Below are 1096217 nucleotides of genomic sequence, written 5' to 3' on the forward strand. Positions count from 1 at the left end.
ATAGATGACCTCAACAATCCAATCACAAGTAAAGAAATTGAATCAGTCATTAAGAAGCTTCCCAAAAAGAAAAGTCAAGGACCAGATGGCTTCACATGTGAATTCTGCCAAATATTCAAGAAAGAATTAACACCAATCCTGCTCAAACTCTTCACAAATTGAAGAGGAGGGAAAGCTACCTAACTCATTCTATGAAGCCAACATCACCCTCATACCAAAGCCAGACAAAGACATTACAAAAAAAGAAAACTACAGACCAAGCTCTCTAAGGAATATAGGTGCAAAAATCCTCAACAAAATTCTAACAAATCGAATCCAGCAGCACATTAAAAGCATTATACACCATGACCAAGTAGGATTTATCCCAGGTATGAAAGGATGATTCAACATAAGAAAATCAATTAATGTAATACACCATATCAACAAATCAAACCAGAAAAACCACATGATCATCTCGATTGATGCAGAAAAGGCATTTGACAAAATTCAACATCCTTTCTTGTTGAAAACACTTCAAAGGATAGGAATAGAAGGGAATTTCCTCAACATGATAAAGGGAATATATGAAAAATCCACAGTTAAATTCATCCTCAATGCAGAAAAACTGAAAACTTACCCCTAGGATCAGGAACTAGATAAGGATGTCCACTATCACCACTATTATTCAACATTGTGTTGGAAGTTCTAGCCAGAGCAATTAGACAAGAAAAAGAAATACAAGGCATCAGAATTGGAAAGGAAGGATCAAAACTATCACTGTTTGCAGATGATATGATACTATGTGTCGAAAACCCTGAAAAATCCACAGCAGAACTATGAGAGCTAATAAATGAGTACAGCAAGGTGGCAAGGTACAAGATCAACACTCAAAAATCTATAGTGTTTATATACACTAGTAATGAGCAATCTGAGAGGGAAAGCAAGGAAAAAATTCCATTTACAATTGCAACCAAAAGAATAAAATATTTAGGAATAAATTTAACTAAAGAGACAAAAGACCTATACAAAGAAAATGACAAGAAATTGTTAAAAGAAATCACAGAAGATCTAAATAAATGGAAAGGCATACCGTGTTCATGGATTGGAAGACTAAATCTAGTTAAGATGTCAATTCTACCCAAACTGATTTACAGATTCAATACTATGTCGATTAAAATGGCAAAAGCTTACTTTTCAGAAATAGAAAAACCAATAACCAAATTTATCTGGAAGGGCAGAGTGCCCTGAATAGCTAGAAGTATCCTGAGAAAGAAAAATGAAGTCTGAGGTCTCACTCAGAGATAGTATGCCCGACTTTAAGGCATATTATGAACCTACAGTGGTTAAAACAGCATGGTACTGGCATAAAGATAGACATACTGACTAATGGAATCAAATAGAGTTTTCAGATATAGACCCTCTCATCTATGGACAGTTGATCTTTGATAAGGCAGTCAAGCCAACTTATCTGGGACAGAACAGTCTCTTCAATAAATGGTGCCTAGAGAACTGGATATCCATATGCAAGAGAATGAAAGAGGATCCATATTTCACACCCTATACAAAAATTAACTCAAAATGGATCAAAGACCTAAACATTAGATCTAAGACCATAAAACTGCTAGAAGAAAATGTAGGGAAATATCTTATAAATCTTATACTAGGAGGCGGTTTCCTAGACCTTACACCCAAAGCATGAGCATTGAAGAAAGAAAGGAAGAAATGGGAACTCCTCAAAATTAAACACTTTTGTGCATCAAAACACTTTGTCAAGAAAGTAAAAAGGCAGCCTACACAATGGGAGACAATATTTGGAAACAATATATCAGATAAAGGTCTAGTATCCAGAATATATAAAGAGATTGTTCAACTCAACAACAAAAAGACAGACAACCCAATTACAAAATGGGCAAAAGACTTGAACAGACATTTCTCAGAAAAGGAAATACAAATGGCCAAAAGGCACGTGAAAAGATGCTCAACTTCCCTGGCTATTAGGGAAATGAAATCAAAACCACAATGAGATATCATCTCACACCCACCAGAATGGCCAGTATCAATAAAACAGAAAATGATAAGTGCTGGAGAAAATATGGAGAAAGAGGCACACTTATCCACTGTTGCTGGGAATGTCAAATGGTACAACTGCTGTGGAATGCAGTTTGGCAGGTCCTCAGGAAGCCAAGTATAGAATTTCCATATGACCCAGAAATACCATTACTAGGTGTGTACTCAGAGGACATGAGGGCAAGGACACAAACGGACATTTGCACACCAATGTTTATAGCAGCATTATTTTCAGTTGCAAAGAGAAGGAAACAGCCAAACTGTCCATCAACAGACGAGTGGCTTAACAAGCTGTGGTATATACATACGATGAAATATTATGCAGCTGTAAGACAGAATAAAGTTATGAAGTATGTAACAACATGGATGGACCTTAAGGATATTATGCTGAGTGAGATTAGCCAGAAACAAAAAGACAAATACTGTATGATCTCACTGATATGAACTGACATTAGTGAATAAACTTGGAGAATTTCATTGGTAACAGAGACCATCAGAAGATAGAAATAGGGTAAGATATTGGGTAATTGGAGCTGAAGGGATACAGATTGTGCAAAGGTACTGATCGTAAAAACTCAGAAATGGATAGCACAATACTACCTAACTGTAATACGATAATGTTAGAACACTGAATGAAACTGAATGTGAGAATGATAGAGGGAGGAGGCCTGGGGGCACAAATGAAATCAGAAAGAAAAACAATAACGACTGAGATGGTATAATCTAGAATGCCTAGAGTGTATAAAGATGGTGACTAAATGTACAAATTTGAAAATGTTCTTGCATGAGGAAGAACAAAAGAATGTCATTACTGCAGGGTGTTGAAAATAGATGGTAATTGATGTTTTAAAATTTTAACTTGTGTGTGAGACTAAAGCAAAAAATGTTTATTTGGTACAAAATTTATATTTTGACTGGTGCAGTTCCTAATATAACTTATGTGGACAGCTTAATTGAACACCATAAGTACATGGAACCTTGAGTAGGGCATAAGATTCTGTAAGTTTGTCCAGAGTGATGCCCCAATAAACCCCAAAGTGATTTGAACAGTTCGTAAAACAATATTTGCAAAGTCCCCTTGGGGGAATGGTGAGAAAGGGGGAAAATGCAACTCCCCCAAGTGGAGAATTCTTGATATTCTCACAAGCAGTGGGGACAACCAAAGCAATAGGCTGAGTTCCCAATGTTGGGGTTTGTTCATATGAAACTTATCCCCACAAAGCATAGGCTAAGCCTACTTAAAATTAGGCCTAAGAGTCACCCCCAAGAGAACCTCTTTTGTTGCTCAGATGTGGCCTCTCTCTCCAGCCAACACAACAAGCAAACTCACCGCCCTCCCTCATCTACGTGGGACGTGACTCCCAGGGGTGTGTCCCTTCCTGGCAACATGGGACAGAAATCCTAGAATGAGCTGGGACTCAGCATTAAGGGATTGAGAAAACCTTCTCAACCAAAAGGGGGACGAGTGAAATGAGACAAAATAAAGTGTTAATGGCTGAGAGATTCCAAACAGAGTCGAGAGGTTATCCTGGAGTTTATTCTTGCGCATTAAGTAGATATCACCTTATTAGTCAAGATGTAATGGAGAGACTGGAGGGAACTACCTGAAAATGTAGAGCTGTGTTCCAGTACCCATGTTTCTTGAAGATGACTGTATAATCATATAGCTTTCACAATGCGACTATGTGATTGTGAAAACCTTGTGTCTTATGCTCCTTTTATCTACCTTATCAGTAGACAAGTAAAGCATATGGCACAAAAATAAATAATAGGAGGAACAGATGTTAAAATAAATTTAGTAGATTGAAATGCTAGTGATCAATGAAAGGGAGGGGTACGGGGTATGGTATGTATGAATTTTTTTCTTTTTTCTTTTTATTTCTTTTCCTGAATTGATGCAAATGTTCTAAAAAATAATCATGATGATGAATATGCAACTGTGTGATGCTATTGTGAATTACTGATTACATATGTAGAACAAAATGATCATATGTTAAGAATGTTTGTGTTCGTTTGTTGTTATATATTTTTTTAATTAATAAAGAAAAAAAAAGATGCAAGTAGAAACTGGTTAGGTGGAAAGTCTCCTGAGGTGGGAAACAGAGACAACACAGTGAAAGCCAGAAATGTTGGGCTCCCAGGAGGCAATTTGGGAGAGAGGATTTTAAAGAGAAGGAAGGACCAGAAGAGCTATGAAGATTGGATACAGGGAGATCAGTGCTGGGACACGGTTACCCACCCCCCAAAAAAAATTTGTTAGAAATGATTTTTTTTTTAATGAAAATTTTTAAGATGCTGAGTTTCTTCCAAACACATGATGGGGATGGGAAGGCCTGCTCCAAAATAAAGATAATGAGGATGCTTCCCAAGAAAGAGAAAGAAGCTTTAGGAAGAAGAAGGCATGGAACCTTCCAGAATACTGGAGATACCCATAGGAATCTGATTCACCCCTGTTTCCTAAGACAAACATCAAAAGACACGGTATAGCAGACCAATTAAAAAGTTGAATTGTTTAAAAAAAATAAAATGAGAAAAAGAAAGAATGAAAGAAAAGAATATCGAACTGTTTGAACCATACTGCTTAAGTTTGAATCCTAGCACATTCAAATGTGACTTTGGGCAAGCTATTTAAAATCTCTGAACCTTGATTTACTTTTCTGTAGAAAAAAAGCTAGCTTTAGTATAGGGTTTTATGAGAATTGAGCTTGGCACAAGAAAATGGTTAATAAATGGAGACACAACTGTTACAAAAAGCACCCCTGGCCGCTTTCTTCAATTCATTAATTCAACAAATATCAAACACATACTACGTTTAATGCATCATTGTACACTGTGGGAAATCCACAGAAAACAAGTGTCACCTACATGGAATTTATATGCTAGGCAGATTCAGATAATACACGAGTAGATTATAAGTACTAGAAAGAAAATAAACCAGGATGATAGCATGAGGCAGGCTGGTTTGATCTAGGAAGTGCTGCAACCTGACACTTTAGCAGAGATCCAAATGACATGAGGGAGCCTGTGTGGTAGTTCATTACGCAATAAGTGCCTTTAGTATCTTAACAACTTTGCATCAGAATGCTAAAGAGTAAATACTGTCTGATTCTTAACTCTACAAATATTAAACCCACTTAAAAATTATTTGAAAATATCCACTGTCTGAAAGAAATTCAACCAAGAAGAACCTTATCTATCCTTGTTTGATGAGAAAATGACAAAAAAAATAATAATGGCTCATCCATACATTGAAACACAGCATCAAAAGTGTCATAGTAGAATAATGTAGACAATGCAAAGATAACCCTGATATGTTGATAGATACGATTAATTTTTATTTTTAAATATATACAATATATGCATTGAAAAAAGTCTGGGAAGGTTCATATCAAAAGATGGACTCAATGTGGAATAACTGGAACATTGGTGGTGGAAATCCAAAGCGGTATAGCAACTTGGAAAAAGAACATAGCAGTACAGTTTCTTAAGAAGTTAAACATATGCTTACCCATTTGACCTAGTAATCCAACTTCCAAGAGTTTTCCAAGAAAAATAAAAGCATAATGTCCATTCAAAGAAATATTTATAATTATTCATAATACCCAAAATCTGGAAGCAACTGAAGTTGGAGAAAAGATAAACAAATTGTGGTATACTCATACACAGCAATAAAAATGTCAGAACTTTTTCTAGTTTGCTAGCTGCCAGAAATGCAACATACCAGAAACAAAATGGCTTTTTAAAAACGGAATTTAATAAGTGCGCGTTTACAGTTCTAAGGCCATAAAAATGTCCCAATTAAAGCAAGTCCATAATAATGTCCAAATTAAGGCACCAACAAGAGGTTACCTTCACTCAAGAAAGGCAATGAACTTCAGGATTTCTCTCTCCATTGGAAAAGTACATGTCAAACATGGCGAAGTCTGCTACCTTCCTCTCCAGACTTCTTGTTTCATGAAGTTCCCCCGGAGGTGTTTTCCAAAGGTCTCTGGCTGCATGGGCTCTTGTGGTTCTTGTGGTTCTAAAAAAGGACTCTCTCCAAAATGTTTTCTCTTTTTAAGGATTCCAGTAAAGTAATCAATTTCCTTTATGTAAAAATAATTGTAATCCAAATAATAATAAATAAATATCTTGTATAATGGGTACAATTTTCTATTTGGCAAGATGAAAAAGTTTTAGTAATGAAAAGGTTTGGTAATAGTTTGGTAGCACAGCTCGTTAATGTAATTAATGCCACTGCATTGTACACTTAAAAATGGTTAAAATAGCAAATTTTATGTGTTATATATGCTATCACAAAAAGGCAATAAAAATTTTAAGCTTAAAAGATAAATTCTCAGTCCTAAATAATTCAATGTCAAGGCATTATCTTATATAACCTCAGTACAATTATTATCAAATTCAGGAAATGTAATGTAATATAATTTTCTAATATAGAGAGTTGATATTCAAATTTTATCAATTATCCCAATACTGTCCTTTACACCAAATTTTTTCCAATGCAGGATCCAACCCACGATCTCATTCGTTTATTTTCTATTAATTCTTTTTATTTTGAGATAATTATAGATTTACATGCAGTTATAAGAAATGGTACAAAGAGATTCTGTTTACTCTTCACCCAGTTTTCCAATAACAACACTTTGCAAAGTGATAGTACAATTTGGGGTGATGAAAAAATTGGAGGAACAGTGGTATAATTAATGGCACTGAATTGTACACGTCACAGCAGTTAAAATTGTAGAGTTTATGTTCCACATATATTACCACAATAAAAATTTGAAATAGTTAAAATGACAAATTTTGTTATATATTTTTTACCACAATAAAATTTTTAGAGATTAAAAAAAGCTAGAGTGCAATATCACACCCAGAATATCAGCACTGATACTGCCGAGATACAGAATGTCTCGGTCCTCACAAGGAATCCTTCTCCTGCCCTTTTCTGGCCATACCCACTTCCTGCCCACCCCTATCCCCTCCTTAACCCCTGGCAACCACTAACGTTTTCTTCATTTCTAAAATTCTGACATTTCAAAATGCTATAGAAATGTAACCTTTCGGAATTAATTTTTTTTCTTACCTTAATTATCTGGAGATCTGTCCAAAAGTTCATTGCTTTTTATTGCTAAATAGTATTCCATAGTACAGATGTGCCACCATTTGTTTGATCATTCATCCATCAAAGAATAGCTAAATCATCTCCAGTTGGGGCTATTACAAACACAACTGCTATGAACAATCATATATAGGGGTTTTTGTTTGTTTGTTTTGGCGTGGGCAGGCTCTGGGACTCGAATCCGGGTCTCCAGCATGGCAGGTGAGAATTCTGCCACTGAACCACTGTCGCACTGCCCCATATGTAGGTTTTTGTGCCGACGTAAGTTTTCATTTCTCTCGCAGAAACACCCAGGAGTACAATTGGTGGGGGTATAAAAGGTGCATGTTTAATTTTTTAAGAAACTGCCAAAGTATTTTCCAGAGTGGCTGTGTGTTTTTTTTGTTTGTTTTTTTGTTTTTTGTTTTTTTATTAATTAAAAAAATTAACTAACACAACATTTAGAAATCATTCCATTCTACATATGCAATCAGTAATTCTTAATATCATCACATAGATGTATGATCATCATTTCTTAGTACATATGCATCGATTTAGAAAAAGAAATAGCAAGACAACAGAAAAAGAAATAAAATGATAATATAGAGAAAAAATAAAAATAAAAATAAAAAATACAAAAATATATAAGAAAAAAAAACTATAGCTCAGATGCAGCTTCATTCAGTGTTTTAACATAATTACATTACAATTAGGTAGTATTGTGCTGTCCATTTTTTTTTTTTTTTTAGAAATCATACCATTCTACATATGCAATCAGCAATTCTTAACATCATCACATAGATGCATGATCATCGTTTCTTAGTACATTTGCATCGGTTTAGAAGAACTAGCAATACAACCGAAAAAGATATAGAATGTTAATATAGAGAAAAAAAATAAAAGTAATAATAGTAAGAACAAAACAAAACAAAACAAAAACCTATAGCTTGGATGCAGCTTCATTCAGTGTTTTAACATGATTACTTTACAATTAGGTGTTATTGTGCTGTCCGTTTTTGAGTTTTTGTATCTAGTCCTATTGCACAGTCTGTATCCCATCAGCTCCAATTACCCATTATCTTACCCTGTTTCTAACTCCTGCTGGACTCTGTTACCAATGACATATTCCAAGTTTATTCTCAAGTGTCGATTCACATCATTGGGACCATACAGTATTTGTCCTTTAGTTTTTGGCTAGACTCACTCAGCATAATGTTCTCTAGGTCCATCCATGTTATTACATGCTTCATAAGTTTATCCTGCCTTAAAGCTGCATAATATTCCATCATATGTATATACCACAGTTTGTTTAGCCACTCGTCTGTTGATGGACATTTTGGCTGTTTCCATCTCTTTGCAATTGTAAATAACGCTGCTATAAACATTGGTGTGCAAATGTCCGTTTGTGTCTTTGCCCTTAATTCCTTTGAGTAGATTCCCAGCAATGGTATTGCTGGGTCATATGGCAATTCTATATTCAGCTTTTTGAGGAACCGCCAAACTGCCTTCCACAGTGGTTGCACCATTTGACATTCCCACCAACAGTGGATAAGTGTGCCTCTTTCACCGCATCCTCTCCAGCACTTGTCATTTTCTGTTTTGTTGATAATGGCCATTCTGGTGGGTGTGAGATAATATCTCATTGTGGTTTTGATTTGCATTTCTCTAATGGCCAGGGACATTGAGCATCTCTTCATGTGCTTTTTGGCCATTTGTATTTCCTCCTCTGAGAGGTGTCTGTTCAAGTCTTTTTCCCATTTTGTAATTGGGTTGGCTTTTTGTTGTTGAGTTGAACAATCTCATTATAAATTCTGGATACTAGACCTTTATCTGATATGTCATTTCCAAATATTGATTCCCATTGTGTAGGCTGTCTTTCTACTTTCTTGATGAAGTTCTTTGATGCACAAAAGTGTTTAATTTTGAGGAGTTCCCATTTATTTACTTCCTTCTTCAGTGCTCTTGCTTTAGGTTTAAGGTCCATAAAACTGCCTCCAGGGCGGGCCGCGGTGGCTCAGCGGGCAAGAGTGCTTGCCTGCCATGCCGGAGGACCCCGGTTCGATTCCCGGCCCCAGCCCATGTAAAAAAAACAAGCGAACAAACAAAAATATAATAAAAATAAAGATGTTTCCCTTTCTTCCTTCCTTCCTTCTCTGTCTTTCTTTCCTTCCTTTCCTTCCTCTCTCTTTAAAAAAAAAAAAAAAAAAAAAAAACTGCCTCCAATTGTAAGATTCATAAGATATCTCCCTACATTTTCCTCTAACTGTTTTATGGTCTTAGACCTAATGTTTAGATCTTTGATCCATTTTGAGTTAACTTTTGTGGCTGTGTGGTTTTATGTTCCCATCAGCAGTGTATGAGTGATCCAGTTTCCCACATTCTCACCAGCATTTAGGTTGTGGGTTTTTTAACTTTTTATTTCAAAATAACTTCAAACTTAAAGGACAGTTGCAAAAATAACACAAAACCAACACTGAGAATTCCAACATACCCAGTTACCTAAATTTACCAACTTTTCACATTTTGCCACATTTGTTATATCCTTCTACCTATCTAGCTATGTTTCTATCTATCTCTCTATCCATCTATATGTTTTCTAAATGATTGAAACTAAGTTTCTGAGCCCTGGAAGGGGCTTCATTCTGCATGTTCATGAAACTTTTACTCTGGGGATTCTGTTGTGGAAGGGGAGAAGAAGGATATCCTAAGTTATCCAAAAGTTGATTAGTATCAGCACTGATATCCCCTCTTTTTGCCCTACTCTGTTTTCATCTGTAACATGGCTAAAAAAACTAATTGTGGTACTGATTTTTTTTTTTAATATAGACAGTTTTGAGCTCACGACACAAAAAGGGAAGTTTTCACACTCTTTGATAGGTTTTGCATCTACCACCCAGTGACCGTAAAAACTCAGTACAGCGGGATTAGTGGCAATTTTCTGTTAAGGAGAAGTTAAATGTCCATCAGACTGCCGATAGAGTCAGCAATTTGGAATGCATACACATGCCATTTTCTCCCTCTGTCAGCTCATTTTGGAACCTGAGCTGACTGCTGTCAAGCGTTGACGGTTTGTCCCTCTTGTTGAGCTGGCAGGACCCAGTACCCCAAATGCAGCCAGGAGAAATACCTATGAATCCCCTGCCCCCAAACCAAAAAGAGCCAAGACATACAGGTCAGTGGGCATTGTATTCTGAGAGACTGTGGTGGAAATAGCGTATTTCATCAGATATTATGTTCATTATGGACTCTTCTAATTTCTGAGATAAAACATGAAAAAGTAAAAATGACTTGTCAGGAATCCCTACGAGAGCTGGAATTAGAATTCGGGAGACTACATTATCCAGCAACTACCAAAGGCAGTTATTTAATTGTTCATTCTGATATCCATCCTTTCTCTTAGGTTTTCCAAACTTGCTTTCCAATCTTAAGAAGCTTCCAGTCAATCCCATGCTGGAGGAAGGCTTGCAAAGCTTCTGGCTCAGGAGAATGGTAGAAAACCAGCTACTTTCCTATTTACCCTCTTTCTAGAGACCCTTCTTTCTAGTTCTCAAATTTCATACTCCTTCTACTGCTTCATGAGCAGAGCCTTGAAAAATTGAGCAGCACTAAAGATACCTAACCCCATGGCTGGACTTGAAGTCAAGCAGCAAAACAAGGAAATATGCAAGAGAAGAACATGGCGGAGAAGAAGCAAAATACCCAAAGCCCTTCCATATCACCCTCCAAACTTTCCTACAGGCCTATCTGCCTTTACTCAGAACTCTTACACATCACTTTTGTGACTTCCCTCAAGTAAGGGCTGGCACCTGCATCTATTTTAATCTAACTTCACATAAACTTAGAAGAAAAGACACCATATATAATTTACCCCAACCCTAATCCCTGGCCAAGAGGGTGTGTTGTATTCCCCAGTTAGGTCATGGTCATACCCTTAGGCACTTCTTGGGTCCTTGGAAGCTGTCTTAGTTTGCCAGGGCTGCTATAACAAATACCACACAATGGGTTGGCTTAAGCATCAGGAATTTAGTCTCTCACTATTTTGGAGGCTGGAAGTTCGGCATCAAGGTATTGGCAGAGTTGCCTCCTCCCAGGATCGGTGGCCTTCTGGTGATAGCAGTTCTCTATCACATGGCAATGTCCTTGGCTTTCTCTGTTTGCACTTCCAGTTTCTACTGACTCCTGGCTTCTGGCCCCTCCCTATGGCTCTCTGACTTCTCTTTAAAGGATACCTCGTAATCAGGTTGAAGGCACATCCTGATTGAGTGGGCCACATCTTAATAATGTTTTCAAATTAATTCACACTCACAGGAGCACAAATTCAGAACATATCTTTTGAGGGAATTCATAATTCAATCTATCACAGAGGCTTATCTGAAATTTGTGAGTAGGTCTCTCACCTCTGTTGAGAGGATTCAGGAGCTGACAGCTCCTTGTCTTAATTCTCTTCCAATGCCAAGTTTGTCCTTGCAGACATCTCTGGAATCCGAATCCAAGAAGGATCTCAGGCAAGAGAGGCCACAATGGACAGCAGATCTGGGCCTTTTTTTTTTTCCTACCTGGACCTTTTTTCCACATCACGATCTCCATTACAGATGAGCAAAAGAGCATGGTCTCTCCAAAAACACTATAGAAGTGTTTAGTGTTACTTCTGGCCTAATTGTCCTTTGCTTGGATCATTCTATTCCATTTTTGGGGGGCTTCCAAGAAATATAGAATAGAAACATTTAGGGTAGTCATAAATTAAAGGAGTGTGTATTTAATTCATGGAGACCTACTATGGGTCTGACCCTGTGTATCTTATTAGCAGCTTAATAAAAGCAGCCTTTTGATTACTCTTAAAGTTCTCCCAGAGCACCCAACTTCTGGAAAGAGATGCATTAACTCATCCCCTTCTTTGTAAATGATGTAAAATTTTTGCTTCTCCCCATCTTTCATTTTAAAAGGAGGCAGTTGGGACCAAGTGCAAATACCAATGGCTATGGGCACACAAAAGGATAGAAATGGTGGGCCGTGTGCTAACTGAGCTTCACCCCTTACTGCCTCCACCACAGAAAACCTTCTATGTCTCAGTTTCCTTCTGTATAAAATGAGCAGAATATCCATTTTCAGATTGTTTGGGGGATTAAATATAACGTATATAAAGCCTCTAGCATGGTGACTGGCTCATAGTAAATATCCTTAAACCCCTGTCAAGACTTCCATTTCACTTAAACACATCTGAACTCCTTATCATAGTCTATAACCTGGATATGCTTTGGCCCCTGTCCCTCGGGCCTCATCTCCCCATCTTTCTCCAGCCATACCTACCATACCAACATCCTTTTTGTTCTTCTGACATCCAGGCTTGTTCCCAATCTATCTTTTTGCATTGACCCTTCCTGTACATCCTCTTATTTGTTGTTGTTAACATAAGTGGTGCATTTTTTTCTTTAGAAATCTTTACACACATACATTCTATGCATGGTGTAAAATAAATGGCTCACAATACCATCAAATAGTTGTGTATTCATCACCATGATCATTTTTAGAACATATGCATCACTGCAGGAAAAAAATAAAAAGGAAAAGGAAAAAACTCATACATCCCATATCCCTTACCCCTCCCTCTCATTGACCACTATTATTTCCATCTACCCAATTTATTTTACCCTTTGTCTCCCCTTTATTTTCTAATCCATATTTTTTTACTCATCTGTCCATACCCTGGATATAAGGAGCATCATACACAAGGTTTTCACAATCACACAGTCACATCGTAAACCTTATGTCTTTATAAAATCATCTTCAAGAATCTAGGCTAATAGTTCATAGGAAATGTTCATGGCAGTATATGCATTCAAGGAATATAATGTGTGCAACCTGTTCTCAAATGTTCAGAAAATACATATATATAAATACACAGACAGACATCTAGCTAAATAGACAGATGAAAGAATGATATGGCAAAGGTAGCAAAATGTTAAAATTTATGGATCTGGTATCTGGAGGTATGGGGGTATGTTGGAGTTCTCTGTATCAGGTTTGTATTATTTTTGCAACTGTCCTGCAAGTTTGAAATTATTTCAAAATAAAAAGTTTTTTTAAAAAAGAAGAAGAGTCTAGGCTACTGGAACACAGCTCAACAGTTTCAGGTACATCTCTCTAGCCACTCCAATGCACCATAAACTAAAAAGGGATATCTATATAATGCATAAGAATAAACTTCAAGATAACTTCTCGACTCTGTTTGAAATTTATCAGCCACTGACACTTTATTTTGTCTCATTTCTCTCTTCCCTCTTTTGGTCAAGAAGGCTTTCTCAATCCCTTGATGCTAGGTCCTGGATTATCCTGGGATTTCTGTACCACGTTGCCAAGCAGATTTACACCCCTGGGAATCATGTGCTATGTAGGGGACAGGGCAGTGGATTCACCTGCCGAGTTGGCTTAGTGAGAGAGACCACATCTGAGCATCAAAAGAAGCTCTCTGGGGGTGACTCTTAGGCATAATTATAAGTAGGCTTAGCTTCTTCTTTGCAGGAATGTTTCATAGGAGCAAACCCCAAGATTGATGGCTCAGCCTATTGAATCGGTTGTCCCCACTGCTTACGAGAATATCAGGAATTCCTCAGATCGGGAAATTGAAAATTTCCTCATTTCTCCCATTCCCACAAGGGGACTTTGCAAATATTTTTATTCTCTGCCCTAGTTACTCTGGGATGAATCAGGGTATCATACTTACCTAGACAAACCAACAAAATCTCACACCCTATTCAAGATTCCATGTACTTATGGTATTCAACTAAACTGACCATACAAGTTAAATTAGGAAATGCGCTACCCAAAATATAAATTTTCTTATGCATCTTCATTATGCAGCTTCATTTCTTTATGCAGCTTCACACAGTGGCTCTTTCCTGTCATTTGGACCACCACAAGGAGGCCTTCTCTGGCTTACCCATTCTAAATTAGCACTCCCTGTGCCCGTTTGAAAGTATTACTATGAACACCAGAAAAGCCATGTTTTAATCCTGATTCAATTTTGTGGGAGCAGCCCTTTCTTTTAATATTGATTCAATAATGTAGGTTGGAATATTTTGATTAGATTATCTCCATGAAGATGCCCAATTGCGGGTATTAACTTTTGATTAGATGGAGATGTGACTCCATCCATTCCAGGTAGGTCTTGATTAGATTACTGGAATCCTTTAAAAGAGTAAATATTTTGGAGAAAGGACAGAAGCCTCAGAGTCAACAGAAACTTCACAGCAGAGCTGACACAGATGCAGACACAGAGAATAGAGACACGGATGATTGAAGATGCGTGGAGTCTGGCAGACATCGCCATGAGCTGCTAAGCAAGCCAGAGCCTGGAGAGAGCAAGGGAAGCCAAGAGATGAAAGCCAGCCCCAGAGAAGCAAAATGCGGAACCCCTACACAGAGACTGAATGCAACAGAGCCCAGGAACAGAGAACCAGCAGATGCCAGCTACGTGACTTCCCAATTGACGGGGGTTCCTAACCCACGGATTTGCTTGAATGAAGGTAACCTCTTATTGGTGCCTTAATTTGAACACTTTCACTTCCTTAGAACTGTAAACTCGTAACTTATTAAACTCCCCTTTACAAAAGCCATTACAGTTCCAGCAGTTAGAAAACTAACACACTCCCCCAAACACTTTCTCTTATCGTTGTTTTGTTCTTTCTCTTCATATCAATTAATACTAATTAACCAAAATACGCTTGTTCGCTTACTTATTTATGAGGGCAAGAAATTTGTCTGTTTTATCACTAAATCTCTAGGTCTTAGAACAGAGCCTAGCATATAGTATGCACTCAAATATCTGATGAATAAATGGAGGATAAATCTGGAAAGTGCTTGGGCCATGCTAGTGACCCATTCATGTGAGCCTCTGCTAACTCTCACCCCATCATCTTCCCAATCCCCAAATCTTTGCTTTCCTCAAATGCCCACCATTCCCCAGCCAACAGGCTGTGCTTGGGGTGGACTCAGCCCATTCTGGAATTTAAACTTCTCGTCAGACCTCCTCACATGTGTAACGTAGCTTCACCCTAACCCAGAGACAGTGACCCTTCTTTGATGACACCAGCTGCTCTTACCCAAAGGAGAGTCTGGCAGAGCCCAGCATCCATTTTTGGCCCATTTACCCATGGGTACTGAAATCGACCCCCTCCTCTTATCTAAGACAGAAATCAGGCTGGGTTTTGGAGTATGGTGTTACTCTTGAATGCGTGAATGTGATTTTTGAGTCAAGCAGCATAAATAAAAAGACACAGTCAAAGGGAACGTGTATATTTAAAATTCCTCCCCTTCATTTTCTTCTTCAAATGAATCGGTCCCCACTTCTTCATAATCCTTTTCCAGGGCAGCCAGGTCCTCCCGGGCCTCAGAAAATTCTCCTTCTTCCATTCCTTCTCCAACATACCAATGCACAAAGGCCCGCTTGGCATACATGAGGTCAAACTTGTGGTCCAGGCGGGCCCAGGCCTCCGCGATGGCCGTGGTATTGCTCAGCATGCAGACGGCCCGCTGGACTTTGGCCAGGTCCCCTCCTGGCACCACGGTGGGCGGCTGGTAGTTGATGCCCACCTGAAGAACAGAGAAAGGGAGGAACAACAGAAGAGGCCACAAGTCAGTCAAAGGATAACAGGGTGACAGCTTCTCCAGATGGGGGCACTTTGGTAACCACCATGTAGCAGCCAGGCACAAGAGTGGGAATGGGACTACAGAACGGAAGGTGAGAGGAGGGAATCAGGAGGTTAGGGAAACAGACAGGTAGAGAGAGGTGAGTGTTGGAGGGAAAGTACAAGCAAGTGGGATCAGATACAGGCAAGTCCAAGGGGAAGGGCTAGAGAATAGAAATACTAGAGAGAAAAGGAGAACAGCGATGATAATAGGTAGAAATGTTTAATAGGAAGATTCAAGTAGGACAATGAATGAGATTATAATGAAAGGGGGGGCGTACAGTATATATTTATCTCTAAAAAAGAAGTAGATGTATTGTAAGCAAATTAATTTCTAGACTTATAAAGCTTGTTCTTTCCCAGATGGTCATCTGAAGTTCCTATTAGTCAGGCTGCCAATAAATTTAGGGAAATTTCTCTGCCAAGGGTGAAGAGCTATTTTAAAGGTCACGGGAATATTCTAGAGCAATAAATAAAAAGATCCAGAAGATCCTGGGGATAGTATCAGTGTCTGTGAGCAAGGACTCCGTCAAAGTTGGTCAGAGGTTTTGCCTGTCCTAGCTAACTTCCCAAGCAGCGTGGTCAGGTCCCCCAATCTAACCCCAGCCCAGTCTGATGACGGAGGTACTATCCTAGAACAAGCCCTTCTGCACACAACATATCCCAAACCTAAGCCAATCCTAAGAGCCGAAAGATATTGGAAGAAATCTAGGGTGACAAGCTATAGTTTTATCTATGGGACACTGAAAATCACAGTGCTATAAAAAAATATCTCTCCTACCCAAGCCACCATGCCTTAATTGACAATCTCTGATATTCCTTGTTTTAAAACACATCTGCTTTTGAGGGTGGGGTGGGAGCAGCAGCAGAACCTGGAGGAAAGGCCGCCAACCCATTAAATGAATCTGCATTGCCTATCACTCCTCTCAGACACAAGAAGCATCTTGGTGGGTGGAGGGCAACGCTGAGAAAGGGGCAAAGGGCAGAGAATAAAAAAGGAAAGGCAATAAATATAAACAGTGCCAAAGCACATATTTTGCTGGAGTTGACCCTGGCCAGCAGAAACCCTGTGCCCGGAGCCACCCCGCCTTTCTTCTGAGCAGTAACCCCATGACCCAAGTCAAGTGGGGACAACATCTTGGGGAGGATTCAGGAAGACAAAGTTCAGCAACTCCCACCCCATGGCATGTGCTTTTCTGAAGAGCAACTAAAGATGCTAGCTCTACCTAATTTATCTTTCTGGAAGCCCTTAGAGCTTAGCTTAAAATAAAGGAAACACTTCCTGTTAAGTTTCACCCTACATCTCTCTCATTTTTCTTTTTTATCCCATTTTCTCCTACTAGCTTGTTCTGTTTGTTTCAATTTTAAAAAGAAAAAAAAACTCCATTTTTTTAAATTGCCTTGATAAGTTTTGCAAGAATGACTATGACTGTCACACACAAATAGTAGTCTAAGGGGGAAATGTCATGTACATCGCTAGGAGTAGGACAGGAAGGAAGACTATCTCCATGACCCAGCAGGAGATCAGCTAAGTCAGAGCTTCACACCCAAACGGGTCAGCTCAGAGGCGGGCATGGTACCGTGTTTTGTATGCCCCAACAGGGAATAAATGAGGCATGCACATCTCTATCTCCAGCAATTGGTACCACCTGTGGTACACAGTAAATCTTTGAATGATTAATAGCATGACTGGAGACAATGGGGGAGTGGGATCTAGAGAAAGTGAATGATGGTAATTATGATATTGGAATCTGATAAAGGACCGTGGGAACCCAGGATAAAGTGGTCATGTTAGGCACAGAAGTTTACATGCAAGAGATAGCCTGCATGTCCTGCCAATTCAGCACAAAGGGGAGGCTGCTGACATTCACCAGTGCTGGGATTCGAGGCTCTTCCCTGGCTACTCTATATCTCTCCACTGACCCTCAGAGTTTACTGCTTACAGAATGGATATTTAATGTTTTAAAATAAATTGGGAGACAATATCAAAGGATGGAAGCAACCCAAATGTCCATCAACTCATTTGAGATATATATATATATATATATATATATATATATATATATATATATATATACACACACACACAAACACAACGGAATAGCTCTCAGCCACAAAAAGGAATGAAGTTCTGATACATGCTAAAACATGGATGAATCTTGAAGAGCATGACGCTGAGTGAAATAAGTCAAACCCAAAGGGATAGATACTGTATGATTCCACAAATATGAAAAACCTAAAATGAGCAAATTCATAGAGACAGAATGTAGGTTACAGGGTACTAGGGCTGGAGGGTTGGGAGATGAGGAGTTATTGTTTAATGAGTACAGAGTTTCTATTCGGGGTGATGAAAATTTTTGAAAATAGATGGTGTCAAAGACAGCAAAATATTGTGAATGTAATTAATGTCACTATATTGTACACATGAAAGTGGTTAAAATGGGAAACTCTGTGCTGTGTTGTATACTTTGTGGAATGCATATCAGTGTGTAGGTTGCATATTGGTTCATGAGCCTAGAGTTTGCACATTATTCTCCCCCATCCTTGGTAATCCTCCTCTACTAAGGTTGTCTAAGCAAGTGTCTATCTCCTCTCTGATTCATCAGCTCTCACCTTGAAGCCTGTGGGACACCAGTCTACAAATTGGATGGTTCTCTTGGTCTTGATGGCGGCAATAGCGACATTCACATCCTTGGGCACTACGTCCCCTCGGTAGAGCATGCAGCAGGCCATGTACTTGCCATGCCTCGGGTCACACTTCACCATCTGGCTGTTGGGCTCAAAGCAGGAGCTGGTGATCTCAGCCACAGAGAGCTGTTCATGGTAGGCTTTCTCAGCAGAGATGATGGGAGCATAAGTGACCAGAGGGAAGTGGATGCGAGGGTAGGGCACCAGGTTGGTCTGGAACTCGGTGAGATCCACATTGAGCGCCCCATCAAAGCGGAGTGAGGCAGTGATGGAGGAGACAATCTGGCTGATGAGGCGGTTGAGGTTGGTGTAGGTGGGGCGCTCTATGTCAAGGTTCCTGCGGCAGATGTCGTAGATGGCTTCGTTATCCACCATGAAAGCGCAATCTGAATGTTCCAAGGTGGTGTGGGTGGTCAGGATGGAGTTGTATGGCTCGACCACTGCAGTGGAGACCTGTGGGGCTGGGTAGATAGCAAACTCTAGCTTGGACTTCTTGCCATAATCCAGGGAGAGGCGTTCCATCAGCAAAGAAGTGAAGCCAGAGCCAGTGCCCCCACCAAAACTATGAAAGATCAGGAAGCCCTGCAAGCCCGAGCAGGCATCTGTCTGGGAAAGATAGGACAGGAGAAGAAACTATGAAGATAAACACGTTTCTGAGAATTCTCCCACAGAGCAAAGCCAGGCAACACACCCATCCCTCCACATACTTCTGTGGGTAAAATTAAAATACAGAAGGAGTTGCACTGATCTTGGGACGACTGGTTAACATATAGGGTGATAAGCCTGTCCTTCCCTTGGGCACACTCATGTTAACCTCTCTAACATGTACTCTCTCTTTATAATAAACTTCTCTTTTTAATAAATTTTACTACTTATTCCTACTGGCCCTCTTATCTCTAAATTCTTTTAGTTTCAAGACCATCGAACCTGGATCAGGGCTCAGCTGGCACCATTGCTATCAGGGCACCGGATACATATTCTGGCAAGCCTGCCAGGAGTGATTTCAAAAGATCACAGGAGAGCAACATCGTCCACGTGAAATGCCAGCCCCAGAGACCTGTATTTCATGCAGTCTCTCCTCCCTTTGCTCCTGCTAAGTCCAATGTTTGCCATAAATTACAAATCAGAAAGTCATCTTCAGAAGAAAGAGACTTTTAAAAGAAACAAGAATACATCTAAACAGGACCTGCCCATCTGTGACATGTGTTTGAAACAGCTCAATCTGGATAATTACTAAAAGTGGCATCCTGGACACAGAACTCCTCTGATTCAACAGCACACCAGCACACAGGATAGCTGTCCACATTCAAGTGTGACCGGGACATCATTATATGACAAAATAAATGGACACGGTGTGGGGAGGGAGTCAGTAAGCAGCTCTAAATGAGCCAGAGCATACTTGGGTTCCCCCAAATGCTGTTGTTCCCTCATTTCCACATTGCAAGATGTAAACTTGTAATCTCCTTCCCACCTCAGGGACTTACACAGAAGAGGTGGCAGAAAGATTGTGAGAGTAGTGAGATGGGGCAGATTGTAACATCATAATGTTTTTGTATTTTCCAATATCCCCCAGTCTTTCCAACATTGTCAGCAATTATGCACATTCCTACATGTATTCTTTCAACTCTGAAAATAGCAAAAACGTATCCCTCAACCTCCCCTTAAAATTAAAAGGATAGAATTCGTTCAGGAGGGATTGAGGCAGTATAAAATAGGACAACTGTCAGCCCCTGGTTTCCTGTTCAACTCTGAAAGAGTAAACAGATAACTGCAAGTCCCTAGTTTCTTATCTAGCTTCAAAGGAACTAATACAGGGCTGCAAACTGCAGCTGCAAACTTCCTGAGATGAAGATTTCCCTAAAGCCCCCAAATTGCCCCAAAACCATTGAAACTCCCCAAACCATAAAAGCTGGCAAAATTCTGGTCCCAAAGCAAACTCTTAGTTAATAATAGGAAGAATAGGTTCATAAAGATGGTTAACCATTTGCTCAAAGACAAATTTTAGGTATGTGACAACAAACCATGAATTCTGCTAACTACCTCCTCCTAGAACAAAGAAGATTCAAAGGTTACTATGGAAACCTGCTACCAACAAAACTTTTCTATAAAACAAGGTAGCCCACTCCACTCAGTGCCTGTCTCTCCCTTGGGTGCGCCCGCCATTAACCTCTTAATGTATACTCTTGCTTCTTAATAAACTTTACTACTTATTCCTAAAAAAAAAAGAAAGAAAGAAAGAAAGAAAGGAGTGGCAAATTGCACATGCATTTACAATTTACACATGCCTCTGGGTACATGAAGTTTCCAGCCCAGGTTTGGTTAAACCAAAAGTGACAGAACCACAGTGGTTCTGTGGCTTTTCCCTTGAGAGCCCTAATGCCCTGCTCAATTCCTCACCCTTGTCATTTGATTTCACAAGAATTGCTGAACTCCACCTCTCAGCCCAAGCTTGGAAGGCAGCCCAGGATCTCAATCTCAAGAAATGTAAACAGAGTTAGGGGACCTGAGTTTAAATCCCAACTTTGCTGTTTCCCACTTGTGAAAAGTCAAGCAAGTTATTGAGCTTCTCCAAACCTCCATTTCACTTTGGTTAAAGTGGGGGCAATAAAAATATTCATGGACTTTCAGGAAGATGGCCAATAGAGTAGCTTGGGATTAAACCTGCTCCATGGAAAAGTTAGAGAAGGGACAGGATGGTGACTGAGGTGGTGATTCGGGAGTACAGTTGACTTGAGAGAGCCTTCTGCACCACATAGGGCAACCCTGGTTGCAGAGGCCAAGGAACTAAGAAGCAGAAGCTGGAGCCTGGCATAGAAGCACGGAGCCCACGGGAGTGCACGGACAGGAGCCAGGAACTAGGAAGTAAGCCAGGCCACATTCCTTGGGCGCACTACCCTCACCAGTGCAGCCCCATGAATGGTGACTCACCCCACACCCCATCCACCTGAACCCCGTCACCCACTCCCATTCCCTGTGCTCCAGGTGCCCCTACTCCACCAGCCCCTAGTGCAAGTACCTGCCCCACACCCCCACCCCAAGAGCGGCCCAATCCACCTCTCCTGCACCCCTCGGAAGCACTATCTCCCCCTCCCTGTTCCCTGCAGGCTGTTGCCAGCACATAAGGCTGTGGGCACTAACCTCCATACCTAGCTACCCACACCCCCTGCCCATAATGTCACACAGCCTCAGCGCGCCCCTGCCCCAAGCTCTGTGCATCTGTTTATGGCACTCCTAGGCCCACACATGTACACAGGCCCCCAATCACATCATTCAGCTCTAGAAACCACACTTTACAGCAGTCCTAGAACTGTGCATGTGCATGGCCCTCAGCCACACTTCCCAGCTCTGAGAAAGTGCTGACCTGCACACCCGGGTCACATCTGCCCCCAATCCACAAAGGCGTAACACTGACCTGCTGCTACAGCTCTATGAATGTGCACAAAGGGCCCCATGCCTTAGACCAGTGCACACCAGGGTTACGCCCCCCAGACCAGTGTACCCACACAGCTATATCCTCTCTGGCCGCTGGGTGCCCACTTTCACAAGCATCAGCATAGTATCCCCAACCTGTGCCTATACCTGCCCTAAACAAATCACTACACTGACTGCCCCACCCTGAACCCTGCTCCCTGTTGTACAACCATGCAGCAAACACAAGGCCTTAGACTACTGAAAGAAATCAACTCCCAAAGTAAATCAATCATGATATTTATGTGCCACAAAGAAAGCAGAAGATCACTAAGCATATCACAATGCAGACAGACAAAGCCCTGCCTAATGACCAAATTAAAACACCAAAGGAGACACAGACATTGGAACAACTAATCAAAGATGTTCATACAACTCTACTTAATAAAATAAGTGAGATAGCAAATGACATAAAGGAGATCAGCAAACAGTAGAAGAGCATAAAGAGGAATTTGAAGGAATAAATAGAAAAATAGTGGATATCACAGAGATATAAAGACACTGTTGACCAAATAAAAAACATGCTAGAGCACACAACACCAGATTTGAAGAGACAGAAGAAACAATAAGTGATATAGAGGACAGAATAACTGACTTTGAAGACTCAAAACAGCAAATGGCAAAAAGATGGGAAATTTGAATTGTATCTCAGGGAAATGATAGACAAAACAAAGAACACAAATATAAGAATCATTGGTGTTCCAGATGGAGAAGAGAGGAGTAAAGGGCTAGGAAGAGTAGTTGAGGATATATTGGGAGAAAACTTCCCAATCCTCATAAAGGACATAAATATACAAGTCAAATAACGCCAATGAACTCCAAACAGAATAAATCCAAATAGGCCTTTCCCAAGACACATACTAATCAGTCTGTCAAATGTTGACGAGAAGCAGAAAATCCTGAAAGCAGCAAGAGAAAAGCAATCTACTACATACAAGGGAAACCAAATAAGCTGAGTTCAGACTACTCAGCTAGCACCCTGGAGGCGAGAAGGAAGTGGTATGATATATTTAAGATCCTGAAAGAGAAAGACTTCCAGCCAAGAATTCTGTACCCATCCAAATTGTCCTTTAAAACTGAAGAAGAGATTAAAGTTTTCAAAGACAAAAAAGTCCTGAAAGACTTTGTCAACAGGAGACTGGCCCTAGAAGAAATACTAAAAGGAGTTCTGCTGGCTGAAAAAAAAATAAAAGGAGAAAGAGGTCTAGAGGAGGACACAGAACTGAAGAGTACCACTAAGGGTAATTTAAAGTACACAAAGAGAAAGAGGGAAAAGAATATCTAGATCTGACAAATAAAATTTCAAAGAATATATAGATCTGACCAATAAAATAAAAAGATAATATGGTGGATTCAAGAAACACCTTTTCAGTAATAACTTTGAATGTTAACGGACTAAACTTATCAATTAAAAGATACAGAATAGCAGAATGGATTAAGAAACATAATCCAGCTATATGCTTCTTACAAGAGACTCATCTTAGACACAAGGCTACAAATAGATTGAAAGTGAAAGGATGGAAAAAGATTTTCCACACAGGTTGTAACCAAAAGAAAGCAGGAGTAGCTATACTAATATCGGACAAAATAGACTTTAAATGTAAAGACATCATAAGAGACAAAGAAGGACACTATATACTAATTAAAGGGTCAATTCACCAAGAAGTTACAACAATCATAAATGTTTATACTTCCAATCAAGGAGCTCCAAAGTACATGAGACAGACATTGGCAAAACTGAAGGGAGTGATAGATGTTTCAACAAAAATAGTAGAAGACTTCAATACACCACTCTCCTCTATAGATAAAAAAAAAAAAAAAAAAAAAAAAAACAGAAGATCAACAAGGAAATACAGAAGTTAAATAAGTTGATAAATGAATTAGACCTAACAGACACATATAGGTCATTGCACCACAAAGCACAAAGATAGACATTCTTCTCTACTGCTCATGGAAAATTCTCCAGGATAGATCATATGCTGGGGCACAAAACAGGTCTTTATAAATTTTAAAACATTGAAATTATTCAAAGCACTTTCTCTGCCCACAATGGGATGAAGTTGGATCTCAATAACCACCATAGAATGAGAACATTCATAAATATATGGAGATTAAATAACACACTCTTGAACAACCAGTGGGTCAAAAAGAAATTGCTAGAGAAATCAGTAGCTATCTGGAGATGAACAAAAATGAGAATACAATTTCTCGGAACTTATGCGATGTGAAAAAGGCTGTGTTGAGAGGGATGCCTAAATGCCTATATTAAAAAAGAAGAGGGCACAAAACAGGTCTTTATAAATTTTAAAATACTAAAATTATTCAAAGCACTTTCTCTGATCACAATGGGATGAAGCTGGATCTCAATAACTACCAAAAAATGAGAACATTCACAAATATGTGGAGGTTAAATAAAACACTCTTAAACAACCAGTGGGTCAAAGAAGAAATTGCTAGAGAAATCAGTAGCTATCTGGAAATGAATGAAAATACAACTTATCAGAAATTATGGGACTTCAAAGGCTGTGCTGAGAGGGAAATTTATTGCCCTAAATGCCTATATTAAAAAATAAGAAAGAGCAAAAATCAAGGACTTAACAGCAAACCTGGAGGACCTGGGAAAGAACAACAAACTAACCCCAAAGCAAACAGGAGAAGAGAAATAACAAAGATTAAAGCAGAGATAAATGAATGGGACAACCACTAGAAAGAATCAATAGAAAGAATCAATAAAACCAAAAGTTGGTTCTTTGAGAAAATCAATAAAATTGATGGGCCACTAGCAAGAATGACAAAGTAAAAAAGAGAGAGGATCCAAATAAACAAAATCAGAAACCAGAAGGGGTGCGTTACCACAGACTATGAAGAAATAAAAGAAATCATAAGAGGATACTATGAACAACTATACGCCAATAAACTAGACAACTTAGATGAAATGGACAAATTCCTGGAGACATACAAACAAGCTACACTGACTCAGGAAGGAATAGAAGATCTCAGCAAACCAATCACAAGTAAAGAGATTCAATCAGTCATCAAAAATCGTCCTACAAAGAAAAGCCCAGGGTCAGATGACTTCACAGGGGAATTTTATCAAACATTCCAAAAAGAACTAACACCAATCCTGCTCAAACTTTTCCAAAAAAATTGAGGAAAAAGAAACTCTACCTAACTCATTTTATGAAGCAAATATCATTTTAATACTACAACCAGGTAAAGATGCTATAAGAAAGAAAAACTACAGGCCAATCTCCTTAATGAACATAGATGCAAGAATTCTCAATAAAATATTAGCAAATCGAATCAAATAGCACATTAAAAGAATTATACACCATGACCAAGTGGGGTTTAGACTAGGAATGCAAGGATGATTCAACACAAGAAAATCAATTAATGTAATACAGCACATTAACAAATCAAAAGGGAAAAATCACATGATCATCTCGATTGATGCTGAAAAAGCATTTGACAAAATTTAGCATCGTTTTCTGATAAAAACACTCCAAATGATAGGAATCAGAGGTAACTACCTCAACATGATAAAGGGAGTATATGGAAAAACCAATAGCCAGCATTGTACTCAATGGAGAGAGGCTGAAAGCTTTTCCCCTAAGATGAAGAACAAGAGAAGGAAGTTCTCTGTCACCGCTATTATTCAACATTACGCTAGAAGTTCTAACTAGAGCAATCAGGCGGGACAAAGAAATAAAAGGCATCCAAATTGGAAAGGAAGAAGTAAAACTCTCATTTGCAGATAATATGATATTTTACTTGGAAGATCCTGAGAAATCTACAGCTAGGTTACTTGAGCTAATAAACAAATTCAGTAAGGTGGCAGGATATAAAATTAATGGGCAAAAATAAGTAACATTTCTATAAACAAGCAATCACCTAACTGAGAAGTCAGTCAAGGAAAAAATTCCATTCAAAATAGCAACTAAAAGAATCAAATACTTAGGAATGAACTTAACTAGGAACGTAAAGGACTTGTACACAGAAAACTACAAAACATGCTAAAAGAAATCAGAGGAGAACTAAATAGGTGGAAAGACATTTCCTGCTCATAGATAGGAAGGCTAAATATAGTTAAGATGTCAATTCTCCCCAAACTGATCTACAGAGTCAACACAGTACTAATCAAAATTCCAACAATCTACTTTGAAGATTTGGAAAAGCTAACTATCAAATTCATCTGGAAGGGAAAGAGACCCTGAATAGCTAAAAGCATCCTAAAAAAGAACAAAGTGGGAGGATTAACACTTCCTGACTTATAAAACCACAGTGTTCAAAACAGCATGGTACTGGCACAAAGACAGAAGCATTGACCAATGGACTCGAATTGAGAGTACAGAAATAGACCACCAAATCCATGGTCAACTAATTTTTGACAAGGCCCCCAAATCCTCTGAACTGGGACAAAATAGTCTTTTCAATTATTGGGCATGGAAGAACTGGATATCAATAGCCAAGAGAATGAAAGAGGACCCCAATCTTACATCATACACAAAAATTAACTCAAAATGGATTAAACACCTAAATATAAGAACTAGCACCATAAAGCTTCTGGAAGAAAATGTAGGGAAGCATCTTCAAGACCCTGTAATAGGAGGTAGAGTCCTAAACTTTACATCCAAAGCACAAGCAACAAAAGAAAAAAAAAATAGATAAATGGGAACTCCTCAAAATCAAATGCTTCTGTACCTCAAAAGACTTTGTCAAAAACGTGAAGAGGCAGCCAACTCAATGGGAGAAAACATTTGGAAATCACGTAGTAGGCAAAGGTTTGATTTCCTGTATATACAAAAAATTATGCAACTCAACAATAAAAGAACAAACAACCCAATTATAAAATGGGGTAAAGATATGAATAGGCATTTTTTTGAGTAGCAAATACAGATGGCTCAAAAGCACATGAAGAGATGCTCAATTTCATTGGCTATAAGGGGAATGCAGACCAAGACTACAATGAGATACCACCTCACACCTATAAGAATGGCTGCTATTAAACAAACAGAAAACTATAAATGTTGGAGTGGATGTGGAGAAACTGGGACACTTTTGCACCACTGGTGGGAATGTATAATGGTGCAGCCACTATGGAAGACTGTTTGGCTCTTCCTTAGGAAACTAAATAACAAGTTGCCCTATGACCCAGCAATAGCACTACTTGGTATATACCCAGAAGAGCTGAAAGCAACAACACAAATAGACATTTGCACACCAATGTTCACAGCAGCATTATTCATAATCGCCAAAAGATGGAAACAAACCAAATGCCCATCAACAGACAAGCGGATCAACAAAATGTGGAATAAACATATGATGGAATATTATGCAGCAGTAAGACAAAATGACGTCCTGAAGCACATGACAAGATAGATGAGCCTTGAGGACATAATGCTGAGCAAAATTAGCCAGACACAAAGGAATAAATACTGTATGATTCCACTTTTATGACCAGCATAAAGGAATAATTAGAGGCTTATATTATAGAATATAGGGGACTTAGAGGCACATAGAAGCTAGAGATAGGTGAACCGTTAGCTAATGAGGTTGAACTCCAGTGTAAAGGAATAGATAGGAGCGAAGGTGATTCTCTAGTGGGTATATAAGTAATATTACCAATTGAAGAAGAACAAGATTGAAAGGGGTTATATAGACCTATGTGTCCTACTGGTTCACACTAGAAATACGAATTAATTCTCACAAGAATTACTTCAAAGATATTATTCTTGTATAAAGAGTGTTTAAGTCCAGGGAATAGGGAGAAAACTGCTATTGCATGCTATGAGCTATGTTCAAAAGGAAACCATCAGCACTACCACAGCAATAGCAGAGGTAAATAATGAGGGGAGGGACAAGAGTTAAGAGGAAGTTTAGAGTTCCTATTTGGCCAGGGTGTGTTTATTGGTTTTCTTTCTCTTGGGAACAATAAAATTATCTGAAATGGAGAATGTTGATGGACTGTGGACTTTGGGCACTCTACATGATGCCCAATGAATGCAGGTGGCTAAAGGATGCACTGATGGAGAAGTAGATTGGAGAATGAGGGTGTCTACTTGTGAATGAAGGTTGTGCTGCTACAAAAAGGAAGAATGTCATGAGGCATACGATGATGTGAATGAACATGTGGGACATTTAGTGAGACAAAATAAGCCAGAAACAAAAGAACAAGAATGGGTATAGTCACCTTTAGAAAATGCTTAGAAGAAAACAGGGGCCTAGATTGTAAGCTTTCAGAGCAGACACATTAAGTCCGGAGTGGTGATTATTATTTCTGGATTTTGAGAGGCTTTTTTCTATATATAACCTGATATTTTGAGATAAGAACAAAGCCGAACAGGTTGGGGTTAAAGTAATTCAGAACATAGGGGTAAGGAAGACAGTGTCTATATTTTAGAACCACACATACTCTTTGAGACCAATGGAAGAAAGGTTTATTTGATCTGGAACTGAAATTTTCTATAGTGTATAATCTAATTCAACCTATCTGTATAGCTCATTTGAACAATTGAAACACAGGGAGCCCAGAATAAGAAAGAGGTCCTTTAATTCTGTATACATTATTGTAACACCTGGATACATTTTAGAGTATATTAAGCAGATAATCAAAAAGTATTGACAAAGTCCCCTGAGGGATGGGAGAAAGAACTTGGAACTATTAAACCTTACTATCAGGGAATCCCCTGATACTGTGTCAAACTTTAGGGACACCCAAATCAATAGGCCATGCCCTCGATCATGAGGCTTACTCTTGTGAAGCTTATGTAGATAGCAGAGAAGTTTAAACTTTACCTATAGGCATGCCTAAGAGTTACTTCTGGAGGACCTCTTTTGTTGTTCAGATGTGGCCTCACTCTCTCTAAGTCCAACTTTGCAAGTTAAATCATTGCCCTCCCCCCTATGCGGGATATGATATCCAGGGATGAAATTCTCCCTGGCAATGTGGGAGATGACTCCCAGTGATGAATCCAGACCTGGTACCGTGGGATCAACAATTCCATCCAGACCAAAAAAAGGAAAAGTGTAACTAATAAAGTATCAGTGGCAGAGAGAGTTCAAATGGAGTCAAGAGGCTACTCTAGAGGTTGCTCTTATGCAAGATTCAGTTAGACCTTGCTACCTATCATAACCTGCCAACCGCAACCAAGACCATTCCAGCCAATCCTAAAGAACACCTAGGACAATATATAAGATTCCATGAGGGTCCCATGCACTAGAGTATTTTCCAGAAACCTACAACTTCCAGATGGGTCCCTGGTCCAGATAAGTCCTGAAACCTAGCCCAGCCTCTCCGAAACATCAGATAGTTCCATCTCCCTATCCCATAGTAGTGATAGACCCTTCCAATATGAAAAATTTAGAATGGCCACAGCCCAAACACCCCTAAAGAGAGGGATGGAAAGATCAAAGATGATGGTGAAGTTACACAGAGAAGATAGGATTTAACAAATGAATATGAATGCTGAATCATTAAATTGTTATCTATTTTAGTCTCCAGTATTTTAGAACAGCTAGAAGTACAAACCTAAAATTGTGAAATTGTAACCGATGTCAAATTCTGAAATATGTTCTACAACTAATTGTGATGCTGTGTTTTGAAATTTATAGCTTTGTGTGTGTGTATATATACTTTTTTTCACAAAAAAAAAACACACGTGTATATATATATATACGGGTTTTTTTTTTTCACAAAAAAAAAAGGAAAAAAATTTGATTGTGATGAAAAAAAAATTTAAGCCCTCCAGCCTCCTACTTTCTGGAGCAGCTTGGAGAAAAAATCTGAGAGGATCATATGGTAGCCCATGACAGACTCTGGGAGCTGTCCTGTAACCACTTGTTGAAGAGTGCTTTAAAAAACTATTGCTTTTTTATTTCTTTGCTTTGTATATATGTTATACTATACAATAAAAAAAGTTAAAAATAAAAAAAATAAACTTCATGCAAGAAAAAATATTCATGAGGTTTTGAGATGTGTATAAAAGATTATAAGGCTGGGATCATTACGCATCATGATGTGTTGAGCCAAGAGCTGACATGGAGTCAGCACTCAATATAGCTGTTATCAAAATGAACAGAACTCAGAGTGCCATAAAATGTTCAGACTGACTGGATCATTCACTGAGTCGTTCTGCATTTTGGGGGATCGCAGGCCCCTTTGAGACTGATGGCCCTATGACCCCTCCCTACACAGAAGAGTGAACATGTACAAAACAATGTGGCATCCTTGGCTCCTAGGTAAAATCTGATGGGTCGAACCGCTTTTGTTTTATACCTAAGAGAATGGGGGCTCAAATAGATAGAGCAACCCACCCTGCAACTTGGAGTTTTGTAGCCTGACCAACCTGGTTCAATCTTAACTCTGTCACTTTCCAGCTGCGACCCAAGCTAACTTATTGAACTATCCTAGCCTTCAATTTCTTCATCTGTAAAACATAGGGAAGAGACTTCCTTCGTATCATTACTAAGGGCATTCAATGAAGGAAAAATATAATGTCTGGCATTTGTAAGTGCTCAAACATATCAATTCTCTTCCAAGTTAAATGCTTTGTAAACTAGACTGCCAACAAGCAAAGACCAGAGCCTTCTTGATACCTGGAGTCTTCCCCAGATGCTAACCTGAAGTATTAAAAATATTAATAGGGCATCAGCCTATAAGGTAGCCCATGATGCCCAGGTGCGGGAAGGGGCACCTTTCTCATGAATGCTTCTTACAGAGCACTAGCAGAAAATCCCCAGCCCCTGGGCCCTCCATCCTGTAGCCAGGAGTCTGTGCAGCCTGGGCAGGGAGGCACAAGCCCCAGCCTGTGCAGTCTAGCCTGGAGCAGCCAGTGCTGTCGGGCGCTTACCAGCTTCCGGATGCGGTCCAGCACCAGGTCGATGCTTTCCTTGCCCACCGTGTAGTGGCCCCGTGCATAGTTGTTCGCGGCATCCTCCTTTCCTGTGATCAGCTGCTCTGGGTGGAACAGCTGGCGGTAGGTTCCTGCCCGAACCTCATCTGCCAAGAAATGGGACCAACAGGTCTTCCTTGGTTCCCAGGGGAGAGGCCTCCCTCCCTGCTGGAATAACACAACACACCCTCTGGGTTTCCGTTCCCCCCAGCTGTAAAACTCCACTGAGCTGAAGCCAGAAAACCACTATAATAAATCCACAAACAGCTAAGAGGACTGCAGGGTAATAGAGGCACTAACAGAGCCGAAGTCTGTGCTCTGCCGGCTGGAACCTTACAAGGACTCAGGTTTACAAAGTTCACTGCACACCAAGGCTGCTTGCCATTTCTTCCCCTTCCACCTCCACCCCTCAAGTCTTCAGGTGTTCAGGCTTCAAGGTTACCTGATACCAATAAGTTTACCCAATTTCACCCTTCTAAAAATGTTCTAGGCATGCATAGAGAGATTCATGGTGATAAGCCCAGATCCTACATGCTCTCGTGGACTGTCCCACCCTCATCTGCACCCCAAAGTGGCAATGATACGTGTCGGGCATGGCATGTTTCAGAACGACTCTGAAGCCAAGCTGTGCTTCAGGATCTTGAGGAGCAGGAGCCCTTGAGCTCGCTCATCTCCAAGGAACCTCACCAAGTAGACATATGAATCGACCAAGATGCCTCAGTCTCCCACTTCATCTCCTTTCTTCTGTTTAGGTTCCCTCTACCCACCCCAACCCTAGAGAACCAGCCATTTGCACAGTAGCCTGGGAGGATCACCTTTCTGCATCTCTGCAAAGTACCAAGGCGAGGGGGGGATACCTGGGGTCCACTGTCCCTAGAAATTGGTGTTCAGGCATCAGAGGCATGTGCCAGGCATCTCCGAGGATCTAGTCCATTCCTTCCTTGATGGCCCAGTCTCACAGCTGAGGCAATCTCAGTGTTGAGCTGAGGATTGATCCAGGGGTCAAACCCAAGAGGAAGTGGTAACGTGGGGCAGGAGGAATGAGGGGAAAGGGCAGGACAGCAAGAATCCTGCCCCACACAAGTCAGATGTACTCTGTGTTTTCCAAGATTCAAATGGGGTACACTCTAGAACTACAGGCCCCTGGCTGTTATTCCATTTCATGCATAAGATCCTGTAAAGTTATATCAGACCTGTGGGGCTGACTACAACTAGAATAGAATCAGAAACCTATACTTTGGGTGGTTGACAACCTGGGGAGCTTCTCATCATTTCTAAAATTGTTTTGTTGACTCTTAGTGTTTGGTAACAATCCTGACAATTTTGGTCTCTCGGCGAGAGTAAGGGAATTCCATAGGGGCATTTTATTTCACATAGAGTAGAGCTATCATGGGGGAGCAGAGGTCCTTGATCCCTGTTGTGAGATTCCCCAGAACCATGGAGACTCTAAAAAGCTAATAAAAGTCATGTTTGTTCAGCATCCATGGAGATTCTACTTCCTTAGCCCTCATGGGCCACAGGCTGCAGTTTTGCGTTGCATTTTCTGGGGACAGGGCTCTGTGCCATACTCACCCACCACCGTGGGCTCCAGATCCACCATGACCGCCCGGGGCACATGCTTCCCATTGCCAGTCTCGCTGAAAAAAGTGGTGAAGGAGTCGTCGTCATTGATCTTGCTGGCCTGGGTGCCAAAGGTGCCATCTGCCTGGATGCCATGCTCCAGGCAGAAGAGTTCCCAACAGGCGTTGCCAATTTGAACTCCCGCCTGGCCCACGTGGACAGATATGCATTCTCTCTGGGGAAGGAGAACACAGTGTCAAGGTTAGAGAGTCCTTGCCACCATCAACCCACCCCAGGCCAGGTTTTGGCCCCAGATCCTCCACCACTGAGGATTCCAATATTCCAGGAAATCACCCAGCCACATTCCCCTAGAGTCAGGAAGCGGGGCAGAGTTGGGTCAGGAAGACACGGTTGTTTTGTGTTTTACTCTAAAGGTTGCTTTCCAGAGTTAATCTCTGAAAGAAGGAAAATAGAGCAGATGATGCACAGGGGAAACAAGGGGCAAATTCCAAATCTGAGACTCCTGGCCTAATAAAGATGGCCAAAGGGAGAAGGAATGACAACAGCAGAAAGTATCCTTAAATTCACACAACACACAGTGGCAACCTCCATCTTCATTCCCAGACCCTGACTTTCTTAGTGACATCACATACACACACACACACCACAGTCCTGGAATATCATATAGCCATCGAACACTCCCGGGAGGAATATGCTTTGGAAGTGTGTCTCGTGGGTGTCATTCGCATTATGAATAAAAAACATAGGAATAAGGGTTGTGTTAGTTAGATTCAGTTGTCAACTTGGCCAGGTGAGCATACCTAGTCTTGTTGCTGAGGACATAAGCCAATGGTACGTGACCTCATCTGTTGCTAATTACATCTGCAGTCGGCTAGGAGGCGTGTCTGCTGCAATGAGTGACATTTGACTTAATTGGCTGGTGCTTAAATGAGAGAACCCAACGTAGCACAGCCTAAGCAGCTCGGCATTCCTCATCTCAGCACTAGCAGCTCAGCCCAGTCCTTTGGAGATGCAGAAAGAAGTCACCCCGGGGAAAGTTGTTGGAACCCAGGGGCCTGGTGGAAAGACCAGCAGAGACCATCCTGTGCCTTCCACATAAGAAAGAACCTCAGTGGAAAGTTAGCTGCCCTTCCTCTGAAGAACCAACAAAATAAATCCCCTTTTATTAAAAACCAATCCATCTCTGGTGTGTTGCATTCCGGCAGCTAGCAAACCAGAACAAGGGTGGGTGCGTCAGTGGGTAATTTGAGAGTTATAAATTAGGCTCTTCCAGAACCCCGAGAAACTGGAACATCCTTGTCGCCACTACCATCTGTCCCCTTGCCTATGTCAAGCCAAGTGTTAAATAAAGCTGACCTTTAGAATGCCCAAAATTTTCTCTTGGTTACTCAGTGTGAGGTCGCAATCCTAGAGCTAACAACTTAGGATGGGGAGTTGTGTGTGAGTGTCTGTGAACAGGATGTGTGCGTGTGTGTGTGTGTGTGTGTGTGTGTGTGTGTAAAAATGTACTAGGAAGTTCTGCTGGGAAGAGGGAATCAGCACCCCACCTATAGGAAAGCAGTGGCCTGCTAAGTTGGGCTCTATGCCCATGTTGCCCGGCAGAGCTGAGCAGGGAAGTATGTGCCTGCTCTGTGGGTTTCTATTCTTATCTATGACCTAGCCTGGAACTTTCCAGCCCCGGGTAACCCAGACCAGGAGCAGAGTCTCCAGAGGGCATGGCTGGGCCTGGAAGCAAGGGGCGTATGGGGCTCCTAGAACCTGGAGAATTCTCTGGGCACAGGGGAACAGGACGACTGTCTTGAGTAACATCTCCACGGTTCAGCAAGAACTGAGTGGTTCCCGGCTCCTGCCAGGAAAAGGACAGAGTGTAGGGATTCCCAATGGCCAGTGTATAAATAAAGGAGCCTGAAGGCCAGCAAGGGGCTTCACGAACAAAGTTGCCCACACCCCAGCACTGAAATCCTGCCTTCTCAATTTCCTTGCTGTGTGATGTTGGTTGAGTTACTTAACCTCCCATCTTAGGTTGGTGGTTAAGGATTAAATGGGGCACAGAGGGCCTGGCACATTTTTATCACCTTGTAGCTCTATTCTCCACTCGGAAGAAGTGCACAGGGTCCCCAGTCCCTTCTCCTTCACTGTGGGGTTTATTTTCTACTCCATCTTAGGCCCCAGTTCAGGCCTAGGAAAAGCAGTGTTCTACACCCAGCACTCACTCCAGGGCCAATATGTAGCCACAGCTTCCTAGGGTGGTGTCTAAAGCTAAGGGGACACTGACCAGCTTCCTGCTGGGTGATGACACCTTCAGAGCCCCACCCTACCCCACCCACAGCTCACCACTCCCCAACCACCTCCCAACCCTATCTGTGGTGCTGCTGGGCCTCCAGGCTGCCCTCCCTTCTAGAACATTCTGCCTTTTCAGGAGAGATGCAGGGTTACTTCAGGAAGGCCAGAGGTCATGGAAGAAGAAGAAACCATCCTGAGTACCTGAGAACCCCTGTTACAGTAATAGCAATGGTTTTAGCCTCTTTTGATGCATTCCTATAAACTCACACTAGGAATCAATACGCCAGTCTTCACAGAGAGGGTGTCTCCCTCTTTCTCTCCATCTCTCTCTCTCTCTCCCTCCTTCCATATCTCTCTCCCTCCCTCCCTCCCTCTCTCCGCACATACGCAAGCACACACCTCTCAGGAAAAGCTATTCTTCCTGTCAAACTAATTCACAAGAGTAATTGAGGGCATAAAATAAGCCCAGAAACAACCAGCAGGTGTATGGGTGCTCCCCAAAGCCAAATCTAAAGAGAAGAAAGGTCTCCCACTGCCATTCTCCTAACAGGAACCAGAGACATTCAGGTGAAGGGAGAGGATGCACAGGATGAGCCTGGAATATGAGAGTCAACAAAGATCTCCGAGCCAACCTGAAGAGGCGCCCACTGCCTAAGATGAGACCATCTGAGCATCTAAAAGAATAACAACAAAACTTGGCTGAAACAAGCTGTGGATACAAAAATCCACAAGTCCATACTGTTTTTTAAAAAGTGAACCTCCAGGGAGGGAAAAAAAAAACCTCATCTGTCCCCATCTAAACAACCCAGTTAGTGAGGGAAATCTCTTTTTAAGCAGAAGAATGAGCGCTAATAAATGTCGAAGGAATGATAAATTAAGAAACACTGAGACATTACAGCTTCGAGTGATTGATTTGTACAAGGATGCCAAAACCATTAGGTGGAAGGTCCATGGGCATTTCCATGGCACCAAAGAATCATTTGTTGGTCACAAGTAACTACAATAGAAGGATCCAGCTGTCACCTGCCTAAAGCTGTGGTCAAACTCAACATGACTGGTAGTGAGACCGCCAGCCTAAAGGGCCTTTTGATGTAATGCAATACGACATACACACCGCCACCTATGGGAAAATTGTGTCAAAATTTCCAGCCTTAATCCAGTAAATCTTTAGATTTAATTTGCATTTTACAGAAAGCACAGGGATCAGAGGGACAAGGTAAGTGACATCGTGAGGGAACAATAAAGTAAATCCAGAAGGTGGGTGTGGTAGATAGACATATTCAAGTCCCAAGCCTGGTCCAGTAGCTATGGCCCTATTTGTAAATAGGACCCTTTGAAGATTTTAACAGCTAAAGTGTGGACTCATTTGTGAATGGGATCTTCTAAAATCCTATTTCAGTGTAGTCAAACAGAATCAGGGTGGGCCTTTATCCATAGTACTGGGAGGCCTTATAAAGAGAAGCAGGAAGTCAGCAGAAACCAGAACAGCAGACGTAGGAGACCAAGGTCATCACCAACTGATAGGAGGTAGGGATGCCGGCCAAGGATTGTGGCAAGCCAAGCCAGAACACTAAACACATCAGGGAGAAAGCATGACCTTGCTGACACCTTGATTTTGCACTTCTAGCCTTCAAAACCATGAGACCATAGATATGTGTGGTTTAAGCCAATTCACTGTGGTATTTGTCATAGCAGCAAAAGCCAACAAAGGCATTCTAGCGGGCTGCAGCTCTAGTCTTTTCAATTTATGAAAAATAAAGGTAGTGGGAAGGATCGGTCCACATTTTTTAAAAACATAATTATAACAAGGCTTTTAAAGTTACATGGAGTTATCAAAAGGAAAATTAAAAGTTATATGACCCCTCATGGAGCTCCAAGGATCTATGCACATCCATGTGGAACCCATCTTCTGTGCCTGCTCCCAGTGAAGGAGCAAGAAGCTGTATGAGCTTCCATCAAGCTTGTCTAGTTCGGGTACGGGATAGCTTCTGCAGCCACACTCAGTCTGATCCCCATCCCCCATCTACCTGGCAGGGACTGCTGAGCCACTCAGGAAGTTCTACATAGATGAACAAAGAGCAGACCCAGGGCTAAAGCCCTTGGGAGGCCAGCTCCTATGCCCAAAAAAAGGTCACCCGTCTATCATAACTAGGGACACTCCTAGAATGTTTAGGATATGAGATCACCTGATAGGATGCTCTCCCCCATTATTTTACAGATGGAAAACCTGAGGTTCAGAGAGGTAAGGGACAGAGGCAAGGTCACATAGCTCTTGATTGTATAATGATAGAGCTTTTAGAATGTGACTACGTGATTGTGAAAACCTGTGTCTGATGCTCCTTTTATCTAGGGTATGGACAGATGAGTAAAAAATATGGATAAAAAATAAATTATAAGGGGAACAAAGATTAAAATTAATTGAGTAGATTGAAACACTAGTGATCAATGAGAGGGAGGTATAAGAGGTATCGTATGTATGAGATTTTTTTTCTTTTTTCTTTCTTTTGCTGGAAAGATGCAAGTGTTCAAAAAAATGATCATGGTGAATGATCATGGTGATGAATACACAACTAGGGATGCTATTGTGAGCCACCGATTGTACACCATGTCAAGGATGTTTGTATGTTGTATACCAAGTACAGAATGTTTGCATGTTAAGAATGTTCATGTTATATTTTGTTTTGGTTTGATAATAAAAAACAAATTTTAAAAAAAGTACTCTCTTTTCATTAATTGCTTACCTCAATAAATTGTTATCAGCATTTTCTGAATTTTTTCTATATAACATCCTTTATAAAAAACCAACAACAACCAAAACAAAAAAAAAACCTGCAAGAAACAATCAAAAACAAGACAGGTATCTACAATTTTAATGTTTAGTCACTGGCCCGACTAAGATAGCACTATTATAAAATTCACAAATATCTTTGTTGCTCTGTGCAAATCTGACCTCAGATATTTTATCTATTTGCATTTCTTCCATCTCATTAACTTCATGTGTTTCAATCATCAATTTTCTCCGAAGTATGACGTGTCCCTCCAGTGAATCTCCCACTTACCAACCATCCTCATGAGTAATAAATCAAGTGAAATTAAGGGGGTTGGATCTCTAAGAATAATTCCTAAACACACACTACAATTATTCAAAACACACTGAAAGCACTTTGGCATTTAGGTAAATCATGCATAGCATCGTAGATATATTTCTTAAAAGTGGGGTAACCATGGTTTAGGGACCTGTAAAATGGATGAATGATAAAGCAATGAATAAATCCATTGCAATGAAATGGCCTTCTGGAAACTAAATGATTCGGTGACTTGGCTTAAGAACTGGTACCTAGAGGGAAAAAGTACTCAGTTTGGTGTAGAAAGAGCTATCATCTTATCCCAAGCTGTAACACTAACTAGCTTTAGCAAGTCTATCTATCTGCACCTTCATTTCCTCACCTAAAAGAACATTAATTCTGAAAATATCAGAAAGTTGTCTGGAGTGTAAATGCAAAATTATCACATGGAAAAAGATGAGTTTAAAAAAAGAGAGAAGGTTTGATGATGAAGGGAAGTACCTGAAACTGTAGAGCTGTGTTCCAGAGGCCATGTTTCTTTTTTATTTTTTTTAATATTTTTATTGTAAACAACTAACAAACACACAAACATTCTTGACATACAAACATTCTATACATGGTTACAATCAATGGCTCACAATATCATGACATAGTTGTGTTTTCATCAGCATGATCATTTTTTTGAACATTTGCATCTCTCCAGCAAAAGAAAGAAAAAAGAAAAAACTTACACATGCCATACCCCTTATCCCTTCCTCTCATTGACCAATAGTATTTCAATCTACTCAATTTATTTTAACCTTTGTTCCCCTTACTATTTGTTTATTTCTTACCCATCTTTTTTACTCATCTATCCACACCATAGAAAAAAGGAGCATCAGACACAATCATGATCATCCAACTAACCATGTTTCTGGAAGATGATTGTATAATGATATACATTTGCAATGTGACTGTGTGATTGTGAAAACCTTGTGTCTAATGCTCCTTTTATCTAGGGTATGGACAGATGAATAAAACATATGGATTAAAAATAAACAAATAATAGGGGGAACAAAGGTTAAAATAAATTGAGTAGATTGAAATACTAGTGGTCAACGAGGAGAGATAATGTATGACATGTATGAGGTTTTTTTTTTTCTTTTTTATTTCTTTTGCTGGAGAAATGCAAATGTTCAAAAAAAATGATCATGGTGATGAAAACACAACTATGCAATGATATTGTGAGCCGTTGATTGTAACCAAGTATAGAATGTAAGTCAAGAATGTTTGTATTTTTGTTTGTTGTTTACAATAAAAATATTTTTTAAAAAAGAATGTCTGTATGATTGTAAGTTGTCATTTTACAATAAAAAATATTTAAATAAAAAATTTAAAAGATCACATAGCAGGCGGGCCATGGTGGCTCAGTAGGCAGAGTTCTTGCCTGCCATGCCAGAGACCTGGGTTCGATTCCCGGTGCCTGCCCATGTAATTAAAAAAAAGATCACATACCTCTGCCGTCAAAGAGCCTGTACCAAAATCCATGCCCATACCTACACCAATGCAAGCCTGATACCACATAACAAGGGCAAGCTTATGGTAAAAGCTTCAGAGCAGAAACCAAGAATGGTTCGTGGCGGTAATTCTCTTTGAAAGTGTGTCATCTGTCTCTGGTAGCTACAGCCAGAAATCTGTTCCTTGGGGCTGGTATGTGCAACTGGGCAGTGGGGGCAGAGGACCAGGTGGCACAGCAGAAGATTAAGTCCGACGTTTACTGCAAACTCATATTTCAGATTCCCTACTCTAGCCAATCAGAGCTCATGCCTTCTCTCTCATCTCTCAGTTCTATTTTGAATCTGGGCTTGTAGAGCTCAGAACAGTTCTGTGTCCCTGGGGCCCATGAGGGGAGGGGCTGCCTGTGAGCTGCTGGAGCCTCTGTCCAATAATCCAGGGGAGGAAGATGAGGGAATTCCTTTCCTCAAGAAAAGTATAACTGCTCATACAGACCCAGTGCTAGGATGGCTACAAAAGTTACCTACTCCATTCATTCCTGTGACAAATATTTATTGTATTATTACATGTAAGAAAGTCACAGGAAGCTCCTATTCCTCCTTTAAGACGAGTTAAATGTACCTTTCTCCGGGAAGTCTGGAAAACCACAGGATAGCACCTCTGCTATGTGCTCCCACGGCCACTTCTTCCCCATTTTCACCTTTACGATACCCTATCACAGTTGTCTGTTTGCGTGTCTGACTTTCCTAGTAGCGAGTGGACTCTGTGAGGGCAGGGAACACTTCTTTTACTCACCAGGTCTCCAAGACAGTGCTTGAAGGTGGCAGGTGCCTGATAAACCTGAGGATGATTAGAACAGACACCCTGCCCTGACGGGACTGACACAAGGAGAGCAGCCAGTTTCTAAGAGATACCCAGACCAAGTACAGTGGGAATTCAAAGCTGGGAAAGACAGCTTCTGGCCTGGTTTCCAAGCAGGAGGAATATTCACAGGAATCTTAGAGAAGTAAGACAGACAGTGATGACCCAGGGGCGTTTTAGGTAGCAGGAGCTGTGCAAGCCAAGGCCTAGAGGCAGGAAAATTTAGGGCAGGCTCCACAAACTGCTCAGTTTGACTAGAGCGTGGGCACGTGAAGGACAGAAGAGATGAGTCATCTGTGCTGCCTACGGCCATCTTCCATAGAGAGGAGAGCTTGCTTTGCAGCACATCAAAAAAAGGAAATTCTAGAACTTTCCACCTCTTCTAATTCCATAAGAAACCCTTCCTTATGTCAGTCTTATATTCCTTCTGTTTCAATATCTGTTAGGTAGTATAGTTTTGTTCTCAGAAGACCAAGTTAATCACTATCCTCTGTAGAAGAAGGATTCACAGTTTTAAAAATCATTTCAAAGGATTGCAAAACTGGCATATTATCTAGGAAAGGAGCTGATAGGGGCCGGCAGTGTATGCCCTGTAAAAACCTGAGACCCTTCCCCCATTTACTCAGCCACCTGTGCATCAAATACCATACAGGTGCTTCCAGGGAGCATATGATTACACTAAATTATTTCTGTTGTCAGGCTGCGATCACAAAGCACATATATTTTAGGACCTAGATTAAGGATGGCAAGTGAAAAGTAGATCCCAGATCCTCAGTGTTACAGAAAGATAATTAAAGTAAGGGTAAATGTGATTCATAAGAACGTGTTTGAATTATCTCTGCTTGGAACCCGCCAACTAGGGCATATTTGGACTCACTCAGAACAAAGAAGACGTGGTAAGCCAGAAACAGTAAGAACAAAGAGTCGACCTAAATTAATGTTGGAGGGTGGATATGGTCCAGGAGAGGGGCTCTAACCATAGGCCCAGCAGATAGGGCAGCAACAGGGCTAACAAGAGATGGACTTTAGGAAGGACAGGGACACGGTAGTAGACTCCCAGCACGAGAAGCCCTATGAAGTCCAAAGGTCCTTGGGCGTTAGCTGACCATGGGACTTGTCATCAGATATACACAGCGTCTGCTCTGTTTTCCCACTCTCTGGAAGAAATGCTAACGGGGACACCAGCAGAGGAAATGCCAACCACGAAGGATGCTCTAGGAGGTGCTAAAGATTGCATTATTGGTCCCTGGGTGGCCCAGGCGGAAGGCGGCAGTTGGTCCACTTCCTCCCCTCAAGAGTTCCATAACCTCCCCCCAGCCCCTATCACTAGCTCTGCATTTGCAAGCTATTTCCTCCTCAAAAGTTATTTTTGACTTTTTTCTTCCCTTCATGCTCACTCAGGACCCACATCAGAAAGGTGCACACAATAGCATGAATCCCACCCCACCCCCAGCTCTCCCCTGGGCCTGACATGGGTCTGCAGCTCCCTATCAGAACTTGCCAGTGGGATTCTTGGCAGGCTCATACACATGTCATTCTAGCCTTCCAGGTATGAATCAAGGAAATTTTTTTAAAAGACATTCTGTGAGAAGGAAATGTTTAACCAAAAGAATGTCTGCATATCAAGACAATGCTGCACAGACAAGTAAATATCCTAATAGAACTTATAACACAAAATTCCATGTTTCAAAATAAAGATATTATTGCCTTTTCAAAATATTCAAACATAGGTTTTCTTTTAAACACCAAATTCTCTTGCATGCTTAATGTGAGGTTTTACTGTCTAAAATTTTGATTTACCAGATATTTTCAGAAACTTGCCTAATGGATACACCTTGAAGTTTTCTCAGAGCACTGGCTTATAATCCTGGGCTCCTCTGCAAACTTCCTTTCACCTTCACTCTGTAAGTCACTACAGTGTCCAGGCCAAAATTAAAACATGCAAGGAAAGCCCTCTGAAAATTACAAAGCACTAGCTACATGCCAGATAGTATATTACCAATGTCAATTCTATAGTATATTGTCAAGGATTAGCTTCAAATGCAATGGAGGGTTGGATGGGTGAAGGGAATAAAAAAGCAAGACAATCAATTTAGGTCATAAATTGATCATTGTTGAAATTAGATATTACATAAATACAGGGGCTCATTTTATCATTCTCTCCACATTTATATATGTTTGAAATTCTGTAATAGAAAGAATTTTATATAAATACATAATTAAATATATATTTTATACAAATACATAATTAAATATATATTTTATATAAAATATAAAATTGTATGTATGAATTTTTTTCTGTTTTCTTTTTATTTCTTTTTCTGAATTGATGCAAATATTCTAAGAAATGATCATGATGATGAACATACAACTATGTGATAATATTGTGAGTTACTGATTATATATGTAGAATGGAATGATCATATGGTAAGAATGTTTGAATTTGTATGTTGGTATGTTTAATAAATAAAATTTTTTTAAATGTAAAAGAAAATAGAATTTTCAATATCTTCAAAATATGTATATTTAATATGCATATTAAATTTAATAATTAAATGTGAAATATTATAAATACATATATAATTGCATAATTAAATATGTATATATTTACTCTAAGTGGAGACTTAGAAATTTGTGCTATAACCCCTCTTCATTTGCATGTGAAAAAAAAAACCGAATGGTTAAGAGACTTCCTTGAGGACACACAGCTAACTGCAAAGCTGGGAGACAAAATCCTGTACTCCCACCTGTGAGTTCCTTCTATGGGTCAAAACCAGGGGTCTCAGACAAAAGTGGATTCCTCTGACCACTGACTTCCAATATCCTCAAGTTCTTCAAATTCTCAAGTGTCTCTAGAAGCCTACTAGGGAAAGGAAGGGTGCTGGACAGACCTGGTGCTAGAAGCAACAGGCCTGGGCCAGAGCCAGAAAGCGCTGGGCACTGTCCAAAATGAGCAGAGGGCAGGGAGAGGAGGAGATTCTCCCAGCCTGCTTCTGAAGCAAGGGTGGCCTGTGAACCTGACCTTCGCCTGTGAGTAAGCCAATCCTGCACCCTACCTCCCACCTTTCCAACCTATCTCCCTGCTGCTTAAATACTAGGTCTCTGGGTCATGAAATTTCTGGGTTTCCAGGCCTTCAGGGAAGAAGACTGGAGATGAATTTTACCCATCCGGAGGTACATAATTATGAGTTTGGAGGAGCACTCCCCAGAAGGTAGGGTCCACATCTGTAAATGGAGACAGATGCAGGGAGGTGGGAAGGGGAGCGAAGAAAAGGAGGAGCGGCTGAGCCCCCTAAGCCAGGGTAGAAAACAAAGCCAAAAGCCTGATGTCTCCTGGTCTTCTGGAAGGAGACCTGTGTGCTCCAAAGCCCTTCTGGTTTTGACCACTACAAAAACCAAGAAGGCAGCACGGGTGCCAGGTGCCTGGGAAGCTGAGCGCTGGCTGAGGGTCCTGCCGTGCTCGAATTGGGTGCCCCAAACCCAAGCCGATGCCCCAAACGGTGGGGGGGGGTCATGACACCCATGTCCCCTGTGACCTTTGGGACCCTAACACATCTGGTTGGATTTGAAGACCTGATTGCACCCACTCCCCCTGCTGCCCCAGCCCAGTTCATCCATCCAGAATTCCCAGACTCTCCCTCTCTCTGCACTCGTCCCGAACTGCCCACCTGAGGATCCCTCTGAATCCCACAGGCTTCTCCACCCAGGGCCCTATGTCCTGGCTCCCCTCACCTGTGAGCACAAGTCTTCACTTTTCCTCTAAGAGAAAGGGTACTGGCCTCAGGTGTCTCTCACCCGAGAGTAGGATCCCCTCCGACCCTGAACTGACACCCCCACCACCACCCCCAGAAGACATGGAGCTCTGCGTGGGGCTCTCTGCTGGGCACCTGTCCCTCGCCCCAACCCCGTCCCCACGCCCGGGTCCCGGCCCCGAGAAGGCTCACCATCGCGGCTTCTCTCCTCTTCAGCTCGTCTCCCGGCTGGGCCTACCCACCCCAACTGCTCCAGATACGGCCGCCTCCGCTGTTGTGACACACTGGGCGGGAGGGGGCCGGGGACAGACATGCCGGGCCGGCAGCTGCCCTGCAGCATCACAGAGCCCACGGAGGGGAGGGCCCGGGCAGGTCACAATTGCTCCTCCCCGCCCACCCGGGCTCAAATCGCCGGCGCCCGCCGTGCCATCCCCCTCCCCACCCCCAGCCTTCTCCACCTTCGCTCCCGACTCCGGGTTCACTGCTCCCGACTCCGGATCTCGGGCTCGGCGCGCGTGGGAGTCGCGCAGTTGGTTTCTCAGCCCTGCCACAGCCCTGTTAGCAAAGCGCACGACTACGTGTTCTCAACTTCAGCCATTAAACTCCAGGTGCTTGGGAACCAAGTGATGATTTCTCCCCCAACTTTCTTTCCCTTTCTGTTGCAGTCAGGACTGGCCCTGGCAAGGAGGGATACTTGTTTGGGCTCTAGGTCACTGCAAAAACCCTCAGAGAGGACGTGCACGGTTCACGGGTAGGAGGAACAAGTTCCAATTTCAGCTCCCCTGTGTGTTATTGCTGTGCGCCTGGACAAGCTGTAGAACCTCTGCTCTGGAAACCTGTTTCTACCACCATCGAAATCTACCTGGCTATTAGAGGATTAAATGACCTAATATAAAGTTCCTTGTACCCAGCAGGTGCTCAACATATGTTGAGTCCTGTGCCTATATACCATCAGCATACATCCTCCCACCATCATTTTCACATCTCTCCCTTTAAAGGAGCCCCTTTATCATCACTCCGCTTCCTATTTTTAAGCTCTGACTGTACCAAAGCCCCTTGTCCTATGAGAATCCTGCTGCCTCTTTGTCGAGTAATAGGACCTCCTCTTGGTGGCCACAAATGACGTTGAATGACAGGGAGTTCCCTCCCAACCACCCCCCACCCCCCCCCACCCACACACACACACTCCCTCTGGGGCCTTGGTAAGAGCCCTCTCTTAACACTAGATGCTAGTCATGTTATCTAACCCACCCTCTGCTTTCCCTTCCTCTCCCTGCAGTTTGGTGATGGGCTGTATGGCTGTTCCTTGTTCTCACTGCTAAAACTCCCCACCAGGGGCTGGTCCATGCTGAAGGGTATAACCCAGCTTCTTTCTCTCCCACTGTCATGGTCAGGTTCATGTGTCATCTTGCCCAAGTGGTGGTTTCTGTTTGTCTGATTGGGCAAGTGCTGGCCTGTTGCAATGAGGACATTTCATAGAATTAAATCATGATCACGTCAGCTGCATCCACAGCTGATTCCATCTGTAATCAGCCAAGAGGAGTGTCTTCTGCAATGAGTGATGCTTAATCTAATCACTGGAAGCCTTTTAAGGAGGATTCAGAAGAGACAGGCTCTCTTCCTGATTCGGCAGGCAAGCCTCTCCTGTGGAGTTCGTCCAGACCCTCCATCGGAATTGTCGGCTTCACAGCCTGCCCTGCGAATTTTGGACTCTGCGTTCCCACAGTTACGTGAGACACTTTTATAAGTTTTATATTTGCAGGTGTTTCCTGTTGATTCTGTTTCTCTAAAGAACCGTAACTAATACGTCCGCCTACCTCAAGCAACTGAGAGCTAGCATCCAGCCCCTCCAGGTGAATGCACAGCTTTTCCTTGAAAAAGTTCTTCTACATAGAATTGCTTAGACCAGATGTGATTACTCTCCAGGGTTCCAAGTACAGATAGAGGTTTACCTTCCCTTCCACTCCTAAGAGGTGCCTGTGATTAGCCAGCAGAGAATGCCAACAGCTTTTCCTTATCCATGTAACAATTTGTTCTGCTGATCATCCATTCACGCATTTTCCTATTTGTATCGTGAGCTTCTAGAGAACAGACACGTCTCAATTATCTGGGTATCTGTGAGGGTTCCTGGCACATGCTCCACCCATTGGTATAGGCATAATCAATTATGACCTGCATTATTGTTTCTCTTATAACGTAGGATCTCAAAAACTGAGCATCCCGATTAAGCTAACTGTGCCAAGCACATGATAAATGCTGGGTAAAGGATTATTCTATATTTAACTATATATTTATCTTCCAGTCACACACACACAGCATATGCTATTATTTTCCCATGCATTTATCCCTTTCTACTTTGGATTATAAATATGGTGTGTGTGTAGGCACACATGCACACATGCATTTAAACATTTCTCTAAATTGCAAATCTCTTGATTGCAGGGGTTGTGCTCTTCATCATAGCGCTTTCCCATCAAAAAGTAGCTAGTCCGTTTCATCAGAGGGGCTCAATAAATACAGCTGAACAAGTTGATTTTTTTAGTTATCTTTGTACAGTACCAAATATGTCATGAACAGCCTCTTAATATCTCATGATGTAGATGATGACATGATGATGATGATCTGACGATGATGACTTTCAGTTGCCTTTCATTGTGATGATGTCCTCAAACCTCCTCATCCTTCCTCTTTATGAGGTTTGGGACGGGAGGGAGCCACAACCACACCATAAATGCTGAATACAGTATCTTTGGGTTCCAGGGAGATTAAAAAAAAGAAGAAGTAGAAGGGTTGTTTCTTTTCTGTTTGGAGTTGTTAAAATATTTATTTCTGTTTGTTTTTTTCAGTCCTATCTATTAAAATTATTTGGCTTGGGGCATCCCAGATCTAGTATTAATACTTCCCCCCACCCCATCCATATCCTAATGCCTTTCTCCCTGAGTAGAAGTTTGGAAAGGAAGGACACATTTTTTTAGTCCCCTCATACAAGTCCAGACAATGTATGAGTAAGCAACAACCCGGATCACAAGCCTTTTAAAGAAATTACCCCATACATACAACATTCCAATTACTACATACAAGTGTATTCCTTTTCTATGAGTTTCTGCACTGTGGGGTCATATTCTCAGATAAAATCATTCCAGTGAGAGCATTAAAAAGTTGAGCAACACACCAGGTGTGAGGCTTCCCAAAAAGTGAGATAATTTCTATCAATCATCTAGGAGAGAAGTCTTTGTGATACTTAGATACCTTTTATTTATAGAAAATTTTCTGACACCACTTTCTATGTGTCAAACACTGTGCTCATGGCTTTCTGTATATTCTTTCTTTTACTCCTCACAATGAATTTCTGGAATGAAAATTTTTATTATCCCTATTTTACAGATTAAGAAACTAAGGCTCAGAAATGTTAATTGGCTTATTCCTGATCCCACGACTGGTAAGAGGTAGAGCTAGAATTTGTACTCAGGGAGTCAGACTAATGTCAGATTAAATATTAGCTCAAATGTTTAATCATTGCCCATAAACTGGAACTGCAAGGGCGAACCTTAGCCAGAGAAGGATTATCATCATTCTCTTAGCTTAGACTTTGAGAGTCCAAATATGTAGGATGGTGGATGTTAAAACGGCAACAGAGAGTGGATGCCCAGAAGGAAAAGAGCGAAGAAAGGTCTATTAATTTCTAAGCACCACACAGATTTCAGCTGCCTCTTACAGAAACACATTAAGTTGCTCTCCAGTTCTTAATAGAATTTTATATCCCGTAAAACATAAAAACATCCCTGAAATCTGTAGAAATCAAATAAATCTTCACCTTTGAATTTTGCCTATATGTTGTGTGGTTTGTATTGTGTATAGGTGATGTTCTTTTCACTTAGACTGCTTTGATGATTTATATTTTGTCTTTGGTGTTCTGCACTAAGTACAACGTATAAATATTAATTCATTTTCACTTTCAAAGAAAATAATAAAGTCTATTTTGTCTGATATTGGAAACAAAATTTCTAAGCACCAACACTGTTGGGGTTGAACCTGTGAATCCCAGAGAGCAAACTATATTTTATAATCAGATTATAAAAATTCAGGTCCTCACCATACTTTTTTTTTTTTTTTTACCATACTCTTTAAATTTGATTTTCCCTGTCTTAGTTTTCTAGGACTGCTATGACAAATGCCACACAATGGATTGGCTTAAAAAACAATAGAAATTTATCATCTCACGGTTTTTTCTAGGTGTTAAAATATTTGACAGGGCTTTTTTCTCCTTTCATAGGGCTCTGGCAATTCTCCATTTCACATAGCGAACTCTCACTCCTTGCCCCTGCTCCTGGGTTTTTGCTGACTTCTGAGCCCTTCTGACTGCGTCCGAATTTCCTTTGTTGAAAGGACTCCGGTCATATGGATTAAGACCCACCCTAATTCAATTTGGCCTCATCTAAATAGGATCTTCAAAATTCCTATTCACAAAATGAGTCCACATCTTACTAATAATATCTCCAAAGGTCCTGTTTACAAATGGCTTCACACCCACATGGCCAGAGGTTAAGACGTGAACATGTCTTTTTGTGGGGGACATGATTCAATCCCCAACAATCCCGTAGCCTTGTGTACATGAAAATTTAAAGATTGATAATCCAACCTTGGTCTCATATGCTGAAGGGCATTAGGAGAAGGGAAGGGTGAGCATTTGGGGCCACAGTTTCATAAAGGACCTGATTGCCTCTGAGATGTGCATGGTTCTGTGATGGAGAGACCACCAAAGAAAAGAGGAATCTTGGGAGAAATTGGGGCCCACACAATCTGGCTGCCTCCTCTCCCACACAATTCTCCTTTCAAAGCCAATTTTGGAGGGTCTACGTGTTTTGTCCAAAATAAGGGAAAGCCATGCTTTCCTACCCGTCCTGAATCTGCCCCTGCTCCCACTCCTCCCAACTGGTTAGTATCAGTAACAACTTGTATCAGAGAACATCGCCTCGGCTTTAGCTTTTAATGCCCATTAAACTTACCTCCCCTGGGACGGGGCAGGCTGGGCACCTGGAGCTGGGAATCAAGCACAACCAGCAAAGTGCAGAGAATGGTGAAGTCGGGGAACTAAGAGAAAACTCACCTTCTTAGCAAATTGGCCCAGGGCCGGATTAGAGGCCTGCGCCTTCTCCCTTACCCTCGCTGCCCTAAGGCTCTATTACAGATCGGATGTCCGCCTTCTTCCATTGCCAGGCCCTGAAAAAGCACCAAAAGGTCCTGCGTAGGATAAAGTGGCACCATAGGAAAGATAAGGCAGTCGGGTCATTATCTCCTTCTCTCTGAGCCCTTGGTATGCCGTGCTTGGTTAATTCTTCATCTCACCAGATATTTCTCTCCTGCTTATTGAAACAATTGACCAAGTTGTCTTACTTTTTCAGTTATTTCACGCACTGCTCCTGGTATTGCAAAGTGACCCGATCTTTCTGAACCACAACTCGGCAGCACATTACAAGAACTGGAAAGCTGTTCTGTCCTTAATATTGCAAATCCACTTTGGAAAACTATCCCAAGAAAATAACCCCACAGGAAAATTAGAGTGCAATTATCTTAACTGGTTTACCCAGCACTTGATAGTTTCAGAGCATTTTCATTTGCAACCCATTTAGAGCTGTGTTATTCATATTGGCAAAAAGTTGAAAAGAAGTGGAAGGGCCAACATCTTACTAGGAAGAAACGCTGCGTGGCTATAACAGGTTAAAAAAAAAAAAAGTGGGTAATATTGGAAGCTGAATAGACAATAATGTTAAATGAAAAAAAATGCAGGGCTCAGATGTGTGCTGATAATAAACAAATACGTATTGACGTTCACACATGTAGATTATTTTATTTTTATGAGATTTTTTTTAGAAAGGTTTTTGGAGTGAAAAATAAGCACTGCATGTTTTACGAGTTTAGTAAGTAATGTGGAATGGGCAATGAACCTGAAAATAAGGTCCAGTCACCCCAGGTAGCAGCAGAGCTGGGCTAGGACTCTTTTCACTCTGGTGAGTTTGATTTTTTCTTTTTCTTTTTTGGTGTTTGACCCCAGCACTATTACCTCACAAATGCATTTTTAAAATCCAAGTGTTCATCAAAAACATACCCACCTGTATCTGTCTCCCTGTCCTGTGTCTTCCCCTGTCCGTGGATTTTCAGCCTTTGTCTTTAGCCAAACCAAACATTCACTCACAACCACTATTACTTCCCACCTCATAAGCCCCCACGCTCTCCTTCCCACAAGCCCTAATTAAAAGGTAAGGCAAAAACACGACAAATAAACTCACTGCCCACCCCCTCTCTATGTGGGACATGAATCCCAGGAGTGTGGACCTTCCTGACAACGAGGGACAGAAATCCTAGAATGAGCTGAGACTCACCATCAAGAGATTGAGAAAATCTTCTCGACCAAAAGGGGGAAGACAGAAATGAGACAAAATAAAGTGTCAATGGCTGAGAGATTCCAAACAGAGTTGAGAGGTTATCCTGGAGGTTATTCTTACACGTTATTAGTTAAGGTGTGATGGAGAGGCTGGAGGGAAGTGCCTGAGGTTGGAGCTGTGCTCCAGTAACCACATTTCTTGAGGATGATTGTAGAATGATGGAGCTTTCACAATGTGACTGTGTGATTGTGAAAACCTTGTGTCAGATGCTCCTTTTATCTACCTTATCGACAGACGAGTAAAACATATGGATTAAAAATAAATAAATAATAGGGGGAACAAATGTTAAAATAAATTTAGTAGATTGAAATGCTAGTGATCAATGAAAGGGAGGGGTAAGGGGTATGGTGTGTATGAATTTTCTTCTGTTTTCTTTGTATTTCTTTTTCTGAATTGATGCAAATGTCCTAAGAAATGATCATGATGATGAATATAGAACTATATGATGATATTGTGAGTTATTGATTATGTAACAAGAATGGAATGATCATATGGTAAGAATGTTTGTGATTGTATGTGGTTATGTATCATAAATAAACAAAAAATAATAACAATAATTTTTTAAAAAAAGGAAAGGTAGAGGACTTAGTTTTGGGCCTAGTGCCTGATTGTTTTAAACAGCCTAGAGAAAGTGTTCATTTGCAGTCACCTATAGAGGTCCCTAGTGGACAATTTAAGTCTAATTTAATAATCTAGCTTCAAATGCTATGTGCAAACATAAAATATCTAACTTTTCTAGGTCATGCATCTATTTCAAATATTAATCTACTTTAACAAAAAGGCTTGGACATTTTATTTTATAGTATATAATAATGTTATGAAGTGTTTTCATTACTTCATTGCATCTATATATATATACATACATATGTGTGTGTGTATATATATATGTGTTTATACTGTATACACACACACACATCTATATATAACTTAATACTTTTCCAGGTTCTTTTATAGACCTTTGCTCATTTGACACAACACTATTATAAAGTAAATAATAATAAATAAACATAATATAAATAATAATGAATAAATTAAATAATAAATAAAATTATTATGAAGTAAATTATTATAAACTATATAAAAAATAAGGTAGATAATTCTTATTCCTATCTAGAGGTGAAAAAAATTAAGACCTATGAAGAGTAAATGATTTTTGTGAGATTACAGGGCAAGTTAGTTAGCATAGACAGAACCAAAACTAGTCCGGTCCTGGTTTTGTCTCCAAAAGCCAATATTACAATCACATACTTTCCTTTTATCTTCATTAAAACCTTGCGGCTTCTTTGAAAACAAGAAGCAAAGTATAAAACAGTGTTCATAATATGCTACAAATTGATATCCATATTTACGTACAAATAAACTCTGGAAGAAGAAATAAAAACCTGATAGTAGCTTCTGCCTCTTGGGTTTGAAGGAACTTGCTAGATGGTGGACAGGGATAGGAGTTTTTCACACTGGCTGGACCTTTTCATACTTTTTTAACAATTTGAATGTACTGCCTATTTAGAAAATTAAATATGTTCTTAAATGACTATATAAACAAATAGGCTTAGTGGTTCTTTAAGTAATTAAGTTGCATTAGCAAAGCCTGGTTTCTATGCTGAGAACCAGAACTCAGCGGATGTCCCCTTTTTTAAGTATGATGTATGCGTGCTACTGGGTCCAACCAGTCCTGACCCCCTCCCCCATATCACAATTAATAGCTCCAATAATAACAACTAGAACTTATTGGGTATCTGCTCATATATACACTTTTTTAAGTGCTTTATCTGTGTTAACATCATCTAACCCCCTTTAGTAAATACTATTATATTCTCATTTACGGATAAAGAACCTGAGGCACAAGAGAGGTCATTTGGCCCAGGTCAAAAGAGAGGAGCCAAGGTGTGAACCCAGGCATTACGTTTCTAAGATCCACATTCCTAAACACCACCCTGCACTGCCTGTCACTCACATGGCAACAAAACTACTCGTTGGGTTTAGACCCTGTTTCCCTGAAAAAAAAAACCTTGTGCAAGTTCCTGCATGTTTCCTGAGAGGATCAACAGGGCATGTCTTTTAGCCATTGTCTTTAGCACCTCTGAGAACAGCTCATCGTCAGCAGCAGAGCATGAGACCCACAAGAATGAGTGTGCTTAATCATGGGCAGCATTCTTAGCACTAGGCAGAACCTCCAGAAGGTTCCAGAGCAGTAGGTGCCTGCTCAGAGCAGGCTGTCACCCGTTGTCAGAGGCCCAAAGCCTGGGGAGACTGGGAATGGTCGGTGGCTTTTGTAGGGTGACAAGGCAATTTGATCAGCTTCTTAGTTTGGCCCTGGACAACGGAAGGTGGGCAAAACTCTCTGACAACACTTTCAAAGAAATCAAAGACTCAGTGATTTCCTTTTGGAGGAAGCCCATTCCTTGGGATCCAATGCTACTGCTCAGAGCCAAGAGCTTGGCTTCCCCTGTGAATCATCTGATGGCAGCCTGTATTTATATCTACACCAAAGGGTGCCCACCAAGCTGTCTTTGTCATCACTGGTACATTTGAGGAGGAACACCTCCTGTTCTTTCCCTCTACAGTGAGCTAAGCAACAATATCGCTAAAAGAGATGTCAGAGCTGCTGTCCTTCTGCCTCCTAGACCTCCACCTCCACCCTTCAGCACTGATCCTTGCTTTTACTGGTCACCAACTTTGACTGCTTCTCTTTCTTTCATCCTCTAATTCCCAAGATCAAAATCCAAGTTCATTCAAGAAATCTTTCTTGCACGGCCTCGTTCTAGATGTTACGGGGATATAAGAATATAAACTCCAGTGCCAGTCTACCTAGATTCAAATCCCAGCTCTACCGCTTAATAGCTGTGGGATACTGGGCAAATTCCTTAACCTCTCTGTATATGACTGTCCTCTCCAAAATAGAGAGGATAATACTACTTCATTGGCTCATTACAAGGTCCAATTATTTAATATGTGTATGGGCTCAGAGTATAGAAATTACCTTACAAATGTGAACTGTTACCACTGTTATTAGAAGACATGGTGCCTGCCCCACACAAGAGGTTTCCATTGAGTTAGAGACAAGATATGACACCGCTCTCCCCCCAAAAATGAAAGAATAACCCAACTAACTACTGACTTAGTGAAATGAAAAACATGGCTATTAAGTCCCAGAGAAATGGCTGAAAGGAGAAGTATCATATAATGGGAGTGGTCAGTTAAGGCTTCATAGAAGGAAAAATTTGAGTAATTTGAGATCTGAAGGATAAACAGATAATGGAAAGATGAAGTAGGGACAAAGAACTGGGCCTGAGTGGGTTTGGGCTGACCGGTGATAAGAACAAAGTCCAAGGGTCTAGACGGGGGCATGGGGACTTTAGGGGTGGGAGGAAGGAATGTAGGGTCATATTAATCTGCAGTTGGAAATATACTTAGACAAACCCTGAGAGGTCAGGGATGGAGTTGGAGACTGGGGTCATTCAGAGAGAGGGAATGACTGAATCCACGAGAGCGGAAAAGCTCACCAAGGGCAGGTATGAAGGAGAAGCTCTGTGGGCAGAGCCTTGAGGGTTCACTCAAGTTCCAAGGCCAGGAGAGAAAGAAAGAGAAACTAGAGGGACAGAGAAGGATCCGAGGCAGAACAAGCCACCAAGCACAAGATGCACTTGGCTAATTTGTATTGCATTTGGAAAATAAACCTTTTATATTAAATAGGGATGTTTTTTCTTCTTCTAGGACTTAACATAGAGATAATTGCAAGAATTTCTCTAAGGGTGAGAACCTGTTGTTCCCAGTGTTAGGAATTCAGTTTTCTGCCCACGAAACCTTGCCACATGAATCACATGAATGTTGTTGTTAAAGTAGGTGGGGGGGGAGGGGGGCGGGATTTGTACTGATACGCTTCTGCAAAAATCCTGTCTTTCAACCAAGTCTCTGAATATTTTGTCATTGCTGGTCCCCACCTAACCTAATGCATCATCCTCCACCTCAGGGGTATGTACAAAAGTGATAGGGACGTTAAGTGTCTCAAAGAGTCTGTTGGAAAATGTGAACTAAAAGGCAGTGTTAAATATGCCTTAGGTCAGTTTTAAAATTAGAAGTGGGTCATAAAATCCCAAACCCACCACTGCTGTCCTCGGAGCTGGCCCTCTGTTGGTGAGAGCAGCACTCTGCGATTTCATTTACACCCTCGAGCTGCTCAGCCATTAAGAGAAAAGAACAGTTTGTCTGCCACCCCCACCACCCCCAGCCTACCCGTTTCTAGATCACTTCCACTCACTTCCGTGGAGGACACCCAACTGGGCTTGTTAGTTCCTCTTGTGCACAAACCGTGCTGTATGTAAACTGCATTTTCTCAGGTTCTCAAGCCTCTTGCCTGTCATGATGGTTAAAGGAAAATGTAAGAAAATCACAATATTAAAAGTAGTTATTTCTGAGGAGTGGAATTAGAAGTCCCACATTTTCTTCTATATAATGTTCAATATTTTCTAAATCATATACATATGCGTTGACTTAACACAAGGAAAATGTTTTTTATCCAGAGGCCTTACAGGCTGGCAAACAAAACCTGAATCCCTACTTCTTTTGTGGAGAAATGGCACAAGGAAGGGTTTCATGCCCAATTCCTTTACTTTAGCTTCCTTACTGTCCAAAACACTAAGGATTCCAGAGGGAGAGAGGCAAAAGAGACTCTCAGTTTTCTCATAAACACTCCATTTATTAAGGTCCAAAGAGGTAAGAGGGCAGGTTGGCGAGCGAGACCTTGGCAACTTGCCCAAGCCAGGTAGTAAAAATCCACTGAGTTCACAACAGGCCCTCCTGTGCATGGCCAAGGTAGAAGCCTGTCAGCCCTGAGCTTTTCCACAGAAGGTAAAAGAGTGGGTGAGGTAGAAGGTAGTATCCCCTGTGCGGTTCAAATCAGGCCTTCCTCTCTCTGCCATTTTCTCTGTTTACTTGGCTGGCGGAGGCTGGCTGAGTGCCCTTCTGGATTTAGAAAAGGCGGAACATCCAGAGTATGAAAGGGCCTACCTTTCTCTCCCCACTGCAGCTGGGGTCATCCCCAAGCAGGCTGAACCACAAACTGTTTGCCAGGATGTAAGGGGTCTGACCAGCAGCTTTATCTTAAACTCAGAACAGCTTTGCTTTGCTGTGCTTGTAGGCTTCAGAGAGGGTGGGGAGATTTCAGCACATTAAAAATAAAAAGGACACGGGGTATATACACTGCGATGGCAGGCTGGGTAAATTTTAAGACTGAGGCACAGACCCACAGCTTCTTTAATAAAAAATTTAATTTTTTTTTTAATGAGGCAACTCTACATGTGTTGACAGGTAACAAAGCCCCAAGACTGCTGAAGTTAAAAAAAAAAAGTGTAGCACAGTGTGTGTAGAGTGTAGTATACAATCATTTGTGTAACAGAAGGAAAAGCTTATATATCAGATAACATCTCGGAAAAGGTATACAAACTGGCATCGGCAGTTTCCTCAGGGGCAGGAAACCAGAGGACCGAGGAACGGAAAACAGGGGTGAGAAAAAAGACTTCCTTTTCCATGAACACCTTTTTTTTGTTGTTGTTCCCACTTAAAATAACAATGACCTTTTACTATCTCTCGGGATTCCTTGGGCTGACTGGGTCAGAGGTGGGCTCCTCTGCCCAGCTGTGCTGTTGGCTGGTGTTGTGTCATTAGGAAGCCTGATGGTGGGATGTCGTAAACAGCAGGGATGTCGTAAACAGCGCTCTCCCATGGGGGGAGTTTGTGCTGGGTACTGACTGAAGCTCAGCTGACTTCTTCCCAGGGGCTACTCCACGTGGCTTTGATGCTGGATCCCAGAGTGAGTGTCTGAAGCATGGGACTGCCTTGGGACTCCATATCAGTTCCTCTGCATTCCTTTAGGCATAGCAAGTCACGGGGCCAGCTCGGATTCAAAGGGTGTGGCCACCTCTCCATGGCAGCAGGGGTATGGAATTTACAGCCATCTTTAATCCACCATAACAGAGAAATAGGTATTTATATTTATTATATATAAATATATATGAATGCTTGCATCATGTGTAAAAGAATGTATCATGCGTAAGCCTTAGGTTGCTGAAGAGTTGACTGTTCAGAAAACTTGATTATTCCCTGAGGGTTCAACGTGGCAATGCTTTATAAGTAAGATTTTACTGTAAATACAAGGTTAGTACACTTTTAGAGAGTTTTATAAAATTAAAAGAAATATTTCATGGGCTTACATTTGGTAAAAATACAGCTGTGCTTATAAACACCTTTTGGAACTTGAATTCTGTACCATATGAGCAAAAATTTTTTCACTTGTATTGTCTTCACACACATGTGTAAACATATACATGCAAAAAAATACGGGGGATCCCTGCACAAAACTATTACATACTTCCTCAGTCCCTCTAACCTTTTCTAGAAGCAAACCCTGCACCCCCTCCCAGCATTGTTCTGCTGTGCATTCACCTCCATCCCTGTAATCACCCACAGTAGCCTAATTTCTCCTCTCCATCTCACCCTACCCTCCCACCCTCCCATCCCATCCAGGAAATCATAGCCACTCTTGCTGTCCTCAGCATCCCGGGAAAAAAAAAGTCTCTTCTATGACACAGTCTCTCAGAACCTATAGAACTAATCAACAAGCTCCAACTAAAGTTACTGTGGTGGTTTGAAGCTATATGTACTACAGAAAACATGTTTTAAATCTAATCCATTCCTATGAGTGTGAACCCATCTTTAGGATCTTTTGATGAGGTCACTTCAGTTAAGGGGTGACCAACCTCAATCAGAATGAATCTTAGTCTTATTACTGGAGTCCTTTATAAGAGAATGAAATTCAGACAGAAAGAGATAGAAAGCCATGAACACATGAAGCTGAAATCAACTAAACCTGGAAGAAAAGGGAAAGACCTACAGCCACCACCACATATCTTACCATGTGGCAAAGGAGCCATGGATCACCTGCAGTCTCAAGAAAAAATCCCCTTGATGATGCCTTGATTTGAATATATATATTTGTATAAAATAAAAATAAGGAGCCTGTAATATGTGCTCTTTCCAGATCTAACATCCCAAAAAACCCCACCATGCAGGTGCTGCTTCTCTACCTTCCATTCTCTTCTGTGCTTACTGATGTGTGCAGGGCAAGTGGAACAGCACCACCCAATAGAAATGAAACAAGAACCCCAGATGAGAACCACATATACATTTATTCTAGTAGCCCCAGTTAAAAAGTAAAAAGAAACCAGTGACATTAATTTTAATAATATATTTTATTTAATACAATACATCCAAAATATTATCATTTCAACATGGAATCAATATAAAAAATTATTGAGAATTTTTTTCTGTTTTTTAAGTACTAAGTCTTTGCAGCCCAGTGTGTATCTTAAATTTACAGAACATCTCATTTTGGACCAGCCACACTTTAAGTGCAAAAAAGCCACAAATGGCTAGTGGCTCCCGAATTGTACAGCACAGGCCTAACAAGGAAGTCCTCCCTTAACTCTGACCTCAGCAGACCCAGAGTCAAAGACTGATGTGGACACCAGCATTCATCCTCAGAAACGTCAAGGTCATCAGGGTAGTTTTAGTTCTGAATTCCTCACCTCACTAGACAGGTGGCTGGGGCTGGTTACCAGACAAAGTTGCAGTCAAATGTAAAACAGAGAATCTGGAGGTGTGCAGGCAGAACAAAACTGGAGAACTTAGAAGAGACACAGAAAAAGGAATCTTCTTTATGTTCAGGGTTTTCACAACACAAAACCCTACAGACTCACCAAAAGTGCACAGACCTCCTGTCATGTCAGCTCTACCTCTTCATTCATTCAAACACCTCGGAACACCTTCTTGCTCCCAGGTAGTTGGCTGCGCCCTGGAGACACAGCTGATATGATGACAGCACTAGTCAAAGAGCTCTTGCCAGGGTAGGATAATGTATTAAACACTCCATAAACATAATCTCACTTGCTCATCAAAAAGAACTGATTATGTTGATAGCAGCATTATTCACAATAGCCAAAAGATGAAAGCAGCCAAAGTGTATGCCTCAGCAGATAATGAAAGATGCCAAAATGTGGTCTATCCATATAATGGAATATTCAGCCACAAGAAGGAATGAAGTTCTGATACATGTGACAAAAGGGATGAATCTTGAAAACATATGATGAGTAAAATAAGCCAGATACAAAAGAGCAAAAATTTAAGAATCCATTTCAGTGAAACAACAACAATACGCAAATTCATAGAAAAAGTACATTAGCGGATACCAGGGGCTGAGAGGAAGAAGAATGAAGAATTATTGCTTAATGGGAACAGAGTTTCTGTTTAGGGTTATGGGAAAGTTTCAGTAGTGGATGGTGGTGATGGTAGCAGGACACCGTGAAGGTGATTAATATCACTGAATTGCATACTTGAAAGTAGTTAAAGTGGGAAATTTTATGTTGCAAATTTGTCACTACAATAAAAATTAAAAATAAAACAAACATTTTTGGACAACAGTGTCAAGCTGGGTATTGAGAGGGCATGTGCATGAGAAAATAAGACTCAAGTGAAAGTGGAGGCATTAGCTAAAACCAGTGCATAAAGGGCCTTAAATTCCATGGAGGAGATAATGGACTTTATCCTGGGGGCCACAGGAAGCCATCCAAGAGTTCTGATGTCACCATGGTGGTGAATGGGACAAGTTTTAGAGAAATCATTCTAATGGAAGGATTTAGGAACTTAACTGCCTCCCTCTCTCTCCCCAGGGTTTCAAGTTCTATTTAAAATTCCTTACATAAAAGCATAGATTTGTTTCATACAAATTTCCCCCACCACACTAGGGTTTTAATTCTCCCAAGGGCCTGCGAAGTCTACTTATTTTCTACCCAGCTTTCTAAAGAGAAGCTATTGTCCTGCAATCCCTGAAAAGCTAATGAGCACCCCCTATATTTTTGGCATCAACAGTGACTAAAGTCCTAGAATGGTGAGGGTTGTGGACCTGTTGCTGCAGAAAGCGCAGCCCCTACTGGAAACTTCCCGCAATCTGTACGTTATCAAAACTACATAGTGTTTTTTTATATGGTATTTTACCACATTTACATGCATAGAAACATACAATTTTGTTGTATGACAGAAAACACAGAAGAAACATTTCAGCTATTCAAATACCAGGCCCCAAAACCTCCTCTCCCCAAGGTTTCTTGCTCATTGCTTTCAAAATTCATGTCTCCCCTCTGCCCAGAGTAAGCCACTCCCCCAACCCCACCCTCCCAGCATTCCTTCCAACTCACCTGATTACCCAGTTCCATTTTCAGCTCATGAGCCCCTGAGACTGGCCTACTTCCCAAGGCCACATGAGCAGAAAAACTTGGACATTATACAAACAATAGAACATAACTAGGACAAAGGGATACAGAAAGGGGAATGTACGAGGGTATGTGCCAAGAAGGCAAGGATACAGGTACAGCTGAAGCTGCCATTGGACCAAGTACAAAAACCCTCCTGGGGGCGGGGGGAGAAGGGAGTGGCAGGAAGAAAAGGGTGGGCAACAGTACTATGTGTAACAGAGCAGGGTTTGGCCACCAACAACCTGGAAAATTGAGCTGAAGACCAAGAGGCACCAAGCAAGATCACTTTACCCGGTGATAAGAGCTGAGCAGTCTCGCATTGGTTTCAATAGTCACTGGGGGTGTGAGAGCTATTCCCCAGTCTGAACAGTGAGAGGACTCAAGCAGCTGCCAGTCCACTGTGGGACCTCAGGAATGGTATATGATGTATTATCAGACCAGGTCTGTGGAGAGGTGCCCGCGGGAGAAGAAAGAGGCCCTCTCACATCTCACTCTGGCTAACAGTCTGCCCTGTTGGGTGATTTTGAAAGGTAAGTTTTGCAAGGAAGTAAAAGGCCAAGAGTGACTACATAGGGTTTTTCTGAATCTCCAGAGTCATTAACATTCGGACCTGAAAATCAACCTCTTGCCTTGTCTATTGCACAGACCTTCTCCTAGTTTCCCAGCTCCACCTTTATGAAGGGCCTCTGGGCATAAGGGGAGGCTGTTCTGAAGGAGTTGTGCCCTCTGGCTCCATTTTGTTTCCATGTTACCTACCAATGTCAAAGTGGGGTGCAAAGGGGAGGACATTCAGTTCACACAGTTCACCCCACTGGGTCAGCTCTTTCTTGAATTAGGCTGGCACCACTCCCACAGGGGCCCAAGCTAGCAAGGAGAAACAGGCCGCCATGGGCCATGTCATGGCAGACGTGGGGTGTGGAAAGGTTGCGGTGAAACAGGAAGACCACTCAGTCACGAACGGGGAGCCGATAGAGGGGAGGAAACATGGCCTCCCGGATCCGATGGAAGATCTGAGCCAGCTTGTAGATGAAGGGCAGGGAAGAAGGAGACACTGCAAGGAAGAGGAAGACTCCTGAATGTTCCTTCCCTCGCTTCTCAACTCTTTACTCAGCTCCATCTCACATCCCTTGAAAACTTTACCAATATGAGATTATGCAGAATTTTTAAAAAATATTTTGATGCTTACTGTTATTTGTTACACACACACACACACAAATACACAACAATAAAGAAATTCACTTTCTACTTTCTCTAGCATATATTCTTGGGGATATATTTCCTTCAAGTGAATTATGGGGACCTTAAGTTTTCTGAGAAAAGATCCAAATTTATTATGTTTTAATCCAAGTTTTTGATATTCAAACATTGATGAGTGACTTGAGTTTGGGGAAAACCTTTCACTACATTCTGTTCTGTGCCTTTTAAATTTTGAGCCATGTTACAGTATTTTCTATTTTTTAACATGTATTAATTATATTAAAAGTAAAATCTACCTCTCTGGAATTAGAGATTTTTTTTTCCTTATCTGAATTACTGATTTTTTCTTCCTTACAAGGAAGAAAAAGAGAAATTAAAAAAAAATTTACAGAAAAAGAATTGACAATCTACCCTCTGGCTATCATTTCTGCCAAATTCTACTGCTGAGTCAGAGCTGCTCAGGGCAGGTTTTCCTCTACCACAGCTCCATCACTGAAAGGAGATTCAGTTTTTCAATTCTGAAAAAACTCTGAGCAGCCTTGGAAACTGTAAGCTCAAATGGCCCCATACCTTCCCCACTTAGGGGACCAGGTTTGATGAAACTAAAGGGTTTAAGAAAGCACAAGAGGTTTCAAACTTCTATCACATCTCTGCCACAAAGTAGAAAGTCAAGAGATAGACCAGAACTTAAACTATCCTTAGATATGAGCCAGCTGGTGACTCTTCTTAAAGGAAACAGAGAAGTTCAGAAGAAATTCCTGCTCAGTGGTCAGTGAAGGGACTAAAAGCAGAACTGAGAGATAGCAAAAAAGATAGCTGAATGAGAGAAAGGGAAACTGGGGCAATAGGAAAGGTTTAAAGAAGTAGCAGTTCTAAATTCAGAAGTAGCAGTTTTACACATAGACAAACTGTATGACCTTGAGCTAGCCACTTTCTCTTTCTGGGTCTTAGATTTTTAAACCAAAAAGAGGAAAAGAAAATGAAGAAGTCTACATGTAAATTCATAAAAAGAAGAACATTTAGATCATAGCTCACACAGAGAAACAAAAAATTAATCTAAAATTATGCACTCCCAACCTACGTGGCCCTTGCTTACACTTCTAGGGATTAACCTTTAGGAAATAATCAGTGTTGTTCCTAAATATCACTTCAGGAGCTCACTTCATTGTTATATGTAGTGAGGTAGAGAACCGAATCCAAAACAATCAGAATGTTCAACAATAGTGGATTATTAAATCAATGAAGGAACTTTCTGCAAATTGGAATATTATTTAGCCATTTAGAGCCATGCTTTAAAGAATACTCATCACAAGCGAAGCTGCCCACAATACAAATATCCACAGAAAAACCCTGAAAGTGTAACCATTGCAGTAGCAGACTTACAAGTGATTTCCAGTTTCTTCTTTATACATTTCTCTATTTTCCACATTTTCCAAAGCGTGTGCTAATTTGATATACTGTAAGTTAACACAATATTTCAAAACATTATGGTGAGGAAGATTTCATTTCATTTTGGGGTTCTAGTCAGAGTTCACCCCAGATGAAGCAGACAACTACCTGCCTCAGTGTTAGTGTCAGGGATCAACAGCGTAGAGTGGATTCTCTCCAGACTCAGGGAGGTTCTCAAGGACTCTGGGGCTGACTCCTGCTTGGGGCCAGCAAATCCTCCTTGTAGAAGAGACTCAGAGAGAAGTGACTCAGGTAGTATCTCCATCACCTGCAAGGCTCTCCCATAGGAGTTCGAAAAAGCACCTGCTCCAGGCCCTGCCCTATCGTATGGCCCTTCCTTGGTAAGGGTGGGAAGGGAGGCTGGCTCCATCACTCACCTGGATCGAACCTCACCACCAAGAGGCAAAGGATCAAGGCAGCCAGGAGACTCTTTTTGAAGGGCAGAGAAAAGAAGTGGCTCACTGCAGATTCCCAAAGCCGGCGAAGCAAGATTAGCAATGGCAGAAGCTTCTGGGAGAAGGGGCCTGGTCAGGGAGAGAAAGTGTAATCTCAGTGCAGGTCACAACAAGCAGCTTCCCTGCCTCTTAGCTTTGAGTTCTGCTGGGGATCAATCATGTCTCCCACAAAAGATATATTCAAGCCCTAACCTCTAGTCCTGTGAGTGTGAACCTATCTGTAAATAAGCCGTTTGACTTTGCTATAATTAGTGAAGGTGAGGGCAAAGTGAACCAGAGTGGCCTTAATCTAATATGGCTGAAGTTCTTATAAGCAGAGGTAATTGGACACAGAAATAGAAGCCAGAAGTAGGAGATGCCAGAGAGAGAGCACCACGTGACAGACAACTGCCACCACCAGAAGCTACAGACTTTTCTGACACCTTGATTTCAGACTTTGTGCCTTCAAAACTGTAAACCAATAAATTCCTACTGTTACGCCAAACAGTGTGTGGTATTTGTTATAACAGCCCTGGCAAACTAAGACAAGTTTGATTATAAGGTTTGAGCAAAAAAATAAAAATAAGACTGGGCCTCGATCAAGATGGTGGAGTGGGATACTTCAGGGCTCCATTCCCACCCCTCCCCTGAAGCTCTGAACAACTAGTAAGAACTGGCAGAAGTATCTCTTTCAAACCTCCAGAAAACAGTTAAAGGACTGCAATAACAGGGCAAGTGCCAAATCAAGAAAATGGCTACTTAAGGAGAATTCTTGATATTCTCACAAGCAGTGGGGGCAAACCAAAGCAAAAGGCTGAGCCCCCAATCTTGGGGTTTGTTTATATGAAACTTAACCCCACAAAGGATAGGCTAAGCCTACTTAAAATTGGGCCTAAGAGTCACCCCCAAGAGAACCTCTTTTGTTGCTCAGATGTGGCCTCTCTCTCCAGCCAACACAACAAGCAAACTCACTGCCCTCCCCCGTCCACATGGGACATGACTCCCAAGGGTGTGGACCTTCCTGGCAATATGGGACAGAAATCCTAGAATGAGCTGAGACTCAGCATCAAGGGAAGAGTCTGGACCAAAAGGGGGAAGAGAGAAATGAGACAAAATAAAGTGTCAATGGCTGAGAGATTCCAAACAGAGTCAGGAGGTTATCCTTCAGGTTTTTCTTACGCATTAAATAGATATCACCTGTTTAGTTAACGTGTAAGGGAGAGGCTGGAGGGAAGTGCCTGAACATGTAGAGCTGTGCCCAATAGCCAAGTTTCTTGAAGATGATTTTATGAGATACCTTTCGCAATGTGACTGTGTGATTGTGAAAACCTTTTATCTACTCCTTTTATCTACCTTAGTGACAAACAAGTAAAACATATGGATGAAAAATAAATATAATAGGGGGAACAAATATTAAAATAAATTTAGTACATTGAAATGCTAGTGATTAATGAAAGGGAGGAGTAAGGGGTATGGTATGTATGATTTTTTTCTGTTTTCTTTTTCTTTTTCTGAGTTGATGCAAATGTTCTAAGAAATGATCATGATGATGAATATACAACTATGTGATGATATTGTGAGTTATTGATTATATAACAAGAACAGAATGATCACATGGTAAGAATGTTTGTGTTTGTATGTGGTTAGGTATCATAAATAAATTAATTAAAAGAAAAAGGCTTATTAAAAGCTATAGTACCTTGTAGTGCCCTGGCTGACTGCTCCTTTACCCCTCACTGACTCAGGGCTCCCAGTGCAGACCCCTGGTCCCAGTTCCAGACAGAGCAAAAAAAAAAACCCTCATGCACAGACCGGGAGTGGTCTGTCTGGTGGTGGCCTGAAGGACTTACTGTACCAGAACTTTTCCTGCTATAGAAGGCAGTTCACAAAGTTCTCCTACAGAACACTGTGAGAAAGCAGTCAATGCATGCTGCCTGGGACAGGGGATTGCTGGCTGTAATACAAACAGTACAGGGCCAAGGACTCTAAGGAAATGGTTTCCTAGGGAAGAGGGGACATTCCTGTCTGTGTAAATGGGAGAATTCCTAGGGCTAACATATATGACAAAGATACATGGGTAGAAAGGACAGGGAGGCCCCTCCACTCTGGCCTGGAGCTATTCTCTAAATACTTTGTAGGGCAACATTCAAGCATAAAGGAGATGATCACTTGAGGAAAAGGAATTGAGAAGGATTAAAAGATCAGAGGAAGAGTCTGGAATAGAAGACCTTAAAAATTTCTCTGTAACCAGACAATTCCCACCGGTACCCCTGTGCGTGACTTCTTATATGCTGCCAACTAAGTATATAGTATCAGGCCTTGAAATGGTCTTCCTGGAAAAACCACAGGCTGTCCCCTTGGAGCCCTCTCACTAGGTCTCTTGTCTCCTCCGACATTAGCCTGGCTGATACGTTATTCCTTCTTCAAATACTGGCTCAGCTGAGATATACTTGAGGGTAACCGAAGGAAAATAAGAAATTAACATCAATCCCCTGAAGGGAGAGGATGTCAGTCTCTGAGGAAGACACTTATGAACTCTAGTAAGTGAAGGTAGACAAGATGCTATGCAGGGGAACCCTGAGCTGAAGAAGTAATCTTAAAGTTATGATGTTAGTTAGGTTTCTTATTCTGTGATTTAGAAATTACTCATACTTCTGAATTGCTGCAAAGCCCTCGGGGATGTCATGATGGACTCCAAAGCCCAGGGGAACGCCAAATCCACTTGACAGAGGCCATGGTGGGGACGGCGGTAATGTCCTACCTGCCTGGGTGAGCTTCTGGACCTCCTCAGAGCCCGGGAGCTCCTGCGCCTGCTGTTGCTTCGCTATGCAAATGGCTTGGAGGGCAACCAGCCGCTGTTCCTCACCAAAGGCTGCACACGCCGCCACAAGCTCCTCAGCTTCTGATAAGCGGCCCAAAGGCAGCAGCACCCGCTGCAGGTGAAGATCCACCAAGGCTCCGTATTCTGGAAGGCCCTGATTGTCCAGGTCTTTGAGCCAGGCGCTGACCACATCCAGCATGGCTCCAGGCTCTTGCATCTTACTGTATAAAAGAATGCTGTAGCCCCCAGATAACCCAATCCCAAGAAAAGAACAGTCAGTCCTCCACAGCTGGTTCATCTCTCATAATCTCTCTATTTCTCCTATCCAGCATCTCCCTAAATCCTCCAGCTATTCCTTAAGGGATGCTGACACCAGTAAGAATTAGGAATTCCTAGGAAATAGCAGGATGCTCTGAGACATTCTACTTCTGCTATGCCACTTCACCTCCCCTAAGCCCTCTACCCCATCTTTCTCAAGTTCACTCCTAAATTCCTCCTTCCTCATCCTCCTGCTGTGTTATGAGACCTGAAGGAGAAAAAAATAATAAGCCACAGGAAAATAATTAGGTTTAGAGTTGACTGATAGAGAAGGGAGAAAGAGAAGCTGTGAGGAACCAATTCAGTAGAGGACCTGAAAACCTGCTTGTGCCTGGACAGACCCGGAAGCCAGCAGCAGGGACCTACCATAGCTCCAAGACTTTAGGGGGTAGCTTTTCAGGAACCTGGTAATACTGAAGGACCCAAGAGAGGACTTCCCGCCACCGGTTCATCTCTGCCAAGGCCTGGAGCCCCACAACACACAGGGAGCATTTCACCTCCAAGGAGCTGCAATAGAAAAACCAGTTTGGGCTTAGAAGTGGTTTCCCTCCATTTCTACTTCCATTCCCACTTCCACCCTGGAACCGTTGTTTCCCGGCTCCCAGCTCAGCAGCCATCACCTCTCTCCTCCTCTTTAGTACTCAGGCAGGCCTCACAACTGGTCTCGTGGACCCCTACTCAGAGAAAAACTGCCCCTCCCTCCGGGGATTAAAACTGCCTGTAAACCTCCTTGAAGTAAATTGACTGCTGCCTAACCCGTATCTTTGGATCCAGGTGAAATCAGGTTTAAATGAACAGGAAGGATAATCCTGAGGTGGGGAATTACAATGTGAGCAGAGAGCTAGAGCTGACTTTCTTTAGTAAGGAACTGGCATGACGCCAGGTTCATGCAGCGTGTGGGTAAAGGAACTCCTGGACTGGCTCTTGAGCACCATCTAGTGAGGTACCTCTAAACTCCCAAAAGCACAGCTTTCAGCTTTCTCTGCAACAAGCCAAGCCCCTACCCAACCCCCCAGAAACGCAGGCCCAGGGCTCTCCAGTTCATTCTTCTCTGAGTTCAGCTTTGAGTATTGAAAGAGCAAGGTTTTCTCAGGATAAATTCTTTCATCCAATCCTTCAACAGGACCTGAACACCGATCTTGCTCAGTGATCCCCAACATCAGGAAAAGACTTTGCTACCTGCTTACTAAACCCCCACTTACTGATAGAATTAAATACTTAATATACATTCTACTTTCCCATCGTGCTTTTCTGTAGAGGAACAGGGAGCTCCCAAAGAAGCAAAGAATTGGCTGTGGGCTCCCACGACTTGACCACTTGTTCATTGTGTAGTGCCTCAGCTTCCTCATCTCAGAATGGGCAAATGATGAGCAACCAAACTCTTGGACAGGAACCACTAATGAAACCAAGGTGCAACAGGGCATGACAGAAGATCCTGAGATCTCGGCCCACTCCCCCAAACCCCAGGGAAGGATGCGAGCCCAGCACGTACGTGCCCGCCAGCTCCTCGGCCTGGGCCCCGGAGGCCAGGCCCCGCCAGGCCCGCTCGCACGTCTCCAGCGCCGCCGGGAAATCCAGATGCACTACCAGGAGGTCGGCCGCCTCCTCCAGTAGAGCCACGGCGGGCGGCGGCGTCAGGACCGTGCGTGCCGGCTCGCTGCTCCGGAGGACTCCCCCGAGACCCCTGAGCGGAGCCGCGGAAATGGAGGGGTCGTTCTTCATGGCTGGCCTGCGCTCAGGGCCGGTCTCCGGGGACGTCAGCGTGGCCGCCGCCTCGGTTGCCCCCTCCGGGGCTCCAGGTTACCCGGCCTGGGAAAAGAGGGAGAAGGCTCACATTCCTGCCAACAGCCCTCCCCGAGGTTGATCCCTGGGCAAAGGCCAAGCGACCGCTCCAGCCTCAAAACAGCCAGCCCGGAACCTGTGAACCCAGTTCACACCTAGGATCTGCAGACTCGCTGCATTCCTGGAATACCTGGTGCTAGTTTCTCAGGCCCCACAGCAGGTGCCGGAACCCCCTGAAACCCGGAGGGTGGCGGCTCCAGGATCCTTTTAATAAGCAACAGCGACAGCCCCTCACTGCACCGGCCGGGCAGTCTACACCGACATCTCCCAAAGCTCGGCGGACCCACGGCGTCCCCGGCGGCGCGGGGCACTCTGGGAGTTGCAGTTCTCCGGCTCGCGACTCTGCCGCCCTCTTGACGTGAAAGGGAGACTCCGGACTACAACCCCCTGCATGCCGCGCCCGCAGGAATCGTCCCAGTCCCGGGAGAAAACAAGCTGGCACAACCGCTTCTGCATCAGGATATAGGGGCGGGTGGACTATTAACAAAATCGAGGCTCTCCTGTGTAATATGGAGGTCCCCTCACTAATCGGTCCCAGCTCAGGCCGATTCCTGTAATGGAGAAATTCCAGTAATGGAGGTGGAACTCCATGCACGCCTCTAATTCTGAGGTTCAGTAGAGGTGGCAATTGGGACAGCAGGAGGGCAGACCCGGAAAGACACTGAAAGGTAAAATTGAATGTGGCCCCTTTTCCTGAGTAGGTGCTCCTTCCCAGCCCTAGCCGACATTTATCCAGTGCTTACGGGGCCTGGCGGTGTGCTGAATCAGTCTGCTGGCACTCTCATTTCACTCACCCCTCACCCACTTTACAGATGAAGAAATTGGAGCTTATTGAAATGATTTGCTGAAGGCCGCACAAGTAATAGGTGACACAAACGAAGTCAAACCAAGTCCTTGCCTCAGAAACTCCTGTATTTAACCACTATACTATTGCACAGGAACAAAACTAAGTGTTTTCTATTAGGCATTGGGGTAAGCACAATCACCACAATTAAATTACAGACGCTCAATGAGGCTTTATGATCTTATAAAATAAGGATATTGTTGAAGACAAAGCCATGCAATGTGTTAATACAGTGTGCAATTAATAAAATGCTGGAACAGATTGGGTATTGAATAAATTGTGGCTATAATAATAATTATATAATTTTACATACATACATTGATTCAGTGTCCCACTTAGGCTTTGTTGAGCCTCCCCAGTTTATGCTGGGCCCTCTCAGCTTTAATTTCTCTCAGTTTCCTATGTTTTGAAAGATTAGACAGGCCAGGCACAGGGTAAGAGCTTGCTCACATCATATATCCTCTTTCCATGTCATCAGGCAGTGACATGCCCATCTGCTGGGTTTCCAGCTCTCTCTAGAAAGTCCTCATGCAAAGCTGAGTCAGAAACATCAAATCCATCAGACTCTGTGAAAAGAGAAGTATGAGGCCTGTAACCATACAAGGTGATGAAGCCAGGTCTTCAAAAACATTTTTTAACACCTACTAGGTGCCAAGCACAGTTCTAGGCACTGAGAATCCCATGGTGAGGAAACGAGTCAACAGTTTCTGCCCTTGTGGAGGCTACACTGTAGTGGAGGAAAACTTGATAAAAAGCAAGGAAGGGAAATGTATACAATAGTATGGAAGATGGTGATAATGCTCAGGTGAGATAAATAGAAAATAAGGAAGAGAGCTTGGGAGTGACAACAGTGCAGGATGGCCATCTGCATTTGACTTGATTTTCTCACAGCAAATCCTGGCCTTTTAGCTCAGGGCTACCCCATGTCAGGGGTTTGGGGCAGGGGGGCGGGGGTCACTATTTATTTTGGGACACTGCCCTGGAGACCAACATATTCTCAGTGAGCTCCAGCCCCAGACCCTCTCCCTTACCAGGCAATAGTGATTCCCCACAGCAAACTCTGGAGGCAACAGAGGTCCCTGGAAAGTGTGAATCAACCTAAGACTGAGGTTACCAGAATGTTTACCAACTTTGCCTCAGATTTGACATTAGATGGCGAGGATCACTACTAATATTAACATTAAAAAAAAAAAAGCTGTTTCTCAGAACAGGGTCTCGAAGTCTGTCTTGAAAAATCAGAGTAATAGTAGAAGCAACAGAAAATAGACAAGTTGAGACTGGCACAACCACATTGCTCCACCCCTTAATTGATTGCTGCTTAGGAAAATTCCTTCCTGAATCCCAAGCAAGAAGCTTCTTAATATTCCCAATCTATCCAGGAGATGGCAGCACAGCCTTAAAGGACACAGACTTGCCAGAAATAAATTTGTCTAGTGGTGTAACAGCCAAAATAAGGTCAAGATATTTAAGAGGGAAAGGGGATAGTAAAAATTATATAGAAATATGATTGTGTTCCATTTCTGTGTATCACTCAGTTTTTGACCCCGTTGTGATCTATATGTCACCCTTTCCTTTTAGTAGTGCTATGGACAAATGGATTCCGCAACATGCATTCTGAACGTAATCAGAATTTCTCAAGCCAAGACAGAGCAATCCTAAACACAAGTGAATTCATTCCACCTGAGGGGAAGTGAAAAGGTATTTTACATACATAACCAGGCAATCTTCTCTCTGACTCAGGGCTCATGATGTCAGGTGTTGAAACTTTCTGTCCTCCCCTCATTTTCCCATGGTTGGGACACAAGAAAGAGTGGAAATAATGGCAGTTCTCTTAGGTGTCTGAGGTCTGCCCCATGTTAATATTTGTATTGCTGAAATCGATTCCTTTTGGGAGAACTAGTAGAGTAAAAGGGTATCTCCATTACGACCCATCTTGGAACCCCTTCCCGAGCTCTGGGCATGGGGTTCTGCTCAGTATACTTCCTGAATCTGAGGGTGCAGATTATGTTCAGCTTGCTTCAAGGAGCTGATGGATCAGTTGTTTTGTAGTAGAATGAGCACTAGGCTGGGAGGTCAGAGCCCAGTTAGGATGTCGATTCCTTCATTGACTTTACCATGTGTCCTCTGGAAAGTCACCTAACTTCTCTGAGCCTCAATTTTCTCATCCAAAGACATGAGGCCATCCCTTCCACAAGGTGTTGCCCAGATCAGCTGAGATCATGTGACAGCCCATGGAACACTGGAAATCCCTGGAATCAGTCCAGCTGATAGAAGGCAAGATGACATAACACATTGGGAAATGTGCAAGGAGAGGAGAAAATCACTTTCCACTTAAAAGTTCTGTAATCTTACTTTCTGACCTTGGAATCTGACTCTTGACTCTTCTGTACAAAAAAGGTCAGAGGTATCTGCTGTCCAGGGGCAAATTTGTTCCACTGTTTCTGCCAATAAAAAGCATCCAGCTGCAGGGTGCTGAAAATAGATGATAACTAATACTTTAAAATGTCACCTTATGTGTGAGACTAAAGCAAAAAATGTTTATTTGTTACAAAATTTAGATTTTGACTAGAGCATTTTCTAATATAACTCATGTAGATAGTTTGATTGAATGTCATAAGTACTTGGAATCTCAGGTAGCACATGATATTTTGTTGGTTTGTCCAGAGTGATTCCCCGATGAATCCTAGAATGATTTGATCAGTGACTGGAAAAGTATTTGCAAGCCCCCTTCGGGGAATGGTGAGAGTGGGGAGAAATTCAACTTCCCCAAGTTGAATTCTTGATATTCTCACAAACAGTGTGGACAACCAAAGCTATAGGCTGAGCCCCCCAGTCTTGGGGTTTGTTCACATGAAACTTAACCCCACAAAAGATAGGTCAAGTCTACTTAAAATTTAGGCCTAAGAGTCACCCCCAAGAGAGCCTCTTTTGTTGCTTAGATCTGGCCTCTCTCTCCAGCCAATATGATGAGCAGTCTCACCACCCTCCCCCTCTCTGCGTGGGACATGACTCCCAGGGGTGTGGACCTTCCTGGGACAAAGATCCTGGAATGAGCTGAGACTCAGCATCAAGGGACTGAGAAAAACCCTAGAATGAGCTGAGAATTAACATCAAGAGACTGAGAGAACCTTCTCGACCAAAAGGAGGAAGAGTAAAATAAGACAAAGTGTCAATGGCTGAGAGATTCCAGAGTCGAGAGGTTATCCTGGAGGTTATTCTTACTCATTAAGTAGATATCACCTTGTTGTTCAAGATGTAGTGGAGAGGCTGGAGGGAATTGCCTGAAAATGTAGGGCTGTGTTCCAGTAGCCATGTTTCTTGATGATGATTGAACAATGATATAGCTTTCACAATGAGACTCTGTGAATGTGAAAACCTTATGTCTGATGCTCCTTTTAGCTACTATATCAACAGAAGAGTAGAACATATGGAATAAAAATAAATAATAGGGGGAACAAATGTTAAAATAAATTCAGTTTGAAATAGTGGTAAATGAAAGCGAGGGGTAAGGGGTATGGTACGTATAGTTTTTTTTCTCTATTATCATTTTATTTCTTTTTCTGTTGTCTTTTTATTTCTTTTTCTAAATCGATGCAAATGTACTAAGAAATGATGAATATGCAACTATGTGATGATATTAAGAATTACTGATTATATATGTAGAATGGAATGATTTCTAAATGTTTTGTTTGTTAATTTTTTTTAATTAATAAAAAAAGTTAAAAATAAAAAAAGCATCCAGCTGCCCCTGTGAACTCATCCTGTCCAGCCAGAATCTCTCAGTACAGAGATATCTCCGTGGCAAAGCCCTGGATGCAGTAGGATCATGCCCACTGAGGACCTTTGACCAGAAGCAAACCAAAGCAATAAGTACTGGCAGGGTGGAGATGATGTTTTTCCAGGACGGGCAAAGGGTGTGCCTTCCTTGTGCAGACTTTCATCAGTTAGATGGCATTTTTATGACTCTTTTAAAAAACGTGGACTCAGAGTTCAGGGCACAGTTCAGTGCTGCCTGTTTGCTCCTCTACATATAGACACAGCCTAAATCTTGCCTTGCTTCTCTGTCGAGGAAATCATAACCATGATTATATTCATCCTGTCTGGTACTTTACAACAATAATAATGATGGCTCAATTTCTATAGTACAGTATGAACGGTGCATTTAACTTACTTTAATCCTCAACAGTCCTATGACGGAGGTCCTTTGTGTCATCCCTATTTTGTAGAGAAAGAAACCGAAGCCCAGAGAGGTTAAGTAACTTCTCCAAGGTCACATAGTGCCTAGCAGAGCTGGGGTTGAAATACAGGCAATTTGGCTCTGGAGTCTTTCTTCTTAACTAGTACACACTACTGGCTCTTCAAGACACTTAACTAATCTTGACAGCAAACCCGTGAGCAACGTAACACATTGTAGATGGGAAAATGAAGGTCAGAAACTTGGCCCACCCCCCAAACAGATGGTTCCAGTGGCAAAGCTAGGACAATATCTGGAAATTCCAAAACTAGATTTCATGCCCAGAAGCCATTCTTTAAAGGACCATCAAGAACTCCTCTTCATCACTCTTGAAGGTGACTGAGGAGTCTGCTCTATAGAGACCTGCTGCTCAATTTCCACCTTTTCTTATGCAGCCCAAGAATCAGAGGATCCACTCAGGGAAAGCTGGGCACATCTCTATGAGGCCAGACCAGCAGATTGCTGTTTCCTCTCCAAGCCTGAAAACTGAAACCAAGAAAAGTCAGTCCTAGCTCTGTTAGGGAAGAGTGGAAAGGTTGGAAAGATGCTCTGTCCTCCCTGGAGTCTTTCCTGATCCCACATAATTCAAACTGAGCACCCCTTCCTTCAAAGCCCCAGTGTGCTTTTCTTTGTTATGCCTCTCTCATCGACCCTTCCCAATTTCAATGTCTCCTTATAATTCTTTGCGTCCTTCTCTATTCAACTGTGCCCTTCCTTAGAACAAGGAAAGGGTCTCACTCGGTGTAAAACAAGAGGTATGCAGTGCTCCAAGAGGTCCACCTCTCCTGGGCCCTTCTGCATCATTTGGTCTTAATATTCAGGCATCCTTACTGGTAAGGACCATGTGACAAATCTGGAAGTCAAGGCAATATGTGCCCTGACCCAGGCCCCCACAAAAAAAGAGAGACACTTAAAGGTGTTTCCAGACACGTATTCCCCCAATCTGTCATCTTGCCTATGGGTAATTTGCAAGGTTCCTTCTTGTGTTCTCTTCCACAGCAGAATGGCTACACTTAGGGAAATCATCAAATAAACTCAGACACCATCTGTTATAGAATTTTAAACTTGGAAACAACCTTATAGTCCAGCCAAGGGAACTGAAGCAGGAGAAGCTGAGCAATAGCCCCAGATCAGAAGAATCCAGCATTCCTTGCTCTGTCCCATACTGTCCCAGAGAGGGCCTCACTTTTGCTTTGTTCTCATCAGCCCAGCCACCCCCACCACTGATCACACTTTCCGGAAACTGAAAGCATCAGAGGTCACTGTTGATGCACCAATACTGGCTGGGAAGAAGAGCACTCAGTTATTAGCAGCAATTAACATCCACCACACCAGGGTCTTGCTCTCCCCCATCACACCCCCTACCCCACGCCCCCATAGAGAACAGCAGTGGTTCCCTGCCTGCAGTTTGCAGACCCCTAGCAGGTTCTCCAGGGAAAACAGAGTACAGGGGTTCTCAATGTATTTTTAATATTCCAAGCAAAAATTGTACATTTACCTGAGTTCACAGCACAAATGTTATTAATAGATGCACTTTACTTAGTAGACAAAACATTTCAAAACACAGGATTGATAGAACGGGGCAATTAAAAGTAGTCATTAGCAAATTTATCTGGAAGGGCAGGGTGCCCCGAATTGCTAAAAACATCTTGAGGAAAAAAAACGAAGCTGGAGGTCTCGCACTGCCTGACTTTAAGGCATATTATGAAGCCACAGTGGTCAAAACAGCATGGTATTGGCATAAAGATAGAGATATCGACCAATGAAATCAAATAGAGTGCACAGATATAGATCCTCTCATCTATGGACATTTGATCTTTGATAAGGCAGTCAAGCCAACTCACCTGGGACAGAACAGTCTCTTCAATAAATGGTGCCTAGAGAACTGGATATCCATATGCAAAAGAATGAAAGAAGACCCATATCTCACACCCTATACAAAAGTTAACTCAAAATGGATCAAAGATCTAAACATTAGGTCTAAGACCATAAAACAGTTAGAGGAAAATGTAGGGAGATATCTTATGACTCTTACAATTGGAGGCGGTTTTATGGACCTTAAACCTAAAGCAAGAGCACTGAAGAAGGAAATAAATAAATGGGAACTCCTCAAAATTAAACACTTTTGTGCATCAAAGAACTTCATCAAGAAAGTAGAAAGACAGCTTACACAATGGGAGACAATATTTGGAAATGACATATCAGATAATGGTCTAGTATCCAGAATTTATAAAGAGATTGTTCAACTCAACAACAAAAAGACAGCCAACCCAATTACAAAATGGGAAAAAGACTTGAACAGACACCTCTCAGAAGAGGAAATACAAATGGCCAAAAGGTACATGAAGAGATGCTCATTAGAGAAATGCAAATCAAAACCACAATGAGATATCATCTCACACCCACCAGAATGGCCATTATCAACAAAACAGAAAATGACAAGTGCTGGAGAGGATGCGGAGAAAGAGGCACACTTATCCACTGTTGGTGGGAATGTCAAATGGTGCAACCACTGTGGAAGGCAGTTTGGCGGTTCCTCAAAAAGCTGAATATAGAATTGCCATACGACCCAGCAATACCATTGCTGGGAATCTACTCAAAGGAATTAAGGGCAAAAACTCAAACGGACATTTGCACACCAATGTTTATAGCAGCGTTATTTACAATTGCAAAGAGATGGAAACAGCCAAAATGTCCATCAACAGACGAGTGGCTAAACAAACTGTGGTATATACATACCATGGAATATTATGCAGTTTTAAGACAGGATAAACTTATGAAGCATGTAATAACATGGATGGACCTAGAGAACATTATGCTGAGTGAGTCTAGCCAAAAACTAAAAGACAAATACTGTATGGTCCCAATGATGTGAATCGACATTCGAGAATAAACTTGGAATATGTCATTGGTAACAGAGTCCAGCAGGAGTTAGAAACAGGGTAAGATAATGGGTAATTGGAGCTGAAGGGATACAGACGGTGCAACAGGACTAGATACAAAAACTCAAAAATGGACAGCACAATAATACCTAATTGTAAAGTAATCATGTTAAAACACTGAATGAAGCTGCATCTGAGCTATAGGTTTTTGTTTTGTTTTGTTTTGTTTTGTTTTTAATATTATTACTTTTATTTTTTTCTCTATATTAACATTCTATATCTTTTTCGGTTGTGTTGCTAGTTCTTCTAAACCGATGCAAATGTACTAAGAAACGATGATCATGCATCTATGTGATGATGTTAAGAATTACTGATTGCATGTGTAGAATGGTATGATTTCTAAATGTTGGGTTAATTTCTTTTTTTCCGTTAATTAATTTTAAAAAATTAACAATAAAAAGTAGTCATTGTTATTTTAAAAGATTGGGAACCACTGACAGAATATTTTACCTCCCAAGTCGCTTCCTAAAGCTATAGGAACAGTGGGATGTGGGGTCAGCAATTTGGGAAGTGGGGAAAGGTTCCTAGATCCCCAGAAATCGTGATTCTCCAGGTGATTTCAGTAGGAAAGTATTGTGGTAGTTTTAGTCAACCCTGCAATTGGACTTCTACTCAGTTGACTAGAGCATGTAAAATAAACTCTGAACACCATCCCATTGTAAGAATTCGAGAATTCGAGAGTTTTGCCATGCAAAGGAGGACTCCAAGAGACGTTCTCTCATGCAACATGCAAGGGGTTTATTTTCCACACATGTATGGGGCTCACTGAACACACAGGAACAGAGAGGCCCCAGTCTGAGTTTGCAAAAGCCTTTTAAGGGGTAAGATGAGGGGGGTGGGGTTTGAGCATGGGTCACAGGTGCTGTTTTGCAAAAAAGCAGATAAGAACAGTTTTACAATAAGCATTTCTTAACAGTTTTACAACAAGTAACCTTGGCGCCAGGATTGTTTATCTTCAGCCTGATGGGGCCCATAACTTTTTTCTTTTCAACTCACACCAAATGTATAGCAGTGCATATAAGATGATACAAATGTTTTTGCTGGATATTTCTGTTATTTAGAAGCTAAAATATATGTAAATAGCTAAATTAGGCAAGAAAAGTTAGCTACTGCTAAGTTTTATAAAATCCTTCTTTACATAAGAAAAGTTAGCTACTGTTAAGTTTTATAAAATCCTTCTTTACATAAGAAAAGTTAGCTACTGTTAAGCTTTATAAAATTCCCTTTTACACCATGAGCCCACGGCCTAAGAGAAATAAAGTAATAAGTATAAAGTAAATGAGGCATCATATTCTGACTTTGAGTTTGTTTTAATTATTATTATTAGACTGTGACCTCAAGGCGTCTTGATACGCAGAGACCTAGCCTAGCGTCTGTGTTCTGGAAATAGTCTGACCCCACTGAGAACCTGTTTCTGAGCAGGGAAGGAATGATGTCAGATGGAACACTAAAGAGTTGACGGATTGAGGAAAACAGGCACCTGAGCAGGGTTTGTTAAAAGTCCTTAAATGTTCCTCAGCCCAGCTCGTCTATTTGGGTTTGCAAAGGCCTCTCCTGTGCAAGGTGGTATGGCTCGGAAAAGGTCGCCCTTCCTTGGGCTGGCACTGTGGGACGCTAGGCGGTGCTATTCACACCGAGGCTGTGTGAGTGGCGCCCCCTGGGCGGTTTTGCAACACTCCTCTGTAGCCTCCCTTTTTGTTTCCGGGTCTACACCAACAATGGCCTTGATGCTGAAGTTCAGGGGCATCCGCTTCTTTCTAGGGACTGTCTCAATTGCCTGTGGCCACCAGAGAGAAGCTGCCCTCCCCTCCAGCCCCTGTCTCCAAGCCTGCGAAGACTCGCCTGTGGGAATGTCTCTGGGAAGAAGACCGCGGGGAATGGCGAGCATGCCGTCACCATCGCTTCCGTCTTGCGCGCCCCTGGGAGGCTCGTGCATCCTTTGTGTGCCTGGTTCCAAAACGTAGCGGGATAGTGAAAGAGGATTACGGGAAGTCTCACCACACCCTTTGCCTAATCCCTCTCGATAAAAGGTGATTTACCCGGGCAGCCTGGATGGGTGGGCGAGGTCACAGTTCTCCGCAACAGTCAGCCAGACACCAAGGGACCAGAAAGAATAGAGGTGGAAAAACAGGAATCTCATGTTGCCATAGCAGACTAGCGTATTCATGTGTGCACAGGCTGTGATGGAAACTACCATGATGTTACAATCTGTGAAATAAACAGATGAAAGGGTGTCCCTGCCTCCTTTTCCAGGGCTGTCTGGGGTGGGGAACCCGGTTCCCCTTTGACTTCTCTTCACAGATGTTTTGCGTTAAGACTTTTGCAAGCCAGCTCCTTGTTCCCAGAATCTCTGTTTTCCACACCTAAGTAAACATTCTTTGGGATTAAGGTTGCATTTTACTGATCCTCCTGGAGGTTTACAACCTGAGATCTGTTGTTCAGTATCCTCTCTTTTTTTGTTTTTGTTTTTGTTTTTGTTTTTTTGTCTTTTAATTGTCTTTGTTCAAATGATGCATCCCCAGGGGAAAGACAATCCCATTAAGATAGAAAGGTACAAAGAGGATAAGAATAGTCTGAAATCCCACTATCAACAAATGACAACTTTTTAAGACTTTGATGAACACCCTTCCATAAACACACGTAGTTCATGTGTAGGGTTATGCATAATGCTACTGTTCTGTAACCTGACTTAATTCACTCACAAAATGCAATAGGAGTCCTTTCTATTCTCCAACTGGATATTGGTAATACTCACTACCTACAAGCAGAAATCAAATAATCATGCGGTAGCTAATGACAAATTATATGCTTCAAGTTCTCTGTAGCCAAAAACTGACTACACATCCTTTATGTAACGCTAAAGCCAGAAGGAGACCTCTGGGGAGTTCTTTGTGTGTTTGAGTCTAAGAAACCCTCCTATTTATATAGTACTTTACAATTTCAAAAGCACTTTCTCATTATTTTATTTGATTATCATAAAGAGAGATGATCATAAATGAGATGCGTGATAATAATGTCATAATAAGAACAGGCACAACAACATTGATGGTGAAATTAGTGTGCCAGGCTCTGTGCCAGACCTGCCCACCACAAGTGTTGTCTCCCTTGAGTCTCATTATCCTCATTTTAGAAATAATATAACTAAGGATTAGAGAGATTAAGTGATGTGATCAAACGTCCACAGCTAATCCAGGGGGCCTCTCTAATCCAAGTGTTTCTGATTTTTAAATTCGATGTTTCAACCACTGCACTATACCACCCCTCATAACAATTAACTCTGTGAGGTACTTTACCAAGCACTCACATAGATAATCTCTGTTGAATAAAAAGACCAAAGCCACAGAGGAGAAATGGTTTGGCTAAAGTCTTAGGGTCAGGATTGTGACCCTTTTCATTCTAAACCTGCCACCGTTTCTACTACTGATTAAAGTCTTCTTTCTACTAATTAAAGGTGTCAGCTAACAAAAGTCTTTAAAAATACCAGGAAGAAGAGGTTTCAAAAATCCCTCCAATTGCAGTGAAATCTCTGGTCCTTCCAAGAGAATGAAAGTCGGCCTCTTCCATGGAGACCGAACTCTTTGCCACATCAATGGAAGTTGGAAAGAAGCATGTCAAGTTTGGGGAGCCCAAATCAGGCCTAAATCCTCCCTTCTTCATGACTTTCTTCAGCTTTCGGTATAGGGCAAAGTTGTTCTGTTGCCTCCTTTTCTTGTGGCAAGTAAGGAAAGCAAGTGTTTAATCTTGAGGAAACAAAAACTAGAGATGATGAAACTAAATGGAATGAGATGCATGAAAACCACTTAAATTCAGGGTAGGCGGGAGGCAGCTACAAGGAATTAAGCAGCATTTTTTGACGTACATGTACAGAGTCAGTTTGTCGAGGCAATGAAGCAATCACAATTAATATTTTCCTCTTTAAAGGTAACAATTTTGATTTATGAAGTGTTCCTTTCTGGAACAAGCTCAAAGCACTTAATGGGTGATGGCTAATTACCCCACCCAACAAACAATCTGGCAGCGAGGAAAAGAGAGAGGTAATTATCCCCATTTTACAGCTGGGGAGACAGAAGAGTGGAGCCTTACTAGAAATCAGCTCACAGAGAGCTGAAGAGGCAAGCCTTCTAATAGCACCTTTCCATATCCATGCCCCCACCCCCCAATGTAGGGTTACTGCTTCCAGAAAGTTTCCTGAGAAAGGACAGTCCATTTGCCAGCTAGGGAAAAGCAGCCATCGTTCACCGGGAACTACAGCTCCCAGTAGACACTGAGAGGAGACAAGGCCGTGCCCCTCGTGCCCATTCCAGATTCCCAAATATGGAGACGGACTGGATTTTGGAAGAGGAACAGAATACTCACCCTTGAGACAGCGAGAGAGAGGGAGGGAGGATGAGGTAAGTTCAGAATATTTAACTCTATCACCTAAATGTCTACACAGTCTTTGAAATGTACCAGCCAAAGTCATGATCTTCTCTTGATAAATCTTTATAGAAGATAAAAGGCAATGAGTTCAGCAGAACCCTTTTCTTCTCCTCCAATTAGGTGTGGGCCAACAGGAGCAGAGGCAGTTCTAAGAGGTCAGTTACCCTTTCTCAAGTCCTATCAGGTCGGAAAGTGTTTGATGGTGGTGGTGGTAAAGATGATGATGATGATGATGATGATGATGATGATGATGATGATGATGATGATGATGATGATGATGATGGTCCTTGTGGGAAAGGAAATCCAACTACAGAGCAGCTGTCCTTCTCTGAGAGCAGACTGGTCAGAGCCTAGGTGGAAGGAGGACAAACAGCCCTGGGAGAACAAGGGTTACTCTTTGTCTGCCTTGGAAGCTGCTGAGATTGCCTGGTGGGAAAGGCATGAGAGAGCTATTTCCCCATTCTGTCTGCATTCTCTCAACAAATATTTGTTGTAGCACCTACATCCAAGGTCCTGGGCTGGACGCCTAGGGTAATACAAAACATAGAACAGGACCTCTGCCCTCAGGATGCTTACAATTGTGGTGGGGGGCCTCAAGGGAAAGGTGGCACACACAAGGGAAAAAGAGACAGTAAGGCAGTAGGTTATTTATATTCTTCATCCAATATTAATTTATTGATCACCCACCATGTACCAGGCACTGTACTTAGCCACTTTTGGAATACAGTAGTGAATAAGTCAAAAGAAAAAGTTTCTGCCCTTATGGATTTTATATTCTGGTACCCCTGGAGTCAGGGGGGAGAGTTTCCTGGCAGAAAGAGGGGCAAACACAGAGACCTTGAGATGGAAACGAGCTTGGCTAAATTTGAGAGTAGAAGGCCACTGCAAGGGAAGGGGAGTGGTGAAGGTAAGAGCAGGAGGAGTTGAAGTCAGAGAACTAGGTTGGGGTCCTATAAGGATACAAAATTTGCCTTTCATTCTAATGCTAATGGGAAGCCATTGTTTCTAAGCAATGAATTCATGTGACCGGATTTGAAGGGCCAGATGAGGAGAATTGACTTCTAAAGGAGTTCTGAGTACAGAGGAGAGTTGTCCCTGAGCCGGGATGGACAAGGAAGTCTTCCTAGTAAGATGGGACCCGAACTGAGCTAAATGCCCAAATAGGATTCAGGTCCAAGGACAAAGCATTCCACTTGGGAAGAATTTCAGGAGCAAGGTGTGGAGTCAACACAGCTTGCTCAGATCATCAGTTTGCCCAGATATGTGGTCAGGTGCTGGAGTCTTGGATGGTGGGGTTGGGGAGACTGGATTGAGAGGATTGGGGAGGCTCTACATCAGAGGTTTCCAAATCTCTGGTCAGCAGTAACAGGGAGACTTGAATGCACATAGGCTATAATCACAGGCCTAAATGTCCATCCTGAGAACTTGGTCTCCTTCGGATTACCACTGTCTTCCCCAGTAGCTATCAGTGGCCAACACATCCCCCTAAGATTTGAAATCAAAGCGATGGAGTTGCACCACGCCACCATTTCCATTGCATTGTGTGTGAAGGGCGCCACCTAGTGCATAACACAAACCTCAAGGCGAACAGCTGGAGCTGAGCAATCACAGAGGGTATATCTTGGGAGGATAAAGTTCTTAACCTGCCAACAGGTGATGCAGTGCTTTAGAAGCTTCCTTAACCCCCGAGATCAGAGCCCAGCTGAACTGGCCATAGAGAAGGATGATGAATGGGAGGAGGAGGAGAATGGAGTGGGAGAGAGCTGGAAGGGAGGATGGAAAAGAGGAATGTTAAAAGAGGGGTAAGGGAAGAAGCACTTGCCTTTGGTCGTCCTTCTGACTTGCAGAACATGAGAGGAAAGTAAAAGGTTTGGGAGACAAGAGGTGGCTAAAGAAGAGAAAAAGCTTGGTGAGATAGCTAAGCTGCCAGTGGTTTGGGTGAATTTGCCATATGGCTGGGATGACTCTGGTGCAGTATGTTATATTCTCCATTCTATGGAACTTAGTGGTGGCAAGCTGCTGAGGCTACATTTGGGGGAGGGGGGCGGGTTGCCTGGCAGGCAGCTAATGAGACAAAGCAGGTACTGGGTATGCAGGATAAATTGTAATTCTAAGCTCCTCACCAAGTAGCCTCATCCTATCTATTCACTTTCTACCTAAATTTGGAGGCACCACATTGCCTTCCCAATAGGTCAACACAGAATAAATTTGAACAAATGGCATTCCCTTCTGTGCCTTCTTCTCCCTGCTGTCGATACTACATGAACAGCAAGCAGTAGCCTGTTGTGTGTGGCAGGCTTCCCTAGGAGAGGGGCAGGGGCTGGTATGTGTGGGATTGGTCTGTTCTCAGTCAGATGCATTTTAAATACTCAAGAATAGGAGGTAGCAATAAACCAGTTCCCTGCAAGGCCATACAGACAGAAAAGACACAGCAGATTGCAAAGTGAGTCATGATATGTAACAACCAGTACCACAATTTTCACAGCGTTAACCTTCCCTGCCCTCACATTTCCCTTCCCATATAGTCATTGCTTTTCTGGAACGGTACTGCCCTTTACCTCCTCCCCTCAATACAACTGGCATATGGCTGTCCTGCCCCACCCCGCAGGTCCCCATTTTCAAGAACTGGTGACAAAATTGATTGATTTCACCATGGTAGACTCAAGGCTACAGTTTTGGAAGTAGGTGGGAAGCACCCTTGATCCTTTGTACTGTCTCAAATACTATAGCCATGCCCCATCCTCACGGCTGAGAACCTCTTCCCCCCTGCCTTCTCCTCACACTCATCTCCACTGGCAGAACTGGGCCGCTCACTCCTGAGTCTGGCTCCACACGATGGTGTGGGTTAGACTGAGGGGTGCAACTGTTTATTCTCTGTGTGGGGGAGGGTAGTCAGTAAGAGTCTCCCAAGGAGCGTGGACCCAAGGCTCCCCCAAGGAGTGTGGACTCACCCCCTCTACAGAAGCAGCTCGCACATCACACTCAAATTCCAATCCTTGCCTACCATCCCAGCCTTAATTTGCACCATTCCCCCCTTCACACCTGTAGCTCTAATCTCCCATCATAAAGCCCTCTCTGCCATGTCCCCAAACCACTCTGCACCCTCTGGCCCCAAGATGTGGAGCAAATTGTCCCCTCTTCTTAGAAGTCCTCCTGGACTATCTCCTTTTTACTGCTGAAGTGGAGCCCAATGGCCCTTTCCTCTAGGAAGACCTTCCTGAATCCCTCTTCACCACCCTCAGGTGGATCGATTGTCCCTGTCTGCACTTGCGTAGTGCCCTGCACCCACCTGCAATGGGGCACACTCACCATCTGTTTATTTACATGAACCCCCACCATCATTACCACTAAACTCTGAATTCCTTCAGGGAAGAGAACTGCGTATTTTATTTTTCTATTTCCAATTCTGGGCCCAGACAGATTCTCTGTGAATATTTGTGGGATGACTGAGTGCTCAAAATCCTGTGGCCTGAGGCACTCCCAGGCCTCCACCACCAGGTGAACTGGAAAAGGAAGCCGTGATCTAAATAACCCAGGCCCACACCTGCCTTACTGATGAACACATCCACCTCCTGGAGAACTGACTTCTCCACTATGCTCTCAAGCCCTCCCTCCGCCTCTGCATCCCTCCATCCGGTCACTGACCCTACATCTTGCCTGCTGCTGCCCTCCCCCACCCCAACCACAGCTCCTTTCTGGGGCTGGTTTGGCTAAGAAAACTCTGGCTTACCAAAAAGAGAACACATTATATCCTTGGATGGTAAACCTTCTTTTGCCTCCTTCTCTTCCTAAATCAGGGGAAATTTGTCTGCTAGCATCCTTTCCACCTCCTCTGAATGGCCCTCCCCAACCCGTGTTGGGTTGACCACCTCCTCCCCCCATCCTGCACGCCCTCCCCAAATTAAGGAGGGATTACAAAACCTCAGAGACAGGCTGGAGGTGAGCAGTGAATTCAACTTGAAAAAATAGGATTTGTGAAGGAAAAATGCAAGGGTTGAGATGATCAGTATTTAGCTGGGAAAGCTGAGAGATTTCTTTGGACTCTGCTCTTTTAGGCAGGTTGGGACAGTAAGGCTGGAGGGAAAATGAATTTAGATATCAGCAAGAGCCTCCTTGATTTACTCAGTGTTGTCACAGAATTACATGGCAAGTGTCTCCCCTCTCCTGAAGAGACCCACATCTGTCTGCTTGGAGTCAGGATGGCGGTGAGGGCGAGACCCCTGGAAGTTCTTCCCTCCCTGGAATTCCATGCTCCGGGCCAGGCTGTGGCCTTCCTGGGACCTAAGCTCCATTGGAGCTATTTTTGATCTGCAGTAATTTAGAGTAATTTGGCTGGTCTATGGGGGATGGGAGAGCACCATTCTTAAAGGGGGCAATTCATAGGTCAGGAAGCCCTGGGGCAACACTGTGAACCCAGAACAAAGGTCTCCAGTGTTTAGGGTGCAGTGGGTTAACTGGTAATCTTCACCGACTGCTGGAGGGAGGTGGGGATGGAACAGGGCAAGAGCACATGAACCTGCAGAGGTTTCTAAACTCCCTAGTAACAAACAACAGCTTCCCCCCACCAACTCTAACCCCTTGGCAGCCTATGGGCCAGGCTTAACTTCAACAACTATCCTGCAAGGTGGTATCTCTATTTGACTGAGGCTCAGAAGGGCGAAGACACTTACCTAAAGTTCCCAGCTAGCAAATGGCAGAACCAAAATCCAAACCCAGAAATGTGCCTCCAGTGCTGCCGCACCACATGTCCACCTCCTGGTGTTTGGAGCAACAGAAGAAAGGATTCAGAGTCGGGGGTGGGGTGGGGTGGGGTGGGGTGGGGGGTGGGCGGGGCAGAAATAAGTCTAGTCTCAACTTCATTCTGCCCCTGCAGAAGTGGGATGAGAGGACTCAATTCTCAGTCCCTGGCAGGACCAACATTTGTGAAACACGATGTGTCCTTTATCCTGGCTGGGGCAGTTCACTGTAGCAAAGTAAGAACTCCAAAGGCTGTGCTGGCAAGAGCAGGCTTGGAAAGTAGAGTCTGGGCTTGTGAAGGAGGCCCAGAATAGAGGGCTCTGGAAAAGGAAATGTCCACTCTACTGACCTCACTGGGTTATAAAGATAAAATGTAGCCATTTATGTAACAGGACATTCAATTATATAAAGTGCCATATATAGTCATGTTTTACAAAAACATACCCTTAAGTCCTTGTGCATCTGAAACAACAGCTCGAGATGTTTCTTAGGTATTCTCAAGGTGCATTTTTTGGCTGCTGGATGGCACCACAGGGTTCTCCATGATTCTCATAGATCAAATCACCCAACTGCAGCAAGATTCCAAGTCCTTGACAAGATCCATCCCTTCCTAGCTGTTCACTCTTGAATTCTAGATCCCTGACATGGGCAACCCCAGTTCCACTTTTCTGAACAAGTCAAACTCTTTCTCACCTCTGGACCTCTGCAAACTCCAGGTCCTCAGCTTAGAATAGTTGGTCATGATAGCCCTAGCCCACATGCTAGGTCAGCATTACTGTGTCTTCCTTGGGGTCCCATCTTCAACAGATGATGCGATGCTTCGTGTAAAACAAGATGAATATGTGAATTTCCCTCTGGTCTTCCTCCCCCACTTATGTTTTCATGGCTAGGGTGATGATGATTATTCTGACCTCATCCTGTGGGGATGCCACAGGATTAGCTAATTAGCAGTGGTGCAGTTCTTCTAACACTTTGTGTTAATGTTTAACAGAAACCACCCGGGGTGTGATGACTCAGGGGGACAATAGAGAAGCTCTTGGTCTTCTTAGACACCCCCTTAGCACAGGCTCCTTATTCTTCTCCCACTCCACACACACTCTGTGGGAGGCCTAACCCTTGACCTTCACTGACCCTAGACACCCCCCACCCCACTCTGCTTTCTTCTCTGAGCACCACCCTACCGTCTTCTGGAACATTGCCTCTTCCCTTGGGGGATTCCTCTTGCAGCTGTGAGATACAGGAGGCTTTGGAAGCACTAGGGGGTCTGGAGGCCACAGTCACCTGCAGCCAAATCAGCACACCCCCCCTTCCACTTCCTCTTTCCCTGATGGTGGGCATCCTGGAATATGAAAACGGGCGTGGGGAAGTTTCTTCGCTAAAACAAGGAAACGAGTGGGATAGTCACTAAGTGAATAAGTCAAATCTAAAGGCCCCTGCCACCTGGAAACCATTAGGAAAACCCAAGGAAGCCATGAGTGATCCTCTATTTATTCCAAAAACAAACTGATTGTTTGACCCTTTACTTAAGACAAATGTATGAAGCTGAGTTTCAGCTCCTCCTTGTTCACTGAAGAGTTTGGCACCAGACTCTCAGCCTTCCAGTACATGCCAAGTCTTGCTATTATCTGGGTAACTTCAATGTCCAAACAGACCAATTGTTTGCAAACTATGGATTACAACCCATTAGTGTGTCATGAAGTTGATTTAGAGGATTAAGGCCAGCATGGGTTTTTTAGAAACACAACAGAAATAAATATCAGAGTATCTAGCATGTAAGAAGGGTGATGGGCGGGGGGTGGGGAGATGCGGGGAGTTGTTAAAACACTAATTTCAATAATTTATTATTATTTTATACAATCACATAATAATATATTCAATAACATTTATACATACCTTTTCTAGGTCATGATGCAAAATGTCCTTCTAATTGTGGGTCATAATCAAAAGTTTAAAAGGCACAGGAGAAGGTTCTCAGGTCCCTAATCTCACTTCCAGTGACCTGCCTCAGCCCTTGCCTCCAGCTTCCCTTCTCAAGACCACACCCTGCCCACCAAGAACTGTTCTACCTCCCGTTCTCTGATCTCAGCCTCCTGTCTCTCCAGCGTCCTCATTCTTCTTATGACCATGGCACCAATGTCTCTCCTTTAGGTTCTTGCCATCCTACTTTCTCCTGGCCAGCCCCCTTCTCTTTCCCAGACCTTCCTTAATTAATCTAGATACAAGAGCTCATCACTCCATCATTTCAATTGTGTCCTTGGCTCTTCCTTTTTTACAGCCAGCAGTGTCCCCACCGAGGTCTAATTTAGTAGTGCCCTATCTCTTTCTCTATGCTTGGGCTACTTAGAGTTGCTAGAGAAAAAAATCATTCCTATATGTTGACTCAGGGTACTAAGATCTCCAACATCAGATGGGCCTTTGACCCTCCTAGAAGTCCTTCTGTATTTCTCTAGTCAACCCTCTCTCGTTTGCTCTACAGAAGCTCTTTCAAATGTCCATTCTTTTCAAGCCCTCCACTACATCTAACACCTCTCTCCTCACTCTCAGCCTGTGGTTCTGCCTACTTTACCCCTTTTCCCCCTAAAAAGAAAGATGACAACCAGCAGGAAATCCTTCAAATTTCTGTTCTGACCTTTTCTATTTTCCTACCTAACCATATGCTTTTCTCCATCAACCCATAACCTACTCCCTCCTCTTATCTAGAGCCAGTCCCATCAAATCTGCCCTGGGTCTTAGACTCTCTGCCTGCCTTTTTCAGGGACCTTACTCATTGTCCCACCACCAGCACCAGCCTGATATGTTCACTATTTGTCTCTCTGTTGGCTCTTTATATGGTCTTTCATCAGCAATTAAATCTTTCATCTTAAAAGCAAAGTACCTAGCAAAACTTACCTTGACTCTCTGTTCTTCTCTAACTGGTACCTTGTCTTTCCTTCACAGCCAAGATTCTTGACAGAGTTTTCTACTCTTGATTATTCCACTTCTCCTACCGCTCACCTCTCAACCACTGGAATCTGGCTTCTGATCCCCACCTTTACCATGTGTTTACCAAAGTCACCACCATTATGCTGGTTTGGAAAGCCATATGCTGTTGTCCATTCCATTGATTCAGCTTTACTGTAGCATTTGACAAAAGGGGAGCTGGCCACGCACTTCTCTTTGTTTTCATGAGCCCCCACTCACACTTTCTCAGTGTTCCTCTTCTCTGACAGATCCTCTCAGTCTTCTTATGGGCTTCTCTTCCCACATCCTTTCCTTGAAGGCCCATGTTCCCCAGAATTGTGTCATAGGTTTTCTGTTCTCACTAATCCTCGGTGACCTCATCACTTATCATGTGTATGCTGATGACACCAAAATTCATATTTTTCTCCACGGTTTCAAATTTACATTGATAACGTTTTTAGGGGATCTCCACTCAAATATAGTATAAACACCTAAAATTTATACATAAAGCTGATCTTATCATCTTCCTTTCTCCCAAACACTTCTCTTCTCCTGTGATCCACCCAGCTCCCAAGTCAGAAACCTGGGATTCCTCACACTCCCTCATTTGACCCTTTCTACCTGATGGATTCTTTTCAAATCTATCTTCTCACTCTCTCTATGATTCATTTTCATTGCCATGAATATGAACCAGACCACCTCATCCTACCTGAATTGCTGCAATAGCCTCCCTGCCATCTGCATGATTAAAGTCCCGCCCTCTCCAATATATCCTATAAGTTGTATTAGGAGTGATATTAAAAATTTCAATCTGATCTTAACCTCCAGGGGTTCTCTATTGTCCTCAAGGTAAAGTCAAAACTTATTATCAAGACAAAAAAAATTTATTATCAAGGCAGATAAGCCTATTGTGGAGTGACCCCTGGTTAGCATGTATTCCTTTTCCATGTCCTTCTGCATGGATGATGTGTAGCCTTAACTTTACTTGCAGTTCTTCAAGTACACCAAGCTTTCCCTTGCTTCTGAATCTTTGCACACAGTGCTTCCTTGTCCTGGAGTCTTCTTCACCTAACTGACTCCTATTACTCAAGAGTCAGCTTGGAGTTCCCTTTCCCAGGAGGACTCTACCCCTACAAGGCTATTTTGGGGGGTCCTATAGCATCTGATGCCTGACCAGATGAAGGCACTGCATTGTAATTGCCTGTTTACTTCTCCATCTGCCCTCCTAAAGCCAGGCACTGTGTCTGATTTGTCATTGCATCCCCTGTGCCTATTACAATGCCTTCAACATGGTAGACACTGTCTCAGTAACCAGTGGGTGGGTGGGCTAGGGGACATTTGAATGGATAGATTTCATGGGTTTTAAAATTCAACCTTGGACTCAGACTCAGGCAACACTTTCAGCTGAAAACACCTTTGATCAAAGCCTAAAGAATGATTTAACCAGGCAGGCCACGGTGGCTTAGCAGGCAGAGTTCTCACCTGCCATGCCAGAGACCTGGGTTCGATTCCCAGTGCCTGCCCATGCCAAAAAAGAAAAAAAAAAAAAAAATTTGTTTAACCAAGTTAATAATAGTCCCGATATTCCCTTAACAGTTATAGAATGCTGCCATATTTATTATCTTATTAGGCAGACTTAACCTTAAGTGAAGGAAGAAGGAAAGCCATTATCATCACCATATTGCAAGTGAAGAAATGATGGCCTATCCAAGGCCAAAATTTAGCAAATGGCAGAGGCCGGTCAGGTATTCACATCTTTCTCCTACTTGCTGGGCCATGCTGCATGTAACTTTTAGGAATGAAAATAAACAGAAGAATGAATCCTAGCATGGCTAACTTTAACTGTAACCAACACATTTAATGCAACATTTACTTGTCATTCCTGTCTTTTTATATTAGAACCTTTCAGAAAACAGAGTACGTATATTTCCTGGCTTCCATGGGGTTGGGCCCAGCATCTAGTTCACAGATACTGAGTATAATATTAGCTGGCTCTGTTGCAGCAAAACTATCCTTGTGGGTCTTGCTGTTTTTACATTTTCCAGGAAAAAAAAAAAAAGTACCAGGGAGGGCAAATGTCCAACAACACCCTGGGATTCTTCCTGATTTTCAGCCTGCATCTCTGTAGTGCAAATCAGGTCCAATTTCTTTTATTTGGTTCTCAGCAGAGAGAAATAAATAAAGCATGGATATTATTTATATCCCACCTACATCCAAAAAAGCAGGGAAAAAAGAGACTAGATCATCACTATTCTCCATATAAATAACCTCTTCCTTCTGCTCTCTCCAGCCTAAGTTAAGCAGTCCTAGTTTCATTTCACAAAGGGCCCATTTTCCAAGCATTCAGTCATTTTATTTGTTCTTATATGGATCCTGTCCAATTGTTCCCAGTCTCTTTTTTAGCTATAAAGCCAAAACGGGACATGGGTCACCAGTAAGAGGTTAGCCAAAGCCAAGAATAGCATGAGGATGACTTCACAGACCTTGGGCCCTGCACACAATACTCATTTTAGTACATCACAGACTTACACAGATCCAGAGGAGTGTCTACACATGGGGAAGGTGCACACTGTGAGGCTTGTGGCCGTTACCTTAGGACAAGGGAAAGAGAAGAAAGAACATCCAGAGTGCAAAAAGCCCTTCCCCTTCTGTCACACACATACACTCACTCACACTCACATATACACCCCACAGTTACTTCATCGCTATCTGGTTCAGTTCAGTACTGATAACTGCCTTTTGCAAAACTGAAGCTGACCGAAGCCTTTGGCTCTGATTTCAGGGGCACTGACAAGACCCTGTGTCTAAGTAATCACAAATCCTGGTGTTTTTTAAATCATCCTGACTTCAAAAACACTGTTCTGGTTTGCCATAAATCAGCAAATGATCCCAGGAGTTCCAACGTTTCTATTTCTAAACCACACCTAAGAGAGCCTCTTACATCTAAAATCGATAAAAAGATCTTTTGGCTGACAATGTATCCAAATTTTTTATTTGAAAGATGTGGTCACTGAACCCCACTTTTTCAAAAAGCAACTTCTTCCTCTGCTTGCTATAGACAAAGAGCCCACAGCTAGAGCTTCATTCCGTTTCATCTTGGGTGCTGTCAGGCCTATTAGGGGGCAAATATCCTGGGGAGAAGTGCTAATTTTAAACCATTATCAGTCATTCATAACTTAGTAGGAATGTGTTTTAGATCCTTTGCTGAAAGCCAGTTTTGATAAGAAAAGAAGAGGATTGGAGCATGAGAAAACCACTTAAGGCAGGTCTAGGACTGTATCTTACCTTTTTGTCATTATCAGGCCTCCCCTAAGGAGCTTTTTAAACATTTTCTCATGATCACTAGCACTCCCACCATGAAATGTTAATGCCTGTTTGTGTACCATATGACTGTCTATGCTTTATGTGCACATGAAAAAGGAAGATTTTTTTTCAGTGTCCCAAGAACCAATCTCCCCCTTGGTGACACTATTAGCCCCATTGAGAATGTATGGTTGAGAAGACATGATGGGGGGGGGTTGGAATATATATATATTTAAGGAACCAAGGGGGCAAGAGAGAAAACTCTTTACATGGTACCCCTTGCTTGGTTTGGCCTGGCTCCCTCTCTCTGGCCCCTGCACAGCCCCTCCCAGCTGCAGAAGCAGGACTGAGCCTGTAGCCTGGCTGCTCACAGGGTCCCATTGTGCCAGTTCCCAAATTAAAGGGCCCAGAAGAAAAGATGATGTTGCTGGGCAAGCAGATTCCCCATGGAGCTATACAAGTTAATTGCACTTGTGATTCATTGTGGGACCATGTGCAGGGTCAGATGCCCCCAAAGGCCTTAGGGATGGTCTGTACTTTTTACCCTGTAATGGGTGGAGAGAGGTCCTGGCATCAGGAAACATGACTGAAAGGGAAAAGGCATACCAAGTTACACCTTCCTCACAGGAGGCAATGAGATGCTACTAAGAAAAGTCATCACGAAGTCATTAACCAAAGCCAACGTTGTCTATTACTTAGCAATACTAATCACTGGTTTGGTAACTGGAAATTATAAACAGTTTGATTTTAAAAGGGCACAACAGATGAAAGCTAAGAGAAGAAAAACAGACAAATTGGAAGTCCAAGGAAACTAGGAACAACAGATAAAAAGCTGCCCCCCACAAATGCACATCAAGATGAAGAGAAGGTAAACAAGATAATGCCAGCTAGCGTTGTCCAAGAAAACAAGAGAGGCTTCTATAAATACAACCAGAAAAAAAATATTTGTCTTAGCTGATGAGGTCACCACACATGGTCTCATGATAGGGATCTTTTGTTGCTCCCTTAATTGAAGCTTGGAAAAGAACAGAAAAGAGAGCAGAAGTCAGACTACTGGCTCATAGGTCTGAGTTCCAATAAGCCATTCCATTTTTAATTAAATGCAGCTGAGGTCATTAAAATTGATACCATCAATCTGGACCCTGGCCCATTTTCATGGACATGCTGGCCCCTGCCTTTCTACCCACCCACCACCCCCAGCACCAAACAGTCTAGTGGCTTCCCCTCTCTGAGCAGAATGGTAGATAGAAACAGAAAGAGCCGGATGGCCATGAGCTACTGGACGCAGGCCTCGGGTCGAAGAAAGGTTGAACAAACCCAAGAGGAGAGCATCCCTGAAGGATGCGCATGCATGGGGCAGGAGCAGGAAGGGATCTGGAGTCCATCTACAAATATTCAGCACCTGCTGTGTGCCAAGTAGTGTTCTAGGCAAGGAACACCTAAACCCTGACTTCAAGGAGCTTTCACTGGAGCTGGGGTAGGGGTGGGGGGTGATTGGAGACAGGCCATATAATAAATATACAGGATAATTTCACACATGGATAAGTGCTAGGCAGAACATAAAATGGAAATAGAGAGAGATTGAGGGAAAGGTATTGTCATTAGAGTTACAACCTGAAAATTGAGAACAAGACCATCACATAACAGGGAGAGTGTTCAGTAAGAGGGGACAGCAAAAATGCAGAGTCAGAAGAGAGCTTGGTATGTTCAGGGGACAAGAAGAGTGCCAATAGGGCAGTCCAGTTAGTGGAGTAAGGGGATAAAGGGGGGGTGAGCTGCAGAGCAGGTAAGGCCAGCGATGTAGTGCCTTGTAGGTCATAAAAAGAGATTTGGGTTCCAGGAGATTTTAAGCAGAAGACTGCTGAGTTGCAGTATCTATTTTAGAAAGAACACTTGAGCTGCTCTTTAGAGGATATGCTGCAAGGAACCAAGAATGGAGAAAGTCAACCTAAGTAAGAAGCAGTGGTCCTGGGAAAAGAGAATTGTGGCTTAGACTTGGGCAGAAGCAGAGGAGTTGAGCAGCAGTCTATTTTGTAGTGCATTCTGAAGGTAAAATGGAGAGGACTTACTGATGGATTTATTGTGAGATGTAAGAGAAAGCAAAGTGTTAAGGATGGCTCCTAGGTTTTGTCCTGAGGAACTGGGTAAATAGTGTATTCACTAAATGAGGTAGAGAAGACTAGAAAAGAAATGGGTTTGGAATGGGAGGGGACCAAATGGGAGGGGACATATATAAATTTAATAATTTGTTTATTAAATTAAATAATTATCTAATTTATTATTTTACGTAGTAAAACAGATATGTCTATTTTAGACATATCAAGTTTCAGATGCTTATTGGACACCAAGAGAGACTATGGAATAAGAATTGGCTATATGAGTCTGTAGTTCAGGTGAAAGGCACAGAATAAATACATGTGAGCATCATTAGCATACATGTGATAATTAAGGCCATGGGACTGGATGAGATCACATAGAAAAAGTGTAGAGAAGGAGTCATCGTCTATGTCAAGTCAGGCTGAAAGTTCAATTAAGATGACGGCAGCTACTTAACTATCAGCTTTGGCTAGACATAGGTCAATGGTGACCTCACTAAAAGCATTTCAATATCTCGATGGCAGCATGGAGCAAGGGTTAAGAGAATAGACTTTGGAGCCAGGCTGCTTGAGCCACCACTCCTCCCCTTGCCCAAGTCTACTCATTAACCGTATGACCTTGGACAAGTTACTTAAACTCTGTGCCTCAGTTTCTTCAACGTTCAAATATAATGATACCACCTACCTTTCACGGTTGATGAAGACTAGATGAGTTAATATAGATAAAGCGGTTAGAACAGTTCTGGGTATATGGCAAGCAGCACAATATGTGTTGGGTATTAATATGAAGACAAAAAAAGACTTTTTAGTTGCAAATGTTTCAAGAGAAAGGGAGAAACTAAAAATGTGAGAGAGAAAGTGAAGAAGCAGGGTGAAGATCTTGAGGAGAGCAGGGATGATTCCCAGAGTTTAAGTAGAGGACTGACCTCCAAGAGCAGTGGGGACAGTTCTGCTGCTGGTACAGGGAGGAGCTGCCTGCCCGAGGGGTAGCATTGCAGTCAGACTGGAGGGACCTAGGGTGGGAAGATGAGATAATTCTCCTCTAACCATGCCAGTTTTCTATATGATCTTTAAGACATGATCACTGTTTAGTGCAAGGGGCAGGGAAAAGGCGCTGGAGATTTAAGATAAAAGTTGAAGCTATGAAATGGTCTTCTCCAAAGAGGGAGAGTCAATCTACTAGGGAGGTAGGGTCTGGCAGGAAGGAGAAACATTGGTATCTCCCAATGCAAGGTTGTGCTAGTTTTTCCAGTTCTTTCAGCTCAGCTGAGCAAATGTTTAATGAGTGGCCACTATGTGTCTAAATTGGGCTTGGGGCAGTAAATGAGGGGAAGGTGTGTGCAGTTTGGTTGAAAAGAAAGTCTTGACAGTAAATGAAATAATTTGAGAACTAATACATTTCACTTTAGAGCCTCCCACCCTCACCCCACAAGCCATGTTATAGAAAAACATGCTACCAAATTCAGAGGAAATGGAATTCTTTTTGTGCTGGAGTTATAAAGGATGGCCTCTCAGTAGAGGAGTCTGGGCCAGAGCTGGAACTGAACTTCAAAGGGTAGGTTAAAGGAACTCAACCATCCATCCCATAACCTGGGGCCACTGCTGTCTATAATCCCAGGAGCAAGAGACCTTTATGACGAATACTGCCCCGAGACTGCCCTCAGAATAAGGCTGAGCTGCTTTGTCTAGTGAGGACCCATTCTACATCATCAGTAGAAGCAGCAGCAGAAGCTTTGAATGGGCTTCTGTTTCTTGGGGGTACTGCCTTCTGAACCCAGAGAAGGTTTCCTTCCCTCTTGATTAGTTCACCTCTTCCTAATATCATCCTTCGCAGAGCACATGGGGAAGAGCTAATTGGGGAAAGACTCTGGCAGAAAGATAACCAGAAGGCTCACTCTGAAATCCAACCCCATCCTTTTTCCCTGATAACAAAACCCTCATTCTTCTTGCTCCTTGCACAACAAAGCAGTCTATTTGTTATTAATAATTATTGGCTTTCTCCAACTTTGAGGCCAGACTTCCTGGGAGGCTCTTGGGACCTACCCCCCAAAAAGGTTCATAAGCGTTCTCATTGCCTCCCATAATAGGCAGTCTGAGAAGTGAAATGGAGAGACTCATGGTTGAACCAAAAAGATGGGCTACTCATAGTCTTCCAGATGGAAGGAGCAAGATTTGATCTGTGCTAGCAAAGTTATTTTTTAAACTGGAATTGCTGGAAAGACTGCTTCCCTAAAAGGCAACTCAAATCCTGTCTTCTGCCTGCCCTTCCCTGGAGCTGTGGCTCCCTGCCATCATGCCGCTACCGAGATTTGTCCAGTTTCTCCAGGGCACACGGTTCTTCTTGTCCTTTTACCTCTATCGCAATCCCTTAACTCTCCCCACAGAACTACCCAAAATATCCAAGTTAAAATTGGACACTGGAAAAGCTTTTCCAAGAAATTTCTACACAGTAAAATATCCCCAGTTGCATAAGGTACAGTCCCTAGCCCATACTTGCAGACTCTGGGATGGTCCAAGGATCTCCTAGAATTACTTCCTCAAAGGCTTAAGCCCAGTGAAGATATTTGAGAACCTACCACTGTATGGCAAGGGTCTGGTTTCTGGCTGCCCCACGTCTATTAGACCTCTTGGAAATAAAACAAATTTGCTTATTATCTTCTCTGCCTTCTCCAGATGGTTGTAATCTACTACACATAGGGAGTATCTTACGCATCATGGCCTATGAGAAAGCCACTGTGGGTATTGTGGCTCTCATTTGCCCTGCCCTCTGGAAAGTAGATTTATGAAATACCAGGATAGGTAAAGGGAGGTGCATCCTGAGGCCTCCTTGGGTTCAGCACAATGGGAATAAAGACTGTGACCAGGGCCCCTCCAGTGTGGAAACCACACCTTGCTGTGGATATTTCCTTCCTTGACCTTTTGACCTGAGCCCTCAAGGTGAATTCTTTCTATGGGCTTCACAGACCCAAAACAATGAAGCAAGAGGCACTCAGAAAATGGTGAAGCACAGGAAGGAAAATCCATTCAAGGCAATATGATAAGGCAGATAAAAATTGGAGGGTTGAGAAAGGAGATGAGTAAAAGGAGTCAAGTTGAGATAATAGGATTAGAGGAATAGGCTAATCTAATAATACTATAGAGTCACACTTGGTATTTGCTGAGCAAAAGAAGGGCTGCAGGCATCTGTTTGCCATTGGACCAAAGTAACTGATCTTGGAAAAGGAGGATCAGAAGAACTGCTCCAGGTACCACATGATTCCACAAAAGTGAGGGAATGTAATCCCTCTTGTTGGGTTTTGGGTTTCCTGGGTGTTTCTTAACTCCACTTTATCCTTGAAAGGAGGGGTAGGAACAAATAAGTATTAAAAGAAATCAATTATGAACTAGAGTTCATAGTACAATTACAATAATATCCTTTTATCAATTGTTACAAAGGTACCACACTAATGCAAGATGTTAATAAAAGGGGGGTAATATGAGAACTCTACATTTTCTACATGATTTTTCTGTAAACTGACACCTTCTCCAATAAAAATAAATATATATTAAGAAAGGAAAGAAAGAAGAGAGAGAGAAGCAAGAAAGAGAGAGAGAAAAAGAAAGAATGAAAGAGAGAGAGAAAAAGAAAGAAAGAGACATGCAACTAAGTGAATGAACCTTAGGACGTATGTTGAATGAAATGTCAGAAACAGAAAGACAAATATATTATGCCTCACTTATATGGACTAATTATAATATACAAACTTGGAGAACTGAAATCAAGAACATAGGCTATTAAGTTAAAGCCTATTGTAAAGGTTCCTAGATTGTAAACTCTTACAGCAGTCACTTCTATTCTGAATTGTAACTGTTATTTCTAAATTCTAAGATGCTGAGCTATTTGTGTATAACTTGGTTGTTCCCTGGAACTTGGGGTATTTGTGTGACACATGAGATTCAGACTTAGAGCACTGAAACTGTGAAAGTCAGTATTATCCCAACAGCAACTGTTTAAAAAGTTGAAAAATTGATCAGACTTCAAATAGAGATGTGAGTGAAGCTGATCTGGATAGGACTAAGGTAAATCAGAATACAGGGTAAAGGGCCTATATCTTGAAACTTCAACTTCTAAAAGATGGATGATAAAAACTGAGATGGTATAATTTAGGAATGCCTAGAGTGTACAAGGATAGTGACTAAATGTACAAATTTAAAAAAATGTTTTGCATGAGGAAGAACAAAGGAATGTCAGTATTTCAGGGTGTTGAAAATAGATGGTCATTCATATTTTAAAACTTCAACTTCTGTTTGAGACTAAAGGGAGAAATGTTTATTTGGTGCACAATTTATATTTTGACTAGTGCATTTTCTAATTTAACTTGTATGGTCAGTTTAATTGAACACCATAAGTACATGGAACCTTGAATAAGACATGACATTTTTTTGCTTTGTCCAGGTTAGAGTGATGCCCTGATATATCCCAGAATGATTTGAACAGTGAATAAAGAAGTATCTGCAAAATCCCCTTAGGGGAATGGGGAAAAGGGGGGGAAATTCAGTTTCCCCATGTGGAGAATTCCTGATTTTCTTGCAAGCAGTGGGGACAACCAAATCAATAGACCAACCCCTTGATCTTGGGGTTTACCCCTATGAAACTTATCCCTACAAAGGATAGGCTAAGCCTACTTAAAATTAGGCCTAAGAGTCACCCCAAGAGAACCTCTTTTGTTGCTCAGATGTGGCCTCTCTCTCTCTCTCTCTAAGCCAACACAGCAAACAAATTCCTGCCCTCCCCACCTCTACATGGGGCATGACTCCTAGGAGTGTAAACCTCCCTGGCAACATGGGACAGAAATCCTAGAATGAGCTGGGACCTGGCCTCAAGGAATTGAGAAAACCTTCTTGACCAAAAAGAGGAAGAAGAAAAAAATGAGACAAAATAAAGTGTCAGTGGTTGAGAGATTTCAAACAGAGTCGAGAGGTTATCCTGGAGGTTATTCTTATGCATTATATAGATATCCCCTCTTTAGTTTATTGTATATTAGAGTGGCTAGAGGGAAGTACCTGAAGCTGTAGAGCTGTGTTCCAGTAGCTGTGTTTCTTGAAGATGACTGTATAATGATATAGCTTTTGCAGTGTGACTGTGTGATTGTGAAAACCTTGTGTCTGATGCTCCTTTTTTCTATGGTATGGACAGATGAGCAAAAAATATGGATAAAAAATAAACAATAGAGGGAACAAAGGTTAAAATAAACTAAATAGATTGAAATACTAATGGTCAATGAGTGGGAGGAGTAAGGGATATGGCATGTATGAGTTTTTTCTTTTTTATTTGCAAATGTTCAAAAAAGTGATCACAGTGATGAATACACAACTATGATGATATTGTGAGCCATTAATTACATACCATGAATAGAATGTTTGTATGTTTGTTTGTTGTATACAATTAAATATTTTTTAAAAAACAACAACAACAAAAAGAAAACACAACTTCTGTGGGAGACCACAGGAAGAGATGTTTATTTAGTGCAAAATTTATATTTTGGATAGCACAATATCTAATTTAACTTGTATGGTCAGTTTATTTGAACACCATAATTACATGGAATCTTGAATAGGGAGTGAGATCTTGTTGGTTTGTACAGGTTAGTGTGATGCCCCAATACATCCCAGAGTAATTTGGGCAGAGAATAAAAAAGTATTTTTCCCCTTGGGGGATTAGGGAAAAAGAGAAACTATTCAACTTCCCCATCTGAGGAATTCCTGATATTCTCACAAGCAGTGGAGACAACCAATTCAATTGGCTGAGCCCTCAATCTTGGGGCTCACTCCTATGAAACTTATTCCTGCAAAGGAAAAACCAAGCCTAGTTATACCTAAGAGTCACTCCCAGAGAACCTCTTTTGTTGCTCAGATGTGGCCCCTATTTCTAAGTCAACTTAATAGGTGAACTCACTGCCCTGCCCCCTATGTGGGACATGACTCCCAAGGGTGTAAATCTCCCTGGCAATGTGGGACAGGAACCTCAGGATGAGTCGGGACTGGGCATCATGGAATTGAGAAAGCCTTGAAGGGGGAAGAGAGATATGAGACAAAATAAAGTTTCAGTGGCTGTGAGATTTCGAACAGAGTCTGGTGGTTATCCTAGAGAATATTATTATGCTTTATATAGATATTCCTTTTTAGTTTATGGTGTATTGGAGTGGATAAAGGGAAACTGTTGAACTGTATACCAGTAGCCTTGATTCTTGAAGATGATTGTGTAACTATATAGCTTTTACAATGTGACCATGTGATTGTAAAAACGTTATGGCTGACGCTCCCTTTAATCAGGTTATGGACAGATGAGTTAAAAAAAATAAGGACAAGAATAAATAAATAAATAATGGGGAGAGGGATAAGGGGTAAAAACATTGGGTAGATTGCAATACTAGTAGTCAATGAGATGGGGGGCTAAGAGGTTTGGATGTATGTTTTGTACTTTTTTTTTCTTTTTTCTCTTTATTTCTTTTTCTGGAGTGATGCAACTGTTCTAAAAATTATCATGGTAATGAATGCATGAACTATGTGATGATATTGTGAGCCATTGATTGTATATTTTGAATGGACTATATGGTGTGTGAAGATATGTAGGAAAGGAGAAAGGAAGGGAAGGAGGGAGGGAAGAAAGAACACACCAAGCAGCAGGGAGGTAGAAATGGCAGTGTCTAGGGTTCAGAAAGTAGGAATGGACCAGAGGAATGGAGGGAGTAGGTCTGGAGAAGAAAAGAAAGAAAAAGATAATAAGGGGAAGAGCTTGTCTGCTTTCTCCTCATGCCACCTCCTGGAGGTCATCAGCCCAGGAGAGACAGAAGCATGGCATGAAGACCTAGGAACACTGCAGGCAGAGATGTGTTAGCCCTGCACACATCCTGAGTCTGTGAGTTGTGCTGAGCTGGTCCCAGTGTTCAAGTCAAAATGTCCTTTTGAACTTCAGGCTTCGCTCTCAAGAGGTTCTCCTTCCTGTACCCCTAAACTCTGAGTTCTCCAGGAATCCCAGTCAGCCTGTAGGAGAAGACGGCAATCCCCCCCTGGGAGAGAAAGGAAGGCAGCTTGTTTTCTGTGCTCTAGAGCTGCACTGGAGATGGGGGAGAGGAGAGGAGTGTGGGGGTGGGTTTCCTCTCCAAGTCGTACAGCTGAGCCTGGTGAGGGGAGGGGTAGTAAATGGAGTCTCATATTATTTTTCTGTATCGCTGCTGGGGATGGGGTTCCTGGCAGCTGGCCTTGGCCCTGGCTTTGGCCTTTGTTTTGCTATGCTCTTCTCTGGCACAGGAAGAGGCTTTCAGTGTTGTGCTTTCAGAATCACATGGTAAAATCTTTGCACAGCTGCCTAGGGAAAAAGAGTGAGTGAGAGACTGCGATAGAGAGCACCCGCTCTGTTCTTGCCATATGGGAGGCTAAACAATTATTATTGGCATAACTAAAAGCCCATCAAAGCATTCTCTTCCTGACCCTTACCCGGAGTTATATAACAAACCATCTCTCACCCTGCTTCTGGAATGTTCACACCCAAACCACCCTCTGACCTCCCCTCCATCCACCCATGCACACACACACACTCACACATCCACACACTCAGGAAGTGCATATAGCCTGTCACACCCACAGAAAGAAGAATTGTGCACCTGATGTTGAATCAAAAGTTTAATTTTTTCCCCCGGAAACTGCCAGTAGCTTTGGCAATTTATACACACTCACGTGCACATGCACACAGAGGCCTTTTCTGTACTGCTTTAAAGTTTTACCCTGGTTCTTTAACCTCCTCTCTTCAACATTAACTCTTGCTCTCTAGCCCCCTGTTTTCCATTTTCTGATAATGCTGCACTTTCCATCAGGAAAGTTACATGCTGTGATCTGACATCATATGACCATGGTCCTCGCAAAACCAACTATCACAGCTCTCCAGTCCCCCTACTGGCAGGTTTTTCCCCTCCCCCTCCCCAGCACCCCGACCACTGCTGTATTGTTTCCCCCCATTAATAAACTTTATCAACCACTGCAAACAACATCAGATAAGGCAGATGGGAAGGTCCTCAGCCCCCCTCATGCCCTCTTGGGTTACCTCAAATTATTCTTTACTAGCTTGACATCTTGAGTAGTAAACTGTAAAGGTCTTATAAGAGTGGTTATGAAGCAAGATGTTTGATTTTAAAAAAACAAACAGATCAAGTCTGAAAGATTCAATGACACTTCCTATAACGTTGTAAGCAGCCTCACCAGGCTTGCTCTCTTACTTTCCAAATTCATCACAGGAAGGTAAATTCTTTCAATCTATTGTTTAAAAAACAGTCTGTGCTGATTTGAAAGGATGAATGAACCCTAGAAAAGCCATGTTTTAATCAAAATCCCATTTCGTAAAGGCAGAATAATCCCTATTCAAAACTGTATGTTTGAATCTGTAATTAGATCATCTTCCTGAAGATGTAATCCAATCAAGAGTGATTGTTAAACTGGATTAGGGGAGATGTATCTCCACCCACTTGGGTAGGTCTTGATTGGTTTACTGGAGTCCTATAAAAAAGGAAACATTTTGGAGAATGAGAGATTCAGAGACAGCAGAGAAGAACAACATAGCCACGAGAAGCAGAGTCTACCAGCTGTTGACCTTTGGAGATGAAGAAGGAAAACACCTTCTGGAGAGCTTCATGAAATAGGAAGCCAGGAGAGAAAGCTAGCAGATGATGCCTTGCTTGCCATGTGCCCTTCCAGCTGAGAGAGAAACAGTGACTGTGTTACCATGTGCCTTCTCACTTGAGAGAAACCCTGAACTTCATCGGACTTCTTGAACCAAAGTATCTTTCCCTGGATGCCTTAGATTGGACATTTCTATAGACTTGTTTTAATTGGGACATTTTTTCGGCCCTAGAACTGTAAACTTGTAACTTATTAAATTCCCCTTTTTAAAAGCCATTCTGTTTCTGGTATATTGCATTCTGGCAGCTAGCAAACCAAAACATAGTCTCATTATTTTATAGATCCAGTTGTGCAACACCCAAGAAGGTCTTGAAACATACAAAAGCATAAAGGAAATAAATATGTACTAAAACTTACATTGCTTTTGCCTTAGTTTATTTGTATAAATTGTGTCCTCTACAGCAAGGGTTGGCAAATGATAACCTGGGGAGAAATCCTGCTTTTCTGTGAACTGTGAACTCAGAATCTTTTTTTTTAAGATGGTTTAAAAATTTCAAAAGAAGAAAAATATTTCTTGATACTTGAAAATTATATGAAATTCATATTTCAATGCCCATAAATAAAGTTTTATTGGTACACTGTCATGTGTGTTTGTTTACATATTGTCTATGGCTACTCTGGCTATAACAGCATATTTGAATAGTTGTGACAGAGACTGTAGGGATGGCAGAGCCTAAAATATTTACTATCTGGCCATTTATAGTTTGTCAACCCCTGTCTTAGACTCTTGCTTTTTCAATCTTTAAATATATTTGGGAAAGAATCTGTATCCATTAGGAATAGTTTAGGTTACTAGAAACAGAAGCCTGAAGTATCAGTGGCTTAAGCAAGGTAGGGGTTTATATTTCTTTCATGTGCAAATAACCTTAGAGGTGGGCAGGCTGAGCTGATATAGTATCCCTGTAGTCATCAGGGACCAAGGCTGCTTACGTAAGTCTTTCTGCTCTGGCTTCCTTCTCATATGGTTCCACCATTGAGGTTGCCTCATGGCCTCAGAGTGCCTGCTAAAGCTTCAGCCACTTCATCATATTCCCAAAAGTAGGAAGTAGAAGGAGGGTCAAGAAAAAAGACCATGCCTCCCAAGTGAGTTAGCCCAAGTTAGAGTGCTTCCCCAGAAGTTTCACCCTAATATTTCTCCTTACATCTAATTGGCCATTTCCAGTTTTAAAGGAGGCCAAGAAGTATAGTTTCATGGTGGAAAGAATTTCTACCCAGATAAAATCAGTAAAAGGCAGAAAGAGAGTCTAGATATTGGTTAGGCAATCAGCAATCTCTGCCCCAGGGACAAGTGGCCTCTCAATGTCCTTTTCAATATATGCTGCAAAATAGCTTCTCACGAATACAAGACTTATTTTTCAAGTGCCTTTTGTCTTCTTTAAGCATACATCCTCACTCAGCTTCCTCAGGTCTAGCTCTTTACAAAATAAATTTCACATCTATTGAGTCATTTGGCTCTGTCAATAGCCCTGGGAAATTGCTATCATCACTGCTGGAGAAATGAGGAGCTTGAGACCCTGCAAATTAAAGTGGCATGCCCACTTTATCATTCATGCCCACTTTATCATACAGATAAGAAGTGGCAGTGGAGGGACTCCAGCCCAGTCCCCTAACTCCAAACCCAGTTGTTTTTTACCCCACCAGACCAAAAACTCACCCATTATGACATCATACCTCCAGACTTTTCCCATCACCAACACCCACTATCTCTTGTCCCCTTCATCCTTTGCCACTTTCCTTAACTCTTGGCTAGATTTACACTTGCTTAAAAGAACAGAGATTCTTTTTGGGGATTCATCAAGCTTCTTGTCTGACTATAATGGTGTAATTATAAACTAATTCTCAATAGGTAATAAAATGTACAGAAATATATCCACTGGAAAATTAGTCTCCTTTTCTAGCTCTGTCCCCCAGCCAACTAGCTCCCCTATCCAAGACAGCCACTGCTTCTTGAATATCCTTAAAGAGACAGACTATGCATTTCCAAGTACACACACATATGAATGCACCTATCTGTCTTATGTTTTTTTTTATTTTGTTTTTCGTTAAGGTAAAATAATTTCTTTTTATTGAGGTAAAATTTGTATAATATAAAATTCACCATTTTAACTATTTTAAAGTGTATAATTCAGTGACTTCCAGCATATTCTCAAAGTTGTACAATCATCAGCACTATTTAGTTACAGAACATTTTCATCACCCCAAAAGGAACTCCATACCTGCGTAGCAGTCATGCTCTATTACTCCTTTCCCCAGAGTTCCCCTGGCAACTATTAATCTGCTTTCAATGTCTATGGATTTACCTACTCTGGATAGTTCATATAAATGGAATCCTACAACATATGACTTTGGGTTTGCTTTTATTGTTCTTATTCATTAAGGTGGAAGCTGAGGTTATTGATTTGAGATTGTTCTTTAATGTAGGCATAGCTATAAATTTCTCTCTCAGTGCTTTTTTTTGCTTCATTCCATTGGTTTTTAGTATGTTTCTTTGACACATTAATTAACAGCATGTTTTTTAACTTCCACATTTGTCAATTTTCCTTCTACCAATTTCTAATTTCATTCCATTGTGGTCAGAAAAATTCTTTGTATGATTTCAAACCTTAAAAATTTGTTGACACATTTGTAGCCTAAGGGGGTCTATAAAGAAGAGGGTTCCTGTATAATGTTTTACTAGCAGAAAAAGTAGTATAGTGTGTATATAGTGTTCTGCATCTTACTTTTCTCATATAACAGTATGTCGTAAGGGTTATCTCACCTCCAGTCAGAGCAATCTAATTAATCTCACTATGCTGCTTGAAATGTTTTGGTGGCTCCTTGTTTCCCAAATAATGAGGTTCTGGCTCCTTAGCTGGCTTCAAGATCTTCTATATCCTGCCTTCCTTCTTCAGCCTTCTGTCTACCATTCACTGACTCCTTATGTTCCATTGGTGGAAAATTGCATGCATGTTGTGTGGTTCGCCCTCCCATCCACTGTGCTGCTTCATGCCTCTGAGCTTTGCAAGGCTCTTCCCACCTTGCTTCTCCTTGATCATATTTGCTCATTCTTCAAGATAGTTCAGATGTTTCCTCCTCCAGGGAGCCCTTTTTGCTTGAGCTCCCAGCCTGGCCCAAGGATCCCTCTTTGCTTCCTTAGCATGCACAAAAGAATGAAGCAGGAAGGTGTGAGACCAATTGGAAGGACTGAATGAAGCCTGGTGTGGGAAGAGTTGGCAGAAGATGAAGCTGATGAGGTAGGGAGCATGATGTGACCAGTGTTTATTAAATGTCACCCTTCCTACAGGGTGGATTCGAGAAGGAGCCTTGTAATCAGGTGCCTTGGTGGGCCCAAGCAAAGAGATGTGGATCACTGGTTCAGAGGGGTTATTGTGGAGATGGAGCAAAGTGGACAAGTTATGGATAGATTTGGGAAATAAAAAGAGACAGGACTTGGTGACCCAGTGGAGAGAGGTCAGTCGAGATTGAGATGTCACAGATGCTGGCCACATTTCCAGCTTTTATAATTGGGTGGGTGCAGGCCACTCCCTGGGGGGAAGGGACTAAGCTCCTAGGACCTGGGAGTCAGACTGGGGTTTTAGTCCCAGCTCTGTCTGTTTCTGTGACATCAGGCAGGTCATGTCCCTCTCTGTGGTTGTAATCTCCTAATGTGTATGATAAGGAAGTTGAACTCAATGATTTCTGAAGTGCCTTCCAATGACCAGTCCTACATTAAAACTATTAGACATTTATATCTCTGTAAATTCATTTCTGAGATTAGTTTCCTCCCTGGCACAAGCTGATATGGGATGATGGCTTTGAATGGGGAAAAGGAATGCAGAGGAGAAGGAAAGAATAATTTGAGAGGATGAGCTGGGTAGGGGGCTAGGGACCCCAAGGAGGCCCAAAGGGAGCATGGAGATAGGGGAGTGGGATCACAGAGAGAAGTATCTAGATATGGACAGTAAAGAATGCACAACGTAAATTATTTCTTCATTCCAGGTTGGCCAAGATTCAGCCCTCTCCCAGAGGGAAAGTGTATCCCTTTCCAAGCTGCTAAAACAAATACCATGCAATGGGTAGACTTAACAACAGGAATTTATTGGCTCACAGTTTCAGAGGCCAGAAAACTGGCTCCTTCCCCAGGGTCAGTGTCTTCTAGCTGCCTGCAACCTTCGGGGTTCCTTGGCTTTTCCATCACACACATGGCAATACACATGGCTGCATCTTCTTTCTCTTCCACGTTTCTTGACTTCCAGTTTCTAGCTGCACCTGTGGCTTCTCCTTCTGTGTCCAATTTCCTTTGCTTATGAAAACTTCACCCATATTGGATTAAGGCCCATCTTCATTCAATTTGGGCTCACCTTAAATAATAACATCTTGAAAGTTCCTATTTATAAAGGTTCACACCTACAGGACCTGGGGTTGCCATCTGAACGTGCCTTTTTAGGGGACTTGATTCAATCCCTAACAAAAGTTTATAGGAAGGAATTGTGACAATTATTAATCAGTTTCAATGGGGAAGTAAACCTGAAATACAGCCAGAAAGAAAACAAAAATCAGTAATGAGATCCAAATCCAATGGGATCTCATCAGATCTCCCTCTAATCCTCTCTTTTTACTTTATAAGGGATTGATGTTTTAGCCAAAGCAAATCTCCCTGCATTAAGCCATAATTAACTATCCAGTCTCATTTATCATGTTTGCTTCTTGTGTCTTGTCTCCCCAGTGAAAATGTGGCTCCCAGACGGAGTGGGCCTCCTATTCTTTTTATTTTTTTTACTTCCTTATATCTACCATAAATATTTATCAATACATCACATCTAGAAAAATTACTACTGAAAAACATGCCCTGACTTGAAATTGAGGGGACACAGATTCAGTGCCTTTTTTTTTTTTTTTTTTCACAAGTAAAGTGACTGCTTTGCCAGTAGGTCACTCTATAGGGGAGCTTTTGGGGGAAATTGAGGTCTTCTCTGTAGAACAGGGATGGTCTCCGGGTTTTCCCAGGCCAAAGGATGCATCAAGGAGGAATAAAGAAGAAAGAGCATCTTGCTTCCAAGAGCAATGGTGGCTGATAGAATCCAGCAGCTAAAGGATGTTCCGAGGACACAGAGAGGAGATAGGCGGTCTGCTTAGTTCTTGTGAGCTAGACTCACCCCCGCCCTCCCTGGCCCACTGCCACTGAGATAGCTCAGTTCTTCCTCCTTCCAAATCACAATCAGATGAGGGCTGCAGAACAAGGAGCAGGGAGAGAATGGGAGATGGTAGGCCTGGAAAACCCGGGGGTGGGAGCAGGGGACCCAGCAAGTGTTCGTTTTTTTTTTTTCCCTAGGCCAAATAGAATACTAGAGGAGGACAACAGATCTCTTTGAAGGCTGCATCTTCTTATATGACAGAATGCTATGATTCCCTTATTCTGAAAAAAATAAAATCCTGGCAAATACATATGTATAGGGATTTTCTATTTATACATATATAGATATGCAGCGGGCAGCATAAATCTGCTTATGAAGGTCATATATCCACTTATGTATAAAAGAGCATTGATACACATGGAGAGGGGTCAGAAATGTATGTCTGCAGACCATGGAAAATATCCACATACAGGCCTATGTGTATGTGTCAGGGCAGGGGTGGGGAGTAGAGGGAAGGTTTTGGAGCTGAGCTTTGTCCTGGGTGCTCAGTGAGGGGAATACACTGTCTAGCCAGCAGGCCTTCAAATACCTCAGGACATCAGCTCTCACCACACCATGCCTTCTTCACAGCCCCCTCCCCCTGCTGAACCCTGGGAGCCTGTGTCTCCCAAGGCTGGGCTGGGGTTTGTCCTGCAGTGGTGCAGCAATAGAAAGGTGAGAGGCTGCCAGGGGAGCTAAGCCTCAGGCAGCACTTGCTTCTGATGCGGCACCTGTAACTCTCATCCCAAAGTTCCTTCTTTCAATCAGCAAACTTTTGATTCAATAAGTCTTAGACTCAGAGACAGGATGCCCACTCTTCATGCAAGCCACACTTTTTTTCCTATAACCATTTCTCTCCTACTTGAATTCTCGGCTTCAGCCAAATTAAACCATTCATTATCTCCTGAGTCCCTGGAGCTTTCCTGCCCTGAGGAAGCTGTCCCCTTCCCTGGCACCTCTTCACCACCACCCCCATTTCCAATCACCATGCAATCCCCTTCCTCCAAGAAGCCCTCCCTGACCACCCCATTGAGAGTCATCTCCCGCTCCTGAGAACTTTCCTGACTTCTGTCCACATCACTCATACCATGCTGACTGCTGTGCTGCTTGCGTTTATATCAACTCTCTCATGTGCGTGCAGCTCACCTCTTCAAACCAGATTATGACCCAGCTTTCTCAACAAAGAGCCTGGTTGCCCCACCAGAGACTTACTCTCACTGTCTTCCCCATCCTCTTAGGTGTCTCTAGTCTATTTCCACCAGTCACCCAGTTTCTGTTATACTGCTTTTAAAAAAATTGTGATAGCATACATATAACATAAAAGTTGCCATTTTAACCACTCTTATGCCTATGATTTAGTGGTATTAAATTACATTCACAATGTTGTGTTGCCATCACTACCATCCATTACAGAAACTTCTCCATCACCCCAAGCAGAAACTCTGTACCCAGTAAGCAATAACTCCCTATTCCTATACATGCACCCCAGCCCCTTGCGATCTCTAATCTGCTTTCTGTTGCGATGAATTTGCTTATTTGAGAGATCTTATAGAAGTGAAATCATACAATATTTGTCCTTTTGTGTCTGGTTTATTCTACCCAGCATGTTTTCAATTTGCCCATCTTGCTGCATATATCAGAACTTCATTCCATTTTATGGCTGGATAATGTTCCATTTTTTTGTTATACCACATTTTGTTTATCCATTCACCCACTGATGAACACTTGAATTATGTCTACCTTTTGACTATTGTGATTAATGCTTCTATGAACGTTGGTGTACAGGTATCTGTGTGGATATCTGTTTTCAGTTCCTTTGTGTATGTACACAGGAGTGGAATAGCTGGGTCATATGGTCATTCTGTGTTTAGCTTTTTTGAGGAACCACCAAACCATTTTCCTCAGGGGCTGCACCATTTTACATTCCCACCAACAAACAATATTAGAAGGTTCCAATTTCTCCACATCCTTACTAGCATTTATTTTCCATTTGAAAAATAATAGATATTCTAGTGTGTGTGACGTGGTATGTCATTGTGAGTTTTTTTAATTATTAAACATAACCACATACGGACACAAACATTCTTACCATATGATCATTCCATTCTTGATATATAATCAGTAGCTCACAATATCATCACATAGTTGTATAAATTCATCATCGTGATTATTTCTTAGAAAATTTGCATAAATTCAGAAAAAGAAATAAAAAGAAAACAGAAAAAAATTCATACATACCATACTCCTGACCCCTCCCTTTCATTGATCACTAGCATTTCAATCTACTAAATTTATTTTAACATTTGCTTCTCCATTATTTATTTATTTTTAATCCACATGTTTTACTCATCTGTTAATAAGGTAGATAAAAGGAGCATCAGACATGAGGTTTTCACAATCACACAGTAACATTGTAAAGCTATATCATTATACACTCATCTTCAAGAAACATGGCTACTGGAACACAGCTCAACATTTTCAGGCAGTTCCCCTCTGGCCTTCCCATTACTCCTTAACTAAAAAGGTGATATCTATTTATGCGTAAGCATAACCTCCAGGATGAACTCTCACTCTGAGCCATTGACACTTTATTTTGTCTCATTTCACTCTTCCCACTTTTGGTCAAGAAGTTTTTCTCAATCCCTTGATGCTGAGTCCCAGCTCATTCTAGGATTTCTGTCCCATGTTGCCAGGAAGGGACACACCCCTGGGAGTCATTCCCACATAGAGAGAGGGAGGGCAGTGAGTTTGGTTGTCATGTTGGCTGAGAGAGAGAGGTCACATCTGAGCAACAAAAGAGGTTCTCTTGGGGTGACTCTTAGGCCTAATTTTAAGTAGGCTTAGCCTATCCTTTGCGGGATTACATTTCATATGTACAAACTCCAAGATTGGGATCTCAGCCTATTGCTTTGGTTGTCCCCATGCTTGTGAGAATATCAAGAATTCTCCACTTGAAGAAGTTGAAGTTTCCCCCTTACTCACCATCCCCAAAGGGGACTTTGCAAATACCTTTTTATTTACTGTTCAAATCACTCTGAGATTTATCGGAGCATCACTCTGGACAAACCTACAAAATCTCATGCCCTACTCAAGATTTCATGTACTATGGTGTTCAATTAAGCTGTCCACATAAGTTATATTAGGAAATGCACTAGTCAAAATATAAATTTTATACCAAATAAACATTTTTTTGCTTTAGTCTCACACATAAGTTAAAGTTTTAAAATATGAACAACCATCTATTTTCAACATCCTGCATTATTGACATTCCTTTGTTCTTCCTCGTGCAAAAACATTTTTTAATTTCTGCATTTAGTCACTATCATTATACACTCTAGGCATTCCTAGATTATATCATCTCAGTCCTTATCATCTATCTTTCCTTCTGATTTCATTTGTGCCCCTAGGCCTCCTCCCTCTATCATTCTCATATTCAGCTTCATTCAGTGTTCTAACATTATTGTATTACAGTTAGGTAGTATTGTGCTATCCATTCCTGAATTTTTGCAATCAGTACTGTTGCAAAATCTGTATCCCTTCAGCTCCAATTACGCAATATCTATCCTATTTCTATCTCCTGATAGTCTCTGTTACCAACTGAAATTCTCCAAGTTCATTCACTAATGTCAGTTCATATCAGTGAAACCATACACTATTTGTCCTTTTGTTTCTGGCTAATCTCACTCAGCATAATGTCCTTAAGGTCCATCCATGTTGTTATATACTTCATAACTTTATTCTGTTTTACAGCTGCATAATATTCCATTGTATGTATATATGTACATACAGGCTGTTGTATATACAGCTTGTTTAGCCATTCCTCTGTTGATGGCTGTTTCTGTCTCTTGGCAATTGTAAATAATGCTGCTATAAACATTGATGTGCAAATGTCCATGTGTGTCCTTGCCCTCATGTCCTCTGAGTAGATATCTAGCAGTGGTATTGCCGGGTCATATGGCAATTCTATACCTAGCTTCCTGAGGAACTGCCAAACTGCCTTCCACAGTGGTTGTACCATTTGACATTCCCACGACATTGGATAAGTGTGCCTCTTTCTCCACATCCTCTCCGGCACGTTTTGTTTTCTGTTTTATTGATACCGGCCATTCTGGTGGGTGTGAGATGATATCTCATTGTGGTTTTGATTTGCATTTCCTTAATAGCCAAGGAAGTTGAGCATCGTTTCATGTACATTTTGGCCATTTGTGTTTCCTCTTCTGAGAAGTGTCTTTTCATGTCTTTTGCCCATTTTGTAATTGGGTTGTCTTTTTGTTGTTGAGTTGAATAATATCTTTGTATATTCTGAATACTAGACCTTTATCTGATATATCATTTCCAAATATTGTCTCCCATTGTGTAGGCTGCCTTTTCACTTTCTTGGAGAAGCTTTTTGATGCACGAAAGTTTAATTTTGAGGAGTTCCCATTTCTTTCTTTCTCTCTTCAGTGCTCGTGCTTTGGGTATAAAGTCTAGGAAACTGCCTCCTATTATAAGATTTATAAGATATTTCCCTACATTTTCTTCTGAAAGGTTTATGGTCTTAGATATAATATTTAGGTCTTTGATCCATTTTGAGTTAATTTTTGTATAGGGTGTGAGATATGGATCCTCTTTCATTCTTTTGCCTGTGGATAGCCAGTTCTCTAGGCATCATTTATTGAAGAGACTGTTCTGTCCCAGGTGAGTTGGTTTGACTGCCTTATCAAAGATCAATTGTCCACAGATAAGAGGGTCTATATCTGAACACTCTATTCAATTCCATTGGTCAGTATATTTATCCTTATGCCAGTACCATGCTGTTTTGACTACTGTAGCTTCATAATACTCCTTAAAGTCAGGTAGCAGGAGACCTCGGACTTCATTTTTCTTTCTCAGGATACTTCTAACTATTCGGGACACCCTGCCTTTACAGATAAATTTGCTTTTTCTATTTCTGAAAAGTAAATGTTTGGGATTTTAATTGGTATTGCATTGACTCTGTAAATCAATTTAGGTAGAATTGACATCTTAACTATATTTAAACTTCCAATCCATAAACATGGTATGCCCTTCCATTTATTTAGGTCTCCTGTGATTTCTTTTTACAATTTCTTATACTTTTATTTGTATAGGTCTTTCATCTCTTTAGTTAAATTTATTCCTAAATATTTTATTCTTTTGGTTGCAATTGTAAATGGAATTTTTTTCTTGATTTCCCCCTCAGATTGTTCATTACTAGTGTATAGGAACACTACAGATTTTTGAATGTTGATCTTGTAACCTATGACTTTGCTGTACTCATTTATTAGCTCTACTAGTTTTGCTGTGGATTTTTCAGGGTTTTCAACATATAGTATCATATCATCTGCAAACAGAAAAACTTTCAATTCTTCCTTTCCAATTTTGATGCCTTGTATTTCTTCTTCTTGTTTAAATGCTCTGGCTAGAACTTCCAACATAATGTTGAATAACAATGGTGATAGTGGACATCCTTGTCTTGTTCCTGATCTTAGGGGAAAAGTTTTCCCCATTGAGGATGATGTTAGCTGTGGGTTTTTCATATATTCCCTTTATCATGTTGAGGAAGTTCCCTTCTATTCCTATCCTTTGAAGTGTTTTCAACAAGAAAGGATGTTGGATTTTGTCAAATGCCTTTTCTGCATCAATCGAGATGATCATTTTCTACTTTTTCTACTTTGATTTGTTGATATGGTATATTACATTAATTGATTTTTTTTTTATGTTGAACCATCCTTGCATACCTGGGATGAATCCTACTTGGTCATGGTGTATAATTCTTTTAATGTGCTGCCGGATTTGATTTGCAAGAATTTTTGTTGTTGTTGTTGATGATGATTTTGCACCTATATTTATAAGAAATATTGGTTTGTTTTTTCTTTTCTTATAATATATTTATCTGGCTGTGGTATGAGGGTTATGTTGGCTTCAGAATGAGTTAGGTAGCTTACCATCCTCTTCAATTTTTTTGAAGAGTTTGAGTAGGATTGGTACTAATTCTTTCTTGAATGTTTGGTAGAATTCACATGTGAAGCCATCTGGTCCTGGACTTTTCTTTTGGGGGAGCTTCTTAATGACCGATTCAATTTCTTTACTTGTGACTGGTTTATTGAGGTTGTCTATTTCTTCTCAAGTCAATGTCAGTTGTTCATGCCTTTCTAGGAAGTTGTCCATTTCATCTACATTGTTGAGTTTATTAGCATAAAGTTGTTCATAGTATCCTCTCATTATTTCTTTATTTCTGTGGGCTCAGTGGTTATGTCTCCTCTTCTATTTCTGATTTTATTTATTTGCATCCTCTCCCTTCTACTTTTTGTCAACCTTGCTAGGGTCCATCAATACTATTGATTTTCTAGAACCAACTTCTGGTTTTGTTGATTTTCTTGATTGTTTTCATGTTCTCAATTTCATTTATTTCTGCTCTAATCTTCATTGTTTCTTTCCTTCTGTTTGCTTTGGGGTTAGTTTGCTGTTTTTTCTCTAGTTCTTCCAAGTGGACAGTTAATTCTTGATTTTTGCTCTTCTTTTTTGATATAGGCATTTAGGGCAATAAATTTTCCTCTAAGCACTGCCTTTACTGCATCCCATCGATTTTGATATGTTGTGCTTTCATTTTCATTTGCCTCGAGATATTTACTGATTTCTCTTGTAATTTCTTCCTTGACCCACTGCTTATTTAAGAGTGTGTTGTTGAGCCTCCACATAGGTGTGAATTTTCTGGCACTCTGCCTATTATTGATTTCCAACTTCATTCCTTTATAACCTGAGAAAGTGTTTTGCATGATTTCAATCTTTTTTAATTTATTGAGACTTGTTTTGTGACCCAGCATATGGTCTATCCTTGAGAGTGATCCATGAGCACTTGAGAAAACGTGTATCCTGCTGTTGTGAGGTATAATATTCTATAAGTGTCTGTTAAGTCTAACTCATTTATTGTATTATTCAAATTCTCTGTTTCTTTATTGATCCTCTGTCTAGATGTTCTGTCCATTGATGCAAGTGGGGAATTGAAGTCTCCAACTATTATGGTAGATGAGTCTATTTCTCTTTTCAGTGTCTTCAGTGTTTGCCTCATGTCTTTTGGAGCATTCTAGCTCGGTGCATAAATATTTATGATTATTATGTCTTCTTGTTGAATTGTTCCTTTTATTAATACATAGTGTCCTTCTTTGTCTCTTTTAACTGTTTTACATTTGAAGGCTAATATTTGTTGGATATTAGTATAACTACTCCTGCTCTGTTCTGATTACTATTTGCATGAAATATCTTTTTCCAACCTTTCACTTTCAATCTACATTTATCCTTGGTCTAAGATGTATTTCCTGTAGACAGAATTCTTGGTTGGCAGTTTTTCTCTTTTAGTAACTTAAATATATCATCCCACTGTCTTCTTGCCTCCATGGTTTCTGCCGAGAAGTCTATGCATAATCTTATTGTACTTCCCTTGCGTGTGAAAGATTGCTTTTCTCTCGCTGCTTTCAAGATTCTTTCTTTCTCCTTGACATCTGACATTCCGATTAGTAAGTGTCTTGAATCTATTCTGTTTGGGGTACACTGCACTTCTTGGATCTGTAATTTTAAATCTTTCATAGGAATTGGAAAATTTTCAGTGATAACTTCTTCCATTAGTTTTTCCCCTCCTTTTTCCTTCTCTTCTCCTTCTGGGACACCCACAACACATATATTCATGTGTTTCATGTTGTCATTCAAATCCGAGTCCCTGCTCATATTTTTCCATTCTTTTCCCTATATATTTTTTTGCTTGTCAGTTTTCAGATGTTCCATCCTCCAGTTCACTAATCCTATCTTCTGCCTTTTGAAATCTGACATTGTAGGTTTCCATTGCTTTTTTTTTTCATCTCTTCCCTGGTGCCTTTCATTCCCATAAGTTCTGTGATTTGTTTTTTCAGCCTTTTGATTTCTTCTTTTTGTTCATACTTTGTCTTCTTTATATCCTCCTTCAATTCTTTGATTTGATTTTTGATGAGGTTTTCCATGTCTGTTTGAACATTCTGAGTTAATTTTTCAACTCCTGTATCTCATTTGAATTATTGGTTTGTTCCTTTGGGCCATATCTTCAATTTTCCTAGTATGAGTCATTTTTTTTTGCTGGTGTCGAGGCATTTAATTAACTTAATTAGTTTATTCTGGAGATTATTTTCACTTTTTTTACCTAGGATTTTCTTGCTGGATGACTTTATTATCTATTTGTTCTTTGACATTCAGTTCAGCTTATTCTGGACCTCTAGCTTAGGTTTTGTTTAACAGATCAGAATTTTTCAGTTCTTGTTTTCTTGTTTCTAGCCCTGGCTGTATGGTGCCTTTTTCCCCACTTAGGAGGGTCTACTTAGGTATTATAAACCCCAGCCCAATTTTCCCAGACCAAACTGTTCTCCTCTCACAAGGAAAGAGTTACCTGCATCAGTTTTCCCTGAGGGTGAGACCCAGCAGATTGAAAGGCTTTCCTATGAAGCCTTTGGACTCTGCATTTTTCCTATCCTACCCAGTATGTGGCACTTTTCTGCCTTTGGGTCCCACCAGCATAAGGTGATATGGTACCTTTAACTTCAGCAGACTCTCCCTGCTGGAGGCATGGTTGAGACAGAGGAGAGGTTTTGGCTGGCTTTAATCACTTCACTTTTCCAGACCCTGGGGTCTGAATTCCTTGGAGGAGGAAATCCCCTTGAGCCGGGCCCCACCCCTCTCCCAGGGAATGTACAGCCTCCAGACAAACACTCAAACAAGCTCAATTCTCCCTATGCCTGGGGCAGTTGGAGCCTGAGAAGCCCTGCAGCTGTATCTAAAGAGTAGTCAAATCATAGAAACACAGCCACAAAAAACAAAAAGAAAAATCCTTTTCAGAGCAGGACCCCATTCCTCAGGTTTGCCAATCAAGAGCTTAAGTTGGTTTGTTGCTTCGTGTATCTTCAGGTCCTATGTGCCCCCTCCTTTCCTTCAGGGCACAGACCCTTTCAAGTATGATGTGCTATCCAATTCAAAAAAACCTTCTGTACTTTTTTCTTTTTCTTTTTCCGTCAGCCTTGCCCCCTCTGCGCTGGGGCAAAACCCAGCAACCTTCGCTTTTACTTGAGGTTCAGCTGAGCTAAGGGCCTATTTTTAGTAGTCAGATTTTGCTAATTAATTCCACAATTGGAGCTTGGTTGCGCTCAGCCCCTGCTGCTGGTTAAGTCTCTTTCTTGTCTCCTCTGGAAGCAGCCTGTGGGGGAGGGGTGCCGGCAGCTGCGGTTTGGGGAATTCATGGTTCTGGGTGGGCTTGCAACCAGTACAGCTTGTCCAGACTGGGGTATGCTGTGTGTCCAGTCACTGATGTGGCCCCAGCAGTTGTTCTGTACTGTTCATGGCTATTTACTAGCTGCTCTGGAGGACAAACTAAATCCCACACCTCGCTAAGCCGCCATCTTGACCCCCCAATCTCTCATTGCGGTTTTGATTTGCATTTCCCTAATGGCTAATGATGGTGAGCATCATTTCATGTAGTTATTGGTCACTTGAATATCTTCTTTGGAGAAATGTCTATTCAAGTCCTTTGCTACTTTTTAATTGGGTTGCTTTGTTACATTGCTTTTTAAAACATTGTGCAAGCACAACAGAATGATCAAATGAAACACCTGCTGACCACTCACAGCCCATGGTTAATTTGCAATCTCTAACCTAGATCAACAAATAATCAGTTTAGAAATTCTTTTTGTTATTCCAAATAATTCAGAAAGACATGGGATGATCTGCCTTTCTTGGGTTCATTACTCAAAGCACTAAAGCTTCTTGACAATCGTCTCTGGAAAATCATTTATAGGGATCTGTTTTTTTGTTTCTTTTGTTAAATTTAATTCTACAAAAATCATCTCTAGGAACTGGTGAAGTTTAATTTGGGACCCAGACCTTGGATAACCAGACCTTGGTTATCCATTACATTTGGCTCTCTAAGGACTGACTGGCCAGTTTAGGAAATGATTTGGAACCCTCTGCTCTGTTCTCCTTTGAACTCTCTAACTTTGCTTGCCTTAACCATCTCTCTGAGGTTTTCCTGGGTGACAAACAGCATCTCCACTGCAAGAAATCTTGCCCCAGACACAAGAAAGCAGCTAGGATTCACTAAGGATGAAGTTTCTGATACCAAAAATGTAGGCTTCCTCTTCAGTGATAGGGTTGTCTGATTAAGAATCTGAACCAGAAATCCTTGGGGGACATGAATACACAAGTGGGTTCCAAGTCTTCCCAGGAGACATAGATTTCCATCTGGACAGTGAAACTGGAGGCTGCTGGGCAGCCAGGCAAGAATCCTCCCTCATGGGAAACCTGGTTGACTCTAGCTAGTACAGGGCGTTGGTGGAGAAAACTGGGGATTTCTAAGCAGCCCAGCATAGAAAGCCCCATTTCTTGAGAACACCTTACCAAAGGGCCAGTAGCCTCTGTGTTACATCTGTCATGGCTTCAAACTGTGTTTGAGATCACCTTTTATAACCTCAATTTTGCATCACACTTGACCCGACTGCCTGAGGCTTGAGCTTTGCCAAAGGCTGTCTACTATTGTGACCCAGACTGACTTCCTCCAGCCAACCTTGAAATCTGTCTTGTGCTACACCCTTATTGTGTGAGTATGCAGGTACTTGCTTCTTCCATACTTCATTGTTACCTGCAAGTGTGTGCCGTACTTCCCAATCACAGCCCTTAGTCTGCCTCCCTGGGCCAGGGCGTGGAAAATAAGCACAGGAGAAGTTCAAAGCACTCCCTTTTACTACAGTTATCCCTTCCACCTTGCAGGGGTTAGGGGTGCAGCACCCCTGGGATTGGGAATAGCCACATAAAATTTTTTGGTCCTCTCTTCTTACCAGAGAAAAATCTGAACTTTTTTTCTTTTTCTTTTCTGGAATATTTACAGTATCTTATTGGTATTAAAAGATAAAATACGTTGATATTATACAATATTAAACATAGATTTTATGCATTTCTAAATTTTTTCTGTGTCTTCTGTGGCCTTCACATGTCATCTGTGGCTTCTGCAAAACTCCCAAAGAATTCCAATTTAATTTCTTATCCCAATTCACAATATATCAAATCCGTGATGGAGAAAGGTGCAATGTGGAAGGGATAACTGTATTTACAAGCATCCTGATCAAAACCTGAGCAGAGACAAATTGATATAACTGTTATTATTTATTGTAACTAAAATAAATGAAATTTTTAATAATCTTTACATTCACACAGCACTATTACAGTTACAAAGTGATTTCACATGCATCATGTCAAGTGATCCTCCCACTCTCCTGTAAAATGAGAGAAACTGACATTTCTATTCCTATCGGACAGGTGAGGAAATTTGTGGATTAGAAAAATTACTTGATTTGCACATGGTTATGCAGTTAATAAATGGTGCTGCTATACTCAAACTCGAGTCTTATCATTCTAGGTTAAGGGCAGTGTGCTGGTTTGAAATGATGTATGTACCCTAGAAAAGCCCTGTTTTAATCCTAATCCCATTTTGTAAAGGTAGCCACTTCTTCTAATCCCTGTTCAGCATTGTATGTTGAACATTGTATGTAATAGATCATCTACCTGGAGATGTGATTTAATCAAGAGTGGTTGTTAAACTGGATTAGGTGGAGGCATGTCTCCCCCCAGTTGGGTGGGTCTTGATTAGTTTCTGAAGTCCTATAAAAGAGGAAACATTTTAGAAAATGAGAGAGATTCAGAGACAGCAGAGCAGAATGACATAGCCAAGAGAAGCAGAGTCCACTGGCCAGCGACCTTTGGAGATGAAGAAGGAATATGCCACCCGGGGAGCTTCATGAAATAGGAAGCCAGGAGAAGAAGCTAGCAGATGACACCGTGTTCGCCATGTGCCCTTCCAGATGAGAGAGAAATTCTGACTGTGTTCACCATGTGCCCTTCAACTTGAGAAAGAAACCCTGAACTTCATCAGCCTTCTTGAACCAAGGTATCTTTCCCTGGATGCCTTAGATTGGACATTTCTATAGACTTGCTTTAATTGGGACATTTTCTCCGCCTTAGAACTGTAAACTAACAACTTATTAAATTATCCTTTTTAAAAGCCATTCCGTTTCTGGTATATTGCATTCCAGCAGCTAGCAAACTAGAACAGGCAGTATTGAAGCATCCTTGGTGTTCATTTACCCCTCTTCTTCCTGCCACCCTGGCACAGGGCCTGATCAGGAATGAATGAGCAGGATGCTTTCTGCATGACCCTGTAAATCCGGGCTCCATCTGGCTTTCCTCTCAGCAGATTTCTTCCTTTTTTTTTTTTTCCCATCACATAGTTATGTATTCATCATCATGACCATTTTTTAGAATATTTGCATCACTCTAGAAAAAGGAATATAAAGACAAAAGAAAAAACCTATACATCCCATACCCCTTACCACTCCCTCTCATTGACCACTATATAACAATCCACCCTCTCTGCAAATTTGACTGAGTCTGTGGAAGCGCACTCACTGTTTCCAGGCATGCAGGCTCATTGTGTTCAGGTGGGGAAGAGTATAGACTTGTCATGTATTGCTTCGATTCAAAGAGCCTCTCCCAACCCATCAGCCCTGAGGGGACTCCTACAATAGAGAACATTCACTGGTGTGGATATTTATACAACTTCAGACAGGGTATTTTGTGCCAATGACTCGGCTGCTTAGAGTGAAGGAAAAGGGCTGACTCGGGGCTGTGTGGGAAACAGCATAAAGGAGTGTGAGGTTCCCATGGGCACACCCTGTGCTTCTTCCTAACCTTTGGCTTAGCTGCATGTAGCAGGAGCAAAAGCAGGAGATGCCAGGCACAGACCTGCCTCCTTCCATCATGGCTTGGACAAAGCCATAGGCAGGGCTGGGTCCTAGCTCCATTCCACCTACCCTGAGATGTCATCATCAGAAAGCACCTATTAAGCATTTGCCGGCAGGTCATAGACGAGGATTGATTTCTGCACTCCGTGCCCTCTAGCAGCAACCCAAGCCTGGTTTTGTAATACCAAGGGGTAGATCTAATTATTCTAGAGATATGGGGGTTGTTGAGAAATTCACAAAACTAAATTTATTAAAGATTCACATGGACTTAAAAATAGACATATACCATCTGGTATTTTTAGGAAAATAGAGAGGGGGTAGATTTGGGGAGGAAGAATTATGAAGCGGCACAAAAACTGATAGGCCATAATCACTCCAAACAGATGTGAATCACTCTGAGGAGCTCAGTCTTTTGTCTTTCATTCCAGGAAACTGGGCTGGGGAAGGAAAATACAGCTCATGCAGAGGTGTGGTTCTTCTGCTGGTATCTGGGGAACAGGATGATGGAAAGAGGAAGGACCGAGGAAACCAGTTACCACCTGGTGTTTGGCAACAGAGAAGTCAGAACTCATCTCGGACTTTGGTCCTTTGGTGACTTGATTATATACACATTGCATGCAGAACACAGAAGGGTGTGATGGTTAAGAACACAAAACCTGGAGCCAGAAGGCTGGATTCACATTCCATCCCCTCCATTTACAATGTGACCTTGGGCAAGTCACTTAACCTCTCTGCTTCCATTTCATCAGCTGAAAAAGAGGACAAGGGTAGTAGTTACTTAATAGTGCCATTGGTAGGATTAAATGAGCAAATATGTACAAATCATTTAGAACAGTGCTCGTTATTATTATTACTGGGTGTAATGGAAAGCTACAGAGAAAAGAAGGCCACTGTCCTAAGCAGCTAAAGTAGATGACATAAAAAAGTGGAAATATTAGACTTTCCCACCTGGAGGAGACCTGATATTCTCACAAGCATTGGGAACTACCAATTTAATAGGCCACGACCTTGATTTGGGGGCTTGCCCTTATGAAACTTACTCCTACAAAGGAGAAGCTAAGCCTACTTATGACTATGCCTAAACTTATATAATTATAAGGGTCATCCCAAGAGAACCTCTTTTGCAGCTCAGATGAGGCCTTTCTCTCTAAGCCATCTCCACAGGTGAACCCATTGCCTTCCCCTCACGTGAGACATGACTCCCAGGGGTGTAAATTTCCCTGGCAGTGTGGGACAAGACTCCTGGGGATAAGCCTGGACCTGGCATTGTGGGACTGAGAAAGCCTTCTTGATCAAAAGGGGGAAGAGAAATGAAACAAAATAAAGTTTCTCTGGCTGAGAGATTTCAAATAGAATTGAGAGGTCATTCTGGAAGTTATTCTTATGTAGGATATAGATATCCCTTTTCAGTTTTTGGTGTATTGGAGTAGCTAGGAGGGAAATACTTGAAATTGTTGAACTGTAATCCAGTAGCCTTGATACTTTTCTTTTTTTTAATTAATTTTTAATTTTTTTTTAAAAAATTACAAGAAACACAAATATTCTTAACATATGATCATTCCATTCTACATATTTAATCAGTAATTCACAATATCATCACATAGTTGCATATCATCATCATGATCATTTCTTAGAACATTTGCATCAATTCAGAAAAAGAAATAAAGAGACAACAGAAAAATAAAACGAAAACAGAAAAAAGAAAAAAAAATTATATATACCATACCCCTTACCCCTCCCTTTCATTGATCATTAGCATTTCAAACTAAATTTATTTTAACATTTGTTCCCCCCTATTATTTATTTTTATTCCATATGTTCTACTTGTCTGTTGACAAGGTAGATAAAAGGAGCATCACACACAAGGTTTTCACAATCACACAGTCACATTATAAAAGCTATATCATTATAAAATCATCTTCAAGAAACACGGCTGCTGGAACACAGCCCTACATTTTCAGGCAGTTCCCTCCAGCCTCTCCATTACATCTTGGATAACAAGGTGATATCTAATTAATGCATAAGAATAACCTCCAGGAAAACCTCTTGACTCTGTTTGGAATCTCTCAGCCATTGACACTTTGTCTCATTTCACTTTTCCCCCCTTTTGGTCAAGAAGGTTTTCTCAATACCTTGATGCTGGGTCTCAGCTCATTCTAGAGTTTTTCTCAATCCTTGATGCTGAGTCTCAGCTCATTCTAGGATTTCTGTCCCATGTTGCCAGGAAGGTCCACACCCCTGGGAGTCATGTCCCACATAGACAGATGGAGGATGGTGAGTTTGCTTGCTGTGTTAGCTGGAGAGAGAGGACACATCTGAGCAACAAAAGAGGTTCTCTTGGGGGTGACTCTTAGAGTAGCCTTGATTCTTGAAGATGATTGTATAACTATTAGCTTTATGACCATGTGATTGTAAAAACGTTGTGACTGACAGTCCATTTATCAAGTGTATGAACAGATGAGTAAGAAAATAAAGATAAAAATAAATAAATAATGGGGGATAAGGGTATGGGATATTCTGAGTATACTTTAAAATTTTTATTTTATTCTATTTTTTTATTTTTGAAAATGTTCAAAATTTGATTGTGGTAATGAATACACAACTATATGATGATACTGTGAACCAGTGCTTGTACACTTTGGACGATTATATGGTGTGTGAAAAATCTCAATAAAATTGCATTAACACACATACACATCTAAAACAATGCATTAGAGACAGAATCCTGTTCTGAAAACATGAAGAGCTACCAGTAGATGCAATGATAGCATTCTGGCACTTACTAAAGGCCAAGTTCAGGCTATCTCACTGGAGCTATATGACATAATTTGTAAACTATGATTTATGGCCTGGCCAGGACCCTCCTACTAGACCCAGAGATAAAATAAAGCGGAAAAAAATGTCCTATTCCATCTTTAAGAAAGTCAATTCATTCAAAATATACTAAGCACCTTCTCTGTATAAAATATTCTGAAAGATGCCGTTGGAGTTAAAATGGTTTAGAGAACTTGTTCCACATCATTAAGGAGTTTATAATCCTGTCAAGGTCAGTATTAATACATATGCAAGCATGAGCTTCCTCTTCTTGAGCAATAAGAATCTATAACAAGACAAATTTCTCCAGACTTTGAACAAGCTAAGATTTAAATATAGTGCCCAAATCCTGTAGCAACTCATTTTTTTCCCCAGGGGTCCTCTGAATTCAATATTTCATTAAAATATTTTTAAAATATGTATTTTAATGTTATAGATCATTTTGGGAATTAAAAGGTCAAAAGACTAAAACATACGTACTGGAGTGAAATAGCAGTACCAGACAAAAATAACCGATGGAGACTCACTGAATCTTCAAATTAAAGGGAGCTTAGAAGTTATAAAGTCAACTTTTCTCCCAAAGTAGGTATCCTCCTACAAGATTCCTGCTATATGGGCCCCAGCATTTCCCTGAGCACACTTCCAGACCTTGTTGGCAATGAGTCAGCAATGGTGGCAAATTCAGAGACTGAGCAGAAGCATATCTTCCATTAACTTGCATTCTCAATGATCCTCATTCTGCCCTAGAGGGTGGCACAGAAGCAGCCAGACAACCCTTCCTCATTTTACAGCCCTTCAGATATTTGAAGGCAGCAATCATATCCCTTAGAAGTCTCAGGGCTGAGCATCAACCTGAGATATTATTCAGTCATTAAAAAGGAATGAAGTTCTGATACATGCTCTAACACGGATGAACCTCAAAAATATGCTCAATGAAATAAGCAAGGCACATAAGGAACTGTATAATTTTACTTATGAAATAACTAGAATATGTAAATTCATAGCAGCAGAAAGTAGAATACAGATTACCAGGATCTTGGGGAGTGGAAAATAGGAAGTTATTACTTCAAGTATACAGGGTTTACTTTACTTTCAGAATAATGGAAAAGTTTTGGTAATAGATGGTAGTAATGGTAGCACAACATTGTAAATGTAACTGATGCCACTGAACTGTATACTTGCAAGTGGTTAAAATATCCAATTTTTTGTTTTATGTATGTTGCCACAATTTAAAAAAAATCCTATATAAACCTGGTTGTTCCCTGAAATTTTGGATATTTATGTGATATCTGAGACTCAGATTTAGAGCACTGAAACTATGAAAGTCAGCATTACCCCATTCAGCAACTGTTTAAAAAGCTGAAAAAAATGATCAGACGATGTCTAGAGTTATGAATGAAGCTATCTGGATAGGACTGAGGTGAATCAGAATACTGGGTAAAGAATGATATGGCCCATATTTTCAAACTTCAACCTCTATGTAAGACCAAAAGGAGAGATGTTTATTTGGTGCAAAATTTATAATTTGGAGTAGCACATTATCTAATTTAACTGGTATAGTCAGTTTACTTGAACATCATAATTACATGGAATCTTAAAAAGGGTGTGAGATCTTGTTGGTCTCCACAAGTTACTGTAATGCCCAATATATCCCAGAGTAATTTGGGCAGAGAATAAAAAAGTATTTGCAAAGTCCCCTTGGGGGGACTGGGGAGAAAGGAGGAAACATTCAACTTCCCCATCTGGGGAATTCCTGATATTCTCACAAGCAGTGGGGACAACAAATTCAACAGGCTGAGCCCTCAATCTTGGGGCACATCCCAATGAAGCTTATTCCTGCAAAGGAGAAGCTAAACCTAGTAGTAATTATACCTAAGAGTCACCCTCCAGAGAACCTCTTTTGTTGCTCAGATGTGGCCTCTCTCTTTAAGAGAGCTTGGCAGGTGAACTCACTGCCTTCCTCCCTAGGTGGGACATGACTCCCAGGGCTGTAAATCTCCCTGGTAACATGGGACAGGACTCCTGGGGATGAGCTGGAACCTGGCATCATGGGAATGAGAAAGGCTTCTCCATCAAAAGGGGGGAATTGAAACAAAAGAAATGAAACAAAATAAAGTCTCAGTGTCTGAGAAACATCAAACAGAGTTCAGAGGTTATCCTGGGGGTTATTCTTATGCATATATAAATACCCCTTTTTAGTTTATGGTGTATTGGAGTGGCTAGAGGGAAGTACCTGAAACTGTCGAACTGTGTTCCAATAGACTTGGTTCTTGAAGAAAACTGTATAACTAAATAGCTTTTATAATGTGACTATGTGATTGTGAAAACCTTGTGTCTGATGCTCCTTTTATCCAGGGTATGGATGAGTGAAAAAAAAATAAGGATAAAAAATAAATAAATAAGGGGGGGGATAAAAGGTAAAAATTGGATAGATTGAAATACTGTGGGTCAATGAGAGGAAGGTTAAGGGGTATGGGATCTATGAGTCCATTTTTTTTTCTTCTTCTTTTTTCTTTTCCTGGAGTGATGCAAATGTTCTAAAAATAATCATTGGGGAAGAATACACAACTATGTGATGAAATTGTGAGCCATTGAATATATAATATTGTCGGGCTGTATGTGTGTGGCTATTTCTCAATAAAAAAATATATATATATATTTTTATTAATTAAAGAAAAAAAAAGAAATTAACCCAACATTCAGAAATCATTCCATTCTACATATGCAATCAGTAATTCTTAACATCATCACATAGATGCATGATCATCATTTCTTAGTACATTTGCATAATAAAAATATTTTTAAAAAAGGGGTGCAAGGGTAGTTCAGTGGTAGAATTCTTTCCTGCCACACAGGAGACCTGAGTTCGATTCCCAACCCATGCACTTCCCCAAAATAAACCAACAAGCAAAACAAAGAAAGAAAAAACAAAACTTCAACAAATGGTGCTGCAATAACAGGATACTCACGTGGAAAAAGAATGAAATGTGATCCTGGGCATTTAGCATACAAAAAAAAAATCCTATATAAGTGTCCTTACAAATTCTCTAAAAATATTGTTGGACACTTTAATGTTTATTACTCTTCATCCCTGACAGAGGCTCAAGTGTTCCGCTATCCTTCCCAGTCTTCTATGTGCTCCTCTTCCAGGTGAAAAGGAAGTTTTATTTAGTTTCTTTCTTCTTCCATCTAAAGAGGGAAGACTAAAGAAGCATCATCTTATGCTTAAGCTACACTATAGACCATATATTTATACTGTCCCAAGGAATTCTGATGTTTCTTTTACAAATTCAAATCCATACGTTTGACTTTAAACCTCAGACATTCCCTTAAGGAAAGGAAACTCTTAAAAACAACATGATAGAAACTATCATTTATAATTAAATATTCAATTTTCGCATAGCTCTGGTCTGTGGAAGAAAAAAGCTGCAAACATTTACAGGTATTTTGTCCGTTAATTGCAATAAATATTTGCTCCCAAATTCAGTATGTTATCTAAAACTCCCTAGTGAAATATTAGTCTTATATTCCTTTTAGTGAAATCTGTATAATATTACATTCTTATAGTCAGAAAAATTCACTCTGACATAACTTGATCAGACAATTTATAAAAGATCTGTTACCACCTTATCTCCACACCTAATCAGTTTTGCCACAGCATTTAACCCTTTACATAGAGTAAAAACCTTTCCACCTTCATGGATTGGAAGACTAAATATAATTAAGATGACAATCCTACCTAAACTGATCTACAGATTCAATGCAATACCAATCAAAATCCCAACAACTTATTTTTCAGAATTAGAAAAACCAATAAGCAAATTTATCTGGAAGGGCAGGGTGCCCTGAATTGCTAAAAACATCTTGAGGAAAAAAAACGAAGCTGGAGGTCTCGCACTGCCTGACTTTAAGGCATATTATGAAGCCGCAGTGGTCAAAACAGCATGGTATTGGCATAAAGATAGAGATATCGACCAATGAAATCGAATAGAGTGCTCAGATATAGACCCTCTCATCTATGGACATTTGATCTTTGATAAGGCAGTCAAGCCAACTCACCTGGGACAGAACAGTCTCTTCAATAAATGGTGCCTAGAGAACTGGATATCCATATGCAAAACAATGAAAGAAGACCCATATCTCACACCCTATACAAAAGTTAACTCAAAATGGATCAAAGATCTAAACATTAGGTCTAAGACCATAAAACAGTTAGAGGAAAATGTAGGGAGATATCTTATGAATCTTACAACTGGAGGCAGTTTTATGGACCTTAAACCCAAAGCAAGAGCACTGAAGAAAGAAAGAAATAAATGGGAGCTCTTCAAAATTAAACACTTTTGTGCATCAAAGAACTTCATCAAGAAAGTAGAAAGACAGCCTACACAATGGGAGACAATATTTGGAAATGACATATCAGATAATGGTCTAGTATCCAGAATTTATAAAGAGATTGTTCAACTCAACAACAAAAAGACAGCCAACCCAATTACAAAATGGGAAAAAGACTTGAACAGACACCTACCAGAAGAGGAAATACGGATGGCCAAGAGGCACATGAAGAGATGCTCAATGTCCCTGGCCATTAGAGAAATGCAAATCAAAACCACAATGAGATATCATCTCACACTCACCAGAATGGCCATTATCAACAAAACAGAAAATGACAAGTGCTGGAGAGGATGCGGAGAAAGAGGCACACTTATCCACTGTTGGTGGGAATGTCAAATGGTGCAACCACTGTGGAAGGCAGTTTGGCGGTTCCTCAAAAAGCTGAATATAGAATTGCCATACGACCCAGCAATACCATTGCTAGGTATCTACTCAAAGGACTTAAGGGCAAAGACACAAACGGACATTTGCACACCAATGTTTATAGCAGCGTTATTTACAATTGCAAAGAGATGGAAACAGCCAAAATGTCCATCAACAGAAGAATGGCTAAACAAACTGTGGTATATACATACGATGGAATATTATGCAGCTTTAAGACAAGATAAACTTATGAAGCATGTAATAACATGGATGGACCTAGAGAATATTATGCTGAGTGAATCCAGCCAAAAACTAAAGGACAAATACTGTATGGTCCCACTGATGTGAACGGACATTCGAGAATAAACCTGAAATATGTCATTGGTAACAGAGTCCAGCAGGAGTTAGAAACAGGGTAAGATAATGGGTAATTGAAGCTGAAGGGATACAGACTGTGCAACAGGACTAGATACAAAAACTCAAAAATGGACAGTGCAATAATACCTAATTGTAAAGTAATCATGTTAAAACACTGAATGAAGCTGCATCTGAGCTATAGGGTTTTTTTTGTTTGTTTGTTTGTTTTTTTACTATTATTACTACTTTTATTTCTTTTCTCTATATTAACATTTTATATCTTTTTCTGTTGTGTTGCTAGTTCCTCTAAACCGATGCAAATGTACTAAGAAACGATGATCATGCATCTATGTGATGATGTTAAGAATTACTGAGTGCATACGTAGAATGGTATGATTTCTAAATGTTGTGTTAATTTCTTTTTTTTTTCCGTTAATAAAAAAATAAATAAATAAAATTAAATAAAATTTAAAAAATTAAAAAAAAAAAACCTTTCCACCTAATGTGGTCTTAGGAGTTGCATTTAAAAACAGTCCAAGAGAATAGATCTTCTTTTCACTTTTGCCTCAATTAACTTTCTCAGTGGCATGACAACAAATGCTTAAAGAGCTTGAAGATACCCAAGGGTCAGCATCACCCTGCCTCCACCCTCTCTATCTTTTGCCTCCCTCTTTTGCCATCTTCTCCTAAGGAAGAAGGAAGTCAGTGTCAGGCTAGCTTTCTTTACATTTCACCCTTGGCAGACCACTGATGATGTCAAATAGCCTTATCTCCAATGTTTGAAAGTTCTCTTACTCTAGTTGCTTTTCCCCAGAAGTCTTTCCCCTCTAAGCCCAACCTCTATGACATTTGCCTAATTATCTGACCAGTAGTAAATACTGAAATAAAGATGCAGGGATCAGAGGGAAATCAATGGAGCTTCCCATTACAGGGATGGGGCTAAGGCCATCGCTAGAATCAATAGCAAACAAGTTCCAGGACTTACCATGGGACCTTGGAAACCTTGCCACTTCTGTCTCAAATTTTTCTTCCCTAAAGCCTAGTGGTCTATGTTTCTTGCTAACAGAGGATTTTTGAAAGAATAAAGGAGACATTGAGTTTTTCTCAATAAAACAAACAAAACTGCAAAGAACTCAATTTCCCAAAGGGTTTGTGAGAAAAAACACTTAAAGAACAAATGAGAGGCAAGGGCTCAGAGGTAAGGAGAAACATATGCAGGAAATGGGGCCTACTCACCATGCTTCCCTGTGGAGTGGCCAGTGAGTCAGAAAGCCCCACCTGTGAAGAGGATTAGGAAAGCAAACAATGTTCATACAGGCTGATCTAACATTCCACACCTAGGATTCAGCTGCCAGGAAATATTCATAAATATGAGCAAGATATATGCAGAAAAATCTGTATTACAGTTATTCACAACCATTAAAAATTGGAAACCGTCAAGTATTCAATAAAAGAGGAATTCGTACATTCCTATGATGAAATATTATGTAGCATTTAAAATAAAGTTTTTAGAGTCCTTAATGTAGAGGGAAATTTTCACAAGGTTATTTTAAATGAAAAGCAGGATGCAATTAAATACCTATGGTTTTATTCTCAATTTAAAGACAGAAAGATGAAAATACAGAAACATAAAGGAGTAAAAATCACCCATAATCCTGCTGCCCAACAAAAGCAATGATCAATACTCACAGTCCCTTCTAGCCCCTTTTCTAAGTTTCCTAAAATAAATATTTTATTCCTTTTAAAAAGGAGGTAGGGGTAGTGGAGGTCGAGTTTTTGCTTGGAGGATACAGAATGAAAGTACATAAAAATTCTAAAAGCCAGCCGAAATAAATTAAATCAAACATGAGAGATGTGAGAAATTTTCAGTGATTCTGGACAGTTCAGGAAGTTTTCCCCTAATATCTGTTGGGACCATACCTAGTGGCCTTGTGCCTTTAGTTGTGGCATCCTAAAGAGTTAGGTGGAATTCCAGCTTAACTGTGTACCTAGCTGTATAACCTTACATAAGCAAGTCACTTATTCTCTGTGCTCTGATGTTCTTAATTTGCAAAACAGTGATGTAAAACCTCACAGGCTGACTGGAAGGGTAAATGAAATAGCCTATGAAAAGCCCAGGCACGTTGTCAGATCTGAGTTAAAAGTTCTGTTCCCTTATTCTAGAGCAAAATGCCTGCAGATTGTAGACAAGAAGAGTGTGATGAGGGGTGGACTCCAGAGCGGGAGCATGGCTCCCTCTGAGCCACAGGCCTGAACTGTTGGTTTCACTGCTCACATGAATGACTTTGGAAATCAAATAAATACTCACCAGTGAGATCAATGATGATATGGTTAAGGCACTACCTATAGAGATAAGCAAGAGCCCCTTCTCATTGAGTCATCAGTCAAGGTTCAGGCCTCTTCTGAACGTGCTGGCTGGAGTTGATTTGCTTTTGACCACACAGTTCCAGATGGATAGAATACTGAGGTCAATGATCCTTGAAGACAAAATAATTTCCAAGGCTTCTTTCTGCTCTCAATGCTGGCATAATAATAAGCCAATGCTGACAGGAATTTATTCAAATCCATCTTGTCTTCCATCTGACTTCCTTTCATGTTTGGCTGGCTTCTTCAAATCCCATTGTGGGCCTTAACAATCCAAGAGGTTTGTCTGGAATATGAAAAGGCTACTCAGGCTTCAGCAGCAGGAGCCTTTCTCAAACTGGGGAGAAGGATGTGGGTTCTGAGCCCTCAAGAGACTTAAGTGACTCCTCCAGGAAATCACACACTAATCACCAGAGTCAGCACCAGCAGATAACAACTTAATTGTATAACATTTTTCATTTTATAAGGCAACGTCATGCCCTTTATACTGCTAGAAATTTTGTCACAACTCAGGAAGGTTAAGTGACATCCAACACTTGGTTCATTTCCCAGCTGTCCAGAGGGCTGCCCCTCAGTTGCCACTGTCTGGGAGGTTATACTTTCAAGGATGAGTCTAGCACAAATTTAGCTCTGTACTTAGCAGGAGGAGCCTCAAGACAATGCTGGAATTTCAAGCCCGTAAGGTGGGAGTATCTGTGTTGAGGTTGGGGCTGGGGAGGAAGGAAAAGGGAAAACCCCGGGAAGAGGCAGAGGATGGTTTGGTCTTGGTTTAAGCCTAAAGAACAGACATTCTAGTTGGTATCACCCAATAAACCTATTCTTTTAGGTCCCTGTGGCTCCACGGACGCCCGGGGGAGAGTCCAGCACGTCAGCACTTATCTGTTACCTTTTCTCCCCTGTCTTCCCCAGCCACCGCGGGAGTCGCCTGCTCCTGGTTACCATGGCAACGGTGACGAGCCTGCAGCCTGCTCTGCTGTCCGCCGCCCCGACTTCCCTAGGCCGGGGTTAGACGCAGCAGTGATTGCAGGCAGGGAGAGGCAGGCCCTTGGGATCCCATTCCTTCCTCTCTGGGTCGGACGGGAACTCAGACTGAACTGGGGATAAGGCACAAGGGGCTAAAGGGATGTACCTTAGGGCCTCCGGACGCTGACCTCCGGTGGGATTGCAACTGCAGGATGGAGCGTACAGCATTTAGGCGGAGCGCCGCGTAGCAGCAGCACCTGTGTACCGAGGATCGACTAGCCCTGGAAGGCAAGCGTTCTCCACACAAGGAGGAGATGCTGCTTGAAGCCCTGATTGGTGAGTAAAGGGTGAGCACATCTAAACGACTGGGTTGTAGGTCTTGATTGATGCCTTTAAAAGAAGCATTTTCCTTTCTGACATCATTGGATGTTTTGGAAATGTTATTCTGTCTCCCTTTAAACGCACTATTCTCCTAATCGGAGGGGGCTACACCACCTCCAGGCTCTGGGTCTCGATTACCGCACAGCACCGCACGGTTGCAGAGAACTGCATCATCACAAAAACACACCCCAAAGCCTCTGGGAGAAGCAGCCGGGCTCAGCGTCAGGCCGTTTTCATCCAGTTTGCTTTATGTTCCTAAGCTGCAATCAAAGAAATAACGTTCTTGGGCAAACCCGTGGCAGAGAATGCCAGGAGGTCCCGAGCGAAGCCGTGTCCTTTCTGGTGAGCTCAAGGAAATGAATCCATGAGCTCAGTCAGAAGAAACAATTGTTACTGTAGACGGGAAATCTATTTCCCTCCAATAGAGGGCGCGGGGCTTACACGCATAGCTTGGTAAACAAGTGGGCCCCCGCTTACGCATGGACCTGCACGGCCGCGAGGTGCGGTGCACGCAGCGCTAGTGCCTCTCTCGGAGATCTTTAACAAAAGGGTGGCTAAGTCCTTCCTTCCGGGAAGCAAAGGAAGGGCCAGATGACTTGTGGAGGGCTACATCTTGTTTTAGGGTGGAAAGATTATGATTCTATGAGAAAATACTTCTTTATGTGTATTAAGTATGCTTCCTTGATTGCCAATCCCTCCCTTCTCACCCTATCCCACCCCCCACCCCACCCCCCAAAAAACACCCTTTTGATTGGTCTAGCCCTGTGATCAACTGTTTAGAATTTTCCCTCTTATGAAGATTGCTTTCAAGGGAAGGGCTAACTCTTGTCAAAATGAAAGATAAACTGAAGGCCAAACTGCTGGCACCTGCCATACTATTTATCCGTTCTGCACCCGGGCTGTGCCTGGAAACCTTTATACAGATACTAATGCCTGAGTCCCATTCACAGGTATTCTGGCTGAATTGTTCTGGGAGCCCACCAAAGCATACAGGGATTTAAAGCTAAGGTTGCCACTCTCTGTTCTATTTGATCAGGGTGACCACTCCTGAAGGGATTTTATTTTTTGCTAAGTTAACTTGGCAATAACATAGCCCCTCAAATAGACTCCTGCTGTAGAGCAGGCTGTAACTAACAGGAGCATCACTGATGCCTCAAAGCTGTGGGCAGAGGGAGCTCGGCAGGACTTGGTCTGGCCAAAGAGGCTAAGGATGAAGATGGCTTCACAGGAGGAAGGATTCACTCAGAATAAGTGTCCTCACTAAATGGAATGTTCTCTCCGATGTTCCAGGGTGAGAGCAGCCCCCCCCCCACGCCCCATAGATTTATGGACTTGGACTTTGTTCCTACTAGAGTCCCATGTGTAAGTCCCTGTCACACGGCAAGGAGAATGGATGCTTAGAAAGAAGAGGTGACCTTGGAATGTGCACTGGTGGCTTCCAAAGAAGGAAGAAACAATAATAAGATGAACCTAGAAGCTATAAAGCATTATCCTTCCTGGGCCTAAAACTCAAGATGGTGTGAACACCTGTAAGTCTAAGAAAGATCCTGGAATCTTCATTTTACTGAAAATTTGAGAAACAGGGCAAGTTCCTCTCCACAAGTACAATCGCAAACTGGAGAGCAGAACTGCTGTTAGAGGTTCTTCTAATCTTTGGATTCCAGAGCTATCTCATGAATATTCATAAATGCTGTGAAGCAGGTGGAGGCAAAAACTAGGTAGCTAGTTAGCAAGGGAACTAGGTAAGGCCTTAAAACTCTGAATATGAAGAGTCAGAATTTTTAATTCACTAGAGAGTATGATCTGACAGACTGGAGCCAGAACTTCCTTAGTCTTAGGCCCCTAATGCTCTTGCTTTACTTTTGGTTGAACATGGGAAGTGATAGCTATTTGGGAGGGGCAGGTATAAATGATAGTCGTATATCTTAAGGAAAGCTTGGCAAGGCTCAGTCACTTGCCTCATAAATAGGAAAGAGAATTAAGGCACTGTTTGAAGACCTTACAACCAACCCAATGTGGGTCACAAAGTCTCATATGCCAGGGCCATGGAGGGCAGTGGCTAGGAGGCATCTCCTGACCACAAAATCCCATGTGCTTTACCTGCTAACCCACCTCTGCGTTCCCAGCTAGGACCTAGACAGGCCCTCCTGTTGGATTATTGACTGTCTCCAGGCAACCTGACCAACTGTTGACAACCTCCGTCCTTCCCTTTGGTCATTGTTTTTCTAGTCTGTGGACCATTGCACATGCAACATTTTATTGTCTCCTCCTCCAGTCAGCCTGACCTCCTAACACAATGCTTACGCTTGCCCATCCTGGGCCTCCTACATGTTTTCTCTGGTCTGCACTTGGCAGAACCTGGCTACCAGCATGCTACCCCTCACCTGCTCTTAGCCGCTCACAGCTCAACTGGAGCTTGGGACTAGTTCCACATCAAGTAGGGCCTGCAAGCTGCCTTTCCCAACAGGACATTTCAGAGCCAGTCTAACTCCCAAAGCAGGCCAGACCCACCCTGTGAAGGCTGCCCAGCCACTGGCTGTCTAATCCAGGAATAGCAAAACCATGTCTGATTCCTCATTAACCTCTCCCCACCAGGACCACCAATATACTTTCTGAAAAGGGGAATTGGGGGGAAATGTTTAACTGATTTGGCTTAATTCACATATATCAGTTCATGTCTGTGTACCACCCAAGCTCAGAGTGGGACCCTTAGAGAGATTGTGGTGCTTTAATAAAACTCTTATTTTCTTCTAGTTTTCAAACTGTACATTTCAATTCATCTGTGGGTCATAAAATCAATTTGGCGGGTCATGACTAGCTTTTGTTAAAGGAAAAACAACTAGAATAGAATTAGAAAGTATCAGAGTGCATTTCACGTAGTGAGGAAAAGCTTTGTGTCCCAAAACATTTTTCATTTTTATGCATGTGTATGTTTGTATGCACTGGGTCAGGATGCACTGGTCAAAATGTTTTAAAGCCATTCACAACAAACACTGTGAATCAAAATTAAATGTAAAAAAAAGTCACATTCCATAAATGCTAGTTAAAATCTAGCATTCAACATGTTTTAGATCTTGGAAAATATGTCACTTTGGAAGCAACAGAAGAATCTTTGGAGGAAAGAAAAACTTGTTAATACAAATTCCAACTTAAAATTTCTGTAAAAATGAAAAATGAACAAAGGGAAGAAAATATTTGCCTTACATAACAAGGATTAAAAAATTAATATCTGTTAAACAAAAAAAAATGTATTTTAGAAGAGGAGCAGTGAGTGGGAATATTGAGAGAAAACAGAGAGAAATTTGTATTGACTTGGACCTCTTGGAAGCCCAGTTCTATAAAGCTTTTTGCCAGAGCGTGGTGGCACAAGAAAACTGAGTAAGTTAGAGTTACAACTTCTGCTCCTCCTACGCAGCATTGCTCTTTTGAGTTGAGCAAGTCCTTTAATATTTTGCAGTATTTTGAATACTGCAAATAGAAAAGAAAAGTGTTTCAAATTTGTAAAAACAAAACAAAAAACATGCTAAAACTCCACGGATAGCTACATTCTGTTTGATTCCATTTATATGACATTCTGGAAAAGTCAAAGCCATGTGAAAAGATCACAGATTAATCATTGCAGGTGCTGGAGGTATAGAGGGAGTTTGACTACAATGGAATACAAGAAAACTTTTGGGAATGGTAGACCTGTCCTATATGTATTTGTTAAAAGTCATAGAACTGCACATTAAGAAAGTGTAAGCTTTGCTATATGTAAACTATACTTCAATGAACTCTACTGAAAAAAGAAAAAGAAAACAAAATTCTCTGTGTTAAATTCACAGTTCCTAAGAAGAAATTCACCCATATGAGGAAATGGCATAATGAACAAATGCTAGATATGTATTCATGGATAGCAAAGTGCAAATTATAGCAACACTGTGATACTATCTTACCTTTTATGAGTAACTATTTTTAAAAACAATTAGACATGCCTGAGACCTTGTTGATTCTGGGTGCCTGTCCATGTGAAAAAAAAAACAGTTAGACAATGCTTTTGAGGTTGTGGTAGAATTTCATTGTTTACTGCTGGTTGCATTGTGGATTGGTAAAATTTGGGAGAGGGGGCAATACTCCCATAAAATCCATAGGAAAATCCATAAAAGTACAACACCTATGATTTTTTCCCAATAAAATTATTTAACAAAGAGTTTTAAAATTTCAAATGTGTTGGTTATAATAGGAAAAAAATTAGAAATAGTTGGAGTGTCAACATAAATGAAATGATTTTTTAAATAGGGCTGTCCCAGTAAAATGGAATATTTTCAATTCACAATAAAAACTTAAGTCCAGAGACCATGTAGCAAGAAACATGGAAAGTAGTTGTGCTAAAGTGACATTGTAGGTGACCTTTAAGTTTAAAAAACTCATTTGATGTTGTCATGCTGCCTTTTCAACAAGAAAGAACAGTCAAACAAAACCTTCAAGATTAGAAGAAATTAATGTGGAGGAGGAGAAGAGAATTCCCCAAATTATCACATTAGAATGTAGAAGGCTGTTTCCTTGGCCCTTGAAACCAGATAGATCACTAGAGTCACAATTTTGTTGAATAAATCTAAGCTGTGTGAATTTTCTTTCATTCTTGCTAGAGATGAATATTAACTTTGGTAAACCCCTTGCTTTGTGGCAGGTAGTTTGTGAATATCTGATGATGATTGACTAAATATAGGGCCACATTTTAGTTGTACTTTACACAATCACAATCCTGGGGAAACCTGGATTTATTTCTGAAACAGTATCAGAATTCTTCAAACAACACTTTCCCTTGAGCAGTATTTTGTAAGGGGACTGCAATTTTTCCAGCAGAGGCAATATATCTTTGGGGTTTTGTTTTTTTTCTCTTACTAAATGAATGAAGTGAACATTTTAAGTAGATCCCTCTTAGGGACACAAGATGTGTCAAGAACTACAGAGCTCTAGGGAAACTTTCTTAAAATATTCCTAAGGTAGATGTTTCCATGATGGAGCTTTTTAAATTTTTGCATGACAGACACTGGGAATCAAACCTGGGTCCAGCATGGCAGGTGAGAACTCTGCCTGCTGAGCCACCGTTGCCTGCCTGGAGCTATTTCTTTTGAAGTGGGAAAAAGGGAGAAGGTAGGGGCAGGAACAAAACCAACAACTTGGAAAACCTGTTTTCTTTCTTCTCGGCTGTGGTATTTTCAAATCAAATGGCCTAGTATATGATTCCCTGGTTCTCCTTAACCTTTAGTTTGCTATGTAACCTGGAGATAAACATTTAGAGTCTCCATGCCTTCCTTTCATCATCCTTAAGGGGAATGAAAAGTTTTACTTTCTTCCTTCTCCAAAGGCATCTTGGTTGGAAGACTCAGATTGTATGTATTTTTATGTATGCCCTGTACTCTGTTTCCTAAGGGTGTCTGAGTGCTCTGATGGGGCTTCCATAGACAGGGCTCCAGGAAATATCCAATTTTACAGGAGTAAAAAGTAATAGGGAAGGGGAGGGGGCAGAGGTACCAGGGAGATGCCTGTAAACAAGGCTGTGTGTGTGAGACTGTCCTTAAGTCAATTCAGAACCAGTAATCTTTGCATCAATAGAACCTGAATTACTTTGATTTACTATGCAGAGAATTTTCATTTTCATTTTCAGGGAAGGGGCACTGCACTAGCAGCTAGGAAGCACATTCTCTAAGCTAGGTGCTTTCATATACAGCATCCTCATCAACCCTCAACAACTCTGCAATGTGTGTTATGATCCCCAGGTTTCTTATTCAGAGAGAGTTATTGCAATTTAGAGACATTAGCATGACCTAGGTTATGCAAGAAAGCAGAAAGCAGGGATCAGTCAGGCTCGGATTCAGGTTCTGACAGTACATTCATCAGCTCTGTGAATTTGGGCGAGATTTTTAACTTCTCTCTGAAGCTCTGTTACTTTTTCTTAACGTGGGGTTAATAATGATACAATAGAAGAATTCTTAGGGGGTTAGAACTTTTATCTGTTGGGATTGTTTGGGGGCATACAACTGAAAGGGCTAGCTCTGGGGAAGAATGGAGGGAATTTACTAGAAGGAGATGATATAGCTAATATAACTGAATGATGAAAAGTTAAGAGCTGGGTCTTGGGAGGGATGAGAAGCAGGGCAGCTCAGGGGATTTAGAGAATTTAGAGAGAACTGGTTCCCTTTTTCAAGGTATTCTTGACTGGGTGAGTCAGTTCTGAAAAAATTTTCAGTTTGAGGTTGACCTCCTCATGGATGAGGAGCTGGACACCTGGATTGACACAGCTACCTGCATCCAAGGGGGAAAGAGCTCCTGCAAAAGAAGACATAGGTGCTGTTACTGAGCAAGAGGTTATGAATGCTAGGCAGGCAAAAACCACTGATGGAGTTAATGCTAGTTAAGCTTCCCAGCCCATGACCTGTCACAAAGGAGCAGCTCCATAAATGCTTGCTGTCTTTGTTGATGTTTTCACATCACCTCCTGCAAGACCAGTAAATTCTGGAAATTTTCAGACCAGCAAATTACCAAGAAATGGCACATCTTTAAATCATAATCCTATCGCAGTGTTCTCTGGATTGGGTGTTGTGTTATGATACGCATAGGAAATGATATTTGTATGGTGCCCTGGGCAAACTAATAGAGTTCTGCAGGAGGAGCCTGCTTGGGTGGTTTTGGCTACCTCTGGCCCTGCCAGGCCATCCTGGGAGCCGAGGGCATCAATACATGGCACCTGTTAGTAACCCACTGCTGGGGAGGCTCAACCGTATAGGCTAGAGTTTCAGGCTGACTGCTGTTGTCTAGTCTCAGCACCGCCTGCACCCCCTTGCCTTCCCCTCTGAAATTATTAATGAGGTGGATGGAGCAATAGTGGTACCTCTGCCTCTGCCAGATTGCTGATTGGCACCTTATTAGGACCTCTCCTTAGGACCTTCCCCACCAGGCATTCAAGAGTTTCAGGAAATAAAAGTAACTTCTCTTTTCAATAAGGTTAGGACATCTGGCCGAATGGGCTTAGACTCTCTTAAACGTTTTGTCTCTCTACCTACTTATCTATCAATTTGAGTATTGATTATCGACATTGCCTTTGCTGCCTTATACTTCCTGAGGAACAGCTCCTAAGGCTCAGTGCTGCTCTTGCTGGTGCTTGGGTGGGTTTTCCGGGCAGGACCAAACTTGGGCAATGTGAAGATCTGGCATCTGAAGACCAAAAGACCTAAAGATATGAAGATCCAAAGACCTGCCACCAGGGAAGGAGGCAGAAGGTCCAACACCATTAAATTGAGTAAAGATATGGATGTTCTTTGCATTCTCTTTTTTTCTGGAGGAGGTTGGAGTTGTCTAAATTGTATTTTTTTCTCATTGTAATAGCAATGCATATTCTGTACTCCATTCCTCCCTAAATGAAAAAGCACAAATAAGCAAAAATGCCGGTGATTTCAAAACACCTGTAAACCCACCCATTGCTCTATCCACCCAGATCTTAGCACATTAGTATTTAGCCTAGTTGAATCCTCTTTCTGTCTGTTCCTCCAATCTACCTCCCTTCTGTCCCGGGGCAGTGACTTGCTTCTCAAGAAAGCTCCTTGTTAAAGGGGAGTAGGACCTCTGCTCATTCTGTGCACTTGGGGACTAGGACAAGACAAAAGGAGTCTCACTTCCTGGAATACTCTTTGCATTTCCCCATGATGAAATTCTACTTCTCTTTTGAGAGACCACTTAATGTCCCCCCTCAATAAAACTTTCCCCTGATCTCTTAGATAGGAGCTTCTTAGAGCGAACAGAAGTTCACAGAACCTCAAAGGGGAGCAAAGAGCAGGATTTGGAAATCCTGTGTTTGCCCTTACTAGGCATGCAACAAAGGAAGATTGGACATTTTCTCTTTCCCTACAAAAGGCTGATACATTTGGATTTGTTCTCTCAAATCTAAAAAGACCAATTTGTGGGCCAGAGAGGTTTTTAGTTCGTTATTCCATTTTGAGGCTTTATCTGCTATCACTATTCCACCTCCTAGATGGGTATTGTCATATGCTCTGAGTGCCCTCTCCTCTCTCCTCTCCCCTCAATTCCTTTCTCTCTATTCTCCTACTGTCACCAATTTAAAAGAGAGCTGTGTAAAATAAATTATATTCAAATACGATCCATTGGGCTGAACTTGACCTTTACCACATGCAAGACTGAAACTGAAGGTCTTTACTTTTTTTTTTTTTAACATGGGTAGGCACTGGGAATTGAACCCGGGTCTTCTGGCATGGCAGGTAAGTATTCTTGCCTGCTGAGCCACCATGGCACACCCTGAAGGTCTTTCCTTTTAAGAACAAGGTGTATGAGCAGCAGAGGAAGGGGGTAAAATGACTGATAGCTTTTCCCCCTGTTAATGAAAAAGGACCAGTCATCAGGGTAAGTTTATTTTTTTCAGTTCTGCATCTGTGTAGTGTTGGGTCTGCCTGGTGGTGGGTACAGAGACCCTATGTCTGCATTCAAAGAATCTAAAAGCTTCTTTGTAATTTAACAGAACAATATGTATGTGGGTGTTTGTTAATTTTTTCTTTGGTGTAGCTGCATATGAAAATGTAACTCTAGAAAAACCTCATTGGCAAAATTTGCTGTGTTTCCTGGAAACTTTTGAGCAGTCAGTCTGAGTTAGCTTTGGGAAGAGTCTTCCTGCAAGTTGCTTCAGGACTCTAGGAATCTCTGTTTTGATGATGATTATAATGTAGTGATTCTAGATTTTATTTTGCAGTGACCTTGGTGATGAGATTTCTTCCACAGTCCCATCTTAGTTTTACTACATAGAATCTCTAGTTACTACAGAACTTACATACCAGTGAGTTAGGGGAAACACTTCTCAATTTTTTGCCATTGTTTTATGAAAAATTGAGGCAGAAGTAGATTTGCAATTTTGTCAAGTTGCATTTTAATTTCCTCTTTCCTTGAAGGGTAAAAACTTGCAAATCAGTCAGGAATTGTTAGATCTTACTATGAGATGTTAACCTGGGGACAAAATCCAGAAGAACCTAGGGTGATGTCCTGTAATTGGATCCCAAACCAAGCAACCTCTCAGCTTTCCTCCAGGAGACTGGGTTGTTCAATCCAGGCTTTCAGTACAGGAGAGAGACAAGGACATAAGGCCTTTTCTAGCCCCATGTCTTGAGTAGCTAAGTCCATGTAACAATGGATATAACCCAGGAATCAAGTTTGTATCAATTCACCCTGTCCCTTCTGGCTCACTTATCCTATGGATTGAATGGGCTGGTTTGGACCAACCCAGTCTCCTGGAGGAAACTGATTGTCTTTAGGTTAGACAGTTTGGGATGTTCCTGGAAGCACCTTAAAGCTGAATGTTCCCAGGGGCTATGATGAACTGGGTGGCAGTAGTAGCAACAGATGTGAAGTTTGAAACGCTTCGAAGGGATGACTAAGCGCCTACAGGCCCACAAAGTCCATCCACAACCAGTGTCTCAGTCAGCATTCTTTGTTTTGCTTGTGACAGAAAAGTTGATCCAAACTAGTTGAAGTTTAAAACAGGAATTTATTTTCTCACTTAACTGGTTTCCCATGAGGCTTGATCCAGAGCTTTCAAATGTGACCAGACCCAGAATTCCCTCTCTCTGTTTCCCAACTTCACTTCTGCAGGTTGAGACCACTCTTAGACTGGCTTTGCCCTCAGGGTCCTAGATGGCTGCCACAGCTCCCAGAGCTACCTACATCCCACTTTAAGGAGAGAGAGAGAGAAGAAAGCTAGAGATTCCTTCTCAAAAGCCCTAGCTTTGACCAGGGGGATGGGATATGCTGATTGCCTCAACAGTTCAGAGCTGAAGCTGTGGTGGATCTCACCCAAATCTCAGGGCTAGGAATGGGGGAGAGGTGAAGTATTCAATGGGGAATCAGGCCACTGATGGTGGGCAGGGAGGAGATGCTGTGGAGGCAACCACAAAAACCAAAATAAAAATGAAAAACCCACTACAGCCAAGAAAAGAATACTAGGCAGGAGTTGAGAATAATATTGCATTGATTAGCCATCGGGGGATGGGCTGCCCAGCTTGGTCCACTTTGGTTCTCCCTCCATCACAGAATTGCATACTGTTGAAGAAATGCAACCTGGTTTTAATATTAACCAATGCTAAATATAAGTTAGCAGTCTGATATCCCTTTATAGCCTAAAAGTTTTCCATGTATGGATTGTCACCCATTTGAAAGTCATAATTTATAGATATGAGTTGTTTTGAGCCATCTGTTCCCTCTCTACTGGTTCAGGTAAAATGGCATTGAGTTTGTAAGGTCATTGATCATTTGAGCAAATTCTACTCTGATTTCTGTAATCAGGGATTTGGGAGAAAGATGGTTAAATAGAAGAAAAGGGAAATGTTCATTATGACATTTAAGCGCAGGGCATTTGGAAGGAAAGATGCAACTTTATCCCCTTGATAGGTAAAATGACAATTAAAACAGTGAGATAATATTTTTCTCTGTCAAATAGGCAAGGACTAAAAAAGAAAAATGCCTAATATTGGTGAAAATTCAGAGAAATGTCTCCATCATGCATGGCTGGTGGAAATGTAAACTGGTACAAACTTCCTAAAAAATAGTTTGGCAATATAATATGAAACACCTTGAAACAGGTGTACCCTTTGACCCAGCAATTCTATATCCAGAAATATTAGGAAATAATCATATAATTTACAGATATCTACATTCAAGGATCTTTATGAAGTTACATATAATAATGGAAATAATCTTAATAACTAAAAAGCAGGATTTTGGTTAAATAATGTAAGGTAAAGCCGCATAATATAGCCATTTAAAAACATGTTTTTGAATAATATACAGTGGCATAGAAAAATTCTTAATTTATGGTTAAGGAGAAAAGTAAACTGCAAGCAGTTTGATCAAATTTTGTTAAAAAGATAGGTACACATAAAAAGATGGATCAATGGTAAATATTAAAAGATACATATGAAAAGGGCAGGCCACAGTGGCTCAGCAGGCAAGGACGCTTGTCTGCCATGCCAGAGGACCTGGGTTCGATTCCCGGTGCCTGCCCACGTAAAAAAAAGAAAGAAAAAAAAAAGATACATATAAAAAAAGAAGATATAACGCACACATACATAGGAAAAAATGCAGGAAAAATATACACCAAAATGGTAGCATTAATGTGCTGATAAGGTAATGAATAATTTTTATTTTTTGTACTTTTCTCTAATTTTCAAAATTAAAGAAAATGAACACAAATTACTTTTGAAATCAGAAAATATTTGTTGTACTTGAAAATGTGACAGAAAACACCACAACTCTTCCAAAGGCCAGATTATGAACTGACCTTAGTTTATTCTCCCTACCGTGTGTTAAGTGTCTAGTTATTTCTGGGTAGCCCTTGACAATCATTAGCTCTATCTCTCCACCTTCCTCCCCAATACACATGCCCATCCCTCTCCTCTATTCTGGCTCTCTCTCAGAACTCAGCCCAGTACTCCTCCTACCCTAGGGGATGGGACATTCCAATATGAGCCTGTACATTTAACTGGGATGGATTCCTGTCTCACACATCTGAGGAGCTCAGACTGATTCATTCCTTACCAAGGTGGGTCTGATGTTTATCACCCTCATCCATTCATTAAGTACAGGCTGCATGTGTGATCCCTCCAGATAAATCCACAGAACCTGACAGTTCATTTGTTCATAGTAGGTGCCCAATAAATGTTTGAATGCATAAATAAAGCACTCAGATAGGCAGAGATGTTTTATAGCTCTCTGGGGATAAGAAAAGACAGGAGGGCCGTGGGGAGTAAAAATAAATTGGATTTACAAGGGCTGGGCCAGGCAAAGAGCAACTCAGAAATATTGGCTTCAGAATTACCTTGCTCAGCCTTCTTAATTGATGTTAAAAGTTTACTGGCTCCCACCCTGTTTTGCTAGCGTGTCCACACCCCCGGTGAAGATTCCAACAGTTTACAGAGAATAAAACCTTCGTTTTCAGGGCTGTGTTACAGCTGTCAATAGAGCAGGATATCTTGCTAAAGAGCGACTTGGCAACTGGTAGAATGCCAGTTCTTGATGGAATGAAGCTGATTCTATCTCCAACCACTCCAAATCAATTTGTGGTGGGGTAGGGGTGCAATTTTTGTTGCCCTTTGTTATTTGAATTTGCCAGATGTGTCAAAGAACTAAACTCAATGATTCAACAACAAACCAGTAAAAAACAAATATCCAGAGCTTCTTACTCTTTATGGATGTGTTCCCTGATTTGCCTTCTCACTCTGAGCTAGTCTTGTACTATACTCACTGTACTATACTCCCTGAATCCGAAGGCATGGGCTATGCTACTTTGTATTTGTCCCTTTGTTGCTTATAATTGTTCTCTAGTTGTTACATGTAAAAAGGCTGTGTTCACTCAGAGCACCGGGAATTGCACCGGGAATTGCAGGAAAGAATGCATAATTTGGAATCCCTGGCTTCATTATTTACCAGCTTTATTACCTTAGCCAAGTTGATCAGCCTCTCTGAGCCATAGTTTCCTTCCTCATCTGTAAACAAACTGCTCTTAACCCTTCTCATATGATTGCTTTGAGGCTGAAATATTATAGGTATAAAAGTAAACCTAAACAGGTGTATGACATCATCTTATGTATGAATGCAGCAGGTTCTTTTTCATATTGAGACTTCCCCATTTATTTAGATTTTCTTTTTTATTATAGTGACAAAATATACGCATAATAAACCATTTTAACCATTTGCAGTAGGTTCTTAAGAAATAGGAGGTCGTATTGCATTGTGGACTTATGAGAATGCACGCTGTGTCAGACCTCCTCTGCAAGCACCTGGGCAAATCAGTTTCTCTAAACCTCAGTTTTCTCCTTGTAAAACGGGAATAATACTGTTACTTTTGTAGAGATGATCTGAGGATAAAATGAAATAATGCAAAGCATTTCCAAACAGTACCTGGCACCTAGTAAGCACTTAACTGATGTAAACTGCTGTGGCTGCTGTTGTGGCTGAATGAGATAGGGAATTATGTCAATAACAAATGCATATTGGAGCAGAAAGCATGGAAATCAGGATTATGGGGGTGCTCCATAAGCAAGCAGATTGTCATGATCAATCTGGGAAGGCTTCATGGAGGAACTGGACTTTCTGGAGTTCTGTGAATAGAAGGTGGAAGATGAAATGTCTGGCTGGGGAGTGGAGCTATTAGAAAGAGTATTCCAAACACCTGGTGTAATTTGGAAGCAGGTTGAGTGGGGGTGGGGTGACCAGATGACGTTTAAGAGTTTTGAAATAAAAAGGTGGGGTTGGTCTGAAGCTCAGTGGTCAAGAGAATGGATAAAGCTCTAAAGTAGAGAATTCTAGGCTGCCAAGGGATGTTTGGAAGGTCTTGCATTTGATACTTAGTGTGCTGTGTAGTCGAATGGCATGTTGCCTACTTCAAGTACAGAAGAGCACTTTAGCAACTCCACTGAGGAATGACCAGGATTTTTGCTGAAAGCACGGATTCTGGGCAGTTCAACAGGTGGATGGATTATTAACCAAAATCTTATATTGTGGAGGGAGGGAGAAGAAAGAGGAAGAAGGGACTCTTGGAAGAGCAGAAATTATGAAATACTCAGGGGCTCTCCACACATGAGAAGATGCTCCATATTAAGAAATGAGGGACCCAAAAAGATCACAGGATTTGCTTTAGAAAAGATGGTTTGATAGTGTTTGTACAAAGCGATTTGGTGTCAGGAAGTCTACCTGTATCCAACCAAAGCTTTGTGTGTGTGTGTGTGTGTGTGTGTGTGTGGTTTTATTTTTATGTATTTCTTTATTTGAATTTTTTTAACTTTGTTTATTATATAGTATAACATATATACAAAGCAAGGAAATAAAAAAGCAGTAGTTTTCAAAGCATTCTTCAACAAGTGGTTGTAGGACAGATCCCAGAGTTTGTCATGGGCTACCATATGATCCTCCCATATTCTTTCTTCTAGCTACTTCAGAATTTAGGAGGCTAGAGGGCTTAAATACTTTTTTATCATCACAATAAACTTTTTTCCTTCTTTTTTTTTGTGAACAATAACATGTATACAAAAAAGCTACAAATTTCAAAGCATAGCACCACAATTAGTTGTAGAACATATCCCAGACCCTGACATGGGTTACAATTTCACAATCCCAGGCCCCTACCTCCAGCAGCTCCAAAATATTGGAGACCAAAAGAGTTATCAGTTTAATGAATCAGCATTCATATTCATTTGTTAAGTCCTATCTTTTATGCATAATTCCACCATCACCTTTGATCTTTCATACCTCTCTTTGGGGTTGTTTAGGCTATGGCAATACTAAATTTTTTATATTGGAAGGGTCTGTCACTAATATTGGGTAAGGAGATGGAACTGATATTCTGGAGAGGCTGGGCTAGGTTTCAGGACTTAACAGGACCAGGGACCCATCTGGAGGTTGTAGGTTTCTGGAAAGTTACTCTAGTGCCTGGAACCCTTGTGGAGTCTTATATGTTGCCCTAGGTGTTCTTTAGGATTGGCTGGAATGGTCCTGGTTAAGGGTTGGCAGGTTATGATAGGTAGCAAGGTCTACCTGAAGCATGCGTAAGAGCAACCTCCAGAGTAGCCTCTCGACTCTATTTGAATTCCCTCTGCCACTGATACTTTATTAATTACAATTCTTTCCCCCCACATTGCCAGGTCTGGATTCATCCCTGGGCGTCATCTCCCAGTTGCCAGGGAGACTTTAACCCCTGGTGAAAAAGCCCACCATTTTAGGATCCTAGGATTCTAGGATCACAAAATACGAGGCCTGGGAGGGCCATCAGAGATTAATTATAGTCCAATATCCTCATTTTATAGATGAGGAAACTGCGGGCAAACGGGCCATTTACCTATCCAAGGTCACACAGCTATATCTTGTTCAATTCTCTCTATGTTTTCTTTTAGCTCTCTCCTCTAAAACCTTGAGGATCCCCTAACCTCTTTGTTTGCCATCTGGATAGGATCAGGGAGAAAGTTCTAGTTTTGTTTTTGTAGCAGCTGCTGATCGCAGCACACAACTTCCCTTTAAACGCATCCTCTCTTTTCTCTGTCTGGCCCGCTCTTTGATACGCCCACTGTTCCTCCATTGGCCATTTCGTGCGGCTTCTCGCCCCTTTCCAAGAGTGCTAACCAATCATCTCCACAATCTCTAACGCAGGGCTGGCTATGTGGAATGTGCCATATCGACCGTGTGGGGGTGGTTGAGAGAAGATAGGGCGTGGCGACAGCTCATTTCTTTACCTTTGTATATAGCCCACGAGATTCTGGCAAAGTCAGGGCCCCTTGTTAGCCTTGCGGTCCTTGAGGGCCTGAACCCCGTGCAATTCCAGGGGTGCACCTCTATGGCTCTCCCCCGAGGCTGCAGTTCAATGTTCGGGCCCGGAGGGCCTCAGCCCCCGCCCTCCCATGTGCCCGCCCAGCTCCCGGCGGCGGCGCGGCTGCCTCAGCCGCTACCTTTGCTGCTGCTGCTGCCGGCGCGGGACGCGGCGTACTAGGGTGCTGCAGCCGCGGGCTTAGGAGCCCGGAGGGGGCTCAGCTCCCGGCTGGCCGCGGAGACACACCAGCATGAGGCGGAGGTGAGGACTGGGCTTCGGGGCTACACCAGCCCCAACCGCCGGGCGAGCCGCGTCCCGCCACGCCCGGAGCCGGGGGGTACCGGGCCTCTGGGTGGACCGCTGAGGGCTGGGGCCGGCGGCCGGGCGCGTGGCTGCTGCCCTCCGCGGGGCGGCTCGGGTGTTGCGGACTTGGCGCGGGCTCCTCCCGGCGGCCCCTCCAGACCTTTAGACCCAGGGGCAGCCCCGAGCCGAGAGGAAGCCCCCTTCCGACCCTCCCCGGCCTACTGGTCCCTGACCTTGACCTCCGGAGGTTCGGTTCGGTCCGGTCCGGTCCGGGCTGGGCCGGCAGGGCGGGTCCGAGGGCTCCTGGACAGGCTGGCACCGGGGGAAGCCAAGGGAGGCTCCCTACGTCTGGCGGGAGCGGGAGGGCGAGGGATGTTCTGCGCCGAGGTTGTTAGTCAGGCGGGGTCCGGCGACTTGGGGGTGGCTGCGCACTTCCCCGGGCCACTGGCCTTCCAGCCTCGAGAAGAGTAGGGTGGCATCCTGCCCCTGTATCCGTGGTCTGGAATCTGGGCTGTGAATGAGAGTTGCTGAGGCCGTTGTGGGTTGGTGGTGGTGAGAACAACTCTGAGATACTTTTTTCCTGTTTCTTTTGGTGGCGGCGGTCGTGGTCATGTTGGGGGAACTGATGAGGTGATGGAAGCTGCCTCCGTGTCTTATTTACGCCCCCAGCCCCCTCTTTGCCGCACTGTCTTACAGGTGGTAGAGGATTAGTTTAGAGGTGGCACACTGGGAATTCCTACTTTAAAAATCACCCCGAGGCTCCCCGGCTACAGGTCTGATCCTCTCCTGGTGTTAGCAGATGGTTTTTACGACGTGGGTTAGCTCAGCGGCTTGGAGGTGGACTGTGGACAGTGTTTTTCAAGGTTTATTGTAATTTTTCTCTTTTGATGGGATATGGATGGACAGAATGGCATTTAAGTCAGAACGCAGATGTGTGTGTTGGGTCCCATCGCACAGTTGTATACAGTCATTTAGGAAGAGGGCTTGTGCCCCAGGGATGAGAATAACTTGGATTTTATGGTGAGAAAGGCATCTTAATTTCATAAATTGCTGCCAGCAGGAATGTCTTGCCCTTTCTGTGCCCTGGCTGCCCAGAGGTTGATTTTTCTGATATAGTTGCCTTCTCTGAGCACATTTGTGACGGACCTTTAAGAGGATAGTATATATTCCATGTTGAGTGGTCCAGTGTACTTGGGTCAGAAATTTGGCCCAGATTATTTTAACTGTACAGAGAGTTTTTCTTGTATTCCGTGTTGTAAAAACTTTCTTTAAGCTTTTTTGATAGTGTTTTAAATAGCATGAATAATAGATTTTGACTGCTAATTCCAGAGTTATAGGAAAGGCATAGTTTGGGTAGCCTCTTGAAAAGAGCCTTTTGGGACTTGGACATGGTTCCTCAGCCAAGGCTTCTCTCATGTTCACAACACTAGCAGTTGAAATGTCCAAAACTTGACAGCTGGATTGTGACTTCCCCTCCCCCCCCCAATCTAGGATGGACCCCACTTAAATGATGACCGTTTCCTGGTAGTTCTAGGTGTAGGTAAGAAAAATGGGCTTTGGAGATGATGTGTAAAATGTTTGGCACAGTATGTGTTCCATAAATGTAAGTACATTTTTCTTTGCGTCCTTGAATTTGGGAGACCTAGGAATAAGATTGAATGCAGTTTTGATTGCCTACTTCCTTCTTTAATACTGAAGATTCTTCCTCCTACCCCCAACCTCCGATGAAACTGAAGTGGAATGGACGTGTTAGCCTTTTCTTAATTCCTCCTGGTACTGACAGCTGAGGCACGGCCCAAGGTAGTCAAGACCTGGCCAGCAGGCAGGGCAGAGACTTAGCTTTGATGGCTGCACCTTTGAACTGGCCTTTACAAGCAGCAGCCCTTCCTTGCCTCCTGCTTGTAGCAGGCTGTATGTGGACCGATGAAAAGCTATCAGACCTAATGTTCTTGGAAGAATAAGAAATAGCACTAGGTAGCAGTAGTTTATGGCCCATCACCTTGGGTTTGGCATTTTGTTTATAATCATACTTTGAGTTTATTTATTGCTTTTTCTTTGAAGAAGCAAAAGCTTTTTTGTTCCTTATTATTTCATTGATCCTTACATGTCTCTGAAGTTATCAGAATTCGGTGCATTAAATATTATCCCCGTTTTATGGCTGAATAAATGGAGATGGTACTTAAGTTTCAAGTGGGTTTGTGCCTGAATTGGGACTTGAATTGGGTTTCCCTTATGTTACCTTTCACTGACTCCTTTAAAGGGAAAAAGTGGAAAAATATATATATATTTTGGAACCTGAAGGGCCTAAAGTTACCACACCATTTGTGCTTTTATGATTCCTAGATAGCTGCTATGGCTAACATGTACTGAGTACCGTATGACGCTATACCAGATAAGTCCCTGTTTTACTGATAATGAACTAGGGGTAAGCGTGGCCCCAAATTAGGGAGTGACAGTAAGTGACAAAGTCTTGGCTGAAAGTAGGGCTGGGACTTCAGCCTGGCCTGTCCAAGTCTAAGAGTGGGCACTTTCACCCCCAAGCTTTACTGGGGAGTAGCCAGCCACACTCAGAGTCCCCAGCACCACTTGCTGCCACCCTCCCACTCTCCCTCAATTTGATGGGCTGTAGTTATTATCCTGGGGCTTTATTTCTTAATGAAGTACATTTTTCACTCCCTGGTCTTTAATCCTAGCCAGGTGGAGGTTCATTACTTTAGAAAAAATAATAGAGCTGAATAAATATCTATATTTGGAGAGTGTGAAATATTTAAAGAGACCAGATGGGGAGAATAGGAACAGAGAATCAAGGTGGTTTGTGAACACACAAAATTCGTGATACTCTAACCTAAGGGAAATCTCTTGTGCCCAGCCTTTTTTTTTTTTTTTTTAAGCTTACGCTGCAGTTTGAAATTGTAAACCTGGAGGCACTTGGGCTGAAATCTGTGCAGTAGATAACTCTCTTGATTTCCATTTGAGATGGCAAAGTTGAGAATCTGATTCCTTTTAGGTCTCTGGCTTATGCACAAAATACAGTTGTGGGGAGCGCAGGGAGATTATTCAGAATCCTCCCTAAAGTCTTGTGGGCTTCCCCTGTCCCTCACCCACCCCATGTTTATCTCTGGTTCCACTTTTCAGATATCAGCTCTAATCATGTGGAATTGGGTGGTGGGGACAGGAGAGCGTCCATGCCCTTGTGTGCCCAGTCACACATGGCTTGCTGTTTTCTTGGGTGGCCTTTAGCTATCTTTATGGGCAGAGGTTTAAAGTCATCATTTTCAAGAAGTTGGGGAGGGAGGACAGGAGAATGTCGTCCCAAACCCTGCAGTTCATTGACTTTTGTTACTGGGGAGTTTCACAGAGGAGAGGAAATTGCCACTGCTTCAAGAAATGGAAAGTGGTGATATCAGATTAAAGAAAGGGGCAGAAGAAGTACCTGGGGAAGGTGGGAAGAGGAACAGATAGGCGCCTCTGTGTTGGTAAGTGTAACTGAGTCTTCTTTATTTTTCTGTCCAGTGCAGTATCCCTCTGGTGTGCCGACCTCACGGTCAGTCCCAGGGTCAGCAGAAAGGTGCAGGCATGCACCAGTTTGTGAATGAAACTCAGGGAAGAAGACTTTTTAGTGTTTAGTTTTATACCCAGCATAGGGCTGGGGTCTGATGAGCCCTGCAGGGAGAGGGAGGTACAGGCAAGGGTTACCTAGCGTTGACTTTCCCTTACTGCTTCAAAGTAAATAATACAGATATAAATGGCCAAGTGACATTTTGGTTGGTCTTGTGCACTGTCCTGTCCCTGCCTCTTTTCTGTGGTGACTTTTTTTTTTTCTTTTTCTTGTTTTTTTCCTGCGGTGACTTTAAGTAGAGTATAGAGGAGCCGTGAGTGCCAGGAGGTGTCTCCATTTCAGTGTCAGGAGCTGGGGGTGGGAGGAGGAGAGAGGCATCCAGGAGAAGACCCAGAGGAGAGGCCGCCTCCTAGCACCCACAGTCCTCCTGGGTTTAACAGTAAACCTCCTTTGCACAGACTGCCCCAGCCTAAAAGAATCACTCTGCAAAGGCCTGGCCAACACTTGTCCCTGTCTGCTTTTACTTCCCCTCTTTGCCACCAAAGAAGCATTGCTGTGATTGAGGAGAATTGTTGGGTTTGTGAGTGGGAAAGGGAGAAGAGCGGGGAGAGCAGCATAATGACGGTGACGACAATGGCAAAAATGGCAGCAGATGCTGAGAGTTGACCGTGTGCCAGGCTCTGCTCCAGGCATCCACCTGGCCCTCACGGCAGCCCCACAAGGTAGGTGCTTTAGGCTCCTGTGGTCACCTATGAGGAAACTGAGGCACTTAGTGTCCTGCCGAGGGTCTCAACTGGAAAATGTCGGAGTCAGGGTTCAAACTCAGACATTTGGTTCCAGAGTTTATACCCTCAAGGACCGATTAAAGACCACTGCCTCGGGGGCTGACTGCTCTTCAGATTATACACCATTTTGGGCACTCCACCTCATATCCACCTGCAGTGTTACATTTACCCCTATTTACTTTTGGGTGCACGTGCTCTCTCTCTCTTTCTCTTTCTCTAGCTCTCTCTCTCATGTCTCTCCCACTTGTCCTTCAGCCCCTTACTGTTGGGCTCACTCTTACTGTAGGGTTGGGTCTGATGAACCCTGCAGGGAGAGGGAGTTACAGCCAAGGGTTACCTAGCATTGACTTTCCCTTACTGCTTCACAGTAAATAATACAAATGTCAATGGCAAAGTGACATTTTGGTTGGTCTATCCGTCTGAAATGGCACTAGAGAGATGCATTTAGGTAACTGGCTTGTTCCTTTAAAATGCTGGCCTCCCTGAGAGGACCAAGTAGGAGGAGGTAATTCTGAAGTGCCTGGGGCTGAACATGGGCCCCAGGGGGCTTCCTAGAAGGGGCACCAAGGATAATATAAGGGTCTTCAGGAACCTGGGTGGGGGAGGGGGATGCGGGCCATGGGATTCAGAAAGAGTGTTGAAGATAGTTCTGCTTCTAGAAAAGTGAGGAAACCTTTCCGCCTTCCCTCCTACTCCTTTTTTCTGTGCCTTGGGTTTCTGGTTCCTAAGACCTAGGACATGAGCAAATCCAATCCTTGTCCTAGCTTAACAACTTTTTAGAGTATCATATTATTTTTAAACAAACTAGCCTGGGATACTAACCACTATTTATAATTGGGACTTTTGAAATAGAACCTGTTAACCCAGTTTGGTAATGACTGGCCAGAGTCACTTAGTTCCCTGTGAAAAAGGAAAAGGGAAGTGCTTTAACTAATGACATGGACACATGTTAGTTTGTTTCCAAAACACATAGACTTTTCTTAAAACAAGCCTTGGGGAGGTAGGAAAAAATCAGCCTCTGTCTTTGGCACTGTGAGCACCTTTGGACAGGTAGGGCCTGTGGACAATTATATGGTAATGACCATAATAGCTCTCACTACTGAATGTTAGTGGGGACAGGACGCCATGCACACAGCATTTCTACTCTTTGGGTATGTAGTGTCTCCATTTTACAATAAGGAAACTGTTCCAGAGAGGTTCAAGTCTATAAACCCAGGAAATTGCAGGAGCTGGATTACTCCAAATCCAGCGCATTTAAATGCTTTGCTGTAAGGTGAAATATTGAGCAACAGGAAGAGGATTGGGGAAGGGGAAAATTTGCAAGATGGCACCTTGAAACAGTGTCCTCACTGGGCTGACACCTATTCCTGTTGGGGAGGTAGACACAAAGAGGCCTGGAGCCAGGGAATGAACCATGGGATTGGGAGCCTCAGAGCTTTAGAAGGTTTGCCTGCTCTATACAAGGCACATGCCAGATAATTGAGATGGAGTCTGCCTGCCAGAGGTTCCTGTGTTTTAGGAGAGACAGACATAGAAAACCATAGTGTCCTGGAATAAGTGACTTATCTGTATAGGGAAACCCTGAGGCTGGAGTGAAAAACAAATTTATACTCACTAGTAAACTATTGCTTCTTAATTTGGTTTTGTTGATCCTGTGTACTTATAATTCAGAATTCCTAGATCTTACTTAGTGCCTGTGCAGTTGTTACTGGAATGTTTGTGTTTTGCATGCAGAGACCTTTGCAGCTCCTCTCTGAGGACCAGCACTGAACCCAGGTACTAGAAAGTTTGGGGCCATGGCCCCTTTTTCTCTTGTGGGCTGCCCTTAGACCCCTCACCTCTGTAGAGAGTTGGGCTTAACAGGCTTGTTCTTGCCCAGTCACTGCTTGCCAAGAGATAAAGGTGCTCCAGTGGATGGAATGGCCTTCCCTAGGGTACATGCAGTCTGACTGTGCCCATTCCCAGCAGTACTAGACTGGAGGTGCAGAATTGGTGCTTTGGGAATTAGATTGCATCCTCTTACCTCCAAGACTCCGTTCTAACTGTGGGACCATGATGCTGTGCCCTACTGTGACCTTGGTACCCAGTTTCGGCCTCACAAAGAATGTCAACTCGCATGTTATCATTTCGCCACATCCCCTCTCTCACTTCTCCATCGCGCTCTAAGCTTTTCTCTTTGCTATGTGCTGTATTTGGAAGCCTATGTTTTGTGGAAAAAGGCTTAATAGGACTTGTTATTGCTGGATATGCATAGTGAGCACCAGCATTTGCTTGTGTTTTTGTTTTTTATTTTCCAAGACTTTCAGATCCTTTGATTAGGTCCATTCAAATAGAAATAACTTGCATCTACTGGAAATAAGTTACATATCTATTCTCTGCCTCTTGCTCTGTGAAATGAGTTGATTGCTCTATTTAGTAATAACACTTAGGACCATTTTACATGCTGCTAATGAGAAATGTTCTCTGTACATGAGTAGTGATCCCAGAGAAAAAGGGTATTCATTGCTTTATGCAAACTTGATGTCTGGAAATTTGGTTTTACCCCTGAAATACAATTTTGTTTACCTGTACTTCTTGGCTTTAAATTGAACTCTTCATATTAAAGGTATTTTGCCACAGAATTCTTCCTTAAGTTTTGGTTTTTACTTTTACTTTTGCATTCCACCATCTGTGGGAATGCCTGCGTGTCACTTACCTGTCTTGCTCCCTCTATCCCCCACACCCTGCATGTAGGTTCAGAGCCACAGCTGTTACCAGCCCTGCCTTTGCAACCTCTGGTTTGCTGGTATGACAGCCAGCCAGGGTGTATCCTGGGTGCATCTGGCCTTGCTGGCTGGTCCAGCCTTTGCTCCTGCAGTCTTCATTTGCTTGCCAGGAGTCTTTCGGGGCTGCCTCAGTCTGCTTCACGTGTAGTCACTTTCCACTTAGGCATGTCTCCAGACACTTTGTGAAGGCTTCTGTGAGATCCAAACAGTTGGGCCTAGGCCATAGGCAGGAAAATCCAGGGTGGAATATATAGATTGTTCCTTGATAGTAGAGAAATGGAGGCCAAGGGATTTGGCTGAAAACTTCTCACATTGGGCTGTGGGAGAGGTGGGAAAGACTCATTTATTGGGAGTCTACTTTATAAATACCCTTTAAGACATTATCTAATTTACTCCTTCCGGCAATTTTAGGAAGACCAGTATGCAATGCCTACTTAACAGCTCTAATAACGTGGGGCTCCGTGAGGTTAGATGACTTGCCTGAGAGCTCCCAGCTGGTGGAGGTGAATTAGATTACAACAGGCAAAATGTGCAGTGGGTAAGAGCATGGACTTTGGAACCTGACCAGGTTGCCCTGCTTCCTAGAGTGTGTGCCCTTGGGTGTGTCCTCCACATCTCCAGACCTCATCTTCCTCTTTTGCATGATGGCACAGTGGTCCTACTTAGCCTGGAAAGGCAGAAGCTCCAAGAATGCCTCTAGATGCATGGTAAGTACGTAGGGCATTGCTGATCTGTGTTTATGGCATTTGGAGTAGAATACCAAGGCTTTGGATTTCTTTTCACCCAGGGGAGCACATGTGTATGAGGAGCCAGAAACAGGTTTCTTTGATGCACTTGTGTAAGAATGATCGGAACCAGCTCCAAGGCACAATTCTCTCCCATCCTTCCAACCCTCTCCTCAGCAGGCCAGATGGAGAGCTCCTCCTCTACCCCTCCTAACTTGTAACTACCTTTTGAAAGTCCTCCAAAGTCTACCTCTCCCCATCTCCTGCTGTCAGTCTCCGTACTCCCTACCTCATTCCCTGGTGCTCTGAAGACTTCATTCATTTATTATCTGTTGGGCCCCTCAGGTATGAGAACTGTAAGACCTTGTCTCTCCCTTCTCACGAGGAACTTACCTGTGTCAGAAGATACAGTAGGAATATACAAATGGTTGGGTGAAAGGGCAAAAAAGCTATGAAATACCAAGATGGCACAGACAATGTGACTTCGGTGTTGGGGGAAAACCAGGATAACCTCTAGTGCTTTGTGCAAGTCTCTTAAGTGCATTGTCAGCCCTGCAAGTTGGGTGGTTCTGGATTCTCCCTCCTCTCCAGATGAGAGCAGCATCTTATCCAGGGCATGCAGCACATGAGAGAGAGGCCTGGGATTTAAGGCCCTGTCCTCATGGACTCTTGTGGGCCAACATAGGCGATGCGTTTGAACCGCCTCCTGGTCATTGGAGGGGTTATCTAGGTTAGATGAGGGCACTGGTTATGGACAAAGGTTTAGGGCTGAGAGTGAGATGCTGCATTCGCGGCCAGCAAGGGCCAGCCCACCGGCTTGGAGCAGAGTTCATTATTTATGGAACACTGTGCCAGGCACTGTCTGGGTGTTGAGAGATGAGTAAGACATGCTCCTTACCCTCTGGAGCCTTATTGTAGCTGGGGAGACAGAGACACAAATAGATGATTTCAGAGCAGTGTGGCCAGAGCTTTGATGAGGGTAAGTATAGGGTGCTGTGGGAGAGGGAGAGGGACCCACAAAATGTTCCTGAAGGAGAGCTGAACCTTGAAAGATATGTTAGCAGGGCTGGCAGTTGTTGGCAAGAAGGGTTTTCCAAAAGGTGGAGGGTAGTGTAAACAAAGACCAGGCCTGGAGAGCTTTTCTTGTTAAAAGTAAGTTTATTCACCTGGCATGATGGATGCCAGCATGAAACTTCTAGACAACCCGGAGTCTGAACTGGTGTCTGAACATAGGAGCTGGAGGGCAACCAGTGGTTTAGAGAGGTTCAGCCGATGAAGGCTGAAGAGAAGAGAATCAAGCAAGACTAGCTGTGGGAGGGTCAGGCAAATTTTTCTGTAAAGGTTCAGATAGTAAATGTTTTGGGCTTTGTGGGCCCTCTGGTCTCTGATGTAACTACTCAACTCTGCTATCTTAGTGTGAAAGCAGCTGTGGAGGATGTGTATGCAAGTGGGTTTGTGTGTGTTTCAATATTAGCTTTTATTATAGCTATTGAAGTTTGAATTTCTATACTTTTCATGTGTCAGGGAATAGTTGTCTTTTGCTCTATTTTCCAACCATTTTAAAAATGTAAAAACCGTTCTTAGCTTGCGGGCTGGATTTAGTCCATGGGTTGTGGTTCCCAGACCCCTGAGCTATGGTGCTAATACAGATGGGATGTGAGAGAGGAGCTGGAGCTGGAGGTCCTGCAGCCAGAGTAAATGTGGAAGGAGGATGTTGATTAGGTAGAGGAGACAAAGAGAGGAAAGAACCCCAGAAAACTGGGAAGTCTCAAGGCATCTCCCCAGCCCCCTTTTAGCCATGCTGTCCTTGTTTTCCATGTGCCGAGAATATGACTCAGTTCTGGAGAAAAACCCAGAGAGCTCCTGCCTCAGGTATTCTCAGACTTTGTCAGAGTCATTACTTGTTCAGTTGTCTTTCTGTGGGGGTCACTGCACACGTCACCTTTGCTGCCTTCGTGGGAGGTGGTTTCTGACCTAACTGGGACAGCATACCCACCTGTTAATTGGGACATAGGCCAAGGTCATTTTTTGGATAACTCCTTATTTTCATATAATTTCACATTTACAGAGAAGTTGCACGAGTAGTAATGGGAGCACCCCACACCCCACCCATTACCTAGATTTATCAGGGTTTTTTTTTTTTTTGCCCCATTTGCTTTATCATTTTCCACCCTCCCACCAAAATTACACTTTTTTTTCTTACTCATTTGAAAGTTAGAGGTATCATGTCCCCAGTACCCTTCAATAATTAGTGTGGATTTATTGAGAAAAGGCAGTTGCCCAAAAAGGAGAGTAGGTCCAAAGGATCACCTGTTATCCTGCCATAGTTCCTGCCATCCTCTGCCTCCTTTGTGAGGCAGTTAATCTCCTAAATGAGCAGCAGCTGCAGGACCCAAGAACTCAGTTACAGAGACAAACCTGTTTTTTCTTCTAGCTTTCCTCTCCTCCACTGCATCTCACTCTAGGCTGGATTCCATCACCACTGCCAACTGCCCCCCCCCCCCGCCCCCCCAGGCTTGATCTGGAAAATAAAATGGAAATAATTTGATGTCATTTATTTTAAAAATAAAGTGGGAGTAAAAGATATTCTACCATTTCTGAGTTACACCAAAAAGGAATTTTCTTTCTGTTGCTTTAAAAGGCTGAAACCCAAAATAGGGAAGTATGTCTAATGTATATTCCTTCAGAGTCGCCCCAGCTTGCATGGTTCCATGGGAACTTTGGGAAAAGGAATCTCGAAATGCTGCATGTGGTGAGAAAGTAGTAAAGGGAAGTCTCTTTTCTTTGGATAAAGTGGATGACCCTCCACTGTTAGCCAAGATTTCTGTGGCCACACTAAATGCATGCTCTTTGCCTTACGCCTGCATGGATGTGATTATAGCCTTGATCTTTTAGGGGGCCATTCTTGTGATCCAGGATGTCTGAAAATGAGTCAAAAGCCCTCCGGTGTCTGCCATCTGTGAGGCCCTGTGGTGGGCATTGTGGGGTGGGGTGGGGGAGGGTAGGTTGATCACTAAGGGAGGATAAAGGTGTGAGCTGCCTCTGCATTCCCCAGAACTCTCCATCTGGGTGGGGAACTTGGTTTTGTTTCTACTCCAGTGAGCTTAGGTGATCGCATCACTGTTCTGGGTCACAGTTTTGTCATTTGGCAAGTACGGAAACGTTGGCTCTCAGTCACTTTAATGGGGTATACCGGGGGTGCAGTTTGAGTATAAAATTGGGCAGCTGTGCTTGGAAACAAACTGCAAACACCGTTTACATCCTGATGTTTTCATATCAGGGCCTTTATTACACTTAGAGATCACTGCTCACCTCTTCTAGTGTAGAAGGACTTACAGGCAAAGATATGTCAGAAGCTGCCCTAGTGGTCTGGCTCATCTTGGAACTTTTATTCATGGAATTCTCATGCAAGGCACGTAGATCAGCAAGCATCAGCTTTAAAGTAAAAGGGAGTAGAGGTCACAGGCTCTGTTCTCAGGGTTTACTGTTCACTTTGGGAGTCAGGATAAATAGTAAAAGAACCACAAGTGAACATCAGACAGATACAGAGAATCAGGTACACACCAGCTGTGAGTACTCTGCTGCACAAAAGGCAGTGACTGTGCCCTCTTCCCCTCAAGCCTGCCTGGCCACTTTATTGCTCCTGGGATAGGACAGGCATGCTCCTGCTCCAGGGCCTTTGCGCAAACTTGTCCTTTCCCAGAGCACTCTTCTTTGAGATATTACAGCTTAAAATCCCTTAGTCCCTGTATGTCTTTGCTTTTACTTTCTCCATGTAACATAACTGGCCACCCAATTAAAAATGTCATCATGCCCCACCTCCCCAGCACTGAATTCCCTCTACCCTTTTTCTTTTTCCCACAGTGCTTACCACTCTTCAGCATACTATATAATTTTTGTTTATTGATTGGCATCGTAGCCTGGCCTGGAGTCAGGCCGCTGAGTTTTAAATCTCAGCTTTACCACTTACTACTTGTATGCCTTGGGTAAATTACTTAATCCCTTTGGCCTTGGTTTCCTCATTTGTAAAAATAATCCTAATTTATAAGGCTTTTATGAGTATTAAATGAGTTAATATTTATGAAATGCTTAACTATGTAGTGTTTGATGAATATAGCTGTTGTGTCTTCCCACTGAAATGCAAGCTTTCTGGGGTCGGAAAGCTTTATCTGTTTTCTTCTGTACTGTATTCCTAGCAGTTGGCACAGAGCAGGCAGTCAGCATGTGGTGAGTGAAGGCATGGGCTGGGGTGAGCTGGTCTGGAGGCTGTCAGGGGAGCAGGGTGGGCTGGGTCAGTGCTGGGGATCTCATAGTGGCCGTCTTCCACTCTATCTCCGCACTGAGTGGAGCCCTGTTTTTTGCTTTTTAAATTATTATTTTTATTTTTTTCCAACTTTTTAAATTGTATAGTGTAACGTATATACAAAGCAAAGAAATAAAAAAGCAATAGTTTTCAAAGCACTTTTCAACAAGTAGTTATAGGACAGATCCTAGAGTTTGTCATGGGTTACCATACGACCCTCTCATATTTTTCCTTCTAGCTGTGGAGCCCTGTTTTAATCTCATCTGAACTCTTGGATCCATGCATGTCTCATAAAGTACATAGAATTAGCAAGTACCAAACATGGTAGCGGCCTGCCAGTTAGCAGATGATCAGTAAATGTTCTTCCTCAGCTCCACTGGACCAGGTGAGTCAGGAACTGAAAGGAAGTGGTTGGCAGGGAGGGGCAAGGGAAATTCTGTGGCCAGGTGTGGAGAGAGGGACAAAGCTAGACATCAGCTAGACATGGAAGCATCACCTCCTGTTGGAGCTGCTAAGAAGGAGCTATTTGTTGGGGAACACTGCTGTGGTGAAATTTTAAGTTATTATTAATGATTTTTGATAACTTTAATTTGTTGTCATTTTAGAAAAGTGCAAAAAGAGTACAAAGCACTCCTTTTTTTTTTTTGGCCTGAGCAGACTCCGGGAATCGAACCTGGGTCTCTGGCATGCAGGCTGAGAATTCTACCACTGAGCCACCGTTGCAACCCCCCATTTACTTTTTTTTTTTTTTTTTTTTTTTTTTATTAATTAAAAAAAGAATTAACAAAACAATTAGAAATCATTCCAATCTACATGTACAATCAGTAATTCTTAATAACATCACATAGTTGCATATTCATCATTTCTTAGTACATTTGCATCGATTTAGAAAAAGAAATAAAAAGACAACAGAATAAGAATTAAAACAATAATAGAAAGAAAAAAAAAACAAAAAAAACAAAAACAAAAAACCTATACCTCACATGCAGCTTCATTCAGTGTTTTAACATAATTGCATTACAATTGGGTAGTATTGTGCTGTCCATTTCTGAGTTTTTATATCCAGTCCCGTTGTACAGTCTGTATCCCTTCATCTCCAATTATCCCCCCATTTACTTTTTCATATATATTTTCTCTTTCTTGTCTTTTTTCCCCTGAACCATTTATGGGTAAGATAGAGACATTATACCCTTTGATTCCTAAATACTTAAGTGTTTATTTCCTCTGAACCAAAATATTCTGTTAGATTTTGATAGGGCACTTTAGTATGAGGTCCTGACATGGGTAAAGGCACCTTCTTGAGAAAAAGTATTTGGGGATGATGTGGACAGGTTGTTTGGGATTGTTCCCATTGGAGGGTGATGAAGACAAGGTAGGACCAGAGGTAGCCTAAGTGATGTAGATCCCAGGAAGCATTAATTGGAATCCTGGGTCTGTATTGTTTGGGGTGGAGTAAAGGAGAGGAAGTATTAAATGTACTGTTAGAAGCAGAGCTACTTTCTGGGGGAGGAGAGCAGGATATCTAATCTAAAAAAGCAAACTCAGTTTTAGTTTTCTTGTTGAAACAGTGAACCCTTGCCCCCTTTTATTCATGTTTCAATCTACAGAAGATAAAGGGGCACCAAATCCTGGCTGATAGGATAGTATATCTCCCCTACATTCTTAGAGTAGCAGATGTAACATTTTCATATTTGTCATATTGTCAGAAGGCTGAAGGGTTGAAAGAGATGCTGTGTGAATCTGGAAAATGGTGCAGTTGTTGAATATTGGGGAGGTAGTTCAGGTTTTGCCATAAAGTTAACAGGAAGAGATAGAGATTTTGGAGTCATTAGTGAGAGAGGAGTGTGGTACTGTGGTTGTTAAGTGGGGAGAGGGAATCTGAGGAGAAGCTAAGAGAGGTGTGAAGCCAAAGGATCAAGATTGCAGGGAGAGTAGTGGTAGTAGTATAGAAAGAAATAAAATTGATGAAAAAGAACAAGAGCTGAGCCAAAAGCGATGGAGGGCACAGGTGAGTAAGTTTCCCTGCAGTTCCCCATCCTAGCCTCATGCCCTCTGGGGCCTGGAGGCACCTGTGGACTCTGTTCTTTCCAGAGTCAGAGCCAAATTAAGGGAGCATTCTATAAATTATGCTGCCTGGGGTGCTAGACCAAATCAGATGTGGAAGGTTTTAAAATCCACTTCCTGGCTGCCTAAGTGTTCTTGTGGGAATTATACCTCATGGAGAATTTCCCAAGGTATGATGTCTTTATATCTGAACTTATGTTAAGGCCCAAAAGACTTGATGAATTTTCCTTTTTTTTAAGGTCATGTGCTATATGAAAGACTGTGCCATTCTCTCTAGCTTTCAGATTCCTCGAGTCTCAGGAGGTCTTTCAGGGTGAAGTAACTACAAGATTGTGCTTTGTTTCCACAAACGTGTGCCAAGCACCTTTTGTGTGGGAAACATGAGAATTTAGTAGTGAATCAGTGGCCAGCAGGAGCCGGCTTATAACCCATCATGACATTTTTAGGAACTTTGCCAGTTAAATACAGCCACTATTAAAAAGGGCAGTAAGAAAGAAAATGAGGGGCAAAAAAGGTATGTAAGAAACTATATACTTAAATTATATTAAAAACAAAGGGTAATACTCAACTCATTCCTTTTTCCTTACTTTTTATTGACTGTGTTCTTTCATCTCTTGTATCTGTATGGTGGAAATGTCATATAATTTAGGGGTACTGTGGTGCATCTCTTCCCAACTCTGTTTAGTGATGTCATGTTGGCCATGGTGGGAGTGTTTATACCAGAGTAATAAGCAAATGCTGCAAATCAGGGCTTGGTTCATTGTTTGGCTCCATTTCTAAGAGAATGGTGGAGGCATTGCAGTTTTAAACTTAAAAGGGTTTTGTGTCTGTAGCCATTACATTGGAAATAGCACAAAAAAAAGTTGAGGAAATCTTCTTCCAGTATTGGAAAACTAGTCTCCAACTTGGAAAAGAAGGTACTTATATCATGTTTGATATATATCTATCTTGTTTTACTTTTGCTTTACTCCTTAAAGTAAATGAAAATATTAACCAGTGTTTATATGGAAACCATACTTGTTTGTCAGCTGTAACTATAGGTTGGCAACAGATAAAAGAGCGACATGGGACTCAGTAGCTATATGGAATTTACAATAAATCATATTGTATATTTTACTACTTGTGTGTTGCACATCCATAAAACTTATAATAAATATATGTACATATATATACACATACATTTGGGGGGAGAGTAAGTTGTAAAACCCTTATCTGCACACTGTAGTGAGCTCAGTGACACTGTCTCTGCCCTCTTGGATCTCTCAGTTTAGTGGGTGTTTTGTTTTCTGGGCTGCTAAAAGAAATACCTTACAATGGGTTGGCATAACAATAGGAATTTATTGCTCATGGTTTCAGAGGATGGGAGGCTTGCTTCCTCCCGAAGTTGGTATTTGCTGGCTGGCTGGCAGGCAGTCTTTGGGGTTCCTAGGCTTTTCCATTACACAGCAATGCACATGCTGGCGTCTTCTCTCCCTTCCTGGTTCTGTTGATTTCCAGTTTCTGGTTGTTCCCCGTGGCTTCTCTCGCTCTCTGTCCCGTTTCCTTTGCTAGTAAGGACTTTGGGCATATTGGATGAAGGCCCATTCTCATTCAGTTTGGGCACACCTTAACCAATAACATCTTCAAAAGTCCTGTTTACAAATAACTTCATACCCACAGGCCCAGGGGTTGGGACCTGAACATGCCTTTTATGGGAGACACGCTTCAGTCCCCAGCAGTGGGGGAGACAGATAACCAGATAATGAGAGAGATATCAGTGTGGGGTGTGGGAAGTGCAGGGATGAAGGCCCAGTGCAGGGTACAGTGAGATCCTATGCCAGAGTGTGTAATCTGGGTTGGAGGGCAGGTCAGGGAAGACCTCCCGGGGAAAATGGTCTTTCATGGTATTTAATATAATATTTAAATGATATTGAAGCTAAGCACTAATTGATAGTTGTCAGGTGGATGGTGAGTGGGGGAGCCCTACAGATCACCTGCAAGTTGGAGGGGTGGCGCGCAGGTCTGAGAGCAGAGAGGCAGTTGTGTCTGGAGCATGATGATAAGAGGCAAAGAGCATTGCTCTCGCCAACTAGGAATTGACCTCATGGTCGAGTAGCCAGACATATTCAGCAGCTAGAATACAAGGTGGATTTGAACAAAATGGTGTGGAGAGAGTAATTAATTTTCAAGGGGGTTCTGCAGACAAGGTAAAATGGTAGTTTGCAGTTTCCTTAGGGGACTCCAGAAGAGAATCACATCTTTGACCAAAGGCCCTTAATGTCTTTGTGTCCTGACTTACCCATTCTCCACTGCCTTGAGGGAGAGGGCAAATTCTGTCTTCCCCAGACTACTAGGGAAGTACCACCTGCAATCCTGACCATGAGTGCATGCTATGTACTTTGAGAAATGTTTATTGGTTTTTTATATCCACTAGCAAAGCATTATGGATTTCAGGTTTAGGAGAGACTTTAGAGCCAATGAATCTAGTGGTTATGGGGTGTGTTCAGCTGGGAGAAGTTGCTAAAGAGGGGCATCTATCTCCTCTGGGCTGGGGCTGTCTTGCAAAAGTCACTAAGTGCATTGTGGGAATTCCTCTAGTGGGACTTCTTGGTGAAAAAACTCAACACCTCTAGTCTCTTCATTTTACCAACATTCATTGAGTATCTACTATGTGCTAGGCCCTGTGTTACTGATGAGAGTTCAGAGATGTGTGTGACAAGTATGTTTTTTTTTAAACAGCTTTACTATTTAATACATCTACCATACCAGTTCATGTATTTAAAAGATACAATTTGATGGTTTTCAGAATATTCACAGAGTTGTGCAGCCATCATCACAATTTTAGAACATTTTCCTCACCCCCAAAATAAACCCTGTATCCATTAGCAGTCACTCCCATCTTTCTGTGACTTTATCCCCTGGCACCCACTAACATAAATTTTACCTATTCTGGGCATTTCATGTAAACAGAATCATCATTCTGTGACTGGTTTCTTTCACTTAATATCATTTCAAGGTTCATCCATGTTGTATCATATATCAGAACTTCATTCCTTTGTTATGGTTGAAAATAACCTGTTGTATGGATAAATTATATTTTGTTTACTGATTTATAGTTGATGAACATTGGGTTGTTTCTACTTTTTGGCTATTATGAGTAATTCTGCTATGAATGTCTGTGTACTGGTGTTTATGTGGTATTTACTGGGAGTGGAATTGCTGGGTCATATGGTGGTAACCCTATATTTAACATTTTAAAGAACTGCTGAACTGTTTTCCAAAGTGGCTATACCATTTTCCAATCCCACCAGAAATATATGAGGGTTCTAATTTTTCCACATCTTCTTCAGCACTTGCCTATCTTATTGATTATAGCCTTCCTGGTGGTTGTGAAATGGTATCTCACTGTGGTTTTGATTTGTATTTCCCTACTGACTAATGATGTTGAATATCTTTTCATGTGCTTGTTGGTCATTGGTGTTTCTTCTTCTGAGAGATGTGTATTCAAATCCCTTGCTTATTTAAAAAATTGGGCTATCTTTTTGATTATTTGGTTAGTTGTAAGAGTTCAGTATATATTCTGGATACTAGTTGCTTATCAGACATGATTTGCAAATATTTTCTCCCATTCTGTGGGTTGTCTTCACTTTTCTACATGGTATCCTTTGAAGCATAAATGCTTAAAATTTTGGTAAAATCAGTTTGCTCTCATTTTTTGTATGAACACAGATTTATAGGTCAGATATCTGTACTTTCAGGTATTTTATGTTTTAACAAGTTTCTAGAACGGAACATCTTGTAACCAGTCTCATAACCTTTAAATTGAAAACATTCTCATGTTTGTTTTAGCTTTTGAAAACTTAAAATCCTATGAAAGCCACATAAGCTCTGTGTAGCCTTTGTAGCCTTTCTCTCACCCTGCCAAAGCTCTGTGTAGCCTTTGTAGCCTTTCTCTCACCCTGCCATTGATAAAAATCCATAAACAGGTGGCTGCAGAAGTGCCTACCAAACACATGCCTGGCCTCCAGGCTACTGGGGACAACTTGAGTCTGACGCCAATGTATTGAGGTTGTATTTAAGCATAAGCTAGGGAAACGAGGCAGGGTTGTTCCTCACTGTAATCTTAACTCCCCTGTGTCATCTAATGAGAGATTTGATTATTTACTCTATTTACCCTATTTTCTCTAGTAGAAGAAATGGAATTTAATAACAAGCAGTGCAGCTGGGTTATGTGGACAAGTTACCGGAATGAAAAACTTTAAACTCTCTCCTGCCCTGATCTTTTACACATATTTTAACAATCCACCTTCTCCCTGTATTGTTCAGGAAAGATTAAAAAGAAAGAAGGCATTTTACTTACCTAGAAGTGTTTTGTTTGCTCTTTGAGCCTCATACCACCTCTGAGTTGGGAAGCAGTTTCCTGTGTCTGAGGAAAGAAACTCAGGGGAGGTTCTGTTTCTTGTTGGAGGTCATGTGACTAGTTCACTCGTGCGTGGGTATGCTGAATTCAGTTTTGGGGGTACATACTTGCAATTAAGTACAAATATGTGTTTTCAGAGCCTTCTTTGTACCATAACCCTTTAGCTCTGTTCATGGGTTATTTCCATATCAGCTTGGGGTCAGTGAACATGTTGATTTTTTTCTTTGCATGTAATCTGAACAGTGTGGGTGTAAATACGCTGCTGGGGGTTGGGTGTGGGGGTGGGTGAGTGAGGAGTGGGAACAAAAATATGAGAGGGAGAGGAAACCTGGGTAAGGAAAGGTGGGGAAGATTAGATTCTGTTTTTCCAAAGCAAGAATGTGTTGGGCATCTGTGAAACAGGAAATGTTAGCTCTTGAACCCAGTAGGTTCTAAGATAACTTAAAACTTCCCAGACTTGTTCATTCTATTTTATCCATAAGGCAGTAAAGTGCTTAGATCACTTCTTAGCAAGTATAATTTTGGATGGAGCTGCTTCTGATCCAGCTGATGATGATGGCATTTTGGGTTGCTCTACCCTTTCTTTTTAGCTCATCTCAGGACCATTTCCATGGCTTCTAGTACCTTTGAAAGACAATTCTTTCACAGAAGTCACCCTTGGAATTTATTTTGGCCCAAGTGATGGTATAACTTCTGTAACTTTGTTCCCAGTGGGGACAGATTTTCATACTTTGAAGAAGAATGTAACATCAGTTAAATGTGGGGTCTCTACAGCCAGACTTCCTGGGCCCTGTTCTTCTACCACTTAGTAACCACGTGACCTTGGGTAAATGACTCAGTCCTCTGTCTGTTTCTTCATCTATAAAATGTGGGTGATAATGCCTATCTCATGATGGGGTTATTGGGAGGATTCATTGACAGTGAAATTAATTGAAGTGTTATGTTCAAATGAACAACCTACAAAATAGTGCCTGTTGCATAGAAATCCTATCAGATGTTACCTTCTATTATTGTTGCTATTACAAAACAACCAAAACCTTGATTTGGACCCTGCTTTTATGAATGAAGGGGGTTCATCAGGCTAGGTGGCAGTATTTTTGGCAAAACATGAAGTATGAAAATAAATAAATAACGATATCACCGGCTCCCATTCCTGAGCCCTCCTGTGTTTTAGGCCCTGTGGTACTAACTTGTACATATATTATCTCATTTAATTCTCACAACAGCTCTGCAAGCTCTGTTTTATTGCATGCTGAGGCTCAGATCTCAGTAGTGGAGCCCATCTCAGTCTCCCCTGACAGCCTCTTAGCTTTCCTCATCTGTGTTCTATCTTGGGAGCCAAAGGGACAGGAAAGCCTGTCTTTGCCCTGGGCTTTGATTTCAGCTATTTGCATAACCCATGGCCTTGAGGGAGGTTGGATTTCTAGGATATAAACCTTTTTTCAGATGACTCTTTTGTCTTTTCTGTTGTGATGATTGAATACTGAGGAAGAGATGCTCTGCGGGCTTGTCTTTTCAAAAGGGTCCATTTTCCGTTCCTAGGCTAGGCCCCTGTTGGTCCCCACCCTTAACCGACACCCAGGTGGGGGGCGAGGGTGGAAGGGGGATGGCTCTCCAGCAGTTAGCTTCACTCTGCCCCTCACTCCATTGTCACAGTGCACCACTTCTCACACCCACCCTCAAGATGGGCGCAAGTCTGGACAACCTTGCCTGTTTCCTGGGCTCTCTTGGAAAGCAACATCCTCAATTACCTATTTCAGAAACAGTTCCTTTGCCAAATACATGATTTGTAAAAATCTCTTGATGGTGTCCTTTGAAGCAGGACATTCCCCCCACCACCCCCTGTACCATTTTCCCATGTGATGAGTCTTGACAAGTGATGTGATGCCACCAGACGGGAGAGAGAAGAGGGGCAGTCACCCCCATCTGCATGCTCCCACATTCCCTTTCCCCCCATGCCCACCCCGTCCATTAGGTGCCAAGTGGCAGATAGGATAACTCACCCCCCCCAAAGAAGTCCGGAAGACCTGCAGTGAGCAGGTGGGGATTCAGGGTGAAACTCTGCTGAGGAAATGAGGAAACAGCTGGCTCCGGCCTAGAGCAGCCTAGGGTGGGGGCCCAGGTGAGTCCTGCACAGAGCTAAGTGCAGAATGCCTGGTGGTTCCAGGGCTGCACCGGTGTCTGGGCAGCAGGTATGTGGTGGGTGCATGTGGGCTGCCCAAGGCAGGGCTGTGCTGGTGCAGGGCACATTAGGCCTGGCAGTGCCAAAGACTGCATAGCTGACGGGTCAGGTTACAGTTGCTGTGGGAACTGTGACCTTTGAATTTCCTGGCTTATGTGTGGAATTTCAGTTGCATAATACTACAACAACTTGGAATTTACCCCCCTTCTATCCTTTATTTTTGGCCTTTAATTTTGTATCCTAGTGAATGAGATCCATAGCTTTGTGCCTCTCCTTCTCATCCTGTTTTCCTTCTCCTCCTCCACTGAAGTGTACCAGCTGGGGTGGGGGTTGGGGGCTGTGGGAAACTTCCTCTGTCAGGGCCCTCAAAGCCTGGTGAATGGGGGAAAAAAAAATGAGCCCCTGGAGCTGGGTCTGGGATGGACTCCTGTGCTTTTTAGGCTGGGCCCAGCTGTTCCGGTGTCCTTTTATTTCTTCCAAACATTCCATACTCTTTCCTACATTGTTCTGCATGCCTGGAGCATGCTCCCTAGGTGGCTTAGCTAAATTCTCAGACTTCAGTTCCCACTCTCTCTGACAAACCTGCTGTCACCACCTTAGCCTGAAATGATTTCCCCTTCCAGTGAACTGTTGGCATTTAATCAGGTGTTGCCTTGGGATATGACTTCTTATTGTCTTCAGCTGTTTTTGTTTGTTTTTCTGCAGGAGGTCTAAATCTAATAGAAGTGATATGGTTTCTTTTTTCCACAAACCTGATTACAAGATCCTTGAGGGTCAAGATTTTAAGTCATTGCCTTGCTTATTAAATATTCATTGATTTGTATTTGATTTGCTGAATTAAGCATGTATTTTCTAAATGGTGTCTGCTGTGGAGAAGTCACTGGGCTGGGGTCTACAAAGGACATAGGAACAAACCAGGTCCTTAAATCCAGATTCCCTAAGATACCTAGCCTGGCCTGCCATCCTTTTCTGCCTTGCCCAGGGAAGTCTGAGGCACTGGCCTTTGGGTCCTGGAAGGCCCAAGTCCCTTCTCACCTGATATCCTGGACACATGGCCGTCACCAAGCACTGTCCTTCCTGGAGCAGGCAAGATAGTTCTTTCTTACTGAGGCCTTTCCTGACCACCCAAACCAAGCCGGGGGGTTTCTTTGTCATTTTCTCTTATATTTTGTGGTTCTTTTTCCCATTGAGCTTTTCATGATTCCTAAGTGTAAACCTACTTGTCTATCTCAGCATTGACGTTTTTGTCCAGATGACTGTCCACCACTGTCCTCCACCCCCTCCCGGGATATAGGATCACAAGCTTTTGTTCACACTCAGTGCTCAGACCCAGCACAGTGTCCAGTCAGGAAACCTGCAGCAGATTTTAAATGAAGAGGCGTTGCTCTTAGAAACGTATGTACTTTTCTGTAAAAGACAAGACAGGAGCTGGAAAAGCCTGTAATCTCTTCTGCAGATTGAGCCGACTTTGGTCGGTTTGCAACAGGCAGGCTTTATGGAAGCACCGAATGTCCCTCTCTTTAGATAAAAGAGAAAATATCTTTGATGTGGGCAAGCTACATGTACTTTTTCTTTCTTCCTTTCTTTTTCCCTGCCTCGTATATTCCTCTTTTGGTTTGTCTTACAAACAGTTTAAGGCCACTCATGTTCTCGAACAGAGTTGTACCGTGAAGAGGCTGAGGCAGGACTGTTATCTAAACTGTGGCATTCTAGACACTTACTTTGGGACTTTTGTGGTGCTCATTTTTTTCTAAGCTTTCGAGATCATATTTGAGAAGCAGCCTATTGTCCTGGCCAGAACAGCCAGAATTGGAACTTATAGTCTCATCTCTGTCCCTGACTTCCCTATGGGGCAATTAGAATAGGTATTGAAGTGGACTTCATGTCTCAATTTTCCTCATGTATTGGGGATGCTGTCTGTGACTTACTGGTGAAAATGTTTAAAGAAAGAACTTGAAAGGCTAGTGAAATGAAATTAGATAAGAAAGAAGTGCTCTATAAGCTCAGAGTATAATTATTAATCAGACTTTCCTTGGGTCTGTCTGTGTGCCCTGGGTTTGCCTTCCACTGTTGCTCGAGCTGCCAGAATTAACATATGGAAAGGAGCTGGAGCATCTCTCCCGGCCCCTCCTGGCACTGTGGCACACTGTAGATAAACTGAGCCCTGTAGCCACTGTCCCATGAAGAAGTGGTAGGTATCGGGGCAACAGGCAGTAGGCTCCCTGGGTGAGCACCCTGCTCCCGAATCTTCTGGTCATCCAGTTTCCGTGCTCCGCCTGCCTTCAGTCCCACATGACCCTCAATACCTACTTTTCTCGGCCCAACAAGAGGAAGGGGGACTGTTTTCTGCTCCCCCACTTGTTTTGCTGAATGCGAGGTGGGAGTGAATGCCAAGTTCTAAATCTGTCTTTCTGTCCATCCTTGAGTGGTCATTACTCAGCGCACAGCTTTGGGATTCTTCCTTCTCCACGGAGCCCCCACTGGTAGTAGCTCCCTTTGGGAGTTCAGTCTGTATGGTTGGAACTATAGCTGTTTTATTGCAGTGGCAGGTAATCATATTTATTTTTATGTTGTAGTTTCCACTTTTAAGAAAGTATCAGCTTTGATATATATTTGCATTTTTGAATATTAAACTTCTGAAGCAGAGTAGTGTTGATGTTTTCTTTCTGCTCCTTCCTGCTCATGTCCCCTTCCCCCTCCCCAAAAGTCCTATGCCCTTATGCATGGAACATTACCTGGTGCACAGTGAATACTCAAAAGAGTTGTTAAATTGGGGAGAGGAGACGTGGGGTGACAAGAAGGGTGCCAGGTCCAACTCTCTTTCTAACCCATATGATTTAAGATGAACAAAAATGTAGAAAAATGCTTTATTTGTTGTCTTCTCTGCTTCTGTCTTTACTTTCAATGCCCCACCCTGCTTTGAGGCAGTGCTTCCCAAACTATGTTCTGTAGACTGTTGGAAAGTATTCTGGAGGGAATAAGTCAAAGTGTGTTCTTAATAAAATCGGTGATTGAATTATACTGATTTTGTTTGTGGGGGGGAGGGTTTTATTGATAAAGCTATTAAAATGTTAAAATGAAACATTTTCTTTAACCTGTGAGATCTTTTTATTTGTGATTAATAAAATACAAATTCATTTAGAAATGTTGAGTTAATAACTTTTGATCATTAGGCATTTTTTTATAAGTCATGCTGTACTGATCCAAGTGCACCTTCTCTCCCTTGCATTTCTAGGTATCTTTTCATACATTTTCATCAAAGCCTGTTTGTGAGCAGATCTAATTGAGAAGGGCTGGACTAAAGTCTGGAGCCAGGTCTACCTTTAAGGCTGCTTTGTGGCTCATTTGTGGTTGTGACTGTCACCTGTTGTGCTAGTTGGCTGTCTGTTCTGGGCTGAACCCTGTCCTGGGTGTTTGGGAGTGGTGAGCCAGTTTGAGTCTTCCCTCCAGGTAGTTATATCTCTGAGTTGTTTATTTCTACTGTGGCTTTTTATCACGGGGGAGCTGGAGGCTTAGGAAGGCTTCCCAAGTCAAAGGTTTTGCAGTGGATCCCAGAACCTAGTCTGGGACTGCTTTTAGAACTTTGAGACTTCAGGCCTCTCTACTCCTCGTCCTTGGAATAGCTGTGTCCCTTCAGCATTGCAGTTCTGTATCGAATGCCCGGCTCCTACCCTATTCTCCGTCCCCCACTACACTCCCATGCAGGCAGGACTGAGTACTTGGGCCCCTGTTTTTCTCTCAATCAAGCTCCTTATTTTCCCTCTTCTTTCTGCTCATTTCGGGTTTACCTATCCTTCACATTCCCTCAGATCCACTTTTTCTTCTGGGAAGCTTTCCTGGGTCTGTCTGTTTTTGCAAGCATCATTTTTCATTTTCATATGTGCTTATTAAATGTTTATTGACTTTCCTCTGTTGGGAGTTTGTTGTCTAACTTCAGCCTCTCTTTGGAACTCTTGTAGTCAATTCGAGTTTAATGCTAGTGACCTCCAGGCTGTCTGGTCAGCCTTCTTGCTGTGTGTGAGTGCTCATGTGCCTGTGAGTACATGGTCTTACCAGTGGGCAGGCTGGTGATCAGTGAGCAGATTATCAGACGCTGTAGCTTGAGCAAACACATATATTCTACCCTTTTTTTTTTTGCAGTGTATGTACATGCTGTTTTGACTAACACAAATTCAGTGGAAAATGTTGAATTCATAGTCGCGTTTGAATCTTTAGGCCTTTTTTCAATTTCAGTCAACAGATAATAGTGAATAGTCTCTATCATACAAGGATCAAAAAATCATTGATGCCCAAAAAACTGGGAACCACTGGCTACACCATTCTCTTGGCATTTATGAACTGTTTTGTACTTTTAATTATTTTATGTGCCTCTTGACTGCTCGGCTGGATTGTAGTCTCGTGAGCGTAGGGCCTTTGTGTCACCTGTCCTGCATGAACCTCAGACTGCCCACACATAAGACTCAGGAAGTATTTATAGATTGGATTCCATTCTTTGGTCTTATTTACCCTGTTCTACTCTCTGTTCCACTCTAATATATTATTACTTTCCTGAACTCCCTCCTTGCTTTTCTTCCTTTCTCTAGTTTTTACAAATAATTTCTAACCTCCACTAATTTCCCTACAATTAATTCCAACTACTAACTGAACTCCACCTGCACATTCAGTAAGCTTTGAGCTAGGCTCTCAGTAGCTGTATGAGAGTTTAAAGAATTATTTGTTGAGCATTTTTGCCAAGGATTGTGGAAAGCCCTTTAGAAATTCATTCTCTTATTTGATCCTTGCACTTAACCCACCAAGTGGGTACTGTTTTTATCCCGACTTTAAAGAGGATCAGACTAGGAGTTAGACAGCCAATGTACGGCAGAGTTGAGATTCCAGCTAAGTATGACTTGATAGCCTGTACTATTTTTTTTTTTTAGTATTTCTTTTTTTCAATTTATTTTTAAATTAAAAAAGTATATAACAACATACAAACACAAACATTCTTAACATATCATTCCATCCTACATATAATCAGTAATTCACAATATCATCACATAGTTGCATATTCATCATCATGATCATTTCTTATATTTACATCAATTCAGAAAAAGAAAAACAACAGAAAAAAATTCATACATACCATACTCCTTACTCCTTCCTTGCATTGATCACTAGCATTTCAATCTACTAAATTTATTTTAACATTTGTTTCCCCTATTATTTATTTTTATTTCATATGTTTTACTCATCTGTTGATGAGGTAAATAAAAGGAGCATCAGACACAAGGTTTTCACAATCACACAGTTACATTGTGAAAGCTATATCATTATACAGTCATCTTCAAGAAACATGGCTACTGGAACACAGTTTTCCATTTTCAGACAGTTCCCTCCAGCCTCTCCATTACATCTTGACTAACAAGGTGATAGCTATTTAATGTATAAGAATAACCTCCAGGATAACCTCTCAATTCTGTTTGGAATATCTCAGCCATTGACACTTTATTTTGTCTCATTTCATTCTTCCCCCTTTTGGTCAAGAAGGTTTTCTCAATCCCTTGATGCTGAGTCCCAGCTCATTCTAGGATTTCTGTCCCACATTGCCAGGAAGGTCCACACCCCTGGGAGTCATGTCCCACGTAGACAAGGTGAGGGCTGTGAGTTTGCTTGTTCTGTTGCCTGGAGAGAGAGATAACCTGTATTTTGAAGCATCCTGGCATCTCTGCTTTCTGAGGCTCAGTCAGTGCTCCCCACTGAGGAATTTTCTGTTGGAGAAATGGAAACAGTGGCAAGAGGTACTGCTCAGAGATGAGTGAGCATGACATGGTCTGTCGCTGTGGAGGAGCCGGGAGGTATGTCTTCCTCCAGGGCCTGGAGCATATTCCATAGGGGAAGGAAGAGCATGGGGTTGGGGGGCGGGGGTGAGACTGGGAGGTGAGATCAGCCATCTAGAGTCAGAGAGTCTTGAAATCCAGACAGAAGATGTGGTGCCGGGGATGACAGATAAATCCACTGGGGCCGCTCGTGTTCCCAGGACCAGAGAGAGGCAACTCTGGTCCTGGGAACAGTCAAACTGTAAGAGGTCGGCTGATTAGGTCACACAGAATTCAGGGATCACATAGTAGACTCCTGGGCAAAATAGCTAACCTTTCTTAATTATTTTTCATTTTATTTTTTACCCATCTGTAATATGCCGATGAACGTAACCACTCACAGGTTTGTTTTGGGATTAAGATGGTAGCAAATATGAGTACTGAGGTTCTTTAGCATAGTGGTTCCTTAGCATAGTGGTTCCAGACTTCTTGGAATCAGGTGCCAGCTGCGTCACTTACTAACTTTGGACAAGTAACTTAACTCTTCTGTGCCGCATTCTTCCTATCTATGAAATGGGGGTAATAACTATACCTTTCTCATAATGAGAATTAAGTGAGGAAATACATATATAGTTCTTAAATGATGCCTGGCACATGGTAGAAATTGATAAATAAACTGTAGCTGCTCTTAGTAGTGGTATCATCATAATCACCACATTACCTGGTATGTATTAGGTGATTTCTTTTTTGTTTTTTTGTTGTGAAAAATAACTTATATACAAAACAAAAAATTTCAAAGCACACTGCAACAATTAATTATAGAACAGATATCAGAGTTTGTATGTAATACAGTTCCGCAATTTTAGGTTTTTCCTTCTAGCTGCTCCAAGACACTGGAGACTAAAAGAAATGTCAGTGTAATGATACAGCAGTCATAATCACTTATTAAATCCTAACTTTTGTTATAGCTCCATCTTCTCCTTTGATCTTTCTCCCAATCTTTAGGGGTATTTGGGCTATAATATGGACTATGAAACCAGTTGTTGTTCTGGTGAGGCTGGCCCATCTGGGTTTCAGGATCCCATCTGGAGATTGTAGGTTTATGAAAGTAATCATAGTGAGGTGATTTTTTTTGGGTGGTGATTACTTGAAGGCAGGTAACCAAAGAAAAAAGCCTCCCAAATGTATGGTAAGGTATGACCTCTGATCACTGCATGGAAATGATGTACTTTCAGCCCTTCTCTTGAGCCCTGAAATTATAACCATCTTATGCCAATTCTAGAGTCTTTTAGAGTTTCCAGGTATTACGGAAATCCTTAAAAATAGTCATTATTTTCTGATGTAGAAGGACTCTTGGAGTCACATCTCTTCTCAGGCACAGAAATGTTTCCCTCCATTTTAAAATAAGATGTGGGGCCTGGGAGAGGAGAACCTGCCCTGCAGATGTTCCTTCAGCCTCAGCTGCTTCCCCTCTGTTGGAAGACTTGGCAGGCCTGAGTGGGAGACCGCAGCCCATGTGAGCAGAGACCACCCTGCTGGCTTTGCCAGGCCCCATGATGCCCAGGCCTCAGTGGGAGCTCTGTGCCTGCCTTGGTGCCCATCAGCTCCTTTGTTTCTGTTTTTTATGGGTTGGCTTTCCCCTCATCCCACACCAAGACTGGCCACGTTTAGCTTTAGCCATGCAGTTCCATTCAGCTGCCAAGGCCCCTGCCTTCTGACTGCCTCTCCTAAAAGCACCCAGCCCCTGATCTTGAAGTTTTGTCTGAGTCTTGACTATATCTATGTGGCGCCATTGTTTTTTCCTTCAATATTTTTTAACAAAATTCAAATCCCTGGACCTTGTTCTTTGAGGATGAAGTGAGAACTGCTTTCTGAGGACTGGTTCATACCAAAATCCAGCTGCTTTTAGACGGCTGCAGGTCTTTAAAGGGACAGTTTATTTGTAGAGCACAATCCCTGTCCCTGGGATTCCAGTGTGGTCTTTGCAGGGTCGGGGTGTGACAGTCTGACAGAGGTGCATGAACTGAGCTTGATTTTAAGTCTTCAGTCTCCCAGAGAGTCAGGGGCCTGTGGTACAAATCCCTTTACCCCTCTCTCCCCAAGACAATTGGTAATGCATGTGGACGTGCACTATGTATTAAGATCTTGAACCAAACCCAAATGTGCACATTCTTATGGGCAGTTGATCAAACAAAAGGCGAGACTCATCGTTGGAGGCCTCTGATATGGGCAGTGGTAGTGTTCTCGGCTAGCAGTTACTTTGTAAATGGCTCAAAGACTTCAAAGTCTTTGCATGGACTTTGCATACTTGGCCGCAGTGTGCAAGATAAAAATACAGTTGAGGACGTGAAGTAGGACAGACTCCTGGTTGAGGCGCTGAGAAACTCAACGACAGTGGTAGAACAAGTTGGCTTTCCTCCAGTTCGCCGCCTTGGATTTCCTACTTGGGTGGAGGAGGAGCTGCTTTTTGGGGGATATTGATTGGCTTCTTTCTTCATTCTTACTAGAACACAAAATTCCAACTCTGGTAGTGATACCATTTTGAATACTCCATTTATATTGCCCTGTAGATGTAGTATGGGTCAGGAAGCAAACAGAGCTCCATTTGCCTTTAGGGAAGACTGAGAAGGAAGTCTCTCCCCTTTTAAATTATCTTTTCTACTTCCACAGTTCCAACCTGGTCTCCTTTCACTTTGTGCCCAGGCAGCTGCCCATACCTCCTGGACCTTGCCTGGCTGTAGTCCCATTTTCCTGGTACGATCCTCCTGATTGCGGCCAGGCTGTTCTGCCTTGGAGGCTGTTCTCCCTCTCACCAAACCCAGATCCCTTTCTCTGCCTGGCTGTGAAAACCTCCAGGAAACCAGTGGCAGTGCCTACCTGGCCCTGCTTCTAGGTCCGTGCAGGTGCCACACCAATTTCTTCCTCTGGCTTAGCCTGTGCCTTCTGCATACCGAAGGGCCCCTCTTCTCTGCTACCTAAATCCCAATCTTGCCTTCCCTGACAGCTCTGCCACCTGGCCCAGAAACTCTTCTTAATTTGCTGGGTAGCACCTATGCTGCTTTGCTTCGTGTTGGCTCAGCTTCTTAATAATGGGAACCATGTCTTATCTCTTTGCCTGCCTCTTTTAGCATCCTCCTGTATAATTCTTCCGTCAGCTAGGTTTGAAAGCAGTCAGTAAGTACTTGATTGGCAGACCTACCACTCTCTTATAGTCACTGGCCCTAGAAAATTATCAGTAAGAAGCATTTTCCCATCTTTGTTCCATTTTGAATTCTTTTTTTCTTTTTTTTTTTTTTTTTTTTGATAGATCTTACAGTCAGTTTGAGTTTGAATTTTCAGGAAGTAGATAGTGTGGACTAACTAGTAAAAGGACAAATCTCCCCTAACTGGACTGTGAGGTAGTATTGGGGGTGTGTGTGTAGCTATGGATGGGCAGTCTGTGGTGGATCTGATTGTGGTCGGGGTGGAACTGGCCTCCCTGTGAACAGGGGATGCTCTAGAATTGCCAGGGCAGTTTCAGCCTGAGTGGGTTTGGGGAGCTGGATGCTCCTGCCACTCTTGCTTTGCTTTTCTCATCTCCTGTTCTCCCATTTCCACCCCAAAGTCTGGGCCACCGCCTGTCATGTTAGAGATGCTGTTGGCTCCTCAGGCCTCCATGTGGGGAGGAAGCTCTGGCAGTTGGTGTGTATGCTGAGAATGTGGGCTTTTGACTTCAGCAGGAGTGTGGCTGAACTGTCCATACATGTTCAGGGCTGAGAAGGCTCTCAGGGAGCTCTGTGGGTGCGAGACCAGGTGCCATCCATGTAAGGGAGGATCATGGGTCGGGTGAGAGCCTAGGTCTGGAGATTGGTGTCCCCAGGGCCACAAGGTTGAGGGCCTGGAAGAGAACTGTCTTTCCAGGGTTGACACTCTGCTGTGGGAATGGCCCTGGGACTCTTTTTTTTTTTTTTTTTTAACTTTTTTTAAAATTGCGTACTATAACGTATATACAAAGCAAAGAAAGAAAAAAAGCAATTGTGTTCAAAGCACTCTTCAACAGGTAGTTACAGGATAGATCCCAGGGTTTGTCATGGGCTACCATACCATCATCTCAGATTTTTCCTTCTAGCTGCTCCAGAATATAGGAAGCTAGAAGGAATAAATATTTTTTTATCATCACAATCGAAATTTTTCATCTTTTTTGTGAAACATGACATATATACAAAAAAGCAATACATTTCAAAGCATAGCATAATAGTTATGGAACAGATTTCAGAGTTTGGTATGGGCTGCAATTCTACAGTTTTAGGTTTTTACTTCTAGCTGCTCTAAGATACTGGAGGCTAAAAGAAATATCAGTTTAATGATTCAGCAATTATATTCGTTTGTTAAACCCTGCCTTCTCTGTATTACTCTACCATCACCTTTGATCTTTCTAGCTCTCTCTTTAGGGGTATTTGGGCTATGCCCATTCTAACTTTTTCATGTTGGAAAGGGCTGTCGACAATGTGGAATAGGGGAATGGAACTAGTTGATGTTCTGGAGAGGCTGAGCCCTCTAGGTTTCAGGACTTATCTGGTCCAGGGACCCATCTGGAGGTTGTAGGTTCTGGAAAGTTACGCTAGTGTATTGAACCTTTGTAAACTCTTATATATTGCCCTAGGTGTACTTTAGGATTGACTGGAATGGTCCTAGTTGGGGTTTGGCAAGTTATGATAGGTAGAAATGTCTAACTGAAGCTTGCATAAGAGTGACCTTCAGAGTAGCCTCTCGACTCTATTTGAACTCTCTCAGCCACTGATACTATATTAGTTAGACTTCTTTTCCCCCTTTTGTTCAGGATGAAATTGTTGGTCCCACGCTGCCAGGGAGACTTTCACCCCTGGACATCATGTCCCACGTAGCAGGGAGGACAATGATTTCACTTATAGAGTTGGGCTTAGAGGGAGTGATGGCCCTGGGACTCTTTCATCATTCCTCTGCCTTTAGTGGAAACCAAGGAAGATATATATGTTCATTCTTTTATTAGTTGCCTTGGTTCATTTATTCATCTTTTCAGTTTCTCAGGTCAAAAGTCTTTAGAGTTATCTTCTTATTCTCATGGCCGTTTTTTAGCTGGTCAATCAACCCTGTTAACCCCACCTTCATATTTTGACCCAGAATCTGACTGTAGCCTCTATGGCTGAGCCACTGTCATCTACGCCTTGAACTTTGCAGTAGCCCCCAGACTGGTCCCCCACCTCCATACCTTGTACCCCTAGATGTACTATTGACCTAGCAGCCAGAGTGGTCCTATTAAAATGTGGAATGTAATCATGTTATCCTTACTTATTCAACCCTTTGTAGTGGCTCCACATGGCACCTCAATAAAAATTGAGGGCCCGACAGTGCCTTACAAGGTTCCACACAATCTGCCTGTCCTCTCACTTCCTGGACCCGGTCTCCTGTTTTGCATGCTCTGTTTCCCTTTGCCTCGGAAGCTCTTCCCACAGTCACTGTTCTGCTTTCACTTTCCTCACCCTCTGCCCAGACCACTAGAGTGACCCTTGCCAGCCTATCCACAGTCTACCACAGCGCTTCCTGCCTTCCCACCCCGCTTCAATTTTTTCTTCATCGCATATATTGCCTTCTAACTTAGGGCTTTCTGGTTTGTCATCTGTCTGCTCCCACTAGAATGGAAGCTCTGTGAGGACAAGGGCAGTTTTGTTCACTGTTCTGTTCCCAGTACCTGGCATGTGGGGAGTGGGTAATAAGTATTTACTGACTTCATTCATTTATTCTGCATCTGTAATATGCTGGAAACCAGTCTGTGTGGGCTCATGTGTGTGTGTGTGCATACACACATGTACCCAAATACATTGTTGTGCACACTCACACACAGAGGAATAAGATGTGGTGCTGCCCCCACTGAGCTCAGTGCTGGTGAGGAATCCAGTGAGCAGATGTTGACAGTGTGGTGTGAGCACCACTGATGGAGAGAAGAATAAGATCCTGTGGGAAGGAGGGGCTGAGGAGCTGGCTCAGAAGCTCAGCCCTCAAGGCCAAGAATGCTACCCAAAACCTTTGTTTTTTGCTACCAAAAACGTTTGCATGCCTTCTCTTCTCTTTTCCCATGAGACCAAGAAGACAATTAGCAGCTTTATTCAGCTCATCAGTCAATTCAGATATTAAATGTTTATGGCCTACAAAGTACACACTTTCCAGTGGCACTGGAATGCCACTGGTTCCTGAAGAACGAAAGGTGTCATGAGTTTTTTTCTTCAAGTCAAACAATTCTAATTCCTTTAACCTTTTCCTTATAAGGTGTGTCTTCCATCCGGTTAATCTTTTTTTTCCCTGTATCCTTTCCAGTTTTATTTTCCTTTATTTATTTTTGTTTTTCTGTTCGAGAAAAATTCCGTCTCTACCAGAGAGGAAATTTGTTCCCTTAACCTACCTAATTATTTACTAGCAAATATAGTCCTAGCTCCACCCGCACACCCTTTCCAAAGTTAGGCAGTCATCATTGCAAGTCACCTCTGGTGCCTGCTGCGTTTAGAACCATGCCTTTGGGTAAAATGGGCCTCAAGCCCCTGCCTGTGGTTGATTTTGGCTCTGCTGGCGGCAGCTTGGTGATTGTGTGGTCAGGTGGACAGTTCAACTTGACCTTGTGATGTTTGAGGTAGGGAAGTGCATTTACTCCAGTTGGAACAGGGATGAGGGGGAAGCTATGTTTAATAGGACCGCTCTAGTAGCTGTGTCGACAGTACATCTAGGGGCACAAAGCGGGGGTCAGGGAAATCGGTTTGGAGGCTCCTGCCAAGTCTGGAGCACAGATGATGGTGACTTGGCCCAGAGAAGACCATAAAGGCTGCAGAGGAGATACTTTTGGGAGGGGGTTGAGCTAAGCTGTATAGCTCTGCTTTCTTCTTTTTCTTCCACAACTGCTTCCTCCATTTGTTGTCATCATCCACACTACATAGAGTGTGTACTCTGTGAACTTAGTCTCTGACCTTTGGGGATTTGCATTTTAGGAAACAACACAATTAGCAACCTGGCCTGAGGACCTAAGGGTAAATCTTAGTAGGTGGGCTGATGAACAGAGATTTTCTGAGCTTTGTACTGGTGGGGCTTTTCTACATGTGGTCCATCCAGCGTGTCCCCACAAAGACATGTTCAAGTCCTAACCCCAAGTCCGGTCTTTTGAAGATCCTTTTAAGAAAAGGCCAAATTGAATCAGGGTGGGCCTCAATCCAATGTGGCTGAAGTCCTTAAAAACAGAGGAAATTCAGGTGGAGTAAGTAGTAGAAGCCAGAGACTGAGACCCCGGGATAGGTCACCATGTGAGGATGACTGCTGGAAAACTGGCACCAGGACACTACACTATAGACCTTGGAGAAGGCATGGTTCTGCCAACATCTTTTTTTTTAACTGTTTTTTATTGTGTAATATAACATGTATACAAAGCAGAGAAAGAAAAAAAGCAATAGTTTTCAAAGCACTCTTCAACAAATAAATATAGGATGGATCCCAGAGTTTGTCACTGTCTACCATACCATCATCTCAGATTTTTCCTTCTAGCTGCCCCCAGAATATAGGAGGCTAGAAGGAATAAATATTTTTTTATCATCACTTTTTTCTTTTTTGTGAAGAATAACTTATATGCAAAAAAGCAATAAATTTCAAAGCATAGCACAACAATTAATTGTAGACAGATTTCAGAGTTTAATATGGGTTACAACTCCACAATTTTAGGTTTCTACTCTAGCTGCTGAAAGATACTGGAGACTAAAATAAATATCAGTATAATGGTTCAGCAATCATACTTGTCTATTAAACCCTACCGTCTCTGTATAACTCCACCGTCACCTTTGATCTTTCTCCCACCCTTTAGGGTTATATCCATTCTGCCTTTTTCATGTTGGAAGGGCTGTCAATAATAAGGGATCAGGAGATGGAACTAGCTGATGTTCTGGAAAGGCTGGCCCCTTTAGGTTTCAGGACTTATCTGGTCCAGGGACCCATCTGGAGGTCGTAGGTTTCTGGAAAGTTACCCTAGTGCATGGAACCTTTGTAGAATCTTATATATTGCCCTAGGTGTTTTTTAGGATTGACTGGCCGACATCTTGATGTTTCTTCTAGTTTGCTAGCTGCCAGAATGCAATATACCAGAAACAAAATGGCTTTTAAAAGGGGGAATTTAATGAGTTACGGCTTTGCAGTTCTAAGGCTGAGAAAATGCCCCAATTAAAACAAGTTTATAGAAGTGTCCAATTTAAGGCATCCAGGGAAAGATACCTTGGTTCAAGAAGGCCATTGATGTTCAGTGTTTCTCTCTCAGCTGGTAGGGCATGTGGTGAACATGGCGGCATCTGCTGGCTTTCTTGTGGCTCTGCAAAAAGGGACTCTCTCCAAAATGTTTCCTCTTTTAAAGCATCCCAGTAAGCAACTCCACCTTCAATGGTTAGAAACACACCTCCATGGAAATCATCTAATCAAAAGTTGCCACTCACAGTTGGGTGGGTCACATCTCCGTGAGAACAACCAAAATGCTCCCACCCAGCAATATTGAATGAGGATTAAAGGACATGGATTTTCTTGGGTCCATCATAGATTCAAACCAGCACAGTGTTGAACTTTTAATTTCCAAAACTGAGAGACATTAAATTCCTCTTGTTTAAGCTAGCCAATATGTGATATTTGTTGTAGCAGCCCTGGCAAACTAAGACACTGCAGGTGATAATAGTAAAAGATAAGCTGTCCTAAAAGTATCCATAGCTTGATTTTAATGGGATTTGCATTATCTTAATTTAGGAGAGCAAATTGGGCCACCTCATTGGTTACGGGTTATCACCTCAGTTACAGGTTATGTGAAAATTGCATTTCTTGGGGATGGCTTGTCCTTCCCCTTAATTCCCTACGAAAAATTTGCTTTTTTCTAAGTAGCAGGATTTGCCCCTTAAGAAACTTCAGCAAAGCTGTATTCTGTAAGCAGGCACCATTTGATAAGCTGCCATTGCAGGCTCTGACCTTTCTTGATTAAGATTGTGTACTGCTTTATCTCCTACAGTGTATCCTTTAGTAAAGCCTTCTATTAGGGTTAGTTTGTTAGGATTAGTTTCATTTGGAAATTGCAAAATGTGGCTTAAACAAGACAGATTTTCTTTTTTATGTAAAAGCCCAGAAATGGGAAGCCCAGAGCCAGTATAGCAGTTCCACGGTAACCAGGACTCTCGCTCCTGGGTCCTTCCATCTAGAAAGAGAAGTTCTGGCCCTGTTAGCTGCAGTGTGTTAATTGTGAGCTCTGCTCCACAGATGGAGGGTGAGACTTCAACTTGACCTAATTCCACTACCCTGGCACATAGTTTCTTTAAGGTTACCTAATGGTAAAAAATTTCTGTTGGAGCTCCAGTCCTCACAGAGGGAGAGAAAAGACAAAAGGTTGCCCTCCCACATAATAGACTTCCTTTAAAGGCACCTTCCTGGAAGGCCCACACACTTTACTCTCATTAGCCAGATAGAAAACATGGCCACAGCTAGCCACGGAGGCTGGGAAATAAGGTTTTGTAACTGAATACATTGTTGTGTCTAATAAAATTCGGATTCTGTTACTTAGAAGTCTTTGTTGTAGATTGTAAGTCTATCTCACATAAACGCTTTCTGCTTCTTGTGGCACACTTCCTGCCTGGTCTCCCATGGGTGTCAAGAGGAGCTGAATGTGTGCGCACGGTGGCCCATTCTCCAGACACTAGCTGTCTTCATGTCTCTCCTTTATTCTTCTTTTCTCTGAGCTAAATAGTAATCCAATTGCAGGGGTCAGCCGGATGGTCAGTGATTGAGAAGGAGAGTACATCTCTGTGATGACCTGCTGGGATGCCTGTGAATGGCTATTCCTGTATCTCTGAGCTCTGTCCTACTTAGCCTTGCTGCACTTCCTCGCCCCGCTGAGCCCTGGTCTGCGCAGGAGCCATGTCTTGATGTGTGGCCCTTTTAGCCCCGTTGTGTATCTTTTACCAGTCCAGGGCCTGGTTCTGCAGGAGCACATTGCAAATTTCAACCCTTGTAGCTTCTCTCCTGTGGCTGCATGTCCTGAGGAAAGTACAGGAGAACGCACCTGGGAGTCCGTCTTCCTGCTCCTTTTCTTTCCTTCTGTGTATTCATAAACACCAATTAATGGTCCAAGCTTTTGGTTTATGACTATAAGTCTGAACTTCCTAAGTCCTGCCTGTACTCAAGACCTCAGGAAGATGGAGTCCTGTCTTCAGTTCAGTGAGGTGGTCAGGGATTGTAAAGACCTCTTTTACTCCTAATACCCAGTGACTCTGTTGGACTTCTGGACATGAGATCTCTTTCCACATCCCATCCCTGGCTGGACGTTGTCCAGGAAGTTGTCACTGACACACTGAGATGCACAGCAAAAGGAGCTGTCAGGAGAAATACAGGGCTCATCTTAGAAAGTGCAGCGGCTTGACGAAGCGTTAATTTGTAAGAATTCAGTGAGTCTATTATGGGATGGTGGTTGGCGGGGCTCATTGTGTGAGTGAGTGGGGAGGACTGAGTGGCTCTGGCTGCAGATTTTAATTGTTTCTCAGCTGGGGAGCTTCTTTAGTAGGCTCGATTGTTTGTCCTATTGCATAAAGCCTCTCCTCCCCCCAGGGCTGTCTTGGTTCCAGTGACTTGGTTCCAATGAGTTGCTTCCAGTTCCCCAGTGCCCTGGTGATCACATCCTTTCCTGAGCAGAAAGATGGGAGGCTCCTGTGGAGAGGGGGCTGGTGGCAGTGATAGCCTCAGAAATGAACGGATAAGGGATGGTGGGCAGATATCAGGCCAGGGCTGACCTGCCCCTCCCAGAGCCATCGTTTGAGTTTTTCCTGTGCCTGCTTCTCCTTTCTAGCCCAGATAGGGATTTTGGAGTGGGGCAAGGTGGGAAGATGATCTCAGCTAATAAGCCCCACTTGTCCAGCGCCGACTGTGTGCAAGGCATCCAGTGGCTACATTCATTGCCATTTCAGCCTTGCCAGGACTCCTGTGATTGTGGGTCTTGAGCATTAAAGGAATCAGGTGACCTAATTAAAGTCACCCAGCTTGTAAGTAGTGAAACCAAGATTTGAATCCAGTTCTGTTTAACTTAAAGCCTGTGCCCTTAACCTTTTTGGATTTCTGCTTCTCCCTCTCTGTTTCACTCATTCAACAAATCTTTACATGCCCACTGTGTGCCAGCACAGTTCTAGGTTCTGGAGATAACAGGTAAAGATCCTTACTCTCAGGCTGATTGGTCTCCTTTTACAGGCAGCTTCCTGCTTGATATCTCTTCTCTCACTCTGCAGTTTAGATGAATGTCACACTGTGGCCCCAGAATACACCTGTCATGAGACTCCTTGAACACAGAGTGAGAGGTTTCTTTTTGATGGATGTCATTCCCCCTGCCCCCACTGGAGCCTTACAGCTGGACGTCAGGGACACTTGGGTTGTAGCACTTGTTGGAGATCTGGGGGTTGTGAATTTGCCCATATCTGAGAGCTGGCCTTTTTCTTTGTGTCCTACAGAGGGAAGGGTCCTCCTGTCTCACGTGGAGTGGCTTTACCTTCCCTGAAAAGTTGTTTCTGAGATTGGAAGGTCAAGGAATCAGGGGTGTGCCAACTGTGGCTGAGAGTTTTTGTGAGAGTGAGTGGTCATGCTCAGTTTATTTCAGCTGGGTCAGTTTCTTTACTCTTTTCCTCGGGAGTCTGGTCCAGGCCTCAGGAATTTGAGAAAACTTTAGCTGAATACCTTTGTTCACTTGAGATTCAGGGCTGGAGAAGAGGCCTTCTCTTTTGGAGATAGATACCTTCCTTTGAATTCAGTGGAAAGAGGAGGGCGGATGTGGAGGGCGGATGTCAGAAGAGTGATTCCCACTGAGGACAGCACACCAGGGCTTTGAATGAAGTGTTCATCTTATGCTTGTGACTGAATGAAGGGTTTGAATTTGGGGTCACCATTTCCTCACATGAGGATGTGAGGCAGGGTCCCCCTCTTCGGCATCTTCACCACCTCTGGCCTTTACTGAGTCCCTGCAGTGTGTCAGACATGGTCAGGGGCATTGTACACCTATTTCAGACCCCCTCTGACTTAGGTGTTACCTTCTTTTGCCAGGAAGGAAAACTGAGGCTCAGAGAGGTAAGAAACTCCCCAAAGTCACCCAGCTCTGGGAGGGGCAGAGTTGGAGTTGAACTGAGGTCTGCATGGCCCCAAAGCCCTGTGCACTTTCCAGAGCTTCAAAAGCCAGCTGTCTATTTTTTCATCTACAAATAACATTTTTAATAAAATATACCATTCTATTAATGTGTGCTAAGCAATTGAAACCTATTATATATTAAGTAGTGTAATTAGAGGGTAGTGTTTGATTTAATAAAATGTCAGTGTTAATGAAAAACAAATTTTAATCTAAACTCTCATAGTAAACAATCCTGAGTCTAGATTCACCATACCTCGTAAGACTATCATTTAACAAGATCAACCTAGAGGAAACAAAAACCTTCCGAACTCAGGAAAAAACTTAATTTTAAAATTTGCAGATTTTTTTACTGTTTAGGAAAAACACTAGATTTCATGTAAGTTAGTTCATTTAAACTTTTAAATTTGTTTCTTGATTCTCTTACATATAAAATTATTACATAAGGAGACAAAATGTGAAAAGAGGTGCAGAAAGAGTGTTTATAGTAAAAAATATTTTATGTAATTTCTTAGATTCCTTTCTTTTTACCTTGTACCATATTGTAATATTACACACATCAATTTTTCTCTCTTCTATTTCTCTGTTATATGCCTTGCACTTTCTCTTTTATATATTAATTATATAAGTAATATATGCTCATGGTAAAAAATTTTGTAATCTGTAAGTAAAATGTCAAGTATAGTCTGCTTCTACCCCTAATTACGCTCTCCTCTAGAAGGTTGTCACTTTACACATTTTAATATGTGTTTTTCTCTGAAAAGTTATATGCAGTTTTGAGCAAAGATCTTTAATGTGGTTGGTAAATGATTTTTTTAGTCATTCATTGTATTTTTCATGCCTGAGCATGATTTTCAGTTGCTCAAAAACATGTTACTGTGCTAGATTTTGTCTGCAAGTAGATATAACTTTTCAAGTATGTAGTCAGTTCCCCAACTTTTGTGACATTCTTCAAGAGCATCAGCCTTCTCAAGACAGTGAATATTGTATTTTGTGCCAAACAGCCTTTTTTTGTGTGCTTTTATTTATTTAGTTTTTTAGTTTTTTTAAAACATAACAACATATAAACACGAACATTCTTACCATATGATCATTCCATTCTTGTTATATAATCAAAAACTCACAATATCATCATCACGATCATTTCTTAGAACATTTGCATCAATCCAGAAAAAGAAATAAAAAGAAAATAGAAAAAAATTCATACATGCCATACCCCTTACCCCTCCCTCTCATTGATCACCAGCATTTCAATCTACTAAATTTGTTTGAATATTTGTTCCCCCTATTATTTATTTTTATTCCATATGTTTTACTCATCTGTCGATAAGGTAGATGAAAGGAGCATCAGACACAAGGTTTTCACAATCACATGGTCACATTGTGAAAGCTATATCATTATACAATCATCTTCAAGAAACATAGCTACTGGAGCACAGCTCTACATTTTCAGGCAGTTCCCTCTAGCCTCTCCATTACACCTTAACTAAACAGGTGATCTCTATATAATGCGTAAGAATAACCTCCAGGATAACCTCTCGACTCTGTTTGGAATCTCTCAGTCATTGACACTTTATTTTGTCTCATTTCGCTCTTCCCCCTTTTGCCAAACAGCCTTTTAATTTTAGTGTCTAGAATGTAAAATGATGGGCCTCCATGTTTAGTTGGATCATAAGAAACAACAAATGTGAGGTACTGGTACCCTCTCTTTTTAGGGACAACATTATATCAACATAGTGTTCTCAATCACCTGTATTAACGGTGACCCAGGCTCCTCTATCCAAAACCTGTCGAATTTGCCAGTATTTACTCTGGAAACATAAAAAATACTGCAGCAGTACAGTGAAATGTTCCATAAAGAACTCTGTGACTTAGGGAATTTCGGCAGTTGGTTCTACTGAGTAAGAAAGATTTTGCTCTGTAAAAAGTTCTCGAAATCCCAAGTTCGCTGGTCTCTGCACCAACTACTCTGTGTCTCTGGTCTGCAAACCATCTCAACTGCTTTTCCACAAAGAGGAAAAAAATATCCTGAGTTCACTCTTGCCCTTAAGGAAAGTATCCAAATGCTTCTTTAATAGCTGATTGTGCTGGTTTGAAAGGATGTATGTCCCCTAGAAAGGCCATGTTTTAATTTAAATCCCATTTCATAAAGGCAGAATAATCCCTGTTCAATACTCTATGTTTGAATCTGCAGTTCGCTCATCTCCTGGAGATGTGATTTAATCAAGAGTGGTTGTTAAACTGGATTAGGTGACAACATGTCTCCACCCATTTGGGTGGGTCTTGATAAGTTTCTGGAGTCCTATAAAAGAGGAAACATTTTGGAGAATGAGAGAGATTCAGAGAGAGAGCAGAGAATGCTGCAGCACCACTAAGCAGAGAGTCTACGAGTCAGCAACGTTTGGAGATGAAGAAGGAAAACGCCTCCTGGGGAACTTCATGAAACAGGAAGTCAGGAGAGAAAGCTGGCAGATAACACTGTGTTCACCATGTGCCCTTCCAGCTGAGAGAGAAGCCCTGACTATGTTTGCCACGTGCCTTCTCACTTGAGAGAGAAACCCCAAACTTCATCGGCCTTCTTGAACCAAGGTATCTTTCCCTGGATGCCTTTGATTGGACATTTCTATAGACTTGTTGTAATTGGGATATTTTCTCGGACTTAGAACTGTAAACTGGCAACTTATTAAATTCCCCTTTTTAAAAGCCATCCCATTTCTGGTATATTGCATTCCAACAGCTAGCAAACTAGAACGTTGATAGCCTTGTTCTTGATGAAATGAAATGTTGTGGCTCACCTTCTTTTCTTGCCATTGTTCCAGAGTTAATACAAAGAAGTTTCCTTTGTACCTCATTGTGGGGTACTTGTTAATTTTGAGTAACATTCTTGTAATCATTCATAGTTTTGTAGGTGACTTTGCCTCACGAGCAGGTATCTTCAAGCCTCTCCAGCCTCTTGCTGCCTGCCTCTCAGCCAGCTGTCTTTTGCTGTTCCGGTGAGTATGTGGCACCAGGTGTTCTGCCTGGATCAGGCTTCTCAGCCTTCTACGTGGAGTACCAGCTGGGGTGTAGGTCTTTCTCCCCACAGCTCCCTAACCTTTACAACAAATCAGAAATGCTCACATTTCTTGTTTTTGAGCCTCTTTATATTTGGTTCTTCCCTCTTTCTGTTTGCCATGCTTTTCCCCCTTCCCCCTACTAAACATATCCAGGTGGGCTTTTTTCTGCCACTTCAACTCCAGAATTATAACAAATTGTAAAAAGCTAGGAGAGCAGATTGCAGTGGGACATTTGTGGAAGAGGGTGCCAGCTTTCCTTGCTCACCTGCCCTGCCATCTTTGCAGCCCATAGATGAAGTCAGTGATGGTCACTTATTCTAGAGGTCTATAATCTGGGTACTGGGGCATCCCACGTTCCTCAGGGTGCCTCATGGAAATAAAAACACAGGATGATTGAAAGGGTTTGGAGAGATAGAAGGGGGTTATTGGGGAGGTTGAGGCCACCTACCCCTCCTTCAAGCAGAGCAACTTTGGGCCCAAGCGAGTGTCTCTTCCAAAGTGATGTGTTCTAATGAATCATTAAGTCAGCGCTGGGATCTTATTTCCATCCTTCTAAGCAACTCTGCCTGTGGTTTTCATATGTTGAGTGATAGCTGTTGGGTTGTAAGTGATCTGGTTCTTGCAGGTTTAGGAGGTGTTTGAGTATTGGTTCTCTAGAGGTGGAATAGTAGATCACTCTTGTTATGCCCTAACTTAGAAAAATGCTTGACATCATTGTAACCTATAGTGGTCATTTTATTCCTTAACAGTCGTGGATCTGCTGTTTGACCTTGAATGAGTTCATGGTTCCTCCTCTGTGCTTGAGTTTTTCCTTTTGTGAGTGCAAATAATAAATACTAAGTATATACAAATGGGGTCTTAGCCTGGAAGGAGGGGTGTCATAAAGAGTCTCTATCTCTTAGGCCCTGTAGGAATCACTAAGTTTTTATAGCACAGTTTAGAAAGCACTTTCACACGCGTTGCCTGATTTTCATCCACAATGGTAAAACAAAGAGCTCGGATTATAATTTCTGTTGTATAGATGTGAAGGTGGTTTTAGAGAGCCTCCTTAGTTTACTGAACAACGCTGGAACAGTTCAGCCCCTGGTCTCCTGGTTCTGAATCCAGTGGTCCCTGTGCCCCTGACCCCAACCTGCCTCTTCATGCACATGGCATGAGGGCTGTGGGTTATCGTGGTGACCTTTCCTTGCCTTCCCGTCATTCATTTCTGGTTGCTGAGAAACATGCTGGGTAAGTTCAGTACATTTTGTCTGAGATTGCGGAAGAAGTGGCCCCGCCGGGAAGCTGGGCCACTTCATTCACCAGATGGCACAATTGGAGAGACCACTCACTTGCCCCTTCTCCCTGGGGCCCATGTTGAAAGGCAGACACAGGGTGTAGCTGACAGTGAATTTCTTTTCCTGTTCGTTGTGGGGATGGTAAGTATCTAAAAATGTCTTGTGAAACATTCCTGGGCTAGCGGCTGGGTGTGTGCCAGAGTTCATGGCTTGGAGCCTCTGAGTGTCTCTACGTAGAGGAGAAGCTGGGGCAACTGTTTGTAGATGTCTGTTCTGGGGTTACCCTTTTGCAGACTAACTCAAACTAATTCTCAGGCCAGGCAATAAGAAACTCTGGGTACATCAAAGAGAGTTAAGACATAATTTCTGACAGTAAAAATCTATGATGTGGTTTGGGAGTTAAAGAAAAATTTTCTTTTTTTTTTTTAATAGACAACCCTACCCTGAAAATGACCTTTGAGTTTCTTTTTCTCCTTTGAGTCCCCCTCACTCCCTTCCCAACACTCCACTCCAGGCTTCTCCAAATTTCTCCACATTCTGCTCATTCTTTCGATTTGCTTCCTTACCTATTCTGGGGCAGTCCAGCCCAGGTGGCCCATTGGAATACTTTAGCTCCTCACTGACCAGCAGCTTTAGCATCACTCAGGAGGTTGTCAGAAAGGCAGCAAAGTAGACCCCACCCAGACCGATTGTGTCAGAATCAGCATTGTAGCAAGACGCCCAAGTGATTTGTGTGCGCATGGAAGTTTCAAAAGCATTTGTCTCTACACCTTATGTTGGACTTACCACCTTTGATTATTAGTTAACTGTTTCTATTTCTTCTTCCCCTTTACTAAATCATGTTTCATTTGGATCTCTCTGCAGTATCTAGCTCAACCTTAGGCACATACCAAGCACTAATCAGTCAGTATCTGTGGATTGATTAATAGTCACTATTTATTGGAAAATTTGTCAGAGCATATGGAGAATTGCACTAGAGATATTGATATGCATGCTTATAAGAATATATTACTGAAATTTTTTTCTGTTTTCCTTTTATTTCTTTTTCTGAATAGATGCAAATGTTCCAAGAAATGATCACGATGATGAATATGCAACTATGTGATGATATTGCAAATTACTGATTATATATGTAGAATGGAATGATCAAAATTTATGAATGTTTGCGTTTGGTGTTTTTGGGTATTTAAAAAAATTTTAAAAATTAATTAAAAAAAGAATATATTACTGAAAGCATAAGAAATGTAGGAGAGGACACACACTCTTTTTTTTTTTTTTTTTTTTTTTTTTTTTTTAACATGGGCAGGCACCAGGAAATGAACCTGGGTCCTTTGGCATGGCAGGCGAGAACTCTGCCTGCTGAGCCATCATGGCCCGCCTGACACACACTCCTAATAAAACTTGAATGCACCAAATGATGCAGTGTTTGAGGAAGGGGCTCAGGTATTGGAACCAGCCAACCCTGGGTAGGTAAGTCTTTCTGCTCTATTGTCTTTGTGTGACCTCTCTTGACCTTAATTGCTTGATCTCTAAAGTGGGGATAATTTGACATTATTCTGAAGATACAATAAGATAATGTAGATGAAGCATGTGACAGAATTTGACATAGAAGTGCTCAGGGGGCAGTAGCCAGATAAGATGAAGTGAATGTACTCAGGGACTCAGTGACAAGCAGAATTTTAAAAGTTATTTTAATAGGATTCCTATTATTCTTCGAGTTCTCTTCTGTTTTATAAAAGGAATAAAATAGAGACAGTTTACTGAGAGCTATGTTCCATCTACCCCCTTGTGTTATTTCATGATTTCTAGGCTGGACCATAAGCTCCCAGGGAATAGGATCACTATTGCCTGTGCATTCAGTTTCCCCAAGAACATCAGTCTTGGAGAGGAGCACTGGTATTAAATGCTTGTTGATCGGCTGCTTGACTGATGTGTGAGGGCTTGGCAGGAGCTCAGCAAGGTGGAGCATTTACTGTCTTTCTAGGCACCTGCCTTTGGACACTGAGCTCAGCCTTCTCTTACTCGGTATTTATGCTGCTGCAAGCGCAGCACAAATCAAAAGACCTGAAGGTGAAATTTGACCTAAATAACTGTTCTGGCAGCTCTCAGAAATACAGCCAGAAAGTCAACAAGATTGTGGCAACACAGTGGAACCCCCTGCCCCCTTCCTCCTGTGACTGGCAGAGAAGGAAAGGGCAAGTAAGGAGGGAGCATGAGCTGCTTTTTTGCTTTATTCCCACAGCAGAGCTTGGCATGGAGGGATGGGGACTTGCCAAGTTGCAGAATGGTTTCTTTTGTGGCAGGCGGTGGAAGGGAGATAGAATGGTACAGGTATCATGGGCCATTGTTGGAGCTCTGTATCATGCATTTGCTCTGTTGGAGCAGAAGCTTGAGGACCTGGGGAGCTTACATTTGATACTGTCCTAGATCTACATGGACAAAACCAGGCAGATGCTTACCTGGTAGAAGGTGTGGGATGAGTGGGTTAATTTATGAGTGTATTCTAGAGTCTTGGAAAACAAAAATCATTACATTAATCATCTAGACCATCCTTCTCTTTACATTAGATTAGAAAAAAGAGTGTTCCCTTGTTTTATACATTGGTTCTGTTTTCCCTGCTCTGTCTGAACCTTGTTGCAAGTCACGTTAAATTTTTAACCGTTGAAGGATTGAGGATTCTTCCCAGGCGTCTGATTTTATAGTGAGAGGTAGATGTAAAAATAGAACAAACAGTATTCACTTCTCAGTGTTCATTAGTGACTCTTGTTCTCGTTGGTGATTCATGTATATAATACTGTGGGTTTCATGAAAGGAGGGCCATATCTTCGAGTCTAGAATAAGGTGGATAGCTGCTTCTTTATCCCTTTCCTTAAAGGATCTCTTAATTCTGGCTTACCTGCTTTGTAAAGGGAAAGGCTGCTAGTTTCCTTGGGGTGACAGTCATGGAGTTGGGTGGCTGTGGTCTGCCTGTGTTAAGAAGTAGCTGCCTCGGCTGGCCTGGCCTTGCTGACAGTGATGCAGGTGGCTAGAGTAATGTGTGCTGTCTCTGCAGGCTGACTAGAGGAAACAGAGAGGCCGAGTTGGGCTGATCCAGCCAGGGGACCCAGCAGCTTTACTCTGATCTTTGATGGACAACAGGCATTTCATGACAGTATTTCTCTTCTGAGGTCATACTCCTACTTGCTGTGTGATTTTTAACATTTCTTCCTTCCACTTGTACTCCCATTCCTCAGTCCATACCTTTTGAATGTGGAGAACCTATATCAAGGGTTTCCCAGTAACCCCTTCCTGCTTGATGTTGGGTGTCCTATGCTTTAGCCAGAGTGGTTTACTAAGAGCCAAGGAAGGGGCATTCCTAAGGAAGAGGATGAGAGGGACCAGAATTTGCAGATGGCATTGTATCTCAGAGCCCTGCTCACTGCTACCAGAGGTCAGAGATGGTTCTATGATAGCCGAGCCACAAACACTACCCCAAAACATAGGCTTCCACTCCATGCTATGGATGAAAGGAATTTTCCCAAATAGCCTGGTGGTCTTGGGATGTGTGTTCCTGGTTATCTGGGGGATGTGTGTGTTTGTCTATGTGCAGGGTGCTGTGTCCACATGTGGGTGGCAAAAAAAGATGGTTAATATTGCAGGGGTCAGACATTCTGGGGCCATGGGCAGGCATTTTCACAGAGGCTTTTCCTGAGAGATCTTTCATGTGTATAACGAAAGATGTATACCGTTTTCAAGACAACTATCCTTACAGTATGTGAAAGAGACTCCCCTCATTGTGTTTGTGCAGTAAAGGCTCAGGCTGGGCCAGCTATTTTAATAAGGCCTCCAAGCTGCCTCTTTGCCCCCTTTTTTCTCTTCTTTTAAAAAGTAGGGTTTCCCATTCCTCCCCACTCCTGCCTCTCCCCCTCTTCCCTGGCTTTTCAGGCTATAAGCAGATGCAAGGGGAGCTATTATGCGTAAAAGTAGGAAGAGTCCCTTCTAATTCACCTGGGACAGCCAGAGGAGTTCAAAGGAAAACAAAGTAGTAGGGATAGTACCAGCTTGGGTAACTTATACCTGCATGTCCCATTGCCCTCTTGATATTTAGTACCCTGTTTATACCAAGGAGGGTTTTTTTTTTTGTACTGACTCTGAGCCTAGATTTTGTATATGTTAATGATGTTACTGCTTTAATATCTCTGCCTGTTTCTGCCTTTTCCTGTAAACTAAGAAAGGACTTGTGTTCTCTGGCAAACTACCCCCACCTCTAATCCTGCCCTTAGCGGCTTGTGGATGGGCCCATCCACCAGAGCTGTGGTTAAGTGCTTGAATGGTGCTTGGCCTGGGTGACTCATTTCATTCCTTTTATCTTGGTCTACTCGCTAAATATAGCCTCTTCTTTCTCTCACTCCTCCTTTCTTAGTCCCTGGGCAGAAGAGAGGCCTTGTGTGTGGCCTCTGATGTGATGGACTGACCAGAAGTCATTCTTGGGTGGGCAGGGGAGCACGTGGTGGAGCTGGGGCATCGTGACACTGCTGGCATGTTTGCTGGAGAGGAGGGGCTGCAAGGTCTTCATTACTCCTTATTAAGTTGGTGTCTCAAGGAGTAGCTTCTCAGACAAAAGAAAGCAGTTTCTCCTGTGATTCTTGCTGTTCCATCTAGGGAAACCTGGGGGTATACACGATGGAGGAGCTTCTTAGTGGGGCCTTTGTTTCACCTTACCTTTCTCCTTTCATGTAAGAGGTGCCTGACCTGGTCACATGGATCCAATGTGGAGGTACACAGGCCTTGCTGTAGACGTCAGACCTGAATTGTAGGGGGAGCTCACCAAGAACACCATTCTCAGACTAGGCTGGTCACCCTTGATGGGGCTCAAAGAGCCCAAGTTATTCTCTTAGTGTAGATTTTCAAGTATATTGGGGTCAGGGGCAAAAGGGACATAGTCCCTTGGTGGTTTTAAGACTTAAGACTTAAGCTACCAGCTGGTGGCCTTCTTACTCCACTGTGGGGGAAGGACATATGGAGAGGGGTGGCTCTAAAAGCCCTGAACCTGGGAAACAGCTTCTGGGAAAAGGTAAAAACACAAATAGCAGTGTGAGAGAGGATTTTAGAGTCAGGGAGAATTGTGATTGTCAGCACGCAGCCCTAATGGGTATAGATGAAGTCATCTGAAGACTTGATATTAGATGATGTACTTACTTGTTTAATCTTACTGGTTGACATCCAGTTGTACTGTTAAAAACAACAAGGGTCCACAGTTTAAGAGCGAGGCACTCACATTTAATTGCATTTGATGGTATAGTTATCATTTATAGTAACTTCTAAGAGCTCTCCACTCTCCCCATGCATGGACAGCTGGTTGCACTCCATTTTCAGATAAAGATGCATTTTTCTCCCCTCTGATTTCTCCCTTAGTGGTCACAGATAGGTGAATATCTTGAAACCTGGTTGCTTTAGACTTTAATCAGAGCCAAGTGCTTGTCCTCAGTGCTGCCAGCTGTCCCTTGGCATGGAGACTGGTGGGTTCCCAAGAGAGCTGGCACACACTGTTGCTGGGGCAAATTTTGCATGGAATGTCAACCTCATGCCACTGGCAAAGCCGAGGCTGAGTCTGCCCTGCTCTCTCTGCCTCTAGCCTCATTGTTCGGGACTTAATGTAATAATATGCTTGAACAGGAGATCACATTAGCTGGGCTGTGCAGTTGTAAACAATATTTGCTCTGTTAGTTTCCTCTGTTTCCCCCTACTCTCCTGCAGTCCGGTGCCCTCTACTGCTGCCACCCACTCTCTCCCTGCATATTCTAACAGTTGTTAAACAGCTTCATTCATACGATGGCCGATTTTTTTTCTGGTATGAGAATGGATTGAAAGTAACCAAGTCCTGAGACCTCCAGCTGTGGTGCACAAGTAAAACTGTTTTGTTTCTGGGTAGAAATTTTAATTAACGTCTAGATCAACCAAACCATTTTCCTGTTATTCCTTACTTCCTTCACTGCTTTGGAGCCCTATTTGAAAAAACACACACATGTGCTCATGTAACAAAAAACCACTTTCCTAAAATTCTATTTCCTTAGCCGGAAGCACTGGGAAGATTCCACTCATGACCTCCGGGAACAAAGGCAAAGCCCTTTCAGCCTCTGCTGCTCTGGGAGGTGGAGGGGCGGGGTCGTAGATGCATTACTGGAGTCTGGTGCGTATACCTAGGGGATTTTAGGCTTCTGTAGTTTTCCCATAGAAAGATTTTATTTCCCTGTTTCCCACTTTCTTCTATAGTATAGCACAAAAATAGGGTAAACAAAAACTTCACTACATACCTGTACCGCCCTTTGCATTTTGACAATTGCAGTGGTTGGCTTCAAAGACAAAACCTACTCTACCTTTTCCGTCTTGATTGGTGGCTGATGATATGCGTAAAACTCAAACTGATTTTTTTCTGTATGGGACAGACACCCAAAAAGCAGATACCAGAACTCTTGCTCTTTTGTCTCTACCACCTCACGCCGTCAAACGAGATGGAAAAGGGTAGGAGCAGAGCCATGGCTGCACATTGATTTGTTCATAAAGCTCAGTCTCAGGAGTCTAGAATAGGAGGGCTTCTCAGATGTGAAAAGAGCTTTTTTCTTTTTTCATGAGAGCACATAGTTCTTTTTGTATTGAAGAACTTTTGTGAGTATGTTCTGTTTGCCTTAATTTTCCCGGTTAGAAAAAGCAGAGAGGCATTTTCAAAGAAACTGTATTCTACTGGCCCAAGTAAGGGGAGATAGAGGAGTTGATTTTAGGAAAATACATAAAACCTAGGCAACCTTGACTTGTTTCCTTGCTGAAAGGGGGGCTCTTCTTGCTGTCAGGTGATCAAGCAGAGCAGAGCAGCCTGGCCTGAATTTGTAGGGCAGTACCTGTCAGACCTGGACTCTTAAGGACCCCTGGCTGGCATTATGTGTTGGTTCACCTTGTGATGCCTAGTGGAATTACTAGAATTACTAGATATTTGACCTCACGTGTGACTGGATCAGTCATCTAGGAACCTAATGTAGGGGGCAGGCTCCTTCAGAGGGTTTTTGTAGTGGCTGTTACCAATAGTGTACCCTAAATGAAGCTCTCTTTTTTGGCAGGGATCCCCTGGTGACTATCTTCAGTCTTGGTGATGTCTCTGAGCATCTGAAAGCCTTTTTCCTTAGATTTTACATATGCTAATGGCCAAAAGTTCAAAAACTTTTCGGAAGAAAGTTGACCTGAGAACACATGTTTTCAATCCACCTTTCTTCTGAGATTCGTGGTCACACCTGAGTTAGCACTGACCTTATTGGCCATTTCCATGAAGGCCATGAAAAAAAAAATCTTGGCTGTAGAAGCCACAGCCCTCTGGAAGTGGAGGAGGTGAGGGATGCATGACAGGAGGTATCTTGGTGGAACAGAGGACTGGACTAGTGTCTGTTCCAACCCATAGAACCGTTCTTGATGGGGCCCGGCTATATTTACCCTTCTTGAGCACCCCGGACTTTGATTTGTTGGACTAGAGGAAACGCTAAAGCCAGTCTGCAGCCACAGTCACTCAACACATGGTCTGCCTTCACCCACTTTGGTTATGCTTAATTTTGTGCTTCCCTGCAAACATGCAATCACTGGGCTATCTTTAGATCTGTTGTGGTAAAACTTCACCCCAGGAGAGAAAGAACGTTACAGCTGGTTTACATTTTCCTGAACAAAACATACATACTCAGAGACGAGGCACATCATTTCCTTGAGCTTTGTGGAATATTACTCAGTTCTTTTGTTGGGCAATTCTCCTTTTGTTGTGGTTCGTTTTAAGGTTGGGGCTAGCTGAGATTTGCGGAGTAGAAGGTTGATGTGTGTATAGGGAGAAGGGCCATTTGAAGGTAGAGGAAACTGATTATTCAGCCAAATTCGTGTTGCATTCTTAGATTTGCCTTCTGTTTCCCTTCATCTCAGCCCTGGTTGCACATTAGAATCACCTGAGCTGGGGTGCACGGGTACTTAACATTTTGTATGGAGCCCTGAATCCCTGGTTTGATTGGTCTTGGGTAGGGCTTGAATGTTGGTATATTGCTTCAAACTTCTTGATGAGTCTAAAAAGCCTTATATATACCCTGTGAGTGCCCACAGAATAGCTAGTTTCAGAGTATATTAAAATGTAGTAAATGTTTTACTTAAATGAAGCATGATAGTTCTTTCCCACCATAAAAGAATATGTTCTATAAATTGAAAATCACCTGAATTATTTGGAAATGGAGAACTGTAGCCCTGGTGTGGCATTCAAAGTTCAGCTTGTCTCTCCATTCCCTCCTTTAACTTCTAGCTTAACAGGAGCAGTCCTTTTCCCTGGGGACCACTGAGTTGCAGGGTCTTCTGAGGGCTGTTAGAGTCACTGGACCTCTCACCAAGGCCTGAGCGCTTTCTCCAGAAGAGCCAAGAATGGAGACATGCTCAAGACCACCTCCAGCTCTCCCTACTGTCCACTGGCATCATCCTGTCTACCTGTGAGTATGACAGTGCTTTCAACTTGGCTAACAGTGGAGAGGACGCTGGTGCCTTTGTTCATATCTCATGATGGAATCTTGCTGGGCAAAATTGTCTGATTCTCTTAGGGCAGAAATAGCAGGCCAGAGACAAATGGAGTCCCTGAGCTCTGAGCCTCATTTTTTCCCCATTATAGCCAAAATGAAGATGTGTTACAGGCCAGCTGAGCCCTGGCTGTGCCCGCGGTATAGTGGGTGTTCTGAAGATGGGCTTTTCCCTGATATTTTTGTCCTGCTGTTTTGGGTATAACTACAGGTCTCATAGTTGGGGAAGGAGTGAATGGACCTGTCATTCTACTTGGGGCTGTGGCATTACGGGAGTTTACTTTCTTTTGACTTGTTTTGCCTAATTCATCCCACCCTGATTAATTATCTGTCTGTGAACATTTGACACTGGGCTATCCCATGAGGCAGATCTACTACTCTTCCTTGAGGAATCCTGAACTTTCCCTGCCTAATATCTGTCCACCGTGATTAGTTTCCCTTTCCAATCCCCTCTGTAGCTGTCATGACTTTTCTGTTTACACATCTTTGGTTTATGCTACTTTTGCATCTAGTCTTCTGATGAATTTTTAAAAATTCTTTTGCTCTCAGGTATGTTCTGTCTTCTCACAGGGCCACTAGAGTTGAATACATCATGGAACTAGGCCTACTCTGCTTCATCTTTGGGTTTAATATTTCTATCTTTGGGTTTAAGATTTCTAAATTTGTGTTGTATGGGTTTAACAGTCTTTATCGGCATCTGTTTCTTCTTTATAGGCTGATACACAAATACTTTTCACCTATAAGAAGTCTTGTTTCAGGGCGGACCACCGTGGCTCAGCAGGCAGAGTTTTCACCTGTCATGCTGGAGACCTGGGTTTGATTCCCGGTACCTGCTCATGCAAAAAAAAAGGAAGTCTTGTTTCTGAAATTGTGTTCAGTGGACCCAGAAAATGTAGATATTAAAATGGCAGTTAAATGAAATGTTGAAAAAAAGACAAATGGTACTTCTTTGGTCGGGCTTTTGGCCTTAACCCCCGGTGAACTGAAGGCATTTTCTGACTTACGCACAGGACTGGACTGCTTGTGGTAGCAGTATCAGTAGCTTTGGTAAATCTGGCTTGTTCTGTGCTGGTCTCAAGAGGCTCAGATTTTCTGTGTGGAATGGCTTAATGAATCCTCACATCTTTCATACAGATGTCTGATGTGTCTACTCAGTCTTAAGTGGAACACCTTGGTTCTGGCAGCCTGACAGGCAGACTTGAGAGTATTAGCTTTAGAGGAGGGAGGGCAGTTGCTCTGATTTAATGTAAAGATGGGAGCCTTGTTTCTTGATGCCCAGGAGAGCTTTTCTGTTTTTTTTTTTTGTTTTTTTTTTCCCTAAGTGTGGAAAAGTCTTTGTCTGACTCTTTGGACTTGGTTGCCCAATGACGCTTTCACACGTTCAGAGCCAGACAGTTAGATATGTTCTTCAAAGAGTAGGGTTAGAGCTCTTCACATGACTAGATTCATGGTCTACAGTCCAGGCCCCTCTCCTGGGATTTCCAGCCTCCCTCCTGGTATTTGGCCTCCTCAAGGGGTGGCAGGAACACCAGGCCACTCCTGTTCTCCTGGTACCTTTGTGTGGGATGGGGGGTTCCTCCTGGGTGGATGCTATACCTTGCCAGGTGTGTGGCCGCTGACTGGGGTCTGGCTGGGTCTTGGCCCCTGCTTCCACCTTGACCAGGGATCTTGCACCTGGTGGCCAGGGACAGGGAGCAGGACCCTGGTGTTCCTTCCAGCTGGTGAGCTCACATGTCTGTGTGGTTGTGCACCCTTCCTTACTGTTACAGGTGATGCTTACTGCCCTTAAGATTGTACCTGGAGATTGGTGTAAACAGCAGGGGTCTTACCCTCATAGGTAAGAAGTGGCCTCACCCTTTGCCAGACTGCCATTCAGTTCTTTTAGTTTCTGGTTATCAAAGCCTCATCTTAGTCCGAGACACCTAAATCTTTTGTCCAAAATTGTATTTGGCACCAGAGTATAGCCCAGTTGTCTGCCAAGTTGAAGCTCTGAGAATACACTGAACCCCAGAGACCCAACACAGCCTTCTCTGTTGGTAAGGGCAGCAGTGTAAGGAAAGGAGTCTCTTCCCTCCAAAATGTGTACAGTTGCTAGGTGAGCCCTGCTGATCTTGTAGTATCAAAAATCAAGATGCTGAGTGATCTAAGGTTTGAAATTATCTCCTTTCCGTTGGATGTTCTGATCTCCTGATGTGGTATGAATTTGTATTCTATTTCTATCCCCTAAGAGTTCTGTGGAGGAGGTGGGAATAATATGGGCTTTTGAACAAGTCATTCCAGGGTTTGGTTTGAATGTTGTCATCCTCACCTCATTAGCTGGGCAAGTTAACTACCCTCTGACCCTCAGTTTTCTCATCTATACAGTGAGAATCACAAGAGCTCTTATGGGGTCATTGTGAGGACCAAATGGAAAGATTTCTGTAGAGTGCCCAGCACGATGCTGAGCATAAGGGAAAGTTCGGTAAATGGTAGTATGGTTGTCATCAGTGAGAAATGATCAACAAACCTTTTATGCCTTCTCCCTCCAAACCAGGAGCTTGAAGCATTTGATACTATAAGCATTTGCCCAAGGAGAAGAGGATATGTGGGTGGTTTCATGAAAGTGGTTTATGTGTTTCCTTTGTGTCTTGACTGCTTTAATGCTGGAAATAAGATAACACATTGTCTCTACCCCTAGGAACTCACAAATCTGGGGAGACAGGCATGTAAAATTAGTTACTAGTGTACAAAATGAAATCTAGCAGGTGCCATTATAGGAGGCACTGTGGGGCTTGGTGAAGTCAGACTCTATCTTTGATAACAATCCATTCTTTTTTTCCGTTGCTGTCTTTTTATAGTGAATAGGGACTGAAGGAGAGGGCATAAAAGTAGATGTGCTGGTTTGAAATTATGTCTGTACCCTAGAAAAGCCATGTTTTAATCCTAATCCCATTTTGTAAAGGCAGCCATTTCTTCTAATCCCTATTCAGTATTGTATGTTTGAAACTATAATTAGATCATCTCCCTGGAGATGAATCAAGAGTGGCTGTTAAACTGGATTAGGTAGAGGCGTGTCTCCACCCATTGGGGTGGGTCTTGATTAGTTTCTGAAGTCCTATAAAAGAGGAAACATTTTGGAGAATGAGAGATTCGGAGAGAGCAGAGAATGCTGTAGCACCACGAAGCAGAGTCCACCAGCCAGTGACCTTTGGAGATGAAGAAGGAAAATGCCTCCCGGGGAGCTTCATGAAACAGGAAGCCAGGAGAAGAAGCTAGCACATGATGCCGTGTTTACCATGTGCCCTTCCAGATGAGAGAAGAACCCTGACTGTGTTCACCATGTGCCTTTCCAGATGAGAGAGAAACTCAGACTGCGTTCACCATGTGCCCTTTCACTTGAGAGAGAAACCCTGAACTTCATCAGCCTTCTTGAATCAAGGTATCTTTCCCTGGGATGCCTTAGATTGGACATTTCTATAGACTTGCTTCAACTGGGATATTTTCTCAGCCTTAGAACTGTAAACTAGCAACCTATTAAATTCCCCTTTTTAAAAGCCATTCCGTTTCTAGTATATTGCATTCCTGCAACTAGCAAACTAGAACAGTAGACTTTGGATTTTCTACTGTAAAATAATGTTTTCAGAGGATTGATGAGTCTTTGGGGGGACCTAAAGTAGAAGAGTCAGGGAGTATCTCTTTGGACATACTTATAAATAATGTTGTAAGGAAGCCAAGGGGGCAATGGAGAGAATTTAATATTTAACCATAGAGCCATTGGTAGCTTGCCGTGTGATTTAGAACAAGCAGTTTTAACAAACTGTCTCCTGTTTTCTTATCAGTTAATGTCAAAAGTGGACATTACAATCTGCCTTCTTACTCAGAGAATTGTGTGAGCACTAAGTGGGCTAATTTATGTAGGAGCAGTTTGAGAAGCATGAAGTGCTGCCTACATACGTGGTGGGGCGTAGGGATACATGGACAGGCTTTACTGCCCACTTTATAGAAGAAGATGTCACCAAGAACTCGTCTAGTTGAGTTCCCCTAGCTAGAGGGGAAACCAATGAAAGGGTTCAAGGCTGAACACATGCTGTTCCTTCTACTTGTCAGTGAGATCTCTGCTTTTAGTTACCTACCCTGAGAAGTGTCTGTGACCAAGTTCTCTTATGACCCTCCTGTTTTAGGTCCCTGTAGCTTGGGCATCTCCTTCCTGGATCTTATAGTTTGTAGTCATGTGCTTGTTTGCAAGTTTATTGATATATTCCACTAGGTAGTAAGCTCTGCTCCCCACGGGCAGGTACTAGATTTTCATTCACCAGTGTAATTTAGTGCCAAGCATAGGGCCTGATATGTAGTATGCCCTCAATAAATAAAGTGAAAGGTGACAAGACATGTTGGTATTCTTCCTGGAGAGCAGCCACTCTGGGTGGCCAGATATACATCTCACTGTGTTCTTAGGGCAGGGTGGGGGGTGCACAGAGGCAGAGGAATGTTTGCCTCAGAACTATATAGTACCCCTGAATGGGCTTCTGCCCTTCCCTGTATGTCCCTTTTACTCTAAACTCACTTGCATTCAGGGGCATGTTGAGTTTGGTAAAGCCGTCCTTCAGGAGGGACACTTGCTGTGGACTAGGGAGCTTCGTTTCCAGACTTGGTTGCTCACCAGGTCCGGAGCATGTGTGCTCTTGACTATTTATAAAGTGCACAGTGCAACCCTGTGCACTTTATAAATAGCCAACAGCCTCCCAGTTGTGTGCCAGTGCCTGTGCCAGGTGCTGCTGCACAGGCTTCCCTGCAGGGCTGTGAGGCCAGGGCTGTGGGTCTCAAAGTTCATATATGCTTCTGGGCACCTGCCCTCACTTTCCACTTCTCTCAGAACTCTCCAAAAATACCCTTGTTTGGATTATTTCTCTCTCTCTCTCTCTCTCTCTCTCTCTCTCTCTCTCTCTCTCTCTCTCTGTAGTGATAATTCAGTCCTTTTCATTATACATTTTTTTTCTGTGGTATGACTGTAACTACAACATATTTATCATTCTGCTGTTGGTCATTCAGGTCATTTCCAGTTTTGAAGTATTATGAGCAAAGCTTTTCTGGACAGTCTTTTAATTATCATTTAGTGGGCATAGGTATTTGTTTCTGTTGGATGTATCTCCAAGAAGGGAATTGTTAGTAGATGGTAGGAGTGTGTTTAGCTCTAAGAACTTTTGCTGAACAGTTTTCCAAAGTGGTTGTACTGGCTTATGCTCTCAGCGTCTGAGATTTCCATTTCTTCCAGATCTGCAACTGCTCCTGGTATTGTCTTGCTATTGTCAGTTTTCAAATTTAACTATTCTGGTGGATGTGTAGTAGGATCTCATTGTGGTTTTCTTTTTCTTTTTTGCATTGTGATTTTGATTAGCATTTCCCTGTGCTGTTGAGCATCTCTTCATGAGCTTTTTGGCCATTTTGATGTTCTCTTTTGTGAAGTGCCTGATAAAATCTTTTATCCATTTTTCAGTGGGTGTGTGTTTTTTTCTTATTGATTTACACATTCTTTATGTATAGTCTGGATATGACATGTTTTAGTTTCCTAGGCTGCTCAAGCAAATACCAGGAAATGGTTTGATTTAAACAATGAGAATTGAGTCCCTCTTGGTTTTGAGGCCAGGGAAATGTCCAAATCAAGATGGTACTTTCTCTCTGAGACTGTGGTATCCTTCCTGGGCTCCTCTGTCTCATGGTAGGGCACATGGCAGCCTCTCCTGGCTACTCCTTTCTCTTCTGATTCCATCGATGTCCAGCTTCTGGATGCTCCCTCTGTGGCTTTCTCTTTCTGTGTCTGAATTTCATTCTCTTATAAAGGACTCCAGTAGTAGGATTAAGACTCATTTTGATTGTGTTGGGCCACAGACTTAAAGTAGCCTCATCAAAAGATTCTGTTTATAATGGGTTCACATCCACAGGAATGGATTAAATTTAAGAACATGTTTTTTTGGGATACATACAGCTTCAAAATACTACACACACTTCTTTTGGATATATGTTGCCCTCTTTTAAAAAAGTTGTGTTCCTTTCTGAAGCAGAGAACAAATGGGGCTTCACACATGTTTGAAGAGGGAAGCCTTTGGAAAAAATATGGTTGTTTATTGTTTCTTTCTCAGGGAGTTAATGCAGTGACAGATTAGAAGTTAATACACTCTGCTCTGTGTCTTTGTCTGTACCCACTATAAAACCCTACCTCCTTCTCTGATCAGTGACCATCATGGCAAGGAAGTGCCGTCTGTCTTCCTGCTGCCGAGGTAAGCCCCAATACCCTATCTGAATCACCAAAAATAAAAAAAAAAAACACATCTTATACATGGTTTTAAAAACAAAAGTTTGAACCCACAAATGTTCCTACTGCTTTTTAGAAACATAATTTATCTTGAGCACCCATAGTAAATCTTATAAATGAACTTTGATTTCATTACATGAAGGTTAAAGAGTTTGTTTTGGATCTGGCACTAGACTAAACTACTGGGGATAGAAACCGAGAGAGGTTTGCTGTCTTCAGGGAGCCCAGAGTCTAGTGGGAGGTGCTTGGGGAGCAGAGGATAGATCTGTACTTGGGAAGAAGAGAAGCCACGTTGTTCCCCAAAAGGCTCAAGGAAAATGCGAGACTAAAGCATCAATGGGCAAGTAGGTTCCTGTTTATAATTGGCCTGTAGTGAAAGCTCAGCTGAGGTTCACAGATGGTGTGTGCATCGGTGAGGAAGTGCACCCAAGGCTATGAAAACAAGGTGGGCAGAGAAGAGTGTGATGTGTTTCTGGAGCAGCGCCATGCATGGCTGGAGCATAAGATGTGTGTTGGGGAAGGTGGGGTGATGGGGGCAGAGGCCAGACAGGTTCTGGTCATGGTTCCAGCAGAAAGAAGTTTAGTCTGTCAGTGAAAGGATGTCTAAGTATATAATTGGAAATGGCATAATTAGATGTGTTTAGAAAGATCTCTTTGGGAGGAATATAGTATGCAGATTGGAATATAGTATACAGTTTCAGACGCGAGGCAGTCGACATTTAGGAGACTGTTGCCAGAGTCCAGGCTGGGGATGAGGGCAAGGCATTAGGATGGAAAGGAGGGATGTATGAAAGAGCATTTAGGAAGTACAATTGGGAACATATCTTATACTGCATTCATTGTGCTTACCCATGGTAATCAGCATGCTATATCACCTCCCCACCCCCTACCCCCATTTTATCCTGTTTTAACTGTGTAGGAAGTGAAGCAGTTGTGGAGCAGACACCTGGAGTGCTGGCTTGAGTGGGTGTGATTCGTAGGGAGTGACAAGTTTGGAAGGGAAGAGGAAGAGTTTTGTTTTGAGTAAGCTGACTTCGGGTTGCTCTGATATATATGCTGGATTCCAAGAGAGAGTTACGAAGATGGCGCTAAAGGAAAAGGGGCCAAAGACAGAATCCTGGGAACCCTCACCATTTGTGTGTGGCAGAGAATGTCAGAGATACAACAGGAGGGAAATCGGGGGTGTACTCAGTTGTATAATCATCAGTCCTTTGTGAGATTGGCTTTTTGATTGGTCTTAATGGATTCTTGCTTCTCCTTTGTAATATCCCTTCTCCAAGCCAGGGTGCCCACAGGAGGACAGAGACATCCACCCTGGGGTGCTACAGGTGGGCCAGGCAAAATGGAGGCAGAGAAGGGCATTCATTTTCAAGCAGTTCACTTGTGTGCTGGGTAATTATAGTCCTTTAGTCTTTTCTTCTAATCTTTACTAATTTTCTGATTACATTATCCCTTTATTACTTCCTCTGCTTACCTACTACGTAAGAAGAAAAATTGAGAGCTTTTGACCACCATCTATCTGAGGATGAGAGATATCTCTCTGTAAAGCCCTACAGTCCCAATGGGTACCATCAGTTAGGATGCCCATGCATATATGTTGTAAAGATCAGGGCTTTTTTCTTTTTTTTCCCTAAATTTCATTTCTTTGATCAGTAATTTGGAAAAAAACATTGGGTTTGGGATTCACAATCCTTTGCTTTACCTTTGTGATTTTGAAAGCATGCACCTGTCAGGAGGAAGGGACAATGCCTGTTTGAGGATTGAACTGAAATGTATTTGATTCCTTAGCTCTAGTCTTCAAAATGTGCAGAGGTTTGTGCAATAGTGCTTCTCAGACATGGAAGAGGTGCCAGGAAAACATAAACACATTAAGGGATTCTTCGTTTCAGTTTGAGAAGCAACTATTTGCTACAGAAGCTGCCTTTTAAAACTGTGTAAGTTTCCAGGTTCCCAAGCCAAGCCTGGCTGGGTGCTTTGCATACAGAGCCAGGATGGTTATGAGTTGCTCACATCCATGGCCTGTGTTGAGTCCTTTAGTGGTGCTGAAGTGGCAGCAACAGCAAATGGATACGAACTTCATTCTTCATTTCCATCAGCCTCTTAAACCTAACCAGACTGTAATGGTCTTCAGGTTTGGGCTTTATTAAAAATCCCCTCCAGGGCAGTACAATGGTGGTGGCTCAGAGGCAGAATTCTTGCCTGCCATGCTGGAGACACGGGTTCGATTTCCAGAGCTTGCCCATGCCAAAAAAAATTAAAAATAAAAATCCCCTCTAGGGTGATAAAAATATTCTAAAACTGGATTGTGGTTGTGGTTACAAAACTCAGTAACTTTACTGACAAATATGTAAGTTATACCTCAGTAAAGTTGTTTGAAACCTATCCCCTCCAATGCTCCACTCTGTACTGCCTCTTTTTTTTCTTCTTAAATGATTTTTTTATTAATATAGTCATCTAAAGTGTATAATCAGTGGTTCACGGTATCATCCTAAAGTTGTACATTCATAATTACAATAGATTTTTGACATTTTCATTACTCCCCCCCCCAGAAAAGTAAAAAAGAATACCCAAAACATCTTATAATCCCCATATCCCCCTATTGTTTATGGATTTTTTTGTCTTTTTTTCCTCTTACTTATCTGTCCATACACTGGATAAAGGGAGCGCCAGTCACAAGGTTTTATACACTCACAATTCATATTTTAAAAGCTCTACAGTTATTCAGTCATCTTCAAGAATCAAGGCTATAGGGCTAAAGTTCAACAGTTTCAGGTATTTCCTACTAACTAATCCAATACGACAAAAACTGAAAAGGGATATTTATATACTGCATAAGAATAACCTCCAGAAAGACATCTCATCTCTATTTAAAATCTCTCAGCCACTGAAACTTTATTTTGTTTCATTTATCTTCCCCTTTTTGGTCAAGAAGACTTTCTCATTCCCATGATTCCAGGCTCATCCCTGGGAGTCATGTCCCACATTGTTGGGGAGATTTATACCCCTGGTAATCATGTCCCATGTAGGAGGGGGAGGGCAATGAATTCACCTGCAGAGCTGGGTTAGAGAGAGAGGCTAAATCTGAGCATCAAAAGAGGTTTTCTGGGGGTGACTCCTAGGCATAGTCATAAGTAGGCTTAGCTTCTCCTTTGCAGTAGTAAGTTTCATAAGGGCAGCCCCCAAGATCAAGGGCCTGTCCCATCAAATTGCCAGCCTCCAATGCTTGCGAGAATATCATGTCTTCCCCAGGTGGGCAAGTTTAATATTTTCACCAGTCCCTCCAGGGGGCTTTGCAAATATTTTTAAATCTTCTTCCCAGCTTACTCTGAGATGTATTGGGCCATCACACCAACCTGTATAAACCAACAAGATCTCACTCCCCATTCAAGGTTCCATGTAATTAAGGTGTTCAAATAAGCTGACTATACGAGTAAAATTAGATAGAGTGCTACTGAAAATAAAAATCTTGCATCAAATAAACATCACTTCCTTTGGTCTCACACAGAAGTTGAAGTATACTTAAAATGGTATCATCCTTTAGTCTGATTTACATTAGTCCTACCTAGATTAACTTCGTTCATGTCTTTGGTTGACGTCTGATCACTCTTTCAACTTTTTTAACAGTTGCTATATGAAGTAATGCTGTCTTTCATAGCTGCAGAACTCTAGCTGTATGTCTCAGGTGTCACATAAATATCCAGAGTTCCATGGAATGACCAGGTTATACACAAAGAGCTTAGCATCTCAGAATTTAGAAATAACACAACTCCAGAATAGATGTGAATGCTGTAAGAGCTTAAGGTCTAGGAACCTTTACAGTAGGCCTTCACCTGATAACCTATGCTCTCAGATTAAATTCTCAGAGTTTGCACATTATAGTTAGTTCATATTATTGAGGCATTATAATATTTGTCTTTTCTGGCTTATTTCACTCAATTTGCTGTCCTGAAGTTCATCCACCTAGTTGTATACCATGTCTCAGTAGTTCGTTTTGTAGTTTCACTGGGAAGGAGGCTGAACCCTATGGTTAAATAATGATTTCGTTCATCTGTGTATTCTCTAGCCCCTTCCTCTTCCTTTCTACTGCTTTCTTCCTCAGATTATCTAGGTGATTGGAAAGGAGGTGACATATTTTCCCTGACTCTCCTCCAAATGCTGCTCTCTCTTGTTGGATTGCAGTGATATGGCACATGTTCTGTACACTCCCTGTTATTACTGACTTTCTCTTTAGGAGTCATAAGCTTCCCTGATGGCAGAGATCTTGTTTACTGGTGCCTGCCATATGCTAGGTGGTTAATCAATAAATTTACTGTTGCTAAAGGGAATAGAGGCTTAATATGAGTCAGTTGGTTAAATTACCTAGCAGGAAGTAGGCAGGAGCATACACAAGGGACTGCCCTTTTGCTGTCCTCCTGTTCTAGTACACAGTGGATGCCTGCTACTCTTACCCTGTGCCTTGGAGGTGGTGGGGGCTTCTGGTCAGATGTCTTCTAAAAGCACAGGGTTGTGTTGTTAATGTCCTTTAACAAGACAAATGTCTGTCATACCTAGTATCTGGATCCAGTATTGATTTAAAATTTAATGGAATACATTTACTTTCCCTAGCCCCAAGTGAGTGGGATACTTCTAAAAGGGTTTACCCAATCTGTACCCAAAAGAGGGGCCTGAAGCACCCTTCATTGTGCCCCCAATTGGTTTGGCAGTGCTTGGTGCAGATGGCCCTGGGTCATGATTATGAGCTGCAGGCATGTAGTCTTCCAGAAGAACTGAGAGGACATGAGGTGCCCTTTGGGTGCTTCTGCATAAGGATGGCCTTTCTTGGAGTGAGCCAGACTTGCCTAAAGCCATAGCGGTAACTAAAACTTTAAAATTTCTCCAAAGGAGAACTTGTCTTCGCTCAGATTACATTTTAGTTCATGGAGTAAGCCACAGTGTTTACCTCTGTGCATCAAGCCAGGGGTCGATCAGCAGTAGTCCTAGCCTGTAAGAAAAAAGGGAAGGGGGTTAGGAAATTGGGTGGTGGACAAGGAATAATTTATAACCTGAAACTGTTGCTGCTGGATCAGAGGGTGCCTGAAGGCCTCCCTGGACCTTTTGACCATCAGGTGTTAGGGATGTAGCTGCTGGAGTGATTATTAATACCATCATAACTCAGTAGAGATTAGAGTAGAGTAAAGGGTCAGCCTTGAAGATTTCCTCCAGAGAAAATTTCTGTTTCATTGGGAAGATTATGCCTCAGTCCCATTCCCGCCCCCCCCCTTTTTTTCCCCATTCCCTTTTAAGCAAATTTGGAAGGGAAAATATATTCCACAGTGATGGTTGAGAGCCCACTGTAGGTTTATTTCTGCCTTGTAGAGAACAACTGGGGTTTTCTACATGAAAATGATGATACTATGAACCACTGTTCATATACTTTGTATGATATATGGTATATGAATATATAATATGTCTCAATAAAATTGCATTTTAAAAAATGAACTGACAAAAACAAAAGAATTAAGAGCCTATCTGAACAGAATAAACTGGAAATCTCCCTGTTGTTATCCAAATATAACAAAAGGGAGATGGACTATAAAAGTCCTAGAGTTAGAATCAATAGGATTTGGCTTTTGGTTGATTGGGTTGAGGGAATGAAGAAGAGAAAATGGTCTGAGATGACTCCTGGTTTCCATTTGGTGTGGGGTTGTGATGCTATTTGACTATATGAAGGGTGAGGGTTGGGGGAGGGGGGAATAGAAATGTTCAATTTTGGACTCCCTTAGTTTGAAGTCCCTGTGGGATGTCTAGATAGAGCTGTTTAGAAGGCATTTGGGTCTCAGGGGTGAGGTCAAGAAAAGATAAAAATGTAGGGGTCATCCGATTTTATGAAAGAGAGGAGCCAATAAAGGAATTGGAGCCATTTGAGAGAACTGAGGCTATAGTGAGACTGGGAGGGGAAGAAACAGGAGATCCCAGCACAGAGCCCAGGAGGGCGAGTTTCTCTGAAGAGCTCCAGTGGGAGCAAGTCAGCTAAGGACTGAAGTGGTTCAGTTGGAAAGCCGGTGTGATGGGCCTTAGCTGAATAAGCGAGACAGAAGCCAGATTGCAGTGGTTTGGAGAGGGAGTGAAAAGACCATAGCTGAAGGTGATTGAGAGGCCCTGAGGCAAGGAGAGCACTTCCAGGAAACTCAGCCCTGAAAACACCCAGGGAGAGGCCAGTAGCTTTTAAAGGGGTGCAGGGACAGGGCTTGTTATCTGCTTTCCTTAAAGATGAGATGAGGGGAAGGAAACTGATTGGTGAGAGTAACATTTCAAATCGTTAATAGTAAATAGAGACAGATTCAGGAGAACAAGGGGTGAAGCACGAGGAGAAGGAATAGGGGCTGGAAGAGAAGTAGTTCCACATTGGCATTGGAGAGCAGGAAACTGAGGGTGAGACTAGAAGGGTGGGGGTGGGGTGGGGTTCTGAGGGTAAAGAGCCAGGTCTGGAGAGGGTGGTTCCTGTATGGTTGCATCCACCAGCACTGATAAGACTTTTCCTTTCTTCAGCAGTTCAGAAAAGTTGATGTTTCAGGAGTCTAGCTGGCTCTCTGTCTACCTCCACCTCATCCTGGGGCACCCTTATCAGAAGCTGATGAAGGGTGAAATATATACACGTTACCCTGGGGGTCCTCTTTGTCATCGTGCCTCAGAATGAAGAAGCACTGCCTTTTCAGACACCCTGTTTATGACAACTTCGTGGTTCTCTGGAGGCTGATTAAAAGAACCCCCACACAACTTGGAATTAGAACTATTGCAGCCCTTCACTTGTCTCTCTGGGATGGTGGGCTAGAGGTTGTCTTATAGCATTTCCAGATACTGATGCTGCAGTTCTTTTCTAGAAACCAGTGTCTCTTTATAGGGGACAGTTTCTCTGAGACTATTTGGCCATGGAAAAGAAAGCTGCCTCCAGATCTTGGCTCCTGTCCTATGTGACAGGAATGGGTCCTAAGCTGGGTGGGGAGGAGGGCCTGTATGTAGAACACAGGGAAGTCAGGTTCAGGGGGGGCAGTGAACCTGTACAAAGGACAAGTCTGCAGGTGACCAGAGGAGCTTTTCCCCCTTGGAAGATCCATGGATTCCCTTGCACCCCTTTGAAGTGAACCTGGTGGCACTTGCCTGAAAGTACTCAGAACATTTTTATTTAACTTGGCTTCCTTCTCATATTCGTAACAGAATTCTGCCTGGATCTGTAGCCATCTGGCAGACTGGAGCAGTCATTTACTGAACCATTGATCCATTCAACAGGTAGCTCTTGTGCACTTGCTGTGGGCCGGGAACTGCCCTTGGTGCTGGGGACACAGCATTGAGCAAAATGCCAAGACTCTTAACCCTCAGAGGGTGATTGGGAGATGAAGACAGACAATAAATCAATGAGTAACATTATGGAACACTTAATTGTCATAAATGCTATGGGGGAAAAAAACAGGGAAAGAGGTAAAGCAGGATGGGGATAAGTTTTAAATGATTTGGGAAGGCCACATTGAAATAAAGACTCAAGGATGACAAGAATGGGTAAGCCAGGCATGGGTCGTCTTCCTTAACATATACGCTTCTCAGAGGCTGGGATGTCTGTTCATGTCTGTGTTTTCTTAGAGCCTAGAAAAATGCTTGGCACATTAGAGGTGCTTAACAGTATTTTTTGAATGAACAGATGATTGACTCTGGGAAAGAGTATTTCAGATGGGAAATAGCAAATGCAGGGACTGAGGTGGGAGTGTGTCTGGTTTGTGAGCAGCATGGAGGCCTGTGTGGCATGAGAGGGGAAAGCAAGGGGGCAGAGATGAGAGGCAAGAGGTGAGTGGGGTGCAGATCTTGTAGGGGGCTCTTGACACTTTTTCAGGGTGTCATCCGGGTCAAAACTGTTTTCATATAACACTGGCATTTACATTTTCTACTCTTGTTCTCTCATGAGTGTATGATGTTTTCAGAGGCTACGTGATATGTAATATTACACACGTGTAATTATAACATATTGAACACAGAAGCAGAGATGAGAGTCCAGCTGTCTTAAGTCAGCCTTAAGGAGATTTGCAAAAATGTAGAACATTGTCACTCTTCTCGTTAAATTTACATTTTTGGAAATATTGTTATTTTTTCATAAAAACATTTATTAATATATAATGGTTTTTTAAAAATTATGATATCGTGTTTTTGGTTTGTTTTTGCATGGACAGGCTCTGGGAATCAAACCTGGGTCTCCGGCATGGCCGGCAGGGACTCTACCACTGAGCCACCATTGCCTGCCCAGTATAGTTTTTTTTTTCTCCATTTTTTTTAGGTGCATGGTCTGGGAACTGATATAGTTTTATTCTGGCAAAAAAAAGTATACAAATCAGAAACCAAAAGAAGAGATGCATAGTGTGAGGATCCAAAACACAAGCATTTGTGTTCTTTCCACGTGGAGTCAGAATACCCTTCCAGCACATTAATGTACATCATTAATCATGGAAAATCCCTTAGGCTTCAGTGTCTAGAGCTTTTACTGCCGTTTCATAACATCACTATGACAAATGAAATCAGTTCCTACCTGGTTGAACTCCATTTCTCACACCCTCTTGTCTTCCTTGGAAGGTTGAGCTGATGTGACATGGCTCAAAGCCCACTTTACGTGGTTGGTCATTGGCTTAGACCAAGGTCCATCTCCTTAGCATAAACTATCAGGTGTTCTAATGGGTTGTTATTTTAAAATGACTTAATAAGTATATTGGAATATTTTTCTCAGTTTTAAATTCAAATACAGTAAAAATCGACAGCTCTTTGGGTCCTCAGTAATTTTTAAGAATGTGAAGGAATCCTGGGACCAAAAAGTATGTGAAACACTGTTAGAGGGCCATTGTAGAATAGCTACATTTCCACCTGAGATGGAAAGTCACAGGCTGAGTCAAACAAGGCCAAATTTAGTGAAGAGAGTTGTGAGATCCTGAAAGGACGTGAAAATAAAGCACGTAGACACAGGGTGAGGGAGGCATGTTTTAGAAGCAACAGGTTGGTAATAAAGAAGACTTCGGAGCTTTACATTGTGGTATATGTCAGTGGCATGGTAGACATTCCAGCCAGGCCTTGCAGTCTTGTAGTTGGGACTTTCATTCTTCTGGGGGGAGACAGACAATAAGCAGATAATCCATATACACCGTGTCAGGTGGTGAGGTGTTGGAGGGAAAATAGAGCAGGGTTAGGGGGCTAGAGAGTGATGAGGATGGTGCATTTTTTTCCTGGTGGTCAGGAAAGGCTTCTTTATAAGGTGGTATTTGAGTGAAGACCTGAAGAAAGCAAGAAAGCCAGCCCTGGGCCATCGGGGAAAGAGCATTCAGGCCGGTGAAGAAGAAGGGCAGAGATCTGGGTAGGCAGCTAGCTTGGGGTATTTGAGCAGGAAGGAGACCAGTCTGGCTGAAGCCACATGGACCTAGGGGAGAGCGTTGGGGTAGGAGCAGGGTAGTAGGGGTGGGGCGGGCCACAGGGGGCCTCCTTTTAGGCTTCTGTGGGGACTGTGGTTTCATCCTAGTCTGAGATGGATCGCCAGCAGAGGGTTTGAGCAAAGGTGAATCTTCTGGGTGCTTTGTGGGAAATATTCTGGGAATGGGGCCTGCAGTTTGGAGCTGGGAGTTTATTGGAGTCATGCAGGTGAGGAGAGCTAACTGCAGTTGACCAGGTGAGACATGGCAGTGGCTTTGATGAGGGTAGCAGAGGATAAGATGGTGAGAAATGGTGGATTTGGGTGGTATTTTGAAGATGAAACAGACAGAATTTACTGAAGAATTGACAATTGGATATGACAGAAAGGAGATAATTACAAGGTATTTGTATTGAGTGGGTGGATGATGGTGCAGTTAGCTGAAATACAGAATTCTAAGGAAGACATAGGTTGGGGATAGGAATAAGAGTTCAGTTTTGTGTATGTTAAGTTGGAGGTGCGAATCAAATAGCAAAGTGGAAATGTAGACTAGACAATTAGATAAAGAAGTTCAGGAGACTGAAGGAGATCATCTAGGGCATAGGTTTTCAAAGTGGATTGTGTTCCATTAATGGGTCATAAAATCAGTATTGTGGGGGCCTGCATTTTTTTTTTAATGAAATAGAAAAGAAAACAATATTTTAGTAGCAAGGGTAAGTTTTGTTTGGTAAAAACTTTAAAACAAATTACATTTATATAAATAGATAACTGTGCATATGAGGTCATGGTATAAAATATTTTTTTACTGTGGGTCACGGTTTAAAACGTCTGAAAGCCACTGATGTAGGAAGTGATTGTAGATTGAAAAGAAGCTCAAAGGCTGAGTGATCCCAGGGGCCTTTCACTATACAGAAGCTGGAGTGTACTAGGACCCCCAGTGGACTCAACATCCCTAAGGAGGCAAGAGGAGGAGAAAGTGATGTTCTGCACCCTGGAGTGCAGGATGAGGGAGTCATGTCCCGGGACTCTTGTTGCTGATATCGAAGACAAGGAGTGGGACCTGTCTGCTGGATGTGACAGTGTGGAAATCATTTCTTACCTTGTTGGGGTGTTTCCACAGAGAGGTGGGGCAAAGCCTAATTAAACACTTTTAAGTGTACAACTAAGATGAGTGGGGCTGTTGGTCTTTGGTTTCTTTGTAACTTGCCTCTGCACTCTTGGTAGTGAGTTGCTGCGGGAGGCAATGAGGAAAGAGCACACTGTGATCATATACAGCTCTTTCTGTGAGCTTTGCTGAAAAGGAGCAGAGAGTAAGTTAGAGGGGATTGTGAGGTCAGGGCAGGGTCTTTTAAAGATGTGTAGTCTTGTGTTATGGGAGCCCCTGTGCTGCAGCAGCCCTAGAGGCCCCCCACACAGTCTGCCCATCTGACTGCTTCCTGAGTTGGCACAAGCACTGGAGGTCAGAGTGTGTCCTGTGAAAAGGACAGATTTTTAAAAAACTTTATTGTGATGACATAACTATTTTAAACACTTTTAAGTGTGCAATTCAGTGGCATTAATTACATTTACCGTGTTGTCCTGCCATCTACTACAAAACTTTTCCATCACCCCAAACAGAAACTCTGAACCAATTAAACATTAATTCCCTGCCCCCCCCCCCATAATCTCTATCTACTTTCTGTCTTCTATGAATTGCTTATTCATATAAGTGGGCTGGTATGATCTGTGCCCTTTTGTGGGGATTCTCCTTTGGTTGTATTTTCCCACCTCCTGGGTGAGGGGATGTTTTAAGCCATTCTCCCTAAAAGCTTTCTTCCCCCCCTCCGCCTCAGGTGGAGGCCCTTTCATTGCTGCTGGGTGCTAGGATCATAGCAGTGCTGTCAGATGTGTTAGTCTTTGGTTCCTTTGTAACTTGGCTCTGCACTCTTAGTAGTGAGTTGGTGCCTGAGTTCCTACAATAAATGGGTTCTCATTAGGGGATAAGAAGATGCTTTGCAATTGACTCCTCCAAGGTGTTGCTGATGGCTAGGATGCCAGAGGCACTGATAAGTGAGGTGCTAGTACTATTTTTGTTGCTTAGCATTTCAGCAGCCAGTAGAAAGAATGACTGTGAAACCAGACTCCCCTTACTTCGATTTATGAAAGGACTCCCTTTCATAGTAGCAGATGTGGTGATAAATTGTGAGAGGAAAAAGAATCCTCTGTAGTGTCCTTGCTAAATATACTTGAAGCTGCCTCTCCTTGATAGTTGGGCAGCTATCTTCAGAGTAGACAGGGCCTGTCTGTCATCTTGCCTGCACACCTGCATGTTCTTGTCTGCACACCTACAGGTTCCTGCTGGCAGGCCATAAGGGTGGGGAGCCTGCCTTCTGATGTGCTTTGAGTTTCTCAAGCTGTATTCCTGGGAGGGTTTGTAGTGGTTAAGGACTTGGGCTCTGAAGTAGACATGTATTGCCTTCTTGCTGTGTGACCTTGAAACTTCTTTAAAGCCACAGGACCCCCATCTGCAAGATTGAGATAATCACTTCCCCTCTCTGATGCCTGTATGTGGCACCTGGGGACTGTCTGTTGCTATTTTTATCCTTATGGCTGGAAGTCCTTGAGTCTTACTTGTTGTAACCTCTAAGGCTATTACAATATTTTGGCAGGGATTATTGACACAGATCTTATTTCTTTAGCCGTTCCCACCCATTGCCAATAGCCCCGCCCTCTGGAACAGGTGGAATGGAGAGGAGAGTGATGAGCCAGCAAAGAAAGCTTCCAAACAGTTTACTCTTTGTTAGAAACTCTCTGAGCTAATTCGGTTATAGAGAGTAGCCATTTATTTGGCCTGAGGTTAACTTTTTTTTGCTGGGACTTACTTATCAATTCCTAGATAGCAATAAACTACCATTTACTGAGCCTTGCTATGAACTCAGCACTGCTGAACAGTATACATTCCTTACCCCAGTTCTTCTGAAACCCTGTAACTTGGTTGATAGTTTTATTTTTACGGACCAGGAACACATGGGGCCCCAGGCATTCTTGTTTTTGAGTTCTTGTTTTTATGAGTTATTTGGGGCAGGCCCTGGCATCAGCACTAGTGATTGTATTTATTAAGTGCTTGGCTCTTACTCCGGCACTACAATATTTATTTGTGGGGGTGGTGCTGAACTGAAAAGCAAGGATCGATTCATTTTTGAATTGTGTAGGTGTTCTTAATTTGGTTTTCATGAAGAAATAGGTGGCAGCAAAGAGAGCAGAAATAACAAGACATAACACGGGGGTTAGGGCCATACCTATGTCTTTCAGACAATTTCATGGATTCTTTATAAAAGCATACAGACTTGGAGGTTCTAGAACCGAGTGGTGTCTTGTCCAGTCTCTTAGACCCCGATAGAGGCAATCAAGAGTAAGATTCAGTGACTGTGTGATTGTGAAAACCTTGTGTCTGATGCTCCTTTTATCTACCTTGTCAACAAAGGAATAAAACATATGGAATAAAAATAAATAATAAGGTGGAACAAATGCTAAAATAAATTTAGTCTGAAATGCTAGTGGTCAGTGAAAGGGAGGGGTAAGGGGTATGGCAGGTATAATCTTTTTTTTTTTCTTTCCTGTATTCATTTTATTTCTTTTTCTATTGTCTTTTTAATCTTTTTTTGAATTAATGCAAATATTCTAAGAAATGATGAATATGCAACTAAGTGATGATATTGTGAATTACTGATTATGTATGTTGTTTTATTTTGTTTCTTTATTTTTTAATTAATAAATAAATTGAAAAAAAAAAAAAGAGTAAGATTCATTCTCCTGGGCTGCAGTGAGGGTTCCTGAGAGAAGAGCTCTTTCTTGTTAGTTGCAGACCATTGTTTTCCTAGATTCTTTTTGGTAGTGCATCAGAAATCTGCTTCTTGGGGACATCAGTCAGTTTTCCTCCATCATCCCCAGCCACACTGGCCACGGTTACTGTATTTCCACAGAACCTCCTGAGCTCCATCTTCCCCTAGGTGTTCTAAACTCCCCAGTCATCACTAACTCTTCAGCAGCCTAGTACATTTCTGCTGGCTGTAGCTGCAGAGACCTGACGCTGCCTTTAGTAAGCTGGCAGCAGTTAATGGAGGGGACCGGCACTTAGATGGTGTCCTTGCGGAAGGGCGCAAGTGGAATGTGAATAAAGAGCAGTCCTCTAAGTGGGGATTGGGGAGAGTCTGGTTTTGTGTTTCCTCACCTTCCTACTGAGAGCATCAGTTTGAAGCTACAGAGGATGGGAAGTCTGAAGAGAGATTTGAGGATGGAACACTTGCAGAAACCAGACCACATGAGGAAGGCTGTTTTCCTCATAGTATTTTTTTTAAGAGAACTTGAATGAACCTTTTTGAAAGGTTACATTGTATTAAAAAAATACTTTTATTGAGAAATATCCACACACATAAAGTCCAACCATATTATACTGTAAATGGCCCGCAATATCATCACATAACTGTGTATTCTTCATCCTCACGGTATTTTGAGCTTGCTTCCTGGGTACTCGGAGAAGCTGCCTGATCTAATGACTGAGAGTGATAATAAGCTCATTGTACAGGAACCGGGAAGCAGAGTTAAAGGGATGAGGAGTCTGGTTCCCAGACTGTCTTGGATTTAGTTAGCTCACTGCCCTCTCTGCCAGGGGTGTCACTGACGGTGATAATGACCTGAGTGGTTTTTTGTTTGTTTGTTTTTTTAATATTTTTATTGTAAACAACAAACACACAAACATTCTTTTTTGTTTGCATATTCATCATCATGATCATTTCTTAGAGCATTTACATCAATTCAGAAAAAGAAATAAAAAGACAACAAAAATAAAACGAAAACAGAAAAAAAAGAAATTATACATACCATACCCCTTACCCCTCCCTTTCATTGATCTCTAGCATTTCAAATTAAATTTATTTTAACATTTGTTCCCCCTATTATTTATTTTTATTCCATATGCTCTACTCGTTTGTTGACAAGGTAGATAAAAGGAGCATCAGACACAAGTTTTTCGCATTCACACAGTCACGTTGTGAAATCTGTATCATTATACAATCATCATCAAGAAACATGGCTCCTGAAATACAGCTCTACATTTTCAGGCAGTTCTCTCCAGCCTCTCCATTACATCTTGAATAACAAGGTAATATCTACTTAATGCATAAGAATAACCTCCAGGATAACCTCTCCTCTGTTTGGAATCTCTCAGCCATTAACACTTTGTCTCATTTCACTCTTCCCTCTTTTGGTCGAGAAGGTTTTCTCAATCCCTTGATGCTGGGTCACAGTTCATTCTAGGATTTCTGTCCCACGTTGTCAGGAAGGTCCACACCCCTGGGAATGACCTGAGTTTTAAGCCCATTTTGCAGAAAGACTGATCAAGAACTCAAGGCACTTTGGTGATTGTTGTTCTTGTTTCTAAGGCACAGCACAAGGGACTCTCAATAATCTGAAATGTCTTTTGCATCTGAGTTTCTTCCTAGTGGCATTCTGAAACACACCTTCCTGTGTACCTACTTACAAGTTCTCTTTAGACAAAACCCCTTCCCCACTCCTGACTGAATGGGGCAGGAAAGGAGCATTTCATAGACTTTTCTCTATAATTCAGAGATTTGCATGTCTGCTGCTGGTATTTTTTTTTTTTTTGCATGGGCAGGCACTGGGAATTGAACTCAGGTCTCTGGCACGGCAAGCGAGAACTCTCCCTGCTGAGCCACTGTGGCCTGCAAAATAGGGTCTTATTTTGTTTTGTTTTTTTTCTGCTGGTATATTAATGACATAGTGGCCAGGAAGAAAATGAACTCAGCTTCACTCTGCTTCTATACTATTGAAATCTGATTCTATTTTATTGTTTTGTTTTTCTTTCCTTTTTCTATTTTTAAAAATAATTGCTCCCCTGCCCCCCAAACAACCTATTCTAAAAGCTAGAGATTGAATGTTCTCAAAACTGGCCCTGGGTTAGACAACCTTTTACTATTGTACATAGAAATCTAAGCTCTGTCCCTGTATGTACTTCACAGCCATCTCTCCTGCAGCCAAGGAATGTGCAGGGCTTCTGAGTCAGCAGTCAGCTGTCACAGGACAAAACATGTAGGGGATTGCCAGTTGCAGAATCCATGCAGGTTCTGGAAACTTGGTATCGCCTCCTCTTCCCCTTACTTCCTTAGGCTCCTTCCTTGCTTCCCTTATGCCCTTCTTCCACACCTTGGCTTTTCCGTTTCCAGGAATTCTGGTATCTTCTGGCCAGATTTCCAAGTTTCTGGGTTCCTGGTATTATGAAGGTCGACTTCCCTGGATACTGTGATAAGCAATGCATAAGGTGGTCCAGGAGAGGCAGGGGAGCACGATCTGGCTTTGCCCTTTGGAAACCAGGAGAAACATGTTGCTGTTCACAAAATGGGGCCATTGCCAGGAATTTCCCTTCTCCTGTGAGTCTTCCTGACTGCTCTCAGTGACTCAGAAGTCCCATGAAGTACCCTGGCTAGAATGACAGTTCTTGCTCAGCAGAGCGGCCGAGTAATGCTGGTCTGGCATACTAGAGTTGTCTTCCTGCTGCGGTCATTTGGCTTGCAAAGTAGGAAAAGTGAGGCAGCCCAAGGGAATTAGTTTTGTGTAGTTTTACACTGAGTGCCTGTTACATTGTTCCAGGAATGGACCTACCTCTGTTTATCTGTTGTTATTTGTGACCTGCAGGTTGAAATCCCTTTGACTCGCCTGCCACTTGGAAGCGGGTGCTCTCCAGTTATCCAAGAGCTGTGACTGGAACCCACTCATTTGAAGGTGTTTTACATTAATAGGAGGATTGGGAGGCTGTTGTGCATATAGGTGTGTGTCTATGGTGGGGGTCGTGGTGCTTGATTTGGAGATTCTGTGTGGTAGTCGGCAACTCTTTGGAAGCTAGTAATTGTTTCAAAAAGAGTAGACAACAACCAGCCAAGGGGACGTAAGCCCATGTGGGCAGAGCTCTTCTCCAGAAATAAGCAGGGGAAACTGTCTTTTCAGGAGGTGTGAATACCAGGCATGGGCTCTGACAGGGGGAGAGACTTAGAAATACCTGTGCCGGGATCTTTCTGCACGAATTTCAGCCTGAACATCCTGATACTGAGAGTTCTGAATCCTGACAGGCAGCCCAAGGGTACTGGTGATTAGTAACAAAGAAGAAGACTTTTCCTCCTCGGCAGAGACAGAGACAGACAGATCCAGAACACAATCACAAGCGTAGATTGTGTTCTACGCTTTCCAAACATTGCAACTCTGGTTGAGTTAAGGTTAATTAGGAGTACAGTTGGGTATGTGGGGGTCAGGATTGCACAAGACTGTCCGCTTGTCCAGAAGCAGATGAAGCTGCAGAAATCCTCCACAAAAAAAGGCACAAGGCAAGGTAGCAAACATTCTTTATTTCTAGTCATTCCTTGCTTTGTTTCGGCCTTTCTTTTTGTCTTTGGATCAACCCATCTATTTTTTTCCCTACCCCGACAAACCATATTTTGGCTACCTGCCAATTCTAAGGTGAGCCTTGGCCTGCAAGATAAAATGGGCTATTTTTAGGAACTTTAAAGTAATTTTCCTGCTGCCTCACTACTACCTAGAATGAACCTTTATTTAGGGGAGACTAAAGATTAGTTCCAGTTCATTCTTTTTCTCACGTGACTTTGGCCACACAGACATTGGGAAAGGCTATGTTGATTAGCAGAGTGGGTCTTATATTTGGGATGAGAAGCTGAGGCATCATGATTCATGTGAAGAATTATCACTTAGAGTTGTTCTTCACAGCACACCCAAGAGCCTTGGATCTGAGGACATAGAAAACATGAGGGTGAAATGGCAAGTCCTTGTATATACTGTAACCTTCTCTCAGTGAACTTAAGACACATCTCTCTTTGATTTGGTTTAATCTTATAATGTCAAGGTGTGGTGTGGAAAGAGGTAGAATGTTGTTTCTTTCTCACAAAGAGGGATTCCATTGCCCAGTGACTTGTCCAAGGTAGGAGCTTCAGGACAGACTCCTGGGTCTCTTCCATGTCATTCTGGAACTCAGTGCCTGCCTTCAGAGAAGTGATTTCATCAGCATCTTTAGCTTGGTGGTTCCCACCACCTGTGCGTTGGTTCACTAAACAGTAGGTCATGTCTTGCTTCTGCACCCCTCCCTCCTCAACACAGTGGAAGGACATTGTTGATCCACTGTGTTCAGAAGGGAGGCCTCTACCTCTCAACAACAGTTCTAACTAATGATGATGACTAAAACATGAGACAAGAATGATGACGCAGGCCTGAGGGAATGGGTGGTAAAGGAGTTTTATAGGTGCTGTCTTCCATCTTACAGCCTCTGCCAAGCAATGTAGGTTGTTGGGCGTTCAGAGGGTTTTGGCAGATAGAAGGGTCAGACAACCATGTGTTATTGTCAGATATGGTGGGCATAGTGGAACAGCTGGAAACTCCTCACCCTACCGTATACCACTTGCAGCCCTTTAAACCCTGTTGGCTTTGATAGGCTGCACATTCTGCTTAGACTTTTATGACATTGCCCTCTGGTCCCCTTCAGACTTCTCTCTCTCATTTCTTCATGATCTTTTTAGAGGGCACATCCTCCACTGCCAGCCTCTTGCACATTGGTGCTTCCCATGTCTCATCCAGAGCCCACAGCTCTTCTCTCCCTGTGGACTCTGCCTTGTGTGGTCTCACTGCTGTCATGGGCTCTGCCCCAACCTGGACACTAAAGACTCCCAAATAAAGTAGCTGCACCCCTACCACTCCTGGAGCTTCCGATTCATACCAATCTGTTGTATGAACCCTCCACCAGGGCACCTCAAATTAACAGGTCCAAAAGGGAACGTTACACCCCACCCTCACAAAGTTCTATTTTCAGTCCATTAGCCTCATGTTACCTTTTACTCAGTGGTTCAAGCTGGAAGCTTACGAGTCATTCTGACTCTTTCTCTCATGTTCTATAAGAGTCATGCTCAGACCTTCTATTCTGCTTCCTTGCCCACATTCCACACCTCTTTCCTGCATGGGTAATAGTTATTTATCCTGCAAGACTCAGCTGTTACTTCTTTTAAGTTCATCTTCAATGAGACAACCCACCTTTCCCCACCCCTGATTTAGGCACTCTTGCTCTATGTTCCCAGCTTGCTTGAGGGCACTTATATTGTAACCTTCTTCTCATATATCTGTGTCACCCACTGGACTGAAAGCTCCTTGAAGGCAAAAACTGTCTTACCCATTTTTCCATCCCAGTGTCTAGAATAGCATCTGGAGTATAAAAGGTATGCAATATATATTTGTTAAATACGTATTTCAAACGCCACTTTGAAAATGAGCTATGTCTCCTGGAAAATATTTGTAGAAACAGACTTGGATTTGCTGACCATTTTTTTTCTTTCTTTCTGTTAGGTTAACGTGACAGTGCCTGGTGGACCACCAGATGTCCAATTTCCCCCTTGGAGGAGAACAGAGAGTGTGGGAGCATGGAGGAAAGTAAGAATGAGACGACGAATCGGGCTCATGTCCTCTTTGACCGGTTTGTCCAGGCCACCACCTGCAAAGGCACCCTCAAGGCTTTCCAGGAGCTCTGTGAACACCTGGAACTGAAGCCCAAGGATTATCGCTCCTTCTATCACAAGCTCAAGTCCAAGCTTAACTACTGGAAAGCCAAAGCCCTCTGGGCAAAGCTGGACAAACGGGGCAGCCACAAAGACTACAAAAAGGGGAAAGCATGCACGAACACCAAGGTAAGGACTTGGCTACCATTTGGTCCTGGGTCCCTGACCTGAGGATTTAACCAGGTACGAAAGAGGAGGCTTGCATATAGATAGGTTGGGCGAGGACTAGGTAGATTCTAGCCACAGCTTAGCATGGGAGGTCAAATTCATACCTTGTTGAAACTTTGTGTACCTTTTACCTATGTTATTTCACTCTTCTGTGTGTCAGACTCTATTCTAGCCATGTTTCATAATTAACATATTGAACATTCAACTTTCGACTATTAAAGAACAGCCTTAAAGTTGAGTGGTGTAAGGACTTTTTGTTTTGCTGTGGCTCTCTTATGTATCTCACACTGTTGGGAGGATGTGGATCACTTAGCTAGGAAGCAGCCACACTCCGTTAGCATCCTTCCTGAACGTGGCTTCATCATTCTTGGCATGTCTTCTGTATACAGCGCGTATTCCACATTGAGTAACCAGTAAAATAAATACTCGCCGCTTTTGGGGTTTGCCACAGGCATCAGACCTTGTCCCATCAATGTTCCAAAGGTCTGTTTTTATTCATAAGCAAAGGCCTTGTGAATGGAAACATTTCTGTTGCTTTCTTCACAATCTAGAGAAATGGGATTTCTATGGAACAGGTGCTTAGGGGCATTGATCTGAGATGCGCGACCCACTGTGCAGGGATAGGTTTGAGGAAGTGGAGAAGGAAAGGTACACTTATGCTTTCCTTCTTCTATAAGAACGGCTTCTGTGAGGAGTTTGGAAAAGTTTGTGGGACCGAAGTTGCACCTGTCTGCATGACTAAGTTGTTGTGTCCTTTCATGAGCTTTAATTTGCCCTATGTAGATACCTATAGACCCTCCATCCCCAGGAGATTTTGCATTTTGGTAGATAATTCCTCAGTGAAATTCAAGAAATTTGAAGGCCTGCCTTTCACATGTGAATACTAGATTTTTGTTAAAAATAAAGGGAGTTCAAAGCCACAAGATTTGCATAAATTCCTTTTGTTTTGCACATGCAAACTAGTGATGTGTTCACTCTCATTTTGGTTGCTTATTTTTTTTCCTTAACTTTTTTTTATTGCATGATATAACATATATAGAAAGCAAAGAAAGAAAAAAAGCAGTAGTTTTCAAAGCACTCTTCAACAAGTAGTTACAGGACAGATCCCAGCTGGGTATTTAAAGTAGATCTTCAGGATCATTTCCCTGGACTCTCAGTCTAGAGATGACAGTTTCGGAACTGTCTTCAGCAAATAGAATTTTGGCTCTTGAAAATCGTTTGGGTGGTAGACCCATTCCAGAACTTTTAAGATTGCCTGGAATATGTATTTAATAATTGGAGTCTCCTTGGACAGAAGTCATCCTGATTTAGACATCTTCCAAAGCTCCTTCTCCTAACAGTGACAGATTAGGTATGATTTTCGTATTGTTTGTTGAAATGTCAACCTGTTCAAACATGTTGCAGATCTGTGGGCCTTGCCTTGGCTGTGCTGGGTGGAAGTAGGCTGGGTTTATGTCCATCATTTCACTGTGGAGAGGCTTGTCTATCCACAGCAGTTACTACCTCCTTTCTCAGGCATTGCAGTGCTCAGGTGGGTTTGGAGGTTTCTTTGTAACAGGGAGACTAGTCCTATTTGGAGGCTTTAGGAAAGGAAGGTTATGAGATAGTGAAACTTCTTTAGAAGTGCAAGCTTCCTCATGAAATGCCCCCTTTGTCCTGAAAGCAGCTGTGTTTTCCAGTGTCTCATCATTGGAGCTGGCCCCTGTGGCCTCCGCACTGCCATTGACTTATCCTTGTTGGGTGCCAAGGTGGTTGTTATTGAGAAACGAGATGCCTTCTCTCGCAACAATGTCTTGCATCTCTGGCCATTCACCATCCATGATCTGCGAGGTCTGGGTGCCAAGAAGTTCTATGGCAAGTTCTGTGCTGGAGCCATCGACCATATCAGTAAGTGTTTTAGTTTGTTAATTCTGAGAGCAATGCAATGTACCAGAAATGGGTTGGCTTTTATAAGGGGAATTTATTAAGTTACAAGTTTACAGTTCTAAAGCTGTAAAATGTTAAAACTAAGGCATTCAGAGAAAGTTCCTTGACTTAGAAAAGAGCCGATGATATTTGGAGTTTTCTGTCAGCTGGGAAGGCATGTGGCAACGTGTGGTAACTTTCTCTCCTGGCTTCTCCTGGCTTCTCATTTCAAACAGCCACCCCTGGGGCATTTTCTTTCTGCATCTCCAAATATCTCTCTCTGTGTTGGCTCTGAAGCTTTTTCCAAAATACTTCCCTCTTAAAGACTCCAGTAAGTGACTCATCTTGCATGGGTAGAGACACATCTCCATGGAAACCACCTAATCAAAAGGTCCCACTCACAATTAGGTGGGTCGCATCTCCATGGAAACAACTTAATGAAAAAGATCCCACTCAATACTGAATCAGGATTAAAGAACATGGCTTTTCTGGGGTACACACAGTTTCACACTGACACAGTAGGCAAACCAGTTCTTATGTAGCTTCTTCCCCTCCCCACTGCCCACTCTTTCAATAGACAGAGACATGCCAGTTATCTCAGGACTTCATACATGAGAGCCCAGTTTATTCTGATACCATTAGTATCTATCTTGTGGAAAGCACACTATGTGGATTCAGAATACCTACCATACAGTGGTTATATAACCCAGGACTCTGTAACTGCAAGTGTATTTCCTGGGAAGTGAGGCATTTGGCACTTAAGGATTTCTAACTTAGGTTTTGGACTTTACTGAGCACTGTGGGCCAGGGAAACAGATGACCATTCGGGCCTTCTTCCTCTACTGGTTCTTAGTCCGGCAGGAGAGGCATATACATTTGGCCCTCTGAAATGTGATAGGGAATACGTTCTGTGAATGTAAGAATGTACTGTGGGGACACTGCCATGGAGAAACTACATGGAGAGAAGAAGTCGAGTCCTAGCTTGGTTTTGAACAGCAAGTGGGTAATGGGACTTGTTTGGTAGGGGGATTCTTGTGAGGTCTACAACCAGGGCAGCTCTTGCCGTGTTCTTGTCTTCTCCATGCTTAGCTCAGGCCTGTGCTTTTCTGAGATCCTGTAAGGTAAATACACATCAGTGCCAACGGTGATTTTGTTTTGCAACCAAAAGTCACCTATCCAAAATGTGATGCAGAACAAGGAGAGAGAACCCAGATGATGAAGTCAAAGTCTTGTTTCTTAATGACCATTAATGGTTTCAGGCAGACTTATCGAGGCCCCAATAGCCTCAGTTCCTCCTGATGTATCCTGTGAATACATTCAGCCTTTGTTGAATGTTTGAAGCAGTTGTGCCATTTTATGAATTGCTGGCCAGGAGCTACCATGTTCCCCTGGCAGAGATGCACCCTGCCCATCTGTCAGACTGTAATTTCTAATGCATCTTGGAAGCCACAGTTGTCTGCAAAAATAAAATGTATGTAAGCCTGGGGTTTAAATGAGTCTTTGGGAGAGTGACTCAGGAGGGTGTTGGTTGTACAAACTGGAGAAAATGACTAAGATGACTTAGAGGAGGGTTTACATGTATTCCGGAGGACTAGCCCAGGCTGCAGGTAAGATTGGTCCTAAGAGAGGACCAGGGGTCAGTAAGTCAGTGGATTTGTTTGCCTTCTGTCTGGCAGTATTTATGTTGGGACTGAGAGGGTTCTATGGAGATCAGGGACTAGATTTCTCTGTCTGCTGAGCTGGTTTCTCTCTCTGCAGTGTCTGGCACATGTTAAGTACTCACTGGACATTGAATAAATGAGTGAATCTCCCTGTGATAATGAGCAAGATTTCCAGTAGTTTGAGGCCTTTGTTTCCCCAACCATAGACTAGAGATGGGAGAGGGGATGGTAAGAGAAAGATGTGTGGTTTCCCTTTCTCACCTTTTAAGAATATGTGGTGATCAATGCGGTAAGAGAATGAAAGAAAGCTGCTGTGGAAATTTCCGAATGTAGCACAGCAGCTTTGTGTCAAAATGTGGGACACATGCTCACGGGTATACTTCTGTCTTTTCATGGTAAGCCCTTTTAATCTATTGGGATTGTAGCTTCTGCTCAGTAATGGTGGCTTTAGTGGTGTCAGGGGAAGGTGGGGATGAGACTCTTCTGTTGGCTATGATCCCATGTTGTCTTAGAGCTGTTGGGTGCTTTGAACACCTAACCCAAGAGATGGATGTGGCCTTGGGTGTCTCTGGAACATCTTTTGCACCAGATTATAATTTTCCATTATCACACAAAACGTAAAAAAGAAAAAAAGAAACTCTTGAGTGTGGCTTGGGAACTGTCTCTTGCTGCTGGAGCATTGGGACTCTGAATGAGCTGTAGGTTGGTGGGTCATAAGCAGCAACAACTGACTGGTGCTTTCTTCTCCGGGTGGCATTCACTAGTGTATTCTCCATTTCCCAGGTATCCGGCAGCTCCAGCTAATACTTTTGAAAGTAGCCCTGATCCTAGGCATTGAAATCCACGTCAACGTGGAATTCCAAGGACTCGTACAGCCTCCTGAGGACCAAGAGAATGAACGTGAGTTGGGTTGGAACCAATGAAGAGTGATTAAAGGGTATTGAATATGTGAGGGAAGTTGAGCTCGAGGACAAAGACTAGAGGAATCTGTGGATTATTTCCAGGAATAGTGAAAGGGGCTTCTCCATTTGTGCAGGTCTGGAGACCTTTGACCTAACATTTGACCTTACAGGCTCTCTGTCCATTATAGAAAATATAATCTATTGGGGAAAGTTCTCTGTAAGCCCTCTTCAAGGATTTTTTCTGTGGTTTGGGCCCCATGATTTCACACCTAGTGATGTTGGCTTGGGATTTTGGGGAGTCTGCATACCTAGGTATCTACAGTTAGTCTTGGGTGGGTGAATATGGTTTGGGTGATGGCCTTTATTGTGACTTTGGTCCACAGGGATAGGATGGCGCGCACTGGTGCACCCCAAAACCCATCCTGTATCCGAGTATGAATTTGAAGTGATCATCGGAGGGGATGGCCGTAGGAACACCTTGGAAGGTATTGGTCTGTTCTTTGCCAGCTTCAGAGCAGAAAGATGGGCAACTCTGCCCACCCCTGAGTGAGATTTTGTGCGCTCCAAGTCCACCCTGTTCCAATGAAGTGAACAGCCTCAGCTTTCCCTAGCCAGCTGCACCTGGGGCACTTTTGGGTGCTCAGCAGATAGGTAGCACTTTGAGAGGTTAGTGTTATAGTTTGCTAGCTTCCGGAATGCAACACACCAGAGACGGATTGGCTTTTAATAAAAGGGGATTTATTTTGTTGGTTCTTCAGAGGAAAGGCAGCTAACTTTCCACTGAGGTTCTTTCTTACGTGGAAGGCACAAGATGGTCTCTGCTGGTCTTCTCTCCAGGCCCCTGGGTTTGAACAACTTTCCCTGGGGTGACTTTCTGCATCTCCAAAGGCCTGGGCTGAGCTGCTAGTGCTGAGATGAGGAATGCCAAGCTGCTTGGCTGTGCAACATTGCACTCTCTCACTTAAGCACCAGCCAATTAAGTCAAATGTCACTCATTGCAGCAGACACGCCTCCTAGCTGACTGCAGATGTAATTAGCAACAGATGAGGTTCACGTACCATTGGCTTATGTCCACAGCAACAAGACTAGGTATGCTTACCTGGCCAAGTTGACAACTGAATCTAACTAACATAGTTAGTATGGCCAAGGTCACACTGAAGCATTTATAAGCAGGTTGCCTTTTTTTTTTTTAATGGAATCCCTTATACTGAGTAATGTTCTGCCCAGTCCAATTTCAAATTGTCCGTTAGAGTGTTGGAGGCTTTGACTTCTTTCCTGGACTGTTATATACTTCAGTAGGTAAACATCTTTTCAACTAGGGAGGGGCTGCCCTGAAATTTTCCCATCAATTTCCACCCTCCTTTCTCTAACATCTTATTCAGTCCCTCCCATTTGAAGTTATCCTCCTTCTTTTTTAGCCAGCTGTCGCCACCTCTGTGAAAATTTCTTTCCCTCCAGGATTTCGTCGGAAGGAATTTCGTGGCAAACTGGCCATTGCCATCACAGCAAATTTTATTAACCGGAACACGACTGCAGAAGCCAAAGTAGAAGAGATCAGTGGTGTCGCATTTATATTCAACCAAAAATTTTTCCAGGAACTAAGGGAAGCCACAGGTTAGTGTGGATGCCTACAAAAAAAAAATAATCATATAATTTTAAGCAATGTGTTATTCTTCTCAGGGATTGGGGAGTGGGATTGATACAGGGCATGTCCTTGGTGTCACTGCTGTGTTGTTTGCCTCTCAGTTCTTTCTTTACAGGCACCCCCCCACCCCCCATTCCCCCACCGCCACACACACACACACACACACACACACACACACACACACACAATTTCTTTCTTAGCATAATGCCTCCCACCATCACTTATCCTTTATCCTCATAAGGGTGACTGCACCACTCTGGGTGTTCTTTTTATCTTTGTGTTTTAATTTTAGATGTAGATTCTGCTTCTACCAATTGTTTCCCATCCCCTCACCACTATTCAGTGGTGCTAAATTATGGTGCTTTGATATGGTGAACTGTTGGTCGGAAGTTCTCTATTTGTTTTCTAAACATTTGAGTGTGGGTTGTATATGTGATGCTTCTGAAACACTTAATACTTCCATGTATGTTTCCTAAGAATAAGGATATTCACTAATGTAACCACCTTAATTAAAGTTTCAAGTTCAAGAAATTTAACATTGCTATATAATTTACAGACTATATTCTAATTTTCTTATTTGTCTTAATAAGGTCCTTTTGAGCCTTTTCTCCTCCATCATTAGATCCTGTCCAGGATCCCAAATTGTATTTAATTGTCATTGTCTCTTTACTTGCACTTTTTTTTTTTTAAGTTGTGGAAACATATTTACAACATAAACTTTCCCATCTCAACCAATTTCAAGCACACCATTCAGTGGGATTAATCAGATTCACAGTGTTGTGCTACACTCACCACCATCTGTTACCAGAACTTTCCCATTGCCCCAAAAAGAAACCCACTCCCATTGTGATTAACCCCCCATTCCCCCCGCCTCTTGCCCCTGGTAACCTTTGTTTTACTTTCTGTCTTTATGAGCTTGCATATTCTAGTCATTTCATAGAAGCAGAATCATACGCTGTCTGTGCCTTTGTGTCTGACTTACTTCACTCGACAAGATGTCTTCAAGGAGAGTCTGGCTTTAGATAACAGTATGTAGTTATCTTCCTGAGTTCCATTTTGGGCTTATGCTAGCTAGGAATAAGATTATCATTTGGTAGCTTTTGAATAGATTAATTTAGATATTTTGCTATAACAAAAATGTCACTCCATTCTCTGCTTTCTAAAACATTTCTTTCCATTGCATCTGATTTTTTTTTTAGATTAATTGAATTAAAATGTTGTAGTTCACCCTCTGCTTTCAGGTGTAAAGTTGTCTCTCCTCCAGCTTCCTTGATGCTTATGCGAGCAGTTTAACCAGATAACTAACCTAAACCGTTTTGCTAGAGGTTAGCCTGTTTTTTGCTGTTGTTCTTCCCATTCTTACACTTCTGCTTATGGTGGGTCATTGTTTTCAAGATTACATAGGATGTCAAGTAAACCCAGAGCAGTGCCCAGAGAAGCAGAACTACCCTTCTTGCTACGAACTATTTATGTATAGCAGTGAGAGGCTGGGAGCAGAAATCTTTTTTATTTCTCTTTTCCTACTAGGAGTTTTGTCTTCTGGTCTCTTTGGATCCATGTACAATCTTTCCAGCCACCCTAATGTACCGCCATCTCTGCCGACTCTTATATGCACATGTTTGTTTTCTGGTTGCAGGTATCGATTTGGAGAACATTGTCTATTACAAAGATGACACGCACTATTTCGTAATGACAGCCAAAAAGCAGAGTTTACTGGACAAAGGGGTGATACTGCATGTGAGCAATGGATTTCTTTCCAACTTTTTTCTAATGTTGTAAGGTTAATTTGATCATCAAGAGAAATCCTTTTATTGTCTGATGGGTTCTCTTGCAGGGAAGTGAAAGTGAGCACCTAATTTGTATCCTAGATACATGTTCTCATCTTTGGTATTTTTTAGTTGAATTTTTAAAAAACCTTTTATTATTGAAATATTCTAATGTAAACAGAGGTAGAATAGATAGTGTTATGAATCCCTACATGCCCATCGGTAGTATCAGCATATATTATTTCAATAGTATTTCAGTCTACTTCTCTCTCCTACCATTGGATTGTTTCAAAACAAGTCACAGATATCATTTCATGCATAAGTACTCAGTTTAATTTCAGGTGATTCATTTGGTGGTCATATATTGGTGAATTTTATATATGACAGATTATTGGTTGCTTGATACTGGTCTTTTGGGAGGGGGATAACAGAGGGAAGGGATTGACAGAAAAGTAGCGATTGGTATTTATAGGCGCCTGATCATGGTTCTGTTTTCACTATAGATACAGTTATCTGAGGTCCAGGGAGTACATTCTGGATCAGGACCTCTTCATGACATAGTTTAATGTCCATCCTTAACCAGGTCCAACTTGGCCTTTTTTCCAGGTGACTAATATATGCCGTTCCCTGAGATGATTATCTAAAATATAAAATCAGAATCACAGGGCAGATGGTTCCTTAAGGAGGGTTTTTTTTTTCAGTCTTTTTTCTGGTCTCCTTGGTCTGAGTGTGTCCTATAGTTAAGACGCTTAGTGTTAATTCTACTTCTCTGCAGTCCAGAGAATTACCATCCCCATGTGACGTGTGACAAGAAGGGTAAACTGGAGAAGGTGTCAGATGTATTGACCAGGCTCTGACAGTTTGCTCCAGAGACTGTTAGCTCATTTCAGGGAGTCCTTTGTCTTTGCAGGGTGATAGTGGATCAAGTCACTTCAGTGTGAATGACACTACTGTCTTATCTGAGGACAGAGTGGGGAGGGGCTGAGGGGCACAGGGCCACAGCGTAGTCTCCCTTCTGCCCTTGAGCCAGTGCCTACCCTGGTGTCTGCTTCTGAGCCCAGTGGTGGAAGAAGAAACAATACAGACCAGTTTATACAGACCCTTCTGCCAGAAGCATAAGCAAGATGTATTTGGTTGGGTGCTTTATAGAATTGGTTGGCTGATTGTTTGAGGCTGTTGTATTGCTGTTAGTGAGAAATAGCCACTGAATCAATTGGCATGCCTTGAGACCAAGTTAAGGCATCTGCCAGTATCTTAGGCAGATTGTGGTTGTCTGTTGAAATTACGTAGTAACATTCTAGAAATTCAAGACATGATTTTATTTCTTTCGATGGCAGGGACCATGCCTTCTCTTTATGCTACAGTACTGAACTCACCATGGATACTCAACTCAATGCTGAGCAAACGGTGTTTCTGTGACCCACTCAAGTGTTTGCATTTTGGCTTTTTACATCTTGTAGTGTTGCTGAAAGTACCATCAGGAGTCCTTGGAAACTTGAGGCCCTACTTTAGGAGAATAAAGACTTGGCTTCGGGTGCCATGAACCTCCAAAGCAGAGAAAGGGGGTTTTTGGTCCTTTATGTGAAAAGTCATTTCTCTCTCATCATTGCTTTTCTTTGTTGGTATTTCTGTAGAACCTTTCATAATCTTCTGTATTATTTTGAAAACCTCCTTCTATTTTCAGTATATTCCTTTGCAGCTCCTAGACTGCTGTTGCTACTCCCTCCATGTTTTTGTGGCACTAAAGCTTTCAGGTTCTCCCTTTGGGCCTGATGAGTTCTGTGACACTGAGTATTTGTGTGGTCCTCGTGGTCACAAGCCATTTGCTGCCTTGAAGAAAATAATTGCTGATAATAACACCAAATAAGAAACGCCTTTTCCGTTCACAAAGCACTTAAACAGGGTCTAAAGAAGAGGGAAATTGCTCCAAGTAAATGGAGAAGCCAGCAGTTGATCTTCAGGGGGCAAAGTCTGTGCTTTCTTAGAAATAGTCCCTCCTTGCCCCTTTTCTTTTTATTCATTTAAAGGACTTGATTTTGGAATGTCGGATCATTTGAGGTAAACAGGAAAGGCCATGAAACTGAATTATATTTTACACATGTAGTATGGTTCTGGATGAGCTCAGACATCCCTGCATGGGTTTTTCCAGCTTGAGCCTCTTCTCTCTCTGGAGACAGGACTATACCGACACAGAACTCTTGCTTTCCCGGGAGAATGTGGATCAAGAGGCTCTGCTCAGCTATGCCAGAGAGGCGGCAGACTTCTCCACCCAGCAGCAGCTGCCGTCTCTGGATTTTGCCATCAATCACTATGGGCAGCCTGACGTGGCCATGTTCGACTTCACTTGCATGTACGCCTCTGAGAACGCAGCCTTGGTGCGGGAACAGAATGGACACCAGTTACTGGTGGCCCTGGTAGGCGACAGCCTCCTTGAGGTGAGTACCAGGGATGACACCTCTTCCTGATGGAGCCTTGGTCTCTCTCAGGAATGTACCCAGACAGCTCAGGCTGTGAAGTGAGAGTGTGTATTACAGGCATTGTGGGCCACAGATAAACCCACAGGGTTTTACACCAAGGAACAGGAGCGAATCATAGCCTCAGTGTGGGCCCCAATGGCGGACAGGAGTCCTGCATTTTTGTGATGTGCACCTCTACTGATTTGTAAAGTAGGAAAGTCCCATATCTGAAGAGATGCTAAATACTATCCTCAGTAACAACCTCTTTATTTTGTTCTTAGTTTAGTTTCTCTCTTTAAAAGATAATCTATTTCAATTTCAATTCTTGCTTTTCTGTCTCCTTCTTAGCCTTTCTGGCCCATGGGAACAGGTATAGCCCGGGGCTTCCTAGCTGCTATGGACTCTGCCTGGATGGTACGGAGCTGGTCCCTAGGAACAAGTCCCTTGGAAGTGCTGGCGGAGAGGTAATGGGAAGCCACCCCGGGCCCCAGTGCAAGGACCTGGGGGTGAGGAGTGCTGTGCTCTTGAGGTAGAAAACAGGCTCTTCCTTCTTCTCTCTTTCTTTCTTAAATAAAGATGTTTCCATATATAAGAGAGGAAAAGTGAGATGTTAATTCATGAAATCATGGTGTATTAAAGATAATCTAATCTACCTGCTCTACTCCAAATTATTTTTGTAACTGACAAATGATATCTGAGTCTGTATTATGTGGAAGGGTGGTCTCTGCTTCCTTCAACAGTCAGTTGAACAGAGGTGAAATTGTTGAGCCCTCTTGCTCTGAAACCAGGAAGATGTGTGTGAATGAAGGCAGGGTGGTGGTGGGAAGCCCGTTGACAGAGAGGAGAAATTAAAAGAGATTTTGAATTCAGAGGAAAACGCCCAACTGCTTGTAAACGTTACTTCAACCCTGAAGCGTCAGATGTTTGGAAAATTTTTACAGATGATACTGATTCCTGATAATAAACTTATGCCAAGCAAGAACTAACTTACTGATAAAGAACTTATGCCTCGACCGGAAGAACTAGAGAAGTCAGGTCTCCGGCTGAAACCGAGAATTGTAATCTCATTTTATCCTTTTAAATCTGTTGCAGAAGACATTCTGGATAAATTTGTTAGCAAAATCTGTGATATTCTGAACAATTAAAGTTATTATTGACATACTTTAAAAACAAAGCAAAACAATATGTTAGAGTGAGGCATTTATTGTTTCCTGAAACACTGCCCTTGCTGTCCCCTCAGTCCCTTAAGCAGTCTAGGTCCTGTGGATTCACAGAGGGGTGGGTGTTGGAAGCAGCACCATTGTGGGATTTTAGGAAACTGGTCAAAGAGGAGAGTTTGTCATGGCCTTCAGAGAGTTTAGTGGGCTGTCACAAAACAGAAATACCATAAAAGAAGAGGGAGGTGTTTGTCATTGCTCTGAGTACATTTTCGACTGTCATTACAGGGAAAGCATTTACAGGTTGCTGCCTCAGACCACACCCGAGAATGTGAGTAAAAACTTCAGCCAATACAGCATCGACCCTGTCACCAGGTATCCCAATATTAACGTCAACTTCCTCCGACCAAGCCAGGTAAGCGCCATCTTGTCAGTCACCCACATTCAGACCTGTTTTCTGGACAGTTCAGACCTCCAATAAATTGAAGTATGTCTAAATAGTAATACCAAACATACACATGACACTTCTTTAGTAATCCACATGAATCTCTTTCAGAAGTGGTTGAGGTAGATAGAATTTTCCATCAACAGACTGAGCTGCTAAGGCAGAGAGCTGTTGTATGATTGGCAGATCAAACAGGACAAAAAATAGTGGAACCAGAACTGGGTTCCATGCCTCCTAACACAAATTGTAGGGGAATGGGGAAAAATGTACTTCTTCACTAGTCAAGAGACAGCGTTTCCATCTTGCCACCAATCACTTGTGACATGTTATTTAACTTTCTCTGAACCTCAGTTTCTTCACCTGGAAAATGAAGATAATGATCCCTGCCTACTCACAAGATCATTGTGGGGCCAAATGAAGCCATTCACTAGAAAGAACTTTGAAAGATAAAAACATCTCTCCAACTAAAAGATGCTATTATTGATGTTGGTCAACTTTTTGGTCCTACTGAGTTGTTTCTGAGACTTTCCAAAGCCTCATTTCCTGCACTGAAGAATGACATTTACAAGGCATAGTAATCCTTGAGAGCAGAATGGTATTTAGGAAACAGCCCATTAGATAAATTTTGGCTATGTCCCAGTGTAGTTATTGTTCACCTTCTACTTGAAGTTCACACCCTAGGCCTTCTGTATTTATGTGGGGTGAGTTCCTGAGGTATCCTTAAATCTGCAGTTCATGAGCAGCACTGATGTCCAACAGAGATTCTCAGAGGGACCCCACTGGCTGAGAAGCTAACTTTTGGCACAGCCTCATACAGTTCTTGGAGGGTTCAAGATCCATGGGACTCTTGCTATATCTTCCTAAACTGGAGCTACAAACATTGGAATGTGTTCAGGATAGTAGCTGAGCAATGCTAGAGTAGTCCTGCTGTCTCTTACTTAGAGCACAATGTTATCAGTGAGCTTCCACCTTCATTCATTGGGGCCTAATCAAGTTTCTTCCTCCTCAATAAAGAAATTTTGGTTTTTGTCTTCATCTTAGACCAAATCAAGATTTTTATGGTTTGTTGAGACAGGAGCTTTTTGTGGGAGTTAACCTTAGTGTGTATTTGTTTATATGTTGCCCCACCTTATTCCATAAAGGATTTAAAAAGTATCATCATAACTGCTGTCTCAACTTTGCCCAATCCACTCTCCTAGTCTTTTTGCCTCGATCATTCTATTCTTGGGTGGGAATTTGTTACCTGGTGTTTAATATTCCTTCTTTTCCACTTTTCTGACTTGCTACTAGGTGCGCCATTTATATGATACTGGAGAAATGAAAGACATTCATCTGGAAATGGAAAACCTGGTGAATTCCCGAACTACCCCAAAGTTGACTCGCAATGGTGAGTCCTGGCAGTGGCCTTTTGAAATGCAGACATCTTGTTCAGAGAAGCCTTTGTTCCTTCGCAGAACAGTTAACGTGGGCTGCACTCACTGAGGTGGGGATTCTCAGCCAGGGTGATTTTGCCCTTAGGTGTCCAGTGAGTAGGAGCCCAGGTTGCTCCTGAGCCTCCCACAATGTACAGGATAGCCACCTGCCCACACAAAGAGTTTTATCTGGCCAAAAATATCAGTTATGTCAAGGTTGAGAAATTTGCCTTAAGGTCCTGTGGGGGTGTCAAGATAAATCAGATATAGGTGCTGCCCTTGAAAGAGAGAGTCAGTGAGTCAGCTGAGGTTATGGAAAAGGCCTTATAGAGGAAATGTAGCATTTTAGCTGGTTCCTGAGACTTTGGTAGGATATGATGAGAGAGGTAAAGGTCATCCTGTATTTTGTGTGCCTTGAAAGATCCCTGAAGAATTTTTTTAAAGGAGCATGACCTGCGTCTTTCTGGTCAGCCAAGTGTAAGATGGATTGGAGAAGGGAAATGCCAGAAGCAGGGAGACTGGTTAGAAATGTGTCATAATACTTGGAGTTAAGTCTGGTGTTGATAGTGGGGATAGAGAAGGGAGAAGACAATAGAGTGTAGTGAAAGTCTGAGCTGGGGCCAGATGCAACTGGTGCCCACTCCAAGGTCTACCGTTTGTGAAGTGTGCAGCCTTGAACAACTTACTTAATATTTAAATTTCAGTTTCCTTGTTTATGAAATGGGGTAACAATACTTACTTACCACACAGTATGGTCATGAGGGTGTTAGAAGTGGGTGGAGCTTATTGTGATTCCTGGGGTAGACCAGGTGCTCAGAAATGTTGCTGTTGTTGTCATTGCCATGACTGATCATGTGAGAGGCAGTATTAAGGAACCAGACGTTGGCTGTTGATCACACTATGAGGTGAGATGGAGCTGGTTATGGGTGGTTCCGCCATCAGTCTGAACAAGGAAGTGGGAGCATGAGAGAGTTTGAGGAAAGAAGATTTGTTCCATTTGGACATTTTGAATTTGAAGTGCTATGAGAAATCCACCCCCCACCCCCTCGCCTGCCACCAAGTAGGTATGCTGACAATAGGCAGTTGGATACATGACCATCTCTCTCTCCACTAGAGTGTTACCTGGAAAGCAGAGAGTTGTACCTTTGATCACTGTTAATATTTCTAGAGCCTGGAACATTGAAGTTGCCCAATACATATCAGATGGATGAATTATACAGATTTGGGAAGCAGCTGAATAAAGTTAATTTCCAAAGTCAAGAGATTTCTGATCCTGGGACCAAGAGTGGTTTTCTGTGTAGTTGCAGAACACAATTTCACTGGGAGAGGCTGAAGGGAAGCAGGCCTTTCGTGATACGTGGTGTTTATCCTGTCATGTTCACAAATCACTAAATAACTTGGTACCCAGCTAAATGTTTTCAGCTGCCTTAAGTAAGGGAATTTGTTTAGATACAAACAGGAGTTTTTAGCAGTCTCTGAATAATCCATATCTTCTGAGGTGATTAAGAAAATCTGATTTTTATAAAGGCTGTTCAAGTTTCAGAAGATATCTCAATACTGAAAAACCTCCAAATATATTTGTTGCCTATTCAGTTTTTCAGAAGGTGGTAATTTATCGTTCAGGGAACCAAGCCAGGCCTAAGAGATGGTTCTAGTGTAGGATCTTCAGCCTTGCCAGTGTAACCCTCCAGTGTTTCTTCACTTGGCAAAGCGCTTCAGACCTTGGAACATGGGAGATCAGAGCTCTATTTGCTCCTGGGTTAATGTGCTGCCAGACAGAGGAGAGCCCCTCCTAACTAATCTTCCCAGGTTGCCAAGCAACTCTCCAGGGAAATCCTGGAACTCTTCCAGCATGGGGACATCTCAGTAAGTGGCGCTTTTCCATCTAGGTCAGACTCCAAGTGTGATGGGTCATTCTATTAGGGGGATGGACTTTGACCCCCAAGTCTGGGGAAATTGGTAGTTTCTCTTCTACCTAAAATTCCACTCCTTGATAGCAGTTGCATAACTTCTTCCTCCTTACTGTTTTCTTTTAAAAACCAGTGACAACCTTTTTGTCCCTACCTTTAGTCATTTCTCACACAGGATATGTGTACTACAAAGAAGATCCTACATCAAAGTTACTGGGTGGACCACACTTCCAATGATGTTTTTTTTTTTATTGTTTTAGAGTCTGTAGCTCGTTCAAGCAAACTGCTGGGTTGGTGCCAAAGACAGACAGATGGCTATGCAGGGGTTAGTGTGACAGATCTCACCATGTCTTGGAAAAGTGGCCTGGCTCTTTGTGCAATTATCCACAGATACCGCCCTGATCTGATGTAAGTTGCGACCAAAGTTTGTGTTTTATTTTATATTCCTCAGGGATCTCAGAGCACCCTGGCATCAAGTAGCCACATTTTGTGCTTGTTGCTAGAATGAGGTACATAGTAAGATGCTTTAAATGCCCAGAACTCATAAGGTCAAAAATGAGTTTTAACACCCACCTGGGCCTGTTAATTTTACACAAAGGAAAACTCTGTGCATTGGCCCTCACTTGAACTCTTCGTTTGGGCCAACTATCTCTCAAATGTTATTGGTCACGAGGGAGTCCTGGCTAGAATACGTGGCTGGCTCTGAGCAACTCTGTCACTACCAGCAAAACAAAAAACAATGAATACTTACCCGATTTATGATGGTTCACTGGTATTGTCTCTTTGTGTAGGACTTTCCTTTTCGCAAACATACTCTGGCAAGCCCATGAAACTGTAGACCCTCTGCTTATGTATACCAAAGCCATCTCTTCTTTTGGCTCTTCTCCCCTCACCTCTCCACAGACTTGGCACTCTAGGATGGCCCAGGCCAATGGCAGTTGACAAAACATGCTGCGATATCCCCCATAGGCACTCACTACCATGGAAGAAGCTAAACAAAAAGATTCAGAAACCACCCAAACATGTTGACATATTTTAGCTACCTGTCTGTTTTATCATTGAGTACACTTAGGGGCCCAAATTTCGTTTTTGTGTTTTGTTTTAATGACTGTGAAGGCAACCTAAAAGACATAATCCCTATTTATGTGATGGTCATAAGCTGGTGAGAGGCAAAGAGCTAGTGAAAACATTCTCCCTTCATGTGGGGATTAAGGTCTACCTGGGTAAAGATAGGTGACCTCCAGTGGAACTGCTCCTTAGCTCCACCAGAGGTTGGTAAAGGTAAGTGAAAGTGGGCTTATCCCTCCTCACCGCTACCACCAAAATAGGGGGGCAGGGGGAACACCTGGAGAAAGATTATGCTAAAGGGCACAGAGTGTTTTAAAAGATGGGGCAGCTGATTTGGTTCCATTCCAAACAGAAGGCACCGGACAAATGCATGAAGCAGCAGTAGCAGAAGAGAAGCTAGCTGCTGGAGTGGAGGGCTGAGTGTGGGCACAGAGAGGTATGCTGCTGTTAGAAGTAGTGGAAGGCTGCATGGAGAAGGTTTAGGGGAGTTAGTTACCTTGGAGCAGAACACAGAGCAGTGAGTACGTAATTAAGCATTGTTTAGACTACAGTGACTTCATTCAGGATAAGGTTGCCATCCTTTAATGGGCTTCCTTTACAGAGAAAAGGAATAAAAAAATCAACAGATGCTTTGAGGTCAGTTGGTTAATGCTAAAGAAGACCTGTCCAGTTCATCTGAAATCACTGAAGGAAGAATGCTCCCATCAGTTTTTACTCTGATTGAAGAGCGAGGAGCTTAAAACCCAGTAGGAAATACTAGTTAATCTAAATACTTGGGGAAAGTCAGGAAATTTAGCAATGGAAAATCTTTTGCTGAAGGTTTTGGAATTTCCCTAGGAGAAGAACACTGAGTAAGATTTACCAGAGCTGATTTAGTACAATAACAGCTTGTCACTTCCAAGGGATAAAGTGGCAGTAATCCCATGCCTTTATAAGCAGTCTGGTCCAGATAGGATTTTTATCATTTAACATTTGTTTAATGCCCACATACCACATCCATGGTGCAAGAGAATATATATCAAAGATAGCTCCTATTCTTGAGCTTATATTTTAGTCAGGAATTCATATTATTAGATAAATGAAGGTATTTTAAAATTTTGACTCTCTTATTTTCTTTACTTCTTGGGTAGATCTTTTAATAATTTCTTCTTATCGAAAAGAAATGCATTTCCTTAGTAAATGGAAGGAGAAAAAGAAGTGAGATAAAAACTAGGGTTGCTTTCAGCTTTCAGCGATGCACTGTACCCTGGATTTTAGCCACAGGGCCAAAAAAAGATGATGACTTCCTGATCATTTGTCTTTTCTGATTTGGAACAATCAACCCATCTTGGTACGTTTTTCTTATCCTATTTCTCAGAGACTTTGATTCTCTGGATGAGCAGAACGTGGAGAAGAATAACCAGCTGGCCTTTGATATTGCTGAGAAGGAGCTGGGCATTTCTCCCATCATGACAGGCAAAGAAATGGCCTCCGTGGGGGAGCCTGACAAGCTGTCCATGGTGATGTACCTGACACAGTTCTACGAGATGTTTAAGGACTCACTCCCCTCCAGCGGTAAGGGCCCTCCATCACCTGTTGCACTGTTGCCTGGCTTTTCTCTCTTCCCTTCCAGCTGTGTCCTTTTATCCATACCACCCGAAGCTAACCTCAGCCTTCTCTTTTAGGGGACATCTCTGGAACTTTGCTCCCTCATTTTTTCATTCTCTTATGTGTCCTCAACCACTTATTTTTTCCCACATCCTTCTCACTAAATCTTTTCCTTGACCCTACCACCTTCTTATACCCTTTCACTCAGTACCAGCCTTTTTGAAGAAGTGGTGCATGCCTGTGGCCTCCACCATCTCAACACCTGAACTTGGTAAGCTTTGAAACATGGCTTTTGCTTTAATTGCTCTACTCAAACTGTTTTCTTCGATCGGGAAGAATCCCCATATCTTACTCTCTTTTTATTCCTCATCTCTTGTGCACTTTACTGCATCATTTTGCACTGATGAACGATGTCCTTTTCCTTAAAACTCTGTCTTCCCCTTGGCTTCCAGGATCCTGTGCCATACTTGCCTCATTTTCCTTCTTTCTTACGTAACTGCTCCTTCTTTGGCTTCTCTGGCTTCTCCTACCTTTTAGTACTTTCTGAGTCCTTGGCCCTCAGCCTGATATTTTTGCCTGTGGAACGTGTGTAGCACAATACTTAAGACTGTGGACTCTGGTGCCCGACCTGGGTTTGCACCCCACCCCAGTACTTCTGCTTGCTTGACCTTAGGCAAGTTGCTAAATTCCTCCATGCCTTGGTTTCCCCATTTGTAAAAGAGGGATGATATATATCATTAAATTGAGATATGCTAAGAAGAATGTTTGGCAAATGGAAGCATTTAATAAATGTTTACTATTATCAGTTTCAGTTGTTAGTTTTAAAATAATTTTTTTTACCAACTCTCCTTTAGTATCCATACGGTTTGTGGGATTACTCTCCAGTGTCTTCTAGCCTCGGAACTGTCATAGACACTCATGGCTTTTTGCTAATTAGGTGTACAATTCTTCCACAACTGTAGCATTAATATGCCCAACCGTGGAGAGCCTTCCTTTGAGGGCATGTCTTCTTAGTGTGCAGCTCAGTGCCTGGTGTTTGCATCCATCAAAACCAATGACCCAACTTACACATCTGCTCTGCTTTTCTCCCTCTCTCTCCCAGCCCTGAGGTTTTTATCAGTAAGGTCAGGCTCCAGTACTGTGTTATAATTAACAATCACAGGCATTGTGATTGTTCCAATTTTTAAAAAGCAGAAGTGGGGTTTTGTAGTTAAAGTGTATTGGGAAGAAGAGAGTTTGCTTTGTGTTGATAGAAAAGAGAAGGCTCCACAACCAGACGAAAGTATTCATTTCCTTGGTAGAATTTCCTGCTCAATCCACATGCTTTTGTCAGAGGTGGTGTACCTTTAGAGCTTCCATGGTTCCGAACAGGAGAGTAGTATTGACCAGGACATTGCATCCCCCTAAAGGATGTCCTTGAACTCTCTTGGGCTTTGTTCACAGATGCCTTGGACCTGAATGCTGAGGAGAAGGGCATCCTGATAGCCAGCACCAAATCCCCCATCTCCTTCCTAAGCAAACTGGGCCAGACCATCTCTCGGAAGCGATCTCCTAAGGTAAACAGGAATCTTTCTACAGACCAGAGAGCTGAATGCAAAGTCTAGAGAGCAGAGTAATGCACTTTCCCTCTTCCCTCGGTACAGGATAAAAAGGAAAAGGACTTGGACAGTGCTGGAAAGAGGAGAAAGACCAGTCAGTCAGAAGAGGTGAGAATCATCTTAGATTTCCTAGAATGTTGATCCGCAATCAGTTTAGATCCTAATTCCTCCAGATTAGTATTGCTAGGTCTTTTCACATTCATCCTCAGCTTTACCAGAATACCCATGGGCAGATGTTTTTTCTGTGGGCTTTTGCCTTTGTTTGATTTTGCGGGGAGGATCCAAGAGAAAACACACACAGTCACAACCCTAGGACTTTTTTTCTCTTTCTAATCACACATTTGGCAAAGGACAATTTCTCTCTGGGACACAACACCACCAGCTAAACTCTGAGTGCCTTTTTATACTGCCCCATTCACCCACGTCTTGCTCACTCCATTGTGAAATTGGAACCTGGAAGATAGCTGTTAAACTCAAAGCAAAAATATCAGCCATGCTGGCAGGCACTGACTGCAGTTCCTCATGGGAAGAGCTCCTGTGGGGTGTAGGGGGTTTCCTATAATGGCGTCTGGTTCTTGGGTGGTTGGTGTTCACCAGGAGGAAGCTTCCCGGAGCTCCCGTGGAGAGAGACCCACGCTGGTGAGCACACTGACTGACAGGAGGATGGATGCTGCCATTGGAAACCAGAACAAAGTCAAGCACATGGCGACCCAGCTGCTGGCCAAGTTTGAAGAGAACGCACCCCCGCAGTCCACCAGCATACGCAGACAGGTAAAGCCCATGTCATAGCTAGCCTGTCGGGATTCACTCTGGTCATACAGGGTAGAGGGATCCTGTTTAGAGGATTCACAGACTCAGGACTGGCACTTGCTTTTCCCCTCATCTGAGCATCTTTATCTGTGTATATGTGTATAAATTCACATGCATATGTACATATTTAAATGATAAAAGAAGTATGTCCTTATTGAGGAAAATGCTAAAAAGTATGATAAAGAGAATCAGACCACCCATAATTCCATTAATATTTTGCTATATTCTGGTCTTTTTTCACTGTATTCTTGTTTTCATAATTGAGATCATTCTTAAAATATACTTTTCTCTTCGGCTCTTTTCATTTAGCTTTAGGCATATACTCACATTGTTCCAAACTATTACAGTCATATGAAATGTGTATGTACCATGGTTTTTTTTTACTATTCTTCCAAGTTGGATGTTGGCATTGTTTCTAGCCTTTTCTTATAAAGGGCAGTGGTAAATGTTCCCGTATAGAGCTTTCTCATGTGCATGTTTTACTTTAGTTTCCTGGGACATTCCTTGGTCATAGCATGTGAGCATATTAAAGATCGTTCTGGGACCCTAAGTCGCACTCCCCTAAAGCATGTGGTGAGTGCTAGACAGGAGCCTGTGAACTGAGGTGTGTGTTAGGTCTTGTTTCTGGCCTGTTCATCTGATAGTAAGATTCTTACATGAGCTAGAGCTGGGCCTTTGTGATTCACACTGCAAGTTTCTTATAAAACTCCCTGAGGGAGCACCTGGAGTCCAAGAAGCCCCTTCCCTTAATTCTTTTTCTCTTCTCCAACTTGTCCTTCCTCATCAGCTTGTGCCTGTGGACCAGGAGGGTGGGAATGACTTTGCTTGGAGTCTGGCCTTAATCAGCTTCTCTTCACATCTAGTCTTCGCTGATTGGTCCTTGTGCTCCAGTTTTTTCATGTTGTGGCTCACACAGAAAATGATAATATTTGCTAACCAAAGTTTGAGGTTACCCAGAGGCTCTGGTAGCCCAAGGACCTGGTTCACCTTGGGAAGGCAGAGGGGACCAGGTCTCCAGCCCTGGAATGCTGTCCATAAGAGGAAGGATGCCCCTAAGAGAAGCTTGTTTTTCTCATCTGGCTGGAAAGATTAGTCATCTAGGCTCAGAGAACATTGAGCTTGGAAAAAGGATCACAGCTTCCACTTTCCTGTTATGTGAGCTTTGTTTCTTTTGTGGTTTTTTTTTTTTTTTAATTTGCTTTTGTTTTTTTGAGGGGAGTGTTATTTTTTTCCTTTGTAAGTAGACTTCCTAAGAATTAATTCTGCCTTGTCTTCAGTTCAAAAATATGCTTGTCTTCCCTGAGCACCCTTTTTGTGTCTTCTCCCACTTAATGTCTTTTATTTTGTTTTGTCTCCATGTCCCGCCCCCACCCATACCTGACCTGTGTGTCACAGCCGACCCAAGAGCGTGGGGTCAGCCAGCCATCCTGCCGCCTGCCTGAGCAGGGTCGTCCTGCCCCCATCCCCCAGTGGAAACAGGTAAAGGAACTGCCCAGGGGTCAGGATGGGTGCTGCCTCCCAGGCCTTCCCACTCCGTTCTCTCTGCACTTCAAAACCCTAGCTCTTTAGGACATCTCTGTGCTCTTCAGAGGAATGATTCTGAGAAAACAGTTTGCATGGCTTAAGTCTTTGGGATTTGAGAAATTCCAAGTTAAAGGAGCAGACTGTTAATTTTTGTGGTAGTGAAACTACCTAGAGTTGTGTGGCAAGTTGTTAAGGCCCCTTAGCCTTTGGGGTTTTGCTGTTGTAACTTTTGTCCCAAGTTGATTTTTTTGCATAGCTTGTCTCCTTGTGACCTTTGGAGGGAGAGTCCTAGATTCCTTGGGCCTGAGAAGGGGGGCCTTAGAGCCTTCCACATTAAATAGGGAAATAAGGTAATAGTCTTGAGTTAGGAATTTTGTTTGTTTCAAACTCTGAACAAAGGTTGTTCATAAGCATTTTCCTGGTGCTTTGTTCACATTTAAAATATCATTTTGAAAACTTTTCTCCAAAATTTGAGGAAAGTCTTCTAACAAAGTGATTATCCAAAGTGCAGTATAAATGAGGACAGAAAGAAAAGAGAGATAATGTCACCTGATTTATAATAGGAATCTTTCAGAGGGCTTGGAGGCCATTCCTGGGCCTTCTCCCATACTGCTATTGACCAGGCCCCTGCCCCACTGAGGAACCCGGAATAACCATCTCGTTTCTGGTTTCATTGAGGGCGGTAAAGATTCTGAGAGGTCTGAGGAGCTGGCCTTGACTTCATCCGCTCCTCCCGCAGTTGGCCTCACCAGCTTCTCGGTGCTGGAGGGAGAGCCATTGCTAGGTGCGGGGTGATTGGGTTTTATTTAAATTACATCCAGAGCAAATTGAGTCTTCTAAAAAAGCAATCCATTGGAGATTTACTTGTTTTATTTTCTTACCTTTTTTTGCTGTGAAGTCTAAGGTGGAAGGTATGATTTAAAAGGCAATCTTTAGTTGAGCATCTGTTGCAGGGCAAATAAACTCAAAACTATATTCTCCAAATTCTAGATTCTTTTAAGCTGCATGAAGATCCTCCAAGCCAGGAGAAGAAAAGGGGGAGAGAGGTGAAGTGGGTGGTGTTTGCCTGTGCAGCTGTGGACAGGCTTTCTGAGACGTCCCCAAGGCAGGAAATATGGCCTGAGAGGCCTGGTTAAGCTACATCCTGGTGAAAACTGGCCCATCGGCTTGTAGCCTGACTGAGCAATACTCACTGGCATTGAGAGGTTGATTCTATGGAGTTACTTGTGCTTCTCCTGTTTATGAGGTCTCTGGTGGCCTCCAGCCTTGTGCTGCTGAATGTTGTCAGTCTGGACCACTGGTCGTCAAGGAATTTCTGGTCACAGACCATAAAGAGAAGACTGGTAGGCTGTTGGGGCAGCAGAGTAGAGCCATTAATATCAAACATAGGTTCTATGGAATGGATATCAAGGGTTGGAAAGAGCTGCTGGATTGATTCTGTGCTCAGACTTGATAAATGAGAAACCATGAGTAGTGAAAAGCCTCTTTAATCCTTAAGTGCTTCAGGTTATATAGAGTTAGGAATTGACTTCCCTGTGAAGGAAGTGTTCTTATGTCCTTGTGAAATGTGTAATATTCACACATGATTGTTTTTCCAACATCACATCAGGAATGGTGTCATGAATCTTGCTTGGTCCTTATCTCCTGAACGATATAATCTGGGAGCACAATGCCAGATGTTTTAAAAAAACAGGACAGAGGAACCCCAGGAGTACCCTGGATACCCTCTGCTTCTGACTGCATGTGAGTGGTAGCCTCTCCTTGTCTCCCTTGAGGAATGGGACTAGTGCTGACTGACAGTGTCTCCTCCAGACTCACTTTGGGTTTCTCTTGAAGTGCTTCAGGCCGAGCAGGAGGGTGTAGCAGGCCCAGCAGGGATGGCTGAGCTGGCACAAGGACCCGTTTCAGCTGACGTCACAGCAGGAAAGAGGGGAAATGAATAACAACTTAGCCTCAGCCAGGCAGTAACTTCTGTTTCTTTCAAGTGTAGACACCCTGGCTCTTCCCTCCCGTTTCCTTTGGCCTTTTGATCTCAGAAATGCAGCCTTCAGGCAAACTATATACGTGAACCTGCTTGGGTTTGGCAGCAGATTGTCCTGTGAGGTTTGTGACGGTGGAACTCCTGCCTCGGGCCACACAATTTCCAGAAACCCCCACCCCTACCCCCAACCCCCAGGCTGTGTGCAACACCCCACACAGTCCGACTGAGCAGAGGGGAATGAAGAATTCCCCTGGAAGTGATCAGGGAGGCCTAGAAGTATATGATTGCTTCTTAAGTGCCAGGGATTCTCTGAATCATAGACAGCTGGGTGCCCAAGGGAACACAATAGAGGAGCAAAGTGAGGGGAAGCCACAGGCCTGCTACCCTGGTATTCAGTCAGTGAGCTCTACCTAATTATATATCCTGTTTCCTGCACTTTCTTGTGTTCCTTGATGGTTTTCCAAACCCTATGGGCAAGTGACAGGCTGCAAACAGGAAAGCAGTGGCAGGAGCTTGTCGTAGATGGGCTCTGAAGGCAAGTTCCCTGTGCTCTGATGGGGATCCCTACAGTGAAGTCTCCAAGAGCTTCCATGACCTCCATTGACTGTGGTCATGTGTGCCCTTTCTCTTTTCTCATAAGCAAGCCAGTTTCTTCTGTCCCCCAACCAACTTCCTGAGCAAACCAGCAAAAAAGGATGTACCCTCAATCCCTGACCCTTAAAAAGTACTGCTCTGTGAGTTCCGATCGCACCTCAGCAGCACAAATTGCCCCTGGGATCTGTACCTAAGAGAGAATGCAGGTGTGGCACAGGATTGCCGGAGGCTGGGAGGAGCACCTCTCAAACCGCACAGGGAAATGCTGAGGGGAGGGGGCAAGCACCGGGCCTCCAGTCCTTCTGGAACTAGGCTCCGGTTCCCATTTTCACCAATGTTCTCTTCTGTTTGTGTCTGTTGGTGCAAAAGCGACGGGGAAAGGAGCGTTCTCGGACCTGCCCAAAAAAAGTGATCACACTCTCTCCTTCCCCCGCCCCACTCCCCTGGCGGGTGCGCAGCCAACAGGTGATGTCTTCTGCATGCTCCATCATCCTGTCTCTGTCTCCCTGCCTGCCTGCGTAGGTGGCTAGAGTAGAGACCAAGATTCCCTTTTCAATGCCTTGAAAAAATAGAAAGGCAATTTGTGGAAACCATTCATGGCAGAAGCAACCTTTACTGCCTCAGACGAGTAACTCCTGACTGGACCTCAGGCCAGCACATGATACCACTAAGCCTGAGGTGTTTAACTCGTGCCCTGTGGTGGGGGTATCACTTATGCAGATACCCACTCTGTCACAGATCTGAGGCCAAAATCTCTGGAGATCAATTCATTTTGACATAACCCCATTTAGGGCAGTCTTTTTTTTGGAGATAGGGTTAAAATGGGCATTTGGGAGCTTTTTGTAAGTCTTTCCTGCAGGAGTGTGGTTCCTTCTGATTCTGGGGCCCAGCCTCTTGCTTATTCAACTTTTCTCAACACACATTCATTCCACTCACACTCCAGAGGGCCATTCCAGCCTGCTTCATGCATAGTAAACCATCGTCAGGGTTGAGGAGTACAGAAAGCATACATCTGGGGCAGGCACACCTTGTATAAAGTGTATTTCTGGGGTGGTTTTATTGATCTCTGTGGTGTATCTCTTTAAAATAAAATCGCAAAAATACGGAAAGATATTTTCTCAACTAAAGTGGCTAATTTAAAAGGTGATCCCTAATAAGGGGTCTGATTTTTAAAGGCCCAACCTGTGTTCCCAGGTCTAGGCACTGAGCCCTGAGTGGCTCGGCAAGTGCCTAAGGCCTTGTCTCTGTGAAAACATTCATGCTTAGGAGCATATTCTATGTTCCAGGTAGTGCTCCCAGGCGCTTTCTGGGTGTTAGCTCCGTTAATTCTCATGAGAATTCCATGAGGCAGGTAAAATATGAGCCCCGTTTTGCAGAGGAGGAGACTGAGGCACAGATCAGAGAAGCCAGGACATCTGTCCAAGGTTGCCTAGTAAGTCACAGGGGCAGGAACCAAATCTGGGTGGTATGCCAGGGCCTGAGCTCTGCACACTGGATGAGTTCACCACATCAGGAGCCGTGGATCAGCTTTTCTGTGGCTGTGAGGGGAAACCTCAGGTATCCAAAGAATGACCGGTGTGGCCCTCCTCCTGCCCTGACCATGGGGCAGGTGGTATGCTCATGGAGTTCCATACCTCTAGTGGATAGATTCTGACCCACCTCCTGAATAGGCCTCCAGTTTAGTCCACTCTTCCCTTAAATAAATTATGCTCTGATTCCGTGTTCCCATTCAGGGACCACTCCCCATCTGGAAGTTTCCTCTGGATTATTGGAATGGTTGTTTATTCTAGCCAATTTCTTGCCCCTTTCCATCTTAATAACTTGTGGAAAGCTTCACTGTTCTAACCTGCCTCTCCTTTTCACCCTTCCATGTAACACCTCTGCTCTTAGGCCATGTGTGAAAAAATAGGTTTATTCCACCTTCATACTAACTGTACTTCTTATTAATATATACAGCTGACCTCATTCACGGTGGGCAGAATGGCTACACAAAAAGCTGTCCCTGGTCATGGGATTCTCTAGTTGGGCTTGTGTTTATTTGGGATGGGGTAGGGAGCGGTCTGGGAAGATGTGTGGAAATGAACTGAATTCTCAGCACTGAATTTCCCACTGCCACTTAGGTAGTCCACATAGAGCCTTTGGATGGTGCTGAAGTTTCTACTTTGTTGTCTACAGACATACAGGGATCTTGATGCTGTCAGCCGAGGCAAGCAGAATTCCCACCATGAGAGGGTAAAAGATAACAGAGCATGAACCCATCACCTGTGATGCTGAGGGCAAGACAGATGGGGCAGGCTGGAGGGAGTGGGGTAGAGGAGGGGCCTCCTGCACGCTCCTATCGCCTGGCCAAGAGCCTAAATTCTCTTTGCTAACAGTGTTGGTCCCTGCCAAGAGTTCTCACAGCAGAGTGCTCAGCCCCCACATCTGGAGCACACGCTCATCCTGAGTGCTTATGGTGCTGTAAAGGGCCCAAACAACTTTCCCACCCCAACATCACACAACTTTTACCCCAAAAATATGTTCCAGTGGAGGACTAGCAATTGACTACCAGGGGTGGGTTCTTTGGGAAACAAGGAACATTTGTTTGGCTTTTTTGGGGGGGTGGGGGTAGGGGGGACATTCATGGATCTTGAAGTAGAAATACCCAGAGAGCAAAATCTTTCACCATTGTGAGGATTTTCCAAGTGGAAAGAGGATGGAAAGGAAGGAATGTGACAGTGAGATGAGAGTATGTGATTAAAAGCTTTAGGTAGTCTTTTCTGAAACACTGAGGGGGTTGCTGATGGCACCTGGCTATCAATAATTTTATGAATGGCACAGTTGCCTGATTGAAGACTGCTGGTTTGGGGGGACTTTGTTGCTACTCTGGAAGAAGCTGCCTGGGTGGGTACACTGCAGCTGGAGTGAAGAACATTCTGTTAAATGCCTTGCATAGCCCCTTTCCCTTTATTCTCACCTCCCCTTTTGCCTTTGATCTCTGAAAAATGTACCTATGGCCAACCAAGCAGGAACCAAGGTTACTTCTCGGTTACATGAAGAAGCTAGTCACAGCACTGTCCTCCTCGCCTGCTTTTCTTCTCTACCACACACAAGAGGCAGGTGGTTGGTGCATTCCAGGTGCCAGGTTAAGGCAAAGAGAGCCGCAGTCTAAGCAGAGGAGGGAGCATCCTTCTCCCACCTCTGCTCCACTTCACTTGCTTGTTGTGCTACCTTCTCCCAGCTTCTTACTTCCCTCTTCCCGGACTACTTTCCCCTAAAGGTGGAGCATCAGGCATTCTCATTGGGCAGGGCAGGGTCTACATTGGGGAAATGCATGGTTAGTGAGATGGTGATGGTTTTTAACAAAGCAATGCTGAAAAGAACAGAGGAGCCCTGTGGAATGAAAGGAGAGATGTGGTGGGGAGACATGATTAAAAGCCTGGGGCTGCAGTGCCGAGGGGAACAGGTGGAGTCCAGCTCAGAAGACAGAGAATGCAGTAAGAGCTTTCACCTACCTTCTCCCATTGAGGGAACCGGAGGGCTCTAAGATGCACAGCTCACCTCTTGAGGACGACTCTGGCCTGCTTTTTTTTTTTTCAGAACAAAACTTTTATTTATTTTATAAAAATAAAATCCAGATATTTGGCATCATAAAGACTGAACAGTAACATTTCCTTTTCTTTTCTTACTAAATTTTAAAAAATATTTTTATTGAGAAATCTTCACACATGTACATTCTATACATGGTGTACAATCAGTGGCTCACAATGTCATCAGATAGTTGTGTATTCATCACCATGATTATTTTTTTTAGAACAGTTGCATCACTCAAGAAAAAGAAATAAAAAGAAAAAACTCATACATACCATACTCCTTACCCCTCCCTCTCATTGACCACTAGTATTTCCATTTACCCAATTTATTTTACCCTTTGCCCCCCCCATTATTTATTAATTTTTTACCCATATTTTTTTACTCATCTGTCCATACCCTGGATAAAAGGAGCATCAGACACAAGGTTTTCACAATCCCACAGTCACATTGTAAACATTATTATCTATATACAATCATCTTTAAGAATCTAGGTTACTAGAACACAGCTCAACAGTTTCAGGTACTTCCCTCTAGCCATTCCAATACACTGTAAACTGAAAAGGGATATCTATATAATACATAAGAATGACCTCTAGGAAAACCTCTCAACTCTGTTTAAAATCTCTCAGCCACTGAAATGTTATTTTGCCTCATTTTCTCTTACCAATTTTGGTCAAGAAGGCTTTCTCAATCCCATGATGCCAGGTCCTGGCTCATCCTAGGAGTTCTACCCCACGTTGCCAGGCAGATTTACACCTCTGGGAGTCATGTCTCACATAGGAGGGAGGGCAGTAAGTTCACCTCCCTCACATAGGAGGGAGGGCAGTGAGTTGGCTTAGAGAGAGAGGCCATATCCGAGGAACAAAAGAGGTTCTCTAAGGAAGACTCTTAGGCCTAATTTTAAGTAGGTTTAGCCTGTCCTTTGCAGGAATAAGTTTCATAGGAGTGAACTCCAAGATCAAGAGCTCAACCTATTGAATTAATTGTCCCCACTGCTTGTGAGAATATCCGAAATTCTCCAAATGGGGAAGTCCTCCTTTCTCCCTGTTTTCCCCAAGGGGACTTTGCAAATACGTCTTTATTCACTATCACAGTTTCTCTGGGACTTATCTGGGCATTACAGTAACCTGGACAAATCAACAAAATCTTGTACCCTATTCAAGATTCCATGTACTAATGATGTTCAGCTAAACTGATCTGGCCTGCTTTTGCCTACCTGCTGCGTGTAGTGTTTGCAGAGGGTTTGGGGTTTCGAGTCTTTTCTCCTAATCATTGCTTGCAACTTGGCTGGCTCCTTGGCAGACAGTGCTTCTGTGAGCATGAGCAAGTAAAGGAAGAGACACCACATACCTGCCCTTTGTGTAGAAGGAGCAAGCTTCACTCTAGAGTTACTGTCTTTGCCACCTGCTGTGTGTAAGGCTAATGGGGTTACCTAGGCGGTGATCGAGTGTCTCTGCCCAAGAGGCATCCCAGTTCAGGCCATTCATGTTTCTGGGAACTAAATGTATTTCTTTTCTATATGTTATTTAGGTAAAGGGCTAGAGTCAGAGGTACTAAAACTATCACATTCTTTATGTTCAGGTTAGTATCTGACATTTTATTTGATGTTTCTTTTGATTTTTTTTTCTCCATCTTGTATTTTATAGCCAGAGCCTGAACCTTCTCGTCGATTTTTTGTCGATCAGTGGGAGCTTTCCCTTAGCCTCCGCTCCTCCAACCGCCCTGCCTCTCCCTCCTCCGACTCCCTCCGACAGGTAGCATGGCCTGGGCTGGGCCAAGCTTCTGCTCCCTCCACACTCACAGAGCCTTCAGCCCTGAGGGAGGTTGTGAGTTCTTAACTCTGGCCAGTCCTCTGTGGGGAGACAGTGTGTGTGTGTGTGTGTGTGTGTGTGTGTGTGTGTGTGTGTGTGTGTGTGTGTTGGGGTGGGGAGGGGTGTCTGTTTGGTGTGTATTCCATAAGCATACACCTGCATTGAGGAGGCTGCTGGATTCCATTGAACCTTGTTTAATGCATGTCAGATTCTGTGAAAGTAAACCCACTTTCATTATATTTTAACCATGTCAACTAATGATTTAAGTTTTTTACTAAATTGAAAAACTGGCTTTTTTATCCCAAATGTTTTCCTATTAATATGTTACAAAATATGAGCCATGACATCATTAAATCTTTTAAGTGGGTTGGCAAACTTGCCGTAGCTTATGTGCCTTGTAATCTTTTAAGGAATTAACCCTGCTCTTTCCGACACTGAAACTGTTCCAGCCACCAAGTAGTTCATAGAGAGGTTGGAGGGTCTCTTTGCCGTTCTGTCTGTTTCTTATTCCTAACACCAGACTGTACAGGGAGCTTTGCGAGTTTGCTAGCATATACATGTGTATGGTGTGGGGTAATGAGTCCAGCAATTGCTACATCTTGACTACTTTTTAAGAGAGGGGAGAAGGAAACCATCTGCTTTTCCTGCCAGAAACAAATAGACCTAGAGTCATCACCTCTCAGGGTAGGGGTGGGGGGATGCTTATCAGTGTTGCCATGTGGCTGAGAACTGAATGTGACAGATGCCTTTGCAGTCTGGCCCCCCCCAGGGCTGAAGTTGCTGCGGGTGACGGTCTCTGGATGGGAGAGCCAGGTCCTGGCTGAGCAGCGAGGGTCAAGGCTCTCTCATTGTCCTTGTTGGATATTTGATATGTGGTCCATACTCTCACTCACTTGCTCCTGTGAGTAAGTGAACCAAATGTGATTTTCTGCTCCTTCTGTGTCATCTGTTAAACTGTCTCTGCAGCTTAGCCTGGTGTCTGACTGCTCCAGGCGTAAGCTTCTCTAATGTCCCTGATCTAAAGAAGGTTTAGATTTAAGGGCCACTTGTTTTTCTTGACCACCCTGGGGTATAAGTTAGGAAGCTAATGGACAAACGCACCCATCCTTGGAAATGTCCTTATTTTAAGCCTAAAAATAGAATTCATTCCCCAGTTCCAATTGAACCATGAAGAATTATTTTCCTATTTGTGCTTCTTCTGGCTCCTGTCTTTACCTAGAGTCGTTCCCCTGGGGCTGTTTTCCTAACATGCCTGCCCAGCCTACATGCTGCTCTCCCTCAGGCCACCTCCACATGGAAGGGCATCTTGGGTGCTCAGAGAACTGAGCATCTTTGTCCTCTGAGATCTTTGTTCTCAGAGAACTGCCTGTAAGGCTTTGAGTCCACTGTCTGGGGCCTGGCTCCTAAGCTGCCCAGGTGGGAGCAGGAAGACTCATTTAAAATGCAGTAGTCTGGGCGGGCCATGGTGGCTCAGCAGGCAGGGATGCTTGCCTGCGATGCCAGAGGACCCGGGTTTGATTCCTGGTGCCTGCCCATGTAAAAAAAAAAAAAGAAAAATGCAGTAGTCTTTTTCTATTATTTCTTCAGCATTGCCAGAAAGAAGATCAACTTGGTTGGGTTTTTTTTCCTTTTTTCTTTTTTCAACCTATAAAAATGGTCCCTGTGTTCTCTTTTCCTGAACTAGAAATGCATTCTGGTTCCCCAAGAATGTGTTCCCGTGGTACAGGTATTAGTGTCCTGCCGCTGGCATGTAAGATGCCGATCCAGTCAAGAAGACTGTGGCCCCCAGGCTTAAGTGGAAGACACGTTGCCCTGGACTCAAACACCCATTAAATACCAATAAGGAGAGCAGGCTGCGAATGGGTCTTGTGGATAAAGCTTGGGGATGTTTTGTGCATACGACAGAGGATTAAGGATCAAATGTGAATAAAGAGGGGGCAGATTATTGCTTATAATATTAGAGATTTTGACTTCTGTAACCCAAGAGGAGAGCCTACCTTTGAGAGAGTGGATTTGCTTTTGTTCTCAATGAGGCCTCTCTCATACTCTTGAACCTGATGTCACTATGGGCATTGCTGTCAGGATGGAAGCTGACCTACCTGCCTTCTCTGTATGTAACCTGACTCCCCAAGCTCTAGGCTCTACTTGCCTCTTCCATGTTAGCATTATCCTGTCTTCCCACATCCCTGCCCCTGGGAACCACATATTCCCCAAAGATGCAGAAGGCTGTGCTCTCCCCTCCTGAAGGTCCGTCTCCCCCAAGCGGATGCCCCCACCTGTGCTGGCACCTCCATCTGGACCTGTCACCATGTTTTCTGCCACCAGCTCCCCTGCTTGTGGGCACTGTGTTGGCATGGTTTGCTACTGCACCTTGTGTTCACGTTATACCTTTCAAATATTTTATTTTCCTGTCTTCTTAACTTATTTATTTTTTCCTTCTCATTTCCATTCATTCTGGTCATTTTATACTCCCCATCTTATAGAAGTATATAAAGATGTACACAGGCGGAGTGAGCTCATTGGCTGAGCAAATAGCCAATCAGCTTCAAAGGAAAGAGCAGCCCAAAACCCTTCTAGACAAGAAGGAACTGGTAAGAGATATATAAGGTTGCTGTCTCTCTAGACACAACACAGCTCTGGTAAACTGGTTTAGCTTTAAGTGCTCAGTAGTATATATAGCCAATATGTGCCTTGTGATAATTTTTTTTGAGGTTGTCTGAATTTTAATAACCACATTTCTAGGACTGGAATAGTTGCTTAGGTTATCGAACGAAAAAGCATATGTGGTATCTCTAAAAGTGAGCACGCTAGAGCCTAGGGGGATCCATAGCCTTGTGAATACTGAATATGTATTTCTACACTACCTTCAAAAAAGAATTCTGCTGGAAGAATTTGATTTGATAGCTCTGAAATTCTGTAAAATTGGATCCTTCATCAGAAACGAACTGACTTAGCTTTCCCCTTGATTGGCACCTATTGTGCATCCAGCATGCCTGGTTTACACACATCCGGTTGCTCTCTATAGCGGCAGTAGCAAGGTACCCGTAGCCCTGAGAGGCTCCTAGGCTGTCGCTAGTCAAGATCACTTAGCGAGGGTTGGATTCACTTACAGAGAGGTTTATGCACCTCCTAGAGTAAGCCTGAGAGCCTGGCCCTGACGTACCTCTTCCCTTCTTCCCTTCCTCCCTTCCACCCCACCCCCCACCCCCAGGGCTCAATCAAGAAGGAGTTCCCACAAAATTTGGGGGGCAGCGACACGTGCTATTTCTGCCAGAAGCGGGTCTACGTGATGGAGAGGCTAAGTGCCGAGGGCAAGTTCTTCCACCGGAGCTGCTTCAAGTGCGAGTACTGTGCCACCACCCTGCGCCTTTCAGCCTACGCCTATGACATCGAGGGTGGTGAGAATGGGCAGAAAAACTGAGGCCAGGAGGGGGAACTGAGGCCGGGAAGGGGAAGCCAGGCCTGGTTTCTGCACTTTTTCATTCTGCCTCTCTCACCCCTTCCCTTCCATCTCCCTCCATTTATTGTTCTCTTTCTCCAACACTCTCTCTCCTAAGTATCTCCCAGAGTTGCCAAGCTGTGCCTGGGAGAATTACCCAGGAACAGTAATGAAAATGACATGCATTTGCCTAGATCCTATCCCCAGATTCACAGATACTCACTTGTAGTCTTACTTAATGGTGGGATCTTGAATTCAAAGGATGCCATGAGGAAAGTCTTTTTTTCTTTCCTTTATAGAAGGGGAATCACAGGTCCATAGAAGCCGCATTTCTTGTCTAGGGTTAGTGCCAGCAAATTAAAACTAAATCCGAGGCCCCTGATACTCAGTCTTTTGCCTCTGGAAGATGCCTGAATTGTGCCAAACAGTATCATCTCTCTCTGGCATCAGGATCTTTCTACCCTGTGTCTGATGAATTAAGAGATCATTACACATAAAAAAAAAAAGAGAGAGATCATTACACAGGGCCGCCTTCTACTTTATTGTGGTGTTCAGGGCCAATTTTACAGTGGAGAGACTTGGTTAGGGCAGAAAGTGGAAGAATCACACAAACAGACCACAAGATCTGAAAGAGCCAGAGGCAGTGGCAGGCTGGCATGCTAAGCATCCGAAGACCCTTTAAGGTTAATTGTAAAGCATGGCCAAAGACGTTGCTGACCTGTATACCCACTTCTAAAAAGATACTGATAGACATAATGGGGAGGTGGACAAGAGAGGGAAGTGAGTCCTCACAGGCATCCCAGCCCAGGGAGGATGTTGGGTACATTTCTTGACTGTGAGGTGATTGAAAGGTGATGTTATGCAAGAAAGAACACCAGGTGATTAGAGCTTTGTCATTTCCATCTTTCTGGCTCTCCTGATATTGAGGACTTGGGCCCACTGTGTCAGAAGTAGCAAGAAAGGAGCCCAAAGGGGGAAACAGAAAAAGGCTAATTCTTACCATCAGGGCCCCAGGTCTTCCTGTTTATGTTAGTGAAACACACAACCCAGTCAGGAAGAATCAGGACAGTGACAGGTAAATGGTTCAGTATCACATTTTCGACTCCACTATTTCCACTCACCTGCTTTTTGTATGACTCTTTGGCCTCCAAGGGAGGGGCTTGGAGTTGAAGCCCATACCATCTTTTAACTGTCCTTAATGCTTAGATTATTTTATTGAGCCTTTTACTCTGGGATTGTCCTGGAAAGAAAATCCCCGAGTGTTTGGCCCATTGATCAACAAGTGTTTTTGCTTTTCAATGGTAGGTTCATTTCTCCCACATGCTTTTGAGGATACTGATGAAGCTTAAGATGTGCCTTGAGAGCTCACTTCCTGATTGGAATAAGCACATGGAACAATAGCAGACAGTGTAAGAGAGGGTGTGATTAAGGACTGAGTTACTTGGTACAGATTACCAGTTCATAGAAGTTCAGAGGAAGAAGAAATCCATGAAGTTCAACAATATTTGGAAATGACTTAAAGGACCTTGAGCTAGACTTTGAGAGGCAAGAAATGGCTGAGAGGAAGGAAGAGAAGGCCTTCCAGGCAAGAAGATGCCAGGTGCCAGCTGGAAATGCTCCAGATGTTGGGGGGTGGGCCAAGGGCAGCCCAATTGTATTATGCCTAACACTTACTAGGGCAGAGATGACGACAAGGGTCTAAACTGGCCCTCCACATTTTCGTTACTTTAGTCCCTCACAGAGCTCCTCTGCATCTGTTAGAGAACAGGAGGACTCAAGAAAAGAAGGGAATTTTCGGGGCACTGAAGTTTTAGCCGCGTTCTTCAAAATTATTGGATAATGAGGAAATCTGCTGACGAGACTCAGATGAGAATCGAAAAGAAGCTCAGCAGAGAGAAAGTAGCTTGTGCACTGTGCAAGGCCCTTTAACTGGCTTGGTATCCTAAATTAATAAAGCAAAAAGACTTAGGTTTCAATAGCAAGTCCTGCAAACCTAACCAAAAGTTCCAAGAAAATTCTAGAAATTTGTTTTCTCTATGTAGGGAATACAATATGACACAAAGGACACCAGCATTTAACTCTGGTAGTTAACTCTCTAATTAACTCTCAGTTAATTAGACTGAGATACTATGGGTCACTGAGTAGCTGTGTGAACTGTTTAGTCATTTGGAACATATTTCTTCACATTCAGAATGAAAATAATACCCTATATGTCAGTTGAGATAATTAGATGAGGGATCACTGTGACACTGGTAGGTGATCAGTTAATGTATCTCCCCACAGTCCTTCCCAATACAACTTGATGTCACTTTTTGCTTCTTAAGTCAATAATAAAAAGAGGGCCACTGTGGCTCAGCAGGCAGAAGTCTCACCTGCCATGCCGGAGACCCGGGTTTGATTCCCAGTGCCTCCCATGTAAAAAAAAAATAATAATAATAATAATAATAAAAAGAGGTAACAATAACTACCATTTACCACGTGCCAGGCACTATTATAACTGCCTTACATCTACAATTCATTTAGTCCTCAAAAGAATCCAATAAGGCAGATGCCATTTGTTAGTTGAGGCATAGAAAGCCTAAGCAACTTGCCCTGAGTGTCCCATAGTTAGTGATCTCAGAGACAGGATTTGAACCTAGGAAGCCTGGCTTAGTATCTGTGCTTCTAGCCACTACCCTACAATACCCATTTCAGCATATCCAGCCAAGCTGGCATTATAGACTGACTACAAAATATGGGTGATTCAGTCAAGTCACTGATTTTAGATGGTCTAAATAATTGAGAAAGCATGGTAGTAAAATACAGGAGTGACTGGAAAAGGGAAATGAAGAACACAGGCAGCTACAAGATGAGCCTAAGGAAAAATCGGCCATCCATTCATTTGATAATTTACTGAGAGCCAGGTACAGTTGCAAACATTGACAATACTCCAGGAAAGGAAATAGAGAAAGAGAGCTCTCTGATGTGTAGGATTCTGAGAGTTGCCCATGGGACTAAAGACACTAATCCCAGAGTCTCTGACCTGCAAGGATCTCGGAGGGCACTGAGTCTTAAACTGTCCACTTAGCAGCTCTGTGAACTTGAACAAGCAACTTATACTATCTTTGAACTCACGGTCCTGATTTTTAAAGTGACAGTAATAAAAATAGCTACCCTACAATAGCCGGTTAAAGGGCACCGCACAGTGCCCAAGCTACTTCCTCTCTTCTGAGCTATAACGTAGCTTCTGCACGGCCTTTTCAATTCTTATCTGTCTCTTCAACAGATTTCCTTGTTACCCAGTAACTTTGAAGAATGTGGCTAAAACGTCAGTGCCCCTAAAATTCCCTTCTTTTCTTGAATCCTCCTGTTCTCTGACAGATGAGGAGGAGCTCTGTGAGGGACTGAAGTGATGAAAATTTTATCTTTGTTAAAATGTGGGGGGCCAGTTTAGAGTGCACGGGTGGTTCAGTGGTAGAATACTCGCCTTACATGAGGGATACCTGGGTACGATCCTGGACCATGCACCCCCTCCACCCAAAAAAATGTGGGGGGCCAGTTTAGATCCTTGTCGTCCTCTCTGCCCTAGTAAGTGTCATAGATAACACAGTTGGGCTGCCCTTGGCCTGTTTGCCAACATCAGAAGCATTTCCAGCTAAGTGCCTGGCATCCTCTTACCTGGAAGGCCTTCTCTTCCTTCCTCTCAGCCATTTCTTGCCTCTCAAAAATCTAGCTCAAAGTCCATTAAGTCATTTCCAGATACTGTAGAACTTCATGGATTTCTTTTTCCTCTGAACTGATAATGTGTACCAAGTAACTCAGCCCATAATCACAATCCTCTTTTACACTGTCTGCTATTGCTCCATCTGATCTATTGAGTGGTTTTTCAAAATCTGGAATTATACGTACTTTGGTAGAAAGAAGCCAATTAATACAGGAAAAAAATAGATGCCTAAGTAAAGTAAATGTTTTTGCAATACCATAATAAACAATATTCTTTATTAAAAATAACAGAAACCCAATTCAGATGAAAGCGCAAGCGTTTCTTAAGATATACATCTTTCAGTTAGCAATCCCAGAGGAGAAAGGCCACCCCTTCTCCTTCAGCATCCCTAACTCTCACCCCACATGGCTCTGGTTCTCCTGGCTTCAGTCCCAGGTCCATTTCTAGGGCACTTTATCCTGGGGTGGGGGCCAGGGGGAAATATTCCAACTGAGCTTGGGCCACATGTCCACCTCTGTGATGTGTCATGTAGGCCACTTGGTCGATAGCCCATCAGAATCACATTGGGGGGAGTGTATTTCTTTAAAAATGATACATAGAAGAGACAAGTAGAATGTGATCCCAGTACTAATACATTTTATCTCATCCTATTTATTGATGGATGAAATTCACAAAAGTGAAACAGTTGATTACAAGGAGATTACAGCCACGCTGAAAAAAAATCAGCCATGACTCAACTCCCCTTGTAGAAGAACATTAAATTATAGCAAACATTGCAAGTAACATGACTGATGGGCCTTTGGTGTCAAGTGTTCCTGACAACAGATGTATTGTCTTCGAGTCCTAGTTAAGTGCCCATAGCTAATGGAAAATTTGATTTTAGAAAACAGGTTGTGTATATGAATATAATTTGAAATAGGAAAATTCCATAAATGGATTTATTTGGGAGGGGCCAGGTTAAGGAAAAAAGTTATCTAGAGGGAAAAGAAAGATATAATCAGATCACCAGGTGAAAGGAAAAAAAGAAGGAATGCCACTCTATATTTTCTTTCACTCTTGGATCTTATTTAACTTTGAGAATAGAAAAGGTAATTTATCTGTGGAGCTCTACAAACGAGAAGGATGCAATGAAATTACTCCTGTTCAACAGCTTCTGTAATAGGGCCTATATCATTTAATTTGCAAAAGCCTTGCTTTTTTTAAGTGAGAGTAAAGAGAAAATTGACCTTTATGAATGAATCCGTCTGTGAGTGGCTTGGAAAAAGCCAAGTCCCATGTTTCTCAGATTTTATTTGACCCCCCTAGTTGGAAATACATGTTACATTGGGATCCAATAGGCACAACTGAAAGTTTTAGGAAACAATACTTAACTCTTAATTATACTACAGTGTTCTCTCTTCCTTCTGTGCTTTTCTGGTCTAGTCCACTCACAGTCCATTGCAGGTTTTGGGGTTTTTGTTTAGACTGCTAATCCCGACCCATTACAGGCCAAAAATTAGGGAATCACATGGTTGTGGGAGAGGGGAGCAGGCAAGGGGATCCCATCAGAGTTAATGTTCAGCTGCCCACCCCCTGTGGCCTTCACGCCTCCACCCGCACCCCTATTCATTCTTGCTTTCACCAGAAATGCTACTCCCAGCTTTTCATGTGACACATCTTTGTTCCTCACACACTGCCACTCTGTTTGCTGGCCGAGCCACGCAAGCCTCATGTCTTTGCTCTGGGCACTGGTTGGGTCCACGCTGGACTAAAAAGCCAGGCTGGGCAGTGGTGACCTCCTGTGGCCTCGCTCAGCTGCCTTCTCTGCCTTTGCTGCCTGCAGGTAAATTCTACTGCAAACCTCACTACTGTTACCGACTGTCTGGCTACGCCCAGAGGAAGAGACCAGCCCTGGCCCCTCTGTCTGGAAAGGTAATTGTGATGGTTCTCTAAGTGGGAGGGAAGCAGCAGGCTCTGGGCCAGCAGGGCCCAGCCCAGCAGGTCTGCTTAGTGGCCGGCAGAGCAGAGCTCGTCCTGTGAGCAGGAAGGCCCAAGATGCAGTCACCCAGGGAGTCCACTTAGAGGAGGGAACCAGCATTTCAGGCTATAATCTAGCATTGGCTTCACTGCAGCGTGTTCCTCCCGCTACCTGAGTCTGATGTGGAAAACTACACGGACACTGTCTTCTGCTCACTGTCTAGAGGAAGATTTTTGTCCTTATAATAAACATCTTTCTGAGAGAAGGACGCTGCTGCTGAGAGCAGTTTTCTATTCATTTTTCATGTAGAGTTCTCGCAAGAAATGCAGTAGAGGGAGGAAAAGGTGGTTGGACGGGGAACTCTGCTGTTTTCCTGTTAGCCCTACTCCAAGAGGGCCCTAGGGAAATGAGAGCAAGGGCTAATCCATGCTCTCTGTGCTGAAAAGGAACTTGGCTGTAAATCCTGTTCTGTTCTGGCTGCCAATTCCTTTAACTCTCTTTATTCTGTGACTTACTTATCTCAGGGGGGAGGCAGTTTAAACCATGAGACCTTTTTTCCTTTCTCCCTCCTTCCCTCTCCTTTTTTGAGAGCAACTGGCTCTTGCCCCTGCCCTTGTCAGAGTGAACCACATGTTCCCTTCATAACACAGAATCACCTGTCAGCATGCAGGCTGATGAATGCTGCAGAGGGACATGGGGGAAAGGGGGATGGGGGTACTTGGATGGATTTGAACATTGATTCATGGTGATCTCCACTGTAAGTATGTCCAGCTTTTTGTTGTTGTTGTTGGTTTTTACCTTTATTATTGTATAATATAACATATATAAAAAGCAAAGAAAGAAAAAAGCAATAGTTTTCAAAGCACTTTTTTTTTGAAGTATTTCCAGCTTTTCAAAGACAGACTTCCTAGGTGAGGAAGACAGCTCTGGATTGATTGGCGAGATCAGTAGAGATACTAGCCAGGCAGATCTCCTTGCTTCCTGTGATGTGAGTGTTCCAGTGTCACCCTCCTCTTACCCTTGGCCTTTCCTAGGAGGCTAGAGGACCCCTACAAGATGGCCCCGCTGTGGACGCAAGTGGACGGGTCAACACGGCCACCAGCTCAGCTGAGAGAACTCCAGGTAGCCTCACTTCCTTGTTTGGCTGGGTGGTGCGTCACTCGGTTGGCCTCTGCGACAAGGCCAAGGGAATGAGCCAGCACCTCCAAAGCAACATTTCTTCGATCGGGCAACAAGTGGCCCAAAACCCCTTGGACTCCTTTTTCATGTGTCAGCTGCTTGTATTCGGAGTCCCCTTTCTCTATGGCCTGTCAGAGGTGCTGGTACAGATCAGAGGGGAGTTCCACTGGCAGACTGTGAGCCAGTGAGGGCACCAGCTGGTAAGCGGCATCTCGCACACTACCCAGTGGTGCTAACTCAAAACCTCATAGTGCTGCCACAGTAGCTCTGGGACCTGCCCATCTCCCTCTAGCACCTGTCTAGTAAATGGATTCAGAGCAGGCTGTTTTTGTCACTGGCCCAGGAAAAATGTAGAATTGCAGGACTTTCAGGGAGCTCCCTGTTTGGGACTCCTTTGACAGAGTGTGGAATTGATATGTAGGGCCCCATGATCTAGATTCATGTCCACCTGAACTTGAAATTTATGTATTCCATTCCTTAGTTAGGTGTCTAGATAAGCTGTCACTGCTTTTTTTTTTTTTTTTTTTTTTTTTTCCTTTATTTTTATTTTCTCTGTAAACACTGAGAGATCTGCCCTGTTCTCACCACAGTGGGACATGTAAACTGCTAATGGGGCTCAAACCCTGATTTGTGACACTTTCATAAACCACTTCCTTGTGTCAGGAGATGAACAACAGTGTCCCTACCTCTGAAACGACCTGTCGTCTGGTCACTGTGGAGTAGGGCTAGGAAGGGCTTGTCGGCACAAGGCTGGTGGTGAAGAATTGTGTTGGACTTTTTTCTACCTTAAAATTGCTTCTCTGCTGCATGTAAAATCAGCCTGTGAAGTGTATCCTTGACTCCACAAAACTACTGTGGGATCTCGATGCTGCCAATACAGCCCAGACAGTTCACTGCCAGGCACTCTGTGTGGGTGAGAGCAGGAGTCAGAAATGCTGGGTTTCTGTTTTGTCATAGACTTCCTTCCTTTTCAAAGCAAAGAGATCTCAAGCAGCTGGTGACAATGCATGAGTCAGTTGAATAGACTTTAAAGGGTATCAGCCCAGGTCAAAGACTATGGAGGAGTTGTCACTGGTGGAATTTCCAGGCTGAGAAAAGGGACAGACTGTCCATTGTCATTCAATTGATAAATTCCCAGGGTTGCTTCTGCCCCATCCCTCAGGACAAGCCTGGTGGTGCTCATCCTGGAAGAAGGAGAACGTGCTGCTACACTGGGTAGGACTTCTGGGTGGAGGATGGACAGGGCAGTGATTTGAAGGTTGGGACCCAGCAAACTTCATCTAGGGTGGGTGAGCTCAGCTTCTGCCACTGCATGTGCCCTTGTTATTATCTGAGGAAGGCAGGACCCACACTGTAGTACCATGTGAAAGCTGCAAGTCACTCGTAAGTCTTCTACATCTTGGTGCCCTTTATAACCTGTCTTTCTCATGAATTGCTGACAGTTCTTTGTAAATGACACTGTCAGAGCATTTGGGAGAAGCATTAATAAACGAAAACACCTGGTGGGGTATAGACAGAGACTGGGCTTGGCGCATCTGACCATGCATGTGCTGAGGTGAGGACACTATGCGTTAGTCTAGGCCCCATTCCGAGGGAGCTGGCTATTCAGGGCCCTTATTGATGAAACAACTCAAAGAAATGAAACTTCCTTTCTGGGTATGGAGGACAGAACATTCCTTAAATAAAGGACCAGACACAATGAAGTTCAGGTCATCCCTGGGCAAGACAAGTTTGCCCGCTTTCCTCCTGGCTCAGGCAGCCATACATACTGTCTGGTTGAGGGTGTAATGCATGTCAGGTTCTCAGGTGTCCTAAAGGATAACGGGTTCCACAGTGAGGAATAAGAATGTTCTACAAAGCAGGAAGACGAGGCAAGAGTTGGCAATGTGGTTAAAGAATCAGAGCCGTGAGGCCATCTCAGTCCCTGTGGTTCATGGTTCTGAGCTAGAAAGGGCCTGGACTGTTATAGTACACAGACTACAAGACTGGCCCCCAGATGCCCCATAGGGACTACAGCTTGACCTCCAGGGTGAGTGGAGGAAGGTATGGTCCCCCTGGGCTAAGGGACCCTTCAGGTGCTGAGAAGGTCAGAGAACATAGGGATGGTGGGGCTCATTTGGTGTTGGCCTCTGGGGACTTAAGCCTTTGGAAACTGCAGCTGCAGCTTCTGAACGTGCTCTGAAGACTGGTGCTTTCCCTGTGAGGCGACTAACTTGCTAATCTTTGTAGAAAAGCCACAGAAGTTTGGGCAGCATTTTGTAGTTGACATGAAATGGGTTTCTTTGGCAGGGATTTCCTCCTTTAAATCCCAAACTAAAGCTAGAGCTTCATTTGGTTAACTTGAGTTTCCTTGTGGAAAGGTTCCAAAATGCCCAGGTGGGACAGTGCTCTAGAACGTGTGTCCCTAAGAGCAGCCCTAACCCCAGGCCCACAGCACATCTCTTCTCCTGCTCTCCAAACAGAAAAGGCTGTGGGCGAAGCCACTTTGTCCTCCCATGTGTAGACAGACCCTCCTCCAATATCCAGTCCCAGGAGGCAGAAATGGAAAGGCTGGGCCTGGGGTCGGTGGCCTGCCCTGTCGTGCTTTCTGTGGGCCCTGCATCTGCTCTTTCTTTTGTGGTGTCTCCCTCCTCTCCCTCAGGTTCTTCCTCCCTTGTGCCAAAATGACCGACTTCCCCACTGTTACAAAAAAAAAAAAAAAGGTACAACCCACAAGTGTAAAGAATGGCTTCAGGCCTGCTTTAAAGTGTTGTCTTTCTGATCTGTAACTGCTGCCACCTGTAGTGTCTGGGACATGTTGTTATAGTATTTTTGTTTGTAATGTGTTTTTAATATAGAAAACCCTCTTTTCTGTCCCCAAATTCTGTAAATGCTGTCTCCACACTGCTTCTACTGCCTGCTACAGATTGGTGGGCCTGCTCAGTTTTCCTCACCCTGCCTCATGATATGTGCCCTGAGTTTAGGAAAACTCCAAATGGAAACTTTCCCCCTTGGAGATATCAGACCCTTGGTTACATGATTTTGAGAATCTTTTTTGCCAAGACGATCCCCCATTTCATCTCACATAGTGGATAACAAAAAAATAAACCATGAATGCCAGAGGGCGTCAGAGCAGGAAAAGATAGGAGCTTTGCTCTGAGTATCTCTGAACGTTTATTATAATGCAGGTGACAGAGATGGGATGTCAGGAACACATTAGGCGTAGCCTTATGGGAGAAATGATCTACATTTAAAAAGTTCTCTCGTAGAGTACCCTGCGGCAGTGGCCTGCTACCTATCCCCCAGACTCCTTGCTTGGTCACTACTGGGTTCCATAATTTGGATGTGTGAATGGGCCATTACAGAATCCAGGCATTTCCCACACCAGCCTGAAGGCTTAGCACAAGGAATTCCATTTAACCTTTGGCTTCCTGCCAGACAGACATTAGCAAACCTTACCGCTGCACGAGCCCTTTTTCCTTGTAGAAATTTCCGGAAAATCTGTTAGCAGAACAAAAAGAACTCTGCAGTCTTGCCTAAGTCCCTAGCTCCCCAGTCCTGCTTAACTCTCCAACCCAAGAGTTGTAGTTGATGATGATGCGTGAATATTTAGATAGATAAATTTCACATATATAGGTAGCTAGTTATTTATATATTGGGGCCTAGATAATAATAGCCATAATAAAGAAGCCATTTCTAAATGGCTTCTTATTCCTTGGGTCTAGAAATGAGAGCTTTTCCGCTGGGGAGCTATGCATCTGCTTCACAATCATCCCTGCTCAGTTATTTCCAAGGAATGCACTTGTCCCTGACCTGGCTTAAGATCTGGTCAGTGTTTTGGGTGTGGGAGTGGGGTGGGGAACACAGCAGCCTAGGATAGCACACATGTGTGGGGGAAGACTTTGGGGAGCAGGCATCTCAGAAAACAAGCAGTTCACACTCCAGTCTCTGAAAGCAAACTCTAGAACAAGGTAGAAAAGCAGGGGCTTTGTTACTAGTGAGGTCCCACCCCCACCCCCCCACATTCCCTCTGTTTTGTGTTCAGGCTGTTGAGTGGCCCGACTCCTTCTCTCTGCTGCCTGTCGGGCTTTAGTTTGTGTGTGACTGTTTTCTTTTGGACAGTGGAACATTTCTAGGCCCTCCAAAAGGAGTCCCATCATGGTCTTGAAGTTCTGACTCGTGAATTAAGGGGTTCACATATTTCCCCAAGCCACTCAGCTTGGGGAAGAGGCAGGGGTAGGGCTGGAGGGGAAGGTAACAAGGTACATTCCCACGGCCATGGTACAAAAAAGCCAGGGCTAGGGAGGTTTGCTATGCCAAAGATGTTTACTTGTCCAGGCTGCTTTCTTTTGCCCTTGTTTTTATCTTGTGCTGTTGTGAGTTTTTGGTGTGTTTTCTTTGTGCGTGGTTTTGGGTTTTTTTTTAAATTTAATTGTGTAACTTTGTTTTTCCTGTTACTGTGAAATCAAGGTATTGTGCTTTTAATTTTTTTTTTTTTTTTGGCAAATGTTACCATTCTTATTTAAGAGAATAAATTCCAAACAATCTTCAGGTTTCTGAGTTTTTCTTTTCCCTCCCTTTCTCCTGACTGGTGGGTGGGACAGAAGGAAACTGAGGCAAGTCACACAAGTGGGTGTAAAAGCTTTTGTGCCTCAGGATTTGCTCACTTCTGGGGGTGAGGTCAGGGAGAAAGCACGGGTGTCTAAAACGTGGGAAGTGGGTTGTTTATATCCAAACTACAAATTTCCATTAACAGGAAGGCCCATGTTCAGGGGCTTGGCCTACTGGAAGAAGTTTGGCTTTGTAGCAGCCAGAGGTAGAGGAAAAAAGTAAGGACTTCTCCTGGGCTCACGCGTCCCATGTTAGCCAGCCAGCACTGAGAATCTACAGGCCAGAGAGATGGAGGGACAGGCACTCCACCCTGAGCCTGGGACTGCCATGGGGCATGTAGCAGGGCTTCTTCACGTTTCTGACTCAAGCATACCCTGTGGAGAGCTGGGAGAGCCAGTGGATCCTCCCCTCTGCCTTGAGTCTTTAAAGGGGCACCCTCAGGCTCAGTGGCCTTGGCTCCTAGAGCCCCAATATTGAAGGTCTTTACTCTCCCTCCCCAGCTGGTATCTCTCCCATGTTGTTTTTGCTGTGACCTGGATGCTGAGCTAGGATATCCAATTCCATTTGGCTTCCCTCAAGTCTCATTCTCACATGTACTGCTGCTGACTTCAGCAGGGGTGGCCTCTTCTACTGTGTTGGCATACTGGCTACAGTGGGCATGAATCTGGCTTCAGGGCTGAACTGGGCCCAAGTGGTCACCTGGTGGGGGATGCACTTTGCCCCCAGTGCCAGGCTTGCTACTCCCCTGCTGGAGCTTTCCCTACTGGGCTCTAGGGATCCAGATGTGCTGTTGTTAATGAACCGTCCTGGTCTCCATTCACGCCAAGCAGCTGAGGACTAGAGGAGTTCCTTGGCTTCTCCATAGAATACAGCAGCAGCCTTCTGGATTCTCTAGATCCCCTCATTAGATACCTCTCCTGTCAGGGAGGGTCTTTACCCCTCCATGGAATACAACTCTTCCTAATGCTGTCCTTTGTTGCATTTTAATCATCTGAGCATTGCTGGTGAGTGTGTGGGTGGCTTCCCTTAGCCTGCTCATTGCTGTCCTGCTAAATCAGGGTTCTGATGCCTGCAAAAGGTTAGAAGAGAAAGAATTGGGATTGGGGAATGGGGGGGTCATGCAATGACTGGCAATTAATAAATAGATTTAGAATCATTGGTAAAAATGGAAATATGCTTGCATATAAAATAAAGGGAAGCAAAGCCGCCATTGTGTAAAAAGATACACCAGAACCTCTGACATGAGGGTAGCAACAGTGGGTGTGGCTAGTACCACCTATCTTGGAGACCTTGGAGAATTCCCTTTGGGTCTCATTTTCCTTCTGAAACTTCTTGAAACCCATTCTCTCTCTCTCTCTCTTTTTTTTTTTTTTCATAAATTCCCTGGTAATTTCTCTAAGTAATACTCTCCCTAGGAGAAACACAGACATGGAAGGAGAAGATAGGCAGTGAAAAATGGGTCACTGTCTGTCTTCACACTGACTGATAGGGCAGGACAATGCTATGCAGAGCCCAGGTGCCACAGGTATACCCTGAAGGTGCAGATGTAATAAAAACACCCACAATGGGGGGGGGGCTTTTCATCAGATCAACCAGACAGATTTAGCAAGACCACCCTGAATTCTAGCCCCTTCTGCAAGCTCTAAAACTTCATTAAGACTCCAAAACCAGTCTTTACCTTGCCCTGCAGATGCAGCCAAGGATTTGGCAAGTGCCAGCAAGTAGCTTAGTCATAAGAAAGGAGCAGGGGTGGAACTCATGTTTTCATTTCTGTGCCTACGTTAGTTCACAGAACTGCTGGCTTCCTCTGTCTTACCCCCCAGAATTTTCGATCATGTGTTGTGTGTCAGCTGCTGATGCCTCTTTCTTTACAATTGCTCCTTGCCTCTTCACCGCTTTTGCTCTGGAGGGTGGGCTTTTGCACCTAAACATGTTCCATACACCTGGGAAGAGAGGTGGAGCTCCAGGTATATGTGACTGACTCTCCTTCAATTACTTCCAGGTTTCACCTGCCACGTGAGCACCTCCTCCCTTTTGCTTCCTGTTGGTCAACTGCCGTATAGGTTTGCACAAGCAGTTTATGAACATTTTCTGAACATTTCTGAGGCATTTTAATGCATCTCCTAGAAAGACAGTGTGCAAGAGGTTGTTTGTCACTACCATCACCCAGTCTAACTCAAGCCTGCCGTTGAAATTGGCTTCTCTCCCACATCAGCGATATGTGTGCACAAGTGTGGTCACATGCTTCCAAAATGTGAGGAAGGCTCACACCCCTCAGACAGGTCCCCTGATTTTTTTACAAAAACAGATTTTGGAACACTTCAGCAGAAAGGGAGGCCAGCACCCCAGCTCTGCCTTGCCACAGGCTCTCTTGGGGGTCATGATGGGTTATCTTCTGCTTCTCTCAAGGTTAATAAAGCCAGAGACTCCAGAGAGGAAAAGCAACTTGACATTTGGTTGCTAATTAGAGTTGAAACACGCAAATTAAAAAGTTGATTAGGTAGATTTTAACTGGGACCTTTGGAAAAAGAGTTTGTCTCTAAGATGTGAAAATGTGGTAAGGTTCTTGGACTGAGCTCATCCCGCTATCCAAGGAATAGCTGCTGTCAATTATAATAGGACTATAACTGCTTAATTCTTGTTTCCCTCTTTCCTGGGACTAGGGGTCCAGGAGGACCAGGTGGAGAAGAGCCAGCTATAAAATTTCTCTCCCCCATTTTACCAGCTGGAGACTTATTTGGGTCAGTTGATTCTTTTTAAAGTATCTATTTCCCCCCTTGAGTTTCATCTGATTTAAATTACTCTAAACTGGCCACCTGCCCTTTCTTTCAGCTGGGGTTACCTTTTCTGGAATTGGTGTTGGTAGAGGAACAGTGACTTGGAGCACAGGTAGAGTTAGGTGGCGCTAGGGCTGTGCAGACACCTGCAGGAGCTTTGGAATATCAGAGAAGTTTGCAACTCTGGGCCCCTGGGGAAGGGGAATTAAAGAGCTGCAGGAGGTAAGAAGCCAGGTCTAACTGGCTTGGCAGTTTTGCTGAGGGCCAACAACCATCTTCCCTGCTGTGGAAAATACCTGTGCCCAGGGGCTGACCTTCACTGCATTCCTCTTATGTTTGTAACTAAGACAGCAATTTCGTCTCTGCCCAAGACTTGTCCTCAAAAATAGGGAGTAAGACTTAAGATGTGCAAACTCAAAGTTTTCGCCCATATGATGATTAATACTAGTTCATATTAGTTGTATGAGTTTTAGTACTAATTCATAGAAAATAACACAGGAATACATAACTGCAGCAGCAGCAGTAACAAGAAAAGTTTAATAATAAACATAAAACCCTCACTCTGCCCTAGGCTCTACCTCAGTGCTTTGCATGCGTGACTTATTGAATCCTCACAGCAGCCCGGTGAGGATTCAATTACTATCTCCATTTTACAAGTGGGGGGAGTGGACACACCGAGGTTCAGTAAATTTGATCAAGGCAATGTAAATAAGAAGTGCAAGATGGAAACAGCCAAAATGTCCATCCACAGAAGAGTGGCTAAGCAAACTGTGGTATATACATACGATGGAATATTATGCAGCTTTAAGACAGGATAAACTTATGAAGCATGTAATAACATAGATGGACCTAGAGAACATTATGCTGAGTGAGTCTAGCCAAAAACTAAAGGACAAATACTGTATGGTCCCACTGATGTGAACCGACATTCGAGAATAAACTTGGGATATGTCATTGGTAACAGAGTCCAGCAGGAGTTAGAAACAGGGTAAGATAATGGGTAATTGGAGCTGAAGGGATACAGACTGTGCAACAGGACTAGATACAAAAACTCAAAAATGGACAGCACAATAATAACCTAATTGTAAAGTAATCATGTTAAAACACTGAATGAAGCTGCATCTGAGCTATAGGTTTTTTATTTTCTATTATTATTACTTTTATTTTTTTTCTCTATATTAACATTCTATATTTTTTTCTGTTGTGTTGCTAGTTCTTCTAAACCGATGCAAATGTACTAAGAAACGATGATCATGCATCTATGTGATGATGTTAAGAATTACTGATTGCATATGTAGAATGGTATGATTTCTAAATGTTGGGTTAATTTCTTTTTTTCTGTTAATTAATAAAAAAAAAAAAAAAAAAAAAAGTGCAGGGTTAGGGTTGGAACCTTTGTCTGTTAAACCCTGACTTGCCGGCACTTGGTAAGATGAAGCCAACAATAAGTTGAGCCCCATAAATAAGCTGGTGTGTAAAACATGAGTGAATGCCCTGTTTAAGTCAGTGAGCGTACGTTTGATTATTCCTGGGATGTAAAGATCCCCCAGTTTCTTTGACAGTGATACCATGGCTAGGAATGTCAGAGAGATGGTAGGTTAAAGAGCAAAGGATTTCATCGCTAAGATGTGAAAGGGAGAGCCATCAAAAGAAGCTGCGGATAATAACCATTTGAAGTGACTCACAGTAATCTGAAATTGGACGCCCTCCTCATTTTCTCTGTAACAACCCTCTTTTTGGTTACCCAAAGTACAATATCAAACCTAAAGTTGTTTTATGAAGAGTAAGCCTTAAACAGCCCTTCCAAATGGAAACTGACCCTGCCAGCAAATGGGAGGAGCAGGGAAATATATTCAGGGGGATGTTCTGAGCCTCAGTGTAACTGCTTCTGATGTGAAGATCTGTAGGCTTACCTCTTTTCTAGTATCTCATCTTACCATACTTAAAAAAAAAAAAAAATAGAAAGACCTCTGTGATGGTAAAGCTGATATATTCCTTCTCTTACTACTTTTACAACTGCCCTTCATAGTCCTCATAAGAAATTACCTGTCCTTGTCCTGTGTTGGATTTGGTGGTAGAGAGAGATGATTTTATCTATCTCTCTCTCTTTTTTTTTTTGCATGGGCAGGCACCGGGAATTGAACTCTAGTCTCTGGCATGGCAGATGAGAACTACCTGCTGAGCCACTGTGGCCCATTCTTACACCTCTTTTTGAACCGATAGTATAGGCAAATCACATGAGACAGGAGAGAAATACAGAAATTCTTCTCTTGCAAGTTTGGGTCATTTGGGACTCAATATGTACTTAAAGTGATGGGCTCTTTTTTCTTTGGGCTTAACATATGGATCATTCCAGATGAGTGATTTCAGTTCTGCCTTGTTAGGTGAAATTGGGTTTGGGCCCAGAGATGATGTCGTGAAGTCTCCTGAGTATGTACAGGCATAGCCTTGCCCTCACCTTTGCAAAGGCTTGCCATGACAGGGAGCCCTTGGAGCCCACAGATAGGATGTTTCTAGAAGAAGGAGAAAAAAAAAAACACAGAAGCTATGTTTCTCCACATCTGCCCTCAAGCTTAATTTTCACGCTGGGTTTAATGAGAGGACCTTCTATAATGTCAGCAGGCTTCTAGCATCTGGCTAGGAGGAAGTAAGTGAGAGGAGAGTAGTTAAATTCATCTTTTGGTCTCCCTTTGGCCTGAAAGTAGGGCTTACACACAAGAGACACACGGGGGGATATAGAGATTGACTTTGAGCAGTACTGCAGAGGATGTACAGAATTACCTTTTATGAATGGGATTGTGCCATCAGATGGCAGGGAATCTAAAGGTCTCACAGGATACTAGGATATGTCAGCTCAGTTCATGGTATGTAGAGTTAGTAGAGTCTGTCCCTCAGCATCTGGACATCTTCCCTGGCATCCCTGTGTGGGGGCAAACCAAGCATGCTCTTGTCATGTGTCCTGCATGTGTTTGCACTTCCTTTGGTCCAGGTGTGTATCACCTTGGCACAAAGATGAAGATTCCTGAGCTCACTGCTCTGTGCTCATTCAAACCACAATCAAATTATTTGGTGGAGCGGTTGGCCTGGTTGGGAAAGAATTAGAAATAGTTTGATATGACCTTGAGGCCAGGTTTTTTTCAAGCTTGGCACCATTGACATTTAGGGCCATTTAATTCTTTTTGGTGGGGGCTGTCATGCATTATAGGTTGTTTAGTGCTATTCACTAGGGGCCAGAATGCCCTACTCCCCAAATTGTCACAGCCAATAATGTCTCCAAACATTGCCAGATGTCCTGGGGTGGAAGGGGAAGAAGGGTGGGCACTAGTTGAGAGCAACTGACCTAGACTATTAAAGTAAAAAGAAAAGGTACTGGCATGTAATTAATCTTAATAGTATTGTTCCCAGTCAGAGATCAAGAAAGAGAATGAATGAGAATAAGTCATATAAGCCATGTTAAAATCTTAAAGCAATGGTCTCCAAACTTGGCTGCCCACCCCTATTTAAATGGAAGTACATACTTCCCAATGTAGTTGTGCTTATTCACAGGTAGGTACCACTATGCTAATATCGTGTGCTCTAGAGTAAAACATCCTAGAAGCCAGAGCTAAAATATTAAAAAGAGAAGTGGTAGTGTTTTTTCCTGGTACTCCAATAAACTGTCTTCGCACCCCCAGACTGTGCTCCTCCTATGGTGACCACAGCCTTAGGGATTTGAGCACTGTCTAAATGAAACAAACAGATTTTAACAGCAGAAGATGTTCATTTGAGTTCTAGTTCAATGGCCTTTGTTATCCTTGCCATCTTTGTTTGTAACCTCCCTGAGCCTTGGTTTCCTCATCTATAAAATGGGGGAAAAAATACTACCTATTCCTCTCTATGTATGTCTTAAGGTGAAAAAAGGTGAAACTTACTTATTTAAAAGCATTAGAGAGCCTTTTCATGAAGATTGCACCTAAAGCGAAGAAGGAAGCCCCCGCCCCTCCCAAAATTGAAGCCTAAGCAAAGGCTTTGAAAGCTAAGGAGGCAGTACTGTGAAAGGAGTCCACAGCTACAAAAAAAAAAGATCCACACATTCACTTCACCCACATTCCACCAGCCCATGACACTTAGTCTCAGAAGACAACCCAAATATCCTCAGAAGAGCGCCCCCAGGAGAAACAAGCTTGACCACTATGCCATTATCAAGGTCCCCCTGACCACTGAATCAGCTATGTAGAAGATTGAAGACAACAGCACACTTGTGTTCATTGTGGATGTCAAGCCAACAAGCATGTGATCAAACAGGCTGCGAAGAAGCTTTCGGACATTGATGTGGCCAAGGTCAACACTCTGATCAGGCCTAATGGAGAGAAGAAAACATATATTCCACTGGCTCCTGACTATGATGCTTTGGATGTTGCCAACACAATTGGGATCATCTACACTGAGTCTGGCTGGCAAATTCTAAATATAAGTTTTTTGACCTTAAAAAAAAAAGAAGCATTAGAGGAATATCAAACATGATTACCATAGGTAGGGATTCCAGAAAACACTGAAATAATTGGAATGAGAAGGTAAAATTAGGATTGTTTCTGCTGATTGGTTGGTGACCTCTTCAGTCTGTACTTCCTGTATGGTTAGGACAGCTTGGCCCATTGGAATATAAAAGAAATTTAGGGAAACAGGAGGAACAATGAAGAAGGCTTGGCTCTTCTTGGATGACAGTAGAGTAGACTGGGGGCATTTGACCTGCATTGCATGCCAGCTCTTTTGAAGCATTGTTAAATCCTTGCAAATGCTTGGCTAAATTTGGCATTGCTTTTTCCTCAGCCTGCATGGATGGGATGTGAAGTCACCTGCTAATCCCATGACACCCTCAGGGCTTTTCACTATGGTAACAAAAGCACAAACAAGCACAGAGAGGGTTTACACTAAGCTGAATTTTCAACACCTAACATGAGAGTCAGGTTCATCTTAGGCAGAGCTTATTTGCAGTCTCAGGGGCTGCCTGGATTAGTGCTGGTTTGGTCCCCAACCCACAAGAGGCTCAGAGATACTTCCTGGTCCGCTTGCAGGAGAGGGGTCTTGCTTTCCTCTTGTAGAATTGATACCGGACTGGGATGGGGGTTTTATGGGTGACCAAAGAACTTAGCTGCCCAGCTACTGCTGCATCCTCATCCATCAGAAGGCTCTTGGCCTTTAAGCCTTTGTCCTTGGTATCTGTCCTCTCCTCTAGCACCTCTCTGTCCTTAGACACTCATGGTTCCATTTGGGGTCAGTCAACTGACCTTCTAACAGATGGAGGCAGAAGTGTGATAGACATGGGTGTCAGGTGGAGCTGTGTGTATTGTTGGAGGCAATTTTAGTGCTTTTCCAAAACCACATCTTCTCTTTGGCTAGCTAAAGACAGGCCATACATGAGAATCTGTGTTTTTGAAAGGGCTCAGCATCTGCACCTCTTTTAGTTGGGGTGTGGGCTTGTCCTTTTTGGCTGACAGAGCTCCACAGTGTTTAACATTACTCTCGTGGCTCTCAAAGGGCATTTCATGGTGTTCTCACACTAAACTGTGAGGGGATATGAACCTTGGGCTGGGGCTGGAAGGAAGACTTTGCAGTCCAAGCCTCCTCAGGGCTCAAGGCTGTTCCACCAGCAACATGGACCTCTCTGAGATGCTTTTGGGCCCACTCTGACCTGGGAGAGCCACGGGGCACACTCCTTTAGAGCATTGGAGAGATTGAAGTCTACTGGGCATCTGACATTCTAAAAGGCACCAAGAAAACAGAGGACTAGAGCAATTCCCTCCCTAGAAGAGCCCCTACTTTGGTGCACTCAGACCCCTGAACAGAAGGAGATGGTACTGTAGTAAAGATGCATGTAGAGCTGACTGAGAGTGCAGACATGGAGCCAGTAGGCAGAGGGGGCAACAATGGGCAGACAGAGTAAGAGAGAGGGCAGGAATGGTCTTGGGGTACCCTGTTAAACCATACTTCTTTCTGCCTGCCCCTTAGGATTTCCAGGACCAGCCTATGATCCACAGCAGTAGATTACTGGTCTTTAGCTGTATAGAACCTCCTGGTTTGCGGACATATACATGAAGTAATGAGTTAAATTAGTTAGCTCAGTTACACAGCAGGTGTCCTTTGCTGAGTGCTTACCCTCAGCTGCATGGAGGCAGGTATATGCAGTACTACTGGGGTTTAAGGGAATATGGCCAAACTCCAGTGCCTTCGACATTCCTACAGCTTCCCCACACCAGAGAGGTAGCCATGGGGTAGGACTATGGCCCAAATGACCATAAAATAAGAAGTAAAATTTTATCTGTGACGTGTTAGAAAGCGCCTAAAAAAAACCCAAAAAACAAAAACAGAAAAACATACTTTCAAGAGAGGTACATGATGTGCTAGGAGAGAAAAAAAAAAAAAAAAAAGGAAAGTGGGTTATCTACCTTAAAAGAAACCTTTTTGTCTTGGCCAGATAGAGTGATGTGGGCCAGGATTTCCATTTGCTAAAAAGCACCTTTGGAAGATACTATAATGGTAACAGTAAAAATAATCTAATGTTAGAAAACTAACTTAAAAGTAGAAGTTCCAAACTTCCAGGACAGGATGCAGTGAACTGCGTTTGCGGTTGCCTTTGCTCCCTCCAGCCTGTGTCTTGATGTTTCCTGCTGCAATGAACTTCCTCAGAAGTATTCCACCATCCGGCACCGCTGAGGGGCTTCAGCACGAGCTGCCAGATACCAAAGCTGTGCTAGATGGGAAAGGCTTGGGTACTGGCACCCTTTACATCACTGAGAGCCACTTGTCTTGGTTAGATGACTCTGGAATAGGATTCTCTCTGGAATATCCCACCATTAGTTTGCATAACTAGTGTCCAGGGACCCAAGTTTCTATCCATGAGAACATTTATATGTTAGGGTGAATGCCAAATTTGGAGAAGAATAATCAGAAGAATTTGTTGCTGATGAAGAAGAAGAGGACAATGATGATGATGAACATATTGCTGAGTTTAGATTTGTGCCTAGTGATAGATCAGCATTGGAAGCCATTGTCACCACAATGTGTGAATGCCAGGCTTTGCATCCAGATCCTGAGGATGAAGATTCAGATGATTATGATGAAGAAGAGTATGATGCAGAAGCACATGAACAAAGGCAGGGGGACATTCCTACATTTTATACCTATGAAGAATGACTATCCCATTTAACAGCAGAAGGCCAAGCCACATAGAGAGATTAGAAGGAATGCTTTCTCAGTTTGTGAGCAGCCACTATAACAAGGCTGGGGTCCAGGCAGAAGACTCAATAAGAGATGATGAAGATGGGATGGAGGCAGATACTGCACCAACAGTTGCTGGACAATTTGAGGATGAAGATATATCCTGGAAATGACTTATGCTTCTTTAAGATTCAAACCATTACTGTAGGAGAGAACTTGGTTCTGTTTATACAGTGGAGTGGGGATAGATGGAAATCTTTTTCCTTCTCCAAAATGCACCTGAACCAGTACTTTCTTGGGACAGACTATACTCAGACAGCAGGTTGTCACCAGCAGAAGAAACGTGTGACCTTTGTTAACAAAGGTGAATTAACTTAATCAAGAGGGTGTGTGTAGTTTATCATTGAGTCTAAAACTTTCTGTGTCTAGGTACTCTCTGAGCATGCCTTTAATTCCTGCTGCCTTCACTATATGCATCTTTTGTAAGCTAGCAGGCCTGTGTGGTGACAATGCTCAGCAGCTTAGAGATAGAGGTAGACTAGGTGGGGAAGAGACAGGCTCCTTTGAAATCTAAGGATACCCTTATTCCTTAAGGAGAGACAAAATATCTCAGAGGAGTTTTAGCCTATCTGTTTATTCTCTTTTACTAATTTGGGGGTCTTTTACTGATTTGGGGCCCTGGATAATTAATTCAGACATCTCTAGGTAGCCTCTTCAGAAACATCCCAGCCACACATACTACCACTAACACAAGTCTTGTCCTTCTGACCAATTTTTGCTCCTTTCACTTATCTCTGTTTACCCTGAAAAATTCTAGTCTTTTCTGTTATAACCTTAGGTTATATCCTTCAAATTCCAACCTCCTAGGTGATATTCTGTAACAACCAGTGAAACAAGTGAAAGTTCTCAAAGTACTTCAGAGGAGAATTGTTTTGTCTTTGTAATAGCCTAACAAATCTGAGTTTTCTATTAAAAAAAAAAAAGTAAAGTAAAAGTTTCATAGGATTGTGCAGATTGAGAGCAAAGGATTGTGGTGAAGAAAGTCCTTCTCACAGCCTCCCCATGGCAGGCAGGCAGGCAGGCAGGTGCCCTTGGCATTCTTAAGAAACAGCATCCCATCTGCATGGTATTCCCATCCCATTGAGGTGGTTTTTCCTGGTATGATGCTGATTTGTTCCCTGTTGGGTTTTTTTCCTTCTTTGCCTCTGTTGGGTAATGTTTAACTCAGAATTTCCCAACTCTTCTGGTAATTAAAAAAGCAGCTGGGCTTGCCCCTTGAGCCCCCATGACCTACTTTTCTCAATTATCCCAGATGCAGAATACATAATTTGTGTGTGAGGAACAATAAAAAAAGAAATCCATCCTGCACAGTGGGGTGAAGGAGCACTAACTTCGGAGCAATACAGATTTGGGTTTAATCTTAGCTTGGCCTCATTTGATCTGTTGGACAAGTTGTTTAACATCATGGAGACTTACGACCCCCAGCCCCCCCATGGAATCATGATTTTTAAAAAAAGAGTCAATTATGAGAATGTTGTGACAATTCAGGGGCCAGAATATGTAACTATGTAGCATACTTATCACCATGCCTGTCACAAGTAGTTGTATAGTAAATGCTCAGTTCATGTCTTTGTTGCCTTCTTTACAAATAGAAACATATCTTATATCCTCATGCTGTGTGTTCTTGGTAGGATTCTTTGAACTTACCCTTCCAGAAGGAGTCTATAGGAGGATGAATGTGCATAGGTGAGAATTGCCTTGCCATGGAAATTTCTTTCTTTTGCCTCCCAAGCAAGAGACTCCTTTTCCAGTCATAGGTTTCAGCAGTTGAGAAGTGTCCTCTTGGACACATGGACACTGCCCTCTTGGAATGAGAAAATAGCTATAAAAGGCATAAAAATGTGAGCCCGGTTGAGCAAGTCTGCTGAAGCAAATAAACCAAAGGGCTTTAAAAGTGGGGCAAAGCCCAAGTTTGGGGCTCTGGGCATCTTATGTTAATAATCAAAGGAAGGCCTTTTGTAAATAGCAGAGCCTTTGAACCAGCCCTCAGAGCTTTACTGCCTGGGTTGGGGTCTAAGCTGGAGTGACCTGCTCCTCCAAATACCAGGCCAAAGCCCATCTCCCACTGATGCTAGATAATGTTATCTGACTTACCAAAAAGGAATGATGTCCCCAAGGTCATGACCCATTTTGTTATTTTACGCTGATGAGCCAAAATGACACCCAATTTGAATGGTGTTTGCCCTGAGGGAAATTTAGTTTAAAAAAAAAAAGTGTCTAATTCCCAAGCTGATTCTTCATGAAGCAATAAGCTGCCCAGTCAGACCCCTGGGGTCCAGCTGCATCTTTATACACATTCCACAGGGAAGCAGTACCCAGGACTGCAGGCTGTGTCCTAAATGGGGAAAAGTCCTTTGACTGGACAGTGGTTTCTGATTTAGAATAGCCACCTCTATAGCTTGTGTCATCCCTGCTTCCAGGATCTGAGGAAGCACTGGAAAGTGTAGTGGCCATATCATTCCCACAGATCCCCGCCTTACAGCCTTGTACTGGTGGGGCCCTTTGGGAGGAGGGGTAGTGAACCTGGCAGGGCACAGAGGTCTCTTTTGCAAAAATGTCGTGGATCTTGGAATCTCGATTTCTGCTGCTGGCCTGGCCATTTTATCATCTTGAGTGTCTGTGTGGTCCAGACCCAGCTCATGGCTTGGTACTTCTCTTTGTGCAAAATCATAGGCAGGTGAGGCTTTGGGGATATGTGTGGAAAGAGAGCTTCTGAAATGACTTGTTTCTTCCTTAAAAGGGAAGTTATGGCCCAAATATCCAGTGACTTTTTTCTTTTTTAATTGGGAAGTCTTCACACACATGCATTCTATACATGGTGTACAATCAGTGGTTCACAATACGATTGTGTATTCATCACCCTGATCATCTTTTAGAACATTTGCATCACTCCAGAAAAAGAAATAAAAAGAAAAATCATATACCTTACCTTTCCCTCTCATTGACCACTAATGTTTCCATCTACCCAATTTATTTTACCCTTTGTTATTTATGTATTTATTTATCCATATTTTTTTACTCATCTATCCATACCCTGGATATAAGAAACATCAGACACAAGGTTTTTGCAATCACACAGTCACATTGTGAATGTTATATCTTTATACAATTGTCTTCAAGAATCTAGGCTGCTGGAACACAGCTCATTAGTTTTAAGTACTTCCCTCTAGCCACTCCAATTCACCATAAATGAAAAGGGGATATATGTATAATGCATAAGAATACCTCCAGGATGACCTCTTGACTCTGTTTGAAATCTCAACCACTGAAACTTTGTTTTGTCTCATTTCTCTTTTCCCCCTTTGGGTCGAGAAGGCTTTCTCAGTCTCTTGATGCCAGGTCCAGGCTTATCCCAGGATTTCTGTCCCACATTGCCAGGCAGGTTTATATCCCTGGGAGTCATGTCCCATGTAGTAGGGAGGGCAGTGAATTCACCTGTTGAGTTAGCTTAGCGAGAGAGGCCACATCTGAGCAACAAAAGGGTCTCTAAGAGTGACTTTTAGGCCTAATTTTAGCCTGTCCTTTGCAGGAATAAATTTCATAAGGGAGAAACCCAAGATCGAGGGCTCAGCCTATTGATTTGGTTGTCCCCACTGCTTGTGAGAGTATCAGAAATTCTCCAAATGAAGAAGTTGAATATTTCCTCCTTTCTCCCCATTCCCCCAAGAGGAGTTTGTAAACACTTCTTTATTCACTGCCCCAGTCGTTCTGGGATTTATCAGGGCATCACACTAACCTGGACAAACCAACAAAATCTCCTGCCCTATTCAAGATTCCATGTACTTATGGTGTTCAACTAAACTGACCATACAAATTAAATTAGGGAATATACTATCCCAAATATAAATTTTGCACCAAATGAACATCTCTACATTTAGTCTCACACAGAAGTTGATGTTTTTAAATAGGGACGATATCATCCTCTATCCAGTCTTCTAATATACCTTAGTTCTATCCAGATCAGCTTTATTCATATCTCTACTCAAACTCTGACCACTTTTTCAACAGTTCCTATATGGAGTACTGCTGATGTTCATAGCTTCTGAGCTCTAGCTCTGAGTCTCAGGTGTCACATAAATACCTGAAGTTTCTGGGAAAGACCATGTTATAGACAAACAGCTCAGTTTCCCAGAATTTAGAATTAACAGTTACTCTTCCTATGTATACGTGACTGCTGTAAGAGCTTACAATATAGGACCCTTTATAATAAACCCCAACCTGATAACCCATGAACTAAAAATTTAGTTCACCGAATTTTTCTATTATAGTTAGTCCATATGTTTGACCATATATTCAGTGACTTTTGATAAAGGAAACAGAATTTAAGAGGGAGCAACCATAAGGAGAATCAACTCTCTGTACCCCCAAATGGCAGGGGGTGCTTTTCTCAACTCAGAGGAGACCATCATTACTTAAAATCCCAAGGGCCATTTCTTATGGGCAGATGGCTGTTGTTGACTGCTTGTATCCACCTGGTCTTTAATCTCCAGCAGTCTCCCGTCTTGTCCTGTTCTGTGTCTGAGTTCCTAGCACAGTGCCTGGCTAGAAGTAGGAACTCAGTAAGAATTGGTTGAATGAGCAGTTAAAGGAATGAATCTGTGTATTCTCCTACTTATTGATATGGAGAACATGATTAGAAACAAGGTTAACTCACTGCCCCTTTTCCTAAGTCTTCATCAGACTTTCAGATTTCATTCCCGCTTCTCCAAGCTTATAAAGAAGGAAATGACAAATGAATGGGAAACCAGGCCAGAGATGAATATGGGGCACACAGAGAAGAAGCCCTTGGGTGTGCAGATCCCTTTGCAGGTGCCCAAAGCTCTGCAGTGTTCTCTGCAGCTGACTACCTGGCACTAGGGCTTCACATTCATTTCGTAACTGCTGCAGAGAACAATGAGGGAAGAAGAGCTGCCTTAAGAGGGTGGCAGGACCTCTTCAGTAGTTCAAATGTCCCTCACTTCTCTCCAGGAATTAGATATACAGAAATAAAGGCTGCTGGCAGCTCTTGCACATCAGCTGAGAGCAGGTTGTCTGGTTAGGAAAAATATTTCTTTCGGGATGATATATGGAGCTCACATAGCCAGTGGCTGTTCCAAAACAGAGCCCTTAGGTCAGGCCCAGAGCCTTTTTCCTATTTAGGATACGGCCCAGATCCTGGGAGCTGTTTCCTTTTGGTAACGTGTGATGCCTTAATCAGCCTCCCAGTGACCTGTCTTAGTGAAGAATCAGCCTTGGAAATGATTCCAACTCTTTGGTCTGCTTCTGACTGGAAAGTCCCTGAAGGGTGGTGATTGTTCTGAAGCATGACGTTGAAGGTCTGGTGGGTCTTGGCCAGTTAGCCTGCCAGGCCGGTTATACTTTGATTCTCCAAACCAGTGACTGCCAGGTAACATTTCTATACCTGCTTGCCCATAATCTCTTTTCCCAGGCCCTTCCATGAGTTGATGAGAGAAGAGCCAGCCCAGGGGACCAGGCTCGGAAGGTTCTATGTCTGTCACGGTGTTGCATTCTTTTATCATCACCATGTCCTGTAGTCCCTGGCTCAGGTCAGAGAATCAAGATGCTGATGTTGTCAGGTTTTGTTTTTTATTTTAAATCTCCTCTGGTATTTTGAGGTTAAAGGGCTAACAGTGGTAGCATATTTGGGCAGTTGATGGGTTTCGGGTATGTGCTGGTTTGAAACTGTGTACCACAGAAAAGCCCTTTTGTTCTAATCCAGTCTTGTGGGTGGGACATGATTAGATTGTTTCCATGGAGATGTGACCATGCCCATTCAAGAAAGGTCTTAATCCTTTTATGAGAGTCCTCTATGAAGAGAATAAAAGGCAGAAAACCGAGAGCTCAGAGCTGACACTGAAAGCAGAGAGATGAAACTGAGACACAGACATTTGGAGATGCTAAGCTAAGAGATGAAACCCAGAGTTTGCCCCAAAGAAGCTAAGTGAGGACCCACAGATGCTTAGAGAGAAAGCCACTCAAATCAGAAGCTGAAGATAGCAGAAATGGGAATAAGGATAAGCAGATGCTGCCCACATGCCTTCCCAGCTGACAGAAGTGTCTAAAAATGCCGACAGCCTTTCTTTAGAGGCAAGGTATCCTTCTCTGGATGCACCTTAGTTTGGACATTTTTATGGCCTTAGAACTGTGAACTTGTAACTTAATAGATCCCTTTTCTAAAAGCCAATCCATTTCTGGTATGTTGCATTCCAGCAGCATTAGCAAACTGTAACAGGGTACTTGCCAAGTATCCACTGAGTATCACCTTCCCTTTGGTAAGACTAGGCACATGTGGGGACCTAGCCCTTGGGAACATCCTGCAGTGTACTCCCTTGTTATGGAAAATTCCAGAGTGAGTCCTAGCACTATGTGGATGTAAAGCTAATGAGCCTTGGTAAAACAGCAGAGGCCAGTCTCCTTCCTACCTCGATTTTTGCAAAATCTCTAGTGAGATACTTCTCAGTTTTCTGGCTGAAAGCATCCTTTCTCTGGGGGGCATATGTGTGAATGATCTGAATAGTTCTGAGTGCTTCTGGTTTCTTGTTTGTTGGTTGTGGCCAAGCCCAGAATTAAGTCAGCACTTCCCCTCCCCTTCCCAGCTCTGAGCTTTGACTGCCAAGTTCTGTTGCTTGATGATCCATTTGTCTGTGGAGCTTAAAGAAACTCCAGAGAAATAGCATTGAGAGGAGGAGAAAATGTTGTTCCAACTGCTAGACTCTCAGCTGGAAATGATGCATTTGTGAAGTTCTGCATTCTTTGTCCAAAAAGTTAAAGTGGGGAGAAGAATAAATGGTGAAAACTCCCAAAGAGAACAAAACAGGACTCTTTATGGAGACATGGGTCTCTCTCTCTCTTTTTTTTTTCCTTCTCTTTGTCTGTAGGTCTAGGAACAGCACAGTAGTCTACTGAATTATTGCTGTCCTCCAGATTCAAATCTTGGCTCTGCTGCTCACTAGTTGTGTGACCTTGGGTAGATTACTTCATGTCTCTGAACTTCAGTCATCCTGTTTGGAAAAAATTCTCATGGAATTTTTTTTTTTTAACCTAACTTATTCCTTGAGGGTGCCAGCCTTGTATCCTGAGTGGACTAAATTGCCCCTTTTTTTTGTATTCTTACAGTATCCTCTGCTCATATTGGACAAAATATGATACATTATATTGAAATGATTCCTTTCCTGGACTCTCTCTCTGAGTAGCCTGTAGTTCTTTAAGACTAAGGAGCATGTTGATCTGCTTTGTTTCCCAGGTTTCTAATAGAATTCCTGGCAAACTGCATTCAACATACACCAAAACCTGACATCACTTCTCCAGTGTGTTTGTACACGTGTGTGTTTGTTCTTTCCACCTTGAATCTGCTTATGTCTGGATCATTGTTTGTTTTCCCTGAAGTGATAGTTCATATTCTTAACTACTTTTCTTCTCTCATTCAAAAGAAATGCTGGTTTTTATTCCATATTTATGGAGTTCCCCAAAGGCTTATAATTGTGTGATTGCTTCACAATATTTCCCTTTTTCATCTGCTCTCTGTTTAAGGGCAGTTGTCAAAAACACCCAAAAAAACAATCAAATGATGTTTTAGACAGGGGCTCTGGAGCCTTCTCATCTGTCTGATGTCAAGACTGTGGGCTTTGACAGGGAGGAAGAGAGGACAGGAAGTCCAATGTCTAGGAATGATGGGCTAGCACAGTGGGGTGCTAGCCTATAGTCTTCTAGGGCTCTGGTGGGTGGGTGTGGGCAGTGTTGAGGCTGGGTTCACCTGCGTTGCTCCCCGCCATCATCTGCAGTCCACTTAGGTCCTCATCTTCCAAGTGTCCTACACAAGTATTGTAGCTAATACTTCTGGGACCCTGAGCTCAGTGGTAAAGAATGGAACAGAGTCGTTTGAAGTGATTTTGCCAAGGGCATTAAGAGTGGGACTGGGGGCCATTTGCTCAGGGTACTCATGAACCCAGGGGGTTGTATTTAGACCGATTGTGATATATTTACCTGAATCTGTAAATGAATATACAAGGGCCTTGCTTTTCATCAAAGATTCTTTAGATTTGAAAGATGCTCTCTTCTGAAAAATATTGATATCTTGGTAACTTGCAAATGCACTAAGAGAAGATCTTATCCTGTGATGCTTGGATCTGTATAAAGTTCTTTCTAATGCTACTTGAAAGAGGTTCTAGACATTGTACACAATAAGAGTGCCAGGCTTCCAGAACATTTTCTGCACAATCTATCATGCCAGGGGAATTGCTAACTCAATATTCCCATCCTTTTTCTTTAGTCCTTCATTTTGGAGGTTCTCGGCTTTGTCTGATAGGAGACCACCCATCACCTAACACTGGGTTGGTATGATATCTCGTGCTAAAACCCAGTGTTCGCTAGGGCTAATCCGTTACCTGGTGACCAGGATGCAGGGCTGATCCTGGCCTGCTGCCGTCTCCAATCCTCTGCCACTGTCCACTTAAAGTTCTAGTCCTGCCAAACTGCCACCCATGGGGGAAACCTGAGTTCTCCTGCTGCCCTCCTATGTTTCTTTGTAAAGCAGCTATTATTTGTTTTTAATGCAGAGCAAACGGATACAACCTAACCAACACAAGAATGCACCCAAATTATCACATTGTATTCTCAAGAAGGAATGGTGGTGAAAATGTTGCTGGACAATGGCAGTAGGCTATATTGTTTAGCCTCCTGTTTACTGAAGGCTGCCTGTGTACCAGGCTTTTGTAGAAGAGGAAGGTAACTAATGGGTATGGGGCAGAGAGTTTCTCACATACACGCACGTGTACATGGGTGTATAATCTCATGTACTAATAATAATAGCCCTGCGAGTGAACATTGTCCTCACCAGCGGGCAGGATAGGCGCTCTGAGGAGTCATCAATCTCCCTAAGATCCTTCAGCCAGTCACTGGCAGAACCTGGCATCTAATCTGGGTTTGTCTGGCTCTAAATCCATGTGCTATTATGGGGACACATTAAAGAGTAAACGGTGTGCCTCTCTAGAGCTAATGTGGAGCTGTAAGGAGCATCAGAAAGAATTGCAACAGAATGAGGAAAAGAGAGGAGCTATTCTAGGTTAGGGGAGACTAAAGAGAAAAGGCAGTCAAATAAAACATTCAAGCACTTCCAAATCCACAAGTGGTGCTGAAAAGAGTAAAGCGAAAAGCCCTTCTTTACATGAGAATTACTGCGATAGGTGGAGGAGGAACATAGTGAAAGATCACGTTTTGTGGCCCTCATTGTAATCACTGACTGAGACAAAATCATCAGTGGATGCTGAAACTCCTGGTACAAGGACGCTGGGGGCAGAATATTCCCAGGGTTTCTAAGGATTGCTCAACACATCAAATGTGCCTTTTAGTGAAGGGCTCAGGGGGGCATTGCCTTAACCAGGTAGTCAGGTTCAATCACCGGGAACTAATGTGACACTCGGGGCGGGAAACGCAGCAGCACCTGCTGTGTTGCTCCTTGGTTCAAAAATATTTAACATGAATCTCATATGAGGAGACAGACAGATTTAAGCTGTGAGGCATTCTGCACTGCATCTGGCCCAGAAACCCTTGACAGGGTCAGCCAAATATGAGGCACAAGCCTGAACTGGTAGCGTTGGGAATAGCTGCAAACCACTCCGCCTGCCAGTGGTAGTGGCCTGAGAAGCCTGGGAAATTGGAGAGCTACCTCAAGCCCCTGCCAAGCCCCCTTCATACTCAGTCCGTCACCATTGCCTGACTTAAGGGGTGATATAGGAGAGTGGGCACATCTCAGCATCAGGAGCAGACACTCAATCTTTATTTCCCCTGTATTGAGAAGCTCCACCCCTCTCAAGGCTGGGTTCTTTCCTGGCCTGTACCAAATCGGTGACCATTTTGGCTTTCAATCTGCCCTTTGTTCTGGCTTCCTGACCTTCAGGCAGGGCTATGTCCCCTTTCATTGACATGAGCGGTGGCTTAAATGTATTGCCTTCATTCAGTTCCATAATTTGTCATCAGAACTCGCTTCTTTGCTTGTCTTGCAGGCTCGAGTGTGAATGGCCTTGAGGAGCCCAGCATTGCCAAGAGGTTGAGGGGCACCCCTGAAAGGATTGAGCTAGAGAACTACCGCCTGTCTGTTAAGCAGGCAGAAGGGCTAGAGGAGGTGCCCGAGGAGACGCAGGCGGAGCACAACCTCAGCAGCGTGCTGGACAAGGGCACCGAAGAGGACGTGGCAAGCAGGTACTCCGAGGCCTTGCCCTGGCACCCTCCTCCCTAAGGCAGCAACTTCATTTGCACCTCTCTAAGCCAAAGTATCTGGGTTTGAATCCTGACCCTGCCACTTACTAGCTGTGTGACCTGAGGCAAATTATGGAACCTCTCCATGCCTCTGTTTCCTCACTGGTAAAATGGAGGCAATAGCAATCCCTTCTCCACTATATTGATGTGAGGGTGAAATAAGCTGATGGGTGTAAAATGCCTAAGACAGTACCTTTTGCATAAGAGCTTATAGGAGGTGCCTGTCATCTGACTGATGCTGGGCTGTTTTACATCGGCTTCCGTGTCCATTGCATTTGGTCATCCTCTGGGAATCCTGTCATGTAGACACGAGCATATAATTTCTCTTCTTACATAGTGACTAAGAGCTAGTATTCAACCCCAGGCCTCTCGGGATTCTCTTTCTTCCTTGCCGTCTCATGATCCATTCTCATGGTCCCAGTTAGAACCTTCCCTCTTTCTCCTGGCAGTGAGTAAAGATACAATCCATTTGACAAAATTCTGCCTAATTCAGAGATACACCAAGTGTTTCTTGAGTACCTGCCATGGCCCTCATACTCTGTTCATCATTGAAAAGGCAACAGGCTCCACCCTCCCACTGCTGACAAGTCATTGGCAGGAGGAGGTGGCCACACAAGCGCAGAAGAAAACTTGCAACATAATCTTGGCAGCTCCATGGTAGAAGTGTCCGGCTCCTAAGGGACACTACCTACCTATCTGGGCTCCTTTTCTTCTATGTGTAAAGAAATGGGTGGTAAACTTGTGTCCTAGGGGCCACACACAGCAGATAGTGGTATTGCACTTGACTGGTCCCATTGTTTTAATTGAAGCCAGTTCTCATTATTCGCAGTGGTTATGAAAAAAGACACTGTGGACATTGGATTAGCGAATACTGAATCATAACTGTAAGGGAAAATACAGGGTGAGGTTCTCAAAAGCCTCTGGTCACAACATTTTCGTAATCTGATCAGTAAGTTAGATAAACCTGGTTTTATGTGTGTTTCTTTTCTTTTATTTCTTTTTAAATTTTAAATATGGAACGCTTCACAAATTTGCATGTCATCCTTGCACACGTGCCATGCTAATCTTCTCTGTGTCATTCCAATTTCAGTATATGTGCTGCCAAAGTGAGCACTGCGTGTTTCTTTTAAAGACACCTTTTTTAATATGTATTGTTGGTTCACTAATGTTGGACTCATGGCCAATGGCACTGTAATTCATACCTGAACTAAATTCATCTAACACATGTCATTTCTCCATGATGTGTGTCACAGCCTCCTGTGCTTAGGAACACTAGACAGCACTTCAGCACTACGATTGGAGGCCATCTGAAACAGCAAAGCCACCATAAAAAGCACAAAAAGGCAAAAACATGGCATTAAATATACTCATTGTTTACAGTATGAGAGCTGAAATAAGAAAGCAGACTGGCCTTGTTCAACTTCAGCTGGGAATGTGTGCATCAGGCAACTCAGATTTTTCACTGCTCTGAGCATGTCTGTGAAAGTGCTTCAAGTATTGATTTTGAGGTTACGTTGTAGCAAGCAGATTTTGCAAAAGCAGAATCCTCTAATAATGAAGATGAACCATATGTTTGAGTTGCCTTTGGGGCTCGTGCAGAAGTTTGTGCATGTTCCCTCCAACTCTCCCTTCTGTCTGGTACCCCAGGGCTTCATTTTCATTACCTACTCAGGCCTTCCATATCAGTAGAGAAGGATTCCACGAGGTGTTCAGTAGAATATTATCAAGGGCCCCCAAAAGGAAAGACAGGATAAATAGGAAGGTATAAAATAAAATTGGACAAACTTTCCCAGAAAGCTCCAAGGAGTGGGCATCCAAGCAGAGAGCATCTGAGTCACATACTGGGCACTTTTATCCATCCATGATTAAGGGGAGGTTTGGAGGTACAGAAAGCAGAGCATTTTTTTTTTAAGTCCCCAGGAGTATTTTCCAAAGGGTATTTGCTGGGTAGAGCTCAGAATAGATCTGAGCCCTGGGATCAGATCTATTCTAGGGGTACCGTCTCCGGGTTGGTCTTATGGACTGCTCTTCCATGGTTCCAGGGGTGGCCTCCCCCTTGGAACCATGGTTCCAGAGCCATCTCTAAGTGTGGATTCACGTCACAGTGGGGCAGGACAGCAGAACACGAAATCACTCAGTATCGGCATGGTACAATAAATGCCCCCCATCTTACTTAAATTCAAGTTTTTTTTAAAAAAATTGCCTTAGATACGATACTAGCAGAAAATGAAAAGCAGGCTCTTGAAAGTAAAGAGCCCAAAGCAAGGAGCTGCAGATTCCAGCTTATTTTCCCAGGGAAGCTGTGAGATGCAGGAAACACATGGGTCTTTTTTCCATCTTCCCTATAGCACCAAGCACAGCATGGGGTGCATTTTCAGCCCTAGTCCTTCCTTGATGAGATGTTGGATTCCAAGGCAGAAATGCCTTGTTTTAAGAAATTGGCCGGTCCCTCCCAGGAGCTTACCTTCAGCTGGATTAGGAGAACGTTTTACCCAGGCCTCTCTAGGCCAGGCAGGCAGGGTAGTTTCGACCTCAACTTGCAGCCTGTGAAACCTTGCTGTGCCTCAGTTTTCACAGCTGCAGTGAAAACTGTGCCCTTCAGAGGGTTGTGAGAATTAATCAAATCAATTAATCAAACACCAAGTGAATGCCAGCAATTGTTATTATCGCTGTAACAACCTGTAGCTCGCAGCAAAATGTAGGTGTCTTGTATTAGGTTCCTTAACCAGGTGGTCAAGTGGGAGAAATTGGGTTTGGCTGGAACTCAGCATGCCCCAGGGCAGTGGTTCTCAAGTTTTAGGGACATCAGAATCACCTGAAGTTTTGCTTAAAGCAGAATGCTGTGGTAAGGTTCTGATTCAGGGGTGTTGGGTGGGGCCTGGGGATTTGCATTTCTAAAGAGTTCCCAGGTGATGGAGACCACATGTTGAGTGTCACCACCCTAAGGCTCTATTTCCCCAATATCTCTGATGAGAAAGGACCTTTTTCCCCCAAGCCCTTCCCTGCCACCAGGAGCAGGGGTTCATGATCTGGAAGAGACCCTGTAAATAATGCTTGTTTTAAATAATACAGTTCTTGTTATCCCTGACATGCTTTGCAGTGTGCTTCTGCCCAGGATCTTTACTTGTTCACACATTCACTCCCCTACAGAACAAGTCTGTGAGGTGTGGAGCCAGCAGGTGCATGGTTCAGCAGGGAAAGTTAAGGTTACAGAGGTCAGCAGCAGGATGGCCCATGGGCCTGCACTCCATCTGAGCAACACCACAGGAAAAGCCATGACTTCCTGGCTAGCAGTCAGTGAAGGATGGTCTTCCTGCCTGGTCTACCCTGCCTCTGCACCCTTCCTGACCAAAGCAGGATCATGAGCCATCGCTAGGCACCATGCCTATCCAGAATGGGCTAAATTTCCACCAAAAAACATTGCTGGACGATATGCATCTCCTCCCGGGTCTGGTTAGCAGGGACATGTGTACAGAGTTGGCATGGGTGAGGTCATGGGAGGGGCCCAAGGAGGAACTCAGAGTGTGCAGAGATTTTGAGTGTTAGTGGATTCATTTTAAAGTGAAAAACATCCCTCCCCATTTGCCCTCAAAAACCACCCCGAGACTTCAAGTGGCATTCCAACCAGAGGCCCACATGATTCTGAGTAGAGCCTGCCCAGTTTCCTGGTCTCTGCTCCTGACTGACCCCCAAGCAGCCCTGAGCTTGATCACGGTCTTCCTCCTGGCCTGCCACCTGGTCAGCTCCAGGGGCCAAAGAACTCTGTCCTTGTTCTCAGAGAAGCACTCAGGAGGGTGCAGCCTGGCACGGTGCATTCTGTATGGGGATGCTGGCTTCTCCCCACCTCAGTCATCCCACTTGTAAGCTGTCTCCTTACTTGCCAAATGGGAATAAAGATAGTGGCTCCAGCACAGGGTTGTTTTGCAACCGTACGAGCTCATCCACAGAAGCACATTGTGCCACCGGGAAGGTGGTCAGTGTGGTCTGGGGGGGGTCACTGTGATGACTGATTATTGTCCCACTTGCATCTGCCTCTCCTGGTACAGCAGAGCCACTGCTTGGCACTCTCAGTCATGGCAATCCTGTCTTTTCAGGGTCACATTCACACACCCCTTGGTTTTGCTTCCTCCTACCAGACCCCGACATCACCTCAATACAACATGCAAATGAAAGCTCAGGGAAGCTCTCGCAGGTGAAGGGCTGTGTATAAATTGCAGCAGGGAGGGTTTTGCTACAAATTATTCTCACTGGACAGGACATTTCCTCCTGATAGACACCTAGTAAGGGACCACTAGTGGTTTCTCTGCCTCTCTGAAAGTAAGCAGAAGCCTGTGCTGGCTTTTGCCTTTTGTGGTCACTAGCCCATTTTTTTGCCCTCTTCGCCATTAGGCACCATGAGAAGGACCATGGTGAGCAAAGCAGATCTGATCCCTGCCTGGAGAGAGTGCAAGTCAAGGAGAGGCAGACTCAGACCAGATAATCCTGCAGGGTATAGTTCTGCAAATGCCAAAACGGATGGGGGCATGCGGGAAGATGATCTCAAGTACTGGATTTTTTTTGCCTCCTTTCTCCTGGGGGCTTGTGTCCTCAACTATTTTGAGCATTTTCTTAATCCTCAGAGGTCACTTCTCCAAAAGTAAGGGAGAAATTGGTTCCCTGTCTCATATTTTTTTCTGATATTATGATTCATCCTACTTAGGAAGTTTATAGGCCATAGTTCCAGGGGTGTTGGCTGCACCACACATTCCTTCTTCCTCGCACCCACCTCCTGCCTTGCCAAAGGCCAGACCACTGTGAGGTCCTGTGGAAGCAAAGTCCTGGAAAGAAGTCCCAGGCGGGGCCTCTTGGATTTCTCTCTGCCCCTCAGCAGAGGAGCCAGGTTTGCTAGGCCAGCTCTTTGGATGTGAGTAGTTAGGCCCTTCAGGCGGGTACTTGGCTCTAGTTGAAAAGTGAGACTGATCTTTCTGCATTCTTTCTCATGTTCTACTCCTCACTTGCTATGCTCCCATGGTTCTGGAGCTGTTATAAAACTAACTGGGGTGGCATAAGAGCTGTGAGTGAGCCTCATCGGTCTCCTCTAAGTGCAGCACAGCTGTCCCCAGGCTGCCATGCAGTGCAAGGAACAGAACAGGCCTTTTAACAGTCTGCACACAGTCCCTGCGGCCTGCTGACTGCTGGGGCAAGGTTGGACATGATGTCCTTCCCTCTACCCCCGAAGGGTCACCAACTCATTGAAGTTGATTGAAGGCGAGCATGGGAGGTACCCTCATCCTTAGTTCCTATAGCAAAAATGTGAAATGACCCACACTAAGTCACACATTATTGTCAGTAAGAAAGTAAGTGAAGATGAGGCCAAAAAAAAGTAAAGGAAATGCTGAAAAATGATCAAAATTCAGATGCCAAGCTTTCCATGGTCTTAAATTCAATCGTCACCTTTCAGCCCTCCATCCCCACCAGTTATATTCTACCTTACCTTATCAGTATGTGGTTGCATTTTCTCTCCCCTTTTCTCCCCTTGATGACCTTTTATTCCCTACGACATCAAGCAAATGCATTGTAAGTAGAAGGTCATGTTAAGTGGGTGAACATGGATAAGTGAAGCAGGATTCACTAAACTGAGCTTTTTATAGTTGGGAGCTGGGTCTTTTTATTTCTGTATCTACTGGTTGAGTTTTGGTAGCTGCTCCAAAATGTTTGTTGAGTGAACAAATGAATGTGTCGCTGAGTAAACATGATTGAATGGCTTGGCTCCATTGTGCACCATAAGCCTGATGAAAAGCAGTCATCCCTAATATCTGCCGCATGCCCACGGGCACATATCACCATTACCTCCCTGCCAAAGAGGAAACCGGCTCAGAGAATGTAAGTGATCTACTCAAGGCCACACAGCTAGCAAGTAGCGAGCCAGCCAGTGTGCATGAAGGACTTCAGGTGGGCCTCACTGTAGGGTCTTCCTGGGCTCACCCTTCCACACCTGGGCACTGAGTAGAGAAAGAACCCTATCATCCCTGATTGTCTTCTATACCCAAAGCTCCATTGGGCTGGACTCCCACATACCAGAGGTCACCAGTGCCTTCCTATGAGGGCACAGTTCCCCTGGCCTGCTTAAGCCCACGTCCCTCCCCAAGCACTGCACACCTTGTATTTTCTCAGGCCTTGAAACCCCACAGCATTGTAAGGACTGAATTGTGTTGAGGGGCCACCCCTTATAGTGCTTCTCTGTACGGGGCAGGAGAAGTGGGTGAAATGTTCCACGTGGGTCCTGAAAGGGCAGACCAATGTGTGTTGGTTTGCTTAAGTCTTGGGAGTCCTTGCATGGAGGACTGCTTCCCACTAGAAGCTGAACTGGTCTCTGTGCTACCATGGGGACTGTGGTAGAAGAACCAGCTGGTTGTCAAAAGTGATGCCCCTAAGGGTGTTGGCATGTTTGTCTCCACCCCCCCCACACACACACCTTTTCTTATAGTCCTAGTGCAGTAGCTTTGCAGTAAATGGTGACTTTGCTGCAACTTTACCTATCCATCCCCCACAGCCTCTAGCTCAGGCCTTGGCACACAGCAGGGTCTCAGGGTATACAATTGAATCTGCTGTCATCCTCAGCCTCACTTGCTAGCTCATTCCATGGTTAAGCTTCAGGCGAGGCCTCTCAGCAGCTCTGCTCCTTCCCCTTTGCACCCACAGGTCTCATGAGAGGCTTCCACCTGGCCCCAGTCCGGTAAATGTGAGCTCCTCAAACCAAATCGTAGATCAAGCTGGAAGATTTTTTCTCCTTTCTTCAGTCCCAAGATCATGAGTTTATATCACAATTAGACCACTGCCCCCTGCTTGTGCCCTCTGAAGGCTCAGGGGACTTGAGGTTCACTGAATAAAGCTCACACCAGGTAGAACTGTTCATTGGTGTGGGCTTGTGAAGGTACTTACATGTTTATGTCTAGTTCTCTGCCCCCTTACATCCACTCTTTATTTTAAAGAAATGTTTTATATTTCAATCATATCCCTTTGAGCCTTTTCTCCTCCCTTGTTAGATCCATCCAAGATTGTGCATTGCATTTAATTGTCACTGTCTTTTTAGTTGTTCTTTATTTCCCCTTCTTTGTTTCTCTATCTACCTACCTACTGTGGGAACATATATACAATATAAACTTTCCCATCTCAACTCTCCAAGCACACTATTCAGTGGGATTAATCACATTCACAATGCTGTGATACCCTCGCCACCTTCCATTACTAAAACCTACCCATCGTCTAGACAGAAACCCTTCTCCCGTTATGCATTAACTCCCCATTCCCCTGTCCCTGCCCCTGGCAACCTAGACTCTTAATTTCTGTCTCTAGAGCTTGCATATTCTCTGATATTTTTTTTTGTCTGTGGTTACCATAGGGCTTAAATTTAACAACCTAAATTCATTAATCTTATGTTTAGATACCAACTTAACCTCAGTAGTATATACAAACTGTGTTTCTGTATCCCTCTGTTCCCCCCCACCTTCCAGTAGTTCTTGTCACAAATTACATGTCTACATCATGAGTCCCAAACCACTGCTTTCTCATTACATTTTATGCCTTTGCCTTTTAAATCCTATAGGAAGTAAAAGGGGAGTTACCAACCCAAATACAACAATCCTGGTGTCCTGCCTTGTCAGCAGCACTTTGCTGAGACCACCACCCTGTGCGTGGCCTCCTGGTGCTTTACCCTTCCCTCACTGACTGTGTGGTTGTGCTTTTGCAGCAGTTCTGAGTCTGACATGGACGAGGAGGAGGAAGAGGAAGAGGAGGAGCCCCAGCTGCCCACCTCTGACCTGGGCGGTGTTCCTTGGAAGGAGGCTGTGAGGATCCATGCTCTCCTGAAAGGGAAGAGCGAGGAGGAGCTCGAGGCCTTGAAGGATTACGAGCCTGGGAATGAAGAGGAGGACGGGGAGGAGGGGGAGTATGATGACGAGGAGGAAGAAGACTATGATGAGGAGGAGGAGTCTAGTGAAGGTCAGAAGAAAATCTCTTCCCCTACCCCTACCCCTGCCCCGGCCCCTCCCTAAGGGTCTGCTCCGCCTGGGTGACTGGAGCCATTTTTGCACACCCCCACAGAGCCCAGATACCACGGGCCCAGGGAGCAGAGGAGGGCGCATTGCATTTTCCGACAGACTGTCGGCAGTGGTGACAGTGTCTCTGGTATACAGTCTTATCAGAAATTGCAAGGGCCAGCACAAGGACTTCATCCAAATTACTCATTCTTGTCATCTCCTCATTTTCTTTTTTTCCCTTCAGCTTCAGTTAAAGAAATGTACTTTCTTTAGAGAAGGGGAATTCAGCTTTCTAGAAGATTCCCTGGTAGAAAATATTAGAATATTGGCGACCACAGAGCACTGAATCTCCTCTCAGTTCAGCGTCACCATCACTGAGGATTGGGACTGTAAGCTTAGGGGCCTGGTAGGTGGGTTCAGTTGACAGTATGTGGTGCAAGGGGCTTTTCTGACCCAGTTTCCTCAGTGTAGAGTCAGTGTTGGGTAGACTGGCTGGTTCTGAAATTCTCTTTTGCTTTGGGCTGGAGATTTTCCCCTTCTGTTCCTGATCTGGCTCTGTGTAACCCTGAGTGATGAACTCAGATTTGTTGGGCTTCCTTCTCCCTTCTGTGAAGAGAGAAAGAGTCATTCTTTCCCCTCATGACTGCAGAGATGGTGGTGGGTGGGAGAGAAGGACGAGGGCTTTTAAGGCCCAGCTCCTCCCAGCTGCCAGTTGGAGAAGCAGATTAAATTCTAGATGACTCTGCCACTTCTCACTGCTATTCCTGAAATCACATGCTTTCAGCTGTGCAGCCCCATTACATGGTCTGTATTCTCTGGCACAGCTAGGATGGGGCACAGACTAACCATAGAGCCTTCCCAGGCACAGCTCCCATTCCTGGGCTGGTCCTTGGGGAGCCATGTCACTCCCACTGGAAGGTAGCTGAGACCTGGAGCCTTTTGAGTCAGGGTGAGCAGGAGGGCACCCCTTTTTGCTATCTGAGTTCATGGCCGGGGCTTGTCCACAGGCTCATCATGCTTCCATGTTTTCAGAGGGCTGAGTTCACTCCCTGCTCATCTGGGGAAGCGCATTGGGTTTGTGCCATTTTAGACATCATCATCCCATCTGAAGATTAACATGCTTCGTGGCTTTTACTGCAGACACAGCTTAGGATTGAAGCCTGGTCTCTGTCAGCTGAGTTCTCTGCTTGTCCTCATGCAGACTCTCCTTCCTGGCCCTGGAACTCATGTCAGGCCCAAATTTACAGGGGACAGGTTTTAACTAGAGAGGTACACACCGACAAATTCAGCCCAATGCTAGGAGTTCTGGCCATGAGCCTTTGTCCTTAGCACAGAGTGCATGTTTCTTTTGGATGTCTGTGGAGACTGTGAAAGGACATTACTGCCTTGCTGCTGAAGACTTCTCTGTTTTCCATTCTTTCTTCCCCTGCATTCCCTTTTCTTTCCATCTGTCCCCTGGCGGGATTCTTGATGCTACTGGTGGGTGTCTGGCTCCCCCTTCTGTAGAAGGGGAGTACTGCCCCTGGGACAAAGAACTCCTGCAAGGCCAGAGGCTCCAGTGTTTCTCAGAGGAAGAAGATACGGGTACAAGTAAAGGTACCCTTTCCCCCTTGCCCACCTTCCACCCTGGCTCCCCAACAGCCATCCCAAATCTGCCTCCAAGAGCAGGTCCCACATGAAAAAAGCTGTGTTTTGTGGAGCCTTACTGCTGGGCTTTGGCACAAAGCTGGACAGGCTCCTGCCCTGGCTGGCATGTGAGTCCAAAGAAAAGTCAGAGAAGACTGGAACATGGTTGCTCTGTCCCCTTTGTGTGTTCTGCTGCAAGGTACCCTCAGGTCAACACTCAGATTCCCCTTTAATGCAGGAAAGCTCTCATCTCAGTCATAGCTCTTGAGGGTGGCAAAGCTGTGCTCAGTGCCTCTCTTCTTTGAGAATGGGAGAAGCCAGCTTTGTAGCCCTGTAAGTCTCCACGGCCACACTTACTAGCATACAGCAGTATAGTACCCAGGAGAAAAATAGCTCTCTTTCCTTTATTGTTTAGAGGATAGTGAAAGGTTCTGCATTACTCTTTTTTTTTTTTTTTAACATGGACAGGCACTCGGAAGCAAACCCAGGGCCATGCAATAACTCTTCCTGCTGAGCCACCATGGCCCACCCTCTACGTCACTCTTTCACTTGCCATCCTCAAGTCTTTTCTAAGACGTTCAGGCTTTCTGGTGACATAGTGGTGATTCGGCCTGATTCAGCCCCATAAAGGCAAATCAACCTTAGAAAAAGTCTACGATTCTATAGGAACCAGTAAAGCAGTAAATGAGGTGCTGAAATCCCACAGATGGCAGAAAACAACATCAGCGTCCAAATTTAGTGATGTTATCGGTACTTTTTGCCCATCGTACACACTCGGCCCCTGGAAGTTAAGCAGATGCCATTATAGAGACCTAAGCTAAAGCCAGATGGTCCCACTAGATGGTGGGGAGGTGGGGAGTGGAATGGACATTTGGGGGGCTGGCTCTTGTCAGGAACCCTGGAGCTTTCAGATCAAGTGGCACCTGCTCTTGCTGCCTGAGAAGCCCTCCTCTTTCCCTGAGTTCCCTCCCACCCCAATGGCTGGCTGTTCCTTAATTTTAACCCAATTGTACAGCATGGTCTAAGCACTAACTTAGTTGCCCACAGGGCAGGGGCTGCATGTACATTTCTTGGGCTCTGATGGCGAGAATAATCTAAAGGAGTCACTGGCAGGTTTTCATTTAACTGAGAAACCAGGTCTTGTGTCCAGAAGAGATCAGTGGGGCGGTAAATGTAGTTTTAAGGAAAGGGCTTTGGCTTCTAAAACAACAGAGAAATGCTGGTCTTGGTCCTGCCACAAGCTTCCAAAGCTTTGGGGGTTCACTGAGCTCAGCCTCCTCTCCCAGCATCATCCCCACCTGCATCCCCCCACCCCCACACCAGACCCAGCATGCAGCATGAGGCCCATGGTGGAAGGCGACCTTCTTCTCTCTGATAATGGAAGAAAAGACTGAATCTTACCAGCAGGGTCATTTTCTCATATGTGAGTTGCCTAGTTGATGGCAGAATGTCACTTCCTGTCCTACCTTTCTCTCTTGTTGCTTGGCTTAAATTTCCAAGGAGACATCATCTGCAAGGCAGTTGGTAAGCACCTGGTCATGGCTAACAGGGACATGGACAGGCTTCATCCCCAGGCATACTTCCTTGTGCAGGGGGACAGCAGAGCATGTGCACCTTTAGGGAGATAGCTTTTCAGAGGCCCAGATGCTCTGCTCATTTTTTCCAACTAGACATTCAGGGTGCTTAAATGCAGTTTGGGATGAAAAAAGCATCAGAAAGTTCTGTGTCTGAGTTGGAATGTGTGATTCTCTTAATTGAAATGGCTGGCTCCAGCTGAATGAGTATAAGTTCTTTATGTGAGTGTGCGTGCACATTCTCAGTTTTTGCCTTCTGGTTCGTACTGTTCCTGGCCAACACTGTAATTTTTCTTTCTCTTTTCTTTCCTATGGTGTTTTGTCCCCTCCTTCCCTTCACTGTCTGTGTTCTCCTTCCTGCCTCCCTGTCTCCCCTCCCTTGCCATCTCCCCTCCTTCCTTTCCTCCACCCCGCTAACCTTTTACCCCAGCCGGGAAGCAGAGGCTACAGCCGATCCTAAACCCAGCTGACCCCTTGGAGATCCAGGCTGATGTGCACTGGACACACGTTCACGAGAAAGAGGAGGAGGAGAGAGCAGTGCCCACCTCTGAGTCCTCTCCTTCTGGAGGTAACTGCTTCATGCCCAGTGCTCCAGTCCCCAGTGAGGACCTCCATGCCTGCTGCCCCTGTCTTTGCTGCAGTAGATTTTTCTAGGAGGGCCAGAGCCCTTCAGTTTGATCAAAAGTAAAAGCCAATAGTACATTTAATTTTCCTGATGTTAGTTGTGACACCTGCCCTTGACTCTTGTTTGAGGATCGATAAAGGTCTCTGTAGGTTAAGAGGTTCTCACTCTTAAATGAACCTGACCGTTCGAAAACTAAGACTTTGATTTCTTTCTCCTATCTTACTAGGCAAGGTTACTCTTTCCCCACTTTGTAAAATTTTCTGGTGCTCTCCTTATGGAATGTGTCTGGATGTGAATGTGTGTTGCCAGGATAGGGGTGGGAGAGCATATTTTGAACTGAAATGAAGGGTTTTTTGTTTTTAATCAGGTGAAATTCACATAACATACAATTAGCCATTTTAAAGTGTACAATTCAGTAGTATTTAGTGTCAGGTGAAATTTTAGGAAGAGATTTCTACCAAGGAGGCCACAAAAGTCACAATACAATTTCCAGCTCAAGGTTTTAGGTTGAATGCCCTGTTTTTCCTCCCTAGGATGAAGAAAATCTTATTCTGACTTCTTTCAAGGATGAATAATAAAGGGAAAAAATGGAGACTGGGGGGGTATGTGGGCTGCCATCTCCTCCATCCCTCCCATCCTCTACACACACTGCTCCCCAACACGGTCCTTTGTCTTCAGTTTCTGCCTCCTGCTCACTTCCCTTAGGGTATCTGTGGGCCACACATGCTGCACGATGGTCCCCACCTTGGTGCAGCACAGAATTTCATGGGAACAATTGATCTGCCCAGATCACCACCCAATAGGCAAAATCAACATCTGCTAACTGTTTTTTGCAGCAGCATAAACACCCAGCAGCAATGCAGAGTACTGAAGAGAGAGATGGCCAGCTAGGTAGGGCAGCTCACAGCCCTGAGCCTTGGTGGACCCTCACCCATGTCCTCCTCCGTGCCCTTGTCTCCAGTGCCAACACAGAGGCCAGCGGCAGAACTGTTACCCTGTCGGTGCCTGCCTGCACCATGGTCTCATGATGCCATCTCAGTTTCTTTTCTGTTTGGACTTCAGGAATGATCTCCACTCTCCTCCACTGGAAACGCTTCTTCCTGTGTTAACTTGGTCTTTATCGTCTGTTTTAATTCAGTGCCCGACCTGCCCTCCCTCCGCCGCGCAGCAGTGCAGGCCTGGCTGGAGACGGTCTCCGGAGGTAGTCTGGTGATGTTTGCCCATCCTTGTTCACCATAACCTCTCTCTCTCGCAGCTCTGCTGGTACCTAACACTCAGGCTGGGCCCTGTGTTTAGTGCATGTGGAGGGCAGAGCCAGTACGGGTGGGGGGCACGTGCATGCCTCCGAGGCACCCTTCTTCACAAACCAGCACTCACCTCAAGGCCCACACGCCAGATGTAGTGTGCAGCCACATCGTCACTGGGACAGAGGTGAACATTTTCTCTACTAGACTTGGGTAAAGGCCAAAGCTAAAGGGGCATTTTTAGCACTCCAGTTCAAGGTCTGTAGAAACTGGGTTGGGTAGTGATTAGCTGTGAAAGTGAAGGAAACAGACAATCTTCCAGAAACCTACCAAAGTATCAGAGAAGGAAACAGCCAGAATTCAAAGGGAATTAATGAGAAAATTACAGTGAACAGGAGGGAAAGAAGGGTTTGTGGATACTGCTCAGGTCTAGGTAGAAGGACAAGTCTGGCATAACCAAGTGTAATATCTGAAATCTTCTTTACTGAGGTACAGGTACAGGTATCTCTAGGTACTCAGGCTGAGAGATAAGTGAAAACCATGAGTTGTCCTTCCTGGATTTTTCTGAAGACATGTTTCTCAACAAGGTGGCTATTGGCCTTTGGGACAGAACAGTTCTTCCTAATGCAAGACTTTTTAACATCCTTGGCCTCCACCTTTTAAGTGTTGGGGGTACACCTTCCACCCCTACCCTTTAATGGTTGCCATTAAGACCACCAAAAAATAGTCCCCCTTCTTGAAGGGCAGTGCTGCCCCTTGGTTGTCCCAGCAGTTACTTCTGAGGTGGGTGGGTTTGGAGTCCATAGACCTTTGCCACCAGCCTTCTCAGCCCATTCCACAATCCACACCAGCAGTATGAGAAACACGCTCACACAGGCATCCTTACACACTCGTCAGGAGGGACCTTCCCTCAGTCCTGAAGAGCAAGAGAAGATTTCACATGGCATATAGGTCAGTGAACAGAGACAACTGATCACTCTCCCTAGTTAGTCTGTATCTTTAGGATGGCTGGACGAGGCTGAGATGTGACTCCATTCCACTTGGCTGTGGAAAGGAACCAGGAGCTGAGTGTTTCAGTGATTCCTGGCTTTCATAGTTGCGGCTCATCCATTTGCGTGGCAGCTTATGGCACCTTGCGCTCCATCTTAACCAGAATTTAATACACCCCTTGAGCTGCATCTCTTTCAACATCTGCTGCTGTTGCTTGATTTTTCTCACTTGTTTGTTTTTTGATCTATGTGATGATTGTTTCTCTCAGGGTACGCCAAGGAGTGTCAACTCCTTACCCTTCTGAGTCTACAGCAGGCATTTCTTAGAATAAACTCTTAAGCAAGAGACCCACTGCAAGGCTGGGACTCCTAGAGCTTTGCCAGGCCTGAGAGTCCTAAGTAGTAGTCTTTGTTGTGCTTACTTCGTTGTGCTGGCCAACACAAGTATAGAATTTCCATCTCTCTGCCCAGCACTCACAGATTCATCCAGTAGACACAGCGGGCATCACCCGCCCAGGTTGTATTTTCATGGAGCCTTTAGCCCACCAGTCTCTGAAGAGTCCATGGCGGGCCAGATGACCAACCCCTCCCACCCTGCAGACAACCTGTTGACTGGCGAAGGTCTGTGGGAAAAGAGGCCACCAAGCCTTCTCATAAATGGCGTAGTTCAATGAGGAACTCAATATCAAAATACGAAGCTTAGGCATGAGTAGGGAGCCCTGAAGAAATAGGTACTCGTGGGTGGGGGAAAAATCCATCCTGTGGGTGGGGATTCTGTTTGTGCCTCATGATGGTGAGCCTTTTAAGTCACAGTCCCTAATTTTTTGATGAACAGTCTTCCTCAGTGACCAAAAGCTCTGTCAGTCCACAAAGCTTATAGATCCATGGCAGTGACTGAGTAGCTTTTCCCCTGAGTAGCATTTTCCCAGCTAATGCCATTATTGCAGACCCATCAGCAACTCTGCATCTCAAAAGGAGGAATGTAATGTTATTTGCCAACCCAGAACTTACCCCAAAAAACTGCCATCTGTCCTATAACCTGTACTCCATGTCTGTTTCATATAGTTCTCCAAAAACTCATTCCAGGCTGTCATTTTATTATTCATAAGCTATGAATAGAAGATAAGTCTCCAGCTTAAGATATTATTAGAGGAACAAAAACTTGTGGAACTACTGCCTAAGTCAAGAAGTAAAATATTGCCACCATCTTCCCAGTGGCATCCCCTTCCCAACCCCCCCACCCCCTCCCCCCCCCCACACACACACCTTGAGGTAGCCAGCTGTAGGATTTCTGCCAGCTCTGGCCTTAAGGCTCTGGGTGCATTGGCATTCATCTGTGCTAGGAAGAGGAGACTTCAGGTGTTCTGGTGGCTATGTGGCCTACCCTCTCCCATTTTAGGAAATGCATCCAACTGTGCAGTTCATTCCTCTGGCTGTCCCTTGGGCTTTGAGCCGCAGACTCTTGTATATGCACATCACAACATAAGCCTGGTTCCTGAAGTAAGAAACTTCAGGAGTGAAAGGAAGATGGCCATGTTTAGAACTCCAGAAGAGACAGACCCATGGTGCTCTGACGGAGGGGCCCAGTTGATAGCACTTGTTCTTCATGGCACCCTCTAAAGCAGCATTCAGTGTCTCTCTCAAGTGCTTCCTCTTACTCTAAACTGCAAGTGTGGGTTCTAAGTGAGCAAGGATGTGTGTGTGAGAGAGAACTGGCTTTTCAGAGAAATGAAGTTGAAATGTGTGTTGCCCTCACTTTGTGGTGCTGAGGGGCCTCTTTCAGTTCTACACAGTGAATGTTACGTATACCCCTCATCTCTTTCCCTGTGCTCTAACCAAGTGTCCCAAGCAAGGCTGCCGCCTCTGCCGGGTGAGAGGGGAAGTGCCCTCCAGGGCCTTGCTGGTCACTCATTGTGTGTCATACACACACACACCCATGGTGGCAGGGATGCCAGATTGAGCAAATGGATCATCTTGACGTCAGACTCCAGCTTTGTCAGTAAAAGATGGGAGTTAGAAATGGCCCCCTTGAGGTGGGTAGTTGGGAAGTGGTCTGCACACTGTCAGGCTTGGAGAAGTAGCTTTTCTCCTCTCATCCTCCCCAGACTAAAGACTCTTGCAGTAGCCTCTGGAGGAAGAGAGGAAAGATGACCAGGCCCTGAGCTGTACAGGGGCCCTGTGCCCTCTTCAGCTCCCCACTATGCCTTGGTCTGACTGATTTCTGCTGTGGAGCCCAAATCCAGACACTTCAGAGTCACTTCCTCCCTTCTCCTCAAGGTCTTCCCAGCCCTAAGAGCACTGGGATCCTTTTCAAACACCCGTAGAGGCAGGCTGTCTGTCCATCTGTCTGTCTGTCTTTTCCGTTCTTTGAACATTTCTGCTTTACAGTCCCATTTGATGAGAATGACCTGGAGGACGATGTGGACTCGGAACCTGCAGAGATAGAAGGGGAGGCAGCGGAGAATGGGGACACGGGGGACACTGGTGCTGAGCTGGATGATGGTACGGGGACCCCAGAGCCTCCTCTCTCTGCCCTGGTGAAGCCCTTGTTCCTCTGTGCGGAGCAGGGCCAGGGCACACTGAGCTCAGGGAAGATCTAAAATATATGTCAATGCAAACACAAGATGCTATCAGTTCCTTCCTTGTTCTGCCTCTCACTTGGGACATGTCCTGTCTCACCTGTCCCTCGGCCGTCATTCAGCGTAGCTGTTCATTAATGCAGGTGGAGAACTCCAGCAGATTGGAGGCCTCATACAGAGCCTTTGGCCTAGTAAATGCCTCCTGAAAACTTGATATAAGGAGATGGTACTTCACAAGTTACAGTGTAGTTAGCAGGGAAGGAGGAGCAGGATCTCCTTCAGTCAATGAGGAGATTGGCAGCAGGGAAGGCTGGGTTTGGGGTGGGGGTAGGGATTCAGGTGGTACACAAGGCCCTGAGGCTGGACTAGTCTTCCCCGGGTACCCCAGTGTTTTCCTTTCCACCATGGTCAGTGTGTCACTGTTGTGGTTTGTAAAAAGAGGTTGGAGTGCCACAGGCGCTGGTGAGACCACCATGTTGGAGAGGATACTGGGCTCCGGCAGCGGGGCTGGCATGCCCTCAGAAGCTCTTAAGGGGCAGGAGGCAGGGTCTGTCACCAGGGCTGGGTGGGACTTGAATTACACATCCTGGTCTGGATGTCCAGCAGACGTGAGGCCACTGGCCATCTGAGGTGACTGTGGTCTGAGCAAGGTGGGAGCTTAGGGAAGGAGCCTGGTCTCACTCAAGATGTGCCCTGGGTTCTCTGCTCTCCCCACCCTCCGCCAGATCAGCACTGGTCTGACGACGTCCCCTCGGACACTGAAACTGAGCTTCGCTTGCGGCACCAGGAAGAGGTAGAAGCAGAGCTGGAGCTGCAGGTGTCAGAGAATGAGAGGGAGACGCCACCTCCCACACCAAAGGGACAGGAGAGAGGTGAGTCCGGGTTCTTGGCAGGTAAGGTGGCTTCCAGCATTTGTGCTGAGAAACACAGAAGCATGAGTATGTGATACAAAGGGTGAGGCCCTCAAGACAGCGGGCTAGGTGCCACACCCCTGCCGTCCATGCCACAAGCTCCTGTGGCTGGCTTTGGCCAGCAGTCCCTTCCCGTGTATTATTTGGGGATAGGAAAGGGTAGTTGGTGCATCTGAAGATGTAGAGAAAGACTATAAACCTGAAAGAGTTAACATGACACTGATAGTTGTACTAACAAAAAGTAGGAAAGGAGGGAGTGCTCTGGGAAAACACACTCCAGGACTCCCCTCATTTCTGTGGGAACCTGCTCCCTCCAGAAGAAGGGCCTGAGGAATGACCCAGGAACATGGCCGGAGCCCCTTCCTAGGGGACAGTTACCTCATCTTGATCCTCTGACTGCTTTCCCCCCTCTGTAAAGGGCCCCCAAGGGGGGTGTGCCCTGCGAGCTGGCTGGATGGGATGGTTTACTGTCATAACTTCCAGTGTCCGTTCCTTTCAGGGCCCTCCCAGGCCTCCAGCCCCATCCGGTCCCCCCAGGAGCAGGCTGTTCTTTTCTCCCTGGTCCGCAGCCCTTTGGCAGAGGTAAGGGTTGGGTTGGGGCTCATGGTGGGGAACAGAGAGCCGATGGGGCCCAAGTGCACATATCTACCTCTCCCTCATCTTAGGGCCCTTGGTGCACACTGTAAGGATACGATGTGAGGGAGCCTCCTAGCCTCATTTGAAGGAAACCTAGAAAATATTCTCTGCTCCTCAGTGCTTTCTGGAGCTTTTGAGAACAGGGGGTGCCTTAGGGCTCTGGCTTAGTATTGTAGCAAGGAAGCTAGAGGTTCCCTACCCACCCCAAACCTTAGCACCCACTGCCCCCTTCACTCTTTTTGTTGTGTCCATAGATCTTGCCTTTCTTAAAATCAATTTGTTTTTTTTAATTAAAGCAATAATATCTGTGAAATCATTGGTTTGATATGACAGGTGCACTTTTTTCTTCATGTTATGCTACAATGAACGCATGACTATTAAAAATAGAACTGCTTATCCCAATTCCCAAGACATGGGAAGAACCCATTGGACAGTGCTACATATAAGAGCATCATGCTGTGCTCTGTGGATCACAAGTGGGGAAATGCTCTCTGGAGGAAGGATCTGGGCAAGAGGCCAGAACTCAGGACCCAGATCTGCTTATGATTTGGTCTTATTTTAGGAAGTGTGTAACTGTCGATGATTTCATCTGTGAAATGGGTGGGGGTGGGGGGCATTCTGAGACCCTTTGGTGGGGTGACAGAAAGATTTGTGTAAGAGTTTCTGAGGGAATTTTTGAGCTTCTAGAGGACAATTTGATTATAATACAGACCGTAATAAGTCACTGTCTAAAATCTTACAGTGTCCATCCATATTTGCACATCAAGGACCTTGAGCTCTGGGAGTCTGTGGTAGGAGACAGAGAAAGCTGAATTCATTAGTTCCTTGGGGCCAGTGTTCATTTCATTGGACTGAGATTATTGGGTATGTTTGGGATGAACCAAACCCTGAAGGCTCAATCTGTTCAAACTAAGTACAGTGGCCAAAAATGGAGCAAACAGTATTTTTGCTGGAGCCATTTGAATAATAGTTAGAAGGGGAGGAGAGAGGAATGTATTTCAACAAGCACAGTTCCTTTGGAAAGCAAGGTCCCCAATGGGGTCTTTGCTGATTGTTAAGACTCTGCCTTCTAAGCAGCTTCTGTTCACCTTCCTTCTCTGTAGGGGGCCCAAGCCCCATTTGCCTCTGTTGCCAGCAAGTTGAAGTCACCAGAGGAGTGCCTTTTCCCTGAACCTTTGCTCCCTGAAGAGAAGCCCAGTGCCAACATCCCAACCAGCCAGAAGCTCATGCATTCTCCCATCCGATGCCAGCCGCTGGCCCTGCTGGACACCAGGGCATCCCCTGCTGCAATCAGCCCTCCGCCAGTGTCCCCGCCAGCCGCCCCCACCAGCCCCTGTGCCCAGCTCCCCATCTGCTCCCAGCCTCAGCCTGCCTCCGAGACCACTGTCCCCTCGCCCACTACATCCCCCATACGCTTCCAGCCAGTCCCAGTCAAGACATCTACCCCCCTGGCCTCCGTCTCTGAGAAGAACCAGTGTGAGCCCAGGGACAGGCTGGACGAGGCTCTGAAACGGACTGACCTGGTAGAGGAGTTTTGGGTAAAAAGCGCGGAGATCCGCCGCAGCCTAGGGCTCACCCCTCTGGACCGGAGCAAGGGGCCTGAGCCCGGCTTCCCTTCACCTACCCTCCAGCTGGCACCCCTCAAATCCTACCTGGTGGAGAAATCCCTTCAGGACGAGGGCCTCCGTCTTCTAAAACCTCCACCAATCCCTAAAAGGCTGGGCATGCCCAAGTCAGATGGTGACCAGCCTTCTCTGCCAACCCCCAAATCCCCGTCTGACAGGGAAATGAGAAGCTCCCATGATGAGCGGAAGGACCTGTCCAGCAGCTCGGGCCTGGGCCTGCATGGAAGCTCCTCCAACATGAAGACTTTGGGCAGCCAGAGCTTCAACACCTCAGACTCCGCTATGCTCACACCCCCATCCAGCCCTCCTCCTCCCCCTCCTCAGGATGAGGAGCCCGCGACTCTGCACAGGAAGCCCTCCTCACCTCACGAACATCAGGAGGCTGAGCTCAAGGCCTCAGCTGTCCCACCCCCACTTCCTGCTTCCTTCATGCGGCCCCCCCGAGAGCCATTGCAACTCCCCCGGGAAGAGGTACGCAAGTCCTTTGTGGAGAGTGTGGATGAGATCCCCTTCGCCGATGACGTGGAGGACACCTATGACGACCAGACGGAAGACTCGAGTCTGCAAGAGAAGTTCTTCACGCCCCCCTCCTGCTGGCCCCGCTCCGAGAAGCCCCTCCACGCAGCCCTGGCCAAGGAAAACGGTAGGTTACCCACCCTGGAGGGCAGGATTCTGCCTCAGAAGAGGGTGCTGCCCTTAGTCTCTCCTGAGGCCAAGGAGCTGGCTGAGGAGCGCATGCGAGCCAGGGAGAAGTCTGTGAAGAGCCAGGCGCTACGGGACGCCATGGCCCAGCAGCTGAGCAGGATGAAGGGTATGGAGATGGTGGCCGGGGCCTCCAGGCCCCACGGGAGTGGCTCCTGCAGGGCATCCCTGGCCCCCTCAAAGGGCAAAGAACTCAGCGTGGAGCCTTCTAAACGGCCTGCTGTCAGAGGCTATGAGGAGCCTGCGCTGATCCCAGAGGGCACCAGTGAGGAGGTCCTCTCTCCTCCCTCTGACTCAGGGGGCCCAGACGGGTCAGTCACCTCATCTGAGGGCTCCAGCAGCAAGAGCAAGAAGCGGTCGTCGCTCTTCTCCCCGCGTAGAAACAAGAAAGAGAAGAAGTCCAAAAGTGAGGGCCGGCCCTCCGAGAAGCCCAGCCCAAGCCTCCTGGAGGAGGCCGCCACCAAGCCCAAGTCTCTGTGGAAGTCGGTCTTCTCTGGGTACAGGAAGGACAAGAAGAAGAAGGGTGATGACAGGTCGTGCTCCAGCACCCCCTCCAGTGGGGCCACGGTAGATTCTGGGCATAAGCAGATGTCTCCCATCGTGAGAGCAGGTACGTCCATGCCAGGGCATCCCAGGCAGACTGTATGTTGGGCCGTTTTTCGTGGTCAGGGCTGCCCAGCTCAGGCGCGTGGTGACTAGGCCAGGGCTCACCGAACACATTCCTCCTTAAGAAAAAAAAATGCTGGAAACCAATTGAGAGAGATTCTGGAGGTTTATACCCTTCCTCAAGTCCCAGCATCCCAAGGGTGGGCCTGGTTTTGAGCTTAGCGGGGTCAGGGCTGCCAGGAAGCACCAAGCATGCCACCTTGGGGGCACCATCTGTTTAGTGTGAGCGCCCCAACCCTGCCTGGGATCTAAGCGTGCCGACTGCCATAATCAGAATCGGAAGAATTCAGGGTGCTGCTTGGCTGCTCCCTGCCCTGACGCCTTCCCTCCCACTCCCCCAGAGCTGCAGTTTCGGCGCCAGTTGAGCTTCTCTGAGGACTCCGACCTCTCCAGTGACGACATCCTCGAGAAGTCCTCCCAGAAGTCCAGACGAGAGGTATGCGTGTCCCACCGAGGGCCAGAGGCCTTGACTGTCAGTCTTCATTCAGTGTCTGTGTTTGATGAGAAGGGGAGGGAAAGCCAGCCAAGGGCAAAAGTAAGTGCCCTCCTGAACCCCTGGCAGGCAAGTGGGCAGCCCCAATTCAGGCTAGGCCTGCATGAAGATAGGAGAGCCACATGGAGGGCCTTAAGGGAACAGCAGGGGCGTGGCTGCCATGGCAAGAGGCCCCAGGTCTAGCTCTTATGAAGAAGACCAGAAATAACCCATGCACAGAGCCTCAGTGGAGTTTTAGGAAGCAGCCTGGCATCATCCAGGAAGTCCCATGTAGTGTCCACTGCTGTCCTTCATACCCACACAGAAGGCCTAAAGGGCTCCTGGCCCAGTGCCAGGATGGGAGAGGATGATGGATGGGAGGGTCATGCTGTGAGGCCAGGTCACTGAGGAATGTGCCAGTTTGTCCTGCCTGCTTTGTGGATTTATGGCTTAGAGAAGATCATCTGATATTAAAGAAAGCAGCCAGGACACTGGCCTGGGCTCTGTGCAGTGAGTGGGTTTCAGAGCTCCAACTCAGCCCCACACTACCGCAGGCTTAGGAGAACACACAGCCACTCTGCTCTCTGTGAAGCCCTCCTCCGTGTGCTGGGGGCCGCTTTAGGTATTTGTTCAGCCTTGACTTCCAAAGGCTTCCAGAACCTTGTCCAAGGTGGTCAAGTTGGAGGAAGAGAAAGAGCATGTTTGTCATAGTGATGGGGTGGCAGCAAGGCAGGGGTGGCCCTGGAAGTACACACCCCTCTCCACTTGACTCCAGGGCCACTTCCAGGCTTCCTTGTCCTCCCTTCTTTGAAAACCTCCCCCAGAACATTATGAATCTTCTCTGTAAAGCTTCCCAGGGTTGGGGCTTGAATCTGCCTGTTGGTCAACTTCCAGGGAGCCTTGGACCATTCATGGGCTATAGGACCAGCCAGGCAGGGCTTGCAGGCCTGAGCCCTACATGCCTATTCAGTAAAGACTACCCCTGCTGCCTATTTCCAGGGCCCTTCTTCACCCAGTCCCATAACCTAGGGGCAAGCTGGTCATTTTTCCTGTCATATCATTCTAGATTCATGTGTCTCCTTCGGCCATTATAATGCTAGCTCTTTATCCACCCTCTCAGGAGGGTCCTGGAAAGCCTGCCCTCTCTCTCTCTGTCCCACCCTGGCCATCTACACAGCCAGGCTAACCCCGAGTAAAGGTATGGGTTTCTGTATGCTGTCTCCCAGAGGCCTGGTTTCATGATCCTTGTCAAGCTTCCCCAGGCCATAACATTGTTAATCTGAGTATCTATATGCTTGAGTCCTCACACATATCCTCATACAGAGCTGGTGGCAGGCCTATCAGGAAGTCCCTGGAGCTCTGCAAAGCTCACTGTACCTCGGGGCAGCCATGCCCAGGGTCAGCCAGCCTGTGTCATTGGGGCACCAGTTTCCCAGCCATGGTTGCTGTTGTGCTTGGGTCTTATTTTAGTTTGCAATATACCAGAAACGGAACAGCTTTTAAAAAGAGAAATTATTAAGTTGGAAATTTACAATTCTAAGGCCATGAAAATGTCCAAACTAAGGCATCCAAAGAAAGATACTTTAACTCCAAAGAAAGGGCCAGTGAAGTTTGGGGTTTCCCTCTCAGCTGGAAAGACACATGGGGACGTCTGTTAGCTTTCTCTCCTGGCTTCTTGTTTAATGAAGCTCCCTTGGGGATGCTTTCCCTCCTCATCGCCAAAGGTCTCTGGCTGTGTGGGCTCTGTCTGCTCTTTGCAAAATAGTTCCCTTTTAAAGGACTCCAGTAAGCAACCCACCACGAATGGGTGGAGACACATCTCCATGGAAATATTAAAAAAGATCCCACCCAGTAAAATTGAATGAGGATTAAAGAATGTGGCTTTTCTGGTGTACACAACAGCTTCAAACCAGCACAGGTCTCCACTAATGAATGAAACGTTCTGCCTAATGCCGAGTGGCAGACTGTCCTGGCAGGCCTGGGAGCAAAGGGAGCCCTCTTTCCCACTATCCACTTGGCCAGCAAATGAGATGTGCACTATCGTCTAGATCCCTTCTACCAGAGTGGTGTCAGAGCACTCGTGCTCCAAGTAGAGCCACAGCAGAACACCAAGGACTGTACTAGTCCTGGCACAGCTGCCCAACATCGACACCGACCTCATTTGGGCTCGGTGGGGATCGGGCACCCATGTTTTCAAGGCAGAAAACCTAAAGCAGAGAAAGAGAACAAAAACAACCATAAGGGACATTTTAGGGGCAATGGAGGATATTTGATTAAACCACATAAACAAATTCCACATTATCAAATTAATTCCTTGCAAATGATAATAGTCCTGTAGTTACATTAGGATAATTTCCCTGTTCTAAGGAAACCAAACGTGTGGTAAAATGTGAGCATTTGGCAGGTCTGGGTGAAGGGCATACAGGTCTTCACTGTCCTGGTTTTGTAACTTTTCTGTTTGAAGTTTTTCAGAATAAAACGTGTAGGGAGTGGGGGACCAGAAATGAGAATGAAATTTTAATTGATTCAGGAGGGTAGGCTCTTGCCAACAGTGCTGCAGTTCTCTGTACCAGACTTCACTAGGACAGCACAGATAGGTAAAGAGACCCCATTCCTGAGGCAGAGCTTTTGTCTTTAAAAAACAAAAAAATAACTTATTTTTTTTAATTTACTAAAGAAAGTTAAAATAAAACATTTTTAAAAAAATTCACCTGTAGCTCTGTCAACAAGAGATACTTCATGTAACCTCTTTTCTTTGCTTCAGTCTGATTTTTAAATATGACATATATGGCTGCTTAAAAACAACAAATAGGCAGGATGTCAGATCTACCTGGGCGATCGCCTATTCTCTCTGGCAGCTCCTGTCTCAGCTCTGTGGCCGAGGCCCAAGCTCAGTGGCTGTCAGCAGAGCAAGGGCCTATGGTGCTGTCACTCTGGGTGCTGCCTACCACCCCCAGATACCAGGAAACCGTGAAGATGAGGCAGCTGTGTCACCCACCCTACCACCCCCATTTTCATATCAGCCACAGGTGAAGGGTGTTAAGTGCTGTTCCTTAGTTGTAGTTACTTTGTTCCTATGGAGTTTTCCACATGCTGCTTGGGAGATCGTTTCTTTGTTTTGTTTTTTTAAGTGGCTCGTTCTAATAATGGAATTCTCCCTCTCCTGGTTTATGGGAGCAGTGGGCCAGGCTTAATGTTAAATGTCTGCCAGGAAGCCAACTTATTCTTCTCTAGGCCAGTGTGCTCTTGAAATGGATGTCTACACAAAGTAGTCCACACTAGTTAGTCCCCATGGGGTTGGCCCTCCAGGTGGTGCCCTGATGGGCAGACAAGCCATGGAGGCAGCAGGAGCCCGCAGTCCACCCTGAAGCTCTCATCCCCCATCCCATAGGTCCTCCAGGCTCCTGACACATGCACTCCCCACCCCCACTTACTGCCTTTTGGCCATTAATAGCTTATTGTCGCCACCCACATGTGGAGGGCTGGCAAATACAATTAATGCCAGCCCTCCAAGAAGCTCTGCTCGTGGGTTATTAGAAGAAGAAATCAAAGCACTATCTGAACTGTTTTTGGTGGACATCAGTTATTTCTATTATTTGAGCTCCCTTTCATTGTGTATGATCAAGAAGTGTCCACCTGTGCCCTGACCCAGGGAGGCTTGCTATGAACCCCCACCCATTGGGCCCTGGGCAGGACACTCCTGGCCCTGCCAGTACAGACAACCTGCTGGAAGAAAGCGTTAGCTTATATGCGCTGCATGGCTGTGGTCTGTGTCCTTGTCTCTGGTGGCTTTCGGGTAGAAGAGGCAGTTGGAATTTTCACAAGGAAAAACAGCATCTGTAGTACTATATTTAAACCCCTTTAATTTAAGAATATATGTAAGATAAAGAGGAAAAAACAGAAAATTTGGAGGATAGGGAGGAAGAAGTTGTCACAGAGGTGAGCAGAAAAGTAAACCTCTGCCTTATTCAGGTCGCGGGTAGGGGGCCCTGATGTGCCTTTGCCAGGGTTCTCATACCCAGGCTCCTCACTCTGCAGAGCTGCGTAACTTTGTATGACATCATCATGTGTTCTAGTCTTGTGCATTTGTTTTAAACTTCTGATTTCGCTCCATTTCTATTTGTTCTGGTTTTAATTTTTTTTAATTTTTATTATTATTCCTGTTTTGTTTTGTTTTCTGTTGCTATCCCCTTAAAAGTCGATTTATGTACCACCCGCCTTGGCATTCAGGAGCTCCCATGCGTCAAAGGTAGTGTGTTGTTCCTGTCTGCTGGCCCATTGCATGTGCATCTGTGATTAACCCCAGAGGGCCTGCCGGCCCCTCTAGCCCCTCCTCACTAACTGAGCTCACCTGTGCATGGGGCCTAGCGCACACTGGCAGCAGAACTTTCTGCAAGTGTATAACTAGAGAGATTGAGCCCTGCTCTTCTGGCCAGCTGAAAATGCCTCTGAATCGAATTTCCAAGGCTCCTTAACATCTTGTGAAAGTTTCCCCTTACTGTTTTCTTAGAGGCTGTGAAGAAAGTATGAAGAAAACAGATCCCCCACGTTTGCCTCTCTCTGGCGGCCCAGAGTCATTTCAGAGCGTCCGGCAGACCCTGAAGCATTTAGAGCCCTATGTTGGCCACAGCCTTCAGTGTCCCATCAGCTCATTTGCCATGGGTCGGTCTCTATCCCTATGATGGCCCTGGCTTGGCCAAAATGGCCCTAGCCTGCCACATCCTCCTTTGTGTGCAGGCCCAGAATCCACCTGAGCCCATTTCCATAGTAGATGGTTTGGGGTTTACCCAGACTTGAAAAGGAAGCACCCCTGTTTTCCCTACTTCTTAAAAAAGCCTCACCAATTCAATATCATTTAACTGAAGAAATGGCTTTTAATACCAAACAAGAAGACAATAAAGGATCCCAATTTTTCATTTTTCCTTTCTTGCAAGCTTTCTAGGAATAGGAGGCTTGGGAAAACATCTTACCTTATTGGTAAGAGTTGTGCTCTAATTACCCCTACCCATCTTTTAAAAGAGCAGATGTCCTTATATGAGAAGCAGGTGATCTCCAAGAGAAAGGGGAGTGTCTTTGTCACCTTAACTTACTAACGGCCACTCTCTACCCTGCCTGCCATCCTTGTCGTGGAGGGGCACTGGTCTTCTTATGGCCTTTAGACGCATCTTCTGGCATCAAGGGCCCCAGCAGGGACCAGGGGAAGGGGTCCAGCTGAGCTGCAGGTGGGGAGCCTGTCCCAACTCCTGCCCGTCAGCTGCCTTTGCCTCCCCCTGTCCTGCCCCAGCTCCACGAGGGCAGCTTGTTTGTGTGTCATGTTAGGAGTCCTCAATTCCCCTGCCAGCCACACTCCCAGCCACTCGGGGCTATGTGCACAGGCTGAGGAAATATCTGTGTTCTCCCCAGCCAAGAACTTACACAGAGGAGGAGCTGAATGCTAAGTTGACCCGGCGTGTGCAGAAGGCAGCAAGGAGACAGGCTAAGCAGGAGGAGCTCAAGCGGCTGCACCGAGCCCAGGTAAAACACCCAAAGGGTGGGAGCGCACTAGGGAGTCCTGAAAAACTCACAGCAGCATCTTTCCCTCTGCCCAGCTTGTCCTCACCACCATGAAGAAGGGTAAGGGAGTGGAGCAGAGTTGAATGGGCCCCCTGTTGGAAATCACTTGCACCTGAGAGGACAGCCCCAAATTCTCAGGCCATAAGCCTTTGTTTGGCTCAATGCAACTACACAGGCCCCATTTCTGTGCAGCTGTTACAAAATGGAAAAGGCCAATTTTTGAATGTCCTCAATTCCGTAGTCTAGAATAATCATTGTGAAGTCACCTTGTTCACTTGTAAGAACTAATATCTAAAGTTGTGTGTCCTCCCATGACAGCCTGTAATGGGCCTGGAATTTCATGGGAAGAGATCAGAGCCTCTGTCTTCAGACCTCCTAGAGTATAGGCCATTCCAGATTTTTAAAAAAATTTGTAGAGATGGGATTCCTGCAGCCCAAGAATCCAACCTCTTCTGGTCCTTTAGCAGTCTTACTGTCAGAGAGGCCTTGGGCTACATTGCACAAATTCTCCTGCAGGAGTTACCACCACTTCCTTTCTCGTGGCTGCAGTGGAGAGGGGCCAGCCACTCCTCAGTGTATAACCAACCACCTGCCCTGTCATTCAGTGGGGTCCATGATGTCTGTGCAGCTAACCAGGCTAGGGTACAAGCAGTTGATCTTCACCCCAGACTCTGAGCATCATGCCATAACTGGAGCCTTTTCCAATTTAGTTACCTAACACATTTTTCTCCATCTTGGTATTTGTGCACAAACTGTAGGACTCCCTGAAAACTAGGAGGTAAGAGAGGAATTGGGTGCTGATCCCATTGTGTTTCATGGCAGATTATCCAACGGCAGCTGGAGCAGGTGGAGGAGAAGCAGAGACAGCTGGAGGAGCGAGGAGTGGCTGTGGAAAAGGCGCTCCGGGGTGAAGCAGGTACTGTCTTGGTTTGTCTATGAGGAGATTTGTTCCTGAAGGCAATGTCCCCTAGCAGGCTGGTTGTAGAATTGCCTCCTCCGGCCCTAAGTTCATTTTTCAGCAGGATTTTCTGTATCCCTTCCTCACTGAGATCTGGGGCTTCCTGTTAAGTCAAGGGAAAGGAAAGTGCCTCTTTAGGATTGCCCTGAGCTCAGACATGCTTGTGAGCCCTCGCTTAGGGTTCACCTTTACCTGTGGAGCAAAACCGCCATCTGTTTCATCTATGGGTGGCAAGTTCTGGCTCCCTCCTCTCTTTCTCCTCTGACCCCCACCCCACCACCATCTTCTCTAGGAGAACATACTGAGAACAAGGGAGATTGTACCACAAGGAGCCATCACAGAACTGTACCAAGCAGGGCCCCATCCCACCCCTATTTCTTGTGTCCTTCCTGTTCTACCTCACCTGCCTGGTATGTGAGGATGCTCCCACAGCTTGCCCAGTAATCTGGGGATGGAGCATATGGCCCATCTCAGTGCCAACCCATTGTACTTTGTGACCCCTGGCCCTGTGTTTCCTAAAGGACAGTCACCCCAGGGCAGAGCGGAAAGGCTCAGCATTCCCTGAGGAGCTGTGAGGGCTCCTCACTGTCCAAAAACCATGCTTATGGGAGGAGCTCTAGATCGTGGTACAGTCACACCCTCCAGAGGAACCTCATGGGCTTGGGCACCACACGAGGGGTGTGTGCAGAGAAAGCAAAGATATACCTGAGTCATTCTTGAGGACCCAGGAAACCCTCCTGGCTCAGGACCTTGAAAACCCCGGATGCCCCTGCTGTAGCCCTGGCCTCTGGCATGTAGTGACTGCTGTTTTCTCAACCTTTCATGAGTCTCAAGCCAGTCTCTGGATGGGAAACTTCCACCTCCTTATTGAGAGCACAAGGCCTACAGTTGCAATATTCCAAGAGGCTAAGAATCAAGAAAGGTGGTGACCCCTTTTTCCTGCTTCTGGTGTGGTGGGGGTGGTACATCTCCTGGCAGACAGACTGTGAAATTAAGAACCAGAAAGAGCAGCCAGTAGTAGGCCCAGCTGCTGCTGCCACCTGAGCTTACTAGGAAGTTGACTAATAGCCTGGCTCCATGACTCATGCCTGCTACCAAGTTAAATTCATCTGGTTCTGCAGACCTGAAGTTCATGAGACTAGGAGTAGGGAGTCAGACCTTCAAGGCATAGAAATTGCAGCTTAGCAGTCAACTAGTGATGACCTTCAGGTGACAAAATGACCTGGGGGAGAAAGCTGAGGATGTGACTGTTCTCAGATTTGTGCCTCATCTAACACTGGACTCACTGCTTGAAGCCCAGACCACCAAGAGAAATGCAAAGACTTGAACCACTGAGCCTCCAAGAAGCCTGGGACGCATAGCTACAAAGGAGGACTGACCCCATGTGTTGAATAGTGGAGATTCAGGTGTACTTAGAAGGATCCCAGGTTTCCATGGACCCATGGTGTCCACCTCCCTCCTGGAGACCTCCTCACCTCATATCACCCCCTGCCCTGCAAGCTCTGGCTTGATCTCCTCAGTTAGGCCTGTCCATTTGAAGGCCATTGGTCCTGACTCAGCAGAGATGCCCTGTGCTGACTGTGACAAATCCCAGGGCTCTGCTTTTGTTGTTTTTCTTTTCTGGCTTAAGACATTAGGAGAGAGCCTGGGCCCGCCATTCCTTCTTACATTCCCCACAATTTTCTTCTGCCAAGATGGAACTGACAGATCTTTTAGCACACAGAGAAACTTCACAGTTGCTTCTACATTTCACAGATTATACCCTCAAGGAAGTACAGCATTCTCCCTGCCTTGCTCATGAGGTGCTGGTTTCCAGGTGGCTTACCACCTTTTAATGGTTTCCTAAATTTAAAGCATCCTCCCAACCATTGACTGCCATGTAGTTTGAGCCTGAGATGGATTTCAAGGAGCCCTTCTATAACGAGCTGTGTAATTCAAGCTGCTGGCTGCCAAGGGATCAAGAAAACAGAACACTGGCACTGAATCTTGCCAAAATCCTTCTTACTAGTGGTGGGTTTAGTTAAATACATTTTTTTGGAACTTTTGATAACATTTTTATTTTTGAACCATTCAAACCTAGTATTTATTCAAAAATGAATTAAACACTTTTAAATGTCTAGGGTTTTTTTTCCCCCTCTTGGTTTTCTAGTACTTATTACTAATTTATCCCCAAACTCTCTGATCGATTCTCCCTCTCAGGATAGTCAAACTCATCAAGTGGTCTGGCAGTTGCCTTTTTCTTGGTGACACCTTTCCTGGAGCCGTTCAGCCCTTTGCTCTGATCTGCCTTAGTTGTTCTTCTTTTTTTTTTTTTTAATTTTATTTTTTTGAATACCAAAAAACACCAAACAAATGCAAACATTCCTATTTTGATCATTCTGTTCTACATATATAATCAATAATTCAAAGTATCATCATATAGTTGCATATTCATCATCATGATCATTTCTTGGAACATTTGCATCTATTCAGAAAAAGAAATAAAATGAAAACAGAAAAAAAATTATACGTACATACCCCTTACCCCTCCCTTTCATTGATCACTAGCATTTCAATCTAGATTTATTTTAACATTTGTTCCCCTATTACTTATTTTTGTTCCATATGTTCTACTCATCTGTTGACAAGGTAGATAAAAGGAGCAACAGACACATGGTTTTCACAATCACACAGTCACATTGTGACAGCTGTATCATTATTCAATCATCCTCAAGAAACATGGCTACTAGAACACAGCTCTACATTTTCAGGCAGTTCCCTCCAGCCTCTCCATTACATCTTGAATAACAAGGTGATATCTACTTAATGCGTAAGAATTACCTCCAGGATAACCTCTCGACTCTGTTTGGAATCTCTCAGCCATTGACACTTTATTTTGTCTCATTTCACTCTCCCCCTTTTGGTCGAGAAGGTTTTCTCAATTCCTCGATGCTGAGTCTCAGCTCATTCTAGGGTTTTTCTCAATCTCTTGATGCTGAGTCTCAGCTCATTCTAGGATTTCTGTCCCACATTGCCAGAAAGGTCCACACCCCTGGGAGTCATGTTCCATGTAGACAGGGGGAGGGTGGTGAGTTTGCTTGTTGTGTTGGCTGGAGGGAGAGACCACATCTGAACAACAAAAGAGGTTCTCTTGGGGGTGACTCTTAGGCCTAATTTTAAGTAGGCTTGACCTATCCTTTGTGGGATTAAGTTTCATATGAACAAACCCCAAGACTGGGGGCTCAGCCTGTAGCTTTGGTTGTCCACACTGCTTGTGAGAATACCAGGAATTCAATTTGGGGAAGTTGAATTTTCCCCCATTCTCACCATTCCCAGAAGGGGACTTTGCAAATACTTTTTTATAGTTAAATGCATTTTTGTAAATATGTGTACAACCAGGAGTTCATCTGAGTCCATGGTTTTTAAGCTTGTTTTTTAGCTGCAGAACCCTTTCTACAAACCAAATTATAAATTCAAGTTTAAAATCAGTAAGAATTATTCTAAAATGTTAAGATACACAAATTTGAAAATACAGGTTATGCTTGAAAGCTGCAGATGTTAATAAGCCTCAGCACCCAGTATATTCTTGGGGTACAAAATTGAGAATATCCTGACTCACACAGGTGGTTGCTATAATTTTTTTTTTAACAGCTCATTTAGAAATGTCAGGATGTCTGTGGTTCAAATGATCTAGATGCTAGAAGCATAAAGGCAGGGACTTAGGAAAATTTTTCACAGTTGAATCACGAACAAATCAAATAGCAGTTCATATTCCTTACAAGAGACAAATCCCAGACGAGAAGCTCACAGACATGAAATAAACACAGGAGTCAGTTAAGTTCAGATATTTGACATAATGTGTTCCCCACACATTACAGTCAAGTCTTTGTATGTGCCAGGAGCCTACTCTGAGCCTACATCTCACCTAGCAGTGGCTAGCCAAGGGTATTCTCTGCAGGCTTACACGAGCACTATACCTGCTGACCAGAATTTAAAGAAATAACATTTCTTTCTTGCCATGTTGCAGGGAGCTCCTTTTTCAGAGAGGGCAGAAGAAACTTAGACCTGAGTGCCTCAAAAAAGCAAGTTTACCTGGCAGCACAGATTAATGTGCTGTGGGTCTTCAGTGGGTGAAAAGCCAGCACATAACACATTCGCACTTAAACGTTTCCCAAATGAGTTAAATATCCTTATGAATTGTGTATTTGGGAAGCCCCTGGAATGCCTGTTGAAGAACCCTAGGGTTCCACAGAACACAGTTTGAAAATCATGATCTAGCCTAAACTCCTTCCTTTAGGCAAGGCTGCACCAAAAGGTCTCTACTCAGAGACAAGCTTGACAGCTCTCTTGGCAGATTTCCCCATGACACCTTTAGGAATGTTCAGGACACAGTGGTTTCCACCATAAGAATGTATTTCTAAACCTGTTATTCTCCTTTTCCTGCTGTGAGCATTTTGTTTCCAAGGCTGGCCTCCATCTCAATTCCCACTGGCCCTGTTCCTGCTTGACCATCGCTGAGGCTGCCTGGGCCTCTTTCCTGCTTCTACATTCCATCCTTCTTGTCAGCCTTGCTGAGTTTGGCCAAGCCCTGGCCGATGTGACCCCTTTATTTCTGCAGATAACCCTGGGTCTTCCAGCCCCTTCCCTGGAACCGCACTTGGCCTCCCTCATTGGTCTCAAGCTTACGTTGCTCTCTGAAGGAGTCGGACTTTGTTAGCCAAGCTGCCTTTCCAAAGATGAAATCTGGCATGCACCTGCCTTCTCACTGCTCTCAGCTTGTTTACAGTGGGTGTACATCCATACCGCCAGGATGGGGTACAGAGCCTTTGGGCCAAGGGTGAGATGGAGATGGAGAATCTAGCATTATCTCCAGTCATAGGATACCCGGAAGCCATTCCAGGATTGCATTCTATTTTCTATCATGACTATCTTGAAGGGAAAACCCTCAATGTGGAGCAAAAAAGACTGCCAGGATCAGCATTCATATTGTGAGGCTTGGCAGAAAAAAGGCAGCTTAATTTTGTTGTGCTCTATGATTGTGTGTGATTCTGGGGAGTGAGGACGCCTGCTCAAGAGCTGAGTTTCCAAAGACCTGAGCAGTGCCCACCCTTTGTGAAGAGCTCACCATCCTGGGCAGTGGGCAGCCTGGGGGCAAATGGTGGGGAAAGAACTGTATGTGTTTAGTTACAGCTAATTCCCTGCTTAAAGAGAAGGCTGGCTGACATTGAAGGCTCAGACCTTGAATGAAACAGGATCTCCTCATCTCAAGCCCACCCAGCAAACACAATTCTGCAAGGAGTTTGACATATTCACTGTTGCAGTGGTTTGTGTGAATTCTCAGGAGGACTCTCTCCACGTTTGATTCTGAGGATTAGTGTCTGAGCAGAGTTTTTGCAGGAGGCTTATATCTTGCCTCCAGCCCCTCAGCCTAACTAAGGAATTCAGAAACTGAGGAATTGGGGAGCCCCTGATCTGCCCTGAATTCCAGTGGGTTGGGGTCCCATTCAAGGCCAACGCCTCCATCCTGATAAGAGGTATAAGCAGGAATTCCATCATTATTGTCTGTTGACTCCATCTCCAGCAGTTTTTAGTTAATTCCCCTGCCATTTTGAGGCACATATGTAGTGTGTATGATGCACGGGTTACAGGAAGTTGCATGCGCTCTAGCTGTTCTCTTCACCCTCTTGCTGTGTGTAATGCATCACATCATTGATTGCTTTGGGTGTGGGGGCACAGGAGGGTAATTTGCTCTAGTAACTCTCTCTTCACCAATTCCTTGTTGTAGACTATTGGGGAGAGTCTTATTACAGTGACATCATCGACTTGCATCTGGGTGGTATGTATAGCAGCATCTGTTGCTAACACTAACCCCGCTGACACCCTGTCCTCACCCGCTGTCCCCAATCCCTGCTCACAGACAACAAGAAGAAATCAACCTGATAACCAACTGGCAAAAGCACTGGCCCTTTTCCAGCTCAAAATGGAGCAGCGTGCAGGATCCTCCCCACTGTCCAGAGAATCTAGGGGGAGATTTGTGGTAGCTTTTGCTGCCCAGGGTTATTTTAATTTTTCATAACAAAACTTCACCAACCCCAACTCATCAACCACGCAGCCTAATCCCATAATATTGTTTGGTTGTTTGATGGTAGCAGTTCTCTCTCTCTCTCCAACATGACTTCTTCCCTGATTCTCTTCCCTCCTAGCTTGTGGTGTCAGGTCTTAGGAAGCTGCCTGCACAACACACGCAGGAACCAGGCATGTGAAGAATTTGGCCTTAGCCGTTTTCAGTAGGGTATCCTCAGACTTCTATGGTATCCAAGGGCATGGGCAAGGCTTCATCGCTATGAACTCTGTCCTGGTTCACTGAACTTGGGTCTATGCTGACAGATGCCTCCAAGGATGTCCCTCAGTCCTCGCTCTGTCCTGGGACTGACTTTGCAGTTCTCTTCAATGAAGAGAGGCAGAGACCAAGGCACTGGTTCGCAGATGTGGCTGCTGGACCAGGAGCAACAACAGCAGCACCTGGGTTACTTGTTAGGAATGCATGTTTTAGGGCCCCACTCAAAACCTGCTGAATCAGAAACTCTGGAGGTGAAGCCCAGTTATCTGTGTTTTAACAAACCTTCTAGGTGATTCTGATGTCCTCTAAAGCTAGAGTACTACTAGCTGAAAGGGATTGAATATTTTTGACGAACAAAACTCAGCATTTTTGTTAACTTAAAGAAATGAGCAATCTCTGAGTTCTGTGTCTTGACTGTGGGCAGCTTTTCTCCTGGAAAGCAGCCGTTTTGTAAAGAGAAGGACCAAAACAGCCAGTGCCAAGGTTAACCTGGGACTATGGCATCTCCTTGGTACTCCTTCGTCCTTGGTCTGGCCGTTTGACATTTTCATCTTCTCTTGGAGGCTCCATGCCTAGAAGTGGTCTTAAAAAGAAGTGCTGGCAAAGATACCTCCCTCTCGTTTTTGACTCTAACCTCATCCTTTTAAAAGAGTCATTTCTTGACCCATTCATTAAAAAGTAAAACAAAGCCATAATTCTGTGATTCCTACTCTGATCAGTACCATATCCTTAGACTACCTGCACCAATAAAGAGCTGGGGCTTTTGGCCTTGTTGGTTAGGTTTGACTATTGCTGGTTTCAGCTCACTGTGTTCCCAGGCCCTGTGCTCCCAGGGATTCCCACCCCTGAAGAGACTCCTTCCATGCCCCAAACCTTGTTGTGCTCACGGGCATACATGTTCAGGCCATTGGTGCTGTAAAAGGGCTGATGCTTGCATCCCAATTAACAAATCCTACCCATCTCTGATATCCTTGACTCGTTCCCTCCTCCTCTAACACTCCCTGGGGATGTTTATATCAATTTTATATGAATATTGACACGTGAAAGAGTTTTCTAAAGTCATACTCTGTCAAAACCCAGTTACTTAAAAAAGCATGTTCACCCTTCCCTCCTAACTCAAGATACTATTACAACATGGATTGCTTCATATGTGTCTAGTGGGGTTTTTTCCTTACTGTTGTTATGCCCATTGCCCATCTCAGCATTCATTTATGAGTGATAAAACATAGTTGGCTGTTTTCATTTCTAGATTCTTTGATTCCAGGTGTGAGTTTTTAGATTTAGAATTCTGAAAAATTCTAGGGAAAACTGAAATAAGTAGAAAAAAGAAACTCATTGTGTCTTCCAAAGTATAAAAATGCCCCACTATCAAGCACCCATAGCCCCTGCCACTTAGTTCTCATTAGCTCATCTTATCACTTACCCTTTTGTCAGCCCATTAAGATTTTTATGTAAAATGTGGACTTCTTTTGTGGGTTCTGCTCTCCACATATAGGCTTCCAGTGTCCTACTAATGAAGCATGAAAGAAACATTCCATTCCAAAGGGAAGTACATAAAATACCCCAGGTAAAGAGCTAGGGACTCGGGTCCTGTTTCACTGAGCCCCAAGAGGCAGTCTTGGATGCCAGAATTATGTCCTTTTTCAGTTTCTACACATATTTCATTGTTGGGGTACTTCATAATATATAATATTTGAAAAAAAAGTACTTTTTTGAAATTTGGAACCTGAAATGTGGAGCCTGTTTGCCTCTCTACTCTCGACACCCCAAAAGACTGAAGCCCCATTGCTGGACAGCAGGACTAGTCTTATTTCTCATCTGGCAGAGATGAAGCTCCTGGCGGTACTTGGAGTATCAGGAAGTCCGTATCCTGCCCTGAGGAGGCCAAACTCCCGAAATCTGTCTGGTACTCTGCATGGTGAACCATATTGCCTCAACTAACTATTTAAAGCCTCCAGATCTGTGTTAAAAGTCTCTTTGAGTCACAGACTATAGATTTCCCTTGCTGTGTAGCTGTACCTTGTGATATCAGATATAACCATTAAGGAGAATCCAGAATGACTTTTGGGCAAGTAATCACACTCCCTTTTGCTGCTCTTCCTTCCTCTGGGACATTAAACAGGCTTATCTCATCCCAGTCCCCCAAGAGCAAATAGAAACCTTTAGAGAAAAGTTACATCTCTTTTTTTTTTTAATTCATGTTTTTTTATTTTTTTAAAAATATAACAACAAACGTAAACATTCTTATCATTCCATTCTACATATATAATCAGTAATTCACAATATCATCACATAGTTGCGTATTCATCATAATGATCATTTCTTAGAACATTTGCATCAATTCAGAAAAAGAAATAAAAAGACAACAGAAAAATAAAACGATAACAGAAAAAAAAATTATACATACCGTACCCCTTACCCCTCCCTTTCATTGATCACTAGCATTTCAATCTAAATTTATTTGAATGTTTGTTCCCCCTATTATTTATTTTTATTCCATATGTTCTACTCGTCTATTGACAAGGTAGATAAAAGGAGCATCAGACACAAGGTTTTCACAATCACACACATTGTGAAAGCTATATCATTATACAATCATCTTCAAGAAACATGGCTACTGGAACACAGCTCTACATTTTCAGGCAGTTCCCTCCAGCCTCTCCATTACATCTTGACTAACAAGGTGATATCTATTTAATGCGTAAGAATAACCTCCAGGATAACCTCTCGACTCTGTTTGGAATCTCTCAGCCATTGACACTTTATTTTGTCTCATTTTGCTCTTGCCTGTTATGGTCGAGAAGGTTTTCTCAGTCCCTTGATGCTGAGTCTCAGTCATTCCAGGATTTCTGTCCCACATTGCCAGGAAGGTCCACACCCCTGGGAGTCATGTCCCATGTAGACAGGGGGAGGGCAGTTAGTTGTTGTGTTGGCTGGAGAGACCACATCTGAGCAACAAAAGAGGTTCTCTTGGGTGTGACTCTTAGGCCTAATTTTAAGTAGGCTTGACCAATCCTTTGTGGGGTTAAGTTTCATATAAACAAACCCCAAGATTGGGGGCTCAGCCTATTGCTTTGGTTGTCTCCACTGCTTGTGAGAATATCAAGAATTCAACTTGGGGAAGTTGAATTTTCCCCCGTTCTCACCATTCCCCAAAGGGGACTTTGCAAATATGAAAATTTACATCTCTTAAGAATAATTTTAGATTTTTTTTTAAAACATGCACCTAATTTCTAGTTTCGAATGTCCTTACCTTTTGATTTCTGTTTCTCAAAAGTGAAATTAAGGGTGGGCCACAGTGGCTCAGCAGGTTGAATTCTCGCTTGCCATGCCAGAGACCCGGGTTCGATTCCCAGTATCTGCCCATGTAATAAAAAAAAAAGAAAGAAAGTGAAACTGAAAGCACATGAATGGATGGCAGAGTGCACAGGTGGTTCAGTGGGTTGAATGCACCGCAAAAAAGCATATCATTGGCTTAGGAATGTCTCATAAAAGATTGGAAAGGGATCTTTCATTTCATTGTTGCTGATGAGTCAGGGTGGGAGGCACAGAGAGGCCCACACCCCAGGCCTCCTACTCTCCCTATCTGGAATGATGGTGTCTGCAGCTCCCTCTTCTGTGTGCTTCCCTTCAGATGATATAATCAGATTCGGACTTGTCTGCACAGTCTAAGCAATAGCCTTGTGCTGTTTTTGCTTAGGAACTTGGAAATCCTTGAGATTCCACTAACCTTCCTCGGTGTTTGTATATGTTTTGGGTCTCAATTCTTGCATACATCTCCCCCCAGTCTAGAGATGCATTCTGCATTGAGCTTTTATTGCATAGGGATCTCCTCAGCCCCGTCTCATGCATGTAGACTGAGCCTTCCAAACTACAAACCTTCTTCCCTGTCATGCCTGCTCACTACTCTGCAGTGTTGCAAACAGGCTGCCTTGAGTCTGCATTAGGGCCACCACAGTACTTGCCACCCTGTCCGGGTTTGGGGGGGTGGGCCGTTCAGCCTGGCAGTGCCAGGGGTTACAGCACTGGTATAAAAATAGACTTCTCGGATTAGGGAATTAGAATAGTCAGGTACAATCTTAGTCCATAGAACATTTGATCATTCTGTGCTGGCTTCAGACTACATAGCCTAGACAGCACAGAAAATAAAATAAAATGAAGCCCCATTCCTGATACCTTTACCACTAAGAACTTCTCCCAACCCTGGGCATACTGTTCTCTGCAAGTCTGAACTGGTAGACTGAGCATGGTTGTGATGTGAAATGCCCCTGGAGTGCTTCTTTCTTAGGGAAAGGTGAGCAAACAAGCTGGTAAGGAACTTTAGCATTGACTGGTAAAAAAAAAATATATATATATATACTGGGCCAATGATCGATGAATGTAGTGGTGTCACTGCCAGGTTCAGGAATGAGAAGTGAGAACCCACCCTGGGCAGGATGTGAGGGCTGGTTTTGCCAGAGAAATGTGGAGCCTTGAAATGGGGCACAGGATGCGAGCCTGTCTCTGTACCCTTTGACACCTTGATGTGATGAAAATCAAACCAAAAAAAAACCTTTCTGCATACTGGGATTTCCTAATGTACAGCTGAAAAGGAAGTGGTCTAACCCTAGGCTATTTTACGGAAGATTTTTGTGCATAACATAAACAAGCTGCTGTGTATATAAAAGGGAAGGGATGAGGGGCAATTTCCAGCTTAGAAAAGGATAGTGTTCTGTGATGTCTGAGAAACATGGGGAAATGTGGCATTCCAGGCTGGAACTTCGGGATCTGATGTCTGCCAGCAGGCCCCTCCCCCTGGGCCCCAGGCACTGGCTGTGGAGCTTCCTCCCACATTCAGCCTCTGGGGATGGCTCCTTGGTGCATCCAAGGGGAGCTGGGAGCCAGTATAATGTAAATGTGGGTTCTGAGGGAAGGCCGATCCCCAGGGTTGCTCGTCACCTCCAGACCAACTCCTTGGTTGTCTTCTTTCTTTTTGTTCAGGAATCCTTGAGACTGGCCTGCCCACTTGTTTTTCCATAGCAGCTGCCCTCATCTTTTGCTTCTAACCAGAAATTCTCTCCCACATAGGCCCTTACGGAATGTGGGGCTCCTGAGTGGTAGCACAGCCCCTGATATGCAGGAGGTGCTCAGGAAGTGCTTCTTGTATAAGTGATTAGCCTCTCAAGTAGTCCTTTTTAAAATAAGCTCATGATCCTCATGAGATACATAGAATGGTTTTTATGTCAGCACCTGTAGACATATGTAGAAGCCTGTGGGTTAGATGCAACCAGCAGAATTCAGTGATTGATTTGGAAGTACAGAATCTCAAACCAACTTCACCACAGCCCCTGTTGTCCCTGATGTTCGCCAGACTCTGAGTGGAGACCAGCCCTGGTCTGAACCGTCCATGCTTTGTCATCACATCTTCACCTCTCCTCAAGAGAAAGACACTGCCCTTCTGTACCTTTCAGGCTCAGGGCTTCTAGGATTTGAATTCTAAAAGGACTAAAGTAGGGCTTATCTACATTCTAGATGAATACCCATGCTCATTATCTTGTGGGTGTTTTTTTTTCCCTCAGCTCTCCTGACATTTCATGCAGTGAGCTGATTTGAATGGGAGGGGAGGATACCATGTCTTGGGATGCAGTATCCCTTGAAAGGGAATGGAGGGAAGATGGAAATACAGAAGGAACAAATATAGAGAAGGGGGGTGTTGCAGTAGGATTGCTGGCACTCCTCTCACCCTAACAACCATCCTGCCGCATGTGGGGATCTGGGCCAGCTCTGGCCCTAAGAGGGCAGGCCCTGAAGGGAGGTGTCCAAGCAGTTCAAGGGCAATATGGTAGCACTAAGAGCACCACCACCAGAGGAGGTGAGGCCTGGGTGCAGGTCCTGGCTTCACATTATCCCTGGACAAGCTCCTCTTGTCTTGTCTGGGCCTCTGCGAGAGATTAGTAAGGAGGGAGTGGGAGGTGTGCCTCCCTCACTCTGAACCATCTTAAGGTTTTCCTCCAGCTCCCGTGAGTAATTACCACTTGGTAGGTTCACCATGTATCTTGCTGGCCTTGGAGAGGCCAACTCACAGCTCAGAGAAGAAAGACAAGGCCACCGCAACATCTGACTTCTTTGAGCCTCAAACCTCTCAAACTGTTAATGGGGGTAAGAATACCCACTCAGCTGGCCACTCAGGGCCTTTGCAAGGATCAAATGAAATAATATGTGAGGGCATTTTGAGACTCTAAAGCTCTGTCCTTGTTTATTTCGTGCAACACACTGGAGAATGATGGACAGTGGCTTATTATATGATGATGTTCTGCTCCTTTTTAAAACTCAGTGATTCGCATCACTGCCATAGAGGTCACGATGAGGGGGGCTAAGGGAGCACTGAAAGTGGTCCCATTTCCAGAGGAAAAGATTTAGTTTATTGCCAGGGTAAAGGTGAGCCAAGTAAGCTTGCAGAATGTTGAGAGAAGGAAGGGTAGTCTGCAAGGAGAGTTCAGACTTGCTAGTAAAAAACCTCCCACCAGGACCAAATTCTGGGGAAGCTCAGCAGTGAAGACAACAGAGATGAAAGTGGCGACTGTTAGAAGGAGACGGAAACCTGTTACCTTGCCATAGGCTTGGTGACATCTTAGTCCTGAGAACCAGACCAGTGGACCGAATCGTCTACTTCTCACATCTCCATAAAAGGCAAGGAAGTTATCAGCAGTATCTCTGTGCTTCCCTTGCTCATTTCAGATTCTAGCTGGGGCTGGAACTCCCCTTGTTTGACTGGTTTTTCTGCTTAATCTCCTCTTTTTAAAATTGTGTTTATATGTGTTTTCCTGACTATAAAAGCAGTAGGCATCCCTTAGGGAGATATTGGAGCCTAGTGGGAAGCCTGGAAAAAAAAAGTCATCTGCTCAGCCACCTTAGACCCTTTCAGTCTCCCTACTGCCTGTGGTGACAATGCCTTTTATTTTTAAAAAACATTTTCTTTACCTGATGTCCCCTTTTTCTAATTTCATTCCTAGTTTCTGTTTGAATGCACTATGCCTCATATTGTCCTTTGCATCAGAAATGGTATATAGGGATGTGGTCTACAAAAAAGGAGCTAAAAACTATATTTTGTACTGTGCAGAAAAAGAAACAGGTTTTTGTGTGTTTTTTTTTTTCAATCTATGCGGGTGCATATGTCTTTATTTAGGGTGTGCATTGGTTGTGTGTTGTGCCCGCTGTCCCTCGCTAACAGATGTGACACTATTCTAGCCTGGGTCATGGCCTGTTTACATGCATTCTCAGACCCTAGAAGTGGCACCTGGATGAAGGAGATTGGTCCAGGAGCTCTTAGAATCAGCACAGACACTGTACTTTGAAACAGAACAGACTGAATGTGGAAGACCAGCTGTCAGGCACAGCATGACTTTTAGGAAAAGAACCCTTTGCCCTTCTCCCAGCACATTGGCAGGTGACAGTCATGTCTATTTAAGGCATTGATATAGTCAATAATCAGCATCTCTTTCTTCTCTCTCTCTCTCTCTCTCTCTCTCTCACACACACACACACACACACACACACGCGCGCGCACATATACACACACTCTATCTCTAGCATTTCATCCAATATCAGATCTGCCCTGCACAAAGCACTGTGCCCGACACTGAAGAGTTTAAGGGGAGGCCTGAAGCCTGCAAAGCAGGGCAGCTCCACCAGTGGCCTGGTTTTTAGGCCCTTCCATTGACTAGATCAAGGTTATATCTTAGTCCTGGTCCAACCTTGTAGCTGCCTGCAGCCCCTGAGGCCCTGCTGCTCCCCTGGGCTCTGTTGTCTCCTGTGTGTGCTCCTGTGGTTCTGTGATGGTCCCTTGCTAAACTCTTCTCCCTCTTCTTTGAATTGCCATTGGGTCTCCCCAAGATCTTAGAAATGTCTCTCTCCATGCTGTCTTCTCTTGGTTGCCCCCAGCATCATTACTGTGAGTTTTTGGCATGTCCTGTCAGCTCTCTCCCTTTTGGTCTCTCAGTCCAAAGTGTGATACCTCCCCCAGCTATAGCACTGGGTCCCTCCACAGAGATGGAAAGGCCAGAGGAGGAGGGGGCGATTCGCCCTCCCTGGGCCCTACAGGAATAGCCACACGCACTGGTAGAAGTCTCTGGGTGGATATGTTTCCCCCATGGGTCCTGGCAAAGGATTTCCAGCATTGCAGTTGTCAGGCTCCTTGAGGCTAACCGCAAGATCAGGGGTTGCCTCCACGGACTCCAAATTCTTGAGGGCCTGGCAGCCAGGTGGGAGCAGCCCCCTCCTTGCCCCTTCAGCTTCCCCAGTGTTGGTTTTACCTCGAGCCCATGTCCTGGGGCTTTGGGCATATTTGAGGAGGGAGCCCTACACCCAAGCCCCCATGGGGGGAATTCAGATACCACAGCCTCTCCTACCCACCCCCCAGCCCAGGAACTGCCTCAATGGTGAAGAGAATATGTTTATATTCTCTGGGGGAATCTTCCAACCCTCTTTTAAAGCCCCACTCCCACTGAAAAAAAAGGACTTAATTCATTTGTAGACTTTGTTTCCCCTGTTTCTGCTTCTCCATTTCTTGTATTTTTTTTTCTTTTCCTCCTGTTGTTCCTTTCTCACTTTTTATGCTTTTTGTCCTCTGCTTGTTTTTTATTTCACCTTCTCCCTGTCCCTCTCTACTTCCAAATTCCTTTTCCTTCTCTCCCTCTTCCTGTTTTGTCTTTCTCCGTCTCCTCCTCCTCTTCCTTGTTTGGTCCTTTTTGAAGTTGAGCCCAGTGGCGGGACTCCACGGCGTAGACCTCTCTCCTTCTGCCCCTGCTGTGTCCATGAAGGTAACGTAACCCTCCCACCCCCATCCCCACTGCTCTGCAGGGGTTGTAGCAACATGAATCAACCAGGGACCCAGACCCCAACTCTTGTTCTCTTTCCCTGAGAGCCCTGTTACAAACTCCCATGAGTATGCGGCAGTTTCTTACAAGGTACAGTATCCCTTTGACTGAGTGGGAGGATGGGCACAGAGTGAAGCCAGAGGGCATCCGGGTACAGGCCTCCTGAGGCTGCAACAGAACTTCGTATGTTACTGCCCCACTGTTCATGGTTGGGGCCCTGCTGTATCCAGTCCACCAGACAGAGGGGTCAGGGGCATGGGTGAGGACCCTCCCACCCATGTGGCAGCGATTTGTGGCAGCAGAGTCGAGGAATACTGTCCCTGCAAAGACCCGTCCACCTGATCCCCCGTGTTCTTTCACAGGGTAGCCACTGAGAGCAGACTCCCTGGTGTGTCTTGCTGAGTGTGGTTTTTTTTTTCAGTTTGTCTGACTTGAAGTCTGTTGTGGTGATGAAACTGTCATTGAAAGGCATGAGGGAAGGGGTGTGTGGTTGTTACTAACCCTTGCTAACGTCTTGCCCTGCTCTCCATGCCTCTCACATGTGACCTCCCCCGCCCCATCCCCTGCTCATCGGCTGTGAATTGTCTCCACCATAGCTCATGAGTGGTGTTCGAGTGTCTCCAATAGGGTTTTGTGTCTTCATTCGTGGGGAGGAGAGGGAGACTTTCGGGTACATTGGCAGCTCACTGTGGGGGGCAGCTTGCATGCCAGAGGGCTCCATCTTCCATGGCCATGTGGGCACACTGTGCAGAGACGAGGAAGGAATGCGTGGAACTGGGCTGCAGGCTGGCTTAAAAGCCCGAGAGCCACAGCTATTGGGACGGGTAAAGAGGGCTCTGTTCTTGTCACACAGGTGCACACTCCACAGTTGCAGGCCCTACAGGCCAGAAGGGGGCTGTCATCCTTCAGCGCAGGGCATGACAGCAGGGGCGTACCCAGAGGCAAGGCTGCATGTGGCCAGGGCGAGGCGTACACCGACCTCTGCTGTGTGAAGTCAGTCCATCCCGGCAGGCCTCTCCAGAGGGCTGCCCCGGCACGGAGGCTAACTGGTTAAAGCGTCATGTGTTTAGAGCAAGCCCTGCCGAGGATTTGTCCTTGAATAGTGTGTAAGGAAGTTGTGTGGGAAGAAAAAGCAGACAGCAAGTGCCGCAGAACTTGCTCCTCAAGTCTTCCTGTCCATGCACACATCCCATGCACTTCTGGGTTTGGCCCTCATTGGGATAGAATGTCCAAATAGGTGCTTTTAAAATGGAAGGAATTTTAGAAGATTTTCTAGTCCTAAGCCCCCATGGACACCCTGAAATTCTATATAAAATTGCATGGTATGTACACATAGGCATTTTTCTAGGGAGAGTGTCCTGAACTTTTATCAGACTCAGAAGGGTTTGAGATCCCAAATATATTAGAGAACCACTGAAGTGGGCCATCTTTTGCCTTTAAGTAGGACCATGCTGTAGGTGTGAGCTGCTTGGGGCTCCAAGGAAGAGTTTGTCTCCTCTATGGGTGGTCTACTTCACTGGAAGGTTCTTCCTTCCATCCTCCAGCTGCAGTTGAGCGCAGTGGAGCCTGGCAGCTGCTGCAGGATATGTAAATGAGAGTCGTGGATTGGTGCTAGAGTTTTGGAGATGGTGGCCAGCACCAGCTCTAGAAACCATTGTTGGGATTGGATCAGAGCAGGGAACCTTATTTTAGTCTCTAGCCTGGTGAGAAATCTGAAAGACACCCCAGGGGGTATTGCCTATCTCATGTAGGATTCATTGGGAAAAAATCTGTCATGAAACCTGATAGCCCACAAGTTAAGAAAAGGTATCTTCCTTCTTGGCCAGTATATAAGAAATGAGGAGGCAATGATATTAGAGGCCCCAGAGAGGAGCTCGAAGCCCAGGAAAGAATCAAGTTAAACCAATGTAACTTCAAAAGGAGGGCAAGGTGTAATTTATAAACTCACTTTTGTCTCATTCATTTGGCTGACTTCCTCCAAGGAGACCTAGTCCATAGCAAGTACTCAAGAAATATTAAATCAATGGGAGAAAAAAAAAAAGGAAGGGGGAGCAGAGGCATCTTAAGACCAACCAATAGAAGACCACTGGGCAGGAGGTCAAGGGGTCTGGGTGTGGGGTGAACAATCCCCACTGGCCAGGGCTCCTGAGGGGTGAGGGCAGGGCCTGGGAATGACAAATGGGTCAAGTGGCTTCAATTAGACCCTGGGGCAAGTGTGATGCCAGAGGCCTGTCCTTCTCAGCCCTTCCCCCGCTGCTGTAGGCAAACTTTGGACCTGGCTTGGAAGTGTTCCGGTGGCATCCTGCTCAGTTCTCTTTGCACATTTGCCCCTGTGTGATGGCTCCTACTGGCCGGGGTGGACAGCAGATCCTTACCATAGGCTGATGTAGCCCCTCTTTCAGCAGGGATGGGCAAGAAGGATGACCCCAAGCTGATGCAGGAGTGGTTCAAGCTGGTTCAGGAGAAGAACGCTATGGTGCGCTACGAGTCGGAGCTGATGATCTTGTGAGTGGCCTTGGCTTGGGGCACCTGGCTGAGGGGGCCTGTCTTCCTCTATAACTTGGGGGCCTAAGGAGGCTTGGCCCCCAAATCACTGTGACTCTCTTTCTCCCCTCCCTGCAATGTCAGTGCCCGAGAGTTAGAACTCGAAGACCGGCAGAGCCGACTGCAGCAAGAGCTCCGGGAGCGAATGGCCGTGGAAGGTAGGGGTAGTGTGGGGAAAGGATGGCTGTGGAAGGTAGGGAGAGGGTGGGAGAGGATGGCCGTGAAAGTGAAGGTGGGGGGTTTGGTGGTAAGCAGATGGCTGTAGAAGATGAGGGGAGGGCTGGGGGCAACTGCCTCTCTGGCCCTTCTGACCTAATGTCTTTGGCCACTCCACAGACCACCTGAAGACTGAAGAGGAGCTGTCTGAGGAGAAGAAGATCCTGAATGAGATGCTGGAGGTGGTGGAACAGAGGGACTCTCTGGTGGCCCTACTAGAGGAGCAGCGGCTCCGAGAGAAAGAGGAGGACAAGGACCTGGAGGCTGCCATGCTCTCCAAGGGCTTCAGCCTAAACTGGTCCTGAGCCACCACCCACGCTCCGGCTGGTTGGTCCATTGGCACTGCCTGACCCGGGCTGGGTTCTGTTCGGCCAAGTCACGCAGACTCCAAGATCTGAGAAGGCCTGGCACTTCTGGGAGCGTGCACCCAAATGTCCACGTGCCTCTAAAAAAGTGGGTCAAGTCTCATGTGCTGTGGGGAACCCTGGTTGATGACAGTTAACAGGGTAACTCAGTCTCCTGGGAAGAGGCCCGTGTGGACTTCCCATCCCAAAGAGAGAGCAGCACGGTGCATTAACATAAGACGAAGCCCCACAAACCCATTGGGATGTGTGTGGCTGGGCCTTTCTTCCACGGTGTGTTTGAAGAGAGAATCTGCTTCCTCCTTATCAGAACCACAGCCACCAAGAGTGAGTCTCCAAGGAGCTGAAGGGTGGCCGACTTTTTCTTTCTTCCTCAAGCACCACCAAAGAAACGACAGAATCACCCCCATGAAAGCTAGGTGTGATTGGAGACCAAGAGGGTGTGACAGCCCAACAAGAGTGACACCAGCCTTGCAGTAGAAGCTCCTGGGTCCTTCACACTCCTGGAAGAAATGGGGGAGGGGGCTCCCAGCCTGCACCACACACTGGACTCCCCGTGGCCAACCGCCCCAGGCCTCTTGCCGGCAGTAGCCTGATGCCTATGGATTGCTGCATTTTACTTTTAATTCACAACCATTTTGACACTGGAAAATACTGACTCCGGGGGCTGGGGCGAAGCCTAAGTTTCAAGCCCCAGCTGGCAGACGGGCTGTCACTGCTAAGTGCTTCATGCCAGGGCAGGAGGCTGTTCTGTCTGTGGCATTTTTTCCTGTGTTTGCACATTGAAATGAAGCTGATGGCCTGGCAAGACTCTCAGTCACTTCGGACCCTTTTTGTCCATTAACTTATTTTTTTAATACTTGAAAAGAAGCTATTTCATTTTTATATCTTTACTAGAGACCCTGATCGCCAGGGCTCTGGATATAGGAGCAACTTGTATATCTCTGCCACTTCCCACGGTCTGATCTGATGGTGATGAGATGCCCAGGATGTATCTGTTTATTAGTGTCCTTCAGGGTATTACTGTGTAGTGGACATCAGGAAGCAGCTCGAGGTCCCTGGCTCACAGCTTTTCTGACTCCTGTCTACAGGGTTCCACCCTGCCCACTCTCCCAGCTTCCTATGCCCACCATGCCAGGCTTTTAGAATCAGAATCATCATTGAGGCTAAGCCAGAAGGCAAAGGTGCAACTCTTGTGTTTCCTTCTCGGGATCCCATCTTTTTCTGTTTTGGTGCCCATGACACATTTATTAAGAAAGTTTTGGGGACAGCCCTCTGCTGGATTGAGAGAGCTTATGGTGGGGGCTCCTTGGACTATGGAGAATCTCCTGGGGCTGGTCTCATAAATAGATGAGCTAATCTGGTCATCTTCTCCAGAGGGTGAAGGGAGGCTCACGTCCACCAGGACCTCCCTTGGGCAGGCAAGCCTCTGAATCCTAAAGGTGACAAGCACCAGGCAATCAACTCTCTATGCCAAACTCCATTCATTTTGCAAGGTTTAGCCAGAGCCTGGCTATGGACAGTTTATGGAGCCACTGATAGTCAAAGCAGGTGGCCACCGTTAAGCCATCAACAGAATTAGCACAGAGCAAGCCTGGGGAGGAGTCCCATCCAGGCCACACCAGTCCATGAGAGGTTCTGCAGCCAACTTGTGGGGTGGGGAAGCCCCAGGATGGAGAGAACAGAGGCTCTCCAGCAAGTCCAGGCATCCCAAAGGCAGGATCAATGAAGGGCTCCCCATGAGACCCCACTGCGCCCCAGTTTGTACATTCATTCTAAATGCAGAGGAATGAAGAACCCCATCTTACTCCTCACTTTGTCCAAAAGCTGCCATCTCTCTCCTGGGAAATCCAGGGGATGTGCTGCTAGCAGCCATCACAGGCTTTAACTTCTTCACAGCTTGTTTTCTGATGAGGCAAAGTCTCCGCATTTATTCTGTTTTCTTAAAAGGGAGGAGCAAAGGTGTTCTAGATTTCATCTTCAAATACCATCTTCCAATAAGATTGGACTGAGGATTGGACTAGGGACAGGATCTCTGCTGCCTGTGTGGACTTCTCCGTCTCCACCTTCAAATGCCACCGTGACTTGTCACTCTGGGAGTGCTGCCTCCATCCCATGTAGCTCCTCCCAGCCCCAGAGCAACAGAGCCATTCAAGGAGCTGCCCTTAAGGGATGTGGTAATAGTGATGTACTATAAGGGGCTAAGGTTGTAGGGACGCTGGACGTTACCCTCAGCCTGTGCTGCTGCCACCCAGTACTTGTCAACCTTGACACTGCTGCCTCCTTCCAAAGCACACACTACTTCCTGCAGTTTCTAAAAAGGGGGATGGAGACTTGGCAGAGGCTTCAGAAATCCATAAGCCTGAAGAAAGTTACCCAGCTCACCGTTCTCCACAGTGTTAGGACTTCAGGTCCTGGGGAGCACCTGTTTTTTTTAACACTCCCATTTTGTAACCACTAGTTTGTGGTTGGTTTTAGTACTGTGGCAATGTGCTGCATGAACCATTTTCCAGCTCTGGAAATGCATGCAGCTTCCTAACCAGGTTTTCTCCCCAAGAGCTTAAAAAAAAAGTTCCCTTGCAGGTGGGGAGCAGGTGCATATGTAGAGAGTGCCAGAGTTATTTTGAGTGAGCCCAAACACAAGGTATAAGACATGGGGGAGCCAGGCTGCGCATCTTTGGAGGGGAGGCAGCCCTCCACTCCTGAGATTGAGGGATGGATTGCCACCAGTCAGCTGGCCAGCAGCTCTGCATGGGATCCCAACCCTGCTGAGGTGATGTCTGTGGTACTTTTACCCCTAAGAGCCATCCTCAAGCCAATATGGACCAACAATGGTAATCTCTTCTTTATTCTGTCAATAGAGGAGAAACTTTTCACTGGGGCAGGAAGAGGACACAGTGAAGAAGAGAGCAATATCTGATCCACAGACGGGAATGGTCCACTTTATATGCAATAAAAGTTTTTAAAAGAAATACATTGTGAATTTCTTTGTCATTTTACTAGACTTGGCAGTGAGCCTGGGTGCATCTCCATAGCCCACTACCTGCCTTTTGCAGGTAAGTGGTGTTCACGAAAGCCACTGTACATCGAGCGCATGGGGGGCTGTGTACAAGGTTATTTAAAGGATACAACTGTTTTTTAAATTGTGTGTGCCCTTTTGTAGTCACTCATATTATCCTGGCTCAGCCATCAACTGCTGTCACCTGAGGAAATGCCTGCAGGTTCCCTGTGAGAAGCTTCTCTTCAAAACTGCACCCCCATCCTCTTGAAGAAGCAGCCTGTTCTCTGAACTGGGGACTCTCCAAGTCGGAATGAGTCGCTGGGTGTGGCAACCTCCCTTAACCAGGCCTGCCCAGGCTCTGTCTTTTCACAGAGGAGCAGGACGCCGGCAGCACAGGGTTTGCTGCCTCAGGCCTACATTCTTCACATGGTTCACAGCCCACAGGTTCCTTCAGTGCACAGGGCCCAGAACCATCCAAAGAGATCTAAAGGAACAGCACTGCCCACCCACCAGAAGCCTCCTGGGCTGCTTTTCCAAATAGAGACAACTTATAGCTCTTTCCCCTCCCTGGAAGTTTTGGCTTATCAGGAATAGAACTGGCTTCCTGACCACCTCAAAGTGAATCCCCAAGGAAGCTTCCCTCTGGAGCAGTGAAGGTGGCACCAGGGAGGGCAAATGGCAGCCATGCCCATCCTGGAGATCACTACGATGGAAACCTTCCCAGCTGTCCCAGGAGGAGGAAAGGAGTCCTGGTTGGGATGAATGTGGACATCTTAGAAAAGGAGAGGAAAGAAAGATAGCAGCAGTTAAAGTGTGAACATACCAGGGCCCTAGATTCCCAAAAGGAAGGGTGGACAGTGGCCCTCTCATTGGGAAGGAACATGGAGCTTGATTGGTAGTCAGCTGCTCTGGGTCTCTCACCTTTCACTTCTCAGAGGGGTTCACTTGGACAGCTCCCAATAGACAGAAGTTACCAGCAGTTCACAGCAACCTCAGATGGCAGGAAATGGTGATAGGCAGGCAAAGGCTGGTCCCAAGAAACTGCCCCATCTGGTCACTGAAATCCCTCGACCCTTTCATAGTCGCTTCCTAGAAATCAGTCAAAAATAGTAAATGAGAATGAGCTATTTTATATTATTTTATAAGCCAGCCAGACTGGCCACTGACTCCTTCCCCTTTCTGTTCTCTGCTTAGGTGACCTTCTTTGCAGTCACTCAGAATGTAGAAGCACATGACCCACCTCCTTACTGGCACACTGGGCCGGGGTGTAGGCCATATGCACACTTCACACAGGCCCCTCCAGAGTTACCCCAGACACACTCAGCCCTTTCCTAAAGTCTTCTTATAGCTGGGGCTTACACAGAGAAGTCGGAGTCCTGGTTTCTGAGGGCAGGCCAATGGCACCAGCCACCCAAGTTTGAAAAGCTACCTGTTACCAGAACAGACTGAGAAGGGGAGAAAGTCCCATGATGCACACACATGCCGCCTTTTCACTCCTGAGCCAGCCAGAGCCCTGGGTAGCCCTTAGAACCCCATCTGGAGCCAGCTGTGGAGGCAGCCCAGGCTTAGGCATGGTCCACTAGAGGTGTCCTCCCACAAAGCTCAACTAGCTGAACCTTTGGCAAGACTACATGTCGAACTGAATAGTCGCCACAAGGACAGATATAGCTTCCTGCAACCCCAGGGAAGGTCCCTTTGCTGCCTCTGGCTACTGCTGTAAAAAGGGGATATGAGGATGTTCATAGTATCTGTCCATCCAGGAGAGAGATCAGGTGGGCTTGAAGGTAGGGGAAAGCAGGGTTAGAGTTCAGGCACAAAAATTCATTCCTGACTCCCAACTTCACAACTTGTCCCAGCCCCGTTTTCCCCTTATGTGGGGATGGTACCCAATGTACAGGACTGGCTGAGGGTCAGTGCATTGAAGGGTTTTAGATTCTTGAATCAGGGTGTGTGTGAATGCACAGAAAGATGTCAGGCTACTGTTTACCTTGAAGAAGGAATGATAAACCCTGAGGGGGACAGGGGAAAGGGTTCCTCTATACCTCTGGGACAGGGTCCCCACTGCTCAGCGTCATTTGGGATCTCTGCAGAGACAACAGAGTTGTGCATTTATTTTTATTTAGATATATGCTGGCTCAAATCTTCTGTTTCCTCCCATGGGCTTCCTAGATGCAGGCCTTGGTAGATGGGCAGCGTTCCCAGAACACTGAAACTGGCCCTACTCACACTAGCCACCAGCCACCTGCAGCTTGAGCCCAGCTCCCTAAAGTCTGCCTGCCTGGCAGGAGCTCCAGGGACCTGCCACAGGTCCCAGGTCCTCGATGGGTCAGGGACCAAAGATAAGGGACTCATCCAAACCTGTGATGTTGGCCATTAGAGCACTGGGCCAGAGTCAAAAGAACCAGGGATTGACTCCCACCAGCTGGGGGCCAGCACTGCAGGCACTAAGGAAAATGAGGGCCACTTAGGAGACTAGAAATAACTACCTGCTCTAGGCTCTGGCTTTATAGCCAGCAGGTTCTCCCCCAACAGTTTGGTTGCTAGATCCTTTTCCTTTAGAGGGAAGGAAAAAAAAAAAACACCTTATAGCCGACAGCTCCCTTTTCCACCTGCATTTTGTTTAACTTCTTAAAACATGTTTTTTTTAGGAATTAAATACCTTTTTAAAAATGTATCCAGGGATAGACTGTCAGGACCAGCTTCGTCTTGGGACTGGATAGCATCCCTGGCCCCAAGTCTTCATCAAATCGTCCTTAGCATCATCTGTAAAGTCTGAGGCAGGAAGGAGTAAGGGTGGGCTGTTGGGGGCATTTGCTTGAGGCACAGGGCCCAACCAGGGTCCAGAGCAGACGGAGTCTAGGAAATGGACCTGACCGGGCCTTGCCAGCCTCCCTGGGGTCCTACGAGCCCTCACTGGCTCAAGGGGACTCAGGTCTTGTCCCTCCCACCTGGTCTCTGTAGCCTGTGAGGTGGCAGCCCTTGGGGGCTGGGTTGGGGCACCAGTAGAGCCTTAACTCCTGAGGTGGGACCACCGAGGGCTTCTCTCCTGACCCGCCTTGAGAGGGACGCCATTCCTGGAAGGTGCAGAGAGCTCCGGGTCCTGGCAGCCGACTTGCAGAAGGCTCTGCTGGGAAGAAGCACTGTGCCCTAGCAGAGCGGGGAGAGGGGGAAGTGCCAGGGCATCCTGATTGCGTAGTTTAAAAATAAGTACATGCCTCAGTTCAAGGGGAGAGCTTGGCTTCCCTAACGACATCAGCCTGTTCATGACTTTGCAATTGTTCGGAGGGGAGGAAAGTAAATGTCTGCAGTGTACGGGTAGGCGAGGAGGATTACCCTCCCACTGTTAGGGCTCCTTAATAGGCCAACAACCAAAATAAAGCCAGTCTTTATTGTTTTTCTTCTCTGTGCACGAGGATCATTTATCCCCCAAATTGTAAATTCACTCCCTCAATGGGGCTAGGACGGGCCATAAGACCAAGAACCCAGGGACAACTTCTTGGTGAAGAGAGCAGATTTGCTCAAGGCCCTTGGCTCCTTCCCAGGGCCCATTTCTGTCCCTTCCACTGCCCTCTAGGGGGAAAGGTACGTTTAGTTGGGTTTTGGTTTTTTATGGTAGTTGTTGTTGGAGGAATGCCACCACCAGCTAGTCAGAATATTCTCTCCACCTATCCTTTGATATTTCCAGATCTTGAAGGAAAAGGGCAGACAAAAAATGTCTTCCCCAAACGTTTTGCCAGGACTGGAGGACAGTCTCCACCAGCATTTCCCAGTGCTGCTTCCACTTAGCACAGCTCTAGGAAGCAATGAGGGGTGGGGGTGGGGGGGTCATTTAGGGCCATAAAAAGACCCCTGGCTACAGAACTTAGGAACATGATCAGGAATGAAACATCCGGATACTGCCTGTTTTGAGGCTGTATTGGAATAAGGAGGATACTGATGGGGTGAGCTAGGAAGAAGCAGTTGGCGCTGAAGTGTGAGCAGCCCACCAGGGCCCTTCAGAACCCTGAATGTGTGATGGAAGAGAGAGCCTTCTCTGGGGTAGGAGTGTCCTAGCGACTGGCCTTCCACGCCCACCCACCCCAGAGAGGGGGTGCTTTCTACTCCCATCAGGTCAAGAGTAGGAAGGAGGTGGAGACTCTACGCTTAAAAGAAGTGGAAGCAACAGAACTCACACCTTCCCCCAGTTCCCCTACTTTCCTCCTCTCTGGAAAGTTCTACAAGGACACAGGGAGGAGCAGGTAGAAAGCAGGAGTTGAGAGGAGCCAAGGAGGGAATGTGCCCTGACTTGGGCCCAAGAGCAGAAAAGACATTTGGCTGGACCTTCAGGGGCCAAAGCTCTGCGCTTGGCTTGGAGAGCTGAGCAGTGAGTCCCACCAGGCCATAGCCAGTTGACAGTGTGTGGTATTTAAGCTGGTGTTCACACACCGTGAGGATCTCACAGCCAGCCCTGGGCTCTGGGGGCAGTCCCTGGGTGTCCTTGGTCTTACAGAATTTGGGTGGGTCCACTTACACCCTTTCCTCCAGGCCAATAAAGGTGTCTCCCTGGCCTCTTCTTTTCCCTTCTGCTCCTCTAAAGATACTCCTGAGGGTTCCCACCACCACCACCACCATCATAGCCTTAAGAACATTCTTTCATGGCCTCAGCTCTGTGACATGAGCACTGGTTCCAAATCCCATCTGGCCTCTTGCTCTGGTGTGTTCCTCCAGACCTTTTTGCTTGCCCATCAAACAGGAAAATAACCGTCATTCTGCTCCACCCTGTGGCCATAAGGCTGAAAAGAAATTACGGATGTCCCAGAGCTTTGGGGTGCTACCCTATCTGTCCCAATGTGGGTGCAGAGTCACACAGCCACACCCAGGCCACCAGAGCCCACACAGGCTCCCCCTCCCTGAGGTTGAGTCTGCTCATGAGCAGATGTGCCCATGTCCAGGTGGCTGGGCTGCTCCCTGCCTCCACACCCCCAAAACGAGAAACAGCAACAACCGTCAAGTCTGGATTCCAGGAAATTTGTGAGGACACCTGAAGCTCAGGCCAGGAAAGGAAAGGAAGGAAGCCACCAGGTGAGGTTATGTCCAGGTCAGGAACAAAGAAGGGGAAAGCGTCATACAGGTGAGGGGTATGGGGTATGTCTCCCGGCCCTTGGGATCAAACCAAATGTTTATCCCTCCTCTGTCACAGGGCCACCTCTGAGCTGGTCACTCCCTGCAAGGAACACAAAATCCCCCAAGGGCCACATGCAGCCACCTGGCACTGGCCTATTCCACCGTGTGGCATTCTTGATCTTGCATGGCTGAGCAGAGCTCTACACTTCATGCCTGGCCCTCTGTTTCTCGGTCCCTCCCTCCAACAAATCGCCCCCTCTCCCCTGTGGATCCCCCCATGGGCTTTGGGGGTCAGCCCTCTTAAATTAGCTCTGCCTCAGTTCTTCATGTGGGACAGTTTATCTTGGGACCCAGATACACAGACCCAGGGGGGAAGGGCTGCTTGAAGTAAGGGGGAAATTCCAGGCTGGCCTTGTGCTGAGTGCAGGTGCTGAGTCATGGGGCTCTGGCCCCTCCCTCTTCTTCCCCCAGGGATCCCCTGGCACACCCTCAGGCTGGGGCAGGCCATCAGGCAGAGTTTCTAGCACCTGTAGCTTGGCTCTCATCGTCACCATTTTGGCCCTGGTCCCAGATCTCGCCATCTTTCCCCCATCGTACTTCGTCAGGCTGGGGAGAGCTGCTCGCCAACTTCCCCAGGGGCCGCCCCTGGCCTCCTTCTGGGTTGTAAAGGCCTCTCTTCTTTGGCCTTTGTTAGCTGGCATCCCCAGGCTCCTGAGAACATGCCTTGCTCATTCTGACTTCTAGGTTGTGCCCCCTCCTTGCCAGTTAAAAGGTAATAATCAGAGGATGAACTTGCCACCAGACACCATGCTCGAGGCTTTACCACTATCCCCATTGTGTTGATGAGGAAACTGAGCCTCAGATTGATTGGGTAATGTGCCCAGGGCCTACCTTCTTCCTGACCTCCCTGCCGGCCCCCGCAGGCCTGCAATGTTTCCTCTTCCCTCTGGAGGCCCTAAGCTGGAAACTTTTAGGAACTGATGCTGCATCCACAGGTAGTATTTCTTCTTCCACAGGGAAACCTCAGCTCTGTTCTCCAGGCCTCTCAATGGACTGGGTCAGGTCCACCCAGGTTTATTCAGGACAATCCTCTTTCCATAAAATCAGCAGATGTAGATGTAAATCTCAGCCACAAATACCTTGACATCTAGATTAGTGTTTGATTGAATAACTGGGTATGCTAGCTGAGCCAAGCTGGCAGGAAACTCACCATCACCCTGGTGTTGGCTTGATGGCCCACTGCTGTCTCTCATAAACTACGTTTGTGGTCCCTTCACCTCCCCATTTGTGCCTCTCTCTGCACTTCTCCCTTCCAGCACACTCCTTCCTAACTCTCCAGCAAAAATCATTTAGGGTGTGGCCCAGGTTGGGTCTTAATCCTCTTACTGGAGTCTTTTATAAGAGACGGAAATTCAGACATAGGGAAAGCCACTGAAGCAAGGAGCTAGAAGCAATGAAACCCAGAAGACAAGGGAGGGACCAGCAGACACCAACATTTGCCTTACCATATGACAGAAGAGTCCATGATCACTGGCAGGCTGTCTTCAAGAAGAAGGTATCATCTTATGATGCTTTGATTTGGACATTTTCACGGCCTCAAAACTGTAAGCTTGTAAGTTAATACATTCTCACTGTTAAAAGCAAACTCATTTCTGGTATATTGCCTTCAGCAGCTTAGCAGACTAGAACATTCCCTCTTCCCTTTGAAAGGTATCACATGATCATGGTCTGAAGGTTCTCCCTTTCCAATTCTGCCTTGTCCTCTTTCCTCTCTTACAGACATTATCTCCTCCAAATACTTCTTGCTCTCTTCACATTATCTCAGCATCTGCTTACCAGCAGATCCAAACTGACACTTCTATCCTATCCCAACTTATTCTAAGAGGAAACCCAATGGGCTCTTAAACAAAAATGCTCAAGCTCATTTCTAAGCATGGAAATGCAAAACTAAAAGGGCATTGAGATATCATTTTATACCTGTCTGCCTCTCAAAGATTAGTTGGAAGCTAGACCATGCCAACTGTTGATGAGAATTGAGTTAAAGAGGATCCTGCAGCTCTGCTGGTGGGAATGTAGAGCAGGGTGATCATTTGGGAGAGCACCTCTAGTACTCGGCCAGATTACCCAGAGGCCCAGAGGCCCACTCTGTGAACCAAGAATTCTGTTCCTAGATACATCTCTAAGGAAATTCTCATTCACAGGGGCCATGCTCAAGGAGGTCTACCTAGTGATATTATTTGTCATGCAGCAATTTGGAGGCAGTCTGGGGTTTCATTAAGAAAAACATCATTCTTTCTTATTTGTTTCATATATTTATTAAAGTATAGCTTTTATATGGTAAAATTAATCCTATTCAGTGTGCAGTTCTGTAAGTTTCAACAAATGTATGCAATAGTGAAACAACTGCCATAATCATAGTATAGAAGAATTCTGTCGCCTCCCACCCCCCCCCAAAGAATTCCTCTATGCCTCTTTATAGTCAATCCCTCCCTGTCCCCAGAACTTAGCAACCACTGAACTGTTTTCTGACCCTAGAGTTGTGCCTTTGCAAGAAGCATCAATCTCTCCTACATTACAAACAGTGCTGCCAAGATTTTGAAGTCTAAAAAACATACATTAAATTATAGCATATTAGATGTGTGTGTTGGAGTGTTGGCATGGGGAGAAGCTACCCTAAAAGCACAAAGTGCTTGAGAGACCTGCAAAATAACTAGCAGGGGATGCAAAAAATTTGGTGGTCAATGCAGAACGGGGTCAGTGGCCCCCAGGATTCTTAGGATAAAACACAGCTGCTCACCCAAGCTCCCCAAATCTCCCTGCCCTCACCCTGAATCATCTTTCCCTCACCCACGGTGGCCCAGCCATCCCAAGCTCCTGCCCATGTCGGTGACCCGGGTTTAGTATGCTCCTCCCCCTCTTTTCTCGTCTGGTTCTGTTTTGATTTTCAGCCATCCATCCCATATCACTCTCCAGGTGGTCCAGCCTCCATAGCTGCCCATCCTTCTCTGTCTTGGCATCATACGATTTATTGGGCACCCACAAGGGCCAGGCCCATTTAGGCAGGAGGCAATAGCTGTCCTCATGGAGATTACTTTCTGGGAAAGCAAGGGAGTAAAAGAACATATAAAAAATAATTATACAGTATTTCAGGTTGTGATACGTGCAGTAGAGGAAAATGAAGTAAGGCCCACAGATAGCATGGAGGCCTTTGAGACCAATGGGGCAAGTGGTAGGATTTGGGCTTAGAAAGGGATACAGATCAGGTAGGGCTTTGTCAGTCGTTGAAAGCCCTTGGCTTTTATTCTGCATGAGATGGGAAGCCGTAGAGGATTTTGAAGAGTTGAATGATATGATCTGATCTTTTATGAAAGGAGAAAGAATACAGGGAGCCAAGGGAGAAGTAGGGAGACCTATTAGGAGACTGTTGTCCCAATCCAGGGGAGGAAGGATGGGATCTGGGACCGGGACAGCTGATATAGGAGGCGAGCCAATAGAAGGGGGTGCAGCAACTGGGACCCTCATATGTTGATGGCCGGAATGCAAAATGGTACAGCCACTATGGAAAACTGGCAGTTTCTAATAAACACTCCCCAGCCCTATACCCAGCCACTGCACTCGTAGATGTTAAATGCAAGAGAAGTGAAAACCTATGTTCACAAAAAGATGATATGAGAATGCTCGTAGGCATGTTATCTGTTAAGGGCCATATTTGAGGGTCCGTGGATTGCCAATCAGTGCACTTACGGAAACTTTGCAGCACGATTGTGTGGCCTAGAGCCATTGTTGCACTTCACAACACAGGAGGCCATATTTATAAGGATGGCCCTGATCATAGTAAAAATGAAAATTTACTAAGAATTCCATTTAGGAATGCAGGGAACTATATCAAGTATTATGCAAAGTTTAACAATCAGAAGTGGTGAGTAAGTAAAAGCAGAATTGAGTGGTTTTGAGTTTGGAAAGATTACTAGTTATATGCAATTGTAAGAAATTAAACTCCTAACAAGAATATACCTGGGGACAGCTTCCTCCGACATGATCTGGCCTGGCTGGTTCCACAAATGGTACTAGAAATGCTTTGCAATAATATAATTGCACTTACAGTACTAGAATGTGGGTACCAGAGTGATTTTTTAAATTTGAGGGCTGGCTGGCTTCTGCTGGCCAGTGGAGGCCTGTCTGCTGCTGTAGGGGGTGGAGCCCAAAGCCTTCCCGCCCCTCACATGCCCTCCAGCTTTCATTAGTGGGGAGTGAAAGTAGCCATGGACTTGATTGCTTTGTGATCTCAGACATACAAATGAATTTAGCCCCTTCACCTCAGTCACCGTGGGAAGAAGTGTATTTATTTTCATGAACCTGCTCTTGTTCAAAATTTCTAGATGGACTCTCTTGGCAATTTAAGCCACACATAAAACTCAGAAATTTCATTTAAAGTTAGGTACTAAATAGTGTGACTCTTTGGAGTGGACATTAGCATGCTCCATTCTTCCTTTCTACAGTTGTGAAATTAATCATGTGGGTTCTATTTTTTTTCTTTTTGCTTTGGCTGCCAGGAACCTCAGAGACAGCCCAGTTAGAAATACTACTTGTTATTTATTCTTTGACCACTTGCATATGAAGCTCTGATTGAAAAAATCAACTTGAAATATAGATGATGATCTACATTTGACTATCTATTTCATTCTGAAATTTTTATTAAAATTAGTCCCAGTCAATCAACAATTGGCAAGTTAAAAAAAAGCAGAAGAAAATTACCATGATTTTATTATTTTAATGTAACCACACGTGTTTTTATTTTCCCTTCCAGTCTTTTTTATTTTCTTAATTAAGTTTCTATTCCTATGTTCAGTTGTACCCACTTTTTGGTCCGCTTCTGTTTTTTTCCAGGAAACTACCTTCCCCTTTCTGTTTCCCTTTTGTTTGCGTCACGTATGTTTCTCTTTGGAGTTGGTCATGCCACAGTCTCCGGGGCTGGGGATATCCTGACACGGTGACTAGAGAGGAGCTTGATCAGTTAATCTTTGACCCAGAGTGTTTTACCCATATTTTCCGTCTTTCGTGGTTACGCCAAGATTGAGAATTGACGTGCCCAAGCCTATTTCAAAAACAGCCGGGAAATTTTGCAAGCAGACCACCAAGAGGCCTCAGGAATTATCCCTGGTCGCGGCAAGGAGGTCCCCGGCCCGGATGCCTTCTCAGACAGGCATAGCAATCGGATGAAGGTGCAAATTCTAGCACGTTGTTAAAGTCAGTGTCATTTTCACTCGATTGTCGTCTGATCTTCCGGGTCAGAATCACTGTCCCTCCCCCAACCTTTGGCGCGGGCGCCTTACCCCCGCTCGCGCCTTGTAATCGTCCCCCACTACCGCCCCCCACCCCCCACCCCAGGCCTATTATCACAGCGTCTCTTCAACCCGCAGGTCCGGGGCGGGTCGGGGGCGGGTCGGGGGCGGGGCCCGGCGGTGGCGGGCTGAACCGAGGCGGGCTGGGGGTGTGCGGGCTGAGAGAGAGGAAGTTGGCTGAGCAGAGGCCGCGTACTCTGCCCGCTCCGCGCACCTCGGGGACTTTGCCTGCACCCGGGCTCACCCGGCGTCCCGCGCTCCCCACCGCGGCGGGTGAGTGCGTGTGCCTTACTCTCCCGCGGGCGGTGCGTCTGGGTCCCTGCGCTCTAGCGCCTCTTCCTGGGTTGCGCTAAGCTCAAGTTCAGGACCTACCCTGAACTCGGGTACGGGACTCCGTGCCTGCCGCGGCCCGCGCAGTCCTCCCAGGCCCGGCCTAGACCGCCTGCGCCCTGGGGTGGGAGCCTCGAGGAGTGTAGAAGAGGCGCGGGCCTCCTGCTGCCAGTCAGCGCGCACCGCGGGCCTCGCGGCTGGGGGTGGGGCCTCGGGATCCTGACGTTGGCTGCTCTAGGCCGCCCTTTCCCCGCCCCTCGTCCGCCTGCGTCCCCCATCCTTGGGGAGGGGAGGAGAGCTAGGTCCCCGCAGACTAGACTGCAGTGGGGATCGTCCCCTACCCGGGAGCCGGCGAGCACGCGGAGCCCGGGTCCGAAAGAGGAGGGAGTCCGCGCGCGGCTCTTCTCTGGCGCGCGTGGTGCTCCCTCTGAAGAGTGGGGAGAAGTCTTTGTTGCCCTCTGCACGTGAGCCTGGGGTGTGCCAGAGACTGGCTGGGCGGTGATAGAGGGTGGGACTGCCCTTCGGGCTCCTCGCCGGCGGGTGTGCCGGAAGCACAGGAGGGACGCGCCAGCCGGTGAGTAGAGGACGGTTCTTAGTTAGCTTGGGGGTCCTTGACCCAGACGTCGGCCTTGGACCGGTCGAAGGAGGACACTTTCCTCGACACTGCAGACACCTGCGAACTTCTTTGTTGAGAGCTGAGGTTTGACCGGTGTGGTCCAGGGGCCGCCTGCTAGATCGCTTCGATGCCTGTCTTAGAACGGACTGGAATTGTGGGTAGATGCTCAGCAGTTGGCTGAATGGTTTAATGACCCCGGAAACCCTGGGAGATCCCTGAAGCCTGTGACCCCACAGAGGTTGGGCTAGCAGGGTTTCATTTATTCATTCATTTGGCCAATATAAATGTTCCCCTGGGTTGGCTGGGGTCCTGGTGGGACCGCGGTGGTGGCAACAGTGTGGGTAGGCTTGAGGAACATGGTTAAGACATCTGTAGGGTTGCGTTTCGGTTCGGGCCTGGGGACAGCTTGCCTGGGGAGAGGAGTGAAGAGGTGGAGCCTATTGGGGACCCAGCACAAGCACCCCTTTCCCCAATTCCTCCCAGAACCACCCCACCCTACCCTCCATCAGACTTTGACTGCTTTTCCTGGGAATCTTATCTGCTGGCTCAAGCCTCACACCCAGTGGCACTTCATCTGGCATCTCTATGGAAAGGAGCTGGGGGAAGCTGGGGAAGAAGGATGTGGTTTTTCCACATTCCATCTCCACCCAGATGGGGTGCCTGGCAGGCTCTGAGTTGAAGTGGGCTTTCCCTGGCCTGAAGGAGTGCCATCTTGGAGCAGACCCTGGGCCAGGGCTTCAGGAGTCCACAAGGAGTCAGTGAGGATGACTGTGCCTGGTAAGGAGCAGATCTCAGAGCGAGGACAAAAGTGGAAGGGGGAAACCTTCTGTTTCAGAAGTTTTGGTTGGCAGAGTTCCAGGGAGTGTGTATTCTTGCCTCTTATGTCCCTTTAGGGAAGAGGTCAGTACCATATGAGGGCTTGTGAGCACTTCAAAGCTGTTTTTTGTTTGTTTGTTTTTGTTTTGTTTATTGTATGGGCAGGCACTGGGAATCGAACCCCACAGCTGGGGTTTAAAGCAGGCATCTATCTCATGACTTCTTTGGGTATCTGATGCCTGTGCTGTGCTGAGCTCCAGGGGCCCCCCCAAGGACAGGTTGCTCTCTTATGAGGAATGGAAACGTGAGATGAGCTGCTGATAACATTAGCACACAAACTTTGGTGGAGTTTGGTGCGAAGAGGTTCCAGGTGGGAACCTGGAGCAGAATCGCTGTGAATTCTATCTGAAGAGGTGGGTTCAGGGTTGGTAGAGACACTGGGGTTATCTGGGCTATCCAGAGTGGACCCGGAAGGATGAATAGGAACTTGCTAGATGGAGAAGATGTAAAAGGGCATTCAGGATAGAGGTATAAAGGACTCAGTGGGTACAGGGAATGCTGGGGGTAGGGAGTACCTTTGTGGGAAGGAGGCATTTCTACGTGAAAAGGGCCATCATGTACCCTGCTTGGGGAAACTCACAGCCTTGGCTGGTAATGAGAGTTGGCTTGCCAAGGAGCCCCAGCAGGGCCGAGCCTCTAGATTCAAAAGGGAGGGCAGATGGAGCAGTTTGGACATTTGCCGATAGAGCCTCCCAGGGCAGGAGTCTTGCCCTTGCAGAAGGGCCAAAAGGGACAACCCCAGCGGTTCTGCTAGGTGGAGAAAGGACCATTCTCGAGATCTGGCCACTTGAAGTGCTTGCTATGGTTGTTCCCTGGTCACCATTTGCCAAGCTGGACTGTGGAGGCCAGTGCAGGCCTGCAGTGCCGTAAGGCCCAGTGGTGTGTCTGCCCTCCCTGGGTGCCTTGACTGCTATGTGTCCTTGCCCAAAGCCATTGATGGGTCTGGAAAAGATAGCTAATCAAGACCAGGGAGGGTATCACGCTCAGCGGTACCTTATATTGCACCTGAGCTGGGCACACACACGCAGAACTTTACCTTTGTTAGCTAAGTGGTTTAGACATCACAGCTGTCAGAGACTAGGTTGTTATCAGTCCATTTGTCAAATGGGGAAACTGAGGCATGGAGGAGTTAAATAACTTGCCTAGGGTCATAGCTGAGGGAGTCAGACTCCATGGTACCACCTGTCCTAGAGTTCCAGGTCTCTGCGCCTGTTCCCAAATTCGGTCCAACCTCCCCCGCCCCCGAACCCTGTTAAACCACAAGGGGTGAGAAGCAGAGAGGTGCCTGTGAACCTCCTTCCCTTGTTGATCCCTGGGAGAGGTTGGGCATTCAGTTACGAGGCAGCCCAGCTGGGCCAGCAGTGCCCAAGGGAGAGGGTGCAGCTTCGGGCAGTGTCAAGGGCCGTCAGTGCTAAGGGGTATGGGCTGTATGAGTTCTTTTTTTTTCTATTTTTTTCTTTTTCTCGAGTGATGAAAATGTTCTAAAAATGATCATAGTGCAGAATATGCAACTATGTGGTGATATTGTAAGCCACTGATTGTATAATATGGTTGGATGTATGGGTGTGGCTATTTCTCAATAAAAATACAAAAAAATGAAGGGGGGGGGCCAGAGCTGAATTCAGGTCACTGCTCTTATCCTTTACACGCTAATGCCATTCTGTATAAGCAAATTCAGTCTAATATTTTAAAATAATACAAAAGGTACTTAACTCATGCAATTCCTTTAGCTGTAGGATGTTCCAAAATAAGTGAAGTTGTATGTTAAACTCTCCAAAGCACATGTCTTCATGTATGCTTAGAAGCCTCAGATCTGTTAATGCTAGGAAGTGATTTGTTTTAATGTTTTATTACCTTCAGGCCTGTGGAGTAATCAGGATGAAATTGACCCTGCCCTGGAGTAGCCCTGCCCTGGGGGTGGAACCACCCAGGGGCTGCTTCCTGGCTTCTGGGTCCAGGATTGCTACAGAGCTGTTGGCACATCTTCCTGCTTGCGAGGATCTCCAGCCTGCAGTTAACAAGCTCCCACCTAAGACTTGTGCTCCCACTTCTTTGGTCTAACAAACCCCTTTTCTTCAGGGGAAGGGAAAGGAATGTTGTGGCCTGGGAATCAGGCTGGTCACAGAGATCCAAATGTCTGTGTGTGTGTGTGTGTGTGTGTGTGTGTGATGTCCAGCTTACAAATCTCTCTGGGCTCCTTGGCATGAGCCTTTACCTGAGGCTGGAGGTACTCCTGCTGTATTTCTTTTAGGGGGCATCTCTGCAGCCTATTCAGTCTGGTTTTAATTCCCATGCAAATTCCCTGAATTTTCCCACATCCCCCTTTAGGAGGCGCCTTGGAAACTTTGAAGGTGGAGGTGCTTCCCGTGTATATGATCCTGTATGGCCAGTCCTCAGGTGGCCGTTTCATTCCATGTTAGCCGTTCCCTGTTCACTTATTTGATCTCCACCTTGTAGGGAGTATCCTTCTTTCCAGATGGGGAAAGTGAGATCACACAAGTTCAAAGCCAGGAGTGAGCATTCACCTTTAGGGGTTCACCCGCCCCCCATTCCCTCCAGGAAGACTTCGGGGCCGAGCTGCCCTGGGGATTAGGTCTGTCTCTGCAGTGAGCACTGGCCGAGGTCAGAGTTGGGGGCCTGAGTTCAGTTAATGGGTTGGAACCGCGATCACATGACGGGACTCTGCGATTTGGATGGGGGGAATTATGGAAAGGTAAAGGGTAGCAGCCGGGGTGGGGATGGGGTGCTGAAGGCACCTGAACTCTTGAGGGTAGCCGGAAGCCAGAGAGACCCACGGCTGAGGCACTTTTGGCCTGTGATGCTGGACCCGACCCTCCAAAATGTGGAAAGTGGTCAATCTGGGTATTTGGGTAGTGGGTGGGGAGTGGGGCGGCGAGGGGGTAAATGTTGGAGTTCTTGGTATGGGTTTTGTTTCATTTTTGCAACTGTTCGGCAAGGTTGAAGTTATTTTAAAATAAAAGTTAAAAGTAAAAAAACCGAGGCTGTGAGGTTTTTGAGTCTTAGGCCAGGCCTCGCGCTGCAGCCGCGCTTCTGCGTCGGCACATGCGCACTTTGTGAGTCGCCGCGCTGAGGCTCTCAGCCCAGGCAGGTACCATCTTGGAAGCAGAAAGAATGAGGCTTCCTTTGCGGTTGGAGTGGGGGCCCCGAGGTTCGGGTGCCGACTTCTGGTAAGGGAGGTCACCGCCGTGGGGCTGCCCCCCCCGCCGCTGCCTCTGGCATGGTGAGGGGCCACAGCAAGGCCCCGCACCAGGCAGGGACCCTGGAATCCTTGAGGGTTCTGTTCTGGCTGCGGTCCGGGAACCTTCCTGGGAAGGGCGGTTGTGGGGCTGTGAGTCTGAACTGGGTGGGACTCGAGGAGGATGGCCCTCCCCAGCCCACCATGCCCTTTCCAGCCCGGCAAATGTCTCTATTTTTCTGTTGTACCCCATCCTGACTTCACTTAACAGCGAGGAGAGGCCAGCTCCTGGCCGTGAGACCATCCCGGCCCCAGGTGTCCACAAGCTCCCTGAAAACCTTTTTACCTAGCTCTCCGAGGAGCCCCGGGGACATCCGCTTCCCAGGTACCTGAACTTGCTGACAGGGAGCTGAATTCCGGGCTGCTTGGTAGTCACAGCACCTCATGGGGCGGGGGAGAGGGGAGTGCCTTGGAGTGTGAGAAATCATTGCCCAGACCTTTACTTCTCACCCTCTAGGTCTGCTCTGCTTTCCCCAGATACCTTAGACGAGGAGAGACCATCTCTGTGAAGCCTGGGAGGGGAGGACTGCCCTTACCCAGCACAGCCCATGCCCGCAGCCCGCCCCATCCACCGCTTCGGGCCCCAGGGCAGTGCAGGATGGGCCCAGTTCCACCTCCTTCTGGGCTGGCCTTGGCCCTGGTTACATCCCTTTTCTTTGTGACTAAGCTCTAAAAGGAAGGCGTCTGTGGAGTGTGCATAGGAGGGGTGGTGGGACAGTTAAAGACCAAACTAGAAATTTTGGGGTGGCCTCAGGGGTCTCCCTCCCTCTAATCCATCTGGCCCCACCCAGTGCCCATATTACAGTTAGGAGCCAGGGTACAGATAGGAGGGGAAGCAGGACACCAGGTCTCGCAGGCCTTTCACATCCCTGTGCCGACGCAGCCTCCTTAAGGGATGACCTGGGTAACCAGGTAAAGGGGCCTAGACCTCTTTATCCAACTTTCCCTCAGGCTGCCTTGTCTTTTTTTTACAGCTTTAATGAGATATATTTTATATATAAAATCCGTCTATTTAAAGTATACTGTTCAGTGGTTTTTAGCATATTCTCAGAGTTGTGCAGTCATCACCACAGTCTAATTTTAGAACCTTTCAACACCCCAGAAGAAACCCTGTACACATTGCTAGTCACTTCTGCCTCCCTGGCATCTGTTTTCCATCTCTGTGGATTTGCCTATTATGGATATTTCCTATAAATGGCATCAAATAATAAGTGCTCTTTTACGATGGCTTCTTTCATTTGGCATAATTTTTCAAGGTCCATCAATGTTTAGCATGTATCAGCACTTCATTCCATTTTATGGCCAAAAAATGCTCCATTGAATGGATACCTCACATTTTGTTTCAACCTTTGGGCAGTTATAAATAATGCTGCTAAGAACATTCATGTAGGGTTTTTGTGTGGAGATATATTATTTCCCGTTCTCTTGGGTAAATACCTGGGAGTGTAATTGCCAGGTCCTATGAAAGTTCTATGTTTAACTTTTAGAGAAACCGCCAAATTCTTTTTCCACAGTGGCTGTCCATTTTACATTCCCGCCAGAAATGCACCAGAATCCCAATTTCACCACATCTTTGCCAGTACTTGTTACTATCTTTTAAAAACTTCCCATTGATTCCACTGTGCACCCAGAGTTGAGAACCACTGGCATAGATCAGTTCCTGTGGCCTGAGGAACGGAGCAATCAACAGTACACTTGAATTTTCTGGGCGATTTCCCCTAATATCTGTGGAGACCGCTACAGAGGCTGGAAGCTCAGACTCAGTCCAGGAGCCTAAACTCCAGCATCAGCTTTCTTTGATGAGTTCCAGGTGGGCTGAGGGAATGGAAGGGAGTGGAATGGCCCCACGTGTGTTCTTTGGGTGAGCGTGGAAGCTCCCCAAACCCCTACCCTGCTTCATTGTCTGAAAAGCACTTTGAGAAAACCCAGAGGAAGGAGTCAGCAGATTAGGAAGCCCTCATGGTCTTCTTGGGGTGTCTGTGGGATTTCTTTGGCTTGGAGCGACCAGGGCTGTCAGGTTCTTTCTGGCTTTGCCTTGAACCTGCCCACCTCAGGTAGCTGGACCTCACCCCCTCCAGACTCAAGGGGAGGGCTGTCTTTCAGCAGCTCTGGGCTGTTTTTTTTTTTTTTTTTTTTTTTGCGGATTCAGAAATATTTTAATTTAAGAATTCAAGTTCCCATAAGCAAGATGAATTGTTAAAGAAGTGCATAATTTAATAATTTTAGTGTAAAAACAACTACATGTCTTTTCTCTAACTTAGTAAGTTTGAAATATAATACAAGCATACATTTTATTTTAAGGTTTGAATTTGTTTTCTCATAAAAGACTATAATGTAACCATTCTAAACTTTTTATACTGGTTTATTGATTAGATAAACTAACATTACTTGCATATTATGTTCGAAATTAGGAAAACCATAAAATTTTGTGCTCAACTAATTTGAATTATAACTCTGACAACTTTTATATCAATGGTAATAATATTCTGTATTATTCCCCAAATCCTTAACTTAAAAATCTTGGGTTAACATTAAATCAAGATAATTAAAGATCAATTTCTGTAAACCCGATTAATTTCTAAATAAGATAGATCATTGAAGCATTGGTCTCCAAGTCTTTCTCTCTCGCTCGCTCACTCATGTAGCCAGTTACCCAGACTGTTTTTTCACACAGGGACCCATGCTGAAATTATTAATTATTTTGTGTTTACCAAAGTGGTTATTAGAACTGGTAGAAGCCTAAGAGATCCACATCATCTAGAAACTGGTTGTATTATCTTAGTGGTTCTGTCATTAGTTTATTAGCCCTGCTTGGTTCCTTTTCGTAATAATTTCCATTTCTTTATTGATATTTTCTTTGTGTTCATCTGTCATTTTCCTGATTTCCTTTAGTTCATTGTCCATGTTTTCCTTTAGCTCTTTGAGTGTATTTACGACCATTTTGAAAAAGTTTTTACTGTTATGTCGCAGATCTGGTCCTACTCCTTGATGGTTTCTAATTCTTTAATCTCCTTTGGCTGGGCCATCTTTTTTTTTCTTTTTCTTTTTTTTTTTTTTTTTTTTGCAGGGCTAACAACAAAAATGAAGAAAATACCTTTCCCTGTCTTTGCAAATTGTCCTGTGCAAGTGCTGTCTTCTGGGGCTTGTCTATACAATGAGTTTCGAGAATAGCTCCAGGGCAAAGCTTGGGTGCCTCCCAGGCCCTTTCTGCTCATCTTATCTTGCAGTATAAGTTTGTGGCCCTAGGAGGAATTCCCCATTTTCACTCTTGCAAATGTCCCTTCTTTTCAGGAAGAAGTTTCCTTCTGATCCCAGGCACTGCATGATGTGTCCTATAGGCAGGAATCCCTTGTCCCCAGGCAGCACAGATTGACTGCTACCTAAGCATAGTAGAGCTAAGTAAGCTGTCTTCTACCTGCAGGGCAAGTTCTGGGACAGCGAGTCCCTCATGCCACCACCAGACAAGTGGACCAGACAGACATGCTCCCAGTATATGCATGACTATTTCTTTGCTTCCTCTGGAACCAGGACAAAGAACTGGCACTGAGAGCCCCAAGCTGGTGAGGGGTAGGAAAGGGGCCAGCCAGGGTGCTCCGAGATCCTGCAGCTTTTTAAATAGCCTTTTTCAAGGAAAAAGAGTATTTTTCTCCCCTAAAACAGCTCTTCTCACATCCTTTTATACATAAAAATTGAGGATCCCAAAAGTTTTGGATTTTAGTACTTTTTAGTACAATAGATTTAAGTACTTATATCTATTGATGTTTACCATATTAGAAATTAAAACAGAAATTTTAAGGATATTTGTCAATTCATTTAAAAATAACGATGCCAATTGCTTCTGAACTTAATTTTTGAAAATTATATTTTACAAAACAATATGTTAATGAGAAAATGGCATTGTTTCACATTTAAAAAAAAGTCTCTTAAATGTCTAATTCAATAGAAGATTTCTGAATTCTCAGACAGATTTCTATATTGTGTACCCTTTTGAGAGAATGAGAATGAAAAAGAAAAATAATGTTAGTGTTATTTGATATTGTTGACCTCACAGACCCTAGGATTTCCTGAACCACACTTTATCCTAAAGTAACTTTATTAGCATATTCTAGAATATAAAAACATAATGAAATGCAAAACTTAGAATGTGAATTTTATTGCCATGGTTTATAAATGCCTGAGTCTGAAAAGGAGCCATGGGATATGCCAAAATTTTAGCAAAGTGTTTTTGATTTAGCAGGCTTGCTTTTTTGTAGTTTACTAGTTTAATGCTTTTGCCTTCAAAATGAAAGATTATTCTTTTCTTTCTGTGTAACCTATGTGGATAGCAGATAGTTTTTGGTGCTTTATGTTGACTTTATTGTGCCCTTGACTATTTAAAATGAAAAAAAAAAGCAAAGAGCAAAAAGCTACAGATTTGTCAGTCTCACTAATAGGTAACCATGTCTGGTTTCTCACACACACATGATCCTATGTTAACCAAGTGCCCAAATTGCATCTGACAACATTTTTACGTACTTTCCCAAGATAGGACCGTAAATTAAGAGAAAAGATATTTTTTCCAGAATATCTTTTACACCTAAAACTATCATTGAGACTTCCCAGACGGTCCCTGGAAAAGCACAAACATTAGGTTTTTCACCTTATAATAAAGAGGAATGCTATAGATAAACAAAAATGTTATGTATTCATGAAATGGAATACTACTCAGTCTTAAAAAGAAATGAAATTCTGGTACATGGCTCTCCATGGATAAACCTAAAAAACATGCTGAGTGGAATAAAAAAAGCACATTTGGACACATAATTGTACTTATATGAAATTCCACCTATATGAAATATCTAGAATAAGTAAATTTGAAGAGACAGTGTAGATCAGACGTAACCAGAGGCTGGGGGATAGAGAGAATGAGGAATTGCTTAATGTGTGTAGTTTCTGTTTTTGGGTGATGAAAAATTTTTGGTAATGTATGTATGTATTTATTTATTTTTGCTGTTTGGATTGATTTATTGTTCTTACATAAAATTTCATACTACAATTTTTAGCGGAAATGAAGCTATTTATAGTAATTACCAATTTCAAAGACATCATTGCAGTTATGTGAGGGAACTACAATAGTATTCAGTATTCTGAACTTTTAAAAGATAACTTATGCTGTAGGATCAAAAGGAAACAAGGATCAAAGCTATACTATTTAATCCAGCTTGTTGGAACAGTTATAAGTCTGTTGGATCCAAAGAGCATTATATATTCTTGATTTTATATTCTTTGACTCAAAACATTCTTTTAAAAATGTTAACGTTCTTTTTTTTTTTATCCAGACACCAGATTTTATTTATTTTTTATTTATTCACATTTTATTTTTTAAAGAAGTATTTGGAACAGAGCTTGACTCATGATGTTCGATACAGTTTAACTACAATTCTACAATTTTTATATTTTGGGTAACGAACAGGCCTAGGTTAATGTTTTCCCTTGGTAATGGATGTTGATAATGATAGCACACTATTGTAAATACAGTTAGTACCACTGAATTATACACTTAAAAGTGGTTAAAATGGCAACATTTATATTACATACATGTTACCATAATGAAAAAATCTTTTTAAAACGGAGAAATGTTAAAAATAATTAATTTGCTGAATTGTTACTGTTCATTACAAGAACTATATGAGAAGAGTTTTCAGATGAGAGAAGTTGCTGGCTCAGCCTTCCCCAGTTTGTTTTATGTTATTAATACAGTATTAGTTATCAACGTAATTATTTACACAACATGATGATGCTATTAACATAAATGTTTTAGAAATCATATGTTTCAGGGAAGTCCCTTGCTTATGAAGGCTCTTGTGTCTATGATATCTTTTTATTCTCAGGGGAAACACTGATCAAAATTGTTAGGAAACTGTTATATTCTGTCCCCCAAAAGAGAATTTCTCTCTTAGTTAGAGTAATAAATTCACCACAGCCGGTAAGTCTGTTGTCTGTAGATGGTCTTTTAATTTTTTGTGTCTTCAACAAAGGACAGAACCAGATACTTATGGAAAAGGCTTTAATCAGGTATTTTAATTTAGTGATATGCCAAAGAATGGACTCTTGGATTCAGGATTTTGGGCTAATATACTTTGGGCGGCTTTCAGACTGCACCAGAACCAGGGCTGTTTTTAGCAGATGGCTTTGTGAAAGTGGGCTGTTGACCCAAAATCTCCAGACTGGATGAACCGAGGAGGGAAATTATATTGCGATGATTTGCTTGGGATATAGCTGACGTTTTCATTTCTCTTTTCTGCATATATGAGAAAATTCTCTTCTTAAGCCGTCTTGAACCTGTCCTTTGGTAGACTGGCCTGCTGATAAACTGAAGTGAAATATTTGTGCATGTGTATGTGTTAATTAAATCATATTTATTGAACACATGTTGTTTTACTGTTCCCCTAGAGGTTATATAGGCATGTAAAATACATGTAAGATAGAATTTCTCCCTTTTAAGTTCCTTATATTCTTTGAGAAATACCTATTTCCTGGATACAGAAAGAGCTCACTACCTTTGTTTTTTAAATATAAGTTGTACATCTACAGAAAAATCATCCTGTTATTAATACCTTGCAGCATGTTGTGTATTTGCTACAATTGATGAAAGAACATTTTTATAATTATACTACTAACTATAGTCCCTGGTTTAATTTATTTATTTATTTTTTTTTTATTTTTTATTTTTTTATTTTTTTTTATTAATTAAAAAAAGAATTAACAAAACAATTAGAAATCATTCCAATCTACATGTACAATCAGTAATTCTTAATAACATCACATAGTTGCATATTCATCATTTCTTAGTACATTTGCATCGATTTAGAAAAAGAAATAAAAAGACAACAGAATAAGAATTAAAACAATAATAGAAAGAAAAAAAACAAAAAAAAACAAAAACAAAAAACCTATACCTCACATGCAGCTTCATTCAGTGTTTTAACATAATTGCATTACAATTGGGTAGTATTGTGCTGTCCATTTCTGAGTTTTTATATCCAGTCCCGTTGTACAGTCTGTATCCCTTCATCTCCAATTATCCCTTCTCTTTTTTCCTTTTTTTTTTTTTTTTTAATTAACGGAAAAAAAGAAATTAACCCAACATTTAGAGATCATACCATTCTACACATGCAATCATTAATTCTTAACATCATCACATAGATGCATGATCATCATTTCTTAGTACATTTGCATTGGTTTAGAAGAACTAGCAACATAACCGAAAAAGATATAGAATGTTAATATAGAGAAAAAAATAAAAGTAATAATAGTAAAATCAAAACAAAACAACACAAAACAAAACAAAAACCTATAGCTCAGATGCAGCTTCATTCAGTGTTTTAACATGATTACTTTACAATTAGGTATTATTGTGCTGTCCATTTTTGAGTTTTTGTATATAGTCCTGTTGCACAGTCTGTATCCCTTCAGCTTCAATTACCCATTGTCTTACCCTGTTTCTAACTCCTGCTGAACTCTGTTACCAATGACATATTTCAAGTTTATTCTCGAATGTCCGTTCACATCAGTGGGACCATACAGTATTTGTCCTTTAGTTTTTGGCTGGATTCACTCAGCATAATATTCTCTAGGTCCATCCATGTTATTACATGGTTCATAAGTTTATCTTGTCTTAAAGCTGCATAATATTCCATCGTATGTATATACCACAGTTTGTTTAGCCACTCTTCTGTTGATGGAGATTTTGGCTGTTTCCATCTCTTTGCAATTGTAAATAATGCTGCTATAAACATTGGTGTGCAAATGTCCGTTTGTGTCTTTGCCCTTAAGTCCTTTGAGTAGATACCTAGCAATGGTATTGCTGGGTCGTATGGCAATTCTATATTCAGCTTTTTGAGGAACCGCCAAACTGCCTTCCACAGTGGTTGCACCATTTGACATTCCCACCAACAGTGGATAAGTGTGCCTCTTTCTCCGCATCCTCTCCAGCACTTGTCATTTTCTGTTTTGTTGATAATGGCCATTCTGGTGGGTGTGAGATGATATCTCATTGTGGTTTTGATTTGCATTTCTCTAATGGCCAGGGACATTGAGCATCTCTTCATGTGCCTCTTGGCCATCCGTATTTCCTCTTCTGAGAGGTGTCTGTTCAAGTCTTTTTCCCATTTTGTAATTGGGTTGGCTGTCTTTTTGTTGTTGAGATGAACAATCTCTTTATAAATTCTGGATACTAGACCTTTATCTGATATATCATTTCCAAATATTGTCTCCCATTGTGAAGGCTGTCTTTCTACTTTCTTGATGAAGTTCTTTGATGCACAAAAGTGTTTAATTTTGAGGAGTTCCCATTTATTTATTTCCTTCTTCAGTGCTCTTGCTTTAGGTTTAAGGTCCATAAAACCACCTCCAGTTGTAAGATCCATAAGATATCTCCCAACATTTTCCTCTAACTGTTTTATGGTCTTAGACCTAATGTTTAGATCTTTGATCCATTTTGAGTTAACTTTTGTATAGGGTGTGAGAGATGGGTCTTCTTTCATTCTTTTGCATATGGATATCCAGTTCTCTAGGCACCATTTATTGAAGAGACTGCTCTGTCCCAGGTGAGTTGGCTTGACTGCCTTATCAAAGATCAAATGTCCATAGATGAGAGGGTCTATATCTGAGCACTCTATTCGATTCCATTGGTCGATATATCTATCTTTATGCCAATACCATGCTGTTTTGACCACTGTGGCTTCATAATATGCCTTAAAGTCAGGCAGCGTGAGACCTCCAGCTTCGTTTTTTTTCCTCAAGATGTTTTTAGCAATTCGGGGCACCCTGCCCTTCCAGATAAATTTGCTTATTGGTTTTTCTATTTCTGAAAAATAAGTTGTTGGGATTTTGATTGGTATTGCATTGAATCTGTAAATCAATTTAGGTAGGATTGACATCTTAACTATATTTAGTCTTCCAATCCATGAACACGGTATGCCCTTCCATCTGTTTAGGTTTTCTGTGATTTCTTTTAGCAGTTTTTTGTAGTTTTCTTTATATAGGTTTTTTGTCTCTTTAGTTAAATTTATTCCTAGGTATTTTATTCTTTTAGTTGCAATTGTAAATGGGATTCGTTTCTTGATTTCCCCCTCAGCTTGTTCATTACTAGTGTATAGAAATGCTACAGATTTTTGAATGTTGATCTTGTAACCTGCTACTTTGCTGTACTCATTTATTAGCTCTAGTAGTTTTGTTGTGGATTTTTCCGGGTTTTCGACGTATAGTATCATATCGTCTGCAAACAGTGATAGTTTTACTTCTTCCTTTCCAATTTTGATGCCTTGTATTTCTTTTTCTTGTCTAATTGCTCTGGCTAGAACCTCCAACACAATGTTGAATAATAGTGGTGATAGTGGACATCCTTGTCTTGTTCCTGATCTTAGGGGGAAAGTTTTCAATTTTTCCCCATTGAGGATGATATTAGCTGTGGGTTTTTCATATATTCCCTCTATCATTTTAAGGAAGTTCCCTTGTATTCCTATCTTTTGAAGTGTTTTCAACAGGAAAGGATGTTGAATCTTGTCGAATGCCTTCTCTGCATCAATTGAGATGATCATGTGATTTTTCTGCTTTGATTTGTTGATATGGTGTATTACATTAATTGATTTTCTTATGTTGAACCATCCTTGCATACCTGGGATGAATCCTACTTGGTCATGATGTATAATTCTTTTAATGTGTTGTTGGATACGATTTGCTAGAATTTTATTGAGGATTTTTGCATCTGTATTCATTAGAGAGATTGGTCTGTAGTTTTCTTTTTTTGTAATATCTTTCCCTGGTTTTGGTATGAGGGTGATGTTGGCTTCATAGAATGAATTAGGTAGTTTTCCCTCCACTTCGATTTTTTTGAAGAGTTTGAAGAGAATTGGTACTAATTCTTTCTGGAACGTTTGGTAGAATTCACATGTGAAGCCATCTGGTCCTGGACTTTTCTTTTTAGGAAGCTTTTGAATGACTAATTCAATTTCTTTACTTGTGATTGGTTTGTTGAGGTCATCTATGTCTTCTTGAGTCAAAGTTGGTTGTTCATGTCTTTCCAGGAACCCGTCCATTTCCTCTAAATTGTTGTATTTATTAGCGTAAAGTTGTTCATAGTATCCTGTTATTACCTCCTTTATTTCTGTGAGGTCAGTAGTTATGTCTCCTCTTCCATTTCTGATCTTATTTATTTGCATCCTCTCTCTTCTTCTTTTTGTCAATCTTGCTAAGGGCCCATCAATCTTATTGATTTTCTCATAGAACCAACTTCTGGCCTTATTGATTTTCTCTATTGTTTTCATGTTTTCAATTTCATTTATTTGTGCTCTAATCTTTGTTATTTCTTTCCTTTTGCTTGCTTTGGGGTTAGCTTGCTGTTCTTTCTCCAGTTCTTCCAAATGGATAGTTAATTCCTGAATTTTTGCCTTTTCTTCTTTTCTGATATAGGCATTTAGAGCAATAAATTTCCCTCTTAGCACTGCCTTTGCTGCGTCCCATAAGTTTTGATATGTTGTGTTTTCATTTTCATTCACCTCGAGGTATTTGCTAATTTCTCTAGCAATTTCTTCTTTGACCCAGTCGTTGTTTAGGAGTGTGTTGTTGAGCCTCCACGTATTTGTGAATTTTCTGGCACTTTGCCTATTATTGATTTCCAACATCATTCCTTTATGGTCTGAGAAAGTGTTGTGTAAGATTTCAATCTTTTTAAATTTGTTAAGACTTGCTTTGTGACCCAGCATATGGTCTATCTTTGAGAATGATCCATGAGCACTTGAGAAAAAGGTGTATCCTGCTGTTGTGGGATGTAATGTCCTATAAATGTCTGTTAAGTCTAGTTCATTTATAGTAATATTCAGATTCTCTATTTCTTTGTTGATCCTCTGTCTAGATGTTCTGTCCCTTGATGAGAGTGGTGAGTTGAAGTCTCCAACTATTATGGTATATGAGTCTATTTCCCTTTTCAGTGTTTGCAGTATATTCCTCACGTATTTTGGGGCATTCTGATTCGGTGCGTAAATATTTATGATTGTTATGTCTTCTTGTTTAATTGTTCCTTTTATTAGTATATAGTGTCCTTCTTTGTCTCTTTTAACTGTGTTACATTTGAAGTCTAATTTGTTGGATATTAGTATAGCCACTCCTGCTCTTTTCTGGTTGTTATTTGCATGAAATATCTTTTCCCAACCTTTCACTTTCAACCTATGTTTATCTTTGGGTCTAAGATGTGTTTCCTGTAGACAGCATATCGAAGGATCCTGTTTTTTAATCCATTCTGCCAATCTATGTCTTTTGATTGGGGAATTCAGTCCATTGACATTTAGTGTTATTACTGTTTGGATAATATTTTCCTCTAACATTTTTCCTTTTTTTTTTTTTTTTTTTTTTAAAGGAAAGACAGAGAGAAGGAATGAAGGATAGAAGGAAGGAAGGAAGGAAGAAAGGGAAACATTTTTAAACATTTTCTTGTTTTATTGTATTCTGTTTCTCCGTTTTTTGTTACATGGGCTGGGGCCGGGAATCGAACCGAGGTCCTCCGGCATAGCAGGCAAGCACTTTGCCCGCTGAGCCACCGCGGCCCACCCCACATTTTTCCTTTTGTATTATATATATCATATCTGATTTTCCTTCTTTCTACACTCTTTTCCATATCTCTCTCTTCTGTCTTTTTGTATCTGACTCTAGTGCTCCCTTTAGTATTTCTTGCAGAGCTGGTCTCTTGGTCACAAATTCTTTCAGTGACTTTTTGTCTGAGAATGTTTTAATTTCTCCCTCATTTTTGAAGGATAATTTTGCTGGATATAGGAGTCTTGGTTGGCAGTTTTTCTCTTTTAGTATTTTAAATATATCATCCCACTGTCTTCTAGCTTCCATGGTTTCTGTTGAGAAATCTACACAAAGTCTTATTGGGTTTCCCTTGTATGTAATGGATTGTTTTTCTCTTGCTGCTTTCAAGATCTTCTCTTTCTCTTTGACCTCTGACATTCTAACTAGTAAGTGTCTTGGAGAACGCCTATTTGGGTCTAATCTCTTTGGGGTGCGCTGCACTTCTTGGATCTGTAATTTTAGGTCTTTCATAAGAGTTGGGAAATTTTCAGTGATAATTTCTTCCATTAGTTTTTCTCCTCCTTTTCCCTTCTCTTCCCCTTCTGGGACACCCACAACACGTATATTTGTGCGGTTCATATTGTCCTTGAGTTCCCTGATACCCTGTTCAAACTTTTCCATTCTTTTCCCTATAGTGTCTGTTTCTTTTTGGAATTCAGATGTTCCATCCTCCAAATCACTAATTCTATCTTCTGTCTCTTTAAATCTATCATTGTAGCTATCCATTATTTTTTCTATGTTTGCTACTTTATCCTTCACTTCCATAAGTTCTGCGATTTGTTTTTTCAGTTTTTCTATTTCTTCTTTATGTTCAGCCCATGTCCTCTTCATGTCCTCCCTCAATTTATCGATTTCATTTTTGAAGAGGTTTTCCATTTCTGTTCGTATATTCAGCATTAGTTGTCTCAGCTCTTGTGTCTCATTTGAGCTATTGGTTTGTTCCTTTGACTGAGCCATATTCTCAATCTTTTGAGCGTGGACAGTTATCTTCTGCTGCTGGCGTCTGGGCATTTATTCAGATTTCTCTTGGTGTTGGACCCAGCAAGGTTGTAATATTTTTCTGTGAAATCTCTGGGTTCTGTTTTTCTTATCCTGCCCAGTAGGTGGCGCTCGTGGCACACGTTTGTCTGCGGGTCCCACCAGTAAAAGGTGCTGTGGGACCTTAAACTTTGGAAAACTCTCGCCGTCCTGGGGGTTCGCTAGCCGGCCCGGGGTCCGAACGCAGGGAGGGTGTCCGAACGCAGGGAGGGTTGCTGGTCGCCGCAGCCAGGGAAAGAGCCCGTCCGAATTTCCTAGTCGGCCCTGGGCAACAAGCGTGGCGGGAGGGCGCCAGCGGCAGCGGCCCGCCCGAGAGAGTGCACGTTCCCCGGGAGTCCCGGGGTCACCGTTCTCCGCGGCCTGGGGGTTTCCGATCCAATTCTCTCAGTTGGTCCGGGGGCTGCGCGTGGTGTGGGCGCCAGTCGCCTTGGTTTCAGGGGACCACCTCTCCAATTCTCCCAGCCGGCCCGGGAAGGGGGAAGGGAGTAACTCCGGCCGCGTGCCACCCCGCCCGGTAAGGCCCGCGCGCCTCGGCGATCTCACCCGAGCTGCTTCTCTCAGCCAGCCAGCTGTTCCAGGATGGGGTACACTGTCTTTTTTATCTCTGTTGTGGCTTTGGGCGCTTTCTGTATCGTTTCTACTCCCCTAGTAGGTGTCCTGGAGAAGAAACTAAGATCCGCGCGTCTTACTAAGCCGCCATCTTCCAGGAAGTCCGCGCGCTCCGCGGGGGCTCCGGGCCGGGCACGTTGCGAGGGCTCCCAGGGAGGAGGCAAAACAAGGAAAGACAGGAACAGAAAGGAAGACCAAGTTCCAGGCTTGTAGTTTTGAGATAAGCTATTGAGATGGGAGGTTACTGACGAGAGGGGGAAGGGAGAACAGTGAGTTAGGCAGAACTATGACCACCGTCTCCATCTTCAGTCCATCGTGGCCGTCTTGTGAACTCCCTGGTTTAATTTAGGGTTCACTGTTTGTGTTGTAGTCTGGTGAATTTTTTTAAACTTTTATTCTAGTAGCATGTATACCATCCAAAATTTCCCCTTTTAACCACGTGTATTCAGTGTATTTAATTATGTTCACAATATCCTTTTTTTTTTAACATTTGTTTCCCCTCTTATTTATTTTTAATCCATATGTTTTACTTGTCAGTCAATAAGGTAGATAAAAGGAGCATCAGACACAAGGTTTTCACAATCACACAGTCACATTGCGAAAGCTGTATCATTATACAGTAATCTTCAAGAAACATGGCTACTGGAACACAGCTCCACATCTTCAGGCAGTTCCCTCCAGCCTCTCCATTACATCTTGACTAACAAGGTAATATCTATTTAATGCATAAGAATAACCTCCAGGATAACCTCTCGACTCTGTTTGGTATCTCTCAGTCATTGACACTTTATTTTGTCTCATTTTGCTCTTCCCCCTTTTGGTGGAGAAGGTTTTCTCAATCTCTTGGTGCTGAGTACCAGCTCATTCTAGGATTTCTGTCCCCCGTTGCCAGGAAGGTCCATACCCCTGGGAATCACGTCCCACATAGAGAGGGGGAGGGCAGTGAGTTTGCTTGTTGTGTTGGCTGAGAGAGAGAGGCCACATCTAAGCAACAAAAGAGGTTCTCTGGGGGTGACTCTTAGGCCTAATTTTAAGTAGGCTTAGCCTATCCTTTGTGGGGTTAAGTTTCATATGAACAGACCCCAAGATTCAGAGTTGCCTATTGCTTTGGTTGTCCCCACTGCTTGTGAGAATATCAGGAATTCGCCACTTGAGGAAGTTGAATTTTCTCCCTTTCTCACCATTCCCCCAAGGGGACTTTGCAAATACATTTTTATTCACTGTTTAAATCACTCTGGGATTTATCAGGGCATCACTCTGGACAAACCTACAAAATCTCATGCTCTATTCAAAGTTCCATGCACTTATGTGTTCAATTAAGCTGTCCACATAAGTTATATCAGGAAATGCACCAGTTAAAACAAATTTTGTACCAAATAAACATTTTTTGCTTTAGTCTCACACATAAGTTAAAGGTTTAAAATATGTATTACCGTCTATTTTCAACACCCTGCATTATTGACTTTCCTTTGTTCTTCCTCATGAAAAAAACATTTTTTAATTTGTACATTTAGTCACTATCATTATATACTCTAGACATTCCTAGATTATACCATCTCAGTCTTTATCATCTGTCTTTCCTTCTGATTTCATTTGTGCCCTAGCCCTCCTCCCTCTATCATTCTCACATTCAGCTTCATTCAGTGTTCTAACATTATCGTATTACAGTTAGGCGGTATTGTGCTATCCATTTCTGAATTTTTACAATCAGTCCTGTTGCACAATCTGTATCCCTTCAGCTCCAATTATCCAATATCTACCCTATTTCTATCTCCTGATGGTCTCTGTTACCGACTGAAATTCTCCAAATTCATTCACTAATGTCAATGAGGCCATACAGTATTTGTCCTTTTGTTTCTGGCTAATCTGACTCAGCATAATGTCCTCTTGGGACATCCATGTTGTTACATACTTCGTAACTTTATTCTGTCTTAAAGCTGCATAATATTCCATCGTATATATATATCACAGTTTGTTTATCCACTTTTCTGTTGTTAGGCATTTGGGCTCTTTCCATCTGTTTGCAATTATAAATAATGCTGCTATAAACATTGGTGTGCAAATGTCCATTTGTGTCCTTGCCCTCTGTTCTAGTTTGCTAGCTGCTGGAATGCAATATACCAGAAACAGAATGGCTTTTTAAAAGGGGAATTTAATGAGTTGCTAGTTTATAGTTCTAAGGCCGAGAAAATGTCCCAATTAAAACAAGTCTATAGAAATGTCCAATCAAAGGCATCCAGGGAAAGATACCTTGGTTCAAGAAGGCTGATGAAGTTCAGGGTCTCTCTCTCAAGTGAGAAGACACATGGCAGACACAGTCAGGGCTTCTCTCTCGGCTGGAGGGCACATGGTGAATACAGCGTCATCTGCTAGCTTTCTCTCCTGGCTTCCTGTTTCATGAAGCTCCCCGGGAGGCATTTCCCTTCTTCGTCTCCAAAGGTCGCTGGCTCAGTGGACTCTCAGCATTTCATGGCTACATCGTTCTGCTGTCTCTGAATCTCTCTGAATCTCTCATTCTCCAAAATGTTTCCTCTTTTATAGGACTTCAGAAACTAATCAAGACCCACTCAAATGGGTGGAGACATGTCATCCCCTAATCCAGTTTAACAACCATTCTTAACTAAATCACATCAACTAGGGAGATGATCTCATTACAGTTTCAAACATACAGTATTGAATAGAGATTATTCTACCTTTATGAACTGGGATTTATATTAAAACATGGCTTTTCTTAGGGGGCATGCTTCCTTTCAAACCAGCACACCCTCATATCCTCTGAGTAGATACTTAGCAATGGTATTGCCGAGTCATATGGCAATTCTATACTTACCTTCTTGAGGAACCACCACACTGCCTTTCATAGCATTTGTACCATTTGACATTCCCACCAACAGTAGTATGCCTCTTTTTCCACATCCTCTCCAGCATTTGTTGTTTTCTGTTTTATTGATAGTGACCATTCTGGTGAGTGTGAGATGATATCTCATTTTGGTTTTGTTGTGCATTTCCCTAATAGCCAGGGAAGTTGAGCATCTTTTCATGTGCCTTTTGGCCATTTGTATTTCCTCTTCTTTTTTTTTTTTTTTTTCAAAAGACATAGTCTGGCAGAATGGGTTATGTATTTCCTCTTCTGAGAAGTGTCTTTTCATGTCTTTTGCCCATTTTGTATTCAGGTTGTTTGTTTTTTGTTGTTGAGTTGAACAATCTCTATATATTCTGGATACTAGTCCTTTATCTGATACATTGTTTCCAAATACTGTCTCTCATTGTGTAGGCTGTCTTTTTACTTTCTTTTTTTTTTTGTTTGAAAATCATTTCATTTATTTATAATTTAACACTCTTTTAAAATTGATCATAATAGGTGACATGTACAGAGGGCTTATGATGTGCTGAACACTCTTCCAAGTGCTTTATATCCATTACCTTTTTAAAAATTTATTTATTAATTTAAAAAATTAACAACAAGCAAAAACATTAACATATCATTCTTTTGTACATATATAATCAGTAATTCTCAATATCATCACATAGTTGCATATTCATCATTTCTTAGAACATTTGCATCAATTCGAAAAAGAAATAAAAAGACAACAGAAAAAGAAATAAAACGAAAAACAGAAAAAAAAAGATTATACATACCATACCCCTTACCTCTCACTTTCATTGATCACTAGCATTTCAAACTAAATTTATTTTAACATTTGTTTCCCCTATTATTTGTTTTTATTCCATATGTTCTACTCGTCTGTTGACAAGGTAGATAAAAGGAGCATCAGACACAAGGTTTTCACAATCACACAGTTACATTGTGAAAGCTATATCATTATAAAATCATCTTCAAGAAACATGGCTACTGGAACACAGCTCTCCATAATAACACAGTTCCCTCCAGCCTCTCCATTACATCTTGAATAACAAGGTTATATCTACTTTATGCGTAAGAATAACCTCCAGGATAACCTCTGGATTCTGGAATCTCTCAGCCATTGACACTTTGTCTCATTTCACTCTTCCCCCTTTTGGTCGAGAAGGTTTTCTCAATCCCTTGATGCTGAGTCTCAGCTCATTCTAGGGTTTTTCTCAGTTCCTTGATGCTGAATCTCAGCTCATTCCAGGATTTCTGTCCCACATTGCCAGGAAGGTCCACACCCCTGGGAGTTATTGTCCCACGTAGACAGGGGGAGGGTGGTGAGATTGCTTGTTGTGTTGGCTGGAGAGAGAGGCCATATCTGAGCAACAAAAGAGGCCCTCTTGGGGGTGACTCTTAGGCCTAAATTTTAAGTAGACTTGACCTATCCCCTGTGGGGTTAAGTTTCATAGGAACAAATCCCAAGACTGGGGGCTCAGCCTGTAGCTTGGTTGTCCACACTGCTTGTGAGAATATCAAGAATTCAACTTGGGGAAGTTGAATTTCTCCCCGTTTTCACCATTCCCCGAAGAGGACTTTGCAAATCCTTTTCCACTGACTGATCGAATCACTCTGGGATTCATCTGGGCATTGCTCTGGACAAACCAACAAAATCTCATGTCCTACCCAAGATTTCAAGTACTTATGGTGTTCAGTCAAGCTATCTACATAAGTTATATTAGGAAATGCACTAGCCAAAATATAAATTTTGTACCAAATAAACATTTTTTGTTTTAGTCTCACACATAAGGTGAAATTTTAAAATATTAATTACCATCTATTTTCAGCACCCTGCAGTAATGACATTCCTTTGTTCTTCCTCATGCACATTTTTAAAATTTGTACATTTAGTCACTATTATTATACACTGCAGGCATTCCTAGATTATACCATCTCAAACACCAGATTTTTGAATGTTGATCTTGTAACCTGCCACTTTGCTGTACTGTAGTATTTATTAGCTCTAGTAGTTTTGCTGTGGATTTTTCAGGGTTTTCAACATATAGTATCATAGCATCTGCAAACAGTGAGAGTTTTACTTCTTCCTTTCTAATTTTGATGCCTTGTATTTCTTTTTCTTGTCTAATTGCTCTGGCTAGAACTTTCAACACAATGTTGAATAATAACGGTGATAGTGGACATCCTTGTCTTGTTCCTGATCTTAGGGGGAAAGTTTTCAGTTTTTCCCCATTGAGGGCGATGTTAGTTAGGGTTTTTCATATAGTCCCTTTATCAAGTTGAGGAAATTCCCTTCTAGTCCTATCCTTTGAAGTGTTTTTAAGAAGAAAGGATTTTGAGTTTTGTCAGATGCCTTTTCTGCATCAATCGAGATGATCCTGTGGTTTTTCTGCTTTGAGTTGTTGATATGGTGTATTATATTAATTGATTTTATGTTGAACCATCCTTGCATACCTGGGATGAATCCTATTTGGTCATGGTGTATACTTCTTTTAGTGTGCTGCTGGATTCGATTTGTAAGAATTTTGTTGAGGATATTTGCATCTATATTCATTAGAGAAATTGGTCTGTAGTTTTCTTTTCTTGTAATATCTTTGTCTGGCTTTGGTATGAGGGTGATGTTTTCATCATAGGCTGAGTTAGGTAGCCTTCCCTCCTTTTCAATTTTTTTTGAAGAGTTGAGCAGGATTGGTACTAATTCTTTCTTGAATGTTTGGTAGAATTTACATGTGAAACCATCTGGTTGTGGACTTTTCTTTTTGGGGAGCTTCTTAATGACTAGTTCTATTTCTTTACTTGTGATTGGTTTGTTGAGGTTGTCAATTTCTTCTCAAGTCAGTGTTGGTTGTTCATGCCTTTCTAGGAAGTTGTCCATTTCATTTACATTATCTAGTTTATTAGTATAAAGTTGTATAGTATCATCACATTACCTCCTTTATTTCTGCAGGGTCAGTGGTTATGTCTCCTCTTCCATTTCTGATTTTATTTATTTCCATCCTCTCTCTTCTTCTTTTTGTCAGTCTTGCTAAGGGTCCATCAATCTTACTGATTTTCTTATAGAACCAACTTCTGGTTTTGTTGATTTTCTTGATTGTTTTCATGTTCTCAGTTTCCTTTGTTTCTGCTCTAATTTTGTTATTTCTTTCCTTTTGCTTGCTTTGGGGTTAGTTTGCTGTTTTTTCTCTAGTTCTTCCAAGTGGACAGTTATTTCCTTGATTTTTGCTCTTCTTTTTTGATATAGGCATTTAGGGCAATAAATTTTCCTTTTAGCCCTGCCTTTGCTGTATCCCATAAAATTTGATATGTTGTGTTTTCATTTTCATTTGCCTTGAGATATTTACGGATTTCTCTTGTAATTTCTTCCTTGACCCATTGGTTGTTTAAGAGTATGCTGTTGAGCCTCCATATATTTGTGAATTTTCTGGCACTCTGCCTATAATTGATTTCAAACTTCATTCTTTTTTGATCTGAGAAAGTGTTTTGTATGATTTCAATCTTTTTAAATTTATTGATACTTGCTTTGTGATCCAGTATATGGTCTATCCTTGAGAATGATCCTTGAGCACTTGAGAAAAAGGTGTATTCTGCTGTTGTAGGGTGTAATGTTCTATTATGGTCTATTAATGTTCTGTCTATTAAGTCTAGCTCATTTATTGCGTTATTCAAATTCTCTGTTTCTTTATTGATCCTCTATCTAGATGTTCTGTCCATTGATGAGAATGGGAAATTGAGTTCTTCAACTATTACGGTAGATGTGTCTATTTCTCTTTTCAGTGTTTGCATTTATGTTCACAATATTGTTTTACCATCACCACCATCCATCACCAAAATTTTTATATCACCTAAACCAATTAAGCATTAATTCCACATTCCTACCTCTACCCAACCCCTGGTAACCTATGTTCTAGATTCTGATTCTATGAATTCACTTATTCTAATTATTTCGCATCAGTGAGATCATACAATATCTGTCTTTTTTGTGTGTGGTTTATTTCATTCAACGTGATTTCTTCTGGGTTCATCTCTGTTGTTACATGCATCTGATTTTCACTCCTTTTTACAACTGAGTAGTATTCTATTGTATGTATATACCACATTTTATTTTTTTGTTTATTGGTTGATGGTTACTTGGGTTGCTTCCATCTTTTGGCAATTGTGAATAATGCTGTGATGAATATCTGTGTGCAAATATCTGCTCAAGTCCCTGCTTTCAATTATTTTGGGTATACACCTAGTGGAATTCCAGTTCATATAGTAATTCTATACTTAACTTTCTGAGGAATCACCTAAGTGTCTTCCACAGTCGCTGTACTATTTTACGTTCCCACTGCATTAGTCTGGGTTCTCTAGAGAAACATATCCAACAGGAGATACCTGTAAATATGAGATTTATAAAAGTGTCTCACACAACTGTGGGTGTGTAAGAGTCCAAAATCCTAGGGCAGGCCATGAGCCGGCAGCTCAAATGAAGGTCCTCAGTGAACTTCCCCGGAGAGGCTGGCTGGCTGAAGTGGAAAGAGAAATTCTATCTTCTGAATTCTCCTTAAAACCCTTCAAGTGATTAGATTGTCACTCATTGCAGAAAACACTTCCCTTAATGAACTGCAGATATAATCATCTGTGAATGCAACCAACATGCTTATGATTTAACTCCCTGAAATGTCCTTACAGCAACAGATAAGTCAGTGTTTGACCAGATAACTAGGCAACCATCACCTGGCCAAATTGACAACATGAACCTGACGATCACACCCATCAACAATGAACAAGTGTTTCTATTTCCCCATATCCTCTTCAACACTTGTAATTTTTTTTTTATAGTAGCCATTCTCCTGGGTATGAGATAGTATCTCATTGTGGTTGTTGAACATCTTTTCATGTGCTTTTTGGCCATTTGTCTTTCCTCTTTGGAGTACATGTACAAAGTACATTCCTGTTCAAGTCATTTACCCATTTTTTTTTTCTTTTTAAAAAATATTTTTATTGAGATATCTTCATGCACCATGTAGTCCAAAGTATATAGTCAGTGGCTCACAATATCTCATAGTTGTGTATTCATCACCGTGGTCCTTTCTAGAACATTTACATCACTCCAGAAAAAGAAAAAAGCCATACCCCAAACCCCTTACCACTCCTTCTCATTGACCACTAGTATTTTAGTTGACCCAGTTTTTTTAAGAGCTAAATAATTTGTTTTTTAAATTTTCAAAGTACATTTAAAGTAGTGGTTACAGAACAAATTACAGAGTTTGTTATGGGTTACCATTCTACTATTTGAGATTTTTCTTTCTAACTGCTCCAAACACTGGAGTCTAAATGAAATATCAATGAAGTGATTCAGTAGACATAGTCATTTGTTAAATCCTATTTTCTCTGTTATAACTGCTCCTTCTCCTTTAATCCTTCTCTTAGTCTATAAGGATCTTTGGGGAATGCCCACTCTAACATTTTTATGTAGAGAAGGGGTATTGTTAATAAAGGAGAGGAGGATGTAATTAGTTGATAATGCTGGAGAGCCTGGCCCCTCAGGGTTTCAGGATTTATCTGGCCTAAGAAATCTCTGGAGGTTATAGATTTTAGGAAGGTAAACTTTGTGCATGAAACATTTATAGAGCTTCAGTTTGAGCCCTAAGTGTTTTTAAGACTTGAGAGGAATGATGTTGGTTAGGGTTTGGCAAACCATGGCAGTTAGCACCAGCTAACTAAAGCTTGCATCAAACAGCCTCTAGAATAGCCTCTTGATTGTATTTTAACTCTCTTAGCCACTGATGTCTTATTTTGCTCTGCTTCTTTCCCCCGTTTTGGTCAAGAAGGCAGTGTCGATCCCACTGTGCCAGGGCCAAACACTTCCCCAGGAGTCATGTCCTGCATTGACAGGGGAGCCTTTCACCCCTGAATTGTACCCAATTTTTTTTTTAATTGTATAGTATAACATATATACAAAGCAAAGAAGAAAGTAGTAGTTTCAAAGCACTCTTCAGAAAGGGGTTACAGGATAGATCCCAGAGTTTGTCGTGGGCTACCATATGATCCTCTCATATTTTTCCTTCTAGCTGCTCCAGAATATAGGAGGCTAGTGGGCTTAAATACTTTTGTATTATCACAGTCGACTTTTTTTTCCTTCTTTTTTTGTATATATATATTTTTGAACAATAATATATATACGAAAAAGCTATAAATTACCAAGCACAGCACCACTTAGTTGTAGAACATATTTCAAACTTTGACATGGGTTACAATTTCACAATTTTAGGTTTTTACTTCTAGCTACCCTAAATACTGGAGACTAAAAGAGGTACCAGTTTAATGATTCAGCATTCATATTCATTTGTTAAGTTCTGTCTTCTGTGTATAATTCCACCATCACCTTTGATCTTTCCATACCTCTCACTGACGTTGTTTGGGTTATGGCAATTCTAAATTTTTGATATTGGAAGAGTCTGTCACTAATTTGGGGCAGGAAGATGGAACCATCTGATGTTCTGGAGAGGCTGGGCTAGGTTTCAGGACTTATCTGGACCAGGGACCCATCTGGAGGTTGTAAGTTTCTGGAAAGTTACTCTAGTGCCTGGAACCCTTGTGGGACTTTATAAATTGTCCAAGGTGTTCTTTAGGATTGACTGGAATGGTCCTGGTTGGGGGTTGGCAGGTTATGATAGGTCGCAAGGTTTACTTGAAGCTTGCGTAAAAGCAACCTCCAAAGTAGCCTCTCCGCCCTATTTGAACTCTCTTTGCCTCTGATATTTTATTAATTACACTTCTTTTCCCCTATTTGGTCAGGATGAAATTGTTGATCCCACCATGCCAGGTCTGGATTCATCCCTGGGAGTTCTCTCCCATGTTGCCAGGGAGACTTTCACCCCTGGATGTCATGTCCCATGTAGGGGGGAGGACAATGTTTCACTTGCAGAGTTGGGCTTAGAGAGAATGAGGCCACATCTGAGCAACAACAGATGTCCTCCAGAAGTAACTCCTAGGCATACTGATAGGTAGCCTAAGCTTCTATGCTACCAACATAAGCTTCACAAAAATAAGCCTCATGATCGAGGGCGTGGCCTATTGATTTGGGTGTCCCTAAAGTTTGACATAGAATCAGGGGATTCCTTGATGGCAAGGTTTAATAGGTCCATAGTCTTTCTCTTCTCCCTCGGGGGACTTTGCCAATACTTTTTGATTATCTGTTTAATATGCTCTAGGATGTTTCCAGGCATTACAATAATTATTAAGATTAAAGGACCTCTTTCTCATTCTGTGCTCTCTGTGTTTCCGTTGTTCAAATGAGCTATCCAGATAGGTTGAATTAGATTACGCACTACAGAAAATTTCAGTTCCAGATCAAATAAACCTTTCTTCCATTGGTCTCAAAGAGTATGTGTGGTTCTAAAATAAAGACACTGTCTTCCTGACCCCTATATTCTGAATTACTTTCACCCCAACCTATTGGGCTTCATTCTTATCACTAAATATCAGGTTATATATATAAAACAACCTCTCAAAATCCAGAAATAATAATCACCACTCTGGACTTAATGTGTCTGCTTTAAAAGCTTACAATCTAGGCCCCTGTTTTCTTATAAGCATTTTTTGAAGGTGTCCATACCATTGTTGGTTTTTTGTTTCTGGCTTATTTTGTCTCACCAAATATCCCACAAGTTCATTCACATCATTCATTGCATGCCTCACGACAATGTTCCTTTTTGTAGCAGCACAGCCTTCGTCATTTACTTAAATTGCGTTATTTGTCTTTTTGTTGTTGAGTTGTAGTATTTCTTTATATATTCTGGATATTAAATCCTTATCAGATATTTGGCTTCCAAATATTTTCTCATTGTGTAGGTTGTCATTTTTTTTGCATTAGAGTTTGAAATTTGATGAGTCCCATTTATCTCTTTTTTTTATATGTTGCTTGAGCTTTGGGCATAAAGTCTAAAAAACCATTGCCTACCACAGGGTCCTGAAGATGCTTCCTTCAGTTTTCTTCTAGAAGTTTGATAGTTCTGTTTCTTATCTTTAGATCTTTGATCCATTTGGAATTGATTTTTATATATGGTTTTGAGGTAGCGGTCCACTTTCATTCTTTTACATATGGACATCCAGTTTTCCCAGCACCGTTTTTTGAAGAGTCTTTTCTTTCTCAATTGCGTGAACTCAGTATTCTTGTTAAAAATCAGCTAGCCATAATGTGAGGGTTGTTGTCTGAACTCCCAGTTGGATTCCATTGAGCTATATATTCATCCTTGTGCCAGTATCATGCTGTTTTGATTCCTGTGGCTTTGTAAATAAGTTTTAAAATCAGAAAGTATGTGTTTTCCAATGTCATTTTTTTTTCAAGATGGCTTGGGCAATTAGAGACCCCTTATTCTTCCATATAAATGTTATGATTGACTTTACCACTTCTACAAAGGTTGTGGTACATTGATTGGGATTGTGTTGAATTTGTAAATTGCTTTGGCAAAATTGACATCTTAACAATTTTAGCCTTTGAATTCATGAACATGAAATGTCTTTCCATTTATTTAGGTCCTCTTTGATCTCTTTTAGCAAAGTTTTTTGGTTTTCTGTGTACAAGTCTTTTATATCCTTAGTTAGATTTATTCCTAGATATTTTATTCTTTTAGTTGCTATTGTAAATGGCTTTTTTCCCTTGATTTTTTTCTTCCAGTTGTTCAGTACTAGTGTTAGAAATACTACTGATTTTGTTGTGTTGAACTTGTACCCCACCACTTTATTGAATTCATTTCTTAGCTCTAGGAGTTTGATGTGGATTTTTCAGGATTTTCTGTATATAGGTGCTCTAGTTTACTAGCTGCTGGAATGTAATTTCCCAGAAACAGAATGACTTTTAGTGAGGGGTAATAAGTTGCTACTTTACAATTCTAAGGCCAAGAAAATGTCCCATTTAAAACAAGTCTATAGAAATGTCCAATCTAAAGCATCCAGGGAAAGATACCTAGGTTGAAGAAGGCCAGTGATGTTCAGGGTTTCTCTCTTGGCTGGAATGGCACATAGCAAAGTCCGCTAGCTTTCTCTTCTGGCTTCTTGTTTCTTGAAGCTCTCTGGGAGGCATTTTCCTTCTTCATCTCCAAAAGTCACTGGCTGGTGGACTCTCTGCTTCTTGGTTCTGCGGCATTCTCCGGCCTCAGAATCTCGTGGTTTTCTCTCTTGTTGTTCTCTAGCTTTTTCCAAAGTGCTTCTTCTTTTAAAGGATTCCAGTAAAACCAATTACGACCCACCTGGGATGGGTGGAGACATGTCTCCACCTAATCAAGTTTAATACTCACACTTCATTGAGTCACATCTCCCTGAAGAAAATCTAATTAAAGATTCCAACAAACAGTACTGAATAGGAATTAGAAGAAACCATTGCTCCCACGAGGTTGATTAGGATAAAAACATAGCTTTTCTAGAGTATATAAACCTTTTCAAACCAGCACAATAGGATTGTGTCATCGGCAAATAGGGAAAGTTTTACTTCTTCCTTTCCAATTTGGATGTGTGCCGGTTTGAAAGTATTATGTACCCCAGAAAAGCCATGTTTTAATCCAGATCTAATCTTCTGGGATCAACCATTTCTTTTAATCCTGATTAAAAGAAATGTTTTAATTAAACACTGTTTTGTATTTCTAGAAAATTGTCCATTTCACCTAAGTTGCCTAATTTATTGGCATATGATTGTTCTAGTATCCTCTTGTAGTCCTTTTTATTTTTATGGAGTAGGTTGGAAACTTGATTAAGTTATTGCCACAGAGATATGACATGCCCAATTGTGGGTGTGGCCCTTTGATTAATCAGAGGTGTGACTCCACCCGTTACAGATAGGTCTTAATTAGTTTACTGGAATCCTTTAGAAGAGGAAACATTTTACAGAGAGAAATGACAGAAGCCTCAGAGTCAACATAGAGAGCAGATGTAGATGCTTGGAGAGCGGTTGCTTTAGAAAACAGAGACATGGATGTTTGGAAATGCCTGGAGCCCAGCAGCCATCACCATGAGATGTTAAGCAAGCCAGAACCAGGTTCTTTTCTTTTTTTGCCTAATTACTCTGGCTAGAACTCCAGTATATATTGAATAACAGTGGTGACAGTGGACATCCTTATCTTGTTCCTGATCTTAGAGGGAAAACTTGAAGTCTTTTACCTTTATGTATATTAGCTGGGCTTTGTGTGTGTGTGTGTGAAATATACTGTATATCCAGAAAGTAGTTATAGAACACACTTCAAAGAATGATATGGTTTACAGTTCCACAATTTCAGGTCTTTCCTTCTAGCTGTTCTAATACACTGGAACTAAAAGAAATATCAGTGTGATGATTTGTAGTCATATTAATTTGTTAAATCCTGTCTTCTCTGTTACAACTCCTTTCTCTCATTTGATTCTTCTCTCAGTCTTTGTGGATATTTGGGCAATGACCATTCATGTTGAAAAGGGGTATTGACATTATGGGGTAGGGGGATGTACCTGATTGATGTCCTTGGAGATACTGGTACTTCTAGGTTTCAGAGCTTCTCTGGCATAGGGACAATCTGGAGGTTTTAGGTTTCTGAGAAATAAGCTAAGTGAAACTAATATAGAGCCTCAGATAGAGCCCTGGGTATTTTTCAGAGGATACTGTTGGTTAGGGCTTGGCATACATTGGCCAATGTGCAATATCTAGCTGAAGCTTGCATAAGAGTAACCTCCACAATAGCCTCTCAATTCTATTTGAAATCTCTTAGCTACTGCAACCTTATTTTGTTATATTTTTTCCCCCTTTTTGGTCAAGTAGGCCTTTCCAATCCCCGATGCCAGGGCCAGGCTTATCCCTGGGAGTCATGTCCCACGTTCCCAGGAAGACTTGCACCCCTGGAAGTCATATTCCATGTGTGTGTGGGGGGAGTGTAATACATTTATTAGCAGATATGGGCTTTAGCTGAGCTTTTCATATATGCCCTTTATCACGTTGAGGAAGTTTCTTTCTATTCCTAATTTTTTAAAAAGTGTTTTAATCAAGACGGGATGCTGGATTTTGTCAAATGCCTTTTCTGTATCAATTGAAATGATTATGTGGGTACTCTCCTTTGTTCTGTTAATTTGGTATATTATATTTATTGATTTTTTTAAATTTTTTTATTTTGAACCACTTTTTCATACTTGGTATGAATCCCATTTGATCATTTTGAATATGCCGATTTGAATCTATTGTGAACCCCAGAAAAGCCAAGTTCTTTAATCCTCATTCAGTATTGCTGGGTGGGATCTTTTTGATGGTTTCCATGGAGATATGTCTCCATCCATTCAAGGCGGGGTTGCTTACTGAAGCCCTTTAAGAGGGTTCTTTCTTTGGAAAGAACCAACAGAGCCCACAGAGCCAGAGACCTTTGAAAATGCTTGAAGAAAATGTCCTCAGGGAAGCCATTGAAGAAGCCTGGAGAGAATGCCAGCAGACATCACCATATGCCTTTCCAGCTGAGAGAGAAACCCCAAACATCACTGGCCTTCTTGAGCCAAGGTATCTTTCCTGGGATGCCTTAGTTTGGACGTTTTTATAATCTTGCCTTAATTTGGATATTTTGACAGCCTTAGAGCTATAAACTTGCAACTTAATAAATTCCCTTTTTAGAATCCATTCCGTTTCTAAAAATATATTGCATTCTGGCAGCTTTAACTGAGACAGTGTAAATTCTTTTAATGTGCTCTTGAAATTGGTTTGCTAGTATTTTTGTTGTGTAATTCTGCATCTATTTTTGTAAGAGATTTTGTTCTCCAATTTTCTTTTGCTATCTTTTTCTGGCTTTGATATGAGGGTGAGATTGACCTCATATAGTTTGAAAATGTTATCTCCTCTTTAATTTTTTGGAGCAGGGTTGTTATTAATTCTTCTTGGAATGCCTAGTAGAATTTATATGTGAAGCCTGGGCTTTTTTTTGCTGGTAGGTCTTTTTTTTTTTTTTTTTTTTTTTTTTGTGGGGCGGGGATGCATAGTCTGGGAATCGAATCTGGGTTTCCTGTATGAAAGGCAAGCATTCTACCACTGAGCCACCCGTACACCCTGTTGGTAGACTTTTGATGACTGATTCAATCTCTTTGTTGTAGGTGGTTTTTTGAGGTCTTCTGTGTCTTCTAGAGTCAATGTAGGTTGTTTTTGTGTTTTTAGAAAATTATCCATTTCACCTAAGTTGTCTAATTTATTGGCATATGTTGTTCATAGTATCCTCTTATAGTCCTTTTTATTTTTATGGAATCAGTGGTGATGTCCCTCTTTTCATTTCTGATTTTAGTTATTTGTCCTCTCTTTTTTTCTTTGTCAGCTAGCTAAAGTTTTGTCAATTGTATAGATCTTTCAAAGAACCAACTTTTGGTTTTGTTGAGTCTTTCTATTGTTTTTTTTATTCTCTAATCCATTTATCTCAATTCTAATCTTTGTTAATTCCTTCTGCTCATTTTGGGCTTAGTTTGTTCTTCTTTTTTAGATTCCCCAATTATGAGGTTAGGTCTCTGATTTGAGATCTTTCTTCTCTTTTAATGGAAGCAGTTTAGAGCTACAGATTTCCCTCTCTCTGCTGCCTTTTGCTGCATCCCATAAGTTTTGGCATGTTATGTTTTTGTTTTCATTTGTATCAAGATATGTCCTAAATTCCCTTGTGATTTCTTCCTTGAGTCTTTGGTTGTTTAGGAGTATGTTTTTTATCACTGCTTTCCCAGGAGTATAAATCTCCCTGACAATGTGGGACCTAACTCCTGGGGATGAACCAGGACCTGGCATTGTGGGGATGAGAAAGCCTTCTTGACCAAAAGGGGGAAGACAAAGATGAGATTATAAAGTCTCAGTGGCTGAAAGATTTCAAAGTTGAAAGGTTTTCCTGGAGTTATTCTTATGCATCATATAGATTTCCCTTTTTAGTTTATGGTGTATTGGAGTGGCTAGAGGGAAGTACATGCAACTGTTGAACTGTGTTCCAGTAGCCTTGATTCTTAAAGAGGACTGTATAATGATATAGCTTTTACATTATGACTGTGAGATTGTGAAAACGTTGTGTCTGATGCTCCTTTTATCCAGGGTATGGACAGATGAGTAAAACAATAAGGATAAAAAATAAAATAACGGGGGATTAAGGGTAAAATTGGGGTAGATTAAAATACTGGTTGGTGGTCAATGAGAGGGTAGGGTAAGGGGTATGGGATGTATGAATTTTTTAATTTTATTTCTTTTTCTGGAATGATACAGATGTTCTAAAAATGATCATGGTGATGAACAGACAATTATGTGATGATATTATGAGCCATTGATTTTATAATATGGTTGAACTGTATGTGTGTAGATATTTCTCAATAAAAATATTTTAAAAAACAAACTAGCCTATTTTTTTAAAAAGAATATGTTTAATTCATATGTGTGAATTTTCCATTTTTCACTGTTACTGATTTCTAGCTTCATTCCATTGTGATTAGAGAAGATACATTTAGTGATTTCAATTTTTTTGTCCTTTTTTATTTTTATTTTTTTATTAATTAAAAAAATCACAAGAAACACAAACATTCCCAACACATACACTCAGCAGTTCACAATATCATCACATAGTTGCATATTCATCATCATTATCATTTCCCAGAACATTAGCACCAATTCAGAAAAAGAAATAAAAAGACAACAGAAAAATATAACAAAGAAAAAAATTTTTACATGCTATACCCCTTACTGATCCCTTTCATTGATCACTAGCATTTCAAACTAAATCTATTTTAACATTTGTTCCCCCTATTCTTTATTTTTATTCCATATGTTCCTCTCATCTGTTGACAAGGTAGATAAAAGGAGCATCAGACACAAGGTTTTCACAATCACACAGTCACATTGTGCAAGCTATATCATTGTTCAGTCATCATCAAGAAACATGGCTACTGGAACACAGCTCTACATTTTCAGGCAGTTCCCTCCAGCCTCTCCACGACATCTTGAAGGACAAGGTGATATCTACTTAATGCATAAGAATAACCTCCAGGATAACCTCTCGACTCTGTTTGGAATCTCTCAGCCATTGACACTGTGTCTCATTTCACTCCCCCCCCACCCCCCGCCCCCCAGTCGAGAGGTTTTCTCAGTCCCTTGATGCTGGGTCTTAGCTCATTCTAGAGTTTTTCTCAATCCCTTGATGCTGAATCTCAGCTCATTCTGGGATTTCTGTCCCACGCTGCCAGGAAGATCCACAACCCTGGTAGTCATGTCCCACTTAGACAGGGGGAGGGTGGTGAGTCTGCTTGCTGTGTTGGCTGGAGAGAGAGGCCACATCTGAGCAACAAAAGAGGTTCTCTTGGGGGTGACTCTTAGGCTTAATTTTAAGTAGGCTTGACCTATCCCCTGTGGGGTTAAGTTTCATATGAACAAACCCCAAGACTGGGGGCTCAGCCCACAGCTTTGGTTGTCCACAGTGCTTATGAGAATATCAAGAATTCAACTTGGGGAAGTTGAGTTTTCCCCCGTTCTCATCATTCCCCGAAGGGGACTTTGCAAATACTTTTCCGCTCACTGATCAAATCGCTCTGGGATTCATCATGGCATCACCTGGACAAATCAACAAAATCTCATGTCCTATACAAAGTTCCATGTACTTAAGGTGTTCAATCAACTATCTACATAAGTTATATTAGGAGATGCACTAGTCAAAGTATAGATTTGTACCAAATAAACATTTTTTGCTTTAGTCTCACACATTAGTTGAAAATTTAAATTATTAAGTACTATCTATTTTCAGCACACTGCAGTAATGACATTCTTTTGTTCTTCCTCATGCAAAAACATTTTTTAAATTTGTACATTTAGTCACTATCATTATACACTCTAGGCATTCCTAGATTACACCATCTCAATCTTTATCGTCTTTCTTTGTGATTTCATTTATGTCCCAGCCCTCCTCCCTCTATCATTCTCATATACAGTTTCATTCAGTGTTTTAACATAATTGTATTACAGTTAGGTAATATTGTGCTGTCCATTTCTGAGTTTTTATATTCAGTCCTGTTGCACAATCTGTATCCCTTCAGCTCCAATTACCCAATATCTTACCCTATTTCTATCTCCTGATGGTCTCTGTTACCAAGGAAATATTCCAAGTTTATTCACTAATGTCAGTTCATATCAGTGAGACTGTACAGTATTTGTCCTTTTGTTTCTGGCTAATCACACTCAGCATAATGTCTTTAAGGTCCATTCATGTTGTTACATACTTCATAACTTGATTCTGTCTTACAGCTGCATAATATTCCATCTTATGTAAATGTCACAGTTTGTTTAGTCAACTGTCTGTTGATGGACATTTTGGCTGTTTCCATCTCTTGGTAATTGTTAATAATTCTGCTATAAACATTGGTGTGTAAATGTCCATTTGTGTCCTTGGCCTCGTGCCCTTTGAGTAGAGACAGCATATAGATGGGTCCTGTTTTTTAATCCATTCTGCCAGACTATGTCTTTTTGATTGGAGAGTTTAATCCATTAACATTCAGTGTTATTACTGCATGGGTAGTACTTTCTTCTACTCTTTTGCCTTCTGGATTTTATATGTCATATCTAATTTTCCTTCTTTTTACCTTTACTCATAGTCTTCCTTTTTGCACTCTTCTCCACACTTCTCTCTTCTGTCTTCGTATCTGTTTTTTAATCCATTCTATTTTTTAATCCATTCTGCCAGACTATGTCTTTTTGATTGGAAAGTTTAATCCATTAACATTCAGTGTTATTACTGCATGGGTAGTACTTTCTTCTACTCTTTTGCCTTCTGGATTTTATATGTCATATCTAATTTTCCTTCTTTTTACTTTTACTCATAGTCTTCCTTTTTACACTCTTCTCCACACCTCTCTCTTCTGTCTTCGTATCTGTCTCTAGTGTTCCCTTTAGTATTTCTTGCAGAGCTTGTCTCTTGGTCACAAATTCCCTCAGTGATTTTTTGTCTGAAAATGTTTTAATTTCTCCCTCATTTTTGAAGGACAATTTTGCTGGATATAGAATTCTTGGTTGGCAGTTTTTCTCTTTTAATAATTTAAATATATTATCCCACTGTCTTCTCGCCTCCATGGTTTCTGCTGAGAGATCTGCACACAGTCTTATTGGGCTTCCCTTGTATGTGATGGATTGCTTTTCTCTTGCTGCTTTCAAGATCCTCGCTTTCTCTTTGACCTCTGACATTCTGATTATTAAATGTCTTGGAGTATGTCTATTTGGATCTATTCTCTTTGGGGTACGCTGCACTTCTTGGATCTGTAATTTTAAGTCTCTCATAAGAGTTGGGAAATTTTCAGTGATAATTTCCTCCATTAGTTTTTCTCCTCCTTTTACCTTTCCTCTCCTTCTGGGACACCCACAACATGTATATTCATGCGCATCATATTGTTTTTCAATTTCCTGAGTCCCTGCTCATGTTTTTCCATTTTTTCCCCTATAGTTTCTGTTTCTTGTCAGATTTCAGATGTTCCATCCTCCAGTTTAGAAATCCTGTGTTCTGTCTCTTGAAATCTACCATTGTAGGTTTCCATTGTTTTTTTCATCTCTTCTACTGTGTCTTTCATTCCCATAAGTTCTGTGATTTGTTTTTTCAGACTTTCAGTTTCTTCTTTTTGTTCTTTCCTTGCCTTCTTTATATCCTCCCTCAATTCATCGATTTGGTTTTTGATGAGGTTTTCCATGTCTGTTCGTACATTCTGAATTAATTGTTTCAGCTCCTGTCTGTCATTTGAATTGCTGATTTGTTCCTTTGACTGGGCCATATCTTCAATTTTCCTAGTGTGATTTCTTATTTTTTGCTGGCGTCTAGGCATTTAATTACCTTAATTAGTTTATTCTGGAGATTGCTTTCACTTCTTTTATGTAGGGTTTTCTTGCTGGATGAATTTGTTGTCTATCTGTTCTTTGACATTCTGTTCAGCTTTTTCTGAACCTTTAGCTTAAGTTTTGTTTAACAGAGGAGAATTTTTCAGTTCTTGTTTTCTTGTTTCTTGCCCTGCTTGTGTGGTGCCTTTCCCTCCACACACACTTAGGAGGGTCTACTTAGATATTATAGACCCCAGCCAGATTTTCCCAGACCAAACTGGCCTCCTATCAGGAGGAAAGAGTCACCTGTATCGGTTTTCCCTGAGGGTGAGACCCAGCAGGTTGAAAGATTTTCCTGTGAAGTCTCTGGACTCTGTTTTTCTTATCTTGCCCAGTATGTAGCACTTGTCTGACTGCAGGTCCCACCAGCATAAGATGATGCGGTACCTTTAACTTTGGCAGACTCTCCCTGCTGGGGGCATGGTGGAGACAGAGGAGAGGTTGTAGGCTGGTTTTAATGGCTTCAAACTACCGAGCCCTGGTGTCTGAATTCCTTGATGGAGGGATTCCACCTGGGTGGGGCTTCACCCCTCCCCTGGGGAAGGCACAGTCTCCAGATAAGCCCCCCAAAGAGCTCACTTCTGCCTATGCCTGGGGCAGTTGCAGCCTGAAAAATCCTGCTGCTGTATCCAGAGGCAGTCAAGCCTTTGTAGATACACAGCCACAAAAACCTCTGTTTCCTTCTTTTTTTCCCCCCTTTTTCTGTCAGTCCTGCCCCCTTGGTGCCGGGGCAAAAATGAGCAACCTCTGCTTTGATCAGGTTCACCTAAGCTGGGGACCTATTTTTAGTGGTCAGAATTTGTTAATTAGTTCCACAATTGGCGTTTGATTGTGCCCAGTCCCTGCTGCTGGTAAAGTCCTTTCCTTTCCCCTCTGGGAAGTGGCCTGTGGGGGACGGGCGCTGGCCGCTGCCGCTTTGGGAACTCATGGTTCTGGGGGGTGCTCGCAGCCGGTCCAGCTGGTCCAGACTGTGGTACGCTGTGTGTCTGGTCACTGACGTGGCCACAGGAGCTGTTCTGTACTGTTTCTGGTTATTTAGTAGTTGTTCTGGAGGACGAACTAAAATGCGCACTTTGTTAAGCCGCCATCTTTACCCGGAAGTGTCGATTTCAATTTTTTGAATTTATTGAGACTTGTTTTTTTTACTTAACATATGGTTTATCCTAGAGAATAATCCATGTGCACTGGAATAGAATGTATATTCTGCTGCTGTTGGGTGGAGTGTTCTGTATATGTCTCTTAGGTCTGTCGATTTATAGTATTGTTCATGGCTTCTGCTTCCTTTTCGATCTTTTGCCTAGATGTTCTGTCCAATATTGGAAGTGGTATATTAAAAACTCCTAGTATTAATATAGAACTATAATATTTCTCCCTTCAAATCTGTCAGTATTTGCTTCATATATTTTAGGGCTCTGATGTTAGGTGCATATATATTTATAATTGCTATGTCTTGTTGAATTGACCTTTTATTAATACGTAATGACCATGTTTGTCTCTTGTAACTGTGTTTGACTTGAAGTCTGCTTTATCTGTCTTCAAGATATTTGTAGCCACCGTGGTCTCTTTTGGTTACACCGTGTGTGGTACATATTTTTTTCATCCTTTTGCTTTCAGTCTACTTATGTCTTTGAATTTAAAGTGAATCTGTTGTAAACAGCATATCGTTGAGTTGTGCTTTTTTTTTAAAATCTCTTCTGTCAATCTCTGCCTTTAGACCAGAGTCTAGTCCATTTACATTACGGTCCCTACTGATAACGCACAACTTTCTTCTGCCAGTTTGCTGCTTGTAAATCTTATACATTGTTTTGTCCCTCAATTTTTCTGTTTATAGCTACTTTTTTTTTTAGAAAGTGAAACTACATTTTATTGAGCCAAGAATGGGGGTGGTAAAAGTTTCATTAAAATGGAAATTAGATATAATAGAAAGTGACAGCCTATATAGAATTTAAGGCTGGTAATACAAGATCAATAAAATAAAGCCAGCCCCTGATCTTAAGCAGGTTCCAGTCTAAGGAGACCCTAGTTCTTGGAAAGAATTGGAAGAGAGAATGTGGTCAACTACTGAACTCTGTTGACAATATTTTAATCTCATCAATCTTTCCTCCCATAGGAAACATGGCAGTGACTTGTACATAAAGATAAAGATTGATTTTTCTCCTAATCTAGCAAATAACTCTTGCTTTATCTTTTTTTAAGTTAAACTTTTAAGTTTAAAGAACTTAAAAGGCATGGTTGCCTCAGCTCTAGTTCTCCAGTTTATGACAACATCCATCTCAAACCTCTACTTTCTGTGATTAATGGTGGGTATTATATCCATCCTATCCAGAAGTCCCCACCCCACTGGCTTTGGTTTGTAACTGTCCTGCAGTTTTTGTCCTTGCTGAGTATTTTCATATCATCTCTCACTTTGGTACATGTTTTTTTTTTCCTCCAGTCCCTTGGGGGACTTTGCCAATACTTTTTTATTCTTTTTATGTTTTTAAATACCAAAACACACAAAGCAAATGCAAACATTCCTATTTTGATCATTCTGTTCTACATATATAGTTAGTAATTCACAATATCATCACATAGTTGCATATTCATTATCATGATAATTTCTTGGAACATTTACATCTATTCAGAAAAAGAAATAAAATGAAAACAGAAAAAAAATTTATACATTCCATACCCCTTACCCCTCCCTTTCATTGATCACTTATAGCTACTTTTTAAAAATTAACTACTTTTATTTAATATATCTGAAGAAATTAACAAATTTAACAAAATGCTGTAATTGATGACTTTAAGATCTATATTTTAAAGGATTTCAACAATTTTAGTATGTATAGCTACTTTTTTATTGTCCCATTTTGAGTCCTTCTCATTTCTTTCTGAATATAAGCTTCATGTATTTTCTTTGAGTTTATAAAATTAAAATTTAACATTCTAAATATAGATTTGATACAAACTTAATTTCATTAGTATACACTGTTCCTATGCTCCTTCCAACCCCCCACCTTTTTTGTACTTGTTACAAATTATATCTTTGTAGATTGTCTGTCCAAAACCATAGATTTATCATTACTTTTTATACAGTTGCATTTTAGCACTTGAAAGAAATAGAGTTATGAATAAAAAAATACAACATAATAGTACTGACATTTGTAATTATTTGTATGGCTTCCTTTACTGGAGGTCTATTTATTAATTCTGCTTTGATCCACTGTTTCATGTCCTTTCCTTTCAGTATGAAGAATTCCCTTTAGCATGGTTTATAAGGCAGGTGTAGTGGTAATTAACTTACTCAGCTTTTGTTTATCTAGGAATGTCTTCATCTTTTCCCTCATTTCTTTTTCCTCCACAATTTTAGGTTTTTATTTCTAGTTGCTCTAAGGTACAAGAGGCAAAAAGAAATATCAGTATAATGATTCAGCACTCATGCTCATTTGCTAAACATGATCTTCTCAGTATAACTCCACTATCACCTTTGATCTTTCTCCCACTCTTGAGGGGTATTTGGGCTATGCCCATTCTAACTTTTTCACGTTAGAAGGGGCTGTCAGTAATATGGGATAGAGGTATGGAACTAGTTGATGTTCTGGAAAGGCTAGCCCCTCTGCATTTCAGTACTTATCTTCCAGGGACTCATCTGGAGGTTGCAGGTTTTGGAGAATTTCCCTATTGCATGGAACCTTTGTCGAATCTTATATAATGCCCTAGGTATTCTTCAGTATTGGCAGGAATGGTTTTGGTTGGGGTTTGGCAGATTATGATAGGTAGCAAAGTCTAACTGAAGCATGTGTAAGACTGACCTCCAGTTAGCCTCTCGACTCTATTTGAACTCTCTCAGCCACTGATCCCTTATTTGTTACCCTTCTTTTCCCCCTTTTGGTCAGGATGGCATTGTTGATCCCACAGTGCCAGGGCCAGGCTCATCCCTGGGAGTCATCTCCTATGCCACCAGGGAGACTTTCATCCCTGGATGTCATGTTCCATGTTGAGGGGAGGGCAATGGTTTCACTTGCAGAGTTGGGCTTAGAGAGAGAAAGACCACATCTGAGCCACAGAAGAGGTCCTTGAGGTGACTCTTAGGCATAGCTATAGGTAGGCTAAGCTTCTCCGCTACATAAGAGCAAGCCTCAAGATCAAGCGCTTGGCCTATTGCTTTGGGTATCCCTAATGTTTGGCACAGTATCTGGGGATTCCCTGGTGGTAAAGTTTAATAGTTCCATAATTTTTCTCCCATCCCTCATGGGACTTTGCCAATACTTTTTTGATTATCTGCTTAATATACTCTGGGATGTATCCAGCTATTACATTAAGCTGTGTAGTATTAAAGGCTCTCATTCTTATTCTGGGCTCCCTGTGTTTGGATTATTTAAATGATCTATTGAGACAAGTTGAGTTAGATTATATGCTACAGAAAACCTAGGTTCTGAACATAATAAAACCTTTTTCCTTTGCTCTCAAAGAGTAGATGAAGTTCTAAAATAAAGGCAATGTCTTCTTTACCCCTGTATTCTGAATTACCTTAATCCCGACTCAATGGGCTTCATTCTTATTTCTAAATAGCAAGTTATACATTTATAAAGTAGCCCCTCAAATGCCAGAAATAAGAATTACCACTCCGGGTTAAATATGACATTCTAGGCCCCAGTTTTCTTATAAATGTTTTCTAAATGAAATCATACAATATTTGTTCTTTTGTTTCTGGCTTATTTTGCCTCACCAAATGTGAGGTCTTTTCCCTCATTTTTAAAAGAAAATCCCACTGGGTGTAAAATTTTGGGGCTGGCAGTTGTTTTCTCTCAGCACTTTTAAGTAATTCATCCTGCAGCCTTCTTGTGTCATGGTTTCTGATGAGAAATTGGCATTTAATCTCATTAGAACATCCTTGAACATAATATCTTGCTTTTCTCTTACAGCTTTCAGAATTCTCTTTTTGTCCTTTGCATTTGACAATTTGACTACTGTGTGTTAGGGTATATTCTCTTCAAGTTTATCTTTGGGCTTCTTGGATATGTATATTCATGTTTTTGCTAAGTTTGGGAAATTTTCTGTTATAATGTCTCTGAATATTCCTTCTGCCCCTTTCTGTCTTTTTTCTCTTCCTGGGACTCTATAATACGTATATTGGTATGCTTGATGGTGTTCCAGAGGTCTCTTAGGTAATTTTCCCTTTTTCTAATGCTGTTTTCTTTCCGCTCCTCAGTCTGTTTTATTTCAAATTATTCTTGTGTTCACTCATTCTTTGTTCTTCCAGCTTCAAATGCTGTTGAAACCCTCTTGGGAATTTGTTATTTCAATTATTGTAGTCTTCAACTCCAGTAGTTCTGTTTGGTTCCTTTTTGTTTATTGGGCTTCTCCTACTTTTCATTTATTATTTTCCTAACATCCTTTAGTTATTTCTTTGTATTTTCCTTTGTCTCCTTGAGCAAATTGAAGATCGGTTTTTTTCAAGCAAAAGGTTTCACATATTTATTGCCGAACCAACTTATTTATGCAGAAGCATATAAACACGGAAAATCCAGGTTTCCTCCCAATAAAATTAAGTCCAGCTGCTCAGAAATGGTTGCTTTTTTAACTTGAAGGTGCTAGTGAACTTGGTACAGCATCAGCCTGTGTGCCATCATGTATGATTCCTTACAGGCCCAGCTTGGTTCTTCTCCAATGTCTCCTCATGGAGTTGTACCTGATTTTATTGCCAGTTTTCATTCCAAATCCATTGAGGAATGGGACAATTCTGTTTTTGTTTCTTGGCCAGGAATAGCTTGATTCTGAAAGTCTTACAAGAAGACATGGCGAAGCCAACAGTCAAACATGCACATAATGATGGTGGACAAGGAGAAAGAATGTGAAAATCAATTTGTAAAAGTCTTTGTCCAGTATGTCCACGGTCCGGTCTTTTTTGTTTTCTAGATTTTATCCTCTTCCTTTGGATGGGCCATCATTTCCTGTTTCTTTGCTTGTCTTAAATCTTTTGTTATACAATGTATGTTTTAATATTTTAAAATGTTAACTCTGGAATTTAGTTTTTGAACTGTTTCTTGAGCTAGTGATATGACAGATATTCTCTTGAGTGCCAGGAGATTCTCCTGTGGCTCTTTGAAGCTGTGTTTTTCTGAGATGGCACTTGCCTAGTAAATGCAGCCCTTTAACTGTTTTTTCCACAGTTTTGCAGAGGGCTGTTGTCTTTAAGATTCCTCTGTTGTCTTTGTCTGAGGCGGGTTGGAACAGTGGCCATCTTCAGAGCCTGGTGCCCAGAGATATGAAGTTGATCATCAAATGTAGTGATCAGCGATCAGGCTACACACTTCCAGATCTTGAGGAACTAGGTCTTTATGTCCCACCCTGGCACCAGCAGGCTGAACCAGGAGTGGGGCTTGAAGATGTCTCTGCTGCCTTCCATGAGGCTTTGGGATTGGTGGTGGTAGCATCTGCGTGGAGAGGAGATTCATAGGTAGTTACCATAGTTTACTTTTTCCTCCTGCTCTTTCTTGGATGCTGCATCGTGGTTCTCCCACACTCCAGAGTTGCAAAAGAGTTGATTTAGACAGTTTCTGCCTGTTTAATTGCTGTTCTAGTGGAGGGAAGTCCTGAAATGCAGCATTTTAAAACCCTCTTTAGTTGATTCAGACAGTTCCTGCCTGTTTAATGGCAACTGTTAAAAGGGTGGGGAGAGAGGGACTCTGTCCCAGCCTTGCCTAGTGGAGCTGCTGAAATCCTGGCTGTGAACTTGTCTTGTAACTGGAAGCCTTGCAGAGTTGTAAGGTGAGTCATTGTGTCCTGTTTCCTCCTGTCTGGCCATTTGCCCACTTTGTTCTCAGAAGGGAGGGGAAATTAACTCCAAGCTGCTACCTTGGGAGCCTTTCACATGTTGGGGGACATCCTCACCTCTGTCCTCTTGGTTCCCATTCACAGTTGGCAGCTGACCGATTAAACTTTTTTTGATAGCCAGTGAATAAAGCCAGAGGAAAATCTGAGACAGTTTTTAACAAAAGTTTGTGTTCCTCCCTGAAAGCATAAATCTTAGTATGTTCTCTAAAGCCCTAACTGACCTTTCTAGATTGCTGCAGTCCAACTGGAGGGTCTCCAGGCTGCTACAGCTGTGCGACCTTGTTGGTACAGCCCCACCGAGCTCTGGTCACTCTGGTCTTCTCCTCTGACTCCCTGGAGGCCTGTACACACAGGGTGGCATGCTGGATTTTCATATCTGTTATCTCACTTGATTCTGGATTTAATAAGAGAATGCCACACCAGGGAATCAGCATGGTGCTATTTTTTTTTCTTCAAACAGCCCTGCTTTCCCTCCCCTGTAACCTTTAATCTGTTTTCTATCTCTTTAAACCTGCTGTTTCTATTCACTTCTTATAAGTGGTATCAAACAAATTTTGTTCTTATGTGCTTGCTTATTTCACTGAGCATAATTTAAAGTTTCTTCTATTTGCAGCTGGTCTCATAACTTCATTTTTAATATGGCTAAATAATATTCCATTACATGTATGTACCACATTTTGTTTTCCATTCATTGGTTGTTGGACACCTGGGTGCTTGCCATCTTTTGGCAATTGTGAATAATTCAGCTATGAACATCAGTGTACAGGTATCTGTGACCCTGTTTGCACTATCTTTGGTATATGCCTAGACATGGGATTGTGGGATCATATGGTAATTGTATATTTAACATTTGAGGAACAGCCATATAGCTTTCCATGGTGGCTGCACCACTTTACATTACCACCTACAAAGCACTACAATTATAATTTCTCTTCATTCTTTCCAACACTTGTTATTTTCCATTCTCCTGAAGTACATAACTCTAGGCCACCACAGAATGTACTTTGAACCCCCAAAAGACATGTTCTTCCCACATGCAAATACATTAATTCCATCACCATGCCCCAAAAGCCTTAAGCCATTTTAGAAAAATGGTAAATACAAAGCCTCATCAAAATCACTTATAGTGGATGTATGGGTGGTTCAGTGATGGAATGCTCACCTGCCATGCAGGAGACCTGGGTTCAATTCCTGGCCTATGTATCCCCCCCCCCCCCCCCCCCAAATATTACTTTCGGGTGAAGTCTGTCTTAGGACAGAATTCCTCCATATGGTGGACCTGTGAAACCTAGAAAACAAATTATCTGCTTTCATTATACACGGTAGGATAGGCACAGGATAAAGATTCACATCCCAGAAAGGAGAAATTGGAAGGCAAACAGGGTCCCAAACAAACCCAAAACCCAGCAGGACATACTTTGTTAGATTTCAAGGTCTGAGAGAAATCTGTGGATTGATGTTGTGTCCTCCAGGCCTGGTGGAGCAGCAGCCCTCAGCTTCAAAGCACTTGTGCAGTAGTCTTATGCTCCCCAAACTCTGGATTGTAGACCTCACCCACTAAACATTGGAATGGTGGCTAATTCTCTGCAAACCCCAGGGTACAGACCCCACCATTTCTGAGCACTGAGGTGGCGGCACTCTCCCTGAACAACAGGGCACAGCGCCTGTCCCCTTCAAGCGCAGGGTCATGCCTGCCCTTTCCACACATGTTGGTGAACCCACCTCTCTTGGCTGGAGGAGATCTTTTCGGTCTAGATCTTCTTCCCAGGATTCTGCCCTTGAAGTCATGCTTTCTTCAATTCATTCCCTCTCTGTCTCTTTCAGGCATTGTTTCTATTCATACAAATTTGGCAAAATCTTGTTGGCTCTGCATGCACTTCAAGTGAGTCCAAGCAATCAGACAATAGAACTTTCCACAGATCCTTCCTGGATAACTGCATTTCCAGTCCTGACTTCCATTGACATGGCTGATTAGATACATGTTCACCCATACCCTCTTAGCAAAGGGTTGTTCCATTAATCCCTCACATGGAGGCTCATCTTCTGGGGATTTGGTTCCTCAGAGCTCAGAGAGGCCCCTCATGGAGCTGCTTCTGGCCCTAATCTCAGAGCAGGCTACCTGGGTAGGCTGAGAATTTTCAAAATCATCAATTTCTGGTTCCTTTGTATGTAAGAATTTAATTCTTAGCTTATCCCTTTCCTCTTAAATTTTCACCAGGCTGCACCTTCCACACTTAGCTTGGAAATCTCTTCAACTAAATATCAATTGCTTTAAAAAATTCTGCCTTGCAACATTAGCACACAATTTACCAAGTTCTCTGCCACTTTATAACAAGGATTGTCTCTCCTCTAGTTTCCAGTGACATAGTCATCATTTCCTTCCAAGGACTCATCAGGAGTACCTTTTTTTTTTTTTTTTTAATTTTTTTATTAATCAAAAAAAAAGAAAAGAAATTAACACAACATTTAGAAATCATTCCATTCTACACATGCACTCAGTAATTCTTGGTATCATCACATAGATGTATGATCATCATTTCTTAGTACATTTGCATCGATTTAGGAAAAGAACTAGCAAAACAGCAGAAAAAGATATAGAATGTTAATATAGAGAAGAGAATTAAAATAATAATACTAATAAATATATATATATATATAAAAAGGAAAAAGAAAAAAACAAAAACAAAAGATACAAACAAACAAACAAAAAAACTATATTTCAGGTGCAGCTTCATTCAGTGTTCCAACATAGTTACATTACACTTAGTTATTATTGTGCTGTCCATTTTTGAGTTTTTGTATCTAGTCCTGTTGCACAGTCTGTATCCCTTCAGCTCCAATTACCCATTATCTTACCCTGTTTCTAACTCCTGCTGGTCTCTGTTACCAATGATATATTCCAAGCTGATTCTCGAATGTCGGTTCACATCAGTGGGACCATACAGTATTTGTCCTTTAGTTTTTGGCTAGACTCACTCAGCATAATGTTCTCTAGGTCCATCCATGTTATTACATGCTTCATAAGTTTAGTCTGTCTTAAAGCTGCATAATATTCCATCGTAGGTATACGCCACAGTTTGTTTAGCCACTCGTCTGTTGATGGACATTTTGGCTGTTTCCATCTCTTTGCAATTGTAGATAATGCTGCTATAAACACTGGTGTGCAAATGTCCGTCTGTGTCTTTGCCTTTAAGTCCTTTGAGTAGATACCTAGCAGTGGTATTGCTGGGTCGTAATCCATTCTGCCAGTCTATGTCTTTTGATTGGGAAATTCAGTCCATTAACTTTTAGTGTTATTACTGTTTGGATAATATTTTCCTCTACCATTTTGGCTTTTGTATTATATATATCATATCTGACTTTCCTTCTTTCTACACTTTACTCCATACCTCTCTCTTCTGTCTTTTCGTATCTGACTCTAGTGCTCCCTTTAGTATTTCTTGCAGAGCTGGTCTCTTGGTCACAAATTCTCTCAGTGACTTTTTGTCTATAAATGTTTTAATTTCTCCTTCATTTTTGAAGGACAATTTTGCTGGATATAGAAATCTTGGTTGGCAGTTTTTCTCTTTTAGTAATTTAAATATATCATCCCACTGTCTTCTAGTTTCTGTGGTTTCTGCTGAGAAATCTACACATAGTCTTATTGGGTTTCCCTTGTATGTGACAGATTGTTTTTCTCTTGCTGCTTTCAAGATCCTCTCTTTCTCTTTGACCTCTGACATTCTAACTAGTAAGTGTCTTGGAGAATGCCTATTTGGGTCTATTCTCTTTGGGGTGCGCTGCACTTCTTGGATCTGTAAATTTAGGTCTTTCATAAGAGTTGGGAAATTTTCAGTGATAATTTCTTCCATTAGTTTTTCTCCTCCTTTTCCCTTCTCTTCTCCTTCTGGGACACCCACAACACGTATATTTGTGTGCTTCATATTGTCATTCAGTTCCCTGATCCCCTGCTCAAGTTTTTCCATTCTTTTCCCTATAGTTTCTGTTTCTTTTTGGAATTCAGATGTTCCATCCTCCAGTTCACTAATTGTAGCTTCTGTCTCTTTAGATCTACCATTGTAGGTATCCATTGTTTTTTCCATTTTTTCTTCGTTGTCCTTCACTCCCATAAGTTCTGTGATTTTTTTTTTCAGATTTTCTATTTCTTCTTTTTGTTCAGCCCATGTCTTCTTCATGTCCTCCCTCAATTTATTGATTTGGTTTTTGAAGAGTTTTTCCATTTCTGTTCGTATATTCAGCATTAGTTGTCTCAGCTCCTGTATCTCATTTGAACTATTGGTTTGTTCCTTTGACTGGGCCATATCTTCAATTTTCCGAGCGTCATCCATTATTTTCTGCTGGTGTCTGGGCATTTGATCAGATTTCCCTGGGTGTGGGACCCGGCTGGTTGAAAGGTTTTTCTGTGAAATCTCTGGGCTCTGTTTTTCTTTTCCTGCCCAGTAGGTGGCGCTCGTCTGTCTGCGGGTCCCACCAGTAAAAGATGCTGTGGCTCCTTTAATTTGCCAATCCTAATCTCGCAGTCGGCCCGGGAAACCGGGCGTGGATGGGGGGCCGCCGGCCGCCGCGGCTTGGGGGAGTGCTGGTCCAAATTGCCCAGCTGGCCTGAGACGCCAAGCGTGGCGGGAGGGCCCCGCTATCCAACGTTCCCAGTCAGACAGGGGAGCCACATGCGTGGAGGGGACCCCAGTCGCCAGCCGCCCCGGCCGGGAAAACGCGTGCCCCTCGGGTATCTCACCGCAGCGGAATCTCCCTGCTCGTTCAGCCGTTCCAGAATGGGGTACGCTGTCTTTTTGGTCTCTGTCGTGGCTCCGGGAGCTGTTTCGTATTGTTTCTGTTTCTTTAGTTGCTGTTCTGGAGGAGGAACTAAGACCCGCGCGTCTTACTAAGCTGCCATCTTCTCCGGAAGTCAGAAGTACCTTTAATGCCCATGTTTTTACTGACAATCTCTTCAAAGCAATCTAGTTTTTTTCTATCAAGCACCTCACAATTCTTCCCACCCCTACACATTACCCCGTTCCAAAGGTGTTTCCACATTTTTAGGTATTTGTTATATCAGAATCCCATTTTATGGTACCCAGAACTGTTTTAGTTTCCTGGCTGCTAAAACAAAAACCATACAATTAGAATGACTTAGCAGCAAGAGTTTACTGGCTCATGGAAGGCTGGAAGCTTGCTTCCTCCTAGGGTCAGTATCTTCTGGTTGCCCACAATCTTTGGGGAACCTTGGCTTTCCTGTCACATATTGATGCACATGGAAGTATGTTCTCCTTTCACTTCCAGGTTCTGTTGACTTCCAGATTCAGCATTCTCTGTAAGACCTCCTAATTTATTTGGACCACACCTTAACTGAAGTAACCTTATCAAAAGGTCCTATTTACATTTAATCCATACATCCATTAAGGGATGGATTAAGATTAAAAACATGTTTTTTCGGGAGTACACAGCTCCAAGCCACCACACAGGTATGATATTCTTGGGTAACACTTTTTATCTTTCAGCACTTTTATATGTCCCCTACTGCATTCTGAACCCCATAGTTTCTATTGAGAACTTGGATATTAGTCTCATGAAGGGTCACTTGTATGTGTGTTTCTTGCTGATTTTAAGATTGTTTTGGCATTCAGTAATTTGATCATGATGTGTCGGTGTCATTAGGTTTATCATTGGGTTATCACTGTTACTGTTTTTGCTTTTTTGGTTCTATCACTACTATGTTTTGATAGTGAAAAATTTGAAACTATTTCACTGTCATACAATAGGGAATTAATTGTATTTTGGTGTAGTCCAGTGATAGAACAAGGTTTTCAATCTTGGGCACATTTTGGCCTGTTATAGAATGTTTAGCAGAATGCCTGGTCTCTATCAAGTAACAGCTCACTTCCAGTTGTTACATCCAAAAATGTCTCCGGACATTGTTAAATGTCCTCTAAGGGGAAAAGTTGTCCCTGGTTGAGAATCACTATAATAGAATATTATATAGGACCCCCAGGGTTGAGCCTGGCCCTGACACCATGGGATCAACAATACCATCCTAACTAAAAAGGGGAAAAGAAGTGTAACAGATAAGGTATCAGCGACTGAGAGAGTTCAAATAGAGTTGAGAAGCTACTCTGGAGGTCACTCTTAGGCATACTTCAGTTAGATATTGCTACCTGTCATAACCTGCCAAACCCCAACCAAAATCATTCCTGGTAATCAATCCTAAAGAATACCTAGGGCATTATAAAAGATTCTACAAGGGTTCCATGCACTAGGGTAACTCTCCAAAACCTACAACCTCCTGATGAGTCCCTGGACCAGATAATCCTGGGGTGCAGAGGGGCCAGCCTTTCCATAACATCAACTAGTTCTATACCCCTATCTCATATTATCGACAGCCCCTTCCAACATGAAAAAGTTAGAATGGGCATAGCTCAAATACCCCTAAAGAGTGGGAGAAAGATCCAAGGGATGGTGGAGTTATACAGAAAAGGTCAGATTTAACAAATGAGTATGATTGCTGAATCATTATACTGATATTTCTTTTAGCCTCCAGTACCTTAGAGCAGCTAGAAGTAAAAACCTAAAATTATGAAATTGTAACCCACACCAAACTCTGAAATCTGTTCTATAACTAATTGTTGCAATGTAGTTTGAAACGTATTGCTTTTATGTATATAAGTTATTTAAAGAGAAGGAGGAGTATAACAGAGAAGGTAGGTTTTAACAAATGAGTATGACTGCTGAATCATTATATTGATATTCCTTTTGGTCTCCAGTGTCTTGGAGCAGCTAGAAGTAAAAAAAATGAAAAATCTTGGACCTTTAACCCAAACCAAACTTTAAGATCTGTCCTATAATTACTTGTTAAAATGTACTTGGAAACTTACGCTTTTTTGTGTATATGTTATATTTTACAATTAAAAAAAAGTGTTTGAAATACAGGCATTAAAACATTCAAAGATTATTTATTGAAGTGGAAAAATTGTCCAATGTAAGTGAAAGTAGAATATGAAACTCTGCATGTAGATGCGGTTGTCTGTGTATAAATCTGGAAGGACGTCAACTAAAATGTTTCTCAAAATCTCTCTTGTACGCTGGTGTGATAGTTGATTGTGTCCTCCCACTTAGTTTTCTGAACTTAGTTCTTGGAGGAACATGGTGGTAGAGCGGAGAGGTCCTCTGGCCTAAAAGGCAGAGGACCAGGGTTCTAGTCCGACTGTGCCCTTACTTGGTAGTGGCTCTGGGGAAATGGGTTGGCATCTGCTTCCTGTAAGGTGTGTTCTGCTTTGTTCTTTATCCCGATGCTGGTAGTGGCTCTAGTTCTTGCCTCTTGTTCTGTGGAAATCCAAGGAGGGCCTGCCAGCCATTGTCCTTCTGTCTGCCCACATACAGCCTGAATCACTTGTTCTTGGCCACTTTCTCTCCCAAACACAGCCATCCCCGGCCAGTCTTCCCAGTGGGACATTTAGGGATGCAGCCTTTAGCTAGGCATGATCCCTGAAGCTGGCATGAGCATCTAAGATGGCACAATTGTTTCATTTTTCTATTTCTTATATAGAACTGTGTGAAATAGCCAATATCTGAGGGGTTTTGCCCTGCAAAATGACTTGTTCATTTGATGCTAATATTATGTGTCAACACGCCTACACAGGCAAATACAGTTAAAAATAGGATCACTCTATTAAGACTGATTGTGTTAGTTTGAAAGCTGCCAGAATGTGATATACCAGAACTGGAATGGCTTTTCAAAAGGGGAATTTAATAAATTACAAGTTTATAATTCTAAGCCTAAGAAAATGTCATCAACAAGAGGTTACCTTCACTCAAGAAAGGGTGATTAATCTGGAACACTTCTGTCAACTGGGAAGTCACATGGCTGGTATCTGCTGGTCCCTTGCTCCTGGGCTGCATTGTTTTCAGCTTCTGTTCCTGTGGGGGTTCCTTACTTTGTTACTCTGGGTCTGACTTTCATCTCTTGGCCAGAACCTGGAGAGAGTCAAGGGAAGCCAAGAGATGAATGCCAGCCCCAGAGTAACAAAGTAAGGAACCCCCACAGGAACAGAAGCTGAAAGCAGTGGTGCCTAGGAGCAAGGGACCAGCAGATGCCAGTCATCCTTGACTCTGTCCAGGTTCTGGCTTGCTTAACATCTCATGGCAACATCTGCTGGGCCAAGCATCTCCAAACATCTCCAAGCATCTGTGTCTCTGTTCTCTGAAGCAAGTGTTTCATAAGCATCTACATCTCTCTGTCGAGCAAGTGTTCTGTAAGCTTCTACATTTCTCTCCATAGTCTCTGAGGCTTCTGTCAGCTCTGTCATTTCTGACTCCAAAATGTTTCCTCTTTTAAAGGATTCCAGTAAACTAATCAAGACCCACTGGAATGGGTGGAGTCACTTCTACCTCTAATCAAAAGGTGATACCCAGGATTGGACATGCCACATCTCTGTGGAGATAATCTAATTGAACCTTTCCAGTATACGTTATTGAATCGGAATTGAAAGAAACAGCTGCTCCCACAAGATTGGATTTGGATTAAAACATGGCGTTTCTGAGGTTGCATAATACTTTCAAACACTGTTCTATACACATTTATATCCCATGTACTCCGATGTCTCTATACTGTTGCACACACTGGTCTCTCTTCCATGATATGATTTATGTTCCATTATATGGGCATTGTTTTTTAATTGACTCAATCTCCAGTTTGCTTGTTTCTGGTTGTTTATGACGGATTTTTTAGTTTGGGTGCATTTGTCATATAGAAGCGTTAACAGTCAGTTCCAGTGGTTGTTATCTACCCATTGAAGCCTGGGGCCTAGTGAAGAGAACTGACCTGCTTCCTCTTGGCTTTCACACATCAGCTCTGTGACTGGAGAAAATTACTCTTCATGCCTTATTTTCTTACTCATTAAATTAATGTAAGCATGACCACATTGCCTCCTTCTTAGGACAGTTGTGCAGAACATGAGTGCCCTGGGAATTGATGCATGTTAAAGAAATGAGGTGGGGCAGGGGGGAATGTTATTGGTGGAAGATGCCACCAGTTCTCATTATTCGTGTTATGTTCTATATGGTCACCACACATACTGAGTTAGGAAATGCTGAACCAGTGTCCCTGGGGGAAGTACAGGCTCAGATTCTCATTAGTCATTGGTCACAACGTTTTTATCATTCCTTCAGTACCTCACCATGTTTTATGTGACACCTAATTTAACATATATTGTTTATTCATTAATATTGAACTCACAGCCAACAGCACTGTAACTTATGCCTGAATGAACCTGATATATCACATTGATTTTCTTGATAAGGCACATCACAGTCCTCTTGTGCTTAGATTACACTTAGAAGTGCTAGACTATACTTCAGCACTATGTTTGGGCGTCTTTTTTTTTTTTTGAAATTTTAAAATGTCAATTACCATCTATTTTCAGCACCCTGCAGTAATGACATTCCTTTGTTCTTCCTCACGCAAAAACATTTTTAAAATTTGTACACTTAGTCACTATCATTATGCACTCTAGGCATTCCTAGATTGTATCTCAGTCTTTATTGTCTGTCTTTCTTTGTGATTTCATTTATGCCCCAGCCGTCCTCCCTCTATCATTCTCACATTCAGCTTCATTCATTTTTTTAACATAATTGTATTACAGTTAGGTAGTATTGTACTGTCCATTTCTGAGTTTTTATATTCAGTCCTGTTGCACAATCTGTATCCCTTCAGCTCCAATTACCCAATATCTTACCCTTTTTCTGTCTCCTGATGATCTCTGTTACCAACGAAATATTCCAAGTTTATTCACTAATGTCAGTTCATATCAGTGAGACCATACCGTATTTGTCCTTTTGTTTTTGGCTAATCTCACTCAGCATAATGTCCTCAAGTTCCATCCATGTTGTTACATACTTCTTAACTTTATTCTGTCTTACAGTTGCATAATATTCCATCATATGTATATGCCATAGTGTGTTTAGCCATTGGGCATCATTTTAAACAGTGAAGCCACCAACAAAAAGCACAAAAAATGTGAAAAATATGACACTACTGCAAAAAGGACATTTGTTTAGAGTTTGTTTCTATCTCTATCTGGCTGGCTGAAGTAGAGATAGAAATTCTTTCTGACTTTTGAAGTCTTCAGTTCAATCACAATGCTTTTAGGTGATTGGATGAGACTTCTTTCATTGCTGAAGACAATCTCCTTTGTTGATTGTAGATGCAGTCAGCCAAAGATGCAGTCACCTGACTAATGGTTTAAATTCACAAAATTCCCTCACAGTAACTCTCAGATCAGTGCTTGTTTGACCTAACAACTGGACACTATAACCTAGCCAAGGTAACACATTAAATTAACCTTCACAGTCTCCTTCAACCTCAGTTGGAAATGTGGCATCAGGCAACTCAAATTTTTTGCCACTCTGCATATCAGTGAAAACACCATGAGTACTAGTTTTAGGATTACAAATAAAATTTAGCTGGGCGGGCCGCGGTGGCTCAGCGGGCAAAGTGCTTGCCTGCCATGCCGGAGGACCTCGGTTCGATTCCCGGCCCCAGCCCATGTAAAAAAAAAACAAACAAACAAACAAAATACAATAAAAAAAAAACAAGAAAATGTTTAAAGATGTTTCCCTTTCTTCCTCCCTTCCTTCCTTCCTTCTCTCTGTCTTTCCTTCCCTTCCTTCCTCTAAAAAAAAATAAAATAAAAAAAAAAAAAAAAAAATTTAGCTAATAGGCTAATTCACAAACATGAAATCCATGAAAATTGAGAATTGACTTTAATGGTAATGTTAGTGGCTAAAGTAATAAACAGATTCCTTGAAAACTTCTAGGTATACTTTGTTAGTTAAGCCTATTATTATAATTATTTATTATTTTAGGAAATGTACTAATAAGTATTCAGAAATTATCCATAAACCATATTGTCCCTATTTCCCTATCCATGAGGTCTTATTGAGCTTGGGGTAGGAGAGTTGAAATCTGCAGTGCCTTGAGAAGTTTTTGCTCCCTGGGTTGGTGTACACAGTTCTGTGTCCAGAAGAAAGAAACCTATGGGTGGGCACTGATTGGGATGGGATAGAGAGCTCACCCTTGGAGCCTTGGGTTCCTTTGAGCCAAAGCCCAGAACAACAGGCTTCTTAATTCTTACCTGAGGGCATTCTGAGGGGGCCTGGCCCTACAGGGGAAAAACTGCCTATCCTATGTGTGTGTGTGCTCTCTTCCAGGTGCTGACCACAGGCGCTCACCTGTGAGCCAGAAGTGACTTGAACCTTCCCAACACTGACTGAACCATGGATCCTAAGGTCAGGCTCCAAGATTCTCCTGGAGGAATGCTTGGGAGAAAGGAGTGAAGGTGGCCAGGGCCAGCTTGTTCTTCACATATGTGCTCATTTAGTGCGTAAGCCAGGCCAGTCTACTAGTTGACAATGCTGCAAAGAGGAACCTTGATTTTACAACTTAATGGAGCTCAATAAAAGAGAAATCCTCTATTCTTCGCTTGTCTTCCCTTTCTTTGATGCTCTCTCCCTCCTCACAATGCTTGGTCAGTCTCTAAGTGGAAAGGTCTTAGAAGAGGAAATCACAGCTTTTTTATTCATTTCCTTACTAATAACCTTTTTTTTTTTTTTTAGTTTGCTAAAGCTGCCAGGATGCATCATACCAGAACTGGATCAGCTTTTAATAAGAGGATTTATTTAGTTACAAATTTATAGTTCTTCAGAGGAAAAGCTGCTGGCTTTCCTCTGGCTTTTGTGTCACATGGGAAGGCACATGGTGGATGTCTCCTGAGCTTCCCTCCTGGCTTCTGGATTCAAATGCTTTTCCCTGGGGTGATTCTTTTTTGCATCTCCAAACTGGGTCTAAGCTCCTGGTGCAGAGATAAGGTATGCTGAGCTGTTGAGCTCTCTTCTGACCTCTCTCTTTTAAGCCTCAGCTAATTAAATTAAACCTCATTCATTCTAGAAGGCACTCCCCTTAGCCAACTGCAGATGTAATCAGCCATAGATGAATTTCACATGCTGATGATTTAAGTCCACAGCAACAGAATAATGGCGCATCATCACCAGGCCAAGTTGACACCTGAACCTATGACATGTCCACTCCTTGTTAACTTGGCAATTATATCCATCACGTTAAACCATACTTAATCTCTAAGTAGAACAAAAAAACAGACATTTTTTCACCTAACAATGATCATCTGTCCTGCATACAATGCACTAAATCTTTCCATATACAAAATACATTCATTTCATAATATCACAAAGTCTTAAATCATTTCAATAATAATGCAAATACAGTACCAATGCAAAAATAGTACAAAGTCTTATCACAGTCAATTATAGGCATGGTCTGTCTTAAGACAAAATTCTTCTCTAGCCATGGACCAGTGAACTTAGAGCAAGTTATCTGCTTCCAATATACAAAGAAGGAACAGTCACAGGATAAGTGCTCCCATAGCCATAGGGAGAAATTGGAAGGAACACAGGGGTCACTGGACCCAAACAGTTTCGAAAACCTGCTGGGCAAACTCCATTAGATTTCAGTCTGAGAGTCATTTATCCTTGGGGCTTTAGAAAGTGGCAATCCCACCCTTTACAAGGGTCTACACAGTGACATTGCTCTCTCCAAACTCGGATGATTTTATTCTCGGGGGACAATGAGAAAACTACCTTTTTCTCAGCTCCACTCTCTCCCAGGTTTGGGGCCGCACCCGGGATCTCTGCCATCTGTGGGGCACATACTCAACCCCTCCAGAACAATGGAGTGGCAGCCAAGTTCACCCCAATTCCCGGTTTATGTGACTGGGTGGCACAACTCTTCCTGAGCAATGAAGTGAAGGCCCATGCTCTACTTCTGGGGCAAACTCACCATCTCCACTTATGTGGGTGGTCCCCTCTCCTGGCCCGAGGTAACTTGGCTACAGACCTTAGCTTCCATGGTTCTGCCTCCATAGTTTTTCTCCTTCAATTTGTCCCTTTTGTCCAGACTGGTAGTGGTTCCATTTATATGGATCCATAATACTCTTGTTCATTTTCTATGCACTATGCTGGGACCATGCCCATCAGACAAAAGGACTTCCACAAATCCTTTCTGGATAACTCCATCTCAAATACTCTCTTGTCCTGTAGTGGCTGACTGCTTCCATGTTTGGTCAAATTCTCACATTGGACACTATTCTCTGGGATCTCCCTTTCTGGAAGCCCTGAATTTTCCAGACCATCAACGCCTCTTTGTACCCAGAATTCAGTCCTCAATTTATCTCTTTCCTGTCGCATTTCATTAGGAGCTGCAAGGAGAAGCCAGGCTGCCTTTTCCACACCGAGTCTGGAAATTTCCTCTGCTAAATAGCCAAGTTTATTACTCTCAAATTCTGCCTCCCTTCTACAAAGAATGCCTTCCTTGTTTTCAACTGAATTATGTTTACAGTCCATCTTTTCACCAAAAGTCTCTTCAAAGCACTATAGGCTTTCTCTTTCAAGCTTCTCACAATTCTTCCAAAATCTTCCCCATATCCATTTGAAAAACCATCCCAGCGTATTTTGTATTGGCACACTGCAGCAGCACCCTACTTCTCCAGTAGCAAAATCTGTTTTAGTTTGCTAAAGTTGCCAAAATGCAACACACAGAGATGGATCAGCTTTTAATGAGGTGTTCTAGTTTGCTAGCTGCCAGAATGAAATATACCAGAAAGAGAATGGCTTTTAAAAAGGGGAAATTGCTAGTTTACAGTTCTAAGGCTGAGAAAATATCCCAATTAAAACAAGTCTATAGAAATGTCCAAAGGCATCCAGAGAAAGATAACTTGATTCAAGAAGGCCAATGAAGTTCAGAGTTTCTCTCTCGAATGAGAAGGCACATGGCAAACAGGGTCAGGGTTTCTCTCTCATCTGGAAAGGCATGTGGTGAACACGGCATCATCTAGCTTTCTCTCCTGGCTTCCCTACACGAAGCTCCCTGGGAGGCGTTTTCCTTCTGCATTTCCAGAGGTTGCTGGCTGGTGGACTCTGCTTCTCGTTGCTATGTCATTCTGCTCTTCTCTCTCTGAATCGCTCATTCTCCAAAATGTTTCCTCTTTTATAGGACTTCAGAATCTAATCAAGACCCACCCAAATGGTTGGAGACATCTCCCCTAATCCAGTTGAACAACCACTCTTGATTGGGATACATCTCCAGGGAGATGATCTAATTACAGATTCAAATTGAATAGGGATTATTCCGCCATTACGAAAATGGGATTTTGATTAAAACATGGCTTTTCTAGGGTTTATACATCCTTTCAAACCAGCACATAAGGGGATTCTTTTTGTTACAAATTTAGAGTTTTTCAGAGGAAAGGTAGCTGACTTTCCTCTGGCTTTCTCTGTCACATGGGAAGGCACATGGTGGATGGGCTTCCCTCCTGGCTTCTGGGTTCAAATGGCTTTCCTTGGGATGATTCCTTTCTGCATCTCCAAATGTCTGTGTCTCAGCTTCTGGTGCTGAGGTTAGGTATGCATAGCTGTTGAGCTCTTTACTGACCTCTCTCTTTCTTTTGTCTTTGGCTTGGGTAGGCTCTGAGAATTGAACCCAGGTCTCCAGCATGGGAGGTGAGACTTCTGCCACTGAGCCATCATTGCACCGCCCTGATTTCTCTCTTTTAAACCTCTAGCTAATTAAAACTCACTCATTGTGGAAGACACTCCCCTTAACGGACTGCAGATATAATCAGCCATAGATGAATTTCACATGCTGATGATTTAAGTCCACAGCAACAGAACAACGGGGCATCATCACCTGGCCAAGTTGACACCTGAACCTATGACATGTCCACACCTTTCTCCTTGCTTTGACAATATCCACCATCTCTTGAAGGTGTCCAGCCCAGGGGCTTTTCCACCTCTACACCTATGCATCAGCTTTCTGCTGTCCTCACCAGCCACTGGGAGACAGCTACAGAAGGCTGTAGCTTGTTGGTGGCCTTACAGTTCAGAATCCGTGACCATACAGTATAGGACATGGGGCCTGGAAGTTCTCAATATGTATTTATTGAATAACTTTCTAAAAGAATGGGCACCTCATGGTTTTCATCTTTGTAGCTGGAGAGCCTGAGACAGTGGGCTCGGGATAGATGGTAATTGCTTGACTAGAAGGGATTTGGGGGCTCTCCCTTGTTCTTCAGCCTACCCATTGTTCTCCTGTTCAGTGCTATTTGAAAATGCCCATTGTTGTCTTGCCCATCCTGCCACCATTGTTTCCTCTTCCAAATTCTCAAGAGTTCTGTGATTTAAAGAACAAGACACCCACTTCACACTGGAGTAGCACATAAACTTTTAGGCTGCACTTTCTACATATTGCCCCACTTTTCCTCCTGACAACCTTCAGTGTCAGAAGGCTGATACCATTATTCCCAATGGTTTTCATTTTTTTCCCCTTGAAATTAAGAAAACTGAAACTCAGAAATTATGTAGCTTGCCTCCGTCGCACAGAGGTGGAGGTCACAGTAATGTATTGATCAGTTTTCTCTTATATTTAGGGATTTGACATTTTCCCCCATTAGAACTTTATCCTGTTGTATACTTTACTGACTTTCTTTTTTATATTTGGCAAAAACAAAGAAAATAGGTGAGAATGGTTTTGTGTTTTGTTGGCTGCTGTCTTTACCAGGTTTGGGCACCCAGATTATTCCAGTTTACCAACACATTAGTTAGTTTTCTGTTTTATCCTTGCACTAGAACTGATTTGATAGCATGAGGATTATTTTTACCTCCTTAGATTGTTTTTTAATATATGTAGCAAGATTTCCCAAGTTTTGATCATTCCTCTTAACTTTTTTTTCCCTGTGATTTAAAGAACAAAGAACTGTAAACTTTTCTTGGAATTAAAGTCTGTCTTCTGAGCCCACTTCTCATTTCATGGTGTGGCCCAGCCTGTTCTTGGCACTCCCCTGCAAACAGATGTCTGTTTTTCCTTCTCTCTGATGAACAGGTACTAAACATGTGACTTCACGTTACCCACTCATGGCTTCTGGACCCGTCTTCCTCTAACATATGGAAATGTTTTCTTTTCTCTCTGTCAACTTACTCTGTATTTTATGTGGAAAAGACAAAGATCATTGAACTTGTAGTTGATAACTTAATGTGCATCATTGCTCACAGCTGCTGCTCTGTATCCAGTCTTTGGACTCTTGTTTCCCAAACCCTGTCATAGTTTGCCAGGGATGCTATGGCAAATACCACACACTGGTAGGCTTAAGCAACAGTAAATTTTTGTCTCGTTGTTTTGGAGGCTAGCCAGGCCAAAACAAGGTCTCTGCAGGCCAAGCTTTCAACTGGCGTGTATAGCTTGCAGGTGTTGGCTTGCGGCAATCCTTGGGGTTTCTTGGCTTGCATCTTTGCTTCCGAACCATGGCAATCTGCGTCATTCTCTGCCTGCTACTGACTTCTGGCTTCTTCTGATTGATGTGTCCAAATTTCCTCTCTTTATAAGGCTCCTATCATGCAGATTAAGGGCCACTCAAATTCAATTTGGCTGCCTCCAAATAGGACCTTCGAAGATCCTATTCTCAAATGAGTCCATCTTTAACTGATAACACCTTCGAAGGTTTATTTACATGTCTTTTGTGAGGCATATCCAATCCTTAACAGATCCTTGGATCAAAAGGAAATCCTTGGGCAAAGACTGCCCCAGTTTCTTCTCTCATAACCAGGACATCTCCTTAAGGCCGAAATGATGAATGTTCTTGAGTTTCTAAGCTTTCTTGTACCATATGATCTCAGTATCTAAGAATAGTAAGTATTTGATTCAGTAGTTCATTTACAAAGAATTTTTGTCTTTTTAGAAATAATTTTGGAGGAGTGAAGGTGAATGGCAATATACAAGGACCTTATTTTAAGCATTTTTTTTTATTTATCAAAGAAATGACTTCTAAACTTTTTCTGGTTTTTCTAATGAAAAACTATTAGGGACTCAGAGGATAGAAACAAAATGTTCCTTGGACTACCTTCTCTTTTTTTTTTCTTTTTAACTTTTTATTTGAAAATACTTTCAAATTTATAGGACAGTTACAAAAATAATACAAACCTCATACGAAACACAGAACCACAACATAATCCTACTCGCCCCTGAAACCCAGGACCACTTTAACATTTTGCCACATTTGCCATATCATTATGTCTATGTCTCTGCCTGTCCATCTGTGTCCATTTGTCTGTCTATTTATCAGTCCATTTTCTGAACACTTGAGTATAGGTTTATACATCATGCCCCTTGAATACTTAATACTGTCATAAACATGTCCTAAGAATAAGGATATTCACTTATGTAACCACCCAGAGTGTAGTTATCAAGTTCAAGAAATTTAGTGTTGATATGAAGCCTTATGGTTTATATTCCAATTTTTTCTTAGGTCCTTTTGGGCCTTTCCCCCTTAATTACTAGATCTCATCCAGGATCATGTATCACAGTTATTTGTCACTGTCTCTTTAGTTGTTGTTGTTGTTTTTTTTTAATTGTGGGAGCATATACAACATAAGCTTTCCCATCTCATCCACTCCCAAGCATTCCATTCAACAGGATTAATCTCATTCACAATACTGTGGTACCCTCACCACCTTCTGGTTACTACAGCTTTTCCATTGTCCCAAACAGAAACCCTTCACTCATTATGTATTAACTCCCCATTCCCCTGTTGTTCTGCCCTCTACCCCCACCTCTGGTAAACTGTACTCCACTCTCCATCTCCATGAATCTGCACATTCCTTGATATTTTCTTTGTAGTTAATGAGTTTAAATTTAATATTCTGAAGCTAAGTGTCTTCTTCAGTGATTGATGTCCTCTGCCTTTAGGGGCAGCCACCCCTGCCCATCAGCATAGGGTTTTTCCAGGAAGACCACTTCCAGACCTGACACCATACACTTAGCTAGCAGCGTACAAAGGGAACATGTACAGCGGTAGGGGTGGGGGTTGTTAGGTTACAATGGAATTTTTGAAGTCCCCTATTCCAGACTCTTCCTCTGATCCTTGAATCCTTTTCAGCATCTTTTCCTTAAGTGATCATCTCCTCCATGCTTGAATTCTTCCACTGAAGTAGCTCATTCCATTTATGACTACTCTGTAGGGAAGTTCTTCCTTTTTCTAAATTTAAGTTTTTCCCCTGGTAGTTTTTACCTATTGACAGTTGTGTTTTTTCTCTTGGTAACCTACTGGATTGAGTTACCCCTTTCCCCTCCTTTTTTTACATGAAAGCCCTTCAGCTATCAGGAACCAGTAATTCTGCTTTGCAAAGTGCTTTTCTTCCTGTGCTTTAGAGGTAACCCTGCTGAGACAGGTCATTCCTTTGCCAGCAGGTGTCAGCTTCAGGACCTGTGGCTGCCCAAGCCCTTCCACCTCCTGAGAGGGAGGGATGGGGGAATGGTTTGTGGCAAGTTCAGGTTGTTCTAGCAGGACCGGGTATCACTTACTCTTGGCTTTGCAGCGTTCATACTTATATTCACACTCACAAACTTTTGAATTCTTCACTATATGTATTAAGTTCCCTTCTCTTCCCTGAATTAACATGATAATCAAGAGCTGTTACTCTGTGTAACTTTATGCATATATCAGATCTTAGGCCAAAATATAAAGTCTATAAAATAATAAGGCTATTAAAAAGAGCCCACCAAATATACCAATCTTACTCAGTTTAGTAGATGTCTGTCAAAATCCTCTCCTTAAGGAGGTGTTAGTCTAGTGATATAGTCTGTTGATATAGTCTGTTCTTAAAACATTTTGGAGCTTCTGGAATTTCCTTTAGGATCACTTTATGAACTATATGAAAAAATTAGTTTTATCTTTTTAAAAAAATTAAACTTTTTGTTTTGAAATAATTTCAAACATATAAGACAGTTGCAAAAATAATATAAACCCAAAACAGAGAATTCCTACATATCCCTACTCCCACCAGATACCCAGAGCCACAAATTTAACATTTTTCCATCTTTGCTATATTATTCTATCTAGCTAACGAAAAATACTTCTGAAATTTTGAGGTCAGGTTGTACACGTATTCCTTGAATACAGAATACTTCCATGTACATTTCGTACAAACAAAGATATTCTTTTATGTAATCACCTTAATTTAAGTACAGTTATCAAGTTCAAGAAATTTAACATTGATATAAAACTTGCATTCTATAGACTAGTTTTTTCTTTTGTCCCAATATGCCATTTTTAAAACAGTTTTATTGGGATTAATTCACATACCCTACAGTCCATCTAAAGTGTTCTAGTATATGCACCGTCTTCTAGTATATGAACAGTGTTGTGCATACATCATCACAATCGGCTCTATAATATTTTCACCCACAAGAAGATTCACTATATTATACAGTCCATTTTTCATCCTCTGGCTTTCCCTCTAGCAACATTAATGACCCTGAACTTTCCCTTTCAACCACAGTTATACCCACATATCACTGTTACATTTACTATAATGTGCTCCCATCATCTCCATCCATTTCCAAACATTTGCAATCAACCTTATTATTTATTCTTCACAAAAAAAAGCATCAGCTTCCCACTCTTGGTCCTCATTCTATCTTCTAGTGACCTATATTCTAGATCTTAACATCAAGAGTTTGCTAGTTATATTTGGTTCATATTAGTGAGCCATACAATATTTATTCTTTTGTGTTATCTTATTCAATGTAATGTCCTCAAGGTTCATCCATGTAGTCACATGCGTCATGACTTCATTTCTTCTTACAGCTGCATGATATTCCATCATATGTGTATACCACATTGTTTATCTGTTCGTCTGTTGATGGATACCTGGATTGTTTCCATCTTTTGGCAGTTGTAAATGATGCTACTATGAATGTCAGTGGCAAATGTCTATGTATATCCCTACTTTCAGTTCTTGACTCGGTATATCCCTAGTAAGTGGGATTGCTGGATCATATGGCAGTTCTATACTTAGCATCCTGAGGAACCACCAAACTCTTCCACAGTGGCTGCACCATTTTACATTCCTACCAGCAATGAGTACTTGTTCCTGTTTCTTCACATCCTCTTTAATACTTGTAGATTCCTACTTGTTTAATACTGGCCATACTAGTAGGTGTGAAATGATATCATGTTGTAGTTTTGATTTGGATTTCCCTTACAGATAATGAAGATGAACAGCTTTTCATGTGCTTTTTAACCATTTGTATTTCCTCTTCAGAAAAATGCCTATTCATATCTTTTGCCCATGTTATAATTGGGTTATTTGTTTTGTTCAGTTGTAGGATTTCTTTATGTATACAGGATATCAAGCCTTTATCCAATATGTAGTTTCCAAATTTTTTCTCCCATTTAGTTGCCTGCCTCTTCACCTTTTTGACAAAGTCTTTTGTGGCATAGAAGCATTTGATTTTGAGGAGTTCTGTTTATCTATTTTTTCTTTTGTTTCTTGTGCTTTGAGTGTAAAGTCTAAGAAGCTACTTACTATTACTAGGTCTTGAAGATGTTTGCCTATATTTTCTTCTAGAAGTTTTATGGTCCTGTCTCTCTTATTTTATGTCTTTTATCCACTTTGAGTTAATTTTTGTATAAGATCTGAGGTAGGGGTTCTCTTTCATTCCTTTGACTATGGATATCCAGTTCTCCCAGCTCATTTATTGAAAAGACTATTTGGACCCAGTTCAGTGGATTTGGGAGCCTTGTTGAAGATCAGTTGACCATAGATCTGGGGTTCTATTTCCAAACTCTCAATTTGATTCCATTGATTAATTTGTTTTGACCACTGTGGCTTTATAATAAGCTTTAAAATCAGGAAGAACAAGTCCTCCTGATTCATTCTTTTTTTTAGTATGTTTTTGGCTCCTCTACAATGTTGTTTTTATCATTGTAGCTTTGTGATATGCTCTAAAGTCAGTAAGTGAGAGTCCTCCAATTTCATTTTACTTTTTCAAGATGTTTTTGGTTATTCATGGTCCCTTAGCCTTCCAAATAAATTTGGTAGGTGGCTTTTCCAATACTATAGAGTAGGCTATTAGAATTTTGATTGGGATTGTGTTGAATCTGTAAATTCATTTGAGTAGAATTGACATCTTAACAATATTTAGTCCTCTAATCCATGATCTTAGAATGTCCTTCCATTTCTTTGATCTTAGAATGTCCTTCCATTTCTTTAGGAATTCTTTGATTTCTTTTAGCAATGTTTTATAGTTTTCTGAATACAAGTCCATTATACATCCTTGGTTAAGTTTATTCCTAGATATTTGAGTCTTTAGTTGCCATTATAAATGGGTCTTTTTCCCCCTGATTTCCTTCTCCAATTGCTCATTATCCCTGTATAGAAACAGTTTTTTTTTTTTTTTCTGATTTTGCCTATTAATTTGGTATCCCAGTACTTTGTTAAGCTCCTTTATTAGGGCTAATAGCTTTGTTGTAGGTTTTTTGGGACTTTCTAAGTTTAGGATTGTACCATTTACAAATAGTGAAAGCTTTATTTCTTCCTTTCTGATCTGGATGACTTTTATTTCATTTTCTTGCCTAATTGTTCTAGCTAGAACCTCTAGCACAATGTTAATAGCAGTAGTGACTAAGTATCCTTGTCTTGTTCCCAATATCAACAGGGAAACTTTCAGTCTTTGACCATTGAGTACAATGTTAGCTCTGGATTTTTTGTATATGCCCTTTGTCATGTTGAGAAAGTTGCCTTCTATGCCTGTCTTTCAAAGTGTTTTTATCAAGAAGGGCATATTAGATTTTTTTTAAAAAAATTTATTAGTAAAACTAATCAACATACAATATGAACATTCTTCTTTTCATCACATAGTTGTTATATTCATCATCATGATCATTTCTTAGAACATTTGCATCAATTCAGAAAAAGAAATGAAAGAAGAAGACTAGAAAGAAAGCCAGCAGATGTTGCCATGTTTGCCATGTGCCTTTCCAGTTGAGAGAGAAATGCTGAACTTCATCAGCTTTTTTTGAAAAATTTTTATTGATAAAACCAATCAACATACACTATGAACATTCTTTTTGTCATCACATAGTTGTATATTCATCAACATGATCATTTCTCAGAACATAGGCATCAATTCAGAAAAAGAAATAAAAAGAAAATAGAAAAAAATTCATACATACCATATCACTTACCCCTCCCTTTCATTGATCACTAGCATTTCAATCTAGTAAATTTATTTTAACATTTGTTCCCCCTATTATTTATTTATTTTTAATCCATAGTCTTACTCATCTGTTGATAAGGTAGATAAAAGGAGCGTCTTTTTGACACAAGGTTCTCACAATCACAGTCACATTGTGAAAGCTATATCATTATACAATCATCTTCAAGAAACATGGCTACTGGAACACAGCTCCACATTTTCAGGCAATTCCCTCCAATCTCTACACTACATCTTGACTAACAAGGTGATATCTATTTAATGTCTAAGAATAACCTCCAGGATAACCTCTCGACTCTGGAATCTCTCAGCCATTGACACTTTATTTTGTCTCATTTCACTCTTTCCCCTTTTGGTTGAGAAGATTTTCTCAATCCCCTAATGCTGAGTCTCAGCTCATTCTAGCGGTTTTCTCAATCCTTTGATGCTGAGTCTCAGCTCATTCCAGGATTTACAGGGAGTCCTGTCCCACATAAATGGGAGGGTGGTGAGTTTGCTTGTTGTGTTGGTGTTGGCTGGAGAAACAGGCCACATCTGAGCAACAAAAGAGGTTCTCTTGGGGGTGACTCTTAGGCCTAATTTTAAGTAAGGATGATGTTAGCTGTGGGTTTTCATATATTCTTTTTATCATGTTGAAGACATTTCTTCTATTGCTATCTATTCTTTTTATCAAGAAAGAATGTTGAATTTTGTAAAATGTTTTTTCTGCATCAATTGAGATGATCATGTAGTTTTTCTGCTTTGATTTGTTGATATGGTGTATTACATTAATTGATTTCCTTATGTTGAACTATCTTTGCATACCTGGAATATATTCCCACTTGGTTATGGTGTATAATTCTTTTAATGTGCTCCTGGATTCAGTTTACAAGTATTTTGTTGAGGATTTTTGCATCTATATTCATTAGAGAGATTGGTCTGTAATTTTCTTGTAGTGTCTTTGTCAGGCTTTGGTATTAGGATGATGTGGTTTCATAGAATGTTAGGTAGTTTTCCCTCCTCTTCAATTTTTTTGAAGAGTTTGAGAAAGATTGGTACTAATTCTTTCTTGAATGCTTGATAGATTTCACATGTGAAGCCACCATCCTGGACTTTTCTTTTTTGGGGAACTTCTTGATGACTGATTCAATCTTTTTACTTGTGATTGGTTTGTTGAGGATATCTGTTTCTTCTTGAGGCAGTTTTGGTTGTTCATGCCTTTCTAGTTCTTGAATGCTTGATAGATTTCACATGTGAAGCCACCATCCTGGACTTTTCTTTTTTGGGGAACTTCTTGATGACTGATTCAGTCTCTTTACTTGTGATTGGTTTGTTGAGGATATCTGTTTCTTCTTGAGGCAGTTTTGGTTGTTCATACCTTTCTAGTAAGTTGTCTATTTCATCTACGTTGTCTAATTTATGAGCATATAGTTGCTCTTAGTATCCTCTCATTACTTCCTTTATTTCTGCAGAGTCAGTGCTTATGTCTCTTCTTCCATTTCTGGTTTTATTTATTTGCATTCTCTCTCTCTCTCTCTCTCTCTCTCTCTCTCTCTCTCATCCTCTCAGTCAGTTTAGTTAAGGATCCATTGATTTTATTGATTTTCTCAAAGAACCAACTTCTGGTTTTATTAATTTTCTTGATTGTTTTCCAGTTCTCAATTTCATTTATTTTTGCTCTACCTTTTGTTATTTCTTTCCTTTGGTTTACTTTGGGATTAGTTTGCTGTTTTTTCTCCAGTTCTTCCAAATGAAAGTTAATTCCTCAATTTTTGCTTTTTCTTCTTTTTTAATATAGGCATTTAAGGCAATAAATTTCCCTTTTAACACTGCCTTTGCTGCATATCCCATAAATTTTGATATGTTGTGGTTTCATTTTCATTTGCCACGAGTGATTTACTGATTTCTCTTTTAATTTCTTCCTTGACCCACTGGTTGTTTAAGAGTGTATTGTTGAGCTTCCATATATTTATGGATTTTCTGGCCTTCTGCGTGTTATTAATTTCCAGCTTCATTGCATTATGATCCGAGAAAGTGTTTTATTTAATATCAGTCTTTTAAAATTTATTGAGACTTGCTTTATTACTCAGCATATGGTCTATCCCTGAGAATGATCCATGAGCCCTTTAGAAAAATGTGTATCCTGCTGTTGTGGGGTGTAATGTTCGGTAAAAGTCTGTTAAGTCTAGGTCATTTATCTTATTATTCAAATTCTCTACTTCTTTATTGATCCTCTGGTAGATGTTCTATCCATTGATGAGAGTAGGGAATTGAAGTCTCCAACTATTATAGTAGAGGTGTCTATTTCTCCCTTCAGTGTTGTCAGTGTTTACCTCATGTGCTTTGGAGCACTCTCACTTAGTGCATAAATGTTTATGATTGTTATGTTTACTTGTTGAATTGTTCCTTTTATTATTTATTTATTTATTTATTTAGGTTGTTTCTTGTTTTTTTAAAATTTTTAAATTTTTTGTAAATATAACAACATACAAACATGAACATTCATATAATATGATCATTCCATTCTTGGTATATAATCAGTAACTCACAGTATCGTCACATAGTTGTAATATTCATCACCATTATCATTTCTTAGAACACTTGCATCAATTCAGAAAAAGAAATAAAAAGAAAAAAGAAAAAAACTCATACATACCATACCCCTTAGCCCTCCCTCTCATTGACTGCTAGTATTTCCATCTACGCAATATATTTTAGCCTTTGTTTCCCCTATTTTTAGCATTTCAATCTACTAAATTTATTTTATGAATTGTTCCTTTTGTTAATACATAGTGTCATTCTTTGTCTCTTTTCATTGTTTTACATTTGAAGTCTAATTTGTTGGAGAGTAGTTTGCTACTCCTGCTCTTTTCTGATTGTTGTTTACATGAAATATCTTTTCCCAACCTTTCACTTTCAAACTATTTTTGTCCTTGGGTCTAAAATGAATCTCTGTAGACAGCATATAGATAGGTCCTATTTTTTTTTTTTTTTTTTTTTTACATGGGCAGGCACCGGGAATTGAACCTGGGTCCTCGGGCATGGCAGGCAAGCACTCTTACCTGCTGAGCCACCGTGGCCCGCCCGGTCCTATTTTTAAATACATTCTGCCAGTCTCTGCCTTTTGACTGGGGAGTTTAATCCATTAACATTAATGTTATTAGTGTAACCAGTTTGCCTTTTGTATTTTATATGTCAGATCTATTTTTTTTTCCTCTTTTTACCATTACAGTTAGTCTTCATTTCTGCACTCTCCTCCAGGCCTCTCTCTCCTGCCTTTTCCTATCTGCCTGTAATGCTTCCTTTAGTATTTCTTGCAGAGCTGGTCTCTTAGTCACAAATTCTCTCAGAGATCGTTTGTCTGAAAATATTTTAAACTGCCTCCTCCTGTTTTTGAAGGACAGTTTTGCTGGATATGGAATTCTTGGTTGGCAGTTTTTCTCTTTTAGAATCTTAAATATATCAAACCACTGTCTTCTTGCCCCCACGGTTTCTGCTGAGAAATCCACACATAGCCTTATTGGGCTTCCCTTGTATGTGATGGATTGCTTTTCTCTTGCTGCTTTCATAAGTCTCTCTTTCTCTTTGACCTCTGACAATCTGATTAGCAAGTGTCTTGGAATATGTCTATTTGGATCTGTTCTGTTTTGGGTATACTGTACTTGGAGCTGTAATTTTATGTCTCATAAGAGGTCAGAAATTTTCAGAGATTATCTCCTCCATTAGTCTTTCTTCTCTCTTTTTTTTTTTCTTCTCTTCTTCTGGGTTACCCACAAGTATATTTGTGCACTTCATGTTGTCTTTCAGTTCCCTGAGACCCTGCTCATATTTTCCCATTCTTTTCCCTATATTTTCTTTTATGTATCAGGTTTCAGATGTCCAGTCCTCTAGTCCACCAATCCTTTCTTCATCCCTTCAAGTGTATTGTTATAGGTTTCCATTATTTTTTTTCCCCATCTCTTCTGTTGTGCCTTTCATTCCCATAAGTTCTGTGATTTGTGTTTTCAAACTTTCGAGGTTTCTTTTTTTGAGTTGCATGGTCCAGAAATTGAACTCGGGTCTCCCACATGGAAGGCGAGCAGTCTACCACTGAACCACATGCACTCTATAAAGTTTTGAGTTCTTTTTGTTTTCCCAATGTCTTCTTTGTATCCTCCCTCAACTCATCAATTTGATTTTTTTTTAATTTTTTATTAATTAAAAAAAACAACAAGAAACACAAACATTCCCAATACATACACTCAGCAGTTCACAATATCATCACATAGTTACATATTCATCATCATGGCATCACCTGGACAAACCAACAAAATCTCATGTCCTTAAGGTGTTCAATCAACTATCTATATAAGTTATATTAGGAGATGCACTAGTCAAAGTATAGATTTGTACCAAATAAACATTTTTTGCTTTAGTCTCACACATTAGTTGAAAATTTAAACTATTAAGTACCATCTATTTTCAGCACACTGCAGTAATGACATTCTTTTGTTCTTCCTCATGCAAAAACATTCTTTAAATTTGTACATTTAGTCACTATCATTATACAATCTAGGCATTCCTAGATTACACCATCTCAATCTTTATTGTCTATCTTTCTTTGTGATTTCATTTATGTCCCAGCCCTCCTCCCTCTATCATTCTCATATGCAGCTTCATTCAGTGTTTTAATATAATTGTATTACAGTTAGGTAATATTGTGCTGTCCATTTCTGAGTTTTTATATTCAGTTCTTTTGCACAATCTGTATCCCTTCACCTCCAATTACCCAATATCTTACCCTATTTCTATCTCCTGATGGTCTCTGTTACCAAGGAAATATTCCAAGTTTATTCACTAATGTCAGTTCATATCAGTGAGACCATACAGTATTTGTCCTTTTGTTTCTGGCTAATCACACTCAGCATAATGTCCTTAAGGTCCATGCATGTTACATACTTCATAACTTGATTCTGTCTTACAGCTGCATAATATTCCATCTTATGTAAATGTCACAGTTTGTTTAGCCAACTGTCTGTTGATGGACATTTTGGCTGTTTCCATCTCTTGGTAATTGTTAATAATGCTGCTATAAACATTGGTGTGTAAATGTCCATTTGTGTCCTTGGCCTCGTGTCCTTTGAGTAGAGACAGCATATAGATGGGTCCTGTTTTTTAATCCATTCTGCCAGACTATGTCTTTTTGATTGGAGAGTTTAATCCATTAACATTCAGTGTTATTACTGCATGGGTAGTACTTTCTTCTACTCTTTTGCCTTCTGGATTTTATATGTCATATCTAATTTTCTTTCTTTTTACCTTTACTCATAGTCTTCCTTTTTTTTTTTTTTTAATTAACGGAAAGAAAAAAAAAAGAAATTAACACAACATTTAGAAATCATACCATTCTACATATGCACTCAGTAATTCTTAACATCATCACATAGATGCCTGATCATCGTTTCTTAGTACATTTGCATCGGTTTAGAGGAACTAGCAACACAACAGAAAAAGATATAAAATGTTAATATGAAGAAATAAAAGTAGTAATAATAGTAAAAAAAAAAAAACCCTATAGCTCAGATGCAGCTTCATTCAGTGTTTTAACATGATTACTTTACAATTAGGTATTATTGTGCTGTCCATTTTTGAGTTTTTGTATCTAGTCCTGTTGCACAGTCTGTATCCCTTCAGCTTCAATTACTCATTATCTTACCCTGTTTCTAACTCCTGCTGGACTCTGTTACCAATGACATATTTCAAGTTTATTCTCGAACGTCCTTTCACATCAGTGGGACCATACAGTATTTGCCCTTTAGTTTTTCTCTAGGTCCATCCATGTTATTACATGCTTCAGAAGTTTATCCTGTCTTAAAGCTGCATAATATTCCATTGTATGAATATACCACAGTTTGTTTAGCCACTCTTCTGTTGATGGACATTTTGGCTGTTTCCATCTCTTTGCAATTGTAAATAACGCTGCTATAAACATTGGTGTGCAAATGTCCGTTTGTGTCTTTGCCCTTAAGTCCTTTGAGTAGATACCTAGCAATGGTATTGCTGGGTCGTATGGCAATTCTATATTCAGCTTTTTGAGGAACCACCAAACTGCCTTCCACAGTGGTTGCACCATTTGACATTCCCACCAACAGTGGATAAGTGTGCCTCTTTCACTGCATCCTCTCCAGCACTTGTCATTTTCTGTTTTGTTGATAATGGCCATTCTGGTGGGTGTGAGATAATATCTCATTGTGGTTTTTATTTGCATTTCTCTAATGGCCAGGGACATTGAGCATCTCTTCATATGCCTTTTGGCCATTTGTATTTCCTCTTCTGGTAGGTGTCTGTTCAAGTCTTTTTCCCATTTTGTAATTGGGTTGGCTGTCTTTTTGTTGTTGAGTTGAACAATCTCTTTATAAATTCTGGATACTAGACCTTTATCTGATACGTCATTTCCAAATATTGTCTCCCATTGTGTAGGCTGTCTTTCTACTTTCTTGATGAAGTTCTTTGATGCACAAAAGTGTTTAATTTTGAGGAGCTCCCATTTATTTATTTCCTTCTTCAGTGCTCTTGCTTTAGGTTTAAGGTCCATAAAACCACCTCCAGTTGTAAGATTCATAAGATATCTCCCTACATTTTCCTCTGTTTTATGGTCTTAGACCTAATGTTTAGGTCTTTGATCCATTTTGAGTTAATTTTTGTATAAGGTGTGAGATACGGGTCTTCTTTCATTCTTTTACATATGGATATCCAGTTCTCTAGGCACCATTTATTGAAGAGACTGTTCTGTCCCAGGTGAGTTGGCTTGACTGCCTTATCAAAGATCAAATGTCCATAGATGAGAGGGTCTATATGTGAGCACTCTATTCGATTCCATTGGTCGATATATCTATCTTTATGCCAATACCATGCTGTTTTGACCACTGTGGCTTCATAATATGCCTTAAAGTCCGGCATCGTGAGACCTCCAGCTTCGTTTTTTTTCCTCAAGATGTTTTTAGCAATTCGGGGCACCCTGCCCTTCCAAATAAATTTGCTTATTGGTTTTTCTATTTCTGAAAAATAAGTTGTTGGGATTTTGATTGGTATTGCATTGAATCTGTAAATCAATTTAGGTAGGATTGACATCTTAACTATATTTAGTCTTCCAATCCATGAACACGGTATGCCCTTCCATCTATTTAGGTCTTCTGTGATATCATTTAACAGTTTTTTGTAGTTTTATTTATATAGGTTTTTTGTCTCTTTAATTAAGTTTATTCCTAGGTATTTTATTCTTTTCGTTGCAATTGTAAATGGGATTCATTTCTTGATTTCCCCCTCAGCTTGTTCATTACTAGTGTATAGAAATGCTACAGATTTTTGAATGTTGATCTTGTGACCTGCTACTTTGCTGTACTCATTTATTAGCTCTAGTAGTTTTGTTGTGGATTTTCCCGGGTTTTCGACGTATAGTATCATATCGTCTGCAAACAGTGATAGTTTTACTTCTTCCTTTCCAATTTTGATGCCTTGTATTTCTTTTTCTTGTCTAATTGCTCTGGCTAGAACCTCCAACACGATGTTGAATAATAGTGGTGATAGTGGACATCCTTGTCTTGTTCCTGATCTTAGGGGGAAAGTTTTCAATTTTTCCCCATTGAGGATGATATTAGCTGTGGGTTCTTCATATATTCCCTCTATCATTTTAAGGAAGTTCCCTTGTATTCCTATCTTTTGAAGTGTTTTCAACAGGAAAGGATGTTGAATCTTGTCAGATGCCTTCTCTGCATCAATTGAGAAGATCATGTGATTTTTCTGCTTTGATTTGTTGATATGGTGTATTACATTAATTGATTTTCTTATGTTGAACCATCCTTGCATACCTGGAATGAATCCTACTTGGTCATGATGTATAATTCTTTTAATGTGTTGTTGGATACGATTTGCTAGAATTTTATTGAGGATTTTTGCATCTATATTCATTAGAGAGATTGGTCTGTAGTTTTCTTTTTTTGTAATATCTTTGCCTGGTTTTGGTATGAGGGTGATGTTGGCTTCATAGAATGAATTAGGTAGTTTTCCCTCCACTTCGATTTTTTTGAAGAGTTTGAGGAGAGTTGGTACTAATTCTTTCTGGAATGTTTGATAGAATTCACATGTGAAGCCGTCTGGTCCTGGACTTTTCTTTTTAGGAAGCTTTTGAATGACTAATTCAATTTCTTTACTTGTGATTGGTTTGTTGAGGTCATCTATTTCTTCTTGAGTCAAAGTTGGTTGTTCATGTCTTTCCAGGAACCCATCCATTTCATCTAAATTGTTGTATTTATTAGCGTAAAGTTGTTCATAGTATCCTGTTATTACCTCCTTTATTTCTGTGAGGTCAGTAGTTATGTCTCCTCTTCCATTTCTGATCTTATTTATTTGCATCCTCTCTCTTCTTCTTTTTGTCAATCTTGCTAAGGGCCCATCAATCTTATTGATTTTCTCATAGAACCAACTTCTGGTCTTATTGATTTTCTCTATTGTTTTCATGTTTTCACTTTCATTTATTTCTGCTCTAATCTTTGTTATTTCTTTCCTTTTGCTTGCTTTGGGATTAGTTTGCTGTTCTTTCTCCAGTTCTTCCAAGTGGACAGTTAATTCCTGCATTTTTGCCTTTTCTTCTTTTCTGATATAGGCATTTAGGGCAATAAATTTCCCTCTTAGCACTGCCTTTGCTGCGTCCCATAAGTTTTGATATGTTGTGTTTTCATTTTCATTCGCCTCGAGGTATTTACTAATTTCTCTTTGACCCACTCGTTGTTTAAGTGTGTGTTGTTGAGCCTCCACGTATTGGTGAATTTTCTGGCACTCCGCCTATTATTGATTTCCAACTTCATTCCTTTATGATCCGAGAAAGTGTTGTGTATGATTTCAATCTTTTTAAATTGTTAAGACTTGCTTTGTGACCCAGCATATGGTCTATCTTTGAGAATGATCCATGAGCACTTGAGAAAAAGGTGTATCCTGCTGCTGTGGGATGTAATGTCCTATAAATGTCTGTTAAGTCTAGTTCATTTATAGTAATATTCAGATTCTCTATTTCTTTATTGATCCTCTGTCTAGATGTTCTGTCCATTGATGAGAGTGGTGAATTGAAGTCTCCAACTATTAAGGTATATGTGTCTATTTCCCTTTTCAGTGTTTGCAGTGTATTCCTCATGTATTTTGGGGCATTCTGGTTCGGTGTGTAAATATTTATGATTGTTATGTCTTCTTGTTTAATTGTTCCTTTTATTAGTATATAGTGTCCTTCTTTGTCTCTTTTAACTGTTTTACATTAGAAGTCTAATTTGTTGGATATTAGTATAGCCACTCCTGCTCTTTTCTGGTTGTTATTTGCATGAAATATCTTTTCCCAACCTTTCACTTTCAACCTATGTTTATCTTTGGGTCTAAGATGTGTTTCCTGTAGACAGCATATAGAAGGATCCTGTTTTTTAATCCATTCTGCCAGTCTATGTCTTTTGATTGGGGAATTCAGTCCATTAACATTTAGTGTTATTACTGTTTGGATAATATTTTCCTCTACCATTTTGCCTTTTGTATTATATATATCATATCTGACTTTCCTTCTTTCTACACTCTTCTCCATACCTCTCTCTTCTGTCTTTTCGTATCTGACTCTAGTGCTCCCTTTAGTATTTCTTACAGAGCTGGTCTGTTGGTCACAAATTCTCTCAGTGACTTTTTGTCTATAAATGTTTTAATTTCTCCCTCATTTTTGAAGGACAATTTTGCTGGATATAGAAGTCTTGGTTGGCAGTTTTTCTCTTTTAGTAATTTAAATATATCATCCCACTGTCTTCTAGCTTCCATGGTTTCTGCTGAGAAATCTACACATAGTCTTATTGGGTTTCCCTTGTATGTGATGGATTGTTTTTCTCTTGCTGCTTTCATGATCCTCTCTTTCTCTTTGACCTCTGACATTCGAACTAGTAAGTGTCTTGGAGAACGCCTATTTGGGTCTAATCTCTTTGGCGTGCGCTGCACTTCTTGGATCTGTAATTTTAGGTCTTTCATAAGGGTTGGGAAATTTTCAGTGATAATTTCTTCCATTAGTTTTTCTCCTCCTTTTCCCTTCTCTTCTCCTTCTGGGACACCCACAACACGTATATTTGTGCGCTTCATATTGTCATTCAGTTCCCTGATACCCTGTTCAAATTTTTCCATTCTTTTCCTGATAGTTTCTGTTTCTTTTTGGAATTCAGATGTTCCATCCTCCAAATCACTAATTCTGTCTTCTGTCTCTTTAAATCTATCATTGTAGGTATCCATTGTTTTTTCCATCTTTTCTACTTTATCCTTCACTTCCATAAGTTCTGTGATTTGTTTTTTCAGTTTTGTTGTTTCTTCTTTTTGTTCAGCCCATGTCTTCTTCATGTCCTCCCTCAATTTATTGATTTCATTTTTGAAGAGGTTTTCCATTTCTGTTCGTATATTCAGCATTAGTTGTCTCAGCTCCTGTATCTCATTTGAACTATTGGTTTGTTCCTTTGACTGGGCCATATTTTCAGTTTTCTGAGCGTGATCCGTTATCTTCTGCTGGCGTCTGGGCATTTTGTCAGATTTCCCTGAGTGTTGGACCCAACAGGTTGAAAGATTTTTCTGTGAAATCTCTGGGTTCTGTTTTTCTTATCCTGCCCAGTACGTGGCCCTCATGGCACACGTTTGTCTGAGGGTCCCACCAGTAAAAGGTGCTGTGGGTCCTTTAACTTTGGAAAACTCTCGCCGTGGGGGAGGTTCGCCAGCCGAAGCGGCTTGGAAGAGTGCCAGCCGGCCCGGGGGTCCGAACGCGGGGACGGTCACCGGCCGCAGCAGCCCGGGAGAGCACCCGTCTGAATTTCCTGGTCGGCCTGGGGAGCCTAGTGTGGTGGGAGGGCGCCAGCCGCCGCGGCCTGGGAGAGTGCACCGTTCCCAGCCGGACCGGGGAGTCACGTGTTTGGAAGGGACCTCCCCCGGTCACCGTTCTCCGCAGCCTGGGGATTTTTGATCCAATTCTCTCAGTTGGTCTGGGGTGGCACGCATGGTGGGGGCGCCAGCTGCCGCGGCTTGAGGGGACCACCTGCCCAATTCTGCCAGCTGGCCCGGGAAGGAGGAGGGGAGGGACTCCGGCCGCTTGCCGCCCCGCCCGGGGAAGCCCGCGCCCCTCGGCGATCTCACCGGAGTGGGTTCTCCCAGCCAGTCATCCGTTCCAGGATGGGGTACGCTGTCTTTTTGTTCTCTGTCGTGGCTCTGGGAGCTGTTCTGTATTGTTTCTACTCCCCTAGTAGCTGTTCTGGAGGAGGAAAGGTGAGGATGGCAAGGCTGTCGAGGACGGTGGCGCAGGAGCCGGTGATGGCGGAAGAGGGCACGGTGGTGGTTGGAGAGCCGCTGGAGTAGGAGGAGAAAGGGAAGGATAAGACGGCGGCGGGAGTGCCGGCGGAAAAGGGGGAAGAGGAGGGCTAGATGGCGGTGGGAGCGCTGGTGGAGAAGGGGGAAGAAGAGGGCTAGATGGCGGCGGGAGCGCCGGTGGTGAAAGAGGAAGAGGAGGGCTAGATGGCGGCGGGAGCGCCAGCGGAGAAAGAGGAAGAGGAGGGCTAGATGGCGGCGGGAGCGCCGGCAGAGAAGGGGGAAGAGGAGGGCTAGATGGCAGCGGAAGCACCGCTGGCGGAGAAGGGGGAAAGGAGGGCTAGATGGCGGCGGGAGCGCCGGCGGAGAAGCTGTTAATTAATTTTTTTTTTAATTAATAAAAAAAAAATTACAAACAAACAAAAAAGTGGCCTTTCACATTCTTTTACTGACTGTCTCTGAAATCCCACTATTTCTGTTTTGCATTTACCTGGGTAGATCTGTTTCCCTAGCCGCCTTCTTTCATCCTAGGTCTTTGATTCCTCTGGGCACACCTGACTTCTGAGGCTACAGGTACTCACCTTTGTTTGCCAAGAACACCTGAAGCGTCCCTTCCTCCTCCACAACAGGATGCTGAACTGAGCCCCTCCTGCAAGGGCTGCTCCTGGGGGTGGAGAGCTGAAGGGGTCTGAGTGACCAGCAGCCCCTTCAGGTTAGAGCAGCAGTTTCTTTTGTGGGTGGGACAAACACATTTGAAGTGAACCGAAAGGCAAATGTTCAGATTCCATCCATGGTCACCACTACCTGGTATTTATTGAAAATTTGCCGTTTGTATATGACCATTCTTCATAAGCCATATGAAGGGGATAATGGAAAAGAAAGAGCTGCTGATTACTAGAGCTATAGCCAATAAAGGTGGGCTCAAGTAGATGGAAGGTGTTCTAGTTTGCTAGCTGCTGGCATGCAATATACCAGAAACAGAATGGCTTTAAAAGGGGGAATTTATTAATTTGCAAATTTACAGTTCTAGGCCAAGAAAATGTCCCTGTTAAAGCAAGTCTATAAAAATGTCCAAATTAAGGCACCAACAAGAGGTTACCTTCACTCAAGAAAGGCCAATGAAGTTCAGGGTTGCTCTCAACTGGAAAGGCACATGGCGAACATAGCGATATCTGCTAGCTTTTTCTCCAGGCTTCTTGTTTCATGAAGCTCCCCCAGGGGCATTTTCCTTCCTTATCTCCAAATGTCCCTGGCTGCATGGGCTCTTGTGGTTCTTGTGACTCTCCAAATGTTTCCTCTTTTAAAGATTCCAGTAGAGTAATCAAAGACCCACCTGGAATGGGTGGAGTCACATCTCCCTCTAATGAAAGGTTAATACCCACAATTGGGTGAGTCACATCTTTGTGAAGATAACCTAATCAGGTTTTCAGCCTATAGTCCTGAATAGTGATTAAAAGATCCACAAGATGGATCAGGATTAAAACATGACTTTTCTAGGATACATAATCCTTTGAAACCAGCACAGAAGGGTATGTGGGATTTGGTAAAAATTATGTAGGTAAGTAATGAGCACCTCAGTAGTGGTACTTGGTTGACTTTCCTAAAATAGCTGGTAGACCCTTCCTACCTTGCTGGGAAGACCACCCACTGCAGAAAGTGAAGCTTTCTCTTTGGAATCTGGGGGTGTCATTATTCAAAGCGGGTGCTGCAAGCTTTGACTGAAATGAGATCTCTTGCAGGAGCTCTCTTTCACACAGGGCAATTCGGAACCCTCAGGCCAGTGAATCTGTCACAGTCCAGTCTGGGCCCTGGAGCCCTTCTGCCAGTTCATGTGTAGGTAAGGGTCTCTGGCCTTGAACCAGGTTCCCACATGTCTCTCTGACTCTCCTTTCATCCCAGGTCACCAATGGTGCACGCTTCCAGGATGAGTACATCACAGACTTGCTGGTGTTTGGCTTCCTCCAGAATTGCCCCAACTGTCATTTCCACAAAGAGCTGGAGTTGTTGGGCCATGAACTTCCCCTGCAGGCTCACCTATGGGAGGGCTACGATGATGAGCTGCAGACTGATGGCAACCGATCCAGCTACTTCCACCTGGAAAGAAGGGAGGCAGGTCAGCATCTGAATTAGCCTTCTTTGCCCCAAATCGGGACATTGCTGTTGCTAGTAATGTTTGGGAAAGGTTGGTGCTGGAATGGACTTTAGGACCCTTTGGGCTCTGTCTCTACATCTGCAGTTTCATTTGTGTCAGTGGTGATTTGGTCTGTACTTGATTACCTCCAGTTGTGTTGCACTCTTTACCATTTTGGTGACTCTTAGAAAGTTTTTCCCTTCTGATGAACCAAATCTTCCTCCGTTTACTACTACTCATGATTCTACCGTCTGGTCCAATGTTGAATAGTAACAAATGATTCCAGTGTAACCAAAGTTTGGGAACCACTGACCTAGATTATATAACTCAAGGATTCTCAAATTTGGGATTGTATAATTGCAAGAACCTGGGGGAATTTTTAAAAAATACTGGTGCTGGGGCCCCATACTCAGAGATTCTGACTTGATTGGTCTGGGGTATGCCCAGGTCTGGAAAAAGCACTATCAGTGATTCTGATAACACAGCCCAATAAATACTACCTTGCCCAGACCTAACTGAATCGCCTATCAGTTGAAATCCACTCAGTTTCTTTAGTGCCTTTCACCTTTACTTTCATATATATTATGACTTGATTACCTGTAAAATAACTAGAGCATTAAAGTTTTCTGAACTTTATTTCCAGATGAGGAAACTGAGGCCCAAAGGAGGGTAAATGGTTTGCCCCAAATGTCCGGTCAGTGGGTACCGCAGAGCCGCACAGAAAGCCAGGACTTAGAGCCGGACTGCTGCCCACAGTTGCATCAATTTGCTGACTTTACCGTTTCCTGACCTTAGTCCCTGAGCTCTATTCCCAGCTTCTCTTTTAACTCTCCTCTGCCACCAGTGCTACCTCCATGGACAGAGGCTGTCCTAAGATGAAGACTGGAGCAGGCTGGCAAGGCCTTTGAGCTGCCACTCCTAGACTTGGCCCTAAAATAGTTTCTCAATGATGTGCACTTTGGGATTGTGTGAGGAAGTCTCTCAGAAGGCACAGGCCCTGGACTCGACTCCAACTCCTTGACCAGAAGGTCCTAGGTGGGGAACTTCCTAGGTTTTTCTGATGTAGCCCCTGGTTGGCGTCACTGTCCTGAAAGCCTAGGGTGATTGAAGGCCTCAGGTAGACCCAGGCCTGCTGAGCTGCCTCAGATTATACTGATATGGAAGGGTGCACTGCCCTCTAGTGGCACTGGGGGAGACCAACAGCCCATTTAGCCTTTTGACCTTTAGCCCTGCCTTAAATGGGGCAGGTGGGAATGGGGCAGTGATTCCCTGATTGCTAGGGTATGCCAAAAACTCTCTGCCAGTGTGTCTTCTGGCCCGCCCTAAATTGGAGCAAACACTTGGCAATGTCCAACTTCCTTTAGAAAGGTTCAAGAAGAGAGGTGGGCGCAGGAAGGGCGTTAGTATTAGAGGCTATTGCTGCCAGCGTAGCCTGAGGTTGAGGTGCATACTGTGCTGCTTACACTCATACCCCCTGCTGCTCTGCCACTCTTTTCCACACTCTCCCTTGCCCTTAAACTGCAAAGCCTGGCTTGACCAATGGCATTTGCAAAAGTGATTTTGGGGCTGTACACTTAACACCACCTCACTTCCCCTGCCGCCCAGACACACACAGTAGAAACCAGGCATGCAGGCTCAGTACCTGGCAAGACTTAGAAGCAAATGGCAGAGCAGAGGCTCTGGACATCTCGATTGCATTGCATTCATTCATTAAACTAGACACAGATGAATCAGACACAAATCTTTTTTTTTATTTCTCATTAAAAAAATTTTTTTTATTAATAAAACAACATACAAACACACAAACATTCCTAACATACAAACATTCCATACATGGTATGTAATCAGTGGCTCACAATATTATCACACAGAATGTATTCATCACCATGATCATTTTTTTGAAAAAGAAGTAAAAAGAAAGATGAAAAAAACTCATACATCCCATATCCCTTACCTCTCTCATTGACTGCTAGTATTTCCATCTACCCAATTTATTTTAACCTTTGTTCCCCCTATTATTTGTTGTTTATTTTTTATCCATATTTTTTACTCATCTGTCAGAGGAGAATGGGCATGAGTAACTTAAAAGGTGGAAAGGAGAAATTCCATGAGATGCAGATTCTGGACTTTGGGGGCTAGAAAAGGTGACTTTTTGCTATGTGGAGAATCAGGAGAACATTCATCAATGCAACTGCAATTGATCTGGGCCCTGAAGGATAGGTACAGTTTGGCTTTTTGGAAGTTGGGACAAGGGAATGACAGCAGCTTAAGGAAAATCCTGAAGATGGGAAAGCCCAGAGTCCGTAAAAGGCAGAATGAATAGTTAAGTCTGGTTAGAACATTTGAAGGGAATAGTGACCCATGAGGGCAAAGGTAAGTTGAGGCTGGGTTATGAGGTGTCACTTAAGCAGACATGAGCGTTTGGAAGGTTTTGAGTAGAGAAGTGATGTATTCATAAGTAGAAGCACCATGGCCAGGAAAGAGACAGATGAGGTGCCTAGGGCCCTCAGCCCCGATGCCTCCTTAAGTCTTGCACATGAGTTCGTTGCTTGCTTTGCCTTAGTCTCAGCTCTGAGAAGTATGTTGTGGAGAGTAGAGAATATTTCTGGGGAGTAGGGAGATAGGGAGCAGGGAATGAGATTAGGAGATTATTGTAATGAGCAGGGGTGGTGCAGGGCCCCACACCAAGCGGTAGCAGTGTGATGGATAAGGGAGACAGGCGTACCTGCCCTGTAAGGTGGGACATGGCAAGTGATTAAGGGTGTACGCAAAGGCTAAGATAAGAAGGAGCTTTATATCCTGGGTAAATAAGCCAAAAGGGACTTGAAAGCACAGAAAAAAATATCAAATTTAATGGGAGAAATAATAATAGCTGGCATTTATTGAATGTTTAGTAAGCTAGGTACTGGCTCAGTCACATTTTCGTTTTCTCATTCTTCCATGCAACTATTGAACACCTACTATGTGCTGTGCAAAGTTTTAGGTGCTGGGTGTTTGGTTGTGAACAAAACAGATGAAAGAATCATGGCCTTTATAAAGCTTACATTTTGGCAGAGGAGTCAGCCAAGTAGCATAAACTGGTAAATTCTACTGTATCCTATGGTAGCTAGTGCCAGGAGAGCAAAAGGAGAGAGAGGCAATAAGAAGCCTGGCTCTGGTAGGGTGGATATTTGTTTGGGACATGGGCCAGAGCAAAGTCTCCCTCTGAGTATGGCAGAAAGTCAAGTGCAAGGAAGAGTGAAGACATCCAGGTAGGAGCAGTAAGTGGGGAGACCAGTATAGTGGAGAATGGGACTTTAAGTGCAAGGGAAAGTTTCCAGTTAGCGACAGGGGGCAGATTAGATGGGGTCTTCTGAGTCATGGTGAAGACTTGGGCTGTCAGAGAGGATGTGGTTGGGGAAGGTGTGATCTTCACAACTGCCTTGTGGGGAAGGTTGGGGAGGAAAGTTCATGGTCTCGTGACTGAGAAGGGTGGATGTGGACTAAAGTGTGTTCCGACTACAGGGCCTTGGTCCTTGGTCCTCACACAGCTGAGGCCAACACCTGACCCTGGACATTGGGGTCTGGAGCTGACAGCGGTGCAGGCTGCCTGCTGCCAGGCTCATGCCTTGGGTGTGCTCAGTCATGAATGCCCATAGCCTCACTCACCCTTCCTGTGGGTAGATCTTAGATCTTCAGTCAGTAAGAGAGTTGCTTCTTGAGCTCATTTTCTGCTCATTCAGGGCACTCCCTGTTCTTGCTCCCTGAACGACTAGTCCCCAAGTCTTTATTCTGTGACTCTTGGAAAGTGGGCCAAATGCTCTGCAGATCACCATGGCTGCTGTAGGGACAGGAACTTGGTTTGTTCTGAAACAGAATCCTTTCCTTTTTCTGGGGGTGGTATAGGGTGGAGTAAGGGTGTTCACAGGGCCATTTTCTGAGTCTGCTTTGTCTCTCTTACCCCCTGCCTGAACATTCAGACTCTGAACATCAAGAGGAAATCATCCAGAACATCGCCAGGCATCTCGCTGCAATAGGGGACAGGATGGACAGCAACATCCATCCGGGACTGGTGAATAACCTGGCCCAGCAGTTCATGAACGTGAACCTGTCAGAGGAGGTCAGTGAGGGGAGAAAGCTCTCTGGTGCCTCTTCTGGAATAGATGGGATTTTCCCAGTGTCAGCTGAACAATAAACTTTGTCCTGGGTCTCTGGTCAGGCAAACTGGGATTTGGTGAGGTGACCTCGTTCCTGATGGTCAGGTCTGGGGCTCAGTGGCTGTTGTAGTTTGCTAGCTGTCGGAATGCAACACACCAGACACGGATTAGCTTTCAATAAAAGGGGATCTATTTAGTTGATGTATAGCTCTTCAGAGGAAAGGCATCTAACTTTCAACGGAGGTTCTTTCTTAACGTGGAAAGGCACAGGGTGATCTCTGTGGGCCTTCTTTCCAGGCCTCTGGGTTCCAACAGCTTTCCCTGGGGTGATTCCTTTCTGCATCTCCAAAGGCCTGGGCTGAGCTGAGAGTGCTGAGATGAGGTATGCTGAGCTGCTTAGGCTATGCTATGTTGAGCTCTCTCATTTAAGCTCTAGCCGATTAACTCAAACATCCTTCATTGCAGCAGGCACGCCTCCTAACTGACTGCAGATGTAATCAGGAACAGATAAAGTTCATATGTCATCGGCTCATGTCCACAGCAGTTTAACTAGGCATCTTCACCTGGCCAAGTTGACAACTGAATCTAAATACCACTGTGGCCTTCTACAGAAGAATTGGAAATTGAGTCAGAGCAGGGTTCAGTGTCTTTCAGAAGATTAAGTGTACATTTAGAAACCTCCAACCTTAAGTTAGAGTCAAGAATTTAAGGATAAAAACTTCAAATAACTGTTAGCATAATATATATGACTCTTCCAGAAATAAATCTTATTCTTTTTTCAGTTTTAGAGAGTTCTATAGAGATGCCAATAGAGAACTTTGTCACTTACCCAGGTGTGACAAGAAAAGCAAAATTTTAACCAGCTGCTCAGGCTATTTGATTGTGGTCAGTCAATGTACAAATATTTACTGGGCTTCCACCATCTGCATGGCACTATGAGGGATAAAAAGAGAAGTCCAGGGCATAGTGGCCTTCCTGAAGAGACCTAGTGGGAGCCCCCAGTACGCCAAGTCTATCAAATAAATGCCTGCAACTACAGGAGTTAGAGGAGAGGCTCTGTTTTTTTTTCTGACATCTACCAGCTGCAAACACATGCCTTTCACCACCTATAAATCTGTTCATCCTTTAAGGTTCAGCCAAGTCAAGTCTCCTGTCCTCCAGGGAGGCTTGTCCCATTCCAGTGATCTCTGGGTTGCACGTTCAGTAGCAGCTCTCATAAAACATATAAGCTTTGGCTTGTGCTCTGCCTCCCCGACACTAGGTTAACTTCTCTTATTTGATTTTGGATGGGAGTTGATGAGCTTGAAGAAGATCCTTTCAAGTCTAATGGACTGTAGTCTGTCTCTCCTATGTAGGTGGGAATGCAACATGCAGCCGCCTTTATCTCCCTCCCTTTAGTAGGTCTATCTATACCAGGAAGGTGGCCATAAGACATTGTGGGTAATTAACTGTTCTTGATTTTTAAGTGTCTTCAGGGCAGGCATGACTTAACATCTCATATTCCATTAGCATCTTAGAATGGATTATGGCACATGAACTTGAATTTAATCACTCCAGGGAGTGACCCCAGTCTTCCCTTTCCGTTCCCTTTAAAATGAAATTGTTTCTCACTCTATCCGCCCAACTCCCTAGCTAGTTCATAAATGCTTGTCTCTGAAAGGGAAGTATGCTTTTTCACACTTGTTGTTCGGGTGTTGTTTGGGACAGTTTTTCCTTTGTGAGGAAAGAATATTAGTAAACCAGATTCTGTGGGGCCGTTCTGATTTTACCTTGCACAGGACAGAAGGAATTATCTGGCTGCTGTCCTGGATCAGGTGATGCGGACTTACCCTTGTGACATGGAGGAGGAGAAGACCATGCTGATGTTGGCCATGCTGTTGGCCAAAAAAGTGGCTGATCATACTCCGTCCTTGCTCCATGATGTCTTTCGCACTACTGTGAACTTTATCAACCAGAACCTGCTCACCTATGTGAGGAGCCTAGCCAGAAATGTAAGACCCAGTGCTCTCACCGAGTCCTCTTAGTTCTCGCTCCAAAGTCTAGCTGTTCAGCAGTGCCTGCTGCTGCACAGCTGTTTTTATTTCTTGTCCTCCTGACTCTGGGGAGCAAGCCACAAGAAGGCTGCTACAGACCTTCCTGTTCAGGAAGAATGGCTTGGTTTTGCGTTCATGAGCAAGAAGGTTATATAGTAGAAAGTGATAACAAACACCTCTTTTTGAGCTTTACAAGCTTTATTTATTTACTTATTATTTGGCATGGGCAGGCACCGGCAATTGAACCCGGGTCTCCAGCATGGCAGGCGAGAATTCTGCCACTGAGTCACCATCACACTGCCCTGTTATGTACTCATTTTTAGCCTTTCATTTAAAAATACTTTCCAACTTATGGGACAATTAGAAAAACAATATAAACCCCATAAAAAGAACTCCAGCATACCTTTACCCAACTCCCCCAGATGCCCAGAGCTATCATTTTTAATTAAAATTTTAATTTTAACATTTTGCCACATTTGCCATATCATTCATCTATCTATATCTTGGTCTATGAATCCATTTTCTGAACACCTGAGTGTAGACTTTATACATTATACATCATGCCTCTTGACACTTAATTCTGCCATGTACATTTTTGGAGAAAAAGGATATTCACTATGTATACACCTTAAGTGCAGGTATCAAGTTCAAAAATTTAAAGCTTACAATCTATATTCCAATATTTTCTAATGTTCCAATAATGTCTGTCCCTTTGAGCCATTTCTCCTCCCTTGCTAGATCCCATGTATTGCATTTAATTGTCATTGTTTCCTCACTGGCTCTTTCTTTTTAAAACTGTGGGTCCATATAGACAACACAGTCTTTTCTATCTCTACCACTCCCAAGCATACCGTTCAATGGGATTAATCACATTCACAATATTGTGGTAGCCTCACTACCTTCCATTACCAAAACTTTCCCAAACAGAAACCGTAAACCCATTATGCCTTAACCTCCTGTTCCCCTGTTCCCTGTCCCTCGCAAGTGGTACTCTAATTTCAGGCTACAATCTTGCATAGTCTCTGTTCGTTTCTTTGTAGTTACTATAGGGCTTAAATTTAACATCCTAAAAATCCATAACAAATCTCATTTGCTTTGAAACCAAGTTCAATAGTGTACATAAACTATGTTCCTGTATATGTTTATACCCGTACCTTTTTTTAGTTCGCACACATTACATGTTTATAAATTATAGATTTAAAATCAATGACTTCTCATTCAATTTTTTTTTTAAAGCACACACACCATATAGTCCATCCAGCATGTACAATCAGTGGTTTTCAGTAGTCACAGAATTGACTCATCACCACAATCAATTTTAGAACATTTTCGTTACTCCAAAAAGAAAATCCCCATGCCCCTTCCCCATATACCTCCTTATTATTGATACTTAGCATTGGAATGGTACCTTTGTTACAATTGATGGAAGAGTATTATAATATTACTGTTAACTAGAATCCGTCGTTTACATTAGGTGTTTTTTTTCCCCATATACCATCCTATTAATACCTTGTAATAGTAACATATATTTATTATAGTTCATGGAAGATATTCTTATATTTGAACTATTAAGCACCTACATTGTTCAAAAGAGGTTCACAATATTATAGAGTTCCATATTTCATCTTCACGTTTTCCTTCTAGTGACATACACAACCCTAAATTATAATCCCCTTTCAATTATAATCACGTTCAGTGCTGTTAATTACACTCCCAGAAAAGTGTTACCATCACTTGTTTCCATTTCCAAACATTTACAATCAAACCTTATTTAAAACTCTTCAGAAATTAAGTATCAGCTCCCCGTTCTCTGCTTTCATTCTATCTTCTGGTGACCTATGTTCTATATATTAACTCTGAGTTTGCTCATTATAGTTAGTTCACATTAGTGAGATTATACCATATTTGTCCATTTGTGTTTGGCTTATTACATTCAACATAATGTCCTCAAAGTTCATCCATGTTGTTGCAGGCATAAGGACTTCATTTCTTCTTAGCGCTGAACAATATTTCATGTATATATATATACATTTTGTTTATCTATTCATCAGTTGACAGATGTTTGGATTGTTTCCATCTTTTGGCAATTGTGAATAGTGCCTCTATGAACATCAGTGAGCAAATGTCTGTTTACATACCAGCTTTCAGTTCTTCTGAGTATATAACTAGTGGACTGCCAAATCATATGGCAGTTCTATACTTAGCTTCCTGAGAAACCGCCAAACTGCCTTCCACGGCACCTGTACCATATTACATTCCCACCAACAATGAATAAGTGTTGCTATTTCTCCACATCCTCTCCAACACTTGTAGTTTCCTGTTTGTGTAATAGCATCCATTTCCAGCAAATGTGTAATTTTCTGTTTTTTTTTTAAACAGTAGCCATTCTAATGATATCTCATTGTGGTTTTGATTTGCATTTCCCTAATAGCTAGTCATGTCGAGCATCTGTTCATGCGTTTTTTAGCGATTTGTATTTCCTCTTTGGAAAAATGTCTGTTCAAGTCTTTTGCCCATTTTACATTTGTATTGTCTTTTTATTGGTGCAGGATTTCTTTATAGATTCTGGATACTAAACCCTTATCAGATGTGGTTCCCAAATATTTTCTCCTGTTGAGTAGGCTGCCTTTTCACCTCTTTGACAAGGTCCTTTGAAGCACAGAAATATTTAATTTTGAGAAGGTCCCATTTATTTATTTTTTCTCTCAATGCTTATGCTTTGGGTGTAAAGTCCAAGAAACGACCACCTATCACAAGATCTTAGAGATATTTCCCTACATTTTCTTCTAGGAGTTTTATGGTCCTAGCTCCTGTATTTAGGTATTGATCCATTTTGAGTTAATTTTTCTATAAAGTGTGTATATGGTTATCTAATTCTCCTAGCATTGTTTGTTGAAGAGTTGTTCTGTCCCAGTTGACTGGACTTGGCAACCTTGTCAAAAATCAGTTGACCGTAAATGAACGGGGTCTGTTTCTGAACTCTCAATTAGGTTCCTCTGAGCAATCTATCTTTATACCACTGGCATGCTGTTTTGACCACTGTAACTTTGTAATATGCTTTAAAGTCAGGAGTTACAAGTCTTCCAACTTCATTTTCAAGATGTTTTCGGCTCTTTGGGGGCACCTTACCCTTCCAAATAAGTTTGACAGTTGTCTTTCCCATTTCTTCAAAATAGGTCTTTGGAATTTTGATTAGGATTGCATTGATTGTGAAAATCAACTTGGGTAGAATTGACTTCTTAACAATATCTAGTCTTCCAATCCAGGAACATAGAAGGTCCTTCCATTTATTCAGGTCTTCTTTGATTTGTTTTAGCCATGTTTGTAGTTTTCTGTGTACAAGATCCTTTACATTCTTGGTTAAGTTTATTTCTAGATATTTGATTCTTTTAGTTGCTATTCTGAATGGAATTTTTTTCTTGATTACTTCTTCAGACTGCTCACTACAAGTGTATAGAAACAATACTGATTTTGCCATGTTTATCTTGATACTCCCACTTTGCTGAAGTCTTTTATTAGGTCTAGTAGCTTTGTTTTAGATTTTTCATAACTTTCTAGCTATAAGATCATGTCATCTGAAAATAGTGAAAGTTTTACCTTATCCTTCTGATTTGGATACCTTTTACTTCTTTTTCTTCTCTAAGCGCTCTAGCTAGAATTTCTAGTACAATGTTGAGTAACAGTGGTAACAGTGGGTATCCCTGTCTTGTTTCCAGTCTTAGAAGAAAAGCTTTTAGTCTCATTCAGTATGTTAGCTGTGAGTATTCATATCTTTTATCATGTTGAGAAGTTTCCTTCTATTCATATCTTTAGAAGTGTTTTTATCAAGAGAGGATGCTATGTTTTTTCAAATGCCTCTTCATCAATCACGATGGTCATGTGGTTTCCCCCTTTGATTTGTTAATGTGGTATATTGATTCTGGTGTTGAACTACCCTTGCCTACCTGGAATAAAACAGACTTGATCATGGTGCCTTATTCTTTTAATGTGCTGTTGGATTCGATTTGCAAGTATTTTGTTGAGGATTTTCTGCATCTATATTCATTAGAAGTTGGTCTGTAATTTTTTTTTCTTGTAGTGTCTTTGTCTGGCTATTAGCGTGATATTGGCTTCATAGAATGAGTTAAGTAGTGTTCCTCCTCTTCAACTTTTTGCAAGTTTGAGCGGAATTGGTATTAATTCTTCTTGATAGAATTTACCTGTGAAACCACCTGGTCTTGGGCTTTTTGTTTGTTGGCAGGTTTTTGATAATTGATTCAAGCTCTTTAATTGTGATTTCTTCTAACAGTCACTGTAGTTTGTTTGTGTATAATTTAGTAAATTGTCCATTTCATCTAAGTTGTCTAGTTTGTTGGCACACAGTTGTTCACAGTATCCTCTTATGATCTCTTATTTCTGTGGGATCAGTAGTAATGTCCCCCCCCCATTCCAGATTTTATTTGCATCTTCTTTTTCTCTTTGTCAGCCTAACTTATGGTTTGTCAATTGTATTGATCCTCTCAAAGAAAGAACTTTTGATTTTGTTGATCCTCTCTAGTGTTTTTTGTTGTTGTTGCTCTCAATTTCATTTATTTCTGCTCTAATCTTTATTTCTTTCCTTCTGCTTGTTTTGGGATTAGCCTGCTGTTCGTTTTCTAGTTCCTTCAAGATGTGCTAGTTAGTTAGGCCTTTGATTTTGGTTATTCCTTCTTAATGTAGGCATTTAGGGTTATAAATTTTCCTCTTGGCACTGCCTGTGCTGCATCCCATAAGTTTTAATATGCTGTGTTCTCATTTTCATTTGTCTTGAAATATTTATTGGTTTCTCTTGCAATTTCTTCTTTGACACACTGATTAAAGGTATGTTGTTTAAGCTCCATATATTTGTGAATTCTCCATATATTTGTGAATCACTGCCTGCCAGTGATTTCCAGCTTCATTCTGTTATGCTCAGAGAAAATGCTTTGCATAATTTCAGTCTCTTTAAATATATTAAGACCTGTTTTGTTTCCCAAAATATGGTCCATTCTTGAGAATGATCCATGAGCACTTGAGAAGAACTTGTATCTTGCTGTTTGGGGTGCAAAGTTCTCTGTTTCCTAATTGATCCTTTGTCCAGATATTCTGTCTATTGATGAGAATGGTATATTGAAGTCACCAACTATTATTGCAGAGATGTCTATTATTCCCTCCAGTAGTGCTGGTGTTTTGGGATACCCTGGTTAGAGCATATATACTTATGAGGATTATTTCTTCTTAGTGGATTGCCCCTTTTATTATATAGAATGTCCTTCTTTGTCTCTTATAACAGTTTTGCATTTGAAATCTATTTTGTCCCATATAAGTACCCCCACTTTTTTCTGGATACTGTATGTTCAGAAAATCTTTTTCCAACCTTTCATTTTCAACCTATTTCTAATATTTGGTCTAAGGTGAGTCTCTGGTAGACAGCATATAGATGGAGCGTATTTTTAATCCATTCAGCCAATCTTTTTCTATTGATTGGGAGTTAAATCCATTAATGTTCAATGTTATTACTGTTAAAGGTAGTGCTTACTTCAGTCATTTTATCCTTTGACTTTTATATGTCATCTTTTTTTGTCTCTTTTTTTATCTTTTAGTTACCATTACTGATTATCTTCATTTCTGTACTCTCCTCCAAGCCTCTCTTTCCTGTCCTTTCTTTCAGCCAGCAGAACTCCCTTTAGTAGTTCTTATAGTACAGGGCTCTTATTAGCAAACTCTTCAGCTTCTGTTTACCTGTGAATATTTTGAACTGTCCCCCCCCTTTTTTTTTTAACATGGGCAGGCACCAGGAATAGAGCCCAGGTCTCTGGCATGGCAGGTGGAACTCTGCCACTGAGCCACTGAGCCACTGTGGCCCGCACAACTGTCTTTCATTTTTAAGGACAATTTTTCCAGATAAAGAGTTCTTGTCATCTATTGTGCCTTTTATTCACATACATTGTTACTTTTCTTTGCATGCTTTCACATTCTTCTTCATGCTCACCAAGTGCATTCTTCCTTCCATCACTTCTTTAACTATGATTTCTGTCATCTCCTTGAATTTGTTTAGATTGGCTAGTTTTTCCAAATTTTGTGTTTCCTCTGACGTTTTTTCCTTTCTCTGGGCCGTATCTTCCAGTTTCTTGGTTTGGCTTATAATTTTTTGCTGATAACTGGGCATCTGATTATCTTCATGAGATTATTCTGAAGGTCAGTTTCTGTCATCTAGTATTTTATTGTTGATTGGGCTTGTGTTAAGGCTCTTCTTTGACACTTGGTTTGTCAGTATTTCCCAGCCAAAATGGGGCCAGTGACTCAGTGTGTGCAGACCAGTTCCTAAGGGTCCCGGGGAGTTGGTGAGGAAAATCTTCAAAAAGCCTTTTTTCTGCCTACCCAGGGGTGTACTTTCCTGGCCTGTTCAGCAAGTGGCACTCTTTTGCAACCCACTGCCTGCAGCTCTAAGAAGGTGGGGTATTTTTAGCCCTCTGGTGAATCCACCCCTGACATAGGGCTAAACAGTGGCACAGTGGTGGTGTCTGGCATGGGACCCAGCAGTCTAGATTCACCAGCCAATGGCTTGATCAGAATTGGGCCATGCCCCCTCTGTTTTTGGGAAAGACGACTTCCATGGCTTTCCCCATCTGCAGCAGCCCAGCAAGTTACTTCCAGTTTTTCACTGCAGTTTCTCAGTATCTTCGTTCTGCTATTCCCTGGATGCTGTGCAGTATTCCCCTGCTCTCCAGAGCTCCAGAACACTTGTTTCAGTTTATGCCTGTCTACTAGCTGATTTTGGAAGAGGAGTGAGCCCTGCAACTCCCTATTCTGCCCTTCTCCCAGAAGTCTCTCTCATTACTCTTTTATGCATTTGTCTTTTAGATAATGTAGGAAGTAAAAATTGGAACTATAATCCAAAATACAGTTGAGCTTTTTATATTTATCCATGTTGTTTTGCTTATTAGACATCTTTATTTTTTCACGTGGTTTCCATATATTGTCCTTTCCTTTCAACCTGCAGAAATCTGTTCAGCGTTTAGTGATGAACTCCCTCAGCTTTTATTTATCTGGGTATATCTTAAGCTCTCCCTCATTTTTGAAAGGCGTTTATGCTGGATATAGAATTTTTGGTTGGCAATTTTTTGCTTTCAGTACTTATTAATATATCTTCTTACTGTTTTTTGTCTCCATGGTTTCAGATGAGAAACTGGTACTTATTTTATTAAGGCTGGCTTGTATGTGACATGTTCCTTCTCTCTGCACCTTACAGAATTCTCTATTTTCAGCATTCAACAGTTTGATTATAAAATGCTGTAACTTGGGCCTATGTGTTCATCTGTCATTTCCCTGATTTTCTTTAGTTCTTTGTCCATGTTTTCCTTTATCTCTTTTTTTATTAAAAAAATTAACAAAACATTTAGAAATCATTCCATTCTACATATACAATCAGTAATTCTTAATATCATCACATAGTTGCATATTCATCATTTCTTAGTACATTTGCATCAATTTAGAAAAAGAAATAAAAAGACAACAGAAAAAGAAAACGATAATAGAGAGAAAAAAAAAAACTATATGTACCATACCCCTTACCCCTTGCCTTCACCTACCACTATTTCAAACTGAATTTATTTTAACATCTGTTCCCCCTATTATTTATTTTTATTCCATATGTTCTACTCTTCTGTTGATATAGTAGCTAAATGGAGCATCAGACATAAGGTTTTCACATTCACAGAGTCTTATTGTGAAAGCTATATCATTGTTCAATCATCATCAGGAAACATGGCTACTGGAACAGAGCACTACATTTTCAGGCAATTCCCTCCAGCCTCTCCATCCTTTATCTCTTTCAACATATTTAGGACCATTTAAAAAAAATTTTGTCTGTAATGTCCCAGATCTGGTCCTCCTCATTGATGATTTCTAATGTTTTACTCTCCTCCTTTGCCTGAGCCATTGTGTCCTGTTTCTTTGCATGTTTTGTAACCTTTTTTAAACCTGGTCATTTTTTATTTTGATAGCTAATTACTGGAATTTAGACTGGATTCTGTTCCTTTAGCTTGTGTCTAGCTATTATTATGGCTGAGTTTTCCTCAATTCCCAGGAGCTAACAAACAGAAATGAAGGGGAAAAAAAAGAAAATGCCTATCCAGTCTTTGTGGATAAGTGCAAGTGCTGGCCTTCAGGGCTTATCCATACACTGTTTAGGGAATAGCTCCAGGCCAAAGTATAGGGGCTGCTGTGATCCTACCTATGCATGCATCTTTTCTTGGGCATGAATAAATGGCTATAAGAATTCCCCTAGTTACACAGTTCCAAATGTTACACAACCAGCAATCCCTTGCCCCAGCAGCTCAATCTGTCTGCTCTCCCACTGTATTTTGTAGGAGAGCTTGGTGAGCTGCCTTCTACGGGCAAGGCAAGTTCTGGGATGGCAAATCACTTAGGACCACTATTAAACAGATTAGGCCAGATATACTTACATCTTCCCAGTATGTGCACAAGGGGTACTTTGCTCCCTTCACAGTCAGAACCAGGGCTGACTCTGTGCTGAGCCAGTAAGAGGTCAGGGAGGGAACAGCCAGTGTATCACAAAATCCTACTGCTTTTAAGTAACCTTTTTCGTGATTCAGTGTTCATCTTGTTACTATAGTCCATCTCTTTTCTGAGGCTGTTTTCTCCTTCTGTCAGTTTTCTTTTTCTGAATTTTTTTAAAATTAAAAAAAAAATGACAAGAAACAAACATTCTTAACATATGATCGCTCTGTTCTACATATATAATCAGTAATTCACAATATCCTCACATAGTTGCATATTCATCATCATGATCATTTCTTAGAACATTTGCATCAATTCAGAAAAAAAAAAGACAACAGAAAAAGAAAATGAAAACAGAAAAAAAAATTATTCTGTCAGTTCTTTTGGTTGTGCAGAGCTTTTGTGGGTGGACAGAGCTCTGAAGACTCTCATGCCACCATCTTTTTTTTTTATTAATTAAAAATTTTTTTTAAACATAACATACAAAAACGAACATTCTTACTATATGATCATTCCATTCTTGGTATATAATCAGTAACCCACAATATCATCACATAGTTGTATATTCATCACCATGATCATTTCTTAAAACATTTACATCAATTCAGAAAAAGAAATAAAAAAAAAAAACTCATACATACTATACCCCTTACCCCTCCCTCTCATTGATTGCTAGGATTTCCATCTACCCAATATATTTTAGCTTTTGTTTCCCCTATTTTTTTTTTCTATACCCCTCATCCCTCCCTTTCATTGATCACTAGCATTCCAATCTACTAAATTTATTTTAACATTTGTTCCCCCTATTATTTATTTTTATTCCATGTTTCACTCATCTGTCCATACCATGGATATCAGACACAAGGTTTATACAATCACAGTCATATTGCAAAAGCTATTATTATTATACAATCATCTTCAAGAAACATGGCTACTGGAACACAGCCCTACATTTTCAGGCACTTCCCTCCAGCCTCTCCAATATACCTTAACTAAAAAGGTGATATTTATATAATGCATAAGAATAACCTCCAGGATAACCTCTCTACTCTGTTTGAAATCTCCCAGCCATTGCACTTTATTTTGTCTCATTTCTCTCTTCTCCCTTTTGGTCTAGAGGGTTTTCTCAATCCCTTGATGCTGAATCCCAGCTCATTCTAGGATTTCTGTCCCATGTTGCCAGGAAGGTCCAACCCCCCAGGAGTCATGTCCCACATAGACGGGGGAGGGCAGTGAGTTTGCTTGTTCTGTTGTCATGCCACCATCTTGAACTGACTTTATTTTTAATTCATTCTTATATGAGAGGGGAGATGAAGACTTAATAGTACTAACAAAATCATAATAATGTGTGGTATGGACACTTAGAATGTGAAAATGGCTGAGGACCTGACCTGAGCTTCCTTAGTCTGTTCTCAGCTTTATCTTCTAGCAAAAATAAATATAACTTCAACTTTTGAAAACATGCTTGCCAAGGATAATGGAGAGAGACCAAAAGGAATAGTCAGAAGAAGGGCCTTGGGGAGATTGCCTAAAACCTTCCCCAGAATAGTCCATCCCATAAAGAGTATATTAAAAGTCACAGTTCTTCACGGTACTGTCCCAGAAGACAGGCTGCACAATATTTAAGCTTGTTTCATAGTCCCAAATAAAGTTTAGTGGCTGCCACTTATCTGTGAATTTGGAAACATTAGTGAATGTTTAGGCTTGAATAACAGGTCCATAGCATTACTCGGGCTTTGTTTTAAAGAAAACAGCTAGCCTCTTAATGTTTCCTTAGTATTTACTGTCTGTCTGCTATGGCCTTCAGTCATACCGGTATTTTAGAATAGGAAAATGAATATAAATCTTATTCAGGTGTTAAACCATGCAGAGTTTTTGGAAGAGGTGAGGCCTGAATGAGTTCTTGGACAGCGTTCCCAAAAGCCTTCTAAAGGGGGAGCAGTTGGGCAGGATATCAGCAGAGATCTGTATTGGCAGTTCACCAGATACTGAGGGGCTGAAAAGTCTCAATTCCTTCTGACCTGCCAAGATGCCTCCTTATTGCATCTTAAGTGATCAGTAGATGTAAATAGCCAGGTCGCAGCACCCTGAAAGCCACCGTTTACAGTCGCCCCCATGTGGCGAAAAGGTTAGATGCAGTGACATAAGGATCGCAGGCTCCAAAGAATGTGGTTTGCACAAACTGTAGATTCACTTCTATTGACTATGGCAGTAGAGTTCTTACATACCAAATACTGATCTGTTAATTAGACTGGCTAATTCTAGCTTTTTCTCCTTTCTTGCTCTAGGAGAGGGAATAAATGGATGACTACAAACACGTGACTGGTTAAAACTTGATGTGGTGACAGCCGGAAAGCTGCCTCTGATGGAGATGAAGCCACGCTCACTTACAGAAAGTTCTTAAAGATAGGCAGTAGATTATAGCTATTTATTTCTCAATAGTTTAAAAAATTTTGAAAGCTGGTAACCCATATAGAAATTTCTAACATTAATATACTTGAAAGAAAATAACCTGCACATATTTGAATGGGTTTCATCCCATCTCCCAAATCTATCTACACATTGTGCCTTTATCTTATTTCAGCTGCATAGGTTTCCACTTACAAATTCAATTTAAAAACAGGTTGTGAGGGGTGGGCCACAGTGGCTCAGCAGGCAGAGTTCTCACCTGCCGTACCAGAAACTCAGGTTAGATTCCCAGTGCCTGCCCATGCAAAGCAAAACAAAACAAAACAAAAAACAGGTTGTAAGGCAGAAGGCAAAAACATATTAATGTTTTTTCTTTTTAAAAAAATCTTTACTGTTTAAAGTGCAGTCTGATGCACTGTCTTACAGCCAGCAATATCCTATTTGAAGAGAGCCAAGGACTGGAGAAGAAATGCACAAATACTTACAAATGAGAAATTCCACTGAAAATAGAGGAAACACCTTAATACTAAGGAAGTGATCTTTTTTAAAAACCAAATGCATTAAAAATTCTGGGCTAAGCTGCCGTGCTCAAATAACAGAAAAATCAGGCCTCAAAATATACAGGTCTGATTTTTTTCAACTTGATTCCCTTTTATCTGAGTCAGGAAGAACCACAGGCAATTGAAAAGGGTGAAGGTGATTTCAGGGCCCATGTCAACCATTATTTCCAAAATCAGGTGACTAAATGTACTTTTCATTTGTAAGAAGTAGAATACACTGATAAGAGTTTTAAGCTGTTGGGGATACCTGAAGTTACTGCCTATACCCTGTAAGGTGACTTATTAGTCTTCTGTTTTCAATTTCCAGTCATATCTCTCAGCTCATCCAGGCCTAAGAAGCCACACATGGTGAAAACAGGTTTCTAGGCTGATAAGATGAAAGAGCAGTTAAACTTTTTAGAATTCAGCAGTTTGAGCTGGTTGCCTTCTCTAGGGCCACAGAATACAGGTAATAGCAAAAGGAAGATCACTTCAGTGGCAACAAAACGAACAGATGCAAGCTCTAGGTTTAGAAATAACGTAACACTGGTGTGTTGCCGGCTGTCAGCTGTTTCCTAGGATGCAGTTTACAAGCATGACAGTGGATGCTGGGTCCATCGTCCACACTACCCTTTTGCTCCAACGATGCTCCAGGTGCAGCTCTTCTTACTGTGAACATGATGCTTTGGGGAAACATAGAAACAAGAATAATGACAGTACCAATAAATCATTTACTATTACCAAAAAAACTTCTCTGTTCCTTGAGCATTAAATTCATCAAAGAGAAACAACTCTACATCATTCTGCATTAAATGTACACCATGCTAGGGGCTCAATCTGCAATAGATTAAACATTCTAAAAGCGAATTAGATACATTGCTGTGCACTATGAAGGTCTTTTTGAAATAAATCTTCCAGTAATGCTATTACAGTGTATATTTTGAACTGAATTAAAAAAAATGATTACTATCACAATGGAAACAAACTGAATCACACATACATACATACAGCTCATGCATTACATACAATAGTCAGTACAAATTCTCACTAGCGGAATCTATTTCTTCCACAAAGGAACAATTTAAATACAAGCACTCTCGGTGCACAGGTGGTTTGGTGGTAGAATGCTCACCTGCTGTGCAGGAGACCCAGGTTTGATTCCTGGCCCTGTACCCCCCCCCCAAATAAATGAAATCAAAAAATAAATACAAGCAGTCAATTCTAAATTGATGAAAGAGAAAAGAGTTCTGAAACAGCAAATAATCCCAGACTATCTCATAGTACCTTTAATCTTTCACAGCATCTTTACTTTCCAGCATTTTGTTTAGATGAATACAGTAGGCCACTGTTTTAATGCAGTTTATATAGATTTTAGTTTATAATTTCCCAGATCAAGTCTAAAATACCTTCTCAGTCCTTAAGCGAGATTGTCACCCTTTTTCCCCAAAACAACATTGTAAAAGGATTGTAGCAAAAACGTATGTTCCGCTCTTGAGCACATCCCAACCATGGTGACTCAGGCTTATCCTGGAAGTTGGTGGATTTCGCACTGGTAATATAATTCTTGTGGCTATAAACAAGACTGTCAGATTCAGAGAATGTGCTTTTCATTCTGTTTTTGTTTTTTTAATATTTGAATTCTTTAAGCATGGAAATTCCTGGGTTAAAGATTTGTTGTTTTCTCCAACAACTTCATTAGCTGTGCTGACTGGGAACTAGAATATATCCTCTGGATGTTATGACATGTTTTCTGAACCTGAAGTCAAACCAAACAGACATGAACTTTGAAGAGTACAAGACTGATTATCTGAGACGATCCCTCCATATAAATAAAAAAATGAATCCATGGATTATCTTCAAATTGCATTATATTGTACCCTCCAAAGCATTCTCCCCAACACAGAAAGCATGGTTCATAGATTTGAATTTTGTTCCTTCTATGTTCCTTTCCCCTGATGAATAATTGGCCAAAAGGCAGGCACTAGAAGGGAAAAAAAGGCGCTGGAGTAATGCACAATGATAAATTCAACAAATCAGAGCTGTAACAGGGTCTAATGGTATTTCATACAGAAAAAGGAAACATGCTGCTTAAGTGAAATGCTTATCAATTACCAAAATTACCATTTAATTCCAATATTTGGGGGGGAGGTAAGAGAATGAGTCAATAAACTGAACTCAGTCTATGAAGAGGTTAGGTAAGAAGAGGCACTTTTAATCCAAAGGAATTAAGAAATGGAAGACTATGATAGCAGGAAAAATACAAGTCTAGGAAAAATTTCTCTCTTTTCCTTTACTGCTAGCCAAGGAACAATCTATAGAATTCTCTTGCTAGAAATCAGAAAGTGAATTAAATTACAGAAATCAGGAACCAATGAATTATTCTGGACTGTATGGAGACTAATGGTGCTTTAACTTCCTTTATTTCTGGGGAAGGCAGTATAAACTAGTAATCTTAAAATGTTAAAACTTGTTCTAAATAGTACATTAATTAACCAATTTCTTCCAGTGGTGCAAAGAACACTGAAATAAGTAGATCGTTACAAATTTTGGGTGAAAACAGTGTAAGAATCACCTGGACCTGCAGCTACTTTTTAACTTATTACAAATCTTTGCAAATATCCCTGAGAACAATCCCAACCTGAGCTTACTCTGCAGCAGCTGCCCAGCTAGGGCTCTTTTGTAGTGTAAACAAACATGAAGGACCCTGATGGCTTTTAATTCACTACACATGGCAAGTGAGGCTGAAGTTAAACTGTCTGTATAAAGAAAAGGGAAGACATATGTTACCATTTTATTATCAAAACAGTTTGCAACTCTCCATGGAGCTTTCTTTGTGAGGTAGCTACCGAATAGTGACTGAATTTCAAGGAGTTGGTAATCTATAGCTTAAGCTCCTATTAACTTTACCCCATCCCCACCCCCCCACGCCTGTATTGGGAGTTGCTATTGAGCCAGTTGTGCCTTGGCTGTGCCTGGTCAACCCTCCTGACTAAATCAGGGACCTGAGTGTCAAGTCATGCCTAGAAATAGCCCCACTCCACCCTACATCCCTACCCAAAGCACAGGCCCGGGAGAGGGAGCAGAGGGAAGAAACTAGGAAGAAAAGAAGAGAGAAAAGGGAAGTGTCATGGTGCTGCCTCACTTAGCACTTGGTGATAAACCTGTCAGGCTACTTAATCCTGCCTACAAGCAAAAACACTTAACACACTAACCAAGAAAGCAAAGGAAAGATCTATACCAGGGACAGCTAACTCATGAATCGTAAGACATCTCTCATTCAATGTCAAATGAGAACACCTGGTACAACCAGAAGTTGGGAACAGCCCACTCCCTGGTTGGCTGACATGCTCACTAACTTTCACCAGCCATCTCTGGAGCCTTGCTTCAAACTGGAGAAGGGTCCTATTGTTGCCAGTGGCGCTGCACCATACCAGGGCACTGATTGTGGACAGTGGTGCACAGGCCATCCGACCACACCCACTTGCCCTTCACAGGTTGCCCTTGTGAGTGGCATACCTGTTTGCAATGGCACATCTGTTTGCAGAGAGCCTGCCAATAATGCTTTGCAGGATCACCAAAAGTCTGGTAAAATCTGGAAAACGCTAGACTTGGAGTCAGAAATACTTAAGTAATTAGCTTGCCTTTCATATGCTGGAAGACTGAAAAATTACTAAACTCTGATTAGGGTTCCTCAATCTACAAAAAGGGAATAAAAGGAATATCAATAGCAATCAGAACTGTGAAGGTGAAATAAGACATATGAGAGCATTAAAACAATCCCTGGTATATTGTAAGTGCTCAACTAATATGTACTAAAAATATACTCATGAAAAAGTCTTAGGAAAAGGATATCCTAATATGGAAAAAATGTGCCCCCTAAATTCAGACCAATCTCAATAGAACCTTCTCAGTAATGAATGGCACAATAGGAGGTTTTCAATGCTAATGTGAGATCTTGTTCCTGTGAGGAAGTGCAAATATTTTTCTGGCCTCAAGTGTGTTGGTGAGTTTTTAAATGAGATAATGGTGTGGGTGAATTAGTCCAGAGGCTATAAATTCTCTAAGTGATCAGACAGGCTACTAATCCTTTTGATGAACGGGATAAAGTTCTTTGAGAGAGATCTGTCTGAATGGACACGAGAAACTAAAAGGAAAGAGAATGAAATAAAAGTCTTACCCTTAATACCTTTCATTTCTAGAAAACATCTCTGAATAATTCAAGAAATTTTATGAGTATGACATTTGTCCACAGGTCCTGCCTTTAGGGGGGAAAAGACAAGGAGCAGATACTACTTTTTGAATTGGCAGAGGAAACTGGTACAAAGGCTGAGGAAATTAATCTCCACAGGAAATTCATGTTGGCTATGAATGAAGAAACCATGTTGCTGGCTCACTGTTTATTCCCCTAGGACAAATCTAGGCAGTGGGTGCAACTGACATAAGGATGGGGCAGAAATATGGGAAAGGAGATATCAAGGATGCCTCTGGGTGGGACATGAGGGAACCAGATGGTCAACAGTTGCATTCATTTATCTAGAAAGGTCTTCAGAAGGCAATGATGGTCACAAGAGCACTGCTAAGGCACACTGTAGGTACTGATTTCTGTGGGTCCAGAATTAACTTTAGAACAGAAAGGATAAATCGGCATTCTCTATTTCTGGTGTTTTTCTCTAGAAACCTCTGGCTTTTTACCAAGTGACCAGAAATCAATACACTCAACAGAACAATTAAGAGTTTGAACAATTAAGAAGAGTTCCAGAGGACTTCTAACTTTTCCTCAATAGTGCAAAGAATGAGGAATGATAGGATGAGATTCTTAATTCTGCCATTTGAGTTCCATTAAACAAATTGAACTTATTCTGAATCTTCCCTTTACCTTAGATTTAGATGTTATGTAAGTGATGGGCGCGGGGGGAGTGGGGAGAAAAGAAATAGCTTCCTACTACCAGCCCCCAATCAAAAGAGGTGGAGTTTGAAGATAATTTGAAAATATATACTAGCAAAAAACAGGAGCTGCTGTAAGCTGCAGTCCTCGTTAGGGCCATTTCCCACCACTGCCATTGGCAGAGGATAATGATGTGGAGAAAGAATGAGAACAGTATCATCCTACTACTCAAGAACCAAGAAGATTCTATCTAGAGAATGCCAACATAAAAAAATTTCTATTTACCATTACCCGGAATAATATGACTGATCAAAATACTCTGGGTTAACGTTTAACAGATGGGGGAAAAAGCAGCCAGCAGTGTCATCGATATCACACTGCTTCTTTCTTTCTGTGAAGATCCCAGACCCAAATATCCTAAGCTTCAGATCTCCTTTCAGCAGCTCAGAAATGAACCTGATCAGTACTGCCAATGAATGGGTTTGAGGATCCAGGGGTTAAAAGTGTTCAACACTGGAAGGAAAATATTTTAGTATAAAAGGGAAAAAAAAAGAATCGAGATAACTCACCAGTTTTCTCTGCTTTTGACCTATGCAAACACAAAAAGCAATTAAAATACAGAGTACTCTAACACAGCTGTCAGAATGCATGGAGAAAAAAATTTCACAATCTAATTTTTTCCTTCTCTACCTATTAACTGGGGTGTACCTAAACCCTTAAAAACATCACTCCCAAAATGGTACACTAACTCTCAGAACATAAAGTTACACTGCATCATAAAGTTGTAACAGACATACAAACACACTCTTAACCAACTTCTAAATAGTATTGCTTTTGGGAGATCCCATTTTAAAAAATTAAACATTTAAAAAAAGAAAGCACATTTAAAACATCAAGGTTTGGTGACCAGGGTAGGTAAAGTAATTTTATTACAAATTTCAGGATCTAAAAAGTAACTTGTTACATTTACTAAGATAGATCTGAGATGAATTTTTGCATCAAGCATGTGTCCTATATAATGACACTGTGATCCTCAGGCATAAAAGGACACAGTTCCACCCCTCCTTTCAGGATGGGATCAGGCCAGATGAAAGGAAATTATACTGACACAACTAGCATATACTGGTTGGGTTTGTTTTTGTTTATCTCCTTGAAGAGTTTGGGTGAAGACGCCTCTGTCTTTGAACTCTGGAAGTCAAACCAGAATCTTTAGGGTAGCCTCTGTCTTGAGATTGAAGCCTCCTTTCCCAGTTTTTATTTCAGTGCTTTTAAGGAGACTTTCTATATTTACTAAGAGTTATGATTCAATTGGTTTTGTAAACCCAAATATGAAACTCCTTACTATATGGCAAGAGATCCACATAGGAGCCAGGTGCCCAGTAGTGAGACTAAGGCCAGATATGGGGAAAACATACCAGCCCAGGGTCCTAGATGGCAACCCTCCAAAAACAAGAGATGCTGCTGGCAAGTAACTGTAAGGTGAGGACAGTAGCCATAGACAAAAAGGGTTGGAGGAGACCTCAAGGTAATGTAGGCCATCCTCTTGCCTCTAAATAAGACAGGGTTACATGCCCTTATACTCATACATAGGGAACCCTAGGTCATTTTATTTTATATTTACTTAGTTTTTTAAAAAAAGATTCCTAAAGGCAGCATTTTTACAAGGTGTGGCTGTCAGAAGTTTCAGGGATTTGATGGATCTGAGCAAAAAGTACAGAGTGAGCCCTATGCTGTGGGACCTTAGAAGGAACCTGGGGTGAAGAGGGGCAGTGCCGTACCTGAGAGGCAGCTGAGATAAAAGGGGAGAGCAGGGCTCACTACAGGACAGAAAGAGAGGAAAAGAAGAAGAGCCAAATAGGAGTGGCTGTAAAACACAGCCTGCTTATCAGAAAAGATGAAATTCCAAGGGGATGAAGAGCTGAAAAGCCAGTAGCTAAGGAGCCCACAGCTAAGCCCTCTTACCTGGAAATTTCTATCCAAGATTCTCCTGAACTAAGCCTTTAGAGCAATGGTTCTCATCTTTGGGGTCTCCTCACTCCCCAGGGGACATTTGGCAATGTCTGGAGACATTATTGTGGTCACAACGGTGAGGATATGCTACTGGCATCTAGTTGGTAGAGGTCAGGGACTCTGCTAAACATCCTACAATGCACAGAGCACCCTCTACCACAAAGAATGCTCAAAATGTCAATAATGCCAAGGTTGAGAAATCCTGTTTAAGGGCGAGTATTTTACTCCTAAGATTCTGATTCTAGTGTGAGCCCAGCCCCCAGATCTTACAATCAGACAAATGGGAATTCCCTCTACCTCAAGCCTTATTGAATGGATCAATCCACTGCCCTACTTAAGCAGAGGTCCCCAATGATCCCAGAGTTTTCTACAAATGTCCAGTCAGCTACTGGTGGTTCAAATTCCAGTCAATACCACTAAACCTTAGATCATCTTCATCTTCTCTCTTCTGAAAAAGCTGCTATTTCTTTCTCAGAGCCAATGCCACACCCACTGCCACTGCTAGGATGGCAACAGCAGCAGCCCCTCCAAGCAGCAGAACCGACTTGCCCTCAGACAGGGGGAGGGCTTTCTCTTCTCCAGCACTGGAGGGCTCTTCCCTAAGACTCTCTTTCCTTATACTTATCTCTTCTTCGCTCAGCAGTGGTTTTGTGGGTTCCAGTGCAGAGACCACCACCTCTTCCAGTTCAATAGGTTCACTTTTTGCTGTTCTCATCTCTTCTTCATCAAGTTCTACAAACAAAGATGTGGCAGGGCTGGCTTTCTCAACTGCAACTGTTTCTGTGTCAGGTTCACTTGTATCCAGCAAAGAAGTGGCAGTGATAGGTGGAAGCAAGGAAGCTGGGGTTTCAGAGAGTGCCTGTGGCAACTCACTGGTCAGCAGGACTGCAGAAGGCTGAGCAGCCTCTTCCATGCCCTCGGGTATTTCTTCTTTCTCCACATGCACAATGTCAGAATTAGAAGAGTTGTTCTCACTCTTCTCTCCAGCTCCATTGCTATCTAAGCTTTTGACTTCTTCAGGATCCATTGCAATCTGCTGCCAGGACTCAGGACCAAGGGACACTGGTAGGCTCTCTGTGTGCCAGCTTTGGCTGGCTGACAGCGAGACAGGTAAGCTCTCTGACTGCCAAGAAGTGGTCACAGTTGGAGACTCTGGGGGACTGACTTGTGCAGAGTTGTCACTGGGTAGGATATAGATGTCATTACTGTCTTCTGCAATGATTGCAGGGTATTCCTCCTCTTCCAATTCAAGGTTAAAGACAGTGCCCTAGGAAAGGAAAAGGAGGGTTAATACAAAGAATGGTAAATATAAATTTATGTAAATACAAATTTAAAAATGTAAATACAAATAAAAAGACATGTAAATTGGGGATGAATGGGGATTCTTTCCTACACTCAGAAATATATACAGAGTTTAAACCTACATCAGTTTTCTGGATTGAGCACTTTTATTGGTAGGCCAACGCAGAGGAAGAATTTTTAACAAGAATACAGTCTTGTACTGCTCAACTGATCTGAACTGATATTTAATTCTCTCCCCCATATATATATATATATTCCATGCAATAATTGCAAAACAACAGAGAAAACAAAGACAAGAACCTTGCTCTCAAGTAATTTATTATTTAGTAGAGTACAAAAATAGCATTATCTCAAATGCTATGCCATAGTCAATATGCTACTAAGAGTTCAGATGGGAAAATGACTTTTTTGGTGGCAGTTAGGGAGGGCAGGGAGACCACAGAAAGCTTCATGGAGGACATCTGAAGAAAGGCTAATATTTTGACAGGTGAAGCCAGGTAGAGGACACTAACAGTAAAGGCACATAGATATAAAAAGGAGGACAGCATGTGAACCCAGTTCAGTTCCTACAGAGTGTACACAAAGAAGAAGAGACAATTCCATTAGGATAGGACTGTGAAGGAACCTGAATGATAGAGAGCTAAGAATTATGGACTTCATACAACAGGCACTGTTAGTCACTGAAGTCTCTGAGCTCCCAAATGACAATCAGTGAGGCCTATACTTTAAAATTACGCAGATACCCAGGGATGAGCCTGGCTTTGGCACCGTGGGATCACCAATGCCATCTTGACCAAAAGGGGGGTAGGAAGTGTAATAAATAAGGTATCAGTGGCTACGACAGTTCAAACAGAGTCGAGAGGCTACTCTGAAAGGTCACTCTTTCACGAGCTTCAGTTAGACACTGCTACCTGTCATAACTTGCCAAACCCCAACCAAAACCATTCCTGCCAATCTTGAAGAATACCTAGGGCATATAATGAGATTCTACAAAGGTTCCATGCACCAGGGTAACTTTCCAAACTTACAACCTCCAGATCGGTCCCTGGACCAGGTAAGTCTTGAAAGGCAGAGGGGCCAGCCCTTCCAGAACATCAACTAGATCCATCCCCCTATCCCATATTATCAACAGCTCCTTCCACCATGAAAAAGTTAGAATGGCCATAGCCCAAATACCCCTAAGTGAAAGAAAGATCAAAGTGATTGTAGAATTAGAGAAGAACAGGCTTAACAAATGAGTATGAGTGCTGAATCAGTATATAGATATTTCTTTTAGTCTCCAGTACCTTAGAGCAGCTAGAAATAAAACCTAAAATTGTGGAATTGTAACCCATACCAAACTGTGAAATCTGTTCTTCAACTAATTGTTGCAATGTACTTTGAAATTTATTGCTTTTTTGTATATATGTTATTTTTCACACAAACAGAAAAAGAAGGAAGAGTATAACAGACAAGATAGAATTTAACAAATGAATTTGACTGCTGAATCAATATATTGATATTCCCTTTGGTCTCTAGTGTCTTGGAGCAGCCAGAAGAAAAAATGAAAAATCATGGCACTGTAACCCATACCAAACCTCCAAAATCTGTTGTATAACTACTTGTTAAAATGTACTTGGAAATTTATTGATTTTTTTGTATATATGCTATTTTTCACAATAAAAAAAAAGTTAAAAAAAATTACTCTGATAGCCAAGCCAGAACAGATTAGAACAGAGATACCAGAAATGAGGGGAAACTCTTGCTTCCTTCTTTAGCAAGAGTCTAAACAAAAGCAATAAAGACCGATAGTGCAGGTCTTCATCTCTATGCGTAACAACTTAAACAGGACCCACTATGTGCCTATTGTATATCAGGTGCTGTTTTAGGCACTAGGGCTTTCAAACCTTAATTTTTTCATTGATTGTTAAAAAATCAGATAATGTTTTTATAGTTCTTAGCATACTACCGTGTAAGTAAGCAATCAATAAATAGTACTATTATTCTTAGCATTGTTTAGAAAAATGTACACCAAACATCTCTAGAGATTATTGCTAAAGAGCAGGATTACAAGAAAACTGAATTTTTTTACAATGATCATGAATTTGTAAAATACATGTATTCTCAATTTTTTCTAAAAGAATGTAAATATAAATGAGGTTCTGCTTCCTCCTGGGAATTTGAGATAGTGGATGTTCAACAATCTCATCACTAATTGTGAAATAATTTCACTAACAGAAGTCACTTGAAGAGAATTTCCTGAATTTCTTTTGCACAAGACTCTTGGATGAGATATGTGGATAGACTATTACAAATCAGTGTCTTTTTTCATTTTTTAATTTGCAATGAAATATAATTCAAATAAAATAACACTCACTATTTTAAAGTATATGATACAGTATTCTGCAGTTATCACCACTATTTAATACCAGAACATTTCCATCAACCCCAAAAAGAAATCTCCTGTCCTTTTGTAGTCACTCCCAATTCCTTGCTTCCCCATTCCCTGAAAACCTCTAATTTACTGTCTGTCTTTGGATTTGTCTATGCTGGACAGTTCATATAAATGGAATCATACCATATATGGCCTTTTGTGTCGGGCTTAACATTTAGCATAATGTCTTTAGGATTCACCCATGTTGTAGGATATATCAGCACTTCGTTTCTTTTTATAGCTGAATAATATTCCACTGTATGGCTGTACCACATCTTGTTTATCCATTCATCCATTAATGGACATTTGCATTATTTCCACATGTTCAGTATCATGAATGTTGCTATGAATATTCATGCACAAGTTTTTAATTTACAGAGGTATGTTCCTAGGAGTACAATGGCTGAGTCATATGGTAATTCTGTTTAAATTATTGAGGAACTAACAAGCTGTTTTCCAAAGCAAATACAGCATTTTACTTTCTGATCAACAATGTATGAAGGTTCCAATTTCTCCAAGTCCTCGCCAACACTTGTTACTATCCATTAAAAAAATTTTTTATTTTCATCCTAGTGAGCATAAAGTGGCACTTCCCTAATGACTAATGATGTTGAAAATCTTTTCATGTGCTTATTGGCAATTTGTATGTCTTTGGGGAAATGTATATTCAAATCTTTTGCACATTTTTTTAATTGGGCATTTTGGTTTTCTTATTACTGAATTTTAACAGTTTTATCTTTTCTTCTTAAACAAGACTGCTATACAGTTGGATATTAAGATAGCCAATTGTTTTGGAGGATGGGGAGAGGTTGCTTATAATTCAGTTTGAGCCCAGAGGAAATATGGGGGTAAATAAGGATGTCTTGAAAATTAATTTTGAGTGGCCAGGAACACATGCTACTTAATAATTCCATTTTTTTAAAAATTATTTTTTAGAAGATCTTTGCCAATAGCACCATTCCTCAAATGGATTCCTTTTTGAGGTTTTAAACCCCATATGATATCACAACTATAATCTTACAGAATTCCATCTCATTTCAACTCTCATTTTCATTAGTATAATGATAATATAAAATCACTCAACATTTCTGGGACTATCATCAACTATGAATGCTAACAAAGAGTGTCTTCACAACCAAATGTAGCACATAAGGATTGTATACTCATCAATGGCACAGCTCATTGATTATCGATAGCTAGAAGATAATGCTTCTCCTACCAGAGAATATAAACTACAAATATGACTTCTACATTATTTCTCTGTCTTATCCCATACTTAATAATTTTTTATTTTAGACAGCATCCAACTCATCATCTTCCATTTTCTCTTATCTAATCACTAAGCCCTAAATTATCTCAATGGATTTATTCCTAAATGTATCTTAACATATCTAAATATATTTCCCTCCCCTTCTCTCAATATTTCCTATTATTCTAATATAAACTAGCACTATCTTGCACCAGAATTATTGTAAAAGATTCCTGACTAGCTCCTCACCCCTACAGTCCAATCTGGAGAAGAAAAGCACCATTTCACCAGTCAGCTAAGCCACAAACTTGGGAGTCATACAGGATTTCTCCTATTCCTGAAGTAGTTACTTCTTATTGTCAGGAACTGTGTTATTTAGGTGCTAGTGATAAAATAATATCATCTCTGTCCTCAAAGAGTTTAAAATGTAGTTTAAAACCTAGTAAATGGGCCCCTATAAAGCTTTGAACAACCAGCAAGAACTGGCAGAATCATCTTTCTCAAAGCTCCAGAAGACACTTAAGGTACTATAGTAACAGAGTGAAAGCCAAATCAAGAAAAAGGCTACTTAAAAGCAGTAAGAAGCTATTCAGAGGTGAAAATCTCCTTGAAAACGTGGGGTGTGGGGTGTGACTCCTGGACATGAGTCTGGCCCTGACACTGTGGGATTTACAATGCCTTCCTGACCTGAAGGGGGATCAGAAGTGTAATAAAATAAGGCATCCGTGATCAAGAGAGATCAAATGGAGTCAAAAGAGTCTATCCAGGAGGCTACTCTTCTGTAAGCTTCAGTTAGATAGTGCTAATTACCAGGGTTTGCTAAACCCTCCTGTTAACTTTTAAGATCACCTAAGGCTCAAACTGAGATTCTATAAAGGTTTCATGCACTAAGTTTGCTTTCCTGGAACATATAATTCCAAGAGGGTTTCTAGGTCAGATAAATCCTGAAACTCAGATGGACCAGCCTCTCCAGGATTATCAATTAATTAAAGCCCCTGTCCTTTAGTGTCAACACCCCTTCTCAACATGAAAAAGTCAGAAAAGGTATCACTCAAAGATCCCTATAGACTGGGAGAAGGATTAAAGGAGGAGGAGGAGATATAACAGAGAAAATGGGATTTAGAATGAGTATGGCTGCTAAATCACTGTACTAATATTCCTTCTATCCTCTGGTGTTTTGGAGCACATAGAAGAAAAAATCTGAGATGAGAGAATGGTAGCACATGACAAACTCTGGGAACTGTTCTCTACCTACTTGTTGAAGTGTGGTTTGAAAATTATTGCTTTTTTCTCTCTTTGCTTTGTGTATCTGTTTTATTCTACAACCAAAAAAGAAGGGGAAAAAAAAGCAGTAGGACACCTTGGCTGGCCCACTCCTCACTGGCTCAGTACAGACATGCACATACTTAAAGCTTGTCTGTTTGGATTAGTCTCTTTGGTGGTAGCCTGAGGGACTGAACCAGGGCACTGGTCGCATGCTCACAGTATCAGCACTTATCCTGCATGGCAGGAAGCTTACTGACCTCTCCTACAGGACACTGTGGGAAAGCAGTAAAGCGACTGCCCAGGGTAAGGGATTACATGGTATAAGGCATACAATGCAGTACCAGGGATTGTGAGGAAACTATTTCCTAGGGAAGAAGGGACATTCATGCAAATGGGGGAATTCCTAGGGCCACATGCCCAGAAAGCATCTGAGAGGCCCTATGCTTTGGGCTCTAAAGTCATCGTATGGATAAAGCCCTGAAGAAGAGCACTTATATAGGTCCATGTGCAAAGGAGCTTTCCTTTTCCCTTCTTTTTTTTTTTATTTTAAATCCTAGCTCCTGATGTTCAAGGAAATCTTATAACATTAGCTGGATACAACCTTAAGGAACAGATGCCTCAGTTTAAAATACAATTATAACACATTTAAATAGCAAAATGTCCAGGTTTCAACTAGAGGTCAGAAAACATACAAAGAAACAAGAAGCAACGGGCAAGATAAAGACAGAATATGGCAAGTGGCAAGACAGAGGTGGCATGTTACCTGCAAGGGAGCCCCGACAGTACTGAGTACTGGTTTTTCATTGGAAACCATGGAGGCTGGATGGCAGTAGGATGGGATATTTAAAGTGTTGGAGCAGGGAATTGTCATCCAGGAATTATGTATCCAGTAAGACTGTTTTTCAAAGACGAGGGAAAGACTGGGACATTCACAGATGAATAGGGGCTAAAGAAGGTTCTCAGACTGTATGGCCCTACAGGAGATGCTAAGGATAGTTCTGCAGACTGAAAGGAAAGGACACGAGAAAACAGATTGGAGTCACATGAAGGAATGAGTATCTATGGTGGGGGTACCAACATGGAAAGATATAAATGCCAGTACTTCTGTATTTTGGGTTTGTAACTCCATTTTTTACTTTCTATGGGATCTAAAAGGCAAACACATAAAATGTGTTTGTATGGCATACCATAAAATGTAATGATGAGTCAGTGATTTTGGACTTTAAATGTATAAATATGCAATCTGTGACAAGAACTACAAAAAAGGTGGAGGAACAGAGGGTACAGGAACGTAGTTTGCACATAAGTTGGTATCAAAGGAAGTGAGAGTGTTATAGATTTGGGATGTTGGATTTAAACTCCATGGTAACTACAGGGAAAGTGTCAGAGGATGTACAGTTTGCAGAGATAAAAACTGCAGTACAGGTTGCCTGGAGCAGAGGGAGAAGGTATACAGATAAGTAAAACATATCGATTAAAGATAAATAAATAATAGGGGGAACAAATGTTAAAATTAAAAAATATATATATTGGGTAGATGGGAATACTAGTGGTCAACAGAGGGAGGGGTAAGGTATATGGTATGTATGAGTTTTTTCTTTTTTATTTCTTTTTCTGGAGTGATGCAAATGTTCTAAAAAAAAAGATTGTGGTGATGAATATACAACTATGTGATAACATCGTGAGCCAATGATTGTACATCATGTATGGAATGTTTGTATGTTAAGAATGTATGTGCTTGTACGTTGTTTTATCAATAAAAATTTTAAAAACATAAAAAAAAAAGAATAAGGAAGAACCAGCCAGGCCAAAGAAAGATAGAAAGATGCTTCCAGGCAGCAGGAAAAGCATTAACAAAAACATGGGGCTGAGAAATGTCACAATATATGCATGCAACTACTAGTTCTTCAGAATTTCAAGACAGAGAGTGAAGAGGAACCTGGAGCTGTAAGGAAAGGTCAGGAATAATACCAAAGTATGGAATACATTCTCTATCTCAATATAAAACAAGGGTATGTATTTATCTCATGGAAGGTGAATTTTTCCCTCAGTCTGCCAAGTTTGCAAAGATCTTGGTTCTATTGGTCCTATTAACTGAATTTTTCCTCCCAAATGGTACCTCTTAGATACCATCAATAAGAGATGAGTCTAAGGTATCTCTGGCCATTAGACAAAGGCTCAATTTGAATTCTGCATAAGATAAAATGGCACTCCGTTTGAAATCTATTTCTAAATATCTGACTCCAGATAAAAAGCAAGAGGACAAAGTCATACAATATTTATAATAAGACATTATTACCTCTTGAGCACATATTTTCTTAGGAAACCAATTCTAAAGTTCTGAAAAGGCTACAGCAGAGTAAATGGTATTAGAAAAGGTAAGGCCAATCTTTCCTTTCTATTCCTAGAACGATTATTATCTAGAGCCCAAATCTGTCATACTTATTAAGGTGCACCGCACAAGAGGGAAAGCTTATCTTGGCAAGGTTGCTCATTGTCCCTCTCAAGAGCTAAAGTGAATTCCAAAGTCCTGTCCTCTTATTCATGCAGATGGTGGCATTCTTAATATTTTGGGAGCGGAGAAGCTTTTTAAAAAATTACTTTTAAATGTTTTTTTATTGTGAAATATATATGCAAAGAAAAGAAAAAGCAATAATTTTCAAAGTACACTTCAACAAGTAATTATAGAACAGACTCCAGAGTCTGTTATGGGTTACCATTCCACTATTTCAGATTTTTCCTTCTAGCTGCTCCAAAACACTGGAGGCTAGAAGAAATATCAATATAGTCATACTCAGTTAAATCTTATGTTCTCTGTTCTAACTCTATCTCCTTTGATTCTTCTCCCATTCTACAGGGATCCTTAGGGTATGCCCATCTGACTTTTTCATGTTGAGAAGAGGTGTTGACACTAAAGGATTGGGGGATGTAATTACCTGATAATCTTGGAGAGGTTGGTCCACTGGGTTTCAGGATTTTTCTGGCCTAGGAATCTTCTGGGAAGTTTAGGTTCCAGGAAAGCAAACTAAGTGCATGTAAACTTTAAAGAATCACAGTTTGAACCTTAGGCATTTCTAAGAGTTAATAGGAGTGACGTTGATTGGGGGTTAGCAAACCATTGCAATTAGCACTAATGAAAGCTTGCATAAAAATAGCCGTCAAAATAGCCTTTTGATTCTATTTGATCTCTCTCAGCCACTGATAACTTACTTTATTAAACATCTTTTCCCCCTTTGTGTCAAGGTATTGTTGTCAGGGTGGACCATGGTGACTAAGCTAGCAGAGTTCTCGCCTGTCATGCCAGATACCCGGGTTCGATTCCTGGTGCCTGGCCATGCAAAAAAAAACAAACAAACAAAAAAAAGAGTTGTTGATCCCATGGCTCCAGAGCCAGACTTATCCCCAGGAGTCACACCCCATGATGTCAGTGAGACTTTTACCCCTGAATGTCATGCAGGGGGGAAGGTAATGATTTCCCTTGCAGAGTTGGGCTTAGAGACAGAAAAAGGTCAGAGCTGAGCAACAAAAGAAGTTTCCTGGAAGCAACTCTTAAGCTTTGTTATAGGTAGTCTTAGTTTGGAAGCAAAGAACTTTTGCAAATATGATTAAAGGTATGAAACTTTAAAAATGTGTATTCATATAAAACAGCATACAGTTTTAGGGGAAATTTCAGACTCCCTGAAGCATATCCATGACCTCTAAATACTTTATGACTGGTCTGGCTCCTTTAGAGTCTGGCTGTAATTCCACACATCAGGATCACTCAATCTTGTTTCTTCTGAACTCTTAGAGAGCTTTGAGACTGGGCCACACACTGTCACAATTATACTTTTTGTACCAAATTTCTCACTAATTTTTTTCACATGTATTATTCTTCTCCACAATTGGATTACGAATACCTCAAGAAATGAAAACATGCTTTAAATTTGATATCCCCAATAATGCTTTGCATATGCCAAGCAAATTTAGTTTTAGTGATGCTCAATAAATGTTTGACTCATTTACTGAGTCAAGCAAATGCTTGGTCCATATTTGGTTATAAAAGCTCTGAACATTAGCTGTTTTGATTTTTTCAGGCATAGCTGGGCACAGCAATCTGTTCTTCTTCATATTTCTACCAGAGCCCTAGTGCTGAAGGTAGAATTCAAACCCCCATCTTCTGACTCAAGCCGCACTGTTCCATCAAACCCAGAACATCTTCCCTCTCAATTCAGCCCACCTGAATCCTTCTCATTATCTCTTAAAGGATTTATCTATTTCTCTTTGCTATAAAACATGTAGCAAACAGTGTAAATCTTTCTTATATCTCCTACTAACTATAAATTCCTGGAGACTAAGGATATGTTCCATAACATCTTTATTGTATTGGTTTCTTTTCCCAGCTCCACTGTGATTTCTCCACTTATAGGATTCCACACATATTTATTATATTAATGCCTAATCTTAAAGTCCTTGGTAACTTAGACAAGCTGGTCCAATTGTTAAACCTACATTTCTTCCACTGAAGGACAGCTGTCACTTCCCTTTCTGCATGACTGCTGCCTTGGAATCATGAACCCACACAGATGGGACATTCTTTATCTGCAACATAATATGTACCATAACCTGCTGTTCTAGACCTCCAAGCTTCTCTGAGGAGGAAGTACATCTGTTTTCAACTTCTACTATATGCAGAGAAGACACTCAGTGGGAATCTGCACAGGGTTGAATTGTTTCTGGAGTGTTTTTTCATAACTTTTTCAAAGCTCAATTTAGAATATATTCTATATGGCACAAACACAGATGATATAAAACATAAGAAATGCATATGTCCTAGCAGAGTTCTCTTGCTATTCTGAATCATGGCCCCTTCAAGCTACCTAAGCTAGATCCCAAAGCTCATCTAACTCCTTTCTGCTTTCCAACATAAATCCATTACCTCTTTCAAGACATGACTTTTTTCCAAGAAGCCTTTTCTGATTAAGCCTACTTTCTTGTACAACTGCCATTTCATTTCTTTCTGTTCTATATCTACTAAAAACTCTATACTTTACTGTGTCTCTCTTGATATTTATTTAGTTTAAACAATTGGCTCCATTATGTTTAGGTTGTATTTAACCACTCATCTATGTAGTAAATTCATAGTATATACTGTTATACTGACTTTGGTTTGAAACCATATGTACCCCCCCAAAAAAGCCATGCTGTTTTAATCCTATCTTGTGGGCACAACCTATATTGTGGGTTGGATCTTCTGATTAGATTATTTCCATGGACATGTGAGACCACCCACTAGCAAGAGTGAGAATGAAACCTTCCAATGAGAACCTAACAAATATGGCTTAGCAGCTGTACAATACTCCACCCTCAAAACTCTAAGTACAGCTAAAAGCAAAGGTAATGAGGCCTTGTTGAAAGGTAATGAGAACTTGCTGAAGATTAAAAATTTTTCTAGGGCAGGCCATGGTGGCTCAGCAGGCAGAGTTCTTGCCTGCCATGCTGAAGACCCAGATTCAATTCCAGTGCCTTCCCAGGCAAAAACATTGTGACACTGCATACTTTTAAAAATTGTGTTGTCTTTCTATTAAGTGAGGAGGAAAAATTGGGGAAAAAAATTAACAAAATTATAACATTGAATCACAGCCTACTACTCCAAGAAGCAAATAAGACCACCTTATTTTCTCAAAGAATTTGCGTTTCAGAGTAGTACAAAATAGTCAAAATACATACTTTACTGCAAGTGACTTAAAACAGTGTTTCCCTCAAAAAACTAAAAAACTGTATTAACCATTCCCAACCCCCAAGTGAATTATTTGGATATAAAGAATGTAATTTCTTATGTTCATTATTCTTAGCCTATGACTCCCATCTGCTCTCACTCTCTACAAATTTCGTAATCTGTTTTCATGCTACTTCAAAAGATGTACAGTAAAGCAGCCTTACAATTATACAATTCTTCAAATGGAAGGGTTATCCAAGGGTCAGAGACTTTCTAAATGCTCACTGATAGGAATTCTTAACAAGTGTGGTAATTAGGTTCAGGTGTCAATTTGGCCAGGTGAAGGTGCCCAGTTCTGTTGCTATGGACATGAGTCAATGGTATATGTATATGAAACTCATCTGTCACTTCTGTAGTCGGCTAGGAGGCGTGCCTGCTGTAATGAATGATGTTTGATTTAATTGGCTGGATGCTTAAATGAGAGAGCTCAACGTAGCATAGCCCAAGCAGCTCAGCATACCTCATCTCAGCACTCACAGCTCAGCCCAGGTCTTTGGAGATGCAGAAAGGAATCACCCCGGGGAAAGTTGTTGGAACCCAGAGGCCTGGAGAGAAGGCCAGTAGACATCGTCCTTTGCCTCCACATAAGAAAGAACCTCAGTTGAAAGTTAGCTGCCTTTCCTCTGAAGAACTATACGTTAACTAAATAAATCCCCTTTTATTGAAAGCCAATCCATCTCTGGTGTGTTGCATTCAGGCAGCTAGCAAACTAGATCAGCAAGTTACTTATCCTCACTTCTAAAAACAGAACCTCTAATAGCAAGAACTGATAAAATAAAACAAAATACAAAAAGAGCCATAACTAAGAAGATAAGAACTTTTATTCTCAAAAAGGAGACCTTCCCTACTTTTCCTTTAGCGCTCTAAACTGGGTGAAATGGAAATTTCAAAGGCTCCATCATGAAGAAGTAAGGTAGAAGTTAACAAATTACCCTGGGAATTAGTGTAAAATCTCTTTTATCCTTACATTTAATAGCTCACAACTAATAAAAGATTTAAGACCATTCTTTATTTCACATCTAGGGGCTTTTTTTTTATCTCATTTATAATCAACAGCTGTGTCAAACACATTGCTTCAAAAGCCAATTCAGATTAATTGCTTTTTTCTTTGATGTCATGATCTCCCTACCTTACAATTTATTTCTGTATTTAGGGCAGGTGACATTTTAGTGAAGAGTCATCAAACATCTTGTGTTCTTATATAAGAAGTCCTAAAGAAAGAATGGATGACCAATGAGACTTTTACCGTTAGGGATTAATTCATATAAAGCAAAAATATAAAAAGACAGGCCTCTCTCATAACAATCACCAACTTTCACTAAAAGTTAAAGAGCTGTTTTGGGGTAATACCTCATCTAAAACTTAGGACATTAAGGAAATAGCATCTATAAGTAGTTTTAGAGTCATTCCAACAACCGAAATCATTTTGAAACATAAAATATTTATATTTTGGAAGTATTTATCTTGGTGACCCCATGGATGTAAAAAAACACAAAGGAGTAACTTCAAGGGCTCAAAAATATAAAACTAATTTGTACCAGCACATATCTAACTCAACCTGTCTGGATAGCTCATTTGAACAATTGAAACACAGGGAGCACAGAATAAAAAAGAGGTCCTTTAATCTTGCATAGCTTAATGTAATGCCTGGATACAGCCTACAATATATTAAGCAAAGAATCAAGAAGCATTAGCAAAGTCCACTGAGGGATGGGAAAAAAATATGAAACTATTAAACTTTACCATCAGGGAATCCTCTGATACTGTGCCCAACTTTAGATACACCCAGATCGATAGGCATTGTCTTCGATCATGAGGCTTACTCTGTGAAGCTTATACAGGTAGTGGAAAAGCTAAGACTACCTATAGGCATGCCTAAGAGTTACTTCTGGAGGACCTCTTTTGTTGCTCAGATGTGGCCTCAGTCCCTCTAAGCTCAACTGTGCAAGCAAGTGACATCATTGCCCTCCCCCCTAGGTGGGACATGACATTCAGGGGTGAAAGTTTCCCTGGTTATGTGAGAGAGGACTTCCAGGGATGAATCCAGATCTGGCACCGTGGGATCAACAATTCCATCCTGACCAAAAGGGGGAAAAGAAGTGCAACTGAAAAAAGTATCAGTGGCAGAGCTTTCAAATAGAGTTGAGAGGCTACTTTGGAGGTTGCTATTACCCAAGCTTCAGTTAGACCTTGCTACCTATCATAACCTGCCAACCCCCAACCAGGACCATTCCAGCCAATCCTAAGAACACCTAGGGCAATATATAAGATTCCACAAGGGTTCCATGCACTAGAGTAACTTTCCAGAAAACTACAACCTCCAGATGGGTTCCTGGTCCAGGTAAGTCCTGAAACCTGGAGGGCCCAGCCTCTCCAGAACATCAGATAGCTTCATCTCCCTACCCCATGTTAGTGACAGACCCTTCCAATATGAAAAATTTAGAATGGCCATAACCCAAACACCCCTATAGAGAGGGATGGAAAGATGTAAGGTGATGGTGGAGTTATACAGAGAAGAAGGATTTAACAAATGAATATGAATGCTGAATCATTAATTGGTATCTCTTAGTCTCCAGTTTTTAGAACAGCTAGAAGTAAAAACCTAAAATTATAACCCATGTCAAACTGTGAAATATGTTCTACAACTAATTGTGGTGCTGTGCTTTGATATTTACAGCTGTTTTCTATATATGTTATTTTTCACAAAAAAAGAAGGAAAAAAGTCAATTGCGATGATAAAATATTTAAACGCTCTAACCTACATTCTAGAAGGAAAAATATGAGAGGATCGTATGGTGGTTCATGACAAACTCTGGGACCTGTCCTATAACTACTTGTTGAAGCATGCTTTGAAAACAATTGCTTTTTTATTTCTTTGCTTCATATATAGTTATACTATACAATAAAAAAAACTAAAAAAGGAACAAAGTTCTAAGACATGCTACAACACAGATGAACCTTGAGAACATACTAAGATAAACCAACAGAAAAGGATAAATGTATGATTTTACTTATGTAAGATTATCTAAAATTGCAAACCCATAAATCTAATTTACAGAAAGTAAATTAGAGATTACCAGGGGCATGGGAGAAAAAAGGGATGGGGAATTATTGCTTAATAATAAATATTGGACCAGAGCTTCTGTTTTGATGATGAAAAAGTTCTGGAAATAGTGGTAACGCCACTGAACTGTACACTGGTTAATTGATTAAAATGGGACAGTTTAAGTTATGTATATTTTACCACAATATAAAAAGAAAAAAAAGGCAATTTTTCCAGTAACTACCCCTACCATAATAAAAACTTCAAACCCTACAGTATATGTGCCTTCCCTGCTTTATTTTTCTTCACAGCATACATCAGCATCTACACTACACATCACAATTACTTGTGGGCCTATCTCCCTCCATTAGAATATAATGTGAACTCCACTGGATTGAGAATTTCCTCTGTTCATAGTTGTATACCCAGAATCAATAAATTGTTGAAGGGTGTATAATTGCTTGGTAAGAGCGAAGCTGAAGGAAAAGGATGAATTGAGATACACAAGTAAATGCTGGGGTGATTTATAAATATTATAGAAACAAAAGACTTTAAGACAAAAAACATTATAATGTAAAAAGGTTCAAACCAAAAAGAATGAATAATTTTAACTTCTAGCAAAATATCCTCCAAGTATATAAACCACAAATTGATGAAACTGAAAATCTACCCCCATAAGAGCAAATTTCAATATAACTCTATTAGTAAATGACAGGTCAATAGAAAAAAAACTGATAATTACATAAAAGATTTAAGTTGCATAATTATCAGGATTGATTGAATGGACACACAGAACTCTGAAACAGTTACAGAATATCCATTCTTATAAAGCATGAACAGAACAGACCTATTTTTTTTTTTTTACCTGACTATGTATGTAACAGGCCATAAATCAAGTTTCAATACATTTCAGGAATTTGGTACTATGATGACCATGCTTTCTGATGAAAACGCAATTAAATTAGAAAGCAATACATTTCTAAATAATTCACAAGTCAAAGAACATATTATAATGAAAATTTTTAAACTGAACAAATTGAAAAATAAGGAACACATGTCAAAAACGTAAAGATGCAGGTAAAACAATACTTCAAGAAAAATTTATAGCTTTAATTACTTCTAATGGAAAAAAAGCTTGGAAATGAATAAGCTAAGCAATCAACCTAAGAAGTTTGAGAAAACTGAATAAATCTAAAGAAAGCAGAAAGAAAGAGGTAAAGACAAGAGAAAATATACTTCAGGAAAGATATAATAGCATAAATAATAGTCAAAGTTGGTTCTTGGAAAATACCTATTAAATAGACAACTGCCTCAAAAGATTTATAAAGGCATGAGAGAACATTCTAGAGTAGTAGAAATCTCTATCTTGTGTCACTGGGTAACCACTGTTAGCATACAACTGTCAAAACTCAACAAAATAAACATTTAGGATCTGTGCATTTTAGATATATACATTATATATCTAAAATACATTTTTATATATTTTATATTATATATATATATAATATTTTAGATATATACATTATATACCTAAAATATATATTTCTTACATATAAGCTCAATGTAAAAAATTAAATCAAAAGAAAGAATAAGAATGGAAAAGTATATACAGTATCATATGTTACAGAGATTTGGTTTTTGGAATAATGGAAATGTTCTATAATTGACTGTGTTGATGAATGCACAACTATGTGATGATACTGTGAACCACTGGCTATATACTTTGGATGGATTGTATGGTGTGTGAATATATTTTAGGAAAACTGCTAAAATAAAACAAAACAAAAAAAAATAGGACTCTAACTGTGGATGATGACTGTGGTCAATAGTACAAATATAAGAATTTTCTTCCATGAACTAAAAGAAATGTATGACACTATTACAATGTGTTAGTAATAGGGTGGTACAGGGGAAAAATACCCTAATGCAAACTATGGACTATAGTTAACAGTAATATATTAATATTCTTCCATCAATTATAACAAAGGTACCACACCAATGCTAAGTGTTAATAATGAGGGGGCTTAAGGGGTATGGGGTTTTTCTTTTTGAAGTCATGAAAATGTTCTAAAATTGACTGCAACAAGCAGTGTGGATAACCAAAGCTATAGGCTGAGCCCCAAGTCTTGGGGTTTGTTCATATGAAACTTAACCCCACAGAGGATAGGTCAAGTCTACTTAAAATTTAGGCCTAAGAGTCACCCCCAAGAGAGCCTCTTTTATTGCTCAGATGTGGCCTCTCTCTCCAGCCAACATGATGAGCAGTCTCACCACCCTCCCTGTCTCTGCGTGGGACATGACTCCCAGGGGTGTGGACCTTCCTGGCAACGTGGGACAGAGATCCTGAAATGAGCTGAGACTCGGCATCAAGGGATTGAGAAAAACCCTACAATGAGCTGAGAATTAACATCAAGGGATTGAGAGAACCTTATTGATGAAAAGGGGAAGAGTGAAATGAGACTAAGTGTCAATGGCTGAGAGATTCCAAACAGAGTTGAGAGCTTATCCTGAAGGTTATTCTTACGCATTAAGTAGATATCACCTTGTTGCTCAAGATGTAGTAGAGAGGCTGGAGGGAACTGCCAGAAAATGTAGAGCTGTGTTCCAGTAGCCAGGTTTCTTGATGATGATTGAACAATGATCTAGCTTTCACAATGTGACTCTGTGATTGTGAAAACCTTGTGTCTGATGTTCCTTTTATCTACCATATCAAGAGATGAGCAGAACATATGGAATAAAAATTAATAATAGGGGGAACAAATGTTAAAATAAATTTAGTTTGAAATGTTAGTGATAAATGAAAGCGAGGGCTAAGGGGTATGGTATCTATAATCTTTTTTTTCCTGTTATCGTTTTCTTTCTTTTTATTTCTTTTTCTAAATCGATGTAAATGTTCTAAGAAATGATGAATATGCAACTATGTGATGATATTAAGAATTACTGATTATATATGTAGAATGGAATGATATGTTAATGTTTTTGTTTGCTGTTAATTTTTTTAATAAATAAAAATTAAAAAATATATATAAACTTAAAAATTGACTGCAGTGATGAATGCACAACTCTGAGATTATAGTGAGAGCCACTGACTGTACACTTTGGATGGACTGTATGATGTGTGAATATATCACAATAAAACTGCTGTAAAAATTAATTAATTTAAAAGATAAGAGGAGTTTTGAGACATGGAAATTGGAGTGCAGAAGGGATAGTTGCTAATACTGAAAAATTATTTTAAACTTATTTTGATGTGATAATGGTACTGTAACTTGTTAAAATAAAAAGAACATTTTTTAAGATATACACAGTGAAATTTTTACAGATAAAATTATATGATGTCTGCACTTTGCTTCTAAATAATATTAAGGGGGATAGGCCAATCTCATTCAATGAAATAACAAAAATTACAGGCCAACCTCACTCACTGACAATAATACAACTTAATGTGAAACAATAAAAAGCATTTGTTTTAATATGAGGAAAAGCAAAGGATTCATTCCTGTTAATACCAATTCTACTACTAAAGCTCTGGAGATATTGGTTAGTTCAATTAAAAAAAATCATAAATGAGGAAAAACCATCATTATCATAGATAGTATACTGTCTATGAAGAAAATCCAAAGGAACCTTTGGGCTTATTTATCTGAGATAAATAATCAGAATTATAAGAGTTTAGCAAAGTCACTGGATATAAAATCAATATGGAAAGGTCAATTGCATTTCTATATATTAACAAGAAAAAAAGTTCTTAGGAATACAGTTAAAAAAACATGTATAAGGCTTCTATGAAAGAAATAATAAAACTTTTTTGGGACTTCTTTTTAAAAAAAGATCAAAATAAATGGAGGCTGTATTATGTTGATTAACTGGAAGTGTCAATACCAGGTGGCAGTTATCCTGAAAATTACAAGTTCAATACAATTCTAATAATTTCCAGAGTCTAACAACAAAATTCTAAAATTTATACTGAAGAACAAAGAGTCACTTTGAATATGACATCTCTAAACGATAAAGAAAAGGTGGAAAGACTCTATTACACAGCAAAAGCTCTAGTAATTAAGATAGTACAGTTTTGGCACAGAGACTGATCAATAGGCCAAAGGAACAGAAGAGAAGATAAACACACATATATGGAAACTTGAATTGACTTATTAGTCAGTTAAGGAGAGACTAATCAATAAATGGTGCTACAGCAACTGGTAATCTGTATGAAGCAAAACTAGGTCCCTACCTCAAACCATATTAAAAGTTTCCAGACACATTAACTATAAAAAGCAATATAATAAAAACTTTAGAAAACAACATAAAAGAATATCTTTATGAGTTTATTATAAAGGCTTTCTTAAGAAGCTAAAAGCATAAATTATAAAAAAAGAAAGATTATTAAACTATGTGAAAACCTGTAATTTCTAAACTCTAAAAAATAAAATATAAGCTACAAATTCTGAGGATATATTTGCTATATATAAATAACTAGTCAGATACTAGTACCTTGTTACTTATATAAAGGAACTACAAAGAATTCAATAGAGATGTGGGCAAATGACAAGAACCCAAGGTATTGTGCAGAAGAAATACAAATGGCTCATAAACATGGAAAGATGTTAAAGATCCTTCGTGCTCAGAGAAATGTAAATTAAATCCACAATGAACTAAGATTTTATATGCAGGATTAGTGAAAAAGCAATAATTCTCTAAATGCAATGTTGTATACTGGGTTAGGTCCTGGAACAGAAAAGGAAAAGGGCATTAGTGAAAACTGGTGTAAATCAGAAAAACACTTGGGAAAACATTTGGGCATTTTCTTGCGTATTAGAACATACATATTTATACTCCAGGATCCAGAAATTCTACTTCCACATATATACCTTAGGAAAGCTCTTCCAATTTGTAAAACAACATTCTTAACAGCAATATTTGTAATAGCAAAAAAGAAGGTAGGGTGGTGCAACGATGCTTAGTGGCAGAACTCTCACCTGCCATGCTGGAGACCCGGGTTCAATTCCCGGTGCCTGCCCATACCAAAAAAAAAAAAAAAGGAGGTAGTGTCAATGCATCAACCTAGATCACGCAATCTCAAAGGAGATGATATCGAGGTGAAAACTGGTTCAGGGGTATGTCTAGAGAATCTTAGTGTGGTAGTTAGATCTAGTTGTCAACTTGGCCAGGTGAAGGGATTTAGTTCTCTTGCTGTGGACATGAGCTAATGGTACATGAACCTCATCTGTTGCTCATTACACCTGCAGTCGGCTAAGAGGCGTGCCTGCTGTAATGAATGATGTTTGATTTAACTGGCTGGTGCTTAAATGAGAGAGCTGAACATAGCACAGCCCAAGCAGCTCAGCATATCTCATCTCAGCACTCACAGCTCAGACCAGGCCTTTGGAGATGCAGAAAGGAATCACCCCAGGGAAAGTTGTTGGAATCCAGAGGCCTGGAGAGAAAGCCCGCAGAGATCACCCTGTGCCTTCCCACATAAGAAAGAGCCTCAGTTGAAAGTTAGCTGCCTTTCCTCTGAAGAACTATACTTCAACTAAATAAATCCCCTTTTACTGAAAGCCAATTTGTCTCTGGTGTGCTGCATTCTGGCAGCTAGCAAACCAGAACACTTAGATATTACAATAGTTTGTGGTCTGCCAAACGGACACAATTCACAGACAGATCTATATTGTATCTGTAGTATTAAAATTTCATGGGGGGGGGCGGGCCGCAGTGGCTCAGCGGGCAAAGTGCTTGCCTGCTATGCCGGAGGACCTCGGTTCGATTCCCGGCCCCAGCCCATGTAACAAAAACGGAGAAACAGAATACAATAAAAACAAGAAAATGTTTAAAAATGTTTCCCTTTCTTCCTTCCTTCCTTCCTTCTATCCTTCCTTCCTTCTCTCTGTCTTTCCTTTAAAAAAAAAAAAAAAAAAAAAAAAAAAAAAAAAAAAAAATTTCATGGGGGAAGGAGGGAGATTCTTAAGAAAAGAAATGTCTAAGAAAGGCTCCTTAGGGGAGTGATAAGCTAAAAAGGTTGAGAAATAACAATCTAGATGAATTTCAAAGCCATAAGGAGAATCAAAGTGTTGGCTATGTTCTTTTCTTTGGACTGGGCCAACAGATACAAAGAATTTCATTTTATTACTCCTCATCCCTTGCATTTTTTGCCTGTATGAAATTTTTCATAATTAAGAATTATTTTAAAATAGCACATATCAACTTATATTAACTTTGTATGAACACTGACTGTCACGCAACTTTTTTTAAAAGAAAAGATAAAAAAATAAATAAGTAATAGCTCATACCCAGCCACCTTGCTGAATGATGTATTCCGCTGCATAGTCTTCCAGATATGTCATGCCAAACTGCAGTAGTGTGCTCAAGGGTTCTTGACCACGTCTTGTCAATTCTAAAAGCATTTGTTGCAGCAAAACCAGGGGCACCAAAATCTTCAACGCAAAGATGAGAGGACAAAAAAAAAAACACTGAAATTCTTATCATTCATTTTATATATTCAGTTATTGGATAAAAACATAATCAGCTGTTAAAAAAACCCAATACGATTTTTCTGAATATTGCATGTAAGTTTATTATTATGATAGAAATGATAATTATTATACAAAAATAATTGAGTTCTTATAACACACCAGGTACTTTGAATTACAATAAGGCAATCTCTTAACCATCCTATGATAATAGGTATTATTAATATCCCTGTCTTTACATGAGGAGCTGAAGTTACAATAAAGGCAAAATAGGACTCAAAACCAGATGTAGGGCCACGGTGGCTCAGCAGGCAGAGTTCTCGCCTGTCATGCCAGAGACCCAGGTTCAATTCCTGATGCCTGCCCATGCAAACAAACAAACAAACAAAACAAAACAAAAAACCAAGATGTAACTTAAAAGTCCATGATCTTTCTTGATGTGAATAACAAATACCAGTGACTATTATTAGGCGATTAAAAAAAAACCAGTAATTATAGGATTATAGGATTGTTTAAACAACAATTCAACTGACCAAACTATAAGCTTCCTAGCTGGATTTTTTGAAAATACAGCTTTCTAAAACTTAATATTAGGAATAAATATTTTTTTCAAGAATATTAATTAAAACAAGTTTAAGATGATCTATATCATTTATCAACATGGTACCTAATGAGTAAAAGATAGAAGTCATGTTCTAGGCTCACTGATAATACATCTTTTTTTTTTTTTTAGTAGTGTTTTTCTGGAATTGAGATGTCAAAACTCCTTAAGGGGTGATATATGCGATCTCTATATTTTATGTATGACTTTTCTATAAACCTACAACTCTAAAAAAAACAAAACAAATACTCCATAGAGAGCACTAATTCAGAATAGGTCAGGTCCTATATATATATATTCTTTTTTTTTTTTTTTTGCATGGGCAGGCACCGGGAATCAAACCCAGGTCTCTGGCATGGCAGGCAAGAACTCTGCCTACTGAGTCACTGTGGCCTGCCCCCAATATCTTTTTGATAAGACATTTTCTACAGTATCTATTGAGTTTCACCATTTTTTAAATTGCTTCCACATAATTATCTATTTGGTTCACATTTTAATACTATGAGATAACTAGGTACATAAAATTTTCTCCATTTCACAGAGATTAAGAAACTAAGGCTCTACAAGGTTTAAAAAGACCTGCCTCAGCTAACAAAACAAACTATAAGCAACGTTTTCTGACTTGTACAGAAGGAATTAAATTTCTACCCAACTTTTCCAATGACTATTTCATTGAAAGACATTCTGACAGCTTAGTCAGTCTGAACCTTAGTTCAAAGACTCCTAGGCTTAAACAGTAGGAACTATTTTCTAGTTCCTAATGTAGATGAATCATTCCACCAAGTTCATACACGTAGATGCATTCCACAGCTCTAGTTTTATGACAGAATGAACTTTTTCCTATTTTAACCACCCCAAATTTAGCATGCTAATACCTCTCTGACCTTATCTTTAAATATTTACTATTTGGGGGGAAGATAGAAGTTGACATCAGAGCGACCTGGAAAGTAGTTAAGAAATTACGTATCAATCAATACTTCATCAAAACAAAAATTGGCCTGTCACTATTTAAAATGTTGGCATTTTTTTATGAGCTCATAGATGAATTTGGTTTTAACTCCCAGAAACTGTTTTCAACTTAAAGAAACTAAAAACTTCATAATTTAAGTTTATATTTAAACTCAAAGCTTAGAGAAAGCTTTGTTTATTTCTTTGAGAAGTATCACATAATCAGTATGTCATTAAAATATTAATAATTACCATCACCACCATGATGTATGGAAAACCTATGTACAAGGACACTTTACTCACATTACCACATTTAAATTGCATAACAATCCTATAATGAATCTTTATTTTTATCTTACGGATGAGGGAATTAGTCTCAGAAAAATTGAGTAATTTGACTAATATTATCCGTTAGATAATTAGCAGAAATGGGATGCAAACCTAGGCTAATATATCTTTTTATTGTTGAGTTATACGAGTTGTTAATAGATTCTGGGTATAAATCCCTTATCAGATGCATGATTTACAAATAGTTTCTCCCATTCTGTGGGCTTTTTACTTTCTTCATGGTGTCCTTTGAAACAAAAAGTTTTAAATTTTGATGAAGTCAATTTCATTTGTCAGTTGTGCTTTTGGTATCATATAACTCAAGGTCACAGAGGTTTACTCTTATTTTCTTCAAAGGGTTTTAGTTTTTAAAAGTCATTATGTATATTAAAAATATTACATTTTAACTAATTAAAACATAAAACCTTTAAATTAGGAAACACTACAATTCATATTTTAAAAATAGAAAACCTCAATTTTATAAGTTGTTTGATATTAAGAATTTAAAACTGGATTTTAAGAATCTTAAAGGAAAACCAATTAATTCAGCCATGTACTTCTAAATCTCTGCTTGGTGCTCACTAAATTCTATTTATCACATGATTTTACCTTAAAAAATACAAGATCCTTTATGAAAAAATGAAAACTAAAAGCTTCTATGAATCAATAAAAGTAAACACCTCAACAGAAAAATGGACAAAGAATGAAAACAGTTCATAGAAAAGGAAATAGAAATGGCTTCTATACATATAAAAATATGCCTCCCCTTATTTAAACTAAGAGAAATGCGAACAGAAACAAAACTAAGATACTATTTTTCATCACCAGATTATTGAAGGTAATTCGCTATTAGTACAGATATGAAGAAACATGTACTCTTATAACATATATATATAATTCTACAGTTACCTCTGGAAAAATATTTAAGAAACTTGGTAATAGTGGTTGCAAGGAGGAAGGCAACTAGGTGACTAGTGACAAAGGAAAGAGATAAATTTACTTTTCAAGTATAATTTTCTGTACTTTTCGCATGTCATGCAAAAGTCATTAAAGACAATAAGAGAGGTATTATTTGTCCATACTGAATGACTCTGTATCAATAAGTCATCAATATCAAAAAGTCATCAAAATTCATGACAGAAACTAACCAGAGTCCACAGCCTTTCTTAAAAATAAAAGGAACTTCATATTGAAAAGAACTAAGTATTTTTAGTTAATCATCTACATGCGATCTCTTTGGTCTAAAATATCAAGAGGTACTCATATGACTGGGAAAAGAATGCCAAAGGAAATTAAACCAATTCCAGATCCTTGTTAGTGGACTGCCAAGGTAATAACTGAAGAATGACAAAAATATTTCTGCAGAAGAGAACACACAGAGAAGACAATGAATTTATATTTCATATTAATATTCTTTGGCTTTTAAATAAATACAGCCCCAAGGGTTATAGCAAAATCTGAGAGAAAGAGTGCGGCAAACACATACCTCTGTTTCTTGACATTCTGAAAGAACTGTAGCCAAAAATATAATGAAACCCCTTCTTAACACTAATGGAGAAGATTTAAGGCTATAAATAATAATATATTACACTTTTTCCACAGTAGGAAAAGCTGCATCCTATTAAAAAAAAGAACAACCCTGACTTAGCAGAGTAAGACACTTTCAGGCTCTGTCCCAGCACAGAAGCTTTGACCCATCAGCAAGAAATGACAGAAACATCTTTCTCAAAACTCTAGAAAACAGTTAAAGAACTGCAGTAATAGGGCAAGTGCAAATCAAGCAGAAGGTTTCTTGAAACAGTAGGATCTAGTGATGCCCTGGCTGGCCTCTCCCCTACCTCTACTGGCTTGACACAGAACAGGCCTGAGCTCTCTGTGCAGATCTCTGGTCCCAGTTCAAGAGGGAGTAAAGTAACCCTTGCACACATACTAGGAGTGCATACGTCAGGCCCAATCTGCTGATGGTGTCCTGGGGGAACACGATCTCAGAACTTGCCGAAATGTATAGAAGGTGGCTCAGTGAACTCTCCCACAAAATGCAGGGTCGGGGAGAGCAGTCAAGTAGCTGCCTGGAGCATGGGACTGTAGGGTACAGACATACAGTGCAGTGCCCAAACCAGGAGGAAACTGTTTCTTAGGGAAGAGGGGACACTGGGAACCATTTAAATGGGGGCTTTCCTAGGGGCAAATTCATATGTCCATGACCAGGGAAGTCCCTAGGTTTTGGCCGGGAGCTACTCTTCAAACTCATTGTATGGATAAATCCTGAAGGACCACACTTGCACAGTTAGATGAAAAGCTTGGAAAAGGGCAGCATTTTGCCTCTGGCAGGAACACTAAAGGAAACTTGTAAATCCACCTTGTTGTACTTCATTCATATCTATTTCAAAGGCCTGGGACTTTCTGTACCTCAAAACATTCTAATTTCCCATAATTATCCACTAATATGTAACATTTTAAAGTTATTTGTGTTTAAGTTCTATTACCTCTTAGGAAAATGAGCTGCAAACTTTGTTATATAAAATAGTACTTCTTTTTATATGTTTCAAATTGATCTCTTCCAGGTGCCAACCTAGTTATAGCATATAGCATATAATAATCTAGCGATAAATCTGCAATCTACTTTCACTCCTCTCTTAATTTTAGTCTTACTCATACTCCCTCTCATTTACTGTAGTTTCAGGCTGCAAATGGCTAATCGTTTAGTCTGTCCTTCACATGACAAGTCCTGGATTGCTTTGCTTATTTAGATATCCTTTTTGGATTTTCTCCAACTATATCTTTAAAATCACAGAACCTTAGATTTCTTTTTATAGGAGGACTAACATTTTCTATTTGACTAATACTCTTTTTGGTAACTGATTCATGGGATGTGAGATGATTCCATTTTCCCCTTCATTCATCATACAATCATTGCATAACTTCTCTATACCAGGCTTATCTATTTTACCTATCTCACATTTTACCTTCACAGACTGGTAAGATGACTTGTAGGCCACTATCTTGCAAGTACAGTTGAGATTATTTCTCTTTAGTTCACTGTAGAGGAAAGCCAAGATGGTGGCTTAGTGAGGTGTAGGATTTAGTTCGTCCTCCAGAACAGCTAATAAATAGCCAGGAACGGAACAGAACAACTGCTGGGGCCACGTCAGTAACCAGACACACAGTGTACCCCAGTCTGGACAAGATGGACCAGCTGCAAGCCTACCCACAACTGTGAGTTTCCTAAGCAGTGGCGGCCGGTGCCCCTCCCCCACAGACTGCTTCCCAGAGGGGAAAGGGAAGAGAATTTACCAGCAGCAAGGGCTGAGGGCAACCAAACTCCACTGTGGAATTAATTCACAAATTCAGATTGCTAAAAGTAGGCCCCCAGCTCAGCTGAACCTCCAGTAAAAGCCGAGGTTGCTAGGTTTTGCCCAGGCATAGAGGGGTAGGGCTGACAGAAAAAGAAAAAAGAAAAAAAAAAAAAAAAGGTTTATTTGGATCTGAAAAGGCCTGGGCCCTGAAAGAAAGGAGGGGGCACATAAGACCTGGAGATACACAGAGCAATGTACCAATTTAAGCTCTTGATTGGCTAACCCAAGGAAAGGGGCTCCTGCTCTGAAAAGGATTGTTCTTTTTCTTTGTTTGTGGCTCTGTTTTCACAGCTGATGACTCTTTAGATACAGCTGCAAGGATTCTCAGGCTCCAAATGCCCCAGGATTCGGCAGAATTGAACTTGTCTGAGTGTTTGTCTGGAGTCTGTGCCTTCCCCAGGAGAGAGGTGTGATCCAGCTCAGGTGGAATCTCTTCCTCAAGGAATTCAGACCCCAGGGTCTGGAAAAGGGAAGCAATTAAAGCCAGCCTACAACCTCTTGTCTATCTCAACCATGGCCCCAACAGGGAGGGTCTGCTGAAGTTAAAGGTACCACATCACCTTATGCTGGTGGGAGTGGCAAGCAGAAAACACCACATACTGGGCAGGACAGGAAAAACACAGAGTCCAGAGACTTCATAGGAGTGTCTTTCAACCTGCTTGGGTCTCACCCTCAGGGGAAACTGACAGAGGTGACTTTTTTCTCCTGACAGGAGGCCACTTTGGTCTAGGAAAATCTGGCTGGGATCTATAATACCTAAGTAGACCCTCCTAAGGAGTGGGGAGGCACCATACAGGCAGGGCGAGAAACAAGAAAACAAGAACTTTAAAATTTGGATCTGTTAAACAAAACCAAAGCTAGAGGACTAGAAAAAGTTGAACTGAATGTAAAAGAACAGACAGATGAGAAAGTCATCCATCAAAAATCCTAGGTAAAAAAAAAAGTGAAAACAATCTCCAGAATAAAATGATTAAGGTAATTAAATGCCTAGATGCCAACAAAAAATAACAAATCATACTAGGAAAACTGAAGATATGGCCCAGTAAAAGGAACAATCCAACAATTCAAATGAGATACAGGATGTTCAAACAGACATGAAAAACCTCCTCAAAAATCAAATCAGTGAACTGAGGGAGGATATAAAGAAGGCAAGGAATGAACAAAAGAAGAAATGGAAAGTCTGAAAAAAAAAACAAATCACAGAACTTATGGAGTGAAAGGCACAGTAGAAGGGATGAAAAAAACAATGGAAACCTACAATGTCAGATTCCAACAGGCAGAAAATAGGATTAGTGAACTGGAGGACGGAACATCTGAAATCCAATGAGCAAAAGAAAATATAGGGAAAAGAATGGAAAAATACGAGCAGGGACTCAGGGAGCTGAATGATAACATGAAGCACACGAACATTTGTGTTGTGGGTGTCCCAGAAGGGAAAGAGAAGTGAAAAAGAGGAGAAAAACTAATGTAGGAAATTATCACTGAAAATTTCCCAATTCTTATGAAAGACTTAAAATTCACAGATAGAAGAAGTGCAGCATACACCAAACAGAATAGATCCAAATAGGTGTGTCATATGTCAAAGAGAAAGATAGAATCGTGAAAGCAGCAAGAGAAAAACAATCCCTCACATACAAGGGAAGTCCAGTAAGGCTATGCATAGATTTCTCAGCAGAAACCATGGTGGCGAGAAGACACTGGGATGATAATATTTAAGATACTAAAAGAGAAAAACTGCCAACCAAGAATTCTATATCCAGCAGAATTGTCCTTCAAATATGAGGGTGAAATTAAAACATTTTCAGACAAAAAATCACTGAAAGAATTTGTGACCAACAGACTGGCTCTGCAAGAAATACTGAAGGGAGCACTAGGACAGATACGAAAAGACAGAAGAGAGAGGTGTGGAGAAGAGTGGAGAAATGAAGACAATCAGTAAAGGTAAAAAGAAAAAAAATTAGATATGACATAAATCCAAAGGGCAAATGTAAGAAGAAAGTACTACCCATACAGTAATAACCCTAAATGTTAATGGATTAAACGCCCCAATCAAAAGACATAGACTGGCAGAATGGATTACAGAACAGAACCCATCTATATGCTGTCTGCAGGAAATGCATCTTAGACCCAAGCATAAGCCTAGGATGAAAGTGAAAGGTTGGGAAAAGATATTTCATGCAAATAACAATCAGAAAAGAGCAGGAGTAGCTATATTAATATGGAACGAATTAGAGTTCAAATGCAAAACAGTTAAAAGAGACAAAGAAGGACACTATGTATTAATAAAAGGAACAATGCAACAAGAAGACATAATGATCACAAATATTTATGCACCAAGCCAGAATGCTCCAAAATACATGAGCAAACAATGAAAACACTGAAAACAGAAATAGACACATCTACCATAATAGCTGGAGACTTAAATTCCCCACTCTCATCAATGGACAGAATATCTAGACAGAGGATCGAAAAAGAAACAGAGAATTTGAATAACACAGTATGAGCTACACTTAACAGACATATATAGAACAGAACACCCTACAACAGCAGGATACACCTTTTTCTCAAGTGTTCATGGATCATTCTCAAGGACAGACCATATGCTGAGTCATAAAGCAAGTCTCAATAAATTTAAAAGACTGAAATCATACAAAACACTTTCTCAGATCATAAAAGAATGAAGTTGGAAATCAATAATAGGCAGAGTGCCAGAAAATTCACAAATATGTGGAGGCTCAACAACACCCACTTAAACAACCAGTGGGTCAAGGAAGAAATTAGAAGAGAAATCAGTAAGTATCTCAAGGCAAATGGAAATGACAACACAACATATGAAAATTTATGGGATGCAGCGAAGGCAGGGTTAAGAGGGAAATTTATTGCCCTAAATGCCTATATCAAAAAACAAGAAAGGGCAAAAATGGTGGAATTAACTGTCCACTTGGAAGAACTAGAGAAAGAACAAACAAACCCCAAAGCAAGCAAAAGGAAAGAAATAACAAAGATTAGAGTAGAAATAAATGAAATTGAGAACATGAAAACAACTGAGAAAATCAACAAAAACAGAAGTTGGTTCTATGAGAAAATTAATAAGATTGATAGGCCCTTAGCGAGGTTGACAAAAAGAAGACGAGAGAGGACGCAAATAAATAAAATCAGAAATGGAAGAGGAGACATAACCACTGACTCCACAAAAATAAAGGAAGAAATGAGAGGATATTATGAACAACTTTATGCTAACAAATGAGACAATGTAGATGAAATGGACAACTTCCTAGAAAGGCATGAACAACCCACACTAACTCGAGAAGAAATAGACGACCTCAACAAACCAACCACAAGTGAAGAAATTGAATCAGTCAGTCATTAAGAAGCTCCCCAAAAAGAAAAGTCCAGGACCAGATGGCTTCACAGGTGAATTCCACCAAACATTCCAGAAGGAATTAGTACCAATCCTGCTCAAACTCTTCAAAAAAACTGAAGAGGAAGGAAAGCTACCTAACTCATTACACGAAGCCAACATCACCCTCATATGAAAGCAAGACAAAGACATTGTAAGAAAAGAAAACTACAGACCAATCTTCCTAAATGAATATAGATGCAAAAATCCTCAACAAAATTACAGCAAATCAAATCCAGCAACACATTAAAAGAATTATATACTGATTATATATGTTGATGTTTTATTTGGTTTGTTAACTTTTTTTAATAAATAAATAAATAAAAAAAAAGAATTATACACCATGACAAAGTAGGATTCATCCCAGGTATACAAGGCTAGTCCAACATAAGAAAATCAATTCATGTAACACACCATATCAACAAATCAAAGCAGAAAAAGCACATGATCATCTTGATTGATGCAGAAAAGGTATTTGACAAAATTCAACATCCTTTCTCGTTGAAAATACCTCAAAGGGTAGAAATAGAAGGGAACTTCCTCAAAATGATAAAGGGAATATATGAAAAACCCACAGCTAACATCACCCTCAACGGGGAAAAAACTGAAAACTTTCCCCCCAAGATCAGGAACAAGACAAGGATGTCCACTATCACCACTGTTATTCAACATTGTGTTGGAAGTTCTAGCCAGAGCAATTAGACAAGAAAAAGAAATACAAGGCATCAAAGTTGGAAAGGAAGAAGTAAAATCTCACTGTTTGCAGATGATATGATTCTATATGTCGAAAACCTCGAAGAATTCACAGCAAAACTTCTAGAGCTAATAAGTGAGTACAGCAAAGTGGCAGGTTACAAGATCAATACTCAAAAATCTGTACTGTTTCTATACCTTAGTAATGAACAATCTGAGGAGGAAAACAAGAAAATGTTCCACTTTATTCAAAGAAATAAAATATTTAGGAATAAATTTAACTAAAGACACAAAAGACCGATACGAAGAAAAGTACAAGAAATTGTCAAAAGAAATCACAGAAGACCTAAATAAACAGAAAAGCATACTGTGTTCATGGACTGGAAGACTAAATAGAGTTAAGATGTCAATTCTACCTAAATTGATTTAGAGTCAATGCAATACCAATTAAAATCCCAAAAACTTACTTTCCAGAAATAGAAAAACCAATATCCAAATTTACCTGGAAAGGCAGGGTGCCCCAAATAGCTAAAAATATCCTGAGAAAGGAAAATGAAGTCAGAGGTCTCACGCTACCTGATTTCAAGGCATATTATAAAGCTATAGTGTTCAAAACAGCATTGTATTGGCATAAAGACTGATATACTGACCAATGGAATAGAAAAGAATGTTCAGATATACACCGTCTCATTTATGGACAACTGATCTTTGATAAGGCAGTAAGGCCAACTCACCTGGGACAGAAAAGTCTCTTCAATAAATGATGCCTAGAGAACTGGACATCCACATGTAAAAGAATGAAAGAGGATCCATATCTTGTACCCTTAACAAAAATTAACTCAAAATGGATCAAAGACCTAAACATGACATCTAAAACCATAAAACTTTTAGAAGAAAATGTAGGGAAATATCTTATCAATCTTTAATGGTAGGCAGTTTCCTGAACTTTACACCCAAAGCAAGAGCACTGAGGGAAAATAAATAAATGGAACTCCTCAAAATTAAACATTTTTTGTGCATCAAAGAACTCTGTCAAGAAACTAAAAAGACAGCCTACACTATGCAGACAGTATTTGGAAATAATATATCAGATAAAGGTCTAGCATCCAGAATATATAAAGAGATTGTTAAACTCAACAACAAAAAGACAGACAACCCAACTACAAAATGGGCAAAAGACATGAAGAGACACTTCTCAGAAGAGGAAATACAAATGGTCTGGCAATGAGGGAAAGGCAAATCAGAACCACAATGAGATACCATCCCACACTGACCCGAATGGCCATTATCAATAAAACAGAAAACACAAGTGTTGGAGGGGATGTGAAGAAAGAGGCACACTTATCCACTGTTGGTGGGAATGTCAAATGGTATTAAATGCTGTGGAAGGCAGTATGGTGATTCCTCAGGAAGCTAAGTATAGAACTGCCATATGACCCGGCAATACCACTGCTAGGTATCTACTCAGAGGACATGAGGGCAAGAACACAAACGACATTTGCACACCAATGTTTATAGTAGCATCATTTACAATTGCCAAGAGATGGAAACAGCCCAAATGTCCGTCAACAGATGAGTGGCTAAACAAGCTGTGGTATATACATACAATGGAATATTATGCAGCTGTAAGACAAAATAAAGTTATAAAGTATGTAACAACATTATGCTGGTCCAGATTAACCAGAAATAAAAGGACAAATACTGTATGGTCTCATTGACATTAGTGAATGAACTTGGAGAATTTCAGTTGGTAACAGAGGCCATCAGGAGATAGAAATAGGGTAGATATTGGGTAATTGGACCTGAAGGGATACAGATTGTGTAATAGGACTGAATATAAAAACTCAGAAATGGATAGCACAATACTACCTAACCGTAATACAATAATGTTAATACACTGAATGAAGCTGAATGTGAGAATGATAGAGGGAAGAGGCCTGGGGGCACAAATGAAATCAGAAGGAAATAGACGATAAAGACTGAGATGGTGTAATCTAGGAATGCCTTGAGTGTATAATGATAGTGACTAAACGTGCAAATTAAAAATGTTTTTGCATGAGGAAGAACAAAGGAATGTCAATAATGCAGGGTGTTGAAAATAGATGGTAATTAATATAATAAACCTTTAACTTATGTGTGAGACTACAGCCTGCAGCAGGAAAGTGTGTGGTGTCAGGGCCTTGGTGGATGATGAATCTGCATGCTCCAGTGCATGGGCTCCTTCCTGGGAGGTGGACAGGGCCAGTGCAGTAGAGGTAGGCCCACTGGGAGTGTTCAAGGTGCACAGCATCACAGTGGATCACAAGGAGCTCATCCATGATGTCTTCTGACTTCCATGGGCAGTGGATGGCAACCTGCTCCAGTGACCAGAGCAACAAGGTCTGCTAGCTGGAAGACACACAGTGGATCTGCGTGGCATGTGACGTGGGCCCACCCTAAGTTTGAACAGGTTTTAGTTTCCTGTTCCTTTGACTGAATAGCAGCTATTCAGAGAGAAATAGTAGGAGAACTGAATGATAAATTGTAAGGACAGAGTCAATGGGTGAAGAGAACAACTTCAGTGGATAGCAGAACATCAGTTACCAATGTGAAATTTGCTCCCAAGCTTATGGCTCTTATGTTAACAACTTGTACAGGAGATGGTATCATAAGACTATATGAGGCACAAGATGTTATGAATCTCAGTTAGTGGTCTCTGCAGCATGAGATTTCATGTAAGCTGAGCTGTAGCTGTATTTCCTGGAATCCTTCAAGCTTCTGCACTCATTGCCCCATAATAGCTATAGGAAGTGATGCCAGTGGTCCAAAAGCAATGGCCAAGGTGCAGATTTTTGAATATAATGAAAACACCAGGAAACAGCAAAAGCAGAGGCTCTCATAACCATCACTGACCCTGTATGTGATATGTTTACTCCAAATTGGGGTGGTCTTTCCATATTCTGGCTATAGCAACCAAAGATTATGAGGATTTTTACTCTAAAACCTATGAGGAAAGAACTTACTTCCTCTGGTGGGCCAACAAAATTCAAAATCCATGCAGTGGCTCAGTTTGATAAACATAACTTCCAGATCTGGTGAGTTGGAATATAATGGGAACACTAGCATCTTCAGGAGATGGTAGCTGTGTAAGACTGTAGAATGGGAACAATACTAGCATCTTCAGGAGACAGTGGCTGTATAAGACTGTGGAAAGCTAAATATATGGACAATTGGAAGTATTCTGAAAGGTAATGGGAGCCCAGACAGCTCCCTGCTGAGTTTCCCTACTCAAACCCTTCCCTAAGTTTCAATATTCTAAATTGAAAAAATTCAATAAATGGATCTTCTGCTGGCAGAAAGCACAGCTGAGTACAATCTAACAGAATAACTCTGCTGTTCGCTGCTTGTTGCATGAATACAGCAATGGAGAGGGAGTTCCTTTTCCCCTAACCCAGTGTCATGTGACATCTCCCGAGATGCACCAGCAAGCAGCTTGCTTGCTACTAAATATAGTCCAACAGTCATTTAAACAATCGTGTATTTCATTTTTTGTTCTAGCCAGTTTACTGACGCCATTTGAAACATCCAAAATATAAATGGATAGTCTTTTTGTTGAGACACTGCCACCAAAAAGTTTTTTGAAATGTTCCTGAACACTCCTAAAACAAGTTTAAAAATGAAAAGGAGATCATCTTTACAAGTAGTTGAGAGGAGGGTAAATTATCATTTGATTCCATTTGCAGAATATAGGCTTGTTTCTTTTGTTTTCTAGAACAGTAAGCTAAAAAGAAGAATTTTTATAATTTCAATTTGAAGAGTGAATAAATAATTTTCATAAGATTATTCTGAGTGCTAATTTGTTTACCTCTTGTAGAACTGGTTTATATTAATGATATTATTCGGTACAGCTTTATCATTCCTTTGTAACAATTAAAAAAAATTAGTAAAGGAGTGAGAGAAGTAGTAGTTGTAAAGTGAAAGTAATTTGACTGTACAGTTTGTAGTCAAGTTAAGCATTTGGTACAGCTTTGTCTACAATTTGGCAGTAAAATGAAAACACCTTTATCAGTTTTTAATTTGTAATCACTAGAGAGACAAATGTTTCTGATTTTGACGACAAAGCTATAAATTTTTAAGTTTTTAAGTTTACTAAAACAAATATTAGCTGATGAACTGAGAAGTAGAGAATCAGAGAACGTCCAGTTGGTGCAAATAGCCTAACATGGAAGACCAGAGCCCTGAGAAATGCACAGAAGGGGAGAGGGGAAATAAGAAGTAAGCAAAGCCATGTTCCTTGAACACACTACCCTTACCAGCATAGCCCAGAGACCTACGACTCACCCCACGCACCTGAACCCTGTCACCTGCCTCCCCTCCCCGAATTCCAAGCATTCCCACATTGCCAACCCCTCGTGTATGTACCCATTCCCCACCCCAAGTGCATGCACTCCAGTGCAAGCCCAACTCACCTTGCCTGCAAAAGTGCAGTCCTGCCCTGCCCTTCCTGAGCCCTAGCTCCCCATTCCTGTCCCCTGCAGGCAGTCAACAGAGCATAAGGCTGAAGGCTCTTACGTCTCCATTCCCAGGCTACACCCATCCCAAGCCCATACAGTCATGCAACGCTACCCCCCCCCCCCCATCTCTACGCACGTGTACATCTGCTTATGGTCCTCCCAGATCTGGGCATGCACATGGGCTCTAGTCATACTCCCTCAGTTCTGGGCAAGCACTGACCTGCGTAGCCAGGTCACATTCAACCCCAGCCCACAAAGGCACAACACCGACCTGCTGCATGTGCATATAGGGCCACGTGCCTGAGACAAGCAGACACCAGGGCCAACCGCCCAGATCCGTGAATGTGCACAGCCACATCCTCCCTGCTACTGGGCACCCATGTGCACAGGCACCTGTGCCTATACCTGCGCTGCAACGCATCACCGCACTGTTCTGCCTTGCCCTGTGTCCTGCATCCTGCTCCACATCCAACCTGCAAATACAAGGCTTTAGACTACTGAAGGAAATCAACTTTCAAAGTAAACCAATCAAGACATTTACAGGGCATGAAGACAGCAGGAGATCACTAAGCACATCATGATGCAGACAGATATAGCCCAGCCTAACAATCAAATTAAAACACCAGAAAAGACACAGATGACAGAACAACTAATCAAAGATGTTCACATAACTCTACTAAATAAAGTAAATGGGATGGCTAATGACATAAAGGAGATCAAAAAGACACTAGAAAAGCATAAACAGGAATTTGGAAGAATAAATAGAAAAAGAGCAGATATCACATAGATTAAAGATGCTGCAGACCAAATAAAAAACATACTAGAGACACACAACAGCAGATGTGAAGAGATATAAGAAAGAATGAGAGAACTAGGGGACAGGACAACTGATTCTGAACACTCAAAACAGCTAATGGCACAGAAAACATTCTCTCTAAAATAAGGAAGAAGTGGTACCCAGTGTCAGCACTGTGATGAGATTCAAAATTGTACTAGACGTGCTAGTCAGAAAAAATAGGTAAGAAAAAGAAATAAAATATATCCAAATTAGAAAGCAAGAAGTAAAACTTTCCCTATTTTCAGAAGACATGATCCTACAATTCGTTAAAAACCATTTATTACTAGAGCTAATAAATGAATTCAGCAAATTGGTGGGGTATGAGATCAATATGCAAAAATGAGTAGTGTTTTTATAAACTAATTTGAACAATCTGAAAAAGAAATTTAAAAAATCCATTTATAATAGCAACAAAAGAATCACACATCTTGGAATAAATTTAACCAGGGATGTAAAGGACTTTTATATTGAAGCCAACAAAACATTACTAAAACAAATCAAAGAAGTCCTAAATAAATAAAATAGAAGGACATTTTGTGTTCATAGATTGGAAGAGTAAATTTTGATAAGATGTTAATTTTACTCAAAGTGATTTAAATATTCATCACAATCCAACCAAAATTCCAACAGCCTTTTTGCAGAAATGGAAAAGCCAATAATCAAATCTTCATTAAAGTGTAAGAGGCCCCCAAAAGCCAAAATCATCTTGAAGAACAAGAATTAATTCAGATATAAACTCTTCTACTTACAGTCAACTGATTTCTAATGATGGTGCCAACTCCACTTAATAAACTGTGCAGGGAAAACTGGATACCCATATGCAAAAGATTGAAGGTAGACCCTCTACCTCACACCATATTAAAAATTAGCTCAAAGTGGATAATAAAAGGTCTAAATATAAGAATCAAACCGCTAAAACCCCTAGAAGAAAACAGGGAAGCATCTTCAGGAACTCGAGTTAGGCAATGGTTTCTTAGACTTCATACTAAAAGCATGAGCAAAGGAAGGAAAAAAAAAACCCAGATAAATGGGACCTCATCAAAATTTGAAAGTTTTGCGCATCAAAGTTCTTTACCATGAAAGTAAAAAGACTATCTACAGAGTATTAATAATAGAGGGGTATATGAGAAAAATGTACCTATTATAAACTATGGACTATAGTTAATAGGAATATTTTAATGCTCTTTCATCAACAGTAACAAAGGTACCATACCAAAACTATGGACCAATAATAGGGGAAGCTCAGGGGTACCGGAGGACTTGGGTTTTCCTTTTTATTTTTATTCTTTCCTGGAGTAATGAAAATGTTCTAAAATTGATTATGGGACTGTATACACAACTATATGATGATACTGTCAGCCACTGATTGTTCAGATAGTTTGTATGGTATATGAATATATCTCAATAAAACTGCATTTAAAAAAAAAGATGGAAAAATTTGAACTGGATCTCAGGGAAATGATGGACAAAACAAAGCATACAAATATAAGAATCATTGGTAACCCAGAAAGAGAACAAAAGAGTAAAGGGCTAAAAAGATTAGTTGAAGATATAATGGGGGAAACTTCCCAACCCTCAAGGACACAAATATGCAAATCAAAGAAGCTCAAAGATCTCCAAATAGAATAAATATAAAAAAAGGCCTTCCCTAAGACACAAACTAATCCGTCTGTCAAATGTTGAAGAGAAGCAGAAAATCCTTAAAGCAACAAGAGAAAAACAATCTACTATATATATCAGGGAACCACATAAAATTGAGTTCAGACTACTCAAGCGGCACTATGGAGGTGAGTAGGGAGAGGTAAGATATACTTAAGATCCTGAAAGGGAACGACTTCCAGCCAAGAATTCTGTACCCAGCCAAATTGTCCTTCAAAACTGAGGGAGAGATTAAAATTTCCACAAATAAATCCTGAAAGAACTCCTCAAAAAGAGACAGGACCTACAAGAAATACTAAAGGAGTTATGTCAGTTGCAAAAAAAAAAAGACAACAGAGTGAGGTTTGGAGGAGAGCACAGAACTGAAGAGTACTAGTAAGGTTAACTTACAGGATAAAAAGAGAAGGAGAGGAAAGAATGTATAGAAAACAAATAAAATCCAAAAGATAAAATGGTGGATTCAAGAAACACCTTTTCAGTAACTACTCTGAATGTTAACAAACTAAATTTACAAATTAAAAGATACAGATTGGCAGAATGGATTAAAAGACATAATTCAACTGTATGCTGCTTACAAGACACTTACCTCAGACACAGGATACAAACAGATTGAAAGTGTAAGGATAGAAGAAGATGTTCCATGCAAGTTGTAATCAAAAGAAAGCAGGAGTAGCTATATTAATATCGGAAAAAACAGACTTTAAATGTAAAGACATAAGAGACAAAGAAGGACACTATAAATAAATTAAAGGGACAATTCACCAAGAAAATATAACAATCATAAATCTTCATGCTCCCAATGAAGGAGTTAACAAAGTACATGAGACAGAAAATGGTAAAACTGAAGGGAATTACAGATCCTTCAACAATAATAGTAAGACACTTCAATACACCACTCTCCTCTAGAGATAGAACAACCAGACACAGGATCAACAAGGAAATGGAGAAGTTAAGCAACTTTGATAAATGAATTAGACCTAAAAAACATATACTGGTCATTACACCCTGTGTTGGCTTGAAATGATGTATGTATCCTAGAAAAGCCACGTTTTAATCCTAATCCCATTTTGTAAAGGCAGCCATTTCTTCTAATCCTTATTCAACATTGCATGTTTGAAAGTGTCTTTAGATCATCTCCCTGGAGATGTGATTTGATCAAGAATGGTGGTTAAGGTGGATTAGGTAGAGGCATGTCTCCATCCATGTGGGTGGGTCTTGATTACTTTCTGAAGTTTCATAAAAGAGGAAACATTATGGAGAATGAGAGATTCAGAGAGCACAGCAGAATGACATAGTCATGAGAAGGAGAGTCCACCAGCCAGTGACCTTTGGAGAGCAAGAAGGAAAATGCCTCCTGGGGAGCTTCATGAAACAGGAAGCAAGGAGAAGAAGCTAGCAGATGACGCTGTGTTCGCCACGTGCCCCTCCAGATGAGAGAGGAACCCTGGGTTCACCGTGTGCCTTTCCAGATGAGAAAAAAAACTGTGCTCGCCATGTGCTCTTCCACTTGAGAGAGAAACCCTGAACTTCATCAAACTTCTGGAACCAAGGTATCTTTTCCCGGATGACTTAGACTGGACATTTCTATAGACTTGCTTTAACTGGGACATTTTCTCAGCCTTAGAATGGCAAACTAGCAACCTATTAAATTCCCCCATTAATATTTTTTTAACTTATTGTATTTCATTTTTTTAAATACCAAAAAAAACCACAAAGCAAATGCAAACATTTCTACTTTGATCATTCCGTTCTACACATATAATCATTAATTCACAGTATCATCACATAGTTGCATATTCATCATCATAATCATTTCTTGGAACATTTGCCCCTATTCAGAAAAAGAAATAAAATGAAAAACAGGAAAAAATTTATACATATCATACCCCTTACCCCTCCCTTTCATTAATCATTAGCATTTCAAACTAAATTAATTTTAACATTTGTTCCCCCTATTATTTATTTTTATTCCATATGTTCTATTCGTCTGTTGACAAGGTAGATAAAAGGAGCATCAGACACAAGGTTTTCACAATCACACAGTCACACTGTAAAAGCTATATCATTGTTCAATCATTCACAAGAAACAAGGCTACTGGAACACATCTCTACATGTTCAGGCAGTTTCCTCCAGCTTCTCCATTACATTTTGAATAACAAGGTGACATCTACCTAATGCGAAAGAAGAATCTCCAGGATAACCTCACAACTCTGTTTGGAATCTCTCAGCCACTGACACTTTGTCTCATTTCACTCTTCCCCCTTTTGGTCGAGAAGGTTTTCTCAATCCCCTGATGCTGAGTGTCAGCTCATTCTAGGGTTTTTCTCAATCCCTTGCTGCTGAGTCACAGCTCATTCTAGGATTTGTGTCCCACGTTGCAGGGAAGGTCCGCATCCCTGGGAGTCATGTGCCACGTAGACAGGGGGAGGGTGGTGAGTCTGCTTGTTGTGTTGGCTGGAGAGAAAGGCCATATCTGAGCAACAAAAGAGGTTCTCTTGGAGGTGACTCGTAGCCCAAATTTTTTATTTTTATTTTTTATTTTTTTTATTAATTAACGGAAAAAAGAAAAAAAACAAATTAACCCAACATTTAGAAATCATACCATTCTACATACGCAATCAGTAATTCTTAACATCATCACATAGATGCATGATCATCGTTTCTTAGTACATTTGCATCGGTTTAGAAGAACTAGCAACACAACAGAAAAAGATATAGAATGTTAATATAGAGAAAAAAATAAAAGTAATAATAATAGTAAAAACAAAAAAAAACAGAAAAAAAAACCAGACAGACAAAAACAAACAAAAAATAAAAACAACAACAACAACAACAAAAAAAACCTATAGCTCAGATGCAGCTTCATTCAGTGTTTTAACATAATTACTTTACAATTAGGTATTACTGTGTTGTCCATTTTAGAGTTTTTGTATCTAGTCCTGCTGCACAGTCTGTATCCCTTCAGCTCCAATTACCCATTATCTTACTCTGTTTCTAACTCCTGCTGGACTCTGTTACCAATGACATATTCCAAGTTCATTCTCGAATGTCAGTTCACATCAGTGGGACCATACAGTATTTGTCTTTTAGTTTTTGACTAGACTCACTCAGCATAATGTTCTCTAGGTCCATCCATGTTATTACATGCTTCATAAGTTCATCCTGTCTTAAAGCTGCATAATATTCCATCGTATGTATATACCACAGTTTGTTTAGCCACTCTTCTGTTGATGGACATTTTGGCTGTTTCCATCTCTTTGCAATTGTAAATAATGCTGCTAAAAACATTGGTGTGCAAATGTCCATTTGTGTCTTTGCCCTTAAATCCTCTGAGTAGATACCTAGCAGTGGTATTGCTGGGTCATATGGCAATTCTATATTCAGTTTTTTGAGGAACCGCCAAACTGCCTTCCACAGTGGTTGCAACATTTGACATTCCCACCAACAGTGGATAAGTGTGCCTCTTTCTCCGCATCCTCTCCAGCACTTGTCATTTTCTGTTTTGTTGATAATGGCCATTCTGGTGGGTGTGAGATGATATCTCATTGTGGTTTTGATTTGCATTTCTCTAATGGCCAGGGACATTGAGCATCTCTTCATGTGCCTTTTGGCCATTTGTATTTTCTCTTCTGATAGGTGTCTGTTCAAGTCTTTTTCCCATTTTGTAATTTGGTTGGCTGTCTTTTTGTTGTTGAGTTGAACAATCTCTTTATAAATTCTGGATACCAGACCTTTATCTGATATGTCATTTCCAAATATTGTCTCCCATTGTGTAGGCTCTCTTTGTACTTTCTTTTTTTTTTTTATTAATTAACAGAAAAAAAGAAATTAACCCAACATTCAGAAATCATACCATTCTACATATGCAATCAGTAATTCTTAACATCATCACATAGATGCATGATCATCGTTTCTTAGTACATTTGCATCGGTTTAGAAGAACTAGCAACACAACAGAAAAAGATATAGAATGTTAATATAGAGAAAAAAATAAAAGTAATAATAGGAAGAACAAAACAAAACAAAACAAAACAAAACAAAAACCTATAGCTCGGATGCAGCTTCATTCAGTGCTTTAACATGATTACTTTACAATTAGGTATTATTGTGCTGTCCATTTTTGAGTTTTTGTATCTAGTCCTGTTGCACAGGCTGTATCCCATCAGCTCCAATTACCCATTATCTTACCCTGTTTCTAACTCCTGCTGTACTCTGTTACCAATGACATATTCCAAGTTTATTTTCGAATGTCGATTCACATCATTGGGACCATACAGTATTTGACTTTTAGTTTTTGGCTAGACTCACTCAGCATAATGTTCTCTAGGTCCATCCATGTTATTACATGCTTCATAATTTTATCCTGTCTTAAAGCTGCATAATATTCCATCGTATGTATATACCACAGTTTGTTTACCCACTCGTCTGTTGATGGACATTTTGACTGTTTCCATCTCTTTGCAATTGTAAATAACGCTGCTATAAACATTGGTGTGCAAATGTCCGTTTGAGTTTTTGCCCTTAATTCCTTTGAGTAGATTCCCAGCAATGGTATTGCTGGGTCGTATGGCAATTCTATATTCAGCTTTTTGAGGAACCGCCAAACTGCCTTCCACAGTGGTTGCACCATTTGACATTCCCACCAACAGTAGATAAGTGTGCCTCTTTCTCCACATCCTCTCCAGCACTTGTCATTTTCTGTTTTGTTGATAATGGCCATTCTGCTGGGTGTGAGATGATATCTCATTGTGGTTTTTTTTTTTTTTTTAGATTTTTTTTTATTAATTAAAAATAGAATTAACAAAACAATTAGAAATCATTCCAATCTACATGTACAATCAGTAATTCTTAATAACCTCACATAGTTGCATATTCATCATTTCTTAGTACATTTGCATCGATTTAGAAAAAGAAATAAAAAGACAACAGAATAAGAATTAAAACAATAATAGAAAGAAAAAAAAACAAAAACAAAAAACCTATACCTCACATGCAGCTTCATTCAGTGTTTTAACATAATTGCATTACAATTGGGTAGTATTGTGCTGTCCATTTCTGAGTTTTTATATCCAGTCCTGTTGTACAGTCTGTATCCCTTCAGCTCCAATTATCCCTTCTCTTTTTTTTTTTTTAATTAACGGAAAAAAAGAAATTAACCCAACATTTAGAGATCATACCATTCTACACATGCAATCATTAATTCTTAACATCATCACATAGATGCATGATCATCATTTCTTAGTACATTTGCATTGGTTTAGAAGAACTAGCAACATAACCGAAAAAGATATAGAATGTTAATATAGAGAAAAAAATAAAAGTAATAATAGTAAAATCAAAACAAAACAACACAAAACAAAACAAAAACCTATAGCTCAGATGCAGCTTCATTCAGTGTTTTAACATGATTACTTTACAATTAGGTATTATTGTGCTGTCCATTTTTGAGTTTTTGTATATAGTCCTGTTGCACAGTCTGTATCCCTTCAGCTTCAATTACCCATTGTCTTACCCTGTTTCTAACTCCTGCTGAACTCTGTTACCAATGACATATTTCAAGTTTATTCTCGAATGTCCGTTCACATCAGTGGGACCATACAGTATTTGTCCTTTAGTTTTTGGCTGGATTCACTCAGCATAATATTCTCTAGGTCCATCCATGTTATTACATGGTTCATAAGTTTATCTTGTCTTAAAGCTGCATAATATTCCATCGTATGTATATACCACAGTTTGTTTAGCCACTCTTCTGTTGATGGAGATTTTGGCTGTTTCCATCTCTTTGCAATTGTAAATAATGCTGCTATAAACATTGGTGTGCAAATGTCCGTTTGTGTCTTTGCCCTTAAGTCCTTTGAGTAGATACCTAGCAATGGTATTGCTGGGTCGTATGGCAATTCTATATTCAGCTTTTTGAGGAACCGCCAAACTGCCTTCCACAGTGGTTGCACCCTTTGACATTCCCACCAACAGTGGATAAGTGTGCCTCTTTCTCCGCAACCTCTCCAGCACTTTTGTCATTTTCTGTTTTGTTGATAATGGCCATTCTGGTGGGTGTGAGATGATATCTCATTGTGGTTTTGATTTGCATTTCTCTAATGGCCAGGGACATTGAGCATCTCTTCATGTGCCTCTTGGCCATTTGTATTTTCTCTTCTGATAGGTGTCTGTTCAAGTCTTTTTCCCATTTTGTAATTGGGTTGGCTGTCTTTTTGTTGTTGAGTTGAACAATCTCTTTATAAATTCTGGATACTAGACCATTATCTGATATGTCATTTCCAAATATTGTCTCCCATTGTGTAGGCTGTCTTTCTACTTTCTTGATGAAGTTCTTTGATGCACAAAAGTGTTTAATTTTGAGGAGCTCCCATTTATTTATTTCCTTCTTCAGTGCTCTTGCTTTAGGTTTAAGGTCCATAAAACCGCCTCCAACTGTAAGTTTCATAAGATATCTCCCAACATTTTCCTCTAACTGTTTTATGGTCTTAGATCTAATGTTTAGATCTTTAATCCATTTTGAGTTAACTTTTGTATAGGGTGTGAGATATGGGTCCTCTTTCATTCTTTTGCATATGGATATCCAGTTCTCTAGGCACCATTTATTGAAGAGATTGTTCTGTCCCAGGTGAGTTGGCTTGACTGCTTTATCAAAGATCAAATGTCCACAGATGAGAGGGTCTATATGTGAGCACTCTATTCGATTCCATTGGTCGATATATCTATCTTTATGCCAATACCATGCTGTTTTGACCACTGTGGCTTCATAATATGCCTTAAAGTCAGGCAGTGCGAGACCTCCAGCTTTGTTTTTTTTTCCTCAAGTTGTTTTTAGCAATTCAGGGCACCCTGCCCTTCCAGATAAATTAGCTTATTAGTTTTTCTATTTCTGAAAAATAAGTTGTTGGGATTTTGATTCGTAGCCCTAATTTTAAAGTAGGCTTGACATATCCTTTGTGGGGTTAAGTTTCATATGAACAAACCCCAAGACTGGGGGCTCAGCCTATAGCTTTGGTTGCCTGCACTGCTTGTGAGAATATCAAAAATTCAACTTGCGGAAGTTGAATTTCTGCCAATTCTCACCATTCCCCAAAGGGAACTTTGCAAATACTTTTCCACTCACTGATCAAATCACTCTTGGATTCATCGGGGTATCACTCTGGACAAACCAACAAAATCTCATGTCCTACCCAAGATTTCAAGAACTTATGCTGTTGAATCAATCTATCTACATAAGTTATATTAGGAAATGCACTAGTCAAAATATAAATTTTATACCAAATAAACATTTTTTGCTTTAGTCTCATACATAAGGTGAAATTTTAAAATATTAATTACCATCTATTTATAGCACCCTGCAGTAATGACATTCCTATATTCTTTCTCATGCAAAAACATTTTTAAAATTTGTACATTTAGTCACTATTATTATACACCCTAGGCATTACTAGATTATACCATCTCAATCTTTATCGTCTTTCTTTGTGATTTCATTTATGCCCCCAGCCCTACTCCCTCCATCATTCTCACATTCAGTGTCTTAACATAATTATATTACAGTTAGGTAGTATTGTGCTGTCCATTTCTGAGTTTTTATATTCAGTCCTGTTGCATAATCTGTATCCATTCAGCAACAGTTACCCAATATCTACCCTATTTCTATCTCTTGATGGTCTCTGTTACCAACGAAATATTCCAAGCTAATTCACTAACGTCAGTTCATATCAGTGAGACCATACAGTATTTGTCCTTTTGTTTTTGGCTAATCTCACTCAGCATAATATCCTCAAGGTACATCCATGTTGTTAAATATTTCATAACTTTATTCTGTCTTACAGCTGCATAATATTGCATCATATGTACGTACCACAGTTTGTTTAGCCACTCGTCTGTTGATGGACATTTTGGCTGTTTCCATCTCTTTGCAATTGTAAATAATGCTGCGATAAACACTGGTGTGCAAATGTTCTGTTTGTGTCTTTGTCCTTATGTCCTTTGACGAGATACCTAGCAATGGTATTGCCGGGTCATATGGCAATTCTATATTCAGCTTTTTGAGGAACCGCCAAGCTGCCTTCCACAGTGGTTGCACCATTTGACATTCCCACCAACAGCAGATAAGCGTGCCTCTGTCTGCACATCCTCTCCAACACTTGTCGTTTTCTGTTTTTATTGATAATGGCCATTTTGGTGGGTGTGAGATGCTATCTCATTGTGGTTTGGGTTTACATTTCTCTAATGGACAGGGAAGTTAAGCATGTCTTCATGTGCCTTTTGGCCATTTGTATTTCCTCTTCTGAGAAGTTTCTGTTCAACTCTTTTTCCCATTTTGTAATTGGACTGGCTGTCTTTTTGTTGTTGAATTGAACAATCTCTTTATAAATTCTGGATACAAGACCTTTATCTGATATGTTGTTTCTGAATATCGTCTCCCATCGTGTAGGCTGTTTTTCACTTTCTTGATGAAGTTCTTTGATGTGCAAAAGTGTTTAATTCTGAAGAGTTCCCATTTCTTTCTTTCTTTCTTAAGTGCTCTTATTTGGGTGTAAGGTCTATAAAACCACCTCCAAGAATAAGATTTATAAGAAATTTCCCAACATTTTCTTCTAACAGTTTTGTGGTCTTAGAACTAATGTTTGGGTCTTTGATCCATTTTGAGTTAACTTTTGTATAGGGTGTGAGATATGGGTCCTCCTTCATTCTTCTGCATATGGATATCCAGTTCCCTAGGCACCATTTATTGAAGAGACTGTAACAACCCAGGTGAGCTGGCTTGACTGCCTTATCAACGATCAGTTGCCAATAGATGAGAGGGTCTATATCTGAACATTCTATTTGATTCCATTGGTCAGTATAACTATCTTTATGCCAGTACCATGCTGTTTTGACCACTGTATCTTCATAATATGCCTTAAAGTCAGGCAGCATGAGACCTCCGACTTCATCTTTTTTTCTCAGGATACTTTTAGCTATTCAAGGCACCCTGCCCTTCCAGGTAAATTTGGATATTGGTTTTTCTATATCTGAAAAGTAAGTTGTTGGGATTTTGATTGGTATTGCATTGAATCGCTAAATCAATTTAGGTAGAACTGACATCTTAACTATATTTAGTCTTCCAATCCATGAACATGATATGCTCTTCCATCTATTTAGGTCTTCTGTGCATTCTTTAAATAATTCATTGCAGTTTTCTTTCTATAGGTCTTTTGTGTCTTTAGTTAAACCTATCCCAAATATTTTTTTTCTTTTGGTTGCAACTGTAAATGGAATTTGCTTCTTGATTTACCCCTCAGATTGTTCATTACTAGTGTATGTAGAAACACTACAGATTTTTGAGTTTTGATATTGTAACCTTCCACTTTGCTGTACTTTTTTATTAGCTCTAGTAATTTTGCTGTGGATTTTTCAAGATTTTCAACATAGAGTATCATATCATCTGCAAACAGTGAAAGTTTTACTTCTTCCTTTCCAATTTTGATGCCTTGTATTTCTCTTTCTTGTCTAATTGCTCTGGCTAGAACTTCCAACACAAAGTTGAATAACAGTGGTGATAGTGGACATCCTTGTCTTGTTCCTGATCTTGGGGGGAAAGTTTTCAGTTTTTCCCCATTGAGGATGATATTAGCTGTGAGTTTTTCATATATTCCCTTTAACATTTTGAGGAAGTTCTCTTCTATTTCTACCCTTTCAGGTATTTTCAACAAGAAAGGATGTTGAATTTTGTCAAATGCCTTTTCTGTATCAACCGAAATAATCATGTGGTTTTTCTGCTTTGGTTTGTTGATATGCTGTGTTACATGAATTGATTTTCTTATGTTGAACCTTCCTTGCATACCTAGGATGAATCGTACTTGGTCATGGTATATAATTCTTCTAATGTGTTGCTGGATTCCATTTGCTAGAATTTTATTGAGGAATTTTGCAGTTATATTCATTAGAGAGATTGGTCTGTAGTTTCCTTTTTTTGTAAAATCTTTGTCTGGCTTTCGTATGAGGGTAATGTTGGCTTAGTAGAATAAGTTAGGTAGCTTTCCCTCCTCTTCATTTATTTTGAAGAGTTTGAGCAGGATTGGTACTAATTCCTTCTGGAATGTTTGGTAGAATTCACCTGTGAAGCCATCAGGTCCTGGACTTTTCTTTTTTGGGAGCTTCTTAATGACTGACTGATTCAATTTCTTCACTTGTGATTGGTTGGTTGAGGTCGTCTATTTCTTCTCGAGTTAGTGTGGGTTGTTCATGCCTTTCTAGGAAGTTGTCCATTTCATCTACATTGTCTCGTTTGTAAGCATAAAGCTGTTCACAGTATCCTGTCATTACTTCCTTTATTTCTGTGGGGTCAGTGGTTATGTCTCCTCTTCCTTTTGTGATCTTATTTGCATCCTGTCTCTTCTTTTTGTCAGACTTGCTAATGGTCCATCAATCTTATTGATTATCTCATCAAACCAGCTTCTGGTTTTATTGATTTTCTCAACTGTTTTCAATTTCATTTATTTCTACTCTAATCTTTGTTATTTGTTTCCATTTGCTTGCTTTGGGGTTAGTTTACTGTTCTTTCTCTAGTTTTTCCAAGTGGACAGTTAATTCCTCGATTTTTGCTCTTTCTTGTTTTCTGATACAGGCATTTAGGCAATAAATTTTCCTCTTAGCACTGCCTTTGCTGCATCCCATAAGTTTTGCTATGTTGTGTTTTCATTTTAATTTGCCTCGAGATATTTACTGATTTCTCTTGTAATTTCTTCCTTGACCCACTGGTTGTTTAAGAGTGTGTTGCTAAGCCTCCACATATAATTTTCTGGCACTCTGCCTATTATTGATTTCCAACTTCATTCCTTTATGATCTGAGAAAATGTTTTGTATGATTTCAGTTTTTTTTAATTTATTGAGACTTGCTTTGTGACCCAGCATATGGTCTATCCTTGAGAATGATCCATGAGCACTTGAGAAAAATGGGTATCCTGCTGTTGTGGGGTGTAATGTTCTAAAAATGTCGGTTAAGTCTACCTCATTTATTTTAATGTTCAAATTTTCTGTTTCTTTATTGATCCTCTGTCTAGATGTTCTGTCCATTGATAGAGAGTGAGGAATTGAAGTCTCCAATTATTATGGTAGATGTGCCTATTTCTCTTTTCAGTGTTTGCCACATGTATTTTGGAGCACTCTGGTTTGGTGCACAAATATTTATGATTGTTATGCCTTCATGCTGAATTGTTACCTTTATTAGTATATAGTATTCTTCTTTGTCTCTTTTAATTGTTTTACTTTTGAAGTCTAATTTGTTAGATATTAGTATAGTTACTCCTGCTCTTTTCTGGTTGGTATCTGCATGAAATATCTTTTCCCAACCTTTCACTTTCAATCTATGTTTATCTTTGTGTCTAAGATGCATTTCCTGTAGACAGCATATAGATGGGTCATGTTTTTTAATCCATTCTGCCAGTCTACATCTTTTGATTGGAGAGTTCAATCCATTAACATTTCGTGTTATTAGTGTACGGGTAGTACATTCTTCTACCATTTTGCCTTTTGGATGTTATATGTTATATCTAATTTTCCTTCTTTTTACTGTTACTCTTAGTCTTCCTTTCTACACTCTTCTCCACACCTCTTTCTTCTGTCTTGTCGTATCTGTTTCTAGTGCTCCCTTTAATATTTCTTGCAGAGCTGGTCTCTTGGTCACAAATTCTCTCCGTGATCTTTTGTCTGAAAATGTTTTAATTTCTCCCTCATTTCTGAAGGACAATTTTGCTGGATATAGAATTCTTGGTTGGCAGATTTTCTCTTTTAGTAATTTAAATATATCATCCCACTGTCTTCTTGCCTCCATGGTTTCTGCTGAGAAATCTATGCATAGCCTTATTAGATTTCCCTTGTATGTGATGGATTGCTTTTCTCCTGCTGCTTTCAAGATTCTCTCTTTGTCTTTGACCTCTGACATTCTGATTAGCAAGTGTCTTGGAGTGAATCCATTTGGATCTATTCTCTTTGGGGTACACTGCACTTCTTGGATCTGTAATTTCAAGTCTTTCATAAGAGTCGAGAAATTTTCAGTGATAATTTCCTCCATTAGTTTTTCTCCTCCTTTTTCCTTCTCTTCTCCTTCTGGAACACCCAGAACACATATATTCATGCGCTTCTATTGTTATTCAATTCCCTGAGTCCCTGCTCATATTTTTCCATTTTTTCCCTATATTTTCTTTTGTTCGTTGGATTTCAGATGTTCCGTCCTCCAGTTCACTAGCCCTATCTTCTGCCTCTTGAAATCTACCACTGTAGCTTTCTATTGTTTTTTTTTTCATCTTTCTTACTGTGCTTTTCATTCCCTTAAGTTCTGTGATTTGTTTTTTCAGACTTCGATTTCTATTTTTGTTCATTCCTTGCCTTCTTTATATCTTCCCTCAATTCACTGATTTGGTTTTTGATAAGGTTTTCTATGTCTGTTCGTATATTCTGAATTAATTGTTTCAGCTCCTTTATCTCATTTGAATTATTGGTGTGTTCCTTTGGCTGGGCGATATCGTCAATTTTCCTAGTGTGATTGGTTATTTTTTGCTGGCGTCTAGGCATTTAATTACCTTAATTAGTTTATTCTGAAGATTGCTTTCCCTTCTTTTACCTAGGGTTTTCTTGCTGGATGAATTTGTTGTCTATCTGTTCTTTGACATTCAGTTCCGCTTTTTTTGGATCTCTAGCTTAGGTTTTGTTTAACAGAGGAGAATTTTTCAGTTCTTGTTTTCTTGTTTCTTGCCCTGCTCATATGGTGCCTTTTTCTCCCCACCCTTAGGGGGTCTACATGGGTATTATATACCCCAGCCGGATTTTCCCAGACAAAAGTAGCCTCCTATCAGGAGGAAAGAGTCACCTGCGTCGGTTTTCCCTGAGGGTGAGACCCAGCAGGTTGAAAGTCTTTCCTGTGAAGTCTTCGGACTCTGTTTTTCTTATCTTGCCCAGTATGTGGCACTTGCCTGTCTGCATGTCCCACCAGCATAAGATGATGTGGTACCTTTAACTTTGGCAGACTCTCTCTGCTGGGGGCATGTTGGAGACAGAAGAGAGGTTGTAGGCTGATTTTAATGGCTTCAGATTACCAAGCCCTGGTGTCTGAATTCCAAAAGGGAGGGATTCCACCTGAGTTGGGCTTCACCGCTCCCCTGGGGAAGGCACAGGCTCCAGACAAGCCCTCAAATGAGCTTGTTTCTAACTATGCCTGGGGCAGCTGTAGCCTGAGAATTCCCGCCACTGTATCCAAAGGCAGTCAAGCCTTTGTAGAAACACAGTCACAACAATCTCTGTTTCTTTTTTTTTTCTTTTTCCGTCAGCCCTGCTTCCTTGGTGCTGGGGTAAAAATGAGCGACCTCCACTTTGACCAGGTTCACCAGAACTGGGGGCTTATTTTTAGTAGCCACAATTTGTTATTTAATTCCACAATTGGTGTTTGGGTGTGCTCCCCTGCTGGTAAAGTCTCCTTCCTTTCTCCTCTTGGAAGCCGCCTGTCGGGGCGTGGCGCTGGTCACCGCGGATTGGGGAACTCACGGTTCTCAGAGGGTTCACAGCCTGTCCAGCTGGTCCAGACTGGGGTATGCTGTGTGTCCGTTCACTGACGTGGCCCCATGAGCTGTTCTGTTCTATTTCTGGTTATTTAGTAGTTGTTCTGGAGGACGAACTAAAACACGCACATTGCTAAGCCACCATCTTGGCCTGGATGTAAATTCCCGTTTTTAAAGCCATTCCATTTCTGGTATATTGTATCCTGGCAGCTAGCAAATTAGAATACACCCCAAAACACCAGGACATACATTCTTTTCCAGTGCTCATGGAACATTCTCCAGCATAGATCACATGCAGGGGCACAAAACAAGTCTTTATAAATTTAAAAACAATGAAACTATTCAAAGCACTCTGATGACAATGGAACGAAGCTGGATCTCAATAATCACCAAAGCACAAGAACTTTCACAAATATATGGAGGTTAAAACATACTTTTAAACATAAAAACAAACTTTTAAACAACCATTGGGTCAAAGAAGAAATAGCCAAAGAAATCAGCACCTATCTGGAGATTAATGAAAATGAGAATACAACATATCAGAATTTATGTGATGTCGTAAAGGCTCTGGTGAAAGGGAAATTTATTTCCCTAAATATTAAAATATTAAAAAACAAAGAGCAAAAATCAAGGACTTAACTGCTCACCTGGAGGAACTTGAGAAAGAACAGCAAACTAACAACAAAGCAAATAGCAGAAGAGAAATAACAAAAATGAATGGGAGAACAAAAGAACAAGAGAAAGAATCAATAAAACCAAAAGTTGGTTCTTGGAGAAAATCAATAAAATTGATGGGCCACTAGCAAGACTGACAAAGAAAAAAACAGAGGGGATGCAAATAAACAAAATCAGAAATGAGAAGGGGTTTGTTACCACAGACCCTGAAGAAATAAAAGAAATCATAAGAGGATACTATGAACAATTATATGCCAACAAACTAGACAACTTAGATGAAATGGAAAAATTCCTGGAAACACACAAACAAGCTACACTGACTCAGGAAGAAACAGAAGATCTCAACAAACTAATCACAAGTAAAGAGATTAAATCAGCCATCAAAAATTTTCCTACAGAGGAAATTCCAGAGCCATCTAGATGGCTACATAGGGGAATTTTATCAAACATTTCAAAAACAACTAACAACAATCCTTAAAATTTTCCAAAAAACTGACGAAAAAGAAACACTACTTAACACATTTTATGAAGCTAGTACCATTTTAATACCAAAACTGGGTAAAGATGGTATAAAAAAGGAAAACTACAGGCCAATTTCCCTACGGAATACAGATGCAAAAATTCTCAATATAGCAAATTGAATCCAAGAACACATTAAAAGAATTGTACACCATGACTACATGGGGTTTATATGAGGAATGCAAGGATGGTTCAATATAAGAAAACCAATTAATGTAATACCGCACATTAACAAATTGAAAGGGAAAAAAATAATCACATGAACATCTTGATTGATGATAAAATAGTATTCAACAAAATTCGACCTCATTTTCAGATAAAAACACTTCAAAAGGCAGGAATGAAAGGTAACTTCCTCAATATGATAAAGGGTGTATGTGAGAAACCGATAGCCAGCATTGCCCTCAATGGAGAGAGACTGAAAGCTTTCTCCCTAAGATCAGGAACAAGACAAGGATGTCTACTGTCACCAGTATCATTCTACATTGTGTTAGTAGTTCTAGCGAGAGCAATCTGGCAGGATAAGGAAAGAAAATGTATCCAAATTGGAAAAGAAGAGGTAAAATTTTCATTATTTGCAGATGACATGATACTGTACTTGGAAAATCCTAAGAAATCTACAACAAAGTTATCTGAGCTAATTAACAAATTCAGCAAGAGGGTGAATATAAATTCAGTGTGCAAAAATCAGTAACATTTCTATACACAACAATGACATGAGGAGTCAGTTAAGGAAAAAATTCCATTCAAAATAATAACTAAAAGAATCAAGTACTTAGTACTTATCTAGGGACGTGTGCTGGTTTGAAATGATGTATGCACTCTAGAAAAGCCATGTTTAAATTCTAATCCCATTTTGTAAAGGCAACCGTTTCTTCTAATCCCCATTCAGCACTGTATGTTTGAAGCTGTAATTAGATCATCTCTCTGGAGATGTGACTCAATCAAGAGTGCTTCTTAAATTGGATCGGGTAGACACATGTCTCCACCCATTCCAGGTGAGTCTTGATTAGTTTACTGGAACCCTATAAAAGAGTAAGCATTATGGAGAAAAGGAGAGATTCCACTAGCCAGTGACCTTTGGAGATAGAAAAGAAAGAAAATGCTTGCCGGGGAGCTTCATGAAACAGGAAGCCAGGAGAGAAAGCTAGCAGATGACACTGTGTTCGCCACGTGCTGAGAGAGAAACCCTGAACTTCATCTGCCTTCTTGAACCAAAGTATCTTTCACTGAATGTCTTAAATTGGACATTTCTATAGTCTTGTTTTAATTGGGACATTTTTTTGGCCTTAAAACTATAAACTAGAAATTTATTAAATTCCCTTTTTTAAAAGCCATTCTGTTTCTGGTATATTGCATTGCAGCAGCTAGCAAACTAGAACAGGACATAAACAACTTGTACGTAGAAAACTATATAACACTGCTAAAAGAAATAAAAAAGGATCTAAATTGAAGGAAAGACATTCTATGCTCATGGATAGGAAGGTTAAATACAATTTGGGTAGATGTCAATTCTACCCAAATTGATCTACAGACTCAACACAGTACCAATAAAAATTCCAACAACCTACTTTGAAGACTTGGAAAAACTAGTTACCAAATTCATTTAGAAGGGAAAGAGACTCTGAATAGCTAAAAGCATTCTGAAAAAGAACAAAGTGAGAGGAGTAATACTTCCTGACTTTAAAACTTATTATAAAGCCACAGTGGTTAAAACAGCATGATACTGGCACAAAGACAGAAGTACTGACCAATGGAATTGAATCGAGAGTGCAGAAATAGACCACCAAATCTATGGCCAACTGATTTTTGACAAGGCCCCCAAATCCACTGAACTGGGACAAAATAGCCTTTACAATAAACAGGCATGGGGGAATTGGACATCAATAGCCAAAAGATTTAAAGAGGACCCTTATGTTACACACTATACAAAAATTAACTTAGAGTGGATTAAACACCCAAATATAAGAACTAGGAACATAAAGCTTTTAGAAGAAAATGAAGGGAAACATCTTCAAGACCTAGTAATACAAGGTAGTTTCCTAAACTTTACACCCAAAGCACAAGCACAAAAGAACAAAATAGATAAACGGGAATGCCTCAAAATCAAATTCTTCTGCACCTCAAAAGACTCTGTCAAAAAGGTGAAGAGGCAATCAACTCAATGGGAAAAAATAATTGGAAATCACACATCAGACAAAGGTTTGTTGTCCTGCATACATAAAGAAACCATACAACTCAACAACAAAAGAACAAACAACCCAATTATAAAATGAGCTAAAGACATGAACAGGTATTTTTCTGAAGAGCAAATACAGATGGCTTAAAAGCACATGAAGAAATGCTCATTTTCATTAGCTATAAGAGAAATACAGATCAAGACTACAATGAGATACTACCTCACACCTATAAGCTTGGTTGCTATTAAACAAACAGGAAACTACAAACATTGGAGAGCATGTGGAGAAACTGGGACACTTATGCACTGTTGGTGGGAATGTATAATGGTATAGCCACTACAGAAGACAATTTGGCGGTTCCTTAGGAAACTAAATATTGAGTTGCCCTATGACCCAGCAATAGCATTACTTGGTATATACCCAGAAGAGCTGAAAGCAGTGACACAACAAACACCAATGTTCATAGAAGCATTATTCATAATCGTCAAAAAATGAAAACAATCCAAATGCACACTGACAGACCAATGGATTAACAAAATGTGGTATATACATACAATGGAATATTATACAGCAGTAAGATGAAAAGACAACCGGAATCACAGGACAAGATGGATGAGCCTTGAGGACATAATGCTGAGTGAAATAAGCCAGACACAAAACGATAGATACTGTATGACTCCACTTTTATGACCACGGTAAAGTAAATCAGAGGCTTATAATACAGAATACAGGGGACTTAGCAATACATAGAAGCTAGCAATCGGTGAATGGTTAGCTAATGAGGTTGAACTCAGATGTAAAGGAATAGACAGAAGTGAAGGCGGTTCTCTAGTGGGTCTTTTAAGTAATATTACCATATTGCAGGTGAACATGATTGAAAGCGGTTGTACAGACCTATGTGTCTCACTGATTAACAACAGAAATTAAATAAGTTATTGCAAAAACTACTTCAAAAGTAAAAAAAAACAAAAAAGACATTAGCCTTGGAAACAAATACTAATATATTTAAAAGTAAAATCATAAGACGTCTAAGATCTGCTTCAAAATAATCTGGGAGGAGAGTGGAAAAAGTGTACAGGGGATCAGACGAAATAAGATCAGCCATGTATTGATAATTATTGAAGCTGAATGAGGGATACATGGGGTTTGTTATACTACTCTCAGCGCTTTTGAGTATGCTTGAAAATTTAAGAAAATGTTTTAGAAGATTAGTAAGTTAATATACTGCTAAAAATTAAATGTGACAAATAGTTCATTTATCTTTGCTGTTCACTTTTCTAAAGGATGATATAGGGTATCTGATAACTATTACAAATTATTCAGTATTTTGGCACATATCACTCCAATTCTTTTTCTAGGTATATATACTCTATATATTTGGCTTTTATGTCCTTTTTTTTCTTTAACAAAGAGAAGATGGTGCTGTAAACACGGATTTGTAAACAGTTTTTCATTTCATTCCATGTCTTTTGATATATTTAAAAAGCACTCTATGGGGGTATAGGTAGTTCAGTGGTAGCATTCTCGCCTGACATGCATGAAGACCAAGGTTTGATTCTCAGCTCATGCACTCTAAAAAAAGAAACAAATGGTGCTGTAATACAGGATACTCACACGGAAAAGAATGAACTGTGACCTCCCACTACACAGCATACAAAAAAAAAAGTATTCCATCATGATGCCTTGAAAATCCAATCTCATATGAACTGATATTCGGTTTGCCCTAACTTGCCATGCTTTGTAGACATTTTTTCTCTTCTCTCTGATGGGTGTCTCATTTGAGTCACATTTACTTATGGTTATAGTCATATAAACAAAGTTACATTAGAATTTTGAAAACATTTATTAAATTCAATTTCATATTTGATGCTAAATATAATATATGAGCTCACTGCTTCATATGAGTCAATGTGATTTTGATGGGGGGGGGGAGGCGTTCATTTAATCACCTGTTATCATAAGCCATGTTCTTTCCAGCCACAGAAGACTTAAAAGGAGAGTAATACAGGACTCAGCAGCACAAGTAACATTCTAGTCGGCACACTTCATTTATATAAGGTATTCAAGACATAACTTGAAAGTCAGTAGTTGGTCCCTTGCCTAGAAATGGACTAAAAAGAAAGAGGGAATAGAAAAAAAGGCAGAGTAAAGAAAGTAAAACACTGGGGTTTACTCTGATTTCTGAGGACAGTCCTAGCTAGGATTGGGGTGGGGTGAGGTGGTGGTACACGAGAATTGATTATAACAGTCACTAGACAGAAGTGAAACAAAGAGAATACAAAGTAGGGAAAGCAATATTAGATATCTAAATATCTGTGGATATCATAAGAAATATATCTTTACCAAACTTATTTATTTATTTATAAAAACTATTTCAAATGGCCACATGAGTTTTTTTTTCTCTTCCAAGAAAGCAACTGAAGCAAACGGTCACATATTTAACAAAAGATTTATAGTTAAGTAGCACACTAGAACTCCATAATACTGACCATTTGAGAACAAGGTCTCATTTATTAAAACTAACAAAATACTTCTGTTAATGGATGGTGGTGATGGTAGTACAACATTGTAAACATAATTAACAGTATTGCATATATTTGAACGTGTTGAAGAAGAGAAATTTTAGGCTATATATATATTACTAGAATAAAAATTTTAAAAAAACAACACCATAGGATTGTACAACAACACGGTGAGCTGTAATGTAAATTATGGACTATAGCTAACAGTTCAATTATAAAAATGTTCTTTCATCAATAGTAACAAATGTACGACACCAATGCAAGGTGTTATTAATAGGGGGTATATGAGGATGTGGCATTTTATATATGATTTTTCTGTAAACTACAACTTCTCTATCAAAAAAGCACTTCACATATACTATCTCAATTTTTTTTTTTTTGCATGGGCAAGTACCGGGAAACAAACATCTCATTTAATTTTAACAAAACTCATGAGGTTAGTAGTATCATCTCCATCTCACAGATGAGAAAACTAAGGTTTAGAGAGCTTAATCTGTCCAAAGATACAAATCCAGTCCAAGGCAAAACTGAGATTTGAAATGAGTCTGATAACAAAGCCGATGTTGCTAATTACTACTCTGTAATGCCTCCAAAGCCTTAAGGTGAGTTAAAAAACATACATCAGTTTGGTGTATATATAGTCTAACCCATATTATAAACAATTCTGAGTAGAGGTGACTATTTTACTGGATTTGCTCATCCCCAGCAGCAACCTATCACTAAGGGCCATCCTTCTTCCTCATATCAAGTTTAGATATGACCTATTGCAGCCCCTTAAATGCTCTTGCTTGTAAAAGCAATAAACAGAACAGTCTGAGATAATGGATAAAATGGATAAACAGTATGTATGGTACAGTGGAAAAGACACTGAAGCTGGAATGAGAAGTCCTTCTTCTCAAATACTTACTAGTCAAGGGGTCCTATGCAAGTCATTTAACTTTTTTTCTCTGATTATTTACCTAGTCTAAATAAATAGATACATAATTAAGTAACAAAACAAAAGTTATTAAACCCGATTCTGCCTTCTGCAAAGGACAGCTGTGATGATCAAATGAGATGTGACATGAAACACTTTGTAAACAATGAAATCCAAGTGGTGTTTGTTTAAGAGAACCAGAAAAGGCAGTCTTCCAAATAGAAGTCCTTAGTCTTTCTCTCCTAAGACAGATGCAAATGTTAACAAATAACCATCTGGAGGTGTCATGTCTAACACAGAGAAATAAAGAAATAACAGGAAATTCAGGACGGATAAGAAGGAAAAGCGGCAAACTATGGTAGGAATATTTTTAAGTCAAACGGGACCTTAGCAGCATTAATAAAACAAATGAAGAATCTACTTAACATAGTTGGCTTTATTTATACACTAAATAATAAGCTTCGACAGTTTCTTCTTTTACGATGCTAGCAATTCGTCCTGTACTTTATCATTAGCACACTAAAATCTTGTGAGAGAAAATATAATTTGGTTAATACCTTATTCCAGCCGCTGGCATGAACTGCAGTCTCCTGTGTACATTCCCGATATGACTGGTATGTCACTGGCCTGTAGAAATTTTTTAAAAGTCTGTGTCACAAAGAAGGATAATTCTAAATTTCCAGATGAATAAATACAGTCACTAGAATGTTACTCAATTCTTTGCTTAAATGACAAGGAATATTCAACAAATTGTTTTGAATAAGATGAGACTTTTTACTGTGGTATGCATTTTTCTTCAAGCATTCGCTATAGGCAAATATATGCTAACAGCTTGGGAGAACAGTTATATAAATATTTATCCTAATAATTTTTTTGTAATTGCTTGAAACGTATTTGGTAGGACTTCTATGATGCATATAAATAATTGAATTATTGTTAAGGATCAAATAATAACTAAAAACTATCTCAATAAAAGTAAAAGCACAATTTTAATTTTTTAAAAAGACAAATCATCTAAAATATTGATGAGCTAAAGGAACATCACCTGTATGACTTTTCAAATTAAGGATACATGGCGTTGTAATAAACAAGGGTAATATCAGAGCTCCACTTTTAACTTGGAATCTTATGAAATAAAATTTTAGAGGGCAGAGATTACTTTCATGTAAGTCCTATTCACACCAAAAGTTCAAATTGTTGAATGATGATAACAAAACTTCCTCATTCATTTCTGGGTCAACTTTAAGTAATATATTCTAAGGGCCAGTTTCATGTGCAAATGAAGAAAAAAAGCAATACTGGATCCCAAGTAACATATGAAGGCATACATTGCTTGAATAATAGAGTTAATGAGATTTACACCTCCCTCCTCTTTTGGGGGCAAAATTTTATCATATGGAAAAAGGAGAAAGAGGAATCCTGCTTTTACAGAATTTAAAAATCCCACTCCAAAAGTAATTTTTGCTCTGACCACTCTGTTCCCTAAGATTAGTAACAGATATCATTTATTGGTAGCCTACTATGTTAGTTTATATTTTTATATGTTTACAGCATACATTGTATTACATATTATTATATTACATCTTAAGAAACCAAAGCTGAGAAAAGCTTAAGAAACTATCCCAAGACCTTATAGTTGGCAAGAAGCAGAGGAGGAATTCACCTCATCTTATCTGGCTCCAAAAACCATACCTCTGCTCCCACTTTAGTTAGATTTTTATTTTTTATTTTTTTTATTTTATACATGGGCAGGCACCGGGAATCGAACCTGGGTCCTCTGGCATTCCAGGCAAGCATTCTTGCCTGCTGAGCCACCGTGGCCCGCCCGCCCACTTTAGTTAGAATTTTGACATCTGCCATGACAATGTCTAGATGCTATATGTAGCAAATAAGCATTTGTGCTGAAGGTATAATATACACACCAGATTCCAAGACTTAATCATAAAAGAAAAGAACATGAAATATCTCATTAGTAATTTTTATACTGATTTGTTGTTAAAATAATGTTTTAGACAAACTGGGTTGAATAATATATATTAATAAAATAAAAAAAAATAATTTCACTTTACTCTTTATTTCCACTTTTTTTTTTATGTGACTGCTAGAAAATTTAAAATAATAAATGTGGTTTGCATTATATTTCTAGTGGATAGCAGTGGTCTAGATCCATCAGAAAACTTCTAGTGACAGAGGTATCATTCTCGTATAAAAGATCAATACTACAGCAATGCTGAAAAAAGATGAGTTATCCGTGATGACTTTTTTAATGATAAGATGTTATGCCTACCCTCCTGACATCACATTCCCATTAAAGTAAACTTTAGACTTTTAGAAGGTTGAACTAATAGATTTTTATAAAACTCAAACTTCTGCAGATACTATAAGGTCTACCTACCTATATTCTCCCTAAAGCATTATTTGTGTATATCAGTCCCTTAACTTCCTTTCCTGAACTGTTTGACGGTGGGTCACAGTAGTTTTTACTGGTAGTTTGTCTATCAGGCTAAAGTAATTTTAGCATCCTTCAGAATGAAACATGATTTGAAACATTATATGTACACACATATATGTACATAAGTGATCCAGCAGATTAAAACATTCAAAGGAAATCTAATGCAAAGAAAAGAAAGTAGTTGAATGGCCAGTCCTACCTAGCAAGATATTAGAATAGACCAAAAACAAGGGGTGGGCACTTTTTTGTTGGTGCTCTTCTACACAAGGAGTTCAAGGAGTTCAGGAATAATTTTTCATTTTAACAAAACAGTGTGGAAGATAAGTGATATATTCTACCTTTAAAAATGTTACCTTCAAGCTGTATAGTACTTCTGATTTGTCATTGGTTAGTTATTTTAAGGCATTACAAATAAAGCTTAAAAACTTTCAAAGTAGAATTCTAAAAGAATATTTATTCATAAAGAGACCTGAATTTAATATGCAACCAGAGGAAACACTTAAAAAACCAACTATATCAGTTTTCAGGGTTTGGAGAAAAACAGAGTATTCACCCAAGACTATTTTCTTTTAAGTAAAATTTACTTTTCTTGTAAATTTTTCTTGTAAAAGTAAAATTTACTTTTCTTGTAGTATACATACAAATTTACTTTTCTTATTGAAAAGTAAATTTTACTTTAAATTATGAAAAGGACTCCAAAAACAACATTTTTCCCCTTTATAATACTGTTTTAATACTTTATAATACTGCTACTCTCAGCCTCAATAGTTTTTACATTCATGTTTTTTTTTTGTAAAGTAGCTTTCTTTCTTCACATCTTTATTAAACTTCTCTATATAAAATAGCTGAAAGTATAACTGCTCTGGTTGAAGAATAATGGGGAGACCCCAAAGAGCCCCACCCACTCAACTCTTCAACCTATCCCTCATCTTTGCATGGGCCCCTTAAGCTACCTCGGTGGAATCCTAAGGTTCCATAAGCATTTTCCTTTTCTCCACAGTTATTTTTAAACTTTTCTATATAACCATTAAGGGAATCCAAAAATGTTTTCATTTCACTCCTTCCTTTAAATGATTTTCATATTTGCTCAATTCATCAGAACAAGCAGTAAACTGAATCCTTCTAAAATCCAAATTGCTTCCTTCTAACTATGGTAAATGATAAACTTCGCCTGTTTGAAAGTAAGGAATTAACTTACTACATTTTAGGGCATCTGAACTGTGGTCCTTTCAGTGAAGGAAGTCTTCACCATGTTTTAGAAAGTTGTCAATCTTCATAAAGACAAATATTTTTTCTGATGAGTATCAATTCCTTAATGATTCTCAGCATAGAATTAGGAGAAATGAATTTTTAAGATTTACAATAAATGACTTAGCTCAATTTTAATGTATTTTCACCATTATTTCCTTCTTGCCTTTAGCTTTAATGGTCAGAACCACAGCTGGGAGATAAGTTTCCACTCTAAGAATATGAAAGTAGTTCAAGAGGGAGATATGCAACCCCAAAGTTTAACAACAGTTGGTATATCCAAAATACAGATACATAACGTTAATCCTACCATACAGTGCAATATATAAAACCCTAGTCATTATTTTATGTTGGCTGCCAGGAGGAAGGGTAGTAAAAAGTGGTCAGAACAAATAAAATAGCTTATACATACAATTTAGTAAAAGTATTTGCTGAAACCTGATAGTTCTACAAGTAAACAGAAATTAACAAATTCCTGTTAGGACAACTAAATCACTGCTTTAATGCAAAGTTGTCACTGAAAAACACAAAGGTACTTTGGGAAGGTAAAAGAAGAAAAACTGGGCAGGCCATGGTGGCTCAGCAGGCAAGAATGCTTGCCTGCCATGCCAGAGGACCCAGGTTCGATTCCCGGTTCCTGCCCATGTAAAAATAAATAAAAAAAAAAAAAGAAGAAGAAGAAGGAAAATAATAGAGAAAAGAAGTGACACTATTCACCTAAAACAAAGCCCTAACTGCCTGAGAGATATAGAGACTACCTAGAGAAGCACATTCCCACTAAGCAATGGTAACTCACTGGCTGAAGAGCATTTGTAATGCTTTATGCAGAGGCTCTTTCAGTTCCTGTGATACTCTTTCTCCAAGATGGGCCAAGCAGTCTTCTATTGAGCTTTCTGGGTTAGCAGGGCTGAACACTGGAGAGGTATGACGGTCAAAGCCTGTGCTGGCAAAGCCTGGAGACAAGCAGAAGAAAACCTAATATAACAAACAACATCAAAAGTTGTGCTATCCTAGCTGAATGGGGTAGGGCAGGAGTCAATAAGCCACGGGTCAAATCTACCCATAGGGAATATTTGTAAGGCCAGTGAGCCAAGAATGATTCCTACATTTCAAAATTATTTTTAAAAAATAAATACTATTTCCTGAAACGTAAAAATTAAATGAAATACAAAATTCAGTGTCCATAATGGAGTTTACTGGAGCACAGCTACACTCACATTTGTTCACCTGTTGTTATAGCCATTTTCATGCTGTGGCAGCAATTGGTAGTTGTGACAGGCCAGACTAAAATATTTGCTTTCTGGTCCCTTTGTAGAAAATGTTTGCTGATTCCTTACCTAAGGCAAGCTACTAATCTCTCAATGTCTCAACTTTCTTTTCTGCAAACTGGAGATAATAATATCTACTTTGTAGGGTTAAGTTATTTAATATATATATATGAAATAAGTACGTATATAAAATATGCTGGAGGTATCACGTATCAAAAGCAAACATGTAAATCTATAATAAGCTCAGTAAAGGATAGCTATGATTATTTTCAAAAAATAAAGTTTTGTTAAAAAGGCCTGGGAAATTAAGACACCTACTATTGGGAACAAGCAAATAGTTATGCATCAGATAAAAAGGTCAGATAATCATTATAGATATTTATTTTTTCTGGAAAACAAAAATTAATAGGTCTTCAATTCATACATTAGAATGAAGCTCAGATATAGAAAACTATTCAAATGTACAGCTTAGTGAATTATCATAAAGGATATATCCTTTTGAATCACCACCCATGACAAGAACAGAACTGTCATTCACTCCAGAAGCCCTCTACATGCCCCACATTTATAGTCCCACCCCTCCCTCCAAAATAACCATGATTCCTGTTTTCAGAGTAGTTGCTTCTTTGCACTTATAATCCAGTTAGGGATATCCAAATATTATAAAAATATCCCATAAAAACAAAAACTTGGTATCTCTAGAAATCTGTTTTATTTATTAATTTTTTTTTTTTTTTTTTTTTTTTTTTTAAGGAAAGACAGAGAGAAGGAAGGAAGGATAGAAGGAAGGAAGGAAGGAAGAAAGGGAAACATCTTTTAAACATTTTCTTGTTTTATTGTATTTTGTTTTTCCGTTTTTTGTTACATGGGCTGGGGCCGGGAATCGAACCGAGGCCCTCCGGCATAGCAGGCAAGCACCTTGCCCGCTGAGCCACCGCGGCCCGCCCATTTATTAATTTTAAATTAAAAAAATACATAACAAACTCAAACATTCATAACAAATGATCATTCCATTCTACATATATAATCAGTATTCACAATCTCATCACATAGTTGCATATTCATCATCATGATAATTTCTTAGACTCTGCATCAATTCAGAAAAAGAAATAAAAAGACAATAGAAAAAAATTCATACATACCATATCTCTTATCCCTCCTTTTTACATTTATTTTTTATTTGATACATAACCACATACAAATACAAACATTCTTATATAATTCCATTCTTGTTATATAATCAATAACTCACACTATCATCACATAGTTGTATATTCACCATCATGACCACTTCTTAGAACATCTACATCAATTCAGAAAAAGCAATAAAAAGAAAACAGAAGAAAATTCACACACACCACACCCCTTACCCCTTCCCTTCACCGATCAACAGCATTTCAATCTACTAAATTTATTTGAACATTTGTTCCCCTATTATTTATTTATTTTTAATCCATATGTTTTACTTGTCCTTCAATAAGGTAGACAAAAGGAGCATCAGACACAAGGCTCTCACAACCACACAGTCACATGGCCATATCATCATATAATTATCTTCAGAAACATGGCCACCGGAGCACAGCTCCACATTTTCAGGCAGTTCCCTCCAGCCTCTCCATTACATCTTGACTAACAAGGTGATACCTATTTAATGCGTAAAAATAACCTCCAGGATAACCTCTCGTCTCTGTTTGGAATCTCTCAGCCATTGACACTGTATTTTCTCTCATTTTGCTATTCCTGTTTTTGGTCGAGAAGTTTTTCTCAATCCCTTGATGCTTAGTTCTTTGATGCACAAAAGTATTTAATTTTGAGGGGTTCCCATTTCTTTCTTTCTTTCTTCAGTGCTCTTGCTTTGGGTCTATAAAACTGCCTCCTATTATAAGATTTATAAGATATTTTCCTACATTTTCTTCTAAAAGCTTTATGGTCCTAGAGCTAATATATAAGACTTTGATCCATTTTGAGTTAATTTTTGCAGAGGGAGTAAGATATGGATTCTTTTTCATTCTTTTGCATGTGGCTATCCAGTTCTCTAGGCACCATTTATTGAAGAGATTGTTCTGTCCCAGGTGAGTTGGTTTGACTGCCTTATCAAAGATCAATTGTCCACAGATGAGTGGGTCTATATCTGAACACTCTATTCAATTCCATTGGTCAGTATATCTATCTTTATGGCAGTACCATACTGTTTTGACCACTGTAGCTTCATAGTATGCCTTAAAGTCAGGTAGCACGAGACCTCCCACTTCATTTTCCTTTCTTAGGATACTTTCAGCTATTCAGGGCACCCTGTCCTTCCAGGTAAATTCGGATATTGGTTTTCTATTTCTGAAAATTAAATTTTTGGGATTTAAATTGGTATTGCATTGAATCTGTAAATCAATTTAGGTAGACTTGACATCTTAACTCTATTTAGTCTTCATGACTGAACACGGTATGCCCTTCCATTTACTTAGGTCTCCTGTGATTTCTTTTAACAATTTCTTATAGTTTTCTTTATATAGGTCTTTTGTCTCTTTAAATTTATTCCTAAATATTTTATTCTTTTGGTTGCAATTGTAAATGGAACTTTTTTCTTGATTTCCCCCTCATATTGTTCATTACTAGTGTATTTTGTTGATCTTGTAACCTGCCACTTTGCTGTACTCATTTATTAGCTCTAGTAGTTCTGCTGTGGATTTTTGGTGGTTTTCAAAATATAATGTCATATCATCTGCAAACAGTAAGAGTTTACTTCTTCTTTTCCAATTCTGATACCTTGTATTTCTTTTTCTTGTCTAATTGCTCTGGCTAGAACTTCCAATACAGTGTTGAATAACAGTAGTAATAGTGGACATCTCTGTCTTGTTCCTGATCTTGAAGGGAAAGTTTTCAGTTTTTCCCCATTGAGGATGATGTTAGCTGTGGGCTTTTCATATATTCTCTTTATCATGTTGAGGAAGTTCCCTTCTATTCCAATCCTTTGAAGTGTTTTCAACAGGAAAGGATGTTGAATCTTGTCAAATGCCTTCTCTGCATCAATTGAGATGATCATGTGATTTTTCTGCTTTGATTTGTTGATATGGTGTATTACATTAATTGATTTTCTTGTGTTGAATCATCCTTGGATACCTAGGATGAATCCTACTTGGTCATGGTGTATAATTCTTTTAATGTGCTGCTGGATTAGATTTGCTAGAATTTTGTTGAGGATTTTTACATATATATTCATTAGAGAGATTGGTCTGCAGTTTTCTTTTCTTGTAATACCTTTGCCTAACTTTGGTAGGAGGGTAATGTTGGCTTCATAGAATGAGTTAGGTAGCTTTCCCTCCTCTTCAATTTTTTTGAAGAGCTTAAGCAGCATTGGCACTAATTCTTTCTGGAATATATATAAATATATATATATATATATATATATATATATTTATTAATTAACGGAAAAAAGAAATTAACCCAACATTTAGAAATCATACCATTCTACATATGCAATCAGTAATTCTTAACATCATCACACAGATGCATGAGCATCGTTTCTTAGTACATTTGCATCGGTTTAGAAGAACTAGCAACACAACCGAAAAAGATATAGAATGTTAATATAGAGAAAAAACTAAAAGTAATAATAGTAAAAAACAAAAAAAACAAACAAACAAAACAAAACAAAAACCTATAGCTCAGATGCAGCTTCATTCAGTGTTTTAACATGATTACTTTACAATTAGGTATTATTGTGCTGTCCATTTTTCGAGTTTTTGTATCTAGTCCTGTTGCACAGTCTGTATCCCTTCAGCTCCAATTACCCATTATCTTACCCTGTTTCTAACTCCTGCCGGACTCTGTTACCAATGACATATTCCAAGTTTATTCTCGAATGTCGATCCACATCATTGGGACCATACAGTATTTGTCTTTAAGTTTTTGGCTAGACTCACTCAGCATAATGTTCTCTAGGTCCATCCATGTTATTACATGCTTCATAAGTTTATCCTGTCTTAAAGCTGCATAATATTCCATCGTATGTATATACCACAGTTTGTTTAGCCACTCGTCTGTTGATGGACATTTTGGCTGTTTCCATCTCTTTGCAATTGTAAATAATGCTGCTATAAACATTGGTGTGCAAATGTCCGTTTGAGTTTTTGCCCTTAATTCCTTTGAGTAGATTCCCAGCAATGGTATTGCTGGGTCGTATGGCAATTCTATATTCAGCTTTTTGAGGAACCGCCAAACTGCCTTCCACAGTGGTTGCACCATTTGACATTCCCACCAACAGTGGATAAGTGTGCCTCTTTCTCCGCATCCTCTCCAGCACTTGTCATTTTCTGTTTTGTTGATAATGGCCATTCTGGTGGGTGTGAGATGATATCTCATTGTGGTTTTGATTTGCATTTCTCTAATGAGCATCTCTTCATGTGCCTTTTGGCCATTTGTATTTCCTCTTCTGAGAGGTGTCTGTTCAAGTCTTTTTCCCATTTTGTAATTGGGTTGGCTGTCTTTTTGTTGTTGAGTTGAACAATCTCTTTATAAATTCTGGATACTAGACCTCTTTCTGGAATATTTGGTGGAATTCACATGTGAAGCCATCTGGTCCTGGACTTTCCTTTTTGGGGAGCTTCTTAATGAACATTACATCCCACAACAGCAGGATACACCTTCTTCTCAAGTGCTCATGGATCATTCTCAAAGATAGACCATATGCTGGGTCACAAAGCAAGTCTCAATAAATTTAAAAAGACTGAAATCATACAAATCACTTTCTCAGATCATAAAGGAATGAAGTTGGAAATCAATAATAGGCAGAGTGCCAGAAAATTCACAAATTTGGAGGTTCAATAACATACTCTTAAACAATCAGTCGGTCAAGGAAATTACAAGAGAAGTTAATAAATATCTCAAAGCAAATGAAAATGAAAACACAACATCTGAAAATTTATGGGATGCAGCAAAGGCAGTGCTGAGAGGGAAATTTATTGCCCTAAATGCCTATATCAAAAAAGAAGATAGGACAAAATCGAGGAATTAACATCTAAAAGTTATCAATCACTTTCAAAAAATATTATTACATCCATCTAATGTTAACCTATTGCTCCTAGAAGTCTACACATTTTACAACAGAGTTAAGCATGTACTTCTTTAGAAAGCGCTTGTCTCAAAGAAAGAATTGCTGCAAAGTTCACAAATATGTTGCTGTTCTGAGTAATCGTGAGGTCTTCCATTTTATTGATCCATGTTGGGTATTATGGGATTCTGTAAATGAGTGTATTTAAGCCTTCTGTTGCTCTTTTTTCCTTCTGTAACTACTCAGAAGTCTGCTATTACCAGAATATGGACAAAGGCTTAAGAGAGAGCCAGAAATTTTAATCAGTTAAAAATATCAGTATTAGAAAAAATATATAAAAGAGAAAACTAATATTAGGTTTCTGGATTATTTGTAAATTTTTATTGGTATTCTTTCTCTATGAACTAAATACAATTTCTAAATTTTCTTCTTAAAGATTATTGGGTAAGATATGTCCATGCAAAAACTTATACATGAATATTCATAGCAGCATTAAACCTATAAGTCAAAAAGTGGAGGTATTAAACCTGTAAGTCAAAAAGTGAAAACAGGGTGGGCCACGGTGGCTCAGCAGGTAAGAATGCTTGCCTGCCATGCCCGAGGACCCGGGTTCAATTCCTGGTGCCTGCCCATGTAAAAAAAAAAAAAAAAGTGAAAACAACATAAATGTTCATTAACTGATGAATGGACAAACAAAATATCGCATACCCACACAAGGGAATGTTATTCGGCCTTATACAGGAATGAAGTCCTGATACATGCTACAACATGGATGAAACTTGAAAACATGATGCTAAATGAAAGATATCAGACACAAAAGGTGACGTAATGTTTGATTCCATTTATATGAGATGTCCAGAATAGGCTAATTCAGAGACAGAAAGTAGAATAATGGTTGCTTGGGGTAGAAGCAGTGAGAATAGGAAGTGATTGTTAATATACATGGAATTTTTTTTGGGGGGGGGTTTGAAAATGTTCTAAAATTAGACTGTAATCTATGGTTACACAACAGAGAATATACTAAAAACCAATGAACTGTATAATTTAATAGGATGGACCATACTGTATGAGAAATATATCTCAACAAAGCTGTAAAAGAAAAAATCATTAGGCAAGATATTCAACGCAGTATTACTTATGGAAGACAAGAGAGGCAAAAAAAAAACCCCCAAGTGCTGCCCTTACTCATAGGGGGACAATTGTGAAAATACTTGTTCAATCAATGGAATTTCTTGCAGTTAGTGAAATAACTACTAAAAAAGTTTATGATGCAATGTTAAGTGCAAAAAATGTGGCTACAAAATGACGAACATTACTATTGTAACTATATATAGTATGTACACAGAAAAATGAAAGCAGATTTTTTTTTTCCTTTAATGTTATAACTGGTATATAAATACATAATTACAAATCAAACCATGCTGAATGAAAAAGACCTTAAAGTGATCATTTGGCACATTACTTAATACCAAGAGCTACATCTAAACCGCTGGGTATAGCTGAGGAACTTTTATAGATATATCCCCCAGGAAAGAGAAAGGCTATCTTCTAGTCTCACCCTTAAAATTCTATGTCAATGTAAGTTATGTAATACTGAGAACACTTTACTGTAGAAAACAATAGTAATTAAACCGTACCAAAACAGAACCTACTAATTAACTAGGTAAATAAGAACAAACAGACCTTCAGAAATTTCTTTGTCCAGGGATTTTAGCTCTTCTTCAATTTCAGTTTTAACTTTTAATAGAACTTCTTGATCCACAGACAGTGAAGCTACATCTAGTTGAACTCCTGAAATCACACAAAAAAAGGTTACTATAGAAAGTGGGAGGGAGAAGTCACCAGAATCACGGCAGTATTTTAACTATTAACTCAGAAAGCACAAAATCAAAACTCATTATCAAGAGTAGACCTACTGGGGTGGGGGACATTTTTATTTTTTTAAGTTAAAAAAATAGCCTTGGGTGGGCCATGGTGGCTCAGCAGGCAGAGTTCTCACCTGCCACACTGAAGACCCAGGATCAATTCCTGGTACCTGCCCATGTTTTAAAAAAAAAAAGCCTTAGTAGAAGTATTTGGTCTGTTTACTAGGTGTGAAGTCTGTTAAGTATACAAAAGAATGGGATGAGCCTACATCTTTCCAGATGTTTCTGTCAGGAACAGGGAAAAAGAGCAGAACTTTCAGAAATACAAGAGGTTGGGAAAGGACTGGTCATTGAGTTCTCTCCATCTGTACACAATGTATTCTTTTGGGGGTGTTGTGGGGGTGGTATGGGCTGGGAACTGAACCCAGTTTCCGGCATGGCAGGCAAGCATTCTACCACTAAACCACCCATACACCCATTACATGATATTTTGGTAGTGGGAAAAAGTGTTCATTCCCCCACTTACTAAATCCTTTGAGTTAGGATTATGATCTCCACTTCATAGGTAGGAAATTTGACGTACAGGGAAGTTAAGTGCCCAAGGACACATGGACAGCAAGTGGCAGAGCTGGGACGCAAACTCAGGCAATCTAGCTTTAGTGTCTGGGCACTACACTACTCTACATTATCTCAAAATGCTTTAAAATGTGGGCTATATAAAAATCAAACACAGCCCCAAATCAAGAACTGCCTCTATAATAACAATATTCTAATCACAGTAGTTCTTACTTAGGCGTTTTAAAATCTCTGCCTCAGAGAATTGAATAAAATAATGGTCCGTCATCTCAGAGGTTCTGCAAGTAATTTCAGAGCATTCAAGGGCCCCAGGGAAATCAATCAAGAAGAGTAATCGAAGAGACGTGAGGGAAGAAGAAAAAAAGTGAAGAAAAATTAGTATTCAAAGAATAGAATAGAAAGGAGATGAGAAAAGTTCTCCAGAAGGTCAAAAGTGGGTAAATTTTGGATGCAGCAGTATGGTTCCATTCATAGGTTTAAAAAGCTTACATAGGAAGCTCAAATTCTAGTTACCTTGTAAAAAATATTCTTTCTTCAGTAGATAAACTTCATTTCTTGTTTCAAACAATTTCAGATAGTAGAGGAAAGACTTTCATTTGAATAAGAAATTTCTGATATAACAAAGTCAGATCAACCTACATTCAACAGAATCTGCATTCCTGGGACACAGGTCAGAGTCACAAACACACCAAATATACTGGCTTGGTTTCAAATGAAGGAATTCAAGGAAGTCAGGATGCTGCTGGGCCATTCTAGGAATCTGGATCACACAAGGTTATCTGAACACCCAAGGATGTTTGAACCAGATATTTAATGATCAAACTGGCTAAAGAGGAGTAATTTAATGTTTCCCTGAAGACATGAGACAAGGGGTTGTGAGTGGCAGCAAAATTGCGACCTCGGTATAAGAGAAAGCCCTATGATCAACTATACTCTTCTTTGCAAGACTTCCAGCAAAGAGAAGCAACATAGCTTGGGCGACCAAGTGTGTATGTACCTGTAACTCATTCACTCACTGGAAAAGCATTTACTGAATACCTGCTATTTATCAGGTGTTGTCCTGAGCATGCTAAGTAGCACAAAAATGAGGAAGACTGTTTCCGTCAAGCTATTTATAGTCTTAAGGAGTTTAGGAGGGGCAAGAAAACCAAACATTTGTCTTAAAAGGCACCTACTACTTAATAGGCAGTGTGCAAAAAATTTCATCCATTTTATTTTACTTAACTTTCATATCACTCCTATGAGGGATGAAATAATAGCTCCACCTAAAGAAGAGGAAGCTGTGATATGGATAGCTCCTCCACAGCAATGAAGGAACTGTGATTTGAACCCAGGTCAATGTAATTACAACACCATCAAGTCATACTGTGGTCACATCATCTTCTATTGTTGTGTGACCTTTGCTAGAGCTAAGCCATATAAAGGAAGGAAATATTTCAGAAACATTCTTGACCTAGTAAAGGAGACCTGACAGGTTGTCTAGATCAGTAATAATGTATTCTGATACTGACAGTCATGGCTCTTTAATTTACTCTTCATGCAATCCTCAGCCCAAGTGAAGGTCTATTATCATTAACAGCCTTAAACTCTCTAACATAAGCAAATTCTGAATATATCAAAGTACTAGGTACAAGTTATTCTCATGCAGTAAAAGGAAAATCAAGGGCAGGCCACGGTGGCTCAGCAGGCAAGAATGCTTACCTGCCAAGCCAGAGGACCCGGGTTCGATTCCCGGTGCCTGCCCATGTAAAACAGACAAACAAATAAATAAATAAGGAAAATCAAGGTCTCGGTCTTTAGATGGAATAGAAAACAAAGGAAAAGAGTCTGAAGGAGAAAATTAGACCAAATACTTGACAATTTACTAACATTTTCTGCTTCCGATATTTGGAGACATTCATTATTTCATCTAAAACACTGAATCCAAGTCTAATACCCTTCCCACTCAGAATATAGTTATAGATACATTTCTGGTACTTTTTCAGTTGGTCACATCACTGTTTTCTACCACCAAGTTCTCAAAAATTAGGATAAGCCTTTTGTGTGGCATTATAATTTTTTGCAAGCAAATTTAAAAACTCTGAATTTAAAGGTAAGCTTATATATATTTAGGCTAAGAAACTTGATTATTCTGTTATCTGTGGATTTTTAAAACACTACTTGTGCCAGTTTGAAACTATTATATACTCTAGAAAAGCCATGTTTTAATTTTGATTCCATCTTGTGAAGGCAGCTGTTTCTTTTAATACTGATTTAACAATGGAGGCAAGAATCTTTTGATTAGAAGATCTCCATGGAGATATGACATACCCAATTGTGGATGTTAACTTTTGATTAGATGGACATGTGACCCCACCCATTTCAGTGGGTCATGATTAGATCAACGGAATCCTTTAAAAGAGGGAATATTTTGGAGAAAGGACTGAGCTGACAGAAATGACAAGGAGCCTATAGAAACAACAGAGCTGACACAGAGAGAGCCAACAAAAAGTTCAGGGATGACAGAGAGCAGAGACACGAATGTCTGGAGATGCTTGGGGCCCAGCAGACATTGCCATGTGCTTTCCCATGAGATGTTAAGCAACTCAGAACCTGGTGAGAACCAAGAGAAGCCAAGAGATAAAGTCAGTCCCAGAGAAGCAAAGTGAGGAAACCCCAATGGATAGAAACTGAAAACAATGGAGCCCAGGAGCCCAGCAGATGCCAGCCACATGACTTTCCAGCTGATAGAGCTGTTCCAGAGAGTATCAGCCTTTCTTGACTGAAGGTAACCTCTTGCTGGTGCCTTAATTTGGACACTTTCACTTAATTAGAACTGTAAGCTTGTAACTTATTAAATTCTCCTTTTTAAAAGCCATTGTAGTTTTGGTGTGTCACATTCTGGCAGCTAGTAAGCTAACATATCACTGAAAACAAAAGTTTAAACATTTCTATATGTCAGAGATACTGTGATTCATTTCCAGCTTCTGAAGTTTGCAAAAATAAGATTCTTGGGGGACACAAAAAAAATTTCCTTAGGTATTTCTAGCTGAAGAGCATCACCCTTCAATGTCATGATTAGCACATACTTTGCTTAATATTTCACTTATTTTGCCTCATAAATACTGTAGATGAAACGAAGAAGCAATAGATAAAAACTTTAAAATATTACATAAACAATCTATTATGCAAAAATTAGAGTGTCCTAGACAGTAAATGGCCAGAAAACATGTGAAAGATGCTTAAATTCATTAGCCACTAGGGTAATGCAAATCAAAACCACAAGATACCATTTAGAACTCCTAGAATAGCTACTATTAAAAAAAAAGAAAGAAAATTATAAGTATTAGAGAGGAAGTGGAGAACTAATATTCATTCATTGCTGTGTCAATGTAAAATAGTGTAGTAAGACAGTTTGACACTTCCTCAAAAAGTTAAGTATAGAATTACCATATGATCCAGCAATCCCACTCATAAGTACATACCAAAAACAAAACAAAACAAAAAAAAACCTGAGCAAGGACTCAAACAGATAATTGTACACCAATGTTCATAATTAGTCACAACTGCCAAAAGACAGAAGCAATCCAAAAGTCCATAGACTGATGAACGGATAAACAAAATGTGGGATATACAAACAATGGAATATTATCCAGGATTAAAAAGGAATGAATTTCTGATACATGCGATGACATGCAGATACGTGAAGACATCATGTTAAGTAAACTAAGCCAGACACTAAAGGATAAATATTGTACTATCTCATGATATGAAATAATTAGAATAAGCAAACTCACAGAGTCAGAATCTAGAATAAAGGATACAGGGTATGAGTAGGAAACAGGAAGTTAAGGCTTAAAAGTGCAGAGCTGTCTGTTTGGGTCAATGGAAAAGTTTTGGCAATAAATGGTGGTGCTGGTAGCACAACATTGTAAATGTAATTAACAGCAATGAATGATACATATTTGAACAGATTAAAGGGAAATTTTAGTTTATATATATGGTACTAGTAAAAAAAAAAGTTTTTAACCCATGGAATTGCACAAGACAAACAGTGAACCCTAAGTTAAACACCAGACTATTATAAAAATGTGCTTTTATCAATTATAACAAAAACTCCAAACCAATGCAAGATTTTAATAACAGGATGACATATGGGAATGTTGTATTTTATGCTTGTTCTGTAACACACTACTTCTTTACAAAATGAATTAAAAAGTTATGAGACAAAGATATGATATATTAATAAAAGCAACAACCTACTGAGAAGATATAATGATTATAAGCATGTAAGCAACAAATCACAGAGCCCCGAAATACATAAAGCAAGCACTGGAAAAACTGAGGGAGAAATAGTTTTACAATAATGGTTGGATATATCAATTTAAGACAGGACTTGAACAATATGATAAGCAAACTAGACCTAACAGACATAGAACACTATACCAACAATAGCAGAATACACAACCTTTTAAAGTGAATCAATGCAAACAAAAGTTGGTTCTTTGAACATATCAAGAAAATTAACTAAACTTTAGCTGGACTGACAGAGAAAAAAATGAGGATACAAATAACTAAAATGCAAAATGAAAGGGAGAAACAGCATTATCAGTTTCTTAAAAAGTGACAAAAACAATTATTATATGATTCAGCCATTTCATTCCCATGCATCTTCCCAAGGGAAATGAAAGCATATGTACACTCAAATATCTGTACATGAATGTTCATAGCAGCATTATTCATAATAACTGAAAGGTGGAAACAACTTAAACGCCCATCAACAGGAAATGGGTAAATGAAACGTGGTGGACCCATAGAATAGAATATTTGGCAACAAAAAGGAATGAACTACAGATAAGTACAACAAAGGGGAACATTGTGCTAAGTTTAAAAAGTCAGATACATCGAGCAGATTGAAATGCTAGCAGTCAATGAGAGGGAGGAGTAAGAGGTATGGTATGTATGAATTTTTTCTTTTTTTTGATGGAGAGATGCAAATGTTCAAAAAAATTAGCATGATGAAAGCACAACTACGTGATGATATTGTGAACCACTAACTGTATACCACGTATACAGTGTTTGTATGTCAAGAATGTTTCTATATTTGTTAAGGTTTACAGTAAAAGAAAAAGGCACAGAAGATTACATATTGCATGATCCCATGTATGAGTGATGGAAGAGTTCTGAAACTGACGGATTTTAGTGATGATTACACAACTGTATAAATTTACTAAAGCTCAATGGACCATACACTTAAAATGGGTAAATTTTATGGGATATAAATTATGCCTGAATACTACTTTTAAAAATTAAAAAAAAAAAATGAAAGGGAGGAGGACATAACCATTGATACTATAAAATTAATATGGTTATAAGAGAATACTACAAACAATTGTATGCTAACAAATGAGACAATCTAGAGGAAATGAGTAAGTTCCTAGAAACACACAACTAATATAAACTGACTCAAGAAAAAATAGTCTAAACTGGTTGATAAAAAGTAAAGAAATTGAATCAGCAATCAAAAACTTTCCAACAACAACAACTACTAAATAACCAGAAACAGTACAGAACAGCTCCTGGAGCCACAACAGTGACCAAACACACAGAGTACCCTAGTCTGGACCAGCTGTAATGGCTGCGAGCCTCCCTAGAACCGTGATTTTCCCAAGGCAGGGCGGCAGGCTGCTGGCGCCCATCCCCCACAGGATGCTTCCCAGAGGGGAAAGGAAAGAGACTTTAACAGCAGCAGGGGCTGAGCCCAACCAAACACCAATTGTGGCATTAATTAACAAATTCTGAAGACTAAAAATAGGCCCCCAGCTCAGGTGAACCTGGTCAAAGCGGAGGTCACTCATTGGACTAACAGAAAAAGAAAAAAAGAAAAGAAACACAGGTTTTTGTGGCTGTGTTTCTACAAAGGTTTGGCTGCCTCTAGATTCAGCAGCAGGACTTCTCAGGCTGCAACTGCCCCAGGCACAGAAGAAATAAGCTGTCTCAGGGCTTGTCTGGAACCTGTGCCTTCCCCAGGGGAGCGGTGAAGCCCAACTCACGTGGAATTCCTCCCTTTTGGAATTCAGACACCAGGGCTTGGTAATCTGAAGCCATTAAAACCAGCCTACAACCTCTGCTCTGTCTCCACCACGCCCCAGGAGGGACAGTTCGCAACAGTTAAAGGTACCACATCACCTTATGCTGGTGGGACCTGCAGGCAGACAAGCGCCACATACTGGGCAGGGTAAGAAAAAGAGTCTAGAGACATCACAGGAAAGTCTTTCAACCTGCTAGGTCTCACCCTCAGGGAAAACCGACACAGGTGACTCTTTCCTCCTGATAGGAGGCCAGTTTTGTCTGGGAAAATCCGGCTGGGGTATATAATACCTATGTAGACCCCCCAAGGGTGGGGAGAAAAAGGCACCATACGAGCAGGGCAAGAAACAAGAAAACAAGAACTGAAAAATTCTCCTCTGTCAAACAAAACCTAAGCTAGAGATCCAAAAAAAGCTGAACTGAATGTCAAAGAACAGATAGACAACAAATTCATCCAGCAAGAAAACCCAAGGTAAAAGAAGTGAAAGCAATCTCCAGAATAAACTAGTTAAGGTAGTTAAATGTCTAGACACCAGCAAAAAATAAAAAATCACACCAGAAAAATTGAAGATATGTCCCAGTCAAAGGAACAAACCAACAATTCAAACGAGATACAGGAGCTGAAACAATTAATTCAGAATATACAAACAGACATGGAAAACCTCATCAAAAACCAAATCAATGAATTGAGGAAGGATATGAAGACGGCAAGGAATGAACAAAAAGAAGAAATGCAAAGTCTGAAAAAACAAATCACAGAACTTATGGGAATGAAAGACACAGTGGAAGAGATGAAAAAACAATGGAAACCTACAATGGTAGATTTCGACAGGCAGAGGATAGGACTAGATAACCGTAGGACGGAACACCTGAAATCCAACAAGAAACAGAAACTATATGGAAAAAAATGGAAAAATATGAGCAGGGACTCAGGGAATTGAATGACTATACGAAGTGCATGAATATACGTGTTGTGGGTGTCCCAGAAGGAGAAGAGAAGGGAAAAGGAGGAGAAAAATTAATGGAGGAAATTACCACTGAAAATTTCCGAACTCTTATGAAAGACTTAAAATTACAGATCCAAGAAGTGCAGCGTACTCCAAAGAGAACAGATCCAAATAGACGTACTCCAAGACACTTACTAATCAAAATGTCAAAGGTCAAAGAGAAAGAGAGGATCTTGAAAGCAACAAGAGAAAAGCAATCCATCACATACAAGGGAAACCCAATAAGACTATGTGTAGATTTCTCAGCAGAAACCATGGAGGCAAGAAGACAGTGGGATGATATATTTAAATTACTAAAAGAGAAAATCACCAACCAAGAATTCTATATCCAACAAAATTGTCCTTCAAAAATGAAGGAGAAATTAAAACATTTTCAGACAAAAAATCACGGAGGCCAGCTCTGCAAGAAATAATAGAGGGAGCACTAGACACAGATACAAAGACACAAAAGAGAGAAGTGTGGAGAAGAGTGTAGAAAGGAAGACTAAGAGTAAAGGTAAAAAAGAAGGAAAATTAGATATAACATAAAATCCAAGAGGCAAAATGGTAGAAGAAAGTACTACCCGTACAGTAATAACACTAAATGTTAATGGATTGAACTCCCCAATCAAAAGACACAGACTGGCAGAATGGATTAAAAAACATGACCCATCTATATGCTGTTTACAGGAAACACATCTTAAACCCAAAGATAAACATAGGTTGAAAGTGAAAGGTTGGGAAAAGATATTTCACGCAGATACCAACCAGAAAAGAGCAGGAGTAGCTATACTAAATCCAACAAATTAGACTCCAAATGTAAAACAGTTAAAAGAGACAAAGAAGGATTCTATGTACTAATTAAAGGAACAATGGAGCACAAAGACATAACAATCATAAATATTTATGCACCAAGTCAGAATGCTCCAAAATACTTGTGGCAAACACTGAAAAGAGAAATACGCACATCTACCATAACAGTTGGAGACTTCAATTCCCCACTCTCATCAATGGACAGAACATCTAGACAGAGGATCAATAAACAAACAGAGAATTTGAATATTACAATAAATGAGGTAGACTTAACCAACATTTTTAGAACATTACACTCCACAACAGCAGGATACACGTTTTTCTCAAGTGCTCATGGATCATTCTCAAGGAGAGACCATATGTTGGGTCACAAAGCAAGTCTCAATAAATTTAAAAAGACTGATATCATACAAAACACTTTCTCAGATCATAAAGGAATGAAGTTGGAAATCAATAATAGGCAGAGTGCCAGAAAATTCACAAATATGTGTAGGCTCAACAACACAGTCTTAAACAACCAGTGGGTCAAGGAAGAAATTACAAGAGAAATCAGTAAATATCTCGAGGCAAATTAAAATGAAAACACAACATATCAAAACTTATGCCCAGCAATACCATTGTTAGGTATCTACTCAAAGGACTTAAGGGCAAAGACACAAACGGACATTTGCACACCAATGTTTATAGCAGCGTTATTTACAATTGCAAAGAGATGGAAACAGCCAAAATGTCCATCAACAGAAGAATGGCTAAACAAACTGTGGTATATACATACGATGGAATATTATGCAGCTTTAAGACAGGATAAACTTATGAAGCATGTAATAACATGGATGGACCTAGAGAATATTATGCTGAGTGAGTCCAGCCAAAAACTAAAGGACAAATACTGTATGGTCCCACTGATGTGAACGGACATTCGAGAATAAACTTGAAATATGTCATTGGTAACAGAGTCCAGCAGGAGTTAGAAACAGGATAAGCTAATGGGTAATTGAAGCTGAAGGGATACAGACTGTGCAACAGGACTAGATACAAAAACTCAAAAATGGACAGCACAATAATATCTAATTGTAAAGTAACCATGTTAAAACACTGAATGAAGCTGCATCTGAGCTATAGGTTTTTTTTTTTTTACTATTATTACTACTTTATTTCTCTTCTCTATATTAACATTTTATATCTTTTTCTGTTGTGTTGCTAGTTCCTCTAAACTGATGCAAATGTACTAAGAAACGATGATCATGCATCTATGTGATGATGTTAAGAATTACTGAGTGCATATGTAGAATGGTATGATTTCTAAATGTTGTGTTAATTTCTTTTTTTTTCTTTCCGTTAATAAAAAAAAAAATTTTTAAAAGAAAGAAAAGCATAGGATTGCACAACACAAACAGGGAGCCCTAATGTAAACTATGGACTACAGTTAGTTAATAGTATAATTATAATAGCATTGGTTCACCAATTGTAACAAACCTCCACACTAATGCAAAGCATTAATAACTGTATGCGTGAACGTGACATATGGGCACTCTGAATTTTCTGCACTGTATTTCTGTAAACCTATAGCTTCTCTATTAAATAAAAAAATAATTAAAAAAAAAAACTTATGGGACGCAGCAAAGGCAGTGCTAAGAGGGAAACTGATTGCCCTAAATGCCGATATCAAAAAAGAAGAAAGGGCAAAAATTGAGGAATTAACTATCCACTTGGAGAACTAGAGAAAGAAGAGTAACCTAACCCAAAAGCAAGCAAAAGGAAAGAAATAATGAAGATTAGAGCAGAAATAAATGAAATTGAGAACATGAAAACGATTGAGAAAATCAATAAAACCAGAAGCTGGTTCTATGAGAAAATCAATAAGAATGTTGGACCCTTAGCGAGGTTGACAAAAAGAGAGAGGATGCAAATAAATAAGATCAGAAATGGAAGCGGAGACATAACCACTGAACCCACAGAAATAAAGGAAGTAATGACAGGATACTATGAACAACTTTATGCTAAGAAATTAAACAATGTAGATGAAATGGACAACTTCCTAGAAAGGTATGAACAACCAACAATGGCTCAAGAAGAAATAGATGACCTGAATAAATCAATCACAAGCAAAGAAAATGAATCAGTCATTAAGAAGCTCCCCAAAAGGAAGAGCCCAGGACCAGATAGCTTCACATGTGAATTCTGCCAAACATTCCATAAAGAATTAGTACCAATCCTGCTCAAATGCTTCAAAAATACTGACAGAAGCCTACCTAACTCATTCTATAACACCAACATCACCCTCATACCAAAGCAGATAAAGATATTACAAGAAAATTACAGACCAATTTCTCTAATAGATACAGATGTAAAAATCCTCAACAAAATTCTTGCAAATCTAATCCAGCAGCACATTAAAAGAATTATACACCATGACAAAGTAGGATTCATCCCAGGTATGCAAGCATGGTTCAACATAAGAAAATCAATTCATGTAATACACCATATCAACAAACCAAAGCAGAAAAACCACATGATCATCTTGATTGATGCAGAAAAGGCATTTGACAAAATTCAACATCCTTTTTTGATGAAAATACTTCAAAGGACAGGAATAGAAGGGAACTTCCTCAAAATGATAAAGGGAATATATGAAAAACCCACAGCTAACATCATCCTCAACGGAGAAAAACTGAAAACTTTACCCCCAAGATCAGGAATGAGACAAGGATGTCCACTATCACCACTGTTATTCAACACTGTGTTGGAAGTTCTAGCCAGAGCAATTAGACAAGAAAAAGAAATACAAGGCATCAGAATTGGAAAGGAAGAAGTAAAACTCTTACTGTTTGCAGATGACATGATACTATATGTCAAAAAACCTGAAAAATCCACAGCAAAACTACTAGAGCTAATAAATGAGTACAGCAAAGTGGCAGGTTATAAGATCAACACTCAAAAATCTGTAGAGTTTCAATACGCTAATAACGAACAACTAGAGGGGGAAATCAAGAAAAAATTCCATTTTACAACTGCAACCAAAAGAATAAAATATTTAGGAATAAATTTAACTAAAGACACAAAAGACCTATACAAAGAAAATTACAAGAAATGGTTAAAAGAAATCACAGAAGACCTAAATAAATGGAAGAGCATACCGTGTTCATGGACTGGAAGGCTAAATAGAGTTAAGATGGCAATTCTACCTAAACTGGTTTACAGATTCAATGTAATACCAATTAAAATCCAAAAAATTACTTTACAGAAATAGAAAAACCAATATCCAAATTTACTGGAAGGGCAGGGTGCCCCAAATAGCTAAAAATATCCTGAGAAAGGAAAATGAAGTCAGAGGTCTCACACTACCTGATTTCAAGGCATAGTATGAAGCTATAGTGTTCAAAGAGCATGGTACTGGCATAAAGACAGATATACTGACCAATGGAATAGAAAAGAGTGTTCAGATATAGACCCACTCATCTATGGACAACTGATCTTAGATAAGGCAGTCAAGCCAACTCACCTGAGACACAACAGTCTCTTCAATAAATGGTGCCTAGAGAACTGGATAGCCACATGTAAAACAATGAAAGAGGATCCATATCTCACACTCCATACAAAAATTAACACAAATGGATCAAAGACGTAAACATGAGACCTAAGACCACAAAACTTATAGAAGAAAATGTAGGGAAATACCTTATAAAAATTATAACAGGAGGCGGTTTCCTAGACCTTACACCCAAAGAATGAGCATTGAAGAAGGAAATAAATAAATGGGACCTCCTCAAAATTAAACACTTTTGTGCATCAAAGAACTCTGTCAAGAAAGTAAAAAGACAGTCTACACAATGTGAGACAGTATTTGGAAATGATATATCAGATAAAGGTCCAGTATCCAGAATACATAAAGAGATTGTTAAACTCAACAACAAAAAGACAGACAACCCAATTACAAAAGGGGCAAAAGACATGAACAGACACTTCTCAGAAGAGGAAATACAAATGACCAAAAGGCACATGAAAGATGTTCAACTTCCCTGGCTATTAGGGAAATGCAAATCAAAACCACAATGAGATATCATCTAACACCCACCAGAATGGCCATTATCAATAAAACAGAAAATGACAAGTGCTGGAGAGGATGTGGAGAAATAGGCACAATTACCCACTGTTGGTGGGAACGTCAAATGGTACAACCACTGTGGAAGGCAGTTTGGCAATTCCTCAGGAAGCTAAGTATAGAACTGCCATATGACCCGGCAATACCATTGCTAGGTATCTACTCAGAGGACATGAGGGCAAAGATACAAATGGACATTTGCATACCAATGTTTATAGCAGCATTATTTACAATTGCAAAGAGATGGAAACAGCCAACATGTCCATCAACAGACAAATGGCTAAACAAGCTGTGGTATATACATACGATGGAATGTTACGCAGCTGTAAGACAGAATAAAGTTATGAAGTATGTAATAACATGAACTTTAAGGACACTATGTTGAGTGCGATTAGCCAGAAACAAAAGGACAAACACTGTATGGTCTCACTGATATGAACTAACGTTAATGAATGAACTTGGAGAATTTCAGTTAAGAACAGAGGCTATCAGGAGATAGAAATAGGGCAGATACTGGGTAATCGAAACTGAAGGGGATACAGACTGTGCAATGGGACTGACTGTAAGAATTCAGAAATGGATAGCACAATACTACCTAACTGTAATACAATTATGTTAGAACACTGAATGAAGCTGAATGTGAGAACAAAAGAGGGAGGAGGCCTGAGGGTACAAATGAAATCAGAAAGAAAGATAAAACAATAAAGACTGAGACGGTATAATCTAGGAATGGCTAGAGTGTTTAAGGATAGTGACTAAATGTACAATTTTAAAAATCTTTTTCCATGAGGAAGAACAAAGCAATGTTAGTACTGCAGGGTGTTGAAAATAGATGGTCATTAATATCTTAAAACTTTATGTGTGAGAATAAACCAAAAAAATGTTTGTTTAGTACAAAATTCATATTTTGACTAGTGCACTTCCTAATAAAACTTACTTGGACAGCTTAATTGAATACCATAAGCACATGGTATCTTGAGTAGGGAATGAGATTTTGCAGGCTTGTCCAGAGTGATGCCTCAATAATCCCCAGAGTGATTTGAACAGTGAATAAAAAAGTATTTGCAAAGCCCTCTTAGGGGAATGGCGAGAAAGAAGGAAAACTCAACTTCCCCTAGTGGAGAATTCTTGATATTCTCACAAGCAGTGGGGGCAACCAAAGGAATAGGTGGGGCCCTCAATCTGGGGGATTGTTCATATGAAACCTTTGCAGGCTTGGCCTGCAAAGGATAGGCCAAGCCTTTTAAAATTAGCCCTCAGAGTCCCCAAGAGAACCTCCTCTGTTGCTCAGATGTGGCCTCTCTCTCCAGCCAACACATCAAGCAAACTCACTGCCCTCCCCCTCTCTATGTAGGACATGACTCCCAGGGGTGTGGACATTCCTGGCAACATGGGACAGAAATCCTAGAGTGAGCTGGAACTCAGCATCAGGGGATTGAGAAAACTTTCTCCACCGAAAGGGGGAAGAAAGAAATCAGACAAAGTGTCAATGGCTGAGAGATTCCAAACAGAGTGAAGAGGTTATCTGGGAGGTTATTCTCACACATTAAATAGATATCACCTGTTTAGTTAAGGTGTAATGGAGAGACTGGAGGGAACTGCCTGAATGTAGAGCTGTGCTCCAGTAGCCACGCTTCTTGAAGATGACTGCATAATGATATAGCATTCGCAATGTGACTATGTGATTGTGAAAACCTTGTGTCTTATGGTCCTTTATCTACCTTATCGACAGATGAGAAAAACATACAGATTGAAAATAAATAAATAATAGGGGGAACGAATATTTTTTAAAAATTAGTAGATTGAAACGCTGGTGACCAATGAGAGGGAGGGGCAAGGGGTATGGTATATATGAATTTTTTTCTGTTTTCTTTCCATTTCTTTTTCTGAATTGATGCACATGTTCTAAGAAATGATCATGATGATGAATATAGAACTATGTGATGATATTGTGAGTTACTGATTATATATCAAGAATGGAATGATCATATGGTAAGAACGTTTGTGTTTGTATATTATGTTCAATTAAAAAAAAAAAGAACAGCCAGAAACGAGCTAGAGAAAATGTCGATAAAGAGAGAGACGTACCTATTCACTGTTGGTAGGGAACTGAGAGGTGTAGCCCCTGGGAGGGCAGAGTGGTGGTTCCACACAAGGCTAGGGGCTGTCATATGATCCCGAAGGTCAGTATATACCTGGAGTGTGGAGACAGGAATGGACATTTGCACAGTGGTGTTTATGCGGGCAGTGTTCCTGATCCACAATGGATGGAGGTAGCCTAAGGGCACTATGACTGAGGAATGGAAGGGGAAATTAATGATGTATACATAAATAGACTATACATAGAATTGCTACAAAAAGGAATGACGTTGTGAGATATGCAACTAGGTGTATGAACCTTAAGGACTGTATGTTGAATGAAATATCAGGAACAAAAAGACAAATATTATCATGTCTCAATCATAAGGACTAACTATAATATAAAAACTTGGTGAACTGAAGTTGAGAATATGGATTATCAGGTTGGAGCCTATTGTAAAGGGTCCTAGATTGTAAGCTCTTATAGCAGTCACATATATTCAGAAATTGTAACTGTTATTTCTAAATTCCAAGATACTGAGCTATTTGTTTATCACCTGGTCATTCCCAGAAACTTTGGATATTCGTGTGACACTGAAATCGAGAAATCAGGATTTAAAGGATGATTTTGATTACTCAATCATTATATAGATATTCCTTTTTGCTTTCTGGGATATTGGAGTAGACAGATGTAAATACCTGAAAGCCCTTAATTATAATTAAGCTGCCCAGATATTGGAAATGATTGTAAAAGCCGTTATCTTGTGTCTTTGTGACTATAAAAGCTGTTACAACCTGTATCTGGTTCTTTTCTTGTAGGGCAAAGGCCCTAATGCTAATGAAGTCAGTCATTAACTGGCCTCAGCCTGGGACATTAGTAAACCATATCAGACAGATTCTGCTATTGAAAGATAACTTGTCTTCCTTCCTGTTGATTTATACCTTTAGTATAGAAAGATAGCTCTGCCTCCCCTCCTTTCAACCTTTTAACCTATGTTTTCCTATTGAAATAACACTGTTTCCTTTACTGCTTTGAACCTGCTATTCGAAATGACCTTACCTTCCCTTGCTCAAATCCTTAAAAACCTTGAACCTAACCTAAACTCGGGGAGACAGATTTTTGGGTCGTTAGACCATCTGCTCTCCTACTCTCCTACTACATGCATAGTATAAACTCTCTCTCTTTAATCCCAGTGTCTCAGGAATTGATTATTGAGCACATTGCACAGTTGAATCCACGGCCTTTGTCTGCTAACAACACCTGAGACTCAGAATTAGAGCTCTGAAGCTATGAAAGTCAGCAGAACCCCATACAAAGATGGTTTAAAAAGTTGAAAAAGTGATCAGACTTTGAGTAGATATATGAATGAAGCTGATCCGCATAGGACTAAGGTAAATCAGAATACAGGGTAAAGGATGATATGGTCCATATTTTAAAACTTCCAACTTCTGAGTGAGATCAAAGATGTTTATTTGGTGCAAAATTTAAATCCTGGGTAGTGCATTTCCTAATTTAACTTGTATGGAGAGTTCCAGGAAGATGGCGGAATAGGATAGGTCGCATTCATCTCTGCTCCAAGGAACAGCTTAAAGAACAGAAAACAACCAGAACAATTCCAGGGTATAAGTGACCTGGGAGGGTCTTCTACACCACACAGGGAGACCCTGGTTGAACAAAGTAGAAGAAATGAGATACAGAGAACCAGAACCCATTCAGCTAGTGCAAACAGCCTAACACACCCCTTTCCAAAGAGAGGCTCAGTGCCCCCAGGAATGCAAGGACAGGGAGATGGGACAAGGAAGTAAGCCAAGTCATGTGTTTCTTGAAAGCACTACCCTTACGCGCACCACCCATGATCCATGATCCCCCTACACCCCATGTACCTAAAGTCCATCACACATGTGCACAATCCTGTCCCAGCCTGACCCACCTCTCCCTGGAAAGAGCAGTCTCCTGAGACCCGTGTCCAGCCACCTCCCCTGCCCTACCCTCTGCAGTCAGTCACCTACACATCCAAGCTGTGGGCACTCACTTTCATACCCAGGCCAAACCTGCACCCCATACACATACAGTTAGTTGCACAACCCTGTCCCCCCTTCCTCCTCCACCTCCAGTTCTGTACACATGCACATGAACATATAGCCACGCAAAACGTGCACATGTCCACACCTGCCATGTCCCCTCAGCTCCAGACAAGTGCTGACCTGAGCATCTCAGCCACACTTGTCTCCAGACCATGCAGGCATAATCCCACCCCACTACCCTGAGCTCTGCCCAAGGGCACACCCAGACCCTGCCCACCAGACTCACACATGGAAAACAGCCACAACCTCCTGCTGGGGACCTGTGATTGTGAAAACCTTGTGTCTGTTACTCCTTTTATCCAAGGTATGGACAGTTGAGTAAAAACCATATGGACAAAGAATAATAAATAATGGGGGGACAAAGGGTAAAACAAATTGGGTAGATGGAAATCCTAGTGGTCAATGAGAGGGAAGGTAAGGGGTATGGCATGTATGAGTTTGTTTTTTTTTCCTTTTACTTCTTTTTTTGAAGTGATACAAATGCTCTAAAAAATGTTCATGGTGATAAATACCCAACTATGCGATGATACTATGAGCCACTAATTGTATACCATGTATGTGTGTGAGGATTTACCAATAAAAATATTAACGTATATATATATATATATATATATATAATCCAGTGTCAACTGAATGTACATTCTCAATGTAATTACCACCATCCAATTCCAAAATTTTCCATCACCTAAAACAGAAACTGTGTACTAATTAAGCATTAACTCCCAATTCCTTACCCCATTCTCCCCATCCCCATGGCTCCTGGTAATCTGTGTTTCAATTCCTTACTCTCTGAACTTACTTATTCTATTTACTTCCTATCAGTGAAATCATACACTACTTGTCCTTTTCTGTCTGGCTTACTTCATTCCCATGTCTTCAAGGTTCATTCATATGGTCAACATCTATCAGAACTTTACTCTTTTTTACTCCTGAATAATATTCCACTATACACACACACACACACACACACACAATATGTTTATCCACTTGTCTGTAGATGGTGCCTTGATTTAGATTTTCTCTTAGCCTCAAAACCATGAGCTAATAAATCACCATTGTTTAAGTAGAAAAGAAAATAAAGAAATAAGCCCATACATCTAGGTCAACTGATTTTTTAAAAAATATATTAACTGGGGAAAGAATGAATGGTCTCTTCAACAAATAATGTTAGGAAACCTGGATATACACTTGCAAAAGAATGAAGCTGAACCTCTACCTCACATCATATACAAAAATTAACTCTAAATCGATCAAGGACATAAACCTAAAACTATAAAACTCCTAAAAGAAAACAGAGGGGAAACCTTTACAACCTTAGATTTGGTTGTGATTTCTTAGATGTGACAAGAAAAGTATGAGCAACAAAACAAAAAATATATAAAATGTACTTAGTCAAAAATAAAAGCTTTTTGTGAGTCAAAGAACATAATCGTAGATAAAACGCACTTTGCCAAAATTAAAAGCCTTTTGAAAGTCAAAGGATAGGATCAAGAAAATGAAAAGACAATGTATAGAATGGAAGAAAGTAATTGCAAACTATATATCTGATAAGGGTTTAGTACCCAGAATATATAAAGAACTATAACAAATGGACAACAAAATGACAGACAACCCAAATAAAAAAATGGACAAAGGTTCTGAATAGGCACTTACTTCTTCAAAGTAGATATACAAATGGTCAATAAGCAGCACATAAAAAGACTTAACATCAGAATGTAAATCAAAGCCATAAAGAGATAGCACTTCATATCCACTAGGAAGACTCTCCATTTAAAAAACAAACAAACAAAATAAGTATTGGTGGGGATGCGATGAAATAGGAACACTTATACAATATTGTGCAGTCACTATTTAAATCCTCAGAAAGTTGAAAATAGAATTCCCATGTATCCCAATAATCTCTTTTCTTAGTTTATAACTCAAAGAATTAAAAACAGGAACTCTAAGAGAAATTTGCAGACCAGCGTTTATAGCAGCATTATTCACAATTGCCAAAAGATGGAAGCAACCCAAGTGTACATCAACTAATGAATAGATAGATAAAATACAGTATATAGACACAATGGAATATTATTCAGGCATAAAAAGGGATAAAATCCTGATAACATGCAAACACATGGATGAATGAACTTTGAAGACATCATATTGAGTGAGAGAAGCCAGACACAAGAAGACAAATATTATACGATCTCACTGAAATCAAAAACCTACAAGAAGCAAACTTCAGAGACAGATGGTGGTGGTTTATACGGTACCAGGGGCTGGGGATGTAGAGCAGGAAGAAGGAATTATAGCTTAACTGATGAATCATTTCTGTTTGAGGTAATAAAAAAATATGGGTAATGGATATCAGTAATGGTAGCACAATATTGTGAATATAATTAATACTGAATTGTAAATTTGTAGTTAAAAAGGGAAAATTATGAGCTATAAATTTGTTACTACAATATTTTAATAAAAAAGACCACAAATTGAAAGTCATGCATAAATTCAGAGAAGCACAAAACAACAACGTATATTTTCAGGTTAACTCAAATGGCACAAGTTAAAAGAAATAAAGAGAATAAGTCATTTTACACAAGAAAATACGGGATCTGATCTGATCCCTAACATTCAGGGGATAGTAAATAGTTCAGTCAATCATTGAATCACAGAACCTTATAGTTGGAAGGGTCTAAAAGGGCTATCTAGTCCCTTTTCCTCATAACATGAGGAACATGGGACTCAAGAGTTTAAATGACACCCAGGCTCAAAGAAACTGTGCAGAAACTACATTAGAAACTAGGACTCTAAAAAGCAGCTATCCCTGAATCCTAGAACATATGATTATGATTTTTGATGCACAATGACAGACAAGGAATACATGAATACTTCCTCTGCCACCTGCTCTTTTTGGAAAATCAATATACCTAAAGCATACACACACCCACACCCAAATCACACCACCACCAGTACTATCAGCATTCCAAAAAGTAAATGACAACAATGATTTGGTTACCATATGTCTCACCCTGCCAGCTTAAAGAAAAGCACCTGATTAAAGAAGTGGATATTCTCACGAGACTAATCTGATGCTGATTACACACGACAAATTGTCAACTTGATTATAAACCATGTGGAAAACCTAAACCAGAAAAAGTCTATTACTGTCTGGACACAAAGGGCTATTTATTGAGCTAACCAATGACCAATAATTAAATGAAATTCAGTGATTTTCATTTAATTAACTTTCCCCACCCAGAGTTTCAAAAGCATAGAACTACTCAGTGAGAAAAATGCAGCAAAAATTTTGCACTATAAATGTACAGAAAAATATTTCCAAAATAAACATTTTAGCATGCTAAATTCCACTCACCTCTGTTTCAAATGAAGAGTCAGGTGAGTCAGCAATTATGACATTTCAGCCCTAAAAATCCATTTACGGACTTAGGAAGTAAATATCAGACAAACAAAATTATGACCAGTGTTATGGAATAAGGCCTCCAGAGAAAAATACTCTTTAAGTGTATGGTTCCCCAAATTGGGTGCACACTAATTTACTCATTAAAAATAAATAAAAATTCATTAAAAGTATTAATTCTCCATCTCCAATCTGGAGTATCTGGTTCAGAAGATGTGTGGTAGGGCTCCACGATCTTTGTTTCAATAAGTATTCAAAGTATTAGCACTGTTAATTAGGGTGCTCTTGACAACCTAAATAATTATAATGAAATTTAAAACTTCTAAACATATATAGCTTTTACCATGTAACTGTGAAAACTTGTATCTGATGCTCCTTTTATCCAGGATATGGACAGATGAGTAAAATAAAATAAGGATAACAAATAAATAAATAATAGGGAGAGGGATAGAGGGTAAAAATGAGTAGACTGAAATACTGTTGGTCAATTAGGGAGACAGGTAAGGGATATGGGATGCATGAGTTCTTTTTTTTCTTTTGATTTCTTTTTCTGGAGTGATACAAATGTTTTAAAAATGATCATGGTAAAAATACACAACTATGTCATGGTATTGTGAGCCACTGATTGTATAATATGGATGGACTGTACTGTGTGGTGATTTCTCAATAAAAATATATTTTTTAAAAACATAAACTTCTAAACATATTAACAACATGGTTTACTTGATAGCGAAGAAAAAATTTCCCGAATGATACTTTAAGGAATAGTAAATAAGAAACCAGATTTTTTTAAAAGCCAGCAAAGATGATGCTTTTGAGATTCAATGTTACACAACTACCAGGCATCCCACAGTTTGGGAGATAGATTTGACTGAGGACAGATTTTAGGGGGAGGAAGCCAGAGAAGCAAAAAGAATTCTATAATCTACCCACATAAGGTCTGGTTTATAGTGGTCAGGATCAAACAGATCTTATTTCCAAAAGGAAAAAAGTTTGAGAAAGGAATAAAAAGAGCACTCATCTCCAGAAATAATATGTTGTGACTCACAGTGTGGTATGGGGTTGTAAAGAATCTTTCTTAAAAAGGTGACTTGTGCCGGAGACCGGGGTTCAATTCCCGGTGCCTGCCCATGCAAAAAAAAAAAAAAAAATGTTGATTTGAAATGGCAATACAGCCCAAATTGATCTACAGATTCAACCTAATCCCTATCAAAATCCCAACTGGTTTTTGCAGAAATGGACAAGTTTGATCCTAAAGTTCATATGGAATTGTAATTCATATGGAATAGTGAAGGCAACCTTGAAAGAGAAGTATAAAGTTGGAGGGACCCATTTCTTAATTTCAAAACTTACTAAAAAGCTACAGAAATCAAGACAGTGTGGTACTGCCATAAAGACAGATATATAGATCAAAGGAATAGAATTGAGTTAATTTTGTTTTTTTGGTGGGGGGCAGGGAGGGGTGCATGGTCCGGAAATCGAACCCAGATCTCCACACATGGAAGGCCAGCATTCTACCACTGAACCACCCACGCACCCTAGAATAAAATTAAGAGTCCAGAAATAAATCCATATATTCATAATTAACTGACTTTCAACAAGGGTGCCAAGTCCATCCAGTGGGGAAAGAAAAGTTTCTTTAATAAATAAAACTGTATATCCATATACAAAGAGTGAATTTGAACCCCTAGTCCCAACCATATACAAAAATTAATTCAAAATGGCTCAAAGACCTAACTTTAAGACCTAAAGCTATAGAAGTTTTAGAAGAAAACACAGGCAAAAATCTGCATGACTTCATATTAGGCAATGGTTTCTAAGATATGACACCAAAAGTACAAGCAATCAAAGAAAAAGTAGAGATGAGATAAAAGAACCTTATCAAAATTAAAAGCTTTTATGCAAAGGGCACTATTAAAAATAGTGAAAAGAAAACTTAGAATGGGAGAAAATTGTTGCAAATCAGGTATCTGAGAAAGGTCTAGTATCCAGAATATATAAAGAACTCTTCTTACAATCCAACAATAAAAAGATAAATAGACCCTACTTTTTTTTTAATGGGCACAGGATTTGAATAGATATTTTTCCAAAGTGAATATACAAACAGCTACAAAGCAGATAAAAAGATACTCAACAACTTCACACCCATCAAGACAGCTATTACTAAAGAAGAAAAAAACTACTTGAGCATAACGAGTATTGACAAGCATGTGGAGAAACTGGAACCTTAATACATTGCTGGTGGGAATATGAAATGGTGCAGCTGCTGTGGAAAACAAGTTGGCAATTCCTCAAAAAAAGTTAAACTCAGAACTGTTACATGATCCAGCCAGTCTACTCCTAAGTATACACTTGGAAGAACTGAAAATATTTTCACAGAAAAATTTATCAATGAATATTCACAGTAGCATTATTTATAACAGCCACCAAGTAAAAGCTGCTGCTTAAAAAATATATATATATATACACACACAAGTCTATATCCAATCACTTCTAGCAAACAAACCAATACAGTCTCTTCTGAAAAATTATTTCAGAATAGTGGCTTTAAAAACCATAAGCAAGGCTTGAAAATTATCCACCAGACTATTTATAGTGACTCACTACAAAGAAAAAATAAGGGCACAGACATAATCCCTCAATTATCACAAACGACAGTCACTAGGAAACTAAAATGAGATACTTAGAAAACACATCCAATAAGAACTACCAGAAAAAGGAAATTTAGGCTTAATAAAACTAGAAAATAGGACTAAATGTATTTTATTGGCAATCCCTAAAAAATGATAGTGGCACAATGGCAAAGTGTAAATATTTCAATTTTTTAAATAAGTGCATTTAGTTACAATTTTAGTAAATTTCAAAAGGAATTGTCAATCTTTAAATTAAAATTAAGCAATCCCATATTTGACACTAGCATGTACTGTAGGTTTAATTAAATTACAGATATACTTTATTTAATTGCCACTGGGTAGACACAAAGTAGATGTAATATTCATAAAATATAATGTCTACCCTCATTTTAAGACAAGCATCCATGCCACAGGTTCCCATGCTGTAAATGTCGGCAAGAGAAACTAAAATACAAAGGAATTATTTTATTTTAATTACAGATACGATTCAAATACTGTTTTCCAGTGTTTTAATTACCTGGTAGTTTCTACTTGAAAATTAAATATACATTTACAGCAGTGCTTCTTAATCTGAGATTCTGGGGGTGAGGGACAGCCATTAAGGTCCAATAATTGTATACAAAGTTTAGCATATGAGCATTTTTCTGGAGGAAACATCTATTTTTTCTTTTTTCATCAAACATATCCTCAAAGGGGTCTTGAAACAGGTAAACAATGTGTGTGAAGATATGTCAATAAAAATATTTTTTTAAAAAATGATGAGAAAAACTTGGATGATTTCACAAATATAATGTCAATAAAACAAAATTTAAAAAAATTTGTTGCTCAGATGTGGCCTCTCTCTCCAGCCAACACAACAAGCAAACTCACCACCCTCCCCCCGTCTATGTGGGACATGACTCCCAGGGGTGTGCACCTTCCTGGCAACGCGGGACAGAAATCCTAGAATGAGTTGGGACTCAGCATCAAGGGATTGAGGAAACCTTCCCGACCAAAAGGGGGAAGAGAGAAATGAGACAAAATAAAGTGTTAATGGCTGAGAGATTCCAAACAGAGTTGAGAGGTTATCCTGGAAGTTATTCTTACTCATTAAATAGATATCATTTTGTTAATCAACATGTAGTGGAGAGACTGGAGGGAACTGCCTGAAAATGTGGAGCTGTGGTCCAGTGGCCATGTTTCTTGAAGATAATTGTATAATGATATAGCTTTCACAATGTGACTGTGTGATTGTGAAAACGTTGTGTCTGATGCTCCTTTTATCTACCTTGCCAACAGACCAGTAAAACATATGGAATAAAAATAAATAATAGGGGGAACAAATGTTAAAATAAATTTAGTAGATTCAAATGCTAGTGATCAATGAAAGGGAGGAGTAAGGGGTACGGTATATATGGATTTTTTTCTGTCGTCTTTATTTCTTTTTCTGAATTGATGCAAATGTTCTAAGAAATGATCATGATGATGAATATGCAACTATGTGATGATATTGTGAATTACTGATTATATATGTAGAACAGAATGATCATATGTTAAGAATGTTGTTTGTTTGTTGTTACATTTTTAAAAAAATTAATAAAAAAATTTTTTTTAATGAGAAAAATAATGTACCTTGTGCCCTGAACAGTACTCCTAAGGGTCAATGACACTAACCCTTGGCCTACATTCCTCCTGCGGGTCCCAGATAAAGAAGGCTATCCACCCAGAGATGCACTGACTCCTGGTTCCATAAAGCAGTGCAAGTATTGTTTCCTGGTATTGGAGTTGACGCCCCAGAGACAATAATCAGGAACCTATCCTTAATTTCAGCTACCACAGCTAATTAGACGGCACAAGCCCTAGAAGAACAGAGCAGTCTGAGCAACCTCAACATGGGTTGTAATGGATAGCAGACTAGTTTTAGACTAATACATCCTGGATGAACACAGAGGAATATGTATGGTTGCCAACAGCTCTGGTTGTATTTGCTTTAATATCACTGTTTAAGAAGAACAATACACACATGCCATAAAGAAAAAAGCTAAAAGCTTCTCTGAAATACAACCTACTAGTACCCTCTGGAACTTATTTAGTTGAATCCAGGATACTCAAGTGGATAGTTAAGGTTAACGAGCAAGATGGTCTCATCCTGCTAAATGGATGATCATAGCCCTAGTCTTTTGATAACAGCCCATGAGACAAAGTGAATGGATTTCACTGAATATCACTGCATTGAATCTTGAGGGATGGATTTCTGGAAGAGGCAGTCTACAATGAGCCCTAAGTATCCCTGTACATCCTTACCGAGTGGACCAGACTGCAAGGACTAACTGCCCTCCAACCCGGAGTCATTACACTATGGTAGTCACAAAGGCTATTCGATGACTACAATGTGAATACCTTGTGACTACTTGCTCCCCGAAGAGGGGAACTGGCTGCTTTTTCTTTGCCATAAAAGGTGCTGAGCCCTTAGCTCTGGGTTGCTCAGCAGCAGCATAACCTACTGTGTGCAATGTCACCATATGCATTCATCACATTCTTCCACGGGGTATGGAGATAGGGGAACCAGTGCTGTCATGCTAATGCCCCTGGTGTCTGCTAGGCTGTGAGTGATAAGCTGCCTTGCTGTGTGTGATCCACTGGGTCCTGCTATCTACTTTTTGTACCTCTGGAGTTCTACAAGGATAGAATATAAAAAGCATGTTTCAAAAAATTAATTTCCAAGATCTTTCTTCTCAAACTGAAATGTTGTACACACACAATCCCTACCCCAGGTGAGTTCATCCTTTATGTATTAATCACTATCAATGCAAATGCCCAGCTGCATCCCCTGTAAGTAAAAATTATCTATTATGGTAGATATCCATTGGGTCTAAATACTTAAGACTTAGAACAATGGGATCCAGCATTTTCAGAAGTTATACCTGGTTTTTAAGACAATATGCAAAAAATTAAAAAGATATGCTACATGTACAGGGGTGAAAGTCTCCCTGGAGACATGGAAGATGACTCTCAGGGATGAATCCAGACCCGGCACCATAGAATCAACAGTTCCATCTTGACCAAAAGGGGGAAAAGAGGTGTAACTAACAAAGTATCAGTGGCTGAGAGAGCGCAAATAGAGTCGAGTGGCGACTCTGGAGGTTGCTTTTACTCAAGCTTCAGTTAGATCTTCCTACCTATCATAACCTGCCAACCCCCAACCAGGACCATTCCAGACAATCCTATAGAACACCTAGGGCAATATATAAGATTCCACAAGGATTCCATGCATTAGAGTAACTTTCCATCTGGAAACCTCCAGATGAGTCCCTAGTCCAGATAAGTCCTGAAACCTAGCCCAGTCTCTCCAGAACATCAGATAGTTTTATCTTCCTACCCCATATTAGTGACAGACTCTTCCAGTATGAAAAATTTAGAATTGCCATAGCCCAAACACCCCTAAAGAAAGGGATGGAAAGATCAAAGGTAATGGTAGAGTTATACAGAAAAGACAGGATTTAATAAATTAATATGAATACTAAATCATTAAATTGGTATCTTTTTTAGTCTCCACTATTTTAGAGCAACTGGAAGTAAAAACCTAAAATTGTGGAATTATAACCCATGTCAAATTCTGAAATATGTTCTACAACTAATTGTGGTACCGTGCTTGGAAATTTATAGGTTTTTTGTACATATGTTATTTTTCACAAAAAAAGAAGGAAAAAAAGTTGAATGTGATGGTAAATATTTAAGCCCTGTAACCTCCTATATTCTGGAGCAGCTAGAAGGAAAAATCTGAGGATCGTATGGTAGCCCATGACAAACTCTGGGATCTCTCTCGTAACTACTTGTTGAAGAGTGCTTTGAAAACTATTGCTTTTTTATTTCTTTGTTTTGTATATATGTTATACCATACAATAAAAAGTGTTTTTTTAAAAAAGGTATGCTACATGGTATTGTAACCAAGAAATTAGGATTTAAGGGATGATTTTGATAATTGACGCATTACACAGATTTTCCTTTTTGCCTTCTGGTATACCGGAGCAGACAGAGGGAAATACCTGAAATCTCTAAATTGTAATCCAGCTGCCTTCATCTCTTATAATGATTATACAGCCTTTATCTTGTACCCCAGTAACTGTAAAACTTTGTGACATACCTTTATTTGTACCTTTTTATCCAATTTTTCAACTTTAGAGTCTTGTATTCACTAAAGACAGCCCCTAATATTTATTAATGAAGGGGCCTGGGTTAGCCCAGCACTAACCTACCCCAAATCCAAAATTATCTTGCTAACGGAGATTGAATCTAACCACAATGGGCCTGTCTGACCTGTATACTAGCTTAGACTTGAATCTACAAGTCACCTATACCTCATTACAATACTAAAAATCACTCTCATCATCACACTAGGCCACCATTTTCTTATATTCTGAGACTAAGCATGTAATCAATCTGTACATGCTCAATAATTAGATCACCTCTAATTACATCATCTGAGGTCACTGAGTTCATTATTCTAAAACCTGCCCATCTTTTAAATTTTATGCAACTATCAGAATTACTGGAGTTCGGGGAGACAGATTTTTGGGGGGCTGATAGGCTATTTGATCTCCTGCTATATGCCTAGCAATAAACTTTTTCTCTCTTTAAAACCCCGGTGTCTCAGGAATCAATCATTTAAGCACACTGGGCAAAAGAATCCACTGCCATTGTCCAGTAACAATATGACAATTTGCAGGCACATTTATTTTAAATGAGAAGCCTCCCATAAAAATATGATTACTCTTTGATTCAGCAGTTTGACTCTAGATAAGTGAGCAAAAGTAAATAACTCAAAACAAAAAAGAAAAGAGCAATATACAGTAGAAACGCTCTTAATCAACCTCCCCTGAGGTGATTTGCTATTTTGAGTGACACACTCTGTTCACTCTGTAAAACACAGTGAATATATCACGAATATATCACAAGTGAACACATGCAGCCAGGAGACCACTCTCTAGTACACTTGCATAAGCATAACTTGCATGCTTACCAAGAATCTTTTATTTCTTCCCTCAACCTCCTTATGAAAGTTAGACCTATCATTGTAACTGAGCAATCTATTTAACAGTATAGACACATTGAAATATGACTTGCTGTTTCTATGAAAACTAAAGTAAATGCTTTGGAAAGTTCTTTATCAAATTAGGTGTGGAAGAAATAATTATATAAGATTGGGGGAAAATCTCCATATGTTAATTGTAAAAATATTTGTATCTTCATACTTTCCTGAAATTAGGAAAATATTTCCTAACACAGGTCATTATTATACAAATGCAGATATTTGTAAGAACTTTGTACTTGATATTTTGAGACCATTCACAGTTCTGATACAGATCAAATGATATCTAAATTAGTGTTTAATACTTGGAATTTAAGACCTTTGCTATCTGAATATGTAGATTTTTTTCCTACTTACCTTATTAAATTGGCGTATGAAACTTACCTGCGCAAACATAGGCTTTATAATGATTATATAGACACTTTAGTTCATATAATTTATTTAAATATGCCTACGGTTAAGCTAACTAAGATATCCATTGTTGGTGGTTCTAAATATATTGTTTGTTTTCTTAAATAAAAAAAAATGGGAGGAAATCATAAAAATCTAGAAATGATCCTTCAATCAGATTGTTTTACACAGGTACTTTGTTCCCAGTCCTCTTTAAAGAACATAAATTAGAAATCATATATATTAAGAGTTACACTAGAAATATAAAATGGAATTCCAATCAACAGACCATTATTCACAGAAAATCACTCTTATAGTAAAATGAAAAATTTGGCTAGTCTTTGTTCCCAGTTTCTCTGGAGATAACTTCTGAGTCTTTGAACTTTCCAGAGATAAGAATGGTTTTATTATTCCTGGAGGCCTCACCAAAGCACCTGGTAATTTATATGCTAAAGAGATGACAGGCCATGTCAAGTCAGCTGGACCTACCTGACCTCTGGGAGGGGAGATTGTAGACTGAGTTCAACCACATGAGAAGTGATTCCAACAACCATGCCTACATAATGAAATTCCATATAAACTCTGGACACCTAAAGCTCAAGTGAGCTTCCATGATTGAGAAGATTCATTTCTGCTGTACAATAAGAGAAATGGGTTGATTCCAGGTGGAAAGGACAAGGAAGTGTGCATTTGAGATCTTCCCACACCTCACCCTATACACTTCTTCTTTTGGTTTATCTGCATCCTTATACTATAATAAAACTAAATCGTAAGCACTGTCAGTAAGTTCTGGGAGTTGTTCTAGTGAAATTATCGACACAAGGGGTGATGGGAACTCAAGAATTTGTAGTCAATTGGTCAGACTGTGGGTGACCTAGGCCTGGTGCCTGAAGGGAAATCTTGTAAAAGACTGCCCTTACCAAGTGGAATCTGGCCTAATTCCAAGTAGTTATAGTCAGAACTGAAGTGAACTGAAGTGAACTGAGTTACTGCAGTATTTGCAGTCGCTGTGGGATGTGACAGAAGTTTTGATACATTAGTAGCCCCACATCAAGATTAGCAAACAAATGTATATTTATTAAAATTTAATTTAAAAAAATTGTTTATAACCTTTAATTGACCTTTTCAATTAAAGTCTTACTATCAGTCCCAGTGACCTAGGTCAGAAAGCTTTTATGGCTAACCATCAATTTTATAGCAGTGTTATTGATAAAAAAAGATTAAAACTAGAAATTACTCAGCCATACAATAATGGAGATTAAGAATAGACACATGCAAATATGTTTTAAAATGAAAATGAGCAAAATAATAAAAATCACAGATAATTCATTTTAAGCATGTAAAAACCATATACTGGTAAAGATTAGATGACAACAAAATTAAAATAGTTGCTGCATGAATTTGGAGATACTTGGTATCATTCTTCTTTTCTTAGTTTTTAAGATCATTTTCATGTAATTTTCTTTACCTTAGGGTGTTTCAAGTGTCATTCACTTTACAAAAAAAGGAACATGCCCACTAATTATAAGTAGGTATTTATATTAGCATTGTTAGAACACCTTCTTCACCCCTCCTAACTGTTAGAATAGCTACTGGAGTCTACCTTTACTGAATGCACAATAATATCCCTTACTGAGAAAGAATGGTAGCAGTTAAATGAAAATTACCTCCATGGCTGTAGCAGTTTAGTTATGGATAAAATATTTAGGAAGATGATGATAGATCTTAACATCTTAAGAAGACTTACTCAGACTCCAGTAACTGTTCTAAGCTAGTTTGGCAAATTATTTAAAAAAGGATACAGACAACTTCACAGTATAAAGAATAATGTAAGCTTTGAAACCAAAAACTCACCATCAGATACATAAATTGTATAAATCTAGTATTCTTGAAATAAAGTCAATTCAAGGAACTTAATTGTATTGCAAATTTAAAAATAAATACGCAATTCTAATCCATGTCTTAAGTATGAAATCTATAAAGACACAGATTTCTATTTATTGACATGGATATATACATTTTCATTGGTACCAAAGCCAAGATCAAGGTATTAAAACCACCAAAAAAAAAAACTGCTGCTTCTATCAAGGGACTGAGAAAATCTTCTAGATGATAAGGGGGAAGAGAGAAATGAGACAAAATAAAGTGTCAATGGCTGAGAAATTTCAAACAGAGTCAAGAGGTTATCCTGGAAGTTATTCTTACACATTATATAGATATCACCTTTTGAGTTAACATATATTGGAGAGGTTGGAGGGAAGTGCCTAAAAATGTAGAGCTGTGTTCTAGTAGCCTGTTTTGTGAAGATGATTGTATAAAGACAGATTTTGCAATATGACTGTGTGATTGTGAAAACCTTGTGTCTGATGCTCCTTTTATCTATGGTGCGGACAGATGAGTAAAAAGTAGGGATTAAAAATAAATAAATAACAGGGGGATCAAATGTTAAAATAAATTTAGTAGATTGAAAAGCTAGTGATCAATGAAAGGGAGTGATAATGAGCATAGAAAAAAAAAAAAGGGAAACAAAGGCTAAAATATATTGGGGCAGGCCAGATGGCTCAGCAGGTAGAGTTCTTGCCTGCCATGCCAGAGACCCAGGCTCGATTTCTGGTGCCTGCCCAAGCAAAAAAATAAAAAATATTGGGTAGATGGACATACTAGCAGTCAATGAGATGGAGGGATAAGGGGTATGGTATGTATGAGTTTTTTTTCTTTTTATTTCTTTTTCTACAAATGTTCTAAGAAATGATCATGGTGATGAATATACAACTATGTGATGATATTATGAACTGCTGATTATATGCCAAAAATGGAATGATCCTATGGTAAGAATGTTCGTGTTTGTATGTTGTCATGGTCTTGGCAAAGATGGCGGCTTACCAAGGTGTGGGATTTAGTTCGTTCTCCAGAGCAGCTAATAAATAGGCAGAAACAGAACAGAACAACTGCTGGGGACACGTCAGTGACCAGAAACACACACAGCGTACCCCAGTCTGGACCATCTGGACCAGTTGGACCAGCTGCAAGCCAATCCGAACCATGAGTTCCCCAAGCTGCGGCAGCGCCTGTCCCCCACAGACTGCTTCCCAGAGGGGAAAGAAAAGAGACTTTACCAGCAGCAGGGGCTGAGCATAACCAAACTCCAATTGTGGAATTAATTAACAAATTCTGAGTACTAAAAATAGGCCCCCAGCTCAGCTTAAACTTGAGTAAAAGCAGAAATCGCTGGTTTTTGCTCCAGTGCAGAGTGGGCAGTGCTGATGGATAAAGGGAAAAAAAAAAAAAAAAAAGTCTGGGCACTGAAGGCAAGGAGGGGGCACACAGGACTTGGAGATACACAGAGCAACATACCAATTTAATGTCTTGATTGGCAAACCCAAGGAACAGGGGTACTGCTCTGAAAAAGATTTTTCTCTTTTGTTTTGGTGGTTGTGTTTCTACCACTTGACTGCTCTTTGGATACAGCTGCAAGGCTTCTTGGGCTCCACTCCCCCAGGCATAGGCAGAATTAAGCTTGTTTGAGTGTTTGTCTGGAGCCTGTGCCTTCCCCAGGAGAAGGGTGGGGCCCAGTACAGGTAGAATCCCTCCTTCAAGGAGTTCAGACCCCAGAGTCTAGAAAAGTGAAGCAATTAAAACCAGACTACAACTCTCTTCTCTGTCTCCACCATGCCCCAAGCAGGGAGAGTCTGCTGAAGTTAAGGGTACCGCATCACCTTCTGCTGGTGGGACCCACAGGCAGACAAGTGCCACACACTGGGCAGGATGGTAAAAATGGAGAGCCCACAGGAAAGCCTTTCAATCTGCTGGGTCTCACCCTCAAGGAAAACTGACGGGGAGGTGACTCTTTCCTCCTGACAGGAGGCCAGTTTGGTCTGGGAAAATCTGGCTGGGGTCTATAATACCTAAGTAGACCCTCCTAAGTTGGGGGGGGGGAGAGAGGAAGGTACCATACAGGCAAGAAACAAGAAAACAAGAACTGAAAAATTATGATCTGTTAAACAAAACCTAAGCTAGAGGTCCAGAATAAGTTGAACTGAATGTCAAAGAACAGACAACAAAGTCATTCAGCAAGAAAATCCTAGGTTAAAAAAAAAAGTGAAAACAATCTCCAGAATAAACTAATTAAGGTAATTAAATGCCTAGACAGCCAGCAAAAAAAAAAACAAAAACGAATCATATTAGGAAAACTGAACATATGGCCCAGTCAAAGGAACAAACCAACAATTCAAATGAGTTACCGGAGTTGAAACAATTAATTCATAATGTTCAAACAGACATGGAAAACCTCATCAAAAATCAAATCAGTGAACTGAGGGAGATCAAGAAGGAAAGGAGTGAACAAAAAGAAGAAATCGAAAATCTGAAAAAAATCACAGAACTTATGGGAATGAAAGGCACAGCAGAAGAGATGAAAAAAACAACGGAAACCTACAATGTCAGATTTCAAGAGGCACAGGATAGGATTACTGAACTGGAGGACGGGACGACAAAAATGACGAGCAGGGCCACGGTGGCTCAGCAGGTAAGAATGCTCACCTGCCATGCCAGAGGACCCGGGTTCACTTCCCGGTGCCTGCCCAAGTAAAAAAACAAAAACAAAAACAAACAAACAAAAATGACAAGCAAAAGAAAATATAGGGAAAAGAATGGAAAAATATGAGCAGAAACACAGGAAATTTGAATGACAACATGAAGCGCACAAATATACATGTTGTGGGTGTATGTTGTCAGGTTAAAAAAAAATTTTTACATTAAAAAAAAAGTAGCTGCTTCTATTGTATAACTGTATAACTTTTACAGTGTGACTGTGTGATTGTGAAAACTTTGTGTCTGATTGCTCCTTTTATCCAGGGAATGGACAGATGACCTTGGGGAAAAAAAGGATAAAAAATAAATAATACTAGGGAGAAATAAAGGGTAAAAATTGGGTAGACTGAAATACTGTGGGTCAATGAGAGAGAGGAGTAAGGGGTATGGGATATATGAGTTCTTTTTTTTTTTCTTATTTCTTTTTCTGGAATGAGGCAAACGCTCTAAAAATGATCATGGTGATGAATAAACACTATGTGATGATACTGTGAGCCAATGACTGTATAATATGGTTGGACTGTACATGTATGGATATCTCTCAATAAAAATATGTTCAAAAAAGAGTAGCTGTTTCTGCAAACTGGATCTGGAGAAGGAAGGGTTAAGATAATAGGCCTATTTTTTATAAACCTATTAGTATTATTTGATTTTATAACTGTGGTGGTTTGAAGTTGTTATGTACCCCAGAAAAGGCCATGTTCTTTTAATCAATACCTGTTGTACATGGGACCTTTTGATTAGGTTATTTCAATTGAGATGTGACCCACCCCATCCAAGGTGGGTCTTAATACTTTTACTGGAGTCCTTTATGAGAGGATAAAACACATGGAAGTAGAGAGATGAAGCCAAGAGATACTACCATAGAGAAAAAGCCCTCTGAGGAGATGGCAGAGGAAGCCACTAAAGCCAAAAGCTGAAACCCAGGAGAGAAGGACCAGCAGAAGCCAGTCATGTGCCTTCCTATGTGGCAGTGGTGTCCCAGATGCCAGAGGATTTTCTTCAGAGAGGGTATCCTCCTGTTGATGCCTTAATTTGGACATTTTCATGGCATCAAAACTGTAAACTTAGTAAATTAATAAATTCCCATTGTAAAAGCCAACCCATTTCTGGTATGTTGCATTCCGGCAGCTTTAGCAAACTGAAACAAAAATCATATGTTACTTTGATACAAATTAAAATATACTTTCATATATGAAGTTCTTAGTTCTTATTACTATTTAATATCACTACCATAAGCCAAAGAAATACCTTGAGGTGAGGACAAATGTTGCTCTTGCAGCTTCTCCTGAGAGAGGAGTCCCAAGTAGCTGAGGACAACATACTTTGTTTCATAGTGAAACCCTACAGGCACAGCAGTAGAGGACGCCATTGAGTTGGCTGGCAGAGCTCCAAAGAAGTCAATATATGTGTAAAACCTAAAAACATAAAAGTATTTTTTTAGTTTAAACTTTATTACATGCCATTACATTTTCCCAAAGACCCCAATTATTCAACTAAATACCAAAGTGGTTTTTTTCCCAGACTTTTCTCCTTCACAATAACCTTTAAAACAAAAGCAACCTTATAAGTGGGAATTTACCTATTCAGATTTCAGATCAAAAGCATATTTCCCTTTGTACTATTGCTTTCTAGTTTCTCTATTTTCACTTATGTGGCAAAAACACTAGTTCCCTTCCTTTCCACTCTCTCTTCTTCCCCATCCCGGATACATGGTATATGTTCTTATTTCTTTTATTAATAAAACTTCCTAAATTTTAGCTAGGTCCATGTCCACACAGCTTCAGACTACATTTCCCAGTCTCCTTTGCAGCTTAATGTGCTATATGATTAATCTGAGTGATTAGAGGAATATGAGCAGAAGAGATAAGTGCAACTCGAGTGTCCCTCCTGAAAGACTTTCTCTTTCCTCCTTTCTATGGTTGGGAATGTGAATATGGCAGGGAGCTAGCTTTAACCATGCAAACAAGGACACCACCCTGGGAGATGGTAAAACAAGACACAAAGAACCCAGGTCCCTAGAAGACCACATGGAGCAGAGCTGCCCTGCCAGCCTCGGCACACCTCTGACAGCTATTTAAGCCCCTTTATTCTGAAATTCATTAGACACCCTAACTTTTATCCTACTCAATATAATCCTACTTCTTCACATGGACTTGGCAGCTATTTTATTTACCTACAAATATCTTGTGCCACTCTTAAAAGAGTTTTTCTAAATTGTTTCCCTTTTTAAACAACAAAAATATGGACAGCTTAAAAGTCTCAAGAAATATCCTGCGAAAGGAACAGAAGTTTAGATAACTTACAATGGGAAAGGGACAGGCAACACTGGCAAAATCTAATATTTGAAATAAGCAAACTAAGACAAATGTCCTAGAATAATAATGGAAAGCATTTCCAGAATTTGAAACATATTAAATAAGAGTGGCTACATAAAGAGATAAAAGAAAAATGATATGCAAATCTGCTTAGAATAGTTAAATATCTTTTTTTTAATACATTCATGTTGCTAGGAATATCACTGTTTTCTATGGCTATCAAAAGAATTCAACATTTTTTTTTAATAGCTCAGATGCAGCTTCATCCAGTGTTTTAACATAATTACATTACAATTAGATAGTATTGTGCTGTCCTTTTTGAGTTTTTGTATCTAGTTCTGTTGCACAGTCTGTAACCCTTCAGCTCCAATTACCCATCGTCTTACCCTGTTTCTAACTCCTGATGGTCTCTGTTACCAATGACATATTCCAAGTTTATTCTCTAATGTCGGTTCACATCAGTGGGACCATACAGTATTTGTCCTTTAGTTTTTGGCTAGACTCACTCAGCATAATGTTCTCTAGGTCCATCCATGTTATTACATGCTTCATAAGTTTATTCTGTCTTAAAGCTACATAATATTCCATCGTATGTATATACCACAGTTTGTTTAGCCACTCCTCTGTTGATGGACATTTTGGCTGTTTCCATCTCTTTGCAATTGTAAATAATGCTGCTATAAACATTGGTGTGCAAATGTCTGTTTGTGTCTTTGCCCTTAAGTCCTCTGAGCAGATACCTAGCAATGGTATTGCCGGGTCGTATGGCAATTCTATATTCAGTTTTTTGAGGAACCGCCAAACTGCCTTCCACAGTGGTTGCACCATTTGACATTCCCACCAACAGTGGATAAGTCTGCGTCTTTCTCCGCATCCTCTCCAGCACTTGTCATTTTTTGTTTTGTTGATAATGGCCATTCTGGTGGGTGTGTGATGATATCTCATTGTGGTTTTGATTTGCATTTCTCTAATGGCCAGGGACATTGAGCATTTCTTCATGTGTCTTTTGGCCATTTGTATTTCCTCTTCTGAGAGGTGTCTGTTCAAGTCTTTTTCCCATTTTGTAATTGGGTTGGCTGTCTTTTTGTTGTTGAGTTGAACAATCTCTTTATAAATTCTGGATACTAGACCTTTATCCGATATGTCGTTTCCAAATACTGTCTCCCATTGTGTAGGCTGTCTTTCTACTTTCTTGATGAAGTTCTTTGATGTACAAAAGTGTTTAATTTTGAGGAGCTCCCATTTATTTATTTCTTTCTTCAGTGCTCTTGCTTTAGGTTTAAGGTCCATAAAACTGCCTCCAATTGTAAGTTTCATAAGATATCTCCCTACATTTTCCTCTAACTGTTTTATGGTCTTAGACCTAATTTTTAGATCTTTGATCCATTTTGAGTTAACTTTTGTATAGGGTGTGAGATACGGGTCTTCTTTCATTCTTTTGCATATGGATATCCAGTTCTCTAGGCACCATTTATTGAAGAGACTGTTCTGTCCCAGGTGAATTGGCTTGACTGCCTTATCAAAGATCAAATGTCCACAGATGAGAGGGTCTATATGTGAGCACTCTATTCGATTCCATTGGTTGATATATCTATCTTTATGCCAATACCATGCTGTTTTGACCACTGTGGCTTCATAATATGCCTTAAAGTCCGGCAGCGTGAGACCTCCAGCTTCGTTTTTTTTCCTCAAGATACTTTTAGCAAGAATTCAACATTTTAAAGTCCCTATTTCTTCCATCTTCAAGGGGCAATGCTATTAAATAGTATTAAAATATCCAGTAAATCCAACAACAGGCCTAGAAACAGCTGATTCAACTTTAAAAGTTAACATGAACTTCAGAAAGTTACTTCAAAATTATTAACACATATTCTATTTGTCCAAAGAAAGGGAAAAAGCATTACAGCTTATATCACAGGAATGAAAACCACATATACTGTATTCTTACAGGTAGATATTTTATTCCTGAAAAGCTTAAAATATTTGATCACATTTTTACACTGTTACCATTTAACAATAGGGGGAACACAGTATTCTAAATTTACAGATAATAAGAGAAACCTATCACAGCAAAGTAAGTTTTCTGAGGCCCATCAGTCAGATGGTGGCCAGCACCGGCAACTGTGGTGGACATGTGCCTTTTTGTGGTTCCCTGGCATTGAACCCAATTTCCTCTCCATGGCGAATTCTCTACTGTGTTAGCCTTGGTTGGTAAGAGAATATGCCTCCCCTGCTACAACAAAAGCTGAAGTAAGTCAGACATTTCCGCTCCTCATCCCTGAAACCTAGGTATATGTATGTAATCTAGGCTCAGCCAAGTCAAAGGCTTCCACATAGGATTTGGAATCTAGAGAGACATTTAAAGATAATTCATGGAGAAAATGGTAGGAGTTCAGCAGCAGCTATGGTGAAGATCCAGTAGTACTGTCTTAACTATTCTATTCTTGTGACCTGACTATGCCTGAGAGTCCACGGCCTAGTCTTCCGTCGTTCTGGCCTATTTCCAAAGCCTGCTTCTCCCGCTTTCTTATTCATTCTGTGTGCTATCCAATAACCTTTCCATAAGTTAATTAGAGTCTACTTAAGTTAGCTAGAGCCAGTTTGTGGTTGTGCTGTTTACAATCAAAACCTAACCAGGGGCGGTGCGACAGTGGCTTGGTGGTAGAGTTCTCACCTGCCATGATGGAAATCCAGGTTCGATTCCCAGTGCCTGCCCATCTAAAAAAAAACCTAACTGGTACAGGGGCCAAGACAGGAACCTAATTTTCTTAAAACTACTAAGGCAGTTCCCCATCAATTATAACACACTACTTTTATATGAGGTTTAATAGACTAAATTTATAGTTTAGAAAAACCTAACTATACATCAACTGAAACAGAAGACAATGCCTTCTGATCATTTTTTTTTATTCATTCAAACATTTCTTTAAAAAAAAGTTGATTGTGATGATAAAAAAATATTTATTTCTTCTAGCCTATGTTCTGGAGCAGCTAGAATGAAAAATCTGAGATGATGGCATGGTATAGCCCATGATAAACTCTGGGCTCTGTCCTATAACTACTTGTTGAAGAGTGCTTTGAAAACTATTGCTTTTTTTCCTTCTTTGCTTTGTATGTATATTATAGAATACAATTTAAAAAAAATTTTTAATAAAATTAGAAACATTTCTTCAGGTATAAGGCCCTCTATAGGTATTAGGCACCAAGATAAATGTTATAAATTACCTGCCCTCCAGAATTTAGAACTGAGTAGAGGAAAACAAACTATATAAACAAATAAGAACAATAAAGTTCTATGATACAAGTCAGTATCCATGAGGGAGAGAGAAGAGAAACCCAAAAGAGGAATCAGGCAAGTCTCTCTGGGGAAGGGAAAAAAGAAAGTAGAAATCAGAAAAGGCTTTATAAAGTAAACCTGAGTTTATAAAGTAAAACTTGAGTCAATTTTGAAAGAGGAATAGTTGGTTCACTAATTTCAGTAGTTGGGGAATGAGGCAAGGATGAATTTTAGACATAAAGACATCTAAGAAAAGTTCACAGAAGCATTTTGAAACAGCTGAAGCACTACAAAAACTGAGGAGTTCGGCACGGCTAGATCATAAGAAATAAGGGGGATGAGGGGCTTAGCAAGAGTAAGCAGCAGTCCCCCTACCGGTGTGCTCTGTATACTAGAGCATGCTAGGGAGTTTGAGATTTATCCTGCAGGCCAGGATTATTTTAACCATGCTCAAGAACAGGCATCTATGAACCCCTAAAGCTGTATGAAAATTCTATGTGCGTAAGCATTTTTCTGGAGAGAAAGTCACTCCATTTCTTTCATTAGATTCTCAAAATGGTTCATGATGCAAATCAGGTTAAAAACTACTGTAGAGAGCCATAAGAAGTCATCAGGAACAACTGAAGGGTTTTAAGCAAGGGAGGCACATCAGCAGATTACATTTTAGAGAAATCATCCTGGAGGCAGTATGGAAGTTTGGAAGACAGGCAAGGAGATAAGTCATAACAATAGAAAATTCTAAATAAGATTTTTTGGGAGGCCTAAACTTGAGCAGGAACACTGGAAAGGAAAGGGTGATGGATAAGAAAAGTATTCAGAGGAGATTCAAAGATTTGCAACTAACTCAGTGAAAGACTAACGTAGACAGTTGTATGGAAAGTGAAGCTACATTTCTCAAACAAGAGAACACAGGAAGAGTTTCTTTGGGGAAAAGGATAGGTTACACGTTCATTTCGGGGCATACTGAATGTTCAAGTACCTATGAGTTTCCCAAGTGGAGATGTAAATAAGCAACTGGACATACAGGTCTTAAACTCAGGAAAGAGCTCTGCACTTAAGATGCAAAAGTGTAAATATTCTGCACAGATCTAAGGGAATAAAATTACTTCAGAAAAGTGGATGTAACAGTAATTTTCAATGGGAAAGGGAACTTCAGAGGGAAAAGGAGTAATATAGTTTGAGAAAGCATATTCAACAAAGTTTTCTGTTTTTGTTTTTAGGTGTATGGTCCGGGATTCAAACCTAGGTCTCCCACATGGAATGCAAGCATTGTACCACTGAACCACCTGTGCACCCACAACATACAGTTTTATACTTGAAAAAGGAAAAACTACCTTTTTTTTTCAGACAACAAAACATGAAAAGTAACGTTCAGAAATCTTCAATCTTCTTTTTATCAATGGTGGGGAAACAAGGGGGAAGAAAAACCACCCCCGTTCCCTGTTACGAAAATAGGAGGCAGGAAAATTTCTATCTACCAAAAGGGGACACAGTTTCAAAAAAAAAAGAGAGAGAAATACCAATCTGATGGGAAAAAAAAAAGCAACACCACCAGCAAATTAGAACTCAAGGCAACACTAACATTTAAGGGGTAACTAAAAAAATGAAAAGCTAGCAGAGAAGACTTCTTATCTTCTTATCCAGACAAGACTTCTTATCTTCAGAGAGGTACGAAGAAAAGTATGAAGGAGTCACAGAAGCCAGGGGAAACATCCCAATAAGAAAATAATGAACAAATGTGTCATACTGAAATGTGTGTAACAACATTCCTGAATACCCAAAATAACCTTAAGAAAGGACAAAGTTGGAGGACTCAAAACTACAGTAACCAAAACAGTGTGGTCCTCGCAGAAGTATTGGTATATGGACCAAAGGAGAATAGAGCACCTGGAAATAAACCCATATATTTATGGCCAACTCAATTTCAACAAGAGTGCCAAATCCATCCAAAGGGGAAAGAATAGTCTCTTAAACAAACAGTGCTGGCACAATGGGATTTCCACATACAAAAGAATGAAATTGGACCACAATAACATATGTACTCAAATTAAATGCACAAATAGATTATGGGAAAGACAAAAACAAACACACAAAAAAGAAAAACATATCAAGGACCGAAACATAAAAGCTAAAAGCAGAAAACTCTTAGGAAAAAAAGCACCAGAATAAATCTTAATGAAGTTGGATATTTGGCAATGCATTCTTAGCAATGACACCAAAAACACAAGCAACGAAAGAAAAAAATAACAAGCACAGGAAGAAAAAAATAGAAAAACTGGACTTCACCGAAATTAAAACTTGTGCACCATGGGATATTATCAAGAAAGTGAAAAAACAATCTATAGAACTGTAGAACACAGTTACAAGTTATATATCTGATAAGGGTCTAGTCTTCAGCATTTAGGAACTCCTGGTGTGGTGTAAGGGTAGTTCAGTGGTAGAAGTCTCGCCTGCCATGCAGGAGATCTGGGTTGATTTCTGGACCATGCACCTCCCAAAATAAAAAATAAAAAAAAGAACTCCTAAAACTCAACAACCAAACGACAAACAACCCATTTTAAAAAGGGCAAAGGACTCAAACAGGTATTTCTTCAAAGAAGATACACAAATGGCCAAAAGGCACATAAAAGATGTTCAACACCCTTAGGAAAACGCAAATCAAAACCATCATGAGATACCACTGCACACCCATTAGAATAGCTATTATTGAAAAAAACAGAAAATAACAAAAGTTGACGATGTTGCAGAGAAAAAAACTCTTGTACATCGCTGGTGAGAATCTAAAATGGTGCAGCTCACTGGTGTTTCTGGCGGCAGTGTTCGTGAACCACAATGAATGGAGGTGGCCTAAGCGTGCAAAGACTAAGGAATGGAAGGAGGAACTATGGTATATATATACTAGGGACTACTGGAAGGAATGAAGTTGTGAGGCATGCAACTAGATGAATGAACCTTGAGAGCTGTATGTTGCATGAAATGTCAGGAACAAAAAGACAAATATCATGCCTCAATCAAATGGACTATCTACAATATAAAAATTCAGTGAACTAAAGTCGAGAGCATGGGTTATCAGACTGGGACTTATAGTAAAGTTTCTTAGATTGTAAGCTCTTACAGCAATCACAGATAATCAAGAGGTATAACTGTTAATTCTAAATTCTGAGATGCTGAGCAATTTGTAGTTAACATGGTCTTTCCCAGAAACTTCAGGTATATATGTGACACCTGAGACTCAGAGTTAGAGCTATGAAGCTATGAAAGACAGCAGTATCCCATACAGGAACTGTTTAAAAAGTGGTCAGACATCAAGTAGAGATATGAATGAAGCTGATTTGGACAGGACTAAGATACATTAGAACACTGGATAAAGGATGATACCCATATTTTAAAACTTCAACTTCTGTGTGAGAACAAAGCTAAAGATGTTTATTTGGTGCAAAATTTATATATTTTGGGTAGTGCATTTCCTAATTTAATTTGTATGATCAGTTTAGTTCACACCATAAGTACATGGAATCTTGAATAGGGCATGAGATTTTGTTGGTTGGTTCAGGTTAGTGTGATGCCCCAATATATTTCAGAGTGATTTGGACAGTGAATAAAGAAATACTTGCAAAGTCCCCTTGAGGGAATGGGGAGAAAGGAGGAAATATTCAATTTCTCCATTTGGAGAATTACTGACATTCTAGCAAGCAGTGGGGACAACCAAATCAATAGGCTGAGCCCTCGATCTTGGGGTTCACCCTATGAAACTAAACCCCGCAAAGAATAAGCTAAGCATAATTAAAATTAGGCCTAAGAGTCACCCCCAGAGAATCTCTTTTGTGGCTGAGACCTAAGCCAACATGGCAAGAGAACTCACTGCCCTCCCCCTCTCTATGTGGGACATGACTTCCAGGGGTGTATCTCCCTGGCAATGTGGGACAGAAATCCCAGGATAAGCTCGGACCCAGCATCAAGGGATGGAGAAAACCTTCTTGACCAAAAGGGAGAAGAAAGAAATAAGAAGAAGTAAAGTGTCAGTGGCTGAGAGATATCAAACAGAGTTGAGAGATTCTCCTGGAGGTTATTCTTATGCATTATATAGATGTCCCCTTTTTAGTTTAATTGGAGTGGCTAGAGGGAAGTACTTGAAACTATAGATCTGTGTTCCAGTAGTCTTGTTTCTTGAAGATGACTGCATGAAGATATAACATTTACAATGTGACTTTACGATTGAAAACCTTGCGTCTGATGCTTCCTTTATCTAGGGCATGGACAGATTAGTAAAACACATGGATAAAAAATAAATAATAGGGGGCGGGCCACGGTGGCTCAGCAGGCAAGAATGCTCGCCTGCCATGCCAGAGGACCTGGGTTCGATTCCCGGTGCCAGGAATATAAATAAATAAATAATAGGGGGAACAAAGGTTAGAGTACTATGGGTAGATGAAAATACTAGTTCTCAATGAGGGAGGGGTAAGGGATATAGTACGTATGATTTTTTTCTTTTTATTTCTTTTTCTGGAGTGATGCGAATGTTCTAAAACATGATCATGGTGATGAATATACAACTATGTGATGATATTGTGAGTCACTGATTACACATCATTATGGAATGTTTGCTTGTATTTGTATGTTGTTTACAAATAAAAAACATTTTAATTGTTCTCTAACTTGTTATATTTACACTTCTTAGATTTATAAAAAAAACCATATTCCTGAAGGCACTTTGAGCCATATCCTCCACCCAGATGCCACAGACTAAATCTAGTTCACCAAGTTTCCAAATTTGATTCTTAGCCAAATGCTCTCCAAGTTTTCTTACAGCTCTTCAAATTTTCTTACAAAACTCAACTGCCTAATTATAAATGTAGCCTTAATTATGAATTCCACAATTTTCCATCTTCCATATTCATCATCCCACTTGCAAAACAGTCTTGGCTCTAGTATACATGTTAATATCCATATATTTGATGATTTATTGTAATATATTCATTCCTCAACAATCCACAGTAATGAAGATAATACAAATTTAAATCATTTAAGCTTTAGAATATATTTCTGAGATTTCTTTTATTTTTTATTTTTTTGCATGGGCAGGCACCAGGAATCAAACCCGGGTCTCCAGCATGGCAGGAGAAAACTCTGCCTGCTGAGCCACAGTGGCCTGCCCCACTGCTAAGATTTTAAATGAGTGTTTAGCATTCTAGTTATAAATAAAGCAGACCTAAATATACTGGATCTGAGTATAAAATAAAATAGCCATCCAATTTCTAATTTAGCTTGAGCTTCCAGCTGTATTACAAAGGGGCAGCTCATTCAGGCCTATGGTTAGATGGTACAGACAGATCACAGGACCACTTAATATGTTTGTATTAAATTATACGAGAGAGGCATTGCCAAATATAAACCCCAAAGCACTACTACACTGTCATGTATTCTAAGGGTTTTCTGGGATTAGAAGGCATCCACTTCCTTTACAACATTCTGCAGTACCTAATTTGCATCTGGCATGATGGGCTCTTGTATTTCTAACAAATACTAAAAATAAATTAGATCTGTGTTACACTTCCATTTCCAAAACACTTTTCCGTGTGTTGTCACAGGAATCCTCTATGCTAAAAAGAAAAAGGTAAAAGTCTCAATTTTATAGATGGAGAAACAAAAATAGACTATTTATTTGTACAAAATCATACAGCTAGTTAGTGCAACGTTGAGTTAGCTACATTCTCTTCATTTCCTAACCCTTGGCCCTTAACTGCATTTAGTCAGCACATGCTCACTGCATGGCAGGCAGCAATGTAGGAAAGAGGGATGCAGAGGTAGAAAGTTCTAACATTTGCTTTTCAGTAAACCTAGAAGTGTTCTAAAAACTAGTCTATTAAAAAAAGTACACTAATAACAGCAGGAAGAAATAGTAGAAAAATAAAATGGTTTTTCCTTATATCCATTGGTAGGTTATCTAATACCAGAGACCTAAAGAACAAAAAGAAGCAAATCTGTCAATTTTGAGAATGGATCTGGGGTAAAAAAGAAGACAGACTGGACGGAAGGTAAATGTGATCAAGGGACTATCATCCTGAGCTTTTCTGGAAGCAAGGGACAACACTTCAGGTCCATTCTACTATTGCCTCTTCAACACAGGAAGAGTATATTTTGGACCTAAAAGACACACATTCTTGTAAAAACCTTCTTTTTCACTCTTTAAATTACACCTAATAGAACTTTTTAGAATTCAAATTAGGTGCAAGTTTTCTTGATATCAAGAAGTGTTTAAATAAATGACCTTAAATATAAAAGCTGAAATCTTCATAATTCAAAGAAACCTACTGAATACCTCTGTGACCCATCTGTTTCTTTCCCTGCCACACACCTTTAGTTTGTTCCTCTATTAAGCTGCACACAGGTGTCAGCCAGACATTCTGAGCAAGCTTAGGTGACTTAATTCTGTATTTATATATCAACTTGGTGGCATCTCTGAAACCAGCAGTAAATAAACAGCCATGATTCTTCAATAACAAACATATTATCTATACTTTATAACAAAGGGTTTGCTTTTATTTTTTAATCAAATTTCTATTATGTACACCAGTGCAAATTCCAGAATTTTAGCACTAACAGCACTGCAGAAGTTAAGCACATTTTATGAACTATAACCAGAAAGTATGCAGAAGCTATTGAATTCTACAATAAACTCTTATGAAAAACAAATCTGCAGCAACATCAAAGTCTTTTGTAGTTTCCCAAATCTGTATGATCACAATCACCTAGGATGCTTGTTATAAATAGAAATTCCTAGTACCTACCTCTGACTAATTTAGAAGACCATACCTACAATGTATCCTTTAATGCCACAGAACCATAACAAACACTCGTTAAAATTTAAGTTTTAATGATATTTTTTCAGCAGCCTATTTTCTTTCCATTTAAGTAAAATTACAGTGTAATAAGATTGTTAAATACTCTAGCAAAAGAGAGTTGAACATGTCTATAATCCCAGTTTTTGGAGAAAAATAAAAATCCACAGATAACTCAATCAAAAATCAAAACTCTGGAATTTTAAACATTAACAAGCAAAACTTTTTGATTACTAAACATCTAATCTCAAGGCTCACTGGTGGTTTCAGTAGAAAATAGTTTCAAAAGTTCCACAAATTAACATGAAATCCAACAACTAAATTTTCAAATCCATGTTTTATTAAGTTACCACAGAATTTTAAAACTTTCTCCAAAAAAAAGTTTAAATAAAATAATCCTAACAAAAATTCCAAAACTGTAAAAAAGTCACCCCACCCAACTCAGAAATGCAACTGAACAAGATGTCATTTTTAAAACTCTAAGTACTCGAGGCAAAAACCAAGAACTCTAGCATGGACTATGCCTTCCAACTGAAACATGCCTAACTGAAACACTCCAGTTCAATCCTGTATAAAGAGCAGCCTAAAAATATTTTAACTCAGCAGTTGGCAATTGCAGAAAAATTACTTACAGAAGAATGCCTCACATTCACCCTTTCCCCATAAACTTACAAGCACAAAATCTGACTTTTGCAGTAATTAGGCTTTCTATATATGATAGATAAACTTATGTAAAGGGAGACATTAAAATCCAGTTAACTGGGCAGGCCACTGTGGCTCTCAGCAGGCAGAGTTCTAGCCTGCCATGCCGGAGACCCGAGTTGGTTTCCCCGTTCCCCGTGCTTGCCCATATAAAAAAATTTTTTTTCAGTTAACTTTTGCACTCCTAATTATGTACCAGAGAGAAATGAAAACACAAGTCTACCCTAAAACTCGTAAGTGAATGTTCATAACAGCCAAAACGCAGAAATAACCTAAATGTCCATCAATTGTTGAATTGATGACAAAATGTGATGTATTCATACAATGGAATATTATTCAGTCATAAAAGCAAATGCAGTACTGAGACATGCTACAATATGGATGAACCTTGAAGATATTTATGCTAAATAAAAGAAGCCAGCCACAAAAGTCAACAAATATTCTATGATTCCATTTATACAAAACGTCCAGAATATGCAAATCCATTGAGACAAAATCCTGGGAGGGGGGAGGAGAGGGCACAGCAGAGAAGGGGATCCGTAGAGGGTTTCTTTTGGGGGTGAAGAAAATGTTCTAAAACTGATTATCATGATGGCTGCACAACTCTGTGAATATACTATAGACCACTGAATTGTACAATTGGTAGATTGTATGGCATGTTAATTATATCTCAGTAAAGCGGTTACTACTCGGAAAACAAGCCTCCCCCAACTCTGTAATATGTATTAAACAAGAACTCTTGGTGACCATTTATTTGTAGTAAGAAACAAATGAAAATGAAGATTGAAAAACAACAGATTAAAAAGCAGTAGGGTGGGTACTTAGTGGTTCAAATTTTACTATGTCTACACAATTAGTATTGTTGCAAATCACTTGCCCTAAAAATCCTGTGTAGAAATTTAATATTTATTAATTGATATGCTAGTGAGCACTGCCTTTCTTTACAAAGCCGGTCGGACTCACCCTAATACATCCTTCGAGTGAATTAAACTATTCGGGTACAATCTTCGGTAAGAAAATAACTCATTTGAATAAAAAAATTATAATCAGACTAGTCCTTGACCGTTCGGAATAGAGGATCGTCAAAACCTTTTACGGCTTAAACATTTTCAAGTTGAACGTATAACTGTGCAGGGTACATTCAGCCAATCGTGTATATGAAATATAAGCAGTTGATCATGTACACAAACACTTGCTTGGGGAGAGGGGTTTTAAAAAAGGTAGCTCAAGGGTGTGGCAACGTATTCAAGGTCACACAAGTCAGGGCAGAGATCAACACTCCAGTTTACACCTAACTTCCAGGGGGAAACCTAGTGTCAATTTCGCAAAATGACTTTTTATTTATTTTGCTTTAGATCATAAAGCCAAAACGGGGGGGGCGGGGGTTGGTACTGTAACTCGATTCGAAACTTCTACATAGAGGCAGTGAGACAGCTATTCTGGATAAACAAACACTTGTGCGGGGAGTGGTTAAGAGCTAAACAAAGCTACTATCAGTCAAGAGCTTGTGAACAACTGCCCAAATCCGTCCTAGGCTAAAACCCCAACTCGAAAAGCCAAGGAGTCCTCCCTCACAGCCGGTTATGAAGGAAAGAAACTTATCCTCTTCACGGAATGTTGGGTAAGGAGGCAGGTTATACTGGGGGAAAAAATGTATCAGAAGAGCAGTGAATTAAGAATTAAAAATCTGGGATTTTTAACAATCTATGGACGATTCGACTGGGAAGGACAAGTGATCTATAATCATTCCACGTGAATCGCATTAGAACCTTTTCCGAAACCAAAAAGATGTTCACATTCCCCAATCTGGTTCACATGGAAACGGAAACGGGTTTTCCATGTGAAAATACTTGCGAGGAAGAAGGGCAGAATAAAGAACGGGCCGAGTTCCCAAACCTCAGAAAGAATAAAGAACGCGCCGAGTTCCTAACCGTCAGAAAGAAGCTCCGTTCAACAAGCGTCCGCTGGGGGCCACCCTGGACAGATCCCGATATAATGAAACGAATTCCTTAGCTTCGCGAACCTTCGGGCCAAGGGTATAGGTCGCGCACACACATACTCACACAAACTCTCACGCGTCGCCGGGACCACTGGGTAGCCGGTGGATCGATACAGTCTCTGGGACCTTTCCTTTTCACCAGCTCTGCCTGCCCGGAACCCCACTCCCCTCACCTGGCCCTGGCCCCTGCCCCAGAAGAGCTGAAAGAAGCGGTGGCGGCAGCAGTTGCTTCCGACAGGGTCCTGCAACTGTGGTGTCTGCTTCAACCCGCGGCCTAATCTACCGCCGCCGCCATGATGGAGGGTGAGATCACCCCCAGCGCGCTTGCGTCACCGCCGGCTTCAGGGCTGCCGGGAACGTGGGCGTTTCCTTCTCTTCTGCGGAAGGACTGACCAGTGAAGGCTGGAGGTCTCTTCGCGCAGACGTGACCCGATAGAGCAGACCCTGCTCAGCGCGCCGCTGCCTGGAGCCGCTTACAGTTGTGGTCCCTGGGGTTGCGGCGTGTCTCTTTCTAAGTTATTTCCGGACATAGATGGCTTGGAGAAAGTGGAGTGAAAATACTGACCACCCTTTTGTGGTGTGGGAAGATGTTGGCTTTTCCGAGAAAGGAGTATTGCCGTATCCTCAGAATATGTTCAATTCTACAAATACGTAATTAGCTTCAAGTGTGTGCAAAGGAGCGGGTTAGATCCGTGTAGAGACGGGTGTTGTGGGGTTCGTACACATTTTAGGGGGGAAACAGTCCTAAAAGTTTGGGAAACATCTGGGAATATGGAAGTGAGGTGGGGTAGAGAGAGCATTTTAGGCAGAGGAAGCGTCCTGGTCAGAGGCACGCTGGCGATAAAACAAACCTTCTATAGTAATCCATTTTGAATACTGTAGGAGAAAGGAGGAAGTTAGGGCTGGAATGGAATCTTGTGTTCTCGGCCCCTAAGGGCAATCCATGAAATATTAGGTGTGCTTAATTGCTGGTTGTTTGCTTGAATCCAAGCATCCTTTGCGGGAGAACTTGTAGGTACTGTAAGAGAGGATGTAACAATTAAACCATGCTTTAGGGAAGTCAGTTTGCAGGCGAAGTACCTGGAATGAATTTAAATAAGGAGAAAGTTGAAGATAAGGAGTTGGTAGGCTGTTGAAAGGAGGTGATGAAAGCCTTGTAGGGAATGACTGCCAATGTGGGCAGAGTTTCCTTTTGGAGTAATGTAAAATTGATTGTGGTGATTATTACATAACTCTGTGAATATACCAAAAACTTGAGTTGCAGTATATGAGTTATATCTTAATAACCTTTAAAAAAATGATTTAAATCTGAACGGTGTGGAATAATAGAAACAAAAAGTGGTGGGAGCATGTGTCATTGGAGGCTATCATTGGACTGATTAAAAATGGTGGTGTTTGTTAGTCAAGATGTAATGGAGAGGCTGGAGGGAACTGCCTAAAAATGTAGAGCTGTATTCCAGTAGCCTTGTTTATTGAAGATGATTGTATAATGATATAACTTTCACAGTGTGACTGATTGTAAAAACCTTGTGTCTGATGCTCCTTTTATCTACCTTCTCAACAGATGAGTAAAACATATGGAATAAAAATAAATAATATGGGAACAAATGTTAAACAGATTGAAATGCTAGTGATCAATGAAAGGGAGGGGTGGGGGAGTATGGTATATATGAATTTTTTTTCTGTTGTCTTTTTATTTCTTTTTCTGAATTGATGCAAATGTTCTAAGAAATGATCATGATGATGAATATGCAACTATGTGATGATATTGTGAATTACTGATTATATATATGTAGAATGGAATGACCATATGTTAAGAATGTTTGTTTCTTATCATTTTCTTTAAAAATTTAAAAATTAATTTAAAAAATAAAAAAAGAAATGGTGGTGTCCAGGAGGCTGGGAATGGGGCTGCTAGTTGTATACGGAGAAGAACTGAAAGTGTAGGCAGGAATGGACATTTGCACAATGGTGTTTATGGCTGCAGTGTTCCCATTTGCAATGGATAGAGGAGGCTTAAGGGTACTGTGCTGGTTTGAAATGATGCATGTACCCTAGAAAAGCCATGTTTTAATCCTAATACCTATTTTGTAAAAGTAGCCGTTTCTTCTAATCCCTATTCAGTATTGTATGTTTGAAACTGTAATTAGATTATCTCCCTGGAGATGTGATTTAACTAAGAGTGGTTTTTAAACTGGATTAGCTGGAGGCATGTCTCCACCCATTTGGGTGGGTCTTGATTAGTTTCTGAAATCCTATAAAAGAGGAAACATTTTGGAGAATGAGAGAGATTCAGAGAGAGCAGAGCAGAATGACATAGCCACAAGAAGCAGAGTCCACCAGCCAGCGACCTTTGGAGATGAAGAAGGAAAATGCCTCCCGGGGAGCATCATGAAACAGGAAGCCAGAAGAGGAAGCTAGCAGATGACACCGTGTTCGCCATGTGCCTTTCTACTTGAGAGAGAAACCCTGACTGTGTTCATCATGTGCCTTCTTACTTGAGAGAGAGACCCTGAACTTCATCGGCCTTCTTGAACCAAGGTATCCTTCTCTGGATGCCTTAGATTGGACATTTCTATAGACTTCTTTTAATTGGGACATTTTCTCTGCCTTAGAACTGTAAACTAGCAATTTATTAAATCCCCCCTTTCTTAAAAGCCATTCCATTTCTGGTACATTGCATTCTGGTAGCTAGCAACCTAGAACAATAATCCTTTCAAACTGGCACAGTCATCAAAAACAAGGGAGGGGGTGCAAGCATAGGTTAGTGGTAGAATTCTCGCCTGTCATGCGGGAGGCGGGCATTCAATTCTTGGTCCATGCACTTCCCAAAAAACAAGCAAAAACAAACAAAAATTCAACAAATGGTGCTGCAATAATGGGCTACTCTCATGGAAAAATGATGAAACGTGACCCTGTTGTACAGCATACAAAACAACAAGGGAAGTAAGTAAGTCCTTACTGGATGTGCACAGAGTCAATAAGTAGATCAGGATTTTGAGAAGAAAAAAAATTTATTTAGCAAAAGCTAGCCTCACGAAGGTAGAAGGGTAGTCCTCAAATCTCTCTCACCCAACTGGATAAACTTTGCATTTTATAGCATTCAAAGGCAGGCAGACAGGTTTTGGATAATGAGAAGGCCATCTGAATGAGGAGGTCAGAGACATTCTAATTACTTAGTATGGACAGAGTAATTACCGTCTTAGGCTACTGTGCGTCTCAGGCAGGCAGAATCTGGCTAGAATTGACTTGGTTCAGCAAGATAGTTTAGGAATTAGAGGTGTTTAGTTTGGAGTTGGCTCATATTAATCAGTAAGAGGCTATTTGCAAGGAAACCCAACTTAAGGGGGCTGTTTGCAAGGGCACCTGGCTTTAGGGTTACAAAATAAGATAAGGGGTTAATCACGAATTGTCTTCTTATTGCCCAGTTACAGGGTGCAGTTTCAAAACATAGCAGCAGCAAAACAAAGCATCTGGGTTCAGTGAGTGTATTATTTATTAGGTAAAGTTTTCTCCTAGGTTAACTTTCTTTTTAACTGCATGTCTTTGTGGTTAAAGCCAATTATGGCTGGTCTGATTGAAGTCGTTAAAAACAAGAAATTATCTAAAGAGTGTGTAGGTGGAGATTTTGGAGATTGGAGAAAAGAGAGATGGAAACTTTTACAACTGTGTCAATGAGGGAGCTGTTTCGGAGAGTGGAGAGTGGATGGGCGGAGCTGGGGGTGGGGGTGGAACACGGGCCATGAAAGACTGGTCAGGTTCTATTACCCTGTCATAGCCAAGAGCAGCCTAAGGAGACAATTCAATGTAATGTGGTATACTGGATGGGATCCTGGAACAGAAAAGAGACGTTGAATTTAAACCAAGGAAATCTAAATAAACCATGAGCTTTAATAATGCATCAACATTGGTTCGTGAATTGTGACACTGTACCATGAGATGTAAAATGTTAATAATAGGGGAAACTGTCTGGCTGCTTGCGGAGCTGGTTGGTACACGGGAATTCTCTAGCTCCTCAGCTTTTCTGTAATCTATAAATCTAAAACTTTTTTAAAAATAAAATCTGTTAATAAAATATTGATGAATTTGCTCGCATAAAAACAAGGTCAAGTAAAATTATAATAAAGTCTGGTTTGGATATAAATAAAATAATCAAACTAAAAAAAAATGCAAGGGCTCTGAGGCTGGAGAAATCCAAAAGGCCCGACTAATTTCAGATCAGGAACTCCTTATCTTCTTTCTCTTAACAAACAGCAGGCATGTCAAGAGAGGAGCATAGGTGAAATCATCCAGCGACCAAGAGCACTCAAGGGCGGGGCGACTTGCGCATGCGCCCAACCAGGGTAGGGCGGGGTTAGGGCGGGACTTCCCCGGGCTCCTCTCTTCCTATTGGCTAACACGTGCGTGGAGGCTTGACAGAGCCGTCCCCTGGCAGGAACCGGAACCCCGGATTATAAAGCAAAGGGAGACCAGCCCTGCGTCGGGTTTTGTTCTTCGATTCTTCCACCGTCTTTTTCAAATCTAACTTGATACTCCTCCACTGGGCTAGCAACTTTCGCCATGGCCCTCAGCGATGCTGACGTGCAAAAGCAGGTGAGGGGAAGCCGCGGCGTCGGTCCCGTGGGTGGTGGGCGAGTTCCTTGGGCCAAGCCCTGATGCCAGAGGAAGGTTCCTTACCCGAAGTTCCCGGGTCCTAGTGGTCTGTCCTGGGAGGGTGATAAGCTGACAGGTATCATTCCGCAGCTCATGTGACTGCTGCGAGTCTTGCTCACTGCCCTCTTGCTTGCTCGCGGTCGTGTGAGCGCGCTGGCTCTTTGACGCGGATTTCGGCAGTCCCTGTTTTCCAAGGGTCTGGCTGTAATCGACGGGGCAGAGATCAGTGCAGTGATCGAAAACAGATTCTTCATCACTTGATTTTTAATCCTGAGGGAAGGGCTCACGGTGTATGAAAGAAAAGAAATAGTATTGAGGGAAGAAAGCTGCTTCTAGTGTTGTTTTGACGTCATTTATTTGGTCTTGGAGGAGTCTCATAATGAATTGCAGTGGCTTGTGGCCCACTAGGCCGAATGCTAATATTTATCAAATCCGGTAACTCCTCTTTTTCTTAGGCTATGAACCTCAAAGCCTACCAGTGTTTGGCACAAAGTAGATGAGCCAGAGGTTGTGGAGAGTTAATTCTTATGGAAGTCGTGGACCTACATTAATTTTGCAAGTGTATAAGCAGCCCTGGGAAACTTGTTTTATTAAAAAAAGAAATACCTTCAAAATAGTGGACATTAGGAATGTTGTAATGCCAAAGTCTTTGAGAGGGATTAATTTTATTGATGGAGCTATAACTAACCTGAGGAAAAGAGGTTTCATTTATCCATCATTACATATAGTAGTTATAGTGACAATAGGGTTTTCAGAAGAGGAAGTTTAAGGCTGCTGTTTAATCACCCCATAGTTTAGAGAACTAAACCCACTTCTTTTCGAAGTACTAGGAAAATTCTCTGACTAAAGTGCACTGACTTATGAATCTTCTTAGATGAGCAATGAGGTGAATGTTTTTTTCCTTGGATGTTGCCATTTCCTTGAAAATGTCTCTTCATTTTATTTTTAACATAGCACGCACTAAGAAGAGTGGAGTGTTTTGTTTTAACTGTTCTAGTGCTGACCACAAAAGGAAAATCAGGGTAACAAAAGCATCGATGTAAGACCTTAAGAAATCTTACAGTATTTTTACAAAGCAGAGGGTTTTTTTTAATTAATTTTTTTATTTTTTAAAAAATACCAAAAAACACCAAACAAATGCAAACATTCGTAACTTTTGATCATTCCATTCTACATATATATCAGTAATTCACAATATCATCACATAGTTGCATATTCATCATCATGATCATTTCTTGGAACATTTGCATCTATTCAGAAAAAGAAATAATAAGAAAACAGAAAAAAATTCATACATACCATACCTCCCACCCCTCCCCTCACCGATCACCAGCATGTCACTAAATTTATTTTAGCATTTGTTCCCCCTATTATTCATCTTTATTCCATGTTTTACTCATCTGTTGATAAGGTAGATAAAAGGAGCATCAGACACAAGGTTTTTGCATTCACACAGTCACATTGTGAAAGCTATATCATTATTCAGTCATCTTCAAGGAACATGGCTACTGGAACACAGCTCCACATTTTCAGGCAGTTCCTTCCAGCCTGTCCACTACATCTTGACTAACACGGTGATATCTATTTAATGCATAAGAATAAGCTCCAGGATAACCTCTTGACTCTGTTTAGAATCTCTTAGCCATTGACACTTATTTTGTCTCATTTCACTCTTCCCCCTTTTGGTCAAGAAGGTTTTCTCAATCCCCTGATGCTGAGTCTCAGCTCATTCCAGGATTTCTGTCCCACGTTGCCAGGAAGGTCCACACCCCTGGGGGTCATGTCCCACGTAGACAGGAGGAGGGTGGTGAGTTTGCTTGTTGTGTTGGCTGGAGGGAGACCCCACATCTGAGCAACAGATGAGGTTCTCTTGGGGGTGACTCTTAGGCCTAATTTTAGGTAGGCTTGACCTATCCTTTGTGGGGTTAAGTTTCATATGAACAAACCCCAAGATTAGGGGCTCAGCCTATAGCTTTCATAGTCCACACTGCTTGTGAGAATATCAAGAATTCAACTTGGGGAAGTTGAAATTTCCCCCTTTCTCACCATTTGCCGAAGGGGACTTTGCAGATACTTTTTTATTCTCTGTTCAGATCACTGTGGGATTTATCGGGGCATCACTCTGGACAAACCAACAGAATCTCATGTCCTACTCAAGGTTCCATGTACTTATGGTGTTCAATTAAGCTGTCTACATAAGTTATATTAGGAGAGGGCAGAGGGTTTTTAAAAAACATATAACATCACTGCTTTTGATGTTAAATATAGGAAAAATTTGATGCAGTGGAAAGGTACGATACACTCCACATACTCTAGTTTTCACAATTTTAGATGAAAGAAAGAAGAAATCCTATATTTTGCCTGCACTATTAGAACATTAAGCTCCTTGAAGGCAGTAGGTTTATTTTTCTCACTGTATTCCCAGCAGTGAGAGGGCAAACACAAAGCACATAAAAATATTTGTGAGTATTCGCTTTATTGTGTGCATAGTATAGTTATATAGTTCATGAAATTTTCAGAGGAATCTCACCCCCCAAAACTTAAGTGCTGGAATAGCAGGAAAAAAAAATTTGTTTTGTTTTGTTTTTTTATAGCCAGATTTTTCTGCCTTAGAGTTAGAAGTTAAATGCCCTAAAGGGGTTGGATATTTCTATGCTTGTCACTCCTAAAGAGAGAATATAATCACGTTGACTGTAAACAGGCTCTGCTGGTCTAGTCAAATCTGGTAGCAGAGGGTCCAGTATAAATGATAAGGCAGTTTGAATCAGGGCTTGCCTTTAGAGGCCAGACCAGTCTTTTATAAACATCTGTTTTGATAATTATATAAAGCTAAAATTCCAGACTAAGTTCAGTGAGGCTTCAAGCTGGAGACACCACTCCCACCTCCCCAGCCCCCAGATGTGTTGGGAGTAATCCTTTCAGCAAGGTCACAGTAATTTTCCATAAATGTAGATTTGGAATAGGTATCTCCAGTATTTTAGAGCTTGAGTTTTTTCTTTTAAATATTTTATCTATAAAAATAGGTTCTGATCAACATAATTATTTTGGATCTTTGAGAATAGGGTAGCTCTTAAGAAATTTGATGAAAGAATAAATCTGTCCCTTCTAAAACCATACTATATGTTTTCTTAACTCACTTTCTTTTAACTTTTTATTTTGAAGTAATTTGAAACATATAGGACAGTGGCAAAAATATTAAAAATCAGTAAGGCGAACTTCAGTGTCCTCTATCCAGATACCTAGATTTACCAATAACATTTTGCCACATTTGTTATAGCACTCTGTTTCTCTCTCTCTCTCTCTTTATGTTTATCTGTTTTCTAAACATTTGAAGAGTAGATTACACACATCATTGCATACATATTGTGTTCAAGGATAAGCACAATATTTCCACATGTATTTCCTAAGAAAATGATACTCACTTTTGTAAATCTCACTTAAGTATCTTTATCAGGTTCAAGAAATTTAACATTAATAGAAAGCTTACCAGTCTGTATTCCAATTTTTTTCAGATATCCCCATAATATACTTTTGGGCATTTTTAGCTCCATTATCAGATCCAGTCCAGGATCATATATTACATTTAGTTGTCATTGTCCCTTTAGTCTCTCTCTCTGTCTCTCATTTTTTATTTCAAAGCATAAATTTTTCCTTCTTAACCATTTCTAAGCATACAATTCATTGGTATTAATCACATTCACAATGTTGTGCTACTGTCACCACCTTAACTCATATTTATACACCTGTATGCACCTTAACTCATATTTATACACCTGTATGTACCTTCATTCACAAATATTTATCGAGTACCTATTGTTGTCATGGTTGTTCTATGTTCTGTGCCTACAGTGATATTAAAGACAGAGAAATCCCTCTACTCATGAGAGAATTAATAACTACAATTAATTAATAACCTAAAAGGCCTATGAATTTTTGTGATTAGTATTTTTTTTTCTGGATTTATCTCTCCTTCCAGGTGAAGTGCCTTATGAAATGGAATTATCATTTGCTACTAAAGACAATTAATATTCTAAATTGGATCAATCACTACAAGCTCCATTCACAAGCCTTCAGTGGACTTTATTTTCCAGTTGACACCAAGGATCTAAAACCCTTTAACATAGCATTTAAGACCCTTCACAATCAAGCTCCACATTCCTTTTTTTCCTAGCTTTGTTGAGGAGAGGAACAAGTAAACAGTTTTAAATCTGTTTAGATGCTATGAGAGAAGAGGTTCAGGGTGCCCTAAGTGCACATAAGTGGAGTTTAGGAATGATTTCCTGAAGAAAATAATTTTTAAGCAAGCTGAAGCCCAAGAAGCTAGCTAGGTTTTCTGAATGATTTTTCTATAAACTTGCAGCTTCTCTAATAACAACAATATAAGGAAGTCAGCTAAATGAAGAGGAGGAGGAAAAAGTTCCAAGTAGAAGGAAGGAACAGCATGTTTGAAATCTTGCAGATGAGAAAGAGAATGGTGAACTCAAAGAACTGAAAACAGAAATACATTTAGTAATGACAGAAACTATGAGTTTAAGGAATGGTGAAGGGCCTGTACATGTGAACAGGGAAGATAAGCAAAGATCATGTACCTTCTGTGCACTTAAGGGCAAGTAGAAATTTTAGCGGGGAGGATGCTGCATGATAAGATAAATATTTTAAAAAGACCTCTAATGTAGAATAGCTAGGGAAGGAACAAGACTTGAGTCAGGAAGACAAATTTGGAAGCTGCCTGGATGATTCTGCTGAGGTAGATGATGGCAAGGACTAGGATAGTGGCTGTGCAGATGGAGAGATGTAGACAAATTAAAGAGCTATCTGAAGAGAGAATTGTTAGACCTTTGGTGATTGATTAGGTGTGAGAACTGAAGTACAAGGAAGAGTAAAGGTTGGGTGTTAATGTATTTCCCCAGGATGGAAACCAAATTAGGGGTTTGGGTGGGGAGTGAAAAGCAGTTGATGTTGCATGTATTAAATTTATGGTTACTGTGAGTAGGATAGCCAAGAATAGCAGTCTGGGAAGGACAGAAAGAAGAACATGGCTCCAAAGGAGATCGAAAGGAGTAACTGAAGAAAGGAGGAAGAGATCAAAGATGCAAGGGAGAAGACTGTTCAGTAGGGAGTGTTGGCCAACATATCAAGTAAGATGAGGCCAAGATTTAAGGTTAAGGATATTTGTTGTGATTTTGTAAGAGTACTCTTAGTGGAGTGAAGAGAGCAGAAATTAGATTAAAGTGTGTTGAGGGTGGGAGGTAAGAAATTTGTAAGAGTAGCTCTGACACTTTTTTTAGAGAAAGAGAAGATGCTGGCTGAAGGGGGATACAAAGTGGAGGAAGGTATATATGCAGTCCTTTCTCCCCCATAGACTCCAAATTGCTTGTGGATAATTTGTCCTATTTGTCGGCGTTATTGTATATTTTGTCTTGTCCATTTACTAAAGCATATTTCAGATTGTAATTTCCCCAAGGACAGAACGATCTCACCTATTTTTTTTTTTTTTAAAAGGAAAGACAGAGAGAAGGAAGGAAGGATAGAAGGAAGGAAGGAAGGAAGAAAGGGAAACATCTTTAAACATTTTCTTGTTTTATTGTATTTTGTTTTTCCGTTTTTTGTTACATGGGCTGGGGCCGGGAATCGAACCGAGGTCCTCCGGCATAGCAGGCAAGCACTTTGCCCGCTGAGCCACCGCGGCCCGCCTCACCTATTTTTGTGTGTAGCTTCTGGCACATAATATGCATGCAGTAAATGATTGATTATTGAATGAATCAGAAAAGATAGACATTATATTTTCTCTTATTGAATTAAAAAATAAAATACCCTTCTTGTTCCTTATAGATTAAGCACATGATGGCTTTCATTGAACAAGAAGCTAATGAGAAAGCAGAAGAAATAGATGCAAAGGTAAGATTCCATTTTCTATGTAGTTTTAAGTATCAAAGTCTTGTAGTGTTTTCTTTTGCTGAACAGTATTATTAGTAAGTCTGCTTAACAATGTGGTACATAGAACTAGTAAGAATATCTCTGTATCTTCGATGTTTTCTTCAAAAAATATTCCTTTCTAGTTGTTCAGATTGCAATTGTTTTTTTCTTTTCTTTTTTATTCAGATTGCAATTTAATGGAAGGGGATAGAAAAGTAATGGATAGGTTAATTTTCTCATGGAATCCAAAATTCAGACATTTGGCAATGGGTCTAATTGTGATGGTTTTTTAGGGGAGGGTGTAGTATTTTTTATTGTTGTTTTGGCTTTTTCATTACTTTGGGCCCCTTGCACCAATAAAAAGTTTGGATGCATAAAAGACTTGAATGAATACTTTGCCCATCACAAAAATGACATTCATACAGTATTTAAAGTACCTATTATGTTTCCAATTGTACATTATTTATACCAGTTTATTTCCTCAACAGTGTATCAGATTGTCCTTTTCTTTAACTGTAGTTAAAATAAGTAGGCATTTTAAAAGCTTGCTTTTAAATTATGACCAGAATATGTCATCTACCATTTTATTTTCATTGTCTTTTTAACTTATTCTACATTAGTCACATTTTTCACTTGCCAGGACAGCCTAAAAATTGTTATGTACTTGGTATTTAGGACTAAGACTTTCTGAAATCTTGAACTATTAAATTAATTCATAATTTAAGAAAAACTGTTTTGCTTCCTGTAATATATAATAGTCAGTCAGCCCCATTTGACCTAGTTGTGGTCATTGTAGAAGCACTGCAGTTTCTTGTTATTAGCTCCCATATTTCTCTCTGGGCCAAATACAGAAATTTAATTTCAACTGGCAGATACATTCCTAATTAAAAGTCTAATCCTTGTATAATGCCAACATGTGCACTTAATTCCTATGATGTTGGAAATATATTCTTAGGCATTTATTTAAAAATGTGAAAGCTTGGGTACCTGTGCCAAACAGTAAATATTTAAATCAGCAATTTTAGGTACTTTTACCGAAATTATAATTTCATACTACTTAAAATCACAGACATCTGATATGCTAAGATAACCTCAATAATTTGCACTGATAAAACTACAACTTATATTTGTATGATTATTTATAATCTTAAAAGGATTGTAACTTTTATCTCCTTTATTTAACTTACAAGAAAATAATGCAATTTTTTATTATTTCATTTTGCAAGGAAGGACATTAAGACTGAGGTTCCTCAACTTATAAGTTGACCCACAGTAACCCACATCTTCTAAAGTCCTAATTCTGTGTTCTTTCATTACCTTATTGGTAAGCCAGTGGATTGAATTTAGAATATATCATTTTTTTCATTAACAGAATCAGTCTTCTGATTGATAATAACTTTGTTGTTTTAGATATGGAATAAAATAATCATAGGGATTATGGTCATCAGCAACTTAAAATAAAATTTGGTGCAATGAATTAATGTGAATTAATTCCTGGGTAGGCAGAAGAAGAGTTCAACATTGAAAAAGGTCGACTTGTGCAAACTCAAAGACTTAAGATTATGGAATACTATGAGAAGAAAGAAAAGCAGATTGAGCAGCAAAAGAAAATGTAAGTAGATCCTCATCATGGTAATGAGCTGAAGAAGCTTTAAAAAGTTTGTGGGACGAGAGGACTGAGCAGTAACTTTGGAGTTGAGCAGAGATGGGTTCAAGCCCAGACCCAACCACATAATACTGATCTGACTTTGGTTGAGTTATGAATTTGTCTTTTCTTGTTTGTGAAAATGGAAAACACAAATGGAATAACTGCTGTGAAAATGCTTGCTATGTCGTAAATACTCAATAAATACTTCCTTGTTTCCTTATCTTTGAAAATAAGTTGATAGAAACCACTAAATGTGTCTAAGTGCATTTCTCTTTGGTCATTAGAAAGAGAGCTATTTGTTGCTTATCCAGTCTTCATTGTACATATAGAAAGCTTTACATTTATTTCTCTACAGTTTGTCTTTTTATGTGCTGATGATGCTATTTTTCTGTACCTTTTGTAGTCAGATGTCCAATTTGATGAATCAAGCAAGGCTCAAAGTCCTCAGAGCCAGAGATGACCTTATTACAGTGAGTAATTAGCCCTTATTAGGTAGAATATCATAAAATTGTATTCATTTGCCTATTTTAGGTTATTTACTAGTTAATACTAGTTAATTAAGGATTTGATGAGAAGCTTTTTAGAAAACATTTGTTCAGCAATGTTTAAGAATTTGAAGTATGCAAATCATTATACTAGGCATTATGAGAAATAAAAAACTTTCCTAAATATGAATACCAAGGACTGTCACACATATCAGAGACATTATCTTTATTGCTCAAAGTTAATAGGTTCTGTAATGTGGGGTATCTAGTATGTTACCTTTTTTTGAAGATTAATGGCACTAAGTGGGAAGGATTCTGAGAAGGATAATCTAATACATTAGAAATCCTTTTGATGATACATTCCTGATGCACAGTTGTCTGTCTCATATGGTAAATTTAGCTTTTAAAACCAGATGTAAACACCCTAGTGGTTTAGTAAGTTTTATTTCTAGTTTTAACCTATATGTCTTTATTTTCTCTTTGCCTTGACTTTTTCATTCACTTATTTATATTTTATTAGTTGTATTTTCTAATTTGTCTTTATTTAAACTGTTTAATGGCTATATTTTTGTAAGCTGTTTTAAATTCTTTTAAATAAATAAGAAAATTTTAGGTGGCAGAGATAAGATAACTTGACACCTGATATTCAGATCATATGTCAAATAGTCCAATTAAATACTCAGATCGTATGTGATATGAATATTCATTCATTTGTGAAATATTTGATTGTATACTAAGGGTCAGGCACAGATCTATGTACTGGAGTTACATTAAAAAAAAAATCCTTGCCTTCATGGGACCTTAACATCCTAGTGGGTTGTATTTAAATGATTAAAACAAAAATACTGAGTGTCATCTCTTTTTTTTTTTTCTACTTTTCTAAACTTTCGCCTTTTTCAATACTAGTCCTTCTCAATGTCTTCCCCCTCTCTTTAAAATAGTCACATGATTATTTTACACTTCAGTAATATCTCCTTTCATCATACACAGCGATTTTCAAATGTTGAGGGGTGGGCTATAGAGAGACTCCAGTTGTATAGCTTGAACTTATTTTACTTTTAATAAAAGGAAGAAATTCAACTTTGGATAGTTTCTCAAAATACAGTTATCTGAAATTTTCTTTAACAGATGGATCAAAAGTATCACAAACTTAATGAATGTTGTGTTCTGACCTACCAATCGGCTGTTTCCCCATCTCTCCCTCTTCAAGGGCCTCCCCATTCCCTGAGATGTAATAATATTGAAATTAGACCAATTAATAAGCCTACAATGACCTCTAAGTGTTCAAGTGAAAGGAAGAAGTCATATGTCTCTCGCTTTAAATCAAAAGCTAGAGATGATTATGCTTAGTGAGGAAGGCATTCCAAAAAGTCGAGATAGGCTAAAAGTTAGGACTCTTGGGACAAACTTTAGCCAAGTTGTGAAAGCAAAGGAAAAGTTCTTGAAGGAAATTGGAAGTGCTATTCCATTGAACAGAGGAATCAGAGGAATCATAAGAAACTGAAACAGCCTTGTTGTTGATAAGGAGAAAGTTTTACTCGTCTGGATAGAAGATCAAACCAGCCACAACATTCCCTTAAACTAAAGTCTAATCCAAATCAAGGCCCTCACTCTCTTCAATTCTATGAAGGCTGAAAGAGGTGAAGAACCTACAGAAGAAAAGTGTGAAGCAAGCAGAAATTGGTTCAGAAGATTTATGGAAAGAAGGTTTCTCTGTAACATAATCATAATGTACATACGAGGTACACCAGCAGGTGCTGATGTAGAAGCTCAAGCCACTTATCCAGAAGATCTTGCTAAGATAATTGATGAAGGTGGCTACACTAAACAGTAGATTTTCAATGTAGATGAAACAGCCTTCTTCAAAAAGAAGAGGCCATCTAGGACTTCTCATGGCTAGAGAGAAGTCAGTGCCTGGCTTCAAAGCCTCAAAAGACAGACTGACTATCTTGTTAGGGGCTAATGCAGCTGGTGACTTGAAGCTGAAGCCAGTCCTCATTTACCATTCCAAAAATCCTAACGCCCTTAAGAATTATGCTAAATCTACTCTCCCTGAGCTCTGTAAATGGAAGAACAAAGCCTGGATTGCAGCATTATCAATTTAGCATGGATTACTGAATATTTTAATCCTGCTATTGGCACCTACTGCTCAGAAAAAAGAATTGCTTTCAAAATATTGTTATGACAGTGCACCTTGTTATCCAAGAGCTCTGATGGAGATATATAATGATATTATGTTGTTTTCATATCTACTAACACAACATCCATTCTGCAGCCCCTATATCAAGGAGCCATTTGTGCTTGAAAGTCTTTAGTGTTAATATTTTAAAAATACATTTCACAAGGCTATATCTGCATGCCAATTTGAATCCCTTCTGTACCCCAGAAAAGCCATGTTTTCATCCTGACCCAATTTGTAGGGGCAGCCATTTCTTTTAATCCTAAGTCGATATTGTAGGACAGAAACTTTTGATTAGATTTTCTCCATGGAGATGTGTATTAGTTAGGGTTCTCTAGAGAAACATAATCAACAGGGAACACTCACAAATATAAAATTTATAAAAGTGTCTCATGTAACTGCCAGAACGCAGAGTCCAAAGTCCACAGGGCAACCTCGGAAGCCAACGTTTCCGATGGAGGGTCTAGATGAACGCCATCGGAGAGGCTCACAAACTGAAGCAGGAAAAAACCTGTCTCTTCTGAATCCTCGTTAAAAGGCTTCCAGTGCTTAGATTAAGTATCACTCATTGAGAAGACACTCCCCATAGGCTGGTTACAAATGGAATCAGCTGTGGATGCAGCTGACATGATCATGATGTAATTCCATGATATGTCCTCATCACAACAGACAGACCAGCACTTGCCCAAACAGACAAGCACGTACCACTACTTGGCCAAGTTGACGCATGAACCTGACCGTGACAGTCCACCCCTTGTCAACTTGGCAGCTATACATACTGCCTTAAACCATACCTAATTTCTAAATAAAACACACCTTTTTTCTTTCATCTAACAATACTCAACTATCCTCCATATAACTGGAAACACATTAAATCTCTCCAGAATAGGGTGCAAAACCTTGGGTAATATTCATTCTTAAACTTGATATCTTACAACTTAAATGGTATAACATGAACAAAACAGCATTACAGTCCTCGTTTCTGTAACTGATCACGTGGTCGAAGTTCATATTTATCACGCTCTTCTTCCACTACCCATTCGATGTTCCCTTTACCTTCAGCAAACACTTCAGCTGGCCGTGGTTCTTTGCCTGGTGGGGTAACCCAGACTTTCACTTCTGAAGTTTCAGAGCCATTGGTAGTCCTGCTTGGATTGGGTTGTTGCAGTTTTCCATTGATTTTAATCACAGGGCATGGAAATACTAAAAGATGCCCTAGGGGATCTCCTATATTCCAGGAAAACTCTTCTTTATCTCCATTATGTAGTTCCAGTCCTACTTCCCCTGATGGTCAGGGTCAATCACCCCAGACAATAATGTAATTCCCTTCTTGGCTTGTTGATCCAATGGCATATGTAACCAAAAGTGACCAGATGGCAGTCTTAGATTCCAGTTCAATGGAATCATTGTTGTTTCTCCTGGAACAACACTCCTGGAAGCACTCCCTGTTGTGGAACTAAAACTCGTAGACCAGCAGAGCTCAGGGTCGCAGGGATAGGAAGCAGAAATTTTCCTGGTGGATCACTAGGTGTAATAGTGAGTGGTACCACTCCCATTTCCACCCCTTGGTTCCTGGACCCATGGATCCTGGCTATGGGAGAAACAGCACCATACAGCGGACGCTGATTCTGAGCATATGCAGCTTCCTGGAGAACATTACTCCAGTCTTTCAGGATATTGCCACCCAGTTGGCACCATAATTGAGTTTTCAAAAGGCCATTCCACTGTTCTATCAATCCAGCTGCTTCTGGATGATGGGGAACATGGTAAGACTAGAGAATTTCATGAGCATGTGCCCATTCCCGCACTTCATTTCTTGTGAAATGTGTTCCTTGATCAGAAGCAATGCTATGTGGAATACCATGATGATGGATAAGACATTCTGTATGTCCACAGATGGAAGTTTTGGCAGAAGTATTGCATGCAGGGAAAGCAAACCCATATCCAGGGTATGTGTCTATTCCACTTAGAACAAATCACTGCCCCTTCCATGAAGGGAGTGGTCCAGTGTAATCAACCTGCCACCGTGTAGCTGGCTGGTCACCTTGGGGAATAATGTCATATTGGGGGCTGAGTGTGGGTCTTTGCTGCTGGCAGATTGGGCACTCAGCAGTGGCTGTAGCCAAGTCAGCCTTGGTGAGTGGAAGTCCATGTTGCTGAGCCCATGCATGAGCTCCATCCCTACCACCATGACCACTTTGTTCGTGAGCCCATTGGGCAATGACAGGAGTTGCTGGGGAAAGAGGCTGATTGGTATCCACAGAACAGGTCATCTTATCCACTTGATTATTAAAACCTTCCTCTGCTGAAGTCACCCTCTGGTGCACATTCACATGGAACACAAATATCTTCATGTTTTTAGCCCACTCAGAAAGGCCTATCCACATACTTCTTCCCCAGACCTCTTTGTCACCAATTTTCCAATTATGGTCTTTCCAAGTCCCTGACCATCCAGCCAAACCATTAAACAACAGCCCATGAGTCAGTATACAAACGCACCTCTAGCCAGTTCTCCTTCCGAGCAAAATGAACAACCAGGTGCACTGCTCAAAGTTCTGCCCACTGGGAGGATTTCCCCTCACCTCTGTCCTTTAAGGACACCCAGAAAGGGGTTGCAGTGCTGCAGCTGTCCACTTTTCAGTGGTACCCACATATTGTGCTGTACCATCTATAAACCAGGTCCGAGTTTTCTCTTCCTCAGTTAGTTCACTGTAAGGAACTCCCCAAGAGGCCATAGCTCTGGTCTGAGAAAGAGAAGGTAATGTGGCAGGAGTGGAGACCATGGGCATTTGGGCCACTTCTTCATGTAACTTACTTGTGCCTTCAGGACCTGCTCTGGCCCTATCTCGTATATACCATTTCCATTTTACAATAGATTGCTGCTGCACACGCCCAACTTTATGGCTTGGTGGGTCAGACAACACCCAACTCATGATAGGCAACTCAGGTCTCTTGGTAATTTGGTGGCCCATGGTTAAGCGTTCAGTCTCTACTAAGGCCCAGTAGCAGGCCAAAAGTTGTTTCTCAAAAGGAGAGTAGTTATCTGCAGGAGATGGTAAGACTTTGCTCCAAAATCATAAGGGTCTGCGTTGTGATTCTCCTATAGGGACCTGCCAAAGGCTCCAGATAGCATCTCTATTTGCCACTGACACTTCCAGCAGCATTGGATCTGCTGGATCATACGGACCAAGTGGCAGAGCAGCTTGTACAGCAGCCTGGACCTGTCGCCGAGCCTCCTCTTGTTCAGGTCCCCATTCAAAATTGTCAGCTTTTCTGATCACTCAATAGGAGTTGCACACCCAAATGAGGAATATGTTGTCGCCAAAATCCAAAAAGACCAACTCTGCGTTGTGCCTCTTTTTTGGTTGTAGGAGGGGCCAGATGCAGCAACTTATCGTTCACATTAGAAGGGATATCTCGACTTGCCCCACACCACTGGACACCTAGAAATTTCACTGAGGTGGAAGGACCCTGTATTTTTGTTGGATTTATCTCCCATCCTCTGACATGCAAATGCCTTACCAGTAAGTCTAGAGTAGTTGCTATTTCTTGCTCACTAGGTTCAATCAACATGATATCATCAATATAATGGACCAGTGATGTCTTGTGGGAATGAGAAATGATCAAGGCCCCTGCGGACAACATTATGACATAGGCTGGAGAGTTGATATACCCCTGAGGTATAACAGTGAAAGTATATTGCTGACCAGGCCAATTGAAAGCAAACTGTTTCTGGTGGTCCTTACTAATAGCTATTGAGAAAAAAGCATTTGCCAGATCAGTAGCTGCATACCACATACCAGGGGATGTATTGATTTGCTCAAGCAATGATACCACATCTGGAACAGCAGCTGCAATTGGAGTTACCACCTGGTTGAGCTTACAGTAATCCACTGTCATCCTCCAAGACCCATCTGTTTTCTGCACAGGCCAAATAGGAGAGTTGAATGGGGATGTGGTGGGAATCACCACCCCATGCATCCTTCAAGTCCTTAAGAGTGGCAGTAATCTCTGCAATCCCTCCAGGAATCTGGTATTGCTTCTGATTTACTATTTTGCTCAGTAGGGGCAGTTCTAGTGGCTTCCACTTGGCCTTTCCACCATAATAGCCCTCACTGCATGAGTTAGGGCCAGTGTGGGGATTCTGCCAGTTGCTCAGTATGTCTATGCCAATTATACATTCTGGAACAGGGGAAATAACTACAGAATGGGTCTGTGAGACAGACCTGAGTTAAAACTCCATTGATCACCTGGCCTCCATAAGCCCCCACTCTGACTGGTGGACCAGAGTGATGTTTTGGGTCCCCTGGGATTAATGTCACTTCTGAACCAGTGTCTAATAATCCCTGAAATATCTGATCATTTCATTTTCCCCAATGCACAGTTACCTGGTAAAAGGCCGTCAGTCTCCTTGGGGAAGGCTTGGAGGAAGATTAACAGTATAAATTTGTGGCATTGTAACAGGGTTCTCCCCCAAAGGGACCTGGCTTCCCCTTCATTCAAGGTGCTCTGGGTCTGTAAACTGTCTCAAGTCTGGAAATTGATTAAGGGGCTGTGACTCTGTGTTTTTGTAATTCGTGTTAGACTTCTGTTCACTTGACCTAGAACTCTTGTTTATACAGCTTGAACAAGAATTTAGTGGACTGCCCTTCTGTTGTATTTTTAGGTACCCCATGATTTACTTGCCATTGCCACAAATCTCTGCGAGTCATATAATTTTGATGCCTGCTTTGCGTTTGCTATCTATTATAATAGCCACGTCTACCTTGCCTTTGACAGTTAAGTGCTACCACCTGGCTTCTCCCAACTCAGGATCCGGTCATCCCCACTGTGTTTAAGGATTCCAGCTCAGTGATAGCAGTTCCTACAGTAATATCTGACTTACAGAGAAGTGCAACCACAGAGCTCTTCAGGGATGGTGGTGCTAGTCTCACAAATTTATTTCTCACTGTTCTGGTAAAAGGTGCATCCTCTGGGACATTCCTGGGATGTAAGAGCAGGCTTTGCATGATAATTCCAATCTAACATTCCAATCTCTCTAATCCTCTGGATCCCTTCATCTACATTATATCAGGGCAGTTCTGGCTATTCAACCTCAGGTAATGTCAGCCACCTTTTGATCCATGTTTCAACCAACCATCCAAACAGTTAATACTTTTTCTAACCCCTTGAGCTATAACATTGAATGCAGAATCTCTGCTTAGTGGGCCCATATCAATAAATTCAGCCTGATCCAGCCTTATATGCCTTCCACCATTATCCCACACCCTTAAAAATCCATTGCTACACATACTCCCCTGATTTCTGTCGATATAAGTTGGAAAACTCACACACTTATTTTGGAGTATAATGTACCTCCCCATGTGTGATACTTTGTATCTCAACTTTAGGGGCCTGTTGGAACTTCAGTCTAGTTATAGGTCTGGAAGAAATGATGGGTGGTAAGGGTGGGTCATGAAAAGAATTAGAAATATCTTCCAAGCCATTTGCTTCAGGGCCTTCAGTTGCAGTTTCATCTGGTGAGACAGGATTAATCACTCTAGGGCTAATCCCTTCAGGTGTAAGTTGGGTGGCCAATTCCTCAAGGCAGGCTGATAGTTATGTCCTCAGGGCAAACTATTACAGGGTAATCTAGAGAAGACTCAGAATGACCTAGGGTTTCAACCTCACTCCTGACATCATTATCCATCCATATGTCACCATCCCATTTTTCTGGGTCCCACTCCTTTCCACTCCTGGGTCCCACTCCTGCCACTTTAATGGCAGACACCATGCAACACTGAGATTTCAGTTTACATTGTAAAGTTGCTACTCTGACAATATGATTCTGAGTCTGAATTTCAGAGATCTCAAGTCTACAGCTACAAGAAATAAGATTTTCCTTCAGGATACTCATAAAAATGTCTACATCTGTCAGACGGTGCTTAAGCTTCTCGTTTGAAGCCTTAAGCCCATCCCTTTCACTCCTTAATGTAGCCTGTGTATTTAAGTGTATCTAACGACAACCAGCCAACATCTCTGTACCTCTTATTTCCACAAAACTCTGTAATGGTATAAAAAACATTGTCCCCCAGCGCCTGGCTTCATACAAGCGAGGCATTAGGAGACTAGAATGGTGATATTTTGACTATCTCTTTTGCCAACTCACTCCATGGATTGGGAGTGTCATTCTGATTATGCAAATCAGAGTCCTTAGTGCCTTTGAGTCCAGTCAGAGTAGAAAACCATTCATAAAAACCCATTTTTAAGATTCTGTTTCTTAAGAACCACTGCTGGTACCAAGATGTATTAGTTAGGGTTCTCTAGAGAAACAGAATCAACAGGGAACACTCACAGATATAAAATTTATAAAAGTGTCTCATGTGACCACTGGAACTCAGAGTCCAAAATCCACAGGGCAACCTCGGAAGCCAACGATTCAGATGGAGGGTCTGGACAAACTCCACAGGAGAGGCTCGCCAGCCAAAGAAGGAAGAAATCTTTCTCTTCTGAATCCTCCTTAAAGGGTTTCCGGTGATTAGATTAAGCATCACTCATTGCAGAAGACACTCCCCTTTGGCTGATTACAAATGGAATCAGCTGTGGATGCAGCTGACATGCTCATGATTTAATCCCATGAAATGTCCTCATCACAACAGACAGGCCAGCACTTGCCCAACCAGACAAACAGGTACCACCACTTGGCCAAGTTGATGCATGAACCTGACCATGACAAGATGTGACTCCACCCAGACAAGGTGGGTCTTGATTCGTTTACTGGAATCCTTTGAAAGAGGAAATGTTTTAGAGAAAGCTCAGAGCTGACAGGGAGAGCCAATGTAGATGTTTGGCAATTGAGATAATAGCTGGCTGCTAAGCAAGGACTCACAGAAATAGAACTTGGAGAGAAGAAATCTCTGGCCCCGGCAAATGGTAAACTAAGGGTTGAAACCCATAGTTTTGTCCTAGACCAGCTAAGTTAATGCCCATAGACACTTAGAGAGGAAACAACTGGCATCAGAAGCTAGAAGCAGTGGAACTAAGAACAAGGACCAGCAGATGCCAGCCACGTGCCTTCCTAGATCACTTTTCATTAAGCCAACGCATCTTTCTCTGGCTGACTGAGGACATATTTATGGCCTTAGAACTGTAAACTTGTAACATAGTAAATTTCCTTTTTAAAAGCCATTTCACTTCTGGTATATTGAATTCCAGCAACTTAACAGACTAATACAAGTTGCTATAGATTCCTTAGAGAGTTTTGAGCAAAGTCCACTGAAACCTCCTGGAAAGAATTTACCATTCTAGATGCCATTAAGAATATTCATGGTTAATGGCAAGAAGACAAAATATCAGCATTAACAGGGGTATGGAAGAAGTTGGTTCTCATTTTCCTGAATGACCTTGTTGGAGGGGGTGATGGTCAAGACTTAAGTGACGTGAAAATATCAAGAAAATTAGAATTTAAAGTGGAGGCTGTAACTGAACTGCTGCAATCTCATGATAAAACTTGAACAGGTGAAGAGTTACTTTGGATGAGCAAAGAAAGGAGTTCTTGAGATGGAATCTACTTCTGAAGAAGGTGCTGTGAACACTGTTGAAATGACAACAAAGGATTTAGAATATTATAGAAACTTAGTTGATAAAGCAGTGACAGGGTCTGAAAGGATTGTCTCCAATTTTGAAAGAAGTCCTGTGGGGTAAAATGCTTTCAAACAGCATCATATGCCACAGAGAAATCTTTCATAAGAGATAGAGTCAATCAATGTGGCAAACTCCATTGTTGTTATCTTAAGAAATTACCACAGTCACCCCAGCCTTCAGCAACCACGTGTCTTTTTGTTGGAGGATCCTGCCTCAATGTTGATGGTTGCTGACTGATCAGGCTGGTAGTTAGGCAGCATTTTTTTTTCTGTTTAAGATATTTTTATTAACAAATCTTCACACACATATAATCCATACATCATGTACTATCAGTGGTTCACAGTATCATCACATAGTTGTGTATTCATCACCATGATCATTTTTTAGCACATTGCATCACTCCAGAAAAAGAAAACATCATACATCCCATACCCCTTACCCCTCCCTCTCATTGACCAGTAGTAGTATTTCAATCTACCCAATTTATTTTACCCCTTATCCCCCGTTATTTATTTATATAGTATCCATATTTTTTTCACATCATGCAGTCACATTGCAAAAGCTATAACATTATACAATCATCTTCAAAAAAACGTGGCTAGTAAATATGTATAGTATAACATACAAAGCAAAAAAATAAAAAAGCAATCGTTTTCAAAACGTTCTTTTTTATTAATTAAAATAAACGTTTACTGACAATTACGAAGAGATAAATAGAATCAAATTAGTTTTAAAAACATTCAATTGATTTAAAACATTGACTGTTACAGTCACTTAATAGTTTTGAACACTTATAACTACTTTTGTTTCACTTTTAATTAATTTAACTCTGATTTAAAAACTATTTTCACTGCACCTGAGCAGGTCTTGTTGGCCACAGTGAAATGTCTGTGTAAGTACCCATTAAATATGCATTCACATTCATGCTGATATATAATACATATACAGACACAGACAGTAGCAATTCTTATACAGAATTCAAATATTCAGATTTTTCTTTATAATTTTGTTTAATGTGGTAGGATGTTTTTAATGATGACCTAGAATACACTGAAGATTCTACAGGGGCTCCTGAATACTGAAAGGATGATAAATTATATTGTATCCTAACTGTAGTTGGGTTCTTTGAAAATAAGGAATTCATTTCCATAATAGTCACTCTCAGACAGAAATTATTATTGAAATAGTAGGGTGTGTGTTCTGAAATTTTAGCTTGGAACTTCAAAAATTATGGTCTCTATATTAGTATTCATCTCCTGTTTATTTTCCATAATATTTTTTTAATTAAAGTTTGGTTCTGAGCTCCCCCTCCTCCAGACACACTTGCCCAATAATAGAATTCATTAAAGGCATTCAAAGCACTCTTCAACAAGTAGTTATAGGACAGATCCCAGAGTTTGTCATGGGCTACCACAATCCTCTCAGATTTTTCCTTCTAGCTACTCCAGAATATGGGAGGCTAGAGGGCTTAATTTTTTTTTTTATCATCACAATCGAGTTTCCTAATGTTCTTTGTGAATAATAACTTATATGCAAAACTATAAATTTTGAAGCACATCACCACAACTGTAGATCATATTTCAGAGTTTGACATGGCTTACAATTTCACAATTTTAGGTTTTTACTTCTAGCTGCTCTAAAATACTGGAGACTAAGAGATATCAATTTAATGATTCAGCATTCATATTCATTTGTTAAATCCTATCTTCTCTGTATAGCTCCAACATCACCTTTGATCTTTCCATACTTCTCCTTAGGGTTGTTTGGGCTATGGAGATTCTAAATTTTTCATATTAGAAGGGTCTGTCACTAATATGGGGTAGGGAGATGGAACTACTGATGTTCTGGAGAGGCTGGGCTAGGTTCTGGACCAGGGTCCCATATGGAGGGTGCAGGTTTCTGAAAAGTTACTCTAGTGCATAGAACCACTGTGGAATCTGATATATTGCCCTAGGTGTTCTTTAGGATTGGCTGATATGGTCCTGGTTGGGGGTTGGCAGGTTATGATAGGTAGCAAGGTCTAAGCTTGCATAAGAGCAACCTCCAGAGTAGCCTCTCGATTCTATTTGAACTCGCTCTGCCATTGATACTTTATTAGTTACATTTCTTTTCCCCTTTTTGGTCAGCATGGAATTGATGATACCACAGTGTCAGGTCTGGATTCATCCCTGGAAGTCATCTCCCAAGTTGCCAGGGAGACTTTCATCCCTGGACATCATGTTTCACGTGGTGGGGAGGGCAATGATTTCACTTGAACTTGAAGACTTGGGTTTACAGAGAGTGAGGCGACATCTGAGCAACAAAAGAAGTCCTCCAGAAGTAATTTTTAGGCATGCCTATAGTAGTCTAAGCTTCTCGGCTACCTACATAAGCTTCACAAGAGTAAACCTCATGATCGAGGGCATGGCCTATTGATTTGGGTGTCCCTAAATTTTGACAAGTATCAGGGGATTCCCTGATGGTAAGGTTTAATAGTTCCATATTATTAACAGTCCCATCCCTCAGGGGACTTTTGATCATTTGCTTAGTATACTTTAGGATATATCCAGGCATTGCAATAATCTATACAGGATTAAAGAACCCGTTTTTTATACTGTGCTTCCTGTGTTTCATTTGTTCAAATGAGCTATCCAGATAGGTTGAATTACATTATGCACTACAGAAAATTACAGTTCCAGACCAAATAAACCTTTTTTCCATTGGTCTCAAAGTGTATGTGTGGTTCTAAAATATAGGCACTATCTTACTTACCCGTGTTCTGAATTACTTTAACCCCAACCTGTTCAGCTTCGTTCTTACTCTAAATATCAGGTTATATATATATAACAACCTCTCAAAATCCAGAAATAATAATCACCACTCCAGACTTAATGTGTCTGCTCTAAAAGCTTGCAATCTAGGCCCCTGTTTTCTTATAAGCATTTTCTGAAGGTGACCATACTGTTCTTCTTATGTTTATGGCTTATTTTGTTTCACCAAATGTCCCACGTGTTCGTTCACATCATTACATGCCTCAAGACTTTGTTCCTTTTTGTAGCAGCACAGCCTTCTTTCATAAGTATACACCATCATTTTCACTTCTCTGTCAGTGCATCCTTCAGCCACCTGCATTCACAGGGCATCATGTAGGGGGCCCAAAGACCACAGTTCACTAACATTCTCAATTTTAGATAATTTAAATTGTTCCCAGTAGAAAGAAAACCAGTAAACACACCCTCACCAAGTAGGAAATCCAAACCTCCTCTTAACTCTTGTCCCTCACCACATTATTTACCTCTGCTGTGGCTGTAGTAGTGCTGATGGTTTTCTTCTGAACATAGCTCATAGCATGCAATAGCAGTTTTCCCCCTGTACCCTGGACTTACACACTCTTTGTACAAGAATCATATCTTTGAAATAATTCTTGGTAGAACTAATTCATATTTCTAGTGTTAATTAGTGGGAACCCCTTTCAATCTTGTTCATCTTCAATATGATAATATTACTTATAGACCCACTAGAGAACCACCTTCACTCCTGTCCCCTTACATTGGAGTTCAACCACATTAGCTAATGGTTTACCTATCTCTAGCTTCTATGTATCTCTTAGTTCCCTATATTCTGTATTATAAGCCTCTGATTATGCCTTTATGCTGGTCATAAAAGTGGAATCATACAGTATTAATCCTTTTGTGTCTGGCTAATTTCATCCAGCATTATGTCCTCAAAGCCCATCCATCTTGTCATGTGCTTCAGGACATCCTTTTGTCTTACTGCTGCATAATATTCCATTGTATGTATATACCACATATTGTGGGTCCTCTCTTCTGTTGATGGGCATTTGGTTTGCTTCCATCTTTTGGCATTTGTGAATAACGCTGCTGTGAACAACGGTGTGCAAATGTCTGTTTATGTCGGCTTTCAGCTCTTCTAGTTATATACCAAGTAGTGCTATTGCCGGGTCATAGGGCAACTCAAAATTTAGTTTCCTACTTAACTGGCAAACTGTCTTCCATAGTGGCTGCACCATTATACATTCCCACCAGGAGTGCATAAGTGTGCCAGTTTCTCCACATCCTCTCCAACAGTTACAGTTTCCTGTTTAACAGCAGCCATTCTTACAGGTGTGAGGTGGTATCTGGTTGTAGTCTTGATTTGCATTTCCCTTATAGCCAATGAAAATGAGCATCTCATCATGTGCATTTGAATCATCTGTATTTGCTCTTCATAAAAATGCCTATTCATGTCTTTAACCCATTTTATAATTGGGTTGTTTGTTCTTTTATTGTTGAGTTGTATGATTTCTTTGTATATACACCAAATCAAACCTTTCTCTGATATGCGATTTCCAAATATTTTCTCCCATTGAGTTGACTGCCTCTTCACCTTTTTGACAGTCTTTTGAGGTGAAGAAGCATTTGATTTTGAGGAGTTCCTATTTATCTATTTTTTCTTTTGTGCTTGTGCTTTGGGTGTAAAGTTTGGGAAGCTACCTCCTATTGCTAGGTCTTGAAGATGTTTTCCTATATTTTCTTCTAGAAGCTTTATGGTGCTAGTTCTTATATTTAGGTGTTTGATCCACTTTGCGTTAATTTTTGTGTAGGGTATAAGACAGGGATCCTCTTTCATTCTTTTGGTGATTGATATCCAGTTCTTCCATGCCCAATGATTGAAAAGACTATTTTGTCTCAGGTCAGAGGATTTGGGGGCCTTGTCGAAAATCATTTGACTGTAGATTTGGTGGTCTATTTCCATACTCTCGATTTGATTCCATGGGTCAGTGCTTCTATCTTTGTGCCAGTACCATGCTGTTTTGACCAGTGTGGCTTTAAAATAGGTTTTAAAGTCAGGGAGTGTTAATCCTCCCACGTTGTTCTTCTTTTTTAGGATGCTTTTAGCTATCCGTGTCTCTTTCCCTTCCAGATGAATTTGGTAATTAGCTTTTCCAAATCTTCAAAGTAAGTTGTCGGAATTCTCATTGCTACTCTGTTGAATCTGTAGATCAATTTGGGGAGAATTGACATCTTAACTATATTTAACCTTCCTCGCAGGAGGAGGGAATGCCTTTCTACCAACTTAGATCTCCTTTGATTTCATTTACAAATGTTAGGTAGTTTTCAGTGTACCAGTCCTTTATGTCCCTAGCTAATTTCATTCCTAGGTACTTGATGCTTTTTTTTTTTAATATAGCAACATAGAAACACGAACATTCTTACTATATGATCATTCCATTCTTCATATAATCAATGACTCACAATATCATCACATAGTTGTATATTCATCACCATGATCATTTCATAGAACATTTGTATCAATTCAGAAAAATAAATAAAAAGAAAAAGGAAAAAAACTCATATATACCATACCCTTTACCCCTCCCTCTCATTGACTGCTAGTATTTCCATCTACCCAATGTATTCTAGCCTTTGTTTCCCCTGTTTTTTTCTATACCTCTTACCACTACCTTTCATCGATCACTAGCATTTCAGTCTACTAAATTTATTTTAACATTTGTTCCCCCAATTATTTATTTTATTTTTAATCCCTGTTTTACTCATCTGTCTATAACATAGGTAAAAGGAGCATTAGACACAAGGTTTTTAAATCATACAGTCATATTGCAAAAGCTATATCATTATACAGTCATCTTCAAGAAACTACTGGAACACAGCTCTACATTTTCAGGCAGTTCCCTCCAGCCTCTTTAATATATGTTAACTCAAAAGGGGATATCTATATAATGTGTAAGAATAACCTCCAGGATAACCTCTCGACTCTGAGATCTCTCAGCCACTGACACTTTATTTTATTTCATTACTCTCTTCCCTGCTTTCGGCCAAGAAGGTTTTCTCATTTCCTTGATTCTGAATCCCAGCTTATTCTAGGATTTCTGTCCCACGTTCCCAGGAATGTCCACGCCCCTGGGAGTCATTTCACATGTAGAGAGGGAGAGGGCAGTGAGTTTGCTTGTTGTGTTGGCTGAGAGAAAGGCCACATCTGAACAACAGAAGAGGTTCTCTGGGGGTGACTTTTAGGCCTAATTTTAAGTAGTCTTAGCCTATCCTTTGTGGGGGGTGAGTTTCATATGAACAACCCCCCAGATTGAGGTCTAGGCCTATTGCTTTATTGTCCCCACTGCTTGTGAGAATATCAGGAATTCTCCACATGGGGAATTTGAATTTTCCCCCTTTCTCGCCATTCCCCCAGGTGAACTTTGGAAATACTTTTTTATTCACTGTTCAAAAAATCACTCTGAAATTTATCAGGGCATCACTCTGGACAAATCTACAAACTCTTATGCCCTACTCAAGGTTCCATGTACTTATGGTGTTCAACTAAATTGTCCACATAAGTTATATTAGGAAATGCACTAGTGAAATTATAAATTTTGTACCAAATAAACATTTTCTGCTTTAGTCTTACACATAAGTTAAAGTTTTAAAATGTGAATTACCATCTATTTTCAACACCCTGCAATATTCACATTACTTTGTTCTTCCTCATACAAAAACATTTTTTAATTTCTACATTTAGTCACTATCTTTGTACACTACAGGCATTCCTAGATTATACCATATCAATATTTACCATCTATCTTTCCTTCTGATTTCATTTGTGTCGCAACCCTCCTCCCTCTATCATTCTCACATTCAGCTTCATTCAGTGTACTAACATTATTGTATTAGTAAGGTAATATTGTGCTGTCCATTTCTGAAGTTTTACAGTCAGTCCTGTTGCACAATTTGTATCCCTTCAGCTCCAGTTACCCAAAATCTACCTTATTTTTATCTCCTGATGGTCTCTGTTCTTAGCTGAAATTCTCCAAGTTCATTCATTAATGTTAATCCATATCAGTGAGACCATACAGTATTTATACTTTTGTTTCTGGCTAATCTCACTCAATATAATGTCCTCAAGGTCCATCCATTGTTGTTACATACTTCATAACTTTATTCTATCTTACAGCTGCATAATATTCCATCATATATATGTATCACAGCTTGTTTAGCCACTTGTCTCTTGATGGGTATTTGGGCTGTTTCCATCACTTGGCAATTGTAAATAATGCTGCTATAAACATTGGTGTGCAAATGTCCATTTGTGTCCTTCCCTTCAGGTCCTCTGAGTAGATACTTAGCAATGATATTGCCGGATCATATGGCAATCCTATACTTAGCTTCTTGAGGAACCACCAAACTGCCTTCCACAGCGATTGTACCATTTCACATTCCTACCAACAGTGGATAAGTGTACCTCTTTCTCCACATCCCCTCCAGCACGTGTCATTTTCTACTTTATTGATAATGGCCATTCTGGTGGGTGTGAGATGATATCTCATGGTGGTTTGGATTTGCATTTCCCTGATAGCCAGGGAAGTTGAGCATCTTTTCATGTGCCTTTTGGCTATTTGTATTTCCTCTTCTTAGAAGTGTTTGTTCATGTCTTTTGCCCATTTTGTAATTGAGTTGTCTTTTTGTGGTTGACTTTAACAACCTCTTTATATATTCTGGCTACTAGACCTTTATCTGATATATCATTTCCAAATACTGTCTCCCATTGTGTAGGCTGACTTTTTACTTTCTTGACGAAGTTCTTTGACACACAAAAGTTTTTAATTTTGAGGAGTTCCCATTTATTTCTTTCTCTCATGCTTTGGGTGTTAGATCTAGGAAACTGCCTTCTATTATAAGATATCTCCCTACATTTTCTTCTAAAACTTTTATGGTCTTAGATCTAATGTTTAGGTCTTTGATCTATTTTGAGTTAATTTTTGTATAGGGTTTGAGATATGGATCCTCTTTCCTTCTTTTGCATGTGGATATCCAGTTCTCTAGGCACCATTTATTGAAGAGACTGTTCTATCCCAGGTGAGTTGGCTTGACTGCCTTATCAAAGATCAATTGTCCATAGATGAGAGGGTCTACATTTGAACACTCTATTCTATTCCATTGGTCAGTATATCTATCCTTATGCTAGTTCCATGGTGTTTTGACCACTGTAGCTTCATAATACTCCTTAAAATCAGGTAACATGAGGCCTCCAACTTCATTTTTCTTTCTCAGGATATTTTTAGCTATTCGGGGCACACTGCCCCTCCAGATAAATTTGCTTATTGATTTTTCTAGTTCTGAAAAGTAAGTTTTTGGGATTTTAATTAGTATTGCCTTGAATGTGTAAATGAATTTAGGTAGAATTGACATCTTAACTATATTTAGTCTTTCAGTCCATGAACATGGTATGCCCTTCCATTTATTTAGGTCTTCTGTGATTTCTTTCAGCAATTTCTTGTCGTTTTCTTTGTATAGGTCTGTGTATCCTTAAATTTATTCCTAAATTTGTTCTTTTGGTTGCAATTGCAAATGAAATTTTTTTTCTTGATTTCCTCTTCAGATTGTTCATCTATAGTGTATAGGAACACTACAGATTTTTCAGTGTTGATCTTGTAACCTGCCAATTTGCTGTATTCACTTATTAGCTCTAGTAGTTTTGCTGTGGATTTTTCGATGTAAAGTATCATATCATCTGCAAACAGTGAGACTTTTACTTCTCCCTTTCCAATTTTGATACCTTGTGTTTCTTTTTCTCGTCTAATTACTCTGGCTTGAACTTCCAACACAATGTTGAATAACAGTGGTGATGGTGGACATCCTTGTTTCATTCCTGATCTTAGGGGGAAAGATTTCAGGTTTTCCCTGTTGAAGATGATGTTAGGGTGGGTTTTTCATATATTCCCTTTATCATTTTGAGGAATTTCTCTTCTATTCCTATCCTTTGAAGTGTTTTCAACAAGAAAGGATGTTGAATTTTGCCAAATGCCTTTCTGCATCAATTGAAATGATCTTATGGTTTTTCTGCTTTTATTTGTTGATAGAGTATATTACATTAATTGATTTTCTTATGTTGAACCATCCTTGCATACCTGGGATGAATCCTACTTGGTCATGGTGTATCATTCTTTTAATGTGCTGATGGATTCAATTTGCAAGAATTTTATTGAGGATTTTTGCACCTATATTCATTAGAGAGATTGGTGTGTAGTTTTCTTTCTTCTAACATCTTTGTCTGGCTTGGTATGAGGGTGATGTTGGCTTCATTGAATGAGTTAGGTAGGCTTCCCTTCCTTCAATTTTTTTGTAGAGTTTGAGCAGGATTGGTACTAATTCTTTCTTGAATGTTTGGTAGAACTCACATGTGAAGCCATCTGGTCCTGAACTTAGCTTTTTTGGGAGCTTCTTGGTGACTAAATTAGTTTCTTGTGATTGGTTTGTTGAGGTCATCTATTTCTTCTCAAGTCAGTGTCAGTTGTTCATGCCTTTTGTGCTGGTTTGAAAGGAAGTATACCCCCTAAGAAAAGCCATGTTTTAATATAAATCCCATTTCATAAAGGTAGAATAATCTCTATTCAGTGCTGTACGTTTGAAACTGTAATGAGGTCATCTCCCTGGATGATGTGATTTAGTCAAGAGTGGTTGTTAAACTGGATTAAGGGACGAGACATGTCTCTACCCATTTGGGTGGGTCTTGATTGTTTTATTGGAGTCCTATAAAAGAGGAAATATTTTGGAGAATGAGGATTCAGAGAGAGCAGAATGATGTAGCCATGAGATGCAGAGAGTCCATGAGCCAGCAACCTTTGGAGATGAAGGAAAATGCCTCCCAGGGAGCTTCATGAAACAGGAAGCCAGGAGAGTAAGCTAGCAGATGATGCCTTGTTCGCCATGTGCCCTTCCAGCTGAGAGAGAAGCCCTGACTGTTTGCCATGTGCCTTCTCACTTGAGAGAGAAACCCTGAATTTCATCGGCCTTCTTGAACCAAGGTATCTTTCCCTGGATGCCTTTGATTGGACATTTCTTTAGACTTGTTTTAATTGGGACATTTTCTTGGCCTTGGAACTGTAAACCAGCAGCTCATTAAATTCCCCCCTTTAAAAGCCATTCCATTTCTGGTATATTGCATTCTACCAGCTAGCAAACTAGAACACCTTTCTAGAAAGTTGTCCATTTCATCTACATTGTCTAGTTTGTTAGCATAAAGTTGTTCATAGTGTCCTCTCATTACCTCCATTATTTCTGTGCTGTCAGTGTTTATGTCTCCTCTTCCATTTCTGATTTTATTTATTTGTATCCTCTCTCTTCTTCTTTTTGTCAACCTTGCTAAGGGTCCATCAATCTTATTGATTATCTCATAGAGCCAACTTCTGGTTTTGTTGATTTTCTTGATTGTTTTCATGTTCTCAATTTCATTTATTTCTGCTCTAATCTTTGTTCTTTCCTTTTGCTCGCTTTGGGGTTAGTTTGCTGTTCTTTCTCCACTTCTTCCAAGTGGACAGTTAATTCCTCAATTTTTGCCCTTTCTTCTTTTTTGATATAGGCATTTAGGGCAAAAAATTTCCCTTAGCACTGCCCTTGCTGTGTCCCATAAGTTTTTTTTTTTTTTAATTTTTTATTAATTAAAAAAATTACAAGAAACACAAACATTCCCAACACATACACTCAGCAATTCACAATATCATCACATAGTTGCATATTCATCATCATGATCATTTCCCAGAACATTAACATCAATTCAGAAAAAGAAATAAAAAGACAACAGAAAAATATAACAAACAGAAAAAAAAATTTTACAGGCCATACCCCTTACTGATCCCTTTCATTGATCACTAGCATGTCAAACTAAACTATTTTAACATTTGTTCCCCCTATTCGTTATTTTTATTCCATATGTTCCTCTCATCTGTTGACAAGGTAGATAAAAGGAGCATCAGACACAAGGTTTTCACAATCACACAGTCACATTGTGAAAGCTATATCATTATACAATCATCATCAAGAAACATGGCTACTGGAACACAGCTCTACATTTTCAGGCAGTTCCCTCCAGCCTCTCCATTACATCTTGGATAACAAGGTGATATCTACTTAATGCATAAGAATAACCTCCAGGATAACCTCTTGACTCTGTTTGGAATGTCTCAGCCATTGACACTGTCTCATTTCACTCTTCCCCCTTTTGGTTGAGAAGGTTTTCTCAATCCCTTGATGCTGTGTCTCAGCTCATTCTGGGATTTCTGTCCCACGCTGCCAGGAAGATCCACACCCCTGGGAGTCATGTCTCACTTAGACAGGCGGAGGGTGGTCAGTCTGCTTGCTGTGTTGACTGGAGAGAGAGGCCACATCTGAGCAACAAAAGAGGTTCTCTTTGGGGTGACTCTTAGGCTTAATTTTAAGTAGGCTTGACCTATCCTTTGTGGGGTTAAGTTTTATATGAACAAACCCCAAGACTGGGGGCTCAGCCTATAGCTTTGGTTGTCCACACTGCTTGTGAGAATATCAAGAATTCAACTTGGGGACGTTGAGTTTTCCCCCTATCTCACCATTCCCCAAAGGGGACTTTGCCAATATTTTCCACTCACTGATCAAATCACTCTGGGATTCATCAGGGCATCACCTGGACAAACCAACAAAATCTCATGTCCTATACAATGTTCCATGTACTTAAGGTGTTCAATCAACTATCTATATAAGTTATATTAGGAGATGCATTAGTCAAAGTAGATTTATACCAAATAAACATTTTTTGCTTTAGTCTTACACATTAGTTGAAATTTTAAAATATTATTAATTACCATCTATTTTCAGCACACTGCAGTAATGACATTCTTTTATTCTTCCTCATGCAAAAACATTTTTAAATTTGTACATTTAGTCACTATCATTATACATTCTAGGCATTCCTAGATTACACCATCTCAATCTTTATTGTCTATCTTTCTTTGTGATTTCATTTATGCCCCAGCCCTCCTCCCTCTATCATTCTCATGTTCAGCTTCATTCAGTGTTTTAACATAATTGTATTACAGTTAGGTAATATTGTGCTGTCCATTTCTGAGTTTTTATATTCAGTCCTGTTGCACAATCTGTATCCCTTCAGCTCCAGTTACCCAATATCTTACCCTATTTCTATCTTCTTATGGTCTCTGTTACCAAGGAAATATTCCAAGTTTATTCACTAATGTCAGTTCGTATCAGTGAGACCATACAGTATTTGTCCTTTTGTTTTTGGCTAATCACACTCAGCATAATGTCCTTAAGGTCCATTCATGTTGTTACATACTTCATAACTTGATTCTGTCTTACAGCTGCATAATATTCCATCTTATGTAAATGTCACAGTTTGTTTAGTCAACTGTCTGTTGATGGACATTTTGGCTGTTTCCATCTCTTGGTAATTGTTAATAATGCTGCTATAAACATTGGTGTGTAAATGTCCATTTGTGTCCTTGGCCTCGTGTCCTTTGAGTAGAGACAGCATATAGATGGGTCCTGTTTTCCATAAGTTTTTGAAAATGAAAACACAACATCTCAAAACTTATATTATGTTGTTTTCATTTTCATTTGCGTCAAGATTTTTACAGATTTCTTGTGATTTCTTCCTTGACCCACTGCTTGTTTAAGAGTATGTTGTTGAGTCTCCATATATTTGTGAATTTTCTGGCACTCTGCCTATTATTGATTTCCAACTGCATTCCTTTATAATGAAGAAAGTGTTTTGTATGATTTCAGTCTTTTTAAATTTATTGAGACTTGGTTTGTGACCTAGCATATGGTCTATCCTTGAGAATGATTCATGAGCACTTGAGGAATAGGTGTATCCTGCTATTGTGGGGTGTAATGTTCTATAAATCACTGTTAGGTCTAGATCATTTACTGTATTCTCTATTTCTTTATTGATCCTCTGTCTAGATGTTCCGTCCACTGATGAGAGTGGGGAATTGAAGTCTCCAACTATTATGGTAGATGTGTCTGTTTCACTTTTCAGTGTTTGCCTTATGTATTTTGGAGCATTCTATCTTGGTGCATAAATATTTGTGATTGTTATGTCTTCTTCTTGAATTGCTCTTCTTATTAATACATAGTGTCCTTCTTTGTCTCTTTTAATTGTTTTACATTTGAAGTCTAGTTTGTTGGATGTTAGTATAGCTATTCCTGTTCTTTTCTGATTTTCATTTGCATGAAATATCTTTTCCTAACCTTCCACTTTCAACCTGTGTTTATCCTTGGGTCTAAGATGCATCTCCTGTAGACAGCATATAGATGGGTCCTGTTTTTTTAATCTATTCTATCAGTCTGTATCTTTTGACTGGGGAGTTTAATCCATTAACCTTTAGTGTTATTACTGTAAGGGCAGTACTTTGTTTTACCATTTTGCCTTTTGGATTTTATACGTCATATCTAGTTTTCCTTCTTTTTACCTTTACTAATCGTCTTCATTTCTACACTCTTCTCCACACCTCTCTCCCCTGTCTTTTATGTATCTGTCTCTAGTGCTCTCATTAGTATTTCTTGCAGAGCTGGTCTCTTGGGCACACATTCTCTCAGTGATCTTTTGGTCTGAAATGTTTTAATTTCCCCCTCATTTAAAAAAATTTTTTTTATTAATTAAAAAATTAAGAACAAACAAAAACATTAAACATTAACATATAATTCTGTTCTACATATATATTCAGTAATTCTCAATATCATCACATAGTTGCATATTCATCATTTCTTAGAACATTTGCATCAATTCAGAAAAAGAAATAAAAAGACAACAGAAAAGAAATAAAACAAGAACAGAAAAAAAAAAGATTATACATACCATATCCCTTACCCCTCACTTTCATTTATCACTAGCATTTCAAACTAAATTTATTTTAACATTTGTTCCCCCTATTCTTTATTTTTATTCCATATGTTCTACTCGTTTCTTGACAAGGTAGATAAAAGGAGCATCGGAGACAAGGTTGTCACAATCACACAGTCACATTGTGACAGCTGTATCATTATTCAATCATCCTTGAGAAACATGGCTACTGGAACACAGCTCTACATTTTCAGGTGCTTCCCTCCAGCCTCTCCATTACATCTTGAATAACAAGATGATATTTACTTAATGCATAAGAATAACCTCTAGGATAACCTCTCGACTCTGTTTGGAATCTCTCAGCCATTGACACTTTATTTTGTCTCATTTCACTCTTCCTCCTTTTAGTCGAGAAGGTTTTCTCAATTCCTTGATGCTGAGTCTCAGCTCATTCTAGGATTTCTGTCCCACGTTGCCAGGAAGGTCCACACCCCTGGGAGTTATGTCCCATGTAGACAGGGGGAGGGTGGTGAGATTGCTTGTTGTGTTGGCTGGAGAGAGAGGCCACATCTGAGCAACAAAAGAGGCTCTCTTGGGGGTGACTCTTAGGCCTAAATTTTAAGTAGACTTGACCTATCCTTTGTGGGGTTAAGTTTCATATGAACAAACCCCAAGACTGGGGGCTCAGCCTACAGCTTTTGTTGTCCACACTGCATGTGAGAATATCAAGAATTCAGCTTGGGGGCGGGCCACAGTGGCTCAGCAGGCAAGAATGCTTGCCTGCCATGCCAGAGGACCCAGGTTCGATTCCTGGTGCCTGCCCATGCAAAAAAAAAAAAGAATTCAACTTGGGGAAGTTGCATTTCTCCCCATTCTCACCATTCCCTGAAGGGGGCTTTGCAAATACTTTTCCACTCACTGATCGAATCACTCTTTCCCCCTTATTTTTGAAGGACAATTTTGCTGAATATAGAATTGTTGGCTGGCCATTTTTCTCTTTTAGTATCTTAAGTATATCCTCCCACTGTCTTCTCTCCTCCATGGTTTCTGCTGAGAAATCTATGCATAGTCTTTTTGGGCTTCCCTTGTATGTGATGGATTGTTTTTCTCTTACTGCTTTCAAGATTCTCTCTTTCTCTTTGACATTGGATATTCTGATTAGTAAGTTTCTTGGAATATGTCTACTTCGATCTATTCTGTTTGTGATATGCTGCACTTCTTGGATCTGTAGTTTTAAGTCTTTCATAAGAGTTGGGAAATTTTCAGTGATAATTTCCTCCATTAGTTTTTCTCCTCCTTTTCCCTTCTCTTCTCCTTCTGGGACACCCACCCCACATATATTCGTGCACTTCAGGTTGGCATTCAGTTCCCTAAATCCCTGCTCATATTTTTCCGTTCTTTTCCCTATATTTTCTTTTGCTTGTCAGATTTCAGATGTCCCATTCTCCAGTTCACTAATCCTACCTTCTGCCTCTTGAAATCTAACATTGTAGGTTTCCATTGTTTTTTCATCCCTTCTACTGTGCCTTTCATTCCCATAAGTTCTGTGATTAGTCTTTTCAGACTTTCGATTTCTTCTTTTTTGTTCATTCCTTGCCTTCTTTATATCCTCCCTGAATTCATTGATTTGAATTTTGATGAGGTTTTTCCATGTTTGTTCTAACATTGAGAATTAATTGTTTCAACTCGTGTATCTCATTTGAATCATTGGTTTGTTCCTTTGACTGGGCCATTTCTTCAGTTTTCTGAGTATGATTCCTTATTTTTGGCTGGCATCTAGGCATTTAATTTCCTTAATTAGTTTATTCTGGATATTGTTTTCACTTTTTTACCTAGGATTTTCTTGTTGGATGAATTTGTCTATCTGTTCTTTGACATTCAGTTCAGCTTATTCTAGACGTTTAGCTTACATTTTGATTAACAGATAAGAATTTTTCAGTTCTTGTTTTCTAGTTTCTTGCCCTGCCTGTATCATGCCTTTTGTTTTTACCTTAGGAGGGTCTACATAGGTATTATCAGCTGGATTTTCCCATACCAAACTGGCCTCCTATCAGGGGGAAAGAGTCACCTGCGTCAGTTTTCCCTGAAGGTGAGACCGAACAGGTTGAAAGACTTTCCTGTGAAGCCTCTGGACTCTTGTGTTTTTCCTGTCCTTCCTGGTATGTGGCATTTGTCTGTCTGCAGTTCCCACCAGCATAAGGTGATGGTACCTTTAAATTCAATAGAGTCTCCTGGCTGGGGGTGTGTTTGAGACAGGGGAGAGGTTGTAGGCTGGCTTTAAATGCCTAGGTTTTCCAGACCCTGGAGTCTGAATTCTTGAGGGAGGGAATCCACCTGAGCTGGGCCCCACCCGTCTCCTGGGGAAGGCACAGGCTCCAGACAAACACTCAAACAAGCTTAATTCTGTGTATGCCTGGGGCAATTGGAGCCTGAGAAGCCCTGCAGCTGTATCCAAAGAGTATCCAAGCCTAGAAACACAGGCACAGAAAAGAAAAAAAAAATCCCTTTCAGAGCAGGACACAGCCGTTCCTCAGATTTGCCAGTCAAGAGCTTAAGTTGGTACTTTGCTTTGTGTTTCTCCAGGTCCTATGTGCCCCCTCCTTTCTTTCAGGGTGCATACCATTTCAAATATTTTGTGCTGTCCAATCCAAAATAACTTGTTTGTTTTTTTTTTCCTTTTTTTTTCTTTTTCTGTCCCTCTGCCCCCTCTACACTGGGGCAAAAACCAACAACCTCAACTTTTATTGGAGGTTCAGCTGAGCTGAGGGATTATTTTTAGTAGTCAGAATTTGTTAATTAATTCCACAATTGGACCTTGATTGTTCTCATCCCCTGCTGCTTGTAAAGTCTCTTGCCTTTTCCCTGTGGGAAGCAGTCTGTGGGGCAGGGATGCCGGCTGCTGCAGCATGGGAAACTCACAGTTCTGGGTGGGCTCACAGCCAGTCCACCTTGTCCAGACTATGGTATGCTGTGTGTCCAGTCACTGATGTGGCCCCAGTAGTTGTTCTGTACTGTTCTTGGCTATTTACTAGCTGCTCAGGAAGATGAACTAAATCCCACACCTCACAAAGCCGCCATCTTGGCTCCTCTTCTATCCTGCAAATATTTTTTTACTGTTCAAATCACTCTGGGATTTATTGGGGCATCACTCTGGACAAACCTATAAAATCTCATACCCTACTCAAGGTTCCAGGTACTAATGGTATTCAGTTAAACTGTCCACATAAGTTATATTAGGAAATGTACTAGTCAAATTATAAATTTTGGTACTTGATTCCTTTAGTTGCTATATTGAATGAAATTTTTTCCGTAACTGATTTCTCAGCTACGTCATTGCTTATATATAGCAGTGTTACTGATTTTTGCACATTAATTTTATATCCTGCCACCTTGCTGAATTTATTAGCTCAAGTAATTTACTGTAGATTTCTCAGGTTCTTCCAAGTATAGTATCATATCATCTGCAAATAATGAGTTTTACTTCTTCCTTTCCAATTAGGATGCCTTTTATTTCTTTGTCGTACCTGATTGCTCTAGGTAGAACTTCTAGCACAATGTTGAATAATAGTGGTGAGTGTGGGCATCTTGTCTTGTTCCTGCTCTTAGAGGGGAAGCTTCTAGTCTCTCTCCATTGAGTATGATGATGGCTATCAGTTTTTCATATATTCCCTTTATCATATTGAGGTAGTTAGCTTTGATTCCTACCTTTTGGAGTGTTTTTATCAGAAAAGGATGCTGAATTTTGTCAAATGCCTTTTTCAGCATCAGATAAGATGATCGTGTGATTTTTCCCTTTGATTTGTTAATGTGCTGTATTATATTAATCATGTTCTCATGTTGAACCATCCTTACATCCCTGGTATAAACCCCACTTGGTCATGGTGTATAATTCTTTTAATGTGTTGTTGGATTCAATCTGCAAATATTTCATTGAGACTTTTTGCATCTATGTTCATTCGGAGATTGGCCTGTAGTTTTCCTCTCTTATTGCATCTTTACCTAGTTTTGCTATTAAAATGATACTAGTTTCATTAAAAGATTTAGGTAGAGTTCCTTTTTCCTCAATTTTTTGGAAAAGTTTGAGTAGGATTTGCTGTTAGTCCTTTTTAGGGTGTCTGATAAAATTCCCCTGTGAAACCATCTGGCCCTGGGATTTTCTTTTAGGAAAATTTTCGATGATTGATTGTATCTCTTTACTTGCGACTGGTTTGTTGAGGTCTATTTCTTCTTGAGTCAGTGTAGCTTGTTTGTGTGTCTCCAGGAATTTGTCCATTTCATCTAAGTTATCTAGTTGATTAGCATATAGTTGTTCATAGTGTCCCCTTATGATTTCTTTGATTTCTTCAGGGCCTGTGGTATCACACCCCTTCTCATTTCTGATTTTATTTACATCCTCTCCATTTTTTCTTCATCAGTCTTGCTAGTGGCCCATCAATTTTATTGATTTTCTCAAAGAACGAACTTTTGGTTTTATTATTTCTATCTATTGTTCTTTTGTTCTCCCATTCATTTATTTCTGCTTTAATCTTTGTTATTTCTCTTCATCTATTTGCTGTGATGTTCTTTCTCAAGATTCTCCAGGTGTGCTGTTAAGTCCTCGATTTTTGCTCTTTTTTGTTTTTTAATATAGGCATTTAGGTCAATAAATTTCTCTCTTAGCACGGTCTTTGTCACATCCCAGTTCTGATAAGTTGTATTCTCATTTCTCTTCATTTCCAGATAGCTCCTGATTTCTCTAGCAATTTCTTCTTTGATCCACTGGTTGTTTAAGAGTATATTATTTAATCTCCATATATTTGTGAACGTTCTCATTCTTTAGTGGTTATTGAGATCAAGCTTCATCCCATTGTGATCAGAGTATAATAATTTCAATGTTTTTAAATTTATAAAGACCGGTTTTGTGCCCCAGCATATATGAGCTATCCTGGAGAATATTTCATGAATTCTAGAGAAGAATGTATATCCTTTGCTTTGGGGTGCAATGACCTATATATGTCTGTTCTGATTTATCAAGTTACTTAACTTCTTTATTTCCTTGTTGATCTTCTGTCTGGTTGTTCTATATAGAGAAGAGAATGGTGTATTGAAGTCTCCTATTATTATCATTGAAACATCTATTGCTCCCTTCAGTTTTGCCAATGTCTGTCTCATGTGCTTTGCAGCTCCTTCTCAGTGAATTAACCCTTTAATTAGTATATAGTGTCCTTCTTTGTCTTTTATGATGTTTTTACATTTTAAGTCTATTTTGTCTGATATTAATATAGCTACTCCTGCTTTCTTTTGGTTACAGCTTGCATGGAAAATCGTTTTCCATCCTTTCACTTTCAATCTATTTGTATCCTTGTGTCTAAGATGAGTCTCTTGTAAGCAGCATATAGCTGGATTATGTTTCTTAATTCATTCTGCCATTCTATATCTTTTAAATAGTAAATTTAGTCCATTAACATTTCCAGTTATCTCAGGGAAATAACTGAAACATTTCAGTTTCTTGAACAACCATCTTATCTTTTTTATTTTATTTGTCAGATCTATATATTCTTTTCCTTCTTTCTCTTTGTATTTTTTAAATTACCCTTAATGGTCCTCTTCAGTTCTGTGCTGTCCTGCAGACCTCCCTCTCCTGTCTTTTTATTTTTTTTTTTTCAGCCAGCAGAACTCTTTTTAGTATTTTTTTGTAGGGCCAGTCTCTTGTTGACAAATTCTTTCAGGACTTCTTGTCTGTGAAAACTTTAATCTCTCCCTCAGTTTTGACAGACAGTTTGGCTGGGTACAGAATTCTTGGCTGGAAGTCTTTCTCTTTCAAGATCTTAAATATATCATACCACTGCCTTCTCACCTCCAGGGTGCTAATTGAGTAGTCAGAACTCAGTCTTATTTGGTTTCCCTTGCATGTAGTAGATTGTTTTTTTCTTGCTACTTTTTGGATTTATTCTGTTTGGAGTTCTTTGGGCTTCTTTGACTTGTATATTTATGTCCTTTATGAGGGTTGGGAAGTTGTCCCCCATTATATTCTCAACTATACCCTTCCTAGCCCTTTACTCCTCTGTTCTCCTTCAGGGACACCAATGATTCTTATTTTTGTGCGCTTTGTTTTGTCTATCATTTCCCTGAGATCCAATTTAGTTTTTCCCATCTTTTTTGCCATTTGCTGTTTTGAGTTTTCAAAGTCAATTATCCTGTCCTCTATATTACTTATTCTTTCTTTTGTCTCTTCAAATACGGTGTTGTGTGACTCTAGTATGTTTTTTATTTGGTCAACAGAGTCTTTAATCTCTGTGATATCTGCTATTTTTCTATTTGTTCTTTCAAATTCCTCTTTATGATGTTCTACTGACTTCTTGATCTCCTTTATGTCATTTGCTGTCCCCTTATTTTATTAAGTAGGGTTGTATGAACATCTTTGATTAGTTGTTCCAAGTTCTGTGTCTCCTCTGGTGTTTTAATTTGGTTATTAGGCAGGGCTGTATCTGTCTGCACTGTGATGTGCTTAATGATCTTTTGCTGTCCTCATGGCATGTAAATATCTTGATTGATTTACTTGGGAGTTGATTTCTGTCAGTAGTCTAAGGCCTTGTGTTTGCGGGATGGTTGTACAGCAGGGAGCAGGGTACAGGGTGGGAAACTCAGTGCAGTGATTTGTTTCAGGGCAGGTATAAGTACAGATTGGGGATGTTAATGCTAACGCTTGTGAACTTGGGTGCCCAGCAACCAGGGAGGATGTAGCTCTGCGTGTGCACCAGTCTTGGAGGCATAACCCTAGTGTGCACTGGTCTAAGGCATAGGGCCCTTTGTGCCCATGTATAGAGCTGTGACATCAGGTTGGTGTTATGCCTTTGTGGATTGGGGGCAGATGTGACCCAGCGTGCAGGTCAGGACTTTCTCAGAGCTGGGAAGTATGGCTGTGGGCCATGTACATGGGTGGTTCTAGGATTGCTGTAAAGTGCAATCCCCAGAGCTGAATGACATGATTCAGGGCCCATGCATATGCAGGGGCCTAGGAGTGCCGAAACTGATGTGCAGAGCTCAGAGGGGCTGGGGTGAGGCTGCATGACATTACTGGCAGGGGGGCAGTGGTAGCCTGGGTATGGAGGTTAGTGCCACAGCCTTTATGCTCTGGCAACAGCCTGCAGGGAACAGGGGCAGGGAGGTAGTGCTCGGTAGGGTTGCAAGGGAGATGGGTTGGGGTTGTGGGGGGGGCAGGTACATGCACTAGAGGTTGGTGGAGTGGGGGTGCGTGGAATGTGGGGAATGGGAGCAGGTGATGGGGTTCGGGTGCGTGGGGTGTGGGGTGAGTTGCCAGTCATTGGTTCTGCACTGGTGAGGGTAGCACACCCAGAGAACACGGACTGGCTTACTTCCTAGTCCCTGGCTCCTGTCCATGCACTCACACGGACTCTGTGCCAGGCTCCAGCTTTCTGCCTCTCAGTTCCTTGGCCTCTGCAACCAGGGCCACTCTTTGTGGTGCAGAAGGCTCCCCCGCATTAGCTGCACTCCTGAATCACTGCCTCAGTCACTCTCCTGTTCCTTTTGTAACTTTTCTGTGGAGCAGGTTAATTTCAGCTACTGTATTCAGCCATCCTCCCAGAAGTCTTACACATATTTTTTTACTCATCCCTCCATACCCCAGATAAGAGGGGCATCAGACAGAAGGTTTTCACAATCCCACAGTCACATTGTAAAAGTTATATCTTTATACAGTTGTCTTCAAGAATCAAGGCTACTGGAACACAGCTCAACAGTTTCAGGTACTTCCCACCAGCCATTCCAATACACCATAAAGTATAAAGGGATGTCTATGCAAAAGAATGAAAGAAGACCCATCTCTCACACCCTATACAAAAGTTAACTCAAAATGGATCAAAGATCTAAACATTAGGTCTAAGACCATAAAACAGTTAGAGGAAAATGTTGGGAGATATCTTATGGATCTTACAACTGGAGGCGGTTTTATGGACCTTAAACCTAAAGCAAGAGCACTGAAGAAGGAAATAAACAAATGGGAGCTCCTCAAAAGTAAACACTTTTGTGCATCAAAGAACTTCATCAAGAAAGTAGAAAGACAGCCTACACAATAGGAGACAATATTTGGAAATGATATATCAGATAAAGGTCTAGTATCCAGAATTTATAAAGAGATTGTTCATCTCAACAACAAAAAGACAGCTAACCCAATTACAAAATGGGAAAAAGACTTGAACAGACACCTATCAGAAGAGGAAATACAAATGGCCAAAAGGCACATGAAGAGATGCTCAATGTCCCTGGCCATTAGAGAAATGCAAATCAAAACCACAATGAGATATCATCTCACACCCACCAGAATGGCCATTATCAACAAAACAGAAAATGACAAAGTGCTGGAGAGGATGCGGAGAAAGAGGCACACTTATCCACTGTTGGTGGGAATGTCAAATGGTGCAACCACTGTGGAAGGCAGTTTGGCGGTTCCTCAAAAAGCTGAATATAGAATTGCCATACGACCCAGCAATACCATTGCTAGGTATCTACTCAAAGGACTTAAGGGCAAAGACACAAACGGACATTTGCACACCAATGTTTATAGCAGCGTTATTTACAATTGCAAAGAGATGGAAACAGCCAAAATGTCCATCAACAGACGAGTGGCTAAACAAACTGTGGTATATACATACGATGGAATACTATGCAGCTTTAAGACAGGATAAACTTATGAAGCATGTAATAACATGGATGGACCTAGAGAACATTATGCTGAGTGAGTCTAGCCAAAAACTAAAGGACATATACTGTATGGTCCCACTGATGTGAACAGATATTCGAGAATAAATTTGGAATATGTCATTGGTAACAGAGTCCAGCAGGAGGTAGAAACAGGGTAAGATAATGGGCAATTGGAGTTGAAGGGATACAGACGGTGTAACAGGACTAGATACAAAAACTCAAAAATGGACAGCACAATAATACCTAATTGTAAAGTAATCATGTTAAAACACTGAATGAAGCTGCATCTGAGCTATAGGTTTTTGTTTTGTTTTGATTTTACTATTATTACTTTTATTTTTTTCTCTATATTAATATTCTATATCTTTTTCGGTTATGTTGCTAGTTCTTCTAAACCGATGCAAATGTACTAAGAAATGATGATCATGCATCTATGTGAGGATGTTAAGAATTACTGATTGCATATGTAGAATGGTATGATTTCTAAATGTTGGGTTAATTTCTTTTTTTCCGTTAATTAAAAAAAAAAAGAGAGAGAGAAGGGGTAATTGGAGCTGAAGGGATACAGACTGTACAACGGGACTGGATATAAAAACTCAGAAATGGACAGCACAATACTACCCAATTGTAATGCAATTACGTTAAAACACTGAATGAAGCTGCATTTGAGGTATAGGTTTTTGTTTTGTTTTGTTTTGTTTTTCTCTTTCTATTATTGTTTTAATTCTTATTCTGTTGTCTTTTTATTTCTTTTTCTAAATTGATGCAAATGTACTAAGAAATGATGAATATGCAACTATGTGATGTTATTAAGAATTACTGATTGTACATGTAGAATGGAATGATTTCTAATTGTTTTGTTAATTCTTTTTTTAATTAATAAAAAAAAAAGTATAAAGGGATGTCTATATAATGCGTAAGAATAACCTACAGGATAATCTCTTGAGTTTGTTCAAAATCTCTCAGCCATTGAAATTTCATTTTATCTCATTTCTCTCTTCTCCCTTTTTGTTAAGAAGTCTTTCTCAATCCCATGATGCTGAGTCAGGCTCATTCCAGGAGTTCTGTCCCATGCTACAAGGGAGATTTACACTCCTGGGAGTTGGGCCAGGACCAGCCTCACAATGGGTTCTGAGTTGACTATTCCGATGTGTGGATAACTCTCCCCCCACCCCCACTCTTTGTAGGATCTACTAAATGAAGCAAAGCAGAGACTCGGCAAGGTGGGAAAAGATACAACCAGGTACCAAGTGCTGCTGGATGGACTGGTCCTCCAGGTACCCTCATAGGCCATAGTTCTTAGAAAATTTACAAGCTGTATTATAGACTGATTGTTTATTTTTTTTAAATCTTAACTTTTTTCCTTTTCTTCTTTATGTATAATAGAGAGAAGTGTGCTACAGAGGTGGGTGGTAATGTCTTATCTGATAAGACTTCCAGTCTGTTTTAATTCTTTAAAATTAAAGTGTCAAATTTGCTTGCAACCTCCAACTTTAAACTTCTCTAATTTGAGTTCACCATAAATATATCCTTTAGATACTGGAAATATGGCTTTATACATTTTAATCGTTTACTGTTTTGCTGTGAATCTATATTTTACTTGTATTGATTACAATAGCATTTGTCCTCAGGCTCCCAGATGAATTTTGTCTCTACCAACAGAGCATTGGATGCATATATGTGATTTGTGTGTTCATAATGTCTATGCTATCCTTTCCGGAACTTGCCAGGGGACATTTTTTCCAAACTAGATGAAAAAAACCATAAAAGCATCTTATTTTGCAGTTGTTTTTATCTTATTAAAGTTTGCATTTCCTGCTAATTGTGTCAGATTGTATTTTAATAGGGCTTGTACCAGTTGCTGGAGCCCCGAATGATTATTCGTTGCAGGAAACAGGATTTCCCACTGGTTAAGGTAAAGAGTTTCAAAGAGGTCTATTTCTCTCTCCCTCTCTCTCTCTCTGTAAGATCAAAGCACTAGGCATAACTTGCATACTCTACCAGATGACATCTTAACCACAGAAACTAGAGGAATTATAGCACACTGTGTATGCAAACTCAACCTTCCTTAAGCCTCTAATTGCTTTCCTTAAAGAGGCCTAAGTTGCCATCTGAGCTAGTACCTTCCCTTCCTAGGAATTTTGGAATTCCTTAATCAATCTTCTGAAAATCAAACAATAAAAGTAGCATCAATAGGTATAAAGCAAAGGCTTCTCCATCATAAAGAGGCAGACGACTCTCAGGCCAGCAAAGTTTGGCTCCAACTATGTAAACATATTCTTGTTTGATGTAATTGGTAGCATATCAAACATTGCAGTGTTCCTCCATGTGCTAAGGGAAGAGGTTACCTGGTCTGAGGGCAGGACCTATCTGGCTCTATGGTAGGTACATCCAAGTTGTAGTAATAAATGGATGCTTCAAACTGAAGAAGACTAAGGCTACTACATTTCAAATCATATAGTATGTCATCAAGTTGTGCTTCAGATTAAAACTCTTACATGTAACTTGCTTTAGAGCAGGAATGTGAGAGTTTAGTTCCATTGGTCAGAAGAACATAGGTATTTAGTTATACAGTCTCTAATATAATGAATAAATTACAATTCTGGTCTGTAAATCACTTCCATGACCTTGATTCGTATTTGTGCTGACATTTATGAGCCTGTAAAGCACGGCTAGGCATTATAATGGCGTATTTGCCAAGGTGATGTGATTCTATGCAGACTTTTGTGAGTTGCCATATGGCCTTTTCTAGGCAACAGCTAGGGATTTTGCTGGCTGCCAAGCAAGTGTTGCCTTGAAAGGTCTACTATGTCACCAAGTAGCTCTCTAAAATGGTGCTACAGTAGATTTGAGGAACAGGGAAGAGTTAAATAGATGCTTCCATTTGTTCAAATAGTAATACTGGCAGAGAAAAACATTAAAGTTTCTTCAACTCCTTCCAGAAAATATTTGCATGTACATAAAATTGTTCAAAGACAGAGTCTTCCACTAATTATGTTTTGTCATTCCAATTGCAGTGTGGCAGTAAAAACCTATTGCCATATCTAGTCTAGTACATGAAATAGGGGTATGCTTGCTTATATACTTAGGCTGATGATTTTTTGGAATTTGTGCCATAGTTTCTACAAAAACTTCTTGTTCTCTATTTTTCTAGGCTGCAGTGCAGAAAGCAATTCCTATGTACAAAATTGCCACCAAAAAAGATGTTGATGTCCAAATTGATCAGGAGGCCTACTTGCCGGAGGATATGTAAGGAACAGTCTTGCTTTTTACACCTTGCACCTCCAACTGGGAGATAGGCCATTTTTAAGATTTCCTCCAAAGATAAGAGTGTGGTTGCTGCCTTCAGTATTCTTCAGTTGTAAAAGTCTAGCTTATGGTCACTCAGTTCATCCTTCAGAGGCAGCTCTATTTCTGTATCCAGGATTGAAGCTAACTCCAGGTCTCTGCATTGGGACACTACTTCTAAGTTGTTATCAAAAACAAGAAGAGTAGTCATTCTGAACCAATAATTAGGTTGACTGGAGACAGAATTGCAAGTACCAGTGCATGGAGCCAGAGTGCTTCAAAGTATATAAGGCTAATACACCGAAGAGAAAAATAGACACCTCTACCATAATAGTTGGACCATTCAATTCCCATTCTCATCAATAGATAGAACATCTAGACAGAGGATCAAAAAAGAAACAGAGGATTTGAATAATATGATAAATGAACTAGAATTAACAGCATTTTAGAACATTATACCCCACAACAGCAGGATACACCTTTTTCTCAAGTGCTCATGGATCATTCTTAAGGATAGACCATATGCTGGGTCACAAAAGCAAGTCTCAATAAATTTAAAAAGATTGCACTCATACAAAACACTTTGGATCATAATGGAATGAAGCTGGAAATCAATAACAGGCTGAGGGCCAGAAAATTCACAAATATGTGGAGACTAAAAAACACACTATTAAACAACCAGTGGATCAAGGAAGAAATTACAAGATAAATCAATGAATATCTCAAGGCAAAAGAAAATGAAAACACAACATATCAAAATTTATGGGATGCAGCAAAGGCAGTGCTAAGAGGGAAATGTATTGCCTTAAATGCCAATATTAAAAAAGAAGAAAAAGGAAAAATCGAGGAATTAAATGTTCTCTTGGAAAAATTAGAGAAAGACCAGCAAACTAACCCCAAAGCAAACAAAAGGAAAGAAATAACAAAGATTAGGGCAGAAATAAATGAAATTAAGAACATGAAAAGTATTAAGAAAATCAACAAATTCAGAAGTTGGTTGTTTGAGAAAATCAATAAAATCAATGGACCCTTAGGTAGGTTGACAAATACTGTAAGGTCTCACTAATATGAACTAACATTAATGAGTGAACTTTGAGAGTTGAAGTTAAGAACAGAGGTTATCAGGAGTTAGAAAGAGGGTAGAGATTGGGCAATTAATACTCAAGGAATACAGATTGTGCAATAGGACTGATTGTAAGAATTCAGAAACGGATAGCACAATACCACGTGGTTGCAATATAAATACAGATAGAGGATAAATGCTGAGACAGTATAATTTGGGAATGCCTAGAGTGAACAGTGGTGCTAATTAAATGTACAAATAAAAAAACATTTTTTGCAAGAGGGAGAACAAAATGAATGTCAGCATTGCGGGGTATTGAAAATGGATAGTATGTAGGAAAAAGTATAATCAGTGCAAGCTAGGGTCTGTAGTCAATAGTATCATCGTAATATGCTTCCACTGAATATAATAAAGGCATTATGCCAAAACTAAATGTCAACAGGTAGGGGGGTCATGGGGGAGGGGTATGGATTTTTTGTGAAAGAAAAGGAAGTATCTCATAGATCATGTGACAAAGGCATGTTGGATTGTATGATGTGTGAATAAAACTGTTTAAAAATGAACAGAGAGAAATAACTGCTAGAGAAAAGGTGGAGAAAGAGATGTACCTATTCACTGTTGGTAGGGAAACTGAGAGGTGCAGCCCCTTGGAGGACAGTGTGAGAGGCTAGGGGTGGGGTAGCCATATGATCCTGGAACCCCGTTGTTCAGTATATACCTGGAGGAACTGAGCGTGGAGACAGGAATGAGATTTGCACACTGGTGTTTATGGCGGCAGTGTTCAGAGATTCACATTGGATAGAGGTGGCCTAAGTGAACAACTGAGAAATGGATGGGAGAACTGTGATGTATACATACCATGGACTACTGAGCAGCTGCAAGAAGGAATGAAGTTATGATGCATGCAAGTAGGTGAATGAAGTTTAAGGACTATATATTGAATGAAGTGTCATGAACAAAAAGAGTAGCATCATGACTCAATCATATGGACTAACTATAATATAAAAACTCAGTGAACTGAAGTCAAGAGCATGGGTTATCAGGTTGGGACCTATTGTAAAGGATCCTAGATTTGTAAACTTATAGCAGTCACATATATTCAGGAGATGTAACTAAATTCTTGATACTGAACTGTTTGTATATAACTTCATCTTTCCCAGAAACTTCAGGTATTTATTTGACACCTGAGATTCAAGAGTTAAGAGCTCTGAAACTATAAAAGTCAACAGTACCCCACACAGGAACTATTTATAGAGTTGAAAAAGGGATTACACTTCAAATAGATACATGAATGATCTGGAAACAACTAACGTAAGTCAGAATACAGGGTAAAGGATGATATCATCCATATTTTAAAACTTCAACTTTTTTTTTTTTTTTTTTTTTTTTTTTTTTTTAATAGGAAAGACAGAGAGAAGGAAGGAAGGATAGAAGGAAGGAAGGAAGGAAGAAAGGGAAACATTTTTAAACATTTTCTTGTTTTATTGTATTCTGTTTCTCCGTTTTTGTTACATGGGCTGGGGCCGGGAATCGAACCGAGGTCCTCCGGCATAGCAGGCAAGCACTTTGCCCGCTGAGCCACCGCGGCCCGCCCTAAAACTTCAACTTTTTTGTTCGATCAAAAGGAGAGATGTTTATTTGGTACAAAATTTGTATTTTGGGTAGTGCATTACCTACTTTAACTTGTATGTTCAGTTTAGTAGAACTACCGTAAATACATGGAATTTTGAGTAGGGTATGAGATTTTGTTGGCTTGTCCAGGTTAATGCCTGATATATCCCAGAGTAATTTGAGCAATGAATAAAGAAGTATTTGCAAAGTCCCCTTGGGGTACTGGAGAGAAAGGAGGAAATATACACCTTCCCCATTTGGAGAATTTCTGATATTCTCGCAAGCAGTGGGACAACCAAATCATATAGGCTGAGCCGTCGATCTTGGGGTTTGCCCCTATGAAACTTATCCCTTCAAAGGATAGGCTAAGCCTAACTTAAAATTAGGCCTAAGAGTCACCCCCATTTGGGTCTGAAGCCAGGAAACCTCAGCCAGGAGAGTGGACCCACCCATATACATGGAGAGGATGAGTTTGCCCTGAGGGCAGAGGATGAGTCTCCCATCTCCTTACAGTGGAAGAATTGTGCTGCCTCAGGCCTTTGAGAAGGTACAGCAGGCTCCTTGGGGACTGGGGAGAGCCTGGCTGCCACCACATGGAGGGGTTGAACGTGTGCGCACCAGAAATGGCAGAGAGCCCAGATGTGGCCCGGATGCCTGGAGAGAACGGAACGGAGAAAAGGGTGGTCTCCTCACTGTTCCCTGAAGTTGATTTGGAAAGAGGTGGGCCACTGTATAGGCCCTTGGATAAGGGTGGACTGCCACTTCCTAAAGCTGAAGGATAAATGACTTTCAGACTGAAATCCAATGGTCTTTGCCCTGTAGGTTTTCAAAACTGTTTGGGTCTTGTGACCCCTGTGTTCCTTCCAATTTCTCCCTATGGAAATGAAAACCTGTATTCTGTGAATGTCCTCCTTTGCATATTGGCTCCAAATAACTTGTTTTGAGATTCATAGGTCCACAGCCAGAAGAGAATTTTTTGCACCTTGACATTGTTTAAGGCGATGTGTGTAGTTGCCAAGTTGACAAGGGGTGGCCATGTGGTAGTTAGATTCAGTTGTTACCTTGGCCAGGAGAAGGTACCTAGTTCTGTTGCTGTAGACATGAGCCAATGGCCTGTGAACCTCTTTTGTTGCTGATGACATATGCAGTCGGCTAGGAGGCATGCCTGCTGCAACGACTGATATTTGACGTAATTGGCTGGTGTGTAAATGAGAGAGCTCAGTGTAGCACAGCCTGAGCAGCTCAACATACTTCATCTCAGCACTCACAGCTCAGCCCAGGCCTTTGGAGATGCAGAAAGGAATCACCCCGGGGGAAGTTGTTGGAACCTAGAGGCCTGGAGAGAAGGCCAGCAGAGATTGCCCTGTGCCTTCCCACATGAGAAAGAACCTTAGTTAAAAGTTAGCTGCCTTTCCTCTGAAAGACTAATGAAATAAATCCCCTTTTATTAAAAGCCAATCCATCTCTGGTGTGTTGCATTCTGGCAGTTAGCAAACAAGAACTCCCAGAGAACCTCTTTTGTCGCTCAGATGTGGCTTCCCTCTCTAAGCCAACCCGGCAAGTGAACCCACTGCCCTTCCCTCTACATGGGACATGACTCTTGGGGGTGTAAATCTCCCTGGCAACGTGGGACAGAACTCCTGGGATGAGTCAGGACCCAGTATCATGATTGGGAAAGCCTTCTTAAAAGGGGAGAAGAGAGAAATGAGACAAAATAAAATTTCAATTGCTGAGAGAATCCAAACAGTTGAGAGTTTATGCTGGAGGTTATTCTTATGCATTATATAGATATCCCTTTTTATGTTTATGGTGTATTGGAGTGGCTGGTGGGAGGTGCCTGGAACTGTTGAGCTGAGTCCCAGTAGCCTTGATTCTTATAGACGATTGTATAAAAATATAACTTTTACAATGTGATTGTGTGATTGTGAAAACATTGTGTCTGATGCCCCTTTTATCCAGGATATGGAAGGATGAGTAAAAAAATATGGATACAATATAAATAATGGGGGGATAAGTGGTAAAATAAATTAGATAGATGGAAATACTAGTGGTCAATGAGAGGGAGAAATAAGGGGCATGGTACATGTCTTTCGTTTTTCTTTCTATTCCTTTTTCTGGAGTGATGCAAATGTTCAAAAAAATGATCATGGTGATGAATACACAACTATTTGATGATATTGTGAGCCACTGATTATACACCATGTTTGAGATGTATGTGTGTGAAGATGGGTCAGTAAAAATATTAAAGGAAAAAAATGTACTAACCATGGCCTTATGAAGGATATGATCTGTTTAGCAAAACCAGAGGAGATACATGAAACACAGAAACTGGAGAGATTGGAAATAGTAAGAAATTAATAGGGCCATAATCCATAAAATGTTCCAAAGAAATTTGCTAAACTTTTTCCAGCCCTTGGGTTGTAGTCTGCTTATTTGTAATGCTGCAGAAGAATATCATTCCCTGAGGTAAAAGTAATAGAATTTTAAAGAAAAGAATGCCTGAAGTGAGATGTGGCTAGAGGGTGGGACTTTATGGGGGTTTGGCAGAAGGAGCCAGTGGCACCTTTTATCTGATACGCAAAGTATTGCCTAATCAGTATTCCCTGTTAACAAGATAAGAGATACATTAGTGAAATCATTTTCTAGCAGTTTATGAACTGGTATAATCTTGAACCAACCACTTAGTTACCAGCTTTTATCTATCTGCTGATATGCAAAATGGAACCAAACCCTACCCTTTTCATTTTGTGGGGATGGCTGGTTACAATTAAATGAGGTCTTGTAACTGGCGTTTACTAGGCACTGGGAAATTACAGTTTATCAGCATAACAGAAGACTTTAATTTTAAGCATGTTGCTTTTGTTTATTGACTTCTGATAGTATTTATTTTATTACTCAACAATTTTTTTTTTTGCATGGACAGACACCAGGAATTGAACCCAGGTCTCTGGCACAGCAGGCGAGAACTCTACCACTGAGCCACTATTGCCCGCCCAGTTCTGATAGTATTTAGACAACCACATACCAAAATTGCTTTCCTCCAAGGAAGTCTAATAAGTGTACCATGTATGTTTCTTTCTCAAATCTATAACTGTTATTTCCTGTGTTCTCTGCAGAGCTGGTGGTGTTGAGATCTATAGTGGAGATCGTAAAATAAAGGTTTCTAATACCCTGGAAAGCCGGCTGGATCTCATAGCCCAGCAGGTGAGTGTGGGCTCACTACTTTTAGTGGGTCTGTTGCTGCTTTCAAGTGGTACAGAACACATGCTCATTCACTGATGTCACTCTCTTTCCACATTTTTTTCTTTTTTTACATTAAAAAAAAGGAATGGGGATTAGGCATTCAGTGGCATTTACTGAGGTAATAACATTCAGATGAGGAAGGATTTGGGGTCAGAACCTGGGCTTTGTTTATCTCACACTATACTTTATATACATTCAGAGGTACTGACCAAAGTCCTCTCTTGCTAAGAGAGGAGAACTAAAGAAAATACTTGTTTAAAGGAATTACTGTAGGACTGCTGGCTTTTCAGATGTTGTTAGGTTGCACATATGAACTCTAAGAAATAAGCAGGGAAAATTCTAATTGTTCCAAAGTTCCAAGCAGCTTCCAATAGTGGTAGCCTGTTGCTGTGGCTACTAAGTTAGTGATTCTCTAACTTAGAAGTACAATTAACTGTTTGTGCAAATACATGTCTTACCGGGAATGCACTTTGACCTTAAGTATTATCTTCTGGTAACTTTAAAACCTTCAAACTTTGCTACTTATTACCGCAGCCCCTAGCCTCACACAGCTTTTAGATTCATTAAAACTAAGTAAAATTAAAATGTCAGCTCTTCAGTACACTAGTGAAAATAATGCTCAATAACTGTATGAGGCTAGTGGACCACATAGCCTTAGAAGTTTGAAGTTAAATCCTCTTAAGGGTTTTTCAGTTGCCAAAATGAACATTCTGCATAAACTTGCATTGCAACTTTTCTGTTCAGTCATTCCTGGCACATATTAGGCACTCAAGAAACATTTATAGCAAAAAAGAGTGTAGGTGATCCAGAATTTTCCGATAAGGTTGTACTGTCAATGGGCTCATCTCTTCTTCCTGTGTCACAGCATAACAAGAGGCCTGAGACATTTAATGATGTTATTTTTCATTGTCCTCTGTTTTACAGAGCTTTTTAAGCAGCTGGTCTTAGCCCCATATTAGTTTCTCACCATGGATTCTATCACAGTGCTTGAGATAAGAAAGGACAGATTTAATATCCTTAGCTTGTGGTTACCATCCCAGCCAAATAGGAGTAAATGGTTTTCTGCCTGTTTAAAATGGGCAGTTGTTCCAAGTTCTCCAACTGACAGCACTTATTAAAGAAAAGTATTTCTTCACAGATGATGCCAGAAGTACGGGGAGCCTTGTTTGGTGCAAATGCCAACAGGAAGTTTTTGGACTAAGCCTTTGGGAGGTGGAATTCATTCCACTCTTCTGCTGCTATGATATGGAAGTTTCTGATATTTGAAGAAACAAGATTATCTATTTAACCTCCTCTTTGCTGTTCTAATATTGTTGTGTACTTATCAGTGGAATACTCTTCTGTAGGAAATGCCCTTGGCTGTCTAGTTGTTAACAATGGAGAAAGTTTCACTTAAAATGATCAGGACCCTACCTTGAGTTCATTTAAAATTAATACAACTCTCCATTGCAGCATGAAGGTGAAGAATTGGTTGGTGGTTGCATGAACTTCCCCGAGTCTTCCACTCTTCTCTAGCTCTTATAATCTAGTCTAGAGAGTGATATGTCTGGCATTTTATCTTTATGTTTAAAACTCATATGGGGCATCCCTTCCTTTCAGCTGTAGTAATTTCAATGTTAACCTTTCTGAACCTAGAAGTTTTCCTTATTTGTAAATGTGATTTAAAATCTAAGCCCTGAAAATGAGCTTTGTTTATTAAAACAAAAAGTTTATGTGGATCTAATTGTGGTTTTTGTTTGTTTTGCAAAGCACTACAAGTTAATGGTTCAAAGAGTAAAGTTCTTACTGAAATATCTAGAAAAGAGCCATTTTCCATTATCTTCTTCAAAAAAGTTTTACAACTTTATTGAGAGAAGACTTTTATCAGCTTTAGCAGACTCAGAGAAGAAAGGAAACTAAGGGTTTGGGGGAGTTACTTTGTGCTAGGCCTAAATATTTTCACAAAGGCCTTTTCTTTCTCCCATTGCCCTTTTATTTTTTCCTCAGATGACTGCAGAGCTGCCCAATGTCTTGTAGCTGATAAAAATTAGCAGAACAAGAATTTTAATTTGGGTCTGTCTGACTGTGTCTCATCTTAGTCGAGAAAGAAGCCACTGTTTTAGCACCATCCTCTTCCTCCCTAACCTGAGTTTTAGATTAGATGGGAACTAATGCAAATAACTTCTGGAACGGTATTTTGTTCATAGGACTTGACCCCTCTTGTGTGACATTATTTCTCTTCTCTAGAGCAGTCTTGTAGGGAAAGGAATTGATGTGCATGAGAAAAGCTCTGCCACAGCAAACTCACTTCTTAAGATGATGAAATTATTTAGTGATAGACTCAAGACTCAAAACCCAGTGTTGAACTGCACTACACAATGAACCCTAAGGTAAACCATGGACTATAGTTAATAGGACCATTATAAAAATTTGCTATCATCAGTTGCAACAAATGTTTCATACCAGTGCTCAGTGTTAATAATAGGGTGGCATATGGGAATCCTGTATATTATGCACGATTGTTCTGTAATGCATAAATTCTCTAATAAAGAAAAAAAATCACCCTAATATTATTTAAAAATAAAGTATTCCATTGGCTATTATCCTCTATCCTCATAAGTAACAATTAGAAAAATAAGTGAGAGTTACCTGTTTCAAGTGTTTATTTTAAGGTAGTTTGGTTCTGAAATGGATGCAGAAAGGAAGATGGCAAGCATCATTCATTGTAGCCTGTTTCTTCCACTGTTGACAAGATGATACATTTAACCCATTGACTTGACTTCAAATAGTGTTTCTTGGACATAGTGAGGATGGGTCCAAAAGCTGTACCCCGGGAGGATTTGAGGCAGGCTGGCTGACTGACTTTGCCAGGCTCCTCAACTGGAATCAGCCCAATCCTATGACTTAAAAGGGTCTACTTGGTTTCAGATGAGGTGATAACTTTGAGGGCTGTCACAGTCCCCTTGAGCTTCTGACCCTCCTTTTCCCCAGTCAGTGTTAGAACTAACCATAAATGACTTAATTCAGGATTAGCAAAACAAAATCCTCAAACTAACTCAAGTGTACTAAGTGTGAGTAAACTAGAAATGTACAATGTAGGACAAACCTTTCTATCTTTACTGTTAAGGTCTTGAAATTAAAACAACCTAAGCTGGTATCATTTTTGTTATTGTTGAAAAGTCAATTAGAGGCTCCTGAAGGTAGCTGTACCCCAAAAGGAAATTAATGAGTTACTTTGAAGGGAGAATAGGGATATAACCAGCCTGCTTCTTAGAATAAAGTTATTTCTTCCCAGCTGAGGTAGTACTACAAGTTAGAGAACAGAGTACAAAGTGAATGTGCTCTTACCCTCTCTAGTCTAGGTAAAATGTGCCAGAGAGATGGCAACAAGTGAAGGGATCTGGGTTCCAGCTGTATCTACTACAAAAACTTTAAGATTTGCTCTCCAATACCCATGAAGTAGACACCTTGTGCAATCCCAAAGAGAGGTGCTATGACAAGGGCACGGCAACCTGCTCCCTTCATGAATGCGGAAGGTCCCTCCCGGATCCAGAGTTTCCTAGGGAGAAAGAAGAGCCTGGTGAGCGGATGGACAGGAACACACAAGCAAGTCCTCAGTCATATCTTCTTTCTTTCTCAAAGCTCTACTTCCTTTGTTAAGAGTAGGTATCATTTTCACAGTTACAGCAAGATCCAAGGTGTGGGGGAGACATACCTCACCCATTTTGCCTGTGCAGTTTGCTTACTTAGCAATGGGGCAAAAGCTCTAGAAAACAGATAGACTTGATCTAACTAGAGTCTTGGGGCAAGAGATGCTGTAGGGATGCAAGGAAAAGAAAAAAGTTTCCAATACATCTTGTTTTTAGAAAGGTAAGTGAAAGGGACAGTCTTCAAAGAGATCCAGAGTTCAGTGTAGTAAAGGAACAAAATTGATCTCTAGAACTGGTGAAGTTGGAATCAGTGTGCAGGTGACTATCCCATCAATGTTCTGAGGGGGTGCTGGGCTCACCTGGCACAGTCTGTGATCCCACTGTAGACTTCCTCACCCAAGCCTTTCTTGAGGGTTTGGATTCGAGTTTTCAAAACTAAATGAAGCATAAGTGAAAATAAGTAGTGAACATCATGTCTTTTGTGTTCTGGTCTCAACATGAAGTGGTTGGGTTTCCTTCTAGAACTAACATATGAAACTGAATATCTGCAATAGAAATCCTCCCCTCTTTGGGCCTCATTTGTAAATGAGAGAATTAGGGACTACAAGATCCAGGGACAGAAAGGCCTACCCACAGGCTCTGGTACTGAGTGCCAGAGGAACTAGATGCAGTCCCTAAAGATAGCTGAAGGATTGTCCTCCCACACTTGGTTTAACTCCTATTAGCCTCAGATTTTAAAATGCCAGCATTCATTTATAGCTGATGCTCTCACCTATGCTTGGGTCAAAAAGCTAATGAAGGTGAGGGAATTTGTCAGTGAAAAGAAATACAGTGAAGGCATTCTTAGCCCCACTTTCTGTTAGGACTGGCAGTCACAGGTTGAAACCCAAGGGGATTTTCAGGATTGGGGCTGTTCCATCTTAATCCTAAAAGTGCGAAAGTACTGCTTATCCCATAAATGACTAGACAAATGCCTGATTTGTAAGGCCAGTCAGCCCTGAACCCCTCTCATATCTCCCATGCACTCACCGTCCAGAGGTGTTACTGCAACAGCAGCTAAGGAACCTGCAGCACATCCTGACACGAAGGAATGAGCAAAGGAAGCTTTCCCAGTGAGCTTGCTGAACCCAAGTTTGTTCAGGTTGGCAAACAATGGGAAGTAGATGATGGAGAAGGGAATGTCTCTGCAGGAGAGAAAGAATCTGAGCTCAATGCTGCTGTAGGGCTTCTACCTAAGGTCACACAACAAGGCTTTTCCCTGAGCTATATGGGGCTGTGATGATCAGAGACAAGTCACAACTGCCTGTTCCTCCTCTGGTACCCTGTAATGTAGGTCTGGACAGCATAAGAATGGATTTGTCTTGCCTCATCACTCTGCCCCACCAGCACCTGCAGCCTCTTAAGGAGGAGCCAAATGTGGTTTCAAAGCCTGGAAACCTTTTAGGTAAAACAGTTAAGGTCAGAGCTAAAGGTGAGCAAATAAGTGCTGAAGAGCTATAAGCTAAAAATGTTGAGGGGGTGGAGACAGATAGGAAGGTGAAGTTCATTTATCTGTTACCTAGGTGATAGGACAAAACTAGCCACAGGTCTGGTACCCTTCTACCAACGTTTAGGATTTTGTCCAAGAGCTTGGTGGCTCAGCAGCCAAGGAGCAAGACAAAAAAAGGGGGGGGGGGGCGGTTAAAAAGAGGGGATATATCCATTAATTAATAAATGATCTATAATTCTTTATAGATAGGGCATCTTGGGTGCCTCTGGGCTACAGACATGCAATACTCATGTGGACCTGGTTTTTGGAGAAGAGCCTGCAGTTTTCAGTGCTCCAGATACCCACCCATTCTGTGCAACCCTGCAAAATTCTGGTCAAGACAAGAAACAAGTTCTATGCTTGCTCTATGGTTTACTGTGCTGGGTTTGGAATGGAAAGGATATAGAGAGAAATAGGGGCAGTGATCCTTCTTGGCCTCCTGTTCCTTCACCCTGTTTACTCAGGCCCCAAGAGACCAAGATTGGCTGGGTCCTGGTTCAGAAATAAAGCCTCACCTGAGGAGGGTGGCACCCAGACCCTTGTAGAGGCCAGGCAGGCCCTGTGTATGCAGCAACTCCCAGGCAATGACAGTGGCAGATGTACACTTGGGGGCACGCGCTGGACCACTGGAGTAGGATCTGGAGGAGGAAGGTGCTGAGGCTGAACTTTGGGGATGGGTGGCTGAAAGGAAAGGAAAGACTCCCCATCACAATCTAGCCCCAAAGGGAGCTGCAAAACACCTTCCCAAAAGTTCACTCCTGATGCCTGTTCCCTGGGACAAACAGAGGGAAGACTAGACGTGAGAAGATTGTTCTAATTTTAGAATACTAATATTTGGGTCCAAGGAAATCTTTCTAGGATCTGTGTCTTCTAATGAGTGATCCTGCGTAAGAACAGAAGTTCTTCCTGAGTGAGATGGGTGGACCAACTGTTTTAAGATTCTATTGAGGTGGCAGCTGCATAGGATGCTTCACAAACAAGTGAGATGCTTGCTTGCTTGACAGAAAGCTGTGGTAGCACCCTCCAAATTCCTTATCCTCCCACCAAAATAGAGCTTTTGATATGCGTTCATATCTAAATCATCTCAGCCTATGTGAATTGTTGTATCCTGTTATCACTTTGGAACACAGGAATCCCATACATCTCCCTAATGTGTTGTGGTAAATTCCTTTTGTCTGTCCAAAAGCTCTCCTTCAGTCTTCCAGGGGAGCTTCTTTTCTCTAATATTCTAAGGTTACATGAACATGTTCTTCCCTGCCCCTCTCCCCCCAATATAGGATTCGATTCTTTAGATGTCAACCTGCTTTAGTTGAAAAGTTCAGAGCCCGTCATCATTTGATGAGTTCAACATCTGATAAACAGAATGGGATTATTTTTCCTGAGCATATTAAATCCAGCATTTCAAATGTGGGTGAATGACCACATGATTCAATGTACTGAAATCGTATGAATGTGAATATGCATTTCCTTAAATCTTGATGTTGGAGAAGCTTTGCTTAGACTACAAATCCTTGCTAAAAGGAAGATATTTCATTTCCCAAGTTTGTTTGGTACCAGCAGGCCAGTATTTCATTATAGAAAGCTCATTACTGCACATATTTTCTTAGAGTTATAATCTAGGTACAGGCCTCAAACAGGCCTAAACTTTGAGAAGTTAATCAATTATGAACACTTTAACCATTGTCATCTTTAAATACACATAATTCATCTGTACACTATCTCTCACTTCCTTTTAAATGTTTTAGTACTAAACTTCTCACCCAGGTTGAGAATCCCTAAACGTTACAGGGATTTTATTCTTTGCAGATCAAAGTATAGGGTAGTTTTTAATGTGTGAACTGGTGATTTGCCTCAACAACATAAATTTCCTAATAATTAGCACTAAATACTTGCATATAAAATGCCTTATTAGTCAGAGAAGTGCATTTGACATTTTAAATCTTTTCTTTATGGAATTAAATTAAAAGAAATCTATTAATTTTTTTTAAATTATGCCTGCAGAATATTTATCCTATATTATTTGATTAAGATGCATTATTTATGTTTTCTTCTTTTTGCTTAATGGTTTGGGTGTCTCTTATTTACTCCTAAAGGGTTCTTTTGAGTATTTTGTAAATGTAGTATCTTGGGGGAAAGTCTGGACCAAATACTTAAAAAGCACGTTAGTTGAAGAGTGTAATATATAGTCCTGGCTCTTCAGCTTCCTTAAATTTCATGTTGGGTAACCGTGTTGGGTGCTGACAAAAATTTCAGAACAATGACTAAGTTGACATGTAACCATTTTTCTATAGTCCATACACATTATGGCAATTAATTAGTCTATAGTGAATGAATACTTGAAAAGCCAATTATAACATTTCACTCAACTTTTCACTCCTACAAGTCACCTTGTGGAATGCCTTTCCTACTTTCACTTTGAAGGGGGCTTATAATCTCCTAAAATCCCTAGCTAGGTCTATCTGCTGCGGCGGCCACTGTGATTCTGTTTTTTGAGTAGGTGCCATGTTTATTTGTATTGCCTGTGCTCGGTTCCCACGCCCATTTTGGGCCACTTGCTGTGCACATCTCAGATGTCGGTTGGTATGTCCTCTGTTGTTCTCCAGGAAAGCTGTAGCCTTCCCCGTTTGAAACAACCACTGAGAGTAAATGCAGAAAAATCCAAGTGTAAACAACCACTCAAGAATATATCTAGTTCCTTAATAAAGAAATGAATCTCTTTCTAGAGCCAGTGTTTATAAGCACTGCAAATACCCTTTTCCTGAGTCATGAACTTGGGTCCACAGAAAAGCAGTCTCGCTCACGTTTTGTATTTGATAAAAAAGTGGTGGGAGTTACACGCATCCTGCACTGTGGGGGAAAAGAAAATGCCATGGGGCTATCCTTGCTGCTTCTTGCTCTAAATACCCTGCCAAGATACTGTGCAAGCCAAACTGTGCAAAGGACTGGAACTGGAAAGAAGGCTACAAAGGGTGGGGGTTGGGAGAGGGCAGTACTTTCCAGTACCTGAATGCAGTATCTTTCTGCAGTTTTATTTGCTTCATGTTGGTCAGATCCCACATGCAAATCTTGTTTAATCCTAGCAGAAGGGCAACACATTTACTGGGCACAGTGCCGTCTAGACATCTAAGTCAGGAGAGGCCAAATTTCTCTTCAAGGGAAAACCAAAAGAATAAGAGAGATTCTCTCCCCCTTTTTATGCCTTCCTACTAAAGGCTAGCTTCTGTGGCATAAAACACCTACTGACTGAAATTGTTAGCGAGCAAGCCATGCCTTTCTTAAGATCTTAAATCAAGCCTATATGTCCAGGTAATATGATAGTGATATTAGTTGTACATGTTCTCTCTCCCTCTTGAATCCTGATTTGCATTTCTGTTATTTCTTCTAGAGCTGGAAGTGTTGAAATCTACTATAAATTTGTAAGATATCATAAAATAAAGACTTCTATTGACCTAGAAGGGTAATAGGATCACACAGTCTAGCAAATGTGGGCAGGTCCGTGAGGCAATCTATTCTGATCACAACCCTTTATCCATCCCTCATGGGGTCCAGGACCAGTCTCACCCAAGCGTCCAGCATCCTGCAGCTGAATCTTGAGCATTTCCATGGGACAGGTAACCACCACTTGGCACATTCCTGCTCCACATCCAGCTAGCATCTCCAACTTCAGATTCTGCTGCATCCTGTGGAACCAGAAACCAGGCTCCTTCAGTTCCATCAGCCCTGCTGCCCCAGCTAGGCCATCTACCCTCCTCAGTAGTGCAGATTTCCATGGATGGTATTTTGGTCCTGTCCTAGTCAGCTGCAACTCACCCAGTGGGGCAAATCATCACCTGCCCCTCACGCTTGCTCTCCTTAGAGACATAGGATTAAATTTAAAACAAAGGTGGCTAGGGAGTTTGCACCCACACCGAAGTTGAAACCAGTAACCGAGAAACTACCCATTTCTGGTATTCTCTGATCCCTTAAGCAGTATCACTAGGACAATGGGAAGCATGAGAGAACTATAAAGTGTTTGGGGCTGACAAATACATGTGCACACAAACATATACATAGTCTAAATTATCTATATACTCTTAATCTACATAGAACCTTCAGTTTATACTAAACACCATTCAATTTCCCCTTGCAAAAAATATACTAACCCTCAGCTATACATATGCATATATTAACATACATGCTATGCTGCAAGTAAACTGAGGCACATTTGCAATTCTCCCCCTGCCCCTCTCCACAAACCACAAACACACAGTAAAAATGTCCACCCCCAGCCCCACCCACCCCATACCCATCTTCCAGGAGCAGCTGCCGAAAGAAGTCATTGGCTGCCAGCTTAATGGCCTTCTCTGGAGTGACCAGGGTCAGGTTCACTGCAGCCCCTAGAAGAGGAAACAGAACAGGAAGAGGTAAGGCCAACCCAGAAGGATGCCAACACTGAAAACCTGCTCCCAGCCCAGCCAGTGGGTCTCTAGAGGTCAAGGAGGGCTCCTCTGGACTATTTGATTGAAACATTCATTTTCTTTCCATCCTCCTGCTTAACCCCTTCCCCGACTTCATCTTCCTCTGTTTGATGTATTTTTTTTCTTAGTGGTCTTATTAGCCCAGTTGTCAGGATGTCATTTTATTTTTGTCCTTGTCAGGGTTGTCCACCTTTGAAGATAAATGAGCAGTTCTCAATATTATGCCCAGTATTGAGCCCCTGGAGCACACGGATTAGGCTTCAGTGACTCTGCCCTACTCTAGCCTGGCCCCATGGGGCAGTTAGTGGTTCAGCAATGTTTTTATTTTATTCTTCCTGGATACTAGCAGAGCAGCTCCTTGCAATGCCACCTTTGGAGCCATGTCCCAAGGCATAATCACAGCTGGGTGGCCCTGGGGGGTGAGCGGTAGAAAAGCCACCTCCTGACTCCTACAAAGGACTCAAAACCCTTCCCAGTCTCTGAACCTTTAGCCTCTCCCCTTCCACAACTATGAGTAGCGGGACCCAATACCCTTAGAGAGAGACAGAGGAGGGAGAAGGGAAGTGGGAGGAAAGAAGAAGGAGACTTGTTTCTTTCTTTTTTAAAAAATTGTGTTAATATACATAACATAAAATTTACCATCTTAACCGTTTTTAAATGTATCATTCAGTGGCATTAGTTATATTTACAATGTTATGCCACCATTACCACCGTCTTATTACCAAATCTTTTCTGTTACCCCCACCGGAAACTCTGAACCCATTAAGCTAAAATTTCCCCTCTCCACAGTAACCTCTAATCTATTTTGTGAGTTTCCTTATTCTAGACATTTCATATATGTGGAATCATACAACTTTAGCCAGCTGCTTTTGACATCACAGTGAGAAAACAGGGGCCAGGCCTGGGAGTGACCCCAGTATGCTCCACTCCCTCCCAGAAGCCATGACCACCTCTGTCTCAAATAAAGAGAATCAGGGCTAGTAATCACCTGGTGCCCCCAAACCCCGTCCTCAGAGTTCCCTGGGAAAAAGCAACCCCTACTCCCAAAATTCTATAATCTCACAAAGTCAGATGCCCTGCACTATCTCACAATCCTCACTTGCTCAAGAGCGCCCCTGGGAAGTCTGACAAGCTCACCTCGGTACATGCCAAAGAAGCCCTCAGCCTGGGCTGTCTTCATCAGGCAATCTATCCTAGGAGCAGAGGCCAGAAAAGGATTTAGTGGGAAATAGGAGGCTGATCCTTCAGCCTTCTCCCAGGGTCCCCATCCAGGAGGGCACCCACCCCACTGACTGATCCCCCAACCCCCTTCACACCCTCATTTACACACTCCCTAAGGATTGAGGCCCCGGTTTCCCTGCCTCCAGTTCCCCAAGACTTACATTCCTTTGTAGATATCTTTCCCAAGCTGGTTCTGCAGTCGTGTCTTGGCCAAGTCAATGGGGAACACACAGGTCACCCCCACAAGCCCTGCCACACCTCCATTGATGAGCTTTGCTGTGATACTGAGGCCAAGGAGAGGAGGGAGATACCAAGAAGGGGAGGGAGGAAGGAAGGGACAGAGTCAGGGCTCAGAGGTCTGGCCATGGTGGGGGAACAGGAACAGAACAAAGTATAGGAAGGGAGCCCCCAGGGGCAGACCCCTCTCCTGGGCCTCCAACCCAACCCCAGCAGTCCTCATGGCCTCCCTCACCCAGGCTCCAGTTGCAGAGACAATCTGGGGACTGGGAGCAGGGGTCCCAACCCACCTCCTACAGGACAATTGCACTCACCTTTGCTGAGGCATCACATCCTACCCTGACAGGAAATATCTGCAAGTGCTTCTGGGAAGGGCCCTGTGCAAACTCTGCCCCCTGGGGTACTTGGGCTGTTTTTTCCCCATTTTGAAGGCACACACGAAGAGTTTTCAAACATACTATTCTGGGCTTACTGTCAAGCAGACTGAGTTGCCTCCCTCTGGGAGCCCTCACTTCCCTCTCTGTAAGCCTGGCCTTAAAGGGTTTTGTGGGACTAAGTAAGCAAATGCACTCACATTTCTGAAAATAAGGGCCTCCAATTGGCATGAGCTAACCAGAGGCATAGAGGTGGGAGTATTGAGATCATTCATTTTAGTCCAAAGAAAAGAAACATAATGCTTTAGATACTGTGGCCTCTCTCATCATGGCTAAGTAAAGAATTTCTGGAAGACTGAAAATAGAATAAAAGCCTTCTCAGACTCTTAGAACCTAGCAAGTTTCTTTCAGGTCAGAGGCCGACTGTGAGCAAACTATTTGGAGACAGATTATCTGGAAGGCCGAGTCTGTAATGTTGGTCTGCCTACAAATGACTCTTGATAAACAAGTAGTAAACTTTGGGACAAGTAGAACTGTGATTCATATTTTCCCATCTAAGATGCACTTTCAACAATTACATATATATTATCTCCATTTGGGACAGTCAGGCCTTGTCAGTGCTTCCCCAGTCCTCAGCTTCATACATCAGGGCTCTGGAGAAGCTGACTGATTTGCTGTTGCCCAAAGTCCTCCCCCCACCAGCTCCAGCTTACTTCAAATCCTGGTTGGACATTTTGCAGGAGCTCCAACTGCTGGCGGCTGCAGGAACCAGGCTCTTGACTCCTCAGGGCTGGTCGCTGTCTGGGATGGCTGGGGGAAGCAGTGGTATGGGATTCCTGGCTCTAGAACCCCAGAGTAGGTTTTGAGACCTACTAGTAGGTTTCAGAGACCAAGCTACACTACGTTTCTAGATTTATTTAGAATTTTCATAATAAATGGAAAGCATGGGGGACAGTGCTTAGGAAATGGAAGCTACAAAAATAATTATTACTGCCTCTGAGGAAGGTTCCTATTTTAGCCCAAGAGGCTGTCAGGAACCATTCTGATGGAGGCTGGTCTGAGCTCTGGAGAGCCTCTACTGTACCAGCTAACTCCAAGCTGCTTTAGGGTCCTCTTTTCTCACCTCCTCACTGTTCTCTGAGGCTGCCAGCAATTCTTTGTTGTCATCAGGTATTTTATTTTGGGAAGGGAGAGAAAACAGGAGGGGAGGGGCTCAATATTTTCCAGGTGGTTTACTAATCCATTCAAGAGAAAAAACTATTGTGTGCCACGTACTATTTCAGGCCTCAGGATACAGCAGTGAACAAAAGACTAAAATCCTAGTTCTGGGGGACTTAAATTCTAGAGGAAGAAGCAGACAATAAGTAAATCCTTAGGATATCAGGTAATGATAAATGTTACAGAAAAAAAATTCAGAAGGGAAGGAGGCTAGGAAACATCAGTGATGCCGGTGCCTTGACCAAGTAAGGATTCATTGAGAACATGACTTCTAAGAGTCATAGGAAGTAAGGGAGTTGAGTCCTGCATATATCTGGGGGATGAACATTTGGGGCAGAGTCAGTGCAAAGGCCCCGAGAGCAGTTGGCCAGTGAGGAGTGAACAAGTAAACAGTGGAAGATAAAGTCAGAGAGAGAACCAAGTGCAGGCACAACCACGTGAGGCCTGGTGAAATCTTTGCCTTTTATTTTTCTTAAAAGAAGCAATTGGGGAGTCAGGGTTAAGGACAGGAGTGCCATGCTTTTAACCTATTTTGGCTGTGGGGTCAGGAAAAGACAGCAGGAGCTCAAAGACAGAAGTAGAAAGACAAATTAAATTATTGCAATAATCTAGGCAAGAGGTAATGGTTGCCTATATCTGGGTGGTGACAGGAGGAGGGCGAGATAATTTATGGATTTATGTTAAAGGCAGGGCCAACAAGATTTTTTGGAGGGAAAAAGAGCAGGCAAGGGGACACCAGGGATTTTGGTCCAAGAAATTGAAAGATGGGTTCATGGTGTTTAGGTCTATAACACATAAAACTTGGATCTTTTGGAGAAGAAAGGAAGCTAGTCTGGATAGGGAGAGACAAGGAAGTGGAGCCAGCACATCTGGAGGAAAAACAAAAGGTGGAGACATTCCTAATTGTGTTCAAATTCCTGGTTCCAGCTGCATTTCTGTCCTTGGATTCCAGGGGACTCAGCTGTCCTATCAAACAGTTGATCTTACTACTTAACTTCCTAGGATTGGTCACTTCCTGCTGCTACTAACCAAGAGTCTTAGTTATTCCTGAAATCAGTAATGGGAGTGAGAACTTGTGAATTACAGATCTCAAAGCGTGGAATCAGCTGAGAGAAAGTAAGGTATAGGCATGAGGGCTCCCCATCCTGGGTTGGAAAGCTGGTGGTTCTTGTGCAATATCATTTGTCATATCTTGAAATATAAAACATGAACCTTCCAAAAAATGGAGCTTTAGGGGACTTTGTGGCAGAATGTCAGGAAATTAGTATGCTGCCTATTCTTTGAGGCATTTAACAAATTGTTATGAGAAAAAAGACAGTCTAATTCTAGGCAACCATTTAAAAAATTGATAGAAACAAAAGGACACAGTAACTTTTTAAAGAAAGCCCTACCCTTTTTGTCTGAAGCAAGAAAGCCAATAATGGAGAACCTTATAGCTGCCCTCATGGGGCACTGCTAATTCTAGAGCTAAAAGACTATTTTAGAAATTATGATTCCCTGGCTATAGGAATTGGGATATTTAAAAGCTGGAGAAATGAGGACTAAGCAGATGTGATGACGTCTCCACTATGAAGTGTGTCTGCCTGGTGTTATGTGTGCACATTGTATGGGTGCATTTCAGAGCTCCAGCCTCACCATCCCTAGCTTAGACAGACTGTGCCAAGCCACGATAAATCCCAGCCCTGGCAGTTCCCTTTACAGACCTAAGTATTCAGAAAGTATGACTTGACAAGCTTTCTGGCACTGGTAAATAAAGGTATCAGTAAACAGTCCCAAAAAGGAAACTGAGTATTAGCTAGTTAGGGTTTTAAAGGAGTCCTATCACCTTTGAGAATCCCAAACTTGGTGACAGGGCCTACAATTTCTCAATCCCTAAAGCTATACCTAGGTTCAAGTGTTTGTCACTCTACAATTTGTTGAGTGCCTACTATGTGCCAGTTGCTGTTCTAGACATGGAGATAGTCTCTGCCTTCACCATATATACATTCCATTGTATACTCCTGGTTCCAGCATGATAGGAAGAGACTTCTAAAGTGATACAGGTCCCACAGAAGCCCTATTGCCTGACTATGGAGTTAACTATTCTCCCAAGTAATTTGGGAAATAATGGACACTCATTAAATTAGCTAGTCCTATCCCTTAGTTGCGATGTAGGCTTAAGACTATTTATTGTAGAATGGATAGCATTCTCCTTTCTTCTTTTCTAAATGGAATTCAGGAAAGACAAAATTCTGGTTTTCCAGAATTGGAAGCATTGAGGAGTGTTGGAAGCACTGAAGTAAACTGATCATTCAGACAGTGGGATGCAGCATTATGAACAGCCGTATCTGGAATTCTTTGGGACCAAGAGGAAAAGGACTGGAGTTGGCTCAGAGGCTCTGTACATTCACCTCTGGATGCAGGATCTGGTTATGTTGTCCAGTGATTTCACAGTGAGAAGACACAGGCACTTATAATTTTACATGTGATAAATGAACCATAGTAGGAGGAAGAAATTTGGACGCATGGAAACTCACGTGTTTGTATGTCTCTACCCATCAAAGGGTGGAATGTAGTGGAACAGCTATTGTCATGTCTCTCATCACCCCCATTTCCCGGAACCAACCCCCGCGAACTCACCATTCCATCTGGCCGCAGTGGGAACGGGCCCCATCCTCCTGGGTTATATGGCTTGTCTAAACATGGGCACCTGGACTTTAAGCCAAGTTATTTAAACCCTCCCATAGGAACTCCTCTCTGACAGAGTTTTTATCTGTATGTTTTATGAAACATATAAACCTGATACTTCTTGCATATAAAATTTCACAGTCATATTTACTGCCATTTGGTTTGGGAGACAGAGATTTGTACCAAGAGAGAAGAATAAAGCAGACTCAGAGATAAGAAGACAGGAACAGATCCACAGAACTAAGCAAATAGGAGATAGAATGGTGTTTGAAACCTGATTACATGGTGACCTATTTCATTCCTGTCCTTGGGCACCAAATGAATATCCCAGACTTTAGTGAATTCACTTTTTGTGATAAGGTAGTTAATTTCTGTAACTCATTAACCAGAGTCCTTAATAAACATAAAACAAAATAACACCTTGAATTCTATTTAATGACAACTGAGTGGCTTAGATAATGAGTACTATAAGAGTTCAGAGACGGGCAAGGATAGCCTTGGAGAAGAGGCTCGAACTTGAGGTGGGTCTTAAAAGAATAAGGGGAAATGAAAAAGGAGAAGAGAAAGTGGAGGGCAGTCTGGAGGCGAGCATGGAGAACAAACCTCACATTCGGAGAGCACTAGCCGGCAGGAACAGAACTGTGGGAAGAAGGCTGCCAAGGTGTTAGGCCGTGTTCTAGAAGACCTTGATTGCCAGATTCTATTATGTGCTCTGAACAATTCAGTCATTTCTTTATTTGATCATGTACTTAGTGCGAAAACACTGAATGCCTCTAAGGAGGAAGCTACCAATGTTGAACATGGTATGAGGGCACGTATTTTGACAGAATGGGTTGAAAGGAGGAAATTTGAGGGGGCAGCAGTCTGTTAGGAAGCTATTGTAAAGCAATGAAGTGGTGAGGGAAGGGTAAAGGGGTGGACAGGAAAGAACAAGGGTTAGCTGGGGTAGAACTTTCTAAGAAAAAAAAGCGCCTGTACTTAGAAGCCAGAGGATCTGAGAGATTGAGCAGGGCAAATTTAAAGAGGCGGCTTCCTTTTTTGAGCTTTCCCCACCTGTGGGGAAGGGGAGAAAATAGGATAGAAACCAAGGCTTCAGAGATTGTCTCCTCCAGAACTGTGGGAATCAGCAATGCACACCAAGCTTGGCAGAGAACCTTTGAACTAAGGACACCATTCTGCCAGGGTGTGGTCTGGCGCTAGTCCTATAATCCCCCCAGGCATCACACATTCAGGAGTGTTTCCAGGCACTGCTCCTAATCCCTCACCCCTGCAGAAACATGTCCTAGTCTGTGGATGGTGCTGGCTACAGAGTCAGAAGCAGACAGTCCCACTGTCAAAGTACAGCCCCCTTATCACTGACCTTAGCACACCGACTATAGTGTTCCTGGGGCTACTCAGGACTCCCCCACTCCACAGGCACTCCCCAGCCCTAACATCAAAGCTAATCTGCCCGACAGCCCATCCAGTCAGCTTTACTAGGAGACATCTAGCTCACAAGTATTTAGGGAGTAATTCTCTTTCATTAATAATGAAGGAATGTTCTATTTCTTAAAGAACTTAAACAGATGTCAGAAAATTCGGAAAGCACAGAAAGTTTGATTCTTAATTGCATGGCTTCTCGTGACCATATTTAGTAGAGGTTATCCAGAGCCACAATTATTTAGAGAAATTACTCTAGTTGGCAAGCCACAGGGACCAGAGAGTTCTCCTCCCACCCTAAAACATCCTATTCTCTTGACTTCTGTAACTCCAGAGGCTCTCCCCGGGGCCTCTGACCATGACAGGTAGGTGTTCCTTGGTCGCTGATGCCTGCCTGTGCCTCTTCTACTGTCTGGAACGAGCTTGTCTTCCCTGGGCTTTCATGAGCACCCACTGCTGACAACCCCAAAGTCTCTCAGCTCAGTCTCTCCCCACTTCACATCCCTTTCAGCTTCATTGCCCTAAATTGATTCCCCACTGTGGCCAAGTGAGCTAAGGGGCAACCCTGGGCCAAATGATCAGCCTGCCACTTAAGCACTTCCCTAAATTAACCCTGCTCTTGAGACAGTTTCCCAACTCCCTATCTGCTTCTGGCCCCTCTCGCCCTCCCCACCCACACAGAACTTTAATTTTCAGGAATACATTATAGCCTCTTACGTCTGAGATTTGCACATACTTTGCCCTCTTCCCAGGACACTCTTACCCTCACCTACACCCAACAAATTACATTTTTCTTTGGATCTCAGCTCAGGTGCCACTTTCCCTATAAACCTCTTTTGAGCTTTCCAAGTCTTGGCTAGGAGACCTTTCAGTGATCCCATTTAATACCTGGTTTTAGCACTTGCAAATCGTATGACAACTACTTGCTTACTGACCTGTATCCCTATCAAAACTCTAAATTATTTGAAGGGAAAGGTACTCTTTGAGCTAAATCCCCAGGGCCTGGTGCAGAGGCACTCAATAAATTATTCTTGGATCAATGAACCACGAGGATTTATTACCTGTACCTTTGCACAGCCAGTCTTATTGGACAGTTCCATCCTTAGAAGCCAGTCTTGTTGCGAGGAACTGGGGGACTGGGGAATGGTCTCAGTGATGAGGACTGTCAGGCCCTTGTTCCAGCCCACTTCTTCTAGTTAGCAGAGCAAGAGCATCCTTCTAGGCATGAGCTCCTCACACTAGTAGCCAAGAGCCAATTCCTAAGTCAGTGCCAAAGAAATACTTGCTTCTTGGTTCAGATGTTGCCAGGAAACTCCAGTCAGGGAGATGTCACTTTCTTCTGTCTACCTCCTTTCCTGCTTGCTACTCTGCAGCAACTGAGATGGGAGACCCTTTTTCACTGGCTGCTCTTAACTCATCCTCCCATGTTTACTTGGAGGAGAATTTGCTAAAAGAGGGTTTTTACCTACCACCTGCAAGCCAGATACAAATAGACAAGACAAACACTTACCTGCTTTAGGTAAGAATCTTCTGCCTTGTCTGGATCCCAAGATAAAGGCTAGATTACATAGCACTGCAGCAAAGAGTTGGTTTACAGTCCAGACTGTGTGTCCCTCCCTCCTCATCCCTACAGCCGTACTTTCACCCTGGGGCAGAAGGAGGAGCTAGTAATTTAACTCTTCCATTTCCTTTCCCCCAGCCCCTCTCCCCACTATGTTACACCTTTAACTAGGTTGGGATTGACTCAACCCCTAAAGATGCAACTACAAAGCCAAGCCCAGGTGGGGCTGCTGGTATGACTGGGACAAAAATTAGGGGTGGAAGTGGAGGAGGAGTAAGGGGAGATTTCCCATCCATTCAGAGGCCTGGAGGCCAGGAAGGACAAACAACCAAAAATCAATGCAATGGAGACTGGGCAAATACCTTTGTAAAACATCTGGTACCAGGAGCTGAATCTCTCTTTTTCAGTATCATGCACTTTTCTAATTGATTCTAATTGAAATAATCAATGATTTCATTGATTCTGTATTTTCAGTGAGAATGTTTTCCTTAAGATCTGCAAAACCCTGAAAGACAGAAATCTACACTTCATAGCTTTTACTGGCCAAGAGGCCACACACTGCAAGAATGTATCTTTTTTTTGCTTGTTTCATTTAGGGTACAGCTGCTGGGACTGTCATGGGTTGAGCTGTGGGTGGGCCACAATATTGATTTGGCACTTTCATACCCTTAAGAATGCGACAATCCTGAGAAGGTTTCAGGGAAGAAGGGCAATTGATGTGGGTCTTGAAGGAAAGCCAAGGTGTTGAAGGAACCAGCTTCTCTTGAGGGGCAAGTGATAAGGTAGTAGGGGGGAGAATAAAGCTTGTAAATCGTTCTGTGTCCAGATGGTACAGGACCATGTTGCGAGTCAAGAATTTAGGAGATAGGAATGAGCATTGACTAGACTTTGGGTTCTAATCCCAGCTTCCACTTCATCTCACTTTAGGCATTTCACTAAACTTAGTGCTTTTCTTCTTCTCTCAAAAGGGAATGAGATTTTTACTTCATATGATTGTCATGAGGACTAAATCAGAATAAGATTGCTTTTAAACTGGTTTGAATCCAGCTCCCTCTGACGAGCTGTGTGACTTCAAACAAGTGACCTAACTTCTCTGCTTCCTTACTCACGCCTGCCCATAATGTACTTAATAGTGCCTGGCATACAAATGATCAGTTTCTTCTTCCTTTTTCTGGTGGGTAATGGAAAGTTGATACAGGATATGGAGTAGAGGCCCAAAGGGAGCAGGGTTGGCTTATGGCAGCAGCCAAGTGGTTTGTACAAAACCAGGGAGATTATGAGATAAAATGAGAGCATACGTACAGGAGGAAAGGAATGTGGGAACAATCAATAGAGCTTGGCAACTGATTAAAAGGGGGCAGGGACATTTATCAGGTCTGGAAATAAATTTACAAATTACTTCAGTAATAAAATATTAAAAACAATGACAGCAGGATTTCTAGTTGGCAATGTCCTATAGGAATTTGAAAAGGGTACCAGTGTATGGCAAAGAAGTCTGCATTGAAGATGGAAACCCAAGTCACCTACACAGAGTGACAGTTTAAGGCTGCAGGTGAAAATGAAGCTGTCTAAAGGGAAGAGCATAAGGAAGAAAAGGACAGAATCTTGGGAAATGCCTACCTGCACTTGGAAGCATGAGGCCAGAATATGTGAGAGACAACTGGGAGAATGAAAAATAGTTTCAAGAGGGTGTTGCTCCGACTGTGAATTGTTACAGAGGAACTCAGGCTAAGAAACGGAAGTCAGAAGTTCTAGAAAGGTAGGGAGGGAAGGAAGCCAAAATGGAGGAGGCTGGTAGGAGAGAAAATGAATGCAGACTATCTTGTAAGGAGTTTGGATGAAGGGAGAGAGGCATATATGTTGGCTTACATTTTCAAATCATGGAAACTCAAGCAGTATTTATAGGCAAGGAAGAATCAGAGAAAGAAGGTAAATGATGGGATATAGTTACAAAATAGGTAGGAGAGATTGCAATCCAAAGCACTATGAGGCAGCTTTGGCATGGGAATGTTATTGGCAGGAAAAAAAAAGGTTTGTAAAGTACACAAAAGTTAAGAGGAATATATTAGGTCACCTCTCTCTTTAAATAACAAGGAAAAGCCATTACTGTTGGTGAAAAAGGATGGGATAAGACACAGTACTCTCAAAATGTCCTGTAGCAAGCAGCATGTGGGAGCTCGTTAGAATGCAGAATCTCAGGCCCTGCACCAGACTAATCACCAGAATCCATCTGATTTTAGCTTCTCCACAGTGACTGATGTATGTATTAAAGTTTGTGAGACATTAGTTTGGGGCAGTAGTTTACTACTTTCACTGAACAACATAATTTACATGTGGAGTTTTAAAAAAAAATCCTGATGCCTACCCAGGCTGCACTCTACACCAATTAAAACAGAATCTCTAGGGGTGGGACCCAAGTATCTGATTTTTTTAAAGCCTACATAACCCCTACTGGGTGGCCTAGATTGATAAACGTTGGTTTGGGGCATTGCAAAACCAACCATGAGCTCATTAAAGTTTGTTGACTAAATAAATTGCAACAGCACCTGCAAGAGATGTCACAGGGAATAAACGAGGTCATCAAACAGCAAGGGCCTCATACATGCCTGGATAGCAAGATGTTAGAGAAGGACTGGGTTTAGTTCCCCCCAAATACCAGTCTGGAAGATGGAAAATGGAACAGAAAGAGCAGAAACTGATATTGAGATTTGATGGAACAAAGTGGGAAACAGAAGCAGGCTGTCAAGGAGGGCAGGCCCAGGGAGATGGGGTAGACAACCAGACTGGTACTGGGATTGGTGTAGAGTGTCAGTAGTGAGCAAATTACTCAATTTTGTATCCATTTTGTTCTATTCTCCACCCCCCAGGTTTGAAATACAGAAGCATCTATTTCCTTTACTCCATGTTAACCACCAAGGGAGCATGAGCTTTATTTGTACTAGAATAATGCTATACTAAACTATGAACCTGCTTTGAATGGGATATACCACCCAGATTAGGTATGCCTAAAGTCTTAAATGTAAACACCAGGTCCATTCCTGTGGTCAATATAGTTTGCACCAGAACCATTAGGAGTGCTTGTTAAAACATAGATTCCTGAGCCCACCCAGTTTCTATTTTCGATTTAGCAGGACTGATGTGAGACCTGAGAACTGCCATTTCTTACAAATTCCTAGGGGATGTTATGCAGCTAGTTCAGAGACTATAATTTGAGAACCACTGCTATAGGTCATGTGACTATGTGAAGACAATCAGACCTATTACATAAGGCTGGGGCAGTGAGGAAGCATGTCATCACTTCTCTCAACACAATTTCATGGAGATCTACTTGAAGTCTCCAGGAAATGTCCCTTTATTATCACATTGAAGATTATTACTGATGTCTGTGATTTTGGAATTACAATATGATCATCTCCAATTACCTTAGGAAAATTAAGCCAGGATGAAAGATAAGAAATTAAAGGAGTTCAAGAAACTAGGATTTCGAGACAACTGCATGGGAAAAAACTATGAATATAGCCCCCAAACTGGAGAGACCGTGGTTCTCCAAATCTAGCCTGTACACTAAGTTCTGTCCAATTTCAGTGCTGAAAACACCAACACCCCACCCTCCTGCTATGATTAAATTGCAAAGAAGGAATAAAATATCTTTCTTTAATCCACTAGTTACTTTAGCAAATTAGTATTCTGGTAGTGCAAGGAAATCAATCACCAACTTCCCAGTCAAGTTTTAACAGTCTACCTTGTTCTCCAGTTTTCATTTATTTTTCTCCCTTTAAGTCTGAGCATAGGAAACTAATTGTTCCTTTTGTATTCATAGTAACAAGAAAAAGTGTAACGCACACAGTGGGGTTAATAAACACTTACTGAAAACTTGGCAGAGGGTCAGTCGATCTTCATCTTAGCTCTTGGGACAGTCACGGGCCAGGCTTCCCTCAGATCTTCTCTATCTTCCTACTGCTGACAAAATTCCTTCCCAAAGCACAAACCTTGGGTACAATCCAAGGAACTGACTCTATTCCTTTTAAAATTCTGCCCATTCATTTCCCGGTGCCTGCCCGTGCAAAAGAAAAAAAAAATCTGCCCAGCTTTTGCTGGCAAGAATGGGTCTACTCCTTCATAGTCACATGCTGTCCGGAATAAAGTTCAAGGTCAGGATGCTAAGAGCAGGTTGAGCTTTTCTAAACCTGAACACTTTCTAAAGGGTGCCTGAATTTATATGCATATCATGCATACAGAAGAGGCTTGGGATTTCAGCACCTAAGAGCCAAATCTTTTCTAGCTACTTTCCTGGCTAGTGTTGCACAGTACACCTTGCCCTGAAGGTTTTTGCTAAACTTGCTAAGGGAACAGGAAGAGTGAGCCCTGGTGGCAAACACAGGACTGAAATAGATACACAGATACTCTCTTTTTTTAAACAAACATGAGGTCAGGGAAACAGATCTGCAGAGAAACCCAGAGGGTGGGGGTGGGAGTGGGGGGCAGGGACAGTGAAGGCAGTCCAGCTAATAGGCTGCAGCATGGGCACTCAAATACTCACCAGCCAACAGGAATGATTCAATAGCATTTCTTCTAAAAGGTGCCTATGGCAATAACAGTTTAATGAGATTTTCCTCTTGCTCTGGAAAGATTCCAGTGTCAAGGTTGGTGTCCAGAGAGCCCAAGACTGGGTTCTTTTCACACCTCTGTTAATGGTACTCTCAGAGAATGTAGATTAGAGTTAAAGCAAGCTCCCAAAGGGACTACTTGTTTATAAAATTAGGATGCCTTCCTTCCCAATAAAAGGAATTGGTTTAGAGAGAAAAGATATTAATCTTTAACAAAAGAAGCACCTTTGGATGTGTCCAAATATCAAAGTGGAAAGTTCATCAGAATTCCGAACAATTTAAGGCTTCCTTCCTTTTCCCTAATTGTGCCCTACAAGTACTTTTTCATGTTCCAATTTTAAGAATGAAGCTCCCAGAGACAGATAATCTTTGTTATTCTTTCTTCTTTCTAGCACCTTTTTAGTTTCAACAAGTATTAATGTCAACTAGCAATAATTTTAGAAATAAAGACAAAAGGGGTTGCAAGGGTAGTTCAATGGCAGAATTCTTGCCTGCCATGCGAGAGACCAGGGTTCGATTCTTGGTCCATGCACTTCCCCAAAACAAACAAACAAGCAAAACAAAGAAAGAACCAAACAAACAATAATTCAATAAATGGTCCCACAATAATGGGCTACTCACAGGGAAAAAGAATGAAATGTGACCCCTGCCACACAGCATACCAAAAAAGAAAGAAAAAAAAAGAGAAATAAAGCTAAAGCTACCTACTATACCAACATTTTTGAAATGCAATATATGTATGAGTGTGTATGAATGTGTATACATACATATGTGTGTGTGTGTATTTTTTTGGTCCAAAGGAGATAACTCTGGGACACCCTAAACTGCACTCAGCTAAGAGCTAAGTTAACCCAAATCATTAACTATCACTATCAAAAAAGTCTGGCCTTTGCTAGATGAAGAATTCATGACACAATAAAAGCATTCCAGGCAGGAAATCCAAAAGTTAAAACCAAAATTTACAAGTATTTTAACGGTCCAACACTAATCTGTAGAATGAAGCAGAGTTAGGAGTGTGGGGATGCCAGAGGCTCAGATGGACTGTGCCTTAACTAAGCTGGCATAACCCTAGAGGAAGCTACTCCAGAGCAAAGCACCCTTCCCACTTTGTCCCACCAACATAAAAAGAAACGCAAGAGAAGCACTTCAGAGACACAATCTGACTAGTGTTGTGTCAAAGCTGATGCTTAATAATGATTTTCACTTTAAAATAAGATTTTTTGTGCTGTTCAAAAATTTTGGAAATTTTTGCTGCTGACATAAAAAATGTGATTGACATATTTTATAGGAAAAATGCTTTTTCATGGAAGAATGACTGAATGAAAGGCTCAAAAATATGAGCTACTGGCAGTAATACATCCTTGAGGATAATCTGGCACATTCAACTGGAGATCAAAACAAAGAGCTTCCATTACCCTAAAAAGTTATAAACCCAAAGTGAAAAACAGATTTGGCAATCAGTACTATTTGTGGTGGGATTTTCACTTAGTGAGACTGCTTATTTACAAGCCAACTATTTAAGGATAAAATGGACTAGGAGCCTTCGTGTCTTAGTTTAGGCTATAACTGATGAGAATATGGCTACTTTCTACCTGTTCTCCCCCCCACTCCAATAAGAAAGCCCTCCCAGGAACTGGAAGTAAAAATTAAAATAAAATGGGCAACAGGACTGGATATAAAAACTCAGAAATGGACAGCACAATACTACCCAATTGTAATGCAATTATGTTAAAACACTGAATGAAGCTGCATGTGAGGTATAGGTTTTTTGTTTTTTTTTTCTTTCTATTATTGTTTTAATTCTTATTCTGTTGTCTTTTTATTTTTTTCTAAATCGATGCAAATGTACTAAGAAATGATGAATATGCAACTATGTGATGTTATTAAGAATTACTGATTGTACATGTAGAATGGAATGATTTCTAATTGTTTTGTTAATTCTTTTTTTAATTAATAAAAAAAAAAACCATAAATAAATAAATAAATAAATAAAATGGGCAGAAGGAAAACCACCCGCAGTTTAGGCTTACAGTTCCACTTCTGACACTTGTAATGAACTCACAGATGGTCTCAGACTCCGGCTATCCCATCCCTACCCCACTATCAACTTTACTTTTTACCTACCTGGGCCCCCAGTCCAACCTAGACTCTGGAAGGGAATGTAAATTAATGTACAGCAGGTACATAAAACCTAACTTTTGCCAGTGTTGTACAAAGAGCTAGGTAGGTAGTATTAGCAGTGGATGTACAAGGTGAGAGCTGACCTCCCAGCTGGGAAGAGTACTTTAACCCTGACATTGTTAAGAATTCTTGTTTTAGTACTGTTTTAAAGTACTTTCCAGGCAATGCACCCTTCTCACCTGTGTTAGAGCTGCTGTTCTCACTGCTCCCCATTTGGACTGCCACCAGCTCTGTGGAGTCTTGATGAAGTGGAATTGAGACGGGATGACATTTTTAGATGATTCCAGTGCAGCCTGAGCATTTGCCCCAATGATAAAAGTGACACATGGACACACATACCACACACACACACAACAGAGCCTTGCTATTTTAAGAATGTACTTTATACAAAATAACCAGTTCATATGGAAATAAATCTACAGACCTCCAAGGATCAAAAAGCTTTTCAAAAATTTCTTTTAAAAAAATTATCCAAAACACAATATTGAACTAACTATTGAGGTAAATGTCGCTCTCAGTGAAACAGGGAATCAGCAGACCATGACAAAATATACACAATACAAAAATAAATAGCATTCCGCTTTCCAGTGCTGGCCAGGAAAGTTTACATGGCTTTGCAGCAGGAGCAAAGAATCCCTGACACTGTATGCCACTGGTAGAGACTAACCTGAGCTCCCAGGAGCTGTATGGAAGGCAGCAGAGCGAGTACCCGAGCCCCAGCTAGGAAAAAAAAAAGGGGGCCACTAATAGTATACCCAATTGGACTCAGCACTTCAATAACTTACTTGACATCCACCCCCGTGTCTCAACCCCTACCCTCACCTGGCTCAAAAACACATGCAGGACAATCAGCTAGTGCCCAGTCATTACTATAGAAGAATTAAGTCAGTCCCCCTTGGTATAGAGACTAGATTTAAACAAAAAAAGGTCAGTACCAGCCCTGTAGCAGTCCCTCCAAATGTGTACTGAGCAAAGGTCTACAGAGTCTAGACAGTGAGCAACACCACCTAGCTTTGACACAAAACTTGTACATGGCCCCATTTGAGAAATGGATACAGCAATGTTCAAGTTCTGTTTCCCAAGAGAAAGAATAGCAAAACTGCAGGTGCTTAGAAGTACAGGAACAAAGAATCCAATCTAAGCGAAAGAGAAAAAGGGAACCTGGTTTCTCTCCAGTCATGAAAGTCCAAGAAGGAAAAAGCCTCTGCATACTCATCCAGATTCCAAGTACCTTCACTGAAGCTAGTACTGAGAGCTATCTGCAGGGACACAGCCCCAGCCAGACCCATAGGATTGTAAAACATGGACTCACTAATAAGTGGAAGCAACTTCCACAATGAAGGGCCATGAAGAATATGGCCGGGGGTGAAATGACAGGAAGGAGGCAACAGTGCTAGAAAACTGTGTAAGCCTTCGATTTTTGTGAAAATATGCCAGGATTATGATATTATATAATCATTATATAGTCCTTTCCTTGGGACTGCTGGCTTAAGACTTGCGAAATTTCAAAGTAAAATTTGAGTAGTATGCTCTTTATAGGTTTGAACTTTCATTTAAAAAAGAAAGAAAAGTTCTTCAAATGGTATGGGACTGACTGCTCATTCTGACAGCTATAATGATGGGATCACTAGGATTCTGTGTTTGGACAGCATTAGCATGCTCTGACTCCAGTAGGAATCACCATAAATTATCATCATAACACAAAAGGCAAAGTACATGGGAGAAAGACACCAAACAGTTAGTTTGATAGCACTTTCAAAGTCTATAATCTACACCTAAAACTGAGATTTAATTGAACCAAGGGGCACAAACCATGGGCCTTCAGGTTTCCAATAAACATAAAAATAGAGATGAGAATGAAAGTCTGCCTTGGGAGAGCAGCCCAACCTGAGCTTGCTATAGAATAAAATATAAGGTCTTGTATGCTACCAAAAGAACTAAATCAACGGGAATGAGGAGAGATTGAGAAAGAGTTTAATTTTATTTTTAAGGGGCAGGGTGGTATAAGTTACATGAACAAGAATCTTGCACATTTTGTCCTTACTCTCCACATGCATCCACCATAATAAATTGCAGAGAACAGCTCCTGCTTTTTTAAATTAACAGACTCACAGGGAAAAATAAAACAGAAGCCCCCTAAAAGGCTCTACTTTTCTTTCTTTTGCATCTTGAGGAAAACAGTTCGGAACTTATTAACAACTTTAACAGTGGTTAGCCATGAATGTAAGGTCAAATTGGTGTGATCATAATTCTTACTCTCTGTGGATCTCAGCTATCTACCTCCTGGGGACCACTGAGAGCCATGTACTGACAAGGTGACAGAGACCTACAGTGTGAAATGCCGTTCTAACCTGAGAGCAAACCTTCTTATGACACCCTTATACACTATTTCTAATTATAACATATCACACACCATCATTTCCCTAACGTAGATGATGGCAAATGTGTCTGCATCTGCTTTAAGACATTGCATTTGCGAAAGACACTTGGAAAAGAAGTGCTGGAGGAGGGAGAGTAGATGAGAAACAAGATCCTGCAGGTTAGGGAATGAGTGGACTAATGGTTCCCAGCAGGTCACAATCTTGTGTGTGCCTGCAATCTTACACCTCAAAGATGAGTAAAAGCTCAAGACAGCCAAACAAGGGGTAAAGCACTGATACCTGAAATGCACAACCAAATTCCCTGTGGGATGTAACAAGGCTGACAATTTTGCTTTTGTTCTTGTTCACAGTGTTACATTTAATACAGTAGTTCAATTTCCTATTGTCCTTCTTTAATGCTTTCTCCCCCCACCTGCATACCAAGGAGGGAGACTGAGGAAGAAGGAAGTTACTGATTCCTTCCTATTGTTCACAGTTTTTCTCTAGCAACAGGGTTACTGGGGATGAGGGTGGCGAGTAAGAAGAAAGGATTACCTCCAGCAATGTGTATACCATGAGGGCAGAAGGAAGGCAAACAAACCCACCCCACTATTTCTTCCAGTCCACTCCTACCCACCCTCAAAGGGTATTCAGTACAAAGCACCCCTAAACTTTAGCACCAGTGGCCCTGTGGCTACTTCACTCCCACTTAGGGAGGAGTCGCAGGCCTATCATTCAAATCAGCTTTCACAGGAAAAGAAAAAGACCATGGGCAGCAGAATGCTCTGGGCCCAAAACAGGCCTAAGCAGCCCCAGAGTAGAAACCAGCTGGTCTTTTCCTCCAAGCTGCTTTTGCACAAACAGAAACTAACATTCTGATCACATTAGCTTATATTAGCTCAAGGGCAGGTGGAGACCTATTTACAAATCTTCTAACCTGTTTTTCCTGCAGGAATAACTCCCACAGCTTCACTCTTCCACACCACATCACTAACAAGAATTAGGATCAAATGAGAATATGGCCTCAAAACTTATCTCTTACAAACATACCAAATTTAAAACCAAAGTCTATGAGAGAAAAATTAGTATTTTGGGACACTGTACTTCAGAGGCCTCTTTGTCCCCTGCCCAACTCTCATGTCTGAGCCCTAAGCCTCAGCACCAGTTAATAAGCATTAACTTCTTTGTATGCATTTCCACCATACCTAAACTAGGATTTGGATTCCACTGGTATAACCTGGACTTGTCATATTTCCTTTCCCACTGACAGCATGTGTTTAGCAAATTTTAAACAGTACAGTTCCATGTTTCATCAAGGATTCTAAAATTGGTGGGAAGAATTTTATTGGCCTATTCCATGAGGAATTTGTGAGAAACTAGGGCAGATTACTATTTTATGGAAGCTCTTCTACTCTCTCAAAACATGCTTAAAAATATGCTATTCTTTACAAAGATCTGTCATTCCAGGACATTTCCTTAGTTTTATTCTATTTTTTTCCTTTTTCTTTTCTTAGCGTGATGTCCATACATTTAAAACATATAGGTGCTAGCTTTGGTGGCATCTCAACTCAAATCAACGTTAAACAGGGAGACTCCAGTGTAACTCGCTTCTAAAACTGTAATAAAGTAATTTTAATACTGTAAAATTGTTTCCTATCACAGATCCAAACGATTTCTAAGAATCTGTTCTTGACAGCAATTTTAAATCACCATAGCTGATTTTACTATGACTCACCTAAAATGAATAAAAACTAAATATATTGAAATATTCCTAAATTCAAACTGTAAGTCTAGAGAATACATTTTTCCTATTCAAAATTGTGCAATTTCTTTATTGATACTAACATATACAAACCTGAGTAGTCACTTCCACAAAATGTGATTCGAACCAGGAAACTTTACCTGAGGCTTTCTAGATCAGTCCTGCAGGCCCACCAGGAGACGACAATTCATTTTACCTTCTAATAAGTGAAACTCCCTTAGTGATCCCAATTCCCAAGATTGGTTTACAACTATCTGGTAGGACTGGTGGCAAATAAGGGATAATAGGTTTTAAAGGGGCACCCACTGTTCAAAAAATTCAGGATTTGGGCCACCAGAGTGAACGAGCAGCCTGCCTTCTGGACTGAAGCCTCTGGGGTACGCCCTGTGAGAGCACGTTGCCACCAAACTGGGAAACAAAACAGGTTAGGGGCTAGGTGCAACTGTACTCTCTTAGGCTAGATGGAAGGAAGGCCTTCAGCTTTTAAAGGACGGACAGCCACTAAGGAAAGACAGTGACATTTTAAAAGATTATAACTTTCCTTTTCTCCCACTTCCCAAAGTATTCAGCGTGATATGATTGTAAACAGTAAAGTATCACTCCAGTGCTGTGTGCGCCCACCCCAGATGGGACTCCCATTTCTTCCATGTTCCCACCCACCCTTCCCACTTTATGTACAATACATTCACCACCAACAACAAAAATTATCTTAAAAGGCAACAGGAAAATTCTGTAAACTGGACCCAGCTCCAAACACATTAATACTACAAGTAGTAAATTGTACCTCCCTTTCCTACATATACCTGAGTTTAGCTGCTCATGAAAGTTTAAAAATATCACTCCATTCTTAAGTAGGCCCTCTCCCCCAGTTTAAAATTATTTGCCCTGTACAAAAGTCTCAGGATTCGGAAAAGTCGCCCTAATTCCACGTTCACTTGTTCTTCTTGACTGTCTCCATCAGCTCTGCAATAAAGCCCTGACCCAGGACCTTTGGGAGCTGTGTGCTCTCATTGAAGGAGTGGATTCTAGGGCCCCATGAATGGTTTCAGCTCTTGGATGGCATGAAGGAAGTACTGTGAAGGATGGGGGGATAGGAGTAGTGATGGGCGAGGATCACTTCCCCAAATTCTCCATATTCCAGTCTTCATGTGCAGCTTTCCATTTCCTTGGGGGTTATATTTCCTCCTTGGACTAGCTCTGAGAGAAAACGAAATGAAGAAGACACAATTGTTAAAAAAAAAAAAATTGAAGAAGCTGAAGAAGGAAAAGTTGTACACATTCTTCTTCATCTGGGAAAACGGATTGATGTGGTGTCATCAGCTGCGGTTTACTCGCAGAGGATGGTAAACCAGGACTCCAGAGTCCTGGGCCTCATCACTTAGTAGCTGTAGGACTTCTTGCCTATCAGGGAATGATGATGATGGTGGTAATGACAAGAATAATTACTTGATGGGGACTAAGGAAAGGATGGAATGAAATATTGCATGCAGAAAGAAATAGCATACTTGCTGGCACAAAAGCAGCAATCAAAGACAGCAACTGTTATTTAGATGAGTCTCTCTCAAATGAAATAGGCAGGAATAAAATGGACAAGGAATCTTATCAAAAGAAATGTTGGCAGTCAGTTTGGAAGAAATGTTACAAACTCCTAACACATCTGGTTTTCATATAAGAACAGGAAGAAGGACCACGAAGAAAGCAAAAAGAGGCAACTTATGAGGCATCTCCTATTCCTTATTACTGAGCCAGCTGGGAGCACTGGGCCTCGGAGGTCTTTCTGGCCTGGTTACTTTGTACATCAAACACTTTTCAGGAAAAGTTCCTGTATCAATAGGTGTGCTGGTCTGAAGCATTATGCACCCCAGAAAAATTAAAGAAGCCAAAGATGTAAAATTGTACACATTTTTCTTTGTCTGAGAAAACAGACTGCTGTAGTATCATCAGCCGTGGTTTGAAAACAAAAGTCCATGTTCTTTTAATCCACCCTCAACTGAGATGTGAACCACCTCATTTAAAGACTCTAGTCCTTATAAAATTTACAAAACATACAGAAGCTAAGACATGAAATTGAGAGAATTTCAGAGAAAAACCCCAGAGAAGCTGAGAGGACTCAGAGTAAACAAGAGATGAAGCCACTGAAGGCAGAGGCTGAAGTAATGAAACCTGGGAGAGAAGGATGACAGATGCTCTTCTGTGCCTTGTTATCTGACAGAGGAGTCCAGGTATCATCTTGTAGATGCCTTGATTTGGCCATTTTCATAGCATTAGAATTGAAATTTGTAAGCTAATAAATCCTCATCATTAAAAGCCAGTCTGTTTCTGGCATACTACATTTCAGCAGCTTTAGCAAAGCAAACAATAGGGTACTTGACAAGATTTTTCAAAATAGCAATGAGGTCATGCACTTATTACCACCAGGAAGAATAAAGAGAAGCTCTAAATTTTGAAAGACCTTACCTGATCCAGAGGAAGGGTTGGGGGCTTGTGTGGTGGCAGCTCTTCCTGTGATATTATTGGAGCCGGGGTCTTTGGAAACGATGACTGTGACTGCACAGGATGCATTTGTATTCTACAGCCACAAGAAAGGGATGGTTATAAATTAATGAAGACATATAAACCACAAAGGGAAAAAAGATAATTCATCATGAAGTGCAGGGGCAGATACTGTCTTAATCATCCATGCTATCAAACAGCCCCATCGAAAATGAGACAAGAGGACATTATCGATCTCCTGGTATAAGGCAGTAAAAATGCATGGGATGTCCCCTATATAGTGCTTCTGACAAAAATATTCACCCTACTCTAAATGTAAGGAAACAAGATGAATCCAGAACCTGGGACACTCTAAACGAGAACTGGCCTGGGCTCTATAAATGACAAAACAAAACAAATTATGGGAAGACTGTCATAAATTGAGAGAGACACACAGGTGTCAAATGTAATGGGACCTTGGTTAGGTCCTAGACAGGAAAAAAAAATCAAAGTTAAAAAAAAAACATGGGTACAAAAGACATTTGGGGGGCAACTGAGAAAATTAAACTCTATATTAGCTTCTATTAATGTTATTTTCCATGGATGAAAAAGTAGTTGAGATTCTGTAGGAAAATGTCTTTATTCTTGGGAGCTGCATGCTGAAATAGTTATAAATGAAGGGTCATGATATTCACAACTTACTTTCCATTGGTTTAGAAAGAAAAAGGCAAAAGAAGATAAGAGAGAAAAAAAATATTTAGAGAGAGAGAATGGCACAGGGAGGGGCACATTGGTACTTTAGCTGTGTGGTATTGGTTTCAATACTGGTTTTCATCATCAGCAACTTCACTTTACCATCTTTTATATGTTATTAATTCAAAAACTTTCTGGAGCAGCTCAGCTTACTGGGTCCTAGAAGTATCACTTTCCCAACTGTTTTTATGAATGTGCTCTCATGGGGATAGCTTCTGCCACCAGAGATAGGAGATGAAATGAGAAATAGGGAGTAAAGCTTTCACATTATATGTGCTCTCCTTTTCTCCGCCCCAGGGTCTGAAAGAGGCTTTTATACCTCAGAGTATCTGAACCCAACGGCAATGCCAATGACCTCTACCCATAGCTCTTAAAACTGTTAATTATAAAGTTTCCAGGATCAAAATCTAACTAAACAATCATTTAACTGGCAATAACGAGGGGAAAATGTCAAAGATAAATTTGGGTTCTATGCCAAATATACTTCCATCAAGTCTCCAAGATCAAAGATTCACATGCTCTTCTTAGCTGCTGATCACTGACGTTTATCTTCATTCCTAAGGCAATTTTTCCTTTTAAAACTAACACCACCACCACCACCCCTTTTTTTAGAAACAAACAAAAAACAATCCATTCTTACCCTGATGGTCTGTACATTTCCTGGAAAGGTCCCCTTATCCCACTTCCTGTGCCAATCTGTTCCATCATTACAGCCTGAAAGTGCCCCAGGCCCTCCTCTTGGCAGCGGTAGATGGGGCCCTCCTGTGGGAGGCCGTTGGGTTGGGCAGCTACTGGATGGTGAGGGGGGTGTGCAGCCACAGGAGAAGAGTAAACCCTGGGCTGGAAATGACTGGCCGGCCGCTGAGGTGTATAAGGAGGCCCTGTTTGTAGCATTACACCATGGGGTGGAAAAGGAGAGGAACCAAAACCCATCCCTGAATTCAGAGGTGGAGGAGGAGTTCCATAAAGATATTCATTGGCTGACAATGAACTCTGTCGCTTGGTAGCTGCATTATGGTTGTCCAGGTCTAAAAATTCTTTGGGACTCTCTGGCCTCTCCATAGATTCATCCAGCTTCCCTTCTTCTGGACCAGTATTCTGTCCATCAGTTGGGACAACCTTAGCAGCCATGGCATCCACTTGGGTTGGGGAAGTTAAGGCAGCATTTAGTGTCTCACAGACTTGCAAATTAGCAATGGCATTAGTATCTGAGAAGAGGGGCTTTGGTGGGAGTGGTTGGCCAGGTGGCCCACTTGGGCTTCCCTGGGGATGGAGAGGTCTCTGCCAGTCAGAAAAGCCCTGTGGACACGTATAGTAAGGAGTTCGCTGATAGTGATGGTAGGAAGGCTGGGGTGGTGGCTGGTAAGAGTATCTCATTCCTTGGTGGGGGCGATACCGTGGGAAAACTCCTGTATGAGGGTTATTAGACTGAAAGCTCCTGGGGGGAAAATGCTGAGGATGTGATACTGAGGATTTCCCTCCTATCACAGGGCCCAATCCCTGCAGGGCTGGATTGATGTGGTAATGTGCAGCTGAATTTGGATATTCCAGGCCAGGCATATACAAGGGAGAAAACTGGCTCATGGTGCCTCCCATCAAACTGGGATCTGTGTTGGGAGGTGTAGTTGTGTTCTGACTTGCACAGGGCAGGGTTTCGTGCAATGCTTTGCCTCGGGGGCAGAGAGGCTTTTCTGAACCACCAAGGCCCATCCCCTCAGATCCACATGGGGATGCTTCTCCTATCACACCATTTTCAGGTAAAGACCCTCTGTCTGCTACAGTGGAGATGTCTCTCATGCATCCTTGGGCTGTGCTGTTATAGCTGCTATCCGAGGGCCAGGCATTCTTGCCCTTTGTTACTTTACAGTTGTCTCCAGATTCCAAAGACTTGCTTTTGAGCTCTAGACCCTCTGTCTCCCTTTCTTGTGGTGAGCTCTGCCTGGTGCAGGTGGTCTGCAGGGAAGGTGTAAGATGAGGTAGTTGTTTGAGGTACCCCCCCTCTGAAGCACCAGCACTTGGTGGTCTCTCCTCAAGCCCAGGCAAAGGCTCTGCTGCAGGAAAGAACAAATAATAATTCAGTAGCTGAAATGACATTACTGAGGGAGGTGATGAAATGAACATGATATACTGCCAGATGAGAGATGGGATAAGGCGGATACATGACCACTCAGGACTCAGATGGAAATTTCTAGACTTCCTGAAAGGGGTCAGAATGTTGGGTTTTGTTTTCCACTATATTCTCAGTAGTACTAGCACACAAGATGAACTCAATCTTTGTTGAATATCTCAACAAGAAACCTACACAACACAATTCAAAAGCCATCTTTTGATGCATATTAAAGAATACTGACTGATATTAAAGAAATTTCATAAAACCCAATCAATTTAATTTATTAAACTCAAATTAATCACAACCACAGAATTTTTTATCTTGTTATTTTATCAACCCATGAATGTGCTCTCATTATCTTTACTATGTTTTTTTCCTAGGTGTGGTCAAAATAACTCATACAAAGATTCTAGTAACAGAGGTTAAAGACAAGAGTAAGGATTCATAAATACCTTTAAAGATCTTCTAAGATTTCAGGGCACTTATGAACTAAAGTTGGCTTTAAAAATCAAAGGAAAGAGCTGTGCAATAAAATTAAGATCTATCCTTTGCACAGTTCAGTCAACATAAAACATGGTAACCTGTAAATAAGACTTATTCAAGGACTCACTAGTGGGACTCTTCTGAATTTTTGATTTTCAGATACCCTTTGAAACCAATACTTGAATATTCTGCTAGAGGTGGTATTCAAAAAGTAAGGCTTTACCCAAAGAAACATTCAAAGTAAATTTGAGTTCTAGGCCTACCATCAATTTCAAATATTATATGCAATCTTCACCATGTGTCTCCATTCTGTAGCCATGTACTGAGACAATCACATGCAATACAGGCTGGACATCTATCCTAAAAGGAAGTATTAATTACACAAATTAATACTTCTTTACCTCTTTCTCCTCCAGTTTAAAGTTTACTCTCCTAAATGGCATTTCTAAGAAACTGCACCGAGATCCACTAGCTCTCACTAGTCTTCATTCTTATTAATATGGGTATGTATCCATGGAATAGAGGAATGGGAATAATTAGACATTAAGTAAATACTGAAATCATTTCATAATGATAATTTTCAAGACAAAGTTTTAAAAGGCAGTATGATGGTGCCTTGGTTAAGAATATGGATACAGTCAGTCTGTGTTCAAATCTTAGCTCTACCATTTACAAGGTGGGTGAGGGCAAGTCATTTACTAGCTCTGTGCCTCAGTTTCTCCAGCTGTGAAAACAAGGATAATCTCAAAGGCTCATTCTGAGGATTAAATGAGTTAATCTTAGAAATAACTTTCTAAAAGAGGGCATGGCACAGTATGTGCTAACTCTGTGTAACAATCACCATTATTAACAGAAAACCTTTTTGATCTTTGGTCTGAAAGCAATACTATAGTTTTGGTCCAATCTGGAGGAGTTCAAGAAAAGGAGGCTGGAAACCGTTTTCATTTGGCTTGAAATTCTATGTGAAAAGATTAATCATGAATTCACATGTTAAATTAAGAGCCAAAAATCAGATGAAGTGACAATGCAAATTACCTCGGTCACTGTCAGGCTCTTTTGTTTCACTGTTATCCTGTGTCCTCCCAGGGTCCCCCAAGGCAGGTTTGGGGGCTGCCACAGTTACTGAGACTGAGTAAGCTACCTGTGGAAAAGGGCCAAGTAAATGGTGGGGGACAGGCTGTCGGGGGTGGTAAGGCACACCTGGAGGGCAAACGCGGGAGGACAGCTGCTGCATGGCAATCATCTCTGGGCTGTCCATCATGGAGTCCCCTCCTGGCACCCCGCGGAGGGCCTGGGTGGACGCCCCAAAAAGAGAACTCTGTGCTGCAGCAGAAGGGGCCTGTAACCGATGTCCAGTGGATTTACAGGGTTGACGCATATACCCTGAAGAAGGAATTCCATGAGGTAGGAAGCTTGATTGTTCAGTCCACTGGTTTGGGGGGAGAGGTGGTCTCATCACTCGTGAATCCATCATGAGACCCAGAGTGCGAGGCTGGTGAGAGGGTCCTGGCCCCATGGGGGGCTTCTCATCTGGCCCTAAGGGACCTGGGTTTGCAGCACCATGGTTCCCATTCCAGACAGCAGAGTGTACTCGATTTAGATACTTATAGGATCGGTACATGTGGCTGGGAGGAATTTCTGAGCTTTCAGGAAAGTCTGGGGTTCGAGCTGGAGCCCCACCATGCCTCGGAGGAATAAATCCTGGTTGGAAGTGAGGAGGAGGATATATGCTTCCATCTTGACTGGGGCCACTCATCTGCCCAAGCTGCAAGGATCCAGGATGTGACCCCATGTTAGAAAGGCGTGTTAGCCCACCACACATGGGCTTCTCTTCAGGTGTCCCTAGCCTGGGTCCTCGATGATTGCTGATTCCAACTGGAGGCTGTAACAAGAAAACAGTGGCACAAAATAAGGCAGACTTTTTAATGTGTTTAATCTATGTGGACAAACTCTTCAGGATAGGAGACTGAATCAAAATTAACCAGAGAAGAGAATGTATTTCTAAAGCTTAACCTGTGGGACTCTTTGCAACCGCATTTTCTGAATAAATCACTTACCTGCATGGCAAAAGGTTGATGCTGCGGTACAGGCTCTCCAGGGTGTAGTTCTGGGACTCTAGGGGAGCCATATAAGTTGGCAGGATCTGATCCCCGCAGTGGGCCAAACGTTCCCGGTACTGTTGGCCTCTGGAGGCCATTGGGGAAAGAAAAAAGGGGTAAAAAAGAGAAAGCACAGACATCAGTAGAGAACAGGACTTCTCTGAAGATGAATGTCATGCTGAGATAACAGAGTCCTACCAACTCAGCATAAAGTGACAAAAGAGGGAAGACTGCTGGGATGTTGGCTCACCTAGACCTCGACTAGCCAATTATATGCCTCAAATGCTTTCATCTCCAGAAGAAGGGTAAAATCAGTGTTTCGTGATCTATTTTTTTTCCCTCCCAATCTTTTTCATTATCACCCCCTAAGGAGCCTTTTTAGCCACATTTTCCCTAATCTCCATAACGAAATTTTAATACCACAGATAATACCATATATCAGTTTATGTACTTTAAGTACAGCTATGCTTTTACACATAGAGTAAGATTTTTTCACCCTCCGAAAACCAATTTTGTCCATGTTGAGCAAGAAGTAAATGATTCAGAGAAAGGAAGATTTAAAGTAAAGGAAGGATAAAGGACAGATGGGGGGTGAAGATTTAGCAAGATACAGAAAAACTGTTTTGGAAGAGGAGCCTATTAAACAGCCTTTACATTCCAGGAATTCACCAATCAGAGGAAACCACAACACAACCGGGCTACTCCTTACCATCTGGTTTAAAACAGGTGCCTGGTTGGGCATCCCACCATAATGCAGGGGACAGGAAAAGCTTCGGTCATTGGAAGGGCCCACTTCCCGAGGGGGCTGTGCAGAGCTGCTCCTTTGACCGTCCCCTGTGGAGGGGGCTCGGCGTGCAGGGGGCAATGACTTCCCTCCATTCTCCAGGGGCTGCTGCTTCCTGCTCGGTCCATCAGGGTCTCTAGAGCGGGTCCATACATGGCTGCCACCACTTCGCCCGGCACGACTTCGTCTCTTCTCCCGCTTTTCATCCTCTCTGATCCAAAATTCTTCATCTGTGTCTCCATCTTCACCAGGGAAATGTTTCGTCATTGCCCGATGGAAACACCTCTCTAAGTTGTCAGACATCTTGGTATATTCTACAGACACAGGGAGATACACGGACTGACCTCTATATAGTTTACAGGCTACAAAAGACAATTTCCTTACTAAAACTGGTAAAAACTTTGAAACGTGGGTTTGAACTCTTTAAACCTGGGTTTAATTTAACTTGATTGCATATTATGCTCCATGGCTATGCATACAAGATGGAGAGATGGTCTCCGTCCACAGAAGCTCAAGGTTATATAGCTCTGATGGGGATCCAGGATTATTATTCCAAACTAGTAAAACTTTATTTATGGTGAAGTCAGCCTTCTAAATACTAAATGCAGTCTCTTCCAATGGGTGAAAGGAGAGGATGTCTGGCATACACTGCATAAGTAGTTGGAATGGCCAATTCCATAGTTTTTTTAATTTAATTTTTTTCTTTTGTATATTATAACATACACACAAAGCAAAAAAAGAAAACAGCAACGATGTTCAGTACACTCTTTAACAAGCAGTTACAGAACAGATCCCAGAGCTTGTCATGGGCTACCATATAATACCATCCTCTCAGATTTTTCCTTCTAGCTTTTCCAGAATATAGGAGGCTAGAAGGAATAAATATTAAAGTGAGAAATTTTTTTTTTCTTGGAGGGGGAGCTGCATGGGCCAGGAATTGAGCCAGGGTCTTCCACGGGCAAATGTGAGTTCTACCACAGAGCCACCTTTGCACCTGCCAAATCCACAGTTTTTAATGCACATTCTCTTTATAGTCCCAAAGGAAGGTCTGAATCATTGGGATGTTTATTTCTCAAAGAGAAAGCATTTCATTCTTGATGATAATGCACAGCAAATGAAAAGCCTAAGCAAACTCCTCCCCACTTACCACTACTTTCCCCATTATATTTTCGACAGTTCTTGAACATAGTCTTCATGTCATTTACAAATTCCTCCTTGGTACAGTATAAGCCTCCATTCAGTTTTTTCTCCATGCTTGAAATATCCATGGGGACCTAAAAGAGGATACATAACTTTTTAATTAAAAATGCTGGAGGAGTCAAGATGGCAGCTTAGCGAGGTACTTAATTCATCCTCCAGGGCAGCTAGTAAATAGCCAGGAACAGTACAGAACAACTGCTGGAGCCACGTCAGTGAACGGACACACACAGTATACCCCAGTCTGGGCCAGCTAGACTGGCTGTGAGCCCACCCAGAAGCATGAGTTCCCCAAGACGCTGTGGCCGGTGCCCCTCCCTCACAGGATGCTTCCCAGAGGGGACAAGAATGAGACTTGACTAGTAGCAGGGGATGAGCACAACCAAATGCCAATTGTGGAATTAATTAACAAATTTTGACTACTAAAAATAGGCACTGAGCTCAGCTGAACCTCGAGTAAAAGCAGAGGTCTCTGGTTTTTGCCCCCAGCACAGAGGTGGCAGGGCTGACAGAAAAAGAAAAACGAAAAAAAAAACAAAAAACAGGGTGTTTTGGATTTGAAAAGGTCTGGACCATGTAGGAAAGGAGGGAACACACAGGACCTGGAGATACACAGAGCAATGTACCAACTTAAGCCCTTGATTGGCAAACCCAAGGAATGGGGAACTGTTCTGAAAAGGATTTTTCTTTTTCTTTTTTGTGGGTGTGTTTCTACGGATTGATTACTCTTTGGATACAGCTGCAAGGCTTCTCAGGCTCCACTACCCAAGGCATAGGCAGAAACAGGCTTGTTTGAGAGCTTATCTGGAGTCTGTGCCTTCCCCAGGAGAGCAGTGGGGTCCAGCTCACATGGAATCACTTCATCAAGGAATTCAGACTAGAGGTATGGAAAAGGAAGCATCAAACCCAGCCCCCAACAGGGGAGATGCTGCTGAAGTTAAAGGTACCGCATTACCTTATACTGGTGGGACCTGCAGGCAGAAAAGCGCCACATACTGGGCAGTATGGGAAAAACACAGAGTCCAGAGACTTCATAGGAAAGCCTTTTAATCTGCTGGGTCTCACCCTCAGGGAAAATTGACAGAGGTGACTCTTTCCTCCTGAGAGGAGACCAGTTTGGGAAAATCTGAACGGGGTCTATAAGACCTAAGGAGACCCTCCTAAGGGGAGGGGGAAAGGCACCATACAGGCAGGGCAAGAAAAAAAAAAAAACAAGAACTGAAAAATTCTGATCTATTAAACAAAACCTAAGCTAGAGGGCTAGAATAAGCTGAACTGAATGTCAAAGAACAGATAGACAACAAAGTCATCCAGCAAGAAAAACCTAGGAAAAAAAAAGTGAAAACAATCTACAGAATAAACTAATTAAGGTAATTAAATGCCTAGATGCCAACAAAAAATAACAAATCATACTAGGAAAACTGAAGAAATGGCCCAGTCAAAGGAACAAACCAACATTTCAATTGAGATACAGGAGTTCAAACAATTAATTCAGAATGTTCAAACAGACATGGAAAACCTCATCAAAAATCAAATCAATGAACTGGGGGAGGATATAAAGAAGGCAAGGAATGAACAAAAAGAAGAAATCAAAAGGCTGAAAAAACAAATCACAGAAATTATGGGAATGAAAGGCACAGTAGAACAGATGAAAAAAGCAATGGAAACCTACAACGCCAGATTTCAAGAGGCAGAAGATAGGATTAGTGAACTGGAGGACAGGACATCTGAAATCTGATAAGCAAAAGAAAATATAGGAAAAAGAATGGGAAAATATGAGCAGGAACTCAGACAATTGAATGACATTATGAAGTGCACGAATATACAGGTTGTGGGTGTCCCAGAAGGAGAAGAGAAGGGAAAAAGGAGGAGAAAAACTAATGGAGGCAATTATCACTGAAAATTTCCCAACTCTTATGAAAGACTTAAAATTACAGATCTAAGAAGTGCAGCATACCCCAAAGACAATAATTCCAAACAGATGTACTCCAAGACACTTACTAATCAGATGTCAAAGAGAAAGAATCATGAAAGCAGCAAGAGAAAAACAATGCATCACATACAAGGGAAGCCCAATAACACTATGCATAGATTTATTAGCATGGAGGTGAGAAGACAGTGGGATGATATATTTAAGATACTAAAAGAGAAAAACTGCCAACCAAGAATTCTATATCCAGCAAAATAGTCCTTCAAAAATGAGGGGAAATTAAAACATTTTCAGAACAAAAAATCACTGAGAGAATTTGTGAACAAGAGACCAGCTCTGCAAGAAATACTAAAGGGAGCACTAGAAACAGATACGAAAAGACAGGAGAGAGAGGTGTGGAGAAGAGTGTAGAAATGAAGATTATCAGTAAAGATAAAAAGAAGGAAAATTAGATATGACATGTAAAATCCAAAAGGCAAACTGGCAGAAGAAAGCACTGCCCATACAGTAATAACACTAAAGGTTAATGGATTAAACTCCCCAATCAAAAGATACAGACTGGTAAAATGAATTAAAAAACAGGAAGGACCCATTTATATGCTGTCTAGAGGAGACGCATCTTTGACCCAAAGATAAACACAGGTTGAAAGTGAAAGGTTGGGAAAAGATATTCTATGCAAATAACAATCAGAAAAGAGCAGGAGTAGCTATATACTAATATATAACAAAGCAGACTTCAAATGTAAAACAGTTAAATAGACAAAGAAGAACACTATGTATTAATAAAAGGAACAATTCAATAAGAAGACATAAGAATCATAAATATTTATGCACTGAGCTAGAATGCTACAAAATACATGAGTCAAACACTAAAAAGAAAAATAGAAAAATCTACCATAATAGTTGGAGATTTCAATTCCTCACGCTCATCAATGGACAGAACATCTAGACAGAGGATCAATAAAGAAACAGGGAATTTGAATAATACAATAAATTAGCTAGACGGAACAGATATATATAGAACATTACACCCCACAACAGTATGATAGACCTTTTTCTCAAGCGCTTATGGATCATTCTCAAGGACAGACCATATGCTGGGTCACAAAGCAAGTCTCAATAAATTTAAAATGATTGAAATCATACAAAACACTTTCTCAGATCATAAAGGAATGAAGTTGGAAACCAATAATAGGCAGAGTGCCAGAAAATTCACAACTATGTGGAGGCTCAACAACACACTCTTAAACAACCAGTGGGTCAAGGAAGAAATTACAAGAGAAATCAGTAAATATCTCGAGGCAAATAAAAATGAAAACACAACATATCAAAATTCACGGGATGCAGCAAAGGCAGTGCTAAGTGGGAAATTAATTGCCCTAAATGCCTACATCAAAAAAGAAGAAAGAGCAAAAACTGAGGAATTAACTGTCCACCTGGAAGAACTAGAGAAAGAACAGCAAACTAACCCCAAAGCAAGCCAAAGGAATGAAATAACGAAGATCAGAGCAGAAATAAATGAAATTGAGAACATGAAAACAATCAAGAAAACCAGCAGTTGGTTCTATGAGAAGTTGGTTCTATGAGAAAATTAGTAAGACTGATGGACCCTTAGCGAGGTTGACAAAAAGAAGAAGAGAGAGGATGCAAATAAATAAGATCAGAATTGGAAGAAGGGACATAACCACTGACCCCACAGAAATAAAGGAAGTACTGAGAGGATACTATGAACAACTTCATGCTAATAAACTAGACAATGTAGATGAAATGGACAACTTTCTAGAAAGGCATGAACAACTAAAACTGACAGTGTCACTGTGTGGTTGTGAGAGCCTTGTGTCTGATGCTCCTTTTCCATACCTTATCAATGGACAAGTAAAACATACGGATTAAAAATAAATAATAGGGGGAACAAATGTTAAAATAAATTTAGTAGATTGAAATGCTGGTGATCGGTGAAGGGGAGGGGTAAGGGGTATGGTATGTATGGATTTTTTTCTGACTTCTTTTTATTGTTTTTTCTGAATTGATGCAGATGTTCTAAGAAATGATCATGATGAATATACAACTATGTGATGACAGTGTGAGTTACTGATTATATAACAAGAACAGAATGATTATATGATAAGAATGTATTTGTATTGGTTATGTATCATAAATAAAAAATAAATTAATTAAAAAAAAGAAAGGGAGGGGTAAGGGTTATGGTATGTGTGGATTTTTTTGTTGCCTTTTTATTTCTTTTTCTGAATTGATGCAAATGTTCTAAGAAATGATCATGATGATGAATATGCAACTATGTGATAATATTGTGAATTACTGATTATATATGTAGAACAGAATGATATGTTAAGAATGTTTGTGTTGTCAATTTTTTGTTAATTTAAAAATTAATTTAAAAATTTAAAAAATAAAAATGTTGGAGGAAAAAAACATCTCTTAGTTCTTAGGAGATGAAAGAATTGTGCTGTTATGATGTGCGCAAGAGTCTAATATATATCCAGCTGCCCTGATTGTCAAGGAACAACACATACACTTAAACTAACAAAATAAAAAAAAACAAGAAAGACATCATATGGTATGATACGCATAATTTAAAAGTCACCTCTACCTTAATAATCTGATAATAGTTGGGTGCATAGGATTCATCCACAGGTTCCAGAAAGGGCCAGGAATCCTTGTGAGCCTTTACAACATCTAGAACTGAGAATCAAAGAAGAGAGTGTATCTAATAGGCACACAAGGACTACTTCTATCAATAATCTAATAGTTGAGAATGGGAACTGACCTTTATACATGGCAGTGAAATCATCATCCAACTCAAAACTATAAAAATAAAAGAAGAAATTAACAGTAACTCTACCTTTTTGCCTTAGTTTTTTTAGTTCAATCGAAGTGACAAATCTGATGAACCTAAATTTGAAACATGCCTAGTAATTTTGTTTAGCTATGCCTATGACACTGATGACACTTCCTGAAAACAATATGAAGCAAAAAAGGGGGAAGATCATTTCCCTCATTTATAAAATGATCAGGTTGTTCTACATGATCCAGAATTCAATTTGTGATTCTACAATCCTAACTACAACACATTCTTTCTCAGCCTTGATTTTATCCCAATGAATATTTTTGCAACCTAAAGAATAATAATCCCTTCCCCACCAAATAGATATGACTTTTATATTTCCAACACTTAACAGAAATTTCCACTGTGGAGAAAAAAAACACAGTATCTAGAATTTAACAGGAAACATCTACTTAAAAATATATTTAAAAGATTTTGGCTTTGCATACTTCCAAGAAACATTTTTGCATAACAATATTGATTCTGATTTCATCATAAATTAAAGGGTTGAATAAAAGTATACTTGTGCTCCTACAGACAGTGAGAGCAAGAATGTAAGTGGAAAGAGAAGGTAGAGAGAAAGAGAGAGATATGGTATGTGTCTGTGTGCATGGGAAAAAACACTGTTGTCAGCTGTGGGTTTGAGTTCCACCTCTGACACTTAGTGTGTTTCCCAAATTTTATAAAGGTAATGCTATTACTTACTGCATAGGGTTGCTATAAGATTTAACAAGGAATAGAAGTATACAGTACAATGCCTGGGTGCTTTATAAATGTCAACAATTGCTATTGTAGTAGCTGTTGTTATTAAATACTCACAGGTCCTTAGTCTTTTTTTCTTCCCTCATGGGAGAACTGGGGTCTAGATGGGAGAGTTCTGGGGGGAGCTCCTTTCCTTGAGCCAGCAGCCATGCCCGTTCTTCCCTGAGCTTTCTCCTTTTAGCACGATCTACAACAAACACAGTACTATGGTATGAGCTAAGTACCCTCTAGATGACTAGATATTTATTAATCATTTTGCAATAAAAAGGGAACAAAGCACCAAAGCAGTATCACAAAATTCTTTTTGTTCCATTTGCCCCCTCTTTGGCAGTTTGGATGTTTCTGTAAACGGAAAATATATGAAAAACATAAACTAGTGGGACCTAGTCCACTTATTCAGGCTCATGCTGAGGGATAAAGTTGAAGAGGCAGGTTGGATTGGGGATGGTAAGATAGCAGAAAACAGAAAAAAAGCGAATTAGAAGAAAAAGGAAATAGAAGTTGAATGAGGATTATCCTTCTTAGACTACCAGAGGCCCTTCCTATCTTTGTCTTAAGAAAAGAGTATTTCATACTTTGGGACCAGACTCAACCCAAGTTATCTGGATTTTACATATACACATTCACGCTCTCAAGATTTCACATTTGTTATAGCATCCATGCACATCAATTATCTCTGTTCCCCACTTTTCCATAGGCAACTAACCCCCACCAAGACAGTGGTAGTGATAAGTTTAGGTGGAACAAGACAAAGATGCAACTAGAACTGGCAAGGAGCTGGGCAGCAGGAACAAATTTTTCTGGCTCCTGGGTTTGGCCATGTGCAATACACTTGGTATTCCACTCCAAGCCTGATGGGTCAATGCTGCCTGCAGGAACAAGAAGATGAGACACACAGGAAAGTGATGAGATGAAAAGGAGCATACTGTCAGACAGCAGAATAAAAACGGAAGGAAGAGAATCTGAACAGAGCCTGTTTCTTTCCTAATTCTAGTTCTATTCCCTAAGGGACAGACTCCATGCCTGTTTGCTGCCATGAACACAATCCTGCAAACAGTACTTTCCCTGTCAAGTTTCATGTGACTTGTTCTTTCGTCCCTGAATTATTTTCATTGATAAATTCAGAGTAATAAACGAATTAAAAGCACTTCACTTTCCCATAGGTGTTAATTTGAGGCCAAATGAAACCACAAAGTCTCAGTAACTCCTGTTTAAAAAACAAAAGGTACTTTACTATCACCAACTTTTAATATTGTTTTTTTAAGAGCATAACTTCAAGCTTAAAATGTAACTAAATTAATATATACTCACGTATCTACCTGCCAAACTTTAACAATTTGCCTTATTTACTTTAATAAAGTATTTTATATAATTATACCACTACTTAATAATCCATTTTCTACTTGACTCCAATGTTTAAAATTTGTAAGCAACACCATAATGACATTCTTTTAACATTAGAGATAGGAAGAAGACATGCTACAAGAATAGACATTACAATATTGTTTATGTGGCTGAATTCTTATTAGTATAATCTCTTGGAGTTTCTAATCATAAGCTCCTTAAACAACATTCTTTCTTTGTAGAGAACTGTCTTAATTTGCCAGGCCTGCTGAACAAAGCACCACAGGCTGGCAAAATTTTATTGTCTCACACTTTTGAAGGCTAGAGGGCCAAAATCAAGGTGTCAGCAGAGACAATCTTCCCCTTAAGTCTGTAGGGTTCTTTCAGTGGCTTGTCAGCAATCTCTAACTCAAGTATTGCCTCTGACACAAGGCCATCTCTCTGTTTATACAGCAGTTGCCTGTGTCTCTTTCCAAATTTTCTCTCCTTGTAAGAACTCTCGTCATATGGCCTCATTTTAACTAAATAATACCATTATCTTAGTGCTACATTCTACATAATTTCCTGGATATATCTTCTAGTCCAATTACTGTCTTTTTCATGTGTAACTAAGGTGTTTAATCCAGTTAATAAGTTATCTGCCCAAATTACCATACTTTATCTTTCTATAAATTCTATCTGTTGCCTTCACATCTGTACTTTCATCAGTGTCAGGCTTTCTTGTGTTTCAATTTCCTTCTTTTTATTTTTGAGGTAAAAAAATCACCTAACATGAAATGAACCATTTACCATTTTAAAGTGTACAATTCAGTGATATTTGGTCCATTTATGATGCAGTGCAGCCATCAACTCTAACTCCAAGGCATTTTCATCACTCCAAAGAAGCGCTGTGCCCACTAAGCAGTAACAACCCATTTTTTTTTTTTAACATGGGCAGGCACCGGGAATCAAACCCGGGTCCTCTGGCATGGCAGGCAAGCGTCCTATGGCCCGCCCTGTAACAGCCCATTTTCCCTTCTCCCCAGCCTCTAGCAACCACTAACTTGTTTTCTGTCTCTAGGGATTTATCCATTCTGGATGTTTCATATAAATGGAATTATACAACATATGACCTTTTGTGCCTTGCTTCTTTGACTTAGCATATTGCCTTTGAGATTCATCCATGTTAAAGCATGTATCAGTACCTCATTACCTTTTTTGGACATGTCAACATTACCATTTTCGTTTGTAGCAACTACTAACTGCTGTTTTATGCTCCCTTATGCGCTCTGAAAACTAATTGTCTATTCATCATTAGCAGGTATCTGTGGTAATTATTTCTGGTTTAGAGGCAGTGTTTGTCCAAGGAGGTTTTGTTTGTTTTGATAGCTAACCCCAGAGTCTCACTTTAGGAGGTAATATTTAAGATATTGCATTGGCTTGGGAATTTCTGGACCACAGAAGCATAAATTCAAACCTTAAAACTTATGTGAGACACAGATGATAGTTTCACCACTTAGGAACTTTCCACAATCTCAACCTTGCCCAGAATGAGACAACTGAGTTTCCTGACCTCTCCCTAGGTTAATGGACAGATGTCTACCCCCAGTACACTGAGCATGCAGACTTCTGAAGGTTCTGATTCACAAAGGGGTCTAATTTCCACATAATTGTTTTTACCGGGCCAAAATATTTCCCTATCCAGGTGCGCACTAACATCCAAAGATTAGTATTTCCAAGAATCATCACCCCATACCCACAATTCAAAGAGCTCCACTGAAAAATACAAGGAAATAAAAGCCAACGTTATTATCTTGAGGAATGTAAATCTAACACTAGAAAGAAAACATTTGCAAAATCTTACAAGTAGAATATGCTACATAATGTGGCACAGGCTGAATTAGTTAAGAGTATACTCAATGCACTTCAGAGTTTTAGAAAGAGGAAATGATCCAGATAGGTGTGCAGTTAATCTATTAAGAAAGAGAAAGCATTACTTAAAAATGGGAGGAAAAAGTACATGGGTGAGAGGGTGGGCCACAGTGGCTCAGCAGGCAGCGCGCCCACCTGCCATGCCGGAGACTTGGGTTCGATTCCTGGTGCCTGCCCATGCAAAAAAAAAAAAGTAAAAAGTACATGGGCTAGAATCCTTCAGTTTTCATGGCCAAAAATTTACCTAAAACTTCAATCAAAACACTCCGCTAACTAAAATCAAATATATAATTTATGTTATTTTATTCAAAAATTTTAAAAGGTTCAATGAAACTTACTTAAAAGTGAAAAAAAAAAAAGACTTGGTCTATATACAACCAAGTCATATAGCCACATGATGTACAAATTATAAAGTTCAGCTTATAAATACAGTTGTTATGAAGAATCATCTGGAGACCACTGTTATCCTTTGCATAATAGAACTACAAATAAAAGAAAATCTCATTGCATTATGACCAAACTTGGACCTAGGTCTAAGAAAATTACTTTGCCTAATAATATTAATGTTAAATTCTAGATCTGTATACTGCCATACCTAAAAAAACATCTCTAAGACTTTTCATAAAACATTCTCATTTGTGTTAAAAATATTTCTGGGAAATTTTGTTGTCATTAACACCTTAAGATTTTTTTCAGTTCTACAAGTGGGATGTAGCCGAGATCAAGCAACAAGCAAGAAACTGTAAGGCACATAGAGAATGGCAAACACAAGTGGTTAGGAAGGAATGCAGAGGCAAAGAGATTGCTGGATAGAGGTGAACAAACATGACAGAACACAATTCACAAGACATCTTAATAGGTGTTTTTAGAATTAGTTTAGATAAATGAGCGGAGTTGGTTTGACTGGGCTTTGGCTGGAAAAGGGATATTCTCATGAAGACATATACCTATCTAGAAATTGTACAGAAAAAAACACATACCTTCCACTGCCTTGACCTTTTCCTCCAACTCCCGTTTCCTCTCTTCCTTTAACATCTGTTCCTGCTCCTTTTTCTGCACGGCCAGGAGAATCTGACGTTCTTCCTCCTCCTCTTTGCGCTTCTGTTTTTCTATTCTGTTAAGCACAGGGGTCTCCTATGAGGATGCCAATAAGTGTATTAAGTGAATACACAATAATATAAGACCAGGTAAGATGTGAAACTCTCTGAGTTAAAATTCAAATTATCAAATTCAATCTATTCAAATAATTACTACTGGATAGTAACTGAATATCTGTAAATAAATAGATATACACAAGTTGACTTTAACATTGGTAAAACATATACATGCATATTTATAAACACAACAAAGAAAAAACACAATGGGGTCCAATGATTTACACAACTTATAATATTAGGAGATAAGCTTATGGAATAATATACCAGACAGGAGAAGAGAAATTGAAGCAGTTTAGAGAACTCCATTCACTTAGAGTTAATATTTGATCAAAGTAAAAATTTTTAAAGTACACTTATCTAAGTACAGTTTACTAAAAAGGGTGAGAGGCAGTCATTAGGCAGAATGCAGACTAACAATTTCAATTATATGTATCCTTTTATAGCCCTCAACTTTTTCCTTACTAATCAAACAATAAAATGGGGGGGGGTATTGGTGGGAGGAGTCACCACTTTGTCTTAAGATACAGAAGAGATGTAGGAGACTACACAGAAATTCATGAAATTACTCAAAGACCACACAGTATGTTTCCTTGTTTTTCAACCCAAAAAATAAAATTATAAAGATTTCACGTGGTCACTAGGAATGTGATTAGCTCAGAAATCTAGCTCAAGAAAAAATTTAATTAAAAAAAGTTTTAATAGAAGTTCAATAATAAAAACAAAAAAAGATAAACAAAGGAAAATAGACCTTACCGTCATATTAAAGTTTTAATACGTGAGCAAAAGTTCTATAAATAAGCTTAAATCAACATTTTTAAAAATAGTAAAAACATCCTAAATGTTTAATGAAAATGTAGTCGTTAAAAAATGTGTTTCTGAGGCTATATGATATATATGATCTATGAAATCACAAACAATAGTAAATGAAAAACATTGGTCACAAAATATTCAACATGATTCCAGTTTTACAGAAAAATAAAAGACCTGAAGCAGATACATTAAAATGTACAGTGATGACTACTGAATTATTACCATGACTTCCACGGATTTCTCTATTCTCCGAATTTTCTATTAGAGCCTAGAATTCCTTTGGATTTAGAAAAACCCTTCCCCAACAAACTCAAGAAATCAACTAGTATTCCATGATCCAATGTGATATTACTTCTATTAACTTTTTCCTCTCTCCATATCATGACATATTCAGTGATTCTCCTTAAAAATCAAAAAAATAAAAAAGTGTTAAAAAGTACCAAAAAGTTAGAAATTGTAGATTAAGGTAAAATATTTAAAACTGATCACAGATTGTCAAGACATTTTGATAACAATGAACCAAGGATTTTAAAACTTCAGAAAAATGTAAATGTAATAATGACTGCTGCTTTTTTAAATGAGGCTCTATGTCATTAAAAAAAAATCCTTATATACAGATTATCCTCATATAACATAAAACTAACCTCTTAACGTGAAAAATTTCAACGTCATTTAGTAAAATCACAATGTACAACCAACACCCATCTAGTTTTAAAACATTTTCATCATTTGCAAAAGGAACCCTGTAGCAGTTAACCAATCACTTCCCATTCCTATTGTCCTCTGACTCAGGCAACCCCTAATATGCTGTTTCTATGGATTTACGCATTCTGAATATTTCATACACATGGAATCATACAATATGCTACCCTATGTGCATACATACTTGTTTTTAAAATACAGTAATATTTATGCTGAACACACAAAATATAAAATTTTATTTGAATTTACAGCATTAAGAAAAACAAACTAAGGCTCCAGGAAGGTCTAAGAAACTTGAGAGAGTAATAAGGAGGTCAAGAACTATACTGGATATGGCTTGATGCCTGTGCCCAACGGTGGCCTTTCTCCTGATGTTTCTGTCCTTGACTTCTCTCTTATTCCTCTTCTCATCCATTTTCTCCCGATTTCCCCACACCTTACCATCTGTTTTCCTTGTGATCTCTTTGTTCCACATTTCTCATGCCCAGTTTCTCTTTCACTATGCTGTGTTATAATTTTAGTAGTCCTAACTGATATGAATTCCCAACAATTATTTTATATAAACTGCATCACATGTATCTGGGAAAAAAAAACTATATTGTCAACCAAGAATCTTCTTTAAAACTTAGAAGCTAATTTACAGCCTTATACATCAAGATGAAGCAAGTGCTAATGAAAACACAGAATAAACTGAAGGACAGAATTACCTAAAGATAAAAAGCAAGCACAGTCCCTATAAACAAAAAGCAAACAAGCAAAAACACTGAACAGCATATAAACAAATCTTACACTCTTACATTGCCATTTTTCTTTAAAATATGTCTGTGGCTAACAGGGTGTGGATGATGTTTAAATGCTTTGCAGACAAGAAAAGAAGCCTGCTAGAATCAAGGTGGGATTTTAATGAGAACCTAATTATAAATACAACTTTGAAATCCTCTACAAGATTATAAATACAATGTCAGGTTTAAGCAGTGCCCACAATTCCCTTTCCAGGCTCCTCCTTCCCTAGGGCAGGTAATCAGACTTGCTGGCACCCTAGCCAAGCACAGCAGCACCCTTTGGACTGCATCCCCACAAACAGCTCCCTAGCAACAGCAATGTCCAGAGTCTCCTGACAAAAATAACCACTGAGGCCCTAACCCTGTAAGTTCAGAGAGACAGTATCCTTTCACCACTATTTTCCCCAGGAGTCACAATTAAGAAAGTTTTTGAGGCAAAAAGATTGGACTCCTGGGTGACCAATGTAGGTCAGAAACCTCTAGATTTGTCTGCCATTCAAACAAAACACAAAAGTCATGCTACCTGGTTTTCTCCAGGATTTCTGGCATAACAGATATTCAGATTGTCTACAAAAGCAGTTACTTATATCTAACACTAAAGAGCAAAACAAAGAGAAACACTGGCAAGAATCAACCAAAAGACAGTTTAGTGTTCAAGGTAGGCTTTTGTTTGCAGCAATGAAGAACTTTTCTGTATGCACTGACCATGCAATCTGAAGTGTAAATTAGGGCATTCAGAACTCAGCCCAGGGCAGTGAAGAGAAAATAGGAAAGGGAGCTTTCCAGGAGATGTTAAGGGCAAAAGCAATAAAGATAGTGAATAGGACCCAACAAGGCAAGAGAAGCTAGAAAACAATTTGAGGACTATGGTTAGATACCAATTACCAAAGGCCATTCCAAAACTAATAACTACCAAGGGGAATAAGAGACAAGGAAGGGAGGAAGTCAGTCATTACAGAATCACCAATCCAAAGGTAAATAAATGTTGGGCAATTTATTTCCTGGCAAGAATATATACATCTATGTGCTGAAAAAGAGACAAAGGCTAAATCAAAATATACTGAAGTAAACAACAATTTATTAGCTTCTCTTTTTTAGAGGCTCAAGCATTACTTAGTTAATGATAAGATCTCTGTAATATACCATCATGTTGTCACTTTAAGATTCATGGAAATATTACTGCAACATACCAGCCAATGACAGTCTAGAGTAAAGCTACTGTCTCCCAAGGCTTAACCTTCTATGAGCATTATTAAGCTGCTTAAATATTCACTGACACAAACAGCTAAGGAATGGTTAAGAAGCACAAATATCTGGACTGTGTTAGTCCATGTGGAGAAGAACCTACCTGGTAAACACAAAGAGCAGAGCAGACAAGGCTGTTAAAGGAGGTGCTTAAATGTAGTGAGCAGAATGCAGGGGCAGAGAAAAGGCCATTCTGTCCAAAACCTACAGCATGGAGGAGGTACAAGGGGGATGTAGAATTGCTTTCCAAATGCTCTGAATTTGAGTGCTTCTCCTGCCTTATCCCTTTATTTTACTCTTGCATTTGACTCCATGATCAAATATATTCTTAGAAGCAATCTACATTCTTTAGGCTGCATTCCCTTTCTATCTTGTCAATTTTTAAATATGAATAAATACAAGTATTCGTTTGATCATATTTTGCAATGCAATGCTAGATAAAATCATTTAACTACTCTAGTCTTCAGCTACATTATGAAAAAAATATCCCTGGATGCTGTTTAGGAAAGCATTTTATTAATACCTAGTTGTTGCCCCAAACATTCCTCTTCAACCTACATCTCATCACAACTTCCACCTGATTCCTTTCACATTTCAGAAAACCGAGGGGCATCCAACGTGAACTCCTGAATATTTTCTTGCTCCTCAAAAGGAACGTCCTTAAGTTCTTTTCCTTTCCTCTGGTCTTGGAGAAAGGTGCACAAACTTCACTCCATGGTTTGAGCACTTCGTTGTACCAGGGACAACTGTACCACCAACATCCATCTCTTTCTCATGTATGGATACCTTTCATGTACAAGTTTCATATCCACTTCAGAAGGAGCCTGTCACAAGCTCTCCTCAACCCTGCTTCCTTCCTTCCTTTTACACTGTTTTCTTTTAATATCAGGAGTTTCTAAAAGACAAATAATATGGTAACCACTAAGAACACATCTTTTATTCACTACCCAACCTCTTGAACTCTGACCCCGCACTCACAATTCTTTACTGGAAGTAGAAAATACTAAGTATAGGAGTAGAATCGTAACTTTCAGCCCTGGCTCCTTTTCTTCTCCATTCTAGCCTACGTTTCCAAGAGTAGGATTTCCACTAAGCTCTCTTGCTGGGGGTGATCTTGCACCTCCCTGGTTTTCTTAATAAAAATCATTCCTCATGCTGTGACCGGAGAGACAATTATATCTATATAATGTGTAAGAAAAACCCCCAGGATGTTTTTCACAAAAATCTAGTAACACGTCCTCCCTCCTGGCTCCCTATCAAAGATACAGCGTGATTCAAGGCTCTCTGAAATACCTTTCCAGCATTTTGTTTCACCATATATTACAATGTATCTTCTATGCCAGTCACATTTGGATATAAACTGTTCTTTTGCCACACTGTACACTTTTCTGCCTGTGTGCTCTTATTTAAGTTAGTGTAGTATTTAATGCCCTCTGCCCCAATTCCTCCATCCTCCATCAAAATCTTAAGCATCCTACAAGGTCAGGTCAACTACAAGTCTGATTGTCCCAATTTCCCTTTCTTTACCTGGCTATAATTCCTTCCATCTTTGTATTCATGATTTCTATTGCATCTATATCTATTACAGTGCTTATTATTATCTAAGCAGATGAAATATGTTTATGCCTATCAACCCAGGAGATTGTAAGAGCCATAAGAATGTCTTATTTGGGTTTTTAATTCCTTTCAAATGTACTCGACATATAAAAGTGTCCAATGAAGTTGTGTTTTGCTGTTTTTAACCGTGTATGTGTGTGTACACATGCACGTGCACATGGGCCAGGAAATGAACTCCAATGACGTAATGAAGTTTTGACAAGATGAAAACAATCATGTAAAAGTAAAAAAGTAGAAGTAAAAATAGCACATCATGACCCACTAAATTATGGGTGGTAACTTTTGATTAGATGGTTTCCATGAAGATGTGTCTCCACTCATTCAAGGTGGGCTTGCTTACTGGAGCTCTTTAAAAGGGAACCATTTTGGAAAAAGCTTTTGGGGTGAGAGAGCCCACACAATCAGAGAATTTCGGAGATGTAGAAGGAAAATGCCCCTAGGGAAGCCTTATGAAATGAGGAGAGAAAGCTAGCAGACGCTGCCTTGTGCTCTTCTAGCTGAGAGAGAAACCCTGAACTTCATCAGCCCCTTCTTCGGAGTTAAGGTATCTTTCTCTGGATGCCTTAATTTGGATATTTTCACAGCCTTAGAACTGTAAACTTGCATCATAATAAATTTCCCTTTTAAAAGCACACACCCCCCCAAAAATAGCACATAAAATAAAACAGAACAATTTTTTCTGAACACTTATGATTCCTTATCTTTACTCTCATACACACTCACCTCTTACTGACAGATCTGATGGAAGGTGGTTAGATATCCACTTAGGTTCCAACTCTGCCTTTGTTTGCTGTTGATACTTTTCCCAGAGTTAGAAATGAGGAAAAGATAGATTTGGGGCTTCTCAGCTACTGCCAGTAGAACAGTAGCCAGATAGAGAGACCTTTAAGGCATGCAGGTAATGTTTTTATCTAAGGAGGGCAAAGGTATCCTTAGGGGGCAGACAGTGAAAATCACTATAAAAGTCTATAAGGTACTAAGCAAGTTCATTCTTTAATAATTTAAAAAAATCAAACACCAAAATCTGAAAGATACCTAAGTATCTTCTTTGATGATCTTTATCACTGGCAACAAACTCCCTTAACTTAATTTCAACATTTAAAGAAGTGTTTTGTTTTAAATTACTAGGGGGAAAGCCAAGTTCTATCACCTTCAGCAGAAGGGAATGGATCTGAAGAGGACATTGTAAGTTGGAGGCAGACCTCCCTTTAAAACGCAGCTGGGTGGCAGTACTGAGAAGGGAGAGCAGCTACGCAGACAGGGGAACAAAGAGGTAAGTAGGAGTGGGACAAAGACTCAGTAACTTGGAATCAGAATTGATCCTGAAATATGTAAGTTGCCTGATAGCTACTGCTGAAGGAAATTTCAAAGAAGGAATTAAAGAACTACTGAAGAAAAGTTAGGTAATTATTTTAAGGGCTAATATTCATTACCCCAGGTAAGTTTGAATTAGCATATGGAATTTTGTGAAAAGCAACCCACAGCTTCACTGTTAGAATTTATTATTTAGAGGCAGCAAGCAAGGGCCTTGCCATTAAAACAATGTAACTTCTGTGGCTTCAGTATCAAAACCAGCATTATCCAGGTTTGGTTTTTGTACCACTTAATCCAGAATCTTGTGGCTAGTTGAAGAATCAATGCTATGAGAGATTAAAGGACAGAAAAACTCAATGACAGTAAAGTACAGTTTACACATCCTCAAGATTCTGCAAAGCAATAGTGATAGATTTAATGAGACGGTAGCTTTAGAAAGCTTTTCTTATCCACAACACGAGAATGACCACGTCTGAGCGCAAATGCAATCTCAATTATCAAAGGATGTCATGATATTCTTTAATCAGTTTTCCTGCAAAGTTACCATAGCAGTCTCCTCAAGTAGACTCATGAGCATCTCCTTTAAATCTTCAAGACCTTAATAGGCAGAGATCTCTGCAACTTTAAATAAATATAAAAACTTACCATAAAATTGTCTTCTAGCTTTAAAAAACTGTGAATCATTGATTGTATTCTTTGCCTGGATTATATGGTATATGATATCTCAATAAAATTGCATTAAAAAAACAAAACTGTTTTCCAAAAAGACTGTACAACTTGGCATGCTGTTAGCACCTGAGACCAATAGAAGTTTCATCCCAATTTTGCCAAATCAGGTAAAGTTACCCACAGGGAACATGGTATTGTTTTCCCACATACTTTACTAATTAACTGTAATCAATTTTTTGTAATGGCCCTCCCTAATTATTTTAAGCTATGCAAATATTACTGTCTGTAACACTAACTATACAAACTTTCATGGATTTACTTCCCCTTTTACTTAAATATTTACCACAAAAGCTTAACTTTTAAATGGTCAAAGGAGGACTTTACCTCTTGATACTCTTATTTATAAGTTTAGAGAGGTGTTATACTTCTGAAGATTTATCAAATCTGCTTTAACTGTTTTCTGGCTTGCATCTACTTTGGTAAGAAATGTGAATTTAGTTTTTCAAGATTTCTCTTCAATTATCCATGATCATAATAAACAAAGGGGTTGTTAAATACCATGCTTTGCACACTGACAGGGTTCTTTCATTTAATTCTCACAAAAACTATGGTGAACTGAGAAAATTAAAATTCAGAGAAATCAAGTAACTTATCCAAGAGAAATCTAGAAAAAGGCAGAACCATAACTCAAAGATGTTTGAAAGAAAAGCCCATGACTCTTCTGTAATACCACATTCACAATTTCTCTACTGCCTGGTTTTTGTGTGCCTCATTTGCACACTATGCTTTAATGTATAATGGTGTTTATTTGTGAGCCCTGTATTCTGTTCAAATGAAATATGTTTTAATTTTCACATTTGAATCATAGGCTTTTCATTATTAGAATGGAATCCTTCTTGCTGTATGTAATAAGGATAGGTGGTAGTAGGTTAAAAGTCAGCGAAAGCAGGTAATTAAAAAGAAATGCTTCAAACACTTAGGATAACAATATACAAATATCCTGCCATTCACCAATCCCAAGATGCAGGGTCAAAATCTGTTTGTCTGTATGGCTGCACTGATAGGGGTTTCCTCTGCGCTTTCACATAAAAACCATTCACTTAAGCAAAAGGAGACTTCAAGGATGCTTGTAAACCAAGTGCAGAATTCTTCTAATTTAAAAAAAAATTTTTATATCCAATCTTTTTAACCCTAATTCGACAGTCAAGTTTTTAAAAGCAACTGGCTTAAAAAAGTTTTTTTTTTAATTGCAGCAACATATACATACACAAATTATACATACACACACACCATACACATGCACACCAAAAATTTCTCATTTAATCCAATTTTAAGTGTATAATTCAGTGGCATTAATTATATTTACAAAGTTGTGCTACCATCACCACTATTCATTATCCAGAACTTTCCATCATCCCAAACTGAAACTCTGTACCTATTAAGCAATTTTCCCTCAACCCCCAGTAACCTCTAATCTACTTTCTGTCTGTTTGAATTTGTATATTGGAGAGATTTCATATAAATGGAATCATTCAGTATTCGTCCTTTGGTTTCTGGTTCATTTGATTTAGTATGTCTCAAGGTTAACACACATTGTTGGATATATCAGCGCTTCCTTCCTTTACGTGGCTGTATAATATTCCACGGTACACCATATTTTCATATATTCATTCACCTGTCAACAGACATTTGGGTTGTTTGCACATTTTATCTTCTATGAATAATGCTGCCATGACTTCATGAATTTTTATAAAAACTTTTAGAGAAACTATTTATGCTCATTTTATTGGTTTAAAACTTTTGATTACTTCCATGATTACAATAACAAGTACAAAGAGCACAAATAGGCTCATAAAAATATAACTGTGATGAACACATAATTCAACTGGTGGATACCAACTACAAAGATAACAAAAAGCTGATAAATCTATACAGTCCAGGAGCAAGTAAGTTATACTAGTTGGTCTATTAAATGATGGCCCACTAAGAATGCTTTTTTGTGTGCTCATGATACTGGTTACCTCATTACTCCTACTTACAATATCTAAATTCATCTCTTGTTTTGGAGGAAAATTTTTATTCATTATTCCTCCGATTTTGACTGTTATTTTTTAAATTTATTTTTTGTTATATTACACTGGACCAGACTTTCAAACCAATAATTAACAGTATTCCATTCTTAAGATTAACCCTGGTAGGTTACAATGTGTTAGTCTTTTGGTGGAGAGATGGATTTCCCTTGCTAGCTTTAAGAATGTGAAATTTATATTAATGAATGAAAACAGTATATGTGTGCCATGTGTGTTTAATTTTTTCAGGATCTAAGAAATGCCTGAAAAAACTGAGTAGCTTCCAAATTTACAGCTTAATTTTTTAAATGTTTAGAAATTGTCCTTTCCTTGAAGGTATAAAACATTTTACCTGTAAATATATCTAAAAGCTTCTGGGGTTTTTGTGAAAACAACTCTAATTACAGTCTGTTGAGATTTTCTAGTACACAATTTAGATTCTCCTATTTTTGTAGTTAACAGTCCATTTCACTGAAGTCTTCAAATTTATAACAGTGTATATATCTCTTAAAATATTAAATCTATTATTCTATTTTCTAGTTTCTAATTTCATGATTCTCCAAAATTACATTTAAGGGTTATCTTACTTAATTTTTTTCTCTGACATGGAATCATTATAATCAGCTGATAATATATCAGCACATATTTTATCAATAACACCAGGCCTATGTGTGTAAGTTTATATTTTCCTCATTTCACCCCTAAAATCTTAGGAAGAATACCACAGTAAAAAAGAAATTATAGAAAACTTTAAAACTGATTGTGTATATGATATAAAGGTAATTTAATGTGCCACCATTGGTCCTATCAATATAAGTGAGTAATATAAGAGGTGTTGTAAAATCATGAACTTCTCTTTATACTACAGTTACTTATTAATAATGTATTTCAATTCTTGGGAAAAATTATCACAGTGGTTTAAAGACAGCAAAAATTAAATGAAATTGTTTATGTGGTATGGAATTATACAAACTGACATGCAGATTTTCTGGATCATCCATGACAATATAAACTCATACTATTAAAGACAAAGGTGACTTTCTGGAGCTTTCCCTAAAGCACTGAAGCTACACTTGTCATATATTTACTGTTTTACACTTCTCCTAGAGGTACTGTAGGTATAATTTTTAAATATTTTCTCTTTAACTCATTGCCAACTATTCAGAGATCTCTGCCTTCTATTAGCATGTATTAACAATCAAAAGTATTTACATTGTTGAAATGAAATAAGCAAGCTGAATGATACACTGAGCATCCAACATAGATAAGGCTTTACATTAAGTGCTGAGTAAGGCTGAAGGGATGAGTAAGACATGGTCTGGGAGCTGAAGAAGTTTAAACGACTCACAATAAAGTAAGACAAAAGAAAAGATGTCAGCGAAGAAAACCCTATGCCTGGCATAAAGAGGCACAGTTCATGAAGCCAGTGAGTTTAAGGTAGAGACTTAAAAGTGGAGGGGGAAGATGGGCCACAGTGGCTCAGTGGCAGAGTTCTTGCCTGCCATGCCAGAGACACAGGTTCGATTCCCGGTCCTGTCCATGCAAAAAAAAACACAGTGGAGGTGAAAAGAAGCTAGAAAATGTTTGAATTAGAGTGTACATGCATGAAAATATAGGATGGACATACAGAGTTTGTGAAAATACAACTTTGCCTGTTAAGCAGGAGAAGGTGCCTAGAGCTCAGGTGAAAGAGGGCACAGGGCTGATAGTGGATTTACAGGGACAAAAACACCCAAACTCTTGTTGTTAGTGGGAAACAGACCTGGAGAAGATGATTTGTAAAAAATCTATAGATGGTATGCACAGGGTGATATGAAGCACACCGGAGGCTCAGCGAATGTTTCCTGAGGAATGTAATGGGAAAAAGAAAGTTGGTTCCAGATTGTTAAAAGCCTCTGCAGGTACTGGGGGATTAGGGTGGCCATCAAGAACTTTTTGGAATAGGGAGAATATTATATGATGATAGGGTATAGCATGAGGTCATATCTAACTGAGAGGATGAAGGACTGTTCCAGGCCAGATGAACATCTTCAAATGCCCCAGTTAAGAACCCTTAAATAATGAAGCATTGTGATGATTAAGTTCATGAGTCAACTTGGCCAGGTGATGATATAGACGTGGTCAAGCAAGCATTGGGCTGACTGTTACTCTGAGGACACCTCGTTGACTTAAATCATCAGTAAACTGATTGCATCTATGGCTGAGGATATCTAAAATCAACTGAGGAGATTGCCTTCAACAATGAAAGACGCCTCACCCTTTAGGCTTTAAAAGGAGAAGTGCTGATTTCAGGAAGCAGAAGAAAGAGTTCTCCCTCTATTTCAGCGAGATTGTTCTCCTGGGGAATTCACTGAAAACCTTCATTGGAGTTCCCTACGGAATTTGGACGTGTGCATCCTCAAAGTCACACGAGACAATTCTTATAAAAATCTGATATTTACAGGTATCTCCTGTTGGTTCAGTTTCCCTAGAGAACACTGACTAATATAAGCATCATACCTAACACAGAAAGGAGGAAGCACCTGTCAGTGTTCGCATACCTTCTGGGCAATCATGTTGCAGATCTCAGGCAGGAAGTCCTCACTGAGGAGCTTATAGAGCTGTCGTTCTCTCAGAGAGGTCCTCTCTCGAAAACTCTCTGTGACCTGTCTCCATTCTTCTTCTGTTTGGCACAGGAGCCACCAAGTGCCTTGCCCTGGCCCTTGGGACCCTAGAAAAGAAAGCGAGAAGGTCAGTACCACAGATCTGACTAGGACATTTCTCCCTATTTATTTTCAATTTGACTTCCACCCTGGGCCTGGGTCATGATTAAAACCAGAGAGTTAGAGGGGAAAAAAGACCTGCTCCTTTTTAATTTTTATAGAAAATTAAGGTATATTTTTGGCTTTCCTAGTACCATCACTATTTACAATAAAATTAAGAATGCCCAAAGACAGTTCAAATAGAACTAATATGACCTGCACTAGGGAGATTTTAGTATCGTAGAAATGCCTAGGTATATACCCAAATGGTTTTGAATTTGAGCTTTTGTAGAACCTATCTCTTCTCAGGTATATTGCAATGCTGTAAATTGCTACTACCCTCCACCCAATTTATGATAACTGGATTATAGAATTGAAATCTAGGTAGGAAACCAGTATACTCCCATACAGAGTAAAGAATGTGCTTGTAAAAAAGCTTCTTGCATTCCAAGAAGCTGCTCATCCATTTGAATGTTTGAGCATCTAATATATGTGCCCAGGTAATGGGACACAAACACAAAAAGACCTAGTCTGAACATATCCATCAGACAGAGATGAGCACAGGACAGCAACAGAGAACTGAAGGGTTAAAAGGCGAGTCTGAAGACTACTGCAATAAAATTTACTGGAAAACAGAGTAACTATCATAATATAAGGGAATCATTCTTATTTAATCCTTTCTAAACTTCAACAAAGGTCATTACCATTTCTTGCCTGTGGCTCAGATGCCAAGAAGTTTTCTTGCTGCTTTTCACTGAAACACAGGAAAAGGAGGCACCAATTAAAATAAAGACATGTCCCAAAATACTGTTTCTCCCAAATGGTAGACTCAATTAATTTTGTACAAGGATTACATCTGTGTGCCTGTGTCGAGGGCTAGGGTTAGGAGAAGGAACTACTCTACTAAATAAATGAACGCTAAGGTGTAGTGGTGTGGGTACAGAATGGGAACTTCGACCTTACCCTTTTTGAGTACTAATACATAGGTAAACAATGTTATGGCAAAAAGATTAATGCATCACAAAATATTAAATTTTAAAGTATTTTTTGGAAATCAAACAGAATTGAAGTCTACAGGACACGTTCTGTGGGGTTTTTTTTTTTTTTTTTTTTTTTTTTGCTTTCTAATATTTACAGCAGTGTTGTTTACTAGAACTCTCTGTGAGGGTAGAAGGGTTCTGTATCTGTGGCCAAGAGTCACATGTGACTATTGAGCACTTGAAAAGTACATGGTTTGAGGAACTGAATTTTAAGTCTTACTTAACCTTTGAACATTTAAATTTAAATGTGTGTATAAAAACTGTATTGGACACACAGCGCTAAAGGAATAAAATCACCAGTAGAGGGTAGCATAAATTCATGTATGCTTGCTAAATGAGTCTACATCCCCAAGACTGAGGCACCTCAACTGTTGGTACCTGCAAGGAAATGGAGATAGGGGTAAAAAAGCTTTCTGAATATATAAGATTTGAATTTGTAATAAAATCCAGAAGTAGATGTTGCATGAATAGAACATAAGAATTATGAAACATTTCTCACAAGAGCAGTTGGGAGGAAACAGTAGCTGCCACTGCTAGTCAAATTTCTAGAAAATTAAGTAGAATACAGATTCCTGAATTTAAAAAAAATCTTTTTAATTCCTGAATTTAAAAAAATTCGGCCATACTTAAAATTAAGCCTTTGGGCCATACTTAAAATTAGAACTGAGAGTCACCCCCTAGAGGACCTCTTTTGTTATTCATATGTGGCCTATCTCTCTCTTAGCCAACAAGGCAAGCAAACTCACTGCCCTCCCCTTCTTTATGTGGGAAATGATTCCCAGGGATGTAAACGTCCCTGGCAACATGAGACAGAAATCCTAGAATGAGCTGGGACTCAGTATCAAGGGACTGAGAAAATCTTCTTGATGGAAAGGGGGAAGAGAGAAATGAGACAAAATTAAGTTTCAGCAACTGAGAGAGTTCAGAGTTGAGAGTTTATCCTGGAGGTTATTCTTACGCGTTACATAGATATTCCCTTTTTAATTTGAGGTGTATTAGAGAGGCTAGAGAGAAGTGCCTGAAACTGTAGAGCTGTGTTCCAGTTGCCATGTTTCCTGAAGATGAATGTATAATGATACAGCTTTCACAATGTGACTATGTGATTGTGAAAACCTTGTGTCTGATGCTCCTTTTATCTACGGTATGGACAGATAAGTAAAAAATATGGATTAAAAATAAATAAGGGGCAGTGCAATGGTGACTCAGTGGCAGAATTCTTGCGTGCCATGCTGGAGACTGGGTTCAATTTCCAGAGCCTGCGACTGACTGACTGACTGACTGACTAAATAAATAAATAAATAAATAAATAAATAAGGGGACTAATGTTAAAACAAATTGAGTAGATTGAAATACTAGTGATCAATGAAAGGGAGTGATAAGGAGTATAGAAAACAAGTAGGGGGAACAAAGGTTAAAATATATTGGGTAGATGGAAATACTACTGGTCAATGAGAGGAATGGGTAAGGAGCATGGTATGTACGAGTTTTTTCTTTTTATTTCTTTTTCTGGAGTGATATAAATGTTCTAAAAAATGATCATGGTGATGAATACACAAATATGTGGTAATATTGTGAGCCACTGATTGTGCACCATGTATAGAAAGTAAGTGTGTGAAGATTTTTTCCAATTAAAAAAAAAAATTGGGCCATAGCCCAATTACCCCTAAAGATTAAAGGTGATGGTGGAGTTATACAGTGAAGACAGGATTTAACAAGTAAATATGAATGCTGAATCATTAAATTGATATCTCTTTTAGTCTTCAGTTTCTCAGAGCAGCTAGAAGTAAAAACCTAAAATTGTGGAATTGCAACCCATGTCAAACTCTAAAATCTGTTCTACAACTAATTGTGGTACTATTCTTTGAAATTCACTGCTTTGTGGTATATATGTTATTTTTTCACAAAAAAAGAAGGGAAAAAAGTCGATTGTGATGATAAAAAAAAAATTTAAGCCTTCTAGCCTTCTATATTCTGGAGCAGCTAGAAGGAAAAATCTGAGAGGACTATATTGTAGCCCATGACAAACTTTGGGATCTGTCCTGTAACTACTTGTTGAAGAGTGCTTTGAAAACTGTTTTTTTTTATTTCTTTTCTTCACATGATATACTATACAATAAAAAAGTTAAAAAAATTGTAACTGATTTATTCATAATCTGATTTCCTGATTTCAATGGTTAATGAACAACAAGCTGAAAATTGGCCCAATCCAGCCATTTACATTAAGTATCTAGATGTTCTAATATTTACAGGAAAGAAGCTTTTTGTCCAGTATTATTAGAATTTTCAAACATATGGTCAAACTTTCATGGGTTTATAATGATAGAGCTGATTTAGAAATAAAAGCATATTTACATAGTATAGGCCAGAATTTGAAAACAGACAAATTAGGTAGAATTCCTAAAAGACAATGAAAAAGAATATATAAAAAGTTTTTACTAAATGCATAAAATTTCTCAAATGTAACAATCTTTTTCCATGCTAAAATTAAATATTAATGAAAAAGTTTTAAAGTCTTATCTTTATCTTAGCAAACTGCATTTGAATACTAACAGTCATCCTGGGACATGTTTGCCATTAAAATTTCTTTAATGAGAGAGAATTAACTGCTAAGTGAGATATAACACCAATAATATCAAAATATTGATTATTAGTCAAAATTTAGTCACAGAAATAACTTCGCTTCATCCTTGAAAAAATGAGTGGTACAACAGTTTATAAACTAATAGCACTGTCAGTGACTACATCTTTAAATTGTCACATACACTGTCTTGTTCAATTTAATCTACTTCATCGTCCAATAAAAGAATATGCTCAGAGAGGGTAGGTAATAAGCTAGAGGTCACACAATGCTGGCTTCCAGATGCCCCCTGCCTACTCAATAATTCCATGAGGATGCTGAACCAGTCTCCACACTCCAAGTCCCACACCTTCCCATGGCCAGATTGGAAATAAGTGAAACCTAGGGATCTTTCCAACATGAGGGTCTATGACCACAGACCAAGACTAACAAGGTTTGTTTGTTTGTTTTACCTCACTGCAATCTCCTCCTGTAGTTTCTTCCGTTTGGGGGGTCTTCCTCTTCTTTTTCCTGTTTTTCCAGGAACATTTGAGACGTTTTTTTGTCCTTCATTTTCCCTAAGAAATGGTATATTAAATAGAAATGTTCTGATACAGGATTGAGGTGTCATATATGGTTTTTTAATTAAAAATACAGTATTCCTGGCCATGAGCTTATAAAAAATGATTAAGTGGAGCAGTCACAGAGGAAGATAGGGTGACTTACTCTCTTTTAGAATGGGGAACCAAGGAAAACTGACATTTTGCAATAGTAAGGCCTGAGTAACACCTAACAACTTCCTAAATAGCATAATAAAGTCTAAGTGAAACAGGTTGATAGCATCCTTTATGATGCTATGAAAGGAGGCCCATTCCTCATTTAGGAAGCATTCAGGAGGGCTTATGCTTCTTCAGGCATCATTTTAGGTCCTTCTAGACCTATACTGCTGAATCCTAAGGTTACTAGGGCAATATCTTTCACCACTCTAGTAGGAGAGGCTACAATTAATTCCTTTTTATTTTGTATGAAATAATTCTTCTCTTCTCTTTCCAGGCACTGGTAATTAGAGCTAATTTCAAAAAATTTGTGCAGTTAGCTAATTTCAAAAAACTTGTACAGTAGAATTCTGATGCATTTAAGCTTAATGACATTTCTATACAACACATATCATGTTCATATCTTTGAAGAATGTACCTGCTTAAAGAGAATTCTCCATTGGTATTTCCTTGTACTGGGTCTTCCTTGTACATTCGTGTTCCATAGAAATACCAATACAGTGCCCCAGAATTGTCTTCACCCAGTGGTTCCACACGGAGACTGTCTGCATCCAGACCCTAGGTAGAAGAATAGGTAAAAGAGGGATAGGGAAGTGGGGAACAAAATGAAACAAAAGAAAACTAAAATGAGGGTTCAAAATTTATACTCTTGACAACCTTTGTTTAAAAATACCTAAGTATCTTCAGTATTCAATCAGGGCATATGAAACACCGATAATGGGAAAGCAGGTGCCTTCTTTAAATAACAGGATACAGAAATATTTCAAATGCTAACCCCTCCTTTGCCACTGCTCAGTTTTAATGAAGGGGGGGGCAGGGGAACCAAAAGGAATTACAATGTACATTTCATATATTTGGTTTTGATTTGTTACTATAGCCTATGTGCACCATGAAAGGGAAGACAATTATAGTAGGCTAACGTGAAAGCTTTGTCCCATGTGATCCTCTATTGTAGCACTATCATAACCTATAGCAACTCATTCCAGCTGAGATCCTGCCATACAGCTCCCAATTTACCCCAGGGTCTGACCTGTATTGCCCTTCCCACTGCTATTCAAGTCCTTGAATTCTGAGTAAAGACTGTGCTAAATTACACGGTGATTTTTATAACATGTCCATGAGCAGGGCTGAACTGAGAATTCATCAACACATTTCATCATTTCTGATTGAACAGGATTAGAAGCTAACCTCCCTGTGAGTGAAAAACAATAACCTACACCATCCCTCCCTCTGAGATATACTTCTAAAATAAATAAGTGCAATAGAGAGCTAAGAGGGAGGGAAGAAGTAGACATATCTTTCTTGTCCAGTACTTTATTTTATTATTTGCACGTACGTGTATAGAGGATCAACTTCACCAGCACATATGAAGGTTCATGGTCCTTGGAACTTTCAATAAATATTTCAGTTGTGTTCAATTTTAGACCATGGGTAATAAAATAAAACTCAGTAGGCTAATTTAATTGTTGTTCTGGCTGATGACAAGGAAAATGAATAAGTGTCTTGGAGTTTCTATTTCAGTGTGGACTCAAGAGCATACTTAAAAAGACAAAAACAAACTAGAAATTAAACTTATACAGATTTTCTTGGTTATGATAAACATGGTTTTGTACACATTGTTGTTATCAAACAAAAAGAGCTCCCAGACCAAAACACAAGCCAAAATCTGACTTCACTTAGTACTTTCAGATTTTTATATTCTGACCACATTCCAGATTCTGGCTTTCCTCTCTTCACCTTGAGAAGATCGAAGACATCATCTGCGTCTAGCCGATAGTCACAGAGACGGTGTAGGATTTCCACACGAGTGCGAAGCGGCAGGTCTTGGAAACAGGCTTCTCTCAGGGGGTTGGGTTTTCCTTCTTCAAGCTCCCAGCGATAGTTGATGATGTCTTCTAGGTAGCTGTGGAATGTCTGAGACCTAACCAAATGGCCCAGAAACACAAAAATACATTAACATAAAATAGAGGAAGAGTTGGAGAAGAGAGAGAAAGAGCTGATGATGTAATAGCTGACAAATCTTAAATAGAAAGCAAGAAATGAAAAGCAATAATAGGAGAGTTCTGAAAGACCCTCACTGAAGCTTCATCAATTATACATCTACTTGGACATTGTATTTTGTCAAATTCCAAGGAGAGTTTTTCACAGAACAGGGTATTTTACTTTAAATCACAAATAGCACATGCCAGGTAAAATAGGTTAAAAGTTCTAATACTCTATATTAAAGACGTGAAATCGAAGCAACAGCCTTATCTTTGCTTATACCTTCGATAATACAATTAAAAAGACGCTACATACTTCAGAAAGATATTCAATTCAAAATCATGACTTAGGTGGCACACAGAAAAGAAATTCAGTCTTTCTAGCCTAAATCATTTAATTCAGGTTAAGATGCATTGGTGGAAAAGCTCTCCAGCATGCAAGGAGCTATTTTCATGTGCAATTATAATTTTATATTTAGTAATCATAAACTTCAGGGCATGTTACAAAACACTATATCCTAAATTTTGAAGATAGTTTTTCATCAGAATACATTTAAGACAGCTTGATGACAATTTATATCCTTTTTTGGTTGGAGTTGGATTAGTAATTCCACAACTGAATTTTAAACAGAACCTAAAATGTACCTTGCATACAATATAATAAAATACTGTTTAATTGTTAGATGGTTATTATTTATGTCAACGATTAAAACATCTAAATATAATTTCACCGAAGTGTGATTTAAACATTTTTTTCTCAAGAAGCAAAGAGGTTTAAAGGAGTTATTTGTCAATATGATTTTAAAAAGAGTTATATGCCATGTTGATCTATAATCTAATGTAGTTATATTTGTAGAAAAAGTCAAGAGAAATATTCAGGGGAAAAAATTAAATAGCCTAAGGTAAATAAGAAATTGAGAATTTTTGCTTTTCAAAAGAGAAGAAACCTCTTTACCTTATTATCATCTCCCTGGGGAAAATGTGTTACCTTATCAAGACAGTGTAATAGTTCTATATATCAAGACTCTCACAAATTTGATTTGATTGCAGCATGCAGAAAGCATGAATGCTAGCATATTAATAATACCTGCTTGAACCTTAATGGGTTTAGATTGGCTTCCTTCCTCTCTCCAACGCCTGTGAAGTTGGTGCTGCCCAGCCCAACCCCCACCCCTGGGAGGGAGGAGCTGGGTAAAGGTAGCTGAAACTGGAGGTAAAAACCAGACAGTGTAGCTATAGTGAATTTAAAAATAAAATAGGGTGTTGTTTTCTTTTTTTTTTTTTTTCCCAGTAACCAGGAGTGTTAAGATGCAATTTCCATTTGGTAATAAACTTTTATTGACTACATGCTTTCTAGACTTCAATGTACATCGAGTTCACCAAACAATAAAACTTGTTTTACCTCTAGTAAAGTGAAATATTCAATCTGTGACACTGTGATTGTTTCACCAGACTGGCAACTTGGCTGAAGCATGGAGCCAAAGAGAGGCTGGGCCAGGCCAGGGAGACCACTCTCATTCAAACATGAGGCAAAGGAAGCACAAATACAAACCAGTAGAACAAACATAGTGTGTGTGTAAAAAAGTATCGGTTTTTTTTTTTGCGTGTGTGTGCCTACAATCTGAAAGCCCCTACTTGTCTCAAAGAATTGCATGTTTGAGATTCCTTCCCAACAGCCCTCTTCTCTCACTCAAGTTCAGTTACATCACTTTTGCTAGAAGTTTTCTGAAGATGTGCCACTTTACCACAGATAATTGAGGGCTTACAATCCAAGATAATTCAGTTTCCTTGTATAAAAATCTATATCCCTTTCTTTTAAATATCAGAAATTGAAGGGAGTGTGAAACTGGGATAATTTGAAATGAAAAGAAGACTCCAAGAAGCTAAAAATCTGGCTAATACTTTGTACTTAGAGGTTCTTAACTTTCCATAGGACATAAACTGCTTTTAAACCCATACCAAGTTCTGAAATCTGTTCTACAACTAATTGTGGTACTGTGCTTTGAAGTTTATTGCTTTTTTTGTATATATGTTATTTTTCACAAAAGAAAAAAAAAGTCAACTGTGATGATAAAAAAATATTTATGCCTTCTAGCCTCCTATATTCTGGAGCAGCCAGAAGGAAAAATCTGAGAGGATCATCTGGTAGCCCACGACAAACTCTGGGATCTGTCCTATAACTACTTGTTGAAGAGGGCTTTGAAAACTATCGCTTTTTTTTTTTTATCTCTTTCCTTTGTATATATATTTTATTATACCAAAAAAAGGGTTTAAAAAATCTGATTAAGACCAGAAAAATGAACACATACAATTTGCATGCAATTTTAAATTTTTTAATTTTAAATTTGATGGCACTATGCTGTGAAAAACTGATATGTAATTCCTCAGATATCATTTCTAGATTACCTGCAATACTCACTGTTTTACACAACCATTCAGCTCACTGCAATGCTCTCTTAATGATTCTACATACCTGTCTTTCTGAAATGATTCTGAATCATAATGAAACTTTTCATTAGAATATGAGTAACAAAAAGGTGAAGCTACTTGAGGTTTTGAGTACAAACAAGACAAGTTTCCTTCTTATCTGACTCATTTTCTCATTCATTTTCCATCCTACACCACAGCAGGAAAAGCCAATGGGTGTTACAGAGAATCACAAAAAGGAAGAAAAGTAGGTGAAGGAAAGTATTAATTCACTACCATCTCTTAATTATCTCTATTTCTCTTATAACAACATTTAAAAGGGAGAGAGAACAAGAAAGAGGGGTACCACTTGCATGAGAGAGAGAATGAGAAGGGTGAGTCAAGATTAGGAGTTTAAGACTCCTAGTGTTGATTTAGCCATTCTTCAGAATCCCAGCCAAGAATTTCTAAGCTTCCTCCAGGCAGACCATGCTCCTATTGGTGAGACCGATGCTGACAAGGATGGCACAACCCGAGTCAATTGCTACAGCCATTTGTGTAGAAAATGAAATACATGCTATATAAAGCTAAGGCACATCTAACATCAGTACTTTATTCTGACAAATAAGGACTTTTTGTTCTAATAAAGCAGTAAGTAAAAGGTTCTCTTAAAAATATTTGATAAAGCATTGATTCTTGTGGATCATAAAAGAAACTGCTAAATAACGAGTAACACTATAGCCTCTGATAGTCTCTGATAAGTGGAGGGAGCATATTTTAGCCCTACAGCAATAATCAATAAAGAAAAAAAGTTGAAAAGCCAAAAGAGAAATAGTTAAATACATTTTTTAAAAATCATTTAACCTAAAATAAAGTATTAAAAGAACAATAGTAGGGGAGAGAGGAAGAAGCAGAAGGAAGCACAAGAAAAGACACTCAATATCATTAATCATATTGAAAATGCAAATCAAACCCATAATAAGATACCAGCACTTCATACCCATTAGGATGGCTAAAATTAAAATGCAAATCTAATAAGTGTTGACAGAATGTGGAGAAACTGTAACCCTAATAAACTGCAGAGAACATAAGATAATGCGGCTGGTTTGAGAAAGTATAGAAGTTACCCCCCAAAAAAAGATCAAGAGACTTACCATATGAGATGGCCATTTCATTCCTAGGTATATATACTGAAGAGAAATGAAAACATATATCCACACAAAAATTTATGCACATTTTAAAATTTGTACATTTAATCACTATCTCATACAACTCATACCTCTCACTCCTTCCTCTCACTGACCACTAGTTTTCAATCTGCCCAATTTTTTGCCCTTTACCCATCCCATTATTTATTTATCTTTTTCTTTTACTCATCTGTCCATACCATGGATAAAAGGAGCATCAGACACAAGATTTTCACAATCACACAGTGACACTGTAAATACTATAGTGTTATACAAGTGTCTCGAAAAATCAAGGCTACTGGAATACAGCTCAACAGTTTCTGATACTTTCCTCTAGTCACTATAATACACCATAATCTAAAATGGGATCTCTGTATAACGCATAAGAATTACCTCCAGGATAACCTCTTGACTCTGAAATCTCTCAGCCACTGAATACTTTCTCTCATTTCTGTCTTCCCCCTTTTGGTCAAGAAGCCTTTATCAATCCCATGATGCCAGGTCCTGACTCATCCCAGGAGTTCTGTCCCATGCTGCCAAGGAGATTCACACCCCTAGGAGTCATGTCCCTTGTAGAAGGGAGGGCACTGAGTTCACTGCTGAGTTGGCTTTGAGAGAGAGACCACATCTGAGCAACAATAGAGGTTCTCTGGGTACGACTCCTAGGCATAATTTTAAGTAGGTCTAGCTTTCCTTTACAGGAAAAGTTTCACAGGGGCAAGCCTCAAGATCAAGGCCTCAGCCTACTGAACTGGTTGTCCCCACTGCTTGTCAGAATATCAGGAATCCCCAGATGGGGAAATACAGCATTTCCTCTTTTCTCCCCAGTCCCCCAAGAGAACTTTACAAATACTTCTTTATTCACTGCCCAAATTACTCTGGGATATATCGGGTATTAACTAACCTGGACAATCCAACAAGATTTCAAGCCCTATTCAAGAATCCATGTACTTGTGTTCAATTAAACTAACAAGTTAAATTAGGTAATGCGCTACCCAAAATATAAATTTTGCACCAAATAAACACCTCTCCCTTTGGTTTCACCAGAAGCTGAAGTTTTAAAATATAGACCATGTCATCCTTTACCTGTATTCTGATTAACCTTAGTCCTAACTAGGTCAGCTTCAGTCATATCTCTATCTAGGAATAGGAGTTATATATGAAAACTTACAAAACACTGCTAAATTAAATCAAAGAATCTAAATAAATGAGAGAATGTTCCATGTTCATGGACTGGAAGACTAAACATAGTCAAGATGTCAATTCTATTGAAGCAATTTACAACCAAAATCGTATAGTCTTCTTTGTAGAAACGGAAAAGCCTATAATCAAATTTATAAGGGCCCCAAATAGCGAAAGTCCACTTAAAAAAAAAAGAGGGAAGACTCATACTTGCTGATCTTAAAACTTATAAATCAAAGCAATAAAAATAACATGGTAAAATTCTTGCCTGCCACGAGGGAGACCTGGGTTCAATTTCTGGCCCATGACCCCCCGCCCACCCCCACCCCCAAAAATCAGCAAATGGGGTACAATAAAGAGATAGTCACAAGGAAAAAGAATGAAATTTGACTCCCTGCAACATAGCACACCAAAAAATAATAATAATAATAACAACATGGAAGTAGCACAAGGGCAGAAATACTGACAAATGGAATTGAATTCAGAATTCAAGAATAAACACTCATCCAATTGTTTTTTGACAAGGTGTCAACTCCACTCATTGGGGGAAAGAATAGCCTCTCAATAAATGGTACTGGGAAAATTGGATAGCCATATGCGAAAGGACAAAGGGGATCTTTACCTCACATTACATACAAAAATTAACTTAAAATGGATCAAAGACCTAAATACAAGAATCAAAACTAAAAAGTTCTTTGGCTCCTAGAAGATAACATAGAGAAGCATCTTCAGTACCTGGTGGTGTAGGCATATGTCTTCTTAGTATCCATTAGCTGATGGGTAAACAAAAGGGGATATATACATACAATGGAGTATTGCTCAGCCAGAAAAAGCAATGATGTTTTGAAACCTGAGATAAATGGATGACCCTTGAAGACCGTCATGTTGTGTAAAAGAAGCCAGACACAAAAGAACAAATATGGTATCATCTCACCGAAATGAAAAAATCAGAATAAGCAAATTCATAAAGTCAAAACTAGAATATAGGTTACCACGGGCAAGGGAATAGGAAGTTAATGCTTAATTGGTACAGAGTTTCTACTTGGTTTGATGGCCAAGTTTTGGTAGTAGGTGGTAGTGCAACATTGTGAACATAATTAACACCAGTGATTTATATATTTTGATATTGTTAAAGGAGATATAGTGTTTCATCAGTTCTAACAAATGTATCACAGTAACAGAAAGAGTTAAAGAGAAACTATGGGTACTGAAAGTGGAACTCTGTTTTCTCCATGATTTTCCTGTAAACATACAACTCTAATGAAAAAAAAAAGTACACATGTACCCTCCCCCCAAAAAAGCTGAAATGATAAAACTTTTCAAAGAAAATCTTCGTGAGCATGAAGTAGGAACTACTTTTTTGAGGAAACAAGAAAACTTCAGAACATATTGGAAAAAAACTGATAAATTGGTCTTCATCAAAGTTAAGTCTTTCACTCTTAATATACTGTCATGCAAACAGAAAAATAAGCTACTAAACAAGAGAAAAATTCCAAGTATAGTATATATATATGACAAAAGACATATCCAGAACATATAAACAATTCTCACAACTCATTTTTAAAAATCAAACAATTTCAATTTAGAGCAGATTTATGAGGGCAGTAAGCTAAACATCACTGGTCATCAGGAAAATACCAATTAAAACGACAACGAGATGCCACTTTAGACACAATAGAATCAGTAAAATAAATAACTGACTGAAATCAAAATCAGCAAATGCTGGCAAAGATATGGAACAACCAGAATATTCATGTTACCAGTTGGAATGTAAATGTTGAAACTGCTTTGGAAAGTAGTATGCAGTTTTAAAACTGAAGATATTCTCACCATATGACCCAATAATTCCCTATAAAAACGAAAACATATCCATACAAAGATCTATACCCAAATACTTATAGTAACTTTTATAATAGCCAAAACCTGGAAGCAAAGTAAATGTCCACCAACAAGTAAACATATAAACAAAACTGAGGTATCATTTTATACTGAAATACTATTCAATCCCTCTAAACGTTCCAAAAAGGAATCCTCTTACTGACACACATAACTGCATGTATGACTCTCATATAGACATTTGGCTGATGAAAGATGCACAGAGTACATACTGTAAAACCCCATTCATATGGATCCGAGAATAGGTAAAACTTATCTAAAAAAATCAGATCAGTTGCAAATGTACTAAGAAATGATGAATATGCAAATATGTGATGATATTAAGAATTACTGATTGTATATGTAGAATGGAATGATATCTTAATGTTTTGTTTGTTAATTTTTTGTTAATTAATAAAAAAAGTTAAAAAAAAAAAAAAATCAGATCAGTGATTGCCTGAGGATATGGTGTTTGTGTTGGGGAGTGTTCTAGTTTGCTAGCTGCCGGAATGCAATATACCAGAAACAGAATGGCTCTTAAAAGGGGCAATTTAATGAGTTGCTAGTTTATAGTTCCAAGGCCAAGAAAATGTCCCAATTAAAACAAGTCTATAGAAATGTCCAATCTAAGACATCCATCCAGGGAAAGATGCCTTGGCTCAAGAAGGCCTGACGTTCAGGGTTTCTCTCTCAAGTGAGAAGGCACATGGCGAACACAGTCAGGGCTTCTCTCTCGGCTGGAAGGGGCACATGGCAAAAAGGGCGTCATCTGCTAGCTTTCTCTCCTGGCTTCCTATTTCATGAAGCTCCCCGGGAGGCGTTTTCCTTCTTCATCTCCAAAGGTCACTGGCTGGTGGTTCTCTGCTTTGTGGTGCCGCAGCATTCTCTGCTCTCTCTGAAACCTCTCATTCCCCAAAATATTTCCTCTTTTACAGGACTCCAATAAACCAATCAAGACCCACCCAAATGGGTGGAGACATGTCGTCCCCTAATCCAGTTTAACAACCATTCTTGACTAAATCACATCAACCAGGGAGATGATCTCATTACAGTTTCAAATATACAGTATTGAATAGGGATTATTCTACCTTTATGAAATGGGATTTATATAAAAACATGGCTTTTCTTAGGGAGGCGTACTTCCTTTCAAACCAGCACAGGGAGTCTGACTAACTACAAAGGGACACACAGGGAACTTTCTGGAGAGATGGAAATGTTCTATTATCTAGAGTCGTAAGGTGATTCATGGGTACATGAATACGTGGGAAAAACATATTAGTGTGGACACTTGGTCATATGAAGTTAATTATTTTATCTATATTATCTCAATATAGAGGAGTTTAAATCAACATATTTAATAAAGGCACTATAATTTCCATTAAAAATTCCATTAAAAAATTATAGGGCACTTCTCAATAAAGAAAAAGAGATGCTGCCAAAAAAGCAACTGACTGATGGATCATTTTAAATCACTAGAATATTTTCATGTATATAGGTCCATAAAATGGACTGATTAGAATTGCAATTCCAGGGAGAAGCTATGGAATACTGGGAAAACCATCAAGAGCATGCTACCAACAGATCAAAATTCTGTATTTAAGTTTATAAAGTCGGAAGAAATAGGCAAAGAATCCCTCAAAATAAAGGAAATTAAAACAAGCACCCAAATGTCCACCAGTAAGTTTAAGTTAAAGAAAATTACCAGCAACCTGGACCAATGGTTCTGGACCAGTATCTAAAGATGCATCTTGTAAAGAAAGCAAATTCTGGGTGGGCCATAGTGGCTCAGCAGGCAGAGTTCTCACCTGCCACCCCCAGAGACCTGGGTTCGATTCCCGGTACCTGCCCATGCAAAGAAAAAAAAAGAAGAAGAAGAAGAATGCAAATTCTCAGGCTCCACTCCAGGCCTACTGAATTAGATGGCGATGGCCCATAACCTATGGTTTAGCAAGCTCCCCAGGTGATTCTGATGCCCACTGAGGTTTAAGAATCAGCACTTCAGATGTAGTTTACTACATTACAACACTCTTCTTACCAGGTGTAATCACTTTACTAAACAGTGTTAATCATTCCCATAAACTTCTTTATAAGTTTCCCCTATATGTACATTGGGAGAGATATCCGATCACCTTTGCCATTATTACACTGTCTAGAAGCAAGTCACAGGTCCTGTCCATGCTCAAGGGGAAGGGTTTATCCAAAGGCATAGCAGTGCAAATAAGGGGACTGTCATACCTACTATCTGTTATGACACCACATTTGGTGGGTGGGAGTTGGGGGGAGCTGGCAACAAAATGAATAAATTCCTGAAGAACTTTTTTAACTGAAATTTTATTCTCTTTTAATTCATTTATAGGATAGGGTTGTGTTTAAGAGCTTGAGATCTCTGAGTTAAACTGCCAGGGTCTAAATCTGTTCTATATTAATTACCAGCTGAGTAACCTTGGGCAAGTTATTTAAACTCCCTGGGCCTAATTTCCTCATCCCTGACAGATGGATGAGAGAGGATTTTATAATAGAAGGTTGTTATAAGGATTAAATGAGAGTTCCTGAAAAGCATTCACAGTGGTTCTGAGGACACAGTTAGGACATGTTGGTTAGTATTATTTTCACAGGCAGAACACAGTATTATGCTCTCAGTTTGGAGCATAATTTAATTGAAGAGTGTGGGTTCCATATGCCAGTTGAAAGGTTAGATTGAATAAGTGGGAACTAGAAGAATAAACAATTTAGTTTTCTAAAACAGGTCAGCAAACTATGGCTCGTGAGACAAATCTGGCCTGAACTGTGAAGAATGATTTTTATATTTTTAAATGGGTGATTAAAAGAATCACAAGAAAAAAATTTCATGACATGAAAATCATATGAAATTCAAACGGCAGGGTCCACAGTTTTATCAGAACACAGGCATGATCAGTCATTTTATTGTTTGTGGCTGCTTTTGCAGTATGATGACAGAGAGACCAGAAGACCCACAAAACCTAAAATACCTATTATCTAACCCAGTGTGGAAAGTTTGCCAAATCTGAAATGTCTGTTTCAAACATGCAATCCACAGAAAATAAGAGATGGAAAATTGCTCAGCATATGTAGAAACTAATGATAATGTTTCTATACCTGAAAAAGGAAACTGACATTTATTAACATGTTCTAAAAAACTGTTCAAAGGTTTCTCATTAATTACTCCACTTTCCCATTTTATGGATAAGGCAAGTTGTGCAGAAGGAGATTAAGTAACTTTAATAGCGATCATTCATTTACCCACATTCCATTTTCTTTAGGATAGAATGAAATTAAAACTTGAAAGAATCATGACCATGCATTCACTCTACACTGCATGTGGCTCATCAATGATGGGACGAGACAACTACCACTTTAGGGAATTTCTTTTAATGTAAAAAGTAGAATCTGTCACAATGTTCTTTCTTGGTCTGGATGTTCGATACAGGTTTTTTTTTTTTTGGTCAAACTTTTGTCAAAATTCATTCAGCAGAATGTTTAAGAAATGTGCACTTTTCTACATGTCAAGTATACTTCAATAATAAGTTTTTAAAATGCCTATGCCTGAGTCCCACCCCAGACCAAATGATTCAGAATCCTGGGATTATCACTTCTCAAAAATTTATTTGGCAATCCAGAAATATTTTCATTTCATTAGATTTGTTTACAAATAAAAATAATTGCTTAATGTTTTCTATAATAGTCAGTGACATCTCAAAGGAGAGCTGTGAAGAATGTACCGTGGGAAATGCTGAACAATCACATGCATCCTTTCCTGCTCTGATCACCAGCTGCTGCCTTTTTTGGCAGGGATGGGGTGGGGGGGTGCAAGGTATGGGAATCAAATCCTGGTCTCCTGCATGTAAGGCGAGCTTTCTAGTACTGAACCACCTTTGCAGCCTACTGCCATTTTGGGGTGAACAATTTTTCATCACCACTGGGGGGACCTGTGCTATTGCTCCCGGCTCCCACTCCAAAGGAGAATGAATGCTGAGAGCACTGGGCTCTTTCTGTTTCTATCCTCTGAAGGCTCTCTTTCTTATTTTTCTTCAGTAGTAGAAAAGTCAAAGGAAGAGGGGAGAAAAACAACCTTCTCTCCTCCTATAGTATGCATTTGAAATTTTATGACATTTGACTGAAGTCACTTTTTTTTAGAAATTAACATTTCTAAATGATCACTGCAAGAGATCATTTACGAATAACTGACTATTGTGATAAGAGGCAACCTAGTATTTATAAGAACTGCTATAATTCAACACTGGAAGCTCAGCAAACAATTTTTGTGTCTCTCCAGAATACTGACCTCTGTGCAGTCTAAAAAGACAAACGTTGTAGGGAGCAGTAAAAGGAACAAATGACAGAATGAAACAAGGCATCTTCATGTTACAGAGAAGCCAACATAGCCAGTCCTGACATGATACATTATGAAATATAGAAATACTATTTTTATCTCATATAAATAAATATATGCAAAAGAGAAACCTTGGTTATACAACTCATCCTTGTGCCCCATCTTCAGAGTAAGGATGAAGACTTATGCTGTATACTGTATTAGGGGCTATTTTCAAACTTATTTTTTAGATGGTAAAAATCCATTAATATGTTAAGATGATAAAAACCCAACAATCTGAGCAACAGGCTTAAATTTCTAATTTTATGATAGGTGCCTAAAGATTCAAATTCTTATTCTTTCAATTCCTTACACCTCATCCTGTTGTAAGGGCAAGATGATGTGGGAACTCATCTCCTAACTGGCTACGTGACCTGCTGGGTAACTTAAGTTCTCTGCTCTTTCCCTATAAAATGGGGCCTTACTAATCTATGACACGATCAGCACCATCACTTCCTCTTCACTCATGGGGATACTACAAAATGAAATGAACCCATATGAAAATAAATACAGAATTTAGGAAATACTGTTGGTAATGAAGCAAATGTGATTAAAAGCAAATAATTAGGTGTGTATCTCCTACCCATGGCATTTAATTTTGTTCTGGAAGTTATAATTCATGGTCACTATGATAAAAGCATGTGTAGTAAGGAGACAGCCTCTAAGAGGTTCTTCAGTGGTTCCGCCTGCTGATTTTCACAATCTTGTACAATAACCACCCCCCTGAGCATGGAAGCTGAGACTTGCTTTTAAACAAAAGAAAATGGAAAGGGTTGAAGCTCACATGGTTATGTCACGTTATGTAAGACTGCATCCTAGATGACCAGCAATTTTCTCCTGTTCGTCTTGAAGAACCAAACAGTCATGTTGTGAGAGGGTCATGTGGCAAGGAACAGTAGGGGAGCAGAAGCTCCCAGCCAGCAGCCAGCGAAATCCTACAACCTCAAAATGCATCTGCCATTAATCTGAATGAAATTAGAAGCTAATTCTTTCTCAAGCAAGCCTTCAGGCTAGACCATGGTGGGCTAGAACACTGATGGAGCCCAATTAGACCCTGAGCACAGGACCCAGCCACAGTTAAGCCATGCCCAGACTTCTGATCCAGAGAACTGAGAAAATGAAGGGTTTTTTTAATGTCACTAAATTTACATTAATTTGTTCTGCAGTAAAAGGAAATGAGTGCATGGATCCTCTGCCACAGTCAAGCCTTGGAATAAATCCAGTCTAGCCTGGCACCTCCATTGCAGTCTTGTAAAAGATCCTGAGCCTGGCTTGCCAGGCCCTCCAGACACCCAACCACAAGCTCGCCTAAGCTGCTTCCAGATTCCTGACCCAAGGAAACTGACATAATATTTGTTATTTTAAGATGCTAAGTTTTAACAAAAGAAAATACAGGGGAAAGAATGGGAAAATATGAGCAGGACTCAGGGGACTGAATGACAACATGAAGTACACGAATATACATGTTGTGGGTGTCCTAGAAGGAGAAAAGAAGGGAAAAGGAGGAGAAAAACTAATGGAGGAAATTATCACTGAAAATTTCCTAACTTTCTTATGAAAGACTTAAAATTACACATCCAAGAAGTGCAGCATACCCCAAATAGAATACATCCAAACAGACGTACTCCAAGACATTTACTAATCAGAATGTCAGATGTCAAAGAGAAAGAGAGAATCCTGAAAGCAGCAAGAGAAAAGCAATCACATACAAGGGAAGCCCAATAAGATGATGAGTAGATGTCTCAGCATAAACCATGGAGGCAAGAAGAGAGTGGGAGGATATATTCAAGTTACTAAAAGAGAAAAATGACCAACCAAGAATTCCATAACCAGAAAAATTATCCTTCAAAAATGAGGGGGAAATAAAAAACATTTTCAGACAAAAAAATCACTGAGAGACTTTGTGACCAACAGTCTGGCTGTGCAAGAAATACTAAGGGGAGCACTAGAGACAGATACTAGAAGAGAAGAGAGAGAGATGTGGAGAAGAGTTTAGAAATGAAGACTATCAGTAAAGGGAAAAAGAAAAAAAAATTAGATGTGACATAAAAAATCCAAAAGGCAAAATGGTAGAAGAAAGCACTACCCTTACAGTAATAACACTAAATGTTAATGGATTAAACTTCCCAATCAAAAGACATAGACTGGCAGAATGAAGTAAAAAAACAGGAACCATTAACATGCTGTCTACAGGAAACGCATCTTAGACCCAAGTATAAACATAGGTCGAAAGTGAAAGGTTGGGAAAAGATATTCCATGTAAATAACAATCAGAAAACATTGGGAGTTGGTCTACTAATATCCAACAAATTACGACTTCAAATGTAAAACAGTTAAAAGAGACAAAGGACACTATATATTAATAAATGGAACGATTCAACATGAAGACGTAACAATCATAAATATTTATGCTTTGAGCCAGAATGCTCCAAAATACATGAGGCAAACACTGAAAAGAGAAATAGACACATCTACTATAATAGTTGGAGATTTGAGTTCAAATCTCATCAATGGACAGAACATCCAGACAAAGGATCAATAAAGAAACAGAGAATCTGAACACTGCAAAAAATGAGCCAGACTTAACAGACATTTATAGAACATTACACCCCACAACAGCTGGATATACCTTCTTCTCAAGTGCTCATGGATCATTCTCAAGTATAGATCATATGCTGGGTCACAAAGTAAGTCTCAATAAATTTAAAAAGATTGAAATCATACAAAACACCTTCTCAGATCATAAAGAAATGAAGTTGAAAATCAATAATAGGCAGAGGGCCAGAAAATTCACAAATATATGGAGGCTCAACAACACACTCTTAAACAACCATGGGTCAAGGAAAAATTACAAGAGAAATCAGTAAATATCCTGATGCAAATGCAAATGAAAATACAACATATCAAAATTTATGGGATGCAGCAAAGGCAGTGCTAAGAGGGAAATTAATTACCCTAAATGCCTATATCAAAAAAGAAGAGCAAAAATAGAGGAATTAACTGTCCACTTGGAAGAACTACAGAAAAAACAGCAAATTAACCCCAAAGTAAGCAAAAGGAAAGAAATAATGAAGATAAGAGCTGAAATAAATGAAATTGAGAACATGAAAACAATCGAGAAAATCAACAAAACCAGAAGTTGGTTCAATGAGAAAATCAGCAAGATTGATGGACCCTTACTGAGGTTGACAAAAAGAAGAGAGAGGATAGGATGCAAATAAATAAAATCAGAAATGGAAGAGGAGACATAACCACTGTCCCCACAGAAATAAAGGAAGTAATGAGAGGATACTATGAACAACTTTACGCTAACAAACTAGAGAATGTAGATGAAATGGTCAACTTCCTAGAAAGGCACAAACAACCAACTCTGACTCGAGAAGAAACAGATGACATCAACAGATCAACCACAAGTAAAGAAACTGAATTAAGTCATTAAGAAGCTTCCCAAAAAGAAAAGTCCTGGATCAGATGGCTTCACATGTGAATTCTACCAAACATTCAAAAAGTATTATTAGTACCAATTAGGCTCACAGTCTTAAAAAAATTGAAGAGGAGGGAAAGATACTTAACTCATTCTATGAAGCCAGTATCACACTCACAGCAAAGTCAGACAAAGACATTACGAGAAAAGAAACTAAAGACCAATCTCTTTAATGAATATAGATGCAAAAATCCTAAACAAAATTCTTGCAAATGGAATCCAGCAGCACATTAAAAAAACTATACACCATGACCAAATAGGATTCAACCCAGGTATGAAAGGATGGTTCTATATAAGAAAATCAATTAATGCAATACACCATAACAACAAATCAAAGCAGAAAAACCACAAGACCATCTCGATTGATGCAGAAAAGGCATTTGACAAAATTCAGCATCCTCTCTTGTTGAAAATACTTCAAAGGATAAGAATAGAAGGGAACTTCCTCAAAATGATAAGGGGAATACATGAAAAACCTACAGCTAACATAATTCTCAATGGGGAAAAACTGAAAATGTTCTCCCTAAGATCAGGAACAAGATAAGGATGTCCACTATCACCACTGTTATGCAACATTGTGTTGGAAGTTCTAGCCAGAGCAATCACACAAGAAAAAAAGAAATACAAGGCATCAAAATTGGAAAAGAAGAAGTAAACCTCTCACTGTTTGCAGATGATATGATACTATATGTCGAAAACCCTGAAAAATCCACAGCAAAACTACCAGAACTAATGAATGAGTACAGCAAAGTGGCAGGTTACAAGATCAAAACTCAAGTCTGTAGTGTTTCTATACACTAGTAATGAACACTCTGAGGGGAAAATCAAGAAAAAAATTACATTTACAATTGTAATCAAAAGAATAAAATATTTAGGAATAAAATTAAAGACACAAAAGACCTATACAAAGAAAACGACAAGAAATTGTCAAAAGAAATCACAGAGGACCTAAATAAATGGAAGGGCATACCGTGTTCATGGATTGGAAGACTAAATATAATTAAGATGTCAATTCTACCTAAACTGATTTACAGATTCAATGCAATACCAATTAAAATCCCAAAAACTTACTTTCCAGAAATAGAAAAACCAATAACCAAATTTATCTGGAAGGGGAGGGTGCCCCAAAGAGCTAAAAATATCCTAAGAAAGAAAAATGAAGTTGGAGGTCTCACACTATCTGACTTCATGGTGTATTATGAAGCTACAGTGGTCAAAACAGCATGGTACTGCCATAAAGACAGATATGTTCACCAATGGAATCAATATATATATTCAGATATAGACTCTCTCATCTATGGACAACTGATCTTTGATAAGGCCGTCAAGCCAACTCACCTGGGACAGAACAGTCTCTTCAATAAATGGTGCCTAGAGAACTGGATATCCACATGCAAAAGAACGAAAGAGGATCCATATCTCACCCCCTATACAAAAATTAACTCAAAATGGATCAAAGACCTAAACATGAGATTTAAGACCATAAAACTTTTATAAGAAAATGTAGGGAAATATCTTATAAATCTTTAATAGGAGGCCGTTTCCTTGACCTTACACCCAAAGCATGAGCATTGAAGAAAGAAATAAATGGGAACTCCTCAAAATTAAACACTTTGTGCATCAAAGACCTTTGTCAAGAAAGTAAAAAGATAGCCTATATAATGGGAGACAATATTTGGAAACAATATATCAGATAAAGGTATAGAATCCAGAATATATAGAGAGATTGGTCAATTCAACAACAAAAAGACAGATAACCCTATTACAAAATGGGCAAGAGACATGAACAGACACTTCTCAGTAGAGGAAATACAAATGGCCAAAAGGTACATGAGAAGATGCTCAACTTCCGGGCCATTAGGGAAATGCAAATCAAAACCACAATGAGATATTATCTCACACTCACCAGAATGGCCATTATCAGTAAAACAGAAAACGAGAAGTGCTGGAGAAGATGTGGAAAAAGAGGAACACTTATCCATTGTTGGTGGGAATGTCAAATGGTACAGATGCTGTGGAAAGCAGTGTGGAGGTTCCTCAGGAAGCTAAGTATAGAATTGCCATACAACCCGGCAATATCACTGCTAGGTATCTACTCAGAGGACATGAGGGCAAGAACACAAATGGACATTTGCACACCAATGTTTATAGCAGCATTATTTACAACTGCCAAGAGATGGAAACAGCCCAAATGTCCATCAACAGACAATTGGGTACCAAGCTGTGGTAGATACATACAATGGAATACTGTGCAGCTGGAAGACCAAAACAAAGTTATGAAGTATGTAACAACATGGATGGACTTTAAGGATATTATGCTGAGTGAGATTAGCCAGAAACAAAAGGACAAATACTGTATGGTCTCACTAACATGAGCTGACATTAGTGAATGAACTTGGAGAATTTCAGTTGGTAACAGAGACCATCAGGAGACAGAAATAGGGTAGATATTGGGTAATTGAAGCTGAAGGGATGCAGATTGTGCAATAGAACTGATTGTAAAATTCAGAAGTGGATAGCACAATACTACCTAACTGTAATACAATAATGTTAGAACACTGAATGAAGCTGAATGTGAGCATGATAGAGGGAGGAGGTCTGGGGGCACAAATGAAATCATAAGGAAAGATAGATGATAAAGACTAAGATGGTGTAATCTAGGAATGCCTAGAGTGTATAATGATAGTGATTAAAAGTGCAAGTTTAAAAATGTTTTTGCATGAGGAAGAACAAAGGGATGTCAATAATGCAGGGGTGTTAAAAATAGATGGTAATTAATATTATAAAACTTTAACTTATGTGTGAGACTAAAGAAAAAGAGGTTTATTTGGTACAAAATTTATATTTTGACTAGTGCATTTCCTAATGTAACTTATGTGGACAGCTTAATTGAACACCGTAATACTTGGAAACTTGAGTAGGACCTGAGATTTTGTAGGTTTCTCCAGATGATGCCTCGATAAATCCCAAAAGGATATGAACAGCGAATAAAAAAGTATCTGCAAAATCCCCTTGGGAGAATGGTAAGAAAGGGGGAAAATTCTACTTCACGAAGTGGAGAGTTCTTGATATTTTCACAAACAGTGGGGACAACCAAAGCAAAAGGCTGATCCCCCAACCTTGAGGTTTGTTCATATGAAACGTAACCCACAAAGGATAGGCAAAGCTTACTTAAAATTAGGCCTAAGCGTCACCCCTCCAAGAGAACCTCTTTTGTTACTCTGATGTGGCCTCTCTCAGCCAACACAACAAGCAATCTCAGTGCCCTTCTCCTCTCTACATGGGACATAACTCCAAGGGATGTGGACCTTCCTGGCAACGTGGGACAGAAATCCTAGAATGAGTTGGGACTCAGCAGCAAGGGATTGAGAAAATCTTCTCGACCAAAAAGGGGAAGAGAGAAATGAGACAAAATAAACTGTCAATGGCTGAGAGATTCCAGAGTCAAGAGGTTATCCTGGAGGTTTTTCTTACGCATTAAGTAGATATCACCTTGTTATTCAAGATGTAATGGAGAGGCTGGAGGAAACTACCTGAAAATGTAGAGGTGTGTTCCAGTTGCCATGTTTCTTGAAGATGATTGTACAATGATATGGCTCTCACAATGTGACTGTGTGATTGTGAAAACCTTGTGTCTGATGCTGCTTTTATCTACCTTGTCAACAGATGAGTAGAACATACGGAATAAAAATAAGTAATAGGGGAACAAATGTTAAAATAAATTTAGATTGAAATGCTAGTAATTAATGAAAGGGAGGGGTAAGGGGTATGTACATATAATTTTTTTTTCTGTTTTCATTTTATTTCTTTTTCTGAATAGATGCAAATGTTCCAAGAAATGATCATGATGAATATGCAACTATGTGATGGAAAAAAAAAATGTTCATATTGTATGTTGATTGGTTTTATTAATTAAAATTTTTAAAAAGGATGGAATGATCATATGGTAAGAATGCTGATTCTTGTATGTTGATATATTTAATAAACAAATAAATAAAAAAATTCATCTCCATAAAAAAAAATGATGCTAAGTTTTGGGGTAATTTGTTACACAACAATGGATGACTTAACATAGCATGAAACAGATACAACAGTAGAAATACTATAAGGAGAAATTATTTAATATTCCTAGGAAATCAAAGGAGAATCAATAAAACAAAAACCCCAAGGGTAAACTGAGTAGATTCAAGATTTATACAGAGAAACTGTTCTTTTTTTTTTTTTCCAAAAACAATCATAATATAAATGTGATTCTTCTCTTCATAGCAACGAAAATTATAATACTCAGGAAAGTGTCTGACCTTAATTAACAAAGCAGTAACTTTCTATTGAGTGATTTATAAAGGGACTGAATAAATGAGCACTCTAAATATCGTGACGATGTCAGTTTTGCCCAAATTTAGTCAAAAGTTTATTTGATTCTAAAGAAAATGGTAATGGGATTTCTTATAGAACACAACAGAATTGGGCAATCATTATCTGCAAGAATTACCACACAGGACTAGTTAGCAGCATTTTAAAATCAAATGATAAACTGGAGGGACTTGCCCTATCAAACATTTAAAAATAAAATAAAAGTTATAATCGCTCCATTGTTGTTACTGTGTCCCAGGGACTATTCCCAGTGTTTTACAAACACTATACTGCTTCATCCTCATAATAATCCAGTAAGACAGATACTATTGTTTTGCTCCTTTCATAAATGGGGTAAAAAAAAAATCAAGGCAAAGGACCACATGACTAGTGAGAGGCAGATCTACACAGTGGAAATCAGAGTGAAACAGACGGAAGATGCACCCTAAAAGAACCAAATGCCCAGAAGTAGATGCTAGTACATGTCATGAGTTCACTTATTTACTGGGCATGATAATATATGGTACTGCCAGGGCAAGCACCTAATATGAAGGCTCAGTTCACATATCACTTCTGCATACTAGGTTACATGCTCTGCTGACACTCTCTGCTTTGACCTTGGAGCACTTATCATACATTTGTATAATTTATAACTGTATAACTATTATAATATAATAATTACTGCCATTATTAGTGGACCCCTCCTTGCCTTACCCCAACATAGGATTGTAAGCTCCGTGAAGGCCTGGAGAACATGCTTGTTCTCCCTGTGCCGAGGAGCTGGCATGTAATGGTTCATGTGCAGAGCGAACATGGTTAGAGGACAAAACACTTCATGTATTGATGGTCCCAGGAACAACTTCTGTAGTGGGCTGCCTGGCCATTTGTTTAAAAATCTTAAATGGCATTTCTTTTGACTGAGGGATTTCACCTCCAGAAATGTATACTAAGGAGACAATTTACCAGGTATGCAAACATTTAAGCTCAAGGCTATTCATCACGGAGTATGTACAACAGTTAAAAGCTAAACACAAATGCCCACCAAACAGATAGGATTATTTGACAAGTATGTTCATAATAAAAGTGGTTACAAGAAAAATTCTATAATCCAATAAGAAAATATACTAAAAACTTAGCAAATATCATGTTTGAGTGGTAAGACATGATTTTTCCCCCTTTTCTTCCCGTTCTTTGTCTAGCACAACAACTTGGATATTCTAAGAAACAAACGTATTACAATAAGAGGAAGGCTAGGGGCAATTAACTTTATCCTGAGGAATACAGACATCCACACTGAGAAAAATGGCATTTAGTCAATCTCTTTCTCACCTTGCAACCACAAGTTCATTGAGGATTAGTATCAGAACTATTTTCCCCAACCCTAATAGACACATAAGAGAGAGCTTACTAGAACAAAAATATTTGAAATACCAGCTTTAACTGCCTGGAAAATATAAAACATAACAATCCAAACCCGTGGCGTGGTGGTAGACGACCAAGAGACTGGAAAACCCACCGTGTATCAGCTTTTAGCAAGTTTGCCCTATGGTTCTGTTCTGTATAGAAATATGGCAAGGAAAGGGTATAACAAATCAGGATCAAAACGAGGGAAAAGGGCCACATCAGAAACTTTCTTTATTTGGCTGTAGAGATAAAATTTTTCCCCAAGTATCTACACATCTCAAAGGCATGGAAAACTATTTACTTGGCAGTTGTGGGGTGAGGAAGCCTAGAGGCTCAAAGTTAAAAATTACTTTATATCGACAGAAGATATTTGAGTGGCAGAAATGTAGTAAAACTTAAATTTAATAGGCAACATTTTCCCAATACTGCAAATAAAAATCAGAAAGGCATATATTATTAAGAGGACGAGGTTATTTATACACTTGAACATGTTAGCTGCAATATTCAAGAGTAAAGGATATTACAGATTTCAGAGAGTGAAATAAATGTAAGGATTATAATAGAATAAAATTTCAACAGCAGAAGGAGCCAAATACAGGGCCTGGTGATCCATTTGTATATACTCAGTCTACACTGTTATTTATTGGCTAATAATCAGTTCTCATTTGTTTTAGGAGATATGCAATAGCACTATGGCCAGGTTCCTATGTAAGAAATACTGAGTAAGACCAGGATTACTCACGTGATATCCCTTCGTTGATAGCAGCCCTGAAGCAGGCAGGCGATCAGGTCACTGATAAACTCCACATCATCTCTGTGAAGAGCTGCTTCTAACTCCTAAGAGGGGAGGTGGGGGGGGGGGGGGCGGAGAGAGAAAGAGAGACGGACAGATGAAACACAGAGATCTCTTATATTACACACAAACCCCAAAGAACTTGATTGTGCAGCAGAAGTCTGTCCATGGCCTCCCACAGCTGCAACCAGAAGATCAGCTCAAGTCCAGCCTTTTGTATATCTCTGGGGTCTATTTTTCTCATTGTTCCTTACCAAGCCCCATTCCTGTTACCTGCATACTGAAGAAAAACATGTATATATTTCTTTTTTTATAAATCAATGCTACTTGCAAAATTTCCAGAGAACTTAAACTTCTATGACTATGCTACACTGCCTTCTATTTTAATGGCAAGAGAGACTAAGGGAGCGATTATGCAACAGATTATAAAGTGTTCTTCAGTTACCTAACAGTTCCAACAGGTAAATGTTCTACAATAGCTTTAAAGGTCACTGCCTTTAAACTGCATAGGAATTAAGCAATGTGGCAATTTTTATATTGGGGGGCACCAATATGACTGATGATGGCGATTGCCAGAACTGAGACTAATCTTACATCATCTGAAGAGAAGTGAGGCAATGTCTATGTTAATGGCCTAATTCTAGGTGAAATATATTTGCTTTCCTTGGGCTTTACATAGACAATGCTAAAGACTGTGTTCATGTCAGCATAGTATTCTAAACAAAGATTAGTTAAGAGGGACCACTAGGACAAAAAGTGGCTGTGGGAAATTCTAGGGGATCCTACTTCTCTTCTCAATCAATCCAAAATAAGCCAATATTTTCTAAGACAATGGAATATGTTCTGCTTTATCAATTTTTACATCACAGAAGTTTGCCAGCAGTTTTTTTCAACCAGATTATTATGTATTCTCTACATACAAACCATTTCCCGAGGATCCACTATGCTTATGGACTGATCAGCCCATAACCAGATCTGTAATCCAGAGAAAACGCAAACATATGTGGACCTTAATAGCAGTTTTAAAAGCCTGAGGTATGCACAAGATGCAATTTCTGATCTTAACACCAATGACATGGTAGTGTGTACTAAAGAAATAGTCTGCTCCTACTATAGAAATACTAACGTTCTTTTGGCAACTATTTTGTTGTTCCATTTATTCTTTTACTTTGAAAATTTCTAAGTTTGTAAATATGAATTCTAAAGCCTCACAGGACAAAAAAACTGCTAGGCTTACTAACTGGTACAAACACACATAATAAACCAAAATAAGGTCTCCTATACTGCCCTGAAATCTCAAGTTTGGAAATGATATCCTAAATTCAAAGACAAGGAATGAAGGTTAAAAAAAAAAACACGTTGCTTTGACTTACATAATTTGGGAATTGTTAACACATCTATCACAATGGTTCTTATACTCACATTAATTTATAAATTCCTGTGGGCAGAATTCTTTTCTACATTCTAGTTAGTAGTTATCCAGAAAAACAAGAAACCCTACCAACCAGAGACAGGAAGGATCTGGACTTCAATTAGCCAGAATTCACTCATCTGACAAATATTTACTAGTCACCACCATGTATAAGATAATATACTACTTCTTAAGTACTTGGGGGGGGGGGGGTTCAGTTAGGAGAGATAAGAGGGTACAGAAAATAAAACAAAGTAATTATCACTATTAGAGAAAAGATGCTAAGGGTGCTATGGGAGCTGAGGAGAAAAAGATTACTTCTGGCCAGGGGGAGCCTGAAAGAGTTCACGAAGAAGGTCATACCTGAGATGGGGAAATTATAGCTGTGTAACAATGGTGGAAAGAGAAGACATAACCAGGTGCAGGGAACCACCCAAGCAAAGGTGGGAGGATATTAAATTTACTGAGCTACTGGATAGATTATGTGAAGGGGAGTAATGTGAGCTAAGATTGATAGATGATACTGAACACCAAGCTAATGAGTTTGGCCTTTCTTTGGAAGACAATGGAGATCCACTATAGTTTATGTGTATAAGAGGAGAGGTACAGTATAAGATGAATTCCAATGGCAGACAATAGGAGTTCAGCAAGCATCCAGGAGAAAGGTCTTGAAGGACTTAATGACGGAAATAACAGCAGAACGGGAGAGACATGAATCAAGATCCAGCAGAAGTAAATGAGAGGCAAAGAAGGATTTGAATGGCTGTAATTATAACGGAAACCAAACCCTCAAAGCAAGAAGTCCCAGACCTCCTTCTCTGGTAGATAAGTCAAATTCACTGAATGCTAGTGCTGAAAGGTAAATTTCCAGATCAGATAATTCAATTCTTTCAATTTAAAGATAAGGACAGTAGGTCTGGAACGGTTAACTGGATCTTCCAAGGGTGCTCAGCAACAAATCGGTCAGTCATCCAGCCGGTGATCTTTCCACATCCAAGGCTGCTTTCCCACTAGCTCATTTCTCTGTTCTAGAAAGGACTGATGATTTTAACAATTACAATAACCACTTCAATCACATACCTCCAAGCCCTTACACATACCATTCTCCCCATATAGAAATCCTGTCCTTCTCCTCTTCTGACAAACCTACTTTACATGAAAAATTTTATCCAAAAAATCTTCCTAAATGAGCTCTACTTCACTGGTTTCTACACAACTCCTTCACAGTACTGTAGTATTTTTAAACATTGCTTTATATTTTGATTAGACCCCTCTTCCCTTCAGTGAGTAAATAAAGGGGACCATGTGATTTCTTGAATAAATGCAGTGTGTGTGTCCTGCACTAGCTGGTATCTCTCAGTATTTTTAAAGAGTGTAAGTACCAAATCAAACTACAATAAAAGCCACATCCAAGGAGGTAAGAATTGGGAAGACTTCAGCAAAGAAGGGACTGCAGGAAGTCTGCCAGATCAATTCCAGGAAGGTGTTGCATGGTGAGAGGAGTGTGTCAAAGTTCCTGGCATGTGTGAGGTGTGCCAAAGTGCTCTTGCAAATTGAAGATTATGGTGAGGATGATGGCCAGAGAGGAGAGGTGAAGGTGGAAAGGCAGACTAAGAACACCCCATTGGGATCTTGTCTGAAAACTGACCCAAGAATGTAGACTATTCTCCCATATATAAGTGTGAGAAAAGAGGGAAAAAGAGTCCCAAGAGTAGTGTGCAGAATGGTGGGGTGGGTCCCAGAGGTGGAGATCACTCTCAGCCTGGAAGCTGGTTAGAGCAGAGTACTCACGGGCCACGTTGGACTTAGGAAAACCAGAATTTGCATTATAACAAGAGGCCCATTACTCATATACACACTATATTTTGGTCTAAAAGATAAAAGGAACCTGTGGAAGACAAATAACCGAACAAAAGACATAAACATACTGAGCAGTAGAGGTGAAGAGCACAGCCCCATATGGCCAATTATACTGTTATAATTAAATCATGCAGATGAAGTTACTTCATCAATAGGTGAGCCATTTATAGTTCATTCTTCTGGCTCTGAAACCACTAAAATGTATTGAATCATCAAATATAATATAGATAACTGTATGAATGATTAAATATTTTTAGCAGACCACTAAACAATCTACTCTAAATACAAGATTAGTTGTGACTAGTGGGAAGAATGGGTCATTTGCTCCCTATAGAATAATGTCATTTCTCCAATAAACTTTTTAAAAAACAGTAAGAATGTGAAAACTTGTAATCTCCAAACAATATCAACTGCCAATATGCTTTAAGTACTGTCCCCAACCAACCAGCAAACAGAATTACAGACAATTAGCCAACTAGGAGCATCAAAGACAAAATAAAAACAAATACATACAAAGGCTGAGAGTAACATGGGCAAGATAAAATATCCTTAGCCCACATTTGCTAATATGTAAAATTATGAATTTTCAAGTTCAAGATTATTAACATCTAGTTAACTTACAGCAGTTAATCAACTGTATATAAGTAGCTTCTTTCTAAGTCTAAGAACAATTTCTTAAATATATAGCCAAAAACTGAATTATTAATTTGTAGAGCAAATCTATATTTTCATCAATAAATTCAAAGTATTTTTTCAATTCCCATCTCAATTTTTTAAAATGCCCTATGGGTGGTGGGAAGCAGGAGACTGGATGCGTTTGATATTGATGAGATTCTAGTTTTGTCTGGATGCTATATTCACAAATGGGGATGTTTATAAATGAATGAAACCTTAGATCCGGGATGACAATATGTCATGAATAAATGATTAATAAAATCTATGAACCTGAGGTTTAAAAAGAGAAAGAAAAGATTCTTTCACTAAATTTTCTGCCTGCTTCAGTAAACAGGCTTCATTGCTGACTCAGTCATAGTTTCTTTGACATTATCAGGAGAAACTGGGGACTAACATTCCTATCTTAATTTTAAAATAATCTCTTCCTTCTACCGAACTGTGGTAGATAGGTTAAACAGGATTGGTAAAAACTTCTCCCTGGTGATCCCGGGGTAACAATCGAAGAAGGTTATTACACAGAAGGGTAGAATATCAGGGACAGAGGACTGAGTAGGCTTGAATTGTCTCTCAAATGATTTAAGTATTGAGAAAAACTCCGTGTCATTTATAAACATAATACAACCCCTCTTCCCTGCCTACCATTTTCCCCAATTAACTATCCTTGCAATATAGTTCCTAACTCATAGGTCAGTAAGACAATGGGGTTCAAAATATAAAATCGGTTTATAAACATAATCTCACAATATTATGTTTAACATATCAGATGCTACCTAGATAACCCACAAAAAAAATATGCAGGCCCATGCTGACTTGCAAGGTGAGAAAGCTATCAGTGAGTGAACTTTTAGCTCACCAAAACCCAAAATGCAAAAACCAGTGAAGACTGGAATGAACAACAGATGATGAACCAATGCCATGGAGAGCAAAGCTTTTATCTTTTCCCTTTGGCAACCAGTTAACCTATCAGTTAGTAGGAAACAGATGAGCCAAAGTACATACCAGCCTCAGTTTTCACCATTCAGGGGTGAAACACAGACTAAGAATATCAGAAAACGAGAACAAGGAGGAAAAGAAACAGGAAAGCACTTCAACCCTTTTCAACAAAAGAACTAGCTTCCAAGTTGGTAATTTTCTCATTCAAGTGTCTTATCCTCTAAGGGCTGTTGAAATGACTAAATGAGACAACACTTACAAAAAGCAAGCAGAAAATGCTCTAATAAAAATGTCTTTACAATTATTTATCTTCTTTACAATTATAGTTTGTGGGAAAAGAGCAAAAACCTAAGAGATAGATAGAAAGTGGTCTTCTGAAAATTCGGAGGGGGTTTTTAAACAATAGAAATTAAAATTCTTTTAAAACATGAACATATTCATGAGCCAATAAAACTATCTCCAGATAACTATTTGGAAATCAAGGTTATTCAAAACTTTACTGCTTAAGGCTTCAACCCAGAGCTTAAGTCTTAGAGTAAGGCAGTAAGGGATACCTTTCTTAAAGTTCCTACCCCCTACTTTTTTTTTTTTTCCTTTCTCTCCTCCCCTTTTGTATTTTCTTTTCACTGTGAGCACTGAGCTGTGAGTGCTGAAATCTGAACCTTGCCAAGAGGACAGAAGAGGAGGGGGAAAATAGCAGGAAAAAAAAAGGCCAACCAGCACAGAGAAGAGAGACGGTTACTACAGCTCCTCTGCAGCTTCAGAGAGTAGCAGGATTTGTCCCCTTTGCAGCTGGTGTCACAGCTCATCAGGGGCAAGTCTGTTTAACATGGACCCACTGTCTCTGCCCTTAAGACCAAATTCTTCAGTCAGAAGTGGCTGCCAGGAAAAGAACTCAAAACTGAGCAAGGGGAATGGCGCCCCCCATGCAAGAGAGGAAAGGAACAGGGCCTGCAGCACACTGCCTGGAAAAGAATTTACAATTGACTCCTTTTAAAAGTCCTGCTTGCCCAATAAACAAAGATAATTTCCAGGTGAAGACTGTCAAATGATGAGTTTAGAACATTATTAATTCCTTTAATGTACACAACCACCCACTTAACACCTTTTCTTAAATGACATCACAGGTACTTTTTGTTGTTTGATACTCCTAAACCCTATAGAGATTTTTTAAATAACTCTTTAGCTAAAAGGGGTGGTAAAGAGAGAAAAACTTTCTCCCCCCAACTTCTGAATAAAGATCAAGAGCACAGATTTGCACCACTGCCGTTCAGTCACACAACACTCTTTTGAGTTTAGTTAAAAAGGAAAATACATATGTAAAGAAAAAGAAGTCATGTTTGTTGTATTTGATTTTAGAAGGTTACAAATCACCCTAATTTGCACAAGGACCAACTGCAATTCAGTGTCTTGGTCAAACATCTGGGCTTCTGTATAGAACCCAAGACTGCTCTTACACAAAGGAGATGCAAAACAGGCCCTCTTGAAGAACTAACCCAGCTGCTATCCATGAGAGAATGCCTGGAGTGTGGGTTTAGAATACACGAGGAAATAAGCACACAGGCCTCCAGAAGGCAGCCCTGACTTTGGCAGCTGATGCTTTCTAACTGGTATGAATTAATTTAATCCCAAAGGCATGCCCCATGCCAATTTAGGCTGCAAAATATAAATCAACTCAAGTGGGTATAATGGTGAGGGACCTGAAACTGGCTCTGTAATATTTGCAGCTGACCAAGCTATTTATCCCAGGAATTTCCAAAGGCTAGCAGGTCTACACTGCTGCATTGTTGCAACCCTAGCAACTCCTCTCAACCTTCCCGGAAACAGCTGGGCCAAGAGCAGACACCACCTTTTAAGATGTTGACTCACAACAGAAAGGAAACCAAAATAAATAGCTACTCATATCAAATTTATGGCTGCAACTCGAAAATACTAGACTAACTGAAAAATAAACCTTAATCCAATAAATTTCTAAATCAAGAAAAAAATGATTTTTTGAATATATAAACACCAAACATGGTTCCAAAGGTTTAAAAAGGCCCAGAAGACCTGGCACTATGGGATCAACAATTACATCCTGACCAAATGGGGAGAAAGAAGTGTAATTAATAAAGTATCAGTGGCAGAGAGAGTTCAAATAGAGTCGAGAGGCTACTCTGGAGGTTGCTCTTACACAAGCTTCAGGTAGACCTTGCTACCTATCATAACCTGTCAAACCCCAATCAGGACCATTCCAGCCTATTCTAAAGAACAACTAGGGCAATTTATAAGATTCCACAAGGGTTCCAGGCACCAGATTAACTTGCCATAAACCTACAACCTCCAGATGGGTCCCTGGTCCAGATAAATCCTGAAATCTAGCCCAACATCTCCAGAACATCAGATAGTTCCATCTCCCCACCCCATATTAGTGACAGACCCTTCCAATATCAAAAACTTAGAATTGCCATAGCCCAAATAACCCCAATGAGAGGTATGGAAAGATCAAAGGTGATGGGGAATTATACACAGACAACAGAACTTAACAAATGAATATGAATGCTGAATCATTAAATTGGTATCTCTTTTAGTCTCCAGGATTTTAGAGCAGCTAGAAGTAAAAGCCTAAAATTGTGAAATTGTAACCCATGCCAAAGTCTAAAATACGTTCTACAACTAATTGTGGTGCTGTGCTTGGAAATTTATACCTTTTTTGTAGGTATATTATTGTTCACAAAAAAAAAAAAAAGGAAAAAAAGGTCGATTGTATGATAAAAAAGTATTTAAGCCCTCTAGCTTCCTATATTCTGGAGCAGCTAGAAGGAAAACTATGAGAGGATCATATGGTAGCCCATGACAAACTCTGGCATCTATCCTGTAACCACTTTTTGAAGAGTGCTTTGAAAACTACTGCTTTTTTTATTTCTTTGCTTTGTATATATGTTATACTATACAAGACAAAAGGTTAAAAAAGGGGGGGGGGGGGGCAGAAGTTTCATGGGTCTTCTCCCATAAGAACAGAAAATGCCTATGACATACAAAACAATTTCTGAACAGTGAAACAGTTGGAAAGCTTTCAGCCTGTTCTATGAGGCTACGGTGCCAGGCAGGCATAGCCACACACAGAAGAAATCTGGACTGGCAGGTTCCTGGCAGACCATTTATAGCCTCAGATACCAGATCCAGCAGTCTGGACCTCAACGCTTACAAGGTTTTCAAATGAGAGACAAGAGTGTCCAGAATATAAGAAATGACAAGGTAAAAATGGTACCACCTCCTAGAGTTTTACTCTGAATTTCAGTTTCTCTTTATTGCTGTTTGGGGAGATGTCTTAAAGATAAAAAAAAAAAGAGACTTCACCAAAGAAATAATGTTCACAGTTGCTTCAGACTACAGCTCTAGGTACAAGGGCTATGGACTCAACTCTAGGACTCTGAGGTGATGCAGTCAAATTCTCTGAAATTAGGAGTCCACTACTGGATTAGATGGAAACTGTTTTGGGTACTAGGGAACCACCAAAGACTTCTGAAGAGGGAAAAGAAAAAATAATCAAACCTGAAAGATTAATCTAGATAAAGTTTGCAGGACACACTGTGAGGGAGAGAGACTAGAGGGTGAGAAGAGCCCTGATCCCTTCCAGGGAAGAGGTGATGGGGCCAATTCTAGATATAACAGTGGAAATGGAAAGGATGAGATGAAAGGAAAGAGTTTCAGAAGCAGAGGCAATAGGATTTTTGTGACTGACTGTATGTGGAGAAAAGGGGACAAGTTCCAATCTTCTCTTCCCCCAAAAGTACCTTTAAATGTATAAACAGAATTAAGGAAGATAAAGTTGAATAGCGGCTAGCATAGAGGGGTTAGAGACAACAAAGGGTGATGTAGAAGATAAGCCCCTAGAAATTCAAAGTGGGAAATAATCTTGCAATGTTTTAATTCTAGTTGTCCTGGTCTATGTGAGAATGGTGAAAAATGCACGTACACAGAAATTTTATGTGTATTACGGTGTGCATGTGAGGCGGGGCTCTCTGATTGAATCAATTTAGTCAGTTCACCAAGAGACAGATGTGCTATCTAACAAGCCCTAGCATTTGGACACATACGCCAGGTTCATTGTTAAGCGCTGGAGATCCAAAGGGAAAAAAGAGAACCCTACCCTTAAGCCTAAGATAGGGGAAGGGGCACAGAGACAAAAAATAATAATAATAAATTCTTTCAAGGTGATGGAAACCACAACAGAGATATGGTCAAAATGCTGCAAAGATTAGCAAAGGCTGAAAGATGAGCAGGGTACTTGGTAAAATTAAACAAAGTGTTAAGAAATAAGGAATGAAATGTTAAAAAATAAAGATGACAATAAAATGTGCCTAAACTGCTAGTATTGCCCAGTGCCTCCTCAGAGTACCTGGTCAGGGATTCTTTACCAAAAAAACGAAAGAGATTTGCATGAGGAACAACCAGTCTAAAAGAAGAGTATATATGACTGATGATCAGATATGATTAGAGATTATACATATGAAGATTACAACTAAGAGAATATTATTAGATTCTCATTGGAGGAAAAAAAAAAAAGAATGTTATATAACTGAAAGACAACAGCCTAAATGTGATCTATAATGGGAAAAATGTCCTAAGAAAAAGAATTTGACAGTGTTTATTCAGCCCTTTCCTAGGTGTTCTGGTTTGCTAGCTGCTGGAATGCAACACACCAGAGACAGATTGGCTTTTAATAAAAGGGGATTTATTTTGTTGGTTCTTCAGAGGAAAGGCAGCTAACTTTCCACTGAGGTTCTTTCTTACATGGAAGGCACAAGATGGTCTCTGCTGGTCTTCTCTCCAGGCCCCTGGGTTCCAACAACTTTCCCCAGGGTGATTTCTTTCTGCATCTCCAAAGGCCTGGGCTGAGCTGCAAGTGCTGAGATGAGGAATGCCGAGCTACTTAGGCTGTGCTACATTGTGTTCTCTCATTTAAGCACCAGCCAATTAAGTCAAACGTCACTCATGCAGCAGACACGCCTCCTATCCCACTGCAGATGTAACTAGCAACAGATGAGGTTCACGTACCATTGGCTTATGTCCACAGCAACAAGACTAGGTGTGCTCACCTGGCCAAGTCGACAATTGAATCCAACTATCACACTGGGCGAGACACACTGATGATACTCCATTGTGGGACAGGAATATTTCATCAAGCCTGGGAGAAATTATTTCCTAAAGACCAACTCATCTCTTCCTGCTCCCTGAACAATAAATGGGTTTTGATATTAGAAAAGTGGTATGATTATCACAGAAACTTATCTAACCAATCTTAAATGAACACATTCTCATTCTGAGGCACTGGGCCTACTGATATGGTTAAGTTTGTGAACCTACAAAGCTAAGAACCAATTTCAGTAATCTGAAAGCAATCACAACAGTACAAGATTCAAGTTTAATTGGAAAAAAGGTACATGGATTGTGTTTAGAGAGGGAACACCTTGCAAATGGAACTGGCAAACAAACAGGTATGATTGTTTTGGGGAAAGACTAAGAAAGGGAAAAAGTACAAGCAACAAATAGGAAGCTGCTTCTGCAAACTTGGAAGCCATTTCAAATTCAATTCAATAAACATTTATTGAGCATTCACAGGAGGTGCAAACATTTTTCCTTTCTCAAGAATAAAATATGGCAATGCATAGACAAATAGCTCAATATTCTAGGATTTTTAAATATACTACTTCTTTTACCACTAAATCTTAGGACAATAAGATGAACTAAAATGATGCAGTATAAACAGAAATCAAGTAGTCTGCCATTTAAAAATCACACAATTTCACACTCCCTGTTGTACTGGACATAGGGGAGGACTTACTACCATCCTAACAGCTAAAGAACACCCTCCTCTTTCCGCCTAGAACACACCTCTCAGATCCTTCTGCCTTCCTATCTCCCAAAGGCAAAATGGCAAATGAGCTTCTAATTTGTATGTGTCTAACTTTTCTCTCACAACCACGATTATGAAACACTTTCTATTATCCTTCAATGTCTCCATTTTCTTTCAGTCCTTTTTAAATTTTTTTCAATAAGATGCTTATACAACAACAAAAAGGCATACTCCCCTTTCTTCCACAAAAATCTTTTATACTTTACCTACACAGCAAAAAAACAAAAGGCAACTCCAGTTTAAAAGGTTACTAATCTCTCCCATCCTGGAAATAAGAACCTAATGAGGAGCTCTCTTCTAGATAACAGATGTAGGGCCAAAAATAGAGACAAGTTTGGCATCAGTTCATGGTCTCATACTCTTATCTTTCTGAAATCCCGGTGGGATTATGTAGAACAAAAAAGCAGAAGCACTCCTAGATTGGTTTCATTCACTTTCTCATTTTTCACCAACTTCATCACTAACAACAAAGCAGCCTAGTCTGGAGGGCTAAAGGTTGGTTCCAGCAATACAGGCAACCATATATTTTTTTACATTCAAGGTTTAAGGATTTGAGCCCACTCTTCAAAACCTTAGTGAGACCATATTTGGAACCAATTTAGAAAATTAATTTTATCTTCTTTAGGGCTTCTGATTTAAAGACCTCCCACGATCTCAGATTTTAGGATGAGGACAGTTGATTTTTCATGCTACATTGTATTATGATAATTTTCCCTTATCCTTATCCCTTGCCCTCCCAAGACTAATTTCCAAGGGTTATCTACTTTCTGATGTTGTAAAATGGGGGGAGAAAATTAGACAGTCTTTCCTTTACTATCCAAATGAATGAAAATAACCAGTGGGGGGTAAGTAGCAAGACAAAATACCTTCAAAGTAAAAATTCTAGGCTTCACCCTACAAAATTGGCAACCATGGTTCTGGAATGGGAGCCCAGATTTTTTTTTTTTTAAGTATCCAGATGAATCAGATTATCACCCATATCTGGGAATTTCTGCAGAAAGTAATCACTAGTTCTCAGACCTTTACCCTTTGTTATTTCTTAGATGCTCAGTCCTCCAAGAGTTTATCATTTGGTTTTAAGTGTTAAACTAGCATGCATATATATATACAGTTATCCATTTGAAGTAGATTGAACTATTGTTCCCAGTGATTTACAAGTTTCCCCCAGTAGAATTATACTTCCCATCACTGTTGACATCAGGTTTTTCAAAGCCACTTGCTCATGAAACTTGCTTTTGGCCAGGGAAATTTAAGTAATGTATGCCACCTCTGAGCAAAAGGTTAAGATTATCACACAGTTCAACCATGGCTTGTTTCTCTTTACTCAGAAAGAAATTGCTCCTTTAGCCTAGATCGCAGAAAAAAGACAGAAGGAACAAAGTCAAAGCTCATCTACAACTGACAATATGAGCAGAAAACACTTTGCAGTTGCAAACCAAAGGAACTTCTGGTGTTATTTGTTACTGTAGCATAATCATGCAAAAGCTGCCTGATAAACTGAACTAAATCCTTCAGCTATGTAGAAGACAGCTGAACCACTTGGATGACATTCTGTCACCTGAAACTTAAGATCAAAATGGAATGATCTAGATGAGGGAGCCAAGACGGTGGCTTAGCAAAGTGTGGGATTTAGTTCGTACTCCAGAACACGTAATAAATAACCAGAAACAGTACAGAACAGCTCCTGGGGCCATGTCAGTGACTGGACACACAGCGTACCTGAGTCTGGACCAGCTAGACAGGCTGCGAGCACCACTAGAACTGTGAATTCCCTAAACCAGGGAGGCCAGCGTCCCTACCCCACAGGCTGCTTCCCAGAGGGGAAAGGAAAGGGACTACCAGCAGGGGTTGAGTGCAACTAAGCTTCAAGTGTGGAATTAATTCACAAATTCTGACTACTAAAAATAGGCCCCAGCTCAGGTGAACCTGGTCAAAGCAGAGGTCGCTGATTTTTGCCCAGGCGCTAAGGGGGCAGGGCAGACAGAAAAAGAAAAAAAACAAAAAACAGAGGCTTTTGTGGCTGTGTTTCTACAGAGGCTTGGCTGCCCTAGGATACAGTGGCAGGGCTTCTCGGGATGCAAATATCCCAGGCATAGGCGGAAACAGCTTCTTTGAGAGCTTCTCTGGAGCCAGTGCCTTTCTCAGGGGAGGGGTGAGACCCAACTGAGGTGGAATCCCTCCCTCAAGAAATTCAGACCCCAGGGCTTGGTAATTTGAAGCCATCAAAGCCAGCCTACAACCTCTCCTCTATCTGCACCACGACTCCAGCAAGGAGACTCTGCAAAAGTTTAAGATACTGCATCATCTTATGCTGGTGGGACCTACAGGCAGACAAACGCCACATGCTGGGCAGGATAAAAAAAAAAAACAGAGTCCAGAGACTTCACAGGAATGTCTTTCAACCTGCTGGGTCTCACCCTCAGGGAAAACTGATGCAGGTGACTCTTTCCTCCTGACAGGAGGCCAGTTTGATCTAGGGAAATTGGGCTGCGGTCTAGAATACATAAGCAGACCCTCCTAAGGGTGGGGGGGGGGGGGCACCACACAAGCAGGGCAAGAAACAAGAAAACAAGAACTGAAAAATTTTCCTCTGTTAAACAAAACCTAAGTTAAAGGTCCAGAAAAAGCTGAACTGAATGCCAAAGGACAGACAAAAACAAATTCATCCAGCAAGAAAACCCTAGGTAAAAGAAGTGCAAGCAATCTCCAGAATAAACTAGTTAAGGTAATTAAATGCTAGATGCCAGAAAAAAATAACAAATCACACTAGGAAAATTGAAGATATGGCCCAAAGGAATAATCAACAATTCAAATGAGATACAGAAGTTGAAACAATTAATTCAGAATACACAAACAGACATGGAAAACTCAACAAAAAGCAAATCAAGGAATTGAGGGAAGATATAAAGAAGGCAAGGAATGAACAAAAAGAAGACATCAAAAGTCTGAAAAAACAAATCACAGAACTTATGGAAATGAAAGACATGGTAGAAGAAACGAGAAAAATAACGGAAACCTACAATGGTAGATTTCAAGAGGCAGAAGGTAGGATTAGTGAACATCTGAAATCCAACAAGAAAAAGAAAATATAGGGAAAAAATGGAAAAAATATGAGCAGGGAATCAGGGAATTGAATGACAATATGAAGCGCACAAATATATGTGTCCTGGGTGTCCCAGAAGGAGAAGAGACAGGAAAAGAAGGTGACAAACTAAAGGAGGAAATTATCACTGAAAATATCCCAAATCTCAAGAAAGACTTAAAATTACAGATTCAAGAAGTGCAGCAAACCCCAAAGAGAACAGATCCAAAAAGACGTACTCCAAGACACTTACTAATCAGAATGTCAGAGGTCAAAGAGAAAGAGAGAATCTTGAAAGCAGCAAGACCAAAGCAATCCATCACCTACAAGGGAAGCCCAATAAGACTTTGCGTAGATTTTCAGCAGAAACCATGGAGGTGAGAAGACAGTGGGAGGAAATATTTAAGATACGAAAAGAGAAAAACTGCCAACCAAGAATTCTATATCCAGCAAAATTGTCCTTCAAAAATGAGGGACAAATTAAAACATTTTCAGACAAAAAATCATTGAGAGGATTGTGACAAAAAGATCGGACCTACAAGAAATACTAAAGGGAGCACAAGAGACAGATACGAAAAGACAAGAGAGAGAGGTGTGGAGAAGAGTAAAGAAATGAAGACTACCAATAAGGGGAAAAAGAAAAATTAGATGTAACATAAAATCCAAAAGGCAAAGTGGTAGAAGAAGTACTACCCATGTGGTAATAACACTAAATGTTAATGGATTAAACTCCCCAATCAAAAGATACAGACTGGCAGAATGGATTGAAAAAAAGGACCAATCTATATGCTGTCTACAGGAAACACATCTTAGACCCAAGGATAAACATAGGTTGAAAATAAAAGGTTGGGAGAAGATATTCATGTAAATAACAAACAGAAAAGAGCAGGAGCAGCTATACTAATATCCAACAAAGTCGATTTCAAATGTAAAACAGTTAAAAGAGACAAAGAAGGACACTATGTTTAATAAAACGAACAATCCAACAAGAAGATATAACAATCATAAATATTTAGGCACCAAGCCACAATGCTCCAAAATACATGAGGCAGACACTGAAAAGAGAAACAGACACATCTACCATAACAGCTGGAGACTTCAATTCCAAACTCTCATCAATGGACAGAACATCTAGACAGAGGATAAAACAGAGAATTTGAATAATACAATAAATGAGCTAGACTTAACAGACATTTATACATTAAACTCCACAACAGAAGGATACACCTTTTTCTCAAGTGTTCATGGATCATTCTCATGATTGAAATCATACAAAACACTTTCTCAGATCATAAAGGAATGAAGTTGGAAATCAATAATAGGCACAGTGCCAGAAAACTCACAAATATGTGGAGGCTCAACAACACACTCTTAAACAACCAATGGGTCAAGGAAGAAATTACAAGAGAAATCAGTAAATATCTCGAGGCAAATGAAAATGAAAACAACATATCAAAACTTATGGGATGCAGCAAAGGCAGTGCTAAGAGAGAAATTAATTGCCCTAAATGCCTATATCAAAAAACAAGAAAGGACAAAAATAGAGGAATTTACTGTCCACTTGGAAGAAGTAGAGAAAGAACAGCAAATGGAAATAAATAACGAAGATTAGAGCAGAAATAAATGAAATTGAGAACATGGAAACAATCCAGAAAACCAGAAGTTGGTTCTATGAGAAGTTGGTTCTATGAGAAAATTAGTAAGATTGATGGACCCTTAGCGAGGTTGACAAAAAGAAGAAGAGAGAGGATGCAAATAAATAAGATCAGAAATGGAAGGAGACATAACACTGACCCCACAGAAATAAAGGAAGTAATAACAGAATACTATGAGCAACTTTATGCTAATAAATACAACAATGTAGATGAAATGGACAACTTTCTAGAAAGGCATGAACAACCAACTCTGATTCAAGAAGAAATAGATGACCTCAACAAACCAATCATAAGCAAAGAAACTGAATCAGTCATTAAGAAACTTCCCAAAAAGAAAAGCCCTGGACCAGATGACTTCATGGTGAATTCCACCGAACATTCCAGAAAGAATTAGTACCAATCCTGCTCAAACTCCTCAAAAAAATTGAAGAGAAGGGAAAGCTACCTAACTTATTCTACAAAGCCAAAATCACCCTCACACCAAAGCCAGACAAAGATATTACAAAAAAAGAAAACTACAGGCCAATCTCTCTAATGAGTATAGATGTAAAACTTCTCAAAAAAATTCTAGCAAATCAAATTCAGCAACACATTAAAATAAATATACATCATGACCAAGTAGGATTCATCCCAGGTATGCAAGGATGGTTCAGCATAAGAAAATGAATTAATGTAATACACCATATCAACAAATCAAAGCAGAAAAACCACAAGATCATCTCAATTGATGCAGAAAAATCATTGGACAAAATTCAACATCCTTTCCTGTTGAAAACTCTTCAAAGGATAGGAATAGAAGGGAACTTCCTCAAAATGATAAAGGGAATATATGAAAAACCAACAGCTAACATTATCCTCAATGGGGAAAAACTGAAAACTTTCCCGCCAAGATCAGGAACAAGAGAAGGATGTCCACTATCACCACTTTTATTCAACATTCTGTTGGAAGTTCTAGCCAGAGCAATTACACAAAAAAAAAGAAATACAAGCCATCAAAATTGAAAAGGAAGAAGTAAAACTCTCACTGTTTGCAGATGATATGATTCTATATGTTGAAAACCTCGAAGAATCCGCAGCAAAACTTCTAGAGCTAATAAATGAGTACAGCAAAGTACTGTACAAAGTACAGGTTACAAGATCAAAACTCAAAAATCTGTAGTGTTTCTACGTACACTAGTAATGAAGAATCTGGGGGAAATCAAGAAAATTCCATTTATACTTGCAACCAAAAGAATAAAATACTTTGGAATAAATTTAACTAAAGATAAAAAAAGACCTATACAAAGAAAACTACAAGAAATTGTTAAAAGAAATCACAGAAGGCCCAAACAGATAGAATACTGTATTCATGGACTGGAAGACTAAATATAGTTAAGATATCAATTCTACCAAAATTGATTTACAGATTTAATGCAATACCAATTAAAATCCCAACCACTTACTTTTCAGAAATAGAAAAACTAGTAACCAAATTTATCTGGAAGGGTAGGGTGCCCCAAATAGCTAAAAGTACCCTGAGAAAAAAATGAAGTCGGAGGTCTCATGCTACCTGACTTTAAGGCATATTATGAAGCTACAGTGGTCAAAACAGCATGGTACTGGCATAAAGATAGATATATTGACCAATGGAATCGAATAGTGTTCAGATATAGACCCTCTCATCTATGGACAATTGATCTTTGATAAGGCAGTCAAGCCAATTCACCTGGGACAGAACAGTCTCTTCAATAAATGGTGCCTAGAGAACTGGATATCCATATGCAAAAGAATGAAAGAGGACCGATATCTCACACCCTATATAAAAATTAACTCAAAACGGATCAAAGACCCAAACATTAGATCTAAGACCATAAAATTGTTAGAGGAAAATGTAGGGAAATATCTTATAAATCTTATACTAGGAGGTGGTTTCCTAGACCTTACACCCAAAACAAGAGCACTGAAGTAAGAAATAAATAAATGGGAACTCCTCAAAATTAAACACTTTTGCGCATCAAAGAACTTCACCAAGAAAGTAAAAAGACAGCCTATATGATGGGAGACAATATTTGGAAACAATACATCAGATAAAGGTCTCGTATCCAGAATTTATAAAGAGATTGTTCACCTCAACAACAAAATGACAGTCAACCCAATGACAAAATGGGCAAAAGACTTGAACAGACACCTCTCAGAAGAGGAAATACAAATGGTCAAGGGGCACATGAAGAGATGATCAATTTCCCTAGCTATTAGGGAAAGGCAAATCAAAACCACAATGAGATAAGAAATCATACCCACCTGAATAGCCATTATCAATAAAACAGAAAATGACAAATGCTGGAGAGGATGTGGAGAAACAGGCACACTTATCCACTGTTGGTGGGAATGTCAAATGGTACAACAACTGTGGAAAGTAGTTTGGTGGTTCCTCAAAAAGCTAAATATAGAATTGCCATATGACCCAGGAATACCATTGCTACATATCTACTCAGAGGACATGAGGGCAAGAACACAAACAGACAATTGCACACCAATGTTTATACCAGCATTATTTACAACTGCGAAGAGATGGAAACAACCAAAATGTCCATCAACAGAAGAGGGGTTAAATTAACTGTGGTATATGCATATGATGGAATATTATGCAGCTGTAAGACACAATAAATATATGAAGTGTGTAACAACATGGATGGACCTTAAGGACATTATGCTGAGTGAGATTAGCCAGAAACAAAAGGACAAATACTGTATGGTCTCACTGATACGAACTGACATTAGTCAACAAATTTGGAGAATTTCATTGGTAACAGAGACCGTCAGGAGGCAGAAATAGGGTAAGATATTGGGTAACTGGAGCTGAAGGGATACAGATTGTGCAACAGGACTGAACGTAAAAACTCAAAAATGGACAGCACAATACTACCTAACTGTAATACAATTATGTTAAAACACTGAATGAAGCTGAATGTGAGAATGATAGAGGGAAGAGGGCTGGGGACACAAATGAAATCAGAAAGAAAGATAGACGATAAACACTGAGATGGTATAATCTAAGAATGCCTAGAGTGTATAATGATAGTGACTAAATGTAGAAAATTTAAAAATCTTTTGCATAAGGAAGGACAAAGAAATGCATTACTGTAGGGTGCTGAAAATAGATGGTAATTAATATTTTAAAATTTTAACTCATGTGTGAGGCTAAAGCAAAAAATGATTATTTGGTACAAAACTTCTATTTTGACTGGTGCATTTCCTAATATAACTTATGTAGACAGCTTAATTGAACACGACAGGTACATGGAACCTTGAGCAGGACATGAGATTTTGTTGGTTTGTCCACAGTGATGCCCCGATAAATCACAGAGTGATTTGAACAGTTAATAAAGGAGTACTTGCAAAGTCCCCTTCGGGGAGTAAAGAGGAAGGGGGAAAATTCAAATTCCCCACATTGAATTCTTGATATTCTCACAAGCAGTGCAGACGGTCAGGGTTGTGGGCTAAGCCCCCAGTCTTGGGGTTTGTTCATATGAAACTTAAACCCACAAAGGATAGGTCAAGTCTGCTTAAAATTTAGGCCTAAAAGTTACCCCCAAGAGATCCTCTTTTGTTGCTCAGATGTGGCCTCTCTCTCCAGCCAACACAACAAGCAAACTCACCACCCTCACCCTGTCTACATGGGACATGACTCCTAGGGGTGTGGACCTTCCTGGCAACGTGGAACAGAAATCCTGGAATGAGCTGAGACTCAGCATCAAGGGATTGAGAAAACCATCTCAACCAAAAGGGGGAAGAGCGAAATGAGACAAAATAAAGTGTCAATGGCTGAGAGATTCCAGAGTCAAGAGGTTATCCTGGAGGTTATTCTTACACATTGAATAGATATCACCTTGTTAGTCAAGGTGTAATGGAGAGGCTGGAGGGAACCGCCTGAAAATGTGGAGCTGTGTGCCAGTGGACATGTTTCTTGAAGATGACTGTATAATGATATAGCTTTCACAATGTGATTGTGAGATTGTGAAAACCTTGTGTCTGATGCTCCTTTTATCTATCTTATCAACAGATGAGCAAAAGATATGGAATAAAGATGAATAATAGGGAGAACAAATGTTAAAATAAATTTAGATTGAAATGCTGGTGATTGGTGAGGGGAAGGGATGGGGGTTATGGTGTGTATGAATTTTTTTTTCTGTTCTCTTTTTATTTCTTTTTCTGAATAGATGTAAATGTTCCAAGAAATGATCATGATGATGAATATGCAACTATGTGATGATACTGTGAATTACTGATTATATATGTAGAACCGAATGATCAAAGGTTGCGAATGTTTGCGTTTGGTGTTTTTTGTTATTTTTTTTTTTTAAAAAGAATGAAGCCAACCTGGTTGGGACTCAGGTAAATCAGAATACAGGACAAAAGATGATAGTGTGTGTACTCTAGAACTTTACCTACTATATAGACCAAAGGCAGAGAGGTTTATTGTGTCTAGAACCTAAATTTTCTGTAACACACGAGCTAATCATCCTGTCTGGATAGATCAGTTAAACAGCCCAAACTCCTAGAGTCCAGAACAGGAATGAGACTTTGTAATTCTGTATAGATTAATGTAATATCTTGGAGATATACCAGACTATGGTGGGCTGATATTTAAAAAGTATCGGTAGAATACCTTGAGCAGCTGAAGAAAAAATATGGAACTATTAAACTTTCCCATCTGGGAAACCCCAGGTACCCTCCCAACTATTGCGAAATAGGCCAAGCCCTTGATTTTGAGCCTTGTCCTTATGAAGCTTATTTGTGTAGTGGAGAAACTAAGACTACCTAAAATTATGCCTAAGAGTTGCTTCCAGAAAACCTCTTTTATTGCTCAAATGTGGCGTCTCTCTCTCTCTCTCTCCAAGCCCAACTCTGCAAGAAAAATAATTACCCTCCCTCCTACATAGGACATGATATTCAGGGGTGAAAGTTTCCTTGGCAATGTGGGATGAGCCTGCCCCTGACACTGTGGGGTCAACAATGCCTTCCAAATGAAAAGGGGGAAAAGAACTGTAACAGAACAAAACATCAGCGGCTAAGAGAGTTCAAATAGAGTGGAGAGGCTATTCTAGAGGTTACTCTTATGCAAGCTTCAGCTGCATATTGCTAATTCCAACAGATTCCTAATCCCCAACTAACATCACTCCTGTTAATCCTAAAAACACCTAGGGCTCTAACTGAGACTATATAAAAGTTTCATGCACTAAATTTACTTTCCTAAAACCTAAAACCTCCATTGGGTTTCTAGGCCAGATAAGTCCTGAAACCCAGCAGGGCCAGCCTCTCCAAGAACATCAACCAGTTCCATCCCCCTATCCCATATTATCAACAGTCCTTTCCAACCTGAAAATGTTAGAATGGATGTGCTGGTTTGAATCTGTGGTGGACCCCAGAAAAGCCACGCCCTTTAATCCTCATTCAATATTGCTGGGTGGGAGCATTTTGATGGTTTCCATGAAGATGTGACCCACCCAATTGTGCGTGGTAACTTTTGATTAGATGATTTCCATGGAGGTATGTCTCCACCCACTGAAGGTGGAGCTGCCTACTGGAATCCTTTAAAAGAGGAAATATTTTGGGAAAGCGTCCCTTTTTTGTAGAGGCACATGAAAGCTAGCAGATACCGCCATGTTCACCATGTTCTTCCAGCTGAGAGAGAAACGTTGGACGTCATCAGCCTTCTTGAACCAAGGTATCTTTCCCTGGATGTCTTTGATTGGATATTTCTATAGATGTGCTTTAATTGGGACATTTTCTTGGCTTTGGAACTGTAAAGGAGCAACTTATTAAATTCCCTTTGTTAAAAGCCTTTCTGTTTCTGGTATATTGCATTCTGGCAGCTAGCAAACTAGAACAATGGGCATAGCCCAAATACCCCTAAAGATCTGGGGAAAGATCAAAGGAGAAGAAGGAGTTGTAACAGAGAGGATAGGATTTAACAAATGAGTATGACTGCTGAATCATTATATTGGTATTTCTTTTAGCTTCTGGTGTTTTGGAGCAGCTAGAAGGAAAAACTAGAAACTGTGGTGGAATGTAAGCCCATGCCAAACTGTGACATCTGTTCAATAGCTGCTTGTTGAAGTGTACTTTGAAAATTATTGCTTTTTCTTTCTTTTCCTTTTTTACTTTTTGCATGTTATATTTCACAATAAAAATGTTTAAAAAAATGGAATGATCTTTTCTTCTTAAGAAATGAGACAACCATTCTCTATTTCTTTGCACTTGCATCCTCAAGAATAGAAAATTCTATGGCAGGGAAGCACATACTGGCATGGAGAAATCAGAAAAGGATTAATGTACAGGAAAAGAAACAGAAGATTTTGACTAAACTATTTTGGAGGTATATAGCATATTGACATTCATTAGCTTATTACTTGTCACAACAATCCTTCAAAGTATTAATACCATTTTACAAAAAGGAAAGCATGGGCTGAGGCAAAGTTTTTTCAGCAAAGGTATCTCTCAAAAAAAATAGAGTTACCATGAACATAAACGCTTACCAAGTTTCTTCTTTTACAAGACACTCAACTGTTAGTTTGGATAACAGATACCAGGGAACACACTAGTCTGAACCAACCTCTATCAATGCCAGTTTTGATACTTACACAGGTCATCTGAGTGAAACCATAATAAAAGAAGGCAAAAAAAAAAATCACTTAACTGGCTTAGTAACTGCTCTGGTGGTATAATACCAGCTATAAGAGTTTTATGCTATAAAAAAAAACACTTTAAATAATATCTGTTTATCTTATAATGATCACAAAACTATCCTACCACTAAGTAAATAGGTACTTCGAACTTGGAACCAAAAACCATTATCAGAAGCAGATTGAAAAACTTAAGACAGAAGTAAAGTACTCTGGAAAACTGTAGTTGAGTTCTTCAAAAGTGGTTCTAGAAATGATGAAGAAATTTTCATGAAATAAGAATGGCTGACAAAGGGTAGTTATTATTAATTTTAAAATCCAGATGACATTAAATGTTTATGTAAAATAAACCCTAAAACAAACTTTACCAATAGATATTTGACTGTTGCATTTCCATCATTAAAAGTTTATTCATCTAGGGTGGTGCAATGGTGGTGCAATGGCAGAGTCCTCACCTGCCATGCCAGAGACCTGGGTTCGATTTTCGGTGCCTGCCCAAGAAAAAAAAAATTTTTTTATTCATCCAGATGGGTTCCTAGGCTTGATAAGTTGAAACCCAGAGGGACCAGCCTCTCCAAGAACATCAACTAGTTTCATTTCCCTATCCCATGTTACTGACAACCCTTCCCAACACGAAAAAGAATGGGCATAGCCCAAATACCCCAAAAGATTGGGAGAAGGATCAAAGGGGAAGGAGGAGTTGTAACAGAGAAGAAAGGATTTAATAAATGAGTATGACTGCTGTATCATTATACCGACATTTCTTTTAGCCTCCAGTGTCTTGGAGGAGCTAGAAGGAAAACCCTAAAATTGTGGAACTGTAACCCATAACAATCTCTGAAATCTGTTCTATTACTACTTTTTACAATTTACTTTGAAATTTACTGCTTTTTTATATATATATTATATTTCATAATAAAAAATATTTTTTAAAAAGTTTATTCAAGCAAATTAACTCCCCAAAACCTTTACTGGAGTACTGCCTTACTTTAAGTATATGTAGTGACTTGTATTTGGGTAACAGCACTTCTAAGGTGACTAACCAGGATTCTTAAGTCATGCTCTTTTTTTCATTTCACCAAAAGGAATCACAGTTCTTATAAAGGAAGAGACCATAAAAGTCTGGAAATGAGTTAAATGTGTAGAGAACAATATTTACATTATCCCTATTCATTTAAAACCTAGCTTAACTGGGTACACTTTATTCTTTACCCAAATGCAAAATTGATCAGAATCACTACCTTATAGCCCACCCAACTCTATGCCCAATATCCATCACAACTATTTGTCATACATATCCATGAACATATGAGTTCATGGGTTCCAGTTTGAAAGGCATCATTGTAATTTCCACATGAGAATTATACTGGTTTCTTCTGATCTAGCTGACTGGTGAAAGAAGTTCCTATTTTCCAATTAGGTTTTATCTACACCTGTAGTGTGGAAATGTCAAGATCATAGTAAGATGCAGTTGAAAGATAAAAAGAAACAAGTGACGAGATGTTGAATTTGATGCTGCAGGAACTTGATGCATTTAGTTGGAAGAATAAAGGAATAATATAGGTAGAAGATAAGGAAGTAGATTAGGGATATAAAAAAGAAAGAATGAAATCAAGATATAGGGTTACTCGGTGACTATAACAAAAATATTAGACATAGGGCCCTACCCTGATCAAGATAGTGAGTGAAATGCTTCAGGGCCTGGTACACCCACAGAAATGTTGAACAATTGGCAGAAACATCTTTGTCAAAGCTTCAGAAAACACTGAAAAGACTATAGTAACAGGGCAAGCACCAAGTCAAGGAAAAAAAAAATAAAGCAGTAGGATCTAATGGTGCTCTGCTGGCCTTTCCCACACCCCTCAGTGGCTAACTGCAGGACCAGTCCACGCTCCCAGGGCAAATCCATGTCCAAGCTCTGGAAGGAGCAAAGTAACCCTCCTGTACATACTGGGAGTATGTATGTCTGGCCCGATTTGTCTGGCAGTGGCTTGAGGGATTTGCCTTCCCAGAACTTGCCCTGACAGTAGAAGATAGCTCACCAAGCTCTCCTACAGAACACTGTGGGAGAGTAGTCATGCTGTCCGGAGCAAGGACTGCTGGCTGTAGGACATATAGTTTCTGAACCTTGAAGAAACTGCTTGCTAGGGAAGAGGGGACATTGGGGATCCTGCAAAGGGGGAATTCCCAGAGAGAAACGCAGGCAGCATGCAAGCCTAAAACAAGATGCACGTGCAGATAGGATCAGGGAGGCCCCTATGATTTGGTCTGGAGTTATTCTCTAAACTCACTGTGTGAATAAGTCCTGAAGGAGCGCACACTGCCACAAGTCAATCTGCAAGGACTGAGAAAGGTGCTTTCTATTTTTCTTCCTTGGGTTTTTGTTTTTCTTTGTTTGTTTTTGGGGGTTGGGGGTGGGGTGGTTCAGCTCCTGGCATTCTAAGAAATCTCTGCCACGATACAAGCTTAAGGAACACCTCCAAGTCTAAATTCCAGTGATAAACACGTACCAAGTAAGATTTTTAAGATACTCGGAGAGCTAAAGGAAAATTTACATAAAGAACTAAAGGAAATTAGGAATACAACAGATGAACACAAAGAGAGTATCAACAGATAGGGAAATTGTGAAAGGGAACCAGAGCTGAAGACCACAGTAAGAGTTTAAAAAAAATAAATAAAATCCTCTAGGGGTTCAACAGCACACTGGAGCTCCAGAAGTGAACTTGAAGAAAAGACAACTGATGAGTCTGAGGAGCAGAAAAAAGAATGAAGAAAAGTGAATAGAACCTGAGAATCTGTGGGACATCATAAAGTGCATCAATATAAACATTGTGGAAGTCCCAGAAGGAGAATAAAGGGAGAAAGGGGAGGAGAGAATAGTCAAAGAAGACATCAATATACATATCTAAGCCCTTCAACAAACTCCAACAGGATAAACCCATATAGATCCCATGCCATGGCATATTATAATCAAACTGTCTAATACCAAAGATGAAGAGAGAATTCTGAAAGTCACAGGAGACGCAACATGTCACATGCAAACGAGCCTCCATAAGATTAAATGTAGACCTTTCACAGAAACCAAGGAATCAAGAAGGCAGTGGAAAGACAAATTTTAAATGCTGAAAGCCAAAAACACACCAAAAAGCCAACCAAGAATTCTATTTCTGCCAAAACCTCTTCCATAAATGAAGATGAGATTAAGACATTCCCCCTCCCAAAAAACACAAAACCTCGAGGGAGTTCAATCACTATTAGACCAGCCCAACAAGAGATGGTAAATTTTACGGGCTGAAAGGAAAGGACAGAGGGTACATGGCTGGTTCAGTGATATAATGCTCACCTGCCATGCAGGAGACCTGGGCTTAGATTCCCGGCCTGTGTACCCAAAAAGAGAAAAAGAGAAAACTAGAAAGGACAATAGACAATAGATCAAAGTCACATGTTGAAATAAAGATCTTGGGTGAGGGCAACCAGCTGTGTAAATATACGAGCTGTGTTTATTTCCTACAAGATTTAAAATGCAAATGCATAAAATGTAATGAGAAATAAGTGGTTTTGAAAATACAGAAACACACAATCTGTAATAAGAAGTGCATAAAGGTGGGGGAAGGATGAAGGAGTATAGGAACATAGTTTGTGTATACTACTGAAATTAAGTTTGTATCAAAGCAAATGAGATCGTTATGTATTTAGGATTAAATCTAAGTCCTCTGGTAACTACAAAGAAAATACTGGTGAATATGTAAGTTCATAGAGAAAGAAATTAAGTAAAGCTTGCCAGGAGTTAGGGAGGGGTGGGGGATGGGCAGGGAGAATGGAGAATTAATAATAATGGGTATAAGAGTTCTGTATGTGGGCATAAGGGTTCTGTATGGGGAGATGGGAAAGTTTAGTAATTGGAAGATGCAATGATACCGCAATATTGTGAATGCTATTAATCCCTTTGAATGGTATGAACTGGGTATGGTTGAGACAGAAATTCTGAATATATGGTCCCAGAACTTAACGAAAAGGAGGAGAAACTATAGAGAGAGTGACAATTAAATGCAATAAATGATTCTAGACGGGCTCTAACAAGCAAGGAATAACAAGCTCAAAGGGATGTTATTGACACATGAAAAAATTAGAATATTGACTATTAGCTTTAAATCATTCAATTTCTTGAACTTGATAACCGTACTTAAGATGGCTACATAAGTTAATATTCTTGTTCTCAGGAAATGTTACAGTGGTGGTATTCAGTGTTCAAGGAGCATGGTGTATACGATCCTACACTCAAGTGTTTAGAAAATGCATTGATAGACAACAGATAGAAATATATACTTTATAGAATTCAGTATTATGATGGTATTTACATGTAGAAGAAGAGGCTGACAGCTCCAGGAAAGGCCTGAAAGCTGGTATTTGTATACAAGAAGCAGATATTTGTGTACTGTTTATAACAGCATTATTTACAATAGCCAAAAGGTGGGCACAACCCAAGTATCCATCAGTGGATAAAACAAAACTACACTAAAACCTGTTGAAAAGCACTGGCTAATATAATCACAGAAGACTTTTATTTCTTGAAAATGAAATGAGCATAAAATAAATGTTGATAGTTGCCAATCTTAACTGAAATTGGGCCACAGTTAAGAAGAACGACATGGTGGCAGAGAAAGATGCTCACTGAGAAAGAGTATTGGGGATGATGAATAAAGAGCTTCATTTTCAGTGTTCTTCAATCCACATATTCTTTTTCCATTTCCACTGTCACTGCTCGAAGAAGGACAAGTTTTGATAATCAATCTCTCTCACCTGGACTTCCAAACTGCCTTCCACTCGCAACAGACAGAACAACAGATTCAGTTTCCTAAAGTTCAATTCTGATTGTTTCACTTAAAAAAAAACAAAACAAAACAAAACATTTTTATTGTAGTCCCAGAGATAGAGCACAAATTTTCCTATTTTAACCACATTCAAGTGTACATTTCTGAAATATCAGTTATATTCACAATACTGTGTTACCATCACCAACAGCCATTTATCTTTTTCACCACCTCAAACAGACGCTACTCACCCATTAAGGTATAACTCTCCCTTTCCACCTCATTTCTCCCCTCGCCCCTGCAAACTTATAAACCACCACCTATCTGTCTTTATGAAGTATACTTCTCAAAGATATTTCATATAAGAGCATATAATATTTGTCCTTTTATGTCTAGATTATTTGTTATTACACTCAACATCATGTCTTAAACCATGAGTCTCATCCATGTTGCAGCATGCATCAGAACTTCATCCTTTATCATGACTGATAATATTCCATTGCATGGATATACCACAATTGTTTACCCATTCATCCACTGATGGATACTTGGGTTGTGCCCACCTTTTGGCTATTGTAAATAATGCTGTTATAAACAGTACACAAATATCTACTTCTTGTATACAAATACCAGCTTTCAGTTCTTTTGGGTATGCTCCAAGAGGATTGCCAGATCATATGGTAATTCTATTTTCAATTTTCCAAGGAAATGCTGAACTGATTTCCACAATGAATACAACATTCTAAGTACCACTAGCAATGTATAAGAGTTCTATTTCTCCACATCCTTATCAACACTAATTATTTTCTTTTATTTTTTTAAATTACAGCCATCCTAGTTGGTGTGAAGTGGTATCTCTTGGATTTGATTTGCATTTACTTGATGACCAATGATGCTGTACATCTTTTCTTATGCTTATTGGCCATTTGTATATCTTCTCTAGAAAAAAAGTCTATTCAAGTCCTTTGCCCATTAAAACAATTTTATTAGAGAATATGCAGATTTACAGAAAAATCATGCAGAAAACAGAGTTCCCATAAACCCCTCTGGTTGTATCACTTTAATTTAGAAGTTTCTAAAAACTTCACCAAATCACCAAATTGAGTATACAGTCAAACTTTTAAGCTAATCATTCAAACCCCTCCCCAAATGACCTCAAGCTAGCTTTCAATATTCTCTCCCTTTCCTCTAAGACAGATACACTTACAAAGAACTAATCAATTGAAATTTTAAAAAAGAACAGGGACTTCCCAACCTTCTCATGTCATTTCTTGTATTTATTATAAATAAATTCCTCTTGCTTCCCTTCACTTCAACCCATTTTCATTGGTTGCTAAATATGGCAAACATGTAAGGAAGAGAGTGATTTTTCACATATTCTGGTGCATAGAGGATTGTTTAAGACAACCTGTGAAAAAGGCTGACCTCAGTTATAAGTCTGCCTGAGCCCCTAGCAAACTCCTGTTAATTAGAGACTGCCAACTGCTTTTACCTGGACAAATCGGTCTATTGATAATGAAAGCCCACGGACTCCTGTGGCCAGTAGTTTTAGAAGAGAGAGCCTCTCAAAGTCTGGAAAATTCTAAATGAGAGCCCTGACCCCAAAAAGGAAGTATGGATGGAGGAGGGGGTATAGGAAGAGTGCTATGTTTGTTTTCTGCCTGAAGGACCCATTGGCTAGAAGTACTTGAAAAGGAAAAGGAGTTTAAAAATACAGTCTCAACAAAGTGAGAATATTTAAAAGATCAAGGAAATGATGCTTTTATTTTTTTAACTCGCCATTGTTTTTAGGAGATTGGCTGAAATCAAAATAGCAACAGTAAGTTGTCCAGCAAAAGAATGCGCTCTGAGAAAAAGAAGCTCTAAACTAACAGAGAACAAGACCTTCCACATCTAGAATTAACTAAGATATTCTGCTTAAAGGGAATTTCCTGCTTTTGGAGATAAATAACAAGGACTGTCAGCACAGCAGCTCAGTTAATGGCTGGCACAAGGGAGTAATTTCATCACAGTAAATTATGAAAGATTCCCTGATATTGAGAATTAGGGATGCAACCTCAAGGACTTGATAGGTCCACAAGGAGGAGCATGGCCTTCCTCAAACAGGACTTCAAGATGCTATAAAAGGCCAGTAAAAACCAAGCCAAACTTGTCAACCAAATCCTGACATGTGGGGGTGAGGTGTCAAAGACTGATAACACCAAAAGAGAACCAGGAGGAATGAAGTCTTATGCTAAAAAATAAAGATGTGATGCAAATGGCAAACTCTATACCCCACTCTATTATGGAAAAGAAAAATGTGGACGTGGCCATGTACACAATGTTTAAGATAAAAGTGATTGGCCTATCACTAGACTCAGAAACTCATAAAATCTAAGACTCTGTTCACACTTGTCAACCTAAAGCTTTAAACTAAAATGAGAGGGAGGGGAAGAGAAACGACAAGGCAAGAAACTGTACCCCAAGATTCAAAAAACCTGAGTCATTAGGGAACACATGAATCATCCATGAACAGTCCTTACGCCCACTCAATGGCCCAGAATGAAGAAGTAACCACAGGGATGATTCTAACTTGCACAAGTATGAACAGATAAGTGTCATACATGAGGGGTTACTGAGGATACTAGATTGTCTTCTGGGCCAGGGAAAGAGAGAGAGTCTATAAAAATAAATGAGTTGGAGGGGAGAAAAGGTGCTGATCTAAGCAACTGTGGGAATGAGAGGAATCTGTAAGACTAAAGGCAAAAGACATTGTACATAAGCACTGTACTCTAGTTGATGAAGTTGTTTACTACAAGAGTATAGGTTAACAATTCCAGTTCTACCACACATGTACATTGGAACTGAACCACCAAGCAAGTGGACGGCAAACACTGGGAGTCAGTTTTCTTACTGTTGCAATGGGAGTTTATAGCTAAGCAAGGGATGGCAGTTAGAAGGATTCATGTGATAATGGTTTATTAAAGTTGGAGTCATCGGTATAAAGTAATCTTTAGATTACTGATACAGATGGTTACATATTGTTCTAGCTTGCTAGCTGCTGGAATGCAATATACCAGAAAAAGAATGGCTTTTAAAAGGGAGAATTTAATGAGTTGCAAGTTTACAGTTCTAAGGCCGAGAAAATGTCCCAATTACAAGTCGATAGAAATGTCCAGTCACAGGCATCCAGGGAAAGATACCTTGATTCAAGAAGGCCTATGAAGTTCAGGGTCTCTCTCTCAAGTGAGAAGGCATGTGGTGAACACAATCAGGGCTTCTCTCTCATCTGGAAGGGCACATGGCAAACATGTCGTCGTCATCTGCTAATTTTCTCTTCTGTCTTCTGGCTTCATGAAGCTCCCTGGGAGGCGTTTTCCTTCTTCATCTCCAAAGGTTGCTGGCTTGTGGACTCTCTGCATCTCATGGCTACATCGTTCTCTGCTCTCTCTGAATCTCTTTCTCCAAAATGTTTCCTCTTTTATAGGATTCCAGTAAACCAATCAAGATCCACCCAAATGGGTGGAGACATGTCATCCCCTAATCCAGTTTAACAACCATTCTTGACTAAATCACATCAACCAGGGAGATGATCTCATTACAGTTTCAAATATACAGTATTGAATAGGGATTATTCTACCTTTATGAAATGGGATTTATATTACAACATGGCTTTTCTTAGGTGGCATTCTCCCTTTCAAACCAGCACACATGTGGAAATATTTTCAGATGTGTATACACAGGTTAGTATACAAACACGCATTTGCTTGCTGTCAGCTGAGATGGTTGAGAGGCACTAATACCCCAAAAGCAAAGAGCACGCCTAAAACCCAAATCTTGGTTTCTAAGACTAGTCTTCAATAAAAGGAATGAAGGCTCCTTGGAGAAACGGCTAATACTAGGACTGGGACAGTAAATAATATGCCTGGGAAGTCTTAAAGTGCCAGAAAAGTAAAGAAGTGCTCAGAAAACAAAAACAAACAAAAAAACATAACGAAGGGGTATTGAAAAGAGAAACAGGAACAAACTGAAAGAGCTCCAAATGCTAAAGCTGGAACAAAATTAAGGACTACTGGACTATTAAATATAAAAAAGATATAAAATACACTAAAATACAAAACAAAAATATCAATGAGTTGATATAGCTATAATTTAAAAAAATAATAAAATACTGAAACAAAATGCTATGTAGTTAAGGCATATTTTATGGTCTAATGAAATAAAACCTTTAAGTAGGAAAAGTCATTCTCCCACAAACCTCACTTTTGTAGGAAATATCTGAATGAGAAAACAGAAATGGACAAACAGAGCAGTGGGTGTAGGGTGAGAACATCTCAGGAATAGTTACTGGGCAAGGCAGAGAATTTGGGCTGTAGCACCTAGATTTATTCCCACAGGCAAGAACAACCCGAAGCGATTTACACCTATAACACTCCAAGGACCTCTCTGCATTAAACATGGAGATTATGAAGGGATTGGGTTCTGGTGGTAGCATTGGGTGTTTTGGAGGTATTTGTTTACTATTTTGTTTCAGTTATTTATGATTTATACCCTATTGTGCACCAGGCAAATAAAGTGTGGGAAACACCTGAATAGCATATACAATGTTGTTGCTGGTCCAAATAACTGGCCCTTCATAAAGACAACTAAAAAAGTCATTTATATATTCAGTTTAAGAAGCTGAAAGGGTGAGATGCTTCTAAAGACTAAGTTGGCTAAGGCTGCATATTTGGTAAACCCATGTGAGAAGCTGGTGACACACTTTCCTGACTTGACTTTCAAAAAGAACAGAGGTCCCTCCTATACTTCAGTCACAAAGAAGTTTGAGATTTCATATGTTGCTTTTCTTTTCTTCTCTTCTTCCACCCTTCCTCTGTTCTGTACTTTTGGTTGTATTGAGTTGCATCTTTCCTCTGGATCCTTTCAGTAAAATATAAACCCTAGGATGCCCCCTTGGGGACCTAAAGGCCTGAGAAATACTGCAGTGTTGGATTTTACTACAACTGGCAATATTCAAAAGGGCAGCCTCAGACAGAGAATAAAAGCAAAACAAATTTTTTAGAATTTGTGCTTAACTAATGGAATTCAAGGATTACCTTATCATACGCAAGAGTTAATTTGGAAACAGCTTCATCATTAGACAATATCCATTATTGTAGAAAAATGTAAGGCAGATAAACTGTTGATACGTAGTTAACATCCTAGAAATGTTTGTGTAACTGAATACTTGGGAGGGGAAAATATGCTTACAGTGAGGGAGGAGGGTTCTCTTTTACTTTGAGTTTAAGGTGTTCTATTTTGTGTTTTTTTTATAACTGACATGAATGGTAGCTCAACAGTTAATGGCTCATTTTCAAGAAGTTGCAGGTCACTATTATGCAAATGTGCTAATCTCATCTGAAAATTTTAGAACCCCTGAATGAAGAGGCTTTGTTCCTTTGAAAGGAAAATTTAAAACTAAGTACCTAAAATGGATTAGACACACAAAAGTCAATACACACACTAAATTCAAAATTCCAGTTCTTTAATAATTGTATTTTTAATAGGTGCTTTCAAAGAATATTTGGTAATTACCCAATGCTACAATAAATTAACTTGAACAGATATAGGAAGCAAATGGTATTAACAAAGATTAAAAATATATATGCATACTAGTTTAAATTACTTACAGTAGTCTTTCTCTAGACTATGCTAGAAAAAAATTTTTGCTCATTTTCTTTTTTAATTTAACAGAAGAGTGTCGCTTGTAATTTGTTTTACATGCTGTAATAACAGAATGGACCTCTGAAAAAGAAAAGTAAGAAACTGTCTACATCACAGGGAGACAGGTAGGATTAGGTATAGGGGTCTACTGTTACACATATTGAGTCTGAAATGTCTGAAGAATACATAAGTGAGTGAGTCCAATAAGTAAGAAGCGTGGCACTCAGGAGATGGAGTTTGTGTTCAAGCTAAGATTGCTACTTTCAGTGGCTTTACCACTCTAGGCAGAAAACAGAACATTAACATTTAAAAAGAGGATGAAAGAAGAGGAACCTGAAAAAGATAAAAAGAATAGTGGGGTGGGAAAATAGGATCTGAGAGTCCAATATGGTAGGCATGATCAGCAATGAATTGCTGCTGAGTCCAAGATCTGATATAGAAAAGGAAGTTTCAATGCAAATATGGATGTTTCTGCATAGCCTATTCATCTCCAGGTATCTGAATGTCTATTTGTACTTTTTACCAGAAAAGAATACATATGACTAGTATAAATCCACCCTCCAAAACTAAGAATCTCCTCAATTAAAAGTTATCTAGAAGTCTCTCAAAATATTAAGATAGAAAGTTCTGTAATGACAGATCTAGATTTGCTCTCTATTTGCACTGTTCAACAATGTAGCCATGAGTCAGATGTGGCAAATGCACACTTAAAATGTGGCTACTGCAACTGAGGAACTAAAATTTTAATTTTACATAATGTAAATTTAAATAGCCACACATACCTGATGGCTACAGTGCAGCTCTAAAACAACAGTTCTCAACCTTGACTATATAATAAAAATACCTGGGAGAACTTTTTAAATCCCAATACCTATATATAACTTAAGGTCCTTTTTTTTTTTGCATGGGCAGGCACCGAGAACTCTGCCTGCTGAGCCACAGTGGCCCACCCCCTGTATTTTATTTAATTTAAAAAGTTTGGGGTTTGTGAAGCCCAGATATCATACATATATATATATACACACATATATACTTTTTAACTCTTGGATTTTTTTAAATGCAGCCAAAGTTGAAAACTACTGCTCTATAAGAATGCTTCTCAAACTTTAATGTGCATAGAAATCACCTCAGGAATTTCTTAAAATGCAGATTTTACTTCATTTAGGTCTGGACTGAAGCATTCCTAGTGAGCTTCCAGATGATGTGCTGGTGTTCATCATATAAAGACTATACTTGGAGTAGCAAAGCTCTAGAACCAAATAAACCGGTATGGCATCTAATTCTCCTAAATAAAATGAAAACCTATAGTATAAACCTTCTCTAACATATGACAATTAAGTCTTGTAACTTCAAATAAGGTATATGAAATTCTAACAAATCCAGGTTGTTAATATATAGCATTTAAAAGCACTGAAGAACATAAAAGTAGCAAGGGGAAGGGAATAAACTTCAGTTCTTTGAGAAATTAAGATCAAATCACTTCTTCAACAAGAAACTTTTATTCTTTTTTGTCTTAAATAAGAATATTTGGTGGGTTTTTGTTGAATATTCTTTTTAGTTTAGCTATTGGTTTACCTTCTGCATCATCTTCCTTGGGAAGTATAGTCACTATCCTGGACATAATAAATACTGTAAATTCAACTACCTTCTTACTAGAGGCTTTCACTAAACTTTCGATTTTGTTTAGAAGGAAAACATGTTTTTCTGGTTAAAAACAGCTTGCCCAGACTAGTTCTTTTAGGGAGTAGCTCTAGGGTACAACTTTAGTGTTAAGAGTATAACATTCGTATTTCTCATTTTACACAACTTCCCCAATGGGAAGTCTTTTGATAGTGATATGATATTCAAAGCTATTTTTAGGTACTACTTACCAGCCTGACAACTTTATTCATGTATCACCTGGTGCTTCAGATGCTAGTTGAGGTTATAACTATCTGTCTTAGCCAATGTTATAGGCTGAATTGTGTCCCCCAAAATGATATGTTGAAATCCTAACCTCGGGTATCTGTGAATGTGACCTTATTGGAAATAGTGTCTTTGCAGATGCAATCAAGTTAAGATGAGGTCATACTGAAACAGAGTGGGTTTTAATTCAGTATAGTTGGTATCCTTATAAGAGAAGAGAGAGAGATACATAGAGACAGGAGAATGCCATGTAAACACAAAAGCAGAGGCTAGAGCTCTCCAACTACCTCAGGAACTACCAGCAAACATTAGGAGTTAAATGAGGCAAGGAAAGATTCTTCTCTTTAGGTTTCAGAATGAACAGGGCCCCACTCACACCTTGATTTCATAACTTTGTAATGGCAGCTCTAGGAATCTAATACATCCAGCAACAACTTCACTATTTACAATCAACTATGGACGGACTGAAGAAACACAAACTAGGTGTGACAAGAAAGAACCAGAGAGACTGAACTACTAGGGGTAGGATGCACAGAGGACAGAAGACCCCCTGCAGAACTTAACTCAGAAACTAAGCTACTAAATTAGCAGGAGTCCAAAAGTTTCTTTAGATGTTGTTATTTCTTTTCTCATCTTCTGGATCAGAATTAAAGATGCATAAACACTTGGAACTGAAGATGAGCTTCTCTCCTCCCTATCAGTGCTTCCTCCACTATCTGCCCTCAGCTACCAGGGGAGTCTCTACATGAACCTTGTTGTTTGTGTAAAGGGACCTTGCCCTTTTTTCCTTTCTGAACCTTCGAAATTAATTTAAAAGATAATAGGACCATTTAAAAGAAGATTACAAGTACTAGTAAGTTAAGCAACTAGAATCTTCATAGGGAAATTAAACTACTACCATTGGATATTACCAAATAGTACACTTAAACATAAAACTAAACTAAAAACACACCAGTTTTAACTTGATGCCAAACTTTCTACCTGCTTTGTTTTTTCATGTATTATAGATATAAGTATTTGGGAAGTGGCTGGAGGAGAGGTTTTGTTTGTTTTTAAGAAAACAAACTAAAAAGCAGGAAGATTAGCTCAGAGGCAGACGATACAAATACACATCACTAACAAGGTCAGAGAGCAAGTAAATGGAACCCAATTAAAGAATGGAAAACAGTCTCTTTAAATAAGGAAGAGGTTTATTTCAAGATGAAGCTTAAAATCCAAACATTTATGCAAACTATTAGCAAAAGCCCATTGATGGCTATAACTTATTCGGTCATTAAGCAAAGCTTTTAATGACTCTATGGAATCATGTGAATTACTGTAATCTAATGTTTATTAAAAGCACTGTTTATAACTTCCATAAGCAAATGCACATATAAAAATGACAGCTCTATACAAAATAAAAATACAACATGACTATCATGACATTAAAACATATAAAGCTATTATAATTTAATCAATGTAGTGTAGGACTAAGAACAGAAATAGATCCACAGAACAGACATATGTATGTATTTAATATCCTCATGGTGGCATTTTAAATCCACAAAGAAAAGGTTAATCAATAAATGGTTTTGGCATAATTGGTTAATTGTATGGAAAATGTTAGATTCCTCCCACACCATGCAGCAGACCAAAATCCTTACGTATTAAATTAATTAATTAAAATCGTAAGGGTGCATGGGTGGTTTGGCGGTCGAATGCTGGCTCTCCATGCAGGAGACCCAGGTTTGATTCCCAGACCATGTAACCCTCCGCCCCAATCCCCCAAAATATATATCATAGAAAGTGACAATAGTGAAATGAGGAGGGCCTTTCTAATCATTCAAAGAAGAAACCTTGAAAAGTCTACTATACGTAATCTGTGCATCAAAACAAAACAAGCCATAAATAAAAAAACAAAAAACAGTAAAGCACTGCAACTAGACAAATGGCAATCTTATATGTAAGGAACTCTATCTAAATCAATATGGAAAAAAACACTTTAATACTCAATAAAAAAATGTAAAAGAAAACAATAACAGAAGAAATACTATTAGCATTACTATTAGTAATACTATTAGTATTACTGCCACACACGATTATTCAAGAAAAACAATGTATTTCCATGTTTTGCCTATTAAACTGGCAGACAGTAAAAGCTCATGTTATCAGTAGTTTTCCCACACTTCTACAGTAAAAATATTACTTTTATGAACAAGTACCAGGATAGATTTTATTAATTAACTGGCAGTAAAGTTGATTTTTATCACAAGTACTATAATTACTAGTTTTGTGATCTCTGGCAAATCACTATTTAAAAAACAAATATTTATTGAGAAATCTTCACACCTACATTCTATCCAAAGTGGGCACTCAAAGGCTCACAATATCATCACAGTTGTGCATTCATCACCACGATCATTTTTTAGAATATATGCATCACTCCAGAAAAAGAAATAAAAAGAAAAGAACTCATATATCCCATACCCCTTACCCCTCCCTCACTGACCACTAGTATTTCCGGCTACCCAATTTTTTTTTGCCCCTCACCCCCACCCCCTTTTATTTATTTGTTCTTAATTTTTTACTCATGTGTCCATACCCTGGATAAAAAGAGCACCAGACAAGTTTTTCACAATACACTGTCATACCGTAAAAGTTATACAATTATACAATCAAGACTACTGGAACACAGCTCAGCAGTTTCAGGTACTTCTCTTCAACCACTGCACCATAAACTGAAAACGGGTATCTATATGTATAAGAAAAACCTCCTGGATAACCTCTTGACTGTGAAGTCTCTCAGTCACTGAAACTTTTTGTCTCATTTCTCTCTTCCCCCTTTTGGAGGGAAAAGCTTTCTCAATCCCATGATGCTGTGTCCCAGCTCATCCCAGCAGCCTGTCCTATGTTGCCAGGGAGATTTACACCCCTGGGAGTCATGTCCCACATAGAGAGGACAGTGACACCTGCCAAGTTGGCTTTGAGAGGCAGGCCACATCTAAGCAACAGAAGAGGTTGTCTGGGGGTGACTCTTAGGCAGGAATAAGCCTTATAGAGGCAAAGCCCAAGATCAAGGCCTCGCTCAATCATACGGACTAATTATAATATAAAAATTCAATGAACTAAAGTTGAGAGAATGGGATATCAGGTTGGGGCATACTGTAGAGGGTCCTAGATTGTAAGCTCTTACAGCAGTCATATATTCAGGAGGTGTAACTATCTATTAATTCTAAACTCTCAGATATTGCGATGTTTGTATATAACATGGCCCTTCCCAGAAATGTCAGGTATTTATGTGACACCTGAGACTCAGAGTTAGAGCTCTGAAGCTATGAAAATGAGCATTACCCCATACAGAAAATGTTTAAAAAGTTTAAAAAGGGCTTACACTTCAACTAGAGATATGAATGAAGCTGATCTGGATAGGACTAAGTAAGGTGTTATCAGAAGACTGGGGTTCATATTTTAAAACTTCAACTTTTGTGAGAGACTAAAGAAAAAAATGTTTATTTGGTGCAAAATTTATATTTTGGCTACTGTATTTAATTTAATGTGTATGGTCAATTTAATTGAACACCACAAGTACATGGAATCTTGAATAGGGCATGAGATTTTGTCAGTATTGCCCAGGTCAGTGTGATGCCCTGATAAATCTCAGAATGATTTGGACAGTGAATAAAGAAGTATTTACAAAGTGCCCTTGGGGGACTGGGGAAGTGGGGGGGGGGGGGTATTCAATTTCCCCATGTGGAGAATTTCTGATATTCCTGCAAAGGATAGGTTAAACCTACTTAAAATTAGACCTAAGAGTCACCCCCAGAGAACCTCTTTTGTTGCGCAGATGTGGCCTCTCTCTCTCTAAGCCAACATGGCAAGCGAACTCACTGCCCTCCCTCCCTATATGGGACATGACTCCCAGGGGTATAAGGCTCACTGACAACATGGGACAGAAATCCTGGGATGAGCCAGGACTTGGCATCCAGGGATTGAGAAAACCTTCTTGACAAAAAGGAGGAAGAGAGAAATGAAACAAAGTGTCAGTGGCTGAGAGATTTCAAACAGAGCTTATCCTGGAGGTTATTCTTATGTATTATACAGATACCCCCCTTTTAGCTTATCTAGGGTATGGACAGATGAGTAAAAAATATGCATAAAAAAATAAACAAATAGAGGTGGGCCACAGCGGCTCAGCAGGCAGAGTTATCGCCTGCCATGCTGGAGACCCGGGTTCGATTCCCAGTGCCTGCCCATGCAAAAACAAAAACAAATAATAGGGGAAACAGTTGAAATAAATTGAGTAAATTGAAATACTAGTGGTCAATGAGAAGGAGGGGTAACAAGTATGGTATATATGAGTTAAAAATCTTTTCTATTTCTTTTGCTGGAGTGATGCAAATGTTCAAAAAAATTACCATGGTGATAAATACACAACTACGTGATGATACTGTGAGCCACTGATTGTACACTATATAGAATGTTTGTATGTTTGTTAAGGTTTGACAATAAAAATATATTAAAAAAAAAAAAAAAAGATGAAGTCCTCAGCCTATTGAACTGACTGTTCCCCCAGTTTGCAAGAATATCAGGAATTCCCCAAATGGGGAAATTGGATATTTTTTTCTTTCTTTCTATCTCCCCAGTCCCTTAAGGATTCTTTGCAAATACTTTTTTATTCTCTGCCCAGATCACTCTGGGATTTATCAAGTTATCACACTAACCTATACAAACCAACAAGATCACAATCCCTGTTCAAGATTCCATGCAATTATGGTGTTCAAGTAAACTGACCACACAAGTTAAATTAGATAATGTGCTACCCAAAATATAAATCTTGCACCAAATAAACATCTCTTCCTTTGGTTTCACACAGAAGTTGAAGTTTTAAAATATGGACCACATCATCCTTTACCCTGTATTCTAGTTTACCTTAGTCCTATCCAGATCAGCTTCATTCATATTTCTAGATGAAGTCTAATCACTTTGATAAATCACTTCTGCATCTCTAGTTTATAATTGTTTTACAATCCAAAATCACATCATGTAATCCATCACCCCCCCTTTAAAAAAAAAAAGCTCATAAAACATAAAGGAATTAAAGTTAACAATACTTTGGAGAAATATTTCTCAATTTGTGGCCTGTGTTCCTAAAACATGATACTCAAGGTGCTTATTTAAAATGTAAACTGACAAGCTGCCTACTAGGTAAAAATCTCTCCGAGGCCCACTGAACTGTATTTTCAGCAAGCTTCTGTTGCTATGTTCTCATGAACACAAAGTAAACAGTGTCAAGCAGGACTAAGTTCTGAAATTTTACTAAGAACACTTCCATAATAATGTATTCTGCCCTTCCTCCTTGCATCTTCTGATGCAAAAGTGGTACAGAGTTTAGTAATGTAATTAATCCCAAATTTGTTCGACGTTTAAAAGATATAGTTTGATTCTAGGTAGAAGATATACCATAGCTTTGTGCAGAAAAATAAGTTTAGAGCATCTAGATTGCCTTTCTTTTTTTTAGATTGCCTTTCTTTTTGGGAGACAAAAACCGTAAGATAGGGTATGGCCTGATGTAATTTCACTGTGGAATTTTTATTTTATACTTGAATATATATTCTATAAAATACTCACCTCCGGCGGGCCACGGTGGCTCAGCAGGCAAGAATGCTTGCCTACCATGCCAGAGGACCTGGGTTTGATTCCCAGTGCCTGCCCATGTAAAAAAAAAAAAAAAAATTCTCACCTCAAGGTGATCTATACTGTTGATTACACCTCTGTAAAGTTTTGTTTCATAATGCATTTTAGCCAAACTTATCATCTATCCTAGACTTGTCTCTATATAAAATTCTTCAATCTAAAAAGAGATACTTTTACTAAGACTGAAAAATAACTGGTTCACAGTCTGGGACTGAGATATTCAGCTAACTTATCCTCTAGCAATATCCTCAAAAAGAAGAACTTTAGTTACTCCAAGAAAAGAGGTCACAGAGTAAGTCACAGGGAAACCATTAAATCCTTGGAAAATCTCCTCAGGCAAGTTTTTAAAGAAAGCTTTCATCAAGTTTGAGTTAATGAGCTGTTACCATGTACAAATACTGGCAACTGGTTTAAAATAGCCATAATATAGCACAATTATTATTTACTAAAATTGAAAAGCGGCCCTTGTCATCTTAGTACATTATCATACTTGTGCCTTCCATCCTATTCTCATTTATAATGCCAGCAGGAAAGGTGTAACTCATTCAGTATCACTCCAGACCCCAACAACAACCAGTATTGCGACCTCAACACATGCCATTTTAATGTGTTAATAAACCCCAGCAATCCTGAGTAACTGCAGAATTACAGACATAATCCTCAACAGAGGTATGTTACCAACTGGTTGGATATGAGGTTCAGAAAACACAGGGTAAGCCCACAATAATTATGTAGTTGTCACACTGAGTAGCTCTGTTTTTTCACAGCTTATTTAAGACACAAACGTAGAAAGTCTAGGAATGTCTAAAAGACCACCTGCTAAATCGCCTAGCCTTGGCTTCTCAGGGCCAGACAGAGGCGAGTGAAGGGGTTGAGGGTTAGTGATACCTAATAAATGTGTTGAGAAAGCACTGAATTCAAAATTTCTTCTTTTTCTTCAACTCACTGCCATGTAACCTTCCTGCTCATTTCTGCACAAGGAAAGCTACATTCTGTATAGGATCAGGAACCAGATGGGTAATCAAAAGGCCCTAGGGAGTCAGGAGACAAGGTTTAGTATATAAACGTGTGCTGTATAGTCCTGCCATAAAAATAGATGAAATTAGGGCCACAGTGGTTCAGCAGGCAGAGTTCTCACCTGCCATACCAGAGACCTGGGTTTGATTCCCGGTGCCTGCCCATGCAAAAAAGAAAAAGATGAAACAGACTTCAATTTTTCATTCAACAAGGCAAAGAGGATGAGAAATTGAGATGTATAATAAAGACAAGCAGATTTTATATGACATCAAATTTGGGAGCTTGGAAGCCATTTGACATATCACTAATTTTAGAGCCTGAGTTACTGTTTTTAGTTTTTCCTTTAAAAGAAAAAAACAAACCAACCATTTATACACACCAAATTTGGGCTTAAACTTTTCATTCGTACTTTTTATTCTGGGAACTTCATATATGCAATCTTTTATCCTCTTTTCTTTATCTCCCACATAGGTAACCACACATATTAACAATGAGGTATATACCATTTCTTCTTTTTCACAATGTCCATATAATCACATATGAAATTCATACATACATACACAAAAGACATGAGAACTAGCTTCTTCTTAATAGATTAATATTAACCACACTTCTCTGCAAACTGCTTCTCATTTATCTTGTACAAATTCTGCCAAGATTTCACAAAGGCAGCATCAATCCCATTTTCTATTTACAACATAGGAGTACCCATTTCCAACAGATGTTACTGTTCATTTTAACATTTCAGATACTTGTTGGTAATTCAGATTTGTTCTTCAGTGACTTTCCTATTCACATTCTTTGCCTGGTGTTCCACTGGGATGTCTGAATAGTATAGTATTGGTATTAATTCTTTGTCATCTGTTTGCCAATACTTTTTTCTTAAATCATCTGCCCACTGACTTTGTGTATGGTATCTTTTGCTATAAAAGTATTTAAATTTTTTTATGTGGTACAATGTTTGTTTTGTCTTTTATGTCTTAGAACAGAGGTCAGAAAACTATGGTCTGCCACCTGTTTTATAAATAAAATTTTATTGGAATACAGCCCTGTCCATTCACTTGTGTAGCAGAGTCAAGAAATTTCAACAGAAACTGTCTGGTAGGTAATGCCTAAAATACTCACTATCTGGCTCTTTACATAAAAAATGTGTTGACCCTTGCCATAGAATATCAAGAAAATTGGATGTCTGATATTTCTCCCCCCAGAAAATTTAAGCTCCAAAAGGATTTTTATGTTTTCTTCATTGCTATACTCTCACTGCTTAGAACAGTATTTGTGAAATGATAAACGCAAAATTTTCAGAATTAATCCAAGTCTTCTAACTTTTATAGTCTTAATTGTAAATACAGTATTAGTGATATTTGAATAATACTGTTAAAAATTATTTTTCTTAGCAATGTATAACTTTGTTGTGTTTTATTGTGGAAATGTATGAGAAATAACACACTAAAGTTTATTTGTTTTGGGGGAGGTGGAATGGGGATGGGGGAGTCCAAGGCCAGGAATCAAACCCAGGTCTCCCCCCATGGAAGCACACTAGAGTTTTACAGCTGAAAATCATCAGCTATCATTAGACCACTTTGAAAGTCATCCATTCCAATATTAAGGACATAACTGTATAGGGGGAAATTACTATAACATTTCAGGTTCATTTTGTTGTTAAAAATCAATTTATTTTAAGAGACCCTTCATATACAGGCACAAAATCATAGCACTCAACAATTTGCTGCTCATTACAAGCTACTTTTCAGTTGACAAGTCTGATCACAATGATTAAATATTTTACACCAAAAGCATCTAATGAGGAGGTGAAAATTTTTCTGATTAAAGTTAATGACTGCCAATACTATATAACTTTAGATTTTGGGTTTAACTTGTCCATAATGAATATAAAATAATCCAGATAGTTTGTAACCCATGCCATAGGGGGCATTTTATTGTTATTTGCTTCCAAGCACAGCTTTACAAATGCAGCATAAGATTAGTATTTGATTTATAAATCGTGGCAAAAAAATATTTGTAAGCCTAAAATATAATGTTCAATCTTTTTAATATTTCTGTTCCAATGAAAGTTTTCCTAATAAAATATTGAGGGAAAATGTTCCAAGATCATATAAAGAATTCTCATAATTATCACAACATAATCTCATTTCTATTAAATCACAAATAAACTTTGTCCCTTTAAGCTAATAAATTCCTACAATAAACAACATCTATATTTCAAATCATAGTCAATGAACAGTAAGTCATACTATATATCCTTATACTTAGGAACATTATTCCTTTAACTTTTTTAGACATTTTGGAAAACATGCATAGCTCCTAATGAAAAACAACAATATTCACCTTACATTTTAATGACTGAAAAACTCTAAAATCCTTTTTGATCCCTATGCTATTTAGACATTTGTATTTACAGTTAACAGTTCTCCTAAAAGGAAAAAGGGTAGCTCAGCAAGTTAAAACATATCCAAACAGGAGATTTGTTATAAAGCAAGAACTGTCATTTACCAAATTTATCTATAATAATCTGCCCCATGGAAAGAAAGGGAGGAGGATGGTAATGAAAGAAAATAGAAAAAGAACAGGATTGACGAAGAGAAAAAACAGAATAAAAATTAAAAACTACTTCCAAATTGCCAAAGGACTGGGTATAGGGGGAAAGAAATCTCTTTTGCATATATATCCAGAAAGTTTGTGTGTGTCAGCACACGGTGATTACAGTTCCAATAAGCTAGAATTTAAATAAAAGGTTGAAATAGCAGCAAATAGATGAAAGGCAGCTCCTTTAACATTTGCTCTTGGAGTCCAGCAACTCTCAGCAGTTGGCTGGAGACTAAGCTGGACGATCCTGTGGAGCTCCAACAAAGGGACGAAACAAACTCAAGTCCCCAGGGCCCCCTCCCGACAACGCGTGAAACAACTTGATAAATGATTGCTCTGTCAGCGGACGAAGAGATGGAGACGTCTGGGAGCAGAGGGGGAATGTATCTAATTTAGGAGGCCCAGGGGGGAGAGGAGAGACAAGAACAAGGCAGAAGGGCCCAACAGGAGCAAGACCACCTTATGACACAAACATTCAACAACAGAATCTAGACGCAGACACCACAAAACCAAACGGTATCTCAAGAACTGAAGTTAGTATAACATGACACCTCTGGCAGTCTAATTCCTCCTTGGTTACTAGGACTCTGGGGGGAAATTTTCACCTTCCATAACCTATTCTTTAGCCTCAAGTCCAAGCTTAAGAAAGCACTGCTCTGAAGTCACTTCATTCCTTTAATGATGACATGAAATACAAACTCCATGCTCCCTATAGCCAGTACAGGCTTAAAGGTTGGTGATTCAGAATTTAAAGACAGAAAGGACAAGAGCCCAATGTCTACCTCAATTCAAAGAAACATTAATTTACCCTAAAACAAAATACAGGAGTTGTTCACATCTGGGGCCCAACACTTCAAATTGCCCTCCCTCCCTCTTTTTGAGTGTGTGCACCAGCTATTTATACAACCTTTTCCTGGCTGAGGAATGATATTGGTCCCATAGGACTTCCCTTTTGGAAGACCTCACTGGTGACAAACTCCTTCAACAATGCACAGGCATTTGAGAAGTAGGCACAGAAGGCATCTCTAATTGAGAAAAGGGTTGGTGGGATTGTTAGTGGTATAAATATCAGTTTTTCAAACGCAGTTACCCAAAGAGTAATTAATTTTAACCCAAAAGGGAAGTTCTTTTACCACAAGCATCAGATGAAAGACCATTAAGCAAGTTTGCTAAAATACATGTCAAAGTTAGGAGCAAACAAGTGGCAAGTATAGAATTCCTAATTGACTCAAGCCTTTCATATGTCACTCCAATTTTTCATTTGATGAACCAGAGACAGTAATGTGGTTGTTTTAATCAAAGTAATCATGGTTTGTTTTACTGCGTATAAAAGTTTAATAAAGGCCAAATTAAACTTTGACTGTAATTATGCATAAGTAAAATTAACTGCAAATTGTATACCAAGAAAGTGAAGTTAAAGAATTTACCTTCTCTGATGCCCTTGGAAGACTACTGACAATTCATATGATACGGTCCAAAGCTCATTTATAACAGAATGTATTTCACATCTTCTGGCATAATAATTAATGGTTAGAGAGTTACTGTACTGTTGAAGGGTACAGGGCAGTGATGAGAAAAACATCATTTATCTGGGTGGAATTGGAGGGTCTTGCTCCTACTAGTTTAATTTTTCTTCGTAGTAAAAGCAAATCTACTGAGTCTACTCTGGGTAAAATGTATTCCTGGCCGTTCAAGAATTCACACCAGATTAGACAAAAATGGATATTCTGTGACCGATCTCACTTACTAATTTCCCAGAAACCTGCCTTGTGAGGATACACAGCTTTAAAGGGGTCTTAGGGCTTCCTAAATTTAGAAATGGGAGAGTAAGAGGCACTCTACTATGACTCTCACTTTGAGACAAGTTAATTCCACTCTACCATGACTCTCACTTTGAGACAAATTAATTCACACCCAACATTTCACAAAAGTATAGTTTTGAAATTATACAGCCCTGTCTCTAAATTCTATCTACTTCACTGCCCAACCTCTCTACCTTAATCACACAACATCATAACATTATATAAAATCAAGATATCTCGCTTGTACTGAGAAATGAGAAGTTCTGCCATGGTTCTTCCTGACAAGAGTCAGCAGGAGCTAATGCCTCCTTTTAGACTGGATATGTACCTCCAGTTCACCAACTGGACATCAGGCCCACCCACTCATTAATTACCTGTCTGACATTGTAGGTGATGAGTTTCTATAAAGACTAGTAATCCAGCCTATACTGGCCAATCCCAGTAATCCAGATTAAACATTAATGGTTCTTTCTTCCCATCTGTCTCAGATAATCCTGGATGCTCCCCTAAATCTTCCTTCACTTGGCATTAACCTTTCACCTGTAGCACTCAGGATTTAACACAATACTCAAAGTATTTTCTAACCATTAAGAAGACAGAACTAGCACTGGTTTATTCTGAAAAGCAGTAGATAAACATCTTCCATAAGCCTGCATGGCTACATATGAAACTGCTAAAGAAAAGATACACAAACAAATCATAAGCCAGGAAGGTAAGTAACAGTGACGGCTTAGCTAGGAAAACAGGGGCTGTAATGCATGATTCGGGAATATTTGTTTGTGCAGGCTACTGGAAAAGGGATGAAAGATCAATGTGAACAAAGCAAAAAAGGAGGGTGGGAGATTTAAATGGCAACAGAGCAGAGTTAGACAACACTTGCTCCTGATAAATTTTCTATCATCACTTCTTAAGGCAGTGTTTCCCTAAGCACGGTCCTTGTATCAGAATCTCCTGAATCCAATCCCAAAGAGTAGGACTTCAGAAGCTGCATTTTAAATAAGCTCCCTAGTGCATCTAAAACACATTTATGACTGAAAGATTACAAATGTCTACTACAGCTGCCTAAAGGGTTCATCAAGAATGAGGGCTCACAGTGTCCTCTTTCTGCACCGCTCCACTGTATTCTCACTCATCCTAAAGAAACCTCATCACTAAAGCAATAATCACACTATGTTTAATTGTTTATGGAACGTCTCCAAAGAGAAGCAAAGAGTCTCTTTTTTTTTATTCTCTTGGATAGTAAAGTGCTTGGCACACAGTAAATGTTCAAATATTTATTCAATTAAGTTATTTCACCTCTTACCTTATTTTAAACACTACAGAAGGAAAAGGTTTGACTAAGTGATTTCTAAACATCTAATATTCTAACATGTTTTATGTATTAGAGCAATGTTTCTCAACCTATTTCTTATTAGTACCCTCCTATAAAGTCTTTTAAGACTTTTATTTCCTAATCGCCTCCATTCCCCAAGAAATTTTAGTATTACAGATAAACTACATATCTATTTATGATGTGGCCCTTTATAGGTCACAAACTATTGTAGTAGCAAAGATTTTTGTCATATCAAAGTTATAGGCTGAGCCCCCAATCTTGGGGTTTGTTCATATGAAATTTAACCCCACAAAGGATAAGTCAAGCCAACTTAAAATTAGGCCTAAGAGTCACCCCCAAGAGAACCTCTTTTGTTGCTCAGATGTGGCCTCTCTCTACAGCCAACACAACAAGCAAACTCACCACCCTCCCCCTGTCTATGTGGGACATGACTGCCAGGGGTGGGGACCTTCCTGGCAACATGGAACAGAAATCCTGGAATGAGTTGAGACTTTGCATCAAGGAATTGAGAAAACCCCTAGAACGAGCTGAGACTCAGCACCAGGGCATTGAGAAAACCTTCTCCACCAAAAGGGAGAAAAGTGAAATGAGACAAAATAAAGTGTCAATGGCTGAGAGATTCCAAACAGAGTCGAGAGGTTATCCTGGAGGTTATTCTTACGCATTGAACAGATATCACCTTGTTAGTCGAGATGTAATGGAGAGGCTGGAGAGAACTGCCTGAAAATGTGGAGCTGTGTTCCAGTAGCCATGTTTCTTGAAGATGCTTGAATAATGATAGAGCTTTCACAATGTGACTGTGTGATTGTGAAAACCTTGTGTCTGATGCTCCTTTTATCTACCTTATCAACAGATGAGCAAAACATATGGGATAAAGATGAATAATAGGGGGAACAAATGTCAAAATAAATTTACACTGAAATGCTGGTGATCGGTGAGGGGAGAGCTGGGGGTTATGGTATGTATGAATTTTTTCCTGTTTTTTTTTATTTCTTTTTCTGAATAGATGCAAATGTTCCAAGAAATGATCATGATGATGAATAATCAACTATGTGATGATACTGTGAATTCTTATTATATACGTAGAGCGGAATGATAAAAAAAAAAGATTTTTATCATTTTGCCCAAGAATTGATCACTCTGTATTACCTCCACTGATAATGCATTCAATTGTGTTTAGGATAATCACCACAACATTGGAATGATAGGGGGAGAATGTTAATCCAATACTTAGTAATATTTAATTATAACTTCTTAGACCAAATCAACATATGATTTGAATTGACATGTGCTACTGACAACATTTAAAATATTACCATCAGTTTTACAATTAAACTTTCTCCAAATTGGGTATAGTACTAACAACGTTCTTGTAAAATATCTATCAACTATTACTAAAATAAACTATATGTGAAAAGTTTTTGTAAACATTTTTTAGACACAGCAAGCCCAGGGCTTTAAGCACATACTGAATTTAACCAGTAAGTGATAGTGCTCTTACCTATTCAAAGAATTAACCCTCCTGCTTGCCTATGATATAATGTTAAACCCAATGTTAGTGCACCACTTAGACAATCAGAAATACCAGGAAAAACACGATGAGTGTGTCACATTTACGGATATCACTAAACCATCTGACTGCCATCTATACTGTACGTAAGAGCTTATGAAAGCTTATAGAAGAGTATATAGTGTGTGCCTCCGTAAATGTGGAGTTCACAAATAGGCAAAGCTAACCTATAGAACTGACAGATATGTGTTTGGGTGATAAATAATAAAGAAAAACAAAAACATCATTAACCTAACGACCAGGGGAATTGCATGAAAGGGAATGGTTGGTGTATAGATAGCATGCTATGCTGGTTTGAAAATACTATGTACCTCAGAAAAGCCATGTTTTAATCCTGATGCCATCTTGTGGAAGCAGCTGTTTCTTTTAATCCTGATTCAATACTGTAGGTTGGAATCTTTTGGTTAGATTATCTCCATGGAGATGTGGCACACCCAATTGTGGGTATTAACTTTTGACTAGATGGAGATGTGGCTCCACCTATATCAGGTGGGGCTTGATTAGTTTATTGGAATCCTTTAAAAAAGGAAACATTTTGGAGAAATCTCAGAAAGACAGAGCCTAGAGAAACGACAGAAACCTCAGAGCAGACAGAAACTTCACAGCAAAACTAACACAGATGTGAAAATGTGGAGAACAGAGACACGGATATTTGGAGACACTTGGAGCCAGCAGACATCACCATGAGATATAAACGAAGCCAGAACCTGGAGAGATTCAAGGGAAGCTAAGAGATGAAAGCCAGGAACAGAGGGTGGAAGCACGGAGGACAGGAGGAAGGGACCAGCAGATGCCATCCATAAGACTACCCAGCTGACAGAGGTGTTCCTGACACATCTGCCTTCCTTGAGTCAAGGTGCCATAATCTGAACATTTTCACTAACTGAAAACTGTAAATTTGTAATTTATTAAATTCCCCTTTATAAAAAGCTGTTCTAGTTTTGGTGTATCCCATTCCGTCAGCTTGCAAACTAACACAGATGCCTTCTGGGTTAACAATAATATTCTATTAGTTGACTTAATGGCTAATATGAGGGGATTTTTGTAATAGTAATTTATAGATTGTATATTTGTTCCATGTGCTTTTTTATATGTGTTTTATTCACAACAAAAGTAATTTATAAACAGGGAAAAAAGTTTATGAAAGTTATTATCAAAAAGGCAACAGCAAGTGTTGACAAAGACAGGAGAGACTGCAACCCTCACAAATGCTTGTGGGAATGCAAAACGGGTTAGGTGCCTTGGGAACATAGTTGACAGACGACCCAGAAATTTCACCCCTTGGTATATAGACAAGAAAAATGAAAGCATATGTCCATGCAAAAACTTGGACATGAAATGTTCATAGCAGCATAGTTCATAACCCAAAAAGGTAGAAATCACCCAAATACCCATTAGCTGATGAGTGGATAAACAAAATGTGATATATATATATACATATATATATATATATATATATATTCTGGGTCTTTTGTCTTTACATAAACTTATGAATCAGTTTGCTGAAATCTAGAAAATAGCTGGCTGGGATTTAGATTGGGATGGTGCTGAATCTAGATAAAATTGGGAAACCAAAAACAAAGTTGGAGGACTGACTAACCTGACTTTAAGATTTATAAAGCTACAGTAATAAAGACATGTGGTACTGGCAAAAGAATAGAAAAGTAGGTCAAATAGAAAACAGATCAATGAATCAAGAGCAGCAGACCCACACACATATTATCAACAACCACAGGCTAGGATAAAATATTTGCAAAATATATATCTGATAAAGGAGTTATATCCAAGAACTCTTAAAACTCACAACAATAAGAAAACAAACCAATTTTAAAATGACTAGAAGATCTGAACTGACAACTCACCAAAAATATACAGATGGCAAATAAGCATATGAAAAGATGTTCAGTATCATATATCCTTAGGGAATTGCTAATTAAAACAATGACATACCACTACACACCTAAAAGAATGGCTAAAATCCAAAGCACCAACAACTGAATGCCAATGAGTATGTAAAGCAACAGGAACATTTAGTCATAGCTAGTGGAAATGGAAAATGGTACAGCCACTTTGGAAGACAGTTTGGCGATATGAAGTTAAACATAAGCTTACCATACAATCCAGCATTGCACTCCTAGGTATTTACCCAAATGAGTTGAAAACTGTTATCTATACAAAAACCTGCACATGAATGTTTATAGTAGTTTTATCCATAATTGCCAAAAACTGGAAGCAATCAAGGGATCCTACAAGAATAGGTAAACAAACAATTTCATCATACAATGAAATATATGCGCTATCAGGCCATGAAAAGACATACTGACTGAAAAGATGCTAGTCTGAAAAAGCCATATACCGTATGTTTCCAAGTATGACATCTGGAAAAGGCAAAATTATGGGAACAGTAAAAAGATCATTGGTTGGCCAGGGATTTAGGGGAAGGAGGGAAAGAGAAAAAGAGGCAAAGTGCAGGGTATTTTTAGGCAGTGAAACTATTCAGTATGATGCTATAACGGTGGACACCTGATATTATGCATGTCAAAAACCAAGGAACTGTACAACACAGAGTAAGCTATGACTTTAGTTAATAATGTATCAATATTGATCAGTTGTAAGAAATGTACCACACTAATGCAAGATGTTAACAATAAGGGAAACTGTTCTGAAGGGGAGGAGAAATATATGGGAACTCTGTTTCATATATATATAAGCTCGGTTTTTCTGTTAATTTAAAAATGTTCTAAAAAATAAAGTCTTTTAATTTTAAAAAATGCAGGACACTAGGAAACGTGTTCATTCATAATTATAACAGGCATGAAAAAGAATTAACAGGTTTAGGCTCCAATGATAAAATTCAAGATGGAAACAGTTTTTTTAATGCTTCTATTTTAATTTATTGAACTGAGGTCACACAGTGCTATATAAAAGTAAAGTACTGAAGGCAGTTATTTAGAATCTATATACAAATTATTATAAGCTAAGGCTCAAGATAAAATGGACTACCTTGAGAGATGAATTAAGGTCAAGCAAAGGCTAAGGGATTTTTGAAGGTGTTCTAGACCTTAAGCTTACTGAGAATAGGAAATGTGTCTGCATAATATTTTCTGTGTCGGGGGTGATGCTCGAAGCTTTACATATAAACTATTTGAACTCTTCCCAACAACCTTGCAAGGTATGTACATTATCTTCATTTAAACTAGTTCAAAACCAAACTTTTCGAAGACTAGAAGAAAACAGTTCAAGTAATTAATCTAAGCTTTGGTTCCCTGTGATCTACGAAAAAAATAACAATCCTAACTACTTCAGAGCTGTTGTAAAAACTAAATGAAATAAGGTATATCAAGCATCCGACATTTAACAAACACTCAACTTTCTGTTTCTTTTACCCCAGTTTCAGCAAAAACGAATGTTATATTCTGGAAACTAGCAAATTATGTGTGGATGATCAGGGTTAAAATCAATACTTTAAAGGCCATCAGTGTTCACCAGTTGCGAGCACTTAATCATGCAGCATAAATCCAACAAACTGTGGTGAAACAGAGCACTCAAAAACAGTTGTTTGTGTTACGAGAAAATAAAAAAGTTAATCTAGCACATATTCAAGTGACGTGTTACCACAACAATGCTAAATAATAATTAGATACATGCAGTAGGCAGTGTGACTGACTGTAAGCACTATGACTTTTGCTACCATAATAATTGTTTCTATGGTAATTTGGGAGCCAAGCCATGAGCTGTTGTGAAAACCAGTAGAAGTTACTATCACCACAAGCCATAAGTGACAATGTAAGCATGCTCTTCTCTTTCCCGGGGACTCTTTGAAAAAGACTTGGCTGGATATTGAGACGAAGACAGGCTGCACACAAATATGTAACGCTTCACACTTAAGCTGCAACACTTCTTTTCCCAGAATTAACATCGGACAGGGCAGCCTAGCTCTGACAGCTGGCAAGAGGAGAAAGGTAATCAATCACAGGAGCTGTGGGGGTATGTTGCATAGAGGTGAAGGTTAGAGATAATTTAGAGTGATGAACTACAAAGGGATGACTGAGGATAAGTAGTTGGTAGAACACTTGGAGAATTAGGAGGCAGGATAAGAGGGCCAGATGGAAGAACAGCCAAAGGAGATGTAGGAAGTGAGGCAGGGGCAGGGGCAGAGGCTGGAGCAGGGGGAAGAGGGAAAAGGAGGAGTGGGGAGAGATGGGGAGTGGAGGAGGAGGGAAACAGAGGGCCCCTGACCAAACCCTCCTTTACACCTTCCTGCAAAATCCAAACACTGGTTAGCAATATTGCATTTGAGTTCTCAAATGCAGTCATATGAGCACTAAAAAAGAGAAATGAACACTCACACATGTATACTGGTAACACTATAAATTCACTATCTCTATCATCAACCAAGGCTCCAAGACCCCACTTCCAAGCCTTCATTTGCCATTCTTAAATATTATTTCCCCACCACATCTATTGCCCCATCATTCTCAGATGGTTTTGTCTCCTTTATACATGCCTACTAGATATCTCTACTTCAAATACTTTTCTCTAGAAAATCAACTCAGTATTTTGAAAAATGGTAAATACAAAGGGCAAAAATCATACATTTATCTTACCTTATTTATAAAGACTATCTCAGGATAATAAAATGCTGAAAAGCTACTCTTCATAAAAGTATTCCAGGTAGTAAGCAAAAAAAAAGAAATGACAGTTTAGCTAGTGGAAATGGAAAATGGTACAGCCACTTTTAGAATAAAATTTCATTTATACATTTATTTCAGAATAAAATTGTTTAACCAAGTCCATGGAACTGCACAACAGAAACAGTGAACCCTAGGTTATTCATGGATTATAGTAAATAGTACAATTAAATGTGCTTTCATAAATTGTAAAAATATAACATACCCCACTATATTCTGTATTATAAGCCTCTGATTTTACCTTTATCATGGTCATCTGAGATGGTGTAGTAGCCCATGATAAACTCTGGGATCTGTCCTGTAACTATCTGTTGAAGAATGCTTTGAAAAGCATTGCTTTTTTTCTTTCTTTGCTTTGTATATATGCTATACTACACTATAAAAAAGAAAGAAAAGAAAAAATATATAAACCATACTAAAGCAAGGTATAAATAACAGGGAGGTATATGGGAATCCATATTTTATGCATTATTGTTCTGTAAACCCCTAACTTGCCTAATAAGAAAACAAGAAAAAAAAGAGGGAATGACAAAATTAAAATACCATCACTGTTCTAACTCTTAATGGAATAATGATCTAGGCAATGATTATTAAGGGCTACTAACAAATCAAAGAGGAAGACAACAAAACATTACGTGCTCTTCCTAATGGAAGTAACACCACACCACCTACTATGAATTCTTGGGTGGGGGGTGGGGGAGATAAACTGTATTTGAGCTGTATTTGAGCAAATTTAACTACAAATGTACAGGACATTAAGAGGGGAAAGAGGAACATGCTAAATGACTCCATGAGGATGAACTCAACAAAATCCAAACTGGGAAACTGTAAAGAAAAAGGAGAAGGCTCTATCCCTCCACAGAAGCTTTGAACAACCAAGAACTGGTAGAAAGAGCTTTCTCAAAGCTCCAGGAAAAAAGTTAAAAGAAAATATTAATAGGTGAAAGCACCAAATTTAAAAAAAGAAAACTTATAAAGTGGTAAGGTCGTAATAAGTAAAAAAATAAATAAATAAATAAAAATAAAGAAGGTGGTAGGATCATGGCATGTCCTGGCTAGCCCCTCCTCTCCCCTCCCCTTCACCAGCCCTTGCTCCTAATATGCATATCACTGGTCCGAGTTCTGGAGGAAGGTCCTCCTACACATATTGAGAGATCATGTCTGTTTAAGCCCAATCTGTCTGGTAGTGGCACTCACCTTCCCAGAACTTGCCCACCATGTAGAAGGCAGCTAAATGAGCTCTACTACAGAACAATGGGAAGCAGTCAAGATGTGCTACTTGCAGCAAGTTACTGCAGGCTGTAGACATATAGTGCAGTGCTCAGACTGAGGAAACTGCTTTCATGAGGTGACATTTGTATCTGTGTAAAGGGGAAATTCCCAGGGCCACAAAAAAGCACACTGTGAGACAGGATGAGCAAAAAGAATCAGGGAAGGCCCCCTAAGCTCTGGCACATAACTATTGTTTAGTTATGTGCCAGAGCTCACTATCTGAAGAACACTTCCACAAGTCAAACTACAAGGACTGGAAAAGGTGTTTTCTACTTTTCCTTCCTTTTAAAATTTTTTTTATTAGCTTCCGGTATTCAAGGAAAACTGTGTCATAACACCAGTTGGATACAAGCTTAAGGAATGGAGTCACACAGTTTAAGTCCCAGGAATAACACCTATTTTCAGTTTTCAACAAACGATTACAAAACATACAAGGAACATGACACAGCGGCTAAGGCAAAGGAGAAAATTACAGCATTAGAAACTATCGTTGAGGAGGACCAGACCTATAACCTACCAGCAAAGACTTTAAAATACAGCCCTAATTATGTGAGAAAGCTAAGAGAAAACAGGGACAAAGAACAAAGGAAAGCAAAAGACAAACACAAAGAGGATATCAATAGAGAGATGCAAATCATGAAAAGGAACCAAGCAGAAGTGACCATAACAGTAAAAGAAACTTAAAAGGGATTCAACAGCAGACTGCAGCTGGGAGAAGAATCAGTGAATTTGAAGATAAGCATTGAAATCAACCAATCTGAGAAGCAGAAGGAAGAAAGATTGAAAGAGCCCGAGGAAATTATCAGAGAGTATGCAAGCTCACAGAGAAAGAAACTAAGAGTATGGGTTGCTGAAGGCAGGGAGGGGGCAGAGGTAATGGGTAGTTCATACAAAATGTTATAGGGCTTTATCTCTGCAAGCGAAATCATTGCCTTTCCCCCTACATGGGACATGATATCCAGGGGTAAAAGTCTCCCTGGCGGCATGGGAGATGACTCCCACAGCACTGACACCATGGGATTAACAATGCCACCCTGACCAAAAGGGGGAAAGAAGTGTAACTAATAAAGTATCAGTGGCTGAGAGAGTTCAAACAGTCGAGCGGTTACTCTGGAGGTCACCCTTATACAACTTTCAGCTAGACATTGCTACCTATCATAACTTGTGCAAATCATTCCAGCCAATCCTAAAGAATACCTGGAGTAATATATAAGATTCTACAAAGTTTCCATGCACTAGGGTAACTTCCCAGAGATCTACAACCTCCAGATGGGTCCTAGACCAGGTAAGTCCTGAAACCTAGAAGGCTCACCTTCTCCAGAGGACCAGCTAGTTACATCTACCTATCCCATATTATTGACAGCCCCTTCCAACATCAAGAAGTTAGAATTGCCATAGCTTCTTTCAACATAAAAAAAAAGTTAGAATGGACACAGCACCTTCCAACATGAAAAAGTTAGAATGACTATAGCCCATTCCTCAAGAGTGGGACAGAAAGATCCAAGGTGATGGTGGAGTTATATGAAGAAGGAAGGGTTTAAAAAACGAAAATGACTGCTGAATCACTAAATTGATATTTCTTTTAGTCTTCAGTATCTTAGAGAAGCTAGAAGTAAAAATCTAAAATTGTGGAATTGTAACCCACGCCAAACTCTGAAATTTGTTCTACAATTAACTGTTGTGCTGTGCTTTGAAATTTACTGTTTTCTATATATGTTACTTTACACAAAAAAGAAAACAAAAGGTCGATTGTGATGATAAAAAAATATTTATTCCTTCTAGTCTCCCATATTCTGGAGCAGCTAGAATGAAAAACCTGAGATGACAGTATGGTAGCCCATGACAAACTCTGGGATTTGGCCTGTAAAAAAAAAAAAGAGAACTTCCCGAATAAGCTGGTGGCTTAGGAATGTATGTGTTTTAGTTCGTCCTCCAGAACAATTACTAAATAACCAGAAACAGTACAGAACAACTCCTGGGGACATGTCAGTGACCGGACACACAGTGTACCCCAGTCTAGATCAGCTGGACCGGCTGCGAGCATCCCCAGAACCGTGAGTTTCCCAAACAGCAGCAGCCAGCACCCCTCCCCCCCAGTCTGCTTCCCAGAGGGGAAAGGAAAGAGACTTTACCAGCAGCAGGGACTGAGCCCAACCAAACGCCAATTGTGGAATTAATTAACAAACTCTGACAACTAAAAATAGGCCCCCAGCTAGGGTGAACTTGGTCAAAGCTGAGGTCACTCATTTTTGCCCTGGCACCAAGGGGGCAGGGCAGATGGAAAAATAAGGAAGCAAAAAAAAAAGGAAACAGGTTTTTATGGCTGTGTTTCTATAAAGGCTTGACTGCCTTTGGATACAGCATCAGGGCATCTCAGACTGCAACTGCCCCAAGCATAGGCAGAAACAAGCTCGGCTGAGGGCCTGTCTGGAGCCTGTGCCTTCCACAGGGGAGGGGTGAAGTTCAACTCAGGTAAATCCAGTTGGTGGATTTGGTGGTGTCAACGAATTCAGACACCAGGGTTTGGTAATTTGAAGCCATTATAACCAGCCTACAACCTCTCCTCTGTCTCCACCACGCGCCCAGCAGGGAGAGTCTGCCAAAGTTAAAGGTACTGCATCATCTTATGCTGGTGGGACCTGCAGGCAGACAAGCACCACATACTGGGGAGGATAAGAAAAACAGAGCCTAGAGACTTCACAGGAAAATCTTTCAACCTGCTGGGTCTCACCTTCAGGAAAACCGATGCAGGTGACTCTTTCCTCCTGATAGGAGGTCAGTTTGGCCTGGGAAAATCCGACTGGGGTCTATAATACCTAAGTAGACCCTCCTAAGGGGGGAAGGGGGAGGCACCATACAAACAGGGCAAGAAACAAAACAACAAGAACTGAAAAATTCTCCTTTGTTAAACAAAACCTAAGCTAGAGGTCCAGAAAAAGCTGAACTGAATGTCAAAGAACAGATAGACAACAAATTCATCCAGCAAGAAAACCCTAGGTAAAAGAAGTGAAAACAATCTCCAGAATAAACTAATTAAGGTAATTAAATACCTAGACACCAGCAAAAAATAACAAATCACACTAGGAAAATTGAAGATATGGCCAAAAGAATAACCCAACAATTCAGATGAGATACAGAAGCTGAAACATTTAATTGAGAATACACGAACAGACATGGAAAACCTCATCAAAAACCAAATCAAGGAATTGAGGGAGGATATAAAGAAGGCAAGGAATGAACAAAAAGAAGACATCAAAAGTCTGAAACAACAAATCACAGAACGTATGGAAATGAAAGGCATGGTAGAAGATGAAAAACACAACAGAAACCTACAATGGTAGATTTCGAGAGGCAGAAGGTAGGATTAGTGAACTGGAAGATGGAACATCTGAAATCCAACAAGCAAAAGAAAATATAGAGTAAAAAATGGAAAAATATGAACAGGAACTCAGAAAACTGAATGACAATATGAAGCGAACGAATATACGGGTTGTGGGTGTCCCAGAAGGAGAAGAGAAGGGAAAAGGAGGAGAAACCTAATGGAGGAAATTATCACTGAAAATTTCCCAACTCTTATGAAAGACCTAAAATTGCAGATCCAAGAAGTGCAGCGTACCCAAAGAGAACAGATCCAAATAGATGTACTCCAAGACACTTATTAATCAAAATGTCAGAGGTCAAAGAGAAAGAGAGAATCTTGAAAGCAGCAAGAGAAAAGCAATCTATCACATACAAGGGGAGCCTGATAAGACTATGCATAGATCTCTCAGCAGAAACCATGGAGGCAAGAACACAGTGGGATGATATATTTAAATTATTAAAAGAGAAAAACTGCCAACCAAGAATTCTATATCCAGCAAAATTGTCCTTCAAAAATGAGGGAGAAATTAAAATATTTTCAGACAAAAAAATCGCTGAGAGAATTTGTAACCAAGAAAACAGCTCTACAAGAAATACTAAAGGGAGCACTAGAGACAGATATGAAAAGACAGAACAGAGAGGTGTGGAGAAGAGTGTAGAAAGGAAGACTATGAGTAAAGGTAAAAAGAAAGAAAATTAGATATAACATATAAAATCTAAAAGGCAAAATGGTAGAAGAAAGTACTACCCGTGCAGTAATAACACTAAAGGTTAGTGGACTAAACTCCCCAATCAAAAGACATAGACTGGCAGAATGGATTAAAAAACAGGACCCATCTATATGCTGTCTCTACTCAAAGGACATGAGGGCAAGGACACAAATGGACATTGCACACCAATGTTTATAGCAGCATTATTTACAATTACCAAGAGCTGGAAACAGCCAGAATGTCCATAAACAGACAGGTGGCTAAACAAACTGTGGCATATACATACTATGGAGTATTATGCAGCTGTAAGGCAGAATAAAGTTATGAAGTATGTTAACAGCATGGATGGACCTTAAGGACATTATGCTGAGTGAGACTAGCCAGAAATAAAAGGACAAATGCTGTATGGTCTCACTGATATGAACCGACATCAGTGAATAAACTTGGAATCTTTCCTTGGTAACAGAAACCATCAGGAGATAGAAATAGGGTAAGATACTGGGTAATTGGAGCTGAAGAGATACAGATTGTGCAACAGGACTGAATATAAAAACTCAGATATAGGTAGCACAATACTACCTATCTGTAATACAATTACGTTAAAACACTGAATGAACCTGAATGTGAGAATGATAGAGGGAGGAGGGCTGGGGGCATAAATGAAATCACAAAGAAAGATAGACAATAAAGATTGAGATGGTTTAATCTAGGAATGCCTAGAGTATATAATGATAGTGACTGTTCTAGTTTGTTAGCTGCCGGAATGCATCACACCAGAAATGGATTGGCTTTTAATAAAAGGGGATTTATTTTGTTAGTTCTTCAGAGGAAAGGGAGCTAACTTTGCACTGAGGTTCTTTCTTACGTGGAAAGCACAGGATGGTCTCTGCTGGTCTTCTCTCCAGGCCCCTGGGTTCCAACATCTTTCTCCAGGGTGACTTCTTTCTGCACCACCAAAGGCCTGGGCTGAGCTGCAGTGCTGAGATGAGAAATGCTGAGCTGCTTGGCTGTGCTATGTTGCGCTCTCTCATTTAAGCACCAGCCAATTAAGTCAAACGTCACTCATTGCAGCAGACACGCCTCCTAGCTGACTGCAGATGTAATTAGCAACAGATGAGGTTCACGAACCATTGGCTTATGTCTGCAGCAACAAAACTAGGTATGCTCACCTGGCAAAGTTGACAACTGAATCTAACTAACACACTGACGAAATGTACAAACTTCAAAAATGTTTTTGCATGAGGAAGAACAAAGGAATGCCATTACTGCAGAGTGCTGAAAATAGATGGTAATTAATATTTTAAAATTTCAACTTATGTGAGACTAAAGCAAAAAATGTTTATTTGGTACAAAATTTATATTTTGACTAGTGTATATCCTAATATAACTTATGTAGATAGTTGGTTGAACAGCATAAGTACATGGAACCTTGGGTAGGACATGAGATTTTGTTAGTTTGCCCAGATTGGTGCCCCGATGAATCCCAGAGTGATCTGATCAGTGAGTGGAAAAGTATTTGCAGAGTTCCCTTTGGAGAATGGTGAGAACGGGGGAAAATTCAACCTCCCCAAGTTGAATTCTTGATATTCTCACAAGCAGTGTGGACAACCAAAGCTACACGCTGAGCCCCCAATCTTGGGGGTTGTTCATATGAAACTTAACCCCAAAAAGGATAGGTCAAGCCTACTTAAAATTGGGCCTAAGAGTCACCCCCCAAAAGAACCTCTTTTGTTGCTCAGATGTGGCCTCTCTCTGCAGCCAACACAACAAGCAAACTCACCACCCACCCCGTCTACGTGGGACATGACTCCCAGGGGTGTGGACCTTCCTGGCAACGTGAGACAGAAATCCTAGAACGAGCTGAGATTCAGCATCAAGGGACTGAGAAAAACTCTAGAATGAGCTAAGACCCAGCATCAAGGGACTGAGAAAACCTTTTTGACCAGGGGGGAAGAGTGAAATGAGACAAAGTGTCAATGGCTGAGAGATTCCAAACAGAGTCGAGAAGTTATCCTGGAGGTTATTCTTATGCATTAAGTAGATATCACCTTGTTATCCAAGATTTAATGGAGAGGCTGGAGGGAACTGTCTGAAAATGTAGAGCTGTGTTCCAGTGGCCATGTTTCTTGAGGATGATTGTATAATGATATAGCTTTCGCAATGTGAATGTGTGATTGTGAAAACCTTGTGTCGATGCTCCTTTTATCTACCTTGTCAACAGACAAGTAGAACGTATGGAATAAAAATAAGTAATGGAACAAATGCTAAAATAAGTTTAGTTTGAAATGCTAATGATAGATGAAAGGGAGGGGTAAGGGGTATGGTATGTATAACTTTTTTTTCTGTTTTCATTTATTTTTCTGTTGTCTTTTTATTTCTTTTTCTGAATTGATGCAAATGTTCTGAGAAATGATCATGATGATGAATATGCAACTATGTGACGATATTGTGAATTACGGATTACATATGAGAATGGAATGATCATATGTTAAGAATGTTTGCATTTCTTTCTTGTAATTTTTTTGAAACTTTTAAAAAATTTTTTTATTAATTAAAAAAAAGAAAAGAAATTAACACAACATTTAGAAGTCATTCCATTCTACATATGCACTCAGTAATTCTTAATATCATCACAGATGTATGATCATCCTTTCTTAGTACATTTGCATTGATTTAGGAAAAGAACTAGCAAAACAGCAGAAAAAGATATAGAATGTTAATACAGAGAAGAAAATTACAATAATAATAATAAATATATATATATATAAAGGAAAAAGAAAAAACAAAAAAAAAAGATACAAACAAACAAACAACCAAAAAAAACTATAGTTCAGATGCAGCTTCATTCAGTGTTTTAACATAGTTACATTACAATTAGGTATTACTGTGCTGTCCATTTTTGAGTTTTTGTATCTAGTCCTGTTGCGCAGTCTGTATCCCTTCAGCTCCAATTACCCATTATCTTACCCTGTTTCTAACTCCTGCTGGTCTCTGTTACCAATGATATATTCCAAGTTGATTCTCAAATGTCGGTTCACATCAGTGGGACCATACAGTATTTGTCCTTTAGTTTTTGGCTAGACTCACTCAGCATAATGTTCTCTAGGTCCATCCATGTTATTACATGCTTCATAAGTTTATTCTGTCTTAAAGCTGCATAATATTCCATCGTAGGTATATACCACAGTTTGTTTAGCCACTCATCTGTTGATGGACATTTTGGCTGTTTCCATCTCTTTGCAATTGTAAATAATACTGCTATAAACATTGGTGTGCAAATGTCTGTTTGTGTCTTTGCCCTTAAGTCCTTTGAGTAGATACCTAGCAGTGGTATTGCTGGGTCGTAATCCATTCTGCCAGTCTATGTCTTTTGATTGGGGAATTCAGTCCATTAACTTTTAGTGTTATTACTGTTTGGATAATATTTTCCTCTACCATTTTGCCTTTTGTGTTATAAATATCATATCTGATTTTCCTTCTTTCTACACTTTACTCCATACCTCTCTCTTCTGTCTTTTCGTATCTGGCTCTAGTGCTCCCTTTAGTATTTCTTGCAGAGCTGATCTCTTGGTCACAAATTCTCTCAGTGACTTTTTGTCTATAAATGTTTTAATTTCTCCTTCATTTTTGAAGGACAATTTTGCTGGATATAGAAGTCTTGGTTGGAAGTTTTTCTCTTTTAGTAATTTAAATATATCATCCCACTGTCTTCTAGCTTCCATGGTTTCTGCTGAGAAATCTACACATAGTCTTATTGGGTTTCCCTTGCATGTGATGGATTGCTTTTCTCTTGCTGCTTTCAAGATCCTCTCTTTCTCTTTGACCTCTGACATTCTAACTAGTAAGTGTCTTGGAGAACGCCTATTTGGGTCTATTCTCTTTGGGGTGCGCTGCACTTCTTGGATCTGTAATTTTAGGTCTTTCATAAGAGTTGGGAAATTTTCAGTGATAATTTCTTCCATTAGTTTTTCTCCTCCTTTTCCCTTCTCTTCTCCTTCTGGGACACCCACAACACGTATATTTGTGTGCTTCATATTGTCATTCAGTTCCCTGATCCCCTGCTCAAGTTTTCCATTCTTTTCCCTATAGTTTCTGTTTCTTTTTGGAATTCAGATGTTCCATCCTCCAGTTCACTAATTGTAGCTTCTGTCTCTTTAAATCTACCATTGTAGGTATCCATTGTTTTTTCCATCTTTTCTGCTTTGTCCTTCACTCCCATAAGTTCTGTGATTTGTTTTTTCAGATTTTCTATTTCTTCTTTTTGTTCAGCCCATGTCTTCTTCATGTCCTCCCTCAATTTATTGACTTGGTTTTTGAAGAGGTTTTCCATTTCTGTTCGTATATTCAGCATTAGTTGTCTCAGCTCCTGTATCTCATTTGAACTATTGGTTTGTTCCTTTGACTGGGCCATATCTTCAATTTTCCGAGTGTGATCCGTTATTTTCTGCTGGTGTCTGGGCATTTAATCAGATTTCCCTCAGTGTGGGACACAGCTGGTTGAAAGATTTTTCTGTGAAATCTCTGGGCTCTGTTTTTCTTATCCTGCCCAGTAGGTGGCACTCGTGGCGCTCATCTGTCTGCGGGTCCCACCAGTAAAAGCTGCTGTGGCTCCTTTAACTTTGGAAAACTTTCACTGTGGGGGCAGGTCGCCAGCCGAAGCAGCTTGGGGGAGGTGCCAATCCGAATCTCGCAGTCAGCCCGGGAAACTGCGCATGGAGGGGGGGCGCCGGCCACCGCGGCTTGGGGGCCGGTCCAAATTGCCCAGCCGGCCCGAGACTCCAAACGTGGCGGGAGGGCCCTGCTATCCAACGTTCCTAGTCGGACCAGAAAGCCACGTGTGTGGAAGGGACCCCGGTCGCCAGCCGCCCCGGCCCGGGGAAACGCACACCCCTCGGTGACCTCACCGCAGCGGATTCTCCCTGCCCGTTCAGCCGTTCAAGAATGGGGTACGCTGTCTTTTTGGTCTCTGTCGTGGCTCCGGGAGCTGTTTTGTATCGTTTCTGTTTCTTTAGTTGCAGTTCTGGAGGAGGAACTAAGACCCGCGCGTCTTACTAAGCCGCCATCTTCTCCGGAAGTGTTTTTGAAATTTTTTAACTTAATTTTTAATTTTTTTTTTAAATACCCAAAAACACCAAACAAACACAAACATTCTTTTGACCATTCTGTTCTACATATATCATCAGATAGTTGCATATTCATCATCATGATCATTTCTTGGAACATTTGTATCTATTCAGAAAAAGAAAACAGAAAAAAATTCATACATACCATACCCCCCACCGCTCCCGCTCACCGATCACCAGCTTTTCAATCTAAATTTATTTTAACATTTGTTCCCCCTATTATTCATCTTTATTCCATATGTTTTACTCATCTGTTGACAAGGTAGATAAAAGGAGCATCAGACACAAGGTTTTCACAGCCACATTGTGAAAGCTGTACATTATACAATCATCTTCAAGAAACATGGCCACTGGACCACAGCTCCACATTTTCAGGCAGTTCCCTCCAGCCTCTACACTACATCTTTTTTTTTTTTAAGTGTTCAATTCAGTGGCATTAATTATATTCACAATGTTGCACAAGCATGACCACTATCTATTCCCCAAATTTTCATCACCCCAAACAGAAACTCTTTATCCATTAAGCATTAATACTCCATTCCCACTCCCCATAGCTTCTGGTAATCTCTACTTTAGCACTTGTTCCCCCTATTATTTATTTTTATTCCATACGTTCTACTCCTTTGTTGACAAGGCAGATTAAAGGAGCATCAGACACAAGGTTTTCATAATCACACATTCACATTGTGACAACTGTATCATTATTCAATCATCCTCAAGAAACATGGCTACTGAAATACAGCTCTACATTTTCAGGCAGTTCCCTCCAGCCTCTCCATTACATCTTGGATAACAAGATGATATCTACTTGATGCATAAGAATAACCTCCAGGATAACCTCTCTACTCTGGAATCTCTCAGCCATTAACACTTTTGTCTCATTTCTCTCTTCCCCCTTTTGGTCAAGAAGGTTTTCTCAATCCCTTGATGTTGAGTCTCTGTTCATTCCAAGATCTCTGTCCCACGTTGCCAGGAAGTTCCACACCCCTGGGAGTCGCATGTAGAGAGGGGTAGGGTGGTGAGACTGCTCGTTGTGTTGGCTGGAGAGAGAGGCCACATCTGAGGAACAAAAGAGGCTCTCTTGGGGGTTTGTAATTTTTTTTTTAATTTTAAAATTAATTTAAAAATTATGTCGAAAAAAGAGTGCTTTGAAAACTATTGCTTTTTTTCTTTCTTTGACTTGTATTGTTATAGTATAAAATTTTAAAAGTTAAAAAAAATTTTATAGGGCTTCTGTTTGGGGAAATAGGAAAGCTGAAGCAATGGAAGGTGGTGGAGGTACTGCAACCTAGTGAATTTAACAAATCCCACTCAATGTTATGCTTGGGAATGGTTAAAATGGGAATGTTCAAGTTGTATATATGTTCCCACAAATTTTTTTAAAAGCCAACTAGAGAGATACTGACAATGCATAATCCTGGATGGGATCTAACAAGAGAAAAGCGAAGACTCAAAAAAACATTGTTATTGGGATATATTAAAAACTGCAACTCTATTTTATATAAATTCTATAGAATATAAAGTTTGTATCAATGTTAAATTTCTTGAACTTCATATTGGCACTTACAGTATACACATAATAAATATCCTTGTTCTTAGGAAATGTACATGGCAGAATTAAGTGTTCAAGGAGAATGATGTATAGAGTCTACATTCATTTTCAGAAAATGAATATACAATAAATACACAAACAGAATGATACGGCAAATGTGGCAAAATGTTAAAACTAGTGGCGCAGGTGTTCATACAATGGATTGATAAAAGACAGGAATAGATAAATGGATTGACAGATGGCAGAAAAACATATGGCAAAATGTTAAAACTGGTGGATCTGGGTATCTGGAGGGGTAGGTATATATGTCAAAGTTCTCTGAATGGGGTTTGAATTCATTTGTAAGTTTTCTGTAAATTTCAAAGTGTTTCAAGATTTAAAAAAGGAAAAGAAGAAATGTATAGAACAAAAAATGTGTTTTCTTTTTTAATCATAAGACAATTGGTGATATTAAGGAAACCTTTATAACATTTTTAAGTGTGATAATGCATTGTTTTTTTTTGTTTTGGCTAGACAAACTGATATATTTATAGATGAAATTATGATGTTTGGGGGTTTGTGTCAAATAATCTGGATAGAGGAAAATACATGAAACAAATGTATTTGATAACTGTTTACATGATGGATATAGGGGGTAGGGTGTGGTATTTAGTAATCTCTCAACTTGGTATATGGTTGAAAAGAAAATTCCTCCCTATTTCATTCATCAAAAGTAGAGTCCTGGGAAGTAGAACAGAATTCTTTCTCCCTCACTCCCAACACTGAATTATTCTTGAAGGCTCATAGTTTCTATGTTCTTTTCTTTCTTTTTAACATCTGTCTTTATGGGTCCATATTCTTTATTCCCATGATCACCACTTTGTTCAGGGTCAAAATCATCTTTCATTTATTATTTCTACCTGCTACCAGTCTCCCTGTCTCCAGGCAATAGCTCTGCAGTTTCCCTGACAATAGAAATCAATAGTCAAAATTGCTTCTTCCTCTGTCTGAAATGTTTTTCTCCTAAGTCCTCCCCTTATACCTAGCTAACTCCTACATCCTTCTTCAAAACTTAACTCAAGCTCTGCTGTCATGGGGAAGCCATCTTAATCCCAAGTGTGTCTGCTGTGTGTGCATGTTATGCTCTGCACAGACCTATTACTCTCAGTGCCCACAGCACATAGCACCAATTTACTTATCTGTATCTTGACATTCCATACTCCACACTTAAAACCTGATATGTTACAGGACTCAAAAAATAGTTCTCAAAAGTAAGGAAGAACCACAATGAGATATCATCTCACACCCACCAGAATGGCCATTATCAACAAAACAGAAAATGACAAGTGCTGGAGAGGATGCGGTGAAAGAGGCACACTTATCCACTGTTGGTGGGAATGTCAAATGTTGCAACCACTGTGGAAGGCAGTTTGGCGGTTCCTCAAAAAGCTGAATATAGAATTGCCATACGACCCAGCAATACCATTGCTGGGAATCTACTCAAAGGAATTAAGGGCAAAAACTCAAACAGACATTTGCACACCAATGTTTATAGCAGCGTTATTTACAATTGCAAAGAGATGGAAACAGCCAAAATGTCCATCAACAGACGAGTGGCTAAACAAACTGTGGTATATACATACGATGGAATATTATGTAGCTTTAAGACAGGATAAACTTATGAAGCATGTAATAACATGGATGGACCTAGAGAACATTATGCTGAGTGAGTTTAGCCAAAAACTAAAAGACAATACTGTGTGGTCCCAATGATGTGAATCGACATTCGAGAATAAACTTGGAATATGTCATTGGTAACAGAGTTCAGCAGGAGTTAGAAACAGGGTAAGATAATGTGTAATCGGAGCTGATGGGATACAGACTGTGCAATAGGACTAGTTACAAAAACTCAAAAATGGACAGCACAATAATACCTAATTGTAAAGTAATCATGTTAAAACACTGAATGAAGCTGCATCCGAGCTATAGGTTTTTGTTTTGTTTTGTGTTGTTCTTACTATTATTACTTTTATTTTTTTTCTCTATATTAACATTCTATATCTTTTTCGGTTATATTGCTAGTTCTTCTAAACCGATGCAAATGTACTAAGAAACGATGATCATGCATCTATGTGATGATGTTAAGAATTACTGATTGCATATGTACAATGGTATGATTTCTAAAAAAAAAAAAAAAAAATGGACAGCACAATACTACCTAATTGTAATGTAATTATGTTAAAACACTGAATGAAGCTGCATCTGAGCTATAGTTGTTTTTTTCTTATATATTTTTGTATTTTTTATTTTTATTTTTATTTTTTCTCTATACTATCATTTTATTTCTTTTTCTGTTGTCTTGCTATTTCTTTTTCTAAATCGATGCATATGTACTAAGAAATGATGATATACATGATCATCATACATCATACATCATACATGATGATCATGTGATGATATTAAGAATTACTGATTGCATATGTAGAATGGAATGATTTCTAAATGTTGTGTTAGTTAATTTTTTTTTAATTAATTAAAAAAAAAGTAAGGAAGAGTTACAGAGTACAAAAAAGAATGGGACTGTACAGGCAATGGTGGCTCAGAGGCAGAGTTCTTGCCTGCCAGGCCAGAAACCCAGGTTCAATTCCCAGTGCATGTCCATGTAAAAAAAAAAGAAAGAAAGAAAGAAAGAATGGGACTAACAAGTTAGAAGGTAGTTTTGGGGCTCTAGAACACATCTGTTTCGTAACAAGAATCATCACAGAGCATGGTCACACTCATGAGAGCAAGTTCTTTTTAATCAGAACTACATGCAGTTTATGATCTCTAAATACCATACCACCACATCTGGACTCTAATGAAATAAAATGGAAGGAGGCCAAAGATAAGTGCAACAAAGGATTCTGGGGTCTGTTCTGTAACTACTTGTTGACGAATGCTTTGAAAATTACTGCTTTTTGCTTTCTTTTTTTTGTATAAATATTATACAATTTAAAAAGTTTAAAAAACTTAAAAAAAAAAAAAAAAAAAAAAAGACAAGTAAACTCACTTAACACTGAACCCAAGCTTCAAAAACAGGATACAGAGAGAAATATTCCTGAAATTTGACCCCTAAACTATGCCATACTGAAAGGCAAGGACTATGCCTTATCTTTGATCTCTCTCTTGAATGGTACAATTAACTGGCATAGAGCAAGCAGTCAATAAATGTTCCTTAAATTAATGTCTAAGGCTAAGACTTAGCTTTTTTAATTATCTACTTTGAAATAATTTCAAACTTAGAGGAAAGTAGCAAATATAATACAAAAATGTTAGAGAACTTCAATGTATCCCCTACCCAGATACAGCAACTTTTAACATTTTCCCATTCTTTCTCTATCTATCCAACCATTAATCCATATACCTTTTTATTTATGTATTCTCCAAGTATCTGAGTAGTTTGCATACATTCGTACTCCTTTACCATTAAATACTTCCATGCATATTTCCCAAGAACAAAGATACTCAGTTACATAACCTTATTAAGTATAATGATTAAGTTCAAGAAATTTAACATTGATATAAAGCTTACAATCTATATACTAATTTTTAATTATTTCCCAAAAATGTCCTTTTGGGCATTTTCTCCTTCATTATTAGGTCCTTTTTAGGACCACGAATTGCATTTAATGATCTTTGTCTCTTTAGTCTCTTTTGCTTTTTTTAAATTGTGATAACATATATATAACATAAAATTTTTCTTCCCAACCACTTGCTAGCATACAATTTAATGGCATCAGTCACATTCACAATGATGTGTGACCATCATCACCACCATTCATTATCAAAACTTTTCCATCATCCCAGAGACTCTGCACACATTATAATCCCATACCTCTTTAGCACCCTAATTCCTATCCCTGGTAATAAGTGCTCCATTTTCTCTATTTATTAATTTGCATATTATAGTTATTTCATTTAAGTGGAATCATACAATATTTGTTTTTTTGTGTGTGCCTGGCTTATTTTAATCAACATGATGTCTTCAAGATTATGTGTAAGATATAGCTTTAAAGATAACTTTTGAGAATCTGAGCTAAAATGCATATCCTAGGTTGGTGTCAAATAAAACTGACCAAAACCAATTGGTCAATTTTGAGATCAAAATAAATGCACAATACCACTTTACAATACACCCTTTTTTTGGGGAAGTAACGACTATCTTCTCAAACTCTGTTTTATCCCTTAGCCTAGTCTGATGACATATTACAAATATGAAAATATTCCAAATGTGCTTACCAAAGCAGAATCTTAAGGGTTATAAGGCTCTGAAAAAATGATGCAGGGAAGGCACAGCACTAGGAAAAATCTTAAGGTGGGAAAGGAAGGTATTTTTTATGCATAGAGATTTTTTAAAAGTGATAAACACATGAAAAATATGTATAAATAAAGTAATAAAATTTTAATAAGATGAGTAAAAAATTCCTTAATCAAATTGTTGAGATGCAATTATACTTGTGCACCAATGTTCACAGCATTATTCACAATAGCCAAAAGGTAGAAAGACCCAAGTTTCCATTACAAAACATCTCTTGTTAAAATAGACCACCAGGGTACTCGCTTCGGCAGTACATATACTAAAATTGTAACGATACAGAGAAGATTAGGATGGCCCCTGCGCAAGAATGACACACAAATTTGTGACAAGTTCCATATTTTTTAAAAAGAGACTACCAGGAATCTATACTGCTCACTAACAAGAAAGGTCTAAGGCAAAAATTAGAATAACTGCTAACCCATCACGGTCCAGACCAAGGTATCTAGACTGTTGGAGGCTGTTCTATGTTAATTTATGACATCTCCATTTTATCCTACTTGTGGTATATATATTAACTGCCAAAAGTATATTAAAGTCAACTATAATAGAATAGTATATTCAGGTACAACACTGTTCTACTTTGCTAGCTGCTGGAATGCAATATACCAGAAACGGAATGGCTTTTTAAAAGTGGAATTTAGTAAGTTGCTAGTTTACAGTTCTAAGGCCGAGAAAATGTCCCAATTAAAACAAGTGTATAGAAATGTCCAATCAAAGGCATCCAGGTAAAAATACCTTGGTTCAAGAAGGCCGATGAAGTTCAGGGTTTCTCTCTCAAGTGAGAAGGTACATGGCAAACACAATCAGGGCTTCTCTCTCGGCTGGAAGAGCACATGGCGAATACGGCATCATCTGTTAGCTTTCTCTCCTGGCTTCTGGTTTCATGAAGCTCCCTGGGAGGTGTTTTCCTTCTTCATCTCCAAAGGTTGCTGGCTGGTGGACTCTGCTTCTCGTGGCTATGTCATTCTACTCTGCTCTCTCTGAATCTCTCATTCTCCAAAATATTTCCTCTTTTATAGGACTCCAATAAACCAGTCAAGACCCACCCAAACGGGTGGAGACATGTCGTCACCTAATCCAATTTAACAACCACTCTAGACTAAATCACATCATTCAGGGAGATGATCTGATTACAGTTTCAAACATACAGTATTGAATAGAGATTATTCTACCTTTATGAAATGGGATTTATATTAAAATATGGCTTTTCTTAGGGGGCATATATCCTTTCAAACCAGCACAAACACTTTATTGAAAAATAGCTGAGTAAATAACCTTATATTAAGAAATCACCACAAGTATAACAAAGGTATAAATTCTCCAATACTGCAGAAATGACTTCTAAAAAGAATTTGGTGCAGGAGATGAATACAGAAGCTGTGGTGCATACTAATGGACTGCAGACACTGAAGGAGAAATGATGCAGCATACAGCTTTCTTCTCCCATTTAAAGTAAATACATTATAACTATAAAAAAAATTAGTATCAGGTGATGCAGATGAGCTAAGCTGAAATTTTGAATGGTTGCATTTGTATCTTGTTCAAGGCACTTCATCACTACCATTTTCTGGTGCTAATCAATAGGGTTAACCCACTGTCACCATTACCTATACTTTGCTGCTACTTAAGGCCATCATAAATTATATATGAAATAAAAAGTCAAAATACCTTAACAAGCGAATTCACCATTTGACTTCCAAACTACAGCACATAAAAGGGCAAATATATCAAGAATGGTAAGATATATTCTCTCTTTCTGTAAAGGTGTAGCAAAATTTGTCAATATGATTAGCAAGTCAAACATCCTAAATATTCTTAACAATCCACTAAAACAAAATGTATTATGATGAAAAACTCTTTGTATTCCTAGTGGTTAGCACATAAATGTCAGACCATCAAAACTTTCTGTCCTACAAAATGATTTTCAAACTTTTACTATACTTGGAAATATTATAGGTTACATTGTTTCCAAGTGTTCTGATGCATGTGGCCACTAAATTATGATGTCATTTTAACTGCAGTCCCAGAATTTTACACATGGTACTAAATGATAACACTATTATACAATTTTGGGCAGAGAAGATACAATAATCTGACTCTTTTTTTTTTATCATATACAAACATTTCACCTTCCTTCTCTCTATTCATGGTGAGAAGGAATAGTGGTTTCAGATATCACACAATACTGTTTTTACACTCCGTGTTCTTCTATATGGTATGAGTTCTTAAGGTGAATTTTTTTTTCATTTTGAGTGCCTTGAATTTCACAACACCATGAAATAACTGAGGAAACCCAGAGATTTTTTAAACTGGGGTCTGTAAATCACCATCCTGAAATCATTCAGAAAATGTTGACTTGTCCATGGGTATTCTCTGGAGGTACATATTAAATAAAGATTATACGTCCAGTTAACACAGCCAGCATTATAATGAATTATACCTAGGATATCAGTCATGTACCAACTTCCACCAAAAATACTCCATAATTTGCCAATTCTTTAGTAGAAACATACAGCTGAAAGTGGTTCACCTTGCACTCCTACTTCAACAAGTAGGACAAAAAGAGCAGAATGCTGAACCAAAAAGAAGAGACTGATACAAAAGATAACAGACTAAAAGCCAAGTCCCAAATACCGTTTAACTGTCTAGGTATGGGGACTTTACAAACTTAGGTACTTTACAATCAGTAACAAAGTACTTTAAAACTTTATATCATATCCCAGAGTAATCTAGTCAGTGAATAAAGAAGGATTTGCAAAGTCCCTGTTCTAGTTTGCTAGCTGCCAGAATGCAATATACCAGAAACGGAATGGCTTTTAAGAAGGAAATTTAATAAGCTGCTAGTTGACAGTCCTAAGGCCTAGAAAATGTCCCAATTAAGCAAGTCTATAGAAATTTCCAATCACAGGCATCCAGGGAAAGATACCTTGATTCAAGAAGGCCAACGAAGTTCAGGGTCTCTTTCTCAAGTTGAGAAGGTAGATGGGAAACACAGTCAGGGTTTCTCTCTCAACTGGAAGGACACATGGCAAACATGGCGTCATCTGCTAACTTTCTCTCCTGGCTTCCGGTTTCATGAAGCTCCCCAGGAGGTGTTTTCCTTCTTCACCTCCAAAGGTCGCTGGCTCATGGACTCTCTGCTTCGTGGTGCTGCAGCATTCTCTGCTCTCTCCGAATCGCCTTCATTCTCCAAAATGTTTCCTCTTTTATAGGACTCCAGAAACTTATCAAGACCCACCCAAATGGGTGGAGACATGTCATCATCTAATCCACTTTAACAGCCACTCTTGATTAACTCACATCTCCAGGGAGATGATCTGATTACAGTTTCAAACATACAGGATTGAATAGGGATTATTCTGCCTTTATGAAATGGGATTTTGATTAAAACACGGCTTTTCTAGGGGACATACATCCTTGAAAACCAGCACAGTCCCCTTGGAGGACTTGGGGAGAAAGAAGGAAATATTCAATTTCTCCCTTTGGAGAATTTCTGATATTCTCACAAGCAGTGGGGACAATCAAGTCAATAGGCCAAGCCCTTGATCTTGGGATTTGCCCCTATGAAACTTATTCCTGCAAAAGGTCATTGACCACTAATATTTCATATACCCAATTTATTTTAACCTTTTAATCTTTTTATTCATATTTTTGGATATGGATTTCTGCCTAGATAAAATGAGCATCAGACACAAGGTTTTCACCTGATTCTTGAAGACAACTGTATAAAGATACAACTTTTACAATGCAACTGTGGAATTGTGAAAACCTTGTGTCTGATGCTCCTTTTACTCAGGGTATGGACAGATGAGTAAAAAAAAACATGGATAAAAAATAAATAACAGGAGGGATAAGGGGTAAAATAAATTGATTAGATGGAAATACTAGTGGTCAAGAGAGGGAGGGGTAAAGAGTATGGGATGTCTGAGTTTTTTCTTTTTATTTCTTTTTCTGAAGTGATCTGTATGTTCAAAAAAATGTTCATGGTGATGAATATACAACTATCTGATGGTATTGTGAGACACTGATTATTATACTATGTATGGAATGTATGTATGTGAATATTTGTCAATAAAAATATTTTTTAAAAAACTATATCGTCAAGCATCACTGAGAAGCTCTGTCCTCCTAGGGATCTACAGTGGTTAATATTCCATCTTCTAAATGCACATGAAATTGGAACTAGCTTTAGACTGCACATCTAGCTTACTGAATAGTTTGGAGAACATAAAACCAAATGAAAAACTAGACTTTAGACCCTGCAACAAGACCATCATTACTCTGACATCAAATATTTTGTTTTTCTTGCTGTGATCCACAGATCTGAACAATTGAAAGAAATAAGCAGCTAAGCAACTATAGGACAAATGAGCTTGATTACAAGAGACAATCACAGACAAGATATACAAATACCTTAAAGAACAATCATAAGTAACCAAAATAGAACACTACAGCCTCAAGACTCTGACTCTAGACCCTGAAGGATACTTGCCTGGAAACAAAGAAAGCTTACAAAGGAAAATGTACTGTGAGTACACATTTATTCCTCCTTTCCTTCATACTCTTCCAAGGTCATCTTCCAAGGTCAGAACTACACACCTGCTTATTTGTTCTCCAACCCGTTCTTCCACAAGAGTAATTCTCTGACTTGGGTCCCTTTAAAAGAAGTCCACATCCCACGCAGATAACCCTCTACTTCACCACTGACTACAGCAAGATCTAAGGTTCTGCAAAAGATGACTTTCCAACAGGGTCCAAGGAAGGTTTGTATGCTCCAAGGGAGGGTATTCTGAAATAGGGGAGTCAAGTACTTCTGAAGAAAATGTAAGAAAGACTAATCAAAAGTCACACTACAGCCTGTCTGCAAAAAAGAGATCACCCACCTCCAAGGACAGAATTCAGGTGTACAAACAGACTGGCTGGACACAGAATGCCAAAAAAGTGGTTGAACACCTCTGGGGAAGTGGCTGTGGTTCCAACTCGGCTTTAGCCAAGGAAGCCCACCACTTGTTCTCATAAAAAGATATAATGTACCACTAATATAGACTCAAGTCATATTTAACCCCAAGAATTGCTTCAAAAGAGCCCTTATAGGTAGACTTAGGGGCTCCCGGATATAATTTCCCCAATGTCCAAAGTCCTATTTACCTTTAGCAAGGGTTCTCCTTCACCTTTTCTCTACCTCACAATAATCTCCTTCCATCAGTTACCTCTGCTGAAGGCAAGAAGGGGGTAGAAACAGGCTTCAACTTAACTTCCTTCCCACTATGTGAAAACTATCAAAAGCTACTCTTTAATTCAACTAGGAACCAAAGGCCTCCTTAGCCCTAAGAAAAGGAGCTAAAACTTAGGGAAGACTGCTTTAGGCACAAGCAATGAAAAAAGCAGGTGACAGATCAAGAAAGTGAAGTGCACTTATAGTAAAGTAACAGAATGACTTTACCACCTGGGCTTAACAGCATCCTTAATTACTATTTGTATTTTGGAGAAACCAATTAGCATAAATAGAATGACCCTTCCCCAGTCATTTCTAGTTATAATAGATAAGAACACCCAATCTGCAGCTACAGATATGGATCTTCATTTATTCCACACAGAAGAAATGAGATAGTTTATCAGAAAGTTAGCCACAACAATCAAGAACATGACCAAAACAACAAAAACTAGTATATTTGATTCCCAGAGCCTGCCCAAGCCAAAAAAAACTTAAAAACTAGTACAAAACCTTTAGTACGTGTTCTAGTTTGCTAGCTGCTGGAATGCAACACACCAGAGATGGATTGGCTTTTAATAAAAGGGGATTTATTTTGTTGGTTCTTCAGAGGAAAGGCAGCTTACTTTCCACTGAGGTTCTTTCTTACGTGGAAGGCACAAGATGGTCTCTGCTGGTCTTCTCCCCAGGCCCCTGGGTTCCGACAACTTTTCCCCGGGTGACTTCTTTCTGCACCTCCAAAGGCCTGGGCTGAGCTGCAAGTGCTGAGATGAGGAATGCTGAGCTGCTTAGGCTGTGCTACATTGCGTTCTCTCGTTTAAGCACCAGCCAATTAAGTTAAACGTCACTCACTGCAGCAGACACGCCTCCTAGCTGACTGCAGATGTAATTAGCAACAGATGAGGTTCAGGTACCATCGGCTTACGTGCGCAGCAACAAGACTAGGTATGCTCACCTGGCCAAGCTGACAACTGAATCTAACTATCACAGTACGGATATTATGTAAAATCAGAAAAAATCTAGATGCCCAATAATAGGGGACTGGTTAAAGAAATAAATGATGATATATCCATATTTGAATTTTAATAGACTTAAACAGGTTCAAAAAAGATCAAGTAATATATAATTAATTGGAAACATTCATTTTCATCTTTTTCTTGCTTACCTGAATTTCTACAGTAACTTTTTTATAACAGAAGGTATTATTTTAAAATGGCATTCACTTAACCTTTTTTATTTACTTATTTATTGTGAAAAATAACATATATACAGAAACATAATGAATTTGGAACACTGCAACTATTAGTTAAAGAACAAATTTCAGAGGCAAGTATGGGTTACAGTTCCACAATTTCAGATTTTTCTTCTAGCTGATCCAAGACACTGAAGAATAACAGAAATATCAACATGATTCAGCAGTCATACTCATTTATTAAATCCTATCAACCTTGTTATAACTCCCCTATCTCCTTTGATCTTTCTCCCAATCTTTAAGGGCTATCCCCATTTAAATTTTTCATGTTGGAAGGGGCTGTCATTAAATATGGGATAGGAGCATGAAACTAATTGATGTTCTAGAGAGGCTGGCCCCTCTGGGTTTCAGGATTTATCTGGTCTATGAACCCATCTGAAGACTGTGGGTTTCTGGAAAGTAATTACAACACATGGAACCTTTGCAGAATCTCAGATAGAACCTTAGATATTTTTTAGGTGTGACAGAAATGGTTTTGGTTGGGGTTTGGAAAACGATGGTAAGTAGCATTATATAGCTGAAGCTTGAGTTTAAGGGTAGCCTCCAGAATAGCCTCTTGATCTGATGACTTCTCTTAGCCACTGACATCTTATTCTGTAACATTCTCTTCCCCCTTTTGGTTGGGAAGTATTGTTGATACCAGGTGCCAGGGTCAGGCTCATTCCTAGCAGTTATAAACCTTGTGGTCAGGGAGACTTTTACCCCCAGAGGTCATGTCCCACTTAGGGGGAAGGGTATTGATTTTACTTGCAGAGCTGGGCTTAGAGAAAGACAGGCCACATTTAAGCAACAAAAGTCCTCTGCCATTCCAGCCAGTCCTAAAGAATGCCTAGGGCCATATATAAGATTCTACAAGGGTTCCATGCACTAGAGTAACTTTCCAGAAACCTACAACCCCCAGATAGGTCCCTGGACAGATAAGTCCTGAAACTTAGAGGCCCCAGCCTCTCCAAAGAATCAGATAATTCCATCTCCCTACCCCATGTTGGTGACATTCCTATCCCTATGCCTTCCACCATGAAAAAGTAAGAATGGCCATAGCCAAGTACCCCTAAAGAGAGGGAAAGAAAGATCAAAGGTGATGGTAGAGTTACACAGAAAAGACAGGATTTACAAATGAATATAATTGCTGAATCATTAAATTGATATCTCTTTTAGTCTCTAGTATAGTAGAGCAGCTAGAATTAAAAACCTAGACTTGCAGAACTGCAACCAATGCCAAACTGAAATATGTTTTAGTATTAATTGTTGAGCTGTGCTTTGAAATTGATTGCTTTTTTTGTATATATGTAATTTTTTCACAAAGCAGAAGAAAAACGTCTATTGTGATGATAAAATATATATATATGTATTCCTTCTAGGCCTCCACCATTCTGGAGCAGCTAGAAAGAAAAATCTGAGATGATGGTATGGTAGCCCATGACATACTCTGGGATCTGTCCTATAACTATTTGTTGAAGAACACTTAGAAAACTATTGCTTTTTCCTTTCTTCGCTTTGTATATATGTTATATTATACAATATAAAAAAGTTAAAAAAAAAAAAAAAAAGTCCTTTGAAAGTAACTCTTGGGCATAACCGTAGCTAGGCTTAGCTTCTCCGCTACGTAAATAAGCTTCACAAGAACAAGCCTCAAGAGCAAGAGCTTGGCCTATTATCTTGGGAGTCCCAAATGTTTGAGATAGTATCAGGGGTTTCCCTGGTGGTAGAGTTTAACAGTCCCATATTTTTTCTCCCACCTCTCAAGAGATTTTGCCAATAATTTTCAATTAACTACTCAAAATACTCTGGGATGCATTTACTTAACTTTCAAAAATAAAAATTGGAATCAAGATGCCCAGGGTCTGGATTTTACTAGATAAACAGAAAGATAATTCATATATTCAAACCTACCTAATCCAAGTCTTCAATTCTTCACTGTACATTACAAGTGTACTTGATCCAATGCGATGCTTTCAGTAAAACCTGGCTTTCACATCCTATGTCCATTACATCACATTCTTGCACTCAGGGGAGGGAGAGATGGATCTTTCACCCAAAATTGGACAGCAGGACTGATGGACTTGTTCCAAAGATCTAAGCCACCATCTGCAGCATTCTATTAATCCTCTCTTCACCTCATCTGTCCCATTCTCAATTCTGTTTCTATACCCTTTGCATACCACAAGGCAGGCAGAAACATATTATTTAATTAAAGTAATTCTCAAATAAAGCAATTCACATTATTCTCAACCCCAAAATATTACTCTGCCTAGTGCTAAAGACTACAGAAGATACTTTTAAACAGTATAATATATGGTCTCTGATTACAAAGAACTTAAGAGAGGCCAAGTAAAAACAGAACTCATAAATGTGAGGCTTCCAGGCATGGCACTCATGGTTCTAATCCCAATTCAACCCGCTACCTTATGGTATGACCTTGGACAGTTTCCTCATCTGTAAAATTATACTTAAATCTAAGTATAATGGTCTCTAACATCCTTTTCAGCTCTTACCTTCTGTAGTTCTAGAGACAATCGACCAGGGAAAGGAATGATAATTGTGGGTTTCCAGAACATGTTACGAATTACCTATGAGCAATACAATGTAAATCTAACCGGGAATATAATCTCCAATCAGTAAGAAGCTCGTTCTTACTAACAAGCAGGATGATCAGAAAATAAATGAAAGAAAATACATTTTTCTCACTGAATGAAAAAATGTTGATCCAGGTTATTATGTAAACAAATCTACGTAAATAGAGTGGAGCAGTGACATAGAAAATAAAAACATTAGGTCAAATATTCACTGAATGTCTACTATGCATGAAGTTCTTCATTAGGCATAGTTAAGAGCACAAAAATGTATAAAACACAGTCCCTGAAACTAAACATGTAGGAAGTTTAGTTCACTCATTCATGCAGCAAGTATTTATTGAACACTTACTATGTGCAGGGACAGTTCTAGGTACTAAGGATACAGAACTGAACAGGATAGAAAAGATTCCTGCAGTGATAGAACTCACATTCTCGCAGGGAAAACAGACAATAAAGTAAGCAAATAAAATAAGTAACTCCAGAAAAAGAAAACAGTGAGAGGACACTCTCACAGTCTTATGTCAAGGAGGTTGTACTTTAAACTGAGTGATCAAGGTCAACAGAATATTGATCATTGATCATTGTCGGAACTGGTGATGGAAATTCACTGTATTATTTTCTCTACAATACTCAAAATTTCCCAAACAAGCTATATACACAGGATGATCAGGGAAGGTTTCATTCATTGAGATGACATCTAAGCAAAAATCTGAACACTATAAGGAACAGGCCCTCTCTCCCATGCCTTCCAGGTAGAGGAAACAGCTGGCTACAAAGACCCTAACGAGCTCAGAACCTTTAAAAGAGAGGGAAAGCAGGGGTGGGGGTGGAGGTGGTGGGTGGAGGGGAGGAAATGTGGCTTGTGCATGAGTTAGAAAGAAGACAGTATAAGACAAAGCCAAAAAAGTAGAGAGATACAAATGTTGTGGGGGCCCAAGTAAGCAATAGAAAGGGATTTCAAATTTATTCTAAATGTAAGGGAAAACCATTAGAAGATTTTTAAGCAGAAATGAAAATATAAAAATATACTTGTTTATTTTGTTTTAATTACAAGATAATAGAAATTAGGTGCTAAATTAGGTATGGAAAGAATTAATATTTTAGAGGCATTTTTATCTACTTAATTATTTTTTTTTTAGTTTTTTTTTATTAATTAAAAAAAGAATTAACAAAACAATTAGAAATCATTCCAATCTACATGTACAATCATCTACTTAATTATTTATATTTAATTTATACTGATACTAAACTTAGTTTGTAATCACCAAACACACCAATCCAAGCACGTCAATCCACAACCTGGAGAGGTGACCCAGACGCATTCGGGGTGAGAGAAAAATCAGTTTAGGATTGAAAATTCTGTTACAAAGTCTAAGAAAAATGCTAATCAAACAAAATGTGGCTAGAATTTCAGAGAGAGGGGGACAAGACTTTAAAGAACTTATTTAAAGAAGAGTAGCATTCTAGTTACTGTGTTATCTGCCATATATGAGAGGAAACAGAGGCTCAGGACAGAATGATTTGCCCAAATCACACAACTTGTAAAAGGAAAACTGGACTTCAGGTACATTTTTCCGACTTTCCCACCCAGTGTTCTTTACAGAGCACTCAAAAAAAAAAAAAAGTAAACCTAAAAAAAATTTTAGAACTCATTACCAAAGGCTGAGGACAAAATTATGTAAATCACTGAAGGTAAAGTTCTGGAAATCCATGTTCTAATCAAAATTCAAGATAAACGGACTTTAAGCCAGGGTTTCTAGAGCTCAACACTACTGGCATTTTGACTTAATTCTTGCTGTGGCGGGTGCTGTGCATTTTAGAATGCTCAGTAGTATCCCCGGCATCTACCAAATGCCAGTAACATTCACTCCCACCTCCAATTTGTGAGTACCAAAAACGTCTCCCAACACTTTCAATGTTCTCTAACGGACAAAATCACTCCCAGTTGAAAACCACTATTAGGCAAAATGCCTAACTTCTCTGTATCATAATTACAGCCATCAGTTTTTTATCATCTATGAGAAGCTAAAATGAAGTCCTCTTATTCAAGGTCTCTTCCAACTTCATATTTTATCCATGGACAATTATTTATAATTCAATGCAGCCCTCTCTTCACCCCCCTTACTCATCTCACCAGGTTGCTGCAAGATAAAATGAAATAACTAAAAGAATGCTTTTACACAAAGTCTCCTTAAAGGGAGTAAAATTGGCTATATGAAGAGAGTTCCTCTTAAGACTCCTATCCAAAAGGATTGCTGGTATAAACAGCTTTTCCATTAAGACCTTAAAAACACTAGTAAAGAAACAATCAAGTTGTCAGAGGATTATAGTTCCTGAAACTGTATTTTTTTAATATGTACTTAATATTCCCCTTAAATTAGGTACTTGCCTAAAGAATGACTAAAACATATGCTTCTTTATTTCACCAGTTTTCAAGGAGGGTTTTAATTGCAGACTCCTCCATTTTCACATGACAGTATCCCCAGCTTGCAAGACAGTAAAGGGTTAATTTAATTAGTTCTGTGTATACTCAAAGAATTACAAGCAACTTCATTTAATTATTAAGTAGCCAATCGGGTAATCGTTGTGGCTGATTAGTGCACTAATGAAATAATGTCTTCCCCTTCAAAGCTGTCATTCCAATCAGGAGACAGCTCTTCAGCTTGAAGAAAGACCTGGCAGGATTTCCAAAGACTCATGCTATGAATTTGGGGAGAGTGAAACTAATTCATTTCATATTTCACCCCTTTTGTATTGGAAGATAAAAAAGTTCTGAACTGACATTTATTGAACAGCCCAGCCAACAACCACAAAATACAAATTCTTTCCAAGTGCACACAGAACATTTATCAAGATAGAACATATTATGGGCCATAAAACAAATCTTAATAAATACAAAAGGAGTCATTGTCATACAAATTACGTTCTCTGAACAAATGGAATTAAATTAGAAATCATTAAGAGTAAGCTCTCTGAGATATTACCAAATATTTAGAAACTAAGTTCACACTTTTAAATAACCCACAGGTCAAGAAAGAAATCAAAAGGGAAATGGGAAAGTACGTTAAACTACATGAAAATAAAAGCATAAAATATTAAAATTCAAGGGATTGTACTAAAGCGATCCTTAGGGGGGAATTTAAAGCACTGAACATCTCTATTAAAATATTAGAAAGGACTCCAATCAACGACCTCATTTTCCACTTTCAGAAACTAGAAAAAGAAGAATAAATGAAATGCCAAAATAAAAAGTAAAAAAAATGAAATAAAGATCAAAATGAAAACAAGGAAATAAAAAAGGAAAAACAACAGAGAAAAAACAATGTAACCAAATTCTGGATCTTAGAGAACATAAATAATAGGTTAACTAATCGCCAGATTATTCAGGCAAAAAGACATAAATTACCGAATCAGGAATAAGAGAGATTTTATTAAATATTCTACCAAAACTAAAAAAATAAGATAGGAATATGATGAACAACGTCACGCCAATAAACAAAAAACTTTAGTCAAATAATTTGACAAACACACTATCAAAATTCATACAAAGAGAAACAGGATTATGGGAAGATGGGAGAAAAGAAAGCTCCAGAAATCAGTTTCTTCACCAAAACAACAATTGAACTGGCAGGAACTGTCTGAATCCAGGGCTACACTCAGGAAAGAGCAAGATAAAGAAGATGGCAAACTACTAGTAAATATCAGTGAATTTCATCCTCCAAGAAGCAGCTACCATGTCCAGTCCCCAAACCACATGGCAAGCAGTAGTTAGGACTACAGCCCAGCTCCTGGTGCACCCTGAAGATGCCAGGGTGGGCTAGAAGGACGTAGTCCTCCAAACTCCTGGTTGTGGGGTGTGAATGAGCCTTGATCAGCTACTTCAGATCACTACAAGGCTGGCACTGAGGGTGGCCACTGCTCTCATACCCTCAAGCAAAAGGAACAGAGGTGTTTTAAAGAGACAGTACTTTTTTTTTTGCTCTCCCCTTTCCAATCCATGACTAGGAGCAGCAGTTTGCAAAAGCTGAAAGACAGAACGACAGGTAGACAGACAGATAGAAGGAAGGAAGGGCAATCCTAGAGGGGTAAAAGAACTAGATTTCTAGAATTATAACATAATACTCAGAAAGTCCAGATTTCAACAAAAAAATTATAAAACTCACAAAGAAACAGTAAAATACGGTCAATTCATATGAAAAAAGAATCTTCCAGAATCCACTGAGTAAAACCATCTTATGCTCAATGAGGTAAAAGAATCCATATGCAAAGAACTAAAGAAAATTAGAAAAATGTCTGAATAAATAGAAATTAAAATTGTGGAGCTTTAAAAAACAGTAATGAAAATGAAAAACTAAGTTATCAATTTAACAAGAAGTTTAACAAGTAAAGGAAGTTGAAGGATCAGCAAACTTAAAGACAAGACAACTGAATTAACCCAGTGTGTGAAGCAGGAAAAAAAAAAAAGAACAGAGGCTAAGGACCTCTTGGCCATCAAGCATACCAACATATGCATGATCAGAGTCCCAGACCTACAAGAGAGAAAGAAAAGGGCAGAAAAGTATTTGAACAAATAGCAATGAAAACTACCCCAATCTGATGAAAGACAGGAAAATACATATCCAGGAACCTTCACAAACTCCAAGCAGAATGGACTCTGAGATCTACACCAAGATACAGTATAGCAATATTATAAAAATCCAAAAACACAGAGAGAATTTTCAAAGCTACAAAAGAAGAGTGACTTGTTACTCATAAGGGCTACCCAGTAAGATGAACATATTTCTCATTTAAAAAATCATAAATGCCAGAAGTCAGTGGGATGACAAATTTGCCAGAAGTCAGTGGAACGACAAATTTAATGTCCTTTAAGTAAAAATACTGTTAACTGAGAATTCTCAATCCAGCAAAATAATCTTTCAAAAATGAAGGAGAAATTAAGACATTCACAGATAAACAGAACTTGAGAGAGTTCATTACCAGAAGACTTGCCCTACAATAAATAATAAAGGAAGTCCATCTGATTAAAATAAAAGCACACAAGAAAGTAACTCACAGGAAGAAAACAGAACACTGGTAAAAGTAACTACACAGATAAATATAAAGTCCTCTACAATTGTACTTTCGGTTTTTAATGGCTCCATCCCTCCTCCCCCATATGACTGAACAGGCAAATGAGTAGGGAAAAAAAATTTTAAATCTACATTACTGGGTATACATTAAATAAAGATGTTATCTGAGATAAGAATATAAAGGGGAAGGTTACCCTAGTGCATGGAACCTTTGTAGAATTTTATATATTGCCCTAGGTGTTCTTTTCCCCCTTCTGGTCAGGGTAACTTTCCAGAAACCTACAAACTCCAGATGGGTCCCTGGACCAAATAAATCCTGAAACCTAGAGGACCCAGCCTCTCCAAAACATGTTAGTTCCATTTCCCTACTATATATTACTGAGTGTTGCTTCCTGTTGAAACGGAGCTCAAAGGATATTAAGGAATGATGAGAAAAAAAGAAAGGAAGAAAGAAAGACACAGAAGGGCTCAGGGGGTCTGAAGTCTGTCTGAAGTAAACTCAAGCTTCAGACCCCCTGAACCCGTCTGTGCCTTTCTTTCTTTCTTCCTTTCTTTCTTTCTGACCTAACAGGCAAGTATCCTTTGTATCCATAGAGTTAAGCATATAGGTCTTTCTAAAATTGGAATTAAATTTGACACCAGTTTTCTTCTTACTGGACCTGGGAATCCTAAACTTGTATTTAGGATATTTTGGTAAAGTTGGATTGGCCCATGTTAGGGCTCACAGATAATCCCAGTAAGTATAAATATGTCCCTGTCCTTCAGCAATCAAAATTGTATGTCCTATAGTATACATTACCCATTTAGTTATTTTTGTCCGGGTTGACATGTCTGGGTTTTATTCTCTTCGAGGGAATCCAAACTGAAGTTCCGTCATCTGCAATGACAAGAGCAAATCCCCTACCCCACACCTTTACCATTCCTGGTTTCCATAAATCATCTTTAACATCTTTCCAATAGATTGGCTGCAGCTGCAGTTCTGTTTGGGAACTACAATCCCGAACTGCACACCCCGTTGGGGACCAACCTGCCACAGGAACCATCAATGAGCACTGACCACCGTTTGGTATGGTACCTTTCTCACTGAATACTTACTGACTCAGGTGTACATGAATCCCTATATTAAGGCAGCCCATCAAGAACAAGCCCAGAAATCAGTTCTTAGAAATTACAACTGGTGTGGGCAAGCCAGGCTGCAATGACTCCATAGGCTGAACCACAGTATCAACTTTTATCAAATCAGTCAACATTCTCCATTTTCCTGACCTCCCTCCTGCAATAAATATTGGAGAATTCCAAGAACCACGAGACTCCTCTAAACGTCCTGCTCCAAACTGTTCCCAAATCAACCGAGTCAGAGCCTCAAACCTCTCTACAGATAAGGGCCACTGCTCAACCCAAAAAGGCCCGCCTGTAGTATTTGTAGTGGATGTCCCTGGAGCATCTCCTCACTTTATGCTTTAAGAGCTCCCTTATTAGGTCCCTGTTTGGGCACCAATTGCCGAGTCCGGCTCAAGCAACTGTCGAAACGGGGTAAGAAGTGGTAGTGGGAGATTGAGAAGAAACACAACTTAGAGTTTAAGACAAAGCATGAGCCAGGTAGTTCATTGCCTGACTGAACACAATAACCAAATAGACACAGGAATATTTTCCCCATCTTATATTCACTGCGAAGCCTTCATAACGAATTTCCATTACTTAAGATTTAAAACATTATGGCCTTAAGGCTGAAACCAACAACAATGTTTCTGAATGAGATCAAATAAGCTTACTAATTCAGATGTTTTAACAGGCACCCCAGTAGCTTTAACACACACACATACTCCTCCAGCCGCCTATTATGATTACCCGTTACCCTGATGATCCAAGGGAAATGCTTACTTTACCAATATGACTCGAGTCCTCTTCTATCGGCTGGACACACGTTCCTCTAATGAGACTTTTCCTTGGTTCCTTAATATTGATTTGGAGTCTTCTTCTTCGAGCCCCACGTTGGGCGCCAAATGTTGCTTCCTGTTGAAACGGAGCTCGAAGGATATTAAGGAATGATGAGAAAAAAAGAAAGGAAGAAAGAAAGAAAGACACAGACGGGCTCAGGGGGTCTGAAGTCTGTCTGAAGTAAACTCAAGCTTCAGACCCCCTGAGCCCGTCTGTGTCTTTCTTTCTTTCTTCCTTTCTTTTTTTCTCATCATTCCTTAATATCCTTCGAGCTCCGTTTCAAGAGGAAGCAACAACTGAGGGCCATTCCAAACTCTGAAATCTGTTCTACAACTAATTGTTGTGCTATGTTTTGAAATCAATTTATTGTTTTGTATATATGCTATTTTTCACCAAAAAAATCTATTGTGATGATAAATAAATATTTATTCCTTCTAGCCTCCAATATTCTGGAGCAGCTAGAAGGGAAAATCTGAGACGATGGTATGGTAGCCTATGACAAACTCCGGGACCTGTCCTGTAACTACTTGTTGAAAAGTGCTTTGAAAACAATTGCTTCTTTCTTTCTTTGCTTTGTATATACGTTACATTATACAATAAAATAAGCTTAAAAAAAAGAATTCAAATATATATATAAAGGGTAAGGGACAGATAAAGTCAGGAGTCAAGTATGTATAATCTTTAAAACTAGGCTGGTACTAGTCAAACTGGGTTGCCATTAGTTTAAGATGATAGCTGTTACTACAAAGATGTTAATTGTAATTACACAGTTAACCACTATAAAATAACTTAAAAATATAAGAGAAAAGGAAAGAAAGGAATCAAAATGGCATACTATCAAAAAAAAATTAAACACAAAAAGGATAGTAATGGAGTGATTGAAGAAGACAAGTATAAAAGACAAATAAAAAGGAATAGCCAAAGGGCAGAAATTAAATCCATCCTCCTCAGGTATTACCTTAAATGTCAATTAATTTAAGTCCACTATTAAAGACAGAGACTGGCATATTGGTTAAACAGCAATAAAAGCATTATCTATCTAATCTATATGCAGTCTACAAAGAGACTCACTCTAGACACAAAGAAAGTAAAACGGTAGAAAAGACATCCCATACAATCAGTAATCAGAAGACAGCCAGACAACCAAGGGATTGAGAAAGCCATTTTGACCAAAAAGGGGAAAAGAGAAATGAGACAAAATAAAGTTTCAGTAGCTGAGATTTCAAACAGAGTTGGGAGATGATCCCGGAGGTTATTCTTATGCATTATATGGATATCCCTTTTTAGTTGATAGTATTTTATGGATATCCCTTTTAGTTGATAGTATTTTAGAGTGGCTGGAGGGAAGTACCTGAAATTGTTGAACTGTATTCCAAATAGCCTTGATTCTTGAAGATGATTATATAAAGATATGATTTTACAATGCGACTGTGGGATTGTGAAAACCTTGTGTCTGATGGTCCTTTTAGTCAGGGTATGGACAGATGAGTAAAAAAATATGGATAAAAAATAATTGGGGGATAAGGGGTAAAATAAATTGGGTAGATGGAAATACTAGTGATCAATGAGAGGGTGGTTTAAGGGGTATGGGATATATGCATTTTTTCTTTTATCTTTTTATTTCTTTTTCTGGAGTGATACAAATGCTCTAAAAATTGATCACGGTGATGAATACACAACCATGTCATGATATTGTGAGCCACTGAATGTACACCGTGTATGGAATGTATGTGTGTGAAGATTTGTCAATAAAAATATTTTTTTTAAAAACGAGAGTCAAATAGATGTGGCCTCTCTCTCTCATTCAACTCAGCAGGTAAACTCACTGCCCCCCCCCCCCCCCCATAAGGGACATGATTCCCTGGGGTATAAATCTCCCTGGCAATGTGGGACATGACTTCCCAGGATGACTCTGGACCCAGCATCATGGGATTGAAAACGGATTCTTAACCAAAAAGGGGAAGAGAAATGAAACAAAATAAAGTTTCAGTGACTGAGAGACTTCAAATAAAGTTGAGAGGTCATTCTGGAGATCATTTTTATGCATTTATGTAGATACCTCTTTTTAGTTTTAAGCATATTAGAACAGCTAGAAGGATATACCTGAAATGGTTGAACTGTAATCAAACAGCCTTGATTCTTGAAGACTACTGTATAATTACACAGCTTTCACACCGTGACCATGGGATCGTGAAAACGTTGTGACTGACACTCCCTTTATTCAGAATACAGACAGAAGAGCTTAAAACTGAGGAAAAATAAATAAATAAATAACAGGGGGAGATAAGGGATATAGGATGTTTCGGATGTTATTTTTTATTTTTTGCAGTAACAAAAATGTTCAAAAATTGATTGTGGTGATTAATGCACAACAACACAATGACACTGTGAACCACTGACTGTACACTTTGGATGATTATACGGTATATGAATATATCTCAATAAAACTGTACTAAAAAAACATAATGTAACAGTTCAATGAAGAAGCAGATGTAACAATCCAGCTATTTTCTATTAACCCAAACATTTTTTAAAAATTGCAAAAATGTTTAAAAAGGGAGAGAAAGAGCGTCAGAGTACTTACATTATTGTCTGACAATATACACTTGAAGTAAAAAAAAGTTTACAAGACCCAACGAAGGTTATTATATACTGATAAAAGGTTCAATCCAGCTAGATATGATGATTATAAATATATATGGACCTCACCAACACAGAGTTCCAAAATACATGAAGTAAAAATTGACAGAAATGAATAGAGAAATAGATAGTTGACCAATAACAGTTGGAGGCTTCAGTAAACCACTCTCCATAATTGCTGGAATATATATAAGGGGACCAATAAATTAATACAGGACTTAACACTATTATCCAATTAGATCTAATAGACATATACTGACACACCATTCAACAACAGCAGGATACACAATTTTTCAAGCGCACAGAAAACATTTTCCAGGATAGAGCATATGTTAGGTCACAAATCAAACCTTAATAAATTTCCAAATACTAAAATTATGCATACTATCTATCACTCTGGACCACAATGGAATAAAGCTAGGACTCAATAACAAATGTGTTGAAATTTTACAAATATGTGGAAGCTAAACAATGTATCAAAGAAGAAATCACAAAGGAAAACATGAAATATTTTCAAGTAGAACATACCAAAATTTATGGGATGCAATGAAGGCACTGCTCACAGGGAAATTTATAGTTCTAAATGCCGACATTAAAAAAAAAAAAAAATCACATGCAAAAAACTATCATCACACCTAAAGAAACTAAAAGAAAACTAAACCCAAAGTTAGTAGAAAGAACGAAATAATAAAGACTAGAACAGAGAAGAATGAAGTAGAGACTAGAAAAACTATCAGAGAGAATCAACAAAACCAAAAGTCAGTTTTTTTGAAAGATCAATAAAATTGATAACCTTTAGCCAGACTGACAAAGAAAGAGAGGGGTCACAAATATCTAAAATTGGCACCAAAAGTGGGGACAGTACCACCATAATAAAATAAAAAGGATAACAAGAGGTTATTATGAACAAGCGTATGTTAACAAATTAGAAAACAAATTCCTAGAAACATACAAATGATCTAATCTGACTCATATAGAAACAAAAAGCCTCAACAGACTCATAAGAAGCAAAGAGATTGAAATAATTTAAAACTTCCCAACAAAGAAAAGTCAAAGCCCAGATGGTTTCACCACTCAATTCTACAAAACATTTAAAGAAAATATTTAAAACCAAAACTTCTCAGTCTTACAAAATACAGAAAAGAAAGAATTACTATCTAACTCATTCTATGAAATCATCATTACTCTGAAACCACAATAAGATAAAGACAGTATCAGAAATGAAAATTATAGACCAATATCCCTTTGAATATAGATGCAAAAACAAACATCCTCAACAAAATATTGGCAAATCAAATAGAACAGTATATTAAAAGGATTACACACCATGACCAAATCGGATTTTACTTCAGGAATGCAAGATGGTTCAAAATAAACAAAACAACGTAATATTACCACATTAACAGAAGGAATGAGGAGAGAGGAACACACAATCGCCTCAATCAACACAGAAAACATTGTTTTTCATGACAAAATCATGATAAACACTCAGGAAATGAGGAACAGAAAATCTTCCTCAACATGTTAAAGGGCATTTATGAAAAACCTATCATACTCCATGGAAAAAGATGGAAATCTTTCCCTTAAAGTCAGGAACAAGAAAGCATGCCCATTGTCACCACTGTTATTCAACATTTTACCAGAAGTCCTAGCCAGAAAATTTAGGCAATAAGAAGAAAGGGCACCCAAATTGGAAAGGAAGAAGTAAAACTCTTCCTATGTTCAGGTTCCTTAGAAAGTTAAGTACAGAATTAACATATGAACTGGCAACTCATTTCTCAGTATATACCAAAGAACTGAAAGCAGGGACTCAAACAGATAATTGCACACCAATGTTCATAGCAGCATTATTCAGAAATGTGAAAATATGGAAGACCCAAGTGTCCACCACCAAATGAATGAATAAATGAAATGTGGTACATACATACATACATACAATGGAATATTATTAAGCCACAAAAGGAATGAAATTCCAAAACATACTACAACATAGACGATAAAGATTGAGATGGTGTAATCTAGGAATGCCTAGAGTGTATAATGATAGTGACTAAATGTACAAATTTAAAAAGTTTTTGCATGAGGAAGAACAAAAGAATGTCATTACTGCAGTGTGCTGAAAATAGATGGTACTTAATAGTTTAAAATTTCAACTAATGTGTGAGACTAAAGCAAAAAAATGTTTATTTGGTACAAATCTATACTTTGACTAGCGCATCTCTTAATATAACTTATGTAGATAGTTGATTGAACACCTTAAGTACATGGAACTTTGTATAGGACATGAGATTTTGTTGGTTTGTCTAGGTGATGCCCTGATGAATCCAAGAGTGATTTGATCAGTGAGTGGAAAAGTATTTGCAAAGTCCCCTTCAGGGAATGGTGAGAACAGGGGAAAACTCAACTTTCCCAAGTTGAATTCTTGATATTCTCACAAGCAGTGTGGACAACCAAAGCTATAGGCTGAGCCCCCAGTCTTGGGGTTTGTTCATATGAAAATTAACCCCACAGGGGATAGGTCAAGCCTACTTAAAATTAAGCCTAAGAGTCATCCCCAAGGGAACCTCTTTCGTTGCTCAGATGTGGGGTTAAGTTTCATATGAACTCTCCAGCCAACACAGCAAGCAGACTCACCACCCTCCCCATCTACGTGGGACATAACTACCAGGGGTGTGGATCTTCCTGGCAGCGTGGGACAGAAATCCCAGAATGAGCTGAGATTCAGCATCAAGGGATTGAGAAAAACTCTACAATGAGCTGAGACCCAGCATCAGGGGATTGCGAAAACCATCTCAACCAAAAGGGGGAAGAGTGAAATGAGACAAAGTAAAGTATCAATGGCTGAGAGATTCCAAACAAAGTCGAGAGGTTATCCTGGAGGTTATTCTTATGCATTAAGTTGGTATCACCTTGTTATCCAAGACGTAATGGACAGGCTGGAGGGAAATGCCTGAAAATGTAGAGCTGTGTTCCAGTAGCCACGTTTCTTGAAGATGATTGTACAAATGATACAGCTTTCACAATGTGACTGTGTGATTGTAAAAACCTTGTGTCTGATGCTCCTTTTAATTACCTTGTCAACAGACGAGTAGAACATATGGAATAAAAATAAGTAATGGGGGAACAAATGCTAAAATAAATTTAGTTTGAAATGCGAGTGATTGATGAAAGGGAGGGGGGTAAGGGGTATGGTATGTATAAATTTTTTTTCTGTTTTCTTTTTATTTCTTTTTCTGAATACAAGAAATGATCATGATGATGAATATGCAACTATGTGATGATATTGTGAATTACTGATTATATATGTAGAACAGAATGATCAAAATAGGAATGTTTGCGTTTGTTTGGTGCTTTTTGGTATTTAAAAAAATTAAATTAAATTAAAAATACATTAAAAAATGGGCAAAAGACATGAATAGACATTTTTCCAGAGAGGAAATACAGATGGCTAAAAAGCACATGAAAAGATGCTCATTTTCATTTGCTATTAGGGAAATACAAAACAAACCACAATGAGATATTATCTCACACCTACTAGAATGCACACTATTAAACAAACAGGAAACTACAAGTGTTGGAGAGGATACAGTGAAACAGGAACACTTATTCACAGCTGGTAGGAACGTAAAATAGTACAGCCGCTGGGGAGTTTGGCGGTCCTCAGAAAGATAAGCATAAAGTTGCCTTATGATCCGGAAATTCTGCTACTCTGTATATACCCAGAAGATTTGAAAACAAGGACATAAATAGACATTCGCACACTGATGTTAATAGCAGCATTATTCACAATTGCCAAAAGTGTCCATCAACAGAGGAGTGGATAAACAAAATGTGGTACATATATACATATATATGATGGAATATTATTCAGCAGTTAGAAAAAATGAAGTCCTGAAGCATGCAACAACATGGATGAACCTTGAGGACATTATGTCAAGTAAATAGAGGTGATGGTAGCATGTTATTTTGAGAATAAGTAATAGTATTAAATGGCGTAGGAATGTGGTAGAAAGGAGAAGTTTAGAATCATGTATGTCACCAGAAAGAAAGTTGGAGGCTAAAACATGGGAATGTATACACAGTGAATCTTGTCGTGGACTACAACTGTGATTAATTGCACAAACATTAAAAAACATTAAAAAGTTCTTTCATGAACTTTCATGAACTAGAACAAATGTATGACAAATGTATGTCATAGAACAAATCTATGACAAGATGTGGTGGTTTGAAGCTGTTATGTACCCTATGTTGGGTGGGACCTTTGATTAGATTATTTTCATGGAGATACAGCCCTGAAAATTCTCGATGGGTCTTAATTAGTTTACTGGAGCCCTCAAAAGTGTTCACACAGAGAGAGGGAAGAGAGGAGAGAGATGAAACCAAGACACAAACGTCTAGAAATACAGAAGAAGCTGAGAGAGCTGTTTGAATCCAGAAGCTGGGAAAAAAGGACAACAGACATGTCATGTGCATTCCCAAGTAACAAAGAAATGGATGCGACCAGCCTTTTTTGAGAGAAGGTATCCTCTTGTTGATCTCTTCAATTTGGACATTTTCATGGCCTTCAAATTTCACTTGTAATTTAATAAATCTCATTTACAAAAAGCTAATCCATTTCTGGCAAATAACATTCCAGCAGCTTAGCAAACTGAAACACAAAGAGTTAATAACAGAGGGTATATGGGGGAAATGTAACTATAGCAAACTACAGACTGGAGTTAACAGTAATATTTTAATATTCTTTCAACAACAGTAACAAATGGGGCGGGCCATGGTGGCTCAGCAGGCAGAGTTCTTGCCTGCCATGCTGGAGACCGGGGTTCAATTCCTGGTGCCTGCCTATGCAAAAAATAAAAAAACAAAAAACAGTAACAAATGTACCATATCAATACAGCAATAAGTGGAATATGAGGCATAGAAGGATTTGGGTTTTATTTTTTATTTCTTTTCTGGAGCAATTTAAATGTCCTAAAATTAATCGTGGGGATCTATGCACAACTATGTGATGATACCGTGAACCACTGACTGTACACCTGAATGTTTTGTATGGTGTGTGAATATATCTCAAAAACTCTGGATATCCATAACCAAAGGAATGAAGGTGGACCTCTACACCTCACAACATATACAAAAAAATCAACTCCAAATGGATCATAGACCTAAATATAAAACCTAAAATAAAGCTTTCAGAAGAAAACATATTGGAAAAGCTTTATGATCTTGAATCAGGCAAAGATCTTTAAGTATAATCAAAAAGAAGTGATAAATTAGAAATCATCAAAATTTAAAACTTCTGAAAAGACAACCCACAGATGAGAGAAAAAATTTGTAAATCTAACATATTTCTGATAAAAAAAAACTTATATCTGGAATATTTACACAACTCTTACAACTCAACAGACAGAACAACCCAAAGAAAAACTGGGCAAAAGATCTGTACAGATATTTTACCAAAGATACATGAATGGCTAATAAGCACACGAAAAGTGCCCAACATACAGTCATTGGGGGATACCAATGAACTATCACTTCATACCCTCTAGAATGGTTATAATAAAAGACAAAAACAGGTGTTGATGATGATGGGAGAAACTAGAAGTAAAACTGGGCAGCTGCTCTGAAAAATAGTTTGGCAGTTTCTTTAAAAGTTCAGTACTAAAAAAAAAAGTTAAGTATTAACTCTAATTCCACTCCTAAGGGACTAAAAAAAATGCATATCAACACAAAGACTTAAGAAAAGATACATCTCAACTAATTTACAGTAGTAAAAAAGTGTCAACAATCCAAATGCCCATCATATGTTAAATAGATAAATAAAAAGTGTTATGTGTGTACAAGGAATACAATCTGATCATAAAATATTCAAAAAATAATTTGAACAGCAAAATAAATAATTATAGCACTGGATTAAAGTCCAAAGAATAAAATTAAATCCATGAATCCATAATGATATAAATAAATGAATGAAGAGAAGGAACACAACTATCTAAAAAACAATTCCAAGTAATTTATGTAGCAAAAATCCTTGCTCCAGTAAGTGGTGTTTAATTCCCCTCCTTTGACTGTCAGTTGGACTTAGTGACCACCTTCAAAGGAATAATACAGATGGGGAAAAAACAGGAACTTTACAGCAAAGAACTTGGTTGACACAACCAAATGATAAAGAGTAAGATTACCAGGGATAAGTCATGTTGGCTTCATGTATTAATAGATACTGCATGTTCATATGAAACCAGAAGGAAAGAGGATAAAAACTGAGATGATTTAGTTTAGGAATGCCTAGATTTTACAGTAATAGTGATTAAATGTACACATTAAAAAATGTTTTTGATGTTTTTGCATGAGGAAGAACAAAGGAATGTCATTATTGCAGGGTGCTGAAAATAGATGGTAATTAATATTTTTAAATGTTACCTTATGTGTGAGACTAAAGCAAAAAATGTTTATTGTTACAAAATTTATATTTTGACTAGCACATTTCCTAATATAACTTATGTAGACAGTTTGATTGAACACCATAAGTACTTGGAATCTCAGGTAGGACATGAGATTTTGTTGGTTTGTCCAGAGTGATGCCCCGATGAATCCCAGAGTGATTCGATCAGTGACTGGAAAAGTATTTGCAAAGCCCCCTTCGGGGAATGGTGAGAACGGGGGAAAATTCAACCTCCCCGAGTTGAATTCTTGATATTCTCACAAGCAGTGTGGACAACTAAAGCTATAAGCTGAGCCCCCAGTCTTGGGGTTTGTTCATATGAAACTTAACTCCACAAAGGGTAAGTCAAGCCTACTTAAAACTTAGGCCTAAGAGAGCCTCTTTTGTTGCTCAGATGTGGCCTCTCTCTCCAGCCAACACAACAAGCAATCTCACCACCCTCCTCCTATCTACGTGGGACATGACTCCCAGGGGTGTGGACCTTTCTGGCAACGTGGGACAGAAATCCTAGAATGAGCTGAGACTCAGCATAAAGGGATTGAGAAAAATCCTAGAATGAGCTGAGATTTAGCATCAAGGGATTGAGAAAACCTTCTTGACCAAAAGGGGGAAGAGTGAAATGAGACAAAGTGTCAATGGCTGAGAGATTCCAAACAGAGTAGAGAGGTTGTCCTGTAGGTTATTCCTACGCATTAAGTAGATATCACTTGTTATTCGACATGTAATGGAGAGGCTGGAGGGAACTGCCTGAAAATGTAGAGCTGTGTTCCAGTAGCCATATTTCTTGAGGATGATTGAATAATGATATAGCTGTCACTATGTGACTGTATGATTGTGAAAACCTTGTGTCTGATGCTCCTTTTATCTACCTTGTCAAGAAATGAGCAGACGGGCCACGCTGGCTCAGCAGGCAAGAATGCTCTCCTGCCATGCCAGAGGACCTGGGTTTGAGTCCCGGTACCTGCCCATGTAAAAAAAAAAAAAAGAAAGAAAGAAAGAAACGAGTAGAATATATGGAATAAAAATAAATAATAGGGGGAACAAATGTTAAAACAAATTTAGTTTGAAATGCTAGTGATAAATGAAAGTGAGGGGTAAGGGGTACAGTATGTATAATCTTTTTTTTTCTGTTATTATTTCTTTTTCTGTGGTCTTTTTATTTCTTTTTCTGAAATTGATGCAAATGTTCTAAGAAATGATGACTATGCAACTATGTGATATTGAGAATTACTGAATATATATGTAGAACAGAATTATATGTTAATGCTTTTGTTTGTTAATTTTTTTAATTAATAAATAAATCTATAAAAATGTTTTTGCATGAGGAAGAACAAGAGAATGTCAGTATTAAAGGGTACTGAACATAGATAGAATATGGGAAAAAGTACAATCAATGTAAGCTAAGGTCTATAGTCAATAGTAACATTGCAATATGCTTCCACTTAATGTAACAATTAAGTGTTTGGCATAAATTATGCCAAAACTAAATGTCAACAGGTTGGGGGATTGGGAAAGGGGTATGAATTATTTGTGGAAGAAAAAGAAATGTCTTCAGATAGAGCATGGTGGCGAAGGCACATGTATACACTCAGGCTAGCTTGTATGATATGTGAATAAAACTGTTTAGAAATGAACACAGAGGCCTTGCAGAAACCACCACCCATCGACGCAGTTCCCCGCTCACAGCAACTCACAGTTTCCCACTGTGTTCTTTGACATCACCGTCAATGGTGAGCCCTTGGGCTGTGTCTTCTTCGAGCTGTTTGCAGACAAAGTTCCAAAGACAGCCAAAAATTTTGGTGCTCTGAGCACTGGGGAGAAAGGATTTGGTTATAAGGGTTCCTGCTTTCACAGAATTATTCCCGGGTTTATGAGACATGGTGGTGACTCCTCATGCCATAATGGCACTGGTGGCAAGTCCATTTTCCATCTACAGGGAGAAGTTTGATGATGAGAACTTCATCCTGAAGCAAACAGGTGCTGGCATCTTGTCAATGGCCAATGCTGGACCCAACACAGTTCCCAGTTTTTCATCTGCATGAAGACTAAGTTGTTGGAAGGCAAGCACATGGTCTTTGGCAATGTAAAAGAGGGGCTGAATATTGCGGAAGCCATGTAGCACTTTGGGTCCAGGAATGGCAAACCAGCAAGAAGATCACCATTGCCAACTATGGAAAAATCTAATAAATTTGATTTGTGTTTTGCCTTCACCACCAGACTATTCCTTCTGTAGCTCAGAAGAGCTTTCCACCTCCTCTGGTCTGCCTCAATTTCCTATCATTGCTGCTCTCGATGCAGTTCTTTGGGTTCTACATTATCCTCCCCTTCCAAGTCCAGCTGGATTGCAGAGTTAAGTTTATGATTATGAAATTATAACCTAAACAATAACTTAAAAAAAAATGAACAGAGAGAAAGAAATGATAGGGAAAATGTAGAGGAAGAGATGTTCCTATTCACTGTCAGAAGGGAAATGAGAGGTGCAGTGTGGTAGTTCCACAGGAGAGTGGGGGTGGTTCTGTCATATGATCCTGAAATCCTGTTGCTCAGTATATATTTAGAGGAACTGAGTGTGGAGACACGAATGGACATCATTTACACACTGTTGTCTCTGGCAGCAGTGTTTCTGATCCACAATGAATGGAGGTGGCCTAAGGGTATGACAACTGAGGATGGAAGGGGAAACTATGGTGCACATACAATGGATTAACTAGGTGGCCATAAGAAGGAATGAAGCTGTGAAGCATGCAACCAGGTGAATGAACCTTAAGAGTTATATGCTGAATGAAATGTCAGGAACAAAAAGATAAATATTATCATGCCTCAATCCTATGGACTAACTAGAATATAAAAATTCGATGAACTCAAGTCAAGAGTATGGGTTGTCAGGGTCCCTTATTGTAAATGGTCCTAGATTGTAAGCTCTTACAGCAGTCATATATTCATGAGGTATAAGTGTTAATTCTAAATTCTGAGATACTGAGCTGTTTGTACATAGAACGGCCTTTCCCAGAAACTTTGGGTATTTATGTGACACCTGTGACTCGGAGTTAGAACTCTGAAGCTATGAAAATGAGCAGTACCCCATATAGGAACTGTTTAAAAAGTTGAAAAAGTGATCAGATATCAAGTAGAGAGATGAATAAAGAAAATCTGGATAGGACCTAAGGTATATTAGAAGAGTGGGTAAAAGATGATATCGTTCATATTTCAAAACCTCAACTTGTGGGTGAAACTAAAGGGAGAGATGTTTATATGGTACAAAATTTGTATTTTGGGTAGTACATTTTCTAATTTAACTTTTATGATCACTTTAGTTGAACACTGTAAGTACAAGGAATCTTGAATAGGGCAAGAGATTGTGTTGGTTTGTCAGGATTAGTGTGATGTCCCGATAAATCCCAGAACAATTTGGGCAGTGAATAAAGAAGTGTTTACAAAGTCCCCTTGGGGGATTGGGAAGAAATATTCAACTTCCTTATCTGGAGAATTTCTGACATTCTCACAAGCAATTGGACAACCAAATCAATAGGCCGATGCCTGGATCTTGGGGTTCGCCCCTATGAAACTTATTCCTGCAAAGGATAAGCTAAGCCTACTTAAAATAATGCCTAAGAGTCATCCCCAAAGAACCCCTTTTGTTGCTCACATGTTGCCTCTCTCTCTAAGCCAACTCAGCAGGTAAACTCACTGCCCTTCCCCCCTACATGAGACATGACTCCCAGGGGTGTAAATTTCCCTGGTAATGTGAGACAGAAAGCCTGGGTTAAACTAGGACCTGGCATCTAGGGATTAAGAAAGCCTTCTTGACCAAAAGGGGGAAGAGAGAAATGAGAAAAAACAAAGTTTCAGTGACTGAGAGATATCAAACAGAGTTGAGAGGTTATTCTGGAGGTTATTCTTATGCATTATATAGATATCCCTTTTAGTTTATGGTATATTTGAGTGGCTGGAGGGAAGTACCTGAAATTGTTGAGCTGTGTTCCAGCTGTCTAGATTCTTGAAGACGACTGAATAAAGATATAATATTTACAATGTGTGTGATTGTGAGAAACTTGTGTCTGCTGCAATGAGTAAAAAATATGGATAGATAAATGAATAAATATTGGGGGAACAAAGGGCAAAATAAATTTGGTAGATGGAAACACTAGTGATGAAGGAGAGGAAGGGGTGGGATATGGTATGTGTGGGTTTTTTTTCTTTTTTTATTTCTTTTTTTGGAGTGATACAAATGTTCCAAAAAACGATCATGGTGATGAATACACAACTATATGATGATATTGTGAGCCACTGATTGTACACCATGTATAGCATGTATGTGTGTGTAGATTTCTCAATTAAAAAAATTTTACAAAAACACTGCATGCTGATATCACACATTCTCTGACAGGATACAAAAAGGATATTTCACCAAATCTGTAATCTCATGCTAACCATGAGAAAATATTGGACAAATCAAAATGAGGAACATTCTAAAAAATATCTAAATATGCTGATCTTTAGCATGCCCTACTACCAGCATGTACACACCATATATAAACAAACTCCATGAATTTTAACTGATGCAGAGGTAGAGTGTTTTCTCCCTGGTTTTTATATGATCACTTTACTCTTATAATCAGTGGAAGACTGACAAATGCAGACTTCATTCCACATTCTTCATTATTCATGATAAAAAAAAAAAAAGCTGATATCCATATCTTATATTTGTTTTCCATGTGCATATCATAGGCCTCAGAATAAATGTACTGGATGTGCCAACAAGCTTGGAGACACACAGCCACTTGACCCACCTGCTTTTCACCTTGTTGAAAAAATCCTACTGGGATAATAATCTGCTTCTATACTGTGCTAATATTGCACTGATCTAATTCATGTCCAGAAATGGGCTTGGGCTCTAATTTAATCTCTAACTACCACCTTCTACTCCTCCTTCCACTCCCACCACAGTCTGGCTAAAAAAATTTGTAATCAATTCATTCCCTTTTCCAATGTCTGTCATCCTGCTGAAGAGGTCTGGCCCTCATTCTCTTTTTCCCAAGGGTGGGCTACAGAACAGCTACCCTTACATTTCTATTTAAGCTTCTCTTAATTCGTATATCTTCATGTCTTGCTTTGTTTTGTATGGCAAACCATGTACTTTTATTAACTTATTTGTAAAATTTTAATAAATATTTGTCCCACCCTACCACTTAAAGATGTTGTAAAAATGAGGATAATGATGAAGCATTCTAAATTAAGAAAGGATGTAAATCCATCCACTCAGTCCATTTTAAGTGTTGTTGGTTCTACATGTTTGGTAGATAGATGAATAAATAAAAGAATGAATAAATAAGAAAAAAGAAAAAAATAAGTACGTGACCAGTATTCTTCAAAATAGTTAAGGTCATGAAAAACAAGGAAAGACTGAGAAAATGCCAAAGATTGAAGGAGACAAAGGAGACATGATGTCTAAATGTAATGTGGTATGCCAAACTATCCTGCAACAGGAAAAGACATTAAGGGTAAAACTGCTGGAATTAAAGCTAAGTTTGTAATTGTGGAACTGGAACCCATACCAAACTTTAAAACCTGTTCTATAATTACTTGTTAAAATGTACTTATTGCTTTTTTGTGTGTATATTATATTTCACAGAAAAAAAAAGTAAATCTATAGTCTGGTTAACAGTACTGTGTCAATGTTACTTTCTTAAGTTTTGATAAATGTACTATTGTTGTCTAAGATTAAAACACTAGGGGAAGCTGGCTGAAGGGTTGTGTGTGACTAGTGGGCCAAATTCAGTCTGCCACCTGTTTTTATAAATAAAGTTTTAATGGAGCACAGCCACATCATTCATTTACTCATTGCCAACAGCTGCTTTCATGTTACATGAACAGCGTGGCCAAGAGAAATCATCTGGCTAGGCAAAACCTAAAATATTTACAATTTGGCCTGGCCCCTTCTTCATAGGAAATTTTGCTATGAATTCTCAGTGCTATCATTGCAACTTTTCTGTTTATTTAAAATGATTCCAACATTAAAAGTTTTTTTTTTAAAGTTAAATGCCTCCTATCATATATCCAGCCATTCCACTCCTAGGTATATACCAGGAAAATGAAAGCATATGTCCAAAGAATCGTACACAAATGTTCACAACTTTAATAGCCAAGCAACCCAAATGCTCATCAATGGGTAAATGGATAAACAGTGGTATATCCATAAATTGGAATATTATTCAACAATAAAAAGGAATGAATTATTGGAACACATTACAGCATGGATGAATCTAAAACTAATCATGATAAAAAATTTAAAAGCCAGGCCAATACAGAAAGTATTATACCATCTGATCCCATTTATATAAAGTTGTAGGAAATGCAAATTAACATGCATTGACAGTAAACAGTGTGGAGGGGCAGAAGGTAAGGATTATAAAGAGGCATGAAAAAAACTGTGGTGGTGTGGCTTTGTTCACTACCTTTACTGTGATTATGGTTTCACAGGTATACATGTGTCAAAATTTATTATATTGCCCACCAATGCGTAGTTCATTGCATGTCAGTTATACCTCAATAATGCTGCTAACAAATAAAATGTAAAAAAAATTCTTCTGGTCCTCCAATATCAAGCAGTGATATGGAGAAAGACTAATGCACCGCCAACAATCTCTTCAAGCTGCTAATTTTGGCCATACACCCTCCTCTCCTCCAGAATATTTTTTTCCTTGGAGGAGATAGGGCTCTAAATCATAACCACATTTGTTCTAGAAGAAATCTAAAACTAATTTTGTAAAGACATAACTCTCCTGGGGTCCTGCCTACCAGTTCTCAAAGGCAAATGAGATTACAGTTGCCCAGAAGCAGCAAGACACTTAGAGAACAATCTCCCTCTTAAAATAATCCTCCTTTGGCCTTCCCAGGCTTACTGTCTTTCTCTCTGTTCCTTAGCCTAGGAGAAAAGGAGAAGGCAGCAGCTGGCAAAGGAGTTCCTCCTTAAAACAAAGATACCAAAATGAAATGACCCACAATTAACAAAGCTACAAGAAATACAACATCTCCAAAGAGCTTCCTAGCAAGTAAAAGAACAGGGGGAAAAAAAGCCTTGGGAGTATCAGTCTCAGGCTTCTTTTCCTATATCCTTTTGTTTTTTTTTTTCACATGGGCGGGCACTGGGAACTGAACCCAGGTCTCCTGCATGGCAGACAAGAACTGCCACAGAGCCACTATTACCCGCCCAGTCTCAGGCTTCTTTAACCTTATTCTGCTCCCTACCCCACCATCATCATTCAGTTACTTTCCACCTTGTTATCCATCCTTTAGTACAGATAATCAATTTATCCCTCCACAGCTCAATGATCAGTTGCCACCAAGTTCTCCCCTCCCCATATACCCTTCTCTATTTTTCACAAAACAAACCCTCTCCCTTAATCACTTAGTTTGGCAGGAACACTGAGGGCAATCCTAGAGACTGCTTCAAAACTACAGTCGAGGGGGAAAGGTCTGAATTTTCCATCTTCAAAGATGTTAATATATTTTTAAGAACGATGTCAATAAAACATATCTGATACTTAAGTCACATGAACATGTATTTATTTTAATTGTTGTCCCTGTAGATACAAAGAAGCGCCAGACATCATCTCGGCCCTCAGGGAGTTTAATGGAAAATTCAAGAGCTCAGACAAATGCAGAGTCAAATCTGAAGTAGATGTTTTTTTAAAGTAGTAGAATGTTTTAGAATTTAAAACAATATAAAACACATCCAACTATGATATATAGATAAACCAAACATTAACTTGATAATTATAATAACCCTAATAGATGAAAAAAGTTATCATAATGAGCAGTAACATGGCAGCATTAACCATAAGACCCAAATTTTGAAGAGATGCTAAAAGTATTTCTTGAATTTGAAGATTTCTGGACAAATTTTCCTTTAAATTCGAACACTGAAAATTCAAAGAGGATGAAATTATATTAAAATTTTTACTTTAGTAAAAAAATCTGTCATTTCCCACACTCCTGGTATATTCATTCCGCTCATCCTATCCCAAATTAACATTTACCTCCTCCAATCCAAACAGAAGTATGTTCCCATAGAAGACCTCGTACTTAGAACCGTAAAATGTTAGACCTAAAACAGAAGTTACTTCACATTACAAATGAGAAAACGGGTTCAAACAAGAGACACTCCAAGGTTCCAAGGCTAAGGAAGTGTTCTATCTCCCAACCAATGAGGACTCCAAGTTTTCTACTCATCCTGAAGATTTCTCAGACTAGTGCTTTTCACATTGTAATGTACACTGTGTGTGTGTGTGTGTGTGTGTGTGTGTGGTGGGGGGCGGTTAAACTGCAGATTCTAATTCAGAAGGTAAGGTGAAGGAGTACGCATTTCAAAAACAGATGAGGCTGAAGGTGCTGGCCTGAGGACTACAAATGGAGCAAAAAAGTCCTCTATCATTTGATTAAATCCTATCTAATTTAGATAGACTTATTACTTATTATCAATGACTCAAAATCTGTACTTAAATCTCCCTAATGCAGGACAAATATCATATGATTTCACTTACATGAAATAAGTAGAATGTGCAAATTCAGAGACAGAAAATTCAGTTTACATGATCTATCACCCATACTAAACTTTAAAATCTGTTCTACAACTACTTGTTAAAATGTACTTGGAAACTTATTGCTTCATTGTCTATATATTTCACAATAAAAAAGTTTTTTTAAAAAAAGTACAGTTTACGAGGGGGCAGGGAAAAGGGAACAAGGAATTAATGTTTAATGGATGCAGAGTTCATATTTTGGGTGATGGAAAAATTGTGCATGTAAAAAATACCACTGTATACTTGAAAGTGGTTTAAACAGGAACTTCTATAGTGTATACATTACCACAATATTTTTTTTTAAAACCTAAGCACAACTTCCTTAAGAACACTGGCTCTTATGTTTCTTGAAGATGATTGTACAATGACATAGCTTTTACAATGTGCCTGTGTGATTGCAAAAATCTTGCATCTGATGTTCCTTTTATCTACCTTATCAACAGACCACTAAAACATATGGAATAAAAATAAATAATAGGGGGAATAAATGTTAAAACAAATTTAGATTGAAATGTTAGTGATCAATGAAAGGGAGGGGTAAGGGGTATGGTATGTATGAAATTTCTTCTGCTGTCTTCTTTCTTTTTCTGAATTAATGCAAATGTTCTAAGAAATGACCATGATGATGAATATGCAACTATGCGATGAAATTCTGAATTACTGATTATATATGTAGAACGGAATGATCATAGTTAAGAATGTTTGTGCTAGTTTGTTTTTACATTTTTTTTTAATTTAAAAAAGAAAAAAAAGTAAAAAAAAAAAGTTTATACATGTCTCTATCATACCAAAAAAAAAAAACAAACAAACAGACAAACCTAAGCATAGGCGTTCCTTGATTCATATGACAGTTGAAGTCCCAAAAACACAGGTGAATGTTAAAACACTGCAAAAAATATTTTGTGCTTGTAAGTAAAAAGGAGTTTGGATTTAGATTCAAATACAGTTTTCATCTAAAAAAATTATTTAAGACAGGGCAGGCAAATTTGTCACTGCTGGAACTGTCCTGTACACTTCAGGAACTTCTATAGTGTATACATTACCACAATATTTTTGTGTATTTAGTGTATACATTACCACCTAGCACACCTACCCCACACATTAAATGCCGTAGTCCTCCCAATGACACTATGACCAAAAATGCCCCCACAAATTCCTTGAATAAACCCCGTGCCTAACTATTCCTCTCTTATCAGCCCTTGTCTAACCATGGCCAGTTAATTTTGCCTCCTTTCCTCATATCTGTCTTTTCATCAATATTGTCCTTTCCCTAGTTCAGGTCTTATCATCCCTCACTTGGGATGCTGCAACAGTCCTGTAACTTGTCTCCCAGGTTCCTGTCTGCTCATTCTACACTGTTGGGGACTGACTCATCTACTCCACAAAAGACATGTTCAAGTCTCAATCTGCGTTTCTGTGGGTGTGAATCCACTTGTAAATAGACTTTCGAAGGTGTTATTAAAGTGTGGACTCATTTGTGAATAGGATCTAAATGAGGCCAAATTAAATCAGGTTGGGCCTTTATCTGTATGAATGGAGTCATTGTTAAGTCAGAAGAAATTCAAATGCAGTCACTCAGACAACGCCACCAGAGGAGACAGAGGAAGAAATTTAAGCCAAGGAACATTTTTTAAAAAATAATTTAATTCTCTCTGTATATTTCTGTCCATATGAGCCAACAGAAATCAAGAATACACACTTTAGTGGGTCATGATGAGCAGTAAGATGGCGTCTGCCAGCAGAGTCACTCATGTAGTCAAACCACATATTCCATTAATAAGGTTCCTTGACAGAAGACACAACCAGAAACTCAATGTATCAGAAGCTTTGAGATCAACAGCAATACCATCTCACTCTTCTGCAATTTCACAGCATTCTATGGGAAGTAAATCACCAGATTTGCTGATGTATCAGGTCCTCCAGATACTGCAGAAATAATAAAGTCACTACCTCAGAAATACAGAAGGAAACCTATGTCTGAATCAAATTATCCAGAATAAATACTGACGGGGATGCAGTCTATCATCAAAAAAAATTATTATTTTTACAATAAAGGGATTTCCAAATGACAAGTGAACTATTGTACATTAAACAACTTTAATAAACTATTCTGTATAAAAATGAAAGAAAATTTAGATGGACATTTGTATCTTCCACTTTAAGTACCTTGGTCAGCTTCTCCAAAAGCTTACCTAAATATTTATAAGTTTTATAATTATTAAAGCATATGTTTTGGCCTATTAACTTAACTTTTACCATTGTTGAGCTATTGAAAGCAGAAGATGTCTAGTAAAATATCATAGGTTTCCCCTATTTCACTTTTCTTTCAGGGGCTGTTTAGGAAAGAATTTATCAGGCAGAATTACTACTGCTGATTAGGATCAGTGAAATAATGATTCCATTATATGTTCTCAATTCTTTCATGTGTTTACACTGACAAGGTTACTGGAATAACTGGATTAATAAGCATATACTTCTTTAAAGGATAAAAATATAACCAAGGTGAAATAGGTGAGGTTGTGGTATCTGAGGCTGAGGAAATAACAAAAAATTATTATTTGTAACCTCCATTCAGAAAAAACAAGAAAGAGTATAAAATAGAAAATAAAGAGTTCAGTGAATATAGCATAGGAATAAGTGAAGTGTTTGACTAAAAAGTGCAATTACATTTTGGTAGATGTTAAACTGTCATTTCTTTGGTTTATTTTAGCATTTTGATTGTGATCATGTGTGCAAATTCTGATAACTCAGTAACTTTCTCAAACTTAATGTCTGAAAACCTCGTAAAATCAACCTAAAGATTTACTTTATTAAAGTAATTTATGAAACAAAAAAAAGAATGTAACTTTTAAGCCAATTCATGTGGCAAAACTAGAATTCAGCTTAGTGAAATGTTTAAAATATATACATTTTAAAAACCATGTTTTTACAAGATAAAAATCTTCCACATGCAACAAATTGCAGATCACTGAAATTTTAACTCTTTAGATGATTTCAGCCCAGTTCTTGATTTCAGTATCTAGAGACACTCAAAAAGAAAGTGTCAGTAGACTTTTTGATTTTACGTTTTTCTCTCTTGCTTCGACTACTTGCTACATACTTTAAAGATGACAACAAAGGTGCTCTTGCATGACCTGTGGCTTTTAGATGTTCTAAAAGTTTGTTCAGGGATGGAAATTTCCCATGGCAGGTTGTACAGCTGATAAGACCATCACTCATTATTTGTGGTTCAGCAGGTACTTTGACAGATCTTTGTGTATCTTCGGCCTTCTTTCCTTTGGGTTTAGGTGAGCCAGCATAAGAACTCTACAGACTCCAGGAGAAAGCATGACCCGATTTTGAACTTTCTACCCTCTAAAAACATGAGACAACAAATTCTTGTTGCTTAAGCCAACCAGTGGGTAGTATCTGTCATGGCAGCCCTGGGAGACTAAGACATATACCAAGCGAAGTGAACCTTCTACCCTGCAAAGATCATTTATTCATTAATCAAAAATATTCATTGCACAGAAATCATATCACTCTCCCACGCTCAAACTTTAACAAGTCATCACCTACAGTTTTCAAACAGTGCTCCAACTTTATGTTTTATGTATTGAGTTTCCACATGAGATTTCCTCTTAACAGAGTGATCTACAACTCTAAAGAAGTTTGAGCAAGCAATTGCTCACCTTCCATGTGGAACACACAGGCTCAATTCCCGGACCATGCACCCCACCAAAGTTTGAAAACCCCTTCTTTCTATCTTCAGGATTAAATCTAAATTAAGCAAATAGTCTCACTAACTAGCCCTCACACCTCACTATTAACATGGCCTCATCTCTTGCCACTCACATCACCTTCCAAAAGTGCTTCCTATAATAGCTGATATTCCCTACTATCTTCGGCAGATGGGCAAACATACATCTATGTTTCTACATAGAGCATAGGCTGTTCCCTCCACCTAGCGCCTCCTCCCTCCACCTATCCACCTGCCAATTCAGCCCCAGCCTTTCAGGTTCTGTTCTAGCTGTGAAACCTTCCCCCAAAACTTCCTTGAGAGCTTTACATGCATACACTGTAGTATGCATGTGCTTGCACTGAAACAAAGCATCTTACTGTACTACAACTGCACTATAATAGTCTGCACATTTGTCTCCTCTCTGAACTTTACATTTTTGCAGGCAGTGACCATGTCTTTTTATCTCTCTCCTTCTCTCTCTATGGCACCCAGCAGTATGTACACTCAGCAATCTTTTCAGGGGTTGCTTGACTGGGAAGAAGTGAAACCTACTAAAATAAACTAAGCAAAAAAACAAAAGAGGTGACTCTCTTTAACCAAACTGAAATTATGATACAATTAAGACCCAACAGCACTTATGAAGTAGTAAACCAACCACGACAAATGACAAAAGATATTTTCCTGACAGAGGAATCGGGGGTGGGGGAATAACCTGAATATAAATTCATTAGATATTATAAAATTATTTTAAAATTTCCTTAAAAGTTTTATTGGTATTGTGATTGTACAGGATAATGTTCTTATTCTTAGGCAATGGCTGTTGAAGTAGTTTGTGATGTGTCTTTGGCAAAAAAAGTGTGCATGTGTGTTTATATACATATGTGCATATACATACGAAGAGATTTTAAAATGTAGTAAAATGAAAACGGTTGAATCTAAATGTAGAGTATGTAGTTGTTCATTGTATCATTCTTCCAAATTCGCCATAGGTTTGAAATTTTTCAAAATATAAGTTAAATAAAAAATAGAAATTCATATAATCAAATAGTTTGTCTATACAATATCAAAAACAGTTCATTTAGTCCCTCTTCACTACTGAACCAACTATTCTGAATAGTCAGGTACATTCTAATCTAAACAGCTTTAAATAAAGTGTTCAATCTATAAACTGAACAAAACCACAAGCAGGCACAGAAGTATAGGCTAGGGTCCCTAGGCTATAGGTAAGTCCACAGGCTGCAACTCTCCTCTTGGAGCTCTCCTCTAACACTGCAGGATCCCTGCTTCTACCATCTGTCTGCTTCATTACTGTTTCTCTTTTATTTCCTGGCTTTCTCCACCTCAATATTACTGTTCAAGTAGGTGGAAAACAGGCAGAACCTAAACATTCTGGACAGGACAATCAAAACTACCATTAGCCAGCCAAGTAACTTTGGGAAAGCTACTTAGCCCTGACTTTTTTACTGTAATATAAAGTGGCTGAGGGTTGATCACACCAAAGTATCTACTAGCTCTGAAATCTTTTCAGTTAAGGAATCCAGTATTTATAAATTTTCTTAATTAAAGTTATCATCGAAATAATCATAAATTCAGATGCAGTTTAAAAAAAAACAACAAACAAAACAGAGAAATCCCTCAGACACCTTGCTACTCTGGCATGGTTTGCCCTCATGGTAACATTTGTAAAACAATAATATCAAAACCAGAATATTCACACACCTTATTCAGATTTCCTCAGTTTTACTTGTACTCATTTGTGTGTGTTTGTGTTCTTAACTTTTAATTCCACTGATCTACCAAGTAGGCCCTTAAATACTGGAAGATTCAAATGTTTAAACACACCCAATCTGATTGTACCAAGAGTTTGCTTTTTAAATTATCATGCACCAACTATTTCAAGTCTACTCTTTATTTCCATCATCACATTATTTTTAAGATCCTAGAGTAAATGGATCCAAAATAAACACACAGTAGTGTTGATGCTTGTGAGGCACCACTGCAACCATCTACAGATGAAAATCCCCTTCAACAACCTAAAAGACGGGAGATTTGTCTTTTCCAACATATGATTCACTATGTTCCAGAATTTGTCTGGAAAAAGAAGTCAGAACTTTGACCCTAAGGGTTAATCTACTAGACTTTCCCAGGCAACATCGTTCCTTCAAAAACAATACCACAGGGGACTTTCGGAACAAGATGGCAGCTTAGCAATGTGAGCGTTTTAGTTCGTCCTCCAGAACAACTAGTAAATAACCAGAAACAATACAGAACAGCTCCTGGGGCCACGTCAGTGACACAGTGTATGCCAGTCTGGACCAGCTGGACCGGCTGCGAGACCCCCCAGAACCATGAGTTCCCCAAGCCGCAGTGGCCAGCGCCCCTCCCCCACGGCTGCTTCCCAGAGGGGAAAGGAAAGGGACTTTACCAGCAGCAGAGGCTGAGCCCAACCAAACGCCAACTGTGGAATTAATTAACAAATTCTGACTACTAAAAAAGGCCCCCAGTTCAGGTGAACCTGGTGAAAGCGGAGGTCGCTCATTTTTGCCCTGGCACCGAGGGGGCAGGGCTGACGGAAAAAGGAAAAAAAAGAGAAGGAAACAGAGGTTTTTGTGGCTGTGTTTCTACAAACACAGCCTTCTGACTGCCTTTGGATACAGTGGCAGGACTCCTCAGGCTGCAATTGCCCCAGGCACAGGCAGAAACAAACTCGTTTTGAGGGCTTGTCTGGAACCCGTGCCTTCCCCAGGGGAGGGGTGACGCCCAACTCAGGTGGAATCCCTCTCTCAAGGAATTCAGACACCAGGGCTTGGTAATTTGAAGCCATTAAAACCAGCCTACTACCTTTCCTCTGTCTCCACCATGCCCCCAGCCAAAGTTAAAGGTACAGCATCATCTTATGCTGGTGGGACCTGCAGGCAGACCAGAGCCCAGAGACTTCACAGGAAAGTCTGTCAACCTCCTGGGTCTCACCCTCAGGGAAAATCGACACAGGTGACTCTTTCCTCCTGATAGGAGGCCAGTTTGGTCTGGGAAAATCCAGCTGGGGTCTATAATACCTATGTAGACCCTCCTCAGAGTGGGGGGGGAAAGGCACCATACAAGCAAGGCAAGAAACAAGAAAACAAGAACTGAAAAATTCTCCTCTATTAACAAAACCTAAGCTAGAGGTCCGGATAAAGCTGAACTGAATGTCAAAGAACAGATAGACAACAAATTCATCCAGCAAGAAAACCCTAGGTAAAAGAAGTGCAAGCAATCTCCAGAATAAACTAATTAAGGTAATTAAATGTCTAGACGCCAGCAAAAAAATAACAAATCACACTAGGAAAACTGAAGACATGGCCCAGTCAAAGAACAAACCAACAATTCAAATGAGATACAGGAGCTGAAACATTTAATTCAGAATACACAAACAGACATGGAAAACCTCATCAAAAACCAAATCAAGGAACTGAGGGAGGATATAAAGAAGGCAAGGAATGAAGAAAAAGAAGACATCAAAAGTCTGAAAACACAAATCACAGAACTTATGGGAATGAAAGGCATGGTAGAAGAGATGAATAAAAACAATGGAAACCTACAATGGTAGATTTCGAGAGACAGAACATAGGATTTCTGAACTGGAGGATGGAACATCTGAAATCTGGCAAAAAAGAAAATATAGGGGAAAAAATGGAAAAATATGAGCAGGGACTCAGGGGATTGAAGGACAATATGAAGCACATGAATATACGTGTTGTGGGTATCCCAGAAGGAGAAGAGAAGGGAAAAGGAGGAGAAAAACTAATGGAGAAAATTATCACTGAAAATTTCCCAACTCTTATGAAGGACTCAAAATTTCAGATCCAAGAAGTGCAGCGTACCCCAAAGAGAATAGATCCAAATAGACATACTCCAAGACATTTACTAATCAGAATGTCACAGGTCAAAGAGAAAGAGAGAATCTTGAAAGCAGCAAGAGAAAAGCAATCAATCAGATACAAGGGAAGCCAAATAAGACTATACGTATTTCTCAACAGAAACCATGGAGGCAAGAAGACAGTAGGATGATATATTTAAATTATTAAAAGAGAAAAACTGCCAACCAAGAATTCTATATCCAGCAAAATTGTCCTTCAAAAATGAGGGAGAAATTAAAACATTTTCAGACAAAAAATCACTGAGAGAATTCGTGACCAAGAGACCAGCTCTGCAAGAAATACTAAAGGGAGCACTAGAGACAGATACGAAGGCAGAAGAGAGTTGTGGAGAAAAGTGTAGAAAGGAAGACCATGAGTAAAGGTAAAAAGAAGGAAAATTAGAAGGACATATAAAAGCCAAAAGGCAAAAAGCCCAGGCAGTAAGAACACTGATATTGATGGATAAAGCTTCCCAATCGGGGTACATGGACTGGCAGAATGGATTAAGGAACGGGACCCATCTACTTGCTGTCTCTACTCAAAGGACATGAGGGCAAGGACACAAACGGACATTTGCACACCAATGTTTATAGCAGCATTATTTACAATTACCAAGAGATGGAAACAGTCAAAATGTCCATCAATAGATGGGTGGCTAAACTGTGGTATATTCATATGATGGAATATTATGCAGCTGTAAGACAGAATAAAGTTATGAAGTATGTAACAACATGGATGGACCTTAAGGACATTATGCTGAGTGAGATTAGCCAGAAACAAAAGGACAGATACTATATGGTCTCACTGATGTGAACTGACATTAGTGAATAAACTTGGAGAATTTCGTTGGTAACAGAGACCATCAGGAGATAGAAATAGGGTAAGATATTGGGTGATTGGAGCTGAAGGGATACAGATTGTGCAACAGGACTGAATGTAAAAATTCAGAAATGGACAGCACAATGCTACCTAACTGTAATACAATTATGTTAAAACACTGAATGAAGCTGAACATGAGAATGACAGAGGGAGGAGGGCTGGGGACACAAATGAAATTAGAAAGAAAGATAGATGGCAAAAATTGAGATGGTATAGTCTAGGATTGCCTAGAGTGTATAATGACAGTGACTAAATGTACAAATTTAGAAAATGTTTTTGCATGAGGAAGAAAAAAGGAATGTCATTATTGCAGGGTGCTGAAAACAGATGGTAATTAATATTTTAAAACTTCAACTTATGTGTGAGACTAAAGCAAAAAATGTTTATTTGGTACAAAATTTATATTTTGACTAGTGCATTTCCTAATATAATTTATGTAGACAGCTTGGTTGAACAACATAAGTACATGGAACCTTGGGTAAGACATGAAATTTTGTTGGTTTGTCCAGAGTGATGCCCCAATGAATCCCAGAATGATTTGATCAGTGAGCGGAAAAGTATTTGCAAAGTCCCCTTTGGGGAATGGTGAGAACGGGGGAAAATTCAACCTCCCCAAGTTGAATTCTTGATATTCTCACAAGTAGTGTGCACAACCAAGTTATAGGCTGAGCCCGCAGTCGTGGGGTTTGTTCATATGAAACTTAACCCCACAAAGAATAGGTCAAGCCTACTTAAAATTAGGCCTAAGAGTCACCCCCAAGAGAACCTCTTTTGTTGCTCATATGTGGCCTCTCTCTCCAGCCAACACAAGAAAACTCACCACCCTCCCCCTGTCTAGTGGGACTTGACTCCCAGGGGTGTGGACCTTCCTGGCAACATGGGACAGAAATCCGAGAATGAACTCAGACTCAGCATCAAGGGATTGAGAAAAACCCTAGAATGAGCTGAGAGCCAGCATCAAGGGATTGAGGAAATCCTCCTGACCAAAAGGGGGAAGAGTGAAATGAGACAAAGTGTCAATGGCTGAGAGATTCCAAACAGAGTCAAGAAGTTGTCCTGGAGGTTATCCTATGCATTAAGTATATATCACCTTGTTATCTAAGAGGAAATGGAGAGGCTGGGGGGAAGTGCCTGAAGGTGTACAGCTGTGTTCCAGTAGCCATGTTTCTTGAAGATGATTGTATAATGGTGTAGCTTTCACGGTGTGACTGTGTGATTGTGAAAACCTTGTGTCTGATGCTCCATCTATCTACTTCGTCAACAGATGAGTAGAACATATGGAATAAAAATAAATAACAGGGGGAACAAATGTTAAAATAAATTTAGTTTGAAATGCTAGCAATCAATGAAAGGGAGGAGTAAGGGGTATGGTGTGTATGGTGGTTTTTTTTTCTGTTTTCATTTTATTTTTCTATTGTCTTTTTGTTTCTTTTTCTGAATTGATACAAATGTTCTAAGAAATGATCATGAGGATGAATCTGCAGCTATGTGATGATATTGTGAATTACTGATTATACATGTAGAATAGAATGATCACATATTGGGAATGTTTGTGTTTCTTTGTGTAATTTTTTTTTAATTAACAAAAAAACAAACAAACAAAAAAATACCATAGAATAAGGCAACACCATCTACTTTTAGAGATTAAATGAATAGCCATAAAAATACTTTTTATGCACCCTCAACAAAAACATTTAAAAAGCAACTTCAAAAGCAACTATAAACATCTTGAGGAAAAAAAAAAACGAAGCTGGAGGTCTCGCGCTGCCTGACTTTAAGGCATATTATGAAGCCACAGTGGTCAAAACAGCATGGTATTGGCATAAAGATAGATGTATCGACCAATGGAATCGAATAGAGTGCTCAGATATAGACCCTCTCATCTATGGACATTTGATCTTTGATAAGGCAGTCAAGCCAACTCACCTGGGACAGAGCAGTCTCTTCAATAAATGGTGCCTAGAGAACTGGATATCCATATGCAAAAGAATGAAAAAAGACCCATCTCTCACACCCTATACAAAAGTTAACTCAAAATGGATCAAAGATCTAAACATTAGGTCTAAGACCATAAAACAGTTAGAGGAAAATGTTGTGAGATACCTTATGGATCTTACAACTGGAGGTGGTTTTATGGACCTTAAACCTAAAGCAAGAACACTGAAGAAGGAAATAAATAAATGGGAGCTCCTCAAAATTAAACACTTTTGTGCATCAGAGAACTTCATCAAGAAAGTAGAAAGACAGCCTACACAATGGGAGACAATATTTGGAAACGACATATCAGATAAAGGTCTAGTATCCAGAATTTATAAAGAGATTATTCAACTCAACAACAAAAAGACAGCCAACCCAATTACAAAATGGGAAAAAGACTTAAACAGACACCTACCAGAAGAAGAAATACGGATGGCCAGGAGGCACATGAAGAGATGCTCAATGTCCCTGGCCATTAGAGAAATGCAAATCAAAACCACAATGAGATATCATCTCACACCCACCAGAATGGCCATTATCAACAAAACAGAAAATGACAAGTGCTGGAGAGGATGCGGAGAAAGAGGCACACTTATCCACTGTTGGTGGGAATGTCAAAGGGTGCAACCACTGTGGAAGGCAGTTTGGCGGTTCCTCAAAAAGCTGAATATAGAATTGCCACACGACCCAGCAATACCATTGCTAGGTATCTACTCAAAGGACTTAAGGGCAAAGACACAAACGGACATTTGCACACCAATGTTTATAGCAGCGTTATTTACAATTGCAAAGAGATGGAAACAGCCAAAATCTCCATCAACAGAAGAGTGGCTAAACAAACTGTGGTATATACATACGATGGAATATTATGCAGCTTTAAGACAAGATAAACTTATGAACCATGTAATAACATGGATGGACCTAGAGAATATTATGCTGAGTGAATCCAGCCAAAAACTAAAGGACAAATACTGTATGGTCCCACTGATGTGAACGGACATTCGAGAATAAACTTGAAATATGTCATTGGTAACAGAGTTCAGCAGGAGTTAGAAACAGGGTAAGACAATGGGTAATTGAAGCTGAAGGGATACAGACTGTGCAACAGGACTAGATACAAAAACTCAAAAATGGACAGCACAATAATACCTAATTGTAAAGTAATCATGTTAAAATACTGAATGAAGCTGCATCTGAGCTATAGGGTTTTTTTTGTTTTTGTTTGCTTGTTGGTTTGTTTGTTGTTGTTGTTTTTTACTATTACTACTACTTTTATTTCTTTTCTTTATATTAACATTTTATATCTTTTTCTGTTGTGTTGCTAGTTCCTCTAAACCGATGCAAATGTACTAAGAAACAATGATCATGCACCTATGTGATGATGTTAAGAATTACTGAGTGCATATGTAGAATGGTATGATTTCTAAATGTTGTGTTAATTTCTTTTTTTTTCTTTCCGTTAATAAAAAAAATAAAAATAAAAATAAAAATAAAAATAAAAAAGCAACTATAAAACTTCTGTAAGAAAATCTTTCTGATCTTAGGTTATGCAAAGATTTCTTAGATTTGATGCCAAAAATTGGATCCAGAGAAAAAAAAATTGATAAACTGGACTTCATCAAATTTTTAATTCCTGCTCTTCAAAAGACACTTTTATGGGCGGGTATTCTGGTTTGAAATGATGTATGTACCCTCGAAAAGCCATGTTTTAATCCTAATCCCATTTTGTAAAGGCAGCCGCTTCTTCTAATCCCTATTCAGCACTTTATGCTTGAAACTGTAATTAGATCATCTCCCTGGAGATGAGATTTAATAACTGGAGGCATGGCTCCATCCATTTGGGTGGGTCCTGATTAGTTTCTGAAGTCCTATACAAGAGGAAACATTTTGGAGAATGAGAGATTCAGAGAGAGCAGAGAATGCTGCAGCACCTCGAAGCAGAGTCCATCAGCCAGCGACCTTTGGAGATGAAGAAGGAAAACGCCTCCCGGGGAGCTTCATGAAACAGGAAGCCAGGAGAGAAAGCTAGCAGGTGACCTTCCAGCCAAGAAAGAAACAAGGAACTTCATCAGCCTTCTTGAATCAGTTATCTTTCCTTGGATGCCTGTGATTGGACATTTTCTACAGACTTGTTTAATCGGGACATCTTCTTAGCCTTAGAACTGTACACTAGCAACTCATTAAACTCCCCCTTTTAAAAGCCATTCGTTTCTGGTATATTGCACTTTGGCAGCTAGCAAGCTAGAACAGTGGGCAACGGTGGCTCAGTGGCAGAGTTCTTGCCTCCCATACTGGAGACCCGAATTCGATTTCCAGAGCCTGCCCATGTCAAAAAAAAAAAAAGACACTTATGAGAATGAGAAGACAAGCCAGAGACTGGGAAACAATATTTGCTAGGCATTATTATACTATGCCTGATTTTAAAAAAAGAAAGCTATATGTGGAATACAAAAAGAACTCTCAAAACTCAAAGAAAACAACCCAATTTTAATTTTCAAAATGTGCAAAGGATCTCAACAGATGGCCTCCACCAGTGACGATGGATGGCAAATAAGCACATAAAAAGATCCTCAACCTCATTAGTCATTAGGTAAATGCAAACCACAATGAGATAGCACTACTTCCTAAAATAGCTTAAACACAAATAAAAACCCTGACAATAACAACCGCTGGATGCAAAGCAAATGAAATGCTCACACATTACTGGTGTGAACACAAGAAACCACAAACCAGTCTTCCAAGTTAAACATACATTTTTACCATATTACTCAGCATTCCTATTCTTGGGTAGTCACACAAACATCTGTATGCAAAAGTTTATGCAGCTTTTTCATGGTCACCAAAAACTAGAAACTCAACTCCAATGTTCTTTCATTGGTGAATGGCTAATCAAACTGTAGTTTGTTCCTACAATGGAATATTATTTGGCAATAAAAAAAGAATGAAGTGCTGATATAGGCACCAACATGGATGAATCTCAAATGCAGTCTGCGAAGTGAAAGATGGATGCCAGAAGCATAAGGCTACTGTGATTCTATGTATGTGACATAGGCAAAAATACAGTGACAGAGAACAAATAAGCAGTTGCCAAAAGCTGGAGGAAGACGCTAACTATAAAGGAGCATAAGGAAAATTTCTTGGGTGACAGAGCTATTCTATATGTTGCATATAGTGGTTGGTGGTGGCTATACTGTGAAGAGTCAAAAGAAAAAATGTAAACAAACCAAATATCCATCAATAGTTTGAAATGAAAAACAAATTGCAATATAGCCACACAACAGAACACTCACTATTTAGCCATAAAAATAATGAACCACTGATATACACAATAATATGGCTGCATCTAAAAAATCATTATACTAAAGTTAAAGGAGCCAGATTCAAAATACATACTCTAAAATTCTATTTATATGAACTTCTAGAAAAGGTAAACTGATCTATAGTGATAGAAAGCAAATCATTGATAACCTGAGTCCAGAGTGGGGAGGTCGACTACCAAGGAGGCACAAGAAAATACTTGGGAGTGATAAAAAAAGTTCTATATTTTGATTGAAGTGGTGGTGGCTACAAGGGTATGTGCATTTGTCAAAATTCATCTAACTATACACTTAAAATGGGTGTTCTTTACTGCATTTAAATTACAGTTCAGTAAAATTTATTTTTAAAAAGCAATTTGTTTCGTATTCAGCAGTTTAATCCAAATTAGCACAATATACTGAAGTTTGTTGCAATTTTCTCACTATATTTTAATTTCAAAACCAGTAAATATGAAGAACATGCAGATGTTTTTCTTTATTATTTAGTTCCTTTCTGCAAAATGATTGTTATAATATCCATATTCTTATCATCATAGTTCAAAATCCAAAATAAGGAAAAATTTGGTAATTAACACTTATTGAAATCTACTTGTGCCTGGAGCTGCAATGCATCGGCTCATCTGGCTCTCATCATAACCCTATGGGGTAAGCAAGGAACCAATGCTGCAAACAAAGATGCTGAAGCTCAGAGACAATAGGTAACTTGTCCACAACTAGACTGGAGCCCAAATCTGTCCAACTCCAGAGCCAGTGTCATTCCAATAAACTCTCATTTTTATTATTATTTCACTAATATACTTCCAACTTGAAATTTAAATCAAGTTACTAATTTTTCCCTGTTACTTGGTTAAATGGGTTGGTTTCAACCTGCTTAAAAACTATTCCTACATACCTGGAGGGAGTGAGTGTTGGGGACACAAATGGACATCTGCACACTGGTGTCTATGGCAGCACTGTTCACGATCCACAATGGATTGAGGTGGCCTAAGGGTACAACAACCGAGGAATGGAAGGGGGAACTATGGTGCACACATAGAACAGACTACTTAATGGCCGCAATAAGGAATAAAGTTGTGAGGCATGCAATTAGGTGAATGAACCTTAAGGACCATATGAATGAAATGTCAGAAACAAAAAGACAAATATTATCATCCATCACGCATATGGACTAACTATAATATAAAACTGTGAACTGAAGGTGAGAGTATGGGTTATCCGGTTGAGGCCTAAAAGGGTCCTAGCCACTTATATTCAGGAGTTGTAACTGTTATTTCTAAATACTGAGATACTGAGTTATTTGTTTATAACCTAGTCATTCCCAGAAACTTTGGGTATTTATGTGATACCTGAGACTCAGAATGAGAGTTCTGAAGCTAATGAAAGTCAGCAATACCCAATACAGGAACTGTTTAAAAAATTGAAAATGGGATCTGATATCAAATAAAAACATGAATGAACCTGATCGGGATAGGATTTAGGTATATCAGAATACAGGGTTAAAGTATGATATTGTTCATAATTTAAAACTTCAACTTCTGTGTGAGACCAAAGAAAGAAATGTTTATTTGGTGAAAAATTTCTATTTTGGATAGTGCATTTCTTAATTTAGTTTGAACGGTCAGTTTAGCTAAACACCATAAGTACACAGAATCTTGAATAGGACATGAGACTCTGTTGGTTTGTCCAGGTTAGTATGATACTCCATTATATCCCAGAGAAATCTGAAAAGTGAATAAAGAAGTTTTTTCGCAAGGTCCCCTTGGGGGACTCAAAGAGAAAAGAGGAAATATTCAACTTACCCATTTGGAGAATTTCTGATATTCTCACAAGCAGTGAAGACAACCAAATCAATACACCGAGCCCTCAATCTTGGGGTTCACCCCTATGGAACTTATTCCTGCAAATAAGTAGGCTAAGCCTACTTAAAATTAGGCCTAAGAGAATCTTTTCTGGCGCTCAGATGTGGTCTCTCTAAGCCAATGTGGCAAGTGAACTCACTGCCCTTCCCCACTAGGTGGGACACAATTCCCAAGGGTATAAATCTCCCTGGCAACGTGGGACAGAAATCCCACTATGAGAAGGGACCCAGCATCAAGAGACTGAGAACGCCTTCTTGACCAAAAAGAGGGAAGAGAGAAATGAGACAAAATAAAGTTTCAGTGGCTGAGAGATTTCAGAGTTGAGAGTTTATCCTGGAAGTTATTCTTATGCATTAAATAGATATTCTGTCTTAGTTTATAGTGTATTAGAGTGGCTGGAGGGAAGTACCTAAAACAGCTGAGTCTTGAACAGTTCCAGCAGCCTTGATTGAAGACAGTTGGATACAGTCGTAACTTTTAAAATGTGACTGTGAGACTGTGAAAACCTTGTGTCTGTTGCTTCTTCTATCCAGAGTACAGACAGATGAGTAAAAAAATATATATATGGACAAAAATTAAATAGGGTACATTGGTAGAATGCTCGCCTTCCATGCGGTAGACCCGGACCATGCACCCCCCCAAAATAAATAAATAAATAAATAACAGGGAGGACAAAGGGCAAAATAAATTGGGTAGCTGGAAATACTAGTGGTCAATGAAAGGGAGGGTTAAGGGGTATGGTATGTACGAGTTTTTTTCTTTTAACTTTTTATTTCTTTTTCTGGAATGATGCAAATGTTCTAAAAACTGTTATGATGATACACAACTATGTGATGATATTGTGAGCCGCTGACTGTACACTATGTATGGAATGTCTGTGTGTTACGATTTATCAATAAAAATACATATAAAAAAATTTTAAAAACTGTTTCTCTGAGAGAATTATTTGATAGGTAGAGAGTTTCTGTTTTAGATTACAAAAGACATAAAGGTGTTCACTTGTATTTGTCTATCAACTTTAGTGCATGTTTGCAATTTTTCAAAGCAAAAGGAAGAAAAAAATGAAATCCAAAGTTTAGAAAAATGGTTCCACTTTTCTTCATCCACTTTAGATGAACTTTCCAAGTTAATAAAAAGAAATAAAAAAACTCTCAAAAAATGTTATGAGATACTACAAACAGTTTTGGATCAAACATTTAAAATAAAATCCAGTTTTGGATCAAACATTTAAAATAAAATCCAGAAATGAATTCTATGAATGACAATTGATAAAAATCAAAGGAATGATGGAATTTCAAATTAACTATTTGGCAACCAGGATATAATAATTGATTCAGGCAAAGAATCATGCATGGAATTTTAAATTAATGGATGGAAATCTATTGAGAAATAGGATGTTTACATGGTATTTCCCTAAAAGAGAGTATTAATTATGAAAGGAAAAATACATAACTTTACAGTAGAGAACCAGGCAGATACCATCTTAACTAAGCGATCAAAAGGTAATAATACACATGAAGAGATGCTCAATGTCCCTGGCCATTAGAGAAATGCAAATCAAAACCACAATGAGATATCATCTCACACCCACCAGAATGGCCATTATCAACAAAACAGAAAATGACAAGTGCTGGAGAGGATGCGGAGAAAGAGGCACACTTATCCACTGTTGGTGGGAATGTCAAAGGGTGCAACCACTGTGGAAGGCAGTTTGGCGGTTCCTCAAAAAGCTGAATATAGAATTGCCATACGACCCAGCAATACCATTGCTAGGTATCTACTCAAAGGACTTAAGGGCAAAGACACAAACGGACATTTGCACACCAATGTTTATAGCAGCGTTATTTACAATTGCAAAGAGATGGAAACAGCCAAAATCTCCATCAACAGAAGAGTGGCTAAACAAACTGTGGTATATACATACGATGGAATATTATGCAGCTTTAAGACAAGATAAACTTATGAACCATGTAATAACATGGATGGACCTAGAGAATATTATGCTGAGTGAATCCAGCCAAAAACTAAAGGACAAATACTGTATGGTCCCACTGATGTGAACGGACATTCGAGAATAAACTTGAAATATGTCATTGGTAACAGAGTTCAGCAGGAGTTAGAAACAGGGTAAGACAATGGGTAATTGAAGCTGAAGGGATACAGACTGTGCAACAGGACTAGATACAAAAACTCAAAAATGGACAGCACAATAATACCTAATTGTAAAGTAATCATGTTAAAACACTGAATGAAGCTGCATCTGAGCTATAGGTTTTTGTTTTGTTTTGTTTTGTTTTGATTTTACTATTATTACTTTTATTTTTTTCTCTATATTAACATTCTATATCTTTTTCAGTTATGTTGCTAGTTCTTCTAAACCAATGCAAATGTACTAAGAAATGATGATCATGCCTCTATGTGATGATGTTAAGAATTAATGATTGCATGTGTAGAATGGTATGATCTCTAAATGTTGGGTTAATTTCTTTTTTTCCGTTAATTAAAAAAAAAAAAAAAAAAGAGAAGGGATAATTGGAGATGAAGGGATACAGACTGTACAACGGGACTGGATATAAAAACTCAGAAATGGACAGCACAATACTACCCAATTGTAATGCAATTATGTTAAAACACTGAATGAAGCTGCATGTGAGGTATAGGTTTTTTGTTTTTGTTTTTTTTGTTTTTTTTTTTCTTTCTATTATTGTTTTAATTCTTATTCTGTTGTCTTTTTATTTCTTTTTCTAAATTGATACAAATGTACTAAGAAATGATGAATATGCAACTATGTGATGTTATTAAGAATTACTGATTGTACATGTAGATTGGAATGATTTCTAATTGTTTTGTTAATTCTTTTTTTAATTAATAAAAAAAAAAAAAAGGTAATAATAGGGTGCACAGAGGTTCAGAGGTTAGAATGCCTGCCTTTCATGCAGGAGACCCAGGTTCGATTCCCGGACCATGCACCCCCCAAAAAAGTTAATAATAATCACCAACACCACTAATGGAACCAATCAACATCATGCAACTCCCTCATATGATGCACTGAGAACATCCCTGGAGCATTCCTAATAAAAATACTAAAAGCTAAATCTAATCATGAAGCTACAGCAAACAAACCCAAATTGAGGGGTAAGTGATATGTTGCTTTTTACTCTTCCCAAAATGTCAAGGATCATGAAAAACTGAAAAAGTGCTCCAGGTTAGAGGAAACTAAGGAGACCTGATAGGTAAATGCAATGTGTGGTCCTAGATTAAAGACCTGAATTAGGAAAAAAAATTATAAAATAAGGGAAAATAATTTATAAAAAACAATTTAGTCTGGAATGGCAATTATTATTTCTGGATTTTGAGAGACTGTTTTATATATGCATACCTGGTATTTAGAAATAAGAACGAAGCTGATCAGGTTGGGATTAGGGTAAATTCAGAACACAGAAGTAAGGAAGACATTGTCTGTATGTCCGAACCTCACCCACGTTTTGACACCAAAGGAAGAAAGATTTATTTTGTTCGGAAACTATATTTTCTGTAGCGCATAATCTAATGCAACCTGTCTGGATAGCTCATTTAAAGAACTGAAACAAAAGGAGTCCCAATTTAGAATGAGGTCCTCTAACCCTGTATAGCTTAATGTAATGCCTGGATACATCTTAGAATATATTAAGCAGATAAACAAAAAAAAAAAAATTGGCATGGCAAAGTCCCTTGAGGGATGGGAGAAAATATATGAACTATTAATTAAACTTTACCATCAGGGAAACCCCTGATACTGCGTCAAACATTAGGGACACCCAAACCAATAGGCCAAACCCTTGCTCTTGAGATTTCTTCTTGTGAAGCTTATGTATATAATGAAGAAACTTAGCCTACCTACAGGTATGGCTCAGAGTTATTTCTGGAGGACCTCTTCTGTTGTTCAGATGTAGCCTCACTCTCTCTAAGCCCAACTCTGCAAGTGAAACCATTACCTTTCCCACTACGTGGAACATGACATCCAGGGGTGAAAATCTCACTGGTGGCGTGGGAGAAGATGCCCAGGGATGAGTCCAGCCCTGGCACCTTGGGATCAACAATTCCATCCTGACCAAAAAGGGGAAAAGGAAGTGTAATCAATAAAGCTTCAGTGGCTGAGAGAGTTCAAATAGAGTCGAGAGGCTATTATGGAGGTCATTGTTGCAAGCTTCAGTTAGCCACATTACCTATCATTCAGTTAGTCATTGCTACCTATGATAACGCCAAACCCCAACCAAAACCATTCCAGCCAACCCTAAAGAACACCTAAGGCATTATATAAGATTCTATAAATGTTCATACGCACAAAAGTAACTTTCCAGAAACCTACAACATCCAGATGGGTTCCTGGACCAGATAAGTCCTGAAACCCAGAGGGCCCAATCTCTCCAGAACATCAGCTAGTTCCCTCTCCCCACCCCATATTACTAACAGCCCCTTCCAACATAAAAAAGTTAGAATGGTCATAGCCCTAATACCTCTAAAGAGTGGGATAGCAAGATCAACGGTGATGGTGGAGTTATACAAAGAAGGGAGGGTTTAACAAAGGAGTATGATTACTAAATCATTAAATTAATACTTCTTTAGGCTCCAGTATCTTAGAGCAGCCAGAAGTAAAAGCCTAAAATTATGGAACTGTAACCCATGCCAAACCTGAAATCTGTTCTACAACTAACTGTTGTGCTGTGCTTTGAAATGTATTGCTTTTTTGTATATGTGTTATTTTTCACAAAAAAAAAAGTAGATTGTGATGATAAAAAAAATACTTATCTCTTCTAGCCTCCTATAGTCAGAAGGAAAAATCTGAGAGAATGTTATGAAAGCCCATGACAAACTCTGGGATCTGTCCTGTAACTACTTGTTGAAGAGTACTTTGAAAACTACTGCTTTTTTCTTTCTTTGCTTTGTATATATGCTATATTATACAATTTAAAAAGTTAAAAAAATTATATATAAGTATTTATATTGGATCAATTGACAATATAATAAAATACCATAAACTACAGATCTTATTCAGTATCAATTTCCTGATTTTGATAATCGCATTGTGATAATATAAGAGAATGCCATGTTTTAAGGAGGAAAAAAAACTCTGAAATGTCAATGGGTATGTCTGCAACTCACATAGGCAGTCTAGGAACAAAATGATATTGATGGATAATGGGTGGATGGAAAAAGGGAAGGAGGAGATGGAAAAGAGATAGGAGAAGGGAGGAGGAGGTAATGATAAAGCAAATGGTGTAAAATTTAACATTTGAGGAATCAGGGTAAAGGAGATTCAGGAATTTTTTGAACTAGGCCTTTCAACTTTTCTATAAATTTGATATTCTTTAAAAATATACAAGTTTTCTAAAGAGTTCCAGCCAGTGTTTCAGGAGTAGGAAAATAAAAGTAATTCAATCTTAAAGGACACTGACTATTCTTCACATAATTTAGAGAAAAGAAATCTGAATTTCTCTCACCTCATTTCCTGACTCGTTTGCTTCAACTCTTAAAGACTCCTTCAAAATGCACAAGATAAAAATTTAATATCCCCTATCTTCCCAAAGCCCCCAAATAATCTGCACTGATAATGATAAATTCTCACAGATACATGACTTAGATCATTTACCAATGAATTTTTATCTGAAAAAGCCTCAGTGTTTCATAAACCCCGCAATCAAATACTTATCAGTCACATGAGTTCAATTTTCCAGTGAAAATTGTACAAAAGGCAAGCAAAACAGTACGGTAAAAGGACTGAAGTCAGGCTGCGTGGGCTCTTCTGGTTGTGTGGCATTGGGCAATTCGCTTCACCTCTCTGTGCGCCTTAGTTTCCTCATAACAGTGCGGGATAAACGTGAAGGCTATACCTCACCAGGGAATTAAAAGGAATACATAGGCTGATGCATAAGCAATACCTCAAGCAGTGCCTGAAGTATAGCTGGCATCAAAATAATCTTAGCTTTCATCATAAAATACAGGATAAAGTGACTATGAAGAAAACTCAAAATTTTAAACCCCAAAAATAAAAGGTAAGTAAAGAAGTCTAATGATTTAAAAAACTAATTCTATCTTGGAAAAAAATTTTGTCATGATAGTGAAAAATTAAAAATAACCTAAACACCCCATAAAGAGTTAGTTAAATAAAGCATAAAACAGCCATTCAAAGAATACTCTACAGCTATTAAAAATCACAATATATTGTGAAGAAAGGGCATATTAATGACATAATATCATTAGCTGAATAAAGCAGGATTCAGAGTATGTGAAAGTATGATACCCCCATTACAAATAATTACGTGTGTGTATACATACACACACACACACACACACACACAGAGAGAGAGACAGATACACAGCTTTCATTAGGCTCTTTGGGGTGAGAGGGGGACAAGGAATGCAGACACCCTCAGAAGCCCTAAATTCCTGCAGGATACACACCAGTGGGCTGGAGCTGGGATTAATTTAATGCTATCTTTCTCTTTTCTGGCTCCTTCACATGCAAGATTTTTGGCTTGCATCACGGCTTCTTGCAGTGACCTTTTAGCTTCTTTTCCACACTAACCCGATAATCCTTGCATTTCCTAGGTTATACTCCCAGGAAAGGGAATTTGATTGACCCAGTTCATTTTTTCCTGCAAGATGGATTATAGATTACCGGCCAGGCTACAGATTTAGTTGGCCTTGGGGAAAGGGGAGGGGTGGGAAGAGTTGCCAGAACAACCTCCAAAATTTTCTGTAGAACCAGTAGGGAGAGAAAACAAAAACAAAAAGCCTTTCTGCTGAGTTATAACTTCCCCCGTCATGGGAACATGTTATTACACAGCACACACAGCATTAATAACTGAATATCTTACTGTACACAAATTCCCATTAAAAAAGGATCACAAGACCCATTAAGTGGTATCTTCAAGATAATCTTAGAGATCATTAAATACTTGACAGGGAAAACTAAAAACTTAAGTATTCTAAACAATGAATAAAAAAGAAAAAAATCTGAAATTCAAATGACAAAAAGGGTACATTTCTAGGTCCAGATTTCCATTTTCATTTTACTAAACTGGAAGTTAAAATACTGAGTATCTGACAACGCTGGGTGGGTACCCACCCTCTAACAATCAGAGAAGGAGAGAACACAGAATCACTGGTATAAAACACGGGTACCTACTACGGCTCCTGGCCAGAATTTGGAAAGGGCTGGCTTCTCTTAGAAAAGATGCCCTACAGGTGACCTTTTCCGTATAATACCAAAATGTTAACCACAATAGGAAATGGGATTAACGTAACTATTTCTTTTTACAATGGTTAAATATCATGAAAAAAGTAAAGAAGTTCTCCCTTTTCCACCATTCTCTTCAGCTTTCTCAAGAGCTCTTTTCCTCCCTCATTCCATGAGAATGCAGTCTTGGTCTCTCTCCCTCTTTCGCCTCTGCAACTCAAGAGCCTTCTCTGAGGTCAACTTTGCCCCCTTCAAACCACCAACTCAGTGGCTGCTTTCAATTCTAACCTTCCAGTACGTCTCTGTGTCCTTTAGCAACCAGACCTCGGAGTTGTAGAATCCATCCTGTCACCACGAGCAGCCATTAAGCCTGGGTGCTTAATGAGGTCACTGAGCTGCCATACATACCTGCCAGGATTCCACGTTAAAGGACAGTCGACAGTGTTTTTTAAGCCACTGTTGGCACAGCATTCTGTTCCTTGCAGCCAAAAACATTCTAACTATGATGTGTCCTTCTTTTTGCACCGTGGGTCAAGTCCTGCCCATTCTTGCTTCAATAATTACAGTGACAAATGTTCTTTCCTGTTATCACTACCTTCAGCATTTCACTCTAATAGTTAAAGTAGTCTTTTTCCCCCATTACTCTGTTCTATTCCAGCTACCAATACCAGATTTAACCTAAAATGTAGCACACAGGACTTCCTTACCTTATTTCCCACTGCCTGGAGAAAAATGATCTCAAACACCAGCGAGCCTGGCATTCAAGGTATGCCAAATAGCTTCCTACTACTACCTCTCAAATCTTATCTCCATCAGCCCCCTAAAAAAAAAGAACTCTCTGATCTAGGTGGCCATACTGAACTATTCCTTATGAACCCCCGAATCCTGCCTTCACCAGAAAGCATTTCACTCCTGATTACTGCCTCTCTCTCAGTTCCTACAGCAGTTGTATTCTCTACCAACACTTTAGCACATAACAGGTTACACTATATCATTGCCTTTCTTTTTTAAAAACTTGGACCCTAATTCTCCAGGGTAGGAGACTTTAATGTTAGTGGAGATGACAATTACAAATAGAAAAGTCACTGAGTGGGATGAGATCTTCCTGTTTTCTTTTAAAAATTTCATTTTTACTTTTTCTGAAATATTTTCTAAGTTACATAATACAAAAATCCAAGCACAATCATGGATAATGAAGATGGGGATCATCCTTGAGGGTGATGAGGATACAGGTATACTCACTCCACATCAATTAGAGCATCCCTTCCCAACCTTCCCCTCCCCCTAACATACTATAAGGAAGACTGGGTGCCTGATTTAACTATACAAAGGAAAATGGGAAGAAAGGTATTTTATAGGCAGAATGTGGGGAGAAATAAATAGTAAATTTGTGTAGGAGTCTACCCAAATGAATATCAGTCTATGGGTGGAAAAAGAAAAATCCCTTAATATGGCAACAGGTAAAAGCTTTACTTAAATCACCTTTCCCCTACACAACAGTTTCCCTGAAACAAAGAACTCCAGGACACTGATTATAAAAATTGTCCCCCACACCTAAAAGAATATGCAAACACAACCTTTCAGAGAGAAGAGACACAATGGAATTGGAGAAGAGAAAAGCTTTGCAAAAGAAGTAGATCTGTTAATTTAACACATTTTCTGTCAGGCAAATCAACTGTCCTTACTGCCATTGTTACTGAAACAATGAACACCCAGGGAAGGGGTGTTCATTAAAAGGAACTGGCCAGAAGAAAACACTCTTGCAGTCAACATGACAGCCTAACTTCATTTTCAGTTGTAAGTCTTTATTCGTTCTCAGGAATTATTAATTGGAGATGATTTAAAGGATCAACACTGAAAATGAGAGACACTGCCATAATCATGGCACTATCACTTCCTCTATTTGCAGTGATTTTTGAAGATTACAGGTGGGTAGAAAAGATTGGGGACGACATCTTCAGAAGAATACACACGTACCGTCTGCTGTGACAACCGTTCACACATTTAAATTCAAGTGGGCACAGGCCTCAGTGACATGTTGCCAATTCAGGCACCTGCTCTAGCAAACCCACCCTAAGGAAAAACTACACCTGACTTAGCTCCCACTGGGAGAAAAAAGTTGACCATTACAATGTGAAACTTACAAGAACATTATATTACTGAAGCCAGCCAAACATCTCTCATAAAGATTCCGTGAGGTCTGAGTCTTGAAAGAGGAGAATGAAAGACTATCTTCCACACATTTTTACATAAACCATATTACATTCTAAATGGGTGTGTGGGTGATAAAGTACAAAAGAACACATAAGAGAATTATGCTGAGGGTTCATGTGCCCTTCGAGGAGAAAACTGCCTTGGCTGTAGAAGCCAACTGACTTCACACCAACGTATTTACACAAATTCTGGGATTTAACACCCTGATGCAGGCCAGAAATTCTACCCCTCCTCTGCCAGTGCGCAGCACAAATCCTAGGACAAGCACAACAATGGAGCAGGGAGAAAAAGTGTGGTCAAGACTTAGTTCCCTCCCTGCCAAGACAAATAAAGAAAAACAAACAAATAAAAATGCTGAGGGTCTGTGGGTCCCAAATACCCCAAGATGGAAAAATCGCCTTTGAGATGGATACATTCAGTGAAACACATCTTCAGAAGCCACAGATAAGTGATTACAATTTTCTGGAATTTCTATGCTTTCTTCCAAGAAGCTCAAAAAGCCCTTCACAGTGCCTTACTACTATCTATGTCGCCATCACAACAGAACTTTTTCTCCAACCAAAATGAAAATCTATCTGAATCCATATTCTGTCATACCTGCCTAAGAGCAAAATCAAATGAGAGATATCATGAAAAATATTTAGAGGAGCCAAAAAAAAAAAGGTTCTGTGGTCAGTGTGTGCTAAACGGAAAGTCCTGGTGGAATAATGAACTTCATGTAACTTGATATATGCTTATGTCCCAAATGTCTACACACATACACACCTTCAACTTAGGTCCTACTGAACTTTTGACCTGGCCATGGCTAACCCCTACACACTCGACCACTATGCAATGCTCAAGAGATTTGTCAAGGAGGTCCTTGTGTTTTGACAGGCAAAGGCAGTGTTGAGGCCAGCAGAAGCCAGCCCCAGGCTGTGGCACAACACCCCTCCTCCCACCACAGCGCCAGGGAGGTCTTTCTTTAGAGGGAGGCCTTTATCAGAGCAGTCAGCTGCACGGCTCCCTCCTTAGTACCCCAAAACCATTCTTCTTCCCGGAAGTAACGCCTCAAGAAAAAAAAATTTCCCAGGTTTCTAACAGCAATTGCTGATGATATGCACATCTGGAGCACCTTTAACTTTCTTTCATTTCAATAAACAAAAATATTAGAGGTTTGCCCTTTTTAGGTAAAAGCATTTTCAGGGCGAGAAAAAAAAAAAACCACAACACCCTCAGAAGGAAAAACCCCCCTACCTCAAAAGCAGTGTACTTTCTCTATAATGACCAATACTGAAAAATGTTCCCTACTTATGTCCTGAGGTAGTGGTTCTCAAGCAAGGGTGATTGTGTCTCCCCCAGGAGTCACCTGGCAATGTCTGGAGACATTTTTATTTGTCGTGACTGGCACCTAAAAAATAAAGGCCAGAAACACTCCTCTTAAATATCCTACAATGCACTTGACAGTTCCCCACAAACAAAGAATTATCTGGCCAAAAATGTCAAGAGTCCAAGGTTGAGAATCCCTGAATTAAAGGAACCAATGGAAGCCTAAGCTTAGTATTATTCAATCGATCTTTCCTCAATCGTAAGAACTGCTGGGGGGGGGGGGTGACAAAAAAATGACTTTTCCTAAGTTTTCCAATATAAATTTATTGATATGTTAGACCCTAATGTAAAGCATCCAAGAAACTATCCAATGAAATATGAAAATACGGAAGAAGGTCAAAGTACAAGTGAACGGCACAAATTAGGAGCTACAACTGGATTTTATTCAAAGTTCTAAGTATGAACGTCTTTTTTTTTTTTTCTTGTCTGGGCAAGCTCCTGGGAATCAAACCCAGGTCTCCAGCTTGGCCAATGAGAATTCTGCCACTGAGCCACTGTTGCATCGCCCTCATCGTCTTTTAAACACGAGGAAACGAAAGAAGTGAGGGAAAAATAACATAAATCAAGACCTTCCTCCTCCAGAATTCCTCAAAATCTCAAAATTCAAAATCTTAACTCAATTCGAAAAAACAGAGATAGTGAAAATGTCAGTCTTTGAGTCTCAAAAGCTACTTTCAAAGTAGCTTTTCAGACAGGATTTCCACAGAAAGAGAAATAAATTCATACAATCTGCAAACACACCAAGTATGGATATGCAGCTTTCACTCTGTACAAAATTAATTTGTAAGACACAGTACCTAATATAGCTCAGAACCTTGATCCTAACTGGTGAGATCAGTGATCTTCTGAATCTGTTAATAGTGCTATGCTTGCTTAGAATCACAGAACTTTAGACCTGGAAAAAACATAGGAATCATCTAATCTAAAGATTCCATTTTATAGATGGGGCATCTGAAATCCAAAGCAATCTGCCTAAGTTCACAATTCAAGTGAATATACATATATATTTGACTCTCTGCTTCTTTTGAAGCCTCTCTTGATCAAAGAGCAGATGGTAAGTTGTACTAAGTGCTGCTAAGTTGTATTTTAGACTTTCTTAACTGTGTTCCACAAAATTAAGCAAGGCTGAACTTAACTTCCATCTTAAAGCAAGCCAGATGCTAGCTTAAGGCCATCCTTCAGAGGTGAGAGGGTATTACCCCTTCTACAGCCGTAGAAGCTTCACAAGGTAGGACCCTCTGCCTTCTTTGAACATACTAGTATAAATAAAAAGGGCAATCACTTTTGGAGAGAGTTCCATTATCACAGAACATTCAGCTCTTTCAGGATTTCACATTACATGAAGATTTGCCCCTTGGTAATTCAAATCCTGTTCTTGGGCTTTCCTCTTCTGAGGAGCAGATTCTGAATCTTCAGAAGACACTTATCATCTGAGATCTCACTAAATAGATGGATATGACAAGACATAAATTTTTAAATCACTCACCTCTGTCAGTCCTACCAACTGCCATCTTCCCAATTAGCTCAGACCTAGTTGGCCTACTTTAAATTGCAACAACCCACTCCCTCAACTTCGTCCTCTCTATGTTTCTGCCTGCTTTATTCCTCATCACTCTCTGACATGTTATATACTTTCCTGGCTTATTTGTTTTGTCTGTCTCCTCCCACTAAAAAAAAGGGGGACAGCTGCATGTTCACAGCTGGTACTGTGCCTAGCACACAGTAAGTACTCAATAAACATCTGCTGAAAGAAACCAATGAACACATAACCTTGCCCCTCAGCACTGAGGCTACGTTCTATACCCCACATTATTCAGAATCAAAGAACCACGGAATTGTACTGTACAATCTCAGCCATTATTTCTAGGTCTAGCACTTCATTTTATAGACAATGAAAAATAGAGACAGTGTGATGTAGAAACAGCAGCACAGAATTTTCAGTAGTAAAGAACCTGAGATCCAGGTAAGAGTCCCAATGTAAGCAACTTAGCCTCTTTAAGCTTCTAAAATCTGCATCTGTAAAATGAGGATAATCCCTACACCTCATGGTGATGGTTAAAGATGGTAATATTTAAAGTGAGACAGCATCTTGAAAATATACAAAGCACTATCCAAGTGTCATTTATCATTTGGTTACTCTGACCTACCAAAGGTCAGAAAGCTAGTTAGTGGCACAATTAGAATTGGAATCTATTTTCCAATTCCAAGCGCAATGCACATCTGGGATCACAAAACTAGGTTTCTGAGTCCCCTAATTAGGCCCACTTACTCCTTTATGTAGTTCAATGCCTTGCAACCTTTGTATGGTTGGGGACCTCCTTCAGAATTTGATGAAAGCCTTAGGCCTACTCTCCTCCAGCAAAGCCCACATGAGTAATGTACACCAGAATATAATCAAGGAGCCCAGTGCTGAGCTTCAGGGTTAGGAACCACTGATATGACTCAAAGTCTCACTCAGCAATTTTTAGAACTTATTTTCATATTCAATAACTTACACCTTGGTGTGCTTGATTAAGGGGCCAAATGCAAGGAAGCACCAAAGGCAGAATTCAGGAATTAGAGATACTGCCCTTAGACCATGATTAGGTGGGAGATGTCACCCACCTACAACCACAACCAGGAAGGAGATACCTGGAAGGCAATAGATTCTGTATGTAAAAGACGGGAGGCTCAGGAAAAAAAGGTGAACAGGACAAACAGGTTATTTTGATCATGTTGCTACTATACCAAACTGTTCATATTATTGTATATCACTACTTACAAATAGCCACCCTAGAGGTACCAGTTTCCTCTCTAGAGAAAATGTGCCCAAAATGTCTGTGATGGGATTTCTATCCCCTGCCAACACCTGCCAATACCTGCCACGATTAATGTCAGGCCAGATTATTAAAAATCATCCTATCCTTCCCTAAAGTGAGACATACACTCACCAGACTGAGCACTTGGCTAGGAAAAAGGCCAGTACTAAATCTTTGAACAAGTCAATTAGCCATTCTTCACTTCTAAAATCAGAACAAATTTAGCCAACTTAATCCTCTGGAATGTAAAACAATTATAAATACTTGACTTCAATAGAGTGTTATACAAATGTGGCTCTGAAATATTAACAGGTAATCTGAGCAAAGGAGGCCAATTATGAGCTTTGATGGGAAATCCCCCAGCTACGTGTTAAGCATACAGTAGTTGCTTAATGACACCAAACATTGAATTCATTGTTATTAACCTACTGTCCTCCAGCTATACCTCAATACGCTCAACTGAAAAACTGGGGGGGGAAAACAAAACCTTATCTGCCATATAAATACATTGTGAGTATATTTAGGAATTTTTTAATATGTTAATGTTAGCAGCTTTTATCCCTGAGTGGTGGGATACAATGTTGACAGTTAACAGCTTTTAACCCTGAGTGGTAGGATTATGGGTGACTTTAATTCTCTTATGTTTTGCTATGGTCTTCCAGTTTTCTAAAATGTTCATGCATTACTTTCATAAGAAAGAATTGTGAACAACTTAAATAAAGCACTGTCCACATATTCACAGATGTCTGGTCAATGATTATAGAATCCTTCCAGGGGCAGCTAGAGCACAACATGTAAATCCTTAAACATACCCAAAAACCAAGAATCAAGTATACTGACTCTTCTACAGAAATCTGATATTCAAGGTTGATTAGCAGAGTAAAAAGATTTTTTACACGCAAAACTAAAAATGTCCACACTCTGAGGATCAGTTCTCTAAGTGGGAGGTCTTGCCCTCTTGCAGAACTGCAGCATGAATCCTCTCAGGCCTTCACCTATCTGAGAGAGTGCTTCACTTTATATAAATAGAAGCCAAGTCCTTGAGGATCTGTTTCCCAAATTTTCTATAAACCACTGAGGTCAGTCTGGCAGTCAAGGGTAAAATGAAATCTTTCCCACAGCTGAAAACTGGTTTCCTAAAAAAAGCTGACATCTAACTTCTACCATTTGAAGTTGCAATAAATTAAGTTTGCAGGACCTTTCCACCTGGCCTAACAGGAACCACTTCAGTATTAAAATTGTTTTTCCTTTTTGTAAGGTTCTTCCACTATATCACAAAGTCTAATCAAGGGCCTGTTTCTCAACCCATCAGCACAATGAACCACTGGATTAAAAAGCCAACTTCTTTTCACCTAAGCAAAATAAAAATAAAAAACAAACATTTATTTACGCTTAGAAAAATCAAAAGTGGTAGTGTTTTCAGTGAGTTCTGTACTGTCAATGACTTAAATCTGTCAGAAATCTAGAAAACTAATTCATATTTTAAATTTAAATTTTTTATAACTACTGAAATCAAGTTAAAATTTACATCAACTACATCAAAACACCCCTAATATGAGAAGGATTACACAAGAACTGCAGAAGGGAAAAAAGTCACTTGTCATTTGTAATCAATCTACTGATCATCTCCGAATAAAAACAGGTATGGGGCTTATATGTAATACTGAGAACAAGCAAATTCATAGATATATAGTGGACCACAGGTTACTAGGAGCTGGGAACCAGGAGGTGAGGGAAAGGAAGAATTATTGCTTAATGGGAACAGAGTTTCTGTATAAGGTGATGAAAAAGTGACGGTAATGGAGTTGGTGACGGCAGCACAGTATAAATGTAATTAAAACCACTAAATTGTACACTGGAAAGTGGTTAAAAATTGAGAGTTTTATATGTTACTACAATGAAAAACTTTTAAAAAACAAGTATGAGTAATTCATAAGACATGTACAGGCAGGATCACGAATATTCATTCATGGTTCAGTTATTTCAAATAGCATATATTTTAACAACAATAAAAAAAAGTGTCACTTCCAAGAAACACTAGGAAAGAGAAGACTAGTCATCTCAAATCGCCCTGATTATTCACCATGTAACTACAACGATTTTTCATTTCTGCACTAAATACAAATTTGACCTCCTTGATCAGCTTACATTTCCTTTAGGAATTAAGCCAGCTAATACTTAGAAACCACAAGTTTACTTCTTAGAACAGAAGGCAAGTTATTTATAGATCAGTCTAGATCTACTGTAATAACTTAAGACAAAGTTAGTTACCTCTATTTTTCCATCACCAAAATGGGAATACACGTTTCTCATTTACATGAGAGACAGCTTGTCCCACAGTACTTCTAGAATGGGTCCTTAAACTTTAAACTGCTAATCCTAGCATCACTTCATCTTTATTTTGCGAGTAGAAAAAGGGCTATGGAGCAAGTTTACCAGCACCCAAGATGGCATTGTCAAGCACACCTCCCACAACAGCAGCCACCATTTTGAGCAGAAGGATATAATCAAACTACTTACAATTTTATGCCACCTCAAAGAAAACTCAGGACATCAGAATAACTGCTAAACATCTCTTAACTTTTAGCATTCCCAAATCTCTGACTTCTGTGCCCCAGTTTCCCTTCTTATAGTCAGTTATGTCAATGTAAGCAGTTGTCTCTGGTGTTTTCCAAGAAGTCCCGTGAAAATCTTTATTAAAAATTATGCTTGCTACGTTCATTTCAAACTATGAAAACGAATACTGAGGAGCTACGTAAAATGCCTAAGTTATTACATCTTCCTAAAAACAGATGGGGAAGCCTACAATTTAATCACATTGTTTTAATCAGCTTAAGGAACTAAGAATCGCTAAAAGCCAGGGAGCAGCCCCAATTTATCCGTCTACATTCCTCTTCATTCTCCCAACCCACCCCTTTTTATTTTCCCGATTTCATTAACTCTGCAATAAGAGCAAGTTCCTACATTTCATATGAGAAGCAAATGGTATTTCAATAAACAACTGAATCTAAAAATAAAGGTGGGGCAAAAATCTTAAGAGGCGTAAACCAGTTAAAAATCAACCAGAAAAATGGCAGAAAGTAACCTATGCGTGAGCGGAAAGGGAACAAACGATTTGCCCCTCCAAAACAAGTGATTAATATTTTCAGTACTTCGGCGAATCCACTGGAAGAACTGAAAAGAAAAACTGACCAACAAATAAGTTTCCATTTACCTTTGTTCAAAAGAAAAAGGGTGATAGAGTTCACTTCACATATTGCCACAGGAGAGAGAGCAATGCAACCTGCCAACCAATCAACTATTTTAGACCCCTTTCCAAAAAATAAAAATAAAAGAAAGGCGGACGCTAGTGGAACTGGCTGTTCGTTTCAGCCATCGTGTGCCTTCCGTACCTCACACTCCCGCCACCATCTCTTACTACTGGGACCCTCGGATTTTAGTGCAATTATCACAAAGCCTCGGGTTTCAAAGAACCTTCGGCCTGGCCAGAAAAGCCATTTCTTTTCCACCACGTTCGCCCGGGGGGATAATGGTGGCGAAATCAACTCGAGGTCCCCGAATAAAGAAGGCTGTATTCCGTAAGAAAAGGCGCTGGAAATGAATAACGGAGTCCCAAACTTTACTCCGTGGCCTGGGAGTACAGAGCGAGGGCTCGTCGAAGGACACCTACTCCGAGCGGAGGCCCCCCCATCTCCGGCCGCCCGAAGTTAACCCAAAGCACCCCCCCGAGAGGTGCAAGCCGCCGGGAGTCTGCGAAGTGCGACTCCCCCCGCCCCCCTCCAACTTCGAAGTGTGGGCAATGTTCTCCCGGCACGACAACCCCTCCCCCAGCACACCCCCAGCGGCGCCCCCACCCGGGTCCGAGCTAATCCACCGCTCACCACCAACCCCCGCCCCATACCGCGTCCCCGCCCGAGCAGCTGGCGCGCCGCTTCAATGGCACCGGGAAGGGGCGCGCGCACTCGCAACACACTCGGCGGTCCCTCCAGAGAACTCCCGGGAGGGCTGCCGGGTCCCCGCTCCTACAAAAGCCCACTCTCGCCCTCCGCCCCTTCGCCTCCCCCCACTACCCCTAACCCTCCGCCTCCTCCGGAAAGCCGCGACGAGCCCGGTGGCCGCCCGAGAGGACGTCCCGAACCGGACGCCAGCACTTGGCGTCCTCGGCAAAGCCCGTGGCCGCCCTGCCGGCCAGTGCGCGCCTCAGCCCCCCACCCCCCACCCCTTCCAGGCGAAAATCTCGGGACGAGGTTCCTGGGACCCCCGAGTCGGGCAGGGGGTAGCGCGGCGCAGCGTGCACCGCCTCGCCGCTCCTCGCGGGCACACTCTCACCTCGATCTCAAAGTCAGGCAGGCGGAACGCGGTGCGAAAGAGCGAGCAGAAGTGCGCGATGGCCGGCACTTCCCACCAGGAGCGGAGCTCGCCCAGCCCGGCCGCGCCGCCCTCCTCCGGGCACATCTCCCCGGCGCGGCAGCGGTAGCGGCGGCGGCCCGCTCGACCGGACTCCGGCCGGCGCAGTGCCTCAGCGCCTCAGCTCCCGGCGCGGGGGGCGGGGGCGGCGGCGGCGGCTCCTCCCGCGGCGGCCGCCGCTCAGCGAGTGCATGGGCTGAGTGCGGGCGGGGGGTGGTGGCGGCTCGGGGCCCGCGTTACTGAGGCGGCCGCGGCTCCGGCTGCCGGCGGGCACGGCGCGCTAGTCCCATCCTGCTGCTGCGGCTGCGGCCGCCCCCAGTCCCATACAATATAATCATCTCACCGCTGGGGAAAACAGATGGGGCTGGGGGGGCGGGGGGAGGGGGCCGCGCGCGGGCCTGGGGGAGGGGCCGCACACGAGGAGGGGGCGGGGCTGCCGCACCACAACAACAACCCCCGCCCCCACCCTCCGCCCCCGACCCGGACAGCTGCAAGCAAAGAGAAGGGGAGGGGAGCGGTGGAAGAGCACCCCAGGAAAGCGGAGAAGTGGGGCATGAAGGGAGCGAGGGGCATCACCCTTGAACTGTTCCGAGGTGCTCTCCTCTTCTCACGTGATTGAGACTAAGGAGTTTGAGGACTTTTACGAGGGAGGACAATAAGAGTCTCTCCCACCCCCCCACTTGGCCTTAGTGGTCGCGTCCTTTTAAAGGGACCGCTGGGTGGTGCTTTCCGTAGGGGCGAAATTCAGAAATGTGCACGTGTGGGGAGTTCAGTTATTATTGATGCTGATGGTAGTGTAAGTGAACAAGTGGGATGTCCACCCCGAAAACCTAAGGCCAAGGGAAATTAAGTGGTTTCCACCTGTTCTGTAAAGCTTTTATTGCATCCAAGAGTGGTGCTCCAAGATCTAAAAGTGGCTCTTTTCTCCCAGGGAGCAAGGCGGTGGGGCTGGTTGAGCTGAAACTAAGTAGGATGGAGGCTGCCGAGCCACGAGAAGGGTGGGGAAAGGGGAGGCACCAATCAGCAGCCGTGCGGGAAGAGAGAATCACACACACCCCCGCCCCCCGCCCCCCCAGGGAATGGACACGTGTGACCGCCCTAGAGAAGACGGACTTGGAGCCCTGCAACTGCCCTTGCTGGAGAAAAGCTGCTTGGAAGAATGAGCACAAAGTGCTTAAAGAGCTTGGGTAGGGGGATGGAAAAAGTGCGATCGTACGTCTGGGAGTGTTGTGGTGGAGGTGAGGACCTGCACGCCTAGGCTTGGGGAGGTGATCTAGAAGGGTGTCGAGGTGTGTGCTTTAGAAATGTTAAAAACTGTACTACTTTGAACTCTGCTAAATCTAAAGAAAAAACAACAACAGAAATCTCCTCAAAAACAGACCAGAAGTTTGAGGAAAACTACATTGAATCCCCAGATACTTGTATGCACGTTGGTCACTGCAATTATTTTAATACTGCGTTCTACTCAAGTTTCAAAGGGCCTTAGCTGCGTTCTCCACCTCTCAGATAGGAAACCCTGCTCATGACGCTTCCCCAAAATTAATCAAGCTCTTAGTAAGTAAGAAGCACAATACAAAATGTACAGCAATTAAAGATCTTCTACCTTTGAGCAGTGTACAGTCTGGATGGAATGGCAAACGTGACGGAGTGTTCTAGATCAATTTTGAAATGGGCTTTCTGGGTAATTTCCCCACCCTTCCTTCACCTTATTCTGATCATTTTATGACCTTTTGTGTTTTTATAAGGCAACATCTAAAAACAAGATAAATTCTAAAAGAAATGTGTCTTTTGTGAACCAACTCAACTCAAAATATTTCATCTTCTAACACTGATTTTTTTCCCTCTGTTCATATAGAAACAGCCCAAGAGTTCTGCTCTTTACATTACCTAAAATTATTTAATAATAATTTTAAATGTGTCTTTGAATTCTACTTTGTTTTAATCTTTGACAAAAATGAGCACACATCTAAATGTTCCCAAAGAGCAAAAGCTATATTTTTTGTGTGTTTTTGAAGCACGGCTACACTAGAGATACGCCATTAAGAGAAGAAAGGTGACAAATGAGTGATAGGTCCTGGATGGAATTCATCACGTAACCTTAGTTAGATTTTTTTCCTGGACATTCTCCTGTCTTTCTTCATTTCCTCATATTAGTTGGTTTTTCATACTTTTTCCACCTTTTTTTTTTTTTAGTCTTACTGTTTTTCTTCACATTTGTTTCTAATCCATTATTTCCTGATTTCCTGACTCTTTTTCCTCCACCTCCTTTTTCCTGGTTGTCCTCTTCTCATTTCTGCCTTGTATCTTTGATCAGCCTTTAACTTTTATACCTGACCTCTAAATGTCACTACTAGTAGTAATAGTGCTAGAATGTTGGCAATACCAGGAAGTAGAAAGGCTAGAAGATTGGGCTAATCTTTAATTACTCTAGTTACAAACTTCCTCCCAATCTGGAAGCAACTCTTCTTGTCCTTTTTCCTCCTGTAAATCAACAAAGCTGTTCTGGAACTGAAGGTGCCCCCTGGTGGTGGTTAGAGATTTGTCTTCCTGTCTTTCCCCTCTGCCTGATTTGCTCTCTGAGCTGCCATTTTCTTCCGGCATATGAAGAAACCCTCCGGATGTTCATATGGCCTAGCACGAGTCTATTTCTTTCAATCATTCCCTAACTCTGGTCCAGTCTCTAATTTTTTTTGCCTGGCTCCTCACCTTTATCCCTGTTTCCTTACTCTTCTTAACTCTCCACTATACCCCATCCCCATCTCTGGAGTTTGGCACCAGTTGTGCCCTCTGAGCCAAGGAATTTAGTATATCTTGGGTCTGGCCATAAAACTGAGCTCTGCGTTTCCCTGAGCTTGGGTCTACCTAGAGGCTGCCATTTGGACCCCTGCTTCTGCCATTAGAATTCATGCCCTAAATCTTTGACCCTGCTTTGAACATTTGTTTATTATACTCCTGTCCCACCTTTCCCCTTGAACTTAACTGGAGAAGATTGGTCTTCCAGACTCCCAGTGTTATCTCCCAGAATCTAGATTAAGGACCCCTGTGCCTGCCTATATTTTAGACACTTTCCCTCTTTCCTTTCTCCCATTGATTCTGAGTATTGCCTTGCTCTTGGCTTTTTCCCAGCCTGGTCCCTTCTTTCACTTTCTAAACACTAGTTCTCTCAGTTTCCTTAAATACACATGCACATAGTTCATACTTTTTCCCTTTCATGCTCTTGTTCTGTTTTATTTGTCACTAGTGTCATTAGCCTCAGATGACTTTGAAAATGCCTGGAAGTAATTCTCTTTCATATTCTCCACCACCCTCCATTCCATATTCTCACCTGATTAAATGTTTGCCATTTAAAAACCCCTCGATATTATTAGTTTTGTTTTCTGTTTTGTTTATTAATGTTACAGAAATACTTACAGTCCCATTGCAAATCATATAATATTTCAGCTACGATGGGAATTACTTACAGGTTCCTCCTGGAGGATAATCTGGGAAACTAATACCCTTCACCACACTGTTTCTTTGGGAGATACATTGCAAACTCCGAACATCAACTCAAAACATTTTGACCTGATTTCTTTGAACTTTGGAATGGATGAGACAAATGAAAGTGTGGCTTCTTCAGTCACCAGTGCTTACCAGGACTAGAATACAAATCTTCTAACTATTCATCCAATTTTCTATTAGATATCATGGCACTGCTCTTTTCTACCTACTACTGGGTTAGTAGTTAGGAAATCTTGGTTGTGTCTTAGGAAAGACTCAATCTCTACCTCGTCTGTGAGAGGAAGGGCTTGAAGAAATGGTCCCTGAATTTATCTGTTTTCACCTTTAAAATAGAACCAGGTTAACCTAAAAATTTAGATTCAATCATGTCACTCACCTGCTGAAAATCCAGTGACCCTCCCTTGTGCAAAATAAAAAGTCCCAATTCTTATGGATTTTTATTCAAGACCTGCCACAATTTGACTTCCACTTGCCGTTCCAGGCTTGTCTGCTATCTCTGCTCCCACCCTATCCCACCAAAGACTCCTTTCCTTCCGCCAAACTACTTCATTCAGGTACCTGAACCTTTTGGCATCCTGCCTTTTGACCATGCCCTTTCAATTATCTGGAATGCCTTACAACTCACCCTCTCAGATCATGACCTACTCAAAACTCACTTCCTTCTTAAGGCTTTCCTGAAACACCCTAGCTTGGAGGTGTCTCTCCCAGTACTCTTACACAAGAAATTACAGTTTGTATGATTCATTTATCAAGAATTTCTTTGGGTCATCTTTCTGCTATTTATTTTGAAGTATTACTTAAATATCTTATTGTAGTTGAGGGTTGTCTTCTCTTCCCTACTAAATTAGACCTTTTGCAGGTACAGGATCCTTCTAATACGCAGTGTTTAATTATTAATTTGATTATAAAACTATGATGTGAGTGATGGCATAAAGTCATAAGAAATCAGAACTCCTTTAAACGCCTAGTGTGGATTTGTTTACTTAGTCCTTCCTCTGCCTGTTTACTTTCTCCCTCAGGGAACTCATTTGCGCTCACAGCCTTATTTGTCACACCTGTATCAATAACGTCTCAATACCCATCTTCAGTTTAGCATCTCTCCTGAGCTCTAGTGTCATTTTCCCAATTGCCACTTGGATGTCTCCCAATCTCTTCAAACACAATATGTTAAAAGGGGGGGAGGGGGAAGAACTCAGCATTTTTCTAACTCATACCCCCTTAGTGATTTTTTAATTCTTTCAGCAGAACAATTGTATTCCCAGATTCCTGGGCTCACTTGGGACGTTTTCCTCTTCTTCCTCTAGCTCAGAATCACAGTTTTCCTGGCTCTTCCTTGTATCCACTTCTTTTTAACACCAGTCTCCACTTCACCCAGTTGCTTTTCCTCTCGCTATTTTAGAAGTCTCCAGCTGGTTTTCCCTCTTGTAGTTTCTCCCCTATCTGTTCTATCTTGCCCAATATAGTCAGCTTTATCTGTTTTAAGAAGGTGGACTGAAATTTTTTTAACTTTTTTTTATTGTATAATATAACATATACACAAAGCAAAGAAAGAAAAGGCAATAATTTTCAAAGCACTCTTCAACAAGCAAGGTGGACTTAATTTTAGTAATATGTTTTCTTAAATCCAGTATACCTAAAATAATATCATTTCAACATGTAACCAATATAAAATATTCATGAGATATTTTACAGTCTTTTTTTTTTCATACTAAGTCTTCTAAATATGGTGTGTATTTTATACTGACAGCACTTATCAGTTCATACTAGCCACATTCAAGTGCTATTGTATTGGACAGCATAGGTCTACAGATCTCAAGCTGCCCCTCTGAACCATTGCTTCTTGGCTTCTTCAAACTCTTCCTCTCTTTAAAGACTCCAGGTAGTATCTCCCTAACCATTCTGGCCTACCTCAGACTTTCCCTATCTACCTCTGTTATGAATGCTTAATTTCCCTCACTAAACCATAAGCTCTTTCACAGGGGAGTAGGCCACAGGGCTCCTTTATTTTTGTCCTCCCCCTTCCCTTATAGCAGCCTACAAGTAATTTATCATAAATAAATATTTTTTGAATAAATGTGCTATATATTCACTAACCTTTAATGCTCACAAAAAACACTAGTTACTCTATATTTTTTAAATGGTAAAGAAGGTCTGTGGTTGAAAGCTATTTATTATTGTTGTTGTTTGTATGCTGAATGGCAGGGATAACATTTCATTCTTTTTCCATTTGAGTATCCCCTTTTTGCAGCACCATTTGCTGAATTTTGTTTGTTTGTTTGGTTGGTTGGTTTTTCTTTTGTTTGTTTGTTTGTTTGGGCAGGAATCGAACTCGAGTCTTCTGCACGGTAGACGAGAATTCTACCACTTTGCACCCATGAGTATTATTTTTAAAGTGTACCTGTACTTGCTGTTACTATATAATTTAGTTAACCAACTAATTTTAAGATTACTTTCAGGCTAGCCATATAAATTTGATTTTCTGTTTCCACTTCATTTCTCCATTTTACAGTGATTGCCAAAATAATTTTTCAAAATGTTTTACCCAATCTTGATCTCTTCCACTTATTGTATCAGCCTTCTTAGCTGTTCTGGTTTTTGATTATTGTCATAATACCATCAAGATCCATCTGCCTCTTCATTTCACGTGACACTGAGCTAAGTGCTATACGGATAAAATTGCCCAAGGTACACACTCATCGTTTTCCATTAAAGGCAGAAATGCTGCTCTGGGATATAGGGCACAAATGGGCAGTGAGTGAGCAAAAGGCAAGTCAGAAAAGGATTAGGCATATTTTCCCTTTCTTGTGGCCCTGATGCTGCCATTGTTTATATTTATGCCTCCTTTCTCTCCCAACAGCCTTCTGGGTCTTTCCCAATTCTCCTTCCCACCTGCCTGATGCCTGTGGTTCCCACATGTTTATCTACCAAGGGAAGCTTGGTGTATACCTTTGACTATCTGCAAAGAAAAATTGGGAAATGATACATGAGAGATCCAAATGGGATCTCTCCCATTTTTGGGAAGGTGACAGAGACAACAGGAGGTAATTTACTGAAAGAGAAAGTGGCAGAAAGTTAAAAAAAAAAAAAAAAAAGAAAGAGAGAAAAAGAAAAGAAAAAAAAGTGTGTTGGGATAAGTAGCCAAAGACACTATAAGAATTCTCTGTGAACAGAGAATTGAGGTCAGAAATTCTTTAGCTAATAAGAAATTCTTTAGCTTGTGCTCAGTGTAAGCACCCCTTCATTTCCAGAGATTTCTCTAAGCATTGCTCTGGTTAATTAGCCTCCCTAAAGCCCAGATGGAAGTGGAAAGGTGCTCAGTTCTGTGGCTCACCTTTCTACCTGTACACACCTTTCCTCAGAGCTCAGCAGGACAGGGACTTTTATCACTATGAATTGTGTTTTTTCTAAGCTCCCTCTTTCTTCCATGGTGCTTTGATAACAGCTGTGAGGCTGCCTATGACCCACGCTTGGCAAGCAGCTCTCTTTATTTTTGCTCTTAAAACTGGTGATGTATTATTGCCATGAAACCGAAGTGCAGGCTTGAACCCCTCCTGACCCCATTGAGAAAAGCCTCTCGTACTCTCAGAGGTAGCCCCAACGAGGGAAGCTGCTGCTCTTTCTGCTCCAGTTTAAACCAGCCTGGTTCAGAGGTGGGAGCCAGGCCCTTACCAATTCTGCTTTGACATCATATGCAGCCATAAAGGAGATGATTGCAAATGTTAACTCAAAGAATGAGAATAAAAGGGAGCCCCTTCCCTCTTCGATTCAAGATCCTCCACAGATTTTCTTGCCTTCTAAACAGCTCTCCTTCAATTCTGTTCTATAAATTGTATCTAAGAATCAGCCCTCCTGCGTTCCTTAGATCACTTAGTCTTCATTTATGCTGCTCTATTCCAAAATTCCTCCCTGAATTCCTGTAGTGTCCAGCTCTGGCCTGCCTCATTGTGGTATCTCCCCTTGTTCTTGACACCAGGTCAAATAGCTTTGTAGCATCTCAATTCTTGGTGCCATTCAGGAGCTGGTGAATCTTAACGAGTTTTTCCCTTAATCTCTTTTCAAAGAGGCCACAATCCTTAATTTCTTAACTTTCTTTTTAATTATTTTAGCTCCTTGTGTCATTCCTTTGGCTTCAAACTGTCTCTACTCAGTCTAAAGGTCACATTATTTTGGAATGACGGAGTGCCCTGTGTTGTATACATGCAGGCTCAAACTCCTTAGCTGAGCACTCAGGTCATCTCCAAATTATTTTCTTCAACATGGAAATAAAAATTTAGGGAGAAAATTCAGTCTCTGGCCTGGAGAATTTTTAGTGCAATTGGTAAGCCTGTCCACATAGTATAGAATATAAACATACCATGGGGTGTTAAAGTAATAAAGGGGAGTTAGAAATAACCTAACCCAATTGGCCTCTTTTAGAAAGGAGTTCAGAGAAGAAAATGTTTAGTGTGAGTTAGAGTGTTTGGGGGAGGTTTCTTAGAGGAAGGTGGATCTTCAATTGGTGAAAAACTCAGTTGGCTGCCTTCATTCAGAGTATAAAAATTTGAACAAAATTTATTGAATTAGAAACCAATTATGTACGAAACATTTTTTTTAAGTTAAAGTGACATTTATACTCAAAGTGATATTTAGTGGGGAAACAATATGACCTGGGATTCTAGTTCTAGCTTTAGTACCTAGCAACTCTGTGACCTTGCGTGTCACACTGCATTTTCTCAAATGTCAAATAATAATAACACACATCTTCATCTCATTTACCTCCACAGTTTCTAAATGGCGCTAATATATAATTATTTCAACTATAAACTTTCATTAGTTCTAAATCTACTCAACTCAAAAGTGAGGTTTTTTTTTGTGTTTTTGTATGTTTTTTAACATAAACATTTCAATTTATCTGGGCAGGTCCCAAATGAGATATTTTCTTGAATTGTTTATTTATCCCATGCCTGCATAATTAAGATGGAGGTAGAAAGGACTATAAATATATCTTCTATTGTGTCTGAACAAATAAAATCTTTTTCAGGGCAACAGCTATGACATCTCCTGGATCTCTTCTTAGGCACCAAGAATCTGTTCATTGCTTCATTGATTCTACTGTGTTTCGAGAATGGAATGTATTTCAGTTACCATCATTGTAAAAATCATGTATTGGTACGCTTTTGATTTCTTGATCAGAAAATATTTTTTTTTAAGTAGCATGAAAATTAACTTCCCAGGTTATTATCTTTAATTTTTATCTAAGAATAAAGAGTAACCATTTATATAATCTAAAGTTATTTACAATAATTAGAGTAGACACTGTTCATTTTATTACAGTATAGGTCAAACTATTACCATGTTTAAACTAACCTTGTTCTTTAACTAAAAAGAAAAGAAAAATTTTCTACTTTTCATGAATAAAACTTTGAGATTGACTAATTGTTTTCTAATTTGATTGAACCAATCAAACATTCGAAGACTGTTTACTGAGCAGCTACTATGATCTAAGCACTATTGTGGAAGTTGAAGCATAAAAATTCCTATGAAATTCAAAGCTGTTATGTTTATATTTTCATAATTTTTAACATTAGCCAAGCCTCCTCTCCTGTCACCTCACCCAACAACAACTGAAGCAAGGCCCATCAGCAAGATGTTACCTTTGTGACACTAAAGATCTAAAAGTGTGGGAACTTTATTGGAAAGAGACCTGTTGGTGAAAAAGGAAAATTATGAATGCATCCTGTGATAACTGTGCTTATTATTGTAATGATTTGGATGTGATTATTCCCGTAAAACACACACAGTCCAGACAATGGCTTTTAGTTCTGTTCTCTTAAACCACCAAAATCAGCTAATATTTTGATATAATCTTTATATTAAAACATAATGGCCCACCCCTGCTTAGACTAAACAACTGGAGTTAGCGAGTTTCTTGATTAATTGTAGAAAAGATAAATCTCCAGACACAATGCTAACTGCTAAGGTGGGAATTCTGAAAGCGTCTCTAACAATTCTGGGTCCCAAATTAGTCTCTCGGCCTTCTGAGCAGGAAAGGGCACTTTCATGTGCCCATTTCAAACCCAACTTCCAACCAGGCTTTCTAGCTAAAGGTTGGATATGACCTGTGGAAAAGAAATTGATACCATCAATCCATACGCAGGGTTCAAGTGTCTGTCTGAGTCTCAAAACCCATAACAAATGGCATAGAGTAGCATCTCTTGTTGGCAATTCTGACCACAGCCAAAACGGAGGTGGCGACAGACCATCCAAGGCTAGATAGGGAAAGTAGCAGGAAAAATAGTGATTGGTCAGCAGTCTTAGAAGAATGAAAGATTCTATATAAATGTCATTACTCTAAGTTGGATCTGAGGCATAGGGGCTGGATGTTCAGGATTGAATCATGTCATGTCCCCCCAAAAAGGAATGTTCAGGTCTTAATCCACATTCTTGTGGGTGTGAACCCATTCATAAATAGGACCTTTGGAGATATCATTATTAGTTAAGGCATGAACTCAAACATGTGTGTAAAAATAGATGAGACCAAATTAAATCAGGGTGAGTCTTAATCCACATGACTAGAGACCTTATAAGCACAGGAAATTCAGATGTAATCAGTCAGTAGAAGCCAGAAGTCAGCAGAAACCAGAGAGGAAGGCGCAAGGAGACAAGGATCACCAAGCAACAGAGGATATCTGGAATGCCACAGACTCCAGGAGAAAGTAAGCCCTGCCCATACCTTGATTTTGGACTTTTAGACTCTAAAACCATGAAACAACAAATTCCTGTTGCTTAAGCCAACCCATTGTGTAGGATTTGTAATAGCAGCCCTGGCAGACTAAGGCACTGAGCAATAGAAAAGGTCTGTACAACTTCTACGTGTTTTTTGTCCTCTCGTGGAAAATTGAGTTCTTTCTTATTGACATAAGAAATCTTATGTCAATCGACTGTTTGATACTGCACCTAATCTGGGGCATTGTCATAAAAGGGCCTTAACCTGGTTTATAATACAGAATATGGGGGACCTAGAGATACCTAGAAGCTAAAGATGAGTGAATGGTTAGCTAATGAAGTTGAACTTAAATGTAAGGGAATAGGTAGAAGTGAAGGCAGTTCATTAATGGGTCTATAAGTAATATTACCAAATTGAAGGTGAACATGATTGAAAAGGGTTGTGTTAATCCATGTGTCCTACTTATTAACACTACAGATATAAATAAATTCTTACATGAACTACTGTGTATAAGTTTGAAGTATAGGGGGAAAACTGCTATTGCATGCTATGGACTATATTTAACAGGAAATCATCAATATTAGCACAGCAACACCAGGGGTAAATAATGGTGGGAGGGGAAAGAGTTAAGGGGAGGTTTGAATTTTTTATTTGGTGAGGGTGTATTTATTGGTTATCTTTCTCTTGGGAACAACGAAATTATCTAAAATTGAGAGTGTTGATGGACTGTTGACTTTGGACATTATACATGATGCTGAGTGAATAGCAGTGACTGAAGGATGCACTGCTTGAAAAGTAGATTGGCAAACGATGGTGTATACATGTGATCAAATATTGTGCTGCTACAAAAAAGAATGAAGTTGTCAGGCATGCAACATTGTGAATGAACCTGTGGGAATTTGGTGGGGTAAAATAAGCCAGAAGTGAAAGAACAATTATTGCATGGTCTCCTTTAGAAAATGCTTATACGAAAACAGGGGTCTAGATTGTAAGTTCCTGTACAAGTCACATTTAGTCCGGAGTGGTAATTTTTATTTCTGGATTTTGAGGGACTATTTGATATGTACAACCTGGTATTTAGTGATAAGAATGAAGCCAATCAGGTCAGGATTAAGATAATTAAGAATACAGGGGTAAGGAAGACATTGTCTATATTTTAGAACCTCAGCTACTCTTTGAGATCAAAGGAAGAAAGGTTTATTTTGTTCAGAACCTAAATTTTCTGTAGCACATAACCTACCTAACTCAACTTGTCTGGATAGATCATTTAGACAATCCAAACACAGGGGGCCCAGAATAAGAATATGGGCCTTTAATCCTGGGTAGCTTAATGTAATGCCTGGATAAATCCCTGAGTATATTAAGCAGATAATCAAAAAGTATTGTCAAAATCCCTTGAGGGATGGGAAAAAATATGGGACTGTTAAACCTCATCACCAAGGAAACCCCTGATACTGTGTCAAACATTAGGGACACCCAAATCAATAGGTCAAGCCCTTGATCTTGTGGCTTGATCTTGTGACGTTTATGTATGTAGCAGAGAAGCTTAGTCTACCTATAGGTATGCCTAAGAGTTACTTCTAGAGGACCTCTTTTGTTGCTCAGATGTGGCCTCTCTCTCTCTGAGCCCAACTCTGCAAGTGAAATCATTGCCCTCCTCACCACATGGGACATGACATCCAGGGGTGAATGTCTCCCTGGCAGTGTGGGAGATGATTCCCAGGGAGGAGCCTGGCCTCCATAGGATCAACAATGCCATCTTGACCAAAAGGGGGAAAAGAAGTGTAACAAGGTATCAGAGTTGAGAGGCTGAAGATTTCAGATAGTTGAGAGGCTATGCTGGAGCTCACTGTTACTCAAGCTTCAGTCAGACATTGCTACCTATGACAGCTTGACAAACCCCAACCAAAACCATTTCTGCCAATCTTAAAGAACACCTAGGGCATTACATAAGATTCTACAAAGCTTCCATGCACTAGGATAACTTTCCAGAAACCTACAACTTCCAGATTGGTCTCTGGACTAGATAAGTCCTGAAATGCAGAGGGCCTAGCCTCTCCAGAACATCAACTAGCTCCACCCCCCTATCCCATGTTATCGACAGACCCTTCCAATATGAAAAAATTAGAATAGGCATAGTTCAAATACCCCTAAAGAATGGGATAAAGATCACAGGTGATGGTCAAATTATACAGAGATAGTAGGGTTTAATGAATGAGTATGATTGCTGAATCATTATATCGATATTTCTTTTAATCTTCAGTGTCATAGAGCAGCTAGAAGTAAAAAACCTAATATTGTGGATTTGGAACCTATCTCATACTCTGAAATCTGTCCTACAACTCATTGTTGTGATGTGCTTTGAAATTTATTGCTTTTTTGTATATATGTTATTTTTTACAAAAAAGAACATTGTGATGATAAATGCACAGCTATATGATGATATTGATTGTACACTTTGGATGATTACATGGTATGTAAATATATAGCACATTTATAAATAAATAAATAATTACAACCTGCAGTTGTTGTCATTTACACATTACGTGGGCATCTGCCTTGTGTGTGCTGCTTTTAGGTAGCTATGGGAACTGTAAAAATTACACTATCAGATACCAGATTAATTTTTTGCTCATTGGCTTTCCAACCAATTGAGATGAAAGGATAATTCCCAACTGCTGGCGACTCTGTCAACCCAATGGGGATATGAACTATCCAGCTGTGTTCTTTGAGCTCATTCATCATTATTCTCTGAATTAAAGACTCTGCCTGGATTGTTAGTGATGAGCCAAGAAGAATAGAATCAGATAAGCAGATTCTATGGGTGTAAAGAGTATAAATGAGATTCCAGATATGCTTATGCATAATAGGACAGTTGATGAAAGAACATAAAGTGGAAAGGGAAAAAAGTGTGCATTAAATCTTTGAAGTTAAGGTGTTAGTGAGATAATGACCACTTCCTTCAAAGTGTGACTAGCAAGATGGAGCAATGAAAGGAATGAAAGTTAGAAGTGCATCATCATTTCATGGTCAAGAGGTAATTTAGAGGTTATCTGACTCAACCATCCACCCACTGTGGAATACCTACTATGACATCCTGGTGAGAAGTCAGTCTTTAATTGATCACTTTCCATTTCCATTTAACCCAGTTAGTTCTCTGGGTTATTTGTTTGTTTTTTACCTTCTTATTTTGAAATATTATCAAACTTATAGGACAATTACAAAAATAATACAAATCCCAAACAGAGAACCCTAACATATATCTAACTCCCTAGATAATCAGATACTCCAGTATTAACATTTTGCCAGATTTGCCATATTATTCCCTTTTTCTATCTATCCACCTATGTACCTACCTACCTGTTTATTTATACATACTTTTCCAGACTGTTGTCTTTTTTTTTTTTTTTTTGCAATAATTTCAAGTTTACAGGACAGTTACAAAAATAATACAAACCCTGTACAGAGAACACCAACATACTTCCCCAGATACCCAAATCCACAAATTTTAACTTCTTGGTGCATATGTCATATCATTCCATCTTTCTATCTATCTATCTATCTGTCATCTATTTAGCCATTTTCTGAACACTTTAGTGTGGGTTGTATACATCAGGCTCCTTGAACACTTAATACTGGCATATACATTTCCTAAGAACAAGAATATACACTTATATAACCACCTTAAGATCAGTTATCAAGTTCAAGAAATTTAACATTGATATAAAACTTAGTCTATATCCTGATTTTGTCATATTTCCCAGAAATGTCTTTTTAGCCTTTTCTCCTCCCTTGCTGAATCCCATCTAGGATGATGTATTGCATTTAGTTGCCATTGTCACTTTAATTACACTTTCTTTTTTTTTTTTTAATTGTGGTAACATACATACAACATAAACTTTCCAATCTCAACCACTCTCAAGCATACCATTCAGTGGAATTAATCACATTCACAATATTGTGGTACCTTCACTACCTTCCTTTACTAAAACCTTCCCATCTCCCCAAACAGAAACCTTCCACCCAATATGCATTGACTCCCCATTTTCCCTTTCTCCTGCCTTTGGCAACCTATCTCTACGAGCTTGCATATTCTGATATATTCTTTGTGGTTTCCATGCGGCTTAACTTTAACATCCTAAATCCTTTAAGAATCTCATTTGCTTTGATACCAATTTCACTTCAATAGTACACACAAACTATGCCCCCATCCTCCCACCTTTATGTGGTTCTTGTCAGAAATTATATATTTATACATTGAGTTCAAAACCACTGATTTACTTTTACATATTATACTTTTGCCTTTTAAAGATCCTGTAGGAAGAAAAAGTGGAGTTACAAATCAAAACTACAGTAATACTGGCATTTATATGACTATGTCTTTACCCTCACCTGGGTTCCTTATTTTTCCATACAGATTCGATCTTTGATCAATTGTCCTTTCTATCCCAACCTGCAGAACTCTCTTTAGCATCTGTTGTAGGGCTGGTCTAGTGGTGACTTTTGTTGATCTGGGAATATCTTAATCTCTCCCTCAATTTTGAAAGACAGTTTTGATGGATATAGAATTCCTGGTTGACAATTTTTTTGCTGTCAGTCCTTTAAATATATTATCCTACTGCCTTGCCTCCAAGGTTTATGATGCAAAATTGGCACAATCTTATTGATGCTCCCTTGTATATGAGATGTTGTTTCTCTCTTGTGGTTTTCAGAATTATCTTTATCTTTGTCATTTGACAATTTGTATATAATATGCCATGGTGTGAGTCTGTTTGGGCTTACCCTGTCAGAGTTTATTGAGCATCCCAGATGTGTATATTAAGGTATCTCATTAAATTTGGAAAGTTTCCAGCCATTATTTGTTTAGCTATTCTCTCTGAACCTTTCTCTCTTTCTTCTCCTTCTGGGACTTCCATAAGGCATATATTGTTACACTTGATGGTATCCCACAGTTTTCTTGGGCTCTGTTCACTTTTCTTCATTCTATCTTGTTTCTGCTCCTCAGACTGAATGATTTCAATTGTCATATCTTCAAGTTCACTGATTCTTTCTTCTGCCAGGATCAATCTGTTGTTGAACTCCTTGGGAATTTTTAACTTCTGTCATTGTTGTTTTCAGCCCTGTGTGAGCTGAAAAATTTCAAAATCTCCTTTGCCTTGGCAATCACTTCCCATTTCAAACTGGACATTTTGATATTTTAATCTATTATCACTGAAAGGCAGACTCTGAGGTATCTGTTCCTTAAGTTTGTATCCAGCTATTGTTATGACAAAGCTTTCCTTGAATGCCAGGAGCTAATAAAAAAAGAAAGAAAAGCCTTTCCCAGTCTTTGCAGATGGACCTGTACATGTGTCTTCCTTCAGGGCTTATCCATCCAAAGAGTTTAGAGAATAGCTTCAAGCTAAAGCATAGAGGCCTACCTGATCCTTTCTGCACAGGTGTCTTCTCTTAGGCATGCATGTTTGGCCCTAGGAATTCCATTTACAGGGATGCAAATGTTCCCTTTCCCTTTGGAGAGAGCCTCCTCATGGTTCCAGGTACTGTACTATATATCCTACAGCAACCAATCCCTTGCCCCAGGTGGCACAACTTGACTGCTCTCCCACGGCATTCTGTTGGAGAGTTCTATATGTTGCCTTCTCCACACGGGGCAAGTTCTGGGAAGGTGAGTCCCTCAGGTGACCACTAGACAGATTGAGCTAGACATACATGTTCACTGTACTTCCATGAGTGTTACTCTGCTCTCTCCAGAGCCAGGACCAGGGCCCTGCACTGGGAGCATAGGCTACCTCCATGCTGAACCAGTGAGGGGCCAACCACCCCACCAGAAATAGTCTTTTTCTTGATTTCGTGCTCAGCTCATTACTGCAGTCCTTAAACTCTTTTCTGGAACTTCCTAAAAGATGTTCTGCCACTTCCTGCTGGTTATTCAAAGATTCTGTTGGGGACAGGAGTCCTGAAGCATCCCACCCTGCCATCTTGATTGGGGCAAGCAGACTCTTCTCTTTTTGATCAATTCTAATTATTCAAAGAACTTTCTTTTACAGTGAAGTGAAATCTGCCTCTTGGCAAATTTTACTCAGTGATCCTTAATTAAAGAGCAAGATAAAAATGTATTATATCCTCTTCTGCCTTATAGCCCCTAGAAGGCTCTAGTCATTGCCACTCTACGATTTCTCTCTTCTCCAGTTCATTTGCTCAATATTCATTCATTCATTATTTAAGCTGGCCCCTCATCTGCTTTGGTCATTATTGTATTCCTAGCACCTCGAGCAGTGCCTTGAATACTTTAAACAGTAAGTAAAACAAAACAAACAAAACACAAAAGTCATGTGTTGAAGGCCTTTCCTGTGCTATGCATGGTACTCCAGCTAGATTTAGATTTACAGTGTTCAATAAACTACAGTCCATGCACTTACGCAATTAAAGTCTCAAGGGGAAGGCAAACAAGTAAATCAAGGATTACAGTTATCAATACGGGCACAATGTGCTATTGAATACAGATGAGAAATATCTCAACTAAGCTAGGACACTGGAGAATGCTTCCTTGGACAAGGACATGCTTCTGTGGAGTTTGAAGGACATGGAGCTAGCTGGATTGAGAAGGGAAAAACGAAAAGGCAGAGTGACACACAATAGCCAAATAGTTCATGTGGGCTGGAGTGAAGCATTTTTGTTGAAGGTTAGAAGGAGGCTAGGGACATCAGCTACAGCCAGATAATGAAGGGGCTTTAATGTTAAATTCAGAATTGGTGTGTTATGCTAAAATGTTGGAGGAAGCCACAGAAAAAATTTTAAGCTAGGAAAAGATATAACTGTTTTTTTTTTTTTAGGAAAATTATTCTGGAAGAATTAAGGAGAATGGCTTGAGGAGGCAAAAGAAGAAAACAGACTGATGTCAGAAAGACTAGTTAGAAAATAGACTGATGTCAGAATTGCTAAATTCAGTAATTCAGTCCAGAAGAAAGGAGGCCCTAACCTAGGGCATTAGCAGAGGGAGTGAAGGAAAGGGGAAATACTGATTACCTTGTGGAGTATTGGTGACTGAGGTGTGTGGTGCTTGAGAAGTAGGTGTCCTAGATGACTTGGGTGACAGGGCAAGTGATGATGTCACTGCCTGAAAGGAACTCCTTTTTGAGAAAGAGTTTATGAAAGCAGGTTTACCTATTGACCTTTAGGCGTCTTCAAACGTTCAAGGGTGGATATCTACTAGGCAGGTGAATACATAAAATCAGCAGAGATGCACCTGAGGGGACCATTAGCTTGTATGTAAAAGGCTTTGGGAGGTGCTTTCTAAGGGGTGGGGCATATGAAGGGAGAAGGGCAGGAGATGAAGGACGGAGCTGTGGTCTTTTCCTTATTCCTTCCTCACAAGACTTCCTACAAGACTTATTGCAGTCCTGTTGAAGTTTTATGTCAAGGTTCTTCTTGAGATTGTAAATTAAAAACCCAAAAGTGGGCAGTGCAACAGTGGCTCAGTGGCAGAATTTTCTTCTGCCATGTTGGAGACTGGGTTCGATTCCTGGAGCCTGCCCAAGCCAAAACAAAACAAAACCCAAAAGTTATTTCACCAATACAGTTTGGTAAGGTTGCTTCCTTTGCTCTGATATGTTTGATTATATTATAACAACCAAACTTTACATTTTTGGTTCGCATTCTTGGTACTTAATGGGTAAGCTACCGACAACAAAACCCCCCAATTTTTAAAGTAAATTCTCATCAAGCCAAGAAGTCCTCCAACTCAATAATATAATTTTTACTTTGTTTACACAATTTTACACTTACCTGCTAGAGACTAGAGGCTCACCCTCCCATCCAGCGTTAAACAGGCCTTTACTGCTGAAGGCATTGCATGTTGAGTATCATGTAGGGAATGCAAAGAAGTTTCAGAAAAACATTTAAAAATAGGACCTAGAGGAAAACGCTAATAAAATTATGCTACATTGGTGTAGCTGCAGAAAAATCATGCTAAAGGTGCTAATAGGCTCTGCCAAAAACAATTATGGTTTTTCAGTTGGGTCCCGACGGTGCTTAGAGTTCAGGCCCTTTTCTATTCTCACCACAGCTATTCGAAACTGTTCCCACTTGCCTCAAGCCCCAGTCCAACACTGGCCTAACCCTCTCCTGCTCTCAGTTTATACTCTCATCTACTGCTGAGAAAAGCAAGGCATCAGCCATCTCCCTGACTTCCCTGTTCCCAACCTTAAATTTTACTCCTATCTTCCTCTATTCCTCCATCCCCTCAAGGCTCAGATATGATTCTATCCCTTCCTCAGAGACCTGGAGAAGGCAATCTCAATTGCAGAATAGAATTTTCACAGGAGGGAAGGATATCAAAATATTAACATACTTTTTTTCCCTGGAGTGTTGGGCGGACTTTAAACAAACAGATGTATACATGTGACTTTTTAAAAATGTAAACATAATACACGATGGTATTATAAATTATATCTCAATAAAGCTTTTTTTGTATGCTGTATGGCAGGGTCACATTTCATTATTTTTTCCATATGACTACCCCGCTATTGCAGCCCCATTTGTTGAATTTTTGAAATTTTTTTTTGAATTTTTGTTTGTTTGTCTTTGTTTATTTTGACTTGTCTGTTTTTTGGGAAGTGCATGAACTGGGAATTGAACCCAGTTGTCCCACATGGCAGACGAGAATTCTACCACTAAACTACCCTTGTACCTCCCCCTGCTTTTTTTTCTTTTTTTTTTTAAGTAACACATGGTCCCAGCTCCACCATGTATAATTCTTCTCATTGGATGAGTTTCGTAATCTCATTACACCTCAATTTGCTCATCTGTAAAATGGAGAAGATAATTGTCTCATAGTTTTGTTGTGAGGATTAAATGAGTGAAATATTACTGATACATGGTAAATGCTTTAAAAAAAGGAAAATTAAGGAAATACAATCACAATAAGGCAAGTCTCTCTTGGACATATTATTAACTACAGATCCCCCCATCTACCATCTTCTTTCTGCTTTTATGCATTTTCCAAATATTCTGTTATAATTATGTGTAATTTACAAGGAAAAAGGCAATAAACTTACCTTTTAGTAGAAAAAGAAGAAATACATACTAATTATGAGGAATTTTAAAATAAACTAAAAAAAAATAAAATCACCCAAAGTTTTCACCATCAGAAATAACTATTATTAACATGTTGGTATTTTTCCCAGCCTTTTTTCTACATAAATATATATATTTTAATAAAAGGAGATCATACACCACATATGATTATCCTGTTTTTCCCTTAATGTTATATAACATGAACATTTTTATAGAAGATTTAAACTTTTTCCCTTTCATACATTTTTATATATTTTAAGTTTTCTCATAATGAGCATGTATTATTTTTAAAATAATATTCTGTTTCTATTCATAATTATGTATAAAATATATGATATAATAGAAATAATATATGTTCAATGTGTAAAACTTTAAAAATACAAAAAAGAAAGATGGAAAGAATCCATAAATGAAAAAGAAAACTATCTGTAATACCATTACCCAGAGATTGCTACAGTTAACATTTTTGCATTTGTCCTTCTAGGCTAATTTCTTATGTATAAAACTTTTTTAATTGGAAGAAAGAAATCTCCCTGCACTCCAGCTGCATCCCTGCTACCCTTCACCCCCAGTCCCCTGCATGTCTGGAGTTGTATCACAGCTGGTTCCCTTGTCTCCAGGCTCTTTTTTCCAGGCCTTCCTTCCCACCCTGTTTCCAAGTATCTGATCCTGCCACTTCCCTGCTTAAAAATGTTTCCTACAGATTAAGTCCAAACTCTTTAGTGCAGATTGCAAGGATCCCTACAGGCCCTTTCCAACCTACCTGTCTAGCCTGGTTTCCTGCCCCCGGTTCCCACCTTCACCTTCTCCAGCATACACACAGCCCTGCCGCCTACTCATCTTTTAATACAGTACATACTTTCCTATCTCTGAACATCGGCTGACCCTGATTCCTAGGTACTTCTTTTTCTATTCTTGGTGAAATTGTATTTATCCTCCAAGAACCACCTGGAAAGTGACTTCTTGGTAATGCCCTCCCAATACGCATGCCTCTAGTTGAGTTCCAAATGTACTGTAAGATAGTGTAGGGTGCATGCTCGCTCCCCTGAGACATTGTGTACACCTCCTCAGGGCAGCAAGGCACTTGCAGATCATAAATTGTGCACTGCTAGAATCTGAATGGTACCGGATGCATAATATTTTTTAGCTGAATGAATAAACAAATCCCATATCAATCAACTGGTATTTCTGAAGTACCTGCTATGTCCTCATCATGTCCAAGACATTTGTATAATCTTCAAAAGAGTTGAAAAAAAATTTTTTAATTTAATCCAAAATTATTGTCATAATGCCTACTGCTTGCTGTGAGAATGCCAACATAGTGCAAGATATGGGTTCTAGTCTCGAGACTCTTTACGTAGGGAAATACAATTCACTCCATGAAATAAATGTAAATAATAAAAGCAAACTCTTATTTAAAGTAAAGACATGTGGAAGAGCAATGGAAATAGTGCTAGGCTAAGAGTTGGGGATCCTGTTTTTTCCCCCCACTATTCTCTCTTACTAGCTGGATAACCTGATAACCTGGTGTAGGTCACTTAATTTTCTCCCTGAATCTGTTTTCTCATTTGATAAATGAAAAGCGTTGATTTCATTGATCTCTAAGATCCTCTTATTTATGAGATGCCAGGAAAGGGGGCAGTTATTCTGATTTAGAGTTGTTGGAGGAAAGCCGTGGTAAAGGTGAAATCTGAGCTAAACTTGAACTATGGGTGAAATTTGGATAGCCAGAGAAGAGGTGGAAAGGCATTTCAGATATGGGGAAAAACATATACAAAGGGACAGGCAGAGACAGGACTGAGCAGGCCTGTTTGTGGGGTGGAAACTGCAAGGCTATCTATGGTGGAGAATGTCTGTGAGAGAGGATTGGGAAACAAGCTTGGGTAGGTTGCCTAGGGCCAGGAAGGACTTAAGAGGGACATGCTGGAATCAGTGAAGCTATTTTAGGATACTTGGAAAAGGGAGGAACAAGGTAATGAGGGCCAAGATTAGCTTTGCAGCCTGTAGGAAGACAGTGCAGTGGTAGAAAAGAGATTTCAAAGATAGAATCAGCAAGCTGGCTTGGCTTTGCAGTCTGAAGGAAAGAGATGAGTCCAAGACACCTCCAAAATTTTACACCAGAGAAAATGAAACAACAACAACAACAACAACAAAACTCAAGGTCCAATGCCACTAGGAGAGGGTAGGATGCCCCAGCTGTCTGTTCTGTCCATTCTCTTTGGCAACTTAGGGCTGAGGGTCATTGTAGCTCTTCTCCACACCAAACTCCTGAGTACTTAGGCTAAGAACAACTTAGATTGACTTTTCAAAAAATAAAAAAAAAATAAATAATTTTACTATGCTTTGAAATCCTTTACATCCCTCATAATAAGTTTTAATAATTAAATAATTTTACTTTAATGGAGAAAGTCATACAATTTTCTCCAGCCCCCTAAAAAATTAAAGAGGATTTTGAATGGATGGTATTCAAATTTGAAGATCTGAAAAAATATGAACTTAGGTTTTATATAGATAGATTTTATTAAAATGTCATTTTAACCATTAGTTGCCTCAGAAAAGACATCTGGGTGGTTAGTGGATCAAGGTAGAAGGAGGATTTATGTTATTTATTCAAAATGCGAAACCTAAAATAGAAAGCCTAAACTATTAAAGCATACTGAATGGAAATACTTTTGTTGATTTCTTACATTTATTCATCAGCATGTTTTCACGCTTCAGCAAATACTCATGTGTCAAAAATTATGCTACGATGCTGTAAGCAGTTTTTAAAAAAAAAGATAAAATCCCTACCCTCAGGAAACTTATAGCCTAAGGGAGGAGAAACAAGTAATCAAATGATTATGCTGTGATTTTTATTAGTCATGGTGCCAGCAGGATACAGAAGGCACACTCAAATGGAATTCAGAAGAGAATTTACAGACTTTTTACAGAGTGGGGGCAAGGTCAAGGAAACAGCAAAAGATGTTGAGGGACCCAAATTAGCAAGGGCAGGAAGCCATTACCACCTGTGGTAGATTGAACACCAAACCTCAAGGAAAGGCATGTTCTTAATCTGCATCCAGGTTCCAGTAATCATGAACCCATTTATAAATAGTATTTTGCATACATCAAGATGAGTCAGGGTGTGGACTCATTTGTCAATAGGATTTTAGAAGGACCTAGCTAGGTGTGGCCAAATGAATCACGGTGGGCCTTAATCCTATCACTGGAGTCCTTGATAAACAGAAGATATTCAGACACAGTCAGAGAAGACCACAGAGGAAGAGGTTAGCGGTCAGAGGAAACTGGAAGAGCGTACACAAGGAGTGGATATCGCCATGTGATGGGAGGCAGAGATACAAGTCAAGGACTCCCAAGGATTGTGGCCAGCCAGCTCCAGAATGCAACAGACTCCAAGGAAAAAGCATGGTCTTGCCAATGCCTTGATTTTGGTCTTCCAGCCTTCCAAACTCTGAGCCAATAAATTCCTGTTGTGCGGTATCTGTCATAGCAGGCTGACTAACACACAACCCCAAGCAGAAGGCCAAGGATTAAATAAACAGTGTTGGTGGGCCCCAGGTAAAGACACAGTCGGGGGGGAGTGAACTTGCCAGAGCAACAGTCATGAAAGAACATAGCCAGTGTCAGAGCCAAGGTACCAAAGCAGGGAGAGTAAGTGGAGTAAGAAACATTCCCACCTGTTTCTCCTCTCACCTTTTGATTGCTCGTGTCTCTTAAGTGGCTGAAACCACCCAGCTAGCTAGGAAGACTTTAAGGGTTAGCCTCTTGGATCACTTAACAGATGGAGAAGGGTCAGAGAATGAAGACAAGACTAGTATAACCAACTCAACAATGTACTGTTCTATGATAGAGATACAGAGTACAGGACCTCAGGACAGACAGGGCTCAGGCACCTAGCAGAGATCGACCAGGAGGCTGAATCTAGAACTAGGCAGAGAGTGGAAAGCATGCTTGCAAGCAGAGATCCAAGGTTGAAGTGGTGGTGTACTTTTTTTGGAGGGGTTCGGTTCTGCTGGTACAAGGAGCCTGGGTCCCTAATATCTGTAGAGCGGCTGAAGACCTGTCTTCAGTAATTACTGTTGTTATTGTTGTGATTGTTAATTGCAGCCCAATGAAGCCTGAAACTTCTCTTTTCCATGTATGCCAAAAAGTTGTTTTCTGTCTGTTGGTACTCAGATTAGCAGAAGCCATAATATAATAGGATTGTAGTCAATTGAAAGTGAAGGGCATTAACAGTAGCTTTGGATGATACGGGTTCAGAAAGTAATTCTGATTTTCCCTTGGTTCTTTGCTGCTCCGAAGAATCTTCAAAGATCCCAGAAACATCCCATTTGTAATGTTTGGGGAATAGATCCACACCAAATTAAAAATATGTGTGTATGTATTTGTAAAATATTATTGAGACGATTTAAAAATCATACTGGCTAAGGCCAAAGTGGCTAAGCAGGCAGACTTCCCGCCTGCCATGCGGGAGACCCAGGTTCAATTCCCAGTACATGCGCAAGCAAAAAAAAATGAACTTTTGAGAATCATATAGAAAGTGAAATGCTTAGATCAATACCTTAATAAATAGTCCCTCTGAAAAATGGATTGGCTAATAAAAGAAGAGAGATTTTTAAGAGCATTATGAAGTAATTCATGTCATAAAGGATAACTTCTTAAAAGGATAATGCTTAACGCTCAAAATGAATTTCTTAGCATAGAATGTCAGGCTTATTAAGAAACAGGAGTAGGAGAATTTCCTTTTTTTTTTTTTTTTGAGGTAAGTGCTAGTCTCCCTCAAATCCCACTATTCTGGTCATCCCTGTTATCCCTTCAGAAAGCCAGCATTTTATACACTTTGATCCTAGATTTGGGAATAGCTTTGCTATTTAGATTTAATGTGACAGTAGTTTTTATTAGAATGTACATGTACATTGCATATTACTATTTTCATGTCTCAACCACAGTATCAGAAGAAGTGAAAAAAGTAATTAAAACGGAAGAACAGTCTATGAGAGAGCAATACTCTTTTCAGAAGGAACAAAATAAAATTAGACAGTTTAGACAGTCCCAAGAGTAAACTACTTGACATTGGTAAATTTCTGTTATATTGAGACGAGACAGGTGGCTTTCTATGGACACATAACCAGTATTCATAAGCAGAGAATGAAAGGTACCCCAAAGGAAGGTAGGCTCATAATGTGGTACAATAGAAAAGCAATTGAAATAGAGAGAGATTCCCCAGCCTTGTTGCATAAAAGAAGTCAGCAGGAGACTCTACTTAAAAGCAGGGAAAACATCATTTGGGTGGCAAGGAAAGCGGGAAAGAATCATAGGATATGTGCCTTTCCATCAACCAGCTCAGAAGAGGCAGGTCACAGAAGATGTGAAACATGGCATCACCATGCCCGCCCACTGCTGGGAAACCAGCTGCCTAGGACAGCCAGACCTCACGGCCGGCTTTGGCAGCAGCTGTGTATTTGTTGGGCTAGCAATTAATGTCAATGAATTGGAAACTGGGCCACAATGGAAGAAAGAGGTGCTCCCTATCCTTCCCCACAATTCCTTTTCCCTCCAGCTTTGCCCCCGTACTCTTTACGAATGCCAGATCAAAAAGGAAAGCCTAGATTTCCATTTCAACTGACTTTCTGTTCCTGTGGGACTAAAAACCACAGGCTTAAACCCAACTTTCTGGTTCCCTAGAGAGCAGCCACGAAGCAGGACAGAATGCACAGCAGTGAACTTTGAGAGGTAGGCTCCCCCAGAATCAGAAAGGACTGAAATTATTGTCAAATATGTGAGCATATCCTTCAGTGAAAAACCAGGAAGGACTGGCAGACTTGGAGCAATTCAAACAGTTCAATTCAGTTTAGTTCTGTTCGACAAACATCTATTAAGCATCTGCTGTGTGATAGGAACTGTATTAAGCTTAAGGAACACAGAGATGAATCAGATACAGACACTGTCCCCAAACAGCTTTGGAGACTCCCAGGGAAGACAGAGACTATAATTTACTGTTGAGCATTCTCAGAACTAAGACAAGTTGAGGGTATGATGTGGTCCCAAGAAATGAGCAAGCACCTAGTAAGTCATAACAAAGGCATTTCACTAAGGAAAGAGTTTGCCACCAGCTCAGCAAAGCTGCATGCTATATAGAAATATAGGCTCCTTCCAACCTAGAGTGGTTTGTGTGGTTAGTGATACGATTTAGAAACAAATATTTTTGTACCACTCTAATTTGAATTCACAGATCTCCATCTGAGATCCCTGCAGCCCCTGACACCATAGCATCTAGAGGCAACCAAGCCTCCGTCACTGGAGAAAATAACAACTTAATAAAGTATGGACAAAGCCTTTGAGCTGTGCTGGGCCTTCCGGCAGTCCCCGCTGTTACTGATGGCAAGCGGCAAGTATAGGTGGTTTGTACTGGAGAGGCACAGAAGGGTCCAAAGTCATATGTGCCAGCTTTGGAGCCAGCCTGCTTGGGAGAAACGTGGTTCCTTCACTTACTTACCAGCTGTGTAATTTGGGGCAAGAAACTTAGCGCCTCTGTGCTTCCAAGTTCCTCATCTGTAGAGCAGAGATAGCAGTTCCACCTATGTGCTAGGGTTTTTTTGAGGATTATATGGGTTACTCTACATAAAACACTTAGCGCTGTGCCTAGCACATAGCAAGCTTTTAGTAAATGATGGTTACTATTAATATTATAATTATTACTCATACTCTGGGTGGTGGAAAACTTGTTCATATGACTGGGCCAAAAGGAAGAAAATGTATAATCAGCATCTCAATGACTTTGCCCCCATTTTTATCAAGTTGTAGGGTGATAATGGATGCTGTCTCAGCACAGGTGTTATTAGAGAGCAACACCCAAACAAAAACAAACCAAAGCACTTCAGTATCTTGAGACCTACCCTGAAAAACAAGGAGAGAACTAACCTTTAATGAATGCTTCCTATGTGCTACATAAGTGGAGGGTTAGTGCCATTTTATTTAGGAAGATGTTGAGGCTCAGAGAAATTCATTTTTCTAGAGGACTCAGTCAGCAGTATAGGCAAAGCCAAAGAGACAGAATGCAGATTAATGGTTCCTTAGGGCTCGAGGGGGAAGAGGTGTTTGGGGGAAAGAGGGTGCAGCTGCAAATGGGTACACGGTTCTTGGGGGGTGGTGGCGGTGAAGAGAATGTTCTAAAATTAATTGCAGTGATGGTTATACAACTCTGTGAATACACAAATGACACTGAATTGTTCACTTTACATGGGTGAATTGTATGGTGTGTGAATTATCTCTCAACAAAGCTGTCAGCTAAAAAAAAAAGAAAAGAAAGTACACAGTCGGGAATCGTCAGAGTCCAGATTCCTACTTAGGCCAAGAGGATGATGTCAAGGACTGGACTCCTCATTTCCTTACCCTCTCACACCCAGCATAGCAAGGGAATTCTCTTCACAGAAGACACCAGGCAGGAAAAAAAAATCCACTGATCCTAGGGATGGGGAGGTAGAAGAGATGAAGGGAGGCGCCCTGAGCCCTTCTCGCCATGCATGGTGTTCTCTGCACCAGTGAGGACATTGGGTCCCACCCCAGTCCTGCCTTGGCAAGGGGAACAGCTCCGGTCCTAAAGCGAGTTCCCGGGTCCCGCCCTCAGAAAACAGACACCGCGTGCGGTGAGCGCGCTACCTATTGTAGGCTCAGAAACTCGAGAAACCTCTCCTGTTGACTCTTGTTATTTTTGCCTTTCCCTTGTTTATTTTCCTTTTGGCGTCCCTTAATTTTCAAGAAAGTTCCTTTGGCAAATTCCCACTAGTCCCCAATGGAGACTAAGAAGAGAAAGAAAGAGGACTCGGTGTTTTTCCACCGTGCTGGCCGGCACGGCCCCCCAGGTGTACCAATTAAGAGACGTTCCCAGTGCAGGGGGGCAGTGCGATGACCTCAGCACAGGGACCGCCTCCCTCAGCAGGCCGCTGCCAAGGAGAGAGGGAGTCCCAGTCACTGATATGGGAGGCGCCCCAAAACGTGGTGGTGGTGATGGTGGGGGGAAATCTTTGTGGTATTCGTTCCCTTTACTCAGTTTCTTTGATTACATCTGTGGAACGTGGAAGCCAGTATTAATGTTAAAAGTAACAGTTTAACTGGCACTTTAAATGCTATTTATTTTGCAATTTATTCCACTTATATGCCTCCTTTGGGGGCATGATGGGAAAGGTGGCTTACAACCGTATGTTCCTGAAAAGTTGTCTAAGCGTGGATCATATTTTAAACAATTGTGAAAAACATGCTAAAATGTAAAGAAATGCTGCAGAGAACTTTTTTGATGAGAATAATCACCATTTTTCTTTTTTTCTTTGCACTTTTCTATTTCCCAAATTATTGGCAATAAGCATAAATAACATACAATAGGGAAAAATACTTTTTAATTTAAACAAAGGAATAACCCTCAATTTTTTTTGTTTTCTGTTTTCTAAAATTTTTATATTAGCATGCACTATTTTTATATTAAAAGACTTTTTACCACCACCCCCAGACTTAGGTAATTTATAAATTGGAATTTTTAGACATGAATTAGGGGTTTCACATGTATTAGTTTTTCCTGTGCGTTACCTGGTTATCTGTGTTTCTCCTCAATACTCAAAGTCAACACTATCAGTAAGTACCCTCTAAGCATTTGAGTGTGGCTAGGAACAAGTCAATTCTGGTTGCCCACTGTTTTTTTGTTGTTGTTGTTGTTGTTTTTGTTTTAATTCAAAACAGCTATTGTACGCAGGCAACGGTGGCTCAGTGGCAGAGTTCTGGCCTGCCATGCCAGAAGAGACCCGGGTTCGTTTCCCAGTGCCCGCCCATGTTTAAAAAAAAAAAAAAAAAGCTATTGCATTCAGGGAAGCCTGAATCAATATTGATAGCCATTTGTGGCTTTTTCACCTCTGGAGTAGCCTTCCAGTGCTGCCCAATGAGGCTCTTTCTTGTTACTTCTGGTGACTCAAGCAGGTTTGTCTGCTGCTCCTCTTATTCAGTGCTGGGGAATATTGCTTAAAGCTGAGTTTCTACGGACAGCCCACTCCACTGGGCATCCCGTTTACCTCGTAGCAATTGTTCATGTGTATACCAGTCATCCTCTTGATTGTCTTGCTCAGCACATGAAATTACCAAACCTCCTGCCCTTGTACAGGTAAGCCAATTGTTCTCTTGGACCTTTCTTTTGGTGATCTTGTCTTGTATGTTAAGGAAGTATGACTCAAGAATGAAGTTGATGAAAGAAACTAGATATGAGGTCCAGGGAAGGCAGAAGTCATACAAACATAAGACCTAATTCTGATTTCCTTATCTTGTCTCTGTGGGTCTTTAACATAGTCTGAAATTATGCATACACCACTATATTGGTGGTGTCATACATGATGTATGTGCCAGCTACCCAAAAGACAACATGGTCTTTCCTCAGAATGGTTTCTACTTTGATTTTCGGTGCATTCTTTGACCTTAATTAAATTTGGGGACTTTTATTTTTATTGGATCTGAATTATTTGCTTATTAATATCCTTGGAGTTATGGAGGATTTTCCTGGCTCACCTCATCATATCTCCTTCATACTTTGTTAGTCTGCCTGGACTCTTGAAAATGGAGTACTAATATGTGTTGTTTAGATACTGAAATCTTGGTGAGGAGGTGGCTAGGACAAAAAGGCAGTGTGGTAGAGTGGAAAAAAAAACCTCCAAATTGGAAATTAGGTAACTAGGATTCTTGGCCCAATTTTTTTCCCTGTAGTTTTATTATGAACATTTTCACACATATAAAAGTAGATATAATTGTGTGGTGAATGCTTATATACCTCTACCAAGATTCCACAATGAGCTTTTGGCTGTATTTACCTTATCACTTTATCCATTCATCTAGCCATCTATCAATCAATCTTATTTGATACATTTCAAAGTAACTTGTGGACATCAGTAGTCTTCACTTCCTAAACACTTCAAAATGCATTGTTAATAATTAGGGTTCAACAGTGTTTATGGTTCTTTATGTTTAGGTAAAATTTGCATACAGTGAAATACAAATCTTAACAGTACCTACCAATTTGATGAATTTTGATAACTATATTGATCAAACTCCTATCAAGATATAGAACATTACCATCATGCCAGAAAGTTCCCTAACACCCTTCAATGGTCATCCCCACTAGCCCAGATGAAACTGCTATTCTGGTATTTTTTTATCACAGATAAGTTTTGTCCATTCTAGAACTTCATGTAAATAGACTCATACTGTCTATATTGTTTTATGTATGGCTCCTTTCATTCAGCATATTGGGTTTTTTTTGAAATTCATCAGTGCTGTTACAAAATTGTTCTTTTTTTGTTGCTGAATATTTACTCTATTGTTTGAATATACTATTGTTTGCTGAATATTTACTCTATTGTTTGAATATACTATTGTTTGTATATCCATTCTCCTATTGATGAATACGTAGGTTGTTTTCAGTTTGGGGCCATATGAATAAAACTGTTATGAACATTCTGGAACAAATATTTTTTGTGGACATGTACCTTTGTTTCTCTTGGGTAACAGGATTATAGAGGCAGTGAAGGTTTAGTTTTATAAGTAACTCTTAAAACTTTTCCCAAAGTAGTTATACCATTTTACATTTCCACCCACCATATATTGAGAGCTCCAGTTACTCCAAATCCTTGCCAACATTGTGTTGTCAGTCTTTTAAATTTTACCTCCTCTATTGGATGTATAGTACTGAATTATGGTTTTAATTTGCATTTCCCTAATGGCTAATGATTTTGAGCATCTTTTCATATGTTTCCTTGCCTTTCATAAATCTTTCTTTATGAAGTGTCCCTTTAAATATTTTGTCCAATTTTTAATTGGGTCATTTATTTTTATTGAGCTGTAGTGTTCTTTATATATTGTGGATACAAGTCCTTTGTGTCAGACATATTTTTAACTTTTATTTTGAAATTAAACCAGACTTATAAAAAGGTTGCAAAAATGGTATTAAGACAGGGCACCTGGGTGGTTCAGTGGTAAAAAGCTCACCAGCCAAGAGAGAGATCCAGGTTTGATTCTTGGCCCATGTACCCCACCCCCAAAATGATAGTATTAAGAATTTCTGTGTATTTTTTACCCATATTCTCCAAATTTTAGCATTTTACTCTACTGGCTTTGTCATTTGTTCTTTCTTTATACATACATACTTATATACACACACACACATACAGAGGATTATTTCTAATATATTTGAGAGTAAAATGCAGACCTTAAGGCTTTGTACCTCTAAATTCTTTAGTGTATATTTCCTTTAAAAAACATGCATCCTCTTACATAACCACAGTATATTTATCAAAACCAGGAATTTAACACTGATATAATACTACTATCTAAACTTTGGACCTTATCCAAATTTCAATAATAGTCGTATTAACATCCTTTTTTGGTATAAGATGCAATGTGGGATCACATATTGCATTCAGTTATTCCACCTATACTGTGGAACAGTTTCTCATTATTTCTTTGTGTTTTATACCCTTGACATTTTTTGAAGATTACGAGCCAGCTATTTTATAAAAATACCCTTATCTTGGGTTGATCTGATGTTTCCTCACAGTTAGATTCAGGTTATGCATTGTTGGCGGGAATACCACAGAAGGGACGTTGTATTCTTCAGTCCATCCTTTTAGGAGGCATATGATGTTAATTTGTCCCATTACTGATGGTGTTAACTTGGATGACTTGGTTAGGTAGACTCCGCCAGTTTTCTCCACTGTGAACCTACTATTTTTTCCCTTTGTAGCTAATAAATACTTTTTGGATGTATGTTTTGAAGGTATTTTTTCCTCAGTCTTTTGGCTTGCTTAATAATTTTTTAACAGTACCTTTTGATGAGCTGAAGTGCATATTTTGATGAAGTCTAGGTTATTTTTGTGTGTGTGTGGTTATTGTTTTCTGTGTCCTCACAAAGGTATATTTGCCTACTCTCAAGTCATTAAAATATTTTCCTATGCTTTTTTCCTAGTCTTAACATTTAGGTTTCTCTAATCTACCTCGAAGTTGACATTGTGAATGGTGTGAGGTAGGGAGTCTAGGTTCATTTTTCCAACATGGATTTCTAGTTGTTCCAGCACCACTTGTTGAAAACACTTCCCTTTCCCAATTGGATTGCTTTGGTACCATTGATGAAAATCAAATGACTGCGTAAGTGTAGATCTGTTTCTGAATTCTATTATCTTTCACCAATCTATTGACTTATCCTTATGTGTATGCCTAATTTTTTTACATTAATTCTATAAACTAGGTAAATTCAACGTAACTTCTGTAGGCCTCAGTTTCCTCATTTTCACAATGAATTATTGTACCTACCTGATTTGTGAGGCCCTTTGTGTTTATACGATTCTATGACTCTTGGTCCTTGGCACTGTGCCATTCTACTTGTGCTGACCATTTTTGGTATTGCTTTGGTAGCTTGCTTGTTTTCAAAAGAATTATTTTATTGTGAGGATCTTCCCAAATTCTCTCTCTTCCTCATAACCTTTGTGTCTTAGTTCTGCTTCATGATTTCAGAAAAGCAGTTCCTACTATTTAATGTCAATTGGAATTAGTAAGAAACCCTGGTTTCTCTGGTAGGAATGTTTTGTGAAGAGGGAAACGTACCTGAAGTTAGGACCAGCAAGGCAATTGTGTTCTGTAAATAAGGTAACCATGTACTGTATTATCTAAACTAGGACACTTAAAGAAAAAAAATATATATATATATAATTTTGAAAAATAACATATTTTAATGTTAAATTATATGTTAAAATAACATATAATTTAATATTTTATATATGTTATATAAAAATAACATATAACATAAAAAAGCAATAAATTTCAAAGCACGCAGCAGCAGTTACTTGCAGAACAGATTTCAGAGTTTGGCATGGGTCACAATTCCACAATTTTAGGTTTTACTTCTAGCTGCTCCAAGATGCAGGAGACTAAAAGAAATATTGATATTGTGATTCAGCACTGGTACTCATTTGCTACATTGTATCTTCTCTGTTATAACTCCACCTTCTCCTTTACTCTTTTTTCCTATCTTTAGGGGTATTTGGGCTCTACCCTTCCTAACTTTTTCACGTTGGAAAGGGCTGTCGATAATATGGGAGAGGGGAGTGGAACTAGTTGATGTTGTGGAGAGTCTGGCCCCTCCAAACCAGGACACTTTTAAGATTGAAAGGGGTCATTATTAATAAATATGTCAGGGCAACAGAAGTAAACTGGGACTTCCCTAGGACATATGGTAGCCTGGACAATAATCCTCTTAGGACACAACCAAAGGCATTCATTCAATAGCCATTTTTCAAATGCCTGCTAAGTACCAAGCACTGTGGTAAGTACTGGAGAGTCTAAGACAAATAGACCATAATTCCTGCCCTGAGGAGCTTTTAGCTTTAGCTGGAGTAGTAAGTAAAAAGCAGACAACTATAATAAGTTATATAGTTCCATGATAGACATTTGCATAGGGTTCCTTGTGAGGCAGGCAGGAAACCAAGGATACTTGAGCTGAGTTCTCAAGAACAAAGCGTTAGTTAAAAAGTTGTTGGGGGAGGGGGGCGTGGCAGAAGGTAATGCTGTAGAAGACTTTCAGGTACCAGATAAGCACACTGGTAGTGAAAATAACAGTATTAATAATAACAAGTTGGATTGCATGGTGCTCTGGAGTGTTGTCAAGAATTAGGATGCTTGCATGGAAAAAAACAGAGAGCAGCACCTATAAGGAGCAGTGTCAGTGTCGCCAGAAGAAATGAGAACAGCAATCCATGAAAGCCTTGAGCACTCAGCTCCTTATGCAATTTCCATGGAGGCCAATCAACAGCTGCTCCCCAGGGCTCCGTTCTCTCACTCCTCTTTCTGCATTCCCCCTGGATGATCTCATCCACACACAAGGCTTCAAAGGACAGCCACTTGCTGATGCCTTTTAAATGTGGATGCAGGCCCCAAGCTTTCTGCTTGTTCAGAGCCGCTCTTTTGAATATTCACTTGCTCGCTGACCAGCTCCACCTGGAACTCAAATGCAGCAGGTCCGCCGGTATCCCTTCTCCTCTGTTGTCCATTTTACTGAGTGACCTCTCTGCCCATCCTGCTGCTTACACATCAGAAACCTAGGACCCTATAAGTGTCCCTGTTACCTCCATGTCCTTCTGATTCTACCTTCCTTTCCGGACCCACCCTCTTACCTCCATTCCCATCCTGCCTGGGTTGTCACTCTTGTCACTCCCAGCCTGGCTTGTTGCACAGCTTCCACCTCTTCCACCTGTACCCCAACCTGGCCCCATCCAGGCTACCTCCACTCTGCAGCCAATGTGAGTTTCTAAAATGTACTTCTGAGCACCTCACTCCTCTGCCTAAAGCCCTTCAGTGTTAGCACTGAGCTACATATCTGCTGTGATTAAAGGGGATGTGGTAGATTGTTTATATGGTAACGGAAGAAAAGTTTTTTCAAAACTCCGTGGAACTGCATCACACAAACCTTAAGTTAAACCACAGGGCATAGTTAATAGTACAATTATAAAATCATGCTATCATCAGTTGTAACAAATGTGCCATACCAATGCAAGGTGTTAATAATAGGGTGGTGTATGGGAGTCCTGTATTTTTATGAATGATTGTTCCATAAAACCAAAACTTCTCTAATAAAGAACAAACAAAGCACAGCCCTTCTGTGCCTGCCTACATACCCCAGGATAAAGATCACATTCCTTAGCTAGCACCCAAGGCCCTTGTGGAAATGATCAGCCTCTGTGTCTCTGGGCTTCCCCTGCTCCCCTCCCTCACCCAGCTTTCACTCGTCCAGCCATTCCATCTTCCATCGCACATGCTTCAAGTTGTTTCACACCTCACCGCTTTGCACTCGTGGTCCCTTTGCCTCCTCATCCCACCCTCCCTTCTTTAATTGGCCTTCAGAGCCATCCTGCCCCCTCTGAAAAGCTCTCCCTACCCTTCAGAAGCCCTTAGAAGCCCCTCCTCTTAATTTTACCAGCAAAATTTTCCCCTGGCCCGTTTGGAAGTGTGTCTCCCGAATTACAGCAGGGTTTGACATTGGGGGGCTGAAGCCTTCTTTGCTGTGAGGACTGCCCTGTGAACTGCAGGGTGTGTAGTAGATCCCTGGCTTCTAACTACTAGATATCAGCAGCACAAACTCCCACCCTCATCCCCACTTGTGACAATCAAAAATGTCTCTAGACAGGGCAGGGAGGAAAAATATGAAACTATTAAATTTTACCATCAGGGAATCCCCTGATACTGTGTCAGACATCAGGGACACCCAAATCAATAGGCCATGCCCTTGATCCTGAAGCTTACTCTTGTGAAGCTTATGTAGGTAGCGGAGAAGCTTAGGCTACTTATAGGTATGCCTAAGAGTTACTTCTGGAGGATGTCTGCTGTTCCTCCGATGTGGCCTCACTCTCTCTAAGCCCAACTTCGCAAGTGAAATCATTGCCCTTCCCCCTATGTGGGATATGACATCCAGGGGTGAATGTCTCCCTGGTGGCATGAGACATGACCTCCAGGGATGAGCCTGGCCCTGGCACCATGGGATCAACAATGCCATCCTGACCAAAAGGAGGAAAAGAAGTATAACTAATGAAGTATCAGTAGCTGAGAGAGTTCAGATAGAGTCAAGAGACTACTCTGTAGGTCACTGTTACACAGTTAGACACTGCTACCTATCATAACTTGCCAAACCCCAACCAAAGCCATTCTAGCCAATCCTTAAGAAGACCTATGGCATTATATAAGATTCTACAAAGTTTCATAGGCACTAGGGTAACTTCCCAGAAACCTACAACCTCCAGATGGGTCCCTGGACCAGATAAGTCCTGAAACCTAGAAGGCCCAGTCTCTAGGTTTCTCCTTACCCCATATTATTGCATCTCCCTACCCCATATTACTGACAGCCCCTTCCAACATGAAAAAGCTAGAATGGCCATAACCCAAATACCCCTAAAGAATGGGATAGAAAAATCGAAGGTGATGGTGGAGTTACACAGAGAAGGTAGGGTTTAACAAACAAATGTGATTGCCGAATCATTAAATTGATATTTCTTTTACACTCCAAAGTCTTAGAGTATCTAGAAGTAAAAACGTAAAACTGCGGGATTGCATCCCATACCAAACTCTGAAATCTGTTCTACAACTAATTGTTGTGTTGTGCTTTGAAATTTATTGCCTTTTTTTTTTTTTTTTTTTGCATAGGCAGGCACCAGGAAACAAACCGAACTCCGGTTTCCAGCATGGCAGGTGAGAGCTCTGGCTGCTGAGCCAGCATGGCCCACCCTGCTTTTTTGTATATGTTCTTTTTCACAGAAAAGAAAAAAAGTCGATTGTGATGATAAAAAAAATTTAAGACTTTTAGCCTCCTGTATTCTGGAGCAGCTAGAAGGAAAAAATCTGAGAGGATGGTATGGTAGCCCATGACAAACTCTGGGATCTGTCCTGTAACTACTTGTTGAAGAGTGCTTTGAAAACTATTGTTTTTTCCTTTCTTTGTTTTGTATATATGTTATATGATACAATAAAAAAAAATAGGTTAAGAAAAAAAAGTGTCTGTAGACATTACTAAATGTCCCCTGCGGGGCAAAATCTTCCTGGGTGAAAATCACTGCCATGCACTGAGAGCTCTTTTGGGGCAGAAACCATGCCTTCCTAATACTGCCTGTAGTGCTTAAGAAGCAATAAACATTCAATCAATGTTTATATTATGAGTGAAAGAAGAAATAAATGTTGCATCTGAGGTATTATCTCTATCATTCATTGCTGGGGGGACAGTGAAATGGTACAACTTCTATGGAAGGCAATTTAGCAATATCTATAATAATTACTATGACTATACTCACACATGCAAAATAATCACATTCTGGGTTTTTAAATTTTATTTATATATTTATTCATTTTGAAATAACTTCAAATTTACAGGAATTTTGCAAAAAAATACAAAAAAAAATACATAGAACCCCCTCACCCAGATACCCAAATTTATCAACTTTTGATATTTTGTGACATTTATCAAATCATTCTTCTGTCTGTCTATCTATCTATCTATCTATCTATCTATCTATCTATCTATCTATCTACCTACCTACCTACCTACCTACCTACCTATCTCTCATGTAAACATTTGAGAGCAGATTGCATAAATCATGCTCCTCTAACACTTAACAATTCCAGGTACATTTACAGTTATTTACTGAAGAATTATTTTAATAGCAAAAGACTAGACGCCTAACTGTCCATCAGTGGGACACTCTTTATACAAATTATGGTCCTTCATTCAATGGAACGTTATGCAACAGTAAAATAGAATGAGAAATACTCTACGTATTGAAATGGAAAGATTTCCAAGACACATTATAAAATTTATACAAAGCAAAGTGTCAAATGGCGTATGTAGTATGCTACCTTTTGTGTCAAAGGGGGGAGGATTAATAACATATTTTTACTTATTTTACTATGCATAAAGAAACTCTGGAAAGATACACAAGATACTCTTTTTTTTTTTTTACAAGATACTCCTAATAGCAGTAGTATGTGTGCGTGTTTTGGAGGAGAGTGGGAAGGAGATTTTTCACTGTATATCTGTTTCTACTTTCTGGTTTTTAAATACTATAAAAATATTGCCTATTTGAAATCATTATTTTTACAAGAAAGGAAGAAAATTGTAATGGAATTTACATTTAATAAAGTGTATACAATTCCAACTAATTATTAATTCAATAGGTAAAATTTCATGATAACAATTATTCCTACCAAGAAAAGTTCTCTATTAAAATATAGTGGGTACATGGGTAGTTCAGTGGTTAGAATGCCTGCCTTCCATGTGGGAGACCCAGGTTCTATTCCTGGACCATCCACCCCCCCAAAACACACACACACACACACACACACACACATACACACACACACATATATATACATATATATTATATAGTTCAATTCCCAGCCCATACACCACCTCCCCCCCCAAATATATATGTATATATAATATAACTTTCTGAATGCATGCTCACGTCCCATGTAAAAATACGGGGTTTATCCAATCATAATGAGTCTCTTCTACAAAAGTTTCTGCGCAACAGATGTTTTTTCTATTCCAATATAACAGTCAGTAGTTGCTTCTTTTTGTAAAATTATACCTTCAGGTAGCCTTTCCCATCCCGTTCCTCAATATTTACTGAGAAACTAGTAGGTGCAAAGCACTACAGTGGTTGTTTTGAGGGATTTGAAATGGACAAGACATACTTTCTGCTCTTGAGCAGTATATGACCTAGTTAGAGCACACATGTTCCCATGTACATGCCCCCATGACTGTGCAGATAAACCCATGTCTCTATCCTTCACTTTGTTTCAGCCTTTGCTTAAATATCTCATACTTTGACCCCTTCTGAAAACTGCCCCACTATCCCCTCACCCCCCATTCCCTTACACTCAGTTATTTTTCTTTAAGTCACTTAGCATATGGCAAATCATATATCCATTTAATTATTGCTTTGTCTTCTTTAATTAGAATAATGCCTGCCCCATATCCCATAGCGGTTTTCAATAAATATTTGTCAAATAAATAAGTTATAAAACAGTAATGTCTGTGTCATTCCAGATTGTGAGTGATTATAACAACAACATACACAGTCAAATAAGTAAAGATATGTGGACTTGAAGAAGCTGAGAGCATCCATAAGAGTTTGAGGAGCAAAAGCTGAAGAGCTGTTTTAACGAAACCCAGACCAGAGGGCTCACGTATGCTTCACATTCAGAAACAATCCTGGGTGGGCCACGGTGGCTCAGCAGGTAAGAATGCTTGCCTGCCACGACCAAGGACCGGGTTCAATTCCTGGTGCCTGCCCATGTAAAAAACAAAAAAACAAACAGAAACAATCCTTACCCAGCTACTAAAGGAATAGATGGGATCTGCCCACACAAGAGAATGTATTCTGGAATTCTGCACAAAGATGACTGAGTAGAATAAAAAATTCAAGCCAAGGCAGTTGATTTCCAGTGCTCTGATGTAACCCAACCTAAAAACCTAACGTTCTTTAAATGTCTTTGTAGTTTGGGGATTAATATTCTATTGTCCTAATAAATGGAAAGTAGAACTCTCGGTTTTACGTGAGCCCTGTGAAAATTCCCTTGATTGTAATATCCCTTTCCCTACCTTTCTTTGGCCTTAGCCAAAGAGGCGAGCTGAAGCTTTCATTAGATTACTCTGACCTTTCATTAAAGGATCACTTGGCGGCCAGTCTGGGTTTGGCTTGTGTTCTTTTCCAGCCAGCTGAATGACAGGTTGAATGGGTTTAATGCATCTAAGATGATGAGAGAGAAGGTCGGTGACTAATGCATTTAGCCACCTTGTTTCCAGAACAATCACATGAGTGAAAACCTCCTTGTTATGCTTGATGAACCCTTTTAGAGAGAGCTGGGCAGGTATAAAAGTCCTGTGCCAAGTGAGTTCTTGTACGTACATGATACTGTGAAACCAGAGCGTCATTTTAGAATATCCTCTCCACATCTCTGCTCATGGTCATGGTCCTCAGTCCCCACGACGTGCCATCACACTGGCACTTCGGACTACCCCCTCCCTAAAACCCCTTTATCCCTTGACTTCAGGAACCCAACCCTGCACCACTACGTTAGAGGCAGAACAGATTGGAAACAGTGGAGTCAAACTGCCTTACTTGATTGACTTCAGGCTCTGAGCCTTACTGTGTGAGCTTGGGTAAATTGCTTCATCTCTCTGGCACTGTGTTTCCATAAATAGTACTTACCTCATTAGGTTGTGAGAACTGAATGATTCCATGTGTGTAAAGCACATAGAATAGTGCCTGCAACATAATGAGCACTTAAAAGACATTAATTATCACTATTTTAGTTATAATTTTCTTTCTCTGGCTCCTTTTCCAGTTCCCTGTATACAACCCCAGACTTGTCTATTTATCTTCTTTTCTCTATATAGTTTTTCTTTGGGGCATGTAATTCTTTCCACTGCTCCACCTGTCACTTATATGGGAAGGACCATGGCCTCTGTGCTGGTTCTGATTTGCCTCCTGAGCTCTAGCCATATTTCTAGTGTTTACCCAATATGTACTTAATTGTCCCAACAGTTCCAAAATCAACACATCTGCATCCTAACTAATCATCACAGGAAAACATAGTTTTTGATACATCCTAGAGCCTGGGCTGTTTCAATCACTTCTAATCTTTCCTACTTGCACATCACCACCAGCTCATCACAAATTGTTTAATCAGGATCACATTATTCTTGGGCGGGCCACAGTGGCTCAGCAGGCAGAGGTTTTGACTACCATGCTGGAGACCCGGGTTCGATTCCTGGTGCCTGCCCATGTGGGGGAAAAAAAAGATCACATTATTCTCCTGCTTGGAAAACTTTAGGATCTCCCTCTAGCCTTACATACAAAATCCAGACTCTTTAACTCACCATGTAAGGCTTACCTCATTCCCATGCTCCCAGCTACCTCTTTCCCTTTCTCCCCCTACTTCTCTGCACGTGCTCTGGCCTCTTTGACTTTTTCAGTCCCCGTGTCTTTGCTCATATCACTCAGATTTACCCAACTCCAGCTATTGAAATTCTACCCATCCTTCAAAGCCCAGTATATGTGCTATTTCCTCCAGGAGGCCTTTCCTGATTTATCACGCCACTTATGCTCTTTTATACTTTCTACCATTTTTATTGTGTTTATCACATTCTGCCTTACTTTTTACTTATTTATTTCCATGGCTTGGCTCTTCTGTTAGATTGTAAAGTCTTTGTGGGCAGCGATTGGTATATATCTTTGATCAGACGTATGTGGTTCCGTACCCTTCACGTAGTAGAATCTTAATAAATGTGAATGAATGAATAATAGAGTGGCTTGAGCCCCAGCCCATTAGTGTCTGTGTGTATTTTTTTACAAAATATTTGGTGGCAATAACTGCAGCCACCGAGTCATAATCTAAACCAGAAAGTACACTTTAGAGAATAATTGAATTTCCTTGGCTCATTAAATCTTGTAATTTGGGAAGTGGCTTCACTGATGTGGTCATTTTTCTGCTAAGCCCCAACCTCAGACCAACAGTTCATGAACAAACATGTGGAAATGTTTATCAGCTACTAACTACCAGCCCAGGATGAGTGGCTTTGCTGTTACCGACAACCAATCAATCAGAGTATTTAGTTCTTCATTCTCTGTCCAGAAGCTCTTACAGGAATTAGGAGAGATATTAAAATAAATAAATAAATAAAAAGTTTTCGATGTCATCATTGCAAGAAGGCTTTTAATCTGATTATGAGCCAAAATGAACATACTTGAAATAATTAAAAATTAACTAAGGCTAACGTATGATATTGGTAATAAGTATCAGAGGAATTTAAAGAAAGGAACAACAATAATAACAGCATTTGAGTGCTTAGTATTTGCAAGTTTATCACCATTGTTTCATAAGATTTCCGCCCAAATCTTTTTTTGTTTGTTTTTGCATGGGCAGGCACCGGGAATTGAACCCGGGTCTCCAGCATGGCAGGCGAGAACTCTGCCTGCTGAGCCACTGTGGCCCGGCCTGCCCAAATCTTATGAGGTAAGCATTTATATTCTCATTTTGCAAATTCAGGAACTAAGGTTAAGATATTAGGTGATTTGCCTGAGGTCACATAGCTAGTAAATGCTGTCATTTACCAGCCAGGTTTCAAATCCTGGGTCCACTGCTTCCACCCAGGCTAGGTTTTTGGAAGCCCACCTCTGAAGCTGAATTACTCTTCTGCACAAAACTGTACTCGTTCTTTGCTTCTTCAGCAGTGCAATCCCAGCGTCTAGAGATGATATTCAGGGCTCTCCACAACATGTACCACAACCTACCTGTCTGCCTGATGCCCATGGGCTTCCCACCCTGCCCTCCGGCTAGAGGGCACATCTCACACCCAGCTTCTTTTCGTAAATTCTGACGCTGAGGCTTCTGTGTCATAATCAAAACTCTTTTTGTTGTAAGTAATTGAACACACATAAACAAGCCACAAAAATAAGGATAGGGATATGGACAAATTCCATGAAACCCACAGGCAGAACATTGGGTCAGGCTTTCCATGGAACCTGGGCCTGGAACTGCTGAGAGGCAGCCTGACTCCCTTCCTAGGCCAGCTCTCCCTGCGGGCTGATGGCCCATCCCTGCTTCTCCCAGCATTTGTTTCATTCTTCCTCTCCCCTGCATGCTGAGTATATGGTAGCAGATTGCTGCTCTACATTCCCGAGTTCAAAGTCCTCAGTTGTGGAGGTAGAAATTTACCAGCTCCTATGAACCCCAGGTCCAGATTCGCAAAAAAGAAAATCTGCTTGGCAGCCAGTTTCAAGTGTCATCTATGACTAGGCACAGACCTGGCTGTTGCATCCCTTCCCTGTGTGTGGGGTGGGAGCATTTCTTAAACAAAGGCAGCTGAAGACTGATCAGATCACATGAACCCACTGCATTCTACCTTGGCCACCCCGACCTGTAAAAATCCTGATCCCCCTTCCAATCTCAGCTCAAATACCCCTTCCTCTTCTTTGTTTAGTTTTTTTTCCCCTTAGAAAGACTACAGCTTCTTATTTTGTCCAGGTTTATGACCGTCCCATATCACCATTCCTTGTACATAATAAATGCTCAGTGAGTTTGGGTTGAATTAAGTTGAGCTAGTGTGGTAGAAGCCTTCATAGTTGGGTGGGAATTGGCTTGCACCTTCCAGTAGAGACATGATTTCATCAATGGAGGGGACAGAGAACATGAGCCTGAGGAGATAATGAGGGTCCATAAGTAGAAGGGCAGAGAAGAGACTATCCAGAATAGAGGATGGTGTGGGCCTGGGGGTCTTTAAGGTGGAGACTAAAGCTTAGGAGGAGGCTTGAAGGATAGCCAGCCAGAGGAATTAGGCTTAACACCATAGGTGAGTGAGAGGCAACGTAAGGACAGAAAAGTCGCTTGGTGAAAGAGGAAGGTAAGAAAGGAAGATTCATCTGGCAACACTTTATGCAAAGCTTCAGAAAGAAGAGAAAGCAGTGTAGCAGGTGGCAGAACCAACCTAAGGCTAGGAGATCAGTTGGAAGATTGAGCCAGAGCCTCAGGCATGAGCAGGGAGGGGAAGACCAGACCAGGGGACCTTCCCTGGCTGAAGGAGTAGGAAGGAAAATTCCAAAAGAACTCAAAGAAAGAAATGGTGGAACTGGGCCTGTCATTTCACTATTATCACCGATTCAGTTCGAGGTAAAAGGTACTTTACAAATGTTAACAGCACAGTAAGGCAGATTCTGCTGTAACCCTATTTATAGACAAGATAACTAAAATCACACAGATTAAGTAGCAGAGACTGGATTTGAACCCACACCTGCCTGAGTCCAAAACCCTTGCTCTTTTTTTTTTTTTTTAATATTCTTACTGAAAAATCTTCATACACATAGTCCATACCTGGTGTACAATCAATGGCTCACAATATCATCATATATTTGTGTGTTTGTCACCATGATCATTTTTAGAACATTTGCATCACTCCAGAGGAAATAAAAAGAAAAGAGCTCACACATCCCATACCCCTTACCCCTCCTTCTCATAGGCCACTAGTATTTCCACCTTCCCAATTTATTTTACCCCTAATCCCCCCATTATTTGTTTATTTTTATCAATTTTTTTTTCTCATCTGTCCATACCTTGGATAAAAAGACCATCAAGGGTGGTGCGATGGTGGCTTAGTGGCAGAATACTCACCTGCCATGCCAGAGACCTGGGTTCAATTCCCAGTGCCTGCCCATGCAGAAAACAAAAAAGAGCTTCAGACACAAGGTTTTCATAATCACATAGTCATATTGTAAAAGTTATATCTTTATCCAATCATCTTCAAGAATCAAGGCTACTGGAACACAGTTCAACAGATTCAGGTAACTTCCCTTCAGCCACTCCAATACACCATGTGCTGGTTTGAAAGGAAGTATGTCCCCTAGAAAAGCCATATTTTAATCAAAATCCCCTTTCATAAAGGCAGAATAATCCCTATTCAACACTATATGCTTGAAACTGTAATCAGATCATCTCCCTGGATGATGTGATTTAGTCAAGAGTGGTTGTTAAACTGGATTAGGTGACAACATGTCTCCACCCATTTGGGTGGGTCTTGATTGGTTTATTGGAGTCCTATAAAAGAAGAAATATTTTGGAGAATGAGATTCAGAGAGAGCAGAGCAGAATGACATAGCCACGAGAAGCAGAGTCCACCAGCCAGCAACCTTTGGAGATGAAGAAGGAAAACACCTCCCAGGGAGCTTCATGAAACTGGAAGCCAGGAGAGAAAGCTAGCAGATGACGCTGTGTTCACCATGTGCCCTTCCAGCTGAAAGAGAAGCCCTGACTATGTTTGCCATGTGCGTTCTAACTTGAGAGAGAAACCTTGAACTTTGTCGGCCTTCTTGAACCAAGGTATCTTTTCCTGGATGGATGCCTTACATTGGACATTTCTATAGACTTGTTTTAAATGGGACATTTTCTTGGCCTTGGAACTTTAAACTAGCAAACTAGAATACAACATAAGCTAAAAAGGGATATATATATAGATATATAATGCATAAGAATAACCTCCAGGATAAACTCTTGTCTCTGTTTGAAATCTCTCAACCACTGAAACTTTATTTTGTCTCATTTCTCTCTTCCCCCTTTTGGTCAAGAAGGCTTTCTTAATCCCTTGATGCCAGGATGCCAGGTCCTGGCTCTTCCTGGGATTTCTGTCCCACATTGCCAGGGAGATTTACACCACTGGTAAATGGCCCATGTAGTGGGGGGAAGGGCAATGAGTTGGCCACATCTGAGCAACAAAAGAGGTTCTCTGGGGGTGACTCTTAGCCCTGATTTTAAATAGGCTTACCCTATTATTTGCAGGAATAAGTTTCATAGGGGTGAAACCCAAGATTGAGGGCTTGGCCTATTGATTTAGTTGTCCCCAGAAATTCTCCAAATGCAAAGCCCCTGCTCTTCCCACTATCCACACTGCCGGGTTATAGTTGCCAAGGTTCTTAAAACTGTTGCCTTGAGCCAGCATGAGTGAGCCCTATCACATCCTTGCAACGTGGCTGTGCTTGAGACATGCCCTTCCTTGTCCTGTTAGCTTTCCTTGTGTCAGTGAAGCACAGGGAGAAGGGTGTGAGGTAATCCAGGCAGAGGTCTAACAGGGTGGTTTAACCTGTCATACCAGCCGTTTGGCATGTGGAAGGCAGGTGCAGAGCTGGAGCCAGAGACAGGAGCAGGAAGGAAAGTGAGCAGAGGGCAGGAGTGGCTGAGAGCAGAGAAGGCTGCAGGAGTCCCTCTCAAGGGAGGATGTGCTCTGTACAGTTTGAATATATTATATACATTTAAGCCAGAGATTGCCCACTGGTGGGCTGAGAGCTGGATATTGGCCCAGATGTGTTTTCTGTGGCCTGTATTTAAATTTAAAAAAAAATTCTTATTTAACAAACGCATGAAGCACTTACTATTAACTCATTTAATCCTCAGAAATATCTGCTGGAGTAGGTGCTAGGTAATAGCCCCATTTTACAGATGAGAAAACTTAGACCCAGAGAAGTTAAGTAACCTGCCCAGAGAACTCAGCTGGTAAGAGAAAGAGCCAGGATTTGAACTCAGGCCATCTGCTTCGGGTCTGTCCTGTTAACCATGCCTACTTCTCATTCATTGCTGAAATTCTTCTAATCCATTGTTAAACTTTAAAAATCAGGTGTTCATGCCAGAGACCTGGGTTCATTTCCTGATCCCTGCCTATGCAAAAAACAAACAAACAAAGAAATCAGGTTGTTTTGCACAACAATCCAGGTCTTTTACCTCTCTGAACAAACTGAGGAACCTGGCAGCCTTGTGCCTGACTTCCCTACAGGGAACAGCCAACCCATTAGGTAGGGCATGTCCTCTTTCCTCTCTTCCACCATGGTTCCCCCCAGCCCAGCCCCTCACTCACTTAAATGACCTGTCTAGTTCCTGTAGATACTTGCATTTTCTATCTTGAGCCTAAACTGCCACATCCATTATTATTATACATGATGAAGCCAGAATTCCTCATAATTCTGTAAATATATATAAACCTACCGTGTTTAGGCCATGTTTAGGCCTCTTGACTGAGGCTCAAGGGGGATCTCAAAGATGAATAGTAAGTGCTCACAGCGCTCAATCTACAATCCAGCCAGAGAGAGAGCCTCCCTATTCAGTACTGAATCACTAAATAAAACATGAAAAGCACAATGATAGGAATAGAAACAAACACTGGAGGAGCTTAATTCTGTGATAGCGTCATGGAGGTTGGAACGAAGGAAAACAAAGAAGCGAACAGAGTTGATGAGGAGGGGCGGGCTGAGGCAGAGTTAGAGAATTGTGTGAGCCAGACAGGCGGACATACCTTCCAGCTTATGCCTGTTGTCCTGGCCTAATTAAATGGTGTCCGCTTCAATTATTTTTATTTTTTATTTTTTCATGTTCAGGCACAGGGAATCGAACCTGGGTCTCCAGCGTGGCAGGTGAGACCCTTCTATTTTGACGATAAATAATATGGTCACCTCTCACACAGGGATCCTTTGGACATTGTAGTCTCGCCAGGCAAAATCAAGAAAATCTGAGTGGCAGGACTGAATCAATATAAAAGGCCCTGGCCTTAAAGCATGTCTACATTTTAAAGGAAGAACAATGAATAAACAACATGGTAAATGTTGTATTAGCACACAAAGAAAGGTACAGCACACTCAGAGTGGAGACAGAGAAAAAAGTAAGGTGCAAGAAAGAGAAAGGGGAGAAAAATGAAAAGAGACGGGCTTCTCGTTTAGGTTATAGCTCAGTTACAAAATGCTGTTCCTCTTTGCCCTGTCCCTCTTACCCCAAGCCAGGCGCCCAAAACCCAATACCTACCCTCGGGGACCGTCTCCAATGTCCTGGCCAGCTCTGGGAAGATGGAAGACAATTAGGTCCTTTCTGGATTTCCAATCCTTCTTCCATGAGCGGGACAAAAGTGTTGGGAAGTCACGTCCAAGACTAGGCAATCGCCCCGGCTGACATCCTGGCTGCCACCTGCTGAGAAACTCTGAAGCATCATCATTACCTAAGCAAGCCCTGGATTCCTGACCTGTAGAAACTGTGAAGTAATAAATATTTGTTGTTTTAAGCCATTATGTTCTGGGTAATTTGCTGTGCAGCAATAGATAACTGGTATATCCCTTGAGCGGACTAGATCGACAAGAATGTGATTTAATGTCAGCAAGGCTGTGACAAGTCTCCTTGAAGTCTCTTATCAGGACCTGGGGGAGAGGAGACAGGCTTAAAGAGAAACCTGCCCAGGACCATGCAACTAGGAATTGGTGAACCCAGGATTCAAATCAGGCAGACTGATTCCAGAGATAAAGTCTTGGACAGGATTAGTTAGTTAATGCTAGTGAATGGCCATAAACCACATTTGACATGGGTTTGGGTGTCCTTTGGGTGCACTGTAGAGGGAAGAAGTCAGGAAATATGCCTTCAAGAATTAGAGTGGGCTTTGTCCATCAGCAAATATTAGGACTCCTTACCTTTGCAAAGCTGTACAGGGTACCAAATTTTTTTCCAATGCCAGTTCTGGAAAACCACAGAGAAGGCATTGGAAAAGTACCAGATTTATTCTACATATAAGTTTTCTGATAGATTTTGTACTTTCACAAACAAGGACAACTTATCTCAAACCAACTTCCTATGCTGTTGAAGTGAGTTGGGTGGTTCCTTTGCTATTTAAGTTAATTCTTAAAAGGGAGCAGTGGAACCCACCCAGGAAATATTCCTTGGTTTGAAATCAAATCAGCCTAAAACACAAACAAATAAATAAAATGCCTATGGATCAAATACTTCTCAGTCCTTTAAAAATTTTCCCTTCCTTGTGCACTAGAGTGTTCTCAGAAAAAATTAAGAGTGACAACAAAATTCTTCTTAATACATAAATCTCCCTGTCCTTTCTAATTAAAACTCTGAGCTTTCTAATAACAGGCTCCTAGGTTAAAGTGTCCAAATTATTAACCAGAGGCAGAAGCCAGTAAATTATTAGATGTTGCCTTGTTTCTCTTTCAGATATTTGGCCTTTGATGATGATACCAGACTGTTATCTGAACAAGCAAAAAAAAAAAAAAAAAAAAGGAAGAAAGAAAGAAAAGCAATTAACCTGGTTCCATAGAGATGATCAAATGCTAGGAACAGGCCCAGGATCAAGGTGACAGGTAAAGGGAACTTAAATCAGAGCAGAGGAAGCTTCCTCTTAACCTCCTGCCTGAGCTGCTTCTGCTCTCTAAAAGTATCCAATGGGAGCAGCAAGTCATGCTCACTTCAGGGTGGTTTCGAGGTAAGACCATGCACTTGAAGATGGGATTCTAGTCTCCAAGTAACCAAGATGCCCTGTTCTCTGCTGGGTGCTTCAGGAAAGGCTTTCCTTTGAATGGGACTTAATAAACTCGTAAAATAATTTAATAACAAACAAGTTATTATACTTGGCTTAAATAAATTTGGGGTTTTGCAGACTAAGTTTTTAGAACTGAGCTGGCTGTAAGGCATCTAGTTTCTTTCCTTCATTTTAGAGAAATAGAGAAAAAGTAGTTCTGTGACTTGCTCAAGGTTGTACTGAAGATGGGGGAAGGACGCTGCGGCCCCCACCTCCCTAGAGCAGTTCCGTTTTCTTGACTACGTCATCTTGCCTCTAGCCATGATGTCCTGAGCTTTTTGGCAAACTCAACCTTCCTTTCCCAACTCTCAGTAACTAAGGTGTGGTCACCAGGTCGCCACCTTTTCCAGAAAATGGGAAATGGGTGCAATCTCTTTTGTCGGAGACACTGGCAACTTTGAACTTGCTAAAATGGAATCAGGGAGGGGGAGGGGAATGGAAAGCAGGGAGACCATCTACTTTGGCTTCAAATTCAGTCTGTAGTTACCAACGGCATATTGTGAGCCCTGCAGACACCAACCACAGATGTGGTGCATTTTATACTCAGTTCTTTCTAGTTTGGCACAAAAGTTTGGAGAGATGAACCAGTTCCTTAAGATCCCCCCGATTTTGTTCAAGTAGACCCTGATTAAGTACCAAGCAGTGCAAGGCACTGTTCTCTGCCCTCAGAGACTGTAAAAGACAAGAAAACAGTCCTTGTCCTGCCTGTAGGATCTTTCAATCCAGTTGTAGAAACCACCTTGCCAAGAACTCACTAATAAAAAGTGGATGAAAGTTAAGTGCCAAGTGGAGAGAGAACAGCAGTGTGCTGAAGGAGCCCCGAGGGAGAAAGGGTTCACGTGCACTCCTGGGAAAGGAACTGGCGCTTGCCCAGTCCTCAGAGAGCCAATAGGATTTGAACAAGCAGAAGCAGCACAGGGATCCGCAGGCGCAAAGTCACTGAAGCAGAGACATGCCAGCGAGGTCAGGGAGACCCCAGGAGTGAGCAAATGCCTTTCCACATCCCATTCTACTTGTGACACAGGGTGAGCAGGTTGACAGGCTGTTGTGGCCATTCCCAAATAAAAAACGGCCCTCACGAGAGGGTGGGAGCTGGAGCAATTGGGATTTTATGTGAGCCCAGAAGTCACACAGCGATCATGAAGGCACAGTCAGCTTACAGATAGCAGCTTACAGGTAGCAGCTAGAAACTATGATTCATCAGTCATAGTTTCTCTGTGTCAAACTGCAAGAGATGGAAGAAAGAGCCCACCCTGTTCACCCAGGATGAGATACCCTCTGTCCCCTTCCCGAGGAACCAGGAAAACTGTGAGGCAAATTACATCAACTCAGGCTTCCTGAATTGTTGCTTCACAGCATATCTTCTTCTTGCTGTGTCCCGGCCCCTTTGTTTTTCCATTCTTCTCAGCCCTGCCCCCGGGAGTAGGAACTACATTTCCCAGGTGCCCTGGGGCCCTGGCTAATGGGAGGCCCTGGAAGAGGACGGGAGGGTAGGGGAAAAGAAGGGGCCAGGGATTCCTCCCTCTCTCCTTTATTATTTTGGGAAAATCTCCCTCAAGGGATGAGTCTCCCACAGGATTCCACCTCCAGTGGGACAGCATGTCACTCCATGGAACCAGCTCATGGGTCCCCTGTCCCCCACCCACGCATACAGTCAGCACTGGCCTTGGGGGCCTCTAAAGTCTTCTCCTCCTTGAGTCTCACCTTAGGGTGGCAATGGCTTCCTGCAGTTGCTGATTTCTCAATTGCCTTGTTGACTCTTCAGCTCTTCCAACACCTGTGTAACCAATTTCCTGCAGTGATGTCTGTTTTCCTGATCAGTCACTCACTGATACAGCAGAGGAGAGAACACTCATCCATGACCCTGGCGAGTGAGGGTGGAGAAGAAGCCTCCGGCAAAGGGAGAAATTTCTTTGCTATATCATGCTTTGCTTTGGAAGCTATGCGGAAATCAAACACATACCTGCACACCGATGTTCATATTAGCATTACTCACAATAGCCAAAAGGTGGAAGCAACCCAAGTGTCCACCAATGAATGAACGAGAAACAAAATGTGGTACATGCATACAGTGGTAAGTGCATACAATGGAATATTATTTAGCCCCAAAGTGGAGTGAAGTTGTGTACATGCTACAACACAGACGAACCTTGAAAGCATTATCCTGAATGAAATAAGCCAGGCATGTAAGAGCAAATATTGTATGATTCCACTTATATGAAATTTCTACACTATCCAAATTCACAGAAAGTAGATTACAGGGCCTGAAGGGAAGGGGAAATAAAGTGATTATTGCTGAATGGGGAGAGAGTTTCTGTTCGGAGTGGTGGAAAAGTTTGGGAAATAGATAGTGGTGATGGTTGCACAACATTGTGAGTGTAATTCATGCCATTGAATTGTACACTTAAAAACGGTTAAAACGTCAAATTTTATGATATTTTTGTAACATAATAATAAATTTTAAAATTTATTTAAAAATAAATAAAATAAAGGCGGTAACTAAAACACACACACACACAAACTGTCACATACATTTTTCATTGTAGTCCACAATATATCTGTTTTATTTTTATATGAAAATAATGTTCCATGCAAAGCTCAGTGTAAATTCAGAGCTCTAGGAAGATGTGCCCCACTTGTGCTTTGGCACCATTTTTCCTACTCCTTAAAGCTGGTAAGTGGCGGCACACAAACTGGAAATAAAGATTGACTTGCTACTATACGCTAAAACACAGTCCATCTTCCTTACGATTTAAACCATTTACTGAAAGTAAAGTCAAAAAGTCTCTGTCTCCTATATTATCACCTGATGTGATGTGATGGCATATACTATTATATGGTGGGTGTTATGAATTGAATTGCATCCCCCCAAAAGATGTGTTCAGGTCAGTCCTAACCCCAGGCCATGTGAACTGGGAAGTTACTTGTAAATAGGGTCTTTGAAGATGCTAATGGTTAAAAGGAGGCCAAGACGGATTAGAGTGGGCCCTAATCCAACATGACTGTTGTCCTTGAAAGGAGAGGAAATTTGGACAGAGACAGAGACAGTGGCAGAAAACCGGCCATGAGACAGAGGCAAAGATTGAGTTATGCCGCCACTATAAAGAAAACCATAGATGGCCTGCCACCCACTAGGAGCAAGTGAGAGGTGTGGAATAGATTTCCCCTTTAACAGGAAGCATGGCCCTGCTGACCCCATGCTTTTGGACTTCGAGCCATCAGAACCATGACACAATACACTGTTTAAGCCAGCTAGTCATGAAGCTTTGTTACAGCAGTCCTGCCAAACCTAGACAGTGAGTAAATAAAATATTCAAAATTCAGTCCCTCAGTAGGAGGAACGAGCTGACTGGGACCCACAGCAGCTACTGCCAGCTGTAGGAAACAGCCTCCATCAGGAGCCAGGAACCAAGGTGGCCCAGTTCTGCCCAGGTCCTGCTGACCACCCAGCTTCTGAGCTAGGAAGTGGTGGGTGGTATGGTTTTACCTGGGCGGTCACTGACTTCGGAATCTGGTGAGGCACAGAAAGCTTCCAATGCTCAAACAAAAACAAAAATGAAACTTACTTGCTAGCCTTAAAAACCTTAGATTTAACACAGTTAAAAAAGATGTGTATATATATATGTGTGTGTGTGTGTGTGTGTGTATAAAGGTATGACTTCTAGACTTCTACACCTTTACTTTTTGCTTTTTTTGCGAACTGAGAACTGAGATTGGAATTTTGTGTGATTCAGGATTCTTTGGTTATAAGCAACAGAAGTGATTCTGGGTAACTGAAGCAAAATTAAAAAGAGAGAGTGGGGAGGAGGTGTTGGAAAGATAGCTCACAGAATCAAAGGAAGAAATAAGCTAGCAGCTTTGAAAGGACAGGTCATAGGGCACCTCGTGGATCTTGGGGTCCATCTGCCTTCAGCCCCTGTATCCCTAATCAATATTTAAACTCCAAGGAGACAGCCTCTGATGGGCTTGGGATGGGTCAAGTGCCTACCTCCTGGTAGGCGTGGGGAAGGCCCCCAGGGTTGACAGCCCCAATACAATGAGATGAAATAGGGCAAGTGGAGTAGAGCAGTTCCCCCAAAGAAAGGATGCTAGGAAAATCGAAAGAAAAAGAACAACGCGATGTTCAACCCTGTGAGTTGAGTCAATACAGTAGTGGTGAGGACGATGGGCGGGTGGAGACGATGGCACTGGAGGAAGCCTGAAAACAATCTCACAGGGACAAGTCATTTATAACGGAACTCTTGTGGCCTCCCCACTTTGTGGTGACCTTGTGGGTCCCAAGGTGAAAGGCAACAGCTGTCTTTGCTTCTATCCTCTGGGGAGGAAGTTTGGTTCAGTGATTGTTTGTTGAGTTCAGGCAGCGTGACGCCAGGGCCCTGCCTCTGAGGGGGGAGGCAGGTTCAGTGTGACCGTGGAATGGTGTGGAGACAAGCCTTCCTTCTTGCCATGAGGGCTCCAGACAAACACACACCCAAGCCCATCCAGCCTCTGAGATGCACCAAGGGAGGCCGTGCAGGGGGCCCAGATGCCCTTTGGATGTTGACCTTATTAAAGCTAAGAGATGCACTCCAAAACTGCACCTTCCAATACAGTAGTCATGAACCCTGCCATGTGGCTGATCCACACTCAGATGTGCCATGCATGTAAAACACACAGTGGATTTCAAAGACATACTATGAAAAAAAGAACATAAAGTATCTTATTGATAATTTTAAAATATTTATTAAATGGTAAAATGATAACATTTGGAATACATTAGGTTTGAGAAGACAGTATTAAAAATTAAAAATGATTGCATCTTAACAGTTACTACACTAATACAAAGTGTTAATAATGGGGGTGGTAAGTGTGTAAATCTCCCTGGCAATATGGGACATGACTTGCGGGATAAGCCTGGCCCTGGCATCATAGGAGTGAGAAAGTTTTCTTGACCAAAATGGGAAAAAGAAATGAAACAAAATGAAGTTTCAGTGGCTGAGAGATTTCAAATAAAGCCAAGAGGTCATTCAGGAGATTAATTTTATGCATTATATAGACATTCTTTTTTAGATTCTAGTGTATTAGAATATATAAAAGGAAATACCTGGAACTGTCAAACTGCAATCCAGTAGCCTTGATTCTTGATGATTATTGTATAACCATACAGCTTTTACAGAGTGACTGTGAGAGTGTGAAAATCTTGTGGCTGACACTCCGTGCAGGGTATGGGCAGATGAGTAAGAAAATAAAGACAAAAACAATAAATAAACAATAGGGGAAAATAAAGGGTATGAAATGTTTTGGATGTTCATTGTTATTTTATTTTTTGAGGAGTAATGAAAATGTTCTAAAATTTATTGTGGTGAGGAATGCACAACTGTGATGATACTGTGGGCCACTAATTGTACACCTTGGATGATTATATGGTATATGAACATATCTCAATAAAATTGCATTTAAAAAAATAATGGGGGTAGGAGGGGATAATATGGGAACTCTGTATATTCTGCATGATTTTTCTGTAAATGTATAACTTCTCTAAAACGTGTGTGTGTATATATGTGTAGATTTGTTTCATCTGCTTCTTTTAACTTCTTAAAATGTGGCTACTAGGAAATTTTAAGTTACATGGAGTTTCAATTGTTTTTCTGTCAGACAGCACTGTACTTTAATATCCTCCTTTTGCTTAGTATTACAGGCTAGTTTTTCTATTCATCTTTGTACTTCCCTGAACATATAACAGCCTTGAGCAGGTGCTCAGTCAATATTTGTTGGGCAAATGTATAAATTATTAAATTTATTCAAAGCAGTATTAATGCTATGTTTGGAAATCACTGGAGAGATGATAATTAAAAAGGCATATAGTTGGTGCTTATCCTTTGCTTGTTCAATGTTACATACTAGTATGGGGATTAACCCTTTCTGTACCTAGCAAGGCTAATGCACTTAAACTGCCAGATTGGCAAACTTCTGTGGTCCTCTTCCAGTGTTTCCCTACACTGTCTCTGCTTCAACCAGAAGGAAATACCTCCAAGTTTAGAGAGCTTGGCTGAAGTGCTTGCTGGGTGTCAAAGACATGTCTTTACTGAAACGAAAAAGTCTCTATAAACTGTGTTGTTGAATTATGAGGATGGATGGGCCTGTCTTCAACGCCTTCTGAGGTCTGGGGAGGTTGATTTGGGAAGCCGCCCAAGGTCCTAGGACTAGAACTAGACTCCCAGACTTACTTGGGTAACCTTGAACTTCCCAGAGAGAACAGCAGCCATCAGGCATAACCCCCCTCTGCTCTCCTCCCCACCACTTCCATCCATCTTCATCCATCTTTCCTCTTGACGGTCTCAGAGGAAGAAGGGGTGTCCTTACCCCTTCCAGGCTTGTCTTGCCCACCTGGGACCATGCACTGACAGTCATCTCTTGTCTGTGATGTTTCCCTCCTCTCCCTGCGGCTTTTCCTCTGTCCTATCAATATACTCAAGACCGCTTCACCCTAGAATCATTGTCCTGGCCTTGCTCCTGCGACCCCTCCTGCCCCCGCTCTCTCTGCACCTTCTCATCCCTGTCCCTCTCTCTGCGAGCAGACAACCTGCCCTGCAGGTTCTATCTTTCCGTGTCTCTGCTGTGACTCTTGAGGCTCTTGCTCTAGCTTGCCCTTTTTCCTGACACTGATTTCCAGTTTCCTATTAGTCATGATTACTCAGTTACGCCACAGGGAATTTTCCCCAGGACTTACATTCTTTCACTTGTACCCCTTATTTCCTTTAGTTATAGGTTCTCTCTCTCTCTCTCTGTATCTATTTTTTGCATGGGCAGGCACCAGGAACCAAAACGGGGTCTACAGCATGTAGACTCTATTTTATATCCCTTCATTTCTCCTTTATTCTCAGTTTACTCCTTCCTCCTTCACCTCCATTTTTGCTGACAACTAGTATTTTCTTTTTTCTCTTTCAGAATCCACTTATTTATTCCATACTTAATACACTAAGACCCAGGCTCTGTGCTAACTCTGAGGATATTGTGGTGAATAAGGCAACACATTCCTGTCCTCATAGACCCTAAAGTATAACAGAATATACAGACAAGTAAAAGGGGGTTGAATAGAGTCCCCTCTCCTGCCCCCACCCCAAACTCAGGTCCACCAGGAAACTTACCTTCCGTATTTGGAAATAAGGTCTTGGCAGATGCAATTAGTTAAGACGGGCCCCAAGTCCAATGAATGGTGTTTTTATAAGAAACAGAAGCGAACACACAGAGACACAGACAGGGGAGAAGGTGATGTGAAGACAGAGGCAGAGATTGGGGTGCTGCAGCTATAAGCCGAGGAATGCCAAATATGACCAGCCACCATCAAAAGCTGGAAGAGGCAAGGAAGGATTCTCCCCTAGAGACTTCGGAGAGAGCACCACCCTTGATTTCAGGCTTCACACTTGATTTCAGAACTAAAAGAACCAAAATTTCCATTGTTTAAAGCCCCCCAGTTAGTGGTACTTTGTTACAGCAGCCCTAGGAAGCTAAGACACAAGCCAACAGACAATGGCAATATAAAGTGCTCTCATGGGGGAAAGCACAGAGCAGGGTGGGTACTTAATAGAGGGCATCTAACTTTCTCTGGGGACATCAGTGAAGGCAATAGGAAGACAGTAAGCTGAGATCTTAAGGAATCACCTAGGTGAAATGGACACAGGAGGAACTGAGGATCTTTCCAACATGAGTGAAGGAGCAAAAGGCAAGAAAAAAAGGCCAGCACATTTGGTGAACTAAGAGCATTCACTGGGACTGGGCCTCACAGTTCAAGTGGGGAGTGAGCCTGACAATGGTGAGCATTCATAGGATATGGGGCAGGGAAAAGACATGATGAGATTTGTATATTAGAAAGGTCATTCTGGTCTCTTTCTGTGTGGCAAACAGCAGGGAGGGAGGCAAGACTAGTGATCAGATCCCAACTATGAGATTGTCTTAACCTAAGGAAGAAACAACGGTGACTGGAGACGGGGTAAGTAGAACTTGTTTATTCATTTCTTTTTTCCTACAGAGGTTAGCCATTTTTTAATTGATTTTTTTTTCCTTAAATAAAATCAATGCATTTATTCCTTCTAGCTCCCAATGTTCTGGAGCAGCTAGAAGGAAAAATCTGAGATGATGATATGGTAGTCCATGACTAACTCTGGGATCTGTCCTATAACTACTTGTTGAAGTTGTAACTACTTGTCTGTTGCTTTATTCTTTCCTTGTTTTGTATATATGTTATATTATACAATAAAAAAGTTAAAAATAATCAGTGCACTTTCATTATAAAAGCCTCAATCACCATAGTGGGATAAAAATATAATGCTTAGAATCTCCTTAGAACTTCCCTCCTGCAGTTTTACTTCACAAAATTAGATATTGTTAATATTTTATCATTTAACCCTCTAGAACTGCATTTATACATAAGGATAAAGTCATATAAAATGTTTCCCAACATATTACATATATTTAACATATGCCAAAATATGTTAAATCTGGAAAACAATTTCCATGAGGGACAAGTAGATTCTCCTAAAACAGATTTGAAAAATTTCATAAAGATGAGTTCATTAGAAACCAAGTGTTGGGGGAGGGGGTATCTGGGAGCTCTACTTTCTGCATGACTTTTTGTAAACATTCAAACAGCTCAAAAATAAAATAAAAAATCATTAGAAATACTATCACATTGAATATTTTTTTTGGGGGGTGCATGGTCCAGGAATCGAACCCAGGTTTCCCACATGGAAGGCCAGCATTCTACCACTGAACCACCCGTGCACCCAAATTGAAAGTTTAATAGTAAACATTAAGAGTATATAAACATAACATATAAAACACAAATCAACATAGCCTGGGATTTTTCTCACATTCTTCTTCTTTTTTTTTTAACATTTTTTTTATTGTGAAATATAACATAGATACAAAAAAGCAATAAATTTCAAAGATCATTTTTTTTTTTTTAGGAATATATACTTTATTCTTACATGTGAAGACTTGAATTTCGCAAGTTATATGTACATAAAAGGTCAATTTTACATTTTACTGTTGCTACAGAATCTCAGAAGAACCTGAAAAGGTAAGTAGTTACGCATCATAAAGTTTTATTCAAGAAAAATAATCCTAATTTTTTATGGGATAATTTTAGGTATAGTACAAAAAATTTCAAACATTCTGTTAAAAATATGCTGTAGGATATTTTAATACTTACTAGCCTTTAAAATTTTCAAGTTGGCTTCCTATATATTTTAAAGAAACTGCCTATGAAATGTTCTGCAAATGAAGTCAGTTGCAATCTACATTCCATTGTAAGCAGGTCCTCCACCACCTTCGGGTACTACCCAGTTAATATTCTGACTTGGATCTTTAATATCACATGTCTTACAATGTACACAGTTCTGAGCATTTATCTGTAACCGAAATCCATCACCCTGTTCCAAAGGTACAAATTCATAAACTCCTGCAGGGCAGAATCGTTGCTCAGGCCCATCGTATAGCGACAAATTTCTATTTACAGGTATACTGTCATCCTTTAGGGCTAAATGTGCTGGCTGGTCATGTTCATGATTAGTACCACTCAGAGCCACAGATGACAACAGGTCAAAACTGATCTGTCCATCGGGTTTTGGATACTCAATAGGTGTGCAGTCCTTGGCTGGCTTTATCTGATCAGAGTCAAAACCTTTGTGTCTTAGCGTCCATGGCTCCATTCCTCTAAATATCCAATAAAATATTCCAGTGTAAATCATCCCTCCATATACACCCAGTATTCCATGGCAGGAAGGTCTTACATTTCTAACAGCATAAAGTTCTTTCCACACCCATGATTTCTTCAATTTGTCTTCATATTCAGCTACATGGAGTCCTGTTGTCTTTGACTGGAGATTTTCACTTGTTAGTTGATTAAAAATGGATTCTGCTGCCAGCATTCCACTTTTCATTGCTGTGTGGGTACCTTTAATCTTGGGTACATTCATGAAACTAGGGCTACAACCAATTAGTAAGCCACCAGGAAAGGTGAGTTTGGGTATAGACTGAATGCCACCTTCATTGAGAGCTCTGGCTCCATACGCAATCCTTTTTCCACCTTCTAATGTTGGCTGAGCACTGGGATGGTGTTTCCACCTTTGGAACTCTCTGAATGGACTCAGGTACGGATTTTGATAGTCTAGACCAAGCACAAATCCAAGAGCTACCAGAGGTTCACCTTCGTTTAAATGATAGAGGAAAGATCCTCCGTAAGTATGTCTGTCCAAGGGCCAACCAACACTGTGATCTACTCTTCCAGGTTTCCACTTCTTTTCATCAATAATCCATAACTCTTTCAGTCCAATTCCATAGGTTTGGGGATCACAGTTGGCCCTCAAATTAAACTTCTTATAGAGTTGCTTAGCTAGATGTCCGTGGCAACCCTCTGCAAAAATTGTAACTTTGGCATGCAGTTCTAGTCCTCTTTCAAATGTTGTCTTTGGTGCACCATTCTTTTGTATCCCCACATCATTAGTAGCGATCCCTTTCACACTACCATCTTCATGAAAAAGGACCTCAGCAGCAGCATAACCAGGGTAGACTTCAACACCAAGGGCTTCAGCTTGTTCTCCCATCCAACTCACTAAATGTCCCAAGCGTACAATGTAATTGCCATGATTATTCATCGGAAGACCTGGAAGAACTGGCACTGGGATTCTGTATTTCTCTGTTAAAATTCCAAATCTGTCTTCTGTTACAGGAGTGTTAAGTGGAGCCCCCTTCTCCTTCCAGTTTGGAAACAGTTCTTCAAAAGCACGAGGATCAAGGCAAGCACCAGAGAGGGTGTGAGCTCCTACCTGAGCTGCTTTCTCCACTAGACACACACGGATGTCCTTTTCATGTTTAGAAGCCAACTGCTTCAGATGAATAGCTGCAGAGAGCCCTGCGGGGCCTGCACCAACTATTACTATATCTGCTTCCTCTGCAAACCTCTCCATGTTCACTCCTTCCCATCGCTTATCTTTTTCCCGGGGATAAATAGTATAGTGGGTAGTAATTTGAGGTACAACAGAAGTTGAAGACCATCTTTTGGCACACAGAGGTAGATAGTTTTTCTTAATTTTTAAGGCACAAAAGCACTGATAAGCCCGGCAGGGCAGCTTAGCTAGCGGCACCAACATGTTTCTAGTGACCAGAGCTCTCTCAGTCGGACGCACGGGAGACGGACTGTCAGTAGCTCGCCCCGGGCGCCGAACCTCTAGGCCGCGGGGGGCGCCATCACCGGCCCGGAAGCACCAACCCCTCCACTATAGAAGGTCTCTGGGCTCTCAAAGAACATTTTAACAAGTAGTTAAATAAATAGATAGATAGAACAAATTTCAAAGTTTGAACAGATTTCAAAGTTTGGTATAGGTTTCAATTTCACAATTTCAGGTTTTTCCTTCTAGCTGCTCTAAGATACTGGAGGCTAATAAGAAATATCAGTATAATGATTCAGCAGTCATACTCATTTGTTAAATCCTAATTTCTCTATTATAACTCCTGCTTCTCCTTTGATCTTTCTCCCAATTTTTAGGGATATTTGGGTTATGCCCTCTCTAGCTTTTTTCATCTTGAAAGGTGGTATCAACATTATGGGATGGAGTATGGAACTGGTTGATATTCTTGGAGAGGCTGGCACCTCTGGGTTTCAGGACTTATCTGGCCTACAGAACATCTGAAGATTTTAGGTTTCTGAAAAGTAAATTTAGTGCGTGCAAATTTTGTAGGATCTCAGGTAGAGTCCTGGATGTTCTTGAGGAACAGGAGTGATGTTGGTTGAGTTTTGGCAAACTGTCTCATGTTATTCTTGAAAACACATAGGAAGTAGCGGGCCACAGTGGCTCAGCCGCCAGAATTCTCACCTGCCATGCCAGAGACCCGGGTTTGATTCCCGGTGCCCGCCCATGCAAAAAAAAAAAAAAAATTTCTCTGTTCTAATTGCAATGAATATAAAAAGAATGCAGTGGAAAGGGAAGGCAGCATATAGCATATCCAAAAGTCCCAGTGTTACAAAAAAAAAAAAAAAAAAAGCACATAGGAAGCTGAGAGATGGGAGTACAATTTCAGGCTCAGACATTTAGAAACAATTACTTCTTAACAAAGTCACAATATTTCCCACCAATTTGATTTCCTCATATATGGGCTAGAATGGTGATCAAGTGAGATAATATCTGAAGATTTGCTCTATAACCAAGCTAACACTATTAAAACTGTTGTTCTTGTCATTGTTCTTTCAAAATCAAATAGGTTCTGTCAGTATAGACTGTACCAAAGACAACCACCAGATATGGTCAGCATCTTCTATTATGCTTCAACTTGGACACTTCTTTGTTGTATTTCTTCCTCACTTTATAATTCTATTGGCTTATCTGTTTATCTATCATGCCAAGCTGAAATGAGAGTGATAGCTGATCTTGTGCAGTGGGACAATTGTTTAACTTCACCCAGAGGGTGTCCATGAGCGATTTCCTGACTAATTTTTTCTTGGGCTTTGCTGACAACTTTCTTCTTTTTGCTGCTGCACCTTTTTTGCTGCTCTTCTTGCTAATACTTCTGCTACTCCCCCTGCTGCAGCTACTCCTGCTACTACTACTCTTCCAACTTATGCTGCTCCTGCTGCTGCTCCTCCACCTTTTTCCCATTTCTTCTCTCCCCTCCTTTCATTTTCACCATTTCCTATTTGATTGCTCTAGATTTTTTATTAATCTTTTAATTTTTTTAAAAAATACCAAAAAACACCAAACAAATGCAAACATTCTTAACTTTTGATCACTCTGTTCTACATATATAATCAGTAATTCACAGTATAATCACATAGCTGCATATTCATCATCATGATCATTTCTTGGAACATTTGCATCTATTCAGAAAAAGAAATAAAAAGAAAACAGAAAAAAATTCATACATACCATACTCCCCACCCCTCCCTCTCATTGATCACCAACATTTCAATGTAAATTTATTTTAACATTTGTTCCCCCTATTATTTATTTTTATTCCATATGTTTTACTCATCTGTTGATAAGGCAGGTAAAAGGAGCATCAGACACAAGGTTTTCACAATCACATGGTCACACTGTGAAAGCTACATCACTATACAATCATCTCCAAGAAACATGGCCACTGGAACACAGCTCCACATTTTCAGGCAGTTCTCTCCAGTCTGTCCACTACATCTTGACTAACAAGGTGATATCTATTTAATACATAAGAATAACCTCCAGGATAACCTCTCAGCTCTGTTTGGAATCTCTCAGCCCTTGACACTTTATTTTGTCTCATTTCACCCTTCCCCCTTTTGGTCAAGAAGGTTTTCTCAATCCCTTGATGCTGAGTCTCAGCTCATTCTAGGATTTCTGTACCACGTTGCCAGGAAAGTCCACGCCCCTGGGAGTCATGTCCCACATAGACAGGGGGAGGGTGGTGAATTTGATTGCTCTTGGTTTTGATTGCAAGACATAACTGGTTGTTTCTGTATAGCAAGATTTGAAAGTTGAAAAGCACCTGAGCCTTTTTTCATGGGTCACTCTGCCGTGGAGAGATTGCAGGTAGTCTGGATATTGTGTATCTTGGGCTAAGAATTGGTGCATTGAACTCATGATATCTTCAAAGCTCATGTTATGGATGGTACCCTGTAAAGGTGGATTTACATGTGGTTGGAGCCACTCCAGCAATTCTGTGAACTAGATGCACGTGTGTGATTTTTTTATTTTATGACATCATCACCAGCTTGGAGGTCATGCAGATTAGGTCCATGATTGCTCTGCTTTGGATCTTTTCTTCCAGGTGCTCTGCTTGAATTTTAGAGATAGAAAAATCTCTATCACCATTAGATCATTTCACCTAAGAAAAATGGCAATTGTGAGACTCTCCAGGAAAGTCCTTCTGAAGCAACTCAAAATACATAGGGCAAGTCATCAGAAAGGACAGGGTGAAGCTGCTGTCCACAGACAGTTCTTCTCTTTAGAGAAGCCTCAGCTCTATTCTTGTAATGTCTTTCAACTGATTGAATCAGTCCCAGCCACATCACGTAGGGTAATTTCCCCTCGGAAGGCTTTCTTATGCTTCCAGGATGCCATCCTTTTCTGGTTTCCTTCTATATTGATGGTTGTCCTTCTCGTTCATTCATTTCTAATCTCCATTGATTTTCTTGAGCATGTCCACAGTTGCTGTCACTGAAGAAGATGCCAAGAAAAGTAAGTCTGCTTCTGCAACGTGGAAGCTCATTGTCTGGTGAGGAAGACAAAGTTCATTTGCCAAGTAAATAAAGGGTTACGATGCCATGTGATAAGTGTCATAATAGAAGCAAGAGCAAATGACTGCAGGGCTAGGGTTGGAGCAGTGCCAGGAGGTATTCCAGAATGTGGCATCCCCCAAGGGCTGCAGTTCTCATCATCTTCCCTTCCAAGAGAGGCAGGCTTTGCCTCCATCCCTGAAAAGGGCAAGCTTGCCTCTCTTGGATCTAGTGATGACAAAATAAAAGGTTGTTGACGTGAAGCAAGCCTTCCTTTATTCCTGGGAGAGAGGTATGTGTGAGGACAAGGAGTCCAGCAGGTCACTCACTGAAAAGACAGTACCTGAGATTTACTATTACCTGTACCCCAGAGACCACATTATGAAGCTGGTTCTGAGTCCAGAACTTCCCTATCTGGGCTCCAACATGAATTTGTTCAATAGTTTTAGTTCCAAAGGATATGTTAATACATATTTATTATAATCATTTCCTCTCCTTTGTCTACTAAACTCCTATGAATTATTCAAAACCATGTTCAAGTTCTGCATCCTTGGTTCTCTGCTTTCAGCATATAAGCATGCTCAGTTCTTCAACATCCCCCAAACAACCCCGCCCATGAACCTGCGTCACCCCCAAACTACTGTCTGCTCTTTGAATGCCTGGAATACATAGTAGGTGCTCAATTAATATTTTCTGAATGAGTCAAGGAACAAACGAATCCATTAGTTCCTTTCCCCAGATCCTTTAAGACCTCAGTCATCTCTGCCTCTTATGAATTCTTGCAGCATTCTTTCATTTCATGTGAATGTTAATCACAGCTCTGACATCTCTAATGTCGCTTCATTATGGTTTTGCTTAATAGCAGTTACTCCCCCATTTTACAGCCTATCTTTCATACAGCTGCAATAGGGATTTTTAAAAACCACAAGTCTGACACTGTCATCCCTAGTTCACTATCTCCCAAGATTGTTCATCTCCCAGGAGATAAACTGAAGCTGCTAGCATGGTGTGCTGATTTGAAAGGATGTATGGACCCTAGAAAAGCCATGTTTTAATCAAAATTCCGTTTCGTAATGGCAGAATAATCCCTATTCATACCGTATGTTTGAATCTGTAATCAGATCATTTCCCTGGAGATGTGATTTAATCAAGTGTGGATGTTAAGCTCGACTAGGTGATGACATGTCTCCACACATTTGGGTGGGTCCTGATAAGTTTCTGGATTCCTATAAAAGAGGAAATATTTTGGAGAATGAAAGAGATTCGGAGAGAGCAGAGAATGCTGCAGCACCACGAAGCAGAGAATCCACGAACCAGCAACCTTTGGAAATGAATAAGGAAAATGCCTACTAGGGAGCTTCATGAAACTGGAAGCCAGGAGAGAAAGCTAGCAGATGATGCCATGTTCGCCATGTGCCCTTCCAGCTGAAAAAGAAGCCCTGACTGTGTTTGCCATGTGCCTTTTCACTTGAAAGAGAAACCCTAAAGTTTATCAGCCTTCTTGAACCAAGGTATCTTTCCCTTCCGGGTCAAGATGGCGGCTTAACAATGTGCACATTTTAGTTCATCCTCCAGAACAACTACTAATTAACCAGAAACAGAACAGAACAGCTCCTGGTGCCATGTCAGTGACCAGACACACAGCATACCCTAGTCTGGACCAGCTGGACCAACTGCGAGCCTCCCCAGAACCGGAGAGTCCGCCAAAGTTAAAGGTACTACATCATCTTATGCTGGTGGGACTTGTAGGCAGACAAGCGCCACATGCTGGGCAGGATAAGAAAAACAGAGTCCAGGGACTTCACAGGAAAGTCTTTCAACCTACTGGGTCTCACCCTCAGGGAAAACCAATGCAGGTGACTCTTTCCTCCTGATAAGAGGCCAGTTTGGTCTGGGAAAATCCAACTGCCATCTATAATATCTAAGTAGACCCTCCTAAGTGTAAGGGGTGGGGGGGAAATTACCACAAAAGCAGGGCAAGAAACAAGAAAACAAGAACTGAAAAATTCTCCTCTGTTAAACAAAACCTAAGCTAGAGGTCCAGAAAAAGCTGAACTGAATGTCATAGAACAGATAGACAACAAATTCATCCAGCAAGAAAACTCTAGGTAAAAGAAGTGCAAGCAATCTCCAGAATAAACTAATTAAGGTAATTAAATGCCTAGATGCCAGCAAAAAATAAGAAATCACACTAAGAAAATTGAAGATATGGCTCAGTGAAAGGAACAAACCAACAATTCAAATGACATACAGGAGCTGAAACAATTAATTCAGAATATACGAACAGATATGGAAAACCTCATCAAAAACCAAACCAAGGAATTGAGGGAGGATATAAAGAAGGCAAGGAATGAACAAAAAGAAGAAATTGAAAGTCTGAAAAAACAAATCACACAGAACTTATGGGAATGAAAGGCAAGGTAGAAGAGATGAAAAAAACTATGGAAATCTACAATGGTAGATTTCAAGAGACAGAACATAGGATTAGTGAACTGGAGGACAGAACATCTGAAATCTGGCAAGAAAAAGAAAATATAGGGAAAAAAAAGGAAAAATATGAGCAAGGACTCAGGGAATTGAAAGACAATATGAAGCGCATGAATACACGTGTTGTGGGTGTCCCAGAAGGAGAAGAGAAGGGAAAAGGAGGAGAAAACCTAATGGAGGAAATTATCACTGAAAATTTCCCAACTCTTATGAAAGACTTAAAATTATAGATCCAAGAAGTGCAGCGTACCCCAAAGAGAATAGATCCAAATAGATATACCCCAAGACATTTACTAATCAAAATGTCAGAGGTCAAAGAGAAAGAGAGAATCTTGAAAGCAGCAAGAGAAAAGTAATCCATCACATACAAGGGAAGCCCAATAAGACTATGTGCAGATCTCTCAGCAGAAACCATGGAGGCGAGAAGACAGTGGGATGATATATTTAAATTATCAAAAGAGAAAAAGTGTCAACCAAGAATTCTATATCTAGCAAAATTGTCCTTCAAAAATGAGGGAGAAATTAAAGCATTTTCACTGCTTTAATCTCTCAGTGATTAAAAAATCACTGAGAGAATTTGTGACCAAGAGACCAGCTCTGCAAGAAACACTAAAGGGAGCACTAGAGACAGATACGAAGACAGTAGAGAGAGGTGTGGAGAAGAGTGTAGAAAGGAAGACTATGAGTAAAGGTAAAAAGAAGGAAAATTAGATATGGCATATAAAATCCAGAAGGCAAAATAGTAGAAGAAAGTACAACCCGTGCAGTAATAACACTGAATGTTAATGGATTAAACTCTCCAATCAAAAGACATAGTCTGGCAAGATGGATTGAAAAACAGGACCCATCTATATGCTGTCTCTACTCAAAGGACATGAGGCCAAGGACACAAATGGACATTTACACATCAATGTTTATAGCAGCGTTATTTACAATTACCAAGATATGGAAGCAGCCAAATGTCCATCAACAGACGGTTGGCTAAACAAACTGTAGCATTTACATAAAATGGAATATTATGCAGCTGTAAGACAGAATAAAGTTATGAAGTATGTAACAACATGAATGGACCTTAAGGACATTATGCTGAGTGTGATTAGCCAGAAACAAAAGGACAAATACTGTATGGTCTCACTGATATGAACTGACATTAGTGAATAAACTTGGAATATTTCCTTGGTAACAGAGACCATCAGGAGATAGAAATAGGGTAAGATATTGGGTAATTGGAGCTGAAGGGATACACATTGTGCAACAGGACTGAATATAAAAACTCAGAAATGGACAGCACAATGCTACCTAACTGTAATACAATTATCTTAAAACACTGAGTGAAGCTGCATATGAGAATGATAGGGGGAGGAGGGCTGGGGCATAAATGAAATCACAAAGAAAGATAGACGATAAAGACTGAGATGGTGTAATCTAGGAATGCCTAGAGTGTATAATGATAGTAACTAAATGTACAAATTTAAAAAATGTTTTTGCATGAGGAAGAACAAGAGAATGTCATTACTGTAGTGTATTGAAAATAGATGGTAATTAATATTTTAAAATTTCAACTTATGTGTGAGACTAAAGCAAAAAATGTTTATTTGGTACAAATTTATACTTTGACTAGTGCATTTCCTAATATAACTTATGTAGATACTTGATTGAACACCTTAAGTACATGGAACTTTGTATAGGACATGAGATTTTGTTGGTTTGTCCAGGTGATGCCCTGATGAATCCCAGAGTGATTTGATCAGTGAGTGGAAAAGTGTTTGCAAAGTCCCCCTCAGAGAATGGTGAGAATGGGGGAAAACTCAACTTCCCCAAGTTGAATTCTTGATATTCTCACAAGCAGTGTGGGCAACCAAGGCTATAGGCTGAGCCCCCAGTCTTGAGGTTTGTTCATATGAACCTTAACCCCACAGGGGATAGGTCAAGCCTACTTAAAATTGAGCCTAAGAGTCACCCCCAAGAGAACCTCTTTTGTTGCTCAGATGTGGCCTGTCTCTCCAGCCAACACAGCAAGCGAACTCACCACCCTCCCCCTGTCTACATGGGACGTAATTCCCAGGGGTGTGAACCTTCTTGGCAACGTGGGACAGAAATCTCAGAATGAGCTGAGATTCAGCATCAAAGGATTGAGAAAAACTCTAGAATGAGCTGAGACCCAGCATCAAGGGATTGAGAAAACCTTCTCGACCAAAAGGGGGAAGAGTGAAATGAGACAAAGTGTCAATGGTTGAGAGATTCCAAACAGAGTCGAGAGGTTATCCTGGAGGTTATTCTTATGCATTAAGTAGATATCACCTTGTTATTCAAGATGTAATGGAGAGGCTGGAGGGAACTGCCTGAAAATGTAGAGCTGTGTTCCAGTAGCCATGTTTCTTGATGATGATTGAATAATGATATAGCGATATAGCTTTCACAATGAGACTTTGTGAATGTGAAAACCTTGTGTCTGATGCTCCTTTTAGCTACTATATCAACAGAACAGTAGAACATATGGAATAAAAATAAATAATAGGGGGAACAAATGTTAAAATAAATTTAGTTTGAAATGCTAGTGGTAAATGAAAGTGAGGGGTAAGGGGTGTGGTATGTATAATCTTTTTTTTTTCTCTGTTATCATTTTATTTCTTTTTCTGTTGTCTTTTTATTTCTTTTTCTAAATCGATGCAAATGTTCTAAGAAATGATGAATATGGAACTATGTGATGATATTAAGAATTACTGATTGTACATGTAGAATGGAATGATATCTTAATGTTTTGTTTGTTAATTTTTTTTTAATTAATAAAAAAAGTTAAAAAAAAAAGAGCCATTCTGTTTCTGGTAAACTGCATTCTGGCAGCTAGCAAACTAGAACACATGGCATGCAATAGTCTTCAAAAATAGATTCCTTGATAACTTTTCTGACTTATCTCCTGCTTCCAGATCCACAAGACCTAGGGCATTTCCAAAACATTCTGTGCTCATGCCTTCAATGGTCTGCCTTGAAAGCTCTCGCCCCCTCCCCAGAGTCCAATTGAGCAATCACTATCCACAGTTTAATATAACCCCAAAATAGCTCATCTAAGAGGTAGTAGACTGCTTGGCCCCATTGGAAACACCCTCTCCTTTTGGCTCATTCCATTCTTTGTGAAAACTCCCAAACTAGACTCTTAATACAATATGGTATTTTTTTCCCTCTACTTAGTAGTCAGTTCTTTGACAGCTGTGCCTTTGAGGCCTTGGGATCTAATTCCATGGCTGGTAGGAGATGCTTAGGAGGTGCTCCAGAAATATTAGGACAGTCTTCAGGATCTGTGAAGCAATAACTTCAGTGGGAGCTCAGCTGTGGTCTTGGCTTCTAGAACTGAAGTGCAAAATAATCCAGCAGTCAATGTCTATTTTCACTTTTCAATGTCCCTCTTAATCTTTTTTTCTTTTGCCTCCTCCTATCCTTTCTGTCTTCCTGTTCTACTACTCCTCCTTTGTCCAAAATCTCTGGTTGCAAATTTCCTGTTAAATGCACCCATATGGTATAGGGACTACGGTGTAAGGTGCAGGGTTCTATTTGAATTTCAGTAATGAGGAGAATTTTTAGTATTCATGACTTCACTGGATCCTTTAAAAAGTATTTTATGTCTTGACAATAAGCTTCCCTTTTCCTTCTTGCAGATACAAGCCATGTAGAAGAAGGGCCCTTGTCTAAGATTTTGAAGAGCCATGGTTTCTAACCATCTCTTTGTGCATCTAAGGGAGAAGTACAAGGATAAGTGGTCCACAAAGGGCTCTGTCTTGTTACCAGATGGTCTGAAGGAGCAAAATTTGAAAAGGGTCAGGAGGAGTGAAGGGAAAGAACTAAACACTTTTCTGCCTGATAATGTGAGCAGGCTGGTCTGAGGAGAACTGTGTCTGGAGAATTACACGACAGTTAAGTCTTAGGTTTCATGCTAAATTGCCTCTATAAAAGACTTGTACTCGTGTGATATGAGCCTGCATGTTTGTTAAATGGTGCTGCTGCTATGGAAAATAATTTGGCCATTCCTCAAAAAGTTAAACACACCTCAAAAAGCTGAATATAGAATTGCCATATGACCCAGCAATACCATTGCTAGGTATCTACTCAGAGGACTTAAGGGCAAAGACACAAACGGGCATTTGCACACCAATGTTTATAGCAGCATTATTTACAATTGCAAGGAGATGGAAACAGCCAAAATGTCCATCAACAGACGGGTGGCTAAACAAACTGTGGTATATACATACGATGGAATATTATGCAGCTCTAAGACAGAATAAACTTTTGAAGTATGTAACAATATGGATGGACCTTGAGAACATTATGCTGAGTGAGACTAGCCAAAAACTAAAGGACAAATACTGTATGGTTTCACTGATATGAACTGACATTAGTGAATAAACTTGGAATATGTCGTTGGTAACAGACCATCAGGAGATAGAAATAGGGTAAGATAGTGGGTAATTGGAGCTGAAGGGATACAGACTGTGCAACAGGACTGGATACAAGAACTTAGAAATGGACAGCACAATACTACCTAACTGTAATGTAATTATGTTAAAACACTGAATGAAGCTGCATGTGAGAATGATAGAGGGAGGAGGGCTGGGGACATAAATGAAATCAGAAAGAAAGATAGATGTTAAAGATCGAGATGGTATAATCTAGGAATGCCTAGAGTGTATAATAATAGTGAAATGTACAATGTACAAATTTTTAAAATGTTTTGGCATGAGGAAGAACAAAGGAATGTCATTATTGCAGGGTGCTGAAAATAGATAATTAATATTTTAAAATGTCATCTTATGTGTGAGACTAAAGCAAAAAATGTTTATTTGTTACAAAATTTAGATTTTGACTAGAGCATTTCCTAATATAACTCATGTAGATAGTTTGATTGAATGTCATAAGTACTTGGAATCTCAGGTAGCACATGAGATTTTGTTGGTTTCTCCAGAGTGATCCCCCGATGAATTCCAGAGTGATTTGATCAGTGACTGGAAAAGTATTTGCAAGCCCCCCTCGGGGAATTGTGAGAGTGGGGAGAAATTCAACTTCCCCAAATTGAATTCTTGATATTCTCACAAGCAGTGTGGACAACCAAAGCTATAGGCTGAACCCCCAGTCTTGGGGTTTGTTCACATGAAACTTAACCCCCAAAGGATAGGTCAAGTTTACTTAAAATTTAGGCCTAAGAGTCACCCCCAAGAGAGCCTCTTTTGTTGCTCAGATGTGGCCCCTCTCTCCAGCCAACATGACGAGCAGTCTCACCACCCTCCCCCTCTCTGCGTAGGACGTGACTCCCAGGGGTGTGGTGGACCTTCCTGGCAACGTGGGACAGAGCTGAGACTCAGCATCAAGCGACTGAGAAAAACCCTAGAATGAGCTGAGAATTAACATCAAGGGATTGAGAGAAACTTCTCCACCAAAAGGGGGAAGAGTAAAATGAGACAAAGTGTCAATGGCTGAGAGATTCCAGAGTTGAGAGGTTATTCTGGAGGTTATTCTTACGCATTAAGTAGATATCACCTTGTTGTTCAAGATGTAGTGGAGAGGTTGGAGGGAATTGCCTGAAAATGTAGTGCTGTGTTCCAGTAGCCATGTTTCTTGATGATGGTTGAACAATGATATGAGACTCTGTGAATGTGAAAACCTTATGTCTGATGCTCCTTTTAGCTACTATATCAACAGAAGAGTAGAACATATGGAATAAAAATAAATAATAGGGGGAACAAATGTTAAAATAAATTCAGTTTGAAATAGTGGTAAATGAAAGTGAGGGGTAAGGGGTATGGTATGCATAGTCTTTTTTTCCTCTATTATCATTTTATTTCTTTTTCTGTTTTCCTTTTATTTCTTTTTCTAAATCAATGCAAATGTACAAAGAAATGATGAATATGCAAGTATGTGATGATATTAAGAATTACTGATTGTATATGTAGAATGGAATGATATCTAAATGCTTTGTTTGTTAATTTTTTTAATTAATAAAAAAAAGTTAAAAAAAAAGTTAAACACAGAATTACCTTATGGTCTGGGAATCCTGTTCTTAGATATACATCTTGGAATTGAAAGGAGGGACTTAAACAGATACTTAGACATGAATGTCCAAAGCAGCACCATCATAATAGCCAAAAGGTGGGAGCAGCTCAAGAGTTCATCAGCCAACAGGTGGATAAACAAAATATGGTATGTATGTGTATATATAGGCACTGGAATATTATTCAGCCATAAAAAGAAATGAAGTTCCACAACAAAGCTTTTAAAGTGAATAAATGTATTCAGCAAAGTGGCAGTGTACAAGGTCAATACCCAAAAAAGAAGTAGTGTTTCTATATACTAGTAAAGAACATTTGGAAGAAGAAATCAAGAAAAAATTCCATTTGCAATAGAAGCTAAAAGAATCAAATATCAAGGAATAAAACCCACCAAAGGTGTAAAGAGCTTACACACAGAAAACTACAAAACATTACTAAAAGAAATCAAAGAAGAAGACCTAAATAAGTGGAAGTAGAATCCATGTTTATGGATTAGAAGACTAAATATTGTTAAAATATCAATTCTACCCAAAGCAATTTACAGATTTAATGCAACCCCAATCAACATTCTAACGAACCTACTTTGTAGAAATGGAAAAGCAATTCGCCACATTTATATGGAAGAGTAAAGGGCCCCAAATAGCCAAAGCCATCTTGACAAAGAACAAAGTTGGAGGACTCACACATCCCAATATTAAAACTTAATATGAAGCCATATGAAGCCACATTAATCAAAACAAGATGGTACTGCACAAGGACAAACATATAGACCAATGGAATAGAATTGAGAGCTCAGAAATTAACCCTCACATTTATAGCCAATTGATTTTTGACAAGAGGGCCAAGACCACTCCAAGGGGAAAGAACAGTCTCTTCAACGACCAACCACAAATGGTGCTAAAAAAACTGCATCACCATTTGCAAAAGAATGAATGTAGAACTCTGTCTCACCCCATATGTAAAAATCAGCTCAAAGTGTATCAAAGACCTAAATGTACAAGCGAGAACAATAAAGCTCCTAGAAGAAAATATACAGAAGCATTTTTAGGACTTTGTGTTAGGCAGTGATTTCTTAGATTTTACACCTAAAGCATAAGCAACAAAAGAAAAAAAAACAGGTAAATTTAGGAACTCCTCAGAATGAAAAACTTTTGCTTCAAAGGACTTTGTTATGAAAGTAAAATGACATCCTATACATTGAGAAAAAATATTTGGAAACCACATATCCGATAAAGGTTAATATCCAGGATATAAAAAGAAATCCTTCAAACCGAAAACAAAAAGACAAATAATTCAATTGAATAATAGGCAAAATCCTTGAATAGACATTTCTCCAAAGAAGATATATAAATGGCCAAAAAGTACATGAACAGATGCTCAACGTCATGAGTCACAAGGGAAATGCAAATCAAAACCTCAATGAGATTTCATACCTACTAGAACCACTACTAGTCAAAAAACAGAAAATTACATGTGTTGGAGAAGATGTAGAGAAATGGGAATACTTATTCATTGTTAGTGGGAATACAAAATGGTGCAGCCACTGTGGAAGACAGTTTGGTGGTTCTTTAAAAAGTTAAGTACAGAATTACCATATGACCTGGCAATCCCGCTTCTAGGTTTATACTCTGAAAATTGAAAACAGGGACCTGAACAAATATTTGCACACTGATATTCATAGTGGCATTATTCACAATTGCCAAAAGATGGAAGCAACCCAAGTGCCCGTCAACAGAAGAATGGATAAACAAAATGTTGTACATACAATGGAATAATATTCAGCCATAAAAAAGAATGAAGTCCTGATACATGTGACAACATGGATGAACCTTGCAGACATAATGTTGCATGAAATAAGCCAGGCACAAAGAGATCATTGTATGATCTCTCTTATAGGGAATATCTAGAATAAGCAAATCCATTGAGACAGAAAGTAGATTAAAGGTTATCAGAGGTTGGGGCAGGGGAGGAAGAAGGATTACTGCCTATTAACAGTTTCTATTTGAGGTGATAAAACAAATTGGAAATAAATAGGGATGATGGATGCATAATATTGTGAATGAAATTAATGTATGTAATTGGTTAAAATGGCAAATTTTATTATACATATTTTAACACAATTTAAAAAATAGTTCCCCCCAAAAAAGAGAGTGTGTGTTTGGCACAGCAATTCCTGCTGGAAAGTGGAGAGAAGGTGCCAGAGCTCACACTGAAAGCAAGATTAGTAAGGGCCCCTGACTCAAAGTCTCACATACCCCCTGGATCTTGTTGTGAGCCTAGGGCACAGAACAAGCCCCCCCCCACACACACACTTCTCAGTGGGACTCAGGGGTGGGGGGAGGTGGTGGTCTGGGCCCAGGATAAGATGAAAAGGGGAGGGTAGTCTTTCCTGGGATGAGATCATGCCTCTGGCCAGGGTGGGTTTTCTGAAAGGTGAGATGGAGGAGAGTTTCTCAGGATGGGACTGAGAGGGTGGAATACACAGGTGTTCTGGCAAGGAGAAGCAATCCTCAGGTAGGAAGGTAAAGAAAACTTGGTGGGTACATGCACAAGGGGCCCTTCTACCCACGAAAGAGGTTTTAGGTCTGTTGTCCTTGGACTCCAAAAAAAGTCCAATTTTTACATAGTTCTTTGTCCCCCTCTTATAATGTAATTTCCTTTCATTGCTTTACCCCTTCAATAAAGATGTCTTGATGCCCACATTCAGCCACATGTTGGGGTAGGAGGGCTAAAGGGACACCATAGAAGGTGTCCCCTCTGCTCCCCGGAGCCCTGAGGACCTCTGCATGGTGGTCAGCAAAGCGGGGTGTGGGATAAGGGCACAGAGTCTGGAGAGGCAGGGAAGCGCACCCCACACCTACGGGCAGCTTCCAAGTGGTAACTCAGGGAGGGCCTAGGAGAAAACGTGCGTTTGCCTTCTAGAGGACAGCGTGACATATTTCAAACCACGGTTTGAAGCCCAGTAGTGGGTAGTGAAATCTGTTTAAGAGATCTCCACCAGCATTTTTTTTTAGAAAATGCAGTAAACAGAATAGAAGATACCTGACTGCAGTGCTCTAGTAAGAGTATTGTTTTATAAAACTTTTATTTCAGTTACACATGTGTGTATTGTACACATGCACATGAGCTGGATTCATTATGTAAAATATATGTCTTACTGTGAGTCAGCATTAAACGTATTTGAAAGCCACTATGCTAAAGGGCGTCTGGGCATGGAGGCAGATTCTTGGATTACTCCTATAAGGTAAGCAGGACAGGTATTCTAAGCTCCATTTTATAAAGGAGAAACTGAGGAAGTTGTGAAGAAAACAACGTTTCCTGAGACCTGCCGTATGCCAGGCCCCATGCCAAGTGCCTTCATGTGCGTTATCTCATCCGCTTCTCCCCGTGATTCGGGAGTTTCAGCAGCAAAAGAGATTGGGAGTCTTGCCCACAGTCTCGTAGGTCCCAATGTTTCCCAGAGGAGTAATCTGGTTTCCTGACTCTTTCATACTCAAGGAAAAGCCTTGAGAAAGGGGCATTGAGAGAATGACATACTGAGCACAGATGAATGAATCTCTAATGGTTAAATTTTCGGCCTCGGTCGGGGGAGGCATAAAAACCCAGCTCCTTAAATCACACTTCAAAGGCTTCAGCAAAGTCTTAGAAGTAAAACTTGCCCTGGATGGCTGGTTTGTGTGGGAGACAATACATGGACCCTTTTTAGGTTGAAGAGAAACTACTGGGAACATTAAAACCAAGAGCAAGGGATTTCACTGAAGGTCACCTGGAAGTAGAGAACAAAGGAACAGCATTTAAAGGGTATCTTTACCCATAAATTCTTCTCGAAGGGTGAGCAAGTGTTTATTGGGAACCAATTATGTGGCTGCCACCGTGATAATGTATATGGGCAAGTTAAAGAAATACACAGTATATATATATATGTGTGTGTGTATAAAATATATATATATTAGTCTGTGAATATGTATACACTCACATGGACTGTGAAAGGCTAATTAACAGTGTATGTGCAACACAGGAGAGAAAGGGAAAGGAAACTGCAGTAAAGTGGCAAGCCAGGGTTAAGATGAAAGTGTCATGGCTGGGATGTTTCATAGAGACAGATGTGTAATGTTGGAGAAGAGTACTGCAAATTGTCACGGAGTTTTCCAGCCGGCAACCTTTTCATCTGTTTGTAGTTAGTGAGTATAATTTAGGTTTTCCACCTTTCGTATCTGTGATAAGACTAGGAAACTCTCTCTGGGAAAAACTTACTGGGTTTGGTGATAGCAGCAAAGAGGGTAATTAAGTGAATTTATTAATCTGAGAAATTCCGTGATTTATGAGATAGCAAGGAAGCACACTCTCCCAGTAATGTTAGGCGCCTGGGAGTGTTGATTCGTCCTAACCAGGTCTGTCCTTGACATGTTGTGTGACCTTAAGGCCCTCATCCTACTCATTCCCTTCATTTCCTGCTACTGCCCTGGCAGCCGCCCCCCTAACCCCGTCCAGGCCCGTCTGCTTACCCTCTCCTGCACCTTCCTTCACGCCCACCTTCCCTTCCTCACACACAACTGCACAGAGCAGCCCTTCACTCTTTGACATTGTGTTCTGTTTTCCGAAGGGTCTAAGGAGAAAGGAACTGTGGGCAGTCCCCATCCTATAACATTGCCTCCCATGTAGGACATCTCGGCGCTCTTCATTTTATTGCTCCATATATATGCCTTGGTCAGTATCCTATCAGGTTTCATCCAGATGGGATTGTAGCGCTACAAAAGCTGGAGCAAACCCTCTTTGCTGTTCTGTACCCACAGCCCATACAATGCCCTGTGCAATAAATATCAATTGGATTATTCATGAAATTTATCGCCCATTTTGTAAAGTGGAGACCAACAATTGCCTGCCAAGTAGTGTGAGATCATCAGTGGGGAAAGAGTCACATGAAACTAAGGTATTAACTTACATAACATTTCCCTATTCTAAAAAATCAGTAAATACTTTTCCTTTTGTGGTTTTTTTTTATTTAGAAATTTAACTTAATTTATTATATACTTCAATTTAATAATATGTTAAGTACATATGTATTAATTATATTAATATTGAAAGGTTTAGGAGGCAAAAGGGTGAGAAAGAAGAAAGGTACACCAGGAAATTTAAAGTGTGGGGGGGTTTATTTCTGCGCTCCCAGGCAGAACTCACCAAACCCAAGATGGAGGGAGGTGAGTGCACGTGTGGGCTTCGTCGCGGGCAGCTTTTACATGGGCAGGAACTGGGAATAGAACCCGAGTCCTCGGGGCATGGCAGGCAAGCACTCTTACCTGCTGAACCACCATGGCCCGCCCATAAGGATGGAGGTCAGGTGACGTCTGGAAGGGTTGGTTCATTAGTTCTGAAAGGCTGGGAGGGGCGACACAACTTCCGCAGCTCCAGTTGCAGTGCCCTTCCCCGTTCCCCCGACCTAACAAATATCCTCATGAGTATGTAATGCAGTCATAAAGTTCTGGGCAACCATAGTACCTAAATCTCACAATGTGATTTTGCTTCCAAAATGAATATAACTTTTTTTCCTGAGTAAAGAAAGTAGTAGCTAGTATTGGATTTGATCAAAGGTAGTGACATTTTCCTAAAAAAAGAAAGTTGGTTTCTTTGTGTTCTGCAGCCAGTTTTGATTGTTGGTTTATGCAATGTACTCTACGAATCGTATACTTTACATATGATCTTTACTGTATTTTTTCCACATGGTTTCAGGATAAATTTTACACATTGTATGTACTCTGTTCTTCAGTGTTAATAATTGTCATTTATTGAGCACTGACTATGTGCCATGCATTTCACATTTATTCACTCATTTAGTCTTCTCAATACCCTAGGGAGGTAGGTGTTTCTGGGTGGTACGTTGTGTTGCATGTGAATTAAGTAGGTGGTATAATCTTCCACGTAGACGTCAGAGAGCCTCCTTCCCCATCACCCCACTGGGCTCAGGAGCAAAAGGTCATGGTGGCAGGAATGGAGGTCATGTAGGGTCTCACGAACATGATCCTCCTCCATCCAAGACTGACCCGGCCACTTCCACTGTTCTGAGCCAACTTGAATCAGGCCAAATGGGAGCCTCTGTGCTGATCTGTCGTCTTTGCAGACACCTGATGGCAGGTTTATTGCTTTAGACTTCTACCATTATGCAAAAGGTGCGTCTGATTGTCCTAAGTGGAATGAATATGTATTCGAGATTTGAATTTGCTTTCCTTTATTCTGTCAATGTGAGCATTGTGAAGTTAATAAATGCCTTAAATAGCACTAAAGTATCCCTCAAATATTGCTTTACAGGGAAAGAAAAAGGCAATGGATTACTGTCATGAGATTCAATGATCTTACCATCTATTCCCGTAACCAAAAATCTTATAGAACAGTGGCAAGGCATGGGCTACCAAAGAAATAGTTATAACACTTTCAGAGATTAGAGTGCTGGATTACAGAATGCAGTATATGTCTAGACCAGTGACCCAAAATACCCAGAGCTAAGAACCAGTAGGTGGAAGTGGACAAGATTACACCCAGTGACCAAGGCATAAAATTTTTTGCTTCCTGACCTCATGAATGTGATCTCTGCTGATTGAGAAGTGTTAGTACCCAAGGGAGGAATGCTTCTACCAGGAAATACAGTGGAATAGAAACTAGTATATATACCTTGTATTTTGTTCTCTTCTGACATCAGGCAAACAGAAAAAAGGAGAGGTTATCTTGGCTGGAGTTGTTGATTCCAATTATCAAGGGAAGTAAGACTGGATTAAACAGTATGGATGGAGAGGAGTATGGGTCCTGGGAGGTACTCCTAGAAAGTGTTAAGTATAGGAAGAAGACTGCAGGTGGATATCAGGCAGTAAAGCATGGGTTATAGTGGACTTTGGTCATTGGTTTGGTTGCCCATCTCAAACCCTTCATCCTATTTGTGACTCTTCCCCAGTGAGGAAGCCCTATTGAGAGGAATACCCTCTCACCAGGCACACACTCTACTGCCATGGGAGGCTGAAAGATCCAGACATTCTGTTTTCCCCCAGGGAATGAGTGCATGGCCACATGGCCCAGTCAGTCAACTGGAAACCCCTGTCCAACCCTTTGAATCTGTAGGGAGTGCCAGAGATGCAGAAGTGGGTAGAGATTATTATGATTTACAGAAACAGAACTAATAGTCCCTAGAGGCCACGACTGTGGGTGTTTTATCAGCCAAAGTGTTCCTGAGGCAAGTCCTGGATTGGTGGGTTCTTTCTGCTGCCTGAACCGCCTTGGTTTCAGCCCATTTTCTAAGTCTAGTTCTCCAGATATCCTGAAGCTCTCTTTTCAGTCCAATCCTTCCCTGCTTAAGTTAGCCATTGTGATAGTTAAACTCATGTGTCAACTTGGTCAGGTTATGGTGTCTGGTTGTTTGGTTAAATAAGCATTAGCTTGATTGTTACTGGAAGGGTATTCATGAATTTAAATCTTAGTCAGTTGATTGCATCTATGGTTGATTACATCTACAATTAACCAAGGAGATGGGCTTCAGCAATGAGAGAAGTCTCATTCACTCAATTGAAAGCCTTAAAAGGTTTCAGTACGCAGAAGGAAGGATTTTTATTTCCATTTCAGACAGCTTCCTCCAGGGAATTCACTGCCACATTTCTTGAAATTCCCAACTTGTGGCTTCTCCTGGAGAATTCAAGATTACCTTCATCAATTTTCTGACTGGCAGCCTACCCTATGGAATTTGGACTTGCCAATCCCCATGGTCATGTGAGCCAATTCCCATAATAAATCTCATCACATTTACATATATATATATATTACCTATAAATATATGACTAATACAGCCATAGTCATCTGTTGTTTTCAGCCCATAGCTCTAGCTGGTACAAAGGGGAAATGAGCACACACATGAATTCATCTTTTGTTTTGTGGTTAAGACCATATATGACTTTTTCCTCCCTTCCTAACTGCTATAGGTTATTCTTGTCTTGCTTTGTTTTTTACTTCAGTTTTGTATAGACAAGGGATGGTATAAGTGCTGTAAAAATAAAGATTAAAGTTGAGAAGAGCAAAACATTAAGGCATGACAAAGAAAATCTTTTCAGCAACAAGTGTGTTAGTTTGAAACATACCCCAGAAAAACCATGCTCTTTAACTTTGTTTCAATATTGCTGAATTGGATCTTTCTGATTAAGTAGTTTTCATGGTGATGTGACCCACCCAATTGTGGGCAGGACCTTTTAATTAGGTGGTTTCCATGGAGATGCGTCTCTACCCATTCAAGGTGGGGTTGCTTACTGGAGTCCTTTAAGAGGGAACTATTTTGAAAGAAGCTTCAGAGCCCACACAGTCAGAGGCCTTTGGAGATGCAGAAGGAAACTCCCCCACCCGGGGAAGCCTTATGAAATGAGAAGATGGGAGAGAAAGCTAGCAGATGTCAGCATGTGCCTTCCCAGCTGACAGGGGTGTTCTGGACAGCATCAACCTTTCTTGAATGAAGGTAACCTCTTATGGCGCCTTAAATTGGACATTTTCATGGTCTTAGAACTGTAAACTTACAACTTACTAAATTCTCTTTTTAAAAGCCATTTCGTTTCTGTGAATGAAAACCAAAACAATAAGCAATCAGCATTTAGCTACCACATGTCAATTTTCCACCTTGCACTTAAACTAAGCAATAATTCCTAGTTTATGAACTAATGAACTAAAACAAAATGAAACAAAACAACAGAGGAAACAACAAAACAAAACAAAAAGGCAAGATTTGTAGGCTAAAAACTGAATTAAACTCAATATTAGATTTCACTGCAATGAATAATGGAACCAAAATTTTTTTTTAAGATTCCTTTGAAAAAGTTTTTCTTCTATTTCTTTACTTCCTTCCATTTCCTGTGCCTTTCTCTTTTATTGATCTCTTATTAATCTTCTTTTCTCCCCTATTTGCTCTGTCATCATGGAAAACTTTTCTACCTTCTTCTCCATCTTTTCTTGCCCAAATAAGAAACTGTTTGCATTAGCTAATGCTCATCAAATTTAATTATGTGTGTGTGTTTTTATAAAAACTTATAAATGTATATTTCATGGAGAAATATTATTTACTAAACCTGATTTAGTTGGCCATGTGGAGTGTTGACAATCTTCTCTTTACCAAACAATCCTGATTCTTTTTGGAAGCATGAAAACAGTAACTTCCTTCTCCATCTTCTCCCTAGAATGAAATTGAGCATTGGATTGTGACTTTTGTGTGCTCAGAGGAGAAGAACGTTATGAACTGTAAAGTTGGTGTTAGAAATGCTAATCTCACGCATGTCTGAAGGTTCTGTTTCCCTGGAGCCAACAACCAAGGGTAGGTACAGGCAGGATGGATAACGACAGTGAAGACTGAGAGAAAAGAACACTATCATGAGGCAAAGGAGATGGGAAAAAGAAGGGACACAGGACATGGAGGAAAAAGGTGAAAAACAGAGGCAACTGTTCCAATAAAACCTCCAATTGTAAAAGAAGCTGTTCAGAGAAGCTGGCTTCTGAAGGGATGTTCATTTAACTTCAGGTTCAGGAAAGCCATAAAGAAGGTCAATGAGGAAAAATGCTTTTGGGTACGGAACATCCACTCCAGGATGTTTGTAGAGGACCTTTGAAAAGGGCAACTGAAAGGCCTTGCTAAAGACATGCTGAGGAAAATCCAGGGGAGAATAACAACAGATAGAGTTTCCCATGGCTTCTCAGAGGGCAGTTTTATCTGGAAATCTAATGTTCAACGTGAAAACAGTGCACCTGTAGCTGTCCCAGACCAGAACGAGCAAACCAGAACAAGGGAGGAATGAAAAGTCCCAAGAGACTGATTGTTGTGTGACACTAAACCAAACTAATAATAAATTTATCTGTAATGACAATAATGGCCTATTTTACAGAATGCTGTAGAATATATCAATTGTTTGGCATATTCTCATTTAATGTTCACACAGTTCCTAGCAGGCTCGTGTTGTTATCCTCAGTTCATAGTTCAGGAAACTGAGGCTCAGAGCCTTTGAACTTGGCCAAGGTCTCCCAGCTCATAGCAAACAGGTGGCTGGGTTCTGTTCATTGTGCCATGCTGAGCCCCCAGCACATGAAAATTGCACTGTAGTAATTTCTCACAGTGCAGTAAAAGAAAAACCATGGAGGAGGGACATTTAAAAGCAAGAGGAAAAGGCCTCTGCCCCCAAATCCAGGGTGTTTGAAGGGACATCTTTGACCTTTTGGGCATGACTCACAAAGTCGATTTCTGTCTGGATGTTCCCTAGCTGGTTTCCTTACTTTAGGCTCCTTTGCTATTTCCGAAGGTCTGTGAGACGGAATAAATCCTAGAGCTTATTCTTTATGCGAGAAAAATGTGAAGAAGGCCTCTTGAAAGCTTACTGAGGCCTTTCTTTAAGATGGAAAATTTAACACTTTTGTGGTATTTTTCTTAATTGATTTCATAAGTCATGTAGCCTTAAATTGTCCCCTCCCATATATATAAGTATTTCTTGCATAATTCAACAAATAATGTCTAGTTTTTATTTTATCCCCATTAGGATCCATTAGGGACTTACTTGGTTTCATTTTAAAGCACTTTCACAAAATACGTTATCTCAATTCTTTCTTACCACAATCCTGGGAAGGGGCTATTAGGTTTCCCATTGCACGGATGGGGAAACTGAGGCTCATAGATGACAGATCACTTGCCCAAAATCAAGTAGCTAAAAAGTGGGCTGAGCTGGAGCTTCAGACCAAGTCTAGGCTTACAATTAAATGAAATTAATGTGCACGTTTAGAAAGAATTACCAATGGAAAGTTAAAAGGAGGGACTTGGGGAGAAAGAAAGAGTATTTGCTTTGCTTTAGTGACTTTTTTTTTACTATATCCTATTCTCAGGACTGAAAGCTCCAAGTAGAGCTAGGGATGGGAAGAAAAGGGAAGTTATTTAGAGAAATGCTCTTCAGAAACATCCCAAATATATTTTTATTTGTTTTGATTCATCAAGAAAGGCAGACTCCATGTTTTAAATTAATATTTTTCCCAAGGATATTTTAAACCCAGTTCAAGATCCATGTTCAAATCTTTAAAACTTGATAAAAGTACCTGGTTGTTGATTTGTTTTCTTTTTTAAAAAAGTACATCTAGTTGTCTGTTTAAGAAAACAAAAATCATTTAATTTTTCTAAAACTATTGATAGAGAATATTAAATATTCTCTGGGATTGTGAAATAGGAAATAAATTTACTGAGGTCTGAGAAATGGCTTGTGTCTTTTTTTTATTAATTAAAAAATTTTTTTAAACATAACATACAAACACGAACGTTCTTACTATATGATCATTCCATTCTGGGTATATAATCAATAACTCACAATTTCATCACATAGTTGTATATTCATCACCATGATCATTTCTTAGAACATTAGTGGCTTGTATCTCTAACCAGGCTTATTAATTATGTTTTATCTCATAGGATTCCCCTTGTTTGACAAGACAGGAGGGAGGCATGGCAAGGCCTTTGGAATTAGAGAAGCTGCTGCACTTAGTTCTGCTCTATATTTTGCAAAAGGATATATCAATCTACAGATAAAATGCTGGGATTTAAGTTACCATGCAATATTGCGCTTTCTACAGAAATTCTTATTTTGAGGATGATTTTCAGTTCACAATTATATACCAATTCTAAGAAAGTCGGTTTTGATGTGTTTTGTTTTTTTTTTGTTTGTTTATTTGTGGTGAATTTAAGTATCTCCTATTTGGGGAGATGGCAGCCATACAGAGAGGTTGCTGAAATTCTCACTCACTAATGAGATAAACATCGGTTATTGTTCCCAGAATCTTCTAGATGGTGTGACAGACCCTGTGAAGGGCAGACCTCATTGGAGTTCAGCTTTAAACAAAGTGAAGGGGATTCGCTGTGTCAAGGATTTTTTAATTGGCTGTCTGCATTGTGCAGACTCATTAGGTAATTGCCAACATCCTACTTCACTTTGCATGCTATGGACCTGGCTACAGAAGAAGGCATTTGGAGAGAGACCCCACGGGGAGAGGGCTCCAGGCCCAGGCAGAGGAGGGGAGCAAAACAAGGAGGTGGGAGTGGGAGGAGGGAAACAAAAGGAGCGGTGAACAGAAAGGAGAGAATGTCAGGAGAGAGAGAGGGGGCAGAGGAGTGATGCAGCCTGGAGGTGGAATTGGAGACGCCCTTGGAAATCAAGATTCAGAGGAGATGATGGAAAAGTATAAATGGACAAATAAGATCTGAAGAGACAAGAGAAAGCTCGGGCAGAAGCAGCAGCCTACCAGGGGAGAGGAGGCTGAGGGGTGGAGGGAAGAGATGACTCACATCCTAGCGCGTTGTTTATCCAAAGGGCTCCCAAGAAGTTGGAGAACCGAGGTGGGGAAAGGGCTGACTGACTCCATGGGGGAGGGAGGACACCGTGGCAAATTTGAGCTCTGATATGGAGAAGCTGGTGGGTCTCAGGGAGAGGCGATGGTTTCAGAGCAAACAGGAAAATGACTCATCACCCACCAAATTCCACCAGGACGACAATGGGGCTGGGAAAGGAGGATGAGGACATGGCAGTGTGAAAGGGGCCCTTCCCAGGAGCAAATGGGACTTGATTCCAAAAGTAGAACTTAAATAGAAGAAGGAAAAGCAGCATTATCGACAGCAGATTCCTCACCTGCCTGCATGGAAGAAAGTTTCCTAAAAACAAAACAGACCCGAAATCCAACCTATCTTAAATTTGCTTTATAAAGAACCATGTGATGTGTAACAATGAAGGGAAAAAAGGGGGGGGGACCCAAAATATTAATCAATAGAGAAATTATTAAATAAATCGTGACATTTTGACAAGGCAATACTATGAAGCAATTGAAAGAAGAAAAAATAAACACATATACCAAAAGACAAATTATTAAGTTTTATAAAAACAACTTACATGCGGGGATGCGAGGATAATTCAGTGGTAGAATTCTTGCCTGCCATGTGGGAAACCCGGGTTCGATTTCCAGCCTATGCACTTCCCCAAAACAAACAAAAGAAACCAACAAAACAAACAAACAAAAAATTCAACAAATGGTGCTGCAATCGCTGGATACTCACATGGAAAAAGAATGAAACGTGACCCCGCCACACATCATACAAAAAAACAAAAACACCCCCCCCAACTACATGGAACAGTAATATGATTCCCTCTAAATGGATTTAAGAAATATTTGTATGGGCGGACCACAGTGGGTCAGCAGGCAGCGCTCCTGCCATGCCAGAGACCCACGTTCGATTCCCAGTGCCTGCCGTGGGGAAAAATATATATATATATGTATGCACGTATGTCCCAGTGAGTTAATGTGTGAGAAGTGCACACCAAACTGTTGAAAGAGGTAATGAGGTGGGGTGAGGGGCAAAGAGAGCGAAAGCAGAGGTCAAGAGGGGGCATCTGGATTTTATTCTGAATACTTTTGTCTATTATATTAAAAAAAGTCACCAAAAGGCACGATAAAGACTACATAGAAGGACAGTGGACAGAGGCGTCATACTCAAAATTAGTGAGATTTTCTCCAAGGAGGGAGTGAGGGTGTTGCAGAAGTGTCTGGGGATAACTGGGGAGCATTAGGGCTCAGGTCGGGAAGGGGCCAGGGGTCTGTGCGGGACAGCTGCTTCTGTGCAGGAAGAGGGACACCGTGAGAAACAGCATCATGGGACTGATTATCACCATCGGTTGGGTCTTGTCTAGGGATCTCAAAACACTTTCAAGGTGCATGTCTCCCCTCAGCCTTGGGAGACAGGCCTTAATTTCCTGCAGGGAATTTAAGGGCTGCTGGACAGATCACACAGCAAATCACTAGTAAGGCCAGAATTAGACCCCTGGGTGAGAGCCTGCCCGCCTCAGATGGTCAGAGAACTTCAGCTCTGAAAGCCACCTGGAAGGTTTGCCGGTCCTGGCTACCTCCCTCAGAAGGGCTTTCGCCAACTGCCTCTGATCTCATTATGTTTACTCTTTCCCATTGAATCCTTACCTTTTCCTGCCAAACCATTGGTCATTATGTCTTTATTTGGGTTCACTACATGCTACTGGGTGGAACAGCATCCTTCTCTCCCTGCCCCAAATGCACATCCACCTGGACCTCAGAATGGGACCTTATCTGGAAATGGGGTCTTTGTTAAGATGAGGTCATATCGAATTGGCATGGGCCCTAAATCCAACAACTAGTGTCCTTTTAAGAAAGCCATGTGAAGAAACAGAGTCACCCAGGGGGCAGGCCACGTGATGATGGAGACAGATGCATGCACAAGCCAAGGAATGCCAAGAATGACTGGAGACCACCAGGAGCCCAGAGAGGGCAGGGAGCCTCCAGAAGAACAACCCAGCCGACCCCTTGATTTTGGACATCTTGCCTCCAGAACTGTAAGAAAATACATCTCTGTTGTTTTAAGCCACCCAGTGGGTGCTAATTTGTTACAGCAGCCCTAGGAAGCTAATAGGTGCTTAGCGTTTGCTCCTCCACCACCCTGAGAACAGAAAACGTCCCCCTGTCCAATCTGTTTACCACTGCCTTCCTAGCACCCGGCGCAGAGAGGCTGCTCAGCAAACATCCACGGAATGAGTAAGTGCCCAAGCGAGTCCAGTCTTCCCTGTGACCACCTGGATTGCCAAACCCGGCATTTTGAACTTGGCATTGGGTGGGCGGGGTTCTCAGGAAGGTGCTTTGGGAATATGTTGGTGGGACAAAACCCTGGGATTCCTAAGTAGGTCAGCAGGTGAATGCTTGAATCCACAGCCCAACCCGTGGTCCATGAGTCAGTCCCCTTGGCCTGGCATTGAGCAGCTGATGAGACAATCCACTGCCCCCACCCAGGGCTTCCTGCAGGCTGCTTGGAAGAGGCACAGGGGCAGACCCAGAGGGGAGGGAGGGACCAGGTGACTGCACCCTTCAGACACGTGGCCTGGCCGGCTCAGGGAAGCAGGGGTGCTGCCAGGGAAGATGCACATGAGCCTTCCACCCTCTCCCCACGGGAGGCAGTCCCCACCCACCTGCCACGGGGGCCTCCACCCAGTGGTACGGATACCCTGAAAATCTCTCAGATGCCAAGGGCAAAGCTTTCAGCTTCTCCAGTTACTTTGGAGGAGGGTGCCCCAAAGTGCTGGGGAGGTGGGGGGGTGGGGATTTTGCTACTCCAGTGGGTCGCCCCCGCCCCCTAAGTGAGGGGAAACAATGACAGAGAGCAGATGTTTGCCCCCAAGCTCCTGGGGTGGAGGCAGCGTCTCCCACTCCTGCCTCTGTGTAGGAGTCAGCCAGAAGATGACGCTGCCTCCCAGTGGGTGGGAGAGAGGGAGAGGTAGGCTGCAGGAGGAAGGGAGGAAGAAGACTCAAGAGGAAAATTCCTGTTTCAGAATTGGGAGTCCATGTTCTGTGTTCTGGGAGCCCTGCCCTCCCATGCAGCTCCTTCTGAGCTATGCCACCCAGCATCCTGGTAAGCCTGGAATCTGGGATTGGGAGTGCATAGCCTCCCCAGCACCTTCCCTGGCCCTTAGCCTCTCTGTCCCCCCTGCACTCATATTACCTGGGCCTTGCTCCTTGGCCAGACAGACTGACTTCCGACAACTCCAGGGCTTAGAGATTTCTGCATGTTAAGCCCTCAACTGCACCTCTGAAGTTCTGCCTGGCAGCCTTTCTGACAGCTTGGCAAGCCACGACTTTTATTTTCTTTATCCCTGACTTCACTTACTTTAGATCACAAACAAAAAGTGACAAAGCCAGGGGCCCTTGAGGTTTAGGGTCCTAAGGTTTTTTACGCCTCTCACTGATCAGCCATGGGCCTTCTTTGATTTTATGCATTTCAGATGAGAAGTACCTAATCTGCCAAGTAAATCTAAAAGCACCATGTCCAAGATGCCCTGAAATCAATGGACAGGTCTGCCCGGAAGCACGGGAAATAGAATTCCTTTGCTAGACCAAGAGGGGAACTGAATTCCCTTGGGTACCTTGGAGATCTAGTCTATTCTCTAGGGAAGGGCCTGGGCAAATAGGCTACTGCCCTCCTCTGGATGGAACTGGAGGTACCCCAACTTCTCCAACCCCCTACCCCTGCTATGGAGCATTTTCATGTTTCTTGCTGGGACGGGAGAGTGCTTTTCAAAGTTACTTAAGGAACTTCAAATCACAGCACCATCAGATGTCCCAGAACCAAGAATCGCTTTTGTCTTATTTACAGATGAGGGCAATGAGGTCACTTCTCAAGAAACATACGTTTTTTTTTTGTTTGTTTTTTTGGAAAACTCTGACACATGAAAGCAGCAACGCATAAAGACACTTCACCAGGGAAGGCTGCACCAAATAGCACTGGAGCGTCAAGGTCAGTGCATGTGTGTTCCACCCCGGGGCCCGGCTATTCTTGTATGTCATACTGCTTCCGAGCCCTTGCAATCCCATCTTGGGGGATTGGGTGGGAAGTTGGCTGAGACTCATATAGCCCTCCTCAGCTGGGCCAATGTCTTGCTGACATTTCCTTGCTATGAAGCTGTCCCAGACTTAGCAGACAGAGTCGTCTGCTATACCCTACTACATGTTCTGCTCTGCTGTTTACCAGCCAATACCCATCTCTCTGATCCTCAGTTTACTCATTTAATTCCTGAGACCTCAATAGATAATGATTACATGAAATAATGAGTTTTATTATTTATGAAATAATAAAATATTTTATTAATGAAATAATGAAATAAAATTATTTATAATAATAAATAAAATGTGTTTGTTATTAATAAAATAATTTATTTTATTCTATATATGCATATATTTATTATATATATAATATCTATATATGCTCCCAATATAATAATATATATATTATAATATGTATATGCTCCTAATAGGGGAGTTCATTAATTTCCCCTTTTCTAGGACTTTCCTCATCCCTCTCAAATAAAATAAAATAAAATAAAACAAAATAAATGCAGACTGGGCTTGACCAAAAGGGGGAAAAGAAATGCAACAAAATAAGGTTTCAGTGGCTAAGAGATTTCAGAGTCAAGAGGTCATTCTGGAGGTTACTCTTATGCAAGCTTCAGCCAGATATTACAAATTGCCGTGACATGCCAAGCCTCAACTAACAGTATTCCTGAAAACCCTAAAGAAAAACTCTTTGATAGAGTCTGTCTAAGACTCTATAAAAGTTTTACTTATTAAGTTTATTCTTCAGAAACTAAAACGTCCAGATGGTTCCTAGGCCAGATAAGCCCTAAACCCCAGAGGCACCAGTCTCTCCCAGAACATCAACCAGTTGCCTCCCCTACTCCTTGGTGTCAGCACCCCTTTCAACATGAAGAACGTAGAATGGTCATTGCCCAAATATCCCTGAAGACTGAGTGAATGATCAAACGAGAGGGAGGAATTGTAACAGAGAAGTTGGGATTTAACGAAGGATTATGGCTACTGAATCATTATATGGATATTTCTTTTTGTTTCTAGTATGTCAGAACAGCCAGAAGGAGATACACGAAATTGTGGAACTGTAACCCATCCTATACTTTGAAATTAATCACTTTTATGCATATATGTCAATTTCACAATAAAAAATGTTAAACAAACAAGCAAATAAATAAATAAATGCAGACTGCCTCGCTGGCTCAGACGCAAAGACCCCTAACCAATGTCCTGACATCAGTGTTTGCCTGTTTCTAGTAAACGGATGTAGGGCGACTGCCTCAACGTCCCATGAGGTGGGTATAACTATCCCCGTTTTTTGCAATAAAGGAAACTGAGGCTCAGAAAAGTGAAATAGCTCATCTGAGGTCACAGAGTTAGTAAACAGTGAAGCTGGACTTCAGGCTCCCATCTGTCTGATAAAAATCTCATGCCATTACCCCTAGACAATACGACTGCCCTCTTCAACTTGAGTTTTAAAAACGAGTGACACAATGAAATCAGAAGAAAAGATAGATGATAAAGACTGAGATGGTATAATCTAGGAATGCCTAGAGTGTGTAACGATAGTGACTAAATGTACAAATTTAAAAATGTTTTTGCATGAGGAAGCACAAAGGAATGTCAACACTGCAGGGTGTTGAAAATAGATGGTAATTAATATTTTAAAAATTTAACTTTTGTGTGGGACTAAAGCAAAAAATGTTTATTTGGTACAAAATTTATATTTTGACTAGTGCATTTCCTAATATAACTTATGTGGACAGCTTTACTGAACATCATAGTAGATCGAATCTTGAGTAGGGCATGAGATTTTGTAGGTTTGTCCAGAGTGATGCCCCAATAAATCCCAGAAGAATTTGAACAGTGAATTAAAAAGTATTTGCAAAATTCCTTTGGGGGAATGGCGAGAAAGGGGGAAAATTTAACGTGCCCAAGTGGAAAATTCCTGGTATTCTCACAAACACTGGGGACAACCAAAGCAATAGGCCAAGCCCTCAAACTTGGGGTTTGTCCATATGAAACTTAACCCCGCAAAAGATAGGCTAAGTCTGCTTAAAATTAGGCCTAAGAGTCACCCCCAGAGAACCTCTTTTGTTGCTCAGATGTGGCCTCTTTCTCAGCCAACATGACAAGCAAATTCACTGCCCTCCCCTCTCTATGTGGGACATGACTCCCAGGGGTGTGGGCTGTCCTGGCAACATGGGACAGAAATCCTAGAATGAGCTGGGACTCAGCATTAGGGGATTAAGAAAACCTTCTTGACCAAAAGCGGGGAAGAGAGAAATGAGGCAAAATAAAGCGTCAATGGCTGAGAGATTCCAAACAAAGTTGAGAGGTTATCCTGGAGGTTATTCTTACATATTATATAGATATCACCTTTTTAGTTAAGGTGTAATGGAGAGGCTGGAGGGAACTGCCTGAAAATGTAGAGCTGTGTTCCAGTAGCCATGTTTCTTGAAGATGATTGTTTAATGATATACCTTTTGCAATGTGACAGTGTGATTGTGAAAACCTTGTGTCTGATGCTTCTTTTCTCTACCTTATGGACAGATGAATAAAACATATGGGTTAAAAATAAATAAATAATAGGGGGAACAAATGTTAAAATAAATTTAGTGGATTGAAATGCTGGTGCTCCGTGACAGGGCAGGGGGTAAGGTATGTACAAAGTCTTTCCTTGTTTCTTTTTACTTATTTTTCTGGATTGATGCAAATGTTCTGAGAGGTGATCGTGCTGATGAATATATAACTATGTGATGATATTGTGATTTATTGATTATACACCAAGAATGGAGTGATCATATGGTAATAATGTTCGTGTTTGTATGTTGTTATGTTTAAAAACATTTTTTTAATGACTAGAATAGGAATCATACTTTATATGCAGTTTTGTAGTTTGCTTTTTTTAGCTTATTGTGTATATTTTTCCATGTTATTAAATGTTCTTCACTAATAAAAAAGATTATATTGTGAATTACTGATTATATATATAGAACGGAATGATCAAAATAGGAATGTTTGCGTTTGTTTGGTGCTTTTTGGTATTTAAAAAAATAAAATAAAATAATTAAAAAAACAAAATGAGTGAGTCCTCCCAGCTTTCAGGAGACAAACCCATTTCTGCATCCGCCCTGGGGAAGAACCTTGGGGCTATCTTTCCAGGGAGGCCCAACCTGCTCACAGACGGCCAAGGCAATGCAAGGTGAAGGTCAGGGGCTTCCTGAGAAATGCGAGGCAGTGTCTGGCTGTGTCCTTAGCCGGGATTATGTCAGGGATGGACGGGGTTGAAATATAACCAGTGGTTACTGAGGATTCGAGGGTGGGGGGTGGCTGGTGAATGAGGTGGGAGGACGAGGGTGGGGTGGGCAAGGACTCCTGAGCGCTCAGATCCGGTGCCGTTCCCGTAAACAAGCAAAGCCCTCAGCTCCCCGGAGGGCCTGGGAAGCAAATGTGTGTGCATCTTCGCCTCTTTCTCAGCAGCTGTTCGCCGAGGACGCGGCCCTGCCATCTCCGGCAGTCCTTCCCCTCGTCCTTCCCCTGCCCCCAGCGCGAGCCTCAGGAAGTGGAGCTGCTGAGAATCTCTCCTCCAGCCTTGCCTCCCGCCGAGAGTGTCCTCCGCCAGAGCATTTCCTGGCCTAATTAAGCCGGGTAATGAGTAGCTAGGAGGGAGGGGATAAAAGCCCTAGGCGGCTTAGGGCTGAGACAGTTTATGACAGGGGCGTCTGCAGCTGGTGACACTCTTAGCAAAGTTATTTCTCAGAACCCTGGGAAGTTGCGTGTTGTTTCCACAGCCGAGTGAGCCCCGAAGGTAAGCAAGCTCAGGGCGCTTGCGTCTCTGGGGGCCTGGCTGAAGGGTGCTGAGAGAGCATCGGCAAGGGACGTTGGTCCGGGCAAGGTCGGATGCGAGCTGGAGAGCCGCCACGAGCCCCCCCCCCCCCAGCTAAGGCCCTTAACTCAGCCCGAGGCTGGGGTGTCCTTGGTGACCACGTGCCACACTACCCGCGGCGTGGGTTTTATGTTCCATCTGAACGCTAGGACTGGGCACTGCGGGCAGTTTCCTAAGACCGTATCTGGTTCAGGATAAGGAAAGCTGAGCTAGACACACTGACCCCGACTCCCCACAGTCCTTTTTTAAGGGTGCTAAGAATTGTTCACTGGGAAAGACCTGGCCCCCAGCAGCCAGGAATGGGGCCGAGGGGCTTGCTGGCAGGGACCAGGCAGAGATGGAAAGGCCCTCGCGGGGAGCCCTGGAAGCCAGGGCCTGCCCTTCTGAGACACCCAGGGGCCGGGAGGTGACAGTTACCACCACCACCCCACCTCCACAGGCCTCCGGCCAGGACTTCCAACCCAACCCAAATCTGCAAATGCAGCCTCTGCACCAGTTCTCCTCTCGCTTTCGCACCTGTGTGTCTGTTTTTGTTTTCTAAATTCATTTTGCACTCATTTATTGATTGGCCAGGGAACCACAGCGTGTGCGTGGGAGTGGGGTAGGGGTGGGGTGGGGCTGAAGTGGGGGGTGGGGCTGGTCCTGGGGCCTGCTCCAGCACTGGGTCTCTAAGTGAACTGGGGGAGGTCACGTGACCTCTCAGCCAGCTCACCTGTAAAAGGAGGGCATTGCTGATGCCCAGCCTCCACCTGATGCCCACGTCTTCCACCTCAGGGTACCTGATGCACACTTCTGCACGGACAATCAATTAAGCCTCAGTTACCCTGTAATGCAGAGCAGAGTGCACATTTGTGTTTGATGATGGAGGGGCGTGTAATGAATATTTTGAACATTTCAATTTTCTGAATGAGACCTGTTTTCAGGCCGGTCCCAGATCCTCGCTTCCCACTATATTCTTGGTGGAGGCCGCCGTGGTGGGCTTCCAGGGACCCCTCCTCTCTTTCTCATGACTTCTCTCTCCTTTGCTCTTTTCCTCTGCCGTTCTCAAACTCTTGTCCATTTTCTTGCCTGTTTACCTTTCTAAATGAGAAGGGGGTAGTCAGATCACAAATAACCCGGCATTTCCCCCTTTTCCCTCCGTTGCTATAGCAGGAGGAGTCCAGGGCCCTGACCGGAGACGGCGGCTCTGAGCTGCCCCCACCGCTGCCTGGGCTGCCAGCGCTCTCAAGTCCTCGGGGAGGGTCCTCGGAGCCGGCCGCCTGCGGTTCAGACGAGGGAGGGCCATACCAAGAAGAGGGGGGTACAGGCCTGGAAGCTTCCACCCCGTGCCCCTGCCCACCCTGCCAACCCCTTCTGCACCGCAGCAGCTGGGCAGGCCAGGGGAGCCAAACCACTTGGAAAGTAATCCAAGTTAAAAAAGAGAGAGGGGAAAGGATCTTGTCAGATCCCTCGACACAGAAAACTGAAACCTGATACTCTTTGTCACTGAGAGAGGCAGGGAGAGAAAAGGGAAGAGAGACAGAAAGGAAAAGCAGGAAGGCAGGAGAAGGGAAGGTGTGTGAGGCCACAGGAATCCCAGGGGCCCGCCTGAAGCCCTGGACGCAGCTATAACGTGAGTACTCGTGGGTCGTCAGCTCCTCCTGGGCTGACTCCTGATAGGAGCCAAGAGACAGGGAGCTTTCAGCAGGGAGAGCTGGGGCCACAGTGGCAGCTGCCAGAGCCCTGTCCGCTGTCCCAACCTATGCTCCATAGGAACCTTAGTCCCTTTTCTAGAAGGGGTGAGCTCCTCTTTCCCACCCCTTTCTTTTGTGAATAGAGCTGGTTTGAAAAATGTGCACAAAGCTTCATCATGGACCAAGGAGAAGCCATTCTTTCCTTCACCAAATTTTCATTGGCTGGTTGGATAAATGAGAAAGTTGCCATTCTCACTGGCCAACGGCATGGTCAGAGAGGAAAATGACTCCAGCATGACAGGGAAGGGTTACGGGGGTTCATTTTGCTGGGTTACAAGGAGGAGGCTCGGTTAGCTTATTAGTGCTAGGTGCAGTTCCGGGAGCCACGGTGCTTATGACAAAGGATCTGTCCTTGAGGTATAGTTTGCCATCTGGTTGGGACAACAAGGCTTTCAGCCAAAACAATTAGTGAACAATATACAAAGAAGTCCAATAGAGAGCCGAATGTGTGACAAAGCCAGTGGTCCCATAGGCCTGCCCCAGTGTCATTTGCAGAGAAGGCGCCTTTAGGTGAAACGCTCTCTAAGGTCACCCTTTGCTTCCGCGGCTGTTTCCCGAGCCCCTCCCGTGTGCCAGGCACCGGTCTCAGCCCTGAGATATGGCAGTGACCAGGACAGATTCCACCGCTGCCTTGGTGGAGCTTGCCCAAAGGGGTCTGGCTTCATGCTCGGCTATGTGCTTTTGTGTTCAGAGTTCATTTATTTGTTTATTTACATACCATCTGTGTTCAAAAAGAATTTGAGGCAATTTCTGATGAATGGCACAGGTACCCTAAATCTGAAAACCAGCATGAAAGTTGAGGCTCAGGTTGTAAAGGAAGCTGGGGCAAGAGAATAATTGCACCAGAAAACCTAGATGCAAGTCCAGGTTGCAACAACTGAGCCCCAAAATTGGCTCTGAGCTGCCTCGTGGTTGTGTCAAAAAGAAAAATGGTGTGCCTAATAAAAAGGAAGCATTTGTGTGTGTGTGTGTGTGTGTATGCACAGGTCCCTTCTTTCAGGAACTAACCCTGAGGTTTGCTTCTCACCCCGACCCCACATGAGCCCAGACTTGCTCAGGTATAAGCTGTTCTGCAGGAGGACGAAGCTCTTGGCTCCTTTGCACCTGGGTTCCTACCTTCGGGAAGGCCCCTTTCCCCTTAGCCTGGGTGAATACTATGGCCATCCAAGATTCGGCACAGCCATCACCTCTGCTCTACATCCTGTGATATCTGTGGTGATCCTGCGATCAGAGCTGGACGCCATCCCTGTGGCCATGGCCCCCAGTCCCTGCCTCCCTCACAGCCCTCTCTGGGCATTGGACTGGTTCCTGGTTTCTTTCTCTACCATATGGTGAACTTCTCCAGAGCGGAATCTCTGTGTTCCCAGGGCACGGCACAGTGCCTGGTGCAGGCAACCAACAAATATTTGCAACTAACAATTACTTTGCACTTAATTATATGCCAAGCACCATGCTAATTGCTTGATATGTATTATCTCATCGAACCCTTTCAATAACTCTATGACATAGATGCAATTATTGTGCCTATTTTACAGAAGAAGTTGAGATTAAGTGGCTTACCCAAGGGCTCCTTGTTATTGGTGACCAGCCTTCCAACTTAGGTCTGCCTGACTTCAGAGCCATTGGAGAGTATGAGACACTCTTCACACATGGTATTTTATTGGAATTATTTGTATCTAACTAGACTGTGAGCCCTTGAAGGAATAGGGGAAAGTCTTCTTTCTATGCTCACCAATGGGGACCACATACTTTGCCTAGAGTAGGCACCTGCGAGATATTTCTAGGCAAGACAACAAGAGTTCTTAACATGTAGAGAATTATACTGCTGGCTTGAAGTGGCAATAAGTTGGAACTTTACAATGCCCTAATTACTTAGTTGGTTTAATTACATTTGTGGAGTTCACAGGTCTTAGAACTTAAAACTGGAAGGGATTGCCTCAATTTGCTAGGGCTGCCATGAGAAATATCACATGCGTTTTGGCTTAGCAACAGGAATTTATTGTCTCACGGTTTTGGAGGCTTTCTCCCTGTCTGTGGTGTCCTGGTGCTGGTCTGCTGCAATTCTTGGGCATCTTTGGCTTGCAGCTCTGCCTCCGTCACATGACCAGCTCCCTCTCCTTATGTCTGCTCCTCTGGTTTCTGCTGACTTCTGGCTTCTACTGATGGACTGCTTCTAAATCTCCTTTGCTGATAAGGGCTCCAGTCATATGGGTTAAGCCCCCAGCCCCATTCAATTTGCCCTCATTTAAATAGGATCTCTGAAGATGCTAGTCATACTTAAGCTAATAATAACAATTTCAAAGATCCTTTTTTTACACATGCGCTCACACCCACAGGAGTCTGGGTTCGGATTTGAACATGCCTTTGGTGGAGGGCACGATTCAATCCCCAACAGTGACCGTTGAATTTAGTGGGTCCTAGAGGCAGTTGCCGAGAGGCAAAATGGCTTGTCCACGGCTGGGGTGCTCAGCAAGACCCGGCACAGGGCTGACCCCCACCACCCTGAATCATTTCCCATTTTGACTTGAAAATCTGCCTCAGTTTTGCAAACAAGGAGGCTGAGAAGGCAAGGCAAAGTATAGAAGTGAGCAACTTCCGCCAAAGAAGGAGACCGGGGTCCAGGGCTCTCGCCCTCTGGCCAGTTCAGCAGCACATGAAGCATTGCTTCTCCTTCTCCCCTCCTACCTCCACCATATTTCTTAGAGTAGCCACTTAACTGCCTTTCTCTACTGCCCTACATCCTTCTCAGGGGTTTTTAGAGTCTTTCTTGTCTAGAAGAAAGGAATTGGTGTCTATCCATCCTTCTAAGATTTAATGAGACCCTCCTGTGAGCACAGAAGGCTCAGAATTCTAAGGGGAGGTGTGTTCCCTGAGCTCTTAAAACAGTGCTTCTCAAACAAGGGTGATTTGCTTCCACCATCCAGGTGGACATTTGGCAGTGTCTGAAGATATTTTGATTTTTGAGCGTGACATCTGGGGAGGGGGCTACTGACATCTAGTCGGTGCAGGCCAGGGATGCTGCTAAACATCCTGTAATGCACAGGACAATGTCCCCACCCCAAAGAATTATCCAGCCTGTAAAAATACCCTGCTCTAAGGTTAGAAGGAGGGAAGAGCTGCTGTCTTTTGACATCCTCCAGGAGGAGTTTTCCACCTGTCTTACACATACACCCTTCTCCACCCACACACATCCTCACCATCCAGGGGGTCTATGCGTGCCTCCTCATCTGAGTCATACTGAATTTGCCACCTTTCGCTCCTGCCTCTTCCACTGTTCCAATATTCATTTGGTGTTCCCTTTTTGTCTCCCAAAGAATACCAGAAAAAAAAGGAAACTATTTTATTGAGCACCAGGTGGGGCCACAGCAAATGCTCAGTGTTTTATGTTACCGTAACTGTACCTTGTTGCTTAATTTCACCTGAAAAATAAAAAGTAGTTTAATTTGTGAGGTAGATATTACTTTCAGATTCAGAGAGGTTGAGTAACTTGTTGAAAGTTGCACAGCAGTTAACTGTTTCAAACCCAGTGCCTAGCAGACCAGCTCTCCTGAGACTTTGCACATAAAATAATATTGGGGTATGCAGATATGAAACAGTCAGCAAAGGAAAGGCAGGTTTGCTCTTCCCAAACTCTGCCTCTACCTCCTGCCTGTCCAAGAAACTGTAAAGAGAAGGTTCTGAAGAAATATGACACATGGGGGTAAAGACAGAAGCTGGTATGCTGTCTTCCTAGTTAGTTTCTTACCTAAGCTGCTCAGAACTCAGGTGAGACAATTGGAGATGAGATTTAAACACGAAATTGCCCAGAAAACCTCTTGGGGATCTCCACCACCCAGCTCCTGGCACACGCCCTCCTCCCTGGGAGTAGGCACTCTGGGGTTGCTTTCCTGTCTCCCCTCACCAGCCAGGGCCTTCAGTAGGGCCTACCTTGGGCACCTGGGACTTATTAAACAGTCAACCCAGGGTTTCTGACTACCAAATCTAGAGTCTGTTGTGACAACCTTGTTAATAAGATTGTGTGTGTGTGTATGTGTACGTGTGTGTGTGTGTGTGTGTGTGTGTGCACGCCTTCACTGAGGTTTTAAAATGGGCCTTGGCCTTTGGGTCTCCTTAGACTGTCTCCTGTTGCCCTCCAACCCAGGAATCTGCCTCCTCTGTCCTCAGAAACTGAGCTGGGCCCCTCCTTGCTTAACCCCTTCCTTCCAGCTTTCCTGTGCCTTGGCAGAGGGGCTCTTGGCGAAGTGGCCAGACACTGGCTGGCTCTGGGGCCAGCGTGTTCCTTGGGGACTCCAGAGCTCCACGTCTTACTTTCATAAAGCACAACTGTTTTGTTTGAAATGGCTCGGGGAGAGGCAGAGCCCAGGGCTCTGTACACATGTTCCTCATTTGCCATTGGTAGGGAGCAGGGGACTGTGGGGGCGGGGGTGAGAGGGGAGGTTGCTGGGGACTGGTGCACAGGAGGGGAGAGAGCAGGCTGCAGCTGCGGCCTCTGGGAAGTTTGGCTTCAGGGAGGAACAGAGGGAGAGAGTGCGAGGAAGAAGGGGTGGGACTTGGAGACAGGGGCGGTGTCAAGGGGGAGGAGGGAGCAGGTGGTGGCTTGTTTATCTGCTCAGCTGTTTTGTGTCCAGGAGCCTGAGAGAGACAGAAGCAGCTGGGAGGAGAAAAAGCCATGCGGCCAGGGGCCCTATTGGTCCTTCTGCCTTAGCCACAGGTTCTGAAACCAATGCAAAACCACCAGAGAGTAAATCATGTGGGTGCAGCCCTCCCTTCTCCTACCCAGGAGCGTTTCTTTGGGGCCCATATGTTAGTTTCTGCCACGCAAACACCCTGGCAATGCCCAGCTTGCCTTGGTGCAATGGTCCTGATTGGGGCGGCATCCCTGCTGCCTGGATACTGGCGTGAACTCACTTAAATATTCCCAGGGCTTGGTCTGGTGTACTCCCTGTGTGAACTGCCACGGTCCTTGGGGTGGGGGGTGGGGGGTGGGGGGCAAACCAGCTTGCTCGTAGCCAAACGAATGGAGATTGTTCCTGGTGGAAACAGGACAGGGCCCCTTACCCAGTTCCCCCCAGTGTTTCCCTCTAGTTTGAATCTCCCTCTCCAGCAGCCTGGGACCTGCCTGGGGCTCCTCATTGGTCCCTGTCAAGCCCCACTGCCTGTGTTTCATTCGCATGCTAAGTTGCAAGGCTGGGGATGCAACTTAATTTGCCCTGATGTCTTTTTACCAGGTTCATAAACACACTTCGCCCCTCTGCATGTGAGAATGAGGAAAGCAGTTATGCCCTAATGATAGCATCATTTCAAGAGTTTGGTTGTCTCCCCATCTTATCATTTCCTTCTTATTGCTTATTTGTTTAATGAGAACATGTGCTGGAACTTCCTTAGATGATGATGCCCTTTCCCTTCTCCACCGGGGGCGTATCTGTGTGGCCAGAGGACTTTTCCTGCCTCCCTCTCAGAGCACAAAGCTGGTTATGTGTTGACAAAGTATTTGCTTCTCTGGCACCGGGCTGGGAGGTTAGGGACAGCCTAAGACACGCAGGTGCCTTTTGCTGAGGTTGACAATGCAGCTGGTTAAAGGAGAGAGAGAGTGAGGAAGCCCTCAGGTCCCAGCTTGCTGGCCTGCCAGCACTCTGCCCCTCTGAGTTTCCTGGTGCCTGGAGGCTGGGAAGGATGGGAAGGCTGTGGGAGGACTGAGAGAGAGGAAAAATGAGACTGTCCATGTGCGGGTCAGCTTAGCAGAGGCGTTGCATCCCAGCAAGCGGCTAGGTGGGGCCATGGGGAGAGTCAGAAAGCTCAGCTTCTGGTACCTACCTGCCTTGCTACTACCGAGACTCTGGGCCTTCCGGTGTAAGAGGCAGGCTAGGAGACTGCCATCTCAAGGTCCTTTCCTACTCACAGATTCCCTCGCTTTTAGAATGCTAATTTCTTAGTCTATAGCCCATTTCCTGCTCCAGAGACCAGGTAGCCCAATAAAATCACCCCTTCACGCTGGTTGGTAAAGCAGCCAGCTCGCATTCCTGCCTGTCTTTTCCCGAATCCAGGTGTGAAGGCTGTAGCTCCAGCTAAAACTTTCATTACGGGGGAGCTCTGGAAGTTTCCCTCCTGCAGATTACTGGTTCCAAAGGGCAAAAGAGTCAGGATGCCACTTTCCTGACACATTCCCTGTGCGGGTTTCTGTGGAATCAATGGCCCCTCCACCAGATCGCTTGCATCACCTAAACTTACTCTGCAGGGAAGTTCCCGGCACTCCATCGCATGTAAGGTCAGCCCTCGGAGTGACCAAGAGTTTTTGAGTCCCTGCGCTGTGGTCCACAGTACTGGATCTGAGGGAATACAAAAGGCAGATGACATGGTCCCGATCTTGGTAAGGGTGACCGGTGACCTGCTGGTAAATTCTTCCTCATCTCCCATATCCTCCCACAACCTTAAATAAATGGGGAAACAAATCATTAACTTGATTGACAAACATATTTCAAAGGTGATTGTGTAATTTCTTCCTTGTATTTAAGAAAGCTGGCCATGAGGAATTTGTTCGGGTAGAGTATATAACTGCATTTATATTCATAAAAATAATACCAGCTACTGATTATTGAATCCTTGCTGTGTCCCAGGTGTTTGATAGCTGTTTATATACATTATCTTATTTGATTCATCTCTATTATAAGGGCATTACTACTAAAATCTCCATTTCTGGATGAGGAAACATGCTCAAAGATCAGCTTTTTTTTAATTGTGCTAACATGTGTAACACAAAATTTGCCATTTTAAACATTATTAAGTGTATAATTCAGTGTCATTAATTACTTGTACAATGTGGTGCTGCTAGTACCACCATCCATTACCAGAATATTTTATCACCCCAAACAGAAATTCTACCCATTAAACAATAATTCCCCCTGCCCCCGTCCCCCAGCCCCTGATATCTAATTTACTTTCTGGTTCTACAAATTTTTGCTTATTTTAGATACTTATGTAAGTAGAATCATACAGTATCTGTCCTTTTGTGCCTGGCTTCTTTCACTCAGCATAATGTCTTCAAGCTCCATCCATGTCGTTGCATGTGTCTCAGAACTTCTTTCCTTTTTGTGGTTGAATAACGTGAAAGATCGGCTCGTTTGGGGTGGAGCTGATATGTGAGGCCATGTCTCCTTAGCTCCAAGGCCAGCGCCGGCACTCTAAGGAAATTCCAGGCAGCTGGCCGGCATGGCTGAGCCTGCCCCTGCCCTTGTGGGTGGTGTTTGTCTCAGCTGTGTGACGCAGTCGGCTGTCCCCAGGTCGAGATTCCTTTCCTTGCTTTTCCAGCCATTTGCATGGTGTTCTGTGCGGAAGTGTGGCACTGAGGAATTGGTTTAGAAACTTCTTGGGGTCTGGCTTTTGAGACCATTGTGCTCCCTGATCCCTTGCACTGCTGACCATCCCTCTTCCCCGTGACTCTCTGCCTTGCAGGGAGGGCAACCCAGGGAGAGAAGATGCAGGGTCAACTTGTCGGCTTTCTCATTTCAGTTAAAATTATTTCTTCAATATTTTTATTAAGAAAAATCTTCACACACATCTTTTCTATACATGGTGCAGAATCAGTGGCTCACAATATCATCAGATAGTTGTGTATTCATCACCATGATCATTTTTTTCAGATGAGTTATATTTTAAAAAATCAAGTACCCATTGTGTGTGTAAGACCCTGTGTAATGATGGGGGTTTGTGTGGGAAGATAGAAAGACAAGCCAGGCGAGGCTCTTCTCCTCAAGGAGCTTACAATCTTCAAAAATATTCCTTAAGTCTGCGTTTTTGGCCCACTTCTTTTTCCATCTGAGTTATGCAATAATTTTGTCAAGTTCCATACAGTTGGTCGCTGTGGCGTTTTATGACAACTGTACTGAGTCCATTAGATGTTGACCTTGTCTTTAATCTTTATATCCAGGAATGACTTTCTAATTTGTAAATGGTTCTAACTCCAGCACCCAAACTTGCTACTGATCTTCACACTGTGCCATTAATTCCCACTGGGAGAGATGCTCAGGGGGGCTCTTGCTGTTCAATACAGGGTCTTTCTCCAGGACTCCTGCCTTGGCTGTCCAAGTGCAGGACTTCCTGGTCTGGCTCCAGGGAGCTCAGCAGCCTCTCAACTCACTCACAGCTCAGGGGGTCCAGGCTGAAATAGCAGGGGATCCACACAGCTGGGCAGCACACCCAGATGGCGATCCAGGTGGGCAAAACTTGATCAACAGAGAGGCCCTGGCCTCAAGTCCCCATCCTATAGTCAATTTCATCTAGTTTCTAAACTCTTGGTTATGAACAGTTTCTAACACACAGGAAAGTAGAAAGAATAGTACAGTAGATATCCACACATCTACCACCTAGATGTGCAGTGGTTAAGTCTGCATATATGCTCACTCTATCGCTTCATCTATCTACCTACCTTTCGATCATCTATCTTTACATCTCTCTCTATTACTGAATCATCTTAAAGCAAATTAGAAACATAGTGACTTTTCTCCTTTAAATATATCTCCAAAAAGTAAGGACATTGTCCGCATAATCATACCATTGTCACACACATACACACACACACACACACACACACACACACACAAAGAGTAAACTAATTATCTAATTTCATCTGTTATTGAAGCCATATTCAAATTTCCCCATTTACCCCCAAGTATCTTTTTATAGGTGGTTTGATTAAACCAGTAACCAATCAAGGATCATACATTGCATTTTGTTATTTTTTATACATCTGTTTTGAGGTAGAGCAATTCCCTCTCCTTTTTGTAATGACTTTGACTTTTAAAGAGACAGATCTTCTACCTTATAGAATGTCCCATGTTCTAAACTTGTAGTTATTTCCTCCCTCATCATGTTATTTAACTTGTTCACTTATCTATTTATTTCACATAATAAATTGAAGGTTGTATCTAAAAGGCTTGATTAGAGTCTGTCCTATTTTAATATTAGAAGTTGTCATCTGGGAGCCTGTGTACAGGATGGAGACTTGGGGCAGGCAAAGTGGAGGCAGATCCTGGGCCAGGAGGGGCCTGGGGCCTCCCTAGGCAGGTTACTATCACAGATCTCAGAATACAGCCAAGACGGAAGGGCTTTACTCCACCAGTCAGAGACCCAAGAGAGGGTTCAGGCTTAGGACTCTGGTGCAAGAGCCCCCTTGCCAGAATGCAGTTGTCCAGGTTGTTGGAAGCTAGCTGCAGCCAAGGGACCACCTGGTCAGCAGTTCTGGCCCCCTCACTTGGATTGAACTGGCTGGTGATACAGCACAGCACAACGGAGAGGGGGCGGACTTTGGAGCCTATCAGACTCATCGCTGCAGTTTTTCAGTTCTTTGGTCTTAGGCCAGTCACTTGAACTCCCTGAGCATTCGTTTCTTTGTCTGTGAAATGGACAGTATAACTAATCTACGTTATGGGGTTGTTTTAGGGATTAGTACTAACAGACATGAGAAAACTGGCACCTGGTAGGTACTTCATAGTAAAAGCTAATGTCAGGGGCGGTGTGATGGTGGCTCAGTGGCAGAATTCTTGCCTGTCATGCAGGAGACCTGGGTTTGATTCCTGGTGCCTGCCCATGCCAAAAAAAAACAAAAAAAACTAATGTCAGTGAGTGAAGCTCTGAGCACAGGGAAGAACGAATGGCCAATGCTTAGGCTGGCCCTCTTGCCATCCCAACAATCGGGTGGCTGAATGCTCTCCCCCCAGGTGTTGGGGTGGGGTGAAGCTTGAAGCAGTTGGGTAGCCTTCCTGAAGCGACTATTCTTTGTTTAATTAACACAAGTCTGTGGGAGGAGGCTGGCAGCCAACAAAGCCATGTCATAGAGCTCCAGAGCTGGCCACCAGTTTATGGTTATCTAGGGCAACTGTCTTTGCCTGTTTGCTAATTTAACCCAGAATTGTGGTGGTCCATCTGCTGTGACAAGGTCTGTGCCTTTAGCGTTTGTTTCCTTGGTTAACCTCACAGCCTTTTGTATTAGGGCATATTTAGTTTTTAGGATATGTCATTTACACATAAACTCTGAAGTTAAAGGAAGGTGAGAAAAAGTTCATCTCTTAAGTGTTCAAAATAAACATCAACTTTAAATGGTGGAAGGTAGCTTTATATATGAGAAACCCACCCCAGAAAAATATAGTTAAGAAATTGGGCAAAAGGTAGAAAGGAGGGCAGTGTCCTAGTGCTGGCCAGGGGACTGGTGATTAGAATATAACACTGTATCAGGATGTGTTTGGTTTCAAATAACAGAATACATCAGTAAAAGTGGATTGAACAATAAGGGCATTTATTATCTCACAGAACAGACATCCAGAAGGAGACCTTTGGATGACTCAGTAACTCATCAATGAGACGGCTGTGTTTCAGCTTCTCTGTGATTCTCTTGGTTTTCTCTTCATGATCACAAGGTGGCTGCCATAGCACCAAATGTCGTACTCTCTTGTGACAATCAACGAAGATGGTGAAAAGGGAGGTAAATCTTTTCTAAAAGTCCTCCCACCCTCACCCTGCCCCCAGCTAATGCCAATGTTCCCTTACGTCTCTTTGACTGGAACTGGGTCATATGTCTGCTCCTGAGCCAATCACTGTTAAAGCAGAAAGGGTTTCCCAGCCTGGGCCCATCATAGCTTATTCCCTAGGGCTAGGTATAACTTCCCTGAAGATACTGCTGTGCTGAATAAAATAATAATGAACAGGGCGGGCCACGGTGGCTCAGCAGGTAAGAATGCTTGCCTGCCAAGCCCGAGGACCCGGGTTCGATTCCCAGTCCAAAAACATAAAAAATAAAAAAATAATAATAATGAGCAAAGGAAGTACTGGGTGGGACAACCAGCAAGGCTTACTCTAGCAGCTAAAGAATGCTATCTCCTAGTTTACTCTATGAAAAGCTTCGTGAGAAGTGTGCCTGCAGTGAGTCTAGTAAAGATAAGCCAAAAAGCAAGATCTAAGAAAAGTCATCTTTATGTCTAGAAAGAGGTTGACTCCAAAGAGGTGATTGCAAGGAAAGAAACAGACCCTGTTTATTTTGCCACATCAGATATAAACTCTCATTATGAAATCTCAGAATAAGAATACTGGCTTTATTTTTAGAGAAGGCCACATAATAAAAAGAGCAGGTCTTTCCGGTGGGGCCCAAGAACTAACTTTGCACCAACAAAGTAGTCACAATGGCTCTACCACCTGCCAAGTGCCATGGAACCAGGTGTCTGAGGCTGGAGGCCGAATATTGGGGGGGCCCCGCCCTGATTTCATGCAAGGAGCTGAAAAGCACACATTTTTGTCCAACAGGGGCAGCTACTAATTTTACCTTATAAGTAGGAGGGTCCAATTTTGTCCAATCTTCTGATTTTCCAAGAGAAGTTGAAAATTTAAATTTTTTTGTGAAATTATTTCATGTTTCAATGTCAGCAAAAAAAAATTTTTTTAATTAAATATGGTATACCAAACACAAAATCTGTTGGTTGTATTTGGCCAGTAGATAAATGGGGCGTGAGGGAATTTCTTGGGGTAATAAAAATATTCTAAAGTTGACTTATAGGAATAGCTGCCCAACTTGATAAGTTTACAAAAAAAATAAACATCGCTTTTTTGCTTGAAATGGGTAAATGATGTGATAACGTAAAATCTGCCTTAATAAAGTTCTTTTTAAAAAAAGGTCTGTACGTTTGCAGCCTATGGGTTAGAATGTTAATCTTAAAGCTTCTCCAGTACTGGTTTGGGTTTTTTAAATGCCCAACTCTGCCCAACCCTGGAGGTAGCCGGGAATTACTGACATGGGCCCATGAGGGAGGAAGTATTTAAGGGTGCTTAGGTGAGTTGAGTCAAATTCCACGTCCCGCAGTTACTAGATGTGTGACCTTGGGCAGGTCGGCTTCCCCAGAAGATTAAATAAAATGATGTATGTAAAGCAACTGGCACAATGTAAGTCCTCAAGTGACAGTATACTTATTATCAGGAATTCTTGCCAGAAAGTATACCTATTCCCTTAGAACCTTTACTGTAGGTCTCTCCTTTTCCTTCAAGGAATGGTCTCATGGACGGAAGTTCAGATTTAGGCTTCTTTATTTTCTTAGGAGCTTTTTCAAGAAGGTATGGATAGCGCCATTTGTGTTGTTAAAGGTAGAGTCATGCTGAATCAGTGTTTCCCACAAACTGCTAGTGTCCTTTGAAAGTCATAATCAGAAGAAGCTAAAGGAGGCTGCTGTGACTCAAAAGTCTCACCCTATGCAGTTCGGTTTGTCTGTCCATCTCTAGCAATGCCTAAGCGTGGAACTGGGCATCAGCTTGGGCTTGTACTCACTACATGTGTTCGTCAGATTCTGGGCCACCAAATGATACCCACCCTAACAAATGTTGCATCTAAAAGGACATGGGACATTCACTTACTTTCTCAATGAAAGTGATTTCTAATTCACTTGGTTTGGACATATTTTAAAGACTTTCCAAATACGTCACTTGAAAGAGAGGCACACTGGCTATGCTGGCCTCTGCCTTGTAGACTCCTGTGCAGTAAGACCCTGCCCAGAGCACACATGTGTGTGTGCTCTGGAGCACACCTGAGCCAGCCGGTGGGGCTGCAGCCTTCCCCAGCTTATACATGGAGCTCAGAAACTGGGAACAAAAACAGAAGGGCCTTTCAGAGTGGCCATGGGAGGCCAGGTTGGGGTTGGGAGAGCTTCCCCAAGCTCAAAGGCCACTAGGACCCCAGCTCTGAATGGCACCTTAGAACAAAGGGAAGAGAGAACCACGTGTCCAGCCAGACAACCTATTCTAGTCCTCAGTTCCCTGTGTCCTGGGCCTTCTGTCTCTCTGGAATTCTCTAGACCCCTCCTCTTTATCCTCCCCCTTCCCACATCCTTTCAACTGATGCTCTGTAAGAGCAGGAAGTAGCCACTGGCTTCCCAAACAAAGGAGCGCACTACAGCTGGGAATCGAGTGCTCCGAAAGGTCTGGGTGGTTTGGGGTGCGGTGGGAATGGGGTGCTGGTGTGAGCTCACTCACCTTGTCCTGTTAAAGCTGCCAACTCAGGCAGGGATGGGGAGTCCATCTTCTCATTCTCTTGGCCGCCCAAGGGGCTGGGGAAGCTGAGTCCAGCCAGCCTGCAGTCCACATTGGGTGGTGGGTGGTAGGTGAGACTGTGAGGAGGAGCCCAGCAAGACCCATACTTGTCTTGTGATTTTAGAAACTTGAAATGAAACTCTGGAGACTTTTGAGTCATCCTTGATGTGACAGGCCTTCTGACCGGTTTCTACTGTTTTGAACATAAAAATCTGGAGCATAAACCATGGCTCAGAGTAACAAATGCTTCAGTCCAAGAGATTTAGCTGTCATCGACGGGCTCCCTCATTGATCTTCCTCATTCTGATTTCCAATGGCAATTGAAGTCAGTACCACACAACTTAGAACTTGGTTATATATTGCTTGGTGTTGCTCCTGTTTGTTTCATGAGTTTGTCTCACTCTCCCAACAAGAATTACAAGCTCCTTAAAGAATGGGATCGAATAGGCCTTATACTTCAACTTCCAACACCGCCTAATAAATACTTCTTGATCAAATCAGACAATATCTGCATAGCCATGGGGTTCCTGTCTCTTGGCGTTTTTGGCTTTATTTTCACCATTTTCGCAGAGAGAGGGCCTCAGTGAATGTTCCCAGCAGGAAAGAGTGAGCTCTTCCATTAACAAAGGACCAGATAGACCTTTCTGAAGTTTTGTAGGGGAGTACTTGAATCTCAGCTTGATCTGCTGATGCTAACAAATTTTTGCTGTCAACTACATAACCACACCTCCCAACCAGTAAAATGGTTTGGCGTTATTATTCCTTACTAAGATAGAGAAATCGAGGCCTTCCCAGAAGGGAAGTATCTTTGATCACAGGTTAAGTGCCCAAGTTTCTGGAAATCCCCATTGCCAGTCATGTGTCCATATGTAGGAGTTTCCCTTTTATAGTCTAGCTATGTCTTAGGTTAACCTCCTGCTGGTGCTCCCTCAAAAAAAACCCAAAAAGCTGTCTCTGTCTCCACAAAGGAGTTGTTCCCCAGCACCTAGGCACCTGGCTCCCTGCGCCTTTTCCCAATCTCATGCTCATGGTTCCTTGTTGGTGCAAGCAATCTTGTGAAACATGTCATTATGTTGCAGATAAGTACAAGGCCCAAGCTGGACTATGGTTGAGGAGACTCCTAAGATTATTTTTCAGGGGCTTGGCTCCCTTCATACAGGTGGACGGTGCCAGCCAGCCACCTCCATGTGCTATTTAGTTTTGGCTGTTGTTCCCAGCAGGCTAGACCAGGGTAGGCCCAAATACCCAGCTCCCAAATACCAGCCAAGCAGCCATAACTAGGATGGGCATATGGAGATCTGAGTTCCAAGGGGGAAAGACAAGTGAGACCCAAATGGGCAGAGGATCAAAAGGCAGCTGATAGCAGAAGCCCATCAGGGCGTTTGGATGACTGCCTGTTTGTTTGGGAGACCCAACTGCTGCGGGTCTGCCCTGAGTCAGGAGACCCCAGCTCAAAGAGCAGTGGGTAGGCAGACCTCCCCCTGCAGTTTAAACCCTCCAATTCTTTGTTGGGTCTCCACCACACTCTCTTCTCTCCCCGTTCCCTATGAGCATCCAGAAAAGCTACTTTCCTGTTCCCCAAGGTCAGCTCTGCCCCACCACACACAGGACCTGAATTGAGCACACAAACTCCTTTTCAGGTTTGAAAACAAAACAAAACACTTTGCAGTTAATCATTGCAGGTACTTCCAGTAGCCATGCTTCTTGAAGATGATTGTATAATGATAAAACTTTTGCAATGTGACTGTGTGATTGTGAAAACGTTGTGTCTGACGCTCCTTTTATCTACCGTATGGACAGATGAGTAAAATGTGTGGATTAAAAGTAAATAAATAATAGGGGGAACAAATGTTATAATAAATTTAGTAGGTTGAAATGCTAGTGATCAATAAAAGGGAGTGATAAGGGGCATAGAAAAAAAAGGGGAAACATAGGCTAAAATATATTGGGTAGATGGAAATCTCAGCAATCAATGAGAGGGAGGAGGGTAAAGGGTATGGTATATATGAATTTTTTTCTTTTTTCTTTCTGAATTGATACAAATGTTCTAAGAAATGACCATGGTAATGAATATACAACTATGTGATGATATTGTGAGTTATTGATTGTATACCAAGAATGGAATGATCATATGGTAAGAATGTTCGTGTTTGTATGTTGTTATGTTTAAAAAAAAAAATTAAAAAAAATAATTGCAGGCACTTCTTGGTTTGCTTACATTTGCCTTATTTGTGTTCTGGAAGAGTGTTTTCTAGATATACCTATTGTTGACATAGGAATGGTACTTGGGAAGATGGTATGGACTCCTGAGGTTCACAGTTACCTACAACTCCCAGCATGGCTCCCACCACACTGTTGCCTGGGGCTCTGTCTACCTGTGTGGGATGGTAACTGACCCCTGTGAAAATACAGTCAGCCACTTCCTTTCATTGCCTGCCAAGTTTGCCTAACGTAGCAGGGTGGACTTTTCTTGCATTTTTGCTTATGCAATGCTGCGAAGCTTTTGTTGTTACCTCAAGCCCTTAAAACTGAGTGGCTATTTGGAGATCTTCTAGGACAAAGCTATGACCTTCCCCACCTTCTGAAATGCCTCTGCTCTCTCCCTCTACCAGCTCTATCACTCATCCTTGTTATTCAAAGAAAGATGGTATTATATGGGCTAGGACATAAAATGTTTCTCAAACTTAAGCATACATCAGAATCTCCTGTGGGGGTTGGTAAAGCACAGATCTCTGGGTCTCAGCTCTAGCGTTAGGTCTGTAAGTGTCCAAGAATTCGCTTTTCTAATAGGTTTATAGGTGATGCCAGGAGTCTGGTTCAGTTTCATTAGTTTGACAACCACTGGTCTAGGATAATAGGCCATGATAGCCCTTGAGTATGTATCACTAAACATCTGTTCCTAACCTGTGTCTTCGTTAGGCAGGTCTGCTGTAAGAAAGTACCACAGATTGGTTGGCTTAAACAACAGAAGTTTATTATCTGACAGCTTTGGAGGCCAGAAATCCAAGACCAAGATCTTAGCCGGTCATGCCTTCCCTGAGGTCTGGAGGATTCTGGCGGTGGCTTGCCAACAATGCATAACTCAGTCTCTGCCTCCATCACATCGCTGTCCCTCTCTCCACCTGTCTCCTCCCACTGGGTCCAAACTTCCTCTGCTTATAAGGACTCCAGTCATATTAGATTAAGACCCACCCTAATTCAGTTTGGCTTCATCTTAACTAAGCATCTTCAAAGATCCTATTTACAAATAAGTTCACATTCACAGGGCCAGGGGTGAAACCTAAACATGTCTTTGTCAGGGACACGATTCAATCCATCGCAACGTGTTCTCATGCCCACATTCTTGAGAATGGTGAGGACAGCCCGCAAGGGATGACAGCTAGGAGTTGTGAAATATAACCAACAGTACATCTTTGGCCTGACTTCTCACAGCCCTCTTCTCAACTCGTGCTCTAAATTTCATTCAAGGAACTGATACCTCTATAAAAGAATCAAAATTGCAAAAAAGGAAGAGATTTCTTTTTTCTTTTTTTAGCATTTCAAGCTGGAAGAGATGTTTTGAGCATTGAATTAAATTTTTTTTAAATTTGGAATAGTATATTGGATTTTTATTGTTGCCGTACATATTACCACAAATCTAGCAACTCAAAACAGCATAATTTTATTATTTTAGTTTCTACAAGATTGAAAGTCCAGGGAAGCTTGGCTGGTTCCTCTGCTTAGGGTTTCACAGGGTTGAAACCGAGACATCGGCAGGGCTGCTTTCCTTATGGAGGCTCTGGGGGAAGAATCCACTTCCAGGATCCCTCAGGTTGTTGGCTGAATTCAGTTCCTTGTGGTTGGTGGGACTACAGTCCCCTTGCCCCTGCTAGCTGTCAGCCAGGTGTGAGGCAACAGTGTGGTGGGAGCCATGCAGGGAGTGGTGGGCAATGTGAACCTCAGGAGTCCATACTGTCTTTCCAAGTACCATTCCTATGTCAGTGATAGGTGTGTCTAGAAAACACTCTTCCGGAACACAAATAAGGCAAATGTAAGCAGATGAGGCTGCCTGCATTCCTTCTCACGCTTTCTACGAGGTTGAGTCCAACTCATACTTCAAATCTCTCTGACTCCTTTTGCTGAATCTGACTCCAGACATAGAAAGTTCACTGCTTTAAAGGCCCTATGCCACCACCAAGCTACTTTCTATCTTTATGGATTTCCCTTTTAGTCTATTTTTTAACTTTGTGGTAATATAAATAAAACTTAGAATTTGCCATTCTAACCATTTTTTCAGTGTATAATTTAGTGGCATTATTATTAATGGACTTTTGGGCTGTTTCCAAAATTCGCCACCCAAACAATAGCCATCAGAGACTTATCTACTACTTGTGTCTTTTGTTACGTGTGAATGCTGATATTTTTTATTCCAGTGTCTGTTAAGTTGGCAACAAGTTGGCTTGGTGATGGTCTCTTAACAAGCGCCCAACTTGTCCATGGGTATTCGGGTAGCCCAGGAAATGAAGAACTTGACCTGAATTTGGGAACCTGAATCATTGCTGGGCCTGGAGATTCTCTCAATTCTTCCACAACCTGCTTCTCTGCCTTTCTGCAAGACCTCTATCCTAGCTGCACTTCCACTGGGCTGCCATCTCACACACCTCTGAGAGTTGCCACTAACCTCAAGTCCATGTGAATGGCACCCCCTAAGGTTGTGCCACCAGAATGGGGCACCAGCTACCATCCTATCCTCATCCCACTCAGTCTTGCCCCTGTACTCCCACTAAAGGACATTCCCATTTCAGGTATTCAGTGATTAATCCCTTCTGAACTTCTGGTTGGTTTTTAGGCTCTTACCCAAAAGGGGTTACTGGCTTCTTGGGAAGTCATACCAATTTCTTTCATATTTTCTCTGAGTTTTCTGCAGGTGTTTGGAGAAGATTCATAAGTGGATTCTTAAAACTCATTTCTTCCCCCTTCACCCAAAATAGCAAACTCAGCTTAGGGCTTGTACTCGGGGGTATACACCATCAGTCTTGGTCTGTCCCAGGGAGCAGAAGTCTCCTGCCCCTTCCTTTTCCAAAGCCCATGTACCTTTGTTCTGCAAAGGCCTCAATTTCTAGCTCTATTTTGAGATGGAAATGATTGAAGTTTCTTAAACAACTCCCTAGCTGGCCTGCTCTACCTGTTTCTTCAGACTCTCCTGGTGACTCACCAGTGACTCACCACCATCCCCCTGGTACCACCACTGCAAATGATTCTCCGTGGGAAGTCACTGCACATGCAGTATCAGATAGTCATCCATGCCCACCAGGAAGGGGCTGCTCCCTACGCCAGGTTCAGGGGCTGGGGAGAAGTAGACTGAGAAACAATGGCAGGGCCTGAAACCCTGGAAAGATTGTAAAGGACAAGCAGTAAGATGGATGTAAATTTACTTTAAACTTATTGAAATGGATTTCCTTGTATTCTCTAAATAGGGCAGGCTGTTAGATGGAAGATAATATGTGCTGTCATCTCTCAGCATCACATAATATTCTTCACTCACTTTCCTTTGATGCCACTATCATTCTTTCAGGTCTTTGACCTTTCTACCTCAGGACCTTTGCACATGCTTTCCCTTTGCCCTCTAGTTAACCTCCATCCATCCTTCGACAGTTTGAATGTCACTTTCTCTGGGAAACTGTCCTGGTTTAGGCTGGGTCTCCCTCCTATCTTTTCTCACTACTTTTTATTTCCTGTTTTTATCCTTCTGCACCCTAAATGTAATTAATTGATCATTTATTCACTTTCTATCCCTGTGAACTCACTAAGGGCAGGAAACATTTCCCCAGCATCCATTTTATTGCCTGGCATATAGCAGGATCTCAATAAATATTTACTGCATGAGTATAAGAAAAAAAGGAGGAATAATCAGTTATTCCTTCAGCAGTGAACACTTAATAAATACCAGGTACTCAGGGTATCAAAACAAAATTCACTAGAATATAGGTGACCAGCAGACAGAATGAGACTAGAAAATGGGAAGCAGGTGCTTAATATGTGTAGAATGTTAAACTAGGTTGAACTTAAGTATTTGGAAACTCATAGAGGTGAGGGTAGCACGTTATTATAGTATAATTATTAGTGCTAAATTGTGAGTAAATGTGGTTGAAGGATATTTTCGTCACATGTGTCACCAGAAGGAAAGCCAGAGGTTAAAACATGGGAACGTGTAGCACAGCGAATCTTCTGGTGGACAGTGACTGTGATTAACGGTATAAACACAAAAAAAATCTTTCATGAGCTAGAATAAATGTTCCATACTATTACAAAGAGTCAAAAATACAGGAATAGTTGGGAGAAAATGTACCCATTACAAACTTAGAATATAAAGAGCAGGAATATCTTAATATTAACAAAAGTACCACGTCAAAACTAGGAGTTAACAATGGGGGGTGGTTAAGAGGTATGTGATATTTTGGGTTTTCTTTTATATTTTATCTTGTTATTATTATTATTATTAATTTGGAGTAGTCAAAATGCTCTAAAATTATAGTGATGATTGCACTACTGTGTGATGGTATACTTTGGAAAGATTGTATGGTGTGTGAATATATCTCAATAAAATTGCATTAAGATAAAATAACAGAATTCATCATCATTCCTGCAGTCAGGAAATCTGCAGCACAATCTTGGAATTAGGAGTTGTAATTGCACATGAGAAGTGCTAGGAGGAGAGGAAGCCCCAGACGCTAAAGGCACAGTCGTCTCCATCTGCTCTGAGTTCCTGAGATAGTACCTGCCCTCTTCTGTCTCAGATGGGCTTTGGATTTCTAGTGGAAATGCCTTCCTTTGTCACCCTCAGTTTCTGACCCTAGCAATCCTGTCTTCTTTCTACATGCTTGCTCTTCCCTAGAACTTTTCATCAACTATCCTGGGTTCTTGCGTCCCCTTTTGGTCTTTTTCTTCTCTGCCCAGGTTGCTGTTTTGTTGGGGTTTTTTTCATCATGCACCAGTGCCCACCCAGCTTGGCCCCCTTGACTGAGTCAGCTCATCACCCTGACAATAACTGCATTAAAAGATTCATTATTTTCATTTGCATGTAAAAAGTAGTTCTTTTGGTCCTGGGGCAATCTGGCTCTTTAAAAATATATTTAAAATATTTAAGATCACTTCATTTACATTTTAACCAGAGATCTCCAGGTTCCACTTTATGGGAGGGTGGGGTCCCATCACATCTGGCCTTTGTCTTGTGGGTGGGAGAATTGTTGCCTGGGAGGTAATCTGGCAGACCTATAGAGCAATTCCCCATGAAAATGGGTGTTCCAGGTTTGTCTGGGGGTGGCTGGGGGTAGTGATGGTGCCGGGGGCAGTACACAGAGGCGAGCAACAACAGCCAAACCCTGACCTTGAGCCCCAGGGACAGGACCTAACCTAGTCACCAGCCCAACTGAAAGGCTGGGAAGTATTAGGGAATCTCTGGTTGCTCTGTAAAAGCAGTTCATAATTGCGGAGGAATACGCGGAAGTGCGTATTCTCTGCACTTCCATTTCATCATCTGTCAAGTGGGACTGAACCCCTCGTGTGTCTCACCAGGTCACTGTGAGGATTCTGGGAGAGAATTTATGTCCCGGGCTGATCCCACGGTGCAGGCTCAGCTATTGCTATGTAATATCCCAGTCTCCTTAGCCCACCTCCTCTTTCTGGTCTCTGCTGTCACGTCATCTCAGCTTGGAGCTTCCCGGAGGCCACTGTGCAGAGATAGCAGACCTCTGGCTCTCTCTGTGAAACGGGGCCTCATCCCTGCAGGAGCAGCTAAAAGCACATTTTCATCTGTACCTTGGAAAAGGGATGGGTCCCGGGCCCCGGGGTGCAGGCCTTGTCTGATGCCTCAGCTTGGGGGAGGCTGTGGCCCCCCCGAGGCTTTCCTTCCCCTTCTGTACTCTGGGAGCAGAGGAACCAAGTGTCCTCTGAACTGCATTCCCAGCTAGAAGTAGAGTGCGGAGGGTTTTGCATAGTTGGTGGCCAAAGCGCAGAGGTTCTGGGGAGTTCGTAGAGCAAGTCAGACTACGCTTGAGGGAGAAGGATAGCGAGATGGGGGAGGAGTCAAGGCAGGGCTTCCTTCCTAGTCTCCCCCTCCCCTCCCCCTTCTCTCCAGCGCCACAACCATCAGATGCCTTTTCAACTTGGCTTGAAATAAACAAACTTGGAACTGTTTGGCTTGCTTTTGCTTCCCAGTTCCAAGAAATCATCTCCCAAAGGGTCCAGGCTGGGGCGGTGCAAGGGTAGCCCAGTGGTAGAATTCTCATCTGCAATGTGGGAGACCCTGGCTTGATCCCAGAGTTGGCGCATGCCAAAAAAAAGAAATGAGGAATTTCAAAGGGCCCAGGTTACTGGGCCCAGGAAGTATCCATCCCCTCCTAAGTCTCTATTCTTGTGGAGGCAGCTGAGAGGCACATCAAATCCCACCTCCTTCATGAAGCAGCACCCCCACTCCCCTCCCTGACTCCCCAAGAATCTCATTCTTTTTATGTGCATGGATAATGGCAGTGTTTTTTCAGCCCTGGAGACAAATAAGAATCACCAGGGGAGCTTTCAAAAAAACACTGATGAGGGTGCACGGATGGTTCAGTGGCAGAATGCTCGCCTTCCATGCGGGAGACCTGGGTTTGATTCCCAGACCATGCACCCGCCCACCCCCCCCCCCCAAAAAAAAAATTAGAACAAAACAATGTCCATGGCCCAAGCCCCAGGCCCCAAGGCCGGGGAACCTGATTTAATTAAGTGGGGTTTAGACATCTGCCTTTTAGAAGCTTCCCAGGTGTTTGTAAGTGCCATAGAGGTTGAAAACCTTGGGGGCTGGGAAGTGCCTTATTTTCTTCCGCCTGGGCCTTTTAACGTCTGAGTGGATTTTAAAGGGTTACTCAAAGGGTCCTTTGAAAGTGAGTGTCCTGAGGGCTGAAATTGGCCCCTGGGTAATAATAAGGGAGGGGTTGTGGCCTAGAGAAGAGTCTAGTAGGGATGAGGGAAGAGATGTTGGCAGCTTGGTCACTCCTTGGAGCCAGGTGCTTCTGCGGAGGGGAGCAAGATGGTGTGATGCAACACAGCTCCTCTTCTCCGTCAGCTCCACGTCGGGGTCCTGTGGGTCGGCGGAGATGGAAGTGCCCCCTCCACAGAGGGGCTCCAGAAACCCCTCTCCCTCCAAATGATCCGCGCTTGCTTTATTTTTCACACACCATCTGTTTCCTCTTTTCTCCCCCAGGAGGCATTAAGCACAGGCCAGCTTTAGGCAAGCAGAGCCGGCTCAGCCACTGCCTGCGTGCCCTGGGCCCAGTGTGCCCTGGGCCCAGCGTATTCTCTGCACTTCCATTTCATCATCTGTCAAGTGGGGCTGAACCCCTCGTGTGTCTCACCAGGTCACTGTGAGGATTCTGGGAGAGAATTTATGTCCCGGGCTGATCCCACGGTGCAGGCTCAGCTATTGCTATGTTTTTCACCTGGTCTCACCCCTCGGTGCCTGCAGAACCCACGGGGCTGGTTATCTAACTCCTGGGCCCTCGGTTTCCTCATCTTACACAATAGGGACAAGGACAGTGACTTTGGGGAGTTGTGAGGAGTCTGTAGGCAAAGGGCAAAGCACAAAGGCAGCGCTCAGAAGCACTGGTTCCTCCGCTCCCCCTCCCCACTTTCTCTCTTGTCTCCCCTCTAGCCCCTCTCTAGATCTGCTTTCTCCTCTGCCTGCTCAGGCTCTCCGTTGATCTTCCTGAATGGTCACAGATTGGGAGGCTCTGGATGGAGCCTTTTGGTTCAAAGAGGAGGCAGAGAGATGTAGAACGAGGATAAGGAAATGCACTTTAGGGATAAAGGACCTGCTTAAATCAGAGTAACAGACCCGTCCAAAGACCGTCCTTGAGTCCCCTTTTCCTGATGCTCCCTCAATGGCAAGAAGAGAAAGAAGCCTGAGAGGGATAAGGGAAACAACTACTCGGCTTGCTTCATTCACTTATTTGTTCATGGGACGGAGGTTGATCAGGTAGTTAATTCGTACCAGGCACAGCTCCGCCAACGAGGCAGGCCCCGCCCTCAAAGAAAGTGCATCCTGGTGGTGGAGACACGCAGGTCCCTGGAACATTCCGTGCTAAAGCAGAGTCCCAAGCATGGGAGGGGCACCTGGTTTTAGGGTTTGGCCTCAGATGAGGGGAGCTTTTATTTTTGAAAGTAAAAGAAACCCTAAGCTGATCTTGGGAAGCTAAGTAGGAGTTCACCAGTCAAAAGAGGAAGGAAGAGCTTTTCCGGACCCAGAAACCTCTCTGGAGGGAGCCTGGCCAGTTAGCGAAACCGCCAAGAGTGCAGTATGACTGGTTGGAGTTTGTGTGGCCAGTGGCAAGGCGAGCCAGGTGCCACGGGGAGATTTTGCAGGGTTTTTAGAAGGGAAGCGATGTGATCTGATTTACTTTACTAAGGTCTCTTCACCAGAGTGGAGAAAATCCTAGAGAGACCGTGGTTTCACAGGCAGGTGGCCACTCAGACAGCTAGATTATGAGAAGATTTTCAAAGCCAGCCAGCTCCTTCCCCTGTCCTGCTGTTGTTCTTGAAGGGAGCTCAAGAATTACACAGCAACCATCAAACCAGGAAGTGTGAGCAGTCCTGTGGCCTCCTCAACAGCTGGTCATAAAAAGTCCTTGACCTTCAGAAAGCAAGAGTCCCCATGTCTGAAAAAGAGGAAATTCTGGTCCAAATGGGTATGACTACAATAGAGGTCATGTTTTTTCCTTTGGTTTCAGAACCCACTTGACTTTGAAGGTGATGGCAAGACAGATTTGTTGTATAGTCAGTTTAATTGAACACCATAAGTACAGGGATTCTTGAATAGAGCATTAGATTTTGTTGGTTTGTCCAGGTTAGTGTGATGCCCTGATAAATCCCAGAGTGATTTGGACAGTGAATAAAGAAGTATTTGCAAAGTCCCCTTGGAGGACTGGGGAGAAAAAGAGGAAATATTAAACTTCCCCATTTGGAGAATTTCTGAATTCTCACAAGCAGTGGGGACAATCAAACCAACAGGCCAAGTCCTCAATCTTGAGGTTTGCCCCTAGGAAACATCCCTGCAAAGGATAGGTCAAGCCTACTTAAAATTAGGCCCAAGAATCACCCTAGAGAACCTCTTTTGTTGCTCAGATGTGGCCTCTCTCAGCCAACACAGCAAATGAACTCCCTGCCCTCCCCCTCTATGTGGGACATGACTCCCAGGGGTATAAATCTTCCTGGCAACATGGGACAGAAATCCTGGGATGAGGCAGGACCAGCATCAGGGGGTTGAGAAAATTTTCTCAACCAAATGGGGGAAGAGTGAAATGAAACAAAATAAAGTGTCAGGGGCTGAGAGATTTCAGAGTCAAGAGGTTATTTTTAAATTTTTTTTAGCATTTGTTCCTCCTATTATTTATTTTTATTCCATATGTTCTACTCCTTTGTTAACAAGGTAGATAAAAGGAGCATCAGACACAAGGTTTTCACAATCACACGGTAACATTGTGACAGCTGTATCATTATTCAATCATCCTCAAGAAACATGGCTACTGGAACACAGCTCTACATTTTCAGGCAGTTCCCTCCAGCCTCTCCATTACATCTTGACTAACAAGGTGATGTCTATTTAATGCCTAAGAATAACCTCCAGGATAACTCCTCGACTCTGTTTGGAATCTCTCAGCCATTGACACATTATTTTGTCTCCTTTCTCTCTTCCCCCTTTTGGTCAAGAAGGTTTTCTCAATCCCTTGGTGCTGAGTCCCAGCTTATTCTAGGATTTCTGTCCCACGTTGCCAGGAAGGTCCACACCCCTGGGAGTCATGTCCCACGTAGACAGGGGGAGGGTGGTGAGTTTGCTTGTTGTGTTGGCTGAGAGAGAGAGGCCACATCTGAGTAACAAAAGAGGTTCTCTTGGGGGTGACTCTTAGGCCTAATTTTAAGTAGGCTTAGCCTATCCTTTGTGGGGTTAAGTTTCATATGAACAAACCCCAAGACTGGGGGGCTAGTTGATTTTTGATAAGGATATGAAGACCATGAAATAGGGAAAGCATGTTTTCTTGACCAAATGGTAGTACTGGGAAAACTGGAGATCCATATGCAAAAGAATGAAATTGAACCTCTACCTCACAACATATAAAAAAATTAACTCAAAATGGATTAATGACCTGAAGATCTAAAACTGCAAATTCATAGAAGAAAACATAGGGAAATATCTTCAGAACCTTGTATTAAAAAATGAATTCTTAAATATGACACCAAAAGCATGAGAACAAAAGAAAAAATTGATAAATGGGACTTCATCAAAATTTAAAACTTCTATGCATCAAAGGACATTATCAATAAAGTAAAAATATCACCTACAGAATTGGAGAAAATATTTGGAATCATATATCTAATAAGGTTTTAATATTCAGAGTATATTAAAACATACAACTCAACAACAAAAAGACAAACACTACAATTTTAAAATTGGCAAAAGACTTGAATAAACATTTCTCCAAAGAAGTTTACACATAGTCAATAAGCACATGAAAAGATGCCCAAATCATAAGTCAATAAGAAAGTGCAAATCAAACCAAAATGTGATATCAATTCATCTCCTCTAGGATGGCTATTATTTAAAAAATAGAAAATTACCAGTGATGGCAAGGATATGGAGAAATTAGAACGCTTGTGCATTGCTGGTAGGAATGCAAAATGGGACCACTGCGGTGGGACTTGGACAGTTATTTGCATATTGATGTTCACAGAGGCATTAGTCATGATTGCCAAAACGTGTAAACAACCCAAGTGTCCATCCACAGATGAACGGATAAACAAAATGTGGCATAGCTAGATAGTCAGAATATTATTCAGCTGTTAAAAAAGAATGAAATTCTGATACATGCTGCCACATGGATGAACCTGGAAGATATGCTGACTGAAATAATCCAGACACAAAAGGATAAATATGGTATGCTTTCACACACAATATCTAGACTCAGCAAATTAATGGAGACAGAAAGTAGATTAGAGGTTATCAGTGCCGGGAGGAGGGACAATAAGAAGTTGATGGGTACAGATTTTCTGTTTGGAGTAATGAAAAATTTTGATAACAGATGGTGGCAATGGCACCTTTAAATATCGATACTTTAAATACCGTAAATGTAATCAATGCAACTGAGTTGTATACATGATAGCAGTTAAAATGGCTAATTTTGTGTTGAATATATGTTACCAACATAAAAATTTTAAAATAGAGAAAGAAAAAATGTTCATGTAGCCATAAATTATCTCCAATTTTGAAAACCTCTCCTGTCTTGCATTCTGGGGTCACAAAACACCTGTCTTTTTAGGCTTCTTGCCATGTATGTAGGTTCAGTTTTGTAGTCATTGAAAAGAGCCTTTGGTCCCCTTTTTCTGCCCTGTAGATTTTCAGATTCTGAGCAAATTGCAGCTTCTGACAGGCATCTTCAACAAGTGTTAAAAATGGAGAGCCTTGAGCCCCTAATCTTGGGGCTTGTTCATATGAAACTTAACCCCACAAAGGATAGGTCAAGCCTCCTTAAAATTAGGCCTAAGAGTCACCCCCAAGAGAACCTCTTTTGTTGCTCAGATGTGGCCTCTCTCACCAGCAACATGACAAGCAAACTCACTGCCCTCCCCCTCTCTACATTGGACATGACTCCCAGGGGTGGGGACCTTCCTGGCAACGTGGGACAGAAATCCTAGAATGAGCTGAGACTCAGCACCAAGGGATTAAGAAAACCTTCTTGACCAAAAGGGGGAAGAGAGAAAGGAGACAAAATAATGTGTCAATGGCTGAGAGATTCCAAACAGAGTCGAGAAGTTATCCTGGAGGTTATTCTTAGGCATTAAATAGACATCACCTTGTTAGTCAAGATGTAATGGAGAGGCTGGAGGGAACTGCCTGAAAATGTAGAGCTGTGTTCCAGTAGCCATGTTTCTTGAAGATGATTGTATAATGATACAGCTTTCTCGTGACTGTGTGATTGTGAAAACCTTGTGTCTGATGCTTCTTTTATCTACCTTATGGATAAAATGAGTAAAACATAAGGATTAAAAATAAATAAATAATAGGGGGAACAAATGTTAAAATAAATTTAGAAGATTGAAATGCTAGTGATCAGTGAAAGGGAGGGGTAAGGGACATGGTATGTATGAATTTTTTCTTTGTTCTCTTTTTATTTCTTTCTGAATTGATGCACATGTTCTAAGTAATGATCATGATGATGAATATACAACTATGTGATGAAAAGAAAAGATTAAATAGTATAACAAGTTTCTCAAAAAAAAGGAGAGCTTTGTTTCACATTAAGGTGTCTGCACTTGACTGAATATCCTTCCCAAATGGCCTTGCAATTTTACACTGATTGCCTGCTGTGGTCAGATGCTGCTCCTTTCCCACTAGACAACGCTGGGAGCCGATCCAGAAGAGGTCCCCTTGGCAGTGGTGACTCCAGTCACAAAAAGTCACGAGGTTGGCTCCAGGCTGAGCTGCCCTTGAGCACCAAAACCTCCTAGTCGGCCCCTCCTGGGTCTGACCCCTGCTCACATTCCCTGTTTCTGATCCTGTTTCCAGGTAGGAGTGTCCAGTGGTTCTCCCCTTCCCGAGTCTCAGTCCGCCACCCTCCCAGCCCACACAGGTTCTGCCTCTCAGCAGCTTCAGCCTCAAGACCTGTAGCCCTCATGCTGTTCCCCGGCCACGTCCGGAGCCAGAATCCCCAGAGCCAGCCTTTCCGGAGGTGAAATGGGCTCCTCCTTCCCATCAAAGCTTTCGGAAAGAAAAGCTTTATCTTCTTAAGGTCTGATCTGATCTGATATATATTTTATAATCTTCAAATAATTTCTTTTTGAAATTGGCGATTTGTTCCTCTTACCCTTCTGCTGTAATTGATCTTGCTTTTCTTTACTACGTGTGTGTTCCTTTCCGACATCTCTGACTTCAAAAGAAACAGATCCCGAACGTGGGGGAGTTCCTAATCCCTCCGTAACAACCACTTTTGGATTTCTTCTTGTTCAGCAAGTCTTTCTCCTTCTGGGAGAAGAAGAGGGGAGCCCAGGGCCGCCACAGTTCTGGGGGCCGCAAGGCTGGAAGCCCGTGGAGGCTGGGGGCCGCCTTGGGGCCCAAGGCCCTGAGCGCAGGCCTGGGAAGGAGTGGGACGCATGCCTAGTCTGTAGACCACGGGCGAGTCGCGCACGCACGACGCGGTCCAGGCTCACGTTTCCTAGTTTGGGAGGCCTGTTCACTGAGGACTTACCCTGCACCAGGCGCTGTGCAGGCATTCCTCAGTCAGTTCTCACGACTTTCATGATCTCCCATTTTCAAGTCAGAAAGTGAAGCATAGAGGGTTTAAGTGGCATGGCCAAGGCCACACAGCTGGGAGCGGCAAGGCCAGGGCGCAAAGTTCCTCCGCCAGTGCTCGCGGACACTCCAACTTGCTCCTGTGCCTGGAGTTTGGTCTAGTTACGGCTTGGTCCAGAATAATGGCCCCTTTTAGAGCCATTATTCAGCTTGCTGGTTCCCCCTTGCCAGTCTTGCCTTCATCCCTCCTCACTCCCTCGACTGCTCTGGTCCCCTCCGGCCCCATAGCCCAGAGATTCCCCCTAAAGCCTTTACCTTTTATTGTATCTACCTTTCTAGCCTTTGTTCCATGAGTTCCCCACAATCCACAATCACACTTTGAGGAAGGCTTCACTTCCCAAGGGTCAGAAACAGATGTTGGAGTTCCTATTTGTGGTGCTTGCTGCCTAATATTACTGTATTCTAGGTTGTATGCTCATACAACACTCATAACCCCCCAAACACATAAACTCATACAAACACAAACATACACACAGCGCTCCCCCACAAACACACGTGCATATAAACACAAACATGCACATAGCCCCACATGCACACAAACACATAATATACACACATGCACACAAAGACCCCCCGAGCACACAAAGAAACATACATACATGCAAACACATGAGCACACATGCACATTCAGACACATCAGCACACACACACATAAACATGCATGCACAAAAACAGATAGCTCCACATGTATGCATACACATAAAACACACAAAGCCACACATGAATACACACAAAACTCCCACAAACACACAAGTAAACATTCATGCACACATACAGACACCTAAACACATGTGCAAACACAGAAACACACACATGCACATAAACCTGCATTACACACATAAACACATAAATGTACACGTGCATATCAGCCCCCACACAAACACACGTGCACATAAACCCAGACAAGCACACACAAACACACAAAGGCATAAGCCCACCTGCACCCATGTACACCATACACGCGCCTCCACCCTGTCAGACCCCCTCTCCTTCCCGCCTCTCCTCAGGGGCCTGTGAACTGCAGGCTGGAGCTAAGTGAAACCCACACTGGCAGGAAGTGAAACAACAGCGTGAGCTTTTCTGGGGCTTCTGGCACAGCTGTTCGGGGGACAAAGCAAACAGTTGACAGTTTCTGGAGCTGCTCTGAGGTAACCGGGATCTTGGGGTGGGGTGGAGAAGGTCTGGGTGGAGCTGGGAAGCGGGGGCCTCAGGTGACCTGCTGATTGCCTCTCTGCCCCCCACCCTCGGGCGGGGGGGGGTGTGCCTTGCAGTGAGGCGAGGAACCTGGGCTTTCTCCGCCCAGGCTGTTGAAAACAGCTGTGGGCCCAAGGACATTTCCTCAGTCACAGAGGCACATGGTCCTGTCTTTGTTCTTGGTCTGGAAACAAACTGTTTTTATAGAGTTTTCATGCACCCTCTTGGATAAGTAAAAGAAAAGTCCTGTGGAGAAAGGAAAGATGAGGTCAGCATAGCATTAAGCATTGGCATGGACTATTATCCACCTTGTGCTTGACCAGACTGGTGTGAAACCCTTGTCTGACAGGCCAGGCAAAGTCCCCCGAGGTTGGGCCACATGGAATACTTTGGGGTTCTGTCTGAGTTTGCCAGGCTGCTATGACAAATACCATGCATTGGGTTGGCTTAAACAAGTATTTATGAACTCACAGTTTCGGAGGCTAGAAGTCCAAAAGCAAGGCTCCCGGCAAGGCCATGCTCCCTTCCCGGAGTCAGGAGCCTTCTGGTGCTGGCTCGCCACGTTCAGAGGGGTTCCTTGCTTGCATCTTTGCCTCCTGTCCCACGGCGAGCTTCCTCTCCTTGTGTCAACTCTTAAGGTTTCTGTTGACCTCCAGCTTCCTCCTCTGTGGCCTTCTCTGACTGATTGGGTCCCAATGGCTTCTGCTTACAAATGTGCATTAAGGCCCACTCCGGATTAGGTGGGCCACAAACCTAAGAATAACTTCTTCAGAAGGTCCTATTTAGGAGTGGGGCTTTTTGAGGGCTTCTGGCACAGCTGTTGGAGGGACTAAGCACATAAACGCACATGTGCACACACAAACTCATAATTGTACACATACTTATAACTGCCCCCATAAACACACATAAACAGGAATCCTCATTTATAGGAATGGGGATTTGAGGATTAGAATTAAAAGCATGTTTTCTTTGGGGTGCATAATAATTTCTACCTCAGGGTCCTTTTCGCAAGACAATGTTGGAGATTTGGGGACGTGATGAGCTCTGCTGTGTTTCCCTTGGGAGAGAGGGACAAGGGGCTGGGTCGGTGAGTGTAGATGGAGTGTGGGGTGGGTGGGATAGTGACATGAAGTCCCTGACCCTTTTCCCTAGAGATATCAGATGCAGGAGAAGAATTCCTTGGTTATAGTCTGAGGAGATATCTGAGGACTTGATGAAATTGAAGGGAATTCTCAAAAGTCCAGCTCTGATTCTGGGGAGATATAGCTCCTACTATGGCTGTCATGTGTTTCCTTATAAAATTCCCTCTCTGCATCTGATATACCAGAGAATAATTGTGCGAGCCAAAAGGAACCTTGGATATAATCTAATCCAAATAGTACCAAACTTTCCATTTGTGTTCTACTCTATATTTATTTAATATTTTTCTTTAACTTACTTTAAAAATCTTTTATTCAACCTAAATTATAATAGTCACAATATAATGGGTTTGGTGTGTTAATATACGTTTTTAAACTACCTACCTATCAAAATAATTCATATTCTTTTCTTTTGCATTGGGCAAGCACTGGGAATTCATATTCTTTTTAATGCAATTTTATAGAGATATATTCACCCCCCCATCCAATTCATCCAAAGAATTCATATTTTTTTTGTGAAATACCAAAACTCAGATTGTGTGCTACTGATGATACACATCTCACACTTTGGGAAACACTGATCTAGTCCAGTTAATTAACAAATAATAATTTATGGATGAGGCAACTGAGGCCCATAGACATGAAGTTATTTTCTCAAGGTCTCACAAAGAATGGTAAAATTTGGGACTATTCCTATCACCATGTGACAGGAATCAAATTTACAGTTTTGATTCTTTCCAATATACCATTTTATACCTCTTGTCCTGCTGTGTATGCTTTCAAGTGTTCAGACACAATTCTTCCATATAATTCAATAGGTACCCCATATCAAATGTTAAACATAATCTCTAGCAAGAGGAGACTTAATAAACACAACTTAAAAAAAATTTATTTATTAATTAAAAAATTAAGAAACCAAATAAAACATCAACATATATAATCAGTAATTCACAATATCATCACTTAGTTGCATATTCATCATTTCTTAGAACATTTGCATTAATTCAGAAAAAGAAATAAAAAGACAATAGAAAAAGAAATAAAATGAACACAGGAAAGAAAAAAAAAGATTATACCTACCATACTCCTTACCCCTCCCTTTCATTGATCACTAGCATTTCAAACTAAATTTATTTTAGCATTTGTTCACCCTAGTATTTATTTTTATTCCATATGTTCTACACCTTTGTTGACAAGGTAGATAAAAGGAGCATCAGACGCAAGGTTTTCACAATCACACAGTCACATTGTGACAGTTGTATCATTATTCAGTCATCCTCAAGAAACATGGCTACTGGAACACAGCTCCATATTTTCAGGCAGTTCCCTCCAGCCTCTCCATTATATCTTGACTAACAAGATGATATCTACTTGATGCATAAGAATAACCTCCAGAATAACGTCTCAGCTCTGTTTGGAATCTCTCAACCATTGACACTTTGTCTCATTTCACTCTTCCCCCTTTTGGTCGAGAAGGTTTTCTCAATCCCTTGATGCTGAGCCTCAGCTCATTCCAGGATCTCTGTCCCACATTGCCAGGAAGGTCCACACCCCTGGGAGTCATGTCCCACGCAGAGAGGGGGAGGGTGGTGAGACTACTCGTCGTGTTGGCTGGAGAGAGGGGCCACATCTGAGCAACAAAAGAGGCTCTCTTGGGGGTGACTCTTAGGCTTAAGTTTTAAGTAAACTTGACCTATCCTTTGGGGGTTAAGTTTCATGTGAACAAACCCCAAGACTGGGGGCTCAGCCTATAGCTTTGGTTGTCCACACTGCTTGTGAGAATATCAAGAATTCAACTTGGGGAAGTTCAATTTCTCCCCGATAAACACAACTTTTCTTTCCTTTTTTCTTAAATACCTCACTACCAACCTTGACTAGCTGCTCTCTGGAAGCTTTTAGAATCTTTTTTTTAAATGCCAATTAATTTATCATGCTGTGTGAGGTATTCAACAGGTCTTTTCAATCTAGAGACTGGGGTCTTCAGTTTGTGGACAATCTCTTGATTGTTTACTTTATTATTTCCTTCCATTTCTTTCTTTCTTTTTTTCTCTCTCTCTCCTTCTAAAATATCAATTATTTGAGAGCTGGGTTTCCTGAACCAACAATCCTCATTTTCTTCTCTCCTATTTTGTCCTACCTTCTCAAAGTTGTCTTCAACTTCATTTTGTAATATTTCTGTATACATTTTTAAATTACAGCTTTCATAGTTTTTAATTTCTAAAAGGTCTTCCTTACTCTCTGTTCATTTTTCATACCCTCCTGTTACTGTTTCATGGATGCAGTGTCTTCTCTTATCTCTCTAAGGATGTTAATTACACTTCATTTGAATTTTGCTTTTATTTCTTGCATTGTCTCAGTTTCTTCCTGGGTCTTTTCTCTGTGTATTTCATTTTAGGGTCTCTCTCTTTCTTCTGTTGGAGGCTTCCCTCAAATGCCTTGTGATCCTTAGCTGTTTGGTTATATTTAAAAGTGAATGCTGCCGAAGCAGGATGGGTCAAAGTCAGAGTGGTGGTCCTGATCCTGGAGGTTGCAAAAAGGATGAGAAGGACAAGAAAAAGAAATGTGAACCCTCTGTACCAACTAGAATGGGGGAAAAGAAGGAGAAAACAAGAGACCAGATGCTGCTAACAAACTACCGTTGGTGACACTTCACACCCAGTGCCTATTAAATTTATTGAAGTTAGAATTAAAGACTTCTTCTCATGGAGGAAGAATTCATTAGAAATCAGGAACAAATGAAACCATTAGAAGAAAAGTAGCAGGAGGAAACTTCAAAGGTGGGTGAAATGAAGGGGACCCCAATGTCAGTAGGAAACTTGGAAGAGATCATTGATGACAATCACACCATCATGTCTACACCAGTGGGCTTGGAACACTATGTCAGCATTCTTTCATTTTTGGACAAGGATCTACTAGAACACACAGGCTGCTCTGTCCTGCTCAGTCACAAGGTACAGGCAGTAATAGGGGTCCTGAAGGATTACACAGATCCCCTGGTCATGGTGATGAGGATGGGAAAGGCCCCCCAGGAGACCTATGGTGATATTGGGTGGTTGGATAATCAAATTCAGGAAATTAAGGAATTTGTAGAGCATCCTCTCATGCATCCCAGATATTATGAAGATATGTGTATAAAGCCCCGTAAGGGGTCATTCTGTATGGTCCACCTGGCACAGGGAAAACACTGTTAGCCAAAGCAATAGCCAACCAAACCTCAGCCAGTTTCTTAGGGGTGGTTGGCTCAGAATTTATTCAGAAGTACCTAGGAGATGGACCCAAACTCATGTGGGAATTATTTTGAGTTGCTGGAGAACATACACCATCCATTTTGTTTATTGATGAAATTGATGCCATTGGGACAAGAAGATAGGACTCAAATTCCAGTGGCGAGAGAGAAATTCAGTGAACTATGTTGGAACTCTCAAACCAGTTGGATGAATTTGATTCAAGAGGAGATGTGAAAGTTATCATGGCCACAAACTGAATAGAAACTTTGGATCCAGCACTTATCAGACCAGGTTGTATCGACAAGAAGCTTCAGTTCCACTGCTTGGAGAGAAGACCAAAAAGCACATCTTCCAGATTCACACTAGAAGAATGACATAGCCTTGGACAACTTGATCATGGCTAAAGATGACCTATCTGGTGCTGACATCAAGGCAATCTGTACAAAAGTTGGCCTGATGGCCTTGAGAGAATGTAGACTGAACATAATGAACAAAGACTTTAAAAAATCTAAAGAAAACGTTCTTTATAAAAAAACAAGAAGGCACCCCCGAGGGAGGGGCTGTATATCTAAGTGAAACACATTTCTTCAAGAAAATGGTTGGGCATTTTCCTAACCCCTCAGAGGTTGGGGAAGTTGTCCAGAAAAATCCATATTCCAGTTGATTTTTATTAATAAAACATTCTGTGTTTTGAGTCTGATGTGTAGGATGCCCCTTGGGCTGCATTTGTCTGTTGGCCACTGTGCAGCACTGTTTCCCAGTAAAGCATACTCTTACAGAAGTAAAAAAAAAGCAGTGAAATACTGAATTTCTGAGTGCAATTTCTTTCTCCCTATATAAGGGAAGCTTGTTGAATGAAAAGCTTCACTATAAGGAGACTTCATGGTGATCTTTTTTGGGAAACCACCCCCCACCCCATCTGTATCGAAGGTCTGTTTTCTGGGGTCTCAGAGAAGTATCCTTCAATAATCTGCAGCTGCTGGTTTGAGAAAAGGGTGGGAGAAGGAAAATTAGAGTTCCTCTGTTAAATTTGTAGATTTTCACTTAGTCCTCCCGTTTAGCTCCATTGATTTTCCACCTGAGCAATTTCCTCTTCCAGGAATTCCAATGTCCATGGGTGGCCCATCTGAGCATCCAGCCCTGCTCTCTCTGCTTTTGGCTATGGCGATATCTTTTCTCTGCTCCGCCATACCCATAGATGATATACGGAATCGGCTGTTAGTAAAAGAGAAGAAGATGCAGTTGGGGGGCCAGCTGGTGTTGAGGAAACAAGAGATGATGGCCAATGAGAAGCTCATGTCCCTCAAAGAGGCTGAGATAACTGATGCCATGAAGACCCAGAAGTTCCCACCCAGCATGCACTTCTTCCAGGCTAAGAAGCTCATTGAGGAAAGCCAGGTGTTCAGTATCCTGAAGAAGATGCCAAAAGGTAGAGGCTTGGAGAGGGATGGTTTGGGGGCCCTGGGAAGGTCTGGGGAAACCACACTGTTTATCGGAAGCCTTTGCTTCTTCTTTTTTTCTTTGTATGCTGTATGGTGGGGGTCACATTTCATTCTTTTTTCCATGTGAGTATCCCCTTATTGCAGCACCATTTGTTGAATTTTTTTTATTATTAATTAAAAAAAATTTTTAAAAATACCAAACAAATGCAAACATTCAGAACTTTTGATCATTCCGTTCTACATATATAATCAGTAATTCACAATATCATCACATAGTTGCATATTCATCATCATGATCATTTCTTGGAACATTTGCATCTATTCAGAAAAAGAAATAAAAAGAAAACAGAAAAAAACTCATACATACCATACCCCCACCCCTCCCCCTCACCGATCACCAGCATTTCAATCTAAATTAATTTTAACAGTTGTTCCCCTTATTATTCATCTTTATTCCATATGTTTTACTGGTCTGCAACAAAGCAGACAAAAGGGCCTTTGTTTCTTAGTATTCTAAATGGATTGGAGTGAACTCTCTCAACTCCTCTCCTTTGCTTTACTGGCAAACTAGGGAGGGGTGTTTGATGGTGATAGCTGATTCACCTTGCAAACCCAGATCCTGCTTCTGGGGGAACTCTGGCTGAGAGAGACAGTAGGGAGGGGGCTGCAAAAGTAACAGGCCTTACCTGACAAAGTGAAAAAGCATCCAGCCGTAAGACAGTGTCCTGGATTCTAGCATGGAAGCATTCCCTACACATCTTTCCTTTTACTCCTTTCTCTTGCCCTTTTCTGGGGGGCTGATCACCCAGTAACATCCAATATCATGTAGCATCCTGGCACTGTATAAACTAATTCCCATGAATAGCAAATTAATTATAAACACACACATATAAATAGCAGTTTGCAGTTTAAGGACTCTTCTATACTTTATTTAAATTTCATAAGTAGAGGTTAAAAAATAATAACTATGAGGTTGATAAAGTAGATCTGACTATTCCCAGTTGAGGGGACCGTGAGGCTTAGAAAGGGAAATGCATGGACCTCAAACACCTGGGACATCTGCCAGGGGGGCAGTGCCGGGGCCAGGGGCTGCAGGAGAAGAAGAGCAGAGTGTCAAAGTGTAGACTGTGCCCTGAGAAACATTGAGGTCAAAGCTGGTGTCAGGTTTGAAGGGCCATCATGGAGCCCCCAAGGCCAAAGCCTGCAGGTGGGAAGCTAGCTAAATACTAGCCTGAAGCAGGGAAGGGAAAGCCAGCCCTTAGGTGGGGGGTTGGGGGACAGGGAAAGGGGATCAAGGGCGATTATGCAGAAAGGCCAAGTGTCTGAGACCCTTTATCCCGTATTGGGTGGGGAGGCCTCATTGAAACACTTGGCCTCAGAAGTGGATGTGTCCTGTGGATGAGCCCCACATTCTGGTTCTAAGCCAGATGCTTCCCCACTCTACCAAGCTGCCTCTCTTGGAGGAGTCCACCCATGGTTTCTGACTACTGAGAGAGAAAGCCAAGGGAAGCCCTGCTCTTAAACCAGAGAAAGTGGCAGTGGCCATGTCAGAGAGACAAAAGTAGGAAATAGAGCAGCTCTTGGAGTCACAATGAGAAAGCACATTTAGTTCCAGAGGAATTTAGGCTTCCTACATCTTCTTGTCCATCTGCAACCCCCCACTGCCCCCTAACCTGGAATCTGGACTTCACTTCCATGGCTTCACCACTTCTTTCTCTGCTCCAGGGGCCGCCTTACATGTCCATGACTTCAGCATCCTGAGTGGGGACTGGCTGGTGAAAAACGTTACCCACAGGCCCCACTGCCATTTCTGTGTCACCCCGAGGGGGACCATGCAGTTCAAATTTGCTCACCCCACCCCTCCCACTCCTAAGCCAACAGAATGTTCGGAGTGGATTTTGCTGGAGAAATATCGCCAACAGCTGCAGAATGTCACTGATTTTGAAGACAGGTGAGTGTGGTGGTTCAGAAAGCACAATATAGGGCGGGCCATGGTGGCTCAGCAGGCAAGGACGCTTGCCTGCCATGCCAGAGGACTTGGGTTCGATTCCTGGTGCCTGCCCATGTTTAAAAAAAAAAAAAAAAAGCACAATATACAGCTGTGTTTCTCCTGCTATAAACCCACACGTAAAAACCTGGCCTTAAAAAAAAATCAGGAGGCTTTTTCTGTTCTAGTTCTATAGAAGGATACTTTGCATCATGAAAGCATTCCACACCTTTCTTTCCATAGTAGGTCTTGGTGCATTTAAAATCTTATTTTCTCTGCAAAAGACATTTTTAGCAACATTGTTGTTGGATAAAATGATGTTTGCCATGATGTTCAATGACAGCGGGAAGAAGAAAAAGTCCCAGCTCCTAGGGCAATGAAATGACGATCCAGCTGGTGGATACAATTGCTGAAAAACTGATGGAGCAACTTGCAAACAAACTCATTTAGCAATAGTATAAGGAACAATTATTCTAGTTCTAGAACCATCTACAGAGTGCTTTCATGAGGTTATTTTCTTTTACGAAATAAGAAACAGGAGATCAGCCTGGTTAAACAAGTGGCCCCAGGCCACATAGCTGGTGAATGGCCAATTTGGGATGTTAATCTGGGTCCTGTGGTTCCAGGTTGAAGATATTTCTACCACTTTGCTCAAAGAGAGCTTGGTGTAGGATGCATGGGGTCATAGAGGTGAAGCAAGTACAGGGAGAACAGGAGAGCCCTGTTAGGTGAAGTTTCCTCCTGAGCTGTCTCCTGGAGAGTCACAGGACAAGGGCTGATCCTGGGGCGTGGAAATGCTTCCCCTTGCCTCTTCCTTACCATTCCTCCTATGGCTGGTCCTGGTTTGCTTTTGGGAGGAGATGTAAAGTATGTGGGAATCCTACAGGTGCCGAAGGATTCCTCCCCAACTCACCCCCTTGTACCCTGGACAGGATGCTGAAGAATTTCACTCTGATGACTGAGAACCCCGAGGTGGTGTATGCAAACCAAGATGTCGTCTGGTCAAAGTTTGAAAGTATCTTCTTCTCAATCTCAGGACTAGTCCATTACGCACCAGTGTTCAAAGACTATATCTTCCAGGGTCTGCAGGAGTTCTACCAAGACAATGTGTTCTACCTGGAGCTCAGAGCCATGCTCTTCCCGGTGAGCCCAGCTCCTCTCCTGTCTCTGCTCTCTCCTCCTCACCCCCCCCTCCCTCCCATCCTCTCCTCTCCCTTCCCCTCCTCTCCTCTTCTTTTATCCCCTCTGCTCTCCTTTTGTCTACTTTGCTCTGTCCTGCCCTCCCCTCCTCTACTGTCCTCTGGCTTAACTTTCAGCCCTTACCTTGTAGGTCTTCACAGAGCCCACACTAATTTTGGTTAGAGATAGAAAGCACACAGTGCATGGGGACATGTGTCCTTCCAGGGGATATTATGAGCAAGGGAGCTCCAAAATGGACTGGCCCAAGTCAAGCAAAACTGTGACCATGAACGTCCCTCCTCTTTTACCTTCGTTTTTCTTAGTTCCTACTTTTCACCTTCCCCCATGATGCACAGTGCCTCCTAGGAGCTTGGGGTTCCCTGGCCTTGGGCTTTGAGCAGTGTCTCTTGCCTGGACCTCTTGTGATCTGTCTCCTTTCCCATTCAAATGGTGGGAATGGGTGAGCTCCTCTGGGGTCCTTTCTGTGGAGTGTGGTTGAACTGGTGTATTCTGTGGGTAATGCTGCAGTCACAGGAGCAGTCAGAAATGGAATTGGGGCAGGGGCGATGTGGAAAAACAGGCTTCACCCAGTTTCCTGTTTTCTTTCGGCTGAGAGGAGCTGGTGGAAACTTGTGCCACCTTCCTTCTCCCGTGTGCCAGTGGAAAGGTGATGATTCAAACTGAGAGAGGGTGGGGTTCCCATAGAAGACATAGAATGAGAAGAGAAAAGGCCAACGGGGAAGCCCTGCATACAGCAGGCAGGAAGAAGAATCCATGAATTAGACTAAGAAGGAACAGTCGAGGAAGTGGGAGAACTTGAAAAGAGTCATCCCTGAGGCCAAGGGAAGGAGGTTTCAAGAAGAGAGGGCTTGGTGGGTGTATGGGTTGTTCAGACGTAGAATGCTTGCCTGCCATGTGGGAGACCTGGATTCAATTCCCAGCCCAGGCACAACTACCTCCCCCCACCAAAAAAGAAGAAGAAGAAGAAGAAGAAGAGAGGGTGTTAACATAGCAGGTGAGGCCAAGAAACTTCAGATTAAAAAGTACCCATTGGGTTTGGAAATGAGGAGGTCACCTTTGAGCAGTTTCAATGGCAGTAATTTCTTCTCTCACACTTCTGGAGACTAGAAGTCCAAAATCAAGGCATCAGCAGGGTCTTGCTCCCTCCAAAGGCCAGGGGCATCCTTCCTTGCCTTCTTCAGCTCCTGGTGATCGTTGGCCATCCTTGGTGTTCCTTGACTTGTTAGATGCAGCACCTCAATGCTTGGCCTTCTCCTCTGTGTCCGAATTTCTCTCTCCTTCTAAAGACACCCGTCATATGGGATTTAGGGTCCAACCTAATCCAGTTAGTACTGCATCTTAAGTTGATTTTATCTGTAAAGACCCTATTTCCAAATGAGGTAACGTTCTCAGGTTCTGAGTGGACTTGAATGGCGGGGTGGGGGCGGGGGGAGGCATTATTCAACCCAGAGTGTTCCACCAGCACGAACCCAAGACTGAAGTACACACTACCCATGAGATTAATTAGGGGCTATGGACAGGAGGAAGTTCTTCCCCAGTGCCAGTCGTTGGGAGATAAAAGACTGCACTCTACCCAAAGTAAAGAGAAAAGAAGAGAGAGAGAGAGAGAGAGAGAGAGAGAGAGAGAGAGAGAGAGAGCAATGCATGCCCAGGAATGGCTTATAAAATTTAACAGTTTCGCAAGATTTGGTTACAATGGATTTTCAGTAGATTTGGTTATTAGGGAAGGGGTTCTTTACAGTCTTTGACCTTTAACGTCTGTCCCGGTCATGTGGGCGGCTGTGTGACTTGTTGTTAAAATGTTGGAGAGGGCGGGGCCCAGGTCTGGGTCCTTACATTCCACCCCCATACAGCAGACTCCATTGCCCACAGGACAGACACTGCATTCATTAACAGTATGAGACACTAGAACATTAGGAGTTCCCTACACAGAGACAACAACTCCGCAAAACGAGGCCACCATGGCTAAGAAAGGGAATTAAATCATTCTACTGATAATTGGTGAAACCTGTGATATCACTCCTAAATGAGAAAATTCTCTTCCAGATTTTTCTGACATGCTGAATTCTTTCCAGGCCAGCAGGGTATTCTACACAGTACAATCCAAGGCAGGCCAGTGACACCTGAAAGTGATAGTTCAGTGCACACTCAGCATTGAGTTCTGTTGTACACGTAGGTTACCCCAGAAGCCTGTTGCTAGAAGGTATTTGTGACAACATTAAGAGCAAAAAGAATACAAGCTAAATTTCTCTTAGCATACAGATACCACAGCTTTTCCCCCTGCAATTGCAGCGAGATTTTAGGAGTCAAATCCAGTGAACTTGGGCATGATAAGTATCCACAGATTCATACATTCAGTGCCTTGGGGGATGGGGGATGGGGGCCCAGGTTAGTTACATATACAACTTTTGGCATTTCATGTATAAACTGTGGTCTCATACTTAAATTTTGGGTGGCCCCAATTATGGTCAGGTTCATATGTCAACTTGGCCAAGTGGTAGTAGCTGTTTGTCTGGTTGGGCAAGTGCTGGCCTGTCTGTTGCTATGAGGACATTTCATAGAATTAAACATGATCACGTCAACTGCATCCACAGCTGATTCCATTAATCAGCCAAGGGGAGTGTCTTAATCTAATCACTGGAAGCCTTTTAAGGAGGATTCAGAAGAATCCTTTCTTCCTGCTTGGGCCAGTGAGCCTCTCCTGTGGAGTTCATCCAGACCCTCCGTTGAAATTGTCAACTTCACAGCCTGCCCTACAGATTTTGGACTCTACATTCCCACGGTTATGTGAGACGCTTTTATAATTTTTATATTTATGAATATTTCCTGTTGATTCTGTTTCTCTAGAGAACCCTAACTAATACACCAATACTCCATGGGTTTAGGACTCTCAACCAGTCTGGCTGCATTGGCCAGGACCATGGCCAATTGACCTTATTTTCCCAAATTTCTAATGCTTGTGGCACAAGGTAATGTTCATTACCTTGTTGTGGCTGTAACATTGCTGGTCTTTTTACCTGAAATCGCAGCACCTGCATGCCCATCCCCCCCTTACCAATTCAACAGGAGTAGGAACAGCTGTGAGGGCCTGATACAACTGATGTGTCCACTGCTGCAGAGATTGCTTATCATGTTTTAATGGCTGTTTTAAAAGCCCAATCATCCTTTCAATTAACCCTGCTACTGTGGTGTTGTCAGTAAGATATCATGTTCAGTAGCCCAGGCTTGGAACTGTCCAGTAAAGGGTATCCCCTATCACTGTCCCCCCCCCCCCCCAATGCGTGGGGACCCCGAGGAATGCACTGAACTTTTGTAAGCTACATATTGTAGCTCTTTGGTTAGCTTTCCCTACTGGGTAGGCCAGCAACAGTCCAATAGCAATATTTATGGCTATAAAGGCATATTTTGCATCTCCGGATAAGGGAAGGGGCCCATAATAATCTACCTGCCACCTGGTGACCCAAATCTGCTTACGGCTGATGTGACTGAGTTGGTGAGGAAGCATTCTTGGGTATCACAGCAAACAGGAGGGGCAGGCATCCATGACTTCTTTCAGTTTGTTGTCTGGTGATGGGCAGTTGGAATTGCTATGCTAGTCTCCACAGAGTCTGGTACCCTTGGTGTCCCATCTTTCTATGCAACCTTTCAGTAGCCTTGTGCAATGTTGTCTTTAGGCTACAAATTTTTGCTAAGCCATCTGTTTCAGTATTGCCAGGAACAGAATCAGTGTTATCGGCAGAGACACGATAAACAGTTACCTTTTGCTTCTAATAGGTGGTCCAGGTATCTTCCCATACTCATTTTCTCCATAAGGGCCAGTCAATCGCAATCTCTTGCTCTTGCTTCCACATGGCTAGCCACAATGTCAGGCCCTGGTACACTGCCCAACTGTCAGCAAAAATAGTTAATGCATCTCCTTGTTTTTGTGAACAATGACCATCCATACGACCCTTAATTCAGTCCATTGGCAGGTTTGCATAGTCCCATTTCCCACCAGTGTCAGGACCAGGTTACACAGCTACTGCCGTCCAGGTGCCTGTGTGTTGATCCATTAGTATACCAGGCAGACTCAGGTATTCTGCCACATCCGTCCACGGTGGGCACAGAGACAGCAACCTTGGGAGGGTCAGCAGGGAGGGGCAAGTGTTGTTCTTCTGCATAGGAAACTGGCCTCAGGATATCATGCATTTCTGCACTTTAAGACGGTATTGAAAATGCTGCACTACACTAGATAAGCTTTCCATTTCATTAATGTGATTAATTGAAATCTTCTGGAGTGAGGCTTAGTGACAGTGTCCCAGATCCACCCTTGTATGGGGTTGGCTGTTCTTAACTTCACAGGGCATTTCTGAGTTAGTCCTTTAACTTGTAGTAAGGTATTACAGGTAGCACACAGTTGTTTTCCTAAGGGACTGTGCCCTTAGAGCTGTGTAGGTCAGCTCTTTTAACTCTCTTTACCTGTGGCCTTTGCTGTGAGTCCCACCCAAAGCCAATATCGGAACTGGCCATATCTAATTCACAAGGCATATCTGTGTCCACCCCCCATAAAGCCTGAGCCAGTGTGATAGCCAATCTGGATTTTTCAAAAGCAGACTGCTGGGAGGTATCCCATTGCTAGGGATAAGCTTTTCCTAATCAAAACATTTAAACATTTGGACTGAGTGAAGAATGAAAGGTGATCAATACCCCAACAATCCCAAGAAAGCTGTTAGTTGTTCTGGTGTATGCAGCATAGGGAAATATTGCACCTTATCAATTACCACAAAAGGAATAAATTTTGCCTTTCCCAACTATAAATACCCTAGAATTTGACAAGACAGCCAAGACATTGCAGTCCACCCTGATCAATTGCCATCCCCAGCCGTTCAGATGAATTAACAATGACCTGAGGCTGTTTATTTATTTTTATTGATATATATTATATACTCATATACCATGTAATCATTCAAAGTGTACTATCAGTGGTTCACAATATCATCATATAGCTGTGCATTTAGCATCACAATAGACTTCTCTTTTATTTTTTGTGAGAAATAACATATATACAAAAAAGCAATAAATTTCAAAGCACATTGCAACAATTAGTTGTAGAGCAGAATTCAGAGTTTGGTATGGGTTACAATTCAACATTTTTAGATTTTTACCATTAGATGCTCCAACACAGGAAATTAAAAGAAATATCAGTATAATGATTCAACAATCATACTAATTTGTTAAACCCCACCTTCTCTGTATAATTCCCCACCACCTTTGATCTTTCTCCCACTCTTTAGGGGTATTTGGGTTATGCCCACTCTAGCTTTTTCATGTTGGGAGGGGTTATCAATAATATGGGATAAGGGATGGAACTAGTTGATCTTCTGGAGAGGCTGGGCCCTCTGCATTTCAGGACTTATCTGGTCCAGGGAACCATCTGGAGGTTGTAGGTTTCTGGAAAGTTTCTATAAAGTTTCCACGCATTAGAGTATCTTATATAATGCCCTAGATGTTCTTTAGAATTGGCTGGAATGTTTTGGTTGAGTTTTGACAAGCTATGATAGGTAGCAATGTCTAACTGAAGCTTGCATAAGAGTGACTTCCAGAGTAGCCTCTTGACTCTATTTGAACTCTATCAGCCACTGATACCTTATTTTTTACAGTTCTTTTTCCCCATTTGGTCAGGATGGTATTGTTGATCCCATGGTGTCAGGGCCAGACTCATCCCTGGGAGTCATCTCCCCTGTTGCCAGGGAGGCTTTCAACCCTGGATGTCATGTCCCATGTGGGGAGGATAATGATTTCATTCACAGAGTTGGGCTTAGGGAGAGCAAGACCACATCTGAGCAACAAAAGAGGTCCTCCAGAAGTAGTTCTTAGGCATAGATATAGGTAGCGGAGCTTCTCCGCTACATACATAAGCATCACAAGAGCAAGCCTCAAGATCAAGGGCTTGGCCTATTGTTTGGATGTTCCCAATGTTTGACATAGTTATCAGGGATTTCCCCAGTGGTAAAGTTTAATAATTCCATATTTTTTCTCCCATCCCTCAAGGGACTTTGCCAATACTTTTTGATTATCTGCTTAATATACTCTGGAATGTATCTAGGCATTACATTAATCTGTACGGGATTAAGGCCCTCATTTTTATTCTGGGTTCCCTGTGTTTGGATTGTTTAAATGATCTATCTGGACAGGTTGTGTTAGATTATGCACCACAGAATATTTAGGTTCTGGAAAAAATAAACCTTTCTTCCTTTGGTCTCAAAGAGTAGGTGAAGTTCTAAAATACAGACAATGTCTTCCTTACCACTGTATTCTGAATTACCTTAATCCTGTCTTTATTGGCTTCATTTTTATCTCCAAATACCCAGGTTACACATATATAAAACAGCCTCTCAAAATCCAGAAATAGCAATGCGGGACAGAAATCCTAGAATGAGCTAGGACTTACCATTAAGGGATTGAGAAAACCTCAATTGAAAGGCGGAAGAGAGAAGTGAGACAAAATAAAGTGTCACTGGCTGAGAGATTTCAAACAGAGTTGAGAGGTTATCCTGGAGGTTATTCTTACGCATTATGTAGATAACCCTTTTTTAGTTTAAGGTGTATTAGAGAGGCTAGAGGGAAGTGCCTGAAACTGTAGAGCTGTGTTCGAGTAGCCATGCTTCTTGAAGATGATTGTACAAAGATATATCTATTGCAAAGTGACTGTGTGATTGTGAAAACCTTGATCTGATGCTCCTTTTATCTACAGTATGGACAGATGAGTAAAAAATATGAATTAAAAATAAATAAATAATAGATGGAACAAATGTTAGGTAGAGAGAAATACTAGTGGTTAATGAGAGGGAGGGGTAAGGGGTATGGTATGTATGAGCTTTTCCTTTTTTCTTTTTATTTCTTTTTCTGGAGTGATGTAAATGTTCTGAGAAATGATCATGGTGATGAATATACAACTATGTGATGATATTGTGAGCCAATGATTGCACACCAAGTATGAATGTGCATATATTAAGAATGTTCATGTTGTAAATTGATTGGTTTTATTAATAAATATTAATAAAAAATTTAAAAATTACCAAAAAACAAACACACAAACTACACTGTTACTGTTGTAATAAATGCAGAGTTAAAGATTTAAAAAAAATCTAGAAATAACAATTATTACTCTGTACTAAATGTGACTGCCATAAGAGCTTGCAATCTAGGCCCCAGTTTTCTTATAAGTATTTTCTAAATGAGACCATACAATATTTGCTCTTTTGTTTCTGGCTTTTTTTTTTTAGTTCCAGAAAAGAGTTACTAGTTAACATGACATCATCAATATAATGAAATAGAGTCATGCTTTTCAAATCTAAGTTACGCTTAGCTGAATCCTTTGCTACAAGCCTACAGTACATGGTCAGGCTATGTGAATAGCCTCACTGGAGTGCGATGATATTCCTTTTTTCTCCTTCTCAGGTCAGGGCAAAAATGGGTTGACTGGCCCTATTTAAGGGAATACTAAAGAATTGAGTGTTAATTCCTTGTTGCAAAGAGGCAATCTTTGAAAACACAGCTACAAAGGTGGCATCACTCCATCCTTTCTCTCCCAAATTTCTGCTTTTTTTCCTTTTCATAATCAGATAAATAATCTACAGGACCCCAAGCCTTTGGGTCCCAGTCAGGAGAAGTAAGATTATGCCCTCTTACTCTAGCATACTTGCATGCTATTATTTCTAAACTTTTATCTACAAGGCATAGCCTCTCATTTTATGCATTCTCTAAATCGGCTGATTTCTCTGCCTTTCTAACACATCTCCTGCAATGGCCGCAGTGGCTTTGTGAATTTCTGTCTTCCTTAAGACAGCCTGACATAGCTGGTTGCACTGCACATAATGGGAAACTGACTGTAGTACAGACAAACAAGTGTTTACCAAGAAAGCAGGCCACCCCAGATTACCCCTACAGAATCCCCCTTCCCCAGAACTCATGCTCTCTATGGCTGGTAGCTCTTTGGTCTCCTGGCTGGCTCACCAAATGTTCCAGTCCATCACAACCCCAAGATCAAAGAACACACTAGACAGAAGAATACCCATGAGGTTAATTAGGGGCTTATGGACAGGAGGAAGATCTTCCCCAATGATGGCCAGTTGGGAGTTGAAAGTCTGCACTCTGCCCAAAGCTAAGAGAGAAAAAGAGAGAGGCATGCCCAGGAATGGATTATTAGTTTAACAGTCTATGATATTTGGTTACAACAGAGTTTCAGCGGACTCTCATGAGATTTGGTTATTAGGGGAGGGGGGTTTTGCATTTTTTGAGCTTTAACATCTGTCTTGGTCATGTGAGCAGCTGTATGACTTGCTTAGGGGGTGGGGCCCAGGCTCTGGGTCCTTTGACAGAGGTTCTTTTTAGGATAGGGGAGAATTTTCTCACAAAAGAAAGCAGGTTAAAATAGAGAGAAATGGAATTAGAGCTAGAGCAGCAGTCCCTTGGAACAAGGAAGAGGTCATTCTAGCACCTAGGAGAGAGACTTGAACTAAAGAAGTTTCTCTCAGTCTGCAGGGAAGGAGTGAGTAGGGCAAATAGAGACTTTGGAGGGATGAGAGTGGAGTACTGAGAGAGGAGGTCCTGCTCTACCTCTCTTGTGTTTTCTAAAATGGGGGAGACAAAGACATTTGTTGAGACAGGGCAGAGCAGCAGATGTTTGAGAGAACTACCTTGGGGGATGGGACAGGTTGCTGATTGCAGGAGATAAAATGATTGTCTAGAGATCCTGGGCGCTGCCCAGATAGGAGATAAGATTCTGTCAGAGTCCAAGCTGGTGTGTGATTTCCTTCTAGATCAACCCAAGCCTGGGGGTAGAAAATGGTTTGATTGAGCCCAGGTTTACCATTAGCAGGAAAGACACTATGGAAGAAGGTAGAGGTAAGGCAGCTGAGAAGGGAATAGAGGAAGTAATGCCTGGCAGAATGGGGTGGGGGAAGAGCATTCAATGAGAAGAGCAGATGGATGAGAAGAGTTGAAGGTAAGTGAATGGGAACTCACAGGATGGTGGTGAAGGGAGTAAACAACCTGGAAAGAGAGGAGAGGGTGGGAGAAACCAGAATTTCTGAGCTCAGTTCATCTGAAGTAGAGAGTCTGCGTGGGTGATAAACTCCAGGGTGAGGCCATTGACATTGAAATTCTAAGTGGAGTATGTGCCCTTGGGATTCAGAACACCAAGAACTAGGATGAAATCACTCAGGATGATGGCAAAAGTGGGGTGTGGGAGTAAGGGCCTCTCTTAAAGTAGACTGAGAAATGGGGTCCTTGAAGCCCTAAGAAAAGGTTAAAAAATTGTTTTGATTTTTTGAAATAAAAAAATTGTTTTGATTATTTGGTTTTAAGGAAGGAAGGAAGACTGGAGGAATGAATAAGGGAGAAGACTAAAGGAATGAATAAGGGAGAATCTGAAAGGAGGGACTCCTAAGTACCATGAAAAAATAGTTGAATTTGGGGCCTTTCATTTTGACCAGAAGCAAAGAATAATGGGGTTTTCAGGTACCATAAGATCCACAGGTTTGAGCTGGGGAGAGCTGAGGCTCTGGGTTGGGAGCTGGGTCTGTGAAGAGAGGAGCCCTTCCTCCTAGCGAACAAATGTTACTACATATTGAGGGGAACTTTCCAGAAGGCATTTTGGGGAGGGGTGTGTTACGGAATGGGCAGGATTCCTGAATGTTCCATTTGGTCAACTCATAAGAGTTTTTGCTGGTTAAAGGTTTTAAGTGGCTTGAGGAAGGTAGCCTTTGCATAGAGCTCTCTAAATTGTATCTACAATGGAGTCTGCTAATTCATTCAAATACTAGCGGAGCGTACAAACACTTTGATGCCTGATCTTCAAGCTTGTGGCAGGGCTCAAAGGATGGCAGTCCTTGGATTTTATCAAGTCTCATGGTTTTATAGGCTCAGAAATTGTACTGTTTCTATACTCAGAAGTGATAGGACTCCAAATTCATGAGACTGATGTATAAACAAGAAAGTAAAAATAATTGACATAAATTTCAGAGAAAAATGTCAATCCGACCAGACTCTTATGCTTCCTGATCAGAAAATTATCTCCTTGAAGACAAATTTCAAACTCTTTCAGCCAAATTTCAGTCAGAAGGCTGTCTAGTGATCTACAGTCCCAACAAGCCCCGTCCTTGAGCTCTCCGAATCTAAGTCCGTAACAGTGTTCTTTACCTTTTGGAGAGTTTGATGAAAACCATTACCCTTTTCTCAGAAAACAAAAGTATTACAAAAATGAATAGACATTATTTTCACACTGATATACACCTATAAAATGAAACAGATGTTTCAGCAACAAGTTAATACGAAGTGACTGACATTTTGCATTTTTCCCTTTTTGAAAATGCTATCTGGGACCCTCTAAATTGATTTCACTACCCCTGATTTGACATAAAGGGTTCAGGGGCCCTCTAATGAAGGATATACACCTACCCCAAAACTAGTTATTCCAGTTTGGGGATCAGGGACAAAGCTTCCTCAGGCCTTAAGGCTCCCTTTTTATTGTGTCTTGGACTGACTTACCTTCCTCCTTAGAGATGTTAATACCAGCAGGAAGATGAGTTCTGGCTGGGCCTGGGAGAGTTCAGTCTCTCTTAGGTGACTTTGCATCTCCGCTTGGATCTGTTTGCTTTCTGGTTTAACTCTGTCTACAGACTTAAATTTCTGAGTTCTTGAGCAGTGGGTGTGGAGATACCGTTGCCCCTCAGTAGAGCTTATGCTCCTTTTGCAATCAAAGTAGATACGCTCTGGATACCAATAGTCAGGGTATCCCAGCTACATGATCAAGAGTAATCTTCTAAAAGAAAAGAGAGGGTCTGATCTACCCTCTAGCTAGAACAGGGTTTCTGTAAAAGATGAGTGGGCACTTGGCCTGACCTATGTAGGATGGAGGAGACTGTGCTTCCCACAGTTCATTACCTCCTTGGGCCTAGAAACCTGGCTCTTTCCACCCAGGACCCCGCCCTATGTGAGCCCCACCTCCTGGGCATCCCCTCAGCCCCTCCTTCCCACCTTCCTGGGACTCTGGCACTGGATTTCTTCCTCCTTTGTCTTCCTCTCAAGTTTATTTCCCAGATCCCTCCTTCCTTTCCCTGGGTTATCTATGTCATAGCATACAGGCTCTGAATTCCCAACTAGATTTTGAGTTACTTCAGATAGGGACCAGATCTTACATTGCACAGGGTGGTTGGCTGGCACCAAGAGTCATGATGATGTTTGTTGATGGTGGTGCTCAGACTTTGGGGTACGTGGAGGTGCTGTTTAAATTATAAACCCTGGTTTTGGACCCCAATGTCTCAGGATTCTGATTCTGTGTATCTCTGGAAACTGCAATGTTAACTCACCCAGCTGGTTTCTGATGTAGATGGTCTAATCCAGATCATGTTTTTTTCTCCTCTTTTTTTCATTTTTACTGTGGTAACATATATACAATACAAATCTTCCCATTTTAGCTACTTTCATGTATATAGTCAGTGGTATTAATTACATTCAAAATGTTGTGCTGCCATCCCCACCGTTCATTACCAAAACTTTTTCATCACCTCAAAAGGAAACCCTACACCACTAAGCATTAACTTACCATTCCCCCTCACTGCCCACCTACCCCCCAACCCTGTAATCTACTTTCTTTCTTTATGAATTTGCCTTTTCTGGTTATTTCATATAAATGAAATCATACATACAGTATTCATGCATTTCACTCATGCATTTCACTCAATATGATTTCTCCAAGGTTCATCTATGTTTTAGCGTGCATCAGAACTTCATTCCTTTTTATGGTCGAATAATATACTATTGTGTGTGTGTGTGTGTGTGTGTGTGAATGCCATATTTTGTTTATCCATTTGTCTATTGGTGGGCATTTGAGCTGCTTCCACTTTTTAGCTGTTGTGAATAATGCTATTATGAATACCAGCGTGCAAATGTCTGTTTGAGTCCCTGCTTTCTACTCTTTGGGGTATGTACCTAGGAGGGGGATTGCTGGGTCATATGGTAAGTCTATAGTTAACTTTCAAACCACACTTTGAAAAAGGAGTCTCTTCACCTTGACCTTTACAAAGCACTTTATCTACATAACTTCAGTTGAGCCTCACAAGAACTCTGTTTCAGAGGAGGTATTAATTCATTTTACAGATGTGGACACTGAGGCCCAGAAAGGTCAACCTAAGGTCACATGGCTCATGAGAGCCGACCAGACAGAAACAGGGATCCTAATTCTGATCTATTTTCCCATGGCACTGAGCATATAGCAGCCACATTTAAATCAAAAGGAGCTCCCAGAGAGGGCATCCAGCTTCAGTTTCAGCACTTCTGGAGAAGAAATGCCATTTCCCAAGATGGTGCTTTACCTGGCATTGAATTGGCCCTGGGAAGGGGGTAGCCTCATGCTGGGCAAATGCCCAAGTTTGCAGAACCTCAGGCTCTGTAGGAGGGTGGGGGGAAGAAGGTCGTTGAGGGTACGTTTGAGGCCTGTGACTTTCCTCTTGAGCCTGGAGGGGGACGAATCTGGGGAAGTGGCTGAGAAAATGGATTGAAGGAAAAGAGAGAAAGCCTGGAACACAAGAGAAAGTTTGGTCCGGTGGAGAGACCTGGGTGCCAGAGGATGCAACCTGGGGGTTCTGCCTAGCATCCGTGCTCCCTCCCCACTCGGTCCCCGGAGCCAGTCCTCCTAGAAGGTAGAAGCTGGCCGGGATTTCTGATTCCGGTAGAGGCTGAGGGGGATGGGATCTGACCATTTGTTCTGGCCTGACCCTCGAACAAAGGCCTCTAGCCATGGAGAGTCTCAGCCTAATGCCCCCCATTAGCCAGAGTAGGGGGAGCCATCAACACATTAACAACTAAAATCCCGTCTTCACTGGAATTCTTTTGCTGAACCACTTTACTGCCCCTTTCTTGGCTGTGGGGCTAATTCAGGGCCTGGAGATGATGTGGATGGACTATCCTGGCTGCACAGCCTCCTATTGTGTTACTAATGCTCGATAACAAAAGCTACTCGCCTGTAGCAACAGTTGCTAGGCGGGTCTTATCTCCTGGGCTCCATTCCCTTCCCCCACTGCCAGAATCGGAGGCCCAGACTGGGTCCCGGCGTGCTTTAGCAGGGCTCTTTTCAGACCCCAGAGGATTATCCACAAGAGACTGGCCTGCTGGCCCTTAGCAATTGAAGACCTGACGAGGGACATGTCTCAGGGAAAAGGGACCCACGATAGTTGTTATCAGGCATTTTCGGGGTATGCCGCCATGCTTCTAACAAGGACTACTAGCATCCCCCCTTTCCCGCTGCCTCCTCCAACCCACCCCCAGACGCTTGCTTTTTCCTGGATTCTTAGCAGACATGTCATTGAAAACTCCCCCTGGCTTGTTGCTACAGGGACCACCTTTCTGTATTATTGGAGAAACTCTGCAGGAATAGGGCAACTCGAGGTTAGGGGCCCCTCCTCACTGCTCCCCTTTATGATGACACTGTTTGCTTATCTGTAGAATCCACAAAAAGGGGAGTGGTTAACCCAGCTATAGATTAGAATCCCCTGGGGAGTTTACAGAAAACAGGTTCTACTCCAGAGATTCTGATTTAATTGGTCGGGGGTGGGGGGTGGGGGTGGGGGCAAGCGTTTTCTCCCTCCCCGGGTGATTCCAGTGTGCGGTCAGGGCTGAGACACTGGGACCCACTGGGCTGTTACTAGACGTGGAATTGGTGAGTGCTGGGGCAGTCTCAGGACACACGCAGCCCAGGGTAAGCAAGGAAACGTGGCGGAGCTCCAGCCCCCACCTCAACCAAAGGGTGAGGCTGAGTGCCTTTACCTTTTTAAGCCTTACAATCCTCATCTGTAAAATGAAACCCACCTAGCAGGGTCATCTCGAGAATTAAGTGGGACTAGGAATGTGGAGCTCTTGGCATATGCCTGGTACTGAGTAGAAGCTCAATTCATGCTTGTTAAATGAACGATTCTCCAGTAGTGAATGCTAATTGCATTGTGAGTTAGAAACTCTGAGTTCCAGGTTTGAGGTCTGATATAAATCAGTAATTGACTTTGAGCAACTTCTCTTCCCAAGTTTTCCTAAGGTTCCTGCCAGCTTCAAAATTCTACAATTCTGTGATATCGTAGACAATAAAACTTTGTAATCTTATAACAGTGTACATAAATAGGATGTAGTTTGAGTAATTTCTCCATAAATACACAGCTCCTTAATTAAACTTTAGGTAAAGGTTGAGAGCGTGTGTGTTGAGCTTACTGTGCTTCTAACTCACAAAGCCTTATTAAATGGCCATAGAAGCTTTTGGTACCGTGTAGACTTAGACAAACGACGCCACCTACTTGCGCTTTCAAATTGAGTTCTTAAGATATTAACTCCTCTTCCTCCGACGACTGCAGGTTTTGAGTAGTTTTTGTAGTTCTGATAATAGACTTGAGATAATTACAATAATAGCTGCTATTTTTATTAATAGTTACCACTTCTCAGTGCTTTATGAATATTAACTCATTTGATCCTTGCAACAACCCCATGAGGCACGACTGATTTGGAACAGATCACATCTCCCTTGGGTGCTTGAATCCAGAAGTGGACCGAAGCCCCCCAAGTGAGTTGAGAGCCTTCCAGGAACCTGGCTTCTAACCACTCTAGCCACGAGGCCGTGAGGAGCTGCGGCTCACACCACAGTCCTACCCCTTGAGGGGGGTGCTCTTGCACATTCAAATTCTGTCTTAGCTGCTTCCATCAAGCTGCTGTTTCTTTGCAAGAGGCCCAAGCTGTATAAGCCCTGGGCCAGGGCAGGCTTGGAAAGAAACTAGGAAACTGCTCAGGGTGTGGCTTTGGCATCTGCAGTCCCAGGGGCACTCCACGCCATGGGGTCCCGCAGCGTGCTTGGAACCCTGGAAGGTAGGAGTCCCAGCCTCCTCCGGAGATGAGCCCTGGAATGACAGAACCACTCACTGGGAACTGCTGCTGTAGGGGAGCCTCCCTCAATGCAACCCCAGTCCCACCGTTTACTTCTCTCTGCATACTTAACTAATCTGCTAGGGATTGTCTTTTAGGCAAAACTGTCTTTTGACTCATTTGTTTCTTTCTTTCTCTACCTTCTATTCTGCAAATCTCTCTACCTGCCAACATCCATCTAATCTAGACATTGCGGCCCTGAAACATGCTGCCTACAACTTGGTTCTCCCCCCCCCCCCCATGGGCCGGCACCGGGAACCGAACCCAGGTCTCTGGCATGGCAGGCGAAAACTCTGCCACTGTGCCACTGTCGCACCACCCCAATTTGATTCTTTTTTTTTTTTAACATGGACAGGCACTGGGAATCGAACCCAGGTCCTCTAGCATGGCAGGCAAGCATTCTTGCCTGCTGAGCCACCGTGGCCCGCCCCCCAACTTGATTCTTTTAAAACTCCATGTGACCCCAGGCATGACTCCTGGCCCATGGACCTCCCCCCTCCCCACAAACAAAAACAAAAACAAAAACTCCATGTGGACAGTGTTCTTCCTAATTGATTCTGTTTTTGTTTTGAGCACCCACCCTGGTGCAGGATTAGGGGAATTGGGGAGATAGAAATGACATGGCCCACCCTCGGGGAGCACACACTCCAGTTAGGGTGTCTGAGCAGGTGACTCGGTAGTGACAACCCTTAGGCACAGGGTAGAGTTCTGTTCTCCCTGTGGCACACCAGCTGGGCAATGCCCAGACAATTTCAGGTAACAATTCTGCATTCTTTAAAGTATTGGTTCTCAAACTTTTTGGTCCTGGAACCCCTCCCTTTACATTCTTAAAATTTCAAGGCTGTCAAAGAGCTTTTGTTTATTGATTTAGATCTATTGATTTTATACTGTGTTATTAATTAAAGCAGAAAATTTTAAAATGCAAGAACACACAAGCATGCATGCATACATGAACACGTGTGAACGCATGTGCTGGTGGTCAGAGTGATGATAGCAACACGCAGCACTTTGCTTCTGGAAAATTTTACCATCTGCTTATGATGAGAATGAGAGTGAAAAGGACAAATAACATTTTAAGGTTACCATGAAAAGTATTTTGACTCTGTAGACCTCCTGGAAGAGTCTAGCACCCCTACAGGGCTTCTTTGATCACACTTTGAGAACCACTGGGCCCCACCACATCATCTTCCTTCGGCATCAGAGATGTGAAGGTTCTAACCGAGGGTCTGGAAGTCTATTAGAGAGAAGATGGAATTCCTTGATCAATGACAGGAAAGACTTATTTTTAAAATTCTTGGTAAATAACAGCAGTAACACTCAATACCAAATACCCAGCTCACAAGGGAGGTTCTCTGGAATCCCGAGCTGTCCTCCCTTAGGCCAAGCAATCAGAGAAATTCCACCTCTGGATAGCAAGCCCAACCCTGTGGGTTGCTTGGGCCCTGGCTGGGGGCAGGCCTTGATGGGACTTATGAGATGCCGGGGGCAGCAACAGAGGAAGCCAGAGAGCAAAGGCCAATGGGTCAGAGAACAGGGGCTGGAAACAGCTGCCAGCTCACCCCACTGCCCCCAGCACAGGCAGCAAGCAGGACCCCCGGGACATCAAAGAGCCGAAAGACTGCTCCCTGGGCTGGGGGACTGGAGGGTGGTAAAGCTGCCCAGAGTGCAGAGGGCAGCTGGATCGGGGCACAGGGGCACACACAATAGTTGCAGCCAGGAGGGAAGGGGGAGGCCTCTGGGCTCAGGGAAGTGGTGTGACGCCAGTGACTAGTGTGCAGGAGAAAAGGAGGTGGTCCCCTGGGAGCCCCTGCTCCACGTCATGCCCCGGAAACCAGAGCTGGCTCCAGCAAGTAGAAAGGCTTTGTCTGCTTTCGGAGGAGAGATCTCCAGTCTCATTTGCATCTCTCTGCCTCCATCCACTCCCTGAGCATTTCTTTCTCACTTGTGCTCTCAGTCTTGTGTAGAACCACTGTTCCTTAGGCTGAGACTGTAGCCTCCTGACTCCCACGGGACGACCTGGCTTGTTTGCAGAGCAGCCTGCCCTGATTTCCTATTTGCCTTTCAAGGTCCAGCTCAATACCATTTTCCTCCAGGAACCTCCTCTGATCCTATCCAGTTAAAACAAACTACTTCTCCCTCTACCATGCCAGAGCAGGGGTGGTGCCGCTATTTAGCACTTGATTCTTCCTGCTGTGTGTTACAAAAGTGAGCAGGACCTGCCTCTCCTACTGGATTATAAAATCCAGTGCAGACATCTTGCCTTACTTACACCAAGCTTGGTTCCTTACACACAGGAGGTACTTAATTGATGCCCATGGAAAGAAATTGAATCTCTATGTATTATTTCTCCAGAACTCCTGCATCTTGTCCTGACCCTTGACTTCTATTTTCTTTGTAAGGGTGAGACCTTGCTCAGTGATGGGGGAAGTGAAGGTTAGTTGGGGGAGGGAGGTGCAGAGGCACCCGGTATTGCAGGGAATGCTCTCAGGCACTGCTCCATTCCCACTCACTGCGGCTTGGCTTGGCTTGCCCGGTACCTCAATGCCAAGATACCAGCCTCCTGCATGGGCACTTAGAGGGGACCTCTTACACTCCCTTCCCCGTATGCATCTCTCTTGTCCACAGCATCCTTTTCCTCTGACTCACCTACCTCACCTACTTCTCCCTACCCTTGCCCATGCCACTCTTGGGTCCCTAATGGCAGGGTGTCCCACCTGTGGGAGGGAGAATGGGGAGATGAAGTGGCTTTCCAGCTTGTGTCCTCTCCCCAGCTGGCCCATTCTTCACCACACAAGCCTCTACTGAGTACCCCTACCCACCAGGCACTGTTCTAGGTGCAGAGAGCCCAGTAATGAACGAGACTAGTAGAAATCCCTGCCTCGTGGCATCAAAAGGTGTTTCCCAGGGGGGCTCTAGGATTTCCAATAAAGCACTGGAAAAATGTCAGAGGCCCTGAAGACACCAAAAGAGGCAAGTGCAAAGGGCAACCTTATTCTAGAGAAGCTGGGAATGTGGTTCTGCTCCTCCCGCCGCTGCCTCTGATGTCTGCTGGGACCTGCCTCCCTGCAGGTGTATGAACTGGATGGCACAGTGCACAGCAGAGAGTGGTCGGTGAAGACTTACAAGAAAGTGGCTTATGAATTTGCCAAAACTCATCCTGGATTTGTTGGAATCAAAATTATTTATACGGATCACAGGTGAGAGAGAGGTGGGGCTGAGGCTGCAAGGGTTGGGAGTGTGAGATGCGGGCAGGGGTGCTAAAGCCAGAAGGAAGAGGAGGGATAGACACAGGTGATGGAGGTGTGCGCGTTGGTGTGCAAGTGTGCAAAGCGGGGATATGTCCTTGAAATCATTTTTAGTTCAGGGCTCCACAATCAAATGGAAATGAAGAATGGTGGCAATTTTCTGGATCATTCTAGACTGTGACCCGACATTGGCTTGAGTGACCCCATCATGGGAATATCATTTTTGCCTGAATGTTCGAATAACTGTCTCATTTCTTTGCCTCAGTCTGCCCTGGGGTTCTGTCCTGGGATTGGTGCCTAGGCCCTGAGTCCAGTTGGCTCAGCATCTCCATGTGAGACCTGGGGGGTTGTAGAAAGGACCTACTGCTTTCCCAGACAAACTTTATAGGCTTTTATTTTCCTTGCAGTTTGACCAAAGGAAGAGAGCTCCCCTTATGTTGAAGAGCAGCCTGTGACATGTCCACTTTGGGAGATGTAGGACAGCAGCCAAATGGTGTCCCTCTGAGTCGGGGAGGAGGTCAAGCACCGACAGGATGTGGCAGCCCCCGTTGGCTCTGCCCACCCGTGTGCTGGGCTCTGGAGAGCACCCAGATTTCCCAGGACTTCCCTCACCCTCTGTTCCTCTTAAGCCCCCCTGCCCTCCTTGTGGACACTTGGGGGGCTGCTTGAGCTGAGGCCCACCTGGAGCCTGCAGGACGGGGCCAGCTGGACTTGCTCAGAGGCTCCCTCAGCACCAGCTGCCCCTTCCCAAGGCCAGGGGCAGGAGAACGTCAGGGCAGAGCTTCAGTGATAAATGCCCCTGTGCTTCCTTAGGGCTCTGGAGGACAGGAAGTGGGTGGGGTTGGGGAGCCCAGTCTTAGTCCTCACCGAGCTGAGGATTGGAACAAGCCAGCTGGGGGCTGGGTGGAGTTTCTGTCCTCGTATGGCGTTTGCCAGATGTTGCCTTTTGGTGCTTTAGTCTTCATGCTTTGGCCTTGTCCCTGTACTGGACGGAAGCAGAGAGGAGTATCAGAAGGAGGTCAGACAGCTGGGTCGTGGCTTCTGCAGGACCAGGCCTGCCAGAACCAGCGCACGGCTCAAGGTCTGCTGAAAATAGAAGGGCTCAGCGCTGTCAGGGCCAGCACTCTATCAGGGAGGGAGGTGACGCACAGGATTTTGCAGATGTCCAGGGAACAGAAAGCCACCCTCAATGCTGTGCCCACTTCTGAAGCCATCCTCTTAGGGAGGCAGGGTACATTTTGAACAAGGTCAGTTTGCTTCATCCAACTGCAGAGAAAATTTCTTACCCTGACCACTGGCATCAGTTGGGTCCCTGATGGGGATGGATAGGGGCCAACCAGCTCACAAATGGAGCCATTTGCAGCAGTCTGGTCAGGTGGATATTGGTGCTGAGGCTTTGGGAAATAGTTGCTGCATCCTCTGAGTGGGCTAGACCAACCCCAGGACCCAAGGGGGCTGCTCTGGGGTAAGACTTCATCCCCCACTCCCACCCCCTCCAGTCACGTTTCCTCCGTTTTTTCTCTCTCTTTCAGAGTCAAAGATGTGCCTCTCATTGCACAGTCCGTCAAAGTCGCCATGGAGCTCCGGGCCCAGTTCCCCAAGATGGTGGTGGGGTTTGACCTGGTAACCAGCCTTGTTATCCCAATCTGTGAACTGAGAGGCCCCCAGAGGGCGGAGGGCACAGGGGCCGTCGGGGTCTGAGCGGCAGCTCTTTATGAAGGGAAGGCACGGGTTGGGGCCAGCCCACCCTGAAACCTTTGGGGAGGTGCAGGTGGCTGACCTCTGACCTGCTCAGAGTCCAGCAGTGACCATTTCCAGCAGAAAACGGAGAGTTCCAGAATAAGGAAGGGATTCTGGGAGTAGACAATAATTAGGGGCTTATTGCCCATCGCCCTGCCTGCTGCCCTCTTTTCTAGTCCACACTGCCAACCTGCATCGGACTCTTAAAACTGTCCCTGCCCCGTGTAACACACAGAGGGGGTGGTGTCTGGAAGTGGAGTCTGAAATGGGGCAACAATGTCAAGGATGTGGGATTTGTCCTCTCCCCCTTCTTTATCCCACTTACTTCCCCACCTATTTTTGAAGCTGCACAGCTGAAGCTGTTGTTTCTGTCCCCATCTGCAAAAGATCAAAGCCACAGCCAGGCCCTAACACCCAGGCCAGGCTTCTGAGGGGACAGCACTCTAATCTAATTAATTCCTGAATATCATTAAGCCATCTAAATTAATTTGGACTGGCTGGCTAAAGGGCTGTCCTGAGTTCCTCTTAGGTAAACTGCATATTAACCTGAGACCGTACCTAAGCTCTCAGCTACAGACTGTCCAGAGCCCAAAGGAGCGGCAGTGGGGGAGTCATTTTAGTTTGGGGCCAGGCTGCCCTCCTGGGGTCCTCGGGGATGCTCGGAAGACCTGGCCTCTCTAGAAAGGGGTACAAGGTCCTCTGATCTTGTCGTTTCCCTCTACTTGCGGCTCTGACAAAAGTTGCCATGAACGTTAGATTAGAAAGACTATTAGAGGGAGGGCTTCTAGTGCAGAGTTCCCAAAATGTCCACTCAGGCACATCCAGTGGGCGAGGCCTCCGAGGAAGTCGGAGCCCTCAGGGGAATCTGCAGTGGGAATCAGTCGTTGTCCAAAGCGGTCCACTTGCAAGTTCCAAGTTTCTTTCAAGTCTACGCTGCATTCTTCTCCACTGACTATCCATGTTTGTTTTAACATAAACATGCATCATTCCCTCCCTGCCCTCTGTCCCCACAAATTACTAACTGGCATGCTGAAGGAGTTGCCCTTTTTATCCTGGACACCCTTTTTCCTGCCATGCAGCTGCGGAGCCCTGAGGGTACATGTGGCTTGGTTTGAAAAGCATGATTTTGGTGTAGTTACTCCTCAGGTTACAGCTGGGAAACTGAGTCACGGAGAGAGAAACTGATGTCCCCAAGGGCCATGGGTGATGGGGGCCGAGGACTCCAGGCCTCCAGACTCCTGGTTCAGGGCTTGCTTTCTGATTCTCTTCGTCTCTTGGACTCTCTGTCTGCCTCTCTCTGTCTCTCTGTTTCCCTCTCTCTGTCTCTCTTTCCCTGTCTCTGTCTCTCTCTCCTCTGAGGAGCACAGGGCTGAAACACAGGTGGTGTAAGAAGTCAAGGTGGAAGGGGCTGGGAGGGCACAAGGTAAATCCTCTGAATAAGGAAGGAATTATTTGGAGGCAATATTGTACTTTCCTCTCTTGCCCAACCCTTCTCCTCCTCCTTCTTAAAAGGCCACGGGACAAGGGACTTTGGGCAGCAGTAGCTGGGCACAAGGAAGGGCGTTTACTGGTGCAGGGGACACCATTGGCAAAAGCGAGGCATGCACCATGCAGATGCCCCCATGTCTCTCCTCTCTGACCGGCAGGTGGGGCGTGAGGACACCGGCCGCACCCTGCGTGACTACCAGGAGGCTTTGCTGATACCAACCTTGCAAGGCATGAAACTACCTTACTTTTTCCATGCCGGAGAGACAGGTGAGCTGAGCCACAGAGGACACAAGCAGGGCCTGGAGGGAGGAGAGCCCCTCACCATCGCCTGAGAGTCCCAGTGGGCTGTGACCTTATATTTAGAGCCTTTAGCCCTTTTATAGCATTCATCTATTTTTGGAGCCCTTTCATGTGCATTATCTCAGCTAATCCTGGCCACAGCCCCCTGTAGAAGGAATAACATGGTAATTACAACTGTGGCTTGCTGGGGGCCCTCCGAGGATCAGGCATTTTACATATATCATTTCTAATTCTTGTCCCTGTCCTGCCAGGTGTGTATGTTTATCCCCCAGTTTTATAAATGAAGAGCCCAAAGCTCCAAATATGGAGCCCTGGTCCAAAGCTGAAGAGCTGCCAAGTAGTGGAATCTGAATGTGAACGCTCTCTGATGACCTCCGTTTTACAAAGAAACCTGGCTGGCAGGTGGCAGAAGAGGACCCAGAACTGGGTCTGTTCTGTCATCCTGGGGGTTCTGCCCACCACCAGTGCTGAACAGGTGACCCCTTGCTGCTCTGAGCCCAACCACTTCTTTGTTTTCCAGAGCCCAACCCATGGGTCCACTCTGTCTTCTGTCACAGTTGCCATATACCCTGTCCTTAGAAGGTACAAACCCTTAGCAAAAGGAAGACCAGATCATGGCTGAAATTTCAGATGAAGAGTAAAGATTTGGGGGAGGCTGTTCAAATGGGGGCCTAGACCAGGAGGGAGGTAAGATGCTGCACCCCAACTATCAGAGAGCCCCAGGCATCCTCAGGGGACCAAGGAGAAGAGAGGGCAGTGGGAGGCTTGCATTCCCTTACTAGACTAAAACCTTGGTTTATCACACCTTCTCTCCTAAGAAAGGTCCATGTGCAGTATCCCTTTTTCCTGGACATTTTGAGTTAATTTAGCTCCAGTGTACATCAAAGTATATGCTAAAAGATTTAAAGAATTGTATGTAGAAGAGAGCAGTGTGGTTTAGCTTAAAAACTTTGTGGTCTTTTTGGGAAGATGATTATTTCACACCGGAGAGAATTAAAGACCAGTATGAAACAATGTAACATAGAACCTAACCAAATTACAAGATGTGTGGTCCTAGTAGAGGATTTTTCCAGGAGTCAGGTATTTAATTCCCAAGAGAAATATTCTTATTTAAACAAAGAAGAAATCTTTTAAAAAAGAAAGTACTAATATGAGTCATTGATTATATACCTAGGATGGATTGTATGGCGTGTGGATGTATCTCAATAAAATTGCATTAAAAAAAAAAGAAAAAAAGTACTAGATTAGGAAACCAGTGAAATGCAACCTAACATACATGCCCTGGCCAGCAAAGGAAATTCATGGGTTTTATGCCTCACAGAAAAGTAGAATTTTCACACTTTCTAGGTGGATCAGTTTGGATACTTTTGCCTGTCAGGAATGGAGTACCCACATACAGTCAGTTTACAAGCAGGTAATTTGTTATCTCACATAATAAGCAATAACCACCATCCTCATTGAGTTGGTGATTTTGCCCCACTTAGTCTTGGGATGGTGAAGCCATTCAAACCTGAACACATCCAGGAAGTAAAAGAGGAGACAATCTCTCTGGTCCATCTATTTTTGTTAGGGAGGAATCCCCAGCATCTTCCTCAGTAGATAATTTTCCATGCCAGCATTAGAACTGTCCTAGCTGCCAGGGAGGCTGGGAAAGGCAGGATCTGGCATTTTGACCCTCCAAAGAGGGCTCTGCCTGCAAGAAAGGGGTGGTGGGATGGCTGGTGAATGGGCAATGGCCATTGTGATCTGGTAATTGATGATGCCCCAAGCATACTGTTAATTATATATATATATATAAAATTAATGTATGTACAGATAACTATATAGATAGTCTACATGAGAGAATCTGCAACATGTTGCTGCAAAGGTTATAAATGTAGAATTCTAGGGAAATGGATATAGAAACAAAGAAGGAAGAAAAAATATAGGCTGTGGGGTCAGAGAGCCAAAACTCTGAAACACATTTTTTCTATTTTCTAGTTGAGGGTCCTCAGTTGATTTATAAAACCCATGTGTCAACTTTTTTTTTTGTTTCAAAATAAAATAAAATAAGCAACAGGGGAGGCCTGCCATACCTTTCTTCAGCATTGTTATAAGGAGATATATATATATAGTTAATTTCTCTCTCTTGTCTTCCTGAGGTTTGGGGCGGGGAGGGGACCTGGAACCCTTGTCTGAGGATGATGCATGGGTTAGACCCATCCATCCCCTACCAAATACTCTCCCTTCACCTCAGATTGGCAGGGTACTTCCACAGACACAAACCTTCTGGATGCCCTAGTGCTCAACTCCACCAGGATTGGCCATGGATTTGCTTTGAGCAAACACCCAGCAGTCATGGAATATTTCCGGAAAAAGGACATTCCCATAGAAGTCTGTCCCATCTCCAACCAGGTATGCGTGATCCATGGAACTGGTCGAATATAATTTTCTTCCCAACCTCAACCTCTGCTCTGATTCCCAAGCTTTGTTCTGAATAGTTTTCCTCTCCTTAATTCATGCTCCTTCTCTTATTAGTAACGATATTTGGGGATGACCTTTTGCGTAAGCCACTCATGACAAGGAGGGGACCTCAGTGGGGTGGAATTTTGGGCAAAGATGTGGGCAAAGCTAAAGGGACATTGGAGGAGACCAGTGAAGCGGGAAGGGGCCGTAGGATGTTGCTGCTTGTACCCATTTCCTGAGGTCCTTTGTATACCTGCCTGTCTTGCTGTGTTCAGGAGAGCCACTTGGAACAGGACCAAGGGAGAGTCAGACCACAAGTGTGTGGCAGTGGTGAAACTTGGAAAAAATTAGGAAGGGTATGAGGACTGGGTCTATTCCGTACCCAGAAGTCATCCCAGTATTCTGAGTGGTGATGGGGATAAGAAAGAAGCAGTTGGAAAAATGATCGGATTTCAATTAGAGATATGAATGAAGCTGATCTGGATAGGACTAAAGTAAATCAGAATACAGGGTAAAGGATGATATGGTCTGTATTTTAAACTTCAACCCCTATGTGAGAGCAAAGGAAGAGATGTTTATTTGGTACAAAATCTATATTTTTGGTAGCATAATATCTAATTTAACTTGTATGGTCAGTTTATTTGAACACTATAATTACATGGAATTTTGAATAGGGAGTGAGATCTTGTTAGTTTGTACAGGTTAGTGTGATGCCCCAATATATCCCACAGAAATTTGTGAAGAGAATTAAAAAGTATTAGCAAAGTCCCCTTGGGGGATTAGGGAGAAAGGAGGAAATATTAAACTTCCCCACCTGGAGAACTGCTGATATTTATTCCTGAAATTTATTCAGGAATAAATAAAACTGCTGAAATTTATTCCTGGAAGGGAGAAGCTAGGCCTACTTATAATTATGCCTAAAAGTCACCCCCAGAGAACCTCTTTGGTTGCTCAGATGTGACCTCTCTCTCTAAGCCAACTCGGCAGGTGAACTCACTGCCCTCCCTGCCCTACGCAGGACACGACTCCCAGGGGTGTAAATTTCCCTGGCAATGTGGGAGAGAAATCCCGGGATGAGCTGGGACCCAGAATCATGGGATTAAGAAAGGCTTTTTGACCAAAAGGGGGAAGAGAGAAATGAGACAAAATAAAGTGTCAGTAGCTGAGAGATTTCAAACAGATTTGAGAGGTTATCCTGGAGGTCATTCTTACGCATTATACAGATATCCTTTTTTAGTTTATGGTGTTCTGGAGAGGCTAAAGGGAGATGCTGTGTTCCAGTAGCCTTGATTCTTGACGATGATTGTGTAATTATATAGTTTTATAATGTGACAGTGTGATTGTGAAAACCTTGTGGCTGAAACTCTCTTTATCCACGATATGGACAGATGAGTAAAAAAAGATAAGGACAAAAATAAATAAATAATAGGGAGAGGAATAAAGAGCAAAAAAAATTGGGTAGATTGTAACACTAGCGGTCAATGAGAGGGAGGGGTATGGGATATGGTGTTTATGTTTTTTGTTTTTTTTTTAAAATTTATTTATTAGAAAACAATAACAGCAAACAAAAACATTAACATATGATCATTCTGTTCTACATATATAATTAGTAATTCTCAATATCATCATATAGTTGCATATTCATCATTTCTTAGATATGTTTTTGTTTTTGTTCTTAGTTCTTTTTCTAGAGTGATGCAAATATTATAAAAATGATCATGGTGATGAATGCACATCTATGTAATGATAGTGAACCACTGATTGTATACTTTGGATGGACTGTACGGTGCATGAGGTATCTCAGGGAAAATATTTTAAAAAAACACAAAATAAACAACACAGTATGCAAAAAAAAAATGGGAGCAGGTTAAGTACAAAGTCTCACCTCTCCATGGTGATTCTTTTAATGAATCAAAATGTGCCTTTCTTCCTTACCTTCTACCGGACAGGTTTTGAAACTAGTGTCTGACCTAAGAAACCATCCTGCAGCTGCTCTGATGGCCAACGGGCACCCCATGGTGATCAGCTCAGATGATCCAGGTATCTTCGGCTCCAAAGGCTTGTCCTATGATTTCTACGAGGCTTTTATGGGCATCGGGGGCATGAAGGCTGACCTGAGGACACTCAAGCAGTTGGCCATAAACTCCATCAAGTGAGTGTCCTCATGCACTTCCTGCATCCCTACCTGCTGTCCCACCCCAAGTGGGGCACTTTGTGTTCGCTTCTTCTAGAGGTCTGGGGTAGAAGCCTGGATGCTTTCAGAGGGTTTTATCCCTGTTATCTCTGTTTTGCTCCTCCTCTCAGAGTGAGGAGAAACATGCTCTGTGTGCATGTGAGATCCCCTCCCACTACTGCCTGTCCCCTGACCCCTTCCCTGGGGCTGAACTGGGCTTCTTTTCTCCTGCAGGTACAGCGCCCTGCCGCACACTGACAAAATGGATTTCATGCAGGCATGGGAGGAACATTGGAATAACTTTATAGCTGACCTGTCTGAGAGGCTATAGGGAGGTGAAGACAGCCATCGATCACCCAATTCGTCTGCTTCCTCTCATAGTCAAGTGCTGACGAGTTACCCTCCACAAGCTGTCGTCACTTTCTCTTATTCTCAAATCCACTCCAGTATGGTCTCCACCCCCATCTCTTCATCAAAACTGACCTTGTAAAAGTCATCAGTGGCCTTCATATTACTTGACCACTCAGAAATTCTTGACCAGTTGACCAAACTCTTCTTTTGAAATATTCTTCTCTCTCAACCTCATGACAACTCTCTTGGTTTTCCCCTCTCTCTCTGGACATTGCTTTGGGGTTTCCTTTTCTAGATCCTTCTGTCTATCTGATCTCTGTACTGAATTCCCTCAGGACTCATTCCTGGGCTCCTTCTCTTTTCATCTCTTCTCTTCTCTCCTCCCCTCTTCTTGCTCTATACTCTTTTCCTAGATAGTCATATCCATTTTACTGGATTTTAAAATACCATTTATTTGCAAATGAGTCCCACATTTATTTATTCATCTGATGGCTCATGGGAATCTCAGAGACCTACTATGTGCAATTCTGAGCTCTCAACCTCTTCCCTTCAAAAGAATAGTGTCTTCAACAAATGGTGCTGGGAAAACTGATATCCACATGCAGAAGAATGAATCTGTACCCCTCCCTCACACCATATGCACAGATTAACTCAAAATGGATTGATGGCCTATTTGTAAGAGCTCAAATCATGAAACTCTTAAAAGAAAACTTGGAAAAAATCTTCATGACCGTGCATTAGGCAATGGGTTCTTAGATATGACACCAAAAGCACAAGTAACAAAAGAAAAAAAAATTGATAAATTGGGCCACATCAATCTCTTTCCTGCAAATCTGCTCATATCCTGGTGTTTCGCCTCATGGCACCTCCATCCATTCTACCCAGTTGCTCAAGCTACACACTTTTGGAGAAATTCCCAACCCTGCTCTCTCTTGCCTGTTCTCTATATCCAGTTCATCATCCAGTCTAGTCTATCTTGAATCTACCCATTTCTCTCCTCTCTTTTCTCCTTCAGGTTTCAAGTCCAGTGTCACTGTCTCAGGAAGGTTTCTTCAACCCCCTAATCTGTTATCCTTTATCATAGGACATTTTTCATGTCTCTTACCACCATTTGTTATTATGGATATATTTCTGCGTTTCCAGTCTCTCACTCTCCTGGGATTGTAAACTCCACGTGGGCAGGCCAAATGATTGTTTCATGCACACTGTGAGCCTAGAGCCTAATTCGTTTTCAGTAAAAGAACTGTTGAATAAATAGACATCACCAGTGTTTATTGAGCTGGTTGCTGAGGCAGGAGGGAGCAGAGCAGAGTCTCTCCAAACAAAAGACCTCTTGTCATGAGATTTTGGCTCCTAGCATGGTCTTTGGGAGAAGAAAGGAAAGAAGTCAGCCCTGTCTTCACTCCACTAGATGATGTGGAAGAAAATCAGAGTATTTCTTACAAGTCCCAGGGGAACTCTAAGGTCTTCCCTTCCATCATCTGTCACCTGCACTTCCAGCTCGGGGTGGGGTGAGGGTGGGGCACCAGCTGTCTCTCTGGTTTATTACTGTTTTGCTAATGGCACTGGGAAAAAGCTTGCCAACTAGGGGTCCTCAACCACAGGCTGGGTACCCAGGTGGCACAAGGCCTTAATATCCTGTTTAACTCTGAGGGTCTTTGATTCACCACCCTAACCAATCACAATAGCTCTTTTTTCATTCCCAGCTCAGCAGACTTAGATTTAATAAATGGTGAGAATGGGACTTAGCAGAATGGGTGTAGGCAGTGGGTTGGATGACATGACTATGGGGGGGGTATGGGGGAGTGTGGGGGGATGCACGGGATGGAGCACAGGGTTTCTGGCATGGACTTGGTGAAATCAACTAGCTGCAGCCTTTTTTCTTGCCTTCATGCCTAGTTCAACAGACCAGAGCCCTAGGCAGAAAACTACAGCTACTCACAGAACTGGATGCTTGAGTTGTGAAGGTGGCATCAGAGAAGGGAAAACTAGTCTTGGAAATAGGTTGTAGGCATTTATGCCTACAAAAAGCTTGGTGTTTCCCTCAGTATTTTGGGGGATGCCCTAACATAGGTCTTTTAGAAAAACGTGTCTGCCAAGTGAATTTTTGTAAATTAAATCATGCTACACTGGAGCTTGTAATTTACTTAAAGGAAATCTGAAGTAAAAGCTTCTGTTAACAAAAAAATGTTTTTGTAATTTGAATTTAAAAACCCTGCTTTTCATCAAAGAACTTCATCAAGAAAGTAGAAAGACAGCCTACACAATGGGAGATAATATTTGGAAATGACATATCAGATAAAGGTCTAGTATCCAGAATATATAAAGAGATTGTTCAACTCAACAACAAAAAGACAGCCAACCCAATTACAAAATGGGAAAAAGACTTGAACAGACACCTACCGGAAGAGGAAATACGGATGGCCAAGAGGCACATGAAGAAATGCTCAATGTCCCTGGCCATTAGAGAAATGCAAATCAAAACCACAATGAGATATCATCTCACACCCACCAGAATGGCCATTATCAACAAAACAGAAAATGACAAGTGCTGGAGAGGATGCGGAGAAAGAGGCACACTTATCCACTATTGGTGGGAATGTCAAATGGTGCAACCACTGTGGAAGGCAGTTTGGCGGTTCCTCAAAAAGCTGAATATAGAATTGCCATACGACCCAGCAATACCATTGCTAGGTATCTACTCAAAGGACTTAAGGGCAAAGACACAAACGGACATTTGCACACCAATGTTTATAGCAGCATTATTTACAATTGCAAAGAGATGGAAACAGCCAAAATGTCCATCAACAGAAGAATGGCTAAATAAACTGTGGTATATACATACGATGGAATATTATGCAGCTTTAAGACAAGATAAACTTATGAAGCATGTAATAACATGGATGGACCTAGAGAATATTATGCTGAGTGAGTCCAGCCAAAAACTAAAGGACAAATACTGTATGGTTCCACTGATGTGAACGGACATTCGAGAATAAACTTGAAATATGTCATTGGTAACAGAGTCCAGCAGGAGTTAGAAACAGGGTAAGATAATGGGTAATTGGAGTGGAAGGGATACAGACTGTGCAACAGGACTAGATACAAAAACTCAAAAATGGACAGCACAATAATACCTAATTGTAAAGTAATCATGTTAAAACACTGAATGAAGCTGCATCTGAGCTATAGGGTTTTTTTGTTGTTGTTTTTTACTATTATTACTACTTTTATTTCTTTTCTCTATATTAACATTTTATATCTTTTTCTGTTTTGTTGCTAGTTCCTCTAAACCGATGCAAATGTACTAAGAAACGATGATCATGCATCTATGTGATGATATTAAGAATTACTGAGTGCATATGTAGAACGGTATGATTTCTAAATGTTGTGTTAATTTCTTTTTTTTTTCTTTCTTTCCGTTAATAAAAAAAAAATTTAAATAAAAAAAAAACCCTGCTTTTATTACTGTGTGTGTGTATGTTTACATTTTTCCATCAGCTTGAGGTGATATCCTTTTTCCTTCTTTGTCAGATGAGTTTGTCAGGGCTGGAAGACCCCCTAGGAGTCAGTAACCTGCTAAGCTTACTGTAGAGTAAGTCTCCATCCTCTGGCCACTGGATGGATGGTCCCTGCCTGGCCTCCTCCTCACGGATCCTGGAGATTTTGCTCCAATGTGCACAGTTCCTTGGGGAAGGCCAGGGGCTTCTGGAAATTCAAACTGAGGGAATACTGTTACCATTATTGGTTCTGAGAGGTGCAAATCATCCTATTTCCTGGAGGGTTAGAAGTTGGGATTCTACCTCAGGGGAAACCATAGAGCTTTTATCTTTTTATTTTGAAATAATTTCAAACTTTCAGAAAAGTTGCTAGAATAGTACAAATAACTCCCATACACTCTTTTTTTTTTTTTTGTATCGCTCCAGAAAAAGAAGAAAAAACCTCATACATCCCATACCCCTTTCCCACATACTCTTGGCCGAGGCTCCCCAATTGTTAATATTTTACAACATTTGCTGTATCATTCTTTCTTTCTATATCTATCTATCTGTCTATCTATCTATCTATCTAATCTGTATCATCTATAATCTGTATAATTTACCAATCTATATTGGTATCATTATTAATCATCTGTGTCTCTATATCATCTATATATCTGTGTGTCATTTATCTAGCAATCTATCATCTATCTATACCTATCTATACATCTGTCACCTATCAATATCATTTATCTATCATCTGTGTCATCTATCTGTATATCTATCATCTCTATTATCTATCTATCTGTCTAACTATCTATCTGTATCCCAATCTATCATCTTCTTATGCTCTTATTTTCTAACAAACGGAGGTAAGTTGCAGACAATATGCCCCTCACCCCTCAATACTCCTGTATGCATTTCCTAAAAGATGGTGACATTCTCCTTTGTAGCCACAGTGCGACCATCCAAACCAGGAAATTAACATTGATAAAATTGCTACCATCTGGCCCTTCACAGCTTATTTTTCCCTTCTGGTCTGGAACCCAATCCAGGATCACATTTTACTTTGGGTTGTCCTATCTCTTTGGTCTCTTTCAGTCTGAAGCATTCCTCAGTCTTTCCTTGTGTTTTGTGACTTTGACATTGTGTGGAGTACAGGCCAATTATTTTGTAGGATGTCCTTCGTTTTTTGTTTTTCGCATGGGCAGGCAGCGGGAATTGAACCCGGGTCTCTGGCATGACAGGCGAGAAGTCTGCCTGCTGAGCCACCATGGCCCACCCTAAGATGTCCTTTTGAATTTGTCTAATGTTTCCTTATGACCAGAATCCGGCTATGAGTTTTTGAAAGGAATGCCTCAAAAGTGATGCTCTGTCCTCCTCGGTGGTGTCATGTTAGGGGCACGTGGCACAGGGTGGTGTCTACCAAAAAAAGATTGTGAAATTTCAGTCATTTTGCAGGCTGCTTGTTAAACCATGGGTAGTCTGAAAGTAGGTTCGGTGGGAGTTTTGACACCCCAGTAATGAGCAAATGCTACACACCATTGTCTCCTGCACCCCAGAGCCGGCTGTTGGGCATTTGCCAGCATGTCAGTGCACATGTGCCAGTTTATCTGTTACAAGGATATTAACTTTGATTCCTTACAGAAGGTGGTGTCTGCCACGATTTGCCATTAATCAATATTTTGTGAGGAGAGATATTTACTCCATGTGAAAATCTAATTCTCCATCATACTTTCACCTACTAGTTTCTGCCTTGGTTGAGGATATTGAGTGACTCCATTATTACCATGATGGTAGCTCTTCTGGTTATTGATTGCATGTAACAAATTACCCCAAAACGTAGCATTTAAAATAACAATTAAAACTTGTTCCCTCTCACAGTTTGTGTGGGTCAAGAATACAGGAAGTGGGTGTACAAGTGGTTTAGAGGTAGAATGCTCGCCTTTCCCCACCCCACCCCAATCCAGGAAGGCCTCAGCTGGGCAGCTCTGGCTTAGGGTTTCCTTGACAGTCTTCCATCAAAAGAGGCGGGTTGCTGCCTCCTTCATTGGAATGAAGAGGGGTTTGTCACTGTTCTGATGAACAGAGTAGGGCAGGAGAGACACTATGTGGCTTCCAAGGTGAGGTTATAAAAGATGGTGGCAGTCTGCTTTGTTCTTGGAACACTTAGGTTTGCAGCCTTCAGCCTCCGTGTCTGCAAGCTAAGCTGTCTGTGGCCACCGTGCTTTCAGGGAGCTTCCTCAGGAAGGTTTGTCTGCCTCATGTTTAATACCTACCAGAGCTTGGGCCATCTTGACCACTAAGTCCAGAATCTCAGGGTCAAAATGTGAATGACTGGTGTGATCCCTGCCTCTCACGAGAACTGATCACTTGCGGATTGACTAGGATTATGCCTTATCTTTACATACATGTTTCTTTCAACAGTGGTTATTCTAAAAACAACCTCTCCTCCTGTCTTTTCTTCCCAGTGTGGGAAGAGTGTAAGTAAAACATTTGGGGGCTGGGAGAGCTATTGTGGTGCCAGGGGGCAGGGGAGCAATTTTGGATTGGTTTTGTCACAAGAAATAGCCATCACCCTTAAAGCTCACCCATCAAGGTGGGGCCAAGGCAGAGCTGCTGGTCTCATTTTGTCCAGACTTTTAGCCAACAGCCTTTTCCTCCCCCTCCTTCAGGGTGGCCGGGATCTAACCTGCCATAGCTTTTTGCCTAGAAACTGTCCAGAGACCATCTGTTAGGGGGAAGGGGCTTGTCCCAGTTCAGCCAGGCCTCCCTGGGGCTCAGCCAGCTCTGGGGTAGGGAAAGTGGAGGGGCTAGAGTTTTTAGATTTGTTGAATATCAGAGCTGGGAGAGGCCTAAAGGTCATTTTATCTAACGTCTATGTTACAGATGACCTAAGAGCAGAGGGGGTAAATAAATCTCCCAAGGATAATAGGTGAGAGCAGGTTTCCTGATTCTCAGCCTAGTACTGAATCTACACACAGGGGATATTTGCTCCCGGTGCCTGGAGTTCTTTTCTGGTCCTCAGTCCAGAACAGGTTCACCATGACCCCCTGGGGGGGGGGGGGCAGGACAGGCTCAGAGGGTGGCGCTTATCTACCCGGGGACAGCCCCCTCCAGCCTGATTAGGCCAGATGCATCAGACCAGCTGGGAGCAGCTGTTTCCCTCCTGGGACAGGCTGACCCCTCTCCTGACCTCTGGCCGTGTCCCAGCCCCGGAAACAGCCTCAGTTTCCTGTCCCCCTCCCCAGGGAGGAATGGATTCTTGGCGCCGGGGCCTCTGCCTAAGAGCCTTCCCTTTGTCCAGGGTTCCTCTGCAGAGGGCGGTCCTGGGAATCCCCCCGCCCCCTCCGGCCTCAGGCACACAGACAGCCGTGCCCCGCGCCCCGCCCCCGCCTCGCCCCCGAGACCCAGTGGCTGACACTGAGTGGGAAATGGCCTAAGACCGACACATGCGGAAAGGAAGCGGCGATTCGCGTTGAGTCTGAGGGCGCCAGGAGGGGCCTTTCCCGCAGGGCGCCTCCTGGGGGTCACCTGGGGCCGGCGGCGGGCGGACCGCGGGGTGCTGCTGCCTCCTGCTGGCCGCTCCCGCTCCCACGCGGCTGCTTCCGGCAACTCTGCTCTCCCGCTGGTCGGCCTCCAGTCAGAAGGGAGTAAAGCTGAAATAGATGGATAAAATAATAAATATGCGAGAGTAAATAAATCTGAATAAAAATTAATTTCTGAGTGTACAACATGCTTGTGGAAGCAAATTTGTGGAATTCACAAAAGTAGAGAAGAAAAAGAAAAAAGTCACCCAGAATTCCAGTCCCTGGAGTTCATATTTTGGTCGATTTACTTCCCATAAAACGCTGTCCAAGGTTCTCAGGATCTCACTCCTGCTCTCTGTTTCTGCCTTAACACTTGTGGCTACCTCCCGTTCAGACTTGGCTTCCACAGCCATATTTACCCTACCAGAGAGAAAAGACCACTCTTGGCTTTGGGCTGTCCGGTACCCTATATAAATTTAGAGCACCACAGAGAACCATCATAATGAATTCTGTGTTATATCCAAAGTAAACTTTTTGGCTAGGTATACAATCACATTTTCAAAACTTTATATCCTTTGAAAAGTCTTGTGCCTACACACCTCGCGCCATCCTGTTTCTCACCTACCTATTTTCCCACACCATATTTAGTAGCTTCTTGCATATTCTTGTTTTTCGTTATGCAAAATAGGCAAATGCAAAATATAGACTCTACTCCCCCACTTCTAATATAAAACACAGCATATTATTCACACTGCTCAGAATTTTGCTCTTTTTAGTTAACAATGTAACTTGGAGATCTTGCCAGAGTGGTACCTAGAGAGGGTTACAGTTAGAAAGAAAGTCATACCTGAACGAGAACAAATGTTCACCCAATGGTAGAGAAGAAAAGAATTTATTTACCATCTTGCAAAAATGGGCGCACAAGTAAAATATGGCTGGTGCACCAAGCAGTAGAATGCCACAGGTTTTATACCCTAAGCTTAGCACATGGGTCCCTTTCCTGTTTCTTCACTGCTTGGATACTCCAGAGATTACAGCCTATCCGGATAGTCTAAGTAATTCAAATTTCCCACCGAAGTTTCCTGCTTTTGATCATGCTTTACATTTCAATAACCCTGGTCTTATTTATTTAAACTTGTTTCTACCTATATAAGGATTTGGCACCAATTCTAGCATTGTGTCAGAGCCCTCCCCCCACCTTTCCCCGCCCTCAAGACCAGTCTGAGCCATTTTGTAGCCCTTTGTTGAGTGAGTTCATTTCTTTCATCCTGCGCCATCTTGTGTGAAAGCTAAACTTAATTTTATTCCTACAATTACCTTTTACTTTTTTGAACTGCACAATGTTTCACTGGGTGAAGATCCTGCAGTTCATAACTAACAAGGCTCCTACAGGGCAGCTGGATTGTTTTCAAATATCTGTTATCAACATTTATTGTACCCTAAGTTCTTTTTTTTTTATTTTCATTTTATTTTATTTTTTTAAATACCAAAAAACACCAAACAAACGCAAACATTCCTACTTTGATCATTCCGTTCTACATATATAATCAGTAATTCACAATAACATCACATAGTTGCATATTCATCATCATGATCATTTCTTGGAACATTTGCATCTATTCAGAAAAAGAAATAAAATGAAAACAGAAAAAAAATTTATACATACCATACCCCTTACCCTTCCCTTTCATTGATCACTAGCATTTCAATCTAAATTTATTATAACATTTGTTCCTCCTATTATTTATTTTTATTCCATACGTTTTACTCGTCTGTTGACAAGGTAGATAAAAGGAGCATCAGACACAAGGTTTTCACAATCAAACAATCATGTTGTGAAAGCTATATCATTATACAATCATCTTCAAGAAACATGGCTACTGGAACACAGCTCTACATTTTCAGGCAGTTCCCTCCAGCCTCTCCATTACATCTTGACTAAAAGGTGATATCTACTCAGTGTGTAAGAGTAACCTCCAGGATAACCTTTCAGCTCTGTTTGGAATCTCTCAGCCATTGACACTTTGTATCATTTCACTCTTCCCCCTTTTTGATTGAGAAGATTTTCTCAATCCCTTGTTGCTGAGTCCCAGCTCATTCTAGGATTTCTGTCCCACGTTGCCAGAAAGGTCCACACCCCTGGGAGTCATGTCAGGGGGAGGGTGGTGAGTTCGCTTGTTGTGTTGGCTGTACCCTAAGTTCTTAATAATTATTTCTGGAATGAACGAATAAGGGAAACCACACAGGCTGGATTCACTGTGTTTGTAGATGTGATTCTCACCCCCGGCTCCTCTTTGGCATCAACTCAGGCGACGTGCAGAGTGGGTGCTAAATAATCATCTGTGCTTTGGCTGACAGGAGATGGGGTTTTGTTTTATGGGGCGAAAGCCTAGTCCAGGGAGGTTAGAAGCTGGGAGGTTAGAAGCGGAAGTGGAAAAAAGAAAAAAAAAATCTGAGCAGCACTTTGGAGAAATGATAAATTCATTTTCACCTCTCACGGATGCTGTTTTCTGTGGTAGACAGTGCCCACTCGGAAGGGAGGACAGAGGGGTCCAAGGGTCTGTGAGCTCTGGAGTGACGGCCCCGCCCCTCATTCTGTCCCGGACACACCCTGCTGCTCTCAGTTGTAGCTAAGGTTCCAGATCCTCTTTCAAAAACCCTCTTCCCCTTCCTTTCTTCTGAGTAACTGGCCAAGGGCGAAGGGGAACCTGTCCCCAAGCAGTGAATGTTGGCAGACTTGTGAATGGTCCTCTTCAGTGCCCACCCTGCTGACAAGGAAGACCTGCCCAGAGGTAGATGGTGATGTGGGGTGGGATTTGGGGACATCAGGGTGGGAAAGAGAAGACAGAGCTGGTCCTGGAGGTCTCAGCCCAAGCTCGAGCTGTAGCTCTACCACCATTCATATGTACAGTTGACTCTCACTATTCACGGTAGTCATGCTCTATAAAGTCGCCGTGGACACTGAATTAGTGTCTTTTGATCAATACAATCAATACATAACCTTGTTCCATGTGTCTTACTGTTTAAAAGACCTTATTTAAAATATATTGTTGGCCATTGAACTCACGGCCAATGGCACTAAAGCTCATGCTTGAATGGAGCTCATCTAGCACATGTACTTGTAAAGCATAGCAAAGCTTTTTTTGTACTTGGGAAAATTAGGCAGCACTTCAGCACTATACTTGGGGGCCTTTTTTACAGAAATTAACGAAAAGCACAAAAACGTAAAAATGATGCAAAATATATTAGAAAGGACACTTGTTTATGGTATGATAGCGGAAACAAGAAGGCAGCGTTTTGCCTCATTCAACCTCAGCTGGGAACGCTTATGTCGGATGACTCAATTTTTTGGTCACTCTTCACATGACCATGAAAGCACCATGGGTATTGATCTGGAGTTACAAACAGATTTTAGTGAGTAGACAAATTCACAAATATGGATCCATGAACGAGGATGGACTATATGCAATTTGCTGGCTGTGTGTTGGGCACTATTCCAGACACGGGGCATGGAACAGTGGACATGAATGGTGGCATATTGAGGTTGGAGGAGCCAGACCACGTGGACATGCGTTCTTCTCTGATGCCTCATTAACATCACTGAATGCACTGTGCTGGGCATCCTGCAATGGACCTTTCTAGCTCTGACGCTCTGCTCTTCTATACTCGTAAAGAGGAGTTAAACTCAGAGAGAGAAACCACCAGCTTTGCAAAGGAAATAGGAACAAGGGAGGCAAAAGAAATGTCATCTTCTTGAATAAAAATCAAACTCTCACTTAATCTTGGAAAAGAAACCTTCTGGTGGGGACAAATTGGGAGACCACGCAGCCTGGTGGTCTGGGATGGAAGGTTCTGCTCCTCTGATTCTCTGTTTCAGAAGTAATATGATAGAAACTGCTACTGCCTAAGTATCTGTTTTCCCTTTTTCCTTAAAAACAGAACCTGGTTTTTAGTTGGGTACATGGTTGCCAGCAATGAAAACTATAATGCCCAGCCTCCCATGCAGCTTCCTGTGGCCATGTGCCTAAATTCTGCTCGATGGTGTGGGAGTAGAAGTGTGTGTATAACTTCTGGGAAGTATCCTTAAAGGGATAAAGCAAACTCTTTTCTGTCCCCTCTGCCTTCCTGATAGTTGGGATGTGGATGTGATGGCTGGAGCTCAGGTAGACATCTTAAACCATGAGGTAGAGGCTGTGCATTGAGGGTGTGTGTTGAAGCAATCAGATAAGAGGTGTGGATTTCTGACACCATGTGGCACCCTGACAGTCTTCAACTATCTCCAGACTTCATTTACATGAGAGAGAAATAAACTTTTATCTCGGTCAAGACATCGATTGCAATGTTGGATTTTATATTTCTCACTGCCAAATCCAATAACTGATACCAAATATGACAACTGAAACTGGAGTGCTGTGCATGAAATAACCTAAAATGTGGGGCTCTGGCTTTGCAGCAGCAGTCAGGCAGCATGTAAATCAGATATTGCAAGCTGGAGAGCTAATGACCCTTTGTACTTAGTGGTACAATATTGGTTCACCCTGTAGTCTGCTTTACCTTGGAAGGCAGATCATGTGCCAAACAAGGCTGTTTTGGCACTAACAGTACATGAAAAAGTAGGAAAAATTCAGAGTGTTGGTATTTTTAAAATATTTTAATTTTGATCACATATATACAACATAAAATTTCCCTGAAGTGGTTAAAATACCACTTTCAAGCATACAATTCAGTGGCATTAATTACATCCACAATGTTGTGTTACCATCAGCACCAAACATTGCCAGAACCTTTTCATCACCTCAAACAGAAACTCTACACCTGCTAAGCCATAACTTCCCATCCTCCCTCACCCCTGGCAACCTGTAATCTACTATCTGTCCCAAAGAATTTGCATATTCCAGATATTCCATACAAATGAAAATCATATACTATTTGCCTTTTTGTGTCTGGTTTGTTTTACTCAATGTTAAGTCTTCAAGCTTCATCTATGTTGTTGCACGTATCAGGACTTCATTCCTTTTTAATGGCTGAATAATATTCCATTGCATGTATATGCTACATTTTGTTTCATTCATCTGTTGATGGACACTGGGTTGCTTCCAACTTTTGGCAGTTGTGATAATGCCACTATGAACATTGGTGTGCATATATCTGTTCAAGTCCTTGTTTCAGTTTTTTTGGGTATTTCCCTAGAAGTGTGATTGCCAGGTCATATGGTAATTCTATACTCAACTTTCAGAGGAACCTGCCATAAAATATTGTTATCTTCTGGCTGCTTCTTGCTACTTTCAGCAAAGTCATATATGAGAAAGATCAACTCCGGATAAATCTAGGTTGTGAGTAAGCAGAGATAGGTGGGAGGTGGGAATACAGCTTTGCAAAGGAAGATGCTTTCTTCAGGATGAACTATGTCAGGTTATAAAGGCCAACTGCTTCTGTACTTCAAACTGGTTCCAGTGTTAGCAGGAGTCATTCCTGGTCATTCAGAGTCAGCAAGCCTCCTACCCAGAAGGGCAGAAAGAGAATGGACAATATTGTCTTTTTGCCCAAGTTCAGTATTTTCTTCAGCTCCACAGTGGCTGCCATTTTCTTGAAATAGAAGGGACTAGTGGAGCTCAGACCAGTAAATGAAAGAGTGGAGTCTTGAGGCTTCAAAACTATGACAAGGCACAATCTTTGGCTGTGGTTACACTTGGTGGAATTGAGTTAATTATATTGCCAAAGAAACCACAAGCCTGGTGTTAGGGATTGAATTGTGTCCCCCAAAAAGATACGTTCAAGTCCTAATCCCCGGTCTTGTGAATGTGATCCTATTTGGAAATAGGATCTTTGAAGATGATACCAGTTAAAATGAGGCCAAACTGGATTGGAGTGGGCTCTATTCCAATGTGACTGGATGACTAGGTCTTTATAAGAAAAGGAAGTTTGGACACCATGGGTAGGAGACAGCAAAGAGGAATGGTTGAGTCATGGATTTCTGGCAAGTCACTACCAGAACCCTGTAAACAGGGCGAGCATGGCCCCACTAATATCTTGATCTCTACTTCCAGCCTTCACAACTGCCAGACAATGAATTTCTATTTTGTTTTTTTTTAACTTTAATTTTTTTTTTTTTTTTAATTTCTGTTGTTTAAAGCCTCCCAGTTTGCAGTACTTTCTTAGGGCAACCCTAGATAACTAAAACACCTAAGCATGGGCACCATGGAAACTTTCAGCAAATGACTGCTTTATTACTTACACAACACAAAGACTCCGAGAGAGTGAGGAGAAGAGATCCCATTGTGGACGGTCTCCTGGAGAAGCCGAACTGCCCTGGTCAGGGTTGGTGGATGGCAGCTGTCTGTGCACATTGCAGGGGAGAGACCCTGTGCATCTGAGCGTGAGGTATTTATCCACCCAGGGCAAGGGGCCCTGCTACTGAGAATTCCTGACCTGAGAAGCATTTGAACTGCTTGTTCTAGGTTTCAGGGTTTGAAGTCTCATTGGGGCTTTTCATTAGACCTGACATCTCTGGGTTGTGGAATGGAAATGGAAATAGAATGAAATATCAGGTGCAACAGAAAAGAAGGTGGGTGTGTGTATGGGGTGGGGGTGTTAGCGAGGGCTGGGAGATGGCGGCTAAGCCTGCCTGGGACTACACCAGCAGATTATAGAGGCAACCAGAGAGGGTGTGTGTGGAATTCTCTGGGCCTCTCCTGATTTGGGGGGTCCAGGAATTCTTAAGACGGAACACCAGGAACTCTTGAGATGGAACACCTGCTATTCTCTCTGTATACCAGGAAAGTCTGGAGTCTGACCCAGTGCTTCTCAACAGGGGGTGGTTTTGCCTCCCAGTGCTGGAGACATTTTGATTGTCATAGGTGCTTGCTGGGCAGAAATGCTGCTAAATACTCTCTAATGCACAGCATCGTTCCATCTTTCCTTTGTCCCCCAACAAAGAATTATCCCACCTGTTTTAGTTTGTAAAAGATGCAGGAGTACAATATACCAGAAATGGAGCAGCCTTTAAAAAGGGGAATTTATTAAGTTGTAAGTTTACAGTTCTAAGGCCATGAAAATGTCTAAATCATAAGGAAAGCCTATAAAAATGTCCAAACTAAGGCATCCAGGTAAAGATAACTTGGCCCAAGAAGGCTGATGACATTAGGAGTTTCTCTTTCAGCTGGAAAGGCACATGGGGACATCGGCTAGCTTTCTCTCTAGGCTTCTTCAACTGCTTCCTCCGGGGCATTTTCTCTCTGTATCTCCAATGGTCTCTGGCCATGTGGGCTCTGTTGGCTCTAAAGCTTTTTCCAAAATGGTTCCCTCTTAAAGGGCTCCAGTAGGCAACCTCATTTTGAATGGGTGGAGAAACATCTCCATGGAAACCATCTAATCCAAAGTTATCACTCACAGTTAGGTGGGTCACATCTCCATGGAAACCATCAAAAAACTCCCACCCAGCAATATCGAATGAGGATTAAAGAACTTGGCTTTTCTGGGGTCCACAACAGATTCAAATCAGCACACAACTCCAAATACCAATGTCCTGAGGTTAAGAACTCTTGCCTCTATCCTGTTCAGACCCTTCCCTCAGAGTTCCAACCACAGCAGCATCGGGGACTCAGGCACTGGGGGAGGGCCAAGTGAGGATGAGAGTGGAAGGTTCTTTCTGGGACTGTGTGGAGCCGAGGTCCCTGCCTTCCACCTGGGGATCTGCATTTGGAGTTATGGCTGGTGGAGCTCTGCAGGGGGTCATAACTCAGACTTCTAACAATATCGCCTGCTTCCAACCAGCAGCACCTCTATGACTGCTGCCACTCTTCTTTTTTCCTTTTCTTTCTTTTTGTGTTTCTTGACATTTATTTGGTAAAGAAAACATGTCATCTGCCCCTTAGAGGAATCCTAGTCTGGAATCCGCTGATTGCCCTCCCATTATTCCTTAACATGTTCCTTTGGCCTCTGTATTTCCTACAAATTGGACCTAGAGTCTTGGTAAGATTTAGGTTTGATTCATTGGGCAAGACTGTTTCCTGGGGGGTGTCACCAGCTATCTGTACAGAAAATGAAGAGTGGCCAGACCTGTGATGTGTCCACTTTGGTGGGGAGGTCCCTCTGAGGTGGGGAGGGGATCAGGTACCAACAGGATTCGGCAGCCCCTTCGTTTGCTCTACCCACCCATATACTGGGCTCTGGGGAGTACCCAGACTTTCCAGGAGCCTTCCCCACCCCTTCCTCCTGAGTCCCCTGCTCTCCTTGTGGGGACCTGGGGGACTGCCTGAGCTGAGGCCCAGTGCACTACCCAGCCCAGCCTGGAGCCTGCAGCATGGGGCCAGCTGGACTTGCTCAGAGGCTCCCTCAGCAGTAGCTGCCCCTTCCCAAAGCCAGGGGCAGGACAGCCTGGGGGCCGAGATGCAGGGGATACATTTCCCTGTGCGCCCTCAGGGCTCTGGATCACTGGGGGTGGGCAAGGAGTTAGATTTGGAGCACCCTGGGGCATTGTGCAGAAGCTCCCTCTCCAAGTAGTGGGAGGGAGCATCGTGGGGACTTAGGAGGTAAACGGCCTGGGGAAGGGTTGGGGCATTTGTAAATGCCCAGTGTGGGCAGGTGGCAGGGAGTCCAGAATGGTTACCAGGACTTCAGTGGGGCAGCGGTTGGGGGGAGGTGGCAGTGCAGGGTTCACTTGGAATCACACATTCCTACAACCCTGAGGCTCTCTGTCTTCTGGGCTTTCCTTCCTCTTCCCACTTCCTCTGTTGGGTTTTTAAAATTCCCTTGGTCACTCTTCTCTTGCCTCTTCCTCCTTTCCTCTCATCTCTTTCTCTCCAGCTTCCCCTCTTTCCTCCATTATTCCTTTTATTGTCCCTGTTATTTCCCTTGGAAATCTACCTGCATCTGAGATGTCACACGGGACCCAGCCCTGAGGCTCATCCAGAACAGCAGGATCCGCAGGAAGAGGCAGGGGGCACTTGCCAGGTTGAGCTGGGAGCTCTGCAGAAGAAGCCTCATGCTTACCTCCTTAGTTCCCCCGATGCTCCCTCCCCACTACTTGGAGAGGGAGCTTCTCTCTCTACTCAGCAGCCATGACCCAGCTCTGCCCTCAGGAAGCCACGCCCTGTACAGGGGCCCAGGCATGGTGTCCGACCTCCGTCCTCAGGCTAGCACATTACTCCAGGGCCTGGATTACTTGGCCTCTCAGGCTGGAGTCCCTGGAGCAGAAAGTGATGGGGGAGGGCAGAGGATGGAGGCAGGAAGGGAGGGAGAGGACATGGCCATGGCAAGAAAGGCTGGGCAAGTTTAGGGGAGGCGGGAGCATCTGGGTAGCAGCATGGGTTTGACTGGGGGCTCCCTGAGTTCTTTATTTTCTTCTGCAGACGGTCAAAATATCAGAAAGTCACCCTCCTCTCAACAGCTGGGGTAAGAGGTTTAGAGGTCAGTGACAGTGAGCTCAGTACTGGAGTGCTTTAGTCTAGGTGGTTTGTAATTATTTCTGTTGATGTCACTGTGCTGTTTTAAGTGTTGTATACCACAGGAAAAGCCATGTCCTTTAATCCTGATGTAATATTACAGGATGGAAAACTTCAATTATATTGTTTCCATGGACATTTGACAAGGGTATGATCTTTTGATTAGACGGAGATGTGACTCTGCCCATTCAAGGTAGGTTTTGATTAGTTTGCTGGAGTCCTTTAAAGAGGGAAATATTTTGAAGAAACCTTGGATGCAGATGCAGGCACAGACATTAGGAAATGTAGAAGCCCCAGAAGACACAGTTGCTTCAGAGCCAACAGAGACACAGACATTTGGAGATGCTTGGAGCACTGATAGAGACAGCAGATTCCTAGACATGGATGTTTGGAGATGCACAGCCCAGCAGATGCCACCTTGTGCCTTACTATGAAAAGCTAAGCAAGTCAGAACCCAGAGTTGTGTCCCAGAGGAGGTAAGTGAAGACCCACAGATGCCTAGAGAGGAAACCACTGGAATTGGAAGATGGACGCAATGGAACCGGGAACAAGGGCCAGCAGATGCCAGCCACATGCCTTCCCATGTGACAGTCATCAGCCTTTCTTCAATCAAGTTATCTTTCTATAGAAGTTTAGTTGGACATTTTTATGGCCTAAGAACTGTACATTTGTAACTTGGTAAATTCCCTTTTTAATAGCCATCCCATTTCTGATATGTTGCATTCCAGCAGCATTTAGCAACCAATACGGTCATGTAGCTAATAATCAGGGTTACACAATCCATCCATGGCTGGGCCATGTCCCAACTCACTGACCAGGAACCCCCTTCCCCTGCCCCAGATCCGGCACCAGTTCCCAGGGAATCTCCGCAGTTCCTGGGAAGTCTGTGTCACCTCCTTCAGCAGCATCCTTGGGCACAGCTACACTGAATGTCCTGGGACAATTTAGGAACCCAAACTGTGTGACCCTGAGCCCAGAATCACAGGGCCCACATCCCTTACCTGACTTTGTCCATGCAGGTGAGACCAGTTTCCTGAGGTGAACTTGTCCAGGAAAACCTGCAAGGTGCTGAAGCTTGTCTTGGGATCCCTCGGACCCCTGGAGCTTTCTTTCATCTAGCACCTCAAGCTTTCTCCCTCCTTCCCAACTGCAAAATTTGCTTTCAGCATAGGAGCAAGTATCCATTATTTATACTATGGAATTAGTTCACCTTTCTGTGTTCTCTTTTGTAGAGGTCTTAGGTCTAAGTTCTAATCGAAGTAAAAGAAATATGATTCCCTGCCTCTGTGAGCAGCTTTAAGGGCTTTGGTAGGTGAGGCCTGGGAGGTGGCCCAGACACCTGAGATCTTTCTTAAACAGAGGTGGCCAATTATCCCACCATCCAGAGGGGCTGGCTGGGTAGGGGAAGGCATGGTGGGGTCTTTAGTCTGGGGCCAGTGGGGTTGGAGGCTGCTAGGGCATTAAGGGGGAGTCAGTAGATGACATCCATCGTCTTTCTGCTTGAATTTAAACTGGTTGAAAAATCAATATGGGACAGGTGAAAATAAAAATGACAGCTTTTTTACTGATAAAAGCATGTTGGAGAACATGGCTTATGTCAGAGATGCAGTGGGCTCGCTAACACTCTGTGCTGGAATTACATGTATCTGCTCCAGCACTGGCACAGGCATAAAACACTAGGCCCCTCACCACAGGGGCAGACCTACAGCCGGAGAGCAGGCGGGCTTCCAAAGAGAAGGGAGGGCTGAGCCCCACATGCTTAGTGCTTTCCTCCAAGCTCATCAGTCAGGTAAGCCACTATTCCTCTTCCCCAGGTGGAGAGAGGCCAGGTGTTGTTATTATTAGAAGTTCCTTATCTAGGAAACGTGAGGCTTGGAAATCCTTCCCTACAGAGATTAACTCTACCATCCTCTCAGGATTCCTGCTCAGCAAGACTGAAGGGGGTCTGGGGAAAGTGTGTATGTGCGCACGCACGCATGTGTGCGCGAGATAAAACCATCCTGAAATCCCTTTACAGACCGTCTCCCATATACTCTCTTTCTTCTAGTCACAGCATGCTTGGTATTCCTCTACTCTGAGAACCCCTGAACTCAATCTCTCTTTTTCTTTTGTCTACCTTCTTCTGGTGTGAGGCAGACATGCCAATGATCTCCCAGTATCCTTTTCCCCCCTACTTATGTGGAAAAGGAACCCCTGATGTTTAATAAGGCATAAAGCTATGCTACCTAGCCTCCTTTGTGGCTAGGTGTGACATTGGCCATGTGACATGATCAATAAGGTAGAAGTGGTGTATGACACTTCTTGGAATCATACCTGTAGGGAGATGGCCTACTCCTCTTTTCCACTAGCTGGAATATGAACACAATGGCTGGAGCTTGAGTGGTCACCCTGGACCATGAAGTAGAAGTTGTGGTAGTTTGAAGTTATTATGTACCCCAGAAAAGGCCATGTTATTTTAGTCCATTCCTGCGAATGCAGACCCGTTATAGGTGGGATGTTTTGATTGGGTTATTTCAACTGAGATATGACCCACCTCATTCAAGCTGGGTCTTGATTCTCTTAGTGGAGTCCTTTATAAGAGGATAAAACATATACAGAAGCTTAAAAATGAAACTAAGAGAAGTTCATGGAGAAAAGCCCTGGAGAAGCTAAGAGAGCACCCAAAGAAGCTCAAAGAGGAAGCCACTGGAACCAGAAGCTGAAAACAATGAAACGTGGGAGTGGAGGCCCAGCAGACACCAGCCATGTGCCTTCCCACGACAGAGGTGTCCCAGATTCCCATGACAGAGGTGTCCCAGATGCTGGCAGCCTGTCTTCAAAGTCCAGGTACCATCCTGTTGGTACCTTAACTGGGATATTTTCATGGCCTAAGTACTGTAAATTGTAAGTTAATACAGCTCTTGTAAAAACTAATCCATTTCTGGTATAATGCATTCCAGCAGCTTTAGCAAATTGAAACACTAATCAAGGCATTAATGATGGTGAAGTAGCAAAACAGGAGCCTGGGTTCCCAACAAGTTTGTGGTCAAGCTTCTATTGTTCTCCCCAACTTTGTTTGCATGAGAAAAATGAATTTATTTCTTAAGACAGTTTTTTCTTGTTGTTGTTGTTGTTGTTTGGTTCTTTTATTCACAGTCAAACCCAATCCTAATTAATATAAAGTGTGTGCACAGGTGTGAGCAGGCTTATGAACATGTGGTAGGCAAATGCTTGCAAGCAAGTTTATATGGAAAGTAGGAGGTGGGTACTTATTAATTTGACTATGAGGATTAATTGAGCACCATCGTGTGCAAGGCATTGTGACTGAATCTATGAAGAAAGCAGGTTACCTGCCCCAAATTGCTGAGTCTGGGACAACGAGCTCATATGTGCATGAGGGACAATCAAATAGGAACCTCATAGAGTACACCTTCTGTTGTTATTTCTTTCCTGAAATGCACCAGTCCACTTCTCATTCCTGCCAGGGAATGTTGCTGTTTTGTGGGGTTCAGTCCACAGCTAAGGAAGATTGAAAACAAGGAAGACCCAGACAAAAAACCCAGAGAACACACGTGAGGGGGAGGAGCCACAAATAGCAGCGCTGGCCTCCCTCTGAACGCAGCTGATCCTGTAGGTGGGGAAGGGGAGCTGGAAATAGAGAGGGAGCTGGGTCTCTATTCCCAGGTGAGGAAGCTCACAGACTCTGGAACTTAACTCACCCAGCAGCTGTTCAGACAAACCCTGCCTCCTGAAGATAACCACCTGGGGCAATACCACCTGGGAACTGCTTAGAAACGCAAGTCAGAAATCCCAGGGGAGTTCCAGCAATCTATGGTTTAATAAGCCTTCCAGGTGATTCTGATGCATGCTAAAATTTGAAAACCCCTGACCTCTGAACCGAGATAGGGAAGGGGAGAAATGGGGTGGTCTAGTCAGAGCATGGGAGACTTTAATATCCAATTTCTTTAATTGGAATAATACGATGTACTCCAAGCACTAGGGCACCCTCTGAGACAAAAACTAATTTAGAAAATCAACACGAACAAGCCCTGTGAGTAACATGTAACCCAAGACCTGCTAGGCCCTCCTAGCAAACTTTCACAATGCAGCTGAACAAGCACAAAGGGTAAACGGAGAACAGACACAAAGAGTATATAAGTTCTGGGCATAAGGGGAAAGCTGCTATTGCATGCTATGGGCTATGTTTAACAGGAAAACATCAGCAGTACCACAGCAGTAGCAGGGGTAAATAATGGAGGGAGGGACAAGAGTTAAGGGGAGGTTTGGATTTTCTATTTGGTGAGGGTGTGATTATTTCTCTTGGGAACAATGAAATTATCTAAAATCGAGAGTGTTGATGGACTGTTGACTTTGGACGTTATACATGATGCCCAATGAATGGAGGTGACTGAAGGATGCAATGACTGAGAAGTAGATTGGCAAATGATGGTGTATACATATGATTGAATATTGTGCTGCTTCCAAAAGGAATGAAGCTGTGAGGCATGCAATATTGGGAATGAACCTGTGGGACATTTGGTGAGGCAAAATAAGCCAGACACCAAAGAGCAAATATTGTATGGTCTCATTTAGAAAATACTTATAAGAAAACTGGGGCCTACAACCTCCAGATGGGTCTCTGGATCAGATAAGTCCTGAAATGCTGAGGGGCCAGACTCTCCAAAACATCAACTAGTTCCATCCCCCTATCCTATATTACTGACAGCCCCTAAAGAGTGGGAGAAAGATCAAGGTGATGGTGGAGTTATTCAGAGAAGGTAGGGTTTAACAAATGAGTATGAATGCTGAATCATTATATTGATATTTCTTTTGGTCTCCAGTACCTTAAGCAGTTAGAAGTAAAAACCTAAAATTGTAGAATTGCAACTCATACCAAACTCTGAAATCTGTTCTACAACTAATTATTGTGGTGTACTTTGAAATTTATTGCTTTCTTGTATATATGTTATTTTTTACAAAAATAAAAAGAAAACGAGAGAGAGAAGGAGGGATGTAATGGAGAAAATAGGATTTAACAAATGAGTATGACTGCTGAATCATTACATTGATATTTCTTTTGGTCTTCAGTGCCTTGGTGCTAGAAGAAAAAATGAAAAATTGTTTAAAATCTGTTCTATAACTTGTTAAATGTACTTGGAAATTTATTGCTTTTTTGTATATGTTATATTTCACAATAAAAAAAGTTAAAACAAATTCAATGCATCCTCAATTAAAAAAAAAAAGAAAACTAGGGCCTAGACTGTATGCTCTTATAGCAGTGACATTTAGTCCCGAGCAGGATTGTTCTTTCTGGATTTTGAGAGTCTGTTTTATATGAGTACAACCTGGTATTTAGAGATAAGCACAGAGCCGATCAGGTCAGAATTAAGGTAATTCAGAATACAGGTGTAAGGAAGACATTGTATTTTAGAACCTCATCTACTCTTTGAGACTAGAGGAAGAAAGGTTTATTTTGTCCAGAACCTAAATTTTCTGTAGTACATAATCTAACTCAACCTGTCTAGATAGATCATTTAAACAATCCAGGGAGCCCAGAATAAGAATGAGGGCCTTTAATCCTACATAGCTTAATGTAATGCCTAGATACATCCCAGAGTATATTAAGCAGATAATCAAAAAGTATTGGCAAAGTCCCTCGAAGGAGGGAGAAAAAAAATGGAAATATTAAACTTTACCACCAGGGAAACCCGATACTGTGTCAAACATTAGGGACACCCAAACCAATATGCCAAGCCCTTGATCTTGAGAATTGCTCTTGTGAAGCTTATGTATGTAGTGGAGAAACTTAGCCTACCTATAGGTATGCCTAACAGTTACTTCTGGAGGACCTCTACTGTTGCTAAGATGTGGTCTTACTCTCTCTAAGCCCAACTCTACAAATGAAACCATTGCCATCCCCCCTACAAGCCTCCCTAGTGGCGTGGGATCAACAATGCCATCCTGACCAAAAGGGGGGAAAGACGTGTAAAAAATAAGGTATCAGTGGCTAAGAGAATTCAAATAGAGATGAGAGGCTACTGAGAAGGTCACTCTTATGCAGGCTTTGGTTGGACATTTCTACCTATCAGAACCTGCCAAACCCCAACCAAAATCATTCCTGCCAATCCTAAAGAATGCCTAGGGCATTATATAAGATTCTACAAAGGTTCCATGCACTAGGGTAACTTTCCAAGCCTACACCCTCCATATAAGTCCCTGGACCAAATAAGTCCTGAAATGCAGAGGGGCCAGCCCTTCCAGGACATCAACTAGTTCCATCCCCCTATCCCATATTGTTGACAGTTCCTTCCAATGTAAAAAAGTAAGAATGGCCACACCCCAAATACTCCTAAAGAGTGAGAGAACGGTCAAAGTTGATGGTGGAAGTAGGGTTTAACAAATGAGTATGATTGCTGAATCATATCAATATTCCTTTTAGTCTCCTATATCTTAGAGAAGTAAAAATCTAAAATTGTAGAACTATAATGTATACCAAACTCTGAAATCTGTTTTACAGCTAATTGTTGTGATGTGCTTTGAAATTTACTGCTTTTTTGTGTATATGATATTTTTCACAAAAAAGAAAAAAAAGTGACTGTGATGATAAATGCACAGCTATATGATACAACAACCAATGTATGATTAAACTATGACTGAAGTCTCTTCCAATTAGAAATGTAAACAAAACAAAACAAAACAACAGAGTACAGACAAATTTAATGGCTTAGGAACCTTCCAGGTCCAACTAAGGTGAATCGAATAAATATTCTCAGAACTGGGATAAAGGAGAACATCTTAACCTGATCAGTTGTGTTGCAACATGACTGAGAAACAGAATAAAGATGTCAAGCAACAAAAGGCAGTGGTCTGCCTATGAATTAAACAACAGAGGCTGAGTTCATTGGCGTTACTTGGCACTGCCCAAGGGAGAGAGGTGTGGGTGCGGGTGTGGGTGTATGTCCTTAAAGGAGATGGCGTTGACAGACTGTAGCACCCAGGAGTGTCCTTGTTCCTGGAGTTGTGAACTTATCTTTTTTTTTTTTAATTAATAAAACCAATCAACATAAAATATGAACACTCTTTTTTTCATCACAGTTATATATTCATCATCATGATCATTTCTTAGAACATTTGCATCAATTCAGAAAAAGAAATAAAAAGAAACAAAAAAAAATTCATACATACCATACCCCTTACCCCTTCCTTTCATTGATCACTAGCATTTCAATCTACTAAATTTATTTTAACATTTGTTTCCCCTATTATTTACTTATTTTTAATCCATATGTTTTACTCATCTGTCCATAAGGTAGATAAAAGAAGCATCAGACACAAGGTTTTCACAATCACTCAGTCACATTGTGAAAGCTATGTCATTATACAATCATCTTCAAGAAACATGGTTACTGGAACACAGCTCTACATTTTCAGGCCGTTCCCTCCAGCCTCTCTGTGATGTCATAACTAAAAAGGTGATATCTATTTAATGTGTAAGAATAGCCTCCACGATAACCTCTCAACTCTGTCTGGACTCTCTCAGCCATTGACACTTTGTTTTGTCTCATTTCTCTCTTCCCCCTTTCAGCTGAGAAGGTTTTCTCAATCCCTTGGTGCTGAGTCCCAGCTCATTCTAGGATTTCTGTCCCACATTGCCAGGAAGGTCCACACTCCTGGAAGTCATGTCCAACATAGAGAGGGGGAGGGCAGTGAGTTTGCTTGTTGTGTTGGCTGAGAGAGAGAGAGAGAGAGAGGCCACATCTGAGCAACAAAAGAGGTTCTCTTGGGGGTGACTCTTAGGCCTAATTTTAAACTTAACCTTTGCAGGGTTCAATTTCATATGTACAAACCCCAAGATTGGGGGCTCAGTCTATTGCTTTGGTTATCCCCACTGCTTGTGAGGCTATTAAGAATTCTCCACTTGGGGAAGTTGAATTTCCCCTCTTTTTCATCATTATCTCAAGGGGACTTTGCAAATACATTTTTATTCACTGTTTAAATCACTTTGGGATTTATTGGGGCATGACTCTGGGCAAACCTACAAAATCTCATGCCCTACTCAAGGTTCCATGCACTATGGTGTTCAATTAAGCTGTCCACATAAGTTATATTAGGAAATGTTCTAGTCAAAATATAAATTTTACACCAAATAAACATTTTTTTGCTTTAGTCTCACACATAAGTTAAAGTTTAAAAATATGAATTACCATCTATTTTCAACACCCTGCAGTATTGCCATTCCTTTGTTCTACTTCATGTAAAAACATTTTTAAATTTGTACATTTAGTCACTATCATTATACACTCTAGGCATTCCTAGATTATACCATCTCAGTCTTTATCATCTATCTTTCCTTTTCATTTCATTTGTGCCCCCAGGTCTCTTCCCTGTATCATTCTCACATTCAGTTTCATTCAGTGTACTAACATTATTGTATCACAGTTAGGTAGTATTGTTCTATTTGTTTCTGAATTTTTACAATCAGTTCTGTGGCACAATCTGTATCCCTTGAGCTCCAATTAACCAATATCTACCCTATTTCTATCTCCTGATGGTCTCTGTTACCAATTGAAATTCTTCAAGTTCATTCACTAATGTCAGTTCATATCAGTGAGACCATACAGTATTTGTCCTTTTGTTTCTGGCTAATTTCACTCAGCATAATACCCCTAAGGTCCATCCATATTGTTACATACTTCATAACTTTATTCTGTCTTAAAGCTGCATAATATTCCATCATATGTATATACACAGCTTGTTTAGCCACTCCTCTGTTGATGGGCATTTGGGCTGTTTCCACCTCTTGGCAATTGTAAATAATGCTGCTATAAACATTGGTGTGCAAATGTCCATTTGTGTCCTTGCCCTCCTGTCCTCTGAGTAGACACCTAGCAAAGGTATTGCCAGGTCATATGGCAATCCTATACTTAGCTTTCTGAGGAACCGCCAAACTGCCTTCCATAGTGGTTGTGCCATTTGACATTCCCACTAACAGTGGATAAGCGTGCCTCTTTCTCCACATCCTTTCCAGCACTTGTTGTTTTCTCTTTTATTGATAATGGACATTCTAGTGAGTGTGAGATGATATCTCATTGTGGTTTTGATTTGCATTTCCCTAATAGCCAGGGAAGTTGAGCATCTTTTCATGTGCCTTTTGGCCATTTGTATTTTCTCTTCTGAGAAGTGTCTGTTCATGTCTCTTGCCCATTTTGTAATTGGGTTGTCTGTCTTTTTGCTGTTGAGTTGAACAATCTCTTTATATATTCTGGATACTAGACCTTTATGTGATCTATCTTTTCCAAATATTGTCTCCCACTGTGTAGCCTGTCTTTTTACTTTCTTGACAAAGTTCTTTGATACACAAAAGTGTTTAATTTTGAGAAGTTCCCATTTCTTTCTTTCTTTCTTCAATGCTCTTGCTTTGGGTGTAAGGTCTAGGAAACTGCCTCCTATTATAAGATATTTCCCTACATTTTATTCCAAAAGTTTTATGGTCTTGGATCTAATGTTTAGGTCTTTGATCCATTTTGAATTAATTTTTGTATAGGGTTTGAGATATGGATCCTCTTTCATTCTTTTGCATGTGGATATCCAGTTTTCTAGGCACCATTTATTGAAGAGATTGTTTGGTTCCAGGTGAGTTGGCTTGACTGCCTTATCAAAGATCAATTATCCATAGATGAGAGGGTCTATATCTAAACACTCTATTAAAAATTTTTTTATTAATTTTTAAATTAAAAAAATATGACAACAAAGAAATACAAACATTCTTAACATATGATCATTCCATTCTACATATATAATCAATAATTCACAATATCATCACAGAGTTGCATATTCATCATCATGATCATTTCTTAGAACATTTGCATCAATTCAGAGAAAGAAATAAAAAGACAACATAAAAAATTCATACATACCATACCCCTTACCCCTCCCTTTCATTGATCACTAGCATTTCAATCTAAGTTTATTTTAACATTTGTTCCCCCTATTATTTATTTTCAATCCACATGTTTTACTTGTCTGTTGATAAGGTAGATAAAAGGAGCATCAGACACAAGGTTTTCACAATCACACAGTCACATTGTGAAAGTTATATCATTATACAATCATCTTCAAGAAACATGTCCACCAGAACGAAGCTCCACATTTTCAGGCAGTTCCCTCCAGCCTCTCCATTACATCTTGACTAACAAGATGATATCTATTTAATGCGTAAGAATAACCTCCAGGATAACCTCTCAACTCTGCCTGGAATCTCCCAGCCATTGACACTCTACTTTGTCTCACCTCGCTCTTCCCCCTTTTGGTTGAGAAGGACTTCCCAATCCCTTGATGCTGAGTCTCAGCTCATTCTAGAATTTCTGTACCATCCTGCCACAAAGGTCCGCACCCCCAGGAGTCATGCTCCATGTAGACAGGGGGAGGGCAGCAAGTTTGCTTGTTGTGTTAGCTGGAGAGAGAGGCCACATCTGAGCAACAAAATAGGTTCTCTTGGGGATGACTCCTAGGCCCAATTTTAAGTAGGCTTGACATATCTCTGCGGGGTCAAGTTTCATATTAACAAACCCCAAGACTGGGGGCTCAGCCCATTGCCTTGATTGTCTCTACTGCCTCTGAGAATATCAAGAATTCAACTTGGGGAAGTTGAATTTTCCCCCTTTCTCACCATTCCCTGAAGGGGACTCCACCAATACTTTTTTATTCACCACAACACTCTATTTGATTCCATTGGTCATGTATATCTATCTTTATGCCAGTACCATGCTGGTTTTTTTTAATTAACCTTTTTTATTGTATAGTATAACTTAAATACAAAGCAAAGAAGTAAAAAAGCTGTAGTTTTTAAAGCACTCTTCAAAAAGTGGTCACAGGATAGATCCCAGGCCTACCAGACAATCTTCTCATATTTTTCCTTCTAGCTGCTCCAGAATATAGGAGCCTAGAGGGCTTAAATACTCTTTTATCATCACAGTCGACTTTTTTTTGTGAACAATAACATATATACAAAAATGCTACAGATTTCAAAGCACAGCACCACAATTAGTTTAGAACATATTTCAGACTTTGACATGGGTTATAATTTCACAATTTTAGGTTTTTACTTCTAGCTGCTCTAAAATACTGGAGACTAAAAGAGACTAAATCAATTTAATGATTCAGCATTCATATTCATTTGTTAAGTCCTATCTTCTATGTATAATTCCACCATCACCTTTGATCTTTCCATATCTCTCTTTGGGGTTGTTTGGGCTATGGCAATTCCAAATTTTTGATATTGGAAGGGTCTGTCACTAATATGGGGTAGGGAGATGGAATTAGTTGATGTTCTAGAGAGGCTGGGTTAGGTTTCAGGACTTACCTGGACCAGAGACCCATCTGGAGATTGTAGGCTTCTGGAAAGTTACTCTAGTGCCTAGAACCCTTGTAGAATCTTATATATTGCCCTAGGTGTTCTTTAGGATTGTCTGGAATGGTCCTAGTTGGTGGTTGGCAGGTTATGATAAGTAGCAAGGTCTACCTGAAGCTTGCATAAGAGCAGCCTCCAGTGTAGCCTCTCAACTTTATTTGAACTCTCTCTGCCACTGATACTTTATTAATTACACTTCTTTTCCCCCTTTTGGTCAATATGGAATTGTTGATCCTATGGTGCCAGATCTGGATTCATCCCTGGGAGTCATCTCCCATGTTGCCAGGGAGACTTTCATTCCTGGGTGTCATGTCCCACATAGGGGGGAGAGCAATGAATTCACTTGAAGAGTTGGGCTTACAGAGACTGAGGACATATCTGAGTAACAAAAGAGGTCCCCCAGAAATAACTCTTAGGTATGCCTATAGGTAGTCTAAGCTTCTCCGCTGCCTACATAAGCTTCAAAGAGTAAGCCTCATGATCGAGGGCATGGCCTATTGATTTGGGTATCCCTAAAGTTTGACACAGTATCAGGGGATTCTCTGACGGTAAGGTTTAATAGTTCCATAGTCTTTCTCCCCTCCCTCAGGGGACTTTGACAATACTTTTTTATTATCTGCTTAATATACTCTAGGATGTTTCTGGGCATTACAATAATCTATACAGGATTAAAAGACCTACTTCTTATTTTGGGCTTCATGTGTTTCATTGTTCAAATGAGCTATGAAGATAGGTTGAATTATATTATGCACTACAGAAAATTTTAGTTCAAGACCATATAAATCTTTCTTCCACTGGTCTCAAAGAGTATGTGTGGTTCTAAAATATAGACACTGTTTTCCTTAGCCCTATGTTCTGAATTACATTAACCCCAACCTGTTCAACTTCGTTCTTATCTCTAAATATCACATTATATATGTAAAACAGCTTTTCAAAATCCAGAAATAATAATCACCACTCCGGACTTAATGTGTCTGCTCTAAAAGCCTACAATCTAGGTCCTGTCTTCTTATAAGCATTTTCTAAAGGTGATCTTATCATTGTTGTTTTTCTGTTTCTGGACCATGCTGTTTTGACCACTGTAGCTTCGTAATACACCTTAACGTCAGGTAGCGCGAGACCTCTGACTTCATTTTTCTTTCTCAGGATTTTTTTTAACTTATTCGAGGCACCCTGCCCTTCCAGATAAATTTGGTTAGTGGCTTTTCTATTTCTGAAAAGTAAGTTTTTGGGATTTTAATTGGTATTGCATTGAATCTGTAAATCAATTTAGGTAGAATTGACATCTTAACTATATTTAGTCTTCCAGTACATGAACACGGTATACCCTTCCATTTATTTAGGTCTTCTGAGGTTTCTTTTACCAATTTCTTGTTGTTTTCTTTGTATAGGTCTTTTGTATCTTTGGTTAAATTTATTCCTAAATATTTTATTCTTTTGGCTGCAATTGTAAATAGATTTTTTTCTTGATTTTCCCTTCACATTGTTCATTACTAGTGTATAGAAACACTACAGGTTTTTGAGTGTTGGTCTTGTAACCTGCCAATTTGCTGAACTCATTTATTAGCTCTAGTAGTTTTACTGTGGGTTGTTCAGGGTTTTTGACATATAGTATATCATCTGCAAACAGTGAGAGTTTTACGTCTTCCTTTCTAATTTCAATGCCTTGTATTTCTTTTTCTTGTCTAATTCTTTGTCTTGTTCCTGATCATGGGGGAAATTGTTCAGTTTTTCCCCATTGAGGATGATGTTAGCTGTGGGTTTTTCAAACATTTCCTATATCATGTTGAGGAAGTTCCCTTCTATTCTTATCCTTTGAAGTGTTTTCAACAAGAAAGGATATTGAATTTGTCAAATGCCTTTTCTGCACCAATCGAGATGATCATGTGGTTTTTCTGCCTTGATTTGTTGATATGGTGTATTACATGAATTGATTTTCTTCTGTTGAACCATGCTTGCATGCCTGGGATGAATCTTACTTGGTCATGGTGTATAATTCTTTTAATGTGCTGTTGGATTCAATTTGCAAGATTTTTTTTGAGGATTTTTGCATCTATATTCATTAGAGAGATTGGTCTGTAGTTTTCTTTGGCTGATTTTCTTGTGTTGCATCCTTCCTTACATTTCTGATATAAACCCCACTTGGTCACTGTAGTAGTTAGGTTCAGGTGTCAACTTGGCCATGTGAGGGTGCCTAGTTCTGTTGTGGACATGAGCCATTGGTATGTGACGCTCATCCATCACTGATTGCATCTGCGGTCAGCTAGGGGGAGTGCCTCCTAAAATGAGTGATGTTTAGTTTGATTGGCTGGATGCTTAAATGAGAGAGCTCAGAGCAGCACAGCCCAAGCAGCTCAGCATACCTCATTTCGACACTCAACCCAAACCTTTGGAGATGTAGAAAGGAATCACCCCAGGAAAGCTGTGGGAACCCAGATGCTAGGAGAGAAGGCCAGCAGAGATTGTCTTGTGCCTTCCTCAGATGACAACCTCAGATGACAGCTGCCTTTTCTCTGAAGAACTATAAGTTTTTTTTTTTATTAATTAAAAAAATTAACTAACACAACATTAGAAATCAATCCATTCTACATATGCAATCAGTAATTCTTAATATCATCACATAGGTGCATGGTCATCATTTCTCAGTACATATGCATCGATTTAGAGAAAGAAATAGCACGACAACAGAAAAAGAAATAAAGTGATAACACAGAGAAAACACAAATAAAAATAAAAAGTACAAAAATATATAAGAGAAAGGAAAAAAAAACAAAAAAAAACTATAGATCAGATGCAGCTTCATTCAGCGTTCCAACATAATTACATTACAGTTAGGCAGTATTGTGCTGACCATTTTTTTTTTTTAGACATCATACCATTCTACATATGCAATCAGTAATTCTTAACATCATCACATAGATGCATGATCATCGTTTCTTAGTACATTTGCATCGGTTTAGAAGAACTAGCAGTATAACAGAAAAAAATATAGAATGTTAATATAGAGAAAAAAATAAAAGTAATAATAATAAGAACAAAACAAACAAAACAAAACAAAACAAGAACCTATCGCTCGGATGCAGCTTCGTTCAGTATTTTAACATGATTACTTTACAATTAGGTATTATTGTGCTGTCCATTTTTGAGTTTTTGTATCTAGTCCTATTGCACAGTCTGTATTCCATCAGCTCCAATTACCCATTATCTTACCCTGTTTCTAACTCCTGCTGAACTCTGTTACCAATGACATATTCCAAGTTTATTCTCGAGTGTCGATTCACATCATTGGGACCATACAGTATTTGTCTTTTAGTTTTTGGCTAGACTCACTCAGCATAATGTTCTCTAGGTCCATCCATGTTATTACATGCTTCATAAGTTTATCCTGCCTTAAAGCTGCATAATATTCCATCGTATGTATATACCACAGTTTGTTTAGCCACTCGTCTGTTGATGGACATTTTGGCTGTTTCCATCTCTTTGCAATTGTAAATAACGCTGCTATAAACATTGGTGTGCAAATGTCCGTTTGAGTTTTTGCCCTTAATTCCTTTGAGTAGATTCCCAGCAATGGTATTGCTGGGTCGTATGGCAATTCTATATTCAGCTTTTTGAGGAACCGCCAAACTGTTTTCCACAGTGGTTGCACCATTTGGCATTCCCACCAACAGTGGATAAGTGTGCCTCTTTCACCGCATCCTCTCCAGCACTTGTCATTTTCTGTTTTGTTGATAATGGCCATTCTGGTGGGTGTGAGATGATATCTCATTGTGGTTTTGATTTGCATTTCTCTAATGGCCAGGGACATTGAGCATCTCTTCATGTGTCTTTTGGCCATTTGTATTTCCTCCTCTGAGAGGTGTCTATTTAAGTCTTTTTCCCATTTTGTAATTGGGTTGGCTATCTTTTTGTTGTTGAGTTGAACAATCTCATTATAAATTCTGGATATTAGACCTTTATCTGATATGTCGTTTCCAAATATTGATTCCCATTGTGTAGGCTGTCTTTCTACTTTCTTGATGAAGTTCTTTGATGCACAAAAGTGTTTAATTTTGAGGAGTTCCCATTTATTTATTTCCTTCTTCAGTGCTCTTGCTTTAGGTGTAAGGTCCATAAAACCGCCTCCAATTGTAAGATTCATAAGATATCTCCCGATATTTTCCTCTAACTGTTCTATGGTCTTAGACCTAATGTTTAGATCTTTGATCCATTTTGAGTTAACTTTTGTGTAGGGTGTGAGATATGGGTCTTCTTTCATTCTTTTGCATATGGATATCCAGTTCTCTAGGCACCATTTATTGAAGAGACTGTTCTGTCCCAGGTGAGTTGGCTTGACTGCCTTATCAAAGATCAAATGTCCATAGATGAGAGGGTCTATATCTGAGCACTCTATTCGATTCCATTGGTCGATATATCTATCTTTATGCCAATACCATGCTGTTTTGACCACTGTGGCTTCATAATATGCCTTAAAGTCAGGCAGTGCAAGACCTCCAGCTTCGTTTTTTTTCCTCAAGATGTTTTTAGCAATTCGGGGCACCCTGCCCTTCCAGATAAATTTGCTTATTGGTTTTTCTATTTCTGAAAAATATGTTGTTGGGATTTTGATTGGTATTGCATTGAATCTGTAAATCAATTTAGGTAGGATTGACATCTTAACTATATTTAGTCTTCCAATCCATGAACACGGTATGCCCTTCCATCTATTTAGGTCTTCTGTGATTTCTTTTAGCAGTTTTTTGTAGTTTTCTTTATATAGGTTTTTTGTCTCTTTAGTTAAATTTATTCCTAGGTATTTTATTCTTTTAGTTGCAATTGTAAATGGGATTCGTTTCTTGATTTCCCCCTCCGCTTGTTCATTGCTAGTGTATAGAAATGCTACAGATTTTTGAATGTTGATCTTGTAACCTGCTACTTTGCTGTACTCATTTATTAGCTCTAGTAGTTTTGTTGTGGATTTTTCCAGGTTTTTGACGTATAGTATCATATCATCTGCAAACAGTGATAGTTTTACTTCTTCCTTTCCAATTTTGATGCCTTGTATTTCTTTTTCTTGTCTAATTGCTCTGGCTAGAACCTCCAACACAATGTTGAATAATAGTGGTGATAGTGGACATCCTTGTCTTGTTCCTGATCTTAGGGGGAACGTTTTCAATTTTTCCCCATTAAGGATGATATTAGCTGTGGGTTTTTCATATATTCCCTCTATCATTTTAAGGAAGTTCCCTTGTATTCCTATCCTTTGAAGTGTTTTCAACAGGAAAGGATGTTGAATCTTGTCAAATGCCTTCTCTGCATCAATTGAGATGATCATGTGATTTTTCTGCTTTGATTTGTTGATATGGTGTATTACATTAATTGATTTTCTTATGTTGAACCATCCTTGCATACCTGGGATGAATCCTACTTGGTCATGATGAATAATTCTTTTAATGTGTTGTTGGATACGATTTGCTAGAATTTTATTGAGGATTTTTGCATCTATACTCATTAGAGAGATCGGCCTGTAGTTTTCTTTTCTTGTAATATCTTTGCCTGGTTTTGGTATGAGGGTAATGTTGGCGTCATAGAATGAATTAGGTAGTTTTCCCTCGAACTATAAGTTTTTAACTAAATAAATCCCCCTTTATTGAAAGCCAATCTAACTCTGGTGTATTGCATTCTGGCAGCTTTCGCAAACTAGAACAGTCATGATGCATAATTCTTTTAAAGTGTTGTTGGATTTGATTTGCTAATATTTCATTAAGAATTTTCACAACTATGTTCATTAAGGAGATTGATCTGCAGTTTTCCATTCCAAAAAATGAGGGAAAAGGTAGGTAGTATTCCTTTTTTCCTTATTTTTTGGAAGAGTTTGAGCAGGATTGGTGTTAGTTTTTCTTGGAATGTTTGATAAAATTCCCCTGTGAAACCATCTGGTCCTGGGCTTTTCTCTGTGGGAAGATTTTTGATGATTGATTGAATGTCTTTATGTGTAACTGATTTGTTGAGAGCTTCTATTTCTTCTCAAGTCAATATAAATAGTTTGTGTGTTTCTAGGAATTTTTCCATTTCATCTAAATTGTCTAGTGTGTTGGCAAATAGCTGCCAACAGTATTCTCTTATGATTTTTTCTTATTCTTCAAGATCTGTAACAACCCCCTTCTCATTTCTGATTTTGTTTATTTGCATCCTCTCTCTTTTTTCCTTCGTTAATTTAGCTAGAGGTCCATTATTTGAGCCAATTTTTGATTTTGTTGATTCTTTCTATTTTACTGTTTCTACTTCATTCATTTCTACTTTAATCTTCCTTATTTCTCTTCTTTTATTTTCTTTGGGATTAGTTTGCTGTTCTATCTCTAAATTCTCCACATGAACAGTTAAGTCCTCAAGTTTTGCTTCTTCTTTTCTTTTTTAACAAAGGATATAATGCAACAAATTTCCCTATCAACACTGCCTTTGCTGCATCCCATAGGTTTTGATATGTATATTCTCATCATTTATCTCCAGATATATACCAATTTCTTTAGCAATTTCTTCTTTGACCCAGTGATCATTTAAGAGTGCGTTGTTTAATCTCCATACATTTGTGAAAGCTCTGGGTTCTTTGGTGATTATTAAGTTTCACCTTCATTCCATTGTGGTCAGAAAAAGTGCTTTGAATAATTTCAATTGTATTAAATTATAAAGACTTAGTTTGTGTCTCAGCATATGATTTATCCTGGAGAATGTTCCATGTGCAATAGAAAAGAATGTATATTCTGGTGTTTTCGTGTGTAACGATCTATATATGCCTGTTAGGTCTAATTCATTTATCACATTGTTTAGGTTCTCTATTTCCTTGTTGATCCTCTGTCTGGTTGTTCTATCAGTGGAGAGTATTGTAGTGCAGTCTCCCACTATTATTGTTGAAATGTCTTCAGTTTTGCCAATGCTTGCCTCATGTACTTTGGAGCTCCTTGATGGGGAGAGTAAACATTTATGATTGTTATTGTTATTTCTTCTTGGTGAATTGTTCTTTTATTACAATGTTGTGTCCTTCTTTGACTCCTAAGACATTTTTACATTTAAAGTCTATTTTATCTGATATTAGTATAGCTACTCCTGCTTTCTTTTTGTTATAGCTTGAAGAGAAGATCTCTTTCCATCCTTTCACTTTCAACCTAATTGTGTCCTTCGGTCTAAGTTGTGTCTCTTGTAAATAGCATATAGATGGGTTATACTTTTAAACACACTGTGCCAATTGGTATCTATTAATTTTTAGTCCATTAATGCTCAAAATAACTACTGTAAAATCAGTTCTTGAATCTACATTATGCTTTAGTTTTTATTTGTCAGATTTATATATTAACTTTTCCTTCTCTCTCTTTTTAGCCTTTAAATTACCATTACTGGTACTCTGTGCCCTTCTCCAGATCTTCCCTCCTTTTTTTTTTCAGCTGATAGGACTTCCTCTAGCATTTCTTTCTTTCTTTTTTTTTTTACTTTATTGATTTTTTTATTAATTAAAAAAAGAATTAACAAAACAATTAGAAATCATTCCATTCTACATGTACAGTCAGTAATTCTTAATAACATCACATAGTTGCATATTCATCATTTCTTAGTACATTTGCATCGATTTAGAAAAAGAAATAAAAAGACAACAGAATAAGAATTAAAACAATAATAGAAAGAAAAAAAAAACCTATACCTCACATGCAGCTTCATTCAGTGTTTTAACATAATTGCATTACAATTGGGTAGTATTGTGCTGTCCATTTCTGAGTTTTTATATCCAGTTCCGTTGTACAGTCTGTATCCCTTCAGCTCCAATTACCCTTCTCTTTTTTTTTTAATTAACGGAAAAAAAGAAATTAACCCAACATTTAGAAATCATACCATTCTACATATGCAATCAGTAATTCTTAACATCATCACATAGATGCATGATCATCATTTCTTAGTACATTTGCATCGGTTTAGAAGAACTAGCAACATAACTGAAAAAGATATAGAATGTTAATATAGAGAAAAAAATAAAAGTAATAATAGTAAAATCAAATCAAAACAAAACAAAACAAAACAAAAACCTATAGCTCAGATGCAGCTTCATTCAGTGTTTTAACATGATTACTTTACAATTAGGTATTATTGTGCTGTCCATTTTTGAGTTTTTGTATCTAGTCCTGTTACACCGTCTGTATCCCTTCAACTCCAATTGCCCATTATCTTACCCTGTTTCTACCTCCTGCTGGACTCTGTTACCAATGACATATTCCAAATTTATTCTCGAATGTCTGTTCACATCAGTGGGACCATACAGTATTTGTCCTTTAGTTTTTGGCTAGACTCACTCAGCATAATGTTCTCTAGGTCCATCCATGTTATTACATGCTTCATAAGTTTATCCTGTCTTAAAGCTGCATAGTATTCCATCGTATGTATATACCACAGTTTGTTTAGCCACTCTTCTGTTGATGGAGATTTCGGCTGTTTCCATCTCTTTGCAATTGTAAATAACGCTGCTATAAACATTGGTGTGCAAATGTCCGTTTGTGTCTTTGCCCTTAAGTCCTTTGAGTAGATTCCCAGAAATGGTATTGCTGGGTCATATGGCAATTCTATATTCAGCTTTTTGAGGAACCGCCAAACTGCCTTCCACAGTGGTTGCACCATTTGACATTCCCACCAACAGTGGATAAGTGTGCCTCTTTCTCCGCATCGTCTCCAGCACTTGTCATTTTCTGTTTTGTTGATAATGGCCATTCTGGTGGGTGTGAGATGATATCTCATTGTGGTTTTGATTTGCATTTCTCTAATGGCCAGGGACATTGAGCATCTCTTCATGTGCCTTTTGGCCATTTGTATTTCCTCTTCTGAGAGGTGTCTGTTCAAGTCTTTTTCCCATTTTGTAATTGGGTTGGCTGTCTTTTTGTTGTTGAGATGAACAATCTCTTTATAAATTCTGGATACTAGACCTTTATCTGATATATCATTTCCAAATATTGTCTCCCATTGTGTAGGCTGTCTTTCTACTTTCTTGATGAAGTTCTTTGATGCACAAAAGTGTTTAATTTTGAGGAGCTCCCATTTATTTATTTCCTTCTTCAGTGTTCTTGCTTTAGGTTTAAGGTCCATAAAACCGCCTCCAGTTGTAAGATCCATAAGATATCTCCCAACATTTTCCTCTAACTGTTTTATGGTCTTAGACTTAATGTTTAGATCTTTGATCCATTTTGAGTTAACTTTTGTATAGGGTGTGAGAGATGGGTCTTCTTTCATTCTTTTGCATATGGATATCCAGTTCTCTAGGCACCATTTATTGAAGAGACTGTTCTGTCCCAGGTGAGTTGGCTTGACTGCCTTATCAAAGATCAAATGTCCGTAGATGAGAGGGTCTATATCTGAGCACTCTATTCGATTCCATTGGTCGATATATCTATCTTTATGCCAATACCATGCTGTTTTGACCACTGTGGCTTCATAATATGCCTTAAAGTCAGGCAGCGCGAGACCTCCAGCTTCGTTTTTTTTCCTCAAGATGTTTTTAGCAATTCGGGGCACCCTGCCCTTCCAGATAAATTTGCTTATTGGTTTTACTATTTCTGAAAAATAAGTTGTTGGGATTTTGATTGGTATTGCATTGAATCTGTAGATCAATTTAGGTAGGATTGACATCTTAACTATATTTAGTCTTCCAATCCATGAACACGGTATGCCCTTCCATCTATTTAGGTCTTCTGTGATTTCTTTTAGCAGTTTTTTGTAGTTTTCTTTATATAGGTTTTTTGTCTCTCTAGTTAAATTTATTCCTAGGTATTTTATTCTTTTAGTTGCAATTGTAAATGGGATTTGTTTCTTGATTTCCCCCTCCACTTGTTCATTGCTAGTGTATAGAAATGCTACAGATTTTTGAATGTTGATCTTGTAACCTGCTACTTTGCTGTACTCATTTATTAGCTCTAGTAGTTTTGTTGTGGATTTTTCCGGGTTTTCAACGTATAGTATCATATCGTCTGCAAACAGTGATAGTTTTACTTCTTCCTTTCCAATTTTGATGCCTTGTATTTCTTTTTCTTGTCTAATTGCTCTGGCTAGAACCTCCAACACAATGTTGAATAATAGTGGTGATAGTGGACATCCTTGTCTTGTTCCTGATCTTAGGGGGAAAGTTTTCAATTTTTCCCCATTGAGGATGATATTAGCTGGGGTTTTTCATATATTCCCTCTATCATTTTAAGGAAGTTCCCTTGTATTCCTATCTTTTGAAGTGTTTTCAACAGGAAAGGATGTTGAATCTTGTCAAATGCCTTCTCTGCATCAATTAAGATGATCATGTGATTTTTCTGCTTTGATTTGTTGATATGGTGTATTACATTAACTGATTTTCTTATGTTGAACCATCCTTGCATACCTGGGATGAATCCTACTTGGTCATGATGTATAATTCTTTTAATGTGTTGTTGGATACGATTTGCTAGAATTTTATTGAGGATTTTTGCATCTATATTCATTAGAGAGATTGGTCTGTAGTTTTCTTTTTTTGTAATATCTTTGCCTGGTTTTGGTATGAGGGTGATATTGGCTTCATAGAATGAATTAGGTAGTTTTCCCTCCAATTCGATTTTTTTGAAGAGTTTGAGGAGAATTGGTACTAATTCTTTCTGGAACGTTTGGTAGAATTCACATGTGAAGCCATCTGGTCCTGGACTTTTCTTTTTAGGAAGCTTTTGAATGACTAATTCAATTTCTTTACTTGTGATTGGTTTGTTGAGGTCATCTATGTCTTCTTGAGTCAAAGTTGGTTGTTCATGTCTTTCCAGGAACCCGTCCATTTCATCTAAATTGTTGTATTTATTAGCGTAAAGTTGTTCATAGTATCCTGTTATTACCTCCTTTATTTCTGTGAGGTCCGTAGTTATGTCTCCTCTTCCATTTCTGATCTTATTTATTTGCATCCTCTCTCTTCTTCTTTTTGTCAATCTTGATAAGGGCCCATCAATCTTATTGATTTTCTCATAGAACCAACTTCTGGTCTTATTGATTTTCTCTATTGTTTTCATGTTTTCAATTTCATTTATTTCTGCTCTGATCTTTGTTATTTCTTTCCTTTTGCTTGCTTTGGGATTAGTTTGCTGTTCTTTCTCCAGTTCCTCCAAGTGAACAGTTAATTCCTGCATTTTTGCCTTTTCTTCTTTTCTGATATAGGCATTTAGGGCAATAAATTTCCCTCTTAGCACTGCCTTTGCTGCATCCCATAAGTTTTGATATGTTGTGTTTTCATTTTCATTTGCCTCGAGGTATTTACTAATTTCTCTTGCAATTTCTTCTTTGACCCACTCGTTGTTTAAGAGTGTGTTGTTGAGCCTCCACGTATTTGTGAATTTTCTGGCATTCCGCCTATTATTGATTTCCAACTTCATTCCTTTATGATCCGAGAAAGTGTTGTGTATGATTTCAATCTTTTTAAATTTGTTAAGACTTGCTTTGTGACCCAGCATATGGTCTATCTTTGAGAATGATCCATGAGCACTTGAGAAAAAGGTGTATCCTGTTGTTGTGGGATTTAATGTACTATAAATGTCTGTTAAGTCTAGCTCCTTTATAGTAATATTCAGATTTTCTATTTCTTTATTGATCCTCTGTCTAGATGTTCTGTCCATTGATGAGAGTGGGGAATTGAAGTCTCCAACTATTATGGTATTTGTGCCTATTTCCCTTTTCAGTGTTTGCAGTGTATTCCTCACGTATTTTGGGGCATTCTGATTCAGTGCGCAAATATTTATGATTGTTATGTCTTCTTGTTTAATTGTTCCTTTTATTAGTAGATAGTGTCCTTCTTTGTCTCTTTTAACTGTTTTACATTTGAAGTCTAACTTGTTGGATATTAGTATAGCCACTCCTGCTATTTTCTGGATGTTATTTGCATGAAATATCTTTTCCCAACCTTTCACTTTCAACCTATGTTTATCTTTGGGTCTAAGATGTGTTTCCTGTAGACAGCATATAGAAGGATCCTGTTTTTTAATCCATTCTGCCATTCTATGTCTTTTGATTGGGGAATTCAGTCCATTAACATTTAGTGTTATTACTGTTTGGATAATATTTTCCTCTACCATTTTGCCTTCTGTATTATATATATCATATCTGACTTTCTTTCTTTCTACACTCTTCTCCATATCTCTCTCTTCTGTCTTTTCGGTTCTGACTCTAGTGCTCCCTTTAGTATTTCTTGCAGAGCTGGTTGGTCTCTTGGTCACAAATTCTCTCAGTGACTTTTTGTCTGGGAATGTTTTAATTTCTCCCTCATTTTTGAAGGACAATTTTGCTGGATATAGGAGTCTTGGTTGGCAGTTTTTCTCTTTTAGTAATTTAAATATATCATCCCACTGTCTTCTAGCCTCCATGGTTTCTGCTGAGAAATCTACACATAGTCTTATTGGGTTTCCCTTGTATGTGATGGATTGTTTTTCTCTTGCTGCTTTCAAGATCCTCTCTTTCTCTCTGACCTCTGACATTCTAACTAGTAAGTGTCTTGGAGAACGCCTATTTGGGTCTAATCTCTTTGGGGTGCGCTGCACTTCTTGGATCTGTAATTTTAGGTCTTTCATAAGAGTTGGGAAATTTTCAGTGAAAATTTCTTCCATTAGTTTTTCTCCTCCTTTTCCCTTCTCTTCTCCTTCTGGGACACCCACAACACGTATATTTGTGCGCTTCATATTGTCCTTGAGTTCCCTGATACCCTGTTCAAATTTTTCCATTCTTTTCCCGATAGTTTCTGTTTGTTTTTGGAATTCAGATGTTCCATCCTCCAAATCACTAATTCTATCTCCTGTCTCTTTGAATCTATCATTGTAGGTATCCATTGTTTTTTCTATCTTTTCTACTTTGTCCTTCACTTCCATAAGTTCTGTGACTTGTTTTTTCAGTTTTTCTATTTCTTCTTTATGTTCTGCCCATGTCTTCTTCATGTCCTCCCTCAATTTATCGATTTCGTTTTTGAAGAGGTTTTCCATTTCTGTTTGTATATTCAGCATTAGTTGTCTCAGCTCCTGTATCTCATTTGAACTATTGGTTTGTTCCTTTGACTGGGCCATATTTTCAATTATTTGAGCATGATCCATTATCTTCTGTTGGCGTCTGCGCATTTAGACAGATTTCCCTGGGTATTGGATCCAAAAGTTTGGAAGATTTTTCTGTGAAATCTCTGGGTTCTGTTTTTCTTATCCTGCCCAGTAGGTGGCGCTCGTGGCACATGTTTGTCTGCGGGTCCCACCAGTAAAAGGTGCTGTGGGACCTTTAACTTTGGAAAACTCTCGCCGTCTGGGAGGTTCGCTAGCCGAAGCGGCTTGGAAGAGTGCGAGCCGGCCCGGGGTCCGAACGCGGGTAGGGTTGCTGGCCGCCGCAGCCCGGGAAAGCGCCCATCCGAAATTCCTAGTCGGCCCGGGGCGACAAGCGTGGCGGGAGGGCGCCAGCGGCAGCGGCCCGCCCGGGAGAGTGCACGTTGCCAGGGAGTCACGGGTTTGGAAGGGGCCTCCCCCACCCGTCACCGTTCTCTGCGGCCTGGGGATTTCCGATCCAATTCTCTCAGTTGGTCCGGGGGGCTGCGCATGGTGTGGGCGCCAGCCGCCTCTCCAATTCTCCCAGCCGGCCCGGGAAGGGGGAAGGGAGTGACTCCGGCCGCTTGCCGCCCCGCCCGGTGAAGCCCGCGCACCTCGGCGATCTCACCCGAGCGGCTTCTCTCAGCCAGCCAGCCATTCCAGGATGGGGTACGCTGTCTTTTTTATCTCTGTTGTGGCTTTGGGAGCTTTTCTGTATCGTTTCTACTCCCCTAGTAGCTGTCCTGGAGAAGAAACTAAGATCCGCGCGTCTTACTAAGCCGCCATCTTCCCCGGAAGTCCCTCTAGCATTTCTTGAAGGGAAGGTCACTTGTTGACTAATTCTCTTCATCTTTGCTTGTCTTTGAAGATTTTAATCTCTCCCTCAATTTTGAAGGACAACTTGGCTGGATAAAAAATTCTTGGCTGGGAGCCTTTCTCATTCAGGATCTTACATATATCATACTCCTTCCATGGTACCTGTTGAGCAGTCTGAACTCAGTCTTATGCATTTTCTCTTGTAGTTAGTGAATTGCTTTTCTCTTGCTGCTCTCAGGACTTTCTGTTTCTCTTCAACAACTGACAATATGATTAATATGTGTCTTGAAGTAGGTCTATTTGGATTTATTCTATTTGTGGTTTGTCAGGCTTCTTTGGTTTGCATATGTATGTCTTTTATAATAGTTGGGAAATTTCCCCCATTATCTCTTCAACTAAGCTTCCTAGCCCTTTACTCCTATCTTCTCCTCCTGGGACCCTGATGATTCTTATATTTGTGTTCTTTGTGTTATAAATCATTTCCCTGAAATCCCATTCCAATTTTTTCCATCCTTCTTGCCATTTGTTCTTTTGTGTTCAATTTCCTGTCTCTGAGTTCAATTACCTGTCTTCTAGCTCACTTATCCTTTCTTGTGCCTCTTCAAATCTGCTGTTGTGTGTCTCCAGCATATTTTTAATGTGGTCGACAGTATCTTTCATCCCTGCGAGAACCACTATTTTCTTATTTATTTTTTCAAATCTTTCTTTATGCTCTTCGAGTGTCTTCTGGATCTCCTTTATGTCCTTATGAACATCATTGATTAGTTGTTCCAAATTCCGTGTGTTTTAATTTGGTCATTTGTGTGGGCCATAGCTGCCTGAATCTTCATGTGCTTTGTGATTTTCCGTTGCATTCAGGGTATTTGATTATCACGATAAGATAATTTTGTAAGTTGGTTCCTTCACTTATCTAAGGTTTTGTATTTGCTTAGATGTGCATTGAAGGTCCGCTTTTGCATGCAGTTTGTCAGTAATTCCCCATCAAACCAGGGCCGACATCTCATGGAGGAGATGCCTTTCTACTTGAGGCTTCCCAATAGATGGCGCCCTCGAGCTACCTCTTTGCCTCAGATCTGCTTCTCCCATGACTGCCTCTGCCTTCCGAGCAAGATGGAGACCCAATGTAATTCCAGCCAGGACCGCTGATCATGGTGTGCACTGAGAGCCTCCAGCTCTGGGGGTGAGCAGGGTGCACCTCAGCGGAGACTCAACTTATTGGCCAATAGATCTGGTGGCCCCCAGGCTCCTACTTAGGATGACCTTGGGATGTGGGACTGGGTATTTCAGCTGCCCTTGCCTACAGCCAGTCCGGAAATGCCTGGCGGTTGGTCCTGGTGCCCAGCAGAGGAGCCCTGCTGCAGCACCTGGCAGGGCAGCTGTGTATAGTGGGTGGCTGGGCACGCTTCCAGGTTCCCTATAGGAGCTCCTGGCTGCAGAGCTGAGTGGGAACATGTGGTAGTTAGATTCAGTTGTCAACTTGGCCAGGTGAAGGTACCTAGTTCTGTTGCTGTGAACATAAGCCAATGGTACGTAAACCTCATCTGATGCTGATTAAATCTGCAGTCAGCTAGGAGGCGTGCCTGCTGCAATGAATGATGTTTGGCTGAATTGGCTGGTGCTTAAATGAGAGAGCACAACATAGCACAGCCCAAGCAGCTCAGCATACCTCATCTCAGCACTTGCAGCTCAGCCCAGGCCTTTGGAGACGCAGAAAGAAATCACCCCGGAGAAACTTGTTGGAACCCAGAGGCCTGGAGAGAAGGCCAGCAGAGATCACCCTGTGCCCTCCCATGTAAGAAAGAACCTCAGTTGAAAGTTAGCTGCCTTTCCTCTGAAGAACTAACGAAATAAATCCCCTTTTATTAAAAGCCAATCCATCTCTGGTGTGTTGCATTCCGGCAGCTAGCAAACTAGAACAGATTTTGGTACCAAGACTGGGGTGCTGCAGCGGTTTGCAAATACCAGATATGTTGGAACGGTTTTTTGGATGGCTAAGGGAAATGTTTTGGAGGAACTGTGAAGAGAATGATGGAGAAGTCCTGGAGTGCTTGAAAAGACTGTTGATGTAAACAGAACCACTGCCAATCTGGACAAAGGGGGACACAAAAGGGACAAATTGGAGTTTGCAGAGTGAGAACCATGGAACCTCGGGTCTGAAGCCAAGAAACCTCAGCCAGGAGAGTGGACCCACCCATCTACATTGAGAGGGGGAGTTTACCCTGAAGGGTGATGATGAGTGTCCCACCTTGTTGCAGTGGAAGAGTCGTGCAGCCTCAGGCCTTGGAGAAGGTACAGCATGCTGCTTGGGGGACTGGGGAGAGCCTGGCTGCCACACATGGAGGGGCTGAGCATGTGCCCTGGAAACGCAGAGAGCCCAGGTGTGGCCCCGATGCCTGGAGAGAGTGGAGCCGAGAAAAATGTGGTCTCCTCAATGTCCCCTGAGTTTGATTCGGAAAGAGGCAGGCCACTGCATAGGCCCTTGGAAAGGGTGGGACTGCCACTTTCTAAAGCTGAAGGATAAATGACTTTCAGACTTTGAAATCCAATGGTGTTTGCCCTGCAGGTTTTCCTTCCAATTTCTCCCTATGGATTCTGTGACTGACCCTCCTTTGCATATTGGCTCCAAATAACTTGTTATTCATAGGTCTACAGCTAGGAGAGAATTTTTTGCACCTTAATATTGTTTAAGGTGATGTGTGTAGTTGCCAAGTTGACAAGGGGTGGACATGTGGTAGTTAGATTTAGTTAACTTGGCCAGGTGAAGGCACCTAGTTCCATTGCTATGGGCATGACCCAATGGTACGTGAACCTCATCTGTTGCTGATTACATCTGCAGTCGGCTAGGAGGTATGCCTGCTGTAATGAATGACGTTTGACTTAATTGGCTGGTGCTTAAATGAGAAAGCGCAAGGTAACACAGCTCAAGCAGCTCAGCATACCTCATCTCGGCACAAGCAGCTCAGCCCACGCCTTTGGAGATGCAGAAAGAAATCACCCCAGAGAAAGTTGTTGGAACCCAGAGGCCTGGAGAGAAGGCCAGCAGAGATTGTCCTGTGTCTTCCCACGTAAGAAAGAACCTCAGTTGAAAGTTAGCTGCCTTTCCTCTGAAGAACTAACGAAATAAAGCCCCTTTTATTAAAAGCCAATCCATCTCTGGTGTGTTGCATTCTGGCAGCAAGCAAGCTAGAACAGAAGATCTTCCAAGCTAGCTGCAGGGGTTGGCTGGAGGGGAGGGACAGTCTGTTCTTTTGGACCCACACTTCCCCGTGCATTGCTGTTTGCCCCCAATGGGGTCACACCCGAACTCACCCCATTCTCTCTATCTCAATTTCTCCACTTTTTCATTCAGGACCTTCCCATATAATGTAGAAGATCTTCTCTGGTCACTTGCATGCTGGAACTGTAGTGCGGGTCATTTTTCTGTCCTTTCTTTTGTTGTTCCACGGAGCAGGGGTGAACTCAGTCTACCCCATGCCACCATCTTCCCGGAAGTCCCACAATAGCTTTTATGATTCAGCCTTGAAAATTATACGCCTTCACATTTGTCTTATAATATTATTAAAAGTGAGTCATTAAGTCCAGCTCACACTGAATGGAAGGGGAATTGGCCTCTTTCTTTTGACGAGACGATTGTTTAAGAATTTGTGGCCATATTTGAAAATCAGCATGCCAAGAAATCTTCTAATTCATAAATCAGTTTCTATCCCTAGTTTGATAGCCAGAAAAGAAATTAAGAACATCCCAATCCTGAAAAACCATGTCCCCCTGGTAGGATTTACATGTCAGTCTTTGGGATGGCTTGGTTAATGTGAGTCGGTTTTTCAGCTCCCGGTCAACTGTGGGTGACGTGACATAATTAAGATCTTGGCCTCAGAAGCTGAGGGAACCAAAGGCACTGTTAGCCTCAGTGTTCCTGTCTATCCTTGGCCTCCTCCGCCTCCTCCCCAGCTTCCTTGGCCTAAGTACATTACAAGCATCCATTCTTTGCATAATTAAATACAGGGACAGTTCAAAGGGTCTGGAAGTGAGCATTCTATCCATTTCAAATAGTGAGAAATTAGGCTTCCCTTTCCTGCATCAATATCTCCCATGACCAGGGATGGCTCAGAATCTCCACATCCATCCTTAAGTTATTCATCTTCATATCTCCCCCAAGAGCCTGCAGTGTGAAGCTCACAACTGTGCTCAACAGGCGTCTGCTGGATCATTTATTTGTACCCTCCCTGTCGTGACACTTTTCTACCTTGTACCATACTTTTTTCTCCGCTTCCCTATAAAGTGTGAGTTTATAGGGGGAGTCTTCATGCATATACTTCTCTAGGTAGGAAGTACTTCAGCGAATACATACCGAACGAAAGAAAGAAGGAATCACTGGCACCCAATCCGCATTCCTTGATTGACTCTAGCTCAGGGGACTTACATCAAGAGAGGTCTGCTCCTACATCCCTTCCTTGCAGTCACGATTCAGTTTCCTCCACATAATTTATTTTCACTTTTTCCTAAAGTCACCGAGGGTGCTGAGGTTTCAGGCAGGATCCGTGACATGCAGAGAAAGGAGAGGCCACAGGCTGGCCCGGCAGCGCCATCCGAGCACACCAGCCAACTCCTGGTCCACTAAGCGGCGGAACCTTGCACCTTCTCGCTGCAAGGGCGCCTCCTTCGCTCCGGCGCGCCCTTCCCGGGGTCGCCCCCACTTCCTAACCCCGGCCCTTCCTCACCCTGCCCCGCCCTGAGCCTGCGCTCGGGCTGCGGCCGCCCAGGACTACAACTCCCGAGACGCCGCGCGCGCCGCCCGTCCCCGCGCGCCCCGGCTGCGGAGGGCCGGCGCTGTGTGCACGTGCGCGCGGCGGGCGGCCGGATGGCTCTACGCGGGTGGGTAGCGGCGGCCCGTGCGGCCGCGGGATTCCGGTGCCGCTGCCTAGGGAGGGGCTACGCGGTAGGCCGCGCTCAGGTGAGGACGCCCGGGGCCGCCGCCAAGCAGGTGCTCAGGGCTGGGGGTGGGGCCCGGCGCCGCGGGTAGGGAGGCGCGGCCGGCGGGGCGCTCCAGCATCCCAGGGCTCCTGGGAATGGCCTTCTCCAGGCCGCTGACCTCAAGAGCACTTCCTCCTTGCCTTGGGCTCGAATGTCTTCCACGTCCTACCTCCCCTGACTCAGGCGATTTGCAGCACCTTCAGCCTAGAAGAAAATTCACTCCAATTAGAGAGTGACAAAAAAGGAAACTCCAAAAATGTGCACCGAGATTGTACTTTGGCCCTTTGACGTTCTCCATCGCCGGAATTCCTCGACTGTTCTTGTTCCTTTTTCCCGTTCTCAGTGTTGACTCCTGCGCTCCTTCCTTATAGCTTTTCACAGTGAGAACTTTTTTGGTTGTGTTTTTCAACTATATTTGAAAGGGATTTGGGGATTTGAGGTGAGGCCCCTCGAAGAACCGCGCCTTTAGGCGATCACCCCGGGAGCGAAAGTGGACGTGGTGCTGGCGTTTCACTTGGTTCCCATTCGTCTGGGGACCTTGTTTGTCAAAAGCTGTAGGGAGCTAAGAATGTATGTAGGGGGAGAGATGAAGGGCACCGGGGGAAGGGACAGGAAAAGAATTGGCGCCCTGATTTGTAGCAAGTACTTGAGTGATAGCTAATTGTCTTAACAATTTTGGAGGTTAGGAAGGACGTGCAAGCTCGAAGTCAAGTTTTTAAGTGCGTTTTATGAAGTCAGACAGCTGGTAGACGACTGTGCTAGTATTCTGCGCTGGAGCAGTCTCATCCCTAGCCCTTACTCTCCCTGGGCCGTTTTGCCTTTCTTTAAAGGGGATTGCTTTGTCTTCTGCATTCGCAGTTTCTGCACGTAGTAATGATAATATTTTACATTTGTGTAGTGCTTCCACAGTGGCCCTTTGATGCATCTTTAATCACTTATTCATTTTTAAAACGCAGCACTTTGTGCTAGGCACTGTTCTAAGTACTTCACAATTGTATTTTGTGAGTCAGGGGAGGCAGGGCGTGGCAGGGACATTCGAGCCCACAGTTCGTACAATCTTCATAGCGACTCGGTGAGGTAAGTACTATCATTATTCCCATTTTACAGATGGAGGGACTGAGGCACAGAGAGGTTAAGCACCTTGCCCAAGGCCACACAACTGGTGAGTGGCAGAATCTGGTAGCCAGGCAGCCTGGTTCCAGAGTCCTTAAGAGCTATGTTATCGTTGTCCTTATTTTATATATGGAGTAGCTAAGGCTCAGAGAAATTAGGTGATTTGGTCAGTGTCACAGAGCCAGAGGGTGGCCAAACTGAAGTATGGAACAAGAATGTGTTGATAAACTGACTCTGTAATCTACGATGATATAAACATAAAAGATTACTGTAATTTATAGATATTGTATTGGCTCTAGTATCTTTCCTGGTCGTGCGCTATCTCTGAGTGATTTTGTTTTTAATTGACAAAACATAACACACAAACACGAACATTTGTAACATGAACATTCCATTCTTTGTCTATAATCAGTGACCCACAATGTCATTACATAGTTGTGTATTCATCACCATGATCATTTCTTAGAACATTTGCATCACTCCAGAAAAAGAAATAAAAAGAAAAAAGAAAAACTCATGCATACCATACCCCTTACCCTTCCCTCTCATTGACTGCTGGTATTTCCATCTACCCATTATATTTTAACCTTTGTTCCCCCTATTTTTTTTCTATACCCATTATCACTCCCTTTCATTGATGAGTGACTTTTATTGATAGCAAAAAAAAAAAAGGAGAGAGAGAGAGAGAGAGCGAGAAGAAAGGGTGGTGACATAGCATTAAGCTTTAGAATTGAATCTTGCTTACAAGTTCTTTAGCTTTCTAAGCTTCAGTTCCCCATCTGTATATCTGGGTATTATTTACCATGCAGTGGTTTTGTAAGAATAAATAGGATGATACCTGGAGGGTACTTTGCATACTGAATGGCACATAGTAAGTCTTCCCATATGTGGAATTGATTGAATAAGAATGGTTTTCACTGCTATCATTGTTGAAAACATGCCAAACCAATTCCTAGGTAAAAGCAAAACACAAAGGGGCATCTTAGTGATCCCTTCATTTCAGATGAACCTTAAAACCCTGCACATTTTATCACTACCACAAATATGAACTTTAATTAGAGCAGGCCTAGTACTCAGGATTTAAAAAAAAATCAATGGCAGAAAAAAATCAGGATACAGATGCAGAAGAGGATAAAATGAATCAGACCACCCCTTCCATCTGATCTCCAGGCAACTTTGTTGTTTATAGTGCAGGACCTGTTGAAGGCAGAAATGAGCCTGGTGTTAGGAAGGAAGGATTAGGAACCCTGGTGTTATTTACCACCTGAGGGGCTGGTGGTCGTGGTGTTGATTATTCAGTGTTATTTAGAGATAAGGGAGCCTTAAGGATATTGCTTAAATGGTCCTGAAAAATCTTCCAGCTCTAAGCCGGAGCCAGATCTTGTGAATATTTAGGATATTACCACTAAGACCAAAAAAACTGTCTGGTTAAATTTTGCAGCCATCAGCACAGATGAACTCTCTCTCTCTCTCTTTTTTTTTAAAACTATACATTTAAAAAATATCCCAAAACAGAAAATAATATTTTGAACCCCATTTTTCCTTCTCCCAGATTCAGCAATTATTAGCATATTGCCACACTTGGTTTGCTTATCCCTTCCCTCACCCGACCTCTTTCTGTGGCTGTAAATTTATGATGTGCCATTTTACCCCTAAGGTCTTTGGGCTGTATCTCTAAACAAATGAAAATGTTTTTAACATAACCATGATGCCATTATCATGCCAAACAACCTTAATACTCCTTTATATGACTTAAAAATCCCATCCATGTTAAAATTTCCTAATTGTCTCAAAATTATGGGTCAAGTGAGTTTTAAGTTTATACTTTCAATACCGTATGCAGTGTGTCTGAAACGGTCCCAGCTGGTCTCCTTCAACTTGATTCCCTTCAGTCCATTCAGTCCATGTTCCTCTCTGCAGCCAAAGTTTTTCTATACATAGCTATCTCAAACTCCTTAAATTGACCTGGGACCTTTAATGACCAATCCTCCCTCGCCTCCCCCTCTCCCTGTTGCAGGCTCTTGTGGCCACCCACTTTCCTTACCGCTTAACTTGGCATGCTTTGTGGACCGCGCAGAGCTGCTTCTCTGTCCTGTGTCCCCCCACCCCAGGTGAACTGGGAGGCTGAGACCTTGTCTGTCCTGCTTGTCTGCTCTGGTGTTCTCAGCTCACTAGCAGTGGATATTTGTTAAACGAATTCATATGATTAACTCCTTCAATGCTTAGCTCAAAATTCTCTTCTAGGAAACTACCTCTGTTTAATTCTGTTCATTTACTCAGGACTTATAAACTTGGAATTAATTTCCCCTTGCTAGAATGCTGCATTTCCAGTGGGTTCAGTTGTTCTCTAGACTGGTAGTCCCAGCTAAGGAAGGAGTTCCGGGCTTGGAGTCTCTGTGTTCTTTGGTTGCCCCTCTCAGATCCCCATACCTGTAGTGCATGTGGGCTGAAAGAGTATCTTGACTTAGCCAGTACCCTCAAAAGGAAAATAGCAAATAGGTTAAGTTCGAGTTTTTTTGACGTTTGAAAATATCTTGTACATTAGCAGGCGGTTTACAAAATAGGAAACTGAATGAAGTTTAAAAAAAAATTCAACTTTGTGAATCCAGGAAATGCAGATTGAGATGAAATGAGATATTCTTACTTTAAAATTAACACCTGACAATCTAATACAGGCAAGGATAAAAAGTATGTTGCCCGTGGCCATGTCAGTTGATACAAACAATGCAGTTTGTCAGTAGGCATTGCCATTGAGGTATTCCCACCCTTTGAGTTACTGGTCCTACTTTATTGAATCTAGTCTAAAGGAAAATCCAGAATATGGAAAAATCAGTATACACAAAGAGGTCCTTGCATATTTGTATGTAGTAGCAGAAAATGTGGAAAAACTTAAATGTTCCAAATAAAGGAAATCTAATGTTAATAGATTATCCTCTAAGAACCCTATACAACCAGGAATGATGTTGAGGTAGAGCCATAAGAAGTGATAGGGAAAGAGAGCCAAAGGCTATCACCTTCAAAAATGTAATATGGAAAAGAAAGTACAACCTGATTCCATTCTTTGATGTGCCTAGTTAAAGATAAATACATTTATTTATATGTCCATAAGAAGTTTCTGGGAAAATATATGAGAAAGAGAATAGAACTAGGTAGAAGAAGCAGACACAAAACTGTGCAGCATTTCTCTTGTTTACTGTGTGTGCTGTTACAATAAAACAAAAATTTTAAAGATAGTTATGAACACTGTTGTAAAAGATAATGCTTATGAAGTATGTTAAGCAAAAGGAACAAGATGTAAACTTGAATATATCTAAGGAGCTATGCCAAAAACATACGAATAGGAAAAAGAAGATGGGAAGGAGAATATTAATTGGTTGGTTGTGCTAAAGTGTTGCAATTTTGCTTTCTTTTCCAGTTTAAAAATGGTTTATACTGTGTGAAACCAAACAATGGTTTCGATTGTGTGAAAATTTAATGAAATAGCTACATGTTTAAAAATGAGAAAGAAATACCTCCTTAGTTGTGTAAATGGATTTAACCTGTCAGGAAGGCCGGGCCTTCTTTTCTTAGTTTTTTCTGACCTGGTTTTCAAGGGTGGCCCAGGCGTGTGCCGAGCCTCTCTCTGGAGCCCGTCTTTGGGTCCTAGTTCCTCTCAGCTCTCAAAGCTGTCTCTGTCCTCTTGCCTTCTGTGCAGAGCCCACCCACTTTCGGGTTCCTGTTGGACATCGATGGGGTGCTGGTGCGTGGCCACAGGGTGATTCCCGCCGCTCTGGAAGCCTTCCGCAGGCTGGTGGACACGCGGGGGCAGCTGCGGGTGCCTGTGGTCTTTGTCACCAACGCTGGGAACATCTTACAGCACAGCAAAGCCCGGGAACTGTCTGCTCTGCTGGGCTGCAAGGTGAGGCAGGAACCTCATTCCAGCTCCGATGATGCCCCCTTCCCATGGCCAGGTGGGTCAGTGCAGATCGCTCAGCTCTGCTGGACGGATAGTACATGAGTAGAGCCTGGTCAGCCGGGTCATTTTTTGTAATGCATCGGAGAGCACAAAAGCCCTGTCTCTGTATTTGACAGTTTTATTCTACTATCTGTGCATCCATTCCTTTTCTTCTGGGCATCAGGGTTATCTCTTTGGGGTGGTCAAACCCTAGAAAGCCAGGGATGAGGCCAGGGTCTTACCTGTCCAAACCCTGCACCTGGCCTTCATGGGACACACCTGAGTGAGGGGTGCCTCCCACGAGCAGCCACACTCACACATGCTCCGTCCCAGCTCGTACAGTCTGCTTTTATTTATAAGAATGGGTTTAGCTTTTGGGAAGGGACCTTTAGAACTTGGGAAAGTAAATAAGGTGCAGATAAATGGGCGATACTGTCTAAACACAGAATGTGCATATTGAACCTCTCTGGACAGGTTTCAAGAAACATTCTGAGCAAGGACTGCATTGTTAGATTTCTTATTCATGCTCAAAAAGCCAAGTCTTTAAGCAGAACTGATAACAAACTGAAACTCTCAGGCAGGTTTCTTTGTTGGTGACAGAATCTGTGTACCCACCCCGAGAAGCCCAGGGGTAGCAGTGAGCTGGGCAGACTTGAGGGATACAGCAGTCAGAACCCACGTCTGCAGGCATTTCCTGTTTTCTTGTTTTTCTCCCACCTGCATGGTGGCCTCTAGAAGGATTGAGTGCCAGATAGGGCTGGCTTTTTTCTTTTCTGGGCAGCTTTCTGCCTGTCCCCCCCAATAGGTGAGAAAACCCTCTACCTGTCCTCCCATTATTTGCCCTCACTGGTCACATCTTCCTCTGCTCTGTTCTATTTCTTGCCTGTTCCTGCAGGTGGAGCCAGACCAAGTCATCCTCTCCCACAGCCCCATGAAGCTCTTCTCACAGTTCCACGGGAAGAGGATGCTAGTGTCTGGGCAGGGACCCCTGGTGGAAAATGCCCAAGTGTATCCTTTTCGTGTCTCTTGCTCTGGCTGATGAGGAAGGGGCAGGCCTGGGGCTCTCCTCCCCTGGTAAGGCACTCATAGGGAGGAGGAGGAGGAGGCTGGGGCTCATGGGTGTGTGGTGGGCTCTCAGGGAGGGGGCACCTCTCATATGTGGCCAGTCCTCTAGCTTGGTGGTTTCCAAAAGCTAGCCCCCATGCCACTGCACTGGAATCTTCTGGGGAGCTAAAAGCGGATTCCTGGGCCTTACCAGGAGAGTCTTGGTTCACTAGCTCTGGGGTAAAACTCTGGAAATCTGTTAAAATAAGCAAAAAACAACAAGCTCTCCTGGTGATTCTGATGTTACTTGGGGTGCTCAGTTTGCCAGCCAGTATTAAACATCTACCATGAAACCCCATTCCCCAGCCTTTGAGCTTGTTTTTATCGAAAAGCAGAATATCGGTCGCTTTTTTCACGCAGCACATTCGTTCGTGCCCCCTGTGTACCAGCTTGTGCTCTAATAACTTTGCACCTGAAGTCAGTGCTTCCCTCAGAGCACCTAGTGCTGGCCCTGATTCCTCGGATTTCCTTGACACAGGGAATGCATTTTCCCCTTCTGGTCGCATACTCTCCAGCAGCCCCCTCCCCCCCTTTTTTTGAAGTCTAAGCCACATACAATTTATCTTTGGGGTCCTAACACCTCTTAGAGGAGGCGTCAAAGGGGCTTAGGGTCTGTGACTCAGTCATATGTGAGAAGGCAAAAAGAGCACACCTTTGAGAATAAGGGGTAGTGCAGATGGCATATGATAGGAGGCTGAAATGAGTGGGGTCAGTTCTAGGTGCCTTAAGTGGGCAGGGAAAGGGTTTTCCTTGGAGCAGGAATTGCCTGTGGCTTCACGGATGGGCCGCAGGAGAGAATGTCGTTCTGCCAGGCAGGGGAATGTAAGGAGGCCGGAAAGAGGAGGGACGGTAAGGAGGCCCAGTCAGTAGCCTGGCACAGAGGTTGGGATGAGTGGGGGAGATTGGAGAGCAAGCAGAAAGGGGAGTGCCAAGGGTAGGGCACCTCAGACACAAACCTTTCCTTCAATATTCAGCTCGAGTCTCACCTCTCCCTGACTGCCTGCTTCCTAGTTTACCAAGCACCTCCCCCTTGGGAACTCCTCTGCCACAAGGGGCAGTGCAGTCCATGGGACATGTGTTTGTATGGGCACTCAGTATGTGTGAGGGTCTTGAGTCAGGAATCCTCATATGCTTTTGTTCCCTGGCATAGGATGTGGTACCTAGAAGGTGCTTGGTGGCAGCTAATGGTGGCTCATGATGCCACCTCCTCTTGGCAGGACCCTTAGAATTTGTGCTGTCCTTGCTGACTCTGCCTGGGCTCTGATAGGATCCCTCCTGCCTGGCGATTGGGGTTTGACCAGGACAGGGTCCAGTTGCGCCCCCCCCTCCCCCCCGTGAGGTCTGGTGCTTTCAGAAAGGCACCTTCCTCGGCGCTGTCCAGCTTGCTTCCCTGACCTGGCTCTAGACTGGGCTTCCACAACGTGGTTACTGTGGACGAGCTGCGGACAGCCTTCCCCATGCTCGACATGGTTGATCTGGAGCGGCGGCCCAAGACCATGGTAATGCCCGCGTGCACCCCCTCCCAGGGCCTGTGTTCACCTCTGGCCCCCCATTGCTGCATGGGCTTCCTTCGCCCACCCTGCACCCACCTTCCCTCTCAAAGCTACGTTTGGTTCAGGCTTCAACAGTGCTACTTCCTTGGAGAGGAACATCTGGCTGAAGATTTGGGCCCTAGGATATAAACAATGACCCAGAGGGACAAACAGCTCTTAAGTCCTTTCCTTACACATTGTTCGTGACCAGCCAAGAGCCCCTTTCAGAGCTTCAGCATCTCTTCCCTCCGGGAGTTCATAGTCTGCTAGCTGGCCTCCCCAGAGTCACTTGGGAGAATTGCTGATCTTTGTAAAATTAATCCCCACTGGAAAAAGCACTTGTTTGTGAAAGTGACAGAGTCTGAGAATCTGCCCCTGTGTCTTTTGGATTTGGCTCATATTTGCAGGCACTGGTTTCATTTCTCATCTCTTCTGGTCAGCACTAATAAGGCTGCTCTTTGACCCTTGGTTTTATACCCTCTAGATGCTTGGTTTGAACTTTGGGTTTGCACTGTTCAGAGGACAACCACCTGTCACTTTGAGGTGCCCCTTGGCCCTCCTTTTGCCTCAGGTGGACTTTGATATTTTACCCTCAAAATTTAATGACAAGCAGTTGAAAGCAAGCTTAATTGTACCCACTTATATTACTGAATTTAGCTTCTCCAGAGCTTTCCAGTTGAGTAGAGGCACTGTCCCCCTGACCACTCTCCCAGGGCTGTGTGGTTTGTGTGGAGACACAGAATGTCAGAGCAGTAGCTGGGAAGTACCAGGGGCCTCACCTACCCTGGGCCATGTGGCTGGCGAGTGGCAGAGCTAAGACTGTAACCTGGGCAGGGAATGGACTCAAGAGGTTGGGGGAATGGAGGCTCTTGCCTTCTAAACTGATGCTGAGAAGATGGTCTGTCATGCCCTGACAGCCTCCTTTTTCTCCAGAGGCTCCCCTTCATCTCTCATCTCTTGCCTGGCCCATTTCCTGCCTCCTCTCCTTGCTGGAGAGGGATAGCATACCAGGCCTTCCTCGGGCTTCCCTCGTCGTGTGGCATCCCTCAGCCTGTTCTGAGACCCACCTGGCACACTCATCCAACCGTTTCCCATGGCTTCCTTCCTCAGGCCTCTCTAGCTTTTCCTTGGCTTGAGCTAGCCCTGGGAGATGGGCTTCAATGTGTGTGGAATGTCTTTCTTCCTGCCCAGCCTTGGAGCAGGAGTTCAGGTCTGGTGGCGGAAGGTGATCTCTGTGTTGATGGGTCTCTTCTTTGTCTCTTGGCAGCCCCTTCCGAGGAGTGACTTCCCAGCCATTGAAGGTAAATGAGGGCTTCTTGTCAGGGTGTCTGGTTTTCCTCTGTCCTTTCAGGCCCTCATGGCCCTGTTAGTGCACCTGGCAGGCCTGCTTCTAGTAGAGTAATATAGGTGTTATTGGGGTGGGGTTGTAGGTGTGATGGAAGCAGCCTTACAGGTGGGATGGGGGGTGGGTATTATTGGTGACTTAGAAATTAGGAGTAGCCTTGCTATTGGTGAAGTGATTTTCCAAAATAGGAAACAACTCTTGGCAAAATTTTGGAAAAGCATAATATAGGCTTCTCTCAATTTACATGGTCGCTGAATTTTTTGAAAGGTCTGCAATCATTAAAACTGATTGTAAAATCATGTGCGGTTAGGGTTTAGGAGTTAGGGTTTAGGCCCAAGTAGTAGTAACAGGTTGTTCATCCACATGAAAATCAGGTGGGCCCTGCAGCGGTTATTAGGATTGGGACAGTGTTTTATCATGACTATCCTGAGCATCTCATGTCCCCGGCCCCTTCTGCAGCCTTCACCCACTGTGCCATCCATGACAATTAAAATATGCCCTGCATTTTCCAGAATGGCCCCCTAGGGGGCGACACTGCCTCATCGAGAAGCACCAACTTGTTCCTGTTACCTAGTCTCACAGTTCATTCATGGCACCTGCCTTTTGTTGGGAGTATGCTATGTGTACATCTCTGGGTTAAGTGCTCTCTTGATCGAGTCTTGCTTTTATCCTCATAACAGCAGTGTACTTAGGTGTTGTTACTGTGTGGCTTAGAGAGGGTCGGTAACTTGTTCACAATTTATAGGAAAATTGGTTGAGTCAGGATTTGAATTCCGGTCTCTGCATCATTCCAGATCCCTCTCTCATAACCGCTGAGTTATACTGTGACTCAGAGGAGATGTAACTGAGGTACTGGAAGCCGTTGTTGAGGACATGCAGTGGGAGGAAGCAAGCCTGAGACTTGCTGCTGCCCTCTTTTTTTTTTTAGCTCCTCCTGTGGGGTACTGGTGCCAAAGGTTAAAACGGGAACCTATAGGGAGCCCCTTCCCAGGCTCTGGGCTCTGTTCACCATGGGTGAATGGGTGAGTGGCTCTTTCAAGGCTGGTTCAGGGTGAGTGCCATGGGTGAAGTGCTTGGTGGGTAGCACCAGCTGGTCGCAGCTGACCTGAGGACCGCCTCTAGCCCACCTCTGAGAGTAGGCTGTCCCCCCTGCATCCCTCACCCCCACACTTTTGCTCTTGACAGGGGTACTCCTCCTTGGGGAGCCGGTCCGCTGGGAGACAAGCCTGCAGCTGATCATGGACGTTCTGCTCAGCAATGGGAACCCTGGGACTGGCCTGGCTACAGCCCCCTACCCCCACCTGCCTGTTCTGGCCAGCAACATGGATCTCCTTTGGATGGCAGAAGCCAAGATGCCCAGGTGAGAAAGCCTCTACTCCATACCCAGCTGTGCAGACATCATCCGTTCTGTCCATTTTGGGGGCTGAGCACAGGTAGACCACAGGTATAAATGGCCCTTTACTCTGGCCCTCAAGTTGGAAGGCCATCTGATGGCTACGGGGTCCTATTGGGTGTTTTCATCTGCAGAGTTGAGGATTAGAGTCTTTCTCACATTGCTGCTGGCTCCCAGCAAGCTGAGGCTGATTGTCAGCAGAGGAAGGATGGTCCAGTACTGCCCCAGGTCACCCAACTCAGGTGCTCCAAAGAGGTTGGGGTTTATGGCGTTCTCACTCGTCAGTTTTTCTTTTCTTTAATTAATAGACTTTAATTTTTAAAGTAGTTTTAAGTTTACAGAGCCGAAAGTACTGTGTTCCCTTTGCCCTTCTTGCCCTGTACGCAGCTTCCCCCATTATTAACTGTCTTGTCATTTTTAAAGTGTATTTTTGCAGTATGAGATTAGGTATTTTCTCTGAAGTATTGCTCCTAAAGTTAGGATAGGGCATGCTGACAGAATGTGAGGGGATTTGGTTGTGTGGGCGGTGAACTAAATAGCAAGGGGCAGGTTTTGATTTATAAGCCAGATTTGAAGTTAAATTTTCTCTCAATCATTTAACAATTGAAAATAAAATCTCCACATAAATAACACTAAAATATAACTTTGAAGTAGCATAATATCATTTAGAATTTGCTTGAGCTGCAAGAGAAGAAAACACAAGAAAAAAGTGTCTTAAACAAGATAGAGACTTATTTATTTCTAATGTGAAAGAAGTCTGGGGTAGGTAGTCTGGAGGTTGCACAGAGGCGGTACTGTGGCAGGTACCTTCTGTCTTCTTGCTCTGTAATCTTCAACCCTTTGCTGTGTAATCCAGAGTGGCTGCCTGAACTCCAGCCATCACATCAGCATTCCAGGTGGCAGGAAGGAGTGGGAGAGGACTGAGGAGAGCACTCCTTCCCCCATTGTAAATTCCTGGGAGTTTAGCCCAGTAAATCTGCTTTGATTGGCTGTTTGACTATAGCTTAGTAACATGGCCACACCTAGCTGTGAGGGTAGCAAGGGAATGCCCTTTTTTTTTATATACTACTTAGTGGTAATGTGTTCAGTTGAGATGGCACTAAGAAAGAAGGGGAGAGTGGCAACCAGTGGTCTGCCACAAAACTAACACAGAGCCTACAAAACTTTGGTTTCTGGAGTCAGACTCTCTGTGTTGGAATTCTGGCTCTACCTCCTTGAAAGTTACTTAATTTTCCCTGTCTCAGCTTCCTCACTGTGAAAGGGGGATAATAATACGTACCTCATCTCTCTGTCTGCGTCTATTCTTATTCCTCTGTTTCTATCTATTCCTATACTGTATCTGTATCATAACACCTCATGTGATGTGCTGGCTCCATGCCTGTACCTCGTAAGTGCTCAGCATTGGCTCTCCTTTCTTAAAGTAATTTAACTTTGATGCATCACTGCCAGCGCCCTGGAGGATTGCTTGGCATCCGTGGGTACTGCTGAGAGAAAGGCAGTCGTCTAGAAAGGCCTGGGCAGAGGAAGACGGAGCAACTGTGCTTTCTTCTCTGGCAGGTTTGGCCACGGCACCTTTCTCCTGTGCCTGGAGACCATTTACCGGAAAGTGACGGGCAGAGAACTGCGATATGAGGGCTTGATGGGCAAACCCAGCGTCCTCACTTACCGATATGCAGAGGACCTGATCCAGCAGCAGGCGGAGAGGCGGGGCTGGGCCGCCCCCATTCGGAAACTTTATGCTGTAGGGTAAGCGCCGAGCATCTCTTCTCTCTTCCCTTCTCCCTATCTACTTTCACCCTGCTGTTTCCCTTTATCTCCTTCACTCCCTACCCCAAAGTTGCTCTCTGTGCTCTTTGCCTTGCATCACTGAACTTGTTTTTCTCCCGTTTCCTTTTCCGGTGCATCCATCCCGCCAGTGACAACCCTATGTCCGATGTGTATGGTGCCAACTTGTTCCACGAGTACCTGCAGCAGGCACAGCGTGATGGGCGGGAGGAGTCGGGGACTGGAGGCTCGAGGCAGCGGCGGCCCTTGGCGACCCAGAGCTGCGCCTCCATTCTGGTGTGCACTGGTGTGTACAGTCCCAGGGACCCGGATCCCACAGAGCCAGCCCAGGGGCCAGACGAGCCTCTGTTCCACGGGCACCGGGACTTTAGCTTCAGTCCGGGCCTCATGGAGGCATCCCACGTGGTGAATGACGTGAACGAGGCCGTGCAGCTGGTTTTTCGTGAGGAGGGCTGGGCTTTGTAGCGAGGGCTGTGCGGTGGAGACAGCCGAGAGCTGGAGGTGAACCCTTTGCCACCTCTTCCTGCTGCCCCTCAGGCCTGGTGCGACTGGTCACTTGAAAGAAAAACAATAGCTTTTTTCTTCTGAGCAGACGCCACAGAAATGTACCCTGAGTAGCATTTTGGGTGGAATTCTCAGGGTTTCTGGGTCCTGTTCCTGTTTTGCCTCTGCTGGCAGTTTGATCTCAGGCCAATCCCTTTACCCCTGTGCCTCAGTTTCCTTCTCGTTTTGGTCAGGATTTGTGAAAGGGGAGGTGCTGTGCACTGCTGTGCATGTGTCTACAGGGCTCTCGTCACAGAAGGAACCCCGCAGGCCAGCAAGGTGTGTAGTTCACACTCAGGTACTGCTTTTTACTGTGATTTAGATTCTTGCTCATGACTTTGGGTCTTGTTTTTTAAAATTAAAATGATTGTAATAAATAGTCATTATGCAGTTTCTTATGAAGCCCGTTCTGCCTGGCACTCTAAGCCTGTGGGGGAAGGATAGTGGTTGACCTTGAGGCAGAGGCATCTGCGGCATCTAACTCCCATGAGGTGCTGCCCTCAGCTCCCTACCTCTGCCGTCCTCCTACCCCACACCTACACCAGTCTGGGCTGTAAAGCCTGAACCTCCCAGGAAGGAGTTATGCTCAGGCTTTGGCATACACTCAGTACCTTCCCTAGTGTGGAAAGAAAGGGAATCCAGTTACATTTAACACAAACTGATTTACTCCCCTCTTTCTTACAGCTCTTTACTTGCCTACATCTTACTGAATTCTTGATACCTCTCAGGTGCCTAGTAGTCATTTAGAGGTGAGGAGGGAGCAAGGGAGATAGCATAAGAGTGCTCATTAAAGTAGGAGGGGACTGGAGAGCTAGAGTCCCACTGGCTGGGTGAATCACACATCTGAGGAAGGAGGGAATGACAAGCTCTGTCACAACGTGGTGATTATACACAAGGAGAGGCTTGGGCCCTGGGCCTCTTCTCTTTACCTGTGCTCACTCTGTAAGTATTGGGACTTAATGAAGTCCGAAGTCAAGTACCTGACCATCCTCCTCCAGTATCCCAAGCACAGTCTGATTCCTCTGGCCGTTTTCCCCCAGCTGGGACATAACAGCCCCTTCTCGGCACTTAGGCCAAAGGCTTGGAGTTGTCCGGTTTTCTCTCATCCTGTATACAGTCCCTCAATCCTACCCTCCCTTCATCCCTGCCTTCTGGTCCCCACTCACTGGCCCATAAGTCAGATCATGTCTATTCTGTGATCAGAACCCTCCTGGGACTTCCCATCACACTCAGACTAAAAACCAGAGTTACCACATCGTACCTGCCTCCATCCCGCCCCTCCATTACCCACTGGGCCTTACCTGCTGCCTTCTGGGCATCTTTTCCAGGCAGCCCCACTGGCCCCTGGCCGTTCCTTGAACACTGTGACCTTCCTTCCTTGGAGCCTCTGGGCCCACAGTTTTCCCTTCTTACCTCCCAGTGTTTACACAGCTCACCTCATCACTTCATACAGGTCCAGGGTGTATGTCACCACAAAGGGACTTCCCTCAACTCCCTGTTTAAAAACAGCACTCCTCTACCTTTTCCTACGTTGTTTTTTCCCATAGTCCTTTTTACCAGTGACCTATATTTTCATGGCTATTCTCTGTCTTCTACTAAAATATGAGCTGTATGGACTGTCCATATTGATTGATTGATGTGCCCCTGCACTTACATGCTTGACACTTGGTAGGATTCAGTAAATGTTGGTTGAATAAATGGCCCCTGCAGACCCCGCTAGTCCTTGGAAACAACCACAGTTTTCTTTTCTTTTTACCCCTTCAGTGGCCTGGGAAAATGGAAATCCTCTGTGGACACACAGACCTGGAATCAAATCCCACCTCTGTCGCTCATTAGCTACATGGCTTTAGGCAATTTCCTTCACTTCTCTGAGCCTTGGTTTTCTCATCTATAAAGTGGGTATTAGCAATATGTGTTTCATAAGGTTATATGAAAAATAAGTGAGCCATTTTAAGTAGTGTACTGTATCATTTAAGATTACGTTCAGCTGCTTTTAACAGAAATTTGATCACAGTGGCTTGACCAGGAAGGAGACTTTTTTGTAAAGAAAAAGTCAGAGGTCAATCTTCCAGGGCTGGGGAAACAGCTCACAGATGTCATCAAGGACTCAGTGTCCTTCCTTTTGCAAGATGACCCAGGGATACTTTCAAGCATCTCCTTCATGTTCTAAGAATGAAGGAGGAGAAGGCAAAGAGCAAAGCAGGTGGAACTTGATTCCCTTAAGGAGCTTTCCCAGAAGTCCTGCTGTAGCTGACTCCCAGTTATATCTGGTTCATCACAGCTGGGTCATGCAGCACCACTAGCTGCAGAGAGACAGGAGATGTAAAGCTGGAGGGTAATTTGAGCACCAGACAAAATCTCTTGTAAGGAAGAAGGCCAACTAGCAGTACCACCTCCAGTGTGTAGCTGGTACCCAGAAGCCACCTAGCTGTGAAAATTTCTTGAAGTGCTCTGAGAAAAATGGGTGAAACTCCTTGTCTAAGGGCTAGTTGAGCTGCCAGGCTGGATAACAGTTTTCCTAGCCTGTATCTGCATAACAGTTAACATCTTTCAAAGTATTTCAAAGCAGGCATCATTCACTCATGCTTTACTAGAGCCTCATCACATCAGAACCTCTGATAGAGAGAGACAATTCTTATCCAACCCATTTTTTTAAATGAGGGAACCAGGGTGGGACTCATTCATTCTCTTATTCTAAAAGCATTTATTGAGTGAGTGTCTGCTTTGTGCCATGCACTCTTCTAGGCATGCAGCAATGAATGGTCATTGGCAAAAGACTTCGTCCTAGTGGAGTTCACCTTTTCGTGATTATATTGTCCAAAGCCACAGGTGGAAGATGAAGGGGCTGGTTCTAGAGTTTGGTCTCCTGGCTCTGAGTCCAATGTTCTCCCCAAAACACTGTACTGAGGAGCCTCCTCACCTCAGCCAGCCATCTGCTTGTCCTCCAAGCGTTGCTGTACATCCTGGGACAACTGCCATGGTGGATACAACTCAGGGGAGCTCTCCGTGGCCCAGTATGTTGAGCTTACCAAAATGCAATGATGAGAGTGTGGAAATGAGCCTGAAAATAAAGCCAAGCATGGCTCTGCGGGAGTCTAGAATCCTTAGCCCCATACTGAAGTTGACGGGATGACAGCATTTCTGTCTGCCTCTGGCTCTCCCCTTCTGGCTGGCTGGCTATCATTCTGACTTTGTGACTCTGTGGCCATTTATCCCCCTTTCCCACTCGTTTGGCCTCCCTAAAGATATGGCTAGTGAGTCCAGACTTGGTGCCCAGGAGCATGTGCACAGCAACATGGCTACAGTGAATCCAGGTCAGAGGCAGGGCTGGTTGCTCAGCTCCAATTTCAGTCCTGTGCAGAACCAACGCCCTACCAGCTACTTTCATTCCCTCGACCCCAAACTGAAAGAGTCATCTTTTTTGTATTTTAGTGGAGCTGAGTAAATTTTGAGAGACTTTCCAAGTCAATTTGAACAGGAACTAAGCACATTTAGAAAAAAATTATTAAACAGGTGTTAGCATTGAACAATGAATGTGCTTGATCCCTTTAGTCATTACACTGGGGCACTTCCTTTGTGTTCCCCTAGGGGGCAGCAGCTCAGGCTCCTGCCGACTCCTCTCGGTGGACAGAGGCAGGTGCAGTGAGCATGTTGGTAATCAGGTCTCCAGGCAGAGTTGGTGTTGCTGTAGCAACCAGATGCTGTCTTGAGGGTGGAATTTAAAAATCTGCCTGCTATAATAATTTTTTTTTAAATATATCACTGACACTTCCTCAGTGCCACGTGATGCTGCCGCCCCGGCTGTGCAGGGGCGCTTGTTTTTCTGCCTGGGGCTCTTGGCAGCTTCTTTGTGGGTTGGAGGTGGGAGGATTGTCTCAGGGTGTGAACTGCTGGGAAGCTGACAGCCGCAACTTTTCCTTCCAGGCTCCTCCAGCTCTTGGTTTCAAAGCCTTATGTTATTTTCTCTTTCTTGAGGAGGGAGAGAGTAGGGGTCCAGCTTGAAACTCTTTCTCTGTGCCTCCAATTCTGTCTCATACCTTTGGCTTATAGTCCTCTCCTAGAAGCCTTGGCATTCCTGGAACTCTCTCTTTGTAGAGGGAACAGTTGTGTGCCTTCTTCCTGTCCCTGCTTTTTTCTTTGGTCTTTCTGACTCCCTCTTGTGGCTTTATTCACTTGACAAATGAGCATTGACTATCTACTAAGCACAGGGATGAGAAATGAGAAACTGTCCTTGTCTTGGAGGAGTTCAACACTGTCTTGATCCTGGACTTGTTCTATCAGATATCAAACATTTTATAAAGTTACAGTAATTAAGACAGTATTCTGCTGGCAGAGACACAAACCAATGGAACAAAACAGAGCACCCAGAGAGAGACCTACATGTAGATGAGAATGTGGCTTGACAAAATGAAAGTTTACTTCCTCTCATAGTCTAATATGGATCAAGTGGTTCTTCTTGGCCGTTCTCTGAGTGGTGACTCTGGAATCGGGCGCCTTCCATTTTGTGATGTCATTCAAGGTCTCTGCAGAAGAGGGCAAAAGAGTAGATGACTGAATGAGATTTATGGCCAGACCTGAGAGTAGTGTACCTCCAGTGCCAGGCACATGGTTCCAACACACCCACAAAGAAGACAGGAAAGGTGGTCTTCTGGGCTCAGAAAGAGGAAATAGGATTGGTCAGCATCTAGCCTGTCGCTGTTGTCATATTCCTGTTTATTAAGATAAATTCTGTTTTCCTTTAAATTCATGAATAGATGTTGAATGTCAGTTTCTTTGCATTTATTGAGTTGAAAAAAAAGTTTCTTTAATCTGTTAACGTGGCAAATTACATTAATAAATTTTTTTTCGTCTTTTACCCTTTCTGGCCTTCCTGGGATAAAACCAAGTTGCTTCTGTTACATGTTGCTGGATGCTGGTAGCTAGCATTTAGTTTAGGAGCTTCTTGTCCATGTTCATAAGTGAGATTGTCCTACATATTTTAACTTTTTTTCAACTTTTTATCTGGTTTTGATAGGTGGGTAATACTAGCCTCATAAAATAAAGAGACCCTCTCCATCTTTTTCTGTATTCTTGAACAGTTTGCCTAAAATGGGATTATCAGTTCCTTGAGTATTGGAAGCATCTGGGCCTAGTTAATTTTTTTTATGAGGGGAGAGAGTCTTTTAATTACTGAATCAGTTTAACTATTATATGTATCATCAGAATTTCCTACTTTTGATAGTTTTGAAAAGTCTTTTAAAGTGAATTTTCCATTTTGTCTAAGTTTTAAAATATATTGGTGTAACATAGCTGTTTATAATATTCCTATCATTAAAAAAACTGTTTCTGTAGTTAGAGCTCCTTTCTTATTCCTCATACTGCTTATTTATGCTTTCTCTTTTTGTATTAATATCATGCCAGATAATTGTGTAATTAATTGTCAGTTTTGTTGATCCTTTTCATTATTTTAGTTCTTATCTTTATTATTTTCTTCTTTGTGTTTTCATTGCATTTGCTCTGTTCTTTCTCCAACTCACTAAGTTGGATGCTTAGTTTTAAAAGTTTTAGTCTTTCTGCTTTGGTAATATAACATATTACACATTATGTATTTCATATAAACACAAAAGGGTTATAATATCTCTAAGTATTGCTTTGGCTTATCCCACCCATGTTTTTTTTAACTTTTTAAATTGTGTAATATAAAATATATACAAAGCAAAGAAAGAGAAAAGCAATAGTTTCTAAAGCACTCTTTGACAGGTAGTTACAGGACAGATCCCAGAGTTTTTTATTGGCTGCCATACCATCATCTTAGATTTTTCCTTCTAGCTGCTCCAGAACATTGGAGGCTAGAAGGAAAACATATTTTTTTATTATCACAATTGACTTTTTTTTTCTTTTTTGTGAAAAATAACATGTATACAAAAAAGCAATAAATCTTAAAATACAACACAACAATTAGTTACAGAACAGATTTTAGACTTTGGTATGGGTTACAATTTCATAATTTTAGGTTTTTACTTCTAGCTGCTCTAAGATATTGGAGACTAAAAGAAATATCGATACAGTGATTCAGCAATCATACTTGTTTGTTAAATCCTACCTTCTCTGTATAACTCCACTGTATTAGTTAGGGTTCTCTAAGAAACAAATTCAACAGGAAACACTTGCAAATATAAAATTTATAAAAGTGTCTCACGTAACTGTGGGAATGCAGAGTTCAAAATCAGCAGGGCAGGCCGTGAAGCTGACGATTCCGATGGAGGGTCTGGACGAACCCCATAGGAGAGGCTTGCCGGCTGAAGCAGAAAGAAAGCCTTTCTCTTCGGAATCCTCCTTAAAAGCCTTCCAGTGATTAGATTAAGCGTCACTCATTGCAGAAGACACTCCCCTTGGCTGATTACAAAAGGAATCAGCTGTAAAAACAAACAAACAAATAAACAAACAAAAAGTAAAGGGAAGGCCACAGTGGCTCAGCAGGCAAGAACACTTGCCTGCCATACCAGAGGACCTGGGTTCGATTCCCAGTGCCTGCCCATGTATTAAAAAACAAACAAACAAACAAACAAAAAAAGGAATCAGCTGTGGATATAACTGATGTGATCATGATTTAATTGTATGAAAAGTCCTCATCTCGACAGACAGGCCAGCACTTGCCCAACCAGACAAACAGGTACCACCACTTGGCCAAGTTGACACATGAACCTGACTATGACAGTCCACCCTTTGTTAACTTGGCAGCTATACATACCACCTTAAACCATACCTAATTTCTAAATAAAAAACAATAAAACACATTTTTTTTTTACCTAACAATACTCAACTGTCCTGCATATAATTGGAAACACATTAATTCTCTCCAGAATAGGATGCAAATCCTTGGGTAGTATTCATTCTTAAACTTGTTATTTTACAACTTAAATAGTATAACATGAATAAAACAAGCATTACAGTCCTTGTTTCTGTAACTGATCATGTGGTCAAAGTTCGTATTTATCACTACCTTCTTCCACTACCTATTCCATGTTCCTTTTACCATCAGCAAGCATTTCAGCTGGCCTGGTTCTTTGCCTGGTGGGGTGACCCAAACCTTCACTCCTGAAGTTTCAGAGCCATTAGTAGTCCTGCCTGGATTGGGTTGTTGCAGTTTTCCATTGATTTTAATCACAGGGCATGGTAGTACTAAAAGAGGCCCTAGGGGATCTCCTATATTCCAAGAAAACTCTTCTTTACCTCCATTGTGTAGTTGCAGTCCTACTTCCTCCTGGTAGTCAGTGTCAGTCACCCCAGACAATAATGTAATCCCCTTCTTGGCTTGTTGATACAAGGGCATAAGTAGCCCAAAGTGACCAGGTGGCAGTCTTAGATTCCAGTTCAATGGAATCGTTGTTTCTCCTGGTGGAAGCACTCCCCCTTTTGGAACTAAAACCTGTAGACAAGCAGAGCTCAGGGTCACAGGGACGGGAAGCAGAAATTTTCCTAGTGGATCACTGGGGTAATAGTGGTACCACTCCCATTTCCACCCCTTGGTTCCTGGATCCATGGATCCTGACTATGGGAGAAACAGCACCATACAGTGGATGCTGATTCAGAGCATATACAGCTTCCTGGAGAACATTACCCCAGCCTGTCAAGGTTTTGCAACCTAGTTGGCACTGTAATTGAGTTTTCAAAAGGCCATTCCACTGTTCTATCAATCTAGCTGTTTCTGGATGGTGGGGAACATGGTAAGACCAAAAGATTTCATGAGCATGTACCCATTCCTGCACTTCATTTGCTATGAAGTGCGTTCCTTGATCAGAAGCAATGTTGTGTGGAATACCATGATGATGGATACGGCATTCTGTAAGCCCACGTATGGTAGTTTTGGCAGAAGCGTTGCATGCAGGGAAAGCAAACCCATATCCAGAGTATGTGTCTATTCCAGTTAGAACAATCAATACCCCTTCCATGAAGGGAGTGGTCCAATGTAATCAACCTGCCACCATGTAGCTGGCTGGTCACCTCGGGGAATGGTGCCATATCTGGGGCTGAGTATGAGTCTCTGCTGCTGGCAGATTGGGCACACAGCCATTAGCAGTGGCTGTAGCCAAGTCAGCCTTGGTGAGTGGAAGTCCATGTTGCTGAGTCCATGCATAACCTCCATCCCTACCACCATGACCACTTTGTTCATGAGCCCACTGAGCAATGACAGGAGTTGCTGGGGTAAGAGGCTGACTGGTATCCACAGAACTAGTCATCTTATCCACTTGATTATTAAAATCTTCCTCTGCTGAAGTCACCCTCTGGTGTGCATTCATCATGGGACACAAATATGTCCATGTTTTTACCCCACTCAGAAGGGTCTATCCACATACTTCTTCCTCAGACCTCTTTGTCACCAATTTTCCAATTATGGGCTTTTGAAGTCCCTGACCATCCAGCCAAACCATTAGCAACAGCCGATGAGTCAGTATACAAACGAACCTCTGGCAGTTCTCCTTCCAAGCAAAATGAACAACTAGGTGCACTGCTTGAAGTTCTGCCCACTGGGAGGATTCCCCCTTACCAATGTCCTTCAAGGGCACCTCAGAAAAGGGTCCCAATGCTGCAGCTGTCCACTTTTGGGTGGTACCTGCATATCGTGCTGAACCATCTGTAAGCCAGGCCCGAGTTTTCTCTTCCTCAGTCAATTCACTGTAAGGAACACCTCAAGAGGCGATAATTCTGGTCTGGGAAAGAGAAGGTAATGTGGCAGGAGTGGAGATCATGGGCATTTGGGCCACTTCCTCATGTAACTTACTTGTGCCTTCAGCATCTGCTCTGGCCCTATCTCATATATACCATTTCCATTTTACAGTAGAGTGCTGCTGTGCACGCCCAACTTTATGGCTTAGTGGGTCAGACAACACCCAGCTCATGATAGGCAGCTCAGGTCTCATGGTAACTTGGTGGCCCAAGGTTAAGCGTTCAGTCTCTACTAAGGCCCAGTAGCAGGTCAAAAGCTGTTTCTCAAAAGGTGAGTAATTATCTGCCTCAGATGGTAGGGCTTTGGTCCAAAATCCAAAGTATTTTGTGTTGTGATTCTCCTATAGGGGCCTGCCAAAGGCTCCAAACAGCATCTCTATTTGCCACTGACACTTCCAGCAGCACTGGATCTGCTGGATCATATGGTCCAAAGGGCAGAGCAGCTTGTACAGCAGGCTGGACCTGACGCAGAGCCTCCTCTTGTTCAGGTCCCCACTCAAAATTAGCTGCTTCTCTGGTCACTTGATAAATGGGCCAGAGTAGCACACCCAAATGAGGAATATGTTGTTGCCAAAATCCAAAGAGACCAACTAGGCATTGTGCCTCTTTTTTGGTGGTAGGAGGGGCCAGATGCAGCAACTTATCCTTCACCTTAGAAGGGATATCTCGACATGCCCCGCACCACTGGACATCTAGAAATTTCACTGAGGTGGAAGGCCCCTGTATTTTTGTTGGATTTATCTCCCATCCTCTGACACACAAATGCCTTACAAGTAAGTCTAGAGTAGTTGCTCCTTCTTGCTCACTAGGTCCAATCAACACGATATCATCAATATAATGGATCAGTATGATGTCTTGTGGGAGGGATAAATGATCAAGGTTACTACAGACAAGATCATGACATAGGGCTGGAGAGTTATTATACCCCTGAGGTAGGACAATGAAAGTATATTGCTGACCTTGCTAGCTGAAAGAAAACTGTTTCTGGTGGTCCTTACTAACAGCTATTGAGAAAAAAGCATTTGCCAGATCAATAGCTGCATACCAGGTACCAGGGGATGTATTGACTTGCTCAAGCAATGGTACCACATCTGGAACAGCAGCTGCAATTGGAGTTACCACCTGGTTGAGCTTACGATAATCCACTATCATCCTCCAAGGCCTGTCTGTTTTCTACACAGGCCAAATAGGAGAGTTGAATGGAGATGTGGTAGAAATCACCACTCCTGCATCCTTCAAGTCTTTAAGGGTGACAATAATCTCTGCAATCCCTCCAGGAATCAGGTAGTGCTTCTGATTTACAATTTTGCTAGGTAGGGGCAGTTTTAGTGGCTTCCACTTGACCTTTCCCACCTTAATAGCCCTCACTGCATGAGTTAGAGAGCCAATGTTGGGGTTCTGCCAGTTGCTCAGTATGTCTATTCCAATTATACATTCTGGAACCTAGGAAATAACTACAGAATGAGTCTGGGGGCCCACTGGACCCACTGTGAGATGGACCTGAGTTAAAACTCCATTGACCACCTGGCCTCCATAAGCCCCCACTCTGACTGGTGGACCAGAGTGATGTTTTGGGTCCCATGGAACTAATGTCACTTCTGAACCAGTGTCTAATAATCCCTGAAATATCTGATTATTTCCTTTTCCCCAATGCACAGTTACCCTGGTAAAAGGCCGTTGGCCTTTGGGGAAGGCTTGGAGGAAAATTAACAGTATAAATTTGTGGCAGTGTAACAGGGTGCTCCCCCGAAGAGATCTGGCCTCCCCTTCATTCAAGGTGCTCTGGGTCTATAAACTGTCTCAAGTCTGGAAATAGATTAAGGGTCCGTGACTCTGTGTTTTGCAATAGACTTCTGTTCACTTGACCTAGAACTCTTTTGTTTATACAGCTCAAACAAGAATTTAGTAGACTGCCCTTCTATTGTAATTCTAAGTATCCCATGATTTACTAGCCAATGCAACAAATCTCTGTGAGTCATATAATTTATTTTTATTTTTTTAAATACCAAAAAAACACCAATTAGATGCAAACATTCCTATTTTGATCATTCCATTCTACATATATAATCAGTAATGCACAATATCATCACATAGTTGCATATTCATCATCATGATCATTTCTTAGAACATTTGTATCAATTCAGAAAAAGAAATAAAAAGACAACAGAAAAATGAAACAAAAACAGAAAAAGAAAAAAAAATTTACATACCATACCCCTTACCCTTCCCTTTCATTGATCACTAACATTTCAAACTAAATTTATTTTAACATTTGTTCCCCCTATTATTTATTTTTATTCCATATGTTCTATTCGTCTGTTGACAAGGTAGATAAAAGGAGCATCAGACACAAGGTTTTCACAATCACACAATCACAATCACTATGTATAATTTCAATACATATATAGTGAAAGCTGTATCATTATACAGTCATCTTCAAGAAACATGGCTACAGGAACACAGCTCTACATTTTCAGGCAGTTCCCTCCAGCCTCTCTATTACATCTTGGATAACAAGGTGATATCTACTTAATGCGTAAGAATAACCTCCAGGGTAACCTCTCGACTCTGTTTGGAATCTCTCAGCCATTGACACTTTGTCTCATTTCCCTCTTCCCCCTTTTGGTCGAGAAGGTTTTCTCAATCCCTTGATGCTGGGTCTCAGCTCTCTAGGATTTCTGTCCCACGTTGCCAGGAAGGTCCACTCCCTGGGAGTCATGTCCCATGTAGACAGGGTGAGGGTGGTGAGTTTGCTTGTTGTGTTGGCTGGAGAGAGAGGCCACATATGAGCAACAAAAGAGTCCTTGGGGATGACTGTTAGGCCTAATTTTAAGTAGACTTGACCTATCCTTTGTGGGGTTGAGTTTCATATGAACAACCCCCAAGACTGGGGGCTCAGCCTATAGCTTTGGTTGTCCACACTGCTTGTGAGAATATGAGGAATTCAACTTGGGGAGGTTGAATTTTCCCCGTTTCTCACCATTTCCCGATGGGGACTTTGCAAATATTTTTCCACTCACTGATCAAATCACTCTGGGATTCATCGGGGCATCACACTGGACAGACCAACAAAATCTCATGTCCTACCCAAGGTTCCATTTACTTATGGTGTTCAACCAACTATCTACATAAGTTATATTAGGAAATGCACCAGTCAAAATGTAAATTTTGTACCAAATAAACATTTTTTAATTTAGTCTCAGGCATAAGTTGAAATTTTAAAATATTAATTACCATTTATTTTCAACACCCTGCAGTAATGACCTTCCTTTGTTCTTCCTAATGCAAAAATATTTTTAAAATTTGTACATTTAGTCACTATCATTATACACTCTAGGCATTCCTAGATTATACCATCTCAATCTTTATCGTCTTTCTTTGTGATTTCATTTATGCCCCAGCCCTCCTCCCTCTATCATTCTCATATGCAGCTTCACTCAGTGTTTTAAGATAATTGTATTACAGTTAGGTAGCATTGTGCTGTCCATTTCTGAGTTTTTACATTCAGTCCTGCTGCACAATCTGTATTTCTTCAGCTCCAATTACCCAATATACGTATTTCTATTTCCTGATGGTCTCTGTTACCAATGAATATTCCAAGTTTATTCACTAATGTCAGTTCATATCAGTGAGACCATACAGTAGTTGTTCTTTTGTTTTTGGCTAATCTCACTCAACATAATGTCTTTAAGGTCCACCCATGTTGTTACATACTTCATAACTTTATTCTGTCTTATAGCTGCATAATATTCCATCGTATGTATATACCACAGTTTGTTTAGCCACTCTTCTGTTAATGGACATTTTGGCTCTTTCCATCTCCTTGCAATTGTAAATAATGCTGCGATAAACATTGGTGTGCAAATGTCTGTTTGTGTCCTTGCCCTTATGTCCTTTGAGTAGATACTTAGCAATGGTATTGCTGGGTCATATGGCAATTCTATATTTAGCTTTTTGAGGAACCACCAAACTGCCTTCCACAGCGGTTGTACCATTTGACATTCCCACCAACAGTAGATAAGTGTGCCTCTTTCTCCACATCCTCTCCAGCACTTGCCATTTTCTGTTTTATTGATAATGGCCATTCTTGTGGGTGTGAGATAATATCTCATTGAGGTTTTGATTTGCATTTCTCTAATGGCCAGGGAAGTTGAGCATCTCTTCATGTGCCTTTTGGCCATTTGTATTTCCTCTTCTGAGAAGTGTCTGTTCAAGTCTTTTGCCCATTTTGTAATTGGATTGGCTGTCTTTTTGTTGTTGAGTTGAATAATCTCTTTATGAATTCTGGATACTAGACCTTTATCTGATATATTGTTTCCCATTGTGTAGGCTGTCTTTTTACTTTCTTGATAAAGTTCTTTGATGTGCAAAAGTGTTTAATTTTGAGGAGTTCCCATTTCTTTCTTTCTTCAGTGCTCTTGCTTTGGGTGTAAGGTCTATAAAACCACCTCCAAGTATAAGATTTATAAGATATTTCTCTACATTTTCTTCTAACAGTTTTATGGTCTTAGATCTAATGTTTCGATCTTTGATCCATTTTGAGTTAACTTTTGTATAGGGTGTGAGATATGGGTCCTCTTTAGTTCTTTTGCATATGGATATCCAGTTCTCTAGGCACCATTTATTGAAGAGACTGTTCTGTCCCAGGTGAGTTGGCTTGACTGCCTTATCAAAGATCAATTGTCCATAGATGAGAGGGTCTATATCTGAACACTCTATTCAATTCCATTGGTCAATATATCTATCTTTATGCCAGTACCATGCTGTTTTGACCACTGTAGCTTCATAATATTCCTTAAAGTCATGTAGCATGAGACCTCCAACTTCATTTTTTTTCTCAGGATACTTTTAGCTGTTTGGGGCATCCTGCACTGCCAGATAAATTTGGTTATTGGTTTTTCTATGTCTGAAAAGTAAGTTGTTGGGATTTTGATTGGTATTGCATTGAATCTGTAAATCAATTTAGGTAGAATTGACATCTTAACTATATTTAGTCTTCCAATCCATGAACACGGTATGCCCTTTCAACTACTTAGGTCTTTTGAGATTTCTTTTAACAATTTCTTATAGTTTTTTTCTGTATACATCTTTTATCTCTTTAGTTAAATTTATTACTAAAATTTTATTTTTTGGTTTCAATTGTAAATGAAATTCATTTCTTGATTTCCTCCTCAGATTGTTCATTGCTAATGTATAGAAACACTACAGATTTTTGAGTGTTGATCTTTTAACCTGCCACTTTGCTGTACTTATTTATTAGCTCTAGTAGTTTTGCTGTGGATTTTTCCGGGTTTTCAACATATAGTATCATATCATCTGCAAACAGTGAGAGTTTTACTTCTTCCTTTCCAATTTTGATGCCTTGTATTTCTTTTTCTTGTCTAATTGCTTTGGCTAGAACTTCCAACACAATGTTGAATAACAGTGGTGATAGTGGACATCCTTGTCTTGTTTCTGATCTTAGGGGGAAAGTTTCCAGTTTTTCCCCATTGAGGTTGATATTAGCTTTGGGTTTTTCATATATTCCCTTTATCATTTTAAGGAAATTCCTTTCTATTACTATCCTTTGAAGTGTTTTCAACAGGAAAGGATGTTGAATTTTGTCAAATGCCTTTTCTGCATCAATCGAGAAGATTGTGTGGTTTTTCTGCTTTGATTTGTTGATATGGTGTATTACATTAATTGATTTTCTTATGTTGAACCATCCTTGCATGTCTGGGATGAATCCCACTTGGTCATGATGTATAATTCTTTTAATGTGTTGTTGGATTTGGTTTGTTAGGATTTTGTTGAGGATTTTTGCATCTATATTCATTACAGAGATTTGTATGTAGTTTTCTTTTTTTGTAATATCTTTGTCTGGCTTTGGTATGAGGGTGATTTGGCTTCCTAGAATGAATTAGGTAGCTTTCCCTCCTCTTCGGTTTTTTTTGAAGAGTTTGAGCAGGATTGGTACTAATTATTTCTGGAATGTTTGGTAGACTTCACATGTGAAGCCATCTGGTCCTGGACTTTTATTCTTTTTTTTTTTTTTTTTATAATTTTTTATTAATTAAAAAAAATTACAAGAAACACAAATATCCTTAATATATGCTCATTCTGCTCTACATATGTAATCAGGAATTCACAATGCCATTACATAGTTGCATATTCATCATCATGATCATTTCTTAGAACATTTGCATCAATTCAGAAAAAGAAATAAAAAGACAACAGAAAAATGAAACACAAACAGAAAAAGAAAAAAAGAATTTTACATACCATACCCCTTACCCCTCCCTTTCATTGATCACTAACATTTCAATCTAAGTTTATTTTAACATTTGTTCCCCCTATTATTTATTTTTATTCCTTATGTTCTACTTATCTGTTGACAAGGTAGATAAAAGGAGTATCAGACACAAGGTTTCACAATCACACAGTCACACTGTGAAAGCTATATCATTATACAATCATCATCAAGAAACATGGCTACTGGAACACAGCTCTACATTTTCAGGCAGTTCCCTCCAGCCTCTCCATTACGTCTTGGATAACAATGTGATATCTACTTAATGCTTAAGAATAACCTCCAGGATAACCTCTTGACTCTGTTTGGAATCTCTCAGCCATTGACACTTTGTCTCATTTCACTCTTCCCCCTTTTGGTTGAGAAGGTTTTCTCAATCCTGCGATGCTGGGCCTCAGCTCATTCAGGAGTTTTTCTCAATCCCTTGATGCTGAGTCTCAGCTTATTCTAGGATTTCTGTCCCACGTTGCCAGGAAGGTCCACACCCCTGGGATCATGTCCCACGTAGACAGGGGGAGGGTGGTGAGTTTGCTTGTTGTATTGGCTGGAGACAGAAGCCACATCTGAGCAACAAAAGAGGTTCTCTTGGGATGACTCTTAGACCTAATTTTAAGTAGGTTTGACCTATCCTTTGTGGGGTTAAGTTTCATGTGAACAACCCCCAAGACTGTGAGAATATCAATAATTCAACTTGGGGAGGTTGAATTTTCCCCCGTTCTCACCATTCCCTGATGGGGACTTTGCAAATACTTTTCCATTCACTGATCAAATCACTCTGGGATTCATCAGGACCTCACTCTGGACAAACCAACAAAATCTCATGTCCTACCCAAGGTTCCATGTACTTCTGTTGTTCAACCAACTATCTACATAACTTATATTAGGAGATGCACTAGTCAAAATATAAATTTTGTACCAAATAGACATTTTTTGATTTAGTCTCACACATAAGTTGAAATTTTAAAATATTAATTATCATCTATTTTCAGCACCTTGCAGTAATGACATTCCTTTGTTCTTCCTAATACAAAAACATTTTAAAATTTGTGCATTTAGTCATTATCATTAAACACTCTAGGCATTCCTAGATTATACCATTTCAATCTTTATCTTCTATCTTTCTTTATGATTTCATTTATGCCCCCAGCCCTCCTCCCTCTATCATTCTCAGAAGCAGCTTCATTCAGTGTTTTAACATAATTGTATTAGAGTTAGGTAATGTTGTGCTGTCCATTTCTGAGTTTTTATATTCAGTCCTGTTGCACAATCTGAATCCCTTCAGCTCCAGTTACCCAATATCTTACCCTAATTCTATGTCCTGATGGTCTCTGTTACCAAGAAAATATTTCCAGTTTATTCACTGTCAGTTCATATCAGTGAGACCATACAGTATTTGTCCTTTTTTTTTTTTTTTTGGCTAATCTCACTCAGCATAATGTCCTTAAGGTCCATCCATGTTTTTAAATACTTCATAACTTTATTCGGTCTTACAGCTGCACAATATTCCATCGTATGTATGTGCCACAGTTTGTTTAGCCACCCACCATTGAAGGACGTTTCGGCTGTTCCCATCTCTTGGTAAATGTAAATAATGCTGCTGTAAACATTGGTGTGCAAATGTCCGTTTGTGTCCTTGCTCTCATGTCCTTTGAGTAGAGACAGCATCTAGATCGGTCTTATTTTTTAATCCATTCTGCCTGTCTATGTCTTTTGATTGGGGAGTTTAATCCATTAACATTTAGTGTTAATACTGCACCGGTAGTACTTCTACCATTTTGCCTTTTGGATTTTATCTGTCATATCTAATTTTCCTTCTTTTTACCTTTACTCATAGTCTTCCTTTCTACACTCTTCTCCACATCTCTCTCTTCTGTCTACATATCTGTCTCTAGTGCTTCCTTTAGTATTCCTTGCACAGCTGGTCTCTTGGTTACAAATTCTCTCAGTGATATTTTTGTCTGAAAATGTTTTAATTTCTCCCTCATTTTTGAAGGACAGTTTTGCTGGATATAGAATTCTTGGTTGGCAGTTTTTCTCTTTTAATAATTTAAATATATCATCCCACTGTCTTCTCGTCTCCATGGTTTCTGCTGAGAAATCTACACATAGTCTTATAGGGCTCCCCTTGTGTGTGATGGATTGCTTTTCTCTTGCTGCTTTCAAGATTCTCTCTTTCTCCGACATTGTGATTAGTAAGTGTCTTGGAGTATGTCTATTTGGATCTATTCTCTTTGGGGTATGCTGCAGTACTTGGATATGTAATTTTAAGTCTTTCATAAGAGTTGGGAAATTTTCAGTGATAATTTTCTCCATTAGTTTTTCTCCTCCTTTTCCCTTCTTTTCTCCTTCTGGGATACCCACAACACGTATATTCACGTGCCTCATATTGTCATTCAATTCCCTGGGTTCCTGCTCATATTTTTCCATTTTTTCCCTATATTTTCTTTTTCTTGCCAGATTTCAGATGTTCCATCCTCCAGTTCAGAAATCCTATGTTCTGTCTCTCAAATCTACCGTTTTAGGTTTCCATTGTTTTTTTCATCTCTTCTACCGTGCCTTTCATTACCATAAGTTCTGTGATTTGTTTTTTTCAGATTTTCAGTTTCTTCTTTTTGTTTATTCCTTGCCTTCTTTATATCCTCCCTCAGTTCATTGATTTGGTTTTTGATAAGGTTTTCCATGTCTGTTTGTATATTCTGAATTAAATGTTTCAGCTCCTGTATCTCATTTGAATTGTTGGTTTGTTCCTTTGGGCCATAACTTCAATTTTCCTAGTGTGATTTGTTATTTTTTGCTGGTGTCTAGGCATTTAATTACCTTAATTAGTTTATTCTGGAGATTGCTTGTACTTCTTTTACCTAGGATTTTCTTGCTGGATTAATTTGTTGTCTTTCTGTTCTTTGACATTCAATTCAGCTTTATCTGGACCTCTAACTTAAGTTTTGTTTAACAGAGGAGAATTTTTCAGTTTTTGTTTTCTTGTTTCTTGCCCTGCTTGTATGGTGCCTTTTTCCTCCCACCCTTAGGAGGGTTTACTTGGGTATTATAGATGGCAGTTGGATTTTCCCAGACCAAACTGGCCTCCTATCAGGAAGAGAGTCACCTGCGTCGGTTTTTCCCGAGGGTGAGACCCAGCAGGTTGAAAGACTTTCCTGTGAAGTCTCTGGACTCTGTTTTTATTTTCCTGCCCAGCATGTGGTGCTTGTCTACCTGCAGGTCCCACCAGCATAAGATGATGCGGTACCTTTAGCTTTGGCTGGGGGTGTGGTGGAGACCAAGGAGTGGTTGTAGGCTGGTTTTAATGGTTTCAAATTACCAAGCCTTGGTGTCTGAATTCCTTGAGAGAGGAATTCAATCTGAGTTGGGCTTCACCTCTCCCCTGGGGAAGGCGCTGGGGCAAAAATGTGCGACCTCTGCTTTGACCAGGTACACCTGAGCTGGGGGCCTAATTTTAGTGGTCAGAATTTGTTAATTAATTCCACAATTGGTGTTTGATTGGGCTCAGGCCCTGCTGCTGGTAAAGTCTCTTTCCTTACCCCTCTGGGAAGTCTCCTGTGGGGGAGGGGCGCTGGCTGCCACGGCTTGGGGAACTCACGGTTCTGAGGGGACTCACAGCCGGTCCAGCTGGTTCAGATTGGGGTACGCTGTGTGTCCGGTCACTGATGTGGCCTCAGGAGTTGTTTTGTATTGTTTCTGGTTATTTAGTAGTTGTTCTGGAAGATGAACTAAAATGCTTGCATTGTTAAGCCGCCATCTTGGCCCCTGGACTTTTCTTTTTGGGAAGCTTCTTAATGACTGATTCAATTTCTTTACTTGTGATTGGTTTGTTGAGGTCATCTATTTCTTCTTGAGTCAAAGTTGGTTGTTAATGCCTTTCTAGGGTGTTGTCCATTTCATCTACATTGTTGTATTTATTAGCATAAAGTTGTTCATAGTATCCTCTCATTACTTCCTTTATTTCTTTGGGATCATTGGTTACATCTCCTCTTCCCTTTCTGATCTTATTTATTTGCATCCTCTCTCTTGTTCTTTTTGTCAATCTTGCTAAGGGTCCATCAATTTTATTGATTTTCTCATAAAACTAGCTTCTGGTTTTATTGATTTTCTCAATTGTTTTCATGTTCTCAGTTTCATTTATTTCTGCTCTAATCTTCGTTATTTCTTTCCTTTTGCTTGCTTTGGGGTTAGTTTGCTGTTCTTTCTCTACTTCTTCCAAGTGGACAGTTAATTCCTCGATTTTTGCCCTTTCTTCTTTTTTGATATAGGCATTTAGGGCAATAAATTTCCCTCTTAGCACTGCCTTTGCTGTGTCCCATAAGTTTTAATATGTTGTGTTTTCATTTTCATTTGCCTCGAGATGTTTACTGAATTCTCTTGTAATTTCTTCCTTGACCCATTGGTTGTTTAAGAATGTGTTGTTGAGCCTCCACGTATTTGTGAGTTTTCTGGCACTCTGCCTATTATTGATTTCCAACTTCATTCCTTTATGATCTGAGAAAGTGTTTTGTATGATTTCAATCTTCTTTAATTTATTGAGGTTTGCTTTGTGACCCAGAATATGGCCTGTCCTTGAGAATGATCTATGAACACTTGAGAAAAAGGTATATCCTGCTGTTGTGGGGTGTAATGTTCTATAAATGTCTGTTAAATCTAGCTCATTTATTGTATTATTCAAATTTCTGTTTCTTTATTGATCCTCTGTCTAGATGTTCTGTCCATTAATGACAGTGGTGAATTGAAGTCTCCAACTATTATAGTAAATGGGTCTATTTCTCTTTTCAGTGTTTTCATTTTTTGCCGCATGTATTTTGGAGCATTCTGGTTCGGTGCATAAATATTTATGATTGTTATGTCTTTGTGCTGAATTGTTCCTTTTATTAATACATAATATCCTTGTCTCTTTTAATTGTTTTACATTTGAAGTCTAATTTGTAGGATATTAGTATAGCTACTCCTGCTCTTTTCTGATTGTTATTTGCATGAAATATCTTTTCCCAACCTTTTGCTTTCAACTTATGTTTATCCTTGAGTCTAAGATATGTTTCCTGTAGACAGTATATAGATGGGTCCTGTTTTTTAATCCATTCTGCCAGTCTGTGTCTTTTGATTGGGGAGTTTAATCCATTAACATTTAGTGTTATTACTTACGGGTAGTACTTTCTTCTACCATTTTGCCTTTTGGATTTTATATGTTATATCTAATTTTCCTTCTTTTTACCTTTACTCATAGTCTTCCTTTCTACACTCTTCTCCACATCTCTCTCTTCTGTCTACATATCTGTCTCTAGTGCTCCCTTTAGTATTTCTTGCAGAGCTGGTCTGTTGGTCACAAATTCTCTCAGTGATATTTTGTCTGAAAATGTTTTAATTTCCCCCTCATTTCTGAAGGACAATTTGGTGGATATAGAATTCTTGGTTGGCAGGTTTTCTCTTTTAGTAATTTAAAATATCATCCTACTGTCTTCTCACCTCCATGGTTTCTGCTGAGAAATCTATGCATAGTCTTATTGGGTTTCCCTTGTATGTGATGGATTGCCTTTCTCTTGCTGCTTTCAAGAGTCTCTCTTTCTCTTTGACCTCTGACATTGTGATTAGTAAGTGTCTTGGAGTACGTCTATTTGGATCTGTTCTCTTTGGGGTATGCTGCACTTCTTGGATCTGTAATTTTAAGTCTTTAATAAAAGTTGGGAAATTTTCAGTGATAATTTCCTCCATTAGTTTTTCTCCTCCTTTTCCCTTCTCTTCTCCTTCCAGGACATCCACAACATGTATATTCTTATGCTTCATATTGTCATTCAATTCCCTGAGTTCCTGCTCATATTTTTTCATTTTTCCCTATATTTTCTTTTTCTTGTCAGATTTCAGATGTTCTATCCTCCAGTTCACTAATCCTATCTTCTGTTTCTCGAAATCTACCATTGTAGGTTTCCATTGTTTTTTTCATACCTTCTACTGTGCCTTTCATTCCCATAAGTTCTTTGATTTGTTTTTTAGGCTTTCAGTTTCTCGTTTTTGTTCATTCCTTGCCTTCTTTATATCCTCCCTCAATTCATTGATTTGGTTTTTATCAGGTTTTACATGTCTGTTCATATATTCTGAATTAATTGTTTCAACTCCTGTATCTCATTTGAATTGCTGGTGTGTTCCTTTGACTGGGCCATAACTTCAATTTTCCTAGTGTGAGTTGTTATTTTTTGCTGGCGTCTAGGCATTTAATTAACTGAATTAGTTTATTCTGGAGATTGCTTTCACTTCTTTTACCTAGAGTTTTCTTGCTGAATGAATTTGTTGTCTATCTGTTCTTTGACATTCAGTTCAGCTTTTTCTGGACCTCTAGCTTAGGTTTTGTTTAACAGAGGAGAATTTTTCAGTTCTTATTTTCTTGTTTCTTGCCCTGCCTGTATGGTGCCTTTTTCCTCCCACCCTTAGGAGGGTGTCATGGTTAGGGACAGGTGTCAACTTGGCCAAGTTGTGGTACCTGTTCATCTGATTGGGCAAGTGCTGGCCTGTCTGTTGCAATGAGGACATTTCATAGGATTAGGTCATGATCACGTCAGCTACATCCACAGCTGATTCCATTTGTAATCAGCCAAAGGGGAGTGTCTTCTGCAATTAGTGATGCTAAATCCAATCATGGGAAGCCTTTTAAGGAGGACTCAGAGGAGACAGGTTGCATTCCTGCTTTGGCTGGTGAGCCTCTCCTGTGGAGTTCATCCAGGCCATCCATTGGAGTCATCGGCTTCGCAGCCTGCCCTGTGGATTTTGGACTCTGCATTCCTATGGTCACATGAGACACTTTCATAAATTTTATATTTGCAAGTGTTCCCTGTTGATTCTGTTTCTCTAGAGAACCCTAACTAATACATCTTGGTACCGGGAGTGGTTCTTAAGGAACAGAATCTTAAAAATGGGTTTTTATGAATGGTTTTCTACTCTGACTGGGCTCAGAGACACTAAGGACTCTGATTCCCGTAATCAGAATGACACTCCCAATCCATGGACTGAGTTGGCAAAGGAGATAGTCAAAATATCATCATTTGATTCTCCTAATGCTTCGCTTGTACGAAGCCAGACTCTGGGGGATAATGTTTTTGACACCTTTACAGAGTTTTGTAGAAATAAGAGTTATAGAGATGTTGGTTGGTTGTTGTTAGATACACTGTCTACATTAAAGGGTGAAAGGGATGGGCTTAAGGCTTCAAACAAGAAGCTTAAGTGCCGTCTGAAAGATGTAGAGGTTTCTATGAGTATCCTGAAGGAAAATTTTATTTCCTGTAGCCATAGACTTGAGATCTCTGAAAATCAGACTCAGAATCTTATTGTTAGAGTAGCAACTTTACAACGTAAACTGAAATCTCAGTCTTGCATGGTGTCTGCCGTTAAAGTGAGGGCATTGATTGGAAAGGAGTGGGACCCTGAAAAATGGGATGGTGACATATGGATTGATAATGATGTTGGGGGTGAGGTTGAAACCCTAGACCATGCTGAGCCTTCTTTAGATAACCCTGTAATAGTCTGCCCTGAGGACATAGCCGCCCCACCTCCAGCCTGCCTTGAGGAATTGGCCACCCAACCTCCTCCTGAAGGGATTAGCCCTAGAGTTATTAATCCTGTTTCACCAGATGAAACTGCAAATGAAAGCCCTGAAGCAAATGGCTTGGAAGATATTTCTAATTCTTTTCATGACCCACCCCCACCACCCCTCATTTCTTCTAGACCTATAACTAGACTAAAGTCCCAACAGGCCCCTAAAGGTGAGGTACAAAGTATCACACATGAGGAGGTACGTTATACTCCAAAAGAACTGTGTGAGTTTTCCAATTTATATAGACAGAAATCAGGGGGATATGTGTGGCAATGGATCTTAAGAGTGTGGGATAATGGTGGGAGGAATATAAGGCTGGATCAGGCTGAATGTATTGATATGGGCCCACTAAGCAGAGATTCTGCATTCAATGTTATAGCTAGAGCAGTTAGAAAAGGTGTTAACAGCTTGTTTGGGTGGTTGGTTGAAACATGGATCAAAAGGTGGCCAACATTACCTGAGGTTGAAATGCCAGAACTGCCCTGGTATAATGTAGATGAGGGGATCCAGAGGCTTAGAGAGATTGGGATGTTAGAGTGGATTTATCATGCAAAGCCTGCTCTTACACCCCAGGAATGTCCAGAGGATGCACCTTTTACCAGAACAGTGAGAAATAAATTTGTGAGACTAGCACCATCATCCCTCAAGAGCTCTGTGGTTGCACTTCTCTGTAGGTCAGATATTACTGTAGGAACTGCTGTCACTGAGCTGGAATCCTTAAACACAATGGGGATGACAGGATCCCGAGTTGGCAGAAGCCAGGTGGCAGCACTTAATCACCAAAGACAGGGTAGACGTGGGTATTATAATAGACAACAAACTCAAAGGAGGCATCAAAATTATATGACACGCAGAGATTTGTGGCATTGGCTAGTAAATCATGGGGTGCCTAGAAATACAATAGAAGGGCAGTCTACAAAATTCTTGTTGGAGCTGTATAAACAAAAGAGTTCTAGGTCAAGGGAACAGAAGTCTAACCTGAATTACAAAAACACAGAGTCACGGCCCCTTAACCAATTTCCAGACTTGAAACAGTTTACAGACCCTGAGCCCCTTGAATGAAGGGGAGGCCAGATCTCTTCGGGGGAGCACCCTGTTACACTGCCACAAATTTATACTGTTAACCTTCCTCTAAGTCTTCCCCAAGGAGACCGACGGCCTTTTACCAGGGTAACTGTGCATTGGGGAAAAGGAAATAATCAGATATTTCGGGGATTATTAGACACTGGTTCAGAAGTGACATTAATTCCAGGGGACCCAAAACGTCACTCTGGACCACCAGTCAGAGTGGGGGCTTATGGAGGCCAGGTGATCAATGGAGTTTTAGCTCAGGTCCGTCTCACAGTGGGTCCAGTGGGCCCCCGGATCCATCCTGTAGTTATTTCCCCAGTTCCAGAATGTATAATTGGCATAGACATACTGAGCAACTGGCAGAATCCCCACGTTGGTTCTCTAACTCGTGCAGTGAGGGCTATTATGGTGGGAAAGGCCAAGTGGAAGCCACTAGAACTGCCCCTACCAAGCAAAATAGTAAATCAAAAGCAATACCGTATACCTGGAGGGATTGCAGAGATTACTGCCACTCTTAAGGACTTGAAAGATGCAGGGGTGGTGATTCCCACCACATCCCCTTTCAACTCTCCTATTTGGCCTGTGCAGAAAACAGATGGGTCTTGGAGAATGACAGTGGATTATCGTAAACTCAACCAGGTGGTAACTCCAATTGCAGCTGCTGTTCCAGATGTAGTATCATTGCTTGAGCAAATCAATACATCCCCTGGTACCTGGTATGCAGCTATTGATCTGGCAAATGCTTTTTTCTCAATAGCTATTAGTAAGGACCACCAGAAGCAGTTTGCTTTCAGCTGGCAAGGTCAGCAATATACTTTCACTGTCCTACCTCAGGGGTATATCAACTCTCCAGCCCTATGTCACAATCTTGTTCGCAGAGACCTTGATCGTTTCTCCCTCCCACAAGACATCACACTGGTCCATTATATTGATGATATCATGTTGATTGGACCTAGTGAGCAAGAAGTAGCAAGTACTCTAGATTTACTGGTAAGGCATTTGCGTGTCAGAGGATGGGAGATAAATCCAACAAAAATACAGGGGCCTTCCACCTCAGTAAAATTTCTAGGTGTCCAGTGGTGTGGGGCATGTCGAGATATCCCTTCTAAGGTGAAGGATAAATTGCTGCATCTGGCCCCTCCCACAACCAAAAAAGAGGTACAACGCCTAGTGGGTCTTTTTGGATTTTGGCGACAACGTATTCCTCATTTGGGTGTGCTACTCTGGCCCATTTATCGAGTGACCAGAAAAGCTGCTAATTTTGAGTGGGGACCTGAACAAGAGGAGGCTCTGCGACAGGTCCAGGCTGCTGTGCAAGCTGCTCTGCCACTTGGGCCATATGATCCAGCAGATCCAATGGTGCTGGAAGTGTCAGTGGCAAATAGAGATGCTGTCTGGAGCCTTTGGCAGGCCCCTATAGGAGAATCACAATGCAGACCCTTAGGATTTTGGAGCAAAGCCTTACCATCTGCTGCAGATAACTACTCTCCTTTTAAGAAACAGCTTTTGGCCTGCTACTGGGCCTTAGTAGAGACTGAACGCTTAACCATGGGCCACCAAGTTACCATGAGACCTGAGTTGCCTATCATGAGTTGGGTGTTGTCTGACCCACCAAGCCATAAAGTTGGGCGTGCACAGCAGCACTCTATTGTAAAGTGGAAATGGTATATACGAGATAGAGCCAGAGCAGGTCCTGAAGGCACAAGTAAGTTACATGAAGAAGTGGCACAAATGCCCATGGTTTCCGCTCCTGCTGCCACATTACCTTCTCTTTCCCAGACCAGAGCTATGGCCTCTTGGGGAGTTCCTTACAGTGAATTGACTGAGGAAGAGAAAACTCGGGCCTGGTTTACAGATGGTTCAGCACGATATGCAGGTACCACCCAAAAGTGGACAGCTGCAGCATTACAACCCCTTTCTGGGGTGTCCTTGAAGGACAGTGGTAAGGGGAAATCCTCCCAGTGGGCAGAACTTCGAGCAGTGCACCTGGTTGTTCATTTTGCTTGGAAGGAAAACTGGCCAGAGATGCGTTTGTATACTGACTCATGGGCTGTTGCTAATGGTTTGGCTGGATGGTCAGGGACTTGGAAAGACCATAATTGGAAAATTGGTGACAAAGAGGTCTGGGGAAGAAGTATGTGGATAGACCTTTCTGAGTGGGCTAAAAACATGAAGATATTTGTGTCCCATGTGAATGCACACCAGAGGGTGACTTCAGCAGAGGAAGATTTTAATAATCAAGTGGATAAGATGACCCGTTCTATGGATACCAGTCAGCCTCTTTCCCCAGCAACTCCTGTTATTGCCCAATGGGCTCATGAACAAAGTGGTCATGGTGGTAGGGATGGAGGTTATGCATGGGCTCAGCAACATGGACTTCCACTCACCAAGGCTGACCTGGCTACAGCCACTGCTGAGTGCCCAATCTGCCAGCAGCAGAGACCCACACTCAGCCCCCGATATGGCACCATTCCCCGAGGTGACCAGCCAGCTACATGGTGGCAGGTTGATTACATTGGACCACTCCCTTCATGGAAGGGGCAGCGATTTGTTCTAACTGGAATAGACACATACTCTGGATATGGGTTTGCTTTCCCTGCACGCAATGCTTCTGCCAAAACTACTATCCGTGGGCTTACAGAATGCCTTATCCATCGTCATGGTATTCCACATAGCATTGCTTCGGATCAAGGAACACACTTCACAGCAAATGAAGTGCGGGAATGGGCACATGCTCATGGAATTCTCTGGTCTTACCATGTTCCCCATCATCCAGAAGCTGCTGGATTGATAGAACGGTGGAATGGCCTTTTGAAAACTCAATTACGGTGCCAACTAGGTGGCAAAAACTTGAAAGTCTGGGGTAATGTTCTCCAGGAAGCTGTGTATGCTCTGAATCAGCGTCCACTGTATGGTGCTGTTTCTCCCATAGCCAGGATCCATGGGTCCAGGAACCAAGGGGTGGAAATGGGTGTGGTGCCACTCACTATTACTCCTAGTGATCCACTAGGAAAATTTTTGCTTCCTGTCCCTGCTACCCTGAGTTCTGCTGGTCTACAGGTTTTAGTTCCAAAACGGGGTGTGCTTTCTCCAGGAGAAACAACAGTGATACCACTGAACTGGAAGTTAAGATTGCCACCTGGCCACTTTGGGCTACTTATGCCTCTGGATCAACACACCAAGAAGGGGATTACATTATTGTCTGGGGTAATTGACCCTGACTATCAGAAGGAAGTAGGACTGCAACTACATAATGGAGGTAAAGAAGAGTTTTCTTGGAATATAGGAGATCCCCTGGGGCGTCTATTAGTACTACCATGCCCTGTGATTAAAATCAATGGAAAACTGCAACAACACAATCCAGGCAGGACCACTAATAGCTCTGAGACTTCAGGAATGAAGGTTTGGGTCACCCCACCAGGCAAAGAACCACGGCCAGCTGAAGTGCTTGCTGAGGGGAAAGGGAACATGGAATGGGTAGTGGAAGAAGGTAGTGATAAATATGAACTTCGACCACGTGATCAGTTACAGAAACGAGGACTGTAATGCTGTTTTGTTTGTGTTATACTATTTAAGTTGTAAGATATCAAGTTTAAGAATGAATGTTGCCCAAGGATTTGAACGCTATTCTGGAGAGATTTAATGTGTTTCCAGTTATATGCAGGACAGTTGAGTATTGTCAGGTAAAAGAAAAAATGTGTGCTTATTTGTTTTCATTTGGAAATTAAGTATGGTCTAAGGTGATATATATATATATATATATATATATATATATATGTGCCAAGTTGACAAGGGGTGGACTGTCATGGTTAGGGACA

At 40.9% G+C, this 1096217-nt stretch overlaps 10 protein-coding genes, 3 long non-coding RNA genes, 2 other non-coding genes and 6 pseudogenes across 41 annotated transcripts; 11 read left to right on the top strand and 10 right to left on the bottom strand.

Moving 5' to 3' along the window:
- Positions 1-15420: 15420 nt before the first annotated feature.
- Positions 15421-44266, bottom strand: TUBA8 (tubulin alpha 8). Its single transcript, XM_077169546.1, has 5 exons — positions 44104-44266; positions 32448-32670; positions 30834-30982; positions 18442-19122; positions 15421-15733 (listed from the first exon to the last, which is right to left on the bottom strand). Exons 1-5 carry the CDS (start codon positions 44104-44106, stop codon positions 15440-15442), a joined length of 1350 nt encoding a protein of 449 aa, XP_077025661.1. The 5' UTR covers positions 44107-44266; the 3' UTR covers positions 15421-15439.
- A 13334-nt stretch (positions 44267-57600) lies between these two features.
- PEX26 (peroxisomal biogenesis factor 26) lies at positions 57601-68019 on the bottom strand. The gene is made up of 6 exons (XM_077169547.1): positions 67851-68019; positions 67371-67687; positions 66245-66385; positions 65501-65796; positions 62683-62829; positions 57601-60710 (listed from the first exon to the last, which is right to left on the bottom strand). The coding sequence occupies exons 2-6, from the start codon at positions 67598-67600 to the stop codon at positions 60607-60609; spliced, it is 918 nt and encodes a 305-aa protein (XP_077025662.1). The 5' UTR covers positions 67601-67687; positions 67851-68019; the 3' UTR covers positions 57601-60606.
- A 9565-nt stretch (positions 68020-77584) lies between these two features.
- LOC143691294 (uncharacterized) lies at positions 77585-84926 on the bottom strand. Its single transcript, XR_013179445.1, has 3 exons — positions 84830-84926; positions 77780-77948; positions 77585-77687 (listed from the first exon to the last, which is right to left on the bottom strand). It is a non-coding gene; the product is annotated as an uncharacterized LOC143691294 (long non-coding RNA).
- Positions 84927-119951: 35025 nt separating this feature from the next.
- On the bottom strand, positions 119952-131402 carry LOC143691293 (uncharacterized). Its single transcript, XR_013179444.1, has 3 exons — positions 131083-131402; positions 129069-129110; positions 119952-120655 (listed from the first exon to the last, which is right to left on the bottom strand). It is a non-coding gene; the product is annotated as an uncharacterized LOC143691293 (long non-coding RNA).
- Positions 131403-146971: 15569 nt separating this feature from the next.
- MICAL3 (microtubule associated monooxygenase, calponin and LIM domain containing 3) lies at positions 146972-338692 on the top strand. Of its 6 annotated transcripts, XM_077169548.1 has the most exons (42): positions 147543-150653; positions 151282-154993; positions 159553-159699; positions 223909-224246; positions 225965-226172; positions 228635-228751; positions 229137-229238; positions 230212-230367; positions 232035-232135; positions 234342-234599; positions 234969-235084; positions 236066-236192; positions 237513-237609; positions 239805-239952; positions 241970-242166; positions 243643-243755; positions 243843-243905; positions 244395-244568; positions 246003-246086; positions 249076-249171; positions 250882-250938; positions 253926-254033; positions 256574-256681; positions 257302-257488; positions 263055-263143; positions 264224-264311; positions 288994-289189; positions 296976-297226; positions 300895-301032; positions 302228-302290; positions 305711-305824; positions 306627-306773; positions 307312-307394; positions 308552-310385; positions 310783-310877; positions 315112-315162; positions 316317-316427; positions 317289-317382; positions 332476-332541; positions 335004-335103; positions 335227-335300; positions 335479-338692. In XM_077169548.1, exons 4-42 carry the CDS (start codon positions 223983-223985, stop codon positions 335661-335663), a joined length of 6660 nt encoding a protein of 2219 aa, XP_077025663.1. In that variant the 5' UTR covers positions 147543-150653; positions 151282-154993; positions 159553-159699; positions 223909-223982; the 3' UTR covers positions 335664-338692. The 6 variants fall into 6 exon arrangements, with proteins under 6 accessions (XP_077025664.1, XP_077025665.1, XP_077025666.1 ...); XM_077169549.1 differs by lacking the exons at positions 147543-150653; positions 151282-154993; positions 159553-159699; ... (2 more) ...; positions 253926-254033; positions 256574-256681 and adding an exon at positions 146972-147135; XM_077169550.1 differs by lacking the exons at positions 147543-150653; positions 151282-154993; positions 159553-159699; ... (3 more) ...; positions 253926-254033; positions 256574-256681 and adding an exon at positions 146972-147135.
- On the top strand, positions 275675-276238 carry LOC143691292 (large ribosomal subunit protein uL23 pseudogene; annotated as a pseudogene).
- Positions 278373-279105, top strand: LOC143691291 (methylosome subunit pICln pseudogene; annotated as a pseudogene).
- Positions 290254-290360, bottom strand: LOC143642969 (U6 spliceosomal RNA). The gene has a single exon (XR_013156026.1). It is a non-coding gene; the product is annotated as a U6 spliceosomal RNA (small nuclear RNA).
- A 10605-nt stretch (positions 338693-349297) lies between the features above and the next one.
- BID (BH3 interacting domain death agonist) lies at positions 349298-447967 on the top strand. Of its 7 annotated transcripts, none has more exons than XM_077169565.1 (7): positions 354050-354176; positions 354456-354569; positions 405229-405306; positions 429350-429563; positions 433541-433680; positions 435496-435708; positions 446559-447967. In XM_077169565.1, exons 3-7 carry the CDS (start codon positions 405295-405297, stop codon positions 446568-446570), a joined length of 591 nt encoding a protein of 196 aa, XP_077025680.1. In that variant the 5' UTR covers positions 354050-354176; positions 354456-354569; positions 405229-405294; the 3' UTR covers positions 446571-447967. The 7 variants fall into 7 exon arrangements, with proteins under 7 accessions (XP_077025678.1, XP_077025683.1, XP_077025679.1 ...); XM_077169567.1 differs by lacking the exon at positions 354456-354569 and adding an exon at positions 357666-357804; XM_077169566.1 differs by lacking the exon at positions 354050-354176 and adding an exon at positions 354218-354337.
- On the bottom strand, positions 392833-392989 carry LOC143691295 (large ribosomal subunit protein eL39-like; annotated as a pseudogene).
- A 1101-nt stretch (positions 447968-449068) lies between the features above and the next one.
- On the bottom strand, positions 449069-572425 carry BCL2L13 (BCL2 like 13). Of its 6 annotated transcripts, none has more exons than XM_077169555.1 (7): positions 572257-572424; positions 558200-558366; positions 523976-524083; positions 516777-516933; positions 512838-512907; positions 475432-475575; positions 449069-455380 (listed from the first exon to the last, which is right to left on the bottom strand). In XM_077169555.1, the coding sequence occupies exons 2-7, from the start codon at positions 558318-558320 to the stop codon at positions 454574-454576; spliced, it is 1407 nt and encodes a 468-aa protein (XP_077025670.1). In that variant the 5' UTR covers positions 558321-558366; positions 572257-572424; the 3' UTR covers positions 449069-454573. The 6 variants fall into 6 exon arrangements, with proteins under 6 accessions (XP_077025670.1, XP_077025671.1, XP_077025672.1 ...); XM_077169556.1 differs by lacking the exon at positions 572257-572424 and adding an exon at positions 572148-572249; XM_077169557.1 differs by lacking the exon at positions 572257-572424 and adding an exon at positions 572016-572111.
- On the top strand, positions 487069-488284 carry LOC143689728 (nucleoporin SEH1 pseudogene; annotated as a pseudogene).
- A 4073-nt stretch (positions 572426-576498) lies between the features above and the next one.
- ATP6V1E1 (ATPase H+ transporting V1 subunit E1) lies at positions 576499-627812 on the top strand. 2 transcript variants are annotated; one of them, XM_077169580.1, is made up of 9 exons: positions 576499-576676; positions 582569-582634; positions 584155-584264; positions 584704-584770; positions 618077-618166; positions 618736-618804; positions 620044-620138; positions 625968-626055; positions 627233-627812. In XM_077169580.1, exons 1-9 carry the CDS (start codon positions 576644-576646, stop codon positions 627293-627295), a joined length of 681 nt encoding a protein of 226 aa, XP_077025695.1. In that variant the 5' UTR covers positions 576499-576643; the 3' UTR covers positions 627296-627812. The 2 variants fall into 2 exon arrangements, with proteins under 2 accessions (XP_077025695.1, XP_077025696.1); XM_077169581.1 differs by lacking the exon at positions 576499-576676 and adding an exon at positions 581429-581483.
- Positions 625346-657880, bottom strand: SLC25A18 (solute carrier family 25 member 18). Of its 8 annotated transcripts, none has more exons than XM_077169579.1 (10): positions 657773-657880; positions 638254-638350; positions 637091-637213; positions 636846-636901; positions 635537-635627; positions 634813-634931; positions 631767-631932; positions 630753-630907; positions 630083-630158; positions 625346-629632 (listed from the first exon to the last, which is right to left on the bottom strand). In XM_077169579.1, exons 2-10 carry the CDS (start codon positions 638271-638273, stop codon positions 629494-629496), a joined length of 945 nt encoding a protein of 314 aa, XP_077025694.1. In that variant the 5' UTR covers positions 638274-638350; positions 657773-657880; the 3' UTR covers positions 625346-629493. The 8 variants fall into 8 exon arrangements, with proteins under 8 accessions (XP_077025694.1, XP_077025691.1, XP_077025689.1 ...); XM_077169576.1 differs by lacking the exon at positions 657773-657880 and adding an exon at positions 648273-648829; XM_077169574.1 differs by lacking the exon at positions 657773-657880 and adding an exon at positions 648273-648829 and having other exon boundaries at positions 638254-638376.
- CECR2 (CECR2 histone acetyl-lysine reader) lies at positions 655992-851649 on the bottom strand. The gene is made up of 18 exons (XM_077169570.1): positions 851450-851649; positions 714490-714584; positions 693222-693405; positions 691903-692042; positions 691182-691286; positions 687816-687865; positions 686911-687080; positions 674986-675139; positions 670808-670937; positions 669932-669969; positions 669755-669846; positions 665164-665290; positions 663942-664330; positions 663191-663319; positions 662169-663015; positions 659181-660591; positions 657773-657884; positions 655992-656512 (listed from the first exon to the last, which is right to left on the bottom strand). Exons 1-18 carry the CDS (start codon positions 851573-851575, stop codon positions 656507-656509), a joined length of 4305 nt encoding a protein of 1434 aa, XP_077025685.1. The 5' UTR covers positions 851576-851649; the 3' UTR covers positions 655992-656506.
- On the top strand, positions 766832-811497 carry LOC143691298 (uncharacterized). The gene is made up of 3 exons (XR_013179447.1): positions 766832-767082; positions 788486-788692; positions 811224-811497. It is a non-coding gene; the product is annotated as an uncharacterized LOC143691298 (long non-coding RNA).
- LOC143642927 (U6 spliceosomal RNA) lies at positions 784400-784506 on the top strand. The gene has a single exon (XR_013155986.1). It is a non-coding gene; the product is annotated as a U6 spliceosomal RNA (small nuclear RNA).
- Positions 851650-908268: 56619 nt separating the features above from the next.
- On the bottom strand, positions 908269-910526 carry LOC143689712 (electron transfer flavoprotein-ubiquinone oxidoreductase, mitochondrial pseudogene; annotated as a pseudogene).
- Positions 910527-943672: 33146 nt separating this feature from the next.
- ADA2 (adenosine deaminase 2) lies at positions 943673-1010584 on the top strand. Of its 3 annotated transcripts, XM_077169583.1 has the most exons (11): positions 943673-943904; positions 973447-973587; positions 979099-979428; positions 981167-981392; positions 982361-982571; positions 1000638-1000765; positions 1002346-1002436; positions 1004200-1004308; positions 1006578-1006735; positions 1008736-1008938; positions 1009194-1010584. In XM_077169583.1, exons 3-11 carry the CDS (start codon positions 979107-979109, stop codon positions 1009288-1009290), a joined length of 1545 nt encoding a protein of 514 aa, XP_077025698.1. In that variant the 5' UTR covers positions 943673-943904; positions 973447-973587; positions 979099-979106; the 3' UTR covers positions 1009291-1010584. The 3 variants fall into 3 exon arrangements, with proteins under 3 accessions (XP_077025698.1, XP_077025699.1, XP_077025697.1); XM_077169582.1 differs by lacking the exon at positions 973447-973587 and having other exon boundaries at positions 943688-943904; XM_077169584.1 differs by lacking the exons at positions 973447-973587; positions 979099-979428 and having other exon boundaries at positions 943680-943904.
- LOC143690465 (26S proteasome regulatory subunit 4 pseudogene) lies at positions 977262-978663 on the top strand (annotated as a pseudogene).
- Positions 1010585-1055878: 45294 nt separating the features above from the next.
- Positions 1055879-1069125, top strand: HDHD5 (haloacid dehalogenase like hydrolase domain containing 5). Its single transcript, XM_077169585.1, has 8 exons — positions 1055879-1055979; positions 1060807-1061010; positions 1061942-1062054; positions 1063556-1063649; positions 1064950-1064983; positions 1066213-1066387; positions 1067978-1068166; positions 1068337-1069125. The coding sequence occupies exons 1-8, from the start codon at positions 1055887-1055889 to the stop codon at positions 1068668-1068670; spliced, it is 1236 nt and encodes a 411-aa protein (XP_077025700.1). The 5' UTR covers positions 1055879-1055886; the 3' UTR covers positions 1068671-1069125.
- The last annotated feature ends 27092 nt before the right edge of the window (positions 1069126-1096217 follow it).

Source organism: Tamandua tetradactyla, chromosome 7, assembly GCF_023851605.1.
Source record: "Tamandua tetradactyla isolate mTamTet1 chromosome 7, mTamTet1.pri, whole genome shotgun sequence".
Lineage (NCBI taxonomy): Eukaryota > Metazoa > Chordata > Mammalia > Pilosa > Myrmecophagidae > Tamandua > Tamandua tetradactyla.

Bases quoted from the DNA above. Each gene is read 5' to 3' on its own strand.
- ATP6V1E1 (XM_077169580.1), top strand. From the start codon at position 576,644: ATGGCCCTCAGCGATGCTGACGTGCAAAAGCAG. The intron at 584,771-618,076 runs GTGAGTAATTAG...CACTCTTTGTAG, and splicing joins CCAGAGATGACCTTATTACA to GATCTACTAAATGAAGCAAA. The intron at 618,167-618,735 runs GTACCCTCATAG...GTATTTTAATAG, and splicing joins TGGATGGACTGGTCCTCCAG to GGCTTGTACCAGTTGCTGGA.
- BID (XM_077169563.1), top strand. The intron at 429,564-433,540 runs GTCAGCATCTGA...CTGAACATTCAG, and splicing joins CCTGGAAAGAAGGGAGGCAG to ACTCTGAACATCAAGAGGAA. The intron at 433,681-435,495 runs GTCAGTGAGGGG...TACCTTGCACAG, and splicing joins ACGTGAACCTGTCAGAGGAG to GACAGAAGGAATTATCTGGC.
- HDHD5 (XM_077169585.1), top strand. From the start codon at position 1,055,887: ATGGCTCTACGCGGGTGGGTAGCGGCGGCCCGTGCGGCCGCGGGATTC. The intron at 1,062,055-1,063,555 runs GTATCCTTTTCG...ACCTGGCTCTAG, and splicing joins CTGGTGGAAAATGCCCAAGT to ACTGGGCTTCCACAACGTGG. The intron at 1,066,388-1,067,977 runs GTGAGAAAGCCT...CTTCTCTGGCAG, and splicing joins GCAGAAGCCAAGATGCCCAG to GTTTGGCCACGGCACCTTTC.
- ADA2 (XM_077169583.1), top strand. From the start codon at position 979,107: ATGTCCATGGGTGGCCCATCTGAGCATCCAGCCCTGCTCTCTCTGCTT. The intron at 982,572-1,000,637 runs GTGAGCCCAGCT...GCCTCCCTGCAG, and splicing joins TCAGAGCCATGCTCTTCCCG to GTGTATGAACTGGATGGCAC. The intron at 1,000,766-1,002,345 runs GTGAGAGAGAGG...TCTCTCTTTCAG, and splicing joins ATTATTTATACGGATCACAG to AGTCAAAGATGTGCCTCTCA.
- MICAL3 (XM_077169548.1), top strand. From the start codon at position 223,983: ATGGAGGAAAGTAAGAATGAGACGACGAATCGGGCTCATGTCCTCTTT. The intron at 226,173-228,634 runs GTAAGTGTTTTA...TCCATTTCCCAG, and splicing joins TGGAGCCATCGACCATATCA to GTATCCGGCAGCTCCAGCTA. The intron at 256,682-257,301 runs GTAAGAGATATA...CCCCACCCCCAG, and splicing joins TTCTAGACAAGAAGGAACTG to GGCTCAATCAAGAAGGAGTT.
- TUBA8 (XM_077169546.1), bottom strand. The intron at 19,123-30,833 runs GTAAGCGCCCGA...TATCTTTCCCAG, and splicing joins TGGACCGCATCCGGAAGCTG to ACAGATGCCTGCTCGGGCTT. The intron at 15,734-18,441 runs GTGAGAGCTGAT...TCTGTTCTTCAG, and splicing joins GGTGTCCCACAGGCTTCAAG to GTGGGCATCAACTACCAGCC.
- SLC25A18 (XM_077169579.1), bottom strand. From the start codon at position 638,273: ATGTCCAACCAGGATTTGAA. The intron at 635,628-636,845 runs GTGAGCTTGTCA...TTCCTCTTCTAG, and splicing joins CTTCTTTGGCATGTACCGAG to GGGCTGCAGTGAACCTGACC. The intron at 634,932-635,536 runs GTATGGGGTGGG...CTGGTTCCACAG, and splicing joins CAGCTGCTCCTGGAAGATGG to GATGCAGCAGAATCTGAAGT.
- BCL2L13 (XM_077169555.1), bottom strand. From the start codon at position 558,320: ATGGCGTCCTCTACTGCTGTGCCTGTAGGGTTTCACTATGAAACAAAG. The intron at 524,084-558,199 runs GTATTTCTTTGG...GTGTGATTTCAG, and splicing joins ACATTTGTCCTCACCTCAAG to GAGTTCAACTAGATGTAGCT. The intron at 512,908-516,776 runs GTGAGTTACCAT...AAATTTCTACAG, and splicing joins TTACAAATGCTCTTCAGCCA to GCCAGTGACATACCAGTCAT.
- PEX26 (XM_077169547.1), bottom strand. From the start codon at position 67,600: ATGAAGAACGACCCCTCCATTTCCGCGGCTCCGCTCAGGGGTCTCGGG. The intron at 65,797-66,244 runs GTAGGTCCCTGC...TGGGGGCTACAG, and splicing joins CCTAAAGTCTTGGAGCTATG to CATTCTTTTATACAGTAAGA. The intron at 62,830-65,500 runs GTAGGACATTAC...CTCCCTGACCAG, and splicing joins CCAGAAGCTCACCCAGGCAG to GCCCCTTCTCCCAGAAGCTT.
- CECR2 (XM_077169570.1), bottom strand. From the start codon at position 851,575: ATGTGCCCGGAGGAGGGCGGCGCGGCCGGGCTGGGCGAGCTCCGCTCC. The intron at 687,081-687,815 runs GTAATGACCTTT...TTTCTTTTCTAG, and splicing joins TGAGCCACAGGCAAGAAATG to GGTCCCAAGGGCCAGGGCAA. The intron at 663,320-663,941 runs GTAAGGAGTAGC...AATGGCCTCCAG, and splicing joins CACCTGTTTTAAACCAGATG to AGGCCAACAGTACCGGGAAC.